The sequence below is a fragment of the Musca autumnalis genome, unplaced genomic scaffold (genome assembly GCF_047663935.1).
Source record: "Musca autumnalis isolate F117 unplaced genomic scaffold, ASM4766393v1 scaffold_4, whole genome shotgun sequence".
NCBI classification, from domain to species: Eukaryota; Metazoa; Arthropoda; class Insecta; order Diptera; family Muscidae; genus Musca; species Musca autumnalis.
The window spans coordinates 161352059-162505491 of NW_027411977.1; the positions used below are offsets into that span (position 1 = coordinate 161352059).

The 1153433-nt window shown below is 36.1% G+C and overlaps 6 protein-coding genes and 3 long non-coding RNA genes across 11 annotated transcripts; 6 read left to right on the forward strand and 3 right to left on the reverse strand.

The window, feature by feature from the left end:
* Positions 1–18919: 18919 nt before the first annotated feature.
* Nca (neurocalcin homolog) lies at positions 18920–801132 on the forward strand. The gene is made up of 5 exons (XM_073981628.1): positions 18920–19060; positions 431386–431480; positions 584868–584986; positions 713538–713726; positions 800823–801132. The coding sequence occupies exons 2-5, from the start codon at positions 431411–431413 to the stop codon at positions 801015–801017; spliced, it is 573 nt and encodes a 190-aa protein (XP_073837729.1). The 5' UTR covers positions 18920–19060; positions 431386–431410; the 3' UTR covers positions 801018–801132.
* Positions 18921–228250, forward strand: LOC141401396 (neuronal calcium sensor 2). 3 transcript variants are annotated; one of them, XM_073981630.1, is made up of 6 exons: positions 104605–104726; positions 111584–113788; positions 113887–114066; positions 114116–114259; positions 150163–150291; positions 227976–228250. In XM_073981630.1, exons 3-6 carry the CDS (start codon positions 113956–113958, stop codon positions 228150–228152), a joined length of 561 nt encoding a protein of 186 aa, XP_073837731.1. In that variant the 5' UTR covers positions 104605–104726; positions 111584–113788; positions 113887–113955; the 3' UTR covers positions 228153–228250. The 3 variants fall into 3 exon arrangements, with proteins under 3 accessions (XP_073837730.1, XP_073837732.1, XP_073837731.1); XM_073981629.1 differs by lacking the exons at positions 104605–104726; positions 111584–113788 and adding an exon at positions 18921–19060; XM_073981631.1 differs by lacking the exons at positions 104605–104726; positions 111584–113788; positions 113887–114066; positions 114116–114259 and adding an exon at positions 18922–19060.
* Positions 82307–83230, forward strand: LOC141403144 (uncharacterized). The gene has a single exon (XM_073985309.1). It carries the CDS (start codon positions 82307–82309, stop codon positions 83228–83230), a length of 924 nt encoding a protein of 307 aa, XP_073841410.1.
* On the forward strand, positions 85960–86934 carry LOC141403145 (uncharacterized). Its single transcript, XM_073985310.1, has one exon. The coding sequence runs from the start codon at positions 85960–85962 to the stop codon at positions 86932–86934; it is 975 nt and encodes a 324-aa protein (XP_073841411.1).
* LOC141401394 (uncharacterized) lies at positions 413582–422329 on the reverse strand. Its single transcript, XM_073981626.1, has 2 exons — positions 413989–422329; positions 413582–413929 (listed from the first exon to the last, which is right to left on the reverse strand). The coding sequence occupies exon 1, from the start codon at positions 415971–415973 to the stop codon at positions 414192–414194; it is 1782 nt and encodes a 593-aa protein (XP_073837727.1). The 5' UTR covers positions 415974–422329; the 3' UTR covers positions 413582–413929; positions 413989–414191.
* On the forward strand, positions 499205–519212 carry LOC141400821 (uncharacterized). The gene is made up of 2 exons (XR_012412201.1): positions 499205–503023; positions 510141–519212. It is a non-coding gene; the product is annotated as an uncharacterized lncRNA (long non-coding RNA).
* LOC141401398 (uncharacterized) lies at positions 719578–721534 on the forward strand. Its single transcript, XR_012412346.1, has 2 exons — positions 719578–719651; positions 719751–721534. It is a non-coding gene; the product is annotated as an uncharacterized lncRNA (long non-coding RNA).
* A 27071-nt stretch (positions 801133–828203) lies between the features above and the next one.
* On the reverse strand, positions 828204–832134 carry LOC141403148 (uncharacterized). Its single transcript, XM_073985311.1, has 3 exons — positions 831463–832134; positions 830344–831333; positions 828204–830174 (listed from the first exon to the last, which is right to left on the reverse strand). Exons 1-3 carry the CDS (start codon positions 832132–832134, stop codon positions 828204–828206), a joined length of 3633 nt encoding a protein of 1210 aa, XP_073841412.1.
* Positions 832135–863119: 30985 nt separating this feature from the next.
* Positions 863120–864710, reverse strand: LOC141401397 (uncharacterized). The gene is made up of 5 exons (XR_012412345.1): positions 864617–864710; positions 863926–864066; positions 863678–863861; positions 863449–863611; positions 863120–863390 (listed from the first exon to the last, which is right to left on the reverse strand). It is a non-coding gene; the product is annotated as an uncharacterized lncRNA (long non-coding RNA).
* Positions 864711–1153433: the final 288723 nt, after the last annotated feature.

Sequence of the window (1153433 nt, forward strand, 5' to 3'; positions counted from 1 at the left end):
ACTATTCACCTCCTATTGAATTGGGAGAGGGTAGTTATGAGTGTTGTTTAATAGATTTTCAATCATACAACTCAATACCAAATGCGGATAATGATAACAATCTCTTTCATATCGGAGACAAAATTATAAAGATACCCATAGGTTCATATGAACTACAAGACATTGCTCACTACTTGGAGACACAGTATAGAGCAATCCACATTAACAGATCTATTGAGATTAAAGCCAACAATAATACGCTACAGATAGAGATCTTATCCTCTCATGATCCCATATACTTTGGTAAAGAAAAATCCATTGCAAAACTCTTTGGTTTCACCGGAAAAGTTTTGGAACCTGGCAAAAAGCACATTTCAAACCTTCCAGTTAACATTTCAAAGGTTAATGCCATACAAATACATTGCAATATTGTTACGGGATCATTCATGAATGGGTCGCCTGCTCATATTCTGCACGAATTCACTCTTGACGTCCCTCCAGGCTATAAATTGGCAGAGAGACCGATGAATCTCATTTATTTGCCGGTGAACGTCAAAGAAATAAGTCATCTGGAGATACTCATATTAGATCAAGAAGGTCGCTTGATAAACTTTAGAGGAGAAGAAATTACGCTACGAATTCATATAAGACCCAGACAGCCATGATTATTTACAATAAATACACCCATAAACAAGCACCAAAACACATTCATCATCAAGGAGCCAAACCGTCAAGACCTCCTCTCAGCAAGGAAAATAAAGAATTTTTAAAGCTTATAAAATTAAAAGTCAAACCAAATGTCTGAAATACTCGATATTAATGAGCGCCCACTCTCTGACGAGAATATTGTGAAGAGAGATTACCATAGCTATGTTCCATATATTCAATCATTTAAAAATAACGATGAAATTCGTATAAGTATACAAAATCAAGATATTTACATACTACCATCGGAGAGCTATCTATACATTGAAGGAAATTTGAAAAACTCAAAGGGGGGTGTTTCGCAGAATGCTAAACTAAGGAATAACTATGTGGGTTACATGTTTGATGAAATTCGCTATGAACTAAATGGAATTGAAATTGATCGTACTCGTTATCTGGGTACCACAACAAAAGTTAAAAATTGGATTTCTCTAAGTGAATCCGAAAGCTAGGTTATGAGTAATGCAGGCTGGAATCCAGATGGTGACGTAAATACAAGCTCATTCAATTTTTGTGTTCCCTTGAATCGTCTATTGGGTTTTGCAGAGGACTTTAATAAAGTAATTTGCAATAGTAAACATGACTTGATTCTCTTGAGAAGCGCCAACGATAAAAATGTATGTTATTCAACTACTGAAAACGAAGAAATTCAACTCACCATTACAAACATTGTTTGGAAAGTACAACACATTCATTTGTCAGACTATAGAAAAATCGGTTTCTTGAAAACAATCAAGGATGGAAAAACTTTACCGATAGCTTTCCGCAGCTGGGATTGCTACTTTAATCCAACTTTTGCTGGTGGAAGACAACACAGCTGGAGTGTTAAATTGTCTGCCAATCATGAAAGACCTCGATACGTTGCTTTGATATTTGAAAGAGACAACAAGCTACAACACCGTGAACTTCAAAATATTCAAGTTCACTTGAACTCTGAAACTTATCCATATGATGATTTGAATCTAAAGTTTGGAGAAAATCGTTATGCAGTACTCTATGAAATGTACGCCAAGTTTCAACAATCGTATTATATGAGGGAACCACAACCACTTCTCACATATGCAAGTTTTAAGGACAACCCAATTGCTGTTATTGATATCAGTAATCAAAACGAAACTGTGAAGAATGGACCCATCGATTTAAAAATTCAATTTGAAACCAATACACCAATTCCTCAAAATACCTCAGCATATTGCTTAATTATCCATGATCGTCTGGTGGAGTATGTTCCATTGACTGGAATCGTTCGAAAAATAGTATAAGTTCTTTGCATACTTACCTTTATATCATGTAAACTCAATAATGAAATAAAACACATTGTTTTGTAATTTCAAATATAAAAAGTATTGTTTTATTTTTTTCAAAAAACGTTATAAATGTATGTAGTTTGTAATAGTACATAGATAATTAGTAAAAATAATGGTTTTTATGTGTAAAGTTAGTATTATTAATAATATATTGTTATTTAGTAAAACATTGTTAAAAAAGATTGATACAAATACCATGTGTAATTTCTAAAAAGTAACATGAAAATAATGCTGAAATTTTAATGATAATATGTTGAAATACTAGCAGTAAGGCAATTAATAACCAATATTTATACATTAGATTTTATTCCTTAATTTTTTTTATTCCTTAATTTAATATATTTACATTTTAATCAATGTCCATTGGGACAGGTGAATCTAAATTATCCGTGTTTAAATCTTCATTTATATTGTTTAGTTTATAGTGGCCCCAAGCATATGTACTTACACCATCTTCTCGAATAAATCTTTTATCGTCTTGATGACTTAGAGATATTTTTGTAATTTTGTCTGTTGTTATATTATGCTGTCTTGACCTAAATGAATACATGGTATCATACAAAACTTTTTTCTGATAAAGACATTCCCTATATGTATCTATTGTATATTTTTTTATTACAGATTTCTTTACACCCTTAGATTTTTTTACGTCTTCGCTATCAACTACTTTGATAGCATAGACTTTAGGACGAATTCCTACAAACTCAATCATGGTTTTGCCATTATTTTCATCCTTCATCATGTCCAACTTCTTTTTATTGATGAGAGGAATACCATACTTATTGTTGGGTGAGAAGTCTGATGTGTCAAACCTTTCCTCTATTTCTTTCAAAGTCAATACCCTATATAGATTCAGTCCTTTAAATGTTATGATGAAAGAGTCCATGTCCATATAATTTAAAATAAAGGCGTCGCCAAATTTTGCTTTCAGAAAGTCATAAAGGAAAGCATACATTAACAGCTTTGATATTTCTAGCACGCAAAAGCCTAAATATAATGGTTTATCATATTTTACTTTTACGTTTCGCATCTGGATAGCTACCATATTTTCAGAAAATATAGAAAGACTATGGAAATTTGGTTAAGCAATTAGCTTGCTAGCTACATTTCTTTTCTTCTTGTTATTCTTGTCCTCCCACTCTGTTACAATTTTAACAGTTTTCCTCTTGTCTATATTTTCCATAGTCTTACCGTATACCGAGTTATTCAGCAATTTGAAAAAATCTTTTTCAAATGCATTTTTAGCATTTTCTCGATGCATATTATTCTTTAATATATAGGGAGCTAACCAGGCACGTTGTGTAAATGACAAAAAAAAGCAGAATAGTGAATTGTGTACGATTTTTTGTCCGTCAAGTCCGCAATTAACTTTTTAGTTTTAGACCCCCCAACACATTTGTTTTCTGGACAAAAGGGTAAGTCATTATGTTTGTCATGAAGATGCTGAGGGTAACCGAGATCAACCTCTAATATGTAGCCAGTTATATTATCATCTGGAATTAATTGTATCACATTAGGATCATTAAATATTTCCAAGTCCTCTTCCCACTTGAAATTTTTTTCTGGGAGAGGTTTTGTCATTGCTGTTCCATATAAATTATTAACGTCCAAATAATATACACAGTCTTACATAAGTATACGTACGCCCCATAAATTTCGGGTTTTACAAAAAGTAATGATATTTATGAAATTCCAAGTACACAGGTTTATTTCGTCTCACTAATAAACAATATTTAATACAACAAAAGTATATTCCATAATATAAATAACGGTAAATTTTACAAAAACCAAAAAATGATACTTACAAAAGTATACATACGCCCCAAGGAAATATGAGTATTATCGTACAATTTATGGAATTAGCAGCAAAATTTATACATTTTATTGTTTTGGCGAATGTGTCTGGGTGTCCGAGATATATTTTAGAGAAAAAAAAATAATTTTTGGGTGTTAAATGCCGTTATTTAATGCCAAACTTTTTGTATAGCCCGTTAAAGCGGACCCTTGCCGATTTCTTTCCGTTTTAGGTATTTGAATATACAAAAGCCACAATATTAGTGTCAGATTATAGATTTTGATATCCTAGAAAGCTTTTTAGTTGACCTTGTGCATAACACACCTTCCTGGGTGTCGATAAATTCACATTTTTCCTGGGATATCTCAGGAAGTTAATAGATTCCTCGGAATTTTTGGCTCAAATTACATACAGAAGACCTTGAATTGTGTTTTAATATGGTGTTATATAATCCTTGGACACCAATTGAATCAGAAATGTACAATTATCCGATACTTTACGACCTTATATTGACGGTAATGGTCATAATACGAAAACTACGTTGTTCACAGTGTAAATTTCATGCTTTTTGGTAGTGATTATATTTTGATGCTCTGGGAGCAGGTTTTTAACAGAATATTTCACATTTCTGATTCATGAATTTCACAATATTGTGAAATTAATTGGGGATACATATGTTAAGTTATGAACATGATTGAACATGCTCACAGAGAGACTGGCGGACGGACGGAAATATCCACTTTGATTACGATCCTGATTCGGCATGCTTACAGACAGACATATATTGAAATGTATTTTGTTTACATTAACGATCAGATGTGGTTCTCTCTCAACTTCTCGGTCTGGCTACCTCCCACACATGTACAGGATAAATGTGGCTCTCTCCCGAAATCAAGGTCTGGCTCCCTCCCACACATATACAGGTTAAATGTGGTTCTCTAGATATACTCCACTCAATCATTTGTTTGACTCCAACTGACTCGCACAGTGGTTCAAATCGACAAAAATTGCATCTTTTGGCTGGTCTTTATCCTAACTATCTGGATATACATACATGTAAATGGGTAAATGTATAACCGTCTATTAGTTTACTCTCTCTCTCTTATTTTAGTTTTCTCATATGTTCTCTAATGCCATACATTTGTTTGAATAAAACACTATGATATTAATATCAATAAATAAATAAATAAAGTCCCAATTTACATTAGGCCATTTTACTTGCGGCAATTGCCAGTATGTGGGTGAGAGAGGGTGTTGAGAGGCATGGGGTTACCATATACCTCACCTCTCTCTCCATCAAACTGACAATTGCCGCAAGTAAACTCGCCTAATGTAAATTGGGACTAAATAAAACTCTCTCGCACAATAGGTCTGTTCGGGTAAGAATTGCTTCTTAGGGCTGGTCTTTATCCTAACTCTCACATTGGGGACCCCATATTTCATGATTCAACGTAATATTTTTTAATTTAAGCGGTAAATGTGGCAACCCTAATATTTTTGGAGGTAATATTTTTGAGACACCCTAATATTTTGTATATATTTAAGCTATGTTTACATTTAAGATCTGCTCTCCAAATACTCTCTCGATCTAGCGATCTCTCTCTCTCTTGTTCTCTCTCACACACACACACTCTCTCTCCCACACACACACACTCTCTCTCTCTCTCACACACACACACTCTCACACACACACTCACACACACACAGCCTGCACAGTGGGCCGAATAGGCAAAAAAGGTGCTTTTTAATTTAGAACCGCCATTACCCCTCTACTAATGTGTCAGCAAAGTTAGATATCATAATCAAAATAAACCGTAGAAAGATAAACTTTAGTACGATTGACAAACAAATTTTTGTTTGCGGTTGTGATTCCATTCAGAAAGTATTTTGCAGTGCCATAACCTTAACTGGGGAATAGATATATGTTGCACAGATTATGGTGTAACAATTGGAACATTTTAGTGATTTTACTATACAGATATGTAAATTGAAATAAAGTATGAATTGCTGTTCGTATATTACAGTATATAGCAAACTGATGACTTTTTGTGTTCTATTACCAGGAATTATACTGCAAAATGTTAAACCCCAGGAAGAAAGTTGACACGCATCGTATGCCATCTATACACTAATTATGTGCGGAATCATATTTCATCAATCCGACAAACAACTTATAGCCAATTTCGAGTGATGAAGAAGCTGAGAGACGTGAAACATTATAGACAATATGCAACAGAATGTAGGCTCTGGCTTTTGAACATAGTAATCAAGTGTCGTTATATGTGTGTATATTAGGGCGTGTCTTGAATAAAACCATTAAGAAATAAAATTTGTATAGTGGAGTATGCTTATTCAATTTATGTGATGGTTGTGTTGCAAACGTCCCCTACAAATACTGAACAACAATAATACGACATGACGTTTCATAACAAATTTTCAGAAATACCTATTCGTAGTCTTTTTCAAAGAAATAAGTCATCTGGAGATACTCATATTAGATCAAGAAGGTCGCTTGATAAACTTTAGAGGAGAAGAAATTACGCTACGAATTCATATAAGACCCAGACAGCCATGATTATTTACAATAAATACACCCATAAACAAGCACCAAAACACATTCATCATCAAGGAGCCAAACCGTCAAGACCTCCTCTCAGCAAGGAAAATAAAGAATTTTTAAAGCTTATAAAATTAAAAGTCAAACCAAATGTCTGAAATACTCGATATTAATGAGCGCCCACTCTCTGACGAGAATATTGTGAAGAGAGATTACCATAGCTATGTTCCATATATTCAATCATTTAAAAATAACGATGAAATTCGTATAAGTATACAAAATCAAGATATTTACATACTACCATCGGAGAGCTATCTATACATTGAAGGAAATTTGAAAAACTCAAAGGGGGGTGTTTCGCAGAATGCTAAACTAAGGAATAACTATGTGGGTTACATGTTTGATGAAATTCGCTATGAACTAAATGGAATTGAAATTGATCGTACTCGTTATCTGGGTACCACAACAAAAGTTAAAAATTGGATTTCTCTAAGTGAATCCGAAAGCTAGGTTATGAGTAATGCAGGCTGGAATCCAGATGGTGACGTAAATACAAGCTCATTCAATTTTTGTGTTCCCTTGAATCGTCTATTGGGTTTTGCAGAGGACTTTAATAAAGTAATTTGCAATAGTAAACATGACTTGATTCTCTTGAGAAGCGCCAACGATAAAAATGTATGTTATTCAACTACTGAAAACGAAGAAATTCAACTCACCATTACAAACATTGTTTGGAAAGTACAACACATTCATTTGTCAGACTATAGAAAAATCAGTTTCTTGAAAACAATCAAGGATGGAAAAACTTTACCGATAGCTTTCCGCAGCTGGGATTGCTACTTTAATCCAACTTTTGCTGGTGGAAGACAACACAGCCGGGGTGTTAAATTGTCTGCCAATCATGAAAGACCTCGATACGTTGCTTTGATATTTGAAAGAGACAACAAGCTACAACACTGTGAACTTCAAAATATTAAAGTTCACTTGAACTCTGAAACTTATCCATATGATGATTTGAATCTAAAGTTTGGAGAAAATCGTTATGCAGTACTCTATGAAATGTACGCCAAGTTTCAACAATCGTATTATATGAGGGAACCACAACCACTTCTCACATATGCAAGTTTTAAGGACAACCCAATTGCTGTTATTGATATCAGTAATCAAAACGAAACTGTGAAGAATGGACCCATCGATTTAAAAATTCAATTTGAAACCAATACACCAATTCCTCAAAATACCTCAGCATATTGCTTAATTATCCATGATCGTCTGGTGGAGTATGTTCCATTGACTGGAATCGTTCGAAAAATAGTATAAGTTCTTTGCATACTTACCTTTATATCATGTAAACTCAATAATGAAATAAAACACATTGTTTTGTAATTTCAAATATAAAAAGTATTGTTTTATTTTTTTCAAAAAACGTTATAAATGTATGTAGTTTGTAATAGTACATAGATAATTAGTAAAAATAATGGTTTTTATGTGTAAAGTTAGTATTATTAATAATATATTGTTATTTAGTAAAACATTGTTAAAAAAGATTGATACAAATACCATGTGTAATTTCTAAAAAGTAACATGAAAATAATGCTGAAATTTTAATGATAATATGTTGAAATACTAGCATTAAGGCAATTAATAACCAATATTTATACATTAGATTTTATTCCTTAATTTTTTTATTCCTTAATTTAATATATTTACATTTTAATCAATGTCCATTGGGACAGGTGAATCTAAATTATCCGTGTTTAAATCTTCATTTATATTGTTTAGTTTATAGTGGCCCCAAGCATATGTACTTACACCATCTTCTCGAATAAATCTTTTATCGTCTTGATGACTTAGAGATATTTTTGTAATTTTGTCTGTTGTTATATTATGCTGTCTTGACCTAAATGAATACATGGTATCATACAAAACTTTTTTCTGATAAAGACATTCCCTATATGTATCTATTGTATATTTTTTATTACAGATTTCTTTACACCCTTAGATTTTTTTACGTCTTCGCTATCAACTACTTTGATAGCATAGACTTTAGGACGAAGTCCTACAAAGTCAATCATGGTTTTGCCATTATTTTCATCCTTCATCATGTCCAACTTCTTTTTATTGATGAGAGGAATACCATACTTATTGTTGGGTGAGAAGTCTGATGTGTCAAACCTTTCCTCTATTTCTTTCAAAGTCAATACCCTATATAGATTCAGTCCTTTAAATGTTATGATGAAAGAGTCCGTGTCCATATAATTTAAAATAAAGGCGTCGCCAAATTTTGCTTTCAGAAAGTCATAAAGGAAAGCATACATTAACAGCTTTGATATTTCTAGCACGCAAAAGCCTAAATATAATGGTTTATCATATTTTACTTTTACGTTTCGCATCTGGATAGCTACCATATTTTCAGAAAATATAGAAAGACTATGGAAATTTGGTTAAGCAATTAGCTTGCTAGCTACATTTCTTTTCTTCTTGTTATTCTTGTCCTCCCACTCTGTTACAATTTTAACAGTTTTCCTCTTGTCTATATTTTCCATAGTCTTACCGTATACCGAGTTATTCAGCAATTTGAAAAAATCTTTTTCAAATGCATTTTTAGCATTTTCTCGATGCATATTATTCTTTAATATATAGGGAGCTAACCAGGCACGTTGTGTAAATGACAAAACTCTATGTACTTTCTTAAGAATCAGTCCATGTTGCAAACATTGTTTTAAAGCAGAATAGTGTACGATTTTTTGTCCGTCAAGTCCGCAATTAACTTTTTAGTTTTAGACCCCCCAACACATTTGTTTTCTGGACAAAAGGGTAAGTCATTATGTTTGTCATGAAGATGCTGAGGGTAATCGAGATCAACCTCTAATATGTAGCCAGTTATATTATCATCTGGAATTAATTGTATCACATTAGGATCATTAAATATTTCCAAGTCCTCTTCCCACTTGAAATTTTTTTCTGGGAGAGGTTTTGTCATTGCTGTTCCATATAAATTATTAACGTCCAAATAATATACACAGTCTTACATAAGTATACGTACGCCCCATAAATTTCGGGTTTTAGAAAAAGTAATGATATTTATGAAATTCCAAGTACACAGGTTTATTTCGTCTCACTAATAAACAATATTTAATACAACAAAAGTATATTCCATAATATAAATAACGGTAAATTTTACAAAAACCAAAAAATGATACTTACAAAAGTATACATACGCCCCAAGGAAATATGAGTATTATCGTACAATTTATGGAATTAGCAGCAAAATTTATACATTTTATTGTTTTGGCGAATGTGTCTGGGTGTCCGAGATATATTTTAGAGAAAAAAAAATAATTTGTGGGTGTTAAATGCCGTTATTTAATGCCAAACTTCTTGTATAGCTCGTTAAAGCGGACCCTTGTCGATTTCTTTCCGTTTTAGGTATTTGAGTATACAAAAGCCACAATATTAGTGTCAGATTATAGATTTTGATATCCTAGAAACTTTTTAGTTGACCTTGTGCATAACACACCTTCCTGGGTGTCGATAAATTCACATTTTTCCTGGGATATCTCAGGAAGTTAATAGATTCCTCGGAATTTTTGGCTCAAATTACATACAGAAGACCTTGAATTGTGTTTTAATATGGTGTTATATAATCCTTGGACACCAATTGAATCAGAAATTTACAATTATCCGATACTTTCCGACCTTATATTGACGGTAATGGTCATAATACGAAAACTACGTTGTTCACAGTGTAAATTTCATGCTTTTTGGTAGTGATTATATTTTGATGCTCTGGGAGCAGGTTTTTAACAGAATATTTCACATTTCTGATTCATGAATTTCACAATATTGTGAAATTAATTGGGGATACATATGTTAAGTTATGAACATGATTGAACATGCTCACAGAGAGACTGGCGGACGGACGGAAATATCCACTTTGATTACGATCCTGATTCGGCATCCTTACAGACAGACATATATTGAAATGTATTTTGTTTACATTAACGATCAGATGTGGTTCTCTCTCAACTTCTCGGTCTGGCTACCTCCCACACATGTACAGGATAAATGTGGCTCTCTCCCGAAATCAAGGTCTGGCTCCCTCCCACACATATACAGGTTAAATGTGGTTCTCTAGATATACTCCACTCAATCATTTGTTTGACTCCAACTGACTCGCACAGTGGTTCAAATCGACAAAAATTGCATCTTTTGGCTGGTCTTTATCCTAACTATCTGGATATACATACATGTAAATGGGTAAATGTATAACCGTCTATTAGTTTACTCTCTCTCTCTTATTTTAGTTTTCTCATATGTTCTCTAATGCCATACATTTGTTTGAATAAAACTCTCTCGCACAATAGGTCTGTTAGGATAAGAATTGCTTCTTAGGGCTGGTCTTTATCCTATCTCTCACATTGGGGACCCCATATTTCATGATTCAACGTAATATTTTTTAATTTAAGCGGTAAATGTATCAACCCTAATATTTTTGGAGGTAATATTTTTGAGACACCCTAATATTTTGTATATATTTAAGCTATGTTTACATTTAAGATCTGCTCTCCAAATACTCTCTCGATCTAGCGATCTCTCTCTCTCTCTTGTTCTCTCTCACACACACACACACACTCTCTCTCTCACACACACACACTCTCTCTCACACACACACACACACACTCTCACACACACACAGCCTGCACAGTGGGCCGAATAGGCAAAAAAGGCGCTTTTTAATTTAGAACCGCCATTACCCCTCTACTAATGTGTCAGCAAAGTTAGATATCATAATCAAAATAAACCGTAGAAAGATAAACTTTAGTACGATTGACAAACAAATTTTTGTTTGCGGTTGTGATTCCATTCAGAAAGTATTTTGCAGTGCCATAACCTTAACTGGGGAATAGATATATGTTGCACAGATTATGGTGTAACAATTGGAACATTTTAGTGATTTTACTATACAGATATGTAAATTGAAATAAAGTATGAATTGCTGTTCGTATATTACAGTATATAGCAAACTGATGACTTTTTGTGTTCTATTACCAGGAATTATACTGCAAAATGTTAAACCCCAGGAAGAAAGTTGACACGCATCGTATGCCATCTATACACTAATTATGTGCGGAATCATATTTCATCAATCCGACAAACAACTTATAGCCAATTTCGAGTGATGAAGAAGCTGAGAGACGTGAAACATTATAGACAATATGCAACAGAATGTAGGCTCTGGCTTTTGAACATAGTAATCAAGTGTCGTTATATGTGTGTATATTAGGGCGTGTCTTGAATAAAACCGTTAAGAAATAAAATTTGTATAGTGGAGTATGCTTATTCAATTTATGTGATGGTTGTGTTGCAAACTTCCCCTACAAATACTGAACAACAATAATACGACATGACGTTTCATAACAAATTTTCAGAAATACCTATTCGTAGTCTTTTTCTATGAAAACTAAAAGGAAACAATGAAAGAAAATCATTGAACGGTTAAAAAGATCAAGTGTCGTTATATGTGTGTATATTAGGGCGTGTCTTGAATAAAACCATTAAGAAATAAAATTTGTATAGTGGAGCATGGTAGAACAAATACAAGGTAAAGTTAATACTACAACAAATACAACTCGAACAACAACCACAAAGGAATTTGTTTTTGTTTGTAAACCTTAGTGTCAACGTAAATGTAAACAAAACAAGGAAATGTCTATAAATTATTGGAATTTAAAAAACTAATCATTTTTCACATTTGATTGAATATTTTGGAAAACATGAATGAAAACTCGTTAGATTTTCAATTTGAATGTTTCCATATCATTCCACTAAATGCATAATTTCTCGCAGAAAGTAGAATACTTGCAAAAATGTTTCGGGTCGCTGGTAATTCATTGAAAAAAGAGAAGATGTTTCAATCATTTGCTTTTGAAAACAAAAAAGCACATGTTTATTAGGGCTTTATTCTTTTCAAGTTTAAGAAAATACCACACATATTAACAAATATTGTACCGCCTCTATAAGCGGCGTTTTAGTGTGCGGCATGTCGTTCGGACCTGGAGGAGGTTACATGTCAATGATATGAAGCCGTCTTTATGGGAAATAGTTTTTTTTTCTGATGAATAAATTTGTTCTTCAAAAATATATATCCCTAATATACATCGAACATAGAAATAAATACATAAAATGTCGAATGGAATTTGACACTAACACTACAACCCAGTTCAGTCAGCTGGGTATTGCTGCTACCTTTTCTTGTTCTACCATGATAGTGGAGTATGCTTATTCAATTTATGTGATGGTTGTGTTGCAAACGTCCCCTACAAATACTGAACAACAATAATACGACATGACGTTTCATAACAAATTTTCAGAAATACCTATTCGTAGTCTTTTTCTATGAAAACTAAAAGGAAACAATGAAAGAAAATCATTGAACGGTTAAAAAGATATGTGTTAATCAAAGGAAATCGGATTATAAGTTTGCACATCAGGATACGTGCTTTAGTTATTTAAACATGGCAAATCTACGTCTCTTGCTGCAGAATTTCTTATTCAATTTTCAATTTCAAGAGGACGATTTTTTTTGTTGATTTTATCACATTCGGGATATTTTTTCTGTCAATTCAACTCTCGCGTGCAGCTTATTGCAATTGATTATGAAGTAGCAGCAACAACAAATGAAAAACCAAAATGAAAGCAACAACATTTTGCCCAAACATAGATGGGCCATTTAGGCCCACTTCGTCGGGAACCTACCCCTCAAATGTTAAAAAAATGTTCGCTAAAATGGTACGCAATAAAGGAGTGACTGATTTGGCAAACTTTGCACATCGTAAAATTTCTTCCAAATGTACGTCAACCTCCCAGAGGGTCTATCAAACAACCTCTTCAGATACCTCCCCCACAAAAGTTCAAAGTTTTGCGTATTTGCAGTTTAAGGTCTGACTGAAAATCGTTTGGAGTTTTTTTTTACCGAAGGTACTCCTTGTGATCCCTTTTTAAGCGATATTATGTTTTTCGCGGTTTTATAATTAAAAAGATTTTGATTTCTATAACTTTTTATTAATAAAAACTTCTCGAAACATAGCCAAATTTTGTTTTACATTTCTAATCTATTATGTATAAACTTTGGTCACTCTGCTGCTTCCCAACTGGCCGAAACATTCCGAGTCGATCTAAATAGAGCCCGCTGCCACGGGATGTTGTTGTAACAGTATATTTATATGTTTGTAAGTTCGTTTTTCTGCTTAATCTGGGTCTATATCTAGTTCTGCTGTTGGATGGCAGCTTCGATTGGTTGTAGCCAAAAGGCTACTGGGGTTAGTTGCAGGGTTTCGGAGTCGAGGTATTTTTGGCTCGACTCCAGACGAGTTTTTTTCACGACTCCGGCTCCGACTCCGGGTCGACTCCGAGATTGAATTCATATACCACTAAAAATTAATAAAATGTGCAAAAATTTTTAACTTTTTCCTATATTTTGGCGTATATAGGCTAATGTGTTAGTTTTTCCTTACATATTCATTAGAAAGGGCATTCGTTCAATACAAATCATAAGGACTACATGCAATAAAAATTATAAGCAATTCATGACCGAGTTTCAAACTGGATGTAAGCCAACATTTTAGTGTGCTTAGCCTTAAAACGATACCCCCAGTTGTAAAGCCCAATAAAAGCAATTTTTCATGATTTTTTCCGGGAAAACTACGTAATTTTTTGACAGTTTTTTCTTCATCTGAAAGAGAAAAATATTACGAAGTTTTGTGGCAGTCCACGAAACCCTGTTTTCATTAAAGCATTTTGTGGTGCCAACTCTAGCTCGAAAACTAATAAACCAATTGCCATATATTTTTTGGTCGATTTCGAGAAAAACACAGTTTATATGCTGCATACAAAATAAAATAAATTGTTCAGTTCTAAAAGTTATAAATAGGGATCACCCCTTAAACTAAAATTCTGCACTCACATTTTGAAATTTGCTGTGGAGTGGACAATTTTATTGAAATATTTGAGATATATTGGGTATACCACTCAGCACGTAGGCAGATGGATATTTTCTGGAACTGATAAATTAGCACACGATGAGATTTCGTGCATGAAAATATTCTACAAAAATGTTGCTAAGAAAATGTTATGTAGGTTCGGTCCACTAGGACAAGAAATCGATATTGTCATGTTTTCATTGTCCATTATCACTTTAACCGATACTTTCTCATGAAAACTCTATGATTATGTATTTCACTGAATTTCGTATATGAAATTAATTGTGTAGAAAACTCGGATACACTTGAACCATATCTATTCCTGGCAGACAGATCCGGTTATTTGAATGTCTACATCTAAAGCCCTCATTGAGTATATATTGAATCCTAGAAGAAAGATTCACCGTTTGTCAGACTTCTGAGTTATTGTGGGATGAATCTGTCGTTGACCAACAACGAATTTATGATGCACTAATTCAGAAGCGTAACCATCCGAATTTCATACATAGTTAATAGATTATGCGAAATGTACCGAAATACATAAACATACGTTTTGTTGAGAAAGTAAGGAGTAATACTGATAAAGGACAACTGATAAACGTGACAATATCGATTTCTTGGATATGGGTTTACATATAATTTTCGGTGGAACATTTTTGTAGAAAGTTTAATTTTGTTTTTGCTATTTGAGTTCAAGAACAAAAAGGACATGGAACGAACTGAGCTAGAAGGACAGCATATTGTACAGAAATGTTCCTCATTCTATTTAACTGAAAACATATCATCTAAAAATGATGAAACAATATCTCCAAACAGAGATATAAAGCTATTTTCTCAATGATTGATGGGGGTCAATCAAAAAATTCATTATGACATAACTCAGAAATTTCAGCTATGTGATCCCTTAGGGTTCTCAATTGGGGCTTTCATTCCGAAAAGGAATTTTTCCTACCCCTTATCTTAACTTCCATTTTGTGTCACAGAGTATTCAGTAAGATTTCCCATAGAGACCACAATGTCTTTAATAGAAGACAAGGATGACTTGTCATAAAAAAAACAAGATGAGAATACCAATACACCTTTTTGAGAAGACCAGTAAGACTTCTGACGAAAGAGGTTAAAGGTCCAATCTTAATTCGATTGTCATAGAACTTTACTTTTGTTTGCAAAATGTAAAGAATCAATTGGATCAACAAAATGGGGATGAATAGACTACACTTCAGAGGATAGTGAATTGTGTGTGAATTGTCCTTTAATTTAGTATAATATACCGTTTGCGTATATATTTTCTTATACCTTTCTTTTAAAATAAATAATGATTTTTTTAAACAAATGTTCTTGTTCGAAATTTAATGTTATATTTCTATAAAGTGGAAAAAAAATCGCCCGGAGTCGGAGTCGAGTTATTTTTTTCGACTCAGACTCCGACTCCAGCAAAATTGCTCGACTCCGTCCGTAGACTACGACTCCGAAACCCTGGTTAGTTGAGTACGTTTGGCACGGCAGTTGAAAATGTGCAGTGTGTCGTGCGGGCCTGTGCCGCATGCTGGGCAGATGTTTTGCACGGTGTCATTGATCCTTGTCCTATAGGAATTTAGACGGCTGCAGCTGACGATAGATGGGGATGTTCTCCGAGGACGGCATTCACACGATAGTTGTTATGGCATCTGCGACTGCATCTGTGTGAATGTTATTCAGACCTGACTGATAGGTTTGCCGATCTAGGGGTTCTCTCTTGTAACGTTGTATCCTCATGTAGATGGTCCACAGAAGAGATGAGGAGGCAACATGTTGCAGTTCTTAGGCCGGCGTTTGAATATTTTCCCATCGCGTTGCACTCCCCCGACAGCAGCTTCTTCGATAACAGATTGACCGCGTGTTCCGACTAGCGACTGTCACCTCAGTATACACATCCTTTGCTGGCACGGCAAATGACTCAGCCGGGATACACAAAACAGTTTCACCAATTTATTACAGGTTTGTAGATACCATCAGTAATTATAGGATTCTTGCAAAGCTTGATCAATGTCCAACACAGGGAGCAGCAGGAGGGTATGTACGTCTACAACAATACACCCATTTTTTATATTTTCATTATATAGTGACCGGAAAGAAAGCACATTTTTTGAACAATATTTTTTTTCAAATCCAATATTAATATTCATTGACATTTGTACGTTAGGGTTGTGACTTTTTGTCATTTTTTCTCAAAAAATGATTTCCTGTAGCAGGGATGAATGAACTTTTGCCTAATAATCAATACGCTATCGTTTATTCCATTGAAATATAAAAAAAAGTTCACGCACAATTCGATTTTAAAAATATAATTTTTTGAAAAAATGTATGAAATGAAAAAAAAAAAATTTTAAATTATTTTTTGTTGTACGAATGAATAAATATTGAAAAAGGTCATGCACAAACCACTTTGAAAAAATTTTAATTTTTTTATTTTTTGATAAAAAATTATATCTTTAAATAAAGCGTTTACGACATTTTTACAATTCTAAGAAATGAAGAAAATTAGTGAGAAATAAATGTTATGTCAGTTTAATTATCTCATGTGACTCTAAAGTTTATTTTCAATTGTATATCTGCTTACAGTGACTGCAAAAAAATGTCCATAATTTTGGTAAATTCAAATTTTAAAATCATTTTGTGCGTGAGGTCTTTTCACCGAATCACCTTATAATTACGATTTAATGTAATCTTACGGTAAAGCTCATCACGGTATGATACAGTGAAAAAGTCATAACCCTATTGTACATACACAGTACTTGAACATGCACACACATACATATGTAAGTGTTTTTGTCAAATTCTCTTTGACAATGATCGTAGTTCATATTCGAATTTTGAAAAAAAATTGTAATCAGCTGTTAGCATGAAATTACCTTTATTATTCTACCATGCTTTACGCGTCCATACCAGCAAAAATGCAGTAAAATTACGTCGCCACATTGCCTGCGTGGGTATATATCGAATGTTTTTATTTCGTGTCATATGACATTGACAGATAGTGTAAACTACCTCTTAGTCCCGTGCCACACTACAGTAATTTCACTGAAATTTTGACACGAAATTATGCGTCTCTAGATCGAGTTCCTTAGTAGAGTAAAATCATAAAAATGCTGTAGTGGGGAATTCGAGCTAAGAACGCCTAATTTCATGAAATTTTTTAATGAAGTTCATACTAGTTTGGACCGGGACTTATCTGGCATCACTGAGTTGATATAAAGGCTGAAACTCAATCAGTTCGTTGCTTGCTTTCTTCGCTTTGCTCCAGTAAAAGAATTAATGAAAAAGCAACCTAGTTCAAATTCGTCTTGGCCGTTCTCTATTCTTTTCCAGGAATTAAGCATAAAGGTGTGAACAGAATGAAATACGCCGCTGTTTTCACTCTCAGTTTCATGTAAAAGATTAAAGGCAAAGTACTACCTATTTCAAATGCTGCCTAATTCATGTGAATTAGGTAGTACTTGGCTTTTAGTCGTTACACGAAACTGAGCGTGAAAAAGCGGCGTACGTCTACGTCCCGGTCCATACTAGAGTGATTTTGTTGAAAAAATTGCACGAAATTATGTGTCTCTAGATCGACCTCCGTAGTAGAGTGAAATCATAAAATTGCTGTAGTGGGGAATTCTATTTAAGAACACCTAATTTCATGAAATTTTTTAATGAAATTCCCGCTAGTGTGGACCGGGACTACCTTAATGTTAGAAACACAATTGGCCTGTTCCCGTACTTTATAAAGTTGTAAAAGTCGTAAAAGTTGTAAAAGTCGTAAACGATTTTCATATAAATTTTGTGTACGGGAACGCAAAATGTGTAAAAGTGGTAAAAATTGTAAAAACTTTTTAGTTCTGGAACAGAGCTAATGACTTTTGTTGCTTGCTTCACTATCAATTTAAAGTAAATGAATAAAGACCAGGTACAACCTAAATCTAATTCGATTTTGCATTTCTTTATTCCTTTACACAACTTCAGGCATGGATAAGCATGAATTTCTCATTGTGTTCTCACCTTAAGGGTCTAGGTGCATGCTTGCCTCTGTTAAAAGAATAAAAAAGAAAGGGAAACCCAGTTCGAAATTTGTTCGACCTTCTTTATTCTTTTATTTTTATTATGTCAGAAATGAAGCAAGAAAGCAAGGCAATCAGGCGAGGCTGCTTATGTACCCAGGCCTGAAGAGCCCCTTCACCTCCCTCGCCAAAAAGCCCAAAAAACTGTGAAAGAATCATTTGAAAGCTTCAACGTGTGGCTTTAGAGTAAGTCCCGGTCCACACTAGCGTGAATTTCATGAAAAAATTTCATGAAATTAGGCGTTCTTAAATCGAATTCCCCACTACAGCAATTTTATGATTTTAATCTACTATGGAAGTCGATCTAGAGACGCATAATTTCATGCAATTTTTACAATGAAATCACTCTAGTGTGGACCGGGAGTAAACCCAGAGAAGAAGTTTTTTATGTTGTACAACAAATCGAATGTATATTATTTTATTAATGGCTTAATGGCAAAAAATAATATCTCGTAGTCACCCGCTGATATTACCCTATCCAGTCATAACTACTCCAAAGTGCTATTGTTTTGTTTTAGAAAGGGTCGGTCGGCAAGAATTCTAAAAAAAATAAAAATTATAAATTTTAATATTGGTACATGTGACGTAAAATGTTTAGGTACAGTAGAATATGTGTATGACACTATCATATCGTTAATAATTACACAAATTTGCTGGTAAGTTTTTTTATTTAAAACATTTCAGTAAATTTACTATTTACTATGCCAAACATACGTATTATGATTCTGTGTGAAGTGGCCAACCAACGCAAAATAATTGTCGTTGAATATCAAAGCAATATGTGCATATAATAATTTGCCAATGGCCACTAAAAATATTATTTAAAAATTCCACGACTTGAGGGCCATTGGCATTTTCCCCAAAAGCCTTTCCTTTTTGAAATAAGTACGCCTTCATCAACTAGTGCTTCGATAGATTTAGTTCATCTCTACTTCGGTTCGCATTATATTACCATGACCTGGAACCCAAATAGTTTAACGATGTTGTGTATGTCATGCAGAACTTTCCTGTAAAGGCTCGCTCGAGAGTTATGGTTTGTGACTTGGGGACCGCTTGACTATCGACTTATATAGTACCTTTAAGCCCCTTCACTAATTCTGCAGCTTTCCCTGAAAAGCGCTGAAGCTATCGTTAAACTTGTATGGGCGTTTAATTAGAGGGTTCTCGCAGAAGATACAATTGTGTTGCCGTCCTGGAAGAATCATCGATGCATATGGTCCACTGATGAAGAAGGATACACGTTATTGCTGTTCTTAGAGTGGCGTTCTGATAGATTTGAATACTGTTCCATCGCGTTCCACTTATGTTCGAGGGCCGACAAGGTTTTTTAGTTATTGTTTTGAGGAACTTCTTCCAATATCTCGCAGATAGCTGGCGTGCGCGTACGACGTTAATATACTGCCAAATGACCAGGGCATTAAAATTGTGCTCATCTCCGCAGTCCATGTGGTGAACAGAGTAGACGTGTGGAAAAAAGTGGTAATATCGGACAAATAAGATTTCAACCTTTACAAATAATATTAGGAATGGTATTTCCTTTTCATATTCATTGTAGCATTTTGTTGGGGTTGCTAAATATCATCTCTTTCAATTCGCCTGAAATCTTCAAAATTCTTTTGCAGCTTCCTAACTCTCATCTAAGCTAACAATTTCCACACCAAACCATCCACACTTACCAAACCAACAATTCGTAAAGTCAATAGACGTTCGAATGCAACAAAATGAAAATCCAAGTTTCTTGGATTTTTTTTTTATTTATTTATTTTCAATTTTCATATGCCCAGTCTTTCGACCTTAAGGCTGTATACTACAGTATAATGTTCAATTTAATATTATATAAAATAGCTTAAATATAACAAGGGAGGGATATTAGAACTACTCAAAAAAAAAAAAAAAAAAAAATAATAATAATAATAATAAAAGGGGGCTGTAATTAAAAATAAAAAATGTAAATAAAAACCATTTTGATTAATTGAATTTTGATACTCCAAGAATGGAAAGGATTTTAAACTACTCCAAAAGAAATTCAGAATTTATAATAAGAGCAATATAAATATGTATAAATAATATTACATTTTTTTTTTGATTAATGAGAATTTCAAAAACAAATATTTTATGAAAAGATCACTAAATACAAAGTAAGAATTTGAACTACTCCAATAAAAACTAAATTTACATCTGAATATGAAATGAACCACTCAGTGATGTGCCTAAATATTTCAAGCAAAATACGACACAGTGACTTCATTCAAATTCACATGTATGCAGCATAGGAAAAAAATAAATAAATTGCATTTGGCTTGTGGTTCAGCTGTGGCCAATTCGTGTACTCTATGCTGCTTCTTCGATTCGCTAGATGTGTTTCTTTGTTTTCAATTGGAGGAGATTTTATTTTTATTATGAGAGAAAAGTGCATGTGCAAATTATTGCCACCATAGGTTAGGTTAGGTTAAAGGACGCGCAGCTGTCGTGTTGGACAGCCACTCCACTCGGAGACCTTATGGTCCATTGTGTTCATCCTATAGTAAGGGTAGGAGAAAAGAAAAGAAATAATAGCATATCGAGTTTAGAAGTAGGAAAAAGGAATAGTTAAGTAAGTTAGAGGATAGTTGAGAATGATTAAGTAAGTGCTACGGATTGAGAGATTATTTGTAAGGAGAGAGAGAGCGAGTAAGGAGGTTAGCCGTATTAAGATGCTGTAGTTTGTTCGTGTTGAAGCCACTTCAGACCCTTGGCGAGAAGAAGCAGTGTTGTCGGCTCGGCTTGGCAGAATGTTGCCACCATAGAATGAAGCTACTTCATCTCCTTCGGCATTCTCATGATTTAATGGTGATTTGTGGTTTATTGTCTTAAATGTCTAAATTATTACTACATTCCGAGACTCTAATACTATCTTCGGCCTCTTCAACAATGACATCTTCAATGTCAGCAGCATCTAGTAATTGTAAGGAATTCATTCGCATAGTGTGGAATGCAGGAAATGTAGAGGCTAATCTGGCATAAAATGAGCTGGCCAACTATGCTCGGATCGAAATGAAATTTTTATCACAGATCTCGTCACCCTGATCAGAAATATATATAACATTTGTTGCGGAAGTCCATACTTCCCGAGATATGGGCCTTTGAAGTTCCAAAAATTGCTTTGTTAAAGGCCAGCTGATAAGAGAAAATTTTTAAATTTAAAAGAAAGTTTTTCCCCTGCCCTAGATTTGCACCTGTCCATAGGAGAAAGTCTTAAATCCCGTGCCGAAGGCGGGCTAATTAAAAAAAATACAATTAAAATTTTTTTTTTTGAGCATAGTGCGTCAACTCAACTTGTTCCGCTAATCTTCCTGTTTCACACTTCGGAGCTTGGATTTCTTCCTCCTTCCTCGATCGTCTCCATCTCCTCCTATCCTCACAGAGTCTGCAATAGTCAGTAACAATCTCATCCCATTTGATGGTAAAGGCCCTGATATAGCAGTGTCCAGTGATAACTTCCAAATGGGTGGTTTGATGGAGTCAGCGATTGCTAGATCAGTAGACTGCGTTCTTCGTCTAGCTAATTCATCTGCTCTTTCATTACCCATATAGTCGCGGTGTCCTGGTACCCAGCATAGCCGATAGCCGTTAATTCGCGTTTCCAGGGCCGTTCTACATTTAAGGACGACATCGGACTTGATGTTGCAGAATTTGATGGCTTTAAGAGCCGCTTGACTATCCACAAAGATAGTTCACCGGTTCAAAGATTTCTGCATCCAAACTTTTTATCAGTTCCGCTGCCTTCCAAATCGTGAAGATTTCAGCCAGGAAAACACTACAGTTGCTATCTAGCTTGTAAGCGTACTCAAAAGATAGCCTTTTATACCTTCCGTTCCTTCCTCCATCTTGGAACCGTCTGTACAAGAAGCCAGACCGTCCAGAGGGGGGTTACTGCGGTTCCCGTGGTCTCTACTAGGTATAACTACATCTATATCGTCAAATCTCAGGACTGGTGATATATAGTCGCTTAGTTTTCCAGGTTGGTTCACATTGATATCTGATTCATTCAAGATACATCCATGCCCATAGGCACAATCGCGCCAGAGATTCTGTCATGCAGCCTTAGGACACTACGAGTTGCCTGACACTTAATGCTGAGGCTCAGAGGCCTTAGGTTTAGCAGTGCGATCAGAGCAGTTATGAGAATAGCGGCAGCTCTTTGCACCTTGTCTATTTTGCTGGATGTCGATTTTTGGGGCAGTAAGTGCCACCAAACAAGAGAACCATAGGATAAGATGGGTAAATAAAAACCATTTTGATTAATTGAATTTTGATACTCCAAGAATGGAAAGGATTTTAAACTACTCCAAAAGAAATTCAGAATTTATAATAAGAGCAATATAAATATGTATAAATAATATTACATTTTTTATTATTTTTTTTTTTTTTTTTGATTAATGAGAAATTCAAAAACAAATATTTTATGAAAAGATCATTAAATGCAAAGTAAGAATTTGAACTACTCCAATAAAAACTAAATTTACATCTGAATATGAAATGAACCACTCAGTGATGTGCCTAAATATTTCAAGCAAAATACGACACAGTGACTACATTCAAATTCACATGTATGCAGCATAGGAAAAATAAATAAATTGCATTTGGCTTGTGGTTCAGCTGTGGCCAATTCGTGTACTCTATGCTGCTTCTTCGATTCGCTAGATGTGTTTCTTTGTTTTCAATTAGAGGAGATTTTATTTTTATTATGAGAGAAAAGTGCATGTGCAAATTATTGCCACCATAGAATGAAGCTACTTCATCTCCTTCGGCATTCTCATGATTTAATGGTGATTTGTGGTTTATTGTCTTAAATGTCTAAATTATTACTACATTCCGAGACTCTAATACTATCTTCGGCCTCTTCAACAATGACATCTTCAATGTCAGCAACATCTAGTAATTGTAAGGAATTCATTCGCATAGTGTGGAATGCAGGAAAGGTAGAGGCTAACCTGGCATAAAATGAGCTGGCCAACTATGCTCGGATCGAAATGAAATTTTTATCACAGATCTCGTCACCCTGATCAGAAATATATATAATATTTGTTGCGGAAGTCCATACTTCCCGAGATATGGGCCTTTGAAGTTCCAAAAATTGCTTTGTTAAAGGCCAGCTGATAAGAGAAAATTTTTAAATTTAAAAGAAAGTTTTTCCCCTGCCCTAGATTTGCACCTGTCCATAGGAGAAAGTCTTAAATCCCGTGCCGAAGGCGGGCTAATTAAAAAAAATACAATTAAAAATTTTTTTTTGAGCATAGTGCGTCAACTCAACTTGTTCCGCTAATCTTCCTGTTTCACACTTCGGAGCTTGGATTTCTTCCTCCTTCCTCGATCGTCTCCATCTCCTCCTATCCTCACAGAGTCTGCAATAGTCAGTAACAATCTCATCCCATTTGATGGTAAAGGCCCTGATATAGCAGTGTCCAGTGATAACATCCAAATGGGTGGTTTGATGGAGTCAGCGATTGCTAGATCAGTAGACTGCGTTACTCGTCTTGCTAATTCATCTGCTCTTTCATTACCCATATAGTCGCGGTCTCCTGGTACCCAGCATAGCCGATAGCCGTTAATTCGCGTTTCCAGGGCCGTTCTACATTTAAGGACGACATCGGACTTGATGTTGCAGAATTTGATGGCTTTAAGAGCCGCTTGACTATCCACAAAGATAGTTCACCGGTTCAAAGATTTCTGCATCCAAACTTTTTATCAGTTCCGCTGCCTTCCAAATCGTGAAGATTTCAGCCAGGAAAACACTACAGTTGCTATCTAGCTTGTAAGCGTACTCAAAAGATAGCCTTTTATACCTTCCGTTCCTTCCTCCATCTTGGAACCGTCTGTATAAGAAGCCAGACCGTCCAGAGGGGGGTTACTGCGGTTCCCGTGGTCTCTACTAGGTATAACTACATCTATATCGTCAAATCTCAGGACTGGTGATATATAGTCGCTTAGTTTTCCAGGTTGGTTCACATTGATACCTGATTCATTCAAGATACATCCATGCCCATAGCCACAATCGCGCCAGAGATTCTGACATGCAGCCTTAGGACACTACGAGTTGCCTGACACTTAATGCTGAGGCTCAGAGGCCTTAGGTTTAGCTGTGCGTTCAGAGCAGTTATGAGAATAGCGGCAGCTCTTTGCACCTTGCCTATTTTGCTGGATGTCGATTTTTGGGGCAGTAAGTGCCACCAAACAAGAGAACCATAGGATAAGATGGGTCTCACCACGGTGTTATACAACCAGTATAATCGATGGGTTTAGACCCCAACTTTTCCCAATAGAATTCTTGCATGAATAAAGTGCAATCAATCCTGTCTTCGCCCTCTCCTCAGCATTCCTATTCCATCGCAATTGACAGTCCAGGATTGTACCAAGGTACTTTGCCTCCGGCGAGAGCTAAAGCTGCACTCCATCCAGTGTGGTGGAACAAATACGCCGAGCTTACGCTTCCTCGTGAACATTACCAGTTCTGTCTTAGTTGGGTTTACTCCAAGGCCGTTAGCCTTGGCCCAGCGCGACAGCGTTGATAAGGCTCCTTGCGTAAGCACCGAAATGGTGGACGGAAACTTACCGGAATCAGTAGTACTACGTCGTCCGCATAATCAATAACTTTGATACCTTGATTATCCAGCTCCGTCAGAATATTGTTTATAACAAGTAGCCACAGTAACGGTGAGTGCCTCTAGTTACTGTTTTCCTAATTTTTGTCTCCCCAATATTGGAGTTTATAATTTATCCAACAAGTTAGGGTTTAAGGTGTGTTAACTTTTTTAAGCGAGAGGTTTATGGATTCAAGTTCGATATTGTTGAAAGCTCCTTCTATGTCTAGAAAGGCAGCCAAGGTAAGTTTGAGTTTTCCATGTTCCTCTCAATGAAACCTACCACCTCATGCAAAGCAGACTCCACAGATTTGCCTTTGATATAGGCGTGTTGCGAGTTGCTTATAGAGGCGGTGTCAATATGACTCCTTATCTCCAGATTTATCAGTCGTTCCACAGTCTTAAGGAGAAAGGATGATAAGCTAATGGGTCTGTAGTCCTTTGGTGCAGAGTGACTAGGTTTTTTCGCGCATCGTCGGCGTTATACCATCCGGTCCAGGTGACTTATATGGCTTGAAAGTGTTGACAGCGCATTTAATCTTATTTCGGTGTCCGCATCCTTACAGCCTGGGAAGTGGGTCCCTGCCAAGAGGTTAGTAGTCTCTATACCAGAGTCTGTCAACGCACCATCTTGTTTCTTGATACTTCCGATGGATTTAGGGTCCTTGGAAAGTAATCTTCGAAACCTAGCTGCGTCGTTGACTCCTATTGACTCACAGAAATTAGCCCAAGACTTTTTCTTTGCTCGCTTGATTTCACTCTTGTATTTATTGAAACTCACCTTGTAGGAGTCCCAATCAATGTCGAGTTTAGTCTCATGCGCCCTCTTATACAGTCGCCTAGTGGTTCAGACTTTTTCTTTGCTCGCTTGATTTCACTGTTCTATATTAATATTAAGAGTCAGTTGAGAACTCGTTAGTTCCGTGTATTTATCCCAGTTTGTTCTTCTCGGGTTCCTATAAGGAGTTTGGCAACCTCCGTCAAAAAAGACATCGAAGAATATCTTCATATGATCCGAGAAGGAACATTCTTTAGATACCCTCCAATTCCTTAGGACGGAGTTATCTAGATTCGAGAGGGTTAGGTCGATGACCTCCTGAAATTCACGTGGGTAAGTTCTCTCAAACTTCCTTATGAATTTCAGCTTACCCCTGCTGAGGTAGACCTCCCTCGCCGAATGCATGTTCGCATCTCGCCCTACGAACTTGCGAAGATACGGCACGTAAATAGTGCTTCGCATCAGATGCTTCTCTGGCAGATGCTAGTCTAGTAGACTGTCGGGGATAGTTCTGAGGGTCCCGTGCAGGACGTCCCCGCCCATAACTACGGAGAGACCCCCTTCCCATCCGCGCACACGTTTTACAAATTGGTTCGCCTTTGAATAATTCGTGCGGTGAAAATCTGTGTAAAGAATTTGATAGTATCTACTAGATCTAAAAGGAACATTAATTCTAATACACGAAATTAGGAAATTTGATGGCACAATATCATTCACAATTTTTAGCACCATCATAGTATTCAACATAATGTGTCTACTTTTTAATGTAGGCAATCGAATTAATTTTAACCTGCTAGTGTAGGAAGGCAACACAAAATCACTATTCCAATGAAGACCCCTTATTGCAAAAAGAAGAAATTGTTTTTGTACAGATTAAATTTTATCAGAGTATATTGCATAATGGGGATCCCATACCACGGAAGCATTTTCTAAAATAGGTCTAACAAGAGAAGTAAATAGTTGCTTTGTTATATACAGATCAGAGAATTCTTTGGCTCATCGTTTAATAAACCCTAAGACTCCATGGGCCTTATTTACCATAGATATTACATGGTCATTAAAATTTAATTTTGGTTCCATTAACACACCGAGATCAACAAATGATTCTAATGTAGATAAAGCATAACCATTAATATTGTATTGCCTTATCAATGAGGAAGATCTGGAGAAACACATATGTTTACATTAGTTTAAATTTTAATCCATGCCATTCAAGTTACACCATTGGAAAAGGCTATTTAAATAATTTTGGAGTAAGTCCGCTTGCTTTTCAGAATTATGAGTGATAAATAACTTGACATCGTCTGCATACATTAACACTTTGGAACCCAGCAAAATAAATTGGAAGTAGTGCAATGTGGACTAGTTCTGTCACGGCATGTTTTGATGCAGTTCAAACGGAGTCGTGAAAAATGCACTTCAGTCCTCACATTTTAACCGCATTTGGATGCAATCCAAAGAATCACATCCACTTGTCACATTTTAACAACATCCGGATGCAGTCCAAACGGAGTCGTGAAAAAGGCACTCCGTTCGCTACATATTAGCAGTTGTTAGAGATCCCTACATGTACCTTAATCAGTTTGTACATCTCTACAGGCAGCGGCATACATTTTCCAAAAAGAGATAAGCGTGTTAACATTTCCAAACATTTGTTAATACAAACTAAATAATATTTAATTTGTGAACATTTTTCCGGTAACTCACGAGAAGAAAATTTCCCAATGGAGTGCTGTTGGAGTACATGTCGAAATCTTAACTGGTGATGGGAAGACAACCCATTTAGGAGATGAACCAAAAACAGTTCAGCTTGGATTAAACGGAGAGCGGAGGAAACACGCATGTTTGCGATTGAATTCAATGGAGAATTTTCATAATTTGTATTAATGTAATAAAGTTCTTAATATTTTTGTTTTACACAAATAATAAATGCATTTTATTTGTTCTGGGATATTTTGTAATGGCTTGCACAATTTCAGCAGAATGCCTGTATCAAAACACGTGCTTTGGACTGCCTCCTATTCTACCTCAAAGGGTTAGTTAAAATGCAATACCAGTTAAAATGTAGTGCCAAAGGGCCAGTTAAAATGCAGTGCAATGGAGTGCCTCTTTCAGTAGTCACGCTCTTGTAAAAATCATGGGTGAAAATGCATAATTTGATGCACTTCCAGATCACTTGTACATATCATTTAACTTTTGAGGCAAACTTTTTGCTGGGAATGTTCAATTGAGTTTGGCAAATCATTTATGAACAATAGAAAGAGAACCGGTCCAAGGTGACTTCCTTGCGGAACACCCGACGGAACATTTATCGACCTTGATAGACATCCATCAAACAAAACTACTTGCGATCTGTTTTGTAAATAAGATGCTATCCACTTGACCAAATTTGCATTAACTCCAATATAATCTAGTTTATATAGCAAAAGCTTATGGTTGACACTATCAAAAGCTTTACTAAAATCTTTATAGATTGTGTCAGTCTGACTACGATTTCGGAATCCTTTTATTACAGTTGATGTAAATTGAACCAGATTAGTAACGTAAATTTTGATAGATAAAAGTTGTGTTCAGAACCTGTGCTGTGTTCACTACTTGCAGTAGTTTTCCCGTTTAGTGCTAAAAATGCGTTCCCGTACTCCGAAATCTAGCAAGACTTGCACTTCTCTTAAAAAAAAAAATAGCGCCGAATAACACCCTCTTCTCCTGTTTTCTGCCATACAATTTTGGCCTAAGTCCCGGTCCACACTAGAGTAATTTCACTGCAAAAATTTCATGAAATTAGGCGTTTCTAGATTGAGTTCCCCACTACAGCAATATCATGATTTTGCTCTACTATGGAACTCGAGCTAGAGACGCATAATTTCATGAAATTGTTGCAATGAAATCGCTCTAGTGTGGACCGGGACTAAATACGATAGCTAATATGTTGATTTTGACATTTCTGTCGGAGTTTTTACAATTTCCGTCATTTTTTCTGTTCCCGCATTTTTTAAGAAATTTGTATGGAGAAGCAATTTTCGGCAATTCGCTCTTTTTTAACATTACTATTAAAAAGGTACGGGAACACAATTAAAATAGCATTGTAGCAAAGTAATTTATTTTTTTTTTTCACATTGTTTACAAATTTTGATACTATTTTTTTTTGTTGCAGCAATTGACCATCTACCTTGTTTATTGTGAGACGTGAAAAGTGTTGCAACTTTTGGTACTTTTTTATGCAAAAACAGGGTTGTATATCATGTGTACTGTGATTTCGATGTTGATTTTGCTGAAATCACGAAATGAGATGATTTCATTTTTGTATGCGAAATCAAGATAAATTTTGCTTGATTCCGCGCGAAATCACGAAACGCCGTCGAAATCACGAAACGACGCCGAATGTAAACCAAGCATAACAAAATAATTTAATATTTTTCACATTGTTTACAAATGTTGATACTAAATTTTTTTGTTGCAGCAATTGATCATCTACCTTGTTTATTATGATACGTGAAAAGTGTTGCAACTTTTGGTACTTTTTTAGGCAAAAACAGGGTTGTATATCATGTGTACTGTGATTTCGATGTTGATTTCGCTGAAATCACGAAATGAGATAATTTCATTTTTGTATGCGAAATCATGATAAATTTTGCTTGATTCCGCGCGAAATCACGAAACGCCTTCGAAATCACGAAACGACGCCAAATGTAAACTAAGCATTAATGTCATAATGCTCCCATCATATGGTAAAACCTATAGAATACTAATCATTATTGTTTAAAAATAAAAAAAATGTATTTTGAACGGCTTCACCAAAAATTCACATGTCCTTTGAACGAAAAAGTGCAATTAATTATATCGTGATTTTGAATGCATTACACTGGTAGGTTAGGTTAGGTTTAGGATGCGTGACTGCCATGCCGGCAGCCACTCCACTCGGAGACCTTGAGGTCCGTTGTGATCATCCAGACTATTGTTGTTGTTGGTGATTGATGGTGCGGTTGTTGGTGATTGATGGTATGGTTGTTGTGATGTAGTTAAGTTTCTGTGTTGTGATGATTAGATGTATCCGGTTATTGTGTTTGAATATATGGTGATTGTGTGCATGATGATTATGATGTCTATTGATGATTGATGGTATGGTTGTTGTGATGTAGTTAAGTTTCTGTGTTGTGATGATTAGATGTATCCGGTTATTGTGTTTGAATATATGGTGATTGTGTGCATGATGATGATGATGTTTATTGATGGTAGGTAGATTAATTTGGTTTGCCAAGAGCAGTGTTGGTGATGTGGGGGTTCCAATGCTATGTGTTGGGAGATGGTTGGTTAGGTAGGAGGTTTGGATAGGAGGGAGGAAAGGAAATGTACAGAATAGATGAGAGGAGGAGGAAGAAAATAAAGTAATTAGTAATAGTCAAAAGGAGGGTGAAGAGTAAAGTAAAGGAAAATATAGATATAGATATATGTATATACATGTAAATATAGATATACTACATGCAGATGCAAATTAAGTCTGCACTGACCTGCCCCAGAGCCACTTGAGGCTCTTGCAGAAAGCTACCAGAATTTTTGGGTTGAAGGAAGAGAAGTAGGAAAGAGATTCAATCACATGTACACCAAAAAATAAATGCTTTTTGACAGTTAGTCTAGGACATTCACATAGAAGGTGCTCAATTGTCTCCGTTTCCTCCTCATTAGTCCGGTCAAAATAGACATTGAAATAGCAAAAATTCCCACAAAGCTGAATTTTGGTGGAGAGCTAGGGTTTGCCATTAGAAGCAACGTGTTAAAAGTCCCCATCGATCCCATGTGTGCAATAAAAATTATTCGGGGTCAAAGGTCAAAATTTAAGGGTTTTTAGGTTTTCGGACTTATTTTTTGAAAACGGTTGATCTAATCAAAAAGTGACTAAAGTAAATATTGTAGACAGAAAAATTATCTACAAGTTTGACCCTTACAATTTTTTTCTTAGAAGGAACCATTCTTGAGATATAGCTGTTCTAAAAAACACATGATTTTTATGCACTTATAAGGGAAATATGCACATATTCAGACGAACCGGCTAAAATAAGCGAAGTAATCGGGTCTGTCCCCCAAAAATATATATATTTTCTTGAAGAGCGAAATTATAGCTATCTTCTAAAAAAATTCGAACAAAATCGGAGTCTGTTTAGTAGAGCTATTCAATGTTAGAGTCATTTTATGCAAAAATAGCCCATTTAACCCACATGTATAATCGAAAGCCCAACGGGAACGACCCCAACGAAAACTCTCCGATTTTTTTCAAGTTTTGTCCCAAGGTAGAGTTTGTTGCGCTGATTACGGAAATGTATTATTTTCAACGGTTGCGGATCCGGTTCGCCGGTTATTAGACCCGAAAGGCCAAATTTAAAAACCGGGTTAGACCCGGTTCTACTGAACCGATTACTGCAAAGTGGATATCGTTTGAAAGCTTACGGAAATATCTAACACATAGTATCGTTACTTTAACCGGTTCGCCTCATAATGTACTTACGGGGCTAATTTTTTATTTGTCCTTTAGATCGAGATATCTCGAAAATGGTAAGTCTTTTTTAGGAATCATAAGGACCAATCTTATAGACAATTATTGAATCTACAACTTTTACTTTAGCCGGCTTTTGCTAAGTCTTTCCGTTTTTGAGAAAAATTAAAAAAACTGAATAATGCCTCCAAAAATGACCTTTGACCCCGAATAACTTGTTTTGCACACATGGGATCGATGGGGACTTTTAGGACGTTGCTTCTAATGACCAACCCTAGCTCTGCACCAAAATTCAGCTTTGTGGGAATTTTTGCTATTTCCCCCTTACACGCATGTCTATTTTGACCGGACTACATCCTCACATAGCCTACAGTACTCAATGCTGTTGTCATCCCACTTGCATGTCATAGATCTAATGCCACAGTGGCCAGTTATGACTCCTGTGGCGGTCCTGATCTCCGACTTGCAAAGTGAGAGAAGGGACGCAGTTCTACGCCTCGAGATTGCCGGCCAGATTGACTTTGATACCTTACAGCCAGGTACGTCCTGCCATATCCTTTCGGTTTTCTCTGCGTAGAACTGGCTAAGCTTGCCGAGGAAGTAACAAAGCGGTGGTTTAACGTAGTCCTCCACCACGAGGTTAGAGGACTGGGATCCACGTCTTGCTAGTTCGTCAACAATCTCGTTTCCCTCAACATTACAGTGCCCTGGTACCCAGCATAGCTTAACGCGTAAATTACATGTTTTTAATAAGGACCTACAGTTTTGAACAATCCTAGATTTAATAGTGTACGACCTTAGCGCCTTAAGGGCGGCCTGACTATCTACGTAGATCGTAACTGCCCTACCTGTTTCGTCCGTCAGTCCTACTATTAATTCTAAGGCCTTCAATACTGCAAAGACCTCCGCTTGAAAAACACTGCAATTCGTATTAAGCTTATAAGAGCGTGTAACGTTCAGCTCCTCGCAGTACACCCCCGCACCAGTACCTTCGACCATCTTAGAGCCATCAGTAAAGATGGAGAGGCTATCGGGTAGTGGCCTGCCATGCTCCCATTCACTTCTGTCAGGGATATAGACCTCCGCTGCGTCAAAGTCCAGCGAAGGCGAGATGTAGTCTGTTACAGACCCCCCGTCACGTAATTCGATCTGACTGCTAAGATGTAAAATGCTAGCATGTCCAGACCCTGAAGAACGCCATAGATTAAGCTCCTTGAGCCTCAAGGCACTACGGGATGCTAGATACTGAGCAGAAACATCCAGAGGCTGGATGTTCAGTATTGCACTCAGTGCTGCTTGAGGGGTGCTCTTCATTGCCCCCGTAATAAGTACTGAAGCAGATCTTTGCACACTAGCTAATCTAGATAGATTTGACTTACTATTCAGGGCCTGCCACCAAACAAGACACCCATAGGTCAAAATGGGGCATACCACTGTCGAGAACAACCAATGTACGACATTTGGTCTCAGACCCCAACTCTTACCTATCGAGTTCTTGCAAGAATAGAGTGCAATTAGACCCCTTTTAGCGCGCTCCTCTGTGTTCCTTTTCCATCTAAGCTGATGGTCAAGAATAACACCCAGGTATTTCGCCTCTGTAGAGAGAGTCGACTGCACTCCATCCAGTGTTGGTGGTACGAATTCGCTGATCTTCCTTTTCCTGGTAAAGAGCACCAGCTCTGTCTTAGCCGGATTCACACCCAGACCATTGTTGTGAGCCCAGCGTGAGAGTTTAGCAAGTGCCCTTTGCATTAAATCAGATAATGTGGTTAAGAATTTCCCGCTAATCAGGATTACCACATCATCCGCATAGGCAACTACCTTTGTTCCTAGATTTTCGAATTCCATGAGTATCCCATTTATCACCAGTAGCCAGAGCAAGGAGGATAAGACTCCCCCTTGAGGTGTGCCCCTGGTGACAGATCTCCTAATAGAGCTCTCCCCAATATTAGAATTGATAAGTCTGCTTCTAAGCATGCTATCAATCCATTCTATCAAGATAGAGGGGACACCCAGAGATTCTAGAGCGAGATGAATGGATTCGAGCTTCACGTTATTAAAAGCACCCTCTATGTCCAGAAGCACCCTCTATGTCCTCCCTTACCCTATTATGAAAGGTGGCAGTGTCACCCCTGTTGCATACTCTCAGATTATTAACTAAAATAAAATCGAATATGGACTCACCCCTCGTATTGGTATCTCTGCTTCCCCAGTGAAAGTGGTGAGCATTTGCATCACAGCCCATCACCAATCTGCAACTGCCCGCCGTCTCCTCCACAAGTTTGCGCACCAATTCGCTAGGTGGGTCGGGTGCCTCATACGGCATATAGACTGAGGCCAAGACTAAAGCCCTACCGGTAACCTCGTCCAGTCTCACCACAGTCGTATCACCATCACTGTAATTGTAGAGTTGAATAAGATTTAAACTTTTTCTAGCTACAATACAAGTTCTTACTTTATCTCCATTATTCGCGTGGAATAGTGAAAAGTGCTTATTGTTTAGCCCAGAAACCCTATTTTTATATAAATAGGGTTCCTGGACCAAAGCAATATCCACAGCAGAGTCTGTGAGGGAGAGAAGGAGTTCAGCAGCTGCGGCCTTACAGTGGTGCAGATTAATCTGCAACACCTTGAGACCATGTTGCTAAACAACCTTACTGTGACCCCGAGAACCGGAACCGAAGTCCACCGGAACCGAAGTACAGCACTCCCCCACAGTCTCTGATGTACTCAGCACTTTCACTGTCTATGGTGAAACGCATCACCATGCCGTCTCTCTCCCTGAAGCGCTTCAAAAGCCTCCAGCCGTCTACCGAAAGACCTCTGTTTTGCTTCCGCAACATCTTAACTACTCCCTCTGCTTCAGAGTCAGGAGGCGGCACCCACGTAGTGGCCACAATCCTCCTGGGAATCTCCTCAACAGGGACAGCAGCTAGCTTACAGCCTTCCCAGAGGTTACCAGAATCCCCTATTAGTTGGACGAGGAAGTCTCTTGACTCCTCATCCTGACAATAGAGAATTCTGATTCCCCTTTGGATGACTGCTCTGCCGAAGCCGGTTTTGCTGGCGTCAACCTCATCAGATGTGATAGCCTCTCTCAACAGGCAATCCAGTGCGAATCGCTGATCCTCCCATCCAGATCAGCCTTGTCAATTATCGCCACCCGGAGATTCTCCGGGGCGATCACGCCTTCCCGGTTTACTGACATCGGGGCCTTGTCCTTGGAAGACCGTGGGTATGACTTACCTGGGTCGGCTTTACTAGCCTTCCCAGGTTGAGCCCCCTCAGACCTCCCCTGACCGGTCGTCCCATGTGAGAGAGTTCCCATGTGGTTGCTCGGACGACGATCCACCACCCTCTTAGCAACAGGGTGCGGATCCTCAGAAGATCGGACCCTCTTGACGCATTCCTGCGCAGATGTCTTCGAGTATCCGCTCTGTTTTGAGGTCGATGGTCCGTCATCCGCTGCAACCCCATGGCCACTCCCACTGCCAGCACCCCTCTTTACATCAGAAGAATGAGCTCCAGTAGGTGTCGACGACCTTACAGTTGTCTGTTGTCCAGTCAACTGTAAGTTCGTCGCCCCTACTGGATCTACACCCTTCTTTACCCCGGCGGGTTCAGTGGCAGACACTGGCAAGACAGTCGGCATAGGCGGTACCTTTGACGGTTGTCTAACTGGTGGCTGCACTTTACCCTGCACCAACTTCGAAACGGAAGGGATCACACCAGTGTTTCCCTTACGCTCCGTAGTCTTCGGGGCCAGTGGAGTCGACCTGTCTAATCCTGCCGCGGTCGTCGCAGACGCTCGCAAGGGATTAGAGCAGATTGACAGCACTGGTTTTGTGGTTCTCCCCATAGAGGTTGCCTTTTTCTCAGCCGCTGAGCTGGAAACTGCAGCCTCCACAGGGGTCGGGATCTGGTCAATTGGCAGGGAGATCCTTTCAAAGTGAGGGTATTTCTTTTCAAAACGCCTCACAAATCTGATCTTCAGGCCAATTTCCCTAAATTCCGACGGGGTCACCTCGGATGGGTTCTTGCCAATAAATCTACGACAGTAGTAGATGGCTCTCCGGTAGTTATACCTGTCCTTCTTCTGCCGAGATTTATTGGCTTTGGTAAAGGGAGACATGGGGGAGGCCGTCGACGTATCCTCCTCCACAGCATCCTCAACCAAGGCGTCTTGCCTGTTCAGGGTTGGTTTGTCGGAACCGACCGACAGTTTAGCCCCTGAAGGAGAGGGAGCCTCGACCGTTAGGTTAGAGCTCTCCAAAGCACGAGAGAGTAGCGGTGTATGATTGAGATGGGATAATTGTAATATCCATCTCATCATCCTCCCAACTCTCCCAGTCCAATGGAGGGGGCTCTCCTGACTGAGTCGGAGACTCTCACTGTCCCCCAGGAGCTCGAGCAATTCCCTGCTCTGCTTATTGATGGCGTCGTTCACACTGTCCACTGTCGGTTTGTTGACGTCCCCGCCCAGGGGTTGGGTGTTCGCACGAGGTGCGGCATTGTCCGGGTAATGTTGATGGTTCGGGATTGTTGTTGTTTGGGGTTTTGTTAATAATTGAGTTTTCCATGAGATATTGACGGTAATGGGGGAGCTGAGTACAGCCATGGCATAGCCCTCCACTACCATGACTGGGGCACTAACTACTCGCTGAGGTGCCCAGGTATCAAGCGAGGCTCCGTTCGAATACAGTTGGTACCCTAACTGCAAACCTTTGGAACACCGATGAGCACGAGGTCGCATAACCTCCCAGTTCAACACTACAAGAAGTTAAATGAGAGTGTTGTGACGTCTAGCCCCCGCATCGCGCCAAGATTGTTATCCCCGGCGGGGGATTACACTGGTAACCCTGATCTCAAAAACAATTGTTTGCTGAAAACATGGCTAAGCCGTTGAAACTTTGTTGCTTATTCTCTTTTCTGATATGTGTTGATCATGTGTGCTGCAAAATATGAGTATGCGTCTCCGATGCTTTTTTATTACAGCAACAATATCGAATAGCATCAGCATCCCTAGCAATATTTTTGTGAAATTTGTTGCTACATGTTGCCGTTGTTCATTGTTGCTAAACATATTTCGAAGAAATTTTAGCAGGCAAAGCTGCAAATATTCGGTGCTTTTGCTAATATGGCGTTAGCATTTTAAACCCTGATGTATACCGAAAAGGAACAAACCACAGAAGAATATTTTAAAGAACCTAGCAACGAAAATAGGTTTGGTGTGATTAAACAGCAAATTTGGAATTTTTTAAACTTTAAATTTGTAATTATTTAAGTTTAGAAATAAATGAAAATATTAAAATTACAAAATACTATGAATAAAGTTATGCGTGCGTATCTGTGTAAAATTCAAAATGTAAACAAAAGTATTACCTTTACAAAGGCGACAGTTAACTCTGACGACAGCGTCACATTATGATACGTGAATGACGTGCTGAATCGTTCGTTCTTGAATCGAATCGTTTGGTTTGATTGTTCTTTTATCTTTCGGTCAGTGCTCAGTGAACAACTGAACTATAATGAACTATATCGACTGATCTAGTTCGTACGCTCTTTTCAATGAATCGTTCAAATGAACTAGTTCGTTCGTGAACTATACAACTCTATTTCAAAGTCCGAGGACCACATTAAAGAAATTAAGTAACCACTAACAATTAAAATATACAGTGAATCACAGTCAAAAGTATCCACTTCAGTTTCTTTCATTAAAACTGCGATTGCTAAGAATTGGTTAATGATAGCGATTTCATTCCTTTTTATATTTTTACATTAGTGTCTTAACTTAAATATAATAAAATAAAATTAACGGAATTCAGGTAAATTTTGATAAAAAATAAAAATGGTTAAACAACATCAATTTCTACCTCACAGTGAAAAGTATGCACTCTAAAAGTTTTATGAAACCAAAAGGATTTCTTAGGAGTTTAGCACTTGGTATGACATCCTTTGTTATCCTTTACAGCTTTTACCCTTTTGGCAAAGATTTAACTAAATTTTCCGGGCAAGATATCGGAATTTTTCCCCATTCATCTTGCAAGGCATATTTCAGGGTTCCTATACTTTAGATGTTACGATTTTTTATATTTGTCTCCAAAATACTTCATAAATTATCTATAGGATTCAAATCCGGGGATCGGGGAGGTGTTTGAATCACTTTTGGACAGTTACAGAGCATCCATTTTGGAAAAATATGTGATTTGTGCTCGGGCTCTCATATATTGATAAAATTGGAATGTTGTTTAAAATCCCATTTTTCAGCGCCTAAATTTCAAATTATCCTTTCAGAATGTTTAAGCAATACATCTTATCCTTAGTATCTTCGATAAAGACACAATATCCTACACCGGAACCACTCATACACAGTGTTCGGGAACAAACAGTACCTTATCATAAGGTACCGTACATGTACACAAACACTAACAAAAATTATAAAGTTTATGTACACGTACACAAACATTAACAATCCATTTTAGTGTTTATGTAAGTGTACCCAACGAGATTCGAAAAGTTCGTCAAACACACATGTTTGGTACGCAACCTCCATCGTAATGTAACAACCACGTACCCAACCGAAAAGGTTGCGTACATCAGCGCGTACATTAAAAAACCACGTAGAGTACATCATAATGTACCTTTAGAATGAAAGTGTTGCTAGGGTACACTTACATTTGTTTGTTTAATAAGGTATTAAAAATATTAAGTTTAATTTTTGTGGAATATATACAAATGAAATACACGTAAATATAAATGAATATGTATCTTCAATTAATTAGGACTACAAATATCATTATTTAAATGTCATAAATACATATGCAAGAAGTTAGTAATGCCTAAACAAAACGTTATCATCGAATATCTAAAATCTTGACAATTTACAAAAGGGTTGCTATAGGGCTGTAGGTTATGGAGGTGTTTTTTATTATTAAAAATCGTATCATTTGTATTGTGAAAACAGGTGGTTCATTTTCAATATTTTAGCAAAGTCAAGAAAGCATCGAAGAACAGTTTCAAGTAAGTTGTTTTCAGTATCAACATCATCTTGCAAAAAGAAATGCTACACCATCACAATAAGAATTACTTTTTGCTTTTTTGTGTTTTTCCAAATTATGAATTGCCGTTAAGGTACCCAAGGACTGGTACCTAGCTGTGAAGGCAACATCCGGTCTTTGGTTCTGCTATATTTTTATAGTTTGTTTACAGGTAGAATTATTGGAGTTTTTGGTTTTGATAAGTTAGAAAGTCAGAACTAGGTGGAAATATTATTCCTCGCACACCAAAACCATAAAGTACCTGTCCCTTTTTTTACATCATAAAAATTATGAGTTAAAAAATTGTAAACCACAATATTGGTTTTGAAATTTCTTGTGTATTGTAATAAATTATAACCATTCAGGTACCACATGAATGATCTAGTTTTTGAGTTTGTTACACTCGTAGTCTTATTGTACAATTTACGAAAAATTTCGCGAAAACCCTTTGGAATAGTTGCAGGTAGCGTAATCTTTTAACAAAATTCATTTTTTGCAAACTATATTAGCAAAAGAACTCCCGCAAATGCTATTTAGTTCATTTTTAAACGTTGAGTGAAAATAATTATAAAAATACCAAGACCAAAAAATATTGTTCTTCGTGATATGTTCAGTACAAACGAATCAAATCAAACAGTGTGTAATTTACAAAATTGTGTCAACAATGTTTTAAATTGGCATTCCGCAAATTTAGAGCGACATTTGAAAATTGTGCATCCCGATTTGTATGCGAACTATAGCTTTGTTCCCGTACTTTTTAATAGTAAAACTCGTAAAAGAGAAAACTGCAAAAAATTTGTTTTCACACACAAGTTTTATTAAATAGTTCGGGAACGGAACAATGGAAAATACGTTAAAAAAACTGGAACAAATGTCAAAGTCGGCGTATCAGCCAATCAGACGCCGGCAACCATGTTACTATTTTTTTACTCGCCCAAGCTCTGTTCCAGAACTAAAAAGTTTTTACAATTTTTACCACTTTTACACATTTTGCGTTCCCGTACACAAAATTTATATGAAAATCGTTTACGACTTTTACAACTTTTACGACTTTTACCACTTTATAAAGTACGGGAACAGGCCACCAAATTTGTCGTGTAAAAAGTTTTTAAAGAGAGCGTCATTCAACGCCATTTTTGTTTAAAGAGAAGTGAACATTTTACAACTTTTTTGTGTACGGGAACGCTTTTTCGAGTAAAATGTGTAAAAGTCGTAAAAATTGTAAAAACTTTTTAGTTCTGGAACACAGCTTATATTGATCAAAAACGGGAAAACGTAAAAGAAAAAAGAGTCATCAAAGTATTATTAAAAAAAGTGTGAATCCAAAAAAACATTGAAACAGCATTGGTGGAACTTTTTACAATAAATGGACGTCCTTTACATATGGCCGAAGATAAAGTCTTCAAAGTTCTTATAGAACCTGTTTGAGTAGTTTAAAATCGTTTTACACCAATATATTTTGTTCGTGGTGTTCTTGAACATTGACATTTTTGCTAATGTTTGGAGTTGCTGTGTAAATTTTTTGCTGTCAGTCAATATTAATTAATTTTTGGTGGAGCTGTGGATTGCTGCTTTGTATTACACACATTCGCTAATACACTCACATCTTGTTTGTTTACTTTTCTGCCGCCGTTATTGTTATGGCACCAAGCAAAGCTGTGTCATGTTACAAATGTCCATTGTGCGACAAAGCCACCACAAAAGGAACGTACAGAGTGGGGTGCATGAAATGTAATAGATATTTTCACCCGAAATGTATAAATATCTCCATACAGGATTTAAAGACAAAACCAACTTTGAAGTATACCTGTGCAGCCTGTAAACTACCGTCTAGGACATCTTTGGCTGTTCAAATGCCTTGTAGCAGTCGTGGTTCTAATGGGGAAGCTTCAAGAAGCTCCGTAAATTGTGATTCTAATGGCTCCGTAAATGCTGGTGATCGGGTCCATCGTAATGTACCTGTGCAGTCTTTGTTTGATGAGTTGGCTAAATCCTTAAAGCAAAACCTTGATGATCGTATGCAACAGTTTATGTCGGACTTTGAGGCATCTATGAAGAAACAGATAGATGATCACATACAACAGTGTATGACAAGTTTCGAAGCTATGGTGAATGATGTGGTGGGTAGTTTTCGATCGGAATTTATGGCGTCCTTACGCATAACTGATACCAATGTGGATGAGTGTCAGCGTAATTTAGCTAAGCTTAAGTCCGATTCCTTTGATAAATTTTCCCGATTTCAACGGGATAACTATGTCAACGAAAGGCGTATGAATCGTTCGAACATATTAATCAATGGCCTACCTAGAGGTATTGTCGACCTTCGTGATCCTATCATTAAGATAGTAAGTTTATGTGGGGTTGGAATCCAGGCAAGTGACATTAACCATTGTTGTTACGTGTATGGTGGAAAGTCTGTGCTGGTGAAATTCATTTCGGTTCACACTAGGGATACTATAATGGCTAAATTTCACCGTTGTAAATCGATTCTCCTAAAGGATGTGGTTGTTAGTGGTGGCATGTCACGGATTTATTTAAATGATCACCTAACTCCACCGGCTGCTCAGCTGGTTTATAAATGTCGGAGGTTGCGACGAGAGAACCGGATAGATAAATATGTTCTAATTAATGGCGACCTGCCTAAGGTTAAAGTCACAGCTAATTCTTCCTCTGAACCGCTAGTATTGGATGCTCTTGAATTAGAGCGCTATTTTGGCGCGTCTGGCGATAATGTTTCCACGCCTAGTGTGGGAGTAGTGGTGTAGTGTTTGATTGCAGTTTTCGAGAATAATTATTTTTATTGTCTTTATTTCCGCTTTTATATATTTCTTCAATTTCTCCATCATTGATATGAATTCTTGTAACCTTGGCAATGTTATTCATGATAATTCCTATTTGCGTTCATCATTTGGTGGTCTCAGCAATAGCCTTAATATCGGGCATTTCAATTGTCGTAGTTTTAACCTGTCTTGTAGGTCAGCTAAAATGTCTGAGGTGAGAAATGTGGTGGAAGATAGTTTGTTGAAAGTTGTTGGTGTTAGTGAGACGTGGCTTAAACCACACATTCCTTCGAGTAAAATTGGTTTGACGGGCTACTCTTGCGTCAGAAATGATCGTCTTGCGCAACGTGGGGGAGGCGTTGCTTTGTTTATTTTGGATACATTGAAATTTAATGTTGTGCATAAAAGTGATGTTAATAGCAATGTCGAATATCTGTTTGTTGAATTGTTGGATGGTGGTCGGAAGTTTCTAGTTGGAGTAGTATATTTACCTCACGGTAACTTTTCTGATTTCGAGCATAAGGTATCTGATTTTTTGGTGCGCTATCCTGAGTATGTTATAATGGGGGATTTCAATAGTAATCTTTTTGACATTGATACGTCTACAATTGTTCGGAATTCTTGTATAAGATTAAATGCTTCTATTATTCATAACTCTATCCCCACTCATTATAGCGCTGCACACAATTCTGAATCGCTTTTAGACTTCTTTCTTGTCAGTAATCCAGAGTCTGTTTTGGTGTCTGATCAATTTATATGTCCTGGTATATCTGATCACTCTTTTATATTTTTATCGGTTGATAGGTTAGTGAACTCCTTGCGGGAATATATTGAATATATCGATTATGGTGCTGTAAGCCAAGACACACTGCACGATCATATTTCTTCTGTCAATTTTTCTACACTGTATAATTTTTTTGATGTAGATACGCTTTGGAGTAGTTTTGAATCTTGCATTAGTGAAGTTCACAGTATTTTTCCCGTTAAAAGGATACCCAGCAAAATGTTCGATGCCAAAGATGACATTCAATCATGGGTGCAAGTGATCTAGCATGTCATCTTTTTAGCATCTTCATCGATGAATTTTATATGAGCGTGGACCCCAAAAGATGACGTTCTTTTCTGGATCCTAAGCATGTCATTTTAACCAATGCGTTGACATGTCATTTCCACCAATGCTTTGGCATGTCATTTCCACCAATGATTTGATATGTAATTTTCACCAATGCTTTGACACGTCATTTTCACCCATGCTTTGACATGTCATTTTAACCAACCCCTTGGCATGAAATTTTCATGTCTTGTTTGGAAAATGGAAATGCTGTATTGAAATATGGTTTTCATGAAAAACAAAACTCTTTATTAATTCAAACGAATTCATGAAATAGATACAATTAATTTATCAGTTTAGCTTTTCAAAAGTTTAAATCCAAAATTGCAATGTAATCACCACCGCTGCAACGCAAAAGATTACTTCCTCCGTTCTCCGCAACTGATATTCTTTCATCTTACAAAAGGTTTTTTCAATTATTTTCCCATCACCAGTTCAGATTCAAACATGGACTCCAAATGCACTCCTTTAAGTATTTTTATTTCGTAAATTACTTTTATTTTATAATTTTGTTATTTTATAACATTTTGGTAATTTATACTCTTTTGTTTAGTGACGGAAATATGTAGGGATCTACAACCCGGCTTGCTTTAGGGATCTCTAAGAACAAAATGTAACGAACGGGGAGGAGAGACTTTTTATGGAAAATACCATTTATGCTTAATTAATTTATTTTTAATTGTTTCTTTCCAAAAGTAGTTTCTTCTTTATTTTCAGATTCTTGTTCCTTTTCGTTTCGGACTTTTTTTCAAATTCCAAGAAGCGAGATTTGATTGATTTCATTCTATGTCAGATTTAGAACAGAGAAGGGAACTTTTAAAATAGCAATGTGTGCAGTCCGATTCTATTTTTAGATCGATGATTGGGACTTCATATAATACCAATTGTTTAGAAATTTTAGTTGTTTGATATGCAGGAAATGTAAGACAACATCACGACGACAGTTCTAACAACTTTGGTCTGTTCCAGAAACTGCAAGAATCTACTTATTTTTACTACGATAACAATTTTTCCTTTATGTTATCGGAAAAAATAGTAAAAATTAGTAGATTTTTGCAGTACTGGAACATACCAAAATGAAAATAAACAGGTGTGTAAATAAAAACACAATCATCATCTCTATTGGATCGATGGAATGGGTACAAATGCTGGTGAAAAGATCGGATCTTTCACGACTTCCTTGGCATTGGTTCAAATCCTAATGAAAAGATCGGATCTTTCACGACTTCCTTTGAACCAATGCAAAAGATGACATGAAATCACGTCATCGCAAAGGACCCCTTCCGTCAAATTTTGCTGGGTACCTAAATATCGACAGAATAATAATGAGTGGTATAAGTCTAGAGATATTGATTATTTTACGTCCTTGCGTGACATTGCGTTTCGTGAGTATACGAGAAACAAAAGTAGTGCAAATTGGAAAATTTTTTGCAAGGCCCGTAATAAAGCAAAGTCGATTGTCCGTAAGGCAAAGAGAACGGCCCACTCCACTCTATTTGATAGTGCGAGCAGTGGTAAAGATTTTTGGAGATTGCTGAGGTCTACTGGTGTAGCTGCTGATAAATGTTATGACTGCGATGTAAGCCCTGAAGAACTTAATAGTATCTTTGTAAATAACCAAATTAATATAAATTCGACTTTTCAATATAACCCTAATCCTGATTATGGCAACTTTTCATTTCGTTGCATTGACTCTTTAGAATTGGATAAAGCTTTTATGTCTATTAAATCTAATGCAGCTGGCCTTGATGGTTTATCATTGAAGTTTTGGAAACGTATTTATACAGCGATCTCTAGGCACTTGCTTTATTTTGTCAATATCATACTAATGACTTCAACTTTCCCCACAGCTTGGAAAGTATCTAAGATTGTTCCTGTTGTAAAGAAGGGAGCTATCCATGATATTAATAGTTTTCGGCCTATTTCCATACTGCCAGTTTGTTCTAAAATTGTGGAATACTGCCTCAAATTTCAGATATCTGCATTTTTAGATAGTAATTCTTCCCTTCATGATGCACAATGTGGCTTTCGTAGGAATAGAAGTTCGGCTTCTCTCCTACTTGGTTTAACTGACCGTGTAAGGTCTAATTTTGGTGGTTCTAAAATCTCTGTCCTAGTTGCTCTTGACCTAGAAAAAGCTTTTGATCGTGTCGATCATGCATTATTGCTAACCAAGCTGAGTGTTTTGTATGGATTTTCTAATAATGCTTGTAAGCTCCTTATGTCTTATCTAACGAACAGAAAGCAGGTTGTATGTGCTGGTGGGAGGTATAGTGGCATTCTTCCGGTTAAAAGTGGAGTACCCCAAGGATCGGTGTTGGGTCCACTTTTGTTTATACTGTTCATTAATGACCTATTTCCCAAGCTGCAGAGTTGGTGCATGCCGTTTGCATATGCGGACGATATTAACTTGCTTTTTGTTGGTGAGGTCAGATTTTTACCAGTTCTTCAATCAAAAATTGATCTGGTTATGTCAGTTTTGTACTCTTGGATGTCAGATAACAATTTGAACATCAATCCGTCAAAGACTAAAGCCCTGTGTTTCTCCACTGTTCCGGTTCATAATCTGACATTGAAATATAGCAACACAATTATTGAGTTTGTACATGAAGTGAGCATTCTAGGCATCTTGTTGGATGATAAACTTAGCTTTAACCGTCATGTTGATATGGTAGTCTCAAGAATAAATTTTTCTTTAAGATGTCTTTATGCCACAGATCTATATTTGCCCATGAGTGTTAGATATCGTCTGGCTCATAGTCTAGTTCTGCCTACTGTTTTGTACTGCTTGGAGGTTTACACTGGTGCAGGTCAGGGAATTATTGACTTGATTACGCTCGCAATTAATAGAGTAGTTCGCTATGTTTACGGCGTTAATAGGCGTGATCACATTACGCCATATACCATTAAATTACTAGGGACCTCTTTTCCAAATTTTATAAAACTTCGATTACTGGTGTTTTTCTATAAGTTGGTTCGTAACCAATGTCCTACTTTTTTAATGTCTTTGTTCAACTTCTCCACTTTTACAAGAAGGAGCCAATTGAATATTTCTAGTGCTATTTTTTTAATGGATAGTTCATTCGAAGTAAGAGTAGCGCGGCTATATAATATTTTGCCCAACAATTTAAAAGTATTTAATATATCACCAGCTTCTTTCTCAAGACATCTTCTGCAACACCTACTCTGACGCTCAGATACTTTCTCTTTCCATCGTTTGATGAACGCCAAATTGTTTTTTTTTTTTTATTATTTTAGTGATCTCACTTATTTTTAACTATCAGTTCAAATATGAAGGGTTATAACCTTATTATTATCTATAGTTTATTTTTTTTACATTTTTTTTAATCTTTTCTTACGTTTGAGTAGTGGGAATATAAATATTTGTATTTTTTTTAGCCTTATGGCTTGGAGTATTTGTAATTATAGGATTATATCATATACCTAGTTTTATATGCACTCTGAGTAGTGATAACATACACATATGTAATATAATGTAATTCATTTAAATTGGCCCGATGGCTTAGAATTATTGTAAAGTTGATAAATAAATAAATAAATAAAGTGTACTCGGGATAACTGTAAATGAACATAACGTAATGGAACGAATTATCGCTTTCTCAAAAAATATTAAAACGGAAATCTCAAACGATCTTAAAGGTATATTATTTTCCCTTAAGATGGATGTCGCAACAAGGCTGGACTTAAGTATGCTGGGTAATAATGTTCAGTACATTAAACATGGTAAAATCGTTGTTAAAACGTTGGCTATAAAGGAGCTTAGATCAAGTCACACTTCTGAATATTTAAAAACAGTTATACTGGATGTTCTAAAGGAATATGATGTTGATATACGTAATATTTTAACTATTACAACCGACAACGGCTCAAATATGCTCAAAACTGTACGAATCCTGAACTCTGAAATGCAATTGTCGATAAATAATGATGCCGTGGATTTCGAAGAAGATGAAGATGATATCGATTGCCGAATAGCTATTGACACAATTGAATCAATTGATTTTAACATCTCATCGAACACAATTACTAGCATTCGTTGGGGTGCTCACACTCTCCAACTGTGTGTAAACGATGTTCTGAAACAGTCGGCAATAAAAGACAATGTCGATAAGATACGATTCGTGGTAAAAAAAAACTTAGAAGTAAAACGATTTTAAATTTTCTAAGAAGTGAACTCTACAAAAAACATATCATTGATTGTGCAACACGTTAGAATTCAACATATAAAATTATTGAAAGATGCCTGGAAATGAAGGAAATTATAAATACACTAAGCAAGGATTATCCTGATTTATTTCTTGAATCTGAAGAATGGTCTTTCGCAACTGAATTCTTGGGACTATTTAAACCTATTTACAATGCTACCATTAAGTTACAAAGCGAACAGTTGTGCTATAGTGAACTATACATTACTGTTATGGATATAACATTTCAAATTGACGCTTTACCGGATAGCAACATGAAAACCCTTCTCAAGGAGTCCTTGAAGATAAGAAAGGATAAACTTTTAGAAAATGAACTGTTTAACGCAGCTGTGTTCTTGGATCCACGAATCAAAGTATGCTTAACCTGCGAACAAGAACTACATACTATCGTTATATAAACGCATGAACTCAACAGAAGGTAAGTTTGCTTAAGTAAACCAGAACAATGCCTATTTATTTATATCAATCATCTTTTATGTTTCAGAACACAGTACAAGTCACCCAATATTAGAGGAAACTCCATCACCGAGTAGACCAGATGCAGCCAAATCTTTTTCCGATTATCTGCAAATTATAGATCCTACCACAGAAATTCCTTGTTCATTTAATTTACACAAGTTAGAAGCTGATTTTGCCAATTATGAGCGGCAATCAAGATTGCCACTAAATGAAAATATAATAGCGTTTTGGAACTCTCAGAAAACTATCATCAGTGAGATTGCTAATATTGTACAGGCAATACCGTCAACCCAAGTAAGCGTGGAACGCATATTTTCTGCTATGAAGTACATATCGACGCCTCCAAACAATAGTATGCTAAGTCGACTTAGCATGTTTTCAAGTTCTTTACATTTTTATATTTAACGTCCTTTAACTTAAATTCTGTCAAATTTTGGTAATAATCGGACAATCCGAACAGAAGTTATAAACAAATATTTACTTAGCATAGTACTGAAGGTCAAAGAAATTTCCAAACTTTTAGAGCTTGCCCTGCAAAACTCACTGTTCAGAATTAGCAAACTATTATTTGGAGGTGACGAACGTCCTTTAACTTAAATTCTGTCAAATTTTGGTAATGATCGGTCAATCCGAACAGAAGTTATAAACAAATATTGACTTAGCATAGTACTGAAGTTCAAAAAAATGTCCACTCTTTGAGAGCTTCTCCTGCAAAACTCACTTTTTAGACTTAGCATACTATTATTTGGAGGTGTCGATATTATCTGATCAGCGCAACCGCATGTCAGCAACAAATCTTGAACATATATTAATGGTAAAAGTTAATGGGGATTTCAATTATGAAAGTTGAGCTTTCTCCTGTTAAATTCTATTTTCTTTAGTATGTTAATCTTTTTTATATTCGTTAATTTTTTATAAAATAAATAAATGTTTTCGTATTTACTGGTTAAATTTAAATATAGTTACTTTTGTATTTTATTTACACGATATTCACTCTTATTTTTATGGTTGCATTTTTCCTCATGCCATTCATATTTTATATTTCTTTATAAACATCACTCAGGTGTACGCAACCTCCATTTGTTTTTTAGGGTACATAACGGTGTACGCTACGTGGTTTTTAATGTGCACGCAACATTTATAACATTTATAACCGAATTGGTTGGGTACGTGGTTGTTACTTTACAATGGTGGTTGCGTACCAAACATGTACGCTACGATTATCGTTGGGTACATGTACACAAACGCTAAAATTTTTTTTAAAGTTTGTGTACATGTACGGTACTTTATCGTAGTGTAACTTTTCATGCTAGGTACGGTACAAAACGTTATTGTACGGTAACTTAATGTAAGTTTTCGAACGCTGCTCATACAACGCCATACCACAACATAGTCTACTCTGTGCTTTACTTTTGAGATTGTGTGTTTGGGGTCCAAGGCGGTATTTGCCCTATGACATACCTCAATTGGTCCATATGAAGTTGTCTTCATTGCTTTCATTGGCAGCCTGTTTTGGTCATATGGGCCAATTACGGTATGTCATAGGGCAAATACCGCCTTGGACCCCAAGCACACAATTTCAAAAGTAAAGCACAGAGGAGAGTCTGTTGTGGTATGGCGTTGTATGAGTGCTTCCGGTGTAGGAAATCGTGTGTCTTTATCGAAGGAATTAAGGATAAGATGTATTATTTAAACATTCTGAAAGGATAATTTGAAATTTAGGCGCTGAAAAAATGGGATTTGGGACAACATTCCAATTTTATCAATATATGAGCCCGAGCACAAATCACATATTTTTCCAAAATGGATGCTATGTAACTGTCCAAAAGTGATTCAAACACCTCCCCGATCCCCGGATTTGAATTCTATAGATAATTTTTGGAGTATTTTGGAGACAAATATAACAAATCGTAACATCTAAAGTATAGGAACCCTGAAATATGCCTTGCAAGAAGAATGGGGAAAAATTCCGATATCTTGCCCCGAAAATTTAGTAAAATCTTTGCCAAAAAGGCAAAAAAGCTGTAAAGGATAACAAAAGGATGTCATACCAAGTGCTTATTATATATATATATTATATTTAAGTTAAGACACTAATGTAAAATTGTAAAAAGGAATGAAATCGCTATCATTAACCAATTCTTAGCAATCGCAGTTTTAATGAAAGAAACTGAAGTGGATACTTTTGACTGTGATTCACTGTATGTACATAACAAAAAAATGAAAGTCGCAATAATCTAACAACAAAATGAATAGTACATGTAAAAAAACTTTGACGGCCAGGATAAGACATTTAAACAAATAGGCATTGGGACCCTGCCAGCAATTGGAAGTGAGTTTCGCACTCCTTCGCTTAAGAGGACACTCCGGAGACACGCCAAGAAAGATCGTTGGTGAATTACACAACCAATTTCTATAGCCTTATTGTGATTACGTTTTATCACATATGCCGACACTTCGGAGTGACTTCCAAGGCGATTGCTTACATTTATTAAATGATTCAACACATTTGAACAAATATAGAACATCCCAGCAAAATGTTCGATGACAGATCATGAGTTGAATCATAGGTGCAAGTGACTTGTCATAGGTGCAAATTTAGGTGAATCACCGATGGAATTTACAAGGGAGTGACACCTGATTTCACCTGTTCATTGTCATGGCATTTTGCACCAGTTCATTGTCATGACATTTTGCACCAGTTCATTGTCATGGCTTCTTGCACCAGTTCATCGTCACGGCATCTTGCACCAGTTCATTGTCATAGCATCTTGCACCGGTTCATTGTCATGGCTTCTTGCACCAGTTCATTGTCATGGCTTCTTGCACCAGTTCATCGTCATGGCTTCTTGCACCAATGCTTTGGATCCGAATTTTTGCCAATCAGAAATAAAATTCGCAATACAATTATGTAATTTGTTGAATTATTAAGAATACAATGCGCAGATGATTTGTATCGCCAGATGTTATTTTTCTTTATTTTGTATGTAATTTTCAAAATTATATATTATATTAATCTGCAATATCATATTTATCTCTTCCGATGGCTGCAAGATACTTCTTTCAACTTGGGGGTTCCGTTTTTCCAATATTCGATAAATTATGTGTCAATCTCTGAACCAAGATCATCGTTTGGGAAATCTAGTATAAATTTGAATTCTGTTATTTTATTTCAAAAGAAAAAGCTTATCCTGTAATAGTTACCACGTTATGGTCTCTTTTATACTTATTTTACAGATCTCCTACTTTGCTTCTCTCACTTTGCATGCCATGCTGGTGATATCGTGATCTTTCCATTGGAGTTTTGTTCCCTCGGGTCGCATAACGTCAAATGGCTCGTATTCATATGCCGGTGGCATCTTTATCCATCCTGTTAACATGGCCCAACCAACCCAATAATTGCAGCTCGATATGTTTTACTATATCGGTGTTGGTCGGCTGGGGAAGCTCGTGGTTTATAGACCGGTTCTTTTTCATACTTCTTTTTAATATCCACAAAACGAAACAGGTTTCCAAACACAAAATATATTTTTCTTTTGTTTTATATCAATTTACATTGTATTTTTAATTAAAATATATAAATTTTGCCACTATCGACCACTTTCATCTGACTTTTATTTTCATTTTAACAATTACTTTTGCAAGTACACAATTATTCGGGTATATGAGTATTTGATAATTTATTGTGCGGTTACTTATCAATTTATTTGAACTCATGATAATATTGTGACAAAGATCGGATCTTTCACGATTTCAATTGCACTCATGAAAATTCGATGAAAAAAATCGGATCTTTCATGACTTCGACTGCACTCATGAAAATTCGATGAAAAAGATCGGACCTTTCACGACTTCAATTGCACTCATGAAAATTCGATGAAAAAGATGGGATCTTTCACGACTCCTTTCGCACTCATGCAAAAGAACCAGTGAAATCATGATTTCACATGGAATCACTTCCATTTAATTTTGCTGGGATACTCTATCTGATGATTATATGAGGCGGTGGTGCAGTGGTTGTTGCTATTGTAACAGTGGTTGTTATTATGGTTGTATGTTCGTTCTTTTCTTTGTATGTTCGTTCACAGATCCACTGGAATTAGATGAGTATGGTTGGCCGGACCTACCCAGATGATGATTGGGATGGCTAATACGGAAACATCCAAACAGGTACTGCAACGAAAGCATCTCATTGTGTTGCTTTACTGGAAGAATCTTTGCCTCCTCATGTAGATGGTCCACTGAAGATTTGAGGAGGCACACTGTTGCTGTTCTCAGGGCGGCATTCTGGCAAGTTTAAATCTTTTTCCAATTCGTATCATATAATCTCGGGGACCCGACTGGCGCCGCATAGCTTACCACAGACCGACCTATCGCGTTATATGTGGTCAACAAGGATTCTTTATCTGCACCCCAAGTGCTGCCGGCTAGGGACTTGAGGATCTTGTTCCTACTCTTCAGTTTGTCACAGATAGCTGTGGCGTGCGCGCACGACGTGAAAGTAGTGTCGAATGTGACCCCTAAAATTTTGGGGCAGTTTGTGGTCGGAATTCTGCTACCGTCGACCACGACATTCAATTCTCTTCCAAACTGCGCTGTCCATGTGGTGAACAGAGTGGCTGTTGATTTTGTGGCGGATATCTGCATATTCCTCGAATGGAAAAAGGTGGTAAGATCGGTTAAATAGTTGTTCAGTCTCTCACAGATGTCATCAGGATAGGCACCCGCCGCCAGGATCGTGCAATCATCCGCATACGTTACGATCTCGATGCCGTCTGGAGGGGGCGGAATACAGGAGAGGTAGAGGTTAAACAGTTCCGGAGATATCACCCCACCTTGGGGAACTCCCTGTTTCACTCTACGGGGTTTGGACTTCTTGTTCCTGAAATGACGCACAGTGCAGGTATAGCAGCGACCATTTACGTGAACAGCCAAGCTGCCTTGAAGGCGCTTGGATCCTACACTATCAAATCTAGGATTGTTCAAAACTGTAGGCCTTTTCTTAAAACAAGCAATTTGGACGTCAATTTTTGTTGAGTACCAGGGCACTGTGATGTTGAGGGTATACGCAGAGAAAACCGTAAGAATTTGGCAAGACATACCTGGATGTAAGGTATCTAAGTCAATCTGGCCGGCAATCTCAGGGCGTAGAACTGCGTCCCTTCTCACACTTTGCAAGTCAGAAATCAGAATCGTTACAGGGGTCATAACTGGCCATTGCCGAATAAGATCTATGACATGTAAGTGGGATGATAACAACATTGAGTATTGTAGGTTATGCGAGGATGAGGTGGAGACAATCGAGCACCTTCTGTGTAGGTGTCCTAGACTGATGGTCAAAAGACATAGACTTTTTGGCGGTTGTGATTGAATCTCTCTCTTTCTTCTCCTCCATTGACCCTACAGTCCTGTTAGCTTACTGCAAGAGCCTAAATTGGCTCTGGGGCAGATCAACATAGGCTTTGAGGAGTCTTATATATACTTTTTTATAATCAATCCTCTTCTAAATCTGGTATTTTCTCCCACAATCACTCATTCTTCTTATTTCTCTCTCTCTCGTCTCATCACTCTCCACTTCCCTCCTTTCCCGTCTTTCCAACCTAATACACCATCTCCTCCCATACAGCACACTTCATCATCATCATCAACAGCCCTGCCATCTGCAGGCAAAAAGCACCACTCAGAACATACATCACAGCCATGTCTCTTGCACACCATCACCACCGTATGCACAAATCACCATATACCCAGAATATACATCACAGCTCATGTCTCTTGCACACTATCATCACCGTATGCACAAATCACCATATACCCATCATCCGTACATCATCATCATCATCTACAGACACGTAACATCATACAGCCTCATCCATAACAAACATCACATCGCACTTTTACTTCACATCATCACCATTTGCATGCACACATCACCATGTAGCCGGATTCACAATCACTTCATCCATAGCCGACTGTGGTAGTAAACTGTGGTGGTTCCTCCTCGGCAGGAAGAGATCTGATGCGACGTAATACTCTTCTCTTCGCCCTGTCACTCTCGGGGTGCTCGACAAACTGTCGATTGTCAGTCAACGTAACGTCGCCAAACGTGACTGAGGTCCTATCTTCCCTTCTTCCAGGGTTCGAGAGTGACTTAACCGTTGCCCACAATTCACCTATACCGGCTCCAATGTTGTAACTCTTCAGATGATGTAACCACTTGTTCCGCTTGTGCTCGGCGACCAGCCTGTTAACTTCCAGTGTCAGCTCCCTGACTCTGGGGTTATTGGGGTTGAGTTCGGCGAAGCTCATCACGCTCATTTGCTAATCCCGTCGCCTCTGCTGGGAAGTTTGGTCGCTACCCGAACAGCAGAAGGATTGGGCAGTTTTCTGAAGCGGTGATTGGTGAACTCTCTGAAACCCGGCCAATCAGCTTTCTTATGATTGACGAATGTGCGGCGTTCAGAGGTAATGAAATCGGGTGGTCTGCTAATGGAGACAATTATGGGGAGATGGTCTGATCCAAGGGAAATGACGGGTTGCCAGGTAACGTCATTTGTCAGACCAGGTGACACGATGGTTATGTCTGGCTAGCTGTGACACTCTCCTCTAATTCTGGTAGGGGCGTCCTCATTGACCGTGCAAAACGTAGAGCTGTCAATCTGCTCAGCCAGCGCTGTACCTCTCTGGACGTTTCCGAGGGCCGAATGCAACATCTCATGATGCGCATTAAAGTCCCCCAGGACCAGACGATTATGACTTTCCAAAAGCGGACTAATGTTAGGCACGTAATCTGAGATACAGCTATTTCTCGGCGGGATGTATACGTTCAGCAACTCTATCTCGGCAGTTCCACACCTGACTGCTACTCCCATACATTTCATGTACGGGTCATTAGAGACAGGCTCAAGCGAGATATGTCTGTATTGGACAGACTGGTGCAATAGGAAAGCTAATCCCCCACCTCCACTTCTGGTGCGATCTTTCCTGAGCACATTGTAACCATCACAATGTTGTAAGCTACAGTTGTTGTTGAGCTTGGTTTCTTGCACCGCAGCGACCTTGATGTTCTTCCGACTCATGAAATGTACTATTTCCTCGATCTTACCTCGGAGTCCATTGCAATTAAATTGCAAAAAGGATGCATGCGGTTGTTGTCGAGGGGACTGCGGGGGAGTTTCGTAGTCAGACGACGAGGGAGTTTCGTAATCCGACGACTCACTGGGGACTGTGTTCACGCAGCATGCAGCAACATAGTCCCTGTCGTAGTCCCTCACGTGGACAAGTCCAGAGCAACCCTTACATGCACCCACTCCTGACATCTATTGCATCTCACCGAAGGTTGGATGTGGGTGAAGATGCGGATGTGACAAACTGAGCACAGATATATTGGTCCTGGGTTTTCCTCCGTCCCGGCACGGACCAAAAGAATTCGGAGCAAGCATTCCGGGATATGCTGCTCCCAACACAAAAACGAAACAAATACAAACATATGTACACTGAGGTGGCAGCCGCTGGCCGGAACATGATTTTGTGTTGTTCCGGGTATATCCAGTACGAAAGAACCCGCTGCCGTGGGATTGTGGTGGTGCAGTGGTAAGCATTGGTGGTTTGGTTTTAGGACGCGCAGCTACCGTTGTTGGCAGCTACTTCACTCGGAGACCTTGAGGTCCATTGTGATCATCCTTAGAAAGGTTGTGTGTTGTGGTTGGTCTATTGTAGAGTTGTTGTGATGATGATAGCTGCCGGTTTATAATCAAATTGTTGTGTGTGGTGACTGGTCTATTTGAGGTGATATACGGTGGTTGGTATATTGCAGGTTTGTTGAAGTAAAGTGGTTTATTGTGGTTGATGTTATGCGTAATGTGTGTTTACTGGTTTGTTCTGAGGTGAAAATACGGTGGCTGGTCTATTGCTGGTTTGTTGATGTAGAGTGGTTTGGTGTGATGGATGTGATGAATACTGGATATGGGTGTGTGGCTGCTGAGGTTGTGGTGGAGGTGTTGATGTAGTGGAGTGATGTACTGTGGATGTGTTCCGACTGAAGGTGTAGTTCATAGTTGATTAGTTTTGTTTGCCAAGCCAAGTAAGATTTTTGGCAAATTGGTATATGTAGATGGGGTCTATGCCGGAGAAGAAAGTCAGAGTATTTATCTCACATCTACCGAAGAATCGATGTCTCCTCGTGAATAGCGAGGGGCACCTACATAGTAGATGTTCGACCGTCTCTGTTTCTTCTGGATCTTGGCATAGCCTACAGTAGACTACACTACTGTTGTCCCATCTAGAAGTTATGGACCTGATCATGTTATGACCGGTAATGAGTCTTACAGTGGTTTTTATCCCTAACTTGTTTAGTGAGAAGAGAGAGTTGGTTCTATGTTGGGAGTAGCTGGGCCAGATTGCCTTGGATACCTTACAACCAGGTTCCATTTGCCATCTTTGCCCTGCCTTCTCAAGAAAGAAACCGCGAAGTTTTCGGATGTAGTAGCACTTTGGTGGTCTGGTAGATGACCCAACTGGTAAGTCAATCGACTGAGAGCCTCCGCCTCTTCGTTTCCCTCTATATCACTGTGTCCTGGAACCCAGCAAAGTCCAACGATATCACTTACTTCAAGCAGAGCGTTTTTGCATTCGAGGATAGCTTTTGATTTATGGTCCACGACTTGAGGGCCTTAAGGGCCGCTTGACTATCGACAGCCGGTCCTTTGAGGCTGCTCCCAAGTTCTTTGACCAATTCCACTGCTTTCTTTATTGCAAAAATCTGTGCCTGAAAAACGCTGCAGTTATCGTTGAGTTTGAAGGATAGCTTAATTTGTGGGTTTTCGCAGAAGACCCGGGCACCTGTGCCATCCTCCATCTTGGAGCCGTGTGTATAGATGGCCAGACCGCCAAGAGGAAGGCTACCCTGCTTGGAAATGTTGCGTTAATTTGGTTGAAGTTGAGTACAGTGGGTATATAATCACTGACGCGATTGGATCCACTAAACTCAAGTAATTCGGTGAAAGGGGAGAGGACCTTTGCATGTCCAGATCGTGAACATTGCCACACACCTGACTCTCTAAGCCTGAAAGCCGTCCTCGCCGCCTGAAAGTGGATAGTGATGTCCAGAGGTTGGAGATCAAGTATAACATTCAGGGCGGCTTGAGGTGTGCTTCTGATGGCACCAGAGATTAGCAGAGATGCGGCTCTTTGAACACTAGATAGTTTGGTCAGAAGTGCACTGTTCCCGAGAGCATGCCACCAGACAAGCCCGCCATAGGTAAGAATGGGGAGAACCACCGTATCATACAACCAGTGTATGATCTTTGGTCTGAGACCCCAACTTTCCAGAGATGTCATCCGCCTCTTCGTTTCCCTCTATATCACTGTGTCCTGGAACCCAGCAAAGTCCAACGATATCACGTACTTCAAGCAGGGCATTTTTGCATTCGAGGATAGCTTTTGAATTTATGGTCCACGACTCGATCACAGATGCTGATTCACAACATCAGGCATCTCCTCTGCGCGTTCCCACTGCGGACACCGTAGAGCGCAGATGCCAACGAGCGGTGGTTGTTGAGTTTTCTCTCATTGGAAAATGTAAAAGAAGTAGTATAAATCGACTCAGATCCTCTGCGATCGCTGCAATCCTCTGCGATTGCAAGAACCTCTGCGTTCACTTGTCGATCAACCTTTGAATAGTTTACTTGTCGCGCTTTAACATAACGTCTACGCGTTATACTAACAGGCCTCTGCCGCCACCCCAGATTACAATTGGTAATCCTAGTTGATATTAACAGGCCTCTGTCGCCACCCCAGATTACAAGGTAATCTTTGTTGTTGTAGAGAAAAGAAATACCAACCAATAAACCAACATATTATTTAATATTTAAACTGATAATGCTTGTTGTTTTATTTTATTCTTTTCGCCACCCCACTGCTCAACATACATTTCTTTACTGAGTTATCGAAGCCTATGGATTTCCCCTCCCTCACCTAAACATTTGGTCGCATCGATCCAGATAGACGCCAGCATTGTTGTTGGTCCCTCTCTCTCGAACGAGAATTTAAGCTTTTGTTGTTGCTTTGCACGGACAAATCATTGGATCATCTCACGTCACATATAATTGATATTATTACATCTACAAATTACCATACTAACACCAGGTACGTAAACTCAGATTCCATAAAAAGTGAGCTACCCGCGAGTGTTAGTCTTTTTCGTTTTTCTTTATCGGTTATTAATTCAAGCAGTAAAAAACATAAATTGTCGAGTTTCAATCACCCTACGCGAGTGCATTAAATTCGTTGCTTTCATCCCCCATCATACAGTCCACATAAATACTGTTGAAATCGTTGTGTACTGATCATCCAACGTCGCGTTGATCATACACTGCACAATCCGTGTTGTTGTTATTCTTGTTAGATTTGCTACAAATCCTTTGGTCTCACCGTAACAACACACACATAAAATCAAATAAATTTTCTCGCATTACAAAACTTAAACTCATCTTGGTCAACTTCGTGTGTTAATTAGGTCGTTGCTCCATTTAAAACATCTAAGTTTGTTGCTAAAACTTGCTAGTTTAATTTAATTGTACTGATCACCCTACGTCGCGTTGATCATACATAGCATTCGGTGTTGTTATTTCGTAAAATTTCAATTGTGGCTATTCTCATTTTAACTGAGAACTTGCAAATATATTTTGTAATATTTGCAATAACAACATTGCTAACTTTCAATAACTCTTGCACTCGACACACACATATATCCTGTCTCTCATTACATCGATCTCCTATTTGTTGATTATTTGTTATTGTTGTTATTCCCCAAGGTATTTTCTAACGGAGCCCTTTTGTTGAGAATTTGCATTGGCAAATTTACAATAACAACACACAATACACATTGTTATACTCGCACATTGTCGTTTGATTTTAGTTAGTTGGTACTATCCTCTCCATCCAAAAAATATTTGGCGTTGTTATTCCCCCCTCGGTTTACATAAAACCCTTCGAAAATTTGCAAAGCCAAATTTACACTAACAACGCACCATCCAAATTCTCGCTGCATTTGATTTCGTTGTTGTTGAGATCGCCCATCACCAACCAAACACATTCGTTTTTCTATTCTTTTGTCGATCAGGTAATTATTCTAATTTGAGAAATTACATTGTACTTCTACCAACAATGTACATATCTCTTCCCGCCTTTTTGAAGAGTCTTTTTTAGTTACGTTGTAAAAATACAAACAAAATTCTGCTTATCAGCACCACTCACTGCTTGTTCGTTTGCAACGTCTGTTCTTCAGTGGGAGCTTCGCTGCTTACGAATGGTCATTTCTCTGCTTGTGTGTTCATTCTCTTTTGTGCTATATCCGTTGATGTCCCAGCACAGTGGGGTAAGATAGTTCAAATAGTACAGTGGGGTAAAATACTAAAAATTAATAATTGTTTGCAAAAATTATTTTTCGGTAATTTTTTGAAATATTGATTGGCAGTAGGGTTTTTGGAATTTTTGGACAAATTCACCCTACATTCGGCATTTATTGCACATATTTCTTGAAGAGAATATATGTGAAAAATACTTGTTTTTCGACATTTTAATATTGTTTTTGGCAATATTTGTTAAACATTTTGGAAAATTATTTGAGTTTCCGTAGGGGTTTCGGTATTTTTGGACAAATACACCCTACTTTTGGCATACCTTGTACCAACGTGTCAACTAAATAAGATATATTTCTGACAAATTATTTTATCTGTGTTGATTTTCTTGGGCAGACATTTCTTTTTCAGACAAATAGCTTATTTTTCTTTGGAATTTGGAGAAGTACACCCCAGCATTGGAAAATCTCATTTTTTTCATACACCCTACACTTGGTAGCACCATATACACTTTTGTATAATTGAGACTTTTTAGCATATTTTGGCAAAAGTTCTAGGGGATAATTGTAAAAATTTGGAGGTTTTTGTGGAAATTTTTTATTTCCATTTAATTTTCTGCCTTTCTTTTGTTATTTGTAGCAAATTCAATTGCAGTTTTTGCTCATCCCGATTGAAAAATTTCGGTCATCCCTCTCACACGCTTCATTAGAGCCACTGAGGCAGTGGTAAAATTCGATGCTTCGTTCGAATTGCGTAAAGACAATTGTCATAGCGTACATACGCTACAAACATATTCCTCTGAACTTCAGAATTTGTGGAACAAGGCAAAATTAGCCTATGAGGAGTGCTTAATCTATCTTGCAACAAACAGTGGTGCAGAAATTGGTAGTATAGATATTCCTGCGAAATACATTGTTTATCGTCCATTGATCAGAAATCAGGAACATTCCTTTCACCCGTTCATGGAAATCATTCTCCCCCATCAGCCCCTTCAGAGTGTCACTTTCTTCTACCACCTTTTCTACACCCAGTTCCATCCTCCAAAAATCAACTAGCTGTACTTCACAATTCTGTTCATCACCATTGAGTCAAGAATCACAATCGTCTGGTTCCCATTTGACCGAATCACTAGATTTGGCCTCTGAGCTCTCTTCCACCCACACTGTTGCAACTCAAATGTCACCAGTTTTCAAAAATTCGAGAACGTGTAGTACCCAGACTGACGACTTCGCCTTTTTTCTGAACAGGCTTCATCTGGTTTGCTATTAAGGGAGTCTGTCCCTTTGCAGATTGATACACCACATGTCTGTCCTTCACCTCCTCAAATCACCACCACAAATTGTTCTGCTGTCTCAATTGCTAATCACTCCAAGTCAACTGTCGATACCCATAGTCTGCCTTTGCCACCTATCGACATTGATATTTTTGCTGGTAACTTTATGTCTTGGCCAACATTTCGTGATATATTCACCACTCTTTTTGTTGAAAATTCGCGGCTTTCAGACGTTGAACGCTTCTGCTATTTGTTGCAGAAAATCACCGGTGAGGCTCGTGAAATCGTTTCGAGATTTCAAATCACCAATTCTAGTTTCCCCTTAGCGTGGAAAGCATTGTCGGATACGTATGACAATAAACGTATCGTGGTGAATAATCACATACAGCAATTGCTCAATCTCCCTTATTTGGATAAAGAAACTTGTTCTGGTTTGAAAACCATGTGGGATTAGTAGTTGTCTTGCTGCAATGACTGTCTTTGACGTCGTCACGGATCATTGGGATCCAATAATAGTTTGTATTTGTTTGCAGCGTTTACCAAAATTGACTTTGACTCTGTGGGAGCAAAGCATAAAAAATAAGTAAGTGGGACAAAAGCAAAATTAATCACCCGGTTCCTAACTCCTCCTTAGATAATAATGTGCTCCTTGGAACCGCGAGAGTGAACAAAGTCCATAATGGCAAATCGCATACTGTTCGTGCTATTATAGGCCCATCGTCGAATGTTTCAATTGTGTCAAAGAAACTTAAGAAAACTATTGGGTTTTCAACTTGCCCTGCTAGATCTTCTAGTAAATCAAAATCGGGTACCTCAAGAGAATAGTTCACTTGTCGCGCTTTAACATAACGTCTACGCGTTATACTAACAGGCCTCTGCCGCCACCCCAGATTACAAAAGGTAATCTTTGTTGTATACTAACCGGCCTCTGTCGCAACCCCAGATTACAAGGTAATCTTTTTGTAGTAAGAAAAGAAATATATTCACCAATAAACCAGCATATCTTTATTATAAACTGATACTGCTTGTGTTTTATTTTCTTGTTCTTTTCTCCCTCCATTGCTCATCAAACGGTATCCTGAGCTATCGTTCAATCGTTTCACCTCCCTCACCTAAACACCGATCATTAGGCATATTGAATGGTGTTTTTAGTGGGTGGACGAAGGTTAAGCTTGGAAACTAGCATTTATATCACAAATCATTCGAAATTTGTATATTCAAATTATTTATTTTATTTTTTGAAATGACTTTCGCGGTTATGGGCCCCAAAAGACTTGAGGCCTTGATGTCAAAAGGGTTCATTTGTCCAAACTGTTAAGAATTTTGATTTACTCTTGGAGGCAATGTTGTCTTTATCTTCAAGGCCAAAATCACCGAATTCAATTTCTTTTAAAACGATTTCTGGGGGTTTTCTCTGTAGAAATTGATCGTATAGGTCAAAATTGTTTTCACATGTTTTCTTTTTTGGTTTTCTATAACGTTGAGGTGTCAGAATATGGTTAATTTTTTCGTGTTGCACATTTGGTCGCATCGATCCAGATAGACGCCAGCATTGTTGTTGGTCCCTCTCTCTCGAACGAGAATTTAAGCTTTTGTTGTTGCTTTGCACGGACAAATCATTGGATCATCTCACGTCACATATAATTGATATTATTACATCTACAAATTACCATACTAACACCAGGTACGTAAACTCAGATTCCATAAAAAGTGAGCTACCCGCGAGTGTTAGTCTTTTTCGTTTTTCTTTATCGGTTATTAATTCAAGCAGTAAAAAACATAAATTGTCGAGTTTCAATCACCCTACGCGAGTGCATTAAATTCGTTGCTTTCATCCCCCATCATACAGTCCACATAAATACTGTTGAAATCGTTGTGTACTGATCATCCAACGTCGCGTTGATCATACACTGCACAATCCGTGTTGTTGTTATTCTTGTTAGATTTGCTACAAATCCTTTGGTCTCACCGTAACAACACACACATAAAATCAAATAAATTTTCTCGCATTACAAAACTTAAACTCATCTTGGTCAACTTCGTGTGTTAATTAGGTCGTTGCTCCATTTAAAACATCTAAGTTTGTTGCTAAAACTTGCTAGTTTAATTTAATTGTACTGATCACCCTACGTCGCGTTGATCATACATAGCATTCGGTGTTGTTATTTCGTAAAATTTCAATTGTGGCTATTCTCATTTTAACTGAGAACTTGCAAATATATTTTGTAATATTTGCAATAACAACATTGCTAACTTTCAATAACTCTTGCACTCGACACACACATATATCCTGTCTCTCATTACATCGATCTCCTATTTGTTGATTATTTGTTATTGTTGTTATTCCCCAAGGTATTTTCTAACGGAGCCCTTTTGTTGAGAATTTGCATTGGCAAATTTACAATAACAACACACAATACACATTGTTATACTCGCACATTGTCGTTTGATTTTAGTTAGTTGGTACTATCCTCTCCATCCAAAAAATATTTGGCGTTGTTATTCCCCCCTCGGTTTACATAAAACCCTTCGAAAATTTGCAAAGCCAAATTTACACTAACAACGCACCATCCAAATTCTCGCTGCATTTGATTTCGTTGTTGTTGAGATCGCCCATCACCAACCAAACACATTCGTTTTTCTATTCTTTTGTCGATCAGGTAATTATTCTAATTTGAGAAATTACATTGTACTTCTACCAACAATGTACATATCTCTTCCCGCCTTTTTGAAGAGTCTTTTTTAGTTACGTTGTAAAAATACAAACAAAATTCTGCTTATCAGCACCACTCACTGCTTGTTCGTTTGCAACGTCTGTTCTTCAGTGGGAGCTTTGCTGCTTACGAATGGTCATTTCTCTGCTTGTGTGTTCATTCTCTTTTGTGCTATATCCGTTGATGTCCCAGCACAGTGGGGTAAGATAGTTCAAATAGTACAGTGGGGTAAAATACTAAAAATTAATAATTGTTTGCAAAAATTATTTTTCGGTAATTTTTTGAAATATTGATTGGCAGTAGGGTTTTTGGAATTTTTGGACAAATTCACCCTACATTCGGCATTTATTGCACATATTTCTTGAAGAGAATATATGTGAAAAATACTTGTTTTTCGACATTTTAATATTGTTTTTGGCAATATTTGTTAAGCATTTTGGAAAATTATTTGAGTTTCCGTAGGGGTTTCGGTATTTTTGGACAAATACACCCTACTTTTGGCATACCTTGTACCAACGTGTCAACTAAATAAGATATATTTATGACAAATTATTTTATCTGTGTTGATTTTCTTGGGCAGACATTTCTTTTTCAGACAAATAGCTTATTTTTCTTTGGAATTTGGAGAAGTACACCCCAGCATTGGAAAATCTCATTTTTTTCATACACCCTACACTTGGTAGCACCATATACACTTTTGTATAATTGAGACTTTTTAGCATATTTTGGCAAAAGTTCTAGGGGATAATTGTAAAAATTTGGAGGTTTTTGTGGAAATTTTTTATTTCCATTTAATTTTCTGCCTTTCTTTTGTTATTTGTAGCAAATTCAATTGCAGTTTTTGCTCATCCCGATTGAAAAATTTCGGTCACCCCTCTCACACGCTTTATTAGAGCCACTGAGGCAGTGGTAAAATTCGATGCTTCGTTCGAATTGCGTAAAGACAATTGTCATAGCGTACATACGCTACAAACATATTCCTCTGAACTTCAGAATTTGTGGAACAAGGCAAAATTAGCCTATGAGGAGTGCTTAATCTATCTTGCAACAAACAGTGGTGCAGAAATTGGTAGTATAGATATTCCTGCGAAATACATTGTTTATCGTCCATTGATCAGAAATCAGGAACATTCCTTTCACCCGTTCATGGAAATCATTCTCCCCCATCAGCCCCTTCAGAGTGTCACTTTCTTCTACCACCTTTTCTACACCCAGTTCCATCCTCCAAAAATCAACTAGCTGTACTTCACAATTCTGTTCATCACCATTGAGTCAAGAATCACAATCGTCTGGTTCCCATTTGACCGAATCACTAGATTTGGCCTCTGAGCTCTCTTCCACCCACACTGTTGCAACTCAAATGTCACCAGTTTTCAAAAATTCGAGAACGTGTAGTACCCAGACTGACGACTTCGCCTTTTTTCTGAACAGGCTTCATCTGGTTTGCTATTAAGGGAGTCTGTCCCTTTGCAGATTGATACACCACATGTCTGTCCTTCACCTCCTCAAATCACCACCACAAATTGTTCTGCTGTCTCAATTGCTAATCACTCCAAGTCAACTGTCGATACCCATAGTCTGCCTTTGCCACCTATCGACATTGATATTTTTGCTGGTAACTTTATGTCTTGGCCAACATTTCGTGATATATTCACCACTCTTTTTGTTGAAAATTCGCGGCTTTCAGACGTTGAACGCTTCTGCTATTTGTTGCAGAAAATCACCGGTGAGGCTCGTGAAATCGTTTCGAGATTTCAAATCACCAATTCTAGTTTCCCCTTAGCGTGGAAAGCATTGTCGGATACGTATGACAATAAACGTATCGTGGTGAATAATCACATACAGCAATTGCTCAATCTCCCTTATTTGGATAAAGAAACTTGTTCTGGTTTGAAAACCATGTGGGATTAGTAGTTGTCTTGCTGCAATGACTGTCTTTGACGTCGTCACGGATCATTGGGATCCAATAATAGTTTGTATTTGTTTGCAGCGTTTACCAAAATTGACTTTGACTCTGTGGGAGCAAAGCATAAAAAATAAGTAAGTGGGACAAAAGCAAAATTAATCACCCGGTTCCTAACTCCTCCTTAGATAATAATGTGCTCCTTGGAACCGCGAGAGTGAACAAAGTCCATAATGGCAAATCGCATACTGTTCGTGCTATTATAGGCCCATCGTCGAATGTTTCAATTGTGTCAAAGAAACTTAAGAAAACTATTGGGTTTTCAACTTGCCCTGCTAGATCTTCTAGTAAATCAAAATCGGGTACCTCAAGAGAATAGTTCACTTGTCGCGCTTTAACATAACGTCTACGCGTTATACTAACAGGCCTCTGCCGCCACCTCAGATTACAAAAGGTAATCTTTGTTGTATACTAACCGGCCTCTGTCGCAACCCCAGATTACAAGGTAATCTTTTTGTAGTAAGAAAAGAAATATATTCACCAATAAACCAGCATATCTTTATTATAAACTGATACTGCTTGTGTTTTATTTTCTTGTTCTTTTCTCCCTCCATTGCTCATCAAACGGTATCCTGAGCTATCGTTCAATCGTTTCACCTCCCTCACCTAAACACCGATCATTAGGCATATTGAATGGTGTTTTTAGTGGGTGGACGAAGGTTAAGCTTGGAAACTAGCATTTATATCACAAATCATTCGAAATTTGTATATTCAAATTATTTATTTTATTTTTTGAAATGACTTTCGCGGTTATGGGCCCCAAAAGACTTGAGGCCTTGATGTCAAAAGGGTTCATTTGTCCAAACTGTTAAGAATTTTGATTTACTCTTGGAGGCAATGTTGTCTTTATCTTCAAGGCCAAAATCACCGAATTCAATTTCTTTTAAAACGATTTCTGGGGGTTTTCTCTGTAGAAATGGATCGTATAGGTCAAAATTGTTTTCACATGTTTTCTTTTTTGGTTTTCTATAACGTTGAGGTGTCAGAATATGGTTAATTTTTTCGTGTTGCACAGTGTAATGTGACAAGAGAAACCTTCGAAATACATGAAATCGGGCCGTACCGTTATACACTGCCGCTCACTTGCATATGTTAATTTACTCGACCTAAAACAAAAAACGCCAACCCTCCTAATTGTGAGACCGGGCACCGTCAAAATGTTATTTATTTCTGTAGTATGCAATACCAACAAATTAGTTATGTGCTTTTTCGTCGAGAATCGACGAACGCATAGCAGTGGGAAAAATTTGGTTTTGTTTGCAAGTGAAGTTGCTAGAGTTTAGGTAGTGCCAAAGAAATTCTCGATCAGAGTGTTTCTTTGCGCACGTATCTATTTGAGCTAGCAATTGACACTTGGGTATAAAAAGTTTCTTGTTGAAAAACAAGAAATAAGGGAACTGATGAAGACCTGTGGCGAGATCTGAAACTATAGTATTCCCTGCCTTACCCCTTGGTAAACATCGCCATTTTTTTCCCACTAATAAATTAAAGTTGTTTTAATAAAATATTAAAACAACGACTATGGGATTAAGCCTGACTATTTTGAAAAACAAAATAGAAGTCGTCATCCCAAACAAAAAACCCTCAACCAACCCTCCTAAATAAATAAATAAATAAATAAATAAATAAATAAATAAATAAATAAATAAATAAATAAATAAATAAATAAATAAATAAATAAATAAATAAATAAATAAATAAATAAATAAATAAATAAATAAATAAATAAATAAATAAATAAATAAATAAATAAATAAATAAATAAATAAATAAATAAATAAATAAATAAATAAATAAATAAATAAATAAATAAATAAATAAATAAATAAATAAATAAATAAATAAATAAATAAATAAATAAATAAATAAATAAATAAATAAATAAATAAATAAATAAATAAATAAATAAATAAATAAATAAATAAATAAATAAATAAATAAATAAATAAATAAATAAATAAATAAATAAATAAATAAATAAATAAATAAATAAATAAATAAATAAATAAATAAATAAAGAAATAAAAAAAGCACTCCGTCAACAGACGGAAAATTAATTACACCGTTTTTGAATTTCACAAGTTTATTTAAAATTACAAAAAGGATTTTTAATTTCACAATCAGTATATGAATCACAATTATTTCACAATCAGTATATTAAGTATAAAATTAGAACTAAACACGCACGACTCCCGAACAACACTGCCGTTTCCAAATTCTCCTTCTTAGCTTTAAGTCTCCATATCTTGGCAGCGACGCCGTTATTACTCTACCAAATATGTTTCCCACAGGTGAATTATGTTGACAATGCAACTCGTGTTAAAGTTGAGTGCCTGTGGGAACATATCATGTTGCATTTTCGCAATACTCCGTAATTGCTTACTCGGCAACACGTGTAGCAGAAAAGTATCGCAAGACAGTGGCTCGTGAAGACTGCAGTGTGTTAACTCCTCCCCCTTTAAAGATCTGCGTCCCGCAGATTCGGATTTGAGGACGAAGTTTGTTGTAGTATTCGCAGGTTGAGTTTAGGGAGGTCGGTCTTTGTTGTCAATTTCCTCCAGATTATGAAAATTAGGCCCATTAATAGGAACAGGGCCAATGATCCAGATGTCATAAACCATGAAGTTTTTTCCTTTAGGTACCCCAATAACTGTATATTTGTTGAAGCCATTTCATGGATGAGATTAAGGTTTACTGACAGGCTCTTCTTTGTGATGGTGTTAAGTACAGGTGGGAGAACTTGCACTCCTGAACTGGCTATACTCCAATATAATTTATTGTCGATCGTCAAGGATTCATTTTCCATTTGTAAAATGAAGGAGCCATCTAGGTGATGGGACGTTCCGTTAGACCAAATGCTACCATTAAAGTTGTCCAGGAATAATGTGTCTTCTTTGAGTAGTTCTATCCTTGATTCCCCACCAGTTACATAGCGGCAAGCTGTTTGACCACCCTTCAAAAGTCGTGGTAAGCAATCGTCCTCTGGCAACAGATCAAGCATTTCCTTGTTGCAAACCATGGCTGTGCTTAAACGTAGACAATTGCCCTTGATACCATAGGTTTCGTCCTTGTTCATCAGTATGGTTTTATAATTTAGATCCACTTTCTGACCCTTTTTTAAGACTGCTCGTACGATCAGGTGGTTGAATTTGGTTTCCTCTACTTTTGGCATCGACAGTATGTAGAGCAGGGTAGTACCATTGGTGTAAATAGAAGGTTCGCTATATTCAATGGCTTCAATAAAATTACTATAAGGAAGAACTTCTATTTCACCTATTAATTGATTTATCTCTTCTTTGTTCAATAGGTTGCTATTTACAACTTTAGCCTTGGCCATTTGGCAAGCTAAGACTAATTCGCCCACTTCATCCTTCAGAATCATAACCTTGTGTTGTAACTCTTGTGAAAACTTGGCCTGAATACTGTGTCCCAGAATATCATTTGTTGTAGTAACAGCTCCATTAAGGGTTCGCAAGATCTCTTGAGTTTTCATGGAAATTTCGGAGTTGATTTTGTATTGCTGGTTGTTATTAGAAATAATTGTGTCTTGACTTCGCAGAATCTCATCCCAATCTGATGCATCAGGCGAGCCAGCTATCCATTTCCACGCGGAACCGATCCAGTTAATTGAGCGTTTAAATCTCTCGACTTTAGGTCCCTTTAGTTCATCAAGTTGAATTTGAATTCTTTCCAGGTGAAAGTTGATAACATCCTTGATGCCGGTTGTCTCATTCATCTTATCGTTTTCGTCCTTTAATCGATTTAATATATTCTCATAACGTTTTAAGTCGATGTTATGAATTAATTTGAAGTGTCCATTGATCATCCAGCCATAGTCATCACGAATAGTTAGAAGAGGAGAGTCCAGATTAAATACGACATATGCTTGTGCGGTTGCACAGAGGCATAACCTAAGAAATAATTATAGTCTAATGGCTTAAGTCTATCGTATCAATTAAAACATAAAAGTGTTCAAAATAGGAAAATGTTACGTTACGTAAATAAATCTTATTTCATAGAAAAATTTAAACACATTAAAATATGAAAATTATAGCAAATTATTCGAATAATAATGTATTCTAATCCTTCTAATTCTAATCCTTCAATAACAATATTAAATTTTACTGTTGGAACTCCAATATATTCGTAAGGCTACAAAGTTAAGAATATAAATTGGTGTAAATTTTTGAAAATGAATCAGAAATTACATTTAGTAATTGTTTGGTATTTGATGTTTCAAATCTAATTATTCAATAGTGTATTTTAATATTGAAATGTAATAAAGAAAAAATTAGCCTTTCACAATTTATATTGTAAGAGAAATTATCAAATGTTTCTATTTTAATGTGTTAGTAGTTAGTTAATTGGAGTGAGAGGATTTCGGGAAGGCGGAAAAGTTTCTATTGAATGAAACTATGAGCGGGATATTTGTTAGTAAGGGTTAGTAGGCTTTTTCCTTTTTTTTTATTTTGACCCTTTGGGTTCCTTTTTGTTTTGTTTTTTTTATATTTTGTATTTGTGACCCGATGGGTTCCTTTTTTTGTTGTTTTTTTTTTATATTTTGTATTTGTGACCCAATGGGTTCCTTTTATTTGTAATAATGTATATTTGTGACCCGATGGGTTCCTTTTATTTATTTTTTTCTTTTTGAGGTATGTCACCGTACTTCCAACAAAGCATGACTAAATGTACAATGTCACTACCTATGCCTCTCAACCTTATGCCATTGCTGAGCTGCCAGGGCATTGACATTGTCATTACTTGCAGAGGCTTTTAGTTCACTTTCGGGTGCAGTTCCAATTGTTTGTATAAGAATTTCTTTATCTTTCGATTTTGTTCTTCATACATTTTTATGTAAATAATGTGAATTCATAAAATTTTAACATGGAAAGGATTCAAAGGATTTAACTTTCAAGAATTTGATATCGTTTGATATGAGCGTTGCTTAGCATGTTTCTCGAGCTTGCCATGGGGAGATCGTAGTATTCCGTTTTAGTCGAGGACAGGCATGCCTTCCCCAACCTACTAAGGTACGATTTATCTCGCTTACAGGCATGCTCTTGTTAAGCTAAGCAACCTCGATCGAAATTTCTGTTAGTTTTTTTTTTTTTTTTTTTTTTTAGCTAGAAGAGCTTGGCAGAATTTCGTTTCTAATGTGATTTTTATGAATTCTTCGACCACTTTCGGTTGACACAGTAACCTTATTATCTTTTAAAATCCTTTCTTTTACGTAAAGAGGTTTCTGTTTACCCTTCCTCTGTCTGTAAGCTACATAGACTGTTTGCCCTTTTTTGATTTTTTTTGGGCTTTTGCGGTTAGCATTATGCCGCTCTAGCTGAAGTTTTTGTACTCTTTTCAATTCCGTGGAGAGGTCGTTATTGATTTTTTGCTTGAAGTTTAAGAGCTTCTGAAAGTTGATCCTTTCGGATCTATTAAAAAATACGTCATTCGGTTTTCTCTTAGTGGTTGTATGTACTGTGTCATTGTATCGATCCACTGCAATATTTAACAGCTCTCTTAGCTTGAGGTCTTTATACTCAGCTTTTAGACAACGATAAATTTCCAAGACTGTTGAATGGAATCTTTCTACCTGACCGTTCACCTCACTGCGTTGCGTTGGTGTGCGGTACAGCTGGATTCCCAAAATTTTAATGAAATTTTGAATTATAGGACTCAGAAAAGCACTTTCATTATCTGTAACTAAAACTTTTGGAGCCGTGAAATAATGCAGTAGTTTTATAATTTTTTCACGCAAATGCAACGTCGATCGATTTTTAATATGGAAGAGATTGGCAAATTTGGAAAATTTGTCTAAACATGAAATGAATTTTTCGCCCTGAATTTCAAAAATGTCTATATGAAGGATTTCGCAGGGGTATGACGGTATCGGGGTGGCCTGTAACAAAGGCACGGATGGATGCCTGTCGTATTTATTTAGCTTGCAAATTTCACACGTTGCCACGAATTTCCGGATCAGGCTGCTCATTCTGGGGAAATAATATTTTTCCAAAATTTGCTGCCTGTTTTCAGCAATATTTCGGTGAGCTCTTTTATGTTCTTTGGCAATTATCTCAAGAATATTGTCAATGTTCCTTAGATCCTCAACAGTTCTCTGTGTAATTCTTACTTTGTATTTTGAAAAGTGATCACGAAACACTTCTTGAAGAATTGATAGTTTTTCCTCTGGCATTTTAATTCCATTAAGTATGTTTGGTCTGAGTTTTTCTTTCAGTATTTTTGTCAGCTCTTCCCTGCAAAGACTATTGACGGGGATATAGTGGCGTGTGTATCCAGGATGCGGTTCTTCATAGGCGTATGTACTTCCGCTAAAGATCAGTTGGTTTCGAAAGACGTTAATGGGGGCTTCCACGTGTGGTATAAATTCTGAACTATCTTCTTCTTCTGCATTGTTGCTACAGTATCACTGTCCCTTGGTTCGTTGTCAATTGCCTGATTCTCGTCGCGACCCTCGAATGCCGATTCTGCTGCTGAATCGCTCGGAACTCCTTCCGAAGCGGTTTCGGTTCTTGAGTCGGCACCCTCGCTAGCAGTATCTGTTCCTCAAGTTAGATGGTTGATTTGGGTTTTCAGACGCGATAATGCATCAGCCACGTAATTTGATTTACCTGGCTTATAAATCAATTCGTGGCTATATTCTTCAATGCGAGCCTTCCATCTTTTCAATTTTGCGTTGAAATTCCGATTACCCAAAGCGTAGGTAAGCGGTTGATAGTCTGTATAAATTTTAATCTTTCTTGCGCCGTAAAGATAGTTTCGGAGTCGAGTACCCAAACGATAGCAAAAATTTACCTTAAATTTGATATAGCTTGAGATTTCTTTTAACAAATTTGTATTAACAAATATTTCCTTAATGCGGATAAAAGAATAAAAAGTATTTCGAATACGAGATAAGCAAACAATCGGTAGCAAAAATAATATATTAAAAACCTTTTTTCTAAAAATTCATTACTTAAAACATTAGCGGTCTTGTAAGAATGACTCGCCTTACCTCCAACAACATATAGAGGTAGAATAGTAGTATGTTAAAACAGTCGGCAATAGTTATGAATATAACGTTTTTATTTATATTTCGTGGAAAAACTCAATTTGACTTATGTATCTTTAATTGGAGAACCAATTGGAGCTCGGGAGTGGATCGTGATAGTCTGAATCTTAATATAAACTCATTAAATAAGTGTCATTGGAATAGAAGTGTTAAATTAGTGTCATTGAAAAAATAATTCCTTTCCGTCTACTCTCTGAGACATGCCTGCGACCCCACTATTGAGCGTATTCAGGGCTTGAGTGTTTTGCCCATTCATTTGCTCAATACTGCCCAGGCGTACCTCTACGCTCCGGATATTACTTATTAGGGCGTTTACAGCACCCGACAATTCAGTAACTGACTTCTTTAAATCTTCCATTGTAATAGTACTTACGTGAAAATTAAGAGTTTCATATGCAGGATATTTTTATTTTTTTTCTTTTTTTTAAATATTTTTAATATTTTTTCGATATTTCTATTTTTAAAAATTTTCACCCTCTTTGAATATTTTCACCTTTTCAATATTTTATTTTTTAAATATATTTAATTTTTTCAATATTTTTTAAATATTTTCAATATTTTTATTTGATTATTTTCACTTTTTTATTTTTTAAATATTTTAAACTTTTCCAATATTTTTATATTTTAAATATTTAAAAAAAAAAAAAAAAAAAAATTATTTTAAGTATTCTCACTTTTTCAATATATTGTTTCTTCAATGTTTTTTTAATATTTTTAAGTTTTCTTCAATTTTTCTTTTTATTTTTTAAGGACCTTTTGCAGGGTCCCTGCTCGGGCGCCGGTTAAGAGTTTTTATTCGTAATATCGAAATAAAAAAAGCACTCCGTCAACAGACGGAAAATTAATTACACCGTTTTTGAATTTCACAAGTTTATTTAAAATTACAAAAAGGATTTTTAATTTCACAATCAGTATATGAATCACAATTATTTCACAATCAGTATAAAATTAGAACTAAACACGCACGACTCCCGAACAACACTGCCGTTTCCAAATTCTCCTTCTTAGCTTTAAGTCTCCATATCTTGGCAGCGACGCCGTTATTACTCTACCAAATATGTTTCCCACAGGTGAATTATGTTGACAATGCAACTCGTGTTAAAGTTGAGTGCCTGTGGGAACATATCATGTTGCATTTTCGCAATACTCCGTAATTGCTTACTCGGCAACACGTGTAGCAGAAAAGTATCGCAAGACAGTGGCTCGTGAAGACTGCAGTGTGTTAACTTAAATAAATAAATAAATAAATAAATAAATAAATAAATAAATAAATAAATAAATAAATAAATAAATAAATAAATAAATAAATAAATAAATAAATAAATAAATAAATAAATAAATAAATAAATAAATAAATAAATAAATAAATAAATAAATAAGTAAATAAATAAATAAATAAATAAATTATTATACGTTTTATATACGTCAACATTTTAACATTTCCCTAAAAGAATAAACAATTCTGATATAAATACAAGCATTTAATTGTGCTAACTAACACTATTCGTTTCCTTTGCGTTTGATATTTTTTTAACGCAAGATATTTGCGCTTATCGCACGGCTTTGACATACGCTTTCGTATTACAGAGTGCGGTGATACCAGATTTGCGAAAATTAGATGCGAAAGGAGAAGCGAAAACGCATTAGAGAGTACCAATTACTTGATTCGGTACAATCTTTCTTCCGCATCGGAATACAGAGTAACCCCCCCACCCCCTGATCTTATCGCAAATAGCTGTGGCATGCGCGTATGACTTAAACATGGTGAACAGTGTGGCAGTGCATTTAGCGGCGGATATTTTCATATTCCTCAGATGGAAGAAATGCGAAGACCGTCGCTCTGCTTATCGACTAACTTTAGTATTTTCCTTGGATGGAGGAGGAACCCATACCGAAGTGATCATGCCACATGCTAACTGCCGCCAGATTGCTCCCCTCCTAAAGGGGATCAAGGCCATCAATTGTGGGCTTAAGGAAATCAACAGTATCCTTATTTTCACAACTGATAACCTTGGAAATGGAAAGTGCTTACACCTTGGAAGTTTTTGCGGATTATGAAAATACAATGTTCATATATGAGAAAAATGAAAAAAATCGCCGGAGCCCTTTTTAAATAAATCGTGATTCAAATTGACATTTTTAAGCGTTTTTAGGTTTTCACGATTTTTCTTGGAAACCGCAAGTCCTGTCGAAATTAGACTAAAGAATGTTGTAGCTATGAAAATTCTCTACAAGATTGGCTTTTATGATATCTTCATAGTTTTTACCGTTATTGAGATATAGAAGTTCAAATTAGGACAATGGATTGACCGTATCGCCTCCTTATAAAACAATGTCATGACTGCAATTTCCCGACTTAAACTTATATATCTCAAAAAAGGTACAGCCTAGGGAAAAATTACGAAAGCCAGTCTTGTAGAGAATTTTCATTTAGTCCCATTTCGATAGGGCATGAAAATCTAAAAACCATTAAAAATTTCAATTTGAATTGCGATTTATTTAAAAAGCGCTCCTTCGATATTTTTGTTTTTTGATTTTTCGTATCTATGAACATTGTAGTGTCAGAATCCGCAAAAACTCCCCAGGTGTAGGCACCTTCCATTTAAATATGTGTTTCAAGAGTACCGTGTCCCTTTGCTGCGGTCCACCTCGCCTGAGATGAGGACGACCCTCGATTTGTTGCTAATGATGGCTACTCTCAGGTCATCCGGAACTGTCCGTCTCACAACATTGTCACTTTGCCTGGATGAACAGGGTTAGGCCACTAACATGTGACTGCGTCACTCGGAGACCTTCCAGTTCATTGTGATCATCCAGTAGAAAAAAGAGGAAAATGCTGTAAAGAAAAGAGGAGATGGAAAAGAGAGGATAGGGGGAAGAAATAAAAAGAGGAAGTTGTCAAAAAAGTAAAGAACGAATAAATTACAAGAAAGTTTAAGAGGGGAGGAATAGTTTTAGAGAAGGAAAAAAGTTTTATTTTGATGGTAGGCAGAATATTTGAAACATAATTTACGCGTTCAGGTTGCGCTGTCCCAGCCAGGGTTTAGACCCCAACTTTTCCCAATAGAATTCTTACATGAATAAAGTGCAATCAATCCTCTCTTCGCCCTTTCCTCAGCATTCCTGTTCCATCGCAATTGACAGTCCGGGAGTGTGCGAAGGTACTTTGTCTCGGGCGAGAGCTGAAGCTGCACTCCATCCAGTGTTGGTGGTACAAATACGCCGAGCTTACACTTTCTCGTGAACATTACCAGTTCTGTCTTGGTTGAGCTTACTCCAAGGCCATTGGCCTTAGCCTAGCGCGACAGCGTCGATAATGCTCCTTGCATAAGCTCCGAAATGATTGACGGAAACTTACCAGAAATCAGTAGTACAACGTCGTCTGCATAGCCAACAACTTTTATACCTTGATTTTCCACATCAGTCAAAATATTGTTTATAACAAGTAGCCACAGTAACAGGGGGTGCCTCTAGTTACTGTTTTCCTAATTTTTGTCTCCCCAATGCTGGAGTTTATAATTCTGCTTTCTAGCATATTATTTAGAGGTTAGAGGTTCAGGTGTGTTAACTTTCTTAAGTGAGAGTTTTATGGACTCAAGTTCTACGTTGTTAACAAGCTCCTTCTATGTCCAGAAAGGCAGCCAAGGTAAAGTTTGAGTTTTCCATATTCCTCTCAATGAAGCCAACCACCTCATGCAAGGCAGACTCCACAGATTTGCCTTTGATATAGGCGTGTTGTGAGTTGCTTATAGAGGCGGTGTCTCCATGGCTCCTTATCTCAAGATCGATCAGTCTTTCGAGGGTCTTAAGGAGAAAGGATGATAAACTGATGGGTCTGTAGTCCTTTGGTGCAGAGTGACTAGGTTTTCTCGCTTTGGGATTGTAAGTAACTTTTACCTCTTTCCACAGACCCGGTACATACGAGAGAGTCAAACACGCCCTATAGATCTCCTCCAGGATTTGATATAAACGTGGCGATGCAAATTGAAGCATCGCCGGCGTTATACCATCCGGTCGAGGTGACTTATATGGCTTGAAAGTTTTGACAGCCCATTTAATCTTATTTCTGTTAACCACCTTATCAATGAGATCCGAATCCATAGGCTCTTGAATTTGGAAGTCGTCACATTCATTATTGACGGTGTCCGCATCCTTACAGCCTGGGAAGTGGGTCTCTGCCAAGAGGTTAAGAGTCTCAGTAGCATAGTCTGTCCACGCACCATCTTGCTTCTTGATACTTCCGATGGATTTAGGGTCCTTGGAGAGTAATCTTCGAAACCTAGCTGCGTCGTTGACTCCTTCTACTGACTCACAGAAATTAACCCAAGATTTTTTCGTAGCTCGCTTGATCTCACTCTTGTATTTATTGAAACTCACCTTGAAGGAGTCCCAATCTATGTCGAGTTTATTCTCATGCGCCCTGTTATACAGTCGCCTGGTGGTTTTTCTAAGCTCGCCAAGTTCCTTGTTCCACCACACGGGCTGAGATTTCTTCCCAGGATAGGTTAGCGGACAGGATTCCTTATGGCAACGGAGAAGAACGTCTGTAAGATTTTTTACGGTTCCATTAATATCCTCAACTGTTTCTAAATTAATATTAAGAGTCGGTTGAGAACTCGTTAGTTCCGTGTACTTATCCCAGTTTGTTCTTCGCGGGTTCCTATAAGGAATTTGGCGACCTCCGCTAAAAAAGACATCAAAGAATATCTTCATATGATCCAAGAAGGAACATTCTTTAGATACCCTCCAATTCCTTAGGACAGAGTCATCTAGATTAGAGAGGGTTAGGTCGATGACCTCCTCCCTATCCCTAATTTTAAAGGTTGGATCATTACCCTGTTACATATTCGCAAATTTTATGATAAAATAAAATCGAATATAGACTCACCCCTTTTGTTGGTGTCCTTGCTGCCCCATTGGAAATGGTGAGCGTTTGCGTCGCATCCCAGGATCACGTTGCAGGTACCCATCATATCGTCGAGCAACCGTCGGACATCCTGGTTTGGTGGGTCTGGGTCCTCAAAAGGCATGTATACGGATGACAGTAGCGTGGCCATCCCCGTACCATGCTCCAGCCTGACCGTGCACATGTCCCCGTTGCTGTAACTAGATAGAAAGATTAGATTTAAGCTCTTTTTACCTACTATACAAGTCCTCACCTTGTCCCCATCGGACGCGGCGAAGATGTGGAAATTGGCATTGCTTAGTCCAGAAACCTTATTCTTATAGATATAAGGCTCCTGGACTAAGACAATGTCCACTTCAGAGGTCGTGAGGGACAAGAGTAGTTCAGCGGCGGCGGCTTTGCAATGATGCAGATTAATCTGCAAGATGCGCAGCCTTTGCCGCTTCCCTACCCTTACTGAGTTTGGTGGGGTGGACTCAGTCGAAACCAAACCCATCTTGAACCGAAATTCAGTTTTCCCTCACGTCCTCTATGATATAACTCCCCAGGGGGGTCAACCGCCACTCTTGCAACCAAACCATCATCCTCGTTACAGGGTGCTAGACTTATAACAGTCCAGCCCGATGTAGTGAGGTTGGGATTTTGCAATCTCAGCATTTTCAGCCGGAGGTCCTTGTCCACAGTAGGGAGGGGGGGGGGGGGGGGGGGGTGGAGGAAAGAATCTTCCTGGACGGAATATCGGATAGGAAGACCGACGCAAAATCAGCTCCTTCCCACAGAGCGCCAAAACCCTCAACTGTCCGAACAAGAAAATCTCGTGACTTCTTGTTCAGACAGTTAATAACCTTGACACCCTTTCTTAAGAAGGCGCTGCCAAACTGTCGGTCTTCCTGATCTTCCGGTCCAGAAACTATGACAGACCGAAGACCAGTTTCAAAAAGCAACCAGTGACTGTCGCTGATTCTACCATTTGGGTCAGCTCTGTCGATGATTGCCAAATGAGGTCTTTATCAGCTGCCACTGTGACCGGTCCACTGTATGGCTTTTTGCGTCCTTGACCGTGCGCCTTGGGGTTAACTTTTCCAGAGGAGGTGGATGCCTTCTCTGTACTCAGTTGCTTCCCCTTGGTTGTACGCTCAACAGCCGCCGCATACGAGGTTGATGGTTCAACCAACTGAGAAGTCATCGTCTTCTTAGGTTAAGGCTGTGGACCCTCGCAGGAACGAACGCGCTTCACAGATTTATGCTGCGGGGCATTGTTCGTTCCTCCAGAAGACAATGTTTTCTTAGCTGGCCTAACCATCTTCCTATTGAGACCAGCATTTCCAGCCGCTTCACCCTTGCCTTTCGGAGCAGAATCGAGCTTTGAGGCAGAGTTCTTTACCGCTCGGTCATCACTAGGGGTGCTCGTAGGTTTAGGGTGCACTCATTAGCCTTTTCCTTTACCTGTCGGTTCGGGTTAAGCTTCTGAACAGGTTTCGTTGCAGCACATTTGCCAGAGGCAGTAGGCTTAGCCGGCTCCACTACTTTATCCGGGAGGAAGATCCTTTCCACCTGGAGCTCGCGATGAAATTCACGCGGGTAAGTTCTCTCGAACTTCCTTACGAATTTCAGCTTACCCCTGATGAGGGGGACCTCAATCGCCGAATGCATGTTCTTGTTAGCCGTTAAAGCAGAGCTAGACGAGTTGATAGACTGTTACAACGTATTGAACACAAACACATAATTGTTGAGGTGACGGCCCCTGGTCGAAGATTCCTCCGAGTCAATCCGGTGCATAGAACCGGCCGTCGCGGGATTGACTGTTACAACGTTGATTTCTTCGCAGCTGGAGCTTAGTCCTCTGAAGACCTCATCCTCTTCACAATTGTGGTGCAGTCGATTTGGTCGCCGAGGGATCACCAGCCTTTGAAGATATCGACACTGCCACAGACCAACCATCTCGTTTGACGTTTGCCCACATTTCTGAGTTTGCTTCCCCCTGCTCATCAGCTGACCCACCTCCATCACCTTGTTTAGGGGTTTTGAAAGAAGGGCACCCATCTGTTGCCCTTCTTCCTTGGGGAGGCGTTTGTCCTCGGTTTTTTGGTCTGCTTTTTGGCCTTCTTGGCTTCCTCACAGTCTGTTCGGGCTGTGATTTAGCCTGGTCAACTGCGGAATTTTCTTTCGAACCTCCTAACAAACTTTAAGTTTTTCCGGATTAATTTACATTTACTATCGGTAATATTTTTGGGGTCCTAGATGACGAATAGTTTGTAATACGATATCGCAAAACGATAGCCTTTCTGTCCATCGCTTCGTTGGTCGCGGTTGCGTCACACTCTCCGACAATCTCATCCAGCACGGCCTGTCTGAGAAGCATTGGTTTGTCGGATTCGTTCGACATTGATAATTTTTCCTCTTCTGAGTAGTAGGTTGGAACTGCGACCTTTTCGGACAAATGTGGCGACTCAGCTCGACCGGGGGAGGGAACAATAGTAACGTCAATTATTCCATCCTCATTGGTCAGAGTTAAGTCGTTCACATTGTCGACCTGTTCGTGGAGAAAAAATTTCCTTAATTTTTGTGAGGAGCTCCCTACTATGTCTGCTCAGACTGTCCTCTATAATGTCCAATCCCGGGCGGGGACGACACGCCCATAGTTGGAGTACGTTGCGTGGTGGTAGGGGAAATTGAAAAATCGTTGCCCATGTTCCTGATTGTCAAAGAGAGGGAGGTAGTAGCACTTGTGGAGACGAAGACTGCGGGTGCCAAGGCATCCACACTAACATCAGTCGAAGTTTTTGGTATTTTGGTTCTTTTTTTTAAAGTTCTGATATCCATGCATTATTGTTTTACTGTAAGGACAAGTGGTCAACCGCGGCATTACCTCCTTACCACAGCAAGGACTTGACAACTCAGTTTATTACTCGTATTATGTTTAACTTTTTGCAAATAAAGTTCTTAAGGACACAAGAAACAATTTATTTTATGGTATTTTAATTACTCAGCAAAATGTTTGTATCCAAAAAGATAATCATAGGTGCAAGAAATGTCGGACTGCATATTTGTTTGTAGCCAAAAATGTAGTTGAATCATGAGTGCAACCAACCAACCAACAAGGGCATGGTGCAGCTAGGATGCAATCAATTTTAGATGTCTATTTCCTATTTTGCATGACTCTATGCAAGAAGCGTTTTAAGGTTTTTGGGTATTTTTGAGTAATAAAAGCTAGGTTAGGTTAGTGTTAAAACATACATACTTACATAGCATATACTTATTTACTATTCTTTATTTTTTGTTTTCACACTTTGTATTTTAATTGTCCAAGTTGCTAATACAGCATTATTATGTCAGTCATTAACTAAAGTAAGTCAATAGTTTTTATCGTTAACGTGACCTATATTTAAATTCACTTACTTTGTAATATTTATAATTTCATTTCTTTACTTTTTTGTATGCATAATATTTGGTTTAGTCATCATTTATGTTAAGAAAGTTTTGTTATAAAAGAATGAAATCAATAAAGATAAACAGTCGTCTTGTACTACTACAATCCACCGCTTCTTTAATTAATTATTAGCCGACGGTTTCCTTCAAGTTTATGTGCTTGAAAGGAACAATCCGAAAAGAATCCTAAGTGCCAATTCAAGTTTATGTGCTTGAATGGAGTTCGCTAGATTCTAGTTTAGGTTTAACGTTTTGGTGACCCCGGTTTAAGTGTAACGCGTCGCGTATTTTTAATTCGAATCATCGCGTCCCTGCATCCTGGCAGATTCTACAAGCAACCTCAGATACAACAGATCCTTGCAGATCCTACAAGCAACTTCGGACACAATACAGATCCTTGCAAAGCGACTTTGGATACAACAGATCCTTGCAGATCCTACAAGCAACTTCGGACACAATACAGATCCTTGCAAAGCGACTTTGGATACAACAGATCCTTGCAGTTCCTACAGGCAACTTTGGACACAACACAGATCCTTGCAGATTCTACAAGCGACTTTGGATACAACACAGATCCTTGCAGATTCTACTCGCAACCTCGGATACCACGCTTATCCACACGCATCCTGGGAATTTTGAAGCAAACAGAAGCGTACCTTATTTCAAGAAGGACGCAAACCGAATCATCGGTAAGATAACCAGACGTGACACAACACGTATCCTGGAATTTGTTTAAAAAAAGGCAGTTATTCACCGTTCAAGTGGTGAGGATCCAATAACCCCACAAGTGGTTTCGAAAAATTTTTACAAAATATAAATCCATTAAAACCCCACAAGTATTTTTGGAAAAAATTAACAATGTCGACAGTACAAGAACTCATAGCCCAGCAAAAAGTAAGGGGCAGTAATTTTGTCGTGGCGACAATTAAAAAGGCTCCGCTTGAAAGAAGAACGGAAGAGTTCTACATAGGAAAGCGTAATGAGCTAGTGGGGCTCTGGCAGACGTTTGAAAAGGCAGAGAACCAGATCCGCAATGATCCGTCTTTGCCAGAGGATGACCCATACGTAGCGCAGAATTTACACAAGAACATTGGAGAAAAGTTTAGTTCAACGATGGACTACATAGAGGCGGAATTAGACAAATTGAAGTCTGCAAAGAGCAAGCCAGGTCCAACGGCAAAAACCCAAAAAACTAGTTCAGAAGGTCAAACATCTGTCCAGGCAACTGTTCAAGAATCTGAATCTACCCAAGTAGAGGGACTGGCCCGAAGGATAAAAGCCAGTATGGCTGCACTTAGTCGCATTTTGCAGAGCTTGATCCATATCGATGCGGAACAATCAAACCAATTTTATGCAATAAAAGAAGAGACGATCAAAAAATTGTGGAGTCAAATCACAGATTTGTACGACGAAATTTGGACCCTTCCAGAATCGGGCTAGATCAAGATTGCTACGATAGCCTAGAAGATGCGGTTCAACATAACCTAATTCGGCTGGCGGTCCTGAAAGACAAATGCTCTGACAATGCGACAAACGCACCTCAAGTGGGAAGTAATTTGGCAACATACAGCGCACTTCCGCTACCAAAGATAACAATCCCTCAATTCAATGGGGATTGTTTGAAGTGGCGACAGTTCTATGAACTGTTTTTGGAGATGGTTGACAAACAGCCACTCCCAAACGTCTAAAAAATGTGGTATCTTAAAACGAATTTGTCGGGCGAGGCTGACAAACTCATAAGCCATTTAGCCTTGACAGAAGAGAACTACAAAACAGCCTGGATGTTGCTGCAAGATCGTTACAACAATAAAAGAATTCTGGTTGCAACATTGGTAGAAAGAATTATGAACCAACCAACAGGAATCTCATCTACCGCTTCTATAAAGGCTCTGCATGACACCACGAGGGAATGCATGCTAGCCCTGAACAATTTGAATATCGACACTTCGTCGTGGGACGAAAAAATTGGATCATACGCTGTACATACGATTCATGCAATCGTTAACAAAGCCGAAGGAGGTCCCTACCATGAATGAGCTATTTGCATTTTTGGAGCTACAATTTGAGTCGATGGAATCAATCGGAAAAGTGACGACTACTCAAGAAGGTTCTAATAAAACAGTTTCCTCCATAGCATCAGTGGAGGATAACAGCAAATGCAGCTTATGCAAAAATGGCCGCCATCCCATCTATCGTTGTAAACAATTTTTGGTAATGAGGGAATCTGAGAGGCTCAAATGGGTACAACAACATAAAATGTGTACGAACTGCTTTAAATACGATCATGTATCGAAGGCATGTACTTCTGGTAGCTGCAAAGTATGTAGTAATAAGCATAATACTTTACTACATTTGCCAAGCAAATCGAAGACATATTCAATAGCTTCGAAACAATCACCAACCACAAGTAATGATGCCACACCAGTCAACACAGCTGCAATCTCGTCAGCATCAGTTGAAGATCAGAAGAGCGTAATTCTAGCGACTGCTAAAGTTATCATCAAGGCTGCAAACGGTATGTCAGGCGAATTTAGAGCGGTACTCGACTCGGGCTCACAAGTGAACATTGTGACTGAAAGGCTGATAAAAAAGTTATCACTTAGAACCAGGGATGCCTCATTGACCATTGACGGAGTTGGAAAGATTCAAAGGAAGGCTTATCATCGGGTGAATGTACAGATGTTATCTAATAATGCTGAATTTTCAACCAGCGCAACCGAATCGCGATCTGGACATCTCTAAATGGCAGATTCCACAGAATATTAAATTAGCCGATCCCAACTTTAACACGCAAGGAAAGGTTGATATTCTACTTGGAGCAGAGTTCTACTTTAGCCTAATGCAGCCAGGTACAATAAAACTCAATGGCAATCAACCCATACTACAAAATACGGCACTCGGCTGGATTTTTGGCGGCTTAATAGAACAAACCTCAACGGATGTCACATCAGCAGCGTTGACATGTGCAATTTTCGATAGTGAAACATCACTAGAACAAGCAATCGAAAAACTATGGAAGCTCGAGGAAGTAGAAGCGAGTGAGAAAGTAATGTCTCCGTTAGAGAAGCTGTGTGAGTCCCACTACAATCAACATATTCAGACTGATGAATACGGTCGTTTCATTGTTAGGCTCCCTTTCCGAGAATCTCCAGCAGCATTGGGGAAATCACATTCAATGGCGTATAACCGATTTATGAGCCTGGAACGCCGGCTTCTACAGAAGGAAGACATCCGAAGTCAATACATTAAGTTTATGCAAGAATACGAGCAATTGGGACACATGCAAAAAATTGACGTGGGGACGATATCAAACCCAAAATATTTTATTCCCCATCATTGTGTTCTAAAACCCGATAGTACCACGACAAAACTAAGGGTCGTATTTGATGCATCCGCAAAAACCTCATCGGGCTATTCGTTAAATGATCTAATGTACACTGGGCCAACTGTCCAAAGTGAACTTTTTTCTATATTGCTGCGTTTTCGATTGCCAAAATTTGTCTTCACCACAGACATTGAAAAGATGTATAGGCAGATACTACTACATCCTGATGATCAAAAATATCAAGAGAAGATACGTCGCATCCTGTTAGTTATTACAAGCTCAATACCGTAACATATGGCACTCGTACAGCGCCGTATCTTGCTACAAAATGTTTGCAGAAAATTGCAGACGACAACATGGATCGTTATCCACTTGGATCAAAGATGCTCAAAGAAAACTTTTATATGGATGACGGGCTCAGTGGTGCCGACAGCTTAAGTACAGCCCTTGAAACACAAAGGGAATTGATAGCTATTTTGAAGCAACATGGTTTCAATTTAAGAAAATGGTCATCGAATTCTCCAAGATTGCTGAAAGATATACCGCATAGTGATCGAGAAATCAACTTAGATTTGGATGAAAATATAAAAAAAAACAATAAAAACGTTGGGGTTATATTGGATGCCTCAAGCCGATCAATTTTGCGTGAAGACAAACATCGACCATCGTCAAGTTATATCAAAGCGATCAGTTACGTCTGAACTCGCAAAACTGTTCGACCCTCTTGGTCTACTGGCTCCGGTTGTTGTGATAGCAAAGATATTTATTCAGCAACTGTGGCAGCTTACATTGGATTGGGATGAAGCATTACCCGAGAAACTTTGTGCTACTTGGAAAACATTTCGATGTGAGTTGGAAGGTCTCAACAATTTCAAAATACCTCGACATGTATTTTTTGGGGAAATTCCGACAAAAACACAATTGCATGTGTTTGCGGATGCATCTGAAAGAGCTTTTGGCGCAGCTGTATACATCCGATTTCTTACTAATGATGGGCGCATAACTGTGCGTCTGATCTGTGCTAAATCCAGAGTGGCTCCGTTGAAGCAACAAACATTGCCTCGACTGGAACTATGTGCGGCAGTAGTAGCAGCTCAGCTAGCTAACAGAGTGAAGATTGATTTAAGGCGTCAAGACCATCCTATGTTTCTATGGACCGATTCGGAAATTGTACTGGCTTGGATAAAATCACAGTCAACTTTATATAAGACTTTTGTTGCTAATAGGGTATCGATTATCCAAACATTAACATTACCAGACCAATGGAAACATGTTCCGTCGAAAGAGGATCCAGCTGACATTCTATCGCGTGGACTTCAAACATCAGATCTGGCTAAATGTCGATTATGGTTTCATGGGCCAGTTTTTCTTCATGGAAAAGAGGAGCTATGGCCGGCAAAACTCTGTTCTCAAAATGCTGTTGCTAATAACATGGAGTTAAAGGGGGCAGCTACTGCAGGAATAGTAACTGCTGACATCAATTTCGTTTATGGAATCGAGCACAAAAATTCCTTCAGGTGATTGAAAAGAATCGTGGCGTACGTTCTTAGGTTTACAAGAAACTGTCGAATACCAAGGACGGAACGGCCTGAAAGCAGTTCGCAGTCGAAATAAAAGAGTTGAAGGCTGAAAAGCAACCCAGCAAGCATAGTTCGTTATGCAGTCTATCACCGTTTTTGGATGAAGAAGGTATTATTCGCGTCGGAGGAAGATTGGAACATTCCATGCTACAACCAGATGCAAAACATCCGATAATATTACCATATAACGATCCTTTAGTGAAATTGCTCTTCAGAATGGTTCATGAAGAGAACAAGCACTGTGGGCCCCAAGCGCTCTTAAACACAATAAGGCAGCGATTTTGGCCAATCAAAGGCAAAATAACAGCAAGATCAACAGTTCAAAAATGCGTACGATGTACTAGAGCGCGACCGCAGCTTTATCAGCAAGTAATGGGTAATCTGCCAGCAACGAGGATAGTTCCTGCTCGACCGTTCATAAACTCTGGAGTAGACTATTGTGGACCATTTTGGGTTCATTACAAGGTGAGAGGCAAACGGCCAACCAAGGCGTATGTAGCAGTGTTCTGCTGCTTTGCAACAAAAGCGGTTCATCTAGAACTGGTATCCGATTTGTCCACTGAAGCATTCATTGGTGCTCTAAAGCAGTTTGTTGCACGACGTGGGCACTGCCAGAACATATATTGTGACAATGCTACAAACTTTGTCGGAGCCAAAAATAGTTTAGCGGAATTATCGGAAAGCATCTATGCTACCAAAGCGAAAGAGGAAATAATATCAGCTTCCAGTGCTAAGGGCATACAATTTCATTTTATTCCACCGAGAGCTCCACATTTCGGTGGTTTGTGGGAAGCGGCAGTGAAGTCTGCAAAACGTATCTTAGTACGCAGTGTTTCAACAGAAACCCTAACATTTGAAGAGCTATAAACAATTATCGTAGAAATCGAAGCTATTTTAAATTCCCGTCCACTCACGCCACTATCAAACGACCCTGATAGCCTTGAAGCATTGACACCAGGGCATTTTTTAATAGGAGAAGCTCTAACTTCGCAAGTAGACAGCAGAGCAGATACTGTGAAGACATCCAGTACGTCACATTGGAAATTAGTTTCTCATATCAAACAGCAGTTCTGGAAAAGGTGGTCAGAAGAATACCTACAGGAGCTTCAACAGCGAAATAAATGGAGGAAAAAGATGGACAATCTTAGGAAAGGAGATATGGTCATTGTCAAGGAAGACAATATACCCCCTATGAAGTGGCCATTAGGAAGAATTCTTAAGGTGTTTACCGGTGAGGACGGAGCTGTAAGAGTTGCGGAAGTAAAAACGCAGTCAGGAATATTCAAGCGGGCCATTCACAGGCTGGCTCCCTTATTTCCAGAAGGTCAAGATGAAGTGTCAAAAGGCAGCGAATCAGCGCAAGACGATTCAATTTCGGCAACGAGTCAACCCCGGGAAGACGAACATTAGAGGGATGTCATTCCGGCAAAAAGAGTGAAGATGGCGTATAGCCCGGCAATACTGCCAGTGTTGTTAGCACTGTTCCTGATGCCTATGGTCATTTGCAACCACATGCAGGTTACGCAATTTCAGAATGATCCGGAATTGTATTTTGAAGGATTGGGAACAGTGAAACAGAATACGGCGGAGTGGAAAATGTTGGTGTACTATGATTTAACGCCGTTTGTATCGGAAATAAAATCACTGTCATCCGGTTTACAGACGCTGCAGCAAATGTGCCCTGTACTTCATCAGGAAGAGATGTGCAACATATTTGTAAACAATCTTAAACAGATGAAGAATGAACTACTACAAGAGAAGGAGTTATTTGTCAACAGGCGCCTTAGAAGATCTCCGTTTAATATAGTTGGTAATATTGCCCGTTCTCTTTTTGGCGTTCTTGATGCAGATTACGCTGAAGAAATATCGAAAACTATAAACAGAGCAAAGAACGAGCACGATCACATGTCAATATTACTTAAAAATCAAACATCGATAATTGACTCAACCATTAATATCATCAAACAGGATGAGATCAGCAATCAGCGAAAAACACAAGAGATCTCAGAAATGATTGACAGGATCAAGAATGATGTCGCTAAGGAATCTTCCCAACTAAGCAACTCACAGCTTGTTGGACTCTTGTCAACGTACCTGGCATTATCGGCCATAAACCTTCAGCGTGTAGATTCCGAGATCATCAGTGTGCTTACCGATACACATAGTGGCAAAATAAGCCCACTCTTACTGTCTCCTCATCAATTGAAGGAAGAAATTAGCGTTATCAAAACTAATCTTCCAATTTCGCATGCTTTGCCAACTGCCGGTGATGACTTGATTGAACTGTATAAGCTTATGAGCGTCAAGGGAGCAGTTACAAAATATGAAGTCATCTTTGAAGTCAGGATACCTTTAGTCAATCAACAGTTTTTTGAACTATTCAAGGTAATACCCGTCCCAACCATAAAAAATTAAACTTTAATCGCCATTCAACCAGAAACATCGTATATGGCTACAGATGCCCACAGAGATGAATATATACTTTTTCAATCAGAGGACATATCAAGATGCCTCAAACCGAAGGATGGGGAATATATCTGCAAAAATCAGCAGTCCAAACTCCGGAGGAACGCTGCCGTCAACCCATGCGAGATCAATGTCTTCAACAATCATTCAACTACCAATTGCAAACTCAACAGAATTATTGGAACGGCAGCTTGGAGCCAATTGCATCGTCAAAATAGTTGGATTTTTGCTACTACCGCCGATATTGAATCTTCCATTGTATGTGGAACAGAAACTAGTCTTATCACCATTAAGAATACGGGTATAATGGAAATTGGTTCCAACTGTGTTATGAAGAACAATTTTGTTACCATACACGGACATTTTGAAGCCTCCAATAGCCTACGTGCTTCTTATATGAGATTGAGAGACATCCATTACATAAGTTCACCACAGGAGGTAGAAAGGGTTTTAACACGCACTAACACTACTGCTTACAAGGTCCGTCTAGAAGAATTGGAGAACATCCAAAGACAGCTGAATGAATCAACTCTAAAGCATTTGCCGCAACTAATTCACTCCACAAGTCTTCATCATCATGCAGTTAGCTACACGTCATTGTTGTGCTGTGTTATCATTCTGCTTGGTCTGCTGAGTTGGAGAATCCATTCAAGGTTAAACAAAACGACTCAATTTACACCTACTCCAGCTGTAAGAACTCACCCATCAACAATAAGTGTACCAGCTGATTCATCCACTCATACAAGCAATTCAGCTACACTTACTGCTTGACGCTGTCAGCGCGGCGGAGAATGTTAAAACATACATACTTACATAGCATATACTTATTTACTATTCTTTATTTTTTGTTTTCACACTTTGTATTTTAATTGTCCAAGTTGCTAATACAGCATTATTATGTCAGTCATTAACTAAAGTAAGTCAATAGTTTTTATCGTTAACGTGACCTATATTTAAATTCACTTACTTTGTAATATTTATAATTTCATTTCTTTACTTTTTTGTATGCATAATATTTGGTTTAGTCATCATTTATGTTAAGAAAGTTTTGTTATAAAAGAATGAAATCAATAAAGATAAACAGTCGTCTTGTACTACTACAATCCACCGCTTCTTTAATTAATTATTAGCCGACGGTTTCCTTCAAGTTTATGTGCTTGAAAGGAACAATCCGAAAAGAATCCTAAGTGCCAATTCAAGTTTATGTGCTTGAATGGAATTCGCTAGATTTTAGTTTAGGTTTAACAGTTAGGTTAGGGGATGTGCAGTCACTAATTGTGACTGCGTCACTCGGAGACCTTCCGGTCCATTGTGATCATCCAGTAGAAAAGAGCTGCAGGAAAAGAGGAGGTGGAAAAAGGGAGGATAGGGGAAAAATATAAAGATAAAGTTGTTAGCGCAGTGAAAGAACGAATAGATTACTAGAATGCTTAAGAGTGGAGTGATAGTTTTAGAGTAGGAGAAAATTTATTTTTAATGGTAGGCAGAATAGTTGGATTTATTTACGCGTTTTGATGATGTTGTAGATCACAGCAGGCTCCACAGTTGAGTAGAAAGTTAGACACGGTGGGAAGTGAGCACCTACTAACCTATGCCGTCTACCAGCCATTGCTGGACAACGACACAAGATGTGCTCGATCGTCTCTAACTCCTCCTCGTCCTCACAGAGTCTGCAGTAGTCAGTAACATCCTCATCCCATTTGTTGGTATGGGCCCTGATGTAGCAGTGTCCAGTAATGACTCCCGTCGTTACTCTAACTTCAGCTTTACTCAGGTTCAGCAGAGAGTTCGTTCTTTTGACTGACAGAGACGGCCATATGGATCTTGCCACAATGCACCTAGGTTCATTATGCCACAATTCACTGGCTCTTTCGTCAGAGAACGTTTTAATATTTTGAAAGAAATGACAAATGGGTGGTTTGATAGAGTCAGCGAATGCTAGGTCTGTGGACTGCGATCCTCGCCTAGCTAATTCGTCTGCTTTTTCATTACCCAGATAGTCGCGGTGTCCTGGTACCCAGCACCCTTTCGTAAGAAGGCGCTGCCAAATTGTCGGTCTTCCTGATCTTCCGGTCCAGAAACTATGGCAGAACGAAGACTAATTTCAAAAAGCAATCAGTGACTGTCGCTGATTCTACCGTTCGGGTCAGCTCTGTCGATGATTGCCAAATGAAGGTCTTTATCATCTGCCGCTGTAACTGGTCTACTGTATGGCTTCTTGCGTCCTTGACCGCACGCCTTGGGGTTAACTTTTCCGGAGGAGGTGGATGCCTTCTCTGTACTCGGTTGCTTCGCCTTGGTTGTACTCTCAACAGCCGCCGCATACGAGGTTAATGGTTCAATCAACTGAGAAGTCATCGTCTTCTTTGGTGAAGGCTGTGGACCCTAGGAGGAACGAACGCACTTCACAGATTTATTCTGCGGGGCATTGTTCGTTCCTCCAGAAGACGATGTTTCCTTAGCTGGTCTAACCATCTTCCTATTGAGACCAGCATTTCCAGCCGCTTCACCCTTGCCTTCCGGAGCAGAATCGGGCTTTGAGGCAGAGTCCTTCACCGGTCGGTCATCACTAGGGGTGCCTGTAGGTTTGGGGGTGCACTCAATAGCCTTTTCCTTTACCTGCCGGTTCGGGTTAAGCTTCTGAATAGGTTTCGGCGTAGCACATTTGCCAGAGGCAGTAGGCTTAGCCGGCTCCACTACTTTATCCGGGAGAAAGATCCGTTCCAACTGGAGCTCGCGATGAAATTCATGCGGGTAAGTTCTCTCGTACTTCCTTATGAATTTCAGCTTACCCCTGATGAGGTGGACCTCCCTCGCCGAATGCAAGTTCGCATCTCTCCCTACGAACTTGCGAAGATAGGATACAGCACGTTTGTAGTGCTTCACATCCGATGCTTCTCGTGTAGATGCAACTTTCGAGTCGCTGTCCGTTGTCGGGGTCTCGTTAAATTCCCCGTCGTCGGACATCATTTCTGTTGCAGTCTGCCTTTGAAGCCTATTGTCGGCAGGTGCCGACACAGGACCAGTCGGAATCGGACCTGCATCCGGTTGGGTATCAGGGTTCGCACTCCCTTTGTTAGAGTCACAACAACCTTCCTGTGTAGTCTTGGCCGTGATCACCGTGGTGTCCAGCTCATCATCAGTCAGGGTTCGATTGTGTAACAATTCCTCCGGGAGTGTGTCCTCACAATGCTCATCCGGTACAAGCCTATCCAGCTGGTCGAGGAGTTCCCTACTTTGCCTCTCTAAACTGTCATGAATAGTTCTGAGGGTCCCGTAAAGGTCGTCCCCGCCCACAACTGCGGTCCTGTCTGCCGTAGACTGGCTTTCACCAGCCCTGGCTAAATCATGTTTCTTTTGAATTGCCGTCAATTTTCATCTAATTTCGGGGTTGGAATTGATGCACTTGTAGCAGGTACAGCTGTAGGTGCCAAGGCATCCACACCTAGAACAGCCGGATCACAATCACTTGATCTCGACGGCACATGGCTTGTGGTCACACCAACGCTTGCCGCCGGTACTGGGTTATTAACTCCCTGCACCGTAACTTTATTTCTCCTATTCTTTCTACCCAGTTTAGTTAATTTATTTGAGGGAACTACCCCGATCCAATTTTTGGTCCACAGGGTCTCCACAATGTGCGGGGTCGGGTCCGGCTTTGGTTGCCCAAGGACGGCTCCGACTCTACACAATGCAGTGACCCCCTTCCCATCCGCCACCCGGGAAGAAGCGCTTGGTAGGAGAATGGCCAACTCCCCCAGGGTAATAAAAGCTAACTTTCTAGAATAAAAGTATTTGATTTTTATTTGCACTCAGTCGCTTTTTAAAATGATTTATTTGTGATATTCCATTGTTTTATATTCATTATATTTCAATTTCATTAAGACTATCGAAATATTATCAAACTACTGTTTTTTTCAAACAAAAATGTTCTACAAAAACATGAGTTTGGTAGTAATTTGAACGAAACTAGAGAAAGAGGCCATAAATATTAATTAGAAGTTACCACAACTCCTTTGAATACTTTTTCCAAATGGCCCTGAGGTCTCAAATCAGTGAAAATCCTCGCTTAATAGATGTTAATTTCTCCCATATCCTCAACTTGCGAATCAATTTTTAAATGAATCGAAAAATCAATTCAAAATACGTTCCATGGAATGTATATTTATTCACTACAAAGAACTAATGCAAAATGTGTGCTTAAGAAGCAAATTAGACAGTATCCTCACTGCACCATGCCCTTGTAAAAATCATGACTTCTTTCACGTAAAAATATGTAGTCCGAAATCACTTGCACTACTTCTTTGGCTACAAACATTTTGCTGGGAGGTGATCAACATAATTAATATCATATATAGAAAGGAACTCAGTACCTTCAATAAGATGTAAAAAGTTATCAATTCTAAATCGACTGTAGTCTTTAAACTCAATTAAATTTTATCCCGACTGCTATAGAAAATTCAACAGACAAGAAAATAAAGCTGTGGTAAGAGCAAACAAGTAAGAGCGGCGTTAAGTTCGGCCAGGCCAAACTTGTTGTACCCTCCACCACGAGTTGTAGTCAAGTAAAATGGAACAATTAGTTTCCTTTCGTTTATGAAGGAGACTAAATACCAACTTTCAGCAAGTTCGGTAAAACAATGTGGCTAACCTTCAAAATACCGAAATTCGGGACGCACCGTTCCATGTGGGGCTATATTAAAACGTGGAATTATATATACAAATTTCTGGCGGAAAGTTTTTAGACTTAAAGAAGGCTAAATACCAAATTTCCGATATTTCAGTAAAACCTTCAAAATACCGAAAATCAAGATGTACACTTCTATAGTTCCCATAGGCGTGGACCTATACCGTCAAATTTCATATGGAACGTATATACCCCAAAGAAGACTAAGTACCAAATTTATTCATTTTGGTGTGATAATGAGGCCAAAACCTTCAAAATACCGAAAATCGGGTGGTACCTTTCTATGGGGGCTATACTAAAACATGGACTATACCAACAAATTTCTGGGAAAAAGTTTTATAGCCCCAACGAAGACTAAGTACCAATTTTCAGCCATTTCGGCGTTAAAATGCGTCTAAAACCTTCAAAATACCGACAATTGGGTGGTACCATTCTATGGGGGCTATATGAAAACGTGGACCGATATATCCCATTTGCTATACCAAACACGCTAGGAGTAATAGAAACTTCTATACAAAATTACAAAGTTCTATCTTAAAAATTGCGAACTGTATCTTGATTTCAACTTGGAATTTAACCTGGAATTTAACCCTGATCAAGAATATATGGCAAAAACCAAAAATCCTTTGCAATTCCATTTGAAAAAAATTAAAAAAAAATTTGCGAGCACATCTACAATTTTTGGCATAGAGGTTAAGGAAAAAATTCCGGTTTCAAATCTGTTCGCGTTCACAAAATTGGACGATGCGCGCAAAAGTTATAGCGGTTTTTATTCTCATATAACGAAAAAATGTTTAAAAATATCTTATTTGTTGTTATGAGAAAATGTATGCATAAATCGTTAACAGCATTCCATATCTATTCGTTGATGTTTAAATAGTTATTAAATTCATTATTATTTTCGCGGAAAATCAACAAATAATAAAAAAATTTGAGCATTACTCGTAAATTGTTTTTTTTTTAATTCATATTGATCCTTGCAATATTTACTGATTGTAAATTTTGTATAAGACATTAATATGCTTATACGTTTTCCTTTCTTAACTTTTGGCTTATACTGATTTTAATTAATTGATAATAAGCTTCTTTTAGGAAAGGTCGTTTTTTTAGTAGTCTAAATCTGGTTACTTCTTGTTTTGTAATTGTTATTTTGTTGTTAATAACTAATTGGGATTTTATTATTTTATTTTTATTTTTTCATTGCTTGTAACCTGCAGATTGCTTGTAACCTAAATAAATGGGCACATAAGCCTGGTAACAAGTTTTGAAAATAATAAATAAATAAATAAATCCAAATTATCCTGTCCCAGAGACAGTACAATAAATAAATTAAAAAATATGTGCGGAATCTAGACAATGCGTAGAAAAATATACCAAATTTATAGAGATTGGGTACATAAATTACATATTATAGCAACAACAAAAGAAAAAAACTTATTGTTGGAAAATATTGTTGCAAATATATTTTTTGGTTTGATTCGAAAAATTAGAAAAAAATATTTGGGAGTTCTTCAACTATTTCGCTAAAATCTCATACAATAATTAATGTGTACTGCTAAAACTTTATCAAGAAATGTGGTTTACCATCGTGAAAGCTTAATTGCTTACTGTGATAACTTTTAGAGACAAGAAATTAAGAGTAATATTGAAATTTCAATCATTCAAAAAATGTGAAAATTAAAAAGCCTATTATTCGCGAATTAGTTAAAATCAGTTGATGTGCATCCGTTTTTGGATACATCGAATCAATCTCTTTCAATATTTATGGATATTTCGATGTTTCACTCAGCGGTCAAAGTGTGCCGCCAGTTGCATCACACAATGCAAGAAACCTTAAATTGGGTAAAAATCGCGCAATTTGCATACGATGCGCATCCGGTTTCAGTAGCACCCATCAAAAATACGTCTATATACACATATTTTAAATAGATTCTTCAAGAACCGCGGAGGTGCCTCCACATTCTATTTTTTGGTAAAAAACCCATATTACTCTCGAATCTCTGTAATTTATGACACGCGTTTTCGCACATATTATAATCGCGTATAAAGGATTCCATTTATGTAAAAAATGTTAAAGAAAATCGCGGATTAATACGCCGATTTGTCAAAATACATTTTTTCGTATTTCCAAGGTATCTATATCCGCGGTTTTAGTGGATGGATCCGATGGCGAAAGGTCTCTTTAGATCCGTCGCGTAAAAAAAAAAAAAACAAAATTCACGCGGGGTACAAAGGAAATTGAATTGCTCTTGTAAATTTTAAACGCAAAAATAAGGTTTTAAAAAAATTCACGCATCAACTATTGGCCTTTAGACTCCAATTACTAGGATGCTGTAAGGAGCACACTTATGAGATAGGCATTAAACGACGTAAAATCACGAGTTTTATAATCCTTTTATGAGTTTTGAATATTATCTTGTTGCGCGTCCGAATTATTAAAAAATTTCAAAAAACTCCGAAATTCCGGCTTCAATATGTCAGCATCAATTTTGGTGGATGCAGTGGATATATCGAAAAATGATACACTAGTGTCATATTGCCCATGAAGTATTCTTTGAGTCTTTCTTTGAGCATATGTCTATAAAGTGTAAGGTTACGCCAGAAATCGGAAGGGAGCATAAAAACCTTGTTGGCTTCAACCCATTTTTACCTATTTTTCTACATTGATGTCAACACAGCTTCCACGTAAATTAATTTATTGGATTCCTTCTAAAGCACTTAATTTGAAAGAATTATTGTCATACTATATAGAATATGGTAACAGTTCGCGAATTCTGAATGGGTGAAACTCGGATTCATCGATTGTAAAACATTTTTAGTTTTCGCCATATACGTTTTTATTTTTTTTTTCGAACGTTCACAACGCCACTCTTTCACACACCTTCCGAAGCGTGGGGGCGACCTCCCCATTACGTAGGGATTGCGTACACGTCATGATCAGGAGCATTGGAGCCGGTATAGGTGAATTGTGGGCAACGGTTAAGTCACTCTCGAACCCTGGAAGAAGGGAAGATAGGACCTCAGTCACGTTTGGCGACGTTACGTTGACTGACCCGAAGAGGCGCGCAAGTAATTTCAATCGACAGTTTGTCGAGCATCCCGAGAGTGACAGGGCGAAGAGAAGAGTATTACGTCGCATCAGATACCTTCCTGCCAAGGATGAACCACCAAAATTTACAATGGATGATGTTGCCAATGCCATCAGGAACAGACCGATTTCGTTTTGTCGCCCGTAGCAAAGACACTTGAGGCCTTGCTCCTCCCCAGTATCAGAAATAGCTATCAAGTTGCCGATCATCAGCATGGATTCCGTAAGCAGCACAGCACAACAACAGCGCTGCACGTCATTACCACATATATCTGTAAAGGACTCAACCAGAGACAGTGTGCGATAGAACAGTGATGGTGGCGCTTGACTTATCAAAAGCCTTTGATACAGTCAGGCACTCCACGCTGTTTGAGGACATTGAGCAGACAACCCTATATGTGTGGACGCCAGTTGTACGTGAAATTCAGGAATAAGGAATCCAAACCCCGTAGAGTGAAACAGGGAGTTCCCCAAGGTGGGGTGATATCTCCGGAACTGTTTAACCTCTACCTCTCCTGTATTCCATCCCTTCCAGACGGCATTGAGATCGTGACGTATGCGCATGATTGTACGATCCTGGCGTCGGGTACCTATCCTGATGACATCTGTGAGAGACTGAACAACTATTTAACCGATCTTACCACATTTTCCATTCGAGGAATATGCAGATTTCCGCCACAAAATCTACAGCCACTCTGTTCACCACATGGACAGCGCTGTTTGGACGTGAGTTGAATGTCGTGGTCGACGGTAGCAGAATTCCGACCGCAAGCTGCCCTAAAATTTTAGGGGTCACATTCGACACTACATTCACGTCGTGCGCACACGCCACAGCTATCTGCGACAAGTTGAAAAGTAGGAACAAGGTCCTCAAGTCCCTGGCCGGCAGCACTTGGGGTGCAGATAAAGAAACCTTGTTGGCCACGTATAACGCGATAGGTCGGTCTGTGGTAAGCTATGCGGCTCCAGTCTGGTCCCCGAGATTGTGTGATACGAACTGGAAAAAGATTCAAACCTGCCAGAATGCCGCCCTGAGAACAGCAACAGGGTGCCTCCGCAAGTCTTCAGTGGACCATCTACATGAGGAAGCAAAGACTGTTCCAGTAAAGCAACGCAATGAGATGCTTTCGTTGCAGTACTTGCTTGGATGTTATCGTGTGAGCCATCCCAATCTCCATCTTGTGGGTAGGTCCGGCCCATTCAGGGAGATCAGGAAGGATATCCATGCTCTAGAGGGAGAGGTCCAACGATACAGGAGAGAACCCCTAGATCAACAAGCATATCAAGCAGGATTGAATAGCATTCACACGGACGCAGTTGCCAAGGCCTTAAGCAATTATAGTGTGAATAAAGTACTCGGAGTACATCCTCCATCTATCGCAGCTGAGGAGCGTCAGCTGCCACGACAAACCAGAGTAGTTTTGGCTCAACTACGCTCGGGATATTGCAGTCGCCTAAATTCGTATTGGGCGGAAATCGATCGCGCCGTGCAAGACATATGCCCAGCATGCGGCATGGGCCCGCACGACACACAACACCTTTTTAACTGCCCCGCCAAACCTACCCATCTAACTCCAGTGGATCTGTGGCTACATCCCATCGAAGCAGCCATTTTTCTGGAACTGGAGATAGACCCAGAGCCAGATTGAACAGAGGAACGAACATATAAACACTGTTACAACAACAACTTTTTAATGTTGGTAATCTGATTAACTTAAGCCTGCTCCTATATATGATGGCAGGATAAAATCACTATTCCAATGAAAGCCTCTTAAACAAAAAGCAAGAATTGTTTTTGCACAGATTCAATTTTATCGGAATATATCGTATAATAGGGATCCCATACAACAGAACCATATTCAAGTATAGGTCTGACAAGTGAGACAAATAATTGCTTGGTGACATAGGGATTAGAAAATTCCTTGGCCCAACGTTTAATGACCATGTGCTTTATTAACCATTTAAAACACCATATGCTTTATTAACCATTGTTATAATGTGATTATTGAAATTTAGTTTGGAATCCAATTGGACACCTAGACCAGCAAAGGAATCCACAGATATTAGAGTAGATTCATTTATGCGGAAATCATATGTTAAAGGTGAGGAAACACATATCGAGCCCTTCCCGCGAAAAAGATGTAAGCGACATTTTTTCGATTTTCTTTTTTTACGGAAATCGATAAAGAATATTCCAACACACCATCTTCCAAATTGTTAGAACTTTGTCATGTGCTGTTACGAAAATAGAACAAAAACAATTTTGATGTAAGCGCCCGTTTTGTTTACATTTTTAGGTGACAGCGATTGTCGGTTACATCAAAATTGCACATTAACATACCATGTAGTTATTCGACTACATTAAAAGAAGTACGTTTTAATCTTACAATTTTTTGAATAAATGCTTTCTATAAATGTAAATTGCTTCGTTTTTAAATTGTAGATGTGAATTACACTACAAATGATTTGTTTCAAATCATTTTTTTAATGTAACCGCCACTTCTTAATGTAATAGTCTGATTGCGTGACAGCGAAAAAGATGTAAGCGACACAAATTACCGTTATATTGAAGATATTCCACAAATGATTTATTTTTTTCAGTAAATAGGATATAGTAACGGAACTATACCAAAATTGAATAAAAAGTTTTGGTTAGATCAAAAGTCTCCTGTAAAATTTGCCTTTTGTCGATTACACCTTTTTCGCGGGAAGGGCTCGATATGTTTACATGTCTTTAAATTTAAATCCATGTTATTAATGGCGCACCAGCGGGAGAATCTATTTAAATCCTCCTGAAGTAATTGTAAATATACTACAGATTTGTGTGTTATAAAAATTTTAACATCATCTGGATACATAAGTAATTCAGAATTTTTTATTGACATCGGTAAATCATTTACAAATAATAAAAACAAGACAGGACCCAGATGACTCCCTTGAGGAACACCTGATGGCACATTTATTGATTTGGAATGACAATCCTCAAATAAAACTACTTGTGACCTGCCTTGCAAGTAAGACGAGATCCAAGATAATAGGATTTTACTGAAACCGATTCGGTTTAATTTGTATATTAATAATTTATGATTGTCGAACGCTTTACTGAAATCAGTATAGATTGTGTAAGTTTGCTTCTGCTGAGTAAATCCTTTAATGACCTTAGAGGTATATTGAACTAGGTTCATAACGGTGGATAAGCCACTGGAAACCATGCTGATAAGGGCTTAAAATATGATGTACTTTGTGAGAGGTTACACCCGTGATGAGTTTTTCAAATAAATTCGGAATTGCACTCAATTTTGCAATTCCTCTATAATTGGATACGTCGGATAAACTGCCAGATTTATGAAGAGGTACTGTATAAGTTAGATACGTTGGCCTTCAACATCCCAAGCCCAGTCGATCACGGATGCTGATTGACAGCTCGTGTATCACCTCTACAAGTTCCCTCTGCGGAGACCGGAGAGTGTAGATACTAACGGGCGACGGTTGTTGTCGGTTTGCTCATTTTGATACATAGAGACTCTGTTCTCACTGAAATAAATGTAGTTGTAGTAGTAAAAACCCGAAGATCCTCTGCGATCATGACGATCCTCTGCGATCACTAAGATCCTCTGCGATCCAAATGAACCTCTGCGTTCACTTTACTTTTATCTTTAAAAGAGAAAGCACCTAGCAAAAGGTAATCTTGTTGTCATAAACAAAACAAACAATTCAATAAACCAGCAAACATTTATTATTATAAAGAACTGATACTTCTGTGTTTTTATTTATCTTTTCTTTTCCCCCCATTGCTCTACACAAACATTTGGTCGCATCGAGCCGGATTTGCGAAATTGAGAAGTTTGCCTGGTTATTAATTGTGCCTTTTTTTTCTCCCAAAGGAAAATCATCAACACAACATCCCCTCACATACCGCATCACCACATCATTCATTTGCATCAAAATCATCATCTCATCACATAAATTCATCAAAAAGCAAGGTACGTAAGTTCAGTGCATTTCTTTGTGTGAGATTTCGTTCTTTTTTTTGAAAAAAAAGTGAAAAAAGTGTTGTTAATTTTTGCTCGCGGTACTGGTCGCCTTTTTGTCACCCTTTTTTGCGGTATCGTTCAATATACAGTCCACTCTAAATTAATTTTAATATAAATCAATTAAAATTATCTTTAAATCGAGTTGTGTTTGCAGTATTTTCCATTTCGTCGCGAAATAATCGAACATTTCCATAAATTTGTGCTGATTTCTTAATATTCAACACCAAAAAAAATATCCTTTTCTAATTGAAATAATCTGCCGCTGTAGTGTGCATATTTTTCTCTGCCTATATTCCCCACACATTTTACATTGCCGAGTGATCGCTTTTTGCAGTCCGCAAATATTCGTATTGCTTTCGTTTGTTTCTCACCGAAAATAATATAATAATCCATGTGCCCTTTTTTCTAAATCGGCCACAAACATACCAACAATTTATTTAACTCTGCCACTCTCACTTGTTTTTCGGCTACTTGCAAAAACAATTATAATACGAGCCCTTTTTTATTTCTTATATTCTGTAAGAAATATACTAACAATTTATTTATCTCCCCCAGCTCTCAGTGTTGGGTAAGTGCTGTTGGTCTAGTTGCCGTGCAAATACAATAACAATAATACGCGCCTTTTTTATTTTTGATAGCGTCAGTAGTCTATTCCCTAATAAATATACCAACAATATTTTTGCCTATCCAGCTCTCACTGCTTGGTCGTTGTCGTTGGTCGGTTCGTAGCGAGGTAGTTACATACACACACACCCCCACTACTTGTGTGTTGCCTTCTCCCTTTTGTGCGGTATTCGTTATTCACCACGGTACAGTGGGCACAATAAAAATTGTGAATTTTTTAAATTAATTGGTTTAAAATATTTTTCAATTTTTTGTTTAAATTGGTGTTCATAATAAAATTGTTGTTGGACTTTTTAATTAAAGTCACACTACATTCGGCATATTTGCAATATTTACTGCTTTCTTTTGCTGAAAAATATCGATATTTTAGTCATTTTTCTTAAAGTTTTCTTAAAGATTTTTGAAGAAAACTAATAGTAAGCGTGTACATATAACTTATTGGCGTTAATAAATTTCATTTTCGGTTGAAAATTCGTGCACCCTACACCCGGTACGTAACGAAAATTTATTTTTGTTGTATTTATTTGATTTTTTTCGTAACTTTGAATATTTTTGATAAATAGCAACCATTTAATTTCTTTTTTTTTAATTATTATTTGACTATTTATTTAACATTTGTTCAATATTCACTCAATTAGAAAAAAAAGTCCACTAAATTAAAAATTTGTGATTTATTTTGCTAATTTTCGGAAAGTTTTTATTCTTCTTTCCACTGACTTAGTTTTGCTTTGCGATTTGAGAATTTTCTCTCTTTTCCTTTGCAACTTGATTCAGTTCTACATTTTGTTGTGGATTTTGTCTAATAGAACTTTGATTTCGCTTCATTCGGCTTCACATTAATTGAGTTTTCTCTTAGAATTTGTTGAAATTTAATTCCGAAAATGTCGATCACTCCCTTAACTCAATTTATTCGTGCTTCCGATAAGGTAATCAAGTTTACTACCGCCTTCAGTGCCATTAAAGCGGAAAATCATACGATTTTCAGTCTTGAAGTCCGAAAAACGGAACTCCAGAATTTGTGGAGTAAGGCTTCGGAGACTTACGATAAGTATATTGATCATTTGCTCACGGTAGCTAGTGCTTCCTCAGAAGAAATTGCGTCGGCTGATGGAAAATATGATAGTACCTGCGAAAAATATGTCATTTGTCTATCTGACATAAATGAAAAATTAGAAAACTTGAAGTCGTTGAAAGCTTCTCCTGCAACTCCAACTGTAATGCACAGTAGTACTCCTCACAATACCCCAGCACAAACCAGTCGTGATATGGAGACTAGGGTGTCCGATAGTTCAAATAGGCTGCCCGGTAATTCTAATTCGGGAAATATTTCTAACCATAGTTTGAATTTTCCTCCCCTATCTAATAATCAACAGCTTGATATTCAGAGTCCTGCAAATATTTCGATATCTAATTGGAGTTTGCCGCCATATGTTTCGAACACTATGCACAATCTCAAATTACCTCCGTGTGATATTGATGAGTTTCATGGTGATTTCTTGTCGTGGCCTACCTTCCGTGACCTTTTTTCAGCCATGGTTATAAATAACTCTGGGATAAGTGACATTGAGAGGCTGTGTCACTTAGTTCAAAAAACCAAAGGTGAGGCTAGGGAAATAGTTTCTAAGTTTCCGCTCACTCATAGAAGTTTTGCTCTTGCGTGGAAAGCCCTCAAGGATACTTATGACAATAAAAGAATCCTTGTAAACAGTCATTTAAGAATTTTATTCGATCTTCCATCTCTAACTAGTGAAACGAGTTCAGGTTTAAAAACTTTGCAAAGGGGCATAAACGGTTGTTTGTCTGCCATGTCAGTCTATGACATTGTTACGGATCATTGGGATCCTATTTTAGTTTTTATATGTATTCAGCGCCTGCCAAAGCTTACAGTGACTCTCTGGGAACAGAGTCTCACTGATAAGTCGTCCTTATCGTCATGGTCTCAGCTCGATTCTTTCCTCACGGATAGAATTCAGATGCTTGCCTGTTTGCGTGACATAAAAGGTATAGATTCTTCAAATTCTCCAAATAAACGCAACGTTAAGGCCCATTTGGCGAAATCTTCTCCTAATACTATAAAATCATATTCAAAACATCGTTGTGTTGTCTGCCCAAATGAAAATCATGCGCTCTACTCTTGTCACCGTTTTAAAAAGTTAAATTTCGAGCAAAAACTTACCATTGTGAAAAAACAGGGCTTGTGCTTTAATTGTTTGTCAAGAGGTCATTCGATTGGTAACTGTCCCAGTACACATCGCTGCTTTGTATGTCATGAAAAGCATCACACTCTCATGCATAAACCCACAAGATCGCCCTCTACTAGTAGTATAACGTCAAATGTGACGCCTCCATCTCCAGCCCCTAGAACTCCACCAAATTCCCTCTTAGATAATGTTGCGTCTACCTCCACTGGTGCTAATCCGACTGTAGTAACCCGTCAGGTTTATCACACATCTCAGAATTCTAACGTTCTGCTTGGTACTGCTATTGTTAATATCGTTCACAAAGGAAATTTTTACCCAGTTCGAGCCCTCATTGACCCTGCGTCTGAGGCTACCTTTATAACTGAGCACCTTCAAAATAGATTACAATTGTCAACTCGTTCCACCCTTGCGACCATTTCTGGTGTAAATGGTTCGTCCTCAGTTATCTCCAGAAAAAATTGTCGTATTTGTATAGGTTCTCCGTTGAGTTCCTCCGTTCTTTTGAAAACTGATGCTTTTGTTCTCCCCAAGATCTCTGGTAATCTTCCTTCCTTTGATGTTGATCCTGCTTTTTCTCGTACTTTGCCTAGTCTTCGTTTGGCTGATCCAAACGTTTTCGATTGCCGTCCTGTGGATATGTTGCTAGGAGCGGATTTATATCCTCAAATATTGTTGCCGGGGGTACAACAAAACGTCGTGGGTTCTCTTTTGGCGCAAAATACTGTCTTCGGCTGGATACTTTCTGGTCCCATCCCTTTGCGGGTATTCAACACAATTCTGCAGGTTACTAACGAAGACAGTCTTAATAAAACCCTGGGGCAGACTAGAAAGCGCAAAGTACTTTCGCCATTAGGCACGTTCAGCAAGAAGAACTATAGGTCCACAGGTACGAGAAAGTCAGAAGGTCGCTATGTTGGTACCCTACACACCTGTGCTGAACTTCCTCAAAATTTCCAATTTGCTAGAAATGGAAATAAGGTTTTAAGAAAACCCTACCTCATCTCGACTTAGCTCATACCCCATCACCCCGTTATCAATATTTTAAACCAGACCTCCGAAGAAATACATGTGTTTGGTCTTGTGTCCTCTAAGTTGTCGCTCTGATTCTTTCCTTTGTAAAGGCAAGTGGAAGGAAGCATCCCCAAAGAAATTTTCGAAGATTTAGTTGTAATTCGACTTATGTATATTTGAAACTCGTAACGTCGATGCCGGTAACGTTCGCGTTGTAGACGTTCCAACAGCTCAGGGTATTATTAGGCGACCAGTCGTGAAGTTAGTCGTGTTACAAAATAAGTCTATTATTTGCTCTCTCTTTCGTGTTGTCCTCTTTCGTTATATGTGTTAGTTATGGCATCTCATCCAGATATTCTCCGTGAGATGGCGTTCGCTGATTACGAAGAAGACATGATGTCCGACCAGGAAGTGGAAGCGGAAATTAGGGCCACCGATTTGGAAATGTCAGTCAGGGAAGTAGAAGCTGAACTGAGAGCCACAAAACTGAAAAGTCCGGGCCCAAGTGAGGACATCGCTCCCACAGTCTCCGTTCCTAAGCTCGACGAACCGTCTCAAGTAGCATCTACCTCAATTTCTACTCCTCCTAAAGTTCCCCAAACGACAAACGCTTTGGTCCCCGGGCCTCAAGTTACCAAAGCTACAATAGCCAAACCCCCAATCCCGTGTCGCCTTTGTTCCCATGCCCATCCGATTTATAAATGTCTCACTTTTAAGAAAATGTCGGTAGAGAAACGTTTGAAAGCGGTTGCGTACCACCATTATTGCTACAATTGTTTGCGTCCCGACCATGTTTCGCGAAATTGTCCAGTGCCATTTAGATGTAGTTTTTGTAAAAATAAGCACCATTCAATGCTACACCTGTCAAAGAAGGCGAAATCCCACTACCCCTCACGCGCGGAGCCGAAATCTTCGACATCGGTCGTACCTCGAGGTATCTTTCCGGTACCACAAGCTAATGTTTTGCCATCTTCGGTTTTACCTATAGGTCGAGTCATAATGTTAACCCCCACCGTGGTCGTACGTTTGTGTCTGCCGGAAAATACAATGCCGATAAGGGCTATTCTGGATCCGTGTTGTCAAGTTAGTCAGGTGTGTGCGTCTCTGACAGCAGAGTTGAATTGGCCATTAACGAAAATCGACAACATGGACCACGCAGATTTTTTGATTATGTCCCGATTTGATTCAACTCAAAGACAGTTTGTAACGGCTAGGGTCGCAAACATCACCCGCGGTGTAACACCTTCCATGTCCGCACCCCCGTCTATTCGCGAATCATTTATTGGCCTGGAACTAGCGGATCCTACCTTCGATCGGTCTGGACCAATAGCAATGGTTCTTGGTCCAGAAATTTATTCTAAAATAATCTCTCCCAGGATAATTACACAACCAGGTCTACCTACGGCCCAGTATACAACGTTTGGATGGGTAATATCGGGTCCAGCACACTTATAAATAATATTGTATATTTAGTTGAATTGAAATAAATTGATTGAATTCCAAATGAATTATAAACTCTCACATATGAACTGAACTTACGAACCTATATACATATATATTACCTAACTCGCTTGTAAATATTATATATATCTTGATATTAATTTAATTTTGTTGATCCATTTAAATGTATCAAGGTGGGCGGCAATGTATAAGTTAGATACGTTGGCCTTCAACATCCCAAGCCCAGTCGATCACGGATGCTGATTGACAGCTCGTGTATCACCTCTACAAGTTCCCTCTGCGGAGACCGGAGAGTGTAGATACTAACGGGCGACGGTTGTTGTCGGTTTGCTCATTTTGATACATAGAGACTCTGTTCTCACTGAAATAAATGTAGTTGTAGTAGTAAAAACCCGAAGATCCTCTGCGATCATGACGATCCTCTGCGATCACTAAGATCCTCTGCGATCCAATTGAACCTCTGCGTTCACTTTACTTTTATCTTTAAAAGAGAAAGCACCTAGCAAAAGGTAATCTTGTTGTCATAAACAAAACAAACAATTCAATAAACCAGCAAACATTTATTATTATAAAGAACTGATACTTCTGTGTTTTTATTTATCTTTTCTTTTCCCCCCATTGCTCTACACAAACAGGTACCAGGTTAGGTTAGGTTTAGGATGTGCAGCTGCCGTGCTGGCAGCCACTCCACTCGGAGACCTTGAGGTCCATTGTGATCATCCTGACTATTGAAGTATATATGTTGTATTTGATGAAGTGATTATAGATGCTGCTTTATGGTGAAGTGTACATAGTAGGTGATGGTGTGAAGTAGAAGTGTGATATGTTGTTTATTATTATGGATTTGTTATTTGATGTTACGTGTGGTGATGATGGTGTACAGGAGTCATGAGTTATGATGTATGTTTTGAATGGTGCATATGTTGATACAAGGCTGTTAATGATGATAAAGTGTGCGGTTGTGGATTTTATGGATGGATGATGGATAGTGTTGAAGGGAAGATTCAATGTGGACTATGGATGAGATGATATTAGATGCTGCTATGTGGTGATGTGTGAGTGCTGATGATGTTGATGTGTAGTGGGAAGTGTGATGTGATTCTTGTTATTGGCGAGGCTGCATAATGCTGCGTGACTACAGATTATGGTGTTGTGTGACTGATGGGTATATGGTGATTTGTGCATACGGTATACGGTGGTGCGTGAGTGCAGATGGTGTGATGTGTTCCTTGTTGTGAGCGATTCTGTATGATGTTGTGAGACTGCAGATTATATTCTGAATGGTGCTGTAGGCCTGCAGATGATGATGCAAGGCTGTTTATGATGATATGGTGAGCTATGTGGGAGGAGATTGTGGATTAGGTGGAAAGATGGGAAGGAGGGAAGGTGAAAATGATAAGACAAAAGAGAAAAGAATAAGAAGAGTGAGTAATTGTAAAGGAGAGCAACAGATTGTTTTAAGAAGAAGAAAAAGAGATTATTTTCCTAGACTGTGTTAAGCCTGTTCTGACCCGCCCCAGAGCCACTTTAGACTCTTACAGTAAACCACCAGGATAGTAGGGTCAATAGAGGAGAAGTAAGATAGAGAGTCAATCACATGTACACCAAATAGTCTATGCCTTTTGGCCATCAGTCTAGGACATCTACATAAAAGGTGTTCGATTGTCTCCGTTTCCTCCTCATCCTCGCATAACCTACAGTACTCAATGTTATTATCATCCCACTTACATGTCAAAGATCTTATTCTACAGTGGCCAGTAATGACCCCTGTAGCTATTCTGATTTCCGACTTGCATAGTGAGAGAAGGGACGCAGTTCTACGCCCTGAGATTGCCGGCCAGATTGACTTCGACACCTTGCAACCAGGTGCGTCTTGCCAAATTCTTACGGTTTTCTCTGCATAGAACTGACTGAGTTTGCCGAGGAAGTAGCAGAGCGGTGGCCTGACATATTCCTCTACCGTAAGGTCAGGGGACTGGGAACCACGCCTTGCTAATTCGTCAACAATCTCGTTTCCTTCAACATTGCAGTGTCCTGGCACCCAACAAAGGTTTACGCTTAAATTACATGTTTTTAAGGTGGACCTACAATTTTGAACGATCCTAGATTTGATAGTATATGACCCAAGCGCCTTAAGGGCAGCCTGACTATCTACGTAGACTGTGACTGTCCTACCTACTTGATCCGTCAGTCCTACTACCAATTCCAGGGCCTTCAATACTGCGAAGACTTCCGCTTGAAAAACACTGCAATTTGTATTGAGTTTATATGAACGCCTAATGTTCAACTCCTCACAGTACACCCCCGCTCCAGTACCTTCAGCCATCTTAGAACCATCAGTAAAGATGGAGAGGCTATCGGGTAGTGGCCTGCCATGCTCCCATTCACTTCTGTCAGGGATAGAGACCTTCGCTGCATCGAAATCCAGCGAAGGCGAAATGTAGTCAGTTACACTCCCTACGTCACTGAGTCCGATCAGACCGCTGAGCTGGTGTAAGATACTAGCATGTCCAGACCCAGAGGATCGCCAAAGATTAAGCTCCTTGAGCCTCAAGGCACTACGGGATGCTAGATACTGAACAGAAATGTCCAGTGGCTGGATATTCAGTATTGCACTCAGTGCCGCTTGAGGGGTGCTTCTCACTGCTCCTGTAATAAGAACTGAAGCAGATCTTTGCACAGTAGCTAACCTGGACAAATTGGACTTGCTATTCAGGGCCTGCCACCAAACAAGACACCCATAGGTCAAAATGGGGCATACCACTGTCAAGAACAACCAGTGTATGATATGTGGTCTCAGACCCCAGCTCCTACCTATTGAGTTCTTGCAAGAATAGAGTGCAATTAGACCCCTCTTAATGCGCTCCTCCGTGTTCCTTTTCCATCTAAGTTGATGGTCAAGAATCACTCCCAGGTACTTCGCCTCCGTAGAAAGATTTAGCTGCACTCCATCTAGTGTTGGTGGAACGAACTCGGCGGTCTTTCTTTTTCTAGTAAAGAGCACCAGCTCTGTCTTTGCCGGATTCACGCCAAGTCCATTGGTGTGAGCCCAGCGTGAGAGTTTGGCAAGTGCTCTTTGCATTAAATCAGACAATGTGGACAGAAATTTCCCGCTAATCAGGATGACCACATCATCCGCATAAGCAACTACCTTAGTTCCTAGATTGTCGAATTCCCTGAGTATCCCATTTATCACCAGTAGCCAGAGCAAGGGCGATAGGACTCCCCCCTGCGGTGTGCCTCTGGTGACAGATCTCCTAATGGAGCTCTCCCCAATATTTGAATTGATAAGCCTGCTTCTAAGCATGCTGTCAATCCAATCTATTAGGATAGGGGGGACACCCAGCGATTCAAGAGAGGAGTGGATCGATTCGAGTTTCACGTTGTTAAAGGCACCCTCTATATCCAGAAAGGCAGCCAGGGTGAAATTCGATTCAACCATATTCTTCTCTATATAACCCACGACACAATGTAGCGCTGTTTCTGTTGATTTCCCTTTAATATAAGCGTGTTGTGATTCGCTAATAAGGTCTCGTCTGAAGAAAGTTCTAATTTCTAAGTCTAACAACCTTTCCAAAGTCTTTAAGAGAAAGGAGGAAAGACTAATCGGCCTGTAGTCCTTCGGCAGTGAGTGACTTGGTTTCCCAGCTTTGGGAATATAGGTCACTGTTACCTCTTTCCACAGTGCCGGTATGTGCGATAGTAGTAAACAAGCCCTAAAAATCTTCTGAAGAATGGTTATCAAAACAGTCGGTGCGTTCTGAAGCATCGCTGGAATGATTCCATCAGGTCCAGGAGACTTATATGGCTGAAAAGTACTAATCGCCCATGAGATTTTGTGGTGGCTTATTAATCTATTGACAAGAGCCACTTCCCCCGGAGTGCGGGTCCTGCTTCTGTCCACACAAGGTGTACTCGAGCTGGCATCCTCACTTCCGGGGAAATGTGTTCCTGTCAACAGATCTAGAGTCTCTAGAGCGGAGTTAGTCCAGGTACCGTCATCCCGTTTGATGCTCCCAAAGGGTTTAGGGTCCTTCGAGATCACCTTACGAAATCTCGCTGCTGCATTAACCCCCTCTATGGATTCACTAAAGCTTTTCCACGAGTCTCTCTTAGCTTTCCTGATTTCACTTTTATACCGATTGAAACTCTCTCTGTAGAGGTTCCAATCGGTATCAGATTTGGTGCTGTTAGCTTTATTAAAAGCTTTCCTGCTATTTTTCCTAAGCTTTGCTAGCTCGTTGTTCCACCAGACTGGTTGAGTTCTCCTACCAGGATAAGATAATGGGCAAGACTTCTCATAACAACCCTGGAGGACACGCGTGAGATCTGCAACTTGGCCATCTATTTCCTCCGTTGTGCGTGGTTCAGGGAACTCACACAACCTCGAGGAAACGAGGGAGCTGTAGATTTCCCAGTTTGTCCTCCTTGGATTCCTATGAGGCGGTTGCCTTTTACTTCCATGGTGGACTTGAAAGTGTATCGCTCTGTGATCTGAAAAGGAGCACTCCTCCGATACCCTCCAGTCCACTATGGCTGTATCTTCCATATTTGTAAGGGTGAGATCAATAACCTCCTCCCTTACCCTATTATGGAAGGTGGCAGTGTTACCCCTATTACATACTCGTAGATTATTAGCTAAAATAAAATCGAATATGGACTCACCTCTCGCATTGGTGTCTCTACTTCCCCAGTGGAAGTGATGTGCATTTGCATCGCAGCCCATCACCAACCTGCATCTGCCCGTCGTCTCCTCCACTAGTTTGCGCACCAATCCGCTAGGTGGGTCGGGAGCCTCATACGGCATGTAGACCGAGGCCAGAACTAAAGCCCTACCGGTAACTTCGTCTAGCCTCACTACAGTCGTATCGCCATCACTGTAATTGTAGAGTTGAATAAGGTTTAGACTTTTCCTAGCTACAATACAGGTTCTTACCTTGTCTCCATTATTCGTATAGAATAATGAGAAGTGCTCATTGTTTAGTCCAGAAACCCTATTTTTATACAAATAGGGTTCCTGGACCAAAGCAATATCTACTGCAGAGTCTGTGAGGGAGAGAAGGAGTTCAGCAGCCGCAGCCTTACAGTGATGCAGATTGATCTGCAGCACCCGAAGGCCATGCTGCTGAACTACCTTACTGCGACTTCGAGAGCCGGAACCGAAGTCCTCCGGACCCGAAAAACAGCACTCCCCCACAGTCTCTGATGTAGTCCGCACTCTCATCATCTATGGTGAATCGCATCACCATGCCGTCTCTCTCCTTAAAGTGCTTGAGGAGCCTCCAGCCATCCACAGAAAGGCCCCGGTTCTGCTTCCTCAGCATCTTGACTACTTCCCCTGCATCAGAGTCAGGAGGAGGCACCCACGTTGTGGCTACACTCCTCCTGGGTATCTCGTCAACAGGGACAGCAGCCAGCATGCAGCCGTCCCAGAGGTCACCAGCACCCTCTATCAACTGGATGAGGAAGTCTCTCGACTCCTCATCCTGGCAATAGAGGATTCTGATTCCCCTTTGGATAACCGCCCTGCCAAAGCCGGTCTTGCCGGCGTCAACCTCATCGGAGGTGATGGCCTTCCGGAGAAGGCGTTCCACTGCGATCCAGTGCGTATCGCTGATCCTCCCATCCAGATCAGCCTTATTGATGATTGCCACACGGAGATTCTCCGGGGCGATCACCCCTTCTAGGCTCGCTGGCTTCGGTGTCCTGTCATTTGAAGACCGTGAGGGCATCGGACTTGGGTCAGCTTTACTGGCCCTCCCAGGTTGAGCCCCTACTGTCTTCATATGACCGGTCCCCTGTGAGCGCGGGCCCATTAGGTTGGTCGGTCGACGATCCACCACCCTCTTGGCAACAGGATGCGGATCCTCAGAGGACCTTACCCTCTTAACGCATTCCTGCGCAGATGTCCTTGAGTATCCGCTCTGCTTAGAGGTCGATGGTCCATCTCCCGCCACCACCCCATGGCCTTTCACAGTGCCAGCACCGCCCTTCACATCAGAAGGGTGAGGTCTAGCAGGTGACGATGGCTTAACAGTGGTCTGTTGCCCAGTCCTCTGCACAGTCGCCCCTACTAGATCCGCACCTTTCTTTACCCCGGCGGGTCCGATGGCAGCCACCGACGAGACAGTCGACATAGGCGGTACCTTTGGCGGCTGTCTAGCTTGTGGCTGCGATCTTCCCTGCGCCAACTTCGAAACGGAAGGGATCACACCAGTGTTTCCCTTGCGTTCCGTCGTTTTCGGGGCCGGTGGAGCCAACTTGCTCGATCCTACCGCGGTCGTCAAGGACGTCCGCAAAGGGCTCGAGCAGTTTGACAGCACCGGATTTGTATTTTTCCCTGTAGAGGTTGCCCTTGTCTCAGCCGCTGGGCTGGAGACTGCAGCCTCGACAGGGGTCGGAATTTGGTCGATTGGCAGGAAGATCTTTTCAATGTGAGGGTATTTCCGTTCGAAACGCCTCACAAATCGGATCTTCAGGCCAATTTCCCTAAATTCCGACTGGGTCACCTCGGAAGGGTCTTTGCCAATAAACCTCTGGCAGTAGAAGACAGCTCTACGATAGTTGTATCTATCTTTTTTCTGCCGAGATTTATTGGCTTTGGTTGAGGGAGACTTTGGAGAGGCCGTCGTCGTATCCTCCTCCAAAGCATCCTCCACCAAGGCATCTTGCCTGTTTAGGGGGGGTTTATCGGAATCGACCGACACTTCAGCCCCCGAGGGAGCCGGATCCCCGACCGTAAGGTTGGAGCTCTCCAGTGCACGAGAGAGAGTAGCGGTGGATGATTGAGATGGGATAATTGTAATATCCATCTCATCATCCTCCCAACTCTCCCAGTCCCATGGAGGGGGGCTCTCCTGACTTAGTCGGAGACTATCGCTGTCCCTCAGGAGCTCGAGCAATTCCCTGCTCTGCTTATTGATGGCGTCGTTCACACTGTCCACTGTCGTTCTGTCAACGTCCCCGCCCAGGGATTGATTATTCGCACGAGGTGCAACATTGTCCGGGTTCATAGCCATGGTCGATGATGAGGGTGTATCGGAATTGGGGTTGTTTGTTTTTATATTAAATTCTTTATCCATAAGTAGATGATTTTATGGGGGAACTGAGGACGGACATGGCATAGCCCTCCACTACCATGACTAGGGCACTGACTACTCGCTGAGGTACCCAGGTATCAGCGAGGCTCCGTTCGAATACAGTTGGTACCCTAACTGCAAACCTTGAGAACACCGATGAGCACGAGGTCGCATAACACCCCGGTGTTAGGGGATCTCACAATTACTTTGGTAGGAGATCGCTACCAAATATATGTCACTCAATCCAGAGATACACTTTGAATTCCAGTGCACTAAATTGGTGCGTGACAGAGAGTGGATAACCTTTGGTCGATCACAGCCTCCCAGTTCAACACTACAAGAAGTCAAATGAGAAGATGTGACGTCTAGCCCCCGCATCGCTTCAAGATTGTTATCCCCGGCGGGGGCAACAGGTACCAAGTAAGATTTTTTTCAAAAATGTTGGGAAATAACCAAATTTCAGGGAATAATTAAAAAAAGTTAATGGTGTAGACAAGGAATTAGGCAATTTTTAAGTATTGTACTAGGTTTGCCATCAGGACCGGGACTTTTTATAGGTTTAAGGCAGCATAGGGTCTCCGATGAATATTTCGATGTGTTACAAACGGAATGACAAATTTAATTATGCCCTCCGTATTATGGTGGAGAGTATAAAAAATGATATTGCATTTGACAATGGTGAGCACTATAAGAAGGCTTAAATGAGTTGGGAGAGAATTATGTAAACAGTGAAGACCACATCTATCCCACGGCAGCGGGTTCTAACGTGCCGGATTGACCCGAAACCATTGTTTCGGCCAGCGGCTGCCAACCCAGCATCAAACTTATGCTTCTACGTAGGTTTCATGCTGCTAAATTACTTAGCCAATTCAAATAGCAAAACAAAAAACTTTGGAAATGTATACTTACTCTTTTTTTGGGAAGAAATGATGCCACCAAAGACATATAGAACAAAGACAGGAACAAATGCAATTCCCAAAAACATGTGATAATATTGTGAAATTTTGGTTATATATGGTTTCGGGGTTTTTCTGTCAAATTTTGAGAAGCGGATTTGATTGATTTCCTTCTAAGTCAGATTTATAGTACGTTTTCTTCAAATTTTGCGGGGAGAAAAATGGATATCATTCTTTTCAAAATGTAGGGAATAGTAAATACCAGAGACGTCAAAAACTCTGGCAGAAATGTCAAAATCAACGCATCAGCCAATCAGAAGCCAGCAAACATTTTGTTCCAAGAAATTTACCTTGCAAATTTTTTTAAGGAGATAGTCATTAACCCATATAAAGCCACTGGTCGTTTAAACGCCACCAAAAATGGTTGCAAGCTTATTTTAGCAAATTTTTGTGGGGTTTTTTGCAATTTGTTATAGTATGGTCTGTTATCTGTCATACCATGCTTATAAAACTTCGTTTGGCCTATGCATTTCCACGCAATTAACCTAAAACGCAATCAATTAAAAAATCTACTTTTTTTTTGTAATTTTCGACTTTTGATGAAAAATTTAAATGTGCGATATAAATTTAATCATAAATGTTAGGTTTAGGTGCTGGCAGCCACTCCACTCGGAGACCTTGAGGTCCATTGTGATCATCCTGACTATTGAATTATGTGTATTGTAGAGATGGTGATCTTGTTGTCATGTGATGATGTGTACATCATTGAATAGGTGTACCGGTTATGTATTCGCCGGTGGTATGGAAGAGATGTAAGATGCGATGACGGTTATGGATGAGGTGGATATATGGTGATGTGTGCATGCAGATGGTGATGGTGTGTATTAGAAGTATGATGTGATGCTTGCTATGGATGAGATTATATGAACTATATGGTGCAGTGCGACTGCAGATGATGATGATGTGTGACTGGTGGCTATATGGTGATATGTGCATACAGGCGATGATGGTGTGGAAGAAACTTATGATGACTATGACTATATGATGCTATGTGCCCGCAGATGATGATGTATGGCTGTTGATGATGATGAAGCGTGCTATATGGGAGGAGATAGTGGATTAAGTTGGAAAGATGGGAAAGGAGGGAAGTGGAAAGTGATAAGACAAGAGAGAAGAATAAGAATAAATGTTACATTCATATAAAGTCAGAGATTTGTTAGGAATGTATTAAGGGATTGGCATGTAAGAATACACCCATATTACCCTTCAAAGTTTTCGGCACTTGTAAAAGTAGGACCGATTGCAGGAAAACTATACGTTTTAGAGAAAAAAGTTATTAAAAAAATACATAAAAAGTCTCAAAAATATAATTTCCATATAAATTTTTAAGTTTTCTCGCGAAAAAAAAAAAAATTCTCGGCGCTAAGTGGGTTAAGCACCGTTTTTGTTTAAAGATAAGTGTAAGTGTTTATAGTATTTTGAGTAAGATAACATTTTTCGGAAAAGCTTCAAAATTGCCAATAAAGGATGATTCTTGCATTTGTATTGATACATTTTGGAAGTTAGTCAACACTGTTAATTGGTAACGCGTTTCTGTAATCTATATTGATTGTGGGGTAACACAATATACAGGGATACTTACCCTTTATACACAGGATATGGTGTTATGCGCATGCTTTAAGAACGTACATATGTTAATTTACGATTAGAACGATAAAACTGGTGAATATACTATAACTTTTCCTTCCTTATTGCAATTTAATTAATTTTGTGAATGCATTTTTTTAAATAAAATCGATGTTTAAAAAACGGGTTTGAAGAAATTTCGACAAGGCCAGATTCAATACTTGTGGACGAATCATTTATTATACAAAAATATATTTGCTGCGATGGGTTGTTTGAGTAGCAAAGACCGCTTGACAAAAGAGGACATGGAATTTCTAAAATCTCACACTCGGTATGATGAATCTACAATAAAGGAGTGGTATAAAGGCTTCAAGGTAAATAATTGCGTACCCATTTTCTTGAAATAATGCATTTATTTTATAGCAAGATTGTCCTAATGGAAGATTGACTCCTGCAAAATTTGTTGATATGTATAAAATGTTTTTCCCATCCGGAAACGCCGAAGAGTTTTGCGATCACGTTTTCCGTACCTTTGATATGGATAAAAATGGATATATCGATTTCAAGGTAAATGTAGAATACACTCACACACACACACACACACACATATATATATATATATATATATATATATATATATATATATATATATATATATATATATATATATATATATATATATATTATTTTTTGTAAAATCTTAAATACGTTCAGATTAAATTCAAAAACTGAATACAAATAGTGTTAAATCTATATAACGTTTTATTTCATTTCCACAATGTTTTAAATTATGAAAAGGTATTTACTTACTAAAGCAAAGGGCGGGGCGACGGGTGTGGGGCCTTCAGCAAAAATTCCTATACGATAAAAAAATAGAAATGTGATTTTTGATTTATTAAAAAATTCTTAACTTCTTAGACGTCTTTGTATCTTACACAAATCTGTCCTTAGAAAAGTTTGTTTGTTTTAAAGGTTTGTTTTGCTGGAATAGTTTGTAAAACCTCGAAATATTTATATACCAGTATTCGTATCATATAGTCTCAAATATGGACCGAATGTCACAAACTTTACTATGGTTGAGGTTCGACACAAGAATGACCCTTCAAGTTACTGGTGATATAAAAATACAAAGCACAACAAAATAACTTTTTTTTTTCAGAAATTACAATAAAAAAGACCACTCCCCCTGTGCATAAGCTTTTTCCGCATCAATATTTATTTTACCGAGGTACAAAATTGTGGCGAATAATTTTGTACCTCCGTAAAGGACTTGTTTTTTAAGCAAATCTAGGTGTTTTCATAAATGAAAACTCGAAGAACTGAGGCAACAATATCCGACGTATTAGGAGAGGGCCATTGTGATACCCTACACCACTAACCCTTGGTACTAGTTGATTGCGACATATCTTATTCTTCTGGCCATACATAAGTTGACATACATACATGATAACTAGACATCGGATGTTTGCATGTTTTTAATTTCTTATCCGATTGGACTCAAATTTTGGATCTAGGCGTTTTAAGGGTCGATTTTTCGATATTTGGGGTCATATCAAAAACATGCAAAAAATATGCAAAATACTCGTATATGCAAAAATATGCCAAAAAATGGGCAAAAATATGCAAAAAATATGTAAAATATGCAAAGTATGCAAACTGTTTTGGCCGAAAGTTGACATAAAAGTCGTAAAATTGTTAATTAAAGTTGAAAAAAGAATTGCAGGGGGTTCTAAATTAAGATCGTTGGGCATTAGCGTCGACTTTTTAGCAGATTATTATGTTATTGAGACCTCTTACGACAGTGTGGTGTAGGGTATAAATGTATGGTATTGTAATACCATTTTTTATTATTAAACTAGTGGACCCGGCGAACTTCGTCTCGCAATTTCCTAAGCGTTGAAATTGATGACTTGATTGATATTTGGTTTAAAATAGTTAAAACGATCTAAAATATTTAAAGACGGTGCAAGAAACCAAGCTCAAGAACAGCTGTAGCTTACAACGTTGTGATGGTTACAACGTGTTAAGGAAGGATCACACCAGAAGAAGTGTCCAATACAGGCCTATCTCGCTTGAGCCTGTCTCTAATGACCCGTACATGGAATGTATGGGGGTAGCAGTCAGGTGTGGAACTGCCGAGATAGAGTTGCTGAACGTATACATCCCGCCGAGAAATAGCTGTATCTCAGATTACGGGCCTGACATTAGCCCACTTTTGGAAGGTCATAATCGTCTGGTCCTGGGGGACTTCAATGCGCATCATGAGATGTGACATTCGGCCCTCGGAAACGACCAGAGGGGTACAGCGCTGGCTGAGCAGATTGATAGCTCTACGTTTTTCACGGTCCTACCAGAATTAGAGGAGCATAAGCGGAACAAGTGGTTAAATCATCTGAAGAGTTGCAACTTTGGAGCCGGTATAGGTGAATTGTGTGCAACGGTTAAGTCACTTTCGAACCCACCCTGGAAGAAGGGAAGATAGGACCTCAGTCACGTTTGGCGACGTTACGTTGACTGACCCGAAGAGGTGCGCAAGTTATTCTAACCGACAGTTTGTCGAGCACCCCAAGAGTGACAGGGCGAAGAGAAGAGTATTACGTCGCATCAGATCTCTTCCTGCCGAGGAGGAACCACAACAGTTTACAATGGATGATGTTGCCAATGCCATCAGGAACGCTAAATCACCCAAAGCGTTGGGCCCTGATAGCATCTCCATGGTAATTCTGAAGCAGCTGGATGAGCCGGGATTGGAGTGTCTCACTAAAGTTCTCAACTTGTCGCTATCCACCCTCATTGTTCCCGAAGTCTGAAAAATGGGCAGGGTGGTCCCACTACGGAAGCCAGGCAAGGATGCCACAGCACTACAACTGCGTTGCACGCCATTACCACACATATTTGTCAAGGACTCAACCAGAGACGGCCGTGCGATAGAACAGTAATGGTGGCGATTGACTTATTAAAAGCCTTTATACAGTCAGGCACTCCACGCTGTTTGAGGACATTGAGCGGACAACCCTCCGGCCTTACCTCTCCTGTATTCCGCCCCTCCAGACGGCATCGAGATCGTAACGTATGTGGATGATTGCACGATTCTGGCGTCAGGTACCTTCCCTGATGACACCTGTGAGAGACTGAACATCTATTTAACCGATCTTACCACCATTTTCCACTCGAGGAATATGCAGATTTCCGCCACAAAATCTACAGACACTCTCTTCACCACAGGGACAGCGCAGTTTGGACGAGGGTTGAATGTCATGGTCGACGGTCGCAGAATTCCCACCACAAACTGCCCCAAAATTTTAGGGGTCACATTCGACACTACATTCAAGTTGTGCGCACACGCCACAGCTATCTGCGACAAACTGAAAAACAGGAACAAGGTCCTCAAGTCCCTAGCCGGCAACACTTGGAGTGCAGATAAAGAAACCTTGTTGACCACATATAATGCGATAGGTCGGTCTGTGGTAAGCTATGCGGCTCCAGTTTGGTCCCCGAGATTATGTGATATGAATTGGAAAAAGATTCAAATCTGCCAGAATGCCGCCCTGAGAACAGCAACAGGGTGCCTCCGCAAGTCTTCAGTGGACCATCTACATGAGGAGGCAAAGATTCTTCGAGTAAAGCAACGCAAGGAGGTGCTTTCGTTGCAATACTTGCTTGGGTGTTACCGTGAGAGCCATCCCAATGACAATCAGCTGGCTACGCCCGACACATTCAGGCATATCAGGAAGGATATTCATGCTCTAGAGACGGAGGTCCAACAATATAGGATAGAACTACTAGATCAACAGGCATATAAAGCAGGTTTAAATAGTATTCACACGGATGCAGTTGCTATGGCCATAAGCAAATATAGTGTGAATAAAGTCCTCGAAATACATCCAATATCTATTGCAGCTAAGGAGCGTCAGCTGCCACGACAAACTAGAGTAGTTTTGGCTCAACTACGCTTGGGATATTGCAGTCGCCTAAATTCTTTTTGGGCGGAAATCGACCGCGCCGTGCAAGACATCTGCCCAGTATGCGGCAAGGGCCCGCACGACGCAAAACACCTTTTCAACAGCCCCGCCAAACCTACTCATCTAACTCCAGTGGATCTGTGGTTACGTCCCATCGAAGCAGCCACTTTCCTGGAACTGGAGATAGACCCAGGACCAGATTGAACAGAAGAACGAACATACAAACATAATAATAAACACGGTTACAACAAGAACAACATGGTTTAATATGTGTATCAACATATTCGGTAAGCGAATTGAGTAATTCGGTAATGTTCAAAACAGGAGTTCGCTATTCCAGATAATACAACTACTATATTCATTTCTGATTTTGGATGAATGATATACGGATTGTGAAGCATATAAAAAATCAATTTCATTTTTTTTTTCAATTTTTGTTTATTCCTTGTATTATACAAAATTCATATCATTTAACATTATAATATACAAGAGTTTAGGAATATAATTCCTGCTCTACTATATAATTAATCTGTTTTCTTATAATATAAATTAAACAATTGTACAGAAATGATAGTTTGGGAAAATGCAATAATAAAAACCCAATGAATAATTACACTGTGATACAAAAGTGGACAAAATTTTTTTGCAGGATTTCTGTAGCACAAATTCGGTTTTGTGGGAGTCCATAGAAGACGAAAATACCTTTGGTTTCTTTGGGTCACTTCGGGTTTTGATTTTATAACGGTAAATGTAGTGAAAAATGGGCTTTCTTGGATTTTCAAATTTAAACGGACATTACTTCTTTTTTCCACAACCGATTACCACACACTGTTTTTCATTACAAAGGGGAGAGTAATACCCTTCGAACAAGCCATAGATTGTTAACATCGGTTAACAAATGGCTAAGTAATAGTGGTTTAAGTGTGACAAAAACGCATTAAAAAACAGTAAAATGTTTTTCCTTGTGCTCTAGGCTGCGTAAACGACACCTAACAGTACAATTATTTACTGTTAACAAGTAGGAAATTTAGTTGGCTTTCCAAAATGGGAAAAACCAACGAAATCGGTTGAAAAATGAATGCGTTATGGAATTTTTTGTGTTTCAACTTTTTGGTTTTTTTCATATTTTCCATTATAAAAGATGGGTATCTTAGCATGTATGATTCTAATTGTGAATATCCTGTTTAACAATTACGCACAAGGTATCAATGTTTTATAAAGGAAAATATGAAAAAAACCAAAAAGTTGAAACACAAAAAATTCCATAACGCATTCATTTTTCAACCGATTTCGTTGGTTTTTCCCATTTTGGAAAGCCAACTAAATTTCCTACTTGTTAACAGTAAATAATTGTACTGTTAGGTGTCGTTTACGCAGCGTAGAGCACAAGGAAAAACCTTTTACTGTTTTTTAATGCGTTTTTGTCACACTTAAGCCACTATTACTTAGCCATTTGTTAACCGATGTTAAAAATCTATGGCTTGTTCGAAAGGCATTACTCTCCCCTTTGTAATGAAAAACAGTGTGTGCAAATCGGTTGTGGAAAAAAGAAGTAATGTTCGTTTAAATTTGAAAATCCAAGAAAGCCCATTTTTCACTACATTTACCGTTATAAAATGAAAAACCGAAGTGACCCAAAGAAACCAAAGGTATTTTCGTCTTCTATGGACTCCCAAAAAACCGAATTTATGCATTAGAACCCCTGCAAATTTTCACTGTAGCACAGTGTTATTAAAGTTAGGAGGTAAAATGACTATGACACAATGTCATTGATGTGTGCATGTTGAGATGATTGACATCTTTCATTGAAGTAGTTTGTCAGGATGTTAAGTCTGTCCTGTACGAATTTGAACCCAGTGAGTGTAATCTTCTTGTAGAATATAGCCAGGGAAGGCTATAAATCATTTTGAGCAGTTTATTTTGCAAAACTTGAATTTTTCTAATATGACATCTGCTGATGAAGACCACACCATACTGGATCGCAGTAGTACATAACAGGTTGAAAAATTGATTGGATATGGTTATTTGTTGTTAAGGTTCAGTTCCGAATTCCTGTTTTTGTTTTTCCCGGATTTAACAAAATTCTCCATTTATGAAAGAATGCGTTCAGTTGGTGTAGCGCTGATTCTAATGTATTTAAAATATTGTTTGGACATACATCAGAACATAGAATAGATGTGTCATCAGCAAAAATGCATGTCGTACATTCAGAAAGAGAAGGTATATCAGATGTAAAAATATTGTATAAAATAGGCAATAAACATGATCCTTGTGGACAACCAGCTTTTATATTAATTTTTCGTATGAAGTCTCACCGATGAAAACTTTAAAGGACCTTTCCTTTAGAAAGCTTTGGATTATTTTTATATTTTCCAGAGGAAATTTTAGTTTGTTCAATTTGAAAATGAGTCCATCATGCCATACGGAATCGAAAGCAGCTTTAATGTCCAATAACACCATTCCTGTTGATTGTCCCGATCGGAATTTTTGGAAGACGATTTTTTTTAATTTTCGAAAGGGGATGAGCCGTATTGTCTTTCCTCCGAAAACCAAACTGTTGTGCAGGTAGAATATCCTACGTATTTATAAAATGCAGAATCTTTTAATTATTGTTTCCAATATTTTGCTTAATGATGAAAGTAAACTTATTGGTCTATAAGAGGCTGGACTGTCAGGAGGTTTATTTGGTTTGAGTAAGGGGATAGTTTTTGAACATTTCCAAGCAATGGGGAAGTACGAGCACTTCAGACAGGATTTAATAAAGTTTAATATAGTTTATAACCTTCATTTTTTTCAATAAGACTTCGATATGTGTCAATCATTGTATCAATAAGTTAGATGGCCGCCTTCTTGAATCCGCGGGTATATATGAATTATTTAAGGGGAAAACTATTTGCAAGTTATTGTACTGAAGCTTGTCAGACAGTATATTTCCCCATGAATTGTTTCTTGCACATCCCCAAAATGAGTGTCGGCAATTTAAGTCTCCACCTAAAATGAATTTATTATTAGTTTCTGTCAGCTTACGCAAATCTGATGAAAAACGTCTGCGCAATTCGTCATTTGAAGATCCTCCAGGAAAATAGCATGAGTAAATATTAATAGTGTCGTTTTTGGTGTATATTTTCATACCAATATTTTGTGGTGTATATTTTCATAACAATATTTTTTGTATAGTAGATGTATTTATTGCAGGAATTATCTGGTGTCGAATGTTTTTCTTAATAAGAACAGCAACACCTCCTCCTCTTCTACTTTCACGCTATTTTCTGTACACTCTATAGCTATAATTACACCCTCAGCATTTATGCTAACGAGGGTATGTACACTTTCATACGGGCAAAATGTGCCTCATCGAAATAATGGTTGTAGACCCCAAGTATGTTTGGACGAAATGTGTTTCAGACAATTTGGAGTCGATTGAGCAATGTCCGTCCGTCTGTCTGTCTGTCTGGCTGGAGCGCACGATAACTCTCGAACGGATGAACCGATTCAGTTCGAATTTTGGCTCTCGTAATATTTTGCCCAAACTTAGTTTAAACTCGAAGATAGGCTATATCGGTCCACTCCTTCCGGTACCTCGCCCACAAAAGTTCGAAAATGTTCGGAAAATTTGTGCGCACGGTAACTCTTGAAGAGAGTAACCGATTTGGTCCATACTTTGCCCATCGTGAAATGTGTACCAGACTTAAATAAGATTTCAATATGGACTCAATCAGTCCACCCCTTCGGGTACCTCCCACACAAAATTTCGGAAAAGTTCAGTTTAGGGCCATCTCTCGAATGGCTTCGATTTCTGTTTTAGCAACTTGTATTCACTGCCCCCCATACGACGGTACAAGTTTTATCAGGGGCAAGTCCATACTTCCTGAGAAAATAGCCTGAAAGTTGCAAGAAAACCCCTATGACACCGTGTGTGGTGGTTGGAGCGCAAGATAACTCTCGAACGGATCTGCTGATTCGATCCAAAATTTGGTCTTTGTAATATTTTGTCCAAACATAGTTTAAGTCCACAAAAGTTCAAAAATGTTCGGACAAATTGTTCGTATGGTAACTCTTGAAGGGAGTGTCCGAATTGGTCCATACTTTACACATCCTAATATATCTACCAGATATAGATCAGTTTCAAATATGGACTATATTTGTCCACTCCATCCGGTACCTCCCACACAAAATTTCGGTAAAGTTCACTTTAAGACCTGATATGGAATCACTTTGATTTTTGTTGAAGCAACTTGCATTCACTGCCTCAATTACGATGGTAAAGTTTTTTCGGAGGCAAGTCCATACTTCTGGAGCAAACAGCCCGAAGGGTGTAACCCCCCCCCCCCCCAATATACACAGGCTGAGGTTATATCTCTGTCGGCAAAGCCGACTGATACTTTTTTACTTGTTTTTAATGTGAAACTTTTATTGAGTCAGGGGGGTTACTCTGTATTGCGATGCGTAAGAAAATTTGTACCGAATCAAGTAATTGGTACTCTCTAATGCGTTTTCGCATCTCCTTTCGCATTTAATTTTCGCAAATCTTGTATCACCGCACTCTGTAATACGAAAGCGTATGTCAAACTCGTGCGATAAGCGCAAATATCTTGCGTTAACAAAACACCAAACGCAAAGGAAACGAATCGTGTAAGTTAGCACAATTAAATGCGTGCATTTACAACAGAATTGTTTATTCTTTTCGGGAAATGTTGTTAAAATGTTGACGTATAATAATTTAATAAATTATTATTAAAAAAATCAAATAACAATTATTAATTATTTGCGGCATTGGAAAGTACTCTTCGTCGAGTCTCATATTTCATAGGTTTTAGTAATAATGGTGATACATGTAAACAAGTTAAGACCCATATCTCGGGAAGTAGAGACTTAGCTCTGGAAAATTAAATATCGTTATAATCAGGGTACCAAGGGCTACCTATGGTAAAAATTTCAGACACATCCGAGAGGTGCTTCTAAACGACACTTGTTCCAAATTCTTTATTTGTCAACCAAAGTAGTAAGCAATGCTTATTTTTCACTGTATGTTAAATGGAATATTGTTTTGAGACCAATAGCAAGAGATTTGCACATGAAATCGTATATTTCTATAAGCGAACAATTAAAATGAAAATTTTTAAATTTTGGTTTTTGCAATAAATTAGTTGTCTAAATGTACATAACCGCATCTTTATTGAGACGAAAACATTTTTCTCCTTGTAATCCGTTCCGCCACCGAATCCATAATTATTATTTTTTTTTTGTTATAAACGATTAGCAAGTTTTAAAAACGCACGTACCGAACAAAAAAAATTTAAAATTTTTTTTAATGTTTTTATTTACAATTTTTTGACATTTCTTTTTCTCATTCTTCGTTATTGTTTATATTGTGCAGACAGCATTGCCATATTTTCGCTTTATTTTGCGAAAGCGGGCCATATTTTCAGTTTATTTTGCGGAAGCGTTTGCGTTTGTGATACAGAGTACCAAATTGTACTCTTCACGCATTTAACTTTCGCATCGCATTTGCTTTCGCATCGCAATACAGAGTAACCCCCCAGGTCTCGCTTAAAAGACTTATGTCAATATTATGTTTTTCATAAAAAAGTAGTAATTCTTCTGTTTTATTTCGGATGCCTCTGGCATTCCATCCCAGCAAAAATTTGGATCCGGTAGTCATTACGTAACCCATTACAATGTTATGTAAACAAGCTTCTTTTCGCATTACATGTAATCTGAAAAGTAATGGGTTACTTCTTAAAAAATTTACAAGGTAAACCTACTTACTTTACTCCTCACTAAGTAATGACGACGGTGGCACAGTGAGTGTGTGTCCGACTATAAATCCTACGGTTGTGTGTTCAACGCTCACCGTCGGCACGCGAGTTTTTTTTTTTTTTGATTAAAAATAACAGTTCGTGGTGCACATGTGTACTGCACATTTAAGTCCTTAAGCAACCCTTAATATTCGTGTGCGTGGCATAGTGTGTAGTGTCTTTGGCTAGAAATCAGAGGGTTCGTGGGTTCAATTCGGGCAGACAGCGAAATAAAATAAAGTAAAATAAAAGTAAGAAGTGTGATGAAATTAAAAACAAAATCTCTACATCAAATGTTCTAAAAATAGATTTTTTTCACCTTACTTTTTAACTTCTAGTGGCCACAGAATAACTAGTTATTCTAGTAGTCATAAAATAACTACAAACTGAGTGCGACATGCCCTTGTAAAAATAATGGGGAAGAAAGGGGGTTTGAGAGTAGTTACGGCTGCCAAAAATCCCTTACGAAACCCATGATTTTGGGAGGACTTTTTTTTGCTGGGATATCATTAATTTTAAATTTATATTACTCAATTTAAAAATTTGAAGGCCAAACTATCAATGACCTCAAACTGCTCTAATTTAGACTGGCATTTTCTTAAGTTAGATATTAGTTCCAACGTCAGATTTTTCATTTCTTCTAAAGAAAATAAATTTTTATTCGCGTTATTATAAGGTTGAGGAATCGACCAACAACTTGTCTGCTCTGGATGGATTGATCTACATCAATTAGGACTGCAAGTTTTGGTGGAAGAAAAGTCTAATAACGATTATCATTTGTCCATTCTGAATATTCCTATCCCCGAATGTCAATTGAAGCTAGAATTGCCTGGGGAAATTTGGTTGTGGACTTCTATTTGGTTTAGGGCCTACTTTTCCGCAGCTATGTCGTATATCCGGTGTGATATTTTTGTGGACACGTGTACCATGTTCGATATACCTACGGTATTTCCGTAATTTGTGCTTATATAGAAAAGGGATTGCATTTTTAACCCCCTTTCTTTAACAGTTGATATAGCCAAAATCCTTAAACAACCCATTGCGAATATGCCACCAAAATTTGTCCTTTATTTTTGTTGCTACATACCTACTTTTAAAAGAGCATTTGTTGTTGCCAAAAGCAGCATTTGTGACGAACCACGTTTGATGTCTGCCTTCCATTACAGTTGAAAATAGGTTTGCACTAACAATAATATTATTCAATATAGTATCATCTTTTCTTCGAATAAATGAAGAAATTACCTACATTTTGCTTTTTCTATAAGTTCCTTTAACAATTCAATGAACACCATTGTTTACTGCAGCGAAGCATTCGCACAACCAACGAGCCTTTTAGTATATCAATGGAACAATCTCATGAACGAAAAGATGTTAGGGATTTGTCTTCATTTCATCAATCATTGTATTTTTTAACAGTCTTTTTAAACGAAAAGAAAAGTAATTGCCACTATTTTGAATGGGAAACTGACTATCGACTACCCAAATAAATCATACGTTTTTGCAATTTCTCTCCTTTTGCCACGTCAGCAAAATACTTGAAAGGAAGTACCGTTATTCTCTAGACACTTCCAAATCAGCAGTTTTGATGAGACAGTTGTCAACGAAGAAAACGTCAAATAAGAGGACAGACAAGGATAGATAGCATATGTACAGTTCTAGCGCAAATTGATCATGAAGGAATGTTCTATGTAAGAAAACCACGAACATGTCAGTCGGTGTAATACCATAGAAGAATTCGGTAGCAGGTCTTCATAGCTATTTGTTAAAACCGCTTTCACACGTGCGGGATATTCCGTGTTACAATTTAGAATGTGCAAAAAACATAGAAGAAAATAGCTAAACTTGCAAAAGAAACTGTGTAACTTTGCTCCATTAATGAAAAACATAATGTGCTATACGTTAGAAAGCAAATGTGGGAAAATTCCTCTGGATCAATAACAGAAATATGTATTTTCTGAGCAGATCTTTTCGGTAATAAACCAGACTAACTAAACTGAAAGGAAGACAACATAATGTGTTTTTGAAGCATAAAATTATCAAACTAAGAAATACTAGGTCTGTTTGGTTACCCTAAAATTTGTAACAACTTGTACCAATTGTTGCTGGAAGCCGTCTGTTAACACAAAAAACCAGCAAAAGAGAGCGATTCGAGAGAGCCATTTTGACAGTTCTTTCACTGAGAGTCTGCAAATTCTTGCTGGACAAATTTCTTCTAGCAAGCACTAGCAATGCTTCTTCTTCCTGAAAAAGTCAATCATCTGTTTTTAGTTTTTTGCATGGTAGAATAAAGTAAAGGTAGGCCACAGCTAACAGCTGATTACAATTTTTTTCTTTTTATGGCCTAATCTGTCAAAAGCAGGGTTGACATTTTGTACTGTTTTTGACATTATGCAATCATAAAGGTAGATGTATCGCTGAATTGTTCCAACAAAAAACTTCTGTTGTAACACTATATCTTAAAATTGAAAACAAGGACAAAAAATATGTATTCGCGTGGCAAAATAAAATTGTTGATTTTTTTAGCAAAACTTACGAATGAACAATTTATGAAATATTGATATTAATTTAAATTTGTTCCAAAAGTATGGGAATGTAAAAATTACACTTTTTGTAAAAATTCTGCTGACATTTATCTGCAAATCGGATACCAGCAATCACGATGTCAGATTAGCCAAACTTGTCAAGTAGAAAATAAGTGAATGACATTTTTTCACTGTCATAAGTTTGGGAAGAACTTTTGCTATTTTTGGAACACTTTTCCAACAAGAATATTCTGGAGCCTAGCTAACGAAATGTTTTTACACTATATGGCACTTTTAACATATAAAAAGTGAAGCTTTAAGTTCCATATGTTTTTGTAATACGGGATAGCTATGCAGGTACATCTACCATTATTATTGTACCATGCCATTTGACGTTTTAAGCCATGGCTGCAGGGTGGCATTTCTCAGTGATTTTCATACCTGGCCTACCTCTACTTTATTGTACCATGGTTTTTTGTTTATTTATGTTTGTGAACATTAAAAACAATTTTATTGTGGAAATAACATAGTCTATTTGTATTGTTTTATGGAGAACAAATTTGTAAAGTGGAAAAATACTTTTATGTTTCATTTTCTTTTTTGTTTTCAATAAAATACAACGTGTTTGCTTCCTTTATTGGCGGACAAATTGTTCTGTTTTGGCAAGCCATTTGATTGCTTGCTAGTTTTTGCTGGGAAGGTATCTGTTTACTTTTTACAATTTTCTAGCAAAGGAGAATAAAAACCCCTTACACTCTGAGAAAGTTCTTGCTGGACAATTCTTGCTGGGAAAGTAACCAGACAGACTTACTATTGTTATAACCCAAAATGTGAGAAAAATTCGCAAAGAAAATTAACTTTGATTTTCTTTAAATTACCATTAAGTCGTTCTCTGATCACATTACATAAATCCATAGAAGGGCTTTCTTGCACGCTGTGGTTTGTTTCTCTTTTTCGTTGTTACAACATAAATAAACATTTACGGGTTGATTTGTTATTTTATTTTTAATAAAATCGTTTTTTGTAATTGTTTAGATGTCGCCTGTGTGTGAAAAATATTAAAAAAGTAAAACAATTCCAAAAAAACGCTGTTTTATTTTTCCCTTAAAAATATTTAAGGATAATTTTGACCATCTATGCTTAAATCATATGTTACAATAAACAAAGAGAATAACTAAACTCAACCAGAATAAAATAATGTGTTTGTTAAATATTTATTAAAAACGATATCTACAATTGGTTGTAGAATCAACGGAATCTCAAAGAAAAATGAAATAAAATATTAAATAAAACTGTCAATAAAATGAGAAAACTAATTAATGTTAACAACAAAACAAGAAACTATTGAAATCTGCTAGAGAAAGTGATGTCTAATGATGTTTGCTACATACATATGTTTTGGTCTCCAACGCTTCTGTTTAATTCATCATCAATCGCTGCTGCTGCTCCACCTCATAATCAAATTGTTACCGTTTCACCTCCCCCTTTTTTTGTAGGTAGATGTAAGTAGAATTAAGCCTCAGAGCCAGGGGTGAGCACGCCTGTGTGATAGCACACAGGCAAATTGTCAAAACGTCCTCTTAGTTTTTTGTGAACCATAAACAATTGAAAGTTTATGCAATTTTTATTTATATTTTTTAATAATTTTGTAAAGTAAAAGAGACCTTGAGGGTTTATTTTTACTTTGCTGATTGGAGCAAAGTGTCGACTCAGATCTAGTTCTAAAACAAGTCTTAAAACAAGTCTTTATTTTTTCCTCTGATATTTATACAAAATTCTTAAATCTAACATTGAGTTCTTAATTTCTAATATTCACAAAAATACTCGATATTGAACAACTCCCAACCAATAGGAAAAGAGTTCAATATCGTTACAATTACATATGTTTGTGTATATGTAATATTCCACATACAGTTAGTCAACTTAATTATTGCAAAACTAAAATTATTACAAAATTTTAAATAAAACATCATTTTATTGTTATAAATAAATATCATTATTAATATTTTTGTTAACAATGTAATTCTTACACATGTTTATTAATATAATAAAATAAAAAGTAGCTAAATTTCACTAAACATTTTCTTAAAATTAACAAAAATGAGTAAAACTCATTATTTGCACTGTCAACTAAAGAATTGCAAAATGCACAACTTTTCAGTCTTTCACGGTATTTTTCGAAAAGTTGGTTCTAATATTTCGTATTCCCAGATTTGGCATCAAAAACAGCTTGTAAACGTATCTGAATTTAATAAATAAGTTTCGGAATGTCATATTCCTTTGGTATTTTTTTAGCCATTCCTCTTTATTGCATTTTATTTAGTCCCCCAGGTAAGTGGGCGACCTATTCCCGACTTTTTCCTTTAGGTGTACCTATGAATTTTCGATAGGGTTAATATCTAGACACTGGAACGGGGTGTAAATGACTTTGGTACAGTTGTATAACAACCAGGTCCTACATAAATTAGATTTATGCTTAGGGTCGTTGTCTTGGTAGTACTCATATTGCAATTTGTTTGAATTTTCATGGTCAACAGGCCCAAATTTCTTGACGTTTTTGCTTAAATCTTTTCTTAAGACATCTAAATAAACCTCCTATGTCATTGTTTCATCCAAAATCAGGATTTTACCAACGTCACTGCTTGGTATACAACCCCATACCATGACTGACAGTTTTCAGAACTTTACGGTATGTATTACATTTTTGTTTTCCATGGCGTTCAATGGTTTCCCTATACTTTTTGAGGTCCATTGTGATAGTACAACATAATTTTAGTCTCATCAGAAAATATAACGCCATCCCAATACTAAAGATGGCGGGAAAAGTTGTCTATAACAAGTCTGAATAGTTTCTATATATTGTGATTTTTACCTAGTCACTCGTGATGAGTGCTTGTTATTATGTAGCATTTTTTGACTTTTCCATGTGACACACTTACTCCAAAATCATTTTTAATTAGAAAAAGCTACTTTCTGGTGCTGCTTTGGGATATTTCGTTAATTCCTTTAATCATTCTACAGTCAATTCGTGAGGTTACTATTTTGGGACTGCCATGTAAAGCCCTCAGTTCGAGCCTGGGTTCTTTCTCGGTGCGGTATATGATGTTCTATACACTTCTCAGCTTACGAGAGGTGATTTTAGGGATTTCTCTTTCGGATTTACCATTATAATTTTTGGAATAGACAAAATGTAGAATATTTTCCGAAACCGTTTACCTGACTTTCTCTTTTTCTGAATATACCGTCTATGTTACACACACAAAAATTAATTTATGATCAAAAATTATGGATCTACATGTCTACATACCATAAAAGTCTTAAAAATCCCTAAATGCAAAAAATCGCGGGGCAAACCCCCGAGTTTATTGCACATTAATTCATTTTGCAATTATTTAGTTGACACCAACCGATTTCTACATTTGTCGGCTTGATGTTGTCGTTAACAGGTAAATCAACAGATATTTACAAAAATCCCAACATTATTGAAAGAATTTCTTGCAGTAACTCCGAATTAAACATCAACATTTTTAAAAATTCATCGTTTGCAATAATATAGTTGACTAACTGTATGTTGTCATACATTTGAGTCTTTCACTCATATTCATATTTTAGAACTTTACTCAATGAATCTACTATTGGGATATTCTTCAATCCCATTGGCCAACTGACCATTACAACAGTCTTGAATTCCAATTGGAACTCTAAACCATTGCCCTACATATGAGTGAGTAATGAACTCGCTTTGGAGCTGCGAAACAAAAAGAAAAACAAAGCAATGAACTCGTTGTGGCGCTTGATCAGCATAACAAAACAAAATATCGAACATCTAAATGTATGGCAACATAATGTGTTGGTGACATACTACACCCTCACCCTTAAAAGAAATGTATACAATTTTTTTTGTGTGCATAAACAAATTGTATGCATTTTATGACAATTCTTTTCGGTGGTGTCAAGTTGTTTCTTTGTGAATGACTTAAAATTACAAAATTGTTCTTTTGACATATGATCTTAAGTGGGCTAAGTATATTATTATTTTTTTTTGTTTTCGGAAATAAAATAATTTTTTGTTTACATACATACTTAAAGTAAGAGTCTTAAAATAAAAATACAATTTTTTTTGGTTTAAGATTATTTGTAATATTTCTTTAACAAATTTTTATGAAATACTTTTTCTTTGTTATTAATTCTTATTGTAACATTTAAATTTTCAATATTGATTTTTTCATAAGGACCATGATAAGGTGATTCATTTTTTCTTCTATTCTCCTTTTTATCTAAAACTAAATCTCCTATTTTAATATCTATTCTATTCGTATTATTTAATGAATTTAAACTTCTCTTGATTTTAGTCTGTTCAATTATATTTCTAGCGTTTTCTAATGAAAGTTTTAACCTAATCTTTAATTCTTTAGCATAATTCTCTGTATCATATACCTTTTCACTATTCATTACTTTCTCGCCTGGCATTGTCGGTAATTTTCCAAAAATTAACTCGAATGGTGAATACCCTGTGTCAACATGTGGTGTTATGTTGTATGCAAAAGCATAATATGGTATCCATTCATTTCAATTATCATTATTCACAAAATAAAGAAAATATTCGTTTAGAACTCTATGATTTCTTTCAACTGAACCTACTGTCTCATGATGGTAAGGTGTAGAGAACTTCTGTTCTATATCTAAGAGTTTACACATCTCATCCATCAGTTTATTTACAAATTCAGTGCCTCTGTCAGACTTTAGAGTCTTGAATATTCCATACTTCAATATTAAATGTTCATTCAAATTTCTAGCTATTGATTTGGCTTCTTTTGTTTCCATTGGTACTTCTTCTTCTTTATTTGCCAACCCGTATTCGGGTGTTGGCGATCATGCAATTGTTTTACATTGTTAACAATTTAATTATATTTTTTATTCCATTATAGATAGGTTTCGATTCTTGGCAGCATTCAGGAGGTTTCTTTCGTCTTGCAGTCCCGTCCATTCTTGAATATTTCTTATCCATGATGTTTCTTTCCTGCCTCTTGGTCTTCTTCCATCTATTGTGGTTTGGATAATGGCTTGGAGGAGCTTATATTTTTCATTGCGCATTATATGGCCCAGATAAGATGTTTTTCGGCTTTTTACATCGCGTGTTATTTGTCGTTCCACATTCATCCGTCGTAGTACTTCTTCATTTGAAACGTGGTCAGTCCAGCGAATTTTTAGAATACGACGATAAATCCACATTTCAAAAGAATTTAGTCGTTTTTCGTCGGCTAATTTTATCGTCCAAGTTTCTGCAGAGTATAATAATACTGACCATATGTAGCATCTGACAAAACGTATTTTCGTTGAAAGGCTTATGTCTTGGCTGGTTAGCGTTTTCTTATATTTGGAAAATGAATTTCTTGCCATTTCGATTCGGCACTTAATTTCACTTGACATATCCCATCGGTCATTTATCTGGACTCCTAGATATTTATATGTTCTTACACGTTCTATTTCTATGTTATTAATTATCATAGGTACATTATTTTCCACCTGTTTTCTGCTGACAATCATATATTTAGTTTTTCTTATGTTTATTGATAATCCATATTTTTCACTGGTCTTCATGAGTGCATCTATTAGTCTTTGTAGCCCTGCTAAGCTGCTTGCCAGTAATTTGGTGTCGTCAGCGTAACGAATGTTATTGATGAGGATGTTATTTATGCTAATGCCAATGTTTTTGGAAGCTATTGATTCTTGAAAAATTTTTTCAGAATATATGTTAAAGAGAAGAGGTGACAAAATACATCCTTGCAGTACACCTTTCGAAATTGGGTACTGCCATTGGTACTGCAATTATGTATTTCCTCAATTCGCATTGCATAGCCAATATATATCTATAGTTATCCGAGAGTCTTAAGGGTCCTACAGTGTCAATTACTACTGTATCAAAGCTATTTACCAGTGTATCAGTTTTCATTAACGGTTCTTTGGTATGTTTTATTTGTTTATTTCTTTGGCACAAATCACATGTAGATACGTATTTCTTTACCATCTTGCACATATTCTTCCATATATATTTTTGTTTAAGTTTTAATAATGTTTTTCTTACTCCAAAATGACCTCCGCATGGTGTGTCGTGATATAATTTTATCAATTCATATTTTTCTTTTTCATTAAATATTTTTCGAGGATTTTCATATAAAAGAATTCTGACGTCACTATTTTTCAAATATTTATTCATTTTTTCTTTAAATTTCCCATGGGTTATTAGTTCAAATATATCGTCACTTTTACTAAGTGCGATATTCTTAATACTCAATCTGCTTAACTCAGATGATAGCTTCTCCAAAATATTATCTAGATAATAAGGATTATCACTACATCTTATGGCCAATTCGTTCACAGAATGATTATTAAGAAAAGTGAATTCTTTTGTCGACACATCAATTATAAATTTTAATTTTTTAGCTAGCTTTATATCTTTAATGGATGTACATTCCTCTACTTTGAGTTGATCAGGCTCATCGGGATATGTCATCTCATTATCTTTATCCATATTGCGCAATTTATTTTTCATTCCTCGTGTTATCACCAGCGATTTCTTAACTTTTTCGTCAATATTCTGAGGTATTATTGTTTTTAATATATTGGAGTCTATTTTTATACGTGAAAGTGCATCAGCATTAGTATTATTAATTCCTTTCTTATACACAATTTCGAAATCATAATCGGATAGTTCTAATTTAGTTCTTCTCAACTTGGAACTTGGATTCTTATGAGAAAACAATGAGACTAGTGGACGATGATCCGTAACCACAATAAATTTCCTACCATAAAGATAAGGATGGAAAAATTCAATTCCCCAATATATACATAATAATTCCTTTTCAATAACCGGCTTATTTTTCTCATGCCTGTTCAAAGAACGACTCGCATAAGATATCTGTCTATCATTTTCTATTTCTCCTTGCGACAGTATTGCACCTAGAGCAAAATCAGAAGCATCTGTAGTTAGTATAAAAGGTTTATCAAAATCTGGATACTGTAAAATTGGTGGTGTTATCAACTTACTTTTAAGTGTCTCAAATGACTTTTGGCATTGTTCCGTCCATTCAAATTTAGTGTTCTTCTTAGATAATGAGTTCAAACATGTAGTTATTTCGGCAAAATTTTTAATGAATCGTCTATAGTAATTACAAAATGCTACGAATCTTCTTACATCATCTGCGTTCTTTGGAACCGGATATCTTGTTATCGCATCGTATTTTGAAGGATCTGGTTTAATTCCATTAGGAGTTATCAAATGACCTAAATAAACTACCTCTGGTTTCAAGAAACAACATTTATTAGGGTTGAGTTTCAAATTGTACCTATTCAGTCTATCTAGTACCTTAATGAGATTCTCATTGTGGTGTTTGAAACTACATCCAAAAACTATTATGTCATCCACATAAAGAAATGCTTCAGACTCCAAACCAGATAAAGCTATTGTCAACATACGTTGAAAACTATTAGATTATATTTTAAGACCAAAAGGTAACCTTGTATACTGATAATGCCCATTAGATGTCGAAAATGCTGTCAGTGGTCTTGACTTAGGATCAAGTTCAATCTGATGAAAAGAACTAGTCATATCTAACGTTGAAAAATATTTCACTCTTCCCAATCTATCCAAAATATCGTCCAAGCGTGTTAATGGAAACTTGTCATTAACAATCTTATCATTAAGTTTCCTAAAATCAACAACTAATCTCCATTTCTTCAAATCCGTCTGCCCTTTCTTTGGAACTAAAAGCAATGGCGCATTATAAGGACTAAATGATGGCCCGATCACTTTACTTTTCAAAAGGTCTTGTATTTGAGCATTTATTTCTTCCTTATGCGCTTGTGGTAATCTATAATTTTTTATATAAACAGGATTTTTGTCTTCAAGGTAAATTTTCTGCTTATAAAAATTGTTTGTCGTTAAATCCTCATCTTCAAGATGGAATGTCGACTGATATTTCCTTAATATAGCTACAATCTCTTTCCTATGAACTTCACTTAAGTCATCTAAATTAATTTTGCTTATTAACCTCTCAAAACGTTCATCCGTATAACTACTGTGTGAGTAAGAATGGTTAACTGTAAGTATATCATAATTGCTTAAAGGAACTGTTTCTAATTTCATATGATCTATCGTCATGTCTTGGTCAGTAACGTTCAGTAATTTGATATGCTTATTTCCATTTTTCGGAATTATAGAATTAGCCAAAAACACACCTTTCGTAATTTTCCGATTTAATACTACTGCATCTTCTACTAAATTGATGGTAAAAGGTAGAATGATTTCACTCCTCTTCGGCACGACTACCTGATTAATTTTGAAAGAACTATCATGTATAGGACTTGTGATGCTTTCACCATTTAAATTAAATGTTAGGATATACCTGTCATAATCAACATTACATTTATATTTCGATAAAAAATCTCTGCCTAAAATTCCATCTGTACTAAGTGAAATATCATTTGATACTAGCTGAACACTATGTTCGATAACCATACCATTTACATCTATTCTAACATTAGTTGACACAAAAGATTTAATTATTTCCCTCGAAATGCCTGTTAAATTGCAATAATCATCTGGAATTTCCTCATAACGGTACAAAAATTTCTCCTTACACAAAGAAATATCGGCACCCGTATCAATTAAAAATGTAAGTGGATAGTCTACATCTACTATGTTCAATCTTACATAATTCTTGAGGTTAGATGATATACTATAAATGCATTTGTCTTTTATTGTGTGCTCTCCGAAGACGAAGGTCTTGGGGTCTCCGGAAACTGAAAGTTTCCCTGATCTTGTACCTGGTTAACATTATAATCCCTACTATTGTAGTTATTGTTGTTTCTGTTATTGCTACCATTATGGTTATTATTGTTCCAGTTGTTATTGTTTTTCCTATTTCCATTATTATTCCTATTATAATTATTGTTATTATTATTGCTGTTATTACGTCCATTCCTGTTATTATTTTTGTTGTTTTTATTACCTTTATTTCGGTTGTAGCCATTATTATTATTACTGTCATTATTACCGTTATTGTTGTTATATCGTTTGTTATTATTACCGTTATTGTAATATTTCTTTTTACCATGTTTATTATCCCTATAAGATTGTGCATTATGGTACATTACGTCTTTCTGTTTTGTACGAGATACGTATCTTTCCGCAATTCGTAACGCATCGGCAAATGTCGATACACGACTAGCCTCAATTGTTGAAACAATTTGCTGATCCTGAAGCCCATTCAAGAATGTATTGAATGCTGTCAGGTTGTTAGTAGCTATTATTGCATCCCTACATTGCTCACCCAAATCAGAAATCTGAATCTCGTTGAGCTCAGAAACAAGACTTTCTATTTTATTAGCGAAACCTTGCAAGTTGTTATTTCTTTGAGTTAAACCAGTCAACTCGTTCAAAACAGCATTGGATGATTTTACGGGCTTATAGGCCGTCTTCAAAGCAGATAATAATTCAGTGATATTCTTAGGTATTCCTTTCTGTTTAATCCTATTCTGGACCCGACTATCTAATCTTGAGCAAAAAACATACTTAAAAAAGAATTCCTTCTTTTCCTCAGGAATTGTTTCGTAAACTAACTCTAGATTAGCAGTGAAACTTTCCAAATCCTCTTTTTTACCTGTAAAAGCCGGTACTAAAGCAACAAAGTCTCCATCTTGTTTTCTCGTTTTACCGTATCTTTTTCTCTAACCTGCTGAGCTAACTCTGAGTGTTCCAACAACAAACTTAAAACTTCCGCTTTTAACTCACTAAATCTTGTCCTATATTTAACTGAATCTTCGTATTTTTCTTTTTCTACTAATTCATTAAAGTCAGTCTGTAGATTCGCTAACTCTGCTTTTTTCTTATCTATTGTTTCCTTCGTGTATGGTTTGCCTAACGACTTTTTCGCATTCGATACTAATATACCTAAAGACTGTAAAACCTTATCCATGGTACCAATTACAATTACAATTTCTCAAAAAGACATCATTATTTAAATTCTATTTTATTGCAACGCACTCATTCTTGCTTGTTGCTTCCTAATTTGTTTTTTCACGTATTTTTTTAGGTATCTAATTACATTGTGAACCGAAATTTTGGGGGGTGGAAAATTCCTATTGGAGATGAAAGCCCTTGTTGAGTATATACAGAACCCCGAAGGACAGATTCGCCGTGAGTCGAACTTTCGCGATATGGCGTGATGAATATTTTGCTGGAGACCCTAAAAGCCACCTGGAATCAGCATTATATCTTTGTTCGCTGTTGTTTAAGCTTATATTTAAGATGACATGTCTTCAGTCAAATCAAATGAGGATTTTTTTCGTAGAACATTTCGACCTTCTAACTCGCTTCCTTCAATGTCCTTTTCGTCCTTTATTTCAAGAACCGTAATGAAAGTGGTACAAGATGACATTTTTCCGCTTCGAAATATTCTACAAAAATGTGGCTCGAAAGATTTTAGGTACGGCTCCCAAAGACATAAAATCGATAAAATCTTGTTTAAGCGGTCGTTTTTCACTTTTACCCGAATCTTGCTCAGACAGCCCTATATCTATTTATTTCAATATATTATTGTTAACCTATTGATGACCGGGAATTCTCGGGCTCATTAAAACTGTTGCATCTCGTTTTGCTAAGCACGTTAATTTAATAATTTTTTGGAATAAAGATCCGGATATCCGAATTATGGAACCGGTTATTCTGATATTAAAACCGAATTTTTATCCGGTTTTTATGAACCGATTAACCGTATACGTATATCATTAGAAAGCTATTAAAATTGTCAATCAGATATGATTACTATGCAATAGACATTTTAAGCGGCATTGGTGCTAAAACAAAAGACCGTATTTTTGAACCGTTTCATAACGTTTGTGAGGATACATTTCTGTGCGTGAAAAAAAAAATGTGATCATGACCTGGGGGGTGGAAAATTCTTTTTGGAGGTGAAAGCTCTTGGTGAGGATATACAGAATCCTGAAGGGCAGATCCGCCGTGAGTCCAACCTTTGAGTTATGGCGGGTTGAATTCTGGGATGGTGACCCATTATTGCAAGTGTAAAAAGTTACGTAACTGAATTTCAAGTGGGTTAGGGTGCTATTGGGACAGTATGTGCTATGTCGGCGTAAGATTATTTTCGTGATATGCTTTGGCAATTCGGCTGAGGATTTTTTCTTTTAATATTTTAACCACGAAATTGTATCTTTCCTTTTCTTTAAATTATATTTTTATACCTTTTTCAACAACAAGGCAGGATAAGAGTAAGACACAAAATGTTCTACAGAAATCGTCTTAAATCGATTTGACTTAGCACATACTGTCCTACTGTCCTTGCAATTCAGTTACGTAACTTTTTACACTTGCAATAATGGGTCACCATCCCAGAATTCAACCCGCCATAACTCAAAGGTTGGACTCACGGCGGATCTGCCCTTCAGGATTCTGTATATCCTCACCAAGAGCTTTCACCTCCAAAAAGAATTTTCCACCCCCCAGGTCATGATCACATTTTTTTCACGCACAGAAATGTATCCTCACAAACGTTAAGAAACGGTTCAAAAATACGGTCTTTTGTTTTAGCACCAATGCCGCTTAAAATGTCTATTGCATAGTAATCATATCTGATTGACAATTTTAATAGCTTTCTAATGATATACGTATACGGTTAATCGGTTCATAAAAACCGGATAAAAATTCGGTTTTAATATCAGAATAACCGGTTCCATAATTCGGATATCCGGATCTTTATTCCAAAAAATTATTAAATTAACGTGCTTAGCAAAACGAGATGCAACAGTTTTAATGAGCCCGAGAATTCCCGGTCATCAATAGGTTAACAATAATATATTGAAATAAATAGATATAGGGCTGTCTGAGCAAAATTCGGGTAAAAGTGAAAAACGACCGCTTAAACAAGATTTTATCGATTTTATGTCTTTGGGAACCGTACCTAAAATCTTCCGAGCCACATTTTTGTAGAATATTTCGAAGCGGAAAAATGTCATCTTGTACCACTTTTATTACGGTTCTTGAAATAAAGGACGAAAAGGACCTTGAAGGAAGCGAGTTAGAAGGTCGAAATGTTCTACGAAAAAATCCTCATTTGATTTGAATGAAGACATGTCATCTTAAATATAAGCTTAAACAACAGCGAACAAAGATATAACGCTGATTCCAGATGGCTTTTAGGGTCTCCAGCAAAATATTCATCACGCCATATCGCGAAAGTTCGACTCACGGCGAATCTGTACTTCGGGGTTCTGTATATACTCAACAAGGGCTTTCATCTCCAATAGGAATTTTCCACCCCCCAGACTTTGAGCTCAATTTTGTTGCACAGTGTTATAACTACTAGTGTTATTATGATACAGACTAAGACTAACACCTCGACGCTCACGCTGACTGCTGTTGGAGCATTTGCGGTTGCCTGGATCACCTCGCTAATTTTTGTTTGGGTACTTCCCATAATTCCGGATCTTTTTCTTTATAGACAATATACCTTTCCTTTTAATATTTTAAATCTCAATATTTTTAGACAATTGTTTTTTTTTATAATTCTTAATAATATATTTCTCTTTTAATATTTAACATATCTCTCAAAAAAAATGTATCTTATGAAGAAACAAGAAATTTGTGACCACGAGCGGCAAGCGCTTACTGGTCCTAACGTCTGCAGATTGATGCAGCGTTTTATTTTATTTTTTTTACTCTATTGTCGCGATAATTCCTTATAAGGAATTCTATCTCGTCTATTCTCAACCATAATTTAGAGGCACGATCCCAAGGCGGTGGGGGATCCGAATTGATTTCTCGTAGAAGAAGGGCTTTCTCGTTCTTTAAGCGCCATGTATAGCCTCCTCTGTTGCGGGGCGGTCTCACTATAGGAATCCTCGTGTGTTGGTCCTCTTCTTGAGTCCTCCTTTGATTCTTTCTCCTATATTCTTCTATCGAGAGTGGTTGTGGGCCTGTCATCTGGTCAGTGCTTGTGGGCTTTTTCTTCCTTGATCAACGATCCCGGCTTGGATCGGACTGCCTGGACAGTATGGCAGTATCTTCTCAAAAAAAAAAAAAAAAAAAAAAAAAAATTCTTCAAGGACGTCTGCGGCTTGACGCAGATTGTCTTTCTTCTGCGGATTATACGCAGTAACTCTTGCCGATTACAGAGCAAGATTTGGCAGGATCGCCATGTAAATTAAAAGAGACCTTGAGGGTTTATTTTTACTTTGCTGATTGGAGCAAAGTGTCGGCTCAGATCTAGTTCTGAAACAAGTCTTAAAACAAGTCTGCCTTCTTTATTTTTCCCTCTGATATTTATACAAAATTCTTAAATCTAACATTGAGTTCTTAATTTGTAATATTCACAAAAATACTCGATATTGAACAACTCCCAACCAATAGGAAAAGAGTTCAATATCGTTACAATTACATATGTTTGTGTATATGTAATATTCCACATATGTTGTCACACATTTGAGTCTTTCTCTCATATTCATATTTTAGAACTTTACTCAATGAATCTACTATTGGGATATTCTTCAATCCCATTGGCCAACAGACCATTACAACAGTCTTGAATTCCAATAGGAACTCTAAACCATTGCCCTACATATGAGTGAGTAATGAACTCGCTGTGGCGCTGCGAAACAAAAAGAAAAACAAAGCAATGAACTCGTTGTGGCGCTTGATCAGCATAACAAAACAAAATATTGAACATCTAAATGTATGGCAACATAATGTGTTGGTGACATACTACAATTTGCATTGTGGACGATTTTAGACAATATTAGTGTTTAAAAAATATTGAAATAAGTAATGAAACATCAAGAAAAATGATGTTTAAATTTGCCTCTCTCTCGATTTTGCTCAGCTCTGATTTTAGACAACATTAATGTTTAAAAAATGTTGAAATAAGTGATGAAACACCAAGAACAATTAAATATCAATTCTTCCTTAAAGTTGCCTCTCTCTCTCGATTTTAATCAGCTCTGCTCAGAGCGGTTGACATTTAAGAGAGTCGGTCAATGAATTTATCTCGCTGAAGCATTACCTTCTCTTAAAGGACCTTTTAGATGTACAACCAATGTCAAGTATATTTTGTTATAAATATAGCATAAAAAACCCACTTTGAATTTGTAAATATAACCGATCATTTATTATTATATATTCTTATAATTCTTTTTATTTTTAATAAATGCGCACAGAAATGATAATGAATTTCTAATTATTCTTCCGGTTAATGAAGGTAACGTTGGAACTGATATGTAAGTGAGTAGGTGGTCTCTTTTTTGTTGGGGTTAACTTAGAGAAATAAGAGTGTCCAAATTACCATAGGAGAACAAAAGGGTGGGAAAAATGCACTCAAGTGCAGCCACCAGGAATTTAATGGTTTTGTTTTTATGATTTAGAAATATGTTTTTTTTTATTCTGGGTCATCGCGTCATAGTAACCTTACCACGGCGGAGCTAGCCGATGAAAACTATCATGCCCTTGACTTAGATTGTCGATAAAATTATTATTAAATCATTTCGTAGTTACCACGCTTGTAACAAAGACACAGCAAGCAATAGCATTAAGCAGGGATGTCATTAGCAAGCAACGAAATATGGATTAAAAGCGAGTGGCATTTTGTAGAACTCTGAACTCCACCCCAATTGCTGCCGGTTAAGGACTTGAGGACCTTGTTCCTACTTTTCAGTTTGTCGCAGATAGCTGCGGCATGCACCTGAACCTAGTTTCGAATGTAACCCCTAGAATTTTGGGCAGTTTGTGGTCGGATTTCTGATACCTTCGACCACGACATTCAATTCTCTTCTATACTGCGCCGTCCATGTGGTGAACAGAGTGGCCGTACATTTAGTGGCGAATATCTGCATATTCATCGCGTGGAAAAAGGTGGTAGGATCGGTTAAATAGGAGTTCAGTCTCTCACAGATGTCATCAGGGAAGGTACCTGACGCCAGGATCGTGCAATCATCCGCATATGTTACGATCTCGATGCCGTCAGGAGGGGCGGAATACAGGAGAGGTTAAACAATTCCGGAAATATCACCCCACCTTGGGAAACTCCCCGTTTCACTCTACGGGGTTTGGCGTCCACACATAAAATTCAAGCTTGGCCGGAGTATTGTCTGCTCAATATCCTCACACAGCGTGGAGTGTCTGACAGTATCAAAAGCTTTTGATAAGTCAAGTGCCACCATCACTGTTCTATCACACGGCGGTCTCTGGTTGAGTCCTCGACAAATACATGTGTGGGGATGGCGCGCAGCGCTCTTGTCGTGCTGTGCTGCTTACGGAATCCATGCTGATGATCGGCAACTCGATAGCCATTACTGACGCCTGGGAGGACTAGGACCTCAAGGGTCTTTGCTACGACAAGTTGAAAAATTTAGTGAGATACTCCACTCCCGGCTCATCCAGCTGTTTCAGCATTACCATGGAGATTCGATCAGGGCCCAACGCTTTGGATGAATTAGCGTTCCTGATGGCATTAGCAATAATATCCATTGTAAACTGTGGTGGTTCATCCTATCCTATTATGGTTCGAAAGTATCTTAACCGTTGCCCTTAATTCACTTATACCGGCTCCAATGTTGCAACTCTTCATATGATTTAACCACTTGTTCCGCTTATGAGCGCCGACCAGCCTGTTAACTTCCAGTGTCAACTCCCTGACTGTTTGTATTTAAGTCTCACTTGTAATGCCGCCTAGTAGACCTTTTTCTAGGAATTTCTGCGTTGTCCTTTCGATAGTTGGGGTTGAATATTTCTGGAGAAATTTCCATATTCTTCTTCTGCTTGCTTTAAGATTTTTGCCGCAATTTGGCTCTTTACGGTGTTTTGGACTGTCAGATCAAAAATGCCAAGCCAATAATATACCTTTTTCTGATATTTGTTTGTGAATGCTTTCGTATTTCAATAGATTTTTAGGTCTTGGTCTTGTTTTCGAGCAAAAAACGTTCTGGGGGAGTTAAACCAAGCTTTACAGTAGACTCGAACGATGAAAACACAAAGTGCTTCTACGGTCTCTTGTTCTTGGGAAGTCAGTTGGGAAGTAGTTTTAAAACATTCTCGCCTACATCGAACTTGGAGTTGTCAATCGCAGATTATTCTTATAGAAATCGCTTGAATATTTTTGGTTGATGTCCGGATGTGATTCCAAACTTGCATTAAAAAGTTTTTTTCTGATGGCGCGTGATGACTTTCAGTTTCTACCAATAATCTATAACTTTCAGAAGATGTTTTCTTCAAATGAAAGAAGGTTATCAGACATCCCCGCAAAACATAATTTTTCGGTTGAAAGTTCTATATATTCAAAGCGTTAAAAAATGTATGTGCTTGCAATTTGGCTCCAAAAGCATACTGATTTTAAATGATAGGTGTCTTCCCGCCTAAACGCCATACTTGTTACCATTGTCAGACACCATGTGTAATGGTATTGCCAGATAAAATTCACAGCATTAAGTTGTACTCTCAATATCATAAAGGAAATATTGTTATCGTAGTAAAAATGTGTAGATTTTTTACTAACAAAATGATAATTTGGCAAATCTTTGACTGTGAATCCTTAATTTCTATTTATTGTGAGAGAGAACAGTTGGGTCTTGCGCGGTGTTGGGCAGTGATACACCCAGTAAAATGTTCGATGACAAATCATGACTTGAATCATGGGTGGAAGTGACATGTCATCGATGAAAATTTAAGTGAATCACCGATGACATTTACATAGGAGTGAAACACGCTTTCACCAATTCATTGTCATTGCCTTTAGCACCAGTTCATTATCATGGCATTTTGAAACAGTTCATTGTCATGGTATCTTGCACCAGTTCATTGTCATGACATTTAGCACCAGTTCATTGCCATGATATCTTGCACCACTTCTTTGTCATGTCATTTTGCAACAATGCTTTCGATTTTCATTTATAGACCGTGTCTCTTTCATACTTCTCCTTAATATCCACGAAACGAAACAGGTTTCCAAACACAAAATATATGTTTTCTTTTGTTATATAACAATTTACATAGAATTTTTAATTAAAATATGTCAGTTTTGCCACAATCGATCACTTTCATCCGACTTTTATTTTCATTTTAGCAATCACTTTTGCAAGTAAACACTAATTCGGATACATGATTGTTTGATCATTTATTGACAGGTACTTCTGATTTTGTTTTAACTCATGACATTATTATGAAAATGATCGAATCTTTCACGACATTAATTGCACTCATGAAAATTCGATGAAACAGATCAGATCTTTCACGACTCCACTCGAACTTAAATATTTCGATGAAAAAGATCGTATCTTTCACGACTTCATTTGAACTCATGCAAAAGAACCAGTGAAATCATGATTTCACATAGAACCACTTCCTTTTAATTTTGCTGGTCCTTTTTCGGGGCAACTTTTAAAAAAATCGAGTGTGTGTGTTACCACCCAGCAAAATGTTCGATGACAAATCATAAGATGAATCATGGGTGCAAGTGACATGTCATCGATGAAAATGTAGGTGAATCACCGATGAAATTCACAAGGGAGTGACACACGCTTTCACGAATTCATTGTCATGGCATTTAGAGCATTAGCAGACCAATTATCTAATTTATTGAACAAATAAGAAAATGCATAGATGTTTTCTATGTTATTTTTCTTTATTTCCATGTAATATTCAAAATTATATATTAATCTGCCAAAATTATAGTTGTCTCTTCCGATGGCTGCTAGATGTTTCTTTTAACTTGGGTTTCCGTTTTTCCAATATTCGGTGAATTATGTGCCAATCTTTGCGCCAGATTCATAATTTGGGAATTCTGGTATAAATTTGAATTCTGTTATGTTATTTTTAAACAACCTATTCTGTAATAGTTACCATGTTTTGGTAGCCTCATTCATACTTACTTAGATGACTTTTATTTTAAACAGAACAAGCAGAACTAAAAATTATAGATTATTTGTATTTACGTTCCACCCTAATACATATTTTAGTACGACCCATCCTAATATACTTTATCTGATCTTCTTCTTACCATTACTGTATGCATTTACAAGTTACTCGTACCCTCATCTGTTTTCTATTATATTGAGTGAATTAGATACATGTTTACTTGTATATGCATACCTATGAATACATACATAAACACTTGTTAGTTTTAAGCTTGTTATGTTGTTAAACGCAAAATAAAATAACATTAGGCATTTGGATCTGAAACAAAGAAGTTTCTCTTGTGTAAATACACTACACATTGGCGACGGGGAGAAAATTTAAAACAACAACAACAACAACAACATATTTTGTGTGATTCAATAACCTAAAAAGAAAAAAGAACATTAATATATGTACATACATATTGTTACGAACGTAACTGATAGGTTTTATTTGCCGTTTCCACGGTACGTCGTTCGTTCTCTATTCGTTGTTCGACCCATAACTACGAATAAATTACTTATTTCCCCACACAAAATTCTATGAACGAACGACGATTTTTCTACGTTGTTTGAGTACAAATACTCTCTGAACGACGAATAAAAAAAGTCCCATCCCTAACAAATGAGAGAATTTATCGAAAAAATTAATTATGACATGTCTAAATTCAAAATTGAAAAATTTGTTGAAAACGCAAAAATTTTTAGAAAAAAGATAAAAGATGAATGAAAATTAAAGAACTAAACATTTTATATAGATGCAGAAGGAAGAAGGTTGTGATTTCTTCTTAGTTCCACATACATTTCTTGTCCATTAGTTCAAAATCGCGTAAAAAATCAGAAACAAATAACTGAAAATCTGTATACCCAAACATTGTTTTGACATGTCTCTCTCTCTCTTTAATTTTGAAAATAGAAACATATAAAAATTTACAAAATTATTCAGAATTTATGGAAAAATTGATGAAAAGTGTGTAGTTAAAAATAGAAGATACATTTAAAGGAAAGTCTATTGCTTTTCCTGTTCATTTAATGTACATTTTATGTGTTTTCGGTTGAAATTTACGTGAAAACAAGGAAACAAAAATGAAAAAAATTTTGTTTATGTTTCTGTTAATTACGAATGGTGTCGTGGAAACGGGTAATTCGTGTACGTCGTTCGACAGCCGAACAACGTAATTGAACGCTCGTGTGAACATGACATAAGTTAATTTAGTTTGATTTCCGTTAATCTAAAAATTCGCATTGTAACGTTATGTTTTTATTACGCAGTTACTTTATTTAAGCAACAACAACTACCATGTAGAATTCTCTTCATCATTCTAGTTCTTACTTTACCTTTCATTAAAGTGCCTTTGTTTGTTTTGCCATAACAATAATTATCGTTTAGTTTGCTACTTCTTTATTTCTTGCATTTGTTTGTTGTTGTAATTACGTCATTAGTGTGCTTGTCCACTAGTATTGATTTTCGCCCATGTATGTGAGTATGGTTGTTCGCTTAGTGCGAATGTGCGTCTGTGTGTTCGTTGCACAGACTCGAGGTGTTGTCAGACGTGTTCTAGAGGATTCTTGAACGAGGGGATTTTGAGGTAAATACAGGTGGAATTAGCAATAGCGAGTTAGTTGTGTTTTAAGCGTTGAACTGCACAGATCGGTTAAAGAATAGATGCGTGCTAACTAGAGACAAGATGTGTGCTTAATAACACTGTGCTACAGTGAACATTTGCAGGGGTTCTAATGCATAAATTCGGTTTTGTGGGAGTCCATAGAAGACGAAAGTACCTTTGGTTTCTTTGGGTCACTTCGGTTTTTGATTTTATAACGGTAAATGTAGTGAAAATGGGCTTTCTTGGATTTTCAACTTTAAACGGACATTACATCTTTTTTCCACAACCGATTTTCACACTGTATCCTTTATTGGAAAGGGGAGAATAATGTCTTTCGAAAAATAGGCATTCTTGGATTTTCAACTTTAAACGAACATTACTTCTATTCTCCACAACCGATTTGCACACCCTATTTTTCACTACAAAGGGGAGAATAATGACTTTCGAATAAGCCATAAAATCGGTTAACAAATGGCTGAGTAATAGTAGTTTATATGTGACAAAAACCCATTAAAAAACAATGACATGTTTTTCCTTGTGCTGTAGGCTGTGTAAATGATACCTAACAGTAAAATTATTTACTGATAGCAAGTAGGAAATTTAGTTGGCTTTCCAAAATAGGAAAAACCAACGAAATCGGTTGAAAAATGAATGCGCTATGGCATTTTTTGCGTTTCAACTTTTTGGCTTTTTTCATATTTTCCTTTATAAAAGACTGTTGCTAGTATTAGGTCTGTCTGGTTACCCTAAAATTTGTAACAACTTATACCTATTGTTGCTGGAAGTCGTCTGTTAACACAAAAAACCAGAAAAAGAGAGCGATTCGAGAGAGACATTTTGACAGTTCTTTCACTGAGAGTTTGCAAATTCTTGCTGGACAAATTTCTTCTAGCAAACACTAGCAATTCTTCTTTTTCCTGAAAACAGTCAATCATCTGTTTTTAGTTTTTTTTGTTGATTTATGTTTGTGAAAATTAAAAACAATTTTATTGTGGAAATAACATAGTCTAATTTTATTGTTTTAGTGTGCTGTGTTCCAGAACTAAAAAGTTTTTACAATTTTTACGACTTTTACACATTTTACTCGAAAAAGCGTTCCCGTACACAAAAAAGTTGTAAAATGTTCACTTCTCTTTAAACAAAAATGGCGCTGAATGACGCTCTCTTTAAAAACTTTTTACACGACAAATTTGGGCGAGTAAAAAAATAGTAACATGGTTGCCGGCGTCTGATTGGCTGATACGCCGACTTTGACATTTGTTCCAGTTTTTTTGACGTATTTTCCATTTTTCCGTTCCCGAACTATTTCAAAAAACTTTTGTGTGAGAACAAATTTTTTGCAGTTCTCTCTTTTACGAGTTTTACCATTAAAAAGTACAGGAACGAAGCTATACTTTTTTGTTTCATTTTCTTTTTTATTTTTAATAAAATACATCGTGTTTGCTTCCTTTATTGGCGGACAAGTTGCAAGCAGCTGATTGCTTGCTGGTTTTTGCTGGGAAGGTGTCTGTTTACTTTTTACAATTTTCTAGCAAAAGAGAACCAAAAACCCCTTACTCTCTGAGAAAGTTCTTGCTGGGAAAGTAACCAGACAGACTTATTAATGGCTCCCACTGTCTCTGCTAAGCACATAAATTGAACGGAATCTAACATCTATCCCTACAATCATAGCTTCAAAGGAAGGTTAGCGAATCATAGAACTCAACTAAAGCAAATTTTTAAATAACGGCCCTTTTGAACACTACGCACCTGTGTGGCTCAACAGTCACCACGTAAAACGAATTGACACCCAACTAAACTCCACTATGAGACTAATAACAGGGACACTTAAATCAACACCGATAGAATGACTAACAATGTTATCGAACAATCAACCTCCAAACTTAAGAAGAAAACATTCTCTTCTTCAGGAGTATAACAAAATCGCCGAAAGTATTAGTATCCCCCTTAATCTAGATTTATCAACAGCATATGAATCCAGGCTGAAATCCAGAAACCCGCCTTTGTTACTAGCTAAACAGATACACAGTGACAATTTCAATACACAGACTGCTTGGCTATTGCAGTGGAACTCGTCGTGTCGTAGCAGTTCTCTATTCAACCCACAGAACAGAACAACTGAATTCGATCTACCACGCAAACCTTGGTGTTATTTAAATCCGCTCCGCTCTTCCATTGGCCGAACAATCACGACAAAAGTTGTTAAAACTTTCGTCGTAATGCTGTCTTACATTTCCTGTATAACAGACAAGTACAACTTCTAAGCAATTGTTGTACCTAGCTCGAAAGTTCACTCAGACTCTGCAAAAAAGGATGTCCCAATCATTCAGCTAACAATAGAATCGGACTGCACTCTTCGGTATTATAAAAGTTCCCTTGTCTGTTCTAAATCTGACATAGAATGAAATCAATCAAATCTCGCTTCCCGAAATTTGAACAGAAAGTCCGAAACGAAAAGGAACAAGAATCTGAAAAGAAAGAAATAACGAGTTTTGAAAAGAAAATGTTATAAATTAAAAATAAATAAATAATATTTTCCTAAATGCAAGTCGACTTGTAGATTCCTAGGCAGCGGCAAAATTTCTGAAATTTTGTTATAAAATTAAAAGTAATTCACGAACAAGAAATTCTAAAAAAATACAATTGGAGTCTATGTCGAAATCTTAAGTGGTGTTAGGAAGATAATAGAAAAACATTTTTAAGATGACACAAAATCAGTTGCGGAGAGCTGAGGAAGTAAACTCTGTTGCGGTACAGCGAAGGTTAAACTGCAAATTTTGATATATTTTTTTGCTGATAAATTAATTGTACTTATTTTTAATGTATTCGTTTGAATAAATAAAGAATTTTTTTGTCATGAAAAGCATATTTCAATACAGCATTTTCCATTTTCCAAACAAGACATAAAATTTCAAGCCAAAGGGTTGGTGAAAATGACATGCCAAAGCATTGGTGAAAATTACATGTTAATGCATTGGTAAAAATGACATGTCAATGCATTGGTAAAATGACATGTCAAAGCATTGGTGAAAATGACATGCTTAGGATCCAAAAAAGAACGTCATCTTTTGGGGGTCACGCTCATACCCACCCAGCTAAATTTGAAGGAAGGGGTTCTATGCGATGACGTGATTTCATGGCATATTTTGCATTGGTTCAAAGCAAGTCGTGAAAGATCTGATCTTTTCATTAGCATTTAAACCCATGCAAAGGAAGTCGTGAAAGATCCAATCTTTTCTCAGCATTTGAATCATTTGTACAGATCACTACAAACAAATAAATCGATTTTGTACATCCCTACAAGTAGCGACATCAAAACAAATGAGTATACATTTCCAAAATTGTTAAAAAATTACAAAATTACAAATTAAATGTAGGTTCACGAATTAGAAATTCTTAAAGGAGTGCTGTTGGAGTCCATGTCGAAATCTGAACTGGTAATGAGAAGATAATAGAAAAGCTTTTGTAAGATGAAAAAAATCAGTGGCTGAGAGTGGACGAAGTAAACTCTGTTGCGGTGCAGCGGCGGTGATTAAATTGAAATCTTGGGTGTAAATTTTATGCTGATAAATTAGTTCTAGTTATTTCATGAATTAGTTTGAATCAATAAAGGGTTCGGTTTGTCATGAAAATCATATTTCAATAGAGAATTTTCCATTTTCCAAACAAGACATGAAAATGTCATGCCAAAGGGTTGGTGAAAATGACATGTCAAAGCATTGGTCAAAATGACATGCTTAGGATCCGACAATGAATGTCATCATAAGATCCGAAAATGAAAATGAAAATTCATGAGTGAAAATGCTAAAAAGATGACATGCCAGATCACTTGCACCCATGATTCAATAGCATCCTTGGCATCGAACATTTTGCTGGGTATAAAATTCATGAGTGAATATGACAAAAAGATGACATGCCAGATCACTTGCACCTATGATTCAACTCATGAGTTGTCATCGAAAATTCTGCTGGTATAATTTACAACTGTCCGATGCTATCCTTTCCAGCAAAAATTGAGGAGGTACAGTCCCTTTCAACAGACGTAATATCCTGTTTAGGTGACTTAACAGAATCGTCCTTGTTAGTAATTTATCTGCTAAAGGCGTTTTTATATTGTTTTCTCATCACCAGTTAGTATTTAGACAGGTACTCCAACAGCACATCATTACGAAAATTTTCTCATGAGTTAGCGCAAAAATATTAGCAAATTTTACATATATTTTTATTTTATAAGAAATTTTTAGAAATGTATACAAGTTTTTCTGTTTTTGGGAGAGTTGATGTCAGTGCTATTAGGGATGTACAAACTGACTTGTAGGGACCCCTAACAACTGCTAATAAAATGTAACGAACGGAGTGGCTCTGTTGAACTGCATCCGGATGTTGTTAAATTGTGAGAAATTAATGTCATTCGTCGGATCGCATCTGAATGCGTCAAGATGTAGGGAATGGACTGCCTTTTTCACGACTCCATTTGAACAGCTTCAAAACATGCACTACTTCCAATTTATTTTGCTGGGTATTTGGGAAAATTTAAACCACGATAAAGAATTCCTAGCATTTAATAAATAATAGGTTAATTTATAATGCGCTTTGTCATATACATTCTTTTATGTACTTTTATTCCAGGAATTTCTCCTTGCCATTGATGTAACGTCCAGTGGAACTCCAGAGGAAAAATTGAAGTGGGCATTTAGGATGTATGATGTCGACGGAAATGGTGTTATTGACATTCAAGAAATGACTAAAATAGTTCAGGTAATTACATCTTAATCATATATATATATATATATATATATATATATATATATATATATCAGGAAAAATGTATAAAATTGTCTTTTCCATTTCAAAAAAATCAAAAAAAAATGTTGATACTACATTAATGATTTTTGGTACACAGATTAAGAAAAAAACCTGCATTCCAAATCTGTTTTCGTTACTAACTTTGATCGTTGCGCGCAAAAGATATGACCGTTTTAATTATGATAATTAGAAAAAATTCTAAAAAAATCGCGGCTTAATATAGTAAGCGGTTATATCCTATTATCGTTAACTGAATTCGCACCCTTTGCGATGATGCAAAAAAAAAACGAAAAGCTTCAATGGATTCGCGTAAAATAAAATTTGTTAAATAATTTCACGTATTTACAAACATATTTTTGAAACAATAGCGCTCATACTTACGAAAAATATATAAAAAAAATTTTAACAGCATCCAGACATTTTGAGGAATAAAATGAAACCTAAGTTGTGAAGGTTGGAGCTGTAGTATTCATGTTATTTGCAAAAATACGAAGAAAATATTAGGAAAAAATTAAAATCATATTATTCTAATTTTATTTTTTTATGGTTTTGTAGGAAAAGTTGGAGAAAAAATGTTTGAGTTCTTCGGCATTTTCGTGAAAATTTCACGCAATAATGATGATATTCCGTTGTAACAAATGTTTCGCTTATAGTTTTCCTATTGGATAATATTATTAGAACCTTATATTAAATCACAAGGAATTCCAATTGTGGCATAACGTTAAAATAATGTTATATTGGATATTATAACATTTGAGACGCATATAAACCGCGTAATTATGAAAATGACATGATGCGCATCCGATTTTCCAACACAGCGAATCAATCCCTCAGTTTGTCAAATTCTATTTGGCGGCCACGATGTAGCATCTGCTGCATATTAAGGTGCAAAATACTGTAAAATGGTCATAATTTCCGCGAAGTTCATTTACATTTTATGCGCATCCGATTTCAATAATCACCATTAAAAAATACATCTTTCTATGCCGTTTCAATGCGATCCTTCAAGTACCGTGGATGTAGCATCGCACTCAATTTTTAGAAAAAATCTATTATATCTCTGGATTTACGAGAGTTTTTAAATATCTGTTTTCGCACAGTTTAAACACGCGTATCGATCTATTTATTTAAGTAGAACTGGCACATCCAAAACGCGTTTTAATATGCGATATTTTCAAAATAATTTTTTGCAAATTTTCAAAATTTGAGGGGTATCATATCCGCCGATCTAGTGGGTGGATTTTTACACGTCGTGGCTTGTTAGATTCAGAACGAAAAAAAACTAAATTTACGCGGGTTTCCACGGAAATCGAATGACGTTTGTAAATTTTAAACCAAAAAAAAAGTTTTTTGAGAAAAATTTACGCACAAAAATTTCGTGTTTGGGCGCAGATTACTGCGATCCTGTGAGGGCTACACCCTCATGTTATACATTAAAAAATGAGAATTCGCGAGTACTACAATCAAATAATAAGCTTTTAGTTAAATCCAGCTGCGCGTCCCGATTAGAGCAAAAATTCAAAAAACCCCATTTTTCAGGTTTCAAAATGTCAGCATCCGTTTGAGGTAGATACAGTGGATATATTAAAAAATCATACATTAGAAACTTCAACTCTGAAGTGTACTCTTTAACTTCTCCTTTGAGCATTAAGCTCTACATTGTGTTGTAAAACCACTAATTGGAAAATAACATAATGAAACTCGTTTAATTCAACGATTTTTTCCGATTTTTTTACATTAGTACGACCACAGCTTCCGCTCGGTGAATCGGGCTAAAACAGTTCATTTTACCGAAATGCGGTCAAACGTTATGGTATAGTAAAACTGATCGCGAGTTACAATACCCCATACCTCAGTTTCAACATAAGTTAATTTTCTACAAAAAGCTTTATATATATATATATATATATATATACTCGCTAAGTTTTAACCCAAAGTGTGGTTTTCGAAATCTTGGGCCGATCGAAAGGTGCCGGTAACATAGATGTGTATACATTTTGGTGTTGATTGAAAAAATTTTCAACCAAAAACAAAAATTTTAACCCATTGTGTACCATAGATTGACTACATAAAATATTTCCCACGAATTTCCTTACATGATAAGGACTTTTTTCGTTGAAAAGTTTTGGTATGCAATTTATAATTTTTTTGTTATAACGGTTTTACCTCTGCAGCAGACATTCAGCTGAAGTAATTTATTTTGGGAGAGAAGCTTTTGACCTTTCTGGACCGATACCGACAAAGTTCTGGGGGAAAGTTTTATACCACCAACGTAGACTAAGTACCAAATTTCAGCCATTTTGGTAGGATAATGAAGCTAAAACCTTCAAAATACCGAAAATCGGGAGGTACCGTTATATGGGGGCTATATGAAGGTGTGCACCGATACCGACAAAATTCTGGGGGAAATTTCTGTACCCCTAAAGAAGACTACGTACCAAATTTCAGCCATTTTGGTAGGATAATGAAGCTAAAACGTTAAAAATACCGAAAATCGGGAGGTACCGTTCTATGGGGGCTATATGAAGGTGTGGACCGATACCGACAAAATTCTGGGGGAAAGTTTTATACCGAAAATCGGGAGGTACCGTTCTATTGGGGATGGATGGACAGACGGACATGGTCAAATCGACATAGAATTTTATGCTGATCAATAATATATATGGTAATATTCAAAAATGTTTTACAATCGTTGAAGTTGAGGTTCACCATTTAATAAGTCGCGAACTGTCAATATATTTTATATAATATGAATATAGGAGGGTTGGCGTTTTTTGTTGGGATGACGACTTCTATTTTGTTTTTCAAAATAGTCAGGCTTAATCCCATAGTCGTTGTTTTAATATTTTATTAAAACAACTTTAATTTATTAGTGGGAAAAAATTGGCAATGTTTACCAAGGGGTAAGGCAGGGAATACTATAGTTTCAGATCTCGCCACAGATCTTCATCAGTTCCCTTATTTCTTGTTTTTCAACAAGAAACTTTTTATACCCAAGTGTCAATTGCTAGCTCAAATAGATACGTGCGCAAAGAAACACTCTGATCGAGAATTTATTTGGCACTACCTAAACTCTAGCAACTTCACTTGCAAACAAATCCAAATTTTATGAATATGAATATGTGAATATATGAATATGAATATATTTATATTAATCGAAGTGTTTTAGCCGGGGTCTCATAATATAGACCATAATAAATAAATTACGTGGAAGCTGTGTTGGTGGTAATATAAAAAAATGGGTAAAAATGTGTTGAAGTTAGCAAGTGTTTTTGTGTTTTGCCTTGATTTCTGGTCAAACCAGGGAAAATTCAGACCTAAGCTCAAAGAAAGAATTGAAGAATACCCCTTGGGCAACATGGTTCTAATGTATGACTTCTCGATATATACAGTGCATCCCCCTTAAATCGATACTGACATTTTGAAGTTTTGAAATCGGGGTTTTTTGAATTTTTCTTATAATTGGAGGGCGCAACCAGATAATGACCTAAACTATTTATTGGATTGTAGAACTCGTGATTCCACGTCGTCTGATGTATATCTCATAAGTGTGCTCCGTACAGCTCCCTAGTAATAGGAGTCCAAAGTCGAATTTTTGGTGCGTAAATTTTCTTTAAAAAGCTATTTTTTGGCTTCAAAATTTACAACTGTGACTCATGTACCCTTGAACCCCGCGTGATTTTAGTTTTTTCCGCGCCGGATTTAATGAGCCCTACCGCGATCAAATCCATCCACTAAAACCGCTGATATAGATACCCTGAAAATAGGGAAATAAGCAAAATTTTATTTTGACTAATCAGCATACTAAACCGCGATTTCCCTTAAAATTTTTTACATAAATGGAATCTTTTATACGCGATTATAATATCTGTCAAAAAGGTGTGTCATAAATTACAGAGATTCGGGAGTAGTATTCGTATTTAACCAAAAATAGAATCAGGTAGCACATCCGCGGTTCTTGACGAATCTGTATAAAATTTTTCTTATTGACGTATTTTTAACAGGGTGTCACTGAAATCGGATGCACCTTATAATCATATGAACATCGCGTTATTTTTATCCATATGAAGCATTTTGGTGTAGTAAGATGCAACTGATGGCACACTTTGGTCGCTGAATGAAACATGGAAAAATGCAAACATTTTGACAGAGATGCACTCGCTCTATCCGAAAAGCACATGCGCCTCAACTGATTTTAACTATTTCGCGCATTACACGGTTTTTAACTTTTATGTTTTTTCTTTGGTTGTAATATCAATATCACACTTTATTTCCTAATTCTATTGCTCATCACACTAAGCATATCGTCACCATAAATGCCGGAAGACGTAACCGACATGGAAATCGAAATTAGTTTTTTGATGGAATCTGATATATTAAGCTAAAATATATGCTCTGGCAAAATTTCAAGCTTCTACGTTTAAAAATAACGATCCTATTCAAGAAATGCCAATAGACGTAACAGCATACTGTAATTTCCATAAAACACAAAAGGCGTAACCCACATTATTTCAAAACTAAACAGCAGTACAAACAATGTATTCTTTGATTTTTGCAGCAATTATAATGCCAGAGGAAGGGATTATTGAGTTAATGTATAATTTTCACGGGGCGGATTCGGTTAATCGGTTATTTGACCCGAAAGTCCAGGTTCAATACCGGGTTAGACCCGGTTCTACTGATCCGAATGGGTAGCGTATGAAAGCTTATGGAAATACCTATCACATGGTGTAGTTACCTTAACAGTTTTGTCTCTTACTCGGCTTATTTCTCGATATGTGTAATTTGACTCTTAGGTGACGATATCTCAAGAATGGTAGCTTTTTACAAAAATCACAAAGACCATTATTTAAGTTAATTTTTAAAGCAATAACTTTGACTTTAGACGGTTTTTACTGGTCTTACAGAAAAAATCCATAATTGAAATAAATGAAGATGATGACAGAAGACATATGTCCTGATTTAAATAAACATCTAAAACGCACATATGGAAAACAATATGTTAACCGGACAAAAGGAAGTGGTTATTCGGAAGGCAGTGCTCGTCTCGATATTGTTCATTTTTCCAAAAGAAAGAACGAACGGAAATATTCAAAATTTGACGCGTTGATACGAAAACGTGTATATGCTAAAAATTCACGTCGTTCTAGTACAAAGATGTATTCTTTAAATACGGATACGATTAGGCTGTAAGTTTGCAAAAGATGGTCTTGTCAACCAACCCATGCTTTAATAGAGATCAACTGATTGTAGTAATCAATAGGTCCAGAGAAAATCGCAAATTTTCTGTATTTGTTTACTTATACAAAAAGACAGGAGATCCTACAGTCACTGCGAGCATTGGCTTTTGATCCTAGCAGTATAATCTTTTTTAAAACTGATATCAAAGACGACTACCAGATTCTACCATAGAGAAGTTCCGGAAATTTTGAGGCAGTGGATCCTCCTCAGATAAAAGATGAAAAAAGAAATTTCAACACCTGCAAGACTTAAAACGCTTAATTCCAAGTGATTGTCATTACTTTAATGACAACATTCCTTATGACAATTAAAAGTTACATTTAAACTGTAACAGATCATAAATTGACTTACATACAACAATGTAATATTCCAGATTTAATATCGTCTAATACAATTGAAATTATAAGTAATTATAGTGATGTTAGAACACACAGTTCACCTAATTGTGGTCCATTGAAATATCAACGTCAAGACTGGGAATTGAACCCAACACCGACAGATTGCTAGTTTAAAGTTCGCTTAACCACGTAGGCCAATAAACCAGTTCTAATTTGTTTATAATTTTTCATTTATACTAGTTTCATCAAATGTATACTCAATAAATTGTGGGTTACGTCTTTTAGCATTTCAGAAAAATACAATACCAAAAGACGTAACCCACGCAGCTTCTAACATTCTGGAAAAAATTTAATTTTTTTCCAAAAATATATTTCTTTTCTGTCTTAAAACACGATACTAAAAATTTTCGATATTTTATAACACCGATTTCATTTTTTGCTTCTCCTGTAAAGTTTTATTTTTGTGGGTTACGTCTTCCGGCATTTATGGTGACGATATATACTTTCACGATGATAAACTATTTTCCTTGAAGAGGTTTTAGCAAAATAATTCAGGTTTTGTTTGGAAATTTAGCGAAATAGTAGAATAACTCCCAAAAAATGTTCTCAAATTTTTCGTATTAAACCAAAAAATATATTCTTGAAATAATGTTCCAACAATAAACTTTTGTCTTTTGTTGTAGCTGCAATATGCAATTTAAAATCCTAATCTATAAAATTTTGATCTCAAATTTTTCTGGACATTGCACAGTTGTCGCAATCACAAAATTTTTGGCCAAAATTATTTTTTTGAAGTTTCATATTTTTATAATTTTTTTGCGCGGAATAATAAAAAACACTTCAAACCATCCGAAAATAATTGGTTTTTCTAAATACCATTAATAGCCGCTCGTTGGTGTAATGCTAAAGTTGAAAAATTTTTGTATAAAAAATAGAACAGACTGTGTGCTGTAAAATATATACTTTTTGGTGTGCTGTGTGGTCGAATGGGTATACGAAATTCAGACCAAAGTTATTATGAATCTGGAAGCTGATAATAAGTGCTTTCATAATATATAAAGAAAGAACGAAGAAAGTTGTAATATCTGGGTAGGGAGATAAAAGTTTGTGTGTATATTGAAAATTATTTTTTACAAATATTTTTGAAATCTTCTTAAACTTTAGAAAAAATGTAAAAATATCGTCTCCTCCAAAAAATTTTTGGAAGCTGGCAGGGGTATGTACTATCATATTCAGATGAAATATTTTGCCTTATTTTGCCTTTTTTAGAAAAAATGTATTTTTCTACTTTAAGTTGAGTGACATTTTTTATAAATTGATGTTTTTATTGTATATAGTATTGAACTGAAAATGTGGGATAAAGACAAAGTTTCATCCGATTTTTCTTAAAATTGATATTTAAGGTTTTAATAGTATAAAAAACATTTCTGCAACATTTTTTGAAAATTGGCCCACACTGTGACATAGCCGTACCGTCCGATTTAAGATATTTTAAAGATTTTAGCGATATTATTTAACCGATTCGGCTCTAACTTTGCATTTTGACTTCATGGAAAGTATAAACTGTTTGTACCAAATATTTTGGTTAAGACCTCCCACAACGGCGCCTCACTATTTAATTAATTTTCGCTGTTTTTGGCGAAAATACATTTCAATTGATATTTTGGGACATTTGATTAACCTAGTAATAATTATATATATATAATATATAATTCTTGTATGTTTAACATGTCAATTTCCCCTTGATTTGGAAAAATTTGAAAAATACTGTTTCGAAACAGCTAAATATATTCAGGGCCATTATCCTTGGGTAGCGATGACACCAACAGTGCACAAGGTCTTGATTCATTCTAAGCAAATAATGCAGAATGTTGTGTTGCCAGTTGGATGTTTTGGAGAGGATGCTGCTAAATGCAGAAACAAAATATATAAAAATGACAGATTATTACACGCTAGAAACAGTAGTCGTGTCAATAATCTCACAGACGTATTTAATAGAGCATTGGATACATCTGATCCACTTATATCATCTATACGCCTAAACGCCCGCTTACAAGAAAGAAAGCGGTTAAACCTGCCATCTGAAGTAATCGAATTGTTAGTTTGTGAACTAAACGATGAATTACGGCCCGCGAATGATGATACTGATTGTGATGAAACCACAGATGAAGAATTCGAAGAAGAATATGGCGATGAAAATATAGTTCTGGAAAACGAAATATCTACATATATTCAATAATTAATTAATTTAAAACTTAATAGAGTTCTTTTATTTTCTTTACTTAATAGTATAAAACAACCTTCTTAAGCCTGTTTTAAGTCATACTTTTATAAAAAGAGTAAATTTTGAATTATGTTTACCGCATTTTATTTTGTTTTACAACTCATGTTTGTACTAAAACATCACATTTTGTACCCTAACATTTTGTATGCCTTTGCATATCTAAAAACCTAATAAATAGTAATATATTGTACCTTATGATTGCAGAAACGCGTTTTAACGGATTTGCAATAAATATTAATATTATTATAATAAATATTAATCTATTTATAAACGAAAAGTATACATTATGTTGTATTAAATAATTTTGGCCAAAAAAATTTGAATTGGGACAACTGTGCATTGTCTAGATTCTGTACGTATTTTTAATTTATTTTTTTAGAGATTTTTATGGACTCTGAGTTAGAAGAAATTAAATTTACTCCAAGATTCCTTCATTATTTTTTGATTTTCCGCGAAAATGAAAATAAATTTAGCAAATATTTAGGCGTCTACGGATATATATTAAATGTTGTCACTGATTTATATATACATTTTGGTATTAAAGCACAAAGGGAATTTTTAAATATTTTTTCTTTATAAGGGAATAAAACCCCCCATAACTTTTGGGCGCAGCATCCAATTTTGTGAACGCGAACAGATTTGAAACCACAATTTTTTTTTTAACCCATGTACCAAAAATCGTGAATGTTCTTGTAAAAAAAAATTTTTAATTTTTTTTCGATGGAATTGTAAAGGAAATTTGGAATTTACCATATACTTTAAAGGGTCTCCGACGAATATTTCGATGTGTTACAAACGGAATGACAAATTTAATTATATCCTCCATATGGTGGAGGGTATAAAAAAGGGAGAAAAGAGAACGGAAGCAGAAAAAAGGAAATAAAGAAAATGTATATAAAATAATTAAAATTGAAAAACGTTAATAATGGAAAGAAATTAAGTTTGGGTGGCGATGGTTGGAAGAAAGTTGTATAAACGGTTTACGTGTTGCGCTGTTCCAGCCAGTTCAGATTTCTGATGATGTTGTTGGTTAAAACAGGTTCTATAGTTAAATAGAAGGCAGATATGGTGGAGAGTGAACACCCACAAATCTATGCCGTGTGCGGGCCAGAACTGGACAGCGACACAGGAGATGCTCGATCGTCTCCTCCTCATCCTCTCCGAGTCTGCAGTAGTCAGCAACGTCATCTTCCCATTTGATGGTAAAGGCCCTAATATAGCAGTACCCAGTTTGCAGTGTCCTGGTAACCAGCATAGTCGATATCTGTTAGTTAGTGTGTCTACACTCAAGGACGACCTCAGACTTGATGTTACGGGATTTGGTGGTTTTAAGAGCCGCTTGACTATTCACAAAGATCTTTGCATCCAGACTTTTTATCAATTCTGATGCCTTCCAGATCGCGAAGATTTCAGCCTGAAATACACTACAGTCTCAATATAATCTGTAAGTGCACTCAAGACCTAGCTTTGCACAGTAGACGCCAGACCCAGTACCTTCTTCCATCTTGGAACCGTCTGAGGAGGAGACCGTCCAGAGGAGGGTTACTACGCTTCGTCGTCTCTACTACGGATAACTATATCTACATCGTCAAATCTCTAGACTGGTGATATATAGTCGCTTAATTTTCCACGTTGGTTCACTTAGATGACTGACTCGTTCAGGATACATCCATGTCCATAGGCACAATTGCGCTATAGATTCTGTTCATGCAGCCCTAGGGCACTACGTTCTGCCTGACACCTAATGCTGAGACCCAAATGTCGTAAGTTCAGCATTGTGTTCAGATCAGCTTGGGGTGTGCAATTTTTTTTTTAACCCATGTACCAAAAATCGTGAATGTTCTTGTAAAAAAAAATTTTTAATTTTTTTTCGATGGAATTGTAAAGGAAATTTGGAATTTACCATATACTTTAAAGGGTCTCCGACGAATATTTCGATGTGTTACAAACGGAATGACAAATTTAATTATATCCTCCATATGGTGGAGGGTATAAAAAAGGGAGAAAAGAGAACGGAAGCAGAAAAAAGGAAATAAAGAAAATGTATATAAAATAATTAAAATTGAAAAACGTTAATAATGGAAAGAAATTAAGTTTGGGTGGCGATGGTTGGAAGAAAGTTGTATAAACGGTTTACGTGTTGCGCTGTTCCAGCCAGTTCAGATTTCTGATGATGTTGTTGGTTAAAACAGGTTCTATAGTTAAATAGAAGGCAGATATGGTGGAGAGTGAACACCCACAAATCTATGCCGTGTGCGGGCCAGAACTGGACAGCGACACAGGAGATGCTCGATCGTCTCCTCCTCATCCTCTCCGAGTCTGCAGTAGTCAGCAACGTCATCTTCCCATTTGATGGTAAAGGCCCTAATATAGCAGTACCCAGTTTGCAGTGTCCTGGTAACCAGCATAGTCGATATCTGTTAGTTAGTGTGTCTACACTCAAGGACGACCTCAGACTTGATGTTACGGGATTTGGTGGTTTTAAGAGCCGCTTGACTATTCACAAAGATCTTTGCATCCAGACTTTTTATCAATTCTGATGCCTTCCAGATCGCGAAGATTTCAGCCTGAAATACACTACAGTCTCAATATAATCTGTAAGTGCACTCAAGACCTAGCTTTGCACAGTAGACGCCAGACCCAGTACCTTCTTCCATCTTGGAACCGTCTGAGGAGGAGACCGTCCAGAGGAGGGTTACTACGCTTCGTCGTCTCTACTACGGATAACTATATCTACATCGTCAAATCTCTAGACTGGTGATATATAGTCGCTTAATTTTCCACGTTGGTTCACTTAGATGACTGACTCGTTCAGGATACATCCATGTCCATAGGCACAATTGCGCTATAGATTCTGTTCATGCAGCCCTAGGGCACTACGTTCTGCCTGACACCTAATGCTGAGACCCAAATGTCGTAAGTTCAGCATTGTGTTCAGATCAGCTTGGGGTGTGCTCCTCGCGGCTCCAATTATAAAAATCGAGGCAGCACCTTGTCTATTTTGCTGGATGTTGATTTTTGGCGCAGGGAGTGCCACCAGACAAGAGATCCATGGGATAGGATGGGCCTTACCCGGTGTTATAGAACCCCCAGTCCCCACCTTTTCTCAATAGAATTCTTGCATGAATAAAGTGCAATTTACCCTATCTTCCCCCTCTCCTAGGCATTCCTTTTCCTTCGTAATTGACAGTCCAGGATTGTACCAAGGTATTTTGCTTCGGGCGAGAGCTGAAGCTGCACTCCATCCAGTGTTGGTGGCTTACGCTTCCTAGTGAACATTACCAGCTCCTTACATAAGCTCCGAAATGGTGGACGTGAACTTACCGGAAATGAATATCATTACGTCGTCCGCATATGCAACAACTTTGATACCTTGATTACCCAGTTCCGTCAAAATATTTTTCATTACGAGTAGCCACAAAGGACTCCACTCAGAGGGGTGCCTCTAGTTACTGTTTTCCTAATTTTTGCCACCTCAATATTTGAATTTATAATTCTGCTTTTTAGCATTTTATTTATTCAGCATGTTAGGGTTTCAGATGTGTTAATTTTTTAAGTGAGAGGTTAATGGATTAAAGTTCTACATTGTTGAAAGCTCCTTCTATATGTAGGAAGGCAACCAACGTAAAGTTTGAATTTTCCATAATCCTCCCAATGAAACCTTCTACCTCATGCAGTGCAGATTCCACAGATTTGCCTATGTCGAAGGCATGCTGCGAATTAATTAGCGAGGCGGTGTCTACTTGTCGCCTAATCTCCAGATCGATCAACCTTTCCAGAGTCTTGAGGAGAAAGTATGATAGGCTAATGGGTCTGTAGTCTTTTGGTGCATAGTACACATGAGAGAGTCAGACAAATCTCCGCTAGGATCTGATATATACGTGGCGATGCAAATTGAAGCATCGCCGGTGTTATACCGTCCGATCCAGGTGATTCATATGGTTCGAATGTGTTGACTGCACACTTTATCTTAGATCTGCTAACCACCTTGTCAATGAGATCCAAATTCTCAACCGCTTGGATTTGGAAATCGTCACACTCACTGTTGACGGTATCCGCATCCTTGCAGCATGGGAAATGAGCGCTAAGGCCAGCTGCGAACCTAAAATTTCCACACACAGGAATACAAATTCTTCGCTTTTTTGGGGGAATTAACCATTACCTAACTCACCAAGTATGTCGGGATGTCGTCTTCGATGCCGAAGGCGATATATTATCTATGCCATGGTGGAAGAAAAAAGATGATAGAGTAATACCAACTGATGTCTTTATTTGCTGTCAAAATACATTTTTAATCAAAAATAAATACTTACTTAGCTCTCCCATTACAGAAAATTTGTTCCATAAGCCGAACTAAGAAAAGATCTCCATTTCTCTCTGTTTGTTGCTTCGCTTTTTGGAATACCGCGTCTTTCCATCTCTTTTCCACTTGTTTGCTTCATCGAAGGCCGTATTTATACGTCTTCTTAGTGGGTTCATCATCGCTCATTCTTATGATAGGGTCTAGCCAACGCAATCGTTGCATCTCGATACGTTTAACTATATTGATGTCGTTGTATAGCAGATACAGCTCGCGGTTCATACGACGTCGATATTCACCGTCAACGCTGATTGGCCCGTAGATCTTTCGAAGAATTTTTCTCTCAATTACGCCAAGCACTGCCTTATCTGCTTGCGCAAGTACCCAGGCATCGGAACCATATATTAGCACAGGTAGTGTCAGTGCGTTGTTTTTGTTTGACAAGATGTGGCTTTGTTTTTAAACTGCTTACTTAAGCCAAAGTAACATCTATTGGCCAACAAAATTCTTCTCTTTATTCACAACTGATGTTGTTTTTTGTGTTTATGGCGGTGCCGAGGTAGACGAAGTCTTTTACTACGAACCGCCAGACCCACTTATGCTGATTCTCCTTCGAAATTCTGAAAGGTATCAGTTACTTCCTTTACCATGATGTCAATGTCATCAGCAAAAGCAAAAAAGAGGTTTCAGACAAGGAGACAGCCTTTCGTGTGACTTATTCAACATCCTGCAGGAAACGGTTATACCAGATGCAAATGTCAAAAGAAATGACACAATATACAGCAACTGCCACATGCTCGTCAGAAAACAAATCACCTAAAATACTTAATTCTATGGAATCGAAATTTATAAAGCAAAACGAAATCATGATAGCCAACATTATAGCCAATGTCAAAGAGAGTGTTGATGAAGCCTTAACATGCATAGAGGCAAAAATAACATGATAGAATGTAAACAAATAGAAAAAGGAATATAAATGGAAAGAGTGAAAACCAGAGAATAATAAGGTCTCTGCAAATCTAAGAATTTGTTGGCTACCTTTCTGCCAAAATGAAAATTTAATCACAATATTTGAAACATTGTGCAACTCAATAAATATCATGCCGCCAGCAATCAAATCCATACAACGTCTATCACCCCGTCACAAAAGAAATTTGACAACGATAAATGATGGTGTTATTTTGGCAAAATTGTTTACGTCATTTAAACGTAACAACATTTTTAATGCTGCAAGTCGTTTCTAGAAGCAACATAAACAACAACTGCCTTTGCGACTATTAGTATTTGATTCAAATGTTTCTTTCTTCATCACCGAAGATCTCACTAGTGCAAACTATAAAATCCTCCAAACTGCAATTTCCATAAAAAAAGAAAAAAATGCTTACTACTACTTTCAAATTACGCGGGCTCGTATATGTGAAATGTTTTGATCAATGCATTGTTGCCACTGCAGCATCGCCAACCACAAAATTCTATGTCGATGTTGCCGTTCAATATGTATATCAACAATGCTACACTGAAAGAAATGTTTTAAATTCTTATTTTCTTCTTTATTTGCTAATTCGTTTTCCGAATGTTAGCGACCAATACAATACAAATATTTTTTTATAAATACATATGGATACAATATTTGTAATATTTTTGTTGATAGATTGCTTAGTATATCTGCAAACGCCTCTCTATCTCTAGCCTTAAACAATAGGGTTGTAATGTCTCGGATGCCAGTCCATTCTGTGTTGTTATCGATCCATGTTGTCTCCTTTCTACCTCTAGCAGGCCTTCCTTCTATCCTTGTGCGGATTACAATTTGCAGTAATTTATATTTTTGATTTCGCATTATATGTATGTCCCAAATACGCTGTCTTTCGTCTTTTTATAACTGAGATATAACTGAGATTCTTATAAAAAGTATTAAACAATTTTATTCTTTTTTTAACTTTTTAAATATTATGTTATTAATTTCAATTAATTATAATTGCATACTATGGTTAAACATTTCAAGTTAAATGTTTGTTCACTTAACTCTAATTTCGCTGTATCATTTATAATTACCGAATGGAATTACATGCAAGATAAAAATAAAGTCAGATTACGCCAGCCCATTTGAATTCATATTTCTGGAGCTAATATTAAAAAGATCACTGAAAATACTTGTTGGTTGCGTATAACGACCAAATAAAAAAAAACATTAAAAGTACTGATATTGACATCGATGATCTTAATAAAAAGTTTGTTGGTTACAACTCTGTAAACATCAATGAAAATGTCTACCTTAATATATAGCTAAAAATAAGAATGAATTCTCATTTAGATGCACGGATCGGGACACAATTTTGTGTATTTTCAGAGGGATTAAATCAAATGCTGAGGGAATCGATGGTATACATCCTAAACTTTTGAGAATAATGTCGCCAACGCTTTTGTCGTATTTTACATACATACACGTTCAACACAATTCTCTCTAAATCCGTTTTCCCCGATACTTGGTGTTTGCGGAGGCAATAAAAAAAAAAAACCAAAAAGAAAAAACAAAACAACAGCAGTATCAATTTCGTTATAATAAAAATGATTCATTCCTTTATTGAATAAATATTGTTTGGAAAACAATATCTGTACCTTTTGTTTACAGCGTTATGTGGACGAAAATCCAAGTTATTTCTTTAATCGACGAAAATCGAATGACAACTCTTTATTTAGCCGAAGAGAGAATAAAAACAGACGATGGACACTGCAAAGTGGCGCCAATTTTAGTACATTCTCATTGGAATCTTTCATCTTTCACTTTGTGCGAAAATACAAAGTTGCACTTCTGCTAAATGGTCAAGTTCTAACGGAAGAAATGAAACATCATAATTTGAAAAGAGAATGAAACTATTCGTAATTAAACATTGCCGGCCACCTTGAAATATCCAGCGGTGTTTCAACTTAATTTCTAGTTGTTTAGTTATGAGTACATATTTATGAATACATATTTCACATTAAACGGCGGAACCGTCAATAGAGAGCATTTTAGCAATTTCTTTCCTTTTTGTACATTTCTTATAATATAAATGGCTCGGAAAGCCCATGTGGTCCGAAGGACCCATGCCAATTTCCATTGGCGCTACATCCACTACTACTTAGTACCGAAGCGTTGTTCAACCTCCCGGATAGGAGCGATTCGATACAATAACATTTTTTTGTAACTGAAAGAAACGAAAAGTTGTTAAATCTCCCGGATAGGAGCCTCTTCGTTCTATTTCGCCAGAAGGGCGCTACCGACCAGCTAAATTAAAATCAAAAACGAAGAATTGTTAAATATCCCGGATAGGAAAGTCTTCGTTTTATTTCGCCTGAAGGGCGCTATCGACCAGCAAATTCTACTCTCCCGAATAGGAGCCACTACTAAGAATCTGCTTCCAACTACATGTGGTTTATAAATATTCGTACATTTTTACTCGTCAGACTAATAATAGCTGAGTGTTGGTTGTCTTATACAATTTTTCTACTATATGAAAAAAGAAAGAAACCAATTTATGTTCATCACGAACAATTCATTTTAATTAGAATGATTAACTAATTTCTTCGTCGTCCTACAACACCGTGTTACTTTTGCAAGAATTGAAGACCACGGTTAACGCCCGAAAAAACGTTTTATATTAAACGACTCATTTACACAAAGTGCGAGAATTGTCCGATCAGAAGAACCACGAAATCGTCCATTTGAATATCGTGTACCGATAACAACTGTATGTCCTTTTGAATATTTCATTCAAATACTATTCCACCTCTAGGAGATAGTACTGGTATAACAGCATGAATGTTTTCAGTTGTGAAATTGGTAAACGACAGACAAGGAGATTCAAGATTATGTTGAAGAAGATTTGTAGCAAAGTACTTTGACATAGTCAGTAACACTAAATTCAAAAAGGGCGAATGTTTCACATGAGCATGTGAAAAAATGAATTCAAATGTTTCTTTTCCTGTGAGAATTGCTTTTCGAAGTTTTATTTTCCTCATGATTTGCATATCTTACTACTGTAGAATATACTCTTATACTTGGAGAAAGTGGACCAGTAATGATCCAACCGAAAACTGTATTTTGAGCAACCAAAGAACCCAAAATATTAAACTTAATTCCTTGCAAAAGAATTTGCGGATATAGATCAGCACCTATCAAAATGTCTACTGGCCTACAGTCGAATAACTGAGAGTCAGCCAAACGAATATTTGGAAGACACGAATATAATCCCTTACCAATGGGAGTCGAAGGCAAATTTCCTGAAATGCTAGGAACTACCAATGCATTAAGCTTTATGCGAAACATTTCATCGCTTGTGGAACCAATATCGAATGAACAGCACTTGTTGGATCTAGCGGAAATAGTTTGGTCAACCCCTGAAATAGTAGCAGCTGTTGATGTGGTAAAAAATACCAATTTTTTGTTGTAACTCCTCAGTAATGAAGGAGGCTTCTGATGCAGGGTCAATAAGGGCACGAACTGGGTGTGAAACTCCCTGGTGAACAATATTTACCATAGCCGTTCCTAACACGACATTCCTATTTTCTGCAACATGAAACACTTGTCTATTTGTCGAAGACGTACCAGACGAAGAAGTGGAAGTATCTTGGTTCCGAACTGAAGAATACCGCGAGGATACATGTGTGCTTGAACTAGAATGTGACGAAGTCGTAGATTTTGAAGAACCTATTTGTGAAGACATTTCACGATGTAACAGCGTATGATGTCGCCTTTTACATTTGGAACAGTTATGTTTACTGTGGCATTTATATGCTTCATGACCTGTAGCTAGACAATTCATACAACAATGATGACGTCGAAGTGCCGAAAAGCGACTATCGATCGAGCATTTTAAGAATTTGGGACAGAATCTTAAGGGATGAACTAACTTAGGGCACATAATACAAAATCGACCTGAAGAGGTGGATGAGGAAATGGAAAGAATCCGTTTGGAAAACTGGCTTTCATGTTTATTATTGGATTCAATTCCCCTAATGTCGCGAATACTCGTAAGTGTCTGAATTCTTTCTGTAAGAAAGGAATTACCCACAAACACAATTGGACAGTGTTTGTGGGTAATCTTTGGATGCAACTGAAAACAAGAATTAGATCCCAACCGTTGGTCGAAACATCATAAATTTCCATAGCAGAAATGCAACTATTTATACCCCGCTGTAATTGTTTCAATCCTGAACATGATTCTATATCAATGACCGGAAGGTCGAACAATAACTTTAATTGGTTATTCACCAGAATTCGTACATTGTCGTACGTCTCCTTCAAAGCATTCCAAGCCAAATTAAAACTCCTATTCGTCAAAGGGAATTTTGAAACAATATCTTTCGCTTCGCCACTAGTTTTCTTCAATAAGTGACATAGCCTTTCTATGTCACTCAAGCGCTTGTTGTCAATAAACAATGCAGAAAAAAGATCCCTAAACTTAGGCCATGAAAGAAAATCGCCATTGAAAATGTCAATATCACATGGTGGAAGGTTTAAACTATGAAAAACATCATTGTATGAAGCGGATACTTCAGCTGATGATCTAGTTAAAATCAAACATTCAGGAACAGAAAATCCAGAAGTGGGAGAAGAATTCATCGACCTAGCTCTATGTTCATCAATTTTCCGATTGATTATTGCAATTGTATTTATATACGACTTGAAAGCTATCTGATATTTACACTCTGCTGATGTAATGCCGTTGGGATCGGGTTTATCAGCAGTTTTTAGGAAATTAAGACATTCATCAAACATCTCTTTTACTTTTTTCCACATTACATTAAATTCGGCTGCCTGAGCTTCAAGAATATAGATATCCAGATCTTCATCTCGGAGAGAAGTGAAGTTGGAATAAAACGTAATGAGAGCATCTGTAGCTCTGATGAAACAGTCTAGAGGAGTAACCGACATTACGATGAAAATGGAAATAAAATTTGAATGAAATCGAAAAATTTCCATTCCAAAATGTACCAAAACAACCTGACTTCAAGAAGTAGAATCACAATGCACGAAAATGCTATAATATATTAACTTGTGAACTAAAGTTTAGCAAGCCAACGTCGAAAATCTAGGTTGATTTCCCTTAAAATCAGCCAAATTCAAAGTGTTTGTAAAATTTGTATCGAAAAATACACTCTTTTTTATTTTAATGTACCGAAAAATACAATAAAACGTTCCAAATTACCAATGTAAAACGAAAAATAGTAGAAACGTCTCATAAATTCCAAAAAAATTTAAAATAAACCATCAATTGTGAAAATCGGTATCGAAAAATACCCAACTTTATTTTTAATGTATCGAAAAATACACCAAAATCCAAAAAAACTGCAAAATATTCTTTTCCAAGTGTATCGAAAAGTCACTAAATTTTGTTTAGTACACAAATGTATCGAAAATACACTATTATTAATTTATTGTACCGAAAAATACAATAAAAAGAACAAAATTGACAAGAAACGTAAAATTTTTATTTTTCGCTGTGTACTGAAAGCCTTCAAAATTTCTCTCAGTGCACTAAATTTTGGATATGTGTATCGAATAATACACAAAAAAATTATTTCTCAAGAGAAACACAAACGAATAATCAAAACTTTCCAAAAATTTAAATAAATGGATGAAAATCCACAAATTTTCAGTAATGTTTAACCTATTGTAGGGTGCACAGTAGGGTTATGACTTTTTGACATTTTTCCTCAAAAATGATTTCCTGTAGCAGGGATGAATGAACTTTTGCCTATTAATCACTATGCTATCGTTTATTCCATTGAAATATAAAAAAAGTTCACGCACAAATCGATTTTAAAAAAATAATTTTTTTAAAAAATATATGAAATGAAAAAATTTTTTTTTTCAAAAAATTATTTTTTGTTGCACGAATGAATAAATATAAGCCTACTAATAACTATAATAACGTTTATTTCATTCAAATATTAAAAAAGTCGCGAAAAAAGTCACTTTGAAAAAATTTAAAATTTTTTGTTTTTTGTTAAAAAATTATATTTTTGAATAAAAGCGTTTACGACATTTTTACGATTCTCAGAATTGAAGAAAAATAGTGAGAAATAAATTTTATGTCATTTTAATTATCTCATGTGGCTCTAAAGTTTATTTTCAATTATATATCTGTTTTCAGTGACTTCCAAAAATTGTCCATAATTTTGATAAATTCAAATTTTAAAATCATTTTGTGCGTGAGGTTTTTTCACGGAATGACCTTATAATTAAGATTTTATGTAATCTTATGGCAAAACTCGTCACGCTATGATACAGGGATATGAGGTTGTAAAAAAGTCATAACCCTAGTGCACAGACTGTAAGATGCACACTAATTACCAACAATAACAAGAAAAACAATAATTTTGTAAAAAATAATCAAAAAGCAATTTCATTAAAATATTCAGAATGAATAATACAACTTTTCACGCACCCCTCGTATATTTACCTTTTGGCGCGGACCTCGTATATTAATAACACGTGTATGTGTATATCGATCGAACGTGTTTTTTCTTCTGTCTTTATTTCTTTAAGTTGGGAATTTGAATATGCATTGAACAAACACTAACAACGATATGAATATTTTTTCTCGGATAGAAAAAATACCAACAAATACTGATCACTGCACTCTTTAACTGTGAAATCTTATTATTTTTGAGTACTTTTTGTGAAGTGAAACGTAGGGCTTGTACACACACTGCGACTTTTGATGCATGCATCACCATTTTTTTAGCGGTGTTGCAAAAAATAGTAGTGATGGAGGGAATGAAAATGTACGAAATGTGTGAAATGTAAAATTTCATGACTAATCATTTAATTTATTAATACCATATATAATGTTAAAATTATTTAATGTACATCATGGATTTAAAAGAATGTAGTAAAAATAAATGGACTAAACTTCCTCCTTTATTTGATAAGTATGTTGTAAGTTTTTTCATAGTTGAAACTGAATTTCTTGTTTTCCAAATGTGTTTTTAAAACATCAAAATACGAATTGCAGAAAAATAGAATTTAATTTTTTGAATCGATTGGATTAATATTGACGCCGTTCGTTGCTCAATTTGTTGCCCAACATTTCGTAAAAATATTTCAATAATTATAATTGTGTGAACACCCATATCAATACAAAGTAATTGTTGTAATTGAAAACAAATAAGCAATAACTGTAAAACACACATATTTTTAAAAAGTTAACAATGTGTGTATGCTTATGTTTATGAATAGAATAGACAACATAAGAAAATAAACTGATCATTTTCTTATGTTGTCTATTCTATTCATAAACGAAGTTTTAGTATTGAAGTCAAAATGTGGAACAGAAACTTAATTGAAATTTTAATAAATAAATACCAAGAGCATGAAAACTTGTATAACGTTCGTCATCAACATTATTCGAATCGATACAAAAGGTTCAACTCATTTGTATCAATTTGGAATGAAGTTAAAAATTATAACAATAATATAACCCTGGAAGAGGTGAAAAAGAAAATACACACCTTGCGAACACAATACCTTCGAGAACTGCGGGCAACAAATAACAGCAAAAAAAGTGGAATTGGCGCCGACGACGTTTTAGAACCCAAATTGTGGTGTTTTCACCAACTCGGATTTTTAAAAACATATTGTAATATGAGGAATTCATTTTCCAATGTCATCAATTTTAATGAGGTAACAAAAATGCAACATTAAAGTAATTTGATTGTGAAAAAAAATAATTTTGTAGGATAACAGCGAACTTAGCTCACCAGAGAAACCCCCGTCTGACCTAGAAGAGGACAAAATAACTAGTAAATCAGAGTTACGGCCCTGCTCAAATAAAAGAGTAAGTTTATATTTTTATAATTTATTTTCAATCCATGACAGTTTTCCTTCAACATTGAAGTATTCTTCAAATGCACTTCTAATTAATTGTGCACCTATATCTTGTGTATTTTCAATATCAGGATCCGAATTTTCAGTATGTGTTTGATAAATACGTGTATTCTGACTACACCTGCTACCCAGCATATTATGCAAAACACAGCATACTTTAGTTATGAGTTCCACTTTTTCAACTGACAAGTTTATGGTCGTTTGAAAGATTCTAAATCGATTGGCTAGTATTCCGAAAGCACGTTCAACCACTTGTCTTGCCCGAGAAAGCCGCAAATTGAAAATTTGTCTTTCCTTAATATTAGTGTTACTCGAGTACGGCTTCATTATGTGTTTCTGCAACGGAAATGCATGGTCGCCGACGATTACATAAGGCAATTTTCTTCCATTTCCAATGATTTTGTCCTTTGGCAAATATTTATCGGCTTCATCTAAAACGGCTTTCAAGTCACTTTGCAGAAGTACTCCAGCATCATGTGTTTTTCCATTACAGCCAACATCAATATAAATAAATTGATAATCTGCGTCTACTAGGGCCAACAGTACAATGCTATGGAAACCCTTGTAATTGTAGTAGAAAGATCCATCTTCACTCTTGGCTCTAAATGATATATGTTTTCCATCCAATGCTTCCAAGCAAAGAGGAAATTGCCACCGAGTCTCAAATTTTTCTGCAATTGTCTCCCATTCCTTCGTTGTTGATGGAAACTGAAAAAGGTATAAAATAATGTCATAGTTAATAAAAGAATGTGCTTATCATTTAAGAAAAGTGCCAAAGATGGAGGCGATTTATGCGATCTAAAAAAATTGTATCAATGCGCCTCTCAGAATTGTCCAAGGCCAACAAATACGGGTGGTTCATAAGCCAAGTTGAGTCGGAAATTAATGCCTTAAGAAATGAGCGAATTAAAAAAAGATGTAATTTGGAAAATCCAATGCATACTTCGGGAGGCTTCCCTTGAAGATCAGACTTGGCCGGAAACAGGTTCTTCAGAGAAAAGTACTAGCTGTGCTAATACTTCAACAACACGAGTTGTATCATAACGTATGTCTGGACTGGAGAATCAGGTTGAACCCAATTTATACACACCGTCGTACACTTCAACACCAGATATACTTCAACAATCGCTAGAAGGCATATTCGACGAAGATGATTATGAATACTAACCTTTAAAAAATCGTTTTTGAAATGTTTCCATATCGCTTCACAGACATCGGTAACTATTTTGCCAAGACTTTGTGGTGACAGGCGAGTTTGATAACTTATACTTCGCAGACTTTCTCCTGTAGCTAAAAATCGAAGTGTTGCGGCTAATTTTTCGCCTGGAGGTATCGCATTTCTCATCAACGTGTCCTTCTTTTTAATATCGTTTTGAATTTTTTCCAATATAAAACTAAATGTATCCATATCCATTCGTAAATAGTTAATAAATGATTCCGGGTCATCTGCGAGTTCCGTCATGATGAAGGAAAACGATCCTTTTTCTATTCTGCCCATCCTCCAAGGCTTCACCCATTCCTTTCGCCGTCTTTTATTTGTCGAATTGGATGCCTTTTCGCAGCATTGCAGCAAAAGCAACAAAGTAGCCATATCATCAAAATTGTTGTAATCGAATAACGCAGCGGCAATTTTGGTAATTTCCATTAATTCTTTTACAATTTGCGACATTTTAAACACTTTTCACTATATTTAACTTTCACGTTGGTTTCAATAAACCTTTCTGTATAAGATAACTTAACGTACTGATTACTCAATAGAAAATGTTAAATAACATATATTCCGTTAATTTAAAGAATGCTGTACCTGTATTTTACAAATAAACGTAAAAACCCAACAGGTATTATAATATGCGCTATTTTACTCTAAAGAAAAGTAATTGTCGGAGTTTTATTACCTGTATCTCGTAGAATGGAATAACCCGAATGTTGGAAAATACATTTTTACCTAACAATGTTTTTTCCAAAAATTTTGTTATTTATATTTGTCGAGAAATATTAACAAATATTTTTACCTGTTTCAATAATTTTGGTTTAACAATTTATACCTACATGCATTCAACAATCATAACATGTATGTAAAATCGTACATGTTTGTTACAAAAATTACACTTCTTACAATATTACGAAAAAATGCAACCCTACAAGTACGAAAATGGTGATGCATGCATCAAAAGTCGCAGTGTGTGTACAAGCCCGTAGTTATTCTTGAAGGAATAACAACAACTATAACAACGCGACGCGGTGTTGTAGGCCAGGGCTGCTCATTTCTTCACGGTAGCGTAAATTGAGAGTAAGCATCAGTCGTTGTTTGACCTGCAACGGAGAAACACATATTCAATGTGAGCACCTCAGTTGTAGGCGAATATTAACAAACGAATTTAATACTTTAATTATTTGTTGTAGAACAGAAATTATGCTCGCGAATGCTCACTTCTTTGACGGTACTCACCTTACTTAAAATAATGAAGATGTTGATTATAATTATTATAAGGAATGATAATGCTTCTTTATGAAATTGTTGGTAGCTGACGGAGTCAGAGCGCCTTTGCAAAAAAAAAAAAAAAAAACGAAACACCAAATTTTTTTAATTATTATGACCGTAGTGTTGTTATTATTGTTTTCTGTATATTTATACTGGGCTGAATCGGTCAGTGTTTCAATGAAAATAAAACTAATTTATTTCATTTTTTCTCAACGTTTCGTTGGTTGTATTCCAACTTCATCAGGAGATTTATTTATTGAAAATCCTATAACAAAAAACCATCATGTATATTCCATCAGATCACAGTGTGGGATATTCGCTTTAGTTTTCTTACTTACAATTAGTTATTTTCTCATATTCTTGTAGATTATTCTTATTATACTAAAAAAACGGGACATCACAACACGTATTTTTGTATAAATAAAAATATAATCAAAAAAATTTTTAAAAAATATTGCAGCAAAAAAACTTAATACTAAAATCACAGCACCGTACTTTTCAAAATATTGCAATCGAATATTGCAGTTTTGTGTTATCTTTATCTTCCTTCGTATTCATGGATGTGTGTATTCTCTCCTGTATTCTGAGGCTCTCCAGAGTGTATCTTTTATTTTCTTTTTTCTCTTTATCTAAAATTTTGACATTTTCAAAATCAGCATAGTGTCCACACTGTTTCATATGTTGGGACAAGGCTGTGTTCTCTTTTCCTTTTCTTATATCTGCTTCGTGCTCGTTTAGCCTCACACTCAACATTCTTTTTGTTGTCCCCACATAAACTCTATTACATGTCTCCCGTTCGTTCCCCTTGCACTTTACTTCATACACCACATCGTTTTGTCTTAGTTTGTCTGTTTTCTTTCTTCGCGAGAACATTTGTTGTAATGTGTAGTTAGACTTGTAGGCCAATGCTATGTTGTTGTTGTTTATTATTGATGATAAAGAGTTGTTGTCTGTCAATTTGGGTATGTAAGGAACACTGAGAAACTTTTTTGTGTCCAGTTCAGTCTTTTCTTTTGCTGTGTTTTCAAACTTTTTGGATTTCTTTTTTATTAGGTCTTTGATGATATTAAATTGTTGTTGCTTCACAAAACCAAATCTATCCGGCTCGACTAGGACCAATGTTTGCGGAGGCAATAAAAGAAAAAAACCAAAAAGAAAAAACAAAACAACAGCAGTATCAATTTCGTTATAATAAAAATGATTCAATCCTTTATTGAATAAATATTGTTTGGAAAACAATATCTGTACCTTTTGTTTACAGCGTTATGTGGACGAAAATCCAAGAGTGGACGAAAATCCAAGTTGTTTCTTTAATCGACGAAAATCGAATGACAACTTTTTATTTAGCCAAAGAGAGAATAAAAACAAACGATGGACACTGCAAAGTGGCGCCAATTTTTAGTACATTCTCATTGGAATTTGACATCTTTCACTTTGTGCGAAAACACAAAGTTGCATTCTGCTAAATGGTTAAGTTCTAACGGAAGAAATGAAACATCATAATTTGAAAAGAGAATGAAACTATTCGTGATTAAACACTTGGGAACAAGCGAAGATTTTACCGCTTCCTAAATCAAATAATGATTTTCGCCCGTTATCAATATTACCGCTGATATCTAAAGTTATGGAAACCCTTATGTATAAACAGATAAATCGATACCTTATAGCAACAAGTTACTGACTGAAGTGCAATCTGGTTTTAGGAGGAATAGAAGCTGTGTTACTGCCCTAATCGATGTCACCGAGAATCTCAGAAACAATATGGACAATATGAGAGACTCACTGTTAATATTGCTAGAACATAGTAAGGCATTTGATACTGTGAATCATTCAATTCTTTTGACAAATCTAAGTAACCGAACACAAACAGATTTCCACTGCAGTTTTGTATTTATATAAATGACTGGCAAAGTGCCCGCTACATCGTATGCGGAAAGGATATAAAAAACAAATAAACAATATATAATATGGAAATGGCGAACACTAAAAATTATATTGTTCTTATACCAATTTTAATAAATTTTTATTGTTATTTTAGTACTGTTCGTACCGTTTAAGTTCGATCTTCAAATAAATCAGCCGTATCTCACCCTTTCATGTTAGCAGCGAGACCAACATTACACACCAATACTCACAATAAATCCAAAAAATACAGATTCCAGCACTGTCCCCGCACCCAACAACAAATTGAGTGCCATTAAGTACTCTTCGTACACATAAGTACAATTTACCAAAACTACCACAATCCTTCACTTCACCAGTAACCTTAATTCCAAAAAAAACAGGATTCCAGCGCTATCGGTGCACTCAAATTCAAATTGTACCATTTGGTATATTTCGTGCCCATAAGTACGAATTTCAAAAACTACCTCCATGTCTCAATCCTACACTCCAAACGTAGTCTTACCAAATTCCAGGATTCCAGCTCTATCCGTTCCCCCAAATACCCACTGTACCAAATTTAGTACCATTTAGTACTATTCGTACCCATAAGTACGAATTTCCAAAACTACCTTAATCCTATACTCCAACAGTAATCTCAATTCCAAATTTAAGGATTCCAGGTCTATTCGTTCACCCAAATCCAAATTGTACCAAATTTAATACCATTTAGTACTTTTCGCTCCCATAAGTACGGATTTCCAAAACTACAACAATCTTACACTCCAACAGAAATCTCAATTCCACATTTCAGGATTCTAGGTCTGTCCGTTGATCCAAATCTAAATTATACTAAATGTAGTGCTTTTCGTATCCATAAGTACGAATTTCCAAAACTACCTCAATCCTACGAATTTAATCCTACTAAATTTAGTATTTTTCTTACCCGTAAGTAAGAATTTGCCAAACTAAATCCATCTTATACCCAACAGCAAGCTTAATTCTAAATTTCATTATTCCAGCTCCGTTCGTTCACCCAAATCCAATTTTGGTACTTTTTGTACCCATAAGTACGAGTTTTCAAAACTACTTCCATTTTACACTCCAAATGTAGCCTACGAAGTACGAATTTCCAAATTATCTTAATACCATACTCTAACATCAATGTTAATTCGAAATTTCAGGGCTACAGCTCTATCCGTCCACCCTAAATCTAAATTGTACCAAATTTAGTACAACTTAGTACTTTTCGTAACCATAAGTACGAATTTTCAAAACAACTTCCATTCTTCAATCCAACAGTAGCCAATCCTATACTCCAGAAGCAATTTTTATTCCAAATATCAGAAATTTAGCTCTATCCGATGACCCACATCTTAATTGTACCAAATGTATTACTTTTCGTAACCCAAATTTTGTACAAAATTTAATACCATATAGTACTTGTCATACCCATAACTACGAATTTTGAAAACTACTTCCATTCTACTCTCTAACAGTAGCCTTAATTCAAAATTTCAGGATTCCAGTTCTATCCGTTCGCATAAATCATAATTGTACAAAATTTAGTATCATTTAGTACATTTCGTACCCGTAAGTACGAATTTTCAAAACTACTTCCATTCTACTCTCCAACAGTAGCCTTAGTTCAAAATTTGAGGATTCCAGCTCTATCCGTTCGCCCAAATCGTAATTATACCAAATTTAGTACCATTTAGTACTTTTCGTACCCATAAGTACGAATTTTCAAAACTACTTCCATTGTACCTTCCAACCTCAGCCTTAATTCAAAAATTTCAGGATTCTAGCTCTATCCGCTCAACCTAAATACAAATTGTACAAAATTTACTTGTCGAATTTTCAAAATTGCTTCCATTCTACTTTCTAATTAAAATTTCAGGATTCCAGCACTATCCGTTCGCCCAAATCGTAAAGAGAATAAAAACAAACGATGGACACTGCAAAGTGGCGCCAATTTTTAGTACATTCTCATTGGAATTTGACATCTTTCACTTTGTGCGAAAACACAAAGTTGCACTTCTGCTAAATGGTTAAGTTCTAATGGAAGAAATGAAACATCATAATTTGAAAAGAGAATGAAACTATTCGTAATTAAACACTTGGGAACAAGCGAAGATTTTACCGCTTCCTAAATCAAATAATGATTTTCGCCCGTTATCAATATTACCGCTGATATCTAAAGTTATGGAAACCCTTATGTATAAACAGATAAATCGATACCTTATAGCAACAAGTTACTGACTGAAGTGCAATCTGGTTTTAGGAGGAATAGAAGCTGTGTTACTGCCCTAATCGATGTCACCGAGAATCTCAGAAACAATATGGACAATATGAGAGACTCACTGTTAATATTGCTAGAACATAGTAAGGCATTTGATACTGTGAATCATTCAATTCTTTTGACAAGTCTAAGTAACCGAACACAAACAGATTTCCACTGCAGTTTTGTATTTATATAAATGACTAGCAAAGTGCCCGCTACATCGTATGCGGAAAGGATATAAAAAACAAATAAACAATATATAATATGGAAATGGCGAACACTAAAAATTATATTGTTCTTATACCAATTTTAATAAATTTTTATTGTTATTTTAGTACTGTTCGTACCGCTTAAGTTCGATTTTCAAACAAATCAGCCGTATCTCACCCTTTCATGTTAGCAGCGAGACCAACATTGCACACCAATACTCACAATAAATCCAAAAAATACAGATTCGAGCACTGTCCCTGCACCCAACAACAAATTGAGTGCCATTAAGTACTCTTCGTACCCATAAGTACAATTTACCAAAACTACCACAATCCTTCACTTCACCAGTAACCTTAATTCCAAAAAAACAGGATTCCAGCGCTATCGGTGCACTCAAATTCAAATTGTACCATTTGGTATATTTCGTACCCATAAGTACGAATTTCAAAAACTACCTCTATGTCTCAATCCTACACTCCAAACGTAGTCTTACCAAATTCCAGGATTCCAGCTCTATCCGTTCCCACAAATACCCACTGTACCAAATTTAGTACCATTTAGTACTATTCGTACCCATAAGTACGAATTTCCATAACTACCTTAATCCTATACTCCAACAGTAATCTCAATTCCAAATTTAAGGATTCCAGGTCTATTCGTTCACCCAAATCCAAATTGTACCAAATTTAATACCATTTAGTACTTTTCGTTCCCATAAGTACGGATTTCCAAAACTACAACAATCTTACACTCCAACAGAAATCTCAATTCCACATTTCAGGATTCTAGGTCTGTCCGTTGATCCAAATCCAAATTATACTAAATGTAGTGCTTTTCGTATCCATAAGTACGAATTTCCAAAACTACCTCAATCCTACGAATTTAATCCTACAAAATTTAGTATTTTTCTTACCCGTAAGTAAGAATTTGCCAAACTAAATCCATCTTATACCCAACAGCAAGCCTAATTCTAAATTTCATTATTCCAGCTCCGTTCGTTCACCCAAATTCAATTTTGGTACTTTTTGTACCCATAAGTACGAGTTTTCAAAACTACTTCCATTTTACACTCCAAATGTAGCCTACGAAGTACGAATTTCCGAATTATCTTAATACCATACTCTAACATCAATGTTAATTCGAAATTTCAGGGCTACAGCTCTATCCGTCCACCCTAAATCTAAATTGTACCAAATTTAGTACAACTTAGTACTTTTCGTAACCATAAGTACGAATTTTCAAAACAACTTCCATTCTTCAATCCAACAGTAGCCAATCCTATACTCCAGCAGCAATTTTTATTCCAAATATCAGAAATTTAGCTCTATCCGATGACCCACATCTTAATTGTACCAAATGTATTACTTTTCGTAACCCAAATTTTGTACAAAATTTAATACCATATAGTACTTGTCATACCCATAACTACGAATTTTGAAAACTACTTCCATTCTACTCTCTAACAGTAGCCTTAATTCAAAATTTCAGGATTCCAGTTCTATCCGTTCGCCTAAATCATAATTGTACAAAATTTAGTATCATTGAGTACATTTCGTACCCATAAGTACGAATTTTCCAAACTACTTCCATTCTACTCTCCAACAGTAGCCTTAGTTCAAAATTTGAGGATTCCAGCTCTATCCGTTCGCCCAAATCGTAATTATACCAAATTTAGTACCATTTAGTACTTTTCGTACCCATAAGTACGAATTTTCAAAACTACTTCCATTGTACCCTCCAACCTCAGCCTTAATTCAAAAATTTCAGGATTCTAGCTCTATCCGCTCAACCTAAATACAAATTGTACAAAATTTACTTGTCGAATTTTCAAAATTGCTTCCATTCTACTCTCTAATTAAAATTTCAGGATTCCAGCACTATCCGTTCGCCCAAATCGTAATTGTACCAAATTTAGTACTTTTCGTACCCATAAGTACGAATTTACAAAACTACTTCCATTCTACTCTTTAACATCAGCCTTAATTCAAATTTCAGGATTCTTGCTCTATCCGTTCGCCTAAATCATAATTGTACCAGATTTAGTATCATTTAGTACTTTTCGTACCCATAAGTACGAATTTTCAAAACTGCTTCCATTCTACTCTCTAATTCAACTTTGATGATTCCAGCTCTATCCGTTCGCCCAAATCGTAATTGTACCAAATTTAGTACCATTTACGACTTTTCGTACCCATAAGTGCAAAGTTTCAAAACTACTTCCATTCTACCCTCCAACTTTAGCCTTAATTCAAAATTTCAGGTTTCCAGCTCTATCCGTTCAACCTAAATCCAAATTGTACCGAATTGAGTACCAGTTAGTACTTTTCGTACTCATAAGTACCAATTTTTAAAACTACATCCATTTTACTTTCCAACAGTAGCCTTAGTTCAAATTTCCGTTCGCCCAAATCATAATTGTACCAAATTTAGTACGATTTAGTACTTTTCGTACCCATTAGTACGAATTTTCAAAACTACGTCCATTCTACTCTCCAACAGTAGCCTTAATTCAAAATTTCAGGATTCCAGCTCTATCCGTTCGCCCAAATCATAATTGTACCAAATTTAGTACCATTTAGTACTTTTCGTACACATGTGTATACTTTTCCTAAACCACCTCCTTATGGCAACCGTACCTTTTCACCTTGATTCTCACACCAAATTTCAACCTTTATCCGTTCACAAAATACGAATTGGTACCAAATATAGTACACTTTAGTACTTTTCGTACACTTATAGTTCGAATTTCAAAAAACCTTTTCCAGTTCCAGCTCTACCGGTTCGCCAAATACAAACGGTACCATATTTAGTACCTTTTAGTACTTTTCGTACCCTTCCAGTTCGAATTTCCCAAAACCCAGCCTTATCTGTCCCCTTCGGACCAAGAGTGATCCACACCCAAAATTTCAGGATTCTAGCTTCAGCCGTTTCGTCTGGGCGTTGATGAATCAATCAGTCAGTCAGTCAATCACTTTACTCTTTTACTAGCAAATGCCCGCTACTTCGTATGCGGAAAGGGCATAAAATATATATGAACAATATTTAATGTGGAAGTGGTGAACACTGACGATTCTGTTGTATTAAAACCTATTTTTAATACCAACATTTAATTTAATTCCTTTAATTCTAAAAAAACATATCTGCCGTATCGTACCCCTACACAGCTACCATATTTTTTATTTCGGATTTCCAAAACTACGACCTCATATCACAGACATACACCAACAGCGACTCATATTGCAAATTTCAGACTTGGCTTATGGTTTTACTCCTTCACTTACACAGCATTCCCTCCCAATACGAATTTCCAAACACTAAAATTTATCTCACCCCTTCACAACAACAATAACGCACATTCACAATTCAAGGTTCTAGCTTCAGCGGTTTCGCCAAGAACCCGAATAGGTTCGTAAAATTTTTGGAATATATCCCCATACCGCACGACTTAGTGTTTTTTAAAAATAGAACAAATCTATACTGTCCAATTTTCTTTACATAGACCTTGAATTCTCAGAGGATATAAAATGTTAATTTAAAAAATGTCTACTTCAATCCACTTTTATTAGAAGAGGTATTTTGAAGACTTAGAGTATTTTGAAGATTTTATGCACATTTTCCAACCGAACTCCGAACTTTATCTCAAAGTTCAGAGTGATATTCATAACAAATATTTTTCCATTTCGTATTTTTTATCCAAATTATATAATCCAAGCTTTGTTCCTACACCCAACACCAAATTTAGTACCATTTAGTACTTTTCGTTCACCTATAGTAGGTATTTCTCACTTTAACCGTTTACACAATACTAAAATGGTTTTGGTACCAACATGTTACCAAAGTTTTCGTACACATAATTAAACGTTTCAAAGCTTACTTCCTTATACTCAACATATATCCCGACCGCAATTCACTTTTCCAGCTTTATATGTTCCTCTGAAGCAATTATATTACTATTTAGTACTTTTTGTATAAATAAGTGCGAATTTTCAAAACTTCATCCCTACCTCATTTCTAAACAACAATTGCTAATCTAATACCGAATTTCAAAGTTAAAAATTCCAGTTCTACCCTTTACAAAATTACAAATTGTACAAAATTCTGTACCATATAGCAAATACCAAAAGGTACCGAATTTTTTACCATTTACCACTTATCGTACACGACTTTCCAAAAACTACTTGCATAACTCAGTTCTTCCGTTCACCTAAATCCAAATTATAGCCAATGTACTTTCATTAAGCACTTTTTCATAGGTACGAATTTCCAAAGTAACCGCAATCCTACACTCCAACAGTAATCTGTTCACGCAAATACAAATTGTATCGAATTTAGTACCATTTAGTACTGCTTCGTGCACATTAGTATGATTTTCTAAAGTTACCTCCATATCTCAATTCTACATTCTAACAGTAATTCTTAATTCCAAGTTTCACGATTCCAGCTCTATCTTCACCCAAATCCAAATCATACTAAACTCACTACCATTTAGGACTTTTCGACCTTTGGTACACCTTTCTTACTCTTTATCAGTGACCCTTATTCCAAATTTCAGAACTATTCGTTAATTCAAATCCAAATTGTACTATATTTAGTACTTTTCGTACACTTTTAGTTCGAATTTCCAAAAACCTTTCTTTGTTACTCCCCATCAGTGACCCCTCATTCCAAATTTCAGGACTCCAGCTCTATCCGTTCACCCGAATCCAAATTGTGCTAAATTTAGTACCATTTAGTACTTTTGTTAATTTCCATCAGTGACCCCTCATTCCAAATTTCAGGATTCCAGCTCAATCCGTTCACCCAAATCCAAATTGTACTAAATTTAGTACTTTTCGGGCACTTACAGTTCGAATTTCCAAAAACTTTTCTTTGTTACTCTTCACCAGTGGCCCTCATTCCAAATTGTAGGATTCCAGCTCAATCCGTTCACCCAAATCGAAATTGTACTAAATTTAGTACCATTTAGTACTTTTCGTACCTTTATAGTTCGAATTCCCAAAAACCTTTCATCGTTATTCTTCATCAGCGACTCTCATTTCAAATTTCAGGATTCCATCTCTATCCGTTTACCGAAATCCAAATTGTACTAAATTTAGTACTTTTCGTACCCTTATAGTTCGAATTTCCAAAAACCTTTCATCGTTATTCTTCATCAGCGACTCTCATTCCAAATTTCAGGACTCCAGCTCTATCCGTTCACCCGAATCCAAATTGTACTAAATTTAGTACCATTTAGTACTTTTGTTAATTTCCACCAGTGACCCCTCATTCCAAATTTCAGGATTCAAGCTCAATCCGTTTACCCAAATTGTACTAAATTTAGTACTTTTCGGGCACTTACAGTTCGAATTTCCAAAAACTTTTCTTTGTTACTCTCCACCAGTGGCCCTCATTCCAAATTTTAGGATTCCAGCTCAATCCGTTCACCCAAATCGAAATTGTACTAAATTTCGTACCATTTAGTACTTTTCGTACACTAATAGGTAGATTTTCCTTCTCTTCATCAGTGACCCTCATTCCAAATTTCAAGATTCCAGCTCTATCCGTTCACCTAAATCCAAATAGTACTAAACTTTTTTTTGTGATGTGTATGTTTTTACATACAAAATTTTAAAACCTTTATTTAGGTACTTACCTAATGAAAAACAAGTTAAAAACGTCCACCATGAAGTATTCTGAACTAATATAGAGTAGATAGTTTTCTTTCCGTTTCGAAAGTACCATTGCCCCCAATTTTAGGCGAATTTGTTTAACCACTTCATAAACCAATTACCTACTAACTAACCTTATCTGGTCAGCTAAAATTTTTTACAATACTTGAAATTGGGCGGTATTGCTGTTTAGGGGCTATACAAAAACGTGACCTATGTCCACAACTATTGGCGGAGAAGTATTTTGATCACTATGAAACTTTAAATTGCACCAAATTTATAGAGAAAATGTATATAAAAACAAAAATTTTGAATCGAAGGTACCCGAAGAACGGGATTGATATGGACTATATCCGACTTGATACATGACTGGATGAAATAATACGATGTGCAAATTTTGGACCAAATCGATTGCTCCCATCGAGAGTTATCGTTCACACCATTTTACAGAATATATTCCGAAACAAGCGAAATATACACCTAATGACATTGGATGCACATTCTCTTGTGGTTCGAGCATAGTAATTTCTTAACAGATACATATAGCATACCTACAGTGAGTGTCAAAAATATTCGGTTTTCAATTTCACCAATAATAACACCTCAGTATTTTAGAAGCCCATGCCCAATATCCAAAAATCCAAATACTTAAAAATATGTTGGTCCTGTGGCAATTAAAAAGTGTATGTAACATGGATCCATGGCAACCCTATTAGCGAGAATAACAAAGAAAACGCTGTTAACCCTGTTTTCTATGCGTCAAAAATATTCGGTTTTTGTAACTTATGTTAAATATTTAGCCAAAAAACAGGTCATTATCGAACTTTTTCTGCAATATAAGTATACATTTTAATAATTGCGAACAGAATCTTTGTTCCGGTGTGCAAAAATATTATATTTTTTAGCAAATTATTAAAATTTAGCGCTAAGGAAAAACGCTATCCCAGAAAAGAGAAAACTGGTCATATTTCATTATAAAAACAGCAGAAATAAAAGGAAATTTTGCTTATTTTTGAATATTTAGTCGAATATAGTTGAAAAATGTGCAAAAGTCACGAAAATATAGAAATAATCGATTTCGTGAAACACATAAGCCAGCCAAAACCAAGAACTGGGAGGGAAAGTAGAGGAATCTCCTGAAAAAATACGGCTAATGCGCCCTTAATTTTCTTGAAATTGGTCACTGAGTCCTAAATGACTTTCAGAAGATAGAAAATATGCACTTACATTACAAAAAATCGTAAGGATAAAGCCTTTCATGGCCTTGTAACACATTATAAGTCATTGATAAATACATGTCTCCTAGAAGCTCCTTTGTACTTTTTGTGTTGGAGTACACAGAAAGGCCGGAAACTTGTTGGTATACTGATTTTCCTGCTTAGGTATTCAAAACTAACTCCTTTTTACCAAGTTTCTGATGTACATCACGTTTTGAAGGTACATCAAGGCGAAACTTGAACTAGATTTTTGGTTACGTAAATAATCTGATGGTGTGTGATGTGTTCCAAGGCCATGAATGGCTTTATCCCTACGATTTTTTTGTAATATACAGTGCTTCTCAAAACATTTGCAACTCAGATGCCTATATCACATTCAGTCTATTTCTAGGGACATTTTGAGTTTTGAAATATGTTTGTTTTTGTTATTTGATTTTTCATTGACCACATTTTCAAGATTTAAAAAGGTTAATTCAGTTATGAACACTTATGTTTAAAAAATGTGTGAAATATCGGATAACACATGTTTTAGCCTGCTCAAAACATTTGCAACTCCGTGGTACGAATATCTATTAGTTCATTTTTTACGAGTTTTTTGTATTGAATGGCATCAAATTGTTTTAATCAGAAGAAGGGGCAAAAAGCTTGCATGAGGAGTACATTTTATCGCACATATGTTTACTTTTGATAGACAAGTATGCCGAAAACAAGATATGTCTAGTTTTTTAAGAAAAACTTAAATTTCTTTCCGTTACGAAAGTACCATTGCCCCCAATTTTAGGCGAATTTGTTTAACCACTTCATAAACCAATTACCTACTAACTAACCTTATCTGGTCAGCTAAAATTTTTTACAATACTTGAAATTGGGCGGTATTGCTGTTTAGGGGCTATACAAAAACGTGACCTATGTCCACAACTATTGGCGGAGAAGTTTTTTGATCACTATGAAACCTTAAATTGCACCAAATTTATAGAGAAAATGTATATAAAAACAAAAATTTTTAATGGAAGGTACCCGAAGAACGGGATTGATATGGACTATATCCGACTTGATACATGACTGGATGAAATAATACGATGTGCAAATTTTGGACCAAATCGATTGCTCCCATCGAGAGTTATCGTTCACACCATTTTACAGAATATATTCCGAAACAAGCGAAATATACACCTAATGACATTGGATGCACATTCTCTTGTGGTTCGAGCATAGTAATTTCTTAACAGATACATATAGCATACCTACAGTGAGTGTCAAAAATATTCGGTTTTCAATTTCACCAATAATAACACCTCAGTATTTTAGAAGCCCATGCCCAATATCCAAAAATCCAAATACTTAAAAATATGTTGGTCCTGTGGCAATTAAAAAGTGTATGTAACATGGATCCATGGCAACCCTATTAGCGAGAATAACAAAGAAAACGCTGTTAACCCTGTTTTCTATGCGTCAAAAATATTCGGTTTTTGTAACTTATGTTAAATATTTAGCCAAAAAACAGGTCATTATCGAACTTTTTCTGCAATATAAGTATACATTTTAATAATTGCGAACAGAATCTTTGTTCCGGTGTGCAAAAATATTATATTTTTTTAGCAAATTATTAAAATTTAGCGCTAAGGAAAAACGCTATCCCAGAAAAGAGAAAACTGGTCATATTTCATTATAAAAACAGCAGAAATAAAAGGAAATTTTGCTTATTTTTGAATATTTAGTCGAATATAGTTGAAAAATGTGCAAAAGTCACGAAAATATAGAAATAATCGATTTCGTGAAACACATAAGCCAGCCAAAACCAAGAACTGGGAGGGAAAGTAGAGGAATCTCCTGAAAAAATACGGCTAATGCGCCCTTAATTTTCTTGAAATTGGTCACTGAGTCCTAAATGACTTTCAGAAGATAGAAAATATGCACTTACATTACAAAAAATCGTAAGGATAAAGCCTTTCATGGCCTTGTAACACATTATAAGTCATTGATAAATACATGTCTCCTAGAAGCTCCTTTGTACTTTTTGTGTTGGAGTACACAGAAAGGCCGGAAACTTGTTGGTATACTGATTTTCCTGCTTAGGCATTCAAAACTAACTCCTTTTTACCAAGTTTCTGATGTACATCACGTTTTGAAGGTACATCAAGGCGAAACTTGAACTAGATTTTTGGTTACGTAAATAATCTGATGGTGTGTGATGTGTTCCAAGGCCATGAATGGCTTTATCCCTACGATTTTTTTGTAATATACAGTGCTGCTCAAAACATTTGCAACTTAGATGCCTATATCACATTCAGTCTATTTCTAGGGACATTTTGAGTTTTGAAATATGTTTGTTTTTGTTATTTGATTTTTCATTGACCACATTTTCAAGATTTAAAAAGGTTAATTCAGTTATGAACACTTATGTTTAAAAAATGTGTGAAATATCGGATAACACATGTTTTAGCCTGCTCAAAACATTTGCAACTCCGTGGTACGAATATCTATTAGTTCATTTTTTACGAGTTTTTTGTATTGAATGGCATCAAATTGTTTTAATCAGAAGAAGGGACAAAAAGCTTGCATGAGGAGTACATTTTATCGCACATATGTTTACTTTTGATAGACAAGTATGCCGAAAACAAGATATGTCTAGTTTTTTAAGAAAAACTTAAATTATGACCAGAAATTTTTGTCAACGCTTTGCTAAAATGGTAATTTTTGAAATTTGGGGATCCAACGAGGTCCAAAAATAAACATAGGAACATCACAATATCTAAAACAGAGCTGGATACCGTGTAAAAAGAACTAAAATCCCCATAAGATGGGAAGGAGATGCAAGGACAACAACATCTACTGCGGGGGATGATCAAATAATTATACGAATTATTAAGTATATCTCTCAGAAGTCATCAACAGATGTTAAAAAAAATACTTGACACCGATAAATCTATACAAACACCTCCGATACATACCGAGGACACCGGAATACCAAAATAGGCAAATTTTGGGAAAACTGTAATTTCCAAGAAAAATTGAATTTTTCATAGAAATTGTGCAAAAAATGTGTGGTTATGTTTTTGGAGTGGTGATACCGAGTATTTCTCCTCAATATAAATCAATATTTAAGTTATATGACTTGAAAAAATGAATGATCACCTGAACGAAAGATAATAAAATTTGTCCCCTTATACGGAAAAGTTGACCCAAAATGTAGAAGGTGTTTTATATTGCACTAGAGGCATTTTTATGAACAGAAATGGTACAGGATACATGAGGTCGAGATATTTAAGAGATCCAAGAACTAACCGGACATGTAGCATGTCAAAATCTCACCATGTGCACTCCAGAATTGTCATATAACAGAATGTTTTGGCATAATACCGCTTCTAAACGTATATATAACCACGCAAAACTAGTAACTTTATGAAAATAAGCATACGTTTTTATCGGACTCAATCAGCTATAGTAATATAAATTCATATATGAGGTTCCAGGACTCTAATCCGGACTCTAGACTATTAAATATCGAATAAAACCTTGGTATTTAACAATTATCCTTAGAGCACAGGATTCCAAAGGATATATTAATTTATTTAGGTAACTGGTTTCCTCTACGATGTCTCCAGATAATAAATAAAATGTTTAATTCACAATATATTATAAAAACAAAAATAATTTCTTCAGACTTTATATCAAATTTTCTGAGTTGCAAATGTTTTGAGCAGAACCAAAAGTGAGGTCGAGCTTTGTTTTGTATATTTTTTGTAAAATAAGTGAAATGTTTGCAAATTAATTTTTAAAATTTTAAAAAGGATTCAATAAACAATCAATCTACAAAAATATTGATATTTCAAATCCACAAACCGCGTCAGAACTATATAAAATATGAACTAGTCATTCCAGTTGCAAATGTTTTGAGCAGCACTGTAAGTGCATATTTTCTATCTTCTGAACGTCATTTAGGACTCAGTGACCAATTTCAAGAAAATTAAGGGCGCTTTAGCCGTAATTTTTCTGGAGATTCTTCTACCTTCCCTCCCAGTTCTTGGTTTTGGCTGGCTTATGTGTTTCTCGAAATCGATTATTTCTATATTTTCGTCACTTTTGCACATTATTTCAACTATATTCGACTAAATATTCAGAAATAAGCAAAATTTCCTTTTATTTCTGCTGTTTTTATAATGAAATATGACCAGTTTTCTCTTTTCTTGGATAGCGTTTTTCCTTTGCGCTAAATTTTAATAATTTTGTATAAAATATAATATTTTTGCACATAGAAACAAAGATTCTGTTCGCAAATATTAAAATGTATACTAGTATTGCAGAAAAAGTCCGATAATGACCTGTTTTTTGGCAAAATATTTAACAAAAGTTATAAAATCCGAATATTTTTGAGCATAGAAAACAGGGTTAACAACGTTTTCTTTGTTATTCTCGCTTATAGGTTTGCCATGGATCCATGTTACATACACTTTTTAATTGCCAAGGACCAACATATTTTTAAGTATTTGGTTTTTTGAATATTGGGCATGGGCTTCTAAAATACTGAGTTGTTATTATTGGTGAAATTGAAAACCGAATATTTTTGACACTCACTGTAGATAATGTTAGTATATGTATGTCTCTGTTTACCTGTTTAACCCATTATGTACTTGGTGTTCGATTTTTTGAACAGTAAACAAATTTTAAACAAGTTTTAGTATGTATTCATCTATCATCAAGTAAAACAAGTCTTCCCTTGAAAACTCCTCCTTCTCATAGATGGTAGGGGTACATTTTTGAAACCTATAGTAGTAGTAGTAGTAGTAGTAGTAGTAGTAGTATATTTTTTATTTATATTTATGAACAGTTGTACATTTTCATTTAACATGTTAAGCAATATATGTAATAGTTAAAAAGGAAATAAAAAATATTAAGGTTTCATTTGAATAAAGATGGCACTGACTTACTGTCGTCTGCCTTATATACATACATATATTAAAGTACATTTTGAAGTTGTTGGAAAATTGTAGCTTGATTTAAAAGTTAAATTCAATTAATAATTGATTTCGGTATTGCATACAAATTTGTATATATTTTGCTAACTGACTCCAGTTTATGACATTTCCATTTAATATGTTTATCAAATCTTCTTCTCTAAGCATAGCCTTTTTGAAGAACATGATTCTAAACTCTTTCAGTGATGGGCAACGACCCAAAAAGTGTTGCAGATTTTCGTTTTCCATTGCGTTGCACAATGAGCATAAAGGATTTCGATTTGCTGCATATTTATTTAAATTAAGTTTAAGCATGTCGCTTCTTGCTTTAAATATCCACATTTGTTCGGATGGTGTTATTTTAGATGATATATACCTTTGGCCTATAGTCGGATCCAGTTTCGAGTAGAAACGGCTTGTTTGACTCGCTCTATTTATGTAGTTGTATTCATATTTTGTTTTCAACGTTTCCATAATACAATCTCTTTTTGCAATCATTTGGTTCTTTGTAGTATTTAGATCGAAGGGTTCAATGTTGTTCTCAGTCAGAAGGGAATTAACATCATTTGCCCAATATATCTGATTTTGTATCACTTTATTTGCCAGAATTTTAGGCAATCGATTGTCACCATACTCGTATAACACACGAATTATATAGTTAATATGAGTTTTAAAGGCAAAAATGTGGTTATGATCTGCTCCCGTTTCCAACCTTAGTATATAAGTTGGAGTAAAGTTAGGTAACTGTAAGATTTTTTTCCAAAAATAAGCCTCCAATTTATACACTTCATCAAACTGTTGGTACCCCCATATCTGTGGTCCGTATTGTTGTATGGACCTACTTACTGCCAAGAAGAGCTTCCACTTTGATGTGATAGTTATGTTGGGTTTATTCAGAAAACTATTCCACGTGGAATTTATACTGCATTTTGACAAATTGTTTCTTTGTTGAATATGCTTTTTGAACGTTAGTTGAGGAGTAAGAAGCATTCCTAGGTAGGTAAATTCGGATGTGATAGATATCAGTTGATTTTTATAATACCACTTTTCATGTTTTGAGATTCTCCCACCTTTTCGGAATACCATTATCTTCGACTTGTCTAAATTTACAGTCATATTCCACATATCACAATACTCTTCCAACTTGTTTATCATTCCCTGTAGTATATCTACTTCAGACGCCAAAACTACAATGTCATCGGCGTAGAGTAATATGCGTATATTAAGCTCGTCTACCTCAATACCTCCTCCAATGTATTCATGTAAATCATCCAGATATAGCGCGAAAAGCAATGGGGATAAGAGACATCCCTGTTTTACTCCAGCTGTCGTGGAAAACTGATCAGAGAGATATTTACCAGACCATACCATAAACTTTGTTTCTTTGTAAACATTTTCTATGAACTTGACCATCTTAGTAGACACTCCAATACTATTAAGCTTGTATATCATAGATTTTCTAGAGACAGTGTCGAAAGCTGCTTTAAAATCTGCAAAGAAAGCGTACGTTTTTTCCTTTTGAACCAATTTAGGTGGATTACAGATGTGAGGTTGAAGATATTGTCTGATGTCGAATAATTCTTTCTGAATCCAGATTGATATTCATTTAGTTTACAGTGTTTTTCGGCCCATGCAGACAATCTTTCCGTTAGTATACCCATCAATAATTTTGGTAAACAGTTCATAAATGATATACCTCGATAGTTACACGCCTGGGTTATGTCGCCTTTCTTGAATATTGGGTATATTATACTGTTATTAAACGCGGGGTCTATCTCCCCCATAGTATACAAGGCATTAAAAGATTTAGCTATTTCTTGAAGAAGTTGTTCTGGGGCGTTTTTATAGAATTCATATGGTATGCGATCTTCGCTAGGAGCCTTATTGATTTTCGCTTTTCTCAGACTGTCTATTACTTCGTTTAGGGTAATTGGCTGATCCAAATCTTCATCAATCAAATACTTTTGGGCGTATTGTATATCTGGGGAAATTTTAGGCTGGTTGAGAAGTTTTTCAAAGTGAGCTTTCAGGTCTTCAATTGCCACAGATATGCCTACCACATTGGAATCATTTCGGATTTCTTTGGCAATTTTCCACCAATCTTTACTATCTCGGACGCTCTCTAATTTTGCATCCAATAGTGCGTAATACTCCTGTTTGGCTTTCTGACATATTTCTTTATAACGTTGATTACTATCTACGTACTTTAACTTGTTCTCATTCGTGCTTTGTTTTCTGAAGATCTTGAGCCACTTGAAGCTTTTTTGTCTAGCGTTAAAGCACTTCAGATTGAACCATCTTTCCTTTTTCTCAAACAAGGGGGGTCTTCTAAAACATTGCTTTGATGCGTCTTTTATCATTTTATTTATATCAGAAAAACTTAAAACATTTTGGCTCCTGTTTGTTTCTAATAACTCCTCCACTTTATTATTGAATTCGTGTTTTCGGTTTACATTCCACTTTAATTTGGGCAGAAGAGACTATGTTTCAGCTGTGTTATTATTTAATTTGGTTATTAGGGAGAGAGTTATTGGCATATGATCAGACCATATTTTATTATCAATTTTAAATTCACGTAAATGTGAGAGAGAATTTTGTGAGACGGCACAAATATCATTCACAGAAGTTCCAACTGTACTTATAAATGTAAATTCACCTTCCTCGTCTCCTTTGGTCATTCCATTTGTTATAACTAACCCATGATCATGGCAAAAATCAACGAAACGTCTTCCCCTAGGATTAATTTCCACGTCTTTAGACATTCTCATCCAGTCCCGCAGAAAACATCGATCTATATACTTCATCAATTTCCGTTTGCAAACGTCCAAATCGAATATTTAGGTCACCAATTATTATCTGATTATCAAGATCGTTTTCCTTTAAAAATATATCTACTTTTTCGAAATCTTCATTCCATGTAGCATGTCTCATGTAAAGTGGTATAATGTTAAAAGTTCTGTTTCCAGCTTCCATATGAATGTAGTTTACATCAGAATTGATTTCGTATCTGTATTTCAAACCGATGTCTTGTAAAGATAATTTTACTCCAATGAGAATTCCACCGATTCCCCTTCCAAATCTGCTGTTTCTTGTTGCGAGTTGCCAGTATAGTTTATATCCATTAAAATATTTTTGAAACATTGTAGTTTTATCCGAACATACATGTGTTTCAAGCAACGCAAATATGTCGAATCCGCTTATATATTTCAAGAAATCTGGATATATAACTTTATTTTCGAGGCCATGTACATTATATGAAAGGATTTTTAAAATATGATCTTCTAAAGGTTTGCTTTTACATATATTGCTACAAATTAGTTTTTTTGACTGAACTTATTTAACAGATACATATAATCAATGTTTAAGTTATCTAGCTTACCGCCGTATAATTCTTTTAATTCTTGCTCTGCTCTATTTTTTCCCGCCATTAAATCTCTGGTCCTTGAGAAACGCATCCATTTTGTTCCGATTTTTATACTGTCGTTCTTCACGAAGATACGGTGTTTTTTGTCAATCTGCAGTATTTCCGATTTCAATTGCATTAAAACCTTGCGGTCCTGCTGTCTTTCCTCACTCAAATCTTGTTCGATTTTTATGGTAGTTCCAGCCAGATTCTTTGCATTTTTAAAAATTGTTGATACCATATCTTCAGACTGCATTTCGGCAATTGCACCCATCTTTCCATTATTTCTGTATATTATCCGAGCGGTTGAGACTTTGATATTGCTTAGCTTCAGTACACGTTTACAGATATCTTCTACTGCCTTTTTAGGAGAGTTTTGGTTGTCGATTCCTTTGAATACCACATTTTTACGTTTGTTCTGTTCGATTATATGCCTCAGCTTATCCTGATCTTTCAAACGTTCTGCTTTAAGACTGTCTATTTCAACACGTAATGCTTGATTTTCTGCCTTTAGATCTTCACATTTCTTGTCGATATCGGAAATGTGGGATTTTATATCCTCAATATCGCTTTTTGTTGAGATGTTTTTTAACTTGTCTTCTATTATTGATTCAAAAGAATTGTTCATCATCTTCATTAAATCTGATATTTCAAGATTGCCCACTAATTTCTTTGATGAACACGGCATTTCATCCGGTGATATTTCCGTCAGTATTCTCATGGCAGATTGAAACATTGGGTTTTGATTGGATGTAACTGGTGTATGTGACATCTCGAACAGTCCTTAAATGTATAATTGGCGATGGCAATACTTTTTAACAGATGTACACTAAAAGTGATATGGCACTGCTTATAGTAAAGGTGATGGTAACACCGTTTACGATATGCTTGATCAGCTGATAGGTGTTGTTGAAATTGTGAGCAACTCTGTAACTTGCAACCAGTTTTACGATATAAGAATATCAGCTGGTATTGTTTTTGTTCAAACACTTTTGAGTGCAATTTGTTTTTTTGTGACTTTCCAATAATTTAATAAAAAGTGCCAATAAATGTGTTAAATATTTACTTAAACATCACCATCCGGTGGTTAATTTGTTTGTAGCTGTGTTCCGCTGCTTTTGTTATGTATATAAACAACGAAATATCCGTGTTTCAACCTTTGTAAGTGTTGTTATTTTTGTTTATTCTGGAGCAGTATGAAAACGCGTGTGATTTTTTCAACTTTATAACAACTATCTATATTTTTGGAACTTTTTAAATTAATTTAAAAAATTAAAAGAAATTAAATTTAAAAAGTTATCATGTTGAATTATTGCCAATATATGGGATCGTTTCACAAATTATAAAGAAGATGATTTAGATGCTCAAGCACGACTTTACATATGTGCAAAGTTGACTGATCGAAATTTCGAACACTGGTACTTATCATAAATGTCAGTGGCTATATCACAACGTGGAAATGTACTGACAAATAAGGGGGAAAAGTTATTATAGCCCCATAAAAGACTAAATACTAAATATCAGCCATTTCTGTAGGAGAGTACGGCTAAAATCCTGAAAACTCCTAAAATTGCTATAGGCTATATAAAAAAAACATGGACCAGTGCTGACAAATTTCTGAAGGGAAGTTAAGTAGCCCCAAAGAAAACTAAATATGTATTAAATTACAGCCATTTCTATAGGATAATGCAGCTAAATCCCTGAAAACCCCCCGAAAATCGGGCCGTACGTTCTATGGTGGGTAATAAAAACGTGGACCAGTGCTGACACATTTCCGGGGAAAAGTTTTGTAGGCCCAAAGAAGACTCAATACCACTGTTTAATCATTTTTTTTTTTTTTGTTCAAAAATCACGGTGCTCTTGAATCAAATTTAAATGGAAGGTGCTTACACCTGGGAAGTTTTTGCGTATTCTGAAACTACAATGTTCATAGATGAGAAAAATCAAAAAAACTAAAAAAAATCGCTGGAGCGCTTTTTAAATTAATCGCGATTTAAGTTGACATGTTTAAGGGTTTTTTTAGGTTTTCACGACTTTGCTTGGAAACTGCAAGTCCAATCGAAATGGGACTAAAGAAAATGTTGTAGCAGTGAAAATTGTGTACAAGATTGGCTGATTGATATTTTCCTAGGTTTTACCATTTTTGGGGTATAAAGGTTCAGATCAAACGTTCAAATTTTTTTTCGTAGGTCTTCAGGATTTTGCTTGAAAACTGCAAATCACTTCGAAATGGGACTAAAGAATATGTTGTTGCTGTAGAAACTCCCTACAAGGTTGGCTTTAATTTTTCCTAGGTTGTACCTTTTTTGAGATATTATGACATTGTTTTATAAGGAGGCGATAAAGTCAATTCATTGACCTAATTTGAACTTCTATATCTCAATAACGGTAAAAACTACGAAGATATAAAAATTAATCTTGTAGAGAATTTTTATAGCTACAACATATTTTTTAGTCCCACTTCAATACGACTTGCGGTTTCGAAGCAAAATCGTAAAAAACTAAAAAACCCTTAAAAATGTCAACTTGAACCGCGATTTATTTAAAAAAGCACTCCGGCGATTTTTTTAGTTTTTTGATTTTTCTCATTTATGAACATTGTAGTTTCAGAATCCGCAAAAACTTCCCAGGTGTAAACGCCTTCCATTTAAATTTGAATTTCTACACATATACTCGTAGTGTTCGCGCCAATATCGAACACCATGGTAAAATTGATCATTCATAAAAATTGAGATAGGACACTGATGTTTTGGAAAGACGAAATTAGCTATTATTTGGCATTTAGGGTGATCAAATCTGCGCCAAAAAATGTGGACATAGGAATAGCCCCCCATATAACGGTACCGCCCGGTTTCAGTAATTTTCAAGATTTTATCTACAAATGTATTTGCCTTCGTAATATTTTATCCAAACTTTAAGTTCGAAGATGAGCCATATCGGTCCACTTCTTAGGTACCTCCCAAATACACATTCGAAACTTTTCGCTAAAATGGATCGTACCGCAACTCTGGTCCATACTTCGCACATCATAATATTTCTACGAGACATTGATCGTCCAAACACACTTTAAAGACATTCTTCTATGTTTTCTTAAATAAAACCGTTTTCAATGATTAAACAAAAATATCTATTTAACACATTTTGACATCACAAATAATTAAAAGGTGGACCGATATGGCCCTCTTCGAAGTTAAACTAAGTTTGGACCGATATAATAATTTGAACCGATTTTAATTTCTACAGACTGACTGACATGACTATATCGACTCAGAATTGTATTCTGATCAAAAATATGTATACCTTATAGGGTTGCAAATAAGTATTTCAATGCGTCACAAACGGAAAACCCAACTTTAAATACCCTCCATACTATGGTGGTGCTTATAAAAATTACATATCTCATCTATTTTTCAACCGAATTCATTGGTTTTTCCAATTTTCGAATGCTTACTTGCAAGTAATAAATAAAATATTATAAAGTAAGAAATAAATTATACTGTTTGGTATCTTCTAAGTAGCCTAGAGATCGAGGAAAAGCATTTTCCTGTTTTTATGCGTTTTTAGACTTCAATCACCATACTATATACATATATCATAAGCTATATTTTTTTAAAAGTGGCCTATTCGAAAGATATTAGTCACGCATTTGCCGTCATAAAAAATAGCACATCAAAAAATCTGCAATTCTTTCAACTTTTGTATAACAGTATAATTTTTCAAAACTTTTTTGAAGGATCTAGTGGGGGCAGCTGCTAAAGCTAGAATCTTGAAATTTTGGGTGAGGGTCACTCTTGGTCCGAAGGTGTCAGATAAGGCTGGATTTTTGGAAATTCGAACTAGAACTGTACTAAAAGTACTAGAAGGTACTAAATATGGTACCCTTTGTATTAGGCAAACGCGAAGAGCTAGAATTCTGAAATTTGGAATGAGGTTCACTGATGGAGAGTTAGAAAGGTGTACCAAATGAGTTTTGGAAATTCGAACTATAAGTGTACGAAAAGTACTGAAAGTTACTAAAGTTAGTACTATTTGGTATTACGTGAACGGATAGAGCTAAAATCTTGAAATTTGGAATGAAAATCAAGGTTTAGAAGATGAGTTGATATAAGGAGGTGGTTTTGAAAATGTGTACGAATAGTACTAAATCGTACTAAATTTAGTACAATTTGAATTTGGGCGAACCGATAAAGTTGGAATTCTGAAATTTGGAATTACTATTACTGTTGGAGCGTAGGTTTGAGATATGGAGGTAGTTTTCGAAATTCTTACATATGGGTACGAAAGGTACTAAATAGTACCAAATAAGGTACAATTTGGATTTGGGGAAACGGATGGAGCTGGAATCCTAAAATTTAGAATTAGGATTACAGTCGGGGTGTAGGATAGAGGTATTTTGGAAATTCGTACTTTTGGGTACGAAAAGTACTAAATGGTACCAAATTTGGTACAATATGAATTTAAGTGATCGGATAGAGCTGGAATAGTGAAATTTGGTATTAAGATTACTATTGGAGTGTGGGATTGGGATACTTTTGGAAATTCGTACTAATGGCAACGAAAAGTACTAAATGGTACCATACAAAATACTAAATGGTACAATTTGGAATTGGGTGATCAGATACATTTGGAATCCTGAAATTCGAAATTAAGATTACTTTTGCAGTGTTGGATAGAGGTTGGTTTGGAAATTCGGACCTACGGGAACAAAAAGTACTAAATGGTACTAAATTTGGTACAATTTGGATTACGGTGATCTGATGCAGCTGTAATTCTGAAATTTGGAATTAAGCTTATTGTTTGAACATAGCACTGAGGTAGTTTTGAAATTTTGTACTTATTTGTACGAAAAGTACTAAGTGGTACCAAATCTGGTACCATTTGGATTTGGGTGAACGGATATAGCTGGAATCCCGAGATTCAGAATAAGGATTACTGTTGGTAAGTAGGATTGATGAAGTTTTTGAAATTTTTAGTTATGGGTACGATAAGTACTAAATGGTACCAAATTTTAATTTATGTGATCGGATACATTTGGAATCCTGAAATTCGGAATTACGATTACTGTTGGAGTGTTGAAAGAGGAAGGTTTGGAAATTCGTACTTTGGATACGAAAAGTACTAAATGGTATCAAATTTGGTACAATTTGGATTACGGTGATCGGATGCAGCTTTAATCCTGAAATTTGGAATTAAGATTACTGTTGGCGTGTAGGATTGAGGTAGTTGTAGAAATCCGTACTCATGGGTACGAAACTATTAAATGGTACCAAATTTGGTACAGTTTGCATTTGGGTTTGGGATATAGCTGGAAACCCGAGATTTGGAATAAGGAGTACTGTTGGAGTGTAGGATTGATAAAGTTTTGGAAATTTGTAGTTATGGGTAGGAAAAGTATTAAATAATATTAAATTTGGTACAATTTGTATTTCAGTTATAGGATACATTTGGAATCGTGAAATTCGGAATTAAAATTGATGTTGGAGTGTTGATAGAGGTAGGTTTAGAAATTCGTACTATGGATACGAATACTCGTAGTACTAAATGGTACCAAATTTGGATTTGAGTTATCGGATATATCTGGAATCCTGAAATTCGGAATTAAGCTTATTGTTTGAACATAGCACTGAGGTAGTTTTGAAAATTTGTACTTATGGGTACGAAAAGTACTAAATGGTACTAAAATTGGTACAATTTGGATTTCGGTGATCTGATGTAGCTGCCATCCTCAAGTTTGGAATTAAAATACCTGTTGAATTGTATGATTGATAAAATTTTGGAAATTTTTTGTTATGGGTAGGAAAAGTACTAAATAGTACTAAACGGATAGAGTTGGAATCAAGAAATTTGGAATTAAGATTACTGTTGGAGTGTAGGATTGAGATATGGAAGTAGTTTTTGAAATTCGTACTTATGAGTACGAAAAGTACTAAATTTGGTACAATTTGGATTTGAGCGAACGGCTAGAGCTGGAATCTTAAATTTTGGAGTTAATATTACTGTTGGGATTAGTTTTGGAAATGGGTACTTAGTTTTGGAAATGCGTACTTATGCTTACAAAAAGTACCACATTTTGTACAATTAGGATTTGGGTGAAATTATAGCGCTCGAATCCTAAAATGTGGAATTAGGTACAATTTTGTATTGGATGAATGGATAGATCTGGATTCGTGAGATTTGGAATTAAGATTACTGTTATCATTTGCTCATAACGTCCGATTTAAGAAATATGTGCCATAAATATACGAAAGTTGTAAATGGCACAGGATTTGGTACAATTTGTTATTGTGTAAAGGGAATTTCGAAATAATAGGAGGATGTATGTATTTATGTATTTACATGTAAAGTACTAAATAGTTCTATAATTGGTTTTGGGGGAACAGATAGAGCTGGAAATGAGGATGGCAGTTGTTGGGTATTTGCGCTGAGAACCTCAATTAAAATATCTCAAAAAATGTGGATTGCTCTTGATGTGTAGGCGTGACGAAAATCGAACTAAAGTGGTACGTATTAGTACACAAAATGTTTGCACCATTCTGTATTATATATTGTTTATTTGTTTTGTATATTTAACGCATACGAAGTAGCGGGCACTTTGCTAGTATTTGTAATAAATAAATAAATAAATGATATTCCTGAAGTTCTAAAACACTGTCAACTACACATATATATGCTGACGTACAACTGTATATGGGATTCAACCCGCAAAACTACCAAATAGTATACGGAAAATTAACGATGATCTAGATAGTGTCAATACCTGGGCTTCAAACTACCAAATTAATGATAAATCCTACCAAATCAAAATGCATTTACATTTCAAAGAATGAGCAAATCAACAGTAAACGTGAAAATAAATGGAGTTGTCTTTAATGATAGGCTTTCATGGTCTAATCGCATTAATTCTGCAAATGGTAAAGTCCATAGAATGCTACATAATTTGTGGTCTGTTCAATCCTCAACACCAACATCATCTCTATTGGATGGATGGAATGGGTACAAATGCTGATGAAAAGATCGGATCTTTCACGACTTCCTTTGCATTGGCTCAAATCCTAATGAAAATATAGGATCTTTCACGACTTCCTTTAAACCAATGCAAAAGATGACATGAAATCGCAAAGAACCCCTTCCTTCAAATTTTGCTGGGTAGTTATCTCTTCCCATGGTTGCAAGATATTTCATTCGACTTGGGGTTCCGTTTTTTCAATATTCGATAAATTATGTACCAGCACCAGGCTCATCATTTGGGAAATCTAGTATAAACTTTGATTCTGTTATTTTTAAACAATTTATTCTGTAATAGTTCCAATTGTCCTTTTCCAGAACTGCAAGAATCTACTAATTTTTACTATTTTTTTCCGATAACATAAAGGAAAAAATGTTATCGTAGTAAAAATTAGTAGCTTCTTGCGGGTTCTGGAACAGAGCACATGTTTTGGTGGTCTCATTTATACTTATTTAGATGGAATTTATTCTAAGCAGAACATATTGTTACATAAGCCGAACTAAGAATATATTTCCAAACGCACCGATCTTCTACTATGCTTCTCCAATTTTGGATAACATGTTTTGTGACATCATATTCAACTTGGGCATTCCAATCGAGTTTTCTCGTCAAATGGCTCGTATTCATATTCGGGTTGCTTTATTCATGCTATTGACATGACGCAGTCAATGCAATAGTTGTTTTACCATATCGGTGTCGGTCGGCGGGTACAGCTCATGGTTTATAGACCGGGAAACAGGTTTCCAAACAAAAAATTTATTTTTTTTGTTTCATAACAATTTACATAGTATTTTTAATTAAAATATGTAAATTTTGCCACTATCAATCATTTTCTTATTACTTTTATTTTCAAAAATTTCTTTCGTAAGTAAACAAATATTCGTGCACATGATTATTTGATCATTTATTGTACCGGTACTTATCAATTTATTTAAACTCAAGACAATATGATGACAATGATCGGATCTTACCAATTCATTTGCACTCATGAAAATTCGATGAGAAAGATCGGATCATTCACGACTTCAATTGCATTCATGAAAATTCAATGAAAAGGATCGGATCTTACACGACTCCAGTCGAACTCATGATAAATCGATGAAAAAGGTCGGATCTTTCACGACTTCATTTAAAGTGGAAATACAAAAAACAGGTGAAGAAAACCACACCATTTGCTATGTAAATGATGAACGTGCAGTAACATAATAAACATATCTTGTGGTTGGCAAAGATGAAAGCCAAAGAATCTAATTGGAAGTATGTGTGGGTAAAAATGACAATGTTTACCCCTTTAAAAACATAACTTCATTCTTTATAATAATTTGAAACACATCAGATATAGAAAACGTAACTGCAACAAATAAAAATATATGAACACGTCATAAAAGAAGCAAAGAAAAACGCTACAAATTTAAGATAAATAAACTTTCAAAGTCTACCTACATAAATATCTAAAGATACAAATTTGCAAACCAATATACACAAATAAAAATATTTGAAATATAAATAAAGAAATTAATAATATATACATAATAAATAAATAATAATCATAATAATATATAATAATAAAATATATATGAATAATAATTAGTAAATAACTAATAACAAATAAATAAAAATTAAAAAATCAGTCATACTGAAAAAATATTAAATACTTTTAACGACATAAACTACCTGGATTACAGTATGTCGTTAATACATTTAAATTGTAGAACATTAAGGAAAAACATTCTGGCGTTCATAACTAATACATCGAAAATTATAAATAAAATTCAAATAATTGTATTTACCGAAACAAACATATCTGATGAGGAAACTCAATTATATTTAATTGATGGATACAATGCAATATTCCGAAATAGAGAGCGGAGAGGTGATGGAATAGCAGTGTACATCAGAAATCACATACAGTACGACGAAATACAAATCGAAACTGAATCGGAAGAATTATACCAATTAACATTTCAGCAACGAGGAATAAAAAAACTACACTCATACCAATATACCTTGCCGTGAGCCTCGAAAATATTTCAATAGTGAAAATATTTTCCTCAAGATTCATCCACCAAGGAATAATGAAATGAAAAAAGGAAAGAAAATGCAATGTTTTAGGATTTTGGATTTAAGAACAGTAATGGTTCTTTATTGAATTCTTTGAACAGGAACGACCGCTTACCAAGGACAACAGTACAGGTTAATGCTTAGTTAACAAGTGTTTATTGAAAGGAAATTACAATGTAAGTTTAGTAAGAAAGTTCAGAGAGATAGAGAGAGAGAGAGCAAATGAGAGCATACAGGTACAATTCTGAGCAGAAGTAGGGATACCGAATGCGAATATTTCGGAACCAAGAAAAATAGAAATAGGGTTGCCAATTGGGGAAATCCGGCCCCATTGCAGTACCACTGCAATAAAATATGCCGCAATTGTACCGTGTACTCACTCATTAATGAAAAGTATTATTAATTGAGCGACAAATTATGAATAGAATTAAAAATTTTAACTTAAAACTAATAAAATTATAGTAAAAATATTTTGCTACGGTGTTTCCAGGTTGGAAGGACCCATTGCGGAGTACAATGCAACTCTCGTTCGGAATATTGTATACGTTTGCAGCTGGAAAGGAAGCTTGTGCTTTGTATGAAGAGAAATACAATAGTGCTTACGACGAATTAGATGAAGTGATAGTATTTTGGAATAGAATTTCGAATTTGTACCCCGGAATGTGTACAAAAAACATGGAAAAAGGTTTTTGGAAACATATTTCTGGAATTGTACGATAAGGAAAACATTTCTTGGAAATAGCTTTTTAGTTGTATTTTGGAAGTAATACAACAAGATGGAATAATAAATCTTGCGTTCGGATGGAATTAACGCACGAATAATTTTTGGATTGGACAGTGTATCCACTGGAGCAACACTTACTTCGGAATGACCCAAGTGACTAGATACGGACGTACATTTGACTATTCGCAGATAGAACGTTAATGGAATGGAATGAGAATGGATGAGGTTCTCGGAACTTGGTAGGAGCCGAACTGCTGTACATCAGCGTATGGAGCACAACCGTAGCAGTGGTTATGAATCCTGATCCAATCTGGAGTCAGATGATGGACCCGTAAAGCTGATGGTAAAACAGGACTGGTAAATGATTCGAATTGAGTTGCGGCTTCATCCGAATATGTACTACAAAGTAATTTATGCAGAATCTTGCTTGCACCAGGATATAGGAGTAATAGGAGTTCGTCCACGGTACGAGTTACGAACGACAAGCAATGTGCCGGTTTGTAACTGGAATTCATGAATTTTGTCACCTAGGTGGTTGCTATAATGAATTATCTGGGATGGAATGTACTTGGAATGACGAATGTTGGATACATGGATGATGAAGTTGTTTTGTAGGAACCTCAATTTTGGAGGATGGTTTTGAAATCTTGAATCCCACAATAGACTCAAATTTGGAGTCTGCCGAAAATAAGCAAATTCAACTTTGGAATCAGTTGGAATGTAATGGATGACATGTTCACATTAGTGGCGATTGTTGGAAAGGAGTATTTTTTTTTGAACACAGAGGATTATTTGGAAATATCTCTGTCAATTGAATAAATTGTGAAATTAGGTTATCATATTCCGTATAGTGCGTAAAATAAATCTTGTCGTTGAAACAGGTGAGTATTAGATCGGATTTAATATAACCACGGGTTGAAAGTTCATTGTTTGGATCAATGTATTTGAAAATTGATTTATCACACTCCATCACACCGGAAAAATTCACGTTGAACGGAAAAAACCTTTCGGAAGTGGAGGACTTCTCTGAATCGGAAGCATGGAGTACAGGAACTAGATGAGTAGCACTGGAAGGAAACTCATCCTGGACTGAAAGAATTGATATACCAGGAGACCTCTCGAAAATGGAGGCCTGCTCTGGATTGGAATCATCAATCAGAATAACTGGATGAGTAACACTAGAATGAAACACATCATATAATGGACAAATGGATGTATCAGGAGGCCTCTCGGAAATGGAGGGCTCCTTTGGATAGGAAGAAATAGATGAAGGAACAGGAAAAGTAACACCACAAGGAAAATCTTTCACCAACTCAGAAACGAACAGACCACATTTGGAATTTGGAGAAGATGATTGCATGTCTTCAGCGTTGCAAGTGGACTGTATGGAAGAATCGGAACATTGGGTAGAGTCGACATTCAAACCAGATTTGGAAATTGTGGTAGGCGACTGAGTCGGGAAAACGGTGTTACCAGAATCATCGTGGAGCATAACATGATGTTTTTTTTTGGCAATGGACACATGTACTCTTGGAAGGGCAATTGCTCACACGATGCGTCTTGGAGAAACAGTTACAGCAAAGACGAAATTCTTTTATCTTTGCTAAACGTTGCCGTGGATCCAACGAAATAAATGTAAAACACTTTCGATTGTGTGGGAAGCTGAGGAACATAGCCGACATTTTGGAAGTGAACATTTGCTCTTTGTAGGAATCGGAAGATGTGTCGTACCATCAGAAAATGATCACAATTGGTATTCGCGTAGTTTTCAACACATCTATCGTGGGCAGATTTTACTTCAGTCCAGGTGGATTCTAGCTCGCTTACGTGGATTTGGACTAGCTGAACCGAAGTGAGTGGAATAATGCCACTGTTTATGCCAGAATTGAGCAACACAAGGCGAAAAAGCAATGTTCTTGTTTTCCAATGGAAACAGAAATTGAAAATAATAGTTGTCTCCTCAGAAATCAAAAACTTTCCCTTTGAATGGATAAATAAGCACTTCAGGAAGTCTGGGCAAATCTTTTCCGACTAACTTCCCCGAAAACTGGAGAAATTCCAGTATATGTCGGAAAATATGGAAACATTTACGACTTTAAAAGTACTTTCTTGTATGGAAAGCGCCCTCAGAGGTTTCGAACGACACTATAAGGCAGAATACGAGCAGGGAACCACAATTGTTGAAAGTAAATCTGATATAATATCGAAAAACCGAAAGCAATTTGTTCAATACTGGAACAGCTTACGCTGTTAACTATTTTCTTTATAAAGCGACCTCTAGCGGAATGCGGTTGGATGCAATATAAGTCTGCAGCAGTCGGAAGTAATTGGAAATATTTAATTGTTTCGACAAAAGCAGGAAACGATCACAAAACGGAAACGATCATGTAGCGCCACCTAACGGAAGAATGAAGCACTAAAGATCAGGAACAATGAGGATAAGTGGAAATGTTGAAAGTTGTTCCAATAGAATAGGGAAAATCCGCAATAGTTTGGAAAATTATTAAAAATAAAGATTTTTCGCTTATTTCAATAAAATTTAAGGCGACCTCTAGCGTCGGTATGCGACACTACGTATCCAGAAAAGCAAATCTAGTCTACAGTTAAGTAGAAGGAATGACGCGTTTCGACCTCTCACTTGTATATACACTTTAATATATAATCTTTATATATAAAACTCAATTGTCGTTTGTTGGTAATTGAATCAGTTGAAAACGGCTGGAGCGATTTGGATAATTTTTTGTGGAAATGTTAGTCATAGTCCAGTTTAGGTTTTTATGCAAAGAAAAATTGGCCACACCCCCCTTTTCCGCCCACTTTTATAAATATGTTATATCTACGAAACTACTCAACAGATTTTCCAGGGAACGTAGAGTGATGGCCCCCTGTTGAAATAGGCTACACATTTGGTTGAATTTCGGATCGAGCGGGGTACCTCCCCTATGCCCTATTTTTGTAAAAATGCAATATTTGCAACAATTACAAATGTATCGCTTTGAAAATTAATTTCCGAGTCAATGGCGATTGTGTCTCCGACCATACGTGCTTATTTATGGCATTAAGACTGGACAACGCCCACTTTTTTAAATATGTTATATCTACGAATCTACTGAAACGATTTTCCTGAAACTTTCAGCGTATGTACAGGGTTGGTCCCCGATAAAAATAGGCTAATAAAAATCAAATACTGTCATGACCCAACATAGGTTTTTTGGAAAGAAAAGTTTACCACGCCCCCCGAAAACAGGTTACATATTTTATTGAATTCCAGAGGGAGCGGGGTACCTCCCCTATGTGATATTTTTAAAAAACGTTATATTTGCAAAAATTATGCATGTATCGGATTAAAAATTTACCGATTAATCTACAATCTAGGTACTTCTTTAGGGCCTATAGGCCCGACCAAGCCTGTTTTTTTTTTAACATGTCATATCTCCAATACTACTGAAGGGATTTCCCTAAAATTTGCGACAAAAGCTCAATGTTTCCTATGTTTGTTATGTATATACTAGCAGACCCCGGTCCGCGTTGCTGGCCCGCCATAATGAGTTTTACTGACAACTTTTTATCGACTTTATGCTTGACAATTCAAAAATAGGTATTTTCTACCTAACTTCTTCGGTCCATTGTCAAACCGAGAAGGATTTTAAATTTATCAACAGATTTTGTCTTTTGATACTTTTATGTTTTAGCTTTTCATGGCTGATGGACCATTGAACCTCACCATTTAAGTACATATGTAAATATATTGTTTTTTCTTGATCGGGGGCGCAACCACCGTTGTCTCGAAAACTAATTTGCAACCTTATGCACTCATAAGTTTAGCAAATATAGCGATTATAAAATAATGAGCCCCGAAATTCGTTTACAAATATATAGCATTTTGGACCACGGGACATTCCTGAACATTGTCTGAAAATTAGGTTAAGTACACTGAAAGAAAAATGATTCATTGATTTTCAACCAACGTAGAGTTTCATTGAATTAAACAAAAAGTTTCCTTAAATAACAACAATGAGTTTCTTCATTATTCCAATGAAATTTCTTCAAATATGCAATGATACTTGGTTATTATATTCAATAAAGTAGTAAGAAGTTAAAATTCTTTTATTGCTATGAAACTTCCACATTAACGTTGTCATCAGTTTTCAAGATATAACATATTAAAAAAGTGGGCCTGGTCCGGTATTTTGGCTCCAAATATGTACCAAGGGTGCACACAACTTCATTGCCTACCAAAATGTATGCTGAAACCGATATAATCATGCTTATATATAGCGTTTAACAGAAAGGCATGGGGAAGGTACCCCACCTCTTGCGAAATTCATAAAATATACATAACAACAGCAAACATTGAGCTTTTGCTGCAAATTTTATGGAAATCCCTTCAGCAGTATTGAAGTTATGGCATATTAAAAAAACAGGCGTGGTCGGGCCTATAGACCCCAAAGAAGTACCTAGATGGTAGATTAATCCGTAAATTTTTAATCCGATACATACACACTTTTTGCAAATATAACGTTTTTTTTAAAAATATCGCATAGGGGAGGTACCCCGTCCCATCTGGAATTCAATAAAATATGTAACCTGTTTTCGGGGGCGTGGTAAACTTTTCTTTCCAAAAAACCTAAGTTGGGTTATGACAGCATTTGATTTTTATTGATAAAGGTAAGGCGTTTTTTTTAAATATGCCCCCTTAAAAATTCAAGAAGATATGCCCTTACATTCTCTGACATTTTCAGGAAAATCGGTTCAGTAGTTTTGTAGATGTAACATATTTTAAAAAGTGGGTGTGGTCAAGTCTTTGGTTCCTAAAAAGTAGGTAAGGTCGGTCACAACCACAATTGTCTCGCAAATTAACTTCGAAATAGATACATTAGTAATTATTGTAAATATAACATTTTTAAAAAAGTAGGGTATAGGGGAAGTTCCCCGCCCTTTCCAAAATTCAACTGAATTTGTAGCCTATTTTAAGCGGGGGCCATCTCTGTACATTCCCTGGCAATTTGAGGAAAATCGGTTCAGTAGTTTTTGTAGAAATGATAAAAATTGAAAAAAGTGGGCGTAAAAGTGGGCACGGTCAAATTTTCTTTGCATAAAAACCCAAGTCGGGTTATGGCGCACATTTTACAGAATTATCGAAATCGGTCCAGCCGTTCTCAACTGATGCCATTACCAACGAACGATATTTGATTTTTATTTGTAACAAGCAGACCCCGGTCCGCGTTGCTGGCCCGTCTTAATGAGTTTTAATGACAACTTTTTATCGACTTTTTGCTTGAAAATTCAAAAACAGGTATTTCTACCTCACTTCTTAGGTATATTGTCAAACCGAGAAGGATTTTTTGTCTGTAACCTTTCTTTTCTCTTACGGACTTTGTCGGATTTTTTCGCCAATTTATGCTTTTTAGGATTTATTATTGTCCATGTCCCTGTCTTTATCCTAAAGCGATCTAATTTTAAAGGTTAAAAAGTGGTTAAATCGAATGCTCCCGCTTATTTTCATGGCTGATGGACCGTTGAACCTCACCATTCAAGTAAATTTGTGAATATATAGTTTTTTTGATCGGGGGGCGCAACCACCGTTGTCTCGAAAACTAATTTGCAACCCGATGCACTCATAAGTTTAGCATATATAGCGATTATAAAATAATAGGCCCCGAAATTCGTCTACAAATATATAGCATTTTGGACCACGGGACATTCCTGAACATTTTCTGAATATTAGGTTCAGTAGTTTTGGAAAAATTATGTTTTGAAAAGAGTGGGCGTGGTCATCAGTTTTCAAGATATAACATATTAAAAAAAGTAGGCCTGGTCCGGTATTTTGGCTCCAAATATGTACCTAGGGTGCACACAACTTCATTGCCTACCAAAATGTATGCTGAAACCGATATAATCATACATTTGGCTTATATATAGCGTTTAACAGAAAGGCATGGGGAAGGTACCCCACCTCTTCCGAAATTGATAATATATACATAACAACGGCAAACATTGAGCTTTTGTCGCAAATTTTATGGAAATCCCTTCAGTAGTATTGGAGTTATGACATATTACAAAAAAAAAAAACAGGCGTGGTCGGGCCTATAGGCCCTAAAGAAGTACCTACAGTGTTGCGCATATCAAAAGCAACAAATCCAGGATTTTACATTAATTCAATTTTTGGATCCGTTACAATTTTTTAAAATGCTATATTTTGTGCATAGTTGTTCTTTATTATTTCCAGAGAGCTTTCAACAAGTTGTTTCTGTACTTTGTAGTTGGATGGGATAACAACAACAATATTGACTGATCCTCGAAAATGGGGAGTGCAAAACAAAAGCAACAATACAATATTATTAAAAATTGTAGTGTCATCTGTGTTAATTAACTGTACTTTTGAATTAAATTTGTCTTTTGGGGCGTGGTAGTGTCATTTTAAAAAACATTTGCATTCGTTATCCTAACAGGTTTGCCGCTATCTACCACTATTCCCATGGTCTGGGGAAAATATCATAATACCCTTATAATCAAAATTTTTTTCCTCGTTTAAAAATTTAAATTTTGAAATATTCATTCGGAAAGTGTATTAATATTAACCGTTCTTTTGTTTGCGTATAATAGGAAAGTTAAACAACCGAATATTGGTAAACACAATACATCCAGGTGTAGAACCCCTTGAGGTCAACGGCACATTTTGGCTAAAAACGTTGGGGAAAGTTTAAAAATAATGCGAATATGAGCTTCCAAGAATTAGTTGGGACTCTTATTTTTGATATATGGCCCAGAGTACTTCGCAGAAAAAGTTTTGAAATCAATTTGAAAAACTATACAGCTCCCAACTCAAACGACACAACTGTCAAGAACCCATTGTTTCAACCAACAGTGGGTAAAATATCGTCATATGGCTAAATAATTCAGGTTTTTTTTATATTTTTTGTTATTAAATCTTATTTTTAATATAATTTATTAAAAAAAATCATATTGGGTCGTTTAAACCATACAATACATTGAATTTTCTACCAGAGTTTCATAAATTATCTTTTTTTGGGGTATGACAGTGGTTTCTTGGCCAATGTATAACTTTTCAAATTGTTTTCAAAACTTCTTCTACGAAGTACTCTAGGCCATATATCGGAAAAACAGCCCCAACTAATTCTTGGAAGTTCATATTCGCATTTTTTTAAGTTTCTCCAACGTTTTTAGCAACAATGTGCGGATGGTCTCAAGGGGTTTACACCAGGATGTATTGTGTTTACCAATATTCGGTTGTTTAACTTTTCTATTATACTTCAAACAAAAGAATTGATATTAATACACTGTTGATATTAATACACTTTCCGAATGAATATTTGAAAATTTAAATTTTCAAATGAGGAAAAAAAATTTGATTTTGAGTCTATTATGATATTTTCCCCAGAACATGGGAAAAGTGGTAGAAAGTGGCAACCCTGTTAGGATAACGAATGCAAATGTTTTCTAAAATGACACTACCACGCCCCAAAAGACAAATTTAATTTAAAAGTACAGTTAATTAACACAGATGACACTACAATTTTTAATAATATTGTATTGTTGCTTTTGTTTTGCACTCCCCATTTTCGAGGATCAGTCAATATTATTGTTGTTGTTATCCCATCCAACTACAAAGTAGAGAAACAATTTGTTGAAAGCTCTCTGAACATAACAAAGAACAACTGGGCACAAAATATTGCATTTAAAACAAATTTAACGGATCCAAAAATTTAATTAAGGCAAAATCCCGGATTTGTTGCTTTTGATATGCGCAACACTGTAGATTGTAGATTAATCCGTAAATTTTTAATCCGATACATGCATAATTTTTGCAAATATAACGTTTTTTAAAAATATCGCATAGGGGAGGTACCCCGCTCCCTCTGGAATTCAATAAAATATGTAACCTGTTTTCGGGGGGCGTGGTAAACTTTTCTTTCCAAAAAACCTAAGTTGGGTTATGACAACATTTGATTTTTATTCATAAAGGTAAGGCGTTTTTTTCAAATATGCCCCCTTCAAAATTCAAGAAAATATGCCCCTACATTCCCTGACATTTTCAGGAAAATCGGTTCAGCAGTTTTGTAGATGTAACATATTTTAAAAAGTGGGTGTGGTCAAGTCATTGGATCCTAAAAAAGTGGGTAAGGTCTTCCGAAATAGATACATTCGTAATTATTGTAAATATAACATTTTTAAAAAAGTAGGGTATAGGGGAAGTACCCCGCCCCCTTTCGAAATTCAACTGAATTTGTAGCCTATTTTAAGCGGGGGCCATCCTTGTACATTCCCTGCAATTTCAGGAAAATCGGTTCAGTAGTTTTTGTAGAAATGATAAAAGTTGAAAATTGAAAAAAGTGGGCGTACATTTTCTTTGCATAAAAAAATATCGAAATCGGTCCAGCCGTTCTCAACTGATGCCATTACCAAAGAACGATATTTGGTTTTTATTTTTAAAGATTTAAAAGTTTAGACAAATCGCGATTTCCTTGAAAATCCCTTCAGTAGTTTTGTAGATATAACCTAATTAGAAAGTGAGCGTGGTCGGATCTTAAGTCCCAAAATAAGGACGTAAGGCTGGAGACACAATCGCCATTGACTCGCAAATAAATTCCGAAACCGATACATTCGTATTTGTTGCAAATATTGCATTTTTACAAAAATAGGGCATAGGGGAAGTACCCGCCCGATCCGAAAGTCAAAAAATATGTAGCCTATTTTTATCGGGGACCAACCCTGTACATCGTACGAATTTCGGGGCCTATTATTTTATAATCGCTATATTTGCTAAACTTATGAGTGCATCAGGTTGCAAATTAGTTTTCGAGACAACGGTGGTTGCGCCCCCGATCAAGAAAAACTATATATTTACAAATGTACTTAAATGGTCCATCAGCCATGAGAAGCTAAAACATATATGTCTTAATAAGCGGGAGAATTCGATTTAACCATTTTTTAACTTTTATAATTAGATCGCTTTAGGATAAAGACAGGGACATGGACGACAATAAATCCTAAAATTCACAAATTGGCGAAAAAATCCGTCAAAGTCCGCAAGAGAAAAGAAAGTTTACAGACAAAATCTGATGATAAATACAATGGACCGAAGAAGTGAGGTAGAAAATACCTATTTTTGAATTGCCAAGCATAAAGTCGATACAAAGCTGTCAGTAAAACTCATTACGACGGGCCAGCAACGCGGACCGGGGTCTGCTAGTTTTTAATAATATTGTATTGTTGCTTTTGTTTTGCACTCCCCATTTTCGAGGATCAGTCAATATTATTGTTGTTGTTATCCCATCCAACTACAAAGTAGAGAAACAATTTGTTGAAAGCTCTCTGAACATAACAAAGAACAAGTGGGCACAACATATTGCATTTAAAACAAATTTAACGGATCCAAAAATTTAATTAAGGCAAAATCCCGGATTTGTTGCTTTTGATATGCGCAACACTGTAGATTGTAGATTAATCCGTAAATTTTTAATCCGATACATGCATATTTTTTGCAAATATAACGTTTTTTAAAAATGTCGCATAGAGGAGGTACCCCGCTCCCTCTGGAATTCAATAAAATATGTAACCTGTTTTCGGGGGGCGTGGTAAACTTTTCTTTCCAAAAAACCTAAGTTGGGTTATGACAACATTTGATTTTTATTCATAAAGGTAAGGCGTTTTTTTTTTCAAATATGCCCCTTCAAAATTCAAGAAAATATGTCCCTACATTCCCTGAAATTTTCAGGAAAATCGGTTCAGTAGTTTTGTAGATGTAACATATTTTAAAAAGTGGGTGTGGTCAAGTCATTGGATCCTAAAAAAGTGGGTAAGGTCTTCCGAAATAGATACATTCGTAATTATTGTAAATATAACATTTTTAAAAAGTAGGGTATAGGAGAAGTACCCCGCCCCCTTTCGAAATTCAACTGAATTTGTAGCCTATTTTAAGCGGGGGCCATCCTTGTACATTCCCTGGCAATTTCAGGAAAATCGGTTCAGTAGTTTTTGTAGAAATGATAAAAGTTGAAAATTGAAAAAAGTGGGCGTACATTTTCTTTGCATAAAAAAATATCGAAATCGGTCCAGCCGTTCTCAACTGATGCCATTACCAAAGAACGATATTTGATTTTTATTTTTAAAGATTTAAAAGTTTAGACAAATCGCGATTTCCTTGAAAATCCCTTCAGTAGTTTTGTAGATATAACCTAATTAGAAAGCGTGGTCGGATCTTAAGTCCCAAAATAAGTACGTAAGGTTGGAGCCACAATCGCCATTGACTCTTAAATAAATTCCGAAACCGATACATTCGTATTTGTTGCAAATATTGCATTTTTACAAAAATAGGGCATAGGGGAAGTACCCGCCCGATCCGAAAGTCAAAAAATATGTAACCTATTTTTATCGGGGACTAACCCTGTACATACGCTGAAAGTTTCAGGAAAATCGATTCAGTAGTTTCGTAGATATAACATATTTAAAAAAGTGGGCGTTGTCCAGTCGTAATGCCCCAAGTAAGCACGTAAGGTCAGAGACACAATCGCCGTTGACTCGGAAATTAATTTTCAAAGCGATACATTTGTAATTAATGCAAATATTGCATTTTTACAAAAATAGGGCATAGGGAAGGTACCCCGCCCGATCCGAAATTCAATCAAATGTGTAGCCTATTTCAACAGGGGGCCACCACTCTACGTTCCCTGAAAATTTCAGGAAAATCTGTTGAGTAGTTTCGTAGATATAACATATTTATAAAAGTGGGCGGAAAAGTGGGCGTGGCCAATTTTTCTTTGCATAAAAACCTCAACTGGACTATGACTAACATTTCCACAAAAAATTATCCAAATCGCTCCAGCCGTTTTCAACTGATTCAATTACCAACAAACGACAATTGAGTTTTATATATAAAGATTGTTGCAAATATTGCATTTTTACAAAAATAAGGCATAGGGGAGGTACCCCACCCGATCCGAAATTCAACCAAATATGTAGCCTATTTCAACCGGAGGCCATCTCTCTACGTTCCCTGAAAATTTCAGGAAAATCTGTTGAGTAGTTTCGTAGATATAACATATTTATAAAAGTGGGCGGAATAGTGGGCGTGGCCAATTTTTCTTTGCATAAAAACCTAAACTGGACTATGACTAACATTTCCACAAAAAATTATCCAAATCGCTCCAGCCGTTTTCAACTGATTCAATTACCAACAAACGACAATTGAGTTTTATATATAAAGATTATGAATTTCGGAAGAGGTGGGGTACCTTCTTCATGCCTTTCTGTTAAACGCTATATATAAGCCAAATGTATGATTATATCGGTTTCAGCATACATTTTGGTAGGCAATGAAGTTGTGTGCACCCTAGGTACATATTTGGAGCCAAGGTACCGGACCAGGCCTACTTTTTTTAATATGTTATATCTTGAAAACTGATGACCACGCCCACTGTTTTCAAAACATCAAAAGCTAAAACATATGTCTCAATAAGCGGGAGAATTCGATTTAACCACTTTTTAACCTTTAATATTAGATCGCTTTAGGATAAAGACAGGGACATGGACGATAATAAATCCTAAAAAGCATAAATTGGCGAAAAATCCGACAAAGTCGGTAAGAGAAAAGAAAGGTTACAGACAAAAAATCCTTCTCGGTTTGACAATAGACCGAAGAAGTGAGGTAGAAAATACCTATTTTTGAATTTTCAAGCATAAAGTCGATAAAAAGTTGTCATTAAAACTCATTACGACGGGCCAGCAACGCGGACCGGGGTCTGCTAGTAATATATATATATGTCACACACGAGTTTTAGTCCGACCATATAAAAGGGCTTGTTGTAGGGTGCACGACGTGCACTGCACATATAACCTAAGAGAATAGCAGTGAGAATTTACTGATCACTGTTGAGTGAAAGCACAGAATCGATCACTGCTTGGTGGCTGAACGCGTAAACGACTCAACAGAAACCAACAAGACATAATGCAACGAATGTGTGGGTGTTTATATGAAAAAAAAAAACAGTGCTGCTGGTAAAGAGACTGCAATGCTGTTTGGGTCTCTAACAACAACAACTACTGCTGTAACTATTGAACGATTATGGATAGAAATAAACACACCAACAAATTAATAGAAAAGGAGTAAAAAAATGCAATATGCAAACGAAATATTCTCGCGACAAAGTGGACGGAAAAAATGCAATGCAGATAACACACTGTCGCGAGTCGAAAAAATAAATTGAATATTTGGATTGCACTCAAATAAAAGGAAAAATAGAAATGAAATATAAGAAAATTATTGCTTCAATAGAAAAGAATAATAATCTTCGAACCAATTAAAATAAAAATGTTAATTTTAAATAAATAGATGAGTATTTTTTGAGCTTGAGGTCATTATTCAGGGTTTTTTATTTATTTATTTGTACCAATATTTCGCAATAGTTTACATCGCATCTTCAGGGTATATATTATAAAAATGTTTCTAAATAACTAGTGTCAAATTCACTTAAAGCTACGATAGTCTATTCTATCATCGTCGAGTGTAAATATTGCAATATACCTGAAGATGCGATGTAAACTATTGCGAAATATTGGTACAAATAAATAAATAAAAAAACCCTGAATAATGACCTCAAGCTCAAAAAATACTCATCTATTTATTTAAAATCAATAAAAAGGTCGAATAAAATCCACCATAAAATTTAAAAATGTTAATTGGATATTGAATGAATAATTAAATTTTTAGAATTTAATTACACAGAACAGAATGAACTTTTTGGAGAAATTGGGAAATTGAAATCAGGACACTGTGAGCCAAATAAAATTAAAAAATCAAATTGCCGACGGCAAAACGCACTTGACCTTTGGACTTGAATATCACTTCTTGTATGCACTATTGTTTCACTTTAGGGAACTGAATATACAAAGCACAAACTTACCTTTTTATGGATGAAATTTGATGAAAATGAAAATACGGATGAATTTGATGAAATCTCGGCAACAAAAAACTCGCAATCCGGCTCGAATAGGACCAAAATGAAAACGCCAATTGTGGGGATTTTCACCGGAAAGAAGGGCGGTTGGTTTCTTGCCGTGAGCCTCGAAAATATTTCAATAGTGGAAATATTTTCCTCAAGATTCATCCACCAAGAAATAATGAAATGGAAAAAAGGAAAGAAAATGCAATGTTTTAGGATTTTGGATATAAGAACAGCAATGGTTCTTTATTGAATTCTTTGAACAGGAACGACCGCTTACCAAGGACGACAGTACTGATTGGTGCTTAGTTAACAAGTGTTTATTGAAAGGAAATTACAATGTAAGTTTAGTAAGAAAGTTCAGAGAGAGAGAGAGAGAGCAAATGAGAGCATACAGTTACAATTCTTAGCAGAAGTAGGGATGCCGAATGCGAATATTTCGTAACCAAGCAAAATAGAAATAGGGTTGCCAATTGGGGAAATCCGGCTTAAACAGATAGGAAGAACAATTTAAAAATTACTGGTGAAACAAACATTGATATATTAAAACAAAATAACACAACAACAAATTACCTAAACATAATATCGTCCTATGGTTTGCATAGTATGATAAATAGTGTGACCAGGTCACTAGGTTGGATAAAAAATTGGCACACGCGCACACAGCAGAAACAAAATCGGACCTCTCGGACCATTTTTCCATTTTTGTATACACTAATGAGACCAATACACCATTGAATCAAAAACATGGTATACAAAGCAGTGAAACTCCAGTATTAAACAACTTCAAAGTAAATCAACAAATAAAAAATAAATATTGGGTACAAATAATCAATGCATCAAGAAACACGAACGAACTGTTTAATAATATTTACAATACGCTCAATACTATATATAAAAACTCAGCAAACCAAAAAACAAAATTTAAAAAAAAAGAAATCCACTTATGCAAAAAATGGATACAAAACAAAAACAACAAAGTAAATGAAAAAAATATATAAAAAATTCAACAACAAATTAAACAAACAAATTATCAAAGCAAAAAACTATTATTATTATTATCTGCAATTTATACAAAACCGATCCAATATTCGAAATATGTGGCAAATCATTAATAAAATCATCGGGAAAAAATCGACAAACATAGATGAATCGATACAAAGACACATCAGAGATGAATCGTTAACCAACATAACAAAAAAACTTCGCTATCGATTTTAATGAAAACATCCTAAAATTATACACCCATGTTCAATTGTCTCACTAAAAACATACACAGAAAGAATAATCAAAGAAAAATCAATACATATATATTGAACAAGCGACCGAAGACGAAATTAACAGCATACTCCGAAAATTGGATACAAGGAAAAGCGCAGGAATAGATAATATAAGACCAATCGATTTGAAAAACCACGCTAACCTGTTAACACCAATAATCACAAAGTTAATCAATGGTAGTATATCGGAGGCAACGATTCCAAACATAATGAAACAATCCATGGTAAGGCCAATATATAAGAGCGGTGATAAAACAGATTGCAACAACTATCGACCAATAGCAATATTACCAGTCATGGAAAAAGTACTGGAAAATATCATAGTAAGGCGATTAACGAGGTTTCTTCAGAAATACAAAATTATAAACAATCAGCAGTTCGGGTTTCAAAAGGGCAAAATATAAATCAACTTTTGGGCTACTTCACCAACCACATTAACGAATCCTTGAGTCAAAACATCAACTGCTTAGCTCTATTCGTCGATTTCAGCAAAGCTTTCGACACGTTGCCCCATAAAGAATTGATAGAGACCCTTGCAAGAAGCGGAATCAGAGTACATATATTAAAATTGATCGAAGACTACCTCACAGTGAGATCATTTTGTGTCAAAGTAAGCGAAACAAATAGCACAATGATGAATGCGACGTACGGTGTCACACAAGGTTTCAAATTGGGCCCAATTCTCTTCATCATTTACGCAAACGAAATGATATATCAGCTAAAAAAACAGTACAGCATTTACATACGCCGACGACACAGCCATTATCGTTTGTATTAAGTCACTAAACAAGGCAATAGAAACTCTACAAAATGAATTCAAAATAATAACCAAATGGTGTCACGGCCTAATCTTAAACCCATCTAATACCAAAATTATGCACATCAGGACAAAAAATAATCCAAAATTAAACATTGATATTATTTATCACAGCACAGAATGTCTACACAACAATCAAATCCAATCTCACCAACAAAGTGGTGACACATGCAGTACAAAAATTGAGCTGGTGGAAACATATAAATACCTCGGAGTCCACATAGACGACAATTTTAAGTGGAAGGTGCACGTTGAACATCTGCAGAAGAAACTACGGCAAACAGCTTACGCATTATATCATCTCGGCAATGCGGCGCCACACTTTGTCCTAAAACAAGCTTATTTTTCATTAGTCGAATCGCATCTTAGGCATGGAATCACGTCGCGGGGAAATGCAAGATGTTGCAGACTGCTTCATATTGCCCAAAATTGAATTGTTAAGCTTGTTAACCAAAAAACCCAAACCCAACTATATGAACAACAAATCAATATAAAACAAATTTTCAGAAATCTGGAAATTTTGAACATAAAGGAACTTTACTCAATAACCATAGTAAAAGAATTCATGGATGACAGAAGCATAGCGAAGAAAATAGATCATAGCCGAAATACCAGAAGAAGAGCCGAAGGAAAATACGTTGTTCCGAAATTCAAAAATTACTAGGCAAAATACTCACTCTCTGTCACACTTCCCAATACATTAAATGAATTGCCAAAATACATAATCAATGAAAAGAATAAGCATGTTAGAAGCATATTAATGAAGAAGCACTATATAAAAAATTAAAAACGTTGAAGTCTACAGCCTGTTAGGCTAAATTTATACAAAGACATTATAATAGTTATTCCCACATACAAGCTAGCCAAGCTTCGTGGGATGTAGTTTGTAATGATCTGTAGAACTTCTATGAAAAAAAAAAAAAATAGAATAAAAAATATACCAAGAATTAGTCTTTAGAGCAGCCTCCCTTCAAAATTACAGATAATATGCAACAACCTGCGATTTAAATATGAGTTAAACAACATACTTCAATGCAAATGTTCCATAAATATTATTGTTCATTATTAAATTAATGTTTTCATTATATCTTTGAATTTAATTAATGTACTTAGTGAAACTTACTATAAACCACTAGCACTAATCTATAAGAATATAATCATTCTCATTGTGCCAGCCTTTATAAAAAATAAATAAATCTTTAAAATAAAAATCAAACGAAAATTTGACCACGCCAACTTTTTTTAATTTTTATCTTTTCTATAAAAACTACTGAATCGATTTTTCTGAAATTGTCGGGGAATGTACAGGGATGGGCTCCGGTTCAAATAGAATGCATATATAAATAGAAAAACAAAAGGTCCAAAATCTTTTTAAAACGTGAATTCACCACTTTAATATCCTCCAGCCTAGATATGTGGTTCCAAATTTTATTTGGTAAATATTTTAAGGGGTTTCCTAAAAGAATAACAGAAAATAAGAATTTTCAATAGCGCTTATTAACTTCTGGGTAACAAATTTTATCGTTTAAAGTAATTCGAAATTTTAGGTATGTTCCTAAAACATCCCCAAATGTACAAGGGATACTTCTCTTATATTATTGAGTGCATCCCGATTCATTTTAGTTCAAAGAGATGGGACCCTCTTTTTATAGAAGAATCCGAACAGCGAGTCTTGTCGATAAATTGCTAATTTACTCACAAAATTGCGCCAAAATCACATTGAGCGGTATTTTTGCCACCGTTGAAAATTTCATGTTTTCTCACCAGGAAGTCGAACCCAGGCATAAAGTCTTAACATACGGAATATTATTTCGAATTTTTAATTATATAGTTTTAGTTTTAAAGGTGCCGGATAACTAGATCATATGCACATGTTTGTTAGTATGATGTTTTTTAAATTTGTATTTTAAGTGGGTGAGTGTGTATACATTTGTATGAAAAATTTACAAAGCTTATATAAAGTATGAGGTATTATATTTTAAGGTCTTCATGTTTTGCAAGAGAAACATGTATTTTTGAAATCATGTCCTTTCGTGAACAGTCAAGAATTTTGTGGAGAGGACTATTAGTTTTAGAGGTACTGCATTCACATAAGATATGAACTACCGAAAGTGCACTGTTACAGAAATTACATAAAGCAGGAGCACAATGTTCATAATAGTGTTTGGTATTAAATATATTTTTATTTACTATGAACCGAGCTAATGTTATACAATTTGCTATGAAAAAGTGATTTTGGATAATCAGGTCTAGTGATGGAAGGGTTTATGGATCTACGGGAGCTTTCACTATGATTCCATTTTTCCATGTTAATACTTGTTCTTATTGAGTTGTATTGTGCTGTAATTGCAATTGGAAAACATGGTACCGTTCTCCCCGACAGATCTGAAGCGAATGTCATAGCTTTGATAACAGCTCCGCGGTGAAGATACCAACTCTGTCTGACAGTCTACGAGCACAAATCGTTTCATAGACCGAGGTGGATATTTGTTTTACAATAGCAAATGCCGAATTACACTGTGCAACATTTTTAAGGTAATCTTGTGCAAACAATTTGAACTTAAGGTTTTTGTGAAAGTACAGACCCAAGCGACAAAAACCCTAGTTGGGTTTTGTTGTGTCAGATCCAGCTTGGAATTTAAGGACCCATCTAAACATGGTTAAATATTGACGTTTTAAAACCAGTCTGGGCTATATCTCTGAAACCTGAAGCGAATTTGCAGATAAGGGCAAGAATAAAATATTTGAAGAACTAATGAACTCGCAAAACCACATTTATTGCCTCAAATTTTATAAAATATCAAACATTTGCATTATTTGTATACATTTCGCACCATAACTCCAAAACCGTTAACTTTTTCTTAATGTTTTTAGGGCAAATATTCGCAGGAATGTAATACACAACTCTTCGGAATATGTCATTGTTGTAAAATGTTTCTATCACGTTGTTTTCGGCATATTTTTCAACGACCATTTAAAAAAAAAAAAAACAATAATGTGGTGAAATCCGAAATGCGAAAATAAACTGTTGCACAGTGGTCAATATTACAAAAAACCTTACCAAAACTCTAAAAATTAATGGATTTAGACCTAACCTAGGGTTCTTATGTGTTTCAGGTTGCTGATTTTATTTTTCATAAATTTTAACCATCAGGCGGCCATTAAAGGGGAATTTTTGGCCCCCTCTCCTATAAAATTTGATCGTATCAGATCAAAATATTCTACAAATTTGTTCGCCATCAATTTTTACTATGGGTCCTAGAATACACCAAAACTCTATATCTTTCCTAAACTTCAGAAATATGCAAAATTATAAACACATTTTAGTGTTAAGGGCGTACTTCATGTGAGTTTTGGCAAATTTGTCATACAAAGCATCATTTTAGAAGAATGGCGTCAAAGACAAAAATGTTCTCCACTAAATTTCACTATAAGTTATCAAAGAAATAAAATCTCTATTTGCATCACATACGAAGGAAATATCGGTATCAATTTTGCCAAAAAAACCAAGAAATTAAAATGGAGTTGCAAACTTCTACCATTTCTACAGGTTTGAAAATATTTGTGATGAGATCACTTTGAATCCTTGCACTTTAGGTGTATAATGTATTTGGCAACTTTGCTGACAAGAATGTGAGGAATATTTTTCTTAAAAAAAATTAACCCTCGTGCGAGTCATAAAGCGGTCTTTTTGGTCCCTTTTTCCACAAATCTTTAAAATCTCCTATAAAATGTGATGGAATCAGATCAAAATATTCTAGAAATTCGCCATAAAATTTTACTATAGGTCCTAGAATACATCAAAACTATAAATTATACCCAAACGCCAGAAAGTGACACTATACTATATTCTGGCATTCTGTATCAAAGAAAATCTGTTCATATCTGCAAGACAAAAAAAAAACGAAAAGTGCAAATATGTGCAGGATGTTTCGATGGAAATTGGTAAAAAAAAACCTTCCCTTTTTATAGGTCACTTTGACCTGGTTTTATGTTCACTTACTAAACAAAAAACATGTATAAATAACATTTGACACTATTTAGTGTATTTTCCTGAAAATTGGTGAATTTAGTTTGAAATACGTGTTGTAAAAGATATGGTGCAAAATACCGCTGAAACGGCATGAAGTAAGCATTTTAGAGTTTCAGAATGTTGTGAAGAATTGCTGAGAACTTTATTTGGAATATTTTTGCAAAAGGTTACTTGGTTCAACTCTTAATAGTTTCGCTGATACAATTTCCAATATTTGATCGATTTTGATGCCCTAGATGGAGTTTTTCTTATGTGGTCTGTTGAAAAGATAAGTTCTACTACGTAGTAGTTGTTCAGGGCTACGATATTGCCGAAGATAATCGTTTCTGAGAAAAAGGTCCGATAAATGCAAAAAATTTTAGTTTTAGATGAGGCCATAAAATCCGAACTGGATCTGACGGGACAAAACCCTAGTACTTTCAAAACCTGAATACTAGAAGTTGTTTGCATTTTCAGTGTTGCATAGCGTTAATACCATTAAAGGAGCCATCGGTGTACAGAGTCGTCTGAGGACTGTAAGAGGAAATCCTATCAGCTAAGAGAGAGCCCTGAACACCGATGGGTTGGTTTTGTCCTTATTGTAAGCGCAAATGCTTAAATCTATGGAGTGGAGATTGAAATGAGAATTTTAAGATGGTTGCTCTATAATTGTTATATTATGGTTTGTTAAAATTTTTAAAATATTTTCAATCCCAGAGGAATGTCGATTTGGTAGAGAGATTAGGTTCCAGAAATTTTTGTGCAGATCATCGCATTTCAATGTTATTGCTTTGGATGCAAGACCAATGGAACGTTTTTCTAAGAGTTCGTGGAAGCTAGTAAAGCAGCCTTCAATTCTTAGATAGTCAATTGGGGTTGCTCTTAAAAGGCAAGTTGCTGTTCTGTAGCATTTATTAGTTGCTGTATCGATTTTTCACATTTGATTTGGACGGACATCCGTATATTGTAATGCCATGAGATAATGTTCCGATTACTAGAGACCTACATATGCTCAAGGCTGTCTTAATATGAGGACCTTTTTCTTGGAGCATATTAGTCTGAGTAAATTATTAATTTTGTTCAATTTCGAAACAATGTATGTGATATGTTCGCTCCACAGCATATTTTTTGATTCCAGGAATTTTCATACTGGAAGAGAGTGCTATTGTACAGTTTTGTAGAAGGATAGAGTCCTCCTGACAACGCCTTCGTCTACAAACATGTAACATTTCAGTTTTCTCATGAGGGATAACGGCTCCTACATTGTTGGTCCAATCTTGTAAATTGGTTTCGAAGCTCAGACAACTTTCATGTACTTCCGAGGGTGTATCAGAAGAAATTACAAAAATGTTGTCAGCACATATTCCTATGTTGTCCATATTGAGATTTTCTTGCAAAGTTCTACCCAGTGAGTTGACGTATATGTTAAATAGAATTACTGAGAGAGGGTACCTTGGGGAATCCCATTGTTGATGTTAAATCTACTTCTACTATAATTCGACGGTTGTTTAAAAACGATTTAATCAGACATAAGGTTTTATGGCTAATAGAATAGGGCCCGTTCTTACATCTTGTCTTTAAAGCCCATTTTAGTGATACCTACTTTAAGAAAATTAAAGAATAAAGTTCGCATTACCAGGGAGTTGTTCTTCCATTTAATATCAATGTTAAATTTTGTAAAAATATGGCAATATCAAGCAAAAAAGTCTGTATACATAAAATTTACTCAAATCTGATTGGTTCATTTGAAATTGCTGAATTTTTTTTTTTTGCTTTTGATGCAGCATACTCTCGGGCGAACACAAAGTTCCTTTTAATTAATCTGACACTTATTATTAAAGGGAACATGTAAGAACAAAAAACGGGTTATCTGTCCGATACCGGCAAAAATTTAACTACAGAAAGGATGTAATAATGGGCCTAGGAGTAAGTACGACTCGATCGAATGCCTTTTCAATGTCGGCTGAAATGACAACGGAATGTTTTCACATGGACAGGTTTCTTCGGAGTACTTCTTCGAGTTGATGCCCTATACTATGGACTCCATGTCCAAGTTGCAATTTAGAAAACTTATATTTTGTGTGTTTAAAGAAACGACGTGCAAGGATTTTCTCAAGAATTTTGGAGAGCATAGACAATAGCGATATTGGTCTATAACTCTCTATTTGAGACATATTTTTTCCGGGTTTTAGTATTGGAGATAGGATGGCTGTTTTCCATGCATGTGGAAAATTCCCTGAAGAAATGATAAGGTTGTAAAGATTACAAAGACGCTTTCTTATGACAAAAGGAAAGTTTATCCCATGATGGAGTGCTGCCTTTTAATGTTTTTAGTGTCTGATCGAGTTCTATGACATTTATTGTTTCCGTTATTTGAGGGAAAGTTTTGGTTTCTGAAAGAGTTGATATGTCAAAATTATACTTTGAGGTAATTGCATTTGGGCTAAATGCATCATCAGAGCACAAAGAACTCCAAAAGGAGCCGAACTCCGATGCTATTTCACGTGGGTTTGTTAAAACTCTTCCCGATGCTGTAATCGAAGGAAAATTTGATAATTTGGAAGTTCTCAAATTACCAATTCGATGCCAGAGGAACCTAGCATCTAAGAAGGGATTCAATGAGTTAAGGAAATTTGGCCATACTTCTCTCTTAGCTAATTTTCAAGCTCTTTTCACCATCGCACATTTTCTTCTATAAATACAACCATTTTTTGAATACGACGTCTTTTAAATTTTTTCCATACTTTGTTTCTTTCGTAAATTAATCTAGCAATGATCTTTTGAACCATATAGGAACATTATTCTTAGAAGGGTTTTTGCTTACTGGTATGGACTCGTTTGCTGCTTTACGGAAAAGTCGGAAAATTTGAGCGGCGTCTCTGTTAACTTCCTGGGATTCTGGAAAGGATGAGTTGAATGATGTTAGTTTGGATTGCAACAATTTCCAATCCGCCTTTTTTAGAATAAATTTAGGAATAAATTGTTTCTCCTGTGTATGGTTATTGCTAGAAATTAGGATAGGGTAGTGATCACCCACTTCAGGCATGTCCAGACGGGACCACGTCAAAGTGAGGGCAATGTCAGAACTGGCCATTGAAACGTCTATGGCTGTGAAGGTATTACGTGAACTAAAATCGTAGGACAGCCGTCATTAAGTGTGACGAGACCCCTGTCTTCTGCAAAATCAATCTTTATAAATGTTTGTGATTGTAAGAGTACAACCAGCATCTTTTTAATGGTATGGAAAAGAAGGTTTCCAGAGGATTTGATATGAAACAAAACATTAATATTATTTTTGACTAGCAGAGCAATGCCTGCCTTTGCATATGTGTAGTTCTTATTGTGATACAATACCTTGTAACCGGAAAGGTGAAAAAATTGGAAATTTTTTTCAACTACGTTGGTCTCTTTTAGGGCTATTACATCTGGTTTATGTTTTGGTACTAGAATTTCCAAGGCGTATTTATGGTTTAAATAATCTTGGATATTCCATTGTAATAATGTTAAGAGGGGGTTAGGCATACTATAAATATAAAAAAGATTAATTAAGAGTTTTTAAGATGTTGTGTTAGTAGAGTTTCTTGTTGTGCGTATGTATGTTTCTGGGGTAATTATGACGTTTAGAGATGGGAATTTTGTGAAGATTTGACTGCATGGTGATAGTTCAGTTGATTGATGAGTTGAGCGTGTTGGTGTTCCTTGAGGATATGAGAAATCAATTTGCATACTTGTTTCATCGGTGGTGTTTGATGTGATTTCGTTTGAGATTGAGTTCTGTGAATTGTTCTGAGTTTTGATGTTGTGGATTTTGTGTGGTTTGTTTTTGCAGTGTTGAGTGATTGTCTAGAGATGTTGAATCATTTTCCCATGTTTCTTTTGTTTGTGAAAGGTCGATGGAAGGTGTTGTATTTTGGGATGGCGTTGATGATGAGTTGGTTGTTGTTTGACTATTGGCAGCTGTTGGTACTGGGAGGGTGCTATTATTGTTGACAACTTGTGCAAAAGTTGATTTTTTGGTTTGTGGGGTGATTAGATGAGCATTTTGGTTGGATTTGATGAGCATTTTGGTTCCAGGCTTCCCGAACGGTACAGCGATTGTCAATTTTAATTACTGATTTGTGTTTTAAGAAACTAGGGCATTTAGGATCATTGGAAGTGTGTGTATCTATTTCACAATTAACACAGAACTTTCTGGTACTGGTGTCGTGTGGAGGTGGAAAAGCACATTCCGAACAGAGTGCGGTATGTTTGCAATAGTTCTTGGTATAACTAAGTTTTAGGCAGTTTCTGCTTTTTAGGGGGTTTGGAATATATTCATGAACAGTGCATTGAGTGTACCAATTCTAAGGCGTGAAGGACGGTGGATTTTGTTGAATGTTATGACAGCTGCTCCTGTGTCTACTTCTTTACCATTCTCAGTTTTCTTAATTTTCTTTAGGTTAGCAATGAGTCCTGGGTATTTGAAGTTTATCGCGTTAATTAACTATTCTTCGGTATAGTTTGTTATTTTTATTAAAACAGTTGTATTTGTTGTTGAGTTATATTTGTTATTTCGCAGTTGATTAAATTGCATCTTCATTGTTATTTTTATTATTTATTTTCCATATGAACAGTTAAGTGAGTTGTGTAGGGAGATTTTGACACTAACAACGTCAATGTAGTTGGCGGAGATGGCGGATTTTCTGGGGCCATTAAATTGTTTACCTTTACGAACAACTCACCACTTTTAATTTCCGTGACTTCGCTATAATCCTTGCAGATGTAATCCAAACCTCTACTAATTTGGAAGATGTTATAAGCTCCAAGCGCTTTATGTTCGGTAGATTTGTCATTGTGGAGTGCGGATGCTACAAGATATCTTGGTAGATGATCATGATTCGGTATATCAGATTGTGTGCGTTTGTTGGGTTTTTTCCTTTTCTTGTCGATGGGTGGTTCCAGTGATAGAACACTGAACTGGTAATGGTTGGGGGGATGAACCCCGTTCATCTTTTAATTATTTTCAAAAAATTCTTCAGTAGTGTATTAATTAAACACGTGTATCGAGAAAAAATTATAAACGGTATTTTTTGAACACATACAGACGAATGTGTTGTTGTAGTATAACTAGCCTTCGATAAGCGGTAAGGCAAACATAGTGAGAACGATGTTTACACGGCGATTGCCCAATCAAGACTGATTATATTTATTATATTTTGGATTATTTATAATTTAAGCACAATTCGATAATCCGGACAACGCCAAAACATGTGGTATCCAGATTATCGAGATTATACTGTATGTGTGAATTTTGTTTTTATTTCTCACATGGCTCTCTTTTATAGACCATAGTGTACAAATGTACATTCAAATTAGTAGTACTTCGGATAGGATAAGTAACGGCAGCCGCACAATATTTTGCGAAATACATGAACACTTTTTTAGAAGATAGGTGATTGCCTTTCTAGCGCATAGTTTTTCGTACGACATACATAAACAGGCTGTCAAATAAATGACACGAAGGGGCGACATTAAAGAACTAGATGCTTTTGACAAATGGACTGAAAAAATAATATTACCCCGCAATAAAATAAAATTTTTAGTATAATTTTAACCACAATGCTTGTTTTTCGTGTGCTGTGTTACTTTACAAACATATTGCTTTGTTTTTTTTTAGGCTATATACGACATGCTTGGTGCGTGTTCATCTAATAGACCAGCAGATTCGGCAGAGGAAAGAGCGAAAAACATATTTTCTAAAATGGACGAAAATAACGACGGTCAATTAACACAAGAAGAATTTCTAAAAGGTTGTCTTCAGGATGAGGAGCTGTCCAAAATGCTGGCACCATAAACATTTTTATATTTATATGTATAAAATCATATGACTTTTATCATTTTACTATATTTAAGATATGCACAATAAACACAAAACTTGAAACTAACACAAAACTATGTTATATAAATATTCTTATTGGGAAGAACAAAATACATTCTTTATCTTTGTTTTGTCACTGTAAGATGTTTTTAAGAGGTGGGAAACTAGCCCGACGCCCTACCATAGTTTTTGTCGTTCTAATGGGCGAACTCCTACTTACATGGCGGCCACGTAATTTACAACAAAATTTAATATTTTATATCAAATATTTGAATATTTGCGTGAAATATCGGTAAGTACCATCTACTAATGGCAAAACTTGATTATTTCTGTTCAATTACATGAAAAAACCACCATTTAAATAGGCCCTTACAAAACAAAATTTTTAAATTGAGCATGGAAAATTATACACCACAATAATCGATTAATAATTTCCAAATTTTTCCCATTCTATTTTATTTTAGTAATCAGTATGGTGAATAATTGGTTCCCAATCGTTTTCAGTAGTTTTGACATTGATTCCGATAGAAAAAATTATGTTCCTGACGTAATTTTGGCATGATTATAATTTATGTCCCTTTGTAGGCAATTTGGCTAGAAATTTCTAGTTATTGAAGTTATTTGACTAAAAATGGCTATGAAAAATCATTAAGGGTTACGTCCAGAGTACGTACAAATAATCTAGTGATATATGGAAAGTCCTGTATTAGCCAGGCTTGCCCTATATTATACTAGTCTTTAACGGCGTTGCCCTGATAGAGGTATAAATAAGGGCATAGAACAAAATTTTATGCACTTTTCTTTAAAAATAGTTTTTAGAAACATTGTTAACAATTTCGTGAACATGTTTGTTTTACAACAAAAATTTTAACATCCATTGTTACCGTTCAAGCTAAACAATACTACTGTCTTTGTGACTGCGTCACTCGGAGACCTTCTGGTCCATTATCATCCAGAGGGAAAACGAGGAATGTACTGTAAAAAAATGATAGAGAAAAGGTGCAAAAAATATAAAAGGAAGCTATGAAAGTGTAAATGAAGTAATTGAGTAGAAAATTTTAGAAAATCTATGGTAATGGTTGGTAGAATATTTGAAATATGGTTCACGTGTTCAGGTTGCGCTGTCCCAGCCACGTCAGATTTCTGATGATGTTGTAGATTACAGCAGGTTTCATTCTGGACCAATTTGATTAAGAAAATGAATTACCTTCTTACGCTTTATACTATTAAGAATTTCCTCTTTTTGAATTCCAATATAAACGTTAATTGCTTTGATATGCAGTCTTTCACCAAGAAGATACAAAGCTTTCACTCACTTGATAAAAGGCTGTCATTTGTTTGACTATTTCCATTTGCTTCATATACCTAACAAAATGTCTACGACACAAATAAAAAATTTATGCTTTCGCTTATATTTTGAAAATATACCATTGCCTTTTCTATTTTTAACAACTGAACATTAAAATTGTGAGAGTTGCCACCGCTACTTTTGCAAAACTATTTAAAGTCCACTCCTGGCCAGCATCCACATTTGTACATGGTCCTCACGAGCCTTTAGCGAATGGAATGACTGTTCGTTTCTTATCTGAAGGGAAATCTTTTATAAATGCATGGATAAAGGGTATGTAAATTGTTATTGATTTGTGACATAGGAGTTTTCTGTTACTTTCCTACGAACAACCATAAAAGTCCCAGTCGCTAAAGTCAACATTCTATTAAAAAAAAAAAAAACAAAATACAAGTTGACCCTCAACTTAACGCTAACTTAAAGAAGCATAAGTTCATCAATTTAGCTATTACTTTCAATGTGCTTTCCTTTTTTATTCTTCTGAGTTCAACCTACCGACACACAGTTAATATATATAAATATCTCAAACGGTGTGGGAAATACGCATACACAAACATGAGAAATTGCCCACAGGCAACGTCGGGCACAAAGGGTTAAATGCTCCAATAATCATTTCACGTAGTTCTCTATTGGATCTTCGGGTTTTTACATGGTTATCCCAAACAAAACAAAAAAACATTGTTCCACGACATCCCATACGGGACAAGGGAGACTTCTCTCATATCAATGAGTGCACCCCGATTCATATTTAGCTCAATGTTATGGGACCTACTGTTTATCGCCGAGTCCGAACGGCGTGTCTTAAGACACCACTTGTGAGAAGTTTTTCAAGGCTGAAATACTCAGGAAATGTCGCCAACATTACTGAGGGGTATTTTGCCACCGTTGAAAAATGTTTGATGTTGCCTGGCCGGGGAATCGAACCCATGACCTTCTGCGTGCAAGGCGGGCGTGCATACCATTGCACCACGGTGGCAAAAAACATGGTGCATGGAAATACATTGTTAGCAAATGTATTTTCAGTTTTTCATTAATTTTGCATCCGTAATAGACGCTATATTCAATTGTTATCATTTTAATGAAAAATCCTACTGCTTGCAAAAAGTTTGCAATTTAAAAACAAATTTGATTGATTTGGGTGAAACTTCTAAATTCTAGTTTACGATAGAATTAACATTCAGTGACAAAAGTGAACTTTCTATCTGGGTATGACAAAATTAAGTGCATTTTCTTCATGCTCATTCGCTTCCGCAGTTTTTTTTTTATTTACAAGTGAACTGTTTTGCATTTTTGTTACGGGTTCCCACTCCTCTCTATTGGATAATCGCTGAGCTTTCAATATAGAACACACTCTGTACTGATACTTGATTGATTATTGTTGATTATTGTTATTTTTGGAGTACCACAAACATTGTTTCATTTTCTCAACCTGCTACACCTTTGACAGATTTTCCCAGTATTTGTGTAGGACATTACCACGACAAAAATTGAAAAATGTTGTGAAGGGTTTTTCCTCCATACTGTCTTGTACAAATTTATCTACGTTCCAGATTTCTAATTCGAAATATTCTGAAAGGAATATTATCTGATCATTGCACTAAGGTTTCAAATGCGATTAACGTAAACACTCTAAAACAATGGTCATATTAATATTTGTTTACTCAGTTGATACCAATGTCACGTCCGCAGTATTTTTCACAGTTTCTGTTTCGCGAAAACAAAAATAAATTTTGTTCAAAGTAAAATATGGAAATAAAAGATGGTAGTAAGAGGTTTAAATTTTAAAAAATGTTGAATAAATGGGTGCCACCTGCCTTGCACGCTGAAGGTCGTGGGATCGATTCCCCGGCCAAGCAACATCAAATTTTCAACGGTAGCAAAATACCCCTCAGTAATGTTGGCGACACTTTCTGAGTATTTCAGCCATGTAAAACTTCTCTACAAGTGGTGTCTTAAGACACGCCGTTCGGAATCGGCGATAAACTGTAGGTCCCATATCATTGAGCTAATATGAATCGGGGTGCACTCATTGATATGAGAGAAGTCTCTCTTGTCCCATCTGTGATGTTTGTGGAACAATTATATTATTATATTGAATAAAAATTATTATTAACTAGTGACACCTCTATAAAAAAATCGAAATTACTTTGAAGTCTGTAGATAATAAATTTAAAAGGACAAGGTGCTCTTTTGTGCTCTTTACGAAATATACATTTTTATAGGTTACATTCGTTTACTAAATTCACAAATTTTTGACTGTTGGCTGGAACAATAGTTTATGCAAAGTTGTGTCGAAATTGGAAAAATATCACAGAAAGTTGACTATTTTCGAAGTAAATTGTCCTACTGGCTTAAATTAAATTTCCACATGAACGTAGAATCGACAGGACCCCAAATCTCTCAAGACAAGTAAATAAAATAAATAACAAGTAAATTAGTAAAAAAAGACTAACACAAATTTACGTATGTATGTCCCAACAAGATGACTCAAATTTATTATTTCGAGCGGTATCGACGTCAGCTAGATAAAAAGTTAATGTTGATTTGTCAACGTATATTATAGGACTCTCAAAAACAATAGGCCTGTTCGATAACTTCGCAAGTGAACAGTATCATTTCTTTATCATTTTTCTTTTACTGAACAAGTTTGTTATCGAACAGCATTTCGTTTGTAAAAATGTTTACAAACTTTTGGGTTGTCGAACAGGCGGGAGCGTTTATAATATAAAATAAAAATAATTTTACACTGCTACTCTGTGAAAAGAATTAATATATATATATATATATTTTTTTAATTCTCGAATGTATAAATTACACACAAAAACAAATACATTTCCATGCAAAAATATGTACTTTTTTCATAAGAAATACTTTTGGCCACGAAAAATCTATTTGAAACCATTGTGCATTAGTAAAAATATATCGAACGAAAAAGCAGCTTGGGAGTTTTAGTACTGACTGACAAATTTTCGGAAGTCATTATGGCCACTAACTACAATCCCGCTCATCAGAAATTTCTCTATTTTTTCGGACCAAGTTTACAAGTTGAATTTTATGATTTAGAGAGGAGTTGGCTTCAACTTGTTCATGTTTGTGAAGATGAAATGACGTCATCCGATTAAAATTTAACAAAAGATGCCAAAGGAGAAATACATGGGATGCAAGTCTTAAACTCTCGATCAAATTCAGATCGAACAACAAAACCTTCTGAACTCTGAATCTAAAGAAGAAAAAGTTTCCGATTCTGACATCAGAATAAATTTACCGCCTTGTGACACTGAATTATTCAATGGTGGATACGATAAGTGACCAAGTATCAGGTATACGTTTACCGCTATTTACATTAAACATAAAAAGTTGTCACCTGCGCAAAAACTGTTTCACTTACGAGCAAAAACTAGAAGCGAAGCCAATCAGATTGTAAAAAGGTTCCCTATGTTAGCAATTTCGATCTGCATGGGATGCGTTACGACAACGCTTTGAAAAGAAGAGAATTTTGATAAATCATCAGTTGAGAACGATAATGAAATTGATCACGTTTCTTAGGAGAAAAAAAAATTATTGAGGAATCTCCAATACACCATAAATAATTGTCTGTCGGTCCTTCGGTCTTATAATATTTCGGTGATATTTTGGAATCCAATTTTAGTTCATTGGGTCTCTTTCAAATTACCCGAAGATACATTGACTTCTTGGGAAAGTTCTCTTTCGAATAATAAAGAAATGCCCTCATGGAACCAATTAGATGATTGAACCTTTATCGGATATACGAAAATAAAATTCACACTCATCAAATTCTCAGAAAGTCTCCTCATACAATACTTCTCGTCCACTTAAGGTTTTCCGAAAGCATGTAAAGCATGCAAACAAAATCATCATTTAAGAAATTGTTCCAAATTCCGTTCCTGGTCATTATCAGACAAAAGAAAGTTTATGTAATAGAATAAAGGCTGCGAAAACTGCATTTCTTATGGCCACGTTGCCAAAAAACGCAAACGTGAACACCGTTGCCAAACATGTCATCAAGCAAATGATGACCGGAATAATAAGAATTATGTTTCAACTACCGCGGTTCCTCGACCTAATCCAAATTGTCCACCGACAAAATCCGCATCCGCTTATTACTACGTTGAAATCTACACGTCAGCTTCCGCTTATTCACATATCTCAAACACACAGTCCCTCTAGAGAGAGAAATGTATTGGGTTTTTGTTTACAATTCGTGCGTTCATTTATCAAATATCAGAAGAATCCTTCATAACAAGTCGCATAATAAATCGTTTCGACATTGCAACAAAAAATCATTTATGTTTTCTAGACTTGGTGGTTCTGTTATTGAAAATTCGTCCAAAGGTTGTCAAATCACTCTGAAATCTAGACAGTCTGATTTTAAGTTAACTACAACTGCCATCTGGCAAATATCTTGGTTCCTCTAGACATGCCCTATGGGTCAGTTCCTAAGAATGAAAAAAAGTCGTATTTAAAGCGTCAAAAAAACTGGTAGTGGATATTCATTGAATCCAAAATGAATTAATGAACGTTGTTTTACGCTGAAGATTTTGAATGGCGACATCCAAAAAATGTACCGCCAAACATTCGTTCTTAAAGGTATCAGAAATTTTAACGAATGCTGTTCCGATCTTTTCGTTTAGAAAAATTTGAAGATTTTTCTATGCAAACTGTTACTTTTGGGGTAAATTGTGCTCCATATCTGGCGATACGAACTTTTCTTCAATTAAGTGATGATAGGAAAGACTCGCATCTAACAGCGTCACAAATTCTTAACAGTCAAATTTTCGTGGATGACATCTTATCGGGTGCTCATTCACTAACCGAAGCAAAGTAATACTTGCATGAGATGATTGATTTGTTACACTCCGCTGGTTTCCCCTTGAAGAAAATAACAGCAAATCATCCGTAAATTCTGCCCCGGAGTATCTTCTTAACGAAGATTTTTTACGCCTAGAAGATGTAAGTGAAACTAAGACTGTGGACTGATGGGACCGATTGGGATGAAGAAGTAACACCATATGCCTTTGAAAAATAGAATGCTTTCATTTCGAGAAAATTAAAATTCCTCACTGGATCCATATTTCTACCACAACTAAAATTCAGGTACACGGAAAGTGAGTTTTTGCCATGCACGCCCAAGTTGTTGGGGACGCTATCGTAGAGGATTTTTCCTCATTAGTTGGTACAAATTGTAACACTCAACAAATCTTTTAATGTTTCAAAAGAAGGCTTAGGAAGAGCTTTGGACAAAATATCTGCGAATTGTTCCTCGGAAGTTAAATATTTAAGTTCGAATTCATTATTATTATTATCTTTTTCACGCATGAAATGGTATTTTACTTTTCTACGTTATTTGTCATCCAAGAAGGATTTTTCCAGACAAATTTTCGAGTATTTATGATACATGTGGTAAACTATGGTGGAGTTATGAAAACGATAACAACATACATTTTTTCAACTTTATTTGATTAAAACCTATTCTGATGACCCAAAAAATGAGCCCGTTTTTGTTGGTATATTATAGGACTCTCAAAAACAATAGGCCTGTTCGATAACTTTGCAAGTGAACAGTATCATTTCTTTATCATTTTTCTTTTACTGAACAAGTTTGTTATCGAACGGAATTTTGTTTGTAAAAATGTTTACAAACTTTTGGGTTGTCGAACAGGCCTAATATAGCATGGACCTGTAATACAAATACAACTGAAGAGACCTTAACATTTAAAATGAAAAAAGTTCCGTCCTATTCAGATGGGCGGGAGCGTTTATAATATAACATAAAAATAATTTTACATTGCTACTCTGTGAAAAGAATTAATATATATATTTTTTAATTCTCTAATGTATAAATTAAACACAAAAACAAACACATTTCCATGCAAAATATGTACTTTTTTCATAAGAAATACTTTTGGCCACTAAAAATCGATTTGAAACCATCGTGCATTAGTAAAAAAAATATATATTGAACGAAAAAACAGCTTAGGAGTTTTAGTACTGACAACTTTTCGGAAGTCATAATGGCCACTAACTATAATCCCGCTCATCAGAAATTTCTCTATTTTCGGACCAAGTTTACAAGTTGAACTTTATGATTTAGAGAGGAGTTGGTTCAACTTGTTCATGTTTGTGAAGATGAAATGACGTCATCCGATTCAAATTTAACAAAAGATGCCAAAGGGGAAATACATGGGATGCAAGTCTTCAACTCTCGATCTAATTCAGATCGAACAACAAAAACTTCTGAACTCTGAATCTAAAGAAGAAAAAGTTTCCGATTCTGACATCAGAATATATTTACCGCCTTGTGACACTGAATTATTCAATGGTGGATACGATAAGTGACCAAATATCAGGTATACGTTTACCGCTATTTACATTAAACATAAAAAGTTGTCACCTGCGCAAAAACTGTTTCACTTACGAGCAAAAACTAGAGGCGAAGCCAATCAGATTGTAAAAAGGTTCCCTATGTTAGCAATTTCGACCTGCATGGGATGCGTTACGCCAACGCTTTGAAAAGAAGAGAATTTTGATAAATCATCAGTTGAGAACGATATTTGAAATTGATCACGTTTCTTCGGAGAAAAAAAAATATTGAGGAATCTCCAATACACTATAAATAATTGTCTGTCGGTCCTTCGGTCTTATAACATTTTGGTGATATTTTGGAATCTTATTTTAGTTCATTGGGTTGTCAAATCACTCATTTTAAGTTAACTACAACTGTCATCGTGGTTTCTAGTCTTAACAACTTAATGCTATCTACGACTTTTCAAGTTTGCGGAAACCTGGTAACCTGTTGGCTCAAAGCTCTGAATTCGGATGGATAGTCAGTGGCCAGGACGGCCACAATTGATCCTCTGAGCGAAGAACTGAGAAAATTCTGGAAATTAGAAAATGTATCAAGTGAAAAACATTTGTCTGAATCCAATGTATTGTGCCAACAATTTTATTAAGACACTGTTACTCGAAGATCAGGTGGTGGATATATTTTGTAAGGCTACCTATAAGCAGAATTTACTATCTGGCAAATATCAACGAATGCTGTTCCGATCTTTTCGTTTAGAAAATTTTGAAGATTTTTCTATGCAAACTGTTACTTTTGGGGTAAATTGTGCTCCATATCTGGCGATACGAACTTTGCTTCAATTAAGTGATGATAGGAAAGACTCGCATCTAACAGCGTCGCAAATTCTTAACAGTCAAATTTTCGTGGATGACATCTTATCGTGTGCTCATTCACTAACGGAAGCAAAGTCATACTTGCATGAGATGATTGATTTGTTACACTCCGCTCATACTCAAATTCTGCCCCGGAGTATCTTCTTAACGAAATTTTTTTACGCCTAGAAGATGTAAGTGAAACTAAGACTGTGGACTGATGGGACCGATTGGGATGAAGAAGTAACACCATATGCCTTTGAAAAATGGAATGCTTTCATTTCGAGAAAATTAAAATTCCTCACTGAATCCATATTTCTACCACAACTAAAATTCAGGTACACGGAAAGAGAGTTTTTACCATGCACGCCCAAGTTGTTGGGGACGCTATCGTAGAGGATTTTTCCTCGTTAGTTGGTACAAATTTTAACACTCAACAAATCTCCTAATGTTTCAAAAGGAGGCTTAGGAAGACCTTTGGACAAAATATCTGCGAATTGTTCCTCGGAAGTTACATATTTAAGTTTGAATTCATTATTATTATATTTTTCACGCATGAAATGGTATTTTACATCCATGTGTTTAGTACGCTTATAGTACTCAGGATTCTTAATAATTTTAATTCCGCTCTGGTTGTCTAGCAATAAATTGTTTGCTTCTATTTTATTTGATACTTCTGCCATAAATCGCTTTGTCCATAATAAGTGGTTTACAGCCTCGGCTGCTGCTATGTACTCAGCTTCAGTTGTTGACAATGCGACGGTATGTTGTTGCTGCGATAACCGTGAAACCGTACAATTCCCCAATTGTGTTACCATACCTGATGTTGATTTGCGATTGCTGATATCACCTGCAAAATTAGAGTCGGAATATGCTATAAGATTCCAGTCATCGCTACCGGAATAAAGTAGTCCATAATGTAATGTTCCCTTAAGATGTCGTAATGTACTTTTGACAGCATTGATATGTATTTGAGAAGGATTTTGCATAAATCTACTCGTACTTAAGTATCCCATTGTATAAGCTATATCCGGGCGACTAATAACCGTTAGGTATAACAATGATCCAATCAAATTTTTATAAGAATAATTTTCATTCACATTATCTTTTGGGAAACTATTTGCCAAACCCGACTCCATGGGTGTTGACACACTATTGCAGTCCATCATTTCAAATCTAGTTAAAACCTTTTCAGTATATTGCCGTTGGTGCAGAAATGTTGATCCATTTTCTAATATTTTGATTTAAAAACCAAGAAATTTATCAATTTTGCATTCCTACATTTCAAATTTTTTCTTTAAATGTGTAATCAAATCATTGGCTGGTTTTTCATCATTGCATATCAACAAGGAACGCATATGGACAAGGAACGCCACAGGGAGGGATACTTTCACCTCTGTTGTGGGTTACCACCATAAACAGTCTCTTGAGGACCCTAACCGAAGAAGGATTTGACCCAGTCTGCTACGCAGACGACGTTATAATACTTCTGAGGGGAAAGAATCCGAATCAACTCTGTCGTAGAGCAGAAACGGCTCTAAAAATTGCTTTTAACTGGGCCAGGCCGAGAGGTCTGAACGTCAACCCAGAAAAAACAGAATTATGTCTATTCACTAGGAAAACGAAAATGGGGCACTACGAGGAACCAGTTTTTCTAGATAAGACAATAAATATCTCTTGTACAGTTAAATATCTAGGAGTAATTCTGGATAGGAAACTTAAATGGAAAGACCATATATAGCATTTCCAGATTAAATGAAACCTTTTCCAAATTAAATGAAACCTTTTCCAAATTAAATGAAACCTTTTCCAAATTAAACGAAACCTTTTCCAAATTAAATGAAACCTTTTCCAACGGAAATGAAACCCTTTCCAATTGAAATGAAACCTTTTCCAATTGAAATGAAACCTTTTCCATTTGAAATGAAACTTTTTCCAAATTAAATGAAACCTTTATTTTTTATTATAATGAACAATAAACTGATATTGATTTTTATTTTTTTTTTAAATAAAATAATAACATCAATTGATGTTATTATAACAAATATAGTTATATAGGAATGAATTTGTGAATAAGCGTTACAAGCATCATTGTTTTTTATTTTTATTTTTTGTTTTTTTAGTTATTATTTCATAGTTTTTACTTCAGTCTTAACAATAAAAAACTATGTTTTCCAAACCTTAAAAATGAAATACGGAAATTGAAAATTATTTTAAAAACAGCCTCAGTCCAAATATATAGAAAGAGCCTAAAACGTCAGAGTTAAAAAAAAACAGGCTCGGTATTTTCCAAAATGGATACTTCAACAAAGGGAACATTTAATATTTATAGAAGATAGTGGATTTAATCCTCAGATTGTGCTTCCTACTTTATAAGATCGATATGTAACTCTAATGGCAGTGAATAAAATCGGGGGTTTTGTGTACCGTAATATAATTTCAAGTTTAAGTGTGAATTTCAAACAATTCAAACAATTTAAAGAATGTATTTTGGGGAAGATTACAACAGACTTGGAATTAGAAAACTCGTTTCTGATAATTGACAATCAGTAAATTCGTAAGAGGAATAAGACAAGAACTTTATTAGAATTAAACAGATATCAACTTAAATTCCTGCAGCCATATTCCCAAAGTTCAACGGATTTAGAATGCATTTTCAAAAATAAAATGCTGCGCTACAACTGAACTTCGCGTCCTTCACTGAGACGATAGAGCGCAGCATTCAACAGAAAAATCAGGAAGATTGTTCGAACTGGCCATTGTATTGAAAGTTTCCCGAGCAGAAGACTGAAGGGACTGACTACGTAAGAAAATTATTATGTTAACATAGTCAATTGATATATTTCTCATTTCCAGATCGATTTTAACAAAACCATAAAGAATTTCAGTTTTTGTTTTTTGTTTATTGATAAAAATAAAGTTAAGATTATGAAATAAGAGCTCAAAAAGAGTCGAAAAAAAAACAATGATACCTGTAATGAGATTCTGTAACACATTGTTGTCCTTACCGACAAAAGTCGTTAAAATTAAAATGCCCACAATTTCGGCAATTAACGATTTTTTTCGGCAAGTTAACGATGAATAAAAAGTAGTCGCTAACCTTTACCGATAGCAACAGTGATGCCAACTTTTATTGAAAATTTTCTATAATAATTTTGCGATTTAATTTTACCGATTTTTGTCGGTAAAGGTAAAAATGAATTACAAAATCACACTACTGTAAGGTTTATTAACGAAAAACATACATATATAACTATATTTGTTTTAATTACATCAATTTATGTTAACATTTTAATTTAAAACAATAAAAATCAATATTAGTTTCAAGTTCTTATAATAAAAAATAAAGGTTTCATTTGATTTGGAAAAAGTTTCATTTCAAATGGAAAAGGTTTCATTTCAATTGGAAAAGGTTTGATTTCATCTGGAAAAGGTTTCATTTCATCTGGAAAAGGTTTCATTTCCGTTGGAAAAGGTTTCATTTAATTTGGAAAAGGTTTCGTTTAATTTGGAAAAGGTTTCATTTAATATGGAAAAGGTTTCATTTAATCTGGAAATGCTATACAAGAAAGGGCCAACAAGGCCCAAATATGTTGGTCAACCTGCAGAAGGGCGATAGGCTCAAAATGGGGGTTCAATCCTAGGATGATACACTGGCTATACAGAAGCGTAATTAGACCAATTCTAACCTACGCGTCTGTGGTATGGTGGACAGCCATGGACAAAAAAATGCAATGTGGAAATATTGCAAAAGGTCCAAAGAACATGCTGCCTAAGCATTAGCGGAGCAATGAGGACCACACCGACTAGGGCTCTAGAAACAATTTTGTTTGTACACCCAATAGAGATTCAGGTAAGGTATGAGGCAGCCATCGCAGCTGTAAGGCTAAAGTCGATGAGCGAGTGGATCGAAAAGAGCCACCAAACATACCACCAAAACATATTAAAGGTCACAACGGGTGAATCTATAAATCAGGTAGTATCGGACCGTATACCTGAAACTAGTGAAGTAGCCTTGTGTGAAGTGTCAATACCTGACAGAGACATGTGGATCGAGGGAGCTCTAGCACAGATTCCCGCTGGAAGCTGTGGGTTTACGGATGGGGCTGTGCTAGGGGGGAGAACCGGACTGGGTCTTTATATAATGGAACCGGAAATCTCCCTCCGTCTGCCGGATCATAACACGATCCTGCAGGCGGAACTCCGGGCGATAACAGAGTGTCTGCTTCTTTTTTGATACACACACAAGGCCTACCACTGTAAATATCCTTACGGATAGCAAAGCAGCCATTAGAGCTATATCAACCAAGACAGTGAAATCTAGAACTGTCTTGGAATGTATTAAATCTATAAATAATTACTCCCAACACGGTAAGGTTAACATTATATGGGTACCAGGGCATACCGGGATTAGGGGTAATGAAATAGCAAACTCCTTGGCAAAACAAGCCAAGGAGCAACCAACGGTAAGTCTAGAAAACGCTAAGCCGTTTAAAGCTACGCGACTAGAACTAAAGACATGGGCATAAAATGCACATGTATCCCTCTGGAGTAGTGGAGAGAAGGGAAAAAACACAAAAATCCTATGGGGAAACCCAGACGAGGACAAAACAAAAGAATTACTTTTACTAAGTAAAAAAGATATTAGTAGACTGACAGGAATCCTTACAGGTCACCTAGGTCTAAAAGCGCACCTGCACAAAATAGGTTGTGCAGAAAACAGTGAATGCAGAGCATGCGGAGAGGACGACGAAACGTTGGAACATTACCTCTGCCATTGTCAAGCCTTCACAAATCTGAGAACCCAGTTACTAGGGAATGACATTATACCAGGACTCGACCAAATTAGGACAATCGAGTTCAAAAAGATCAGAGACTATGTAAATAGGACAGAGATCCTAGACTAAGTCAAAAAAAAAGGATAATCCTTCCATAACCCAAAATTAGAGCGCACAACAGGCCTACTTATGGCTTAAGTGTATGTCCACATGGGCATGTGGTGATCTAGTATCACCCCTCTTATCAACCTAACCTAACCTAACCATATTAACAAACCATCATCAACATACATAGTTAGTTAGTACAATCCCACGGCAGCGGGTTCTTACGGATAATATTCATAAGTCGGAATAAGCGAAAAGCTTATGTGGAGAAAAGTCAACGTTTTTTTCTTATGCGAATATCTCCGCTTCTGGTTGGAGTATTCCAAAAGGAATACCCGTCAATGGAAGAAGAAAAGAACTCGTTTATATTGATGCAAAGTATGTTAGCGTAAGTGAGCAAACCGAGACATTGCAAAATTCAGTAATATACCCAATTTTTCCAAAGTTGGAATTTTGACCGGATAGTGACGAAATGTTGGGTGTGGATGGGGGCCCCACAGAGGAAGATGCCTATTGATTTTGGTGATAGTCGGATAATATTTAGGGGTCGGAATGGAAAAAACTCATTTGGAGACAAACTCAAAGTTTTATTTTTTGTGAGTATATCGGCATCTAGTAGGGGTATTCCAACGGCAAAGCCTGTCAATGAAAGAAGAAAATATTACCTTTACATTGGCGTAAATCAGGTTGGCGAATGTGGTCAAACAAGGGAGATACCACAATAGTCGGTAATACATCCAATTCTTCAATTTTTTGCAATCAAGCTACAGGTCGTAATTTTGATCGGATGGTGGCGAAATATTGGTTGCTTATGGGGGTCCCAGAGAGAAATATAATATGCCTCTTTCGGTGGTAGTCGGATTATATTCCCTAAAAGAAATGTTTACCAGTGAAAAGCTGCACAGGGGTAGTGGTGTAGGGTATCACATGGTCGGCCCCGTCCCGACTATAGCCTTTGCTTACTTGTTTTCCATTATGTTTGAAAACTTCTCATTGAAACAACTCGGAGCTTGTTTGAGTCCATATAAACTGCGCTTCAGCATACAAACTTTATTGTTGTCCTTTTCGTACCCAGGTGGCTGGCTCATAAAAATTTCTTCTTGGAGTTCATCGTACAAGAAAGATGTCTATGTCAAATTGTTTCACTGACAATCCTTCAGCAACTGCTGCAGATAATAGTATTGAGTCATACTTTGGGTAAATTCCCTTGTCACCAGTCGAGCTTTGTACCGGTAAATGGAACCATCTGAATTTGTCTTGATTGTGTGATGCCTTGTTCATACTAAGGCTACTTCGCTCTCTATTCGTTGTTCGAACCCAAATTACGATATAATTACTTAATTTTCCCATACAAAATTTTGAGAACGAACAACATTGTTCAATTTAAATTACTCTCAGAACGACGATAAAATGTGTCCATCTCTAACAAATGAGAGAATTTATCGAAATAAATTAATTATGACAGGAAAAATAAAAAATCAAAAATGTATTAAAAATCCAAACCTTTTTAGAAAAATATGAATGAAAACTAAACGGTGTAACGACTAGTATACATACAAATCATAGCAAATTTTGTCTTCTCTTTCATTGCAGTTACGTTTCTTGTCCATTGTTTCAAATTCGCGTACAATTTTAGAAACACAAATCAAATGCCTGCCGGAAAGTCTGCATACCAAAAAGTTATTTTGGCAGGTCTCTCTCTCTCTCTTTAATTTTTAAAATAGAAAAATTTTAAAATATACTGAAAACACAAAAATTTTGAGAAAAAATAGAAAACATGAATGAAAATAATATAATTTAATATTGAATAGATATGTGTAAGGAGAACAAATATTTTTTCAGTTCATATTAATTAATTTTACTCCTCTTTTGGCTGAAACTTTCTTTAAAATCAGTAAACAAACATTATGAAAATATGAATCATGTTGCTATGAATTGTGTACCATGTCGTATGAACGGGTTTAATTCGTGTACGTAATTATGAGAACAAACGACGTGATTCAAATGCTGGTATGAACATGACATAAACCCAACCACAATCTATTAATTTTCTATTGGGAGGTAAATCACAAAGAACCCTCTTTTTCCTCCATTACGGATAAGAATAGTTCATCAATATTTATTTTTTGCCTTGGCTTCTGTCGCAAATTATATCTTGTGCGCTCATCTCTGGAGACTGCATTACTATTCTCAACTATTTCCAAAGATGATAATTCTGAATTATTGGAAACCAATTCAGGCTCTGTTGATCTTCTCTCGCCAATATTATCTAAACATTCTGCCCCTTGAACAACATGCTTTGGAAACGATTTAATTTCATATTGATTAACTTCCCTTTCTCGAATATTATATTGTGGTGAAATATCATTTTGATTTGCTATTGCTGAGCTGCATTTATTTGAATTCTCAAATGTTATTTTGACAACATCTGAAATGTCGTTTTCTTCCTCCTTCTGTCCCAAGTTCAATTCATTACAAAAAATTACATCTCTATAAACTGCAACTTTCCTTTCATTTGCAAAATAAATACGTACACCTTTAACATTGTCATCGTAATCAACGAATATCCCTTTCTTGCTATTTGCATCCCATTTATTTCTTGATTTCAGTTCCAAATACCTTAAGATCTCGAATGGCTACATTTGGCTTACTTTTGTTCCACAATTCACATGGTGTTTATTCTTCACTGAGATTGGTCCAGTTCTGTTTAAGACAGAAACCACATGATGCACAGCTTCGGCCCAAAGGACTTAATTCATTTGTTTAGCTTGTAGTAAAGTTCTTGCCAACTCAACAACAGTTCGAATTTCCCTTTCCGCAGACCCATTTTGTTCAGGTGTATAAGGATTCTGTTCCATTGTCTGTTCTAAACTTCCTTATAGTAATTTTCTGATTTCCGACCATGTTGAGAAAATCCTTTATGCATTGCGAAACTTCAGATTTATTTTAAGGAAATATACCCAATTGTGACGAGAAAAGTCATCCTTCAAAAGCAAGAAATATTTGGATCCACCTACAGATACTTTTTCCATAGGGCCACAAACATCGGCATGAATAGTTTCTCCTAGGACGCTTGCTCTACTTTTGCTTGAATAAAATTGTAGTCGATGTTGTTTACCTAAGCAACATCCTTCACATAATTCATTTGGTACATCAGAATAATTAATATTGCTTGCCTTTAAAAATTCCTTAACGTGTGTATTGCTTTGATGAACTAGTCTTTGATGCCATAATTTTATTGGCTCCTTGACTTTAATTTGTTTTTCAGAATCAGCCACAAAATTATTACCCCTGTATTGTATTACCTTGACATTCAGCTTGAACAGGTTACCACTGCGATAAGCCAATGTCTCAATACGACCATCTCTAATAAATTTGCAAACTTCTTTATTTGACTCTATCTTGTATACTTTATCCATTGCTGTAGTCGCAGAAAATAAATTTACTTTCAGATTTGGAACGTACAAAACATTTTCAAGGAACTTTTGCTTGAAGCCATGTTCACCTTCTACCACAATGTCTATGTTCCCCTCACCTACAGCATTCAATGTTGATCCATCTCCAATTTTTATCTTTGAAGGCTCTGAAAATTTTCGGTAGCTTAAAAACCATTCCCGATTTGATGTCATATGCTCCGATTCCCCAGAATCGACAATCAATTTCACATCGGCGTTTACAACACATTTACCATCACCCATAAAGGCATTTGATTTAAAATTGCTATTTGGCTTCCTGTTTTCACATTTCTTCCAAAATGGTCAATCTTTTTTCCAATGTCCTTCTTGATGGCATTTAAAACATTAACCACACTGTTTGTTTTCCTTTTGCTTGCGTTGATTTTGCTTCCTTACTTGAAATGCATTCTATCTTGTCACGATTCAGACGAGCTTGTTCTAGCATAGGACGGCTCGTCAAATTTTCCAAATTCCTTTTGTCTTCAGCATATGATTCCCATGCAGTTACAAAATGATTATATGCGGGCGGTAACGTCATAAGCACCTTCGTCATTTTCATATTTTCAGATAATGTCTCACCCAAATTCTTCAATTGCTCAGCAATCTCTTCAATTCTTGCAATATGGGTTTCAATGTTGTCGTCTGAGCTTTTCTGTATTTCATAAAATTGTTGTTGCAATAAATGAACACTTACTTCTGACTGACTCTCGTGAATCGCCTTTAGCTTCTCCCACATTTCCTTAGATTCCTTACAGCACATTACATATTTCATCATGGAATTGTCAATTGTTGATATTATAATCCTTTGGGCCTTGATGTCAGTCCGTTCCCAGTTCTCCAAATTCTTATTGCCGTCTCCAGCCGCAGCTGTCCCAGCCAGTCTGCTGTATGAACCATCTACAACCTTGAAGAGATCCATTGACTTCAAAATTATACATATCTGGAACTTCCAAGAAGGCCAATACTCAGCTCCACGTAATTTTTCAATCTTGAAATCTTCCATTTCTGTTTCCAGCCAATATGAATTATTGCTTCTTTCAGCCGTCTCTCACAATTAATTCCTCTTAATATTTTATTTTCTACGGTGTTGCAATAAATGTTCTTTTTATTATTCACAGGACTTCACATAAATCCTTTAATTTTGTTCTCAAACTGGGCCCATAACCAATTAAAAAAAATTATTTTCTTTGGATTTATTTGAACGGACTAATGAAAAATACAAATTTTCTACTTATACAAAAACTATTAATTCATGGCATGCTATGACATAAAATTAATTCAAATAACAACGTATTTTGTTTACAGTAAAAAACATTTACAATAACAGAAACGATTAGGTATTTGGCCTTGCTGTCTTTGGCAATATTGTAGCCCTAAACTAGTAGAACTTATCTTTTGAACAGACCTCATAAGAAAAACTCAATCTAAGGCATCTTCTTCTTTATTTGCCGATCCGCATTCGGATTTTGGCGATCATACAATAGCAAATTAAGTATTTTTTAGCTGTATATATAGATACATGTTTATGAATATGTTGTGGTAAATTATTCAGCAATGGTGATCTCTCTATTCCTCGCAGCGTTGATAAGGCTTCTTTCATTTGGTTGATTTGTCCACTCCAAAATGTTTTTTATCCAGGATATTTCTCTTCTCCCTCTTGGCTTTTTTCCTTCAATTTGACATTTAATTATGCTCTGGATGACAGAATACTTTTCGTTTCTCATTATGTGTCCCATATAGGATATCTTCCTACTTTTTATGATATCAAGAAGTTGTCGTTTAGTGTTCATTCTTCTCAGGACTTCTTCATTTGGTACTCGGTCAGTCCAAGGAATTTTCAGTGTTCTGCGATAAATCCACATTTCAAATGCGTTCAATTTTTGTTCGTCTATTGACTTTATTGTCCATGTCTCGGCAGCATATAATAGAGTGGACCATACATAACATTTTATGAAGCGCATTTTTGTTGTGATGTTGACGTCATGACTTGTTAATATTTTGCGATGGTTAAAAAAGGATTGCCTAGCTACTTCTATTCGGCATTTTATTTCTCTCGAGGCATCCCATTGGTCATTTATAAGGACCCCAAGATATTTAAAACTCCTTACCCGTTCTATTTCGTCATTTTTTATTTTCAATGATGTGTTGTTTTGGTAAGTTTTTCTACTTATTACCATATATTTCGTTTTCTTAATGTTAATCTTAAGACCGTATAATTCGCTTTTTTGAGTAAGTGAGTTAACCAGTTTCTGTAGACTGTATAGGCTAGTGGCAATTAATGTTGTGTCGTCGGCGTATCGTATATTGTTTATTAATTCAGAGTAATTGACCCTTACGCCAATTTGCTCGTTTTCAACAGCTTCTTGAAATATTTTGTTGGAGTATAAATTAAATAATTGAGGTGATAGGATACATCCTTGTCTAACGCCTTTGGATATTGGGATATTGTCAGTGAGTTCTCCATCAACTTGAATGTTTGCAAGGCATAAACTATAGAAAAATGTACATAATAGCTGACAACTAAACTGTTGGGAGTTGAACCAAGTAACCTTTTGCAAAGTTCTTCCAAATAAAGTTCTCAGCAATTCTTCAGCGGTATTTTGCCTCATATCTTTTACACACGTATTTCAAACACAGTTCACACTAAGAGTTTATTCTCGCATTTCGGATTTCACCAAATTTCTGACATATTTATTAAATCGTCGTTGAAAAACATACTAAAAACAACGTGATAGATGAATTTTACAACAAGGACGTGTTCTGAAGAGTTGTGTATTACATTCCATCGTATATTTTTAAAAAAGAAAACATTAACGGTTCTGGGGACATGGGGCGAAATATATACAAATTACGGAAATTTTCATTACTATATTTGCTGACATGGAGAAAATTAAAATTCCTCACTGGATCCATTTTTATACCACAACTAAAATACACGGATTTTGTGATGCATCCGAAAGGGCGCACTACATCCTAAGCAAATATATATTACATACAAGACACGAACTATTCAGAGCAACAATATTACCCAAACTGTTTAAGTCTGTTTGCCAAAATTTGGATTTTCCTTCCCCCGACATAATCAAATGCGAACTGGGGACAGGTTATATCCGCTGATAATCCTTGGCATTCGAGATTGTACCTCAGATGAACTACGAACAAATAGTCTTTGAGGGCATGGACCGCACTGGTTAGCCAAGGAACCAAAACTGTGGCCAAAACACTTCATTATCAATGAACCAGAGCTCGAAAATAGAGTTTTTACCATGCACGCCCAAGTTGTTGGGGACGTTATCGTAGAGGATTTTTCCTCGTCAAATCGAGTTCCCTCCGAGTCTTCTCTTACGCATTTCGCTTTATGTACGTAATTATGAGAACAAACGACGTGATTCAAATGCTGGTATGAACATGACATAAACCCAACCACAATCTATTAATTTTCTATTGGGAGGTAAATCACAAAGAACCCTCTTTTTCCTCCATTACGGATAAGAATAGTTCATCAATATTTATTTTTTGCCTTGGGTTCTGTCGCAAATTATATCTTGTGCGCTCATCTCTGGAGACTGCATTACTATTCTCAACTATTTCCAAAGATGACAATTCTGAATTATTGGAAACCAATTCAGCCTCTGTTGATCTTCTCTCGCCAATATTATCTAAACATTCTGCCCCTTGAACAACATGCTTTGGAAACGATTTAATTTCATATTGATTAACTTCCCTTTCTCGAATATTATATTGTGGTGAAATATCATTTTTATTTGCTATTGCTGAGCTGCATTTATTTGAATTCTCAAATGTTATTTTGACAACATCTGAAATGTCGTTTTCTTCCTCCTTCTGTCCCAAGTTCAATTCATTACAAAAAATTACATCTCTATAAACTGCAACTTTCCTTTCATTTGCAAAATAAATACGTACACCTTTAACATTGTCATCGTAATCAACGAATATCCCTTTCTTGCTATTTGCATCCCATTTATTTCTTGATTTCAGTTCCAAATACCTTAAGATCTCGAATGGCTACATTTGGCTTACTTTTGTTCCACAATTCACATGGTGATTTATTCTTCACTGAGATTGGTCCAGTTCTGTTTAAGACAGAAACCACATGATGCACAGCTTCGGCCCAAAGGACTTAATTCATTTGTTTAGCTTGTAGTAAAGTTCTTGCCAACTCAACAACAGTTCGAATTTCCCTTTCCGCAGATCCATTTTGTTCAGGTGTATAAGGATTCTGTTCCATTGTCTGTTCTAAACTTCCTTATAGTAATTTTCTGATTTCCGACCATGTTGAGAAAATCCTTTATGCATTGCGAAACTTCAGATTTATTTTAAGGAAATATACCCAATTGTGACGAGAAAAGTCATCCTTCAAAAGCAAGAAATATTTGGATCCACCTACAGATACTTTTTCCATAGGGCCACAAACATCGGCATGAATAGTTTCTCCTAGGACGCTTGCTCTATTTTTGCTTGAATAAAATTGTAGTCGATGTTGTTTACCCAAGCAACATCCTTCACATAATTCATTTGGTACATCAGAATAATTAATATTGCTTGCCTTTAAAAATTCCTTAACGTGTGTATTGCTTTGATGAACTAGTCTTTGATGCCATAATTTTATTGGCTCCTTGACTTTAATTTGTTTTTCAGAAACAGCCACAAAATTATTACCCCTGTATTGTATTACCTTGACATTCAGCTTGAACAGGTTACCACTGCGATAAGCCAATGTCTCAATACGACCATCTCTAATATATTTGCAAACTTCTTTATTTGACTCTATCTTGTATACTTTATCCATTGCTGTAGTCGCAGAAGGCTCTGAAAATTTTCGGTAGCTTAAAAACCATTCCCGATTTGATGTCATATGCTCCGATTCCCCAGAATCGACAATCAATTTCACATCGGCGTTTACAACACATTTACCATCACCCATAAAGGCATTTGATTTAAAATTGCTATTTGGCTTCCTGTTTTCACATTTCTTCCAAAATGGTCAATCTTTTTTCCAATGTCCTTCTTGATGGCAATTAAAACATTAACCAGACTGTTTGTTTTCCTTTTGCTTGCGTTTATTTTGCTTCCTTACTTGAAATGCATTCGATCTTGTCACGATTCAGACGAGCTTGTTCTAACATAGGACGGCTCGTCAAATTTTCCAAATTCCTTTTGTCTTCAGCATATGATTCCCATGCAGTTACAAAATGATTATATGCAGGCGGTAACGTCATAAGCACCTTCGTCATTTTCATATTTTCAGATAAAGTTTCACCCAAATTCTTCAATTGCTCAGCAATCTCTTCAATTCTTGCAATATGGGTTTCAATGTTGTCGTCTGAGCTTTTCTGTATTTCATAAAATTGTTGTTGCAATAAATGAACACTTACTTCTGACTGACTCTCGTGAATCGCCTTTAGCTTCTCCCACATTTCCTTAGATTCCTTACAGCACATTACATATTTCATCATGGAATTGTCAATTGTTGATATTATAATCCTTTGGGCCTTGATGTCAGTCCGTTCCCAGTTCTCCAAATTCTTATTGCCGTCTCCAGCCGCAGCTGTCCCAGCCAGTCTGCTGTATGAACCATCTACAACCTTGAAGAGATCCATTGACTTCAAAATTATACATATCTGGAACTTCCAAGAAGGCCAATACTCAGCTCCACGTAATTTTTCAATCTTGAAATCTTCCATTTCTGTTTCCAGCCAATATGAATTATTGCTTCTTTCAGCCGTCTCTCACAATTAATTCCTCTTAATATTTTATTTTCTACGGCGTTGCAATAAATGTTCTTTTTATTATTCACAGGACTTCACATAAATCCTTTAATTTTGTTCTCAAACTGGGCCCATAACCAATTAAAAAAATTTATTTTCTTTGGATTTATTTGAACGGACTAATGAAAAATACAAATTTTCTACTTATACAAAAACTATTAATTCATGGCATGCTATGACATAAAATTAATTCAAATAACAACGTATTTTGTTTACAGTAAAAAACATTTACAATAACAGAAACGATTAGGTATTTGGCCTTGCTGTCTTTGGCAATATTGTAGCCCTAAACTAGTAGAACTTATCTTTTGAACAGACCTCATAAGAAAAACTCAATCTAAGGCATCTTCTTCTTTATTTGCCGATCCGCATTCGGATTTTGACGATCATACAATAGCAAATTAAGTATTTTTTAGCTGTATATATAGATACATGTTTATGAATATGTTGTGGTAAATTATTCAGCAATGGTGATCTCTCTATTCCTCGCAGCGTTGATAAGGCTTCTTTCATTTGGTTGATTTGTCCACTCCAAAATGTTTTTTATCCAGGATATTTCTCTTTTTCCTCTTGGCTTTTTTCCTTCAATTTGACATTTAATTATGCTCTGGATGACAGAATACTTTTCGTTTCTCATTATGTGTCCCATATAGGATATCTTCCTACTTTTTATGATATCAAGAAGTTGTCGTTTAGTGTTCATTCTTCTCAGGACTTCTTCATTTGGTACTCGGTCAGTCCAAGGAATTTTCAGTGTTCTGCGATAAATCCACATTTCAAATGCGTTCAATTTTTGTTCGTCTAATGACTTTATTGTCCATGTCTCGGCAGCATATAATAGAGTGGACCATACATAACATTTTATGAAGCGCATTTTTGTTGTGATGTTGACGTCATGACTTGTTAATATTTTGCGATGGTTAAAAAAGGATTGCCTAGCTACTTCTATTCGGCATTTTATTTCTCTCGAGGCATCCCATTGGTCATTTATAAGGACCCCAAGATATTTAAAACTCCTTACCCGTTCTATTTCGTCATTTTTTATTTTCAATGATGTGTTGTTTTGGTAAGTTTTTCTACTTATTACCATATATTTCGTTTTCTTAATGTTAATCTTAAGACCGTATAATTCGCTTTTTTTGAGTAAGTGAGTTAACCAGTTTCTGTAGACTGTATAGGCTAGTGGCAATTAATGTTGTGTCGTCGGCGTATCGTATATTGTTTATTAATTCAGAGTAATTGACCCTTACGCCAATTTGCTCGTTTTCAACAGCTTCTTGAAATATTTTGTTGGAGTATAAATTAAATAATAGAGGTGATAGGATACATCCTTGTCTAACGCCTTTGGATATTGGGATATTGTCAGTGAGTTCTCCATCAACTTGAATGTTTGCAAGGCATAAACTATAGAAAAATGTACATAATAGCTGACAACTAAACTGTTGGGAGTTGAACCAAGTAACCTTTTGCAAAGTTCTTCCAAATAAAGTTCTCAGCAATTCTTCAGTGGTATTTTGCCTCATATCTTTTACACACGTATTTCAAACACAGTTCACACTAAGAGTTTATTCTCGCATTTCGGATTTCACCAAATTTCTGACATATTTATTAAATCGTCGTTGAAAAACATACTAAAAACAACGTGATAGATGAATTTTACAACAAGGACGTGTTCTGAAGAGTTGTGTATTATATTCCATCGTATATTTTTAAAAAAGAAAACATTAACGGTTCTGGGGACATGGGGCGAAATATATACAAATTACGGAAATTTTCATTACTATATTTGCTGACATGGAGAAAATTAAAATTCCTCACTGGATCCATTTTTATACCACAACTAAAATATACGGATTTTGTGATGCATCCGAAAGGGCGCACTACATCCTAAGCAAATATATATTACATACAAGACACGAACTATTCAGAGCAACAATATTACCCAAACTGTTTAAGTCTGTTTGCCAAAATTTGGATTTTCCTTCCCCCGACATAATCAAATGCGAACTGGGGACAGGTTATATCCGCTGATAATCCTTGGCATTCGAGATTGTACCTCAGATGAACTACGAACAAATAGTCTTTGAGGGCATGGACCGCACTGGTTAGCCAAGGAACCAAAACTGTGGCCAAAACACCTCATTATCAATGAACCAGAGCTCGAAAATAGAGTTTTTACCATGCACGCCCAAGTTGTTGGGGACGTTATCGTAGAGGATTTTTCCTCGTCAAATCGAGTTCCCTCCGAGTCTTCTCTTACGCATTTCGCTTTATGTACGTAATTATGAGAACAAACGACGTGATTCAAATGCTGGTATGAACATGACATAAACCCAACCACAATCTATTGATTTTCTATTGGGAGGTAAATCACAAAGAACCCTCTTTTTCCTCCATTACGGATAAGAATAGTTCATCAATATTTATTTTTTGCCTTGGGTTCTGTCGCAAATTATATCTTGTGCGCTCATCTCTGGAGACTGCATTACTATTCTCAACTATTTCCAAAGATGACAATTCTGAATTATTGGAAACCAATTCAGCCTCTGTTGATCTTCTCTCGCCAATATTATCTAAACATTCTGCCCCTTGAACAACATGCTTTGGAAACGATTTAATTTCATATTGATTAACTTCCCTTTCTCGAATATTATATTGTGGTGAAATATCATTTTTATTTGCTATTGCTGAGCTGCATTTATTTGAATTCTCAAATGTTATTTTGACAACATCTGAAATGTCGTTTTCTTCCTCCTTCTGTCCCAAGTTCAATTCATTACAAAAAATTACATCTCTATAAACTGCAACTTTCCTTTCATTTGCAAAATAAATACGTACAACTTTAACATTGTCATCGTAATCAACGAATATCCCTTTCTTGCTATTTGCATCCCATTTATTTCTTGATTTCAGTTCCAAATACCTTAAGATCTCGAATGGCTACATTTGGCTTACTTTTGTTCCACAATTCACATGGTGATTTATTCTTCACTGAGATTGGTCCAGTTCTGTTTAAGACAGAAACCACATGATGCACAGCTTCGGCCCAAAGGACTTAATTCATTTGTTTAGCTTGTAGTAAAGTCCTTGCCAACTCAACAACAGTTCGAATTTCCCTTTCCGCAGATCCATTTTGTTCAGGTGTATAAGGATTCTGTTCCATTGTCTGTTCTAAACTTCCTTATAGTAATTTTCTGATTTCCGACCATGTTGAGAAAATCCTTTATGCATTGCGAAACTTCAGATTTATTTTAAGGAAATATACCCAATTGTGACGAGAAAAGTCATCCTTCAAAAGCAAGAAATATTTGGATCCACCTACAGATACTTTTTCCATAGGGCCACAAACATCGGCATGAATAGTTTCTCCTAGGACGCTTGCTCTATTTTTGCTTGAATAAAATTGTAGTCGATGTTGTTTACCCAAGCAACATCCTTCACATAATTCATTTGGTACATCAGAATAATTAATATTGCTTGCCTTTAAAAATTCCTTAACGTGTGTATTGCTTTGATGAACTAGTCTTTGATGCCATAATTTTATTGGCTCCTTGACTTTAATTTGTTTTTCAGAATCAGCCACAAAATTATTACCCCTGTATTGTATTACCTTGACATTCAGCTTGAACAGGTTACCACTGCGATAAGCCAATGTCTCAATACGACCATCTCTAATAAATTTGCAAACTTCTTTATTTGACTCTATCTTGTATACTTTATCCATTGCTGTAGTCGCAGAAAATAAATTTACTTTCAGATTTGGAACGTACAAAACATTTTCAAGGAACTTTTGCTTGAAGCCATGTTCACCTTCTACCACAATGTCTATGTTCCCCTCACCTACAGCATTCAATGTTGATCCATCTCCAATTTTTATCTTTGAAGGCTCTGAAAATTTTCGGTAGCTTAAAAACCATTCCCGATTTGATGTCATATGCTCCGATTCCCCAGAATCGACAATCAATTTCACATCGGCGTTTACAACACATTTACCATCACCCATAAAGGCATTTGATTTAAAATTGCTATTTGGCTTCCTGTTTTCACATTTCTTCCAAAATGGTCAATCTTTTTTCCAATGTCCTTCTTGATGGCATTTAAAACATTAACCAGACTGTTTGTTTTCCTTTTGCTTGCGTTGATTTTGCTTCCTTACTTGAAATGCATTCGATCTTGTCACGATTCAGACGAGCTTGTTCTAGCATAGGACGGCTCGTCAAATTTTCCAAATTCCTTTTGTCTTCAGCATATGATTCCCATGCAGTTACAAAATGATTATATGCAGGCGGTAACGTCATAAGCACCTTCGTCATTTTCATATTTTCAGATAAAGTTTCACCCAAATTCTTCAATTGCTCAGCAATCTCTTCAATTCTTGCAATATGGGTTTCAATGTTGTCGTCTGAGCTTTTCTGTATTTCATAAAATTGTTGTTGCAATAACAATCGTGAATCGCCTTTAGCTTCTCCCACATTTCCTTAGATTCCTTACAGCACATTACATATTTCATCATGGAATTGTCAATTGTTGATATTATAATCCTTTGGGCCTTGATGTCAGTCCGTTCCCAGTTCTCCAAATTCTTATTGCCGTCTCCAGCCGCAGCTGTCCCAGCCAGTCTGCTGTATGAACCATCTACAACCTTGAAGAGATCCATTGACTTCAAAATTATACATATCTGGAACTTCCAAGAAGGCCAATACTCAGCTCCACGTAATTTTTCAATCTTGAAATCTTCCATTTTTGTTTCCAGCCAATATGAATTATTGCTTCTTTCAGCCGTCTCTCACAATTAATTCCTCTTAATATTTTATTTTCTACGGCGTTGCAATAAATGTTCTTTTTATTATTCACAGGACTTCACATAAATCCTTTAATTTTGTTCTCAAACTGGGCCCATAACCAAATAAAAAAATTTATTTTCTTTGGATTTATTTGAACGGACTAATGAAAAATACAAATTTTCTACTTATACAAAAACTATTAATTCATGGCATGCTATGACATAAAATTAATTCAAATAACAACGTATTTTGTTTACAGTAAAAAACATTTACAATAACAGAAACGATTAGGTATTTGGCCTTGCTGTCTTTGGCAATATTGTAGCCCTAAACTAGTAGAACTTATCTTTTGAACAGACCTCATAAGAAAAACTCAATCTAAGGCATCTTCTTCTTCTTTATTTGCCGATCCGCATTCGGATTTTGGCGATCATACAATAGCAAATTAAGTATTTTTTAGCTGTATATATGGATACATGTTTATGAATATGTTGTGGTAAATTATTCAGCAATGGTGATCTCTCTATTCCTCGCAGCGTTGATAAGGCTTCTTTCATTTGGTTGATTTGTCCACTCCAAAATGTTTTTTATCCAGGATATTTCTCTTCTTCCTCTTGGCTTTTTTCCTTCAATTTGACATTTAATTATGCTCTGGATGACAGAATACTTTTCGTTTCTCATTATGTGTCCCATATAGGATATCTTCCTACTTTTTATGATATCAAGAAGTTGTCGTTTAGTGTTCATTCTTCTCAGGACTTCTTCATTTGGTACTCGGTCAGTCCAAGGAATTTTCAGTGTTCTGCGATAAATCCACATTTCAAATGCGTTCAATTTTTGTTCGTCTATTGACTTTATTGTCCATGTCTCGGCAGCATATAATAGAGTGGACCATATATAACATTTTATGAAGCGCATTTTTGTTGTGACTTGTTAATATTTTGCGATGGTTAAAAAAGGATTGCCTAGCTACTTCTATTCGGCATTTTATTTCTCTCGAGGCATCCCATTGGTCATTTATAAGGACCCCAAGATATTTAAAACTCCTTACCCGTTCTATTTCGTCATTTTTTATTTTCAATGATGTGTTGTTTTGGTAAGTTTTTCTACTTATTACCATATATTTCGTTTTCTTAATGTTAATCTTAAGACCGTATAATTCGCTTTTTTGAGTAAGTGAGTTAACCAGTTTCTGTAGACTGTATAGGCTAGTGGCAATTAATGTTGTGTCGTCGGCGTATCGTATATTGTTTATTAATTCAGAGTAATTGACCCTTACGCCAATTTGCTCGTTTTCAACAGCTTCTTGAAATATTTTGTTGGAGTATAAATTAAATAATAGAGGTGATAGGATACATTGTTGTCTAACGCCTTTGGATATTGGGATATTGTCAGTGAGTTCTCCATCAACTTGAATGTTTGCAAGGCATAAACTATAGAAAAATGTACATAATAGCTGACAACTAAACTGTTGGGAGTTGAACCAAGTAACCTTTTGCAAAGTTCTTCCAAATAAAGTTCTCAGCAATTCTTCAGCGGTATTTTGCCTCATATCTTTTACACACGTATTTCAAACACAGTTCACACTAAGAGTTTATTCTCGCATTTCGGATTTCACCAAATTTCTGACATATTTATTAAATCGTCGTTGAAAAACATACTAAAAACAACGTGATAGATGAATTTTACAACAAGGATGTGTTCTGAAGAGTTGTGTATTACATTCCATCGTATATTTTTAAAAAAGAAAACATTAACGGTTCTGGGGACATGGGGCGAAATATATACAAATTACGGAAATTTTCATTACTATATTTGCTGACATGGAGAAAATTAAAATTCCTCACTGGATCCATTTTTATACCACAACTAAAATACACGGATTTTGTGATGCATCCGAAAGGGCGCACTACATCCTAAGCAAATATATATTACATACAAGACACGAACTATTCAGAGCAACAATATTACCCAAACTGTTTAAGTCTGTTTGCCAAAATTTGGATTTTCCTTCCCCCGACATAATCAAATGCGAACTGGGGACAGGTTATATCCGCTGATAATCCTTGGCATTCGAGATTGTACCTCAGATGAACTACGAACAAATAGTCTTTGAGGGCATGGACCGCACTGGTTAGCCAAGGAACCAAAACTGTGGCCAAAACACTTCATTATCAATGAACCAGAGCTCGAAAATAGAGTTTTTACCATGCACGCCCAAGTTGTTGGGGACGTTATCGTAGAGGATTTTTCCTCGTCAAATCGAGTTCCCTCCGAGTCTTCTCTTACGCATTTCACTTTATAAATGGCTATCAGCGATATAACACTGAAAATGCAAACAACTTCTAGTATGCATTTCTTGAAAGTACATATTGATCTAGGACAACTTCCAAGAAACTTTAACTGTGGGTGATAATGTAGGGACAAAATACATTCTTTTGTACTTTCATAAAAGAGTATTTTGAAATTGCAAAATGTATTTTTATCAAGGTAGTTTTTAATAAACATTAATAATAATATTTGTTCATTCTGCCATCGTCTAGCTCTCGTTCTGAACTGTTTATTGGGCCGTATTATTTTTACAAAGTTCTATCATTTAGCGTTCTTGTTTTTCTTCGCTCAACCAGTGCACCCAAAATTGCAACTTATACCTTAATTTACAGTGTACCAAAGAGATTACATAAGTAAAGTTTGAAATATAAATAGTGCATTATGCCCTCTGGGCCTCAACGTTTAGGGGACAATAAATTTGCCGTTTTGGCAGAGAGTCCCCAAAGAAAAAGAAAAAACCTAAAAAGTGAAAAACTTATGAACTCCCCAGTCTGCCCGAATAAATCTACACCGAGCCCAGGGTACGTAGTTGTGTCATCTGTGGACCAACAATAACCGTTGTCACAGTACTCTTACTGTACATTACAAAAGCATTCGATTTCATTTCAAAAGAAATAATATCTATTCCACCCTTGAGAGATGGCAGTTTGTTGTTGTTATTCACAAAACTATTGCAAACAAAATTCTAAACACGAAAGAACTACCTGGTGTTTGTAAAATAACAGCAAAACTTCTTGTGCAACTCAATTTTACAAAAGGTACAATTTACGCTCCCTGTCTCAATAATTGCAGAGAAAGAGATAATAAGTGAACCCTCCGATAAGGGTGTTGTTGATGTATATAAATATGAAAAAAACAGAAGATGGCAAAAACTAAAAACAGGAGTAATTCTTATAACTTTCGATATGTATGATCTTCCAGAGAAGTTTCAAGTGTGCGATAAGCTATGTTATCGCACAACAATAGTTAGTTAACATTATCCAAACCCAATGAAATATAAACAATGTCAATTGTTGGGACAAGCAATGATAATTAGTTATTTTTTCTCTTTCTTTTTCTCACTTATGTATGTGGAGGGACATATCGTGGAGAGAGGCCATTATCAGATAAATAATCACCATCAATATACAAAACACACATTTTATAAAATCACTGTGCTCAAAAACTAAAAAAAAACAGGACCGAAAATGTTAAATGTTATCAAATCCTTTTTAACAAATAGAAAATTCTCTGTGTCTGTAAATAATGTACAATCTGAAACAGTTTCCCTATATAATGATATCCCTCAAGGATTTCCTTTATCAGTCACATAATTCCTTTGGACGATGTCAATAAAAGTTATAAGAATTACTCCTGTTTTTAGTTTTTGCCATCTTCTGTTTTTTCATATTTATATACATCAACAACACCCTTATCGGAGGGTTCACTCATTATCTCTTTCTCTGCAATATTATTGAGACAGGGAGCGTAAATTGTACCTTTTGTAAAATTGAGTTGCACAAGAAGTTTTGCTGTTATTTTACAAACACCAGGTAGTTCTTTCGTGTTTAGAATTTTGTTTGCAATAGTTTTGTGAATAACAACAACAAACTGCCATCTCTCAATGGCGGAATAGAAATTATTTCTTTTGAAATGAAATCGAATGCTTTTGTAATGTACAGTAAGAGTACTGTGACAACGGTTATTGTTGGTCCACAGATGACACAACTACGTACCCTGGGCTCGGTGTAGATTTATTTGGGCAGACTGTGGAGTTCATAAGTTTTTCACTTTTTACGTTTTTTCTTTTTCTTTGGGGACTCTCTGCCAAAACGGCAAATTGATTGTCCCCTAAACGTTGAGGCCCAGAGGGCATAATTCACTATTTATATTACAAACTTTACTTATGTAATCTCTTTGGTACACTGCAAATTAAGGTATAAGTTGCAATTTTGGGTGCACTGGTTGAGCGAAGAAAAACAAGAACGCTAAATGATAGAACTTTGTAAAAATAATACGGCCCAATAAACAGTTCAGAACGAGAGCTAGACGATGACAGAATGAACAAATATTATTATTAATGTTTATTAAAAACTACCTTGATAAAAATACATTTTGCAATTTCAAAATACTCTTTTATGAAAGTACAAAAGAATGTATTTTGTCCCTACATTATCACCCACAGTTAAAGTTTCTTGGAAGTTGTCCTAGATCAATATGTACTTTCAAGAAATGCATACTAGAAGTTGTTTGCATTTTCAGTGTTATATCGCTGATAGCCATTTATAAAGCGAAATGCGTAAGAGAAGACCCAGAGGGAACTCGATTTGACGAGGAAAAATCCTCTACGATAACGTCCCCAATAACTTGGGCGTGCATGGTAAAAACTCTATTTTCGAGCTCTGGTTCATTGATAATGAAGTGTTTTGGCCACAGTTTTTGTTCCTTGGCTAACCAGTGCGGTCCATGCCCTCAAAGACTATTTGTTCGTAGTTCATCTGAGGTACAATCTCGAATGCCAAGGATTATCAGCGGATATAACCTGTCCCCAGTTAGCATTTGATTATGTCGGGGGAAGGAAAATCCAAATTTTGGCAAACAGACTTTAACAGTTTGGGTAATATTGTTGCTCTGAATAGTTCGTGTCTTGTATGTAATATATATTTGCTTAGGATGTAGTGCGCCCTTTCGGATGCATCACAAAATCCGTGTATTTTAGTTGTGGTATAAAAATGGATCCAGTGAGGAATTTTAATTTTCTCCATGTCAGCAAATATAGTAATGAAAATTTCCGTAATTTGTATATATTTCGCCCCATGTCCCCAGAACCGTTAATGTTTTCTTTTTTAAAAATATACGATGGAATGTAATACACAACTCTTCAGAACACGTCCTTGTTGTAAAATTCATCTATCACGTTGTTTTTAGTATGTTTTTCAACGACGATTTAATAAATATGTCAGAAATTTGGTGAAATCCGAAATGCGAGAATAAACCCTTAGTGTGAACTGTGTTTGAAATACGTGTGTAAAAGATATGAGGCAAAATACCGCTGAAGAATTGCTGAGAACTTTATTTGGAAGAACTTTGCAAAAGGTTACTTGGTTCAACTCCCAACAGTTTAGTTGTCAACTATTATGTACATTTTTCTATAGTTTATGCCTTGCAAACATTCAAGTTGATGGAGAACTCACTGACAATATCCCAATATCCAAAGGCTTTAGACAAGGATGTATCCTATCTCCTCTATTATTTAATTTATACTCCAACAAAATATTTCAAGAAGCAGTTGAAAGCGAGCAAATTGGCGTAAGGGTCAATTACTCTGAATTAATAAACAATATACGATACGCCGACGACACAACATTAATTGCCACTAGCCTATACAGTCTACAGAAACTGGTTAACTCACTTACTCAAAAAGCGAATTATACGGTCTTAAGATTAACATTAAGAAAACGAAATATATGGTAATAAGTAGAAAAACTTACCAAAACAACACATCATTGAAAATAAAAAATGACGAAATAGAACGGGTAAGGAGTTTTAAATATCTTGGGGTCCTTATAAATGACCAATGGGATGCCTCGAGAGAAATAAAATGCCGAATAGAAGTAGCTAGGCAATCCTTTTTTAACCATCGCAAAATATTAACAAGTCATGACGTCAACATCACAACAAAAATGCGCTTCATAAAACGTTATGTATGGTCCACTCTATTATATGCTGCCGAGACATGGACAATAAAGTCAATAGACGAACAAAAATTGAACGCATTTGTATATCCTGTTATAAATCTAGTATATCCTGTTATAAAAGTGTTCATTTGCATATTTCCAGAAAAAGAAACTGTAACCCCGGTGATATATCTCATAACAGTCATTATCTTTAGGACACAAATGCCTGTAATATATTACGGTTATATAGATAATAAATATAAGCTCTGGTAAAACCGGTAAAGGTAGTAAAAGCTGCAAACTGCTCCCATATGAATTGTATGGTGTCTGAAGTAAAGGAACGCTTTTCGAGTAAAATGTGGTAAAACTAGAGGATTCTTGCACGTAAAGGAGGAAAAAAAAGCCATCCTGCGATTTTCTTGTTTTATTTTTTGATTTGATCTGCACTTCCTAGGTGTAAATTCCTTTCATTTAATGTTGGTTAAACGGATACGTATATACAAGACAGGTCGAATTAAAACACTAATTTGTACAGATAGCACGTCGATATTTTCTTGATGCAAAAGTGGCTGAAACAAAAACGAATTGTTACTTCAATTGTAAATAATGAGATATTGCAGAACCTGCCTATAATAGAAGCACTTAAGAGTGATTTCAGTAAAAGTGGTGGAGTTTTTACTAGAGCCAACAGGTCGGCTATCAAAATTTAATTGATTTTTATTTCAAAAAGTGATTTCAATGACACTTTTTGAAATGTGAATTGACTAAATATTTGGAAATGAAATTCGGGGATTTTTAGCCTATGAGGAATATATTAGGTCCTAGGCGAGGTTTCGGGACGAAATTTCCCTTTTTTTTAAGAAGATAATCCTACCCTTTTTTCTTCAATGTATGCCAAATCCATTGAAGACGGCTGGACGACAGCCCTTTGGGATCGTTGGCGACATTTTCATTCAAATGTCGCAAAACTCGTACACGACAAGTTGAGCGACAAGGCAAGCGAAGTTGTCTTCAACGACAATACAATGGACATTGGCTTGTTATTTTTCCTTGATGAATACATAGACAACTTTGTCATCAACTTAATCATTGATGACAGTATTATTCAAATTGTCGCCCACTTTGTATTCAGTGGCTTCTAAATGGATTCCAACATGAAAAGGAAGAACACGATCAGTAATGTTCCATAACATTTACTTACGCTTTTTACTCTGCACTTCTGCAGTATATTTCCTCTTCTCCGACTTTTAGGTTACCTTCAAAAAATCTATAAAAAATGGATAAATTATATTACATATTTACAATTTGGTAAAAAAAAATGTTTTTGAAACGAATGTTTCGTAAAAAAATGAATTTGTTTTAAATTTTGTTTTTATAAAAAATTGATAAGCATTCGTCTGGTTCCGAAAAGCTTTTCATATCAGTATTTCCCTTATGTCCACTTTGAATATTTTTGAATTGTTCTCATTGAAAATTGTGTTATTTGTGACAATCCCGAAAAATGTTCAATATACAGAAGAATTTTAAAAATAATTTTCAAAAAAGGTCAAAACCATTTTGGGAATATGCTGATATTTGTCCTTTACGACGCTATTTTGCAGGTACAGCTATCTATAAATGTCTGCAAAACATTTTCACATCATATGTATGCGTTTTCAGCGAAATTCTGTAACAATCAACAAATTTCGGTCTAAGACGATGGGCCTTTCTCGATTTTTTTCAGATGTTTTCGTTATTTTTTCAGACGTTTTCGTATTAAAACATAATGATTGTTTGTTACTAACACACTATTACTTAATTGTTTAACAACATTTTTAAAACACGTGACTGACTTTTCCAAATCTTTAACTTGTATCTTTAACTGTTTGCATGACGCATTGCAAGACATTGTCGTTCAGAACGTCACACAGTCGTCGTTATTTAGTCGTTATTTATTTGTGATTGATTTCGAAAGAGTGGATAATACATTTACACAAATTTCCCCACTTCAGCGGAAATTTTTCACTAACAATTAAAAAACCTGTCTCGAAACCACGCTTTTTTCTATGATCCCGGCTGTACAGTGGTGGTTCAACTCACTAGATTTGCTATAAGACTTAGGGGCCGTATATTTTCTATTCTGAAATGAACTATATTTTAATGGATCTCTGTGCTCACATATTTTACTTAATTATTATTTTTTGCATATAGGAAAGTATATTTTGTCTTTAAATTTATACTATTAAACATATTTCATATTTTAATTAATGTTATTTTTGGCTCTACCTTGAAACTGAAATATAATTTTCATAAAGAACGTATAGCTCAGCTTTAGAAAGAAACGCATTACTGCTTCAGCGATCAGGCAGATTGAATTCCCATTTCTGGAAAGCTTTTTGCTAGTGGCCATAACTCCTACACTATGTCCCGGTCCACACTAAGAGTAATTCCACTGAAATTTTGACAAGAAAATAAAAGAAAATGTAAGATAAGACGTTTTGTTTCATACGAATATTGCAACAAAGCAAAATTTACGAACACATGAAACAGTGTACACTAGTTACTTGAAATGGTGTATTTTCCCAAAAAACGCAAAATGTCATGTCGAAATTTCAGTGAAATTACCCTAGTGGGGACCGGGACTAACCGGTACATTTTAATAAAACGACTTGACGTTAGGGTTTTGGGTAGGGAAATCCCGCACCGGGAATTCCCGATAATTCTCAGTTTTTTGACTACGGGATATTCCCGGGAAACAAAATCATATTCCCCGGGAAATCCGGAAATATCTATCTACATCTATCACAACTGATATTGAATAAACTATGAAATAAGTTAAGAACCTATGATGAGGAATTATCTGTCCGTTTTGTTTTTTGAGGGCCGTACCAAAAACTTGGACTATAACGACGCATTTCTATCCTGCTTTATACAAGTGCGAAAGAATATTTTCTATTTTAAATTCTCATTTTTTAGAAGCAATCTTAAGCATAAGACCATATTTTTCAAAATATAAGGTTTTCGAGTTTCATAAAATAGAAGCCAAATCTCTATCCATCGAACAATTTTCTTAGCTTTGAATAATGGAAATGTTCAGTGTGGTCTAAATTCAGACAACATGGTGGCTGAAGCGCCAATTCGTAATCCAATCCAAATTTCCATTTTTTCCTCGATGGGGCTAAAACGTGTCATCCTTTTTTCGAAACGGAACTCTCTGAAAAATTTGCTCTGGGTCTCTAACCAATGGAACCGCTATTGTATTTCATATGTGTAACTATGGGACAATGGAAAAATCACTGAAACATTAATCCACCCTCGTATTTTAAAATTTTCCGGGAAATTCCGAATTCCCGGGAATGGCGAATTTGGGATTCCCGTTTCCCGGGAATGATAAAACACGGGAAACCCCAAAACCTTACTTGACATGCAATTGTTCACATTTTGTTGGAAAATTTCCACAAAAATTTTCAGAAAAAAAAATTATTTTCATATGCACAAATATATTTCAATAACAAGTCGGAACGGTGTTATGTTTAGTATCCTTTGGCAACACACAATATTAAATTACAGCAATCTCTGTTCGAAGATTTGACAAAATACCGTCAAAATACATAAAATTGGGCAATACTGGTTGGACCTAAACCAGGATATATATATGGATAGTTTTTTACTTGCGATTAAGTTTTCTATCTTCTGGGAACACAAAATTCCAGCTAAAAGCCAATTCTGTAGAAAATTGTGAATACGATCCTCAAAAAATCTTAAATGGGGCCTACATTATATGTGGACTATACCAAAAGGTGGACCTATACTGTCTGCCTCTTTTCAAGAGATGTTTTGTGTCTGTAAAAGTGGTTTGTAAATGCCAAATTTCAGCTATTCCGAATGAATAATGTGGCTAAAACTTTAAAACAATGAAAATCGGCGTAAAATTATATGGGGCTATATGAAGGCGTGAACCTTTACCGACAAATTTCAGGTGTAAAGTTTTATACCATCAAACGAAGGCTAATACCTAATATCAGCCATTTCGGTGGGATATTTTGGCAACAACCTTCAAAATGCCAAAAATCGGGAGGTAAATTTTTATGGGGGTTATATGAATGTGCGGACCGACAAGTTTTACACCCCCAACGAAGACTAAATACCAAATTTCAGTCATTTCGGTGTGGTATTGAGACCACAATCTTCAAAATACAGAAAAGACCTCCTGCTATTCGTTGTATGGGTTGTATGGGCCGATATAGCCCATTTTCTGTTGGGTAAAATTTGCGAGCTGTATATTGATTTCGACAGACGGACATGGTTATATCGACAAATACTTGGTCTCTGTCGAATATTCCATTGTGCTGCAAAGGGAATGACAAATATAATTATGTATACCCTACATATTATGGAGGAGGTTATAATAAGTGCAAAAATTTTTGTGTGTAAAATTTTTCTGTTTAAATTTATCTTTAGATAAATCAATAAAAAGAGAAATATGTAATTTATAAATGTAAACGCATTGCAAATGGTTAGTTTCTATTTCAAACAATATGGAAAATAACGTTAAATACTAATGATCCCAACTATTTTTGTTGTACTTGCAAAATTTTTAAAACCCAACTAGTTTTTTATTCATTAATTAACGAGTTGTGTTTGAAGTAATGGGGAAAAATTGGTTTCAACCTTTTCTGAAATTTCCAAGTTCTTTCTCCACTTCAAGGCTTATTCATTGGAGAAGTGGGATATGCTTTTAAACAAGGCTTAATACCGATGAGACATCGATGTTTTCTACCCATTGAGAGTCTGAAATCAAAATCCGTCAGAATTTGAATACTTAGCAGAATTCCAACATTGTGTTTTCGCACAAAGTTATAGATGTCAAATTCTACTGAGAATGTACTAAAAATTGGCGCCACTTTGCAGTGTCTATCATTTTGTTTACATTCTCTCTCTAGTTAAGCAAACGAGTTGTCTATGTCCCGGTCCACACTAGCGTGAATTTCATGAAAAAATTTCATGAATTTAGGCGTTCTTAAATCGAATTCCCCACTACAGCAATTTTATGATTTTAATCTACTATGGAAGTCGATCTAGGGACGCATAATTTCATGCAATTTTTACAATGATATCACTCTAGTGTGGATGGGGAGTATCGATTTTCGTCGACTAAAGTTGTAACTTGGATTTTCATCCACCGAATTTATCGCCAAGAGATATTATTGATTTTAGTTTAACGAAATTGATACTGATATTCTTGTGTTTTTCTTTTGATTGCATGAAAATAAAAACCAAATAAAACACGGACGTTTTAATGATTTAATTCAAAACAAAAGCAACTGCTTTATTGAGGAAAATAAATAGAAAACATATAAGGAGACATTTGTTATACAGATTACCTGGTTTGGTTGGTAGGTGGCGTAAGTGCCAATTCGATACTCGTTTGAATATGTATTTTGACAGTTCAATGCTGTAACAAAAAGGAGTATGTAGATTGTAAGGAGTATAGAATCCAATGAAAGTGGAAAGGACTTATATAAAATAAAGTTAATAAAAATTTTAAATTAAACATTGGCGGCCACCTTGCAACATTGTTTATGTTGTAACAATAAAAAATACTTAAGACTATATTATCAGATTGACATAGTAAATAAAGGTGGACAGTGCAGTTTATGTGAGCATTTCAAAAAACCATTCAATTCATTTCTTTTCTTCCAATAATTCTATGTAAAGTCATACAAACGCTTAATTGTAGCGATAGGACCCATCCGAATATAGTGTGTTGGGCAATAGGTAATCTAGGCGATACCCGATTTGTCACGACCTGTGCGTATAAATTAAACTTTTTTAAGTGTTTATTATTATATTTTATTTTATTAATTATTACAAGTTATTTACTTTTATTTAATTATCTTACATTTTCCACTACAACTAATTTATTCTTCTTTATTTGTTTTGTTTGTTGTTGTTGATTCTGTTGCTGTCTATCTCCGTTGTTGCGGTAGGTAAGGGTTTGTGTTTGTTTCTCGAGTTGCTCTGGCAGACTGACTTGAATGAGGAGTTTGTTTGCATAGGCATTTGCTGCTGTTGTCGTGGCAGCAGTGTAATCTTATCGGTGCGAATGACACTGACTGTGTCTGATATTGCTTTTTCCCATTGTCATATTTAATTCGGTAACTTATACATCGGACCAAGAACTAATGCTACCCTACTGGGCCTATAAAATTATGAATCTGCAAAGGCAATCCAAGAAACGCATCCTTTATTTTTTCAGAGACTGCTTCTTTTGGCGAGATCGCGTACTTAAGGTCTGTTACCTTGGCAGTGTTTGTGATCGATTATGTTGGATCACACATTGATGTGACAGCAAACCTACAACATGGTCTACCATTGAGGCAAATACTTGGCTTTGTAATGCACAAGGGTCCAGAACAGCACGGACTACGTTGACACCATATAGTCGTACTATCGGACTGGGGGATAGCGTCTATACCGATTGTAGGGACAGTAAGCTGATTGGACTAACTACTGTTTTTGATACACTAAGGTGATCAACAGACGAACGTGACTCAGACCTGTAATTCCGATGTACGCAACCGTCTTGACCTGAGCTTCCAAACACATTTCCCAAATTTGTGTGTAAACTCTTAATGAATGTCGACGATTACAAACACGGCAGCTGTATCGAGGATGTACCATACCGACTTTCGAAGATAGAGTGGGAGGTGTTAAACTCGCGGCTGAACCCACAGATATGGATTCAGGCCGCACCAGAGGTGAAACTGAGGTCGGCAATCGATGCAGAACAAGACGCTATTGAACCCGCAGTGACGGATTGAGCTATGGGCTGAACTAAGTCATAGGCGGATTTGGTAGTGGTCTCAGCTTGGGCAGTATTGCTATTTTCGTCCATTTTCCCAGAATATTATCAATTTCCATTACTAGGTCGATACCGATATTTGTGACATCCGTATTACTAAGAAAAAAACGTTTTAATCTTCCTCATTCGACGATTAGTCAGTCAGAATGACCAACTTTGTTACCGGTCGCTTTACAATGCCGTTTGCAGTACGCACGACTCTTCCACCCGACCCAACTTCCACGAAGTCGGAGGGAGATTTTCGTGACGAACGACGACCAAATCATCAATTGCTACTTCTCTTTCCAGAAATGCCATTATACTACCCCTGCATATGCCTTAATCGAGGCATCTAAAAACACGTGCAATTCCGCCGAACATTGCGGAGTATATCGAATCCAACGAGGAACCGATTATATTTAGCCAGACCTTTTGCATGATAATTTTTGCCGCAACAATAGTTGGCCCTAACCAACCAACAGGGTCAAACAACTTACCTATTGCAGACAGAACTTCCCGTTTAGTATAACTAGCCTTTCTTTCTATTGGTTTGAAATTGAAATAGAAAGTATCTAACCTAGCATACCATCTGATACCAAGAGGTTTAGAACTACTAGCTTTCACGAATGATAATAATTGCGCATCTACTAAATGTTCTGGAGGGAAGCAATTTAAAATAGTCTGTCCATTTCCTAAGCTCAAACTTTGCCGACGAAAGTGTGGAAATGAGTTGATCCCTAGCAGTCACCGCGGTCTCAAGGTCATGAGCTCCGGCCAATACATCATCAACATAAGTACATGGATTTTCGAAATATATGTGCTGGGTGTCACCGTGGTGCAATGGTATGCACACCAGCCTTGCACACAAAAGGTCGTGGGTTCGATTCCCCGGCCAGGCAACACCACAACACTTTCAACGGTGGCAAAATACCCCTCAGTAATGTTGGCGACATTTCCTGAGTATTTCAGCCATGTAAAACTTCTCTACAAAAGTGCTCTCTTAGACACGCCGTTCGGACTCGGCAATAAACAGTAGGTCCCATATCATTGAGCTAATATGAATCGGGGTGCACTCATTGATATGAGAGAAGTCTCTCTTGTCCCTTATGGGATGTTTGTGGAACAATTATTATTATGTGCTGCTATAGGATATTCACATTCTGTTTCGTCCGCCAGATGCAATAACGTCCTAATAGCTAGGAAAGGGGCGCAGTTCAAACTGAAGGTCACTGTTTCTAATTCGAAATCTTAAATTGGTTTTGTTGGCGAGTCCCAACAAATGATTCTTTGAAGAGAAGTGTGCTGAGGATTATATCTGAATTAAAAACGAATTTAGACACTCGCCAACGAAGTATCAAAAGTACATGGTCCACTTTTAAAGTGGACCCGACTTGTAGAATATCATTCCCGTTAGATGTTTTATTCGAAGCTTTAAATGCGACCTGCAACTTTGTTGTCTGCTTTTCAAGGTTGATGACCAGATGGTGAGGCAAATAACACGAAATATTCAGTCAGAAACATATCATGTGCAACTTTTACGTCCGGATTTCTCAATAACGACGTCTCATTCCGAAGGAATTGTTGGAGGACATTACTACGAAATTCGCCCAAGTACCCGTTTACACCTAAATCAGTTCAAAAGGGCAGGTTACAATAAATCTACCGTCTGAGGATCTACGAGTGGTCGGAACATAAATTTTCTAACAAAGGCGTTCAGATGGACACAACATCTTCCGTTTAGGAATCTCTTCCAATTCCCAGAACCGCAACAAAGTTTTAATAAGAGAGTTTTCTCCCTGAATATTAATTGTCGTAGAAAAGGTTCTAATTTCCGATGATAGAATTGGTTCAGTGACAAGCCACCCGAAAACGGTATTTTGTGCTAACAAAGTACCCGATATAATGGAACGACATCCCTCTAACAAGATCTTAGGATATAAATCTGCACCGAGCAGCAGATCTACTGGACGAGAATCAAATAAATTGACATCAACAAACCGAAATTAGTGACAATACTAATGTGTTCGTTGATTACAAAACCGGCGAATCGTATGGACTTCCAATTTGAATTGAACAAACTTTGTGAGACTTTGCCGAAATTGCACAATTAACGCTCTAAATACTTACAATCGTGGAAGAAACTGGAAGCTTTAAACGATTCTGGAGCCGCTCAGACAAAAACGAAGATTCCGATGCGGGGTCTATCAGAGGCCTAGCTAGGTACGAGATACCACAATGAATCAAATTTACCAAAGCTGTTCCTAAAAGCACAGGATTATTTTGTCCAGCGTGGAAGACACGTCGGGGGTTACCTTCGATTGGAGTCGACTCCTGCTACAAATGTCGTTAACAGAAATCCAAACAACGTCGAAAATAGGCCTTCGAATTCATCTGTCGACTCTTCCCTTCCTTCCACTTCAGCGGCAGGTAACCCCCGACGAGTCTTCCACGCTGGACAAAATAATTCTGTGCTATATATTTTCGTCGGCAAAGTTTGAGCTTAGGAAATGGACAGACTATTTTAATCGCGTTTTATATATATATTTATATATGAGGGACCACAAAATATGACCATAGATGGACCAAATTAAGTGTTTTTGATCGAAGCTCAAAAACAGTGTTCGGAAACAAACAGTACCTTATCATAAGGTACCGTACATGTACACAAACACTAAAAAAATTATAAAGTTTATGTACGCGTAAACAAACATTAAAAATCCATTTTAGTGTTTATGTAAGTGTACCCAACGAGATTCGAAAAGTTCGTCAAACACACATGTTTGCTACGCAACCTCCATCGTAATGTAACAACCACGTACCCAACCGAAAAGGTTGCGTACATCAGCGCGTACATTAAAAACCACGTAGAGTACATCATAATGTACCTTTAGAAAGAAAGTGTTGGTAGGGTACACTTACATTTGTTTGGTTAATAAGGTATTAAAAATATTAAGTTTAATTTTTGTGGAATATATACAAATGAAATACAAGTAAATATAAATGAATATGTATCTTCAACTAATTAGGACTATAAATATCATTATTTAAATGTCATAAATACATATGCAAGAAGTTAGTAATGCCTAAACAAAACGCTCTCATCGAATATCTAAACTCTTGACAATTTACAAAAGTGTTGCTATAGGGCTGTAGGTTATGGAGGCGTTTTTTATTATTAAAAATCGTATCATTTGTATTGTGAAAACAGGTGGTTCATTTTCAATATTCTAGCAAAGTCAAGAAAGCATCGAAGAACAGTTTCAAGTAAGTTGTTTTCAGTATCAACATCATCTTACAAAAAGAAATGCTACACCACCACAATAAGAATTACTTTTTTGCTTTTTTGTGTTTTTCCAAATTATGAATTGCCGTTAAGGTACCCAAGGACTGGTACCTAGCTGTGAAGCGACATCCGGTCTTTGGGTCTGCTATATTTTTATAGTTTGTTTACAGGTAGAATTATCGGAGTTTTTGGTTTTGATAAGTTAGAAAGTCAGAACTAGGTGGAAATATTATTCCTCGCACACCAAAACCATAAAGTACCTATCCTTTTTTTACATCATAAAAATTATGAGTTAAAAAATTGTAAACCACAATATTGGTTTTTATCTTTCTTGTGTATTGTAATAAATTATAACCATTCAGGTACCTCATGAATGATCTAGTTTTTGAGTTTGTTACACTCGTAGTCTTATTGTATAATTTACGGGAAATTTCGCGAAAACCCTTTGGAATAGTTGCAGATAGTGTAATTTTTTAACAAAATTCATTTTTTGCAAACTATATATGCAAAGAACCCCCGCAAATGCTATTTAGTTCATTTTTAAACGTTGAGTGAAAATAATAATATAAATGCCAAGACCAAAAAATATTGTTCTTCGTGATATGTTCAGTACAAACGAATCAAATCAAACAGTGTGTAATTTACAAAATTGTGTCAACAATGTTTTAAATTGGCATTCCGCAAATTTAGAGCGACATTTGAAAATTGTGCATCCCGATTTGTATGCGAACTATATTGATCAAAAAACGGGAAAACGTAGAAGAAAAAAGAGTCATCAAAGTATTATTAAAAAAAAAGTGTGAATCCAAAAAAAATTGAAACAGCATTGGTGGAACTTTTTACAAAAAATGGACGTCCTTTACATATGGCCGAAGATAAAGCCTTCAGAGTTCTTATAGAACCTGTTTTAAGTGTACTCGGGATAACTGTAAATGAACATAACGTAATGGAACGAATTATCGCTTTCTCAAAAAATATTAAAACGGAAATCTCAAACGATCTTAAGGGATATTATTTTCCCTTAAGATGGATGTCGCAACAAGGCTGGACTTAAGTATGCTGGGTATTAATGTTCAGTACATTAAACATGGTAAAATCGTTGTTAAAACGTTGGCTATAAAGGAGCTTAGATCAAGTCACACTTCTGAATATTTAAAAACAGTTATACTGAATGTTCTAAAGGAATATGATGTTGATATACGTAATATTTTAACTATTACAACCGACAACGGATCAAATATGTTCAAAACTGTACGAATCCTGAACTGTGAAATGCAATTGTCGATAAATAATGATGCCGTGGATTTCGAAGAAGATGAAGATGATATCGATTGCCGAATAGCTATTGACACAATTGAATCAATTGATTTTAACATCTCATCGAACACAATTACTAGCATTCGTTGTGGTGCTCACACTCTCCAACTGTGTGTAAACGATGTTCTGAAACAGTGGTAAAAAAACTTAGAAGTAAAACGATTTTAAATTTTCTAAGAAGTGAACTCTACAAAAAACCTATCATTGATTGTGCGACACGTTGGAATTCAACATATAAAATGATTGAAAGATGCCTGGAAATGAAGGAAATTATAAATACACTAAGCAAGGATTGTCCTGATTTATTTCTTGAATCTGAAGAATGGTCTTTCGCAACTGAATTCTTGGGACTATTTAAACCTATTTACAATGCTACCATTAAGTTACAAAGCGAACTATACATTATTGTTATGGATATAACATTTCAAATTGACGCTTTACCGGATAGCAACATGAAAACCCTTCTCAAGGAGTCCTTGAAGATAAGAAAGGACAAACTTTTAGAAAATGAACTGTTTAACGCAGCTGTGTTCTTGGATTTACGAATCAAAGTATGCATAACTTACGAACAAAAACAAAGGGCGAAGAGCTACATACTATCGTTATATAAACACATGAAGTCAACAGAAGCTAAGTTTGCTAAAGTATACCAAAACAATGCATATTTATTTATATCAATCATCGTTTATGTTTCAGAACACAATACAAGCCACCCAATATTAGAGGAAACTCCATCACCGAGCAGACCACATGCAGCCAAATCTTTTTCCGATTATCTGCAAATGATAGATCCTGCCACAGAAATTCCGAGTTCATCTAATTTACACAATTTAGAAGCTGATTTTGCCACTTATGTGCGGCAATCAAGATTGCCACTAAGTGAAAATATAATAGCATTTTGGTACTCTCAGAAAACCATCATAAGTGAGATTGATAATATTGTACCGTCAACCCAATTAAGTGTGGAACGCTTATTTTCTGCTATGAAATACATATTATCTAATCAGCAAAACCGCATGTCAGCAACAAATCTTGAACATATATTAATGGTAAAAGTCAATGGGGATTTCAATTATGAAAGTTGAGCTTTCTCCTGTTAAATTCTATTTTCTTTAGTATTTATGTTAATCTTTTATATATTCGTAAATTTTTTATAAAATAAATAAATGTTTTCATATTTACTGGTTAAATATAAATATAGATACTTTTGTATTTTATTTATACGATATTCACTCTTATTTTTATGGTTGTATTTTTCCTCATGCCATTCATATTTAATATTTCTTTATAAACATCACTCAGGTGTACGCAACCTCTTTATAAACATCACCCAGGTGTACGCAACCTCTATTTGTTTTTTAGGGTACATAATGATGTACGCTACGTGGTTTTTTAATGTACACGCAACATTTATAACGTACGTACCCAACCATTTCGGTTGGGTACGTGGTTGTTACTTTACAATGGTGGTTGCGTACCAAACATGTACGCTACGATTATCGTTGGGTCATGTACACAAACGCTAAAATTTTTTTTAAAGTTTGTGTACATGTACGGTACCTTATCGTAGTGTAACTTTTCATGCTAGGTACGCTACAAAACGTTATTGTACGGTACCTTAATGTAAGTTTTCGAACGCTGCTCAAAAATAAAAGTTAATTTGCGCGTAAATGAATAAAAATAGCTAAAAACACGTTGAAGCTATTGAGGTTTTTTACATTGCTATTCGATTGCGGACGGACATCTGTCCAAAGTAAAAGTAGAAGAATACAAAATGAAGATTACACTTCTAATGTATCACTTTTCAAAATTTCCAATGCATCCACCTTTTATGGATGCAGACATTTTGAAGCCAGATTTTAGGTGTTCTTCGTATTTTTTATTTAACAGGGACGCGCATTCGACTTTTTCTAAGAGACTTTTTTTAATAGGATTAAAGTACTCGCGATTACGCATATTTTGATATGCATATTAACTATGTAGCCCACACAGCATCGCAGTAATCCACTGTCAAAGGCCATAATTTAGTGCGATATTTTTTCGAATAACCCTATTTTTTGGGTACAGTATTTACAATATCCTTTTGATTGTTCTGGGACCCCAAGATATTTGAGTTTTTTGACGGTCCGGATCCAAATCATAGATCGTGAAAATACATCCACTAGAACGGCGAAAACAGCAACTGCAAGTACCGAAAAATGTGCGAAAAATTTTTTGAAAATATGGGGGATTTAATCGCGTTTTCTGTTAATCGTTTCCATGTCAATGAAGAAACTGACACATCACTCACAGCGGTTTAAAAAATTTAGTGGCATCGGAGCTGTATCCGATTTACCCCAAAAATAGTGTGTGATGCTACATCCACCATTCTTGATGGATTTTATCGAATTGAATGAATTTTTTCATGGATGATAGTGAAATCGGATGCGCATAAAAAGTGTATGCACTTTGTGCAAATTATAAGCATTATAGCGTTTTTTGCACACTACGCTGCAGGCGATGCTACATCTTAGCCGCCAAAATAAATCCTGGCAAATATGTACAAATTAAAAGAGAAGAATTCGCTGTATTGGTAAACCGCATGCGCATCAAGTGATATTGAGGATTTCGCGATTTACACGCATTTCAAAATGAACATTACCCGATACATTTGTATTTGAAGAGTATACCCCCATTCAAAGGAACCCACAATTTATTTGAACTTACCCATATCTTCCGCTAGATGTTAGCGTGTACTCGAAAAGTGATTAGAATAAAAAAGTGATTTTTTGCGTGAAATTTAACTGAAATAGAAGAATAACTCCGACCTAATTTTCCTAGATTTTCTTCAACTAACTCACAAAATAAATTTGAAGAAATATTTTCTCTTACAAAAATTTTATAAAATCCCTCAATATATTTTGTTGTTTTTGCTATAATATGCAAACCACTAAACAGATTTGTATATTTGTGGTTTCATTTGAATCTTCGCGATGTTTAGATTACGTAAAAATTTTTAAAATATTTTTCCGATTCATAAACAGCTTAAATTTTATTACAACAAGTTGCAAGCAAGCAAGCAGTTTTTTTTTTGAATTCTTTCTTAATTTCCGCGAAAATTTACAACTTTTCACTAAAGCTATGGGACTTCAGTAAACATATAATATGTAGGAAGCCATAAATTAACACTGTTTCCCAATATAATGAATAACGTTTTTCTACGATTTTTTCTTATAATCAGAATTGAAACCGCCATAACTTTTGCGCGCATTAACCAAAATTAGTATCTCGAACAGATTTGAGAATGGGTATTTTTTCTCAATCCATGTACCAAAAATCTTACATGTAGCTTCAAAAAAACTAAGTTTTTTTCAAATGAAATATTAAAAAAATGTGACTTTTCCTCATATATATTTATTTATGTGTACGACCTTTAGCGTGCAAGGCGGGTGTGCATACAATTGCACCACGGTGGCAACCATGTGCACCCTACAATAGGTCACAATTTTTAAAAATGAGGGGATTGTCATCCATTTTTAAAATTTTGGTATATATATATATATATATATATATGGGTATTTTTTCCCAATCCAGAAATTACACTCGCAAAAGCTCATATTTTTCACGTTACTCACCTTACATAAATTAGAAGAAGTTGTTGTCTATTACTATAGGGATGACGCTTTTGTATATATTGTAATAGACAACAACTTCTTCTAATTTATGTAAGGTGAGTAACGTGAAAAATATGAGCTTTTGCGAGTGTAATTTCTGTTCTAAAACAGATAATACTATGCCATCGCTTTTGTATAGTTGTTGTCCGTGCACCCTACAATATATATATATATATATATATATATATATACAGTAGAACTTCGATAATTCGTACCTCGATAATTCGTAATCTTCGATAATTCGTAACAAACTGCCGGTCCCTTGAAAAAATCTCGATATTTCGTAAAAATTACTCGCATTTTGGTCCCTTCGATAATTCGTAATTTTTTCACCTCAAAACATTTTCAAATTTCATACAAATTTTACAATTTTGTTGTTAACATCTTTTTATTAAAAATGTTTACGTACCAAATGCATAGCATCAATAATTCTTGCGAAATTGCACAATCACTAAGCGCTGTCAACGGCTTTTACCGTTAGTTTTTTATGATGTTGTATGTTTTCATTGTCAGTGTGTTCGCTATCTCAGTGGTGGTGTGACAAGAAGGAGAGCGAAGCATAGAATGACAAACAAACGTACGAACAAAACTTTGTCTTTGTCGCAAAAACGAAACATTATTGAAGCAGTTGATGTGGCTAAACAATTTGAAATCGCTCCATCAACGCTTACTTCAATATTAAAAAAGAGAGAATTCATTTTGCAATCTTCTCCTAGCAGTATTCAAAATTGCTTCGGAGCTCGCGGTTTTGTTAAGGATTTGATCCACAATTTATCCGATGAACCGATTGTAAATATCAATAACGAGTTTCAACGCATTCCTTTTAATTCCGAGAATGTCGTTACCTTTGAAGAATACGTAAATGTGGATAATGACGTTGGTGTTACTGGAAACTTGGGAGATGACGATATTTTGAAACAAGTTTCAGGGGAAAATGAAGATAGTGATGAATTTTTATATACGTTTTTCAATAAATGAAAAAACCTCGATAATTCGTATTTTTTTATTTTAACCTCGTTAATTCGTAATCTCGATAAATCGTAATCTCCGATAATTCGTAAAAATTGGCTGGTCCCTTGAATTACGAATTATCGAAGTTCTACTGTATATATATATATGGACAGATGTTTTTAGCTATTTTTATTCATTTACGCGGCCATAGTTTCCGCGCAAATTAACTTTTATTTTTGAGCTTCGATCAAAAACACTTAATTTGGTCCATCTATGGTCATCATCGCGTATTATTTCCCTCATATATATATATATATATATACCCAGCAAAATAAATTGGAAGTAGTGCAATGTAGACTAGTTCTTTCACGGCATGTTTTTATGCAGTTCAAACGGAGTCGTGAAAAAGGCACTCCATTCCTCACATTTTAACCGCATTTGGATACAATCCAAAGAATCACATTCATTTGTCACATTTTAACAACATCCGGAGGCAGTTCAACGGAGTCGTGAAAAAGGCACTCCAATTCCTCACAATTTAACAGCATCCGGATGCAGTGCAAGCGGAGTCGTGAAAAAGGCACTCCGTTCACTACATTTTATTATCAGTTTTTAGAGATCCCTAAATGTCCATAAATCAGTTTGTACATCTCTACAGGCAGCGGAATACATTTCCAAAAAGAGATAATCGTGTTAACATTTCCAAACATTTGTTAATACAAACTAAATAATATTTAATTTGTGAAAAATTTTCCGGTAACTCACGAGAAGAAAATATATATATATATATATATATATATATATATATATATATATATATATATATATATATATATGTATATATATATATATATATTTATAATAATAGCTTGGTTTGGAGGCATTTTGATTTACATCTGCAAATTTTGCTGACTGTTTCATAATATTAATTAACAATAATTGTAATTATTTTCGGCACTTTTTAAACAAATAAACCAAATTTAACAAAAGCTCCAAAAATTTGGTGAAAAAAATAATAGCACCACCACCAAATGTTTACACTTTATTGCTCAAAAATAGTAGTACATCAAGAGAAAGAAGTGCATACTGATTGATTGTTCAGTTGAATTCGATAGTAACGCCTTGGGATAGGCTTATCAAACAAGCGGATTCTGGTATTTTTCGCAGGATTATTCTTAAAGGATCTCTAAATAACTATCCAAAATGATTTTCTGGTCTTTGGTTTTGGTGCTGTAGTTGCTTTATTGGCCTTAGCTAACACTTTGCTGATTTGTCATAGTCTAGGGACAAAGCACAACCCTCGAGAAAGGCCACAGAACTACTAAAAGCCCATTTCTTTAATTTTCTTCCAGATTACAACCCAGTTTATTACAGTTCATATCCTTTTGGAAGGACCAAACAAGTGCCATCTTATTTTCTAAATGAAATAGAGTCATATTTTCTACTTCTTTACATAAAAACGACTTTCCGCAACCACCTCAATATTTCAATCCTACACGCTAACAGAAATCTTAATTTTAGGATTCCGTCTCTGTCCGTTCACTCAAATCCAAATTTTACCAAATTTAGTACAACTCACTACTTTTCGTACACATAAGTACGAATTTCCAAAACTACCTACATATCTCAATCCTTTACTCTAACATTAATCTCAACTCTAAATTTCAAGATTCCAACAATATCCGTTCAACCAAATCCAAATTTAGTACCACTTAGTGCTTTTCGCACACATAAGTACGTATTTCCAAAACTACCTCCACGTCTCATTTCTACACTCTTAAAGTAATCTTAATTCCAAATTTCAGGATTCCAGCTCTATCCGTTCACACAAATGCAAATTGTACCAAATTTTAGTACTACTTAGTACTTTTCGTACACATAATTACGAATTTCCAATACTACCTCCATATCTAAATCATACACTTCAACAGTAATCATAATTCCAAATGTCAGGTTTCCAGCTCTATCCGTTCACCCAAAGCCAAGTTGCACTAAATTTAGTACTTCATACACATAAGTATGCATTTCCAAAACCATTTCCTTATATCAACACCACTTCCCAACCTTGTCTCCCATACCAAATTTCAAGATTCTAGCTTTATCCATTAAAAATATGCAATTGATACCAAATGTAGTAACTTTTAGTACTTTTCGTGCAGTTATAGGTCGAATTTCTAAAAACGCTTTGGTACATCTTCCTAACTCTTCATCAGTGACCCTCATTCCAAATTTCAGAATTCTACCTCTACCGGTTCGCCAAATACAAATGGTACCATATTTAGTACCTTTTAGTACTCTTCGTACCGTTCTAGTTCGAATTTCCAGTCAGTGAGTCAGTCAGTCATCATTACTGAACTCTTTTATAATATACTAGCTGACCCGGTCCGCGTTGCTGGCCCGTTGTTTGGGTTCTCCGTGTAAACTTTAGTTATCTATCCAGTATTAATACACCCATAATTAGGCATCCCTCTTGAAACTTCATAATATAAATCAATGTTTTGACATAAATTCCATGTAATGGTATCCCCCAAATTTATGATATAAAATCTCTTTTATTATACCCTTCACCATAAATCGACAGTTTAAAGCACTTTGTGACCCACATATCGACGCCTCCAAACAATAGTATGCTAAGTCGACTTAGCATGTTTTCAAGTTCTTTACATTTTTATATTTATCGTCCTTTAACTTAAATTCTGTCAAATTTTGGTAATAATCGGACAATCCGAACAGAAGTTATAAACAATAAGAAATTTCCAAACTTTTAGAGCTTGCCCTGCAAAACTCACTGTTCAGAATTAGCAAACTATTATTTGGAGGTGACGAACGTCGTTTAACATAAATTCTGTCAAATTTTGGTAATGATCGGTCAATCCGAACAGAAGTTATAAACAAATATTGACTTAGCATAGTACTGAAGTTCAAAAAAATTTCCACTCTTTGAGAGCTTCTCCTGCAAAACTCACTTTTTAGACTTAGCATACTATTATTTGGGGGGGCCACCGTGGTGCAATGGTTAGCACGTCCGCCTTGCACTCAGAAGGTCTGCGGTTCGAATCCCAGGCCAAGCAACATCAAATTTTCAACGGTGGCAAAACTCCCCCTCAGTAATGCTGGCGACATTTCCTGAGTATTTAAGCCTTGAAAAACTTCTCTACAAGTGGTGTCGTAAGACACGCCGTTCGGACTCGGCAATAAAAAGTAGGTCCCATATCATTGAGCTAATATGAATCGGCGTGCACTCATTGATATGAGAGAAGTCTCCCTTGTCCCATCTGGGATGTTTGTGGAACAATTATTATATACTATTATTTGGAGGTGCCGATATAATGGTCGGTGCACGTCAATTAGCATTGCTATATATTGGATTGTTGGTCTCGGTTGGGGTCGTAATTATTACTGCAGAGAATTGTTAGTATAGGTCCACGTTTTGATATAGCTCCCATAGAACGGTACCGGCTGATTTTCGCTATTTTTGAGGATTTAACATCATTATCACACCGAAATGGCTGAAATCTGGTTTTAATATATTTTAAAGAGGAGAGCATAAATATTCGGATCGACCGAAAGACTCGCCTTTTTATTTGCGCTTGGTATGTAACAGTTATAGGTTCACGTTTTGATATAGCTCCCATAAAACAGTACCTCCCGGTTTTCGATAGTTCAGAGAGAATTTTCAGTATACGTCCTCGTTTTGATATAGCTCCCATAGAACGGTGGCGCCTAATTCATAAAAAAATTACTTCTATAAATTTTAGTTGTTATTATCGAGATTTTGCTGTATTTAAAAAATGTATCTTTGTCTAGCTATTCCAATGATTGAAATCAATGCTCATGAAGTTTATTTGTATTATATTGTATATAGTAGAATGTAATTAGTTTAACTATCAGGTGACCGGGTCGGTCAGTACCGTCAGGTTAGCCGAGTTGTAGTAGAATTTTATTGATTGGCATCACTGTTTTTGAATAACCATTTTAATGATTATTAATTACCGATTAGTTCTTAAGATGTATTTGTAATTGAAGTAAAGAAAAGATAAAAAGAGAAAATAAAAAGTCATTCTGTTGAGTGACGGCAAACTGACTACAATATATATTTATATATATATATATATATATATATATATATATATATATCAGGAATATTGTCAATTATTTCATATTCCATTTCAGAAAAAAAGGATAAATTTTTTTCGCGCTACATCAACGATTTTTGATATGTAGGTTAAGAAATCTGGTCGCGAGCCAATTTTTAGTTGTTGCGGACAAAAGTTATGGCGCTTTTATTTCGCTTTTTAAGAAAGAAAATATTATGAAAACGCTAATTATTTTAATGAGCACAATTGTTACAAATAAGTTCTCTCGAAGTGACTTCAGCGAGTAGATTTTATAATACCTGCAAAATGTTACGCAGAATTCGCGGAATGTATATAAAATTGCTAAATTATTGAATATAAGTCTACTTTTTTCAAAATTAAAGCCCATTTAGTGGTCACATAATTACATAAAAAATTGTTGTGGATCCAAGCTTCACGGCGTATCAAATGAGGCTGCTATCATACAGATTGGTGTTATAGTTTTGATGTTGCAGCCAAAATAAGCACATATTTTGGTCAAAAAATAATTTTTTGTTTGAAAAAATATTTTTTTCACATGCATTATGTAGTAGAAAATATTGTAAAAATTTATAGGAATACTTCCTTCATTTTGCTTAAATCTCCCAATAAAATAGACGGATTTTGCTTTATTGACATTCATATTAAAGCTTTCCCATTAGGGAAGCTAATTGGGTTAATGAGGATATATGTCAAAGCTTCTAAAATGGAAATAGAGGTCAAATAACCCATTTTTATTTATATGCATTTTAAAATACGTGTAAATCGCGTAATTATCAAAATCATTTTGTCCGCATGTGATTTTCATTGTATATATATTTTTTTGTATATATTTTTCGAAATTTAATTTGGAGGCTAAGATGTAGCATCAGCTGCATCTTAGCATTAAAATACCTATTAAATATCGCTAATTTGCGCAAAGTGCATACAATTTTTGTCCGCATCCGATTTCAATGTCCACCATGAAAATCGACATCGATATATATCTATTTCAAGGCGATAAATTAAGAACCGTGGATGTAGCATCACATACTATTTTTTGGGATAAAATGAATGTAGCTCCGTTATCACTGATGTTTTCAAAACTCTGTTTCCGCTAAAACGAAGATGCTGTATTAATTGTTTCATTGCAGTGGAAACGAACCGCAGAAAACGCGATAAAATACGCGTTATTTCCAAAAACAATTTTAGGTGATTTTTCTACTTTGGACTTTCTTGTAACTCGCGTTTTAGTGGATGGATTTGCACGGGGAATGATTTATTAGATCCGGAACGTAAAAAACTAAAATGTGCAATCAAGTACGAGGAAATCGAATGACAATTGTAAAAATTAGGCCCGAAAAATATGATTTTTAGAAAAATGTGCGCACAAAATTTCCGTATTTGGATGCAGATATCTATGAAGCTGTGTAGACTACATTCACGACACATACATCAAATAACTCAGAATCGCGAGTTCTACAATCCTATATACGATTTTTTGTATAAACCTGTTTGCGGAATAAAATTAGAAGAAAATGTCAAAAAACACTGTAAAACTGGCTTCAAAATGTCAGCATCATTTAATGGTAGAAGCAGTTCAAATTTTGAAAAGTAATACATTAGTGAGATGATCCTTATTTAGTTTGCTTCTACTTTTACTTTGACAGGAAAATCGAGAGAAGTGTGGTTTACTCACAAATCGAGAGAAAACAAAAAAAGACATGGTGGCTTCAACCCATTTTTTAACATAAATATAGCCACAGCTTCCACACAAATTATCTTTTAAGGCCAATATTTTTTGCCACGTCTAACAACATTTCATTGTATCCAAAAATATTTAATTTGTATAGTATAGAACCACAAGTCGCTTATTCTAAAAGGGTAAATCTTGGCTTCAGCTATGTTAAATTTTCAAAAATATTGGTGATATATATATATATATATATATATATATATATATATATATATATAATAGCACCACCTCCTAAAAAATGGTTTGGAGGCATTTTGATTTACATCTGCAAATTTTGCTGACTGTTTCATAATATTAATTAACAATAATTGTAATTATTTTCGGCACTTTTTAAACAAATAAACCAAATTTAACAAAAGCTCCAAAAATTTGGTGAAAAAATAATAGCACCACCAAATGTTTACACTTTATTGCTCAAAAATAGTAGTACATCAAGAGAAAGAAGTGCATACTGATTGATTGTTCAGTTGAATTCGATAGTAACGCCTTGGGATAGGCTTATCGAACAAGCGGATTCTGGTATTTTTCGCAGGATTATTCTTAAAGGATCTCTAAATAACTATCCAAAATGATTTTCTGGTCTTTGGTTTTGGTGCTGTAGTTGCTTTATTGGCCTTAGCTAACACTTTGCTGATTTGTCATAGTCTAGGGACAAAGCACAACCCTAGAGAAAGGCCACAGAACTACTATAAGCCCATTTCTTTAATTTTCTTCCAGATTACAACCCAGTTTATTACAGTTCATATCCTTTTGGAAGGACCAAACAAGTGCCATCTTATTTTCTAAATGAAATAGAGTCATATTTTCTACTTCTTTACATAAAAACGACTTTCCGCAACCACCTCAATATTTCAATCCTACACGCTAACAGAAATCTTAATTTCAGGATTCCGTCTCTGTCCGTTCACTCAAATCCAAATTTTACCAAATTTAGTACAACTCACTAGTTTTCGTACACATAAGTACGAATTTCCAAAACTACCTACATATCTCAATCCCTTTACTCTAACATTAATCTCAACTCTAAATTTCAAGATTCCAACAATATCCGTTCAACCAAATCCAAATTTAGTACCACTTAGTGCTTTTCGCACACATAAGTACGTATTTCCAAAACTACCTCCACATCTCATTCCTACACTCTTACAGTAATCTTAATTCCAAATTTCAGGATTCCAGCTCTATCCGTTCACACAAATGCAAATTGTACCAAATTTTAGTACTACTTAGTACTTTTCGTACACATAATTACGAATTTCCAATACTACCTCCATATCTAAATCATACACTTCAACAGTAATCATAATTCCAAATGTCAGGTTTCCAGCTCTATCCGTTCACCCAAAGACAAGTTGCACTAAATTTAGTACTTCATACACATAAGTATGCATTTCCAAAACCATTTCCTTATATCAACACCACTTCCCAACCTTGTCTCCTATACCAAATTTCAAGATTCTAGCTTTATCCATTAAAAATATGCAATTGATACCAAATGTAGTAACTTTTAGTACTTTTCGTACAGTTATAGGTCGAATTTCTAAAAACGCTTTGGTACATCTTCCTAACTCCTCATCAGTGACCCTCATTCCAAATTTCAGAATTCTACCTCTACCGGTTCGCCAAATACAAATGGTACCATATTTAGTACCTTTTAGTACTCTTCGTACCGTTCTAGTTCGAATTTCCAAAAAACCGAGCCTTATCAGACCTATTCGGACTAAGAGTTTAGCCTGGGTGTTTATTATCAGTCAGTCAGTGAGTCAGTCAGTCATCATTACTGAACTCTTTTATAATATACTAGCTGACCCGGTCCGCGTTGCTGGCCCGTTGTTTGGGTTCTCCGTGTAAACTTTAGTTATCTATTCGGTATTAATACACCCATAATTAGGCATCCCTCTTGAAACTTCATAATATAAATCAATGTTTTGACATAAATTCCATGTAATGGTATCCCCCAAATTTAAGATATAAAATCTCTTTTATTATACCCTTCACCATAAATCAACAGTTTAAAGCACTTTGTGACCCACATATCGACGCCTCCAAACAATAGTATGCTAAGTCGACTTAGCATGTTTTCAAGTTCTTTACATTTTTATATTTAACGTCCTTTAACTTAAATTCTGTCAAATTTTGGTAATAATCGGACAATCCGAACAGAAGTTATAAACAAATATTTACTTAGCATAGTACTGAAGGTCAAAGAAATTTCCAAACTTTTAGAGCTTGCCCTGCAAAACTCACTGTTCAGAATTAGCAAACTATTATTTGGAGGTGACGAACGTCCTTTAACTTAAATTCTGTCAAATTTTGGTAATGATCGGTCAATCCGAACAGAAGTTATAAACAAATATTGACTTAGCATAGTACTGAAGTTCAAAAAAATTTCCACTCTTTGAGAGCTTCTCCTGCAAAACTCAATTTTTAGACTTAGCATACTATTATTTGGAGGTGTCGATATAATGGTCGGTGCACGTCAATTAGCATTGCTATATATTGGATTGTTGGTCTCGGTTGGGGTCATAATTATTACTGCAGAGAATTGTTAGTATAGGTCCACGTTTTGATATAGCTCCCATAGAACGGTACCGGCTGATTTTCGCTATTTTTGAGGATTTAACATCATTATCACACCGAAATGGCTGAAATCTGGTTTTAATATATTTTAAAGAGGAGAGCATAAATATTCGGATCGACCGCAAGACTCGCCTTTTTATTTGCGCTTGGTATGTAACAGTTATAGGTTCACGTTTTGATATAGCTCCCATAAAACAGTACCTCCCGGTTTTCGATAGTTCAGAGAGAATTTTCAGTATACTTCCTCGTTTGAATATAGCTCCCATAGAACGGTGGCGCCTAATTCATAAAAAAATTACTTCTATAAATTTTAGTTGTTATTATCGAGATTTTGCTGTATTTAAAAATGTATCTTTGTCTAGCTATTCCAATGATTGAAATCAATGCTCATGAAGTTTCACTTCCCACATTTTGAGATTTTATCCGTAATTATAATATTTTCAAAAATCGAACACGATCGCGGTATTCTGATTCCAATGATGATATTGTATTGTATATCAATAACTTTGTCTGATTTCCAATCGATCTTTCTGGAATTTCGATCTTGTGACATCTCAAGTTATCGGGATTTTACTGTATTCCAAAATGTGGAGTTGATCGCGCTATCCCACTTATTGTTTAGTGTTCAGTGTTTATAGCGTTTTTAGGCACGCTTACAAAATTATGTATATTATCTGAAATAATAAATGTTTGCAAATTTTGTGATGACCGCGATATTTCACTTTTGGCGATATTTCACTTCCGCGAAGACCATTCAGTGTCAAGACAGTAATTACAGTAGTATTACAAACAATCTGTAAACAATACGTTCAAAACTATCATGGACTTCAGATTTAAAAAAAAAAATAATTTTGAAGGAGAACCTCCGGTCACTACACTTAGCCGTATTAAAATAGCTCCCGACCGCGCTATCCCACTTGTTCAAGCTAGTGTTTATATCATTTTTTGTGTCACGCTTACTAAAATTATGTATATTAATTGAAATAATACATTTTTGAAAACTTTGTGATGACCGCGATCATTCAGAGAAAACAATCTGTAAACAATACGTTCAAAAATATCTAAGATTTCAGATTTTCTTAAAAAAATTGTGGGGGAGGACCACCGGTCACTACTCTTAGCCGTATAAAAACAGCTTACGACAGTTCTAATTTATTGAAATAATACATTTTTGGAAATTTTAGGATGACCGCGATATTTCACTTCCGCGACGACCATTCAGGGTCAGGACTGTAATTACCCTAGCATTGCAAACAATTTGTAAACAATATATTAAAAAGTAACTTGAATTTCGCGGTTTTCTTAAAACAATTGTGGGGAGGACCACCGGTCACTACACTTAGCGGGATAAAAAAATAGATTACGACCTATTCTCAGACCTAAAAACTCCACATACAAAATTTCATAAGATTTCCCAATCGATTTTTCGGGATTTCTATATAGTGACATCTCAAGTTATCGGGATTTCACTGTATTCCAACATATGGCGTTGACCGCGTTATCCCACATATTGAAGCCAGTGTTATAGCGGTTTTGTAGTCACGCTTACTAAAATTAGGTATATTATCTGAAATAATACATTTTTGAATAATTTGGGATGACCGCGATATTTCACTTCCTCGACGACCATTCAAAAAAATATATAGCCTATTTTCACCACCGGTGTTCCCAGTACATTATCTGAAATTTTCAAGAAAATCTATTCAACCGTTTTTGAGTCTATTCTGAACATATTGAACATGACTATTGCGAGGCGAATTTGAAATGGAATTACTTAAATTCGAATGCATTTTATATTTGTTGTTATATATAAAGTTTTTTATACCTTCAACCATAATATGGAGGGTATAATTAAAGTTGTATTCCGTTTGTAATACATAGAAATATTCTTCGGAGACCGTACAAATATATATTATTGTTCAGCATAAAATTCTTAGTTGGTATGGCCTGTTGAAATCAAGATACAACTCGCAGAGCTTTATAATTTGATACAGAAGTTTATATTATTCCTAGGATGTTTGGTATTGAAAATTGGTCATATCGATCCATGTTTTGATATAGCCCTCATAGATCGGTACCTCCCGATTTTAGGTGTTTTAAGGGGATTTAGCTACATTTTCTTACCGAACTGGCTAAAATTTCGTATTAAATCTTCTTTGGAGCTACAAAATATTTTTTGTCAGTATAGATCCACGTTTTGATATAGCCCCCATATAAGGTACCTCCCGATTTTCAGTATTTTGAAGATTTTAGTCACATTATCCTACCGAAATGTCTGACGTTTGGTATTTAGTATTCGATATGGGTAATAATTCATACCGAGAATTGTAGGTATCCCCGATAGAAAAGTTACTTTCGATTTTGAAGCTTTTGGCAAACAATATTCATTTTAATACCCTCCACCATAAGATGTTTGCCATTCCGTTCATTCGGTCATTGCAACACTACTTTTTGTCTGAGAAGCCATAAAGTATATGGTAATATTCAAAAAAGTTTTACAATCGTTGAAGTTGAGGTTCACCATTTAATAAGTCGCGAACTGTTAATATATTTTATAAAATATGAATACATTTATATATATTGAAGTGTTTTAGCTACGATCTCATAATATGGACCATAACAAATAATTTTCGTGGAAGCTGCGCTGGTGGTAATATAAAAAAATGGGAAAAATGTGTTGAAGTTTACAAGTTTTTTTGTGTTCTTTCTTGATTTCTGGCCAAACCACGGAAAATTCAAACCTGTGCTCAAAGAAAGAACTAAAGAATACCCCTTAGGCAATATGGTTCTAGTGTATGACTTTTCGATATATACACTGCATCCCCCTAAAATCGATGCTGACATTTTGAAGTTTTGATTTCAGTGTTTTTCGAATTTTTCTTATAATTAGATGGTGCAACTAGATAATAATCGAAACTAGTTTATAGGATTGTAGAACTCGCGATTCCACGTCGTTCGATGTATATCTCATGAGTGTGCTCCATACAGCTTCCTAGTAATAGGAGTCCAAAGGCGAAAATTTGGTGCGTAAATTTTCTGAAAAAACCTATTTTTTGGCTTTAAAATTTACAACTGTCGTACAGGTACCCCTGAACCCCGCGTGATTTTAGTTTTTTTACGTGCCGGAACTAATAAGCCCTTCCGCGTTTGAATTTATCCATTATAACGCCGGATATAGATACCTTGAAAGTAGGAAAATCTGCAAAAATATATTTTGACGATTCCGCGAATTGAACCGCGATTTTCTTTGATTATTTTTGCATAAATGTAATCCTTTATATGCGATTATAATATTTGCCAAAAAGGTGTGTCACAAATTACAAAGATTCGGGAGTAATATCCCTATTTATCCCAAAATAGAATGCGGTGGCACAACCGCAGTTCTTGACGAATCTGTCTAAAATAATTTATACTGGCGTATTTTTAATAGGGGGCCATTGAAATCGGATGCACCTTATAATCATATGCACATCGCGTAATTTTTGCCCACTTGAAGGTTTTTTGAATAGTAAGATGCAACTGATGGCACACTTTGGCCGCTGAATGAAACATGGGAAAATCCATGCATATTGATAGACATGGACTCCCTGTAAGCGAAAAGCACATGCACCTCAACCGATTTAAACCAATTCGCGAATTATTCGGTTTTTAACTTCTATGTTTTTTCTTTGATTGTAATTTCAATATTAGTCTCTACTTCTTATTTCTATTGCTTATCACAGAAAGCAAATATTCTTTCACGACGACTAATTACTTTTCTCGTAGAAGTTTAAGCAAAATACTTCAGGATTTGGATCGAAATTTAGCGAAATAATAGAATAACTCCCAACATTTATTTTTCAAATTTTTCGTATTTAAACAAAAATATATTTTTGAAATAATTTCCAACAATAAGTTTCCGATCTTTGTTGTTGCTGTAATATGCAAGTTATAAACGCGATCTTTATAATTTTGGTCTCACAATTTTCTACGCGTTATCTAGATTCTGTAGGTATTTTTAAATTATTTTTTTTAGAGATTTTTTGGACTCTGCTTTAGAATAAATAAAATTTATTCCAAGATTTCTTCAATATTTTTTGATTTTCCGCGAAAATAAAAATAATTGTAGAAACTATTTTAGCATCTACGGATAGATATCAAATGCTGCTAACGATTCATATATACATGTTCTTATTACAACAAAATAGGAATTTTTAAATATTTTTTCTTTACAAGAGAGTAAAACCGCATATAACTTTTGAGTGCAGCATCCAATTTTGTGAACGCGAACAGATTTGAAACCACGATTTTTTTCGTAACCCATGTACCAAAAATGGCGGATGTGCTCGCCAAAAAAGTTTTTAATTTTTTTCTATGTAATTGTAAAGGAAATTTGAAACTTACCATATACATATGCCCTCCAAACATTTGGAATTTAATTATATTTTCTCTCAGTAAATGCGTCTCCGTAAAGTGCCTGCATTCAGTTAAAAATGCGAATGTTGTCTATTTACAAGAACAAATATATTGTTATCGCTTTTTTATTCGTATGTGGTCACAACTGCACGACTTACAGTATTATAAAAAGCGACACTTTATGTTGTACAAAAACAAATGCTTAAAGTCTGGAGTATTGATACTACTCTCTATTATAGAGAGTAATGGTTTTAAATAGTGGCAGCATTACAAAAACAATTTATCTTGTAAACAGTTAAGCGAATTGTAATGAAAGCAAATAAGTAGAATAAAACATGAGTTGATTGACATGATTTCTTCAGTTCTTGTGACGTTCTGTTAGCAATCGGTACAAACTTGATACAAAAATTTAAATGAAAATAAAGCTGTTTAGTTTCTTTATTGTATATTTACAACTTTTATAAAAAAGTAAATCAAACGTATTATTATTCATTTGAATTCAATGTTAATGCGGTTATAAAGGGCGCATTGTATTATAAAAATTATTTCTTTTTTGATCAATTTTATAATAAAATGCATCTTTTATAACCGCAGTAACATTAAATTCAAATGAATAATAAAATATGTTTGAATAAACAATAAACTATGTAAATAGCATTTTACAAATACTGTTGGTTCCGTCACTACTAAAAGTTTGAGCTTAGGAAATGGACAGACTATTTTAATCGCGTTTTATATATATATTTATATATGAGGGACCACAAAATATGACCATAGATGGACCAAATTAAGTGTTTTTGATCGAAGCTCAAAAATAAAAGTTAATTTGCGCGTAAATGAATAAAAATAGCTAAAAACACGTTGAAGCTATTGAGGTTTTTTACATTGCTATTCGATTGCGGACGGACATCTGTCCAAAGTAAAAGTAGAAGAATACAAAATGAAGATTACACTTCTAATGTATTACTTTTCAAAATTTCCAATGCATCCACCTTTTATGGATGCAGACATTTTGAAGCCAGATTTTAGGTGTTCTTCGTATTTTTTATTTAACAGGGACGCGCATTCGACTTTTTCTAAGAGACTTTTTTAGGATTAAAGTACTCGCGATTACGCATATTTTGATATGCATATTAACTATGTAGCCCACACAGCATCGCAGTAATCCACTGTCAAAGGCCATAATTTAGTGCGATATTTTTTCGAATAACCCTATTTTTTGGGTACAGTATTTACAATATCCTTTTGATTGTTCTGGGACCCCAAGATATTTGAGTTTTTTGACGGTCCGGATCCAAATCATAGATCGTGAAAATACATCCACTAGAACGGCGAAAACAGCAACTGCAAGTACCGAAAAATGTGCGAAAAATTTTTTGAAAATATGGGGGATTTAATCGCGTTTTCTGTTAATCGTTTCCATGTCAATGAAGAAACTGACACATCACTCACAGCGGTTTAAAAAATTTAGTGGCATCGGAGCTGTATCCGATTTACCCCAAAAATAGTGTGTGATGCTACATCCACCATTCTTGATGGATTTTATCGAATTGAATGAATTTTTTCATGGATGATAGTGAAATCGGATGCGCATAAAAAGTGTATGCACTTTGTGCAAATTATAAGCATTATAGCGTTTTTTGCACACTACGCTGCAGGCGATGCTACATCTTAGCCGCCAAAATAAATCCTGGCAAATATGTACAAATTAAAAGAGAAGAATTCGCTGTATTGGTAAACCGCATGCGCATCAAGTGATATTGAGGATTTCGCGATTTACACGCATTTCAAAATGAACATTACCCGATACATTTGTATTTGAAGAGTATACCCCCATTCAAAGGAACCCACAATTTATTTGAACTTACCCATATCTTCCGCTAGATGTTAGCGTTTACTCGAAAAGTGATTAGAATAAAAAAGTGATTTTTTGCGTGAAATTTAACTGAAATAGAAGAATAACTCCGACCTAATTTTCCTAGATTTTCTTCAACTAACTCACAAAATAAATTTGAAGAAATATTTTCTCTTACAAAAATTTTATAAAATCCCTCAATATATTTTGTTGTTTTTGCTATAATATGCAAACCACTAAACAGATTTGTATATTTGTGGTTTCATTTGAATCTTCGCGATGTTTAGATTACGTAAAAATTTTTAAAATATTTTTCCGATTCATAAACAGCTTAAATTTTATTACAACAAGTTGCAAGCAAGCAAGCAGTTTTTTTTTGAATTCTTTCTTAATTTCCGCGAAAATTTACAACTTTTCACTAAAGCTATGGGACTTCAGTAAACATATAATATGTAGGAAGCCATAAATTAACACTGTTTCCCAATATAATGAATAACGTTTTTCTTCGATTTTTTCTTATAATCAGAATTGAAACCGCCATAACTTTTGCGCGCATTAACCAAAATTAGTATCTCGAACAGATTTGAGAATGGGTATTTTTTCTCAATCCATGTACCAAAAATCTTACATGTAGCTTCAAAAAAACTAAGTTTTTTTCAAATGAAATATTAAAAAAATTTGACTTTTCCTCATATATATTTATTTATGTGTACGACCTTTAGCGTGCAAGGCGGGTGTGCATACAATTGCACCACGGTGGCAACCATGTGCACCCTACAATAGGTCACAATTTTTAAAAATGAGGGGATTGTCATCCATTTTTAAAATTTTGGTATATATATATATATATATATATATATATATATATATATATATATATATGGGTATTTTTTCTCAATCCAGAAATTACACTCGCAAAAGCTAATATTTTTCACGTTACTCACCTTACATAAATTAGAAGAAGTTGTTGTCTATTACTATAGGGATGACGCTTTTGTATATATTGTAATAGACAACAACTTCTTCTAATTTATGTAAGGTGAGTAACGTGAAAAATATGAGCTTTTGCGAGTGTAATTTCTGTTCTAAAACAGATAATACTATGCCATCGCTTTTGTATAGTTGTTGTCCGTGCACCCTACAATATATATATATATATATATATGTATATATATATGGACAGATGTTTTTAGCTATTTTTATTCATTTACGCGGCCATAGTTTCCGCGCAAATTAACTTTTATTTTTGAGCTTCGATCAAAAACACTTAATTTGGTCCATCTATGGTCATCATCGCGTATTATTTCCCTCATATATATATATATATATATATATATATATATATATATATATATACCCAGCAAAATAAATTGGAAGTAGTGCAATGTAGACTAGTTCTTTCACGGCATGTTTTTATGCAGTTCAAACGGAGTCGTGAAAAAGGCACTCCATTCCTCACATTTTAACCGCATTTGGATACAATCCAAAGAATCACATTCATTTGTCACATTTTAACAACATCCGGAGGCAGTTCAACGGATTCGTGAAAAAGGCACTCCAATTCCTCACAATTTAACAGCATCCGGATGCAGTGCAAGCGGAGTCGTGAAAAAGGCACTCCGTTCACTACATTTTATTAGCAGTTTTTAGAGATCCCTAAATGTCCATAAATCAGTTTGTACATCTCTACAGGCAGCGGAATACATTTCCAAAAAGAGATAATCGTGTTAACATTTCCAAACATTTGTTAATACAAACTAAATAATATTTAATTTGTGAAAAATTTTCCGGTAACTCACGAGAAGAAAATTTCCCAATGGAGTGCTGTTGGAGTACATGTCGAAATCTTAACTGGTGATGGGAAGACAATATCTATATATTTAGCAGATGAAGCAAAAGCACTTAAGCTTGGATTAAATGAAGAGCGGAGGAAACACACATGTTTGCGATTGAATTCAATAGAGAATATTCTTAATTTGTGTTAATTTAATAGAGGTATTAATATTTTTGTTTTACACAAATAATAAATGCATTTTATTTTGTTATTCAAAACACGTGCTCTGGACTGCCTCCTATTCTACCCCAAAGGGTCAGTTAAAATGCAATGCCAAAGGGTTAGTTAAAATGCAGTGCCAAAGGTTCAGTTAAAATGCAATGCCAAAGGTTCAGTTAAAATGCGGTGCAATGGAGTGCCTCTTTCCGGGGTCACTCCCTTGTAAAAATCATGAGTGAAAATGCATAATTTGATGCACTTCCAAATCACTTGTACATATCATTTAACTGCCTCTTTGGAGGCAAACTTTTCGCTGGGTATATATATATATATATATATATATATATATATATATATATATATATATATATATTATAATAATAGCTTGGTTTGGAGGCATTTTGATTTACATTTGCAAATTTTTTTAAACAAATAAACCAAATTTAACAAAAGCTCCAAAAATTTGGTGAAAAAAATAATAGCACCACCACTAAATGTTTACACTTTATTGCTCAAAAATAGTAGTACATCAAGAGAAAGAAGTGCATACTGATTGATTGTTCAGTTGAATTCGATAGTAACGCCTTGGGATAGGCTTATCGAACAAGCGGATTCTGGTACTTTTTCGCAGGATTATTCTTAAAGGATCTCTAAATAACTATCCAAAATGATTTTCTGGTCTTTGGTTTTGGTGCTGTAGTTGCTTTATTGGCCTTAGCTAACACTTTGCTGATTTGTCATAGTCTAGGGACAAAGCACAACCCTAGAGAAAGGCCACAGAACTACTAAAAGCCCATTTCTTTAATTTTCTTCCAGATTACAACCCAGTTTATTACAGTTCATATCCTTTTGGAAGGACCAAACAAGTGCCATCTTATTTTCTAAATGAAATAGAGTCTTATTTTCTACTTCTTTACATAAAAACGACTTTCCGCAACCACCTCAGTATTTCAATCCTACACGCTAACAGAAATCTTAATTTCAGGATTCCGTCTCTGTCCGTTCACTCAAATCCAAATTTTACCAAATTTAGTACAACTCACTACTTTTCGTACACATAAGTACGAATTTCCAAAACTACCTACATATCTCAATCCTTTACTCTAACATTAATCTCAACTCTAAATTTCAAGATTCCAACAATATCCGTTCAACCAAATCCAAATTTAGTACCACTTAGTGCTTTTCGCACACATAAGTACGTATTTCCAAAACTACCTCCACGTCTCATTCCTACACTCTTAAAGTAATCTTAATTCCAAATTTCAGGATTCCAGCTCTATCCGATCACACAAATGCAAATTGTACCAAATTTTAGTACTACTTAGTACTTTTCGTACACATAATTACGAATTTCCAATACTACCTCCATATCTAAATCATACACTTCAACAGTAATCATAATTCCAAATGTCAGGTTTCCAGCTCTATCCGTTCACCCAAAGCCAAGTTGCACTAAATTTAGTACTTCATACACATAAGTATGCATTTCCAAAACCATTTCCTTATATCAACACCACTTCCCAAACTTGTCTCCCATACCAAATTTCAAGATTCTAGCTTTATCCATTAAAAATATGCAATTGATACCAAATGTAGTAACTTTTAGTACTTTTCGTACAGTTATAGGTCGAATTTCTAAAAACGCTTTGGTACATCTTCCTAACTCTTCATCAGTGACCCTCATTCCAAATTTCAGAATTCTACCTCTACCGGTTCGCCAAATACAAATGGTACCATATTTAGTACCTTTTAGTACTCTTCGTACCGTTCTAGTTCAAATTTCCAGTCAGTGAGTCAGTCAGTCATCATTACTGAACTCTTTTATAATATACTAGCTGACCCGGTCCGCGTTGCTGGCCCGTTGTTTGGGTTCTCCGTGTAAACTTTAGTTATCTATCCAGTATTAATACACCCATAATTAGGCATCCCTCTTGAAACTTCATAATATAAATCAATGTTTTGACATAAATTCCATGTAATGGTATCCCCCAAATTTATGATATAAAATCTCTTTTATTATACCCTTCACCATAAATCGACAGTTTAAAGCACTTTGTGACCCACATATCGACGCCTCCAAACAATAGTATGCTAAGTCGACTTAGCATGTTTTCAAGTTCTTTACATTTTTATATTTAACGTCCTTTAACTTAAATTCTGTCAAATTTTGGTAATAATCGGACAATCCGAACAGAAGTTATAAACAAATATTTACTTAGCATAATACTGAAGGTCAAAGAAATTTCCAAACTTTTAGAGCTTGCCCTGCAAAACTCACTGTTCAGAATTAGCAAACTATTATTTGGAGGTGACGAACGTCGTTTAACTTAAATTCTGTCAAATTTTGGTAATGATCGGTCAATCCGAACAGAAGTTATAAACAAATATTGACTTAGCATAGTACTGAAGTTCAAAAAAATTTCCACTCTTTGAGAGCTTCTCCTGCAAAACTCACTTTTTAGACTTAGCATACTATTATTTGGAGGTGCCGATATAATGGTCGGTGCACGTCAATTAGCATTGCTATATATTGGATTGTTGGTCTCGGTTGGGGTCGTAATTATTACTGCAGAGAATTGTTAGTATAGGTCCACGTTTTGATATAGCTCCCATAGAACGGTACCGGCTGATTTTCGCTATTTTTGAGGATTTAACATCATTATCACACCGAAATGGCTGAAATCTGGTTTTAATATATTTTAAAGAGGAGAGCATAAATATTCGGATCGACCGAAAGACTCGCCTTTTTATTTGCGCTTGGTATGTAACAGTTATAGGTTCACGTTTTGATATAGCTCCCATAAAACAGTACCTCCCGGTTTTCGATAGTTCAGAGAGAATTTTCAGTATACGTCCTCGTTTTGATATAGCTCCCATAGAACGGTGGCGCCTAATTCATAAAAAAATTGCTTCTATAAATTTTAGTTGTTATTATCGAGATTTTGCTGTATTTAAAAAATGTATCTTTGTCTAGCTATTCCAATGATTGAAATCAATGCTCATGAAGTTTATTTGTATTATATTGTATATAGTAGAATGTAATTAGTTTAACTATCAGGTGACCGGGTCGGTCAGTACCGTCAGGTTAGCCGAGTTGTAGTAGAATTTTATTGATTGGCATCACTGTTTTTGAATAACCATTTTAATGATTATTAATTACCGATTAGTTCTTAAGATGTATTTGTAATTGAAGTAAAGAAAAGATAAAAAGAGAAAATAAAAAGTCATTCTGTTGAGTGACGGCAAACTGACTACAATATATATATATATATCAGGAATATTGTCAATTATTTCATATTCCATTTCAGAAAAAAAAGGATAAATTTTTTTCGCGCTACATCAACGATTTTTGATATGTAGGTTAAGAAAAAGATTTCCAGTACGAATCTGGTCGCGAGCCAATTTTTAGTTGTTGCGGACAAAAGTTATGGCGCTTTTATTTCGCTTTTTAAGAAAGAAAATATTATGAAAACGCTAATTATTTTAATGAGCACAATTGTTACAAATAAGTTCTCTCGAAGTGACTTCAGCGAGTAGATTTTATAATACCTGCAAAATGTTACGCAGAATTCGCGGAATGTATATAAAATTGCTAAATTATTGAATATAAGTCTACTTTTTTCAAAATTAAAGCCCATTTAGTGGTCACATAATTACATAAAAAATTGTTGTGGATCCAAACTTCACGGCGTATCATATGAGACTGCTATCATACAGATTGGTGTTATAGTTTTGATGTTGCAGCCAAAATAAGCACATATTTTGGTCAAAAAATAATTTTTTGTTTGAAAAAATATTTTTTTCACATGCATTATGTAGTAGAAAATATTGTAAAAATTTATAGGAATACTTCCTTCATTTTGCTTAAATCTCCCAATAAAATAGACGGATTTTGCTTTATTGACATTCATATTAAAGCTTTCCCATTAGGGAAGCTAATTGGGTTAATGAGGATATATGTCAAAGCTTCTAAAATGGAAATAGAGGTCAAATAACCCATTTTTATTTATATGCATTTTAAAATACGTGTAAATCGCGTAATTATCAAAATCATTTTGTCCGCATGTGATTTTCATTGTATATATATTTTTATGTATATATTTTTCGAAATTTAATTTGGAGGCTAAGATGTAGCATCAGCTGCATCTTAGCATTAAAATACCTATAAAATATCGCTAATTTGCGCAAAGTGCATACAATTTTTGTCCGCATCCGATTTCAATGTCCACCATGAAAATCGACATCGATATATATCTATTTCAAGGCGATAAATTAAGAACCGTGGATGTAGCATCACATACTATTTTTTGGGATAAAATGAATGTAGCTCCGTTATCACTGATGTTTTCAAAACTCTGTTTCCGCTAAAACGAAGATGCTGTATTAATTGTTTCATTGCAGTGGAAACGAACCGCAGAAAACGCGATAAAATACGCGTTATTTCCAAAAACAATTTTAGGTGATTTTTCTACTTTGGACTTTCTTGTAACTCGCGTTTTAGTAGATGGATTTGCACGGGGAATGATTTATTAGATCCGGAACGTAAAAAACTAAAATGTGCAATCAAGTACGAGGAAATCGAATGACAATTGTAAAAATTAGGCCCGAAAAATATGATTTTTAGAAAAATGTGCGCACAAAATTTCCGTATTTGGATGCAGATATCTATGAAGCTGTGTAGACTACATTCACGACACATACATCAAATAACTCAGAATCGCGAGTTCTACAATCCTATATACGATTTTGTATATACCTGTTTGCGGAATAAAATTAGAAGAAAATGTCAAAAAACACTGTAAAACTGGCTTCAAAATGTCAGCATCATTTAATGGTAGAAGCAGTTCAAATTTTGAAAAGTAATACATTAGTGAGATGATCCTTATTTAGTTTGCTTCTACTTTTACTTTGACAGGAAAATCGAGAGAAGTGTGGTTTACTCACAAATCGAGAGAAAACAAAAAAAGACATGGTGGCTTCAACCCATTTTTACCCATTTTTTAACATAAATATAGCCACAGCTTCCACACTAATTATCTTTTAAGGCCAATATTTTTTGCCACGTCCAACAACATTTCATTGTATCCAAAAATATTTAATTTGTATAGTATAGAACCACAAGTCGCTTATTCTAAAAGGGTAAATCTTGGCTTCAGCTATGTTAAATTTTCAAAAATATTGGTGATATATATATATATATATATATATATATATATATATATATATATATATATATAAAAATGGTTTGGAGGCATTTTGATTTACATCTGCAAATTTTGCTGACTGTTTCATAATATTAATTAACAATAATTGTAATTATTTTCGGCACTTTTTAAACAAATAAACCAAATTTAACAAAAGCTCCAAAAATTTGGTGAAAAAATAATAGCACCACCAAATGTTTACACTTTATTGCTCAAAAATAGTAGTACATCAAGAGAAAGAAGTGCATACTGATTGATTGTTCAGTTGAATTCGATAGTAACGCCTTGGGATAGGCTTATCGAACAAGCGGATTCTGGTATTTTTCGCAGGATTATTCTTAAAGGATCTCTAAATAACTATCCAAAATGATTTTCTGGTCTTTGGTTTTGGTGCTGTAGTTGCTTTATTGGCCTTAGCTAACACTTTGCTGATTTGTCATAGTCTAGGGACAAAGCACAACCCTAGAGAAAGGCCACAGAACTACTATAAGCCCATTTCTTTAATTTTCTTCCAGATTACAACCCAGTTTATTACAGTTCATATCCTTTTGGAAGGACCAAACAAGTGCCATCTTATTTTCTAAATGAAATAGAGTCATATTTTCTACTTCTTTACATAAAAACGACTTTCCGCAACCACCTCAATATTTCAATCCTACACGCTAACAGAAATCTTAATTTCAGGATTCCGTCTCTGTCCGTTCACTCAAATCCAAATTTTACCAAATTTAGTACAACTCACTACTTTTCGTACACATAAGTACGAATTTCCAAAACTACCTACATATCTCAATCCTTTACTCTAACATTAATCTCAACTCTAAATTTCAAGATTCCAACAATATCCGTTCAACCAAATCCAAATTTAGTACCACTTAGTGCTTTTCGCACACATAAGTACGTATTTCCAAAACTACCTCCACATCTCATTCCTACACTCTTACAGTAATCTTAATTCCAAATTTCAGGATTCCAGCTCTATCCGTTCACACAAATGCAAATTGTACCAAATTTTAGTACTACTTAGTACTTTTCGTACACATAATTACGAATTTCCAATACTACCTCCATATCTAAATCATACACTTCAACAGTAATCATAATTCCAAATGTCAGGTTTCCAGCTCTATCCGTTCACCCAAAGACAAGTTGCACTAAATTTAGTACTTCATACACAAAGGTATGCATTTCCAAAACCATTTCCTTATATCAACACCACTTCCCAACCTTGTCTCCCATACCAAATTTCAAGATTCTAGCTTTATCCATTAAAAATATGCAATTGATACCAAATGTAGTAACTTTTTGTACTTTTCGTACAGTTATAGGTCGAATTTCTAAAAACGCTTTGGTACATCTTCCTAACTCCTCATCAGTGACCCTCATTCCAAATTTCAGAATTCTACCTCTACCGGTTCGCCAAATACAAATGGTACCATATTTAGTACCTTTTAGTACTCTTCGTACCGTTCTAGTTCGAATTTCCAAAAAACCGAGCCTTATCAGACCTATTCGGACTAAGAGTTTAGCCTGGGTGTTTATTATCAGTCAGTCAGTGAGTCAGTCAGTCATCATTACTGAACTCTTTTATAATATACTAGCTGACCCGGTCCGCGTTGCTGGCCCGTTGTTTGGGTTCTCCGTGTAAACTTTAGTTATCTATCCGGTATTAATACACCCATAATTAGGCATCCCTCTTGAAACTTCATAATATAAATCAATGTTTTGACATAAATTCCATGTAATGGTATCCCCCAAATTTAAGATATAAAATCTCTTTTATTATACCCTTCACCATAAATCGACAGTTTAAAGCACTTTGTGACCCACATATCGACGCCTCCAAACAATAGTATGCTAAGTCGACTTAGCATGTTTTCAAGTTCTTTACATTTTTATATTTAACGTCCTTTAACTTAAATTCTGTCAAATTTTGGTAATGATCGGTCAATCCGAACAAATATTGACTTAGCATAGTACTGAAGTTCAAAAAAATTTCCACTCTTTGAGAGCTTCTCCTGCAAAACTCAATTTTTAGACTTAGCATACTATTATTTGGAGGTGTCGATATAATGGTCGGTGCACGTCAATTAGCATTGCTATATATTGGATTGTTGGTCTCGGTTGGGGTCATAATTATTACTGCAGAGAATTATTAGTATAGGTCCACGTTTTGATATAGCTCCCATAGAACGGTACCGGCTGATTTTCGCTATTTTTGAGGATTTAACATCATTATCACACCGAAATGGCTGAAATCTGGTTTTAATATATTTTAAAGAGGAGAGCATAAATATTCGGATCGACCGAAAGACTCGCCTTTTTATTTGCGCTTGGTATGTAACAGTTATAGGTTCACGTTTTGATATAGCTCCCATAAAACAGTACCTCCCGGTTTTCGATAGTTCAGAGAGAATTTTCAGTATACGTCCTCGTTTGGATATAGCTCCCATAGAACTTCTTCTTCTTCTTCTTTATTTGCATATCCGTTATCCGGATGTTAAGCGATCATACAATATTACATTTTATTACATTGTTCTTGCAAATATATAGTTTATGTGGAAAGCGATAAATGTCGGTTTTTAGCCGCTGTTAGAAGACTGAGTTCATCGCGGTATCCGGTCCAGTCTTGAATATTTTTTAGCCAGGACAATTCTCTTCGACCTCTACCACGTCTTCCTTCAACTTGGGATTTGAGAATGATCTGCAGGATCTTATATTTGTTGTTCCTCATCAAATGTCCCAAATAGGAAACTTTCCGGGTTTTGATGGTTTTAATTAGCTGCCGTTGTACATTCATTCTTCGCAGAACTTCGGCATTTGACACTCGATCGGTCCATGGAATTTTGAGCACACGTCGGTATGCCCACATTTCAAATGCTTCCAATTTCTTCTCGTCTGCTGATTTTACAGTCCATGTTTCAGCCCCGTACAATAGAACAGACCATACATAGCACTTGATAAAGCGGGTTTTAAGCTCAATGTTGATGTCGTGGCTGCTTAGTACTTTTTTGTATTTGAGAAACGCTTCTCTCGCCATTTCTATACGACATCGTATTTCATTAGAAGATTGCCACTGCTCATTTATTTGTGCTCCCAAGTATTTATATGATTTTACTCTCTCTATTTCTGATTCACGGATTTTTAGTGTGGAGTTGTAGAAATTGGTACTTTTACTAACGATCATATATTTTGTCTTATTAAGATTAATGTATAATCCGTATGAATTACTTATCTCGTTGAGGGAACTTAAGAGACTTTGGAGTCCAACTAAAGAACTCGCTATTATCATGGTGTCATCAGCGTATCGAATATTGTTAATGAACTGTCCATGTATTTGTATCCCAATCCTTTTTCCTTCTACGCATTCTCGAAATATTTGTTCAGCATATACATTAAACAATAATGGTGAAAGTATACACCCCTGTCGAACACCTTTTGATATTACTACTTCATCTGTAGTTTCACCGGATACTTCTACTGATGCTGTCTGGTTCCAGTATAGATTTTTTATGCATCTTATGTCATTGTTTTCAATGCCTATGGATGTCAGAATTTCCATTAGCTTGTCGTGTTTAACAGTGTCAAAAGCTTTTTCATAGTCTACAAAACACATAAATACGTCTTTTTGGACATCGCGACACTTTTGGATTAACACTTGAACACCAACTAGTGCTTCTCGAGTTCCCATTCCCTCTTTAAATCCAAATTGCGTTTCTCCCATTGCTGCCTCGCATCTGGGGTATATTCTTTTGTGAATTATACGTAGGAATACTTTTAAGGCGTGGCTCATTAGGCTAATTAATCTATAATCGTTGCAGTTTCTGGCGTTTGCTTTCTTTGGTATGGGGATAAATGTAGATTTCAACCAATCTCGCGGATATTGTCCTGTGTCGTATATATTATTGAACAGTTTCACAAACAATTGTATATTGTTTTCATCGATTAATTTGAGCATTTCGGCGGGAATTTCATCTGGACCAACGGCTTTTTTGTCCTTTAACGATTTTACTGCATATATGACTTCTTCTTTGGTAATAGGATTTACACTTACGAGAGAATTTTCGTTTATGTCAGAGTTTTCATTACGATCACAATCTGATCTTTCATGATCTGTAAATAGTTTTAATATGTATTCTTTCCATATTTGCTTTCTTTGCGAGATTTCAAAAACGACTTGGTTATTATCATCAAAGAGTATAGATGGAGGTTTCCGTTTGTATATTCCGGCTGTTTCTTTCAGCTTTTTGTGCATATTAAAGTCGTCGTGGAGTGTTTGTAGGGCTTCAATCTCTTCACATTTTCGTTTGAGTTGTTCATTTTTTGCGATACGCGTTGCGATTCTTATTTCTTTGTTGATTTCCCAATATCTTTCGAAGTTTATGTTTTTACATCTTTTTCTTTCTGATCGAAGTTCTCTTATCTCATCAGTCATCCATTCTGCGTATGTTGGTGTTGGATCTTTTTTTAGAGCACTTCTCATAGTAGTTTTAATACTATCCTTAACACCATAGAACGGTGGCGCCTAATTCATAAAAAAATTACTTCTATAAATTTTAGTTGTTATTATCGAGATTTTGCTGTATTTAAAAATGTATCTTTGTCTAGCTATTCCAATGATTGAAATCAATGCTCATGAAGTTTCACTTCCCACATTTTGAGATTTTATCCGTAATTATAATATTTTCAAAAATCGAACACGATCGCGGTATTCTGATTCCAATGATGATATTGTATTGTATATCAATAACTTTGTCTGATTTCCAATCGATCTTTCTGGAATTTCGATCTTGTGACATCTCAAGTTATCGGGATTTTACTGTATTCCAAAATGTGGAGTTGATCGCGCTATCCCACTTATTGTTTAGTGTTCAGTGTTTATAGCGTTTTTAGGCACGCTTACAAAATTATGTATATTATCTGAAATAATAAATGTTTGCAAATTTTGTGATGACCGCGATATTTCACTTTTGGCGATATTTCACTTCCGCGAAGACCATTCAGTGTCAAGACAGTAATTACAGTAGTATTACAAACAATCTGTAAACAATACGTTCAAAACTATCATGGACTTCAGATTTAAAAAAAAAAAATAATTTTGAAGGAGAACCTCCGGTCACTACACTTAGCCGTATTAAAATAGCTCCCGACCGCGCTATCCCACTTGTTCAAGCTAGTGTTTATATCATTTTTTGTGTCACGCTTACTAAAATTATGTATATTAATTGAAATAATACATTTTTGAAAACTTTGTGATGACCGCGATCATTCAGAGAAAACAATCTGTAAACAATACGTTCAAAAATATCTAAGATTTCAGATTTTCTTAAAAACATTGTGGGGGAGGACCACCGGTCACTACTCTTAGCCGTATAAAAACAGCTTACGACAGTTCTAATTTATTGAAATAATACATTTTTGGAAATTTTAGGATGACCGCGATATTTCACTTCCGCGACGACCATTCAGGGTCAGGACTGTAATTACCCTAGCATTGCAAACAATTTGTAAACAATATATTAAAAAGTAACTTGAATTTCGCGGTTTTCTTAAAGAAAATTGTGGGGAGGACCACCGGTCACTACACTTAGCGGGATAAAAAAATAGATTACGACCTATTCTCAGACCTAAAAACTCCACATACAAAATTTCATAAGATTTCCCAATCGATTTTTCGGGATTTCTATATAGTGACATCTCAAGTTATCGGGATTTCACTGTATTCCAACATATGGCGTTGACCGCGTTATCCCACATATTGAAGCCAGTGTTATAGCGGTTTTGTAGTCACGCTTACTAAAATTAGGTATATTATCTGAAATAATACATTTTTGAATAATTTGGGATGACCGCGATATTTCACTTCCTCGACGACCATTCAAAAAAATATATAGCCTATTTTCACCACCGGTGTTCCCAGTACATTATCTGAAATTTTCAAGAAAATCTATTCAACCGTTTTTGAGTCTATTCTGAACATATTGAACATGACTATTGCGAGGCGAATTTGAAATGGAATTACTTAAATTCGAATGCATTTTATATTTGTTGTTATATATAAAGTTTTTTATACCTTCAACCATAATATGGAGGGTATAATTAAAGTTGTATTCCGTTTGTAATACATAGAAATATTCTTCGGAGACCGTACAAATATATATTATTGTTCAGCATAAAATTCTTAGTTGGTATGGCCTGTTGAAATCAAGATACAACTCGCAGAGCTTTATAATATGATACAGAAGTTTATATTATTCCTAGGATGTCTGGTATTGAAAATTGGTCATATCGATCCATGTTTTGATATAGCCCTCATAGATCGGTACCTCCCGATTTTAGGTGTTTTAAGGGGATTTAGCTACATTTTCTTACCGAACTGGCTAAAATTTCGTATTAAATCTTCTTTGGAGCTACAAAATATTTTTTGTCAGTATAGATCCACGTTTTGATATAGCCCCCATATAAGGTACCTCCCGATTTTCAGTATTTTGAAGATTTTAGTCACATTATCCTACCGAAATGTCTGACGTTTGGTATTTAGTATTCGATATGGGTAATAATTCATACCGAGAATTGTAGGTATCCCCGATAGAAAAGTTACTTTCGATTTTGAAGCTTTTGGCAAACAATATTCATTTTAATACCCTCCACCATAAGATGTTTGCCATTCCGTTCATTCGGTCATTGCAACACTACTTTTTGTCTGAGAAGCCATAAAGTATATGGTAATATTCAAAAAAGTTTTACAATCGTTGAAGTTGAGGTTCACCATTTAATAAGTCGCGAACTGTTAATATATTTTATAAAATATGAATACATTTATATATATTGAAGTGTTTTAGCTACGATCTCATAATATGGACCATAACAAATAATTTTCGTGGAAGCTGCGCTGGTGGTAATATAAAAAAATGGGAAAAATGTGTTGAAGTTTACAAGTTTTTTTGTGTTCTTTCTTGATTTCTGGCCAAACCACGGAAAATTCAAACCTGTGCTCAAAGAAAGAACTAAAGAATACCCCTTAGGCAATATGGTTCTAGTGTATGACTTTTCGATATATACACTGCATCCCCCTAAAATCGATGCTGACATTTTGAAGTTTTGATTACAGTGTTTTTCGAATTTTTCTTATAATTAGATGGTGCAACTAGATAATAATCGAAACTAGTTTATAGGATTGTAGAACTCGCGATTCCACGTCGTTCGATGTATATCTCATGAGTGTGCTCCATACAGCTTCCTAGTAATAGGAGTCCAAAGGCGAAAATTTGGTGCGTAAATTTTCTGAAAAAACCTATTTTTTGGCTTTAAAATTTACAACTGTCGTACAGGTACCCCTGAACCCCGCGTGATTTTAGTTTTTTTTTACGTGCCGGAACTAATAAGCTCTTCCGCGTTTGAATTTATCCATTATAACGCCGGATATAGATACCTTGAAAGTAGGAAAATCTGCAAAAATATATTTTGACGATTCCGCGAATTGAACCGCGATTTTCTTTGATTATTTTTGCATAAATGTAATCCTTTATATGCGATTATAATATTTGCCAAAAAGGTGTGTCACAAATTACAAAGATTCGGGAGTAATATCCCTATTTATCCCAAAATAGAATGCGGTGGCACAACCGCAGTTCTTGACGAATCTGTCTAAAATAATTTATACTGGCGTATTTTTAATAGGGGGCCATTGAAATCGGATGCACCTTATAATCATATGCACATCGCGTAATTTTTGCCCACTTGAAGGTTTTTTGAATAGTAAGATGCAACTGATGGCACACTTTGGCCGCTGAATGAAACATGGGAAAATCCATGCATATTGATAGACATGGACTCCCTGTAAGCGAAAAGCACATGCACCTCAACCGATTTAAACCAATTCGCGAATTATTCGGTTTTTAACTTCTATGTTTTTTCTTTGATTGTAATTTCAATATTATTCTCTACTTCTTATTTCTATTGCTTATCACAGAAAGCAAATATACTTTCACGACGACTAATTACTTTTCTCGTAGAAGTTTAAGCAAAATACTTCAGGATTTGGATCGAAATTTAGCGAAATAATAGAATAACTCCCAACATTTATTTTTCAAATTTTTCGTATTTAACCAAAAATATATTTTTGAAATAATTTCCAACAATAAGTTTCCGATCTTTGTTGTTGCTCTAATATGCAAGTTATAAACGCGATCTTTATAATTTTGGTCTCACATTTTTCTACGCGTTATCTAGATTCTGTACGTATTTTTAAATTATTTTTTTAGAGATTTTTTGGACTCTGCTTTAGAATAAATAAAATTTATTTCAAGATTTCTTCAATATTTTTTGATTTTCCGCGAAAATAAAAATAATTGTAGAAACTATTTTAGCATCTACGGATAGATATCAAATGCTGCTAACGATTCATATATACATGTTCTTATTACAACACAATAGGAATTTTTAAATATTTTTTCTTTACAAGAGAGTAAAACCGCATATAACTTTTGAGTGCAGCATCCAATTTTGTGAACGCGAACCAAAAATGGCGGATGTGCTCGCCAAAAAAGTTTTTAATTTTTTTCTATGTAATTGTAAAGGAAATTTGAAATTTACCATATACATATGCCCTCCAAACATTTGGAATTTAATTATATTTTCTCTCAGTAAATGCGTCTCCGTAAAGTGCCTGCATTCAGTTAAAAATGCGAATGTTGTCTATTTACAAGAACAAATATATTGTTATCGCTTTTTTATTCGTATGTGGTCACAACTGCACGACTTACAGTATTATAAAAAGCGACACTTTATGTTGTACAAAAACAAATGCTTAAAGTCTGGAGTATTGATACTACTCTCTATTATAGAGAGTAATGGGTTTAAATAGTGGCAGCATTACAAAAACAATTTATCTTGCAAACAGTTAAGCGAATTGTAATGAAAGCAAATAAGTAGAATAAAACATGAGTTGATTGACATGATTTCTTCAGTTCTTGTGACGTTCTGTTAGCAATCGGTACAAACTTGATACAAAAATTTAAATGAAAATAAAGCTGTTTAGTTTCTTTATTGTATATTTACAACTTTTATAAAAAAGTAAATCAAACGTACTATTATTCATTTGAATTCAATGTTAATGCGGTTATAAAGGGCGCATTGTATTATAAAAATTATTTCTTTTTTGATCAATTTTATAATAAAATGCATCTTTTATAACCGCAGTAACATTAAATTCAAATGAATAATAAAATATGTTTGAATAAACAATAAACTATGTAAATAGCATTTTACAAATACTGTTGGTTCCGTCACTACTAAAAGTTTCGTAAACGGTTCCTGCATGAGTACCTAATGCACACTCAAAGTGCCCCGGTTCTGACACTCCAACTGAATCGCATAAGAAACATACAACAGTGACGGAAGCGAAAATAGAGTTTGGACCGCATAAGTGGGACAGTTTCTTTAGTCATTTTTGTCTTTTCGGAAACAAATGCGACTGTCGTAGTAGACACAACAATCCGTTTTCAGTTACTTTTGCGTCAAGCAAGCGATAGAAAATGTTTGGAGGGTGTATATTATTGATCGCATACAGGTCTAATTCGATTTAACTGCCTCTCTGTCTGCTGAAATCAACATTGAACTCACAACGAATTAAACTTCATGTAGTCATTTGTAGAAATCCTAAGATAATTGGTATTGAAAATGGGTCCCCATTTTTGTATAGTCCCCACATAACGGTATTTTAAGGTTTTAACCACATTTTATAACTGAATTAGCTTTAATCTCACATTTAAAGTTTCCAGTGGTCAGAAAACTCCACGAAAATTTTTTGACATACGTCCCTACTTCGGCATACCCCAAATATAACAGTACATTCTGATCTAATTTGTCATTTAAGGAGGCTATAGCCTAAAAAATTAACCGCAAAAATATTAGACATAGGTCCATATTTTTATCCCGACCGAAATTGCAGGGTCAACAAACCTTTTTATTACGCAGGTCATTCATGGCATGTTTATGCATTCATTATCTGTCTTCATAACAACCTCGGTTTCACATCTCCTTATTCATGTTAACTCTATGCAATAATGCAAATAATACATGTTGTTGAGTTATGAAAATAAGAATTGGGTGACAAAGATCCAATTCTATGGTGAAGTTGGCCGTAGGGTATGTGGGGCGATGACAACGAACACAAAAATCAATTTTGGTTTACGAAAATAATAATAATCACGTCAATAGAACGGCCAGTTAATGTCGGGTTCAATCCTCGTTCTTTAATAATATTAACTTCGAAGTCATTTAAAAACATCCGTTTTATGCTGCCAGCGAGAAGTCTCCCTTGTCCCGTCTGGGATGTTTGTGGAACAATTATATATATATGCTGCCAGCGCACATCCTATTATATTTTCAATTGTCGCCAAAAACTGTCAAAAAAGTGACACGATATACTCCGAACTCAAAAGCTCGAGAGAAATGTGTGGAAAAATTGTCTTTCTTCAAAATATTTTTTGCAAAATTTTCGCTGATTTTCGCGATTTTTTCGACCATTCCGAATTGGTGCGAATTGTCAAAATCAGCTCAGCGATTCTTGAGTTATAAGCGTAGTAACCAACATCATGTGATTTTAGAACAACACGACTCTAAAAAATATAAAATTAACAATAATTAATTTATTTTCGGCACTTTTTAAACAAATAAACCAAATTTAACAAAAACTCCAAAAATTGGGCGAAAAAAATAATAGCACCACCACCAAATGTTTACACTTTATTGCTCAAGAATAGTAGTACATCAAGAGAAACAAGTGCATACTGATTTATTGTTCAGTTGAATTCGATAGTAACGCCTTGGGATAGGCTTGGTATCGAACAAGCGGATTCTGGTATTTTTCGCAGGATTATTCTTAAAGGACCTCTAAATAACTATCCAAAATGATTTTCTGGTCTTTGTTTTTGATGCCGTAGTTGCTTTATTGACCTTAGCCAACACTTTGTTGATTTGTCATAGTCTAGGGACAACGCACAACCTTAGAGAATGGCCACAGAACTACTATAAGCCCATTTCTTTAATTTTCTTCCAGATTACAACCCAGTTTATTACAGTTCATATCCTTTTGAAAGGACCAAACAAGTGCCATCTTATTTTCTAAATGAAATAGAGTCATATTTTCTACTTCTCTACAGTTTTGTTGCCATGTATAGGGCTTAGTCTCTAACGACGAAATCAGCTCTATACTATTACGGTTAAACAATTCTTTCATAGTGGGTTTTGCTATATATTTGTTGGTTCTATTCAGAGTTTTTGAGAACATGTAACTGAGAAATGAAATTATTTTCCCACAAACATAAATATTTAGACCAACAACTACTGTAACGTGACCGTTACAAACGATCTATCTACCTATACGCCCGTTTTTACATTCCCACTAAAACCAACCCCTCATTATCAATAATAATTAATAAAATAAAACCAATACCGGTTTTATTTTATATTAGCTAAATTCTCCCATTAACACTACCCATCCTAATACACGTTTTACCCTCGGTACCTGGACAAAACTCACAAATCTACACACAAGACACCACACTGGTGCCAACCAACAACAAACATAAAGCAGTTGCCTATTCGCCAACACTACCCACCCCAACATACGTTTGGCACCAAAGGCAAACATACATACGCACACCACACATCACTCTTCTTGACAATGCATTTTAATTTCGCACCACCATTCATACTGCAGCCACCATGTTAACATTGATTCTGGTGCATGTTTTGACAACTCGCGCCACATGTGCTTCGCATTCACTTTGCAAACGCATATATAAGATGTTCAGAATTTCACCATTGAGTCGGTCGAGACTCTACCGTGAAACAAGCATAGTGATGTGTGGCTTGTCCGCAATCTCAGTTGCCTGTTAGTGATCTTAAGTCCTCAGACCCCGTGGCCAGCTATTCATAGCCAGCTACCGTGGCAAGCTAATTGTAGCCAGCTACCCGCTCGTTGCCAGCTCCCCTGCTCTTGCCGGCTCTATAATAACAGTGACCAGCTATTTACAGCCAGCTGCCTGCTCTTTGCCATCTCCCCTGCTCTTAGCCAGCTCCCCTGCTCTTTGCCAGCTCACCTGCTCTTGCCAGCTCTATAATAACCGTGGCCAGCTATTTATAGCCAGCTACCTGCTCTTCGCCAAAAGCAGAGGAACCGAGGGTCCGATCTTCCACCAGATTTGTCTAATTACGTATATATAATTATATATAGCTATCTGAATTACATCTATGTATCAAACCAAATCTGAAATTCCACTAACGTACTATTCATTGCATTAACACCCAAGAGTTAAATAAAGAATTGAATTTATAAAACTAGTGTTATCACTTAAGGTTTGTGGGTCCTTGAGTTGACCCTGGAGACGACTGAGCTTACCTCAGCCTTAGACAAAACCACTCGTTATACTACATAAAATATTACCCACAGTTGGTCTTGCATTACGCAGTTTCTTTACAGTTAATAACGTGATGTATAATTTTCTTAGATTTTTCAACAAATCTACCAACTTATCTGTAAAACTTTGCTATCAACAGAGGTGGTGTTCATTATTGTGGGCTTCTCTGCACTGTAGGCCCTTTTACGACCTATTGTTTTTTAAAACATCGTATTTTTTAAAGTGGAATGTCAAAAAATTTAAATAAATGTTCAATAAGTCAAACAAGTGTTTAAATGCAAGAAATTGTCCCAAAAGTAAAATATTTCCTATGGAAAATGTAAGTGGTGCTATAATTTTTTCGCCTCTTTTTGGATAGCTTTTGGTTAAAGCTGTCAAAATCAAATATTTATAATAATGTGAATTTAAATGATACTTTTTTATAAAAGGGGACACCTTAGGATATGCACCTAACAACAACATTAGTGGAAACAACAACAATCTTTATTGTTTTTGTAGTGGTAAACACATTGTTCACGGTTGTGCTATTATTATTCTTAAAGGACCTCTAAATAACTATCCAAAATGATTTTCTGGTCTTTGTTTTTGATGCCGTAGTTGCTTTATTGACCTTAGCCAACACTTTGTTGATTTGTCATAGTCTAGGGACAACGCACAACCTGCCTGCTCTTTGCCATCTCCCCTGCTCTTAGCCAGCTCCCCTGCTCTTTGCCAGCTCACCTGCTCTTGCCAGCTCTATAATAACCGTGGCCAGCTATTTATAGCCAGCTACCTGCTCTTCGCCAAAAGCAGAGGAACCGAGGGTCCGATCTTCCACCAGATTTGTCTAATTACGTATATATAATTATATATAGCTATCTGAATTACATCTATGTATCAAACCAAATCTGAAATTCCACTAACGTACTATTCATTGCATTAACACCCAAGAGTTAAATAAAGAATTGAATTTATAAAACTAGTGTTATCACTTAAGGTTTGTGGGTCCTTGAGTTGACCCTGGAGACGACTGAGCTTACCTCAGCCTTAGACAAAACCACTCGTTATACTACATAAAATATTACCCACAGTTGGTCTTGCATTACGCAGTTTCTTTACAGTTAATAACGTGATGTATAATTTTCTTAGATTTTTCAACAAATCTACCAACTTATCTGTAAAACTTTGCTATCAACAGAGGTGGTGTTCATTATTGTGGGCTTCTCTGCACTGTAGGCCCTTTTACGACCTATTGTTTTTTAAAACATCGTATTTTTTAAAGTGGAATGTCAAAAAATTTAAATAAATGTTCAATAAGTCAAACAAGTGTTTAAATGCAAGAAATTGTCCCAAAAGTAAAATATTTCCTATGGAAAATGTAAGTGGTGCTATAATTTTTTCGCCTCTTTTTGTATAGCTTTTGGTTAAAGCTGTCAAAATCAAATATTTATAATAATGTGAATTTAAATGATACTTTTTTATAAAAGGGGACACCTTAGGATATGCACCTAACAACAACTTTAGTGGAAACAACAACAATCTTTATTGTTTTTGTAGTGGTAAACACATTGTTCACGGTTGTGCTATTATATATATATATATATATATATATATATATTATAAAAGAGTTCAGTAATGATGACTGACTGATAATCGACACCCAGGTTAAACGGCTGGAGCTAGATAAGGCTCGGTTTTTGGAAATTCGAACTAGAGCGGTACGAATAGTACTAAAGGGTACTAAATATGGTACCATTTGTATTTGACGAACCGGTAGAGCTAGAATTCTGAAATTTGGAATGAAGATGCACCAAAGGGTTTTTAGAAATTCGATCTATAAGTGTACGAAAAGTACTAAAAGTTACTAAATTTGGTATCAATTGCATATTTTTAATGGATAAAGCTAGAATCTTGAAATTTGGTATGGGAGACAAGGTTGGGAAGTGGTGTTGATATAAGGAAATGGTTTTGGAAATGCGTACTTATGTGTTTGAAGTACTAAATGGTACTAAATTTAGTACAACTTGGCTTTGGGTGAACTGATAGAGCTAGAAACCTGAAATTTGGAATTATGATTACTGTTGGTGTATGATTTAGATATGGATGTAGTATTGGAAATTCGTAATTATGTGTACGAAAAGTACTAAGTGGTACTAAATTTGGTACAATTTGCATTTGGTTCAACGGATAGAGCTGGAATCCCGAAATTTGGAATTAAGATTACTGTAAGAGTGTAGGAATGAGACGTGGAGGTAGTTTTGGAAATACGTACTTATGTGTGCGAAAAGCACTAAGTGGTACTAAATTTGGATTTGGTTGAACGGATATTGTTGGAATCTTGAAATTTAGAGTTGAGATTACTGTTAGAGTGAAGGAATGAGATATGTAGGTAGTTTTGGAAATTCGTACTTATGTGTACGAAAAGTAGTGAGTTGTACTAAATTTGGTAAAATTTGGATTTGAGTGAACGGACAGAGACGGAATCCTGAAATTAAGATTTCTGTTAGCGTGTAGGATTGAAATATTTAGGTAGTTTCGGAAAGTCGTTTTTATGTGCACGAAAAGTACTAAGTTGTACTAAGTTTGGTACAATTTGCATTTGGGTGAACGGATAGAGCTGGAATACTTAAATTTGTAATTAAGATTATCGAACAGCATTGATATATGGAGATAGTATAGGAAATTCGTATATATTTGTACAGCGAGTACTAAATTGTAGTAAATTTAGTAAAATTTGGACTTGCGTGAACGAATAAAGCCGGAATTCCGAACATTTTTTGTTGTTTTTATTATAATTGCTGTTGATGTGTGGGGTTTAGATATTGAGTTGGTTGTGGAAATACGTACATAGGGGTACGAAAAGTACTACATTTCGTGTGTAGGGGTGTTGGAATAGAGCTGGAATTCAGAACATTGAAATTATTTAATACTATAGAAGAGTTCAGTAATGATGACTGACTGATAATCAACGCCCAGGATAAACGGCTAAAGCTAGAATCTTGAAATTTTTGGTGAGGGTCACTTTTGGTCCGAAGGTGTCGGATAAGGCTGGGGCTAAGGCGAATTGTAATGAAAGCAAATAAGTAGAATAAAACATGAGTTGATTGACATGATTTCTTCAGTTCTTGTGACGTTCTGTTAGCAATCGGTACAAACTTGATACAAAAATTTAAATGAAAATAAAGCTGTTTAGTTTCTTTATTGTATATTTACAACTTTTATAAAAAAGTAAATCAAACGTACTATTATTCATTTGAATTCAATGTTAATGCGGTTATAAAGGGCGCATTGTATTATAAAAATTATTTCTTTTTTGATCAATTTTATAATAAAATGCATCTTTTATAACCGCAGTAACATTAAATTCAAATGAATAATAAAATATGTTTGAATAAACAATAAACTATGTAAATAGCATTTTACAAATACTGTTGGTTCCGTCACTACTAAAAGTTTCGTAAACGGTTCCTGCATGAGTACCTAATGCACACTCAAAGTGCCCCGGTTCTGACACTCCAACTGAATCGCATAAGAAACATACAACAGTGACGGAAGCGAAAATAGAGTTTGGACCGCATAAGTGGGACAGTTTCTTTAGTCATTTTTGTCTTTTCGGAAACAAATGCGACTGTCGTAGTAGACACAACAATCCGTTTTCAGTTACTTTTGCGTCAAGCAAGCGATAGAAAATGTTTGGAGGGTGTATATTATTGATCGCATACAGGTCTAATTCGATTTAACTGCCTCTCTGTCTGCTGAAATCAACATTGAACTCACAACGAATTAAACTTCATGTAGTCATTTGTAGAAATCCTAAGATAATTGGTATTGAAAATGGGTCCCCATTTTTGTATAGTCCCCACATAACGGTATTTTAAGGTTTTAACCACATTTTATAACTGAATTAGCTTTAATCTCACATTTAAAGTTTCCAGTGGTCAGAAAACTCCACGAAAATTTTTTGACATACGTCCCTACTTCGGCATACCCCAAATATAACAGTACATTCTGATCTAATTTGTCATTTAAGGAGGCTATAGCCTAAAAAATTAACCGCAAAAATATTAGACATAGGTCCATATTTTTATCCCGACCGAAATTGCAGGGTCAACAAACCTTTTTATTACGCAGGTCATTCATGGCATGTTTATGCATTCATTATCTGTCTTCATAACAACCTCGGTTTCACATCTCCTTATTCATGTTAACTCTATGCAATAATGCAAATAATACATGTTGTTGAGTTATGAAAATAAGAATTGGGTGACAAAGATCCAATTCTATGGTGAAGTTGGCCGTAGGGTATGTGGGGCGATGACAACGAACACAAAAATCAATTTTGGTTTACGAAAATAATAATAATCACGTCAATAGAACGGCCAGTTAATGTCGGGTTCAATCCTCGTTCTTTAATAATATTAACTTCGAAGTCATTTAAAAACATCCGTTTTATGCTGCCAGCGAGAAGTCTCCCTTGTCCCGTCTGGGATGTTTGTGGAACAATTATATATATATGCTGCCAGCGCACATCCTATTATATTTTCAATTGTCGCCAAAAACTGTCAAAAAAGTGACACGATATACTCCGAACTCAAAAGCTCGAGAGAAATGTGTGGAAAAATTGTCTTTCTTCAAAATATTTTTTGCAAAATTTTCGCTGATTTTCGCGATTTTTTCGACCATTCCGAATTGGTGCGAATTGTCAAAATCAGCTCAGCGATTCTTGAGTTATAAGCGTAGTAACCAACATCATGTGATTTTAGAACAACACGACTCTAAAAAATATAAAATTAACAATAATTAATTTATTTTCGGCACTTTTTAAACAAATAAACCAAATTTAACAAAAACTCCAAAAATTGGGCGAAAAAAATAATAGCACCACCACCAAATGTTTACACTTTATTGCTCAAGAATAGTAGTACATCAAGAGAAACAAGTGCATACTGATTTATTGTTCAGTTGAATTCGATAGTAACGCCTTGGGATAGGCTTGGTATCGAACAAGCGGATTCTGGTATTTTTCGCAGGATTATTCTTAAAGGACCTCTAAATAACTATCCAAAATGATTTTCTGGTCTTTGTTTTTGATGCCGTAGTTGCTTTATTGACCTTAGCCAACACTTTGTTGATTTGTCATAGTCTAGGGACAACGCACAACCTTAGAGAATGGCCACAGAACTACTATAAGCCCATTTCTTTAATTTTCTTCCAGATTACAACCCAGTTTATTACAGTTCATATCCTTTTGAAAGGACCAAACAAGTGCCATCTTATTTTCTAAATGAAATAGAGTCATATTTTCTACTTCTCTACAGTTTTGTTGCCATGTATAGGGCTTAGTCTCTAACGACGAAATCAGCTCTATACTATTACGGTTAAACAATTCTTTCATAGTGGGTTTTGCTATATATTTGTTGGTTCTATTCAGAGTTTTTGAGAACATGTAACTGAGAAATGAAATTATTTTCCCACAAACATAAATATTTAGACCAACAACTACTGTAACGTGACCGTTACAAACGATCTATCTACCTATACGCCCGTTTTTACATTCCCACTAAAACCAACCCCTCATTATCAATAATAATTAATAAAATAAAACCAATACCGGTTTTATTTTATATTAGCTAAATTCTCCCATTAACACTACCCATCCTAATACACGTTTTACCCTCGGTACCTGGACAAAACTCACAAATCTACACACAAGACACCACACTGGTGCCAACCAACAACAAACATAAAGCAGTTGCCTATTCGCCAACACTACCCACCCCAACATACGTTTGGCACCAAAGGCAAACATACATACGCACACCACACATCACTCTTCTTGACAATGCATTTTAATTTCGCACCACCATTCATACTGCAGCCACCATGTTAACATTGATTCTGGTGCATGTTTTGACAACTCGCGCCACATGTGCTTCGCATTCACTTTGCAAACGCATATATAAGATGTTCAGAATTTCACCATTGAGTCGGTCGAGACTCTACCGTGAAACAAGCATAGTGATGTGTGGCTTGTCCGCAATCTCAGTTGCCTGTTAGTGATCTTAAGTCCTCAGACCCCGTGGCCAGCTATTCATAGCCAGCTACCGTGGCAAGCTAATTGTAGCCAGCTACCCGCTCGTTGCCAGCTCCCCTGCTCTTGCCGGCTCTATAATAACAGTGACCAGCTATTTACAGCCAGCTGCCTGCTCTTTGCCATCTCCCCTGCTCTTAGCCAGCTCCCCTGCTCTTTGCCAGCTCACCTGCTCTTGCCAGCTCTATAATAACCGTGGCCAGCTATTTATAGCCAGCTACCTGCTCTTCGCCAAAAGCAGAGGAACCGAGGGTCCGATCTTCCACCAGATTTGTCTAATTACGTATATATAATTATATATAGCTATCTGAATTACATCTATGTATCAAACCAAATCTGAAATTCCACTAACGTACTATTCATTGCATTAACACCCAAGAGTTAAATAAAGAATTGAATTTATAAAACTAGTGTTATCACTTAAGGTTTGTGGGTCCTTGAGTTGACCCTGGAGACGACTGAGCTTACCTCAGCCTTAGACAAAACCACTCGTTATACTACATAAAATATTACCCACAGTTGGTCTTGCATTACGCAGTTTCTTTACAGTTAATAACGTGATGTATAATTTTCTTAGATTTTTCAACAAATCTACCAACTTATCTGTAAAACTTTGCTATCAACAGAGGTGGTGTTCATTATTGTGGGCTTCTCTGCACTGTAGGCCCTTTTACGACCTATTGTTTTTTAAAACATCGTATTTTTTAAAGTGGAATGTCAAAAAATTTAAATAAATGTTCAATAAGTCAAACAAGTGTTTAAATGCAAGAAATTGTCCCAAAAGTAAAATATTTCCTATGGAAAATGTAAGTGGTGCTATAATTTTTTCGCCTCTTTTTGGATAGCTTTTGGTTAAAGCTGTCAAAATCAAATATTTATAATAATGTGAATTTAAATGACACTTTTTTATAAAAGGGGACACCTTAGGATATGCACCTAACAACAACATTAGTGGAAACAACAACAATCTTTATTGTTTTTGTAGTGGTAAACACATTGTTCACGGTTGTGCTATTATATATATATATATATATATATATATATATATATATATATATATATATATATATATATATATATATTATAAAAGAGTTCAGTAATGATGACTGACTGATAATCGACACCCAGGTTAAACGGCTGGAGCTAGATAAGGCTCGGTTTTTGGAAATTCGAACTAGAGCGGTACGAATAGTACTAAAGGGTACTAAATATGGTACCATTTGTATTTGACGAACCGGTAGAGCTAGAATTCTGAAATTTGGAATGAAGATGCACCAAAGGGTTTTTAGAAATTCGATCTATAAGTGTACGAAAAGTACTAAAAGTTACTAAATTTGGTATCAATTGCATATTTTTAATGGATAAAGCTAGAATCTTGAAATTTGGTATGGGAGACAAGGTTGGGAAGTGGTGTTGATATAAGGAAATGGTTTTGGAAATGCGTACTTATGTGTTTGAAGTACTAAATGGTACTAAATTTAGTACAACTTGGCTTTGGGTGAACTGATAGAGCTAGAAACCTGAAATTTGGAATTATGATTACTGTTGGTGTATGATTTAGATATGGATGTAGTATTGGAAATTCGTAATTATGTGTACGAAAAGTACTAAGTGGTACTAAATTTGGTACAATTTGCATTTGGTTCAACGGATAGAGCTGGAATCCCGAAATTTGGAATTAAGATTACTGTAAGAGTGTAGGAATGAGACGTGGAGGTAGTTTTGGAAATACGTACTTATGTGTGCGAAAAGCACTAAGTGGTACTAAATTTGGATTTGGTTGAACGGATATTGTTGGAATCTTGAAATTTAGAGTTGAGATTACTGTTAGAGTGAAGGAATGAGATATGTAGGTAGTTTTGGAAATTCGTACTTATGTGTACGAAAAGTAGTGAGTTGTACTAAATTTGGTAAAATTTGGATTTGAGTGAACGGACAGAGACGGAATCCTGAAATTAAGATTTCTGTTAGCGTGTAGGATTGAAATATTTAGGTAGTTTCGGAAAGTCGTTTTTATGTGCACGAAAAGTACTAAGTTGTACTAAGTTTGGTACAATTTGCATTTGGGTGAACGGATAGAGCTGGAATACTTAAATTTGTAATTAAGATTATCGAACAGCATTGATATATGGAGATAGTATAGGAAATTCGTATATATTTGTACAGCGAGTACTAAATTGTAGTAAATTTAGTAAAATTTGGACTTGCGTGAACGAATAAAGCCGGAATTCCGAACATTTTTTGTTGTTTTTATTATAATTGCTGTTGATGTGTGGGGTTTAGATATTGAGTTGGTTGTGGAAATACGTACATAGGGGTACGAAAAGTACTACATTTCGTGTGTAGGGGTGTTGGAATAGAGCTGGAATTCAGAACATTGAAATTATTTAATACTATAGAAGAGTTCAGTAATGATGACTGACTGATAATCAACGCCCAGGATAAACGGCTAAAGCTAGAATCTTGAAATTTTTGGTCCGAAGGTGTCGGATAAGGCTGGGGTTCTGGAAATTCGAACTAGAAGGGTACGTACAGTCCTAAAAGGTACTAAATATGGTACCATTTGTATTTGACGAACCGATAACGTTAGAATTCTGAAATTTGGAATGAGAGTCATTGATGGAATATAGGATAAACGTACCGAACGGTTTTCAAAAATTCGAACTACAAATGTACGAAAAGTACTAAAATGTACTAAATTTGGTACTACTTGGCATTATCTAAACGGATAGAGCTAAAAGCTTGAAATTTGGAATGAGAATCAAGGTTGAGAAGTTGGGTTAATACAAGGAAATGGTTTTGAAAATGTGTACTCATTTGTTCGAAAAGAAGTAATTGGTACTAAATTTGGTACAATTTGGAGCTGGAATCCTGAAATTGGGAATTAAAATTACTTTTTAACTGTAGAATTGAGGTAGTTTTGGAAATTCGTACTTATGGGTACGGAAAGCACTAAATGGTACTAAATTTGATACAACTTGGATTTCGGTGAACGAATAGAACTGGAATCCTGAAGTTTTGAACTAAGGTTACTGTTGAAGCGTGGGATTGCGAAAAATTCGGAAATTCGTATTTATGGGTACGAACAGTACTAAATTTGGTACAATTTAGATTTGAGTGACCAGATAGAGCTGGACTCCTGAAACTCGAAATTAAAATTACTGTTGAAGTGTATGACTGAGGGAGTTGTGGCAATTCATACTTATGGGTACGGAAAGTACTAAATTTGGTACAATTTGGACTTTAGTAAACGGTTTGATTTTGGAATTAAAATTACTGTTGGAGTGTAGGATTGAGGAAGTTTTGAAAGAGAAGTACTAAATATGGTACAATATGGATTTGGGTGAACGGATATAGCTGAAAACCTGAAATTTGGAATTATTAACACTAAAGAAGTGTAGGATTCAGTTAGTTTTGAAAAGTTTTACTTATGGGTAAGAAAAGTACTACATTTGGTACAATTTGGTTTTGGGTGAATTAATAGAGCTGGAATCCTAAAAATTTGGCATTACGATTACAGTCGAAGAGTAGGATTCAAGTAGTTTTAAAAATCGTACTTATGGGTACGAAAAGTACTAAATGATACTAAATTTGCTACAATTTGGATTTAGATGAACGGATGGCGGTAGAATCCTGAAATTGTAATCCTGTTGGATTGAGGAAGGAAAATTCGAACTTATGGGTACGCAAGTACTAAATTGTTCTAAATTTGGTACAATTGGGATTTGGTTTAACGGATAGAGCTGGAGTCCTGAAACTCGGAATTAAGATTACTGTTAATGTGAAGGATTGATGTAATTTTCGAAAATCTTACTTATGGGTACGAAGAGTACGAAATGGTATTAAGTTTGGTACAATTTGGAATTGGACGAACGGATACAACTGCAATCTTGAGGTTTGGAATTAAGATTACTGTTATTATTTTGTATTAACATCAGTGTAGGGTTGAGATGTGTCGTGTAGGGACAGTTCAGCAATCTTTACATAGCCCCACAGAAAGTAGTCTAGCGGTGTTAAATCACAAGATCTTGGAGGCCAATTCACAGGTCCAAAACGTGAAATTAGGAGGTCACAAGACGTGTCTTTCAATAAATCTATTGTGGCACAAGCAAGCGTTGTTCAGGCGTGAGTCTATTCATGATGAATTGGCAAACTGTGAGTGAATAAGTTGACAGCTGGTAAATCGGACGCCATATTGAAAAGCAATGACAACTTAAAATTCTATACCTCTATAAAAAAACACCCCTCATATAGTTTATTTGTTTGTTTTTATATCTTTTCCGCATACGAAGTAGCTGGCACTTTGCTAGTATACAGTAGCTAGTATATATATATCACCAATATTTTTGAAAATTTAACATAGCTGAAGCCAAGGTTTACCCTTTTAGAACACGCGACTCGTGATTGTATATTATACAAATTAAATACTTTTGGATAAAATAAAATGTTTTTGGACGGGGCAAAAAATATTGGCCTTAAAAGATAATTTGCGTGGAAGCTGTGGATATATTTATGTTAAAAAATGGGTAAAAATGGGTTGAAGCCAACATGTCCTTTTTTGTTTTCTCTCGATTTGTGAGAAAAGCACTCTTCCCTCGATTTTCCTGTCAAAGTAAAAGTAGAAGCAAACTAAATAGGGATCATCTCACTAATGTATTACTTTTCAAAATTCACTAATGTATTACTTTTCAAAATTTGAACTGTTTTTTGAAATTTTCTTCTAATTTCATTCCGCAAACAGGTTTTTCAAAAAACCATATATAGGATTGGAGTACTTGCGATTCTAAGTTATTAGATATAAATATTGTGAATGTAGTCTGTACAGATTCATAAAAATCTGCATCCAAATGCGTAAATTTTGTGCGAACTTTTTTCTAAAAATCGTATTTTTCGGGCCTAATTTTAACAATTGTCATTCGACTTCTTCGTACTTTATTGCACATTTTAGTTTTTAACGTTCCTGATTCAATAAATCATTCCCCGTGAAAATCCATCTACTAAAACGCGAGTTACAAGAAATTCCAAAGTAGAAAAATCATCTAAAATTGTTTTTGGAAATATCGCGTAGTTTATCACGTTTACTACGGTTCGTTTCCACTGCAATGAAAAAACTAGTACAGCATCTTCGTTTTAGCGGAAACAGAGATTTGAAAACTTCTCTGATAAGGAAGCTACATTCATTTTATCTCAAAAAATAGTGTGTGATGCTACATCCACGGTTCTTGATTGATCGCCTTGAAATAGATATTATCGATATAGATTTTCATGGTGAACACTGAAATCGGATGCGGACAAAAATTTTATGCACTTTGCGCAAATTAGCGACATTTTATAGGTTTTTTTAAGCTAGGATGCAGCCGATGCTACATCTTAGCCTCCAGTGTAAATTTCGAAAAATATATATAAATTAAAAGATATAGTCTTGCTATACATGAAAATCACATGCGGACAAAATGATTTTGATAATTACGCGATTTACACGTATTTTGAAATTCATATAAATTAAAATGGGTTATTTGACCTCTGTTTCCATTTCAGAAGCTTTGAGATATATCCTCATCAACCCAATTACCTTCCCTAATAGGAAAGCTTTAATATGAATGTCAATGAAGCAAAATCCGTCTATTTTATTGGGAGATTTAAGCAAAATGAAGGAAGTATTCCTATAGGTTTTTCCAATATTTTTTACTACATAATGCATGTGAAAAAATATTTTGTCAAATAAAAAATTATTTTTTGACCAAAATATGTGCTTATTTTGGCTGTAACATTAAAACTTTAACACCAATCTGTACGATTGTAGTCTCATTTGATTCGCCGTGAAGTTTGGATCAACAACAAATTTTTAGTTAATTTTATGACAACTAAATGGGCCTCAATTTTGAAAAAAGTTGACTTATATTCAATAATTTATCAATTTTATGTAGATTCCGCGAATTCTGTGTAATATTTTGCAGGTATTATGCAATCTACTCGCTGAAGTCGCTTCGAGAGAACTTTTTTGTAACAATGGTGCTCATTAAAAAGCGAAATAAAAGCGCAATAACTTTTGTCCGCAACAACCAAAAATTGGCTCGCGACCAGATTCGTACTGTGAATTTTTTTCTTAACCAACATATCGAAAATCGTTGATGTAGCGCGAAAATATATATATATATATATATATATATATATAAACGGCTGATGCTTTAATCTTGAAATTTTGGGTGAGGGTCACTCTTGGTGCGAAGGTGTCAGATAAGGCTGGGTTTTTTGAAATTCGTCCTAGAAGGGTACGAAAAGTACTAAATGCTACTAAATAGGGTAACTAACGAGGATTTAGAAAGATGCGCCAAAGGGTTTTTGGAAATTCGAACTAGAAGTGTACGAAAAGTACTAAAAGTTACTAAATTTAGTACCAATTGTATTTCTTGAATGCATATAGCTAGAATTTTGAAATTTGGTAAGGAAATCAAGGTTGGGAAGTGGTATTGATATGAGGAAATGGTTGTGCAAATTCGTACTAATGTGTACGAAAGATACTAAATGGTACTAAATTTAGTACAAGTTGGATTTGGGTGAACGGATATAGTTGAAATGCTGAAGTTTGGATTTAAGATTGCTGTTGGAGTATAAGACTGTAGACGTAGACGTCGAAGTGAACGCACGCATTTTTGTACTCGCGCTATAAATCTCCCCAAAAAAACAGTGTCTTACACAAGTAAAGTTTCGGTTATTTTCCTACAAATTAATTATACAACATAATCCACGAAAAAGTGTCATCATAATACGGTGAAAATGTCTGCTTCACAAGTGTCAATTAATATTATCTGTAGCCAATGTTCTACGAAAATTAAATCCACAAGTTTTGTGAGTTGTTTCAACTGCAATAGAAATTTCCATTTTAGTCCATGTTGTTCTCTGTCTGAGATTTTATACAAGAGCATGGGACTGCAAAAAAAACTGATTGGAGATGCCAAGTATGCGAATCGAAAGAGAGCGGATATTTCTTTGTAAATAATGAAAACGAAACAAACCAAACAGAAAAAAATAATTTGCAACAACAATCGCAATCAAAACAACTGAGAGAAACAGACCATTATGAGGAAACGGCAAGCAAACGATTCAAAAATAATACAACACCAACAACTACGTCACTAAACGATACAATGTCAACACAACAAAAAGACATATCTGACTTCAAGTCAGGCATGATCCAAATGCAGTACTGCATACAACAACTAACAACAAATATAACAACTGTGACAACAAATATAACAAGTATAACAATGTTTGGTGATGAAATAAAAGAGCACATCGCTCAGATTCACCGAAACGTAGAAACAATAACAACACAAATAAATGAGCTCCAAGTGAGAGACCAACAAAAGAGTAAACAGATAAAATAACTAACAGAAAGAATAGACAAGTTGGAACAAAAGGCAATAGAACAGAATATCGAAATTGGAAATGTAATAAATGAGAACATGAAAGTGATTGATGTGGTAAAAGAAATTTGTGAGAACATAGGTGTAACAATAAACAGTGTCGACATAAAAAGAGCATACAAAATTAAGAGAAAAAATAAAATTGTTGTAGAATTCACAACTCTTAATAAAAAAGAGAAATTATGGACAAAATTAAGAACCACAGAGTGGAAATAAAAACAACAGGTGAAGAAGACCACACCATTTACTATGTAAATGATGAACTTACTGCACATAATAAACACCTTTTGTGGTTGGCAAAGATGAAAGCCAAAGAATCTAATTGGAAGTATGTGTGGGTAAAAAATGCCAATATTTACGCCCATAAAAACGAAAATTCTCTCTATATAATAATTCGAAACACTTTAGATATAGAAAAAATAAATGCAACCAATTAAAAAATAAAAATTAAAATATATGAACACATCACAAAAGAAGCTAAGAAAAACTCTATAAATTTAAAATAAAGAAACTTTTAAAGTCTGCCTACATAATATCTAAAGATACTAATTTGCAATACAATACAAAATTCCGAAATAGAGAGCGTAGAGGTGGTGGAATAGCAATGTACATCAGAAATCACATACAGTACGACGAAATACAAATCGAAACCGAATCGGCAGAAATTATGCAAATTAACATTTCAACAACGAGAAATAAAAGAATTACTATCATACCAATATAGTGGCCGGTATAAACAAACAAAAATATAAGAACTTTTCTAAAAGATCTAGAATCGCTAATAAGTGGAATAGATAGGAAGAACAATTTAATAATTACTGGTGATACAAACATTGATATATTAAAACAAAATAACACAACAACAAATTACTTAAACATAATATCGTCCTATGGCTTGCATAGTATGATAAATAGTGTGACCAGGGAAGCAACCAATCGCAATCTTGTATTGACCACCTATTCACTAGGTGGGATAAAAAGTTGGCAAACGCGCACACAGCAGTAATAAAATCGGACCTATCAGACCATTTTGCCATTTTTGGATGCACTAATGATATTTATTCACCGTTGAATCAAGAACATGGTATACAAAACAGCGAAATTCCAGCATTACAAAACAGCGAAACTCCAGCATTAAACAACTTCAAAGTAAACCAACAAATAAAAAATATAGATTGGGTACAAATAATCAATGCATCAAGAAACACAAACGAACTGTTTAATAATATTTACAATACCTTTAATAATATATACAAAAACTGAACAACCCAAAAAATAAAATGTAAAAAAGAAATCCACATCCATGGCTCAACGAGCACATACTAAAATGTTGCAGCATAAAGGACAATTTATACAAAAAATGGATACAAAACAAAAACAACAAAGTAAATTAAAAAATATATAAACATTTCAACAGCAAACTAAACAAACAAATTATCAAAGCAAAAAACGATTATTATTACCCGCAAATTATACAAAACCGATCCAATATTCGAAATACGTGGCAGATCATTAATAAAATCACCGGGAAAAAATCGGCAAACCTAGATGAATCGACACAAAGACACTTCAAAGATGAACCGTTAACCAACATAACAAAGAACTTCGCCATCAAGTTTAATGAAAACGTCCAAAAAATTATACACTCATGTTCAATTGTCACACTAAACACAAAAGCAGAAAAAATAATCAGTAACTCAATATATATCGAACAAGCGACCGAAGACGAAATTAACAGCATACTCCGAACATTGAATACAAGGAAAAGCGCAGGAATAGATAATATAAGACCAATGGATTTGAAAAATCACGCTAACCTGTTAACACCAATAATCACCAAGTTAATCAATGGTAGTATATCAGAAGCAACGATTCCATACATAATGAAACAATCCATCGTAAGGCCAATATATAAGAGCGGTGATAAAACAGATTGCAACAACTATCGACCAATAGCAATATTACCAGTCTTGGGAAAAATAATGGAGGAAATCATAGTAAGGCGATTAACGAGGTTTCTACAGAAATACAACATTATAAACAAGCAGCAGTTCGGGTTTCAAAAGGGGAAAAAATAAATCAACTTCTGGGCTACTTCACCAACCACATCAACGAATCTTTGAGCCAAAACAGCAACTGCTTAGCTTTATTCGTCGACTTCAGCAAGGCTTTCGACACGTTGCCCCATAAAAATTGGTAGAGACCCTTGCAAGAGGCGGAATCAGAGGACATACATTACGATGGTTCGAAAACTACCTCACTGGGAGATCTTTTTGTGTCAAAGTAAGCAAAACAAATAGCACAATGATGAACGCTACGTACGGTGTCCCACAAGGTTCCAAATTGAGCCCAATTCTCTTCATCATTTACGCAAACGAAATGATATATCAACTAAAAAACAGTACAGCATTTACAGACGCCGACGACACTGCCATTATCGTTTGTAACAAGTCACTTAACACGGCAATAGAAACTTTACAAAATTAATTCATAGACGACAATTTTAAGTGGAAAGTGCATGTTGAACATCTGCAGAAGAAACTAAGGCAAACAGCTTACGCATTATATCATCTCAGCAACGCAGCGCCACACTATGTCCTGAAATAAGCCTACATTTCATTAGTTGAATCGCATCTTAGGCATGGAATCACAGCATGGGGAAATGCAAGATGTTGCAGACTGCTTCAAATTGCCCAAAATTGAATTGTTAAGCTTGTTAACCAAAAAACCCAAACCCAACTATATGAACAACAAATCAATATAAAACAAATTTTCAGAAATCTGGAAATTTTAAACATAAAGGAACTTTACTCAATAACCATAGTAAAAGAATTCATGGATGACAGAAGCGTGGCGAAGAAAATAGATCATAGCCGAAATACCAGAAGAAGAGCCGAAGGAAAATACGTTGTTCCGAAATTCAAAAATGACTACGCAAAAAACTCACTCTCTGTCGCACTTCCTATTACATTGAATGAATTGCCAAAATACATAATCAATGAAAAGAATAAGCATGTTAGAAGCAAATTAATGAAGAAACACTATATAAAACATTGAAGTCTACAGCCTGTTAGGCTAAATATATACATAAAACATTATAATAGTTATACCCACATACAAGCTAGCAAAGCTTCGTGGGATGTAGTTTGTAATGATATGTAGAACTTTTTGAAATAAAAAAAAAATAAAAAAACTTAAAAAAAATTTGTAGGTGGTTTTGGAAATTCGTACTTATGTGTACGAAAAATACTACATGGTACTAAATTTAGCACAACTTGGATTTGGGTGAACGGATAGAGTTTATATTCTGAAATTTGGAATTAGGATTACTTTCTGAATATAGGATTGACACATGGAGGTAGTTTTGGAAAATCGTACTTATGTGTGCGAAAAGTGATAACTGGTACTAAATTTAGTACAACTTGGAATTGTGTGAACAGATAGAGCAAGAAGCTTGAAAATGTTGGAGTTGTTGTTGTTGAAGCAACGCATATCTGTTCGTTCGTGTACTATTTCAGTTATCAAGTTCCTCTGTATCCAGACTCAAGAATTTTGCAACCTGGACTGGTTGCGTCCATAAAGAATTTCCCCTCATTGGGGTGAGTGGGGTTTGCTTGGCAGTTGAATATTTTGTTTTGTTTTTTTAATTTAATTTTATTAATGCCTTCTACCAAGTAATGATATTTACATTATTCTTAGCTTACTATGATTTATAAGTGATTCTTATAGGTTCGCCTATATAACATTCAGATGTTTATTACAGATTATTGTTTTTTTAATATATGTATTTGTATGTTTGATGTTTCACAAAAGTGGGGCTCTCCTTCTTAGTCTTGAAAATGTTTCTACATTAGTCATTAGACTTGTTGCTAGGGGATTTGGATGCATTTCTAATCTTTTTTTGTAATTTATCAACTGGTGTGTTATTTCATCTCTGACATTTCTTATATCCAGTTCTTCATGTAAACGTCTATTAGTAATGTAGTACGGAGCACCAGTAATTTTTCTTAATGTTTTTGCTTGAAATTGTTCTAATGTTTTGATTGATGTATTGGTTGGGGTTTCCCAAAGCTGAATACCGTAAGTCCAAATTTAAGTTTATTCGGATCCTACTCCCACGTTTGCTAACTCATTTCACTCACCTTTTCAATACCATTTTATGTACCAGCGCCTTTCCCACTATTTGGAAACATGCAAAGATCATTCCAGTACCAAAACTTAATTCAGAGTTTTGACCCATTGCAATTCTTCCCTACCTCTCTAAAGTCTTTGAAAAGATAATTCATCAACAGATGTCCGAATACCTTCAACGCGAATCTTTACTGACAAAAGTGCAATCAGGCTTTCGCTCCGGTCACAGCTGCGTAACAGCATTAATTGATGTATCCGAATAAATAAGGAGTGACATCGATGATAACAAGGCATGCTTTCTGGTTTTGCTAGAACACTCTAAAGCTTTCGACACTCTTGACCATCGAACCCTCTGTGTTAAACTGCGAAAATTTTTCAACTTCTCTAGATCCTCCATAAATGTTATTGACACCTTTTTATCTGATCGAACTCAATCTGTATACAACGGAAATACAAAATCAATGCCTCTGGCAGTAACCAAAGGAGTACCTCAAGGGTCGATTATCGGACCACTTTTATTTTCTAATGACCTACCACTACAACTTGTGCACAGTAGAATACATATGTACGCTGATGATGTTCAGATTTATCTGAGCAGTTCTGTCGATGATATCAGTCTGTGCATTGTCAATCTAAACGAGGACCTTAATAGAGTCGGCAAATGGGCCAATGCAAATGGTCTTGCATTAAATCCAAAGAAATCAATGTGCTTAGTGATTCACAAAAGGAAAAATTTGACTGTAGAAAACATTGAAATTTCACTAAATCTAGAAAATATCGCAATTGTTCAGAGTGCCAAAAATCTCGGCATTATTTTCAATTCTTCTCTAAGCTGGGTTAGCCATATTAATCAAGCTGTGGGCAAAACCTATGCTAAATTACGTGCTTTATGGCTTACTCAGTCTTTTACCCCAATTAATGTTAGATGTCTACTGGCCAAAACGTACTTAGTTCCAGGGTTAATTTACGGCTGCGAGCTCTTTGCGAACTGTGATTCTCTGAGTAGACGTAGACTAAATGTTGCAGTTAATAGTATCATTCGCTATGTTTATGGCTTGCGTAGAACTCAGCATATATCGCAATATAGCAACTCGCTTTATGGCACCAGTTTAAACTCTCTTCTCCATGTGAAAGCCTTAATATTTCTCCAGAAAGTTATATATAAAAAAACACCTAAATATATTTTTGAACGGCTTAATTTTTTTAGATCTGACAGAGGAAAAAATATTATAAACATGAGACGGCAGAGCCAGGTATCAAATTGGCATTTCTTTATAAGTACTATACGTCTCTGGAATTCTCTTCCTCACGAATTGCAAAGCATCAGTGACGAACATACGTTTAAATATAAAATTACTATTTTCAGAATTTGGAAGCAATTTCACAAGTGTAACCGTTAAATTTTTTATCTTCTTTATCATATATATATTCTTTTTCTTTTTTTAAACATTGTTTTCACAAACTTTTTATGTTGTATCAAAATCAATTACTGTCTAATATTTCATTTGTTTTATAATTGAATTGTTAAACACATACAAATGTAAACCCTTAATTTTAAGATGGATATGTTTTCTCACTATATAATCCTGCACTCTAACTTATAAGATTTAAATCTTGTTGTGTAGGAATCAAAATAAAAATAAATAAAATAAATAAATAAATTGGTTTGATATTTTTTGAATTTTGTCCAATAAGAAAATTCATTTTGTTGACTTGAATATCCAAAGCTTTTCTTTTTGTTTTGATATGAGTTTTCCAATTAAGTTTTTTTTATCTAGGTACATGCCCAAGTATTTGACCTCACTTTTCTTTGGAAGTTCAATTTGATTCATTTGGACTGGAGGACAGCATCCGTGTTTGAGTGTGAATGTAATATGTGTATATTTGGTTTCGTTGGCTTTTATACGCCACTTCTTTAGCCAGTTACTAAGTGTAACTAGGTAATTTTGAAGTAACGGCGAGAACAGCAGTGTCGTCGGCGAATGTACCGATAACTGTAGTATCAGATTGCGGAATGTCAGCAGTGAAAAGTAGGTACAATATTGGTCCCATAACGCTGCCTTGTGGAACACCGGCTCTGATGGTTTTTAATGAACTCATTTCATTTGTCTCGTGAACATAGAAGAATCTGTCCTGTATATATGATTTAAAAAATAAGAAATAGTTTATAGGAAGGAGACTTTTAATTTTATATAGTAATCCATCATGCCACACTTTGTCAAAGGCTTGTGCAATGTCCAAAAATGCAGAAGTACAATATTGCTTTGATTCAAACGCAGAATTAATTGTTTCTACCAGACGGTGAATTTGTTCTATGGTTCCGTGTTTTTTTCGGAAACAAAATTGATGATGTGGAATTATTTTTTTATCTTCAATTATTGGCATTAGTCTTTTGAGAAGCAATGATTCCAAAACTTTGGAGAGAATGGGAAGTAAACTAATTGGTCTATAAGAAGTCACTTGATCAACCAGGCTTTTGAATCATAGAAATTTGGGCCACTTTCCATTGCGGTGGAACAAAGTTACGGGTTAAACAAGCGTTAAAGACATAAGTAATTAGATTTATACCTTCTTGTGGGAGCTCTTTCAGAACTTTTGGTGTAATTAAATCATAGCCAGGAGCTTTGGCTGTTTTCAGATTCTTTATCGCACGTGAAACTTCAATTTTTGTAAACTTTTTTATAGGTAGATCAAGTTGGTATTTTTGATTTAGAAAAGTTTCAATATAAGGTGGAGTGTTTTCAGTACTATTGGGTGTAAAAACATCGTATAAGTAATTGGCAAATATGGCACCCTTTTCCGAGTTACTTTTCGTCCAGCTGTTGTCACTCTTCCGAACTGGGTAGTTCGTGTTTTGTTGATGTTTGGTCCTCTTCGATATTTTCCATAGAGAATAATCTGATGAACTAGTTGGCCCCAAGTTCCTAATCTCTTGCTCGATTTACTTGTCATTTAGAGTTTTTAATAGTTTTTTAAGTTCTGATGTAGCTTTGTTTAGAATATATTTATCTTCAGGTGACTTGGTTTGCTGCCACCGCTTTTTAGCCTTTCTTTTTTCAGATATTTTTTTTACGATCTGAGTTCGGAACTTTTGGTGTATTTTTGAAACTTTTTTCGGGGGTGGAGTTCCATGTCCTGTATAACATATACAAGATGTTCAATACTCTCCGTGATTTCTTCCTCTGTTTTTAGAGATAGCTTTGGGTTTAAATTTTTACTAACAAGATAACGAAAGTAATGCTAGTTTGTTCTCTTATTGTGTAGTTTGCATTTTTGGTACTGTTCAATCTGATGTGTATGAAATGACAGGAATACTGGAGAGGTATCAGACGATAACTCATAGCTAGATATACAGGATATGCACGCAATGAACTTGTTGCCAAGAGTATTGAAGTAACTAATATATTGTTCTTTCTTTATGTTATGCCTTGGTGGACTGTAAAGTGATGATACTGTTAATGGACCTTGCGCACTTTGTACAGTAATATTTGTAGCCTGTATTTCATTTGTACAATAGTGAGTACCTTGGTGGTGTTTTATGGTTTCACTTATTATAATACCTGATCCACCTCTTGCTTTCCCACTTGGGTGCATAACATGGTAGAAATTATATTTGGGAACGGAAAAATGGTGTTTTTGAGTAAAGTGTGTTTCTGATATAAGGAGTATATGAACTTTGTTTGACAAGAGAACGTTTTTATTTCCAAGGAATGCTGTGACAAACCATTTGCATTCCAAAAAACTATTTTTAGATAATCCATTTGTTTAATTATTTGGGAGTTTTTGTGCAATGTTTGTCATTTGTTGCATTAACATATTTAGACTACTTAGCATTTGATGAATATCGGCCAGATTATTAGAGGGCTGTGAATGGGCTTTTTTATCAGGAGTTGGTTGATTGTTCTGTTGTTGAGCCTCACTTCTGGTTACATTGGAGTATGGGATACCCTCTGTGCGTAGTCTTGGGTTGGCTGGAGGTTGAGTTTCTTTATTTTAGTCTTCTTTAAATTTTTTAACTGAAGGATAGTGAGGAGTGTATATTTGTTTGTATACCGAGCATCCTGTGTAATTTGCTGGATGATTGCCGTTGCAAAGAGCACACTTTACGTTATTTGCCCAATTTTTCCGGTGGCACATCTTAGTTTCATGGCTTCCTGCACATTTGACACAAACAGGGGTTTTCCGACAATACGATTTTGTGTGTCCGTATTTTTGGCAGTTAGAACATTGTGGAACTGTTTTCTTTGGACGTGGAGGTTCAAAGGAAACTATACTTGCCATTAACCTCGTTATGGAATATATTTCCTTGTTGTTAGGCTTACTAATAGGAGAAGTGGTTTTTTGGTGTAGCGACTTTTTATGTTAAATATATTAGTTACTTCATGGCCTTTTTGACAAAGTTCTTCTTTTAAAAGCTCTAGGTTTACTGTAGGATGCAAACTTCGCAGTATTACTTTAAATCATCTTTCGGTCTTGGGCTTGTAAGTATAGAATTCAGTTTTTTTGAGTTCCAGTTCCGAGATTACTTTTCTGTATGTTTCATGACATTTAGGTAGTATTTTCACTTGATCATTTCGTAAGGATTTAATTTCATACTGATTAGGGACATTTTCGGAAAGAAGCGTAATAAGAGGCTGAATATTGGATACCTTTTCTACAAAAATAGGTGGCGGTTTGACAGCCCTTTCAGTATGGCTTGAGACTGACTGAGCTTCTTCTTCATTGTCAAGCAAGGCATATTTATTTGAATTTTTGGGGTGAACTACTTAGCCTATATTTAGTGGACGTGGCTGGTTTTTTATTATTGTTGCAAGCTCTGGGCTTTGGTTTGGACGTTTTTTTTTTCTATTTACTTCTTGTCATTGGTTTTGCCAGTTGGGATCGATTTGCTTGGCTTGGGATAATTCCACTGGTTGACTGTGAAACGACCAACTTCTTCTTCAAGTTCGTCTTCATCGGTTTCAAAAGATTTGGATTGATTGTTTAGTTGTTGTTTAAGTTGCTCAAGGTCTTTTTGGAGTTGAAAGCAGAGTTTCTCATATTTCTCGCTTCTCTCGGTTAACTCAGCATTCGCCTTTTCTAGTGTTTGAAGTTTATTCAAACCGAAAGACCCAATGCTGGAACGTGGCGTGACTTCCCTTGATACAGGGTGACTCATACCGATATTGCTATATTAGTGTATATCGAAGACACACACCTTATAAGCAAGGCATTGCCAGCCACACAAAAATCTTGTATGGCACTATACGATGCAACACTGCAGTTTTAGTTGCTGTAATATGCAACTCTTTACCACTATTATTGCTAGAAACGACCAGCTGATATGCTTATTTGTAAACATAATATTCGGCTGGCGCAAGTGTCTATTTGTCTCTTTCAAGAGGAAAATGTGTGTGTTTTTTTTTTGCCTTTGATAACCAAAATTTGGCAAAATAAAAAGTAAAAAAATGAAATCACTCGCCGCCAGTCACGATACAATTCGATGAAATGGTGTTCCAAAGCGGTACGTGCTCCAAGAAAACAGCAAATCACCTATTTAGAGACGCTCCTAACAACCATTTTTGGAGAGTTTGGCGCAGCAACAGAGGACACGTCCGTCCGGTAAGTCACTACGAAAATAAATGCAGAGTATCGTGTGGTCCCAATCCACATGCCTGGCATATGTTGGGTATCGTGGCGTCAATTCTGGCCCAATACGAATTGAGGCGGCCGCATCGTCCGGATCTTAACTGAGCTAAAACCACTCGTGTTTGCCTTGGCAGCTGGCGTTCTTCTGCTGCGATGGATGGGGGATGGTTTCCAAGTACGGCATTCACACTGTATCTTCGTACTGCTTGCGCAACCATGTTGGTGTGAATGCGATTCAAGCCTGCCTGATCTAGCGGCTCTCTTTTATACCTTTGGACCTCTCTCTCTAAATCATGAAGGTCTCTCCTGACGTGCCTGGGTGGGGGGAGCCTTTCCATTAAATCGTGACAGGGATGCTCACTGCGGTAACATCCAAGCAGGTACTGCATCGACAACATCTTATTATGCTGACGCACCGGTAAAACCTTCGCCTCCTCATGAAGTTGGTCCACTGGTGTCATGAGGAGGCACCCTGTCACAGTCCTTAGGGCGGCATTCTGGCAGGTTTGAATCTTATTCCACTGCGATGCGCTAACCTTTGCGGACCACGCTGGCGCCGCATAGCTTACCACAGACCGGGCTATTGCATTGTAGGTGGTCAACAAGGTTTCTTTATCAGCACCCCAAGTGCTGCCGGCCAGCGACTTGAGAACCTTGTTCCTACTTCTGATCTTTTTGCAAATAGCTGATACAATTCGATGAAATGGTGTTCCAAAGCGGTACGTGCTCCAAGAAAACAGCAAATCACCTATTTAGAGACGCTCCTGACAGCCATTTTTTGAGAGTTTGGCGCAGCAACAGAGGACACGTCCGTCCGGTAAGTCACTACGAAAATAAATGCAGAGTATCGTGTGGTCCCAATCCACATGCCTGGCATATGTTGGGTATCGTGGCGTCAATTCTGGCCCAATACGAATTGAGGCGGCCGCATCGTCCGGATCTTAACTGAGCTAAAACCACTCGTGTTTGCCTTGGCAGCTGGCGTTCTTCTGCTGCGATGGATGGGGGATGGTTTCCAAGTACGGCATTCACACTGTATCTTCGTACTGCTTGCGCAACCATGTTGGTGTGAATGCGATTCAAGCCTGCCTGATAGGCTCGTTGATCTAGCGGCTCTCTTTTATACCTTTGGACCTCTCTCTCTAAATCATGAAGGTCTCTCCTGACGTGCCTGGGTGGGGGGAGCCTTTCCATTAAATCGTGACAGCGATGCTCACTGCGGTAACATCCAAGCAGGTATTGCATCGACAACATCTTATTATGCTGACGCACCGGTAAAACCTTCGCCTCCTCATGAAGTTGGTCCACTGGTGTCATGAGGAGGCACCCTGTCGCAGTCCTCAGGGCGGCATTCTGGCAGGTTTGAATCTTATTCCACTGCGATGCGCTAACCTTTGCGCACCACGCTGGCGCCGCATAGCTTACCACAGACCGGGCTATTGCATTGTAGGTGGTCAACAAGGTTTCTTTATCAGCACCCCAAGTGCTGCCGGCCAGCGACTTGAGAACCTTGTTCCTACTTCTGATCTTTTTGCAAATAGCTGTGGCATGCGCGGACGACTTGAACATGCTATCGAACGTTACACCCAGTATTTTAGGGTAGTTAGTGGTCGGAATCAGTGTACCATCGACCAATATGTTCAGTGGGAGCCTCATCTCAGCCGTCCATGTGGTGAACAGCGTGGCTGTGGATTTAGCGGCGGATATTTTCATATTCCTCAGATGGAAGAACTGCACTAGGTCAGCTATGTAGAAATTTGTCATCGACGATAGGACCCGACGCCAAGATCGTACAATCATCCGCATACATCACGATCTCTATGCCGTCTGAATGGTGTGGAATTTCAGAAAGGTAGAGGTTAAACAGTTCCGGAGACATCACCCCTCCGTGGGGAACTCCCTCTTTCACTCTACGGGTTTTGGATTTCTTGTTTCTGAATTCTACAAACGACTGGCGTCCACACATATAGTTGATTACCCAACGTTTCAAACATGTCTGGAGATTAGTTTTCTCTATATCCTCGAACAGCTTGGCATGGTTGACGGTATCGAAGGTCAAGAGCCACCATGACTGTCCGGTCGCACGGATAGAGATGCAATCTTGAAATTTGGAGTATAAATTATTGTTGGAGTGTAGTTAATTTTTGAAATTCGTACGAAGTTTGGTACAATTTGGATTTGTGTGAACGGATAGATCTGGAATCCTGACATTTTGAATTAGGATTATTGTTGGAATGCAGAATTGACATACTTTTGTAAGTTCATCTTTTATCTATATCTATATTCATAAAAGAGTAAAGTTATTCACTCACTGACTGATTGATTCATCAACGCCCAGACGAAACGGCTGAAACTAGAATCCTGAAATTTTGGGTGTGGATCACTCTTGGTCCGAAGGGGTCAGATAAGGCTGGGTTTTTGGAAATTCGAACTGGAAGGGTACGAAAAGTTACTAAATATGGTACCGTTTGTATTTGGAGAACCGGTAGAGCTAGAACTTTGGAATGATGGTCGCTGATGGAGTGTAGGAAAGATGTGCTAACGGGTTTTTAGGAATTCGAACTATAGTGTACGAAAAGTAATAAAGTGTACTAAATTTGGTACCTATTCGTATTTTGGGAACAGATAAAGGTTAAAATTTGGTGTGAGAATCAGGGTTAAAAGGTACGGTTGACATAAGGATGTAGTTTAGGAAAAGTGTACACATGTGTACGAAAAGTACTCAATGGAATAAATTTGGTACAATTATGATTTGGGCGAACGGATAGAGCTGGAATCCTGAAATTTTGAATAAAGGCTACTGTTAGAGAGTAGAATGGAAGTAGTTTTCAAAATTCGTAGTTATGGGTACGACAAGTACTATATGGTACTAAATTTTGTACAATTTGGATTTAGGTTGAACGGATAGAGCTGGAATCCTGAAATTTTGAATTAAGATTGATGTTGTAGTATGGGATGGAGATTATTTGGAAATTCGTACTTATGGGTTACGAAAAGTAATAAATTTGGTACAATTAAGATTTCCAATTGCTGCTGGAGTATAAGATTTAAGTTTGGCGCAGCAACAGAGGACACGTCCGTCCGGTAAGTCACTACGAAAATAAATGCAGAGTATCGTGTGGTCCCAATCCACATGCCGGGCATATGTTGGGTATCGTGGCGTCAATTCTGGCCCAATACGAATTGAGGCGGCCGCATCGTCCGGATCTTAACTGAGCTAAAACCACTCGTGTTTGCCTTGGCAGCTGGCGTTCTTCTGCTGCGATGGATGGGGGATGGTTTCCAAGTACGGCATTCACACTGTATCTTCGTACTGCTTGCGCAACCATGTTGGTGTGAATGCGATTCAAGCCTGCCTGTAGGCTCGTTGATCTAGCGGCTCTCTTTTATACCTTTGGAGCTCTCTCTCTAAATCATGAAGGTCTCTCCTGACGTGCCTGGGTGGGGGGAGCCTGTCCATTAAATCGTGACAGGGATGCTCACTGCGGTAACATCCAAGCAGGTACTGCATCGACAACATCTTATTATGCCGACGCACCGGTAAAACCTTCGCCTTCTCATGAAGTTGGTCCACTGGTGTCATGAGGAGGCACCCTTTCGCAGTCCTCAGGGCGGCATTCTGGCAGGTTTGAATCTTCTTCCACTGCGATGCGCTAACTTTTGCGGACTACGCTGGCGCCGCATAGCTTACCACAGACAGGCCTATTGCATTGTAGGTGGTCAACAAGGTTTCTTTATTAGCACCCCAAGTGCTGCCGGCCAGCGACTTGAGAACCTACTTCTGATCTTATTGCAAAGAGCTGTGGCATGCGCGGACGACTTGAAAATGCTATCGAACGTTACACCCAGTATTTTAGGGTAGTTAGTGGCCGGAATCAGTGCACCATCGACCAATATGTTCAGTGGGAGCCTCATCTCAGCCGTCCATGTGGTGAACAGCGTGGCTGTGGATTTAGCGGCGGATATTTTCATATTCCTCAGATGGAAGAACTGCACTAGGTCATCTATGTAGAAATTTAACCTATCACATATGTCATCGACGATAGGACCCGAAGCCAAGATCGTACAATCATCCGCATACATCACGATCTCTATGCCGTCTGGATGGTGTGGAATTTCAGAAAGGTAGAGGTTAAACAGTTCCGGAGATATCACCCCTCCGTGGGGAACCTTCTGTTTCACTCTACGGGTTTTGGACTTCTTGTTTCTGAATTCTACAAACGACTGGCGTCCACACATATAGTGGATTACCCAACGTTTCAAACATGCCTAGAGATTAGTTTTCTCTATATCCTCGAACAGCTTGGCATGGTTGACGGTATCGAAGGCCTTCGATAGGTCAAGAGCCACCATGACTGTTCGGTTGCACGGCCTTTTCTGGTTCAGTCCTCTACTGATATGTGTGGATATGGCGTCTAATGCTGTTGTAGTACTATGCATTTTCCGAAATCCATGTTGATGTTGGGCAACTGGAAGATACCTGAGGAGGAGTAGCGCCTCCAGGATCTTTGCTACTGGCGACAGGAATGAAATCGGCCTGTACGATTCACCTCTGCTGGCATCCTTGCCAGGCTTCAGTAGTTCTTTAGGAGTTTAGGAGTGAGATATTGTGGTAGCTTTGGAAATTCGTACTTATGTGTGCGAAAATTCTAAATGGTACTAAATTTAGTACAACTTGGATTTGGGTGAACGGATAGAGTTAAAATCTCGAAATTTGAAATTAAGATACTTTAAGAATATAGGAATTACATATGGAGGAAGTTTCGGAAATTAGTACTTATGTATCCGAAAAGTACAAAATGCTACAAAATTTTGTATAATTTGAATTTGGTTTAACCGTTAGAGACCGAATCCTTAAATTTGGAGTTAAAATTATTGTTGGTATATAGGATGTTAGTAGTTTTGAAAAGTACTAAATGGTACTACACTTTGTACAATTCGGATTTGGATGTACGGATAAGATGCAGTCTTGAAATTTGGAGTATAAATTATTGTTGGAGTGTAGTTAATTTTTGAAATTCGTACGAAGTTTGGTACAATTTGGATTTGTGTGAACGGATAGATCTGGAATCCTGACATTTTGAATAAGGATTATTGTTGGAATGCAGAATTGACATACTTTTGGAAGTTCATCTTTTATCTATATCTATATTAATAAAAGAGTAAAGTGATTGACTGACTGATTGATTCATCAACGCCCAGACGAAACGGCTGAAACAAGTATCCTGAAATTTTGGGTGTGGATCACTCTTGGTCCGAAGGGGTCATATAAGGCTGGGTGTTGGCGTGATACCACTGGCCGTCGATAGCTCAGGGATGAAAAGAAAAGAAATAAAAAGACAAACACGAGTGTATCAGTTCAAATATATTTTCGGTTTATTGTTGGTATAGGGTTTCTGCGAATGAGAAACATTACCTTTTGAATGTGAAGCTACGAACGAAAGCAATAGGAGTGTGACTCCTTCGAAAGTTAAATAGCAAGTGTGTTGCCAAGAGGGCGAAATAGCGATCAAAGGCAGTGACATCAACTACAACTGCAGCATTGGAAAGCGCCCCTCTGCATCCGAACTATGCGAACAAGGCTTCCAGGAGAGGTAGTAGAAAAGAGCGAACTCTCTCCTACAATCCGAACTAGGCGAATAAGGCTCCTGAAAGAAGTGCAGAGAAGATATCGGCCAATTAGCGTGGGTAATTGGAATACTGCAGAAGGGGAAACAAAGTATCGAACGTATACATTGGCGTAACCAATGTATCGAACTTATACATTAGCCGCCCACCTTGACGCGCTATCTGCAAGGCAACAGGGTTAGACTAAATTCTCGAGCAAACTTAAACTAGAGTTAGTAGGTTGTAAGGTGTGATTCGATTTAGAGGTACGTAAATACAGTTTCAATTGAGCATTTGAAATTTTACAAGTGAGTGCGAGTTTTAGATTTACAAAACAACGATTTTGTTAAAATGGTTCGCTTTAATCGTCTATGTAAGTCTAATATGAGGTATTGGGCCGGTAACGATATAACCGAATATAGTTTTCTGAGCCACCAGCGAATTCAAAACAATGTGAGGTGACTCAGCCGACAAAATTTTGGAATATAAATCTTCGCCCAATAGCAAATCTATCGGCTTATCATCGTATGTATCTGCAAGACCGAGGTGAGATAATTTTGAACGCAGATTCGAAATTGATGACAACGACGACAAGTTTTTCGAAATGTTAGGTAAGACTAACACACTAGCATTTAAGATACTTTCCGAATTTTTAGGTGATGACAGATTCAACGAACAAATTTCTTTCGATGTACTATTAGTGTTTACACCAGGCAGAGTGGTGTGAATTGGTCGAGAAGGCAATCCGATTGTTTTTTGTAGTCTCTTTGTGACAAAAGAGACTTCGGACAAGGGATCAATTATTGCTCGAACCGCATAATTTTTGTGATTGTGAACTATTTTGTGTTTTGTGCAGAACATGGCGGTTATACGAGTTAGAGACAGAACTACCATTGTTTAAAATCGAACTAGTTTTGGACGTAGTTGATGAGGAATTCGACAAAGGAGAAGACTTTTGCAACAAGCTTGAGGAAGTGTTACTATTTTTGACACGATGAAGTAGCGTGTGATGTCTGCCTTTACAAACAGAACAATGGTGGTTGCTATAGCATTTTTTAACTTGGTGCCCATTCGAGAGGCAGTTAATGCAAAGGCGATGTTTTTTAACAATAGAAAACTTGTCATCGAACGAAAGTTTTTTAAATCGGGAACAGTTTCGAAGTAGATGCCCGTAATTTGGGCACATCCCACATGTATGGTTCAACAACGATTTCAGTTTAGATGAGCTAGTTTTATAATTTGGACGACTAATTGGAGAAGATGATTTTAGCGGAGATCGACAATTTTGCGAATATGATGTTTTGGGATTTTCCATAGCAGTAAAGTTTTCTATGCACCACAAAGTTTATATTCTATCTGTTAGGAACGAATCTAATTGTTTCCATGTCGAAAGAAACGACATCTCTTCAACACTTTGTTCCCACAGAGCGATTGTATGTTGAGGAAGACGTTGCAAGCAAAGATGAACAAGAATTGGATCCCAATGATACGTTACAACGTCGGAAACAGACATAGCGGAAATACAACTATTTATTCCGCGCTGGAGAGCTTTTAGCCCAGAGATAGATTCTTTTTCTATTGTTGGAAGGCCGAAAAGAAGATTGAGGTGATTATGTACGAGGATACGTTTATTATCATACACATCCTCCAACGCCTTCCGAGCTAATTCAAAACTACGATGGGTGAGTGGAAATTTCGAAGCAATTTCTCGATCCTCACCGCTGGTTTTTTGAACTAAGTGACATAATTTCTCAATGTCACTCAAGCGAGAATTTTTGATAAAAATTGTACTAAAAAGATCTCGAAAGGTTGGCCATGATATAAAATCTCCATTAAAGACTTCGATGTCGATAGGAGGCAAGACTAAATTGTGAGAAGGTGGATCGACCGGAGTGAAACTACTAAGTGGATTTGGCTCGGCGGAAATAGATGTGAGTGATTCGCTTGTATTCAAAGGAGGCGCTTGACTTTGTTTACAAATATTAGAAACAGAAGGTATTGTGTTCGAACTAGTGGATGGTGGAGCAGACGTACTAGCTGGGAGTTCCTCCGAAGGTGATACAATTTGAGGAACCATTGGGGGATTGTTGGATGGGGTTGGTCCATTCAAAGATGGAGAAGACTTGGACGATTTTAGCTCGTCTAGCTTCTGGTTTATTGCCGAAACGCAATGTTGATAAGCCCGAAAGGAACTGTCGTATTTACCCTCGACGACATTTTTGTTAGAGGGTTGAGGACTCTGTGATGTCGCCAGATGGCCAAGACACAATCCGATGAGTGCTATTGAATGTTGTCCATAATTGACTAAGCTCGGAACCGTATATTTCGAGATTAAATACGGTGTGCTTATCAGGACTTAGTAGTTCGAAATACGCATCAAATTTAATAAGAGCGTCGGCAGCTCGAATGAAACGCACGAGGGGAGTAATGGAAATGACTACTAAAAATTTAGAGAATGGGGACGAAAGAGGGAAACGAATCAGTTCCAAAAAGGTATGTGGGCTCAGAAGTTTAGGACAAGACTAACGAGTCCAAGCGTCGCAAATTTAGAAAAGCGATAACAATGGAAATACTTGAAGCGAAATTCAAACTATAGTAAGCGCGAATCCTACTAATTGGGGAAAGAAAAAACCAAGGAAGTACAAATGAGTGTGAATACTCAACCAATGAAAGGGTCGAAAACTATTCTAATTTGCGACAAGGAAATATAAAATGCAAAATTCCACCAGTAGTGTACGTGAGTAGGCAGCAAAGTTGCAAGAACGATAAGAAATTGAAAACAAGTACAGAACTGGGACAATTTGCCGACTAGTGAATATAGAAATTTTTACTATTGTTTCTAAAAGAATTGAAAAATAACGACAGATATGTAATTCGAAATGAGAATGTAGAGCAACAAACAAACAAAAAGGAGAAGAAAATTTCCAAAAAAAATGACAAATTTTGCAGACACCTTCGTCGGAGTTGTATGAGGTTGCCAAGGAAAAACTTCTCATTGAACTTTTTTCTTTACTTACCTTTATACTTCGAGCTGACGATTGATGTTTGGGTATAAAAAGTTTCTTGTTGAAGAAGTTATTTAAAAATAACTTCGGTGGAGAATATCCACAAACAAGAAACAAGGGAACTGTTAATCTAAGTAGAATCTGCTGTTACTCCATTCAAGCACATAAACTTGAATTGGCACTTAAGATTCTCTTTCGGGTTGTTCCTTACAAGCACATGAACTTGAAGGAAACCGTCGAATAATAATTAAAAGAGGTGGCGGATTGTAGTACTAAAAGACGACTGTTTATCTTTATTGATTTCACTCTTTTATAACAATACTTTCTTAACATAAATGATGACATGCATAAATTATAACTAGCTCAAATATTATGCATACAAGACAGTAAAGAAATGAAATTTATAACTATTACAAAGTAAGTGAATTTAAATATAGGTCACATTAACGATAAAAACTTTTAACTTTTAATTAATGACTGAATAATGCTTTATTGGCAATTTGGACAATTCAACTAAAAAGTGTGAAAACAAAAATAAAAATAGTAAATTAATATAAGCTATGTAAGTATGTATGTTTTAACATTCTCCGCGCGTTGACAGTGTCAAGCAGTAAGTGTAGCTGAATTGGTTGTATGAGTGGATGAATCAGCTGGGACACTTATTGTTGATGAGTGAGTTCTTACAGCTGGAGTAGGTGTAAATTGAGCCGTTTTGTTTAACCTTGAATGGATTTTCCAACAGACCAAGCAGAATAACAACGCAGCAAAACAATGAAGTGTAGCTAACTGCATGATGATGAAGACTTCTGGAATGAATTAGTTGTGGCAAATGTCTTAGAGTTGATTCATTCAGCTGTCTTTGGATGTTCTCCAATACTTCTAGATGAACCTTGTAAGAAGTAGTGTTAGTACGTGTTAAAACCCTTTCTACCTCCTGTGGTGAACTTGTGGAATGGATGTCTTTCAATCTCACATAAGAAGCACGTAGGCTATTGGAGGCTTCAAAATGTCCGTGTATGGTAACAAAATTGTTCTTCATAACACAGTTGGGACCAATTTCCATTATACCGGCATTTTTAATGGTGATAAGACTAGTCTCCGTTCCGCATACAATGGAAGATTCAATATCGGCAGTAGTAGCAAAAATCCACATATTTTGATGGTGCAATTGGCTCCAAACCGCCGTTCCAATAATTCTGTTGATTTTGCAATTGGTAGTTGAATGATTGTTAAAGATATTGATCTCGCATGGGTTGGCGGCGGCGTTCCTCCGGAGTTTGGACTGCTGATTTTTGCAGATATATTCCCCATCCTTTGGTTTGAGGCATCTTGATATGTCCTCTGATTGGAAAAGTATATATTCATCTCTGTGGGCATCTGTAACCATGTACGATGTTTCTGGCTGAATAGCGATTAAAGTGTCATTTTTTATGGTTGGAACAGGTACTACCTTGAATAATTCAAACACTGTTGATTGACTAAGGGTACCTTGACTTCAAAGATGACTTCATATTTTGTTACTGCTCCCTTGACGCTCATAAGCTTATATAGTTCAATCAAGTTATCACCGGCAGTTGGTAAAGCATGCGAAATTGGAAGATTAGCTTTGATAACGCTAATTTCTTCCTTCAATTGATCAGGAGACAGTAACATTGGGCTTATTTTGCCATTATGTGTATCGGTAAGCACACTGATGATTTCGGACTCTACTTGCTGAAGGTTTATGGCGGATAATGTCAGGTACGTTGACAAGAGTCCAACAAGCTGTGAGTTGCTTAATTGGGAAGATTCCTTAGCGACATCATTCTTGATCCTGTCAACCATTTCTGAGATCTCTTGTATTTTTCGCTGATTGCTGATCTCATCCTGTTTGATGATATTAATGGTTGAGTCAATTATCGACGTTTGATTTTTAAGTAATATTGTCATGTGATCCTGCTCCTCGATGGATTGTCATCTCAAGCGCGATGGGGAGGTCTAGTAAGCGTGAAGATCCTAAGAGCGATACCGGCGGTAGCGTAGCTACTGGTAGGGCCACCCATGTCGGTAAGGTCGATGGTGAACGCTGAAGCTAAGAACAATCCACAACGTGGGAAGTCAACGGTGCGTGTTATCTACAACTGCGGCGAATGAACTGATCACATCAAAGCGGCGTCTGTCTCATATTGAGCGGCAACAAACAGCGTCTGAACTCCAAAAGGAAAATTCTAAACCCTTCTGAAGGCAACGGGAAACCACTGAAGTACTATCCCTAGAAAACCATACAATCATGAATACAAACAAAAACAAACGGTCCTTAGTCTCCGGCATCACAAGGGTGCTAAGAGTCCCCGGAGGTAAAACAAAATCAAAACTTAACATCGGTACATGGAATGTACGCAGTCTTTACGAAGCTGGAAAACTAGCTAATACTCTAAACGAAATGAATAGACTTCACATTGATATACTTGGTATAAGCGAAACGTGGTGGCCAGATTGCGGAGAATTTATATCGCAAAACTCGAAAATGTTTTACTCAGGCAATCTCAACAAAACGCATAGGAATGGGGTTGGAATAATTGTAACAGACCGCATAGCTAAAAATGTTTTAGGATTTGTACCAAAATCCGATAGAACAATGATGATAAAAATTGAAGCGAAACCTCTCAACATCAATGTTATTCAAGTTTATGCTCCAACGTCGGACAAAAGCAATGAAGAAATAGAGGCGTTCTACAGTGAAATCGAAGAATTGCTACACCTGACAAAACAACATGAAATAACCATCATCCAAGGCGACTTTAACGCTAAAGTAGGAAAAGAGGCAGTAACAGGAGTTACTGGACAATATGGATTGGGAGAAAGAAATGAGAAAGGTGACAGACTCATACAGTTCTGCCAAGAATACCAGATGAAGATAACAAACACGATGTTCTGTCTACCAGCTAGAAGACTCTACACCTGGAAATCCCCCCAGGATAGCATTGGAACCATAATAAGAAACCAAATCGATTTCATTCTGGTTAACTAACGTTACTCCACTTCAGTATCGAAAGTATCTACATATCCAGGAGCAGACGTACCATCTGACCACAATCTCCTTATGGCCAATATATACATCAAAATTAGGGCTCCGCTGAAGAAAAAACAACATCGAAAACTTGACCTTGGCAAACTTGATGATCCAGCCACTAAAGTAAATGTAAAAAGTCTTATTAATTCGGAACTAAGTGACATCCATAGGGAAAATGTGTGATTTGATTGGGTGTACTTATTAATGACCAATGGGATTGCTCGAAGGAAATACGATGTCGGATAGAGATGGCAAGAGATGCATTTTTTAAATATAAGAAAATCCTTGTCAATCATGATATAAACATCGAAACAAAAGCAAGGTTTATAAAATGCTACATCTGGTCAGTTCTACTGTATGCCGTGGAGACGTGGACTATTAAAGCTGCTGATATACGACGATTGGAAGCCTTCGAAATGTGGGTCTACCGCAGAGTTTTAAAAATACCATGGACTGCGCACGTGACAAATGCTGAAGTATTGACAAGAATGAATCAAAGAAGAGAACTCATAGCTACAATCAAAAAACCAAAAACCTCATATCTGGGACACATCATGAGAAATGTAAAATATAGATTATTACAAAAAATCCTGAAAGCAACAGTTGAAGGTCGGCGTACCAGAGGCCGAAAAGAGATGACCTGGCTAAAGAACATAGAAGAATGGACAAAATATAATAATTCGGCAAACCTTCTAAATGCGGCAAGAAATAGAAACACTTTTGAGATAAATGTTAATAATTTATAAATATATAGTACTAAATAATATCAAATTTAATATGTATATAAATAAGTAAATGAAATGTACCTCGATATGTATTGTATTGTATGGTCGCTTACATTCGAAAATCGAATTAGCAAATAAAGAAGAAGAAGATCCTGCTCGTTTCGTGCTCTGTTGATAGTTTCCGACATTTCTTCAGCGTAATCTGCATCAAGAACGCCAAAAAGAGAACGGGCAATATTGCCAACTATGTTAAATGGAGATCTTCTAAGGCGCCTATTGATAAATAACTCCTTCTCTTGCAGTAATTCATTCTTCATCTGTTTAAGGTTGTTTACAAATATGTTGCACATCTCTTCCTGATGAAGTACAGGGCACATTTGCTACAGCGTCTGTAAACCGGATGACAATGATTTTATTTCCGATATAAAAGGCGTCAAATCATAGTACACCAACATTTTCCATTCTGCCGTATTCTGTTTCACTGTTCCCAATCCTTCAAAATACAATCCCGGATCGTTCTAAAATTGCGTAACCTGCAGGTGGTTGCATAGGACCATAGGCATCAGGAGCAGTGCTAACAATACCGATAGTATTGCCGGGCTATACGCCATCTTCACTCTTTTTGCCGGAATGACATTTCTTTCATCCTCGTCTTCTAGGGATTGACCCGTTGCCGAAATTGAACCGTCTTGCGCTGAATGGCTGTCTTTAGACACTCCATCTTGATCTTCTGGAAATAAGGGAGCCAGTCTGTGAATGGCCCGCTTGAATATTCCCGACTGCGTTTTTACTTCTGCAACTCTTACAGCTCCGTCCTCACCGGTAAACACCTTAAGAATTCTTCCTAATGGCCACTTCATTGGGGGTATATTGTCTTCCTTGATAATGACCATATCTCCTTCTTTAAGATTGTCCATCTTTTTCCTCCATTTGTTTCGCTGTTGAAGTTCCTGTAGGTATTCTTCTGACCACCTTTTCCAGAACTGCTGCTTGATATGAGAAATCAATTTCCATTGTGACATACTGGATGTCTTCACTGTATCTGCTCTGCTGTCTACTTGTGAAGTTAGAGCTTCTCCTATTAGAAAATGTCCCGGTGTCAATGCTTCAAGGCTATCTGGGTCGTTTGATGGTGGCGTGAGAGGACGGGAATTTAAAATAGCTTCGATTTCTACTATAATTGTCTCTAGTTCTTCAAATGTTAGTGTTTCTGTTGAAACACTGCGTACTAAGAGACGTTTTGCAGACTTTACTGCAGCTTCCCACAAACCACCGAAATGAGGAGCTCTCGGTGGAATAAAATGAAATTGTATGCCCTTAGCACTGGAAGCTGATATTATTTCTTCTTTCGCTTTAGTAGCATATATGCTTTCAGATAATTCCGCTAAACTATTTTTGGCTCCGACAAAGTTTGTAGCATTGTCACAATATATGTTCTGGCAGTGCCCACGTCGTGCAATAAAGCACTTTAGGGCACCAATGAATGCTTCAGTGGACAAATCGGATACCAGTTCTAAATGAACCGCTTTTGTTGCAAAGCAGCAGAATACAGCTACGTAGGCCTTGGTTGGGCGTTTGCCCCTCACCTTGTAATGAACCCAAAATGGTCCACAATAGTCTACTCCAGTGTTTATGAACGGTCGAGCAGGAACTATCCTCGTTGCTGGCAGATTACCCATTACTTGTTGATAAAGCTGCGGTCGCGCTCTAGTACATCGTACGCATTTTTGAACAGTTGATCTTGCTGTTATTTTGCCTTTGATTGGCCAAAATCGCTGCCTTATTGTGTTTAACAGCGCTTGGGGCCCACAGTGCTTATTCTCTTCATGAGTCATCTTGAAGAGCAATTTCACCAAAGAATCGTTATATGGTAATATTATCGGATGTTTTGCATCTGGTTGTAGCATGGAATGTTCCAATCTTCCTCCGACGCGAATGATACCTTCATCATCCAAAAACGGTGATAGACTGCATAAAGAACTATGCTTGCTCGGTTGCTTTTCAGCCTTCAACTCTTTTATTTCGACTGCGAACTCGGTAGATTGTATAGCGTGAGTAATTAAGCGAAGGGATTGATCCAACTCTTTGGGATTAAGTGCTATATTTTCAGGCCGTTCCGTCCTTGGTATCCGAGAGTTTCTTGTAAATCTAAGCACGTACGCCACGATTCTTTGCAATTTCCTGAAGGAATTTTTGTGTTCGATTCCATAAATAAAATTGATGTCAGCAAGAGGGTCGAACAGTTTTGCAAGTTCAGACGTAACTGAGCGCTTTGATATTGCTTGATGGTCGATATTTGTCTTCACGCAAAATTGGTCTGCTTGAGGCGTCCAATATAACCCCAATGTTTTTATTGTTTTGTTTATATTTTCATCCAAATCTAAGTTGACTTCTCGGTCGCTATGTGGTATATCTTTCAGCAATCTAAGAGAATTCGAAGACCATTTTCTTAAATTGAAACCATGTTGCTTCAAAATACCTATCAATTCCTTTTGAGTTTCAAGGGCTGTACTTAAGCTGTCGGCACCACTGAGCCCATCATCCATATAAAAGTTTTCCTTGAGCATCTTTGATCCAAGTGGATAACGATCCATGTTGTCGTCTGCAATTTTGTGCAAACATTTTGTAGCAAGATAAGGCGCTGTACGAGTGCCATATGTGACAGTATTCAGCTTGTAATAACTAACAGGATGCGTCGTATCTTCTCTCCATATAATCAGTTGATATTTTTGATCATCAGGATGTAGTAGTATTTGCCTATACATATTTTCAATGTCTGTAGTGAAGACAAATTTTGGCAATCGAAAACGCAGCAATATAGAAAAAGTTCACTTTGGACAGTTGGCCCAGTGAACATCAAATCATTTAACGAACAACCTGATGTGGTTTTTGCGGATGCATCAAATACGACCCTTAGTTTTGTTGTGGTACTATCCGGTTTGAGAACACAATGATGCGGGATAAAATATTTTGGGTTTGATACCGTCCCCACGTCAATCTTTTGCATGTGTCCCAATTGTTCGTATTCTTGCATAAACTTAATGTATTGTCTTCCTTCTGTAGAAGCCGGCGTTCCAAGGCTCATAAATCGGTTATACGCCATTGCATGTGATTTCCCCAATGCAGTTGGAGATTCTCGGAAAGGGAACCTGACAATGAAACGACCGAATTCATCCGTCTGAACATGTTGATTGTAGTGAGATTCACACAGCTTCTCTAGCGGAGACATTACTTTCTCACTCGCTTCTACTTCCTCGAGCTTCCATAGTTTTTCGATTGCTTGTTCTAGTGACGTTTCACTATCGAAAATTGCACATGTCAACGCTGCTGGTGTGAAGTCCGTTGAGGTTTGTTCTATTAAGCCGCCAACAATCCAGCCGAGCGCAGTATTTTGTAGTATGGGTTGATTGCCACTGAGTTTTATTGTACCTGGCTGCATTAGGCTAAAGTAGAACTCTGCTCCAAGTAGAATATGAACCTTTCCTTGCGTGTTAAAGTTCGGATCCGCTAATTTAATATTCTGTGGGATCTGCCATTTAGAGATGTCCAGATCGTGATTCGGTTGCGCTGGTATAATTGCTGGCAAAACAAACGCCTCCAAATCAGTTGAAAATTCAGAATTATTAGATAACATCTGCACATTCACCCGATGATAAGCCTTCCTTTGAGTCTTTCCAACTCCCTCAATGGCCAATGAGGCATCCCTGGTTCTAAGTGATAACTTTTTGATCAGCCTTTCAGTCACAAGGTTCACTTGTGAGCCCGAGTCGAGTACCGCTCTAAATTCGCCTGACATACCGTTTGCAGCCTTGATGATAACCTTAGCAGTAGCTAGAATTACGTTCTTCCGATGCTGACGAGATTGCAGCTGTGTTGACTGGTGCGGCATCATTCCTTGTGGTTGGCGATTGATTCGAAGCTATTGAAGATGTCTTCGATTTGCTTGGCAAATGTAGTAAAGTATTGTGCTTATTACTACATATTTTGCAGTTACTAGAAGTACATGCTTTCGATACATGATCGTATTTAAAGCAGTTCGTACACATTTTATGTTGTTGTACCCATTTGAGCCTCTCAGATTCCCTCATTGCCAAAACTTGTTTACAACGATAGATGAGATGGTGGCCGTTTTTGCATAGCCTGCATTTGCTGTTATCCTCCACTGATGCTATGGACGAAACAGTTTTGCTTGAACCTCTTTGAGTAGTTGCCAATTTTCCAATTGATTCCATCGACTCAAATTGCAGCTCCAAAAATGCAAACAGCTCATTCATGGTAGGGACTTCCTTCGGCTTTGTTAACGATTGCAAGAATCGTATGTACAGCGTCTGATCCAATTTTTTCGTGATCAATTGGATCAGTAGAGCGTCCCACGACGAAGTGTCGATATCCAAATTTTTCAGGGCTAGCATGCATTCCCTCGTGGTGTCATGCAGAGCCTTTATTGAAGCGGTAGATGAGATTCCTGTTGGCTGGTTGATAATCCTTTCTACCAATGTTGAAACAAGAATTCGTTTATTGTTGTAACGATCTTGAAGCAACATCCATGCTGTTTTGTAATTTTCCTCTGTCAAGGCTAGATGGCTTATGAGTTTGTCAGCCTCTCCCGACAAATTCGTTTTGAGATACCACATTTTTTGGACGTTGGGGAGTGGCTGTTTGTCAACCATCTCCAAAAACAGTTCATAGAACTGTCGCCACTTCAAGCAATCCCCATTGAATTGAGGGATTGTTACCTTCGGTAGCGGAAGTGCGCTGTATGTTGCCAAGTTACTTCCCAGTAGAGGTGCGTTTGTTGCATTCTCAGAGCATTTGTCTTTCAGGACCGCCAGCCGAATTAGGTTATGTTGAACCGTATCTTCTAGGCTATCGTAGCTATCTTGATCTAGCCCGATTCTGGAAGGGTCCTCAATCTGCTGCCAAATTTCGTCGTACAAATCTGTGATTTGACTCCACAACTTTTTGATCGTCTCTTCTTTGATTCCATAACATTTATTTGATTGTCCGCTCTCGATATTGTGCAAGCTCTGCAGATGGCGCATAAGGGCAGCCATTCTAGTTTTTATCCTTCGGGCCATCCCTCAACTTGGGCAGATGCAGGTTCCTCTACCTGGACCGATGTTTGGACTTCTGAACTAGTTTTTTGGGTCTTTTCCGTTGGACCTGGCCTGCTCTTTGCAGACTTCAATTTGTCTAATTCCGCCTCGATATAGTCCATCATTGAACTAAACTTTTCTCCAATGTTCTTGTGTAAATTCTCCGCTATGTATGGGTCGTCCTCTGGCAAAGACGGATCATTGCGGATCTGGTTTTCTGCGTTTTCAAACGTCTGCCAGAGCCCCACTCATTACGCTTTCCTACGTAGAACTCTTCCGCTCTTCTTTCAAGCGGAGCCTTTTTAATTGTCGCCACGAATTTATCAAAATTACTGCCCCTTACTTCCTGCAGGGCTATGAGTACTTGTACTGTCGCCATTGATAATTAAATTTTTTTTCAAAACACTTGTGGGGTTTTAATGGATTTATATTTTGTAAAAGTTTCCGAAACCACTTGTGGGGTTATTGGATCCTCTCCACTTGAACGGTGAACAACTGCCCTTTTTAAATAAATTCCAGGATACGTGTTGTGTCACGTCTGGTTACCTTATCGATGATTCGGTTTGCGTCCTTTTTGAAATAAGGCACGCTTCTGTTTGCTTCAAAATGCGTGTGGCTAGCACGATGGATGCGATGTATCCAAAGTTGCGTGTAGAATCTGCCAGGATTTGTGTTGTATCCGAGGTTGAGTTTCAAGGGCTTTTGAGTTTCAAGGGCTGTACTTAAGCTGTCGGCACCACTGAGCCCATCATCCATATAAAAGTTTTCCTTGAGCATCTTTGATCCAAGTGGATAACGATCCATGTTGTCGTCTGCAATTTTCTGCAAACATTTTGTAGCAAGATAAGGCGCTGTACGAGTGCCATATGTGACAGTATTCAGTTTGTAATAACTAACAGGATGCGTCGTACCTTCTCTCCATATAATCAGTTGATATTTTTGATCATCAGGATGTAGTAGTATTTGCTTATACATCTTTTCAATGTCTGTGGTGAAGACAAATTTTGGCAATCGAAAACGCAGCAATATAGAAAAAAGTTCACTTTGGACAGTTGGCCCAGTTACATAAAATCATTTAACGAACGACCCTTAGTTTTGTTGTGGTACTATCCGGTTTGAGAACACAATGATGCGGGATAAAATATTTTGGGTTTGATACCGTCCCCACGTCAATCTTTTGCATGTGTCCCAATTGTTCGTATTCTTGCATAAACTTAATGTATTGACTTCGGATGTCTTCCTTCTGTAGAAGCCGGCGTTCCAGGCTCATAAATCGGTTATACGCCATTGCATGTGATTTCCCCAATGCAGTTGGAGATTCTCGGAAAGGGAGCCTGACAATGAAACGACCGTATTCATCGGTCTGAACACGTTGATTGTAGTGAGATTCACACAGCTTCTCTAGCGGAGACATTACTTTCTCACTCGCTTCTACTTCCTCGAGCTTCCATAGTTTTTCAATTGCTTGTTCTAGTGACGTTTCACTATCGAAAATTGTACATGTCAACGCTGCTGGTGGGACGTCCGTTGATGTTTGTTCTATTAAGCCGCCAACAATCCAGCCGAGCGCAGTATTTTGTAGTATGGGTTGATTGCCACTGAGTTTTATTGTACCTGGCTGCATTAGGCTAAAGTAGAACTCTGCTCCAAGTAGAATATCAACCTTTCCTTGCGTGTTAAAGTTCGGATCCGCTAATTTAATATTCTGTGGGATCTGCCATTTAGAGATGTCCAGATCGTGATTCGGTTGCGCTGGTATAATTGCTGGCAAAACAAACGCCTCCAAATCAGTTGAAAAATTCAGAATTATTAGATAACATCTGCACATTCACCCGATGATAAGCCTTCCTTTGAGTCTTTCCAACTGCCTCAATGGCCAATGAGGCATCCCTGGTTCTAAGTGATAACTTTTTTATCAGCCTTTAGTCACAAGGTTCACTTGTGAGCCCGAGTCGAGTACCGCTCTAAATTCGCCTGACATACCGTTTGCAGCCTTGATGATAACCTTAGCAGTAGCTAGAATTACGTTCTTCCGATCTTCGACTGATGCTGACGAGATTGCAGCTGTGTTGACTGGTGCGGCATCATTCCTTGTGGTTGGTGATAGATTCGAAGCTATTGAAGATGTCTTCGATTAGCTTGGCAAATGTAGTAAAGTATTGTGCTTATTACTACATATTTTGCAGTTACTAGAAGTACATGCTTTCGATACATGATCGTATTTAAAGCAGTTCGTACACATTTTATGTTGTTGTACCCATTTGAGCCTCTCAGATTCCCTCATTGCCAAAAATTGTTTACAACGATAGATGAGATGGTGGCCGTTTTCGCATAGAAGAATTCGGTTATTGTTGTAACGATCTTGAAGCAACATCCATGCTGTTTTGTAGTTTTCCTCTGTCAAGGCTAGATGGCTTATGAGTTTGTCAGCCTCGCCCGACAAATTCGTTTTGAGATACCACATTTTTTGGACGTTGGGGAGTGGCTGTTTGTCAACCATCTCCAAAAACAGTTCATAGAACTGTCGCCACTTCAAGCAATTCCCATTGAATTGAGGGATTGTTACCTTCGGTAGCGGAAGTGCGCTGTATGTTGCCAAGTTACTTCCCAGTAGAGGTGCGTTTGTTGCATTGTCAGAGCATTTGTCTTTCAGGACCGCCAGCCGAATTAGGTTATGTTGAACCGTATCTTCTAGGCTATCGTAGCTATCTTGATCTAGCCCGATTCTGGAAGGGTCCTCAATCTGCTGCCAAATTTCGTCGTACAAATCTGTGATTTGACTCTACAACTTTTTGATCGTCTCTTCTTTGATTCCATAAAATTGATTTGATTGTCCGCTTTCGATATTGTCCAAGCTCTGCAGATGGCGCATAAGGGCAGCCATTCTAGCTTTTATCCTTCGGGCCAGCCCCTCAACTTGGGCAGATGCAGGTTCCTCTACCTGGACCGATGTTTGGACTTCTGAACTAGTTTTTTGGGCCTTTTCCGTTGGACCTGGCCTGCTCTTTGCAGACTTCAATTTGTCTAATTCCGCCTCGATATAGTCCATCGTTGAACTAAACTTTTCTCCAATGTTCTTGTGTAAATTCTCCGCTATGTATGGGTCGTCCTCTGGCAAAGACGGGTCATTGCGGATCTGGTTTTCTGCCCTTTCAAACGTCTGCCAGAGCCCCACTAGCTCATTACGCTTTCCTACGTAGAACTCTTCCGCTCTTCTTTCAAGCGGAGCCTTTTTAATTGTCGCCACGAATTTATCAAAATTACTGCCCCTTACATCCTGCAGGGCTATGAGTTCTTGTACTGTCGCCATTGATAATTAATTTTTTTTTCAAAACACTTGTGGGGTTTTAATGGATTTATATTTTGTAAATGTTTCCGAAACCACTTGTGGGGTTATTGGATCCTCTCCACTTGAACGGTGAACAACTGCCATTTTTAAATAAATTCCAGGATACGTGTTGTGTCACGTCTGGTTACCTTACCGATGATTCGGTTTGCGTCCTTTTTGAAATAAGGTACGCTTCTGCTTGCTTCAAAATGCGTGTGGCTAGCACGAGGGATGCGATGTATCCAAAGTTGCGTGTAGAATCTGCAAGGATTTGTGTTGTATCCGAGGTTGAGCGTAGAATCTGCAAGGATCTGTTGTGTCTGAGGTGGCGTGCTGAATTTGCAAGGATCTGTTGTATCTGAGGTTGATTATAGAATCAGCAAAGATGTGCGGACACGAGGATTCGAATTTAATATACACGACGCGTTATACATAAACCGAAACAATTACGTCGGGGTCACCAAAAAATGTTAATCTAATTAGAATCTGGTGTTACTCCATTCAAGCACATAAACTTGAATTGGCACTTAAGATTTTCTTTCGGGTTGTTCCTTACAAGCACATGAACTTGAAGGAAACCGTCGACTAATAATAAAAAGAGGTTGCGGATTGTAGTACTAAAAGACGACTGTTTATCTTTATTGATTTCACTCTTTTATAACAATACTTTCTTAACATAAATGATGACATGCATAAATTATAACTAGCTCAAATATTATGCATACAAGAAAGTAAAGAAATGAAATTTATAACTATTACAAAGTAAGTGAATTTAAATATAGGTCACATTAACGATAAAAACTATTGACTTACTTTAATTAATGACTGAATAGTGCTTTATTGGCAATTTGGACAATTCAACTAAAAAGTGTGAAAACAAAAATAAAAATAGTAAATAAATATAAGCTATGTAAGTATGTATGTTTTAACAGGAACTGATGAGATCCAGTGGCGTGGATCGAAACTATAGTATTCCCTGCCTTACCCCTTGGCAAACAATGCCAAATCTTTTCCACTAATAAAATAGTTGTTTTAAAATATTAAAACAACAACAATGGGATTAAGCCAGACTATTTTGAAAAAACAAAATTGCAAACGCTATCCCAATAAAAAAAGGCCACAATGTTTCTGAAAAAATAAATATTTTGAGACGATATGCCCCACTGTGCGAGTGTCGACTACGAATACCACAAAGGGTAATAAAACAAAAGCAGAGAAATGGCTCTGTGTGGGCAGCGAAGCTCCCACTGAAGTACCGACGCTACAAACTAGAGTTGTATAGTTCATGAACGAACTAGTTCAATTGAACGATTCATTGAAAAGAGCGTAAGAACTAGATCAGCCGATATAGTTCATTATAGGTCAATAGTTCACTGAATTATAATCAGTCGGTGACCGTACGATCAACGAACGATTCACAATCTAGTTCAACATGTCGTTCACAAATGCATAAAGTGACGGCGTCGTCTATGTTAAGAGATGCCTTTGTAATGTGATCAGTTTGTTTATGTTTTGGATCAAGGTACATGGAATAGCTGTCCGAAAATGAAGATTTCTACAAAAACATACGAGACATAACATATTACAATATGTCGAATCCATTACCTATCTGCCTTTTTGGATAGAAAAAAGGGAAAAAATAAAAAGAAACAAACACACACAAAGCGTTTTTGCAATGACAATTTTACACACACACACAGCATACGATTTTTTGTCAGCCACCTAAATGAAGGATGTTTTTTTCAAAAATTAGTTAATCTTTCTTTAAGAATGCAATAAAACTATGCAAATGTAATATTTTTTATGGAGTAGTTAAATTATATTAGTCTTTTGTTTGTTTGTATTTGGTGTATGTATGCGTTTTCATCAAACGAGCCGGTGAACGATTTTGATCCGAATGATTGAACTGGACAGTGAACTATGAACTAGATTACTGACCTAGTTCAGTTTAAAGAGCTGAGCTATTGAACTAGATCTTTCAAATGAACTAGATTGTACAACTCTACTACAAACGACCAAGCAGTGATCGACAGAACTTTGTTGGTATGTCTACAATCTAACCGACGCTTTATAATTGTGCGTGGAAAGATGTACGTTGTTATTGCAATTAGAATGCAAATTCTCAAATAGGAATATTACTTCCAGGAGCATAAAAACGAATGCGTTTGGTTGGTGAAGAACGATCTATACAACAAATAAACCAAAGGTGCGAGAATGAGTGTTGTTATTGCAAATTGGGGAATGCAAATTTTCAAAGTGTTTTTAGTAAAACGAGGGGAATAACAACGTCAAATATTTTTTGGTTGGCGAGGATTGAAACAACAAAATAAACCAAACGACCGTATGACTGTAGCAATGTATGTTGCTATTGTAAATTTGCCAATGCAAATTCTCAACTAAAGGGCTTCGTTAGAAAAGACCTTGGGGAATATCAACAAGAATAACAACTAATAAAAGAGATCGATTGTTTAAATTGAGTTTGAAACGAGATTTCAAAAAGCAGCCGCAAAGTTATTGGAGGAAAGGGGTGTTGTTATTTCTCACGGCTGACTGTGGATATTAACGAGAAAGCGGGGTGTGTATGTAGCCTTTGAGTGAGAAATAAAACGAACGAAACGTATAGCGGATAATTGTAACGAAATTGTTGTAATTATTTCTCTAAAAGGGTTCTTAGAAAACAGAACCAAACGAGAAAAGTAGAAAACAACAAATCCGAAGGAACCGCACTGCTAGAACTGATCTTTGGAAAGATCAACGACGAAGGATGTTTGTTGTTGTGTTTATTATTAAAGTGTTTTATTTTCGAAAATAGAACCGAAATAATAAAGGGACAACAACAAATTGAAATAAGCAGTGTCCGGTCAAAATAGACATGCGTATAATGGGGAAATAGCAAAAATTCCCACAAAGCCTAATTTTGGTGAATAGCTAGGGTTAGCCATTAGAAGCAACGTCCTAAAAGTCTCCATCGATCCCATGTGTGCAAAACAAGTTATTTGGGGTAACGGTCATTTTTGGAGGCATTATTCAGTTTTTTTTTTAATTTTTTTTTCAAAAACGGTAAGACTTAGCAAAAGCCGGCTAAAGTAAAAGTTGTAGATTTAATAATTGTCTACAAGAGTGGTCTTTATGATTCTTAAAAAAGACTTACCATTTTCGAGATATCGCGATCTAAAGGTCAAATAAAAAATTAGCCGCGGAAGTACATTATGAGGCGAACCGGTTAAAGTAACGACACTATGTGTTAGATACTTCCGTACGCTTTCAAACGATATCCACTTTGCAGTAATCGGTTCAGTAGAACCGGGTCTAACCCGGTTTTTAAATTTGGCCTTTCGGGTCGAATAACCGGCGAACCGGATCCGCAACCGTTGAAAATTGTACATTTCCGTAATCAGCGCAACAAACCCTACCTTCGGACAAAACTTGAAAAAAAATCGGATAGTTTTCTTTGGGGTCGTTCCCGTTATTATACATGTGAGTTAAATGGGTTTTTTTTTTGCATAAAATGACTCTAACAATGAATAACTCTACTAAACACGCTCCGATTTTGTTGGAATTTTTTTTAGAAGATAGCTATAATTTCGCTCTTTAAGAAAATATATATTTTTTGGGGAGACAGACCCGATTACTTCGCCGGTTCGTCTGAATATGTGCATATTTCCCTTATAAGTGCATAAAAATCATGTGTTATTAAGAACAGCTATATCTCAAGAATGGTTCCTTCTAGGAAAAAAATTATAAAGGTCAAACTTGTAGATAATTTTTCTGCCTACAATATTTACTTTAGACAATTTTTGATTAGATCAACCGTTATCAAAACATAAATCCGAAAACCTAAAAACCCTTAAAATTTTACCTTTAACCCCGAATATTTTTTTTTTGCACACATGGGATCGATGGGGACTTTTAGGACGTTGCTTCTAATGGCAAACTCTAGCTCTCCACCAAAATTCAGCTCTGTGGGAATTTTTGCTATTTCAATGTCTATTTTGACCGGACTAAGCACTGTTGGCGAAAATCACTACAATTACTGCTACGACTAAGTGAGTGGACTGTATTTTATGCGTTGAAAGCAAAGGAATGACGATGTACAAACAAAAGGGCAATATTAAGGCGACCAATGCGCGATGTAGCGAACAATTTTTTAATAAAAAAGTAATATTCGAGAGATTTTTTTAACAACAAACACTCGCGTATGCTCAATTTTTGCACAGAAACTGATTTACGTACCTGTGTTTTATTGATGTAATGCAATTTATGATGGATGGATAATCATGTGAAATAATGAGTTATAGCAAATTGCTCTGATGGCAACAACAAAGAATCCAATGTCCGAGTTTCTTCTCTTCTTGAACAAATGTAATTTGTTTTGCGGGCAGCAACAAATGGCTTCGACTGGAACAGATCCGGCTCGATTGGATCAAAATGTTGGCGTGATACCACTGACCGTCGATAGCTCAGGGATGAAAAGAGAAGAAATAAAAAGACAAACACGAGTGTATCAGTTCAAATATATTTTCGGTTTATTGTTGGTATAGGGTTTCTGCGAATGAGAAACATTACCTTTTGTATGTGAAGCTACGAACGAAAGCAATAGGAGTGTGACTCCTTCGAAAGTTAAATAGCAAGTGTGTTGCCAAGAGGGCGAAATAGCGATCAAAGGCCGTGACATCAACTACGACTGCAGCATTGGCGCCCCTCTGCATCCGAACTATGCGAATAAGGCTTCCAGGAGAGGTAGTAGAAAAGAGCGAACTCTCTCCTACAATCCGAACTAGGCGAATAAGGCTCCTGGAAGAAGTGCAGAGAAGATATCCCCATAAGAGCGGCCAATTAGCGTGGGTAATTGGAATACTGCAGAAGGGGAAACAAAGCATCGAACGTATACATTGGCGTAACCAATGTATCGAACTTATACACTGGGTTTTTGGAAATTCGAACTGGAAGGGTACGAAAAGTTACTAAATATGGTACCGTTTGTATTTGGAGAACCGGTAGAGCCAGAACTTTGGAATGATGGTCGCTGATGGTCGCTATAAGTGTACGAAAATTACTAGAGTGTACTAAATTTGGTACCTATTCGTATTTTGGGAACGGATAAAGGCTGAAATTTGGTGTGAGAATCAAGGTTAAAAGGTACGGTTGACATAAGGAGGTGGTTTAGGAAAAGTGTACACATGTGTACGAAAAGTACTAAATGGAATAAATTTGGTACAATTATGATTTGGGCGAACGGATAGAGCTGGAATCCTGAAATTTTGAACTAAGGCTACTGTTGGAGAGTAGAATAGAAGTAGTTTTGAAAATTCGTACTTATGGGTACGAAATGATACTAAATTTGGTACAATTACGAATTAGGAGAACGGATAGAGCTGGAATCCTGAAATTTTGAATAAAGGCTACTGTTAGAGAGTAGAATGGAAGTAGTTTTCAAAATTCGTAGTTATGGGTACGACAAGTACGACAATTTTGTACAATTTGAACGGATAGAGCTGGAATCCTGAAATTTAGAATTAAGATTGATGTTGTAGCATGGGATGGAGATAATTTGGAAATTCGTACTTATGGGTTACGAAAAGTAATAAATTTGGCACAATTAAGATTTGGGTCATCGGATAGAGCTGAATTTCTGAAATTTGGAATAAAAATTGCTGCAGGAGTATAAGATTGGCTACTGTTGGATTGTAGAATGGAAGTTGTTTTGAAAATTCGTACTTATCGTTACGAAAAGTACTAGGTGGGACTAAATTTGGTACAATTTGGATTTAGGGTGAAATTTCGAATTACCATTGATGTTAGAATATGGTATTGAGATAATTTGGAAATTCGTACTTCGTAGGCTACATTTGGAGTGTAAAATGGAAGTAGTTTTGAACACTCGTACTTATGGGTACAAAAAGTTCCAAATTTGGATTTGGGTGAACGAACAGAGCTGGAATAATGAAATTTAGAATTAAGCTTGCTGGAGTTAGTTTTGCAAATTCTTACTTACGGGTAAGAAAAATACTAAATTTGGAACAGTTTGGATTTGGGTGAACGAATAGAGCTGGAAACCTTAAATTCGTAATTGAGATTAATGTTGAAGTGTAGGATTGAGGTAGTTTTGGAAATTCGTACTTATGGATACGAAAAGCACTACATTTGGTATAATTTGGATTTGCGTCAACGGATAGACATAGAATCCTGAAATGTGGAATTGAGATTTCAGTTGGAGTGTAGGATTGTGGTAGTTTTGGAAATTCGTACTTATGGGAACGAAAAGTACTAAATTTGGTACAATTGGGATCTGGAATCCTGAAATTTGGAATTAAGATTAATGTTGAAGTGTAGGAGTGAGGTAGTTTTGAAAATTCGTACTTTTGGGTACGAAAAGTACTAAATGACATTAAATTTGGTACAATTTGGATTTGGTTGAACGAATAGACCTGAAATCCTTAAATTTGGAATTGAGATTATTGTTGGAGTATTGGATTAAGGTAGTTTTGAAAATTCGTAGTTATGGATACGAAAAGTACTAAATGGTACTAAATTTGCTGCAGTGGGTATTTGGGGGAACGGATAGAGCTGGAATCCTGGAATTTGGTAAAACTACGGTTGGAGTGTAGGATTGAGACATGGAGGTAGTTTTTGAAATTCGTACTTATGGGCACGAAATATACCAAATGGTACAATTTGAATTTGAGTGCACCGATAGCGCTGGAATCCTGTTTTTTGGAGTTAAGGTTACTGGTGAAGTGAAGGATTGTGGTAGTTTTGGTAAATCGTACTTATGGGTACGAAGAGTACTTAATGGCACTCAATTTGTTTTTGGGTGTAGGGACAGTGCTGGAATCTGTATTTTGTGGATTTATTGTGAGTATTGGGTGTGCAATGTTGGTCTCTCTGTTAACATGTAAGGGTGATTTACGGCTGATTTTTTTGAAAATCGAACTAAAGCGGTGCGAACAACAACAAATATTGATTAAAATTGGTATAAGTACAATAAAATTTTCAGTGTTCGCCATTTCCATATTATATATAGTTTATTTGTTATACCCTATACCACAATGTGGAAAAGGGTATTATAAGTTTGTTTTGGTAAAAATTCATGTAACACCGCGAAATATTCGTCGGAGACCCCCAATGTGGTATACCAATCTTCATATCTCGACGAGATAAAGCGATTTTGATATGTGTGTCCGTCCGTCTGTCCATTATAAATTGTAAACACGCTCCAGGCCGCAATTATGAAGCGATCGTCGCGAAATTTTGTATGGAGGTCGGGTTCGGATCAGAATAGATCCCTATTCTTATTGGTGATAATCGTGAAATATTTAGCGGGTGAAATGGACCAAAAACATAATATTTATCCGATTTTCTAGCGGCTCTGTAGGTCTCAATAATAGTCCGATCAACGCGTAATTTTAAATAAGGTAAGAGTATATCACAAAGGAGAAGCTTGCAATTTGAGATGGCGATCGGATAATATATAGAGGGTTAAATGGACCAAAACTTTTATGTGAAAATTGTGAAAATATTTAATATACAGCTTATATCTTAATTCCTGGAAGTGACATTCCGGACAAGTGAGATATACTTGAAAGTGGAACGCTTAACCTTTCAATTGATGCCAATTATGTTGGAGTGCATGATCAGATAACAGAGTTACAGCCTAATATATTCCGTTATTTGTTTGTAGTGTAATAATAAACTCGCTAGAAGTCGCAATTATACATCAATAGTCACGAAATTTTGCACTGGGTAAGAGTATAGGTCGAAAAAGATGCCTAAAATTTTGAATGATGATCTGATATTCTTTAGCGGGTGAAATGGACCATTACTTTTGTATGAAAAATATAAAAATTTTATTTTTGGTCGATATTTTAATTCCTTGAGGACATATTACAAATATTGTCAATTATTTCATATTCCATTTCAGAAAAAAAGGATATTTTTTTCGCCCTACATCAACGATTTTTGATATGTAGGTTAAGAAAAAAATTCCCAGTACGAATCTGGTCGCGAGCCAATTTTTGGTTGTTGCGGACAAAAGTTATGGCGCTTTTATTTCGCTTTTTAAGAAAGAAAATATTATAAAAACGCTAATTATTGTAATGAGCACAATTGTCACAAAAAGTTCTCTCGAAGTGACTTCAGCGAGTAGATTGCATAATACCTGCAAAATGTTACACAGAATTCGCGGAATGTACATAAAATTGATAAATTATTGAATATAAGTCAACTTTTTCAAAAATTAAGGCCCATAAAATTACATAAAAAATGTTGTGGATCCAAACTTCAAGGCGAATCAAATGAGACTACAATCATACAGATTGGTGTTTTAGTTTGGACGTTACAGCCAAAATAAGCACATATTTTGGTCAAAAAAAATTATTTTTTGTTTGAAAAAATATTTTTTCACATGCAGTATGTAGTGGAAAATATTGTAAAAATTTATAGGAATACTTCCTTCATTTTGCTTAAATCTCCCAACAAAATAGACGGATGTTGCTTTATTGGCATTCATATTAAAGCTTTCCCATTAGGGAAGCTAATTGGGTTGATGAGGATATATCGAGCCCTTCCCGCGAAAATGATGTAAGCGACATTTTTTCGATTTTCGTTTTTTTACGGAAATCTATGAAGAATATTCCAACACACCATCTCCCAAATTTTTAGAACTCAGCCATGTACCGTTACGAAATTAGAGCAAAAACAATTTTGATGTAAGCGCCATTTTTGCGTTTTGTGTACATTTGTTTGTGACAGCGAATTGTCGCTTACATCAAATTGCACATTTACATACCATGTCGTTATTCAACTATATTACAAGAAATACGTTTTAATCTTATAATTCTTCGAATAAATACTTGCTATAAAATTAGTGTGCTTTGTTTTTAAATTGTAGATAAGAATTACTCTAAAAATGATTTGTTTCAAATAATTTTTTTTGATGTAACCGCCACTTCTCAAAGTAAAAGCCTGATTGCGTGACAGCGAAAAAGATGTAAGCGACACAAACTACCGTTATATTGAAGATATTCCACAATTTTTTTATTTTTTCAGTAAATAGGATTTAATAACAGAACTATACCAATTTTGAATAAACAATTTTGGTTATATCAAAAGTTATTCAATAAAAACCGTCTCCTGTAAAATTAGCTTTTTGTCGCTTACACCTTTTTCGCGGGAAGGGCTCGATATGTCAAAGCTTCGGAAATGGAAATAGAGGTCAAATACCCCATTTTTATTTGCATGCATTTTAAAATACGTGTAAATCGCGTAATTATCAAAATCATTTTGTCCGCATGTGATTTTCATGTACAGCAAGACCATATCTGTTAATTTGTACATATTTTTCGAAATTTAATTTGGAGGATAAGATGTAGCATCAGCTGCATCTTAGCATTAAAATACCTATAAAATATCGCTAATTTGCGCAAAGTGCATACAATTTTTGTCCGCATCCGATTTCAATGTCCACCATGAAAATCTACATCGATATATATCTATTTCTAGGCGATCAATTAAGAACCGTGGATGTAGCATCACATACTATTTTTGGGATAAAGTGAATGTAGCTCCCTTATCAGTAAAGTTTTCAAATTTCTGTTTCCGCTAAAACGAAGATGTTGTATTAGTTGTTTCATTGCAGTGGAAACGAAACGCAGAAAACGCGATAAAATACGCGATATTTCCAAAAACAATTTTAGGTGACTTTTCTACTTTGGACTTTCTTGTAACTCGCGTTTTAGTAGATGGATTTTCAAGGGGAATGATTTATTAGATCCGGAACGTAAAAAACTAAAATGTGCAATGGAGTACTAGGTATTCTAGAGACAATATTAGACCCGAAAAATATGATTTTTAGAAAAATGTTCGCACAAAATTTCAGCATTTGGATGCAGATTTCTATGAAGCTGTGCAGACTATATTCACAATATAAGTAACAAATAACTCAGAATCGCAAGTTATACAATCCTATATATTATTTTTTGAAAAACCTGTTTGCGGAATGAAATTAGAAGAAAATTTCAAAAAACACTGTAAATCTGGCTTCAAAATGTCAGCATCATTTAATGGTAGAAGCAGTTCAAATTTTGAAAAGTAATACATTAGTGAATTTTGAAAAGTAATACATTAGTGAGATGATCCCTATTTAGTTTGCTTCTACTTTTACTTTGACAGGAAAATCGAGGGAAGAGTGGTTTTCTCACAAATCGAGAGAAAACAAAAAAGGACATGTTGGCTTCAACCCATTTTTACCCATTTTTTAACATAAATATAGCCACAGCTTCCAAGCAAATTATCTTTTAAGGCCAATATTTTTTGCCACGTCCAAAAACATTTAATTTTATCGAAAAGTATTTTATTTGTATAATATAAAATCACAAGTCGCGTGTTCTAAAAGGGTAAACCTTGGCTTCAGCTATGTTAAATTTTCAAAAATATTGGTGATATATATTTCGCAAAGTAGCCTACCTATGGGAAAAAACGACTGATCTTTCCTCTGATGTAAATTGTAATAAAGTGTTTGCTAGATAACGGGCCTACTACCTAATAGATAATGGGTTCTGTGTAGAGACCCACATTTTTATCCCATGCTAAATATTGTCTCTCCAAAAGTTTATGTAACGACGAGATACAGCGATTTAGCGATGTGTGTCCGTCCATTAAAAATTGTAAACAAGCTTAAGGCCGCAATTATGGACCGATTGTAACGAATTTTTTAAGGAGGTTGGGTTCGGGCCACAATAGAAATTTGTAAACAAAGTTTAAGTTTATGATGAAGAAGAAGCGTACAAATCAACGTGAAGATCAGATAATACTTAGCGGGTTAAATGGACTGAAACTTTTGTGTGAAATTGGTAAAAATTTCAATAACGTAGCGGTTAAACAACGGAAGTAGTAGTACTACATAAGTGGGTTTCATTATATTTTAGTTTGTGTGAACTAAATTTTTCTTTCCTGCTGCAAAAATGTCTTTGTCATGCTAGATAACTTTTTGGTTTTGGTCATAAGTATTATACATTACATCTCTGATATTTGATAATTAAATTTTCACAATCATTGAAAAGAAGTTCCGTGGAGAGCGATTGTCCAGGGATAGTGGTATAGGGTATCCCATGGTCGGCTCCGTCTGACTATAGACTTTTCTTACTTGTTTTTTCATATCTTTTCCGCATACGATGTAGCGGGCACTTTGATAGTTAATTATAAAAGAGTTCAGTAATGATGACTCACTGATTCACTGACTGACTGACAATCAACGACCAGGACAAACGGTTAAATCTAGAATCTTGAAATTTTGGGTGAGGGTCACTCTTGGTCCGAAGGTGCCAGATAAGGATGGGTTTTTGGAAATTCGATCTAAAAGAGTACGAATAGTCCTAATAGGTACTAAATATAGTCCTAGAGTTCTGAAATTTGGAATGAGGGTCACTGGTGGAATATAGGATAAACGCACCGAACGGTTTTCAAAAATTCGAACTACAAGTGTGCGAAAAGTACTAAAATGTACTAAATTTGGTACCATTTGGTATTATCTCCACGGATAGAGCTAGAAGCTTGAAATTTGAAATGAGAATCAAGGTTGAGAAGTTGGGTTGATATAAGGAGATGGTTTTGGAAATGTGTGCTCATTTGTACGAAAAGTACTGAATGGTACTAAATTTGGTACAATTTGGATTTGGGCTAACGGATAGAGTTGGAATCCTGAGATGTGGAATTAGGATCATTGTAGGAACGTAGGATTGAGATAAGGAGGTAGTTTTGGAAATTCGTACCTATGTGTGCGAAAAGTGGGTGAACGGATAGAGCTGGAATACTGAAATTTGGAATTGAGATTACAGTTGGAGTGTAGGCTTGAGGTAGTTTTGGAAATTCGTACTTATGGGTACGAAAAGTACAAAATGGTACAAAATTTTGTACGATGGGGATTTGTGTGAACTGATAGAGCCGGGATCCTGAATTCGTAATTGCGATTACTGTTGAAGTGCAGGATTGAGGAAGTTTTGGAAATTCGTACAACAGAGGTCCGCAAAATGCCACTCGCTTTTAATGCATATTCGCGTTTTCGTGCCTTTTTCATTGCTTGCTATTGACATCACAATGTATTGCTATTGCTTGTTTTGTCTTTTCTTTCGTGAGAGTGTGCAATTGGCACATTCTCTCGAAATGATTGCAGTGACAGTCACCACACTAAAAGGGCTCATTGCCTTTTTGTTTTGATAATGCATTCGCACAAGCACGCAGCAGTAAAATAAACAGTAAATATTTACAGTAGGATTTAGATGTTAATATACAAATAAAAATGAATATTGAGATAATAAAAACAAATATTAACGATGGTGTTTATCGTATTGGTAAACAAACTAAAAAAAGAAGCAACATTTGGAAAATATATTCATTTATTCAAACAGAAAATGATACAATAATTGGAATGTTGTTATTTGTCTACACTGTAAACGCATTTTAAAATATAATGGGATGTAGGGAATCACAGTCAAAAGTATCCACTTCACTTTCTTTCATTAAAACTGCGATTTCTAAGAGTTAATTAATGATACCGATTTCATTCTTTTTTATATTGTTACATTAGTGTCTTAACTTAAATACTATAAAATAAAATTAACAAAATTCAGGTAAGTTTAGATAAAACAAGTAAAAAAGCGTTAAGTTCGGCCGGGCCGAACTTTTCATACCCTCCACCATAAAATATTTTGAACTAAAATGGAATAACTAGTTTTCATTCCTGTCCCCAACTTTAAGTGGGTACGTTAAAATGTCAGATAATGTACATAAAATGCTTCATTCGGGAGGCCCTTTTTTATGGTACCTATATCTAACTATGTATGTTGACAATTATTGGAGGGCTAGAAATTGGGAGGTACCGTTATATAGGGGTTATAATAAAACATGGACCAATGTTGACAGTTTTTGATGGGAGCCTTCAACGTCAAATAACTCCTAATTCGGTTAAAAATTGCAGCTAGAATTCTCAAAATACCGAAAATCGGTACATAACGTGGGAACTTCAAATGTCATTAACAGCTTGTTCGGAGGTATGTGGGCTATACGAAAATATGAACATAAATGAACAATTTTTGTTGCAGAATTTTTGTTGGCTTTTAAATTTCAAATTACAGAAAGTTCGTCCAAAAAATAAAGCTAAGGTACGGAAAATCGGGAGGTTTGTTTTGGGGCTATACCAAAACATGGACTTACGTTCGGTTAAACATTTTAAGTAAAATCCTCAAAGTACCGAAAATCGGGAAGTATCGTTATATTGGGGCTATGTTGAAAATTGTTGATGCAGATGTGTGGTGACCACTACAACATTCAAATGTCAAATTACAGTTAGTTCGGTTAAAAATTGTAGCTAAAATTGCAAAATTACTGAAAATTGGGAGGTACCGTTATATGGGACGAACATGGACCTATGTTGACAATTTTTGATGGAGAGGTGTTGTGACCACTAAAAACTTCAAATGTCAAATTGCTGCTAGTTCGGTTTAATATTGTAGCTAAAATCATCAAATTACTGAAAATCGGGAGGTACCGTTATATGGGAGCTTTATCAATACATCGACCTTTCTTGACAATTATTGATGGAGAGGTGTGGTGACCACTAGGAATTTCAAATGTCAAATGTTCAAATTACAGATAATTCGGTTAAAACTTGTAGGTAAAATTCTCAAAATACCGAAAATCGGGAGCCGTTATATGGGGCTATACCAAAACGTGGACCTATGTCCACAACTTTTGTTATAAAAGTTTATTTACACTTAAGAACCCTAAATGTCATTTTGTAGCTAAATCGGTCTGAAAATGTAGCTAAAAACGTCAAAATAACGTAAGTCGAGGGGCACCGTTATATGGGGGCTATACCAAAACGTGGACCTATGTACACAAGTTGTGTTATACAAGTTTATTGACATTTAAGAACCCTAAATGTCAAATTATAGCCACATCGGTCTAAAAATGTAGCTAAAAACATCAAAATACCGTAAATCGGGGGTACCGTTATATGGGGGCTATACCAAAAAGTGGATCAAATTATAGCTAAATCGGTCTGAAAATGTAGCTAAAAACGTCAAAATACCGTAAATCGGGGGGTACCGTTATATGGGGGCTATACCAAAACGTGGACCTATGTCCACAAGTTTTGTTGTATAAGTTTATTGACACTTAAGAACCCCAAATGTCAAATTATAGCTATATCGGCCTGAAAATGTAGCTAAAAACGTCAAAATACCGTAAATCGGGCGGTACCGTTATATGGGGGCTATACCAAAACGTGGACCGATATAGCCCATCATCGAACTTGACCTGCCTGCAAACAAAAGACTCATTTTCCCAAAATTTCAGCGTCCTATCTTCATTTTTGTGGATGCTAGAGTGATTACCACAGACGGACGGACGGACGGACGTGCACAGATCGACTCAGAATTTTACCCTGATCAAGAATATATATACTTTATAGGGTCGCAAATGAGTATTTCAATGCGTTACAAACGGAAAAACAAACTTAATATACCCTCCATACTATGGTGGAGGGTATAAAAATAAAAATTATTAAACAACATCGATTTCTACCTCACAGTGAAAAGTATGCACTCTAAAAGTTTTATGAAACCAAAAGGATTTTTTAGGAGTTTAGCGCTTGGTATGACATCCTTTGTTATCCTTTACAGCGTTCAGCCTTTTTGGCAAAGATTTAACTAAGTTTTCGGGGCAAGATATCGGAATTTTTCCCCATTCGTCTTGCAAGGCATACGAGGGCAGTTCGGAAACTTCTTAGCCTAGCACAAAAAGCGCGGTATAAACAGAAAAAAGTTAAGTGTTTTGGAAACTTCCATCTCTGCTATGAACATATGTTAAATTTTGTTTCGATCTGGCGACTCCTTCATATAGAAACAGGTGTTCAAAAAAGAAGCATTCGCAATTTTTTTACAATGGAAAAATTAGAAATGCTTGCTATCATTAAATATTTACATAAAAAAGGTTTATCGGGACAAGAAATTCATAATGATATGGTGAATGTATTAGGTGAAAGTGCTCCTTCATATGCAACAGTAAAAAATTGGGTTGCTGAATTTAAACGTGGTCGTACAAGCATTGAAGATGAACCACGTAGTGGACGTCCAAAAACAGCAACAACAACAGAAATTGTAGCCAAAGTGCATGATATGGTATTAAATGATGGACGAATAAAAGTGCTTGAAATTGCTAATATCATGGGCATCTCAAATGATCGAGTCCATTTAATTTTGCATGAAGAACTACAGATGAAAAAGCTTTCTGCAAGATGGGTGCCGCATTTGTTAACAGTCGATCAAAAACGCATAAGAATGAAAATTTGAATCACTTTTGGACAGTTACATAGCATCCATGTTGGAAACATATGTGATTTGTGATCGGGCTCATATATTGATAAAATTGGAATGTTGTCCCAAGTCTCATTTTTTTCAGCGACTAAATTTCAAATTATCCTTTCAGAATGTTTAAATAATACATCTTACCCTTAATTCCTTCGATAAAAAGATTTCCTACACCGGAAGCACTCATACAACGTCATACCACAAAAGAGCCGCCTCTGTGCTTTACTGTTGAAATTGTGTGTTTGGGGTCCAAGGCGGTATTTGCCCTATGAAATACCTTAATTGGTCCATATGACCAAAACAGGTTAAAGTTGTCTTCATTGCTTTCATCCTTTAAACGTCGCTAGCAACGAAGATAAAGAAAAATTCTTGGTGGCATGTTCGCAATGGGTTATTGAGGATTGCCGTCCGTTTTCAGTTGTTGTCTTATAAAATGTTTATATTTAAAATATTCAGTTTTCAATCATTTTGAAAAAAAAAAATAATTTTCCTTGGTACAATATATTTATATATTTGATTTGATGTATTAGCTAAATAATGTGACGAAAAATGAAACAAAAACATGTGCCAACGCATTTAATTTGTTTTATTTATCATTTTATGATGGCCAGCAGAGCGGCCAGCTATTTGTGCTGCTCGCGCTTATGTGGTGGTGGTTTTTTGGGTGACGATAATTTCAAAAGCACTGTGCATACTGCATACTGCATTTGGTACAATTTGGATTTGGGTGAACGGATAGAGCTGGAATCCGGAAATTTAGAATTGATACTACTGTTGGAGTGTAGGACTAAGGTAGTTTTGGAAATTCGTACATAGAGTGCAAAAAGTACTAAATGGTGCTAAATTTGATACAATGGGGATTTGGGTGAACAGATAGAGCTGGAATTCTGAAATATGGGATTAAGATTTCTGTTGGAGTGGGAACGATAAGTTCAAAATGGTACTAAATTTGGTACAATGGGGATTTGGGTGAACGAATAGAGCTGGAATCCTGAAATTTAAATTTGAGATTGCGGTTGGAGTGTAGGATTGAGGTAGTTTTGGAAATTCGTACTTATGGGTACGAAAAGTACTAAGTTTGGTAAGATGGGGATTTGGAATCTGAAATCCTTAAATTTGGAATTGGGATTATTGTTGAAGTGTAGGATTGAGGTAGTTTTGGAAATTCAAACTTATGGGTACGAAAAGTACTAAATGGTACTAAACATGGTGCAATTCGGTGTGAACAAACAAGAAAACAACTTTGAATTTTTATCCAGAGCCCGTTGTTTCTTTATTGTTGGTTGTTCAATAATTGATTAAATATTGGGAATTCCATCGACTTTATACACAATTTCTTCATAGTCAGCAAGATCGAGGAATTCCCGCTTAAACATATGGTTGACATTTACTCTTACTCTATTACTCTCTACTCTTACAAACTAAGAGAGAAACGAGAAGAGGGGAGAAATATGTGTCACAACAATCGAAAACCAAAACAGTGCAATAGCCCGAGAATAACAACAACAACAACCGCACGCTTACATTATGAATGGCTTGGCGTTCATATGGAATAAAGTGCGGTGTTAGCAAAACTCGTTGTTGGTGGTTTGTTATGAAAATATTCTTTCGTTTATTAAATATTCTTGTTGGCACTGTGTGACATTGTATTTACGCTACTTTGTTATACTACATTGGATTTGAGTGAACGGATAGAGCTGGAATCCTGGAATTTAGTAAGAGTAGGACTGAGACATAGAGGTAGTTTTTTAAATTCGTACTTATGGGCACGAAATGTACCAAATAGTACTAAATGGTACAATTTGAGTGCACGGATAGCTCTGGAATCCTGTTATTTGGAATTGAGGTTACTTTTAAAATGAATGATTGAGGTAGTTTAGGAAAATCGTACATATGGGTACGAAGAGTACTTAATGGTACTAAGTTTGGTACATTTTTGTTATTTGACGAACGGATAGAAGTGAAATCGTAAAAATTTAGAATTAATATTACTGTTATTATTTGGTACTAATGTCAGTCTAGGGTCTATATATGTGATTGTCGGAATACGAAAATTACGAAATTACACTCAATTTGTTATTGGCGTCAGGGCGAGGGTTGGTGTGTAGCGTTGATATATGGAGGTGGTTTAAGAAATACGTACATACCATAAATATACGAAAAGTTCTAAATCGTTCTAAATTTGGTATCGGGTATAGGAACCAATGAACGGAAACAAACAAAACGATTCCCGTACCAATCACACTAAGTCACACACTTTTTAGTTTCTCTGAATCGTTTCGCTCTCAAAACAAAGCCACAAACTTTTTAATGCAAAAATACAAAAACGGTACGATTACTGAAATGAACTTTGGCAATACTTTGCCGAGATGTTTCATTCACCACCGAAACAAGAAGAATTTTTGGCAAACATTTGCTGTGCGAAATGATCAATGCCACACTAAGACAGACATTTGATTAACAACCCTGTAAGCTTACATCAGCATTTGTGAGTGGAGAGAGATGCTCTCTTTGCTTGCTCGCGAGTAAAGGGTTGCGGAATGTTGTTTTTCTACCACCAAACGAATCATTCAAGTGTTTTGAACTTTTTCCATTTCTATCTGCTGTTGTGGAATTGAGAACTTTTCGCTAATCGTTTTGTTCGCACTCACGAATGTAAACAAAACAGAGAGTTCGGTCAGTCATCGTGGGTTATGTTTCGTTTTGTTCCTATGGAAAATACGAAACGAAACCATTGGAAATGTTTCATAAAGTATTTTCACGTACGCTGGTAGGAACAGAGCTGGAATTAAAAAATTTGTTCTAAGAGTCAATGTCTGTGTGTGGGGTAAGATATGCAGACAAATGACTTTGGAAATACATACTATGAAAAGTAATAAATGGTATAGAATTTGGTACAATTTGTTTTTGTGTAAAGGGGTTTTTGAAAAGCCGGTACGAAAAACACTATAGGCTACTAAATATGGTATCCATTGTATTAGGCAAACGCCAAGAGCTAGAATTCTCAAATGTTGAACGAGAGTCACTGATGGAGAGTTGTAGAGATGTACCAAAGAGTTTTTGGAAATTCGACCTGCAAGTGTTCGAAAAGTACTAAAAGTTACTAAATTTGGTACTAAATGTAGATTTCTAACGGATTTAGCTACAATCTTCAAATTTGGAATGGGAATCTAGGTTGGGAAGTGGCGTTCATATAAGGTAATGTTTTTAGAAGTTCGTACTTATGGGTAGGAAAATTACTACATGGTACTAAATTAGGAACAATTTGGATATTGGGGAATTTGAAGTTATGATTATTGTAGGGCTGTTGGATTGGAGTACTTATGGGTACGAAAGTTCTAAATTGTTCTAAATTGTAATGTTCAAATAGTTTCAAAATGAAAACTGTTGTTGTAAGGATGGACATACTCCGTGAGCATATATCATACCAAAATGAACGCAAAGGATATGTGGGTGGAATAATTAAATGGACTAAATTCGAGAGCCAACAGACGAGTGGGAGCCATTGGTTCTGCTAGCTAACAGCCGACTGGGGGGTTCGTGTCTGTTTTGGATCTCAAGGCATATCCTTCATACATAAACAAAAAAGATTATTGTAGACTCCCGACAATGATATACAAAGGAAACAGATTTGGATGGATGGATACATTTCTGGCCAACGACTGTACCCCAGTTGGTCCAGATAAAAAGAGAGGAGATCAGTATATCAATCCCAGATATCTATATAAGCGAATTCCTGATGTTGGTCGGAGTTCAGCCTCTTGACCCTTTCCCTTCCATGGTCTCAGTGGCAAGATATTGTTGAGACCCCTAACGCATTATTTTCCCTCTATCCTACCTCACCACAGTAAAGAAACGATTTTTACTTTAGAGTTTAATCTTGTTAATCCAAGATATATTTTAAAAGAAACTTCCTCAAACGGTATAAATAGACCAATTATTCAAGGAAACAGAATATACAGGGATACATGCAAATAAAATTTATAATTCATTTTTTTCCGATTTTTTTTTTTAAATGGAACACTAATAATATAACTTAGCAGGCTAAAGTGTTTTCTAAATAAGATTGTAAATATTTAACAAGGAGTATGATAAAATATCGAATTTTATTCAAAGAAATTATAGGGTATTAAACTATAACTCCTTTCCTGGAACAATTTTTTTGGAATGTTGAAACAAGGATATTGGAAAATTTATAGGAATTCGATTAAGCCAATAAAGTTAAAATTTTGCCATGTTTAATGGCACAAATGAAAAGGAATTAATATATTGTTCAAAGAAAAGAGCTATCAGGTTAAGCCGATAAAATCTCGAAAGTTAATTGGACCTTCTTTCTATATAAATTTAATTAACAATTTTAATTCTTTTTGTTTCTAAGAGCCAACTAACGATATCTGAACAATTAGGGGTTTGAAGGGGGTGATAATGCCATTTTCGAGTACAACTTTGTGGGTAATCAAAACAATCAATCTACTCTTAAAAAATTGGGATAGATTTAGAGGACAATAATAGTCCAAAACGATAATAATAAAAGTGGAAATTTTATAGAATAGATTGATCCTTTGATTACCTGGCTTTAAGGACACATATGCAAATAATTTTTTTTTGGTTTCTATATGCTTGCTTACGAACTCACTGTGTTTTTTACCAATTTGTTATGCTTTTTGGTATGCTGCTGCTTTCAATTCAGCATCCTTTGAACCACATTCAGGACAATCGTCGAGGCCTCGATGATGAACATGCATGTGTGTTGGTTGTTGTTAGTGATGGTGATATGTTTGTGTGTTTCTCTGTAGGACTTTAGAAATAAGCATTAATGTTATAAATTGTTTGCATATGTTAAGGGGGAAGGATTTTATAGATTGATACTTATTGATCGTTTTACTTAAAAACTTATCTTAATGCTTGCTTGGTTATTATTCTACATATAAAAATTGAATTCAGTTCGCTGGCGCTGAGATTCGAACCCAGGTCTCCGGACTGCGGAAGCCACTTCACGTTTTGGTAGCGCCCGCTAGCCCTCTAGGCTATTGGACGGTGTTGGTGGAAAAGTGTTAGAGCAGTGTTTTGCCGGGTTAAAGCACATCAAAGGGGCTTTGTTTTTACAAAATCTGTCGGCCGCAGGTTATTTGGATTGGACACATTACACGTTTAGCTATATTTGGAACAGTGTTGGTTGAAGATGCTGGTTGACAACAGATGGTGTTGTTGAAATTCGTGTAGTCTCCCACATGTGTCGACTTGCCACAAAAAACGTAGGCAATTCGAAACTCTACTTCAATATTCAAATTATAGTTGCAAAAAGGTTGGTAACAACGATAGCCGGAAATTGAACAACAGCTGCCGCCAATGAAGGAATTTGTGGGAAAATCTAAATGAAGGTGGAAACTATGCTAGAGTCAACCTTACAGAGTTATTAATGTCACTTCTTACCTTAATGTGATCTTATGGAAATGGTTTTAGTAAATCTGTTTGTTTTAGCGATAGTTTCGCTTTCGTCGGTATTAGCCAACAATGCCTTCGGTTAATGAGACGTTATCAAAAAAATCATAATAACCACAAAATCGCAAAAAAATCACCTGTATTTATTTAGCAGAACAATGTTTTCCGGACAATCTTATATTGAGATCAATGCAAAATTTCAGGATTGAAAATATTTTCACCGATTTATATTGGCACTAAGATGAAGGCAAGTGTAACACTTTATGGACTTCTTAAACTTTGCAAATATTACACACGAGGCTGGCGGTTGAATCGTGTTGACTTAGGCAGAACAAGAAAACGAAAGAACAATGAGTAGTAATTTAAGAATTGGGGGAGTAAAGATCTTGCATGCCATGGATTTTCACCACCCATAATAAATATATTGAGAAAACTTGACGATAATACTCACAAAATAGCGATCTCTAACATGTAAGACCGTTACATACTACTACATAAAATAGTAAACATGTTAGCTCCACCCACTTTAGTGAGAATAAAGGAGGGAATTAATAAAAAAAAAAGAAAAAAAATCGGCCCAGTCCCGGGATCGAACCGCGGTCCTTATGACTGGTAACTCAGGCATATATACTCTGAGCTATCTCAGGAGGTGTGGTCTGGTTGACTAACGACGTACTTTAATAGTTCTGATGCAACGCGTTAATTGTTTGTCGCATTCTAGTAGCTTTCCTATAGGACAAAAAAATAAATACCCAAAAAAAGAAGAAGCATTTCTAAAAATAGAAGTGTTATCCCAGCAAACAATTTTGACGACGCAAGGAGGTTCGGTTTATGGATAGATTCGGTGGATATAATTTCCCACAAAACCGAGTAATATCAATCCTTGTATTATGATATTAATCGGAATGAGAAGAAATTATGTCCTAATATCCTTGGCATGGAACGTTCCTACAAGTTTGCCATCTAGGTCTTCCAACTCATAATACACGTTCCCTACCTTTTTTCTTACTTTAGCTGGTAAGAAAACGGGGGCCAATTTCGCGTTGAACTTTTTTCCGCGTTGCTCTGGGCGAAATTACGCCGGAATACCGTTTGACCGACAGTATATGTTATGGGCCGAGTACGCAAATTGTATTGACCTCGGTTATTTTCATAGGCTTTGGCGATATTGTTTCTAATTTCCTTGCGAATTATTTGAAGGTTGTCCTCTCTTCTCATGACAAAGCTGGGTTCGTCAAGGGCTTGAATGTTTTTCAAAAGTGCATATGTCTCACCATGGGTAATCATGTTAAACCCGAATAGGGCAAAATAGGGTGAACATTTAATGGCTTGGTGAATGGAATTCCTTAGAGAACAGCTGATATGGGATAAGTATTCATCCCATAGTCGCTGATCACTTTTAAGATATGCTCGCATACTGGCTATAATAGATCGGTTCACGCGCTCAGACGCGTTGGCCTGTGGCGAGTATAGCGCAGTGTACACATGTCTAATTCCGAATTTAGTTAAAAAGGAGTTAAATGCATTGCATTTAAATTGGGTACCATTGTCACTGACAATTTCTTCTGGTACACCAAACGAGTGGAAAATATTTTTGAGCAAAAATTCTTGGATGGGTGTTGCGGTAAATTTCTTTAACGGACATAGCCAGTGGTACTTTGTTAAATGATCAAGGACGATAAAAAGTCCAATATATCCATTTTTGGACCGTGGATAGGGACCTAGCATGTCCACATACAATCTTTGGAATGGTCTTGTCGTTTCTGTTGGCTTTCCCATTTCGGGCTTGAGTATGTAATTAGGATGTTTGGAAGTCTTACAAGTCTCGCAAGATCGAATGTATTCCCGAACATCTGACACCATACCGGGCCAGAAAAAGTGCCGTCGAATAAGTTCCAAAGTTTTTCCCATACCACCATGCGAAGCTATAGGACTGTTATGGAACCTTACTATTAATGACTGTCTCATTTTTTCAGGAATCCACAACTTCCAGGCTGAAATTTCTTCAACAGGGTTACCACTATAATGGTCTGTCCTGATATATACAAAATTATCCACTATTTTAATGTCAGGATATTTAGAGGAATTATCCTGTATCTTAGCTCTTAATGCCTTGTAATCCTGTTCCTCAAAACAAGGGGAATTCAATTCAATTTCGGGGTCAATATGTTCTAGGGCAGATATCTCATCGGCAGGTATCCTGGACAGGGCATCGGGTACGACATGATCCTTGCCCTTTCTATGGCTAATCGTAAATTTATAGGGCTGCAGTTTGAAAACCCACCTAGCTAGTCGGCCGGTCAGGTCGGGTTGTTTCATTAGCCATAGAAGGGACGAGTGATCTGTTACGACCTCGAAATCCTGCATTTCCAGGTAGCACCGGAATTTTTTGATGGCCTCTATAGCAGCTAGACACTCCCGCTCCGTTACGCTATAGTTCCTTTGGGCGGTGTTCAACTTTTTGGACATAAATGCAATTGGGCGTTCATTTCCCTCTGTGTCTAGCTGTACTAAGACTGCCCCGATGCCATAATCCGAGGCGTCACAGTGTAGATAGAATTTTCTTGTGAAGTCGGGGTTTGACAAAACGGGTGCAGTAGTAAGTAAGGTTTTGATGGTCTCAAAGGACCTTTGGGCCTCAGGAGTCCATTTAAATTTCGTTTTAGTTGACAGGGTTTCGGAGATGGGGAAGGTTACCGAGGAAAAGTTCTCGATAAACCTCCTGTACCAACCCGCAAGGCCTAAAAAGCCCCTAACTTGACGAATATTTTTCGGTACAGGCCAGTTTACAATTGAATCTACTTTTTCTGGGTCGGTTTGAATACCCCCATTTCCTATCACATAGCCTAGATACTTGGTTCTAGTGACACAGAATTGACTCTTCTCTATATTTAATGTTAAATTGGCTTTGCGAAATTCGTCGGCAATGCGGACCAATATCGATAAATGCTGACTAAAGTCTTCGGACACCACGACGATGTCATCTAAATAACCGAATACACAATATCTAAGGTCGGGAGGTATGATCATGTCGACAAGTCGACACATGGTTTGTGGGGCTGTACAGAGCCCGAAAGGCATCACTACAAACTGGTACAGTGGCCTTCCGGGCACTGTAAAAGCTGTAAGAGGTTTTGACTCCTCTGACAGACCTACCTGCCAATAGGCGTCTTTCAAGTCCAGTTTGGTAATGATGTTTGCCTTCGGGAGCCTCGCAAATATACCTTCGATACTAGGTAAGGGATATGCATCCTTTTTTGTGACCAAATTTAGTTTTCTCGCATCCAAACAAAGGCGAACTTTGTTTGGCTTTACGACAAGGCGCATAGGAGACGACCACGCAGAGACAGAAGGCTCAATGACTCCAAGCAACAACATACGATCAATCTCCTTATACATTAAGTGCTCCACAGCGGGAGACACTGGGTAAAATCGTTGTTTTACTGGCTTGGCGTCACCTATGTCAATACTGTGTTTCAGATAGGAGGTTCTTCCTAGGCCTTGCTTAACAAAACTTGGGAAAAGTTCAATTATTGTTTTTAACTGTATCTGTTGGTTTGGGGTCAAAGGATATTTAAAATCGATCGGTTCTGGTGAAGGACTTGTCGAAGGTGGGTTAGGGTCAGGGAGAGAATCAGATGATTCTAAAGTGGAAACAGCAGGCTGGTGGCAAGGCCTAATAAAGGGATCCGTAGTAATGGAATTATCGAAAATATCCGGGGCCAAAGAAAAAAGTTTCCAAAAATCAAGACCAAGGATCAGACGCTGAGTTATGGAGGGTACTATTAACAATTTAATTTTTTGGTTTTCCCCACGGAAATTCATGTCCACAACTAAGGATCCTAATGTCCTTTGAAGAGATCCATCGGCAGTCCTGACGCCGGTTTTCCCTGGAGTATATTCAGTATAATTAGAAAAATTGTGGGTTGCTAAATCGGACCCTATGCACGAGATGTTAGCACCAGTATCTAATAGGGCATATTCCGTCAAATTAAGAAATGTTACTTTGGCATAAAATCTTTTGTCAGTCGGTGAACTGACTATTGTGGAAATGACATATTTGGAGGCCTGCTTCCTTTTCTTGAAGTAGAGTCGAAGTCGGCGAGTGGATCTTTTTGGGGTTTTTGGAAATGAAGCTGAAAGTGCAGAAACCGAAAATATTTCGTTTCGTTTCTTTATGTATTCTAGATACCTTTCATGATAAGGACGAATCGGATATAATAGTTTTTGGTCAGTTTTGACAGGATTTATTACGGATTTGAGAATAGTCATTCTAGTGGTATTAGCTGGGTTTTGAGATACTTTAAATTGGTTTGTACCTTCTAAGGAAGATTCCGGTTCTGTTGGGGTCGCATGGAGTTTTTTGGCTGCATAGAAATTGTTCTATTAGCACATTTAGCACACTGCGGTTTGTACGTATTCTTTGCACCACAACCGTAGCAGAATACCTTTCGATCCTTGAGACAGTCGTCCCAGAAATGACCGATATCGTCGCAGTTCCAACATTTCAGAAAGGAGGGGTCCTTATTGATGGCATCAACGCAAACATCACTAGTGGATTCCTCGGAAACTAAATCATCCGATTGAAGTTCGGCAACATTTCTTCGGGCATTCAAGGCATTCGAAGGTTGTTGTGACTTTTGGTTAGAAGTTTTTCTAAAGGAATCCTCATTCATTAAGTTCTCTCTCATTTGAACTAATTTGCGGAGATGAGGAATTGTTAAGATAGGAACATACAGTAATTCGTGACGGATATCTGGTCTCAGATTTCTCACGAGAATTTCTATGAATTCCTCTTCGGGAATTTGGTGTCGAAGCCTGTCCGCTATGGAACATATATCGTCATAAAAAGAATCAAAGGATTCACCTGTTCTCATCTTCCTTCCCCTAATAGTTTCCATTAGGTCGAAGTCAGATCTTAAGTCTTTAAACTGACACCGTAATGCGCCACAAAAATCCTGCCATTGAATAGAGTCCACACTCTTGTGGTACCTCCAGTACCATTCGCGGGCCTTCCCCGACAAAATGATGGGTAAATTTTTGCAGATGTACGAGAAATTGTCAGTTAAGTGTTCCTTTGTTAATGTCTTTATTCTATAGAGAAATTCATCGACTGACAATCCATTACTGGAACCATCAAATTTAAGATTCCAGTTCTGGATTATAAAGGTTACTTTATCAGGTCGCGAGAGTTGTGAACATTGTTCGGAATCCGAGGTTTTGGGTAACTGATTTTGATTGGCGTTTGTATAATTTGGTTGTAAGATATGGTTAGAAACAATGTGATCATTCCTCGTATTAACATAAGCAGGGAAACCAGAATTTTGGTTCGGTCCCGATGCTCCAAAATTAAGATTTTGTAAAATTCTGATTAAATTATCCTCAATCATTTGATTTATTCTGGAATAATCAACATCATTGGGTTTAGAAGTGGGAGGATTTCGTTTTTTGTTATTTTGAATGTTTGGGTTCTCTGTTGAAAAATTAATTAGATTAGGGTGGTTATTACTTAAAGTTTGGGATCCATGATCCTCTATTAATTCATTCATAGAATTCGTTGGAAACTCAAAGTCACTGCTTGCATTGAGATTGTCGGAATATAATGTTCGACTAAAATTCCGGGTTATTGGGCGGTTTATAGTTGTACCTCGTCCTTTTCCCCGGTAATAAGATGGAGGTTTCTTTTTTATCGCACCAGTCTGAGTGGACATTTCAGCCGATGTCGTAGAAATAATAGGATATTTTTTAAGATCGGATGGCTCAAAGGTCCCTTTACAGGAAGGGCATGTTGGCGAGCTTGCCATAGCTTGTTCGATACAGGACCGATGAAAAATGTGTTGACAAGTCTCAATAATATAGCATTCTTGAAGTGGAATCTGTATGGCTTCTTGACAAGAAGAACACGTCAACGTCCCCTCTATAGGGTTTCCAGAATCCACATTAGGATTCTCCAAAGGACTTCTAGGTATGGACATTTTGAGATAATAAAGACTAGATTGAATTGAAGGCAGTAAGTTTGGGGTAACAATATTGATTACAAGAAGGTGTTTTTTTTTCCTTTTTTGGATAACACCAAAATTGATTTCAAATTCAGAATTGAAATATAAAGAAAATTAAGTTTAATTAGATTATCAACAATAATTTTCTTACTTTTGTGGGTGAGGTAATTATGAGGGAAGCGTTTAAGATAACTATGGATTGATTAGAAAAAAAAACAAAACGGGGCTATGGAGTATATAGGTTGTGAATACACTAGCTTCCGTACAACAAACCATCATTCCTCTTGAACTCCGAACTAACCTTTTCGGACTTTGTTTCGCAGTAGCAACAACAAAGTACATCCGGAAAAAGTTAGGATGACGATAACTAAGTCTTACGGTAACTAATATAAAAACTCCCTAGATACTTATAATTTCAACAAAATACCTTGTCATCATTCTACCGGTACGGAAAATTTTGGGGAAGGACATCTCGGTCAGAATTTTCCGAAACCATCAGAAAACTGAAAATCCGGAGAGCCTTCACCAAGTATTCAGCACACGGAAAAAGGTGACCAAGCAGATCGAAGAAAATATATATATTTTTTTTGAAATTTACAAAAAGGATAAATGAAGCAAACGAACCCTTAAAGATAACGAACGTATATTCGTAAATTCAAACAGAATTCCCCTCTGTAAACGAAAATTCTAAGGGACTTTACAAATATAGGCTGCAGAAATTATTTTGAAATTAAATTCTGATAACAGAATACTAATTAATTGGCAAAAGGGATAATGACATGGTTAAAGGACTCGTAAATTTTGCCCCACGCTGGGCGCCATTTATTTATGTAATGTTCAAATAGTTTCAAAATGAAAACTGTTGTTGTAAGGATGGACATACTCCGTGAGCATATATCATACCAAAATGAACGCAAAGGATATGTGGGTGGAATAATTAAATGGACTAAATTCGAGAGCCAACAGACGAGTGGGAGCCATTGGTTCTGCTAGCTAACAGCCGACTGGGGGGTTCGTGTCTGTTTGGGATCTCAAGGCATATCCTTCATACATAAACAAAAAAGATTATTGTAGACTCCCGACAATGATATACAAAGGAAACAGATTTGGATGGATGGATACATTTCTGGCCAACGACTGTACCCCAGTTGGTCCAGATAAAAAGAGAGGAGATCAGTATATCAATCCCAGATATCTATATAAGCGAATTCCTGATGTTGGTCGGAGTTCAGCCTCTTGACCCTTTCCCTTCCATGGTCTCAGTGGCAAGATATTGTTGAGACCCCTAACGCATTATTTTCCCTCTATCCTACCTCACCACAGTAAAGAAACGATTTTTACTTTAGAGTTTCATCTTGTTAATCCAAGATATATTTTAAAAGAAACTTCCTCAAACGGTATAAATAGACCAATTATTCAAGGAAACAGAATATACAGGGATACATGCAAATAAAATTTATAATTCATTTTTTTCCGATTTTTTTTTTTAATGGAACACTAATAATATAACTTAGCAGGCTAAAGTGTTTTCTAAATAAGATTGTAAATATTTAACAAGGAGTATGATAAAATATCGAATTTTATTCAAAGAAATTATAGGGTATTAAACTATAACTCCTTTCCTGGAACAATTTTTTTTGGAATGTTGAAACAAGGATATTGGAAAATTTATAGGAATTCGATTAAGCCAATAAAGTTAAAATTTTGCCATGTTTAATGGCACAAATGAAAAGGAATTAATATATTGTTCAAAGAAAAGAGCTATCAGGTTAAGCCGATAAAATCTCGAAAGTTAATTGGACCTTCTTTCTATATAAATTTAATTAACAATTTTAATTCTTTTTGTTTCTAAGAGCCAACTAACGATATCTGAACAATTAGGGGTTTGAAGGGGGTGATAATGCCATTTTCGAGTACAACTTTGTGGGTAATCAAAACAATCAATCTACTCTTAAAAAATTGGGATAGATTTAGAGGACAATAATAGTCCAAAACGATAATAATAAAAGTGGAAATTTTATAGAATAGATTGATCCTTTGATTACCTGGCTTTAAGGACACATATGCAAATAATTTTTTTTGGTTTCTATATGCTTGCTTACGAACTCACTGTGTTTTTTACCAATTTGTTATGCTTTTTGGTATGCTGCTGCTTTCAATTCAGCATCCTTTGAACCACATTCAGGACAATCGTCGAGGCCTCGATGATGAACATGCATGTGTGTTGGTTGTTGTTAGTGATGGTGATATGTTTGTGTGTTTCTCTGTAGGACTTTAGAAATAAGCATTAATGTTATAAATTGTTTGCATATGTTAAGGGGGAAGGATTTTATAGATTGATACTTATTGATCGTTTTACTTAAAAACTCATCTTAATGCTTGCTTGGTTATTATTCTACATATAAAAATTGAATTCAGTTCGCTGGCGCTGAGATTCGAACCCAGGTCTCCGGACTGCGGAAGCCACTTCACGTTTTGGTAGCGCCCGCTAGCCCTCTAGGCTATTGGACGGTGTTGGTGGAAAAGTGTTAGAGCAGTGTTTTGCCGGGTTAAAGCACATCAAAGGGGCTTTGTTTTTACAAAATCTGTCGGCCGCAGGTTATTTGGATTGGACACATTACACGTTTAGCTATATTTGGAACAGTGTTGGTTGAAGATGCTGGTTGACAACAGATGGTGTTGTTGAAATTCGTGTAGTCTCCCACATGTGTCGACTTGCCACAAAAAACGTAGGCAATTCGAAACTCTACTTCAATATTCAAATTATAGTTGCAAAAAGGTTGGTAACAACGATAGCCGGAAATTGAACAACAGCTGCCGCCAATGAAGGAATTTGTGGGAAAATCTAAATGAAGGTGGAAACTATGCTAGAGTCAACCTTACAGAGTTATTAATGTCACTTCTTACCTTAATGTGATCTTATGGAAATGGTTTTAGTAAATCTGTTTGTTTTAGCGATAGTTTCGCTTTCGTCGGTATTAGCCAACAATGCCTTCGGTTAATGAGACGTTATCAAAAAAATCATAATAACCACAAAATCGCAAAAAAAATCACCTGTATTTATTTAGCAGAACAATGTTTTCCAGACAATCTTATATTGAGTTCAATGCAAAATTTCAGGATTGAAAATATTTTCACCGATTTATATTGGCACTAAGATGAAGGCAAGTGTAACACTTTATGGACTTCTTAAACTTTGCAAATATTACACACGAGGCTGGCGGTTGAATCGTGTTGACTTAGGCAGAACAAGAAAACGAAAGAACAATGAGTAGTAATTTAAGAATTGGGGGAGTAAAGATCTTGCATGCCATGGATTTTCACCACCCATAATAAATATATTGAGAAAACTTGACGATAATACTCACAAAATAGCGATCTCTAACATGTAAGACCGTTACATACTACTACATAAAATAGTAAACATGTTAGCTCCACCCACTTTAGTGAGAATAAAGGAGGGAATTAATAAAAAAAAGAAAAAAAAAATCGGCCCAGTCCCGGGATCGAACCGCGGTCCTTATGACTGGTAACTCAGGCATATATACTCTGAGCTATCTCAGGAGGTGTGGTCTGGTTGACTAACGACGTACTTTAATAGTTCTGATGCAACGCGTTAATTGTTTGTCGCATTCTAGTAGCTTTCCTATAGGACAAAAAAATAAATACCCAAAAAAAAAGAAGAAGCATTTCTAAAAATAGAAGTGTTATCCCAGCAAACAATTTTGACGACGCAAGGAGGTTCGGTTTATGGATAGATTCGGTGGATATAATTTCCCACAAAATTTGGTACAGTTTGGGTTTGGTTTAACAGATAGAGCTGGAGTCTTGAAATTCGGAATTAAGATTACTGTTAAAGTGAAGGATTGAGGTAGTTTTCGAAAATCTTTCTTATGGGTACGAGGAGTACGAAATGGTACTAAGTTTGGTACAATTTGGAATTGGACGAACGAATACGGGTGAATCTTGAGATTTGGAATTACAAATACTGTTATTATGTTGTATTAATGTCAGTGTAGGGTTGAGATATGTCGTCGAAATACGTACATACCATAAGTTTACGAAAAGTATTTAATGGTACTCCATTTGTTGTTGCGTGTAGGGACAGTGCTGGAATATATATTTATTGAAATTAGGGTGAGTATTGGTGTTCAACGGTGGACTCGCTGTTAATATGTGAGGGTGACACACGCCTGATCTTTTTGAAAATCGAACTAAAGGGGTACAAATAGTACTAAAATAAAAATAAATATTGATTAAAATTGCACCACGGTGGCAACCATGTGCACCCTACAATAGGTCAACATTTTTATCCATTTTAAAAAATTTTGGTAAATTTCTAAATCGATAAAAAATCGATTTTCACAGCTGTTGCATTATTGGAAATGTTTGAGAACTCTACTTTTCTTGTTAAATTGGTAATATGTATATTTACTGTATTTGCATAAATATTTATTTACAAATAATTAAGATTTGAAGATTTTAAGAAATCTGGACGTTGGTTTGAACTCACAAGTTAATTTATGTCATATAATTTTCATGCATTGTAATTGATCTTCTTGAAGTCAGATTGTTTGTTTCGATTTTCATCGAAATGTCGGTTACTCCTCTAGACTGTTTCATCTAATGAACGCAAACAAACGAAATCATTACCGTATCATTCACACAAAGTCACAAACTTTTAATTTTATCTGAATCGTTTCGTTCTCAATACAGAACAAAACCACAAACTTTTAAACTGAAGCGTACTTCGGCTATGCTGTTCCCAGTTGTTTCATTCATGAACGAACCAAAATGAATCGTTTTCAAACGTTTGCTATGCGAAATGATCAATGACACATTCTGACACACACACATTTGATTGCTTAACAACCCCACAAGCTAGTATCAACATACTTGGAACATTCAAAAATACTTTGTGCGAAATAATAAAAGCGACATTAAGACAAACACATATTTATTTGATTGCTTAACAGCCCAATAAGCTAACATCACATACTTGGAATATACCAAACGTTTGCAGTATGTATTGTACTGTTTCGTTTTCTATGATTTCTTGTGCAGTTGAGAAATTTTCGTTTTGTTCGCACTTACGATTGTAAGCAAAACGAAACTAAACAGCTAGTTTGATCAACCTTGAAGCGTTCGCGAACGTTTCATAAGGGTTTTCCGTACGCTGGTTTCATCAGATCTGCAGATGCTCCCATTTCGTTTCATTCCAACTTCACCTTTCTCCGAGAAGCAATATTCTTGAAGCTCTATATTCTTGAAGCTCAGGCTGCTGAAATTGGAGAAATGTAGAAGTAAAAGACATGTTTGACGAATGTCTTACTAAGGCATATATAAATACCGTCGCATTGATTAATAGGAAAATTTATGAACATCGAGCTTCCCATTGCATTTTATTTCACAAACGACGTTTTACTCTAAAGGCACAGGTTAAAACTTTCATACCAAACTTTCACAGCTTTTAGGAGAGAGTAGAGGTGAAGCAGCTACTTCACCTCCGCTCTTTCCCAAAAGCAGGGAAAATTTCGTTTGAAAGTTTCAACGTGTGGCTTTAGAGTAAAACGTCGTTTATGAAATAACATACAATGGGAAAGAAGGTGAGAAGTGTAATTAAGTGTATGTTGGGAAAACAAAAAGAATGTTTGGTACACGAATTAATGAACATCTAGCTGATGTAAAGAAAGCACAGCACTCATAAACGATATACTCTTGAGAGCTTACGTATCCAAGAGAGAATACACAAGTCTATAAACTCCAAATATAATATCAAACATCAACATTCAGTTACAATCATTTGAATTATTACGGTTCTCTGATACACATAGGTTGAAGTCTCTAGCTGCATTATTTATACATTATTATAAATTATTTTTAAATTATACAATTATCTGTGTTGTGAAGTCCATTTTTATATAATAATAAACATACTTAATGATCATATTATAATAAACTAAGTGTAAGTAAAGAAAAAACATACCAACATTGCACAACAAAATAATGTATTTTTGTCGTAGGATTTTCAAATAAAAACTCCTGATGAAGCTGGAAAAAAGCCGTTATTTATTCCATCGAACAATTGACCTAATCAGGGGCCTAATTATGTGATTCGATATCGAGTTGTTTCGAACCGACTACCCCAAGTTGGGATGACAACATTCGTTATCGAGTAAAATTATCGAGTTATTGAGCATAAATTTGCGAGAAATTACTCGTAGCTAAATTGCCTATCGTAAACCAACAAAATGAAAGACTTCTTAATGTCTTTTTGTATAAAATGTAAAAATTGATGTTTGTTGTCGGTTTGTAAAAGAAAAATAAAATTAGTAAAAAAAATCTCAGTATTTTTTAACACAAAATAACAAGAAAAATTGAGAAAAGTCCTTTGCACTCGTTTGAGAAATAGTAATAAAATTAGAATTACAAAAATTATACAAATTTATGCATTCATTATCCAAAATTTACTTTTTGCAGTCTTTAAAAAGAATTTAAAAAAGTAAACATTTCCGCAAAAAATATTTTAATATTAATAGCCGTTTTTTAGGTGAACAACAAAATATCGATAACATTGCTTGAACGTTTTCGATCGAGTTTTGTCATGCCGTTTTTTATCTGGACGAAAACTTATTCACGAGCAAATTCTCGATCGAATTGAATCACGTAATTAGGCCCCAGCCCAGTGGTAACCACTTTTAGTAAATAAATAAATGTCTGTTCATTACTAATTTTTATCATTATTAATAACCCAGCAAAACGTTCGATGCCAAGGATTCAAGAATGTGTGCCGTCCGTTTATTATTGGTTTTTAAATATTTTATTGCAATGTTTTTTAAAATTCAATTTTTTTAATATATAAATATCTTTATTTATTTATAAATACTGTAACTAGTTATAATCAACGAACAAGCAATTTACAACAAAACATATATACAAATGATATTCATTAATTCGTTTATTTATCTATCATACTTCTGGAGAATTTGAAGCTGCAACTAGGTCGCAATGCTTTCTTCTTTTAAGTCTGCGTTCTACATCAACAGGATCAGCAAGGTTCGATGCTTCAGTGTTGACGTGACTTCTCAATCGGCTGTTGTGGTTTGTGGCAATATTTTCGATTTCTTGGATGACAATTTTTATTTCAAGATCTCGATGTAAGTCTTCCATACGGATATACCAGGGTGCATTTGCTATGCATATGAGAGCATTGTTTTGAAAGCGTTGTATTATATTTATGCTATTTTTGCTTGTGCATCCCCATAATTGAGCACCAAACGGGTTTTAAAGTTTGATTGTATATCATTAGCTTGTTTTCTATACCCAGATACTTCTCATACCCAGATACATCGCTGTATTTGCATAGGGAACCTATATACCATCTATAAATATTGGGCTAAAACCATTGCTTGATTAGTGAAATCAATATGTGTAGATTTAGATATAGAACTATAAAATAAAGCTATTTTCCATTTCTTTGTCCATTCTACTACTGAGTTAAAGGACACTTGGAGTTTTTGTTTTGCTTCATATTCTGTTTTGGCAACTGCTAATATGGCTGTGTCATCTGCAAATGTCGCCATAGTTGTACCATCATGTTTTGGTACATCTCTTGTATATAATAAATACAGTAGTGGATCCAAAATTCTTCCTTGCAAGACTCCTGTCTGAAAATTTTTTAATTGAGAACATTCGTCTTCATATTTAACACGAAATTGACTGTTTTGTATGTACGAACTTAGCAAAGTGCAATACTTCATTGGTAGCTGTAGTCGAACTTTTTCAAGAAGACCTGTATGACAAACTTTATCAAACGCTTAGGAACATCCAAGAATACTGAAGAACACACGTTTTTTCCTCTGGAGACCTTTCAATAACATCAGTAATACGGTGAACTTGATCGATTGTAGAATGCACTTTTCTAAACCCAAATAGATGCATAGGGATAATACTTTTCTGTTCTATTATGCGTTTTATTCGATCATGTAAAAGTTTTTCAAATAATTTTGATAAAATGGGCAAAAGCGAAATGGGTCTAAATGACTTAACTTCAGTAGGAGGTTTTCCTGGTTTTGGTATCATTATAACTTCAGCAACTTTCCAAATAAGGGCATATACAGTTGCGTTCAACATAATAGGAGCTCCCATAAAAAAAAAGAAATATGTCAAAAAATATTGTTAAACTTACCCATTTTGGTTTATTTTAAATTTGTTTAACATTGTTGACATCCCAACAGTTAATTCATCAGCAGAAATGTGACAATCTGCTTATTATTATAAATCGTGTTTACAGTTTTTGTTCAAAAAAATAAGAGTGTGGAAGAAAAAGTACGATAACAATAGTTTTAGTTGAATTTAGAATCAAAATTGTAAATATTTTAGTTAAAAGTAGTAAATCCAATAGATTTTATGAGATTTGATTGTTGTTTGAAAACAAAAGCCCTTTAGAGGTAGCCAAAAAACAGGCGATTGTCCTTGCAGAAATTTTTTCCATAAATTGAGCACTTATTGGGCAACTCAATGGGTTTTGAAGACAAAAGCTTTAACGATTGGATTTGTTTGATGCTATGGATGTTATTTCTAACAATATATAATGATTGGTATCCCATAAATTTGTGTATTTTGGTACTTGATCCAAGTTTAAGACGGTTTACATTAGCCCTTAAGGTAGGGATCGGTCAAAAAAAGCGTATCTATAATGAATTTATTCCCCAACCAAATAATATTTTGAAGTCTTTAGGGTGCTTACCTTGTATATGCAATCAATTTCGCTTCTATTCAAAAAATGTTTAAAACGTGAACGGTTGAAATGTACTTTGAACCATTTAGTGATAGGCAGGCTGGGATTGCACTATGGTTGGTATACGCCGTAATATATTTTTTAATATAAACTTACGTTTTTCACTCAAAAATACTTCATTTAGGTTAGTTTCATTAGAAAACTGTTTATTTTACGATGCAAAACCTAATAAAAATAATCTTAGGCCAACTTCAAAAGTTTGTCTTTAAAGTTTCCTTCTCAACAAAGAGTTTTGAAAAATGTCTCATATGTGCCAATCATTCAATTATTAAAAAATGAACCATATAATCAATTCTGCGTGCAGTTAAGATGCCAAGGACTTCAAAACATCACTTGATCGAGAAATTAATGCCTTATAGATACGCTTTTTTATCCAATCCTTACGTAAAGAGTTAATGGAAACCAGATTTAACTTGGCTCAAGGATCAAAATACACGAATTTCCGGGATACCGATCATTCTATATTGTTCGACATTACAGCCAGAGCATCAAAAAACTCTAATCACTAAAGTTCTGTCTACAAAATCGATTGAGTTACGCAATAAGTGTTCAATTTATGGAAAAAATCGCTGCAAGGACAATCACCTGTTTTTAGGCTACCTCCAAAAGAACTATTGATTTTAAACAGCCATCAAATCTCATAAAATCTATTGGATTCACTACTGTCAACTAAAATATAGAATATTTTGATCTTGTACTCAACTAAAAATATTTTTATTGTCCTTTTTCTTCCGCATTTTTAGTTGAGTTTAAGGTCAAAATTGCCTATATTTTAGTTGACAGTAGTGAATCCAATAGATTTTATGAGATTTGATGGCTGTTTGAAAACAAAAGTTCTTTTGGAGGTAGCCTAAAAACAGGTGATTGTCCTTGCAGCGATTTTTCCCATAAATTGAACACTTATTGGGTAACTCAATGAATTTTTTGACAGAACTTTAGTGATTAGAGTTTTTTGATGCTCTGGCTGTTATCTCGAACAATATATAATGATCGTAATCGCGGAAATTCGTGTATTTTGATCCTTGAGCCAAGTTAAAGCCGGTTTCCATTAACTCTTTACGTAAGGCTCGGTTAAAAAAGCGTATCTATAAGGCATTAATTTCTCGATCAAGTGATGTTTTGAGGTCCTTAGCATCTTAACTGCACGCAGAATTCATTATATGTCTCATTTTTTAATAATTGGATGATTGACACATATGAGACATTTTTCAAAACGCTTTGTTGAGAAGGAAACTTTAAAGACAAACTTTTGAAGTTGGCCTAAGATTATTTTTATTAGGTTTTGCATCGTATAATAAACAGTTTTCTAATGAAACTAACCTAAATGAAGTATTTTTTGGGTGAAAAACGTAAGTTTATATTAAAAAATATATTACGGCGTATACAGACCATAGTGCAATCCCAGCCTGCCTATCACTAATGTTCAAAGTACATTTCAACCGTTCACGTTTTAAACATTTTTTGAATAGAAGCGAAATTGATTGCATACACAAGGTTAGCATCCTGAGGACTTCCAAATATTATTTGGTTGTGGAATAAATTCCTTATAGATACGCTTTTTTTGGCCGATCCTTACCATAAGGCTAATGTTAACTGTCTTAAACTTGGATCAAGGATCAAAATACACAAATTTATGGGATACCAATAATTATATATTGTTAGAGATAACATCCATAGCATCTAACAAATCTAATCGTTAAAGCGTTTGTCTACAAAATCCATTGAGTTGCCCCATAAGTGCTGATATATGGAAAAATTTTCTGCAAGGACAATCGCCTGTTGTTTGGCTACCTCCAAAGGACTTTTGTTTTCAAACAACAATCAAATCTCATAAAATCTATTGGATTTACTACTGTTAACTAAATTATTGACAATTTTGATCCTAAACTCAACTAAAACTATTTTTATCGTCCTTTTTCTTCCACACTCCTATTTTTTTGAACAAAAACTTTAAACACGATTAATAATGTTGGTGTTAACAGTAAATCATTTAAAGCAGATTGCCACATTTCTGCTGATGAATTAACTGTTGGGATGTCAAAAATGTTAAATAAATTTAAAATAAACCAAAATGGGTAAGTTTAACCATATTTTTGACAATTTTCTTTTTTTGTATGGGCGCTTCTATTATTTTGAACGCAACTGTAAGTTTAAATGTAGCATTATAAATTTGCGTTAGCTTGATTATTATTCTATTTTGAAAATGTCTAAGCACTTCGGTGGTTATTAGGTCGAAACCAGGTGATTTTTTCAATTTCAGTTCCCTATGAATTTGTTATAGAACTTTATTTGAAGTCACCTCTGGAATAACTACTCCATCGTCATCATCATCACTAATCGTATTGACATGGGATCGAAGATTTTGTTCACTTGGATCATGAGAGAATACATTAGCAAGATGCGTGGAGAAGAATTCAGTTTTTTGTGCATTAGTTTTAGCCCAATTACCGTCTACCATATATAGTGGAGTCACTGGTCTTTTTAGCTTCTTTGTTGCTTTCCATAGGGAGTAATCGGAAGTTTTATCACCACCCAAACCCTGTAAATATTTGCTGAAGCTCTATTTTTTATATTTTTGAATTTCTAAGCTTAATTCGTACGATATTCCATTAAGCCTTGTTTTGTCTGCCGGAAATCTTGATTGTTGCCATATCTTTCTCAATTTTCTTTTCTGGGATATCATTTCATTGATATATCCCGGGTATGAAATGAAAGTTTCTTTCCTACGAATGTTTGGAGTGCTCTGCTCCGCAGCTTTTTGTATTGGTTGGTATATTTTCAAACTTGGTTTAATTAATTTAAATGACTTTATATTCTATATGGGTATCTCGTACAGAAATACAGGGATAGTAACAAGATCTAACGAGTAACTTTTTTCTATGCGCCGCTTTGTTACATCCTAGTTTTTCTAAAATCACGCGCTCATTGGATCTCCTCCTATAAACACAATACCCTTAAGGCCTGCGTACATAAGTTGGTTGGTATATTTTCAAACTTGGTTTAATTAATTTAAATGACTTTATATTCTATATGGGTTTTCCACCACTGCGCTAGATTGTATACAACTTTGTGTATCTCGTACAGAAATACAGGGATAGTAACAAGATCTAACGAGTAACTTTTTTCTATGCGCCGCTTTGTTACATCCTAGTTTTTCTAAAATCACGCGCTCATTGGATCTCCTCCTATAAACACAATACCCCTAAGGCCTGCGTACATAAGCTTCCTTGCCTGATTGCCTTGCTTTCCTGCTTCATTTCTGACATAATAAAAATAAAAGAATAAAGAAGGCCGAGCAAATTTCGAACTGGGTTGCCTTTTCTTTTTTATTCTTTTATCAGAAGCAAGCAAGGTAAGCAGGCAAGGTAGCTTATGTACGCACCCCTTTACACTCCGTAAAAAGGTAAATAAGTGATTGTTACAAGAACAATCCACAATAAAACATAATCCCAATATCATTGGAGGTAAAAACTCTAATCTTTTGTGTTTTATTTATTTTCTTATAATTTCATTGGTACGCAAACATTGGTCCACTCGAGCCGGATTGTTTTGAACGAAAACTACTAACGCTCTCATTTTTCCCCTTTACAAGCATTTCGACTACGTCGAGAACAACAACAACCCCACAGATCCACGATCATCTCCACATCTCATTTTTATTTATTTCCCACAAATAATATTTCATCAACAACACAGGTATGTACACTGCCTAAAATAATTTTTAAAAATAAAAGTGTCGTACAGTGCATTCCGTATTGTTATAAATAATTAAAAAGCCGTCGTTCGTTGTACAAACGCGCATAAGTGTCCGTCCATTTGCTGTCGGTAAAATTCATTTAAAAATTCCCACAAATACAAGTGTCAAATCGTCCACGATTTTCTCACATAAAAAACAACAACAATCACAGTGATTTTTTAACTATTGCATTTGCATACATTAATTTTTATTTATGTTTGCGCGCATTTCTTTTATTTCTTCTTTTCTTTTATATTTACTTGTAAAGTAAAAGAGAGCGAATTTGGAGACAATAATGAGAGAATTTTGGAGAGCTTTGGAGAGCTTTTTTTACAAGTTTTTGCAAGGAAAATTCTTCTTGTAAGAACTTGAATGTTTGATCAGCTGATTTAAATTCGAATGTTTTGTGGCGGACTTCTTGGCAAAAACATAAACAAACGTTTGGTTATTAAAATAAAGAGAAATGAAAAAGGGAAAAATTATTAAGTAAATTATGGAAAACGATAATGTAAATAAAATAACTTATTTGGTAGTTTGTGGTGACTACTATTTTATTTTATTATTTATTTATTTAATCTTTTCCGCCAACTTCTTCTTCAAATCATCTGACTTCTTGCAAGGTTTTGCAAATTGCTGTTCGATAACAGTCTGCAAATTTTTAGCTTCTAGAGAGTAAAACTGGTGGAGAGACGTTACTGAGAACTTGCTGAGTACTTGCAAGTAATTTTTGGGGTATTTTTTGTGTTGAATCTTTCGGATATCAACTAAAAATTAATTTTGTTCGTGTTTTCGGTCATATTTATATAAATATATTTATATTTTATATATTATTTTACATATCGATTTTTTTTCACAATTTTTACATCTATATTTTGAATTTATTTGATTTTTTTATAATTTGTGGTTGTTCGCTAGCGATTACTAACGTGCATTTTAAAGTCCGTGCACCCTACAGTCGGTAAATGCGAATGCGGTAAATCGTATCCACGATACATTATTGAAATAGTCTAGGACTACTTATAATTCAGTGTATATACCAATAAAATTATTTCATTTTAAAGCATCACGTGTTTTAAAATTTACTTATGCTAATATTTTGGAGAAAATTTTCAATTTTTATTGGATTTTCGAATACAATTTTTGACATCACGTGTCAAGTTATTGTAGATTTCTAAAATACTTTGGTACATTATCGTGCAGTTTTACAGAGTCGTTCTTTTACAAAAATTGTTTCCTTTTTTAGTTTAGTTTGGCTCGAGGTCAGTAGAATAAAAAACAATTTTAATTTTGTTTTTTATCATTTTATTTTTCCAATATTTCGATCGGCATCGTCGATCATCATCAGGGATTATACTTTAAAAACAAATAACAATGATTTTATAACTATATTAACAATTGTTATTCTATGACAATAATTACTTTTATTGTTATTCACGAACAACAAACTCTGCTTCTACATCCATTTGCAAGTATTTTCGGACTAAACTTTTTGGTGTTTTTCAACGATGTTTCTATAAATTTGAGCACAATGCTCGGTGTCTGATTTGAAATTCATACGATTCTCGACGGGGGCATTAATAATATGAAGCATCTCTAACATATATCTTCGTTTATAATTATTCTTTTGAGTTAGAATGTCAACATTTTTAAAGTTGGGTGCATGCCCTGTTGTTGCACAGTGGGCGGCAAGTGCTGTTTTCTGTTCTAAAGGTTTACCTTTTGTTTTTTGGTCAGATTTGTGGGCACTAAACCTGGTTTTAAGTTTGAATTTTGTAGTCCCAACATATACTTTATTGCATATGTCGGGCCCGTCACCATTACATTTGATCTTGTAGACGACATTGGATTTGTCGTCTCGAGGTATTTTGGATTTCATCCGACTAAAAAAGTTGTTGTTTGTATTTGTGCTTCGCAATGCCAATTGATATCTTTCTTTATTATATAGATTAGAGTTAGATAATCGTTCAGAAAACCCAGGTATATAAGTCGAACGTTTGTAAATTGTATCCGGTTTTTGTTCAACATTGTCCCGTCTTTTGTATGCGACATGTCTGATGAGTTCATTAATAGCACTTGTTGGAAAATCGCTCATTTTCAAAATAGTTTTGATTTTGTTTATATTTTTGGTATGGAATTTCTCGTCACTGATGTTTAATACTCTTTGGATGAAATTAGTGGCTGTATTTATCTTTACACAATATATTTCAAACCAACAACACACTGTCAGTGAACACGAGAACTGCGATAGACAAACTTCTATATAATTTCCACATTAAAATACTCAAGCTTGCAATACAAGAAAAACACAAACAATCAAGCATTACAAGAAAAATAATAACTGACACTAAAGATTGTCTTTCAGTTCTCTTGGAAAGAGAAGAAAAAAGAAAATACTTTATATTTTGTAGACAAACAATATTATTCATTTATTTAGTCATCTCTAATATACATATCAAAAGCTTGAGTGTCGTCGGCTAAACTATAAACCATGGATCGTTTTCATCCAATGCCCATACGTTTTGTGCTTCTGGTATATACGGATAATCTTCTTCTGAATTCTCCAAAGATTGGATTGTTCGGGTTTCGTTCTTCTTTCCTTCAGCATCGGTTTCCACTAGCAGAGACTCATTATACTTTGCCTCGAATTCATTTACAGCTTTTACGCAAGCAGCCTCGAACTCATAGTTCATTTCAAATAATTCAATTTGTTGTGGTGTATTTTGTGTTGCCTCGTAATGGCCTAACATATTGCAACAAATCTTTTCGAACTCTGTTTCATTCTCGAACTCAACTCCTAGCTCTCCGTTGATATTACTGACCATTTTTAGGTTTCTTACTTTTCTTGATGAAATGTCTCACTCCTTTAAAGGAATTTTGAAAACTGAATATAGTTTCCGAGTCTAACCCAACTTTTATAGGGGTTTAATGTTTATATTAAATATAAAAGGAATACATCAAAAGAAATGACTGTCCAAGACGACAAAACTATATATACATACATATAGGGTTTTATATAATAAATGCAATCTATGGTCTTCTGAATATCATTGTTTTTTATTTCATTTTTTGTTTTAATGAGTAATATGGTACAGTTATGTACACAAGTCAGCATTTATAATATCTTCGTAATAATTTAGGTATCGATAGCTCAACCCCTAGATGGCTAAGTTTAATTTTCTATTCCTTCGAATTTTCAATTTGAGTGAGGTACACTAATATTTATTTGCTTGAAATAAATATTCTTGAAAATATGATATCTGTACGCTTTGTAATTTTTGTAACTTTCAAAAATTTGAACCAAATTTTATGTTTGAGAAATATCAAAATGTGTTCCTTGTATGAATAGGTTCGGTTTAAAGTGAAGACGGTTGAGGGATCTGTTGAGTAATATTAGGGAGTTGTTGCGTTATAATATGAAGTGGTTGAACACTAAGAGAGAGCTGTTGAACCAAATTAGGGATAGGGTGAGCTATAATAATAAGTTGTTGAAACGAAAATCGAGCTGTAGCACGAAATAGTGACTGTGTATAGTGTTGCCAAATTTTTGGTAAACACAGGGACAAAATTATAGATAAGAAGATGGAAATTAGACATAAACCATTGCATTCTCTTCCCCCAGAAATATGCAACAAAAATATTTGTTTATTTCTTATTTATTAATAATCATTTAAATTCAATTATTATTGACATTTGTGATTTTCTCCATCCTTTTTAAAAGCTTAAGGATTCTGTTTCTGTCCGTTTTCAAACCATGTGTTATATAGAATTCCGCCTGAATTTCATCCGTTATTCTTAACAAATATTTGTCTGCTTCGATATCCTTCGACTCCCTTAATGTGCTTTCCTCGAAGATTTCAGGAAGGATATATTGAGAATCCATATTGTAACAGTTTGAAAGTATGTTTCTGACTAAAAAAATTTTTACAATATATGTATGCATTTATAGATCTTAAATGTTAATGAAGAGTGAGATTTTTGTTTTCATAATTTGTGTATTAAATTGCGGAGAAATGGGGTGATATTTAGATGTTGTGATAAAAAAAGCAACATAAGCATATTTTCAAATTTTATTTCAAGGTCAAGTTGAAGCATACTTTTGCCTCTATTTGATGTTCCAGCCACATTTCTTATCTTTGAAAAAGGTCCAATAATCCATAATAATAACAAAATTGGATATTGAGTAATACTGAATGAAAAATCAATGATTCCTTCTTTTGTTTTAATGTAAACATGTAACAACATAAAGTTGATTGTCATACATAATAATGCCTCAACAATGATCATTGCTTCAATCGAATAGTCGCAGAACAATGCTTAAACAAAGCTTAAAGCAAAATCTATTCTTTCCCTGCATTCCCCCTTCAAATCCCTTAATCATAATGTAAACCAGTGTTGCAGCATAATTCCATACTTTCCTTATAACTGTAAAGAATAAAACATCTTAATTTGACTTCCAAAACAAACATATCTAAAAAATCTAACGAATTCATGTGGAGCATTAATGTCATACATTCTTCACAACTGCAAAGATCCACTTATATCCAAATCACGCCTACAATTCCATATTCAAGTCTTTGACGATTCCTAGTTTGACTTTTGAAATAAACAAATCGAAAAGAACATGAATTTCACAATATTGTGGAATTCATTAAGCATACATATATTAAGCAAACTAAAAGTTCTTGTCGATTTCTTATTTGTAAAGATTGATTTCTTTTTTTCGCTGTTCCCTTTTCCCCCTTCACTCTCCTAAAATAAACCTATCTTCACTTTTCCATACACAGAGGTAAGGAAATCAACGTCATAATCTAAACATATTCATTTTCAAGGTCAATATAACCACAAATATACATACATTTATACATACATACAGGGTTTAAAGAACCAGACGTGGTGTCGTCTTTAAAAAAGTCCAATAACCTAGTTTCATAACATTTAATCAAAACAAATCCGATATTGTGTAATACTGAATGAAAGTTCAATGATTCCTTCTTTTGGTTTAATGCAAACATACACAGCATAAATTTAAAGGAAGCTGGACTGACGTACATATAAACGCTATGCCTCAACAATGGTCATCGATTTCTTATTTGTACACATTGGTTCCCGCATCCCCCTTAACTTCCCTAATCAAAGGCACTTGTCGCATTTTGCTTTCGTTAAAGGCGACAATTACGCCTGCTGATATAAAGGAATGGAAAAAGAACCAAACGACATACACACAAACATAAAATAAAGCGATCGTGGCTGCTGATCCAACGCAAAGCAAAGGAATCATACGGCATACACACAAACATATGTACATATAAACTCATTGCTTCAACAATGGTCACTGCTTCAATCGAAGGGCAACATTCATACAAACATATGGTTAATGCTCTAGCTAATCTTAAAACATTCGATGCTTGCTTTCCCCTTTCAACCTCTTACTCATAAAAATTGCTACAACATAATGCCAATACATTCCTCATAACTGCAAAGAATCAAACATACACACGCACCCACATATACTTTAATATCCCAAACCATCCCTTCAATCCAATATTCAAGTCTTTGCCAATTCTTTGCTTAACTTCTGAAATAAAAAAATCGAAAAGATCCAAATGAATTAATTTGGATCGTTTCGATTTATGCGCTCAAAGAAATTCTTGTTGCGTACAGTTTCAATCATAATTATTTAAACCCAAATGATGACGTCATTTATTTCACAACATTAGGAACTTAGATCAATTAACTGGCAAACGGACGGAGAGACGGACGGACAAACAGGACCACCCACGTTGATCATGGACACGATTCAGCATGCTTACGGACAGACGGAATTCCAAAAAGTTCCCGCGGACGGATGGACGGACGGAATTCCAAGAATTGCCCCATGGTAACACGTGTTATTTGTTACATTACGGACAGACAGACTGAATTCCAAGAATTTCCCACGGTCACACATGCATACATATTTTTCCAGTGTACCACCACAAACGCTATGACTCAACAATGGTAATCGATTTCTCATTTGTACACATTCGTTCCCCTTTCCCCCTTAACTCCCCCAATCATATTTGCATTCATATCCAAATCCATTGACAAGCTCAATTTGAAGCAACCAAAAATTCAATCCACCCTTCAATTAAATATTAAAGACTTTGTCGCCTTCATCGAATAATAATAAACAAATCGAGAAGATCGATCGAATTCATATTCAAACACTCAGTAAATACTCAGTACACTTGTCCTCTGACTTAAAGTAAAGAAAAAGAACCAAACGACATACACACAAACATATAATGAAGCTATCGTGGCTGCTGATCCAATGCAAAGCAAAAGGAACCAGACGACATACATACAAACACACAGTAGCCACCCAGGCACTTTAGCTGTTGTGACTGCTGATCCATTTCAAAGCAAAAGAACCAAACGACATACACACAAACATACAATAAACACAATACCTCAACAATGGTCAATGCTTCATAATTAGATCAATCAACAGACAGACGGACAAACGAGACCACCCACATTGATCATGGACACGATCCAGCATGCTTACGGACAGACGGACGGACAAACAAAGCCACCCACGTTGATCATGGAACGATTCCCCCCCAGCATAAGGAATTTCAAGAATTTCCCACGGTCACCCCATTTGTTTACTTAAGATATGTAATATGATACTTTTAATTACTATATGACTTGTAATTTGAGTTTTTTAATTGGTTTTGAACTCTCCTCAATACTCTACTTATGTAGAAATTACATATATGATTTTTTGCGCAAATATCTTTCTATTGGTCCTCAAAACAATATTCCGTCATAATATACAAAGTTTATTTGCCATTTATAACAAATACAGACTAAAATAAAAATTACCTATTACTTTGAAATGTCAATAAAAGTATTGCAAGGGGAAAAGCAGTTCTATAAAACTAATCGTTTTTGCATAATTTTGTAGCCATTATGCATTTTTATGATTTTTGCGGCTAATAATGGTCTAACAGTATTGAATGTGATAAACAAACCGTATTCAGACAGATAAAAAACGCATAAGGTCAAGAATAAACAATGATGAATCGAACTCGAGTTAGCGGACATAAAAGTGATTGGGAAGACATTCCCACTGACATCATTAGGAAACATTTAATAATCATTATTCTGAAGGCCAGTAAAAGGGATCCACAAAGCTCAAACAAGTTCAACTACCATTATTCCAAAGGCCAGATTATGATATATTAATCTTATTTGTGTAAATTGCTGATGTAATATAACAACATTAAACTTATAAAAACCTCGGGCCAAAATCCTGAGGTCAACATGTTATCGTAGAAACAATTAGCAGATTCTTGCAGGTTCTGGAACAGAGAATATATATGTTAATATTTGTAAGAGTATATATAATGCATAAGCATTATATATACTCACAACAATTACTACTTTAGTTTTAAAATATTTAATGCAATTTTATAATCAAAGTTACCTTTGCCATTTTGTACTTAGCGTCAATTAATATTGAAAATAAAAGTATGCATTCTGTTGTACACACTTATTGGATATGGACGTTCTTATTTAACACTGTGTCAGGTGTGCCTGAATTCTGAAAAAAATATTTTTTTTAAAGAAACAGTATGGACGAAAGATTTCAAATCTTGCAAAGGAATTGCACACAAAATTCAAAATATTTCAAAGAGCATCAAATCTTGAATCAGGATTGACAAACGAAAGGTTGCGTTGCTGTTATATCATCTTGGAAGTCTTTAATCCCTTTGATGTGGATATTGACACAGTTAAGTATGAGGATCTAGTGCATATGTTGGGGTCACATTTTACACCAAAGGCAAATATTGTAATGGAAAGGCTCAGATTCTTCACAGCAAGATAGTCAAATAATTGATGAATACGCAACAATTCTGAAAAACTTGAGTTTGAACTGCGAATTTGGAAATTTTGAGAATGATTTGGTTCGCGACATCTTTATATGTGGATTATCACATAAGTACTATATCAAAGAACGGCTTCTGACAGAGGACAAAATTAGTCTAGAAAAATCGATTGAAATAGCGAACTATATGGTGTTGGCCAAAGCAAATGTGACGACACTGCAAGAAGATAGATTTATGGAAGGCGCTTTTAATGTTATGAGAAAAACAAATTCAGAAAGAATATGCAACTACAAACCGAACACTGTCAAAAGTGAAAACTTAAATTGTCAAAAATTCGGCCAGAATCACAAAAACAAGTGCTTAGCCGAAGGGACAAAATGTTACAAATGCAACAAATTAAATCATTTCGCTCGAATGTGTACGAACCAAAAGAAATTTGTCAAGCAGGTGCAGGCAACTGGCGGAGAAGCTGATGGAGGTGAAGATAATCAGCGAGATTTTGATTTACTTGTTCGAGTTTTAAACCAAAGGGGAAAACCATTGGCTGAATGGAACGTTGAGGTAATGGTGAAAAATAGATACAGTGCCAGGTAGATACAGGTGAACAAAGATAACCCGAAGAAAAGTGCTACGAGAATAATATCAATTCTGGGAGTAGTTGATGTAAAGTTTTATTGTAAAGAACAGGTATTTTATTCTAAATTCTATGGAGTAAATATATCCAGCAAGTGCATTATTGGCTTTGAGACCCCTGCAGTTATGGACTTGATTAGACAGGTAAATATGAAAAATTGTTCCGCCTAATCCTTTACTAGAGTACTTAAAATTAGTAATAAGTTTTATCAATGCGAATATACTTTTGTAAAGGAAATAAAATGTCAGTGCTTGGCATAAGTATTTTGACAAAATTGTTCTATTGGCTTTTAGACCTCAACAATTAAAAATGTCTTATTTATACTTTTGATTATTATCAGTTACGGTAGAAGTAATATATTTCACACACATCTGTACCATTATGGACCCATTTACGGATCGATATTTCAAGGATATAGGGATATTGAAGAGATTTATCATTAAAAACATTTTCAATGGTTTTCTCCCATTATTTCGGAATATTTTGTTGATTTCGACTTTTTTATGAGAGTAGGAAAATTTTTTCTGTTTAAAATGTGATATATGAAGGAAATAGCTTAAAGTTTGAACCCGAAATACGCTCAAAACGTGATATACAAAATTCAGCTTTATCATAGTAGCAGTTTTAGGCAAATGAATATATAACACTTAGATCAATTTACTACCATGTTGTTATGAAAGATCGTTGAAAGTGCTAAAATATTCATTATAGACCACAGCATTAACGATAAAAATTAAATATCGCAGTCGTTTAAATGGTGGATTAGACTATTCTTATGCCTGGGAGCATTTGGGCATGGAAATAGCTTCAGAAGGACATTTACTTCACAAAGATACCCAAATTTTTGTCGGTTTTTTGACTCAAGCTTACCGAAAAGTGTATTTTAAGATGAATTATGTTCAAATATATTTACATCAGTCCATAATATGCTCTGCCACAATGATTGTGCGGGGTAAACGCTTTTTATTAAAATCTAACTGACAATTGTAGCTATCAACCGAGTGGAATAGCAAAATATGACTTCAAATAAATTTTTCTCTAATGTCTAGAGGTTCTATTCTTAACAGAGAACTTGTTTTGACATCGAAATTGCTCAGAAGATGACCATTTGTGTGCATAATTAAGATTAGATTTGTAATTCTGTTCTATTTATCGGAGAACAATGTCAGTAATTTAAAATTTTTCTGCGTTTTCAGTATTTTTATTCATTACAAAATAAACACATAATTTCAGCAATATCTAATCATTACCTACATTTATCACCTAAACTGTAATTTTAAATTTCGTTACAACGTTTGACACCAACATTTCCTATTTTAATTCAAAATCTATGGCTGTGCATTTTTACTTAAATGTTAATAATTTAGCTAAAGCAATTAATTTTGGTACCAAAAGGTACGATTAAGTACCAAAAGTACCACAATTATGACGTGTCAAAATACTTAAGCCGTTTTGCTTTTGTTTCCTTATTTCAACATTCGCCTACATAATCAGAAATTAAGATGGAATTTCTTTGATCCATTAATTTTGGTTTAGCTGAGATGTCAAAAAAACCCTTAGCTGTTAATATCCCGTTTTATAAAACCTAACAATAATTATATGCCTTTTAAGACTTTGTCAAAATAATTATGCCAGGCCCTGTATTTCTACCAAAAATAAATTAGTTGAAAAATATTCAGATGTTTTTCAAGTCCTTGGTCTTTTGAAAAAGGACTGCACACTAAAACTTAGGGATGGTATTGAGTCGGTGGTTGAACCACCTCGTAGAATTCCATTCAGAATGTATAAAAGTTTAAAAGAAGAATTAGATCTTATGGTAATAGCTCCAATGAGTGAGTCAACGGAATGGGTGAGTTCAATAGTTCTTGTAAGTAAACCAAATGGCACTATAAGACTTTGTTTGGGCCTAAGACATAATAATAATGAGACCACAGCATCCATTTCCCAATATAGAGGAATGTAAAGCAAAACTTAGTGGGGCAAAAATTTTTACAGCACTAGATGCCAAAAGTGGTTTCTGGATGATGTCATTAGAAGACAAGTCTTCCAAGCCTTGTGAATTTAATACACCTTTTGGACGTTATTGTTTCCTAAGATTGCCTTTCGGCATTAATGCGACCCCCGAAATATTTCATGCCGAAATGGTAGGACTATTTGGTGACCTTCGCGGGTTGGTAATATACACTCTGTTTCATGTCAATAACATATTTATTTATTTATTTATTTTTATTGAGTGAAAGGCTACACAACAAGGTAAAAATCTTATAATTACAGTGCAGGTTTACAAAAGTTATGAAATATCCTTCTTAACAAATAATAAGAACAATAGTATGAAAGTAAAAAGCATAAAAATACAAATTAATTTTTATAAAACAATATTTTTAGGGAGGCACAGAATGAAAAAGTTTAATTTAATGGAGCAGTGTAATCTTTAACAAGTTTTTTCTTAAATGTGAACGCATTGCTGATTGTTTGTAGTTCATTTGGTAGAGCATTCCAAAGACGTATGGTATTAACGAAAAAGTGTTGCTCGGAAGCGTGTCTTTGCAGTCTGACTTTAACTAAACGTTTGCCTCTTTGAGATCTGTTAAATTTTAATTTATCGTACAGATATTTAGGTTTCTTTTTCACTATAATTTTTGGGAGAAAAATTAAGGATCTGATATTAAGAAGAGTGTCGAAATTATGGCCATAGAGGGATTTTGCATATTGAGACACATGATCAATTCTTTTTAGCCCATATACGTATCGAATTATATTATTGAATGTTTTATTTAATTTAAGTCGACAATATGAATCACAACCTGCAAAAAGTTCGCATCCGTAAATGAGACTTGGAACCAGGAAAGTTTTTGCAAGGAGAAATCGTATTTTAAATGGGATAAAAGAGTGTGTGACCCACAAGGAACGCAATTTAGCATTTTTTTGACCTGCAAGCATATTTGCGTGATTTGACCAAGTCAATGTATTGTTAAAAATAACACCAAGATTTTTTGCATTTGGGATAATGTTGATCTTTTCATTATTTATGAAAACATCAACATTTCTTACGCGAAAATTTTTGTTTTTATGGATAACTAAAAGTTTTGATTTTTGCGCATTCAACAACAATCCATTAGCCGTAGCCCACTTATAGACTCTTCGTTAAGTTTAGTAACACAATCACTGATATTATTAACTGGACAACTTATATAAAGTTGGATGTCATCAGCGTACATAATGGCTTTGGTATTGACTAATTGATTTGGAAGATCATTTGCGTACAGCGAAAACAGGAGGGGTCCTAATATTGAGCCATGAGGAACACCTTTGGGTGGCGGCGATTTATCATTACCACCGTATACAGATTGCACCCTATTACTCAGATATGACGTAAGTAATCTTAGAGGTGTTTGGTTGAAATTGAAGAAACGTTTGAGCTTCATACGCAAATTAAGATGATCAACCGAATCAAAGGCCTTGGAATGGTCTAAAAGTACAAGAAAACTGACCATATTATCATCTATCTCGCTTCTGATTGATTCTGTGATTTCGACCAATGCACTAACACAACTATTATCCGCACGAAAGCCCGTTTGTCTATCAGATGAGAGCAAGTTATTGTTGAGGTAATCAAACATTTGCTTGTGTACAATTTTTTCAAATACTTTTGACAGATAGCTAAGAATTGAGATGGGTCGAAATTCAGAATTTGATTTTGGGATGGGTTTTACTTTGCCATGTTTCCAAATTGTAGGGCAAATGCTACAACTCCGAATGGAGTTGAAGAGGTGTGTGATATATGGAAGGATGTAATGAAGAATAATCCGCATAAATTTTGGGTCGATGTCATCAATACCCACAGCATTGGATTTCACTAAAGTGAAACTATCAAAAACTTCTTGATTATTCACGCATCTAAATTCAAAACCGCTATCTGTTATAATGTTTGCTGTAGATCCGATACCATAAAAAGATGTGTCAATTCCTGAGGTAGGAATATTGACAAAGGCTTTATTTAGTTGATCAATATCCCCGTAGTAGCTCGAAGTGGGCTTAGATTTCCCCACACCAATGTCGTTAATGACTTGCCTCTCGAGTCTATGGCACCGTTAAATTTTAACGAATAATACTCCAGTTTTGCTGATTTTATAGCACTATTGACTCTTCTCCTTGCAGTACGAAACTCTTCCTGAAGTTCTGGAGTACGAAATCGCTTCCATCGAGAGTATGTAAAGTCTCTTTCTTTAATATATCTTTGATTGTGGGATTAAACCATGGTTTAGTATTGCCTTGCGTTATATATAAATGAAATATTGTCGTTGATGTTATTTTGTATATCAGTAAAGTTAAGATTTCTGAAATCACGATAAAAAATATGTTGCACTTCTTTGTGTATACTGAAGTCATACGCAAGAATAATGAGATCATGTTTAGAAAAACACGACGGGGAAATCTGGTCATTGAGTAAGATCTTGTTTTGATGGTTCACAAAGAATAGGTCTAATAGTGTGCTTGAGGTAGCTGAGAAATGAGTAGGGTTAGTACAGTTAGTTGCTGAAAGGCCTAAAGTAAACAATGTGTCCGTTAAAGAGGAGTCCACTAGGATGTTTGAATTAAAATCTCCTGTTACAATAACATCCTTATATCCCATAGTTATGCAATCAAGAACATTATAAACATTATCTACATGTATGGAATTATTAGGTCGGTAAATACAACCAATGAGTATTTTGTTAGTGTTAGAACAAATATCAACAAAGACATGTTCAATCTTATCTTCGGAATTAGATCTGCATTTAAACTTGGCTTTCAATTGCACTGAATATGGCAACTCCTTCCCCTCGACTCTCCCGGTCAGATCTAAACACTCTATATCCACTTATGTTAATGAGACTGTCAGGTATAGAAGAGTTTAGCCACGTTTCGGAAACACAAATTATATCAATATCAGATTTTTCGAATATGTATTTAAACTCATCAACTTTATTAACAAGACTTTGCGCGTTTATGTGACATACTTTCAGGCCATTTCTTTGTTTAGACATAATTTCTGGTCACATCTTTGGAATGTCTCTCTATGATACCCATATTCAACATTTAAGAACATTAATAAGGAAAGGAAAATAGTATCAGCAACACGCTCATTTAAAGAAGTTAGCAGATTTGTAGGCGCAAGTTAATGTTAAGCTTAATCGCTTACTGTTAATAATGATGTAAGTGATATTAGCAATGTTGACTGCAATTGCAAGGCGCGAAAATGGTGCTGTTATTAAAAGCTCTTTTGACAGTTTTGTGTGTTGGAATTTGTTTTGACACTCCTCGTTTTCTCTCTCTCTCACCCAAGTCACAAGATATTGAGTATTGTGTTTCTCACTAGTAGTTGTTGCTTTATTGCTCTTGTTTTGTTGATATGTTTTGTGAAGTTTTCGTTTGTTTATTATTTTGCAAATATATGAAAGCAAAACAATTACAACACTTGCACTCTTTAAAAGTTTAAATGATAACTTATTAATCACAGGGTGCCCTACTATATTTATTTATAGTCCATTTTCTGAAAGGACGTTATAATACCAAAGTTTAAAGCGATTAATCGAGAGCTCTTTTTAAACCCGTCTACTGCAACAGATTTCTTTGTTTTAGCACATATCAAATTGTTTTTGTCACTTCAGTTTAGGGAAGAACGAGGTCCTTCCTATACACAGAAATAAAAAATGTGCTATTCCGATGAAACAATTTAAACCGTACAACTTCTGGGATTTTTGAAAGAAAATTAAAAAAAAAGAAATTATAACGCTACGTTATCGAAGCCAAACTTTCTGTTGAAAGATACTTCATAAAATTACAAACCAAGATGTATAAACTTTCCCGAGGTTATTCCACGGGTATCGACTAAACTGAAGTAATAAAAACCAATTTGAAATGTGCTATTGACATGAAACAGATGGTCTGTTCCAGAACTGCAAGAATCTACTAATTTTTACTATTTTTTTCGATAACATAAAGAAAAAAATATTATCGTCGTAAAAATATTAGCTTCTTGCAGGTTCTGGAACAGAGCAAATGTGTATATAGTCGATTTTTTAATTTATTCATCAAATGTAGAAGAACATTTAAGAACTCTAGAGGTGGTGTTACAAAGAGCTAGGAAAGTGGGACTTAGATTTAATGAATTAAAAAGCAAGTTCTTACAACATAAAATACAGTTTTTGGGTAAGATTAAAGTAATAGTTAGTATGCCAAGGCCAGAAAATGTTAAAGATTTGCGGAGATTTTTGGGTATGAATTATTACTAAGGTTCCTTCATAGAAAATCTTTTGTTGAAGAACAAGCATCTTAGGGAGCATCGACGAAATGACGCCTTAAGGCATTGGTCAGCTCATCATGAAAAAGAGTTTAACGATTTAGGTTAGGTTAGGTTAGGATAGGTTAAAGGACGCGCAGCTGTCGTGTTGGACAGCCACTCCACTCGGAGACCTTATGGTCTATTGTGTTCATCCTATAGTAAGGGTAGGAGAAAAGAAAAGAAATAATAGCATATCGAGTTTAGAAGTAGGAAAAAGGAATAGTTAAGTAAGTTAGAGGATAGTTGAGAATGATTAAGTAAGTGCTACGGATTGAGAGATTATTTGTAAGGAGAGAGAGAGCGAGTAAGGAGGTTAGCCGTATTAAGATGCTGTAGTTTGTTCGTGTTGAAGCCACTTCAGACCCTTGGCGAGAAGAAGCAGTGTTGTCGGCTCGGCTTGGAGAATGTTGTCAGAGATGATAACGTATGTTCACCCATTGTTTGAACTCTCCTGGTCCTGAGCATTGGACAACGGCATAATAAGTGCTCAATCGTCTCTGTTTCTTCTTCGTCTTCGCATAATCTGCAGTAGTCCGTGGGGTCATCTCTATCCCATTTGCAGGTCATTGATCTTATCCTGCAGTGTCCCGTGATAACTCCAATCATTAGTTTTAGATCGGGTTTTCTCATAGAGAGTAGGGAAGTGGTCTTCCTTTTGGAGAGGTTGGGCCAGATTGCCTTTGATACCTTGCAGCCAGGTTCGTTATTCCAGATCTGACCAGCCTTCTCCCTGTATGTTTGTTCTAGGAGCCGCATGAAGTGACACAGGGGTGGCCTGATTGAGTTATCGATTTCGATGTCGTTTGACTCAGATCCGCGACGTGCCAGTTCATCATAAGTTGAGGGTATCGCTGTAGACGCCCGCTCCTGTTCCCTTTTCCATCTTGGATCCGTCGGTATAAATCTCTATACCGGGTAGAGGTAGGGAGTTGTGGGTCCAGGCTTCTCTGTCAGGTATCCGAACTTCAATGTCGTCGAAGTGTAATTGTGGTGATATATAGTCACTGATTACCTCCAAACCCACCGATAGTCCAGATTGTCGTAAGATAGCAGCATGGCCGTAGTCGAAGTTACGCCATGAATTTAACTCCTTGAGTCGGAGAGCACTCTTTGCTGCCAACTCCTGTACCACGAGATTCATCGGATGAAGATCCAGTAATACATTGAGAGCAGCCTGTGGAGTGCTTTTCATGGCACCGGTAATTAGGAGAGATGCCGCTCTTTGAACGACATTAATCTTACGGAGAAGGGATGTCTTACTCAAAGCATTCCACCATACCAATGAACCATAAGTCAGAATGGGGCGAACTATGGCCGTAAAAATCTAGTGTATGACCTGTGGTTTCAAACCCCAACTCTTACCAATAGAGTTCTTGCAAGAATAAAGGGCTATAAGTCCTCTCTTGGCACGTTCCTCGACATTCCTTTTCCACGTTAGTTGGTGGTCCAGGATAATGCCAAGGTACTTGGCCTCTAGGGAGAGCTTTAGGGCCACTCCATCCAGCGTTGGTAGGGTGAATGGTTTGACTTTTCTCTTGTTCGTAAATAGAACCAGCTCTGTCTTAGATGGGTTCACCCCAAGTCCATTGTTGTGTGCCCATCTTGATAATTTGTCCAGAGCTCCTTGCATGAGTTCCGATAGCGTTTGTGGGAACTTCCCGTTGATCATTATGACCACGTCATCAGCATAAGCTACAGTCTTTATACGTAGTTGGTCAAATTCCTTAAGTATTTCGTTAATCACCAGGAGCCACAGCAGTGGTGATAATACACCTCCTTGTGGTGTGCCCCTGGTGACAGACTTCCAGAGTCTTTCTAACGTTTTCAATAGAAAGGAAGATAGGCTGATTGGTCTGTAGTCTTTGGGAAGCGTGTGACTTGACTTCCCCGCTTTGGGGATGTATGTCACCGTGACCTCCCTCCACAGAACCGGTGTGAACGATAGACGTAGACAGGCCCTATAAATATGATCCAGGTGTGGTATCAACACCTCCAATGCATTTTGTAGCATAGCAGGGAAGATACTATCTGGACCAGGTGATTTAAAGGGCTTAAAAGTGTTTATCGCCCAAGCTATCTTTGTGTGACTTATGATCTCCTCGATGACACTCACTTCCCCTGTGGCTTGGTTACACATTGGTGGATCGGCTGAGCGATCTGGTGCATCCATGCAGTTGGGAAAGTGGGTTTTGGCCAGGAGATCCAGAGTTTCTAGACCGGAGTTAGTCCATGTGCCATCATCCCGCTTGATACTGCCGATGGATTTAGGGTCCTTCGACAGTACTCTACGAAACCTGGCTACATCCTTTACTCCCTCTATAGACTCGCTAAAGCAGACCCAAGATCTGCGTTTAGCCTTCTTTATTTCGCTGTTGTACTTATTGAAAGATACCTTGTAGTTCTCCCAATCTGTGGACAACTTCGTTTTGTTGGCTTTATTGTAGAGCCTTCTGCTAATCTTCCTGAGATTAGCCAGATCTTTCGACCACCAGACCGGTTGACATCTTCTGCCTGGGTAAGTGAGTGGGCAGGCGGTCTCATAGCTGTCCACCAAAACCTCTGTCACGTGATTCACTGCACTATTAACCTCTGTGGCCCTATAAATATGATCCAGGTGTGGTATCAACACCTCCAATGTATTTTGTAGCATAGCAGGGAAGATACTATCTGGACCAGGTGATTTAAAGGGCTTAAAAGTGTTTATCGCCCAAGCTATCTTTGTGTGACTTATGATCTCCTCGATGACACTCACTTCCCCTGTGGCTTGGTTACACATTGGTGGATCGGCTGAGCGATCTGGTGCATCCATGCAGTTGGGAAAGTGGGTTTTGGCCAGGAGATCCAGAGTTTCTAGACCGGAGTTAGTCCATGTGCCATCATCCCGCTTGATACTGCCGATGGATTTAGGGTCCTTCGACAGTACTCTACGAAACTTGGCTACATCCTTTACTCCCTCTATAGACTCGCTAAAGCAGACCCAAGATCTGCGTTTAGCCTTCTTTATTTCGCTGTTGTACTTATTGAAAGATACCTTGTAGTTCTCCCAATCTGTGGACAACTTCGTTTTGTTGGCTTTATTGTAGAGCCTTCTGCTAATCTTCCTGAGATTAGCCAGATCTTTCGACCACCAGACCGGTTGACATCTTCTGCCTGGGTAAGTGAGTGGGCAGGCGGTCTCATAGCTGTCCACCAAAACCTCTGTCACGTGATTCACTGCACTATTAACCTCTGTGGCTGTTTGGGGGTATCGTGATACTCCCAGCTTGGAGCTTACTAGTTCATTGAATTTGTTCCAGTCAGTTTTCCGTGGATTTCTAAATGGTGGCTGTCGAATGCCATTAACAGAGACTTGGAAGAATATCTTCCGATGATCCGAAAAGGAGCACTCTTCCGATACCCTCCAGTCACTGATAATAGATTCGTCTTTATTAGTGAGGGTTATGTCTATAACCTCCCCCCTGATTCTATTTTGAAAAGTGTATTCATTTCCCCTGTTGCATATTCTGAGATTATATTTTAAGATAAAATCGAATACGGACTCACCTCTGGCATTTGTGTCTCTGCTGCCCCAGTGGAAATGGTGAGCATTGGCATCACATCCTAGGATGATGAGGCAAGTGCTACCCATCTCTTTGACCAGCTTCTCCACGTCATTACCCGGTGGGTCAGGGCTCTCGAATGGCATGTAAATGGACGAGAATATGGTGGCTCCATGGGAGCTGCATTCCATCCTTACAGCCGTAATATCACCTCCGCTGAAATTAGAGAGGAATATTAGTTTAAGACTCTTCTTAGCAACTACACAGGTTCTTACCTTGTCCCCGTTGGATGTGGCGAAGGTGGTGTAGTTGCTATCGTTTAACCCAGCAACCTTATTCTTGTATAAATAAGGCTCCTGGATTAAGACGATGTCAACTTCGGACTTCTTGAGGGCTAGAAGAAGTTCAGCAGCAGCCGCTTTGCAGTGATGCAGATTAATCTGCATTATGCGAAGCGGCTGCTGCCTCCGTTCCTCCACTACTTTCGTCCTAGGCGGAATCTGATCCATCCTAGACCAAAGTGTAGTTTGCCCTCACGAGTCCTTAAGTACTCTTGCCCCTGAGTGTCTATTGACACCCTGATGGCAACACCTCCATTTTCCGGATTGTGGCTGACCAGATTCCATGTGCTGGTCCGGAGATTGGGGTTTTGTCTGCCGAGTATGGTCAGTATGCGCGCGGGATCCACAGGTGGAGGTGGCACCCAAGCTGACAACACTCTTCTGAAAGGGACCTCATTGACCCCAACGACTGCCAATTGACATCCCTCCCAGAGTTCGCCAAGACCCTCTATCGTGGAAGTGAGGAAATCCAGAGATTCCCTATTTTCACAACAGATGACCCTAACGCCTCTGTATGGAGCGGCACTGCCAAATTGGGTGTGTTTAGGAGGTTCCCCTTCTCCTGCGAACACGATGTCACGCAGACGAGTTTCGATAAGTAGCCATCGATCCTCTCTGATTATCCAATCAGGGTCAGATTTATCGATGACCGCTGCTCGCAACTCATCCGGTACCATCGGTCTGCTTGTTCTTTTTCCCCTGCTGTTGGTCTTGAGATGGGAACTGGAAGATTCCTTGTGGCCCAAGTTAGCTTGTGAGGCTGAACTGGCTGCGGCATCTTTCCTGTTCCCAGTCTTAGGGCAACCGGCTGGGGAGGTATGAATAATGGGTTGTTGACCTGAAGTGGGCCTCTTAGCACTGGGGAGTGGCTCCTCCATTGACCTGTCTCTCTTCACCGCGATTTTTGGTGGAGATGGATTGGGCTTGGTAGGTGCTCCCCCAGGTGCGGAGACCGGTGTTCGGTCGGACTTCCCAGATTTTGCACTCTTATGATGCGTCCCCTTCGGCTTGGCTGCCTTCTTCTTTGAGGTTTGCCCTGTCTGTGTGACGGGACATCCCTTTGAAGAGAGCTTTGAGGTCGAAGGAGGCGAATCATTTGATGGTTTACGGATCATGTCAACATCGCTCCCAGTTTGGCCCTTGGGGGCTGTGGGAGTCGATGTAGGCATTGACCTAACCTCTTCGTTTGCCGTAATAAGAGAAAGCTTGCTGATATCAGGTTTTCCCTTGGGTAAGTGAGGGTGAGATCTTTCGATCTTTTTCACTACCTTGAGATTAATCCTGATCAGCTTGCATTCTCTCAGCGTTATAGATGAGGGTTCCCTGTCAATGAACTTCCTGAGGAAGTGCATTGCTCTGTGGTACGCCTTCCTCTTTTTGGCCCATTTACTAGCAGAGCTATCCGAGGTGGTGGGAGCTTTTCCGGCCGGTATTTTGGTCGGAGCTCCTTCCTCAACAGCAGCCAGTCCTTTTGAGCCAGCAACATCGGCTGCGGCCGATGGTTGGGTAGCTGGTGCATCGGTTGGTCCAGAGTTCATACAGGTGGCTGCTTCCACTGAGGTCGAGGCCGACTCATCGTTGACTACAGTCGCTGGAATGACTGTGGTGTTCATTTCGTCATCCGATGAGCCGTCCTCGGCCCCAGTAGAATAGCCACCCTGACTGAGACGCAGGGCCAACGTCTGCTCCAGTATCTCCAGGAGTTTCCGGCTTTGTTCAGCCAAACTGTCAGTGACAGCTCCCAGAGTGGGTACCTTAGGTCCGTCCCCTCCCGACACTACCGTCCCGTCAACCGTTGGCTGGGTTGCCCAAGACTTGGTGTTAGATTTTAAATCTGAAGAATTGTCCTTAGGCATTGCATTGTTGTCATCAATCGGATTAGTTTTGGTTGTTTTTTTGTTTAAATTTTTGCTCTCCATACGTCATAGATTTAGTGGGGGAAGTGAGGTCCACCATGGCATAGCCCTCCTGTACCATGGCAAGGACATGACAACTAAGCCAATACTGCGTTGAGATGCCCAGGTATCAACGAGGCTCCGTTCTAATACAGTTGGTACCCTAACTGCAAACCTTAGAACACCGATGGGCACGGTTTCGCCTGACACCCCGGCGTTAGGGGGTCTCTAATAAGTAGGAGACCGCTACTTGGATAACCTTTGGTCGGTCACAGTTCCCCAACTAAACACTTCCAGGGTGTTGAGTGTGGAAACTCTGACCTTAAGCCCCCGCATCGCGTCAAGATTGTTATCCCTGGCGAGGAGATTATGAAAGCGCCAGTCCTTACATGAAATTATGAAAGCGCCAGTCCTTACATATTTTAAGCCCAATAAAGATTTGGTGTTATCGGTGGATGTTTCGAAATCTGCATTAGATGCTACAATTTTGCAAGAAAGAAGACCAATTGCATATGCATGAGCATCATTATCATAGTGCCAACAAAATTATGCACAAATTGAAAAAGAATTGTTCGTTATTCTATTTATTTTTTTGTACAAAGTTTCATCAATACATTTATGGGAATAAGGTAATAGTAGCAATTAGCGACATTATGTGATAAACCACTATTTAAAATTCCGGCAAGACTTCACCGTTTTATGCTGCGTTTACAGTGCTATAATCTCATAGTTACATATAAACCAGGAAGGGAATTGAAAATAGCGGATACACTATCAAGAGCTCCCCTAAGAGATGTGGCAATCGCAGAACTTGATAAGGAAACATCACTTCACTGCAATTTTATATATTCTTTTCTAGAGAGTTCATTCGCAGACATGGAAGTAGTGAAGAAAGAAAGTAAAAAGAACGAAACATTTGTAAAATTATTTGAATATGTTAAGGAAGGATAGCCTAATAGTAGAACAAATTTGGACCAAGATGTTATGCCTTATTTTAAGATAAGGGATGAGCTAACAATTCTGAACGACACTTTATTAAAAAACAATCAGGTTGTGATACCGAAGAATATGCGAAGAAAAGTATTGCAGGGGATATATGAAGGACATATGAGGGTATCAAGGTGTCAAAATCTAGTGCGTCAGACTGTATATTGGCCAAATATGAATGGTGAAATTGAAAATCTTGTATCAAATTGTGAGGTGTGTTTGAAATACAAACAAGTAAAAAAGTATCAGTCGGCTTTGCCGACAGAGATATACCCTCAGCCTGTGGATAGTGAAACAATTTTTTCACAAAAAAACGCACGTATTTAGGGAGTTTTAAAAATTTTGGGCATTTGAACTGACAAAAATGTTGATTAGGATTAAAGATCAAAAGTTTTGCGGAGGAGATACTAAAAAGAATGGATCTCCAGCCACTACATATGGAACCATAGGGGTTTTTTACAACTTCAGGGATGTTTGCTCAAGAAGTATGGACTTGCCCCTGAAACAACTTTTGTCATCGCAATTGAGGCAGCGAATGCAAGTTGCTTCAACAAAAATCAAAGTGATTCGAAAGCAGGTCTTAAAGTGAACATGTATCCGACATTTTGTGTGGGAGGTACCGGATGGAGTGGACAAATATAGTCCATATTTGAACCTGATCTATATCTGGTAGATATATTAGGATGTGTAAAGTATGGTCCAATTCGGCCACTCTATTCAAGAGTTATCGTACGCACAATTTTTCCGAACATTTTTGTACTATTGTGGGGGAGGTACCTGAAGGAGTGGACCGATATGGCTTATCTTTGAACTTAAACTATGTTTGGACAAAATATTACTAAGGCCAAACTTTAGACCGAATCGGCAGACCTGTTCGAGAGTTATTTTGCCCTCCAACCTCCTCACACGGTGTCATAGGGGTTTTTTGCAACTTTCAGGCTATTTTTTCAGGAAGTATGGACTTGCCCATGATGAAACTTATACCGTCGTATGGAGGGCAGTGAATACAAGTTACTAAAGCAAAAATCAAAGCGATTTGAGAGATGGTCCTAAACTGTACTTTTCCAAATTTTTGTGTGGGAGGTACCCGACGGAGTGGACGGATTGAGTCCATATTAAAACCTGATCTAAGTCTGGTACACGCTCCACGATGGGCAAAGTATGAACCAAATCCGTTACTCCCTTCAAGAGTTATCGTGCGCACAAATTTTTCGAACATTTTCGAACTTTTGTGGGGGAGGTACCGGAAAGAGTGGACCGATATAGCTCATCTTCGAACTTATACTAAGTTTGGGCAAAATATTACGAAAGCCAAAATTTGAACCGAATCGGTTCATCCGTTCGAGAGTTATCGTGCGCTCCAGCCAGACAGACAGACGGACGGACATTGCTCAATCGACTCCAAATTGTCTGAAACACATTTCGTCCAAACATACTTGGGGTCTAAAACCATTATTTCGATTAGGCACATTTTGCCCGTATGAAAGTGTATATACCCTCGGTAGCATAAATGCTGAGGGTATAAAAATCGAATACTAGACCAGAGATTTTGCCACACGAAATTGTTTATATCCCATGGTATAAAGTGTGATGTGATCTTTTTGAATACAAAAACAGAATGTATATACTTGTTGTCGATTCCCACCATACCATTGCTATCGAAAACTATATCGTTCTCGAATGTCCCTCTCGAACGACACACGATAATTAATCGAAAACGATTCATTCGTCGCTCAGTTTGTGACAGGAAAAACTTCGATTTGGAATATAGACAATAATATTATTAGCGACTGAATGAAGGTAGTTTCTACGATAGTGGCGAAAAACATTATTTTTGTGGAGTTTCTGTTATGTACCTTTTCCGTTTTTATTTCTTTGTTATGTTTGCGACTCGATATGTAACTGTTGATATACATTGTTGTCTTGTGTTTGGCAACCTACCCATATGTTGTCTTTATCAACACTTATTGCATTTATATTGAAAAAAGCAAATGGGAATTTTATACAAACAACTCAAAAACAAACAAAAACAACACAGAAACAAAAAAAATTCAAATTAAAAATGTTTTCGAACTTTTGACGAACAAAAGAACAACGTGCTTGGGTACACACGAAAAACATGTGCCAAACATTGGGGGTTATTATTCAAAGTATATAGAAGTCGAATATCTTATCTATCTATAATTGTAAGAGCGTGATTACTAAGTTATAATCCATATATGCACGACATGGAATACCTTATATCTTTATGCCTGCCATGGTCCACCTTTTAGTTCAAAGAAATTTAAAATTTTTTGTCGCGACTGGGAAATTGAACATATTTCATGAAGTCCAGTTTTACCAAGGACAAATGGCGTGGCAGAACGGTCTGTGCAGACAGTTCTTCTTATTCTTTATTTGCAAACCTGTTTTCGGATATTAGCGATCATACATTTTTTGTTTTTCATTAGAATATGTTATTATTATTTGGTGCATGTATTTTCATAATATTCATTTTGTAATGGTCAGTTGTCTACTTTTCTAATTTTCTTCTTCGGATAATCTTCAGAAGTTGTTTATCAGCATTCATTCTTCATAAAATATGTTGGTTTGCTGTATGAGCAGTCCATGGAATCTTAAGTGTTCTTCGATATAACCATATTTCAAAGGCCTCCAGTTTTTTTCATCCACAGATTTTATTGTTCATGTTTCAGCTGCGTACAACAACACGGACCAAACGTAGCATTTAATAAAGCGTACTTTTGTAGGAAGGCCTATATCATGGCTTATTAGGACTTTATTGTATTTGAAGAAAGCACTTCTGGCCTGTTCTATGCGGCATTTTATTTCGGTTGATGTACACCATTCTTCATTAAGCAATACTCCAAGGTATTTACATTTGCTTACGCGTTCAATTTCAGCGTTGTTTATAAACAATGATGTGTTGGTTAGGTGTGAGTTTTTTCTGCTGACAATCATGTATTTGGTCTTTTTCGTGTTTATTCTCAAACCATATGCTTCACTACATTGATTTAGCTTATCTATTAATTTTTGTAAGCTAGACATACTGTTTGAAAATAGTGTGGTATCGCCGGTATAGAGTATGTTGGTAATTAGTTCTCCGCTTATTCTGACACTAGTTTTTTCTTTATAGACCGACTCTTTGATAGATTGATCCTAGTAAAATTCGAAGGAAAATTTTAAGTACATGAGCCATTAGACTTATTGACCTGAAATCGTTACATCTTCGTGCATTATTTTTTTCGGTATGGCGATAAATGTTGACACCATAGCGCCATTGGGATATACGCCTGTATTATAGATATTGTTGAACAGAACGGATAAGATGCGGATATTGTTGTCATCTATTAGTTTTAATACTTCTGAAGGTATTTCGTCCGGTACCGTTGCCTTCTTATGTTTTAATGCCTTTATTGCAAATTTCAATTCCTCTACGCTAATTGGGCTTCCAGTTGGTTCAATTTGCATTGAGTGAATGCTGTATGTTGACCTTTCGTTATCTGTAAATAACTCCTTTCTATAATTTTTTCAGGTCTTCTTCCTTTCTAAGATGTCAAATACAGCTTTGTTGTTGTCGTCGGACAAAATTCCTGGCAATGCATAAGCATTGCATATACTCACAACAATTACTACTTTAGTCTTAAAACATTTAATGTAATTCTATAATCAAAGTAACCTTTGCCATTTTGTACTTAACGTCATTTAATATTGAAAATAAATGTATTCATTCTGTTGTAAACACTTATTGGAAGCAGACGTTCTTATTTAACAGGTAATTCTCCACGAAACAATAGACTTGGTAATTTTTGCAATTCTAATATTTACTAGAGTTGGGCAATCTAGTTCCCGGAGTAAATCGGTCTTTCTAGTTCCTTTTCCCAAAAGGAACTAGTTCCTTAAAGTAGTTCCATAGTTCCAAATAGTTCCGAGATCGATATAGTTCAACGAATCTTTCTCTTTCATCGTTCTTTTCGTTCCAAATAGTTCCGAGACCGAAATAGTTCAACGAATCTTTCACTTTCGTCGCTCTTTTTGTTTTTTTTTTCGTTCCAAATAGTTCCGAGACCGAAATGTTTTCATTGTTTGGTGGATGAATTGACATAAAAACAAATAAATTGCAGCGAACAAACAGCAACAAGGAAAAATCGACGTAGGTGTTAAATTGAAGGAACGAGAAAGACGAAAGGAACTAAAGGAACTATATACACGCAAGAGGTGGATATAGTTCCAATAGTTCCTTGACCGGAATAGTTCCTTGGAACTAGTTCGTTCCGGAACTACACAACTCTAATATGTACACCTCAAATGTGCTTTTTTACATTAGCACGAAAAACAGGTTTTAGGGCTCTTTCGTCATTTATTTGCTAAAACAGGCACCATTTTGCTTCATTTACCATACAAAAATAAATGACGATAGCTGCGTCTTGATAAGGAAACATCACTTCACTGAAATTTTATATATTCTTTTCTGGAGAGTTCATTCGCAGACATGGAAGTAGTGAAGAAAGAAAGTAAAAAGAACGAAACATTTGTAAAATTATTTGAATATGTTAAGGAAGGATAGCCTAATAGTAGAACAAATTTGGACCAAGATGTTATGCCTTATTTTAAGATAAGGGATGAGCTAGCAATTCTGAACGACACTTTATTAAAAAACAATCAGGTTGTGATACCGAAGAATATGCGAAGAAAAGTATTGCAGGGGATACATGAAGGACATATGAGGGTATCAAGGTGTCAAAATCTAGTGCGTCAGACTGTATATTGGCCAAATATGAATGGTGAAATTGTAAATCTTGTATCAAATTGTGAGGTGTGTTTGAAATACAAACAAGTAAAAAAGTATCAGTCGGCTTTGCCGACAGAGATGTACCTTCAGCCTGTGTATATCGAAACAATTTTTTCACAAAAAAACGCACGTATTTAGGGAGTTTTAAAAATTTTGGGCATTTGAACTGACAAAAATGTTGATTAGGATTAAAGATCAAAAGTTTTGCGGAGGAGATACTAAAAAGAATGGATCTCCAGCCACTACATATGGAACCATAGGGGTTTTTTACAACTTCAGGGATGTTTGCTCAAGAAGTATGGACTTGCCCCTGAAACAACTTTTGTCATCGCAATTGAGGCAGCGAATGCAAGTTGCTTCAACAAAAATCAAATTTCAACGGCCAAATATCCGTTAATGTATAAAAACACATTTGCATTTGAAAAACGATAAGTTCTAGGACAGAGAACCCATTACATAGTCGATACGTCCGAAGATTTGCTTTACCACCAATGAAACCAGGTAACGTAATTTGGTGACTATGTGGGTTCGAGTCCATGGCTTTCCTTTTTCACTTGCAAATAATTTCAGATCATTAAGCTTAACTCTAAACGAGAAAATTAATAAAAAATCAAAGTAATTCGAAAGCAGGTCTTAAAGTGAACATGTATCCGACAATTTGTGTGGGAGGTACCGGATGGAGTGGACAAATACAGTCCATATTTGAACCTGATCTATATCTGGTAGATATATTAGGATGTGTAAAGTATGGTCCAATTCGGCCACTCTATTCAAGAGTTATCGTACGCACAATTTTTCCGAACATTTTTGTACTATTGTGGGGGAGGTACCTGAAGGAGTGGACCGATATGGCTTATCTTTGAACTTAAACTATGTTTGGACAAAATATTACTAAGGCCAAACTTTGGACCGAATCGGCAGACCTGTTCGAGAGTTATTTTGCCCTCCAACCTCCTCACACGGTGTCATAGGGGTTTTTTGCAACTTTCAGGCTATTTTTTCAGGAAGTATGGACTTGCCCCTGATGAAACTTATACCGTCGTATGGAGGGCAGTGAATACAAGTTACTAAAGCAAAAATCAAAGCGATTTGAGAGATGGTCCTAAACTGAACTTTTCCAAATTTTTGTGTGGGAGGTACCCGACGGAGTGGACCGATTGAGTCCATATTAAAACCTGATCTAAGTCTGGTACACGCTCCACGATGGGCAAAGTATGAACCAAATCGGTTACTCCCTTCAAGAGTTATCGTGCGCACAAATTTTCCGAACATTTTCGAACTTTTGTGGGGGAGGTACCGGAAAGAGTGGACCGATATAGCTCATCTTCGAACTTAAACTAAGTTTGGGCAAAATATTACGAAAGCCAAAATTTGAACCGAATCGGTTCATCCGTTCGAGAGTTATCGTGCGCTCCAGCCAGACAGACAGACGGACGGATATTGCTCAATCGACTCCAAATTGTCTGAAACACATTTCGTCCAAACATACTTGGGGTCTAAAACCATTATTTCGATTAGGCACATTTTGCCCGTATGAAAGTGTATATACCCTCGTTAGCATAAATGCTGAGGGTATAAAAATCGAATACTAGACCAGAGATTTTTCCACACGAAATTGTATATATCCCATGGTATAAAGTGTGATGTGATCTTTTTGAATACAAAAACAGAATTTATATACTTGTTGTCGATTCCCACCATACCATTGCTATCGAAAAATATATCGTTCTCGAATGTCCCTCTCGAACGACACACGATAATTAATCGAAAACGATTCATTCGTCGCTCAGTTTGTGACAGGAAAAACTTCGATTTGGAATATAGACAATAATATTATTAGCGACTGAATGAAGGTAGTTTCAACGATAGTGGCGAAAAACATTATTTTTGTGGAGTTTCTGTTATGTACCTTTTCCGTTTTTATTTCTTTGTTATGTTTGCGACTCGATATGTAACTGTTGATATACATTGTTGTCTTGTGTTTGGCAACCTACCCATATGTTGTCTTTATCAACACTTATTGCATTTATATTGAAAAAAGCAAATGGGAATTTTATACAAACAACTCAAAAACAAACAAAAACAACACAGAAACAAAAAAAATTCAAATTAAAAATGTTTTCGAACTTTTGACGAACAAAAGAACAACGTGCTTGGGTACACACGAAAAACATGTGCCAAACATTGGGTGTTATTATTCAAAGTATATAGAAGTCGAATATCTTATCTATCTATAATTGTAAGAGCGTGATTACTAAGTTATAATCCATATATGCACGACATGGAATACCTTATATCTTTATGCCTGCCATGGTCCACCTTTTAGTTCAAAGAAATTTAAAATTTTTTGTCGCGACTGGGAAATTGAACATATTTCATGAAGTCCAGTTTTACCAAGGACAAATGGCGTGGCAGAACTGTCTGTGCAGACAGTTCTTCTTATTCTTTATTTGCAAACCTGTTTTCGGATATTAGCGATCATACATTTTTTGTTTTTCATTAGAATATGTTATTATTATTTGGTGCATGTATTTTCATAATATTCATTTTGTAATGGTCAGTTGTCTACTTTTCTAATTTTCTTCTTCGGATAATCTTCAGAAGTTGTTTATCAGCATTCATTCTTCATAAAATATGTTGGTTTGCTGTATGAGCAGTCCTTGGAATCTTAAGTGTTCTTCGATATAACCATATTTCAAAGGCCTCCAGTTTTTTTCATCCACAGATTTTATTGTTCATGTTTCAGCTGCGTACAACAACACGGACCAAACGTAGCATTTAATAAAGCGTACTTTTGTAGGAAGGCCTATATCATGGCTTATTAGGACTTTATTGTATTTGAAGAAAGCACTTCTGGCCTGTTCTATGCGGCATTTTATTTCGGTTGATGTACACCATTCTTCATTAAGCAATACTCCAAGGTATTTACATTTGCTTACGCGTTCAATTTCAGCGTTGTTTATAAACAATGATGTGTTGGTTAGGTGTGAGTTTTTTCTGCTGACAATCATGTATTTGGTCTTTTTCGTGTTTATTCTCAAACCATATGCTTCACTACATTGATTTAGCTTATCTATTAATTTTTGCAAGCTAGACATACTGTTTGAAAATAGTGTGGTATCGCCGGTATAGAGTATGTTGGTAATTAGTTCTCCGCTTATTCTGACACTAGTTTTTTCTTTATAGACCGACTCTTTGATAGATTGATCCTAGTATAATTCGAAGGAAAATTTTAAGTACATGAGCCATTAGGCTTATTGACCTGAAATCGTTACATCTTCGTGCATTATTTTTTTCGGTATGGCGATAAATGTTGACACCATAGCGCCATTGGGATATACGCCTGTATTATAGATATTGTTGAACAGAACGGATAAGATGCGGATATTGTTGTCATCTATTAGTTTTAATACTTCTGAAGGTATTTCGTCCGGTACCGTTGCCTTCTTATGTTTTAATGCCTTTATTGCAAATTTCAATTCCTCTACGCTAATTGGGCTTCCAGTTGGTTCAATTTGCATTGAGTGAATGCTGTATGTTGACCTTTCGTTATCTGTAAATAACTCCTTTCTATAATTTTTTCAGGTCTTCTTCCTTTCTAAGATGTCAAATACAGCTTTGTTGTTGTCGTCGGACAAAATTCCTGGCAATGCATAAGCATTGCATATACTCACAACAATTACTACTTTAGTCTTAAAACATTTAATGTAATTCTATAATCAAAGTAACCTTTGCCATTTTGTACTTAACGTCATTTAATATTGAAAATAAATGTATTCATTCTGTTGTAAACACTTATTGGAAGCAGACGTTCTTATTTAACAGGTAATTCTCCACGAAACAATAGACTTGGTAATTTTTGCAATTCTAATATTTACTAGAGTTGGGCAATCTAGTTCCCGGAGTGAATCGGTCTTTCTAGTTCCTTTTCCCAAAAGGAACTAGTTCCTTAAAGTAGTTCCATAGTTCCAAATAGTTCCGAGATCGATATAGTTCAACGAATCTTTCTCTTTCATCGTTCTTTTCGTTCCAAATAGTTCCGAGACCGAAATAGTTCAACGAATCTTTCACTTTCGTCGCTCTTTTTGTTTTTTTTTTTTTCGTTCCAAATAGTTCCGAGACCGAAATGTTTTCATTGTTTGGTGGATGAATTGACATAAAAACAAATAAATTGCAGCGAACAAACAGCAACAAGGAAAAATCGACGTAGGCGTTAAATTGAAGGAACGAGAAAGACGAAAGGAACTAAAGGAACTATATACACGCAAGAGGTGGATATAGTTCCAATAGTTCCTTGACCGGAATAGTTCCTTGGAACTAGTTCGTTCCGGAACTACACAACTCTAATATTTACACCTCAAATGTGCTTTTTACATTAGCACGAAAAACAGGTTTTAGGGCTTTTTCGTCATTTATTTGCTAAAACAGGCACCATTTTGCTTCATTTACCATACAAAAATAAATGACGATAGCTGCGTCATTTATTCTAAACAACGCACGTGTAAATGGGGATCTATACCGTGGAAAGAACAAGACGTCTTTTCCAGTTGAATGTTTAATATGCGCTATTTATTTAAAGTCAAATTATTTTTAAGAACTAAATACAAAAATATTACTTAACCTACTTAAACTAGTGTGTAGAAAAGAGAAAGTGAGAGTGCACATATGTGTACGAACGCATCTGCCATACAATCTTATGGAGAGGTCGTAAAATATTCTTATCTTACATGCGCATACATGTAGCAAGCAACCACATGGTTATTAGACTGCTCATAGATTGCCTGTACCAATCTATTTCAGACATACCACATGTGGCAATGGAAATTTTTATCTCCTTTCTTCTAACGACCTCCCACGATAAGGAGGTCTGCTTGCCACATGTTTACAAGTGGACTGTATTTAAACTAGACCCCTATTTAACAAAATGATATCTCTAATCTACACACGCAACCCTCACCAAGACATTCACTATTTTTATTACAAACAAATACATATGTTCACGTGAACAGCACGAAAACACCATACTATTATAGGCAACCCTTCTTTTTCGTCATAAAGTACCAAAAAATGCAACTGTTTTATGATGTCTTTGTCTGTTTGTGTGTGTTGTAGAAAAAAAATACTCAAACGATGACAAAAGTGTAAATAAATAGTTAAAAATCTTGCAAAAGTTATATTTTTTTAATTTTGAATTCAGCCAAGTTGGTTGGTAAACATTAGTATTGTGAAATTCTTATTTTCGGAATTAAAATTATTGTGTGCGTGTGTATGTGCTATTGTATCCGTATGTATGTTCGATTGTGTGCGCAAGCAAATGACGCAAAAAACAGATGTAAATACACTTCATTTGTTTCTAGGATTTCGTAAAACGAAATCATTTAATGTGCATATGTAAATTGGACTACAGTAACAGGTTATTCTTATTTTAGTGTAAATTTGTTTATAAATCGCAAGTAATCTTTGTATATTTTGACGGAATATTGTTTTGGCGACCAATAACAAGAGATTTGCACAAAAACCCGTATAATTTTTACATAATTTGTTGCCATAAACGAACAATATGAAATTTTTTACAATATTGGTATTTGCAACACATTTGTTGACCAACTATATTTGATTTACTTTGAATTTTAAGAGAAAGCACTTGCCGTTTATTCTCACTAAAATGACAGTACGTACCTTTTAGTGATGAATGGATTATTTTATGAAAATAAATTGATGAGGATAAAGCTAGAATGTGTGATGAGGATGTAAGTCTGCTTGTTGTTGTTGACGAAGTCGAACCTTTTGAAATAAACAAAAGAGCCAGGTTAGATTTATGTACCTTTCTTGTTGTATCTCGGCTCGAAAAGACCAATATATGACGGTTTTGTTGAAAATATTAGTGAAAGAACTAATATTACTTTACATTGATAACAATGGTGATGTAAATCGTTGTTGATGGATCTTTGCTCAGATTTGAAGCCCCCTCGCCTTTGTTGCTCGCCGTTACCACCATTTTCAATGCCGCAGTCTCCCTCTGACTCAGCACTCCAGAGATCTGCAATTGATTACCCTTTGTAATCGATGCTTCCATTTCTTTTATAGTTTGGAAAAGATTATCAGCCTCCTTAATATCTTCCACCACCAGTTGACAATCAGCTTTATCTTTAGCCAACAGTACTGCCGCCAACTCATCACGTTTGCATTCAGCTGCATGTCGCGCTAGCCAATTCTTTATTTAATTTTCTCACTTCTGCTCTCAAAGCCTTGACTTCGCGTTGTGCCTCTAGGTTAGCCGCTATTAATTCTTCCTTGGCTACCCTAGACTTCTCAGCCTCACACAAAACATTCCTGACTTGCTCCTGCAGAGTCTCGGCAAGCTTCACTGCATCTTCCTTCTCGTCTTTGGACATCATCATGGCTTCTTTCATTGCCTTGACCTCCACTTCCATCCCCTTAATGGCCGCCAAAGCGGCCTTGCGTTCCATTCGCTGCTTGTCCAATTCATTCCTAAGGGCACGGACTTCCATTTTGGCCTCTTCAGCTTCATTCTGAAGGATTCGCAGTTTCTCTGTGGCTTCTACATCTTTCTGTTGTAGGTCACGTTCGGCGACCTTCAAATTAACTTTGAGTTCACTATTCTGTGCATCCAATGTATCCACTATACTCTGCAATTTCGCTCTTACACATTCTGATCTTCTCCTTTTCGTTCGTATTAATGTCAAGAATTTGTCGCTCACTTCCTTATTTATGGCTGCACGTCGCGATGCGACATCTCGCTGACGTTTGACGTATTCATAAATATCATTATGGAACGGTTCGTACCACGTTTCCTCAATCTGTTGGATGCCCCAATCAATACAATTAAGAAGCTTCTTTACTTCTTCCTCGACTCCTGCCGCCGTCTCGTTTTGCTGCATCATGATGAATGTCCCTTCCCCCTACGGACAATATCCTCCCTTGGATATTAAGACTTCACCAGATTCCTCTTGTTGCTGACCCAATTTCCTCCCGTCGAGGCAAATTATCAGCTTTCCAGTTTTCTTGGCCGCCGATCCGGCTCGAAGGACCAATGTAAATGGGGATCTATACCGTGGAAAGAACAAGACGTCTTTTCCAGTTGAATGTTTAATATGCACTATTTATTTAAAGTCAAATTATTTTTAAGAACTAAATACAAAAATATTACTTAACCTACTTAAACTAGTGTGTAGAAAAGAGAAAGTGAGAGTGCACATATGTGTACGAACGCATCTGCCATACAATCTTATGGAGAGGTCGTAAAATATTCTTATCTTACATGCGCATACATGTAGCAAGCAACCACATGGTTATTAGACTGCTCATAGATTGCCTGTACCAATCTATTTCAGACATACCACATGTGGCAATGGAAATTCTTATCTCCTTTCTTCTAACGACCTCCCACGATAAGGAGGTCTGCTTGCCACATGTTTACAAGTGGACTGTATTTAAACTAGACCCCTATTTAACAAAATGATATCTCTAATCTACACACGCAACCCTCACCAAGACATTCACTATTTTTATTACAAACAAATACATATGTTCACGTGAACAGCACGAAAACACCATACTATTATAGGCTACCCTTCTTTTTCGTCATAAAGTACAAAAAATGCAACTGTTTTATGATGTCTTTGTCTGTTTGTGTGTGTTGTAGAAAAAAAATACTCAAACGATGACAAAAGTGTAAATAAATAGTTAAAAATCTTGCAAAAGTTATATTTTTTTTTTAATTTTGAATTTAGCCAAGTTGGTTGGTAAACATTAGTATTGTGAAATTCTTATTTTCGGAATTAAAATTATTGTGTGCGTGTGTATGTGCTATTGTATCCGTATGTATGTTCGATTGTGTGCGCAAGCAAATGACGCAAAAAACAGATGTAAATACACTTCATTTGTTTCTAGGATTTCGTAAAACGAAATCATTTAATGTGCATATGTAAATTGGACTACAGTAACAGGTTATTCTTATTTTAGTGTAAATTTGTTTATAAATCGCAAGTAATCTTTGTATATTTTGACGGAATATTGTTTTGGCGACCAATAACAAGAGATTTGCACAAAAACCCGTATAATTTTTACATAATTTGTTGCCATAAACGAACAATATGAAATTTTTTACAATATTGGTATTTGCAACACATTTGTTGACCAACTATATTTGATTTACTTTGAATTTTAAGAGAAAGCACTTGCCGTTTATTCTCACTAAAATGACAGTACGTACCTTTTAGTGATGAATGGATTATTTTATGAAAATAAATTGATGAGGATAAAGCTAGAATGTGTGATGAGGATGTAAGTCTGCATGTTGTTGTTGACGAAGTCGAACCTTTTGAAATAAACAAAAGAGCCAGGTTAGATTTATGTATCTTTCTTGTTGTATCTCGGCTCGAAAAGACCAATATATGACGGTTTTGTTGAAAATATTAGTGAAAGAACTAATATTACTTTACATTGATAACAATGGTGATGTAAATCGTTGTTGATGGACGAAAATCCGTAAAACAAGTGAAAAGCGCCGCGCAAATATACAGATTTTATTCGTTGTAATTTATTATCGCTAGGTTTGAACGAAAATTCAAAGTTTGATAAAAAAGGTACTTTGGCTGGAAACGCTTAAAGGATGCGTTTTCAACAGATTATTTAACTTGAACTTGAGCAACCATTAAGTGCCGTACACATTGTCAGTTTTGAATGGCGATTTTTCGTAACTATCGATAGATGTCCAACCGTCCAACAACCACAAAACATTTTGTGGTTGCATGATGAATGACAAAAATGAACGGCCACACCAGCAAGCAACCGATTATTTGAGCAAAGCTGTCATTCATAACTGACAATATATTGCCAGCTTTACTACGTATCAAAAATAAAACGAATCCACAATAAAATATTCACATAATGCATACCGTCCATCGCAATTTTACAACTAATATCAAATCTAATACAAAAAGGCATACAGTTTTGTGCCAGAGAGGAGCTTCGCTATCTAACAACTGATTTATGTTGGCATGCATAAGTGTAGTATCCAACAACTAAATCAATAGGACTGCTCTTATTATGTAATAGACAGGGCAGCAAATCATAAACCACTGTAGTTACTTAAAATTTAAATAAAACCCCGTTTAATACTAATATCTAATGTGTAAAATAATTGTTTCATTCAATTTGAAAAATTTTAATTTGAATTTGAAAAGTTTAATTGGAATTGGAAAGATTTCATAAAATGTGCAAATGTTATTAATTACGTAAAATCATAAACCACTTTCCTAGATAACATTTTGTCGTTATTAAACCTACATCCTCCTTATAAAGTTATTTCAGTCTAACTCCAATGATGGCCAAGAATTGTTATTTTTTAGTGGAGGATGGGTTACACTTTAATGCAACTACATAAAATTTAAATAAAACCCCGTTCAACACTCATATCAAATGTTTAAAATAATTGCTTCAGTCAATTTGAAAAATGTTAATTTCAATTGGAAAAGGTTAATTGGAATTGGGAAGATTTCATAAAATGTGCAAATGTTACAATTTTTGACGGACGAGGTCATTCGAATCATTAGCTATTTTATTTTTATTGACTAGTGTATAACATAATAGGACTAGAATTAAATATAAATATTACACACATGTCTTTTTTTGCAGATTCTGCTCGGTATGTGTGCAAAAAATGGGAAAACAAAACAGCAAATTAAAGCCTGAAGTATTGGAGGACTTAAAACAAAATACTGAATTTACAGGTAAATATATCGTTCTCTTTAATTTTAACAGCCCCGAACAACGCGATTTATCGTCATTTTGACGATTTTTTGGTCAAAAATTGATAAACGACAATTTGACGATTTTTATCCAAAATATGAAGATTTTTGGTTTTTTTCTTAATACAATCATAAGTAGTTTTGTAAAACGTGAATGATCAAATATTTGTAGTTGATTTTCCTCTTAAACGCCACAAAAATTGGTTACAAACATTTACGTTAAACTCGGGTATTTTCGCATTTTTGGTGGGGCTTTTTGCATTTTGTTATAGTATTATCCGTTATCTGTAATTCCTTACTTACTTACGTAGCTGGCCCATTACAGAACATTTGTTCCATAGGCCGAACTAAGACAAGATCTCCGTTCCTCCTTTATTTGTTGCTTCGCACTCTGGAATACCGCGCCTTTTCATCACATCATCCACCTGTTTGCGCCATCTATTCCTTGGCCTGCCAATTCTGCGTGCGCCGCAAAGCGGTCCGTATTTATACGCCTTTTTAGCGGGTTCATCATCGCTCATTCTTATGATATGGCCTAGCCAACGCAATCGCTGCATCTCGATACGTTTAGCAATATTGATGTCGCTGTATAGCAGATACAGTTCGTGATTCATGCGACGTCGATATTCACCGTCAACGCAAATTGGTCCGTAGATCTTTCGAAGAATTTTTCTCTCAAACACACCAAGCACTGCCATGTCTGCTTGCGCAAGTACCCAGGCTTCGGAGCCATACATCAGCACGGGTAGTATCAGTGTTTTGTAGAGCGTTATTTTTGTTTGACGAGATGTGGCTTTGTTTTTAAACTGCTTAGTTAAACCAAAGTAGCATCTGTTAGCCAATACAATTCTTCTTTTTATTTCACAACTGATGTCGTTTGTTGCGTTTACGGAGGTGCCGAGGTAGACAAAGTCTTTTACTACCTCAATATTGTAGGAACCAACTTCCACAGTCGGTCCGAGCTCAATGGACGCATTGCGCGTCGACACCATCAACTTGGTCTTCTCACCGTTTACCGCCAGACCCACTTTAGCAGATTCTCCTTCGACCTTTATAACGGTATCAGTTACTTCTTTTACTGATCGGCCCATGATGTCTATATCATCAGCATAAGCAAGTAACATGTGACTATTGGTGTAGATTGTGCCACTTCTTTTGACGTTTGCCTCTCGTATTACCTTTTCCAGCAGGATGTTGAAGATATCACACGAAAGGCTGTCTCCTTGGTACCAAACTCTTCGGAGAGGTTCTTTCCTATTTTAACTGAGGACCTCGTGTCAGTCAAAGTCATTTTACAAAGCCGGATGAGCTTTGCGGGGATACCAAATTCAGACGTGGCTTGGAATACCTTTGAACGCAGCGGGCTGTGGAAGGCTGCTTTATAATCGACAAAAAGGTGGTAGGTGTCGATCTGTAATTCCACGTTTATAAAATTTAATTTGGCCTATGCATTTCTACGCATTTGGCTTGATATGCAAGCAATTAAAAAAATCAAAATTTTTATAATTTTCGTTGTTTGATGAAAAATTTAAATATGCTAAATAAATTTAATCATACGTGTTATATTCATATAAATTCAGGGAGTTGTTAGGAATATAGTGAGATAATTTTCTCAATCAAAAACCAAGGGATTGTCATGTAAGAATACAATTATAATACCCCTCATAGTTTTCGGTATTTGTAAAAGAATGCCCGATTTCAGGAAAACTATACGTTGATGGGGAAAAAGTTATTTAATTTTAGGAAATGCTTAAAAAGTGTTTAAAATATCATTCGCTAAGTGGGTTAAATAATAATCAAATTTATTAAGTATTAATCAAATATATTTAGGTGTATATGCTAAGCCGATAGCTTCAGTTGCTAGTGCTTTTTTAAATATAATTTTATTGTAATTTTTTTGTATATGCAAAGGAATTTTCAATAAATTTGAAATTTGAATTGAATGGCAACGCCATATTTAGAATATATTGAGCCACAATTTTCTTTATTGGTGTGCTCAAAACTGCAAGAAATTCATGTTTACTATAAAGGAGAAATGTTATGGTGGTAAACATTTGTAGATTCTTGCAGGTTCTGGAACAGAAATTATGTTACAAAATTAATAATTTTACTACAACGGGTTTGACTCCTTATATTAGAACAGCTGGTGTGACCCACTACCTATTCAATATGCCTTGAGTGAAAAAGCAACATATATAATTACACTGCTGCAGAACCTGCAATAATCCAATCATTGTCAAAATTTCAAAAATATTAGACTTTTAATTTCTGTGTGAACTTTTATATTAAGCTCTGTGCCCAAATTTCAAAATTTAAATTCATTTGATTTTTAATGCAATTTTATACATTTTTCGACATCCTTAAATACTTCTCACATTTTGTAAAGAAGCAGCAAAAGCAACAATTGGATTCAGAATTTCGTGAACTAAGGTTTTTGGATTTTGAATATCCATTTTATGTGTCTTTCAATAAAAAGTATATCTAAATGTGTGTATTGTAATTGTTGACTATTTTTTGACGATTTTATAAAATAGATTTGACGATTTTTTTAAATCGTCATTTTGATGATTTTTTATAAAAATAATATGGCAGCCCTGGCCCCAAATTATAGCAGAGATGTTACTGTTAAAAACATTGGAGTTGGGCAAACTAGGTCCCGGAACATAAAAATAAGTAAATTGCGACTATGACGTGCATGTGATTTATTATTTAAGAATAATATCTTAATGATGGTCGAAACAAACGAGAATCATCGATTAAAATGAAGTAGTTAAATAAATGAAGGGAACTATATGAACTAAAAAAACTATATGAACGCAAGAGCTGGATATAGTTCTTTGTCTCATTTCATTGTCATTTATTTCGTTTATCGAGATAATTCTTACAGACTACTTACAAAAATTGTTAATATAAGTTTAAGTAAATTAAATGCGTTATATTAATATTTAAACATTATATATAATTTCAAGAACATTCTCTTATTTTGATCGACATCAACAAATTCGGCTAATTTGTTCTAAACATCGCGTTCAATGGTTTGTTCTATGGCATACCATACGGCATTCCATACGGTATGGCAAATTAGTGATTATTCCTTAGCCGACGAGAGACATATTCAATAATTCAAAAGAATCCATATTCGAATCCTATAAGTCTTTAACAAAAAGTATACTGCTGAGTATTTTTCCCCAATTTTAATAACGTAAAGTAAAAAAAGAAAAGTAGATCGCACAGAATTTATTTAGTTGAAAAGAATCGTTGTAAAGATTACAAACTTGTTAAGCTGCTTGTCGGATCGATTGTCCAAAAAGAATAGAGCGAGTCAACGTTAACCTCTTCTTAAAATGTATGGTGTCTGGAAAAATACCAACTGGCATTCAAAAGCAGCAACACAAATAACAATTTCTTCAGTCGAACCAAATCAAAAATACCCCACGAAGACAAATCAAATCTTGTCTATAAGATTAAATGCAATGGTGACGGGTCCAACGTATGTCAAAAGACATATGTTTGTACCACAAAATCTAAACTAAAATCACAAAAATTAGCTCACATAAATCAGACCAAAAAACCAAAAATAAGCCGTTAAAACAAAAAACAGCCCATTGCATACAGAAAGGACATACGCCTAACTTCAAAGATGTAGAGATCCTATCTCGAGAAAACAATAATAAACGTAAATATATGCTAGAAATGATACACATTGTAAACGTACCAATCAATCAACGGATGAATTATAAGACAGACGCCGAACACTGTGCCCAGATATACAGGAATGTCATTGAAAAGCACAAGAAAATTTAGTTGGAAAACTCTTGTCAATAAAAGAAGATGTGTTAAGTCCAGAGAATAACTAAAATATGTAATTATATTTTTGCAACAAATTTTTTTTATTTTTACAAAAATAGTTATTTGTTCTTTAAGCCAACAACTCCCTGATGATAGTCGAAATATCGGAAAAATAAATCAACATTAAAAAACAAACTTTATGTTTTTAAATGGTTTTATTTAGCTCACCCCGTTTGTTTTATTATTTATTCTTGGGTTAAATTTAGTAATTCAAATTTCACCCTCTTCCTGTCAACCGATTAATCTGAAATTTTGTATACACTTTGGATTTTGGTGACAATACAATTATGTTTATTCATTATCATTATAAATTCAAGATGGCCGCCGCTACAAAATGGCGGATAACGTAGGTTTTATCAATCCCATCAATATGGGTATCAAATGAAAGGGCTCAACAAGCAGAATACAATATACTATAAAAAATTGAAATCCAAGATGGCGGCCGCTACAAAATGGCGGATAACCTAGATTTTATCAATCCCATCAATATGGGTATCAAATGAAAGGGCTCAACAAGCAGAATACAATATACTATAAAAAATTTAAATCCAAGATGGCGGCCGCTACAAAATGGCGGATAACGTAGGTTTTATCAATCCCATCAATATGGGTATCAAATGAAAGGGCTCAACAAGCAGAATACAATATACTATAAAAAATTGAAATCCAAGATGGCGGCCGCTACAAAATGGCGGATAAAATTGACGTGCCCCACGGTTTTATTTTAGTCTAGTCTATGCATATGTTTATAATTCACATGACTGTATCTATTTTATTATTTTTTGGTTTTTAGTACATTTATCTTAAACATTGCAATGTATGTTTAACATAAAACCGTTTAACTTAAAAAGTTTTTTTTACCTATTCTTATTAAATGGTTTTATTTAGCTCACCCCGTTTGTTTTATTTATTCTTGGGTCAAATTTAGTAATTCAAATTTCACCCTCTTCCTGTCAACCGATTAATCTGAAATTTTGTATACACTTTGGATTTTGGTGACAATACAATTATGTTTATTAATTATCATTATAAATTCAAGATGGCCGCCGCTACAAAATGGCGGATAATTTATGTTTTATTAATCCCATAAATATGGGTATCAAATGAAAGGGCTCAACAAGCAGAATACAATATACCATAAAAAATTGAAATCAAAGATGGCGGCCGCTACAAAATGGCGGATAACTAGGTTTTATCAATCCCATCAATATGGGTATCAAATGAAAGGGCTCAACAAGCAGAATAAAAAATTGAAATCCAAGATGGCGGCCGCTACAAAATGGCGGATAACGTAGGTTTTATCAATCCCATCAATATGGGTATCAAATGAAAGTGCTCAACCAGTAGAATACAATGTACTATATAAAATTAAAATCCAAGATGGCGGCCTCTACAAAATGGCGGATAACTTAGGTTTTATCAATCCCATCAACATGGGTATCAAATGAAAGGTCTCAACAAGTAGAATACAATTTACCATGCAAAATTGAAATCTAAGATGGCCGCCGCTACCAAATGGCTGATAACATTTTTTTTATCAATCCCACCAATATGGGTATCAAATAAAAGGGCGTGACAAGAAGAATACAGTGCACTATACAGTACATCTTATACACCCGAAAGCCATACAGTTTCCAGCTAAGTACAATTACGGTACGGCTGAAAGGAGAATGTTGCCTTTAATACTATCATGGGCTTCTACAATACATAAAATGCAGGGCAGCACTGTGGATCACGCAGTCGTATACTTAGGTGCGAAACTGTTTGAAGAAGGTCAAGTCTACGTGGCTCTTAGTAGAGTAAGATCTTTGCAGGGACTATGTATAGAGGAGTTGGACTGCAATAAACTAACCGGCAAGAAACCTTGCAATAATGTAGCACTAAATGAATTAAACAGAATGCGAAATAAAAACTAGAAAATAAAAATAGGTAAAAAAACTTTTTAAGTTAAACGGTTTTATGTTAAACATACATTGCAATGTTTAAGATAAATGTACTAAAAACCAAAAAATAATAAAATAGATACAGTCGTGGGAATTATAAACATATGCATAGACTAGACTAAAATAAAACCGTGGGGAACGTCAATTGTCTACAATCGTTGATCAAAATGTTCGTTTTGTAATGTTACACTATAATAGGGCAGTTGTTCAACCGACAGCGATGGACGTGTGATAAGTAGGGATAGAATGTGCAAACAAGCTAGCAAGCTCGATTATAAGCGAGTTTTAGGTGTTTTTACCTATTTTTATTTATTTCTACTGACCTAAAGCCAAATGAACAGAAGAAGATAGTGATCAAAGGTCAACAATAATTAAACGAAAATCAAAACACGGAAGGTTCACCGGGATAAATCAACAAATCAACATGCATCTTTATAAGGATATAAAACAAAAATACGACGATGAAACAAATAGCATCATTAAACAATATTCCAAAAGTAACAGACAATCAGCACGCCTAAAATCAACAGCAACATTCCTCATCAAGTGCAGAGACACAAGTATTATTCCTAATTTTATTTCCAACACAACAAAGAATGTATTCAATATATTCAAAATTAACAAAACTATACCAACAAACACCAAGATATCGTTAGACAAACTCATTTACAATTTTCACATCAAAATACTCAAGCTGCTAATACAACAGAAGCACAAACAATCCAATCTCACAAGAGATATTCTAGCTAACACAAAATCAAAACTCACCGCCCAATTAGAAAACGAAGATTTTGAGATATTTATGGAAAGTGAGAATGCAATTTTGGACTCGAAGAGCCCAAAACAAAAAACCACTCACATCACCAAATTGAACGTATTAAAACAACAACAACACTGTCAACTAAACATACAACACAAGAAGGATGGTTTGACAATAAAACAGATATTGACATTCCCAATAACGTCGAATGGTTGCTTTCTCTTATGCCAAAGTTCCCTTCTTCTTCTTCTTTATTTGCCAATCCGTGTACGGATGTTAGCGATCATACAATTATAATTTAGTGTTACATAATTTAACTTAACTAATTGTTAATATTATAGTACAATTAAACGATATGTTCTATTCAATTATCGAAAGGCTTCGGTTTTTGGCGGCATTTAAAAGAATTCGTTCGTTTTGCACACCCGTCCATTCTTTAATGTTACTTATCCATGTTGTTTCTTTTCTTCCTCTGGGTCTTTTTCCTTCGATATTGGTCTGTATAATGGCTTGGAGCAGCTTATATTTTTCATTCCTCATTAAATGGCCCAAATAGGCAGTTTTTCTGGTTTTTATCATACGTGTGACTTGAAGTTCGGTATTCATGCGTCTAGGCACTTCTTCATTCGAGATACGTTCAGTCCGACGAATTTTTAAAATGCGGCGATATATCCACATTTCAAACGAATTTAATCTTTTCTGATCTGTTACTTTTACCGTCCAGGTTTCGGCTGAGTATAGTAGTACTGGCCATATGTAACATTTAACAAGGCGCATTTTTGTTGTTAGGCTTATATCGTGACTGGTTAGTGTTTTTTATACCCTCCATCATAGGATGGGGGTATATTAAGTTTGTCACTACGTTTGTAACTAATCGAAATAATCATGGTAGACCCCACAAAGTATATATATTCTTGATCAGCGTACAATTCTACATCGATATAGCCATGTCCGTCCGTCTGTCCGTCTGTGGAAATCACTCTAGCGTCCGAACGGATTGACGTAGGTTGATGAAATTTTGGGAAAATATGTTATATTTACGTAGGACTTTTGGTATTGAAAGCGGGCTATGTAGGTCCACGCTTTCGTATAGCCCCCATACAAAATGACGCGTCGTCGTTTTAAGGAATTTTTAAGATATTTGACCCATTTTACCACCGAATTGGTTGTAATTTGGTACTTTGTGTCTCCAGAGGCCAAAAAATATTCCTACCAAAGTTGGGTTATATAGGTCCACGTTTTGGTATAGCCCCCATATAAGGCCCCATATAAAGTACGCGTCATTTTAATATATTTTGAATGTATTATACCCATTTGACCACAGAATTGGTTGTAATTTGGTCTTTTGTGTCTTCAGAGGCCAGAAAACATTCCTACCTAAGTTGGGTTATATAGGGCCACGTTTTGGTATAGCCCCCACATAACGCCCCTTATAAAGTACGCGTCATTTTAATATATTTTAAATGTATTAGACCCATTTGACCAAAAAATCGGTTGTAACTTTGTATTTTGTGTTTCCAGAGGCTAAGAAACATTTCTACCATAAAATGTTTATATAGGTCCACGTGTTGATATAGCCCCCATAATACAATATATCCCGATTTTCGATATTTTGAACGTTTTAGCCTCATTATCACGCCGAGGTTGCTGAAATTTGGTATTTAGTCTTCTTTTTGCGTATAAAACTTTCCCCCAGAAATTTGTAGGTATAGGTCCACGCCATCATATTGCCCCCATAGAACGGTACCTTCCGAATTTCGGTATTTTGAAGGTTGTGGCCACATTAATCCACCAAAATGGCTGAAATTTGTGGTGGAGGGTATAAAAAGTTCGGCCCGACCGAACTTAACGCTTTTCTTACTTGTTTATATTTAAAAAATGAGTTTCGTGCCATTTCAATTCTGCACTTGATTTCTTTCGACATATCCCACTGATCGTTAATCTGGACTCCCAGGTATTTAAACGTTTTAACTCTTTCTATTTCGGTATTGCTTAAAGTTCTCTTTACCAACAACAAAAACAACGTTCCCCTTGTCCAATGTATTAGCAGAGGGAGAAGAGTGCATCCAAACTCTAGAAAACAGAGAACAACAAGAGAATGCAAGAATTAACTTCATAACTCTCATTAATGACCACAAAAGAAATTCAACATTGGGTAAAAGAGATCGCGTCGTACTGTACACAGTGGGTCAAACAGCAAAATTCTTAAAGTAGAATAGAGAAATTTTGATTCTTAATTCAGACAAGGCACAGTGCAAAATATGAACACTTTAGCGGAACTTTACTAATAACTTTTAAAGGAAAAGGTGTAGATTCCTAAAATTTTGCACAAATGTTTCTTATATTAGTAGACAGTGTGGGACTCAAATTAGGCCACATAGACCCGCGGTTTCCTGTAGCGGTCATGTAACGGTGGCTGCCGTTTTTACGTTTTACACTCATTTTTCAATTGATTTTGATGCAAATTGGTATATTGAGTTTTCAGGGGATAGAAAACTTATGTACAAAATATTTTCAATATACATAGGTTCGCGTTTTGGAATAGCCCCACATGCCGGGTTCCCTCATATTGGGTATTTTAAAGGTTAAAGACAAAAATTGCAGCCGATTTTGATGCAAATGTAAATTTTAAGATGTTAGCGAATAAAAAACCTCCTCACACAAAAGCTGTCAACATAGGTCCACTTCTGGGTGCAGCCCCACAACCGAACTCATCTATTAAGGAGTAAAATGTCAATATTTTTTGTTTTCATTTGTATCTATAATGTTTATTGGTCCATTCAGCAGGTCTGTACCATTAATTTTGTTAATAATGTCTTTCAGATCAAGTTCAGGTCTGCACTGCATTACAATTTTTGATGTATTTTGGTATTTGCACCGCAGCATCTAAAAATGTTGCGCTATATGTAAATCACCAACATTTAGAGGTCAAAACTATGAAAAATTGCGAGAGGTTTCTTAATTTTACAGAAATTATCATTGGTAGAATTAGTGAGTCCATTTCTTCAAAACACAGTCAACAATGGCGCTAATTATCGCGTTTACCTTCCACTTTTGGAAAATGCAACTGAATGAAATTCCCGAAGTCTTTTTAGAAAATCTTGAATATCTCCAAAGACCGCGCGATACCGCAGCAGTTTTATAGCTTTGCGAACAGAGGAGAATCCAATCTTTCAGATTATATATATCTTAACACGTGAATGTACGTAATTCAATTTTGAAATGACCACGGAAAATAAAAAATTAAAATTTTGAAAACTTAAAAAAATCACTTCTTTCCGACTAAAATTGCACGAAAACAATAAGGGTTTTTTGCATTTTTTTAAAGTGTAAAATATCATAATTATTTTGTAAAATATTAAGAAAAATAAATCATGGCATATTGACTTACCATTTGTCCACGCCACTCCATTTTTTTAATGAATCAAAAATACATTTCTTACAAAAAAAAAAATATTAAACAAAAGTACAACTTTAAGTGCATTTTTTAGTCGTTTCGTGAAGTAAATCGGCAAACTGAGTATAGACCATTTGCAGTGGAGTACTTAGCTAACGAATTCAATAAAAGTTTAATTAATTTAATTTCTTTGAAAATCCCTTAAAGTTCCACTAAACTTCCCAAATTTCGCACTGTGCAAGGGTGGGAAAACAGTAGCTATGTTGAAAACCGACTACGACCTGAAGATGAGTGAGATTCTAATGGACATATGCACGTACAAACGTTTAAGAAAGGACCCAACAACAAGTCTACAAGAAAAGTGCTATAAATACATCATGAAGTTATTTGATCTACATGTTCTTAACGACATGGAGAAAAACAATTTAATTAATAGAACTGCAGTGCCCCCAAAAATATATGGATTACCCAAAATCCATAAGGAGGGAACCCCTTTGCGTCCAATTTGCTCTTTCGCAAACTCTCCCACATACGAACTATCAAAATATATGGCGAATATCCTCAAAGTTTCAACAAGTGGTTCGAAATACAACGTAAAAGTTTCGATAGAATTCAAAACAAGGATTAACAAACAACAAATTAAAAATGACGAAATCCTGATATCCTTCGATGTTGTTTCCTTGTTTCCTAGCGTTCCTGTTAACTTAGCTATTAATACAATCAAAGATAAGTGGACAATCATTAAGGAACATACTAATATTTCAATGAATCTCTTCGAAATATCGGAAAAATAAATCAACATTAAAAAACAAACTTTATGTTTTTTATTTCTACTGACCTAAAGCCAAATGAACAGAAGAAGATAGTGATCAAAGGTCAACAATAATTATACGAAAATTTATAAATTAATCTAAAAAATTAAATTTAAAAAGTAATCATGGTGAATTATTGCCAATATATGGAACCGTTTCACAAAATATAAAGAAAATGATTTGGATGCTCAATCACGACTTTACATATCTGCAAACTTGACTGATCGAAATACGTCGTGGTGTTTTATGTGGGTACCTACCATACGGTCTACCCCACAGTGCTCTTAACACCGAGTGAATACAATGCGTCTACCAACGCCCCCGCACGAAAAGTACGAGTACCAATTCGCTCACACGTATTTGGACGTGATCGCCACCTTGGTTAGGAGCGGAGCCTATCTAAACTCCTGCCTTTCTATGGGTCAGGCACCCGGTTGATAATGCAACTCCACATTCGAGCCGAAACTCTCCCCGCGATTTGGGTCTAAACCACAGCCACCGCGATGCTCCCACAAGGGGGCCAACACCAACTGCCAGGCCAGATCCGAGGATCTGGGGGCACCTGGCACCCGCGGTACCAGAATATAGCCTCCGGTCGGGCTTCGTGGCCAGTGACCACTACCAGTTGGACTCCAAACAGCCCCGGACTGGTGACCTCCTCCAATTATGCCAGCAGAACAACAATCAACACAGGACCACAAACAATTAACTTGCTGCCCTCACGGACTGCACAATGGGCCCACAGGGACCGCGGCAACAGACAAACACAACACAAACACTGGACGAAGCCACCCTCACGGATGACCGGCACGACATCCACATCAGGAACCAACGCCGCACCACCAAACTTCTCCAAACCTCCTCCACCTCCAACACCAACACGCCCAACTGTAGAGATGACTATGTGGAGGAGTTACCTCCACTAAGTCTAGTCCTTCTCCTATCAAACACTTCACGTGCATACCTACTTAAACAACTAAAAGTCCGCCTGTCTTCAAGTGCCCTACTGAAATCCCACCCCGCCCCTCCATACGTTATACCCATATTGACTAAAACTCTAATGTCATCATAGTAAGGACATTCCGTCAGTATATGCCTCCAGTCCTCAGTCATCCCACACCCACATAAATCTGTCCTGGACAGGCCTCTTGCATATAAAAATGCATTTAGAGAGCCATGCCCCGTCAGTAAGAATCCCAGACTCATGCTAAAGCTGAAGTCTGGGCGGTCCAGTACGAACGTTGCGTCACGAATAAATTCGTACGTCACCCGCCCTTTGTCACTGTCCGTCCACCTAGTCCGCCACCTAACAGCAGCACGCTCCCGAAGGATTGCACTGCGCCGCCTAACATCCCCATCCACCAGATCAGAAGGCCCGAGCCAATCATCCTCAGACAGTTGCAAGCCACGCTTCAGCTTATACAGAACAGTCCTACATCTCGCTTCCAGATCAAAGGGCAGGGCGCCAAGTAGCACCTGCATTGCGTCCGTAGACACAGTGCGACACACTGGCAGGCATGCTAACATGACCACACGTTGACACGACAAGAGCTTCCTACGTCCAGCAACAGACTCTGCTGCAGCACACCATACAGGCGCCCCATATGTTGCACAGGCAACAAAGAGTCCACCATATATGGTGCGCACGGAACGTCTGCTCAAACCCCAGTCGGTCCGCAAGACCCTTCTGACCATTCCAGCTACAGCAGTCAACTTGTCCTTCAAACGATCGAAGTGCGGCAGGAAATTCATTCTCTCGGCCACAGTTATCCCAAGGTACTTGACCTGCTTGACATACCGTATGCCGTGGCCACCAAATCGAACGTGGGGAGGTCGACTGTGTGCTAATCTGCCTTTCAGCAGCATTAGTTCAGTCTTCTCCTTTGACACCTCAACACCCACTCGGTCACTCCAGACCCCCACGATACCCATGGCCTCCTCAGCACGACGTTCCAGTTCGGCACGAGCCTCACCTTCAATCATGATGAGGAGATCATCAGCATACGCACAGATCTTGAAAGTGGTCGCTAACTCCCGCAGCAGAGAATCCATCATGAGGTTCCAAATAAATGGACCACAGATAGACCCCTGAGGGCAGCCTCGCTCCACATCTGTCCAGACCGTCTCATTGGCTCCCACGACACAAGCCCTTCGCCCACTGAAATAACTGGACCAGAGAAGAAACTCCCGACACCCAATCTCAGACAGCTTTGCGAGCACGCTATCCCACGAAAGGAAGTCAAATGCGCCTTTAAAGTCGACAAATATGCCTAAGACATATCTGGCATTTGACCCGCTCAGACTGTTCTGCACATGCATCCACGCGTCCACAGTACCTCTACCCTCGACAAAGCCGAACTGATGCGGTGAAGGACTCACGCCGCGGCACTCCCCAAGCCTTGCCACCATAATCCTCTCCAGCACTTTTCCAAGCACTGGGAGAAGGCTTATGCCCCGATACGAGCGTGGATTACTCCTTACCCGATCAGGCGACTTGAGGAGCACCACGACGCGAGCTTCCTTCCACGCACGCGGGAAGTACCCCTGGTTAATGCAACCACCAAGAACGGACTCAATATACTCAGGCATGACTTTCCAGATGGCTTTATACATCCTTCCAGTCATGCCGTCGATACCTGGCGATTTTCTACTCCTAATCCGGCAGATACTGTCCGCAACTTCATTACGCTCCAAGTCCGGAGGCTCACCCAGCTCCCACACAAGCGGGGGAGGTGATTGAGTCTCCGACCTTGGGAAGAAAGACCCCAGCAAAATCCCTACGTTTCCCGCCCACCCCGAGGCCGTCGACGTGGAGCCAAGACGCAACGCCTGTAGGTCAACCTGACGCTTAGACCCACCGTGTCGGCACACACGGTATACCTTACCCCAGGGATCATCCCTGTTGTCCTGTATGAATCTCCTCCAATCGTCTTCTTTACTCCTAGATAGCTCGTCCTTGTACGTCCTAAGAGCAGCAAGGAACTCAGCTTTGCGCTGAGCCAGATCTTCCGCATTGGTTCGTCTTGCCCTTTGGAAACGCTTCCTCAGGCGCGCAACTCCCCTTCGCATCCGACCCAACTCACGGGTCCACCATTTGACCTTACTTGGCTTCACCTGACGGCGTCTGCCAAGGAGTACGTCATTGACGCTTCTCATCCACTCATTCAACTTGCTGACCTGGTCATCTAACGTCAGTGCCCTGAAGTCCGCTAATGGCATAGCTGCCTCCCTGACACAGTTCGCATAATGGTCCCAGTTCACGTCTCGTTCCATCCAACCCCGGAAACGCTCAGTCACCCGCGTCCGTCCCCAAGGTGTGACCATAATCCTTATAAGATTATGGTCACTAATGCCCCAGTCTTCACTAATCTGCCAACTAAACTGGTAAGCTGTCATTGCTGCCCCATTTGCAACCGTCACGTCAATGTCGCTTACACCAGAAGGCCCATCAAAGGTATACAGATCCGAGGGCTCATTTAAAACCACCAGGCCCCTCGCTAACACCCATTCGCTTAGCAACTCTCCTCTTTCACGGTTCCGATGCCCAGATGTGTGGCTGGTCATCTTAGAGAACCACAAAGAAGAGGTTGCATTTGCATCTAAACCTAGGATTAGCGGACAACTACCCGCAAGGAGTAGTACCGCATCCATATACCCAAGAAAAGGCTCCAGTGGTAAGCTAAATCTACAATAGATGCTAGCCAACAACACCTTTCCCCCCGCCCACTCAACGGACAGACAGACCCCCCATTGGCTACTTAAAAGAACAGTACAGTCAAAGTCACTGTCCCCCACAACTATTGCAGAGTCACAATACTGGTCCGTAAAGACCCGCATACCCCCCGGCAACCCCCTCACACAGCCATCTCTACAATAAGGCTCTTGCAAAAGAGCTACGGAAGCACCTAGGTTGCGGAAAGCTTGGCCAAACTCCTGCGTCACGCTCGCAGACCCCTGACAGTTATATTGAAGGACCTCCATCATTAATGTCTTGCGTTCGCCCTCGCGACCAAAGACGCAAGCACTGGGCACTCCATGGACATCATAAGATGTCCTGCAGGCAGACCTCTAAATGCACAGTTCCTGCAATTGATGGGATTCGGGCACATCGAAGCAAAATGGCCAGTACCACCACATCTACGGCACACATCCTCCTGCAACCGGCACTCCCGCACTCTGTGGTCAAAGGACAGACATCTGAAGCACGACGCCACTACATCCTGTCGACGAGCAATGAACCTATGCCATCTGATATACACTCCCTCCCCGCAAAGTTTCTCCGCAGCCCGCTCAGTGCATTCCAGCACGATATTGAACTTAGAGTTCACATCCGCAACAGTCGTCCACGGAGCAGATACCAGACGAACAGACTTCTGGTAAACAGCAGTTGACATCGTCGTCTTGAAATTCATGGCGTACAACTGCTCCATAAACTCGTCGACAGGTATGCATCCCAAGACACCCTGGACCACCACCTTAGGACCCAGTTTGTCATTGACAGTTACGTCAAGACCAACCTCCTCAAACTTCGTGTTATTCGCGATTCGCTCACGCTCGGCTACCGACGGAGTGCGAATTACGGCACCTCCGTCCTTGATTGGCTTGACGTCGTGGACGCGTACGCTCAGAGTCGGCCCTACCTCCTCCATAACCTTCTTGACCACTTCTTGGCCAGATGGCCCCTTCTTCTTTGGCCTAACCACAACGGACCATGTCTCAACCGGCTTGGGCAAAGGTGCAGCCGACGCAACCGAAGCAGCCGACACAGCCGACACACCAGCCACTGGCACAGCAGGGGGCGCCATTGGAGACGCTGCCACAGGCAAGGCCTGCTTAGACGGCCCCGCTGACACCATAACCGCACCTGTACTCGGCAACTTCTCGTAAACCTCCACCTTTGCTCTCAGCCTCTCATTCTCAACAATAGCCCGCATGAGGAGCTCCTCATATCTACCGGCCAACCTAATAATCTCCCTGGTTGTCTCAACATCGCATCTACTCTCGCACATCACATCCAAAAGAGAGTCAGTTACATTTTTAAGCTCTCCCACCGTAACCCCACCAACAGACTTGACAGTTGGCCTCTTAAAACGAGGCCGGCTCTCACGAGCACGGCTCTCACCAGTCACACCCACTGACGTAGCGCTCTCCCCACCAGCAATATGCTGCTCGTTCACCACTACCGGAGCACACTCACTCTCCTCATCAACATTCATCTCCGAACCAGTAGGCAACTCCACAGGAGACTTCTCAACAACAACAACAGGCAAACTCACACCACCAGCCTTCGTTGGCGACTTTTTGGTTGGCGTACCAACCTTCGCCCTCTTTCCCCCTTCTCCACCATCGCCTGAACTGTCTTCAGTTTCTGTGTGGCGCAACCTCCTGGTGGCAGGAGGAGGAGCCAGCAACTCCAATGTCTTGGCACTTGGACGCCTCACTGACCCACTGGCACTGCCACGTGCCTGCTCGACGTCTGACGTCTCCGTCAGATCGCCGGCATTTGGGTCACTGGACGCAACCTTCTTTGGCTTTGCCTTGGGAGGCATAACCACCACTCAACTAATCAAAAACAAAAAACGACTTACCAATATTCCAGGGACAATCCTCGTCAGCAACAAAGAGCAATTCCAGCAGTCAAAACCAAAAACCAATGAGGCACTCAAAAGCCAGAGTCCAATACCAATAGTCCAGGGACAATCCTCGTCAGCAACAATGGGCAATTCCAGCAGTCAAAACCAAAACAATGAGACACTCGAAAGCCAAAAACCACGCACTTGTCACAACGATTTCCCAATACCCAAAACTACACAGTTCACAAATATTCGTGTCTTTGGGATTCCCCAACAACACTTTCAATGCACCTGACAGAGTCAGAAAATTTAAAATTCTGCTAGAGCGAGACGGCAAAAATCGTATTTGTTGTAAAACCGAAATTTTTATTAAATTTTTCTCCGCTAATTTCACAACACGTCTGACTTCTTCGACCGCTCAATTTGAACTCGAAATTTCGAACTCTGGTACTTATCATAAATGACAGTGGCTATATCACAACGTGGAAATGTACTGACAAATCAGGGGAAAAGTTGTTATAGCCCCATAGAAGACTAAATACTAAATTTCAGCCATTTCTGTAGGAGAGTACGGCTAAAATCCTGAAGACTCCTAAAATCGCTATAGGCTATATAAAACATGGACCAGTGCTGACACATTTCCGGGGAAAAGTTTTGTAGGCCCATAGAACACTCAATAACACTCTTTAATCATTTTTCCATTCAAAAATGATAAAATAAATCAATAAAACAGCATATAAATAATTTTTTTTACTTCTACAAATATACTGTTCGCCCCAATTTCGAACACCAATTTCCATTTTATTTTGCTAAAATTGATCATCCGCAAACATTGAGATAGGACACTGAAGTTTTGGAAAGACGGAATTAGGTATTATTTGGCATTTAGGGTGATCAAATCTGCACCAAAAATTATGGGCATAGGTATAGCCCCCCATATAACGGTACTGCCCGATTTCAGTTATTTTCAAGTTTTTGCCTGCAAAAATATTTGCTTTATTTTTGAATTTAGGGTTAAGGTATTTGGAAGTTTTTGATTTGGCTTTTTGAGTTCAAGGTGGTCAAAATTATTTTAGACCCCAATTGAAGCGCTCAGCGCCAAAACAACATGCCCAAAAAAAAATCAAACAGAACGGATCAACCGATTCGATCCAAAATTTGGCCTTCGTAATATTTTATCCAAACTTAGTTGATGTTCGAAGATGAGCCATATCGGTCCACTTCTTCAGGTACCTCCCCCATAAACATTCGAAACTTTCGCTAGAAATTTTGAAAATCGGCTTTTAATATTAGCTATATAAAGGGCCCATGGAACTTTGAGGTCCCAGTGGCACGTGTTAACATATTCCGATTGAGCTCAAATTTTGGCAATCTTAATTTTTAACAAACTAAACATTTTAGGAGGGTACCGCATAAAAAATCCGACATCGATTTTTTCGCTTTTTCAACCGAATTCATTTGTTTTTCCAATTTTTGAAAGTTTACTTGCAAATAAAATAGATTAAATATTATAAAATAAGAAATAAATTATACTGTTTGGTATCTTCTAAAGCATTTTCCTGTTTTTATGCGTTTTTTACACTTCAATCACCATAACCATATAACCATAAGGTATATATTTTTTTAAAGTGGTTATGAAATGCTAGGTTAATAATAATTTTTCATAACTGTATAATTTTTCAAAACTTTTTTGAAGGATCTAGGCAAATGGATGTGTTTTCAGCTTAAGAAATTTATTCATCTGTGATCATAACACCATAACATAACACTGGACACGTTCAATACAATCCACGTCGTCATCGAAATCGATTGTCTCAGAAATATACAATTGCGGATAATAAACCGAGAAAGTATTAATAAATGTTCTTTTTGGAAAAATATTTGACAGGTAAATATCCGAATTGGGAGCCACCGTGGTGCAATGGTATGCACACCCGCCTTGCACACATAAGGTCGTGGGTTCGATTCCCCGGCCAGGCAACATCAAAACACTTTTCAACGGTGGCAAAATACCCCTCAGTAATGTTGGCGACATTTCCTGAGTATTTCAGCCATGTAAAACTTCTCTACAAAAGTGGTGTCTTTGACACGCCGTTCGGACTCGGCAATAAACTGTAGGTCCCATATCATTGAGCTAATATGAATTGGGGTGCACTCATTGATATGAGAGAAGTCTCCCTTGTCCCTATGGGATGTTGTGGAACAATTGAGGATTTCTGAGTGAAATCGGACACTTTTTCAAGATGAGGTTTTTGATTTCCTTTATTTTTCTCTGCGGTGATGCTGCTCATTAGCGAAACATTTTAGTATATTTTCAGATTTTTTTGGACTAACGGTTCCAGAGATACTGCGCCTTGAAAAAGTCAAATTCTGTAAAAACTACATGCAAAGAAATACTCATAACTTCTCTAATATTGGTCCAATTTGAAAAAAAAAAAATTTTTGTATGTTTTTGTTTTATCAGCTGTTAAATAAAAAATAGAAAAAAAATTTGCACAGTGGGCTTGGATGCTATTTTCGCGATTTAATATTTAAAATCAATTTTTAAAGATGTTCGACCCCTTCGATTTTCTTTAATTTTTTTTGTATTAAACTACGTGCAATTACAAGTCCTATGTGGTAATGGGATTCGGACGATTACTATTTTTTCTGAATTTTTTAAAATAAATATAAAATTTGTAGATACCTACAACTACAGAAATTTTTTAAAGATAGAAAAAGTTTCTAAAATTTTTATATAAAATAAAAATTACAACCAAAAGTTGGAAATGCTTTAACTGTAACTCACGAGAAGAAAATTTCCTAATGAAGTGCTGTTGACGCAAACACATAAAATATAACAAGATGGGACATTTACATTGCTACTATAAATCGCAGATGGTGCTGGAGGTCTAACATAATGTTATGTTCCAATATGGTGACATAAAATTATGTTATACTTGTTTTTGTTGCCGTCGTGTTCTGTTAGTCGTATGTTATACACAAACACCCTCTATGGTTAAATAGCATAATTGAACTGTATTGTGCACTATGTCCAATCTTTACAGTTCTATGTTTTTGGTGGGAGTGATGTCGAAATCTCAACTGGTGATGGGAAGACAATATAAGAACCCCTTTAGCAGATGATGCAAAAACATTTCAGCTTGGATTAAATGGAGAGCGGACGAAACAATCTCAGTTGCGATTGAATTTAATGAATAAATTTCATAACCTTTGTTAATGTAATAAAGTTCTTATTATTCTGTAAAACAAGAATAAGTTCTTTTTATTTGTTTTGGGATTGTTTGCAATGGCTAGTCTTTTTATTGCATCTTTGAACTGCATAAAAACACATTCCGAAGAGTGCCTTTTAATTCAATCCAAAGGACTGCATCAAAAAAACGTGCTTTGGATGGAAATTGGACTGCATCCTATTCTACCCTAAAGGGTTAGTTAGAATTCGATTCCAAAGGGTTAGTTAAAATGCAGTGCTAATGGAGTGCATCTTTCAGTAGTCACGCTCTAGTAAAAATCATGAGTGAAAATGCATAATTTGATGCACTTCCAGATCACTTGTACGTATGATTAAACTGCATCTTTGGAAGCAAACATTTTGCTGGGTTGTTTTTAAGGCACCGTTAGTTTTGTTATACATAGCTTTAAAGATCTTGTTTATTTTCTGTGATCCCAGCTAACATTTTTTTCCGAATTCGTTTCGAATTCGGACAGAATTTCTGAAAAACAAGTAAAAAAGTATCAGTCGGCTTTGCCGACAGAGATATACCCTCAGCCTGTGCAAATTGAAACACTTTTTTCACAAAAGACTTATGTATTTCGGGGGTTTCAAAATTTTGATCGTATGAACCGACAAAAATATAAATTAGGATTAAAGATCAAAATTTTTGCGGAAAAGGTACTTAAAGGAATGGACCGACATAGACTATGGGGGTGCCATAGGGGGTTTTTACACCCTTCGGGCTGTTTTCTCAAGAAGTATGGACTTGCCCCTGAAACAACTTTTACCATCGTAATTGAGGCAGCGAATGTAAGTTGCTTCAACAAAAATCAAAGTGATTTGAGAGCAGGTCTTAAAGTGAACTTATCCAAAATTGTGTGTGGGAGGTACGGGATGAAGTGGACAAATATAGTCCATATTCGAACCTGATCTATTTCTGGTAGATATTATGAGAATGTGTAAAGTATGGCCCAAATCGGTCACTCCCATCAAGAGTTATCGTGCGCACAATTTTTCCCAATATTTTTGAACTTTTGTGACTGATTTGTTTATCTACGAACTTAAACTACGTTTGGAAACAATATTACGAAGGCCAAATTTTGGCCGGAATCGGCATATCCGTTCGAGAATTATCTTGCGCTTCCACCCATAAACAAACCCTATGTTTTTCAACTTGTACCTTCGTATAGGGGACAGTGAATACAATATGTTACAGCAAAAACCAAGGCGATTCGAGAGCAGGTCCTAAACTGAACTTTTCCGAAATTTTGTGTGGGAGGTACTCGACGGAGTTTACCGATTGAGTCCATATTGGAACCTCATCTTAGTCTGGTAGAAATTTCATAATGTGCAAAGTATGGACCAAATCGGTTACTCCCTTCAAGAGTTATAGTGCGCAGAAATTTTCCGAACATTTTCGAACTTTTGTGGGGGAGGTACCGGAAGGAGTGGACCGAAATAATCCATCTTTGAACTTGAACTAAGGTTGGACAAAATATTATGAAAACCAAATTTTGGACCGAATCGGCAGATCCGTTCAAGAGTTATCTTGCGCTCTAAAACACTACGCACGGTGTCATAGGGTTTTTTGTAACTTTCAGGCTATTTTCTCAGGAAGTATGGACTTGCCCCTAATGAAACTTACAGTGTCGTATAGAGGACAACGAATACAACTTGCATAAACAAAAATCAAAGCGATTCGAGTACAGGCCCTAAACTGAACTTTTCCGAAATTTTGTGTGGGAGGTACCCGAAGGAGTGGACCGATTGAGTCCATATTGGAACCTCATCTAAGTTTGGTAGAAATTACACGATGTGCAAAGTATGGACCAAATCGGTTATTCCCTACAAGAGTTATCGTGCGCACAAGTTTTGCGACAATTTTTGAACATTTGTGGGGGAGGTACCTAAAGAAGTGGACCTATATGGCCCATCTTCGAACTTAAATCGAATCTGGACAAAATATTTCGATATCCAAAATTTGAACCGAATCGATTGATCCGTTCGAGAGTTATCGTGCGCACCAGCCAGCCAGACAGACAGACGGACAGACGGACAGACAGACAGACGGACGGACATTGCTAGATCTACTCAAAATTGTCTGAAACGGATATCGTACAAACATACTTGGGGTCTAAAACCATTATTTCGATGAGGCACATTTTTGGTCGTATCAAAGTGTAAATACCCTCTTTAGCCTAAAGGCTGAGGGTATAAATATCCGATTCTGATGCCGAATTCGTACCGAATTCGGTACGAAAATTGTATGGACGTGGTCACCGAATTCGGAAAGAATTTTCTAAGGAAATTCTTAAAAAATATTAGAGTTTCGCGACGAATTCGGTCCGTATTCGGAAGTAAATTCTTTGAAAATTCGGAGAAAAATTTAGATTTTCTGACAGAATTCGGAAGAAAATTCTGGAAAATTCGATGAAAAATTTAGATTTTCTTAGGAAAATCCGTCCGAATTCGGAAAGAAATTCTGGAAAAATTCGAAGAAAAGTTCAGATTTTCTAAAAAAATCGGAATCAATTCTGACGCTGATGCCTTTAATATTAACACAACACGTGTCGTACTGTACAGAACAAACCCCAATCTTTTAATGTGCTATTTATGGAAGATTCTAATTTCAAACATTCTAATCATTGTGCCTGTTGTTATCATTTTATGATTAACAGTAGAACAATGTGCAGAAGCATGTTGAAGCTATTAACACTAGCTTGAATTATTATGTGTTGCATTTATATTAAAATTTTTTTAAAATTGTATATGCGAATTTTGTGACCCGTCATTTTGTTCTTCGATATCAACCGAAAAAAAATTCCCTTAGAAAATCCATTAGAAATCGGAACGAATTCGGAATGACGATTCTTCAGATTCTTTAGAAAATGTACAGAGATTCTTAAAATAAACTTATAGAAAATCGGTCAAAATTCTAGGAAAATATAGAAATCGGCCACATTTCTAAAAAATATTCAGAAAATCTCAGAAAAAATCTGATATCAGAGCCCTCGGAAAAAATTGTTAGCTGGGATTCTTTATTAATAAAATGTGTGGACGCCAGTCGTTTGTAGAATTCAGAAACAAGAAGTCCATAACACGTAGAGTGAAACAGGGAGTTCCCCAAGGAGGAGTGATATCTCCGGAACTGTTTAACCTCTACCTTTCTGAAATTCCACACCCTCCAGACGGCATAGAGATCGTGATGTATGCGGATGATTGTACGATCTTGGCGTCGGGTCCTATCGTCGATGACATATGTGATAGGTTAAATGTCTACATAGCTGACCTAGTGCAGTTCTTCCATCTAAGGAATATGAAAACATCCGCCGCTAAATCCACAGCCACGCTGTTCACCACATGGACGGCTGAGATGAGGCTCCCACTGAACATATTGGTCGATGGTGCACTGATTCCGACCACTAACTACCCTAAAATACTGGGTGTAACGTTCGATAGCATGTTCAAGTCGTCCGCGCATGCCACAGCTATTTGCAATAAGATCAGAAGTTGGAACAAGGTTCTCAAGTCGCTGGCCGGCAGCACTTGGGGTACTGCTAAAGAAACCTTGTTGACCACCTACAATGCAATAGGCCGGTCTGTGGTAAGCTATGCGGCGCCAGCGTGGTCCGCAGAGGTTAGCGCATCGCAATTCAAACCTGCCAGAATGTCGCCCAGAGGACTGCAACAGGGTGCCTCCTCATGACACCAGTGGACCATCTTCATGAGGAGGCGAAGGTTTTACCGGTGCGTCAGCACAATAAGATGTTTTCGATGTAGTACCAGCTTGGGTGTTACCGCAGTGAGCATCCCTGTCACGATTTAATGGACAGGCTCTCCCACCCAGGCACGTCAGGAGAGACCTTCATGATCTACAAAGAAAGGTCCAAAGGTATAAAAGAGAACCGCTAGATCAACGAGCCTATCAGGCATGCTTGAATCGCATTCACACCAACATGGTTGCGCTAGCAGTACGAAGATACAGTGTGAATGCCTTGCAACACGATACTCTGCATTTATTCAACTGCCTAGCTAACCCCACTCACCTGTCTCGTCATTCTTTATGGACGCAACCAGTCCAGGTTGCAGAATTCTTGAGTCTGGATACAGAGGAACCTGATAACTGAAATAATACACGAACGAACATATATGCTTTGCTACAACAATAACAACATCAATATCAGTTAGTTTTGCTATGTGGGTTGTCGTTTAATATGCATGTGAGTGTGCATTTTTCAAACAATGTTTCGTTTCAATTAAAAAATAAATGGAAATTTAATTTTAGTTGTCTTTTGTATTCTTCTTTATTTGCCTATTCGTCATACGAATGTTGGCGACCATTACAATTACAGAGAAACAATGGATTTTAAATAAAAAAAATCAAATAAATTCATAGATTTTTTCACAATATCGGCAAATATGTCTCTGCTTCTGGCAGCACTAATTTTAGTCAGTCGTTTGCATGAAACAACCTTACTTCTTATACCATGCAAACAACCATACATACATCACAACATGCCGAAGGGAACAGGCAAATGAGTGTCCACCAAACAGAAGGTAATTTCGGTACACTCATGGAAAGGAAAAAAATTAATTTTATGAAAATAAATGATGAAAAATAATAAAAATGAACAATAATGATAATTAACTATAAAACAATAATGCGTTGTTGTTGTTGTTATATGAGACAAAAGGGAATAGGCAAATGAGTGTCCACCAAACAGAAGGTAATTTCGGTACACTCATGGAAAGGAAACAAATTAATTTTATGAAAATAAATAATGAAAAATAATAAAAATGAACAATAATGATAATTAACTATAAAATAATAACTAATGAAAACTTTTGTTTAATAACATAAATAATAACGATTGTTATAATTTAGCAGCTCGGTATTGATGTTTTAGTCGAAGTTGGTGATGATAAGGTTTTGGGAAATTTCCACTTCTGGGTCAGAATGTGGTGAGTTATCCGGAAGTAAACAGATTTTAGAAATTGGTCGTTTTATAGTTTTGTTTTCCTTAGAACAGATACCACCCTTGTATGACCATCAGATCCTTTGTTTGTTTGTTCAACTCGGCCAAGAATCCATTGTCCAAGACCACATATCTCGTCTGGGATAAAAGCCAGATATCCTTTTTGGGGTCAGATGCCGACTTAAGCCATTGTTTCCAAAAGTGTTGTTTAAGTTTTTCCACGACTTTCCATCGAGAGAGTAAATTGAAAGTGGTCGAGAATTGTGACAACTCTCAATCTGGCATAAAAGAGTAGTTAATTCCTCAAAGGTGAGGCTTCTGTCATTTGTAATTCTCTTTAAGGCCGTCATCAGACCATCTGCTTTTTCACATGTATGACATCAGCTGTTCTGTATATTAGTATACCCAATGTGACAACGTACATGTGAAAAAGCAGATGGTCTGATGGCCGCCTAAGAGATATTTGACGGATTTCACGCCTGCTTCCAAAGACCACCAAAATTGGGGAAGCAGGTGCAATAAAATGCCATGTGGTTGAACTTTAACTTAGAGATTGTATAAGATCTTCCGATATAGTATTTTGATTTATATTAAGAAGAAAGTTTTTTGCTTTTTTGACGCACCTACAAAATTTGTGCCACAATCAGAATTGAGATCAGTGCATATGCCTCTTCTAGAAGTGAAGCGTCTAAAGGCAGCAAGAAAAGCATTTAATGTGAGACTAGAAACTGCTGCAGGCGAATGGCTTTGGTAACCATGCATACAAAGACGCATATGTAGCCTTTATAGCTATATTACATTACGTGTATTTCATGTGTATGTTTTTAATTTTTTTGTCCTCGTGTAATTCTTTGTGTGTGCGGAAAATGACATTTTACATATGATTTATAATTTTTGCTATTACACCAGTATATGTTTTTTTGTGTGACATAACCTATAAATGTAAACAAATCCTTTATCAAATCGATTTATTTAAGTTTCTTTAGGAAATTATTTCTTTCAGCAAATTTCTGCTTTCATCAAAACAAACAAATCAGCTGTTTTCTATTTATTGTACATACAAAAATAGGAGGGGCTCTAAACGAAAAAGTTACACATGGGTTCACACATCATTTTGATAGATGAAATTTTTTATATGGATCACACTATGTGTACAACATGTAGATGTAAAAAATGCAAAACATACACATGAAATACACGTAATGTAATATAGCTATTAGTAGTAGAGGATGGTCTCAAGCTAGATTTTTTTATAGATATGGGTCCGGCATAGTCGACACTATGTTTAAAGAGTCTAGCTATAGATAAACATAATTTTGGAAAGTTTCCCATTATTTGCATGGCATTGCATAGGAAGCATTTTACGCAGATGATCCAAAATTTGCGCTTAACAAATGACATGGTTAATGTTAAGCCACAATGCAAAGTGTGCATCACAAACTATACGATAAGCAAGAGAATTGTGTTTACACAATATTATGGAATTTTTAACATCGTTTGAAAAGTTTGTATTTTGATGGCGTCCGCCTACACGTAATACTCCAGCTCGCACGTATCATATAGTCCCCATAGAACGGTATCTCCCGATTTTCGGTATTTTGACGGTTGCGCCCTCAATATTCCTTCGAAATGGCTGAAATTTGGCATTTAGTTATTGTTCGGGGTTCTCACCTTTCCCCTCTAAATTTGTCGGTATAAGTCTATGCCTTCATATAGCCCCCATAGAACTGTACCTCCCGATTTTCGGTATTTTGGAGGTTGTGGCCTCAATATTCATCCGAAGTGGATGAAATTTGGTATTTAGTCTTCGATGAAAGTATAAAAATGTCCCCCAGAAATTTGTTGGTACAGGTCCACACCTTAACACTGTGTGTAATTTTTTGTGTCATGGAAAATTAACCACATTCTGACACCGCAGCGTGATAGAAGACGAAAAATAAGAAGGCACGTGCCTCGGCGTTTTTCCCTGTTACTTCGAATTTCGCGGTTATGGGCCCCCAAAAACCTGAGGCCTTGATGTCAAAAAGGACCATTTTGTCAGGCTCATATCTTCTAAACCGCTAAGAATTTTCAGCCATTTCGGTGTGATAATGAAGCTAAAACCTTCAAATACCGAAAATCGGGTGGTACCGTTTTATGGGGGCTCTATTACACTGTGCGACACGAAAAAATTAACCACATTCTGACACCGCAGCGTGATAGAAGACGAAAAATAAGAAGACACGTGTCTCTGCGTTTTTCCCTGTTACTTCGAATTTCGCGGTTATGGGCCCCCAAAAACCTGAGGCCTTGATGTCAAAAAGGACCATTTTGTCAGGCTCATATCTTCTAAACCGCTAAGAATTTTGGTTTACTCATGGAGGAAAAGTTGTAGCTCTCATCTTAAAGAATAATAATTGTGAAGACATAAAATTCATTCAACCTTATCTTCAAGGTCAAAATCGTTAAGGTCAAGTTTCCGTTATAATTTTTTCTCAGATTTTGGTCTACAGATATCAAACCGATCAAAATTGAATCAAACAACCAACTACAAAAATGTGTCATAGATCTCAGTAAACAACTTTCTAGAACATACGAACCCTGTAGAAATGGTTCTTAAAGGTCAAAATAGCAAAAGAAATGCAATTTTTATTTTCTTTTTTCGGTTTCTGCTCCATAGAAATTAAACCATTCAAAATTCAAGAAAACATTCAACCACAATAATATAGCGAATATATCAGTATACAACTTTGTGGAACATCAGAGCTCTCTATGAATTGTACTTAAAGGTCAAAATAGCAAAAAACTTTAGAAAATATTCGATTTTTATACTTTTTTCTCCGATTCTGGTTCATAGATACCGCACCGTTCAAAATTCAAGAATAAAATGAACTACAAAAATTTACCTAAGATCTCAGTTAACAACTTTCTAGAACATATGAACATTCTAGGAACGGTCCTTCATGTTCAAAATTCACTAACAATTATATTATGGTTAATGCTCAGGTCTGAAAATAACAAACTGTTCAACACTCTAGAAAATTTGAAAGGTTTGTTATTTACGGACCTGACCAGGAAAGAATGGGTAAAACTAATGGAATTTTGAGCTTAAAGGGCCGCTCCTAGAGTGTTCATATGTTCTAGAAAGTTGTCTTAGGTAAATTTTTGTAGTTCATTTTATTCTTGAATTTTGAACGGTTCGGTATCTATGGACCAGAATCGGAGAAAAAAGTATAAAAATCGAATATTTTCTAAATTTTTTTGTTATTTTGACCTTTAAGGACAATTCATAGAGAGCTCTCATGTTCCACAAAGTTGTATACTGATATATTCGCTATTGGGTGCCACCGTGGTGCAATGGTATGCACACCCGCCTTGCCAGCTAAAGGTCGTGGGTTCGATTCCCCGGCCAGTCAACATCAAACACTTTTCAACGGTGGCAAAATACCCCTCAGTAATGTTGGCGACATTTTCTGAGTATTTCAGCCTTGTACAACTTCTCTACAAGTGGTGTCTTAGACACGCCGTTCGGACTCGGCGATAAACAGTAGGTCCCATATCATTGAGCTAATATGAATCGGGGTGCACTCATTGATATGAGAGAAGTCTCCCCTGTCCCGCCTGGGATGTTTGTGGAACAATTATTATTATATTCGCTACATTATTTTGGTTGAATGTTTTCTTGAATTTTGAATGGTTTAATTTCTATGGAGCAGAAACCGAAAAAAGAAAATAAAAATTGCATTTGTTTTGCTATTTTGACCTTTAAGAACCATTTCTACAGGGTTCGTATGTTCTAGAAAGTTGTTCATTGAGATCTATGGTACATTTTTGTAGTTTGTTGATTGATTCAATTTTGATCGGTGTGATATCTGTAGGCCAAAATCTGAGAAAAAATTATAACGGAAACTTGACCTTAACGATTTTGACCTTGAAGATAAGGTTGAATGGACTTTATGTCTTCACAATTATTATTCTCTAAGATGAGAGCTACAACTTGGTTCCACGAGTAAACCAAAATTCTTAGCGGTTTAGAAGATATGAGCCTGAAAAAATGGTGCTTTTTGACATCAAGGCCTCAGGTTTTTGGGGGCCCATAACCGCGAAATTCGAAGTAACAGGGAAAAACGCAGAGACACGTGTCTTCTTATTTTTCGTCTTCTATCACGCTGCGGTGTCAGAATGTGGTTAATTTTTTTCGTGTCGCACAGTGTAATAGAGCCCCCATAAAACGGTACCACCCGATTTTCGGTATTTGAAGGTTTTAGCTTCATTATCACACCGAAATGGCTGAAATTTGGTACTTTGCCTTCGTCGCCCAGTGGATCCACCCATTGGCCAAAAATAGAAAAACGAATGTCAAATTTTTGCCACAACACCTGGCAACTCACACAGATATGAAATGAAACTTTTTAAAAATATACTAGTTTTTGTTTCAATCGGTCGCGTTCTCTTAAGAATAGCTCCAAAAGTCGGAGCATTTGATTATTATTTTTTGTAGTGAGTACAACATACAATTTACGTCCAAGTAAATGTATATAAAATATCGCGAAACTAATACTTGTTGCAAAACATTATAATAGATTTTGAAGAAGGAGGTAATACCTTAATTTTTTTAACAGATAGTGTTTTAACGTGTTTTGGAATTCCAGTTAGCTGTATGTTTTCTTAGTGTATTTTGTAATGTCAATTCAATCATATACTTAAATTTGACCTAAGGTTTTAGTTATGATGCCCACCAGTGCACACCTCGGGAATAATATTCCAATGTAAGCCATGTGTTTAAGATTGTCCGGTATTATTATGAGCTGCCATCTAGTGCCAGACTTTAAATGGTGGACGGCATAATAAAGTTGCCACAGAATATGGTTTCTATGGGTATATTAGGATATAACTCTGTTATCTGACCACGTACATTAACATATTTTGAACCAATGGAAAGGTCAAGAATTCTACTTCCAAATATGACTTACGTGGGCGGTACGAGTCTTACGGAATGAACATGTAAGATCTTTATTAAACATTTTACCAATTTTCACACAAAAATGTTGGCCTATTCGACTTGCCAAATTGGTTGGTTTTTATGTTGTTTTGTAGATTGTTTTGTTTCCCCATGCGTATTTCTGCATAATAAGATAATCGGTACTTCTGTTCAAGACATATTGTATTAAGAGCATAAAACAATTTATACCATACACCCCCTCCAGAGGGGAAAAACGGGAGAATGCTACGCTCATGGTTTCCTATAACAATCTTAGCAGCAGAACAAAGCTGTACCCAGCGCATTATCTTGATATTTACACTTGAAATATTTTGGGGGTATAAAATTTCCCCCCAGAATTTTGTTGGTGTGGCTCCACGCCTTCATATAGAATACAAAGACCGGTACCTCCCGATTTCCGATATTTTAAAGGTTGTGGCCTCAATATTTCTCCGAAATGGCTGAAATTTGGTATTTGGTCTTTGTTGGGGGTACGAAACTTTCCACCAGAAATTTGTTGGTACAGGTCCACACCTTAATAGAGCCCCCACGCTTCAATATAGCCTCCGTAGAACGGTACCTCCCGATTTTCGTAATTGTAAAAGATGTGACGTCATAAATGTTATAAAATGTTCCAGAAAAGAATTATCAGTAGAGGTCAACGTCTTCCTAATTATTTCAATGACGCTTTTCTGGCAATGACAGAGGTAGTGTTCCAACGTTTCGTCATTCTCTCCGCATGCCCTGCATTCACTGCTTTCTGCACAACTTATTTTGTGCAGGTACGCTTGTAGCCCCATGTGTCCTGTAAGGATGCCCGTCAGTCTACTGATGTCTTCTTTACTTAGTAAAATAGTCCTTCTGTTTTGTCCTCGTCTGCGTTCCCCCAAAGGATTTTCGTGTGTTTTCCCTTGTCTTCTCTATTCCAGAGGGATATATGTGCATCTTTTGCCCATGTCTTTAACTCTATGCGCGTCGCCTTTAAGGGCTTTGTGTTATATAGGCTTACTGTAGCTTGCTCCCTGGACTGTTTTGCTAAGGGGTTTGCTATTCCATTACCCCTAATCCCAATATGCCCTGGTACCCATATAATGTTCATAGTGCCATGTTGGGAGTAGTTATTAATAGACTGTATGCATTCCAAGACAGTTCTAGATTTCACTGTCTTGGTTGTTATAACCGTGATGGCTGCTTTGCTGTCAAATCAGTTCAGACACTCTGTTATCGCTCGGACTTCCGCCTGAAGAATCGTATTATGATCCGGCAGTCGGAGGGAGATTTTCGTTTCCGGTTCCATTATATATAGACCCAGTCCGGCTCTCCACTCTAGAACAGCCCCATCCGTAAAAACGCAGCTTCCAGCGGGATTCTGTGCTTGAGTTCCATCCATTCCACATGTCTCTGTCTGGTATTAAAACTTCACACAAGGCCTCAGGTTTTTGGGGGCCCATAACCGCGAAATTCGAAGTAACAGGGAAAAACGCAGAGACACGTGTCTTCTTATTTTTCTCTTCTATCACGCTGCGGTGTCAGAATGTGGTTAATTTTTTTCGTGTCGCACAGTGTAATAGAGCCCCCATAAAACGGTACCACCCGATTTTCGGTATTTGAAGGTTTTAGCTTCATTATCACACCGAAATGGCTGAAATTTGGTACTTTGCCTTCGTCGCCCAGTGGATCCACCCGTTGGCCAAAAATAGAAAAACGAATGTCAAATTTTTGCCACAACACCTGGCAACTCACACAGATATAAAATGAAACTTTTTAAAAATATACTAGTTTTTGTTTCAATCGGTCGCGTTCTCTTAAGAATAGCTCCAAAAGTAGGAGCATTTGATTATTATTTTTTGTAGTGAGTACAACATACAATTTACGTCCAAGTAAATGTATATAAAATATCGCGAAACTAATACTTGTTGCAAAACATTATAATAGATTTTGAAGAAGGAGGTAATACCTTAATTTTTTTAACAGATAGTGTTTTAACGTGTTTTGGAATTCCAGTTAGCTGTATGTTTTCTTAGTGTATTTTGTAATGTCAATTCAATCATATACTTAAATTTGACCTAAGGTTTTAGTTATGATGCCCACCAGTGCACACCTCGGGAATAATATTCCAATGTAAGCCATGTGTTTAAGGTTGTCCGGTATTATTATGAGCTGCCATCTAGTGCCACACTTTAAATGGTGGACGGCATAATAAAGTTGCCACAGAATATGGTTTCTATGGGTATATTAGGATATAACTCTGTTATCTGACCACGTACATTAACATATTTTGAACCAATGGAAAGGTCAAGAATTCTACTTCCAAATATGACTTGCGTGGGCGGTACGAGTCTTACGGAATGAACATGTAAGATCTTTATTAAACATTTTACCAATTTTCACACAAAAATGTTGGCCTATTCGACTTGCCAAATTGGTTGGTTTTTATGTTGTTTTGTAGATTGTTTTGTTTCCCCATGCGTATTTTTGCATAATAAGATAATCGGTACTTCTGTTCAAGACATATTGTATTAAGAGCATAAAACAATTTATACCATACACCCCCTCCAGAGGGGAAAAACGGGAGAATGCTACGCTCATGGTTTCGTATAACAATCTTAGCAGCAGAACAAAGCTGTATCCAGCGCATTATCTTTATATTTACACTTGAAATATTTTGGGGGTATAAAATTTCCCCCCAGAATTTTGTTGGTGTGGCTCCACGCCTTCATATAGAATACAAAGACCGGTACCTCCCGATTTCCGATATTTTAAAGGTTGTGGCCTCAATAATTCTCCGAAATGGCTGAAATTTGGTATTTGGTCTTTGTTGGGGGTACGAAACTTTCCACCAGAAATTTGTTGGTACAGGTCCACACCTTAATAGAGCCCCCACGCTTCAATATAGCCTCCGTAGAACGGTACCTCCCGATTTTCGTAATTGTAAAAGATGTGACGTCATAAATGTTATAAAATGTTCCTGTTAAGGATTTTGCTCGAATTTTAGAAAAGTTAATTCGAGATTTTAAAAAGAAAAGCAGAGATTTCACTATATAAAATTCTTCACAAGATTTATTTTATTGAATGATGTGAATGCAAATGCATTTACATATGCTCAGAAATACACTTGCTGAAAGTAGAAGAAAAGAAATGATTAGTGGAATACTTGCTGCTGCTGTGATGTTGTTCGTTCTGAAGTCAAAGTAGGAGAGAGCGAATGTAAATTTTGGCACATGCATTGAACCCAAAATTCCTCACAAAATTTTGATGAGGTAAAAGTGGTGAACTTCTTCACCAGAAAACACCTGAGCCTCAAGTCACGCCATGATCGGTTTTAATACTTTAATAGTAGTTAAACTTTAAAGCAATCATAGCGTTAAGTGAGGCCAATGTGTTTACGAGGGATAAGCATAAAGCAAAGGCAAAAAATACCTCTCTTTGTGTCGAGGGACAGAGCAGGTAAAAAATAACAAAACATCCCATATAACAACAGTGGCAAAGCAGGTTGGACTGCCAAATATGATCCACATATCATTTCTTTGCTCTACCACCAGCATTTACACTGTTGGTAATTGCATTATGTACAATATGTTAATGAACAATAATAATTAATAATAATTCATCAAATAACATACAAAATAAATATAATTAAATTAATGAATATAAATTAATTTAAAGTTGTGACGATATAAAATAAGAAATATTATTAATATTATTGAAAATATTATCATGAGTTGTATTATATTATACAAATATAATGTATTATAAAATATTTCCACAACATACTCCCCCCTTATGAACGAATGTTCATAGATATATTTTTGATAAAGACGGCCAATTGTTGGGAGTGTTTTAGTCGAACTTCTGAGTTCAGCTGTGCTCCGACTCACAGCTAGATATACAGTGGCTCCATCTTTAGGAATTTCAGCGATTAATGATGTAAGGTAGGGTAGTATGGTTGTGTATATGAATTGTTCAGCGTATCAGATGTTGTCTTCAAATTGTGAAATTTTCCAGTAGATATTAATTTTCAGCTTTTTCAGTCTCTTTCTGGGAATCACATTCTGGAAGAAAACAAATTTTACTAATAGGTCTTTTCATAAGTTTATTTTTTGTTGAAACAGATACAACCCTTATTTTGCCATCACTTCCAGGATGGACATCGGTTATGCGACCAAGCAGCCATTGGCCGGGACCACATCGTTCATCTGCAATAAGCACCAGATCACCAATTTGAGCATTTCTTTTCTCTTGCAGCCATTTTGGACGGGACTGGAGACGATTTAGGTATTCGTTATACCAACGCTTCCAGAAATGTTGCTTCATGCGTTCCAATCGTTTCCATCTATCCAGTCGATTTTCATTTACGTCGAGTAAAGTTTCTTCTAGGACGCAATTTGTAGGTTCACCAATTAGAAAATGGGCTGGAGTGAGTGCATCATGATCCGTAGGATCGGATGACAGAGGGCATAAAGGTCGCGAGTTTAAGCAACTCTCAATTTCGCAAAGTAGTGTAGTGAGTTCTTCAAAACTGAGAAGTCTGTCACCAACAACACGTTTAAGGTGGTATTTGACCGATTTCACGCCTGCCTCCCATAAACCCCCAAAGTTTGGGGAGGCAGGTGGAATAAAATGCCATGTAGTACCGTTTTTGTTCAAAGCATGGTGCAGTTCTTCGGGCAAAGATTTATAGAACCGATTTTGTAAAACTTGGAGCTCTTTAGAAGCACCTACAAAATTGGTTCCACAGTCTGAATAAATATCGGTACACGCACCACGGCGGGAGACAAAACGCCTAAAAGCGGCTAGAAATGCTGTTGTTGTGAGGTCTGAAACAGCTTCTAAATGCAACGCTTTGGTTACCATGCACACGAATAGACAAATGTAACCTTTAGAGATTACGGTAGACCTAAGATTTGAATTTTTAATCATTATGGGACCAGCATAATCAATTCCGCTATTGGAGAATGGTCGGGTAGGACGTAGACGGACTGATGGAAGATTTCCCATAATTTGCTGAGAAGTTTTAGCAGAATATCTAAAGCAAGTCAAACATTTTGCAATTATTGTTTTTGCCAATTGAGTCCCTGATAATATCAAAAAAATACGATTAACGTACGACATTGTGAGAGTAATGCCCCCATGTAGAGTTCTTTCATGAGCATTAGTTTAGACAGAGGGTTGTTTTTTGATAAAACAATAGGATGAATTCTACTCGCCTCTAAATTAGAGCTTTGTAGACGACCGCCCACTCGAATTATACCCTCATCATCGAGAAAAGGCATAAGCTTTAATAAAGGGCTTTGCTTTAATGGACGATTTGTTGAAAGGAGTTTAATATCATTTGAAAAATCAACGGCTTGGACATCTTTTACAAAAAAATGGAGAGTATATATTTTTTCGGAAGCATTTAAGCCTCCTCCTAATCTCATTTTTGGATTTCGAAGGTTGTGCACATAACGAACACAGAAAGATATGACTCGTAACAATTTTTGGAGATCTGAATAGTCTGTAAGCCAGGTGTTGTATGCCTTTTTAACAAGATTATGGACTGTCGTTTTTACTTTCCTTTCTTCTTCATTTGTGCTGAGGTTTGAAAGAGGTTTAGGCCAAGAAGAGTGTGATTGATATAAAAAATCTGGTCCAGACCACCACATTTTATGATTTAATTAATCACGAGCTGACATACCCCTTGAGGCGCAGTCTGCAGGATTTAAGGCTGAAGGAACATAATTCCATTGAAGTGGACTACTTAGTCTTTGTATATCAGCAACTCTGTTAGCCACATACACTGTCCACTTTGAGGGAGGTTTTCTAAGCCAGCTTAAGACTGTTGAACTGTCGCTCCAATAATAAACTTTGCTGATGGAATAACCCGTTAATGACTTTTTAACATTATCTGTTAAAAGTACTAATAATTTTGCAGCGCAAAGCTCCAATCTGGGTATTGTCACGGTTTTAATGGGAGAAACCTTCGATTTGGCCTGTATGATTGATACAAAAATACCATTAGAGGATAACACTCGGGAGTATACAACAGCTGCGTAGGCTTCTGTAGAAGCATCACAAAAGCAGTGAAGTTCTATTTGCAAATTTGGAGACCATTTTATCCACCTTGGAATTTTTACGTTTATAAGCAACCTTAGCGAAGATCTATGTCTAATCCAAGCTTCTTCCAACTCCTTAGGCAATTTTTCATCCCAATCTATAACGTGTTCCCATAATTTTTTAAATAGAGACTTTGATATTAGAGTAGTGGGAGTCAACCATCCCAAAGGATCGTACAGCCGAGCAGACTCTGATAAAATGGATCTTTTTGAGACTGTAGGATTCTCATCCAGATTAACTTTAAAAGAAAATGAATCGCTATGCGTATTCCATTGAACACCGAGAGTTTTAACAACATTGTCTCTGTCGAATCCCATAGTCAAAGACGGATCACGGCAATCTTCGGGAATATCATTTAGAAGATCTTCAGAGTTTGAGTTCCATTTTCGAAGATTGCAACCACCTAACTTTAAAAGATCACATAAATCTTGATATAACAACTTGGCTTCTTTGACAGTGTCAGCCCCAGATATTATGTCATCGACATAAGAATCTGTTCTTAAAATGTTGGACGCTTTTGAATATTCATTTTTGAAATCTTCAGCTAGCTTTTGTAGGACCCGGATGGCTAAGTAAGGTGCACTTGTAGTGCCATACGTGACAGTATTAAGCTGATAAATAGATATTGGATCTGTCGATTTGTGCCTCCATAAGATTTGCTGGAATGGTCGATGTTCAGAGTTAACGTCAATTTGTCTGAACATCTTTTCAATGTCAGCACTAAATCCAATTTTGTGGGTTCGCCACTTGGTGATAATGGAAGGAAGGTCGTTTTGTAATGCAGGTCCTGGAGCTAATTCATCATTGAGAGGCTTAGATTCTGGGAGATGACTACTGCCATCAAAAACAACACGAAGTTTAGTTGTGCTACTATCCTCTTTAAAGACCCCGTGATGGGGAAGAAAGTAGCAATTTTGATTTACGTCTTCAGGATAGTTACCAATTCGGGTCATGTGACCTAACGTTTCATATTCATTCATGAAAGCTTTATACGAATTTGAAAATACAGGCCTTTTTGAAAAGGATATTTCCAGATGCCGAAATCTTTTGATGGCGTTAAATACATTGTTGTGAGGATGAGGTGGTTCATTAGAGGACAATATGGATTTGAAAGGTAAATTTACCAAATAACGTCCATTTTCTTGGCGTTTTGTTGTGCTCTGAAAATAACTCTCACATGCAATTTCCTCTTGAGTAAGAGTTCTTTTAGAAGACACTTCTTCTTGTTCCCAGAAAGAACGTAATATGACTTCCAAATTGGTGTTATGAATATGAATTTCTTGAGATGGCAAATTTTCACGTTTGCCAGAAAAAACCCAGCCAAAGTGAGTATTTTGGAAGAAGAGTCCATTGTGGACAAACGATTCAGATGGAATTTTTATTTTTGCACAAATGTCAGATCCTAGGATCAGGTCTATCCTATCTGCATTATAAAATTGGGGATCCGCTAAATTTTCATTTTTTATATCTGGCAAAGTCACATACTTCGCAGAAATGTCAGGAGTGTATGACGACAAGTTTGAAAGCACCAGTGCTGTACATGAAAGTACGGCCTGATTTTTGCGATTATACAAATCAATATTGACAGTATGTTTAGAAATATTTTCGTGGCCATTGCCTACGCCAACTACTTTACATTGATTTCTAATTCTTTTTAGACCTAATAATTGTACTGCAGACTCTGTAATAAGACTGCCTTGGGAACCAGGGTCCAGCAAGGCGCGTAAAGAAAATGTACCAGCATTACTGGAAACATTCAGACGAATAGTGTATAATAAAACTGATAGAAGTGTATTTGCACTATGAGATGCAACTTGGGATGTTGTTTTTAAATCAGAGGGTACCATAGTGTTTTCTGATGATTCACTAGAGTGCAAAACTGTGTGGTGCATTTGCCTGCAAATTACACAACGAAAAGGAGAGTCGCAGTTGTTGAGATTGTGTCCAGGAACGAGGCAATTGCGACAAATATTTTTCTTTGATAAAAACTCATTTTTGGAAACCAATGTTAAAGATAGAAACTTGTAACACTTTGGTAGAGTGCGATTAGTTTTCTCACAAAACAGACAAAATTTTTGGTTAATCTTTGAGATATTTCCAATGTGACAAGATGTTTTCTTCGAAAATTTATAATGTTTATTAAATTTTGGTTTGGAAGATGGAGTTACAGGGTCATTGTTTAATGACTCCAATGTACGGAAAGTTCTTTCGAGAAATGAAAAAAGCTCAGAACGAGACGGCAAATCGGTACTAGACTTGAGAGAATTCTCCCAATCTCTTCTAGTTTGCAAGTCAAGTTTTTGAAAAATTAAATGAATAATAATAGGATCTCAGCTGATTGTAATCAGTCCGAGATTACCTAGAGACGCGAGGCATTCTTGTGCAGAATCAAGAATAGTTTTAATAGACTGAAAGCCTCCGTCTGACTTCGGAATGTTAAAAAGTTTGGAGATTAGATTTCCAACCAGCATACGCTTGTTATGATATCTGGTTTCCAGAATTTTCCAAGCCGAATCGTAATTCGCTTCTGTGGCTGAAAATGTTTTTATTAAATTTGCAGCTTCTCCTGAAAGAGAGCCCTTCAAGTAGTAAAACTTTTGAACTTTGTTGAGTGAATCATTATTGTGCACTAAAGACGAATATATGTCTCGGAAAGGAACCCAATCGATATAATCTCCAGAAAATTTTGGTAAATTAATTTTTGGAAGACGACTTTCTGGAATTATTGATGAATCTGAACGATTATTAGAGGCAAGAAAAGTACTAGCCAATGGCGAATGTGCGGTGGATGTATCGGGAAGAGAATCAATTAAACGCCCTTTAAACATTAGGTACTTTTCAGAAAAATCGAAAAATACGTCTTCCTTTAAATAAGGGACATCTTTCGTTTCCACAGATGTTTCATGGGCTAGTCTCACAATTTGTCCATGCTGGGACTCAAACTTGGTGAATATATCATCTATTATTTGAGCAAGGGAGTTTAAATATCCATGGGTTTTATTTTCCTTGGATTTCTTGTTGAAGCCTTGTTCATGTTTAATAATTAAATCCAACAAACCACGTTGTTCTTTAATTAAAATGTCAAGCGAAGTCATGTTTCACTGAAACTCGTAATAAAAGTATATAAAATTTAAGAAAAAGTGGGACTAAATTCCCGGGTTTCGGCACCAAATTTATATGTTAAGGATTTTACTCGAATTTTAGAAAAGTTAATTCGAGATTTTAAAAAGAAAAGCAGAGATTTCACTATATAAAATTCTTCACAAGATTTATTTTATTGAATGATGTGAATGCAAATGCATTTACATATGCTCAGAAATACACTTGCTGAAAGTAGAAGAAAAGAAATGATTAGTGGAATACTTGCTGCTGCTGTGATGTTGTTCGTTCTGAAGTCAAAGTAGGAGAGAGCGAATGTAAATTTTGGCACATGCATTGAACCCAAAATTCCTCACAAAATTTTGATGAGGTAAAAGTGGTGAACTTCTTCACCAGAAAACACCTGAGCCTCAAGTCACGCCATGATCGGTTTTAATACTTTAATAGTAGTTAAACTTTAAAGCAATCATAGCGTTAAGTGAGGCCAATGTGTTTACGAGGGATAAGCATAAAGCAAAGGCAAAAAATACCTCTCTTTGTGTCGAGGGACAGAGCGGGTAAAAAATAACAAAACATCCCATATAACAACAGCGGCAAAGCAGGTTGGACTGCCAAATATGATCCACATATCATTTCTTTGCTCTACCACCAGCATTTACACTGTTGGTAATTGCATTATGTACAATATGTTAATGAACAATAATAATTAATAATAATTCATCAAATAACATACACAATAAATATAATTAAATTAATGAATATAAATTAATTTAAAGTTGTGACGATATAAAATAAGAAATATTATTAATATTATTGAAAATATTATCATGAGTTGTATTATATTATACAAATATAATGTATTATAAAATATTTCCACAACAGTTCCAGAAAAGAATTATCAGTACAGGTCAACGTCTTCCTAATTATTTTATTGACGCTTTTCTGGCAATGACAGAGGTAGTGTTCCAACGTTTCGTCATTCTCTCCGCATGCCCTGCATTCACTGCTTTCTGCACAACTTATTTTGTGCAGGTACGCTTGTAGCCCCATGTGTCCTGTAAGGATGCCCGTCAGTCTACTGATGTCTTCTTTACTTAGTAAAATAGTCCTTCTGTTTTGTCCTCGTCTGCGTTCCCCCAAAGGATTTTTGTGTGTTTTCCCTTGTCTTCTCTATTCCAGAGGGATATATGTGCATCTTTTGCCCATGTCTTTAACTCTATGCGCGTCGCCTTTAAGGGTTTTGTGTTATATAGGCTTACTGTAGCTTGCTCCCTGGCCTGTTTTGCTAAGGGGTTTGCTATTCCATTACCCCTAATCCCAATATGCCCTGGTACCCATATAATGTTCATAGTGCCATGTTGGGAGTAGTTATTAATAGACTGTATGCATTCCAAGACAGTTCTAGATTTCACTGTCTTGGTTGTTATAACCGTGATGGCTGCTTTGCTGTCAAATCAGTTCAGGCACTCTGTTATCGCTCGGACTTCCGCCTGAAGAATCGTATTATGATCCGGCAGTCGGAGGGAGATTTTCGTTTCCGGTTCCATTATATATAGACCCAGTCCGGCTCTCCACTCTAGAACAGCCCCATCCGTAAAAACGCAGCTTCCAGCGGGATTCTGTGCTTGAGTTCCATCCATTCCACATGTCTCTGTCTGGTATTAAAACTTCACACAATGCCTCAGGTTTTTGGGGGCCCATAACCGCGAAATTCGAAGTAACAGGGAAAAACGCAGAGACACGTGTCTTCTTATTTTTCGTCTTCTATCACGCTGCGGTGTCAGAATGTGGTTAATTTTTTTCGTGTCGCACAGTGTAATAGAGCCCCCATAAAACGGTACCACCGATTTTCGGTATTTGAAGGTTTTAGCTTCATTATCACACCGAAATGGCTGAAATTTGGTACTTTGCCTTCGTCGCCCAGTGGATCCACCCGTTGGCCAAAAATAGAAAAACGAATGTCAAATTTTTGCCACAACACCTGGCAACTCACACAGATATAAAATGAAACTTTTTAAAAATATACTAGTTTTTGTTTCAATCGGTCGCGTTCTCTTAAGAATAGCTCCAAAAGTCGGAGCATTTGATTATTATTTTTTGTAGTGAGTACAACATACAATTTACGTCCAAGTAAATGTATATAAAATATCGCGAAACTAATACTTGTTGCAAAACATTATAATAGATTTTGAAGAAGGAGGTAATACCTTAATTTTTTTAACAGATAGTGTTTTAACGTGTTTTGGAATTCCAGTTAGCTGTATGTTTTCTTAGTGTATTTTGTAATGTCAATTCAATCATATACTTAAATTTGACCTAAGGTTTTAGTTATGATGCCCACCAGTGCACACCTCGGGAATAATATTCCAATGTAAGCCATGTGTTTAAGGTTGTCCGGTATTATTATGAGCTACCATCTAGTGCCACACTTTAAATGGTGGACGGCATAATAAAGTTGCCACAGAATATGGTTTCTATGGGTATATTAGGATATAACTCTGTTATCTGACCACGTACATTAACATATTTTGAACCAATGGAAAGGTCAAGAATTCTACTTCCAAATATGACTTACGTGGGCGGTACGAGTCTTACGGAATGAACATGTAAGATCTTTATTAAACATTTTACCAATTTTCACACAAAAATGTTGGCCTATTCGACTTGCCAAATTGGTTGGTTTTTATGTTGTTTTGTAGATTGTTTTGTTTCCCCATGCGTATTTTTGCATAATAAGATAATCGGTACTTCTGTTCAAGACATATTGTATTTATTTTATTTATTTTTATTGAAATTGTATTCACATGCCACAAGATGTAATAATATTATATTAAGGCATGTGATAATATAATGGTAAATTTTACATATTTGGTGTTAGCAAAAGAAGGAACAAGTTAATTTGTAAAAATATTAAGTTATGTTACGTAGTAGCAATTATAGTAAAGTAATATTACATATTATTGAAATAATTTAAAAAGGTTGCGTTTGAATGATATTGCGTTGCCTGTGATTTGAATAGCGTTAGGTAACGAGTTCCAAAGTCGAATCGAGTTGATAAAAAAATGCCATTCTGAGGGTAAATATCTGAATCGGATAGGTGTGAGTAGAATACCTCGATCGGATCTTCCAAATTGAAGATTATCATACAGATAACCAGGCTCCTTTGTATAAATAATGCGGTGCAAGAAAATTAATACTTTTATTTTCAGCAAGTTTTGAAACGTAACTCCCTATAGTAGTTTTGAGTGTGTTGAACACCTTTGGTACCTTTTGATTCCATAGACGTATCTTATTATTGCATTATATGCTACTTGTAATCTTTTTTCACTTCTGCTATCACATCTTGCAAATAGTTCGCATCCATACAGTAAAGTAGGCATCAAATACGTTTTTGCGAGTAGTATTCTAATATGCACTGGTGTATAGAATTGGGATTGGTACAAAGTGCGTAGCATACCAAAAATTTTACCGGTTGTACTGTTAACATGATCACTCCAAGTAAGGCGACTGTTGAAAATGATGCCAAGATTTTTAGCTTTATCAACTATCTCTATGTGTTGATTGCCAATTAGAACATGATGATCGCTTGAGAGGTTTATGGATTTCCTGGTGATAATAATACACTTTGATTTGTTTGGGTTCAGGTGTAGTTTGTTAGCCGACGCCCATCTGTATATTCTCTCCAAGTCGTTATTCAGCATGCAAATACCATCGGACAATGATCGGATAGTACAATCGTGGTAAATCTGAACATCGTCAGCGTACATGTGGATGCGAGAATGTTGTAGTTGCAGTGGGAGGTCGTTTATGTACATAGAGATTATAAGAGGACCTAGGACGGAACCTTTAGGAACACCTCTGTGGACTGCTAGTGGCGATGAAATTACATTTTTTAGTACTACTGATTGTATTCGCTGGGTGAGATAAGTATAGAGCAATTTGACGGCTGTAGTGGAGAAATTGAATTGCTCACGAAGTTTAGCACTCAATATGTCGTGATCCACACAATCAAATGCCTTTGAATGGTCTAATAGAACCAGAAATGATATTTGATTACTGTCCATCTTGCTTCTTATGTTGTCTGTGACATCTAATAAAGCGGTTATGCAGCTATGTTTAGGCCGGAAACCTGACTGTTTTCCTGACAGGAGTTTGTTAAAGTTAAGGAATTCGCTGATTTGAATGTGCATAAGTTTTTCAAACACTTTCGAAAGATAAGGCAATATTGCAATTGGTCGATAACAATCCGTGGATTTTCCTTTCGATACGGGTATTATTTTGGCGTGTTTCCAGACACTTGGGTAATGGCTCGTGGTAAGTATGGTGTTGAAAATATGCGTGATTTGGTTGAGTATCTTCGGTAGTAGAATCTTTAAAAATTTCGGATGCACGTGATCTATACCAGCAGCGTTAGATCGGATTGCAAAACAAGCATGTGACACATCAGCCAATGAAACACATCTAAACTCAAATGCACTATCTGTTGGTAGCGTGGATGTTAAGCGATGTAGGGTTGGAGAAGTTGTACCAGAAGACAAATGCGAGTCAATTATTGGTAATTTCAGAAAGTTTTCATTAAGCTCATCCGGATTTCCAATAATTGGGGTATCAACCTTTTTACCAATGCCAATTTCTTTGATTGTATTCCACTTACTTTTTGAGCTGGCTGCAGAACCAATCTTATTCTCGTAATATTTGGCCTTGGCTATACGTATGGCTTTATTTGCATTTTTTCGATTCATGCGAAACTCTTCATGAAGTATATCTGTCTTGAATCTTTTCCATCGTTTATATGATAAATCTCTAATATCGATTAACCTACTCAGACTAGAGTTGAACCAAGCTTTTGTACCATGGGGCCTACGAGTTGTGCGTAGTGGAACTGATGAGTTAAATAGATTTGATACGTTTTCATTTAAAAATAGTAACTGGTCATTAGCGTCTGTTTTATAGTAAACAGCATTCCAGTTAATTCGATCACATTCTGATTCGAGGTAACTATAGTTGATTCTTCGAAAGTCGTAGAAAGTTTCAGGGGGGGGGCATTAGCATCATTTTTGGCATCGTATGATAAAAAAATCAAGTCGTGTTTAGAAAAACACGGTGCAGACAGTTGATCATATAGAAGGACTTTATTTATATTATCAACCAGAAAAAGATCCAAAAGTGTATTTGTAGATGATGAGTAATGCGTTGGTGTATCGGAATTGATATTAGATAGTCCAATTGATGAAAAGGCATCTAAAAGGTGACTCTCTTTCAGCACATTCGAGTTGAAATCCCCTGTTATTACTACGTCTTCATATTCAACTGCCAATGTTTCGACCAACTCTATGAACTTATCATAAGCTATATTTCTATTCGGTCTGTACACGCAACCAATAAGAATCTTATTCGAATTTATATAGGTCTCAATAAAAATATATTCAACGGAATCAGTGATAGTAGACGTTTTCACAATTTTGCAAGGTATATTCTTCCTTGTATATATAACAACACCACCACCACGGATTTGTCTATCATTTCGAAAAATATTGTATCCATTAACGCTTACTAAACTGTCCACATTACTATCGCTAAACCAGGTTTCAGATACACAAACAAAGTCAATATTAGAATCCTCAAATAGATATCGAAACTCATCGATCTTTCTTGCCAAACTTTGTGCGTTGATGTGACAGAAATTGAGACCATTACGCTGTTTTGGTTAAATTCTCAACATGTTTTTTATAGTGACAGTGGAACTCGAGTAAGTTAAATTATGTGATGTCATATATATGTGATAAAAACGAGGCAACGCAATATGTTATAAATGAAGTAAAAAGTTTTAGTTGAAATGATGAAAGGTAATAAAGTTTACAAATTAAAGATACATTATCACAAGTATAATAGATATAGAAGATATTATTAATATGCAAGTAGAATTTAAATATTTTCGGTTGACGATCCAGGAAAAAGTTTGTTCAGCTCGCTGATGTCATCAATTAAAGCAGGTTTATCATTAGTGCTAGCTTTTATGTAGACGAGACCTCGTGAGGAAAATGCAGAAGCAATAAGTTTTAGCCTTTTTAGTTTAAGGGCAGATTGCAGTATTTTGAAATTGGCTGACGTTAGATTTTCATTAATAGATATTTGTCCATTAGAATTGTCTCCGATGTGACGAAGGCCAAGTTGACATTTATTATTTTTTCTAAAATATGCTAGTGATTTTAGTATAAAGTTTTTATCATATGGAGTAAAAAGTTTAAGCATAATTGTGCCGTCAGGGTTATTAGCGTTTTTTACACGGTATACTGTTTTATATGATGGAGTTTCAATATCAATAACATTGCATATTCTGGTTAACACATCATGCAGATTTTCATCATCGTAGCGCGGAATACCATTTATCCTCAAATCACAAGAAACGGCTAAGTTTTCTTGCCTGTTTAATTGTGACTTAACAGCCTTTAGTTCATCTTTCACTGTGGTTGAATGTTTACACTCTGTTTCTACTTTTGTAATTCTTTCATTTATTGTGTTTATTTCGTTGTTTATTATTTGCATTCGTTCGTTTAGTTCATGCAATAGATTAGCCTCAATATTGTCTATTCTCTTATTTATCTCAGATACACTTTCTCTTATCATCTGTTTGAGTGATTCAGTCTGTTTTTCAAATCGTTTGTCCATTATTTGTATAAAACGAAAAGGAGAATCGGATTGTATTCGACGAGGAGTTTTTGTGATGTTCACTACCAGAGAGATTTGTGCAGCTTCTCTATCTCTTTTTGGCGCGAATGTCGAGCACTCTGACTGTGATTCGGCGGTATTAAGATTTGTTGTGTTTGTTGTTGCCATTATGCACAAAGTGAGGACGGGATTTTCTCTTGAGTATTAAGCAAGAATAGTTGTTGTTATGTTTATCTTTTATTTGTGTCTTTTAAATTTCTTTTGTTTCGCACTCTCGATTTATTGTTTTAGGTAGATCGGAATTTGTATTTTTTCTATTTTGGTGTTTGTTTTTATTGATGTTATCATATGCTAAACACACGGCGAACTTTTTAAGTTGTGTTTATAAAGAAATATTTTAGGTATGGACTGTTTTTAATGGTAAAAACTAATTAAAAAGGAGAGCTTTAAAAAACACGTCTACTCTCTACTAGAAAATTTGGATTTATTAAGAGCATAAAACAATTTATACCATACACCCCCTCCAGAGGGGAAAAACGGGAGAATGCTACGCTCATGGTTTCGTATAACAATCTTAGCAGCAGAACAAAGCTGTACCCAGCGCATTATCTTGATATTTACACTTGAAATATTTTGGGGGTATAAAATTTCCCCCCAGAATATTGTTGGTGTGGCTCCACGCCTTCATATAGAATACAAAGACCGGTACCTCCCGATTTCCGATATTTTAAAGGTTGTTGCCTCAATATTTCTCCGAAATGGCTGAAATTTGGTATTTGGTCTTTGTTGGGGGTACGAAACTTTCCACCAGAAATTTGTTGGTACAGGTCCACACCTTAATAGAGCCCCACGCTTCAATATAGCCTCCGTAGAACGGTACCTCCCGATTTTCGTAATTGTGAAAGATGTGACGTCATAAATGTTTTAAAATGTTCCAGAAAAGAATTATCAGTACAGGTCAACGTCTTCCTAATTATTTTATTGACGCTTTTCTGGCAATGACAGAGGTAGTGTTCCAACGTTTCGTCATTCTCTCCGCATGCCCTGCATTCACTGCTTTCTGCACAACTTATTTTGTGCAGGTACGCTTGTAGCCCCATGTGTCCTGTAAGGATGCCCGTCAGTCTACTGATGTCTTCTTTACTTAGTAAAATAGTCCTTCTGTTTTGTCCTCGTCTGCGTTCCCCCAAAGGATTTTCGTGTGTTTTCCCTTGTCTTCTCTATTCCAGAGGGATATATGTGCATCTTTTGCCCATGTCTTTAACTCTATGCGCGTCGCCTTTAAGGGCTTTGTGTTATATAGGCTTACTGTAGCTTGCTCCCTGGCCTGTTTTGCTAAGGGGTTTGCTATTCCATTACCCCTAATCCCAATATGCCCTGGTACCCATATAATGTTCATAGTGCCATGTTGGGAGTAGTTATTAATAGACTGTATGCATTCCAAGACAGTTCTAGATTTCACTGTCTTGGTTGTTATAACCGCGATGGCTGCTTTGCTGTCAAATCAGTTCAGACACTCTGTTATCGCTCGGACTTCCGCCTGAAGAATCGTATTATGATCCGGCAGTCGGAGGTAGATTTTCGTTTCCGGTTCCATTATATATAGACCCAGTCCGGCTCTCCACTCTAGAACAGCCCCATCCGTAAAAACGCAGCTTCCAGCGGGATTCTGTGCTTGAGTTCCATCCATTCCACATGTCTCTGTCTGGTATTAAAACTTCACACAAGGCCTCAGGTTTTTGGGGGCCCATAACCGCGAAATTCGAAGTAACAGGGAAAAATGCAGAGACACGTGTCTTCTTATTTTTCGTCTTCTATCACGCTGCGGTGTCAGAATGTGGTTAATTTTTTTCGTGTCGCACAGTGTAATAGAGCCCCCATAAAACGGTACCACCCGATTTTCGGTATTTGAAGGTTTTAGCTTCATTATCACACCGAAATGGCTGAAATTTGGTACTTTGCCTTCGTCGCCCAGTGGATCCACCCGTTGGCCAAAAATAGAAAAACGAATGTCAAATTTTTGCCACAACACCTGGCAACTCACACAGATATAAAATGAAACTTTTTAAAAATATACTAGTTTTTGTTTCAATCGGTCGCGTTCTCTTAAGAATAGCTCCAAAAGTCGGAGCATTTGATTATTATTTTTTGTAGTGAGTACAACATACAATTTACGTCCAAGTAAATGTATATAAAATATCGCGAAACTAATACTTGCTGCAAAACATTATAATAGATTTTGAAGAAGGAGGTAATACCTTAATTTTTTTAACAGATAGTGTTTTAACTTGTTTTGGAATTCCAGTTAGCTGTATGTTTTCTTAGTGTATTTTGTAATGTCAATTCAATCATATACTTAAATTTGACCTAAGGTTTTAGTTATGATGCCCACCAGTGCACACCTCGGGAATAATATTCCAATGTAAGCCATGTGTTTAAGGTTGTCCGGTATTATTATGAGCTGCCATCTAGTGCCACACTTTAAATGGTGGACGGCATAATAAAGTTGCCACAGAATATGGTTTCTATGGGTATATTAGGATATAACTCTGTTATCTGACCACGTACATTAACATATTTTGAACCAATGGAAAGGTCAAGAATTCTACTTCCAAATATGACTTACGTGGGCGGTACGAGTCTTACGGAATGAACATGTAAGATCTTTATTAAACATTTTACCAATTTTCACACAAAAATGTTGGCCTATTCGACATGCCAAATTGGTTGGTTTTTATGTTGTTTTGTAGATTGTTTTGTTTCCCCATGCGTATTTTTGCATAATAAGATAATCGGTACTTCTGTTCAAGACATATTGTATTTATTTTATTTATTTTTATTGAAATTGTATTCACATGCCACAAGATGTAATAATATTATATTAAGGCATGTGATAATATAATGGTAAATTTTACATATTTGGTGTTAGCAAAAGAAGGAACAAGTTAATTTGTAAAAATATTAAGTTATGTTACGTAGTAGCAATTATAGTAAAGTAATATTACATATTATTGAAATAATTTAAAAAGGTTGCGTTTGAATGATATTGCGTTGCCTGTGATTTGAATAGCGTTAGGTAACGAGTTCCAAAGTCGAATCGAGTTGATAAAAAAATGCCATTCTGAGGGTAAATATCTGAATCGGATAGGTGTGAGTAGAATACCTCGATCGGATCTTCCAAATTGAAGATTATCATACAGATAACCAGGCTCCTTTGTATAAATAATGCGGTGCAAGAAAATTAATACTTTTATTTTCAGCAAGTTTTGAAACGTAACTCCCTATAGTAGTTTTGAGTGTGTTGAACACCTTTGGTACCTTTTGATTCCATAGACGTATCTTATTATTGCATTATATGCTACTTGTAATCTTTTTTCACTTCTGCTATCACATCTTGCAAATAGTTCGCATCCATACAGTAAAGTAGGCATCAAATACGTTTTTGCGAGTAGTATTCTAATATGCACTGGTGTATAGAATTGGGATTGGTACAAAGTGCGTAGCATACCAAAAATTTTACCGGTTGTACTGTTAACATGATCACTCCAAGTAAGGCGACTGTTGAAAATGATGCCAAGATTTTTAGCTTTATCAACTATCCCTATGTGTTGATTGCCAATTAGAACATGATGATCGTTTGAGAGGTTTATGGATTTCCTGGTGATAATAATACACTTTGATTTGTTTGGGTTCAGGTGTAGTTTGTTAGCCGACGCCCATCTGTATATTCTCTCCAAGTCGTTATTCAGCATGCAAATACCATCGGACAATGATCGGATAGTACAATCGTGGTAAATCTGAACATCGTCAGCGTACATGTGGATGCGAGAATGTTGTAGTTGCAGTGGGAGGTCGTTTATGTACATAGAGATTATAAGAGGACCTAGGACGGAACCTTGAGGAACACCTCTGTGGACTGCTAGTGGCGATGAAATTACATTTTTTAGTACTACTGATTGTATTCGCTGGGTGAGATAAGTATAGAGCAATTTGACGGCTGTAGTGGAGAAATTGAATTGCTCACGAAGTTTAGCACTCAATATGTCGTGATCCACACAATCAAATGCCTTTGAATGGTCTAATAGAACCAGAAATGATATTTGATTACTGTCCATCTTGCTTCTTATGTTGTCTGTGACATCTAATAAAGCGGTTATGCAGCTATGCTTAGGCCGGAAACCTGACTGTTTTCCTGACAGGAGTTTGTTAAAGTTAAGGAATTCGCTGATTTGAATGTGCATAAGTTTTTCAAACACTTTCGAAAGATAAGGCAATATTGCAATTGGTCGATAACAATCCGTGGATTTTCCTTTCGATACGGGTATTATTTTGGCGTGTTTCCAGACACTTGGGTAATGGCTCGTGGTAAGTATGGTGTTGAAAATATGCGTGATTTGGTTGAGTATCTTCGGTAGTATAATCTTTAAAAATTTCGGATGCACGTGATCTATACCAGCAGCGTTAGATCGGATTCCAAAACAAGCATGTGACACATCAGCCAATGAAACACATCTAAACTCAAATGCACTATCTGTTGGTAGCGTGGATGTTAAGCGATGTAGGGTTGGAGAAGTTGTACCAGAAGACAAATGCGAGTCAATTATTGGTAATTTCAGAAAGTTTTCATTAAGCTCATCCGGATTTCCAGTAATTGGGGTATCAACTTTTTTACCAATGCCAATTTCTTTGATTGTATTCCACTTACTTTTTGAGCTGGCTGCAGAACCAAACTTATTCTCGTAATATTTGGCCTTGGCTATATGTATGGCTTTATTTGCATTTTTTCGATTCATGCGAAACTCTTCATGAAGTATATCTGTCTTGAATCTTTTCCATCGTTTATATGATAAATCTCTAATTTCGAATAACATACTCAGACTAGAGTTGAACCAAGCTTTTGTACCATGGGGCCTACGAGTTGTGCGTAGTGGAACTGATGAGTTAAATAGATTTGATACGTTTTCATTTAAAAATAGTAACTGGTCATTAACGTCTGTTTTATAGTAAACAGCATTCCAGTTAATTCGATCACATTCTGATTCGAGGTAACTATAGTTGATTCTTCGAAAGTCGTAGAAAGTTTCAGGGGGGGCATTAGCATCATTTTTGGCATCGTATGATAAAAAAATCAAGTCGTGTTTAGAAAAACACGGTGCAGACAGTTGATCATATAGAAGGACTTTATTTATATTATCAACCAGAAAAAGATCCAAAAGTGTATTTGTAGATGATGAGTAATGCGTTGGTGTATCGGAATTGATATTAGATAGTCCAATTGATGAAAAGGCATCTAAAAGGTGACTCTCTTTCAGCACATTCGAGTTGAAATCCCCTGTTATTACTACGTCTTCATATTCAACTGCCAATGTTTCGACCAACTCTATGAACTTATCATAAGCTATATTTCTATTCGGTCTGTACACGCAACCAATAAGAATCTTATTCGAATTTATATAGGTCTCAATAAAAATATATTCAACGGAATCAGTGATAGTAGACGTTTTCACAATTTTGCAAGGTATATTCTTCCTTGTATATATAACAACACCACCACCACGGATTTGTCTATCATTTCGAAAAATATTGTATCCATTAACGCTTACTAAACTGTCCACATTACTATCGCTAAACCAGGTTTCAGATACACAAACAAAGTCAATATTAGAATCCTCAAATAGATATCGAAACTCATCGATCTTTCTTGCCAAACTTTGTGCGTTGATGTGACAGAAATTGAGACCATTACGCTGTTTTGGTTAAATTCTCAACATGTTTTTTATAGTGACAGTGGAAAACGAGGCAACGCAATATGTTATAAATGAAGTAAAAAGTTTTAGTTGAAATGATGAAAGGTAATAAAGTTTACAAATTAAAGATACATTATCACAAGTATAATAGATATAGAAGATATTATTAATATGCAAGTAGAATTTAAATATTTTCGGTTGACGATCCAGGAAAAAGTTTGTTCAGCTCGCTGATGTCATCAATTAAAGCAGGTTTATCATTAGTGCTAGCTTTTATGTAGACGAGACCTCGTGAGGAAAATGCAGAAGCAATAAGTTTTAGCCTTTTTAGTTTAAGGGCAGATTGCAGTATTTTGAAATTGGCTGACGTTAGATTTTCATTAATAGATATTTGTCCATTAGAATTGTCTCCGATGTGACGAAGGCCAAGTTGACATTTATTATTTTTTCTAAAATATGCTAGTGATTTTAGTATAAAGTTTTTATCATATGGAGTAAAAAGTTTAAGCATAATTGTGCCGTCAGGGTTATTAGCGTTTTTTACACGGTATACTGTTTTATATGATGGAGTTTCAATATTAATAACATTGCATATTCTGGTTAACACATCATGCAGATTTTCATCATCGTAGCGCGGAATACCATTTATCCTCAAATCACAAGAAACGACTAAGTTTTCTTGCCTGTTTAATTGTGACTTAACAGTCTTTAGTTCATCTTTCACTGTGGTTGAATGTTTACACTCTGTTTCTACTTTTGTAATTCTTTCATTTATTGTGTTTATTTCGTTGTTTATTATTTGCATTCGTTCGTTTAGTTCATGCAATAGATTAGCCTCAATATTGTCTATTCTCTTATTTATCTCAGATACACTTTCTCTTATCATCTGTTTGAGTGATTCAGTCTGTTTTTCAAATCGTTTGTCCATTATTTGTATAAAACGAAAAGGAGAATCGGATTGTATTAGACGAGGAGTTTTTGTGATGTTCTCTACCAGAGAGATTTGTGCAGCTTCTCTATCTCTTTTTGGCGCGAATGTCGAGCACTCTGACTGTGATTCGGCGGTATTAAGATTTGTTGTGTTTGTTGTTGCCATTATGCACAAAGTGAGGACGGGATTTTCTCTTGAGTATTAAGCAAGAATAGTTGTTGTTATGTTTATCTTTTATTTGTGTCTTTTAAATTTCTTTTGTTTCGCACTCTCGATTTATTGTTTTAGGTAGATCGGAATTTGTATTTTTTCTATTTTGGTGTTTGTTTTTATTGATGTTATCATATGCTAAACACACGGCGAACTTTTTAAGTTGTGTTTATAAAGAAATATTTTAGGTATGGACTGTTTTTAATGGTAAAAACTAATTAAAAAGGAGAGCTTTAAAAAACACGTCTACTCTCTACTAGAAAATTTAGATTTATTAAGAGCATAAAACAATTTATACCATACACCCCCTCCAGAGGGGAAAAACGGGAGAATGCTACGCTCATGGTTTCGTATAACAATCTTAGCAGCAGAACAAAGCTGTACCCAGCGCATTATCTTGATATTTACACTTGAAATATTTTGGGGGTATAAAATTTCCCCCCAGAATATTGTTGGTGTGGCTCCACGCCTTCATATAGAATACAAAGACCGGTACCTCCCGATTTCCGATATTTTAAAGGTTGTTGCCTCAATATTTCTCCGAAATGGCTGAAATTTGGTATTTGGTCTTTGTTGGGGGTACGAAACTTTCCACCAGAAATTTGTTGGTACAGGTCCACACCTTAATAGAACCCCCACGCTACAATATAGCCTCCGTAGAACGGTACCTCCCGATTTTCGTAATTGTGAAAGATGTGACGTCATAAATGTTATAAAATGTTCCAGAAAAGAATTATCAGTACAGGTCAACATCTTCCTAATTATTTTATTGACGCTTTTCTGGCTATTACAGAGGTAGTGTTCCAACGTTTCGTCATTCTCTCCGCATGCCCTGCATTCACTGCTTTCTGCACAACTTATTTTGTGCAGGTACGCTTGTAGCCCCATGTGTCCTGTAAGGATGCCCGTCAGTCTACTGATGTCTTCTTTACTTAGTAAAATAGTCCTTCTGTTTTGTCCTCGTCTGCGTTCCCCCAAAGGATTTTCGTGTGTTTTCCCTTGTCTTCTCTATTCCAGAGGGATATATGTGCATCTTTTGCCCATGTCTTCAACTCTATGCGCGTCGCCTTTAAGGGCTTTGTGTTATATAGGCTTACGGTAGCTTGCTCCCTGGCCTGTTTTGCTAAGGGGTTTGCTATTCCATTACCCCTAATCCCAATATGCCCTGGTACCCATATAATGTTCATAGTGCCATGTTGGGAGTAGTTATTAATAGACTGTATGCATTCCAAGACAGTTCTAGATTTCACTGTCTTGGTTGTTATAACCGTGATGGCTGCTTTGCTGTCAAATCAGTTCAGACACTCTGTTATCGCTCGGACTTCCGCCTGAAGAATCGTATTATGATCCGGCAGTCGGAGGGAGATTTTCGTTTCCGGTTCCATTATATATAGACCCAGTCCGGCTCTCCACTCTAGCACAGCCCCATCCGTAAAAACGCAGCTTCCAGCGGGATTCTGTGCTTGAGTTCCATCCATTCCACATGTCTCTGTCTGGTATTAAAACTTCACACAAAGCCTCTTTACTATTTTCAGGTATGCGGTCTGAAACTATTTGGTCTATGGATTCACCCGTTGTGACCTTTAGTATGTTTTGGTGGTCTCTACTGATCCGCTCGCTCTTCGACTGTGCGGGAAATATTTATTGTCTTATTTAGGAAAATTGGGGTAAATAGACATATTTCCGTTTTTCCGTGTTAACGTTCAGACCACTCGGTCTGGTCCAGTTGTATGCAATTTTGAGAGCCGTTTCTGCTCTTATGCAAAGTATGTTCGGATTCTTTCCCTCATAAGTATTATAACGTCGTCTGCACAGCTGACTGGGTCAAATCCTTCTTCCGTAACCCACAAAAGAGGTGATAGTATCCCTCCCTGTGAAGTTCCTTTTCCGACTTTGTCTCTTATTTTGACGTCATATAGCCCGCAGCTTATCCAACTGTTCCTTAGCATATAGTTGATCCAGTTCCTTAAGACCCTGTCTACCTGAAACTCTAAAGAGTGGATCAGCGTTTCGGTTCTGACGTTGTTAAAAGCGCCTTCGATATCAATGCATACAGCAAGTGAATACATCTCAATTTCAAAGATTCTTTCTATATGGTGTACTACCTCGTGCAAAGCGGTTTCCACTGATCTGCCTTTAACGTATGCGTGTTGTTTGAGTTTAAGCATATCGTTAGGGATTCTACTCTTTATCATGGTGTCGACAGTCCGTTCAATTGTCTTGAGTAAGAACGAAGTTAAACTTATCGGGCGATAAGATTTTGGTATTGCGTAGCTTGCCTTGCCAGGTTTAGGGATAAAAACTACCCTTGTCTCTTGCCAGGCTAGCGGGGTGTAAGCAAATTTTAAGCAAGCGATAAAGATCCCAACCAGTTTGGACGCAATAAGGTCCACTTCTTGCTGTAATAGGGCCTGGAAGATCTGGTCTGGTCCAGCTGCTTTGTATGGTGAAAAGCTCGTGATGGCTTGTTTGACCATCAAGTTGTAAATTTTTGGTGCATCTCCTGATGAGTAACCCAACTCAGTCGATGCCTCGGTGCTAGCCGTGGTACTCGACGGAAACTGCGTTTTCATCAGAAGGCCTAGAGTTTCCTCTGTTGTTTCCGTCCTTTTCCTATTTTCATCGACTATTTGCTCGGTCTGTGTATGAATTTTGGACATAAACTTCCTAATTTTCGAAACGTCGTTAACACTATCCACCTGCTCCAGGAGTTACGTTTGGCGTTCCTTGTAATTTTGTTGTATTCCTTCAATTTTGTCTGGTAGTTGTCCCAGAAGACAGCTGCTTTTTTACGTTTTGCCCTATTATAAAATCTACGGACCTCCTTGCCTTTATTCCGAATTTCCCCTGTCATCCAGGGTTCTTCGTAGGCGGATTTCCTCTCTCGAAGGGGGCAACTTTCCTCGAATGACTTTACTAGTGCCTCGGTAAACTTAAGGACATTTCTATATATGTCCTCCATACTTAGGCATTCCTCATCTGCTTGCCCTAGTCTTTTTTTACTCGTTTTCCGAACTTAGTCCAATTTGTTTTGGATTTGTTTCAGATGGTTATCGGGTTTGGCGGTGCCCTCGCTATCTTAAATCTAATATGACTATGGTCTGAGAACGAGTATTCCTCCAAAAACCTCCACTCATGTACCTCGTTTATTAGATTTTCTGAACATATCGTTATATCTAGTACTTCCTCCCTAACTCTATTAACAAAGGTTGGTGTTTGGTTGGTGTATATAAGGGCTTGACCCCTGTTGTTAGTGTTAGTACTACCCCACGAGATGTGGTGAGAGTTAGCATCGCTACCTACTAGTACTTCGTTACCTGTTTGCTTCATCTTTCACACCAATTGCTGAAATTCCGACGAAGGTGTAATGTCGAGGAGTCGAACGGCAGGTGAAGTGATGCTAGGTATATATTTCCATTCCCCTGCTTTAATACTGTGAGGTCCGACGATGACAGCTCTGGAGAAAAAAGAAAGCATAAGTTTTTGTGGCATATAATGCACATCCTCGGGCGGGATACATGGTTCAGTCCAGAAACAACGTTTCTTATGGTCCAAGGTTCTTGCATTAAACCAATATGTATATTACCCTTAGTTTTTTTTACATCAGGGCTATAATGCACATCCTCGGGCGGGATACATGGTTCAGTCCAGAAACAACGTTTCTTATGGTCCAAGGTTCTTGCATTAAACCAATATGTATATTACCCTTAGTTTTTTTTACATCAGGGCTAGTGTTGCCGTCTCGCTCCTCACCAGCTTTAGTCTGGCACGTGAAGGATCTCCGACAAATGGTCTTTGTGTAGCCTTCCAGATCCTTTGCTGGTGTCGATTACTGCATAGCACAGATAGATCCTCTGGTACATCTTGGCTACCTTGGCGTAAGCCGGTGGCGGCTCCGTTCCTGTTTCCGCGTCCATCTTCCTCTTCTGGATGGTTTTATACTTCTTTTTTGAGTCTCCGGCCACTTCAGAAGATTCCGACGTCGCGTCGTGTCCGAAAACGCCTCAACAGTCTCCGTTGAAGGATACTTTTGGCAGTCTCCTCTGCTTGGGTCCTGACGGGGTTTGTCCTGGGCATTTGAAGGTGGGAAGCCCTTTCTCTTCTTGCTGGGTTTTGACGGTGTTCTGCTCCTCAGGAGACTTTATCATCTTCGCCGCTTCCGAAGAAGTGGAAAGAGTGTCTGTGGTACCCTTTTAAGCATCCTGCTGTTGCTCTCTTACGTCTTTGAGCCCCTGACCACTGTACTCGCTTCGTAGTTAGCTTCGCGATGCTCTCGCTCACTTCCTCCACTATCTTGTGTTCTTCCTCTTTTATGGGGTTTTCCACAACGGAGATGTTGGTTTTGCTGGGTTTTGACGGTGTTCTGCTCCTCAGGAGACCTTATCATATTCGCCGCTTCCGAAGAAGTGGAAAGAGTGTCTGTGGTACCTTTTTAAGCATCCTGCTGTTGCTCTCTTACGTCTTTGAGCCCCTGACCACTGTACTCGCTTCGTAGTTAGCTTCGCGATGCTCTCGCTCACTTCCTCCACCATCTTGTGTTCTTCCTCTTTTATGGGGTTTTCCACAACGGAGATGTTGGTTTTGCTGCAGCTGTATGATTCGGATTCAGGGTCGCTACCATCCTCAGAGGGTTGGGTCAAAGTTAAATCTCTCCCTGTGCATACTCTTTATCCTCCTCCGGTGTAACTCGAGATTGTGTGCTTGTAGTATTACCTTCGACCACAGATGCCAAGGCACCCACATCTGTGGGAGATATTTGCACACGATCGCATGATATCGATGAGGTGTGACTCGTAGGCAGATCACTAGTTCCCGCCAGTACTGGCTTTACTAGGCCCTGCACCGCAACTTTTTCATTCATTTTACCTCCTTCCATGTTTACTTTTTGTTTTAGGGGAACACCCCAGTAGTCAGTTTTTTGTCCGCGGGAAACTCGAGGTTTCCAGAGGTGGATTATCTCACCACTCTGCCCCAGACTCGCCATGCAACAAGTATTGAACAGAGTGGTACGACCATCCGCCTCCCCCATATCCGGCGGTGGGGACGCGCCCGGTAGGAGAACTGACAAACACCCTGGGGTTGGTATTAAGGGGTCGCTTATCGATACCGACTATCGTTCAGTGGAGTTGCCAGTTGTCAAAATTACTTTATGTATGGCAACCTTCAACTTAAGTTGCGAATCTCAGTTGACGAACCGGCTATTTTTCACCAACCAGTTATTTTCAGTTGCAGTGAATATTTTCGAAGAAACAAGAAGTAAAATTTAAAGGAAAAAAACATTTTCTTAACAATTGTTTATTAATTAATTTTGTGTATCAAAAATATGGTGAAAATAACAATAAAACAACAGTTTGAAATATTAATTGATAAATTGAGTGCAAATCCAATGTGGGTTCCATCTATATCGTTTTAGAATAAAAATTATTTTTGTTTTGTATTTGTTTAAGTTAGAAACTCTCTATTGGTATTTTCACTAACGTCGTTAACGCTATCCACCTGCTCCAGGAGTTACGTTTGGCGTTCCTTGTAATTTTGTTGTATTCCTTCAATTTTGTCTGGTAGTTGTCCCAGAAGACAGCTGTTTTTTTTACGTTTTGCCCTATTATAAAATCTACGGACCTCCTTGCCTTTATTCCGAATTTCCCCTGTCATCCAGGGTTCTTCGTAGGCGGATTTCCTCTCTCGAAAGGGACAACTTTCCTCGAATGACTTTACTAGTGCCTCGGTTAACTTAAGGACATTTCTATATATGTCCTCCATACTTAGGCATTCCTCATCTGCTTGCCCTAGTCTTTTTTTACTCGTTTTCCGAACTTAGTCCAATTTGTTTTGGATTTGTTTCAGATGTTTATCGGGTTTGGCGGTGCCCTCGCTATCTTAAATCTAATATGACTATGGTCTGAGAACGAGTATTCCTCCAAAAACCTCCACTCATGTACCTCGTTTATTAGATTTTCTGAACATATCGTTATATCTAGTACTTCCTCCCTAACTCTATTAACAAAGGTTGGTGTTTGGTTGGTGTATATAAGGGCTTGACCCCTGTTGTTAGTGTTAGTACTACCCCACGAGATGTGGTGAGAGTTAGCATCGCTACCTACTAGTACTTCGTTACCTGTTTGCTTCATCTTTCACACCAATTGCTGCAATTCCGACGAAGGTGTAATGTCGAGGAGTCGAACGGCAGGTGTAGTGATGCTAGGTATATATTTCCATTCCCCTGCTTTAATACTGTGAGGTCCGACGATGACAGCTCTGGAGAAAAAAGAAAGCATAAGTTTTTGTGGCATATAATGCACATCCTCGGGCGGGATACATGGTTCAGTCCAGAAACAACGTTTCTTATGGTCCAAGGTTCTTGCATTAAACCAATATGTATATTACCCTTAGTTTTTTTTACATCAGGGCTATAATGCACATCCTCGGGCGGGATACATGGTTCAGTCCAGAAACAACGTTTCTTATGGTCCAAGGTTCTTGCATTAAACCAATATGTATATTACCCTTAGTTTTTTTTTTACATCAGGGCTAGTGTTGCCGTCTCGCTCCTCACCAGCTTTAGTCTGGCACGTGAAGGATCTCCGACAAATGGTCTTTGTGTAGCCTTCCAGATCCTTTGCTGGTGTCGATTACTGCATAGCACAGATAGATCCTCTGGTACATCTTGGCTACCTTGGCGTAAGCCGGTGGCGGCTCCGTTCCTGTTTCCGCGTCCATCTTCCTCTTCTGGATGGTTTTATACTTCTTTTTTGAGTCTCCGGCCACTTCAGAAGATTCCGACGTCGCGTCGTGTCCGAAAACGCCTCAACAGTCTCCGTTGAAGGATACTTTTGGCAGTCTCCTCTGCTTGGGTCCTAACGGGGTTTGTCCTGGGCATTTGAAGGTGGGAAGCCCTTTCTCTTCTTGCTGGGTTTTGACGGTGTTCTGCTCCTCAGGAGACTTTATCATCTTCGCCGCTTCCGAAGAAGTGGAAAGAGTGTCTGTGGTACCCTTTTAAGCATCCTGCTGTTGCTCTCTTACGTCTTTGAGCCCCTGACCACTGTACTCGCTTCGTAGTTAGCTTCGCGATGCTCTCGCTCACTTCCTCCACTATCTTGTGTTCTTCCTCTTTTATGGGGTTTTCCACAACGGAGATGTTGGTTTTGCTGGGTTTTGACGGTGTTCTGCTCCTCAGGAGACCTTATCATATTCGCCGCTTCCGAAGAAGTGGAAAGAGTGTCTGTGGTACCCTTTTAAGCATCCTGCTGTTGCTCTCTTACGTCTTTGAGCCCCTGACCACTGTACTCGCTTCGTAGTTAGCTTCGCGATGCTCTCGCTCACTTCCTCCACCATCTTGTGTTCTTCCTCTTTTATGGGGTTTTCCACAACGGAGATGTTGGTTTTGCTGCAGCTGTATGATTCGGATTCAGGGTCGCCACCATCCTCAGAGGGTTGGGTCAAAGTTAAATCTCTCCCTGTGCATACTCTTTATCCTCCTCCGGTGTAACTCGAGATTGTGTGCTTGTAGTATTACCTTCGACCACAGATGCCAAGGCACCCACATCTGTGGGAGATATTTGCACACGATCGCATGATATCGATGAGGTGTGACTCGTAGGCAGATCACTAGTCCCCGCCAGTACTGGCTTTACTAGGCCCTGCACCGCAACTTTTTCATTCATTTTACCTCCTTCCATGTTTACTTTTTGTTTTAGGGGAACACCCCAGTAGTCAGTTTTTTGTCCGCGGGAAACTCGAGGTTTCCAGAGGTGGATTATCTCACCACTCTGCCCCAGACTCGCCATGCAACAAGTATTGAACAGAGTGGTACGACCATCCGCCTCCCCCATATCCGGCGGTGGGGACGCGCCCGGTAGGAGAACTGACAAACACCCTGGGGTTGGTATTAAGGGGTCGCTTATCGATACCAACTATCGTTCAGTGGAGTTGCCAGTTGTCAAAATTACTTTATGTATGGCAACCTTCAACTTAAGTTGCGAATCTCAGTTGACGAACCGGCTATTTTTCACCAACCAGTTATTTTCAGTTGCAGTGAATATTTTCGAAGAAACAAGAAGTAAAATTTAAAGGAAAAAAACATTTTCTTAACAATTGTTTATTAATTAATTTTGTGTATCAAAAATATGGTGAAAATAACAATAAAACAACAGTTTGAAATATTAATTGATAAATTGAGTGCAAATCCAATGTGCATGTGGGTTCCATCTATATCGTTTTAGAATAAAAATTATTTTTGTTTTGTATTTGTTTAAGTTAGAAACTCTCTATTGGTATTTTCACTAACGTCGTTAACGCTATCCACCTGCTCCAGGAGTTACGTTTGGCGTTCCTTGTAATTTTGTTGTATTCCTTCAATTTTGTCTGGTAGTTGTCCCAGAAGACAGCCTTTTTTTTACGTTTTGCCCTATTATAAAATCTACGGACCTCCTTGCCTTTATTCCGAATTTCCCCTGTCATCCAGGGTTCTTCGTAGGCGGATTTCCTCTCTCGAAAGGGACAACTTTCCTCGAATGACTTTACTAGTGCCTCGGTTAACTTAAGGACATTTCTATATATGTCCTCCATACTTAGGCATTCCTCATCTGCTTGCCCTAGTCTTTTTTTACTCGTTTTCCGAACTTAGTCCAATTTGTTTTGGATTTGTTTCAGATGGTTATCGGGTTTGGCGGTGCCCTCGCTATCTTAAATCTAATATGACTATGGTCTGAGAACGAGTATTCCTCCAAAAACCTCCACTCATGTACCTCGTTTATTAGATTTTCTGAACATATCGTTATATCTAGTACTTCCTCCCTAACTCTATTAACAAAGGTTGGTGTTTGGTTGGTGTATATAAGGGCTTGACCCCTGTTGTTAGTGTTAGTACTACCCCACGAGATGTGGTGAGAGTTAGCATCGCTACCTACTAGTACTTCGTTACCTGTTTGCTTCATCTTTCTCACCAATTGCTGCAATTCCGACGAAGGTGGTAATGTCGAGGAGTCGAACGGCAGGTGTAGTGATGCTAGGTATATATTTCCATTCCCCTGCTTTAATACTGTGACGTCCGACGATGACAGCTCTGGAGAAAAAAGAAAGCATAAGTTTTTGTGGCATATAATGCACATCCTCGGGCGGGATACATGGTTCAGTCCAGAAACAACGTTTCTTCTGGTCCAAGGTTCTTGCATTAAACCAATATGTATATTACCCTTAGTTTTTTTTACATCAGGGCTAGTGTTGCCGTCTCGCTCCTCACCAGCTTTAGTCTGGCACGTGAAGGATCTCCGACAAATGGTCTTTGTGTAGCCTTCCAGATCCTTTGCTGGTGTCGATTACTGCATAGCACATATAGATCCTCTGGTACATCTTGGCTACCTTGGCGTAAGCCGGTGGCGGCTCCGTTCCTGTTTCCGCGTCCATCTTCCTCTTCTGGATGGTTTTGTACTTCTTTTTTGAGTCTCCGGCCACTTCAGAAGATTCCGACGTCGCGTCGTGTCCGAAAACGCCTCAACAGTCTCCGTTGAAGGATACTTTTGGCAGTCTCCTCTGCTTGGGTCCTGACGGGGTTTGTCCTGGGCATTTGAAGGTGGGAAGCCCTTTCTCTTCTTGCTGGGTTTTGACGGTGTTCTGCTCCTCAGGAGACTTTATCATCTTCGCCGCTTCCGAAGAAGTGGAAAGAGTGTCTGTGGTACCCTTTTAAGCATCCTGCTGTTGCTCTATTACGTCTTTGAGCCCCTGACCACTGTACTCGCTTCGTAGTTAGCTTCGCGATGCTCTCGCTCACTTCCTCCACTATCTTGTGTTCTTCCTCTTTTATGGGGTTTTCCACAACGGAGATGTTGGTTTTGCTGGGTTTTGACGGTGTTCTGCTCCTCAGGAGACCTTATCATCTTCGCCGCTTCCGAAGAAGTGGAAAGAGTGTCTGTGGTACCCTTTTAAGCATCCTGCTGTTGCTCTCTTACGTCTTTGAGCCCCTGACCACTGTACTCGCTTCGTAGTTAGCTTCGCGATGCTCTCGCTCACTTCCTCCACCATCTTGTGTTCTTCCTCTTTTATGGGGTTTTCCACAACGGAGATGTTGGTTTTGCTGCAGCTGTATGATTCGGATTCAGGGTCGCTACCATCCTCAGAGGGTTGGGTCAAAGTTAAATCTCTCCCTGTGCATACTCTTTATCCTCCTCCGGTGTAACTCGAGATTGTGTGCTTGTAGTATTACCTTCGACCACAGATGCCAAGGCACCCACATCTGTGGGAGATATTTGCACACGATCGCATGATATCGATGAGGTGTGACTCGTAGGCAGATCACTAGTCCCCGCCGGTACTGGCTTTACTAGGCCCTGCACCGCAACTTTTTCATTCATTTTACCTCCTTCCATGTTTACTTTTTGTTTTAGGGGAACACCCCAGTAGTCAGTTTTTTGTCCGCGGGAAACTCGAGGTTTCCAGAGGTGGATTATCTCACCACTCTGCCCCAGACTCGCCATGCAACAAGTATTGAACAGAGTGGTACGACCATCCGCCTCCCCCATATCCGGCGGTGGGGACGCGCCCGGTAGGAGAACTGACAAACACCCTGGGGTTGGTATTAAGGGGTCGCTTATCGATACCAACTATCGTTCAGTGGAGTTGCCAGTTGTCAAAATTACTTTATGTATGGCAACCTTCAACTTAAGTTGCGAATCTCAGTTGACGAACCGGCTATTTTTCACCAACCAGTTATTTTCAGTTGCATTGAATATTTTCGAAGAAACAAGAAGTAAAATTTAAAGGAAAAAACATTTTCTTAACAATTGTTTATTAATTAATTTTGTGTATCAAAAATATGGTGAAAATAACAATAAAACAACAGTTTGAAATATTAATTGATAAATTGAGTGCAAATCCAATGTGCATGTGGGTTCCATCTATACCGCCGACAACACCAGGGAATTTCGTTTTAGAATAAAAATTATTTTTGTTTTGTATTTGTTTAAGTTAGAAACTCTCTATTGGTATTTTCACTACAAATCTCCAGGGAGCCTTTGTTCGACTTGTTCGGATCGCAGAGAGGCCTCCCTTACTTAAGTGTTCTCTACAAACCCTCTGAGAAACTATGTTCGCTTACGGCGGACCGTAGGGTGATATTTCCAATCATTGCCCTACAAATCTTCTCAGAGACTATGTTCGCTCAGCGCGAATCGTAGAGAGTACTCTCTTGTTAGTGGAATTTCTCTGCAATTTTTTTCGCCTTAATAAATCACCCACACCAATACATATTATTATTTATACCAACTAAAACCCTTTGTGTTTTATTTTCTCCTTTTTTACTTATCGGTTGTACTCGGTATCACTTGCTCATCTCCACAAACAAAAACTATTCTCTGCGGCCTTTCTGAGCTATCACCTAAACATTTGGTCCAGTCGAGCCGGATAAGTTCCTTTGGATTTAGTTGTTGTCCACCCACATTTCATCCAATCGAGACGGATCAGTGGATAATTTACACGGTGTTGTTTGTGCTAATCGCAGTTTTTTGTTATCTACTTCAGCGCACAAAAGTTTCCCCAATCACCCCTCACCATCATCCTCATCAACAAAACCATCCAATCGCATCACCAACAACAAATATTTCATCAAAAAACATACCAGGTATATAAATTCAGTGTTTTCCATAAGTGAGCAAATCGCGAGTGTTCAATTTTTTATCTCTATTTGCACAATAAAATATTTCGGTATACTGATCGCCTTTTATTCACCCTATCGGTCGGTAATTATCTTCATACAGTCCACACAATAAATCTTTTAATAGTTATTCTCACCAAAATACAGTTGTGTTCCCTTTAAAATACAAAAATGTCGTTTATTTTTTACATACAATAAATCTAATCTAATATACGGCATACTGTGTTTCTTTATTATTCACCAACCAGTGTAGTGATCGCCAATACGTGTTGTTGTTTTATGTATTTCGGTTTTTTCTCAATATCCCTACGTCAATAATTATTCCAAAGGGAGAGCCCTTTAGTGAGAATTGCAACAACAAACGTATTACTAATTACCCGCCTTTTTGCATTTCTTCTAGCGTCACTTATAAAACGAAAAAAAAAACCTACCAACAACAAGCCAATACGTTGTGGTCTCTCTACCTGCTTACCTACTAGTACATACCAACATACGTCTACTGCGGCATCGCCTACTTGTGTTTAATTTTGTTTTGTTATACCTTTTCGCTATAACTACGGTTGCAGTGGGTCGCAGGTGGAAAAATAATTTTTTATAAAAATTATTTTTTAATATTTTTTCGGAAAAATAAATATTTGCATATTTTTGAAAAATAATCGGTATTCGGTATAAACGGTTTTTTGGACATTGTACACCCTACAATCAGCATTATATATTTATATTTTTAGTAAATATAACATATATATTTATTCAAATATTCAATATAAATTTATATTTTTATACTAAAATCGTCTTTTTATGTTAATATTTGAATTTTCGGTTGCGGTTTTTTGCTTCTTTGATTGTTCTGAAGCAGTGCACCCTACATTCGGTACCTTTGGAATTTAAAATTTGCATTTTTCACAAGGAAAATTCTCAAATTATTCGGTTTTCGATATTTTGGCCATTTGTGTTTTCCGATTTCACATTGATTCACCCTACACCTCGCTGCTAAACCAATAAATTCATTTGATTTTTGCAGCTTTTTGGAAATTTGTTGTTTTTTTTGCAATTTTTGAACGGATTCTCGGGAATTTGTTAAAATTTTCGGAACCAAAAGGTTTTTTGTATTACCTTTTCCGCAAAATATATCAGTTTTGACATTATAGCTATTGGTTCACCATACACCTCGTGCAAAAATAATAAATTCTATTGAATTTTTACAACTCTTTGTTCATTTTTGCGAATTATTCCAACAAGTTCGGAGAAATTTGTCTAAGAAACAATGCCGGTCACACCTTTAGATCTCTTTATCAGAGCATCGGATGCTTTGATCAAACTCGATTCCCATTTCAGCCAAATGCGAGATGATCAGTTAGATCAGTACGACTTAGAGTTTCGTAGCACAGAATTGGACAAGCTTTGGTCAAAGGTCCAAATAACATTCGATCGTTGCCTCGATTATTTAATGTCGGCGGTAGATTCGAAAAAGGATGACATAGGTTCGTTAGATAGTAAATACGAAGTGTCTCATCAGACTTACATTACTTGTAGGTCAAATATGAATCGCAAATTGGGCAAAATTCTTCAATCCTCCAAATATTCACATCACACCTCAATAAATCGTTCGGACTTCTCGGCAGAAGAATTTCACGGTGACCAAGCAAATAATATGAGTACGTGGACACCAGCATCTCACGAAATCGGTACTCAGGTGAATCATCCACCCCTTCATTAGTTCAAAACAGTTTTCAAACTCGAGAATCCTTCTTTTCACCTTATCCGGACAGTGGACATAATCTTGTACTTCCTCCATGCGACATAGAAACCTTTCATGGTGATTTCTTGTCGTGGCCACCTTTCCGAGACCTTTTCACCGCGATTTATATAAATAATTCTGGCTTTAGTGATATTGATAGACTCTGTCAGTTAGTTCGAAAGACAGACGGCAAAGCTAAAGAAATTGTTTCCACTCACCGTAGCTTCGTCTTATCATGGGCAGCTCTCAAAAATCGGTATGACAATAAACGGGTTATTGTCAATCGTCACTTGAAGCTTCTTTTTGATCTTCCATATATCGATAGTGAAACTAGTTCGGGATTGAAAACCCTTCAGCGCGGAATAAATAGTTGTTTATCTGCTATGGCCGTATATTATATCACCACAGTACATTGGGATCCTATCATAGTCTTCATTTGTATTCAGCGTTTACCGCGAATAACTGTCACTCTATGGGAACAGAGTGTTAGAGACAAATCGGCTTTGTCTTCTTGGGAAGACTTGAATTCGTTTATTTCTGAAAGAATTCAGACACTTGACTGTTTGCGTGATATCAAAGGCCCTGAACCTAATAAAAAGTCTTCTTCGAAAGAATTTAAATCGCCAATCACCAACAATTCGGTTCATAAAAAATTCAAATCACCAGCCACGATAACATGTCTTCTATATCCTACGGAAATTCATTCTTTGCGATCTTGTCCAAAGTTTAAACAATTGCCTTTTGACCAAAAATCTTCAACGGTGAAGAAACAAGGCAGTTGTTGGAACTGTCTTTCACGGGGTCATACAATTAAAACTTGTACTAGCGTCCATAATTGCAATATATGTCGTGGAAGACATCACACCCTTCTCCACCGTTCTACTAATTCACCTCCCTCAACTCCTTCTTCATCAAATTCCACACCTTCTTCTTCTCGCCATTCTGTACTTCACAACAATGACAATGTAGCTTCCACCTCCACCGTTGCCAACCCATCTATAGTAAATCAAAAAGTTTTCCATACATTACAGAATCGTAATGTTCTTCTGGGAACTGCTATAGTGAATCTAATCCATAACGGTAAAGAGTATCCAGTTAGAGCTCTGATTGATCCAGCATCTGAGGGTTCTTTCATTTCAGAAACCATTAAAAATCGGTTACTTTTGCCCACTCGCTCTTCTCTAGCTCGCATTTCAGAAGTACCGGGAACGGTATGAGCTAATACTCAGAAGAGTTGTTCTCTGAAAATCGGTTCAAGAATCAATTCTTCGTTGGTACTTAAAACAGAAGCATTTATTCTCCCTCGGATATCGGATGATCTTCCATCTTTCTCAATAGATCCCGATATAACACATTGTTTGCCAAACATTCGGTTAGCTGATCCACACTTCTTTGATAGTGGACCTGTAGATCTATTGATCGTAGCTGACTTATATCCAAAAATATTAGAAGCCGGAACTCACCAAAATATACTCGGTTCTCTTCTTGCACAGAATACTGTATTTGGTTGGATCCTAACTGGTCCAATGTCCTCTTCTCCCCATCATTCGAATTAATTACGTTCAAAAGACTGCACCACCAGGCAACCAAACACTGTAAATACTTTATTATTCTCACCATGTATTTCCTATCGGTTTCACTCCGCCTTTCCTATCAGTTTCTCCTCGCTAACATAAGATTTATTTTCACCTTCGCCATTTTTATTAGCTACGTAACGGCTATCCCATTATTACAGACCAGAATTAAAAAAAAAAAAAAATGGAAAATTTGAAATCGGAAAAGCTCACCTAACTGAATTTACATACTTGGATTCCTAGTTGTAAGTTACTTTAAGTTCACCCATTTTATGTTGAAACACTCCTATGTGTTTCAAGGCTGGCGGCTAATGTTTAAGTTAGAAACTCTCTATTGGTATTTTCACTACAAATCTCCAGTGAGCCTTTGTTTGACTTGTTCGGATCGCAGAGAGGCCTCCCTTACTTAAGTGTTCTCTACAAACCATCTGAGAAACTATGTGCGCTTACAGCGGACCGTAGGGTGATATTTCCAATCATTACCCTACAAATCTTCTCAGAGACTATGTTCGCTCAGCGCGGATCGTAGAGAGTACTCTCTTGTTAATGGAATTTCTCTGCAATTTCTCCCTGGAACTGTATTCGCTCAGTTCGGATCGTAGTGAGAACTTTCCAATAAGCAGTGATTGTCTCAGCCTTGATTCACATTCAGTTTTTTATACACAAATCACTTTTAAGTCATCTCTTCACCAGTACGGAAGTACTTCTTGGTTTACTCGATAATTGTAACGCGTCTCACCCAATACAAGGTAAAGTCATCAGCACTTTTCGCCTTAATAAATCACCCACACCAACACATATTATTATTTATACCAACTAAAACCCTTTGTGTTTTATTTTCTCCTTTTTTACTTATCGGTTGCACTCGGGTTTGTATCACTTGCTCATCTCCACAAACAACAACAATTCTCTGCAGCCTTTCTGAGCTATCACCTAAACAATATTTTTTCCTCCTCCGTCAACTTCGAAGCGATCCAATTTGTCCCCTATCAAGTGGACAACTTCCTTCAATACGTTCGACAATATAGATTGAGCAATGCAATTGTTGTAATCATTGTCATGGGACTTTTGCAAACTTCCCGCCGCAAAAAATCTCAACGCAGCGCACACTTTTAAAAGTGGGGGTATTGCTGTTGATCTGTAACTTTGAAGTCATCCTTTAACGTTTCCACAATTCAAACTACGGCATCCTTTTTAATCGAAAATACGCCTTAAACCTATAATAATTTACTGACTATACAGATATTTCCAACATGAGCTTCAACTTACAATGCAGATGGCAATTCCAATGGATTCGACTTGTCCCTCAAATTTCTTCTAATAGATGTCATGTCCTGTGCATTTTCTTAATCATCAAAAAATAATTCCACTGAACTTATCATTTTAAAATAGTTTTTTGGCGAATTGTGCTTTTGGATTTAATAGAGTTCACAAGTTTGAAAAAACACTGATCGATAACACGTTTATCGACAACCCAGTTGGGTTGACACCAATAATACAACATTTCATCTCAGTTGTGCTGACAATTGGCAACGCAACTCAAGTTTAGTAGCAATGCATAATCGACCCCTAAGTCTTCTCGCATTTATTTTCTGGTTCAGTCCTCTACTGATATGTGTGGATATAGCGTCTAATGCTATTGTAGTACTATGCTTTTTCTGAAAGCCATGTTGATGTTGGGCGACTGAAAAACAACTTCTCATCCGGTGAGGAGTATTGACTTTAGGATTTTTGCTACAGGCGACAGCAGCGAAATCGGCCTATACGATTCACCAATATGGGTGGCTAACGATAGATTCAGGACACTTGTTAAATACTCAACTTCAGGTTCACAAGAGTTGGAGCATATTTCCATTGTTTAGGGTTACTAAGACGTTGAATCTCTGCGAATCTATTGTTAACATGCACCGCCCAGTTAGATGGTGATTTACGAATCCAGCTGAGAACTGTTGAGCTATCGCTCCAGAAATAAATATTCATCAGAAATGGATTCTTTGATAGGTTGGGGCAATTTAACGCCAAGTGTTGCAGCGCCAAGCTCAAGTCTTTTGGTACCACTTGTAGCATTTTACTCTTTAGAAGAAAAAATCTTCAAATTGAACATATTTAAAATAATATTAGTATTTTTCTAACAGCAAAGCTGTTTGTTTGCCTCTTATGTTTCGGTCAATCGAGTTCCACTTCTTATCCTAAAAGCACGATAAAGTGAAAAATATAATTTTTTTCAAAACCTTCGCAGTGAATGGGCTACTATAAGATTGTAAAATATTGACAAATATGTCGTTAGGGGTAGTTATACGTGCATAAACAACTGCAGCGTAGGCTATAGTTGAGGCGTCACCAAAACAATGAAGTTGCGCCTCACAATTTGATGACCAATTGGTATTCCACTGAATTCAAAGAGTTGTTACTGTGTTGTCATGATCAAAGTTTTGAGTGGCAGAAGTTTTTCTATAATCTGCTGGTGTTTGTGAAAGTAATCTTTTGAATTATCTCTCCATTTACGGAGATTACAACTAGCCTTTTATAAGAGAGCACATAGATTTTTGTATAGGGAAATTGCAGATTCTAAAGAGTCTGCACCTGAAATTATGTCGTCGACGTAAGAGTCTTGGACTAGAACATTGGCAGCTTGTGGGAAAGATTGTTTGTAGTCACTGAAAGCTATTTTGCCGAGTCTCCATTTGGTCATTATACCAGGTAGATAATTTTGAAGAGGAGGCCCAGGAGAGAGTTCTCCGCTAAGCGATTTGTAATTCAAAAGATCGCTACTACCATCGAAGACAACCCTTAATTTTGTAGTACAGCTACTTTTTTAGAACGCCATGATGTGGCGGAAAAAAAGAATTATGACAAATGTCTGTAAGATAAATTTGTATTTTTGACATGCGTCCGAGAGGTTCTTACTCTTGAATAATAGTTTTGTACAATTGACCAAATTCGGGCCTCTTAGTGAATGAAATTTCAATCTGTTTAAGAACCCAAAATACATTAGTAGCCTTATTTTGAAGTATAGGTTCACAATTGCATATTAGAATAGATTTGAATGGGAAATTAACCATGTATCGACCAGTTTCCGTTCCAGTTCTTCACTGGTTAATTTGCGTTTTGTAATATTTCCCTCTTGTTAACAAAAGGACATTATTATATTTGCCAAGCTCAACTGTGAATATGAATACTCATCCAAACGTTTTATATTGGAAGAAAAGGTCGGTATTTGTGAACGAATCTGTGGGAATTTGGATTTCTGAGCAGATATCTACTCATTATATTAAGTCAATTGGGCCAGATTTGTAGTAATAAGAATCTGCTAAGTTTTAGGTTCAATATTAGGCAATGGAATATGTTCAGACTAAGGATTTGGTGTGTAAGGGGAGAGAAAAGAATGATCAAGAGCTGTACATAAATGTACTAACTCTTCTTTTCAAAAAATTAGAAAAGTTTTCACCACCATTTCTTATGCCGAACAGTTAACGTTGATTCATGATCGAAGTTTTGAGTGACAGAAATTTCCCTATGATCTGCTGGTATTTGTGAAAGTAATTTTTTGAATTATCTCTCCATTTACGTAGTGTTCTCGTAAGCAGGGAACAGACAGATGAAACTAAATTATAGAGTAGATGATGTAAATGCAGTATTAGTTTACGAGATCATAGTTTTACATTATCTCCTCTCTGCTTACGAGAACCATCACTAACAAGTGTCAACTCTCTGTTTTGTTTACTTTTTTCTTTTTTTGTTTTCGCCGCATCTCCTTTTTTTCTATTTCAGTTAGTTTTTGTGAGCAATTGGCGCGAGCGGTTCAAGCAACCCCGAAATTCGTTTTTATAAATCAAACTAACTTTGTGTGAACTTGAAAACAAGAGATAATTTGTTACTCTATTATCATTAAATCATTAAACATTGTAAACAGTGAATTAAAATAAATTCGTTTATTAAATTGGAATTACCAGAAAGTCCAGTGCGTTTCATTTCTGCCAATTGAGCTCCCAACAAGAATCATAATAACACAGTGTGTTTCCATTTGCCAAAACGGAGAGCAGGTACAGTGATTCGCGTGTGTCCCAAGTGGTTTACGACAAATAAATCAGACAATCAATAAACAAACCCCTTTGTTGTCTATTTTAACTGACCCTGTTGCACGAACTTTTCTAACTCGTGTTTTCCCAATAAATTGATCGACAAACGTGGTAGTGCCTGAGCTCGGAGTCGGGTATTTGATAGGCTGTAGGAGGTTGCAAATTTAGTGCAAACATATGGTCCTTACGATCCCTGCAAGGAATCAACGACAAGCTACACATTAAACGTCAAGCCAGTACCAACCGAAGCAAAGGTACGTACATACAAACGTTCTTTATTTTGTGATACATTTGTGGAATTACTGTCCCTAAATCATTTCCAACCCACAAAATTCCTATCCCTTACCTATCCCCCGTTGCTATATGCGATGTTGCAAAATTTCAAATAAGAAACATTTGGAAAAAAAAAATAGCAAACCGCTATTCTTCATATAATTATTAAGGCAGGTCATTGTCATCTGCCTGCATTCCAAAATCACAACAAAAGAGGAATCGAATACATAAAGCACACATACTGAAGAGTGGCTGGTTTTAACTTTGATGGCAGCTCTCATTCTCATATTCTAACAACAAACCAAACTTGCTCACTCCATGCCTCGGTCAGCAGCTGTTTAGCAAGGGATATTATTCTCCCATCAGTTACCTCTCATTTTGGACAAAATTATTTAAATTGTTGTTGTGATCTACATGAACGACAAGCGCTGTCCCTTTGCCTTACCTACAAAATACATAAACGGCACACAGTGGTACGAAGGAAATTTTATAAAATTGCTTGGTGAACATAATTAATTGAACAAAAAATAAATAAATATAAATTATTTTGATCAATAGTAAAAAAAAACAATAAGTTACTGCTACGAGTTTTTATTTTCTATGGAATCTTATTTTTGGGAATTTTAAAGATTGTTAAAAGGAACACTGTAGTGGAAAAAGTTTAACCCTGTGGAAACAAAGGCACATTATTCGTTTGTTTTTGGCGGACAAACACACAACCAACCACATACATACATTATATTCGGTTTCGTCTGTCTGCACTCTGTCTCTGCCGTCGGTGTTTCACTCCCTGTCTCTCTGTTGTCGTTGTCGACCGCATAAAGAAGCGATGTTGGTTTCTATTACATTCCACTAGAACATCATTTCTTAACACAGTGGTTTGGAGGGCAATTTAAATGAAAATACAGAATAAAGTTGTTTACGCAATTACGCTCCCATCAAAGGCAAATCATATTATCAACCATTGTTTAAAAGTTTCGGACTGTTGTGGGAAACAAAACTGTGTTGTTTACCAAAATATATGATGAAATTTCTTCTTTGACTGTCCCGTACAGAATCACAATAAATTGGAAACAAAACTGTTATTGTCATACAAGAAGTTTTTTGGTTTCTGTCTCTCAATTGAGTGGTGATTGTCCCTTGGATATTTAGCGATTTGCTGGTGGTTGTCACGTACAAGAACATTTACATTAAACAATTGATATAAGTACTGTGGTACGAAAGGCAAAATATACAAATATTACAATTAATATTTGATTTTTTGAGGAAATACTGTCCCGCGACAAACATAAATTATTCCGCTCATAATACCATCCAATTAACAAATTTTGAAGATAAGTGGGAAGTACAAGAAAATATTCTTTTCTGCTGACTCTGAATGAGGGAATCTTTTCACGAATTTTGGCGTACAGATTCACAAGTTTTGCATAAAATTTGGGTCAATAAATTTTTATCGGCAATAGTTATAAATCATTTAAAAATCATCTCAAATATCATTTTTTCTGTCTCTGACGGGGAATTTTGTCACTGTCTCAAGGACAAATTATTCGCACATCGGCAAGAAATTTTTCTGCATCTTCGAAATATTTACAACGAATTTACATATTGAAAAAATCTTCTCCCAATTTAAAAACTAAACTGTGGATAAAGTTTATTTTCAATAAATTTAATATTTCCTAAAAATTCGTTCGAAAAACTGTCCCATTCGCCGGTACAGTAAATAAATACACATTTTTTAATCAAAAAATATTCTATTTGATTGTCTGAACCAAACGTAAATGGGAATAATGGAAGAATTTCTGATTCAGTGCGAAGAAATAACTTCATTTGAAACTCAGTTGAAAAATGCTGATTTCAAAGAATACAATGACATGTCCCTGGATGCAGAAAAACAAGAATTGGAAAGTTTGTGGGATGAATGGAAAACGTGCTATAAAAAGTGCATTTCTGACCCCGATTGTCAGAAAAAAGACAAGACCACAGTGAAAAACAAAAAGGCCGAAATTCATAAGAGTTACATGAAATGTTTAACTCTAATAGGAGATGCTAAGAATAGTATTAAAGCATCAGCTTCAAAATTAAAGGCGAAAACTAGTTCGTCAATTGCTGTCCCACCGTGTGACTCAGAGGTGTTCCACGGAGACTATTTAAATTGGCCCAGTTTTCGAGACTTATTCACAGCAATATACGTGACTAATGAGAAACTGAGGCCAGTGGAAAAATTGTATCACTTGTTCCAAAAAACTAGTGGAGAAGCGAGACAAATTATCCAGCATATCCCCCTGACTGATGAGGGTTTCGATATAGCGTGGGAAAATCTCAAATCTCAATATGAGAATAAGCGTATTTTAATAAACAACCAATTGCGAACTATCTTTAATCTGCCACAATGCCCTCAAGAATCAGCGAGCTCATTGAAAAAATTACAAAGGGATATAAATAATGCAATTTCAGTGCTAAAATTGTACAAAATAGACATAAGATCGTGGGATCCTATTTTTATCTTTCAATGTTCCTCAAAGCTCCCTAAACTAACACTGTCCCTATGGGAACAGTCGATTGCAAAGAAAACTGAAATGCCTTCGTGGGACGAATTAAATACGTTTTTAACCGAAAGATTTCAGGCACTAGAAAGTGTATCTGATATATATGGCCCACAAGGTTCCCGATCTTCTCTGCCCCAGCAGCAAAAGTTCCATAATTTTGACCGTTCGAAAAATTTCAAGGTTCACCACACTAAAGTAAGCAATCAGAAGTGCAATTTGTGCAAAGGAAACCATATTTTGCGTTCCTGCCCCAAATTCTTGAATATGGACTTTAAAAATAGAATATCGATTGCCAAACGTGACAAACACTGTCTCAACTGTCTAGCTCAAGGTCACATGGTGGCAAATTGTACTAGTCAGAAAAGTTGTTCTGTGTGTGATTCGAAACACCACACACTCTTGCACAAACCAAATATGTCCCAGCAGGGAGAAAACAAATCTAAAGAGAGGAGAGAAGTATCTCAATCATCTCAAACATCGAACTTACAGTCCACAGATCGGCCCCCTTCCTCTCAAAATATTAGCACATATCACACGTCAGTAGCGAGTAAAACCATGTTGGCCACAGCGTGGTTGACAATAACCAAGGATGGTATGTTCCACAAAATCAGAGCATTAATCGATCCCTGTTCGGACGATTCCTTCGTCTCAGAACGGATACAAAAATTGTTGAAGCTACCTACTGTCCCTATTTCGGCAGAAATTAGTGGCCTAGGCGGCGAATGCCTAGCGAGATGCTCCAGAGTAGCCATTTTCAAAATTTCGTCAATTGTTAATCCAAACTTTTCGTTGGATATCGATGCACTTGTTGTCCCGGACGTCACGGGAAATGTTCCAACACATTCCTTTAACTATATTAACAAGAATCAATTACCAAATTTGAATTTTGCGGACCCAGAGTTCTATAAAAGTGCCCCAATTGACATCCTCATAGGAGGAAATTTGTACCCATTGATCTTACTCGGAGGGGTAAAACATGGGATATTGGGGTCGTTGGTAGCCCAAGAAACGGTCTTTGGTTGGATCGTGACTGGACCAACACAGAATAAAGCCACAAGATACACTATAAGATCATCTCATTGTACGAGAGTGTGTATTAACAAACAATTGGCCCGATTTTGGGAAATTGAAGAGATCCCGATCAAACAGACTGTCTCAGAAGAAGACAGAATCTGTGAAAACATATATAAATCCACGGTGAAAAGAAACATCGATGGAAGATATATAGTTGATTTGCCCTTTAAGTCTGAACCGTCGAAATCGGTCCTCACTTCAAACAGATATGTGGCCCTTTCTCAGTTTCTACGAAACGAACAATCAATGTCTAAAAAGCAAGAATTGAAATCAATGTATGACGAGGTCATACGAGAATATTTGTCCCTGGGACATATGGAGTTAGTAGACTCTCGAACACAAAATTCTGCCCCCAGTTTTTATTTGCCCCATCACGGCGTATACAAACCTGAAAGTGCCACTACAAAGCTTAGAGTTGTTTTTAATGGATCATGCCCAACGGCTTCTGGTAAAAGTTTGAATGACTTTTTGTATGTGGGTCCTGTGTTACAAAAGGATATAATTTCCCTAATTTTGAGTTGGCGTTTGTACAAATATGTCTTTAACGCAGACATATCAAAGATGTACAGACAAATACAGGTCAATCCAAACCACGCTACGTTCCAGCGCATAGTCTATCGTTTTTCCCCTGACGAAGAAATCAAAGACTACCAGCTGAAAACCGTTACGTTCGGTCTCAATTGTGCCCCATATTTGGCACTACGCACTCTCTTGCAACTGGCCCAAGATGAGGAGCATAATTTCCCCATAGGAGCGAAAATCTTAAAAGAAAATATGTATGTCGATGATGCCCTGGTAGGCACACACTCAATTCCAGAAGCCATTGTGGCAAAACAGCAACTTACAGATATTTTGAAATCTGCGGGATTCCACTTAAGAAAGTGGACATCAAATTGTAAGGAGATTATCAAAGATCTGCCCCGTGACCATCTTCTCAATGGAGAGTTTTTGGATTTCGACGATAAAAGCATGGCAAAGACGCTAGGGATTAGGTGGAACGCTGCCACAGATACGTTTTACTTCGTTACAGAAAAAATAGGTAACAAAAATTCCTTTACGAAACGAGAAGTTTTGTCGATAATTGCAAGGCTCTTTGACCCATTGGGGTGGCTTGCGCCTGTTGTTATAACAGCAAAGGTATTTATGCAACAGCTATGGTTAGACGAGATACAGTGGGATGACCACTTAAAGCCACTATCCCTGATAAAATGGAAGTCGTTTTTAGAGAGTTATGTCAGCATTGACCAGATTAAAATACCCCGATGGGTGAAATACTCTCCAGAGTGCACTATAGGAATACATGGATTTTGCGATTCATCAGAATTAGCCTACGCCGCAGTTTTATATGCAAGAGTAAAAATAGGAAACATTTTTGCGTCCAATTTATTGGTTTCGAAAACTAAAGTGGCACCAATTAAGAAAGTTTCTCTGCCCCGTTTAGAGCTTTGCGGTGCGCATTTGCTATCTGATTTAGTCCATGTTATTCTGCCCCAGCTAGGTCTCAAAAATTATACATTGCATCTTTGGTCGGACTCGACAATAGTCCTAGCTTGGCTAAAAAAGCCATCTCACACCTGGACCACATATGTGGCAAACAGGGTTGCCAAAATCCAAGAGACAGTGGGAGATAACTGGAAACATGTGTCCACACATGACAACCCCGCAGATCTAGCAACCCGGGGGGTGACTCCTTTAGAGTTAAAGGAGAGAGATCTGTGGTGGTTCGGACCAAACTGGCTCCAAAAGGACGAACAATTCTGGCCCTCAACCGTTTGTATTCCTGAAGTACGACTAGAAATGAAATCTGCCCAAGAACCTGTCCCTATATCTATATCGTCTCAGGTACACGTAGCTAGATCTGCGGAGGCTGAAACCCAGAAAGAAGCTGACCCAGAAAACCATTTGCAGCACATTCATCGATTCACCGCAGCGGTACATGCATTTGGGTATATCGAACGATTTATCAGAGCTACTCATCCTGTCACAAAGAAGACCTATACATACCATGACAACAAATTGACGTGCAAAGAACTTTCTGCTGGTCGTAGACATCTCATCATGATGTCCCAAAAGACATATTTCCCAGAGGAATATGAAGCGCTGTCCCAAAAGAAGCCAATCGCGAGAAGCAGTCCTCTTCTAACGCTGACCCCATTTTTGGACCAACATGGCATTATTCGGGCTAACGGCAGACTTGGTGCAACTATGTCCCTGGCTTATAGTGAAAGGCATCCATACATTCTGTCCCCGAAGAGCAAATTCGCAAAACTTTATGTCTCATTTATCCATGACATGACAAAGCATGGTGGGCCGCAACTTATGATGGCTACTATTCGCTTGGAATGCTGGATTATTCGCGGCAAAAATCTAATAAAATCCCACATTAACCACTGCGTAAAGTGTGTTTTGGCCCGAAGAAAGTTACAGGGGCAAATAATGGCAGCTCTTCCCCCGGAAAGGTCAGAGTTGTCCGCCCCTTTGCGAACACCGGTGTCGACTATGCCGGTCCATTTGATTTGAAAACATTTACTGGTCGTGGGTGCCGAGTTATTAAAGGTTATATCTGTCTCTTCGTGTGCTTTGCTACCAAAGCTATTCATTTGGAAGCAGTAAGCGACCTTTCTACCCCTGCATTTATGGCCGCATTAACACGGTTTGTTGCGAGGCGCGGTTGTCCCAACAAAATATTTTCAGATAATGGTCGGAACTTCGTGGGGGCTGCTCGAGAGATTAGAGATAACTTTAAAAAGGTGGTTTCGGAAACTAAGGAAAAGGCCATAATACGCTACGAACATCACCAACTAGAATGGAACTTTATACCAGCTTCTGCTCCGCATATGGGGGGTTTATGGGAGGCGGGTGTAAAAAGTTGCAAGACGCACCTAAAAAAGATTGCTGGCCAAATCCGTTACACATATGAGGAATTCAGTACCATCTTAGCTGCAATAGAAGCCTGTCTGAACTCACGGCCCCTTACTCCACAATCGGAAAATATTGATGACCTAACAGCTCTGACGCCAGGTCATTTCTTAACTGGTTCATCGTTACTGTCCCCTGCTGAACCCGAGGAGATTCCCTCTAAAACAGCACTGCTAAATCGTTGGCGTAAACTGAAAGTTATACAACAAGAATTTTGCCGCCGATGGAAGTCGGATTACTTAAAGGAATTGCATAAAAGGAACAAGTGGAAACGTCCGTCTTTAAATCTTGATCTAAATGATTTAGTTGTTTTGTCCCAAGAAATGGGAAGTCCTCAAGAATGGCGTTTAGGACGAGTCGTCAAGTTATATCCTGGCCCAGATGGACATGTCAGAGTAGTTGACGTCAAAACGTCGTCAGGAATCTTAAAACGTCCAGTTCATAAACTAGTCTTGCTGCCCCAATCGCCATAACTAAAATCCCTTTTCTATCCCAATCCTCCATTCCTTTGCAACCTAAATGAATAAATTTCGACTAATAAAATATTCTGTTTTCCCAGGAACCATGTTTATGGAGGAATATCGCTGCCTCATATGCAAAACTCGCCACTCGCTCCGCCTATGTAGATGTTTCTTGGCAATGAACCCAAATGAGAGAGGAGCGTTTGTGAGGGAAAACAAAGTGTGTGTCAACTGCCTCGGGATATCACATACCATCGACGGTTGTCGATCCAGTTCGGTTTGTCGCGTCTGCTGGAAAAGACATCATACACTTCTCCATCCATTGGACGTCAAAAAATATCAGTGGCTGCGTATGACTGCGCAGGTTTTGGTACATGCCCCTGGGTTGCACGAAGAAAAACGTTTAGTCCGTGTTTTACTGGACCCCAGATACCCAAAGAGCTGCCACCCTACTCAAGACTTCCCTTTATGCAAGACTATGACGTCAAAGAATATAAAATCCAGTTTACCGACCGTCACAGTGAGGTCAGGACCCTCACAGCAACACTTTGCTTGGACCACCACCTGCGTACCGATACACCCTCAGCCCACGGTGTTCCTGAAGCGGTTTGGAAGCGGTACGATATTGAGGATGTGGCCGACACTTCCTTTTATTTACCATACGGCTGTTCGATGATACTTGGTAACGATGTGGCAAAACACATTTATCTTGGCCTGCCAAGGGAAGAACAGGGGCTGCCATTCATGCAAAATACCATTTTCGGGTATACCTTTTTTGGACCCCTGCTAATCGACCATGAGAGTGCTGACTTAAACGAAACATTTTTAGTTGAGAATCACAGACGTCCCGGTTAGATGTTCCAGGCCAGATCGAACTGCATCTCAATGTTTTATACTGTCCCGATGAAAAACAAAAAGTTAACACACTTTTATACCTCAATGAATTATTTGATGTTAAGTTTAAAATTTTATATTTACATATTCTGCCCCGAATGGGCGCGTAACTTGAAGAACTGAATTAGTTTATAATATATACATATATTACATTTTCATAATTATAAGATAGATGTAATTACTCTGTATCCCGAATGATACTTTAAAATTTGATTGGATTAATTAATTTTGTTGAAATAATATTTCAAGGGAGGCGGTATGTTCTCGTAAGCAGGGAACAGACAGATGAAACTAAATTATAGAGTAGATGATGTAAATGCAGTATTAGTTTACGAGATCATAGTTTTACATTATCTCCTCTCTGCTTACGAGAACCATCACTAACAAGTGTCAACTCTCTGTTTTGTTTACTTTTTTCTTTTTTTGTTTTCGCCGCATCTCCTTTTTTTCTATTTCAGTTAGTTTTTTTGAGCAATTGGCGCGAGCGGTTCAAGCAACCCCGAAATTCGTTTTTATAAATCAAACTAACTTTGTGTGAACTTGAAAACAAGAGATAATTTGTTACTCTATTATCATTAAATCATTAAACATTGTAAACAGTGAATTAAAATAAATTCGTTTATTAAATTGGAATTACCAGAAAGTCCAGTGCGTTTCATTTCTGCCAATTGAGCTCCCAATAAGAATCATAATAACACAGTGTGTTTCCATTTGCCAAAACGGAGAGCAGGTACAGTGATTCGCGTGTGTCCCAAGTGGTTTACGACAAATAAATCAGACAATCAATAAACAAACCCCTTTGTTGTCTATTTTAACTGACCCTGTTGCACGAACTTTTCTAACTCGTGTTTTCCCAATAAATTGATCGACAAACGTGGTAGTGCCTGAGCTCGGAGTCGGGTATTTGATAGGCTGTAGGAGGTTGCAAATTTAGTGCAAACACGTAGTTTGCAACTAGCCTTTTCAAAGAGAGCACATAGATTTTTGTATAGCGAAATTGCAGATTCTAAAAAGTCTGCACCAGAAATATATCGTCGACGTAAGAGGGCTGAAGTTGTATCATGAGGTACGGTATTTAGCTCGCAGATAAAAATATCTTCAAATGGGTTATTGCGCCAAAGAATATCTTTGCAATGTCGGCACTGAAAGCTATTTTGCGGAGTCTCCATTTGGTCATTATACCAGGGAGATAATTTTGAAGAGGAGGTCCAGGAGAGTTCTCCGCTAAGCGATTTGTAATTCGAAAGATGGCTACTACCGTCGAAGACAACCCTTAATTTTGTAGTACAGCTACTTTTTTAGAACGCCATGATGTGGCGGAAAAAAAGAATTATGACAAATGTCTGTAAGATAAATTTGTATTTTTGACATGCGTCCGAGAGGTTCTTACTCTTGAATAATAGTTTTGTACAAGTGACCAAATTCGGGTCTCTTAGTGAATGAAATTTCAATCTGTTTAAGAACCCAAAATACATTAGTAGCCTTATTTTGAAGTATAGGTTCACAATTGCATATTAGAATAGATTTGAATGGGAAATTAACCATGTATCGACCAGTTTCGGTTCCAGTTCTTCACTGGTTAATTTGCGTTTTGTAATATTTCCCTCTTGTTAACAAAAGGACATTATTATATTTGCCAAGCTCAACTGTGAATATGAATACTCATCCAAACGTTTTATATTGGAAGAAAAGGTCGGTATTTGTGAACGAATCTGTGGGAATTTGGATTTCTGAGCAGATATCTACTCATAATATTAAGTCAATTGGGCCAGATTTGTAGTAATAAGAATCTGCTAAGTTTTAGGTTCAATATTAGGCAATGGAATATGTTCAGATTAAGGATTTGGTGTGTAAGGGGAGAGAAAAGAATGATCAAGAGCTGTACATAAATGTACTAACTCTTCTTTTCAAAAATTTAGAAAAGTTTTCACCACCATTTCTTATGCCGAACAGTTAACGTTGATTCATGATCGAAGTTTTGAGTGACAGAAATTTCCCTATGATCTGCTGGTATTTGTGAAAGTAATTTTTTGAATTATCTCTCCATTTACGTAGTTTGCAACTAGCCTTTTCAAAGAGAGCACATAGATTTTTGTATAGCGAAATTGCAGATTCTAAAAAGTCTGCACCAGAAATATATCGTCGACGTAAGAGGGCTGAAGTTGTATCATGAGGTACGGTATTTAGCTCGCAGATAAAAATATCTTCAAATGGGTTATTGCGCCAAAGAATATCTTTGCAATGTCGGCACTGAAAGCTATTTTGCGGAGTCTCCATTTGGTCATTATACCAGGGAGATAATTTTGAAGAGGAGGTCCAGGAGAGTTCTCCGCTAAGCGATTTGTAATTCGAAAGATGGCTACTACCGTCGAAGACAACCCTTAATTTTGTAGTACAGCTACTTTTTTAGAACGCCATGATGTGGCGGAAAAAAATAATTATGACAAATGTCTGTAAGATAAATTTGTATTTTTGACATGCGTCCGAGAGGTTCTTACTCTTGAATAATAGTTTTGTACAATTGACCAAATTCGGGTCTCTTAGTGAATGAAATTTCAATCTGTTTAAGAACCCAAAATACATTAGTAGCCTTATTTTGAAGTATAGGTTCACAATTGCATATTAGAATAGATTTGAATGGGAAATTAACCATGTATCGACCAGTTTCGGTTCCAGTTCTTCACTGGTTAATTTGCGTTTTGTAATATTTCCCTCTTGTTAACAAAAGGACATTATTATATTTGCCAAGCTCAACTGTGAATATGAATACTCATCCAAACGTTTTATATTGGAAGAAAAGGTCGGTATTTGTGAACGAATCTGTGGGAATTTGGATTTCTGAGCAGATATCTACTCATAATATTAAGTCAATTGGGCCAGATTTGTAGTAATAAGAATCTGCTAAGTTTTAGGTTCAATATTAGGCAATGGAATATGTTCAGATTAAGGATTTGGTGTGTAAGGGGAGAGAAAAGAATGATCAAGAGCTGTACATAAATGTACTAACTCTTCTTTTCAAAAATTTAGAAAAGTTTTCACCACCATTTCTTATGCCGAACAGTTAACGTTGATTCATGATCGAAGTTTTGAGTGACAGAAATTTCCCTATGATCTGCTGGTATTTGTAAAAGTAATTTTTTGAATTATCTCTCCATTTACGTAGTTTGCAACTAGCCTTTTCAAAGAGAGCACATAGATTTTTGTATAGCGAAATTGCAGATTCTAAAAAGTCTGCACCAGAAATATATCGTCGACGTAAGAGTCTTGGACTAGAACATTGGCAGCTTGTGGGAAAGATTGTTTGTAGTCACTGAAAGCTATTTTGCCGAGTCTCCATTTGGTCATTATACCAGGTAGATAATTTTGAAGAGGAGGCCCAGGAGAGAGTTCTCCGCTAAGCGATTTGTAATTCAAAAGATCGCTACTACCATCGAAGACAACCCTTAATTTTGTAGTACAGCTACTTTTTTAGAACGCCATGATGTGGCGGAAAAAAAGAATTATGACAAATGTCTGTAAGATAAATTTGTATTTTTGACATGCGTCCGAGAGGTTCTTACTCTTGAATAATAGTTTTGTACAATTGACCAAATTCGGGTCTCTTAGTGAATGAAATTTCAATCTGTTTAAGAACCCAAAATACATTAGTAGCCTTATTTTGAAGTATAGGTTCACAATTGCATATTAGAATAGATTTGAATGGGAAATTAACCATGTATCGACCACTTTCGGTTCCAGTTCTTCACTGGTTAATTTGCGTTTTGTAATATATCCCTCTTGTTAACAAAAGGACATTATTATATTTGCCAAGCTCAACTGTGAATATGAATACTCATCCAAACGTTTTATATTGGAAGAAAAGGTCGGTATTTGTGAACGAATCTGTGGGAATTTGGATTTCTGAGCAGATATCTACTCATAATATTAAGTCAATTGGGCCAGATTTGTAGTAATAAGAATCTGCTAAGTTTTAGGTTCAATATTAGGCAATGGAATATGTTCAGATTAAGGATTTGGTGTGTAAGGGGAGGGAAAAGAATGTTCAAGAGCAGTACATCAATATACTAACTCTTCTTTTCGAAAATTTAGATAAGTTTTCACCACCATTTCTTATGCCGAAAAGTTTACGGTTGATTCTGAGCCAGTGTCAAGCATCGCACGTAAAGTAAATTTGCCACGACTTGTGATAACACAAAGTCTAAGTAGAGAGGAACAGAATGCACTGTGAGAGGTGACATTATTGGACTTTTCAAGATTGTAATTTTGAGCTTGATTCACAGGCTCATCTGAATGAAGCACTGAATGGTGACGTTTTTTGCAAGTCATGCATCGGAAATAAGATTTGCAATTGTTTGCATCAAGTCCGATCACAAAGCAATTGCTACAAATATTTGTATCTGTCAGAAATATGTTTTTGGCGATCAACGTGAGAGCAAGAAATTTGAAGCATTTTGAGAGGGATTGATTACTCTCACAAAATGAATAAATAGAAGAGTTCGGTTTCGAAAACTTTCCCGAATGGGTAAAAGTTTTCTTGGTTTTAGTCGAAGTTTGGTAAAATTCGCTGTTTGCAGAAAATGTATTTTAGAAGAAGAAGAAGATGGGAAATTGCCAGTTGAATATTCAAGGGTCCTAAAATTTTTTCTAGGAACTTAAAAAGTTCGGAAAATTTAAAGTCAGTCGAAGATTTAAGAGATATTTCCCAATCTCTACGAGATTGAAAATCTAATTTTTGCACAAGTAAATGTATCATCAGTGGGTCCCATGATTCGGTATTAACATCTAAATTATTTAAAAATGCAATACAGTTTTGAGAAAAATCTAGTAAAAGTTTAATTGATTGTTCAGATTCTCGAATATTGAAAAGTTTTGAAATCAGATTACCAACAATCATTCGCTTGTTATGGTATCTTGATTCCAAAATATTCCAAACAGAGTCGTAATCAGCCTCAGTGACAAATATATTTTTTATTAAATTGACGGCTTTGCCAACCAATACACTTCGAAGATAAAAGATTTTTTGGATTTTAGTTCAAGAATTATTTTCATGAACGGGTGTAATAGTCTGTTTATATAGTCCCTGGCATAATTATTTTGACAAAATCTACATTTGTCTTAAAAGGCATATAACTATTGTAAGCATTCATAAAACGGGGTATAAACAGCTTAGTGGTATTCTTTAAATAGAGACGTCGTAATTATGTTACTTTTAATACTTAGTCGTGCCTTTTGGTTCTAAAATTAATTGCTTCAGCTAAATTATTAACATTTAAGTAAAAATGTAAATTGCTGCAGTTATCTGTTTGTTTTGTAACAGATAAATATCAAAAGGCTGAAAACGTAGTAAGTATGCACGGTCTAGGCAGAAAATGTGAAATTACAGACGTTTCTCTCCGCTAAATAGAGCAGAATTACAAATCTAACCTTACTTATACAAACAAATCCTCATCTTCTGAACAATTTCGACATTTAGACATTAGAAAGTTGATAAGGCATAGCTACAAAAGTTTTCAATTGGATTTTCAAGAAAAAATCATTTACCCACATCTTTATGAAATAAATGTTCTCCTTATGCTATTTCCATGCCCAAATGCTCCCAGGCATCTGATCCACCATTTAAAATACTGCGATATTTAATTTTTATCGTTAATGTGTGGACTTTACTGAATGTTTTGGAACTTTGAACGATCTTTCAAAACCACATAGTAGTAAACTGATTGAAGTGTTATGTATTCAGTTGCAGAACACTGCTACTATGGTAAGACAGAATTTTGTGGAGCACGTTTGGAGCTAATTTCGGGTTCAAACTTAAAGTTATTTCCTTCAAATATCACACTTGTAGATGAAAAGATGTTCTTACTCTCATAAAAAGTCGAAATCCGTAACATATTCTGAGATAATGGGAGAAACCCATCGAAAATGTTGTTTAATGGTAAATCTCTTGAATATCCCTAGGGCCTTGAAATATCGATCCGTAAATGTGTCCAAAATGGTGCAGGTGTGCGTGAACAGATAATAAACAAAAATATAAATACGACTCTTTTAATCGTTGATGTCTAAAAATCAATAGAACATCTTTGTCAAAACGCTTATGCCACGCAGTGAAAATTGTATATACATAACAAAAGCGCCAGCGTAGATTTGAATTGATAAAATTTATTACTAATTTTAAGTACTCTAGTAAACGATTAGCCATAATATTTTTTCATATTTTTGCAGAAGTCTAATCCGGTAAAAAACCAAACACATAATTTTTTCATACATGTCAAAATAATTATGCCAGGCACTGCATTACAGCCTTTTGTGCTTCTCTTTATGAGAATTTGTTTGACGTATACACAATGGAATTGACATTTGAAACCCAGTGGGTTTGTTAAAGGTACTATAAGATAAATGTCTCCAAATTGAATCCATTCCATATAAAGAATAACCTCAATTAAGTAAAAAAGAATCCCAGAACCCAAAGATAACATAAACGTTATTCACAAATACATACCTATATAAGAATATTTGCTACAATTACGCTACAACCAAAAATCAATTTTATGTTTCTTTTAATAGAAATATAAAGATTTAATTTAATTTAAGTTGGAAAAGGCTTCAGTTTATTTGGAAAAAGTTTATTTTCAATTAGAAAGGGTTTAATTTCAATTGAAAAAGGTTTCATGTAAATTGGAAAAGGTTTCATTTAATCTGGAAATGCTATAATCGCCTGAGAAATATTAGGAAGTTTTGAAATAGAAGCTAAAGTGTGCAAGAACGCTTGTGATTTGCAACAAATGTACTAGCCAGGTGAATGTGAAATGTAGAAGTCAGCAAACGAGTCTAAGATTTTTCCCTTGAAAGTGAGAAATTTTTCGGAAAATTCAAAGTAGACATCATTACTTAAATATGGCACATCACTGGCATTAGTTGAAGAGTCAAGTCCAAGTTGCATAATTATGTCGTGTTGCGATTCGAAACGATTAAAAATGTCATCAACTCTTTGAGCTAATGCAGGTCCATAATATGAGTCTTTTCAGCAGGAGTTTTGTGCATCAAAGCGGCTTTGATATTTTGTTAGTAAATCTAATAAATCGTTTCATTCGATGATTAAATTGAAAAGGTCACTCATGGTTATGGTACTCGCACACACATTGACACAGAAGACATTTTTTGTTAAGGTTATGTCACTTTCACTGCACACATCGGTAGCACAAGATAATTTATAAAACCATAGCATTTGATTTAAATTAATTTAAAAATCGCAATAAATATTGAGATTCAGGAACAAATTAAATTGATTTTATAAGAAAGAACAAAATTAATTTGTAGAAACTATTCAAAGCAAACCTTAAGTTAGTTTGTTACTCAGTTGCAATCGACAATCAATGCGTTCGGATCGTTGATTCGATCGCAGTGTTCAGCCAACTTCCTAACGTTGTTTTTGACTCAAAGAGTTACGAAAAATTACTTAAACACAAAATGAAACAATCCAAAAATCACCGGTACACCGTTCATCATCTAAATAACAAATAAGTTATTTTAAACAAACTTATAATAGAAGCAAACTGTATTGCATACAGTTGTTAAAAGAACATTTTTAATAAAGGGAAGTGTCAGTGAAATCAATAAACAAGTAAAAATTACAACCAACAACAATGTGATTTTTCGCATGGACGACAGCAAGACATTAAAAAACAATACAATTGTTCCAAAATATCTTATAATAATACGCGTACACGAAAATGTGTCACCTTTTCTAATTAAGAAACTAAATTGCGTATGTGGAGAAGTTATGTCTTGCAAGAAATTCATGAAAGGCACTCTACTCTTGAAGACAAAAAATTACGCACAAGCAACGTAACAACATCTTTCACCCCTGAAATTAAAGGTGAAGTTAGCGAACATAACAATCTTAATACATCAAAAGGTATCGTGTATGGCAAATCCCTCCGTAGAATAAGTGAAGATACTATTCTTATGGCAATGAAATCACAAAACGGTTGTGAAGTTAAAAAAATATGAAAAAACAAGGAGAAAATTTAATCGAAACCTGCTTAATAATATTCACTTTCTCAACACTTGAACATCCCAATGACGTCCACATTAGATATGAAAATAAACAAGTTAGAGACTACATCCCCATACCCTTAAAGTGAAACAATTGTCAGCTCCAGTTGTCTGTGACCGAGAAACTTGAGCAAATTTTGCAATAACTGGAAAATTTGGTACAACTAGTGCAACGCTAGCTATACAGACATTACTCCATGCGAAAATACACCATGCTGCGTCAACTATAAAAGAGAAGAATAAATGACACTAATTACCCATCGACAGATAAAAAATGTTCGACATTCTTGAAACAAAAAGAAATCCAAACTGTAAAAGTTACCAAAGAAGTCGATTTCAAAACTGCCTACAAAATGTATAAAGAGAGAATTCAACTACATAACTCTTATGCTGCTACTGCAAGAAATACCGTTTCATAGAAGTCTCATAATAATACATCTCAATGTACAAAAACAAACAACGCACTAACTAATCCAGTCGGCGAATCGGATAGCTCTCCAAACAGACCAGCAAATAAAATTTCACCAAAAACACGAAATACTACAAACAAAAATCTCTCTGGAAAAGGCAATATTACTATTTTGCCGCGTAATGCAATGATAAGAGAATGAGAAGAACAATGAAAGCAATCAACGTATACAACAATGGACTACCCGAACCTATTCTATTCTTAAAAATTTGACAATTTGTCAAAAAACTCGGCAATGGTGCATTCTTGCAGGTTCTGCAACCGGGCATAGATCTATTCCTATATAGCATTTCCAAATTAAATGAAACCTTTTCCAAATTAAATGAAACCTTTTCCAAATTGAATGAAACCTTTTCCAAATTAAATGAAACCTTTTCCAAATTAAATGCAACCTTTTCCAAATTAAATGAAACCTTTTCCAAATCAAATGAAACCTTTTCCAAATCAAATGAAACCTTTTCCAAATTGAATGAAACCTTTATTTTTATTTAAAGGAAAAAGTCAGAATATTTTGAAAAGATAAAGAAATAAAAGATTATATAGGTTTTCAACAATTTTTTACTTAAATACTAATCTTAAGTAATGACATAAAAGTGTAACTCGCTGCATATTTTGCTTCCTTGAACTTAAACATTTTATAATTTTTGGGCATCAATTAAAGTTATAGCGAAATAATGCTAAAGACAGAATTAAGGGTTAAGTCCTGTTTATTGAGCTGTTGGTTACTATGCTCAATCACGTCGACGATATTACGATCTATTGTCTGACCACTCTGGTACACAATTCTATTTTTGAAAATACCTTTACTATTGTGCTCAACATGGCTGAAATTGGCATTCAAAATTTCAAATTACCACAATTAGCCTCTGTTATTACACTGTGAACCGAAATTTTGGGGTGGAGATAATTCCTTTTTGGGGATGAAAGCCCTTGGTGAGTATATTAAGAATCCCGAAGGACAGATCCGCCGTGAGTCGAACTTCCGAGTTATGGCCTGATTAAGTTTTTGGTGAAGACGCGACAAAATCGATTAGTTTTCAATGAGGGTCGTACCTAAAATGTTCTGAGCGACATTTTTGAAGAACTTTTCGAAGCTGAAAAACGTCATCATGTGGTACTTTTATAGCGGTTCTTAAAATAAGGCACGAAAAGGACATTGAAGGAATCGAGTTAGAATGTTGAAATGTTCTAAAAAATAATCCTCATTCGATTTGAGTGAAGACAAGTAATCTCATAAATAAGCTAAAACAACAGTTAACAAAGATATAACGTTAATTTCAGATGCCTTACATGGTCTTCAGCAGAAATTTAATCAGGCCATAACTCGGAACTTCGACTCACGGGGGATCTGTCCTTCGGGATTCTTAATATGTATATTCACCAATGGCTTTCATACCCAAAAGGAATTATCTCTGCCCCAGATTTTCACCTCCATTTTGTGTCACAGTGTTATTAGGAATTTTATAAACCTAAATTCTCTCTATAGGATTATTTCGCTATTACCTTAATTAATGCACAAAAATTATGAAATGTTTAAGTTCAAGGAAGCAAAACATGCAGGGAGTTACACTTTTATATCATTACTTAAGATTAGAATTTAAGTAAAAAATCGTTGAAAACCCATATAATTTTTTATTTCTTTCTCTTTTCAAAATATACTGACTTTGTTCTTTCAATAAAAAAAAGGTTTCATTCAATTTGGAAAAGGTTTCATTTGATTTGGAAAAGGTTTCATTTGATTTGGAAAAGGTTTCGTTTGATTTGGAAAAGGTTTCATTTAATTTGGAAAAGGTTTCATTCAATTTGGAAAAGGTTTCATTCAATTTGGAAAAAGTTTCATTCAATTTGGAAAAGGTTTCATTTAATTTGGAAATGCTATATATATTTTAAATTTATCTCTTTCATTTTTATGTGTTTATTTAATATAAACTTTATTATATTCTTTTTCAATTTTTTTAATGGTCCTTGTTACAATGGAACATAAAAGCTTATATAAATAATTACAATGAGTTACAAAGCCTTATTAAAATTCATAAGCCGCAAATAACTTTTCTTCAGGAAACACAGTTGGAAAACATTATAAATTTTCCAATACCTGTTAACTATAAATTTTATATATAGCATTTCCAAATTAAATGAAACCTTTTCCAAATTGAATGAAACTTTTTCCAAATTGAATGAAACCTTTTCCAAATTGAATGAAACCTTTTCCAAACTAAATGAAACCTTTTCCAAATGAAATGAAATCTTTTCCAAATCAAATGAAACCTTTTCCAAATCAAATGAAACCTTTTCCAAAACAAATGAAACCTTTTCCAAATTGAATGAAACCTTTATTTTTATTGAAAGAAAAAAACCAGAATATTTTGAAAAAAGAAAGAAATAAAAAATTGTATGGGGTATCAACAATTTTTTACTTAAATTCTAATCATATGTAATGACCTAAAAGTGCAACTCGCTGCATGTTTTGCTTCCTTGAACTTAAACTTTTTATAATTTTTGGGCATCAATTAAGGTTATAGCGTAATAATGCTAAAGAGAGAATTAAGGTTTAAAAAATTGCTAATATATATTAACAGGGACTAATTGTATTACCTAATGAAGTGGTTCACGATTTGCTGCTTGTGAAATTTTCAATGGACATTCTCATTACATAATTGGAGCAGTCCTGTTTATTGAGATGTTGGTTGCTATGCTCAATCACGTCAACGATATTACGATCTATTGTCTGATCGCTTAGTACCACTCTGGTACACAATTTTATTTTTGAAATTTGGGTTCAACATTGCTGAATATGGCATTAAAAAATTAAAATTGCACCGGTTTAATTCTATCGTTATGTGCATTCGTTTACTTATTAAGTTATTGCATAAAAATTATCCTAAAAAAACTTTCAAAAATAAAATTGTGTGCCAGAGTCGTACTACGCGATCGATCGGACAATAGATCGTGATACCGTTGACGTGATTGAGCATTGTATCGAACAGCTCAAGCAACAGACCATGATTACAAAATCGATTAGTTGTCAATCAGGGTCGTACCTAACATTTTCTGAGCGACATTTTTGAAGAACATTTCGAAGCTAAAAACGTCGTCATGTGGTACTTTTATAAAATATAGCATTTCCAAATTAAATGAAACCTTTTCCAAATTGAATGAAACCTTTTCCAAATTAAATGAAACCTTTTCCAAATTAAATGAAACCTTTTCCAAATCAAATGAAACCTTTTCCAAATCAAATGAAACCTTTTCCAAATCAAATGAAACCTTTTCCAAATCAAATGAAACCTTTTCCAAATTGAATGAAACCTTTATTTTTATTGAAAGAAAAAAGCCAGAATATTTTGAAAAAATTAAGAAATAAAAATTATATGGATGAATGGACCGTTTCATAGAAGTCTCATAATAATACATCTCAATGTACAAAAACAAACAACGCACTAACTAATCCAGTCGGCGAATCGGATAGCTCTCCAAACAGACCAGCAAATAAAATTTCACCAAAAACACGAAATACTACAAACAAAAATCTCTCTGGAAAAGGCAATATTACTATTTTGCCGCGTAATGCAATGATAAGAGAATGAGAAGAACAATGAAAGCAATCAACGTAAACAACAATGGACTACCCGAACCTAATCTATTCTTAAAAATTTGACAATTTGTCAAAAAACTCGGCAATGGTGCATTCTTGCAGGTTCTGCAACCGGGCATAGATCTATTCCTATATATATTTTAAATTTATCTCTTTCATTTTTATGTGTTTATTTAATATAAACTTTATTATATTCTTTTTCAATTTTTTTAATGGTCCTTGTTACAATGGAACATAAAAGCTTATATAAATAATTACAATGAGTTACAAAGCCTTATTAAAATTCATAAGCCGCAAATAACTTTTCTTCAGGAAACACAGTTGGAAAACATTATAAATTTTCCAATACCTGTTAACTATAAATTTTATATATAGCATTTCCAAATTAAATGAAACCTTTTCCAAATTGAATGAAACTTTTTCCAAATTGAATGAAACCTTTTCCAAATTGAATGAAACCTTTTCCAAATGAAATGAAATCTTTTCCAAATCAAATGAAACCTTTTCCAAATCAAATGAAACCTTTTCCAAAACAAATGAAACCTTTTCCAAATTGAATGAAACCTTTATTTTTATTGAAAGAAAAAAACCAGAATATTTTGAAAAAAGAAAGAAATAAAAAATTGTATGGGGTATCAACAATTTTTTACTTAAATTCTAATCATATGTAATGACCTAAAAGTGCAACTCGCTGCATGTTTTGCTTCCTTGAACTTAAACTTTTTATAATTTTTGGGAATCAATTAAGGTTATAGCGTAATAATGCTAAAGAGAGAATTAAGGTTTAAAAAATTGCTAATATATATTAACAGGGACTAATTGTATTACCTAATGAAGTGGTTCACGATTTGCTGCTTGTGAAATTTTCAATGGACATTCTCATTACATAATTGGAGCAGTCCTGTTTATTGAGATGTTGGTTGCTATGCTCAATCACGTCAACGATATTACGATCTATTGTCTGATCGCTTAGTACCACTCTGGTACACAATTTTATTTTTGAAATTTGGGTTCAACATTGCTGAATATGGCATTAAAAAATTAAAATTGCACCGGTTTAATTCTATCGTTATGTGCATTCGTTTACTTATTAAGTTAGTGCATAAAATTAATCCTAAAAAAACTTTCAAAAATAAAATTGTGTGCCAGAGTCGTACTACGCGATCGATCGGACAATAGATCGTGATACCGTTGACGTGATTGAGCATTGTATCGAACAGCTCAAGCAACAGACCATGATTACAAAATCGATTAGTTGTCAATCAGGGTCGTACCTAACATTTTCTGAGCGACATTTTTGAAGAACATTTCGAAGCTAAAAACGTCGTCATGTGGTACTTTTATAAAATATAGCATTTCCAAATTAAATGAAACCTTTTCCAAATTGAATGAAACCTTTTCCAAATTAAATGAAACCTTTTCCAAATTAAATGAAACCTTTTCCAAATCAAATGAAACCTTTTCCAAATCAAATGAAACCTTTTCCAAATCAAATGAAACCTTTTCCAAATCAAATGAAACCTTTTCCAAATTGAATGAAACCTTTATTTTTATTGAAAGAAAAAAGCCAGAATATTTTGAAAAAATTAAGAAATAAAAATTATATGGATTTTCAACGATTTTTTACTTAAATTCTAATCTTAAGTAATGACATAAAAATGTAACTCGCTGCATGTTCTGCTTCCTTGAACATAAACATTTCATAATTTTTGGGCATCAATTAAGGTTATAGCGAAATAATCCTAAAGAGAGAATTTAGGTTTAAAAAATTCTTAATAACACTGTGACACTAAATGGAGGTGAAAATCTGGGGCAGAGATAATTCCTTTGGGGATGAAAGCCCTAGGTGAGTATATTAAGAATCCTGAAGGATAGATCCGCCGTGAGTCGAAATTCCGAGTTATCGCGTGATTAAGTTTCTGCTGAAGCCCATATAAGGCATCTTAAATTAACGTTATATCTTTGTTAACAGTTGTTTTAGCTTATTTATGAAATGACTTGTCTTCAGTCAGATCGAATGAGGATTATTTTCGTAGAGCATTTCGACCTTCTAACTCGCTTCCTTCAATGTCCTTTTCGTCACTTATTTTATGAACCCCTATAAAAGTACCACATGATGACGTTATTAGCTTCGAAATGTTCTTCAAAAATTTTAGGTATAACCCTGATTGACAACTAATCGATTTTGTAATCATGGACTGTTGTTTGAGCTGTTCGATACAATGCTCAATCACGTCAACGGTATCACGATCTATTATCCGATCGCGTAGTACGACTCTGGCACACAATTTTATTTTTGAAAGTTTTTTTAGGATAATTTTTATGCAATAACTTAATAAGTAAACGAATACACATAACGATAGAATTAAACCGGTGTAATTTTAAATTTTTAATGCCATATTCAGCAATGTTGAACCCAATAGTAAAGGCATTTTCAAAAATAAAATTGTGTACCAGAGTGGTACTAAGCGATCAGACAATAGATCGTAATATCGTTGACGTGATTGAGCATAGCAACCAACATCTCAATAAACAGGACTGCTCGAATTATGTAATGAGAAAATTCCACAAGCAGCAAATCGTGAACCACTTCATTAGGTAATACAATTAGTCCCTGTTATTATATATTATCAATTTTTTAAACCTCAATTCTCTCTTTAGCATTATTACGCTATAACCTTAATTGATGCCCAAAAATTATAAAAAGTGTAAGTTCAAGGAAGCAAAACATGCAGCGAGTTGCACTTTTAGGTCATTACATATGATTAGAATTTAAGTAAAAAATTGTTGAAACCCCATATAATTTTTTATTTCTTTCTTTTTTCAAAATATTCTGGCTATTTTCTTTCAATAAAAATAAAGGTTTCATTCAATTTGGAAAAGGTTTCATTTGTTTTGGAAAAGGTTTCATTTGATTTGGAAAAGGTTTCATTTGATTTGGAAAAGGTTTCATTTAATTTGGAAAAGGTTTCATTTAATTTGGAAAAGGTTTAATTTAATTTGGAAAAGGTTTCATTCAATTTGGAAAAAGTTTCATTCAATTTGGAAAAGGTTTCATTTAATTTGGAAATGCTATAAGTGACGAAAAGGACATTGAAGGAAGCGAGTTAGAAGATCGAAATGCTCTACGAAAATAACCATCATTCGATCTGACTGAAGACAAGTCATTCCATAAATAAGCTAAAACAACTGTTAACAAAGATATAACGTTAATTTCAGATGCCTTATATGGGCTTCAGCAGAAACTTGATCAAGCGATAACTCGGAATTTCAGCTCACGGCGGATCTGTCCTTCAGGATTCTTAATATACTCACCAAGGGGTTTCATCCCCAAAGGGAATTATCTCTGCCCCAGATTTTCACCTCCATTTTGTGTCACAGTGTTATTAGGAATTTTTTAACCTTAATTGATGCCCAAAAATTATGATATGTTTATGTTCAAGGAAGCAAAACATGCAGCGAGTTACATTTTTATGTAATTACTTAAGATAAGAATTTAAGTAAAAAATCGTTGAAAATCCATATAATTTTTTTATTTCTTTCTCTTTTAAAATATTCTGGCTTTTTTCTTTCAATAAAAATAAAGGTTTCATTCAATTTGGAAAAGGTTTCATTTGATTTGGAAAAGGTTTCATTTGATTTGGAAAAGGTTTCATTTGATTTGGAAAAGGTTTCATTTGATTTGGAAAAGGTTTCATTTGATTTGGAAAAGGTTTCATTTAATTTGGAAAAGGTTTCATTTAATTTGGAAAAGGTTTCATTTAATTTGGAAATGCTATATCAAAAAATAATACAAACCCTCTTGGAGGGTCTGCCCTGATTATCCATGATTCAATTCACCATGATAATATCAATACAAATACCGTTTTCGATACTGTAGCCCTTCGTATACATTCAAAAATAAAATTTACTATATTCTCGAGTTATACATATATCACCAAATTGGTCATTTAACAAGAAAAAATTAGAAGACATATACAACTGTCTATCTGCTGCTTAGTTACAGGAGATTTTAGTGGTTGCAATCTTCATGGGGTTCAAATAAGAACAGAAAAAGAGGTAACATTAGCAAAAAATATGTTATCAATCCAATTTCATTTTGTTGAATGATAGGTCGCCTACCCACTATTCAACACACAACACCATGTCTACTATTGACTTATCCTTTGCATTGCATTGAAAATTACACGACGATCTCAGCGAAAGTGATCACTACCCAATACTTATGACACTTTTCTCCGATTCTGCTACAGAAACTGTCAGTAAACAGAGAAACAGCCAATATCCACTAATCTATATTAGAAAGCGCAAATGAATCTATTCCTCATCATCAGGGACGTAGCCAGGATTTCATTTCGGGGGGGGCCCACCTGACCAAAATTTTGAAAGCTCATGTTAGCGAAAATGTCATATTTAGCAAAGATGCAAACCTTATTTTAGACTTATTCTACTGATGAAATAATTTTCAATACTATTTTTAGTTCATATGGCGCAAGACTTCATGGTCAATTTTATCTTTTAGATTTTTTTTGACAATATGTCACAGTTAATATATATGGTCAAAACAATGAATATGGCATTATTACCATATATTTTTCGGTGGATCAATAATCAAATAATTCACAACTACAGTGAATGTTATGAAATTCAGTGAAATCACTTCGGTAAGGAAAAAAGAAAGCGAATACAATCGAAAACCTTAGAAATATCATTTAACATTTAATTTTCAAATATCTTAAAATTACAATTTTCAAAAATATGCAAAATTCCGATGTACATATCGCAAAGAATTTCTGAAGGCTGCGAACTAATGCTGATCAATAGTTAGTCTATCCATCAAGAAATTCTAGCACCTAATCGCGGTTATGTAAATGACAAATTCTGTCGCCAAATCGTGCATCTGTCAATACTAATGACTAATTATGGCGTCCAATCGTCGGACATCACTTATAGAAATTCTGGATTTTCTCATAAATTTATCAGGAACAAGGGAATCTCTGGAAACCAGTCTTAACTTCGTTTAAAATGAAACTATGTCGCCCAATCCAAGGTCTATACATGTATAGGTACATTCTTTTAGCAAAAATCCATAATCACAATTTTTCCCAATCTAAATTTTTATACTCTCAGTCTTTAGCCAAAATGTGCCTCATCGAAATAATGGCTTTAGGGCCAAAGTGTGTTTGGAAGAAATCTGTTTCAGAAAACTTGGAGTCGACTTAGCTATGTCCGTTCGTCTGGGTAGCCGCCTGGGGAGCACGATTATTTCTCAAACAGATCAACCGATTCGGTCCAAAATTTTGCCTTCGTGATATTTTGATCTATCTACTCTTTCGGCAAACTTCCGCAGAGTATTTCAAAAATTTTCAGCGAAGTGCAGTTTAAGACCTCTATGGATAAGCTGTGTAAGCTTAAGACCTCAATGGTCATGGCTTCACTACCCTTATGCTAATAATTAGTTATAAGTAAATATAAAATAAATTAATAAATAAAAAACTCTCTGGAAACGCTTTGATTTTTTTGCAACAAGTGTTCTCGGGGCTCATATTACTACCGTACAAGTTTTTCAGAGGCAAGTCTATACTTCCAGGGAAAATGGCCCGAAAGCTGTAAAGAACATCTAAGGCAATCATGTGTAGTGGCTAGTGTGCACTACAACTTTCGAACCGCTGCACGTTGGGGCAAGATTGAAAAAAACGGCGCTTAATTGAAAAATTGAAACACAAATTGTTGATAATCTGTCTTGACAGGGTTAACGAGTACAAAATTCTACCTCACTAGCCAAAATAGCAAAGTCGTATATTGTTTACTTTTCGTGTAGCACAGTGTTAAAGTTGAACATATTTTTAAAATTTAAGAAACAGGTGAAAAGTATTAAATTTTGCTGCTTTTAAATCGCCATATCGTAGTTTCTGCTACATAAATTTCGAATTTTCAAAATAGATATTAAATATAGAGGTAATTCTTAATATTTTAAGAAAAAATTGTTCTGAAAAATTCTTGTAGAAATGTGTTTAAAAAATTCGTCAAAATGTGTCCAGAATTTGCATAATTTTGAATTGTATTGGAGTATAACAAAAAAGAGTGTCGAGAAGGTCGTGAGAAATTTTTTTGTATTTTTCTTTTGATTGTTGTCTTTGATATTGCGCAAACAAAACTTGCTCCTTTCTTGCTCATTTTGAGTTATGTCAAAAATGGTGGAAATAGCTGTGGGTCAAATTTTAGAATTTTGTTGTTTTTGTCTTCATTTCCCCTGTTATTTTTGTACAGTATGTCGTGTTTTGGTTTAATGTCTGTGGTCACCCTACATAAGACATTGTGTGCAGGTCCACCATTATGTTATAGTTACTATATATAATGATTTATATGAAATGATGGCGATGCACAAGGGGTGAAATCGCAAAAAATGGAGATTAATTAAAAAAAAAATAAATTCGGTTTTTGGTATAACTGTCGTTACATGGTACTATGGTACAAAATTCTAAGTCTTTAACCAAAATGTCAAGATCATATATTGTTTACTTCTACAGTTACACTGTGATAAAGCTAATGAATTTTTAATAATTTAAAGAGCACCATAAAAAATTAAATTTTTTTGGTGTATAAAGAGTAATATTTTTTACGCATCAAAAGTGCCCTTTTTACAATGGAATCGTCAACTTCAGTTACAAATCTGAGTCTTAGAAAAATATATTTGTGGCAAACGAAGTTTAGAAGCACATTAAAAATTAATTTTTTCCTATTTTTGAAAAGCATTTAGAGTTAAAAATTTAGCGGAATATTTTATATGGAGGTTATTCCAAAACGAAAATATATAGAGATGATAGAAATATCTTCAAACCCTTCAAAATGCACAATTCACAATTTAAGCTAGTTTAGTTGCAATATATGCATATATGGGGCCTATACCAAAACATTGACCGATATTGAAAAATGTTCACACTATGAATTTTTAGGCATTCAGAACTATAAATCCTAATTCAAAGATAAATGTACTAAAAAATGTGGTCAAGGCCCTCGAAATACATAAAATCGGGAGATACCCTTGTATCGGAGCTACACTAATATATTGACCTAACTTAGTAATTATTTGCCAAATATTAGCTTAACCAATAATTTATCATATTAGAAGATTTTAGATTCATCAAATAAGAAATGTAGGCAAAACCGTAAAAACACTTCATAGTTTTTATGGTACCCATTTATGAGGGCTTCGAATATACCTCTCCAATCTCTCAATTTGCACCAAAACTGTGTTCCGTTATATTGATTGAAGTGTAAACATTCGAAAAATATTAACATTAGATCGCTCAAATGCTTGCCCGAATTAATCTCCGTTTTTTGGAATCTTGCCCCAATGTGCGCTGGTCCAAACTTTGTTTATCGCAAAATTTCATCGAGCCTTATATCAAGCTTTTTGTAGAAAATTAACTTATGTTGAAACTGAGGTATGGGGTATTGTAACTCGCGATCAGTTTTACTATACCATAACTTTTGACCGCATTTCGGTAAAATAAACTGTTTTAGCCCGATTCACCGAGGGGATTCTTAAAATAATAATTTGAGCGGAAGCTGTGGTCGTACTAATGTAAAAAAATCGGAAAAAATCGTTGAATTAAACGAGTTTCATTATGTTATTTTCCAATTAGTGGTTTTACAACACAATGTAGAGCTAAATGCTCAACGGAGAAGTTAAAGAGTACACTTCAGAGTTGAAGTTTCTAATGTATGATTTTTTAATATAACCACTGTATCTACCTCAAACGGATGCTGACATTTTGAAACCTGAAAAATGGGGTTTTTTGAATTTTTGCTCTAATCGGGACGCGCAGCTGGTTTTCCTTGAAAGCTTATTATTTGATTGTAGTACTCGCGATTTCGCATTTTTGAATGTATAACATGAGGGTGTAGCCCTCACAGGATTACAGTAATCTGCGCCCAAACACGAAATTTTTGTGCGTAAATTTTTTTCAAAAACCTATTTTTTTGGTTTAAAATTTACAAACGCCATTCGATTTCCGTGGAAACCCGCGTAAATTTAGTTTTTTTTACGTTCTGAATCTAACAAGCCACGACTCGTAAAACTCCACTCACTAGATCGGCGGATATGATACCCCTCAAATTTCGAAAATTTCCAAAACATTATTTTGAAAATATCGCATATTAAATTTCGAAAATTTCCAAAACATTATTTTGAAAATATCGCATATTAAAACGCTTTTTGGATGTGTCAGTTCTACTTAAATAAATAGACCGATACGCGTGTTTAAACTGTGCGAAAACAGATATTTAAAAACTCTCGTAAATCCAGAGATATAATAGATTTTTTCTAAAAATTGAGTGCGATACTACATCCACGGTTCTTGATGGATCGCATTGAAACGGCATAGAATGATGTATTTTTTAATGGTGATTATTGAAATCGGATGCGCATAAAATGTAAATGAACTTCGCGGATATTGTGACCATTTTACAGTATTTTGCACCCTAATATGCAGCAGATGCTACATCGTGGCCGCCAAATAGAATTTGACAAACTGTACGTCAAATAAGAGGGATTGATTCGCTGTGTTGGAAAATCGGATGCGCATCATGTCATTTTCATAATTACGCGGTTTATATGCGTCTCAAATGTTATAATATTCAATATAACATTATTTTAACTTTATGCCACAATTGGAATTCCTTGTGATTTAATATAAGGTTCTAATAATATTATCCAATAGGAAAACTATAAGCGAAAAATTTGTTACAACGGAATATCATCATTATTGCGTGAAATTTTCACGAAAATGCCGAAGAACTCAAACATTTTTTCTCCAACTCTTCCTATAAAACCATAAAAAAATAAAATTAGAATAATACGATTTTAATTTTTTCCTAATATTTTCTTCGTATTTTTGCAAATATCATGAATACTATAGCTCTAACTTTCACAACTTAGGTTTCATTTTATTCCTCAAAATGTCTGGATGCTGTTATAATTTTTTTATATCTTTTTCGTAAGTATGAGCGCTATTGTTTCAAAAATATGTTTGTAAATACGTGAAATTATTTAAAAAATTTGAATTTTCGCGAATCCATTGAGACTTTGCGATTATTTTTTGCATCATCGCAAAGGTTACGAATTCAGTTAACGATAAAAGGATATAACATCTAACTATATTAAGCCGCGATTTTTTTAGAATTTTTTCTAATTATCATAATTAAAACGGTTATATCTTTTGCGCGCAACGATCAGAGTTAGTAACGAAAACAGATTTGGAATGCAGATTTTTTCTTAATCTATGTACCAAAAATCATTGATGTAGTATCAAAAATTTTTTTTGATTTTTTTGAAATGGAAAAGACAATTTTAGACATTTTTCCTGATATATACAAAATTCGAAGATGGTGCTTTTCGGTCTACTTCTTCTGGTATTTTCCCCCCAAATTTCAAGAATTTTAGCTAAAGTGGTATGCGCGAGTTTTCTTGAACGGAGCAACAGATTTGGTCCAAACTTTGCATTTAGTAATATTTTTTCCAAACTTAGTTTTTGCTCGAAAATGGGCCATACTGGGGTACCTTCCTCACAAACCTTCAAAATAGTTGTTTAAGTGCAGTTAAGAGCGGTATTATATTTTTCGTGGGCAAGTCCATATTTCCTGACATAAGAGTCAAATGTTGAAAATTATACTGTGGCGAACTGCAATGACTGGTGGGTGCTATATCTTTTAAAAGGAATGACTCCCAAAATAAGATCTACTCCAAAAATGAACTATGTCGGTCCGGTCCATACCTCTTCCGCAACACTTGTGATCAATGATACAAATCCCTATTTTCTTTGAAAGTTAATACGTCCGAAATGGCTACAAATTTCTGAAAAGCTCCTAATGCATAGTTTTTTGGGTTAAAGGATTTTGGCTGTGTAGCGGCTATTCGATCTGTCTATAGATGAAAGTTTCAATTCACACAGGCTCAGGGTATATTCCTGTCAGCAAAGTCGAGTGGCACTTGTTGAGATTTTGACGAAGAAGAACCTGTTTCCGATCAGTTTTTAGATTTCGTTTGTCGTCACAAGGTCCTTTACCGAAGCAGGAAAAATTATCATTTCTAAAAATGTGCATCCATTGAAAGAACTTCTCAAAATACAATTGCTGTGGGGTTCTATGACGTTTTCTCCTGTTTTTATTTAAAGAGTAATCGACAGAAAAATCTCTGAAGATGAAATTCATTGTAATTTTGAAATATTGGAAATAATCTGTAATATATATAAAGTAGAAAAATGTTTGTACGTCTGTTTGGACTCAAAAACCGCTGAACTGATCTTCCTGAAATTTTCAGAGTATATCACTACATTGCCTGAAAGTAACATAGGCTATAAACATTTCTGAAATTCAGCGTTGATCCGGAGATATAGCATCAGAATCGGAGGTACCTCCAAAAAATTTAGATTTTTTTATGCAAATATCTATAGAACGGTAACAGATAATGTCTCCAAATATTGGATGTGTGCAGGAATTTGGTCTAGAAATAAATCGGTCTAAAATTGTCTAGAATTGAAATCGGTTCACATTCGGATATATTGCCTATATATATGTTTTCGGCCGATTTCATGTATTTTATGCATTAAACACCCTATATATATGTCCAATTTCAATGAAATTTGGAATGTGTGACGGAATTGGGTCTACAAATAAATTTTTCAAATTATATTGAAATCGGTTCATTTTTTTATTTATTTATTTAAATATTTATTACAATTAAAAATTATAATAAACTTATAGCTAGCGGCTACGGCTATCGGCTTAAAATCGGTTCAGAATTGGATATAGCTCCCATATATATTTTCCTCCGATTTCATGTATTTGTTGCACCAAACTCGCTTTATATACCCGATTTTAATGAATGTTGCAATGAGTGACGAAAATTGGCCTACAAATAAATTTGTCAAAATATATTTTAACTTATTCGGGGTAGCGAAGCGCACCAGGGTCAGCTAATAAAATATAAACATTCGAAAGGTCGCACAAAACATAAAAATTCGACAGAAAAATCCTTTTGTCTAATAGACATTTACGACACTGCGGTGGAAGAGTTGCAAATTTCAAACACAATAAAGAATTTGTAATTGTAATGAATTTCAAAATAGTTCATTATAAAAAAAATATACAAACAATTAAAACCACAAAGATTAAGCAACAGTTTTACATTTTACATTTACATTTTATTGTTGAATTGCTCTTATAAAAACTTCAAAAACAAAATGTCGCAAATTTTTTTTCTGGATGTTGCAAAGCCGAAATATTGAACTTACAAGCAAACGTTCAATAAATACAAATAAACGTATTGTTTGAACCCAGCAACACCGTCAGCCTAAAATTCCGAATAAACGCTTAAACAACACCTTAAAACTTAACAAGAACTATTCATAAAATTGCTCAAAAAGCCTAACTTGTTCATTATTTTTATATTTTCAAATATGCTGAACAATAAGTATACCAATGTAGTTAAATAATTCTATGTAATGCTTCCAACTACTTTACATATTTCTTGAACAATTTAAAACAGTTTAAAATTTTACTCAAAAATTAAAAAATGTGTAACATAAGCTAATATTCTATGGGAACTAAAATCATTTCGGGCCCCCCCCCCCCTGGCTACGTTGGTGCTCATCATATACCCAATAAAAAAATTAAATACCACTGCCCCATGGTGGAATGAGAACTTAGAAATTCTTAAAAAAAAGAGAAATCGGTTTTGGAATATTCTAATCACCGAAAATTTTAATTTTAAGAAAGCTAATACCAAGTAAAAAATTATGGAGCAATATTCAGAGATTTTGTGGCTTAAAAACTGAGTATCGAATACGTTGTATAATAATATCTGCATAATAATACAGATATCGCCATCTCTTTCGCTGAATTCTGGTCAAAAGAATCTGAAGATCTTAATTTCCCACTGAAATAGCAATGTAAGGAGTCAACATCGATCGAAACTCCTCTTTCCATTTTCGAATTTCTATCCTGCCTGTCAAAACTAAAAGGAAAAATGATGATCAAAAATGACAAGTTTTCAAAGAGAGTTTTGTGTCCTTATTCAATAACATTTTCCCAAACTATATACCACATATATATAAAATCAGTCTCGTCGTACCCATTATTAAACCAAGCTCTGAAAAACGGTTGCTACGTCATACAGACCAATTTCATTAAATTTTTTTTTATCAATGGTTGTAGATAAAATCATATCAAATCGCCTCTGGTTGTTCTTAAATAAGAACAAGCTTCACCACAATAAACAGATTGGTTTCAATAAAGGGAAATCGACTTATGATTCATTAATATATCTCGATCATGTCATAACACAAACAATTACTCAAAAAAACATCTATCACTTATATCATTAGACTTCGCCAAAGCCTAGGATAAAATCGGAATACACACTATACTGTACCAACTTGTGCAATGGAAAATCGGCCCTAAAATATTCAAATATATTTCCATTACTTAACAAACAGAAAAATTAGATTTCATACTAATTCCAGCTACTCCAATACATACACCCTGTACAACGGAATACCTCAGGGATCTCCGATTTCATTGGTTCTCTTTCTCATTGCATACAACAAATTATGTGGTTCAATATCTGTGCCGAAGTTTCATAGCACATCCTGTTGGCGTTGTTATTATTAAAATACAAAATACATTTTAGACGACGTTTTTTCTTGTTGTAAATACTCCGGTGATTCATACCAGGAATAAATAATCGACTAAATATAATAAAGAGTCTTTCATGTACCAAATTTAATTGCAATACGTTTAAATGTAATACGTTTAGTAAAATCCTAATTGTATATGGCTTCGTTATTTATGGAAAAGCTCCCAATTCGCTTTTGAGCAAAATAATTACTATACTTAATAGTGCTATAAGGATGGCACTAGGGCCCTACAGAACTACACCAAATAAAACCTTGTTATTTGAAAGTGAATCCATGTCTATAGAAACTAAAGACCTACTTACCTCTAAACGTTTCAAACATTTGTTCTTTAGGGATAAGTCGCCCGTCTCTAAAAAAACAACAATGATAATGACATCATCAAAACATAAATATATACTCTCTACTCTGAACAATATTATAGAAAATTGTCAGATTTACAATATTCTTATCAATAACAAAATGATGCATGTACACAATTCCCGCCTTTCAATACACTTTCTATAGATTCATGTTTTTTTTTTCTATTGAATTTATTTAGTTCAAACTAATTTTTGTAAGGGTTACAAACGTGTTTAGCTGCAAAAGTAACTTCTTCATAAGAGAACTAAAAACGTCATCAAAAAATTCATATAATATACAAAACAGCAGCTCTAACAACATAGGCTTTGGCAAGCATCGATCACACATAAATATGTTTGTGCGTTTGGATGTGTACCATCTCATTTGCCTACATGTCTTCTGCCCTACCAGCATTTGAAGTGAGTTTCTCACTCCCTCGCCTAAGACGTCACTCGGAAGACACGCCAAGGTAGATCGTAAGTGCATCGCACAAACAATTTCTATATCAATATTACGATTACCTTTTATCGCGTATGACGACATTTCGGAGTGTCCCCGAGTGACTTCCAAGGCGATTGTTTACATTTTTTTAATAATTCAGCACATTGAACAAATATGGGACATTTTGCTGTCTAACGATTATATGACACGGTGGTACAGTGGTAAGCATACTCGCTTTGCACTTTTAAGGTCCGGATTCGCTTCCTAGGTAAGGCAACAAAACATCATCCCATTTTTAAAATAAAACAAATTAATATGGGCGGATATTCTTAATTATAAGCTCTTTTTTTCGATCGTTCCCAACGCCACATTTTCCCGCCCTTTCGCCCGAGAGGTCCACCTCCCCTTAACGTAGGATCTGCTATCAAGACCCTTACTTCGTTTTCAAAGACGTAGGGTTCTTGGATGATGCCTATGTCTAGATCCTCCTCTGCCAGAAGGACCCGCAGGTTATCTGAAGCTACCCTAGAGTGCTTCAGATTGAGCTGCACAACATTAAGCATCATTTTATTGGGGAGATGATGTGGATGTCCCCTCTAGCAGCATATTATCAAGCAGCTTTTCGGTATTGTCGACGTCATTTATATCGTCTTCACCATTCGGGCCATGTGGACGTAGTATCTTTACTTTAGCTTCTCTTACGCCAAAGAATAGTTTGTTGACGAGTTTCTTCAGTGCCTCCACTCCGGCCTCTGTTATCGAGAGAACGAAGCTCATGCTATTATTGTTGGGGGTTCAATGGCGATACCGGACCAGTCGTAAATTGGAACATGGATGTATGCATTTTCCAAGACTCCTTTTGAGAATTCGTCCATACATTTGATTACCCTGCAACCACGATGTACCTCGCTAGAGTCAAAATGGAGCGTTTGTGAAAACAAGTTCCACAACTTGTTCAGACAATTTTTTTCTACCTCGCCCCATTCCGCTGTGGTGATAGGGGACAGTTTACCGTTCTTGTCGTTGGCCAGGGCAACCATCATGTTATCTTCATATAATCTTCTTACAGAGATGTAACGCGGATATTTATTTTTACAAAAGTTTATTAATGAGAGAAAATATTCAGAAAAAGGTATATACACGAAGGAGAAAACAATTTGAAGTGAAGTAAAAATATGATTACAGAATATATATATAAAACAAATAATTCAAACGTATGTGATTGAAAAAGATTTAAAAAATTACAAAGTTATTTAACAATGGAGTTAATTGGGATTCAATTGTAGTTCATCACGAAACTTTACGAATTTGCTAGTATTTAGCGCTTTTGTAAACATATCAGCAACTTGATACTCTGTTGATATATGTTGAATGTTTATTATTCCCTTGGAAATGTAATCTCGAATGAAGTGATACTTCACGTCAATATGTTTTGATCTTTTACTGTCGGAATTCTGCGCTATACAAATACATTGGTTATTAACTTCATATATTGTAATAGACGTATTTTCATTTACAACTTTTAAATCTATGAGGATACCCCTTATCCAAACGGCATTACTTAGGTTAGGTTAGGTTAAAGGACGGGTAACCGTCAACGTAATCGACGGTCACTCCACTCGGAGACCTTATGGTCCATTGTGTTCATCCTGGGGGGGGGTGTTGTTAGCTGAAGAGATTGCTGAAAGGAGAGAAATAGAATATGATGTTGTAGAAGAAAGGGAGATATTTAGGAGGATAGAATTGAGGCAGAAGTGGGAAGGAAAAGCTTAATTGTTCATCATGGTACTGCCATTTCTTTTTGCTGCAGCCATTTTAGGCTCTTGGCAAAAAGAAGAAGACTTTTTGGTTCGGTTTCACAGAAGGATGAGAGAGACTGGATCGTGTGTTCACCCGTTATCCGTAGTCTTTTGCTCGTGAGCATTGGACAGCGGCACAGTAAATGTTCGATTGTCTCTAATTCCTCCTCATCCTCACAAAGTCTGCAGTAGTCGGCGCCTTCGGTTCTACCCCATTTATAAGACATTGCTCTGATGTTGCAGTGGCCTGTGATTAGACCAACTGTTAGTCTGAGTTCGATCTTTTTCAATGAAAGTAGAGATGATGTTCTGCGTTTGGAAAGGAGTGGCCAGATTGCTTTGGAAACCCTACAACTAGGTTCGTTTTGCCAAATCTGACTAGCCTTATCCCGATAGCCCTGTTCTAACAGCCGCATGAAGTAGCACAAGGGTGGCTTGACTGAGTTTTCGATTATGATATCTTGTGACTCTGATCCGCGGCGTGCCAATTCATCCGCCATTTCATTTCCTACAATATTGCAGTGACCTGGGACCCAACACAGTGTTAATGCTGATTTTTGGTCACTTAATACTTTTATACAGTCCAAAACAACTGCAGACTTGATGGAATAGGACATTAGTGATTTGAGGGCCGCCTGACTATCGACGTATATAGTCACCGGTCCATCGATGTCCTCTTTAATGTTCTTAATTAGTTCTGCAGCTTTTTTGATTGCAAAAATCTCTGCTTGAAAAACGCTACACTCTTTATTCAACTTAAAAGAGAGTTGAAGGTTGAGAATGTCGCTGTATACACCTGCCCCTGTTCCATTTTCCATCTTAGATCCATCGGTATAGACTTCTATACCGTCTAGTGGTGGAGTGTTGTGGGTCCAGGCTTCTCTGCTGGGAATGTGCACAACTATTTGCTCGAAGTTCATTTGTGGTGATATGTAGTCACTTAAATGCTCCTTGCTTGTTGGCACATTCGTTCGGTTGAGAATCGCAGCGTGGCCCTGTTGGGAGCCGCACCACTGGTTGAGCTCCTTGAAACGTAAAGCGCTCTTAGATGCCTGCTCCTCTACAACGAGATCTAACGGAGTAAGATCCAACAGCACGTTAAGGGCTGTCTGTGGAGTGCTCCTAGCAGCACCAGTTATGAGCATTGATGCTGCTCTTTGGACTCTGTTTATTTCACGCAGATATGATGTCTTGCTAGGGCATTCCACCAAACTAGAGCTCCATAGGTGAGAATTGGGCGTACGACTGTCATAAAAACCCAGTGTATGACTTGTGGTCTCAGTCCCCAACTCTTACCAATGGAGTTCTTGCAAGTGTACAGTGCTATTAGTCCTCTCTTGGCGCGTTCTTCGACATTTCTTTTCCATGATAGCTGATGGTCCAGAATTATGCCGAGATATTTGGCTTCCAAAGAGAGCTCTAAAGTGACACCATTTATCGTTGGTAGAGTGAATGCATCAATTTTCCTCTTCCTTGTGAAAAGGACCAGCTCTGTTTTAGAGGGATTTACCCCTAGTCCGTTCCGATGGGCCCAACCCGCTAACTTGATAAGGGCTCCTTGCATGACATCCGATACAGTCTGATGCCAAGTTTACACTTGCGCTCCAAAATCCACTGGATTTTACAAAATCCTGAAATACACCCCGGTGTTTATACTTATTTTTTTGTTGATTTCAAACATATCACAATTATCAAGGTAGATGCATATGCGCAGCTGATCGAACATGAATTTTCAAAACAAGTTGTTGTATATTTAATTAGTCATCAAAAATATACGACAATATAGAACTTTACAACTTTATTTCGAAAATTACCGTAAAATTATCTATATATCGTATTAATTGTGTATAGTACTACCAAATAAAAAATTATTTTATCGTTGAGACCAAGATCTATTTAACAGGTCACGTAAGTAGCACAACAACAACTACTTTTTGGCTGAAAATTCTTCAATATGTCAAAATGTTTGTTTACGTTTTCATACAATTCATTCACAATAACAAAAAATTTGACAGATTGAAACCAATCAGCTGGTCGTTTTACGCCTCCTCTTATTTCATCATGGTTGAGACATCATAATAATAAATTTTGATAGATAAAATTTGTGCTCAGAACCTGCAAAATATTATTACTTGAAGTAGTTTGCCCGTTCAGTGCTAAAAATGATTTCCGTACTCCGAAATCTAACAAGACTTGCACTTCTCTTTAAACAATAACAGCACCGAATAACACTCTCTTCTCCTATTTTCTGCCATACAACTTTGGCCTATTAGAAACTAGCAGCATGTTCGTTGGCATCTAACTACGACAGCTGATACGTTGATTTTGACATTTCTGCTGGAGTTTTTGCAATTTCCGTCATTTTTCCGTTCCCGTCTTTTTTAAGAAATTTGTATGGGGAAGCAATTTATGAAAATTCGCTCTTTTTTCTAGCATAACCACTAAAAAGTACGGGAACACAATGAAAAACAGCATTTTAACAATGTAATTTCATATTTTTTCACATTGCTTACAAATTTTGATAATAAATTTTTTTGTTGCAGCAACTGACCATCTACCTTGTTTATTGTGATACGTGAAAAGTGTTGCAACTTTTGGTACTTTTTCAGGCAAAAGCAGGGTTGTATATCATGTGTACTGTGATTTCGATGTTGATTTCGCTGAAATCACGAAATAAGATGATTTCATTTTTGTATGCGAAATCATGATAATTTTTGCTTGATTCCGCGCGAAATCACGAAACGCCTTCGAAATCACGAAAAGACGCCGAATGTAAACCAAACATGAGGGAATTTCCCACTTATCATCAAGACAACGTCATCGGCGTAAGCGGTGGTTTCAATGCGAAGTCTGTCAAATTCTTGGAGCATTTCATTGATCACTAGGAGCCAAAGTAATGGAGAAAGTACTCCCCCTTGAGGTGTGCCTCTGGTGACAGACTTCCTAATGGAATTATAGCCGATGCGCGAATTTATTATCCTACTACTAAGCATGTTGTCAATCTAACTGATTAGGGTAGGGGAGCAGTCCAAGCCCACAAGTGAATTATGAATTGACTCCAAATTGACGTTATTAAAGGCTCCTTCTATGTCTAGAAAGGCTGCTAACGTAAAATTTGAGTTGTCCATATTCTTTTCGATAAACCCGACGAATAACCTGGCAACCCTGTTGTGATAGTCGACTTAATTTGTAGTGCTCCGTGTTTTTATTTAAAAAATAATAATTTTAATATTAAAATTGTGTTTTGTGTAATAAAATTGTTTCAAAACTATTTTAAATTGATTTATTCTAACTTGTGAAGTGAATTCAAGTGTGTTTTTACTCAAAAACATTTATATTTCGTTACATTACATTAATCTAATTGCTCGATCCCTTTTGTGTTATCATTCTTCTTCTAAATTTATTGGTTTGATTTGTTATTGTAACATTTCGTTGTGTGTTTTGTTTTGTCATCTCAAAATAGAGTTGCCAACGTTCATTTTTTTCTCTAATCTGAAGGAATTCGAATCCCAGAAATCATTTTTAATTATAATCTATAAATTGAAATTTTTAACATAAAAAATTAAAATATACAATGGCATGCCCTTATGAATTGTGTAATATCGTTGCTGATGATGCATTATGTGTTACGTGTTGGCTTTGCCTTAATCAATGGCATGTTAAATGTGCTCGCATTAATGCAAAAGTAGTTGACACTATTCGAGAAAATGTTGGTGTTCGTTGGTGCTGCCCTCAATGCAGGAAACTCTCTGCAGAGTTTTATAATTTTGTCAAAGATCTCCGGTCGGAGTTAAATTCAATTAAAAATGACTTCTCATCTTTGTCGTCTCGTTTTAAGAGTTTTTCGAATTTATTTGAAAAATATCAAGAATTGGACGAATTTGTATCATCACCTGCTAGTGCTGGCCAGAAACGAAAAAGGGCTGCGAAAAAGGTACCAACTAAAGTAGTGCCTAGTCGTAAGGCAAGTGTTTCTGAGGGGAGTGTTGCGGAAGACACGTCCTCGGTCAAACCCTCAGGTAAGACCGAGACTGTTAATGTGCACTCTTATGCTGGTGTTGCGTCACGGGTGGCCTCGGGGGTTAAAATGGGTTCAGAGAAGTTGACAACTAATCATGAACTGATGAGTATTGAAGGTGTTGGTCTCCAGAAGAATACACAATCTACTCAACAGATTCAGGAGATATCACTTCCTGGACCAGTTGTTCCTTCCGAGGTTGCTTCTGCCAAAACTGAGCAATCCCTACAAGCTGTCCAGGGACCGTTATCAAATGCTCCGGCCTTGAAAGCGGTCTTTGTAGCTAGGTTTTCCTCAAATACTACAGCTGATGATATAAATTATTTTATTAAATCTAAAATTGAGGGAAACTACTTTTTAAAGTGCTATAAGCTTAGATCAGCATTTTCAGGAAATAAATCCTCTTTTAAAGTTGTAGTGAATGAAAATATCTTTATGCAACTAATATCGAAGGAATTTTGGCCTGTTAAAGCATTTGTGAAAGAATTTGTGGAAAGAACAGATAATGTAGCTTATTTACCTCAAAGACAGTCTACATTATCAAAAAACTAATTAGTTCATTCTCTATTTGCTATCAGAATGTAAGAGGGTTAAATACAAAATTAACTCGCTTATTTACTGATAGTTTCGGATTTGATTATAATGTTATTGTATTTTCGGAAACGTGGTTAAAACCATCCGTGTTAAGTAGTGAGATTTTATGTTCTAACTATCAAGTGTTTAGAAAAGATCGTATTAATAAAAAAGGCGGAGGAGTCCTTATTGCAGTTGATTCCAAATATTCCGCTAACTTAATTGAACCTAACTTTTCTGATATTGAATTTATTGCCACATCTATTGAATTAGGTAATTATAAGTTATTTGTCACTTGTTCTTATATACCTCCGTCATCACAACTTGATATTTATAAGAAGCATATATTAGCAATAAACTCAGTAATTAAAAACATGAATGATTCTGATAGAATTTTGGTTCTTGGCGATTTTAATATGCCGTCTGTTAAGTGGCTTAAACTGCCTGATTCTGAAGCGTTAACTCCCTTAACATCCGACGCAAATACAAATCAAGATACATTTGAGATTGTTAATTGTTTTTGTGACCTCAATGTTCATCAAATAAATAATATAATTAATAGCTATGATAGAATTCTTGATTTAGCTTTTGTAAATGTTACACAATATTTCGAAATAACCCGAATTTTTCCAATTTCTTCACCTGAAGACAATCATCACCCTACATTATGTATATCTATGATAAATAATAACATAGTAGAAACTCATTCTAAATTAATGAAAACCGTTCCTGATTTTAAAAAAACAGATTTTAGAAAGCTGAACTCCCTTATTTCTTCTGTAGACTGGACATCAGTATGTCTATGTAAGAGTCACGAAGACCTTGAATTTGTAATAATTAAATTTTATGATATCCTTAATAAATTTGTCTCAGAGTGTGTCCCTAATGTCAGAATGAAAAACTCCGGTAAATATCCATGGATAACATCCGAACTTTCATCCATAAAAAATTCCAAGAATAAGCTTTTTCGGAAATATAAAAAAACTGGCTCTTCTATAGACTATGCCAATTATTCCCTTGCTCGATCCAAGTATACTTTAGAGTCCAGTAGATTGTATAATCTTTACCTCAACAAGACTAAGGATAATTTTAATTTTAAATCAAATCCAAAATCCTTTTATGAATTTGTTAACTTGAAAAGAAAAGTTTCCTCTAAACCAACTATTCTGAAATTCAATGACCAAGAATTTGTAAATAACTCTGATATAGCTGAAGGTTTTAAAAAATTCTTTACTACAACCTATTCAAGTGCAGTTTGTCAAATTAGAGACCCTTACCCTTATAAGTTATCCAAGATAGACCAAATAAGTATGCCTTATTTAAAAACTCAAGACGTTTCTAGAAGTTTACGAACTTTAAAGTCAATAAAAAGTCCAGGCCCTGACGGGATTCCCAGTATAATTCTCAAGTTTTGTTCCGCTACATTATCAACTCCTTTAACACAACTGTTTAATTATTCCCTTAAATTTGGTCATTTTCCAACTTTATGGAAAAAATCTTACATTATTCCTCTACATAAATCTGGCAGTCTATCAAATGTTTCGAATTATAGAGGAATTGCAAAATTAAGTGCAATTCCTAAACTATTTGAAAAACTAATCACGGATGTAATTTCCATCAAAATTCAACCCATGCTAAGTCCATATCAGCATGGTTTCCGCAGTGGTCTCTCAACAATAACAAATCTGATTGAATTTACATCGATTGTAATAAAAGGATTTGTTCAGCGTTATCAGACTGATACAATCTATACAGATTTTAGCAAAGCTCTTGACAGAGTCAATCATAAGCTTCTGCTACATAAATTAGATTATATAGGCTTCAATACAAATTTACTCAAGTGGATAGCATCCTATTTGCAAAATAGATCTCAAATTGTTCTGTTTGAGGGATGTTTATCAAAGTCGATTTTTGTTCCGTCGGGTGTTCCACAGGGAAGTCACCTTGGACCGGTTCTTTTTCTTTTATTTATTAACGATTTGCCAAGTTCAATAATGTACTCCAAATTGCTAATGTACGCTGATGATGTTAAGTTATTCATTTCTCATAATTCTCTGATGCAAGCTGATTTACTTCAAACTGATTTAAATAACCTTTTTCAATGGTGCAAAATAAATTGTATGGATTTAAATTTGAATAAATGTAAACATATGTGTTTTTCCAGATCATCTTCTTTGACAAGGCAATTCAATATTAATAATTTTGTTCTATCATCTGTAGAATCATTTGTTGATCTTGGTCTTTTGATGGATCCAAAATTAAATTTTAACAATCATGTAATTTCTATGTTAAATAAAGCCTATGGAGTCTTAGGATTTATAAAAAGATGGGCCAAGGAGTTTTCTGATCCATATATAACTAAGCAATTATTCACTTCCCTTGTAAGACCTATATTAGAATATGGATCTGTCGTATGGGATCCGATATATGGAATCTATTCCGATAAAATCGAATCAGTGCAAAAGCAATTTTTACTTTTTGCATTGAGAGGTTTACATTGGAATAGTAATTTTGAATTGCCTTCATACTCTAGCAGGCTAAAGTTAATTCGATTGCCTACATTAAAAAGTAGACGTATTATGTTGAATACTATGTTTGTTTTAAAAGTATTGAATGGTAGTGTGCCGTCTGATTTCTTAATATCGTCTATTAGAATAAATGTTCCTTTTAGACCTAGTAGATATTATCAATTCTTATATATAGATTTTCACCGAACCAATTATTCGATGGGTGAACCACTTAGCAAAATGTGTACTGATTTTAATTCCATGTACTATAATGTGGACTTTTGCATGAGTTTCGAAGTCATAAAATCTAATATAATTTTATCTTTAAATAACTAGTAGTTTGTATGGTTTAATATATAACTGGCTGATGAAGTAGATTCTGTAGCTGGTTTTCGAATTTCCTTCGTATACGCCACCATGATGCGGATCATGGTGTGTACGCGATCCCCACGAAAGGGGAGGACGCCCCCTCGGTCGGCAGGGGTGGGAAAGTGAGGCGTGGGAACGTTCGATAAAAAAAAAAAAAAAAAAAAAAAAAAAAAAAAAAAAAAAAAAAACATCATTTAGAGCAGTTTCTACCGATTTGCCCTTAGTGTAGGCATGCTGGGCAGAACTGATTGATGAAATTGGTAGTTTGCCTCTAATTTCAAGGTCCAATAGTCTTCCCAAAGTTTTTAGCAGAAAGGATGACAGACTGATCGGCCTATAGTCTTTTGGAAGTGTGTGACTAGGTTTTCCTGCTTTAGGAATGAATGTCACTGTGACTTCTCTCCATAGAACCGGAATGTATGACAAAATCAGACACGCCTTGAAAATACTCTCCAGAGAAGGGATAAGCAACTCAGATGCATTCTGCATCATCGCAGGTATAATGCCATCTGGTCCGGGAGATTTATAGGGTTTAAATGTGTTTAAAGCCCAAGCGATCTTTGGGCGGCTTATGATCTCCTCGATGTCACTCCTATCCATCATGGCAGCGTTACGTATTATTGGATCGCTCTGGGGATCGGATACGTCCGCGCAGTTTGGGAAGTGGGTGGTAGCTAGAAGATCGAGGGTCTCTAGATCAGAGTTTGTCCATGTACCGTCTTCACGTTTTATGCTTCCAATGGATTTTGGGTCCTTCGAAAGCATTCGGCGGAATCTGGTAATGTCCTTCTCTGTCTCTATTGCCTCACTAAAGCATACCCATGATTTTCGCTTGGCCTTTTTGATTTCGCTGTTATATTTGTTGAATGCTTCTTTATAAGCATCCCAGTCTGTGGAAAGTTTAGTCTTATTGGCCTTATTGTATAATTTTCTGCTAGTCTTCCTTAGTTTCGCTAGATTTTTATTCCACCAAACTGGTTGGCATCTCTTACCTGGATAAGTAAGTGGGCAAGAGGCCTCATAGCTGTCCACCAGAACACTTGTCACGTGATTTACTGCTTTTTCAACTTCATTGACTGAGGATAAAGTTTTCACTATGCCCAGTTTTGAAGAAGAAAGTTCAGTAAATTTGTGCCAGTTAGTTTTCCGGGGGTTCCTATGCGGATTTTGATGGATTCCGTCTAAAGCGACGTGGAATAGTATTTGCCGATGATCGGAGAAGGAACACTCGTTGGATACTCTCCAATCACAGACGATCGATTCGTCCTTGTTTATAAGGGTGAGGTCAATGACTTCCTCCCTGTTCCTGTTTTGAAAAGTAGCTTCGTTACCCCTATTACATATTCTGAGATTATATTGTAATATAAAGTCAAATAAGGACTCACCCCTTGCATTCGTGTCACTGCTACCCCAGTGGAAGTGGTGAGCATTGGCATCGCATCCCATAATGATGAGGCTTGTGCTCCCCATTTCTTTTAACAGCAGTTCAACATGCTGACCTGGTGGATCAGGGTGCTCATAGGGCATGTAGATAGATGTGAAGATAGTGACTCGTTTAGAGTGGTCTTCCATCCTAACAGCAGTTATGTCTCCTCCACTGAAATTAGAGAGGAGAAGTAAGTTAAGGTTCTTTTTGCCGACTATACATGTTCTTACCTTATCTCCATTGGAAGCGGCGAAAGTGGTATAGTTTTTGTCATTCAGTCCGGCAACCCTGTTCTTATAAAGATAGGGTTCCTGGATTAGGGCAATGTCAACTTGGTGTTTTTTGAGGGTTAGGAGGAGTTCGGCCGCAGCAGCTTTGCAGTGATGCAGGTTGATCTGCATGATGCAAAGCCGCTGCTGCTTGCGCCTACCTACTGCTTTGGAGCGGTGCGGAATCTGATCCATCCCGAACCAAAATGCAATTTTCCCTCACGTTGTCGTAGATAGCCCTGGCCATTGGCGTCGATTGATACCCTAATAGTCAGGCCCTCCTGGTCTGGGTTTGAACTAATGAGTCTCCAATTGTCGGTTTGGAGATTAGGGTTCTGTTTCTTGAGAATCGTCAGGATGCGTGCTAGGTCCACTAAGGGCGGTGGCACCCATGCTGACATGATTTTACCACAGGGGATCTCGTCCACTGACACTGCCGCGAGCTCGCAACCCTCCCAAAGACTGCCAAGGCCATTCACTGTGGAGACAAGAAAGTTTAACGGCATTACTTAGAGCAATGTATTCCGCTTCGCTGGAAGACGTTGCAACTATTGTCTGTTTCTTACTGCTCCATGATACGGTATAACCAAAAACTTTGAAAACAAATCCGCTTACAGATTTACGGTCTGTACTATCTGATGCCCAATCGGCATCTGTGAACCCAACAATTTCTTCATCACTTAAATTATCTTAATAAGCCAAGTGGAAGTCTTTAGTGCATTTAACTGTTTTGAAATCTACCCATACATGATATTTGATAACATATATCTGGTCGAAAGCTTAGCATTAAATACATTAAGCTTCCCAGCATTTCACGATATGGCTTTTTCGATTGGAGTTTTTGTACGATTGCATTCTGTCATCGAAAAATGTTCAAGGATCTTTTTAATGTGATTTCTCTGGTTCAGCTTCATTACACCCCGAGTGCTCTCATATTCAGTCTTCGTTCCCAAGTAATCTTGTAAGGGTCTACAATCGGGCATTTTGAATGATGCACGCAGATCAGATTTTACCTTCTCTATTGTTTGTATATGTATTCCTGCAATTAACACATCGTCCACATAGAGTAGCAAAAACAGAACAGAATTGCCTTGGAACATTGTGTAAAGGCACGAATCATGCAAAGACTTTTTGAAACCAAGTTGGAGCAAGAAGTCGTTAAATTTGTCGTTCCAGCATATTGGGCTCTGCTTTAGTCCTTAAAGCGATTTTCGTAATTTACCTACTTGATTTCGAGAGCATTTAACCCGTCAGGAACTTCCATGAAAATTTCTTTCTTTAAATCTCCGTAAAGAAATTCAGCTTTTACGTCCAGCTGGTGAATATGCAAATGTCTCTTAACACGTACCGCTAATATTATTCGAATTGTACTAAGTTTCGCTACCGGTGAATACGTTTCTTTATAAATAATCCCAGCTCTCTGAAGGAAGGATTACCATTTGCGTACTCTTTGATACGAAATACCCATTTAGAATTTAGTACTTTCTGGTTGTTTGGTCGTGGGACCAAATCCCAAACCCGATTATCTTCGATAGAATCAAGCTCATCCTTCACAGCCCTCATCCAATTGTCTTTATTGGAATCATTTATGATTTCTCCATATGGTTAAGTTCCAACATAAATACATTGAGAAATTGCGGAATTTGCATTACCTGTTATGTACCCCAACAATTTTGCTTTTAAGCTTTGACTTTTTCTCGGTTCAGGTTGGTTAGCCTTGCCTTCATTTTCGTTGATAGTATTATCTTCGTCGTTGGTAGCACTAATTTCATCGATATCGCTATCATTTTTAGCTGAAAGGAATTCATCATCCGAATTACTTTCATTATTATTGACATTTTCACAAGGAACGAAATTAATCACACCTTCCCCCTCCTGCTCGTTACTGTGTGATCTTATAAGTAATTCAGGAATTTCTACTTCCTGTGTCTGTTGCAAATAAGGAAAACAGTTTTCATCAGAACGAACATCTTTTGCAGAAATTATGTTTTGGTTCTCTTGCTTGCTATCGTATATTCTTACAGAGATTTAAAAAATTACAAAGTTATTTAACACTGGATTTTAGTAGTGGAATTCTGTAACTAATTTTTCGATTTACCGACAAATATCGGTAAAATTAAAATGCTTATAATTTCGGTAATTAACGAACATTTTCGGTAAGTTAACGATCAAAATAAAGATGTTGCTAAATCCTACCGATATCAGCAGTGCTGTCAACTTTTATTGATAATTTTCATTTATAATTTTGCGTTTAAATTTTAACGGTTTTTGTCGGTAACTCGAAAAATGAGTTACAGAATTCCACTACAGAGTGTCACAACACCCACCGCGACCAAAAATCATGAAATTTTAAAATGTTGGGTAATGTTCCGTAACGCTATTTTAAAGGTTGTCAGTTGAGTTTTTATTAATTATTGAGACAAATTATATAAAATCGATAGAGGAAGAGTTCACAATACTTTAGATACAATTTTGGAATTTGGTACAGAGTAATATATATTATATATTAATTCGTAGATATTTTGAATTGAAAACTAACTATGTTAATGACAAAAATTGGTAAAGTTAAAATGATTATAATTTCTAAAAATTGCGAAATTTTCGGTACAAAAGCAATCAAAAGTAGTCGTTAGCAGTCGTTATGTTCTACAGATATTGAGTGTGCTGCCAACTTTAAATACAACATTTCATTCTTATTTTTCCTATTTAATTTTACCGATTTTTGTCGTTAACTCGAAAAATTAGTTACAGAATTCTACCACAGACCACGTTTGGTATGGTTATCCATATTTTTAAGTTATTAGCCACATATGCTCACATTTTGGTACATCCAAAAATTTCCCAACCACATTCGCTCTTAATTGGCATTTTTTCGCTATCGCATGATTCTCAGTAACCGAAGTTCTTACCTAAAAGTCTAAGAATGTGGGATGTTATACGGGTTTTTAATTCCTTTTGGTTGGAGAAACCCCATGCTGAATGTGGTTAAAATAGATCAAAGTTTTAATGTTTATTGAGATATCGCCCCCTAATTACAGTCCCATGTTTGGATTTGGATAAATCTTTGACCCCCATAAATTACATCTTATAAACCTTTTAATTGAAATTTGGCATACTGTAATATGTCAAGGTATTTTATTATATCTTTAAAATTATTTATCTGAATAGACACCAAACGACTTCTATGAATAAAATATCTGCAAAAAGAAGAATAACTCGCATTGGCGATTGCATTGTAGTGAATAATTTCAATCGAATTCCAATCTACTGCTATTGTGTCGATAACCTAAGAAAATATTTTTATGTCAGAAAACGCAAAAACTTTACTTCTTTAATCGAAGTGATTAAGTCCGTGTCCAATAAAAAAAAACATCAAACAAGAAGGAATTTTTACCCGGAGTCGGGCAATACAGACTACGATTCATGAACTCCAAATCCTACTCGCAGTAGTCGTTTAGACTACGAAACACATGCTTGGGCTTTGCCAAAACATGGTCGAATAAATATTTCAGAAATTAATATAAGAAACCAGTTGTCAAACTTGTAACTAAGTCCTAGACAAAATACTATATGTCGAAAAAACTCCAAGAATCTTGCTCCGACTGTATTTATTACATGTACTCTCGAAGTTTTTGAACTCGGTGACATTAAAAACTTTTCTGGATGCCATTTTTGTTATTTATTGGAACTAAAATGGCCTTCACTATAAATGGCCTTCGCCTTAATAAGGCAAAAATAAAAAAATAATTTCAGCATGAGCCAGGCTGGGATTCGAACCTGGGTCTCCGACAACTGAGTGTCAAGGTTGCCGGCGTCTTAGCGTTCTAAGCCACCATCAACTTGTCAAAACTTTAGTAGACAATAATTGATGATCAAAAAATAAAATCTTCTGATATAGAAGAGCAATTACTAATGATGTAGGAATAAAACTTACCATAGTATTTGTGAACATTGAAAAATGGGATCACCAAAGCAGGACTATAGGAAAAGTTTGGAGTTTCAATTAACTGACATAATTTCGCATATACATTTATCTAATGAAGTTCGATATATATACCAGTTACCAAGCTTTGCCTTCGTCTGCCACAAAAACAACATCCTAATACACCTGAAGATCGGATTTACCACCCGTGAAACTTAGTGTAATGGTTGGATGTGTGGGACTTCGGTAGACTCCTAATTTTTCAATGTATCTCTAATGGTCTAACAGCTCAACTCGAAAGAGAATTAATTAAATATCACTATAAATGGCCTTCGCCTTAATAAGGCAAAAATAAAAAATAATTTCAGCATGAGTCAGGCTGGGATTCGAACCTGGGTCTCCGACAACTGAGTGTCAAGGTTGCCGGCGTCTTAGCGTTCTAAGCCACCATCAACTTGTCAAAACTTTAGTAGACAATAATTGATGATCAAAAAATAAAATCTTCTGATATAGAAGAGCAATTACTAATGATGTAGGAATAAAACTTACCATAGTATTTGTGAACATTGAAAAATGGGATCACCAAAGCAGGACTATAGGAAAAGTTTGGAGTTTCAATTAACTGACATAATTTCGCATATACATTTATCTAATGAAGTTCGATATATATACCAGTTACCAAGCTTTGCCTTCGTCTGCCACAAAAACAACATCCTAATACACCTGAAGATCGGATTTACCACCCGTGAAACGTAGTGTAATGGTTGGATGTGTGGGACTTCGGTAGACTCCTAATTTTTCAATGTATCTCTAAAGGCCTAACAGCTCAACTCGAAAGAGAATTAATTAAATATCACTATAAATGGCCTTCGCCTTAATAAGGCAAAAATAAAAAATAATTTCAGCATGAGCCAGGCTGGGATTCGAACCTGGGTCTCCGACAACTGAGTGTCAAGGTTGCCGGCGTCTTAGCGTTCTAAGCCACCATCAACTTGTCAAAACTTTAGTAGACAATAATTGATGATCAAAAAATAAAATCTTCTGATATAGAAGAGCAATTACTAATGATGTAGGAATAAAACTTACCATAGTATTTGTGAACATTGAAAAATGGGATCACCAAAGCAGGACTATAGGAAAAGTTTGGAGTTTCAATTAACTGACATAATTTCGCATATACATTTATCTAATGAAGTTCGATATATATACCAGTTACCAAGCTTTGCCTTCGTCTGCCACAAAAACAACATCCTAATACACCTGAAGATCGGATTTACCACCCGTGAAACGTAGTGTAATGGTTGGATGTGTGGGACTTCGGTAGACTCCTAATTTTTCAATGTATCTCTAAAGGCCTAACAGCTCAACTCGAAAGAGAATTAATTAAATATCACTATAAATGGCCTTCGCCTTAATAAGGCAAAAATAAAAAATAAAATTTAAATGCTTTGTACAAAATAGTCAGATATCTTTAATCAATACGTCTCTGCCCACACTGATAAGACGGGTGAAAGTAAACTCATGAAAACTCGTCACTTATATTTTGGAAAGTAAGTAAACCGTATCAGTCGGCTTTGCCGCCACTGTGGATTGAGACGTTTATCTATAGACAGATCGAAAATCGGCTTCACAGAAAATATATTTTTCCCCAAAATTTGTACTCTGGGAGTTTTCAGAACTTTGTGGTCTTTTTAACTATTGTGTTTGTGGTGGATGTACCAGAAGATGTGGACCAATATGACTTATACTAAGTTTGGAAAAATATTACGTCGACCAAAATTTTGACCAAATCGGTTAATCCGTTTGAGAGATGTCATGTGCTCCAGCTAGAGAGGCATATGTGAGTCTGAACACATTATTTAGATTAGGGACATTTGAGGGTAAAATTATACATATACAGTAGAAACAAAATCATGTGGGTATGCTACATATAGCAGATTTTAGAAGTTTTTTAAGCACAACAATTTATTTTTCTTCATTATTTTCAAACTGGGCCTGTGTAGGCTATGTGTTTTTAGATATACAATAAATAGTTATAAAAGGAGGTTATAATAACGCATAAAAATAAATAAATCCCTAACGAACCTCTTTTTACGAAATGCGAAAAATATGAAGCAATTAACAAATCAAATAGTGAAAATTTCCAATGTCGACAGAAATAGAAAAAATGTATATATTTTTACGGAAGTTCATTGAAATAATTCATTAATCTGTTTTTGGAAGTCTGCTGAGAGACTGAAAATGTTTTTACGCAATATTACCCGAACAAAAAATTTGTCGAAATAAATTTCCAATTGGTTTTCGAGTTTTAGTCTACGAAAACACCTTTATATATGGTACATTTTGATCAATAGATATCTATATATATAAAAGAGCTTAGTGATAAGTGAGTAGAGTTTGGGAATTCCCGACTTTTTTCATTCCCGGGAACCCGGGAATTCCCGGGACTATGGTAAATCGAATTCGTGGGACATAGGCGTGACAGAGAGTAGCATACATGAAATACCTACTCCCTTTATGTGTAGTTGTGTCATTAGTAATCTCTTTGGAACAATATTAAGGGTAAAATAGCAATAGGGTCAAAAAGCAATAGCAACCCAGCAAAATGTTTGATGCCACAGATGATATTCAATCATGGGTGCAAGTGATCTGGCATGTCATCTTTTTAGCATCTTCATCGGTGAATTTTATATGATCGTGGACCCCAAAAGATGCTATTCATGTCATTTACACCAATGCTTTGACATGTGATTTTCACCAAAGCTTTGGCATGTCATTTCCACATATGCTTTGGCATGTCATTTTCACCAACCCTCTGCAATGACATTCGGGCATGTTCTGGCATTCACCTCTGCACCTCAGGTGTATCGAATACACCTAACGCTGTTCTGCAACACACTTTACACCTAGTTGGGGTGTATTCCTCACACTGTAATTTTGATGGCGAGAGCTGAGTGTATCCCTATTTTTTTAAGAAACTAAAATTTAATGTGTTTTCTATGAGCATTTAGAAAATATATTTTATTTTCTTAACAAAATATGATTTAAAATGTATTTTTTCTTAAAGTACCAAATTCAACATGTAGAAGTTCGTTGCTTTGTTTACGACTGTTTCGTAAACAATTAAACGAACAAAGCGTACATACCCAGCAAACCAAATGTCGGATGTCCGACACGTCTGAACAATTTCGGAAGCAACGTCGTTCAGATTTCGTTCCGATTTCTAAACGATTTTTCGGAGCGGAAATAGTTCAGATTTGGTACCGACTTCGGAACGAATGTCGGAATGAAATTTCCTTTCCGAATTTCCCAAGGATTTTCTATTTGTGTCGGTTAACCGGTTTTAAAAAAGTAGTAATATTTTTAAAATTTCATTACAATTGTATTCTTGAAAGTAAACTAAACTTAACTAACAAAAGGTACGGCAAAATTATAAATGTCAGATACCTTTAAACTTGAAAATATTTAGTGTAAAATGGCACAACTACAATATAGTTCAATTGAACGATCTATGAAAAAACTGCGTATACGTAATATCACACGGTTGTTTGAATGACGTTATTCATACGTTTTTGAATTATTACAGTAAACTAAGAACTTGGCGAATTTAAGGTTGTAAAGGGTAACGATAACAAAGTACATTTTGATTCCGGCACGATGATTTGAGGTTCTCACTGCAAGAAGGAGAATCCAGACTTAATAAAATGTAAATTTAATTCCTTTCTTACACAATCGTATATTTGTAAGGGCGTTTACTATTCTTAGAGCACAATTTCTGACTTATGTTTGCTGTCTCCACTTTAAGGTTGAATGTTAAATAACAGGGATATTATCAGATAATTATATTATAAAGAATTAGTTATACTTAATTTACCCCTTGCCGCACATTTTTAATCAAATAGTTATCAATTATGAGCAATTTTGTACCTATTTTACAAAACCGGTTTTGAAAATTTTTGAAAACCGAAAACCGGTTTTTGAAAAAATTGAAAATTTCGGTTAACCGAAAACCGTTTTGTTTGGAAAAACCGGTTTTTTGGACACCCTATTTCCAATCGTAATATGCTCTATTTGCCACTTACACATTATACAGTGTTTTATATTGCAAACAATAATTTTGGAGAAAACAACAATTCGAATGAATCACAGCTTTTATATCTTAGCAAATTAATATTCTTCAAGAATGCCAATAAAAGTTTAGACTAGAACAACCGTGATAAACTAAAAATTAAGAATTATGTGAGGTTACACAGACTTCGAATTCCAGAAAAAAACACCAATTATCGAGAGGACCAATACATACATATTTTATACGAATTATGGCGATTTTTCCAATGGGCCCGCAATTACGAATAATCGGGGCACGAATTATCGCCATTCTACTATATTTCCAATACATATTAAATAACTATAAGGCAAATAATATATGACTTATACATGAAAATACAAATAGCCGTATTCCCGGGAATTTCAAAAAATGTTCCCGGGAAATCCCGTTCAAAAAATTTCGAGAATTCCCGACCAGAAACTCTATAAGTGAGTGAGTGAGTGACATGTATATCTTCGCCCAGACGAAACCGCTGAAGCTAGAAAGCTGAAATTTTGACTGTGGGTTGCTGTTAGTGTGTAGGGGTGAGATAAGGCTGGGTTTTTGGAAATTCGACCTAGAAGGGCACGAAAAGTACTAAAAGGTACAAAATATGGTACCCTTTGTATTAGGCAAACGGGAAGAGCTAGAATTCTGAAATTTGGAGTGAGGGTCACTAATAGAGAGTTAGAAAGATGTACCAAAGGGTCGACCTCTAAGTGTACGAATAGTACTAAATTTAGTACCAATTGCATATTTTGAACGGATTTAGATAGAAACTTGGAATTTGTTATGGAAATTAAGGTTAGGAAGTAGTATTGATAAAAGGAAATGGTTTGTGAAGTTTGTACTCATGTGTACGAAAAGTACTAAATGGTACTAAATTTAATACAATTTGGATTTGGGTGAAAGGATTTAGCTGGAAACCTGAAATTCGGAATTAAGATTACTGACGGAGTATAGGATTGATATATGGGGGGTAGTTTTCAAAATTCGTACTTATCTGTACGACAAGTTCTAAATGGTACTAAATTTTGTACAACTTGGATTTGGGTAAACGGATAGAACTGGAAACTTGAAATTTGGAATTAAGATAACCTTTGAAGTGTACGATTGATATATGGGGTAGTTTTAGTGCTTATGTTTACGAAAAGTACTAAATGGTACTACATTTAGTACAATTTGGATTTGGGTGAAAGGATAGAGCTGGAAATCTGAAATTTGGAATTAAGATTACTGACGGAGTATAGGATTGAGATATGGGTGTAGTTTCGAAAATTCGTACTTATGTGTACAAAAAATACTAAATGGTACTAAATTTAATACAACAGGGATTTGGGTGAACGGATAGAGCTATAAACCTGAAATTTGGAATCAAGATTTTCGAAATTCGTACTTATGTGTACGACAAGTTCTAAATGGTACTAAATGTTGTACCACTTGGATTTGGGTGAACGAATAGAGCTGGAAACTTGAAATATGGAATTAAGATAACTTTTGAAGTGTACGATTGATATATGGGGTAGTTTTAGAACTTATGTGTACGAAAAGTACTAAATGATACTAAATTTAATACAACTTGGATTTGGTTGAACGGATAAAGCTAGAAACCTGAAGTTTGGAATTAAGATTACTGACCGTGTATAGAATTGCGATATACCTCATATTGCGATATACCCCCATTTGGAAAATCGTAATAATGGGTACTGTTGGACTGTAGGATTGAGGAAGTTTTGGAAATTCATATTTATGGGTACGAAAAGTACTAAATGGTACTAAATTTGGTACAATTTGGATTTGGGTGAACGGACAGCGCTGGAGTCCTGAATTTTGGAATTAAGATTAAAGGTGGAGTGTAGGATTAAGGAAATTTTTGAAATTCGTACTAATGGGTACGAAAAGAATTAAATTTCGTACAATTTAGACTTGGTTGAACGGTTAGAGGTGGAATCCTGAAATTTGGAATTAAAATTACTGTTAAAGTGAAGAATTGAGGTAGTTTTGGAAAATCGTACTTATGGGTACGAAGAGTACTATATGGAACTAAGTTTGGTACAATTTGATATTGGACGAACATATACTGCTGGAATCCTGAGATTTGGAATTAAGATTACTGTTGTTATTTTGTATAATTGTCAGTGTAGGGTTGAGAGATGGTGTGTAACGTTGGTATATTTACGAAAAGTACTAAAGGAACGGGTGGAATTCTAAAATTTGTTCATAGAGTCACTGTAGGTGCTGAGATATTGAAATGCATACTATAAAAAGTACTAAATGGTACAGAATTTGGAACAATTTGTTATTGTATTAAGGGGTTAGCAGGATTTTTTGAAATTTTAGGAGGAGGTTTCGAAAATTCGTTGTTATGTATTTATATGTAAAGTACTATATTTATATGTAAAGTACTATATTTGGGGGCACTGATAGAGCTGGAAATGAGAATCGCGGTTGGTATAAATGGTTGATATAAGAAGGCAATTTTTTGAGGTTATTCTCAGGAAAAGTACAAGATTTGGTACGATTTTGTTATTGCATGAACGATAATATAAGGAGTTTTTTTAATGCGTACAAATTCTGAAATTTGGTACGAGGGTCGTTGATGATTGAATTGATATTTGAAATACCTACTATTAGGTAACGAAAATGTACTAAATGATACTGACATTTGGAATTAATATTACTGTTGGAGTGGGGGATTTAAGCAGCCTTTGAAATTCATTCTTATGTTTACCAAAAGTACTAAATTGTACTTAATGTGATAAATTTGGATTTGGTGAACGCACCGAGCTGAAATCCTGAAATTAAGAATTAAGATTACTGCCAGAGTGGAGGCTTGAGTTAGTCATTGAAATTCGTACTTTCGTACGAAAAGTTTAAATGGTACTAAATTCGGTATATGGAATTCGGAAATTTGGTATTATTGTCGCTGTTGGTGTGTAGGGTTGAGCTATGGATGTCATTGTGGATATACATACGTAACAAAAGAGGTAGAGCTGAAATTGTGAAATTAGGTATTAGGATAACAGTTGGGGTATATACTGGAGATATGTAGGATGTTTTGGAAATTCATACATATTTGGATGTAATTTTTGAAACTATTACCTATTTTAAGTACTAAATTTGGTACCGTTTTGGTGTTGCATAAAAGGATATAGCTGGAATTAAATTTTTTGTATTAGGTTCTGTGTTAGTGTTTAGATAAGGATTTTTTAATGCATACATATTTCGAAATTAGGTGTGTAGGTCGCTGAGGGCTCAGTAATTGAGCTGGTTTTGGAAATACGGAAATTCATTTTGATATCACAAAAATTTTTAAACTGCCCGTACCGTTGTAATGAAACGTGAACTGAAATTTAAAATGTTGACGTGTAGGATGCGATAAGGTTACTCGAGCTAAAGGGGTACGAACGGTATTTAAATGAAATTAAATATCAATTAAAATGGGTACTGGTACATAAACATTGTTAGTGTTCACCATTTTCATATTAGATATTGTTTATTTGTATATTATTCCCTTTCCGCATACGAAGTAGCGGGCATTTTGCTAGTTTCATTATATTTAATATTTTTTTTTGATACAGGTTCTATAAACCTCCAAAATGACCTAACATATATGGAACAATGTGGCATAAAGATGTAATTCGGAAAAATTTGAAATTTTCAAACAAAAAATTTTAAAACTTGAAGCCAAATAATTGAAAATATTTCTTACAAAAACTTGATGAAGTACGTTTTTAGTACTTCAGACCTACATTTCATTTAAAATCTCTTTTGTATGATTGAGGTTGAGTTTTTTGTTGATGAAGTGGGGTAGAACTGTTTGAAGTGCTGACTACACTTGGTTGGCTAGCTACCAGCTCCTGGATAGAGGCTAAGAGTTCATCGTCGGACGAGTTGTCACACTGCATCCGAGGAGTTGTTTTGTTTTGGGGTCTGTTTGTTTTTTCTGTATATTTTTTCCATAGATTGTTCCCACGAGTGTGCCGTAAGGGGATGGATCATCGTACGCCGTGACGGCTTGCGCAGACTAGGCAAATAATAAGTACCCCCGACCCGTGCCCTGGCGTCGAGGGGAGCTGCTAGTGACCAGATTTCTTTAGACACTCGTCGGTCATTCAGATCCTCGGCACAACTGCTTCACCTTGTTCTTAAAAGTGTATAAATTCAGTTCGCCTTCTTGGGTTGTGACAAAAAGGTGGATAAACTTTGGTCAGTCACACCTTTTTGCGTTCAAGATGTCATGTTGAATGAATATTAGGTCGAACGCAGAAAATTGTGACCGAACCCCTGGAATCGCGTCAAGATTGTTACCCCTGACTAGGGTTGTTATGAGTGGAGATTCTATAAAATATACAGCGTTCACTAGGACAATACGAATTTTTGCGTATGCCTTTTTTATTAAAAAATGTCCCGTCAGTTTTCCAAATATTCATAACCAGTGTATTCAAATATCCAATTAGAACTGGAAATATTGTAATATATAATGATGTTCAACCACTCAATGCTCATGAACCTGTTTTTGCTTCTCACACAACAACAAAACCCCAAATTGAGCCTGTGAGTCAAAACAAGAGAATGATTCTCCCTGCTTTATCTACGTCGTCTATTTCATATATGCAAACTGAAGCAAATTATACAACATTTGCTAGTGGGAACAGATGTGAAGTTGAACATGTATCTTATAATGTGTTTGATGGTACCTTACAACCTATGACAAACACGTCGGAAAGGGTTGATGTTCAAAGGCGTAGGAGGAGCAACGTTGACAATTTGGATTTGGATGAAAGGATTTAGCTGGAAACCTGAAATTCGGAATTAAGATTACTGACGGAGTATAGGATTGATATATGGGGGGTAGTTTTCGAAATTCGTACTTATCTGTACGACAAGTTCTAAATGATACTAAATTTTGTACAACTTGGATTTGGGTAAACGGATAGAACTGGAAACTTGAAATTTGGAATTAAGATAACCTTTGAAGTGTACGATTGATATATGGGGTAGTTTTAGTGCTTATGTTTACGAAAAGTACTAAATGGTACTACATTTAGTACAATTTGGATTTGGGTGAAAGGATAGAGCTGGAAACCTGAAATTTGGAATTAAGATTACTGACGGAGTATAGGATTGAGATATGGGTGTAGTTTCGAAAATTCGTACTTATGTGTACAAAAAATACTAAATGGTACTAAATTTAATACAACAGGGATTTGGGTGAACGGATAGAGCTATAAACCTGAAATTTGGAATCAAGATTTTCGAAATTCGTACTTATGTGTACGACAAGTTCTAAATGGTACTAAATGTTGTACCACTTGGATTTGGGTGAACGAATAGAGCTGGAAACTTGAAATTTGGAATTAAGATAACTTTTGAAGTGTACGATTGATATATGGGGTAGTTTTAGAACTTATGTGTACGAAAAGTACTAAATGGTACTAAATTTAATACAACTTGGATTTGGTTGAACGGATAAAGCTAGAAACCTGAAGTTTGGAATTAAGATTACTGACCGTGTATAGAATTGCGATATACCTCATATTGCGATATACCCCCATTTGGAAAATCGTAATAATGGGTACTGTTGGAATGTAGGATTGAGGAAGTTTTGGAAATTCATATTTATGGGTACGAAAAGTACTAAATGGTACTAAATTTGGTACAATTTGAATTTGGGTGAACGGATAGCGCTGGAGTCCTGAATTTTGGAATTAAGATTAAAGGTGGAGTGTAGGATTAAGGAAATTTTTGAAATTCGTACTAATGGGTACGAAAAGAATTAAATTTCGTACAATTTAGACTTGGTTGAACGGTTAGAGGTGGAATCCTGAAATTTGGAATTAAAATTACTGTTAAAGTGAAGAATTGAGGTAGTTTTGGAAAATCGTACTTATGGGTACGAAGAGTACTATATGGAACTAAGTTTGGTACAATTTGATATTGGACGAACATATACTGCTGGAATCCTGAGATTTGGAATTAAGATTACTGTTGTTATTTTGTATAATTGTCAGTGTAGGGTTGAGAGATGTGGTTCGCAAAATACGTACCATGGTACTCAATTTGTTGTGGGGTGTAGGGACAGAGCTGGAATCTGTATTTTTGGAGTTAGGGTGAGTATTGGTGTGTAACGTTGGTATATTTACGAAAAGTACTAAAGGAACGGGTGGAATTCTAAAATTTGTTCATAGAGTCACTGTAGGTGCTGAGATATTGAAATGCATACTATAAAAAGTACTAAATGGTACAGAATTTGGAACAATTTGTTATTGTATTAAGGGGTTAGCAGGATTTTTTGAAATTTTAGGAGGAGGTTTCGAAAATTCGTTGTTATGTATTTATATGTAAAGTACTATATTTATATGTAAAGTACTATATTTGGGGGCACTGATAGAGCTGGAAATGAGAATCGCGGTTGGTATAAATGGTTGATATAAGAAGGCAATTTTTTGAGGTTATTCTCAGGAAAAGTACAAGATTTGGTACGATTTTGTTATTGCATGAACGATAATATAAGGAGTTTTTTTAATGCGTACAAATTCTGAAATTTGGTACGAGGGTCGTTGATGATTGAATTGATATTTGAAATACCTACTATTAGGTAACGAAAATGTACTAAATGATACTGACATTTGGAATTAATATTACTGTTGGAGTGGGGGATTTAAGCAGCCTTTGAAATTCATTCTTATGTTTACCAAAAGTACTAAATTGTACTTAATGTGATAAATTTGGATTTGGTGAACGCACCGAGCTGAAATCCTGAAATTAAGAATTAAGATTACTGCCAGAGTGGAGGCTTGAGTTAGTCATTGAAATTCGTACTTTCGTACGAAAAGTTTAAATGGTACTAAATTCGGTATATGGAATTCGGAAATTTGGTATTATTGTCGCTGTTGGTGTGTAGGGTTGAGTTATGGATGTCATTGTGGATATACATACGTAACAAAAGAGGTACAGCTGAAATTGTGAAATTAGGTATTAGGATAACAGTTGGGGTATATACTGGAGATATGTAGGATGTTTTGGAAATTCATACATATTTGGATGTAATTTTTGAAACTATTACCTATTTTAAGTACTAAATTTGGTACCGTTTTGGTGTTGCATAAAAGGATATAGCTGGAATTAAATTTTTTGTATTAGGTTCTGTGTTAGTGTTTAGATAAGGATTTTTTAATGCATACATATTTCGAAATTAGGTGTGTAGGTCGCTGAGGGCTCAGTAATTGAGCTGGTTTTGGAAATACGGAAATTCATTTTGATATCACAAAAATTTTTAAACTGCCCGTACCGTTGTAATGAAACGTGAACTGAAATTTAAAATGTTGACGTGTAGGATGCGATAAGGTTACTCGAGCTAAAGGGGTACGAACGGTATTTAAATGAAATTAAATATCAATTAAAATGGGTACTGGTACATAAACATTGTTAGTGTTCACCATTTTCATATTAGATATTGTTTATTTGTATATTATTCCCTTTCCGCATACGAAGTAGCGGGCATTTTGCTAGTTTCATTATATTTAATATTTTTTTTTTTTGATACAGGTTCTATAAACCTCCAAAATGACCTAACATATATGGAACAATGTGGCATAAAGATGTAATTCGGAAAAATTTGAAATTTTCAAACAAAAAATTTTAAAACTTGAAGCCAAATAATTGAAAATATTTCTTACAAAAACTTGATGAAGTACGTTTTTAGTACTTCAGACCTACATTTCATTTAAAATCTCTTTTGTATGATTGAGGTTGAGTTTTTTGTTGATGAAGTGGGGTAGAACTGTTTGAAGTGCTGACTACACTTGGTTGGCTAGCTACCAGCTCCTGGATAGAGGCTAAGAGTTCATCGTCGGACGAGTTGTCACACTGCATCCGAGGAGTTGTTTTGTTTTGGGGTCTGTTTGTTTTGTCTGTATATTTTTTCCATAGATTGTTCCCACGAGTGTGCCGTAAGGGGATGGATCATCGTACGCCGTGACGGCTTGCGCAGACTAGGCAAATAATAAGTACCCCCGACCCGTGCCCTGGCGTCGAGGGGAGCTGCTAGTGACCAGATTTCTTTAGACACTCGTCGGTCATTCAGATCCTCGGCACAACTGCTTCACCTTGTTCTTAAAAGTGTATAAATTCAGTTCGCCTTCTTGGGTTGTGACAAAAAGGTGGATAAACTTTTGGTCAGTCGAACACAGAAAATTGTGACCGAACCCCTGGAATCGCGTCAAGATTGTTACCCCTGACTAGGGTTGTTATGAGTGGAGATTCTATAAAATATACAGCGTTCACTAGGACAATACGAATTTTTGCGTATGCCTTTTTTATTAAAAAATGTCCCGTCAGTTTTCCAAATATTCATAACCAGTGTATTCAAATATCCAATTAGAACTGGAAATATTGTAATATATAATGATGTTCAACCACTCAATGCTCATGAACCTGTTTTTGCTTCTCACACAACAACAAAACCCCAAATTGAGCCTGTGAGTCAAAACAAGAGAATGATTCTCCCTGCTTTATCTACGTCGTCTATTTCATATATGCAAACTGAAGCAAATTATACAACATTTGCTAGTGGGAACAGATGTGAAGTTGAACATGTATCTTATAATGTGTTTGATGGTACCTTACAACCTATGACAAACACGTCGGAAAGGGTTGATGTTCAAAGGCGTAGGAGGAGCAACGTTGTTTTTGGCTCTAATTCTGATCCAAATAAGTCATAAATAATAAAATCGAAAAAATGGATACACTTATCTTCTTTCAAGCCCAGCGTACAAAGACCACATGCAGTGCTAAAACTAGTTAAAGAAGATACAGATTTATCTAGTCTTAAAAAAGTTACTTTATGTTTGGCACAGCGGCTTGTTTTTATAAAAATATCATGGACTCAAATCTCTGGCCAATGGACATAAAAGCACGTCCTTTTGTAAATTTTAAGCAAATTAAGATTTATACATGGCTTATAAATTTATTACCACAATATTTCCGGAATGCGCAAGAAAGCGAAGAATGTCTATGATTTTTGTACTCAATTGGCTTATGGTGTGATTGTCTTGGTGGAAACATTTTAATCCCTGATTTCTTTATTTTGATTTTTTTGATGTCAATTTGTATAACGTGTACAGAAAAGATAGAAGTCAAGAAACTACAGGTTGTTCAAGAGGCGGGGGAGTTCTGGTTGCTGTAAAACATAATTACAAATGATTTTGTTTGAAGTTATTCGACCTTTATAACAAATTGATAAATGAAATTCTTCTTTGAGCTTGAGGTCATACGTTTTTTATTATTTTTATCTTTTCATAATTCCAATATTTCGCAATTTTTAAAATTGCATCTTCAGGGAAGATCTACAAAAAATAAAAACAATAACCATATTTGTTTCTTAGTGGCTAGTATCACATCAAATTGTAAAGATAAACACAAAGAACACACATTATGAGCTCGCTTACAATTTACGTAAAAATATTTAAGTCAAATTTTACTTAGAACTAATGTAGTTTCACTACCATTGTTGAATGTAAATATTGCACTAAATGTTTCTACGATTGCACGATCTCTTTTGTGTCAAATGGCGATAGCAATAGGCTGCATTGTCAGTATCACTTTTGTAGTTTATCTTCTTATTCGCTGGTAAGTCGTTGATATGTAACATTTCCAATGTTAATCTCCTGTTATAATTACTCTCTGTTTGAAGTATGCGGACGCTCTCAAAGTTTGGCAGGTGGTTATTAGACTTGCAGTGGTCCGCAAGTGCTGTTTTTTGGATTGAGTTCTGATGTCTATGTTTTATGTCAGATCTATGGGCAGATAATCTAGTTTTAAGTTTGTTTTTCGTGGTACCCACATACATTTTACCACATTTGTCATTTTCATTGCCTTCACATTCAATACGGTATATAATATTATGTTTATCGAGTTTGGCTACTTTATTCTTTGTTTGGCTAAAAAGACGTTTTAGAGTGTTGGTGGGCTTAGAAGCTACGTTGTATTTGTTCTTATCGAAAAAACCAGAGTGTTGGAATCTTTCGGATATACCTGGAATGTATATCATGCTTTTGTATGTCTTCTCAACCTTCTGTTCTGGTTTTTTAACTTTATAGTTTTTAATGAGGTCTTCAATTAAATTTTTGGGAAAACAGTTTTTGGCTAATATTTCCTTGATTTTTACGATGTTGTCGTTATGAAATTTTTTGTCACTAATACTCAAAACTCGATTAATGAGATTACGCCCAGTGTTAATGATCATCTGCTTCGGATGTTTTGAGTAGAAGTTGATGATGCGTCCCGAGGCCGTGGGTTTTTGGTACCAATTGATTTCTAATTTGTCATCAATTCTCGTTATAATAGTATCGAGATATGGAATAGATCCTTCTGTTTCCTTTTCCATTGTGAATTTTATATTAGCATTGAAATTGTTGAGTGTTTTTAATGTGTCATTAATTGCATCTTCATCCAGAATTAAAAATAAATCGTCTACATACTTCGTCAATATTATCGGCTTCGTCAAAAGTTTTTCCATACAGGTGTCAAGTAGTTTCTCCATAACTATATCAGCCACGATCGGAGAAGCTGGTCAACCCATTGGTAGTCCTTTTTTCTGTTTATATATTTTGTCCTCATATTGAAAATATCGATTGTCTTTTATACACAATTTTAGAATGTTAAAAAATATGTTCTTTGGCATATTTGTATATTCTTGTATATGTTCCCACTTTTCTTCTATGATTGATATTCCAAGGTCCACCGGTATGCTGGGAAATAAGGAAACAACATCAAATGATACCATCCTCTCATTTTTCTTAATTGTCAAGTTTTGGATCCTATCTCTAAATTGCACTGAGTCTATAACATTGTATTTCGAGTTCTTCGTCAAGTTTTTTAAAATATTCACAATGTATCTGCATAATTCTATAGATGGAGAGTTAATGGATGAACATATCGGTCTAAGTGGATAATTCTCTTTATGGATTTTTGGTAAACCATATAATCTCGGTGCTGTAGCCACGTCCGTTTTTAGTCTCTTTCTTTCCAATGACGAAATTATATTACTTTTGTACAACTCTTCCACGAGTTCATTATTCTTCCTACTTAAGGTAGTGGTAGGATCCTTATTTATTCTTTGGTACGTCATCATATCCGATAAGATGACCTTCATTCGTTGTTTGTATTCGTCTTTCTTCATTGCTACTGTCACGTTGCCTTTATCAGCGTTCAAAATCAATATATCTTTATTTTGTCTTAGGAATTTCTTAGTGTGTTCCACTGTTCTGTTAACGAACTTGTCTCTGTGACTCTCTCGCATTTTGTTAAGGTGTGTGTCTAGCATTGTTGTTAGCTTTGTTCTCATTAACTCCTGTTGTTCTTTGTCATTGTTCGTTTGGATAATGTCATCTCCATCTGCAATGAACTTGAAGAGAGGGAAATCAGATTTATTTGTAGGCAGTCCGAACTTCTCTCCAAGTGACAACAACCACTTAACGTCTTGTGGGAATTCTGTGTTGGTTTTGTTTATAAACCAATCGTAGATCTTCCCTGAAGATGCAATTTTAAAAATTGCGAAATATTGGAATTATGAAAAGATAAAAATAATAAAAAACGTATGACCTCAAGCTCAAAGAAGAATTTCATTTATCATAATTACAAATCATAATTTCAAGGCATAAATAATAATTGTTGCTTGACCAGCTAATTGTATGCATTTTTGGTTCAAATATAAAGCTGTTTATTTGTGTTTCTTATATTCCACCTGGAAGTTCTGTCAGTCTTTGTCTATTATTTTTTGAAAGGATAATTTTTTGCTTAATTTTGAATTGTTTAAAATTATTATTTTTATTTTGTTTTATTTTAAATTTTTATTAATGTAAAGCTTACATGAATTCCTTAGTTGTAAATTTTAGTATATGAATAGTATGAAATCCATTACTTCATAAGCTGTAAGAAAATATGAAAAGAAAATTAGAAAATGAATTAAAAAACACCTGTTGTTGAATACTTACTCGCTAACAACTAGCATTTTTTCTTCCTCTTCTCTCGCCGTTCCGAAAAATCCCTGAAAATAAATAAGTTATTAGTTACATGTTATAAAGAAATTGATTTTAAAGCTGCTGATGTGGCTTCATACGAAAGAACACCACAAGATTTGTTTTGAATGAATACTTTTACTCTTTGTTTAGTTTTATGGGAATTTAGTTTCACTTAGGTACTTAGGATGAGACGCGAATAGTATTAGTTGTATAAAAAGGTAGCATGATCAAATATGTATGTAAATTAGTAAATTAGTAGTACTGTTTACAAAATATTGACATAGTTGCATTTTAGCTGTTAAATTCAAATATTTAAATGTTGTTGCGTAATTATAGTATCGATTAGTGAAAACGTAAACGTAAGCTTAAACAAGATATGTACACATGTAAACAATATAGTAAAGTTACATAAAATAATTCATTGAATTAAAAGTTGATTCTCTTCAGTCACCCCCTTCTGTTGCACCAATCGTCCCGATTAAGCATCAGAACCTTTACTTTTTCGCCTTCCTCTGCGTCTTGGGGTTCTTCTCTGACAGAACCTTGTGAGCTTTTCTGTGGGTGTCTCCCCCTGGAGTAAAGCTGTACTACATGTTGGATCGGGAAAAAGTTTCGATACTCCATCATTTAGCATTCGTATTTCAACACTGTACAGCGGCAGTTATATGCTGTCTAGTTACTCGTCTTCTTCTTTTTGTCTTGCCTTAACCGGTGGTCTAAACAGCCTTGACGTATCTCCTGGAGTTGTTTGACTCGAATGAGGCGAGTATTCATTGTTTTTCTGCATACTAGACGTTGACGATACTGCAGCAGCATGTGCAATGCTTGCGATATGAGATGGATGCAGATTCTGAATTTCCCGCAATACTTTTGGAGTTGGTGGTATCTTATTCTGCCCTTCAACAAATTCAATAAATTTTGACATTCCAGCAACGGCTTTATTTGTAGGCGAGCCGTCATGGCCCTGGATATCTAGTGAATAGACTTGCATCTCCAATGGATTTGTTCTCGGCTAATCTTCGAAATACTAATATTGTTGCGCCATATTCAGTGTGATTCCGGATTGCTCCATAAAATCAGCACCAAGGAGTGTTCTTTTTTTTGTGCCATTGGGCAAACAAACAAATCTAATTCTTCGTGTCCTCTTTCCAATACGTATGTCGCATATTGTAGATTCAACGTTTGCAGTTGTTGATGAGCCTCTGCCAAACTGACATCTGCTCGTACCTTTTGGAAACTGCAACCCTTTTCTCTTAGTATGTTCTTCAAATTTAAGCTGGCAACACTAATATTCGCGCCGGTGTCGAAAACAGCTTCTCCCAATAAGCCAAACACCTCGACATGAGTTGTTGGAAGATCTCGACCCATAGTATCACCGGTAATGGTGTTGAATGAAAGTGGCTGAGGACTGTCCTTGTTGTTGTTGCTACATGTAGTGCAATTCTCTCTGTATACACCAGGCGCGCCACATCCATAACAAGCAACTGTTGGTTTTCTCTGCTGCACACTTTGAGCTGACGTCTGCGGACGTTGTTGTTGATCTTGCTGTGAAAACTGTTGTTGTTGTTTTTGCTCTTGTCGCTTCTTTAGTTTCACACACGCATTTACTTTATGACCTTTTTCTCGACAGAAATTACAACACACAGAATTTGCTTCGATTTTCTGCTTTTCTTCTTCGGTGTGTGCTTCCAACAACATTAACTCTGCTTCTATGCAGGCAGACAACAATTCTTCAAATGTTTTTACATTTTCTCGACGAACACGCTCTCGCATATTCGTCTTGAGCAAACCAAACACGATATTCAATTGCACCTCTTCGTCGACAGGCACTTTCGACAGCGAAAACACCAACCTTTTCTTGCAAATTAATGTATCTGTGTGCTCTTTTGTTTGTTGTCTGGTCTCATAAATCGACGAAAATATGCGCCAGACAGGTAGTGGCGGAGAAAAAAAAAGTTTTTTTTATTAGTTTTATTGCTTCGCTAAATGCGGTTACTGTGTTCTTCACCCCTATCCACCAGTTAGCAGCATAATCCTGAAAAATCAACTGTAACCCTTTTACTTTGTCGGCGTCAGAGATCGATTATATTTTTTTTGTAAACTGATATGGCGGTTACAAACTTCTCAACAATGGCGGCGTCTCTCTGCCCCGAAATCGCGAAGTACAATGCGAAAACGAACCCGTCCTGTTGTTGTCCTGCATTGCCTTGATAATATTTTTTAATTGGCTTTCCGTAAACTGCGCCATCTCTGCTTCTTCGCCTGGCACGTACTCGTCGCTATCTGCTTTTGTTATTTCCTTGTCTTCAATCTTGGTGTCACTGTTCGTGGCCACTTCGTTGGGCTTCAATAAAGCAGCGCAAATGGCGTATATGATATGGCTTTATCCGAAATAACAACACGATTGATATGAAATAAATAGTTTTGCTCTTTGTTTAGTGATTATTTCCAGCTTATGAACCTATATCCGTCAACTTGGCAAGCGTGGTCGATTACAAACTTTCAATGTTTGCTAAACGAATGAGAGTGACTTTATTGTAATTTGGTTTCGTTTAAGTACTCAACGTGAGAAGCGAGTAACTCAACTAGTATTAGTTGTATACAAAAGGTATTAAGATTAAATGTGTAATTTTATGGTACTATTTACGAAAGGCATTTTTAGCTGTTTAATTCAAATATTTAAATGTTGTCGCGTAATAAAGAAAAGATTAGTAAAATCGTAAACGTACGCTTAAACAAAACATGTACATAAGCATGGTATAAGTAAAGAGGTAGATTTAAATGAAAAAAATCTATAGAACCCTTGTTTTTCTTGAATTCCTAAAACTTCAAAATAAAAGCAACAAGTGGGTTTGTTTACAATACATTTTTTGAGCATTTTATAAAAAACGCGAAAAATGAATGAAGAGTTAAGTTTTCACGATTATGTGGAGTTGTGAATATGATAAACTGATTGTTTCAATGCAAATCTCACCAATTTCTTCCATACAAATGGTCTATAAACAATTTTAAAAATCATTGAATTCGATTGTTTTTAAAATTGTTTGGCATATTATTCAAACACCACAGACACATACACAGTTTGTTTATATTGTTCTGAAGTTTTAGGCATACTCGAATGAAAAAATTTAAATTGCCATAAAGCTTTGGCTAACCTTTCTTATTAAACCATGTACATAAGTAAAAAATTTAACAGATAAAATAAAGTAAAAGTAAAATAGTTCATTGAAATAAAAGTAAATCCGCTTCAATTTTATAATTGTTACTCACCGAAACCCGGGATTAAAAAGTTTCGGTCGGTTTGTTAAGTCTTTACAAAACAAAAATTTCAAAGTTTCTGAAAATAAAAGAGAAACAAGTAAGAACGGCTTTAAGTTCGGCCGGGCCGAACTTGTTATAACCTCTACCAAAAGTGGTATTTAAGTAAAGTGGAACAATTGTTTCCTTTCATTTGTGAAGAAGACTTAATTCCAACTTTCAGCAATTTCGGTAAAACAATATCGCTAACCTACAAAATACCGAAATTGGGGAGGGACCATTCTGATTAATGTCCATCGACATTAAACCGTTTTTGATAACGTAGTAAAATATATTTAATAACAATATTCATTTAATATTATTATAAACTAGCAGACCCCGGTCCGCGTTGCTGGCCCGTCGTAATGAGTTTTAATGACAACTTTTTATCGACTTTATGCTTGAAAATTCAAAAATAGGTATTTTCTACCTCACTTCTTCGGTCTATTGTCAAACCGAGAAGGATTTTTTGTCTGTAACCTTTCTTTTCTCTTTCGGACTTTGTCGGATTTTTCGCCAATTTATGCTTTTTAGGATTTATTATTGTCCATGTCCCTGTCTTTATCCTAAATCGATCTAATTTTAAAGGTTAAAAAGTGGTTAAATCGAATTCTCCCGCTTATTGAGACTTTTCATGGCTGATGGACCGTTGAACCTCACCATTCAAGTAAATTTGTAAATATATAGTTTTTCTTGATCGATCGTTGTCTCGAAAACTAATTTGCAACCCGATGCACTCATAAGTTTAGCAAATATAGCGATTATAAAATAATAGGCCCCGAAATTCGTCTACAAATATATAGCATTTTGGACCACGGGACATTCCTGAATATTTTCTTTATATTAGGTTCAGTAGTTTTGGAAAAATAATGTTTTGAAAAGAGTGGGCGTGGTCATCAGTTTTCAAGATATAACATATTAAAAAAAGTAGGCCTGGTCCGGTATTTTGGCTCCAAATATGTATCTAGGGTGCACACAACTTCATTGCCTACCAAAATGTATGCTGAAACCGATATAATCATACTTTTATTTGGCTTATAAATAGCGTTTAACAGAAATTTTTAATCCGATACATGCATAATTTTTGAAAATATAACGTTTTTTAAAAATATCGCATAGGGAGGTACCCCGCTCCCTCTGGAATTCAATAAAATATGTAACCTGTTTTCGGGGGGCGTGGTAAACTTTTTTTTCAAAAAACCGAAGTTGGGTTATGACAGCATTTGATTTTTATTCATAAAGGTAAGGCGTTTTTTTCAAATATGCCCCCTTCAAAATTCAAGAAAATATGCCCGTACATTCCCTGACATTTTCAGGAAAATCGGTTCAGTAGTTTTGTAGATGTAACATATTTTAAAAAGTCGGTGTGGTCAAGTCATTGGATCCTAAAAAAGTGGGTAAGGTCTTCCGAAATAAACACATTCGTAATTATTGTAAATATAACATTTTTAAAAAAGTTGGGTATAGGGGAAGTACCCCGCCCTTCCGAAATTCAACTGAATTTGTAGCCTATTTTAAGCAGGGGCCATCCTTGTACATTCCATGGCAATTTCAGGAAATTGGGTTCAGTAGTTTTTGTAGAAATGATAAAAATTTAAAATTGAAAAAAGTGGGCGTACATTTTCTTTGCATAAAAAAATATCGAAATCGGTCCAGCCGTTCTCAACTGATTTTTTAAAGAAAAGTTTAGACAAATCGCGATTTCCTTGAAAATCCCTTCAGTAGTTTTGTAGATATAACCTAATTAGAAAGTGAGCGTGGTCGAATCTTAAGTCCCAAAATAAGTACGTAAGGTTGGAGCCACAATCGCCATTGACTCTTAAATAAATTCCGAAACCGATACATTCGTATTTGTTGCAAATATTGCATTTTTACAAAAATAGGGCATAGGGGAAGTACCCGCCCGATCCGAAAGTCAAAAAATATGTAACCTATTTTTATCGGGGACTAACCCTGTACATACGCTGAAAGTTTCAGGAAAATCGATTCAGTAGTTTCGTAGATATAACATATTTAAAAAAGTGGGCGTTGTCCAGTCTTAATGCCCCAAATAAGTATGGTAGGAGACACAATCGCCATTGACTCGGAAATTAATTTTCAAAGCGATACATTTGTAATTGTTGCAAATATTGCATTTTTACAAAAATAGGGCATAGGGGAGGTACCCCGCTCGATCCGAAATTCAACCAAATGTGTAGCCTATTTCAACAGGGGGCCATCACTCTACGTTCCCTGAAAATTTCAGGAAAATCTGTTGAGTAGTTTCGTAGATATAACATATTTATAAAAGTGGGCGTGGCCAATTTTTCTTTGCAAAAAACCTAAACTGGACTATGACTAACATTTCCACAAAAAATTATCCAAATCGCTCCAGCCGTTTTCAACTGATTCAATTACCAACAAACGACAATTGAGTTTTATATATAAAGATTTAACCATATGCACTTATTGTTTTATATTCCAAAATTTATATTTTTTTCTCTCCTCCATTCCTTTTGAACAACAACAACATCATAAATATCTCTGCTGGTTATGATAAACATAACCATAGACTTACAATGTTGTTGTTGCTAATATCGATCTAGTGGTATTTAAATGAAACATTTCTTTCCTTTCGTTTATGAAGAAGACTTAATACCAACTTTCAGCCATTTCGGTAACACAATGTCGCTAACCTTCAAAATACCGGAATTGGGGAGGTACCGTTCTATGGGGCTATATCAAAACGTCCATCTATACCGACAAATGTCTGGCGTAAATGTTTAGACTCAAAGAGGACTAAATACCAAATTTCCGATATTTCTAATCAAGAAGTACGCTTCTATGCGGGATATAGGAAGACGTGTACTTTACTGATAATTCTTTTCTGGAACATTTTATATCCCCAATGAAAGACTAAAAAACCAATGTCTGTCATTTCGGTGGGATATTGACGTCACATCTTTCACAATAACGAAAATCGTGAGGTACCGTTCTATGGGGGCTATATCGTAGACTAAATACCAAATCTCAGCCATTTCGGTTTGTTGTTGTGGCCACAAACTGCAAAATGCCGAAAATCGGGAGGTACCGTTCTATGGGGGCTATGTATATGAAGGCGTGTATCGTTACAGACATATTTCATATGGAAAGTTTTATACCTCAAATAAGGACTGTATACCAAATTGCAGCAATTTCGGAGAAATATTAGGGCACAGCCTTCAAAATATCGGAAATCGGGAGGTACCGTTCTATGGGGGCTACATGAAGGCGTAAAGCCATGAATAGCAACAATGGGTGTTAAAATTTTTGTTTTTATAAAAGCTAACTTGATCAGGACATTGCTAAAAATGTTTCTAAAAACTATTTTCAAAGAAAAGTGCGAAAACTTTTGTTTTATGCCACGATTTTTCCTCTATCAGAGTAATGCCGTTAAAGACTAGTCTAATATGGGGCAAGCCTGCCTGATACAGGACTTTCCATAAATCATTAAATTGTTTGTACGTACTCTGTACATAACCTGTAATGAATTTGCATTGTCATTTGTTGGAAAATAATTTTAAAAACTAGAAATTTCTAGCCAAATTGCCTACAAAGAGACATTAATTACAATCATGCCAAAATTACGTCAGGAACATCATTAATTACAATCATGCCAAAATTACGTCAGGAACATCATTTTTTCTATCGGAATCAATCACAAAACTACTGAAGACGATAGAAAACGAATTATTCCACCATTCTGATCTCTAAAATTGCATAAAAAACCAAAAACTTAGTAATTATTAATCGATTATTGTGGTGCATAATTTTTAATGCTCACAATAAAAATTGACATTTTTTGTTTTCCCGTAAAATTTGAGTATAACGGTACTATAAAAGGTATATTTTTGTATGCCATCTTGAAGACAACTTTTCAGCCTACAAAACTTTTTTTTAAATTGTTAAAAAAACTTAACTCGTTTCAAAGTTATCAACGTTTACATTTTTTATTTCAGATTGCATCATTTTCAGTGGCAGTCACTGTACCTCTAATAAATATAAAAGTGTGTAGAGTTGATTTAAATCAAAACGGCTGGTGCTAAACACACCAAAATAATCCTGATACAAAAATGTTTTTAGAATTGTTAAAAAACCTAACTTGTTTCAAAGTTATCAAGGTTTGCATTTTTTATTTCAGTTTGCATCATTTTCAGTTACAGTCACTGTGCCTCTAATAAATATAAAAGTGTGTAGAGTTGATTTATATCAAAACGGCTGGTGCTAAACACACCAAAATAATCCTGATATGGGAATAGCAAATATAAAGCAACAGCAGGAAAAAATAATAAGAAATATTTCAAGAATTAACACTTCTTTCTGAGAAAATAAAATTTCTTTCAAGTCATTTGAATTAGAATGTCGATTAGACATTTTAAACAAATATATTGATAAGGCAATGCATTTACCATCCAAACTAGATATTCTAGATCCCGATAATGATAATAATGAAGATCGTGGTGAACTTGAGGACTTATGTATGACTGAGACTGTCTTTTTGTGCTCAATCGCATCCAACTAGATTGCCAAATATGAAACTTCCCAAATTCAGCGGAAAATATTCGGAATACAAAAAGTTTATAAGTCTGTTTAAAAACCTAGTTCACACTGATCCGACATTAGACATAGAAAAGTTTAACTATATACATAATATACGGAGATCACCAAACCTTCGGCTTCTGCTTTGAGAAGCATGATTGGCACTGTTTCTGCCATTTTTGAGTTTTTGTTGTCAATTGGTGATAACAAGAAGATTACAAACGCAATTTTAATCTACTTTGTTATGTCAAAGGTCGGTCCGATCACTAAATCCAGTGGGAAGAACAGCTTGACTTTAAAAAGCTCCCGATGTGGTTTGATTGCGAGGCTGCTTTAAATAAAAGATAACAACACATTCTGCTGAAGAATCTTCTGGTGCAATTTAATAAACCTAAAGTTGAAAACCAGCCTAAGAAGGCTGGTAGATCTTTGCATTAAATCATTAAATAATCATTAAATTGTTTGTACGTACTCTGTACATAACCTGTAATGAATTTGCATTGTCATTTGTTGGAAAATAATTTTAAAAACTAGAAATTTCTAGCCAAATTGCCTACAAAGAGACATTGATTACAATCATGCCAAAATTACGTCAGGAACATCATTAATTACAATCATGCCAAAATTACGTCAGGAACATCATTTTTTCTATCGGAATCAATCACAAAACTACTGAAGACGATAGAAAACGAATTATTCCACCATTCTGATCTCTAAAATTGCATAAAAAACCAAAAACTTAGTAATTATTAATCGATTATTGTGGTGCATAATTTTTAATGCTCACAATAAAAATTGACATTTTTTGTTTTCCCGTAAAATTTGAGTATAACGGTACTATAAAAGGTATATTTTTGTATGCCATCTTGAAGACAACTTTTCAGCCTACAAAACTTTTTTTTAAATTGTTAAAAAAACTTAACTCGTTTCAAAGTTATCAACGTTTACATTTTTTATTTCAGATTGCATCATTTTCAGTGGCAGTCACTGTACCTCTAATAAATATAAAAGTGTGTAGAGTTGATTTAAATCAAAACGGCTGGTGCTAAACACACCAAAATAATCCTGATACAAAAATGTTTTTAGAATTGTTAAAAAACCTAACTTGTTTCAAAGTTATCAAGGTTTGCATTTTTTATTTCAGTTTGCATCATTTTCAGTTACAGTCACTGTGCCTCTAATAAATATAAAAGTGTGTAGAGTTGATTTATATCAAAACGGCTGGTGCTAAACACACCAAAATAATCCTGATATGGGAATAGCAAATATAAAGCAACAGCAGGAAAAAATAATAAGAAATATTTCAAGAATTAACACTTCTTTCTGAGAAAATAAAATTTCTTTCAAGTCATTTGAATTAGAATGTCGATTAGACATTTTAAACAAATATATTGATAAGGCAATGCATTTACCATCCAAACTAGATATTCTAGATCCCGATAATGATAATAATGAAGATCGTGGTGAACTTGAGGACTTATGTATGACTGAGACTGTCTTTTTGTGCTCAATCGCATCCAACTAGATTGCCAAATATGAAACTTCCCAAATTCAGCGGAAAATATTCGGAATACAAAAAGTTTATAAGTCTGTTTAAAAACCTAGTTCACACTGATCCGACATTAGACATTGAAAAGTTTAACTATATACATAATATACGGAGATCACCAAACCTTCGGCTTCTGCTTTGAGAAGCATGATTGGCACTGTTTCTGCCATTTTTGAGTTTTTGTTGTCAATTGGTGATAACAAGAAGATTACAAACGCAATTTTAATCTACTTTGTTATGTCAAAGGTCGGTCCGATCACTAAATCCAGTGGGAAGAACAGCTTGACTTTGAAAAGCTCCCGATGTGGTTTGATTGCGAGGCTGCTTTAAATAAAAGATAACAACACATTCTGCTGAAGAATCTTCTGGTGCAATTTAATAAACCTAAAGTTGAAAACCAGCCTAAGAAGGCTGGTAGATCTTTGCAGCATGAAGAAACAAATTGAACGTATTTTACAACTGTACCGCTTCTCCAACGAAGAAAAATATTAAAGTCGTCCCTGCTTGTATTTATTGTTTGAAAAAAGATCACACTGTGACCATGCAAGTGAAGTGTAGAGTATGCAGTGATGCACACCATATCTTACTGCATCGGTATGCTTCAGATAACCCAAATTCAAATATGTATCAAGCGCAACCCTCTACTTCCAGTGTTACGGTCAACCATTTGGCATGGAGTGAAAGCGTAATTTTGTCCACAGCACTAGTTAAAGTGAGAAGATGTTCTGGGAAATACATTTTGGCTAGAGTTCTTATAGATTCCGGTTCTCAACATAATTTGATTACTGAGGACCTGGTACAGAGACTTAAGGTAAAACGTGAAGGTGCCAGATTAAATTTAACTGGCCATATCAAACCAAATTTTTGTTTTTATAAAAGCTAACATGATCAGGGGCTCAATTCTGTTTCTATGAAAATGTGAAATGAAAACTTTTTTAAAGGAGAAAACTGTCAAATGAAAAAAATTATAAAGGAAATATTTTTCATTTCAAATTTTCATAGAACAAGAATCCAGCCCCTGGACATTGCTAAAAATGTTTCTAAAAACTATTTTCAAAGAAAAGTGCGAAAACTTTTGTTTTATGCCCCGATTTTTTCCTCTATCAGAGTAATGCCGTTAAAGACTAGTCTAATATGGGGCAAGCCTGCCTGATACAGGACTTTCCATAAATCATTAAATTGATTGTACGTACTCTGTACATAACCTGTAATGAATTTGCATTGTCATTTGTTGGAAAATAATTTTAAAAACTAGAAATTTCTAGCCAAATTGCCTACAAAGGGACATTAATTACAATCATTCCAAAATTACGTCAGGAACATCAATTTTCTATCGGAATCAATCACAAAACTACTGAAGATGATAGGAAACGAATTATTCCACCATTCTGATCTATAAAATTGCATAAAAAGCCAAAAACTTAGTAATTATTAATCGATTATTGTTGTGCATAATTTTTAATGCTCACTATAAAAATTTACATTTTTTGTTTTCCCGTAAAATTTGAGTATAGAGGTAATGTAAACGGAATATTTTTGTATGCCATCTTGAAGACAACTTTTCATCCTACAAAATTTTTTTAGAATTGTTAAAAAAAACTTAACTCGTTTCAAAGTTATCAACGTTTAAATTTTTTATTTCAGATTGCATCATTTTCAGTGGCAGTCACTGTACGTCTAATAAATATAAAAGTGTGTAGAGTTGATTTATATCAAAACGGCTGAAGCTAAACACACCAAAATAATCCTGATATGGGAATAGCAAATATAAAGCAACAGCAGGAAAAAATAATAAGAAATATTTCATGAATTAACACTTCTTTCTGAGAAAATAAAATTTCTTTCAAGTCATTTGAATTAGAATGTCGATTAGACATTTTAAACAAATATATTGATAAGGCAATGCATTTACAATCCAAACTAGATATTCTAGATCCCGATAATGATAATAATGAAGGGCGTGGTGAACTTGAGGACTTATGTATGACTGAGACTATATTTTTCTGCTCAATCGCATCCACCTAGATTGCCAAATATGAAACTTCCCAAATTCAGCGGAAAATATTCGGAATACAAAAAGTTTATAAGTCTGTTTTAAAACCTAGTTCACACTGTTCCGACATTAACAGATATAGAAAAGTTTAACCATATACATAATTTCATGTTTGTCGGATGAAGCACTTGGCACTATCACAGCTTTCCAGATTTCGGAAGAAAATTCACCCAAAGCATTAGGCAGATTAATTAAGTTTATGACAATGATTCCTTTGATAATATTGCTAAGCTTTTTGATACGGAGATCACCAAACCTTTGGCTCTGCTTTGAGAAACACGATGTGCACTGTTTCTGCCATTTTTGATTTTTTGTTGTCAATTGGTGATAACAAGAAGATTACAAACGCGAGTGAAAGCGTAATTTTGTCCACAGCACTAGTTCAAGTGAGAAGTTGTTCTGGGAAATACATTTTGGCTAGAGTTCTTTTAGATTCCGGTTCTCAACATAATTTGATTACTGAGGACCTGGTACAGAGACTTAAGGTAAAACGTGAAGGTGCCAGATAAAATTTAACTGGCCTATATCAAACCACATCCGAGGCTTCCAGTCTTATGCCATATAAATAGCTCAATAGGGAATGAAGAAACGATTTATGCAATTGTTAGAAAATTCTGGGAGTTGAGGGAGATTCCATATAAATCGTTAAAGATTTGATCTGATGATCAAACTAAATGTGAGGAACATACTCCACATTATTTCATTCCCCATCAATGTGTTTTTGCGACCGCAAAGTACAACTACGAGACCTCGCGTGGTTTTGATTGATTCGACCAAAACATCATCACATGTTTCGCTCAACGATCTCCCGATGGTTGGTCCAACTATTCCGGATGAGTTGTACTCTACTCTACTTTTTTTCCGTCTACATAAATATGTAATTACTGCAGACATTGAGAAAATATACCGTCAAGTTTTACTTGACAGGAAAGTTAGAGATATTCATTTAATCCTTTGGAGAGCAAACTATAGTGATCCGTTACAAATTTTCATATTAAAAACGGTCACATATGGCACAAATTCTGCGCCATTTTGACAATACGTTGTCTTAGCCATTTAAGCGATTTATCCAAAGAGACTTTGCGAATTTGGGCTGAAATTATACACAACGATTTTTATGTTGATGATTTATTGACAGGTGCTGCTGATTTGAATAGTCCGATCACAATTCTTGACTAAGTGACTACCATTCTCAGTTCAGCAGGATTCAAATTGACCAAATGTTTCTCAAATCATCCTGACTTTAATGAATCGAGTTGCAGTGAAAAGTTATTACATTCTGATGCTGAAACTGCAAGGGTATTAGGCACTCATTGGGCTCTATAGAATGATGCATTTAATTTTTATATTGAGGGAGGCTTTCAAGATATGAAGACTACTGAAAGACCCGTTTTGTCGATATCATGACGATTGTTTGATCCCATCGGTCTTCTGTGCCCAATTATTACTTAAGCCAATATGCTCTTGCAAGAACTTTGGATTAATAAATTAGACTGGGATGAATAAATTCCTATGCCGTTGAATTGATCGTGGGAAAATTTCAAATTTAATCCTTCAAAGTTAGATACGATTCAAATCCCAAGATTCGTAAGCACGACCACTTCCTCCGGAATCCAAATTAATGAGACTATATTTTTCTGCTCAATCGCATCCACCTAGATTGCCAAATATGAAACTTCCCAAATTCAGCGGAAAATATTCGGAATACAAAAAGTTTATAAGTCTGTTTTAAAACCTAGTTCACACTGTTCCGACATTAACAGATATAGAAAAGTTTAACCATATACATAATTTCATGTTTGTCGGATGAAGCACTTGGCACTATCACAGCTTTCGGAAGAAAATTCACCCAAAGCATTAGGCAGATTAATTAAGTTTATGACAATGATTCCTTTGATAATATTGCTAAGCTTTTTGATACGGAGATCACCAAACCTTTGGCTCTGCTTTGAGAAACACGATGTGCACTGTTTCAGCCATTTTTGATTTTTTGTTGTCAATTGGTGATAACAAGAAGATTACAAACGCGAGTGAAAGCGTAATTTTGTCCACAGCACTAGTTCAAGTGAGAAGTTGTTCTGGGAAATACATTTTGGCTAGAGTTCTTTTAGATTCCGGTTCTCAACATAATTTGATTACTGAGGACCTGGTACAGAGACTTAAGGTAAAACGTGAAGGTGCCAGATAAAATTTAACTGGCCTATATCAAACCACATCCGAGGCTTCCAGTCTTATGCCATATAAATAGCTCAATAGGGAATGAAGAAACGATTTATGCAATTGTTAGAAAATTCTGGGAGTTGAGGGAGATTCCATATAAATCGTTAAAGATTTGATCTGATGATCAAACTAAATGTGAGGAACATACTCCACATTATTTCATTCCCCATCAATGTGTTTTTGCGACCGCAAAGTACAACTACGAGACCTCGCGTGGTTTTGATTGCTTCGACCAAAACATCATCACATGTTTCGCTCAACGATCTCCCGATGGTTGGTCCAACTATTCCGGATGAGTTGTACTCTACTCTACTTTTTTTCCGTCTACATAAATATGTAATTACTGCAGACATTGAGAAAATATACCGTCAAGTTTTACTTGACAGGAAAGTTAGAGATATTCATTTAATCCTTTGGAGAGCAAACTATAGTGATCCGTTACAAATTTTCATATTAAAAACGGTCACATATGGCACAAATTCTGCGCCATTTTGACAATACGTTGTCTTAGCCATTTAAGCGATTTATCCAAAGAGACTTTGCGAATTTGGGCTGAAATTATACACAACGATTTTTATGTTGATGATTTATTGACAGGTGCTGCTGATTTGAATAGTCCGATCACAATTCTTGACTAAGTGACTACCATTCTCAGTTCAGCAGGATTCAAATTGACCAAATGTTTCTCAAATCATCCTGACTTTAATGAATCGAGTTGCAGTGAAAAGTTATTACATTCTGATGCTGAAACTGCAAGAGTATTAGGCACTCATTGGGCTCTATAGAATGATGCATTTAATTTTTATATTGAGGGAGGCTTTCAAGATATGAAGACTACTGAAAGACCCGTTTTGTCGATATCATGACGATTGTTTGATCCCATCGGTCTTCTGTGCCCAATTATTACTTAAGCCAATATGCTCTTGCAAGAACTTTGGATTAATAAATTAGACTGGGATGAATAAATTCCTATGCCGTTGAATTGATCGTGGGAAAATTTCAAATTTAATCCTTCAAAGTTAGATACGATTCAAATCCCAAGATTCGTAAGCACGACCACTTCCTCTGGAATCCAAATTAATGGATACTCAGATGTCTCGATGCGAACCTATGGTTGCTGCTTTTACGTACGTGTTTGTGACTCCAACGGAGTATCTTGTCGGCTTTTAACAACCAACTCCAAAGTAGCACCACTCAATGTACGAGCCGTATTAGGTACTATTTTTGTCTACAATATACTCTACATGTCCACAAAAATATAATTTCCACTTCGTTAGACATAACGGTATTCATAGGCAATATTGGTTGGTTATATTCAGATGAACCGGACTGTATATACATATATCTTCGTAAATTCAAATCTATCATGAAATGCAAAAAATATAATGAAATACATAAAAAAATTAATAAAAATGTTTAATAAACCATCTCTTCATATACAAATTTATGTAACCCATATATTTAACTAGCCGACCCCGTCTGCTTCGCTAGACACCAAGTCTGAAACTTTATATCGGATAGGGGTATGAAAACCTACAAAAAACACCAAAGTGGTTTTTCTCTTAAATTAATTTATTGCAATGCTCTTTGGTAAACAACATTCTTGGTTTTTCCATTAGGTGCGTACACAAACAAATCGGAAGGTTTCCCAACACGTGAATAGGCTACATACAATTGTCCATGTGAAAAAAATCCTTGTGATTTGTTGATGGTCATAGCAAAGGCAAGTCGAATCGGGAACTGCAAACGTTTTAATTCAAAAAGCCATGTCTGTTGGTATTATTGGAATCCGTGGAATTAAGACGTCTTCACCTTTAAATTTTCCATTCAAAATAGTTGCTTCGATAACATTGGTCATTAATTTCTCTACTGCAAGTCTTGTACCATTACACAATTTTGGCTGATTGAGATTTCGTAACATAATAATAGGTGCTCCAACTTTCAATTGTAGATTGTGAGGTGGGAGTCCTGATAGATCTAGTGAATTTAAAAATTCTATGGGATAATTGACCACCTCATATTCATTCATAATGGTGTCCACTGATTTAAATGTGAATAATTGGCCTGGTATCTCCTTCAAAACCGCTTCATTAATTTCAATAACATCTTTATTTTTGCGGCTAATATGGCTCAATCGCTCAACCAACGATGATTTTTATATTGTTCTGTAATGCGTGGAAAAACCTTTTTAATCAGCTCTTGTTTTGATTGAGTGATTCGACAAAAATCAGTTGGTAGGGTAATTAGTCCACTTTCTTTATCTATCTGCATTTTTCCGTCTCCAATTTTTAGAAGTTGCTTAGAAAATTCATCAGCGGATAGATCGGTTTGCAATTGAACGCGCAAATTTGTAGTTAGTGTAAATTTTCTGACATATTTCCACAAAATTAAAGATTTTAAAGACGCATTCAACTCATCGGCAGCAGTGGATCGAGGAATAACAGGTAGAGTTTGTCTAAAATCCCCTGCTAGCAATACCAAGACACCACCGAATAATTGCTGATTTGTTTTCAAATCCTTCATGGTTCTGTCAAAAGCTTTCAATGATTTTTTGTGAGCCATTCATTCATTCATCCCATACGACAATTGCACATTCTTGCAAAACCTTTGCCATACTTGAAATCGACCGAAAATATATATGGGAGCTATAACCAAATCTGAACCGATTTCATTACAATTTGGCATACTTATTTCTACACCAAATTCTGTCACACATTCCAAGTCTCATTGAAATTGCAACATACATAGCGTGTTTGATGCATCAAATCGGCCGAAAATATATACGGGAGCTATCTCGAGATCTGAGCCGATTTTAATATAATTTGGCATTCTTATTCCTAAATTATTTTACGTCACACATCCAATTTTTGGAGACTAAATCTTTTACCGTTCGTGTTCGTAGATATCCGCATACAACTTTTAAATTTTTTGGAGATACCTCCGATCCCGACGATATATCTCCAGATCAATGTGAAATTTCAAAGATTTATGTAGGCAATGTTACGTTCAATTTTCTGAAAATCTTTCTTCAAAATATATTTTTGCAAATTTTCGCGGGTTTTTCGCGGTATCTTAAAAATAAAATATATCAGATCCTTCCTTGGATACGTACAAACATTTTGAGACAATATACTCTGACAATCTTTCTTCAAAATATATTTTTGCAGATTTTCGCGGATTTTTCGCGATCTCTCAAAAATAAAGTACGTCAGATCTTTCCTAGGATAAATACGAAAATTTTAAGACAATATTCACTGACAATCTTTCTTCAAAAAATATTTTTGCAAATATTCGCGTATTTTTCGCGATATCTCAAAAATAAAATACGTCAGATCCTTCCTTGGATAAATACGAACATTTTAAGACAAACGGGAAACAAATCGGTTGTAAATTGGTTGAGTTTTTGATTCACGTACGAACGTCATTTGAGTTTTATATAATAGATAAAACAATAAAAAAGTTCATTTACATCAATTTTGACAACGTTTAGAAGGCCTGATCTTTGCATACCTAATTTAAAGAAAATTAATACCGCGACACAAATGTTTATCATTTACTTGGTTTCTATAATAATTTAGAAAAATACGGTTACATAACATAGTATATATTTCCCGTGTGTTGTTTCAAATAAATTATGCAAGTTAATTATTTTTATATTGTAGATGCTGAAATACAAGAATGGTACAAAGGATTTTTAAAAGACTGTCCCAGCGGTCATTTATCTGTTGAGGAATTTAAGAAAATTTACGGAAATTTTTTTCCATATGGTGATGCGAGCAAGGTAAGAAAGTCAAAATGTTTTTGCATAGTTTGATTGCGGAGGAAATAAATAGAAAAAACCAGAAGGAACATACCAGTACGGGTGCTGCTTACGTGAACACGTTTATTTGTTCTTTTCTTTTAAAAAACATGTAAAGGCATACAAATTTGATATCGAAGTATAAACAAAACAAAATATAAAAAAATATTGGATGGAAGAGAGATGCAATAGAAATCCAAGCTATTCTTCTTCTTCTTTATTTGCCAACCCGTATTCGGGTGTTAGCGATCATACAATTATGTTTTACATTGTTAACAATTCAATATGCTTATATATATGATTTATTATATTATAGAGAGGTTTCTATTCTTTGCGGCATTTAGGAGACTTCTTTCGTCTTGTAGACCCGTCCATTCTTGGATGTTTCTTATCCACGATATTTCTTTTCTGCCTCTCGGTCTTCTTCATTTAAGCTTACATTTTTCATTACGCATTACATGTCCTTAGTAGGTTGTTTTTCGGCTTTTTATATTGCGTATAACTTCTCGTTCGACATTCATCCATCGTAGCACTTCTTCATTTGAAACGCGGTCTGTCCAGCGAATTTTTAGGATACGGCGATAAATCCACATTTCAAAACAATTAATTCGTTTTTCATTTGCTAGTTTTAGCGTCCAGGTTTCGGCAGAGTATAATAATACTGAAAATATGTAGCATCTGACAAAACGTATTTTTGTTGATAGACTTATATCGTGCCTAGTCAGCGTTCTCTTATATTTTGAAAATGCGTTTTTTCGCCGCTTCAGTTCTACATTTGATTTCGATTGGCATATCTAACTGTTCGTTTATCTGTACTCCTAGATATTTATATGGGCTTACTCTTTCTATTTGTGTGTTATTTATTATCATTGGTACATTACTGTCAATATCGGTTAAAATATCCGTCAACTTATCGTGTTTTACGGTATCAAACGCCTTCTTGTAGTCCACAAAGCAAAGAAACACGTCCTTTTGAACTTCGCGGCATTTTTGTATTAGAAAGTGAACTCCAAGCAATGATTCTCGGATACCCATGCCTTCTCTGAATCCAAATTGTGTGTTACCCATATGCATCTCGCATAATGGGTATATTCGTCTGTGTATTATTTTTAAAAAGATTTTTAGGGCGTGGCTCATTAGGCTGATTTGTCTAAAATCACCGCACAAATTCGCATTGTTTTTTTAGGTATGGTTACAAATGTCGATTCCAGCCAGTCTTGAGGGTTATTCTCAATATTAGTTGTATATTTCTTCATTCTATTAGTTTCAGTACTTCTGCGGTTGTTTCATCAGGGCCCGATACTTTTTTATCTTTCATGGTTTTTATTGTTGATTATAATTCTTCCTCTGTAATGGGTCTTATCGTTAAACCGCTTTGATTTTCTGTATTTTGTAATTGTGTTCGACTTTCGTCCGTAAATAGAGCTTTTGTATATTTTTCCCACAGTTTTTTCTTATCAGACTTCGTAATGGGCTATATTGTTTTCATCAAAGAGCAATGTGGAAGATCTTCTGGAATATATCCCGGATGCCTCTTTCAATTTTTTATGGAGATTGAAATCGTCGTGGAGAATTTGTAATCTTTCAATTTCCTGGCATTGTTTTCTTATTTGTGAATTTTTTGCAGCCCGAGTTGCGATTTTAATATCCTGATTGATTTCCCAGTATTTTTTGTAGTTTATGTTTTTGTATTTGCTTCTTTCTTTGCGTAGAGCTCGTACTTCGTCTGTCACCCACGATTTTTCTCTATTAGACGTTGTGGTGCCTAACATATTATTAGCTATGTTGTTGATGTATTCTTCAACATCATCCCATATATTTTCGCTATCTTCAGCGATGTTATTCAGTTCGGCGTTTAGTCGGGTTTTTACCGAGTGTCTCGTCAAGTCTATCAAAATTTAACTTCTTCTGCGTTTTTTTCTTGCGTGTTATTGACAGTTTTATGCGTATTTTGCAAACTAGTAGAATGTGATCCGAGGGAACGTCAGCGCCGGGATATGTGGAACATTTGTTCACACAGGAAGCATATCTTTTATTTATTAAGATGTAATCTATTTGGTTTCTGACAATATTCTCACTGTTATCTTGTGGCGACTTCCACGTATACAAACGCCTCGGATGGAGGCAAAACTACGTATTAGTAACTTTGTATTTATACTCTTGGCAGAATTGAATTAATCTCTCGCCGCTTTCATTTCGTTTACCTAAACCAAATTTTCCTGTTACATCAGCTGTTTCTTCCTTCCTAACTTTTGCGTTAAAATCTCCCTGGATTATTGTAATTTTGTGTTGTTTCGTCATTGTCAATAATTTTTCCACATCATTATAAAATTGCTCTATTTCCTCGTTGCTACCATCACATGTCGGTGCATAAACTTGTGTTACATTTATGTTAATCGGTTTTGTGGACAATTTAATCATCATTACTCTATCAGATACTGGGAAAATCCTGTGACGCTGGGTGCAATATTGTTTTTTACTAGTATATCAGCACCTTTTCTGTGGATTCCTTCAACGTTGCCTGAGTGATAAACCTTTGTGTTCTCCGAGAAGAACTCTGAGCTTTCGTCAACCATGTCTCACTTATACCTAATATATCTATTTGTAGCCGTTTCATCTCGCTTAAGGTATTATCAAGTTTTCCAAGCTCATAAAGACTTCGAACATTCCATGTTCCGATGTTAAGTTTTGTTTTGTCTCCGGGGATTCTTAGCACCCTCGTTTGGCCGGAGACTGAGGGCCGATTGTTATTTTGGGTTTCCATTTTCATTGTAGGATTTTCATGGGATATTACTTTAGTGGTTTCCCGTTGCCTTCTAAAGGGTTTAGAGTTTCCATCTCTGAATTCAGCCGCTCCTCCTGGAATTCAGACGCTGTTTGCTGCCGCCAATCCCTTGGTCAGACGCTGAAGTTTTCCATTTTTTTCTTTTGCTTCGCTCCGCATATTTTATTTCTGCGGTACCCGCCATATCTGATGAGCGTTCCCCTCTCCACCACCTGGGAAGGCGTCCGATGGGAGAGAAAATAAAAATATGGAAAAAATAACTCCGCACGGAAATCCAAGCTATTATAATAAACTAAATGAATGTTTTCACGACATCAGTAGTGCGATTGTCTAACTAATCTTTTAAATTATCGACAAAAATCTGTAAAATTAAGATGCTTATAAAATACAGAGAGCAAGAGTGGGGTCAACCTTTATTTGAATTTCTCATTGACAATTTTGCATTCTAACTCAAACAATGAGTTAGAATCGTAAATTGTTGAAAAATTGAAAATGGTTTAATCTCTCCTTTGGATGTGAAACTTCTTACAGTGGAAGATTAAGTGTTTCTTATACATAAATGGGTGTTGCCGACTTCAATTATGTGGGCGTATTTCTTAGTGCAGATATGCCCCATATATAGCCTGTTCCGAGAAAATGTGTAGAAATATGCTACCTTTGATACGGATAACTCCTTATAGGAAGCAGTAACTTCTAAGTGACGCAAGCAGATTCAACAGCATGTTTGGCAAAAAAATATCAGCATTTTCATTTGATGCAATTCCAATGTTAGACGCTGTCCAGATAAGAGCGAGTTTTGTATAACGGATGGAAGATTGTGTTTGGATTTACGCAAGAATTCAGCATAATTGCAATCTTGTTTCATTGATCTTCCATTTAGCATAATGTGTGGATTTTTCGACCTACTTTGTGTTTAAGTCCAGATTTAGTTTTCCAAGTTAAGTTTGAAAGCCAAAAGCATTAATTGGAGAATTGGGTTGGTATAAGCATAATTGAATGGATTTTTCGACCTACTTTGTGTTTAAGTCCAGATTTAGTTTTCCAAGTTAAGTTTGAAAGCCAAAAGCATTAATTGGAGAATTGGGTTGGTATAAGCATAATTGAATCGTCAGCATATTGAATTATCATCTGATGCTCCATGTAATACAATGGTGTAGAGGTTGAACAAAGTGGGGCATATACAGCTACCCTGGGGTATACCATTATAACAAGACGGGATATCCGCATAAATAGGATCCTTTTAGATAAAAAGTTGGAGATCCAAAAAGTTACCTGCAGATATTTAATATCTATACGTGGTATGCATTCTACTCTATTTTCATCGGGTATACTCTATGCCATTGAATTGTTTTACAAATACGTGTGTATGAGAATAGGCAGCTTAGCCTTAGCAATAAAAACACAAAAAAGTTTTTCGTTATTAAAATAATCAGAAGAGATTAGATTTAAGTTTGTTTTGTAGGCAGCGCGGTAGTAAAACAGAAACTTTAATGTTGACGATCGATCGGTATGATTTGCAGTAAAGCAGATATAATTCGTAACTAAAAACAAGTTAGCAAACATAATTATAACAAAACAGCATCTTCTTATTTACATATTTTCTCTGCTTGCGTCACTACCACTATGATGTATCGCTGATCCGTTACTTTATGTACATACAAGCATTAAAAATAAAATGCAAGCGACATCAACAACAACAAAAACGCAACGCAGCATTGACAGTAAGTAGTGAAAGAAGACCAAAGTACAATCATCCACTGTTGGTATGTACATTCGCACATATGATGGCCTTGAACTAGACAAAATCGATTTTTTTCATAATAATTGGATAACGAACTAAGTCGTGTTTTTTATAATAAATTAATTTTAATTTTTTTTAATAATTACCGAGTGCAAATTATTAATCAAATATATTGATTTATAATTTTAGAAATTATATATTTTTGTATGGCAAAAGTAAAAACAATTAAAAAACAATAATTATAAGTAAAAAATTTGTTATCCAACATTCCGCACTAAGAACGACATGTTGTAGTGTAGAGATGAAAATGTGATGATAATGAAATGATGACGATTATGTTGTACTGATGATATTGAGTAAAGATGCGTAATGATGATAATAGGCGCGGCCAGTGGTCATTGACCAGGAGGAAGACTTTCATCAAATACGATGACCAAATCACCATCTTCAACTTTCTTTTGAAGTTTCAACCATTTCGAACTAGATTGTAAACGGTTGACATATTCTGTAGAGCAGCGCACAGTGGACCCACTTGTATGGGAAGGTGCGACAAAAATATTTATAATCGTCGGATCAATCTGATTTTTTCAGTAAAAAGTACTTGAGCCAAAAAATCATCAATATGGGTCCAGTTTTTCCTATAGCCCTTATGTAGTGGTACCAACCGATTTCAGGTATTTTGAAGCTTTTATCTACATTTTCGGCCCTAATTGGCTGTACTTTGGCAATTGGGGTTCCCAATGGTCAGACACCTTCTGCGCCAAAAATTGTGGTCTTAGGTCCAGGCTTCGATATAGCTCTCATATTACGATACCTCCCAATTTCAGGTATTTAGAAGAGAGGTTAGAATATTTCATGGTAGGGGATATAATAAATTTCGGTGCGACCGAACTTTACATTTTTACTTGTTTTTGATATTATATGTAGCATCATACATATATCAAAAATATACAAATGTAAAAAAACACTCAAAGGTAGATCCCAAAACAAAAATGTCTAAATCTTTAAAGAAAAAAACCAAAACAAACAATTAAAACACTAAACAAAGAAGAAACTGAGAATACAGTAATACGGCATATTCACTGACGCGACCAGAGGCATCGTCAGTAGTTTTAGCTGGAACCAATTTTTTTGTAAACATGACACTATTTCGAACATTCTTCAAAAAATTTGGGGAGTGGCGAAGGATGGCGAAGTTAGTAAAACTCTACTTCAATTTTTAGGACTTGGAAAAAAATCCACAAGAAAGTATTATAAAAAAATGTGGTTTCCAGCACATTTTATGCGAATAATGTGTACACATTTTTATGTAAAAGTAATTAGAAAACCTTGTACTAAAACTTCCATTTCGAAAAAAATAATTTTATCCTTTCAATTTTGAGTTACTTGCCTTGTAAAAAGTCACAACCTTACTGATGTTTTTAAAGTTGTTAAGAGATCATACGTTAACGTCAACTTCTTCTGTTTTGTTTTGTTAAATACCGTTATAAATTACAAAAACAGTGCTGGAATATTAAAATATAATATGTTTAGAGAAAATTTGCTGAATTGTCGCAGAGATTTGCTGATATCGATTTTTCGATTTTTGTCGCAGGTTGGGACCAGTGTGCAGCGTTTCCAGAATTTTTGTTTCAGAAATTGAACTACTTTCCGCCGGGAAAGTCTGTCAATGGAACAATCGAGTAAGTCTTGATCTGGAACAGATAGTATTGACTCCCCAACAAGAAAATGTGACGGAGTTAAAGCTTCAAAGTCGGAAGGATCAGTCGAAATGCGACAAAGACGCCTTGAATTGAGACATCCTCCTACTTGAGAAAGCAAAGTAGACAATTCTTCATAGGTTAGAATTCGATGATCCATAATTCGCTTTAAGTGATGTTTGGTAGAGTTCACGCCTGCTTCCCATAGACCTCCAAAGTTTGGCGAAGCAGGTGGTATGAAATGCCTGTTTATACCATTGTTAGGAAGAAGGTTAACGAGATCTTCGTGCAAGGCTTTAACACTTCTTCGATCAAAATTTTCAATTCTTTTTTGGAGCCAATAAATGCTCTGTTCCCGAACCTGCAAGAAGCTACCATTTTTTACGAGAGATGAATCTTTTAAATGCCACAATGAAAGAATCAGTCGACAGAGATGCAATAGCTTCTAGATGAAGAGCCTTTGTGACCATGCATATATAGCCTTTGGTCGTAACGAAATTTGTGGCCGTTGATAGGTTGATTGTTATGGGGTCAGCGTTATCAAAACCACTGTGCTTAAATGGTCTAGTTGGTTGGAGTCGAACTGAAGGAAGGTTGCCAATGACTTGTTGAAGTGATTTGGCCTTGAACTTAAAACATGATGAATTGATGCTGCACTCGTTTTGCCAGGTTGCGGGAAGAAAGGATACAGAACATTCGAGATACACAAGCTTGCATTTGGATTAGGCCGCCATGAAGAGTTTTCTGATAAGCATATGAAAAGATCAAAAGAGACAAACTATTTTTATTACAAAAGTATAGGATGTTTGATGTCATATTGAAACTTAGCTTTTTGTAATCGTCCTCCAACATGTAGTAAGCCATTATCGTCTAGGAAAGGACATAACTGGGCAGTTCTGCCTACAGCTGTGAGTAAATTTACAAGTTCCTTTTGTAAGAAGATTACTTCAGACTCAGTCAGCTCCAGCAAAAATATCTAAACTCTAATAGAGAGATACGGAGCAGAAGAAATAACTTATGTAACAGTTTGCAGCTTGTATACAGAAATCAGAGAATCGGAACTTCGCCATAAAATTTTTTGATAATGTTGCTGATGATCAACTACTTTAATCGGTCGGAACATCTTTTCCAAATCTGATTGGAATCCAATTTTGAAACGACGCCATTTGTTGATGATTGCGGGCAAATCATTTTGAATTGCAGGACCAGGAAACATTTCATCATTCAATGATGTGTAAGAAGGTTGCTTGGTACTTCCATCAAAAACAACGCGCAATTTTGTAGTGGAACTGAATTCGCGTACAACGCCGTGATGAGGCAGAAATAATCATTAGGTTCAACAAAATGAATATTCGATATTCCGAGACATAGGTTGAATTGTTGACAAATTTTCTTTCAACTTGCTTTAATCTTTGCAAGGCGCAGAAGTCAGAATGAGAGAATTTCGGAAGAGAGTTGTCAAGAATTTGAGCTTTGAAAGGTAATGCTACCGAACTACGAGAACAATTTGCTTTAAAGAATGTTACACACGCATCTTCCTCAAGGTTAATCTTTCTGAATTCTTTGAGCTCTTCTTGTTCCCAGACGGCCTTAATTGATTATCCAGTGAACACATATTAACGTTAACATTGTGAGCCATCCGAAATGGGTCAATTGAAGGAAAATGCCTTTATTAAACTTCCTTTGTTGAGGAAGATATGGTGTGCAATTTCTGTCTGTCCACTAGACCAGCACAATAATTGTTTAATGATGGCATGGTATAGGCTTGAGTTCTCAAATCAAACCCAGTTTCATAATTAGAAGCAATATTAAACTATACGATTTTTTCACAGAAACAGTTTCTCCACCAACACCAGTAACTCAATCAAATAGTTGGGCAGCACTTTCAGTTATTAAAGTCGCTTTAGCTCCCTGATCTAGAATTGCTCTTAATTTGAAGTTACCAAATTAACACGAATTATCGCAAACCACACATGAGAGATGACAGTTGTATACAAAAGAGATAAATTGACAGAGGAATTCTCAAAGTTCCTATAAGATTAGTCAAAAACAGCAGAAGAAGCAGCAAGCCAGAATAACATGAGAAAGCTACACAGTCTCACAAATCGAAGATGTACCAGGTAGTAAAAGATCGCAATGGTAGACTACTTACGAACGATGGTGAACAAATTCAGAGACGGAGAAGACATTTCGAAGAAATTAGCAACGTTGGAAACACCATCGAAAACAACGAAGTATACAATAGCAGTCCTAGGGCAAATACGTTGAATATACACTGTAACCCTCCCAGCATGAATGAAATAAAAGAGGCAATAAAACAACTAAAAAGTAACAAATCAGCAGAAGATGATGGTTTACCGGCAGAAGTTTAACAGACAGACGCTAGAACCGCAGCTGAATTACTACGACCTCACATCATATCATCTTGGGAAAAAGAAAGACTACCTTCAACATGGAAGGAAGGTATTGTTGTAAAGTTGCCCAAAAAAGCGACTTGAAAGACTGCTACAACTGGAGAGGAATAACCCTGCTCAACACCATATACAAGATACTAGCAGTTATAATACAAGAAAGAATTCGAAGGCAAGTAGAAAACATTCCGAAAGCCAACACCCTACGAGTCATAATAGACACAGTCAATAGAATGGCGCAGCCCCTGTTTCTACTGTTCATCGATTTCAAGAAAGCTTTCGACACCATCAGACGATATGCCATATGGGAAGCATTGAGCAAAAAGGGAGTAGCCCAGAAAATAATCCGAGGTACGAGAATGCAGAAGCCTCAGTTCTTCACAACGGAAACATAAGCCACAGATTCCTCACAAACGCTGGAGTAAAGCAATGATACCCTCTATCACCCCTACTGTTCACAATTGTACTGGATGAAATAATGAATGAAGTCTGCTCTCAGAATTAGAAATATTTGAATTTCCCTTAAAATTACGATCCAAATCTCAACATTTCACTTATGAGTTAATACTTTCACTCATTCTTTAAATGCTATCATTTGTATCTAATTCCAATCGTTTCATGCATTACCATTTAAAAAAAATGTCTTCGACACCAAAACATAATAAATGATGTCTATTTCACTTGAATAAAAACAGTCTTTGCATTAAGACACAAAATAAATCATTTTTACATTTTTATATAATTTCAATTATAATTACATCCGTGGAAATTGCCACCGCCGTAGACGAAATTATACAGTCCATTCCACTTTTGACCAACGTCCACGAACATACGCTTGAAGAGCCTTTCAAATTAAAGGAATTGGTATAAAAAAGTAAAAAAGTATCAGTCGACTTCGCCGACAGAGATATACCCTCAGACTGTGTGGATTCGTCTATGAGATATATATAGATATTTTAGCGAATATTTTCGAACTTTTATGGGGGAGCTACCGGAAGGAGTGGACCTATAAGCACCACCTTTGAATTTCATCTAATATTCGAAGAAATATTACGATGTCCAAAGTGTGGACGAACGCAGTATTCGGTTCGAGCTCTCAAGCCGCTAAATGTAGTGCTATAGGGGTTTTTTTACAACTTTCGGACTGTTTTCTCAGAAATTATGGACTTGCCCCTGAAAAAACTTTTACTGTCGTAATTGAGGAAGCTAATGCAAATTGCATCAATAAAAATCAAAATGATTTGAGAGCAGGTCTTAAAGTGAATTTATACAAAATTTTGTGTGGGAGGTACCCGAAGGTATGGACAAATATAGTCCATATTCGAACCTGATCTGTATCTGGTAGATACATTAGGATGTGAAAAGTATGGACCAAATAGCTCACTCCCATGACGAGTTATGGTGCGCACAATCTTTCCGAACAAGTTTTCCTGAAGGAGTGGACTGGTATGGCTTATTTTCGAACTTAAACCAAGTTGGCACAAATCCGTTCGAGAGTTATCTTGCGCCCAAACAGTGTCATTGGCATTTTTTTACTTTCAGGGTATTTTCTCAAGAAGTATGGACTTGCCCCTGATGAAACTTGTACCTTCGTATGGGGGGCAGTGAATACAATTTGGCACAACAAAAACCAAAGCGATTCGAGAACAGTCCCTAAACTAAACTTTTCCGAAATTTTGTGTGGGAGGTACCCGAAGGAGTGGACCGATTGAGTCCCTATTGGAACCTCATCTAAGTGTCGTAGGTATTTCACGATGTGTAAAATCGGTTACTCCCTTCAAGAGTTATCGTGCACACAAATTTTTCGACCATTTTCGAACTTTTGTGGGGGAGGTACCGGAAGGAGTGGACCGATATAACCCATATTCGAACTTAAACTAAGTTTGGACAAAATATTACGAAAGCCAAATTTTTAACAGAATCGGTTGATCCGTTCGAGAGTTATCGTGCGCTCCAGACAGACGGACGGATATTGCTAAATCCACTCCAAATTGTCTGAAACACATTTCGTCCAAGCATACTTGGGGTCTAAAACCATTATTTCGATGAAGCACATTTTGCCCGTATGAAAGTGTATATACCCTCGTTAGCATAAATGCTGAGGGTATAAATAGAAAACGAAGTTTAGGAAGATTAATAAATCATTCAACTTAAGTTATGGCATGAAAAATAGTCCTTTGTTTCAGAAACTCGCTTACAATATATAACCTTTTTGTCTCATTTAAAAATATTTTTTCTCTCCAAAATTAGTCAACTTTGTAAGATTTTTTCTCCTTAAGAACCGAGAAAAATGGCAAACAATAAGTTGAGTTTCGAAAAAGCGGTTTGCATGTTTAAATTTTTTAAATGCTAACACGAATTTTTTTTGATTTTTGTCGTTGGGCGCATATGCTACAAAATTCCACTTTTTAGAAAAGTTTTAGCATTTTCTTTTTTTTTTAAATTATGTGGTTTTTTGCAATTATTTATACTTTTTTTGCTTCAAAAATAACAAAATGTATTAGGCATTCTCATGTTTTTTCATAATTATTGATAAAAATTCATTTTCTTATTTTTGAACCAATGAAGTATAATAAATAAAACAAAAAATCAACTAAATTTACAAATATAAAAAAATATAAAAAACAATATATATATATATATATATATATATATATATATATATATATATATATATATATATATATATATATGGGGGTTTCTGAGTGAAATCGAACACTTTTTCAAGATGAGGTTTTTGATTTCCTTTATTTTTTGCTGTAATGATGCTGCTCATTAGCAAAATATTTTAGTATAGTTTCAGATTTTTTTGACTAACGGTTCCAGAGATATCGCGCCCTGAAAAGGTTAAATTCTGTAAAGACTACATGCAAAGAAATACTCATAACTTCTTTAATATTGGCCCAATGTGAAAAAAAAAATTTTTTGTATGCATTGTTATTTTATCAGCTATTTAATAAAAAATAGCAAAAAAATTTGCACAGTGGGCTTGGATGCTATTTTCGCGATTTAATATTTAAAATCAATTTTTAAAGATGTTCGACCCCTTCGATTTTCTTTAATTTTTTTTGTATTAAACTGCGTTCAATTACAAAAATTTTAAGTCCTATGTGGTAATGGGATTCGGACGATTACTATTTTTTCTGAATTTTTTTAAATTTTTCAATACAATTTTTCCTTTATACCCGAGTGAAACATTTGTTATTTTACCAAAACAATACAAAATAAAATTTGTTTACGTTGATTTTGCTGTTTTATTTTAGAATTTATCTTAAACATTTTAAAAAGTGCGTAATTTTTCTATTTTGAAAATGTATTAGCAATAAGTGTACCAGCCGGACAATAAGCTAAATAAATTGATAATAAAATAACCACGGTTTGGGAATTACATGAATGGGCATCTGAGCCAAATAATCTACCAATTATTAAAGAGAGATTTTCTCAAGAAGATGATTATTTAAATTCGAAAGAGGAGTTGAATTTGAGATATGAAGTGGCTAAACTTATCGCGGGCACAAAAAACGCCATTCAGTCATACAATCATTGTTAAATACAATAATTGCTAAACCATCTTCAAAATCGAAAAATGTCGCGGTTTTTAAGACTTTTAAGATAAGTTCGTAATTAAAGCAATAAAACAAATGTTAAACTAATTTAATTTTGTATTTTTTGTGTAAAATAACAAATGTTATTCGAATTTAAATAATCATCTTCTTGAGAAAATCTCTCTTTAATAATTGTGTTAATCTAACTAGGATCTAGTGTTAGTCCATTCAAGCACATAAACTTGAATTGGCACTTAGGATCCACCTTTAAATTGTTCCTTACAAGCACATAAACTTAAAGGAAACCGTCGACTAATAATTAAGAACAAATGGTTGGTTGTAGTACTAAAAGACGACTGACTTTCTTTATTAATAGCCTTCTTTTATAAGCTTAATTTTCTCCTGACATACATAACTTATAACTAGGTGAAGTATTATGTTTGCAATAGAGGTAAATAAATGTGCATTAATGAAATTTAAAACATTGCAAAGGCTAACGAACGAATGACCGTGAAATTAAATTAATTAAATGTTGACACTAAAGTAAGCAAAATTAATAATTGTAACTACATATGTATGTATGTGCTGTTGTATGTATCTTCGTATGTTCTTAACATTCTCCGCCGCGTTGACAGTGTTCAAGAAGTAAGTGTTGTTGAAGCGGGTGTATGAGTGGATGATTCAGCTTCGACATGTATTGTTGATTGGTGGGTTCTTACAGCTGGAGTAAATAAGGGAGCCAGTCTGTGAATGGCCCGCTTGAATATTCCCGACTGCGTTTTTACTTCTGCAACTCTTACAGCTCCGTCCTCACCGGTAAACACCTTAAGAATTCTTCCTAATGGCCACTTCATTGGGGGTATATTGTCTTCCTTGATAATGACCATATCTCCTTCTTTAAGATTGTCCATCTTTTTCCTCCATTTGTTTCGCTGTTGAAGTTCCTGTAGGTATTCTTCTGACCACCTTTTCCAGAACTGCTGCTTGATATGAGAAATCAATTTCCAATGTGACGTACTGGATGTCTTCACAGTATCTGCTCTGCTGTCTACTTGTGAAGTTAGAGCTTCTCCTATTAGAAAATGTCCCGGTGTCAATGCTTCAAGGCTATCTGGGTCGTTTGATAGTGGCGTGAGAGGACGGGAATTTAAAATAGCTTCGATTTCTACGATAATTGTCTCTAGTTCTTCAAATGTTAGTATTTCTGTTGAAACACTGCGTACTAAGAGACGTTTTGCTGACTGTACTGCAGCTTCCCACAAACCACCGAAATGAGGAGCTCTCGGTGGAATAAAATGAAATTGTATGCCCTTAGTACTGGAAGCTGATATTATTTCTTCTTTCGCTTTAGTAGCATATATGCTTTCAGATAATTCCGCTAAACTACTTTTGGCTCCGACAAAGTTTGTAGCATTGTCAAAATATATGTTCTGGCAGTGCCCACGTCGTGCAATAAACCGCTATAGAGCACCAATGAATGCTTCAGTGGACAAATCGGATACCAGTTCTAAATGAACCGCTTTTGTTGCAAAGCAGCAGAATACAGCTACGTAGGCCTTGGTTGGCCGTTTGCCCCTCACCTTGTAATGAACCCAAAATGGTCCACAATAGTCTACTCCAGTGTTTATGAACGGTCGAGCAGGAACTATCCTCGCTGCTGGAAGATTACCCATTACTTGTTGATAAAGCTGAGGTCGCGCTCTAGTACATCGTACGCATTTTTGAACAGTTGATCTTGCTGTTATTTTGCCTTTGATTGGCCAAAATCGCTGCCTTATTGTGTTTAACAGCGCTTGGGGCCCACAGTGCTTATTCTCTTCATGAGTCATCTTGAAGAGCAATTTCACCAAAGAATCGTTATATGGTAATATTATCGGATCTTTTGCATCTGGTTGTAGCATGGAATGTTCCAATCTTCCTCCGACGCGAATGATACTTTCATCATCCAAAAACGGTGATAGACTGCATAAAGAACTATGCTTGCTCGGTTGCTTTTCAGCCTTCAAATCTTTTATTTCGACTGCGAACTCGGTAGATTGTATAGCGTGAGTAATTAAGCGAAGGGATTGATCCAACTCTTTGGGATTAAGTGCTATAATTTCAGGCCGTTCCGTCCTTGGTATCCGAGAGTTTCTTGTAAATATAAGCACGTACGCCACGATTCTTTGCAATTTCCTGAAGGAATTTTTGTGTTCGATTCCATAAATGAAATTGATGTCAGCAGTTACTATTCCTGCAATAGCTGCTCCCTTTAACTCCATGTTATTAGTAATAGCATTTTGAGAACAAAGTTTTGTCGGCCATAGCTCCTCTTTTCCATGAAGAAAAACTGGTCCATGGAACCATAATCGACATTTAGCCAGATCTGATGGTTGAATTCCACGCGATAGAATGTCGGCTGGATTTTCTTTCGATGGTACGTGTTTCCATTGTTCTGGTAAGGTTAATGTTTGGATAATCGATACCCTATTAGCAACAAAAGTCTTATACTATGACTATGATTTTATCCAGGCCAGTACAATTTCCGAATCGGTCCAAAGAAACATAGGATGGTCTTGAAGCCTTAAATCAACCTTTACTCTGTTAGCTAGCTGAGCTGCTACTACTGCGGCACATAGTTCCAGTCGAGGCAATGTTTGTTGCTTCAAAGGAGCCACCCTGGATTTAGCACAGATAAGACGCACCGTTACGCGCCCATCATTCGTAAGAAATCGGATGTATACAGCTGCGCCAAAAGCTCTTTCAGATGCATCGGCAAACACAGTTAATTGTGTTTTTGTCGGAATTTCCCCACAAAATACATGTCGAGGTATTTTGAAGTTGTTGAGACCTTCCAATTCACATCGAAATGTTTTCCAAGTAGCACAAAGTTTCTCTGGTAATGGTTCATCCCAATCTAATGTAAATTGCCACAGCTGTTGAATAAATATCTTTGCTTTCACAACAACCGGAGCCAGTAGACCAATAGGGTCGAACAGTTTTGCAAGTTCAGACGTAACTGAGCGCCTTGATATTGCTTGATGATGGTCGATATTTGTCTTCACGAAAAATTGGTCTGCTTGAGGCATCCAATATAACCCCAATGTTTTTATTGTTTTGTTTATATTTTCATCCAAATCTAAGTTGACTTCTCGGTCGCTATGTGGTATATCTTTCAGCAATCTAAGAGAATTCGAAGACTATTTTCTTAAATTGAAACCATGCTGCTTCAAAATAGCTATCAATTCCTTTTGAGTTTCAAGGGCTGTACTTAAGCTGTCGGCACCACTGGGCCCATCATCCATATAAAAGTTTTCCTTGAGCATCTTTGATCCAAATGGATAACGATCCATGTTGTCGTCTGCAATTTTCTGCAAACATTTTGTAGCAAGATAAGGCGCTGTACGAGTGCCATATGTGACAGTATTCAATTTGTAATAACTAACAGGACGCGTCGTATCTTCTCTCCATATAATCAGTTGATATTTTTGATCATCAGGATGTAGTAGTATTTGCCTATACATATTTTCAATGTCTGTAGTGAAGACAAATTTTGGCAATCGAAAACGCAGCAATATAGAAAAAGTTCACTTTGGACAGTTGGCCCAGTGAACATCAAATCATTTAACGAACAACCTGATGAGGTTTTTGCGGATGCATCAAATACGACCCTTAGTTTTGTTGTGGTACTATCCGGTTTGAGAACACAATGATGCGGGATAAAATATTTTGGGTTTGATACCGTCCCCACGTCAATCTTTTGCATGTGTCCCAATTTTTCGTATTCTTGCATAAACTTAATGTATTGACTTCGGATGTCTTCCTTCTGTAGAAGCCGGCGTTCCAGGCTCATAAATCGGTTATACGCCATTGCATGTGATTTCCCCAATGCAGTTGGAGATTCTCGGAAAGGGAGCCTGACAATGAAACGACCGTATTCATCCGTCTGAACATGTTGATTGTAGTGAGATTCACACAGCTTCTCTAGCGGAGACATTACTTTCTCACTCGCTTCTACTTCCTCGAGCTTCCATAGTTTTTCGATTGCTTGTTCTAGTGACGTTTCACTATCGAAAATTGCACATGTCAACGCTGCTGGTGTGACGTCCGTTGAGGTTTGTTCTATTATGCCGCCAACAATCCAGCCGAGCGCAGTATTTTGTAGTATGGGTTGATTGCCACTGAGTTTTATTGTACCTGGCTGCATTAGGCTAAAGTAGAACTCTGCTCCAAGTAGAATATCAACCTTTCCATACGTGTTAAAGTTGGGATCCGCTAATTTAATATTCTGTGGGATCTGCCATTTAGAGATGTCCAGATCGTGATTCGGTTGCGCTGGTATAATTGTTGGCAAAACAAACGCCTCCAAATCAGTTGAAAATTCAGAATTATTAGATAACATCTGCACAATCACCCGATGATAAGCCTTCCTTTGAGTCTTTCCAACTCCCTCAATGGCCAATGAGGCATCCCTGGTTCTAAGTGATAACTTTTTTATCAGCCTTTCAGTCACAAGGTTCACTTGTGAGCCCGAGTCGAGTACCGCTCTAAATTCGCCTGACATACCGTTTGCAGCCTTGATGATAACCTTAGCAGTAGCTAGAATTACGTTCTTCTGATCTTCGACTGATGCTGACGAGATTGCAGCTGTGTTGACTGGTGCGGCATCATTCCTTGTGGTTGGTGATTGATTCGAAGCTATTGAAGATGTCATCGATTTGCTTGGCAAATGTAGTAAAGTATTGTGCTTATTACTACATATTTGGCAGTTACTAGAAGTACATGCTTTCGATACATGATCGTATTTAAAGCAGTTCGTACACATTTTATGTTTTTGTACCCATTTGAGCCTCTCAGATTCCCTCATTTCCAAAAATTGTTTACAACGATAGATGGGATGGTGGCCGTTTTTGCATAGGCTGCAGTTGCTGTTATCCTCCACTGATGCTATGGACGAAACAGTTTTGCTTGAACCTTTTTGAGTAGTTGCCACTTTTCCAATTGATTCCATCGACTCAAATTGCAGCTCCAAAAATGCAAATAGCTCATTCATGGTAGGGACTTCCTTCGGCTTTGTTAACGATTGCATGAATCGTATGTACAGCGTCTGATCCAATTTTTTCGTGATCAATTGGATCAGTAGAGCGTCCCACGACGAAGTGTCGATATCCAAATTTTTCAGGGCTAGCATGCATTCCCTTGTGGTGTCATGCAGAGCCTTTATTGAAGCGGTAGATGAGATTCCTGTTGGCTGGTTGATAATCTTTTCTACCAATGTTGAAACAAGAATTCGTTTATTGTTGTAACGATCTTCAAGCAACATCCATGCTGTTTTGTAGTTTTCCTCTGTCAAGGCTAGATGGCTTATGAGTTTGTCAGCCTCGCCCGACAAATTCGTTTTGAGATACCACATTTTTTGGACGTTGGGGAGTGGCTGTTTGTCAACCATCTCCAAAAACAGTTCATAGAACTGTCGCCACTTCAAGCAATCCCCATTGAATTGAGGAATTGTTACCTTCGGTAGCGGAACTGCGCTGTTTGTTGCAAGTTACTTCCCAGTAGAGGTGCGTTTGTTGCATTGTCAGAGCATTTGTCTTTCAGGACCGCCAGCCGAATCAGGTTATGTTGAACCGTATCTTCTAGGCTATCGTAGCTATCTTGATCTAGCCCGATTCTGGAAGGGTCCTCAATCTGCTGCCAAACTTCGTCGTACAAATCTGTGATTTGACTCCACAACTTTCTGATCGTCTCTTCTTTGATTCCATAAAATTGATTTGATTGTCCGGTTTCGATATTGTCCAAGCTCTGCAGATGGCGCATAAGGGCAGCCATTATAGCTTTTATCCTTCGGGCCAGCCCCTCAACTTGGGCAGATGCAGGTTCCTCTACCTGGACCGATGTTTGGACTTCTGAACTAGTTTTTTGGGCCTTTTCCGTTGGACCTGGCCTGCTCTTTGCAGTGGAGGATTCCTTTGCAGACTTCAATTTGTCTAATTCCGCCTTGATATAGTCCATCGTTGAACTAAACCTTTCTCCAATGTTCTTGTGTAAATTCTCCGCTATGTATGGGTCGTCCTCTGGCAAAGACGGATCATTGCGGATCTGGTTTTCTGCCTTTTCAAACGTCTGCCAGAGCCCCACTAGCTCATTACGCTTTCCTACGTAGAACTCTGCCGTCCCTCTTTCAAGCGGAGCCTTTTTAATTGTCGCCACGAATTTATCAAAATTACTGCCCCTTACTTCCTGCAGGGCTATGAGTTCTTGTACTGTCGCCATTGATAATTAATTTTTTTTTTTTTTTCAAAAACACTTGTGGGGTTTTAATGGATTTATATTTTGTAAAAGTTTCCGAAACCACTTGTGGGGTTATTGGATCCTCTCCACTTGAACGGTGAGCAACTGCCCTTTTTAAATGAATTCCAGGATACGTGTAGTGTCACGTCTGGTTACCTTACCGATGATTCGGTTTGCGTCCTTTTTGAAATAAGGTACGCTTCTGCTTGCTTCAAAATGCGTGTGGCTAGCACGAGGGATGCGATGTATCCAAAGTTGCGTGTAGAATCTGCAAGGATCTGTTGTGTCTGAGGTGGCGTGCTGAATCTGCAACGATCTGTTGTGTCTGAGGTGGCGTGCTGAATCTGCAAGGATCTGTTGTATCTGAGGTTGATTATAGAACCAGCAAAGATGTGCGGACACTAGGATTCGAATTTAATATACACGACGCGTTATACATAAACCGAAACAATCACGTCGGGGTCACCAAAAAATGTTAATCTAACTAGGATCTAGTGTTAGTCCATTCAAGCACATAAACTTGAATTGGCACTTAGGATCCACCTTTTAATTGTTCCTTACAAGCACATAAACTTGAAGGAAACCGTCGACTAATAACACTGTGATACAAAAGTGGACAAAATTTTTTTGCAGGATTTCTGATGCACTAATTCGGTTTTGTGGGAGTCCATAGAAGACGAAAATACCTTTGGTTTCCTTGGGTCACTTCGGGTTTTGATTTTATAACGGTAAATGTAGTGAAAAATGGGCTTTCTTGAATTTTCAACTTTAAACGGACATTACTTCTTTTTTCCACAACCGATTTGCACACACTGTTTTTCGTTATAAAGGGGAGAGTAATGACTTTCGAACAAGCCATAGATTTTTAAAATCGGTTGACAAATGGCTTAGTAATAGTTGTTTAAGTGTGACAAAAACGCATTAAAAAACAATAAAATGTTTTCCTTGTGCTCTAGGCTGCGTAAACGACACCTAACAGTACAATTATTTACTGTTAACAAGTAGAAAATTTAGTTGTCTTTCCAAAATGGGAAAAACCAACGAAATCGGTTGAAAAATGAATGCGTTATGGCATTTTTTGTGTTTCAACTTTTTGGTTTTTTTTCATATTTTCCTTTATAAAAGATGGGTATCTTAGCATGTATGATTCTAATTGTGATTATCCTGCTTAACAATTACGCACAAGGTATCAATGTTTTATAAAGGAAAATATGAAAAAAAAACCAAAAAGTTGAAACACAAAAAATGCCATAACGCATTCATTTTTCAACGGATTTCGTTGGTTTTTCCCATTTTGGAAAGCCAACTAAATTTCCTACATGCTAACTGTAAATAATTGTACTGTTAGGTGTCATTTACGCAGCCTAGAGCACAATGAGAAACATTTTACTGTTTTTTAATGCGTTTTTGTCATAGTTAAACCACTATTAATTAGCCATTTGTTAACCAATTTTAAAAATCTATGGCTTGTTCGAAAGGCATTACTCTCCCCTTTATAATGAAAAACAGTGTGTGCAAATCGGTTGTGGAAAAAAGAAGTAATGTCCGTTTAAAGTTGAAAATTCAAGAAAGCCCATTTTTCATTACATTTACCGTTATAAAATGAAAAACCGAAGTGACCCAAAGAAACCAAAGGTATTTTCGTCTTCTGTGGACTCCCACAAAACCGAATTTATGCATTAGAACCCCTGCAAATTTTCACTGTAGCACAGTGTAATTAAGAACAAATGGTTGGTTGTAGTACTAAAAGATGACTGACTTTCTTTATTAATAGCCTTCTTTTATAAGCTTAATTTTCTGCTGACATACATAACTTATAACTAGGTGAAGTATTATGTTTGCAATAGAGGTAAATAAATGTGCATTAATGAAATTTAAAACATTGCAAAGGCTAACGAACGAATGACCGTGAAATTAAATTAACTAAATGTTGACACTAAAGTAAGCAATGGGCAGTGAACTTAAATGAAATAAGTTTTACGTTACCAATAAAATAAGAAATGCTATGTTAGCAAACTATGCAAATAAAATTAATAATTGTAACTACATATGTATGTATGTGCTGTTGTATGTATCTTCGTATGTTCTTAACAAATTGGTAGATTATTTGGCTCAGATGTCCATTCATGTAATTCCCAAACCGTGGTTATTTTATTATCAATTTATTAAGCTTATTGTCCGGCTGGTACACTTATTGCTAATACATTTTTAAAATAGAAAAACTACGCACTTTTTAAGATGTTTAAGATAAATTCCTAAATAAAACAACAAAGCCAATGTAAAAAAAATTTATTTTGTATTGTTTTGGTAAAATAACAAATGTTTCACTCGGGTATAAAGGAAAAATTGTATTGAAAAACTTAAAAAATTCAGAAAAAATAGTAATCGTCCGAATCCCATTACCACATAGGACTTAAAATTTTTGTAATTGAACGTTTATTAATACAAAAAAATTAAAGAATGTTGTAGGCACTTGTAAAACATTCACTGTAAACATAAATAATATTTCTAACTACATACCATTGAAATATGAGTTGTCAATATTATAACATATATACAGAAATTTATGAAAATTTTCTTCAGTCTGAGTCTTTACTTTCTTAAATAAACATTGTGTTCTTTTGTATAAAAATATAAATTGTGTGTTCCTCATTTTACCAACCAAGACCCCAACAAATTGGCGACGAGGATTATGGCAGATCAAAAAGTTTTGGAACTATTGGAATTACATAGCAAACTCCTAGCAAGTTTGACAAATCAATCTCCTCCCAATAATGAACAATTAATTGAAAAATTATCAAGCAGCATTTCGGAATTTTGCTACGATGAAACAGAAGGTTTAACATTCAATAATTGGTATTCCAGATATGAAGATATATTCTTGGTTGAAGGAAATTCGCTGGACGATGCTGCCAAAGTACGATTGTTAATACGGAAACTGAATTCTGTTGCATATAGCAAATACGCATCATTCATTTTACCTAAGAATCCAAGGGACAATTCGTTTGCAGATTCAGTCAAAATCTTGAAAGAAATTTTTGGATTACAAGAATCTTTGTTCAGCACAAGATACAAGTGTTTGCAAATAACTAAAAAACCTCAAGAAGATTTGGTTACGTACGCGGCAAGGGTAAGTGTAGCATGTGAAAATTTCAAGCTCTCGGAAATGACTCCAGATCAGTTTAAGTGTCTTGTTTTTGTTTGTGGCCTACAAGCGCACAATGATTCAGAAGTTCGAACGAGATGTTTGTCATCATTAGAGGATGATTCTAACAATACCCTAAATAAGCTAGTCACTCAAGCCCAAAGACTACTTAACTTGAAACATGATACCGCCATGGTACAAGACAATTCACAAACAAATGTACATATTGTCAAATCAAACCATAAACATTGGAAAAATACAGATAATCAAACCACAAAAGTTCCCAAAACACCATGTTGGAATTGTGGAGGAATGCACTATTCCAAATTCTGCAATTACGCAAAGCACACATGTACCCAATGCAAGGTCACAGGACATAAGGAAGGTTATTGTAGTTCTAAAAAACCGAACAAATCAATGCAAGGTCAGAAGAAATTCAATCATCACAAGAAATCAAATTCGCCTCAGACAAGTGTCGTTCAAGTCAATCGACTATCATCCGCTTCAAATCGGAAATTCGTCATGGCCACTATAAACCCATCATCATCAGGATGAATAGGTCATGATATCAAAATGCAAATCGACACCGCTTCAGACATTTCCATTATTGGTAAGAAACTCTGGATGAAAATGGGAAAGCCAGGAACGCAATGCGAGGACAAATTCGTAACAAGTGCTTCCAAAAACAAAATCAAAGTCATAGCCGAGTTTCCATGTCAAGTACGGCTATCAGGTGATGTACAACAATGTATTTTATCTGTAGTAGACATTGATACTCTTTGCATTTTTGGTGCAGATTGGTGTGAAATTCTTGGCTTGTGGGACAAACCACTTAACAGCATTTGTTGTCAATTACAAACAAAAGAATCTATCAATAATGAACTGTCGAAAATTAAATCAGAATACAGTGACGTATTTCAAAACACTCCATCCAAATGCTCAAAAACACAAGTAGAACTACATCTAAAACCCGGTGCTACACCAATTTTTAGAGCAAAAAGACCAGTCGCTTACGCAATGCTCCCATTAATTGAGAATGAGTTACAACGATTGCAATCATTGAACGTCATAACTCCAGTTGAATACTCTGATTGGGCAGCTCCAATTGTGGCAGTAAAGAAATCAAATGGCACGGTACGGATATGTGGAGACTACTCATCAGGACTAAATGATAGTTTGGAACCACACAAATATCCATTACACCGTCCGGAAGATTTGTATGCAAAGATCGGTAACAGCTGCATGTTCACCCACATTGATTTGTCGGATGCATATTTGCAGACGGAAGTTACACCGGATTCTGCAAAACTTCTCACAATAAATACCCATAAAGGGTTATTCAAATTCAATCGTCTAGCTCCAGGGGTTAAAAGTGCTCCAGGCGCTTTCCAACAGCTAATGGACACCATGCTAACAGGAATCGACGATACAGCAGCCTACATTGATGACATTATCATCGGAGGTAATACAGCGGAAAAGCATTTGGAAAACGTACACAATATTCTAAAGAAGCTCCGTGAGTACAATTTCCATATCAAGTTTGAGAAATGCACATTTTTCTCAAAACAAGTCACATATCTGGGAAACAACATTACACCATCAGGGCTAAAACCAGATGCAAACAAGATCAAAACAATCTTAGATCTACCACCGCCAACAAACAAATCTGAACTGAGATCTTTCCTCGGATCTATCAATTACTATGGCAAGTACATACCAAATATGACAAACTTAAGGGCACCTTTTAGATTACCTACTTCAAGACAGTGTAAAATTTGAGTGGAATCAGCAATGTCAACAAACTTTTCAAAAGTTCAAATCTATTCTTAACTCAGATCTAATGTTGACACATTATAATCCTTCACTACCAATCAAAGTTGCAGCTGATGCCTCAGAAAAAGGCACAGGAGCATTCATTTGCTGTTGTATGTATCTTCGTATGTTCTTAACAAATTGGTAGATTATTTGGCTCAGATGTCCATTCATGTAATTCCCAAACCGTGGTTATTTTATTATCAATTTATTAAGCTTATTGTCCGGCTGGTACACTTATTGCTAATACATTTTCAAAATAGAAAAACTACGCACTTTTTAAGATGTTTAAGATAAATTCCTAAATAAAACAACAAAGCCAATGTAAAAAAATTTATTTTGTATTGTTTTGGTAAAATAGCAAATGTTTCACTCGGGTATAAAGGAAAAATTGTATTGAAAAACTTAAAAAATTCAGAAAAAATAGTAATCGTCCGAATCCCATTACCACATAGGACTTAAAATTTTTGTAATTGAACGTTTATTAATACAAAAAAATTAAAGAATGTTGTAGGCACTTGTAAAACATTCACTGTAAACATAAATAATATTTCTAACTACATACCATTGAAATATGAGTTGTCAATATTATAACATATATACAGAAATTTATGAAAATTTTCTTCAGTCTGAGTCTTTACTTTCTTAAATAAACATTGTGTTCTTTTGTATAAAAATATAAATTGTGTGTTCCTCATTTTACCAACCAAGACCCCAACAAATTGGCGACGAGGATTATGGCAGATCAAAAAGTTTTGGAACTATTGGAATTACATAGCAAACTCCTAGCAAGTTTGACAAATCAATCTCCTCCCAATAATGAACAATTAATTGAAAAATTATCAAGCAGCATTTCGGAATTTTGCTACGATGAAACAGAAGGTTTAACATTCAATAATTGGTATTCCAGATATGAAGATATATTCTTGGTTGAAGGAAATTCGCTGGACGATACTGCCAAAGTACGATTGTTAATACGGAAACTGAATTCTGTTGCATATAGCAAATACGCATCATTCATTTTACCTAAGAATCCAAGGGACAATTCGTTTGCAGATTCAGTCAAAATCTTGAAAGAAATTTTTGGATTACAAGAATCTTTGTTCAGCACAAGATACAAGTGTTTGCAAATAACTAAAAAACCTCAAGAAGATTTGGTTACGTACGCGGCAAGGGTAAGTGTAGCATGTGAAAATTTCAAGCTCTCGGAAATGACTCCAGATCAGTTTAAGTGTCTTGTTTTTGTTTGTGGCCTACAAGCGCACAATGATTCAGAAGTTCGAACGAGATGTTTGTCATCATTAGAGGATGATTCTAACAATACCCTAAATAAGCTAGTCACTCAAGCCCAAAGACTACTTAACTTGAAACATGATACCGCCATGGTACAAGACAATTCACAAACAAATGTACATATTGTCAAATCAAACCATAAACATTGGAAAAATACAGATAATCAAACCACAAAAGTTCCCAAAACACCATGTTGGAATTGTGGAGGAATGCACTATTCCAAATTCTGCAATTACGCAAAGCACACATGTACCCAATGCAAGGTCACAGGACATAAGGAAGGTTATTGTAGTTCTAAAAAACCGAACAAATCAATGCAAGGTCAGAAGAAATTCCATCATCACAAGAAATCAAATTCGCCTCAGACAAGTGTCGTTCAAGTCAATCGACTATCATCCGCTTCAAATCGGAAATTCGTCATGGCCACTATAAACCCATCATCATCAGGATGAATAGGTCATGATATCAAAATGCAAATCGACACCGCTTCAGACATTTCCATTATTGGTAAGAAACTCTGGATGAAAATGGGAAAGCCAGGAACGCAATGCGAGGACAAGTTCGTAACAAGTGCTTCCAAAAACAAAATCAAAGTCATAGCCGAGTTTCCATGTCAAGTACGGCTATCAGGTGATGTACAACAATGTATTTTATCTGTAGTAGACATTGATACTCTTTGCATTTTTGGTGCAGATTGGTGTGAAATTTTTGGCTTGTGGGACAAACCACTTAACAGCATTTGTTGTCAATTACAAACAAAAGAATCTATCAATAATGAACTGTCGAAAATTAAATCAGAATACAGTGACGTATTTCAAAACACTCCATCCAAATGCTCAAAAACACAAGTAGAACTACATCTAAAACCCGGTGCTACACCAATTTTTAGAGCAAAAAGACCAGTCGCTTACGCAATGCTCCCATTAATTGAGAATGAGTTACAACGATTGCAATCATTGAACGTCATAACTCCAGTTGAATACTCTGATTGGGCAGCTCCAATTGTGGCAGTAAAGAAATCAAATGGCACGGTACGGATCTGTGGAGACTACTCATCAGGACTAAATGATAGTTTGGAACCACACAAATATCCATTACACCGTCCGGAAGATTTGTATGCAAAGATCGGTAACAGCTGCATGTTCACCCACATTGATTTGTCGGATGCATATTTGCAGACGGAAGTTACACCGGATTCTGCAAAACTTCTCACAATAAATACCCATAAAGGGTTATTCAAATTCAATCGTCTAGCTCCAGGGGTTAAAAGTGCTCCAGGCGCTTTCCAACAGCTAATGGACACCATACTAACAGGAATCGACGATACAGCAGCCTACATTGATGACATTATCATCGGAGGTAATACAGCGGAAAAGCATTTGGAAAACGTACACAAAGTTCTAAAGAAGCTCCGTGAGTACAATTTCCATATCAAGTTTGAGAAATGCACATTTTTCTCAAAACAAGTCACATATCTGGGAAACAACATTACACCATCAGGGCTAAAACCAGATGCAAACAAGATCAAAACAATCTTAGATCTACCACCGCCAACAAACAAATCTGAACTGAGATCTTTCCTCGGATCTATCAATTACTATGGCAAGTACATACCAAATATGACAAACTTAAGGGCACCTTTTAGATTACCTACTTCAAGACAGTGTAAAATTTGAGTGGAATCAGCAATGTCAACAAACTTTTCAAAAGTTCAAATCTATTCTTAACTCAGATCTAATGTTGACACATTATAATCCTTCACTACCAATCAAAGTTGCAGCTGATGCCTCAGAAAAAGGCATAGGAGCATTCATTTGCCACATTTTTCCTGACGGTTCGGAAAAGGTAATTGAACATGCTTCTCGTACATTGACACCGGCAGAGAAAAACTATTCCAAAATCGAAAAAGAAGCTTTAGGATTAGTTTATGCAGTGAAGAAATTCCACAAGTACATCTATGGAAGAGAATTTATTGTATGTACGGATCACAAACCCCTACTTTCAATTTTTGGCAGTAAAAAGGGAATTCCTGTATACGCAGCAAACAGACTACAAAGATGGGCACTGACACTCATGATGTACAATTTCAAGATACAATACGTAAGCACCAAGGATTTTGGATGCGTTGACATGTTATCAAGACTTATCAACAACACCACAAAACCAGATGAGGACATAGTCATAGCTTGTTTAACATTAGAAGCTGATTGCACAGCATCACTTCAAGGTCATTTCAACGAATTACCTATCACATTCAATATGGTAAAACAAGCCACACAACAAAATGCAACATTACAAACTGTAAAAAAATCACTACAGAAGGGTTGGGATTCAAAATTATCACCAGATTTAGTTCAATACCACTCTAGAAGAGATAGTTTGTGTGTCATTCAAGATTGCATCATGTTCAACGATAGAATCGTAATACCTGAGTGTCTTAGACCGCAAATACTAAAGCAACTACATCGTGGACACCCAGGTAAAGAGCGCATGAAGACACTCGCAAGAAGTCACGTTTACTGGCCATGGATAGATGAAGATATCGCTATCTTTGTAAGAAATTGTCAGAAATGTGCACTAGCATCTACCAAACCTGTCAAACACACTCTACAGTCATGGCCAGTGGCATCCAGACCAATGGAAAGAATTCACATCGATATAGCGGGACCATGCAATGGTCAATACTTTCTTGTAATTGTCGATGCTTACTCAAAATGGCCTGAGATTGTCAAAGTCGCAAACATTACAACTACAACAATGATTTCAAAATTAACGGAAATGTTTTCACGCTACGGAAACTGTGACACATTAGTGTCTGACAACGGCACACAATTTGTCAGCGATCAGTTCAAAGAATTCGTGAAATCAAGAGGTATCAATCATATAAGAACTGCTCCATATCACCCCCAATCAAATGGACAAGCAGAAAGATTCGTTGGAACTTTCAAACGAGCCATGAAAAAACTTAAGGGTGAGGGAAATAGTGATACAATACTGGAAACATTCCTTCAAACATATAGATCCACTCCAAAGGAAAATTCAAAATCCCCTGCGGAATTGTTTCTAAATCGTAAAATCAAAACAACACTCGATTTATTGAAGCCACAAAATGATACGAAGGACAAACAACGAAATGTCAAAATGGAACAACAGTTCAACAAAAAGCATGAGCAAAGCGGAGAAGCTTCAAAGCAAATGATCTCGTATATGCTCAAATTTATAGGAATGGGAAACAAATGTGGATACCCGGAACAATAGTGGAACGAGTGGGCGTAGTTAACTACAACGTCTACATTTATGAAGGTCAGAAAACAAAACTCATTAGATCTCATATTAATCAGCTGATCCAAAGAACAGACAAAGGTATTCCCGTTTCAACGGCAGGTTCTATTCAAATGATGATGGAGATTTTTGGTATAAAGCCCTGTACTCAAACTGAACAGCAATCACATCAAGAAATGGAACAAGTAATTCACGATGAACATTCACCAAATCGACAGCAAATTCAGAATCCCGAAAATATAGAACACCAACCAGATGCTGTTTCCATTACTGATTCTTCTAGCTCTCTTGAAGATGACCGGCGATCACCTGTAATGTTTAGCACACCTACAGCTCCATCACCTCGACCAGTTTCGAGACCAACTCGCAATCGTAGACCGCCAGCCAGATTTATCGATTAACTTAAAAAAGGGAGATGTTGTAGGCACTTGTAAAACATTCACTGTAAACATAAATAATATTTCTAACTACATACCATTGAAATATGAGTTGTCAATATTATAACATATATACAGAAATTTATGAAAATTTTCTTCAGTCTGAGTCTTTACTTTCTTAAATAAACATTGTGTTCTTTTGTATAAAAATATAAATTGTGTGTTCCTCATTTTACCAACCAAGACCCCAACAAAGAAAATCGAAGGGGTCGAACATCTTTAAAAATTGATTTTAAATATTTAATCGCGAAAATAGCATCCAAGCCCACTGTGCAAAATTTTTTGAGATTTTTAATTAAATAGCTAATAAAACGGCAAAACATACATTTTTTTCAAATTGGACCAATATTAAGGAAGTTATGAGTATTTCTTTGCATGTAGTTTTTACAGAATTTGACTTTTTCAAGGCGCGATATCTCTGGAACCGTTAGTCAAAAAAAATCTAAAAATATATATAAAATATTTTGCTAATGAACAGCATCACCATAGCAAAACATAAATGAAATCAAAAACCTCATCTTGAAAAAGTGTCCGATTTCACTCAGAAACCCCATATATATATATATATATATATATATATATATATATATATATTAGAAAACATTTTCTAAAAGGTGCAATTTTGTTCCATATGAATTGGCCACCACTGTGGATCCAAATCTGAACCGACTTTAGTATAATTTGGCGCTCATTCTTCCAGATCAAATTATGTCACATATTTCATTAAAAGTGGACAGTGTGTTTGGTACATCAATTACATGATTTTACATTTGTAAATTTAAAATTTGTGACACTTACAAAATTAGGTAGAATCGGATGGCTCATTACTTAGAACCGAAGGTAATTTGAAATCGGCGATAAGATAAACCAAAAAAAAAGTAAAGGTGACTTCTATAACTTCTAATTTTTTAAACAATAGGCGTCAGTAAACCATGCATCTCGAGCTGTTGAAAGAAAATTATTGCGTTTGAGAAATGCCTGCCTTGAAATTGGAATGCTAAAACGAGGCACAGTCGGAGACCAGACATAGCACATATAATATTATCCAAAAGAGCATTAATATTTTAACTGCAATTCTACGGTTATTCTATAGGTTTAAAAGAACATGCTGCCGCATAAAAGGAAATATCCATACATTTAAATTCAAAACATAAATTTAAATTCAAGATTTTTGTTTTATGGTGAATTGTGCACCATACCTGACAATTAGAACACTGCTTCAACTAAGTGACAATAGTAAGGATTCCCACCCAACTGCATTATCCATTCTGCAGAATCAAATATACGTTGACGATATTCTATCCGGTGCCCACTCCCTCACAGAGGCAAAGTCATACTTTCATGAGTCTGGCAACTCTGTTTGTTTAGTAGCGTTTTTATTTTGTGCTCTACAAGTATAACATTTATTTAAAATTTTCACGGTTTATAGTGGTTAAATTGGTTGTGTAAAATTGATCTAGTGAAAAATTTCGCATTTGAAGTGTATGAAAGTTTGTTGTATTTAACAATCTTTAAGTGATTTGTTTTTTGCTTTTGACGTTTTTGCTTTTTCTTTATTATCTCTATTTATATTAAAGTCTTGTTCTTTATAAAAATTAGAGCATACTTTTAGGCAGTAATTTTAAAGTTGCCACTTTCTTTATTTTAATATTATTTAAAATTTTGTAGTATTTAATCATTTGCATTGTCCGGATTGTAGAGATCTTGAAATAAATTTTCATCGTCTATTTAAAGAAACTAAAACTGAATTTTTAAGCCTAAAAAAAGATTTTAATGCTGTGCTTAAGAATCTTGATAAAATTGAAAAACTGGTAAATAAGTTTGAATTCTCTAATGATTCTCCAAAGAGGAAGAAGTTGTCGGCCATTGTTGTTGAAAATTCCGGCGTAAGTTCGGAAAATTTGATTAGTTTAAATTCTCCGTCTGCCTTATCTTCTCCAGCTATGGCCCATAAATCTACCGATCTGAACCATCATAAAACCGCATCTCCTGTTTTAAAAGTAAAGGAAAGGTCTGTTGCTGTAGATAACAATCCTATCACTTTTGTAAATAAACCTCCTCCTGCTATTAATAAATCTGTTACTGCAGATAATAAAAAAATTTCTAGCAATAAAGAATCTGTTCCTGCAGATACTATCATTCGTTCAAATTCCGGTAACCAAACTTCTCTTGTTGTTAATGAAATTTATGTTCCTGCAGAAAGTAATAACTTAACTGAATCTGCTATACCTTCGTTTAGCGATCAACTTATTGTTGTCGCGCCGCGTAAGACCATATTTATTTCCAGGTTACATGCAGCTACCACGACCGAAAACATTCGATCGTATTTAAAGTCAAAAATACCAAATCTTCCTGATAATGATATACAAATTTTTAAATTTAATCCCTCTCAACCTCGCGATATCTCCTCCTTTAGAATTGTTATTCCTGGTAAATGGTTCAGTACATTGATCGATAATACTTTTTGGCCTGATGATCTTGTAGTAAGAGAGTACGTATTTAGAGAAAGAGTGAATCGTCCAAATCCTATTACAATTTCATTGAGTTCAAAAAACTAGATGATAATATTAACCTGTCTTTTCTATATCAAAATGTTAGAGGCTTAAATACTAAACTTAGAAATTTATATATAAACAGTTTTCATTGCGATTTCAAAGTAATAGTTTTCACAGAAACTTGGCTAAAACCAGGTATTAATGATTCTGAAATCTTTTCCGATAACTATCAAGTTTATAGGAAAGACAGGTTAAATAAAACTGGTGGTGGCGTTTTGATTGCTATTCATAACTCTATCTCTTCTGAACTTGTTGATCCTCAAAGTAACTCAAACGATGAATTCATTTGCGTAAAAATAAAGCATCTCGGTAATTGTATTCTTATAACCTGCTCCTATATTGCTCCTAATTCGGATATTGAAATTTATACTAGGCACGCTGATCTGATAGATAACGTCTCGAAAACTCTCTCTGAATCTTGTACATTAATTTGCATGGGCGATTTTAATTTACCTAATGTTTCATGGGTAGCGGGTGATAATAAATTAGATTTCATACCTGCATTAAGTAATATCGGATTTGATATTTTTTGGGATAAGATTTATGATAAATGCTTATATCAAATTAATAATATTGTAAATGTCAAAGAACGGATTTTGGATTTAGTTTTTTCTACCACTTTAAACATTTCGTTAAAGAGATGTTCTCCACTTGTACTACCTGAGGACAAGTATCATTCTACACTTTCAATCGACCTTGAAGTAAAAAAAATTTCAAATGAACTAAAGCCTCCGATTAACTCGACATACAACTTCGCTAAAGTCAATCTTACTCAACTGAAACCCATGCTACGTAATACTGTATGGAATTTTAATGATAATTTAGACTTATGTGTGTCAAGATTCTATAGTCAACTTGACACTGCATTTTCCACAGCCGTTCCTTTAACAATGAAAAGATTTGACCGTGGTCCTGCTGGTTTACACCGAAGTTAAGACGTTTACGTAACATTAAGAACAGACTCTTCAAGAAGTTTAAGAAATGCAACAGCTCAATCAATTACTCAAAATACTTAATTGCTAGAAATGAATATCACCAAAATCAAATATGATTTAGAAAATAACCCTAAAAGTTCTTATAAATTTGTGAACTCTAAACGTAAAGTTCAAACGTTTCCCAGTTGCATGAGATATGGTTGTAGACAATTTTCTGATAGTGTAGGCATCTCAAATATGTTTGCTGATTTCTTTGAATTATCTTATTCCTCTATAGGATTTAATGGTCAATATAACTTTTCTATTGAAACATTTAATAATTTTCCCTGTATTACTTTAACTGAGATAGAGGTTTTAGCGGCTTTAAATACATTACTTACTTACTTACTTAGCTGGCCCATTACAGAACATTTGTTCTATAGGCCGAACTAAGAAGAGATCTCCATTCCTCTCTATTTGTTGCTTTGCACTCTGGAATACCGCGCCTTGTCATCTCATCATCCACTTGTTTGCGCCATCTATTCCTTGGCCTGCCAATTCTGCGTGCACCGCCATGTGGCATGTATTCATACGCCTTTTTAGCGGGTTCATCATCGCTCATTCTTATGATATGGCCTAGCCAACGCAATCGCTGCATCTCGATACGTTTAACAATATTCATGTCGTTGTATAGCAGATACAGCTCGTGGTTCATGCGACGTCGATATTCACCGTCAACGCAGATTGGTCCGTAGATCTTTCGAAGAATTTTTCTCTCAAACACACCAAGCACTGCCATGTCTGCTTGCGCAAGTACCCAGGCTTCGGAGCCATACATCAGCACGGGTAGTATCAGTGTTTTGTAGAGCGTTATTTTTTTTTTTTTTTTTCAAATAAACCTGGACCGGATGGGTTTCCCACATCCATTCTTAAATCTTGTGCGAATGAATTTTGCTTAACACTTACTAGGATTTTTAACGAATCTTTACGCCAAGGATATTTTCCGCTCCAGTGGCGGTCTAGCTATATTATTCCACTTCATAATTCTGGTAATAGATCTTTGGTTGATAATTATAGATGCATAGCAAAATTTAGCGCCATTCCTAAATTATCGGAACTATTAATACATATCTCGCAGATTAAAACATTTCATGAAATCAATAATTTCACCTCTTCAACACAGTTTTATTCAAGGAAGATCAACAACCACAAATCTCTTAGAATTGGTTACGCATGTGCATAAGGTATTTAGTAATAAGCATCAAATTGATGTTATTTATATTGACTTTAGTAAAGCCTTCGATACGGTTGTTCATAAACTGTTGCTTTACAAACTTAACGTAATGGGGTTTCCTTGCGTTTTCTTAAACTGGATATCCACCTACTTAGAAGGTCGTACACAGAATGTGTTATTTAATAGTTGTTTATCGAAAAATGTTACTGTCTCGTCTGGTTTATACAAGGTAGTCACTTAGGACCTCTTCTGCTTGTACTATACCTAAATGATCTCCCTTCTGTTATACGTTTCTCTAAAATGTTAATGTACGCTGACGACGTTAAATTGTTCCATCAAATAAAAACTTCAAGCCATTCACTTCAATTAAAATTTGATTTACATTCTTTAGATAACTGGTGTGGCGTCAATGGAATGTCCTTAAATCTTAAAAAATTTAAAAAGCTTTCACTATTTAGGAGTCAACATATATACACTGAATACCATGTTGGTTCATACAAATTAGAAAATGTTTTGTCTTTCGTTGATCTTGGTGTAATCTTGGATAATAAACTAAGATTTCATCTTCATATTGAATCCTGTGTTAATAAAGCCAAGTCATTAATGGGATTTATTAAGCGATGGTCCAAAGAATTTCAGGATCCTTACGTGACCAAACGTCTATTCGTTAGCTTGGTTCGTCCGGTCTTAGAATATGGCTGTATTATATGGAGTCCTTCTTATAAGTGTTATTCAGATAAAATTGAATATGTTCAAAGTCAATTCCTTTTGTTTGCTCTCCGCGGCTTAAATTGGAATACATCTGTACCGCTCCCCCCTTATGAAAGTCGTCTTATGTTAATTGACCTGCCTACACTCAAGAGAAGACGTTTCATGTTGAAATCAATGTTTATCATAAAATTGAGTCGTGGATTAATTGATTCTCCTTTTTTATTAGGCGAAATAAATTGTAATTTCCCGTCTCGTTTAACTCGTCATTTTATCCCAATAAATTAGCCACTCATTAGAACCAATTATGAAGCTAATAATCCCATGAGAGCTTTATGTGAATCCTTTAATAATATATATAATAGTGTATCGTTTACTGACCCTTTAAACATGATAAAAAATGCTATTATGCGTATGTAGTGAGTGCCAGACACGTATGCATAATTTGTGATTTAGTACTTCTTCATCTAACCTTATTCTAATTAGTTTTAGTGTATATATACTTGTTTACTATTACTGTATGCCGGCTTATTTAATATGTAGCCAGTCATACCATCATTCTCCTAACCCTCCATAGTCCGGTCTATGGGGTGGGGCGGGTATGAGTAGCGTGGGACCGAACGAAAAAAAAAATTGACTTATTGAGTTCCGCTGGTTTCTATTAAAGAAAATTACTGCAAATCATCCCCATATTCTGCAAAATCTTCCATCAGAAGACCTTCTTAGCGAAAAATTCTTAAAAATGGACGATATAAGCTAAACCAGAAGATACCACAATTACCCTTGCCTGGATCAGTAAACTACCTTAACATTGGAAAACTTTTGTGGCGAACAAAGTCTCCAAAATTCTTGACAATATTCGGAATGTAAACTGGAGACATGTTTCACCTATAGATAATCCAGCATATTTTGGAACTCGTAGATGCACTGCTGAGGAACTATAGTCAAATACGCTCTGGTGAAATGGACCGAAATTGTTAGTTAAAGAGCCAAGTGGCTAAATCAGGTCAACCCCAAAGAAACAACACTTGAAAGAAAAGTTATTGCCCACAAGACGCAAGTAGCTAGCGATGATAGTCTGGAGACCTCCGAGTTTATTCATATGTATTTAGATTTATTAATGGATACAGAAAAGTTTTGCATCCAGCAGTACAAAAGAATATAACACACCCACTTAAGAGATATCACATGTAAAATATTATTTAATCCGATTGGCGCAAATTATGCATTATGCGTGGGAATGCCAGGCTCTTGTGTCAAATCGCTCTATACCCAACAAAAGCAGACTGTTGACCTTAAATCCATATCTCGATAGGAATGCCGAAACAAGAAGAACGAAATCCAATAACTTTGCCAGAAAACTCCCGGTTTTGTAAACTATTCATTAAATACATGAACTTTTGTTGCATGCAGAACATCAACCAATATTACGAGCAATCCGCCAAGAGCTTTTTGTTATCCGATTAAAAAGCGCTGTATGTCCTTGCAAACGCAACTGCTTCAATACCAGATTATAGCCACCTAACCTCCAGAACGCTGTAAATTTTCACTACCGTTTACAAATACTGGACTTGACTTCGCAGATCCTTTTGAAATAAAAAGGTTTCGCCGCTTTTTTCGTACGCCACTCCACTAGTACTGTACACCTTGAGGTGTGCTCAAACTTGTCGTCAAAAGCTTTTCTAGCTACATTTACTGGACTTGACTTCGCAGATCCTTTTGAAATAAAAAGGTTTCGCCGCTTTTTTCGTACGCCACTCCACTAGTACTGTACACCTTGAGGTGTGCTCAAACTTGTCGTCAAAAGCTTTTCTAGCTACATTTAGCCGATTCGCAGGACGAAGAGGTCTTCCAAATCAATTGTATTCCGATAATGGAACCAAGAATTTTTACTTAATTGAGCTCCAACGTCCGTACAAATGGAAGAGAACTCAACGAGATTTGATTTTGTTGTCATCAAACTTTGTATTCTTCCCAATTGTTAGCTCACGTACATATTAATACCTTACCTTTCAGTAGTAATTCCAGCATGCCATGACATTCGTCTTATGAATGTGGGACAAGATTTGATGAAATGTCTATCTTGACAGATACGACATTTAGGCATGCTGGAATTACTACTGAAAGGTAAAGTATTAATATGTACGTGAGCTAACAATTGGGAAGAATACTAAGTTTAATAAGTGGACGCACAATTAGTTCATGTTGTGTGCGAATTAGCGCTACGCAAACATTATAATCCTAACCCGTAAACCCTTAAACCACACGTCCAAACCGGCATTCCGTTGGTGTAAGGTTGTCATCTTTGATGACAACAAAATCTAATCTCGTTGAGTTCTCTTCCATGTGTACGGACGTTGGAGCTCAATTATGTACTCACATTTCCAACGCCTGACAAAATGGAGTGTAAACGTTTTCAATCTTTGCCAGATGTTCATCAACGATAAGTTGTCGGACAATTGTTTTGGTATGGCAACAATTGTTTGCGGAATTAACTCAGTTGGGTCTTCGCTTATGCTAAGTTTACATTTACGAAATCCACTCGATTTGAACTGTCAAATCCATAGGTTAAACGTCAAATGAAATCCAATGGATTTCAGATGAGATTTCATTTGACGTTTGAGCTGTGGAATTGACAGCTGAAATCAAGTGGATATCGTAAATGTAAACTTAGCATTAGAGCAGATAATGGTCTGGAGTTTAAGATATTTTAAATTTGTATCACTAAGGTCGAAAATTATTCGTAAGTATACTTCAGATTTCCTGCAACTTTTTTAAGATGAGTTTTCATGGGCTTTACCGCAGCTTCCCACATGCCACCCATATGTGGTGCCTGGGGTGGAATAAAAATGGACGATATAAGCTAAACCAGAAGATACCACAATTACCCTTGCCTGGATCAGTAAACTACCTTAACATTGGAAAACTTTTGTGGCGAACAAAGTCTCCAAAATTCTTGACAATATTCGGAATGTAAACTGGAGACATGTTTCACCTATAGATAATCCAGCATATTTTGGAACTCGTAGATGCACTGCTGAGGAACTATAGTCAAATACGCTCTGGTGAAATGGACCGAAATTGTTAGTTAAAGAGCCAAGTGGCTAAATCAGGTCAACCCCAAAGAAACAACACTTGAAAGAAAAGTTATTGCCCACAAGACGCAAGTAGCTAGCGATGATAGTCTGGAGACCTCCGAGTTTATTCATATGTATTTAGATTTATTAATGGATACAGAAAAGTTTTGCATCCAGCAGTACAAAAGAATATAACACACCCACTTAAGAGATATCACATGTAAAATATTATTTAATCCGATTGGCGCAAATTATGCATTATGCGTGGGAATGCCAGGCTCTTGTGTCAAATCGCTCTATACCCAACAAAAGCAGACTGTTGACCTTAAATCCATATCTCGATAGGAATGCCGAAACAAGAAGAACGAAATCCAATAACTTTGCCAGAAAACTCCCGGTTTTGTAAACTATTCATTAAATACATGAACTTTTGTTGCATGCAGAACATCAACCAATATTACGAGCAATCCGCCAAGAGCTTTTTGTTATCCGATTAAAAAGCGCTGTATGTCCTTGAAAACGCAACTGCTTCAATACCAGATTATAGCCACCTAACCTCCAGAACGCTGTAAATTTTCACTACCGTTTACAAATACTGGACTTGACTTCGCAGATCCTTTTGAAATAAAAAGGTTTCGCCGCTTTTTTCGTACGCCACTCCACTAGTACTGTACACCTTGAGGTGTGCTCAAACTTGTCGTCAAAAGCTTTTCTAGCTACATTTACTGGACTTGACTTCGCAGATCCTTTTGAAATAAAAAGGTTTCGCCGCTTTTTTCGTACGCCACTCCACTAGTACTGTACACCTTGAGGTGTGCTCAAACTTGTCGTCAAAAGCTTTTCTAGCTACATTTAGCCGATTCGCAGGACGAAGAGGTCTTCCAAATCAATTGTATTCCGATAATGGAACCAAGAATTTTTACTTAATTGAGCTCCAACGTCCGTACAAATGGAAGAGAACTCAACGAGATTTGATTTTGTTGTCATCAAACTTTGTATTCTTCCCAATTGTTAGCTCACGTACATATTAATACCTTACCTTTCAGTAGTAATTCCAGCATGCCATGACATTCGTCTTATGAATGTGGGACAAGATTTGATGAAATGTCTATCTTGACAGATACGACATTTAGGCATGCTGGAATTACTACTGAAAGGTAAAGTATTAATATGTACGTGAGCTAACAATTGGGAAGAATACTAAGTTTAATAAGTGGACGCACAATTAGTTCATGTTGTGTGCGAATTACCGCTACGCAAACATTATAATCCTAACCCGTAAACACTTAAACCACACGTCCAAACCGGCATTCCGTTGGTGTAAGGTTGTCATCTTTGATGACAACAAAATCTAATCTCGTTGAGTTCTCTTCCATGTGTACGGACGTTGGAGCTCAATTATGTACTCACATTTCCAACGCCTGACAAAATGGAGTGTAAACGTTTTCAATCTTTGCCAGATGTTCATCAACGATAAGTTGTCGGACAATTGTTTTGGTATGGCAACAATTGTTTGCGGAATTAACTCAGTTGGGTCTTCGCTTATGCTAAGTTTACATTTACGAAATCCACTCGATTTGAACTGTCAAATCCATAGGTTAAACGTCAAATGAAATCCAATGGATTTCAGATGAGATTTCATTTGACGTTTGAGCTGTGGAATTGACAGCTGAAATCAAGTGGATATCGTAAATGTAAACTTAGCATTAGAGCAGATAATGGTCTGGAGTTTAAGATATTTTAAATTTGTATCACTAAGGTCGAAAATTATTCGTAAGTATACTTCAGATTTCCTGCAACTTTTTTAAGATGAGTTTTCATGGGCTTTACCGCAGCTTCCCACATGCCACCCATATGTGGTGCCTGGGGTGGAATAAAATGCCACGTGAATCATGTAAATTGTATTTTGAAGTGTTGTTCAGCGGACAGTAAAAATTCTTGGTTCCATTATCGGAATACAATTGATTTGGAAGTCCTCTTCGTCAAACGAATCGGCTAAATGTAGCTAGAAAAGCTTTTGACGACAAGTTTGAGCACACTTCAAGGTGTATAGTACTAGTGGAGTGGCATACGAAAAAAGCGGCGAAACCTTTTTATTTCAAAAGGATCTGCGAAGTCAAGTCCAGTACTTGTAAACGGAATCGAAAATGTACAGTGTTCTGGACGTTAGGTGCCGCTTTTTAATCGGATAACAAAAAGCTCTTGGCGGATTGCTCGTAATATTGGTTGATGTTCTGCATGCAACAAAAGTTCATGTATTTAATGAATAGTTTACAAAACCGGGAGTTTTCTGGCAAAGTTATTGGATTTCTTTCTTCTTGTTTCGGCATTCCCATCGAGATATGGATTTAAGGTCAACAGTCTGCTTTGTCGGGTATAGAGCGATTTGACACTAGAGCCTTGCATTCCCACGCATAATGCATAATTTGCGCCAATCGGATTAAATAATATTCTACATGTGATATCTCTTAAGTGGTTGTGTTATATTCTTTTGTACTGCTGGATGCAAAACTTCTCTATATCCATTAATAAATCGAAATACATATGAATAAACTCGGAGGGCTCGTTTTAAAGAAGAAAATGTCTCCAGAATATCATCGCTAGCTACTTGCGTCTTGTGGGCAATAACTTTTCTTTCAAGTGTTGTTTCTTTGGGGTTGATCTGATTTGGCCAATTGGCTTTTTAACTAACAATTTCGGTCCATTTCACCAGAGCGTATTTGACTACAGTTCCTCAGCAGTGATCTGCTGGAATCTGCAGGATTATCTGTAGATGAAACATGTCTCCAGTTTACATTCCGAATATTGTCAAGAATTTTGGAGACTTTGTTCGCCACAAAAGTTTTCCAATGTGATGGTGGTTTACTGATCCAGGCGAGGGTAATTGTGGTATCTTTTGGTTTAGCTTATATCGTCAATTTTTAAGAATTTTTCGCAAAGAAGGTCTTTTGATGGAAGATTTTGCAGAATATGGGGATGATTTGCAGTAATTTTCTTTAATAGAAACCCAGCGGAATCAATAAGTAAATTTTTTTTCGTTCGGTCCCACGCCACTCATACCCGCCCCACCCGACCGAGTGGGCCACCTACCTATATCGTAGGGAACGCGTACACCCCATAGATAGGGTTTCGTCTGGCAATTTTGTGGAAATGAGGTGTATTAATATGGGGTCCCAACATTCAACCTTAACATTGAGAGTTTTCAAAGTACTAAGGCAATCAGTAACAGTGGAATGTATTTGCTGAAACGAATCGCTATTTTTATTTGTGGCTGCTGGAATCTTAAAAAATATTCTAAGCTGATTGTCTACCAAAACACGCCTGTTTTCATATCTAGCCTTAAGTGCATTCCACGCCAACTGGAAATTATCATCATACAACGGATATCTTTTGACTATCGCACCTGCGGGACCTCTGGTTTTATTCCTAAGGTGACATAGTTTTTGAGCCTGAGACAATTCGGGATTGTCTACGTAGACCGCCGTGAACATATCACGGAAAGACGGCCATTCTTCGTAACCTCCTTTGAACACCTCGGTATAGCAAGGTGGCACTTTAATACAAACACTTGATTTGCTAACGGGGGCTTGATTTATAGCTTGCGGAATTTGAGAAGGAATAATAATCTGCCTTGATTTTACACTATTTCCGCCTGATATCCTAAGTATATCTAAAATCTGTGATCTAGCTGTATAGTAGGCCCCAGTGGTTGCATCTAAATTTACCATAGCATTCTCTTTGAAATCTTTGATACCAGCCGCTTTTGGGGAAAGTATTAAATTCTCATAAGCATTTTGAACACGTTGCCATCTTTTTTCTAAATCCTCAAGTTTAACCTCTAAAACGGTATCCGTTTGATCGATAATGTCACTAGCCTCGAATTGCGTACAAAAATTGAGTAAAAGGTCACATTCAAACAAAAATTTTACTTGCTCTGGACAAGTGTTTGCGGAATTAGTTGAAGAATGAGTAGTTAGGCTATTTGAGCCTTCGGAGGTAGAAGCGTTTAAGCTCATTTTAAGTAGAGTGCTAAAAACAACAAATTAGGCTTTTTCGAACAAAAGAAAGGGGAAGTTGCTAAAAGAAATAGAAATAGTAGTAGTTTTAAGGGGTGACTACGAAACCAAAGCTATAGTTTTAAAGGGTGACTATATAACCTTTAAAAATAAAAAGAGCGGGGACAATTCTTTAAAGCTACTTTGCTGAAATTAGCTAAACTTCTACTAAAACGACTTTAAATACTTTAAAAATGTTCTTCCAAATTAAATGATCCGAGCCATTTTGTATTCAATGGAAAAATAACAATATCCGACCAAATTGCTTCTTTTTCATAAATTCCAAGCGAAATTCACAACAAATCAATTCAGCGTTGCAGAAAATTCAATTTATTGACAAAATGCGATGAAAATTTGTTTCAAATATGTATATATTCGACCAAATTAAAAAAGCGTCCAGTGCGAAAAATACCCAATCCGACCAATTTTTTGGCAATGGGTTACTTGCTTCGTATATCTCAGCATAAAAACTTAGAAAAACAATGGCGATAGCTGTAGAAATTAGTGAATTAATCATTCCCAAAAATTCGACCAAAAAATAGCTAAAGGTACACTTTACAAAAATTGTTCAAATAACTTTTTACACTTGCACAATTCTGAACCACTTCAACACAAAGTTCACAAAAAATATCAGAATGTTGAAGGGAGCGAGCGTATCAATGGAATGATTATTAAAAAAAGAGACCAAATTCGAGAAAATAGTCAAACTTCCAAATTGACCCAATTCGACGTACTGGCAACTCTTTTTGGGTTAACACAATCAAGGTGTTATAAAAATATTCTACCGAATAGAGTATCATCAAAAAGTAATAAAGTTGTCTGCAGATTAGGGTATTATTTAAAAAATGGACCAAAATAAAAAAAGAAAAAATCGACCAATATCCGCAGTATAGATAAACTGGCAACTTTTCCTCAATATTACGAACGAGGGTTTCAATTATCCCAAAAAATCGTGAGTTTGGAAAAGTTCTGAACCAAAAAAATCAATAAAAATATGGACCTAAAAATTTTTTTAAATTAATTTTGTTAAATTGCAAAGACCAAAAGTAGTGGCAACTCTATCCCACGTAATGTGAATTGATGCTTTCCAATCGGAATAAATTTTTGATGTAAACTTGGAAAAAAGTCTATTAAAAACTTCGGCCAAAAAAAAATGTAAAAAAATCTACCAAAATGAGTAAAAGGAGAAACTGGCAACTCTAGTGTTATTAGTTATGGGTTAGAACTTGATAACTAATAGCTTGCTCACTTCGAGTAATCAGAATTGTAATAAAATTTTCGGATTAAATTCTCATAAAAAAGTTTGAATATTTGAATATTTTAAAATTCGACCAAAATGTCGTAATTTCCACAAGAATTTATCAAAAAAGGGCAGTAAATTCGCCAACGAATTTACTAACCACTTTTCACACAGACATAAAATGTAAATGTTTCAAAATATTTTTAAGTTTCACTTACCACAAAAAACTAAAAGTTTTTTGCATTTTGGCAACCCTTATAAAAATCGTAAATATGTATATAGAAACGTATATAATAAGCTACACATGCAGGTTAGTTAAATATTGTTAAGTAAAATTTGTGCGATGAAAATTCATAAATTTGTAAATTATAATTTTGGTTGTCTGGGTTACTTTCCCTTATTCAACGAAAAAAATGTTTTCTCTTATTTTTGTGTTTCTTTATTCTAACTACAGCGCTGCCTTGATTTTACACTATTTCCGCCTGATATCCTAAGTATATCTAAAATCTGTGATCTAGCTGTATAGTAGGCCCCAGTGGTTGCATCTAAATTTACCATAGCATTCTCTTTGAAATCTTTGATACCAGCCGCTTTTGGGGAAAGTATTAAATTCTCATAAGCATTTTGAACACGTTGCCATCTTTTTTCTAAATCCTCAAGTTTAACCTCTAAAACGGTATCCGTTTGATCGATAATGTCACTAGCCTCGAATTGCGTACAAAAATTGAGTAAAAGGTCACATTCAAACAAAAATTTTACTTGCTCTGGACAAGTGTTTGCGGAATTAGTTGAAGAATGAGTAGTTAGGCTATTTGAGCCTTCGGAGGTAGAAGCGTTTAAGCTCATTTTAAGTAGAGTGCTAAAAACAACAAATTAGGCTTTTTCGAACAAAAGAAAGGGGAAGTTGCTAAAAGAAATAGAAATAGTAGTAGTTTTAAGGGGTGACTACGAAACCAAAGCTATAGTTTTAAAGGGTGACTATATAACCTTTAAAAATAAAAAGAGCGGGGACAATTCTTTAAAGCTACTTTGCTGAAATTAGCTAAACTTCTACTAAAACGACTTTAAATACTTTAAAAATGTTCTTCCAAATTAAATGATTCGAGCCATTTTGTATTCAATGGAAAAATAACAATATCCGACCAAATTGCTTCTTTTTCATAAATTCCAAGCGAAATTCACAACAAATCAATTCAGCATTGCAGAAAATTCAATTTATTGACAAAATGCGATGAAAATTTGTTTCAAATATGTATATATTCGACCAAATTAAAAAAGCGTCCAGTGCGAAAAATACCCAATCCGACCAATTTTTTGGCAATGGGTTACTTGCTTCGTATATCTCAGCATAAAAACTTAGAAAAACAATGGCGATAGCTGTAGAAATTAGTGAATTAATCATTCCCAAAAATTCGACCAAAAAATAGCTAAAGGCACACTTTACAAAAATTGTTCAAATAACTTTTTACACTTGCACAATTCTGAACCACTTCAACACAAAGTTCACAAAAAATATCAGAATGTTGAAGGGAGCGAGCGTATCAATGGAAAATGATTATTAAAAAAAAAGAGACCAAATTCGAGAAAATAGTCAAACGTCCAAATTGACCCAATTCGACGTACTGGCAACTCTTTTTGGGTTAACACAATCAAGGTGTTATAAAAATATTCTACCGAATAGAGTATCATCAAAAAGTAATAAAGTTGTCTGCAGATTAGGGTATTATTTAAAAAATGGACCAAAATAAAAAAAGAAAAAATCGACCAATATCCGCAGTATAGATAAACTGGCAACTTTTCCTCAATATTACGAACGAGGGTTTCAATTATCCCAAAAAATCGTGAGTTTGGAAAAGTTCTGAACCAAAAAATCAATAAAAATGTGGACCTAAAAATTTTTTTAAATTAATTTGGTTAAATTGCAAAGACCAAAAGTAGTGGCAACTCTATCCCACGTAATGTGAATTGATGCTTTCCAATCGGAATAAATTTTTGATGTAAACTTGGAAAAAAGTCTATTAAAAACTTCGGCCAAAAAAAAATGTAAAAAAATCTACCAAAATGAGTAAAAGGAGAAACTGGCAACTCTAGTGTTATAAGTTATGGGTTAGAACTTGATAACTAATAGCTTGCTCACTTCGAGTAATCAGAATTGTAATAAAATTTTCGGATTAAATTCTCATAAAAAAGTTTGAATATTTGAATATTTTAAAATTCGACCAAAATGTCGTAATTTCCACAAGAATTTATCAAAAAGGGCAGTAAATTCGCCAACGACCACTTTTCACACAGACATAAAATGTAAATGTTTCAAAATATTTTTAAGTTTCACTTACCACAAAAAACTAAAAGTTTTTTGCATTTTGGCAACCCTTATAAAAATCGTAAATATGTATATAGAAACGTATATAATAAGCTACACATGCAGGTTAGTTAAATATTGTTAAGTAAAATTTGTGCGATGAAAATTCATAAATTTGTAAATTATAATTTTGGTTGTCTGGGTTACTTTCCCTTATTCAACGAAAAAAATGTTTTCTCTTATTTTTGTGTTTCTTTATTCTAACTACAGCGCTGGATTGGCGCCTCTCAAAGTAGTTAGAATATTCAGCTATTGCTTTAGCTTTTTCCCTCTATTATTGTAGATATGTATGCTTGTGTGTATATACGATGGGTATATGCTGTGCGCTTGATGGGTAATGATGCGTTTTGTTGTTGATATCTCTTGTTATCTTTCTTTCGTTTTATATGTTCTGTTTATTATGTTGTAAAGTGAGTGTCAAACGACCGTATATGCTGTGTTAGTACAGTGAGTTTGAAAAGAATGTATAAGGTGATTTAATTGTGAAATTAGTGTAATTATTGGGTGCCAATAACGTTTTATTTTTAAATGAAAAATGAAAATTGTTAAAAAATTTTAGAATTGTATGTGTGGACGTGTGTGTATGTGTGTGTTGTTTCGCATATATTGTGTAAAATATGTGTATTTATGTACATCTATGTATCGTGTAAATAAACGTAAATATATTTACTATTTATTGCAGTTTTCGATTGCCCACTTTCTTCTTTATGTACTTTTGGAACGCCGTTCTTCTTCTTTTGCACTTATTTGAAATTTCGGGTTCACTGTCCTCTTTTGTACATAGGCACCGCTACTTTGCGGACAGACAATAATGGCAAAAAAAATTTTACCGATATTATGTCACTTTTATATGGACGGACAGCTTTTTCACTACTCACACACAATTTTCACTAATTTTTAACCTTAACTTTCAAAGTTTAGCACCTTCTTTTTGCACACACTGTACTATTTCTTTGATATATGGTTTGTTGTTGTTAGTTTAATATGTTATTTTTTTATGCTTAGCCAAACACAAATCACTTGCATACGCCGGTATGTATGTGCATATATTTTTGTAAAATATTGCAATTCCTTTTGTTGCTTCTACATCAAATTTTATGAGTTGTTGCTTTTCGCTCTTTTTTGGACGTATGTACATATATATGTACATATTATTATTTTTTCACTTTTGCACGGATTTTTCTTATTTTGTTTTGTGTTTGGCTTTCACTTCACTTGTGGGGAGAATAATAAAAAAGTTGTATCACTTACCGAACCGCAGGTATAAATATATAAGCGAGAAGTATGATGAAGTTACCTCATTGTTGTTGCTGTTTATACGGAAATATCACTGCTTGTGACGGTTGCGGAGGACCATGAATAAAAATGAGTGGAGTAAATAAATTCCAATCAAGCTGGGCACCAATGAGACGAGTGGACTGTATGTTTATATGGATGAGATGTTTGTGACCTTTTGCAATATTATTTTCCTTTTGGTAAGGTCACAAACATCTCATCCATATAAACATACAGTCCACTCGTCTCATTGGTGCTCAGCTTGGTTGGAATTTATTTACTCCACTCATTTTTATTCAAACAGCCTTCCATAACAATTTCGTCAAGAAATTGCTCTTCACCAATTCTTGCATTTAAGTCACTCATAATGCAAACATTTTCTGGAGCAAAAGATGATAAAAAGTTTTCAAAACATTCCGACTCTGTTTTTCATTTGGTACAATTGAAATATGAAAAAATCATATAAGAAACACATCCATTTAATGTGAGAGACAAGACATTATGGTTAACAATATTAATGAATTCTAGTTTCAGATTATTTTTAATGCATTGTTTAAAACCATATAAGCAGCCGCCACTTGCTCGCCCTGCTCTTTGGAGTTTTGTTGTTTCTATCCAATGCAGACTGTAGTTTTTAAAAAGGAATGAGAAGAGAGAGGAATGAGAGTGCACCCCGATTCACATTAGCTGAATCATATGGGACCTACTGTTTATCGCAGAGTCCGAACGGCGTGTCTAGGACACCACTTGTAGAGAAGTTTTACAAGGCTGAAATACTCAGGAAATGTCACCAACATTACTGTGGGGTATTTTGCCACCGTTGAAAAGTGTTTGATGTTGACTGGCCGGGGAATCGAACCCACGACCTTTTGCGTGCAAGGCGGGTGTGCATACCATTGCACCACGGTGGCACCCATAGAAAGAATATATCGAATGTATTTATATAATTAAGAAAAGTACCAAAGTTGAGGCCTTTTTGCAAATTTCCGTGTAATCTCGCTGAACAAAAATTTCTTTTCCATTGAGACTCCTCTTAGCAAACAGTATTCTTTGAACTTGAGTGCACAATCCAAGACTAAAAATAAGTAGTCTCCCAGAGGCAACAATTCTTGTGCTGATAATATCAACAGTCGAAGAAGAGTTTAATCCGCCGACGACAACATTTGGCCTAAAAATTAAGGATACATTCAACTAAAACTGGATAATGTAGAATCGTTTGTTGATCTCGGGGTTATTCTGGACAGTAAACTGCGTTCTAACTTGTATTAATAAAGCCAAGGTTTTATAAACCACTGGTCTATGGAATTTGACAATCCATATGTGACTAAGCGCTTATTCATTAGGCTTGTTCGACCAACATTAGAATATGGTTGTGTACTTTTATAAATATTATTCTGATACGATATAAGCTCTACAAGTTCAATATCTTTTATTTGCTCTCAGAGGTTTAGGGTAGAACTCAAATAATTCTCTTCCATCATATGTAAACCGCCTAAAATTAATTGACCCTCCCACATTGGAGAAAAAACGTTTAGTGCTCAGATCTATTTTCATTATTAAACTGCTGCGTGGTTAAACTGAAGTCGAGTTTTTAATAGCCGAAATAAAGTTTAATGTACCTTCACGTAATACTCAAAACTACATACCACTTACATTAACGTTAGCGAAATCTAATTATGAAATAAGTAATCATCTCCGATCTTTACGCGATGAATATAGTAAATTATATAACAGAATGTCTTTATCCGAACCTCTACATATCACTCGTCTTACGTTCTTAGTATGTAGCAACAGTTGCAAGACGTAGCAACAGTTGCAAGAAACTCCATACCGCTGATAAACGCAAACGTGAAATTTCTATAATAAACACTTTTTTTCACAATACAAAAAATGTAAAATCAATTAACATCCATTGACATTTGCATTTAGCCATTTAATTAATAGTTAAGCAATGTTTTAATTAAGCGTTTTAAAATTTATGCATATTCGCTTAATATGAGATTTCTATACTTTGCACAAGATATAATATATTTAATATATATATATATATATATATAAATCGTACCATTTAAAGAATCAATTACTTCATTTTCTGAAAGTATGTTTTTTCCAAAGTATATACTTCAGAATTCACTATATATAGGACATGCGCCAATAAAATGGAGTGTGTTTTCATAATCATTCATATTACAAATTGTGCACAGGACATTATTTTCGTTGGTACTTGTAAAACTTCTGGAAATTAAATTAAGTAAGCCTCCTCTGGCCTGTATAATTATAGATGATATTCTACCCGGTATTTACCCAAAATTTGGGTAACTACCAGGTAAATACCAAATAAATATCATCTTTGGCTGTTTATTTGGGTAAATAAAAATTCCACCTGGTAGCTGATTAACATATAGCAAGAATAATGTAGGGCTTAATATACAACCTCGTTTCACGCCAGCTTTTACAAAGAACGACTTTGAAAAACAGTTGCCATCCCAAATCATAGTTGCTGTATTTTTATATATACCTTGCAACATCCTTATAATTTTTGTTGCCAGACCAATGGAAAATAATTTATAGAACAGACTTTTTCTGGGAATAAAGTCAAAAGCAGTGGAGAATTCTACAAAAAAGGCAAAAGTGTGTTTGGAGGGTGTATGGAGGGCAATTGCATTGGTAAGGTTAAAAATGTTGTCGACCGTGGAATAATCTTTCCTAAATCTAGATTGAAATTCATTTAAAACTTGTTTCCGTGCTAGCCAGTGATTAATGCGATTTAGTAAGATACTATTGAACATTTTTGATGCAGTATCCATAAGTGATAATCCTCTGTAGTTGCAGCATTGTTCGGTCACCCCTTTTTGAACAAAGGTATCAATATTGATTGCGTGAAACATAGTGGGATTTCTTCGCTTAGAAAAATCTTATAGAAAACCATAAGTATCTCATTTAAAAAGTTGCTTGGAGCATATTTATAAAATTCATACCGTATAAATTATAAATTCATACCGTCTTGACCTGGAGATTTTTCTAACTTTAGATTGTTAAGAACTTTATTTAACTCTAAGAATTCAAATGGTGAATCCAAAAAGTGTCGACGACGTAAGGTATGCACCAATTAACAGCAACTTCACTAACATTATTATGTATATCTTTAAAGTGAGTTCTGAACTCTTTATACCTAAAGTTTTGATCGAACTTGATTCCTGTAAGCGGAGAAAATCGCAATCATATAAATCTTCTGTTTCAATATTAGAGAGAATCTTTGGGTCATTAGCGGTGAGCTCTTCTAGAGAAAAAACAGCAGTTTTAAGAACATCAATCAAATCGTTTTGCTTTTGAATTGTTTCTTCTATGGAAAAACTGCCAGATAAAGTATCGTTTCTTGTCTTAAAATTTTTGCCACCTCAAGATATTGATCTTCCGAGTCTTTTGCCAATTGCAAAAGTGTGCGGATCGCCAAAAACGGCGCACAATTAACACCAAATGTTACAGTCTTAAGTTGGTAATCATTTATGTGGCCTTCGTCATCTTGACGGAATAGAATGCGCTGATAGGGTCTATCATGAGGATGTACGAGTATTTGTCTGTAAATTTTTTGGATGTCTCCACTAAAGACATAAGGATACTTTCTCCAATTTAAACTTACAGACGTTAAATCTGTTTGGAGAGTTGGGCCGGTATGGAGAACATCATTTAACGAATAACTGTACTTTGTTTTGCGAGATGCATTAAAAACAATTCGCACTTTTGTTGATTTGTGTTCGGGGCGAACAACAGCGTGTTGAGGAAGATAATAGGAGTTGTATTTGTTATCAATACAGACTTCTCGATATGAGTTTTCTTCTAAATGATCTAATGTGACATATTCGTTTATAACCGAGTTGTATTCGGTACGTAAGTCAAGATCATTAGAAAAAGTTTTTTCCATTCGAGTACATTGTGCCAATGCAATGAGACGAGCCGAGATCAATTGTGTCAGCAAATTCCTTCTTAAAAGGCAGCCGAACAATGTAACGTCCATCAGGTGAACGAGATGTGGTTTTATTATAAAAATTTTCCCAGAACTGGTCTGCTGTGGAGACTTTTGGCACATTTGGAACTTCCTCTAGTTCCCAAAACTTCCTTAACAATTCGCTTATTGGAGGTTCATTTTTTCAATTATTGTAGTGGAGAAGAGTTGAACACTTTCGGTTTTAATGGGTCCACTTAAAACCCAACCGAATATAGTTTTATAAGCGGATGTATTGCCAGAAATATTCTTTTTAATGCCTTCAAGATTTATAAATCTGTCGGCTTCATTACCAAGTATGAGGTCTATTTGTGAGGACTTATTAAAGTGTGGATCTGCCAAATCTAGATCTTTGAGATCAGATGGGTGCGCAATTTCAAAGGAAAGAGCCGGCACTGGCTTTGTTACCTTGGGAAGGACAATAGCAGATATAGAGAATCGAGCATCACACTTTTTAGAGACGATAGTCAACTCACACTCTTTATCAGAAACTTGTTGTTGACCTCCAACTCGAGAAATTTCAAAATGGCTTCGAATGGTGGGAATTTTGAGAAGATTTCTGATTTTTTCAGATAAAAATGTTCTTTGAGGCCCAGAGTCAATTAACGCTCGTACCGTGAACAATTCAAACGAACAAAATATGTTCAATTTACACTAGAGCCGTTCTTAGGAGAATCATGTCATTATTGGCAGAGAAATTGCTTGAACATTTGAGCTTTTTTTATTTGAAGTTTATGGCTTTTCATGAGGATACGAGTAATTTTGCTTCGGAGAGAATTTAGAATAGGCTTTATTGGAATTGTACTTGCTTTCAGTACCATCTTCTTCAGAGGAATTGTTGACGTGGAGAAGGCTGTGATGCGGTTTATGGCAAATAATGCAAGTATTGATACTTTTGCAGTTGCTTTTGATGTGAGACGGAGAAAGGCAATTCGTGCAAAGTTTATTTTTGAACACAAAACTTAAACGTTGATGAGAAGTAAGTTGCCGAAACTCTTGACATTCTCTTATTGCGTGATTCCCACTACAAAGTGGACATGACGTGCTTGATCTATTCTGAGACGGCTGATTTTGGAATCTATTAAAATTTTGAGAAGGGGCAGAATAATTTTGTTTGGTGGTACGAATGCTGGAAATTCTCTCAACTACTTCAAATCGATTTACAAGAAACTCATCTAATTGAGCCCAAGTTGTCAACTCTCTGTGGGACTTCAGAGATTGCTCCCAATGAGATAGGGTTTCGTCTGGCAATTTTGTGGAAATGAGGTGTATTAATATGGGGTCCCAACATTCAACCTTAACATTGAGAGTTTTCAAAGTACTAAGGCAATCAGTAACAGTGGAATGTATTTGCTGAAACGAATCGCTATTTTTATTTGTGGCTGCTGGAATGTTAAACAATATTCTAAGCTGATTGTCTACCAAAACACGCCTGTTTTCATATCTAGCCTTAAGTGCATTCCACGCCAACTGGAAATTATCATCATACAACGGATATCTTTTGACTATCGCACCTGCGGGACCTCTGGTTTTATTCCTAAGGTGACATAGTTTTTGAGCCTGAGACAATTCGGGATTGTCTACGTAGACCGCCGTGAACATATCACGGAAAGACGGCCATTCTTCGTAACCTCCTTTGAACACCTCGGTATAGCAAGGTGGCACTTTAATACAAACACTTGATTTGCTAACGGGGGCTTGATTTATAGCTTGCGGAATTTGAGAAGGAATAATAATCTGCCTTGATTTTACACTATTTCCGCCTGATATCCTAAGTATATCTAAAATCTGTGATCTAGCTGTATAGTAGGCCCCAGTGGTTGCATCTAAATTTACCATAGCATTCTCTTTGAAATCTTTGATACCAGCCGCTTTTGGGGAAAGTATTAAATTCTCATAAGCATTTTGAACACGTTGCCATCTTTTTTCTAAATCCTCAAGTTTAACCTCTTAAACGGTATCCGTTTGATCGATAATGTCACTAGCCTCGAATTGCGTACAAAAATTGAGTAAAAGGTCACATTCAAACAAAAATTTTACTTGCTCTGGACAAGTGTTTGCGGAATTAGTTGAAGAATGAGTAGTTAGGCTATTTGAGCCTTCGGAGGTAGAAGCGTTTAAGCTCATTTTAAGTATAGTGCTAAAAACAACAAATTAGGCTTTTTCGAACAAAAGAAAGGGGGAGTTGCTAAAAGAAATAGAAATAGTAGTAGTTTTAATGGGTGACTACGAAACCAAAGCTATAGTTTTAAAGGGTGACTATATAACCTTTAAAAATAAAAAGAGCGGGGACAATTCTTTAAAGCTACTTTGCTGAAATTAGCTAAACTTCTACTAAAACGACTTTAAATACTTTAAAAATGTTCTTCCAAATTAAATGATCCGAGCCATTTTGTATTCAATGGAAAAATAACAATATCCGACCAAATTGCTTCTTTTTCATAAATTCCAAGCGAAATTCACAACAAATCAATTCAGCGTTGCAGAAAATTCAATTTATTGAAAAAATGCGATGAAAACTTGTTTCAAATATGTATATATTCGACCAAATTAAAAAAGCGTCCAGTGCGAAAAATACCCAATCCGACCAATTTTTTGGCAATGGGTTACTTGCTTCGTATATCTCAGCATAAAAACTTAGAAAAACAATGGCGATAGCTGTAGAAATTAGTGAATTAATCATTCCCAAAAATTAGACCAAAAAATAGCTAAAGGCACACTTTACAAAAAATGTTCAAATAACTTTTTACACTTGCACAATTCTGAACCACTTCAACACAAAGTTCACAAAAAATATCAGAATGTTGAAGGGAGCGAGCGTATCAATGGAAAATGATTATTAAAAAAAAGAGACCAAATTCGAGAAAATAGTCAAACGTCCAAATTGACCCAATTCGACGTACTGGCAACTCTTTTTGGGTTAACACAATCAAGGTGTTATAAAAATATTCTACCGAATAGAGTATCATCAAAAAGTAATAAAGTTGTCTGCAGATTAGGGTATTATTTAAAAAATGGACCAAAATAAAAAAAAGAAAAAATCGACCAATATCCGCAGTATAGATAAACTGGCAACTTTTCCTCAATATTACGAACGAGGGTTTCAATTATCCCAAAAAATCGTGAGTTTGGAAAAGTTCTGAACCAAAAAATCAATAAAAATGTGGACCAAAAAATTTTTTTAAATTAATTTGGTTAAATTGCAAAGACCAAAAGTAGTGGCAACTCTATCCCACGTAATGTGAATTGATGCTTTCCAATAGGAATAAATTTTTGATGTAAACTTGGAAAAAAGTCTATTAAAAACTTCGGCCAAAAAAAAATGTAAAAAAATCTACCAAAATGAGTAAAAGGAGAAACTGGCAACTCTAGTGTTATAAGTTATGGGTTAGAACTTGATAACTAATAGCTTGCTTACTTCGAGTAATCAGAATTGTAATAAAATTTTCGGATTAAATTCTCATAAAAAAGTTTGAATATTTGAATATTTTAAAATTCGACCAAAATGTCGTAATTTCCACAAGAATTTATCAAAAAAGGGCAGTAAATTCGCCAACGAATTTACTAACCACTTTTCACACAGACATACAATGTAAATGTTTCAAAATATTTTTAAGTTTCACTTACCACAAAAAACTAAAAGTTTTTTGCATTTTGGCAACCCTTATAAAAATCGTAAATATGTATATAGAAACGTATATAATAAGCTACACATGCAGGTTAGTTAAATATTGTTAAGTAAAATTTGTGCGATGAAAATTCATAAATTTGTAAATTATAATTTTGGTTGTCTGGGTTACTTTCCCTTATTCAACGAAAAAAAATGTTTTCTCTTATTTTTGTGTTTCTTTATTCTAACTACAGCGCTGGATTGGCGCCTCTCAAAGTAGTTAGAATAATCAGCTATTGCTTTAGCTTTTTCCCTCTATTATTGTAGATATGTATGCTTGTGTGTATATACGATGGGTATATGCTGTGCGCTTGATGGGTAATGATGCGTTTTGTTGTTGATATCTCTTGTTATCTTTCTTTCGTTTTATATGTTCTGTTTATTATGTTGTAAAGTGAGTGTCAAACGACCGTATATGCTGTGTTAGTACAGTGAGTTTGAAAAGAATGTATAAGGTGATTTAATTGTGAAATTAGTGTAATTATTGGGTGCCATGGTAGAACAAATACAAGGTAAAGTTAATACTACAACAAATACAACTCGAACAACAACCACAAAGGAATTTGTTTTTCTTTGTAACGTTACTGCCAGTTGTATTTGTAAACAAAACAAGGAAATGTCTATAAATTATTGGAATTTAAAAAACTAATAATTTTTCACATTTGGTTGAATATTTTGGAAAACATGAATGAAAATTCGTTACATTTTCAATTTTTATGGTTCCACATCATTCTACTAAATGCAAAAATTCTCGCAGAAAGTAGAATTCTTGCAGAAAAGTTTGGGGTCGCTGGAAATTCATAGAAAAAGGAGAAGCTGTTTCAATGTTTTGTTTTAGAAATCAAAGAAGCACATGTTTATTAGGGCTTTATTTTTTTAAATTTTAACAAAATACCTCACATATTAACAAACGTTGTATCGCCTCTACAAGCGGTGATTTACTGCGCGGCTTATCGTTCGAACTTGGAGGAGGTTACATATCACTGATATGAAGAAGTCTTTCTGGGAAATGGTTTTTCCGAATGATATATTTTTTTTCTCAAAAAATATATGTCCCTAATGTACATCGAAATAGAAATGAATGTATAAAATGTCATATGAAATTTGACACTAACACTACAACCCAGTTCAGTCAGCTGGGTATTGCTGCTACCTTTTCTTGTTCTACCATGATTGGGTGCGAATAACGTTTTATTTTTAAATGAAAAATGAAAATTGTTAAAAAATTTTAGAATTGTATGTGTGGACGTGTGTGTATGTGTGTGTTGTTTCGCATATATTGTGTAAAATATGTGTATTTATGTACATCTATGTATCGTGTAAATAAACATAAATATATTTACTATTTATTGCAGTTTTCGATTGCCCACTTTCTTCTTTATGTACTTTTGGAACGCCGTTCTTCTTCTTTTGCACTTATTTAGAATTTCGGGTTCACTGTTCTCTTTTGTACATAGGCACCGCTACTTTGCGGACAGACAATAATGGCAAAAAAAATTTTACCGATATTATGTCACTTTTATATGGACGGACAGCTTTTTCACTACTCTCACACAATTTTCACTAATTTTTAACCTTAACTTTCAAAGTTTAGCACCTTCTTTTTGCACACACTGTACTATTTCTTTGATATATGGTTTGTTGTTGTTAGTTTAATATGTTATTTTTTATGCTTAGCCAAACACAAATCACTTGCATACGCCGGTATGTATGTACATATATTTTTGTAAAATATTGCAATTCCTTTTGTTGCTTCTACATCAAATTTTATGAGTTGTTGCTTTTCGCTCTTTTTTGGACGTATGTACATATATATGTACATATTATTATTTTTTCACTTTTGCACGGATTTTTCTTATTTTGTTTTGTGTTTGGCTTTCACTTCACTTGTGGGGAGAATAATAAAAAAGTTTTTAATAGGCGAAATAAAGTTTAATGTACCTTCACGTAATACTCAAAACTACATACCACTTACATTAACGTTAGCGAAATCTAATTATGAAATAAGTAATCATCTCCGATCTTTATGCGATGAATATAGTAAATTATATAACAGAATGTCTTTATCCGAACCTCTACATATCACTTGTGTTACGTTTTTAGTATGTAGCAACAGTTGCAAGAAACTCCATACCGCTGATAAACGCAAAAGTGAAATTTCCATAATAAACACTTTTTGTCACAATACAAAAAATACAATACAATACAAAAATCAATTAACATCCATTGACATTTGCATTTAGTCATTTGATTAATAGTTAAGCAATGTTTAAATAGAGTCTTTTAAAATTTATGCATATTCGCTTAATATGAGATTTCTATACTTTGCACAAGATATAATATATTTATAGAGTGAGAGATAACTCGTACCATTTAATGCATCAATTACTTCATTTTCTGAAAGTAGGTATTTTCCAAAGTATATACTTCTGAATTCACTATATATAGGACATGCGCAAATAAAATGGAGTTTGTTTTCATATTCATTCATATTACAAATTGTGCACAGGACACTATTGTAGTTGGTACTTGTTAAACTTCTGGAATTTAAATTAAGTAAGCCTCCGCTGGCCTGTATAATTATAGATGGAATTCTACAAGGTATTTACCCAAAACTTGGGTAAATACCAGGTAAATACCAAATAAATATCATTTTTGGGTGTTTATTTGGGTAAATAAAATTTTATTTTGAAATCAAAATTTTGTTTTTTCTGTCAGGCAGAAAATCAAAAAGAATACCCGAAAAGCGGTAAAACCACGCGGACTAAACTTTTATAAACAGTTAGCGAAGAATGCAAAAATTATAGCTTTTTCGAGGAGGAATCAAATCTCAAAATTATCCGCCGAAGTCGTGGGTTACTCCATCTGATATATCATCAAGTTTGGACTTCGATCCACCACCGTAGTACTATTTTAGATTCTCTGATAATCTACTACCTTTACGGAAAACCATTATCTTTGATTTCGACAAGTTAACTTTTAGATGTCATTTAAGACATACAATTGCAGTGAATTAATCATTTCTTGTAGACCAGAAGACGAGTCAGACAAAATGACAATGTCATCGGCGTAAAGGAGTACTAAAGTATTCGAGTCTGTTACACAAAATGCACCTGGTAGCTGATCTATTTGATCATTAACATATAGAGAATAATGTAGGACTTTATATACAACCTTGTTTCACGCCAGCTTTTACAGAGAACGACTTTGAAAAGCAGTTGCCATCCCAAATCTTAGTTGCTGTATTTTTATATATACCTTGCAACATCCTTATAATTTTTGTTGCCAGACCAATGGAAAATAATTTATAGAACAGACTTTTTCGGGGAATAAAGTCAAAAGCAGTGGAGAAATCTACTTTAGATTGTTAGGAACTTTATTTAACTCGAAGAATTCAAATGGTGAATCCAAAAAAGGGTCTACGACGTAAGGTATGCACCAATTAACAGCAACTTCACTAACATTATTATGCATATCTTTAAAGTGAGTGGTAAAGTGGCGGGTCGAACGCGATTTGTTAATGATTTTGATAATATCCACCTGTCCTCACTGCATTTTATAGTGTCAATTTTTTTAAGATTGCTATTGTATAAATCTTGTTTCTTCGCTGAGCATACCGATCTAAACTTTGATCCTGACAAAATGCAGCTATTTCTATTTGCTGAAGTATGAAATTTTCGGTACTTTTTTAAGTTTCTTATCATATTGGCTCTCAATCGAAAAAATTGCCAATCAAACCACTTCTGTTTATGCTCAAATATTGCTTTGTTATTTTTTACAACGATGAGTTTAACTTTGATTACTAGGTGAAGGGACATGTGGTCCGAAAAAGCTTTTGGATCCACACTTAGTTTGGTGACAAATTTTAAAAAGTTATATGAGCATATATGCTAATCTATTACCGAATTTCCCATTGCATCACAAAAAGTGAAATTTCCATCTGTGTCTCCCGTGGTTCTACCATTCAGCACAATACAACCGAAGATATTTTTAATAAGTTCGTATGGTTTGTATTTACACAGTTGTCTTTAGATTGGCGAATCGTGCTCGTCCTGCTCTATTTAGTTTTGTTGCATCTATCCAACGCAGACTGTAGTTTTTAAAAAGGAATGATAAGTTTGATATCTCAGAGAATTCAGCGTTTGTCTCAAATAGAAAGAATATACCAAATTTATTTTTATAGTTAAAAGAAGTACCAAACTTGAGGGCTTTTTGCAGATTTGAAACGTTATAAGCAATAAATGGTACGACTCAAATTGCTATTGGGGGATATAAGTACTGCTACGTTTCTTCTAGATATCATTTGTAACAATATCGAACAAGCTTTCACCAAGGATTTGGCTTAAAAACTTGGCATCTTTTTGCGTTGGGGCGATTATTTTGCTTTTCGACCAGTTAAAACGTATATCGCTAATAAAAATAGCAAATTCTCCCAAACGGACATTGACATCACATTTTTTCTTGAAAAGTTCTTTCTTGAGTCTTAAGCTGAAAACACATCCAACGTTTAAGTAAAGTTTAGTGTCATTTCTGGTAGATGAATAAAAGACATCTATGTCAAGTTTCAATTTTTCTTTATTCTTCTACCACAAATGACACAAAACTTTACTCAAACGTTGGATGTGTTTTAAGCTTTACACTTTGCTCACCTTCCGTGTAATCTCGATGAACAAAAATTCCTTTTCCATTGAGACTCCTCTTAGCAAACAGTATTCTTGGAACTTGAATGCACAATCCAAAACTAAAAATAAGTAGTCTCCCAGAGGCAACAATTCATGTGCTGATAATATCAACTTCCACTTTCATTATATCAGTACATAGTGTCAGAAACTATTTTTAGCTGCAACAGCCGAAGAAGAGTTTAATCCGCTGATTACAACATTTGGCCCAAAACTTAAGGATACATTCAACTAAAATTGGATTATTTGGGTAAATAAAATTTTATTTTGAAATCAAAATTTTGTTTTGTCTGTCAGGAAGAAAATCAAAAAGAATACCGGAAAAGCGATAAAACCACGCGGACTAAACTTTTATTTGTCAAATCGGGCGTTGGAGTTGCTTGTGCTAAACAGTTAGCGAAGAATGCAAAAATTATAGCTTTTTCGAGGAGGAATCAAATCTCAAGATTATCCGCTGAAGTCGTGGGTTAATCCATCTGATATATCATAAAGTTTGGATTTCGATCCACCACCGTAGTACTATTTTAGATTCTCTGATAATCTACTACCTTTACGGAAAACCATTATCTTTGATTTCGACAAGTTAACTTTTAGATGCCATTTAAGACAATACAATTGCAGTGAATTAATCATTTCTTGTAGGCCAGAAGACGAGTCAGACAAAATGACAATGTCATCGGCGTAAAGGAGTACTAAAGTATTCGTGTCTGCTACACAAATCGCACCTGCTAGCTGATCTGGTAGATCATTAACATATGCAAGAATAATGTAGGACTTAATATACAACCTTGTTTCGCGCCAGCTTTTGCAGAGAACGACTTTGAAAAACAGTTGCCATCCCAAATCTTAGTTGCTGTAGTTTTATATATACCTTGCAACATCCTTGTGTTTTTTTGCCAGACCAATGGAAAATAATTTATAGAACAGACTTTTTCTGGGAATAAAGCCAAAAGGAGTGGAGAAATAAAAAAAAAAGGCAAAAGTGTGTTTATTAGTTATTCTATGGAGGGCGATTGCATTGGTAAAGTTAAACATTTTGTCGACCGTGGAATAATCTTTCCTAAAACTAGATTGAAATTCATTTAAAACATGTTTCCGTGCTAGCCAGTGATTAATGCGGTTTAGTAAGATACTATTGAAAATTTTTGATGCAGTATCCATAAGTGATAATCCTCTGTAGTTTGCAGCATTGTTCGGTCACCCCTTTTTGAACAAAGGTATCGCTATTGATTGTGTGAAACATAATGGGATTTCTTCGCTTAGAAAAATCTTATTGAAAACCATAAGTATCTCATTTAAAAAGTTGCGAGGAGCATATTTATAAAATTCATACGGTATACCGTCTTGGCCTGGAGATTTTTCTAACTTTAGATTGTTAAGAACTTTATTTAACTCGAAGAATTCAAATGGTGAATCCAAAAAGTGTCTATGACGTAAGGTATGCACCAATTAACAACAATTTCACTAACATTATTATTTATATCTTTAAAGTGAGTTCTAAACTCTTCTGCAGTAAGGTTACCTCTGGCGGGTCGAACGCGATTTGTTAATGATTTTGATAATATCCACCAGTCCTTACTGCTTTTTATATTGTCAAGTTTTTTAAGATTGCTATTGTATAATTCTTGTTTCTTCGCTGAGCATACCGATCTAAACTTTGATCTTGACAAAATGCAGCTATTTCTATTTGCTAAAGTATGAAATTTTCGGTACTTTTTTAAGTTTCTTATCATATTGGCTCTCAATCGAAAAAATTGCCAATCAAACCACTTCTGTTTAGGCTCAAATATTGCATTGTTATTTTTTACAACGATGAGTTTATTTGTTGTTCCAGTGAAGCTTCTTAAACTCGGTAGGATCATTTTCGTCACTTTTCGGATTATTGTTTAGAACTATGATTTCTATGTGAAGGGGCATGTGGTCCGAAAAAGCTTTTGGATCCACACTAAGTTTGGTGACAAATTTTAAAAAGTTGTATAAGCAAATATAATAATCAGTTACCGAATTCCCCATTGCACCACAAAAAGTGAAATTTCCATCGGTGTCTCCCGTGGTTCTACCATTCACCACAATACAACCAATATCTTCCACAATTTTCAATAAGTTCCTACAGTTTGTATTTACACATTTGTCTTTAGATTGACGAATCTCATTTATCATTGAGCAGCCTTCTATTACAATTTCGTCAAGAAATTGCTCTGGAAGAAATTGCTTCTGGAGCAAAAGCAGATAAAAAGTTTTCAAAACATTCCGACTCCGAATGAATTCTAGTTTCAGATTATTTTTAATGCATTGTTTAAAACCATATAAGCAACCGCCACTTGCTCGTCCTGGTCTATTTAGTTTTGTTGCTTCTATCCAATGCAGACTGTAGTTTTAAAAAGGTATGAGAAGTTTGATATCTTAGAGAGTTCATCGTGTGTTTCAAATAGAAAGAATATATCGAATTTATTTATATAATTAAGAAAAGTACCAAAATTGAGGGATTTTTGCAAATTTGAAACGTTATATTTTGCCTTTCGACCAGTTCAAACGTATATCGTTAATAAAAATAGCAAATTCTCCCAAAAGGACATTGACATCACACTTTTTGTTCAAAATTTTTTTCTTGAGTCTTAAGCTGAAAACACATCCAACGTTTAAGCAAAGTTTTGTGTCATTTCTGGTAGATGAATTATTCTTCATTATTTTTCTACCACAAATAACACAAAACTTTACACAAACGTTGGACGTGTGTTAAGCTTTACACTTTGCTCACTTTCCGTGTAATCTCACTGAACAATCATTTCTTTTCCATTGAGACTCCTCTTAGCAAACAGTATTCTTTGAACTTGAGTGCACAATCCAAGACTAAAAATAAGAAGTCTCGCAGAGGCAACTTTCATTACATCAGTACATAGTGTCAGAAACTCTTTTTAGCTGCAACAGTCGAAGATGAGTTTCATCCGCTGACGACATTTGGCCCAAAAATTAAGGATACATTCAACTAAAAAATTACCTAAGATTTCAATAAACAACTTTCTGGAACATAAAAAGATTCTAGGAATGATTCTTTAAGCTCAACTTTGCAAACAATAAAATTTTTAACGTTTCCCCCTACTCAGGTTTGGAAATAACAAAATGTTCAAAACTCAAGAAAATTTGAAAGGTTTGTTACTTACGGACTTGAGAAGGAAAGAATAATTTAAAATAATCGAATTTTGAGCTTGATTAATCGTTCCTAGAAACTTTATATGTTCTAGAGAGTTATCTATTGACATCATAGGTACATTATTGTAGTTGACTCATTAAGTGAAAATAAGAGTAGATTTTCTCTCCAAATATGAAAGGGTCGGGAGAAAGCTCGAATTAAATTATTAAAATATGCCTAATTATAATTACTTACCAATTTATCATACAAGGTCGCTACTGAATATAACAAATAATGTAATTAAAACAATACAAAATAGTTTTAAGCTTACGTTTTATTATAATTCTATAATTTGTTACTTGTTAAAAAAAGACTCAATAAATATGAATTTGAATTTTGTAGTTGACTGTATCCTTAATTTTTTGGCGGTTCAGTATCTGTGAACCAGAATAGGAGAAAAAAAGTATAAAAATATAATGTTTCCGGAAGTTTTTGGCTATTTTCGCATTTAGGAACTGTTCATAGACATTTTGTATGTTTTTGCTACATTGTTGTGGTTGATTGCTTTCTTGAATTTTGAACGGTTTAATATCTATGGAGAGGAAACCAAGAAAAGAAGATAAAATTTCACACATTTGTCTTTAGGTGGTTCGTCAACCTATTATTTATCATTAAACAGTCTTCTATTGCAATTTCGTCAAGAAAATTGCTCTTCACCAATTCATGCATTTAAGTCATCCATAATGCAAAAATTTTCTGGAGCAAAATCTGATAAAAAGTTTTCAAAACATTCCGACTCTTTTTCCGTTTGGTACAATTTAAATATGAAAGAATCATATAAAAACACATTCATATAATGTGACAGACAAGACAGTATGGTTAACAATATTAATGAATTCTAGTTTCAGATTATTTTTAACGCATTGTTTAAAACCATATAAGCAACCGCCAATTGCTCGTCCTGCTATATTTAGCTTTGTTGCTTCTATCAACTGCAGACTGTAGTTTAAAAAAAAATAATGAGAAGTTTGAAATCTTAGAGAGTTCAACGTGTGTTTCAAATAGCAAAAATGTATCGAATTTATTTATATAATTAAGAAAAGTACCAAAATTGAGGGCATTTTGCAAATTTGAAACGTTAGAAGACAATAAATGGCACGACTCAAATTGCTATTGGGGATATAAGTACTGCTACGTAACAATATCGAACAAGGTTTCACCAAGGATTTGGCTTAAAAACTTTGCATCCTTTTGCGTTGGGACGATTTTTTTGCTTTGCTAGTTTAACGTGTGTTTAAAATAGGAAGTATATATCGAATTTATTTATATAATTAAGAAAGGTACCAAAATTGAGGGCTTTTTGCAAATTTCAAACGTTATAAGACAGTAAATGGTAAGACTCAAATTGCTACGTTTCTTATAGCTATCCTTTGTAACAATATCGAACAAGCTTTCACCAAGGATTTGGCTTAAAAACTTCGCATCCTTTTGCGTTGGGGCGATTATTTTGCCTTTCTACCAGTTGAAAGGTATATCGTTAATAAAAATAGCAAATTCTCCCAACCGGACATTGACATCACTTTTTTCTTCAAAATTTCTTTCTTGAGTCTTACAGCGTGTTTTTGTAAAAAGTTTTTGCCTATTCGTTAGTCGATTTCATGAACGAAGACACAATTTGGGTTTCATAGCGATTGCCATTTTTATTCATGTGAAAAACAAATCAAAGCTTTTTATTTTCGTATTTTTTTGTGGTTCTCGTAACAAAATCAGACGAACGAATACTTCAGAAACAAACGAATGGAAAAGACCCATCATTTTGAATGAAAATTAAATAATTTGAGTAATTAAAGGCATTTATTTATTTTCCTAGAAGCACACGCGTATATGTATGTACATCCGTTTCTTTATATTATCACAATTATTTTTGGGCAAATTTGTTTACATTTTTGTCTTCTGTTTTAGTTGTCATCTGTTTATCGGGGTTGCCATCAAGTAGCACATATTACGTACAGATGCAGATGCAAAATTCACAAAATAAGTATTATGGAGATAAAAACTAATGGTTTGTAAAATTTTACAACAACCAAACTTTGAACGTTGGATGTGTTTTCAGCTTTACACATTGCTCACTTTCCGTGTAATCTCGCTGAACAAAAATTTCTTTTCCATTGAGACTCCTCTTAGCAGACAGTATTCTTTGAGCTTGAGTGCACGATCCAAGACTAAAAATAAATAGTCTCCCAGAGGCAACAATTATTGTGCTGATAATATCAGATTCCACTTTCATTACATCAGTACATAGTATTAGAAATCCGCTGACGACAACATGTGGCCCAAAAATTAAGGATACATCCAACTAAAAAATGTAACTAAGATTTCAATAAACAACTTTCTAGAACATAAAAAGATTCTAGGAATGATGCTTTATAGTACGTTTATATATAACCGGATTTAACAAACCCACTAGGTTTCAAATGTCAATTACTTTGCGTATACGTCAAATAAATCCTCATTAAGAAGGGTAACCCTGAAAAAGGCTATAATATAAACATGGCCTTAGGCTGAAATTTGCAAACAATAACATCTTTAACGTTTCCCCCTACTCAGGTCTGGAAATAACAAAATGTTCAAAACTCAAGAAAATTTGAATAGTTTGTTATTTACGGGCCAGAACAGGAAAGAATGATTCAAAATAATCGAATTTTGAGCTTGATTAATCGTTCCTAGAAACTTTATATGTTCTAGAAAGTTATCTACTGAAATCATAGGTACATTTTTGTAGTTGTCTGTATACTTAATTTTTGGGCGGTTCAGTATCTGTGAACCAGAATAGGAGAAAAAAGTATAAAAATATAATATAAAAAAAGTTCTTGGCTATTTTCACATTTAAGAGCTGTTCATAGACATTTCTATGTTCCAGAAAGTTGTTTGCTGATATTTTTGCGACATTGTTGTGGTTGATTGCTTTCTTGAATTTTGAGCGGTTTTAGAAAAGAAGAATTTTGATCGGTTTGATATCTCCATACTAAAATCCGAGAAAAAAAAGCATTATGGAAACTGTACCTTGATGATTTTGAGCTGGAAGATGATATCGAATGGATGTTATGTGTTCACAGTTATTATTCTTTAGGACGAGAGCCGCAACTTTGCCTCCATGAGTAATCCCAAATTCCAAGCGGGTAAGAAAATATGTGCCTGAAAAAATTATCCCTTTTGACATCAATCATTTGAGAAGAGGCCATTTGTACACAGCAGCATTCACAATAGTTGCACTTAGCGGTTAATTAATGAATCTACAGTGGCTCATAGAAATTAATATAAAAGCAAGCAATAGGGGAATCAAAAAGCAATTTTAAATCTATAAAATGGATAATGATCAATGTGATGCTGAGCTAAGTGTTGCCAACCTTACGGCGATTATAAGGGAATGTAATGAGGAAGTACTTGGGCGCGTTATAACTCTAAGCGAAGAAGTAAATAATCTAAAGTAATGAACGATGGACTAGTGCACGAGATATAAAACGAATCGAAAACAACATGCTAAAAACACATTTGAATGACCTACAAAAAGTATAAAAGGATAAAACTTAATATTCAGGGGACATAGCGTACAACAAACCAACATATACGAAATCCGAAAGCAATGTATGCAAGATTTGAAAGTTAAAGTAGATAAATGTGCCAAATCGGTGGTAACTCTTTGTCAAAGAAATGGTTGAGCAGCAGTATTCGTTGAATCTGAAACGGAAAACGGTGCGGAACGGATACTTGGTAAAACCAGGTTTTTGAAAGGAAGTAAAATATATATTAAACGGGATCTGAATGCGGAACGGAGAATGATGGTTGTAATGATTAAAATGCGAAGGAAATTATTGGATTTCAGTAAGAAACACCAAATAAATGTACGAGATGATAGATTGAAAGTGAGAAATAAGTGGTTTAAATGGAATGCGGTCGTTGCTATGAAAGAGTTATATGGCGAAGACTTTAATCTTAATCTAAAATATAATATTGTAAAAACACTCACTAAATTAAATAAAAAAAAATCCACAATGAAATAGAATTAAGAAATAATACTTTTATTAAAAAACTTTGAAAATGTTGTCTTATAATGTACATAGTCTGAAGAGCAAATATCTATATCCGGCATTTTTTGAATATACTGGAGGCTTTGATGTGTTTGTATTGATTGACACCCACGTAGAAGAGCATGAAACAGAGGGATGGTCAAAATACTTCAGTGATTTTAATTTATACTGGCAGAACGCATAACGTAATCATATGTACCGTATCATATCTATCAAAGCCACCTTCTTTCAATAACACAGCAAATTGATTTTCTGATAATATAAACATTGATCCTCTTTTCAAAAAACCATTGATATCAGTTTGGGTCATAAAAAATTTTAGAAATTGTCTTGCCAAAACATGCCATATGTGTAACCAAACATTGTTTTTATTTTTGGCTTGTTCCAACCATTCCATAGTCACCGCATCCGGTTCTTCGAAGGGTACATATGAACTGCGATATGCAAATTGTTCATCTGCATTGACGGTATACCACAATTTGGTATCATATTTATCTAAATAATAATCATTATGAAATTTGGCATATATTGCCCTTGCAATATATGTTCGAGGATTATTCATATTGTTGCAATAGGTGCCCAGCGAGGAATATAAAAAGAACGCATAAATTTTATTTTATTAAGAAACTATGTCACACATTTTATTTAAATTGTTTATATGTTGTATGTATGGAAGAGCTTTTGGTGGAATGTTGTGTGGTGTGAAGAGAAGTCTTAAAGGTTGCGGAATTCAACACGAATTATATGAGGGACAATTACGTCAATATGGTACAAATTAATCCCAGGAAACAAACTTTGTGCTCGTACCTGTGTACTTGAGATGAGAAAATTGGTCGAATGAATTCAGTTCCGTACAAATACCTGTAAATCCATAGAAGAAAGTAATATAATTATGACCGGCGATATGAATATTCGAATTGGGACCCTTCAACAAAATGTAGAAAACTGTCTACATAAAGAATTTATGGCTGGTAAAGAAACCAGAGTATCGAAGAACCTAGTTGTTAACGGCAAAGGCAGACAATCTTTAGACTTCTGTGAAGATAACGGTCTACTGATTTTAAAATGCAGAAAAATTGGTGATGAGGAGGAAACTATACCTTTGTAAGCAACATAGGACAGTCTGTTAACGATATTGCGGCAGTCTCTTACGAAGGATTAAGAACTATAAAGCATTTCGAAGTAGACGCAAAGATATGGTCTGATTATTTGCCATTAAAAATCGAGACTGAGATCGGGCATATAGCGAATAATGCAAAACCCTTAAATCTGCTGCCAAAATTACATTGGAGACAACAGAATAATAGATATCAGGAAACTCTAAAAATGAACCTTCGTATAGCGAAGAATAATGGTGAAGTGAATAGCTGAAAGGATCTTAGTAGTATAATTCACAAATCAGCTGTAATAAACATAAAACATATAAATCAAATGGGTTTAACAATAAATGTGAAAAAGCCCGCAATAACTCTTTCAAACTTCTTTGGAAAACCAAACTTATCTAATGATAAAAGAAAATACTTAGAAGCTCTTATCATATATAGGAGGATGTGCAAGAACTGGAAGAAAGAATATATGAAGCAGTTAGAGTTACAACTCGCAAATACTGCCGATGCAAAATAATGGTGGAAAATCGCTACCGCAATAAGGGGTCAGAGTTTGAAAATAGGAGCAAACATGTCAGATAAAGATTTCAGACCCTATTATAACACACTCCTACAACAGGAGCAAATTGCGGATGATGTTCACTACGCATTTTCATACCAAACAGATGAAGAAATCGATATCACAGAAATACAAGGTATTTTACAAAACATTGAAGACAATAAAGCGCCGGGAACGGACAGAGTGCCATATGAATTTTATAGGAATGCTTTCCATGAATGTATAGAGGAATTGGCACATCTGTATAACAACATATTCAACCTGGGATGTCTAGACGCCACAATGGAAGAATCGGTGATATTCCCAAAAGGTGATTATAATATAACAAGTAACTATAGAGGAATATCATTTATGAATACATCTGCCAAAATTCTTAAAGATATCCTTAATATTCGAATAAAACAGTGGACCAAAAGAAATAACATTTTAAATGAGTTCCATCTGCATTTCGTGCAGGTTATTCGACCCATTTTTCACCCAAAATAGGGCTGTTCAAAGGGCGCCCTTCTGCTGACGGTGTGTGTCAATTTGCTCACTCACGCAATTAAAAAGAGAGCTTTTGTTTTTGAAATGACAATTTCAATATACATTTTTTTTCTATGGCAAAAGACAGTTCCTACGGTTTGTATTTACACATTTGTCTTTAGATTGACGAATCTCATTTATCATTGAACAGCCTTCTATAACAATCTCGTCAAGGAATTGCTCTTCACCAATTCTTGCCTTTAAGTCATCCATAATGCAAACATTTTCTGGAGCAAAAGCAGATAAAAAGTTTTCAAAACATTCCGACTCTGTTTTTCATTTGGTACAATTGAAATGTGAAGGAATCATATAAAAAATACATACATTTAATGTGACAGACAAGACAGTATGGTTAACAATATTAATGAATTCTAGTTTCAGATTATTTTTAATGCATTGTTTAAGACCATATAAGCAACCGCCACTTGCTCGTCCTGCTCTATTTAGTTTTGTTGCTTCTATCCAATGCAGACTGTAGTTTTAAAAAGGTATGAGAAGTTTGATATCTTAGAGAGTTCATCGTGTGTTTCAAATAGAAAGAATATATCGAATTTATTTATATAATTAAGAAAATACCCAAATTGAGGGATTTTTGCAAATTTGAAACGTTATATTTTGCCTTTCGACCAGTTCAAACGTATATCGTTAATAAAAATAGCAAATACTCCCAAAAAGACATTGACTTCACATTTTTTGTTCAAAATTTCTTTCTTGAGTCTTAAGCTGAAAACACATCCAACGTTTAAGCAAAGTTTTGTGTCATTTCTGGTAGATGAATAAAAGACATCTATATCAAGTTTCAATTTTTCATTATTCTTCTACCACAAATAACACAAAACTTTACTCAAACGTTGGATGTGTGTTAAGCTTTACACTTTGCTCACTTTCCGTATAATCTCACTGAACAATAATTTTATTTCCATTGAGACTCCTCTTAGCAAACAGTATTCTTTGCACTTGAGTGCACAATCCAAGACTAAAAATAAGAAGTCTCGCAGATTCAACTTTCATTACATCAGTACATAGTGTCAGAAACTCTTTTTAGCTGCAACAGTCGAAGAAGAGTTTAATCCGCTGACGACAACATTTGGCCCAAAAATTAAGGATACATTCAACTAAAAAATTACCTAAGATTTCAATAAACAACTTTCTGGAACAAAAAAGATTCTAGGAATGATTCTTTAAGCTCAACTTTGCAAACAATAAAATTTTTAACGTTTCCCCCTACTCAGGTTTAGAAATAACAAAATGTTCAAAACTCAAGAAAATTTGAAAGGTTTGTTACTTACGGACCTGAGAAGGAAAGAATGATTTAAAATAATCGAATTTTGAGTTTGATTAATCGTTCCTAGAAACTTTATATGTTGTAGAAAGTTATCTATTGACATCATAGGTACATTATTGTAGTTGACTCATTATGTGAAAATAAGAGTAGATTTTCTCTCCAAATATGAAAGGGTCGGGAGCAAGCTCGAATTAAATTATTAAAATATGCCTAATTATAATTACTTACCAACTTATCATACAAGGTCGCTACTGAATATAAAAAATAATGTAATTAAAACAATACAAAATAGTTTTAAGCTTACGTTTTATTATAATTCTATAATTTGTTACTTGTTAAAAAAAACTCAATAAATATGAATTTTAATTTTGTAGTTGACTGTATCCTTAATTTTTGGGCTGTTCAGTATCTGTGAACCAGAATAGGAGAAAAATGTATAAAAATATAATGTTTCCGAAAGTTTTTGGCTATTTTCGCATTTAGGAACTGTTCATAGACATTTCGTATGTTTCAGAAAGTTGTTTGCTGATATTTTTGCAACATTGTTGTGGTTGATTGCTTTCTTGAATTTTGAACGGTTTAATACACTGTGCCACATTTTTAAGTTGATCTTATGCAAACAATTCGAACTGAGGATTTTATGAAAGTACATACCCAAACGACAAGAAACCCTAGTTAGGTTTTGTTGTGTCAGATCCAGCTCGGATTTTATGGCCCCATCTAAACATGGTTAAATATTGAGTTTTTAAAGAAATTCGGGGCTATATCTCTGAAACCAATGCGAATCTTCTTTTGATCTCTGAATAAAATGTGTAGATAAGGACAAGAATAAAATATTTGGAGAAACAATGAACTCGAAAAGCTACATTTATTGCCTCAAATTTCAAAATATATGAAAAATTACACAATTTTTATACCTTTTGCACCGTATCTCCAAAACCGTTAAAAAATATTCCCTGGAGTGTAATACACAACTCTTCAGAACATGTCATTGTTGTAAAATGCCTCCATGCCGTTGTTTTCAGTACATATTTCAACGACGATTTAATACATTTGTCAATAATGTAGTGAAATCCGAAATGCGAGAATAAATTGTTGGTGTGAAATACGTGTTGTAAAAGATATGATGCATAATACCGCTGAAACAACATGAAGTAAACATTTTAGAGTTTCAGAATGTTCTAAAGAATTGTTGAGAACTTTATTTGGAAGATTTTTGCAAAAGTTTACTTGGTTCAACTCCCAATAGTTTAGCCGATGCTTTGTAAAATTTTCTATATTTTATAGATTTTGATGTCCTAGATGGAGTTTTTCTTATGTGGTTTTTTCAAAAGTTAAGTTCTACTAGTTTAGGGCTACAATATTGCAGAAGATAGCAAGGCCAAATTCCTATTCGTTTCTGAGATAAAGGTCTGATAATTGCAAAAAAGTGTAGAATTAGCCCGGTTTAGATGAGGCCATAAAATCCGAACTGGATCTGACAGGACAAAACCCTGCTAGGGTTTTTATAGTCTAAATATATCGAGCCTTTCCCGCGAAAAAGGTGTAAGCGACAAAAAGCTAATTTTACAGGAGACGGATTTTATTGAATAACTTTTGATATAACCAAAATTGTTTATTCAAATTTGGTATAGTTCTGTTATTAAATACTTTTTAATGAAAAAATAAAAAAATTGTGGAATATCTTCAATATAACGGTAGTTTGTGTCGCTTACATATTTTTCGCTTTCACGCAATCAGGCTTTTACTTTGAGAAGTGGCGGTTACATAAAAAAAAAATTATTTGAAACAAATCATTTTTAGAGTAATTCTTATCTACAATTTAAAAACAAAGCACACTAATTTTATAGCAAGTATTTATTCGAAGAGTTATAAGATTAAAACGTATTTCTTGTAATATAGTTGAATAACGACATGGTATGTAAATGTGCAATTTGATGTAAGCGACAATTCGCTGTGACAAACAAATGTACACAAAAATGGCGCTTACATCAAAATTGTTTTTGCTCTAATTTCGTAACGGTACATGGCTGAGTTCTAAAAATTTGGGAGATGGTGTGTTGGAATATTCTTCATAGATTTCCGTAAAAAACGAAAATCGAAAAATGAGGCTTACATCTTTTTCGCGGGAAGGGCTCGATATACTTTAGAAAAATGCATACTAGAAGTTGTTTGCATTTTCAGTGTTGCATAGTGATATCTATGAAGAGGAAACCAAGAAAAGAAGATAAAATTTCACACATTTGTCTTTAGATTGACGAACCTTATTTATCATTGAGCAGTCTTCTATAGCAATTTCGTCAAGAAAATTGCTCTTCACGAATTCATGAATTTAAGTCACCCATAATGCAAAAATTTTATGGAGCAAAATCTGATAAAAAGTTTTCAAAACATTCCGACTCTTTTTCCTTTTGGTCCAATTTAAATATGAAAGAATCATATAAAAACACATCCATATAATCTGACAGACAAGACAGTATGGTTAACAATATTAATGAATTCTAGTTTCAGATTATTTTTAACGCATTGTTTAAAACCATATAAGCAACCGCCACTTGCTCGTCCTGCTATATTTAGCTTTGTTGCTTCTATCCACTGCAGTCTGTAGTTTTTAAAAAAAGGAATAAGAAGTTTGATATCTTAGAGAGTTCAACGTGTGTTTCAAATAGCAAAATGTATCGAATTTATTTATATAATTACGAAAAGTACCAAAATTGAGGGCTGTTTGCAAATTTGAAACGTTAGAAGACAATAAATGGTACGACTCAAATTGCTATTGGGGGATATAAGTACTGCTACGTTTCTTCTAGCTATCCTTTGTAACAATATCGAACAAGCTTTCACCAAGGATTTGGCATAAAAACTTTGGCATCTTTTTGCGTTGAGGCGATAATTTTGCCTTTCGACCAGTTGAAACGTACATCGTTAATAAAAATAGCAAATTCTCCCAAATGGACATTGACATCACTTTTTTCAAAATTTCTTTCCTGAGTCTCCGCTCATTGTACCAAAATTGAGGGGTTTTTGCAAATTTGAAACGTTATAAGACAATAAATGGTACGACTCAAATTGCTATTGGGGATATAAGCACTGCTACGTTTCTTATAGCTATCCTTTGTAACAATATCGAACAAGCTTTCACCAAGGATTTGGCTTAAAAACTTCGCATCCTTTTGCGTTGGGGCGATTATTTTGCCATGCTACCAGTTGAAACGTATATCGTTAATAAAAATAGCAAATTCTCCCAAACGGACATTGACATCACTTTTTTCTTCAAAATTTCTTTCTTGAGTCTTACAGCGTGTTTTTGTAAAAAGTTTTTGCCCATTCGTTAGTCGATTTCATGAACGAAGACACAAATTGGTTTTCATAGCGATTGTCCTTTTTATTCATGTGAAAAACAAATCAAAGCTTTTTATTTTCGTATTTTTTTTGTGGTTCTCGTAACAAAATCAGACGAACGAATACGTCAGAAATAAACGAAAGGAAAAGACCCATCATTTTGAATTAAATTAAATAATTTGAGTAATTAAGGGCAAAAAACATTTAAAATGCAATTTTATTTATTTTCCTAGAAGCACACGCGTATATGTATGTACATCCGTTTCTTTATATTATCACAATTATTTTTGGGCAAATTTGTTTACATTGTTGTATTCTTTTTTTGTTGTCATCTGTTTATCGGGGTTGCCATCAAGTAGCACATATTACGTACAAATTCAGATGCAAAATTCACAAAATAAGTATTATGGAGATAAAAACTAATGGTTTGTAAAATTTTACAAGAACCAAATTTTGAACGTTGGATGTGTTTTCAGCTTTACACATTGCTCACTTTCCGTGTAATCTCGCTGAACAAAAATTTCTTTTCCATTGATACTCCTCTTAAACGACAGTATTCTTTGAGCTTGAGTGCACGATCCAAGACTAAAAATAAATAGTCTCCCAGAGGCAACAATTATTGTGCTGATAATATCAGATTCCACTTTCATTACATCAGTACATAGTATTAGAAATCCGCTGACGACAATATGTGGCCCAAAAATTAAGGATACATCCAACTAAAAAATGTAACTAAGATTTCAATAAACAACTTTCTAGAACATAAAAAGATTCTAGGAATGATGCTTTATAGTACGTTTATATATAATTTATTTAACAAACCCACTAGGTTTCAAATGTCAATTACTTTGCGTATACGTCAAATAAATACTCATTAAGAAGGGTAACCCTGAAAAAGGCTATAATATAAACATGGCCTTAGGCTGAAATTTGAAAAACAATAACATCTTTAACGTTTCCCCCTACTCAGGTCTGGAAATAACAAAATGTTCAAAACTCAAGAAAATGTGAATAGTTTGTTATTTACGGGCCAGAACAGGAAAGAATGATTTAAAATAATCGAATTTTGAGCTTGATTTTGGGCGGTTCAGTATCTGTGAACCAGAATAGGAGAAAAAAGTATAAAAATATTATATTTTCGAAAGTTCTTGGCTATTTTCACATTTAAGAGCTGTTCATAGACATTTCTATGTTCCAGAAAGTTGTTTGCTGATATTTTTGCGACGTTGTTGTGGTTGATTGCTTTCTAGAATTTTGAACGGTTTTAGAAAAGAAGAATTTTGATCGGTTTGATATCTCCATACTAAAATCCGAGAAAAAAAGCATAATGGAAATTGTACCTTGATGATTTTGAGCTGGAAGATGAGATCGAATGGATTTTATGTGTTCACAGTTATTATTCTTTAGGACGAGAGCTGCAACTTTGCCTCCATGAGTAATCCCAAATTCCAAGCGGGTAAGAAAATATGTGCCTGAAAAAATTATCCCTTTTGACATCAATCATTTGAGAAGAGGCCATTTGTACACAGCAGCATTCACAATAGTTGCACTTAGCGGTTAATTAATGAATCTACAGTTGCGCATAGAAATTAATATAAAAGCAAGCAATAGGGAAATCAAAAAGCAATTTTAAATCTATAAAATGGATAATAAACAATGTATTGCAGAGCTAAGTGTTGCCAACCTTACGGCGATTATAAGGGAATGTAATGAGGAAGTACTTGGGCGCGTTACAACTCTAAGCGAAGAAGTAAATAATCTAAAGTAATGAACGATGGACTAGTGCCCGAGATATAAAACGAATCGAAAACAACATGCTAAAAACACATTTGAATGGCCTAAAAAGAAGTATAAAAGGATAAAACTTAATATTCAGGGGACATAGCGTACAAAAAACCAACATATACGAAATCCGAAAGCAATGTATGCAAGATTTGAAAGTTAAAGTAGATAAATGTGCCAAATCAGTGGAAACTCTTTATCAACGAAATGGTTGAGCAGCAGTATTCGTTGAATCTGAAACGGAAAACGGTGCGGAAAGGATACTTGGTAAAACCAGCTTTTTGAAAGGAAGTAAAATATATATTAAACGGGATCTGAATGCGGAACGGAGAATGGACAAGGTTGTAATGATTAAAATGCGAAGGCAATTATTGGATTTCAGTAAGAAACACAAAATAAATGTACGAGATGACAGATTGAAATTGAGAAATAAGTGGTTTAAATGGAATCCGGAAAAACATTAGTATGTGGTAGAAGCGATGCGGTCGTTGCTATGTAAGAGTTATATGGGGAAGACTTTAATCTTAATCTAAAATATAATATTGTAAAAAAAACTCACTAAATTAAAAAAAAAACTAAAAGATATCCACAATGAAATAGAATTAAGAAGTAATAATTTTATTAAAAAACTTTGAAAATTTTGTCTTATAATGTACATAGTCTGAAGAGCAAATATCTATATCCGGCATTTTTTGAATATATTGGAGGCTTTGATGTGTTTGTATTGATTGAAACCTACGTAGAAGAGCATGAAACAGAGGGATGGTCAAAATACTTCAGTGATTTTAATTTATACTGGCAGAACGCATAACGAAATCATATGTATGGAAGAGCTTTTGGCGGAATGTTGTGTGGTGTGAAGGGAAGTCTTAAAGGTTAAATACGAATTATATGAGGGACAATTACGTTAATATGATACAAATTAAATCCCAGGAAACAAACTTTGTGCTCGTACCTGTGTACTTGAGATGTGAAAATTGGTCGAATGAATTCAGTTCCGTACAAATACCTATAAATCCATAGAAGAACCCAGCAAAATAAATTGGAAGTAGTGCAATGTGGACTAGTTCTGTCACGGCATGTTTTGATGCAGTTCAACCTGAGTCGTGAAAAAGGCACCCCAGTCCTCACATTTTAACCGCATTTGGATGCAATCCAAAGAATCACATCCACTTGTCACATTTTAACAACATCCGGATGCAGTTCAGCGGAGTCGTGAAAAAGGCACTCGAATTCCTCACAATTTAACAGCATCCGGATGCAGTCCAAACGGAGTCGTGAAAAAGGCACTACGTTCGCTACATTTTATTAGCAGTTGTTAGAGATCCTTATATGTACATTAATCAGTTTGTACTTCTCTACAGGCAGCGGCATACATTTTCCAAAAAGAGATAAGCGTGTTAACATTTCCAAACATTTGTTAATACAAACTAAATAATATTTATTTTGTGAACATTTTTCTGGTAACTCACGAGAAGAAAATTTCAGAATGGAGTGCTGTTGGAGTACATGTCGAAATCTTAACTGGTGATGGGAAACAACCCATTTAGCAAATGAAGCAAAAACAGTTCAGCTTGGATTAAATGGAGGGCGGAGGAAACACGCATGTTTGTGATTGAATTCAATGGAAAATTTTCATAATTTGTGTTAATGTAATAAAGTTCTTTGGACTGCCTCCTATTCTACCCCAAAGGGTCAGTTAAAATGCAGTGCCGGAGGGTCAGTTAAAATGCAGTACCAAAAGGTCAGTTAAAATGCAATGGAGTGCCTCTTTCAGTAGTCACACTCTTGTAAAAATCATGAGTGAAAATGCATAATTTGACGCACTTCCAGGTAACTTGCACATATCATTTAACTGCCTCTTTGAAGGCAAACTTTTTGCTGGGAAAGTAATATAATTATGACCGGCGATATGAATACTCGAATTGGGACCCTTCAACAAAATGTAGAAAACTGTCATAAAGAATTTATGGCTGGTAAAGAAACCAGAGTATCGAAGAACTTAGTTGTTAACGGTAAAAGCAGACAGTTTCTAGACTTCTGTGAAGAAAACGGTCTACTGATTTTAAAATGCAGAAAAATTGGTGATGAGGAGGGAAACTATACCTTTGTAAGCAACATAGGACAGTCTGTTAACGATATTGCGGCAGTCTCTTACGAAGGATTAAGAATGATAAAGCATTTCGAAGTAGACGCAAAGATATGGTCTGATCATTTGCCATTAAAAATCGAGACTGAGATCGGGCATATAGCGAATAATGCAAAACCCTTAAATCTGCTGCCAAAATTACATTGGAGACAACAGAATAATAGATATCAGGAAACTCTAAAAATTAACCTTCGTATAGCGAAGAATAATGGTGATAAGGGTCAGAGTTTGAAAATAGGAGCAAACATGTCAGATAAAGATTTCAGACCCTATTATAACACACTCCTACACCAGGAGCAATTTGCGGATGATGTTCACTACGCATTTCCATACCAAACAGATGAAATGCTAGATGAAGAATTCGATATCACTGAAATACAAGGTATTTTACAAAACATTGAAGACAATAAAGCGCCGGGAACGGACACATCTGTATAACAACATATTCAACCTGGGATGTTTAGACGCCACAATAGAAGAATCGGTGATATTCCCTATACACAAAAAAGGTGATTATAATATAACAAGTAACTATAGAGGAATATCATTTATGAATACATCTGCCAAAATTCTTAAAGATATCCTTAATATTCGAATAAAACAGTGGACCGAAAGAAATAACATTTTAAATGAGTTCCAAGCTGCAATTAAAAAAGAGAGCTTTTGTTATACGCTACACCACTATGTGGGAGGGTATTATAAGTTGGTTTTGGCCAAAAAGTTTGTAACGCATCGAAATAATGGTCGTAGACCCATACTTATATATACCAAAATGAATGTCTCGACGAGCTGAGTCGATCTGGCTATGTGTGTCCGTCTGTCAGTCCGTCCGTCTGTCCATCTAAACCTTGTAATCACGCTACAGGTCGCAATTTTGATCGGATCGTCACGAAATTTTGGATGTTGATGGGGGTCCCGGAGGGGAAGAAACTATATATTTTGGTGATGGTCGTGTAATATTTAGGGGTCGGAATGGGCAAAAAACTTATGTGGATAAAAAGACAACGTTTTTTTTTAAAGCGAATATCTCAGCTTCTATACAGGGTATACCAAAAGCAAAACCTGACAATAAAAGTAGAAAATATCACCTATTTAATGATGTAAAGGTTCTCGTAGGTGATCAAACAACGAAGATATCACAATAGTCGCAAATAAAACCCAAATTTTCATTTTTGCGATTTTAATTATAATGACGAATATCACAGCTTTGGTTGGGGACTTTCCAAAAGGAAAGCCTGCCTATGAAAGTAGAAGATCCCATCTTTGCAATGATGTAAACTAGGACGGCGTAGGTGACCAAATAACGGAGATATCGCAATAGTCGGTAATACATCCCATTTTTCCACTTTTTTGGAAATCACGCTACAACGTATATTTCGCAATAGCCGCTAATAGAACCCAACTTTTTATTTTTGCGATTTTATTAATAATGACGAATATCACAGCTTCGGTTGGGGATCTTCCAAAAACAAAGTCTGACTATGAAAGTAAAAAATCCCATCATTACAATGATGTAAAGCAGGTTGGCGTAGGTATCCAAATAACGGAGATATCGCAATAGTCGGTAATAAATCCCATTTTTCCACTTTTCTGGAAATCACGCAACAGGTCGCAATTTTAATTGGATCGTTACGAAATTTTGGGTGTTATTGGGAGTCCCACAGACGAAAAAACCTTTTGATTTTTGACAGTGGTCGGATATTATTCAGAGGTCGGCATGTGAGTAAATGGATTTGGAGAAAAAGTCAACATTTTATTTCAAAGCGAATATTTCAAAGCGAATAGAAAATATCACCTTTACAACGATGTGAAGTAGGTTTTCATAGGTGGTCAAACAACAGAGATATCGCAATAGTCGGTAATGCATCCCTTTTTCCATTTTTGTGCAATCACACTACGAAATTTTGATCGGATCCTCACGAAATTTTGGGGGTTGATGGGGGTCTAACAGAGAAAGAAGCCTATTGATGGTTGGTATACATCCCACTTTTCCATTTTTTATTTGGGTTTTACTGTCGATGCATCTAAATGCGTTTCAAAAAAATTGACCTGTGTTAATGAGGACATTCAGAGCAAAGGCGCTAAGCTATCCCAATTTTAATATTTTAATATTTTGAAATTTATTAGTCAAAAGCTTATGACTATATAAGCCGACTATAGCCTTGGCACACTTGTTTTTGAAATGAAAATTTCCATATACATTTTTTTCTATGGCAAAAGACAGTTCCTACGGTTTGTATTTACACATTTGTCTTTAGATTGACGAATCTCATTTATCATTGAACAGCCTTCTATAACAATTTCTTCAAGGAATTGCTCTTCACCAATTCTTGCCTTGAAGTCACCCATAATGCAAACATTTTCTGGATCAAAAAGCAGATAAAAAATTTTCAAAACATTCCGACTCTGCTTTCATTTGGTACAATTGAAATATGAAGGAATCATATAAAAAATACATACATTTAATGTGACAGACAAGACAGTATGGTTAAAAATATTAATGAATTCTAGTTTCAGATTATTTTTAATGCATTGTTTAAAACCATATAAGCAACCGCCACTTGCTCGTCCTGCTCTATTTAGTTTTGTTGTTTCTATCCAATGCAGACTGTAGTTTTAAAAAGGTATGAGAAGTTTGATATCTTAGAGAGTTCATCGTGTGTTTCAAATAGAAAGAATATATCGAATTTATTTATATAATTAAGAAAAGTACCAAAATTGAGGGATTTTTGCAATTTTGAAACGTTATATTTTGCCTTTCGACCAGTTCAAACGTATATCGTTAATAAAAATAGCAAATTCTCCCAAAAGGACATTGACTTCACATTTTTTGTTCAAAATTTCTTTCTTGAGTCTTAAGCTGAAAACACATCCAACGTTTAAGCAACGTTTTGTGTAATTTTTGGTAGATGAATAAAAGACATCTATATCAAGTTTCAATTTTTCATTATTCTTCTACCACAAATAACACAAAACTTTACTCAAACGTTGGATGTGTGTTAAGCTTTACACTTTGCTCACTTTCCGTGTAATCTCACTGAACAATAATTTCTTTTCCATTGAGACTCCTCTTAGCAAACAGTATTCTTTGAACTTGAGTGCACAATCCAAGACTAAAAATAAGAAGTCTCGCGGAGGCAACTTTCATTACATCAACACATAGTGTCAGAAACTATTTTTAGCTGCAACAGTCGAAGAAGAGTTTAATTCGCTGACGACATTTGGCCCAAAAATTAAGGATACATTCAACTAAAAAATTACCTAAGATTTCAATAAACAACTTTCTGGAACATAAAAAGATTCTAGGAATGATTCTCTAAGCTCAACTTTGCAAACAATAAAATTTTTAACGTTCCCCCTTACTCAGGTTTGGAAATAACAAAATGTTCAAAACTCAAGAAAATTTGAAAGGTTTGGAACATATGGACCTGAGAAGGAAAGAATGATTTAAAATAATCGAATTTTGAGCTTGATTAATCGTTCCTAGAAACTTTATATGTGCTAGAAAGTTATCTATTGACATCATAGGTACATTATTGTAGTTGACTCATTAAGTGAAAATAAGAGTAGATTTTCTCTCCAAATATGAAAGGGTCGGGAGCAAGCTCGAATTTAATTATTAAAATATGCCTTATTATAATTATATACCAATTTATCATACAAGGTCGCTACTGAATATAAAAAATAATGTAATTAAAACAATACAAAATAGTTTTAAGCTTACGAGTAGAGTAATGAGGAGGATTCAAAACCAATTAAAAAACTCAAATTACAAGTCATATAGTAATTAAAAGTATCATATTACATATCTTAAGTAAACAAATGGAGTGACCGTGGGAAATTCTTGGAATTCCTTATGCTAAGGGGAATCGTTCCATGATCAACGTGGGTGGCTTCGTTTGTCCGTCTGTCTGTTGATTGATCTAATTATGAAGCATTGACCATTGTTGAGGCATTGTGTTTATTGTATGTTTGTGTGTACGTCGTTTGGTTCCTTTTGCTTTGCATTGGATCAGCAGCAACGATAGCTTTATTATATGTTTGTGTGTATGTCGTTTGGTTCCTTTTGTTTAGCATTGGATCAGCAGCCACGATAGCTTCTTTATATGTTTGTGTGTATATCGTTTGGTTCTTTTGCTTTACTTTAAGTCAGAGGACAAGTATACTGAGTATTTGCTGTGTGTTTGAATATAAATTCGATCGATCTTTTCGATTTGTTTATTATTATTATTCGATGAAGGCGACAAAATCTTTAATATTGAATTGAAGGGTGGATTGAATTTTTGGTTGCTTCAAATTGATCTTTGCAATGGATTTGGATATGTATGCAAATATGATTGGGAGAGTTAAGGGGAAGGGGAACCAATGTGTACAAATGAGAAATCGATGACCATTGTTGAGGCATAGCCTTTAAATTTATGCTGTGTATGTTTGCATTAAACCTATATTCAATATTACTCAATATTCAATTTGTTTTGATTAAATGTTATGAATCTGGGTTATTGAGTTTTTCTTTTTTTTTAAATACGACACCACGTCTTGTTCTTTAAACCATATATGTATGTATAGATGTATGTATGTTTGTGGTGATATTGACCTTGAAAAGGAATATGTTTAGATTATGACTTTGATTTCTTTACGTCTGTGTATGGAAAGTGACGATAGACTTATTCTAGGTGAGTGAAGGGGGGAAAGGGGAATAGCAGCGCAAAAATCAATCTTTACAAATAAGAAATGGACAAGTACTTTCTGTTAGCTTAACATATGTATGCTTAATGAATTTCACAATATTGTGAAATTAATGTTAATAACACTACAATTTTAGTATAAAAAGGAAATAATTGTAAAAAATATGTTTTATTAAAACAAAAGGATGAATCATTGGACTTCACTATTACATAATATTCCATTTATTATGAATGTTAAAAATGGGTTATTTAGCTTTTTTTAAGATAAGAAAAAATATAGACAAAAGTATGCTTGAACATGAGCTTGAAATAATTATGAAAATATGGTTATGATATCCTGCTTTTGCTTTCTTTTTTTTTTTTGTCACAACGTTTCACACCCTTTTCCCTTGCTGATAAATATAAAAACACGAATATGAAGAAAAAAATCTTACTCTTCATTAACATTTAAGATCTATAAATGGGCATCTAGTTTAGAATAATTTTATTCAGTCTGAAACTTACTTTCAAGCTATTTCAATATGGACTCTGAAAATGTCATTCCTGTAAACATCAAGGACTCCAACCTCTTAATGTACATAAGAGAGTCGAAGGACATCGAAGCAGACAAATATTTGCTAAGAATAGCGGATGATATTCAGTCGGAATTCTATATTACAAATGGTTTGAAAACGGAAAGAAACAGGATACTTCAGAAAATTTCAAGTGCTACTAGTGATTTAATTTGAATGTTTATTAATAAATTATAATAAGAAACAAACGAATATTTGTGTGGCATATTTTTGGGTGGAAGAGATCAACTCTTCGTTTCAAGAGGCTCTGACTAATCAGTCTTCTTTACTTTAAATACGACTTCTTAGTAACAGGTGTTGAACTTATCTAACTTGTTTGAATAAACACTTTATAAAATAGTTACATAGTAGCATTTTGTTCTTTCTGTAATAATATATCTATACATGAACAAATATTTTTTCATTCCGAATTCTGTCTTTCAACATTAAATACATTTTAATATTTTTTCACAATCTATAATAAAAAATCACACCACTGTTTTATTCATTAACCCAAAAGGATAACGTTAGTTTCCAATAGGTTATGGGCCTTCGTCCGTTTGTGATTAAGAATTGATTTGTGAAAATTTGTGCTGTAAAACACTGCAAAATGGAAAACGTGAAATCGTGTGTCAAGAAATTAAATGGGGAAAATTACCAAATTTGGAAATACAAATTGGAACTCTTGCTTATAAAAGAGGATTTGTGGGATATAGTTTCCAAAGAAAATCCTGATCCCCCAACTACATCTTGGATAATGAAAGACGGAAAAGCTCGAGCTACCATAGGACTTTTGGTAGAAGACTCTCAGTTGGTACATCTTCGGAACTTAAAAACTGCTGGGGAGTACTGGCAAGCATTGTCAAAGGTGCATGAGAAAGCGACATTGTCAAACAAGGTCATGTTGTTAAAGAAATTGTGTCGTATGCAATTACGGAGTGGCCAGGATATGGAAAGACACATATCGGAGATGCTAGAAACGGTTGATAGATTAAATGGACTGGGTGAGAACTTGGCAAATCATCTTCAAGTGGCATTTTTATTGGGAAGCCTTCCGGATGAGTATAACTCTATAATTACTGCTTCAGAAGTTCGGGCGGATGCGGACTTGACTCTAGATCTTGTCAAAGAGAAGCTGATTCAGGAACATAAACGTAGGCAAGAAGGGGATCAAACAATAAGCTCGTCAAATCTTGCCTTGAAGTTGCAGACTAAAGCAAAGTTAAAATGTTTTAACTGTGGTAAATATGGACATATAAAACGAGAATGTCAATTTAACAAGAATGCTGGAAACAAAACTAATAAGTTCAAAGCCAAGAAAACATCTGAAAAATCTGATTCTGACGAAAATTTTGAATTTTGTTTGAACTCTGGTGAAAAATTATGTCAAGATGAATGGTACATCGATTCTGGTGCTAGTAGTCATATGAGTAGTAACAGAAATTTCTTTACATCATTAAATACGGAAATTGGTGGTAACATTTATTTGGCAAATGGTAAAAATATAAACGCTCAAGGTTGTGGAGAAGGAGTCATTTATAGTTGTGGCAGGAAATTGACTATTAAAAACGTCTTATTTGTGCCTGAACTCGAAGGAAATTTATTATCAGTGTCAAAAATGGTCAAAAATGGATTACAAGTCATTTTCAGAGAAAAGGTATGTGAAATCTTGAATGGCGAAAATGTGTTGGCAACGGCTAAACTGGCTAACAATCTGTACATTCTTCAACAAGAACATCGCGCAAATCTTGCAAAGGGAAGCGAAGTTGAATGCGTTCACACATTTCATCGAAGATTCGGTCATCATGAAATCAATACAATAAAATATGCCATTAATAATAATTTGATTTCAAATGTGAAATTGAAAAGTTGTAATTGTTCCAACAACTGTAGTGCATGTTCACAAGGCAAAATGACAAGGCAAGAATTTCCGAAAGCAACGCAAAATAGAACAGAAGGAATTTTGGATTTGGTACATGCTGACTTGTGCGGGCCCATGCAGGAAGTTACTCCAAGTGGAAATAAATATTTTCTAACGATGATTGATGACTATACCAGGTACTGTGTTATATATTTTTTGAAAAGTAAAAACGAAACATTTGAGAAGATAAAAGAATATCTTGAATATGTCGAAACTCTCTTTCAAAAACGAGTAAAAATATTAAGAACAGACAGGGGTAGTGAATTTATGAATAAGAATATGGACAATTATTTGAATAGTAAAGGGGTTCGTCAACAATTCACAGCGCCCTACACACCTGAACAAAATGGTGTGGCCGAACGGAAGAACAGAAGTTTAATCGAAATGACTCGCACCATGATTGTTCAATCCGGTATTAATTAAAAGTATTGGGCCGAAGCAGTAAATACAGCGAATTATTTGCAAAACAGGCTGCCATCAAAATCGGTTAAGAAGACTCAGTACGAATTGTGGTTCTCTAAACAACCTAGTATGAAACATATTAGGACATTTGGTTGCGATGCATATTACCATATTAATAAAAAGTTTCGCCAAAAGCTGGACAATGTTTCAAAGAAGGGGTTGTTAGTTGGATTTACATAAATTACATAAGTATATAGATATAATATTTTCAAGAATAAAACGCCAACCATCCTAAATTTTAAGCAAAGAAATGAAAGTATACTTTATTCAAATTGAAAAACTCGGAGGAAAGGAAACTTAAACAATGCAATCTAGGGGTTGTGCTATGGATATACAAAATTATGATATTATAAGATGACTGGTATAACTGTACCATATTACTCATTAAAACAAAAAAAAAGAAATAAAAACAATGATATTCATAAGACCATAAATTGCATTTATTTCGTAATCGCAATGTACACATTTGATATAATATATAATATGATTAGTATATAATATCTGCCTCTCGTAGTTCTTCAATTATAGAGACCATCTCATTTGTATGCTCATATTTTCCACTTTGATTTGATTCCACCAACCGCTTTAGTCGTTCAACAAGAACATTGGGATCGTACCAATATACATATTGAGGTTTTTCGGAATTTACTCTCATTAGGCCTTTACCAGTGTGAGTACCATCGATTATCTTCTTTATTATATTGGTGTATTTATATCCTTTGTTAGATTTCACTCGTTCATTATGGCTGTAGTTTACTTTATGTGCATTGGATCCCAGTAAAATTTTCTTATATATCTCCAACTCTGATTCATCGTAGTTTTTGGGTTTTTGATGAAATAGAAGTTCAAATAAGCCGGGTGTGAGTGCCCAATTCTGGTTTCCTATGACAATTTTTTCATTATTTATATGTAAAGGTTTATCTCCAAATTTTCATTCCCCATTATCGTCTTTATGTGGACCGTATACAGTATCAAGATTATTCACATTTTCCAATTGAGAAAGATTACTTTCAAAATCATAATCTTCATGATCAGAATAAAAAGATTCTTCTCCACCCTCGTCGTTGCTTGACTCATCTTGATTATTATCTTCTTCGTACTCTTCATCGTTTGCAGTGATTTCGTTTTTAATATCTTCCTTATGTTTCTTCATACTGGAAAACGGTGATTTATCATATTCATGCATATTTTTTGTATTGGGAATCATGTATTTGGACGTATTTTCACTTGTGGTTTTAACTAATTTGTTTAGTTCATCTGTTATTGGTTTGAAGGTATTTTCCAATTGGGTTGTTCTTGCTTGTTCTCCCTTTTTAATGTTTTGAAATTTTCTTTTCAAAACATTGCGGGATTGAACCAATCGTTTCAACATTTCTTCTTCCATAGTTAGAGTTCTACTGTTAAATGTGGGATATTGTCACAAAATAAATAGTGTATCCCTTGATCTTAACCCAACCTATCTTGAACCCAACCCAACCTGAATCCAACCTAACCCGAACCCAACCTAACCCGAACCCAACGTAACCTGAACCCAACCTAACGCGAACCCAACCTAACCCGAATCCAACCTAACCCGAACCCCACCTAACCCGAACCCCACCTAACCCGACCCAACCTAACGCGAACCCAACCTAACCCGAACCCAAGCCAAACTAACCTGAAACCAACCTCAACACCATATGCATCTTTAATATGCTTAAATGTTCATAATTACATGATTAACAGTAGTAGATTACTAAAACTTAGTCCCACAGATGTGTATTCACCTTTTCTATTGTTTATTATCCTACTGGGATTGCTACTTTAATCCAACTTTTGCTGGTGGAAGGCAACACAGCTGGAGTGTTAAATTGTCTGCCAATCACGAAAGACCTCGATACGTTGCTTTGATATTTGAAAGAGACAACAAGCTACAACACTGTGAACTTCAAAATATTAAAGTTCACTTGAACTCTGAAACTTATCCGTATGATGATTTGAATCTAAAGTTTGAAGAAAATCGTTATGCAGTACTCTATGACATGTATGCCAAGTTTCAACAATCTTATTATATGAGGGAACCAAAACCACTTCTCACATATGCAAGTTTATTGACATCAGCAATCAAAACGAAACTGTGAAGAATGGACCCATCGATTTAAAAATTCAATTTGAAACCAATACACCAATTCCTCAAAATACCTCAGCAAACTGCTTAATTATCCATGATCGTCTGGTAGAGTACGTTCCATTGACTGGAATTGTCAGAAAAATAGTATAAGTTTGTATGTATTTGTATACTTACCTTTGCATCATGTAAATTCAATAATGAAATAAAACACATGTTTATTATATAACAATATACAAGTTTTGTTTTATTTAGATGTTCTTTTTTCATAATGTATGTATTTTCTTAGGTATTACAATAACAATATATACCTTAAAATGGGGGTAAGTTATTAAAATCTTCGGTACTGAGTGATGTATCTAAATCTAAATCAATATCCATATCGGTTACAAATTCAGGTAAATTTATTAAATCATTCAATTCAGGCACGTTATTTAAATCATTTAATTCTATACTATAATGGTCCCAAGCTAAAGTATGTACTTTATCTGGCATAATCTTTCTCTTAGTATCTTTAGAACTTAAGACAACTTTATGCATTATATTTGTATATATTTGATGCATCTTAGATCTAAAATTAAGTGTTATGTCACTAGTAGTGCTTTCATTAAATAAACAATCTTTATAATCATATATGGAATATTTTGATATGACGCTCTTCTTTACACCTTTAGCCTTTTTTACCTCTTCATCCTCTTCAGTTCTAAAAGAATACATTTTTGCTCCTAAACCCACGAAAAGACTCATTATTTTGCCACAATTCTCGTCTTTCATCATTCCGATTACTTTTTTGTTTTTCCGTGGTATGTTGTATATATTATTTTCAGGATAATCGGAAGTGTCAAAGTATAAATCTATATCAGGTTTAATTTCTTCGTAAACATCTTCTGATAAAATATCATAAATGAAAGAATCTGTATCCATATAACATAAAGTGGCCCGATTTCCGAATTTTTTCTTAATATAACTATAGTGGAAATCGTACATTTTCCACTTTGCTAATTCTAAAATACAAAATCCTAGATAGATTGGTTTATCATATAATACATTTACTCTATTCATTTGTATTGCCCAAAGATCATTATCAAATTGCGACATACTATGAAAATTTGGCTTTGCAATTAATTTTCTGGCGTCTAATGTGCGTCGATTTTCACTTTCCCACTCAGTTACTAATTTCACAATTTTTCGTTTGTCAACATTTTCCATCGTTTTACCGAATACTGCATTATTATATAGTTTATATAAATCTTTAAGAAACGAATTGGTTGCTTCTTTTCTTTTAGCTGTGTTTTTATCTATATATGGCTCAAGCCATTGAGCTTGTTTGAAGGAAATAACGCTATGAACTTTTTTCAATTTAAGTCCATTTTCAAGACATTGCTTTAAAACCATATAATGAATTGGATACTCCCTCTTTGGAGCAAAATCAGCAATAAGCTTTTCATATTTAGAACCCCCTACCTTTTTATTTTGTGCACAAAAGGGCAAATCATTATGACTATCATGAAGTTCTTTTGGATAGTCCAAGTCAACTATATATATGTATCCAATGTCAGAATCTGGTTGAAGCTTCTTTATTTCTTCTTCATCTATAATCATTTCTTCTGGCTCGAGAAATTTAAAATTTGAAATTGGAAGAAATTGTTTCATTGCCCAACCGTATAAATTATTTGCATCTAGGTATAATAATAAGTTTGACGGTAAATCCTTATCGAAATTCTTCATGTATTTATTGTTAGCTTTGACATATCTTTTTGAGCATTGGGTTAGACCACCCCGTATACCCTTTTTAATTAAATTAAACATGTCTAAATCCCTAATCAGTTCAAGCGATACATTTGTATGTCTCAGCATCGCATCAAAAGCTAAATAACCCATTTTTAACATTCATAATAAATGGAATATTAAGTAATAGTGAAGTCCAATGATTCATCCTTTTGTTTTAATAAAACATATTTTTTACAATTATTTCATTTTTATAATAAAATTGTAGTGTGATTAACATTAATTTCACAATATTGTGAAATTCATTAAGCATACATATGTTAAGCTAACAGAAAGTACTTGTCCATTTCTTATTTGTAAAGATTGATTTTTGCGCTGCTATTCCCCTTTCCCCCCTTCACTCACCTAGAATAAGTCTATCGTCACTTTCCATACACAGACGTAAAGAAATCAAAGTCATAATCTAAACATATTCCTTTTCAAGGTCAATATCACCACAAACATACATACATCTATACATACATATATGGTTTAAAGAACCAGACGTGGTGTCGTATTTAAAAAAAAAAAAAAACTCAATAACCCAGATTCATAACATTTAATCAAAACAAATTGAATATTGAGTAATATTGAATATAGGTTTAATGCAAACATACACAGCATAAATTTAAAGGCTATGCCTCAACAATGGTCATCGATTTCTCATTTGTACACATTGGTTCCCTTTCCCCTTAACTCTCCCAATCATATTTGCATACATATCCAAATCCATTGCAAAGATCAATTTGAAGCAACCAAAAATTCAATCCACCCTTCAATTCAATATTAAAGATTTTGTCGCCTTCATCGAATAATAATAATAAACAAATCGAAAAGATCGATCGAATTTATATTCAAACACACAGCAAATACTCAGTATACTTGTCCTCTGACTTAAAGTAAAGCAAAAGAACCAAACGACATACACACAAACATATAAAGAAGCTATCGTGGCTGCTGATCCAATGCTAAACAAAAGGAACCAAACGACATACACACAAACATATAATAAAGCTATCGTGGCTGCTGATCCAATGCAAAGCAAAAGGAACCAAACGACATACACACAAACATACAATAAACACAATGCCTGAACAATGGTCAGTGCTTCATAATTAGATCAATCAACAGACAGACGGACAAACGAGACCACCCACATTGATCATGGACACGATTCAGCATGCTTACGGACAGACGGACGGACAAACGAAGCCACCCACGTTGATCATGGAACGATTCCCCTTAGCATAAGGAATTCCAAGAATTTCCCACGGTCACTCCATTTGTTTACTTAAGATATGTAATATGATACTTTTAATTACTATATGACTTGTAATTTGAGTTTTTTAATTGGTTTTGAATCCTCCTCATTACTCTACTCTTACGTTTTATTATAATTCTATAATTTGTTACTTGTTAAAAAAACTCAATAAATATGAATTTGAAATTTGAATTTTGTAGTTGACTGTATCCTTAATTTTTGGGCTCTTCAGTATCTGTGAACCAGAATAGGAGAAAAATGTATAAAAATATAATGTTTCCGAAAGTTTTTGGCTATTTTCGCATTTAGGAACTGTTCATAGACATTTCGTATGTTCCAGAAAGTTGTTTGCTGATATTTTTGCAACATTGTTGTGGTTGATTGATTTCTTGAATTTTGAACGGTTTAATACACTGTGCAACATTTTTAAGTTGATCTTGTGCAAACAATTCGAACTGAGGATTTTATGAAAGTACATACCCAAACGACAAGAAACCCTAGTTATGTTTTGTTGTGTCAGATCCAGCTCGGATTTTATGGCCCCATCTAAACATGGTTAAATATTGAGTTTTTAAAGAAATTCGGGGCTATATCTCTGAAACCAATGCGAATCTTCTTTTGATCTCTGAATCAAATTTGTAGATAAGGACAAGAAAAAAATATTTGGAGAAACAATGAACTCGAAAAGCCACATTTATTGCCTCAAATTTCAAAATATATGAAAAAATTACACAATTTTTATACCTTTCGCACCGTATCTCCAAAACCGTTAATTTTTTCTGCATATTTTCTTTTCTTTCTATTTCCCTGGAGTGTAATACACAACTCTTCAGAACATGTCATTGTTGTAAAATGCCTCCATGCCGTTGTTTTCAGTACATTTTTCAACGACGATTTACAGCGTGTTTTTGTAAAAAGTTTTTGCCCATTCGTTCGTCGATTTCATGAACGAAGACACAATTTGGTTTTCATAGCGGTTGACGTTTGTATTCGCGTGACAAACAAATGAAAGCTTTTTATTTTCGTAATTTTTTGGTTTTCGTAACAAAATCAAGATCAGAACGAATACGTCAAAAATAAACGAATGGAAAAGACCCATCGTTTTGAATGAAAATTAAATAATTTGAGTAATAAATTGCACAAAACACACGAAAACTGGAAGGGAATGCAATTTTATTTATTTCTATAGAAGCACACGCGTATATGCACATCCGTTTCTTCATATTATCACAATTATTTTTGCACAAATTTGATTACTTTTGTTTCTTATTTTTTATTTGTCATCTGTTTATCGGGGTTGCCATCAAGTAACACATTTTACGTTCAGATGCCTATGCAAAATTCACAAAATAAGTATCATTGAAACCCTGAAATATAAAAGCTTTTATGAAATAGACGAAAGCTTTTAGATAAAAACGAATGGTTCGTAAAATTTTACAAGAACCAAATTTTGAACGTATACGTTTTAGTACGAACGGTTCGTGTGACAGGCAAGCATTTTTACAAAAACACGCTATTAATACAAATGTCAATAATGTAGTGAAATCCGAAATGCGAGAATAAACTGTTGGTGTGAACTGTGTTTGAAATACGTGTTGTAAAAGATATGATGCAAAATACCGCTGAAACAACATGAAGTAAGCATTTTAGAGTTTCAGAATGTTCTAAATAATTGTTGAGAACTTTATTTGGAAGATTTTTGCAAAAAGTTACGTGGTTCAACTCCCAATAGTTTAGCCGATGCTGACCAGAATTTCAGCAATTCAGCAAAATATAAGCTCTACTAATTTAGGGCTACAATATTGCAAAAGATAGCAAGGCCAAATTCCTATTCGTTTCTGAAATAAAGGCCTGATAAATGCAAAAAAGTGTAGAATTAGCCCGGTTTACATGAGGCCATAAAATCCGAACTGGATCTGACAGGACAAAACCCTACTAGAGTTTTTATAGTCTAAATATATACTTTCGAAAAATGCATACGATTTTATTAATAATGACGAATATCACAGCTTCGGTTGGGGATCTTCCAAAAACAAAGTCTGACTATGAAAGTAGAAAATCCCATCTTTACAGTGATGCAAAGTAGGTTGGCGTAGGTGGCCACATAACAGAGATATCACAATAGTCTGCAATACATCCCAGTTTTTCATTTTTTTGTAATCACGCTACAAGTCGCAATTGTGATCGGATCGTCACGAAATTTTGGTGGCTAATGGGGATCCTACAGAGAAAGAAGCCTATTGATTTTGGTGATGGTCGGATAATATTCAGGGGTCGGAATGGGAAAAAACCTATTTGGAGAAAAAGTCAACGTTTTATTTCAAAGCGAATATCTCTGCTTTTAAGGGGGTATATCAAAAGCAAAACCTGCCAATGAAAGTAGAAAATATCACCTTTGCAACGATGTTACGTAGGTTGTCGTAGGTGGTCAAAGAACGAAGATATCGCAATAGCCGCTAATATAACACAACTTTTCATTTTTTCATTACAATGATGTAAAGCAGGTTGGCGTAGGTATCCAAATAACGGACATATCGCAATAGTCGGTAATACATCCCACTTTTCCACTTTTCTGGAAATCACGCAACAGGTCGCAATTTTAATTGGATCGTTATGAAATTTTGGGTGTTATTGGGGGTCCCACAGACGAAAAAACCTTTTGATTTTTGACAATGGTCGGATATTATTCAGAGGTCGGCATGTGAATAAATGGATTTGGAGAAAAAGTCAACATTTTATTTCAAAGCGAATAGAAAATATCACCTTTACAACGATGTGAAGTAGGTTGTCATAGGTGGTCAAACAACAGAGATATCGCAATAGTCGGTAATGCATCCCTTTTTCCATTTTTGTGCAATCACACTACGAAATTTTGATCGGATCCTCACGAAATTTTGGGTGTTGATGGGGGTATAACAGAGAAAGAAGCCTATTGATGGTTGGTATACATCCCACTTTTCCATTTTTTATTTGGGTTTTACTGTCGATGCACTTAAATGCGTTTCAAAAAAATTGACCTGTGTTAATGAGGACATTCAGAGCAAAGGCGCTAAGCTATCCCAATTTTAATATTTTAATATTTTGAAATTTATTAGTCAAAAGCTTATGACTATATAAGCCGACTATAGCCTTGGCACACTTGTTTTTGAAATGACAATTTCAATATACATTTTTTTCTATGGAAAAAGACAGTTCCTACGGTTTGTATTTACACATTTGTCTTTAGATTGACGAATCTCATTTATCATTGAACAGCCTTCTATAACAATTTCTTCAAGGAATTGCTCTTCACCAATTCTTGCCTTTAAGTCACCCATAATGCAAACATTTTCTAGAGCAAAAAGCAGATAAAAAGTTTTCAAAACATTCCGACTCTGTTTTTCATTTGGTACTATTGAAATATGAAGGAATCATATAAAAAATACATACATTTAATGTGACAGACAAGACAGTATGGTTAAAAATATTAATGAATTCTAGTTTCAGATTATTTTTAATGCATTGTTTAAAACCATATAAGCAACCGCCACTTGCTCGTCCTGCTCTATTTAGTTTTGTTGTTTCTATCCAATGCAGACTGTAGTTTTAAAAAGGTATGAGAAGTTTGATATCTTAGAGAGTTCATCGTGTGTTTCAAATAGAAAGAATATATCGAATTTATTTATATAATTAAGAAAAGTACCAAAATTTAGGGATTTTTGCAATTTTGAAACGTTATATTTTGCCTTTCGACCAGTTCAAACGTATATCGTTAAAAAAAATAGCAAATTCTCCCAAAAGGACATTGACTTCACATTTTTTGCTCAAACTGTCTTTCTTGAGTCTTAAGCTGAAAACACATCCAACGTTTAAGCAAAGTTTTGTGTCATTTCTGGTAGATGAATAAAAGACATCTATATCAAGTTTCAATTTTTCATTATTCTTCTACCACAAATAACACAAAACTTTACTCAAACGTTGGATGTGTGTTAAGCTTTACACTTTGCTCACTTTCTGGAACATAAAAAGATTCTAGGAATGATTCTCTAAGCTCAACTTTGCAAACAATAAAATTTTTAACGTTTCCCCTTACTCAGGTTTGGAAATAACAAAATGTTCAAAACTCAAGAAAATTGGAAAGTTTGGTAGTTACGGACCTGAGAAGGAAAGAATAATTTAAAATAATCGAATTTTGAGCTTGATTAATCGTTCCTAGAAACTTTATATGTTCTAGAAAGTTATCTATTGACATCATAGGTACATTATTGTAGTTGACTCATTAAGTGAAAATAAGAGTAGATTTTGTCTCCAAATATGAAAAGGTCGGGAGAAAGCTCGAATTTAATTATTAAAATATGCCTAATTATAATTACTTACCAATTTATCATACAAGGTCGCTACTGAATATAAAAAATAATGTAATTAAAACAATACAAAATAGTTTTAAGCTTACGTTTTATTATAATTCTATAATTTGTTACTTGTTAAAAAAACTCAATAAATATGAATTTGAAATTTGAATTTTGTAGTTGACTGTATCCTTAATTTTTGGGCTGTTCAGTATCTGTGAACCAGAATAGGAGAAAAAAGTATAAAAATATAATGTTTCCGAAAGTTTTTGGCTATTTTCGCATTTAGGAACTGTTCATAGACATTTCGTATGTTCCAGAAAGTTGTTTGCTGATATTTTTGCAATATAGTTGTGGTTGATTGCTTTTTTGAATTTTGAACGGTTTAATACACTGTGCAACATTTCTAAGTTGATCTTGTGCAAACAATTCGAACTGAGGATTTTATGAAAGTACATACCCAAACGACAAGAAACCCTAGTTAGGTTTTGTTGTGTCAAATCCAGCTCGGATTTTATGGCCCCATCTAAACATGGTTAAATATTGAGTTTTTAAAGAAATTCGGGGCTATATCTCTGAAACCAATGCGAATCTTCTTTTGATCTCTGAATCAAATTTGTAGATAAGGACAAGAAAAAAATATTTGGAGAAACAATGAACTCGAAAAGCCACATTTATTGCCTCAAATTTCAAAATATATGAAAAAATTACACAATTTTTATACCTTTCGCACCGTATCTCCAAAACCGTTAATTTCTTTTGGAAAAATATTCCCTGGAGTGTAATACACAACTCTTCAGAACATGTCATTGTTGTAAAATGCCTCCATGCCGTTGTTTTCAGTACATTTTTCAACGACGATTTAATACAAATGTCAATAATGTAGTGAAATCCGAAATGCGAGAATAAACTGTTGGTGTGAACTGTGTTTGAAATACGTGTTGTAAAAGATATGATGCAAAATACCGCTGAAACAACAAGAAGTAAGCATTTTAGAGTTTCAGAATGTTCTAAATAATTGTTGAGAACTTTATTTGAAAGATTTTTGCAAAAAGTTACTTGGTTCAACTCCCAATAGTTTAGCTGATGCTGACCAGAATTTCAGCAATTCAGCAAAAGATAAGTTCTACAAGTTTAGGGCTACAATATTGCAAAAGATAGTAAGGCCAAATTCCTATTCGTTTCTGAAATAGAGGCCTGATAAATGCAAAAAAGTGTAGAATTAGCCCGGTTTACATGAGGCCATAAAATCCGAACTGGATCTGACAGGACAAAACCCTACTAGGGTTTTTATAGTCTAAATATATACTTTCGAAAAATGCATACTAAAAGTTGTTTGCATTTTCAGTGTTGCATAGTGATATCTATGGAGAGGAAACCAAGAAAAGAAGATAAAATTTCACACATTTGTCTTTAGATTGACGAACCTTATTTATCATTGAACAGCCTTCTATAGCAATTTCGTCAAGAAAATTGCTCTTCACCAATTCATGCATTTAAGTCACCCATAATGCAAAAATTTTCTGGAGTTTTCAAAACATTCCGACTCTTTTTCCGTTTGGTACAATTTAAATATGAAAGAATCATATAAAAACACATCCATATAATGTGACAGACAAGACAGTATGGTTAACAATATTAATGAATTCTAGTTTCAGATAATTTTCAACGCATTGTTTAAAACCATATAAGCAACCGCCACTTGCTCGTCCTGCTCTATTTAGCTTTGTTGCTTCTATCCACTGCAGACTGTAGTTTTTAAAAAAAGGAATGAGAAGTTTGATATCATAGAGATTTCAACGTGTGTTTCAAATAGCAAAAATGTATCGAATTTATTTATATAATTAAATTGAGGGGTTTCTGCAAATTTGAAACGTTAGAAGACAATAAATGGTGCGACTCAAATTGCTATTGGGGGATATAAGTACTGCTACGTTTCTTCTAGCTATCCTTTGTAACAATATCGAACAAGCTTTCACCAAGGATTTGGCTTAAAAACTTTTGCATCTTTTTGCGTTGAGGCGATTATTTTGCCTTTCGACTAGTTGATGGACATTGACATCACTTTTTTCAAAATTTCTTTCTTGAGTCTCCGCTCATTGTACCAAAATTGAGAGCTTTTTGCAAATTTGAAACGTTATAAGACAATAAATGGTACGACTCAAATTGCTATTGGGGATATAAGTACTGCTACGTAACAATATCGAACAAGGTTTCACCAAGGATTTGGCTTAAAAACTTTGCATCCTTTTGCGTTGGGACGATTATTTTGCCTTGCTAGTTCAACGTGTGTTATAAATAGGAAGTATATATCGAATTTATTTATATAATTAAGAAAGGTACCAAAATTGACGGCTTTTTGCAAATTTCAAACGTTATAAGACAGTAAATGGTACGACTCAAATTGCTACGTTTCTTATAGCTATCCTTTGTAACAATATCGAACAAGTTTTCACCAAGGACTTGGCTTAAAAACTTCGCACCTTTTTGCGTTGGGGCGATTATTTTGCCTTACGACCAGTTGAAACATTTATCGTTAATAAAAATAGCAAATTCTCCCAAATGGACATTGACATCACTTTTTTTTCAAAATTTCTTTCTTGAGTCTCCGCAAATTTTACCAAAATTGAGGCTTTTTGCAAATTTGAAACGTTATAAGACAATAAAAGGTACGACTCAAATTGCTATTGGGGATATAACTACAGCTACGTTTCTTATAGCTATCCTTTGTAACAATATCGAACAAGCTTTCACCAAGGATTTGGCTTAAAAACTTCGCATCCTTTTGCGTTGGGGCGATTATTTTGCCTTGCTACCAGTTGAAAGGTATATCGTTAATAAAAATAGTAAATTCTCCCAAACGGACATTGACATCACTTTTTTCTTCAAAATTTCTTTCTTGAGTCTTACAGCGTGTTTTTGTAAAAAGTTTTTTCCCATTCGTTAGTCGATTTCATGAACGAAGACACAATTTGGTTTTCATAGCGATTGCCATTTTTATTCATGTGAAAAACAAATCAAAACTTTTTAATTAATTTCTCGTTAGAGACGAGCTTACTGAACATGATGCTTTTTTGAAAAAGGAAAGCCGACGATACGAACCCACACAATCACCAGTGTGTGACATGCATGTATCGCCTTTGGTTTAGGAAGGCTCCTCAGACACATCGACTGTGGGGCGGCTTCGCTATCCTCTAACTTATTTCCTCTTTCAAATGCAAGTTGTTTTTTTTTTTTTACAAAGTTGAATTTTTTGTTCAAATCTTTGTATGGCTTTCATGACAAACGCTTAGCGTAGCCTTTGAAAGTTATGAATTTGGTTCTGAACACTAACACGCCGTGACAACACTTTTTTCCTTGTGTTTTTCAAGGACGTGGGTTCGAACCCCAGCCTGGCTCAAGCTGATTTTTATTTTTATTTGAAAATTTTGCCTATTAGGCGAAGGTCATTTTTTTTTAACTAATTTTTTAATTAATTTCTCGTTAGAGACGAGCTTACTGACCAAGATGCTTTTTTGAAAAAGGAAAGCCGACGATACGAACCCACACAATCACCACTGTGTGACATGCATGTTTCGCCTTTGGTTTAGGAAGGCTCCTCAGACACATCGACTGTGGGGCGGCTTCGCTATCCTCTAACTTATTTCCTCTTTCAAATGCAGGTTTTTTTTTTTTTTTACATAGTTGTTCAAATCTTTGTATGGCTTTCATGACAAACGCTTAGCGTAGCCTTTGAAAGTTATGAGTTTGGTTCTGAACACTAGCACGCCGTGACAACACTTTTTTTCCTTGTGTTTTTTAAGGACGCGGGTTCGAACCCCAGCCTGGCTCAAGCTGATTTTTATTTTTATTTGAAAATTTTGCCTATTAGGCGAAGGTAATTTTTTTTTATTAATTGTTTAATTAATTTCTCGTTAGAGACGAGCTTACTGACCAAGATGCTTTTTTGAAAAAGGAAAGCCGACGATACGAACCCTCACAATCACCACTGTGTGACATGCATGTTTCGCCTTTGGTTTAGGAAGGCTCCTCAGACACATCAACTGTGGGGCGGCTTCGCTATCCTCTAACTTATTTCCTCTTTCAAATGCATGTTTTTTTTTTTTTTTTTTTTTTTTTACAATGTTGAATTTTTTGTTCAAATCTTTGTATGGCTGTCATGACAAACGCTTAGCGTAGCCTTTGAAAGTTATGAGTTTGGTTCTGAACACTAACACGCCGTGACAACACTTTTTTCCTTGTGTTTTTCAAGGACGTGGGTTCGAACCCCAGCCTGGCTCAAGCTGATTTTTATTTTTATTTAAAAATTTTGCCTATTAGGCGAAGGTCATTTTTTTTTTATTTTTTTTTTTATTTTTGTATTTTTTTTTGTGGTTGTCGTAAAAAAACCAGACGAACGAATACGTCAGAAATAAACTAATGGAAAAGACCCATCAACATATAATCAAGAATGCTATTATGACAATTCCGGATATTACAGTCTAATTTATGAACTGTTTTTCCATGTCGTCAACGTATTGCAGGTTCTGTTTATTTAACCTTTGCAAATATGGCAAACTCAAAATTTCTTCATGGCCTGTTATGTTAACGAGTGTTGACACGGCCGGTGCTGGAGATTTTCTAACATAACTTCTTAAGTTCCGGTATGTGAAGTTATTGATCATCACGTCCCGGTTACTAGCTGGCCATTGATGGTAACCGTTCTGTCGTTAATGCTGATGATGCTGTCATCAATAATTGATAACGATTCGAGATGGCTGGGACATGTGGTACAATGTGCGATACCCCCTGAGTGGAGTTGTTGAGCGCAAGTTGTCGTATTTTGTAGTTTTTTGCAAAATGTTGTTGTAAGTGTAGCTCTGCAGTTTATGATGGGTATAACCTGGTAGCCACATTCAGCTATGTGGTTATTATTGGCAAAATTAAGGATGGTATTGTTGTGCTGGACTGGATGTATGATAATCCTCTTACAAAATAACTTAACTTTAGGGTATTTAATTACGAAATATAAAAAATTATTATTTAATAGAACTTTAATTTGGGATACTTCCATAAGATCAGTAACCGTAATATTGGTAGAGTGTTCATTTACAATTTTCTCCAAATCTTTGGAGTCTAGGATTGCCGGATTAATTATTCCGATTTTTGTAAGTGTAACTGATAACATCAGGGTTTCAAGCTCGGCAATAATGATTCTATTTCGGGAAATCAAAGGTTCATATAAACTTTCTGTATTCATTTGTTCTGGTTTTGTGTTCTTTACTAAATTATTTACAGCGTCTGTTAGTTAATTTATTTTTTTCCTGCGTCTTTGTATTGATTGTTATTTGCCTACGCACTGACTCGATGAGCTCTTTTTGCGTAAATTTTATATTTTGAAAGTCGTCATAATCTGGAGTGCCGGCTACAACTTTTAACGCGGTTCCTAGAAAATTTAGGCTTCTAGCGTGCCTGTGATGAATGTTTACCGTTTCTAAGAGAGTCTTCATGTGTCGTATGTCTGAGTCCAATATCTGTTTCATGTGTGACCTGGGAAAATGAATTCTCATGTCTTCTGTTTCTTTCATAATCGCTGAGTACATAGATAAATTAGTTGAATGTTTTAGGTATTCAAAATCTTCCCAAATTAAGGCATCTCCATCTACTATTGGTATGTAGTTCGAATTAGTGTAGTCGGTAATTTTTGCAGATATCGATACGGCGAGAAGTAAACTTTATTTTAATTACCTTAAATTGTCTTTATGGACCACCCTCCCTTTTATTAAGACTGTGGTCCCCAAGTCAGCTTCGACAGTTTCCTCGGTGTACAAATTTGAAATTTTATTTCCTAATCATCGATTTGATTTAACAAGGACTTTTTCTCCTACTTCAAAAATTCTATTTTGCCTTGTCTTATTTAACCTTTCCAACTGAACGTTCTGAGGATTTTGGATTTTTGCGCAAATATCTGTGTTGTATTCTGACGTCAAAGGATGAATTACATCAATCGGTCGTTTGTTTGTAACGGAATGAATACTTCTGTTGTATTCTATGGCGGCAAGACATATTAATTCAACTGTGTCGTCAATATTTCAATCCATCTTTAAACACCGTGCTATTTCTACCAGGGTGCTATGAAACCTCTCTACCTGTCCATTTGAGTAACTATGAGGAGGTGGAGCGTTAATAATTTCTACACCAAATCGGTTTTTTAAAAGTGATTTTATAGTTGCCGAGTTAATAGAGGGCTCTTGTCACAATAGATTGTCTTTGTTTTCTTGAAAAAATTCATAAGCTGTAAAATTGCAATTTTTACATCTATTATTGTTCTGGAAGCAATTGTTTGAACGACAGAGAACACATGTGAGAAAATACTTTTTGTCCGTTGAAAAATATCGATATGCAACATTTCCCCTGTGTACGAAGGAATGGGTGTTTCCCCTAAAACTTGTTTTTGGGGGTGTCGGTCATATTTTGCTTTTTGACAGATTTTGCAATTCGAGACGACTTCGTTTGCTATACAAGTCATTTTGGGGGAAAAATAATCTTGCAAAATTTGTTTCACATTTTCTTGTACGACTCTATGAGCTCTATTGTGCTCCAAGACAGCAATTTCCTTTTGCTCATTTTTGTCGAAAATGTCAGTCACCATCCGGTCCGTGTAACGGAATGTAGTTGAGGGAAATGTCTCCACTAATTTGTGTTGAATGAATGCCAATATTGGCAACTCGCACAAAATTGCGTTGACTACATCGCGAAAAATACAAAAGATGTCGCGTTTTTTTACCGAACATAATGATCGTTCTAACCGAATCACTTCAACTTTCCTCTATTACTATTTGATTCCGAAAGCAGTTCACTGGATTGTCAGTTCTTTCTATAGTGTAGGTAAGTGATAACTCACTATGTACCGTGGCAATATCTGAATGTGTGTCGTCATCTAAAGCCTGAATGTGTTGTCGAGGCAAGGCATCAGCAACATAGTTCTCTTTTCCAGGCTTATAAAAAACTTTGGCATTATGTTCGTCAAGGAATACTTTCCAGCGTTTTATCTTGGCGTTCGGATTTCGATCCGAGACGGCAAAAGTCAAAGGTTGGTGGTCTGTGAAAATATTTAAATTTTTTACGCCATATAGATAGTTCCTGAGATTCTTCAAAGCCCGCACTATTGCCAGAAGTTCTCTTTCGTTTGTTGCAAAATTTTTTCCCTGTCTTTTAAAGTTCTTGAGATCATGGTTATTGGCTTCCCGTCTTGCGACAAGACGGCTCCCAAACCAGCAGACAAGGCGTCTGTTGTCAAATCAAAAGGTTTCTTGTAATCTGGGTACTGCAATAACACAGTATCTCCTTTAGCTTCTCAAAAGCTTGCCGCTGTTTTTCGTTAAATTCGATAGGTATTTTCTTTGAACGCCCATTGCCATTATCGCCATTTAAAATGCCACTCCAAGGAACGATCTGACAGTGAATAAGGTTGTCGGCATTTCGTATTTTCGAATTGCGTTTACCTTATCAGGGCATGTCTTAATGCCTCCTCGCGAGACTACGAAGCCTAAATACTCTATGCTTTCTTTAAAAAATTGTGATTTCTCATGCGAATCTCTCATATTGGCTTCATACAATTTATTCAAGACCCAAGCTACATGCTTTAAATGATCATGCATATTTTCGGAGAAAATAATTACGTCATTATAGGGCGACCGAGACGGTCGTATTATACCGTCTCTTAACAAAGCCTGTGTTTCAAAATTAACACAGTCTGATACTCCCATTGGGTAGAGATATAATTTTGAATAAATGGGTTCTTCGTTCACTGTACGAATAGTTGCAACGATGTTGGTGTTGTATGGCAGAGCTTCGTCCGGTTCTGCGAATACTCCCATTCGTTTTTCTAAAGTTTGTTGGAATTTTTCTTTTATATCCTGGGGTAGTACAGTGTCGCCGACGCATGTAAAATTAAAACATCCGGGCATTTAAAAAATTTGATAGTTTCGGAACCACTCACATTTACTAGTTTTTTTGTTTTTTAAGTCAAGTACAGTATCTGTCCGCTTAAGTAGACGTATTGACGGCAAACGCAGTGAATTTGTGAAAATACCTACGACAATTGGCTGTAAATTTGCATTATATTTGTTTTTGTGAGTAAACAAAGCAAACAAAACAAAGTAAGCAAAACTACTTCCATACACACACACGAATAAACGTCACTCTGTCATCTGTTGTTGCTGTGTTGTCATCACCGTCATTACTCGATCTGCTTCTTTCACCTGGTTGTTGAATTAGATAAACACTTCTCACCACAATAATTACCATCTATTTGTTCACCACAATTTACAGTGGTCAAAAAAAGAAACAAAACAAAAAATAAATAATATAATACATTTTCAACAATTCGAATAATTTTACCAAGACAAAAAATACGAATATGACTTGTTCAAAGCCTAACTGTAAAATTGATCCTGCCAATTTTAAAGAGCCGATGGTGACATGTTGGATCTGTTTTTCCTGCTATCATGCTAATTGTGTTGAACTTACTGCTCGAACAGTGGACAACCTAAGAGAAGATAAAGGCCTTCATTGTTGCTGTAGACAATGTAAAATTTATGATGTGGAATTTTATTCATTCTTTAGGAAAACACGTACTGAATTTAATGCATTACAAAATGATCTAATATCCATTACTGAAAAGTTTTCCAAGTATAAGGAGTTTTTTTTTATAAATCATCATGTTTAGAACAATTTCTTCAATCTCCTTCGGATACTCGTAAGAGAAAAAAACCATCTGATGTTTCTATGAGTGATCCTGTCTCAACCCCTCAAATTATTATTCAAACTCCTTAAAAACGCAATTATCAAATGGCACTGAAACCGCAATATCTCAGTCTACACAACTTGAAAATGTATCTCAAATTCCATCGAGACCAAGTGACGATATACCTCCTGGGTCAAATCAAATACCTGAACCAACTGCAACAAAAACGCAATTGAAACAAAAGCAACACCTCCAGCCATCAACTACTCCATATTTTACTCCCTCAAAATCGTTGAATAACACATTAAAAGTCGCACCTAATATGAAAACTATTTTTGCCGCCCGTTTTGCTTCTGAAACTACTCCTGAGCAAGTAACTGAATATGTTAAATCCAAATTAAGTCATGATATCGACATCCATGTTTTCAAATTCAATTATGCAACGAAGAGAAGAAAAGTATCATTTAGGGTAATTGTCCCTGAAGGAATATTTGAAACCGTTGTGAAGCCTGAATTCTGGCCATCGAAAGCAATAATTCTAGAGTATATCTACAAAGATCGCTCTACTACTAATGCCGCCGTTTTACCTCCGCTGTCAAATCCCTCAAAAAACTAATTAACTTTCAATCTTTGAAACACTTAAATGTAATCTATCAAAATGTAAGAGGATTGAATACTAAATTAACTTCATTATATATAGATAGTTTTGATTTCAATTATAATATTCTTGTATTCACCGAAACATGGCTTAAGAAAAACATCTTTAATTCCGAAATATTGTGTAAAAAGTATAATATTTTCAGACGCGATCGATCCGATACCTCAAAGAAAACTGGTGGTGGTGTACTTATTGCAGTTTCTTCCGATTTTGCTACAGAAGAAATAATTTTATCCTTAGTTTCTGACATAGAATTTGTTGCAGTAAAAATTCGAACTCTTCCATATTTCTAACATGTTAATACATCCCTCCCAATTCAAATATTGATGTTTATGTGAAACACGCAACTGCTATTAGATTAGCTTTTAACTCGTCGAAAGCATGTGATACTCCGATTGCCTTCTGTGATTTTAATAGCCCTACAATTCATTAGGACATTGTTGCTGATATGAATTGTTTAATTCCCCGTACATTAAATAGTTCTTCAAAAGATATCGTTGATTCTATGTATGATCTTGGATTGTCACAAGTAAATAACATTTTCAATTTTTCTGGTAAGCTTTTGGATTTAGTTTTTGTCAACAATCCCTTAGATGTGTCAATTAACTCATGCGACCCTCTAACGCAACCCGAAGACCGCTTTCATCCCACAATTGAATTGAGAATTATAAAGTCAATTATGTCGCGATTGTAATTTTATAAACTCTAAGCGACGATAGAGTTGGGCAAATTATTATTGTTGGGCAAATTTGTTTACATTGTTGTCTTCTTTTTTGGTTGTCATCTGTTTATCGGGGTTGCCATCAAATATGAAAGAATCATATAAAAACACATCCATATAATGTGACAGACAAGACAGTATGGTTAACAATATTAATGAATTCTAGTTTCAGATAATTTTCAACGCATTGTTTAAAACCATATAAGCAACCGCCATTTGCTCGTCCTGCTCTATTTAGCTTTGTTGCTTCTATCCACTGCAGACTGTAGTTTTTAAAAAAAGGAATGAGAAGTTTGATATCATAGAGATTTCAACGTGTGTTTCAAATAGCAAAAATGTATCGAATTTATTTATATAATTAAATTGAGGGGTTTCTGCAAATTTGAAACGTTAGAAGACAATAAATGGTGCGACTCAAATTGCTATTGGGGGATATAAGTACTGCTACGTTTCTTCTAGCTATCCTTTGTAACAATATCGAACAAGCTTTCACCAAGGATTTGGCTTAAAAACTTTTGCATCTTTTTGCGTTGAGGCGATTATTTTGCCTTTCGACTAGTTGATACGTATATCGTTAATAAAAATAGCAAATTCTCCCAAATGGACATTGACATCACTTTTTTCAAAATTTCTTTCTTGAGTCTCCGCTCATTGTACCAAAATTGAGAGCTTTTTGCAAATTTGAAACGTTATAAGACAATAAATGGTACGACTCAAATTGCTATTGGGGATATAAGTACTGCTACGTAACAATATCGAACAAGGTTTCACCAAGGATTTGGCTTAAAAACTTTGCATCCTTTTGCGTTGGGACGATTATTTTGCCTTGCTAGTTCAACGTGTGTTATAAATAGGAAGTATATATCGAATTTATTTATATAATTAAGAAAGGTACCAAAATTGACGGCTTTTTGCAAATTTCAAACGTTATAAGACAGTAAATGGTACGACTCAAATTGCTACGTTTCTTATAGCTATCCTTTGTAACAATATCGAACAAGTTTTCACCAAGGACTTGGCTTAAAAACTTCGCACCTTTTTGCGTTGGGGCGATTATTTTGCCTTACGACCAGTTGAAACATTTATCGTTAATAAAAATAGCAAATTCTCCCAAATGGACATTGACATCACTTTTTTTTTCAAAATTTCTTTCTTGAGTCTCCGCAAATTTTACCAAAATTGAGGCTTTTTGCAAATTTGAAACGTTATAAGACAATAAAAGGTACGACTCAAATTGCTATTGGGTATATAACTACAGCTACGTTTCTTATAGCTATCCTTTGTAACAATATCGAACAAGCTTTCACCAAGGATTTGGCTTAAAAACTTCGCATCCTTTTGCGTTGGGGCGATTATTTTGCCTTGCTACCAGTTGAAAGGTATATCGTTAATAAAAATAGTAAATTCTCCCAAACGGACATTGACATCACTTTTTTCTTCAAAATTTCTTTCTTGAGTCTTACAGCGTGTTTTTGTAAAAAGTTTTTTCCCATTCGTTAGTCGATTTCATGAACGAAGACACAATTTGGTTTTCATAGCGATTGCCATTTTTATTCATGTGAAAAACAAATCAAAACTTTTTAATTAATTTCTCGTTAGAGACGAGCTTACTGAACATGATGCTTTTTTGAAAAAGGAAAGCCGACGATACGAACCCACACAATCACCAGTGTGTGACATGCATGTTTCGCCTTTGGTTTAGGAAGGCTCCTCAGACACATCGACTGTGGGGCGGCTTCGCTATCCTCTAACTTATTTCCTCTTTCAAATGCAAGTTGTTTTTTTTTTACAAAGTTGAATTTTTTGTTCAAATCTTTGTATGGCTTTCATGACAAACGCTTAGCGTAGCCTTTGAAAGTTATGAATTTGGTTCTGAACACTAACACGCCGTGACAACACTTTTTTCCTTGTGTTTTTCAAGGACGTGGGTTCGAACCCCAGCCTGGCTCAAGCTGATTTTTATTTTTATTTGAAAATTTTGCCTATTAGGCGAAGGTCATTTTTTTTTAATTAATTTTTTAATTAATTTCTCGTTAGAGACGAGCTTACTGACCAAGATGCTTTTTTGAAAAAGGAAAGCCGACGATACGAACCCACACAATCACCACTGTGTGACATGCATGTTTCGCCTTTGGTTTAGGAAGGCTCCTCAGACACATCGACTGTGGGGCGGCTTCGCTATCCTCTAACTTATTTCCTCTTTCAAATGCAAGTTGTTTTTTTTTACAAAGTTGAATTTTTTGTTCAAATCTTTGTATGGCTTTCATGACAAACGCTTAGCGTAGCCTTTGAAAGTTATGAATTTGGTTCTGAACACTAACACGCCGTGACAACACTTTTTTCCTTGTGTTTTTCAAGGACGTGGGTTCGAACCCCAGCCTGGCTCAAGCTGATTTTTATTTTTATTTGAAAATTTTGCCTATTAGGCGAAGGTCATTTTTTTTAAATTAATTTATTAATTAATTTCTCGTTAGAGACGAGCTTACTGACCAAGATGCTTTTTTGAAAAAGGAAAGCCGACGATACGAACCCACACAATCACCACTGTGTGACATGCATGTTTCGCCTTTGGTTTAGGAAGGCTCCTCAGACACATCGACTGTGGGGCGGCTTCGCTATCCTCTAACTTATTTCCTCTTTCAAATGCGTTTTTTTTTTTTACAAAGTTGTTCAAATCTTTGTATGGCTTTCATGACAAACTCTTAGCGTAGCCTTTGAAAGTTATGAGTTTGGTTCTGAACACTAGCACGCCGTGACAACACTTTTTTCCTTGTGTTTTTCAAGGACGTGGGTTCGAACCCCAGCCTGGCTCAAGCTGATTTTTATTTTTATTTGAAAATTTTGCCTAATAGGCGAAGGTAATTTTTTTTTATTAATTGTTTTTTAGTTAATTTCTCGTTAGAGACGAGCTTACTGACCAAGATGCTTTTTTGAAAAAGGAAAGCCGACGATACGAACCCTCACAATCACCACTGTGTGACATGCATGTTTCGCCTTTGGTTTAGGAAGGCTCCTCAGATACATCAATGTTGAATTTTTTGTTCAAATCTTTGTATGGCTGTCATGACAAACGCTTAGCGTAGCCTTTGAAAGTTATGAGTTTGGTTCTGAACACTAACACGCCGTGACAACACTTTCTTCCTTGTGTTTTTCAAGGACGTGGGTTCGAACCCCAGCCTGGCTCAAGCTGATTTTTATTTTTATTTAAAAATTTTGCCTATTAGGCGAAGGTCATTTTTTTTATTTTTTTTTTTATTTTTGTATTTTTTTTGTGGTTCTCGTAAAAAAACCAGACGAACGAATACGTCAGAAATAAACTAATGGAAAAGACCCATCAACATATAATCAAGAATGCTATTATGACAATTCCGGATATTACAGTCTAATTTATGAACTGTTTTTCCATGTCGTCAACGTATTGCAGGTTCTGTTTATTTAACCTTTGCAAATATGGCAAACTCAAAATTTCTTCATGGCCTGTTATGTTAACGAGTGTTGACACGGCCGGTGCTGGAGATTTTCTAACATAACTTCTTAAGTTCCGGTATGTGAAGTTATTGATCATCACGTCCCGGTTACTAGCTGGCCATTGATGGTAACCGTTCTGTCGTTAATGCTGATGATGCTGTCATCAATAATTGATAACGATTCGAGATGGCTGGGACATGTGGTACAATGTGCGATACCCCTGAGTGGAGTTGTTGAGCGCAAGTTGTCGTATTTTGTAGTTTTTTGCAAAATGTTGTTGTAAGTGTAGCTCTGCAGTTTATGATGGGTATAACCTGGTAGCCACATTCAGCTATGTGGTTATTATTGGCAAAATTAAGGATGGTATTGTTGTGCTGGACTGGATGTATGATAATCCTCTTACAAAATAACTTAACTTTAGGGTATTTAATTACGAAATATAAAAAATTATTATTTATAAGAACTTTAATTTGGGATACTTCCATAAGATCAGTAACCGTAATATTGGTAGAGTGTTCATTTACAATTTTCTCCAAATCTTTGGAGTCTAGGATTGCCGGATTAATTATTCCGATTTTTGTAAGTGTAACTGATAACATCAGGGTTTCAAGCTCGGCAATAATGATTCTATTTCGGGAAATCAAAGGTTCATATAAACTTTCTGTATTCATTTGTTCTGGTTTTGTGTTCTTTACTAAATTATTTACAGCGTCTGTTAGTTAATTTTTTTTTTCCTGCGTCTTTGTATTGATTGTTATTTGCCTACGCACTGACTCGATGAGCTCTTTTTGCGTAAATTTTATATTTTGAAAGTCGTCATAATCTGGAGTGCCGGCTACAACTTTTAACGCGGTTCCTAGAAAATTTAGGCTTCTAGCGTGCCTATGATGAATGTTTACCGTTTCTAAGAGAGTCTTCATGTGTCGTATGTCTGAGTCCAATATCTGTTTCATGTGTGACCTGGGAATATGAATTCTCATGTCTTCTGTTTCTTTCATAATCGCTGAGTACATAGATAAATTAGTTGAATGTTTTAGGTATTCAAAATCTTCCCAAATTAAGGCATCTCCATCTACTATTGGTATGTAGTTCGAATTAGTGTAGTCGGTAATTTTTGCAGATATCGATACGGCGAGAAGTAGCGTTGTCCAAATCCTAATAATTAAAAAGACAAAATAAACTTTATTTTAATTACCTTAAATTGTCTTTATGGACCACCCTCCCTTTTATTAAGACTGTGGTCCCCAAGTCAGCTTCGACAGTTTCCTCGGTGTACAAATTTGAAATTTTATTTCCTAATCATCGATTTGATTTAACAAGGACTTTTTCTCCTACTTCAAAAATTCTATTTTGCCTTGTCTTATTTAACCTTTCCAACTGAACGTTCTGAGGATTTTGGATTTTTGCGCAAATATCTGTGTTGTATTCTGACGTCAAAGGATGAATTACATCAATCGGTCGTTTGTTTGTAACGGAATGAATACTTCTGTTGTATTCTATGGCGGCAAGACATATTAATTCAACTGTGTCGTCAATATTTCAATCCATCTTTAAACACCGTGCTATTTCTACCAGGGTGCTATGAAACCTCTCTACCTGTCCATTTGAGTAACTATGAAGAGGTGGAGCGTTAATAATTTCTACACCAAATCGGTTTTTTAAAAGTGATTTTATAGTTGCCGAGTTAATAGAGGGCTCTTGTCACAATAGATTGTCTTTGTTTTCTTGAAAAAATTCATAAGCTGTAAAATTGCAATTTTTACATCTATTATTGTTCTGGAAGCAATTGTTTGAACGACAGAGAACACATGTGAGAAAATACTTTTTGTCCGTTGAAAAATATCGACATGCAACATTTCCCCTGTGTACGAAGGAATGGGTGTTTCCCCTAAAACTTGTTTTTGGGGGTGTCGGTCATATTTTGCGTTTTGACAGATTTTGCAATTCGAGACGACTTCGTTTGCTATACAAGTCATTTTGGGGGAAAAATAATCTTGCAAAATTTGTTTCACATTTTCTTGTACGACTCTATGAGCTCTATTGTGCTCCAAGACAGCAATTTCCTTTTGCTCATTTTTGTCGAAAATGTCAGTCACCATCCGGTCCGTGTAACGGAATGTAGTTGAGGGAAATGTCTCCACTAATTTGTGTTGAATGAATGCCAATATTGGCAACTCGCACAAAATTGCGTTGACTACATCGCGAAAAATACAAAAGATGTCGCGTTTTTTTACCGAACATAATGATCGTTCTAACCGAATCACTTCAACTTTCCTCTATTACTATTTGATTCCGAAAGCAGTTCACTGGATTGTCAGTTCTTTCTATAGTGTAGGTAAGTGATAACTCACTATGTACCGTGGCAATATCTGAATGTGTGTCGTCATCTAAAGCCTGAATGTGTTGTCGAGGCAAGGCATCAGCAACATAGTTCTCTTTTCCAGGCTTATAAAAAACTTTGGCATTATGTTCGTCAAGGAATACTTTCCAGCGTTTTATCTTGGCGTTCGGATTTCGATCCGAGACGGCAAAAGTCAAAGGTTGGTGGTCTGTGAAAATATTTAAATTTTTTACGCCATATAGATAGTTCCTGAGATTCTTCAAAGCCCGCACTATTGCCAGAAGTTCTCTTTCGTTTGTTGCAAAATTTTTTCCCTGTCTTTTAAAGTTCTTGAGATCATGGTTATTGGCTTCCCGTCTTGCGACAAGACGGCTCCCAAACCAGCAGACAAGGCGTCTGTTGTCAAATCAAAAGGTTTCTTGTAATCTGGGTACTGCAATAACACAGTATCTCCTTTAGCTTCTCAAAAGCTTGCCGCTGTTTTTCGTTAAATTCGATAGGTATTTTCTTTGAACGCCCATTGCCATTATCGCCATTTAAAATGCCACTCCAAGGAACGATCTGACAGTGAATAAGGTTGTCGGCATTTCGTATTTTCGAATTGCGTTTACCTTATCAGGGCATGTCTTAATGCCTCCTCGCGAGACTACGAAGCCTAAATACTCTATGCTTTCTTTAAAAAATTGTGATTTCTCATGCGAATCTCTCATATTGGCTTCATACAATTTATTCAAGACCCAAGCTACATGCTTTAAATGATCATGCATATTTTCGGAGAAAATAATTACGTCATTATAGGGCGACCGAGACGGTCGTATTATACCGTCTCTTAACAAAGCCTGTGTTTCAAAATTAACACAGTCTGATACTCCCATTGGGTAGAGATATAATTTTGAATAAATGGGTTCTTCGTTCACTGTACGAATAGTTGCAACGATGTTGGTGTTGTATGGCAGAGCTTCGTCCGGTTCTGCGAATACTCCCATTCGTTTTTCTAAAGTTTGTTGGAATTTTTCTTTTATATCCTGGGGTAGTACAGTGTCGCCGACGCATGTAAAATTAAAACATCCGGGCATTTAAAAAATTTGATTGTTTCGGAACCACTCACATTTACTAGTTTTTTGTTTTTTAAGTCAAGTACAGTATCTGTCCGCTTAAGTAGACGTATTGACGGCAAACGCAGTGAATTTGTGAAAATACCTACGACAATTGGCTGTAAATTTGCATTATATTTGTTTTTGTGAGTAAACAAAGCAAACAAAACAAAGTAAGCAAAACTACTTCCATACACACACACGAATAAACGTCACTCTGTCATCTGTTGTTGCTGTGTTGTCATCACCGTCATTACTCGATCTGCTTCTTTCACCTGGTTGTTGAATTAGATAAACACTTCTCACCACAATAATTACCATCTATTTGTTCACCACAATTTACAGTGGTCAAAAAAAGAAATAAAACAAAAAATAAATAATATAATACATTTTCAACAATTCGAATAATTTTACCAAGACAAAAAATACGAATATGACTTGTTCAAAGCCTAACTGTAAAATTGATCCTGCCAATTTTAAAGAGCCGATGGTGACATGTTGGATCTGTTTTTCCTGCTATCATGCTAATTGTGTTGAACTTACTGCTCGAACAGTGGACAACCTAAGAGAAGATAAAGGCCTTCATTGTTGCTGTAGACAATGTAAAATTTATGATGTGGAATTTTATTCATTCTTTAGGAAAACACGTACTGAATTTAATGCATTACAAAATGATCTAATATCCATTACTGAAAAGTTTTCCAAGTATAAGGAGTTTTTTTTATAAATCATCATGTTTAGAACAATTTCTTCAATCTCCTTCGGATACTCGTAAGAGAAAAAAACCATCTGATGTTTCTATGAGTGATCCTGTCTCAACCCCTCAAATTATTATTCAAACTCCTTAAAAACGCAATTATCAAATGGCACTGAAACCGCAATATCTCAGTCTACACAACTTGAAAATGTATCTCAAATTCCATCGAGACCAAGTGACGATATACCTCCTGGGTCAAATCAAATACCTGAACCAACTGCAACAAAAACGCAATTGAAACAAAAGCAACACCTCCAGCCATCAACTACTCCATATTTTACTCCCTCAAAATCGTTGAATAACACATTAAAAGTCGCACCTAATATGAAAACTATTTTTGCCGCCCGTTTTGCTTCTGAAACTACTCCTGAGCAAGTAACTGAATATGTTAAATCCAAATTAAGTCATGATATCGACATCCATGTTTTCAAATTCAATTATGCAACGAAGAGAAGAAAAGTATCATTTAGGGTAATTGTCCCTGAAGGAATATTTGAAACCGTTGTGAAGCCTGAATTCTGGCCATCGAAAGCAATAATTCTAGAGTATATCTACAAAGATCGCTCTACTACTAATGCCGCCGTTTTACCTCCGCTGTCAAATCCCTCAAAAAACTAATTAACTTTCAATCTTTGAAACACTTAAATGTAATCTATCAAAATGTAAGAGGATTGAATACTAAATTAACTTCATTATATATAGATAGTTTTGATTTCAATTATAATATTCTTGTATTCACCGAAACATGGCTTAAGAAAAACATCTTTAATTCCGAAATATTGTGTAAAAAGTATAATATTTTCAGACGCGATCGATCCGATACCTCAAAGAAAACTGGTGGTGGTGTACTTATTGCAGTTTCTTCCGATTTTGCTACAGAAGAAATAATTTTATCCTTAGTTTCTGACATAGAATTTGTTGCAGTAAAAATTCGAACTCTTCCATATTTCTAACATGTTAATACATCCCTCCCAATTCAAATATTGATGTTTATGTGAAACACGCAACTGCTATTAGATTAGCTTTTAACTCGTCGAAAGCATGTGATACTCCGATTGCCTTCTGTGATTTTAATAGCCCTACAATTCATTAGGACATTGTTGCTGATATGAATTGTTTAATTCCCCGTACATTAAATAGTTCTTCAAAAGATATCGTTGATTCTATGTATGATCTTGGATTGTCACAAGTAAATAACATTTTCAATTTTTCTGGTAAGCTTTTGGATTTAGTTTTTGTCAACAATCCCTTAGATGTGTCAATTAACTCATGCGACCCTCTAACGCAACCCGTAGACCGCTTTCATCCCACAATTGAATTGAGAATTATAAAGTCAATTATGTCGCGTAGAATTATTTCAATGCCAAATCCTCAGTACTGCTTTGCGAAGACCGATAATTGCAAGTTGAATTCCTTACTCTCAACTGTTGACTGGTCTATTATTTTATCTAATCAAGATTTTGACATCCAAATAAATAAATTTTACACAATTCTTTACGATTGTATTGCAAATTACGATTGTAATTTTATAAACTCTAAGCGACGATAGAGTTGGGCAAATTATTATTGTTGGGCAAATTTGTTTACATTGTTGTCTTCTTTTTTGGTTGTCATCTGTTTATCGGGGTTGCCATCAAGTAGCACATATTACGTACAGATGTAGATGCAAAATTCACAAAATAAGTATTATGGAGATAAAAACTAATGGTTTGTAAAGAACCAAATTTAGAACGTTGGATGTGTTTTCAGCTTTACACTTTGCTCACTTTCCGTGTAATCTCGCTGAACAAAAATGTCTTTTCCATTGAGACTCCTCTTAGCAGACAGTATTCTTTGAGCTTGAGTGCACGATCCAAGACTAAAAATAAATAGTCTCCCAGAGGCAACAATTATTGTGCTGATAATATCAGCTTCCACTTTCATTACATCAGTACATAGTATTAGAAATCCGCTGACGACAACATGTGGCCCAAAAATTAAGGATACATCCGACTAAAAAATTTAACTAAGATTTCAATAAACAACTTTCTAGAACATAAAAAGATTCTCGGAATGATGCTTTATAGTACGTTTATATATAACCGGGTTTTACAAACCCACTAGGTTTAAAATGTTAATTACTTTGCGTATACGTCAAAGAAATCCTCATTAAGAAGAGTAACCCTGCAAAAGGCTATAATATAAACATGGCCTTATAGCCCGTTTAGACTATACCCTTATACGATGATTAAGGGCATTATCTCGATTTAAGTGCTTAATTCACCCAAATCCACCCTGATTTACCATACAAAATTAAATCAACTCAAAACTAGGATTTGTCTTAAATCAAATGTTAAATCGAAATATTTTGATATACAACACTGCTTTTTGCTCCTAAAAATGCAACTATGGCAGTCTGTACCAAAATTGGCAACTATGTTCATGTGTCGTTTATTTACTAGGGTTATGGCTTGTTGACCTTTTTTTCTCAAAAATGATTTCCTGTAGCGAGGGTGAATGAACTTTTGCCTATTAAAAATTTGCTCCAAAATTTTTTCCTGTTGCACGAATAAGTGACATTTTGCCTATTAATGACTAAAATAATTTTTATTAAATTTAAATATTGAAAAAGGTTCCGCACAAAGCACTTTCAATTTTTGTGATACATGGAATATATATTACATAAAATGATATATATCTAATAATATGACGATAAAATTGGTGAGAAACAAAAGCTGATGTCATTATGGATATGTCGTGTGGCTTTAGCGATTGTTTTGAGTTATTTATGTGCTTAAAGTGACTACAACATTTTTCCGAAAAGCTCATCTATTAAAACTTTAAAACCTTTTTGTGCGTGAGCTTTTTTCTATCGAAACAGAAGCGGAAAAATAGAAAAAATATTAAATAAAAAAATGGATGTAGCTTTAATTTAATATAAATTGTAAACAGCATATTTAATAGCAATTTGTCACATTATTTTTTGCAGTATTCCATTCAATTTTTTTTTGCAAATTCGCGTATGTATACGTAAACAAAGATCAGCTAACTGGCATCTTATATCATTTTAGACTAGTCTAAACAACTAGGATTTGAAAGTTGGATTTAGAAATCGATTTCAGCTATTAGGCTGAAATTTGCAAACAATAACATCTTTAACGTTTCCCCCTACTCAGGTCTGGAAATAACAAAATGTTCAAAACTCAAGAAAATTTGAATAGTTTGTTATTTACGGGCCAGAACAGGAAAGAATGATTTAAAATAATCGAATTTTGAGCTTGATTAATCTTTTCTAGAAACTTTATATATTCTAGAAAGTTATCTATTGAAATCATAGGTACATTTTTGTAGTTGTCTGTATCCTTAATTTTTGGGCGGTTCAGTATCTGTGAACCAGAATAGGAGAAAAAAGTATAAAAATATAATATTTGCGATAGTTCTTGGTTATTTTCACATTTAAGAACTGTTCATAGACATTTCTATGTTCCAGAAAGTTGTTTGCTGATATTTTTGCGACATTGTTGTGGTTGATTGCTTTCTTGAATTTTGAACGGTTTTAGAAAAGAAGCATTTTGATCAGTTTGATATCTCCATACTAAAATCCGAGAAGATGGATCGAATGGATTTTATGTGTTCACAGTTATTATTCTTTAGGACGAGAGCTGCAACTTTGCCTCCATGAGTAATCCCAAATTCCAAGCGGGTAAGAAAATATGTGCCTGAAAAAATTATCCCTTTTGACATCAATCATTTGAGAAGAGGCCATTTGTACACAGCAGTATTCACAATAGTTGCACTTAGCGGTTAATTAATGAATCTACAGTGGCTCATAGAAATTAATATAAAAGCAAGCAATAGGGGAATCAAAAAGCAATTTTAAATCTATAAAATGGATAATGATCAATGTGTTGCAGAGCTAAGTGTTGCCAACCTTACGGCGATTAAAAGGGAATGTAATGAGGAAGTACTTGGGCGCGTTACAACTCTAAGCGAAGAATTAAATAATCTAAAGTAATGAACGATGGACTTGTGCACGAGATATAAAACGAATCGAAAACAACATGCTAAAAACACATTTGAATGGCCTAAAAAGAAGTATAAAAGGATAAAACTTAATATTCAGGGGACATAGCGTACAACAAACGAACATATACGAAATCCGAAAGCAATGTATGCAAGATTTGAAGTTAAAGTAGATAAATGTGCCAAATCGGTGGAAACTCTTTATCAAAGAAATGGTTGAGCAGCAGTATTCGTTGAATATGAAACGGAAAACGGTGCGGAAAGGATACTTGGTAAAACCAGCTTTTTGAAAGGAAGTAAAATATATATTGAACGGGATCTGAATGCGGAACGGAGAATGGACAAGGTTGTAATGATTAAAATGCGAAGGCAATTATTGGATTTCAGTAAGAAACACCAAATAAATGTACGAGATGATAGATTGAAAGTGAGAAATAAGTGGTTTAAATAGAATCCGGAAGAATATTAGTATGTGGTAGAAGCGATGCGGTCGTTGCTATGAAAGAGTTATATGGGGAAGACTTTAATCTTAATCTAAAATATAATATGGTAAAAAACTCACTAAATTAAAAAAAAAAAAAAAACTAAAAGATATCCACAATGAAATAGAATTAAGAAGTAATACTTTTATTAAAAAACGTTGAAAATATTGTCTTATAATGTACATAGTCTGAAGAGCAAATATCTATATCCGGCATTTTTTGAATATATTGGAGGCTTTGATGTGTTTGTATTGATTGAAACCCACGTAGAAGAGCATGAAACAGAGGGATGGTCAAAATACTTCAGTGATTTTAATTTATACTGGCAGAACGCATAACGTAATCATATGTATGGAAGAGCTTTTGGCGGAATGTTGTGTGGCGTGAAGGGAAGTCTTAAAGGTTGCGGAATTCAACACGAATTATATGAGGGACAATTACGTAAATATGATACAAATTAAATCCCAGGAAACAAACTTTGTGCTCGTACCTGTGTACTTGAGATGTGAAAATTGGTCGAATGAATTCAGTTCCGTACAAATACCTATAAATCCATAAAAGAACCCAGCAAAATAAATTGGAAGTAGTGCAATGTGGACTAGTTCTGTCAGGCATGTTTTGATGCAGTTCAACCTGAGTCGTGAAAAAGGCACTCCAGTCCTCACATTTTAACCGCATTTGGATGCAATCCAAAGAATCACATCCACTTGTCACATTTTAACAACATCCGGATGCAGTTCAGCGGAGTCGTGAAAAAGGCACTCCAATTCCTCACAATTTAACAGCATCCGGATGCAGTCCAAACGGAGTCGTGAAAAAGGCACTCCGTTCGCTACATTTTATTAGCAGTTGTTAGAGATCGCTATATGTACATAAATCAGTTTGTACTTCTCTACAGGCAGCGTCATACATTTTCCAAAAAGAGACAAGCGTGTTAACATTTCCAAACATTTGTTAATACAAACTAAATAATATTTAATTTGTGAAGATTTTTCTGGTAACTCACGAGAAGAAAATTTCCGAATGGAGTGCTGTTGGAGTACATGTCGAAATCTTAACTGGTGATGGGAAACAACCCATTTAGCAAATGAAGAAAAAACAGTTCAGCTTGGATTAAATGGTGGGCGGAGGAAACACGCATGTTTTTGATTGAATTCCATGGAAAATTTTCATAATTTGTGTTAATGTAATAAAGTTCTTAATATTTTTGTTTTACATAAATAATAAATGCATTTTATTTGTTCTGGGATATTTTGTAATGGCTTGCACAATTTCCGCAGAACGCCTGTATAAAAACACGTGCTTTGGACTGCCTCCTATTCTACCCCAAAGGGTTAGTTAAAATGCAACGCCAAAGGGTCAGTTAAAATGCAGTGCCGGAGGGTCAGTTAAAATGCAGTGCAATGGAGTGCCTCATTCAGTAGTTACACTCTTGTAAAAATCATGAGTGAAAATGCATAATTTGATGCAATTCCAGGTAACTTGTACATATCATTTAACTGCCTCTTTGGAGGCAAACTTTTTGCTGGGAAAGTAATATAATTATGACCGGCGATATGAATATTCGAATTGGGACCCTTCAACAAAATGTAGAAAACTGTCTACATAAAGAATTTATGGCTGGTAAAGAAACCAGAGTATCGAAGAACTTAGTTGTTAACGGCAAAGGCAGACAATTTCTAGACTTCTGTGAAGAAAACGGTCTACTGATTTTAAAATGCAGAAAAATTGGTGATGAGGAGGGAAACTATACCTTTGTAAGCAACATAGGACAGTCTGTTAACGATATTGCGGCAGTCTCTTACGAACAGGGTTTCGGAGTCGGAGTCGGAGTCTACGAGTCGGAGTCGAGCAATTTTGCTGGAGTCGGAGTCGGAGTCTGAGTCGAAAAAAATAACTCGACTCCGACTCCGGGCAAAATGTTTTCCACGTTATGGAAATATAACATTAAATTCGGGACAACAAATTTTTTTAAATCATTAGGAATTTAGAAGAAAGCTATAAGAAAGCTTATGCAAACGGTATATTATAATAAGTTTAATGATAATCGAATTAAGATTAGACTTTTAATCTCTTTTGTCAGAAGTCTACTTTTATGAGAAGTCATCCTTGTCTTCTATTAAAGACATTGTTGTCTCTATGTGACATTTTACTGGGTAACTCAAAATGGAAGTCAAGATCTGGGGTTGTAAAATTCATTTTCGGAATGAAAGCCCCTATTGATTATGTTAAGAACTCCAAAGGATCCCATAGCTGAAATTTCTGAGTTATTACGTAATGAATTTTTTGATTGACCTCCAACAAACATTGAGAAAATAGCTTTATATCTCTGTTTGGAGATATTGTTTCATCATTTTGAGATAAAGGAAAAATTGTATTGACAAGTTTTAAACAAGTGAGAAAAAGCTATCGTCGGTACGGGGCCGACTATGTGATACCCTACACCACTACCTCTGTGCATTATCTTTTCACTCGAAAACATTTCTTTTAGAGAGATACGAAAGTTTTCACCTATCTGGCTTTTATACCAAACAAGCTGAGCAGAGAGCAGACTACCATAAAATATAATGGAATGCCATAAATTTATTAACGTTTTTAATATTTTAAAGAATAATATGAAGGCGTTATATATCTGTTCAGGGTCGTTATGGAGCAACTATGGTATTTTGGATGTTTCAGGAGGTAACACTCCTCCGAAAGCCTTTCCGCCTATAAGTATTCCTAATGATTTAGATATGTCATAATAAAACATAAATCTTCAGAAGTCTCTCAAAGATATGATACTTGATAGCTGTAGCCTTGGTCAATTCCTTCCCAAATATAAGTGCTTGTGTAAATAATGATGACTTCTACTGACTACCGAATCCCGTTATGCATTCCAAATATATAGCGAGTTTGGTGCATAAAATACAGGAAATCGGCCGAAAATATATATGGGAGCTACATCCAAATCTGAACCGATTTCGATATAATTTGACACATGTATTTCTAGACCAAGTTCAGTCACTCGATCCCAAATTTTATTGAAATTGGATATAAATACCGCGTTTGGTGCCTCAAATACATGAAATCGGCAGAAAATATATATAGGAGCTATATCCAAATCTGAACCGATTTGAATTTAATGTAATAAATTTATTTCTACATCAAATTCCGTTACACATACAAAATTTGGAGATTGTATCTGTAATAGTTCTAAAGATATTTGCACACAAAATCTAAATTTTTTGGAGGTACCTCCGGTTTTGATGCTATATCTCCAGATCAACGCGAAATTTCAAAAAATGATATAGCCTATTTTCATTCCAGGCCATGTAGCAATGTACCCTAAACATTTCAGTAAGATCTGTTCAGCGGTTTTCGAGTCTATAAGGCACAAACAAACAGACAAACAAATTTCAATTTTATATATAAGGCGAACTGAACCAAAATAATTAATATTTAATTTTATATTTGACTACTATAGACATCACCAACATCAATATGCTTCTATCTCTGTGAGAAAATTCGCGATGATCTGATCAAAATTCCGACCTTTAGTGTGATTGCAGAAAAAGTGGAAAAAGGGATGTATTACCGACTATTGCGATATCTCTATTATTTGACCACCTACGCCAACCTACTTTGCATAATTTTAAAGATGGGATTTTCTACTTTCTTAGTCAGGCTTTGCTTTCAGATGGTCCCCAACCAAAGGTGTGGTATTCCTCATTATTATTAAAATCCCAAAAATTAAAAGTTGGGTTCTATTAGCGACTATTGCGATATTTTCGACAACCTACGTTACATCGTTGTAAAGGTGATATTTTCTTTTTTCCTAGACAGGCCGACCATCACCAAAATTAATAGGCTTCATCCTCTGTGAGACCTCCATTAACCCTCGAAATTTCGTGACGATCTGACCCAAATTGCGACCTGTAGCGTGATTTCCAAAAAATGGAAAAATGGGATGTATTACCGACTATTGCGATATCTCCGTTAGTTGGTCACCTATGTCGACATAGTTTGCATCATTGTAAAGATGAGATCTTCTACTTTTATAGTCAGGCTTTGCTTTTGGAAAGTCTCCAAGAAAAGCTGTGATATTCGTCATTATAATTAAAATCGCAAAAATAAAAAGTTGGATTTTATTTGCGAATATTATGATATCTTCGTTGTTTGATCACCTACGAGAACCTACTTTACATCATTAGAAAGTTGATATTTTCTACTTTCATTGTCAGGTTTTACTTTTGGTATACCATATACAGAAGCTGAGATATTCGCTTTGGAAAAAACACATACGTTTTTTGCCCATTCCGACCCCTAAATATTATCCGACCATCACCAAAACCAATAGGCTTTTTACCCTCCGGGACCCCCATTAACACCCAAAATTTCGTGACGATCCGATCAAAATTGCAACCTGTAGCGTGATTACAAGATTTAGATGGACAGACGGACGGACGGACACACATAGCCAGCTCGACTCAGCTCGTCGAGACATTAATTTTGGTATATATATAAGTATGGGTCTACGACCATTATTTCGATGCGTTACAAACTTTTTGGCCAAAACCAACTTATAATACCCTCCCCACATAGTGGTGTAGGGTATAAAAAATAAGAAAAAATAGTATTCGTAATCATTCGAATCCCACTACCAAATTATTTTTTTAATTTGTGTAATTAATCGTAGTTTAATACAAAAAATTTCAAGAAAAACAAAGAGTACAATCATTGATAAAAATTGATTTTAAATTTTAAATAGCGAAAATTCCATCCAAACTCACTTTGCAAAATTTTTTTATATTTTTTATTAGATAGCTGATAAAACAGCAAAAAATACAAAAAAAAATGTTTTCTATTTGGACCATTTATGAGTATTTCTTGTTTTGCTGGTGAGCAGCATCACCACAGCAAAAAGTAAGGGAAATCAAAAACCTCATTTGAAAAATTGTCCCGTTTCACTCAGAAACCCCCATATAAAGAAAAATAAGAGATTAGCCTATATAGGCCAAAATTTAGGAAAAAATTAAAAATATTGTGCAAATTTTATTGATATTTAGTGGTATAGGAATTTACTCTCGGAGTCGACCCGGAGTCGGAGCCGGAGTCGTGAAAAAAACTGGCCTGGAGTCGGAGTCGGAGTCGAGCCGAAAATACCTCGACTCCGAAACCCTGCTTACGAAGGATTAAGAATGATAAAGCATTTCGAAGTAGACGCAAAGATATGGTCTGATCATTTGCCATTAAAAATCGAGACTGAGATCGGGCATATAGCGAATAATGCAAAACCCTTAAATCTGCTGCCAAAATTACATTGGAGACAACAGAATAATAGATATCAGGAAACTCTAAAAATTAACCTTCGTATAGCGAAGAATAATGGTGATAAGGGGTCAGAGTTTGAAAATAGGAGCAAACATGTCAGATAAAGATTTCAGACCCTATTATAACACACTCCTACACCAGGAGCAATTTGCGGATGATGTTCACTACGCATTTCCATACCAAACAGATGAAATGCTAGATGAAGAATTCGATATCACTGAAATACAAGGTATTTTACAAAACATTGAAGACAATAAAGCGCCGGGAACGGACAGAGTGCCATATGAATTTTATAGGAATGCTTTCCATGAATGTATAGAGGAATTGGCACATCTGTATAACAACATATTCAACCTGGGATGTCTAGACGCCACAATAGAAGAATCGGTGATATTCCCTATACACAAAAAAGGTGATTATAATATAACAAGTAACTATAGAGGAATATCATTTATGAATACATCTGCCAAAATTCTTAAAGATATCCTTAATATTCGAATAAAACAGTGGACCGAAAGAAATAACATTTTAAATGAGTTCCAAGCTGCATTTCGCGCAGGTTATTCGACCCATTTTTCACCTAAAATAGGGCTGTTCAAAGGGCGCCCTTCTGCTGACGGTGTGTCAATTTGCTCACTCATGCAATTAAAAACGAATGCTTTTGTTTTTGAAATGATAATTTCAATATACATTTTTTTTCTATGGCAAAAGACAACCCAGCATACTAAAATTACTTGAGATAGTATTACCAAAAAGTTTTAAACTGCATGTGTAATAACTAGAAAATGATCTAAACGGTATCCCATGGAAAATATTTAATATGTACGCTTATTGTAGGCTTCTCCTGTAGAAGCAGAGCATTTTTAAAAATATTTTGTTGTTTTGATATTTTATAAAATTACACAAAATGGTATGTTGGGATACTATGGGAAATATTTATATTTTCAAACATGGAAACTATTTAATATGTACGCTTAATGTAGGCTTCTCCTGTAGAAGCAGAGCATTTTTAAAAATATTTTTTGTTTTGTTTTGATGTTTTATAAAATGACACAAAATGGTATGTTGGGATACTATGGAAATTATTTGTATTTTCAAACAAACACAGTCTCAAAATATGTATGTAGTTGTGTGCACAGGCCTAACCTTAAACTGGTGGACAAGAAAAAAGTCTATCCATTCTTATGATTTACAAACTACAGAAATTGGGGATGTCAACTAAAGTCGTGAATCTGATCTAAAATATCTACAGAAATGCAACATTTGTAGTATGGGCAGGGAAGGAAGTGTCAGATAAATTGAACACTTACGCAGGTGTACGACAAGGATGTTTGTTATCGCCATTACTATTCACATTGTGTCTTAATGATTTATACGAATGGTTAGAAGAAGGTGCTATGATTGATGGTATAAATATACGTGTTCTTTTATACGCTGGTGATATAGGGATACTAGCAGAGGATAAATAGGCCTTACAAGGAATGATATCGAGATTAGACAGTTATTTTAAACAGATTTTACCACCCTCAATCTGGAAAAGTTAAATATTATGGTGTTTCGAAAAGGAGAGCGTTTGGCGGCCAATGAAAAATTGCGCTACCGTAACGAAGAAATAGAAATTGTTAATGAATACTGCCATTTATGGGTCATTCTAACCCCACAAATGACATTCGCAAAACATTCCGAAAGTAGAAACGTAAAATCTACAGATTTTAGAGCGCAACGCGGAGAGGATTAATAAATAAGCAATTAATAGCGTTAGTGGAGAAGTGGAAGATATTTTTAAGCGTGTATAGGACAACCCAGTCGTATGCAGCTCAAGTGTGTGGGATGGTTCGATGAAGTGGATAAATTACAAGGCTACTTCTTTTGATTCAACCGGATTTGTTACCAAACTACATTTTGGCTCTAGAAACGGATATACTGGATAACCATTTTTAAACGTTTAAACTGCATATGAGTTATGTCTATAAAACGGTATATAAATATGGAAATCACAGACTTCCACATAAACTCTAAACGCAGACAAAAAATATTTTTTTAAGTGGTGGTGGGCAAAATTTTATTTTGTCTGGCACCAAATAATTTTTGTGACGCACATATTATTTTAAAGAAGATAATATATTGCAAATTTTGATTCTGTTCACCACATAAAACAACAACAAATCACAAAATTTCGATATAAGGTAATATTTTCATAATTATCTGATGGTCAATCCAACCACAATCTGCTTAACTTGACATATGAAGTGTCAAAAACTAGGAAATTTGCCGATGCACCATAACAGCTGTTCACTGCCAAAAGCAAATGTTCTCTCATTAGTTGTTCTGCCGCTGAGCAAGAAAGTTGTAAATTGTGTTTATTTTCCATTTAAATTAATGGTATAAAATGGGTAAAAACGGCATTACAAACAAAGTGAAATAGTTCGAGTGTTTTTTGACGGTATTAATGACTACAATTTATTAGTAAATGAGATATGAAAATGTGTAGAAAGAAAAATCAAAAAGTGACGAAAAGGTATCAGTGCCTGAGTTGTGTTCCATTTTTAAGTAACAAACACTTCCTAAATAAAAAGAATCTCCGAATATTTCGTGCATTTTGCGCATAATTTCGTTTTGTCAATGACTCCACATTTAATAATTAGTAGTAATCGTTTGCAAGTTATCGAAATAACAAACAAAACAATGTATGTATATACATATAACCTAAACATCCGTTGTTGTTTTATAAGTATGGAACAAACGGAGAGACAACATAGAGAACTAACTGAATGGTCTTTTGTTGTTATAAAGAATTAGTGTATTCTATATTATACTTCTTTATTCTATTATATCCAAAATGCTCTTAAATAAATAAAACTTTTATTTACAATATATTGAAAAATCTTTTAATGGGCAATTAATCACAAAGGTACAGAATAATTCCAATAAAAATACTACTTATTAGAGGCAACCACAACATGTTTCTCCTGCTACCACAACATTTAAAAATATTTAAAAATTTTTGTTATTAGAATATGATAGAGGTGATCATTTATTTATAATATATATATATATATATATATATATATATATATATATATATATATATTTTTTTTTTTTTCTTTTTTTTCAAAATATGGTGGCATGAATCATATTTTTTCCCTGCGTGTACTTAAAAATATGAGAGAAGCGAATATTTTGGGCCAAATAAATTTAAATTTTGGCAGAGAGTGGAAATATTAGAATGGCAGACGTAAATATCAAATTATAGGAATGGGAAACAAAAACAAACTCAATGTATAATCTTCTTAAGACACATAGTTACCTTTAAAAGCGACAAAAGGCAAATGCTAGAGAAACTAGACAAAATATCGGTAATAATGAGAACGAGAGCCGATATAATTCCGTTGAATGGAAGCGAGAGTAGGCACTGTATACAAAGTAGGTAGAAAACTTGCAGCATTTCATAGCAAAGTGTCCAATGTTTCAACGTGTGGCATAAGACTTACGCGAATTATTGGAAATGAGTTGATGCGCATCCGAATCAATCTCTTGCAATATTTATTCATATTTAATGACATTTGTAAATTTTACACGCAAAAGTAGGATTTTTAAGAAAATTTACGTATCAAATTTTGGCCTTGAGACTCCAATTACTTGGACGCTGTACGACGTGAAATCACGAGTTCTATAATCCTTTAATGAGTTTTAAATATTATCTTGTTGCGCGTACGGATTAATAAAAAAAAAAATAAAAAAACCACGAAATTCCTGCTTCAAAATGTCAGCATCAATTTTAGGTGGATGTAGTGGATATATCAAAAACCCATACACTAGTATCATGTTACCCATGGAGTATTATATGTTTCTTTCTCTGAACATAGGTCCAAGAAAAGTAAGGTTAAGTCCGAAATCGGAAAGGAACTAACAAAAACTAGTTGGCTTCAACCCATTTTTGGCAAATTTTGTACATTGATGTAAACACAGCTTCTACGTAAATTAATTTTAAAGAATTTTAGTCATAATATATATTATAGGTTAACAATTCAAGTATTCTATTTGTTTTTAAATTTTACGTGCTTAACCGGCAAACTCCCAACTTCCGAAATATGAGGTGTACGCGCTCTCTACTTTTAGGGGAGGTAGCCCTCTCGGTCGGCAGGGGCGGTGAGGCGTTGTGAATAAACGAAAGGAATAAAAACATAACACTAACCAACCTTTATTCAAAATGTGAATTTTTTTATGATACTTTTTCCTCTACAGGTGTGGTCTTATAGGATATCAATATTTATAAAATGTTCAAATTTAATTTGCCTATTGAAATAAAAAAATACTTCAAATAAATAATTAAAAAAAAAAATACTTATCTGAAACAAATCATTGTCTGAATTGGCTCATCCTGTTAAGTGAGGGAAATTTTTGTTGCACGATGTCCTCAAGGTTGCCGCCTCTCTCCCTTACCGGGATGAAATCATGATATTCATAGCGACCAGCAAATTGCTACCACTAATTAAATGTTACAAAAATTCCAACAACTCACTCACAGGTAACTGTGTTAGATAATTTAGTAGTAGAAAGTGGTGCCAGCTTGCAATTATTTTGTGTTAATGTTTATACCCTATACCACAATGTGGAAAAGGGTATTATAAGTTTGTTTTGGTAAAAATTCATGTAACACCGCGAAATATTCGTCGGAGACCCCCCATGTGGTATACCAATCTTCATATCTCGACGAGATAAAGCGATTTTGAGATGTGTGTCTGTCCGTCCGTCCGTCTGTCCATTATAAATTGTAAACACGCTCCAGGCCGCAATTATGGACCGATCGTCACGAAATTTTGTATGGAGGTCGGGTTCAGATCAGAATAGATCCCTATTCTTATTGGTGATGATCGAGAAATATTAAGCGGGTGAAATGGACCAAAAACAAAATTTTTATCCGATTTTGTAGCGGCTCTGTATGTCGCAATTATAGTCCGATCGCCTCGAAATTTTAAATAATGTAAGATTATATGACAAAGAAGAAGCTTGCAATTTTAGATGGTGATCGGATTATGTTTAGAGGGTTAAATGGACCACAACTTTTGTGTGAAAATTGTGAAAATTTTTAATATACCGGTAATATCTTTATTGCTGGACCACACATTCCGCCCACATAAATAATATTTGGAAGGACAACACTTGCCCTTTCAATTAATGCCAATTATGTCGATTTATGTGGTCAGATAACAGAGTTACAGCCGAATATACCGAGTGTTTTGCTTGTAATGTAATCAAAAGCATACTAGAGGTCGCAATTACAGATCAATAGTCACGAAATTTTGCACGAGGTAGGGGTTTAGGTCGAAGAAGATGCCTACAATTTTTGATGATGATCTGATATTATTTAGCGGGTGCAATGGACCATTACTTTTGTATGCTAAATAAAAACATTTTATTTTTGGTCCATATTTGAATACCTGGAGGCCATATACCGGCAAAGTCGCCTATATATGAAAAATTAACTACCGATCTTTCCTCTGATGAAAATTGCAATAATATGTGTGCTTGGTAACGGACCTACTACCTAAATATAATGAGTTTTGTGAAGAGAACCACATCTTCCTCCCATGCTACAAATTTTCTCTATCATGACAGACAAATTCCCAGTTCTTAAAAATTGCGTGGCACCCTATCATATTACCTGTCCAATTGTCCAAAATTTAAAGATTTAGCAGAAATTGCTAAACAACGCCGATTTTCCAATTTAAGAATATTTCTTAAAATGTACTGTATATAATTGTTCCACAAACATCCCAGTAGGGACAAGGGCGCCTTCTCTCATATCAATGAGGGCACCCCGATTAATATCAGCTCAATAATATGTAGACAGCGGAATTTTATGCAACACCTATTTTTGTAAAATTTGCATATTTTTGGCTTCTAATTAAATTCCAATCGAAATATATCACATATGCAAAAATATGCGAAATGTATAAATTATGCATATGCAAATATTATTTTTGCATATGGAAAATTTCTGTATTTCATATATTTTCGTATGCTACATATATTTCAATGATATCTTCTAAAATGTTTATGTGTACATTTTTCTGTTTGAAATTCACTTCAGACAAGTCAATAAAATAGAGAAATCTGTAACCAGAGCCACGATCTTCAAAATGTCGAAAATGGGTAGCTTTCGTTGTATGGGAGCTATATGAACGCCTAGACCTATACCGACAAATTTCAGATGGAAAGTTTAATACCCCCAATGAAGACCTAGTACCAAATTTTAGCCAATTCAGATTGATATTGAGACCATAACCTTCAAAGTACAGAAAATCCGTAGGTTCTGGTTATGGGAGCTATGTATATGAAGACGTGGACATATAACGACAAATTTCAGGTGGAAAGTTTTTTTACCTCCAATGATGACTAAATACAAAATGTCAGCCACTTCAGTTTGATATTGAGGCCACAACCTTCAAAATACCGGATATCGGGAGGTACGGTTCTATGGGAGCTATATGAAGACCTGGACCTATAACGATAAATTTCAGGTCGAAAATTTTGATGAACGAATACTTAATACAAACTTTCAGCCAATTCGATGGGATATTTAGGGCACAAAGTCTTGCATATGGTTTAGAAAATATGTCAAAATATGCAAAAAATTAGGTCCAGACTAAATGTCCTTTCTAAAATTACTTATTGGTGCCACTATAGTACAATTGTTTGCACACCCGCCTTGCACGCTGAAGGTCGGGCGTTCGATTCCCGGCCAGCAAACATCAAATTTCCAACGATGGCAAAATACCCCTCAGTAAAGTTGGCGACATTTTCAGAGTATTTCAACCATGTACTCAACTACAGGTGGTGTTTTAAGACATGCCTTTCGGACTCGGTGATAAACAGTAGGCCCCATACTATTGCTGTAATATGAATCGTGGTACACGCCCTGTCCCTTCTGTGATGTTTGTGGAACAATTATTATATTGTTATTTAAACTTACCCCCATTATTATAAGTCTTCTTTTGTTATAGTTTGGATTTATTTTGCGTTTTCAAATCCATCAGATAGTAAAAGAACACATATAATAATGGCCCTTAAAGCTATAAGGTTGCAGACTTCAAAAATTTATTTCTTACAATGAGCTTATTTGTCCAAAAGAAACTTTGATTTGCTGAAAGCTAACTCGCAGGGTAGTGGTGTAGGGTATCGTATGGTCGGCCCTGTCCGACTATAGCCTTTGCGTACTTGTTTTTTTTTAATTTTTGGAAAGGAAAGAAGTAAGCGTATTATTCTTCACCGTTTTACCAAAAATATTATATAAAAAAGCTGAAAAACCCAGGTGATAATTCTCTTCTCCGGGTTGAAAATATGATATTGATAAAGACCAAAGTTAACTGTTTTCATGCTTTTTAACTAATATTGTGCAGTTGCAACGTGCTTGCAGCTTCCAATATTTTGTTCTGATGTTTTTATTGGAAAAATTAAAAGTAAGCATTATTCTCATCTAGATGAAAATACTCGTTATATCGAATATTATATAAAAAACATGATATTGGTAACGATCAGCAAATTTTGCAATGATAACATTTCGTTTTGCACACATTACTCTCTCTAGTGAGAGTGGGGAATAGTTTTCGACATTTGCATAGTTTGTACAGTGACTCCTTTCTGTATAAAACTGTAAAACATCTAGAAAAGACATAGACAAAACTGTTTTCGATTTATGTTTCTGTTCCTATATTTTAGTTTGCTGAGCACGTGTTTCGAACGTTTGACGCCAATGGCGATGGAACTATAGATTTCAGAGAATTTCTATGTGCACTGAGTGTAACGTCCAGAGGAAAGTTGGAACAAAAGCTGAAATGGGCATTTTCTATGTACGATTTGGACGGAAACGGCTATATATCTCGTCAGGAAATGCTGGAAATAGTTACGGTAAGATTTATTATCATAAGAGAGATTTTGTATTGTAAACATTTTTAAATTTGCAGCCAAGTATGTATACACAATGTTTCAAATGAATGTGAATTACACTGGGCAACACGAAAATTATTAACCATATTCTGACACCGCAGCGTGATAGAAGACCAAAAAGGAATGGCACGTGTCTCGCCGTTTTTTCGTATCACATCAACTTTCGCGGTTATAGGCCTCCAAAGGTTTGAGGCTTTGATGTAAAAAGGGCCATTTAGTCAGGACTATATCTTCCAAACTGTTAGGAAATTTGAATTTATCGCAGAGGCAAAGTTGTACGTCTTGTCGTAAAGAACAAAAATTGTGAACACATATAATCCATCAAAACTGTACCACAGATCTCAATAAACAATTTTCTAAAAAATAGACGATGCTTAAAGGTCAAAATAGCAAAGCAAATGTGATTTGTATCCTGTTTTCTCTGGTTCTGGTCCACAGGTACTATACCGTTCAATATTCAAGAAAACAATCAACTACAATAATGTAGCAAAGGCATCAGTAAACAACTTTCTGGCACATGTGAAATGTATATGAACAGTTCTTAATGGTAAAATAGCAAAAATCTTTTGAAAATATCCAATTTTTATATTTTTTTCTCCAGAGAAAACAGGATAAAAACCCCATTTGCTTTGCTATTTTGACCTTTAAGAATCGTCTATACATAGTTCATATGTTCTAGAAAGATGTTTATTGAGATCTGAGGTACATTTTTGTTGCTGCTTGTTTGCTTCAAATTTGATCGGTTTGATAGCTGTATAACAAAACTTGAGAAAAAAATTTTAAAAGAAATTTCACCATGGCGATTTTGACCTTGCAGATGAAGTTTGATGGATTATATGTGTTCACAAAATTTGTTCTTTAAGACAGGAGCTACAACTCTGCCTCTGAGATAAATTCAAATTGCCTAACGGTTTGGAAGATATAGTCCTGACTAAACTACCCTTTTTACATCAAAGCCTCAAAACTTGGAGGCCTATAACCTCGAAAGTTGATGAGATAGGAAAAAACGGCGAGACACCTGTCTTCTCTTTTTTGGGTTCTATCACACTGTGGAGTCAGAATATGGTTAATAAAACATGACTCAAAAATTACTCACAGTGTTATCAGTACTGTGGGGAAACTAAAGTTTATACTGGTAGTATATTTATGTCAACTCTTACGTACAAAAAACAGTAAGAACTTTCTTAAAGTGAGTAAAATATTTCGCTATATTTAAGTAATAATTGTACCAAATGCTTTCTGAATATAAACTAATAATACTGAATAATAACGTCAACGTGTCATACTTTGAAGACAACGCAAAGGCAACACCAGTGTGCGGTTTTATTAAAATAAAAATATATATATACACTAGCGGTCATCTGAATAGGTTTGATTTTTTTCTTTTTATATGTTAAGGTATCTTCTGATGTATTCGTATTGCAGATCCATACTCTTTACTTTTTGAGAGTCCTATACTATGCCAACATTCCCAAGATAAAACTTGACGGTGTTGCCATATTTTCGGAAAATATCCCAATTATAATAAAAAATGTACAAAAAAGTGTCCAATTTTTGCGATCATCAGAATAGGTTTGAATCAAATAAAATTGAAAAATTTTACTACCCATGCAAATATTGCCCAGTTTTTTGATTTAGTTTAGTAAAATGGAACATTCTGATAAATCTTACAACAAAGTTGACCCGCTTTATTAGGAACGTGGGTTCAATTCTCAACCTGGAAAAGTTACCAAGAACTATCAGATAAAATCAAGAAATATTCCAACAAAAACGTTTTATAACCCTGCTTTAAATGACTTTTTGATTTCGTTAGATCTCTTCTGTGCTCCGAAAATTGTCTGGAAGCAAATACGAAGTGTAGCCATATTATTATGATCACTAATTTGGAAAGGTCATTGAAAATAGTTGGTATTTTAGTTCAAGTTTAATTTTTTAACTATCCTTGCAGTACAAATTTAAGTATTATCATGCTCACAAACCCACCATAGTTGACCACATGTATCATAAATGTTCGAAAATTGGTCTGAAAGAATGTTTCTTCGACGACAATAAATTAGAAAATTGTAATTCAAATTTAAGTCAAAGGGGCATGATATCGCCGACTTTTATAGTGCTGTAATACCTATATAGTCAGGTCAAAAAGCTTTTTTCTGTTAACAAGTCATAAAACAAACACCAATAAGTACAAAAGAATGGACTACTGATATCATGCCCTTTGAGTTAAATTTGAATTACAATTTTCTACTATATTGTCGTCGATGAAACATTCTTCCAGACCAAGTTTCGAACATTTATGATACATGTGGTCAACTATGGTGGATTTGTGAGCATGATAATACTTAAATTTGTACTGCAAGGATAGTTAAAAAAAGAAACAGTTTTTTCATTTATTTCATAATGATTCCAATATTTCGAAATTCATTGAATTTCATCTTCAGGGAAGATCTACAACATAAAATAATACAACATAATTTATTAAGAAATATATCACAGTTTTTTCCTAACTACTAGGAGGACATAAAACACGAAAAAATGATCGCTTACTTGTAAATAATTATAATAATAAACTTAAAAACTAGCGTAGTGTGACTACCTCCGTCAAGTGTTATTATTGCACTGGTAATTATTTACTTATTGCACGATCTTCGTATTAGATGCCTGTAGCAGTAGGCTGTGTTGTCCGTGTCAGTTTTGCTGTTTATTCGTTTTGTTGTTGGCAGGTTATTAATGTGGAGCATCTCTATTGTCAATCTCTTGTTATAGTTATACTCCGTTTGTAACACTCTCACCTCGTCGATATTGGGTGTATGACTGTTGTGTTTACAGTGTTCGGCTAAAGCAGTTTTTTGTATTATGTTATTATTTCTTAATTTGATGTCCGATCTGTGTGCTGACATCCGTGTTTTTAATTTGTTTTTTGTTGTGCCAACGTATAATTTTCCGCAACTTTCTTCCTCGTTACCACCACATTCAATCTCGTAAATTACATTATGTTGGTCCATTTTTGGAATTTTGCATTTTACTTGGCTATATATAGATTTTGTTGTGTTGTAAGAGCTATGTGCAATTGTGTATTTTGTTTTGTCGTATATATCAGATTGTTCTAATCGTTCTGATATATCTGGTAGATATATCAGCGATTTGTATATCTTTTTTATTTCGGTTTTCGTCGATTCTGTATTTGTAGGTTTATATTCCTTTATTAGTGAGTTTGTTAGGTGTAATGGGAAATTGTTTTTTGTTAAAATGTCTTTGATTTTGAGTTTGTTTTCGACGTGAAATCGTTCATCGCTAATATTTAGTACTCTGTTTATTAAGTTTTTTGCTGTATTTATGATTATGCGTTTTTTGTGTTTTGAGAAATAATTTATTAATCTTCCTGAAGCAGTGGGCTTCTGATACCAGTTAATATATATCTTTTTATCCGGATTCCTTATAACTAAGGTGCCCAAATAAGAGATTTTTCCGTCTCTTTCTTCCTCCAAAGTAAATTTTATGCTTTTATTAAAACTATTCAATTTCGTCAGAGTTTCTTGTATAGCATCTTCCCTTATTATTAAAAACAAATCGTCAACGTATTTTGTCAATATTTTTGGTTTAGATTTTAAAGATTGTATACAGGTATTCAATAACGATTCCATAACTATATCCGCAATTATGGGAGATGCTGGAGATCCCATGGGTAATCCTACTTTTTGTTTGTAAAATTTGTCTTCATACTTGAAGTACCTGTTGTCCTTTATGCAAAATTTTACGATTTTCAGGAACATGTTCTTATCTATATTTGTGTGCTGTTTAATTTCTTCCCATTTATCTTCAATGATTTTAAGTCCCAATTCTACTGGAATACTTGGGAACAGCGAGACCACATCAAAGGAAATCATCTTTTCATCGTCATTAATCGTCAAGTTTTTTATCTTATCTCTAAATTGCACAGAATCTTTTACGTTATAAATTGAGTTTTTAGTCAAATTCTTCAATATGTCCACGATGTATTTGCACAATTTTATAGATGGGGAATTAATGGACGAGCAAATCGGTCTCAATGGGTATCCCTCTTTGTGGATCTTGGGTAGACCGTATATCCTAGGTGCTACAGCAACTTCCGTTTTTAGCCTTTTCTTTTCCAATATTGAAATAATATTATTCTTAAAAAGTTCTTCGACTATTTCATTATTTTTCTTTTGCAGATTTGACGTTGGGTCTTTGTTGATGCGTTGATACGTCATCATATCTGATAATATATTGGACATTCTTTCTTGATAGTCAGTTTTGTATAAAGCAACAGTCACGTTACCTTTGTCGGCATTTAGTATTAGTACGTCATTATTTTGTTTGAGGAATTTTCGCGTTCGTTCTACTGTGCCTATAATGTATTTGTCTCTATTGTTCTCTTTCATCCTGTTTGTATGTGTTTCTAGTATTGTTGTTAGTTTTGTTCTACCCATTTCTTGTTGTTCCTTGTCTTTATTAGTTTGTATTAGATCTTCGGCGTCAGCAATGTATTTAAATAATGGAAACTCTTTTCTCCTTACTGGTAGGCAATGTTTGTCTCCTAAGGAGAGTAACCATTTAATGTCGTCAGGGAAGTTTTTGTTGGTTTTATTCACAAACCAATTATCGTTGTGCTTGATGTTAAGTTCTTTGGTAAGTTTTTCTTGTAGCTTGTTGAATTTATTTTTATGTATTTCGTCTTGTTGCTTCTGCGTCCCTGTTACTATTAAATTTTCGTTCAACTGAATATGTTGTCTTTCTTCTTGAGAAAGATTTTCGTTTAACGAACTTTCTATGTCGTTTAATATATTTTTATTGAATTTCAATTCTTCATGTTTTTGTTTTATGATTAAGTTTAATATTTTACCTTCAAATGTTTCCATGTACGATTTTAATGTAGATTGAATGTGGTTGTTGTTGTAATTTGTGGTGAAAATTCTATGTACGTTCTTTATGGAGTTCTTGATAAAGTTGGGAATAATCCCTGTATTTCGGCAGCGAATAAGGAAAGTTATGGATGATTTGATTTTTGCTAGTTTTACTTTTATGTTCTTGTGCTTGTTTATGTTGTATCGGGTTTTGTTGTTCGTTTTTATCTTGTTGTAGACCATTTTGTGCTGTTTTTGATGTCGGCGTGCTCTCCGTTTTTATAAATATTCTTAGTTTTTGTTCGACCTTTTTGAATGTTAATAAAAACAATGTGTTCGAGCCATTACACCTAACAAACTCACTAATAAAGGAATATAAACCTACAAATACAGAATCGACGAAAACCGAAATAAAAAAGATATACAAATCGCTGATATATCTACCAGATATATCAGAACGATTAGAACAATCTGATATATACGACAAAACAAAATACACAATTGCACATAGCTCTTACAACACAACAAAATCTATATATAGCCAAGTAAAATGCAAAATTCCAAAAATGGACCAACATAATGTAATTTACGAGATTGAATGTGGTGGTAACGAGGAAGAAAGTTGCGGAAAATTATACGTTGGCACAACAAAAAACAAATTAAAAACACGGATGTCAGCACACAGATCGGACATCAAATTAAGAAATAATAACATAATACAAAAAACTGCTTTAGCCGAACACTGTAAACACAACAGTCATACACCCAATATCGACGAGGTGAGAGTGTTACAAACGGAGTATAACTATAACAAGAGATTGACAATAGAGATGCTCCACATTAATAACCTGCCAACAACAAAACGAATAAACAGCAAAACTGACACGGACAACACAGCCTACTGCTACAGGCATCTAATACGAAGATCGTGCAATAAGTAAATAATTACCAGTGCAATAATAACACTTGACGGAGGTAGTCACACTACGCTAGTTTTTAAGTTTATTATTATAATTATTTACAAGTAAGCGATCATTTTTTCGTGTTTTATGTCCTCCTAGTAGTTAGGAAAAAACTGTGATATATTTCTTAATAAATTATGTTGTATTATTTTATGTTGTAGATCTTCCCTGAAGATGAAATTCAATGAATTTCGAAATATTGGAATCATTATGAAATAAATGAAAAAACTTTGACCTCAAGCTCGAACACATTGTTTTTATTAACATTCAAAAAGGTCGAACAAAAACTAAGAATATTTATAAAAACGGAGAGCACGCCGACATCAAAAACAGCACAAAATGGTCTACAACAAGATAAAAACGAACAACAAAACCCGATACAACATAAACAAGCACAAGAACATAAAAGTAAAACTAGCAAAAATCAAATCATCCATAACTTTCCTTATTCGCTGCCGAAATACAGGGATTATTCCCAACTTTATCAAGAACTCCATAAAGAACGTACATAGAATTTTCACCACAAATTACAACAACAACCACATTCAATCTACATTAAAATCGTACATGGAAACATTTGAAGGTAAAATATTAAACTTAATCATAAAACAAAAACATGAAGAATTGAAATTCAATAAAAATATATTAAACGACATAGAAAGTTCGTTAAACGAAAATCTTTCTCAAGAAGAAAGACAACATATTCAGTTGAACGAAAATTTAATAGTAACAGGGACGCAGAAGCAACAAGACGAAATACATAAAAATAAATTCAACAAGCTACAAGAAAAACTTACCAAAGAACTTAACATCAAGCACAACGATAATTGGTTTGTGAATAAAACCAACAAAAACTTCCCTGACGACATTAAATGGTTACTCTCCTTAGGAGACAAACATTGCCTACCAGTAAGGAGAAAAGAGTTTCCATTATTTAAATACATTGCTGACGCCGAAGATCTAATACAAACTAATAAAGACAAGGAACAACAAGAAATGGGTAGAACAAAACTAACAACAATACTAGAAACACATACAAACAGGATGAAAGAGAACAATAGAGACAAATACATTATAGGCACAGTAGAACGAACGCGAAAATTCCTCAAACAAAATAATGACGTACTAATACTAAATGCCGACAAAGGTAACGTGACTGTTGCTTTATAAAAAACGGACTATCAAGAAAGAATGTCCAATATATTATCAGATATGATGACGTATCAACGCATCAACAAAGACCCAACGTCAAATCTGCAAAAGAAAAATAATGAAATAGTCGAAGAACTTTTTAAGAATAATATTATTTCAATATTGGAAAAGAAAAGGCTAAAAACGGAAGTTGCTGTAGCACCTAGGATATACGGTCTACCCAAGATCCACAAAGAGGGATACCCATTGAGACCGATTTGCTCGTCCATTAATTCCCCATCTATAAAATTGTGCAAATACATCGTGGACATATTGAAGAATTTGACTAAAAACTCAATTTATAACGTAAAAGATTCTGTGCAATTTAGAGATAAGATAAAAAACTTGACGATTAATGACGATGAAAAGATGATTTCCTTTGATGTGGTCTCGCTGTTCCCAAGTATTCCAGTAGAATTGGGACTTAAAATCATTGAAGATAAATGGGAAGAAATTAAACAGCACACAAATATAGATAAGAACATGTTCCTGAAAATCGTAAAATTTTGCATAAAGGACAACAGGTACTTCAAGTATGAAGACAAATTTTACAAACAAAAAGTAGGATTACCCATGGGATCTCCAGCATCTCCCATAATTGCGGATATAGTTATGGAATCGTTATTGAATACCTGTATACAATCTTTAAAATCTAAACCAAAAATATTGACAAAATACGTTGACGATTTGTTTTTAATAATAAGGGAAGATGCTATACAAGAAACTCTGACGAAATTGAATAGTTTTAATAAAAGCATAAAATTTACTTTGGAGGAAGAAAGAGACGGAAAAATCTCTTATTTGGACACCTTAGTTATAAGGAATCCGGATAAAAAGATATATATTAACTGGTATCAGAAGCCCACTGCTTCAGGAAGATTAATAATTTATTTCTCAAAACACAAAAAACGCATAATCATAAATACAGCAAAAAACTTAATAAACAGAGTACTAAATATTAGCGATGAACGATTTCACGTCGAAAACAAACTCAAAATCAAAGACATTTTAACAAAAAACAATTTCCCATTACACCTAACAAACTCACTAATAAAGGAATATAAACCTACAAATACAGAATCGACGAAAACCGAAATAAAAAAGATATACAAATCGCTGATATATCTACCAGATATATCAGAACGATTAGAACAATCTGATATATACGACAAAACAAAATACACAATTGCACATAGCTCTTACAACACAACAAAATCTATATATAGCCAAGTAAAATGCAAAATTCCAAAAATGGACCAACATAATGTAATTTACGAGATTGAATGTGGTGGTAACGAGGAAGAAAGTTGCGGAAAATTATACGTTGGCACAACAAAAAACAAATTAAAAACACGGATGTCAGCACACAGATCGGACATCAAATTAAGAAATAATAACATAATACAAAAAACTGCTTTAGCCGAACACTGTAAACACAACAGTCATACACCCAATATGGACGAGGTGAGAGTGTTACAAACGGAGTATAACTATAACAAGAGATTGACAATAGAGATGCTCCACATTAATAACCTGCCAACAACAAAACGAATAAACAGCAAAACTGACACGGACAACACAGCCTACTGCTACAGGCATCTAATACGAAGATCGTGCAATAAGTAAATAATTACCAGTGCAATAATAACACTTGACGGAGGTAGTCACACTACGCTAGTTTTTAATTTTATTATTATAATTATTTACAAGTAAGCGATCATTTTTTCGTGTTTTATGTCCTCCTAGTAGTTAGGAAAAAACTGTGATATATTTCTTAATAAATTATGTTGTATTATTTTATGTTGTAGATCTTCCCTGAAGATGAAATTCAATGAATTTCGAAATATTGGAATCATTATGAAATAAATGAAAAAACTTTGCAACAGAAGCAACAAGACGAAATACATAAAAATAAATTCAACAAGCTACAAGAAAAACTTACCAAAGAACTTAACATCAAGCACAACGATAATTGGTTTGTGAATAAAACCAACAAAAACTTCCCTGACGACATTAAATGGTTACTCTCCTTAGGAGACAAACATTGCCTACCAGTAAGGAGAAAAGAGTTTCCATTATTTAAATACATTGCTGACGCCGAAGATCTAATACAAACTAATAAAGACAAGGAACAACAAGAAATGGGTAGAACAAAACTAACAACAATACTAGAAACACATACAAACAGGATGAAAGAGAACAATAGAGACAAATACATTATAGGCACAGTAGAACGAACGCGAAAATTCCTCAAACAAAATAATGACGTACTAATACTAAATGCCGACAAAGGTAACGTGACTGTTGCTTTATAAAAAACGGACTATCAAGAAAGAATGTCCAATATATTATCAGATATGATGACGTATCAACGCATCAACAAAGACCCAACGTCAAATCTGCAAAAGAAAAATAATGAAATAGTCGAAGAACTTTTTAAGAATAATATTATTTCAATATTGGAAAAGAAAAGGCTAAAAACGGAAGTTGCTGTAGCACCTAGGATATACGGTCTACCCAAGATCCACAAAGAGGGATACCCATTGAGACCGATTTGCTCGTCCATTAATTCCCCATCTATAAAATTGTGCAAATACATCGTGGACATATTGAAGAATTTGACTAAAAACTCAATTTATAACGTAAAAGATTCTGTGCAATTTAGAGATAAGATAAAAAACTTGACGATTAATGACGATGAAAAGATGATTTCCTTTGATGTGGTCTCGCTGTTCCCAAGTATTCCAGTAGAATTGGGACTTAAAATCATTGAAGATAAATGGGAAGAAATTAAACAGCACACAAATATAGATAAGAACATGTTCCTGAAAATCGTAAAATTTTGCATAAAGGACAACAGGTACTTCAAGTATGAAGACAAATTTTACAAACAAAAAGTAGGATTACCCATGGGATCTCCAGCATCTCCCATAATTGCGGATATAGTTATGGAATCGTTATTGAATACCTGTATACAATCTTTAAAATCTAAACCAAAAATATTGACAAAATACGTTGACGATTTGTTTTTAATAATAAGGGAAGATGCTATACAAGAAACTCTGACGAAATTGAATAGTTTTAATAAAAGCATAAAATTTACTTTGGAGGAAGAAAGAGACGGAAAAATCTCTTATTTGGACACCTTAGTTATAAGGAATCCGGATAAAAAGATATATATTAACTGGTATCAGAAGCCCACTGCTTCAGGAAGATTAATAATTTATTTCTCAAAACACAAAAAACGCATAATCATAAATACAGCAAAAAACTTAATAAACAGAGTACTAAATATTAGCGATGAACGATTTCACGTCGAAAACAAACTCAAAATCAAAGACATTTTAACAAAAAACAATTTCCCATTACACCTAACAAACTCACTAATAAAGGAATATAAACCTACAAATACAGAATCGACGAAAACCGAAATAAAAAAGATATACAAATCGCTGATATATCTACCAGATATATCAGAACGATTAGAACAATCTGATATATACGACAAAACAAAATACACAATTGCACATAGCTCTTACAACACAACAAAATCTATATATAGCCAAGTAAAATGCAAAATTCCAAAAATGGACCAACATAATGTAATTTACGAGATTGAATGTGGTGGTAACGAGGAAGAAAGTTGCGGAAAATTATACGTTGGCACAACAAAAAACAAATTAAAAACACGGATGTCAGCACACAGATCGGACATCAAATTAAGAAATAATAACATAATACAAAAAACTGCTTTAGCCGAACACTGTAAACACAACAGTCATACACCCAATATGGACGAGGTGAGAGTGTTACAAACGGAGTATAACTATAACAAGAGATTGACAATAGAGATGCTCCACATTAATAACCTGCCAACAACAAAACGAATAAACAGCAAAACTGACACGGACAACACAGCCTACTGCTACAGGCATCTAATACGAAGATCGTGCAATAAGTAAATAATTACCAGTGCAATAATAACACTTGACGGAGGTAGTCACACTACGCTAGTTTTTAATTTTATTATTATAATTATTTACAAGTAAGCGATCATTTTTTCGTGTTTTATGTCCTCCTAGTAGTTAGGAAAAAACTGTGATATATTTCTTAATAAATTATGTTGTATTATTTTATGTTGTAGATCTTCCCTGAAGATGAAATTCAATGAATTTCGAAATATTGGAATCATTATGAAATAAATGAAAAAACTTTGACCTCAAGCTCGAACACATTGTTTTTATTAACATTCAAAAAGGTCGAACAAAAACTAAGAATATTTAAAAAAAGAAACTTGAACTAAAATACCAACTATTTTAAATGACCTTTCCAAATTAGTGATCATAATAATATGGCTACACTTCGTATTTGCTTCCAGACAATTTTCGGAGCACAGAAGAGATCTAACGAAATCAAAAAGTCATTTAAAGCAGGGTTATAAAACGTTTTTGTTGGAATATTTCTTGATTTTATCTGATAGTTCTTGGTAACTTTTCCAGGTTGAGAATTGAACCCACGTTCCTAATAAAGCGGGTCAACTTTGTTGTAAGATTTATCAGAATGTTCCATTTTACTAAACTAAATCAAAAAACTGCGCAATATTTGCATGGGTAGTACAATTTTTCAATTTTATTTGATTCAAACCTATTCTGATGATCGCAAAAATTGGACACTTTTTTGTACATTTTTTATTATAATTGGGATATTTTCCGAAAATATGGCAACACCGTCAAGTTTTATCTTGGGAATGTTGGCATAGTATAGGACTCTCAAAAAGTAAATAGTATGGATCTGCAATACGAATACATCAGAAGATACCTTAACATATAAAAAGAAAAAAATCAAACCTATTCAGATGACCGCTAGTGTATATATATATTTTTATTTTAATAAAACCGCACACTGGTGTTGCCTTTGCGTTGTCTTCAAAGTATGACACGTTGACGTTATTATTCAGTATTATTAGTTTATATTCAGAAAGCATTTGGTACAATTATTACTTAAATATAGCGAAATATTTTACTCACTTTAAGAAAGTTCTTAGTGTTTTTGTACGTAAGAGTTGACATAAATATACTACCAGTATAAACTTTAGTTTCCCCACAGTACTGATAACACTGTGAGTAATTTTTGAGTCATGTTTTATTAACCATATTCTGACTCCACAGTGTGATAGAACCCAAAAAAGAGAAGACAGGTGTCTCGCCGTTTTTTCCTATCTCATCAACTTTCGAGGTTATAGGCCTCCAAGTTTTGAGGCTTTGATGTAAAAAGGGTCGTTTAGTCAGGACTATATCTTCCAAACCGTTAGGCAATTTGAATTTATCTCAGAGGCAAAGTTGTAGCTCCTGTCTTAAAGAACAAATTTTGTGAACACATATAATCCATCAAACTTCATCTGCAAGGTCAAATTAGAAGAGATCTAACGAAATCAAAAAGTCATTTAAAGCAGGTTTATAAAACGTTTTTGTTGGAATATTTCTTGATTTTATCTGATAGTTCTTGGTAACTTTTCCAGGTTGAGAATTGAACCCACGTTCCTAATAAAGCGGGTCAACTTTGTTTTAAGATTTATCCGAATGTTCCATTTTACTAAACTATATCAAAAAACTGCGCAATATTTGCATGGGTAGTACCATTTTTCAATTTTATTTGATTCAAACCTATTCTGATGATCGCAAAAATTGGACACTTTTTTGTACATTTTTTATTATAATTGGGATATTTTCCGAAAATATGGCAACACCGTCAAGTTTTTTCTTGGGAATGTTGGCATAGTATAGGACTCTCAAAAAGTAAATAGTATGGGTCTGCAATACGAACACATCAGAAGATACCTTAACATATAAAAAGAAAAAAATTCAAACCTATTCAGATGACCGCTAGTGTATATTGTTACGAAATTAAGCATTTACCTTATTTCTCTCAGATTTATAAGACTTACTGTAAAGAATTTCACTTAATATTTCCCATGTGTATTTTGTTATTTTTTGGTTGTACTTTCCATCTTCCTTATTTATTTTGATCATCCCGTTTAGCTGCACATCATACATTATTACCCCCACAACTCTCTTGAATTTATTAGCTCTTTCTCATTTGTTGTCGTGCTTGCAAATCGACTTGATTGTCTCATAATTTTGTAAACAAATCATTAAATTTTACCATAGACAAAAGAATTTATAGATGACGGAATGATCTCACCGAGTATGTTCGAATTGAGTGTGGTGACTAAGAAACTCAATATAAAATGCCTAAAAAATACGTGTTAGTAAATATTTTGTTTTGGCAAAAGACTACAAGGGTTACTTTTTGATGAAAGCTATAAATATAAAATAAAATAAAAATATTCAAGAAAATATTATAATTTTCCCCAAAAATCTTCTTCGAACTTTTTTGAGTTTTCGGGTTTGAGTTACTTGACCGCGGAAAAATTGAGTAATCCGTCGTCTATAAATTCATTATTCTATGCTTTTGCCAGAGCTCCGATTTGCTCGTTTTTACTCGCGAGTGAAAAGTATCTGCGAGTACGAATTTTAAAAGAAGTTTATTCCCCACTCTCTTGTTTTATTTGAGAGCACTCGCGAGTACTCCTGGTTTAAAAATAAGAGTGGGAGTGAAAATGCTCGGAATATAGTAAGAGTTTACTCGAAGAGTAAAGTCGAGTAAAAAAGAATTCATATATTAAAAAAAAAAAACAAATTGTGTGTAATGTTGGAGCGAAGTTGATAGGGAAAAAGTTGAGGGGGGCAAAAAAAATTTTTTTCACAAGTATATCACTTCTTTTTACTCGATTTTACTCTTCGAGTAAACTCGTACTCTATTTCGAGCATTTCCACTCCCACTCGTTTTTTCTTCAAGTACTCGTACTCGCAAACCCTTTTCACTCGATTTATTTTTCGACTCGCGCGAGTACTCCCGCTCGAATTTCACTCGCGAGTAGAATTCGAGCGAGTATTTCGGAGCTCTGACTTTTACCAAAAGAATTTTCGTTAGCATACTTGAATCATCAATTACATTTTCTTATATAATCCAATCGGTTTGACTCATTCATAAATATGTATGATCAAAGAACTACTAATAAGTAGTCGATGAATGTAAACAACCACCGAATCAATAGAGTGTAGTAATCCTAGTGACATAGGGGATGGAAGATACAAGCTTTAACATGTCAAACACTGGTCCTTCTCTCATCTCGGTGGTGTCACCTGGGGATCTGCCTTTAACACCCGTTAAAGGTGGAGAATCTTCATCTGGAATGTTCACAGTCTTTATAGAGAAGGTGCAGTTTCTTGGATTTTTAAAGAATATTTTTAAGGAAATATTTGTGGATTTTTTTTAAGAATATTTTTAAAGAAATATTCTGGGATTTTTAATGAATGTTTTCTAGGAAATTGTTTTACAGCAACAACATCAAAAGCTATTGGCCCTGATGAAGTTGGTCCCAGGTTCCTAAGAATACTTCTCCCAAGCTTGTTGCCCTACATTACCTATATATTTAGTACCATCCTTACTTCCAGTACCTATCCTACACATTGGAAGCATGTTAAAAGTATTCCAGTACGTAAATCTCTCCAAGATCTTCGAAAAAATTCTACATAAACAAATGAGTGATTACCTTCAAAGAGAATCCTTACTCTATGACATGCAATCTAGTTTCCGCGCTGACCATAGTTGTACTACTGCTCTCATTGAAGTTTTTGAATCCAAGTGTGTTTCCTCGTTTTACTCGACCACTCTAAAGCTGTTGAAAATGTCGACCATCAAAACCTATGTTTCAAACTTCGCAGATTTTTCAACTTTTCAACAACCTCAACGAAACTATTATTTTCTTATCTCTCCAATAGAACTCAGCCCGTGTACTGTGGAAGTTCTACATCTATGCCTTTGGCGGTAAAAAGGGGTCCCACAAGGATCCATTACGGTCCACTTCTTTTTCCTCTATACACCAATGATCTTCCTTTTCAATTACACCACAGCCGAGTGCATATGTACGCAGATGACGTACAGGTATTTCTTAGTAGCCCTCTAAACGACATTAATCGTTGTGTTCAACAACTCAACAATGACCTCTCACGCGTATGCGAATAGACTGAGGCAAATGGCTTAATATTAAATCCTTTAAAATCAAAATGTCTTGTCATACACAAATATAAGAAAAAAAGTTGAGATTGTATCCAGTGTCAAAAATCTAGGTGTTACTTTTAATGATTCCCTTAGCTGGACAAACCACATTAACGTTGTTGTTGGGCAAACTTATTCCAAACTTCGTGCTTTATGGATTACGCACTTACATACCCCCTCTATATTCGCTGTCTGCTGGCAAAAACCTATCTGGTGCCCTGTTTATTGTATGGATATGAAGTTTTTGTTTACTGTGACTCGCTGAGCCGTCGCAATTTGAATGTGGCATTTAATGACATCACACGTTTATTTATGACTAAAATTCTTAAAAGAAAATTGTGTATAACAAGAGAAAAAAATATGAATGCTTTGTAAAATGACAATTAAAGAAAAGCTAACATTTGTCAAGGCTAACATGATTGAAAAACAAAAATATATTTATAAGACAAAGTACTTCGTATATTTCAACACCTCCCCTCGAAGTGCGCCGTCTTATAATCCTCCAGTTACTCCAAGTTCTTGAATACATTTTAGATGCTTTGCTGAAGTTAGCCCCTTTGTAAGTACATCAGCTGCCATATCTTCAGTCCTCTTGTATTCTAAGTTGATATATCCTTCGTTTTGTTTTTGATGAATAAATTGATATCGGACGTCAATGTGCTTTGTTCGCGAATGATATCCAATGCTTTGAATTAACTTCTGGGCACTCTGACTATCGTTGAAAATTTGTACAGGAGTTGCCGCTATGCCAATTTCTGCCAAAATACGTTGAAGATACATTGCGTCTTTTACAGCTTCTGTTATAGCTAGTAATTCAGCTTCTGTACTCGATTAAGCGACTGTTCTCTGCTTCCGAGCTTCCCAAGTAACTCCACCTTCAGACAAGATAAAAGCATATCCAGAATAAGAGCGTCTGTTTGATAAGTTCGATCCCCAATCTGCATCTACAACTCCATATAATGGTAAATTGCTTTTGGTGTATTTAAGTCCTTGATTGATCGTTCCTTTAAGATATCGCAATATTCGTTTTGCCGCTTGCCAATGTTCAGCACCATAATTTGAATTGAATTGACTTAAAAATGTACGGCATATGCTATATCCGGCCTTGTATTCACTGCTAAGTACATCAGTGCCCCAATTAAACTTTGGTATGGAAATTGTTTCATTGTTTCTAAGTCAGATTGTGAGGGTTTTTCCAATTTGCTTTGTATTTCCAAAGGTGTATTCACTGGTTTGCAATTCTCCATTCCAAAACGTTTCAGTATTGCTTTAATATATTCTTTTTGATTCATTGAAATCACGTTACCTTTCAAATCGTGACAAAATTCAATTCCGATGCATTTCTTCACTTTTCCGAAGTCTTTCATTTCAAATGATTCTGCTAAGGACTTCTTAATGTAATTTATCATCTTTCTGTTATTCGACGCAATCAGCAGGTCATCCACATAAATCGTAACCATTGTAAGTTCTTTCCCATTTCTTTTGATAAACAAACAAGGACCCACTTTTGATGCAACTAATCCTAGTTGTTCGAGTTTTGTACTCAGGTTTTGATACCATTTCAAACCAGATTGTCGCAGTCCATATATAGCCTTTACAAGTTTACATATTGGATCTTGACATGATTTCCATTTGCGCATCCACTTTTGTGCAATCTTCTCAACATTTGTTCCAAATATTCAGGAATTTCAATAAAAACGGTTTCGAGAAGATCTCCATTCAGGTAAGCTGTGACGAAGTCCATTTGATACATTTGAAGTTTCTTTTCTACTGCTACTGCTGATATAAGACGAACAGTTGATGCTCTAGCAACCGGTGAATAAGTGTATGTAAAGTCCTCCCCTGGACGTTGGGAGCATCCTTTCGCTACAAGTCGCGCCTTTCTTTTGTTGTCCGCTTTGGTTCGTAAAACAAATCTATTACCGATGATTTTTCTGTTGGTTGGCCTTTCAGTTATTTCCCAAGTTCCATTTAGTATTTGTGGTACAAAGTCATCCTCGATAGCTAACCTCCATTTTTCACCATCTGCAGAATTTAATGCTTCTTCGCAGGAAATTGGGTCCTCTGTAAAAACTGCATTTACGAATTCACAATCTTCATAAGACTCGTTGTCCACTTCGATATTTGCGTTGTCTTCAATTACATTCGTTTCAAAATTTTGCTTCGATTTTGCTGGCATTTTTCTCAGTCGACCACGCTTTCCAGTACGAACAATGCGTCTTCTACCTCTACTCGGATTTTCAGCTTGTTGTTGCACATTTTCTTCCTCAGTTGAATATTTCGAGTATTCATCTATTTCCTGGCTATCTTGAACCGTCAATTGACGAATTGAATCGTCCCGGTTCAAACTGATATCAACTATGTTCTCTGACTTCTCCCCATAGAAATCATCAATGAATCTGACGTCACGACTGACAAATACATGACGTTTACGTAGTGACCACAAACGATACGCCTTTGCTTCCTCTGAATAGACAACTAGTATGCAGCATACTTCCGAACGAGAATCAAATTTTCCAATGGACTTATCCTTAATCAAAGCATAAGCTCGAAGTCCAAAAGGTCTTAAGTGCTTGATCGATTGCGTCTTTCCTGTCCACAATTTTATAGGTAGCTCACCTTCAACGGCTCTAGTAGGGCATCGATTGCGTATGTAACAAGCTGTGTTAATTGCTTCTGCCCAAAATACAGTAGGAACACCTGCCTGCTTCATCATGCACCTGGCCATTTCTAAAAGTGTCCTATTCTTCCTCTCAGCAACGCCATTCTGTTACGGGGTGTGGGGTGCACTCAATCGTCTCTTGATACCCGTCTCTTCTAAATACTTGCTAAACTCTTTGTTGATAAATTCGGTTCCATTATCCGTTTTTAAAAATTTAATCTTCTTACCGGTGAAAAGTTCCGCTGAATTCTTAAACTTCTTGAACGCGTTGAACACATCTGATTTCTTTTGCAAAAAATGTACCTCGCAGTATATTGAATAGTCATCGATGAATGTGACGAAATATTTTGAATTTGCATGCGAATTCACTCGCTGTGAACCACCTCCAATAGTTCCGTTGTACGTTTCTCATTGCTACTTTCGAATCGTCCTCGTGTTTGCTTCTCACTCAAGCACACTTTGCAAGTTGACAACTGTTGTTGTATTTTTATTCAATGAGCCATTTTACCATTTGCCAGCGCTTTCAAATCACGCTATGTGGCCTAACCGTTGATGCCACATATCCATATCATTCAACTTAACCACTGCTTCGGTCTGCTTTGCACTGAACTACATTTCCTTCCATAATTATTGTTAATTTTTGTCAAAAATCACCTTGTATCCTTTATTCGTTAACTTCGATACCGAGAGCAAATTGGTTCTCAAATCTTCGACGTACATTACATCTCTCACCCTAAAGGTTTGCTCCATTTTACCCCCGGCAGCATTTATTCGTATATCGCCCACACCTGAAATATTGCTTAACTCACCATTTGCTAAACATAAGCTCTTATCAATCTTCTTCATTGTCTGAAAACTCTCTTTATTCGGCGACATGTGCGAGGAACACCCGCTGTCCAAACACCATTCATTTGACATATCCAGGCAATTGAAACCAGCCTGAATGCTGTTGAACATTGACCTTTCCTGCTTATCTCCTTTTGCTTCAACCAAATTTGCATTTTATTTAGACCGGCAATTTCTAGCGAAATGTCAAATTTTTCGCAATTGAAACATCCCTGCTTTTTCTTTGGATTCTTGATATTTTCTTTCGTTCTTCTCTCTGTTGGCATTTGGATATTTTCCGTTGTTTCCATATTTCTTCGGCTTGGCATATAAGGCATTTTGCTCATCCCTTTCGGTCTTTGATCTACGAGATTGGTCCTCTTCCAATATCTTCACTCTTAGAACTTCGGGCGTTGGTAACTCGTCTCTGGTTTCGAGAGCACAACGAAATGTCTCGAATGAATCAGGCAAACTATATAACAATAAAATTGCTAGGAGGTCGTCGCCGATGATTACTTTTATTTCTTTTAACTTGGTAACAGCATCAAATAAATCATTTACGTGGTCTCGGACACAATCACCATCCTTCATGCGCGCTAGAGCAACCAGTTTCAATAACGTTGCCTTCCTGGCAGGACCCTTTGATTGAAAAGTTGACTCCAATTTTAGCCACATTTCTCTTGTTGTGCTGCATTCGGAAATTAAACACAATTCTGAAGGCGTAATCGACAATAAGAAATCAGCACATGCCTTCTGGTCAGTTGCCTTCCATTTCGAACCAGCATCACCAACTGGACATGGTGTAGTACCATCCACATAAGACCAAAAATCTTGCTTTATCAATATTGCTCGCATCTGTAGCTTCCACGAGTCATAATTTGTGGCATTTAGTAGCTCAATTCTTATAACATTTCCCGACATGATGAGTTCTTTCCAATTTCACAATTTCCAAATTTTTTTCACACACACAATTGCACCAGATACACCGTCTGGGCCCATAACCTGTTGTTAATTCAGCAAACGTTTATTTATGAATAAAATTCTTACAAAGAAAATTGTGTATAACAAGAAGAAAAAAATATGTATGTTTGTAAAATGACAATTAAAGAAAAGTTAACATTTGTCAAGGCTAACATGATTGAAAAACAAAAAACAAAAAACTATAAGACAAAGTACTTCGAATATTTCAACAGAAACCGAAATATATTTTTGATAGAATTAAGTTCACAAGATCCAATAGAGGGAGAAGGATTATACCTTTTAGGAGGAGGAGCCTGGTGTCGGAAAGACAATTCTTTTAAGCACTATTAGTCATAGGAATGCTCTATCACCTGATTTGCAATGCAATAACAATGTACAAGTTAGCGAATTAAATTATGACAATGGGAAAATGCATCGTGAGCTTATTCCCACAGTCAATTGAGAGGTAACATGACACACCGACGTAGCCAGGGGGGGGGGGGGGGGGGCCCGGGCCCCCCCGAAATGATTTAATTTCCATAGGCTATTAGCTTATGTTGCACATTTTTTTTTTAATTTTTGAGTAAAATTTTTAAACTTTTAAATTTTTTAAGAAATATGTAAAATATTTACAAGAAGTATTACAGAGAAATATTTAACTTCAATGGTATTATTGCTCAACATATTTGAAACTATAACTATAATGAACTAGTTAGGTTTTTGAGCAATTTTCTGCATAGCTGTTGTTGAGTTTTAAGGTGTTGTTAAAGCATTTAATCGTAATTTTAGGCTGACTGTAAGTGCTACAGGGTAGCATATTACGTCCAATTCTTTGGCTTATAAACAAAAAACATTCTTGCTGGTTTTTGTTTTTTGAAATGTTTGACAAGAGCAATTCAACAATAAAAGATAATATCTCTTAATCTTTGTGGTTTTAAACTTTTGTATATAGTCTCTAACACGTTTTTATAATGAACTATTTTGAACATTATAACAATTACAAATTCTTTATTATGTTTGAAATTTGCAACAACAAAAAACTATATCAACCATTTGTTATGATATAACTAGCTGAACCTTGTGCGCTTCGCTACCCCGAATAAGGTAAAATATATTTTGACAAATTTATTTGTAGGCGAATTTTCCTCACACATTCCAACTTTCATTAAAATCGGGTATATATAGCTTGTTTGGTGCAGGGACGTACGCAGGATTTCATTTCGGGGGGGGGGCCAACTTGACCAAAAATCATGAAATTAAAAAATGTTGTGTAGCGTTACGTAATGGGTTATGACCACTTATAAGAATCCATTTTCATGCATTTGTTTAAGAAATCTATTAAAATTTGAGTTACTTTCTTTTTTTTTTTTTAAAAAAAATCTTTCTGACAAATGTCCGCCTATAAAGCACTGTTTTTACTAAAGCAGTTTACGGTACCCACTGTAGTTTGAAAAAGAATAAACCGATCAGCATATATTTTTGTGGGATCATTACGAACCTAATAATCTTGTCCATTATCGAAAGGGAATTAAAAAAAAAAAAACAATTTTTAAAAATTTTGAAAAGTTAAGATCGAAATTTCGATTTTAACAAAAATAAAAAAACTGTAAAAAATTGATATTTTTGTTGGACTCCGTCAGCAGTTTTGTAAAGACTTTCTCGGTTAATCACATCCTTTAGGTGTATAATAGTCCCACAAAAACATATAAAGACCGGAGCATCCGCTTTCGAGCTACAGTGGGCACCGCTTTCAAAAGTGCCTCTTCGAGGAAAAGACGTTTTTAGTTTCTATGCTACATACAAAACACAATAAATGTTTCCCTTCGAAAGCTCATATCTCGGTAAATTTTTATCCGATTGACTGGAGATTTTGAAACATATTCTATTCTACATGTACTTTAAAATGAGCCAAAAAAATTAGATTTTTCGAATTTTATATGAAATATTGATACATAGCATATAAATTCAATAGAAAGAATCATAATATTTAGGATACAATTTTAAATATTTACAGAGTAGGATATTTAGAATTGAAAGTATAATATAATTATGTTATGGTTTATCGCAGAATTTTACAAACACAAAGAATTGCCGTTATCTCTGCTATAGCAAGATTTTGACTATTTCGATGATCTTTGCTTAATTTTTCGTTGATATGTTTCCAAATGAAACCATTAAGAAAAATGTAACAGTTTTGGAGATATGGTGCGAAATGTATACAAATTATGGAATTTGTAGATATATTATAACATTTGAGGCAATTAATGTACTTTTTCAGTTCATTATTTCTCCAAATATTTTAGTCTGGCCCAAGGCATATTTATACAAGGTAGAAGTGACAACCTGCTGTATTCTTACTTTTTTTGTAAATTTAGTTTTCAAAATGTAATAGGGTCTACTCATGAAATTTGCAACTTCGAAATTTGCTACCATAAAATTATTCTTTTCACCGTAAACGTGTAATGACAATGAATTACGACAGTTCGGTATGCTTCATATTTACATTTTGATTCAAATTTGTTATATTTTAGATGATTTTCAAAATGTATCTATGTCTTTCCTGAAATAATTTTTGGAACGACCCTATTATTCAATGTTTATTTTTAACAATTAATTTTCAATAACAACAATGTTGTTTTTGTAAATTTGTTAGTTGTTGTAATTCGTGCATATACCTTATATAAATTTGCCTTGGTCTGGCCCTTACCTACAAATTTGCTTCAGAGGTCAGAAGAAGATTTTCATTGGTTTCAGAGATATAGCCCCGAGTTGCTTTAAAAAGTCAATATTTAACAATGTTTGGATAATCCGAGCTGGATCTGACTCAACAAAACGCAACTAGGGCTTTTGTATTTTGGGTCTGTACTTTCACAAAATCCTCACTTCAAATTGTTTGCACAAGATTACCTTAAAAATGTTGCACAATGTTATTTACCGGAGATAGAGTCTGATTCCAGAATTATTTTGACTTTTAATATAATGTTACAAAAGAAGCGTTATAATTTTTGTTCTTCTTAATTGTACGATTAGAAGTTTTTGGACTCGATGACAAATACTTTGATGGACTTAGTTCTATATAGTTTTGACAAATAACAATCGATTCTTATTGAACCCCACATAATTATTCGCTAATAATAAGATAATTAATTTTGGAAACGGATCTTATTTTGAGAGACACTCCTCTCGATAGTTACCGCGCCCATAAGCTATTTTAGTTGGTCACTGTAGTATTTACATTTTTGTCAGGAAGCATGAACTTGTCCACGAAAAATAGGATATCGCTGTAAACAAAACTACAAAATGTCCAAAGGATCCTCGAACAGTCTTTAAACTGCAGTTATGTTAGACTTATATGAGGGACCTGAAGATGTTGTCCAAAAAAATTCTCTTGGAACTTGATGTACTTTTGGAAGTAAATTTGCGAGGGGACCTAGGTAGTACATACTAGGTTCGATTTTAGACTGAATCGGTTAGTCCCTTCGACCATTTTAGTTAACATTTTTTAACTTTTATGGCAGAGGTACCGATATAACTTAAATTTAATTTGGACAAAACATTACGAGATCCATATCTTGGACCAAATCGGTTGATCCGTTCGAGAGTTATCATGAGTTCCAACCTGCCAGACAAACAGAGACACAGACGGACGACGGTGGTAAGTACTTCCATCTTGTCTGCAACGAATATCGTCCAAACATATGTGGAGTCTAAAATCATTATTTTGATGAGACCTATTTGTTTCGTATCCTAGTGTATATAATCTCGTAACCTTAAAGTCTGAGGCTACAATTATACTTCGGTGATGATAAGGGAAAAAGTAAAGTGAGGCACAAAACTTCATTTGTCTTCATTATTTTCTCATACCGTTTAGCAGCTAATTTGTCTAAAATAGGATAACAAAAACAAATTTCTAAATGGCTTTCATGATATAGTCCACGAAGGACCGACTCTTCATAAATTTTATCCAATAGACATCTTTTCATATACTTCCATTCCCACAATACTCAACTCGTTATTTTTGTTGTAACAGAATGAGTTTTAAGCTTCGAGAGCTATATATAGTATAGTGTAAAATTTATTGAAGTATATTGAAGTTTTTAATCATACAGGTCCACGTTATGGTTTATCGCAGAATTTTACAACCACAAAGAATTGCCGTTGTCTTTGCTATAGCAAGATTTTCACTATTTCGACGAACTTAGCCTAATTTTCAAGAATATCGGCTGTCGTTGTCGTTGATATGGTTCCAAATGAAAACATTAAGAAAAATTCAACAGTTTTTGAGATATGGTGCGAAATGTATACAAATTATGCAATTTTTAGATATATTATAAGTTTTTTTTTTTCATTTCTCCATATATTTTATTTTGGCCCTTATCTACAAATTTGCTGCAAAGGTCAGAAGAAGATTTGTATTGGTTTCAGAGATATAGCCCCAAATTATTTAAAAAGTCGATATTTAACAATGTTTAGATGGGGCCATAAAATCCAAGCTGTATCTGACTCAACAAAACGGAACTAGGGCTTTTGTACATTGTTTTTGGACTCGATGACAAACACTTTGATGGACCTAGTTCTATATAGTTTTGACAAATAAGAATCGATCCTTATTGAACCCCACATAAGTATTCACTAATAATTATTTGAGAGACACTCCTCTCGATAGTTACCGCGGCCATTGGCCACCGTAGTATTTAGAGCTTTGTCAGGAATCATAAACTTTTCCACGAAAAGTAGGATATCGCTGTAAACAAGACTACAAAATGTCCAAAAAATCATCGAACAGTCTTTAAACTGCAGTTATGTTAGACTTGTATAAGAGACCTGAAGATGTTGTCCAAACATATTCTCTTGGAAGTAATCTTGCGAACCATATTAGGTTCGATTTTAGACCGAATCGGTTAATCCATTCGACCATTTTAGTCAACATTTTTGAACTTTTATGGCGGAGGTACCGATATGACTTAAATTTAATTTGGACAAAACATTACGAGATCCATAACTTGGACCGAGAGTTATCATGAGTTCCAACCTGCCAGACGAACAGAGATACAGACGGGCGGACGGTGGTAAGTACTTCCATCTTGGCTGAAACGAATATCGTCCAAACATATGTGAAGTCTTAAATCATTATTTTGATGAAATCTATACGATACAATCCTAGTGTATATAATCTCGTAATCTAAAGTCTGAGGTTACAATTATACTTCGGTAATGATAAGTAAAAATCAAGTGAGGCACAAAAATTCATTTGTCTTCATTATTTTCTCATACTGTTTAGCAGCAAATTTGTCTAAAACAGAATAACAAAATTTTGGCGATGGCAGTAAAACAAATTTCTAATTGGCTTTCAAAATGTAGTCCACGAAGGACCGACCCTTTATACATTTTATTCAATAGACTTTTTTATATATTTCCATTCCCATAATACTGAACTCGTTATTCTTGTTATAACCGGATGAGTTTTAAGCCTCGAGAGCTCTATACAGTTCGAATAAATAATAGACATGGGGTATATTCATTAAGGAATTAGCATTTGATAGTGGTATGATATGACATGAAGAAGTAATTCAGATTTTATGGGAAGTTTCTCTCAAAAACAGCTTACAAACAACAATTTTTAAAATATATTCTTACAAAACTTGTTAATGATGTACATTTTCTGTTCAGAAACTTAAGAAAATATAAATTTTAATTTGAAATCTTCAAATATACAAACATTTTTATGAGAAAAAATATAATAACTAGTTACAGTAGCTTAACAAATTTTGTTCGACCAAACCATTTCGGGGGGGGCCCGGGCCCCCCGTGCCCCCCCCCCCCCCTGCGTACGTCCCTGGTTTGGTGCATCAAATACATTAAATCGGACTAAAATATATATGGGAGCTATATATATCTGAACCGATTTCAATATAATTTAAAAAATTTATTTCTAGACCCAATTCCGTCACACATTCTAAATTTCATTAAAATTGAACAATCATAGCGTGTTTAATAGGGTTATGACTTTTTGACCTTTTTTCTCAAAAATGATTTCCTGTAGCGAGAATGCATGAACTTTTGCCTATTAATGCCAAAAATAACATTAATTCCATTTAATTATTAAAAAAGGTCACGCACAAACCACTTTGAAAAAAATGTGTTTTTTTTTTGGAAAATCCTATGAAAAAAAAAGTTTTTCTCAAAAAAAAAAAAAAAAATTTCCTGTTGCATCAATGAATGACCTTTGACCTATTAATAACTAAAATAACTTTTAATCCATTTAAATATTAAAAAAGGTCACGCACAAACCACTTTCAATTTATATGATATATGGAATAAAGTTATGTATGATATAAAATGATATATATGTCATGATATGGCGATAAAATTGGTGAGAAACAGAAGCTTATGTAATTTTGGTTATGTCGTGTGATTTTAAAGCTTTTTTTGAACCATATATGTGCTTAAAGTGACTCCAAAATTTTTTTCAAAAAAGCTCATATATGAAAACTTTGAAAGCTTTTTGTGCGTGAGCTTTTTTTTGACGAATCAACTTTTAATTAAGATTTTATCTAATCTTAGGCAAAAGTTCATCAAAATATGATACAGGGATATGAGGTTGTAAAAAAGTCATAACCCTAGTGTTTAATGCATAAAATACATGTAATCGGCTGAAAATATTTATGGGAGCTATATCCAAATCTGAACCGTTTTTAATTTATTTTGGCAAATTTATTTGTAGACCAAATTCTTTCACACAGCCAAAATTTGGAGACATTATCTGTTACAATTCTGTAGATATTTGCATAAAAAATCTAAATTTTTTGGAAGTACCTCCGATTCTGATGCTATATCTCCAGACCAACGCGGAATTTCAGAAATTTTTGAAGCCTATATTACTTTCAGGCCATGTAGTGATAAACTCTGAGAATTTCAGGAAGATAGGCTCAGCGGTTTTTGAGTTCAGAAACTTCAAACAAACAAATGTATAAACATTTTTCTACTTTATAAATATAGATTTCTGTTCCACCGCAGTGTCGTTCGTTGAGATTATTTGAAACTGTACTCTTGCTACAAATTAGTTAATGCCTATTGTACAAAAAAAGGATTTTTCTGTCGATTACTCTTTGAATTGTATTTTGGGAAGTACTTTCACTGGATGCACGTTTCTAGAAATGTTCCTTTTTCCTTCTTCGGCAAAGGACTTTGTGACGACAAAGGAAATAAAAAACTGATGGGAAACAGATTCTTATTCGTCAAAATCTCAACAAGTATCAGTCGCCTTTGCGGACAGGAATATACCCGGAGCCTGTGTGAACTGAGACGTTCATCTATGGATAGAACGAATAGTGGCTACAGAACCAAAATCCTTTAATCCAAAGCTTTGCATCAGGCGATTTTCAGAATTGTGTAGCTATTTTCGGACGTATGAAATTGACAACAAAATAAGGATTTTATCATTGATCACATAAAGAATGTGAAGCCATGACTACTGAGATCTTAAGCTTACCCAGGTATATTTACTAATTATCCAGAGAGGTCTTAAACTGCACAGCTCTGAAAATTTTTGAAATACTCTGTGGAAGGTTGCCAAAAGAGTAGATCGATATGGTCCATCTCCGAAGTTGATCAAAATTTGGACAAAATATCACGAAGGCGAAATTTTAGACCGAATCGGTCGATCTGTTCGAATTATCGTGTTTTCCAGACAGCCACCCAGACGGACCAACATAGCTAAGTCGTCTCCAAGTTTTCTGAAACAGATTACTTCCAAACACATTATTTCGATGAGACACATTTTGACTAATGTTGAGAGTATAAAAGAATGTATACATGTATAGTAGGCCGGGGCGATTTGAAAATCTTAATGAGCCCTTCGCGTTTCTGATTCCTGGGGTTGAACTGAACAAAAAAGTCTACTGGACCATATGTCTACGATGCAAATCGAGCCTCCCGATATCGACTTTAAGTTTTTTATTGACGTTTTTTGGATATTTTGGCATATAACAGCCAAACCAACGGTAAAAGTAGTGAAAATCTGGGTTTCTTATATTTTCAAATTTAAACGGGCATATCTTATTTTTCCACAACGGATTTCTTTTGATCCTTCTTCCTGTTATAGGGGTGAATAATATCTTTTGAATAAGCTATTATTGTTTTAAATCGGTTAACAAATGGCTAAGTTATAGTGGTTTATGTCTGAAAAACCCCACAAAAAACCTATAAAGGAATTTCTCATAATTTTCAAAAAAATAATGTTTTTTTGTTTTGTTCTATATTTATTTTGAAAATTATGAGAAATTCCTTTATAGGTTTTTTGTGGGGTTTTTCAGATATAAACCACTATAACTTAGCCATTTGTTAACCGATTTAAATCAATAATAGCTTATTCAAAAGACATTATTCACCCCTTTAAAAGGAAGAAGGATAAAAAGAAATCCGTTGTGGAAAAATAAGATATGCCCGTTTAAATTTGAAAATGTAAGAAACCCAGATTTTCACTACTTTTACCGTTATAAAAAAATAAAACGAAGTGACCCAAACGAAATAAAGGCATTGTCGTTGTCCATGGATCCCAACACGATATAATTTTGCATCAGAACACTTGAATAATTTTCGGGTCAAATTTTGTAGCACAATGTCATTTATCGACATTTTCCGAAAAATTTGCACATTCTTAAGGCCAAAACTGCCTGAAGGAGCATTCCAATGCTTTTGTTATGTATTAGAGAGCTTTCAATTACTGTCTTGGCTACAATGTTTGTCTTTGTGTTGGATCGAAAATCCCAATGGGTTGGCTGTTATATGCCAAAATATCTAAAAAACTTCAATAAAAAACTTAAAGTCAAAATCGGGAGGCTCGATTTTCACGGTAGATATTTGGTCCAGTGGACTTTTTTGCTCAGTTCAATCCCAGAAATCAGAAACGCGAAGGGCTCATTAAGGTTTTTTTGCTTCCACACAAATCGCCCCACCCTAATGTATAGACCTTGGATTGAACGCCAGAAGTTCATTTTAAAAAAATCAAGACTGTTTGCCAGAGTTTTCCTTGTTCCTGATTCATTTATGATAAAAACCACGATAGGAAACCAGAATTTCTATAACAGAAGTCAAACGCTTGGACGCCAAAATTAGTGTATACCAAGATGCACGATAGGGCGACAGAATTTGTCATTTACATACCCGCGATTGGGTGCTAGAATTTCATGATGGACATCCTCACTACTGCTCAGTATTAGTTCTCTATCAAGGAAATCACTATCGGCCTTCAGAAATTCTTTGTGATAAGATCTACGATTGGACACCAAAATATCTTTACGGAAATAACTACAATTGGGTTCTTTATGACAATAACAACGATTGAACACCAGAATTTCCGAAATTGAAAAATTTCCCGTATTCTGACACCGCTGCGTGCTAAAAGACAAAAAAAGAAGACAAGCGTCTCGACGTTTTTTTCTTTATTTATATAAATCCAAAATTCTACCTGTAAATATAAAAATGCATAAATCAATTCTCTACTAATGTCATTTTCCTTCCAAAAATTACTCAATAAAATTTGAGTGGAAAATTTAAGCCGTGATTTTTAACAACATTCCATGTAAACAAAAAAATTAAATGTTAAGATATTTCTAAGGTTTTCCGATTGTATACTCTTTCTTTTGGTATTACCGAAGTGATATCACTGAATTACATAACATTCACTGTAGTTCTGAATTATTTGATAAATGATACACCTAAAAATATATGAGATTATTAATATATCCATTGTTTTGAACATATATTAACTCTGATATATTGTCAAAAAAGTTCTGAAAACGAGGGGAAATTGGCCAAGAAGTCTTACGTCATTTTAATTAAAAATGGTAATGAAAATTATTTCATCAGTAATATGTCTAAAATAAGGTTTACATCATTGCTAAATAAGAAATTTTCGCTAACATGAACTTTCAAAATTTTGGTTTGGTCAATTAAATAGTTTTTAGTGGAAAACATAACATATTATAAATTAAATAATTTGTAATAATTACATAAAATATTATAATCAATATAAAAAAGATTAATTGACGCCCAACGTCGAGTTATAGAATAATCATTCGAAAAATAAAATAAAAAATCAAAATTGAAAAGTGAAATGACAAAAAGGACGACCAAAGTAGACGAAGACGTAGTGACCGCGGCACTACAGCATGAGAGTGAAAGAATTAAATTACAAAATCAAAGCATATGGTGCGAGCTCTATGATCTTAAAAGACGTTTTCACGAAGTTAAAACTTTGTCTAATGTGGACACAAAGAAATCCCAAATAAACCTTTTACAGAATTCAATTTTAGATATTCGATATCATTCGAATATATCAGTTACTAGAGCTACAAATTTCACAGAAACTTCAAAGCTATTGTTAAACGCATTTTAAAATATTTATATTGTTATGAAAATTTTTAAAGATTCCATGAAATTTGTAAATAACTGCCGTGTTTCAACACAATTGGCACCTCCAAAATTCATATTGGTATTTTTTATCAAATCTAAACACCTATTTTATTTGAATAGAATTGATTTTTTAAGGAAGTAAATTTGTTTTACTTATTTTTATTACAATATCTAAACAAATATTTCTATAATTATATTAAAACAACTTTATTCGATTTGTCGCCCTAAGGCTACAACATTTTACTATTAGGTTAACATTATTTTACTTTACTGCAGGTGTCGATATATGTTTTAATTTGTAATAGTTTTTTCGTTTCTACGACCACACAGATATTTTATCAGTTTCGCAATACACTATCTATTTACTGTATTGGGACAAGACACTGTTACAAAATCAGGTGATTGGAATGTAATCATAAACTTACACCTTACCTTCAAATTATCAACTACCTTCCATATACAGAATATTTTTTCAATTTGTAAAACAACAGATAAAATACGAAATTGAAGTGCATTGACATAAAATGTAAATAAGAAACCACAGTTAACTAAAAACAGAGGAAACCCTAAGATGTTCATTCTCTTTCTTTTATATTACCCGAATGCCTACGACACACGGTGGTCGAAAGCACTGATCTAGCGGCGCGAAATTCATAAGTTGCAAACGAATTGAGATACGTCACTGAAATTTGGCACACACTCAGCATGTACATGTGGGTAATAATGGGCCAAACATGAACAATATCGGCTGATGTTTTGGTATAGCCCCATATAACGGTGCCTTAAGATTTTTGGTATTTTGAGAATTTAAGCCACAATTTCGTAGCAAATTAACTGTAATTTGGTACTTAGGGTTCCTAGTGGTCACAAAATATTTTCACCAAAAAATATGGACATAGGTGCACGTTTTGATATAGCCCCCATGTAACCGTACCTCCTAATATAAGGTATTTTGAATATCATGACCACATTTTTAATTCAACTTGGCTGTAATTTTGCATTCCGTGTTCTCACTGCGTATAAAATCTTCTTGCAAAACATTTTCAATACAGATTTATGTTTCGATGTAGCCCCTTTTATGGTACCCCCGATTCGTTGAATTTTTACTTGTTATCCCATATTTAATAACATATTTAGCTATAATATGGTATTATAGTGTCTCCGGGGGGTAGAACTACTTCTTGCAAACATTTCTCAAGATAGGTCCATATTTTGATTTAGCTCCCATACAACTGCACAGCTAAATTTGTATGAATTTCATGCAAAATCCTTTATTTTAAAGGTGCAGCAAGATTTGCAAATATTTGCAGCCCGAATGTGGTTATTCAGTATCTATAGACTCCAATTTCATTCCCCAAAAAATAATCGGACCTAAGTTCGGCCAAGTTTACAAGATGCACTCTATGGAACAAACGCGTGCAACCCATAAAAACACTAAAAAATTAATTTTTTTGAAAATTTATTGCTATATAACTAAGTACCTCCAGACCCCAAACTAATTTTTATAACTTAAATCACACCCTCTGCTATTAATTAAAAATATATCTATATATATTTATTTAACATTTAAACAAATATGAAGTTAATTTTTTTGCAACAATTTTTTAAAATCTTTTAAAACCAAAAACTCTTGTATTTGATAGTGAATAACTGAGTGAATATTTACAACAACACAAATGAAAATACAAAATCTTTGTCTGCAAAGTGTCTGTAATCGATACAATAGAAAATATTTCGCAATTTTATAGTTCGATTTTTTTACTTTCGCGCCGCTAGATCAGTGGTTTCGACCAGTGTGCGACACACAGAATAAATTTTGGATTTTTGACATAATTGTTTTTTGTTAAGCACAGTGAATCTTCGTTACCTTGGTCACAGGAGCACGAAAAACTTATACTCATGGATTACGAACGTCTTCAAAGTGCTCAGTGGACAAATCTGACACTATATATTAGCCCCTTTTATGGTACCCCCGATTCGTTGAATTTTTACTTGTTATCCCATATATAATAACATATTTAGCTATAGTATGGTATTATAGTGTCTCCGGGGGGTAGAACTACTCCTTGCAAACATTTCTCAAGATAGGTCCATATTTTGATTAAGCTCCCATACAAATGCACAGCTAAATTTGTATGAATTTCATGCAAAATCCTTTATTTTAAAAGTGCAGTCATCAAAAGATTTGCAAATATTTGCAGCCCGAATGTGGTTATTCAGTATCTATAGAGTCCAATTTCATTCCTCAAAAAATAATCGGACCTAAGTTCGGCCAAGTTTACAAGATGCACTCTATGGAACAAACGCGTGCAACCCATAAAAACACTAAAAAATTATTTTTTTTGAAAATTTATTGCTATATAACTAAGTACCTCCAGACCCCAAACTAATTTTTATAACTTAAATCACACCCTCTGCTATTAATTAAAAATATATCTTGTCCATTTTCATTACGAATTTATTTAACATTTAAACAAATATGAAGTTAATTTTTTTGCAACAATTTTTTAAAATCTTTTAAAACCAAAAACTCTTGTATTTGATAGTGAATAACTGAGTGAATATTTACAACAACAAAAATGAAAATACAAAATCTTTGTCTGCAAAGTGTCTGTAATCGATACAATAGAAAATATTTCGCAATTTTATAGTTCGATTTTTTGACTTTCGCGCCGCTAGATCAGTGGTTTCGACCAGTGTGCGACACACAGAATAAATTTTGGATTTTTGACATAATTGTTTTTTGTTAAGCACAGTGAATCTTCGTTATCTTGGTCACAGGAGCACGAAAAACGTATACTCATGGATTACGAACGTCTTCAAAGTGCTCAGTGGACAAATCTGACACTATATAATAAAAGTCGTAGAACTCAGATATTAAATCTTTGGGAAAAGATTTGGCTTACACTAACAACAGTTCATTCAATATAAGAGGGAGGAGAGTCCATCAGAACATTATTAGGACCTAAACTTATTTGAATATTTTATCTTGGATTGACCTGTAGACTATAAAAACAAATTAACATAATTACAGCCGTAAAATTATGGTATAAATCCAGCAATTGAAAAGAGCCAAAATTACTGATCTTGATGTCATTGACCTGCCACTTGCTATTTTTATATCATCTATAATCCAGTCGTTTTGGATGTCATCGTTCACCTTGAGGATTCAATTGTTGCCGTTTGCAGAAATATTACAATGGCCGTTAAAAAGTGTAACGTAACCACACCCATGTTCTGTCAACCATCAACATCCTCGTCTTGTGCTTTACAACTCGTTTCCGGTAACGCAGTAATGTGCCGCTCTACATTTAACAACGCAGCACCTATAGTCGAACTTGATGATGCTGTTGTTGTCGTCAATGACTAAACTGCTGTAATAGAAGAAAAAGGAGAAATGGCATTGATGGTGAGTGGGACATATCTAATACTGTTTGAGGATGAAGTTAATTAAAATCAACGGTACCATTTACAAAAACAGGAATGATTCGATATCGTTAATGCCGGGAATACCTCGTCAACCTGAATGGACATTTCGAAATTTTGAATTTGCCTCACCTCTGGATCCGTGGACGGCTCAAATTTAGGAGGAGAGGAGTTAGCGAATTAAATTATGACAATGGAAAATGGATCGTGAGCATATTCCCACAGTCAAGTCAAAGGTAACATGACACCCCAGTCACAACAGCAGCACCAAACAAAACGCCACTTTTAACTTCTGTCATGCCTTCGCAGCTCAAAGAGTATCAACGGAAAACCTAGCCTATCCCAACTATGTCAACAACATAAACAAAACAATATCAACATAACATAATAATAACAGCAGCATATTTAACAGCAACAATAATAAATAATTTAGTGTTTAAAATTAAATAGTTTGTAGTTGAAATCATAACATATTATAAATTAAATAATTTGTAATATTTAAATAAAATATTATAATCAATATAAAAAAGATTAATTTACACAAATGTAAGAAGGGGCTTTTCAACCATTTTTTACATAGTTAGCTATTTTACTCTTCAATGATCATAGTATTATTTTTCTTATTTTTTCTTCTCATTAATGATATGTATTTATTTAATTTTTTTCCCAATTGTTAATCCGTTTTTCCTAATATGATTTACAATTATTCAATATTTATAGTGTACTTTTATGTTAATCACACTTTTTTACAATATATAAAGAAGGATACGAGATACAAGACTCTTGTCTTGTTGTGCAGGAGAAACATAATAAATAAATAAAAAAAATATTCGTGGATTTTTTTAAATAATATTTTTAAAGAACAGACAAGTCAACAATCGTGGAATTTTGTAAAGAATTTTTTTGAAGCATAAGTGGATTTTCTAAAGAATATTTTCAAGGAAAGAATATTTTGAAAAATATATAAAGGAACAATCAAGTCAATATTCTTGGATTTTTTTAAACAACATTTTTAAAGGACTATCATATCAATATTCGTGGATTCTTTTAAATAGTATTGTTAAAGAGCAATCGGATCAATATTCGTGGATTTTTTAAGAATATTTTCAAAAAAATATTCGTGGATTTTTAAGAGAATAATTTCAACGAAATATTCGTGGATTTTTTAAAGAATAAATTCAACGAAATATTCGTGGATTTTTCAAAAAGCATTTTCAACGAAATATTCCTGGATTTTTTAAAGAATATTTTCAACGAAATATTCCTGGATTTTTTAAAGAATATTTTCAAGAAAATATTCGTGGATTTTTTGAAAAATATTTTAAGGAACAATCAAGTCAATATTCTTTAATTTTTTTAAACAAAATTTTTAAAGAACTATTAAATCAATATTCGTGGGTTCTTTTAAATAATATTGGTGAAGAACAATCAAATCAAAATACGTGGATTTTTTAAGAATATTTTCAAAAAATTTCGTGGATTTTTTAAAAAATAATTTCAACGAAATGTTCGTCGATTTTTTAAAAACCATTTTTAATGACATATTCTTGGATTTTTTAAAGAATATTTTCAACAAAATATTCTTGGATTTGTAAGTGTTGATTTTATTCGACCTTTTTCATTTATGTTAGAAATAAAACTTTTTGAGCTTTAGGTCAATGTGGATTTTTATTTATTTTATTTTTCCAATATTTCGCAATTGTATAAATTGCATCCTCAGGGAATCTACAAAATAATTAATATTCTTAATATTGGTATCACAGCTATCGACTTAATAATAAGAACAAACACAAATATACATTCTGACACTGAGATCGCTTACATGTAAAAATTCTAAAGTCAAGTAAACTTAAAAACTATGATAGGATTCACTATCATCGTCGCCGGTTAATATTGCACTGAGTTACTTTTGCATATTGCATGATCTCTTTTTGAGTGTCAAATGTCTGTAGCAGTAAGCAGCATTGTCGGTGTCGCTCTTGAAATTGATTGTCTCTGATGTTGATAAGTTATTGATGTGAAGCATTTCTAATGTAAGTCTTCGGCTGTAGTTGTTTTCGGTGCCTAGTATGCGTGTTTTCTCAAAGTTTGGGAGATGATTGCTCGACTTGCAATGTTCTGCTAGTACGGTTTTTTGTGTGAGGTTTTGGTTTCTTAATTTTATGTCGGACTTATGGGCGGATAATCTTGTTTTTAACTTGTTTTTGGTGGTGCCGACATAGAATTTTCCACATTTCTCATTTGAATTGCCATCGCATTCAATTTGATAAACAACGTTGTGTTTGTCACATTTTTGTATTTTATCCTTTGTGTTGCTAAATAATTTTCTTAGGGTGTTATTAGTTTTTGGGGCTATTATGTATTTGTTATTGTCATATAGGTTTGATTTTCGGAATCTTTTAGATAGTTTTGGCAAGTAGATCATTGACTTATATATTTTTTCCTCCTTCTCTGGCTCTCTTCGCGAGGTGTGTTGGTTTATTAATCTATTTATCATTCTTATTGGAAAGTTGTTTTTGGTTAGAATATCTCTGATTTTGTTTTTATTGTTGTTGTGAAACTTTTCGTCGCTTATATTAAGTATTCTGCGGACTAAATTCTTGGCTGTATTAACGATCATTTGTTTCGGGTGCTTTGAAAAGAAATTTATTATTCTCCCCGACGCCGTAGGCTTCTGATACCAATCCAATTCCAGTTTGTCATAATTTCTATAAATTAGAGTATCTAAATATGGTATGCATCCATTTATTTCCTCTTCCATGGTGAATTTTATGTTGCTACTAAAGCTGTTTAATGTAGTCAGTGTATCAATTATTGCATCTTGCTTAGTTATCACAAATAGATCGTCAACGTATTTGGTCAATAGGATAGGTTTCGTCGTAAGTTTTTCCATACTGGTGTCTAAGAGTTTCTCCATGACTATGTCAGCCACCACAGGAGAAGCTGGCGACCCCATCGGCAGTCCTTTCTTTTGTTTATATATCTTTTCGTCAAATTTAAAGTAGCGGTTGTCCTTTATACAAAATGTAAGAATACTGAAAAATAAGCCCTTTGTCATATTAGTGTATTCTTTGATTTCTCCCCATCTTTCCTCAATAATCCTGATACCTAGATCTACCGGTATACTCGGGAATAGGGATACTACGTCAAACGAAACCATCTAATTTATAGAAATAATGACAAACTGGAATTGGATTGGTATCAGAAGCCTACGGCGTCGGGGAGAATAATAAATTTCTTTTCAAAGCACCCGAAACAAATGATCGTTAATACTGCCAAGAATTTAGTCCGCAGAATACTTAATATAAGCGACAAAAAGTTTCACAACAACAATAAAAACAAAATCAGAGATATTCTAACCAAAAACAACTTTCCAATAAGAATGATAAATACATTAATAAACCAACACACCTCGCGAAGAGAGCCAGAGAAGGAGGAAAAAATATATAAGTCAACGATCTACTTGCCAAAACTATCTGAAAGATTTTGAAAATCAAACCTATATGACAATAACAAATACATAATAGCCCCAAAAACTAATAAAACCCTAAGAAAATTATTTAGCAACACAAAGGATAAAATACAAAAATGTGACAAACACAACGTTGTTTATCAAATTTAATGCGATGGCAATTCAAATGAGAAATGTGGAAAATTCTATGTCGGCACCACCAAAAACAAGTTAAAAACAAGATTATCCGCCCATAAGTCCGACATAAAATTAAGAAACCAAAACCTCACACAAAAAACCGCACTAGCAGAACATTGCAAGTCGAGCAATCATCTCCCAAACTTTGAGAAAACACGCATACTAGGCACCGAAAACAACTACAGCCGAAGACTTACATTAGAAATGCTTCACATCAATAACTTATCAACATCAGAGAGAATCAATTTCAAGAGCGACACCGACAATGCTGCTTACTGCTACAGACATTTGACACTCAAAAAGAGATCGTGCAATATGCAAAAGTAACTCAGTGCAATATTAACCGGCGACGATGATAGTGAATCCTATCATAGTTTTTAAGTTTACTTGACTTTAGAATTTTTACATGTAAGCGATCTCAGTGTCAGAATGTATCTTTTGTGTTTGTTCTTATTATTAAGTCGATAGCTGTGATACCAATATTAAGAATATTAATTATTTTGTAGATTCCTTGAGGATGCAATTTATACAGTTGCGAAATATTGGAAAAATATTCTTGGATTTTTTAAAGAATATTTTCAACAAAATATTCTGGATTTTTTAAAGAATATTTTCAACAAAATATTCTTGGATTTTTTTGAAGAATATTTTCAACAAAATATTCTTTAATTTTTTAATGAATATTTTTAAGGAAAGAATAGCTACAGAATTCCAATCCTTCTTGGTCCGGGGGTAGTATTGGACTAATCGTAATTCCGTAATTTCCAGATTACATCCTAATACAACTGTAGATAACATATATAATTACCTAAAATCTAGATTGAATAACTTACGTGACAATGACTGCAAAATTATGAAATATAATTCGTCAACGCCACGTGTCATATCATCTTTCAAATTAACTGTGCCTCGTGAGTTCTTTAATGTTATTTTAATTTTGGCCAGAATATACACTTGTTAAAGAATATACACTTGTTAAAGAAAACTAATTCTGAATTGTTATTGTTGTTTTCTTCGACCTTTTGATGTTTAATAAAAGAAAGAGTTTTTCGAGCTTGAGGTCTTTTTGTAATTTTTCTTTATTTTTCAATATTTCGGAATTCCTTGAATTCCATCTTCAGGGAGTTTTATTGCATCTACAAAAAATAATAAAGTACGACTTAATCTATATCACAGCATTTTGTTACAAACTAAATAAATTGTATAAATAAATAAAAATTGTATAGTCACAGGAAAATAATAAGATCGCTTACGTGTAAATAATATGAATAATAAAAACTTAAAAACTAGCGTAGCATGTCTACCGTCGTCAAGAGTTATTATTGCACTGCATATTATCGCGAAATTAGGCCTATGTTTCCCCTCTGTGCGACGACATAGTAGATTATGTACCTGTTTCATCAACAGAACTGTCTACAGACATGTTATCCTTCTGGGAAAATATTTTTGATCAATGTCTCTATCAAATAAATAACATCTATAATTCTAAAGGCAAAATTTTAGACTTAGTGTTTTCTTCAACCGTAAACTCTTCTGTATGTGCAAGTCCTCCATTCTCAGAACCTGAAGATATGTATCATCCTACCCTTATGGTATCTCTTAAACTCAATAATATTTCAACTACTAAAACTTTACCGCAAACTAAGTCAAGTAAACTAAATTTTGGTAAGACTAACGTGGTTCTACTGCGTTCTATCTTATCAAATAATAATTGGTTACCTCATGGAAACATTGATTCCCGTATTTCAAATGTTTATAAAGTACTTAATGATGCATTGACAGTGGGTCCTGCTTGGTTTACTTCACATCTCAGGAGTTTGCGTAATATGAAAAGTAGACTGTATAAAAAATTTAAAATATGTAATTCCACTTTAAATTTTTCCAATTATGCAAAAGCTAGAAATGCTTTCAAAAGAAATGATGCGAAATAATTTTCATGTAAATCCTAACAACTTTTATAAATTCGTAAACTCTAAAAGAAGAGTACATGAGTTTCCTAATAGCATGAGACTTGGTTGTGGAGAGTCATGTGACCCTAATGACACTCCAAATATATTTGCTGACTTTTTTCAAAATATCGACTCCAAATTTTCATCTAATTCCCTTAATTACAGTTTACTATATTAGAATACTCATAAACTTAACCAGTTTCCTCGCATTATTCTCACAGAGAATGAAGTATTAAAGGGTTTATTGTCATTGAAATATTCAAACTCACTAAAACCAGATGGTTTGCCGACTTCTATTCTATTTTAAAATCATGTGCATATGAACTTTATCGTCCCATAACAATTATTTTCAATGACTCTTTGACATTGGGATATTTGATTGTATGGGTTTCCCTTCAATACTCTTGTCATGGATACGTTCTTATTTACAGGACCGTACCCAAAGGGTTTTTTTTAATGATACTCTGTCAATATATATATATATATATATATATATATATATATAATATAACATGCAACCTGAACTAGCCTAAAAAAACATTGAGTCAATTTTCAAACAAATCGGTACAGATGTATATATAGTCCCATATACATATATTTTATTCCAAATTTTATTTTTTGAAACTTTCTTAAATTAAATTTTTCTCAATTTTGTGTTTTAGGTATTGTTCTGCTACAGGCTTTTTTTAATAAATAGAACTAGTTGTTTATTTTAATTTTGTTTTATTATCCAATATTTCGATTGAAATCTCCAATCATCCTCAGGGAATTGAAAGAGAGTTTGGTTTAATTGCTTCCAAGGGCTTTCTTCAACTCAATTCACATGAGAAAAGCCGTGAAAGTTTCTGAATAATGCAAACATACTTGATAGGTGTTGGTTTAGTCTGATAAATAAGAGCCCCGGTTATAAGGCGGAGCAAAATTTAGTGTGAATAAACCTTGCAATTCCATATAAAAATATTTCATATTTTAGTTGAGAAAAATTAGATTTTTTTCGGAATGGCGCAAATATGCGCAATTTTTTATGATTGAATCTGATATTTGAGACTCAAGCGCATAAAACATTAGAAGAAACTATGGTCGGGAAACGACGGGGAAATAGACTTTTTCACTATTGAAATTGTAGTAATCTTAAAAATTATCATAAAAAATTTTCATAAAGAGGATATGTATCACCATTATTAAAGAGCAAAGATGTAAAATCAATCTGAAATTTTTCAATGCTAATCTTGTTCGGAGACTGTACAAAAACAATAAATCTTTAAAAATATAAATTTTCGCGAAAATAATGTCATTTTAATGTTCCCCTAATTTGTTAGTTTTCGAAAATTTACTTTTTGTTTTCAGTATGGCTGAGTTCAATCGACTGCTGCATTGGATTGGTTAATCATACAAAGTCGAGGGTGGTTATAGCAAATGTAGAAAAGATCTGATTGCCGTTAATCAAATTTTTTTCCTTAAAAAACGATTTTATATTTTGAGTTTTGAGCAACTTTAGGCCTATGTTTCCCCTCTGTGCGACGACATAGTAGATTATGTACCTGTTTCATCAACAGAACTGTCTACAGACATGTTATCCTTCTGGGAAAATATTTTTGATCAATGTCTCTATCAAATAAATAACATCTATAATTCTAAAGGCAAAATTTTAGACTTAGTGTTTTCTTCAACCGTAAACTCTTCTGTATGTGCAAGTCCTCCATTCTCAGAACCTGAAGATATGTATCATCCTACCCTTATGGTATCTCTTAAACTCAATAATATTTCAACTACTAAAACTTTACCGCAAACTAAGCCAAGTAAACTAAATTTTGGTAAGACTAACGTGGTTCTACTGCGTTCTATCTTATCAAATAATAATTGGTTACCTCATGGAAACATTAATTCCCGTATTTCAAATGTTTATAAAGTACTTAATGATGCATTGACAGTGGGTCCTGCTTGGTTTACTTCACATCTCAGGAGTTTGCGTAATATGAAAAGTAGACTGTATAAAAGATTTAAAATATGTAATTCCACTTTAAATTTTTCCAATTATGCAAAAGCTAGAAATGCGTTCAAAAGAAATGATGCCAAATAATTTTCATGGAAATCCTAACAACTTTTATAAATTCGTAAACTCTAAAAGAAGAGTACATGAATTTCCTAATAGCGTGAGACTTAGTTGTGGAGAGTTATGTGACCCTAATGACACTCCAAATATATTTGCTGACTTTTTCCAAAATATCGACTCCAAATTTTCATCTAATTCCCTTAATTACAGTTTACTATATTAGAATACTCATAAACTTAACCAGTTTCCTCGCATTATTCTCACAGAGAATGAAGTATTAAAGGGTTTATTGTCATTGAAATATTCAAACTCACTAAAACCAGATGGTTTGCCGACTTCTATTTTAAAATCATGTGCATATGAACTTTATCGTCCCACAACAATTATTTTCAATGACTCTTTGACATTGGGATATTTGATTTTATGGGTTTCCCTTCAATACTCTTGTCATGGATACGTTCTTATTTACAGGACCGTACCCAAAGGGTTTCTTTTAATGATACTCTGTCAAAAAATATAACTGTGTATTCTTGTGTTCCTCAACGTAGCCATTTAGTTCCATTACATTTTGATACTCTACTTTATAAAACGACCCATACGTGACCAAACGCTTATTCATTGTCCGACCAACATTAGAATACGGTCGTGTACTTTGGAGTCCTTTCTACAAATGTTATTCTGATAAGATAGAATCAGTACAAGTTAAATTTCTTCTATTTGCTCTTAGAGGCTTAGGGTGGAGCTCAAATGAATCTCTTCCACCATATGAAAGCCGTCTAAAGTTAATTGACCTTCCAACATTGGAGAAAATACTTTAATGCTCAGATCTACATTCATTATTAAACACTTCGTGGACAAATTGAATCACAGTTTTTAATAGGCGAAATAAATTTTAATGTACCTTCACGCAGTACTCGAAACTACATACCACTTAAATTAACGTTAGCGAAATCTTATTATGAAATAAGTAATCCACTCCTATCTTTATGTGATGAATATAACAAGTTATATAATAGGATGTCTTTATCTGAACCTCTGCATGTCATAAAAACTTTATTTTACGTTCTTAGTATTGTTGCAACAGTTGCCAGGCAATATGTTAGAATAGGCCTATTTATTTCTTGATGTGTTTGTCTTTAAAATGTAACTTTGTAACCGGCTGATCTTCTACTGTAGCTGGTTTTCCCTACTCTACTAACCCCCATATTCCGTAATATGAGGTGTACGCGCTCCCTGTGTTAAGGGGAGGTGGCCCTCTAAGTCGGCAGGGGCGGGAAAATGTGGCGTTGGGAACGATCGAAAAAGAAAGAATTCTAATAAAGATACCTGCATAAAAGTTGCTTCTTCTTCGCAAAATGCGCGCTTTTTGCAAAATGGTGGAAATGCAAGCATGCATGTATAATTTGACCATGTGTAAATTGGCGCAGTTTCAGGTCGACGCAAATGTTTCCCTCTTTTTCAATGATTTTTTTCAAACCTTCAGCATAAATAATAATAGCCGATATCTGTAGTGGAATTCTGTAACTCATTTTTCGAGTTACCGACAAAAATCGGTCAACTTAAAATGCTTATACTTTCGGTAATTAACGATGTTTGTCGGTATGTTGGCGACGAATAAAAGTCGTTGTAAAGTTCTACCGATAGCAAGAGTGCTGTCAACTTTTATTTTCACTTTTCATTCATAATTTTGCGTTTTAATTTTACCGATTTTTGTCGGTAACCCAAAAAATGAGTTAGAGAATCCCACTACTGGACTTTTGACAACACAACACACGTTTTGATAACACAAACATATGTTGAAAAGGTCAATAAAGCGAACTAGGGGATTGTTCATCTTCTTCTTCTATGTCATTCACACATACATGATATTATTTCATACACTTATACCCCGTTTATATATAACCGGATTTAACAAACCGACTGGGTTTTAAATGTCAATTCCATTGCTTATATTTCAAACAAATCCTCATAAAGAAGGTTAACCCTGCAAAAAGCTCTAATATAAACAGCATATTGTATATGAAAAAATGCGCGGGACAAATACTATTGTTTATGGCAAGCAAGAGGAACAATTCCTTCGTTCGTTTTGTTTACATTTTATAAACGAACAAAACTCGATTTAGTTTAAAGTATGCAGCAGATACAAATAAATATCAGATGAGTCTGAAGATGTGCGTCCAGTGTCCACCGCACGTTAGATCGGATCGTCACGACTTTTCTGGAGCGGATGGATGTATCGACGAGCTAAGTATGGTGATGCGTGTACATTGTCTAACGTCCGTTTGATCGGATTGTCACGGAATTCTTGGAGAAGATGGGAGTCTCAGAGAGGAAGAAGCTTATTTATTTTGGTGATAGTTAGGTAACTCTGTTTGGTTCAAATAAAAAATATAACAAATAAAACAACGATGTAAAAGAGCAATCAGATCAATATTCGTGGATTTTTTAAGAATATTTTCAAAAAAATATTCGTGGCTTTTTTAGGGAATAATTTCAACGAAATATTCGTGGATTTTTTAAAGAATAAATTCAGCGAAATATTCGTGGATTTTTTAAAGAATAAATTCAACGAAATATTCGTGGATTTTTTAAAAAGCATTTTCAACGAAATATTCGTGTATTTTTTAAAAAGCATTTTCAACGAAATATTCGTGGATTTTTTAAAAAGCATTTTCAACGAAATATTCGTGGATTTTTTAAAAAGCATTTTCAACGAAATATTCCTGGATTGTTTAAAGAATATTTTCAAGAAAATATTCGTGGATTTTTTGAAAAATATTTTAAAGAACAATCAAGTCAATATTCTTGAATTTTTTTAAACAACATTTTTAAAGAACTGTCAAGTCAATATTTGTGGATTCTTTTAAATAATATTGGTAAAGAACAATCAAATCAATATTCGTGGATTCTTTAAGAATATTTTCAAAAAAATTTCGTGGATTTTTTAAAAAATAATTTCAACGAAATGTTCGTCGATTTTTTAATATTTTCAACAAAATATTCTTGGATTTTTTAATATTTTCAACAAAATATTCTTGGATTTTTTGAAGAATATTTTCAACAAAATATCCTTTAATTTTTTAATGAATATTTTTAAGGAAAGAATAGCTACAGAATTCCAATCCTTCTTGGTCCGGGGTTAGTATTGTAATAATCGTAATTCCGTAATTTCGGATTACATCCTAATACAACTGTAGATAACATATATAATTACCTAAAATCTAGATTGAATAACTTACGTGACAATGACTGCAAAATTATGAAATATAATTCGTCAACGCCACGTGTAAATCGGTAAATGTAGTGAAAAACTGGGTTTATTGGATTTTCAACTTTAAACGGACATAACTTCTTTTTTCCACAATGGAAATTTACAGCTTATTTTTTATTTAAAAGGTGAAAATTTACAGCTTATTTTTTATTTAAAAGGTGAAAATCATGGCTTTCGAAAAAGCCATAATTTTTAAAAATCGGGTAACAAATGGTTGAGTTATAGTGATTTAAGTGTGACAAACACGCATTAAAAAATTGGAAAATGTTTTTTCCTGGTGCCCTAGGCTTCGTAGAAGACACCAAACTGCGTAATTATCCACTATTATCAAGAAGTAAATTTAGTTAGCTTTACAAAATGGGGAAAACCCATAAAATCGGTTGAAAAATGCGTGAGTTATGGCATTTTTTGTGTTTAAACTTTTTGGGTTTTCCTTTATAAAAGTTAGTACGTATGATTGTAGTTTGAATTTGTCTAGTTAACAATTACGCACAAGGTACCAATCTTTTATAAAGGAAAAACCAAAAAGTTAACACACTAAAGATGGCATAACTCACGCATTTTTCAACCGATTTCATTGGTTATCCCCATATTGTAAAGCTAACTAAATTTCCTCCTTGATAAAATAAATAATTACGCCGTTTGGTCTTCTACGCAGCCTAGAGCACGAGGAAAAGCATTTTTCCTGTTTTTAATGCGTTTTTGTCACACTTAAATCACTATAACTTAACCATTTGTTACCCGATTTTTAAAAATTATGGCTTGTTTTAAAGACATGATTCTCACCTTTTATATAAAAAATAAGCTGTAAATTTCAATTGTGGAAAAAGAAGTTATGTCCGTTTAAAGTTGAAAATCCAATAAACCCCGTTTTTCACTATATTTACCAATATAAAATCAAAAACCGAAGTGACCCAAAGAAACCAAAGGTATTTTCGTCTTCCATGGACTCCCGCAATACCGAATTTATACATAAGGACCCCTGCAAAAAATTTGTGTCCACTTTTGTATCACAGTGTAAATGGTTACCTCATGGAAACATTGATTCCCGTATTTCAAATTTTTATAAAGTACTTAATGATGCATTGACAGTATCAGACCCTCTCTTAAAGTGGGTCCTGCTTGGTTTACTTCACATCTCAGGAGTTTGCGCAATATGAAAAGTAGACTGTATAAAAAATTTAAAAAATGTAATTCCACTTTAAATTTTTCCAATTATGCAAAAGCTAGAAATGCGTTCAAAAGAAAAGATGCGAAATAATTTTCATGGAAATCCTTAAAACTTTTATAAATTCGTAAACTCTAAAAGAAGAGTACATGAATTTCCTAATAGCATGAGACTTGGTTGTGGAGAGTCATGTGACCCTAATGACACTCCAAATATGTTTGCTGACTTTTTTCAAAATATCTACTCCAAATTTTCATCTAATTCCCTTAATTACAGTTTATTATATTAGAATACTCATAAACTTAACCAATTTCCTCGCATTATTCTCACAGAGAGTGAAGTATTAAAGGGTTTATTGTCATTAAAATATTCAAACTCACTAAAACCAGATGGTTTGCCGACTTCTATTTTAAAATCATGTGCATATGAACTTTATCGTCCCATAACAATTATTTTCAATGACTCTTTGACATTGGGATATTTCCCTTTTGTCTGGAGATCTAGCTTTATTATTCATTCCCAGCAAAATTTGAAGGAAGGGGTTCCATGCGATGACGTGATTTCATGACATCTTTTGCATTGGTTCAAACGAAGTCGTGAAAGAGCCCATCTTTTCATTAGCATTTAAACCTATGCAAAGGAAGTCGTGAAAGGTCCGATCTTTTCATCAGCATTTGAACCTATGCGAAAGAAGTGGTGAACGATCCGATCTTTTCATCAACACTTGAACCCATTCCATCGATCCAATAGAGATGAATTTTTTGTTTATATTTATAGAAATTTTTCTAAATATATAAGATTGCAATAGGCTTGATGTTGTCGGAGACTCGAAATCACAACCAACGTTGTTAAAACTCTCGTCGTAAAGATAATGTCATTGCAAAGGGTTGGTTAAAATGACATGCCAAGGCATTGGTGAAAATGACATGTCAAAGCATTGGTCTTAATGACATGCTTTGGATCCATAAATGAATAGAATCTTTTCGGGTCCACGCTCGTATAAAATTCATCGATGAATATGCTAAAAAGATGACATGCCAGATCACTTGCACCCATGATTGAATGGCACCTTTGGCATAGAACATTTTGCTGTGTTTGCATTAATCTGATAGTAGATGTGTGATTGAAAACTATAGAGGTATTGCAAAACCAAGTGCAACTCCTAAACTTTTTGAGCTTCTGGTCTCACGCCGAATAACTCATTTCGCTAGATCTATAATATCACCTTATCAACGTGGTTTCGTTAAGGGTAGGTCTACCTTGACAAATTTATTGGAGCTTACATGTCACGTTCACAATGGATTCGTAAATAAATATCAAACTGACGTTATATACACAGATTTCAGTAAGGCCTTTGACACCGTTGTACACGAATTGTTAATATATAAGCTTGATTGTATGGGTTTCCCTTCAATACTCTTGTCATGGATACGTTCTTATTTACCAAAGGGTTTCTTTTAATGATACTTTGTCAAAAAATATAACTGTGTATTCTGGTGTTCCTCAACGTAGCCATTTAGGTCCATTACATTTTGATACTCTACTTCAATGACCTTCCAACTGTTATTCGTTGCTCTAAAGTATTAATGTTTGCTGATGATGTTAAACTGTTTAGCAATCATGATTCTTATAATCAATCAATTAATCTGCAACATGATTTGTATTCTCTTTCCAATTGGTGTAGTATCAACGGTATGTCATTAAACTTAAAAAATGTAAAAATTGTCATTTTATAGTCTCATCCTGATTCTTGCGATTACATCATAAGTTCGCCCAAATTGGGTAATGTAGATTCGTTTATGCATCTTGGAGTTATTTTAGACAGTAAACTGCATTTCAACTTACATATAGAGTCTTGTGTTAATAAGGCCAAGCTATTACTAGGCTTTATAAAACGATCCATACGTGACCAAACGCTTATTCATTGTCCGACCAAGATTAGAATACAGTTGTGTACTTTGGAGTCCTTTCTACCAGGGCTGCGGAGTCGGAGTCGGAGTCTGGAGTCGGAGTCTAACAAATTTTGCTGGAGTCTGGAGTCGTGAAAAAAAGCTCGACTCCGACTCCGGGCAAAATGTTTTTTTCTACATATATCAAAAGAGTTTTTATTTTTTTATTAACATTTTGATAAATCGTTTATTCATTTTATAGGAAATCTATGAGTAAACTTGTAAGCAAAGGATTTATTATATTTAGTAATGTTCCATGACAATAGAATTATAATTGCATCTTTCAATATGAATCGATTTCTTAATATACCATCACATTTATGACAAAACTTATATACACTCTGGAATACTAGTTTTAGATCTCACATATTTATACTTCACAATATAATGTGGAAAAAGTATTATAAGTTGATTTTGTCCACAATTAAGGGGTTATGGTCACTTATTGTGCACGAAAAATGAAATTTTTCATGAATTTTTACAAGTAATCTACCAATTTTTTCCAAAAGATATTGTTTTCATCTGATTTATAATACCTTGACCTACTTTCAGATTTTTTTTTTTTTTTTGTTGAAAAATATTGCACAGTTTCCTGACAAATGGCCACCTACGAAACACTGTTTTTAGTAAAGCAGTTTGCGGTGACCACTGAAGCTCGAAAACGAATAAACCGATCAGCATATGTTTTTGTGGGATCATTAAGAACATAATAATCGTGTATTTAAGCGAAACGAGGGGAAATTTGTGTTAAAAGTTGATCAAAAGTCCTAGAAAGCTCATTTATACTTCGATTGATATAATATTTTGCACAAAGCCTATCTTCTGCATAAGGATTAATCCTATAGAAAATAATGAAAATCGGTCCAGATTTGGATGCAGCTTCCATATATATTCGCATCTGATATGAGATAAAAATGCACCAAAATCACTGAAATTTGACACATGCAACCTTAAAAAACATTGAGCCAATTTTCAAACAAATCAGTACAGATGTATATATAGTCCCATATACATAAATTTCATTACAAATTTTATTTTTTGAAATGTACTTAAATAAAATTTTTCTCAATTCACATGAGAAAAGCCGTGAATGTTTCTGAATAATGCAAACATATTTGATAGGTGTTGGTTTAGTTTGATAAATTAGAGCCCCGGTTATAACGCGGAGCAAAATTTAGTGTGAGTAAACCTTTCAATTCCATATAAAAATATTTCATATTTTAGTTGAGAAAAATTAGATTTTTTCGGAATGGCGCAAATAAGCGCAATTTTTTATGATTGAATCTGATATTTGAGGCTCAATCGCATAAAACATTAGAAGAAACTATGGTCGGAAAACGACGGGGAAATAGACTTTTTCACTATTGAAATTGTAGTAATCTTAAAAATGATCATAAACAATTTTCATAAAGAGGATATGTATTACCATTATTAAAGAGCAAAGATGTAAAATCAATCTCAAAATTTTAAATGCTAATCTTGTTCGGAGACTGTACAAAAACAATAAATCTTGAAAAATATTAGTTTTCGCGAAAATAATGTCATTTTAATGTTCACCTAATTTAGTTTGTTTTCGAAAATTTACTTTTTGTTTTCAGTAAGGCTGAGTTCAATCGACTGCTGCATTGGATTGGTTAATCTTACAAAGTCGAGGATGGTTATAGCAAATGTAGAAAAGAGTCTGGTTGCCGTTTATCAACATTTTTTCATAAAAAACGATTTTCATATTTTGAGTTTTGAGCAACTTTATGCCTATGTTTCCCCTCTGTGCGTCCGTACAAAAAAAATTTAATCAAACTCGTCAGTTCTACTTGTTTTTGTTTTAAATTAATAATCGGAGGGTATACTCGTACATATATTTCGGCAAAATCTACTGAAACTTTCTAAATTCTTTCTGTTGTTGTTGTTCTTTTTGATATAAGATACAGCAGATTCAATACGGAACATAAATTTTACATCGCATTGCATTACAAATTGTCTTAGAGAAAAGAACACATAAGCATATAGGGTCCTAGTATAGGAAAAGTTGAAAAATTTAGCAAATTTTATTAATTTTTAGTGGTATAGGAAATTAAAATCGGAGTCGACTCCGGAGTCGGAGTCGTGACAAAAAACTGGCCTGGAGTCGGAGTCGAGAGAAAAATGGCTCGACTCCGAAACCCTGCTTTCTACAAATGTTATTCTGATAAGATAGAATCAGTACAAGTTAAATTTCTTCTATTTGCTCTTAGAGGCTTAGGGTGGAGCTCAAATGAATCTCTTCCACCATATGAAAGCCGTCTTAAGTTAATGGACCTTTCAACATTGGAGAAAATACGTTTAATGCTCAGATCTACATTCATTATTAAACACTTCGTGGACAAATTGAATGAAAGAATAGCTACAGAATTCCAATCCTTCTTGGTCCGGGGTTAGTATTGTAATAATCGTAATTCCGTAATTTCCGGATTACATCCTAATACAACTGTAGATAACATATATAATTACCTAAAATCTAGATTGAATAACTTACGTGACAATGACTGCAAAATTATGAAATATAATTCGTCAACGCCACGTGTAAATCGGTAAATGTAGTGAAAAACTGGGTTTATTGGATTTTCAACTTTAAACGGACATAACTTCTTTTTTCCACAATGGAAATTTACAGCTTATTTTTTATTTAAAAGGTGAAAATCATGGCTTTCGAAAAAGCCATAATTTTTAAAAATCGGGTAACAAATGGTTGAGTTATAGTGATTTAAGTGTGACAAACACGCATTAAAAAATTGGAAAAGGTTTTTTCCTGGTGCCCTAGGCTTCGTAGAAGACACCAAACTGCGTAATTATCCACTATTATCAAGAAGTAAATTTAGTTAGCTTTACAAAATGGGGAAAACCAATAAAATCGGTTGAAAAATGCGTGAGTTATGGCATTTTTTGTGTTTAAACTTTTTGGGTTTTCCTTTATAAAAGTTAGTACGTATGATTGTAGTTTGAATTTGTCTAGTTAACAATTACGCACAAGGTACCAATCTTTTATAAAGGAAAAACCAAAAAGTTAACACACTAAAGATGGCATAACTCACGCATTTTTCAACCGATTTCATTGGTTATCCCCATATTGTAAAGCTAACTAAATTTCCTCCTTGATAAAATAAATAATTACGCCGTTTGGTGTCTTCTACGCAGCCTAGAGCACGACGAAAAGCATTTTCCTGTTTTTAATGCGTTTTTGTCACACTTAAATCACTATAACTTAACCATTTGTTACCCGATTTTTAAAAATTATGGCTTGTTTTAAAGACATGATTCTCACCTTTTATATAAAAAATAAGCTGTAAATTTCAATTGTGGAAAAAGAAGTTATGTCCGTTTAAAGTTGGAAATCCAATAAACCCCGTTTTTCACTATATTTACCGATATAAAATCAAAAACCGAAGTGACCCAAAGAAACCAAAGGTATTTTCGTCTTCCATGGACTCCCGCAATACCGAATTTATGCATCAGGACCCCTGCAAAAAATTTGTGTCCACTTTTGTATCACAGTGTAAATGGTTACCTCATGGAAACATTGATTCCCGTATTTCAAATTTTTATAAAGTACTTAATGATGCATTGACAGTATCAGACCCTCTCTTAAAGTGGGTCCTGCTTGGTTTACTTCACATCTCAGGAGTTTGCGCAATATGAAAAGTAGACTGTATAAAAAATTTAAAATATGTAATTCCACTTTAAATTTTTCCAATTATGCAAAAGCTAGAAATGCGTTCAAAAGAAAAGATGCGAAATAATTTTCATGGAAATCCTTAAAACTTTTATAAATTCGTAAACTCTAAAAGAAGAGTACATGGATTTCCTAATAGCATGAGACTTGGTTGTGGAGAGTCATGTGACCCTAATGACACTCCAAATATGTTTGCTGACTTTTTTCAAAATATCTACTCCAAATTTTCATCTAATTCCCTTAATTACAGTTTATTATATTAGAATACTCATAAACTTAACCAATTTCCTCGCATTATTCTCACAGAGAGTGAAGTATTAAAGGGTTTATTGTCATTAAAATATTCAAACTCACTAAAACCAGATGGTTTGCCGACTTCTATTTTAAAATCATGTGCATATGAACTTTATCGTCCCATAACAATTATTTTCAATGACTCTTTGACATTGGGATATTTCCCTTTTGTCTGGAGATCTAGCTTTATTATTCATTCCCAGCAAAATTTGAAGGAAGGGGTTCCATGCGATGACGTGATTTCATGACATCTTTTGCATTGGTTCAAACGAAGTCGTGAAAGAGCCCATCTTTTCATTAGCATTTAAACCTATGCAAAGGAAGTCGTGAAAGGTCCGATCTTTTCATCAGCATTTGAACCTATGCGAAAGAAGTGGTGAACGATCCGATCTTTTCATCAACACTTGAACCCATTCCATCGATCCAATAGAGATGAATTTTTTGTTTATATTTATAGCAATTTTTCTAAATATATAAGATTGCAATAGGCTTGATGTTGTCGGAGACTCGAAATCACAACCAACGTTGTTAAAACTCTCGTCGTAAAGATAATGTCATTGCAAAGGGTTGGTTAAAATGGCATGCCAAGGCATTGGTGAAAATGACATGTCAAAGCATTGGTGTTAATGACATGCTTTGGATCCATAAATGAATAGAATCTTTTCGGGTCCACGCTCGTATAAAATTCATCGATGAATATGCTAAAAAGATGACATGCCAGATCACTTGCACCCATGATTGAATGGCACCTTTGGCATAGAACATTTTGCTGTGTTTGCATTAATCTGATAGTAGATGTGTGATTGAAAACTATAGAGGTATTGCAAAACCAAGTGCAACTCCTAAACTTTTTGAGCTTCTGGTCTCACGCCGAATAACTCATTTCGCTAGATCTATAATATCACCTTATCAACGTGGTTTCGTTAAGGGTAGGTCTACCTTGACAAATTTATTGGAGCTTACATGTCACGTTCACAATGGATTCGTAAATAAATATCAAACTGACGTTATATACACAGATTTCAGTAAGGCCTTTGACACCGTTGTACACGAATTGTTAATATATAAGTTTGATTGTATGGGTTTCCCTTCAATACTCTTGTAATGGATACGTTCTTATTTACCAAAGGGTTTCTTTTAATGATACTTTGTCAAAAAATATAACTGTGTATTCTGGTGTTCCTCAACTACTTCAATGACCTTCCAACTGTTATTCGTTGCTCTAAAGTATTAATGTTTGCTGATGATGTTAAACTGTTTAGCAATCATGATTCTTATAATCAATCAATTAATCTGCAACATGATTTGTATTCTCTTTCCAATTGGTGTAGTATCAACGGTATGTCATTAAACTTAAAAAATGTAAAAATTGTCATTTTATAGTCTCATCCTGATTCTTGCGATTACATCATAAGTTCGCCCAAATTGGGTAATGTAGATTCGTTTATGCATCTTGGAGTTATTTTAGACAGTAAACTGCATTTCAACTTACATATAGAGTCTTGTGTTAATAAGGCCAAGCTATTACTAGGCTTTATAAAACGATCCATAAGTGACCAAACGCTTATTCATTGTCCGACCAACATTAGAATACAGTTGTGTACTTTGGAGTCCTTTCTACCAGGGCTGCGGAGTCGGAGTCGGAGTCTGGAGTCGGAGTCTAGCAAATTTTGCTGGAGTCGGAGTCTGGAGTCGTGAAAAAAAGCTCGACTCCGACTCCGGGCAAAATGTTTTTTTCTACATATATCAAAAGAGTTTTTATTTTTTTATGATAGAGAGATTAACTTTATTAACATTTTGATAAATCGTTTATTCATTTTATAGGAAGTCTATGAGTAAACTTGTAAGCAAAGGATTTATTATATTTAGTAATGTTCCATGACAATAGAATTATAATTGCATCTTTCAATATGAATCGATTTCTTAATATACCATCACATTTATGACAAAACTTATATACACTCTGGAATACTAGTTTTAGATCTCACATATTTATACTTCACAATATAATGTGGAAAAAGTATTATAAGTTGATTTTGTCCACAATTAAGGGGTTATGGTCACTTATTGTGCACGAAAAATTAAATTTTTCATGAATTTTTACAAGTAATCTACCAATTTTTTCCAAAAGATATTGTTTTCATCTGATTTATAATACCTTGACCTACTTTCAGATTTTTTTTTTTTGAAAAATATTGCACAGTTTCCTGACAAATGGCCACCTACGAAACACTGATTTTACTAAAGCAGTTTGCGGTGACCACTGAAGCTCGAAAACGAATAAACCGATCAGCATATGTTTGTGTGGGATCATTAAGAACATAATAATCGTGTATTTAAGCGAAACGAATTAAAAAATATGCATTTAAAAAAAGGGAACTGTAGAAGTCAAAATTTCGCCTTCGTAAAATCTGTAAAAAACAAATTACTGTTGGCATACTCATCTTCATATTTCGACAAAATAAAACGAAAAAGATATGTGACCCGTCCCACAGAGGGGAAATTTGTGTTAAAAGTTGATCAAAAGTCCTAGAAAGCTCATTTATACTTCGATTGATATAATATTTTGCACAAAGCCTATCTTCTGCACAAGGATTAATCCTATAGAAAATAATGAAAATCGGTCCAGATTTGGATGCAGCTTCCATATATATTCGCATCTGATATGAGATAAAAATGCACCAAAATCACTGAAATTTGAAATATGCACCCTTAAACAACATTGAGCCAATTTTCAAACAAATCAGTACAGATGTATATATAGTCCCATATACATAAATTTCATTACAAATTTTATTTTTTGAAATTTACTTAAATAAAATTTTTCTCAATTCACATGAGAAAAGCCGTGAATGTTTCTGAATAATGCAAACATATTTGATAGGTGTTGGTTTAGTTTGATAAATTAGAGCCCCGGTTATAACGCGGAGCAAAATTTAGTGTGAGTAAACCTTTCAATTCCATATAAAAACATTTCATATTTTAGTTGAGAAAAATTAGATTTTTTCGGAATGGCGCAAATATGCGCAATTTTTTACGATTGAATCTGATATTTGAGGCTCAATCGCATAAAACATTAGAAGAAACTATGGTCGGAAAACGACGGGGAAATAGACTTTTTCACTATTGAAATTGTAGTAATCTTAAAAATGATCATAAACAATTTTCATAAAGAGGATATGTATTACCATTATTAAAGAGCAAAGATGTAAAATCAATCTGAAAATTTTAAATGCTAATCTTGTTCGGAGACTGTACAAAAACAATAAATCTTGAAAAATATTAGTTTTCGCGAAAATAATGTCATTTTAATGTTCACCTAATTTAGTTTGTTTTCGAAAATTTACTTTTTGTTTTCAGTAAGGCTGAGTTCAATCGACTGCTGCATTGGATTGGTTAATCTTACAAAGTCGAGGATGGTTATAGCAAATGTAGAAAAGAGTCTGGTTGCCGTTTATCAACATTTTTTCATAAAAAACGATTTTCATATTTTGAGTTTTGAGCAACTTTATGCCTATGTTTCCCCTCTGTGCGTCCGTACAAAAAAAATTTAATCAAACTCGTCAGTTCTACTTGTTTTTGTTTTAAATTAATAATCGGAGGGTATACTCGTACATATATTTCGGCAAAATCTACTGAAACTTTCTAAATTCTTTCTGTTGTTGTTGTTCTTTTTGATATAAGATACAGCAGATTCAATACGGAACATAAATTTTACATCGCATTGCATTACAAATTGTCTTAGAGAAAAGAACACATAAGCATATAGGGTCCTAGTATAGGAAAAGTTGAAAAATTTAGCAAATTTTATTAATTTTTAGTGGTATAGGAAATTAAAATCGGAGTCGACTCCGGAGTCGGAGTCGTGACAAAAAACTGGCCTGGAGTCGGAGTCGAGGGAAAAATGGCTCGACTCCGAAACCCTGCTTTCTACAAATGTTATTCTGATAAGATAGAATCAGTACAAGTTAAATTTCTTCTATTTGCTCTTAGAGGCTTAGGGTGGAACTCAAATGAATCTCTTCCACCATATGAAAGCCGTCTCAAGTTAATGGACCTTTCAACATTGGAGAAAATACGTTTAATGCTCATTATTAAACACTTCGTGGACAAATTGAATCACAGTTTTTAATAGGCGAAATAAATTTTAATGTACCTTCACGCAGTACTCGAAACTACATACCACTTAAATTAACGTTAGCGAAATCTTATTATGAAATAAGTAATCCACTCCTATCTTTATGTGATGAATATAACAAGTTATATAATAGGATGTCTTTATCTGAACCTCTGCATGTCCTAAAAACTTTATTTTACGTTCTTAGTATTGTTGCAACAGTTGCCAGGCAATATGTTAGAATAGACCTATTTATTTCTTGATGTGTTTGTCTTTAAAATGTAACTTTGTAACCGGCTGATCTTCTACTGTAGCTGGTTTTCCCTAGTACGCGCTCCCTACGTTAAGGGGAGGTGGCCCTCTAAGTCGGCAGGGCGGGAAAATGTGGCGTTGGGAACGAGCGAAAAAGAAAGAATTCTAATAAAGATACCTGCATAAATGTTGCTTCTTCTTCGCAAAATGCGCGCTTTTTGCAAAATGTTGGAAATGCAAGCATGTATGTATAATTTGACCATGTGTAAATTGGCGCAGTTTCAGGTCGACACAAATGTTTCCCTCTTCTTCAATGATTTTTTTTTTTCAAACCTTCAGCATAAATAAAAATAGCCGATATCTGGACTTTTGACAACACAACACACGTTTTGATAACACAAACATATGTTGAAAAGGTCAATAAAGCGAACTAGGGGATTGTTCATCTTCTTCTATGTCATTCACACATACATGATATTATTTCATCACTTATATATGAAAAAATGCGCGTGAACAATACTATTGTTTATGGCAAGCAAGAGGAACAATTCCATCGTTCGTTTTGTTTACATTTTATAAACGAACAAAACTCGATTTAGTTTAAAGTATGCAGCAGATACAAATAAATATCAGATGAGTCTGAAGATGTGCGTCCAGTGTCCACCGCACGTTAGATCGGATCGTCACGACTTTTCTGGAGGGGATGGATGTATCGACGAGCTAAGTATGGTGATGCGTGTACAGTGTCTAACGTCCGTTTGATCGGATTGTCACGGAATTCTTGGAGAAGACGGGAGTCTCAGAGAGGAAGAAGCTTATTTATTTTGGTGATAGTTAGATAACTCTGTTTGGTTCAAATAAAAAATTTAACAAATAAAACAACGATATATTCTGAAATCGTGTCGTTGCAGAAGAACGACTTCTATAAAATTTTGCTGGATTAGGATGACATGCCAATAGGTTGGTTAAGGTGACATTGCAAAGGCTTAGTGGAAATACTATTTCTAGGGAATAATTTAAGTAACATGCCAAAGGATTGTCAAATATGCCATTCTACATGGTTTATTCATGTTAGGATCTAAACTTAATTTGGATCTTTTGGGAGTAAAAAAGATTGGGTGAAGATGATAAAAAGATGACCAGCTAAATCACTTGCACCATGTTGAGTAGAATTTGTTAGTTTTTGAATTGTTTGCCATTTTTTCTCATAATTCCGACCGACGTTGAAGGACAATGCATTCAAAGACATATCTAACGCCACCTTCCGTGTCTAGCTGTTCTTAATTCTCGAATTATTTTCCGTTTTCTAAAGTGGTAATTAAAAATAACATCTAAAGAAAAAAATTTCTAAAAATCTGTTATCGGTTTTTGAGGACAATGCCTATCCTGAAAGCCAACTCGGTGGCCTATCCAACGCCACATTCAATATCTTTTAACTAATTTTAGTTCTCGAATTATTTTGCCGATTAATCAAAAATTACCTCCGCAGAAAATAATTTTTTTTTTTAAATTCCTACAATAGATTTTAAATGACAATGCACATCCTGGAAGCCCTCTCGGAGATCTATCCAACGCCACATCTTGCACCCTCTAAATATTTTTAGTTCTCGTATTAGTTGCCATTTTCTTAAGTGATATTCAAAAATGGCTCCTGAAGAAAACAATTTTTTATCAAAATTCCTATTATAGATTTTTAAGTGCAGTGTATTTCCTGAAGCCCCCTCGGTGGCTTATCCAACGCCACCTTCCATATCCTCTAAGTATTTTTATTTCTCGAATTATTCGCCATTTATTTAAAAATTACCTCTGAAGAAAATATTTTTTTTAAATTCCTATTATAGATTTTTAAGGCCTACAAGTGTACTCGATGGCCTATCCAACGTCACATTCCATATCCTCTAACTATTGTTGGTTCCCGAATTATTTGCCGTTTTCTAAAGTATTCTGTATGTAACATTATTCTAACATTTTGTTGAGAATTGGGTGCTCTCGTCACCACACATTTTGTGCGGCACTATGTTGTCCATGTTTAGCACCAGTAATCACGCCACTTATTTAACTTGATACCCATACTTTGTTGGCAACCATTGTTCACACAGCACCAAGCTAGCTAGCATGTACTATTCTGGCTAAGCATATTCCCACCAATGAACTACAAACACTTATATAAACTACAAACACTTAGCATTAAGTTTTCGAATAAAGCAATGAGAAGTCGCACTCTGCGACTCCTCTCGGTTCTGCTAACAAAAGACCCACAAACATATCAGTGAATAAAAGAAAAATCACAGCCACCAACACTTACAAATGAGAAAAGTGTACACCAGAAAATTAGCCCAAGATACGCGAAACGCTTTTGAATGCACGATTTCTGGATGGCCCCAAAATTGTGGTTTAAGCATCAGCAGCAAAACACATTAAAAATAAAAACAAAATAATAGAATAGCAGCAAAGAAATGTCCAACCTAGCAAAGAAAAGTTCAACAACACACTATGACTTCTCTAACTATAAGAAAAAGCCGGACGGACTTTCAAAAAAAGTCGGACGCACCCTTCAGAAACAAACAACATAAGCAGCAGTAGTAATAACAACAAACAAGTCATTATTTAAAAATTAAAATGCTCTCTCTCAAAACCAACCACCAAGAACTCCAGCAGTGTAATTCATCTGTATTTAAACAATATTAAATGCAAAGTAAATATTTCAAAGTTTTGTTATTGTTAATTGTAAAAAAAAATAATGACAAATTTTCGTTCTTTTTTATTATCATAAATTTTTTGATTAAAGCCTACATTCTTCTTAACAACAATGTAGCAAAACTATAACAAAAACAAAATCTCTCCTTTTTATTATGATTAATTTAAAGGCAAGTATTCTTAGAAAACTGTCAATTAACAAGTAACCGCCAGCAACGGCAAAACTGAAATGAAAAAAATTTTTGAAATATTTTTAAATGTAAATTGTTTTATCATTGGCAAAACAAGCACATGCTAAAGTGCTTCTTAAAGAAACCAAAAGTTGGTGGATCCAAGAAATTATTTTTAATTTTAAAATGATAAGAAGAAGAAAAAATAAATACCCCAAAAAAAACAAAAAAAATAATTTATTATAATAAAATATCATAAAGAAAACACACATATGGTAATAAATTTTACTAACCTAGAATTAAGGGTTGCAAATTCAGTTATGCAACGGCAATTACCGGTTCATATCAGGATACCCGAGATCTGTCATTCAGAACAAAGACAGAATTGGACTGTCTTGGAATATCATTGGAATATCTTGAATATCATTTTCTTTTTTGGTGTGAATACCATTTTTCCTTCTGTTTTATTATAATATAATTTTTTTAGCCTACATTCTTCTTAACAACAATGTAGAAAAACCATAACAAAAACAAAATCTCTCCTTAATTGCCAATTAAATAACAAGTAACCGCCAGCTACAACAAAACTTAATCGAACAAAAAAAAAATAAAGTGTAAATTGTGTTTCTTAAGGAAACCAAAAGTTGGTCGATCTAAGAAAAAAAATTTTATTTTAATTTATGATAAGAAGAAGAAAATAAATACCCCAAAAAATCTAAACAAAATAATAAAATTTATTATAATAAAATATCATATAGAAAACACACATAAACTTTACTTAACTAGAATTAAGGGTTGCAAATTCAGCCATGGAACGGCAATGACCGGTTAATATCAGGATACCCGAGATCTGTCATTTAGAAGAACGACAGAATTGGACTATCTTGGAATGAATACAATTTTTTATGTGTTCTGAAACGACCTCAAAAATATAAACACACTAACTATCTGAACTTATTAAAGTGATCCTTTGCCTATAGATCATTTACACTTTGTCCTAACTATGTTAAAATCCAATAATCCACATGGATTGGATTGATATCATATGTAAGGCAAGATAATAAAAAATTAAATAAGTCGTATAAATGTTTAACGTTTGACAGATCGATAAAGGTCGAAACCGTACAAAAACATTTTAATATCTCATTCGAAAGTCTCAATGAGATACGAAAATTTCTAAACGAGTGGTACGAACAACTAACTCCTTCACATCAAAGCGCAGCCGAAGTATTTTATTTAGATGCGAGAAATAAATTGGTTACACTTTAAGAAAAGAAGGGATTTGGAAATAAATTTCCGACCTCACTTAAGGAAGAGGTAACTTATTGGGTTCGAAAGTACACCCGACGTAAAAGAAAAACTTGAAAACGACGATTGTGAAACACTAAACAAGCAGTTTGAAGAAAACGGGCAGGAAAATTCATCCGAAAGCTTTAATCAGGAACTGAATTTTTAGGTTTGCCCACTAAGACCATTCCTGATTTTGATGGCAAACCGAAAAAAAAACATTATGGTTAAACAAACTAAATTAAAAGGTACCTCAAGAAAATTTATAAGTTCGGAGGCAACCATAAATATATTATTTAACCTCTAAAGACTTCGGTAAAAGGTGATTCGGCCGAAGTCTTATCAGCAAAAATCATGAATACCATTCAGAAAAATAAGTCTGTCAATGCCTTTGTAGCCTATACTGCTTATGGACTCCCCATAACATAGCAGAAAATATGCAACCCAAATAGCTGTTAAGGCTATTACTAAAAATGTTTCCAATGACAGAGTTAAACTTGTCATGCAAGCGTGAATTTTTCAAATTTATATGAGGCAAAAAGTAAATTTGTAATTAGCTGCTTCAAACATAATGATATAGCTTCTTCAGTTCCAATTCCTTTGGGCAAAGACGCAACTACGGACGTGGTAATGAACGTAATACCAATAGAGATACTGGTCGAAACAACAACTATAATAGTAACAACAGTAATTACCGCGGAAACAATAAACATTACTTTCATTTAATAAAAAGTGTTTCAACCGGGCTGATTCGGTCGGTTGTTTTTATGGAATAAATAGAACTAATTTATTTCATATTTAACTCAACGTTTCGCTGGTCTTTTTCCAACTTCTTCAGGAGTTTATTATTAGAAAATCCTACGACAAACTTACATTGTTGTTCAAATACATTTTTCAGATTATCGTCTCTGTTTACTTGCAATTAGTTTACAATACCATTGTTATAATTATTTCTTAAATTATATAAAAAACTGGACATCACAACACAGAAATTTGTATAATTTTAAAAATAATTACTAAAAATATATAAAAAAATATTGCAGCAAAAAAATCCTTAATCTATATCACAGAGCCGTCGTTGTTTAAATAATCGCAACTGAATATTGAAGTTTGGTGTTGCCTTTATCTTCTTTAGTGTTTATTGATTTGTATAATCTCTCTTGGATCCTCAAACTCTTATAAGTATGTATCTTTTATTCTCGTTGTTTACCGTGTCTAGTATTTTTATATTAGTAAAATCTGCATTGTGTCCGAATTCTTTAATGTGTTGAGCTAGAGCTGTATGGAAAGCGTGGATATAATCACAATGTTAGGCGTACTAACACTCAGGGAAACGACCAAGTCCCCCGGGAGAACGAATAATATATTAGGTAATCCAGAATCTAGTCATTATATCTATAATATCAATCTCTAATTGAGGAGCTATATGATATTAAAAACAAATTATGCGACTCACTAGTCGCATTTCTTGTCGACACCGGAGGTGATATCTCAATAATAAAAACATCAAAAATACCCAAGAAGTCACTTTCAACTCCAAGAATTCTCCAATAACCAGTCTTCAATAATGCAAGCAAATACGCATGTGGTACCGTCCTAAGCCAAGAGCATAATTTTATACTCTTACCCGTGGCGTATGCATCAAGATCCTTCACCAAAGGTCTAAAATACTTCAGATCATACATATATGGTACTTTATTTTTGGTTAAAAGTGATCACCGCCCATTAACTTACTTGTTCTCTTTGAAGAATCCGTCTTCAAAATTAACCAGCATGAGGCTTGACCTCGAGGAATATGACTTTGATATAGACTATATAAAAGGAAGAGATAAATGTGGAGCCGATGACTTATCCAGACTTGATTTTGACAATATAAAGGATATAAAAAGAATATAAATGATTACAACTCGGTCAAAATCAAAGAACGATTAAACCAATATTGAACAAAAAGCAACGACTATGTCAGACATTCCTAGGATCTATGAACCATTCAATACAAATGAGGTAAGAAAATATGTTCGCCTAAAGTTTTGCCTCGATGGAAAGACCCCAAAATGTTATTTGAAACATGGGCGTAAATCTTTAGAAAATATAAAGATTGATGACTTTATTGTTAATGAAAATATTGATCTAGATTAATTTCTTCCTAGGTTGGAAACAATAACCGGCAATAAGGGAATCTTCAAGTTATAATTTTTACTAAATGAAGTCTTATTGAAAAGGAATCGAATTATTGATTTTTAAAACTGCGCGAACCAGTTACTAAGAAGGCTAACAATTGCGTTAGCGCCAAAATTTGAAGAAATGTCTGCTGACGAGCAGAAAAGATAACTCCTGCAAGTATACCATGACGACCCATTATACGTACGTCATCCTGGCATCAACAGAATGTCAGAAAAACTCCGTACAAAATATCGTTGGAAATGAACCTCTAAAGGCATCAAAACTTATGTTAAAAATTGTAGCAATTAAACAAGTCCTTAAAAAGGACGGAAACCCCTGCACGTGCCTTAAATATTATTTTAATTGACATCAAGTAATAATAAGTACGCAGTTACCATTACATGTGACCTTACAAAGTACTTGGTAACCATACCAATGTCTGATAAAACGGCCGAGACAGTAGCTACTGCTAGGAGGATATTCACCAGATTCAATCATGGCGAACGTATGGAAGTCTTGACGAAGATTATGTATACGGTGGCCATTGTTCTCCAGCCTTCACTGTATAGGGCTGGTAATTGGCTTATCAGTTTCTTAAAATGATACATGTATAAGTTAGATACTTTGTCCCTCAACTTCCCTAGCGCGATCAATCACGGATGCTGATTGGCGCACTGGCATCTTCTCTACAACTCCCTTGGCGGAGACAGTAGTATGCGGATTGCCGCTGGGCAGTGGTTGTTGTAGGTTTGCTCACCTTGTTACACTTGTACTTATAACTCTCACTTAAATTATTTGTAACTGTATTAGTAAAAGACATGGGATCCTCAGCGATCACTCAGAACCTCAGCGTTCACTTGTCTTTTGTCATTGCAACCATCAAGGCCTCTGACGCGACTAAGCATCATTGAAAAAAGGTATACTTATTGTGGAAAAGATATACAAAGAAACACAGAATTCAATAAACCAGCAAATTTGTTTATTATTAAAAGAACCGATACCGCTTGTTTTATTTTATCTTTCTTTCCCCCCATCGCTCTACACAAACATTTGGTCGCATCGAGCCGGATTTGCGATTCTAGTGAACTTTGCCTGGATATTAATTGCTGTTTTTTTTCTATTTTTTGCAAAAGGAACCATCATCCACAACACATCTCCTCTCATAAATTGCACCCCCGCTTCAACTCATCTTCTCATATCCATCAACATCAAGAAATAAGGTGGTGCATTTTGTTATTGTGAGCTTATAGTGCTAAAATTAAAAAAAAAAAAAAAAAAACAAATTGAAAAGTGTTGTGTTTTTACTTGCTCCGCGGTACTGGTCGCCCTTTTGTCACCCTATTACGCAGTATCATTGAATATACAGTCCACTATAATTTAATTTTGTCCATAAATCGATTAAAATTCTTTTAAAACCGAGCCGTGTTCGCATTATTTTTCATTACTTCGCGAAATAATCGATTTCCCCCATTAATTTATTAATATTTACCACAAAAAATATATTTTCTTCATTAAAATAATCTGCCGCTGTAGGGCGCATTTTTTTCTTTTGCTTATTGTAATATTCCCCACACATTTTGTACATTGTGATCGTGTTTGCAGTCAACAAATATTTGTATTATTTTCGTGTGTTTCTCACCGAAAATAATATAATAATCGATGTGCTCTTTTTTCTAAATAGGCCACAAACATACCAGCAATTTATTAACTCTGCCACTCTCACTTGTTTTTTTTTTGGCTACTTGCAAAAACAATTATAAATATTAAAACATAAGAACAATTTATTTATCTTCCCCAGTAGTGGGATTATGTAACTCATTTTTGCTGTTATCGATAATTGTCGGTAAAATTAAAATGCTTATAATTCCGATAACTAACTAAATTTTTCGGTAAGTTTACGATGAATAAAAAGTAGTCGCTAGCCTCTACCGACGCAAACAGTGATGCCAACTTTTCTTTATGTTTTTAGTCATAATTTTGCGATTTAATTTTACCGATTTTTGTCGGTAACAGCAAAAATGATTTACAGAATCCCACTACAGCTCTCATTGTTGAGTAAGTGCTGTTGGTCTAGGTGCCGTGTAAATACAACAACATGAATACGCGCCATTTTTATTTTTTTGATAGCGTCAGTCTATGCACTAATTAATATACCAACAATATTTGCCTCTCCAGCTCTCACTGCTTGCTTGATCGTTGTCGTTGGTCTGTTTGTAGCGAGGTCGTTACATACACACACCCCCACTGCTTGTGTGTTGGCTTTTCCCTTTTGTGTCGTATTCGTTATTTACCACAGCACAGTTGGTCGAATAAAAATTGTGTTTTTTTCAAATATTTTTTTTTGATTTTTTTTTTATAAATTTTATAAACTAAAGCATTTTTGCATTAAATTCGCCCTACAGTCGGCATATCATCTGCATTATTTATCGCGTTATTTTGTGAGAAAATATAGATATTTTAGTAATTTTTACTTAAAGTTGGCTATTTTTTTTTTTTTTTGAAGAAAATCTGCAGTACGCGCGTACATAAAACTTCTTTGCATTAATCAATATTATTGTCGGTGGAAAATTCGTGCACCCTACACCTGGTACCTACCGAAAAATTGATTTTTTTTGTATTTTTGATTATTTTGTACTTTTATTGGTTATTTTGGATAAATATCAGTTATTTGAATATTTTGTTCATATTTTTTGAAAATTTATCTAAACATTTTATTTAAAAAAAAAAAATATATATATATATATATATATATATATATATATATATATATATATAAAGAAAATATTCCGTGAAATCACAATTTTCTGATCTTTTTTTGATTTCTTTGCTAATTTTCGGGAAGTTTTTTATTCTTCTTTCCACCAAATTTGTTTGCTTTGCGATTTTTGATTGTATGTTTTTCTAGTAAAACCGTGATTTTCACGTCATTTGGTTCCACTTTAAATACTTATTTTCGCAGTTGTTTTTGAAATCTTACTTGGAAAATGGTGAACATCAATTTAATCCAATTTATCCGTGCTTCCTACAAGGAAGAGAAATTTACAACATCCTTCAGTGCTATTAAAGCGGAAAATCATACGATTTTCAATCTTGAAGTTCGAAAGACCGTACAATAGGCGTACAATAATTGATTTTCATATTTTTACATTCAACGTTTCCTAGCATTAAGAAAATGCATACTTACAAATAATCTCTCGTCAGTTTTACATCAAATTTAAATTAATTGTAGGTTATAAAAAACGACAACAAATAAAATAAATAAATGCAAAAATAATTAAAATATAGATAACAATTTATAGCAGGGTACTTCTACCGAAGATGATATGGGTCTGAGAGGCATGTTTTCTTTGTGTACTTTGGAAGGCCATAAAGTCTAGGTGCATTTGAGGCATGCGAAATGAGCTTGAATTTCTCTAGGCTTGTTATATAGTTAAGTTTGTGTAAGTCCATGATAATTTTGTTGTTTTTCCTCTGCAATTTTTGTGTTGGATCAGTGCGCATTTTATTGTATGTTATTTTATCGTCCAGGAGATCTTTCATTCCTTTTTTGTATGCTTCTTTGTACATCACTACAGTTTTGTTGCCCTTGTCAGCTTTTGTGATTACGATTTCACAGACTAAAATACAATTTCACAGACTAAAATTCCGTGTCTGTTATGGGTATTGCAAATTTTTCGCCTAGAGACAGCAGCCACATGCTTTCTTTTTCGAATTCAATATTAGTTTTATTTATAAACCACGATTCATTAAATTGTTTGCAGTGTGTTTTTCTGTCCTTTTTTGTAATATATATATACTCTACTAGAGTTGGGCAATCTAGTTCCCAGAGCGGATCGATCTTTCTAGTTCCTTTTACCAAAAGGAACTAGTTCCTTAATATAGTTCCAAATAGTTCCGAGAGCGATATAGTTCAATGCATCTTTCTCTTTCATCGATGTTTCTGTTTCCTTCCTTCCAAATAGTAGCAAGAGTGATATAGTTCCATGAATCTTTTTAAATATATAACAAAATTCCTTTACAATTCCATTTGAAAAAAATTAAAAATTTTTTTTACGAGCACATCTACGATTTTTGGTACATAGGTAAAGGAAAAAAATCCGGTTTCAAATCTGCTCGCGTTCACGAAATTGGCCAAAGCGCGTAAAAGTTATAGCGGTTTTTATTCTCATATAAAAAAAAATATTTAAAAATATATTTTTTGTTGTTATGAGAAAATGTATGCATAAATCGTTAACAGCAGTCCATATCTATTCGTAGATGTTTAAATAGTTATTAAATTTATTATTATTTTCTCGGAAAGTCAACAAATAATAAAAAAATTTTGAAGTAAATCCAAATTATCCTGTCCCAGAATCCGTACAAGCCCTCAAAAAATAAATTAAAGAATATATGCGGAATCTAGACAATGCGTAGAAAAATATGATACCACATTTATAGAGATTGGGTACATAAATTGCATATTATAGCAAAAACAAAAGAGAAAAACTTATTGTTGGAAAATATTGTTGCAAATATTTGTTTGGTTTGATTCTAAAAATTAGAAAAAAATATTTGGGAGTTCTCCAACTATTTTGCTAAAATCCCATAGAATAATGAATGTATACAGTTAAAACTTCATCAAAACATAAGGTTTAACATCGCTAGAGTTTAACTGATTACTGTGATAACTTATAAGGGTAGGAAATTAAGAGTAATATTGAAATTACAATCATTCAATTAATATTATAATTAAAAAGCCTGTAATTCGCGAATTAGTTAAAGTCGGTTGATGCGCATCCGTTTTTGGATACAGCGAATCAATCTCTGTCAAAATTTATGCATATTTCGATGTTTCACTCAGGGGCCATTGTGTGCCACCAGTTGCATCATACACTGCAAAAAACCTTAAAGTTGGTAAAAGTCGCGCAATGTGCATACGATTTTGATGCGCATCTTGTTTCGTCAGCGCCTATCAAAAATACGTCCAAATATACCAATTTTAATTAGATTCTTCAAGAACCGCGGATGTGCCTCCACATTCTATTTTTGGTGAAAAACCCATATTATACGCGAATCTCTGTAATTTATGACACGCGTTTTCGCATATATTATAATCGCGTATAAAGGATTCAATTTACGTAAAAAAATTTCAAGAAAATCGCGGTTAAGTACGCGGATTTGTCGAAATAATTTTTTGCTGCTTTTCCTATTTTCAGGGTATCTATATCCGCGGTTTTAGTGGATGGATTCGATCGCGGAAGGTCTCATTAGATCCGTCGCGTAAAAAAACTAAATTCACGCGGGGTACAAAGGAAATTGAATGGCACTTGTAAATTTTAAACGCAAAAAATAGGTTTTTTAAGAAACATCACGCATCAAATATTGGCCTTTAGACTCCAATCACTAGGATGCTGTAAGGAGCACACTCATGAGATATGCATTAAACGACGTAGAATCACGAGTTTTATAATCCTAATGTGAGTTTTGAATATTATCTTGTTGCGCGTCCGAATTATTAAAACAATTCATAAAACCCCGAAATTCCGGCTTCAAAATGTCAGCATCAATTTTAGGTGGATGCAGTGGATATATCGAAAAATGATACACTAGTATCATATTGCCCATAAATTATTCTTTGAGTCTTTCTTTGGGCATATGTCTATAAAATGTAAGGTTAAGCCTAAAATCGGAAGGGAGCATAAAAAAACTTGTTGGCTTCAACCCATTTTTACCTATTTTTCTACATTGATGCCAACACAGCTTCCACGTAAATTAATTTTAATGGTCGACCTTATGGGATTCCTCCTAAAACACTTCAGTTTAAAGAATGTATATCATACTATATAGAATATGTTAACAGTTCGCGAATTCTGAAAGGGTGAAACTCGGATTCATCGATTGTAAAAAATTTTTGTTTTTCGCCATATATATATATATATATATATATATACATATAATTTTAATTAAAACACCTACGCTTTTCGCTGTGTTTACATTTTAATTCGTTCTCGAATCTCTCTCAAGCAACAGCTTAACAAGGGTAAATATTATCTACGATAATATTACAAATCATTTTGCTCAATAAAAACCAAACATATGTTGAATTATTTACCGCCGAAAATTTTGTGTTTTATTTCTTTCTTTTTCCATTTTTATTTGCTACGCAAACAGTGATAGTTTTCACAAATGTGTGGCTTTGCACGTTTTGTGTATTTAATAGAAAAATACGATTGTTGTATTTAAGCGATCTCACTTGTTTGACTTCAAAATTCAACTGACTAATATTCTATTCCTTTCTTGACGACAAAGCATAAAATAAAATAAAAAATAACTTTCTTTATGTCTCATATGAAATCTAAAGTAGTTTGTTGTTTTATTGTTAAATATTTTTATAGTTTTTATAAGTGAGTTTAATGCGGTTGCATTAAACATACCGCGCCCTTGGTGATGTATTTACCACAGTCGTTTAGTAGGGCCAACAAATATATATCCAATAGCTGTCTGCTGGGCAATAACTCCATTGACATCCGTTGAAATTGAACCGTTTCTATAAAGGCGGTAAAATTCGTCGGCTCCTAGCTCAATTTCTAATAGCAAGTTGCTCTTGGGATCTGGATCGGCATGAAACCGGAGGTTGGATCCTCAGGAACTGCAGCACTGTATGGACGACGTGGAAGTCGTATTTCGCGACTCCATACAAATCTCGATGTACGACCTTTAGCGAGAAAAACAGATAAACGAGTGTCCATATGCATGATGGTCTTGAGACGAAGGCGATCTTGAAGGTCAGCTGATATTCTGGAAACCGGTGAAAAGGTATTAATGCCAATTCGACAAATGTGCCATATATAAACTTCGTTTGAAATGGCAATTCTGATATGTGCAGTTGGTATGAAAACGGTGTTCCAGTTGAAGGGACCGCTGGGCTTTGGTCTCATTCTAAACTCAGATGCACTTCGCACAATTCTTTTTTGTAAATCTGGATTTGGATCCAGCTGTCGGGGCACTCGTGGTTGTGGTCGCTTTGGATCGAGGTCTAAAAATCGTGAGCATGACTTGAGAGGGTGGTCTTCTCTGCACAGTCCACACAAGTATGTCCAGTGGCGAGGTCTTGAGGTCGACATGTCTGTAAGAAATAAAAAAGAGTGAGATTAAATATGACAGAATTGGTGACAAAATGAAGTGATTATAAGTCAATTGGAGAGCAGCGGGATAAATTTTGTGATTGGACTTTTGATAACACCAGTAGATGTCTGGAGATCTACGACTCTGATATTTTGATCTGGCCCTGGGTATAAATTAACAATATCATTTAATTGGACATTTCGTAGCTGGCTTTATTTAGTTATCCATCTGAGACATAAGGTTTGAGATAGGATTTTTAGACTTTTCCAGCGATTGCCTATTGAAATATTTTCTTCAGAAATGTCTGGTTCAGGTGGAGCCAACAATGGAGCACCAATTAGGAAATGTCCAGGAGTGAGTGGTGAAAGATCATTTGGATCATCACTTGCAGGGCAGAGAGGTCTAGAATTCAAACAAGATTCTATGCGAGCCAGAATAGCGCAGAATTCTTCAAAATTAAATGTCATGTTGGGGACTATCTTTTTTTGGTGCATTTTGAAGGATTTTACACCAGATTCCCACATTCCTCCCATATGTGGGGCGCCATGTGGTATGAACTCCCATTCCAAGTCCTGATGAACATATTTATTAGGTCATTTTTTATTTGTCTGAAAAAGTCTATCCTATATTTTTTAAGCATCTCTGCTCGAGAAGCATACAAGTATACATACGTAACCTTTTGTGACTAAAGATGCTCGTCCTGTGAAACTTCGAATGTGAAAAGGTCCTGCAAAGTCAACGCCGGTATTCAAGAAAGGTCTGGTAAATTGCGTGCATTCTGGAGGCAATGACGACATGATCTGAGTTTGCGTATGCTTTTTGTATAGGATGCAGGCGTTACAACGGTTTATGACCATTCTCGTAAGTGGTTTTAGTCTTAAGACCCAAAATTCTGACCGCAGGATGCGGACCATTACTTGGTTCCCTCCATGCAATGTGTATTTATGTGTATGTTTGACAAGTAGACGTAAAAGCTTTGCCTGATGTGGCAAAAATATTGGATGTCGTTCGTTGTATGTCATCATGGGGCAGTTTGTAAGCCGTCCGTTTGCCCGCATGATTCCTTTGTTGTCGATAAAGGGATTTAAAGTCAAAAGTGAACTACTACAATTTCTTCAGCTAGGAGGTTTTCGGATGAGGTGTGAGTTTCACGTCTAATATCTCGGCATCCTCGCAGAAATCGAGATAAGGTCGAAAACCGGTTTAAAGGATCAGTTTCTTGGAGATCGGAAATAGAAGGAGTTAAAAGGGTTTTAATAGATTTTTTTCGAGTAAAGTGTTTGCAATTTGTTGGAGTTGTGGCCAACATTTTTTTTGTTTTTGAAGCCATGGAGGTCCGTGCCACCATAAATCATAATTTTGAAGGTCGTTGGCTGAGCATCCCCTTGTTGCGATTGTCATGTGAATTAACATTCCAGTTTCTTGTTCCAACTTTATCCATGATGTCAGACACACGGTTTCCTACGAATGTGCTCCAGTTACATGGTAGTTTTCGAAGCTAAGCCAACACTATTGTTGAGTCTATCCAAAAGTAGATGTCATGTTGCCCTATATTCAGATTCGGTACAAGGAATGATGTCAATTTTGCTAGTAATACAGCCCCGCAAAGTTCCAATCTAGGTAAAGAGATTTTCTTAACAGGGGCAACACGAGTTTTGGCAGCCAGAAGATGTGTACGTATGTCGTTATTGTCCTCAAGACGAATGAATAAAGTCGCAGCATATCCCTTTTCAGAAGAATTACAGAATCCGTGAATATCGATCTTACATGTTAGTGTATATTGTATCCAACGTGGAATCTTTTAATGCTGGATGTCTGGGCAGCCTTTTATAAAGTTTTTCCAAGCGACTAATGTCAAAGGTTGAAGTCCATCATCCCATCCTACTTTGTCGAGCCAAATCTGCTGCGTGATGAGTTTGGCAACGATAATGATTGGCGCTAACCATCCGCAGGGATCAACAAAAAAACGTGCTATTATAGAGAGGACTTCTCTTTTTGTGTAGTTGGATTTAATAATGACGTCAGTTTGAGAAAATGTGAACGAGTCTCTGCTAACGTTCCACTTAATGCCCAAAGTCTTTGTAGACAAGTTTTCAGAAAGATGTAAACAATCATCTGACATAAGTTTTTCTGACGGAAGGTCTTTAATAATTCTTGGATTATTCGACGACCATTTTCTGAGGTCAAACCAGCAGAGGCTAATACAGTGTGAAGTTCATTTTTAGATGTCATGGCTACCTCAATTGTATGTCCCCCTTCCAGGACATAATCTACGTACATATTGTTACGTAGTATGTATGATGCTAAAGGATGTGATCCCTGTATGTCTTCGGCAAGCTGAAGCAATGTCCGCATTGCCAAGAATGGGGCACAATTGACTCCAAAAGTCACAGTAAGCAGCTCAAAGTCCTCAATTGGCCCTTCAGGTGATGGACGAAACAGAATTCTTTGGTATTTGGAGGTGGTCTAATGCCACCGCATTAAATAATGAAATGTTTCTAGGTGAGTGGGCCGTAGATTTGTGTAGTTCCGGAACGAACTAGTTCCAAGGATTTATTCCGGAAAAGGAACTATTGGAACTATATTCGGCCGTGCATTTATATAGTTCCTTTAGTTCATATAGTTTCAACCGTGCATATAATTCATTTCGTTTGTATAATTTATTTTCTTAATTTAATTCAACGCTTACTTCAATCTTTCACGTTCGGTTCCTTCATCATTCAGATGCGGCCACATTCTTAAATAAACGTAAATCACATCCACCAGAGATGAAAACAAAAATAATGAGAAAGATTCCTTCAACTATTTCACTTTCGGAACTATTTGGAACGAAAGAAATAAAAAGAACGACGAAAGAATTCAGTGAACTATATCGGTCTCGAAATTATTTGGAACGAAGAAAATAGAAAGAAAGATGAAAGATTCATTGAACTATATCGCTCTCGTAACTATTTGGAACTATATTAAGGAACTAGTTCCTTTTGGGAAAAGGAACTATAAAGACCGAGCCGCTCCAGGAACTAGATTGCCCAACTCTAGTGGGCCGATCGCTCTGCTGGTCCACCCACAATCCACCCAAAGACGGTTTTTTGTGTTAAAAGTGAACCATGTGAACGAATCGGAACCGCTAAATCAAAAAATGCTTGATCATATGTCTAAACCAATGAGGATGTCAATGGGTCTGCTTTTGTTAAAATGTGGATCCGCAAGTGGAAAGTCTAAGTGGTTGTAATTGCTTATGTCCATATACCTTGGTGGTAAACTGAAAGTCAAGGTTTTCAAAACAGGCGCCCATACATCAAGTTTAAAGTCAGAGTTTAACCGCGAGCGAAGTGTGAAAACACATCGATGATTGCTCGGGCTTCAAACCTGTGACAATTCGCTTAAACTTCCACTAAAGCTGTGAAGAGCAAGGTCTCTTCCGATTTTGAATGAAGTCTATTCTCATCAAGAAGAGCTAGCGATGTGAGATGGTTGGGTTCAGTACTAGGTGTGGACTGTATGGTTGTAGTAAGCGCTTGAGCACTTGTGCTGGGTACATCATGCTCTATGCAACAGCGTATGATGTCTAAGGTTGCAATGTCTGCAATTGTATTTACTCTTGCACTCGTTAACTGCATGTTCCGTTAAGAGGCAATTGTAACAAGTTTTTGTTTTCACAACGTGAATACAAACATTTATGTTTTTTGTCAAGAATTTAGGACAATTTTTCAGTATGTGAGATTCTGTGCAATATTGATATTTAAATGTATTAAGTCTCTTGTCTTTTTGAGGTCTTGAATTTTCTTTAGAGAATTGTGTTGCCTGTGATGTAGATGATTGTATATTTCCTACCGATTCTAAGGTTTTGAATCTTTGTGTTAGGAAGTTATTATAGTCGTTCCAGGTTGGTATGTCCGGGCTAGAGCTTAATGTGTTCTCAAGAGGGATGTCCGCAATAATGTTCCGAGCTTCTCCTCCAGTCTTTTGATTTAGGTGGTATAGTTTCTCAACCTTACTAATCCTGGTACCTTCGATGTAGATGGCGGAAAAAAGGTATGTAAATGTCGGCCAGATTTTATAGCTACCATAGAAGATGTCCGTGTCGCATGGAAAAAGCTTAATTGGACGATGTACCGGATTTTCTAAAACCGTTTTATCCTGCTGTTCCGGAGACTTGTGCGTAAGGACATCTATTTCGGCGTTTATTGATCCTAATGTATCTTTGTATACCGTGAGAGCCGTTCTGTAGGTGGATCGAATTGTTTTGAGGTCAATGGGAGCTTCTTCTTCCAGGGGTTCATCGTACGTGAGTCTAGATGTGGTCTAACTGTACACGAAGTGCTTCCAAGGCGTGTACATTGTCCTCCGAGGTACTTCCGACTTGTAACTCATTGAAGTCTATCAAGTCATTGTACACCTTTGTGAAATTTTTGGTTACTTCCATTGTTGAAAAAAAAAATCACCCAAAAACCAATGTTTCCAAAAATTAATAGGTTATTTAAGCGAATTAACAACCACGAACAGAAGATGTCCAAAATTTAAAGAATATTTAATCAAAGCAGCAAACACGACCAAAACGTCTAGAATATCTGATTAGAAACAGCAAACACATGCAACGAGTGCAATTTGACCACAGTCAACAAACGCGATCAGTTTCCAAAAAGTCAATAACATTTGTTTAAAACAGCAAATATGAGCAAAAATTTTGACCAAAATCCGAAGAAACGACCAAAAATATCCAAAATGTCAATTGTATTTGATTTATACAGCAAACACGGCAAAACGTTTACCAAAATTGGAAAACACTACCAAAAAAATTCCAAAATCACAGAATGTCAAAATCAGGAATGTGTAAAATCCCCAAAAAAAAAATTATCAATAATTCAAAGAATTCGGTTATCCCCTGGTCAGATAGAATACTTTAAACAGTAGTATTAAAATGTCCAAAAAAAGTCGTAACATTCCAGAAATTTGCAAGGATGGCAACTCTTAAATTGAAAGTCACAAAATCAAATTTAGGTCTATGTTGCTTAACTCTCTTTTAGGATATGATACGAGGTAAATGTATGTGTATACTTACTGCTTCTTTGAGTGTTTTCTTTTATTTATTTTTTTTGTTAATGTTGCGCCTGATGTCGACGAACTTTTCGCTTGAGGTCTAAAAGAAATAAAAATATCACAAAACGTTGAAAATGAAGTAGAATTTTCCGTTAAGTGTACGGTATTTTTGTTGTTTTTTTTTTTTTTTTTTTTTTTTGCAAAGAGATTAACAATTTCATAAATGAAATCACGTTAACACAGTTCACAATGTTTTATGTCTTGCCGTTTTTGCTTATTATGTCACTGCAACTTATTGACGTTTTTCCTCCACAATACTGGTTCTTTCATTTAGTTCGAATTGTTTCACTTATTTTTAAACATGATCCAGTTCGAAGGACCAAAATGTTTAGGGGTGGGGTGTGATTTTATATTAAGTTAGCAATTTATGTTTTTACCGCACTTTAGTTTTACCTTATATTGTTTTCCAAAATTCAAAAGATTTTTGTGTTTTTCTTTTTGTTTAGTTTTATTGTAATTTCAACTTCAGTTCAAATAAAATATGTATATTTACTATTTACATTTGATTACACACTAAATTTAGTTCACTTCAATTGTTGCGTTTATTTCAGTTTGAAAGGGGTAAAGTTATATTAATGGTTTTGACAAATTTCAGTTTATTTAATTTAATTTTATAATGATAATTTTCACAAATGTGTTGCTTTGCACGTTTTGTTGTATATAATAGAAAAATGCGACTGTTGTATTTAAGCGATCTCACTTGTCTGACTTCCAAATTCAACTGACTAATATTCTATTCCTTTGTTGAGGACAAAGCATAAAATAAAACAAAAAATAACTCTCTTTATGTCTCATATGAAATCTAATGTAGTTTGTTGTTTTTATTGTTCTTCACTCATTGCATTGCCTTGGCTTTGGTGATGCACAAGCATATAGGCGAGAGACAATAACAACAACTCCTATACATATGGATATTGTGGATTCTAAACGACAATATTTGTTGTTGTTTTGCTTATTTTTTGCAGATCAGAATATCAAAGAAAATAACGAAAAGAAATGTGAATTATTAATGGGACATAAAGGGTTATTTAATAGGTAATTTAATAAAATTTACTATGACTTCAATGTTAAATATTTTTATAGTTTTTATAAATGAGTTTAATGCGGTTGCACTAAACAATACGGATCATGGTGTGTACGCCGTCCCTACGTATGGGGACAGGGCGATCGTCCCCGGAAGGGGTGGTTGTGAGTGGCGTTGGATACGTTCGAAAAAGTGTAGATACGATGGAGAAACAACACGTGAGATAAAAAGAGAAGTCCACTGCGCCTTCGCTGCCACACATTACCATAAATCTCCATAAACACAGTGAAATTTCTGTGTGTGATGACGGCAGCTGTGTTCGCATGTTCGCATTTCACTGTGCCTGTCGTTGAGCTTAATTTTATACCGAAGCACGTCATAATCCATATAAAATGGCAGTCTGCAGTAGGGTGGTGCAGATTTCTTGATTTACGATTTTAAGCTTTCTCCATCGATTTAGAAATGCGGTAGGGGAATGAACTTCCTCAAGTTCGGCCGGGGACAGTAGCGATGATCCAATCAAAAAGTGACTAGGCGTAATAGCTTGAAGTTGGTGAAAAAAGGAGTATATGTTAATGAGCTGAAAAGTTTCAATTTTAAGTTAGCCGTAAATACGAGGGCTGAACGATAACTATCTGATAAATAATGAAATTGTGAATATTTACAATAAAAAATAGTTTTATTAATTAATCTCCACCATGATTTATACGCTTTTGTTGAATCCCTTTTTCCACTCCGATTTAGACACCTCAAAACCATGGGTTTTGAACGATTTTAAAGCATATTCTGGTTAAGAAAATCATTGACCACACTTTTTTCTTGATATGCAGAAATCAAATAAAGTCATTGGATCCCCAGTCAGGACTGTACGTCGGATGAACCATAAATTTCACGTTTTGTGCGATCAAATAGGCACTGGATTGAATCGATGTGTGAGAGCTCGAATTGTCATGATGAAGAATGATTCGTCTTCTCTTGTTCGGTTTTCGAATTTCTCAATATACTTCAGCAAACAGATTATAGTGTAACACTAAGAATTAACCATCCTACATTTCTGAAGCCGTATAATCGCCGCGCGGTCAGTTTTGCCGAAGAAACAGGCGACCATTTACTTCGAAGTGTTTCTTACACGAATAACTTTCGTTGGATTTGACTCGCTTTCGTAGACCTAAACAGTCGACTAATGTTTTGTGTGACGACCTTATAAAAGTCGTTTGAAAGAACAACGATCGATTTTATTCACAATTTCTTTGCACCAATCCCCAAGAGCATTTTTGAGCGATTGTCCAATTTTGGTGGATCTAACTAGAAAAATCCATTTTTGCGGCCAGGTGTTTATGCAATATCAAATGTTTTTGGCGGAAGAAATGCCCAATGACGCCTCTATCTCACGGTATATTACATGGCGATCGTGCATTATCCGTTCACGCACGGCTTAATTTTTTCTGGCACAACGGGCGATTTTGGGCTACCCTCACGACCTTCGTTTTTTGGCGAGTGTCGGCCACGACTGAAATCATTAAACCTGTTTTTCATAGTGCTATAGGATGCCCCATTATCAACATACCAAGATTTAATTTGATGCACTCTGGCCGTGATTATCCACGTCGAAAGTTGTGAAAAACGATCGGACAAAAATGTTTACACGTAAATTCAATTTTTTTTGCAAAGTGATTTTTTCAATGCACTGTAAACAATACAACACAAGTTCGTACGACAAACTGTCCTGAGTGCGTATAGGCTACAACAGCCAAACTGTCCAAAAAATGTTTCAAATGACGCCTGGCAACACGCGATGTTGCCTGGTCCAGATAGTTTTCGTGCAGCCCTCGTATAGAAAACTACGATGAGTTTTAAAGCCGACATTTCATAATGTGTCCAAGATGCAACTAAATCTGTCTATAGATTATTTTATCAGCATTTGAATAAATGCTAATTTTACATTTGTTGTATACATTCGAAATGTCCGAAGATGTACTGGAGGTGGTAGCCTCCAGAAATTTGACGATATAACTAGGTCCACACTTGGATAGAAAGGTACCCAAATTTTTTTTAATTATATAATCAAAATGAATGCATTTTTGAAATTATACATAGAGAACCACGTTTGGTCATAGCCACCATATAACTGTTTTCCACGATTTCTCTATTAATATATCGACACCTCCAAATAATAGTATGCTAAGTCTAAAAAGTGAGTTTTGCAGGAGAAGCTCTCAAAGTGTGGAAATTTTTTTGAACTTCAGTACTATGCTAAGTCAATATTTGTTTATAACTTCTGTTCGGATTGACCGATCATTGCCAAAATTTGACAGAATTTAAGTTAAAGGACGTTCGACACCTCCAAATAATAGTTTGCTAATTCTGAACAGTGAGTTTTGCAGGATAAGCTCTAAAAGTTTGGAAATTTCTTTGACCTTCAGTACTATGCTAAGTAAATATTTGTTTATAACTTCTGTTCGGATTGTCCGATTATTACTGTATAAGTTAGATACGTTGGCCTTCAACTTCTCGAGCCCAGTCGATCACGGATGCTGATTGACAGCTCGGGTATCACCTCTACAAGTTCCCTCTGCGGAGACCGGAGAGTGTAGATACCAACGGGCGACGGTTGTTGTTGGTTTGCTCATTTTGATACATAGGAGAGACTGTTCTCTCACTGGAATAATTGTAGTTGTGTTAGTAATAAACGAAGATCCTCTGCGATCAACACGTTCCTCTGTGATCACTAAGATCCTCTGCGATCCAATGAACCTCTGCGTTCACTTTTGTTTTATCTCTAGAAGCGAAAGCACCAAGGCCTCTGCGCCAACTCCACGATTACAAAAGGTAATCTCTTTGTTGTTAGAAAAGAATTGAATACGATCAATAAACAGCAATCATATTTATATTAAGAATTAATACTGGTTGTTTTTATTTCACTTGTTCTTTTCTCCCTCCACTGCTCATCATATACGGTAACTGAGAAACATACCTATGGATCACACCTCCCTCACCTCAACATTTTATCCTATCGAACTGGAGAATTTGTTGTTGCCCAATTATACATTTGGTCGCATCGAGCCGGATAGAAGCCAGCCTTTTTGTTGTCGCTGCTCCAGTTGCCTATTCTCCCTCTCTTCTATTGTGCTACAACGAGATTTGAAGCCTTTGTTGTTGTCTTAGGACGGACAAATATTGGATAAAATTGCATCATATCTAACAACAACAAATCACCATACTAACACCAGGTACGTAAACTCAGATTTCTATAAAAAGTGAGCTACCGCGAGTGTTAATATTTTTCGTTTGAGCAGTAAATAAATAAATCATTGGTCGAATTTCAATTGTCCTACGCGAGTGCATTTAATTCGTTGCTTTCCTTCCTCCATCATACAGTCCACACAAAACTTATTGAAATCGTTGTTGTACTGATTATCCAATGTCGCGGTGATCATACAAATCATTATCCGTGTTGTTGTTATTCTTGTTAGATTTGCTCCAAATCATTTGGTATCACCATAACAACACACATAAAGCCAATTGCCTTTTCTCATTACAATTCCTAATTGTAGCTAAAAATCACTCTGGTCGACTATTAACATCACTACGTGTGTTAATTATTTCGTTTCTCCTATTGAAACCCTAGTTGTTGCTAGTTTTATTTTGTTGTACTGATCACCCTACGTCGCGTTGATCGTACAAAACGTTGTCGTTTTTCTTCATAGTATCACACAACTCGTTTAGTTGTTGATTTCATTTGAAAGGCCGATACCTTTAGTGAGAATTCGATATTTACAAAAACAAAACCCATCAAATTTCCAATCGGATTTGCATCGGTTATTGCACTCTCCCTTTGGTAAATAATTACCCTCATTGCACCGATTGTTGTTGTTATTCCCCAGGGTTTTTTCTAACGAAGCCCTTCTGTTGAGAATTTGCATTGGCAAATTTAGACTAAAAACATAACATACATTGTTACACTTCATATACATATTGTCGTTTGGTTTATTTTATTGTTGCGATGCTCTCCAAGCAACAAATATTTGGCGTTGTTTTCCCCCTCGGTTTACTTAGAACCCTTTGAAATATTTGCACTGTCAAATTTACAATAACAACGCACCATCCAAAAACTCGCTGCATTTAATTTCGTTGTTGTTGAGATCGCCCATCACCAACCAAACACATTCATTTTTCTATTCTCCTACCTTTTGCCGATCAGGTAATTATTCTAATTTGAGAAATTACATTGTAATTCTACCAACAATGTACATATCTCTTCCCGCCTTTTTAAGCGTCCCTTAAAAAAATCTGCTGATCCTCTGCACTGACTTGCTTGGTCGTTTGCAACGTCTGTTGTTCAGTGGGAGTTTAGCTGTTCACACACAGCCTTTTCTCTGCTAGCGTCGCTTGTGTGGTCAGCACAGTGGGGCAAAAGCACAAAAAGTTTTTTTCTTAATAATTAATTTTGAAAATTATTTTTCGATAAATTTTGGAAATATAATTAATTGGCAGTAGGGTTTCTGGAATTTTTGGACGAATTCACCCTACATTCGGCATTTATTGCGCATATTTCTAGCAGAGAATATAAGTGAAAAATAGTTGTTTTTTGACACTTTTTATATTGTTTTTGGCAATATTTGTTAAACATTTTGGAATAATATTTGAGTCTCCGTAGGGGTTTAGGTATTTTTGGACAAATACACCCTACTTTTGGCATACATTGCACTAACTTATCAACCGAACAATATATATTTCAGACAAATTAATTGATTTGCGTTGATTTTCTGGTGCAAACATTAGTGTTTTCATATTAATAGCTTTTTTGTCACTGGATTTTTGAAACCTACACCCTACACTTGGCAACACCACATACATTTCGCATACTTTTTAGCATTCATTGGCCAAATTAAAGTAGTTTTGTTCGCTCTGAGGAAGTTTCTTTAAATTTACTCCTATTTCGCCTACTTTAATTTCAAATATCATCACCTCTTGCTATTATCCCTTTGTATTAGTAGAAATTTGGAGGTTTTTGTGGAATTTTCTTATTTCCTTTGAGCTATAGCAATTTGTGCTTCAACTGCAAATTCAATTGTAGAATTATAATTTAAAAATGTCAGTCACGCCACTCACTCGTTTTGTTAGAGCTTCTGACATCTTTTTGAGACGTGTGGCTTCATTTGAAAAGAAAAGTGAAACCAACTATAACGTACATTATCTCGAAATCCACAATTCAGAGCTTCGAAAATTGTGGAACAAAGTTCATTGCACTTACGAGGAGTGCAAAAACTGCCTCTCGACATCCGAGACTGCACAGACTGATGGTATTGATGTCGTTGAGGAAAAATATGGTACAACCTACATGACCTATATCCGGTGCTTGTCTACCATTGACAAACATCTTAAACGCCTTAAATCTTCAGGCACTGATACTCCTTCCCCTGCTATAGCTTCTCCCATCTCGCCACCTCCACCAACTGATTTGTTGAACTTTTCAAAAGAAACGCAATCTTCAGGTTTGCTTTCGTGTGAACCTTTATCTCCGGTTTCTGTGCAGTCTGCCCCTCCCACCGTTCTTGGTCAGCCAGAAACTTCCTCCTTCACAACTTGTCGTAGTGACTCTTTTGAAAATGATCGCCTCAAATCTCCACCTTGTATAGTTCCACCAATCTCAGCACCTCTAAATAATGAAATGTTGAACGTTTCTGAAGAAACGACCTCTTCAGGTTTGCTTCCCAGCGTTTTTGCTCCACCAGAAACTTTCCCAATCCCAACTAGCTCTGGTGACCCTGTTGCTAACTCTACATCACCTGTCGATACCAACAGCATACCATTGCCACCAATCGACATTGATGTTTTTGCTGGTGACTTTATATCTTGGCGCACGTTTAGGGATCTGTTCACCACTCTATATATTAAAAACTCATGACTTTCAGACATTGAGCGGTTCTGCTATTTGTTGCAGAAAACCACCGGTGAGGCTCGCGAAATCGTCTCGTCATTTCCACTCACCAATTCTAGTTTCCCCTTAGCGTGGAAATCATTGTCGGATACGTATGACAATAAACGTATCGTGGTGAATAGTCACATCCAACAATTGCTCAGTCTCCCTTCTTTGGATAAAGAAACTTGTTCTGGTCTAAAAACCATTCAGCGAGGGATTAATAGTTGTTTTGCTGCAATGACGGTCTATGAAGTCATCACGGATCATGCTTTCCTCACAGAGAGGATACAAACACTGATGTGTATCCAAAGCGTGTATGGAAATCAGGTCGCAAAATCGTCACCTAACAATATTACTAAATCTAGTCGCTCGACTAACTTGTTGTCGTTTAATGTTTCTTCTTCCAATAAAATTTTGTCCAAATCAAAACTTCCATCGAACCAGAAATATTGTTGCCCAATTTGTCCTAACCAGAGTCATGCGTCTCTGCCCCCGGTTCAAAGAACTTTCGTTTGAGGACAAATTCTCGATTGTTAAAAAGTATAAGTCATGCCTTAATTGCTTAACTCGTGGCCATGTAATTAAATCTTGCCAGAGCAAACATAGTTGCAACTTGTGCACACAACGGCATCATAGCCTTCTCCACTGGCCACAAGTTAGAAGAGTTATTGCTCCGACCACATCAAAACTGTCTCCGTCTCTTACTGAAGTCAAAAGTCGAGATCACAGTTGTGTTTTGTCGCAGCCCCGACACCCTCCAGGCATTTCTACATTGCCCTGCACTTCTCCGGCTTTTACAAATGTCAAAAGTCGAGAGTCTAAGTGTAATATGTCGACCCGCTCTTCTAATAAATGCCAAAGCAATCTTCAGGATACTCATACTTTGCAAATTAGAAAAGTTGTAGCTTCTTCAAAGAAGATAAGTCCGGCTTTTACTGATGTCAAAAGTCGAGAACATAATTCCACTTTTTCGCACCCAAACCACTCTCCGGCTTTTACAAAGGTCAAAAGTCGAGTATTTAGCCCTTCTTTGTCGCGCGCAAATACCTCTCCGGCTTTTACCAAGGTCAAAAGTCGAATATTTAGTCCTTCCTTGTCGCGTCCAACCTCCACTTCGGCTTTTACTGATGTCAAAAGTCGAGAACTTCGTTTGTTGGATCGGTCTTCGGACAACACCATAAGATAATAGTATGCTTTTGGGAACCGTCAAAGATAGTTTTGAATTCGTTGCTTGCCCAAAAATCTATTTTCGGGTACCTTCTTATCGGTCCGGTTCCTGCCACCTCTTGTTCCTAATCTCGTATTTTAAATTGAAATCGACTATTGAGTAATGCTAACAAATAATTAAACCAAATCGCTAGTACTGTTATATCTTGAAAACTTAAATTGAATTGTTCAGTGACTCGTCTCCATATTCTTGAATCGAGCGAATATCGGAGTCGATCATTTCTTAATTACTCGTTTATAGAAATCGCTAATTTGAATTATAGCTCACTTGAAATCTGAATTTACGTTCATTCTTTTTACAATTATTTCTAGCTTTAATTGTTGATACACGCTTACGTGTATCAAGGTGGGCGGCAATGTATAAGTTAGATACGTTGGCCTTCAACTTCTCGAGCCCAGTCGATCACGGATGCTGATTGACAGCTCAGGTATCACCTCTACAAGTTCCCTCTGCGGAGACCGGAGAGTGTAGATACCAACGGGCGACGGTTGTTGTTGGTTTGCTCATTTTGATACATAGGAGAGACTGTTCTCTCACTGGAATAATTGTAGTTGTATTAGTAATAAACGAAGATCCTCTGCGATCAACACGATCCTCTGTGATCACTAAGATCCTCTGCGATCCAATGAACCTCTGCGTTCACTTTTGTTTTATCTCTAGAAGCGAAAGCACCAAGGCCTCTGCGCCAACTCCACGATTACAAAAGGTAATCTCTTTGTTGTTAGAAAAGAATTGAATACGATCAATAAACAGCAATCATATTTATATTAAGAATTAATACTGGTTGTTTTTATTTCACTTGTTCTTTTCTCCCTCCACTGCTCATCATATACGGTAACTGAGAAACATACCTATGGATCACACCTCCCTCACCTCAACATTTTATCCTATCGAACTGGAGAATTTGTTGTTGCCCAATTAAACAATTACCAAAATTTTACAGAATTTAGGTTAAAGGACGTTAAATATAAAAATGTAAAGAACTTGAAAACATGCTAAGTGGACTTAGCATACTATTGTTTGGAGGCGTCGATATGCATGAAAAGCACAAACATGGCTCCTACCCATTCGAAAAAGTGTCAAAAGTACCCTTGGGGTTATCCTAAGTATTTATTTGGAACAATTAATACAAATATTTAAACACATAACTGCAAATAAAATATAAGATATAACACAATAATAATAAGACAATAGAAGAAATGTCTAATGTTGATAGAAACGATGCACTGTGGCGAAATTCAAATCTAGCGGAGCAAGAGTCCGAAAACTGACCTTATGTTATATGGAAATAATTAATGGCGTCCTGTTCTAAACATCTTGCGGCACCCGAAAACAATAAACAAATTTGTATTTTATTGTAGTTGGCTGTTATAGCGGTACATACATTGGGAGTTTTTATTCGTGATTGCTAAATCGACTTTTTTGGTATTTGTTTTGATCGTCAAAAATTGTGGGAAAAATTAAAGTTTGGATGTGCTGCTTTAAAAAGAAAGTGATTGCTTAATTATTTACTGTTGTAAATATGCAAAAAATAATCTTTAATTATTAAGACAAAACTTTTCGACTTTAAGCATCTTATATAAAGTACAACTAACCGGGGATAACCGGGGATCACTTCCGAATATTGTTTTTCTTAAAATACATACTCCGAGGTAATTACTCCGAAAATTCCGACTGCTACTATTTGCAACTCTTCATTTTACCGCCATTTTATTTTGAAGTAAAAAAGTCGTTTAGTTTGGATATCATTACATAGAACCTATACCAAAACGTGAAGCTATGCCTCCACTTTTTTTGGGAGAAGTTGTTTTGGCCACTGGTTGCCCTAAATGCCAAAATACAGCTATGTCGGTCAGAAAAATTTGTTAAAAACTTTAAAATAAGTAAAATCGGACAATACCTATATATGGAGGCTAAACCAAAACGTGGATCTATATCCCCAATTTTTGTGGAGAAGTTTTTTGACCTCAGGGAATCCGAAATGTCAAAATACATTTGATTCGGACAGAAAATTTAGCAAAGTTATTCAAAACGCCGAAAATCGGGCGGTACCGCTATATGGGATCTACACCAAAATGTGGGCCAATATAGACCATATTCCATAACATGGGGCCTACGGTCATAAAAAACATATGATCAAAATTTCAATAGTCTATCTTAACTAGTTTTAAAGTTATTAATTTTTCCCCGCTAGATTTGGATTTCACCCACAGTGCGATGTAGAAAACATATAGGAAAGAGTAAAATATACGATGAAATCAATCCTTGTAAAAATGTTGGTAAAATAAGAAGCCAAAAGAAAAAATTATTGCCTGACAAACGAAATACTACATTTAACGGATGAGCCATGCAAAAATAAAAATCGAAATTACGAATTTACGAATATTACAATATCTATAAGGAAATAAAAGCGGAAATCTAAATCTACGCAAAATCATATAATGATTACGTTTAATGAATCACACTCTAAACATATCGTCGGTGTCATACTTAAGTGTTCCATACGCCATTTGCCTGTTTCGAGAAAAACTCAAGTTAATGTTTTAGTCCATACAGGCTAGATGTGGTGCAAAAATCTAATACTTTAAGAGCTCAGTCTTACTTAACAAAACTCAAAGAATATATTAGGAGTTTATTTTAGTCAGATATCTGCTATAGTCTAGAAGTTATGGTCAATTTTTATAAATACAAAACGTTGTTGATTTGTTCCATAGTATCTTTTTTTCATGTTTTTAGCAATTTGTGTCACATGGAACACTTTGTCACATTTTAACAAACAAACTTTTGATCAATTGTGTTCCACCTCCAATATGTGAAGTGCTGCTGTAAAGCTGAAAATTCGGGGTCTTCAATAAAACAGTTGCAGTAGAAAATTAATGCTTTAGGGACCATTGCTATATGTTTCCTTTACATTTATTCAAGGAGTGGACTCTCTCACTTTCGAAAAATATAATTTTTATTACCTTATTTTTATTGTCTTATTCCATCGTTTAATTCATTCGAAAAATAATCGTTCTTTGAACTATTGGTAGTGGCAATAGAATTATATTTTAATTCATTTTCTGACATTTTAATTATCTTACATGTATTTTATTAAGCGGGAGGCGTTAAATGTAAGAAAAAATTAATTTTAGTTTCATATAACAATACAACATTTTAAAATATCTTGATTTAAACACTATTCTTCTTCAGTTTTTAAACCTAGTCCTTTAAAGCAATTTGTTCCATACGCCAAATTGTTCGTAACTTGACAAAATTGGGAAATTTTTTGTTCCAAACGCCATCATTTTTTGAGAGGAACAATTCGTTTTTTTCCTTTTTTGTTCCATACGCCAAACGGTATGGATATGGAACAAAAAGTTCAAAGTTATTTTTTCCATACACCAGGCTTTATGGATATGGAACAAAAAAGCAGATTTTTTTGCGTCCAAAGTGGATATGGAACATAAAGACATTTTTATATCTCGAAAAATATAAGAGATAGAGGAAATCCGACTAGAAATTCAAAAAGAGCAGGGTTGAAAACTTTGAAAGGTACCTGTAACTAAAAATGTCAAAAATTGCGTATGGAACACTTAAGCATGACACCGACGATATTTCTAAAGAAAATTTATTAAAAATGCGAAAAATATATGGGCATACCTCAACTTGGTTTTACATTATATTAAATTGTTATTCACAAATGCCGAGAAGTGCAGAAAGAAGTTTTTATGTTTTGTCGAGAAGCCTTCTCATAGGCTTTTGACACAGAACAACACGACAAACTAACTTATACTCTTATCTCAATTGGATTGACGTTAAAGAAATCAGATGCGCAAAAAAGTAACTTAGTATCAATCCGCATAAATTGAAATTGATGGAGATATAACAGAACCTATCATATTTTTTTGGTGGTAGATACAACAATAACATCAATAACATGCTGACGATACTACAGTATAAGTTGATAGTATCTCAATCCTGCAATAATTAATGGACAAATTGGTGACATGCAGTAACAAACATAGAGTTAATATAAAGAAGAAACTAAGTGTATGATTTTGAGCAGGTAGAAAAGCCATAGAAATATTTCAAAAAATCTTTGAGTAAATATAAATGGCGAATGGGATTGCTCCAATGACATAAAAAGGCGTATTAAAATTGCACGGGACTCCTTTCTGAAATTGCGAATATTTAAGAACGGTCTGGAATACAAAACGTAGGATATCTATTAGGTGTTGTCAGAAGTAGAGACATGGTTGCTGATATTGTGAAAATCGACTAACTTAAATAAAGAAGAAGAACCCCTCAGTAAAAAATTACACAATTGGTATCAAATGATTTTGGCTTTCATGTTTTGTTTTTATTTTGTAATGGTGTAGCGGTACCTAGCAACTTGCCATATTTTAGATGTTTTCACATGTTATTCTGGGCTTATTCATTAATAATTTTTAAGAAAAAAATTACAAATATATGAGTATAGCCCTACTTGTTAACGATAACAAATCCACATTACATCTTACACCTTACAATTATTTTTTTATTTCAGGCAATCTACAAAATGGTTGGATCAGTAATGAAAATGCCGGAGGACGAAAGCACTCCTGAAAAACGAACTGATAAAATATTTAGACAAATGGATCGAAATAAGGATGGAAAACTAAGCTTAGAGGAATTCATTGAAGGTGCAAAAAGTGATCCATCGATAGTACGTTTATTACAATGTGATCCCCAATCCCATTAACTCATATATATTTATAGTTTAAGTAAGCAATAGATGTTCGGATTATTATTGAAGCATTGACATTCTTTATTTTCTATATCGAAAAGCAAATAAATGGAAATTAATGAAAGAACAATTTTAATTATAACTAAAATAAAATGGTGCAATTTTTCAGGTAGGTTTAGCAAAATTTGAATATAAAAGTGAAATAGGAATATAAAAACCACAAATTATACACTATTGTTTTTATTCCAGTTTGTATGTGAGAAAAACAACAAATATTAATTCCCAGTATACTTAATTTGCCCCTGTCAAGGTAAGTGGGGCACAGTGGATCCACCAATTGGCCAAAAATAAAAAAATTAATGTCAAAATTTTGTTAAAACATCTGGCAACTCTGATAGCTATGACATGGAGCTTTTTAAAAATATATTAGTTTTTGTTTCATTCGAACGCGATCTTCTTAAGAATAGCTTCAAAAGTCGGAACAATTGACTAATATTTTTTGTTGTGAGTACAACCTATATTTTAAGTGCAAGTAAATATATTCAAAATATCGCGAAACAAATACGTATTGCAAAATATTATAATGGATTTTGAAGGAGGAGGTAATAGCTTAATTTTTTTTAAAAAATAGTGTTTTAACGTGTTGTGGAATTCCAGTTAGCTGTATGTTTTCTTAGTGTATTTTGTTAAGCCAATTCGATCATATACTTAAATTTGACCTAAGGTTTCAGTCATGATGCCCACCAGTGCCCACCTCGGGAATAATTTTCCAATGTAGGTCATAGGCTTAAGATTATATACTGTTAATATCAGCTGCCATCTAGTTGCGAATTGGGTCTTAGACTAACGCTGCCTCAGAATTTTATAAATAGTTTTGGTCTGAATCTTTGTTCAGAATTCCCTAACATACGTTTTGAGTGCATTTTTAGTATAAATGTGGTTAGTACCTGCAATTGCTAATTTCTGTTGTTTATTTATTTCTTTATTTTGGGATAGGAAGCTGTAAGAAATGCATAATTTCTCGGGTTTTTTTGTTAGACATTTGGTGTTCAAAGAGCGGAACAAGCTGTGATAAATCAAAAGGTGTGTTTGATACATTGATGAGCAATATTGAAAATGAGGGCTATGTAGTTGAGCCAACTGAATTACAAAGCTGCATTTCGTACAATTGCAAAAATTTTGCCAAATTTTGGAATAAATGTAAACGAACAAAAGGATTAGTATTGAAATACAATTCGAGTTGGTTTGCGGAAAAAGACTGTGTTTCTCTAGTTAAAAAAGCGACATCATTAAAACCTAAACCACACAGATTTCGTGGACGTGGTCGTCCCCGAGTTCGTTTCGGAGAGTCTTCTCGCAGAACAAAAAGACGAAGAATTGCTGATTTATCTGAAGACTTACGTGATACTGTATTGCAACATGATAAATTAATTTTGCCAGCTAATATTACTGACGTATTATCTCTAATTACCGAAGCCAATTTAACAAAGCACCAATATTTGCTAATAAGAAGCTTTGTAAGTAGCAAACTTGATGGAGATATTTTTCCAAGTTACCAAAAAGTTATACAAGAAAAAAAGAAAAGTTATCCAGATCTAATAAATGTAACTGAAGCATGCGCAGAAGTGGAACTGCAGAGCTTATTAGATCACACCGCGACACGTATTTCAGAATTACAAAGTGATGTAATTAATAAAGTCATAGACACAACAACAGACCGTTTTACTCTAATAGGTAAATGGGGATTTGACGGATCTTCGGGACAGAGCGAATATAAGCAAAAAGTTGAAGATGCTTACTTAGAAGAGAGCAACTTATTTGTCACCTCATATGTTCCAATCCTACTTATAGCAAGTTCCGATAAAACTGAAAAAACTAAAATAATTTGGAAGAACCCCCGTCCATCATCAACACGCTATTGTCGACCCATTCGCCTTCAATTTAAAAAAGAAACTAATAAATTGTCCCAGGATGAGCAGATTTACATCAAAAACAAAATCAACACGCTCACGCCAACAGAATTCAAAATAGGTCAGAAAACTATACATATTGAGCATAGCTTGCATCTTACAATGGTCGATGGAAAAGTCTGCAATGCTTTAACTCAGACATCATCTGCAACTTGCTATATATGTAAAACAAAGCCTACAGAGATGAACGATATAGAAAAGTGTTTAGAAAAAGAAGTTCAAACAAATTTCTACGAGTTTGGTTTGTCACCTCTACACGCTTATATTAGATTTTTTGAGTACTTCCTCCACTTATCATATCGCCTTGAATTAGAAATGTGGCAAATACGATCTCCCGAAGGAAAAACACAATTTCAACAAAGAAAAAAGGAAATTCAGCTAAAATTTCGTGTAAAAATGGGACTAATTGTTGACAAACCCAAAACTGGAGGAAGTGGAACTTCCAATGACGGTAACACGGCAAGACAATTTTTTAAACATGCAAGCCTGTCAGCCGAAATAACTGGCCTGGATGAAAACCTAATTGAAAGATGTGGAATATTATTGCAAGCCTTATCGTCTGGTTACAAAATTAATGTAAATAAATTCAGGGCGTATGCAATAGACACTGCAAGAGAGCTGACATTGAAATATGGATGGTATAAGGGACGTACGCAGGATTTCATTTCGGGGGGGGGGGGGGGGGGGGGGAGGGGGTCCAACTTGACCAAAAATCATGAAAATTAAAAATGTTGTGTATCGTTACGTAAAGCTATTTTAAAGGGTTTTTTGATGATTTTATGCACGAGGGGCACTAAAAACCTTCTGGTCTAGGCAACACGCAGTGTCGCCAAACGTCATTTGACATTTTTTTGGAAAGTTTGTCATTGTTTAGCATAAGCATACTCAGGTCAGTTTGACATACGACCATGTGTTGTGTTGTTGTGGCTATTAGCATAAGTTTTGAAAAATATCGTCACTAATATGGATTTTGGAAATCCTTTTGGTGAAAGAACTTCCATGCAAAAAGTGCGAATATGTCCAATAGATATATACTGTGTTTGGAGGATATAAACAGTTTGACCCGAACATAACGCCGTTTCTGCTCTAAAGTGCATATATTACACACTAATTTCCGTGCCATTAAAAAAGCTTTGTATTATTGTAAGAAAATAATATTCGTTACTTGCATAAAAATACCAAAGCTTTACTATTTTACCAGAAGTGATAGAGTCAATGAAAGCCAACTAAGCTATGTCCTGAAAAAATAGGTTGAGTCGAAAAACTCCGTCTGATACATCAATGGTTTCCAACAACCAATCACTTCTGTCGGCACAGTGGAGGCAAAGTTATGAAAATTCGTAATTTTTGATTTCTGGAAAACAAAAAAAAAGTAGCAGTCGAGTTTGCCTACATATATAGACATATAGAATACGGACTACATAGCCAATTTTTGTTCTGTAAATTGTAAAGCCAGGAAGTTTCCGAATTTTGTCTCCACTTTTGGACGTATACATTTTCCGACAATACTTCGAAATATTTGGGGTGTACAACTTCTCGATTATTGGCGTTACCCAGCAAAATTTATTTGAAGTTGTTCTATGTGAATAGCTTTTTTAGAAGCAGTCTACGCAGAGTCATGAAAAATGCATTCCGTTCTTCACATTTTGACAATGTCCGATTTGAATCCATTTCATAAAATTTTCACATTTTAGCAATGTTTAGATTTATAATAACTTTTTGCAAAGAAAATTCCCAAGAACACAAGAATCAATTTATTTCATGGTATTTTAATTATTCAGCAAAATGTTTGTATCCAAAAAGATAATCATAGGTGCAAGAAATATCAGACTGTATATTTGTTTGTAGCCAAAATTAGTTAAATCATGAGTGCAAGTAACTATGTCTTTTTGAGTGAAAGAAGTCATGATTTTTACAAGGGCATGGTGCAGCTAGGATGCAATCAATTTTAGATGTTTATCACCTATTTTGCATGACTCTATGCAAGAAGCATTTTAAGATGTTTTTGGGTATTTTTAAGTAATAAAAGCTAACTTTCTAGAATAAAATTATTTGATTTTTATTTGCACTCATTCGCTTTTTAAAATGATTTATTTGAGATATTCCATTGTTTTATATTCACTATATTTCAATTTCATTAAGACTATCGAACTATTATCAAACTACTGTTTTTTCATACAAAAACATGAGTTTGTTAGTAATTTGAAAGAAACTAGAGAAAGAGGCCATAAATATTAATTAGAAGTTACCACAACTCTTTTAAATACTCTTTTCCAAATGGCTCTGAGGTCTTAAATCAATGAAAAATCCTCGCTTAATAGCGAATCAATTTTTAAATAAATCGAAAAATCTATTCAAAATACATTCCATGAAATGTAAATTTATCCACTACAAAGAACTAATGCAAAATGTGTGCTTAAGAAGCAAATTAGACAGTATCCTCACTGCACCATGCCCTTGTAAAAATCAAGACTTCTTTCAAGTAAAAAGATGTAGTCGAAATCACTTGCACTCATGAATCAACTACTTTTTTGGCTACAAACATTTTGCTGGGTATGATCAAAAATGTGACTTCGATGAAAGCGCAAAAGTTTTGCACTTTTGTACAGACGATACCTGAAAGGATAGACTGATATAGTCCATTTTGGATGTGGATCTCATTTTGAAAGTCAAACTAGTTGGTCGGCGTAAGATTTAGAGCTTTTGGACCAATCCTGATATAACCATTGACTCACCCACGAAAAATACAACATCGTTATAAACAAGACCTCAAGTGAATCGATCTATATTCGAACCTACTGTAGGTCTCGAAAAAATCGAATTGGACTTTGCTCAAGATTTTAGAGAAATATTTTGAAGTCTGGCAAGGGAAGTGTCCAAAATATTGCGAGATCCAAATTTTGGACAAAATCTGTAGATCTGTTCGAGAGTTATAATGGTTTGGGAAATTGCAGTCATGACATTGTTTTATAAGGAGAAGATACAGTCAGTGAATTGCCCAATTTGAATTCCTATATCTCAAAAACAGTTTTCACTGCTACAAAATTTTTTTTAGTTCCATTTGGATAGGTCTTGTGGTTTTCCTGAAAAACGGTCAAAACCTGAAATACCCTAAAATAGGAATACAAAATATTGATTAAGGCAGTAAATCAATTTTCTAATTGGTTTTCGAGATATACTCCACATAAACCCTTGATATGTCGTACATATTGTCCAATAGACACTTCATTTTATGTACTTCTAATCCGCACGATAATGAATTTGTAATCCTTTTGAATACGAATTCCAAAACACAGGCATGGCATAAGGAAGGAATTCAGTTTTACTGGAAGTTTCTCTCAAAGAGCGTATTCAAACAAAAAATTTTAAATATTGCTTCAGACAGCTTGTTGATAAAGAACATTTTCAGTACAGAACCTTCAGAACAATATCAGTTTTCATTTGAAATTTCAAAAAAAAAAATGTCTAGAGAAAAAATCGTAATAATTTGTTAAAGTAGCTCAAAAAATTTTGTCGGACCAAACCATTTCGGGCCCCCCGTGCCCCCCCCCCCCCTGCGTACGTCCCTGGATGGTATTACCTTCCACCTACTGTACACAAAATTTTAATTCATGCTCCAGATATAATACAAAATGCGTTAGTATCAATTGGAGAGCTGTCAGGGAAGCTGCAGAGGCCAGAAACAAAGATATTAAGAGGTTTCGCCAATATCACACTCGAAAGAATTCGCGCATATTAAGAAATACTGATTTGGTTCATCGATTATTGTTAAGCTCGGATCCTTTTATCACCGGACAGCGACAATTACCCAGGAAATACAAATCGATCGTATCAAAACCTGTTTTTGATTTGCTAGAGTAGAATTCAAATTGGAAGCTATCAATTAATCAGAACTTTTTCTCACTATATGTTTGATACGAATATAATATTGAATTCTTGAATTAATACATTGCACTACAGTACCACAATAGTGGTACAATACAGAGTTAACTGTAAATACTACATTAATAAACAAAACTTTGTTTAAACTTAATATATTTGGCAATGTTATGCTTTTTTAGGCAGTGGAATTTTTTGATGATTTTATGCACGAGGGGCACTAAAAACCTTCTGGTCTAGGCAACACGCAGTGTCGCCAAACGTCATTTGACATTTTTTTGGAAAGTTTGTCATTGTTTAGCATAAGCATACTCAGGTCAGTTTGACATACGACCATGTGTTGTGTTGTTGTGGCTATTAGCATAAGTTTTGAAAAATATCGTCACTAATATGGATTTTGGAAATCCTTTTGGTGAAAGAACTTCCATGCAAAAAGTGCGAATATGTCCAATAGATATATACTGTGTTTGGAGGATATAAACAGTTTGACCCGAACATAACGCCGTTTCTGCTCTAAAGTGCATATATTACACACTAATTTCCGTGCCATTAAAAAAGCTTTGTATTATTGTAAGAAAATAATATTCGTTACTTGCATAAAAATACCAAAGCTTTACTATTTTACCAGAAGTGATAGAGTCAATGAAAGCCAACTAAGCTATGTCCTGAAAAAATAGGTTGAGTCGAAAAACTCCGTCTGATACATCAATGGTTTCCAACAACCAATCACTTCTGTCGGCACAGTGGAGGCAAAGTTATGAAAATTCGTAATTTTTGATTTCTGGAAAACAAAAAAAAAGTAGCAGTCGAGTTTGCCTACATATATAGACATATAGAATACGGACTACATAGCCAATTTTTGTTCTGTAAATTGTAAAGCCAGGAAGTTTCCGAATTTTGTCTCCACTTTTGGACGTATACATTTTCCGACAATACTTCGAAATATTTGGGGTGTACAACTTCTCGATTATTGGCGTTACCCAGCAAAATTTATTTGAAGTTGTTCTATGTGAATAGCTTTTTTAGAAGCAGTCTACGCAGAGTCATGAAAAATGCATTCCGTTCTTCACATTTTGACAATGTCCGATTTGAATCCATTTCATAAAATTTTCACATTTTAGCAATGTTTAGATTTATAATAACTTTTTGCAAAGAAAATTCCCAAGAACACAAGAATCAATTTATTTCATGGTATTTTAATTATTCAGCAAAATGTTTGTATCCAAAAAGATAATCATAGGTGCAAGAAATATCAGACTGTATATTTGTTTGTAGCCAAAATTAGTTAAATCATGAGTGCAAGTAACTATGTCTTTTTGAGTGAAAGAAGTCATGATTTTTACAAGGGCATGGTGCAGCTAGGATGCAATCAATTTTAGATGTTTATCACCTATTTTGCATGACTCTATGCAAGAAGCATTATAAGATGTTTTTGGGTATTTTTAAGTAATAAAAGCTAACTTTCTAGAATAAAATTATTTGATTTTTATTTGCACTCATTCGCTTTTTAAAATGATTTATTTGAGATATTCCATTGTTTTATATTCACTATATTTCAATTTCATTAAGACTATCGAACTATTATCAAACTACTGTTTTTTCATACAAAAACATGAGTTTGTTAGTAATTTGAAAGAAACTAGAGAAAGAGGCCATAAATATTAATTAGAAGTTACCACAACTCTTTTAAATACTCTTTTCCAAATGGCTCTGAGGTCTTAAATCAATGAAAAATCCTCGCTTAATAGCGAATCAATTTTTAAATAAATCGAAAAATCTATTCAAAATACATTCCATGAAATGTAAATTTATCCACTACAAAGAACTAATGCAAAATGTGTGCTTAAGAAGCAAATTAGACAGTATCCTCACTGCACCATGCCCTTGTAAAAATCAAGACTTCTTTCAAGTAAAAAGATGTAGTCGAAATCACTTGCACTCATGAATCAACTACTTTTTTGGCTACAAACATTTTGCTGGGTATGATCAAAAATGTGACTTCGATGAAAGCGCAAAAGTTTTGCACTTTTGTACAGACGATACCTGAAAGGATAGACTGATATAGTCCATTTTGGATGTGGATCTCATTTTGAAAGTCAAACTAGTTGGTCGGCGTAAGATTTAGAGCTTTTGGACCAATCCTGATATAACCATTGACTCACCCACGAAAAATACAACATCGTTATAAACAAGACCTCAAGTGAATCGATCTATATTCGAACCTACTGTAGGTCTCGAAAAAATCGAATTGGACTTTGCTCAAGATTTTAGAGAAATATTTTGAAGTCTGGCAAGGGAAGTGTCCAAAATATTGCGAGATCCAAATTTTGGACAAAATCTGTAGATCTGTTCGAGAGTTATAATGGTTTGGGAAATTGCAGTCATGACATTGTTTTATAAGGAGAAGATACAGTCAGTGAATTGCCCAATTTGAATTCCTATATCTCAAAAACAGTTTTCACTGCTACAAAATTTTTTTTAGTTCCATTTGGATAGGTCTTGTGGTTTTCCTGAAAAACGGTCAAAACCTGAAATACCCTAAAATAGGAATACAAAATATTGATTAAGGCAGTAAATCAATTTTCTAATTGGTTTTCGAGATATACTCCACATAAACCCTTGATATGTCGTACATATTGTCCAATAGACACTTCATTTTATGTACTTCTAATCCGCACGATAATGAATTTGTAATCCTTTTGAATACGAATTCCAAAACACAGGCATGGCATAAGGAAGGAATTCAGTTTTACTGGAAGTTTCTCTCAAAGAGCGTATTCAAACAAAAAATTTTAAATATTGCTTCAGACAGCTTGTTGATAAAGAACATTTTCAGTACAGAACCTTCAGAACAATATCAGTTTTCATTTGAAATTTCAAAAAAAAAAATGTCTAGAGAAAAAATCGTAATAATTTGTTAAAGTAGCTCAAAAAATTTTGTCGGACCAAACCATTTCGGGCCCCCCGTGCCCCCCCCCCCCTGCGTACGTCCCTGGATGGTATTACCTTCCACCTACTGTACACAAAATTTTAATTCATGCTCCAGATATAATACAAAATGCGTTAGTATCAATTGGAGAGCTGTCAGGGAAGCTGCAGAGGCCAGAAACAAAGATATTAAGAGGTTTCGCCAATATCACACTCGAAAGAATTCGCGCATATTAAGAAATACTGATTTGGTTCATCGATTATTGTTAAGCTCGGATCCTTTTATCACCGGACAGCGACAATTACCCAGGAAATACAAATCGATCGTATCAAAACCTGTTTTTGATTTGCTAGAGTAGAATTCAAATTGGAAGCTATCAATTAATCAGAACTTTTTCTCACTATATGTTTGATACGAATATAATATTGAATTCTTGAATTAATACATTGCACTACAGTACCACAATAGTGGTACAATACAGAGTTAACTGTAAATACTACATTAATAAACAAAACTTTGTTTAAACTTAATATATTTGGCAATGTTATGCTTTTTTAGGCAGTGGAATTTTTTGATGATTTTATGCACGAGGGGCACTAAAAACCTTCTGGTCTAGGCAACACGCAGTGTCGCCAAACGTCATTTGACATTTTTTTGGAAAGTTTGTCATTGTTTAGCATAAGCATACTCAGGTCAGTTTGACATACGACCATGTGTTGTGTTGTTGTGGCTATTAGCATAAGTTTTGAAAAATATCGTCACTAATATGGATTTTGGAAATCCTTTTGGTGAAAGAACTTCCATGCAAAAAGTGCGAATATGTCCAATAGATATATACTGTGTTTGGAGGATATAAACAGTTTGACCCGAACATAACGCCGTTTCTGCTCTAAAGTGCATATATTACACACTAATTTCCGTGCCATTAAAAAAGCTTTGTATTATTGTAAGAAAATAATATTCGTTACTTGCATAAAAATACCAAAGCTTTACTATTTTACCAGAAGTGATAGAGTCAATGAAAGCCAACTAAGCTATGTCCTGAAAAAATAGGTTGAGTCGAAAAACTCCGTCTGATACATCAATGGTTTCCAACAACCAATCACTTCTGTCGGCACAGTGGAGGCAAAGTTATGAAAATTCATAATTTTTGATTTCTGGAAAACAAAAAAAGTAGCAGTCGAGTTTGCCTACATATATAGACATATAGAATACGGACTACATAGCCAATTTTTGTTCTGTAAATTGTAAAGCCAGGAAGTTTCCGAATTTTGTCTCCACTTTTGGACGTATACATTTTCCGACAATACTTCGAAATATTTGGGGTGTACAACTTCTCGATTATTGGCGTTACCCAGCAAAATTTATTTGAAGTTGTTCTATGTGAATAGCTTTTTTAGAAGCAGTCTACGCAGAGTCATGAAAAATGCATTCCGTTCTTCACATTTTGACAATGTCCGATTTGAATCCATTTCATAAAATTTTCACATTTTAGCAATGTTTAGATTTATAATAACTTTTTGCAAAGAAAATTCCCAAGAACACAAGAATCAATTTATTTCATGGTATTTTAATTATTCAGCAAAATGTTTGTATCCAAAAAGATAATCATAGGTGCAAGAAATATCAGACTGTATATTTGTTTGTAGCCAAAATTAGTTAAATCATGAGTGCAAGTAACTATGTCTTTTTGAGTGAAAGAAGTCATGATTTTTACAAGGGCATGGTGCAGCTAGGATGCAATCAATTTTAGATGTTTATCACCTATTTTGCATGACTCTATGCAAGAAGCATTTTAAGATGTTTTTGGGTATTTTTAAGTAATAAAAGCTAACTTTCTAGAATAAAATTATTTGATTTTTATTTGCACTCATTCGCTATTTAAAATGATTTATTTGAGATATTCCATTGTTTTATATTCACTATATTTCAATTTCATTAAGACTATCGAACTATTATCAAACTACTGTTTTTTCATACAAAAACATGAGTTTGTTAGTAATTTGAAAGAAACTAGAGAAAGAGGCCATAAATATTAATTAGAAGTTACCACAACTCTTTTAAATACTCTTTTCCAAATGGCTCTGAGGTCTTAAATCAATGAAAAATCCTCGCTTAATAGCGAATCAATTTTTAAATAAATCGAAAAATCTATTCAAAATACATTCCATGAAATGTAAATTTATCCACTACAAAGAACTAATGCAAAATGTGTGCTTAAGAAGCAAATTAGACAGTATCCTCACTGCACCATGCCCTTGTAAAAATCAAGACTTCTTTCAAGTAAAAAGATGTAGTCCGAAATCACTTGCACTCATGAATCAACTACTTTTTTGGCTACAAACATTTTGCTGGGTATGATCAAAAATGTGACTTCGATGAAAGCGCAAAAGTTTTGCACTTTTGTACAGACGATACCTGAAAGGATAGACTGATATAGTCCATTTTGGATGTGGATCTCATTTTGAAAGTCAAACTAGTTGGTCGGCGTAAGATTTAGAGCTTTTGGACCAATCCTGATATAACCATTGACTCACCCACGAAAAATACAACATCGTTATAAACAAGACCTCAAGTGAATCGATCTATATTCGAACCTACTGTAGGTCTCGAAAAAATCGAATTGTAGATCTGTTTGAGAGTTATAATGGTTTGGGAAATTGCAGTCATGACATTGTTTTATAAGGAGAAGATACAGTCAGTGAATTGCCCAATTTGAATTCCTATATCTCAAAAACAGTTTTCACTGCTACAAAATTTTTTTTAGTTCCATTTGGATAGGTCTTGTGGTTTTCCTGAAAAACGGTCAAAACCTGAAATACCCTAAAATAGGAATACAAAATATTGATTAAGGCAGTAAATCAATTTTCTAATTGGTTTTCGAGATATACTCCACATAAAACCCTTGATATGTCGTACATATTGTCCAATAGACACTTCATTTTATGTACTTCTAATCCGCACGATAATGAATTTGTAATCCTTTTGAATACGAATTCCAAAACACAGGCATGGCATAAGGAAGGAATTCAGTTTTACTGGAAGTTTCTCTCAAAGATCGTATTCAAACAAAAAATTTTAAATATTGCTTCAGACAGCTTGTTGATAAAGAACATTTTCAGTACAGAACCTTCAGAACAATATCAGTTTTCATTTGAAATTTCAAAAAAAAAAAAATGTCTAGAGAAAAAATCGTAATAATTTGTTAAAGTAGCTCAAAAAATTTTGTCGGACCAAACCATTTCGGGCCCCCCGTGCCCCCCCCCCCCCCCCTGCGTACGTCCCTGGATGGTATTACCTTCCACCTACTGTACACAAAATTTTAATTCATGCTCCAGATATAATACAAAATGCGTTAGTATCAATTGGAGAGCTGTCAGGGAAGCTGCAGAGGCCAGAAACAAAGATATTAAGAGGTTTCGCCAATATCACACTCGAAAGAATTCGCGCATATTAAGAAATACTGATTTGGTTCATCGATTATTGTTAAGCTCGGATCCTTTTATCACCGGACAGCGACAATTACCCAGGAAATACAAATCGATCGTATCAAAACCTGTTTTTGATTTGCTAGAGTAGAATTCAAATTGGAAGCTATCAATTAATCAGAACTTTTTCTCACTATATGTTTGATACGAATATAATATTGAATTCTTGAATTAATACATTGCACTACAGTACCACAATAGTGGTACAATACAGAGTTAACTGTAAATACTACATTAATAAACAAAACTTTGTTTAAACTTAATATATTTGGCAATGTTATGCTTTTTTAGGCAGTGGAATCGGAAGTATTTTTGGCCACTTTCCCAGACAAGTGGATCCACTGTGTGGCGTTACGAGAGGGTCTATGGGTGAACACATCTTAAAGCTTCTCCAAAAAACCGGATTGCATTTATAACAATGTTATAGACTGTTTTCATTATAGGTGTTTGCCAGTTTAACCACCTTTAGAAGGATTTATTATGCAAAACCCAGTGGGTTTATCAAATCCGGTTATATGCTAATGTACTGTTACTTTTAGGAAGTACAAAAATATGTACTGTTCGTTACAGTAAAGTTAAAGTTTTACTTGCAGGTCATACTTATATTTTTATACCCTAAGCATTTATGCTAACGAGGGTATATACACTATCATATGGGCAAAATGTACCTCATCGAAATAATGGTTTTAGACCCCAAGTATGTTTGGACGAAATGTGTTTCAGACAATTTAGAGTTGATTTATCCATGTCCGTCCGTCTGGCTGGCGCGCACGATAACTCTCGAACGGATGAACCGATTTGGTCCACTCCTTCCGGTTCCCCCACAAAAGTTCGAAAATGTTGGGAAAATTTGTGCGCACGATAACTCTTGACGGGAGTGGCCAATTTGGTCCATGCTTTACACATCCTAATATATCTACCAGATATAGATCAGTTTCGAATATGGACCATATTTGTCCACTCCTTCGGTTACCTCACACACAAAATTTTGGATAAATTTAAAGTAAACCTGCTCTTGAATCACTTTGACTTTTGTTGAAGCAACTTGCATTCGCTTCCTCAATTACGACAGTAAAAGTTTTTTCTGGGGCAAGTTCATAATTCTTGAGAAAACAGTCCAAAAGGTGTAAAAACCCCTATGGCGAATACTGCGTTCGTCCATACTTTGGATATCGAAGGTGGTGCTTATAGGTTCGCTCCTTCCTGTATATCCCCCACAAAAGTTCGAAAATATTCGCTGTTTAAGTTAGAATTGATCATATTGTTTTAGTTGGCCCTATGAATCGCATGGGCATATTCGTTGAAATCTCCTCATTCTCAGTTATTACAACCCTGTAATAGTATGAGAGATATCAACGAATATTCACTTGACAGCCGCCCTCTTCAAGCATCGATGCAGATGTCAACATAAACAAAACACAACATAATAAAATAATAAACAAGAGATCGATCGACCGCTTGAATCGCAAGCAACTTTTACCCGCGCTTTATCGTAAGCCTTTGTGCATATCGTTGTACTTAGTTCTTAAAGGTAATATCGTTTACCATTAAATAAATACGGCAATTGAGCCAACCTTTTATAAAAACTATCGTGTTTTATTTTCTATTTCTTTACATTTATATTGACGGCCAAACGTACGCATTGGGCGTACTGGCTCCATTGGGGAGACTTTGATACACCTGTTCCTCCCAATTCCCTATAGTGCGGACTAAACATTTGGTCGCTTCGATCCGAATAAACATTTCATACAATCGAGCTGGATATTCCAGTTGGCATAATTTTGGAAAACACTATTATTGGTACGTATAGTGCATAGTGTGCATCAAAATCAATATAAAATACAAGAGTTCGTTTGTTTGGTCGTTTTACAACGTCATCGATTCCCTTTCTTGTCGGTCGGTCAAAGTCCAAATCGTGGACAGACGTACATACATACGGGAATAAGAAAGTCAAAACAAAAATAATAAATATTTTTGCTCCAAACATTTCGCTTATTTTTCGTTCTTTTTCTCCTAATTTGTCGTTGTAAATTTCTTTTACTTATTGCTTTGTTGTTGCAGAAAGTGTTAAAATATTCCTAATGTACATTGATTTCGTTTCGCTTTAGAAGTGTAAATATACAAACATATTTTCATAAATACATCGGTTACATACATATCGAGCCCTTCCCGCGAAAAAGATATAAGCGACATTTTTTCGATTTTACGTTTTTTTACGGAAATTGATAAAGAATATCCCAACACACCATCGCCCTTTTTGTTTTGTTTACATTTTTAGTTGACAGCGAATTGTCGCTTACATCAAAATTGCACATTAACATACCATGTAGTTATTCGACTATATTACAAGAAATACGCTTTAGTCTTATAATTTTTCGAATAGACACTTGCTATAAAAGAGAGTTACTTTGTTTTTGAATTGTAGATGTGAATTACTCTAAAAATTTCTTGTTTCAAATAATTTTTTTTTAATGTAACCGCCACTTCTTAACGTACTAGTCTGATTGCGTGACAGCGAAAAAGATGTAAGCGACACAAACTAACGTTATATTGAAGATATTCCACAAATTATTTATTTGTTTAGTAAATAGGGTTTAGTAACTATACCAAAATTTAATTCAATAAAAACCGTCTCCTGTAAAATTTGCTTTTTGTCGCTTACACCTTTTTCGCGGGAAGGGCTCGATATTTTCACTCCACGGACTATTCGTGGTCCCTTCTGCATTGATACACACACGCTAGTATAGCTACATACTCTAGCATCGTCGCTCTGTTGTTCCGCCCAGTCGGTCAGAAAGTCAGTTGTAGAGATAGGTAAGTCGACTTTCGATTAATCGACTTTTTGCAGTCAAAAAATTAAAAATCGTAGTCGACTTTTGTCGGGAGGGAAAATCGCATAATCGATTATCTTGTGATCGACTTCGAGTTTGGCGGTTTTACAGTTTCAAAAGAAAACTCGAAAATCTTGAAATTTAAATTTTTGTTGCATTATTGGACACAAATACGCTACATTCGGTAGTTATTTGTATGCCTTTGATATTGCACGCACCCTACAGTCGCTCAATTGGATTTGTAAAAAAAATTTACTCGAATTTCGTGTTTTTTTCGGAATTTTGATATTGTTCGAATTTCCTGTTGAATTTTTGAACACAAATACACTACCTTCGGTGGTTATTTTAATACATATGATATTGCATGTACCCTACAATAGGTCGATTGGACCTTTTCTTGTGTAAGGAGTTATTTAAACAGAATTTTGTAGATTTTATTGGAATTTCAATATAGTTTGAAACTTTCATTAAATTTTTGGACGCAAATACGCTACCTTCGGTGGTTATTTGTATTAATTTGATATTGCATGCACCTACAATCAGTCAATTGGACTTTTCTTGTGTAGGGCATTGTTTACGAATAATTTTTACGAATTTTATACTTTTTTGGAATTCTGAGGTTGTTCGAATTTCCAGTTATATCTTTTGGCACAAATACACTACAATCGATAGTTAGTTTGGTCATTTGGGTCGATAGCAGATATTTATTATTAGCTTTCACTGCAAGTTAACATCGCCTAATGCTGTTTTTGGTAATAATTTTGTAAATTATACGGTAGTTTAAAAATTTTACATAAATTTTGGAATTAAAATATTGGTACTAAACTCTAAGGCAATTTGGTTGCTCATAGACAATTGTCATTTGTAATTTGGTTGTTTTTATATAGTTTGAATCTTCAGGTTCATTTTTAGAAACAAATACGCTACCATCGGTAGTTATTTGTATAATTTTGGTGGATAAATAACTGTGCTAAAAAATTTTGGACAATCTATATATCATATCGTCTTTTTTGGTTTTTTTTGTAAATTTATTTTACAAATTTTGATATAAAAATCATAAAACTATTTGTTTAAAATTATTATTGTGAATAGGTTGTTTCTAGACCCTTAGAGTTGTCATTTGCATTTTTGGTTGATTTTCGTGACAATAATTTGGTTAATTTTTTGGTATTCTGAATATTGTTTAAAATTTAAGATTTCCGATTTTAAATCAGCACGCTACAATTGGTAGCTTTAAAATTTTCTCCTTTTGTGGAAAATAATATATATTTATTGCGCATTTTTGCGATTTAAATTCCGCTACAATTGGTAGCTTATTTGTTAGATGGAACTACATATCCGTCATTTCATTGACTATATTATTTATTGAACAGTTAAACTTTACGTTTACCATTTTGTTGGTTTGTTTTGTCCTAGATTTGACTAATATGGCTTTCACTCCTCCACATTTATTAATTCGTGCTTCCAAGTCTATCGTGTCATTCACTGAGAACTTAAAAAAAATGAAGGAAGACGAACTTGATTTATATAACCTCGAATTTAGGAGTGAGGAAATTGAAAAATTTTGGAAAACCTTTCAGGAAACTTTTCAAAAATGCCTCTCTCGTATAGAAAGTCCCGAGAAACTTCAGTCCATTTATGAGGAGTCGTATCAAACATATGTTAATTGTTCTTCAAAGATAAATAGTTTGCTGTCAAAATTTAGTAGTTCTTCTAAAATGTCCCCGAACGCATTGGATAGTTCGGAAGATTTTTTAACAAAATATCCAGGCGATATTTCTTTGGAAAAACAGTCCTGTGATGTGATTGTTAAAAACGTGAGTTTGTCGTCCCATCTCTCTCGTGATGTGGGAACACAGGCTTCTAGCTCTTCAATATTGAGTATTGGGAATCCTAGAATAGGCACAAACTTCGTTGATGATCTCACAAATTTTGATAACATACATAATCTTGCGTTACCTCCTTTGGATGTTGAGGTTTTCGATGGAAATATTCTAAATTGGCCCACTGTCAGAGATTTGTTCAGTGCGGTTTATATAAATAACTCCCAGTTGACATATATTGAAAGTTTGTGTCATCTGGTGAGTAAAACTAGTGGGGAGGCTCGAAAAATCGTCTCGAAGCTTCCATTGACTCATCGGAGTTTCGATTTGGCGTGGAATGCATTGAATTCCAAATACGATAATCCACGATTGCTTGTCCAAAGCCAATTAAATTGGTTGTTTTCGCTTCCTCTGTTGGATCAGGAAAATAGTTCGGGACTTAAGTCAATACAACGTGGGATCAATAGTTGTCTTTCTACAATGGCAATTTATGATGTACCAACGGATAATTGGGATCCGATCGTGGTCTTCAATTGCCTAAGATCACTCACGCTTTATGGGAGCAAAGTGTGAAAAATAAGTCTCGCCTTTCAACTTGGGAAGAATTAAATGCATTCTTGACAGAGAGAATTCGAACTCTTCTGTGTTTGCATGAAATGAGATATGTTGATCCTTTGTATAATTCTAATTGTGAAGTGTCTCCCAAATATTGTACTCCTTCTCCCAGTCCCAAACACTCTTCGACATCCCTTCGTTCATCCCCTACGTCGTTTTGCGTTCTTTGTGCAGAGCAACAACACAAATTAAATGTTTGCCAGCAGTTCGTAAATTGTACGCCGTTGGAAAGATATAAATTGGTCAAAAGGCATCGTTTGTGTGTGAATTGCCTTCAGAACGGACACGATGTCAAAAATTGTAATAGTCGTTCTTGTCGCAAGTGCAATCAGAGGCATAACACTCTATTGCACAGAGATCGCTCTATGGTGAGCAGTCCGAGTCAAATTGTGACTCCCAGAAGTTCGAAGTTGTCAGCTTCAGCTTCCACCTTTCGGCCTAGAACCTTAAATAGTAGCACAAGTTCGTCTACATCTAGCGCTCCGTCGACATCGGTCGATAATTTAGTCCGAAAATCCTTCCACGTCAGTCAGTCAGGAAAAGTTCTATTGGAAACAGCGCTGGTTCATCACGGTGCTTCTTTTCCTGCTAGGGCGTTGATCGCCTCCGCTTCTGAGTCGTCTCTCGTTTCGGAACGACTTCAGAAGGATCTGGGACTCCAGGTCCAATTTAATAAATCGTCAATATCTGGAGTTAACGATACTGTCACAGCTACATGTCATAAAAGTTGTTCGTTGAAACTTCGTAGTCGTGGTGACAGGTCGTCTATTTATGAAACTTCGGCGTTAGTTGTAGATTCGATATCGGGAAATCTTCCCACATTTTCGGTCACTTCGGACCTTAAGACGGATTTGTCTAATATTGTTTTGGCAGATCCTCAATTCGATAAATCTCGACCAGTAGATATTTTAATAGGAGCAGACTTGTACCCGAAAATAATTAAAAGTCATACCTTGCGACTTTCGGCGGGCTCGCTGCTTGCTCAAAATACATCATTTGGATGGATTGTTACGGTCCGGTCACATAAATTGCCGTTTTCGTAAATCGTACGGAAAAATAGTTGGAAAGCGGCCCCAACCAAACATAACGAACGTTAACTCACGTTGTACTATCGTTCGCGGGGTCCCTAATGGCCCAGCGTCTCCATGGTCCCTAATGACCATAATTACCCCGGATCCCTAATGGCCCCATCGTTTAGTTTGTAAGCATATCATATGGTCCCTAATGGCCCTGGATCGCGGGGTCCCTAATGGCCCGGGTCCCTAATGACCCATCGTTTAGCATGTAAGAATGTTTTTGAAAAAAAAATATATGCTAAGAACAAAAAAAAATTCAAAATTGTTTGAAAAAATGTAAAAGGTTATGCTCACGACTGCACTATACAAATTCTTAATGTAACTTTTAAATGTATCGAATCTGTTAAAACATATGGATGTTTCAAGGGAGGCGGCAAATGTTTAAGTTAGAATTGATCATATTGTTTTAGTTGGCCCTATGAATCGCATAGGCATATTCATTGAAATCTCCTCATTCTCATTTATTACAACCCTGTAATAGTATGAGAGATTTCAACGAATATTCACTTGACAACCGCCCTCTTCAAGCATCGATGCAGATGTCAACATAAACAAAACACAACATAATAAAATAAAAAACAAGAGATCTATAGACCGCTTGAATCGCAAGCAACTTTCACACTCGCTTTATGGTAAGCCTTTGTGCATATCGTTGTACTTAGTTCTTAAAGGTAATATCGTTTACCATTAAATAAATACGGCAATTGAGCTAACCTTTTATTAAAACCATCGTTTTTTATTTTCTATTTCTTTACATTTATATTGACGGCCAAACGTACGCATTGGGCGTACTGCTTCCATTGGGGAGTCTTTGATACACTTGTTCCTCCCAAGTCCCTTTAGTGCGGACTAAACATTTGGTCGCTTCGAGCCGAATAAACATTCGCAATAACATACAAACGGAGCAACCGATTTGGTCTAATCTTTGGATATTGAAATATTTTGTCCAAACTTCATTCATGTTAAAATTTGGGCCTTTTCGGTCCAATCCTTTGCGTGCCAACCACACACATGTTCAAAATTTTTGTTTGGTAAGGGTCCGGTAAGGGTGACGTAGGGGGTGGAAGATACCATAGAACGGTCCTGACCGGTTTTAACATTGCAAAGCCCAGGATTTATGTTGGTCCCTCTTTCATCTCAAGTAGACACTGACCTCCCCGTGGTGTCACCTGGGGAACTGCCTTAAACACCCGTTAAAGGTAGTGAGCTAACATGTGCCGCGCGTTCACCCATAAGAACGTTAAAAACTTGGGTTTGGGCGTCGGGCTAGTAACCCTCCCCTAAAAAAACAGCCTACTATGAAAAAACGAAAGAAAAGAAAAACAAACCTCTCTAAAGTTGACGAAACCCGCAAACGTTTTAAGGACCATGATCTGCGAATCTGCACCTGGAATGTTCGCACTCTTTATAGAGAAGGTGCAGTCTTCGCATTGGCAAACGTACTTGAAAAGTACAAGGCCGATATTACTGCCATACAGGAAATACGATGGATTGGGAAAGGCGTCACAACAACACCTAAAGGTGACGCACTGTATTATAGCTGTCATGACGTAAAGCATGAGTTTGGTTGCGGATTCGTAGTTAGTCGGAGACTAAAACATCTGGTATCCAGCTTCACCCCAGTGAATGAAAGATTTGCTGCAATTCGAATAAAAGCTGAATTCTTCAACATCAGCTTTATTTGCGCTCATGCTCCCACTGAAGAAAAGGACGAACAGACCAAAGATATATTTTACGAGCGCTTAGAAGAAACATATGACCGTTGCCCTGCCCATGACATTAAAATCATTTTAGGCGATTTTAATGCCAAAATTGGAAAGGAGAATATCTTTGGCCCAACAGTCGGGAAATTCAGTCTCCACAGTGAAACATCTGACAATGGTATGAGGCTGATAGACTTTGCAGCTGCAAAAAACATGGTAGTTAGCAGTACCAGATTTAATCATCTCGATATTCATAAGGGTACCTGGCTGTCTCCAGATCAAAGAAGAAGTAGTCAAGTTGATCATGTTGTAATAGATGGAAGACATTCATCCAGCGTGTTGGATGTACGATCGTTCCGAGGCGCAAACATTGATTCGGACCACTACCTTGTTGCAGCAAAGGTACGTACCCGTCTAAACGTTGTAAATAAAGCACGAACAGACACAACGCGGAAGTTGGACATCGATAGGCTGCAAACACAACAGATAGCCACAGCATATTCCACTCAACTAGCCCAATTGCTTAACGCGAGCACTCCTTGCCCCGATAACATAACAACACAATGGCAAAATATTGCCCACTCCATGCAAATAGCCGCAAAATCTATACTTGGATTCCAGAGACCTCCACAAAGGAATTCACGGTATGACCAGGAGTGTCGTACTGCTACCGAAGAGAAAAATGCGGCATATAGAGCTACTTTACAATCAGTAGCAACGCGTAGCGCACGAGAGAGATATCGGGAGAAAAGGAGAGAAACGTCTTTTCCGCAAGAAAAAGAGAGAAATGGAAAAGCGGGAGTGTGAAAAAACCGAGATGTACAGGAGCCAGAATGAAGTCCGAAAATTTTACCAAAGAGTGAAACATCAAACAGATGGCTTTGGTACAGGCACATCCTCCTGTAGAGACCAGCAAGGTAAACTGGTAACAGATACAGATTGCGTGCTCAGGATATGGAAGGAACATTTCTCCAATCTGCTGGTATCCAAAAGTGCGAAGACGATGATGCCACAGATCCAATCCCAGAAGATGGTATAGAATGTATACCGCCCGGCCAAGATGAGGTAAAAACAGTAATCAACCGGCTGAAGAATAATAAAGCAGCAGGAGCCAATGGCTTACCAGCCGAGCTGTTTAAAACCGGAGGCGATGCGCTGATAAGGTGTATGCATCAGCTAGTTAGCACCATCTGGCAGGAAGAACACGTACCCGACGATTGGAACCTGAGCATCCTATGTCCCGTCCACAAGAAAGGAGATAAGACTGTATGCTCCAACTATAGGGGCATAAGTCTTCTCCTTATTGCCTATAAGATAGTGTCAGGGATATTGTGCGAACGACTAAAGTCAATGGTCAACGAAATAATTGGACCATACCAATGTGGCTTTAGACCTGGCAAGTCCACCATTGACCAGATATTTACCCTGCGGCAAATCCTAGAGAAGACCCAAGAGATGCAGATCGACACATATCACCTTTTTGTCGATTATAAAGCAGCATTCGACAGTCCACTCCGATCAAAGGTATTCCATGCAATGTCTGAATTTGGTATCCCTTGAGCTTTGCGCATCCGGCTTTGTAAAATGACTTTGTCTGATACTAGGTCCTCAGTTAAAATTGGAAAGAACCTCGAAGAATTTTGTACCAAAAGAGGTTTCAGACAAGGAGACAGCCTTTCGTGTGACCTATTCAACATTTTGCTGGAAAAGGTAATACGAGATGCAAATTTCAAAAGAAATGGCACAATTTACACCAATAGCCACATGTTACTTGCTTATGCTGATGATATAGACATCAGTAAAGGAAGTAACTGATACCTTTAGGAAAGTCGAAGCAGAATCTGCGAAAGTGGGTCTGGCGGTAAACGGCGAAAAGACCAAATTGATGGTGTCGATGCGCAAAGCGTCCGCAGAGCTCGGACCAACTGTGGAAGTTGGTACCTACAATTTTGAGGTAGTTAAAGACTTCGTCTAACTCGGCACTGCCATAAACACAACAAACAACATCAGTTGTGAATTAAGAAGAAGAATTGTATTGGCCAACAGATGCTACTATGGTTTAAGTAAGCAATTTATAAACAAAGCCACATCTTGTCAAACAAAAATAACACTATACAAAACGCTGATACTACCCGTGCTAATGTATGGCTCCGAAGCATGGGTATTTGCGCAAGCAGATAAGGCAGTGCTTGGTGTGTTTGAGAGGAAAATTCTTCGAAAGATCTACCGGCCGACTTGCGTTGACGGTGAATATCGACGTCGTATGAACCACGAGCTATATAAGCTATACAAAGACATGAATATAGTTAAACGTATCGAGATGCAACGATTGCGTTGGCTAGGCCATATCATAAGAATGAGCGATGACGAACCCGCTAAAAAGGCGAATGAATACATGCCACATGGCGGTGCACGCAGAATCGGCAGGCCTAAGCTTCGATGGAACATACAAGTGGATGAAGAAATGAAAAGGCGCGTTATTCCAAAAAGTCAAGCGAAAAACAGAGAGGAATGGAGATCTTTTCTTAGTTCGGTCTATGGAACAAATGCTCTGTAATGGCCAACTAAGTAAGTAAATAAGGGTCCGTTCGAGAATCCTTTGGATATTTTTACCGAGGGTTTCCCAGTAACTCTGTTTACAGCGATAATATTTCGTATTCTAGTATGATACAAAAGCTCTATGTATTTTGAAGGGACTATTTTGTCCTTCAATGAGGTTTTAGATGTCTTTTATCAAGGCAGTGTCACCAAGATAAAATTATAGGTTTAACGCAAGCACATAAACTTGGTTAAGACGGAGAGGAAATGATTGTAACACGATAAGTAGTTTTCACTTTCTCCTTTCTTTATTGAAAAGTTTGTTCTTAAATACTAAATTATTGCTAACTTGCACATTTACATTGAATATCTTGACCTAGTAAAATGGTTTAATAATTATTACAAAAATAACTATTGTGGTTCATTAGCCTACAACCATTCTACGACATTGTTGTTGACTTTTTAGTTAATAACAATAAATCTGCGTTTGCAGTTTTTAACTAGAACGTTTCGTTTATCGCAATGACATAATGAATGAGTTATGACGATATGAACAAAAGCATGAACGCATACATTTATTATTTTGTTTATTTATTATTTAGACATAGCAATGCAAAAAGTCTTTAAGACCAACGTTTGTTTTTAAGCATAAATATATTTTCGATGATGTGAATGTCTGAACAGGCTCCCCGCCGTTGAGCCATGCTCAACTGAAATTTGATATGCTGGTACAACATATATTAGTTTACATTAAAAAGAGTGCAGTAGTATGATTGTTCTTGACCTAGACAACGAACAAAATGTATATATATATTTTTTTTAATTTCATTTTCTTATGAATATTATGATACGGAAACAACAAATTCTGATGACGCGACATTTTGACGGACTGCTGCTATGGGAGGTTGTTGACTTGGCTTCATTTTAATGGATTGTTTTCTCCTGTAGACTGCTGTGACAACGATTCCAATTGCAAGAATGAGGGCAGCGTAAGCTACTGTTGCATGATGTCTTTTGATGTTGTCAAGTTCCAGTGGCAGGTCATTTAGAACTTGTTGATGTAGTTGATTTTGAATTTCAGATATATTCTTGATGTGGTCAATGTAATTTTTGAAATGTATCTTACTATACTGCGGTTTGTCTGGATAACTGATTTCTGTAACGTTGGCGGTGGCTGTGTATGACGAGTGAAGGGATGATGAATATGTTGGATGTCCCTGAATGAACATTGACTTGTATTTTAGGGTACAGTCTGGACTTATTTTAAAGAGACCGGTGCCCTGCAATATTACTCGGGAGTGTTCCTGATTGCATACAGTGGTTACTTGAGTTTGATGTGACATTGTATACATCCACTGGTTGCTGTGTTTTAGTTGTGTCATCGACATGTCGTCTATAAATGGGTCCACGGTACAACTGGGACGAGTGGTATTATTAAGAAGTGAAATTTCGCATAGGCACTGGGCTGCGTCCGCATTGAATTTAGACTGCATATTTGGACATAAAGCTTCATCTTCTGTTAGTGGTGTGCATCGTGTCCATTCTTGTTCATTTAATGTATAATATTCATCTCTGTGGGGGGTTATAGCGATGAGGTCGCTACATGGCCTAATGATCATCATGGTGCTATTGACGAGTGCTGGAATTGGATGTAGCTTAAGCAGTTCCAAAGATTCTGGGTCACATAGAGGAATTGTTATATAGAAAATGATATGATTCTCTGTGATTCCTCCCTTTACATTCATAATTTTGTAGAGCTGCAGGAGATTATCTTGACGGACGGGTAGCTGCAATGCTGGTGGAAGATGATTTCTGACTTGTATAAGCTCTGATTGAAGTTGTAGTGGTGATAGTAACATTGGGCTGATTTCCCCATGATGCGAATCGGACAAAGTTGTTATTATTGCTGTTTGTATTCGGTGTAGCCTTACTAATATCAATGACAATTGAGAAGATAGTGACACCATATTTTGGAACAGGTTAAATTGGTGACTGTCTTGTTCGTTTTCGTGTAGCCGTTTTTCAATGTTGTTCAATTGACGATCAAGGCTGTCGAAGTCTTCTTTTAGTTGTAGTTCATCTTGTTTAAAAATGTTGAGGGTTGAGTTAATAACTGAGGTTTGGTTTCTTAAGAGCTGTTTCATGTGGGTTTCATCTTCTTTGATTAAGGTGATAGTGTCTGACATTTGTTCGGCGTAATTTGAGTCCAAAACTCCAAAAAGTGAGTTAGCAATGTTTCCAACAATATTTACAGCACCACGTTTGCTTCTTTTGTTTTTTAGCAAAAGGTTTCCGTCCTTGAGGTCAGAGAAACCGAGCTCAAGGGTATGTAGAATGTTCAGACACGGTGTCCTTTGGGATATGAGGGTACATAACTTCTGGAGTGCCGAAGTGCCATTTGTAAATGTGTCCATCTCTCGCCAGTATGGTTGTAGTTCATAGTACGTTATAAGTTTCCAGTCTGATCTTGAGATACGTGTGGTGCCAATTCCTTCAAAGTGTATTCCAATGTTGGGTTCAAACTTGGTTACCTCTATTTTGTTTGCACAAATTAAGGGAAGTGCACATAGAGCTACGATCATCGTTAGCATGATGCTAGAGCTTGAAGTTGTTCGTTTCCTTTTGCTTGGACGTTCGTCTGTTGATGTTGAGGATGATTGCGTCTCCAGCTCTTCCTCATTGGTCGGGTTTGGTGATAGTTGCACGGTCGGCAAGTCTTTGCAGGTATTGTCTTCTTCGAGTCGCGGAAGTGGTGCTAAATATTGGATAGCTCTTTTAAAAACTCCGGATGCGGTTTTTACGTCAGCAACTCTCACTAAATTGTCGTTTCCTTTGTATGTTTTGATAACACGACCTAAGGGCCACTTCATGACCGGAACATTGTCTTCTTTTATAATGACAATGGCTCCTGGTTGTAGATTCTTCGACTGCTCTTTCCACTTACTGCGATATTGCAGTTCGTTTAGATAGTCTCGTGACCACCTGCTCCAAAATTCGTGCTTAAGTCGAGAAACCAGATTCCACCTTGTCGCTAGGCTTAAGGTTGGTTGCTTTGCTTGCGAGTCCACTTGTGCAGTGAGTGGTTCTCCAATCAAAAAGTGTCCTGGAGTGAGTGCACCTATATCATTGGGATCATTTGACATCGGAGAAATAGGCCTCGAGTTTAATATGGCTTCAATTTCAATGACCAAAGTCTCGAGTTCTTCATAAGTCAAGGATGCATTCCCCATGCTTCTGATTAGAAGATGTTTTGCTGACTTGACAGCGGCTTCCCAGAGGCCACCGAAGTGTGGCGCTCTTGGCGGAATGAAATGAAACTGAATGCCCTTGTTGTTGCAAGTATTTGAAATGGCTTCTTAGGCATTTGTTGTATGTATGATGGTTGACAGTTCAGTTAGCTTGTTTTTTGCTCCTACGAAGTTCGTTGCGTTGTCGCAGTATAGGTTTTGGCAGTGCCCACGTCGTCCGATGAATCTTTTAAGAGCACCTATGAATGCCTCTGTTGTGAGATCACTCACTAGTTCCAAGTGTACTGCCTTCGTCGAGAAGCAACAAAATACTGCAATGTATGCCTTGTGTGGCCGTTTTCCGCGAAGTTTGTAATGTACTGTTATTGGGCCACAAAAATCTACCCCAGTATTAATGAAGGCTCTGGCTGGTGTGACACGCGTGGAAGGCAAGTTTCCCATAACTTGATTAAAAAATGCTGGTTTAGCTCTGCTACAAATTGTACAGCGATGAACCGTAGCTCGAGCCATAATCTTCCCTTTTAGTGGCCAAAACCGTTGTCGTACGATTCCCAGCAATGTTTGTGCGCCACAATGTTTATTTTCTTTGTGGACCATTTCAAATATTAATTTTGAAATTGGGTCATTGTAGGGAATAAGAAGTTGATGCTTGGAGTCGAATGACAAAGACGATGCTTCAAGACGACCCCCAACCCGAATTAGGCCGTCATTGTCCAAGAATGGTGACAGGTTACTCAGTTTACTTGTTCCCCGCACCTCTTGATACTTCTTCAGTTGTTGAATTTCTTCCTTAAAGTCCGACTCTTGTATGTGCCTGATGATATGCCTTAAAGCCGTGTCTAGCTCGACCGTTGTAAGTGATCCTTGGGCCTGTCGAAGGGTATTTTTGCATCTGCTCTGAGTAATGAAACGCAAAACGTATGCTATGATTCGTTGTAGACGGATGAACGAGTTGTTGTGATTTATGTTGTACATAAAGTTGGTTGGTGTCACTGAAGTGACGAGTGCCTCTGGTACCTTCCTCTTTCTCTCGAGATTGGTCGAAATTGCAAGATTTGAATTGAATTTTTCTGGCCATGTTGTATCCTTTCCGTGTAAAAACTAGGGACCACAGAACCAAAGAGTACAATCTTTAAGGGCTGTCGGCGATATGCCGCGAGATAGTACATCGGCTGGATTGCACTTTGAGCTGACATGACGCCACTGTTCTGCCTGAGTGATTTCTTGTATGATTGCAATTCTATTGGCCACAAATGTATTGAATGCTGCGGATGATGAGTTTATCCAGGCCAGCACGATTTCTGAGTCAGTCCAAAACCAGGTTGGACACGTCAATTGAAGATCGATTTTGATTTTTGAAGCTAGCTGGGCTCCAAGTACTGCTGCGCAAAGCTCCAACCGTGGTATGGTTTGCCTTTTGAGTGGGGCAACGCGAGACTTCGAACATAGGAGACGTGTCATGATTGTTCCATCTTTAAAGGTTGATCGCATATAAGCCGCTGCGCCGTACGCCTTTTCTGACGCGTCTGTGAAGATGTGTAGTTGCCTTGATTCTGGCACTCTCCCTTTAAAGATGTGTCTATATATCTGAAGATTTTTTAGAGCGTTTAAGTCCGATCGAAACGTGGTCCATTTAGAGTGTAAGGATTCTGGTAACGATTGGTCCCAGTCTAATTTTAACTCCCACAATTCTTGTATGAATATTTTGGCCGTAACTGTGACTGGAGACAGTACCCCTAATGGATCAAAAAGTCTGGCAAGATCTGAAGTCACTGTACGTTTAGTGACTCTCCTGACGGGATCAATATTGACTTTTACACAGAAGGTGTCATCTTTTGGAAGCCATGTTAACCCTAATGTTTTAACGGTGTCAGCCTTTGAGCTCTCGAAATCTAAATCTACTTCTTGATCTCCTTCTGAAATGTCTTTAAGCAATTGAGGGTTATTAGCACACCACTTGCGTAAGTTGAACCCGCTGTCTTTCATAACTTGAATGAGTTGCTGCTGCAAATTTACTGCGGTTATTAAACTGTCGGCTCCGCCCAGGCCATCGTCGACGTAAAAGTTCTCTTGCAGAAATTGCGAGGCGAGTGGGTAGCGGATTGCGTTCTCCTTGGCCATTCGTTGCAGGCATTTTGTTGCCAGATATGGGGCGGCTCTTGTGCCATATGTGACTGTGTTGAGTTGGTAGTAGGTTATAGGCTGAGTGACATCCTTTCTCCAAATTATTAGTTGAAACTGGCGGTCCTCAGGAGAGATTAGGACCTGCCTGTACATTTTCTCGACATCAGTTGTAAAAACGTACTTGGGTAGCCTAAATCTCAGTAGTATAGAGAACAGATCGCTCTGAACCGTAGGTCCTGCGTACATAAGATCATTTAGCGAATGCATTGACGAAGTTTTGGCCGAAGCGTCGAATACTACACGGAGCTTTGTTGTTGTGCTTTCAGGTCGTTGTACGCAATGATGTGGGATAAAGTAGTGTGGGGAGCGAATAGCATCTGTCGATATTTTTGTCATGTGTCCTAGGTTTTCATATTCTTCCATGAATTTGACATATTGTTGTTTCAACTCAGGATCCTTCTGCAACCGGCGTTCGAGGGAAAAGAATCGATTGATTGCGATCCCATGAGAATCTCCTAAGGCGTCGGGGTTTTGATGAAATGGTATTCGAACTACGAATCGATTTTTGTTGTCCTTGGTGGTGTGCTGCTCAAAGTGATTTTCGCATTGTCTTTCTTCGAGGGACATTGGTTTGCTGGTTGTCTTGATTTCTTCCAATTCCCATAGTCGGGCGATAGAGGCGTTAAGCGATTCATCCGTCGTACATATTCCGCATGTAAGGTTCCTGGGCTGTTCCTCTTGAATTTTTCCTGAGATTACCCATCCAAACACAGTGTTTTGCATTGTAGGGAGATTCTTGGCTAATTTTATTTGTCCAATCGACAATAGTTCGTGATAATATTCTGCACCTAGCAATATATCAATTTTATCAGGACGGTTGAAGGCTGGATCAGCTAGCGTCAGATTCTTTGGAATCGACCAATCTTCAATGTTAATGAATTGTGATGGCTGTGGTGATAGGATACGAGGCAAAACAAACGCTTCAAGTCGAGTCGAATAATTGTTGATTCGAGACTTTAGAGCTACATTTACTCGATGGTTTGTTCTAGTGTTGGTTGCACCGATTCCGTTGATATTGATTGTTGATTTTTGCATTTGAAATGCCAAGTCGCTTTACTAAACGTTCTGTGATGAAATTGACTTGGGAACCCGAATCGAGCAAAGCGCGACACTCCACTTCTGCTTCATCCACCTTTATTTTTACTACAGCAGTGCTGAGTACCACGTACGAGCTGATTTGTTCTTTATTAGCAGCAGCTAGCGCCGTGGCTTCCTGATTATTGCACGACTCAGTATTTACGGAGGCTACTCCACCGGCAGGCTTTGTACCAGTTCCAGCTGATAAAGTCGTACTACTATCTTGTTTGTTCGTAGACCCTTGCTTGCGTTCTAGATGCAACAATGTGTTGTGTTTCTTGTTGCATTTCGTGCAACATCGTGTTGTACATTGCTTCGATGAATGGCCCGCCTTTAAACAGTTCACACATCGTTTTTGCTTTTGAGTGAAGCTTAGTCGTTCTGGCGGTGTCATTTTGAGAAAGCTCTGGCAGTGATATAGCTTATGGGTGCCATTTTTACACAGAGTACACATGTTGTCTCCTTGGTTTGCCGATGCCACTGTAGCACACGATTTAGGTGACGTTTTTTCCTTTTGACCCATCGCCTCCATTGACTGGAATCGAGTCTCCAGAAATTCTAGGAATTGGCTAACTTGCTGCAACTCCCTTGGGTTGACAATAGACCTTTCATACTGGCTGTAAGTACTTCGGTCTAGTTTCCTCGACAGTAGATGAAGTAACATTGGACTCCAAGAGGACGTGTCGACTCCAACGTTCTTAAGCGCATGTAAGCACTCTTGAGTGACGTCATGTAGCTGCTTAATGGACGCGGCAGATGACCCGGTCGATGGTTGATCAACCAGTTGATGTATAAGCGATGCTACCAGCACTCGCTTATTGTTGTATCGATCTTGGAGCATTTTCCATGCCGCGTCATAATTTTCGGCAGTAGCTGATACATGACTAATCAGATTTTCGGCTTCACCCGTCAGATTTGCCTTCAGATACCACATCTTTTGTACTGTGGGTATGCGTTGGTTGTTTACCAACTGTGTAAAAAGATCACTGAATGCCGGCCATTTTAAATAATCCCCATTAAACTTTGGGATTGTTACCTTCGGTAGCGGAATTACACTGTGTGTTGACAAGTTACTCCCCAGTTGAGGTGCGTTTCTTACATTATCAGAGCATTTGTCCTTCAGGACCGCCAGCCGAATTAGGTTATGCTGCACCGAATCTTCTAGGCTATCGTAACTATCTTGATCTAGCCCGATTTTGGAAGGGTCCTTGATCTGCTGCCAAATTTCGTCGAATAAATCTGTGATTTGGCCCCACAGCTTTTTTATCGTATCTTCTTTGATTGTATAAAATGGAATTGATTGTCCGGCTTCGATACTGTCCAAGCTCTGCAAATGGCGCTTAAGAGCAGCCATTCTGGCTTTTATCCTTCGGGCCAGCCCCTCAACTTGGGTTGATGCATATACCTCTATCTGGCCCGAAGTTTGGCCTTCTGAACTAATTTCTTGGGCGTTTTTCGATGGACCTGGCTTGCTCTTCACTTTGTCTAATTCCGCCGCGATGTAGTCCATTGTTGAATTGAATTTTTCTCCAATGTTCTTATGTAAATTCTCCGCTATATATGGGTCATCCTCTGGCAAAGACGGATCATTGCGGATCTGGTTCTCCGCCTTCTCAAACGTCTGCCAGAGCGCCGTTAGCTCGTTACGCTTGCTTAAATAGAACTCCTCCGTCCTTCTGTCGTGCGGCGCCTTCTTAATTGTCGACACGAATTTGTCGAAATTGCTGGCCCTTACTCCCTGCAGAGCTATAAGGTCTTGTACCGTTGTCATTGCTATATCTCCAAACCACTTGTGAGGTTGTTGCTAGATATGTAGCTTTATGAGTTTTCGAACGTTGTAACCGAAGTTGAATCAGCAAGGATCTGGTTCGTATCTGAGGTTCTGTGTATACTCAGAAAGGATATGCGTTGTATGCGGGATCGTCTTTAGAATCAGGATATGTGGGATCGTATGTAGAATCAGGATATGCGCTGTCCGTATGTAGAATCAGGATATGCGCTGATCGTATGTAGAATCAGGATATGCGGGATCGATTGTAGAATCCGGATATGCGCTGACCGTATGTAGAATCAGGATATGCGCTGATCGTATGTAGAATCAGGATATGCGGGATCGATTGTAGAATCAGGATATGCGCTGTATCCGGGAACTCGAATTAAATAAACGCGACACATACACTTAAACCGGTACGATCACGTCGGGGTCACCATGTATTTTGAAGGGACTATTTTGTCCTTCAATGAGGTTTTAGATGTCTTTTATCAAGGCAGTGTCACCAAGATAAAATTATAGGTTTAACGCAAGCACATAAACTTGGTTAAGACGGAGAGGAAATGATTGTAACACGATAAGTAGTTTTCACTTTCTCCTTTCTTTATTGAAAAGTTTGTTCTTAAATACTAAATTATTGCTAACTTGCACATTTACATTGAATATCTTGACCTAGTAAAATGGTTTAATAATTATTACAAAAATAACTATTGTGGTTCATTAGCCTACAACCATTCTACGACATTGTTGTTGACTTTTTAGTTAATAACAATAAATCTGCGTTTGCAGTTTTTAACTAGAACGTTTCGTTTATCGCAATGACATAATGAATGAGTTATGACGATATGAACAAAAGCATGAACGCATACATTTATTATTTTGTTTATTTATTATTTAGACATAGCAATGCAAAAAGTCTTTAAGACCAACGTTTGTTTTTAAGCATAAATATATTTTCGATGACGTGAATGTCTGAACACTCTATCTACCGATATCCCCCCGCAAATTTTTGAGCTTTAATCCAATCCATATTTTTGTCGGTTCATACGCCCAAAATTTTGGAAACCCCCCAAAATACATATTTCAATCCACACAGGCTGAGGGTATATCTCTGAGATAAGACTGTATGCTCCAACTATAGGGTCATAAGTCTTCTCCCTATTGCCTATAAGATAGTGTCAGGGATATTGTGCGAACGACTAAAGCCAATGGTCAACGAAATAATTGGACCATACCAATGTGGCTTTAGAACTGGCAAGTCCACCATTGACCAGATATTTACCCTGCGGCAAATCCTAGAGAAGACCCAAGAGATGCAGATCGACACATATCACCTTTTTGTCGATTATAAAGCAGCATTCGACAGTCCACTCCGATGCAATGTCTTATTCCATGCAATGTCTTAATTTGGTATCCCCGCAAAGCTCATCCGGCTCTGTAAAATGACATTGACTGATACTAGGTCCTCAGTTAAAATTGGAAAGAACCTCTCCGAAGAATTTTGTACCAAAAGAGGTTTCAGACAAGGAGACAGCCTTTCGTGTGACCTATTCAACATTTTGCTGGAAAAGGTAATACGAGATGCAAATGTCAAAAGAAATGGCACAATTTACACCAATAGCCACATGTTACTTGCTTATGCTGATGATATAGACATCATGGGACGATCAGTAAAGGAAGTAACTGATACCTTTAGGAAAGTCGAAGCAGAATCTGCGAAAGTGGGTCTGGCGGTAAAGACCAAATTGATGGTGTCGACGCGCAAAGCGTCCGCAGAGCTCGGACCAACTGTGGAAGTTGGTGCCTCCAATTTTGAGGTAGTTAAAGACTTCGTCTACCTCGGCACTGCCATAAACACAACAAACAACATCAGTTGTGAATTAAGAAGAAGAATTGTATTGGCCAACAGATGCTACTATGGTTTAAGTAAGCAATTTATGAACAAAGCCACATCTCGTCAAACAAAAATAACACTATACAAAACGCTGATACTACCCGTGCTAATGTATGGCTCCGAAGCATGGGTACTTGCGCTAGCAGATAAGGCAGTGCTTGGTGTGTTTGAGAGGAAAATTCTTCGAAAGATCTACGGGCCGACTTGCGTTGACGGTGAATATCGACGTCGTATGAACCACGAGCTATATAAGCTATACAAAGACATGAATATAGTTAAACGTATCGAGATGCAACGATTGCGTTGGCTAGGCCATATCATAAGAATGAGCGATGATGAAGCCGCTAAAAAGGCGTATGAATACATGCCACATGGCGGTGCACGCAGAATCGGCAGGCCTAAGCTTCGATGGAGCATACAAGTGGATGAAGAAATGAAAAGGCGCGTTATTCCAAAAAGTCAAGCGAAAAACAGAGAGGAATGGAGATGTTTTCTTAGTTCGGTCTATGGAACAAATGCTCTGTAATGGCCAACTAAGTAAGTAAATAAGGGTCCGTTCGAGAATCCTTTGGATATTTTTACCGAGGGTTTCCTAGTAACTCTGTTTACAGCGATAATATTTCGTATTCTAATATGATACAAAAGCTCTATCTACCGATATGCCCCGCAAATTTTTGAGCTTTAATCCAATCCATATTTGTGTCGGTTCATACGCCCAAAATTTTAGAAACCCCCAAAATACATATTTCAATCCACACAGGCTGAGGGTATATCTCTGTCGGCAAAGCTGACTGATACTTTTTTTACTTGTTTTGTATAACCTATATTTTTTGTTATCTGTATGGATGTGTAAGAAGGCATGTTTTGATGCAGTTCTAACGGAGTCGTGAAAGAGGCACTCCGTTCGTTACATTTTATTAGTAGTTGTTAGAGGTCCCTACAATTACATAAGTCAGTTTGTACATCCTTACTATCCGTCCAAAAACAGAAAAAACGTTTCCAAAATTGTTTATAAAAGCTCTATATATTTACGTGCAATAATCTTCAAGTTTTACCACTTTTTGCTCAAAAAGTGTTCCTTTACTTGATTTAAGCATACAATTGTTATGAGAAGAGTTCACAACTTCTGCTAATTTTTACACTTTAACCATTTTTAATAGTTAAGGAACATACCAAAAATAATATAATTTTGAACTTTTGCGAGAGAAAGTGCTGCTGGAGTACATGCCGAAATCATAAATGGTGATGGGAAGACAATATAAAAACCCCTTTAGTAGATGGAGCAAGTACAGTTCAGCTTGGATTAAATGGAGGGAGGAGGAAACAAACCCAGTTGCGATTGAATTTAATGAAGCAATTTCATAATTTGTGATAATGTGATAAAATTCTTAATTCTTCTAATTCTTGTTTGACACAAACAATAAATTGCTATTACTTATTCTGGAATAAAGTAAAAAATATAACATATGTGCAATCCACACAGGATACGAAACACCCGAGTGGTAGTGCTTGTGGAGGCACTGCAGTAATAATTCGAAACTCTATAAAATACTATCCTTTACCCGAGTACAGCAAGGATCATATACAGGCGACGTCAATAGTTATTATGTGGCACTCTCAGCGGTATACTGCTCCCCGAGGTACAACATCAGCAGCAACCAATTCGTGGAATTTTTCTTTAGTCTTGGTAGCAAGTTTTTGGCCGTGGGCGACTACAATGCCAAACATACATATTGGTGTTCTAAGCTTATCACTCCCAAAGGAAGACAATTTTTAAATGCTATAACATCCGAAAAATTACATGTCGTTTCCAGTGGCCGTCCAAAATATTGGCCCTCTGATCTCAACAAAATTCCTGATTTAATAGATTTTGCAATAATAAAAAATTTACAGCGTGAAGGAATATCAACATTTCCATCACTCGACTTTTCTTCTGACCATTCTCTAACGATTTTACACTGTGCAACAAAATGGAACTCAAAGTCTGTTTTCGTAAAACATTTCGACCAGAATCAGATATGATTAATATGCAATAGTATTTTAAGCGTTTATGGTGCTGGAACAAAAAAACCGTATTTTTGAACCGTTTCTTAACGTTTGCGAGGATACATTTCTGTGCGTGAAAAAAATTATGATCATGACCTGGGGGGCTGGTTGAATTCTGGGATGGTGACCCATTATTGCAAGTGTAAAAAGTTACGTAACTGAATTTCAAGGGCATTCACGTCCAAGGGTTTTCACCTCCAAAAAGAATTTTCTACCCCCAGGTCATGATCATAATTTTTTCACGCACAGAAATATATCCTCACAAATGTTAAGAAACGGATTAAAAATATGGTTCCTCTGTTCCAGCACCAAAGCCGCTTAAAATGTCTATCTGATTGACAATTTTAATATCTTTCTAATGACATACATATGCGGTTAATCGGTTCATTAAAATTAGGTTTTAATATCAGAATAACCGGTTCCATAATTCGGATATCCGGATCTTTATTCCAAAAAAAAAGAATAAAATTAACTTTGCTCCGAGAATTCTAGGTCATCAATAGGTTAACAATAATATATTGAAACAAGTAAGCAAAGGTTATAGTCGGACGGTACCGACCATGTGATACCCTACACCATTGCACCTGGGAATTAGCTTTCAGCAAATAAAAATTCCTTTATGAAACGAATAAGCTTATTGTAAGAAATAACTTTGTCGATTCTGCCACCTTATCATATTAAGGTTGGGACCTATAGCTTATCGCCGATTCCGAACGGCATGTCATAAGACACCACTTTTAGAGAAGTTTTATATGGCTGAAATACTCAGAAAGTGTCACCAACATTACTGAGGTGTATTTTGCCACCGTTGAATGTTTGATGTTACCTCGCCGGGGAATCGAACCCATGACATTCGGAAATAAAACTCCACTCTATGGAATATTAGAATATTAGAAACTACATGTGGTGTCTTAGAACACGTCGTTAGGACTCGACTATAAACAGTAGGTCCCTTATCATTGAGCTAGTATGAATCGGGTGCACTCATTCATGTGAGAGAAGCCTCCCTTGTTTGTGGACCAATTATGTATATCATTATACATTTCTAATAAAAGTTCCATAATTGGTAACCCCTTATGATACATCTATAAATTCTTTGAATATCAGGTTCCTTTTTGAAATACACCTTATATATAAATATATAAGCCGCTGCAAATATACCCAATTACCATAAAATTTGCCATATCTAACCGTGAAATTTTCGACGGACTGACAATTATATTGTGAGTTCATTGAAGATCTATCGTCCAAAAAAAGTGCACTTGTACCATACATATTGAATCTTCAACAATAAACAAAACAAACAAAAAACAGGGAAGGCACGCGCAAATGGAAATTTGTTAAAAACAAAATTCCAAAAACAACCTCCCAGGCAACTGTGGTGTTGTTATTTTCAACTCACAGAATTCGACGAATTCTTAGTTGATACGTGCTGACATGTTGCAGAATATTTTGATTTTGGTGTTTCTTTGGAAAAGCCGAAAAGTGAGTGTGATTCTCATTCATATGGGAATACTAGACACTTAAAGAGTTCGGTTTTTCGCTAAAAAGGCATAATTTCAAAAATTGAGAAGCCAATTGATAATTCCCTTCGCCGGGATGAAATCATGATATTGGTAGCGATCAGTAAAATTTTGCAACACTGTCATTTCGTTTTGAAAAACATTACTCTATGTAATAGAGGGTAATAAATGAAGTTCAGCCAAAGGGGGAATACTCCACTCAAGCAATCAAAAAAAAAAAAAAAACTTTAACGGTAGTGTATAAGTTAGATACTTTGTCCCTCAACTTCCCCTGCTCGATCAATCACGGATGCTGATTGGCGCACTGGCATCTCCTCTACAACTCCCTCTGCGAAGACCGTAGTGTGCGGATCGCCACTGGGCATCGGTTGTTGTCAGTTTGCTCACTTTGTTACACTTTGCTCTCACTGGAATAACTTGTAATTGTATTAGTATATGACATGGGATCCTTTGACATGACATGGGATCCTCTGCGATCACTTAGAACCTCTGCGTTCACTTGTCATTAGTCATTTGTCGAAGAATAACGTCTACGCGTTATTACAAAAAAGGCCTCTGTCGCCACTACCACCGATTACAAAAGGTAATCTTTGTTGTAAGAAAAGCAATCATCTGCCAATAAACAGCAATCATATTTGTATTAAGAATTGATACTGGCTTCTCTCCGGCTCGAAGGACCAATGTTTAGGTGAGGGAGGGGAAATCCATAGGTTTCTTCAATAGTTCAACGATAGCTCAGGTTACCGAATGTTGAGCAGTGGAGGGAGAAAAGAATAGGAGAAATAAAAACTCCTATTCTTTTCTCCCTCCACTGCTCAACATTCGGTAACCTGAGCTATCGTTGAACTATTGAAGAAACCTATGGATTTCCCCTCCCTCACCTAAACATTGGTCCTTCGAGCCGGATAGAAGCCAGTCTTGTGGTTGTTCCCCCTATCTTGAACGAGTATTGAAGCTTTTGTTGTTGCTTTACACAGAGAAATCATTGGATCATCTCACGTCACATATCATTGCTATTATTCCATCAACAAATCACCATACTAACATCAGGTACGTAAACTCAGATTTCCAACAAGAAAGTGTGCTACCCGCGAATGTTAGTATTGTCCGTTTTTGTTTCGGTTACTAATTTGAGCATTATAAAAAATAATTGGTCGAATTTCAATCGCCCTACGCGAGTGTATTAAATTCGTTGCCTTCATTCCCGCATCCTACAGTCCACACAAATCTTGTCGAAATCGTTGTTGTACTGATCATCCGACGTCGCTTTGATCGTACAAATCATTTGGCGTTGTTGTTTCCAAAAAAAAAAAAAAAATGCACTTGTACCATACATATGCACGCGATTTTGTGCTTTTTAGGGTATTTCGAAAATATTTCATTGTGGATAGATATTGTGTCATCAAAAACATATTTTAACCGGTAAAAAACAACTAATAATGAGTAGAAATTCAAATAATTTGCATGCAAACAAATTTATGAATCCCAAAAGTTATACGCCAGGAGGGGGTGGGTGCCTTCACCAAAATTAATATTTAAAAAAAAAAACTTTAACGGTAGTGTATAAATTAGATACTTTGTCCCTCAACTACCCCTGCTCGATCAATCACGGATGCTGATTGGCGTACTGGTATCTCCTCTACAACTCCCTCTGCGGAGACCGTAGTGTGCGGATCCCCGCTGGGCATCGGTTGCTGTCGGTTTGCTCACTTTGTTACACTTTGCTCTCACTGGAATAACTTGTAATTGTATTGGTATATGACATGGGATCCTCTGCGAACACTTAGAACCTCTGCGTTCACTTGTCATTAGTCATTTGTCGAAGAATAACGTCTACGCGTTATTACCAAAAAGGCTTCTGTCGCCACTATTACCGATTACAAAAGGTAATCTTTGTTGTAAGAAAGAATTGATACTGGTTGTTTTTATTTCTCTTATTCTTTTCTCCCTCCACTGCTCAACATTCGGTAACCTAAGCTATCGTTGAACTATCGAAGAAACCTATGGATTTCCCCTCCCTCACCTAAACATTGGTCCTTCGAGCCGGATAGAAGCCAGTCTTGTGGTTGTTCCCCCTCTCTTAAACGAGAATTGAAGCTTTTGTTGTTGCTTTGCACGGAGAAATCATTTGATCATCTCACGTCACATATCATTGCTATTATTCCATCAACAAATCATCATACTAACATCAGGTACGTAAACACAGATTTCCAACAAAAAAGTGAGCTACCCGCGAATGTTAGTATTTTTCGTTTTTGTTTCGGTTACTAATTTGAGCATTATAAAAAATAATTGGTCGAATTTCAATCGCCCCACGCGAGTGCATTAAATTCGTTGCCTTCATTCCCCCATCATACAGTCCACACAAATCTTGTCGAAATCGTTGTTGTACTGATCATCCGACGTCGCTTTGATCGTACAAATCATTTGGCGTTGTTGTTATTTTTGTTTGTTAGTCCAGATCATTTGGTCTCGTCATAACAACGAACTCTCATTACTTCCAATCGCCTATTCTCATTGTAATCCCCAATTGTAGCTAAAAGTCTTGTGTTAATACTTGCTTTTCCCACTACACAACACCTTAGTTGTTACTAAACTTGCTATTTTCTTTTCTTTTTACTGACCACTCTACGACGCGTTGATCATACAAAGAAAGCATTCGGTGTTGTTACTTTGTAAAATTCGAATTGTGGCTCTTCTCATTCTAACTGAGAACTTGCAAATATATATTTTGTAATATTTGCAATAACAACATCGTCCACTTCCATTCGCTCTCGAATTCTTTGTTGTTAAATTTCTACACTAGGGGTGAGCATGCCTATGTGCTAGCACACAGGCAAATTGTGAGAACGTAGTCTTACTTTTTCGTGAACCATAAACAATTAAAAGTTTATGAAATTTTTTATTTATATTTTTTAATAATTTGCATTGTGGATGATTTTAGACAACATTAATATTTAAAAAATGTTGAAATAAGTAATGAAACGTCAAGAAAAATTAAATATTAATTCTCCCTTAAATTTGCCTCTCTCTCTCGATTTTGCTCAGCTCTGTTCTACACCAGCCAAGATCATCCATATACGTTAACGTGACTGCAACAAAAACATACTTTCTCTTTATTGTCATCTGTCGTGGTTTAGCAAAGGAAAGACTCGCCTAGAGAGACTAATGCACAAAATATTTTGAGCACCACCGTTCTACATGCACTGTCATAACTTTCATTTCACCAATCTGTCTGAGTGCTGATCATTCCAAGATCAGTTATAGTTGTTGTTATTCTTCAAGGTCTTTTCTAACGAAGCCTTTTTGTTGAGAATTTGCATTGTCAAATTTACAATAACAACATACATTCATTTACTCTCCACATATTGTCGTTTGGTTCATTTTGTTGTTACGATCCTCACCAACCACAAAATATTTGGCGTTGTTATTCCCTCGTTCACATAAAAACCCTTTGAAAATTTTCACAGCCAAATTTACAATAACAACGCACCATACAAATTCTCGCTGCATTTGAGTCCTTTGTTGTATAGGTCGTCCATCACCAACCAAACACATTCGTTTTTCTATTCTCCTACCTTTGTCTAATAGGTAATTTGTAATTTGAAAAATTACATTGTAATTCTACCAACAATGTACATACATCTCTCTTCCCGCCTTTTTGAAGCGGCTTTTTTAGTTACGTCGTAAAAATTCTGCTGATCCTCAGCACTCACTTGCTTGATCGCTTGCAACGTCTGTTCTTCAGTGTGTTCATTCTCTTTTGTGCTATATCCGTTGATGTCCCAGCACAGTGGGGTAATATAGTACAAATAGTACAGTGGGGTAAAAGCACAAAAAGTTTTTTTATTTTTAATAATTAATTTTGAAAATTATTTTTCTATAATTTTTGGAAATATAATTAATTGGCAGTAGGGTTTCTGGAATTTTTGGAAAAATTCACCCTACATTCGGCATTGATTGCACATATTCCTAGCAGAGAATATATGTGAAAATTACTCGTTTTTCGACATTTTAATATGGTTTTTGGCAATATTTATTATATATTTTGGAAAATTCGTTGAGTCTCCGTGGTGGTTTCGGTATTTTTGGACAAATACACCCTACTTGTGGCACTTTTTGCACCAACATGTCAACCAAATAAGATATATTTCAAATTATTTTATCTGCGCGGATTTCTTGGGCAAACATTACTTTTTCAGACAAATAGCTTATTTGTCGTTGGAATTTGGACAAATACACCCTACCAGTGGCATAACTCACCTCACCATACACCCTACACTCGGTACCGCAATGAACATTTTGGTATATCTGTGCATTTTTAGAATCTTTCGGCTCAATTAAAGTAGTTTTTGTTTGTTTTGAGGAAATTTCTTTTAATTTTCTCTTATTTTGGTCTACTTTCATTTCTGAAATACATCACACCTTGACAACTTTAGGATATTTTTTGTGGAGATTTCTTATTTCCTTTGAACTGTAGCAATTTGTGCTCCAATTAAATCTCTTTTCCCGCCTTTCTTTTGTTGTTTGTTGCAAATTAAATTGCAGTTATTGCTCTTTCTCATTGCAAAATGTCGGTCACACCTCTTACACGCTTCATCAGAGCTACCGAGGCAGTCGTACAATCAGAAATCTATAAACTTTCAATCACCCGTTCATGGAAATCATTCTCCCCAATCAGCCCCTTTAGAAATGTCACTTTCTTCTACCACCTCTTCTACATCCAGTTCCATCCTCCAGAAATCAACTCGCAGTACTTCACAACTCTGTTCATCACCATTGAATATTTGTCAAGAATCACAACCGTCTGGTTCCCATTTGACCGAATCACTAGCTTTGGCCTCTGAGCTCTCTTTCACCCACACTGTTGCAACCCAAATGTCACCAGTTTTCAAAAATTCGAGAACTTGTAGTACCCAGACTGTCGACTTCGTCTTTTATTCTGAGCAGGCTTCATCTGGTTTGCTATTAAGGGAGTCTGTCCCTTTGCAGATGGATATACCACATGTCTGTCCTTCACCTCCTCAAACCACCACCCCAAATTGTTTTGCTGCCTCTCACTCCAAGTCAACTGTCGATACCCATAGTCTGCCTTTGCCACCTATCGACATTGATATTTTTGCTGGTGACTTTATGTCTTGGCCCTCCTTTAGGGATCTATTCACCACCCTATTTGTTGAAAATTCCCGTCTGTCAGACATTGAAAGGGTGAGGCTAGGGAAATTGTTTCGAGATTTCCGCTCACTCAGTGTATTTTCCATTTAGCGTGGAAAGCTTTGTCGGATACCTTCTTTTAATAAAGAAACTAGTTCTGATTTGAAAATTCTTCAACGCGGCATTAACAGTTGTCTTGCTGTAATGGCCGTCTATGACGTCATCACGGATCATTGGGATCCAATAACACTGTGAGGCAGCATTTTTGGGGGGTGGAAAATTTCTTTTGGAGATGAAAGCCCTTGCTGAGTATACTAAGAACCCAACAGGAAATTTTCGCCATAGGTCAAGTTTCTGAGATATAATACTTGAGAAAATAGCTCCATATCTCTGTTTGGCGTTATTGTAGCTTCGTTCTGAGGTGACATGTCTTCAGTCAAATCGATTGGCGAATCTGAGTTATAGCGAAATGAATTCTTTCTTGACAAACTATACATACCTACACGACAAAAAACCTAACGAAATTTGATCACGCCATAACTCAGAAGTTTGACCTATGGCAAAACTGCCCTTCCGGGTTCCTCATATTATCTTCATCGACATTCATCACCAAAAAGAATTTTTCACCCCCCAGCCTTTGATCTCCATATTTGCGCGTACTGATATTTTTCCTTAAAACGGTTACCACAAATACGCGAATTAATTTAATTTGATTAATTCATTCGCGAATTAATTTAATTTGATTGACAACTATATAAGCTTTTTAATGGTATACATATAAGTTTAATCGGATACTTAAAACCGGTTTTAATGTCGGAATATCCGGTTCAAAAAGTGAGATAACCGGATCTATCCTCCAAGAAAATTTTTTATTAACGTGTTCATCATTACAAGAGCTATTTGTGGTAAATATAACCAATTGTTATGTCTACATACCTATACCTATACATAACCAATAACGAATATACAAAAAACAAAACATACTTTAATTCTGAACCTAGACCGAATAAATGCCAAAAATGGCAATGAAAACGGGACAAAATCGATTAGTTGTCAAAGAAAACCCTACCTAAAATCTTCTGAGCAACATTTTTGTAGAATACTTGGATGCTGAAAAATCTTATCTTGTGGTACTTTCACTACGGTTCAAGAAATAAAGGACGAAAAGGACATGAAAGGCATTGAGTTAGAAGAATGAAATGTTCTGCAAAAAGATTCGCCAATCGATTTGACTGAAGACATGTCATCTCAAAACGAAGCTACAATAACGCCAAACAGAGATATGGAGCTATTTTCCCAAGTATTATAGGGAAAAAATCAAAAACTTCATCGCGCGATATCTCAGAAACTTGACCTATGGCGAAAACTTCCTTTTGGTTTCTCAAGGGCTTTCATCTCCAAAAGAAATTTTCCACCCCCCAGACTTTGAGTTCCATTTGGTGTCACAGTGTAATATATACTTACTTAGCTGGCCCATTACAGAAAGTTTGTTTCATAAGCCGAACTAAGAAAAGATCTCCAACTCCCTCTGTTTACTACTTCGCTTTCTGGAATACCGCGCCTTTTCATCCCTTCATCCACTTGTTTGCTCCTTCTAAGCTTAGGCCTGCCAATTCTGCGTGCACCGCCATGTGGCACGTATTCTTATAATATGGCCTAGCCAACGCAATCGTTGCATCTTAAAAACAAAACAAGCATAAAATAAACTAAAAACCAACACAAAATAATTAACATTAATAATTAAATTGATATTAATAGTTAAATTTGCACTATTTCATTAATTGAATGTTTTCATTAAATCTTTTTATGCTTGTTTTGCTGTTAACGTTTGCTTAAGAAAATAAAAATGAAGGAAAAAACTTGCAACGAATAACAAGAAGAGGCAACACAACAAACACAGAAAACCATGTACATGGGTTTCACTCCTTCATACCCCTCGCCTATAAACTTGACTTCGCCATGTTGAAATCGTGCTAGTCTGACCATCGACATAGCAGGTACAGCTCGTGGTTCATACGACGTCGATATTCACCGGCAACGCAGATTGGGCCATAAATCTTTCGAAGAATTTTTCTCCCAAACACACCAAGCACTGCCTTGTCTGCTTGCGCATGTACCCAGGCTTCTGAACCATGCATCAGCAAAGGTAGTATCACTGTTTTGTAAAGCGTCGTTTTTGTTTGACGAGATGTGGCTTTATTCCTAAACTGCTTACTCAGCACGAAGTAGCATCTGTTGGCCAACACTATTCTTCTTCGTATTTCACAACTGATGTTGTTGGTTGTGCTTACGGCGGTGCCGAAGTAGACGAAGTCTCTTACTACCTCAAAATTATAGGAACCAACGTCAACGGTTGGCCCGATCTCTATGGTCGCATTGCGCGACGACACCATTAACTTTGTCTTCTCGCCGTTTACTAGAGTTGTGAAGTTCCGGAACAAACCAGTTCCAAGGAACTATTCCGGACAAGGAACTATTGGAACTATATCCGGCTCTTGCATTTATATAGTTCCTTTAGTTCATATAGTTCCAGTCTACCATATAATTATTTTCATTTGTATAGTTCATTTTCTTCCTTTCATTCCACACTCACTTCGATTTTTCTCGTTCGGTTTGTTCAACATTCGGATGCGGTCATATTGTAAAGTAACGTAAATAACATCTTCGTTACATCGCTGCAATATATTTATTTGTATGTCAATTCATCCACCATAAGATAAAAAGAAAGATAAAGTCTTATCTCCTTTCATGTGGACAGGGCACAGGATGCTCAGGTTCCAATCGTCTGGTACTCGTTCTTCCTGCCAGATGGTGCTAACTAGCTGATGAATACACCTTATGAGCGTGTCGCCTCCGGTTTTGAACAGCTCGGCTGGTAGGCCATCGGCTCCTGCTGCCTTATTATTCTTCAGCCGATTTATTGCTGTCTATACCTCATCTTGGCTTGGCGATATACATTCAATACCTTCTTCTGGGATTGGATCTGTGGTGTCTTCGCCGTATTCGTTACTATCGGATACCAACAGTGTGGAAAAATGTTTTTTCCATATCCTGAGCACACTATCTGAATCAGTTACCAAATTACCTTGCTGGTCTCTACAGGAGGATGTGCCTGTACCAAAGCCATCAGTTTGATGTTTCACTCTTTGGTAGAACTTTGGAACTTCATTCTGGCTCCTGTACGTCTCGAGTTTTTCCTGCGAAAAACACGTTTCTCCTCTCTCCTTTTCTCCCGATACCTCTTTCGCACTTTTCTCTTCGGAATCAGCACGACACTCCTGCTCATACCATGGCTTCCTTGGTGGAGGTCTCTGGTATCCAAGTATGGATTTTGCGGCTGTTTGCATAGAGTGGGCAAAATTTTGCCATTGTGCTGATATGTTATCGGGACGAGGAGTGCTTTCATTAAGCAATTGGGCTAATTGAGTATAATATGCTGTGGGTACCATGTTTTTTGCAACTGCAAATTCTATCAGCCATACCATTGTTAGATGTTTCACTGTGGAGACTGAATTTCCCGACTGTTGGGCCAAAGATATTCTCCTTTCCAATTTTGGCATTAAAATCGCCTAGAATTTTAATGTCATGGGCAGGGCAACGGTCAAAAGCTCAGTGGGAGCATGAGTGCATATAAAACTGATATTGAAGAATTTTGCTTTTAATGGAATTGCAGCGAGTCTTTCATTCACTGGGGTGAAACTGGAAATCAGATGTTTTAATCTCCGACCAACTACAAAATTCGCAACCAAACTCATGTTTTGTGTCATGGCAGCTAGAATACAGTGCGTCACCTTTAGGCGTTGTTGTGACGTCTTTCCCAATCCATTTTATTTCCTGTATGGCGGTAATGTCGGCCTTGTACTTTTCAAGTACTCTGCCAATGCGTAAACTGCACCTTCTCTATAAAGAGTGCGAACATTCCAGGTGTAGATTCGCAGATCATGGTCCTTAAAACGTTCGCAGGGTTCGTCATTTTTAGAGGGGTTTGTTTTTCTTTTCTTTCGTTTTTATACCCTACACCACAATGTGGAAAGGGTATTATAAGTTTGTTTTGGAAAAAATTTATGTAACACCGCGAAATATTCGTCGGACACCCCCAATGTGGTATACCAATCTTAATATCTCGACGAGGTAAAGCGATTTTGAAATGTGTGTCCATCCATCCGTCTGTCCATTATAAATTGTAATCAAACTCCAGTCCGCAATTATGGACCGATCGTCACGAAATTTATATCTTTATTCTGGAAGAGACATTCCGGGCTAGTAAGGTATACTTCGAAGACTATCTCTTGAGTTTTTCATTGATGTCAATTATGTTGATGTGCGTGATCAGATAATAGATTTACAGCCTAATATATCCAGTTTTTTGTTTGTAGTGTTATCATAAACACGCTAGAGGTCGCAATTATAGGTTAATAGTCACGAAATTTTGCACGATGTAAGAGTTTAGATCGAAGAATATGCCTACAATTTTGAATGATGCTCCATATTATCTTGCTTACTTACTTAGCTGGCCTTTTACAGAACATTTGTTCCATAAGCCGAACTAAGAAAAAATCTCCAATCCACTCTGATTGCTGCTGTATTTTCCCAATCTGGGATATGTAGCTTACTGATATCTCGTTTCACTTGTTCGCCCCAACGAAGCTTTGGCCTTCCAGATCTGCGAGAACCTCCATGCGGCCCGTATTTATACGCCTTTTTAGCGGGTTCATCATCACTCATTCTTATAACATGGCCTAGCCATCGCAATAGTTGTATCTCGATTTGTTCAACTACATTGATGTCATTGTATAGTTGGTACAGCTCGTTGTTCATACGACGCCGATATTCGCCGTCAACACAGATTGGCCCGTAGATCTTTCGAAGAATTTTCTCTCGAACACACCAAGCACTGCCTTATCTGCTTGAGCAAGTACCCATGCTTCGGAACCATACATTAGCACGAGTAGTATCAGTGTTTTGTAAAGTGTTACTTTTGTTTGACGAGAGGTGGCTTTATTCCTAAACTGCTTACTCAGCCCAAAGTAGCATCTGTTAGCCAACACTATTCTTCTTCGTATTTCACAACTGATGTTATTTGTTGTGTTTATGGTGGTGCCGAGGTAGACGAAGTCCTTTACTACCTCAAAATTGTAGGTACCAACATTCGCAAATGGTGCGGGGTTTGTGGTAATATTACGCGTCGATACCATCAACTTGGTTTTTTCGCCGTTTACTGCCAGACCAACTTAAGCAGATTCTCTTTCGACTTTTGTAAAGGTGTCAGTTACTTCCTTTACCGATCGACCCATGATGTCAATGTCGTCGGCATAAGCCAGTAACATATGGCTGTTCGTGTATATCGTTCCATTTCTTTTGACCTTCGCGTCTCGTATGACCTTTTCCAGCAGGATGTTGAATAGATCACACGACAGGCCGTCTCCTTGTCTGAAACCTCTTTTGGTAATAAACTCTTCGGAGAGGTTCTTTCCTATTTTAACTGAGGATCTCGTTTCAGTTAATGTCATTCTACAAAGCCGAATGAGCTTTGCAGGAATACCAAAATCAGACATGGCTTGGAACACCTTTGAACGTATAGGGCTGTCGAATGCTGCTTTATAATCGACGAAAAGATGGAAGGTGTCGATCTGCATTTGGTCTTTGGGTCTTTTCCAGGATTTGTCTCAAGTTAAATATCTGGTCAATGGTGGATTTGCCAGGTCTAAAGCCGCACTGATAGGGTCCAATAATTTCATTGACCATAGGCTTTAGTCTCTCACACAATATGCCAGATACTATCTTATATGCAATAGGGAGCAGACTTATGCCCCTGTAATTGGAGCACACAGTCTTATCACCCTTCTTGTGGACTGGACATAGGATGCTCACGTTCCAATCGTCGGGTACGCGTTCTTCCTGCCAGATGGTGCTAACTAGCTGATGCATACACCTTATCAGCGTGTCGCCTCCGGTTTTGAACAGCTCGGCTGGTAGGCCATCTGCTCCTGCCGCCTTATTATTCTTTAGCCGGTTTATTGCTGTCCTTACCTCATCTTGGCTGGGCGGTATACATACAATACCATCTTCTGTGATTGGATCTGTGGTATCTTCGCCGTCTTCACTGCTATCGGATACCAACAGTTTGGAAAAATGTTCTTTCCATATCCTGAGCACACTATCTGTATCAGTTACCAAATTACCTTGTTGGTCTCTACAGGAGGATATGCCTGTACCAAAGCCATCAGTTTGATGCTTCACTACTAGCCCGACGCCCAAACCCAAGTTTTTAACGTTCTTATGGGTGAACGCGCGGCACATGTTAGCTCACTACCTTTAACGGGTGTTAAAGGCAGTTCCCCAGGTGACACCACGGGGAGGTCAGTGTCCACTTGGGATGAAAGAGGGACCAAGATAAATCCTGGGCTTTGCCATGTTAAAACCGGTCAGGACCGTTGCTTGGTATCTTCCATCCCCTACGTCAACCAATATTATCTAGTGGGTTAAATGGACCATAACTTTTGTACGTAAAATATAAAAAAAATTTGTTGGTCCATATTTTAATTCCTGGATGGCATATATCGGCAAGGCAGCCTACATATGGAAGAATAACTACTGACATTTCCCCTGATGCAAATTGCAATAATGTGTCTGCTAGATAACGGGCCTACTGCCTAATATATAATGGGTTTTGTGTAGAGAACCACAATATCCTGCCATACTACAAATTATCTCCATCATGACAGAGAAATTTTCAGTTCAGTTGTCCGATTGGATTTTTATACAAATATTGCAACATGGGGTCGCTTCGCCACCTCTTTTATACCCTCAGCCTGTAGGATAAAGGGAATATATACAAAATACGACCAAATTGGTTTAATGGTTTTAGACCCCAAGTATGTTTGGACGAAATTCGTTTCAGACAATTTGGAGTCTATTTTTCCCTGTCCGTTCATCTGTCTCTCTTACTGACAAACATCAGAGATATGGCAAATTGCATTGTATATATGTATATTTATTTATATTAGGTGCATTTCAAAAAGGAACCTGTTATTTAAAGACAATTTAAAATGTAGCATGAGATGCTACTCAATGTGAAAATTCACAATTTTGGCATATTGTTTAGAAATGTATAATTTATATAATTGTTCCACAAACATCCCACTAAGGACAAGTGTGGCTTATCTTATATCAATTTGTGATATGCGTGTCCTAAGTTGCCACTTGTAGACAAGCTTTTCATGGCTGAAATACTCAGGAAATATCGCCAAAATTACTAAGGGGTATTATTCCACCGTTGAAAATTTGATGTGACCAGGCTTGAGAATCGGACCCGGACATTCAGCGTGCAAAATGGTTGCAAATAGCTAATTCTTTGAGGTTGTGGTGTAGGGTATCACATGGTCGTCCCCGTCCGACTATAGCCTTTAATTACTTGTTGCATAATAGGCTGCTTTTTCTAGGGGAGGGTTACTAACCCGACGCCCAAATCCAAGTTTTTAACGTTCTTATGGGAGAACGCGCGGCACATGTAACGGGCGTTATAGGCAGCTCCCCAATGAATAGGGAAGACAATTTAGAATTTAAGCCTCTTACTTACAATTAATAACAGAAGGTGGAGTATTCAGTTTTTTGATGGAACATTGGGTAAGTGTACTATATCAGTTTTCGAAACATCTCTATAAATATATTCACGTATAAAAGCTTTATCAGTAGTGGGATTCTGTAACTCTTTACCAATGGAATTAACGACAAATGTCGATAGTTAGCGATATTTGTCGGTAAGTGCTATTCTGTATACAAATTCTACCGATTTTTATGTCGGTAATTATCGAAAATCATCGGTCAGTTACCGACGAAAAAAAAGAAGTTGTTAAGTCTACCGAGATAAAAGAATTTGCATATTTTAAACAAAAAAATCAATAAAAATCAAAATTTTAAGATATGATTTTGGAATATATATTATGCCAAATAAAAAGGTAAGCTGAGATATATTTTTCTTTACGCATAAAAAAGAAAATCCTGCGACATATGGTGGATCCTTTCAGTCTAATTAATAGGAAGCTTATGACACTTTACGAATTGGAAATGGATACATTTTATAAAATAATGGATGAAATTGGGGGTCATTTGGTAACCTCCAGAATTGCGCGGAAAATTTCTGAGAAAATAATAACTATTTTCAGTACGAACAAAATATGTGTTTGCGTAGCAATATGGAAAGAAAATTAGAGAAAAATAAAACACGATGTGAAAGTATTTTTTCTAATCGCAGTGGACTGTATTTTTATTGATTTAACGTTCGTGGAACGGTATTACCTTTGTACAAAGGGTTTGACGAGTAGGACGTGATCCTATCGTTGGTGTTAGTTTTAATAACTCTAGCGTAGATACTGAGAGGCGGGCTTTTCTCAAACGTCACTCATTAGATTCTGTCATTACCTTTCATTTTATGTACGAAGTACATAGTCGTATTTTAAGGTAGTAGACAGACTCCAATGAGGAGAAAAAGCATCCTTGAAACAAATTTAAAAATTCAAATGGGTTTAATAAACCTCATAGCAAATTGTTCATTCCGCCGGCCTTGCAATATCCAGCTATGTTGCAAAATTAAATGTTAGTTATTTAAGTACTTTACATTCGTGTGCCCGTGGGGCACGATCGTGCAATGCCTCGTGGAGACCTTGATCATCATGTAAAGATTGTAAAAGGTGATTGAAGACCACCTCTTACAGATTTACGTGGCGAGACCACAAGTTTCTCCTGGAGGAACTCCGAGGAGTCGCCGAGGGCGAAATTAATTTGTATAAAAATAGGACTGTATTCTCCGAAGGAGGTACAGTACCAGCTGTCCTTTTTGCCGTAGGCTTCATGTGGAGTGGCTTTTTAATCAGCTTGTTGTTCCTTGTCGTGCATGGGGACGTCATCCTCACACCATCGTCGCAACCATCATTCGAAATTTTCCAAGTCATAAGAAAAATGGAGAGGAAGCGAGAATTAAACAATAAAACAAACTTTTAGGTCAGAAGGACCTCTTAACCGTTGGTCGTTTTACATATATATAGCCCGATGCTTCGCGGCTCTAACACGGTCATCAAAGCTATATTTTTTCAATAACACGAAAAAGTAGTGAGGTCGCGTAGACGCCTCGAAACATGGTCTATTATTAATTAACTCCGTGGGAGTGGGAATATGGATGTTTGAGTGCCGTCGGGATTAAATTTCGTTTTCAGTATCAGTATTGATACCCTCTTTCGAACATAGATAAATATTTTTGCCCCGGAGGAGCTTGAATGAAATATCCAGTGACGGAATATTTTAGGACTTTTTATTAATCAAAATTTCAATCAAATGCCTAATGAACATTTTGGGATGTGCCCATTAAAACCAATAAGATAGACAGCCGTAGGGCCAAAGTTTAAGTAGATGGTCGTAGAACCAATACTTGCGTAGCAAGTGGTGGAGAAGTGTAGGCGATGTAATCTCTGTTTTCCGTGGGAAAACTAACCTAGCATGGCTTACTAACCCGTCAACACATACACCACCGAAGGTTAAGTGCATGACTGTCAATAGCGTCCGTATGGATAAATTGGAGCCCAAAGACTCAATGTCCCCAGTCTTCTATCCTAACTATTTCAAGGAGAATCCCTAAATAGAAGGCCCAGTATGGGTGGATGGCATTGGACCTGTAAGGATCCAGCCGAAGACTGTACTTTGCGCTATCAACGAACCTAATATCTTAGTATGAGAGCCCTGTGCCAGAATCTTCGGATAAAGATCTGCACCAAGAAGAAGGTCAACAGAATGGGAAGAGAATGGATCGGTGTCCGCCAAACGTAGATTTGGCAATTGTGGTAGAGTGTCAGTTGGGATGGAACAGGAGGGCAGATTATCTGCAATGGTCGGGACGACAAGAGCAGTTGTGTCCATTGAATGCGTAGCGTCCAAAGGAGACACAATGTGAATGGAACATTCTTTGTCAGAAATGACAGAAACTGACCTACTCACACCCAAAATTGAGGCTCTAACTGCATTTGTGGCAATACCTATTCTACTCTGCATATTTTCAGAAATGAAAGATGATTCAGAAGCAGGATCAATTAAAGCTCTGGCTGGGTACGTAGTACCTTGGTGCACTATATGTACCATAGCCGTGCCTAACAATATTTCCCTATTCTGAGTGGTATGGAATACTTGTCTAGAATTAGACCCAGATGGATGACCTGTAGAGGTAGAAGGGGAATTTAAAGCAACTAAACTCCTGGAAACAGGTGACGTCGGAGACGCGTGAAGTGTTGAGACCTCCATATGTAACAGGGTGTGATGCCTTTTGTTGCATATAGCACAATTATGTACACTATTACAGTGTGAAGCCTTGTGTCCGTGAGACAAACAGTTAAGACAACAGTAATGTTTCTTAACTGCACTTATCCTTTCAGGAACTGAAAATCTAAGGAATTTTTGACAAACCCTAAGATGATGTCTTTGTCGTGAACAAAGAGCACATGATTTAGGCGAGGGTGCGCGAGAATACCGTGAAGAACGAGGTGTGCTTTGTGGCGTGGCCACAGATGTTTTAATGCTTCCACCATTCGTGGAATGGGAAAGTCTTTTATTGTGATTTAGAGGTTCGACGTAGTCTATGCCCCTAATATCACGTAAGCAGGTCAGAGTTTGGATTCTTTCCGTGAGAAATTGATCCAAATCTGCCCAAGAGGACAATGCGGATTTGGTTTTAATGCATTGTTCCCATAGCACAACGCAGTGTTTAGGTAATCTCTGAAGACAAAGGAAAACTAGAATTGGATCCCAGTCTTCTGTCGGCACGTCATAATTAGACATGGACGAAATACACCCGTTTATGCCTCTTTGCAAAGACTTCAACCCTAAACAAGTTTCCTCTTCTAAAACTGGTAGGTCAAAGAGGCGTTTTAGTTGGTGGTTCACCAAAATACGTGGATTGTCGTAAGTTTGTTGCAAAGCATTCCACGCCAGACTAAAATTTGTGTGGGTAAGCGAAAACTTAGCCACTATTTCATGGGCATCACCACTGGTCTTTTTCTTTAAATGACATAAGCGTTCTATATCACTTATGCCGCTGTTGTTTATATAGAGGGCAGAAAATAAATCCCTGAACGTAGGCCAGGAGAGAAAATCGCCATTAAACACTTCAATGTCACAGGGGGGTAAATTAAGTCTGTGACCAGCATTAACATCTCCACAGGATGTGAAGGATGAGTTATTGGAAGGTGTCAATCGATGTGAAACATCGGAAATGGTCGTTGTATCTTCAGGTGACTGAGACGAGGTCCGGAGTACACCTAACTTTCTATTAATGGACGATAAAACATTCATAAAACACTTGTATGCGACATCGAATTTGATGTCGGCAGCTACAAGGTTTTCCTTATTGGAATTTTTATCTTCATATAGATAATTGAGGCATATATCAGATTGTTGTTTAACTTTTTCCCATAATGTTCTCGCCTCAGCTCCTAGCAATTCTAAGATATAAACATCGAGCTCATCGTCCCGTTGGGAACTGAAGTATGCATCAAATTTGACTAAAGCATCAGCAGCTCTGTTGAATAAATCTAAAGGAGTGAGGGGCATTTTGAATAAAATTCAGGATTAAAGTCAAAAACAAAGACAATTTGTGACACGAAATGTCGTATTGAGAAATTAAATGTAGTCGAAGACTAAATAAATTTCCTAAATAATGCACGTAGTTGTACAAATTCAACAAAATTGCACAAAAATTATTTTATTACTTTGGAAATGACACGTGATGTCAAAAATTGTATGCGAAAATCCAATAAAGGTAAATTTTCACTAAAGTATTAGAAAAAATAATTTTAAAACACGTGATGCTTCAAAATAAAATTATTTTATTGGTAAAATACACTGAGTTTATTAATAGTCGTAGACTTTATCAATAATGTATCGTGGATACGGCAATATATTTGAGGTTTAACGTGATTAAACCACAAAAAATTCTTTAAATTTTAAGAAAAATGTAAAACTAAATCCAATTTTCTCTCAGTGTATTCCAAATTTTGCAAAATATTTAGAGTGTATCGTATAATACACGTAAACTATGACAACGTATCGAAGATAGCACTTGCCGAAAACAAATTTCCAAAAATATTAAAAAAAATTAAAATTCGCAAAACCACTTCACTAATACCGACGGTAGGGGGGCACGGTGTCAAAAACACGAATAAAATTTATTTTTAGTTAATATCCGAAGGATTCAACTCAAAAAATAAGAGAAAACTGCACTAAAATATCTTTACGAAAATAATTTTAATTTTTAGTACACGGGAATACCCCTAATACAATCGATCGTAGTGTAAATGGTATATGAGTGCCAAATCTGCCACCCGTATTAATTAAAGGTGGAAACAATCAGCAGTAATGACAAGTGAATGACATTTATTCTTTTATATTGGAATTGTTATTGTTGTGATGATTTTTGTGTTTTTGGGGAACATGAAGAAGAGAATAAAAGGAAAACACCACAATAACAATATGTATTTATATTAAATATAAAAGAAATGTGCGAAAACACCAATAAATGTAGAAATTAATAAACATAAAAAAATCACTGTGATTGTTGTTGCTATTATGTGAGAAAATAGTGGGTGATTTGACACTTAGTTTTGTTGGTATTTTTAAATGAATTTTACCGACGGCAATATCGTAGGTGACGGACGGACATTAAATATTTATTGTAAAACGACAAACGGTTTTGTTTTTTACTTTTAATTATGCACAACACTTGTAAATTTTGGTATGTCACTTTTTCAAGTAATGAAATGTGTACATACCTTTGTTGTGATGGTAAAAATCGCAATTTATTGGAAAATAAATTGATGTGGTTGATCGTAGATCCTTTGTTGTTGTTGCTGCGACGTAGTCGTTGCTTTTTGTTGGTTTTTTGGTTTTTCCTTGTAAAGGCAAAGAGACCGATCGTAAAATCCGGCTCGATTGGACCAATGTTTGCGTAGCAATATGGAAAGAAAATTAGAGAAAAATAAAACACGATGTGAAAGTATTTTTTCTAATCGCAGTGGACTGTATTTTTATTGATTTAACGTTCGTGGAACGGTATTACCTTTGTACAAAGGGTTTGACGAGTAGGACGTGATCCTATCGTTGGTGTTAGTTTTAATAACTCTAGCGTAGATACTGAGAGGCGGGCTTTTCTCAAACGTCACTCATTAGATTCTGTCATTACCTTTCATTTTATGTACGAAGTACATAGTCGTATTTTAAGGTAGTAGACAGACTCCAATGAGGAGAAAAAGCATCCTTGAAACAAATTTAAAAATTCAAATGGGTTTAATAAACCTCATAGCAAATTGTTCAATATGTTTAAGGATATATTCCGTAACAGTTTCTACCCATAAAAATTTATTGGTGGTTTCGATTAGCATCAACAATAAAAGAAAGAATACCACCATGGTCGTCATATTCCCTAATAATACGTAATTCTGAAATAACAGATCAATAAAAAAATTTAAAAAATCCTGTTCAAAATACACGTATTAAATGTTAGAATTATACATCTTCTTTTCCACTCTATATTCGATCTAATTAAAAATACCCCTCCACATCATAAAAATTCTGAAAACAGAAAACAATCAACCAATTTGTCGAACATTACACCACGTTTACATTAGAACTTGTCGGGTTATGAGAATTTATACGTATACCCAAGGGATTTGACAATAAAAATCCACTGGAATAAATAAAAAAATAAAATAAATATAGTTATATGTAAACGTACATTTATAGTTTTAACTACGATTTTTAATTTTTAGTTTGAATTTTTCTACATGTAATTTGAAACATAATCATTTTATATACAATTGTGATTTAAATAATTTCATCAGAAATTTGAATTATGTTAATTTTGAATAAGCATTATGTCTTTTAAAGTGTGATTTTTTTCATTCCATTTTGAAATGACCTGCATCTTCTTTAAAATTCCGTCATTCTACCGATATTCGTCGGTAAAATTTTTGTATCGATAACATTGAAATACAGAATAGCACTTTTGGTAATTCAACCGAAAATTTTCGTTAATTATCAATATCGGTTCGGTAGAAAAAAAAGTTACAGAATCCCACTACAGGCCAAAATGTTGGATTTACCACTCTTTCAAATATATTTTCAGGAACAATTATCAATATTAATTTGCGGAATATTTAAGGCGTTAGAATGATTTTGGGGGACATCAGCAGCATTATCATAGGGGTTTTTCCTTTTACGATCAGAATCAATGAATTAAGGTCGAGACTTATTTTATTGAACTCCTCCAGAGTTTTCTTGAAGATTGAAAAGAATTTAGTATCGTATACACGACATTTGCTGCAACATCACCGCAAGCGCTTATTCTCTCTTAGGTTGTCAGCAATTTTTGCAGCTAGTTCAGCTCATATAACTTGACCAACAAAATACCGTAGGATAATCAGCTGATGCGTACTGGCAGTTAATCTTTGAGCAGCTTGTTGTAGGTACTTATGTAAAAAAAGAAAAGCTTAGCGACTGTTTAGTAAATGCAACAACCAGGAAATGATATTGCAGTTTCAAGATTTATGATGTAAACTTGGCGCAAGCTCGATTTTCATAGCAGCATAAAACAAAAATGATGTGTTGACATACTGCACAGTATAAATATTTATAATCGTCGGATCAATTTCATTTTTTTCATAATATGCTAAAATAAGTAAAAACTACTTTAGTCAAAAAATCATCAGGATTTTTTTTTTCAGGTATTTTGAAGCTTTTATCTACATTTTCGGCTCGAATTAGTTGTGTTTTGCCATTTGGAGTTCTTAATGACCAAAAACCTTCTTCCGATATGCAATTTTAACATACCGCCAAAGAACTGATGACTTGAGGCATGCATTTATTTAATCTGCTGGAAGTGTTTGTCTGAAGCTGAACGAAAATTGCTTCTTAAATCCTTCAACATTCGAAATGATAACTTCTATTTAATATTGCATATGTACTAGGCCGGGGCGATTTGAAAACCTTAATGGGCCCTTCGCGTTTCTGATTCCTGGGATTGAACTGAGCAAAAAAGTCCACTAGACCATAGGTCTACGGTGAAGGTCCCTCGAAGTCAGCAATTATTTTAAGAGTTGTTCCTATCACATTAGTGCTCCTTGGATGTCTGTGGTGAACTTCTAAAGTTGTTAATAGGGCTCTTATCCCCATTGTATCGGATTTCAGTAGTTTAACCATGTGCGTGATCAGATAAAAACAAAAAATATTTTTGGTCCATATTTTAATTCCGGGATGGCATATATCGGCAAAGTAGCCTACATATGGAAGAATAACTACTGACATTTTCCCTGATGCAAATTGCAATAATGTGTCTGCTAGATAACGGGCCTACTACCTTATATATAATGGGTTTTGTGTAGAGAACCACAATTTCCTCCCATACTACAAATTGTCTCCATCATGACAGAGAAATTTTCAGTTCAGTTGTCCAATTGGATTTTTATACAAATAGTGCAGCTTCGCCACCTCTTTTATACCCTCAGCCTTTAGGATAAAGGGAATATATACAAAATACGACCAAAATGGTTTAATGGTTTTAGACCTCAAGTATGTTTGGGCGAAATTCGTTTTAGACAATTTGGAGTCGATTTAGCCCTGTCGGTTCATCTGTCTCTCTTACTGACAAATATCAAAGATATGGCAAATTGCATTGTTTTTGTCCATAAATATCAGGTTTCTTTTTGAAATGTACCTAATATAAGTGCATTTCAAAAAGAAACCTGATATTTAAAGATAATTTAAAGATGTAGCATGAGATGCTAATCAACGTGAAAATTCACAATTTTGGCAAATTGTTTAGAAATGTATAATTTATATAATTGTTCCACAAATATCACAGTAGGGACAAGTCAGGCTTATCTTATATCAATTTGTGATATGCGTGTCCTAAGTTGCCACTTGTAGACAAGCTTTTCATGGCTGAAATACTCAGGAAATATCGCCAAAATTACTAAGGGGTATTATTCCACCGTTGAAAATTTGATGTGACCAGGCTTGAGAATCGGACCCGGACATTCAGCGTGCAAAATGGTTACATATAGCTAATTCTTTGAGGTTGTGGTGTAGGGTATCACATGGTCGTCCCCGTCCGACTATAGCCTTTGATTACTTGTTGCATAATAGGCTGCTTCTTCTGGGGGAGGGTTACTAACCCGACGCCCAAATCCAAGTTTTTAACATTCTTATGGGTGAACGCGCGGCACATGTAACGGGTGTTATAGGCAGCTCCCCAGGTGACACTATCACTAGAAAAGGGGAATGAAATTTCTTCAGGGGCATATATTGAGGAGACAGCTAGTAGAACTGCGCCGCCTCTATTTTTATTAATTTCATCACGATCGCGTCAGAAAATCTGAAAATTCTGACATAAAATCTCAGTATCACAAATATTGTTCTTTAGCCATGTTTCTGTTAATGCTACCAAATTATGGTTAAAATCGAAACTATCAATGAATAGGGAAGACGATTTAGAATTTAAGCCTCTTGCTTACAATTAATAACAGAAGGTGGAGTATTCAGTTTTTTGATGGAACATTGGGTAAGTGTGCTATAACAGTTTTCGAAACATCTCTATAAATATATTCACGTATAAAAAAAAATCAGGCCAAAATGTTGGAGTTACCACTCTTTCAAATATATTTTCAAGAACAGTTATCAATATTAATTTGCGGAATATTTAAGGCGTTAGAATGATGTTGGGGGACATCAGCAGCATTATCATAGGGTTTTTTCCTTTTACGATCAGAATCATTTGGACACTGAAAGAAAAAGCTTCATAACATAAACGAAATCTTACGTTCCATCAATGAAATGTGTCATTGATTTTGAACCAACGTAGAGCTTCATTGAATAAATGAAAAAATTTCATTGAGTTTCATTAAAATAATATTAATGAAATTGTTCATTAATACAATGAAACTTCTTCATTAATGCAATGAAACTTCGTCATTAATACAGTGAAACTTTTTCGTTGATGTAATGAAACACTATCATTAATTCAATGAAACATCATCATTAATACAATGAAAATGTTTCTCTTGTTGTTTTTGATTATAGTTGACCTGTTGAATATTACTTTTGTTCGGCGATAGTTTGGCTGACGGTCATTAAAAAGATTGTTGTTTTATTTTGTTTGATTAAATTTTATTTCCAATATTTCAATTGTCTTCGACAATCATCCTCAGGGATCTATTATTAAAAACACAATTTTATTATTACAAATTATAAAATACAAATGTAACACAAAATATTTTATTTACATTTATTTATGGAAGAAGAGCGAATGTTGTCTTTCTACTGTCAACGTCAACTAAGCTTTCGTCGGTACTTATGAACTATGTTTCTATACAAATGTGCACAGTGGTCTGTGTCAGTTTTATAATTAATTCTTTTGTCAGTGGGAGTGTTAATAATATGAAGCATCTCTAGAGTATATAGTCTTTTTGCACATGAAAATAATTACAAAAGACGATATACTCTAGAGATGCTTCATATTATTAACACTCCCACTGACAAAAGAATTAATTATAAAACTGACACAGACCACTGTGCACATTTGTATAGAAACATAGTTCATAAGTACCGACGAAAGCTTAGTTGACGTTGACAGTAGAAAGACAACAGTCGCTCTTCTTCCATAAATAAATGTAAATAAAATATTTTGTGTTACATTTGTATTTTATAATTTGTAATAATAAAATTGTGTTTTTAATAATAGATCCCTGAGGATGATTGTCGAAGACAATTGAAATATTGGAAATAAAATTTAATCAAACAAAATAAAACAACAATCTTTTAAATGACCGTCAGCCAAACTATCGCCAAACAAAAGTAATTTTTCTTTTATGTAATGAAACACTATCATTAATGCAATGAAACTTCATCATTAATACAATGAAACTTCATCATTAATACAATGAAAGTTTTTCATTAATACAATGAAACGTCTTCATTAATGCAATGAAACACTTTCATTAATGCAATGAAACTTAATCATTAATATAATGAAACATTTTCATTAATGCAATGAATCTTCGTCATTAATACAATGAAACTCCTCCATTAATTCAATGACAGTTTTTCATTAATACAATGAAGCACTATCATTAATGCAATGAATCGTCATCATTAATATAATAAAACTTTGTCATTAGTACAATGAAACTTCTTCATTAATACAATGAAACACTATAATTAATGCAATGAAACGTCATCATTAATACAATGAATCTTGTTCATTAATACAATGAAACGTCTTCACAAGTGCAATGAAACACTATCATTAATGCAATGAAACTTCATCACAAATGAAATCATTTTATTCAAATAATGAAATAATTTTATTGATTCTGAAATATGTTCATTCAGCAACGGAAAAATGTGTCTTATGTTACGAAGTACATTCAGTACTGGAATGTGATTAAAAAGACATGATTACGTATTTATTTTTTTACAAATAGTTTATTTTATTTTGTAAAAATTAATACATGTATATAGCTTTTAGTCATATTAAATATGCGATTGAGATAACATACAGTTAGTAGTATTTTTATAAGAAAATGAATTCATTAACTTCAGTTCCGTTTTTCAAACAATTAACTGCATACAACACAAAATTAAATAAATAAACAAAATTGGATTCCATTTGGAATTCTTTACATACTAATTTTTTTCGTTTGCACTTCAAAAAATTTAATTTGCAATTCATATTATTTTTTTTGTAGTTTATTACATTTTAAATTAAAATTATTCAAATAATATTTTTTTTTTTTTAATTAATTTGAATTCTAAATTAGTATTTAAAACATCATATTTGAAATTGAAACTAATACTTAATACATTTCGAATTTAAATTAGAATTTAATTCTAATAATTAATTTTGTTTTTCAAAATAGTCTGGCTTAATCCCATTGTTGTTGTTTTTGACTATTTTGAAAAAACAAAATTGCAAACGCTATCCCAATAAAAAAACGCCACATTGTTTCTAATAATTAATTTGAAATTCTAACTAGTTCTTAAAACATTATATTTGAAATTCAAATTAGAATTTAATTTTAAAAATGAATGTGAAATTCAAACTAGTATTTAAAACATTATATTTGAAATTCAAATTAGTATTTAATTTAAAAAATTAATTTGAAATTCAAACTAGTATTTAAAACATTATATTTGAAATTCAAATTAGTATTTAATTTTAAAAATTAATTTGAAATCCAAACTAGTATTTAAAACATTATATTTGAAATTCAATTTTTTTTTAAAATTAAATACTAATTTGAATTTCAAATACAATGTTTTAAATACTAGATTGAATTTCAAATTAATTTTTAAAATTAAATAGTAATTTGAATTTCAAATATAATGTTTTAAATACTAGTTTCAATTTCACATTAATTTTTAAAATTAAATACTAGTTTGAATATCAAATATAATGTTTTAAATACTAGTTTGAATTTCACATTAATTTTTAAAATTAAATACTAATTTGAATTTCAAATAAAATGTTTTAAGTACTGGTTTGAATTTCAAATTAAATACTTAATTAAAAACTGATTTGAATTCGAAATATAATGCTTTAAATACTAGTTTGAATTTCAAATTAAATACTAAATTAAAAAATGATTTGAATTCGAAATATACCCCCATTATTATAAGTATTCTTTTGTTATAGTTTGGATTTACCGAACAGATTTATAGCGTTCCGGTTAACTTAAAGTTAAAAGTGATGATTGAATTTCAAGGAGGAGCTTCTTGAAAGTAACTTTCAATGTAAAAATTATATTTTTAATGCCTCCAAATTGGTTTATTTTGCGTTTTGAAACCCATCAGATAGTAAAAGAACACATGTAATAATGGCCCATAATGTTTTAAATACTAGTTTAAATTTCAAATTAATTTTTAAAATTAAATACTAATTTGAATTTCAAATAAAATGTTTTAAGTACTAGTTTGAATTTAAAATTAAATACTCAATTAAAAACTAATTTAAATTCGAAATACAATGTATTAAATGTTAGTTTGAATGTCAATATGAAGAATGTAATTTAACATTAAATTTAATGGATTACAAATGGAGTAATTTATGTTTGAAAAGTAATGAATTAAATATGGAATGTAATGAGATACAAATGAAAAGTTTAAAACAATGGATTACAAATGGAGTAATTTATGTTTGAAAAGTAATGAATTAAATATGGAATGTAATGAGATACAAATGAAAAGTTTAAAACAATTTTTAATTTTTCAATAGTTTATCTACTAAAACACAAATTTTAGAATTTGTTTTAGTTTTCTGCTTCTTTCATACATATATATTTCTATGAACTGCCAAAATAGAGATGAAGGCAATGGATATTCTACATTAAAAACATGGAATGATTTAAAACATACATACATCAAGTGCTCGTTTGATGTTGCTTATAGGCATTAAATGGCCATCTCATTGATGTATATAAATGCCTCCTATGAGTCTTTAATTGTAAAGCGACCAAACTCCTTTCTTCCTTCATTCTTTGTGCGCGTGAATTTTTTTGTGGGATATAAATAGCCATGGAGAAACTATAAAATCCTTAATATATTGTTATCTAGAAAATTAAAAATATTTACAACAATCTATTTAATGATTAGTTTTAAACATACTACCTTTTTCAAATCCATCATTTTCCACTGACCATAATACTTCCTTCATAAAAGGATCCCGAAATGTTATATTATTTCTTGTGTGTGTCAAAATGGTTTTTAATTTGTCATCCCAATCAATTAATGATGATCCGTGTTTGTCTAACACATTAAAATCAATGTCAATCTGAAGAAATATAAAAGAAAGTTAAGTCAGCACCATCTATATATACAAATTAAATGTCTATCTTACCAATTGACAGCCGTTTGGTCGTTTATATTGTGGCCACTTTTTAAAAATATCAGTTATGTTACTTGTTCCATCCATAAATTGTTTTACTCTATATTTTTAGATGAAGCCCTCCACGCATTCTTAAATTGCTCAGCTGTTAAATTGTCATATTTGATGCTAGTGATGTATGCCAGAATGGTTTCATCTGCAAATTAAAATGAGAATATGTTACAATTAAGACATAACTAGCTCTTTTTCTTCATACATACCATTATCTTTTGATATATTACTTCTGGTATTTGGGGGGATGGACATCTTTTATTTTTTCAACTTGTGTTCTGTTTTTAGATTATTAAATATAGTTTTGCACTTCTCCGAGAAATTATAAATTGTATGAGGTAGTTCCCGATCTGAATTATGGGAGAGAGAACAAAATGTATCAAGAATTGGATTAATAATGAAATTTATAATGTTTTCATTTATACATTCAACGTCTTTTCGGGTTAAGTTGAACTTTGCATGCATAGCAGTTTGAAATTCCATGGAATTGTTGAAGATTGTTTTTATTGAGTTTTCATGGTCCGTTTACCTGTCATTTTCAATGTCACAATGGAGTGGGACATCTACCGATTCTATTTGAAAATTGATTGGAATTTCCGCATTACATTCACCACGGTCTTGACTGTGTTTGTTGCAATTTTCAATATCACACTCCATTGGGACATATACCGACTCTAATTGACACTTGCTTGGAATTTCCGTATAACATTCACCAATTACAGATTGGGTGTTACCATGTTTTTTTTAACATGTCTTTTGTATGTCGATGAACTATTGTATACATTTTCACAGCACATATAGTTATCGTGTTTTTTAAGAAAATAATATTCTTTTAAATGTTTAAAAAGATATTAATTTTCAGTAAAACTTTTATCACAAAGAAAACACTTCATCACTTACAATTATTATTAAAAAATTGCACCAAACAGTATTTTTGCTTTTATTAACACCTTTTTAATACTTCTTGAAAGAACGCGTGTGATCACTTCGAAAGTTTAACAACAACTGAGTGGAAAGAAGAACATAATTTCTTGTTGGCACTTCATAAATCTTTCTGAGAGCAAATGAGAATAACGTCTATAAGTTATTCTCGCGTGCGCTCGCGTGTGGCTGTTGCAATTAATTTATTTTGTGGCTGTTGATATTCGTTTGGATATACATACGTGTGTATGTATAAATGAATGTTGTAGTTAAGAACGAAAAGTTTTGCACCAATGGATCAGTCAACGGTTAGATAATGTATGTACATAAATATGTATACTTTTTTTTGGTAAGGAATGAATGTGGTGTTGTTGTTTAGTTGTCGCGTAGGCCTTTTTTTCACGTAAAGAGTGAAGGGCAGAGTGGTAGCGGCTTGGTTGAACAACAATGAGTTGTACACATAGAAAAAGATCAATGGTTACAAACAAAATAGTCAGAATTTCAAAGCACAAGAAAATGTAGTTATAATAGTTAATTCAAGTAATATTTGAAACACGTTGTTTTAATAAAGAAGAGGCTTTGCTGTTTTGTTGTTTTTTTTTTGTGCCAACAATATAAGAAATTTCCATCGAATGTTCTCTTCTTGTTAATTGCTTAGTGGATGGGGGAGTGTTAGCGGTTAAGTTTTTTAAAGAAAATGTGTGTATTCTTCTAAAAAAGAAGATGCACTGTTGTTGTTTGGTTGTCACGTAGACATTTTCTGTGCGTAAAGAGTAAAGGGGAGAGTGGTAGCGGCTTGGTTGGACAACAATAAGTGTGTAAAGCTTTCACTGTAAACATAGAAGGAGATAAATGGTCAGAAAAAAAGTCTGAATTTCAAAGCACAAGAAAATGCAGTTTTAATCGTTAATTCAAGCAATATTTGAAACACGTTGTTTCAATAAAGAATAGGCTTTGCTGTTTTGTTGGTTTTTGCACAAACAGTACAAAAATTGTCATCAAATGTTTTCTTCTTGTTAATTGCTTAGTGGAGGGGGGAGAGTGTTAGTGGTTATGTGTTTGGACGACAATGCGCGTGTTCTTTTAAAAAAGAAGATGCGCTGTTGTCACGTAGACTTTTTCTGCACGTAAGGAGTGAAGGGAAGAGAGGTAGCGGTTTGGTTGGATAACTATGAGTGTGTAAACAAAGAGATCAATGGTTAGAAACAAAATATTGTCAGAAAGCATAATAAATTTTAGTTTTAATAGAATTAACTATTAACAAATATTACTATAATATTTGAATGCTTTGTTGTTTTTTTATTATTGTCAACTAAATAGAGGGATAGGGCGGTGGATAGAGTGGTAGCGAGCGGTTAGGTATTTGGACGACAATGGGTGTATGTATACATATGTATGTAAGTAAATCAAAACCGGTCTATGGACAGAAACAAGAGCTACAGTTTGTCAAGGTATTGTTTTCAAAACAAGAAAACTAATTTTTGTTTTATTAATTTATGAAAACTTACGAATAAGTATGTGAAAATGTTAGGTTTTTAGGTTTTTTGCACATGTAGAGAACACATTTTATTTTTTTTCTTGTCGTCAAATGCATTCTGTTTGTGATTAGGCATTGGACAATAAAAAGATCAATGGTTGAAACAAAATATGTATACAGCTTGAATTTCGAAGCATATGAACACGTTGTTTTAATAAAAAATATGATTTGCTGGATTTTGTGATAAAAATGTTTTTGAATGTTTTCTTCTTGTTAGTTGATTGGAGGGGGGGAGAGTGTTAATGGTTATGTGTTTGGGCGACAAAGCGTGTGTTCTTTTAAAAAAATAAGATGAGTTGTGGTTGCTTGGGTGTCACATCGTATTACTTGCGAGCAGAAGAGAGAAGAAATTGTAATATTATTTTGTAAAATTATTGTAATTTCTTTCGTCGACTGTATTTATTTTTGATGAATACAGGGTGGGTGGGGGTATGGTTGTGGCTAGGTGTTTTGGAGAACTACTGAGAATAGCGTGTGTATACAAAACAGATTTATGCCCAGAAACATAAGAAGAATTTCTCAGTGCATAGCAATTATTAATGCAAGTAATAGACATTTGAAACGCATTCATAAAAAAGAAGACTCGTTGTTGTTGTAATATTATTGCATATTGCAATTTCTGTGGGTGGGGCAGGATGATAGTGGCGATGCTTTGGTGAACAGCTGAGAATAGTGTGTACTTTAAAACTTGTCAATGTTGAGTTATTTTGTTAAATAATGTACCAATGTTTGAGAAATTCTTGTTCTTGTTCTTTGAACCAAATTGTCTGAAAATTAACATTTTGGGATATAAGTTACTAAGATCATCCCTGCAAAAAAGTTTGAATATCGCTTTGCTTTCAATTTATAAATGTATAAATATATATTTTTGTAGCTCTGTAAAATAAAAGATCTTCATTGGATAAATATATTCTCCAAATTTCACAGCGCTGTCTTCATCCAAATATATGACACAAAAACCCATTTTGGACACTCTACACAGCCTCAATCAATCAATGACTAGTCCGAGTCCCAGATTATGCACCATAAAATTTATCAACGGTGAGATAGCTAATTTTCCAACTATTTTACTGTTTTCACACTTTCATTTATTTCATGTAACTGTTTCATTAAATGTTAGCTCAAATTTTAATATAACAATTATCATTGTCTTTTCTCAAATATCCTTCAAATTTCGTATGCTTTGGTTGCGTTCTAGTTTGCATGAGACAATACCATTATGTATAATTTCAATATTCACATATTTTATGGAATTTTATACAGTGATGTAGTTTCGTAACATTAATGAAATCAGTTTCATTTATTCAATGAGACCAAATTTCATTGAACTTCCAAACAACGTAAGTTTTCATTGCATGAACGAAACGTTTCATGTTATTCATGTAGCTTTTCATTGCATCAATGAAAAAAAAAATCAATGAAACCCGTTCATTGATACAACGAAGCATTTTTCTTTCAGTGGAGAATCAATGAATTCTTCAAAGAAAACACTTCATCACTTACAATTATTATTAAAAAATTGCACCAAACAGTATTTTTGCTTTTATTAACACCTTTTTAATACTTCTTGAAAGAACGCGTGTGATCACTTCGAAAGTTTAACAACAACTGAGTGGAAAGAAGAACATAATTTCTTGTTGGCACTTCATAAATCTTTCTGAGAGCAAATGAGAATAACGTCTATAAGTTATTCTCGCGTGCGCTCGCGTGTGGCTGTTGCAATTAATTTATTTTGTGGCTGTTGATATTCGTTTGGATATACATACGTGTGTATGTATAAATGAATGTTGTAGTTAAGAACGAAAAGTTTTGCACCAATGGATCAGTCAACGGTTAGATAATGTATGTACATAAATATGTATACTTTTTTTTGGTAAGGAATGAATGTGGTGTTGTTGTTTAGTTGTCGCGTAGGCCTTTTTTTCACGTAAAGAGTGAAGGGCAGAGTGGTAGCGGCTTGGTTGAACAACAATGAGTTGTACACATAGAAAAAGATCAATGGTTACAAACAAAATAGTCAGAATTTCAAAGCACAAGAAAATGTAGTTATAATAGTTAATTCAAGTAATATTTGAAACACGTTGTTTTAATAAAGAAGAGGCTTTGCTGTTTTGTTGTTTTTTTTTTTGTGCCAACAATATAAGAAATTTCCATCGAATGTTCTCTTCTTGTTAATTGCTTAGTGGATGGGGGAGTGTTAGCGGTTAAGTTTTTTAAAGAAAATGTGTGTATTCTTCTAAAAAAGAAGATGCACTGTTGTTGTTTGGTTGTCACGTAGACATTTTCTGTGCGTAAAGAGTAAAGGGGAGAGTGGTAGCGGCTTGGTTGGACAACAATAAGTGTGTAAAGCTTTCACTGTAAACATAGAAGGAGATAAATGGTCAGAAAAAAAGTCTGAATTTCAAAGCACAAGAAAATGCAGTTTTAATCGTTAATTCAAGCAATATTTGAAACACGTTGTTTCAATAAAGAATAGGCTTTGCTGTTTTGTTGGTTTTTGCACAAACAGTACAAAAATTGTCATCAAATGTTTTCTTCTTGTTAATTGCTTAGTGGAGGGGGGAGAGTGTTAGTGGTTATGTGTTTGGACGACAATGCGCGTGTTCTTTTAAAAAAGAAGATGCGCTGTTGTCACGTAGACTTTTTCTGCACGTAAGGAGTGAAGGGAAGAGAGGTAGCGGTTTGGTTGGATAACTATGAGTGTGTAAACAAAGAGATCAATGGTTAGAAACAAAATATTGTCAGAAAGCATAATAAATTTTAGTTTTAATAGAATTAACTATTAACAAATATTACTATAATATTTGAATGCTTTGTTGTTTTTTTATTATTGTCAACTAAATAGAGGGATAGGGCGGTGGATAGAGTGGTAGCGAGCGGTTAGGTATTTGGACGACAATGGGTGTATGTATACATATGTATGTAAGTAAATCAAAACCGGTCTATGGACAGAAACAAGAGCTACAGTTTGTCAAGGTATTGTTTTCAAAACAAGAAAACTAATTTTTGTTTTATTAATTTATGAAAACTTACGAATAAGTATGTGAAAATGTTAGGTTTTTAGGTTTTTTGCACATGTAGAGAACACATTTTATTTTTTTTCTTGTCGTCAAATGCATTCTGTTTGTGATTAGGCATTGGACAATAAAAAGATCAATGGTTGAAACAAAATATGTATACAGCTTGAATTTCAAAGCATATGAACACGTTGTTTTAATAAAAAATATGATTTGCTGGATTTTGTGATAAAAATGTTTTTGAATGTTTTCTTCTTGTTAGTTGATTGGAGGGGGGAGAGTGTTAATGGTTATGTGTTTGGGCGACAAAGCGTGTGTTCTTTTAAAAAAATAAGATGAGTTGTGGTTGCTTGGGTGTCACATCGTATTACTTGCGAGCAGAAGAGAGAAGAAATTGTAATATTATTTTGTAAAATTATTGTAATTTCTTTCGTCGACTGTATTTATTTTTGATGAATACAGGGTGGGTGGGGGTATGGTTGTGGCTAGGTGTTTTGGAGAACTACTGAGAATAGCGTGTGTATACAAAACAGATTTATGCCCAGAAACATAAGAAGAATTTCTCAGTGCATAGCAATTATTAATGCAAGTAATAGACATTTGAAACGCATTCATAAAAAAGAAGACTCGTTGTTGTTGTAATATTATTGCATATTGCAATTTCTGTGGGTGGGGCAGGATGATAGTGGCGATGCTTTGGTGAACAGCTGAGAATAGTGTGTACTTTAAAACTTGTCAATGTTGAGTTATTTTGTTAAATAATGTACCAATGTTTGAGAAATTCTTGTTCTTGTTCTTTGAACCAAATTGTCTGAAAATTAACATTTTGGGATATAAGTTACTAAGATCATCCCTGCAAAAAAGTTTGAATATCGCTTTGCTTTCAATTTATAAATGTATAAATATATATTTTTGTAGCTCTGTAAAATAAAAGATCTTCATTGGATAAATATATTCTCCAAATTTCACAGCGCTGTCTTCATCCAAATATATGACACAAAAACCCATTTTGGACACTCTACACAGCCTCAATCAATCAATGACTAGTCCGAGTCCCAGATTATGCACCATAAAATTTATCAACGGTGAGATAGCTAATTTTCCAACTATTTTACTGTTTTCACACTTTCATTTATTTCATGTAACTGTTTCATTAAATGTTAGCTCAAATTTTAATATAACAATTATCATTGTCTTTTCTCAAATATCCTTCAAATTTCGTATGCTTTGGTTGCGTTCTAGTTTGCATGAGACAATACCATTATGTATAATTTCAATATTCACATATTTTATGGAATTTTATACAGTGATGTAGTTTCGTAACATTAATGAAATCAGTTTCATTTATTCAATGAGACCAAATTTCATTGAACTTCCAAACAACGTAAGTTTTCATTGCATGAACGAAACGTTTCATGTTATTCATGTAGCTTTTCATTGCATCAATGAAAAAAAAAATCAATGAAACCCGTTCATTGATACAACGAAGCATTTTTCTTTCAGTGGAGAATCAATGAATTCTTCAAGGCGCGATTTTTTTATCAAACATTTCTTTGTACTTTAGAAACCTATCCATCAATGAATTAAAGTCGAGACTTATTTTATTGAACTCCTCCAGAGTTTTCGTGAAGATTGAAAAGAATTCAGTACGTATACACGACATTTGCTGCAACATCACCGCAAGCGCTTATTCTCTCTTAGGTAGTCAGCAATTTTTGCAGCTAGTTCAGCTCATATAACACTGAAAGAAAAAGCTTTATAATATAAACGAAATCTTACGTTCCATCAATGAAATTTGTCATTGATTTTGAGCCAACGTAGAGCTTCATTGAATAAACGAAAAAAGTTTCATTGAGTTTCATTGAAGTAAAATGAACGAATTTGTCCATTAATGCAATGAAACTTCTTCATTGATGCAATGAAATCTCGTCATTAACGCAATGAAACTTCTTCATTGATACAATGAAACATCTTCATTAAAGCAATGAAACTTCTTCATTGATGCAATGAAACCTCTTCATTAATGCAATGAAACCTCTTCATTAATGCAATGAAACCTCTTCATTAATACAATGAAACCTCTTTATTAATACAATGAAACCTCTTCATTAATACAATGAACCTGTTTCATTAATGCAATGAAGTACTTTCATTAATATAATGAAATACTTTCATTAATACAATGAAATACTTTCATTAATGCAATGAAATATGGTCATTAGTGTAATGAAATACTTTCATTAATGCAATGAAGCCTTACGTTGGTTCAAAATCAATGATACATTTCATTGATGTAACGTAAGATTTCATTTATGTTATGAAGTGACTTCATACTCACGTAATACATAAAAATTAAGTCAACTTCAAGTATGTTTAATTCATTTTATTGCAATTAGTTTTGACCATGTATACAATACGTCATTTTTAATTCCTTAGGTATTAACTAAATACATTAATGATACCATTGGTCGTTGTCATCTGTAAGTAAAATTGAAAGAATAAACAATTTGTTACTAAATAACATGTTTTCTACACAATAACTTACCTTCATATTTTGCCGCTCAGTCATCCCCTGTGTAAGTCATGATGTTGGGATACAGCATACAAAATTCACATAAAAAACTGTACACATAAAAACTACATGCAAGAGTTTTAGTTTAATATTTCTATTTTCTGTTCGCATGAAAGACTTCATACCTACTTTCAGCGAAGTTTATGATCCAATTGGGCGTTGCCCCAGTAATTACAATTGAAAATTAAAAAATATTTGTCTTTTGTCGCTGGACACCAAACTTTTGGAATTTTCTCCGTCATTCCACTCTTTTTTAGATTTTCTATTGCTACATCTATTTCAAAGAAAAACCCAAATAAATGAAAATTCACTTAACTAAACAAATGAATACATAAAACTTAACAGAAATAGTTTGCCCAATATTTGCATACTTACTTTTCTTAGTTAAAAACACGAATCATAAAATGTTTATTCATTCGCACTTGGCGGCGTTATAAAGTCAACTAAAACAATGTTGTTGAAAATTTGCTGATCAACTTAAGCAATCGCTTATTGTTTTGACAGAGAGAAAGAAGGGTTGCTTTGTCTGATATTGTGTTCTGCTTTTAAAACGCACACACGCACATCCACACCACATAGCTGGATTTTTTTCCCATAACAACAAAGAAATAAATAAAAGCAAAACAACTGAGAATAACATGCAGAGAGAATAAGTCTTGACACAAGAGTAGAAAAATGTGACAAACCTGTTTTAATGAGCATGGATATGTATGTATATCAAAGCCAATCGCTGATAGTAAAGAATTCTTGAACAGTCACGCTCCTAGTGACGCTTCTGCAAATATTCATGCATAGATATGTATGTATGATGTATGTGATTCTATACACACATATGTATGTACGTGACAGATTTCAAAATGTGTTCTGTTGTTGATTATGGAAAATTTAAAACATTTGTTTAATAAAGAAAAAATAATTATAAGAATAATAGTATATGGGTGATAATATAGATAGATAAGATTTAATTATAACAGACCTTTTTTCATTCCGCAAAATAGTATTGGGGACTTCAGAAATGTTTCGTTTCTTTAATGAAACTGTTTCATTTAATTAATGAAACTGTTTCATTTATTCCATGAAGCTGTTTCATTTATTCAATGAAACTGTTTCGTTTATTTAATGAAACTATATCATTAATTTTTGGAGCCAACCAAAAACATCAAATATATCAAATTTTTGACCAATTTCTTAAAAGATGTTTGCGTACTAGTTTTTTAAAGCACGTACTATTTAGCTTAGTTTCAATACTCACATATTTTTCTAAATTTAAAGAAATAAAAAGTTTCATTACATCAATGAAATCCGTTTCATTTATTCAATGAAACCAAAAATCATTAAATTTTAGTTAACGTAAATTTTCATAGCATGAAAGAAACATTTCATTGTATTCATAGCATCAATGAAACCCGTTCATTGATGCAACGAACCATTTTTCTTTCAGCGAACTTGACCAACAAGATACCATAGAATAGTTGATGCGAACTGGCAATTAATCTTTGAGCAGCTTGTTGTAGGTACTTATGTAAATAAAGAAAAGCTTAGCGACTGTTTATTAAATGCAACAACCAGCAAATGATATTGCAGTTTCAAGATTTATGATGTAAACTTGGCGCAAGCTCGATTTTCATAGCAGCATAAAACAAAAATGATTTGTTGACACACTGCACAGTAGTCCCACTTGTGTGGGAAGGTGCGACAAAAATATTTATAATCGTCGGATCAATTTGATTTTTTTTCAGTATATGCTAAAATAAGTAAAAAATACTTTAGTCAAAAAATCAATGATACATTTCATTGATGTAACGTAAGATTTCATTTATGTTATGAAGTGATTTCATACTCACGTAATACATAAAAATTAAGTCAACTTCAAGTATGTTTAATTCATTTTATTGCAATTAGTTTTGACCATGTATACAATACGTCATTTTTAATTCCTTAGGTATTAACTAAATACATTAATGATACCATTGGTCGTTGTCATCTGTAAGTAAAATTGAAAGAATAAACAATTTGTTACTAAATAACATGTTTTCTACACAATAACTTACCTTCATATTTTGCCGCTCAGTCATCCCCTGTGTAAGTCATGATGTTGGGATACAGCATACAAAATTCACATAAAAAACTGTACACATAAAAACTACATGCAAGAGTTTTAGTTTAATATTTCTATTTTCTGTTCGCATGAAAGACTTCATACCTACTTTCAGCGAAGTTTATGATCCAATTGGGCGTTGCCCCAGTAATTACAATTGAAAATTAAAAAATATTTGTCTTTTGTCGCTGGACACCAAACTTTTGGAATTTTCTCCGTCATTCCACTCTTTTTTAGATTTTCTATTGCTACATCTATTTCAAAGAAAAACCCAAATAAATGAAAATTCACTTAACTAAACAAATGAATACATAAAACTTAACAGAAATAGTTTGCCCAATATTTGCATACTTACTTTTCTTAGTTAAAAACACGAATCATAAAATGTTTATTCATTCGCACTTGGCGGCGTTATAAAGTCAACTAAAACAATGTTGTTGAAAATTTGCTGATCAACTTAAGCAATCGCTTATTGTTTTGACAGAGAGAAAGAAGGGTTGCTTTGTCTGATATTGTGTTCTGCTTTTAAAACGCACACACGCACATCCACACCACATAGCTGGATTTTTTTCCCATAACAACAAAGAAATAAATAAAAGCAAAACAACTGAGAATAACATGCAGAGAGAATAAGTCTTGACACAAGAGTAGAAAAATGTGACAAACCTGTTTTAATGAGCATGGATATGTATGTATATCAAAGCCAATCGCTGATAGTAAAGAATTCTTGAACAGTCACGCTCCTAGTGACGCTTCTGCAAATATTCATGCATAGATATGTATGTATGATGTATGTGATTCTATACACACATATGTATGTACGTGACAGATTTCAAAATGTGTTCTGTTGTTGATTATGGAAAATTTAAAACATTTGTTTAATAAAGAAAAAATAATTATAAGAATAATAGTATATGGGTGATAATATAGATAGATAAGATTTAATTATAACAGACCTTTTTTCATTCCGCAAAATAGTATTGGGGACTTCAGAAATGTTTCGTTTCTTTAATGAAACTGTTTCATTTAATTAATGAAACTGTTTCATTTATTCCATGAAGCTGTTTCATTTATTCAATGAAACTGTTTCGTTTATTTAATGAAACTATATCATTAATTTTTGGAGCCAACCAAAAACATCAAATATATCAAATTTTTGACCAATTTCTTAAAAGATGTTTGCGTACTAGTTTTTAAAGCACGTACTATTTAGCTTAGTTTCAATACTCACATATTTTTCTAAATTTAAAGAAATAAAAAGTTTCATTACATCAATGAAATCCGTTTCATTTATTCAATGAAACCAAAAATCATTAAATTTTAGTTAACGTAAATTTTCATAGCATGAAAGAAACATTTCATTGTATTCATAGCATCAATGAAAAATAATCAATGAAACCCGTTCATTGATGCAACGAAGCATTTTTCTTTCAGCGAACTTGACCAACAAGATACCATAGAATAGTTGATGCGAACTGGCAATTAATCTTTGAGCAGCTTGTTGTAGGTACTTATGTAAATAAAGAAAAGCTTAGCGACTGTTTATTAAATGCAACAACCAGCAAATGATATTGCAGTTTCAAGATTTATGATGTAAACTTGGCGCAAGCTCGATTTTCATAGCAGCATAAAACAAAAATGATTTGTTGACACACTGCACAGTAGTCCCACTTGTGTGGGAAGGTGCGACAAAAATATTTATAATCGTCGGATCAATTTGATTTTTTTTCAGTATATGCTAAAATAAGTAAAAAATACTTTAGTCAAAAAATCATCAATATGGGTCCAGTTTTTCCTATAGCCCCCATGTAGCGGTACCACCCGATTTCAGGTATTTTGAAGCTTTTATCTACATTTTCGGCTCAAATTAGTTGTGTTTTGCCATTTGGAGTTCTTAATGACCAAAAACCTTCTTCCGATATGCAATTTTAACATACCGCCAAAGAACTGATGACTTGAGGCATGCATTTATTTAATCTGCTGGAAGTGTTTGTCTGAAGCTAAACGAAAATTGCTTCTTAAATCCTTCAACATTCGAAATGATAACTTCTATTTAATATTGCTAAGTTATAGTGGTTTAAATCTGAAAAACCACACAAAAAAACTATAAGTGGATTTCTCATAATTTTCAAAAATATAATGTTTTTTTGTTTTGTTCAATATTTATTTTGAAAATTGTAAGAAAATTCAGTTTGTTTTTTGTATCTAAATCCAGCGAGGTTAGTTCTAAAATATTGGTTACAGTAAATGGTTTTTACGGAATCCATGTTGGCATCTCGAAAGATTAGAAGATATTTGAAAGGATATCAGACCAGTCACCAGTTTTTCAAATAATTTCCGTATGGTATTAAGTTTAGCGATATCTCTGTAGTTGCACACATCTTCTCTACTACCAGATTTAAAAAGGGGAACAATGAAGGATTCTTTCCACATTGCGGGGGAAAAGCCAGTAATTAAAGACTTATTGAACATAATGCTTAAAGGGAGTACTAAATTATCTGCACAATATTTTAGTATACATGGTGGAATTCCATCTGGTCCAGGAGAAGTTTTACATTTAATATGTTTAAGGTCATTTAACACCATGGAAATATCAAAATGTTCTACTATTATATGGGTAGTTTCAGAAATAGAGTAGGGATAGTGTAAATTGTTAACGTGGGTTTTTGTGGAATAAGTAGTTTGAAAAGAAGAAGCAAATATGTTAGCATTACCAATGTCATCTTCACCTATAATACCATCAAAATTTAAGATATTGCGAAACACATTTGAACGTCGCTTAGTGTTAGTAAAATCATAAAAGGATTTAGGATTGGATAAAAGCTTGTTCTTGAGTTATAGTTTTTTTGTGGGGTTTTGCTGACTTAAACCACTATAACTTAGCCATTTGTTAACCGATTAAAAAATAATAACTTGTTCGAAAGATATAATTCATCCCTTTAAAGGGAAGAAGAATCAATATAAATCCGTTGTGAAAAAAAGAAGATAAGCCCGTTTAAATTTGAAAATGTAAAAACCCAGATTTTCACTGCTTTTATAAAAAAAATAAAACGAAGTGACCCAAACGAACTAAAGGCATTTTCCTTCTCCATGGATCCCAACAAGACAGAATTTTGCATGAGAACGCTTGAATTTTTTTCTGGTCAACTTTTGTAGCACAGTGCCATTTATCGACATTTTCCGAAAAGTTTGCACCTTCTCAAGGCCAAAAACGCCTGAAGGTGCATTCCAATGCTTTTGCGATGTATTCGGGAGTTCTTAATTATTGTCTTGGTTACAATTTTTGTGTTGGATCGAAAATCTCAATGGTTTGGCCGTTATATGCCAAAATGTCAAAACAACGTGGATGAAAAACTTAAAGTCAAAATCGGGAGGCTAGTGGACTTTTTGGCTCAGTTCAATCCCAGAACCAGGAACGCGAAGGGCCCATTAAGGTTCTTTCATTCCAAACAAATCGCCTCTGCCTAATATGTACCTTTCATTCACATGAATTTCCAGCGGCAACATAAAGACCGACTGTGTCGTCGTTCCCCTTGTTTATAATGTATATCTTATATAACTGATGAAGCTATAGCTATCGATATGTTGCCCTCTAATCCAAACGCTTGCTTTCCAATAAGACCAGAGCTTCATTATGTATAACATCTGTTATTTCCATGGATTTGTAACGTTCGTAAGTTTTACATATATAGCGCATTTAAAAAATAGGGCATAACCCTCTTCCCGAAATTCAACAAAATATATGGCCTATTTCCACCATTGGCCATCTCTGTACATCATCTGAAACTGATATGGAAATCGGTTCAGAAGTTTTGGAGATATAACATATTTAAAATAGGCATGGTCGGGCCTTTAGGTCCAAATATGTACCTAGGGTGGGGGACGCAACCACCATTGCAAATTCACTTTCAAACCGATACGTTCGTAAGATTTACAAAAATAGCGTTTTTAAAAAATAGGAGGTACCGCTCCGAAATTCAGCAAAATATTTTACCTATTTTCACCACTGGTAATCCCAATACATTCTCTAAAATTTTCAAGAAAAGTGGTTAAGCAGGTCATAGTGGTGGTACCCCACCCCCTCCAAAATTCAAAAAAATATATAACCTATTTTCACAACGGTTGTTAACTGCACATTCTCTGAAATTTTCAAGAAAATTGGTTCAGCCGTTTTTGAGTCTATCCAGAACATACAAACATACACACATTGTCTTTAATAATACAGACAGAATTGAAATATTATTGAGAGTGAGATGATAACACGTCAGCACAGTAACAAGCACTTTGTTTATAATACTTTTTGATTTCTGTATGTGGATCCATTAATAATAACTTGGTCCTCAAAGGTAATTAGGAATGTGCAGCAAACTGTGGTTGTAGAACCATGGATGTTATTGATTACCGCGGTGTTCTCGTTAAGAATCATGACACCGTCATCAATAATTACCAGAGGCTCAAGGTGACTAGGTCGTGTAATGCAATGAGCTAGAACGCCTGAATAAAGATGTTGGGCACATGTTGTTTCTGATAGTTCTTGACAAAATGATGAAGTTAGAGGTACTGTGTTGTTCCATTGTGTTGAACAGGAAAAATAATGATTTTATTACATTCTGAACTAGCCTTAGGGTATTTCATAATTTAATGTAATTGCTTATTGTCTAAAAGGACTTTAACTATGGACACCTCCAATACATCTGTAACAGTTGAGTTCATACTATCTATTTTCATTAAATTTTCCACATCTTCAGAGTCTAAAGGTATAGGGTTTATTACTCCTATTTTTGCTAAGGTGACTGACAATATTAAAACCGCGATTTCATTAATTATTATTCTATTTCTGGCAAGTAGGGTCTCATTGTTTGTTAGGATTTGTCATTGAAATAATTTTGCTGACTGTTTCTGTCAGTTTATTAATCTGTTCCTGAGTTTTTGTGTTTATTGATATGAAATTTTAGTCCCTCGAAGTCAGCAATTATTTTAAGAGTTGTTCCTATCACATTAGTGCTCCTTGGATGTCTGTGGTGAGCTTCTAAAGTTGTTAATAGGGCTCTTATCCCCATTGTATCGGATTTCAGTAGTTTAAACATGTGCGTGATCAGATAAAAACAAAAAATATTTTTGGTCCATATTTTAATTCCGGGATGGCATATATCGGCAAAGTAGCCTACATATGGAAGAATAACTACTGACATTTCCCCTGATGCAAATTGCAATAATGTGTCTGCTAGATAACGGGCCTACTACCTAATATATAATGGGTTTCGTGTAGAGAACCACAATTTCCTCCCATACTACAAATTGTCTCCATCATGACAGAGAAATTTTCAGTTCAGTTGTCCAATTGGATTTTTATACAAATAGTGCAGCATGGGATCGCTTCGCCACCTCTTTTATACCCTCAGCCTTTAGGATAAAGGGAATATATACAAAATACGACCAAAATGGTTTAATGGTTTTAGACCTCAAGTATGTTTGGGCGAAATTCGTTTTAGACAATTTGGAGTCGATTTAGCCCTGTCGGTTCATCTGTCTCTCTTACTGACAAGTATCAAAGATATGGCAAATTGCATTGTTTTTGTCCATAAATATCAGGTTTCTTTTTGAAATGTACCTAATATAAGTGCATTTCAAAAAGAAACCTGATATTTAAAGATAATTTAAAGATGTAGCATGAGATGCTAATCAACGTGAAAATTCACAATTTTGGCAAATTGTTTAGAAATGTATAATTTATATAATTGTTCCACAAATATCACAGTAGGGACAAGTCAGGCTTATCTTATATCAATTTGTGATATGCGTGTCCTAAGTTGCCACTTGTAGACAAGCTTTTCATGGCTGAAATACTCAGGAAATATCGCCAAAATTACTAAGGGGTATTATTCCACCGTTGAAAATTTGATGTGACCAGGCTTGAGAATCGGACCCGGACATTCAGCGTGCAAAATGGTTGCAAATAGGTAATTCTTTGAGGTTGTGGTGTAGGGTATCACATGGTCGTCCCCGTCCGACTATAGCCTTTAATTACTTGTTGCATAATAGGCTGCTTTTTCTAGGGGAGGGTTACTAACCCGACGCCCAAATCCAAGTTTTTAACGTTCTTATGGGAGAACGCGCGGCACATGTAACGGGCGTTATAGGCAGCTCCCCAATGAATAGGGAAGACAATTTAGAATTTAATTTTACTTACAATTAATAACAGAAGGTGGAGTATTCAGTTTTTTGATGGAACATTGGGTAAGTGTACTATATCAGTTTTCGAAACATCTCTATAAATATATTCACGTATAAAAGCTTTATCAGTAGTGGGATTCTGTAACTCTTTACCAATGGAATTAACGACAAATGTCGATAGTTAGCGATATTTGTCGGTAAGTGCTATTCTGTATACAAATTCTACCGATTTTTATGTCGGTAATTATCGAAAATCATCGGTCAGTTACCGACGAAAAAAAAGAAGTCGTTAAGTCTACCGACATAAATGAATTTGCATATTTTAAACAAAAAAATCAATAAAAATCAAAATTTTAAGATATGATTTTGGAATATATATTATGCCAAATAAAAAGGTAAGCTGAGATATATTTTTCTTTACGCATAAAAAAGAAAATCCTGCGACATATGGTGGATCCTTTCAGTCTAATTAATAGGAAGCTTATGACACTTTACGAATTGGAAATGGATACATTTTATAAAATAATGGATGAAATTGGGGGTCATTTGGTAACCTCAAGAATTGCGCGAAAAATTTCTGAGAAAATAATAACTATTTTCAGTACGAACAAAATATGTTTAAGGATATATTCCGTAACAGTTTCTACCCATAAAAATTTATTGGTGGTTTCGATTAGCATCAACAATAAAAGAAAGAATATCACCATGGTCGTCATATTCCCTGATAATACGTAATTCTGAAATAACAGATCAATAAAAAAATTTTAAAAATCCTGTTCAAAATACACGTATTAAATGTTAGAATTATACATCTTCTTTTTCACTCTATATTCGATCTAATTAAAAATACCCCTCCACATCATAAAAATTCTGAAAACAGAAAACAATCAACCAATTTGTCGAATATTACACCACGTTTACATTAGAACTTGTCGGGTTATGAGAATTTATACGTATACCCAATGGATTTGACAATAAAAATCCACTGGAATAAATAAAAAAAATAAAATAAATATAGTTATATGTAAACGTACATTTATAGTTTTAACTACGATTTTTAATTTTTAGTTTGAATTTTTCTACATGTAATTTGAAACATAATCATTTTATATACAACTAGCCGGCCAGGTCCGCCTTGCTGGCCCTTGAAACAGTTTTATGTTACATTTTTATACCCTATACCACAATGTGGAAAAGGGTATTATAAGTTTGTTTTGGTAAAAATTCATGTAACACCGCGAAATATTCGTCGGAGACCCCCCATGTGGTATACCAATCTTCATATCTCGACGAGATAAAGCGATTTTGAGATGTGTGTCTGTCCGTCCGTCCGTCTGTCCATTATAAATTGTAAACACGCTCCAGGCCGCAATTATGGACCGATCGTCACGAAATTTTGTATGGAGGTCGGGTTCAGATCAGAATAGATCCCTATTCTTATTGGTGATGATCGAGAAATATTAAGCGGGTGAAATGGACCAAAAACAAAATTTTTATCCGATTTTGTAGCGGCTCTGTATGTCGCAATTATAGTCCGATCGCCTCGAAATTTTAAATAATGTAAGATTATATGACAAAGAAGAAGCTTGCAATTTTAGATGGTGATCGGATGATGTTTAGAGGGTTAAATGGACCACAACTTTTGTGTGAAAATTGTGAAAATTTTTAATATACCGGTAATATCTTTATTGCTGGACCACACATTCCGCCCACATAAATAATATTTGGAAGGACAACACTTGCCCTTTCAATTAATGCCAATTATGTCGATTTATGTGGTCAGATAACAGAGTTACAGCCGAATATATCGAGTGTTTTGCTTGTAATGTAATCAAAAGCATACTAGAGGTCGCAATTACAGATCAATAGTCACGAAATTTTGCACGAGGTAGGGGTTTAGGTCGAAGAAGATGCCTACAATTTTTGATGATGATCTGATATTATTTAGCGGGTGCAATGGACCATTACTTTTGTATGCTAAATAAAAACATTTTATTTTTGGTCCATATTTGAATACCTGGAGGCCATATACCGCCAAAGTCGCCTATATATGAAAAATTAACTACCGATCTTTCCTCTGATGAAAATTGCAATAATATGTGTGCTTGGTAACGGACCTACTACCTAAGATATAATGAGTTTTGTGAAGAGAACCACATTTCCTCCCATGCTACAAATTTTCTCTATCATGACAGACAAATTCCCAGTTCTTAAAAATTGCGTGGCACCCTATCATATTACCTGTCCAATTGTCCAAAATTTAAAGATTTAGCAGAAATTGCTAAACAACGCCGATTTTCCAATTTAAGAATATTTCTTAAAATGTACTGTATATAATTGTTCCACAAACATCCCAGTAGGGACAAGGGCGCCTTCTCTCATATCAATGAGGGCACCCCGATTAATATCAGCTCAATAATATGTAGACAGCGGAATTTTATGCAACACCTATTTTTGTAAAATTTGCATATTTTTGGCTTCTAATTAAATTCCAATCGAAATATATCACATATGCAAAAATATGCGAAATGTATAAATTATGCATATGCAAATATTATTTTTGCATATGGAAAATTTCTGTATTTCATATATTTTCGTATGCTACATATATTTCAAAGATATCTTCTAAAATGTTTATGTGTACATTTTTCTGTTTGAAATTCACTTCAGACAAGTCAATAAAATAGAGAAATCTGTAACCAGAGCCACGATCTTCAAAATGTCGAAAATGGGTAGCTTTCGTTGTATGGGAGCTATATGAACGCCTAGACCTATACCGACAAATTTCAGATGGAAAGTTTAATACCCCCAATGAAGACTTAGTACCAAATTTTAGCCAATTCAGATTGATATTGAGACCATAACCTTCAAAGTACAGAAAATCCGTAGGTTCTGGTTATGGGAGCTATGTATATGAAGACGTGGACATATAACGACAAATTTCAGGTGGAAAGTTTTTTTACCTCCAATGATGACTAAATACAAAATGTCAGCCACTTCAGTTTGATATTGAGGCCACAACCTTCAAAATACCGGATATCGGGAGGTACGGTTCTATGGGAGCTATATGAAGACCTGGACCTATAACGATAAATTTCAGGTCGAAAATTTTGATGAACGAATACTTAATACAAACTTTCAGCCAATTCGATGGGATATTTAGGGCACAAAGTCTTGCATATGGTTTAGAAAATATGTCAAAATATGCAAAAAATTAGGTCCAGACTAAATGTCCTTTCTAAAATTACTTATTGGTGCCACTATAGTACAATTGTTTGCACACCCGCCTTGCACGCTGAAGGTCGGGCGTTCGATTCCCGGCCAGCAAACATCAAATTTCCAACGATGGCAAAATACCCCTCAGTAAAGTTGGCGACATTTTCAAAGTATTTCAACCATGTTATCAACTACAGGTGGTGTTTTAAGATATTCCTTTCGGACTCGGTGATAAACAGTAGGCCCCATACTATTGCTGTAATATGAATCGTGGTACACGCCCTGTCCCTTCTGTGATGTTTGTGGAACAATTATTATATTGTTATTTAAACTTACCCCCATTATTATAAGTCTTCTTTTGTTATAGTTTGGATTTATTTTGCGTTTTCAAATCCATCAGATAGTAAAAGAACACATATAATAATGGCCCTTAAAGCTATAAGGTTGCAGACTCCAAAAATTTATTTCTTACAATGAGCTTATTTGTCCAAAAGAAACTTTGATTTGCTGAAAGCTAACTCGCAGGGTAGTGATGTAGGGTATCGTATGGTCGGCCCTGTCCGACTATAGCCTTTGCTTACTTGTTTTCAATTTGGGGTGTTATTTCCTGGGGCCTTATTTCTGTACGCCAGATGACGATATCGAATTCCGTTTGAAAGATAGACGCAGAAGCATCAAAGTCTCAAGAAAAACAAGTAAGGAAAGTCTATAGTCGGACGGAGCCGACCATGGGATACCCTATACCACTATCCCTGGACAATCGCTCTCCACGGAACTTCTTTTCAATGATTGTGAAAATTTAATTATCAAATATCAGGGATGTAATGTATAATACTTATGACCAAAACCAAAAATTATCTAGCATGACAAAGACATTTTTGTAGCAGGAAAGGAAAATTTTGTTCACACAAACTAAAATGTAATGAAACCCACTTATGTAGTACTACTACACCTTTTTCAGATGTAATTCGAAACATTTTAGTTGTAATTCGTAACATTTCATTTGTAATTCGTAACATTTCATTTGTAATTCGAGAATTCTATTTGTAATTCGTAACATTCCATTTGTAATTCGAAATATTCCATTTGTAATTCGAATTATTCTACTTGTAATTCGAATTATTCTATTTGTAATTCGAATTATTATATTTGAAATTCGAATCATTCCATTTGTAATTCGAATTATTCCATTTGAAATTCGAATTATTCTATTTGTAATTCGAATTATTCCATTTGTAATTCGAATTATTTCATTTGTAATTCGAATTGTTCCATTTGTAATTCGAATTATTTTATTTGAAATTACAAAGGAAATCCTTCGAATTACAAATGGAATAATTCGAATTACAAATGGAATAATTCGAATTTCAAATGGAATAAATTGAATTACAAATGGAATAATTCGAATTGCAAATGGAATAATTCGAATTACAAATGGAATAATTCGAATTACAAAAGGAATTCTCGAATTACAAATGAAATGTTACGAATTACAAATAGAATTCTCGAATTACAATTAAAATAATTCGAATTACATCTGAAAAAGGTGTACTTCCGTTGTTTAACCGCTAAGTTATTGAAATTTTTACCAATTTCACACAAAAGTTTCAGTCCATTTAACCCGCTAAGTATTATCTGATCTTCACGTTAATTTGTACGCTTCTTCTTCATCATAAATTTAAACTTTGTTTAAAATTTTGCGGGTTATTATTTTTACCTACAGAGCCGCTACAAAATTGGTTAAAATTTAGTTTTTGGTCTATTTCATCCCCTGAACATTTCACGATCATTACCAAAAACTAATCATTTCTATTCTGGCCCGAATCCAACCTCCTTAAAAAAAATCGTTACAATCGGTCCATAATTGCGGCCTTAAGCTTGTTTACAATTTTTAATGGACGGACACACATCGCTAAATCGCTTTATCTCGTCGAGATATGAATTTTGGCATACCAAATAAGGGGTCTAGGACGTATATTTCGTGGTGTTACATAAACTTTTGGAGATACAATATGTAGCATGGGATAAAAATGTGGTTCTCTACACAGAACCCATTATATATTAGGCAGTAGGCCTGTAATCTAGCAAACACTTTATTGCAATTTACATCAGATGAAAGGTCAGTAGTTTTTTTCCATATGTAGGTTACTTTGCAAAAAATATACATATATGTCCTCAAGGAATTAAAATATCGACCAAAAATAAAATTTTTATATTTTTCATACATAATGGTCCATTTCACCCGCTAAAGAATGTCAGATCATCATTCAAAATTGTAGGCATCTTTTTCGACCTATACTCTTACCCGGTGCAAAATTTCGTGACTATTGATGTATAATTGCGACTTCTAGCGAGTTTATTATCACACTAAAAACAAATAACGGAATATATTAGGCTGTAACTCTGTTATCTGATCATGCACACCAACATAATGGGCATCAATTGAAAGATCAAGCGTTCCACTTTTAAGTATATCTCACTTGTCCGGAATGTCGCTTCTAGGAATTAAGATATAAGCTGTATATTAACAATTTTCAAAATTTTCACACAAAAGTTTTGGTCCATTTAACCCTCTAAATATTATCCGATCGCCATCTCAAATTGCAAGCTTCTCCTTTGTGATATACTCTCACATTATTTAAAATTACGCGTTTATCGGACTATTATTGAGACCTACAGAGCCGCTAGAAAATTGGATGAATATTATGTTTTTGGTCCATTTCACCCGCTAAATATTTCACGATCATCACCAATAAGAATAGGGATCTATTCTGATCTGAACTCGACCTCCATACAAAATTTCGTGACGATCGGTCCATAATTGCGGCCTGGAGCGTGTTTACAATTTATAATGGACAGACGGACGGACGGACAGACACACATCTCAAAATCGCTTTATCTCGTCGAGATATGAAGATTGGTATACCACATTGGGGGTCTCCGACGAATATTTCTCGGTGTTACATGAATTTTTACCAAAACAAACTTATAATACCCTTTTCCACATTGTGGTATAGGGTATAATAAAATTAAAGACGATTGCGTAGGAATCGCAAAATCTTTGGGAAGTGGATCGTCGGTATCAAGTACCGTTCGTAATGTTTTTCAGAAACATTGTGATAAGTGAGTATTTCTGTACCAATTTCTATATACGTATATGTATGTATATATTTTTATAGTATCAGCAAGAATCACAAAGTATATATTTTAACAAAATACAAAGAAGTTTGCATCACATCGTTAGCAAAAAATTTGTGCCGGCTCCAAAAACTCCCCATCAAATAGTTGAAGCATTCATGCTCGAAAAGGTGTGGACAAAATTCGGTCTGACCAAAAACCAAACAAACCCGAGACAGACTTTAACTATTCCATATCTCCAAATCAAGTCAAACAGAATTAGAAAGAAATGGAAAGTAGCTGAAGAAAAATATTTTAAAAAAATAATTTAAAAAATCAAACAGAATTAGAAAAAGTGGAGAGTAGCTGAAGAAAAATATATTTAAAAAAATTTTTAAATATATTTTTCTTCAGCTACTCTCCATTTTTTTTAAATTCTGTTTGAATTGATTTGGAGAGAAAAAATATATTTAAAAAATCGCGCGATTTTTCCATTTTTTTTTTAAATTCTGTTTGAATTGATTTGGAGAGAAAAAATATATTTAAAAAATCGCGCGATTTTTTAAATATATTTTTTCTCGTTGTGTATTTATTTCAGCTATAGTCCATATTTTGTTGCTTCAAAATTTGAAGAAACAAAATGTTTAACAGTGGATAATGAAATTGATTACTTCGAGCGGAGGCAGAGAATACTATAGTTTCGGAAGCAGCCAAACTTCCTCATCAGTTCTCTTAACCGCTGACTCGGTGTCGATAAACAGGTCAATAAGAGTGACCAGAAAATTAAACAGAACGAGAAATTTTCTGTATCCTCCTAAATCTGTTGACCGCACAATTGAGTCTGAATAATCAAAATCATATACCCACTACTGTTTTTTATGCTGTCTTTGCATCGCAAAGAAGACAAGCATAAGTAGTGTTGTTTGCAGTAAGCAGAGATCACAACAAAATGTTGTTTTTGCTTTATGCGTAGTCAACAAGTAAGGCCGTGCTGATTGCCTGTTATTGTTGTTGGCTTTGTATAGTTGGACTGCAAAATAATACTTGTTGTGTATTTATTTCAGCTATAGTCCATATTTTGTTGCTTCAAAATTTGAAGAAACAAAATGTTTAACAGTGGATAATGAAATTGATTACTACGAGCGGAGGCAGAGAATACTATAGTTTCGGAAGCAGCCAAACTTCCTCATCAGTTCTCTTAACCGCTGACTCGGTGTCGATAAACAGGTCAATAAGAGTGACCAGAAAATTAAACAGAACGAGAAATTTTCTGTATCCTCCTAAATCTGTTGACCGCACAATTGAGTCAGAATAATCAAAATCATATACCCACTACTGTTTTTTATGCTGTCTTTGCATCGCAAAGAAGACAAGCATAAGTAGTGTTGTTTGCAGTAAGCAGAGATCACAACAAAATGTTGTTTTTGCTTTATGCGTAGTCAACAAGTAAGGCCGTGCTGATTGCCTGTTATTGTTGTTGGCTTTGTATTGTTGGACTGCAAAATAATACTTGTTGTGTATTTATTTCAGCTATAGTCCATATTTTGTTGCTTCAAAATTTGAAGAAACAAAATGTTTAACAGTGGATAATGAAATTGATTACTACGAGCGGAGGCAGAGAATACTATAGTTTCGGAAGCAGCCAAACTTCCTCATCAGTTCTCTTAACCGCTGACTCGGTGTCGATAAACAGGTCAATAAGAGTGACCAGAAAATTAAACAGAACGAGAAATTTTCTGTATCCTCCTAAATCTGTTGACCGCACAATTGAGTCAGAATATTTTTTCTCTCCAAATCAATTCAAACAGAATTTAAAAAAAAAATGGAGAGTAGCTGAAGAAAAATATATTTAAAAAATAGCGCGATTTTTTTAAATATATTTTTCTTCAGCTACTCTCCACTTTTTCTAATTCTGTTTGATTTTTTAAATTATTTTTTTAAAATATTTTTCTTCAGCTACTTTCCATTTCTTTCTAATTCTGTTTGACTTGATTTGGAGATATGGAATAGTTAAAGTCTGTCTCGGGTTTGTTTGGTTTTTGGTCAGACCGAATTTTGTCCACACCTTTTCGAGCATGAATGCTTCAACTATTTGATGGGGAGTTTTTGGAGCCGGCACAAATTTTTTGCTAACGATGTGATGCAAACTTCTTTGTATTTTGTTAAAATATATACTTTGTGATTCTTGCTGATACTATAAAAATATATACATACATATATGTATATAGAAATTGGTACAGAAATACTCACTTATCACAATGTTTCTGAAAAACATTACGAACGGTACTTGATACCGACGATCCACTTCCCAAAGATTTTGCGATTCCTACGCAATCGTCTTTAATTTTATTATACCCTATACCACAATGTGGAAAAGGGTATTATAAGTTTGTTTTGGTAAAAATTCATGTAACACCGCGAAATATTCGTCGGAGACCCCCAATGTGGTATACCAATCTTCATATCTCGACGAGATAAAGCGATTTTGAGATGTGTGTCTGTCCGTCCGTCCGTCCGTCTGTCCATTATAAATTGTAAACACGCTCCAGGCCGCAATTATGGACCGATCGTCACGAAATTTTGTATGGAGGTCGAGTTCAGATCAGAATAGATCCCTATTCTTATTGGTGATGATCGTGAAATATTTAGCGGGTGAAATGGACCAAAAACATAATATTCATCCAATTTTCTAGCGGCTCTGTAGGTCTCAATAATAGTCCGATAAACGCGTAATTTTAAATAAGGTGAGAGTATATCACAAAGGAGAAGCTTGCAATTTGAGATGGCGATCGGATAATATTTAGAGGGTTAAATGGACCAAAACTTTTGTGTGAAAAATTTGAAAAATTGTTAATATACAGCTTATATCTTAATTCCTAGAAGCGACATTCCGGACAAGTGAGATATACTTAAAAGTGGAACGCTTGATCTTTCAATTGATGCCCATTATGTTGGTGTGCATGATCAGATAACAGAGTTACAGCCTAATATATTCCGTTATTTGTTTTTAGTGTGATAATAAACTCGCTAGAAGTCGCAATTATACATCAATAGTCACGAAATTTTGCACCGGGTAAGAGTATAGGTCGAAAAAGATGCCTACAATTTTGAATGATGATCTGACATTCTTTAGCGGGTGAAATGGACCATTATGTATGAAAAATATAAAAATTTTATTTTTGGTCGATATTTTAATTCCTTGAGGACATATATGGTAACATGGGGTGGCTTCGCCACTGGGGCGCCTTCGCCAGCACCGATTTTCTTGATAATTATAACTGCTACAGAAATGCCGTTAAAGGAAAAATTGTGAGTTTAACGAAGATCTTTCATCTCCCAAAAATTGGCATTTCTATCAAATATATGATTGCTGATGCACGCGGTTTCATGTTTCTGGGGTATTGCGAAAAATATTTATGGTAGGTATATTTTGTAATATCTTGTATACCTTTTGTGATATCAAAAAAAAAAAACGATTGCGTAGGAATCGCAAAATCTTTGGGAAGTGGATCGTCGGTATCAAGTACCGTTCGTAATGTTTTTCAGAAACATTGTGATAAGTGAGTATTTCTGTACCAATTTCTATATACATATATGTATGTATATATTTTTATAGTATCAGCAAGAATCACAAAGTATATATTTTAACAAAATACAAAGAAGTTTGCATCACATCGTTAGCAAAAAATTTTTGCCGGCTCCAAAAACTCCCCATCAAATAGTTGAAGCATTCATGCTCGAAAAGGTGTGGACAAAATTCGGTCTGACCAAAAACCAAACAAACCCGAGACAGACTTTAACTATTCCATATCTCCAAATCAAGTCAAACAGAATTAGAAAGAAATGGAAAGTAGCTGAAGAAAAATATTTTAAAAAAATAATTTAAAAAATCAAACAGAATTAGAAAAAGTGGAGAGTAGCTGAAGAAAAATATATTTAAAAAAATCGCGCGATTTTTTAAATATATTTTTCTTCAGCTGCTCTCCATTTTTTTTTTTAAATTCTGTTTGAATTGATTTGGAGAGAAAAAATATATTTAAAAAATCGCGCGATTTTTTAAATATATTTTTCTTCAGCTACTCTCCTAATTCTGTATACTAAAAAAAATCGCGCGATTTTTTTAATATATTTTTTCATTCCAAATCCATTCAAACAGATTTAGAAAAAAGGGAGAGTAGCTGAAGAAAAATATATTTAAAAAATCGCACGATTTTTTAAATATATTTTTCATAGCTACTCTCCATTTTTTCTAAATCTGTTTGATTTTTTAAATATATTTTTCTTCAGCTACTCTCCATTTCTTTCTAATTCTTTTTGACTTGATTTGGAGAGAAAAAATATATCTAAAAAATCGCGCGATTTTTTAAATATATTTTTTTCTCTCCAAGTCAAGTCAAACAGAAATAGGAGAGTAGCTGAAGAAAAAAGGAAAAATAAATGCCTTAGCATTTTTAAATAGGATGGTGTGTGAAGAAAACGCTATATGCACAAATATGATCGCAATGGAAGATGAGGTATATAAATTAAACATTGTTAATAGGTGTATCTTTTTACTTTCTTAATGTTGCTGAAACATTTTGTCGGCAGCTTTTCCTTTACACAACTGTCAAAATCTGCAATATTATTGCCAATTATTATTACTTATCATATAATTTTTTGAATTCTATGAAATAAGTGTTTACTTTTGCTTATTATTACTAAAAATTATTGTTATTTTGAGTCCTTTAATTTTTTCGCTTTTTTATTAATAAAGTTTACGAAATTGCACCCAATTTTTTGATCATATCTTAATAATAACTTTAGAAAATGCACCCCAATTTCTTGTTTTTGTTAAACACTAAAATATATTTAGGCCCCAAACATGTGCCAAAAGGCCCTAATGAAAAATTCAATTAGGCCCCAATATTATTTAGACCCCAATTTGATTCTCAAATTTTCGATTTACTTGTTGTGAAGACAATTTGGCCCCAACAGTTAAATGAAAAAAGGTCCCAAAAAGACGAAATTAGACCCCAAAAGTTTTGTTGTTGTTTTTCATATACCTGTTTGGGGCCTATTTTCATTTTCAATTTGGGGTGTTATTTCATGGGGCCTTATTTCTGTACGCCTGACGGGCGTACAGAAATAAGGCCCCAAGAAATAACGCCCCAAACGGGAATGAAAATGGACCCCAATTTTTGGGGTGTTTTTACAATTTGAAAAATTGCCCCAATACAAAAAGGCCCCAAACTAGGAAATTTGGCCCCAAAAAAATATTGCAACTATGCCCCAAAATTTCATTGGGGCCAAAATTCATTTTTGAAATTGGGGTGCATTTGCAAAATGCATTATCACCCCAAACAACGAAAATGCAATTAGGCCCCAAAGTATGCATTCACGCCCCAAAATATTTATTCACTTAAATTTGGGGTGTAAATGAAGCCCTAAATTTGGGGTGTAATTTCAAAAAATATTTTTAAAGATATTCATTCAATAGTTTGTAATATGTAACTAATTATGACTGTACTTTTTTATGCATGTTAAAGCATGTTAAAGCCACCTAGAAACAAGCTCTTATTTTCAAGTGTACTAGGAGGCGTCTATGAATGTGATAAAAATAAAAATTTTAAATAAAATTAAAGACGATTGCGTAGGAATCGCAAAATCTTTGGGAAGTGGATCGTCGGTATCAAGTACCGTTCGTAATGTTTTTCAGAAACATTGTGATAAGTGAGTATTTCTGTACCAATTTCTATATACATATATGTATGTATATATTTTTATAGTATCAGCAAGAATCACAAAGTATATATTTTAACAAAATACAAAGAAGTTTGCATCACATCGTTAGCAAAAAATTTACATTACATGTCCATATGAGAGCGTATATCTCATGACCCATAGCATCTACAGTCTTCCTTCTTACGTTGTTTGTTAAGCTATCCTTGACACACAATCCATGCAATTTAGATGACGATATCGAATTCCGTTTGAAAGATAGACGCAGAAGCATCAAAGTCTCAAGAAATACAAGGGTAAGCTTTGTCAAATCCATTACATGTCCATATGTGAGCAAATATCTCATGACCCATTACATCTACAGTCTTCCTTCTTACGTTGTTTGCTAAGCTATCCTTGACACACAATCCATGCAATTTAGATGACGATATCGAATTCCGTTTGAAAGATAGACGCAGAAGCATCAAAGTGTCGAGAAATACAAGGGTAAGGTTTGTCAAACCCATTACATGTCCATATGGGAGCAAATATCTCATGACCCATAGCATCTACAACCTTCTTTCTTACGCTGTTTGTTAAGCTATCCTTGACACACCATCCATGTAATTAAGATGACGGGCGTACAGAAATAAAGCCCCAAGAAATAACGCCCCAAACGGGAATGAAAATGGACCCCAATTTTTGGGGTGTTTTTACAATTTGAAAAATTGCCCCAATACAAAAAGGCCCCAAACTAGGAAATTTGGCCCCAAAAAAATATTGCAACTATGCCCCAAAATTTCATTGGGGCCAAAATTCATTTTTGAAATTGGGGTGCATTTGCAAAATGCATTATCACCCCAAACAACGAAAATGCAATTAGGCCCCAAAGTATGCATTCACGCCCCAAAATATTTATTCACTTAAATTTGGGGTGTAAATGAAGCCCTAAATTTGGGGTGTAATTTCAAAAAATATTTTTAAAGATATTCATTCAATAGTTTGTAATATGTAACTAATTATGACTGTACTTTTTTATGCATGTTAAAGCATGTTAAAGCCACCTAGAAACAAGCTCTTATTTTCAAGTGTACTAGGAGGCGTCTATGAATGTGATAAAAATAAAAATTTTAAATAAAATTAAAGACGATTGCGTAGGAATCGCAAAATCTTTGGGAAGTGGATCGCCGGTATCAAGTACCGTTCGTAATGTTTTTCAGAAACATTGTGATAAGTGAGTATTTCTGTACCAATTTCTATATACATATATGTATGTATATATTTTTATAGTATCAGCAAGAATCACAAAGTATATATTTTAACAAAATACAAAGAAGTTTGCATCACATCGTTAGCAAAAAATTTGTGCCGGCTCAAAAACTCCCCATCAAATAGTTGAAGCATTCATGCTCGAAAAGGTGTGGACAAATTTCGATCTGACCAAAAACCAAACAAACCCGAGACAGACTTTAACTACTCCATATCTCCAAATCAAGTCAAACAGAATTAGAAAGAAACGGAAAGTAGCTGAAGAAAAATATTTTAAAAAATCAAACAGAATTAGAAAAAGTGGAGAGTAGCTGAAGAAAAATATATTTAAAAAAATCGCGCAATTTTTTAAATATATTTTTCTTCAGCTACTCTCCATTTTTTTAAATTCTGTTTGAATTGATTTGGAGAGAAAAAATAAATTTAAAAATCGCGCGATTTTTTTAAATATATTTTTCTTCAGCTACTCTCCACTTTTTCTAATTCTGTTTGATTTTTTAAAATATTTTTCTTCAGCTACTTTCCATTTCTTTCTAATTCTGTTTGACTTGATTTGGAGATATGGAGTAGTTAAAGTCTGTCTCGGGTTTGTTTGGTTTTTGGTCAGACCGAAATTTGTCCACACCTTTTCGAGCATGAATGCTTCAACTATTTGATGGGGAGTTTTTGAGCCGGCACAAATTTTTTGCTAACGATGTGATGCAAACTTCTTTGTATTTTGTTAAAATATATACTTTGTGATTCTTGCTGATACTATAAAAATATATACATACATATATGTATATAGAAATTGGTACAGAAATACTCACTTATCACAATGTTTCTGAAAAACATTACGAACGGTACTTGATACCGACGATCCACTTCCCAAAGATTTCGTCATCTAAATTGCATGGATTGTGTGTCAAGGATAGCTTAACAAACAACGTAAGAAGGAAGACTGTAGATGCTATGGGTCATGAGATATACGCTCTCATATGGACATGTAATGGGTTTGACAAAGCTTACACTTGTGTTTCTTGAGACTTGGATGCTTCTGCGTCTATCTTTCAAACGAAATTCGATATCGTCATCTAAATTGCATGGATGGTGTGTCAAGGATAGCTTAACAAACAACGTGAGAAGAAAGACTGTAGATGTAATGGGTCATGAGATATTTGCTCCCATATGGACATATAATGGGTTTGACAAAGCTTACCCTTGTATTTCTTGAGACTTTGATGCTTCTGCGTCTTTCTTTCAAACGGAATTCGATATCGTCACCTAAATTGCATGGATGGTGTGTCAAGGATAGCTTAACAAACAGCGTAAGAAAGAAGGTTGTAGATGCTTTGGGTCATGAGATATTTGCTCCCATATGGACATGTAATGGGTTTGACAAACCTTACCCTTGTATTTCTTGACACTTTGATGCTTCTGCGTCTATCTTTCAAACGGAATTCGATATCGTCATCCAAATTGCATGGATGGTGTGTCAAGGATAGCTTAACAAACAACGTAAGAGGGAAGATTGTAGATGTAATGGGTCATGAGATATTTGCTCCCATATGGACATGTAATGGGTTTGACAAAGCTTACCCTTGTATTTCTTGAGACTTTGAAGCTTCTGTGTCTATCTTTCAAACGGAATTCGATATCGTCATCTAAATTGCATGGATTGTGTGTCAAGGACAGCTTAACAAACAACGTAAGAAGGAAGACTGTAGATGTAATGGGTCATGAGATATTTGCTCCCATATGGACATGTAATGGATTTGACAAAGCTTACACTTGTGTTTCTTGAGACTTGGATGCTTCTGCGTCTATCTTTCAAACGGAATTCGATATCATCATTTAAATTGCATGGATGGTGTGTCAAGGATAGCTTAACAAACAACGTAAGAGGGAAGATTGTAGATGCTATGGGTCATGAGATATTTGCTCCCATATGGACATGTAATGGGTTTGACAAAGCTTACCCTTGTATTTCTTGAGACTTTGATGCTTCTGCGTCTATCATTCAAACGGAATTCGATATCGTCATCTAAATTGCATGGATTGTGTGTCAAGGATAGCTTAACAAACAACGTAAGAAGGAAGACTGTAGATGTAATGGGTCATGAGATATTTGCTCCTATATGGACATGTAATGGGTTTGACAAAGCTTACCCTTGTATTTCTTGAGACTTTGATGCTTCTGCGTCTATCATTCAAACGGAATTCGATATCGTCATCTAAATTGCATGGATTGTGTGTCAAGGATAGCTTAACAAACAACGTAAGAAGGAAGACTGTAGATGTAATGGGTTATGAGATATTTGCTCCCATATGGACATGTAATGGATTTGACAAAGCTTACCCTTGTATTTCTTGAGACTTTGATGCTTCTGCGTCTATCTTTCAAACGGAATTCGATATCGTCATCTAAATTGCATAGATTGTGTGTCAAGAATAGCTTAACAAACAACGTAAGAAGGAAGACTGTAGATGTAATGGGTCATGAGATATTTGCTCCCATACGGACATGTAATGGGTTTGACAAAGCTTACCCTTGTATTTCTTGAGACTTTGATGCTTCTGCGTCTATCTTTCAAACGGAATTCGATATCGTCATCTAAATTGCATGAATTGTGTGTCAAGGATAGCTTAGCAAACAACGTAAGAAGGAAGACTGTAGATGTAATGGGTCATGAGATATTTGCTCCCATATGGACATGTAATGGGTTTGACAAAGCTTACCCTTGTATTTCTTGAGACTTTGATGCTTATGCGTCTACCTTTCAAACGGAATTCGATATCGTCATCTAAATTGCATGGATTGTGTGTCAAGGATAGCGTAGCAAACAACGTAAGAAGGAAGACTGTAGATGTAATGGGTCATGAGATATTTGCTCCCATATGGACATGTAATGGGTTTGACAAAGCTTACACTTGTGTTTCTTGAGACTTTGATGCTTCTTCGTCTATCTTTCAAACGGAATTCGATATCATCACCTAAATTGCATGGATGGTGTGTCAAGGATAGCTTAACAAACAACGTGAGAAGGAAGACTGTAGATGTAATGGGTCATGAGATATTTGCTCCCATATGGACATGTAATGGATTTGACAAAGGAAGGATAGCTTAACAAACAACGTAAGAAGGAAGACTCTAGATGCTATGGGTCATGAGATATACGCTCTCATATGGACATGTAATGGGTTTGACAAAGCTTACACTTGTGTTTCTTGAGACTTGGATGCTTCTGCGTCTATCTTTCAAACGGAATTCGATATCGTCATCTAAATTGCATGGATGGTGTGTCAAGGATAGCTTAACAAACAACGTGAGAAGAAAGACTGTAGATGTAATGGGTCATGAGATATTTGCTCCCATATGGACATGTAATGGGTTTGACAAAGCTTACCCTTGTATTTCTTGAGACTTTGATGCTTCTGCGTCTATCTTTCAAACGGAATTCGATATCGTCATCTAAATTGCATGGATGGTGTGTCAAGGATAGCTTAACAAACAGCGTAAGAAAGAAGGTTGTAGATGCTATGGGTCATGAGATATTTGCTACCATATGGACATGTAATGGGTTTGACAAACCTTACCCTTGTATTTCTTGACACTTTGATGCGTCTGCGTCTATCTTTCAAACGGAATTCGATATCGTCATCTAAATTGCATGGATGGTGTGTCAAGGATAGCTTAACAAACAACGTAAGAGGGAAGATTGTAGATGTAATGGGTCATGAGATATTTGCTCCCATATGGACATGTAATGGGTTTGACAAAGCTTACCCTTGTATTTCTTGAGACTTTGATGCTTCTGCGTCTATCTTTCAAACGGAATTCGATATCGTCATCTAAATTGCATGGATTGTGTGTCAAGGACAGCTTAACAAACAACGTAAGAAGGAAGACTGTAGATGTAATGGGTCATGAGATATTTGCTCCCATATGGACATGTAATGGGTTTGACAAAGCTTACCCTTGTATTTCTTGAGACTTTGATGCTTCTGCGTCTATCTTTCAAACGGAATTCGATATCATCATCTAAAATGCATGGATGGTGTGTCAAGGATAGCTTAACAAACAACGTAAGAAGGAAGACTGTAGATGTAATGGGTCATGAGATATTTGCTCCCATATGGACATGTAATGGGTTTGACAAAGCTTACCCTTGTATTTCTTGAGACTTTGATGCTTCTGCGTCTATCTTTCAAACGGAATTCGATATCGTCATCTAAATTACATGGATTGTGTGTCAAGGATAGCTTAGCAAACAACGTAAGAAGGAAGACTGTAGATGTAATGGGTCATGAGATATTTGCTCCCATATGGACATGTAATGGGTTTGACAAAGCTTACACTTGTGTTTCTTGAGACTTGGATGCTTCTGCGTCTATCTTTCAAACGGAATTCGATATCATCATCTAAATTGCATGGATGGTGTGTCAAGGATAGCTTAACAAACAACGTAAGAGGGTAGATTGTAGATGCTATGGGTCATGAGATATTTGCTCCCATATGGACATGTAATGGGTTTGACAAAGCTTACCCTTGTATTTCTTGAGACTTTGATGCTTCTGCGTCTATCTTTCAAACGGAATTCGATATCGTCATCTAAATTGCATGGATTGTGTGTCAAGGATAGCTTAACAAACAACGTAAGAAGGAAGACTGTAGATGTAATGGGTCATGAGATATTTGCTTCTATATGGACATGTAATGGGTTTGACAAAGCTTACCCTTGTATTTCTTGAGACTTTGATGCTTCTGCGTCTATCTTTCAAACGGAATTCGATATCGTCATCTAAATTGCACGGATTGTGTGTCAAGGATAGCTTAGCAAACAACGTAAGAAGGAAGACTGTAGATGTAATGGGTCATGAGATATTTGCTCCCATATGGACATGTAATGGATTTGACAAAGCTTACCCTTGTATTTCTTGAGACTTTGATGCTTCTGCGCCTATCTTTCAAACGGAATTCGATATCGTCATCTAAATTGCATGGATTGTGTGTCAAGGATAGTTTAGCAAACAACGTAAGAAGGAAGACTGTAGATGTAATGGGTCATTAGATATTTGCTCCCATATGGACATGTAATGGGTTTGACAAAGCTTACCCTTGTATTTCTTGAGACTTTGATGCTTATGCGTCTACCTTTCAAACGGAATTCGATATCGTCATCTAAATTGCATGGATTGTGTGTCAAGGATAGCGTAGCAAACAACGTAAGAAGGAAGACTGTAGATGTAATGGGTCATGAGATATTTGCTCCCATATGTACATGTAATGGGTTTGACAAAGCTTACCCTTGTATTTCTTGAGACTTTGAGGCTTCTGCGTCTATCTTTCAAACGGAATTCGATATCGTCATCTAAATTGCATGGATGGTGTGTCAAGGATAGCTTAACAAACAACGTGAGAAAGAAGGTTGTAGATGCTATGGGTCATGAGATATTTGCTCCCATATGGACATGTAATGGATTTGACAAAGCTTACCCTTGTATTTCTTGAGACTTTGATGCTTCTGCGTCTATCTTTCAAACGGAATTCGATATCGTCATCTAAATTGCATGGATGGTGTGTCAAGGATAGCTTAACAAACAACGTGAGAAAGAAGGTTGTAGATGCTATGGGTCATGAGATATTTGCTCCCATATGGACATGTAATGGATTTGACAAAGCTTACCCTTGTATTTCTTGACACTTTGATGCTTCTGCGTCTACCTTTCAAACGGAATTCGATATCGTCATCTAAATTGCATGGATTGTGTGTCAAGGATAGCTTAACAAACAACGTGAGAAAGAAGGTTGTAGATGCTATGGGTCATGAGATATATGCTCTCATATGGACATGTAATGGGTTTGACAAAGCTTACCCTTGTATTTCTTGAGACTTTGATGCTTCTGCGTCTATCTTTCAAACGGAATTCGATATCGTCATCTAAATTGCATGGATGGTGTGTCAAGGATAGCTTAACAAACAACGTAAGAGGGAAGATTGTAGATGCTATGGGTCATGAGATATTTGCTCCCATATGGACATGTAATGGATTTGACAAAGCTTACCCTTGTATTTCTTGAGACTTTGATGCTTCTGCGTCTATCTTTCAAACGGAATTCGATATCGTCATCTAAATTGCATGGATGGTGTGTCAAGGATAGCTTAACAAACAACGTTAGAAAGAAGGTTGTAGATGCTATGGGTCATGAGATATTTGCTCCCATATGGACATGTAATGGATTTGACAAAGCTTACCCTTGTATTTCTTGAGACTTTGATGCTTCTGCGTCTATCTTTCAAACGGAATTCGATATCGTCATCTAAATTGCATGGATTGTGTGTCAAGGATAGCTTAGCAAACAACGTAAGAAGGAAGACTGTAGATGTAATGGGTCATGAGATATTTGCTCCCATATGGACATGTAATGGGTTTGACAAAGCTTACCCTTGTATTTCTTGAGACTTTGATGCTTATGCGTCTACCTTTCAAACGGAATTCGATATCGTCATCTAAATTGCATGGATTGTGTGTCAAGGCTAGCGTAGCAAACAACGTAAGAAGGAAGACTGTAGATGTAATGGGTCATGAGATATTTGCTCCCATATGGACATGTAATGGGTTTGACAAAGCTTACCCTTGTATTTCTAGAGACTTTGATGCTTCTGCGTCTATCTTTCAAACGGAATTCGATATCATCATCTAAATTGCATGGATGGTGTGTCAAGGATAGCTTAACAAACAACGTAAGAGGGAAGATTGTAGATGCTATGGGTCATGAGATATATGCTCTCATATGGACATGTAATGGGTTGGACAGAGCTTACACTTGTGTTTCTTGAGTCAAGGATAGCGTAGCAAACAACGTAAGAAGGAAGACTGTAGATGTAATGGGTCATGAGATATTTGCTCCCATATGTACATGTAATGGGTTTGACAAAGCTTACCCTTGTATTTCTTGAGACTTTGAGGCTTCTGCGTCTATCTTTCAAACGGAATTCGATATCATCATCTAAATTGCATGGATGGTGTGTCAAGGATAGCTTAACAAACAACGTAAGAGGGAAGATTGTAGATGCTATGGGTCATGAGATATATGCTCTCATATGGACATGTAATGGGTTTGACAAAGCTTACCCTTGTATTTCTTGAGACTTTGATGCTTCTGCGTCTATCTTTCAAACGGAATTCGATATCGTCATCTAAATTGCATGGATGGTGTGTCAAGGATAGCTTAACAAACAACGTGAGAAAGAAGGTTGTAGATGCTATGGGTCATGAGATATTTGCTCCCATATGGACATGTAATGGATTTGACAAAGCTTACCCTTGTATTTCTTGACACTTTGATGCTTCTGCGTCTATCTTTCAAACGGAATTCGATATCGTCATCTAAATTGCATGGATGGTGTGTCAAGGATAGCTTAACAAACAACGTGAGAAAGAAGGTTGTAGATGCTATGGGTCATGAGATATTTGCTCCCATATGGACATGTAATGGATTTGACAAAGCTTACCCTTGTATTTCTTGAGACTTTGATGCTTCTGCGTCTATCTTTCAAACGGAATTCGATATCGTCATCTAAATTGCATGGATGGTGTGTCAAGGATAGCTTAACAAACAACGTGAGAAACAAGGTTGTAGATGCTATGGGTCATGAGATATTTGCTCCCATATGGACATGTAATGGATTTGACAAAGCTTACCCTTGTATTTCTTGACACTTTGATGCTTCTGCGTCTACCTTTCAAACGGAATTCGATATCGTCATCCAAATTGCATGGATTGTGTGTCAAGGATAGCTTAACAAACAACGTGAGAAAGAAGGTTGTAGATGCTATGGGTCATGAGATATATGCTCTCATATGGACATGTAATGGGTTTGACAAACTTACCCTTGTATTTCTTGAGACTTTGATGCTTCTGCGTCTATCTTTCAAACGGAATTCGATATCGTCATCTAAATTGCATGGATGGTGTGTCAAGAATAGCTTAACAAACAACGTAAGAGGGAAGATTGTAGATGCTATGGGTCATGAGATCTTTGCTCCCATATGGACATGTAATGGATTTGACAAAGCTTACCCTTGTATTTCTTGAGACTTTGATGCTTCTGCGTCTATCTTTCAAACGGAATTCGATATCGTCATCTAAATTGCATGGATGGTGTGTCAAGGATAGCTTAACAAACAACGTTAGAAAGAAGGTTGTAGATGCTATGGGTCATGAGATATTTGCTCCCATATGGACATGTAATGGATTTGACAAAGCTTACCCTTGTATTTCTTGAGACTTTGATGCTTCTGCGTCTGTGTGTCAAGGACAGCTTAACAAACAACGTAAGAAGGAAGACTGTAGATGTAATGGGTCATGAGATATTTGCTCCCATATGGACATGTAATGGGTTTGACAAAGCTTACCCTTGTATTTCTTGAGACTTTGATGCTTCTGCGTCTATCTTTCAAACGGAATTCGATATCATCATCTAAAATGCATGGATGGTGTGTCAAGGATAGCTTAACAAACAACGTAAGAAGGAAGACTGTAGATGTAATGGGTCATGAGATATTTGCTCCCATATGGACATGTAATGGGTTTGACAAAGCTTACCCTTGTATTTCTTGAGACTTTGATGCTTCTGCGTCTATCTTTCAAACGGAATTCGATATCGTCATCTAAATTACATGGATTGTGTGTCAAGGATAGCTTAGCAAACAACGTAAGAAGGAAGACTGTAGATGTAATGGGTCATGAGATATTTGCTCCCATATGGACATGTAATGGGTTTGACAAAGCTTACACTTGTGTTTCTTGAGACTTGGATGCTTCTGCGTCTATCTTTCAAACGGAATTCGATATCATCATCTAAATTGCATGGATGGTGTGTCAAGGATAGCTTAACAAACAACGTAAGAGGGAAGATTGTAGATGCTATGGGTCATGAGATATTTGCTCCCATATGGACATGTAATGGGTTTGACAAAGCTTACCCTTGTATTTCTTGAGACTTTGATGCTTCTGCGTCTATCTTTCAAACGGAATTCGATATCGTCATCTAAATTGCATGGATTGTGTGTCAAGGATAGCTTAACAAACAACGTAAGAAGGAAGACTGTAGATGTAATGGGTCATGAGATATTTGCTTCTATATGGACATGTAATGGGTTTGACAAAGCTTACCCTTGTATTTCTTGAGACTTTGATGCTTCTGCGTCTATCTTTCAAACGGAATTCGATATCGTCATCTAAATTGCACGGATTGTGTGTCAAGGATAGCTTAGCAAACAACGTAAGAAGGAAGACTGTAGATGTAATGGGTCATGAGATATTTGCTCCCATATGGACATGTAATGGATTTGACAAAGCTTACCCTTGTATTTCTTGAGACTTTGATGCTTCTGCGCCTATCTTTCAAACGGAATTCGATATCGTCATCTAATATGCATGGATTGTGTGTCAAGGATAGTTTAGCAAACAACGTAAGAAGGAAGACTGTAGATGTAATGGGTCATGAGATATTTGCTCCCATATGGACATGTAATGGGTTTGACAAAGCTTACCCTTGTATTTCTTGAGACTTTGATGCTTATGCGTCTACCTTTCAAACGGAATTCGATATCGTCATCTAAATTGCATGGATTGTGTGTCAAGGATAGCGTAGCAAACAACGTAAGAAGGAAGACTGTAGATGTAATGGGTCATGAGATATTTGCTCCCATATGTACATGTAATGGGTTTGACAAAGCTTACCCTTGTATTTCTTGAGACTTTGAGGCTTCTGCGTCTATCTTTCAAACGGAATTCGATATCGTCATCTAAATTGCATGGATGGTGTGTCAAGGATAGCTTAACAAACAACGTGAGAAAGAAGGTTGTAGATGCTATGGGTCATGAGATATTTGCTCCCATATGGACATGTAATGGATTTGACAAAGCTTACCCTTGTATTTCTTGAGACTTTGATGCTTCTGCGTCTATCTTTCAAACGGAATTCGATATCGTCATCTAAATTGCATGGATGGTGTGTCAAGGATAGCTTAACAAACAACGTGAGAAAGAAGGTTGTAGATGCTATGGGTCATGAGATATTTGCTCCCATATGGACATGTAATGGATTTGACAAAGCTTACCCTTGTATTTCTTGACACTTTGATGCTTCTGCGTCTACCTTTCAAACGGAATTCGATATCGTCATCTAAATTGCATGGATTGTGTGTCAAGGATAGCTTAACAAACAACGTGAGAAAGAAGGTTGTAGATGCTATGGGTCATGAGATATATGCTCTCATATGGACATGTAATGGGTTTGACAAAGCTTACCCTTGTATTTCTTGAGACTTTGATGCTTCTGCGTCTATCTTTCAAACGGAATTCGATATCGTCATCTAAATTGCATGGATGGTGTGTCAAGGATAGCTTAACAAACAACGTAAGAGGGAAGATTGTAGATGCTATGGGTCATGAGATATTTGCTCCCATATGGACATGTAATGGATTTGACAAAGCTTACCCTTGTATTTCTTGAGACTTTGATGCTTCTGCGTCTATCTTTCAAACGGAATTCGATATCGTCATCTAAATTGCATGGATGGTGTGTCAAGGATAGCTTAACAAACAACGTTAGAAAGAAGGTTGTAGATGCTATGGGTCATGAGATATTTGCTCCCATATGGACATGTAATGGATTTGACAAAGCTTACCCTTGTATTTCTTGAGACTTTGATGCTTCTGCGTCTATCTTTCAAACGGAATTCGATATCGTCATCTAAATTGCATGGATTGTGTGTCAAGGATAGCTTAGCAAACAACGTAAGAAGGAAGACTGTAGATGTAATGGGTCATGAGATATTTGCTCCCATATGGACATGTAATGGGTTTGACAAAGCTTACCCTTGTATTTCTTGAGACTTTGATGCTTATGCGTCTACCTTTCAAACGGAATTCGATATCGTCATCTAAATTGCATGGATTGTGTGTCAAGGCTAGCGTAGCAAACAACGTAAGAAGGAAGACTGTAGATGTAATGGGTCATGAGATATTTGCTCCCATATGGACATGTAATGGGTTTGACAAAGCTTACCCTTGTATTTCTAGAGACTTTGATGCTTCTGCGTCTATCTTTCAAACGGAATTCGATATCATCATCTAAATTGCATGGATGGTGTGTCAAGGATAGCTTAACAAACAACGTAAGAGGGAAGATTGTAGATGCTATGGGTCATGAGATATATGCTCTCATATGGACATGTAATGGGTTGGACAGAGCTTACACTTGTGTTTCTTGAGTCAAGGATAGCGTAGCAAACAACGTAAGAAGGAAGACTGTAGATGTAATGGGTCATGAGATATTTGCTCCCATATGTACATGTAATGGGTTTGACAAAGCTTACCCTTGTATTTCTTGAGACTTTGAGGCTTCTGCGTCTATCTTTCAAACGGAATTCGATATCATCATCTAAATTGCATGGATGGTGTGTCAAGGATAGCTTAACAAACAACGTAAGAGGGAAGATTGTAGATGCTATGGGTCATGAGATATATGCTCTCATATGGACATGTAATGGGTTTGACAAAGCTTACCCTTGTATTTCTTGAGACTTTGATGCTTCTGCGTCTATCTTTCAAACGGAATTCGATATCGTCATCTAAATTGCATGGATGGTGTGTCAAGGATAGCTTAACAAACAACGTGAGAAAGAAGGTTGTAGATGCTATGGGTCATGAGATATTTGCTCCCATATGGACATGTAATGGATTTGACAAAGCTTACCCTTGTATTTCTTGACACTTTGATGCTTCTGCGTCTATCTTTCAAACGGAATTCGATATCGTCATCTAAATTGCATGGATGGTGTGTCAAGGATAGCTTAACAAACAACGTGAGAAAGAAGGTTGTAGATGCTATGGGTCATGAGATATTTGCTCCCATATGGACATGTAATGGATTTGACAAAGCTTACCCTTGTATTTCTTGAGACTTTGATGCTTCTGCGTCTATCTTTCAAACGGAATTCGATATCGTCATCTAAATTGCATGGATGGTGTGTCAAGGATAGCTTAACAAACAACGTGAGAAAGAAGGTTGTAGATGCTATGGGTCATGAGATATTTGCTCCCATATGGACATGTAATGGATTTGACAAAGCTTACCCTTGTATTTCTTGACACTTTGATGCTTCTGCGTCTACCTTTCAAACGGAATTCGATATCGTCATCCAAATTGCATGGATTGTGTGTCAAGGATAGCTTAACAAACAACGTGAGAAAGAAGGTTGTAGATGCTATGGGTCATGAGATATATGCTCTCATATGGACATGTAATGGGTTTGACAAACTTACCCTTGTATTTCTTGAGACTTTGATGCTTCTGCGTCTATCTTTCAAACGGAATTCGATATCGTCATCTAAATTGCATGGATGGTGTGTCAAGAATAGCTTAACAAACAACGTAAGAGGGAAGATTGTAGATGCTATGGGTCATGAGATCTTTGCTCCCATATGGACATGTAATGGATTTGACAAAGCTTACCCTTGTATTTCTTGAGACTTTGATGCTTCTGCGTCTATCTTTCAAACGGAATTCGATATCGTCATCTAAATTGCATGGATGGTGTGTCAAGGATAGCTTAACAAACAACGTTAGAAAGAAGGTTGTAGATGCTATGGGTCATGAGATATTTGCTCCCATATGGACATGTAATGGATTTGACAAAGCTTACCCTTGTATTTCTTGAGACTTTGATGCTTCTGCGTCTATCTTTCAAACGGAATTCGATATCGTCATCTAAATTGCATGGATTGTGTGTCAAGGATAGCTTAGCAAACAACGTAAGAAGGAAGACTGTAGATGTAATGGGTCATGAGATATTTGCTCCCATATGGACATGTAATGGGTTTGACAAAGCTTACCCTTGTATTTCTTGAGACTTTGATGCTTATGCGTCTACCTTTCAAACGGAATTCGATATCGTCATCTAAATTGCATGGATTGTGTGTCAAGGCTAGCGTAGCAAACAACGTAAGAAGGAAGACTGTAGATGTAATGGGTCATGAGATATTTGCTCCCATATGGACATGTAATGGGTTTGACAAAGCTTACCCTTGTATTTCTAGAGACTTTGATGCTTCTGCGTCTATCTTTCAAACGGAATTCGATATCATCATCTAAATTGCATGGATGGTGTGTCAAGGATAGCTTAACAAACAACGTAAGAGGGAAGATTGTAGATGCTATGGGTCATGAGATATATGCTCTCATATGGACATGTAATGGGTTTGACAGAGCTTACACTTGTGTTTCTTGAGACTTTGATGCTTCTTCGTCTATCTTTCAAACGGAATTCGATATCATCACCTAAATTGCATGGATGGTGTGTCAAGGATAGCTTAACAAACAACGTGAGAAGGAAGACTGTAGATGTAATGGGTCATGAGATATTTGCTCCCATATGGACATGTAATGGATTTGACAAAGGAAGGATAGCTTAACAAACAACGTAAGAAGGAAGACTCTAGATGCTATGGGTCATGAGATATACGCTCTCATATGGACATGTAATGGGTTTGACAAAGCTTACACTTGTGTTTCTTGAGACTTGGATGCTTCTGCGTCTATCTTTCAAACGGAATTCGATATCGTCATCTAAATTGCATGGATGGTGTGTCAAGGATAGCTTAACAAACAACGTGAGAAGAAAGACTGTAGATGTAATGGGTCATGAGATATTTGCTCCCATATGGACATGTAATGGGTTTGACAAAGCTTACCCTTGTATTTCTTGAGACTTTGATGCTTCTGCGTCTATCTTTCAAACGGAATTCGATATCGTCATCTAAATTGCATGGATGGTGTGTCAAGGATAGCTTAACAAACAGCGTAAGAAAGAAGGTTGTAGATGCTATGGGTCATGAGATATTTGCTCCCATATGGACATGTAATGGGTTTGACAAACCTTACCCTTGTATTTCTTGACACTTTGATGCTTCTGCGTCTATCTTTCAAACGGAATTCGATATCGTCATCTAAATTGCATGGATGGTGTGTCAAGGATAGCTTAACAAACAACGTGAGAAAGAAGGTTGTAGATGCTATGGGTCATGAGATATTTGCTCCCATATGGACATGTAATGGATTTGACAAAGCTTACCCTTGTATTTCTTGAGACTTTGATGCTTCTGCGTCTATCTTTCAAACGGAATTTGATATCGTCATCTAAATTGCATGGATGGTGTGTCAAGGATAGCTTAACAAACAACGTGAGAAGAAAGACTGTAGATGTAATGGGTCATGAGATATTTGCTCCCATATGGACATGTAATGGGTTTGACAAAGCTTACCCTTGTATTTCTTGAGACTGCGTCTATCTTTCAAACGGAATTCGATATCGTCATCTAAATTGCATGGATGGTGTGTCAAGGATAGCTTAACAAACAACGTGAGAAGAAAGACTGTAGATGTAATGGGTCATGAGATATTTGCTCCCATATGGACATGTAATGGGTTTGACAAAGCTTACCCTTGTATTTCTTGAGACTTTGATGCTTCTGCGTCTATCTTTCAAACGGAATTCGATATCGTCATCTAAATTGCATGGATGGTGTGTCAAGGATAGCTTAACAAACAGCGTAAGAAAGAAGGCTGTAGATGTAATGGGTCATGAGATATTTGCTCCCATATGGACATGTAATGGGTTTGACAAAGCTTACCCTTGTATTTCTTGAGACTTTGATGCTTCTGCGTCTATCTTTCAAACGGAATTCGATATCGTCATCTAAATTACATGGATTGTGTGTCAAGGATAGCTTAGCAAACAACGTAAGAAGGAAGACTGTAGATGTAATGGGTCATGAGATATTTGCTCCCATATGGACATGTAATGGGTTTGACAAAGCTTACACTTGTGTTTCTTGAGACTTGGATGCTTCTGCGTCTATCTTTCAAACGGAATTCGATATCATCATCTCAATTGCATGGATGGTGTGTCGAGGATAGCTTAACAAACAACGTAAGAGGGAAGATTGTAGATGCTATGGGTCATGAGATATTTGCTCCCATATGGACATGTAATGGGTTTGACAAAGCTTACCCTTGTATTTCTTGAGACTTTGATGCTTCTGCGTCTATCTTTCAAACGGAATTCGATATCGTCATCTAAATTGCATGGATAGTGTGTCAAGGATAGCTTAACAAACAACGTAAGAAGGAAGACTGTAGATGTAATGGGTCATGAGATATTTGCTTCTATATGGACATGTAATGGGTTTGACAAAGCTTACCCTTGTATTTCTTGAGACTTTGATGCTTCTGCGTCTATCTTTCAAACAGAATTCGATATCGTCATCTAAATTGCATGGATTGTGTGTCAAGGATAGCTTAGCAAACAACGTAAGAAGGAAGACTGTAGATGTAATGGGTCATGAGATATTTGCTCCCATATGGACATGTAATGGATTTGACAAAGCTTACCCTTGTATTTCTTGAGACTTTGATGCTTCTGCGTCTATCTTTCAAACGGAATTCGATATCGTCATCTAAATTGCATGGATTGTGTGTCAAGGATAGCTTAACAAACAACGTAAGAAGAAAGGCTGTAGATGTAATGGGTCATGAGATATTTGCTCCCATATGGACATGTAATGGATTTGACAAAGCTTACCCTTGTATTTCTTGAGACTTTGATGCTTCTGCGTCTATCTTTCAAACGGAATTCGATATCGTCATCTAAATTGCATGGATTGTGTGTCAAGCATAGCTTAGCAAACAACGTAAGAAGGAAGACTGTAGATGTAATGGGTCATGAGATATTTGCTCCCATATGGACATGTAATTGGTTTGACAAAGCTTACCCTTGTATTTCTTGAGACTTTGATGCTTATGCGTCTACCTTTCAAACGGAATTCGATATCGTCATCTAAATTGCATGGATTGTGTGTCAAGGATAGCGTAGCAAACAACGTAAGAAGGAAGACTGTAGATGTAATGGGTCATGAGATATTTGCTCCCATATGTACATGTAATGGGTTTGACAAAGCTTACCCTTGTATTTCTTGAGACTTTGAGGCTTCTGCGTCTATCTTTCAAACGGAATTCGATATCATCATCTAAATTGCATGGATGGTGTGTCAAGGATAGCTTAACAAACAACGTAAGAGGGAAGATTGTAGATGCTATGGGTCATGAGATATATGCTCTCATATGGACATGTAATGGGTTTGACAAAGCTTACCCTTGTATTTCTTGAGACTTTGATGCTTCTGCGTCTATCTTTCAAACGGAATTCGATATCATCATCTAAATTGCATGGATGGTGTGTCAAGGATAGCTTAACAAACAACGTAAGAGGGAAGATTGTAGATGCTATGGGTCATGAGATATATGCTCTCATATGGACATGTAATGGGTTTGACAAAGCTTACACTTGTGTTTCTTGAGACTTTGATGCTTCTTCGTCTATCTTTCAATCGGAATTCGATATCATCACCTAAATTGCATGGATGGTGTGTCAAGGATAGCTTAACAAACAACGTGAGAAGGAAGACTGTAGATGTAATGGGTCATGAGATATTTGCTCCCATATGGACATGTAATGGATTTGACAAAGGAAGGATAGCTTAACAAACAACGTAAGAAGGAAGACTGTAGATGCTATGGGTCATGAGATATACGCTCTCATATGGACATGTAATGGGTTTGACAAAGCTTACACTTGTGTTTCTTGAGACTTGGATGCTTCTGCGTCTATCTTTCAAACGGAATTCGATATCGTCATCTAAATTGCATGGATGGTGTGTCAAGGATATCTTAACAAACAACGTGAGAAAGAAGGTTGTAGATGCTATGGGTCATGAGATATTTGCTCCCATATGGACATGTAATGGGTTTGACAAACCTTACCCTTGTATTTCTTGACACTTTGATGCTTCTGCGTCTATCTTTCAAACGGAATTCGATATCGTCATCTAAATTGCATGGATGGTGTGTCAAGGATAGCTTAACAAACAACGTAAGAGGGAAGATTGTAGATGTAATGGGTCATGAGATATTTGCTCCCATATGGACATGTAATGGGTTTGACAAAGCTTACCCTTGTATTTCTTGAGACTTTGATGCTTCTGCGTCTATCTTTCAAACGGAATTCGATATCGTCATCTAAATTGCATGGATTGTGTGTCAAGGACAGCTTAACGAACAACGTAAGAAGGAAGACTGTAGATGTAATGGGTCATGAGATATTTGCTCCCATATGGACATGTAATGGATTTGACAAAGCTTACCCTTGTATTTCTTGAGACTTTGATGCTTCTGCGTCTATCTTTCAAACGGAATTCGATATCATCATCTAAAATGCATGGATGGTGTGTCAAGGATAGCTTAACAAACAACGTAAGAAGGAAGACTGTAGATGTAATGGGTCATGAGATATTTGCTCCCATATGGACATGTAATGGGTTTGACAAAGCTTACCCTTGTATTTCTTGAGACTTTGATGCTTCTGCGTCTATCTTTCAAACGGAATTCGATATCGTCATCTAGATTGCATGGATTGTGTGTCAAGGATAGCTTAACAAACAACGTAAGAAGGAAGACTGTAGATGTAATGGGTCATGAGATATTTGCTTCTATATGGACATGTAATGGGTTTGACAAAGCTTACCCTTGTATTTCTTGAGACTTTGATGCTTCTGCGTCTATCTTTCAAACGGAATTCGATATCGTCATCTAAATTGCATGGATTGTGTGTCAAGGATAGCTTAGCAAACAACGTAAGAAGGAAGACTGTAGATGTAATGGGTCATGAGATATTTGCTCCCATATGGACATGTAATGGATTTGACAAAGCTTACCCTTGTATTTCTTGAGACTTTGATGCTTCTGCGTCTATCTTTCAAACGGAATTCGATATCGTCATCTAAATTGCATGGATTGTGTGTCAAGGATAGCTTAACAAACAACGTAAGAAGGAAGACTGTAGATGTAATGGGTCATGAGATATTTGCTCCCATATGGACATGTAATGGATTTGACAAAGCTTACCCTTGTATTTCTTGAGACTTTGATGCTTCTGCGTCTATCTTTCAAACGGAATTCGATATCGTCATCTAAATTGCATGGATTGTGTGTCAAGGATAGCTTAGCAAACAACGTAAGAAGGAAGACTGTAGATGTAATGGGTCATGAGATATTTGCTCCCATATGGACATGTAATGGGTTTGACAAAGCTTACCCTTGTATTTCTTGAGACTTTGATGCTTATGCGTCTACCTTTCAAACGGAATTCGATATCGTCATCTAAATTGCATGGATTGTGTGTCAAGGATAGCGTAGCAAACAACGTAAGAAGGAAGACTGTAGATGTAATGGGTCATGAGATATTTGCTCCCATATGTACATGTAATGGGTTTGACAAAGCTTACCCTTGTATTTCTTGAGACTTTGAGGCTTCTGCGTCTATCTTTCAAACGGAATTCGATATCATCATCTAAATTGCATGGATGGTGTGTCAAGGATAGCTTAACAAACAACGTAAGAGGGAAGATTGTAGATGCTATGGGTCATGAGATATATGCTCTCATATGGACATGTAATGGGTTTGACAAAGCTTACCCTTGTATTTCTTGAGACTTTGATGCTTCTGCGTCTATCTTTCAAACGGAATTCGATATCATCATCTAAATTGCATGGATGGTGTGTCAAGAATAGCTTAACAAACAACGTAAGAGGGAAGATTGTAGATGCTATGGGTCATGAGATATATGCTCTCATATGGACATGTAATGGGTTTGACAAAGCTTACCCTTGTATTTCTTGAGACTTTGATGCTTCTGCGTCTATCTTTCAAACGGAATTCGATATCGTCATCTAAATTGCATGGATGGTGTGTCAAGGATAGCTTAACAAACAGCGTAAGAAAGAAGGTTGTAGATGCTATGGGTCATGAGATATTTGCTCCCATATGGACATGTAATGGGTTTGACAAACCTTACCCTTGTATTTCTTGACACTTTGATGCTTCTGCGTCTATCTTTCAAACGGAATTCGATATCGTCATCTAAATTGCATGGATGGTGTGTCAAGGATAGCTTAACAAACAACGTAAGAGGGAAGATTGTAGATGTAATGGGTCATGAGATATTTGCTCCCATATGGACATGTAATGGGTTTGACAAATCTTACCCTTGTATTTCTTGAGACTTTGATGCTTCTGCGTCTATCTTTCAAACGGAATTCGATATCGTCAGCTAAATTGCATGGATTGTGTGTCAAGGACAGCTTAACAAACAATGTAAGAAGGAAGACTGTAGATGTAATGGGTCATGAGATATTTGCTCCCATATGGACATGTAATGGATTTGACAAAGCTTACCCTTGTATTTCTTGAGACTTTGATGCTTCTGCGTCTATCCTTCAAACGGAATTCGATATCATCATCTAAAATGCATGGATGGTGTGTCAAGGATAGCTTAACAAACAACGTAAGAAGGAAGGCTGTAGATGTAATGGGTCATGAGATATTTGCTCCCATATGGACATGTAATGGGTTTGACAAAGCTTACCCTTGTATTTCTTGAGACTTTGATGCTTCTGCGTCTATCTTTCAAACGGAATTCGATATCGTCATCTAAATTACATGGATTGTGTGTCAAGGATAGCTTAGCAAACAACGTAAGAAGGAAGACTGTAGATGTAATGGGTCATGAGATATTTGCTCCCATATGGACATGTAATGGGTTTGACAAAGCTTACACTTGTGTTTCTTGAGACTTGGATGCTTCTGCGTCTATCTTTCAAACGGAATTCGATATCATCATCTCAATTGCATGGATGGTGTGTCGAGGATAGCTTAACAAACAACGTAAGAGGGAAGATTGTAGATGCTATGGGTCATGAGATATTTGCTCCCATATGGACATGTAATGGGTTTGACAAAGCTTACCCTTGTATTTCTTGAGACTTTGATGCTTCTGCGTCTATCTTTCAAACGGAATTCGATATCGTCATCTAAATTGCATGGATAGTGTGTCAAGGATAGCTTAACAAACAACGTAAGAAGGAAGACTGTAGATGTAATGGGTCATGAGATATTTGCTTCTATATGGACATGTAATGGGTTTGACAAAGCTTACCCTTGTATTTCTTGAGACTTTGATGCTTCTGCGTCTATCTTTCAAACAGAATTCGATATCGTCATCTAAATTGCATGGATTGTGTGTCAAGGATAGCTTAGCAAACAACGTAAGAAGGAAGACTGTAGATGTAATGGGTCATGAGATATTTGCTCCCATATGGACATGTAATGGATTTGACAAAGCTTACCCTTGTATTTCTTGAGACTTTGATGCTTCTGCGTCTATCTTTCAAACGGAATTCGATATCGTCATCTAAATTGCATGGATTGTGTGTCAAGGATAGCTTAACAAACAACGTAAGAAGAAAGACTGTAGATGTAATGGGTCATGAGATATTTGCTCCCATATGGACATGTAATGGATTTGACAAAGCTTACCCTTGTATTTCTTGAGACTTTGATGCTTCTGCGTCTATCTTTCAAACGGAATTCGATATCGTCATCTAAATTGCATGGATTGTGTGTCAAGCATAGCTTAGCAAACAACGTAAGAAGGAAGACTGTAGATGTAATGGGTCATGAGATATTTGCTCCCATATGGACATGTAATTGGTTTGACAAAGCTTACCCTTGTATTTCTTGAGACTTTGATGCTTATGCGTCTACCTTTCAAACGGAATTCGATATCGTCATCTAAATTGCATGGATTGTGTGTCAAGGATAGCGTAGCAAACAACGTAAGAAGGAAGACTGTAGATGTAATGGGTCATGAGATATTTGCTCCCATATGTACATGTAATGGGTTTGACAAAGCTTACCCTTGTATTTCTTGAGACTTTGAGGCTTCTGCGTCTATCTTTCAAACGGAATTCGATATCATCATCTAAATTGCATGGATGGTGTGTCAAGGATAGCTTAACAAACAACGTAAGAGGGAAGATTGTAGATGCTATGGGTCATGAGATATATGCTCTCATATGGACATGTAATGGGTTTGACAAAGCTTACCCTTGTATTTCTTGAGACTTTGATGCTTATGCGTCTACCTTTCAAACGGAATTCGATATCGTCATCTAAATTGCATGGATTGTGTGTCAAGGATAGCTTAGCAAACAACGTAAGAAGGAAGACTGTAGATGTAATGGGTCATGAGATATTTGCTCCCATATGGACATGTAATGGGTTTGACAAAGCTTACCCTTGTATTTCTTGAGACTTTGATGCTTATGCGTCTACCTTTCAAACGGAATTCGATATCGTCATCTAAATTGCATGGATTGTGTGTCAAGGATAGCGTAGCAAACAACGTAAGAAGGAAGACTGTAGATGTAATGGGTCATGAGATATTTGCTCCCATATGTACATGTAATGGGTTTGACAAAGCTTACCCTTGTATTTCTTGAGACTTTGAGGCTTCTGCGTCTATCTTTCAAACGGAATTCGATATCATCATCTAAATTGCATGGATGGTGTGTCAAGGATAGCTTAACAAACAACGTAAGAGGGAAGATTGTAGATGCTATGGGTCATGAGATATATGCTCTCATATGGACATGTAATGGGTTTGACAAAGCTTACCCTTGTATTTCTTGAGACTTTGATGCTTCTGCGTCTATCTTTCAAACGGAATTCGATATCATCATCTAAATTGCATGGATGGTGTGTCAAGAATAGCTTAACAAACAACGTAAGAGGGAAGATTGTAGATGCTATGGGTCATGAGATATATGCTCTCATATGGACATGTAATGGGTTTGACAAAGCTTACCCTTGTATTTCTTGAGACTTTGATGCTTCTGCGTCTATCTTTCAAACGGAATTCGATATCGTCATCTAAATTGCATGGATGGTGTGTCAAGGATAGCTTAACAAACAGCGTAAGAAAGAAGGTTGTAGATGCTATGGGTCATGAGATATTTGCTCCCATATGGACATGTAATGGGTTTGACAAACCTTACCCTTGTATTTCTTGACACTTTGATGCTTCTGCGTCTATCTTTCAAACGGAATTCGATATCGTCATCTAAATTGCATGGATGGTGTGTCAAGGATAGCTTAACAAACAACGTAAGAGGGAAGATTGTAGATGTAATGGGTCATGAGATATTTGCTCCCATATGGACATGTAATGGGTTTGACAAATCTTACCCTTGTATTTCTTGAGACTTTGATGCTTCTGCGTCTATCTTTCAAACGGAATTCGATATCGTCAGCTAAATTGCATGGATTGTGTGTCAAGGACAGCTTAACAAACAATGTAAGAAGGAAGACTGTAGATGTAATGGGTCATGAGATATTTGCTCCCATATGGACATGTAATGGATTTGACAAAGCTTACCCTTGTATTTCTTGAGACTTTGATGCTTCTGCGTCTATCCTTCAAACGGAATTCGATATCATCATCTAAAATGCATGGATGGTGTGTCAAGGATAGCTTAACAAACAACGTAAGAAGGAAGGCTGTAGATGTAATGGGTCATGAGATATTTGCTCCCATATGGACATGTAATGGGTTTGACAAAGCTTACCCTTGTATTTCTTGAGACTTTGATGCTTCTGCGTCTATCTTTCAAACGGAATTCGATATCGTCATCTAAATTACATGGATTGTGTGTCAAGGATAGCTTAGCAAACAACGTAAGAAGGAAGACTGTAGATGTAATGGGTCATGAGATATTTGCTCCCATATGGACATGTAATGGGTTTGACAAAGCTTACACTTGTGTTTCTTGAGACTTGGATGCTTCTGCGTCTATCTTTCAAACGGAATTCGATATCATCATCTCAATTGCATGGATGGTGTGTCGAGGATAGCTTAACAAACAACGTAAGAGGGAAGATTGTAGATGCTATGGGTCATGAGATATTTGCTCCCATATGGACATGTAATGGGTTTGACAAAGCTTACCCTTGTATTTCTTGAGACTTTGATGCTTCTGCGTCTATCTTTCAAACGGAATTCGATATCGTCATCTAAATTGCATGGATAGTGTGTCAAGGATAGCTTAACAAACAACGTAAGAAGGAAGACTGTAGATGTAATGGGTCATGAGATATTTGCTTCTATATGGACATGTAATGGGTTTGACAAAGCTTACCCTTGTATTTCTTGAGACTTTGATGCTTCTGCGTCTATCTTTCAAACAGAATTCGATATCGTCATCTAAATTGCATGGATTGTGTGTCAAGGATAGCTTAGCAAACAACGTAAGAAGGAAGACTGTAGATGTAATGGGTCATGAGATATTTGCTCCCATATGGACATGTAATGGATTTGACAAAGCTTACCCTTGTATTTCTTGAGACTTTGATGCTTCTGCGTCTATCTTTCAAACGGAATTCGATATCGTCATCTAAATTGCATGGATTGTGTGTCAAGGATAGCTTAACAAACAACGTAAGAAGAAAGACTGTAGATGTAATGGGTCATGAGATATTTGCTCCCATATGGACATGTAATGGATTTGACAAAGCTTACCCTTGTATTTCTTGAGACTTTGATGCTTCTGCGTCTATCTTTCAAACGGAATTCGATATCGTCATCTAAATTGCATGGATTGTGTGTCAAGCATAGCTTAGCAAACAACGTAAGAAGGAAGACTGTAGATGTAATGGGTCATGAGATATTTGCTCCCATATGGACATGTAATTGGTTTGACAAAGCTTACCCTTGTATTTCTTGAGACTTTGATGCTTATGCGTCTACCTTTCAAACGGAATTCGATATCGTCATCTAAATTGCATGGATTGTGTGTCAAGGATAGCGTAGCAAACAACGTAAGAAGGAAGACTGTAGATGTAATGGGTCATGAGATATTTGCTCCCATATGTACATGTAATGGGTTTGACAAAGCTTACCCTTGTATTTCTTGAGACTTTGAGGCTTCTGCGTCTATCTTTCAAACGGAATTCGATATCATCATCTAAATTGCATGGATGGTGTGTCAAGGATAGCTTAACAAACAACGTAAGAGGGAAGATTGTAGATGCTATGGGTCATGAGATATATGCTCTCATATGGACATGTAATGGGTTTGACAAAGCTTACCCTTGTATTTCTTGAGACTTTGATGCTTCTGCGTCTATCTTTCAAACGGAATTCGATATCATCATCTAAATTGCATGGATGGTGTGTCAAGGATAGCTTAACAAACAACGTAAGAGGGAAGATTGTAGATGCTATGGGTCATGAGATATATGCTCTCATATGGACATGTAATGGGTTTGACAAAGCTTACACTTGTGTTTCTTGAGACTTTGATGCTTCTTCGTCTATCTTTCAATCGGAATTCGATATCATCACCTAAATTGCATGGATGGTGTGTCAAGGATAGCTTAACAAACAACGTGAGAAGGAAGACTGTAGATGTAATGGGTCATGAGATATTTGCTCCCATATGGACATGTAATGGATTTGACAAAGGAAGGATAGCTTAACAAACAACGTAAGAAGGAAGACTGTAGATGCTATGGGTCATGAGATATACGCTCTCATATGGACATGTAATGGGTTTGACAAAGCTTACACTTGTGTTTCTTGAGACTTGGATGCTTCTGCGTCTATCTTTCAAACGGAATTCGATATCGTCATCTAAATTGCATGGATGGTGTGTCAAGGATATCTTAACAAACAACGTGAAAAAGAAGGTTGTAGATGCTATGGGTCATGAGATATTTGCTCCCATATGGACATGTAATGGGTTTGACAAACCTTACCCTTGTATTTCTTGACACTTTGATGCTTCTGCGTCTATCTTTCAAACGGAATTCGATATCGTCATCTAAATTGCATGGATGGTGTGTCAAGGATAGCTTAACAAACAACGTAAGAGGGAAGATTGTAGATGTAATGGGTCATGAGATATTTGCTCCCATATGGACATGTAATGGGTTTGACAAAGCTTACCCTTGTATTTCTTGAGACTTTGATGCTTCTGCGTCTATCTTTCAAACGGAATTCGATATCGTCATCTAAATTGCATGGATTGTGTGTCAAGGACAGCTTAACAAACAACGTAAGAAGGAAGACTGTAGATGTAATGGGTCATGAGATATTTGCTCCCATATGGACATGTAATGGATTTGACAAAGCTTACCCTTGTATTTCTTGAGACTTTGATGCTTCTGCGTCTATCTTTCAAACGGAATTCGATATCATCATCTAAAATGCATGGATGGTGTGTCAAGGATAGCTTAACAAACAACGTAAGAAGGAAGGCTGTAGATGTAATGGGTCATGAGATATTTGCTCCCATATGGACATGTAATGGGTTTGACAAAGCTTACCCTTGTATTTCTTGAGACTTTGATGCTTCTGCGTCTATCTTTCAAACGGAATTCGATATCGTCATCTAGATTGCATGGATTGTGTGTCAAGGATAGCTTAACAAACAACGTAAGAAGGAAGACTGTAGATGTAATGGGTCATGAGATATTTGCTTCTATATGGACATGTAATGGGTTTGACAAAGCTTACCCTTGTATTTCTTGAGACTTTGATGCTTCTGCGTCTATCTTTCAAACGGAATTCGATATCGTCATCTAAATTGCATGGATTGTGTGTCAAGGATAGCTTAGCAAACAACGTAAGAAGGAAGACTGTAGATGTAATGGGTCATGAGATATTTGCTCCCATATGGACATGTAATGGATTTGACAAAGCTTACCCTTGTATTTCTTGAGACTTTGATGCTTCTGCGTCTATCTTTCAAATGGAATTCGATATCGTCATCTAAATTGCATGGATTGTGTGTCAAGGATAGCTTAACAAACAACGTAAGAAGGAAGACTGTAGATGTAATGGGTCATGAGATATTTGCTCCCATATGGACATGTAATGGATTTGACAAAGCTTACCCTTGTATTTCTTGAGACTTTGATGCTTCTGCGTCTATCTTTCAAACGGAATTCGATATCGTCATCTAAATTGCATGGATTGTGTGTCAAGGATAGCTTAGCAAACAACGTAAGAAGGAAGACTGTAGATGTAATGGGTCATGAGATATTTGCTCCCATATGGACATGTAATGGGTTTGACAAAGCTTACCCTTGTATTTCTTGAGACTTTGATGCTTATGCGTCTACCTTTCAAACGGAATTCGATATCGTCATCTAAATTGCATGGATTGTGTGTCAAGGATAGCGTAGCAAACAACGTAAGAAGGAAGACTGTAGATGTAATGGGTCATGAGATATTTGCTCCCATATGTACATGTAATGGGTTTGACAAAGCTTACCCTTGTATTTCTTGAGACTTTGAGGCTTCTGCGTCTATCTTTCAAACGGAATTCGATATCATCATCTAAATTGCATGGATGGTGTGTCAAGGATAGCTTAACAAACAACGTAAGAGGGAAGATTGTAGATGCTATGGGTCATGAGATATATGCTCTCATATGGACATGTAATGGGTTTGACAAAGCTTACCCTTGTATTTCTTGAGACTTTGATGCTTCTGCGTCTATCTTTCAAACGGAATTCGATATCATCATCTAAATTGCATGGATGGTGTGTCAAGAATAGCTTAACAAACAACGTAAGAGGGAAGATTGTAGATGCTATGGGTCATGAGATATATGCTCTCATATGGACATGTAATGGGTTTGACAAAGCTTACACTTGTGTTTCTTGAGACTTTGATGCTTCTTCGTCTATCTTTCAATCGGAATTCGATATCATCACCTAAATTGCATGGATGGTGTGTCAAGGATAGCTTAACAAACAACGTAAGAAGGAAGACTGTAGATGTAATGGGTCATGAGATATTTGCTCCCATATGGACATGTAATGGGTTTGACAAAGCTTATCCTTGTATTTCTTGAGACTTTGATGCTTCTGCGTCTATCTTTCAAACGGAATTCGATATCGTCATCTAAATTGCATGGATCGTGTGTCAAGGATAGCTTAACAAACAGCGTAAGAAAGAAGGTTGTAGATGCTATGGGTCATGAGATATATGCTCTCATATGGACATGTAATGGGTTTGACAAAGCTTACACTTGTGTTTCTTGAGACTTGGATGCTTCTGCGTCTATCTTTCAAACGGAATTCGATATCGTCATCTAAATTGCATGGATTGTGTGTCAAGGATAGCTTAGCAAACAACGTAAGAAGGAAGACTGTAGATGTAATGGGTCATGAGATATTTGCTCCCATATGGACATGTAATGGGTTTGACAAAGCTTACCCTTGTATTTCTTGAGACTTTGATGCTTCTGCGTCTATCTTTCAAACGGAATTCGATATCGTCATCTAAATTGCATGGATTGTGTGTCAAGGATAGCTTAGCAAACAACGTAAGAAGGAAGACTGTAGATGTAATGGGTCATGAGATATTTGCTCCCATATGGACATGTAATTGGTTTGACAAAGCTTACACTTGTGTTACTTGAGACTTGGATGCTTCTGCGTCTATCTTTCAAACGGAATTCGATATCATCATCTAAATTGCATGGATGGTGTGTCAAGGATAGCTTAACAAACAACGTAAGAGGGAAGATGGTAGATGCTATGGGTCATGAGATATTTGCTCCCATATGGACATGTAATGGGTTTGACAAAGCTTAACCTTGTATTTCTTGAGACTTTGATGCTTCTGCGTCTATCTTTCAAACGGAATTCGATATCGTCATCTAAATTGCATGGATTGTGTGTCAAGGATAGCTTAACAAACAACGTAAGAAGGAAGACTGTAGATGTAATGGGTCATGAGGTATTTGCTCCTATTTGGACATGTAATGGGTTTGACAAACCTTACCCTTGTATTTCTTGAGACTTTGATGCTTCTGCGTCTATCTATCAAACGGAATTCGATATCGTCATCTAAATTGCATGGATTGTGTGTCAAGGATAACTTAGCAAACAACGTGAGAAGGAAGACTGTAGATGTAATGGGTCATGAGATATTTGCTCCCATATGGACATGTAATGGATTTGACAAAGCTTACCCTTGTATTTCTTGAGACTTTGATGCTTCTGCGTCTATCTTTCAAACGGAATTCGATATCGTCATCTAAATTGCATGGATTGTGTGTCAAGGATAGCTTAACAAACAACGTTAGAAGGAAGACTGTAGATGTAATGGGTCATGAGATATTTGCTCCCATATGGACATGTAATGGATTTGACAAAGCTTACCCTTGTATTTCTTGAGACTTTGATGCTTCTGCGTCTATCTTTCAAACGGAATTCGATATCGTCATCTTAATTGCATGGATTGTGTGTCAAGGATAGCTTAGCAAACAACGTGAGAAGGAAGACTGTAGATGTAATGGGTCATGAGATATTTGCTCCCATATGGACATGTAATGGATTTGACAAAGCTTACCCTTGTATTTCTTGAGACTTTGATGCTTCTGCGTCTATCTTTCAAACGGAATTCGATATCGTCATCTAAATTGCATGGATTGTGTGTCAAGGATAGCTTAACAAACAACGTTAGAAGGAAGACTGTAGATGTAATGGGTCATGAGATATTTGCTCCCATATGGACATGTAATTGATTTGACAAAGCTTACCCTTGTATTTCTTGAGACTTTGATGCTTCTGCGTCTATCTTTCAAACGGAATTCGATATCGTCATCTTAATTGCATGGATTGTGTGTCAAGGATAGCTTAGCAAACAACGTAAGAAGGAAGACTGTAGATGTAATGGGTCATGAGATATTTGCTCCCATATGGACATGTAATGGGTTTGACAAAGCTTACCCTTGTATTTCTTGAGACTTTGATGCTTATGCGTCTACCTTTCAAACGGAATTCGATATCGTCATCTAAATTGCATGGATTGTGTGTCAAGGATAGCGTAACAAACAACGTAAGAAGGAAGACTGTAGATGTAATGGGTCATGAGATATTTGCTCCCATATGTACATGTAATGGGTTTGACAAAGCTTACCCTTGTATTTCTTGAGACTTTGAGGCTTCTGCGTCTATCTTTCAAACGGAATTCGATATCATCATCTAAATTGCATGGATGGTGTGTCAAGGATAGCTTAACAAACAACGTAAGAGGGAAGATTGTAGATGCTATGGGTCATGAGATATATGCTCTCATATGGACATGTAATGGGTTTGACAAAGCTTACACTTGTGTTTCCTGAGACTTTGATGCTTCTGCGCCTATCTTTCAAACGGAATTCGATATCATCACCTAAATTGCATGGATGGTGTGTCAAGGATAGCGTAACAAACAAGGTGAGAAGGAAGACTGTAGATGTAATGGGTCATGAGATATTTGCTCCCATATGGACATGTAATGGATTTGACAAAGCTTACCCTTGTATTTCTTGAGACTTTGATGCTTCTGCGTCTATCTTTCAAACGGAATTCGATATCGTCATCTAAATTGCATGGATTGTGTGTCAAGAACAGCTTAGCAAACAAGTAAGAAGGAAGACTGTAGATGTAATGGGTCATGAGATATTTGCTCCCATATGGACATGTAATGGGTTTGACAAAGCTTACCCTTGTATTTCTTGAGACTTTGATGCTTCTGCGTCTATCTTTCAAACGGAATTCGATATCGTCATCTAAATTGCATGGATGGTGTGTCAAGGATAGCTTAACAAACAGCGTAAGAAAGAAGGTTGTAGATGCTATGGGTCATGAGATATATGCTCTCATATGGACATGTAATGGGTTTGACAAAGCTTACACTTGTGTTTCTTGAGACTTGGATGCTTCTGCGTCTATCTTTCAAACGGAATTCGATATCATCATCTAAATAACATGGATGGTGTGCCAAGGATAGCTTAACAAACAACGTAAGAAGGAAGACTGTAGATGTAATGGGTCATGAGATATTTGCTCCCATATGGACCTGTAATGGGTTTGACAAAGCTTACCCTTGTATTTCTTGAGACTTTGATGCTTCTGCGTCTATCTTTCAAACGGAATTCGATATCGTCATCTAAATTGCATGGATGGTGTGTCAAGGATAGCTTAACAAACAACGTAAGAAGGAAGACTGTAGATGTAATGGGTCATGAGATATTTGCTCCCATATGGACATGTAATGGGTTTGACAAAGCTTACACTTGTTTTTCTTGAGACTTGGATGCTTCTGCGTCTATCTTTCAAACGGAATTCGATATCATCATCTAAATTGCATGGATTGTGTGTCAAGGATAGCTTAACAAACAACGTAAGAAGGAAGACTGTAGATGTAATGGGTCATGAGATATTTGCTCCCATATGGACATGTAATGGATTTGACAAAGCTTACCCTTGTATTTCTTGAGACTTTGATGCTTCTGCGCCTATCTTTCAAACGGAATTCGATATCGTCATCTAAATTGCATGGATTGTGTGTCAAGGATAGCTTAACAAACAACGTAAGAAAGAAGACTGTAGATGTAATGGGTCATGAGATTTTTGCTCCCATATGGACATGTAATGGGTTTGACAAAGCTTACCCTTGTATTTCTTGAGACTTTGATGCTTCTGCGTCTATCTTTCAAACGGAATTCGATATCGTCATCTAAATTGCATGGATTGTGTGTCAAGGATAGCTTAACAAACAACGTAAGAAAGAAGACTGTAGATGTAATGGGTCATGAGATATTTGCTCCCATATGGACATGTAATGGGTTTGACAAAGCTTACCCTTGTATTTCTTGAGACTTTGATGCTTCTGCGTCTATCTTTCAAACGGAATTCGATATCATCATCTAAATTGCATGGATGGTGTGTCAAGGATAGCTTAACAAACAACGTGAGAAGGAAGACTGTAGATGTAATGGGTCATGAGATATTTGCTCCCATATGGACATGTAATGGGTTTGTCATACCTTACCCTTGTATTTCTTGAGACTTGGGTGGTTCTGCGTCTATCTTTCAAACGGAATTCGATATCGTCATCTAAATTGCATAGATTGTGTGTCAAGGATAGCTTAACAAACAGCGTTAGAAAGAAGGTTGTAGATGTAATGGGTCATTAGATATTTGCTCTCATATGGACATTTAATGGGTTTGACAAAGCTTACACTTGTATTTCTTGAGACTTTGATGCTTCTGCGTCTATCTTTCAAACGGAATTCGATATCATCATCTAAATTGCATGGATGGTGTGTCAAGGATAGCCTAACAAACAACGTAAGAAGGAAGACTGTAGACGTAATGGGTCATGAGATATTTGCTCGCATATGGACATGTAATGGGTTTGACAAAGCTTACCCTTGTATTTCTTGAGACTTTGATGCTTCTGCGTCTATCTTTCAAACGGAATTCGATATCGTCATCTAAATTGCATGGATGGTTTGTCAAGGATAGCTTAACAAACAACGTAAGAGGGAAGATTGTAGATGTAATGGGTCATGAGATATTTGCTCCCATATGGACATGTAATGGGTTTGACAAAGCTTACACTTGTGTTTCTTGAGACTTGGATGCTTCTGCGTCTATCTTTCAAACGGAATTCGATATCATCATCTAAATTGCATGGATGGTGTATCAAGGATAGCTTAACAAACAACGTAAGAGGGAAGATTGTAGATGCTATCGGTCATGAGATATTTGCTCCCATATGGACATGTAATGGGTTTGACAAAGCTTCCCTTGTATTTCTTGAGACTTTTATGCTTCTGCGTCTATTTTTCAAACGGAATTCGATATCGTCATCTAAATTGCATGGATGGTGTGTCAAGGATAGCTTAACAAACAACGTAAGAAGGAAGACTGTAGATGTAATGGGTCATGAGATATATGCTCTCATATGGACATGTAATGGGTTTGACAAAGCTTACCCTTGTATTTCTTGAGACTTTGATGCTTCTGCGTCCATCTTTCAAACGGAATCCGATATCGTCATCTAAATTGCATGCATGGTGTGTCAAGGATAGCTTAACAAACAACGTGAGAACGAAGATTGTAGATGCTATGGGGTCATGAGATATTTGCTCCCATATGGACATGTAATGGATTTGACAAGCTTACCCTTGTATTTCTTGAGACTTTGATGCTTCTGCGTCTATCTTTCCAACGGAATTCGATATCATCATCTAAATTGCATGGATGGTGTGTCAAGGATAGCTTAACAAACAACGTGAGAAGGAAGACTGTAGATGTAATGGGTCATGAGATATTTGCTCCCATATGGACATGTGATGGATTTGACAAAGCTTAGCCTTGTATTTCTTGAGACTTTGATGCTTCTGCGTCTATCTTTCAAACGGAATTCGATATCGTCATCTAAATTGCATGGATTGTGTGTCAAGGGTAGCTTAACAAACAACGTAAGAAAGAAGACTGTAGATGTAATGGGTCATGAGATATTTGCTCCCATATGGACATGTAATGGGTTTGACAAAGCTTACCCTTGTATTTCTTGAGACTTTGATGCTTCTGCGTCTATCTTTCAAACGGAATTCGATATCATCATCTAAATTGCATGGATGGTGTGTCAAGGATAGCTTAACAAACAACGTGAGAAGGAAGACTGTAGATGTAATGGGTCATGAGATATTTGCTTCCATATGGACTTGTAATGGATTTGACAAAGCTTACCCTTGTATTTCTTGAGACTTTGATGCTTCTGCGTCTATCTTTCAAACGGAATTCGATATCGTCATCTAAATTGCATGGATGGTGTGTCAAGGATAGCTTAACAAACAGCGTAAGAAAGAAGGTTGTAGATGCTATGGGTCATGAGATATATGCTCTCATATGGACATGTAATGGGTTTGACAAAGCTTACACTTGTGTTTCTTGAGACTTGGATGCTTCTGCGTCTATCTTTCAAACGGAATTCGATATCATCATCTAAATAACATGGATGGTGTGTCAAGGATAGCTTAACAAACAACGTAAGAAGGAAGACTGTAGATGTAATGGGTCATGAGATATTTGCTCCCATATGGACATGTAATGGGTTTGACAAAGCTTACCCTTGTATTTCTTGAGACTTTGATGCTTCTGCGTCTATCTTTCAAACGGAATTCGATATCGTCATCTAAATTGCATGGATGGTGTGTCAAGGATAGCTTAACAAACAACGTAAGAAGGAAGACTGTAGATGTAATGGGTCATGAGATATTTGCTCCCATATGGACATGTAATGGGTTTGACAAAGCTTACACTTGTTTTTCTTGAGACTTGGATGCTTCTGCGTCTATCTTTCAAACGGAATTCGATATCATCATCTAAATTGCATGGATTGTGTGTCAAGGATAGCTTAACAAACAACGTAAGAAGGAAGACTGTAGATGTAATGGGTCATGAGATATTTGCTCCCATATGGACATGTAATGGATTTGACAAAGCTTACCCTTGTATTTCTTGAGACTTTGATGCTTCTGCGCCTATCTTTCAAACGGAATTCGATATCGTCATCTAAATTGCATGGATTGTGTGTCAAGGATAGCTTAACAAACAACGTAAGAAAGAAGACTGTAGATGTAATGGGTCATGAGATATTTGCTCCCATATGGACATGTAATGGGTTTGACAAAGCTTACCCTTGTATTTCTTGAGACTTTGATGCTTCTGCGTCTATCTTTCAAACGGAATTCGATATCGTCATCTAAATTGCATGGATTGTGTGTCAAGGATAGCTTAACAAACAACGTAAGAAAGAAGACTGTAGATGTAATGGGTCATGAGATATTTGCTCCCATATGGACATGTAATGGGTTTGACAAAGCTTACCCTTGTATTTCTTGAGACTTTGATGCTTCTGCGTCTATCTTTCAAACGGAATTCGATATCATCATCTAAATTGCATGGATGGTGTGTCAAGGATAGCTTAACAAACAACGTGAGAAGGAAGACTGTAGATGTAATGGGTCATGAGATATTTGCTCCCATATGGACATGTAATGGGTTTGTCATACCTTACCCTTGTATTTCTTGAGACTTGGGTGGTTCTGCGTCTATCTTTCAAACGGAATTCGATATCGTCATATAAATTGCATAGATTGTGTGTCAAGGATAGCTTAACAAACAGCGTTAGAAAGAAGGTTGTAGATGTAATGGGTCATTAGATATTTGCTCTCATATGGACATTTAATGGGTTTGACAAAGCTTACACTTGTATTTCTTGAGACTTTGATGCTTCTGCGTCTATCTTTCAAACGGAATTCGATATCATCATCTAAATTGCATGGATGGTGTGTCAAGGATAGCCTAACAAACAACGTAAGAAGGAAGACTGTAGACGTAATGGGTCATGAGATATTTGCTCGCATATGGACATGTAATGGGTTTGACAAAGCTTACCCTTGTTTTTCTTGAGACTTGGATGCTTCTGCGTCTATCTTTCAAACGGAATTCGATATCATCATCTAAATTGCATGGATTGTGTGTCAAGGATAGCTTAACAAACAGCGTTAGAAAGAAGGTTGTAGATGTAATGGGTCAATAGATATTTGCTCTCATATGGACATTTAATGGGTTTGACAAAGCTTACACTTGTATTTCTTGAGACTTTGATTCTTCTGCGCCTATCTTTCAAACGGAATTCGATATCGTCATCTAAATTGCATGGATTGTGTGTCAAGGATAGCTTAACAAACAACGTAAGAAAGAAGACTGTAGATGTAATGGGTCATGAGATATTTGCTCCCATATGGACATGTAATGGGTTTGACAAAGCTTACCCTTGTATTTCTTGAGACTTTGATGCTTCTGCGTCTATCTTTCAAACGGAATTCGATATCGTCATCTAAATTGCATGGATTGTGTGTCAAGGATAGCTTAACAAACAACGTAAGAAAGAAGACTGTAGATGTAATGGGTCATGAGATATTTGCTCCCATATGGACATGTAATGGGTTTGACAAAGCTTACCCTTGTATTTCTTGAGACTTTGATGCTTCTGCGTCTATCTTTCAAACGGAATTCGATATCATCATCTAAATTGCATGGATGGTGTGTCAAGGATAGCTTAACAAACAACGTGAGAAGGAAGACTGTAGATGTAATGGGTCATGAGATATTTGCTCCCATATGGACATGTAATGGGTTTGTCATACCTTACCCTTGTGTTTCTTGAGACTTGGGTGGTTCTGCGTCTATCTTTCAAACGGAATTCGATATCGTCATATAAATTGCATAGATTGTGTGTCAAGGATAGCTTAACAAACAGCGTTAGAAAGAAGGTTGTAGATGTAATGGGTCATTAGATATTTGCTCTCATATGGACATTTAATGGGTTTGACAAAGCTTACACTTGTATTTCTTGAGACTTTGATGCTTCTGCGTCTATCTTTCAAACGGAATTCGATATCATCATCTAAATTGCATGGATGGTGTGTCAAGGATAGCCTAACAAACAACGTAAGAAGGAAGACTGTAGACGTAATGGGTCATGAGATATTTGCTCGCATATGGACATGTAATGGGTTTGACAAAGCTTACCCTTGTATTTCTTGAGACTTTGATGCTTCTGCGTCTATCTTTCAAACGGAATTCGATATCGTCATCTAAATTGCATGGATGGTTTGTCAAGGATAGCTTAACAAACAACGTAAGAGGGAAGATTGTAGATGTAATGGGTCATGAGATATTTGCTCCCATATGGACATGTAATGGGTTTGACAAAGCTTACACTTGTGTTTCTTGAGACTTGGATGCTTCTGCGTCTATCTTTCAAACGGAATTCGATATCATCATCTAAATTGCATGGATGGTGTATCAAGGATAGCTTAACAAACAACGTAAGAGGGAAGATTGTAGATGCTATGGGTCATGAGATATTTGCTCCCATATGGACATGTAATGGGTTTGACAAAGCTTCCCTTGTATTTCTTGAGACTTTTATGCTTCTGCGTCTATTTTTCAAACGGAATTCGATATCGTCATCTAAATTGCATGGATGGTGTGTCAAGGATAGCTTAACAAACAACGTAAGAAGGAAGACTGTAGATGTAATGGGTCATGAGATATATGCTCTCATATGGACATGTAATGGGTTTGACAAAGCTTACCCTTGTATTTCTTGAGACTTTGATGCTTCTGCGTCCATCCTTCAAACGGAATCCGATATCGTCATCTAAATTGCATGCATGGTGTGTCAAGGATAGCTTAACAAACAACGTGAGAAGGAAGATTGTAGATGCTATGGGGTCATGAGATATTTGCTCCCATATGGACATGTAATGGATTTGACAAAGCTTACCCTTGTATTTCTTGAGACTTTGATGCTTCTGCGTCTATCTTTCCAACGGAATTCGATATCATCATCTAAATTGCATGGATGGTGTGTCAAGGATAGCTTAACAAGCAACGTGAGAAGGAAGACTGTAGATGTAATGGGTCATGAGATATTTGCTCCCATATGGACATGTGATGGATTTGACAAAGCTTAGCCTTGTATTTCTTGAGACTTTGATGCTTCTGCGTCTATCTTTCAAACGGAATTCGATATCGTCATCTAAATTGCATGGATTGTGTGTCAAGGGTAGCTTAACAAACAACGTAAGAAAGAAGACTGTAGATGTAATGGGTCATGAGATATTTGCTCCCATATGGACATGTAATGGGTTTGACAAAGCTTACCCTTGTATTTCTTGAGACTTTGATGCTTCTGCGTCTATCTTTCAAACGGAATTCGATATCATCATCTAAATTGCATGGATGGTGTGTCAAGGATAGCTTAACAAACAACGTGAGAAGGAAGACTGTAGATGTAATGGGTCATGAGATATTTGCTTCCATATGGACATGTAATGGATTTGACAAAGCTTACCCTTGTATTTCTTGAGACTTTGATGCTTCTGCGTCTATCTTTCAAACGGAATTCGATATCGTCATCTAAATTGCATGGATTGTGTGTCAAGGATAGCTTAACAAACAACGTAAGAAAGAAGACTGTAGATGTAATGGGTCATGAGATATTTGCTCCCATATGGACATGTAATGGGTTTGACAAAGCTTACCCTTGTATTTCTTGAGACTTTGATGCTTCTGCGTCTATCTTTGAAACGGAATTCGATATCGTCATCTTAATTGCATGGATTGTGTGTCAAGGATAGCTTAACAAACAACGTAAGAAAGAAGACTGTAGATGTAATGGGTCATGAGATATTTGCTCCCATATGGACATGTAATGGGTTTGACAAAGCTTACCCTTGTATTTCTTGAGACTTTGATGCTTCTGCGTCTATCTTTCAAACGGAATTCGATATCGTCATCTAAATTGCATGCATGGTGTGTCAAGGATAGCTTAACAAACAACGTGAGAAGGAAGATTGTAGATGTTATGGGTCATGAGATATTTGCTCCCATATGGACATGTAATGGATTTGACAAAGCTTACCCTTGTATTTCTTGAGACTTTGATGCTTCTGCGTCTATCTTTCCAACGGAATTCGATATCATCATCTAAATTGCATGGATGGTGTGTCAAGGATAGCTTAACAAACAACGTGAGAAGGAAGACTGTAGATGTAATGGGTCATGAGATATTTGCTCCCATATGGACATGTAATGGATTTGACAAAGCTTACCCTTGTATTTCTTGAGACTTTGATGCTTCTGCGTCTATCTTTCAAACGGCATTCGATATCGTCATCTAAATTGCATGGATTGTGTGTCAAGGATAGCTTAACAAACAGCGTAAGAAAGAAGACTGTAGATGTAATGGGTCATGAGATATTTGCTCCCATATGGACATGTAATGGGTTTGACAAAGCTTACCCTTGTATTTCTTGAGACTTTGATGCTTCTGCGTCTATCTTTCAAACGGAATTCGATATCGTCATCTAAATTGCATGGATTGTGTGTCAAGGATAGCTTAACAAACAACGTAAGAAAGAAGACTGTAGATGTAATGGGTCATGAGATATTTGCTCCCATATGGACATGTAATGGGTTTGACAAAGCTTACCCTTGTATTTCTTGAGACTTTGATGCTTCTGCGTCTATCTTTCAAACGGAATTCGATATCATCATCTAAATTGCATGGATGGTGTGTCAAGGATAGCTTAACAAACAGCGTAAGAAAGAAGACTGTAGATGTAATGGGTCATGAGATATTTGCTCCCATATGGACATGTAATGGATTTGACAAAGCTTACTCTTGTATTTCTTGAGACTTTGATGCTTCTGCGTCTATCTTTCAAACGGAATTCGATATCGTCATCTAAATTGCATGGATTGTGTGCCAAGGTTAGCTTAACAAACAACGTAAGAAAGAAGACTGTAGATGTAATGGGTCATGAGATATTTGCGCCCATATGGACATGTAATGGATTTGACAAAGCTTACCCTTGTATTTCTTGAGACTTTGATGCTTCTGCGTCTATCTTTCAAACGGAATCGATATCGTCATCTAAATTGCATGGATTGTGTGTCAAGGATAGCTTAACAAACAACGTAAGAAAGAAGACTGTAGATGTAATGGGTCATGAGATATTTGCTCCCATATGGACATGTAATGGGTTTGACAAAGCTTACCCTTGTATTTCTTGAGACTTTGATGCTTCTGCGTCTATCTTTCAAACGGAATTCGATATCATCATCTAAATTGCATGGATGGTGTGTCAAGGATAGCTTAACAAACAACGTGAGAAGGAAGACTGTAGATGTAATGGGTCATGAGATATTTGCTTCCATATGGACATGTAATGGATTTGACGAAGCTTACCCTTGTATTTCTTGAGACTTTGATGCTTCTGCGTCTATCTTTCAAACGGAATTCGATATCGTCATCTAAATTGCATGGATTGTGTGTCAAGGATAGCTTTACAAACAACGTAAGAAAGAAGACTGTAAATGTAATGGGTCATGAGATATTTGCTCCCATATGGACATGTAATGGGTTTGACAAAGCATACCCTTGTATTTCATGAGACTTTGATGCTTCTGCGTCTATCTTTCAAACGGAATTCGATATCGTCATCTTAATTGCATGGATTGTGTGTCAAGGATAGCTTAACAAACAACGTAAGAAAGAAGACTGTAGATGTAATGGGTCATGAGATATTTGCTCCCATATGGACATGTAATGGGTTTGACAAAGCTTACCCTTGTATTTCTTGAGACTTTGATGCTTCTGCGTCTATCTTTCAAACGGAATTCGATATCGTCATCTAAATTGCATGCATGGTGTGTCAAGGATAGCTTAACAAACAACGTGAGAAGGAAGATTGTAGATGTTATGGGTCATGAGATATTTGCTCCCATATGGACATGTAATGGATTTGACAAAGCTTACCCTTGTATTTCTTGAGACTTTGATGCTTCTGCGTCTATCTTTCCAACGGAATTCGATATCATCATCTAAATTGCATGGATGGTGTGTCAAGGATAGCTTAACAAACAACGTGAGAAGGAAGACTGTAGATGTAATGGGTCATGAGATATTTGCTCCCATATGGACATGTAATGGATTAGACAAAGCTTACCCTTGTATTTCTTGAGACTTTGATGCTTCTGCGTCTATCTTTCAAACGGCATTCGATATCGTCATCTAAATTGCATGGATTGTGTGTCTCATATGGACATGTAATGGATTTGACAAAGCTTACCCTTGTATTTCTTGAGACTTTGATGCTTCTTCGTCTATCTTTCAAACGGAATTCGATATCGTCATCTAAATTGCATGGATTGTGTGTCAAGGATAGCTTAACAAACAACGTAAGAAAGAAGACTGTAGATGTAATGGGTCATGAGATATTTGCTCCCATATGGACATGTAATGGGTTTGACAAAGCTTACCCTTGTATTTCTTGAGACTTTGATGCTTCTGCGTCTATCTTTCAAACGGAATTCGATATAATCATCTAAATTGCATGGATGGTGTGTCAAGGATAGCTTAACAAACAACGTGAGAAGGAAGACTGTAGATGTAATGGGTCATGAGATATTTGCTTCCATATGGACATGTAATGGATTTGACAAAGCTTACCCTTGTATGTCTTGAGACTTTGATGCTTCTGCGTCTATCTTTCAAACGGAATTCGATATCGTCATCTAAATTGCATGGATTGTGTGTCAAGGATAGCTTAACAAACAACGTAAGAAAGAAGACTGTAGATGTAATGGGTCATGAGATATTTGCTCCCATATGGACATGTAATGGGTTTGACAAAGCTTACCCTTGTATTTCTTGAGACTTTGATGCTTCTGCGTCTATCTTTCAAACGGAATTCGATATCTTCATCTAAATTGCATGGATGGTGTGTCAAGGATAGCTTAACAAACAACGTGAGAAGGAAGACTGTAGATGTAATGGGTCATGAGATATTTGCTTCCATATGGACATGTAATGGGTTTGACAAAGCTTACCCTTGTATTTCTTGAGACTTTGATGCTTCTGCGTCTATCTTTCAAACGGAATTCGATATCATCATCTAAATTGCATGGATGGTGTGTCAAGGATAGCTTAACAAACAACGTGAGAAGGAAGACTGTAGATGTAATGGGTCATGAGATATTTGCTTCTATATGGACATGTAATGGATTTGACAAAGCTTACCCTTGTATTTCTTGAGACTTTGATGCCTCTGCGTCTATCTTTCAAACGGAATTCGATATCGTCATCTAAATTGCATGGATTGTGTGTCAAGGATATCTTAACAAACAACGTAAAAAAGAAGACTGTAGATGTAATGGGTCATGAGATATTTGCTCCCATATGGACATGTAATGGGTTTGACAAAGCTTACCCTTGTATTTCTTGAGACTTTGATGCTTCGGCGTCTATCTTTCAAACGAAATTCGATATCATCATCTAAATTGCATGGGTGGTGTGTCAAGGATAGCTTAACAAACAACGTGAGAAGGAAGACTGTAGATGTAATGGGTCATGAGATATTTGCTTCCATATGGACATGTAATGGATTTGACAAAGCTTACCCTTGTATTTCTTGAGACTTTGATGCTTCTGCGTCTATCTTTCAAACGGAATTGGATATCGTCATCTAAATTGCATGGATTGTGTGTCAAGGATAGCTTAACAAACAACGTAAGAAAGAAGACTGTAGATGTAATGGGTCATGAGATATTTGCTCCCATATGGACATGTAATGGGTTTGACAAAGCTTACCCTTGTATTTCTTGAGACTTTGATGCTTCTGCGTCTATCTTTCAAACGGAATTCGATATCGTCATCTAAATTGCATGGATTGTGTGTCAAGGATAGCTTAACAAACAACGTAAGAAAGAAGACTGTAGATGTAATGGGTCATGAGATATTTGCTCCCATATGGACATGTAATGGGTTTGACAAAGCTTACCCTTGTATTTCTTGAGAGTTTGATGCTTCTGCGTCTATCTTTCAAACGGAATTCGATATCGTCATCTAAATTGCATGCATGGTGTGTCAAGGATAGCTTAACAAACAACGTGAGAAGGAAGATTGTAGATGCTATGGGTCATGAGATATTTGCTCCCATATGGACATGTAATGGATTTGACAAAGCTTACCCTTGTATTTCTTGAGACTTTGATGCTTCTGCGTCTATCTTTCCAACGGAATTCGATATCATCATCTAAATTGCATGGATGGTGTGTCAAGGATAGCTTAACAAACAACGTGAGAAGGAAGACTGTAGATGTAATGGGTCATGAGATATTTGCTCCCATATGGACATGTAATGGATTTGACAAAGCTTACTCTTGTATTTCTTAAGACTTTGATGCTTCTGCGTCTATCTTTCAAACGGAATTCGATATCGTCATCTAAATTGCATGGATTGTGTGCCAAGGATAGCTTAACAAACAACGTAAGAAAGAAGACTGTAGATGTAATGGGTCATGAGATATTTGCTCCCATATGGACATGTAATGGATTTGACAAAGCTTACCCTTGTATTTCTTGAGACTTTGATGCTTCTGCGTCTATCTTTCAAACGGAATTCGATATCGTCATCTAAATTGCATGGATTGTGTGTCAAGGATAGCTTAACAAACAACGTAAGAAAGAAGACTGTAGATGTAATGGGTCATGAGATATTTGCTCCCATATGGACATGTAATGGGTTTGACAAAGCTTACCCTTGTATTTCTTGAGACTTTGATGCTTCTGCGTCTATCTTTCAAACGGAATTCGATATCATCATCTAAATTGCATTTATGGTGTGTCAAGGATAGCTTAACAAACAACGTGAGAAGGAAGACTGTAGATGTAATGGGTCATGAGATATTTGCTTCCATATGGACATGTAATGGATTTGACAAAGCTTACCCTTGTATTTCTTGAGACTTTGATGCTTCTGCGTCTATCTTTCAAACGGAATTCGATATCGTCATCTAAATTGCATGGATTGTGTGTCAAGGATAGCTTAACAAACAACGTAAGAAAGAAGACTGTAAATGTAATGGGTCATGAGATATTTGCTCCCATATGGACATGTAATGGGTTTGACAAAGCTTACCCTTGTATTTCTTGAGACTTTGATGCTTCTGCGTCTATCTTTCAAACGGAATTCGATATCGTCATCTAAATTGCATGCATGGTGTGTCAAGGATAGCTTAACAAACAACGTGAGAAGGAAGATTGTAGATGCTATGGGTCATGAGATATTTGCTCCCATATGGACATGTAATGGATTTGACAAAGCTTACCCTTGTATTTCTTGAGACTTTGATGCTTCTGCGTCTATCTTTCCAACGGAATTCGATATCATCATCTAAATTGCATGGATGGTGTGTCAAGGATAGCTTAACAAACAACGTGAGAAGGAAGACTGTAGATGTAATGGGTCATGAGATATTTGCTCCCATATGGACATGTAATGGATTTGACAAAGCTTACTCTTGTATTTCTTAAGACTTTGATGCTTCTGCGTCTATCTTTCAAACGGAATTCGATATCGTCATCTAAATTGCATGGATTGTGTGCCAAGGATAGCTTAACAAACAACGTAAGAAAGAAGACTGTAGATGTAATGGGTCATGAGATATTTGCTCCCATATGGACATGTAATGGATTTGACAAAGCTTACCCTTGTATTTCTTGAGACTTTGATGCTTCTGCGTCTATCTTTCAAACGGAATTCGATATCGTCATCTAAATTGCATGGATTGTGTGTCAAGGATAGCTTAACAAACAACGTAAGAAAGAAGACTGTAGATGTAATGGGTCATGAGATATTTGCTCCCATATGGACATGTAATGGGTTTGACAAAGCTTACCCTTGTATTTCTTGAGACTTTGATGCTTCTGCGTCTATCTTTCAAACGGAATTCGATATCATCATCTAAATTGCATTTATGGTGTGTCAAGGATAGCTTAACAAACAACGTGAGAAGGAAGACTGTAGATGTAATGGGTCATGAGATATTTGCTTCCATATGGACATGTAATGGATTTGACAAAGCTTACCCTTGTATTTCTTGAGACTTTGATGCTTCTGCGTCTATCTTTCAAACGGAATTCGATATCGTCATCTAAATTGCATGGATTGTGTGTCAAGGATAGCTTAACAAACAACGTAAGAAAGAAGACTGTAAATGTAATGGGTCATGAGATATTTGCTCCCATATGGACATGTAATGGGTTTGACAAAGCTTACCCTTGTATTTCTTGAGACTTTGATGCTTCTGCGTCTATCTTTCAAACGGAATTCGATATCGTCATCTAAATTGCATGGATGGTGTGTCAAGGATAGCTTAACAAACAACGTGAGAAGGAAGACTGTAGATGTAATGGGTCATGAGATATTTGCTTCCATATGGACATGTAATGGGTTTGACAAAGCTTACCCTTGTATTTCTTGAGACTTTGATGCTTCTGCGTCTATCTTTCAAACGGAATTCGATATCATCATCTAAATTGCATGGATGGTGTGTCAAGGATAGCTTAACAAACAACGTGAGAAGGAAGACTGTAGATGTAATGGGTCATGAGATATTTGCTTCCATATGGACATGTAATGGATTTGACAAAGCTTACCCTTGTATTTCTTGAGACTTTGATGCTTCTGCGTCTATCTTTCAAACGGAATTCGATATCGTCATCTAAATTGCATGGATTGTGTGTCAAGGATATCTTAACAAACAACGTAAGAAAGAAGACTGTAGATGTAATGGGTCATGGGATATTTGCTCCCATATGGACGTGTAATGGGTTTGACAAAGCTTACCCTTGTATTTCTTGAGACTTTGATGCTTCTGCGTCTATCTTTCAAACGGAATTCGATATCATCATCTAAATTGCATTGATGGTGTGTCAAGGATAGCTTAACAAACAACGTGAGAAGGAAGACTGTAGATGTAATGGGTCATGAGATATTTGCTTCCATATGGACATGGAATGGATTTGACAAAGCTTACCCTTGTATTTCTTGAGACTTTGATGCTTCTGCGTCTATCTTTCAAACGGAATTCGATATCGTCATCTAAATTGCATGGATTGTGTGTCAAGGATAGCTTAACAAACAATGTAAGAAAGAAGACTGTAGATGTAATGGGTCATGAGATATTTGCTCCCATATGGACATGTAATGGGTTTGACAAAGCTTACCCTTGTATTTCTTGAGACTTTGATGCTTCTGCGTCTATCTTTCAAACGGAATTCGATATCGTCATCTAAATTGCATGGATTGTGTGTCAAGGATAACTTAACAAACAACGTAAGAAAGAAGACTGTAGATGTAATGGGTCATGAGATATTTGCTCCCATATGGACATGTAATGGGTTTGACAAAGCTTACCCTTGTATTTCTTGAGACTTTGATGCTTCTGCGTCTATCTTTCAAACGAAATTCGATATCATCATCTAAATTGCATGGATGGTGTGTCAAGGATAGCTTAACAAACAACGTGAGAAGGAAGACTGTAGATGTAATGGGTCATGAGATATTTGCTTCCATATGGACATGTAATGGATTTGACAAAGCTTACCCTTGTATTTCTTGAGACTTTGATGCTTCTGCGTCTATCTTTCAAACGGAATTGGATATCGTCATCTAAATTGCATGGATTGTGTGTCAAGGATAGCTTAACAAACAACGTAAGAAAGAAGACTGTAGATGTAATGGGTCATGAGATATTTGCTCCCATATGGACATGTAATGGGTTTGACAAAGCTTACCCTTGTATTTCTTGAGACTTTGATGCTTCTGCGTCTATCTTTCAAACGGAATTCGATATCGTCATCTAAATTGCATGGATTGTGTGTCAAGGATAGCTTAACAAACAACGTAAGAAAGAAGACTGTAGATGTAATGGGTCATGAGATATTTGCTCCCATATGGACATGTAATGGGTTTGACAAAGCTTACCCTTGTATTTCTTGAGACTTTGATGCTTCTGCGTCTATCTTTCAAACGGAATTCGATATCGTCATCTAAATTGCATGCTTGGTGTGTCAAGGATAGCTTAACAAACAACGTGAGAAGGAAGATTGTAGATGATATGGGTCATGAGATATTTGCTCCCATATGGACATGTAATGGATTTGACAAAGCTTACCCTTGTATTTCTTGAGACTTTGATGCTTCTGCGTCTATCTTTCCAACGGAATTCGATATCATCATCTAAATTGCATGGATGGTGTGTCAAGGATAGCTTAACAAACAACGTGAGAAGGAAGACTGTAGATGTAATGGGTCATGAGATATTTGCTCCCATATGGACATGTAATGGATTTGACAAAGCTTACTCTTGTATTTCTTGAGACTTTGATGCTTCTGCGTCTATCTTTCAAACGGAATTCGATATCGTCATCTAAATTGCATGGATTGTGTGCCAAGGATAGCTTAACAAACAACGTAAGAAAGAAGACTGTAGATGTAATGGGTCATGAGATATTTGCTCCCATATGGACATGTAATGGATTTGACAAAGCTTACCCTTGTATTTCTTGAGACTTTGATGCTTCTGCGTCTATCTTTCAAACGGAATTCGATATCGTCATCTAAATTGCATGGATTGTGTGTCAAGGATAGCTTAACAAACAACGTAAGAAAGAAGACTGTAGATGTAATGGGTCATGAGATATTTGCTCCCATATGGACATGTAATGGGTTTGACAAAGCTTACCCTTGTATTTCTTGAGACTTTGATGCTTCTGCGTCTATCTTTCAAACGGAATTCGATATCATCATCTAAATTGCATTTATGGTGTGTCAAGGATAGCTTAACAAACAACGTGAGAAGGAAGACTGTAGATGTAATGGGTCATGAGATATTTGCTTCCATATGGACATGTAATGGATTTGACAAAGCTTACCCTTGTATTTCTTGAGACTTTGATGCTTCTGCGTCTATCTTTCAAACGGAATTCGATATCGTCATCTAAATTGCATGGATTGTGTGTCAAGGATAGCTTAACAAACAACGTAAGAAAGAAGACTGTAAATGTAATGGGTCATGAGATATTTGCTCCCATATGGACATGTAATGGGTTTGACAAAGCTTACCCTTGTATTTCTTGAGACTTTGATGCTTCTGCCTCTATCTTTCAAACGGAATTCGATATCGTCATCTAAATTGCATGGATGGTGTGTCAAGGATAGCTTAACAAACAACGTGAGAAGGAAGACTGTAGATGTAATGGGTCATGAGATATTTGCTTCCATATGGACATGTAATGGGTTTGACAAAGCTTACCCTTGTATTTCTTGAGACTTTGATGCTTCTGCGTCTATCTTTCAAACGGAATTCGATATCATCATCTAAATTGCATGGATGGTGTGTCAAGGATAGCTTAACAAACAACGTGAGAAGGAAGACTGTAGATGTAATGGGTCATGAGATATTTGCTTCCATATGGACATGTAATGGATTTGACAAAGCTTACCCTTGTATTTCTTGAGACTTTGATGCTTCTGCGTCTATCTTTCAAACGGAATTCGATATCGTCATCTAAATTGCATGGATTGTGTGTCAAGGATATCTTAACAAACAACGTAAGAAAGAAGACTGTAGATGTAATGGGTCATGAGATATTTGCTCCCATATGGACGTGTAATGGGTTTGACAAAGCTTACCCTTGTATTTCTTGAGACTTTGATGCTTCTGCGTCTATCTTTCAAACGGAATTCGATATCATCATCTAAATTGCATTGATGGTGTGTCAAGGATAGCTTAACAAACAACGTGAGAAGGAAGACTGTAGATGTAATGGGTCATGAGATATTTGCTTCCATATGGACATGGAATGGATTTGACAAAGCTTACCCTTGTATTTCTTGAGACTTTGATGCTTCTGCGTCTATCTTTCAAACGGAATTCGATATCGTCATCTAAATTGCATGGATTGTGTGTCAAGGATAGCTTAACAAACAATGTAAGAAAGAAGACTGTAGATGTAATGGGTCATGAGATATTTGCTCCCATATGGACATGTAATGGGTTTGACAAAGCTTACCCTTGTATTTCTTGAGACTTTGATGCTTCTGCGTCTATCTTTCAAACGGAATTCGATATCGTCATCTAAATTGCATGGATTGTGTGTCAAGGATAACTTAACAAACAACGTAAGAAAGAAGACTGTAGATGTAATGGGTCATGAGATATTTGCTCCCATATGGACATGTAATGGGTTTGACAAAGCTTACCCTTGTATTTCTTGAGACTTTGATGCTTCTGCGTCTATCTTTCAAACGGAATTCGATATCGTCATCTAAATTCCATGCATGGTGTGTCAAGGATAGCTTAACAAACAACGTGAGAAGGAAGATTGTAGATGCTATGGGTCATGAGATATTTGCTCCCATATGGACATGTAATGGATTTGACAAAGCTTACCCTTGTATTTCTTGAGACTTTGATGCTTCTGCGTCTATCTTTCCAACGGAATTCGATATCATCATCTAAATTGCATGGATGGTGTGTCAAGGATAGCTTAACAAACAACGTGAGAAGGAAGACTGTAGATGTAATGGGTCATGAGATATTTGCTCCCATATGGACATGTAATGGATTTGACAAAGCTTACTCTTGTATTTCTTGAGACTTTGATGTTTCTGCGTCTATCTTTCAAACGGAATTCGATATCGTCATCTAAATTGCATGGATTGTGTGCCAAGGATAGCTTAACAAACAACGTAAGAAAGAAGACTGTAGATGTAATGGGTCATGAGATATTTGCTCCCATATGGACATGTAATGGATTTGACAAAGCTTACCCTTGTATTTCTTGAGACTTTGATGCTTCTGCGTCTATCTTTCAAACGGAATTCGATATCGTCATCTAAATTGCATGGATTGTGTGTCAAGGATAGCTTAACAAACAACGTAAGAAAGAAGACTGTAGATGTAATGGGTCATGAGATGTTTGCTCCCATATGGACATGCAATGGGTTTGACAAAGCTTACCCTTGTATTTCTTGAGACTTTGATGCTTCTGCGTCTATCTTTTAAACGGAATTCGATATCATCATCTAAATTGCATGGATGGTGTGTCAAGGATAGCTTAACAAACAACGTGAGAAGGAAGACTGTAGATGTAATGGGTCATGAGATATTTGCTTCCATATGGACATGTAATGGATTTGACAAAGCTTACCCTTGTATTTCTTGAGACTTTGATGCTTCTGCGTCTATCTTTCAAACGGAATTCGATATCGTCATCTAAATTGCATGGACTGTGTGTCAAGGATAGCTTAACAAACAACGTAAGAAAGAAGACTGTAAATGTAATGGGTCATGAAATATTTGCTCCCATATGGACATGTAATGGGTTTGACAAAGCTTACCCTTGTATTTCTTGAGACTTTGATGCTTCTGCGTCTATCTTTCAAACGGAATTCGATATCATCATCTAAATTGCATGGATGGTGTGTCAAGGATAGCTTAACAAACAACGTGACAAGGAAGACTGTAGATGTAATGGGTCATGAGATATTTGCTCCCATATGGACATGTAATGGATTTGACAAAGCTTACCCTTGTATTTCTTGAGACTTTGATGCTTCTGCGTCTATCTTTCAAACGGAATTCGATATCGTCATCTAAATTGCATGGATTGTGTGTCAAGGATAGCTTAACAAACAACGTAAGAAAGAAGACTGTAGATGTAATGGGTCATGAGATATTTGCTCCCATATGGACATGTAATGGGTTTGACAAAGCTTACCCTTGTATTTCTTGAGACTTTGATGCTTCTGCGTCTATCTTTCAAACGGAATTCGATATAATCATCTAAATTGCATGGATGGTGTTTCAAGGATAGCTTAACAAACAACGTGAGAAGGAAGACTGTAGATGTAATGGGTCATGAGATATTTGCTTCCATGTGGACATGTAATGGATTTGACAAAGCTTACCCTTGTATGTCTTGAGACTTTGATGCTTCTGCGTCTATCTTTCAAACGGAATTCGATATCGTCATCTAAATTGCATGGATTGTGTGTCAAGGATAGCTTAACAAACAACGTAAGAAAGAAGACTGTAGATGTAATGGGTCATGAGATATTTGCTCCCATATGGACATGTAATGGGTTTGACAAAGCTTACCCTTGTATTTCTTGAGACTTTGATGCTTCTGCGTCTATCTTTCAAACGGAATTCCATATCGTCATCTAAATTGCATGGATGGTGTGTCAAGGATAGCTTAACAAACAACGTGAGAAGGAAGACTGTAGATGTAATGGGTCATGAGATATTTGCTTCCATATGGACATGTAATGGGTTTGACAAAGCTTACCCTTGTATTTCTTGAGACTTTGATGCTTCTGCGTCTATCTTTCAAATGGAATTCGATATCATCATCTAAATTGCATGGATGGTGTGTCAAGGATAGCTTAACAAACAACGTGAGAAGGAGGACTGTAGATGTAATGGGTCATGAGATATTTGCTTCCATATGGACATGTAATGGATTTGACAAAGCTTACTCTTGTATTTCTTGAGACTTTGATGCTTCTGCGTCTATCTTTCAAACGGAATTCGATATCGTCATCTAAATTGCATGGATTGTGTGTCAAGGATATCTTAACAAACAACGTAAGAAAGAAGACTGTAGATGTAATGGGTCATGAGATATTTGCTCCCATATGGACATGTAATCGGTTTGACAAAGCTTACCCTTGTATTTCTTGAGACTTTGATGCTTCTGCGTCTATCTTTCAAACGGAATTCGATATCATCATCTAAATTGCATGGATGGTGTGTCAAGGATAGCTTAACAAACAACGTGAGAAGGAAGACTGTAGATGTAATGGGTCATGAGATATTTGCTCCCATATGGACATGTAATGGATTTGACAAAGCTTACCCTTGTATTTCTTGAGACTTTGATGCTTCTGCGTCTATCTTTCAAACGGAATTCGATATCGTCATCTAAATTGCATGGATTGTGTGTCAAGGATATCTTAACAAACAACGTAAGAAAGAAGACTGTAGATGTAATGGGTCATGAGATATTTGCTCCCATATGGACATGTAATGGGTTTGACAAAGCTTACCCTTGTATTTCTTGAGACTTTGATGCTTCTGCGTCTATCTTTCAAACGGAATTCGATATCATCATCTAAATTGCATGGATGGTGTGTCAAGGATAGCTTAACAAACAACGTGAGAAGGAAGACTGTAGATGTAATGGGTCATGAGATATTTGCTCCCATATGGACATGTAATGGATTTGACAAAGCTTACCCTTGTATTTCTTGAGACTTTGATGCTTCTGCGTCTATCTTTCAAACGGAATTCGATATCGTCATCTAAATTGCATGGATTGTGTGTCAAGGATAGCTTAACAAACAACGTAAGAAAGAAGACTGTAGATGTAATGGGTCATGAGATATTTGCTCCCATATGGACATGTAATGGGTTTGACAAAGCTTACCCTTGTATTTCTTGAGACTTTGATGCTTCTGCGTCTATCTTTCAAACGGAATTCGATATCATCATCTAAATTGCATGGATGGTGTGTCAAGGATAGCTTAACAAACAACGTGAGAAGGAAGACTGTAGATGTAATGGGTCATGAGATATTTGCTTCCATATGGACATGTAATGGATTTGACAAAGCTTACCCTTGTATTTCTTGAGACTTTGATGCTTCTGCGTCTATCTTTCAAACGGAATTCGATATCGTCATCTAAATTGCATGGATTGTGTGTCAAGGATAGCTTAACAAACAACGTAAGAGAGAAGACTGTAAATGTAATGGGTCATGAGATATTTGCTCCCATATGGACATGTAATGGGTTTGACAAAGCTTACCCTTGTATTTCTTGAGACTTTGATGCTTCTGCGTCTATCTTTCAAACGGAATTCGATATCATCATCTAAATTGCATGGATGGTGTGTCAAGGATAGCTTAACAAACAACGTGAGAAGGAAGACTGTAGATGTAATGGGTCATGAGATATTTGCTCCCATATGGACATGTAATGGATTTGACAAAGCTTACCCTTGTATTTCTTGAGACTTTGATGCTTCTGCGTCTATCTTTCAAACGGAATTCGATATCGTCATCTAAATTGCATGGATTGTGTGTCAAGGATAGCTTAACAAACAACGTAAGAAAGAAGACTGTAGATGTAATGGGTCATGAGATATTTGCTCCCATATGGACATGTAATGGGTTTGACAAAGCTTACCCTTGTATTTCTTGAGACTTTGATGCTTCTGCGTCTATCTTTCAAACGGAATTCGATATAATCATCTAAATTGCATGGATGGTGTGTCAAGGATAGCTTAACAAACAACGTGAGAAGGAAGACTGTAGATGTAATGGGTCATGAGATATTTGCTTCCATATGGACATGTAATGGATTTGACAAAGCTTACCCTTGTATGTCTTGAGACTTTGATGCTTCTGCGTCTATCTTTCAAACGGAATTCGATATCGTCATCTAAATTACATGGATTGTGTGTCAAGGATAGCTTAACAAACAACGTAAGAAAGAAGACTGTAGATGTAATGGGTCATGAGATATTTGCTCCCATATGGACATGTAATGGGTTTGACAAAGCTTACCCTTGTATTTCTTGAGACTTTGATGCTTCTGCGTCTATCTTTCAAACGGAATTCGATATCGTCATCTAAATTGCATGGATGGTGTGTCAAGGATAGCTTAACAAACAACGTGAGAAGGAAGACTGTAGATGTAATGGGCCATGAGATATTTGCTTCCATATGGACATGTAATGGGTTTGACAAAGCTTACCCTTGTATTTCTTGAGACTTTGATGCTTCTGCGTCTATCTTTCAAACGGAATTCGATATCATCATCTAAATTGCATGGATGGTGTGTCAAGGATAGCTTAACAAACAACGTGAGAAGGAAGACTGTAGATGTAATGGGTCATGAGATATTTGCTTCCATATGGACATGTAATGGATTTGACAAAGCTTACCCTTGTATTTCTTGAGACTTTGATGCTTCTGCGTCTATCTTTCAAACGGAATTCGATATCGTCATCTAAATTGCATGGATTGTGTGTCAAGGATATCTTAACAAACAACGTAAGAAAGAAGACTGTAGATGTAATGGGTCATGAGATATTTGCTCCCATATGGACATGTAATGGGTTTGACAAAGCTTACCCTTGTATTTCTTGAGACTTTGATGCTTCTGCGTCTATCTTTCAAACGGAATTCGATATCATCATCTAAATTGCATGGATGGTGTGTCAAGGATAGCTTAACAAACAACGTGAGAAGGAAGACTGTAGATGTAATGGGTCATGAGATATTTGCTTCCATATGGACATGTAATGGATTTGACAAAGCTTACCCTTGTATTTCTTGAGACTTTGATGCTTCTGCGTCTATCTTTCAAACGGAATTCGATATCGTCATCTAAATTGCATGGATTGTGTGTCAAGGATAGCTTAACAAACAACGTAAGAAAGAAGACTGTAGATGTAATGGGTCATGAGATATTTGCTCCCATATGGACATGTAATGGGTTTGACAAAGCTTACCCTTGTATTTCTTGAGACTTTGATGCTTCTGCGTCTATCTTTCAAACGGAATTCGATATCGTCATCTAAATTGCATGCATGGTGTGTCAAGGATAGCTTAACAAACAATGTGAGAAGGAAGATGGTAGATGATATGGGTCATGAGATATTTGCTCCCATATGGACATGTAATGGATTTGACAAAGCTTACCCTTGTATTTCTTGAGACTTTGATGCTTCTGCGTCTATCTTTCCAACGGAATTCGATATCATCATCTAAATTGCATGGATGGTGTGTCAAGGATAGCTTAACAAACAACGTGAGAAGGAAGACTGTAGATGTAATGGGTCATGAGATATTTGCTCCCATATGGACATGTAATGGATTTGACAAAGCTTACTCTTGTATTTCTTGAGACTTTGATGCTTCTGCGTCTATCTTTCAAACGGAATTCGATATCGTCATCTAAATTACATGGATTGTGTGCCAAGGATAGCTTAACAAACAACGTAAGAAAGAAGACTGTAGATGTAATGGGTCATGAGATATTTGCTCCCATATGGACATGTAATGGATTTGACAAAGCTTACCCTTGTATTTCTTGAGACTTTGATGCTTCTGCGTCTATCTTTCAAACGGAATTCGATATCGTCATCTAAATTGCATGGATTGTGTGTCAAGGATAGCTTAACAAACAACGTAAGAAAGAAGACGGTAGATGTAATGGGTCATGAGATATTTGCTCCCATATGGACATGTAATGGGTTTGACAAAGCTTACCCTTGTATTTCTTGAGACTTTGATGCTTCTGCGTCTATCTTTCAAACGGAATTCGATATCATCATCTAAATTGCATGGATGGTGTGTCAAGGATAGCTTAACAAACAACGTGAGAAGGAAGACTGTAGATGTAATGGGTCATGAGATATTTGCTTCCATATGGACATGTAATGGATTTGACAAAGCTTACCCTTGTATTTCTTGAGACTTTGATGCTTCTGCGTCTATCTTTCAAACGGAATTCGATATCGTCATCTAAATTGCATGGATTGTGTGTCAAGGATAGCTTAACAAACAACGTAAGAAAGAAGACTGTAAATGTAATGGGTCATGAGATATTTGCTCCCATATGGACATGTAATGGGTTTGACAAAGCTTACCCTTGAATTTCTTAAGACTTTGATGCTTCTGCGTCTATCTTTCAAACGGAATTCGATATCATCATCTAAATTGCATGGATGGTGTGTCAAGGATAGCTTAACAAACAACGTGAGAAGGAAGACTGTAGATGTAATGTGTCATGAGATATTTGCTCCCATATGGACATGTAATGGATTTGACAAAGCTTACCCTTGTATTTCTTGAGACTTTGATGCTTCTGCGTCTATCTTTCAAACGGAATTCGATATCGTCATCTAAATTGCATGGATTGTGTGTCAAGGATAGCTTAACAAACAACGTAAGAAAGAAGACTGTAGATGTAATGGGTCATGAGATATTTGCTCCTATATGGACATGTAATGGGTTTGACAAAGCTTACCCTTGTATTTCTTGAGACTTTGATGCTTCTGCGTCTATCTTTCAAACGGAATTCGATATAATCATCTAAATTGCATGGATGGTGTGTCAAGGATAGCTTAACAAACAACGTGAGAAGGAAGACTGTAGATGTAATGGGTCATGAGATATTTGCTTCCATATGGACATGTAATGGATTTGACAAAGCTTACCCTTGTATGTTTTGAGACTTTGATGCTTCTGCGTCTATCTTTCAAACGGAATTCGATATCGTCATCTAAATTGCATGGATTGTGTGTCAAGGATACCTTAACAAACAACGTAAGAAAGAAGACTGTAGATGTAATGGGTCATGAGATATTTGCTCCCATATGGACATGTAATGGGTTTGACAAAGCTTACCCTTGTATTTCTTGAGACTTTGATGCTTCTGCGTCTATCTTTCAAACGGAATTCGATATCATCATCTAAATTGCATGGATGGTGTATCAAGGATAGCTTAACAAACAACGTAAGAGGGAAGATTGTAGATGCTATGGGTCATGAGATATTTGCTCCCATATGGACATGTAATGGGTTTGACAAAGCTTACCCTTGTATTTCTTGAGACTTTTATGCTTCTGCGTCTATTTTTCAAACGGAATTCGATATCGTCATCTAAATTGCATGGATGGTGTGTCAAGGATAGCTTAACAAACAACGTAACAAGGAAGACTGTAGATGTAATGGGTCATGAGATATATGCTCTCATATGGACATGTAATGGGTTTGACTAAGCTTACCCTTGTATTTCTTAAGACTTTGATGCTTCTGCGTCTATCTTTCCAACGGAATTCGATATCATCATCTAAATTGCATGGATGGTGTGTCAAGGATAGCTTAACAAACAACGTGAGAAGGAAGACTGTAGATGTAATGGGTCATGAGATATTTGCTCCCATATGGACATGTGATGGATTTGACAAAGCGTAGCCTTGTATTTCTTGAGACTTTGATGCTTCTGCGTCTATCTTTCAAACGGAATTCGATATCGTCATCTAAATTGCATGGATTGTGTGTCAAGGATAGCTTAACAAACAACGTAAGAAAGAAGACTGTAGATGTAATGGGTCATGAGATATTTGCTCCGATATGGACATGTAATGGGTTTGACAAAGCTTACCCTTGTATTTCTTGAGACTTTGATGCTTCTGCGTCTATCTTTCAAACGGAATTCGATATCATCATCTAAATTGCATGGATGGTGTGTCAAGGATAGCTTAACAAACAACGTGAGAAGGAAGACTGTAGATGTAATGGGTCATGAGATATTTGCTTCCATATGGACATGTAATGGATTTGACAAAGCTTACCCTTGTATTTCTTGAGACTTTGATGCTTCTGCGTCTATCTTTCAAACGGAATTCGATATCGTCATCTAAATTGCATGGATTGTGTGTCAAGGATAGCTTAACAAGCAACGTAAGAAAGAAGACTGTAGATGTAATGGGTCATGAGATATTTGCTCCCATATGGACATGTAATGGGTTTGACAAAGCTTACCCTTGTATTTCTTGAGACTTTGATGCTTCTGCGTCTATCTTTCAAACGGAATTCGATATCGTCATCTTAATTGCATGGATTGTGTGTCAAGGATAGCTTAACAAACAACGTAAGAAAGAAGACTGTAGATGTAATGGGTCATGAGATATTTGCTCCCATATGGACATGTAATGGGTTTGACAAAGCTTACCCTTGTATTTCTTGAGACTTTGATGCTTCTGCGTCTATTTTTCAAACGGAATTCGATATCGTCATCTAAATTGCATGCATGGTGTGTCAAGGATAGCTTAACAAACAACGTGAGAAGGAAGATTGTAGATGTTATGGGTCATGAGATATTTGCTCCCATATGGACATGTAATGGATTTGACAAAGCTTACCCTTGTATTTCTTGAGACTTTGATGCTTCTGCGTCTATCTTTCCAACGGAATTCGATATCATCATCTAAATTGCATGGATGATGTGTCAAGGATAGCTTAACAAACAACGTGAGAAGGAAGACTGTAGATGTAATGGGTCATGAGATATTTGCTCCCATATGGACATGTAATGGATTTGACAAAGCTTACCCTTGTATTTCTTGAGACTTTGATGCTTCTGCGTCTATCTTTCAAACGGAATTCGATATCGTTATCTAAATTGCATGGATTGTGTGTCAAGGATAGCTTAACAAACAACGTAAGAAAGAAGACTGTAGATGTAATGGGTCATGAGATATTTGCTCCCATATGGACATGTAATGGATTTGACAAAGCTTACCCTTGTATTTCTTGAGACTTTGATGCTTCTGCGTCTATCTTTCAAACGGAATTCGATATCGTCATCTAAATTGCATGGATTGTGTGTCAAGGATAGCTTAACAAACAACGTGAGAAGGAAGACTGTAGATGTAATGGGTAATGAGATATTTGCTTCCATATTGACATGTAATGGATTTGACAAAGCTTACCCTTGTATTTCTTGAGACTTTGATGCTTCTGCGTCTATCTTTCAAACGGAATTCGATATCGTCATCTAAATTGCATGGATTGTGTGTCAAGGATAGCTTAACAAACAGCGTAAGAAAGAAGACTGTAGATGTAATGGGTCATGAGATATTTGCTCCCATATGGACGTGTAATGGGTTTGACAAAGCTTACCCTTGTATTTCTTGAGACTTTGTTGCTTCTGCGTCCATCTTTCAAACGGAATTCGATATCGTCATCTAAATTGCATGGATTGTGTGTCAAGGACAGCTTAACAAACAACGTAAGAAAGAAGACTGTAGATGTAATGGGTCATGAGATATTTGCTCCCATATGGACATGTAATGGGTTTGACAAAGCTTACCCTTGTATTTCTTGAGACTTTGATGCTTCTGCGTCTATCTTTCAAGCGGAATTCGATATCGTCATCTAAATTGCATGCATGGTGTGTCAAGGATAGCTTAACAAACAACGTGAGAAGGAAGATTGTAGATGCTATGGGTCATGAGATATTTGCTCCCATATGGACATGTAATGGATTTGACAAAGCTTACCCTTATATTTCTTGAGACTTTGATGCTTCTGCGTCTATCTTTCCAACGGAATTCGATATCATCATCTAAATTGCACGGATGGTGTGTCAAGGATAGCTTAACAAACAACGTGAGAAGGAAGACTGTAGATGTAATGGGTCATGAGATATTTGCTCCCATATGGACATGTAATGGATTTGACAAAGCTTACTCTTGTATTTCTTGAGACTTTGATGCTTCTGCGTCTATCTTTCAAACGGAATTCGATATCGTCATCTAAATTGCATGGATTGTGTGCCAAGGATAGCTTAACAAACAACGTAGGAAAGAAGACTGTAGATGTAATGGGTCATGAGATATTTGCTCCCATATGGACATGTAATGGATTTGACAAAGCTTACCCTTGTATTTCTTGAGACTTTGATGCTTCTGCGTCTATCTTGCAAACGGAATTCGATATCGTCATCTAAATTGCATGGATTGTGTGTCAAGGATAGCTTAACAAACAACGTAAGAAAGAAGACTGTAGATGTAATGGGTCATGAGATATTTGCTCCCATATGGACATGTAATGGGTTTGACAAAGCTTACCCTTGTATTTCTTGAGACTTTGATGCTTCTGCGTCTATCTTTCAAACGGAATTCGTTATCATCATCTAAAATGCATGGATGGTGTGTCAAGGATAGCTTAACAAACAACGTGAGAAGGAAGACTGTAGATGTAATGGGTCATGAGATATTTGCTTCCATATGGACATGTAATGGATTTGACAAAGCTTACCCTTGTATTTCTTGAGACTTTGATTCTTCTGCGTCTATCTTTCAAACGGAATTCGATATAATCATCAAAATTGCATGGATGGTGTGTCAAGGATAGCTTAACAAACAACGTGAGAAGGAAGACTGTAGATGTAATGGGTCATGAGATATTTGCTTCCATATGGACATGTAATGGATTTGACAAAGCTTACCCTTGTATGTCTTGAGACTTTGATGCTTCTGCGTCTATCTTTCAAACGGAATTCGATATCGTCATCTAAATTGCATGGATTGTGTGTCAAGGATAGCTTAACAAACAACGTAAGAAAGAAGACTGTAGATGTAATGGGTCATGAGATATTTGCTCCCATATGGACATGTAATGGGTTTGACAAAGCTTACCCTTGTATTTCTTGAGACTTTGATGCTTCTGCGTCTATCTTTCAAACGGAATTCGATATCGTCATCTAAATTGCATGGATTGTGTGTCAAGGATAGCTTAACAAACAACGTAAGGAAGAAGACTGTAGATGTAATGGGTCATGAGATATTTGCTCCCATATGGACATGTAATGGGTTTGACAAAGCTTACCCTTGTATTTCTTGAGACTTTGATGCTTCTGCGTCTATCTTTCAAACGGAATTCGATATCGTCATCTAAATTGCATGGATGGTGTGTCAAGGATAGCTTAACAAACAACGTGAGAAGGAAGACTGTAGATGTAATGGGTCATGAGATATTTGCTTCCATATGGACATGTAATGGGTTTGACAAAGCTTACCCTTGTATTTCTTGAGACTTTGATGCTTCTGCGTCTATCTTTCAAACGGAATTCGATATCATCATCTAAATTGCATGGATGGTGTGTCAAGGATAGCTTAACAAACAACGTGAGAAGGAAGACTGTAGATGTAATGGGTCATGAGATATTTGCTTCTATATGGACATGTAATGGATTTGACAAAGCTTACCCTTGTATTTCTTGAGACTTTGATGCTTCTGCGTCTATCTTTCAAACGGAATTCGATATCGTCATCTAAATTGCATGGATTGTATGTCAAGGATATCTTAACAAACAACGTAAGAAAGAAGACTGTAGATGTAATGGGTCATGAGATATTTGCTCCCATATGGACATGTAATGGGTTTGACAAAGCTTACCCTTGTATTTCTTGAGACTTTGATGCTTCTGAGTCTATCTTTCAAACGGAATTCGATATCATCATCTAAATTGCATGGATGGTGTGTCAAGGATAGCTTAACAAACAACGTGAGAAGGAAGACTGTAGATGTAATGGGTCATGAGATATTTGCTTCCATATGGACATGTAATGGATTTGACAAAGCTTACCCTTGTATTTCTTGAGACTTTGATGCTTCTGCGTCTATCTTTCAAACGGAATTCGATATCGTCATCTAAATTGCATGGATTGTGTGTCAAGGATAGCTTAACAAACAACGTAAGAAAGAAGACTGTAGATGTAATGGGTCATGAGATATTTGCTCCCATATGGACATGTAATGGGTTTGACAAAGCTTACCCTTGTATTTCTTGAGACTTTGATGCTTCTGCGTCTATCTTTCAAACGGAATTCGATATCGTCATCTAAATTGCATGCATGGTGTGTCAAGGATAGCTTAACAAACAACGTGAGAAGGAAGATTGTAGATGCTATGGGTCATGAGATATTTGCTCCCATATGGACATGTAATGGATTTGACAAAGCTTACCCTTGTATTTCTTGAGACTTTGATGCTTCTGCGTCTATCTTTCAAACGGAATTCGATATCGTCATCTAAATTGCATGGATTGTGTGTCAAGGATAGCTTAACAAACAACGTAAGAAAGAAGACTGTAGATGTAATGGGTCATGAGATATTTGCTCCCATATGGACATGTAATGGGTTTGACAAAGCTTACCCTTGTATTTCTTGAGACTTTGATGCTTCTGCGTCTATCTTTCAAACGGAATTCGATATCGTCATCTAAATTGCATGCATGGTGTGTCAAGGATAGCTTAACAAACAACGTGAGAAGGAAGATTGTAGATGCTATGGGTCATGAGATATTTGCTCCCATATGGACATGTAATGGATTTGACAAAGCTTACCCTTGTATTTCTTGAGACTTTGATGCTTCTGCGTCTATCTTTCCAACGGAATTCGATATCATCATCTAAATTGCATGGATGGTGTGTCAAGGATAGCTTAACAAACAACGTGAGAAGGAAGACTGTAGATGTAATGGGTCATGAGATATTTGCTCCCATATGGACATGTAATGGGTTTGACAAAGCTTACCCTTGTATTTCATGAGACTTTGATGCTTCTGCGTCTATCTTTCAAACGGAATTCGATATCATCATCTAAATTGCATGGATGGTGTGTCAAGGATAGCTTAACAAACAACGTGAGAAAGAAGACTGTAAATGTAATGGATCATGAGATATTTGCTCCCATATGGACATGTAATGGGTTTGACAAAGCTTACCCTTGTATTTCTTGAGACTTTGATGCTTCTGCGTCTATCTTTCAAACGGAATTCGATATCATCATCTAAAATGCATGGATGGTGTGTCAAGGATAGCTTAACAAACAACGTGAGAAGGAAGACTGTAGATGTAATGGGTCATGAGATATTTGCTTCCATATGGACATGTAATGGATTTGACAAAGCTTACCCTTGTATTTCTTGAGACTTTGATGCTTCTGCGTCTATCTTTCAAACGGAATTCGATATCGTCATCTAAATTGCATGGATTGTGTGTCAAGGATAGCTTAACAAACAACGTAAGAAAGAAGACTGTAGATGTAATGGGTCATGAGATATTTGCTCCCATATGGACATGTAATGGGTTTGACAAAGCTTACCCTTGTATTTCTTGAGACTTTGATGCTTCTGCGTCTATCTTTCAAACGGAATTCGATATCGTCATCTAAATTGCATGCATGGTGTGTCAAGGATAGCTTAACAAACAACGTGAGAAGGAAGATTGTAGATGCTATGGGTCATGAGATATTTGCTCCCATATGGACATGTAATGGATTTGACAAAGCTTACCCTTGTATTTCTTGAGACTTTGATGCTTCTGCGTCTATCTTTCCAACGGAATTCGATATCATCATCTAAATTGCATGGATGGTGTGTCAAGGATAGCTTAACAAACAACGTGAGAAGGAAGACTGTAGATGTAATGGGTCATGAGATATTTGCTCCCATATGGACATGTAATGGGTTTGACAAAGCTTACCCTTGTATTTCATGAGACTTTGATGCTTCTGCGTCTATCTTTCAAACGGAATTCGATATCATCATCTAAATTGCATGGATGGTGTGTCAAGGATAGCTTAACAAACAACGTGAGAAAGAAGACTGTAAATGTAATGGATCATGAGATATTTGCTCCCATATGGACATGTAATGGGTTTGACAAAGCTTACCCTTGTATTTCTTGAGACTTTGATGCTTCTGCGTCTATCTTTCAAACGGAATTCGATATCATCATCTAAATTGCATGGATGGTGTGTCAAGGATAGCTTAACAAACAACGTGAGAAGGAAGACTGTAGATGTAATGGGTCATGAGATATTTGCTCCCATATGGACATGTAATGGATTTGACAAAGCTTACCCTTGTATTTCTTGAGACTTTGATGCTTCTGCGTCTATCTTTCAAACGGAATTCGATATCGTCATCTAAATTGCATGGATTGTGTGCCAAGGATAGCTTAACAAACAACGTAAGAAAGAAGACTGTAGATGTAATGGGTCATGAGATATTTGCTCCCATATGGACATGTAATGGATTTGACAAAGCTTACCCTTGTATTTCTTGAGACTTTGATGCTTCTGCGTCTATCTTTCAAACGGAATTCGATATCATCATCTAAATTGCATGGATGGTGTGTCAAGGATAGCTTAACAAACAACGTGAGAAGGAAGACTGTAGATGTAATGGGTCATGAGATATTTGCTCCCATATGGACATGTAATGGATTTGACAAAGCTTACTCTTGTATTTCTTGAGACTTTGATGCTTCTGCGTCTATCTTTCAAACGGAATTCGATATCGTCATCTAAATTGCATGGATTGTGTGCCAAGGATAGCTTAACAAACAACGTAAGAAAGAAGACTGTAGATGTAATGGGTCATGAGATATTTGCTCCCATATGGACATGTAATGGATTTGACAAAGCTTACCCTTGTATTTCTTGAGACTTTGATGCTTCTGCGTCTATCTTTCAAACGGAATTCGATATCGTCATCTAAATTGCATGGATTGTGTGTCAAGGATAGCTTAACAAACAACGTAAGAAAGAAGACTGTAGATGTAATGGGTCATGAGATATTTGCTCCCATATGGACATGTAATGGGTTTGACAAAGCTTACCCTTGTATTTCTTGAGACTTTGATGCTTCTGCGTCTATCTTTCAAACGGAATTCGATATCATCATCTAAATTGCATGGATGGTGTGTCAAGGATAGCTTAACAAACAACGTGAGAAAGAAGACTGTAAATGTAATGGATCATGAGATATTTGCTCCCATATGGACATGTAATGGGTTTGACAAAGCTTACCCTTGTATTTCTTGAGACTTTGATGCTTCTGCGTCTATCTTTCAAACGGAATTCGATATCATCATCTAAATTGCATGGATGGTGTGTCAAGGATAGCTTAACAAACAACGTGAGAAGGAAGACTGTAGATGTAATGGGTCATGAGATATTTGCTCCCATATGGACATGTAATGGATTTGACAAAGCTTACCCTTGTATTTCTTGAGACTTTGATGCTTCTGCGTCTATCTTTCAAACGGAATTCGATATCGTCATCTAAATTGCATGGATTGTGTGTCAAGGATAGCTTAAGAAACAACGTAAGAAAGAAGACTGTAAATGTAATGGATCATGAGATATTTGCTCCCATATGGACATGTAATGGGTTTGGCAAAGCTTACCCTTGTATTTCTTGAGACTTTGATGCTTCTGCGTCTATCTTTCAAACGGAATTCGATATCGTCATCTAAATTGCATGGATTGTGTGTCAAGGACAGCTTAACAAACAACGTAAGAAAGAAGACTGTAGATGTAATGGGTCATGAGATATTTGCTCCCATATGGACATGTAATGGGTTTGACAAAGCTTACCCTTGTATTTCTTGAGACTTTGATGCTTCTGCGTCTATCTTTCAAACGGAATTCGATATAATCATCTAAATTGCATGGATGGTGTGTCAAGGATAGCTTAACAAACAACGTGAGAAGGAAGACTGTAGATGTAATGGGTCATGAGATATTTGCTTCCATATGGACATGTAATGGATTTGACAAAGCTTACCCTTGTATGTCTTGAGACTTTGATGCTTCTGCGTCTATCTTTCAAACGGAATTCGATATCGTCATCTAAATTGTATGGATTGTGTGTCAAGGATAGCTTAACAAACAACGTAAGAAAGAAGACTGTAGATGTAATGGGTCATGAGATATTTGCTCCCATATGGACATGTAATGGGTTTGACAAAGCTTACCCTTGTATTTCTTGAGACTTTGATGCTTCTGCGTCTATCTTTCAAACGGAATTCGATATCGTCATCTAAATTGCATGGATGGTGTGTCAAGGATAGCTTAACAAACAACGTCAGAAGGAAGACTGTAGATGTAATGGGTCATGAGATATTTGCTTCCATATGGACATGTAATGGGTTTGACAAAGCTTACCCTTGTATTTCTTGAGACTTTGATGCTTCTGCGTCTATCTTTCAAACGGAATTCGATATCATCATCTAAATTGCATGGATGGTGTGTCAAGGATAGCTTAACAAACAACGTGAGAAGGAAGACTGTAGATGTAATGGGTCATGAGATATTTGCTTCCATATGGACATGTAATGGATTTGACAAAGCTTACCCTTGTATTTCTTGAGACTTTGATGCTTCTGCGTCTATCTTTCAAACGGAATTCGATATCGTCATCTAAATTGCATGGATTGTGTGTCAAGGTTATCTTAACAAACAACGTAAGAAAGAAGACTGTAGATGTAATGGGTCATGAGATATTTGCTCCCATATGGACATGTAATGGGTTTGACAAAGCTTACCCTTGTATTTCTTGAGACTTTGATGCTTCTGCGTCTATCTTTCAAACGGAATTCGATATCATCATCTAAATTGCATGGATGGTGTGTCAAGGATAGCTTAACAAACAACGTGAGAAGGAAGACTGTAGATGTAATGGGTCATGAGATATTTGCTTCCATATGGACATGTAATGGATTTGACAAAGCTTACCCTTGTATTTCTTGAGACTTTGATGCTTCTGCGTCTATCTTTCAAACGGAATTCGATATCGTCATCTAAATTGCATGGATTGTGTGTCAAGGATAGCTTAACAAACAACGTAAGAAAGAAGACTGTAGATGTAATGGGTCATGAGATATTTGCTCCCATATGGACATGTAATGGGTTTGACAAAGCTTACCCTTGTATTTCTTGAGACTTTGATGCTTCTGCGTCTATCTTTCAAACGGAATTCGATATCGTCATCTAAATTGCATGGATTGTGTGTCAAGGATAGCTTAACAAACAACGTAAGAAAGAAGACTGTAGATGTAATGGGTCATGAGATATTTGCTCCCATATGGACATGTAATGGGTTTGACAAAGCTTACCCTTGTATTTCTTGAGACTTTGATGCTTCTGCGTCTATCTTTCAAACGGAATTCGATATCGTCATCTAAATTGCATGCATGGTGTGTCAAGGATAGCTTAACAAACAACGTGAGAAGGAAGATTGTAGATGCTATGGGTCATGAGATATTTGCTCCCATATGGACATGTAATGGATTTGACAAAGCTTACCCTTGTATTTCTTGAGACTTTGATGCTTCTGCGTCTATCTTTCCAACGGAATTCGATATCATCATCTAAATTGCATGGATGGTGTGTCAAGGATAGCTTAACAAACAACGTGAGAAGGAAGACTGTAGATGTAATGGGTCATGAGATATTTGCTCCCATATGGACATGTAATGGATTTGACAAAGCTTACTCTTGTATTTCTTGAGACTTTGATGTTTCTGCGTCTATCTTTCAAACGGAATTCGATATCGTCATCTAAATTGCATGGATTGTGTGCCAAGGATAGCTTAACAAACAACGTAAGAAAGAAGACTGTAGATGTAATGGGTCATGAGATATTTGCTCCCATATGGACATGTAATTGATTTGACAAACCTTACCCTTGTATTTCTTGAGACTTTGATGCTTCTGCATCTATCTTTCAAACGGAATTCGATATCGTCATCTAAATTGCATGGATTGTGTGTCAAGGATAGCTTAACAAACAACGTAAGAAAGAAGACTGTAGATGTAATGGGTCATGAGATATTTGCTCCCATATGGACATGTAATGGGTTTGACAAAGCTTACCCTTGTATTTCTTGAGACTTTGATGCTTCTGCGTCTATCTTTCAAACGGAATTCGATATCATCATCTAAATTGCATGGATGGTGTGTCAAGGATAGCTTAACAAACAACGTGAGAAGGAAGACTGTAGATGTAATGGGTCATGAGATATTTGCTTCCATATGGACATGTAATGGATTTGACAAAGCTTACCCTTGTATTTCTTGAGACTTTGATGCTTCTGCGTCTATCTTTCAAACGGAATTCGATATCGTCATCTAAATTGCATGGATTGTGTGTCAAGGATAGCTTAACAAACAACGTAAGAAAGAAGACTGTAAATGTAATGGGTCATGAGATATTTGCTCCCATATGGACATGTAATGGGTTTGACAAAGCTTACCCTTGTATTTTTTGAGACTTTGATGCTTCTGCGTCTATCTTTCAAACGGAATTCGATATCATCATCTAAATTGCATGGATGGTGTGTCAAGGATAGCTTAACAAACAACGTGAGAAGGAAGACTGTAGATGTAATGGGTCATGAGATATTTGCTCCCATATGGACATGTAATGGATTTGACAAAGCTTACCCTTGTATTTCTTGAGACTTTGATGCTTCTGCGTCTATCTTTCAAACGGAATTCGATATCGTCATCTAAATTGCATGGATTGTGTGTCAAGGATAGCTTAACAAACAACGTAAGAAAGAAGACTGTAGATGTAATGGGTCATGAGATATTTGCTCCCATATGGACATGTAATGGGTTTGACAAAGCTTACCCTTGTATTTCTTGAGACTTTGATGCTTCTGCGTCTATCTTTCAAACGGAATTCGATATAATCATCTAAATTGCATGGATGGTGTGTCAAGGATAGCTTAACAAACAACGTGAGAAGGAAGACTGTAGATGTAATGGGTCATGAGATATTTGCTTCCATATGGACATGTAATGGATTTGACAAATCTTACCCTTGTATGTCTTGAGACTTTGATGCTTCTGCGTCTATCTTTCAAACGGAATTCGATATCGTCATCTAAATTGCATGGATTGTGTGTCAAGGATATCTTAACAAACAACGCAAGAAAAAAGACTGTAGATGTAATGGGTCATGAGATATTTGCTCCCATATGGACATGTAATGGGGTTGACAAAGCTTACCCTTGTATTTCTTGAGACTTTGATGCTTCTGCGTCTATCTTTCAAACGGAATTCGATATCATCATCTAAATTGCATGGATGGTGTGTCAAGGATAGCTTAACAAACAACGTGAGAAGGAAGACTGTAGATGTAATGGGTCATGAGATATTTGCTCCCATATGGACATGTAATGGATTTGACAAAGCTTACCCTTGTATTTCTTGAGACTTTGATGCTTCTGCGTCTATCTTTCAAACGGAATTCGATATCGTCATCTAAATTGCATGGATTGTGTGTCAAGGATAGCTTAACAAACAACGTAAGAAAAAAGACTGTAGATGTAATGGGTCATGAGATATTTGCTCCCATATGGACATGTAATGGGGTTGACAAAGCTTACCCTTGTATTTCTTGAGACTTTGATGCTTCTGCGTCTATCTTTCAAACGGAATTCGATATCATCATCTAAATTGCATGGATGGTGTGTCAAGGATAGCTTAACAAACAGCGTGAGAAGGAAGACTGTAGATGTAATGGGTCATGAGATATTTGCTCCCATATGGACATGTAATGGATTTGACAAAGCTTACCCTTGTATTTCTTGAGACTTTGATGCTTCTGCGTCTATCTTTCAAACGGAATTCGATATCGTCATCTAAATTGCATGGATTGTGTGTCAAGGATAGCTTAACAAACAACGTAAGAAAAAAGACTGTAGATGTAATGGGTCATGAGATATTTGCTCCCATATGGACATGTAATGGGTTTGACAAAGCTTACCCTTGTATTTCTTGAGACTTTGATGCTTCTGCGTCTATCTTTCAAACGGAATTCGATATCATCATCTAAATTGCATGGATGGTGTATCAAGGATAGCTTAGCAAACAAGGTGAGAAGGAAGACTGTAGATGTAATGGGTCATGAGATATTTGCTTCCATATGGACATGTAATGGATTTGACAAAGCTTACCCTTGTATTTCTTGAGACTTTGATGCTTCTGCGTCTATCTTTCAAACGGAATTCGATATCGTCATCTAAATTGCATGGATTGTGTGTCAAGGATAGCTTAACAAACAACGTAAGAAAGAAGACTGTAAATGTAATGGGTCATGAGATATTTGCTCCCATATGGACATGTAATGGGTTTGACAAAGCTTACCCTTGTATTTCTTGAGACTTTGATGCTTCTGCGTCTATCTTTCAAACGGAATTCGATGTCATCATCTAAATTGCATGGATGGTGTGTCAAGGATAGCTTAACAAACAACGTGAGAAGGAAGACTGTAGATGTAATGGGTCATGAGATATTTGCTCCCATATGGACATGTAATGGATTTGACAAAGCTTACCCTTGTATTTCTTGAGACTTTGATGCTTCTGCGTCTATCTTTCAAACGGAATTCGATATCGTCATCTAAATTGCATGGATTGTGTGTCAAGGATAGCTTAACAAACAACGTAAGAAAGAAGACTGTAGATGTAATGGGTCATGAGATATTTGCTCCCATATGGACATGTAATGGGTTTGACAAAGCTTACCCTTGTATTTCTTGAGACTTTGATGCTTCTGCGTCTATCTTTCAAACGGAATTCGATATAATCATCTAAATTGCATGGATGGTGTGTCAAGGATAGCTTAACAAACAACGTGAGAAGGAAGACTGTAGATGTAATGGGTCATGAGATATTTGCTTCCATATGGACATGTAACGGATTTGACAAAGCTTACCCTTGTATGTCTTGAGACTTTGATGCTTCTGCGTCTATCTTTCAAACGGAATTCGATATCGTCATCTAAATTACATGGATTGTGTGTCAAGGATAGCTTAACAAACAACGTAAGAAAGAAGACTGTAGATGTAATGGGTCATGAGATATTTGCTCCCATATGGACATGTAATGGGTTTGACAAAGCTTACCCTTGTATTTCTTGAGACTTTGATGCTTCTGCGTCTATCTTTCAAACGGAATTCGATATCATCATCTAAATTGCATGGATGGTGTGTCAAGGATAGCTTAACAAACAACGTGAGAAGGAAGACTGTAGATGTAATGGGTCATGAGATATTTGCTTCCATATGGACATGTAATGGATTTGACAAAGCTTACCCTTGTATTTCTTGAGACTTTGATGCTTCTGCGTCTATCTTTCAAACGGAATTCGATATCGTCATCTAAATTGCATGGATTGTGTGTCAAGGATACCTTAACAAACAACGTAAGAAAGAAGACTGTAGATGTAATGGGTCATGAGATATTTGCTCCCATATGGACATGTAATGGGTTTGACAAAGCTTACCCTTGTATTTCTTGAGACTTTGATGCTTCTGCGTCTATCTTTCAAACGGAATTCGATATCATCATCTAAATTGCATGGATTGTGTGTCAAGGATAGCTTAACAAACAACGTAAGAAAGAAGACTGTAGATGTAATGGGTCATGAGATATTTGCTCCCATATGGACATGTAATGGGTTTGACAAAGCTTACCCTTGTATTTCATGAGACTTTGATGTTTCTGCGTCTATCTTTCAAACGGAATTCGATATCGTCATCTAAATTGCATGCATGGTGTGTCAAGGATAGCTTAACAAACAACGTGAGAAGGAAGATTGTATATGCTATGGGTCATGAGATATTTGCTCCCATATGGACATGTAATGGATTTGACAAAGCTTACCCTTGTATTTCTTGAGACTTTGATGCTTCTGTGTCTATCTTTCCAACGGAATTCGATATCATCATCTAAATTGCATGGATGGTGTGTCAAGGATAGCTTAACAAACAACGTGAGAAGGAAGACTGTAGATGTAATGGGTCATGAGATATTTGCTCCCATATGGACATGTAATGGATTTGACAAAGCTTACTCTTGTATTTCTTGAGACTTTGATGCTTCTGCGTCTATCTTTAAAACGGAATTCGATATCGTCATCTAAATTGCATGGATTGTGTGCCAAGGATAGCTTAACAAACAACGTAAGAAAGAAGACTGTAGATGTAATGGGTCATGAGATATTTGCTCCCATATGGACATGTAATGGATTTGACAAAGCTTACCCTTGTATTTCTTGAGACTTTGATGCTTCTGCGTCTATCTTTCAAACGGAATTCGATATCGTCATCTAAATTGCATGGATTGTGTGTCAAGGATAGCTTAACAAACAACGTAAGAAAGAAGACTGTAGATGTAATGGGTCATGAGATATTTGCTCCCATATGGACATGTAATGGGTTTGACAAAGCTTACCCTTGTATTTCTTGAGACTTTGATGCTTCTGCGTCTATCTTTCAAACGGAATTCGATATCATCATCTAAATTGCATGGATGGTGTGTCAAGGATAGCTTAACAAACAACGTGAGAAGGAAGACTGTAGATGTAATGGGTCATGAGATATTTGCTTCCATATGGACATGTAATGGATTTGACAAAGCTTACCCTTGTATTTCTTGAGACTTTGATGCTTCTGCGTCTATCTTTCAAACGGAATTCGATATCGTAATCTAAATTGCATGGATTGTGTGTCAAGGATAGCTTAACAAACAACGTAAGAAAAAAGACTGTAAATGTAATGGGTCATGAGATATTTGCTCCCATATGGACATGTAATGGGTTTGACAAAGCTTACCCTTGTATTTCTTGAGACTTTGATGCTTCTGCGTCTATCTTTCAAACGGAATTCGATATCATCATCTAAATTGCATGGATGGTGTGTCAAGGATAGCTTAACAAACAACGTAAGAAGGAAGACTGTAGATGTAATGGGTCATGAGATATTTGCTCCCATATGGACATGTAATGGATTTGACAAAGCTTACCCTTGTATTTCTTGAGACTTTGATGCTTCTGCGTCTATCTTTCAAACGGAATTCGATATCGTCATCTAAATTGCATGGATTGTGTGTCAAGGATAGCTTAACAAACAACGTATGAAAGAAGACTGTAGATGTAATGGATCATGATATATTTGCTCCCATATGGACATGTAATGGGTTTGACAAAGCTTACCCTTGTATTTCTTGAGACTTTGATGCTTCTGCGTCTATCTTTCAAACGGAATTCGATATAATCATCTAAATTGCATGGATGGTGTGTCAAGGATAGCTTAACAAACAACGTGAGAAGGAAGACTGTAGATGTAATGGGTCATGAGATATTTGCTTCCATATGGACATGTAATGGATTTGACAAAGCTTACCCTTGTATGTCTTGAGACTTTGATGCTTCTGCGTCTATCTTTCAAACGGAATTCGATATCGTCATCTAAATTGAATGGATTGTGTGTCAAGGATAGCTTAACAAACAACGTAAGAAAGAAGACTGTAGATGTAATGGGTCATGAGATATTTGCTCCCATATGGACATGTAATGGGTTTGACAAAGCTTACCCTTGTATTTCTTGAGACTTTGATGCTTCTGCGTCTATCTTTCAAACGGAATTCGATATCGTCATCTAAATTACATGGATGGTGTGTCAAGGATAGCTTAACAAACAACGTGAGAAGGAAGACTGTAGATGTAATGGGTCATGAGATATTTGCTTCCATATGGACATGTAATGGGTTTGACAAAGCTTACCCTTGTATTTCTTGAGACTTTGATGCTTCTGCGTCTATCTTTCAAACGGAATTCGATATCATCATCTAAATTGCATGGATGGTGTGTCAAGGATAGCTTAACAAACAGCGTGAGAAGGAAGACTGTAGATGTAATGGGTCATGAGATATTTGCTTCCATATGGACATGTAATGGATTTGACAAAGCTTACCCTTGTATTTCTTGAGACTTTGATGCTTCTGCGTCTATCTTTCCGACGGAATTCGATATCATCATCTAAATTGCATGGATGGTGTGTCAAGGATATCTTAACAAACAACGTAAGAAAGAAGACTGTAGATGTAATGGGTCATGAGATATTTGCTCCCATATGGACATGTAATGGGTTTGACAAAGCTTACCCTTGTATTTCTTGAGACTTTGATGCTTCTGCGTCTATCTTTCAAACGGAATTCGATATCATCATCTAAATTGCATGGATGGTGTGTCAAGGATAGCTTAACAAACAACGTGAGAAGGAAGACTGTAGATGTAATGGGTCATGAGATATTTGCTTCCATATGGACATGTAATGGATTTGACAAAGCTTACCCTTGTATTTCTTCAGACTTTGATGCTTCTGCGTCTATCTTTCAAACGGAATTCGATATCGTCATCTAAATTGCATGGATTGTGTGTCAAGGATAGCTTAACAAACAACGTAAGAAAGAAGACTGTAGATGTAATGGGTCATGAGATATTTGCTCCCATATGGACATGTAATGGGTTTGACAAAGCTTACCCTTGTATTTCTTGAGACTTTGATGCTTCTGCGTCTATCTTTCAAACGGAATTTGATATCGTCATCTAAATTGCATGGATTGTGTGTCAAGGATAGCTTAACAAACAACGTAAGAAAGAAGACTGTAGATGTAATGGGTCATGAGATATTTGCTCCCATATGGACATGTAATGGGTTTGACAAAGCTTACCCTTGTATTTCTTGAGACTTTGATGCTTCTGCGTCTATCTTTCAAACGGAATTCGATATCGTCATCTAAATTGCATGCATGGTGTGTCAAGGATAGCTTAACAAACAACGTGAGAAGGAAGATTGTAGATGCTATGGGTCATGAGATATTTGCTCCCATATGGACATGTAATGGATTTGACAAAGCTTACCCTTGTATTTCTTGAGACTTTGATGCTTCTGCGTCTATCTTTCCAACGAAATTCGATATCATCATCTAAATTGCATGGATGGTGTGTCAAGGATAGCTTAACAAACAACGTGAGAAGGAAGACTGTAGATGTAATGGGTCATGAGATATTTGCTCCCATATGGACATGTAATGGATTTGACAAAGCTTACTCTTGTATTTCTTGAGACTTTGATGCTTCTGCGTCTGTCTTTCAAACGGAATTCGATATCGTCATCTAAATTGCATGGATTGTGTGCCAAGGATAGCTTAACAAACAACGTAAGAAAGAAGACTGTAGATGTAATGGGTCATGAGATATATGCTCCCATATGGACATGTAATGGATTTGACAAAGCTTACCCTTGTATTTCTTGAGACTTTGATGCTTCTGCGTCTATCTTTCAAACGGAATTCGATATCGTCATCTAAATTGCATGGATTGTGTGTCAAGGATATCTTAACAAACAACGTAAGAAAGAAGACTGTAGATGTAATGGGTCATGAGATATTTTACTCCCATATGGACATGTAATGGGTTTGACAAAGCTTACCCTTGATTTCTTGAGACTTTGATGCTTCTGCGTCTATCTTTCAAACGGAATTCGATATCATCATCTAAATTGCATGGATGGTGTGTCAAGGATAGCTTAACAAACAACGTGAGAAGGAAGACTGTAGATGTAATGGGTCATGAGATATTTCCTTCCATATGGACATGTAATGGATTTGACAAAGCTTACCCTTGTATTTCTTGAGACTTTGATGCTTCTGCGTCTATCTTTCAAACGGAATTCGATATCGTCATCTAAATTGCATGGATTGTGTGTCAAGGATAGCTTAACAAACAACGTAAGAAAGAAGACTGTAAATGTAATGGGTCATGAGATATTTGCTCCCATATGGACATGTAATGGGTTTGACAAAGCTTACCCTTGTATTTCTTGAGACTTTGATGCTTCTGCGTCTATCTTTCAAACGGAATTCGATATCATCATCTAAATTGCATGGATGGTGTACCAAGGATAGCTTAACAAACAACGTGAGAAGGAAGACTGTAGATGTAATGGGTCATGAGATATTTGCTCCCATATGGACATGTAATGGATTTGACAAAGCTTACCCTTGTATTTCTTGAGACTTTGATGCTTCTGCGTCTATCTTTCAAACGGAATTCGATATCGTCATCTAAATTGCATGGATAGTGTGTCAAGGATAGCTTAACAAACAACGTAAGAAAGAAGACTGTAGATGTAATGGGTCATGAGATATTTGCTCCCATATGGACATGTAATGGGTTTGACAAAGCTTACCCTTGTATTTCTTGAGACTTTGATGCTTCTGCGTCTATATTTCAAACGGAATTCGATATAATCATCTAAATTGCATGGATGGTGTGTCAAGGATAGCTTAACAAACAACGTGAGAAGGAAGACTGTAGATGTAATGGGTCATGAGATATTTGCTTCCATATGGACATGCATGGATGGTGTGTCAAGGATAGCTTAACAAACAACGTGAGAAGGAAGACTGTAGATGTAATGGGTCATGAGATATTTCCTTCCATATGGACATGTAATGGATTTGACAAAGCTTACCCTTGTATTTCTTGAGACTTTGATGCTTCTGCGTCTATCTTTCAAACGGAATTCGATATCGTCATCTAAATTGCATGGATTGTGTGTCAAGGATAGCTTAACAAACAACGTAAGAAAGAAGACTGTAAATGTAATGGGTCATGAGATATTTGCTCCCATATGGACATGTAATGGGTTTGACAAAGCTTACCCTTGTATTTCTTGAGACTTTGATGCTTCTGCGTCTATCTTTCAAACGGAATTCGATATCATCATCTAAATTGCATGGATGGTGTACCAAGGATAGCTTAGCAAACAACGTGAGAAGGAAGACTGTAGATGTAATGGGTCATGAGATATTTGCTCCCATATGGACATGTAATGGATTTGACAAAGCTTACCCTTGTATTTCTTGAGACTTTGATGCTTCTGCGTCTATCTTTCAAACGGAATTCGATATCGTCATCTAAATTGCATGGATAGTGTGTCAAGGATAGCTTAACAAACAACGTAAGAAAGAAGACTGTAGATGTAATGGGTCATGAGATATTTGCTCCCATATGGACATGTAATGGGTTTGACAAAGCTTACCCTTGTATTTCTTGAGACTTTGATGCTTCTGCGTCTATATTTCAAACGGAATTCGATATAATCATCTAAATTGCATGGATGGTGTGTCAAGGATAGCTTAACAAACAACGTGAGAAGGAAGACTGTAGATGTAATGGGTCATGAGATATTTGCTTCCATATGGACATGTAATGGATTTGACAAAGCTTACCCTTGTATGTCGTGAGACTTTGATGCTTCTGCGTCTATCTTTCAAACGGAATTCGATATCGTCATCTAAATTGCATGGATTGTGTGTCAAGGATAGCTTAACAAACAACGTAAGAAAGAACACTGTAGATGTAATGGGTCATGAGATATTTGCTCCCATATGGACATGTAATGGGTTTGACAAAGCTTACCCTTGTATTTCTTGAGACTTTGATGCTTCTGCGTCTATCTTTCAAACGGAATTCGATATCGTCATCTAAATTGCATGGATTGTGTGTCAAGGATATCTTAACAAACAACGTAAGAAAGAAGACTGTAGATGTAATGGGTCATGAGATATTTGCTCCCATATGGACATGTAATGGGTTTGACAAAGCTTACCCTTGTATTTCTTGAGACTTTGATGCTTCTGCGTCTATCTTTCAAACGGAATTCGATATCATCATCTTAATTGCATGGATGGTGTGTCAAGGATAGCTTAACAAACAACGTGAGAAGGAAGACTGTAGATGTAATGGGTCATGAGATATTTGCTTCCATATGGACATGTAATGGATTTGACAAAGCTTACCCTTGTATTTCTTGAGACTTTGATGCTTCTGCGTCTATCTTTCAAACGGAATTCGATATCGTCATCTAAATTGCATGGATTGTGTGTCAAGGATAGCTTAACAAACAACGTAAGAAAGAAGACTGTAGATGTAATGGGTCATGAGATATTTGCTCCCATATGGACATGTAATGTGTTTGACAAAGCTTACCCTTGTATTTCTTGAGACTTTGATGCTTCTGCGTCTATCTTTCAAACGGAATTCGATATCGTCATCTAAATTGCATGGATTGTGTGTCAAGGATAGCTTAACAAACAACGTAAGAAAGAAGACTGTAGATGTAATGGGTCATGAGATATTTGCTCCCATATGGACATGTAATGGGTTTGACAAAGCTTACCCTTGTATTGCTTGAGACTTTGATGCTTCTGCGTCTATCTTTCAAACGGAATTCGATATCGTCATCTAAATTGCATGGATTGTGTGTCAAGGATATCTTAACAAACAACGTAAGAAAGAAGACTGTAGATGTAATGGGTCATGAGATATTTGCTCCCATATGGACATGTAATGGGTTTGACAAAGCTTACCCTTGTATTTCTTGAGACTTTGATGCTTCTGCGTCTATCTTTCAAACGGAATTCGATATCATCATCTAAATTGCATGGATGGTGTGTCAAGGATAGCTTAACAAACAACGTGAGAAGGAAGACTGTAGATGTAATGGATCATGAGATATTTGCTTCCATATGGACATGTAATGGATTTGACAAAGCTTACCCTTGTATTTCTTGAGACTTTGATGCTTCTGCGTCTATCTTTCAAACGGAATTCGATATCGTCATCTAAATTGCATGATTTGTGTGTCAAGGATAGCTTAACAAACAACGTAAGAAAGAAGACTGTAGATGTAATGGGTCATGAGATATTTGCTCCCATATGGACATGTAATGGGTTTGACAAAGCTTACCCTTGTATTTCTTGAGACTTTGATGCTTCTGCGTCTATCTTTCAAACGGAATTCGATATCGTCATCTAAATTGCATGGATTGTGTGTCAAGGATAGCTTAACAAACAACGTAAGAAAGAAGACTGTAGATGTAATGGGTCATGAGATATTTGCTCCCATATGGACATGTAATGTGTTTGACAAAGCTTACCCTTGTATTTCTTGAGACTTTGATGCTTCTGCGTCTATCTTTCAAACGGAATTCGATATCGTCATCTAAATTGCATGGATTGTGTGTCAAGGATAGCTTAACAAACAACGTAAGAAAGAAGACTGTAGATGTAATGGGTCATGAGATATTTGCTCCCATATGGACATGTAATGGGTTTGACAAAGCTTACCCTTGTATTGCTTGAGACTTTGATGCTTCTGCGTCTATCTTTCAAACGGAATTCGGTATCGTCATCTAAATTGCATGGATTGTGTGTCAAGGATATCTTAACAAACAACGTAAGAAAGAAGACTGTAGATGTAATGGGTCATGAGATATTTGCTCCCATATGGACATGTAATGGGTTTGACAAAGCTTACCCTTGTATTTCTTGAGACTTTGATGCTTCTGCGTCTATCTTTCAAACGGAATTCGATATCATCATCTTAATTGCATGGATGGTGTGTCAAGGATAGCTTAACAAACAACGTGAGAAGGAAGACTGTAGATGTAATGGGTCATGAGATATTTGCTTCCATATGGACATGTAATGGATTTGACAAAGCTTACCCTTGTATTTCTTGAGACTTTGATGCTTCTGCGTCTATCTTTCAAACGGAATTCGATATCGTCATCTAAATTGCATGGATTGTGTGTCAAGGATAGCTTAACAAACAACGTAAGAAAGAAGACTGTAGATGTAATGGGTCATGAGATATTTGCTCCCATATGGACATGTAATGTGTTTGACAAAGCTTACCCTTGTATTTCTTGAGACTTTGATGCTTCTGCGTCTATCTTTCAAACGGAATTCGATATCGTCATCTAAATTGCATGGATTGTGTGTCAAGGATAGCTTAACAAACAACGTAAGAAAGAAGACTGTAGATGTAATGGGTCATGAGATATTTGCTCCCATATGGACATGTAATGGATTTGACAAAGCTTACCCTTGTATTGCTTGAGACTTTGATGCTTCTGCGCCTATCTTTCAAACGGAATTCGATATCGTCATCTAAATTGCATGGATTGTGTGTCAAGGATATCTTAACAAACAACGTAAGAAAGAAGACTGTAGATGTAATGGGTCATGAGATATTTGCTCCCATATGGACATGTAATGGGTTTGACAAAGCTTACCCTTGTATTTCTTGAGACTTTGATGCTTCTGCGTCTATCTTTCAAACGGAATTCGATATCATCATCTAAATTGCATGGATGGTGTGTCAAGGATAGCTTAACAAACAACGTGAGAAGGAAGACTGTAGATGTAATGGATCATGAGATATTTGCTTCCATATGGACATGTAATGGATTTGACAAAGCTTACCCTTGTATTTCTTGAGACTTTGATGCTTCTGCGTCTATCTTTCAAACGGAATTCGATATCGTCATCTAAATTGCATGGATTGTGTGTCAAGGATAGCTTAACAAACAACGTAAGAAAGAAGACTGTAGATGTAATGGGTCATGAGATATTTGCTCCCATATGGACATGTAATGGGTTTGACAAAGCTTACCCTTGTATTTCTTGAGACTTTGATGCTTCTGCGTCTATCTTTCAAACGGAATTCGATATCGTCATCTAAATTGCATGCATGGTGTGTCAAGGATAGCTTAACAAACAACGTGAGAAGGAAGATTGTAGATGCTATGGGTCATGAGATATTTGCTCCCATATGGACATGTAATGGATTTGACAAAGCTTACCCTTGTATTTCTTGAGACTTTGATGCTTCTGCGTCTATCTTTCCAACGGAATTCGATATCATCATCTAAATTGCATGGATTGTGTGTCAAGGATAGCTTAACAAACAACGTGAGAAGGAAGACTGTAGATGTAATGGGTCATGAGATATTTGCTCCCATATGGACATGTAATGGATTTGACAAAGCTTACTCTTGTATTTCTTGAGACTTTGATGCTTCTGCGTCTATCTTTCAAACGGAATTCGATATCGTCATCTAAATTACATGGATTGTGTGTCAAGGATAGCTTAACAAACAACGTAAGAAAGAAGACTGTAGATGTAATGGGTCATGAGATATTTGCTCCCATATGGACATGTAATGGGTTTGACAAAGCTTACCCTTGTATTTCTTGAGACTTTGATGCTTCTGCGTCTATCTTTCAAACGGAATTCGATATAATCATCTAAATTGCATGGATGGTGTGTCAAGGATAGCTTAACAAACAACGTGAGAAGGAAGACTGTAGATGTAATGGGTCATGAGATATTTGCTTCCATATGGACATGTAATGGATTTGACAAAGCTTACCCTTGTATTTCTTGAGACTTTGATGCTTCTGCGTCTGTCTTTCAAACGGAATTCGATATCGTCATCTAAATTGCATGGATTGTGTGTCAAGGATAGCTTAACAAACAACGTAAGAAAGAAGACTGTAGATGTAATGGGTCATGAGATATTTGCTCCCATATGGACATGTAATGGGTTTGACAAAGCTTACCCTTGTATTTCTTGAGACTTTAATGCTTCTGCGTCTATCTTTCAAACGGAATTCGATATCGTCATCTAAATTGCATGGATTGTGTGTCAAGGATAGCTTAACAAACAACGTAAGAAAGAAGACTGTAGATGTAATGGGTCATGAGATATTTGCTCCCATATGGACATGTAATGGGTTTGACAAAGCTTACCCTTGTATTTCTTGAGACTTTGATAGAGTTGTGTCGTTCATGAACGAACCGGCTCAAAGGAACGATTCCGCCAAAAGAACGAACGGATTCGTATCCAGCTCATTCTTTTATATCGTTCATTTAGATCCCCGATGGACGAGTCATTGCTGCTTACAAAATTAACAGCATTGGTTTTGCAGTCAAACTCTAAACAAACGCTGCCTTAGCGCAAGCAGCACAAATTTCCACACAAAACAAACAATGATTCAGAGAGCTACTCTCGCTCAGTAACTTACCTCATTCAGTAGCACATATCGGTCATATCTTTCTTTTGCATCATTCGTTCATCTGGTTCTTTCATATCAAAACCACCACCACTACGTTCAGAAACAAAACCACCCCCATTAGCACACAAACAAGCAAGTAACACAACAGTTGTGTCATTCGTGAACGAACATTTTCATAAGAACGATTCGGTGAAAAGAACGACGGAGTCATTTGCAGCAGAGAACGAACGACTTCAAAAGAAAATAATACAGTCAAATGTATTGTTGAACGAAAAAGAGCCAACGAACGAAGTAAACGACCCGGATCTTTTTGGTGAACGGAATGAAAAAGATCGATCCGCTCAATGAACGAGATTGCCCAACACTAGACTTTGATGCTTCTGCGTCTATATTTCAAACGGAATTCGATATAATCATCTAAATTGCATGGATGGTGTGTCAAGGATAGCTTAACAAACAACGTGAGAAGGAGGACTGTAGATGTAATGGGTCATGAGATATTTGCTTCCATATGGACATGTAATGGATTTGACAAAGCTTACCCTTGTATGTCTTGAGACTTTGATGCTTCTGCGTCTATCTTTCAAACGGAATTCGATATCGTCATCTAAATTGCATGGATTGTGTGTCAAGGATAGCTTAACAAACAACGTAAGAAAGAACACTGTAGATGTAATGGGTCATGAGATATTTGCTCCCATATGGACATGTAATGGGTTTGACAAAGCTTACCCTTGTATTTCTTGAGACTTTGATGCTTCTGCGTCTATCTTTCAAACGGAATTCGATATCGTCATCTAAATTGCATGGATTGTGTGTCAAGGATAGCTTAACAAACAACGTAAGAAAGAAGACTGTAGATGTAATGGGTCATGAGATATTTGCTCCCATATGGACATGTAATGGGTTTGACAAAGCTTACCCTTGTATTTCTTGAGACTTTGATGCTTCTGCCTCTATCTTTCAAACGGAATTCGATATCGTCATCTAAATTGCATGCATGGTGTATCAAGGATAGCTTAACAAACAACGTGAGAAGGAAGACTGTAGATGTAATGGGTCATGAGATATTTGCTCCCATATGGACATGTAATGGGTTTGACAAAGCTTACCCTTGTATTTCTTGAGACTTTGATGCTTCTGCGTCTATCTTTCAAACGGAATTCGATATTGTCATCTAAATTGCATGGATTGTGTGTCAAGGATAGCTTAACAAACAACGTAAGAAAGAAGACTGTAGATGTAATGGGTCATGAGATATTTGCTCCCATATGGACATGTAATGTGTTTGACAAAGCTTACCCTTGTATTTCTTGAGACTTTGATGCTTCTGCGTCTATCTTTCAAACGGAATTCGATATCGTCATCTAAATTGCATGGATTGTGTGTCAAGGATAGCTTAACAAACAACGTAAGAAAGAAGACTGTAGATGTAATGGGTCATGAGATATTTGCTCCCATATGGACATGTAATGGGTTTGACAAAGCTTACCCTTGTATTGCTTGAGACTTTGATGCTTCTGCGTCTATCTTTCAAACGGAATTCGATATCGTCATCTAAATTGCATGGATTGTGTGTCAAGGATATCTTAACAAACAACGTAAGGAAGAAGACTGTAGATGTAATGGGTCATGAGATATTTGCTCCCATATGGACATGTAATGGGTTTGACAAAGCTTACCCTTGTATTTCTTGAGACTTTGATGCTTCTGCGTCTATCTTTCAAACGGAATTCGATATCATCATCTAAATTGCATGGATGGTGTGTCAAGGATAGCTTAACAAACAACGTGAGAAGGAAGACTGCAGATGTAATGGATCATGAGATATTTGCTTCCATATGGACATGTAATGGATTTGACAAAGCTTACCCTTGTATTTCTTGAGACTTTGATGCTTCTGCGTCTATCTTTCAAACGGAATTCGATATCGTCATCTAAATTGCATGGATTGTGTGTCAAGGATAGCTTAACAAACAACGTAAGAAAGAAGACTGTAGATGTAATGGGTCATGAGATATTTGCTCCCATATGGACATGTAATGGGTTTGACAAAGCTTACCCTTGTATTTCTTGAGACTTTGATGCTTCTGCGTCTATCTTTCAAACGGAATTCGATATCGTCATCTAAATTGCATGCATGGTGTGTCAAGGATAGCTTAACAAACAACGTGAGAAGGAAGATTGTAGATGCTATGGGTCATGAGATATTTGCTCCCATATGGACATGTAATGGATTTGACAAAGCTTACCCTTGTATTTCTTGAGACTTTGATGCTTCTGCGTCTATCTTTCCAACGGAATTCGATATCATCATCTAAATTGCATGGATGGTGTGTCAAGGATAGCTTAACAAACAACGTGAGAAGGAAGACTGTAGATGTAATGGGTCATGAGATATTTGCTCCCATATGGACATGTAATGGATTTGACAAAGCTTACTCTTGTATTTCTTGAGACTTTGATGCTTCTGCGTCTATCTTTCAAACGGAATTCGATATCGTCATCTAAATTACATGGATTGTGTGTCAAGGATAGCTTAACAAACAACGTAAGAAAGAAGACTGTAGATGTAATGGGTCATGAGATATTTGCTCCCATATGGACATGTAATGGGTTTGACAAAGCTTACCCTTGTATTTCTTGAGACTTTGATGCTTCTGCGTCTATCTTTCAAACGGAATTCGATATCATCATCTAAATTGCATGGTTGGTGTGTCAAGGATAGCTTAACAAACAACGTGAGAAGGAAGACTGTAGATGTAATGGGTCATGAGATATTTGCTTCCATATGGACATGTAATGGGTTTGACAAAGCTTACCCTTGTATTTCTTGAGACTTTGATGCTTCTGCGTCTATCTTTCAAACGGAATTCGATATAATCATCTAAATTGCATGGATGGTGTGTCAAGGATAGCTTAACAAACAACGTGAGAAGGAAGACTGTAGATGTAATGGGTCATGAGATATTTGCTCCCATATGGACATGTAATGGGTTTGACAAAGCTTACCCTTGTATTTCTTGAGACTTTGATGCTTCTGCGTCTATCTTTCAAACGGAATTCGATATCGTCATCTAAATTGCATGCATGGTGTGTCAAGGATAGCTTAACAAACAACGTGAGAAGGAAGATTGTAGATGCTATGGGTCATGAGATATTTGCTCCCATATGGACATGTAATGGATTTGACAAAGCTTACCCTTGTATTTCTTGAGACTTTGATGCTTCTGCGTCTATCTTTCCAACGGAATTCGATATCATCATCTAAATTGCATGGATGGTGTGTCAAGGATAGCTTAACAAACAACGTGAGAAGGAAGACTGTAGATGTAATGGGTCATGAGATATTTGCTCCCATATGGACATGTAATGGATTTGACAAAGCTTACTCTTGTATTTCTTGAGACTTTGATGCTTCTGCGTCTATCTTTCAAACGGAATTCGATATCGTCATCTAAATTACATGGATTGTGTGTCAAGGATAGCTTAACAAACAACGTAAGAAAGAAGACTGTAGATGTAATGGGTCATGAGATATTTGCTCCCATATGGACATGTAATGGGTTTGACAAAGCTTACCCTTGTATTTCTTGAGACTTTGATGCTTCTGCGTCTATCTTTCAAACGGAATTCGACATAATCATCTAAATTGCATGGATGGTGTGTCAAGGATAGCTTAACAAACAACGTGAGAAGGAAGACTGTAGATGTAATGGGTCATGAGATATTTGCTTCCATATGGACATGTAATGGATTTGACAAAGCTTACCCTTGTATTTCTTGAGACTTTGATGCTTCTGCGTCTATCTTTCAAACGGAATTCGATATCGTCATCTAAATTGCATGGATTGTGTGTCAAGGATAGCTTAACAAACAACGTAAGAAAGAAGACTGTAGATGTAATGGGTCATGAGATATTTGCTCCCATATGGACATGTAATGGGTTTGACAAAGCTTACCCTTGTATTTCTTGAGACTTTGATGCTTCTGCGTCTATCTTTCAAACGGAATTCGATATCGTCATCTAAATTGCATGGATTGTGTGTCAAGGATAGCTTAACAAACAACGTAAGAAAGAAGACTGTAGATGTAATGGGTCATGAGATATTTGCTCCCATATGGACATGTAATGGGTTTGACAAAGCTTACCCTTGTATTTCTTGAGACTTTGATGCTTCTGCGTCTATATTTCAAACGGAATTCGATATAATCATCTAAATTGCATGGATGGTGTGTCAAGGATAGCTTAACAAACAACGTGAGAAGGAAGACTGTAGATGCAATGGGTCATGAGATATTTGCTTCCATATGGACATGTAATGGATTTGACAAAGCTTACCCTTGTATGTCTTGAGACTTTGATGCTTCTGCGTCTATCTTTCAAACGGAATTCGATATCGTCATCTAAATTGCATGGATTGTGTGTCAAGGATAGCTTAACAAACAACGTAAGAAAGAACACTGTAGATGTAATGGGTCATGAGATATTTGCTCCCATATGGACATGTAATGGGTTTGACAAAGCTTACCCTTGTATTTCTTGAGACTTTGATGCTTCTGCGTCTATCTTTCAAACGGAATTCGATATCGTCATCTAAATTGCATGGATTGTGTGTCAAGGATATCTTAACAAACAACGTAAGAAAGAAGACTGTAGATGTAATGGGTCATGAGATATTTGCTCCCATATGGACATGTAATGGGTTTGACAAAGCTTACCCTTGTATTTCTTGATACTTTGATGCTTCTGCGTCTATCTTTCAAACGGAATTCGATATCATCATCTTAATTGCATGGATGGTGTGTCAAGGATAGCTTAACAAACAACGTGAGAAGGAAGACTGTAGATGTAATGGGTCATGAGATATTTGCTTCCATATGGACATGTAATGGATTTGACAAAGCTTACCCTTGTATTTCTTGAGACTTTGATGCTTCTGCGTCTATCTTTCAAACGGAATTCGATATCGTCATCTAAATTGCATGGATTGTGTGTCAAGGATAGCTTAACAAACAACGTAAGAAAGAAGACTGTAGATGTAATGGGTCATGAGATATTTGCTCCCATATGGACATGTAATGTGTTTGACAAAGCTTACCCTTGTATTTCTTGAGACTTTGATGCTTCTGCGTCTATCTTTCAAACGGAATTCGATATCGTCATCTAAATTGCATGGATTGTGTGTCAAGGATAGCTTAACAAACAACGTAAGAAAGAAGACTGTAGATGTAATGCGTCATGAGATATTTGCTCCCATATGGACATGTAATGGGTTTGACAAAGCTTACCCTTGTATTGCTTGAGACTTTGATGCTTCTGCGTCTATCTTTCAAACGGAATTCGATATCGTCATCTAAATTGCATGGATTGTGTGTCAAGGATATCTTAACAACAACGTAAGAAAGAAGACTGTAGATGTAATGGGTCATGAGATATTTGCTCCCATATGGACATGTAATGGGTTTGACAAAGCTTACCCTTGTATTTCTTGAGACTTTGATGCTTCTGCGTCTATCTTTCAAACGGAATTCGATATCATCATCTAAATTGCATGGATGGTGTGTCAAGGATAGCTTAACAAACAACGTGAGAAGGAAGACTGTAGATGTAATGGATCATGAGATATTTGCTTCCATATGGACATGTAATGGATTTGACAAAGCTTACCCTTGTATTTCTTGAGACTTTGATGCTTCTGCGTCTATCTTTCAAACGGAATTCGATATCGTCATCTAACTTGCATGGATTGTGTGTCAAGGATAGCTTAACAAACAACGTAAGAAAGAAGACTGTAGATGTAATGGGTCATGAGATATTTGCTCCCATATGGACATGTAATGGGTTTGGCAAAGCTTACCCTTGTATTTCTTGAGACTTTGATGCTTCTGCGTCTATCTTTCAAACGGAATTCGATATCGTCATCTAAATTGCATGCATGGTGTGTCAAGGATAGCTTAACAAACAACGTGAGAAGGAAGATTGTAGATGCTATGGGTCATGAGATATTTGCTCCCATATGGACATGTAATGGATTTGACAAAGCTTACCCTTGTATTTCTTGAGACTTTGATGCTTCTGCGTCTATCTTTCCAACGGAATTCGATATCATCATCTAAATTGCATGGATGGTGTGTCAAGGATAGCTTAACAAACAACGTGAGAAGGAAGACTGTAGATGTAATGGGTCATGAGATATTTGCTCCCATATGGACATGTAATGGATTTGACAAAGCTTACTCTTGTATTTCTTGAGACTTTGATGCTTCTGCGTCTATCTTTCAAACGGAATTCGATATCGTCATCTAAATTACATGGATTGTGTGTCAAGGATAGCTTAACAAACAACGTAAGAAAGAAGACTGTAGATGTAATGGGTCATGAGATTTTTGCTCCCATATGGACATGTAATGGGTTTGACAAAGCTTACCCTTGTATTTCTTGAGACTTTGATGCTTCTGCGTCTATCTTTCAAACGGAATTCGATATAATCATCTAAATTGCATGGATGGTGTGTCAAGGATAGCTTAACAAACAACGTGAGAAGGAAGACTGTAGATGTAATGGGTCATGAGATATTTGCTTCCATATGGACATGTAATGGATTTGACAAAGCTTACCCTTGTATTTCTTGAGACTTTGATGCTTCTGCGTCTATCTTTCAAACGGAATTCGATATCGTCATCTAAATTGCATGGATTGTGTGTCAAGGATAGCTTAACAAACAACGTAAGAAAGAAGACTGTAGATGTAATGGGTCATGAGATATTTGCTCCCATATGGATATGTAATGGGTTTGACAAAGCTTACCCTTGTATTTCTTGAGACTTTGATGCTTCTGCGTCTATCTTTCAAACGGAATTCGATATCGTCATCTAAATTGCATGGATTGTGTGTCAAGGATAGCTTAACAAACAACGTAAGAAAGAAGACTGTAGATGTAATGGGTCATGAGATATTTGCTCCCATATGGACATGTAATGGGTTTGACAAAGCTTACCCTTGTATTTCTTGAGACTTTGATGCTTCTGCGTCTATATTTCAAACGGAATTCGATATAATCATCTAAATTGCATGGATGGTGTGTCAAGGATAGCTTAACAAACAACGTGAGAAGGAAGACTGTAGATGTAATGGGTCATGAGATATTTGCTTCCATATGGACATGTAATGGATTTGACAAAGCTTACCCTTGTATGTCTTGAGACTTTGATGCTTCTGCGTCTATCTTTCAAACGGAATTCGATATCGTCATCTAAATTGCATGGATTGTGTGTCAAGGATAGCTTAACAAACAACGTAAGAAAGAACACTGTAGATGTAATGGGTCATGAGATATTTGCTCCCATATGGACATGTAATGGGTTTGACAAAGCTTACCCTTGTATTTCTTGAGACTTTGATGCTTCTGCGTCTTTCAATCGGAATTCGATATCGTCATCTAAATTGCATGGATTGTGTGTCAAGGATAGCTTAACAAACAACGTAAGAAAGAAGACTGTAGATGTAATGGGTCATGAGATATTTGCTCCCATATGGACATGTAATGGGTTTGACAAAGCTTACCCTTGTATTGCTTGAGACTTTGATGCTTCTGCGTCTATCTTTCAAACGGAATTCGATATCGTCATCTAAATTGCATGGATTGTGTGTCAAGGATATCTTAACAAACAACGTAAGAAAGAAGACTGTAGATGTAATGGGTCATGAGATATTTTACTCCCATATGGACATGTAATGGATTTGACAAAGCTTACCCTTGTATTTCTTGAGACTTTGATGCTTCTGCGTCTATCTTTCAAACGGAATTCGATATCATCATCTAAATTGCATGGATGGTGTGTCAAGGATAGCTTAACAAACAACGTGAGAAGGAAGACTGTAGATGTAATGGGTCATGAGATATTTCCTTCCATATGGAAATGTAATGGATTTGACAAAGCTTACCCTTGTATTTCTTGAGACTTTGATGCTTCTGCGTCTATCTTTCAAACGGAATTCGATATCGTCATCTAAATTGCATGGATTGTGTGTCAAGGATAGCTTAACAAACAACGTAAGAAAGAAGACTGTAAATGTAATGGGTCATGAGATATTTGCTCCCATATGGACATGTAATGGGTTTGACAAAGCTTACCCTTGTATTTCTTGAGACTTTGATGCTTCTGCGTCTATCTTTCAAACGGAATTCGATATCATCATCTAAATTGCATGGATGGTGTGCCAAGGATAGCTTAACAAACAACGTGAGAAGGAAGACTGTAGATGTAATGGGTCATGAGATATTTGCTCCCATATGGACATGTAATGGATTTGACAAAGCTTACCCTTGTATTTCTTGAGACTTTGATGCTTCTGCGTCTATCTTTCAAACGGAATTCGATATCGTCATCTAAATTGCATGGATTGTGTGTCAAGGATAGCTTAACAAACAACGTAAGAAAGAAGACTGTAGATGTAATGGGTCATGAGATATTTGCTCCCATATGGACATGTAATGGGTTTGACAAAGCTTACCCTTGTATTTCTTGAGACTTTGATGCTTCTGCGTCTATCTTTCAAACGGAATTCGATATCGTCATCTAAATTGCATGGATTGTGTGTCAAGGATAGCTTAACAAACAACGTAAGAAAGAACACTGTAGATGTAATGGGTCATGAGATATTTGCTCCCATATGGACATGTAATGGGTTTGACAAAGCTTACCCTTGTATTTCTTGAGACTTTGATGCTTCTGTGTCTATCTTTCAAACGGAATTCGATATCGTCATCTAAATTGCATGGATTGTGTGTCAAGGATATCTTAACAAACAACGTGAGAAGGAAGACTGTAGATGTAATGGGTCATGAGATATTTGCTCCCATATGGACATGTAATGGATTTGACAAAGCTTACCCTTGTATTTCTTGAGACTTTGATGCTACTGCGTCTATATTTCAAACGGAATTCGATATAATCATCTAAATTGCATGGATGGTGTGTCAAGGATAGCTTAACAAACAACGTGAGAAGGAAGACTGTAGATGTAATGGGTCATGAGATATTTGCTTCCATATGGACATGTAATGGATTTGACAAAGCTTACCCTTGTATGTCGTGAGACTTTGATGCTTCTGCGTCTATCTTTCAAACGGAATTCGATATCGTCATCTAAATTGCATGGATTGTGTGTCAAGGATAGCTTAACAAACAACGTAAGAAAGAACACTGTAGATGTAATGGGTCATGAGATATTTGCTCCCATATGGACATGTAATGGGTTTGACAAAGCTTACCCTTGTATTTCTTGAGACTTTGATGCTTCTGCGTCTATCTTTCAAACGGAATTCGATATCGTCATCTAAATTGCATGGATTGTGTGTCAAGGATATCTTAACAAACAACGGAAGAAAGAAGACTGTAGATGTAATGGGTCATGAGATATTTGCTCCCATATGGACATGTAATGGGTTTGACAAAGCTTACCCTTGTATTTCTTGAGACTTTGATGCTTCTGCGTCTATCTTTCAAACGGAATTCGATATCATCATCTTAATTGCATGGATGGTGTGTCAAGGATAGCTTAACAAACAACGTGAGAAGGAAGACTGTAGATGTAATGGGTCATGAGATATTTGCTTCCATATGGACATGTAATGGATTTGACAAAGCTTACCCTTGTATTTCTTGAGACTTTGATGCTTCTGCGTCTATCTTTCAAACGGAATTCGATATCGTCATCTAAATTGCATGGATTGTGTGTCAAGGATAGCTTAACAAACAACGTAAGAAAGAAGACTGTAGATGTAATGGGTCATGAGATATTTGCTCCCATATGGACATGTAATGTGTTTGACAAAGCTTACCCTTGTATTTCTTGAGACTTTGATGCTTCTGCGTCTATCTTTCAAACGGAATTCGATATCGTCATCTAAATTGCATGGATTGTGTGTCAAGGATAGCTTAACAAACAACGTAAGAAAGAAGACTGTAGATGTAATGGGTCATGAGATATTTGCTCCCATATGGACATGTAATGGGTTTGACAAAGCTTACCCTTGTATTGCTTGAGACTTTGATGCTTCTGCGTCTATCTTTCAAACGGAATTCGATATCGTCATCTAAATTGCATGGATTGTGTGTCAAGGATATCTTAACAAACAACGTAAGAAAGAAGACTGTAGATGTAATGGGTCATGAGATATTTGCTCCCATATGGACATGTAATGGGTTTGACAAAGCTTACCCTTGTATTTCTTGAGACTTTGATGCTTCTGCGTCTATCTTTCAAACGGAATTCGATATCATCATCTAAATTGCATGGATGGTGTGTCAAGGATAGCTTAACAAACAACGTGAGAAGGAAGACTGTAGATGTAATGGATCATGAGATATTTGCTTCCATATGGACATGTAATGGATTTGACAAAGCTTACCCTTGTATTTCTTGAGACTTTGATGCTTCTGCGTCTATCTTTCAAACGGAATTCGATATCGTCATCTAAATTGCATGGATTGTGTGTCAAGGATAGCTTAACAAACAACGTAAGAAAGAAGACTGTAGATGTAATGGGTCATGAGATATTTGCTCCCATATGGACATGTAATGGGTTTGACAAAGCTTACCCTTGTATTTCTTGAGACTTTGATGCTTCTGCGTCTATCTTTCAAACGGAATTCGATATCGTCATCTAAATTGCATGGATTGTGTGTCAAGGATAGCTTAACAAACAACGTAAGAAAGAAGACTGTAGATGTAATGGGTCATGAGATATTTGCTCCCATATGGACATGTAATGTGTTTGACAAAGCTTACCCTTGTATTTCTTGAGACTTTGATGCTTCTGCGTCTATCTTTCAAACGGAATTCGATATCGTCATCTAAATTGCATGGATTGTGTGTCAAGGATAGCTTAACAAACAACGTAAGAAAGAAGACTGTAGATGTAATGGGTCATGAGATATTTGCTCCCATATGGACATGTAATGGGTTTGACAAAGCTTACCCTTGTATTGCTTGAGACTTTGATGCTTCTGCGTCTATCTTTCAAACGGAATTCGATATCGTCATCTAAATTGCATGGATTGTGTGTCAAGGATATCTTAACAAACAACGTAAGAAAGAAGACTGTAGATGTAATGGGTCATGAGATATTTGCTCCCATATGGACATGTAATGGGTTTGACAAAGCTTACCCTTGTATTTCTTGAGACTTTGATGCTTCTGCGTCTATCTTTCAAACGGAATTCGATATCATCATCTTAATTGCATGGATGGTGTGTCAAGGACAGCTTAACAAACAACGTGAGCAGGAAGACTGTAGATGTAATGGGTCATGAGATATTTGCTTCCATATGGACATGTAATGGATTTGACAAAGCTTACCCTTGTATTTCTTGAGACTTTGATGCTTCTGCGTCTATCTTTCAAACGGAATTCGATATCGTCATCTAAATTGCATGGATTGTGTGTCAAGGATAGCTTAACAAACAACGTAAGAAAGAAGACTGTAGATGTAATGGGTCATGAGATATTTGCTCCCATATGGACATGTAATGTGTTTGACAAAGCTTACCCTTGTATTTCTTGAGACTTTGATGCCTCTGCGTCTATCTTTCAAACGGAATTCGATATCGTCATCTAAATTGCATGGATTGTGTGTCAAGGATAGCTTAACAAACAACGTAAGAAAGAAGACTGTAGATGTAATGGGTCATGAGATATTTGCTCCCATATGGACATGTAATGGGTTTGACAAAGCTTACCCTTGTATTGCTTGAGACTTTGATGCTTCTGCGTCTATCTTTCAAACGGAATTCGATATCGTCATCTAAATTGCATGGATTGTGTGTCAAGGATATCTTAACAAACAACGTAAGAAAGAAGACTGTAGATGTAATGGGTCATGAGATATTTGCTCCCATATGGACATGTAATGGGTTTGACAAAGCTTACCCTTGTATTTCTTGAGACTTTGATGCTTCTGCGTCTATCTTTCAAACGGAATTCGATATCATCATCTAAATTGCATGGATGGTGTGTCAAGGATAGCTTAACAAACAACGTGAGAAGGAAGACTGTAGATGTAATGGATCATGAGATATTTGCTTCCATATGGACATGTAATGGATTTGACAAAGCTTACCCTTGTATTTCTTGAGACTTTGATGCTTCTGCGTCTATCTTTCAAACGGAATTCGATATCGTCATCTAAATTGCATGGATTGTGTGTCAAGGATAGCTTAACAAACAACGTAAGAAAGAAGACTGTAGATGTAATGGGTCATGAGATATTTCCTCCCATATGGACATGTAATGGGTTTGACAAAGCTTACCCTTGTATTTCTTGAGACTTTGATGCTTCTGCGTCTATCTTTCAAACGGAATTCGATATCGTCATCTAAATTGCATGCATGGTGTGTCAAGGATAGCTTAACAAACAACGTGAGAAAGAAGATTGTAGATGCTATGGGTCATGAGATATTTGCTCCCATATGGACATGTAATGGATTTGACAAAGCTTACCCTTGTATTTCTTGAGACTTTGATGCTTCTGCGTCTATCTTTCCAACGGAATTCGATATCATCATCTAAATTGCATGGATGGTGTGTCAAGGATAGCTTAACAAACAACGTGAGAAGGAAGACTGTAGATGTAATGGGTCATGAGATATTTGCTCCCATATGGACATGTAATGGATTTGACAAAGCTTACTCTTGTATTTCTTGAGACTTTGATGCTTCTGCGTCTATCTTTCAAACGGAATTCGATATCGTCATCTAAATTACATGGATTGTGTGTCAAGGATAGCTTAACAAACAACGTAAGAAAGAAGACTGTAGATGTAATGGGTCATGAGATATTTGCTCCCATATGGACATGTAATGGGTTTGACAAAGCTTACCCTTGTATTTCTTGAGACTTTGATGCTTCTGCGTCTATCTTTCAAACGGAATTCGATATAATCATCTAAATTGCATGGATGGTGTGTCAAGGGTAGCTTAACAAACAACGTGAGAAGGAAGACTGTAGATGTAATGGGTCATGAGATATTTGCTTCCATATGGACATGTAATGGATTTGACAAAGCTTACCCTTGTATTTCTTGAGACTTTGATGCTTCTGCGTCTACCTTTCAAACGGAATTCGATATCGTCATCTAAATTGCATGGATTGTGTGTCAAGGATAGCTTAACAAACAACGTAAGAAAGAAGACTGTAGATGTAATGGGTCATGAGATATTTGCTCCCATATGGACATGTAATGGGTTTGACAAAGCTTACCCTTGTATTTCTTGAGACTTTGATGCTTCTGCGTCTATCTTTCAAACGGAATTCGATATCGTCATCTAAATTGCATGGATTGTGTGTCAAGGATAGCTTAACAAACAACGTAAGAAAGAAGACTGAAGATGTAATGGGTCATGAGATATTTGCTCCCATATGGACATGTAATGGGTTTGACAAAGCTTACCCTTGTATTTCTTGAGACTTTGATGCTTCTGCGTCTATATTTCAAACGGAATTCGATATAATCATCTAAATTGCATGGATGGTGTGTCAAGGATAGCTTAACAAACAACGTGAGAAGGAAGACTGTAGATGTAATGGGTCATGAGATATTTGCTTCCATATGGACATGTAATGGATTTGACAAAGCTTACCCTTGTATGTCTTGAGACTTTGATGCTTCTGCGTCTATCTTTCAAACGGAATTCGATATCGTCATCTAAATTGCATGGATTGTGTGTCAAGGATAGCTTAACAAACAACGTAAGAAAGAACACTGTAGATGTAATGGGTCATGAGATATTTGCTCCCATATGGACATGTAATGGGTTTGACAAAGCTTACCCTTGTATTTCTTGAGACTTTGATGCTTCTGCGTCTATCTTTCAAACGGAATTCGATATCGTCATCTAAATTGCATGGATTGTGTGTCAAGGATATCTTAACAAACAACGTAAGAAAGAAGACTGTAGATGTAATGGGTCATGAGATATTTGCTCCCATATGGACATGTAATGGGTTTGACAAAGCTTACCCTTGTATTTCTTGAGACTTTGATGCTTCTGCGTCTATCTTTCAAACGGAATTCGATATCATCATCTTAATTGCAGGGATGGTGTGTCAAGGATAGCTTAACAAACAACGTGAGAAGGAAGACTGTAGATGTAATGGGTCATGAGATATTTGCTCCCATATGGACATGTAATGGGTTTGACAAAGCTTACCCTTGTATTTCTTGAGACTTTGATGCTTCTGCGTCTATCTTTCAAACGGAATTCGATATCGTCATCTAAATTGCATGGATTGTGTGTCAAGGATAGCTTAACAAACAACGTAAGAAAGAAGACTGTAGATGTAATGGGTCATGAGATATTTGCTCCCATATGGACATGTAATGTGTTTGACAAAGCTTACCCTTGTATTTCTTGAGACTTTGATGCTTCTGCGTCTATCTTTCAAACGGAATTCGATATCGTCATCTAAATTGCATGGATTGTGTGTCAAGGATAGCTTAACAAACAACGTAAGAAAGAAGACTGTAGATGTAATGGGTCATGAGATATTTGCTCCCATATGGACATGTAATGGGTTTGACAAAGCTTACCCTTGTATTGCTTGAGACTTTGATGCTTCTGCGTCTATCTTTCAAACGGAATTCGATATCGTCATCTAAATTGCATGGATTGTGTGTCAAGGATATCTTAACAAACAACGTAAGAAAGAAGACTGTAGATGTAATGGGTCATGAGATATTTGCTCCCATATGGACATGTAATGGGTTTGACAAAGCTTACCCTTGTATTTCTTGAGACTTTGATGCTTCTGCGTCTATCTTTCAAACGGAATTCGATATCATCATCTAAATTGCATGGATGGTGTGTCAAGGATAGCTTAACAAACAACGTGAGAAGGAAGACTGTAGATGTAATGGATCATGAGACATTTGCTTCCATATGGACATGTAATGGATTTGACAAAGCTTACCCTTGTATTTCTTGAGACTTTGATGATTCTGCGTCTATCTTTCAAACGGAATTCGATATCGTCATCTAAATTGCATGGATTGTGTGTCAAGGATAGCTTAACAAACAACGTAAGAAAGAAGACTGTAGATGTAATGGGTCATGAGATATTTGCTCCCATATGGACATGTAATGGGTTTGACAAAGCTTACCCTTGTATTTCTTGAGACTTTGATGCTTCTGCGTCTATCTTTCAAACGGAATTCGATATCGTCATCTAAATTGCATGCATGGTGTGTCAAGGATAGCTTAACAAACAACGTGAGAAGGAAGATTGTAGATGCTATGGGTCATGAGATATTTGCTCCCATATGGACATGTAATGGATTTGACAAAGCTTACCCTTGTATTTCTTGAGACTTTGATGCTTCTGCGTCTATCTCTCCAACGGAATTCGATATCATCATCTAAATTGCATGGATGGTGTGTCAAGGATAGCTTAACAAACAACGTGAGAAGGAAGACTGTAGATGTAATGGGTCATGAGATATTTGCTCCCATATGGACATGTAATGGATTTGACAAAGCTTACTCTTGTATTTCTTGAGACTTTGATGCTTCTGCGTCTATCTTTCAAACGGAATTCGATATCGTCATCTAAATTGCATGGATTGTGTGTCAAGGATAGCTTAACAAACAACGTAAGAAAGAAGACTGTAGATGTAATGGGTCATGAGATATTTGCTCCCATATGGACATGTAATGGGTTTGACAAAGCTTACCCTTGTATTTCTTGAGACTTTGATGCTTCTGCGTCTATCTTTCAAACGGAATTCGATATAATCATCTAAATTGCATGGATGGTGTGTCAAGGATAGCTTAACAAACAACGTGAGAAGGAAGACTGTAGATGTAATGGGTCATGAGATATTTGCTTCCATATGGACATGTAATGGATTTGACAAAGCTTACCCTTGTATTTCTTGAGACTTTGATGCTTCTGCGTCTATCTTTCAAACGGAATTCGATATCGTCATCTAAATTGCATGGATTGTGTGTCAAGGATAGCTTAACAAACAACGTAAGAAAGAAGACTGTAGATGTAATGGGTCATGAGATATTTGCTCCCATATGGACATGTAATGGGTTTGACAAAGCTTACCCTTGTATTTCTTGAGACTTTGATGCTTCTGCGTCTATCTTTTAAACGGAATTCGATATCGTCATCTAAATTGCATGGATTGTGTGTCAAGGATAGCTTAACAAACAACGTAAGAAAGAAGACTGTAGATGTAATGGGTCATGAGATATTTGCTCCCATATGGACATGTAATGGGTTTGACAAAGCTTACCCTTGTATTTCTTGAGACTTTGATGCTTCTGCGTCTATCTTTCAAACGGAATTCGATATCATCATCTAAATTGCATGGATGGTGTGTCAAGGATAGCTTAACAAACAACGTGAGAAGGAAGACTGTAGATGTAATGGGTCATGAGATATTTGCTTCCATATGGACATGTAATGGATTTGACAAAGCTTACCCTTGTATTTCTTGAGACTTTGATGCTTCTGCGTCTATCTTTCCAACGGAATTCGATATCATCATCTAAATTGCATGGATGGTGTGTCAAGGATAGCTTAACAAACAACGTGAGAAGGAAGACTGTAGATGTAATGGGTCATGAGATATTTGCTCCCATATGGACATGTAATGGATTTGACAAAGCTTACTCTTGTATTTCTTGAGACTTTGATGCTTCTGCGTCTATCTTTCAAACGGAATTCGATATCGTCATCTAAATTACATGGATTGTGTGTCAAGGATAGCTTAACAAACAACGTAAGAAAGAAGACTGTAGATGTAATGGGTCATGAGATATTTGCTCCCATATGGACATGTAATGGGTTTGACAAAGCTTACCCTTGTATTTCTTGAGACTTTGATGCTTCTGCGTCTATCTTTCAAACGGAATTCGATATAATCATCTAAATTGCATGGATGGTGTGTCAAGGATAGCTTAACAAACAACGTGAGAAGGAAGACTGTAGATGTAATGGATCATGAGATATTTGCTTCCATATGGACATGTAATGGATTTGACAAAGCTTACCCTTGTATTTCTTGAGACTTTGATGCTTCTGCGTCTATCTTTCAAACGGAATTCGATATCGTCATCTAAATTGCATTGATTGTGTGTCAAGGATAGCTTAACAAACAACGTAAGAAAGAAGACTGTAGATGTAATGGGTCATGAGATATTTGCTCCCATATGGACATGTAATGGGTTTGACAAAGCTTACCCTTGTATTTCTTGAGACTTTGATGCTTCTGCGTCTATCTTTCAAACGGAATTCGATATCGTCATCTAAATTGCATGGATTGTGTGTCAAGGATAGCTTAACAAACAACGTAAGAAAGAAGACTGTAGATGTAATGGGTCATGAGATATTTGCTCCCATATGGACATGTAATGGGTTTGACAAAGCTTACCCTTGTATTTCTTGAGACTTTGATGCTTCTGCGTCTATCTTTCAAACGGAATTCGATATCGTCATCTAAATTGCATGGATTGTGTGTCAAGGATAGCTTAACAAACAACGTAAGAAAGAAGACTGTAGATGTAATGGGTCATGAGATATTTGCTCCCATATGGACATGTAATGAGTTTGACAAAGCTTACCCTTGTATTTCTTGAGACTTTGATGCTTCTGCGTCTATCTTTCAAACGGAATTCGATATCGTCATCTAAATTGCATGGATTGTGTGTCAAGGATAGCTTAACAAACAACGTAAGAAAGAAGACTGTAGATGTAATGGGTCATGAGATATTTGCTCCCATATGGACATGTAATGGGTTTGACAAAGCTTACCCTTGTATTTCTTGAGACTTTGATGCTTCTGCGTCTATCTTTCAAACGGAATTCGATATCGTCATCTAAATTGCATGCATGGTGTGTCAAGGATAGCTTAACAAACAACGTGAGAAGGAAGATTGTAGATGCTATGGGTCATGAGATATTTGCTCCCATATGGACATGTAATGGATTTGACAAAGCTTACCCTTGTATTTCTTGAGACTTTGATGCTTCTGCGTCTATCTTTCCAACGGAATTCGATATCATCATCTAAATTGCATGGATGGTGTGTCAAGGATAGCTTAACAAACAACGTGAGAAGGAAGACTGTAGATGTAATGGGTCATGAGATATTTGCTCCCATATGGACATGTAATGGATTTGACAAAGCTTACTCTTGTATTTCTTGAGACTTTGATGCTTCTGCGTCTATCTTTCAAACGGAATTCGATATCGTCATCTCAATTACATGGATTGTGTGTCAAGGATAGCTTAACAAACAACGTAAGAAAGAAGACTGTAGATGTAATGGGTCATGAGATATTTGCTCCCATATGGACATGTAATGGGTTTGAAAGCTTACCCTTGTATTTCTTGAGACTTTGATGCTTCTGCGTCTATCTTTCTAACGGAATTCGATATAATCATCTAAATTGCATGGATGGTGTGTCAAGGATAGCTTAACAAACAACGTGAGAAGGAAGACTGTAGATGTAATGGGTCATGAGATATTTGCTTCCATATGGACATGTAATGGATTTGACAAAGCTTACCCTTGTATTTCTTGAGACTTTGATGCTTCTGCGTCTATCTTTCAAACGGAATTCGATATCGTCATCTAAATTGCATGGATTGTGTGTCAAGGATAGCTTAACAAACAACGTAAGAAAGAAGACTGTAGATGTAATGGGTCATGAGATATTTGCTCCCATATGGACATGTAATGGATTTGACAAAGCTTACCCTTGTATTTCTTGAGACTTTGATGCTTCTGCGTCTATCTTTCAAACGGAATTCGATATCGTCATCTAAATTGCATGGATTGTGTGTCAAGGATAGCTTAACAAACAACGTAAGAAAGAAGACTGTAGATGTAATGGGTCATGAGATATTTGCTCCCATATGGACATGTAATGGGTTTGACAAAGCTTACCCTTGTATTTCTTGAGACTTTGATGCTTCTGCGTCTATCTTTCAAACGGAATTCGATATCATCATCTAAATTGCATGGATGGTGTGTCAAGGATAGCTTAACAAACAACGTGAGAAGGAAGACTGTAGATGTAATGGGTCATGAGATATTTGCTTCCATATGGACATGTAATGGATTTGACAAAGCTTACCCTTGTATTTCTTGAGACTTTGATGCTTCTGCGTCTATCTTTCAAACGGAATTCGATATCGTCATCTAAATTGCATGGATTGTGTGTCAAGGATAGCTTAACAAACAACGTAAGAAAGAAGACTGTAGATGTAATGGGTCATGAGATATTTGCTCCCATATGGACATGTAATGAGTTTGACAAAGCTTACCCTTGAATTTCTTGAGACTTTGATGCTTCTGCTTCTATCTTTCAAACGGAATTTGATATCGTCATCTAAATTGCATGGATTGTGTGTCAAGGATAGCTTAACAAACAACGTAAGAAAGAAGACTGTAGATGTAATGGGTCATGAGATATTTGCTCCCATATGGACATGTAATGGGTTTGACAAAGCTTACCCTTGTATTTCTTGAGACTTTGATGCTTCTGCGTCTATCTTTCAAACGGAATTCATCATCTAAATTGCATGGATGGTGTGTCAAGGATAGCTTAACAAACAACGTGAGAAGGAAGACTGTAGATGTAATGGGTCATGAGATATTTGCTCCCATATGGACATGTAATGGGTTTGTCATACCTTACCCTTGTATTTCTTGAGACTTGGGTGGTTCTGCGTCTATCTTTCAAACGGAATTCGATATCGACATCTAAATTGCATAGATTGTGTGTCAAGGATAGCTTAACAAACAGCGTTAGAAAGAAGGTTGTAGATGTAATGGGTCATTAGATATTTGCTCTCATATGGACATGTAATGGGTTTGACAAAGCTTACACTTGTATTTCTTGAGACTTTGATGCTTCTGCGTCTATCTTTCAAATGGAATTCGATATCATCATCTAAATTGCATGGATTGTGCGTCAAGGATAGCTTAACAAACAACGTAAGAAGGAAGACTGTAGACGTAATGGGTCATGAGATATATGCTCGCATATGGACATGTAATGGGTTTGACAAAGCTTACCCTTGTATTTCTTGAGACTTTGATGCTTCTGCGTCTATCTTTCAAACGGAATTCGATATCGTCATCTAAATTGCATGGATGGTGTGTCAAGGATAGCTTAACAAACAACGTAAGAGGGAAGATTGTAGATGTAATGGGTCATGAGATATTTGCTCCCATATGGACATGTAATGGGTTTGACAAAGCTTACACTTGTGTTTCTTGAGACTTGGATGCTTCTGCGTCTATCTTTCAAACGGAATTCGATATCATCATCTAAATTGCATGGATGGTGTGTCAAGGATAGCTTAACAAACAACGTAAGAGGGAAGATTGTAGATGCTATGGGTCATGAGATATATGCTCCCATATGGACATGTAATGGGTTTGACAAAGCTTACCCTTGTATTTCTTGAGACTTTTATGCTTCTGCGTCTATCTTTCAAACGGAATTCGATATCGTCATCTAAATTGCATGGATGGTGTGTCAAGGATAGCTTAACAAACAACGTAAGAAGGAAGACTGTAGATGTAATGGGTCATGAGATATATGCTCTCATATGGACATGTAATGGGTTTGACAAAGCTTACCCTTGTATTTCTTGAGACTTTGATGCTTCTGCGTCCATCTTTCAAACGGAATCCGATATCGTCATCTAAATTGCATGCATGGTGTGTCAAGGATAGCTTAACAAACAACGCGAGAAGGAAGATTGTAGATGCTATGGGGTCATGAGATATTTGCTCCCATATGGACATGTAATGGATTTGACAAAGCTTACCCTTGTATTTCTTGAGACTTTGATGCTTCTGCGTCTATCTTTCCAACGGAATTCGATATCATCATCTAAATTGCATGGATGGTGTGTCAAGGACCGCTTAACAAACAACGTGAGAAGGAAGACTGTAGATGTAATGGGTCATGAGATATTTGCTCCCATATGGACATGTGATGGATTGACAAAGCTTACCCTTGTATTTCTTGTGACTTTGATGCTTCTGCGTCTATCTTTCAAACGGAATTCGATATCGTCATCCAAATTGCATGGATTGTGTGTCAAGGATAGCTAAACAAACAACGTAAGAAAGAAGACTGTAGATGTAATGGGTCATGAGATATTTGCTCCCATATGGACATGTAATGGGTTTGACAAAGCTTACCCTTGTATTTCTTGAGACTTTGATGCTTCTGCGTCTATCTTTCAAACGGAATTCGATATCATCATCTAAATTGCATGGATGGTGTGTCAAGGATAGCTTAACAAACAACGTGAGAAGGAAGACTGTAGATGTAATGGGTCATGAGATATTTGCTTCCATATGGACATGTAATGGATTTGACAAAGCTTACCCTTGTATTTCTTGAGACTTTGATGCTTCTGCGTCTATCTTTCAAACGGAATTCGATATCGTCATCTAAATTGCATGGATTGTGTGTCAAGGATAGCTTAACAAACAACGTAAGAAAGAAGACTGTAGATGTAATGGGTCATGAGATATTTGCTCCCATATGGACATGTAATGGGTTTGACAAAGCTTACCCTTGTATTTCTTGAGACTTTGATGCTTCTGCGTCTATCTTTCAAACGGAATTCGATATCGTCATCTAAATTGCATGCATGGTGTGTCAAGGATAGCTTAACAAACAACGTGAGAAGGAAGATTGTAGATGCTATGGGTCATGAGATATTTGCTCCCATATGGACATGTAATGGATTTGACAAAGCTTACCCTTGTATTTCTTGAGACTTTGATGCTTCTGCGTCTATCTTTCCAACGGAATTCGATATCATCATCTAAATTGCATGGATGGTGTGTCAAGGATAGCTTAACAAACAACGTGAGAAGGAAGACTGTAGATGTAATGGGTCATGAGATATTTGCTCCCATATGGACATGTAATGGATTTGACAAAGCTTACCCTTGTATTTCTTGAGACTTTGATGCTTCTGCGTCTATCTTTCAAACGGAATTCGATATCGTCATCTAAATTGCATGGATTGTGTGTCAAGGATAGCTTAACAAACAACGTAAGAAAGAAGACTGTAGATGTAATGGGTCATGAGATATTTGCTCCCATATGGACATGTAATGGGTTTGACAAAGCTTACCCTTGTATTTCTTGAGACTTTGATGCTTCTGCGTCTATCTTTCAAACGGAATTCGATATAATCATCTAAATTGCATGGATAGTGTGTCAAGGATAGCTTAACAAACAACGTGAGAAGGAAGACTGTAGATGTAATGGGTCATGAGATATTTGCTTCCATATGGACATGTAATGGATTTGACAAAGCTTACCCTTGTATTTCTTGAGACTTTGATGCTTCTGCGTCTATCTTTCAAACGGAATTCGATATCTTCATCTAAATTGCATGGATTGTGTGTCAAGGATAGCTTAATAAACAACGTAAGAAAGAAGACTGTAGATGTAATGGGTCATGAGATATTTGCTCCCATATGGACATGTAATGGGATTGACAAAGCTTACCCTTGTATTTCTTGAGACTTTGATGCTTCTGCGTCTATCTTTCAAACGGAATTCGATATCATCATCTAAATTGCATGGATGGTGTGTCAAGGATAGCTTAACAAACGACGTGAGAAGGAAGACTGTAGATGTAATGGGTCATGAGATATTTGCTCCCATATGGACATGTAATGGGTTTGACAAAGCTTACACTTGTTTTTCTTGAGACTTGGATGCTTCTGCGTCTATCTTTCAAACGGAATTCGATATCATCATCTAAATTGCATGGATGGTGTGTCAAGGATAGCTTAACAAACAACGTAAGAAGGAAGACTGTAGATGTAATGGGTCATGAGATATTTGCACCCATATGGACATGTAATGGGTTTGACAAAGCTTACCCTTGTATTTCTTCAGACTTTGATGCTTCTGCGTCTATCTTTCAAACGAAATTCGATATCATCATCTAAATTGCATGGATTGTGTGTCAAGGATAGCTTAACAAACAACGTAAGAAGGAAGACTGTAGATGTAATGGGTCATGAGATATTTGCTCCCATATGGACATGTAATGGATTTGACAAAGCTTTCCCTTGTATTTCTTGAGACTTTGATGCTTCTGCGTCTATCTTTCAAACGGAATTCGATATCGTCATCTAAATTGCATGGATTGTGTGTCAAGGATAGCTTAACAAACAACGTAAGAAAGAAGACTGTAGATGTAATGGGTCATGAGATATTTGCTCCCATATGGACATGTAATGGGTTTGACAAAGCTTACCCTTGTATTTCTTGAGACTTTGATGCTTCTGCGTCTATCTTTCAAACGGAATTCGATATCGTCATCTAAATTGCATGGATTGTGTGTCAAGGATAGCTTAACAAACAACGTAAGAAAGAAGACTGTAGATGTAATGGGTCATGAGATATTTGCTCCCATATGGACATGTAATGGGTTTGACAAAGCTTACCCTTGTATTTCTTGAGACTTTGATGCTTCTGCGTCTATCTTTCAAACGGAATTCGATATAATCATCTAAATTGCATGGATGGTATGTCAAGGATAGCTTAACAAACAACGTGAGAAGGAAGACTGTAGATGTAATGGGTCATGAGATATTTGCTTCCATATGGACATGTAATGGATTTGACAAAGCTTACCCTTGTATTTCTTGAGACTTTGATGCTTCTGCGTCTATCTTTCAAACGGAATTCGATATCTTCATCTAAATTGCATGGATTGTGTGTCAAGGATAGCTTAACAAACAACGTAAGAAAGAAGACTGTAGATGTAATGGGTCATGAGATATTTGCTCCCATATGGACATGTAATGGGTTTGACAAAGCTTACCCTTGTATTTCTTGAGACTTTGATGCTTCTGCGTCTATCTTTCAAACGGAATTCGATATCATCATCTAAATTGCATGGATGGTGTGTCAAGGATAGCTTAACAAACGACGTGAGAAGGAAGACTGTAGATGTAATGGGTCATGAGATATTTGCTCCCATATGGACATGTAATGGGTTTGACAAAGCTTACACTTGTTTTTCTTGAGACTTGGATGCTTCTGCGTCTATCTTTCAAACGGAATTCGATATCATCATCTAAATTGCATGGATGGTGTGTCAAGGATAGCTTAACAAACAACGTAAGAAGGAAGACTGTAGATGTAATGGGTCATGAGATATTTGCACCCATATGGACATGTAATGGGTTTGACAAAGCTTACCCTTGTATTTCTTCAGACTTTGATGCTTCTGCGTCTATCTTTCAAACGAAATTCGATATCATCATCTAAATTGCATGGATTGTGTGTCAAGGATAGCTTAACAAACAACGTAAGAAGGAAGACTGTAGATGTAATGGGTCATGAGATATTTGCTCCCATATGGACATGTAATGGATTTGACAAAGCTTTCCCTTGTATTTCTTGAGACTTTGATGCTTCTGCGTCTATCTTTCAAACGGAATTCGATATCGTCATCTAAATTGCATGGATTGTGTGTCAAGGATAGCTTAACAAACAACGTAAGAAAGAAGACTGTAGATGTAATGGGTCATGAGATATTTGCTCCCATATGGACATGTAATGGGTTTGACAAAGCTTACCCTTGTATTTCTTGAGACTTTGATGCTTCTGCGTCTATCTTTCAAACGGAATTCGATATCGTCATCTAAATTGCATGGATTGTGTGTCAAGGATAGCTTAACAAACAACGTAAGAAAGAAGACTGTAGATGTAATGGGTCATGAGATATTTGCTCTCATATGGACATGTAATGGGTTTGACAAAGCTTACCCTTGTATTTCTTGAGACTTTGATGCTTCTGCGTCTATCTTTCAAACGGAATTCGATATAATCATCTAAATTGCATGGATGGTATGTCAAGGATAGCTTAACAAACAACGTGAGAAGGAAGACTGTAGATGTAATGGGTCATGAGATATTTGCTTCCATATGGACATGTAATGGATTTGACAAAGCTTACCCTTGTATTTCTTGAGACTTTGATGCTTCTGCGTCTATCTTTCAAACGGAATTCGATATCGTCATCTAAATTGCATGGATTGTGTGTTAAGGATAGCTTAACAGACAACGTAAGAAAGAAGACTGTAGATGTAATGGGTCATGAGATATTTGCTCCCATATGGACATGTAATGGGTTTGACAAAGCTTACCCTTGTATTTCTTGAGACTTTGATGCTTCTGCGTCTATCTTTCAAACGGAATTCGATATCATCATCTAAATTGCATGGATGGTGTGTCAAGGATAGCTTAACAAACAACGTGAGAAGGAAGACTGTAGATGTAATGGGTCATGAGATATTTGCTCCCATATGGACATGTAATGGGTTTGACAAAGCTTACACTTGTTTTTCTTGAGACTTGGATGCTTCTGCGTCTATCTTTCAAACGGAATTCGACATCATCATCTAAATTGCATGGATGGTGTGTCAAGGATAGCTTAACCAACAACGTAAGAAGGAAGACTGTAGATGTAATGGGTCATGAGATATTTGCACCCATATGGACATGTAATGGGTTTGACAAAGCTTACCCTTGTATTTCTTGAGACTTTGATGCTTCTACCTCTATCTTTCAAACGGAATTCGATATCGTCATCTAAATTGCATGGATTGTGTGTCAAGGATAGCTTAGCAAACAAAGTAAGAAGGAAGACTGTAGATGTAATGGGTCATGAGATATTTGCTCCCATATGGACATGTAATGGATTTGACAAAGCTTACCCTTGTATTTCTTGAGACTTTGATGCTTCTGCGTCTATCTTTCAAACGGAATTCGATATCGTCATCTAGATTGCATGGATTGTGTGACAAGGATAGCTTAACAAACAACGTAAGAAGGAAGACTGTAGATGCAATGGGTCATGAGATATTTGCTCCCATATGGACATGTAATGGATTTGACAAAGCTTACCCTTGTATTTCTTGAGACTTTGATGCTTCTGCGTCTATCTTTCAAACGGAATTCGATATCGTCATCTAAATTGCATGGATTGTGTGTCAAGGATAGCTTAACAAACAACGTAAGAAGTAAGACTGTAGATGTAATGGGTCATGAGATATTTGCTCCCATATGGACATGTAATGGGTTTGACAAAGCTTACCCTTGTATTTCTTGAGACTTTGATACTTCTGCGTCTATCTTTCAAACGGAATTCGATATCGTCATCTACGTTGCATGGATTGTGTGTCAAGGATAGCTTAGCAAACAACGTAAGAAGGAAGACTGTAGATGTAATGGGTCATGAGATATATGCTCCCATATGGACATGTAATGGGTTTGACAAAGCTTACCCTTGTATTTCTTGAGACTTTGATGCTTCTACCTCTATCTTTCAAACGGAAGTCGATATCGTCATCTAAATTGCATGGATGGTGTGTCAAGGATAGCTTAACAAACAACGTAAGAGGGAAGATTGTAGATGCTATGGGTCATGAGATATATGCTCTCATATGGACATGTAATGGGTTTGACAAAGCTTACACTTGTGTTTCTTGTGAATTCGATATCGTCATCTAAATTGCATGGATTGTGTGTTAAGGATAGCTTAACAAACAACGTAAGAAAGAAGACTATAGATGTAATGGGTCATGAGATATTTGCTCCCATATGGACATGTAATGGGTTTGACAAAGCTTACCCTTGTATTTCTTGAGACTTTGATGCTTCTGCGTCTATCTTTCAAACGGAATTCGATATCATCATCTAAATTGCATGGATGGTGTGTCAAGGATAGCTTAACAAACAACGTGAGAAGGAAGACTGTAGATGTAATGGGTCATGAGATATTTGCTCCCATATGGACATGTAATGGGTTTGACAAAGCTTACACTTGTTTTTCTTGAGACTTGGATGCTTCTGCGTCTATCTTTCAAACGGAATTTGACATCATCATCTAAATTGCATGGATGGTGTGTCAAGGATAGCTTAACAAACAACGTAAGAAGGAAGACTGTAGATGTAATGGGTCATGAGATATTTGCACCCATATGGACATGTAATGGGTTTGACAAAGCTTACCCTTGTATTTCTTGAGACTTTGATGCTTCTACCTCTATCTTTCAAACGGAATTCGATATCGTCATCTAAATTGCATGGATTGTGTGTCAAGGATAGCTTAGCAAACAAAGTAAGAAGGAAGACTGTAGATGTAATGGGTCATGAGATATTTGCTCCCATATGGACATGTAATGGATTTGACAAAGCTTACCCTTGTATTTCTTGAGACTTTGATGCTTCTGCGTCTATCTTTCAAACGGAATTCGATATCGTCATCTAAATTGCATGGATTGTGTGTCAAGGATAGCTTAACAAACAACGTTAGAAGGAAGACTGTAGATGCAATGGGTCATGAGATATTTGCTCCCATATGGACATGTAATGGATTTGACAAAGCTTACCCTTGTATTTCTTGAGACTTTGATGCTTCTGCGTCTATCTTTCAAACGGAATTCGATATCGTCATCTAAATTGCATGGATTGTGTGTCAAGGATAGCTTAACAAACAACGTAAGAAGTAAGACTGTAGATGTAATGGGTCATGAGATATTTGCTCCCATATGGACATGTAATGGGTTTGACAAAGCTTACCCTTGTATTTCTTGAGACTTTGATACTTCTGCGTCTATCTTTCAAACGGAATTCGATATCGTCATCTACATTGCATGGATTGTGTGTCAAGGATAGCTTAGCAAACAACGTAAGAAGGAAGACTGTAGATGTAATGGGTCATGAGATATATGCTCCCATATGGACATGTAATGGGTTTGACAAAGCTTACCCTTGTATTTCTTGAGACTTTGATCCTTCTACCTCTATCTTTCAAACGGAATTCGATATCGTCATCTAAATTGCATGGATGGTGTGTCAAGGATAGCTTAACAAACAACGTAAGAGGGAAGATTGTAGATGCTATGGGTCATGAGATATATGCTCTCATATGGACATGTAATGGGTTTGACAAAGCTTACACTTGTGTTTCTTGAGACTTTGATGCTTCTGCGTCTATCTTTCAAACGGCATTCGATATCATCATCTGAATTGCATGGATGGTGTGTCAAGGATAGCTTAACAAACAACGTGAGAAGGAAGACTGTAGATGTAAAGGGTCATGAGATATTTGCTCCCATATGGACATGTAATGGATTTGACAAAGCTTACCCTTGTATTTCTTGAGACTTTGATGCTTCTGCGTCTATGTTTCAAACGGAATTCGATATCGTCATCTAAATTGCATGGATTGTGTGTCAAGGATAGCTTAGCAAACAACGTAAGAAGGAAGACTGTAGATGTAATGGGTCATGAGATATTTGCTCCCATATGGACATGTAATGGATTTGACAAAGCTTACCCTTGTATTTCTTAAGACTTTGATGCTTCTGCGTCTATCTTTCAAACGGAATTCGATATCATCATCTAAATTGCATGGATTGTGTGTCAAGGATAGCTTAACAAACAACGTAAGAAGGAAGACTGTAGATGTAATGGGTCATGAGATATTTGCTCCCATATGGACATGTAATGGATTTGATAAAGCTTACCCTTGTATTTCTTGAGACTTTGATGCTTCTGCGTCTATCTTTCAAACGGAATTCGATATCATCATCTAAATTGCATGGATGGTGTGTCAAGGATAGCTTAACAAACAACGTAAGAAGGAAGACTGTAGATGTAATGGGTCATGAGATATTTGCTCCCATATGGACATGTAATGGATTTGATAAAGCTTACCCTTGTATTTCTTGAGACTTTGATGCTTCTGCGTCTATCTTTCAAACGGAATTCGATATCATCATCTAAATTGCATGGATGGTGTGTCAAGGATAGCTTAACAAACAACGTAAGAAGGAAGACTGTAGATGTAATGGGTCATGAGATATTTGCTCCCATATGGACATGTAATGGGTTTGACAAAGCTTACCCTTGTATTTCTTGAGACTTTGATGCTTCTGCGTCTATCTTTCAAACGGAATTCGATATCGTCATCTAACTTGCATGGATGGTGTGTCAAGGATAGCTTAACAAACAACGTGAGAAGGAAGACTGTAGATGTAATGGGTCATGAGATATTTGCTCCCATATGGACATGTAATGGATTTGACAAAGCTTACCCTTGTATTTCTTGAGATATTGATGCTTCTGCGTCTATCTTTCAAAAGGAATTCGATATCATCATCTAAATTGCATGGATTGTGTGTCAAGGATAGCTTAACAAACAACGTAAGAAGGAAGACTGTAGATGTAATGGGTCATGAGATATTTGCTCCCATATGGACATGTAATGGGTTTGACAAAGCTTACCCTTGTATTTCTTGAGACTTTGATGCTTCTGCGTCTATCTTTCAAACGGAATTCGATATCGTCATCTAAATTGCATGGATTATGTGTCAAGAATAGCTTAGCAAACAACGTAAGAAGGAAGACTGTAGATGTAATGGGTCATGAGATATTTGCTCCCATATGGACATGTAATGGGTTTGACAAAGCTTACCCTTGTATTTCTTGAGACTTGGATGCTCCTGCGTCTATCTTTCAAACGGAATTCGAAATCATCATCTAAATTGAATGGATGGTGTGTCAAGGATAGCTTAACAAACAACGTAAGAAGGAAGACTGTAGATGTAATGGGTCATGAGATATTTGCTCCCATATGGACATGTAATGGGTTTGACAAAGCTTACCCTTGTATTTCTTGAGACATTGATGCTTCTGCGACTATCTTTCAAACGGAATTCGATATCATCATCTAAATTGCATGGATGGTGTGTCAAGGATAGCTTAACAAACAACGTAAGAAGGAAGACTGTAGATGTAATGGGTCATGAGATATTTGCTCCCATATGGACATGTAATGGATTTGACAAAGCTTACCCTTGTATTTCTTGAGACTTTGATGCTTCTGCGTCTATCTTTCAAACGGAATTCGATATCATCATCTAAATTGCATGGATGGTGTGTCAAAAATAGCTTAACAAACAACCTAAGAAGGAAGACTGTAGATGTAATGGGTCATGAGATATTTGCTCCCATATGGACATGTAATGGGTTTGACCAAGCTTACCCTTGTATTTCTTGAGACTTTGATGTTTCTGCGTCTATCTTTCAAACGGAATTCGGTATCATCATCAAAATTGCATGGATGGTGTGTCAGAGATAGCTTAACAAACAACGTGAGAAGGAAGACTGTAGATGTAATGGGTCATGAGATATTTGCTCCCATATGGACATGTAATGGATTTGACAAAGCTTACCCTTGTATTTCTTGAGACTTTGATGCTTCTGCGTCTACCTTTCAAAAGGAATTCGATATCATCATCTAAATTGCATGGATTATGTGTCAAGGATAGCTTAACAAACAACGTAAGAAGGAAGACTGTAGATGTAATGGGTCATGAGATATTTGCTCCCATATGGACATGTAATGGGTTTGACAAAGCTTACCCTTGTATTTCTTGAGACTTTGATGCTTCTGCGTCTATCTTTCAAACGGAATTCGATATCGTCATCTAAATTGCATGGATTGTGTGTCAAGAATAGCTTAGCAAACAACGTAAGAAGGAAGACTGTAGATGTAATGGGTCATGAGATATTTGCTCCCATATGGACATGTAATGGGTTTGACAAAGCTTACCCTTGTATTTCTTGAGACTTTGATGCTTCTGCGTCTATCTTTCAAACGGAATTCGATATCGTCATCTAAATTGCATGGATGGTGTGTCAAGGATAGCTTAACAAACAGCGTGAGAAGGAAGACTGTAGATGTAATGGGTCATGAGATATTTGCTCCCATATGGACATGTAATGGGTTTGACAAAGCTTACCCTTGTATTTCTTGAGACTTTGATGCTTCTGCGTCTATCTTTCAAACGGAATTCGATATCGTCATCTAAATTGCATGGATGGTGTGTCAAGGATAGCTTAACAAACAGCGTCAGAAAGAAGGTTGTAGATGCTATTTGTCATGAGATATTTGCTCCCATATGGACATGTAATGGGTTTGTCATAGCTTACCCTTGTATTTCTTGAGACTTTGATGCTTCTGCGTCTATCTTTCAAACGGAATTCGAAATCATCATCTAAATTGCATGGATGGTGTGTCAAGGATAGCTTAACAAACAACGTGAGAAGGAAGATTGTAGATGCTATGCGTCATGAGATATTTGCTCCCATATGGACATGTAATGGATTTGACAAAGCTTACCCTTGTATTTCTTGAGACTTTGATGCTTCTGCGTCTATCTTTCAAACGGAATTCGATATCGTCATCTAAATTGCATGGATGGTGTGTCAAGGATAGCTTAACAAACAACGTGAGAAGGAAGATTGTAGATGCTATGCGTCATGAGATATTTGCTCCCATATGGACATGTAATGGATTTGACAAAGCTTACCCTTGTATTTCTTGAGACTTTGATGCTTCTGCGTCTATCTTTCAAACGGAATTCGAAATCATCATCTAAATTGCATGGATTATGTGTCAAGGATAGCTTAACAAACAACGTGAGAAGGAAGACTGTAGATGTAATGGGTCATGAGATATTTGCTCCCATATGGACATGTAATGGGTTTGACAAAGCTTACCCTTGTATTTCTTGAGACTTTGATGCTTCTGCGTCTATCTTTCAAACGGAATTCGATATCGTCATCTAAATTGCATGGATGGTGTGTCAAGGATAGCTTAACAAAAAACGTGAGAAGGAAGACTGTAGATGTAATGGGTCATGAGATATTTGCTCCCATATGGACATGTAATGGATTTGACAAAGCTTACCCTTGTATTTCTTGAGACTTTGATGCTTCTGCGTCTATCTTTCAAAAGGAATTCGATATCATCATCTAAATTGCATGGATTGTGTGTCAAGGATAGCTTAACAAACAACGTAAGAAGGAAGACTGTAGATGTAATGGGTCATGAGATATTTGCTCCCATATGGACATGTAATGGATTTGACAAAGCTTACCCTTGTATTTCTTGAGACTTTGATGCTTCTGCGTCTATCTTTCAAACGGAATTCGATATCATCATCTAAATTGCATGGATGGTGTGTCAAGAATAGCTTAACAAACAACGTAAGAAGGAAGACTGTAGATGTAATGGGTCATGAGATATTTGCTCCCATATGGACATGTAATGGGTTTGACAAAGCTTACCCTTGTATTTCTTGAGACTTTGATGCTTCTGCGTCTATCTTTCAAACGGAATTCGATATCGTCATCTAAATTGCATGGATGGTGTGTCAAGGATAGCTTAACAAACAACGTGAGAAGGAAGACTGTAGATGTAATGGGTCATGAGATATTTGCTCCCATATGGACATGTAATGGATTTGACAAAGCTTAACCTTGTATATCTTGAGACTTTGATGCTTCTGCGTCTATCTTTCAAAAGGAATTCGATATCATCATCTAAATTGCATGGATTGTGTGTCAAGGATAGCTTAACAAACAACGTAAGAAGGAAGACTGTAGATGTAATGGGTCATGAGATATTTGCTCCCATATGGACATGTAATGGGTTTGACAAAGCTTACCCTTGTATTTCTTGAGACTTTGATGCTTCTGCGTCTATCTTTCAAACGGAATTCGATATCGTCATCTAAATTGCATGGATTGTGTGTCAAGAATAGCTTAGCAAACAACGTAAGAAGGAAGACTGTAGATGTAATGGGTCATGAGATATTTGCTCCCATATTGACATGTAATGGGTTTGACAAAGCTTACCCTTGTATTTCTTGAGACTTTGATGCTTCTGCGTCTATCTTTCAAACGGAATTCGATATCGTCATCTAAATTGCATGGATGGTGTGTCAAGGATAGCTTAACAAACAGCGTGAGAAGGAAGACTGTAGATGTAATGGGTCATGAGATATTTGCTCCCATATGGACATGTAATGGGTTTGACAAAGCTTACCCTTGTATTTCTTGAGACTTTGATGCTTCTGCGTCTATCTTTCAAACGGAATTCGATATCGTCAAATAAATTGCATGGATGGTGTGTCAAGGATAGCTTCACAAACAACGTGAGAAGGAAGATTGTAGATGCTATGCGTCATGAGATATTTGCTCCCATATGGACATGTAATGGATTTGACAAAGCTTACCCTTGTATTTCTTGAGACTTTGATGCTTCTGCGTCTATCTTTCAAACGGAATTCGAAATCATCATCTAAATTGCATGGATGGTGTGTCAAGGATAGCTTAACAAACAACGTGAGAAGGAAGAATGTAGATGTAATGGGTCATGAGATATTTGCTCCCATATGGACATGTAATGGATTTGACAAAGCTTACCCTTGTATTTCTTGAGACTTTGATGCTTCTGCGTCTATCTTTCAAACGGAATTCGATATCATCATCTAAATTGCATGGATGGTGTGTCAAGAATAGCTTAACAAACAACGTAAGAAGGAAGACTGTAGATGTAATGGGTCATGAGATATTTGCTCCCATATGGACATGTAATGGGTTTGACAAAGCTTACCCTTGTATTTCTTGAGACTTTGATGCTTCTGCGTCTATCTTTCAAACGGAATTCGATATCGTCATCTAAATTGCATGGATGGTGTGTCAAGGATAGCTTAACAAACAACGTGAGAAGGAAGACTGTAGATGTAATGGGTCATGAGATATTTGCTCCCATATGGACATGTAATGGATTTGACAAAGCTTACCCTTGTATTTCTTGAGACTTTGATGCTTCTGCGTCTATCTTTCAAAAGGAATTCGATATCATCATCTAAATTGCATGGATTGTGTGTCAAGGATAGCTTAACAAACAACGTAAGAAGGAAGACTGTACATGTAATGGGTCATGAGATATTTGCTCCCATATGGACATGTAATGGGTTTGACAAAGCTTACCCTTGTATTTCTTGAGACTTTGATGCTTCTGCGTCTATCTTTCAAACGGAATTCGATATCGTCATCTAAATTGCATGGATTGTGTGTCAAGAATAGCTTAGCAAACAACGTAAGAAGGAAGACTGTAGATGTAATGGGTCATGAGATATTTGCTCCCATATTGACATGTAATGGGTTTGACAAAGCTTACCCTTGTATTTCTTGAGACTTTGATGCTTCTGCGTCTATCTTTCAAACGGAATTCGATATCGTCATCTAAATTGCATGGATGGTGTGTCAAGGATAGCTTAACAAACAGCGTGAGAAGGAAGACTGTAGATGTAATGGGTCATGAGATATTTGCTCCCATATGGACATGTAATGGGTTTGACAAAGCTTACCCTTGTATTTCTTGAGACTTTGATGCTTCTGCGTCTATCTTTCAAACGGAATTCGATATCGTCATCTAAATTGCATGGATGGTGTGTCAAGGATAGCTTCACAAACAACGTGAGAAGGAAGATTGTAGATGCTATGCGTCATGAGATATTTGCTCCCATATGGACATGTAATGGATTTGACAAAGCTTACCCTTGTATTTCTTGAGACTTTGATGCTTCTGCGTCTATCTTTCAAACGGAATTCGAAATCATCATCTAAATTGCATGGATGGTGTGTCAAGGATAGCTTAACAAACAACGTGAGAAGGAAGACTGTAGATGTAATGGGTCATGAGATATTTGCTCCCATATGGACATGTAATGGATTTGACAAAGCTTACCCTTGTATTTCTTGAGACTTTGATGCTTCTGCGTCTATCTTTCAAACGGAATTCGATATCATCATCTAAATTGCATGGATGGTGTGTCAAGAATAGCTTAACAAACAACGTAAGAAGGAAGACTGTAGATGTAATGGGTCATGAGATATTTGCTCCCATATGGACATGTAATGGGTTTGACAAAGCTTACCCTTGTATTTCTTGAGACTTTGATGCATCTGCGTCTATCTTTCAAACGGAATTCGATATCGTCATCTAAATTGCATGGATTGTGTGTCAAGGATAGCTTAACAAACAACGTAAGAAGGAAGACTGTAGATGTAATGGGTCATGAGATATTTGCTCCCATATGGACATGTAATGGGTTTGACAAAGCTTACCCTTGTATTTCTTGAGACTTTGATGCTTCTGCGTCTATCTTTCAAACGGAATTCGATATCGTCATCTAAATTGCATGGATTGTGTGTCAAGAATAGCTTAGCAAACAACGTAAGAAGGAAGACTGTAGATGTAATGGGTCATGAGATATTTGCTCCCATATGGACATGTAATGGGTTTGACAAAGCTTACCCTTGTATTTCTTGAGACTTTGATGCTTCTGCGTCTATCTTTCAAACGGAATTCGATATCGTCATCTAAATTGCATGGATGGTGTGTCAAGGATAGCTTAACAAACAGCGTGAGAAGGAAGACTGTAGATGTAATGGGTCATGAGATATTTGCTCCCATATGGACATGTAATGGGTTTGACAAAGCTTACCCTTGTATTTCTTGAGACTTTGATGCTTCTGCGTCTATCTTTCAAACGGAATTCGATATCGTCATCTAAATTGCATGGATGGCGTGTCAAGGATAGCTTAACAAACAGCCTCAGAAAGAAGGTTGTAGATGCTATTTGTCATGAGATATATGCTCTCATATGGACATGTAATGGATTTGACAAAGCTTACCCTTGTATTTCTTGAGACTTTGATGCTTCTGCGTCTATCTTTCAAACGGAATTCGATATCATCATCTAAATTGCATGGATGGCGTGTCAAGGATAGCTTAGCAAACAACGCGAGAAGGAAGACTGTAGATGTAATGGGTCATGAGATATTTGTCCTCATATGGACATGTAATGGATTTTACAAAGCTTACCCTTGTATTTCTTGAGACTTTGATGCTTCTGCGTCTATCTTTCAAACGGAATTCGATATCATCATCTAAATTGCATGGATGGTGTGTCAAGGATAGCTTAACAAACAACGTAAGAAGGAAGACTGTAGATGTAATGGGTCATGAGATATTTGCTCCCATATGGACATGTAATGGGTTTGTCATAGCTTACCCTTGTATTTCTTGAGACTTTGATGCTTCTGCGTCTATCTTTCAAACGGAATTCGATATCGTCATCTAAATTGCATGGATGGTGTGTCAAGGATAGCTTAACAAACAACGTGAGAAGGAAGATTGTAGATGCTATGGGTCATGAGATATTTGCTCCCATATGGACATGTAATGGATTTGACAAAGCTTACCCTTGTATTTCTTGAGACTTTGATGCTTCTGCGTCTATCTTTCAAACGGAATTCGATATCATCATCTAAATTGCATGGATGGTGTGTCAAGGATAGCTTAACAAACAACGTGAGAAGGAAGACTGTAGATGTAATTGGTCATGAGATATATGCTCTCATATGGACATGTAATGGGTTTGACAAAGCTTACCCTTGTATTTCTTGAGACTTTGATGCTTCTGCGTCTATCTTTCAAACGGAATTCGATATCGTCATATAAATTGCATGGATGGTGTGTCAAGGATAGCTTAACAAACAACGTAAGAAGGAAGATTGTAGATGCTATGGGTCACGAGATATTTGCTCCCATATGGACATGTAATGGATTTGACCAAGCTTACCCTTGTATTTCTTGAGACTTTGATGCTTCTGCGTCTATCTTTCAAACGGAATTCGATATCATCATCTAAATTGCATGGATGGTGTGTCAAGGATAGCTTAACAAACAACGTAAGAGGGAAGATTGTAGATGCTATGGGTCATGAGATATATGCTCTCATATGGACATGTAATGGGTTTGACAAAGCTTACACTTGTGTTTCTTGAGTCTTTGATGCTTCTGCGTCTATCATTCAAACGGAATTCGATATCGTCATCTAAATTGCATGGATGGTGTGTCAAGGATAACTTAACAAACGGCGTAAGAAGGAAGACTGTAGATGTAATGGGTCATGAGATATTTGCTCCCATATGGATATGTAATGGGTTTGACAAAGCTTGCCCTTGTATTTCTTGAGACGTTGATGCTTCTGCGTCTATCTTTCAAACGGAATTCGATATCATCATCTAAATTGCATGGGTTTTGTGTCAAGGATAACTTAACAAACGCCGTAAGAAGGAAGACTGTAGATCAAACCCGTTCGTGGGAATTGATTTGGTTACGAAGTTTTTCGGCAAATCACACACACGCGACCCGAACGCAAAGTAAGAGAGCAAATGTTTTGATTTTTTTACTTCAGTCTTGTACTGAATTTCATGCAAGCAGGTTGATGCCGCTTTATTTGTTTATTTTTGGGTACACAGAAAAGATTTTGCAGTTGTACAGCAAATATGTGGAGGGAAGAATTTGAAAATGATTTTTGTTTTGTATTAATATTTTTAATGACGCAGAATGCCTCGTCTGCAATGCAACAATAAAAAATGTATGTATGCTTAGAAAGTCTTAAAAAATCATTTTTATATACAATTTGTTTTTTCTCTCAAAAAAATTAACATATGAAGAAAAATACTTTTCAAATTATGAAGTTATTTATATTATTTTTAATTTAAGTCATACAAAGCGAACGCGCCAACAATATATTTTTCATTTCACACTCAATATGAAAATCATCACCCTGTTCTGTCAGTGTAATTTTACCCACACATAAACAATTTAAGCGCTCGCTCTTCTTGGTCGGCTATGCTGTAGATGTAATGGGTCATGAGATATTTGCTATCATATGGACATGTAATGGATTTGACAAAGCTTACCCTTGTATTTCTTGAGACTTTGATGCTTCTGCGTCTATCTTTCAAACGGAATTCGATATCGTCATCTAAATGGCATGGATTGTGTGTCAAGGATAGCTTAACAAACAACGTGAGAAGGAAGACTGTAGATGTAATGGGTCATGAGATATTTGCTCCCATATGGACATGTAATGGGTTTGACAAAGCTTACACTTGTGTTTCTTGAGTCTTTGATGCTTCTGCGTCTATCATTCAAACGGAATTCGATATCGTCATCTAAATTGCATGGATGGTGTGTCAAGGATAACTTAACAAACGGCGTAAGAAGGAAGACTGTAGATGGTTTTGGTTCTTGAGATATATGCTCTCATATGGACATGTAATGGGTTTGACAAAGCTTACACTTGTGTTTCTTGAGTCTTTGATGCTTCTGCGTCTATCATTCAAACGGAATTCGATATCGTCATCTAAATTGCATGGATGGTGTGTCAAGGATAACTTAACAAACGGCGTAAGAAGGAAGACTGTAGATGTAATGGGTCATGAGATATTTGCTCCCATATGGATATGTAATGGGTTTGACAAAGCTTGCCCTTGTATTTCTTGAGACTTTGACGCTTCTGCGTCTATCTATCAAACGGAATTCGATATCATCATCTAAATTGCATGGATTGTGTGTCAAGGATAGCTTAACAAACAACGTGAGAAGGAAGACTGTAGATGTAATGGGTCTTGAGATATTTGCTCTCATATGGACATGTAATGGATTTGACAAAGCTTACCCTTGTATTTCTTGAGACTTTGATGCTTCTGCGTCTATCTTTCAAACGGAATTCGATATCGTCATCTAAATGGCATGGATTGTGTGTCAAGGATAGCTTAACAAACAACGTGAGAAGGAAGACTGTAGATGTAATGGGTCATGAGATATTTGCTCCCATATGGACATGTAATGGGTTTGTCATAGCTTACCCTTGTATTTCTTGAGACTTTGATGCTTCTGCGTCTATCTTTCAAAAGGAATTCGATATCGTCATCTAAATTGCATGGATTGTGTGTCAAGGATAGCTTAACAAACTACGTAAGAAGGAAGACTGTAGATGTAATGGGTCATGAGATATTTGCTCCCATATGGACATGTAATGGGTTTGACAAAGCTTACCCTTGTATTTCTTGAGACTTTGATACTTCTGCGTCTATCTTTCAAACGGAATTCGATATCATCATCTAAATTGCATGGATTGTGTGTCAAGTATAGCTTAACAAACAACGTAACAAGGAAGACTGTAGATGTAATGGGTCATGAGATATTTGCTCCCATATGGACATGTAATGGGTTTGACAAAGCTTACCCTTGTATTTCTTGAGACTTTGATGCTTCTGCGTCTATCTTTCAAACGGAATTCGATATCATCATCTAAATTGCATGGATGGTGTGTCAAGGATAGCTTAACAAACGACGTGAGAAGGAAGACTGTATATGTAATGGGTCATGAGATATTTGCTCCCATATGGACATGTAATGGATTTGACAAAGCTTACACATGTGTTTCTTGAGACTTTGATGCTTCTGCGTCTATCTTTCAAACGGAATTCGATATCATCATCTAAATTGCATGGATTGTGTGTCAAGTATAGCTTTACAAACAACGTAAGAAGGAAGACTGTAGATGTAATGGGTCATGAGATATTTGCTCCCATATGGACATGTAATGGGTTTGACAAAGCTTACCCTTGTATTTCTTGAGACTTGGGTGGTTCTGCGTCTATCTTTCAAACGGAATTCGATATCATGATCTAAATTGCATGGATGGTGTGTCAAGGATAGCTTAACAAACAACGTAAGAGGGAAGATTGTAGATGCTATGGGTCATGAGATATATGCTCTCATATGGACATGTAATGGGTTTGACAAAGCTTACACTTGTTTTTCTTGAGAGTTGGATGCTTCTGCGTCTATCTTTCAAACGGAATTCGTATCGTCATCTAAATTGCATGGATGGTGTGTCAAGGATAGCTTAACAAACAACGTAAGAAAGAAGACTGTAGATGTAATGGGTCGTGAGATATTTGCTCCCATATGGACATGTAATGTGTTTGACAAAGCTTACACTTGTGTTTCTTGAGACTTTGATGCTTCTGCGTCTATCTTTCAAACGGAATTCGATATCATCATCTAAATTGCATGGATGGTGTGTCAAGGATAGCTTAACAAACAGCGTAAGAAAGAAGGTTGTAGATGCTATGGGTCATGAGATATATGTGTCATGAGATATGTGTTTGACAAAGCTTAACCTTGTATTTCTTGAGATTTTGATGCTTCTGCGTCTATCTTTCAAACGGAATTCGATATCATCATCTAAATTGCATGGATGGTGTGTCAAGGATAGCTTAACAAACAGCGTAAGAAAGAAGGTTGTAGATGCTATGGGTCATGAGATATATGCTCTCATATGGACATGTAATGTGTTTGACAAAGCTTAACCTTGTATTTCTTGAGACTTTGATGCTCTGCGTCTATCTTTCAAACGGAATTCGTATCGTCATCTAAATTGCATGGATGGTGTGTCAAGGATAGCTTAACAAACAACGTAAGAAAGAAGACTGTAGATGTAATGGGTCATGAGATATTTGCTCCCATATGGACATGTAATGGGTTTGACAAAACTTACACTTGTGTTTCTTGAGACTTTGATGCTTCTGCGTCTATCTTTCAAACGGAATTCGATATCATCATCTAAATTGCATGGATGGTGTGTCAAGGATAGCTTAACAAACAACGTAAGAAAGAAGACTGTAGATGTAATGGGTCATGAGATATTTGCTCCCATATGGACATGTAATGGGTTTGACCAAACTTACCCTTGTATTTCTTGAGACTTTGATGCTTCTGCGTCTATCTTTCAAACGGAATTCGATATCGTCATCTAAATTGCATGGATGGTGTCCAGGATAGCTTAACAAAAAACGTGAGAAGGAAGACTGTAGATGTAATGGGTCATGAGATATTTGCCCCCATATGGACATGTAATGGGTTTGTCATAGCTTACCCTTGTATTTCTTGAGACTTTGATGCTTCTGCATCTATCTTTCAAACGGAATTCGATATCGTCATCTAAATTGCATGGATTGTGTGTCAAGGATAGCTTAACAAACAACGTGAGAAGGAAGACTGTAGATGTAATGGGTCATGAAATATTTGCTCCCATATGGACAAGTAATGGGTTTGACAAAGCTTACCCTTGTATTTCTTGAGACTTGGGTGGTTCTGCGTATATCTTTCAAACGGAATTCGATATCATCATCTAAATTGCATGGATGGTGTGTCAAGGATAGCTTAACAAACAACGTAAGAGGGAAGATTTTAGATGCTATGGGTCATGAGATATATGCTCTCATATGGACATGTAATGGGTTTGACAAAGCTTACACTTGTTTTTCTTGAGACTTGGATGCTTCTGCGTCTATCTTTCAAACGGAATTCGATATCATCATCTAAATTGCATGGATTGTGTGTCAAGGATAGCTTAACAAACAACGTAAGAAGGAAGACTGTAGATGTAATGGGTCATGAGATATTTGCTCCCATATGGACATGTAATGGATTTGACAAAGCTTACCCTTGTATTTCTTGAGACTTTGATGCTTCTGCGTCTATCTTTCAAACGGAATTCGATATAGTCATCTAAATTGCATGGATTGTGTGTCAAGGATAGCTTAACAAACAACGTAAGAAAGAAGACTGTAGATGTAATGGGTCATGAGATATTTGCTCCCATATGGACATGTAATGGGTTTGACAAAGCTTACACTTGTGTTTCTTGAGACTTGGATCCTTCTGCGTCTATCTTTCAAACGGAATTCGATATCATCATCTAAATTGCATGGATGGTGTGTCAAGGATAGCTTAACAAACAACGTGAGAAGGAAGACTGTAGATGTAATGGGTCATGAGATATTTGCTCACATATGGACATGTAATGGGTTTGTCATAGCTTACCCTTGTATTTCTTGAGACTTGGGTGGTTCTGCGTCTATCTTTCAAACGGAATTCGATATCATCATCTAAATTGCATGGATGGTGTGTCAAGGATAGCTTAACAAACATGGTAAGAAAGAAGACTGTAGATGTAATGGGTCATGAGATATTTGCTCCCATATGGACATGTAATGGCTTTGACAAAGCTTACCCTTGTATTTCTTGAGACTTTGATGCTTCTGCGTCTATCTTTCAAACGGAATTCGATATCGTCATCTAAATTGCATGGATGGTGTGTCAAGGATAGCTTAACAAACAACGTAAGAAGGAAGATTGTAGATGTTATGGGTCACGAGATATTTGCTCCCATATGGACATGTAATGGATTTGACCAAGCTTACCCTTGTATTTCTTGAGACTTTGATGCTTCTGCGTCTATCTTTCAAACGGAATTCGATATCATCATCTAAATTGCATGGATGTGTGTCAAGGATAGCTTAACAAACAACGTAAGAGGGAAGATTGTAGATGCTATGGGTCATGAGATATATGCTCTCATATGGACATGTAATGGGTTTGACAAAGCTTACACTTGTGTTTCTTGAGTCTTTGATGCTTCTGCGTCTATCATTCAAACGGAATTCGATATCATCATCTAAATTGCATGGATTGTGTGTCAAGGATAGCTTAACAAACAACGTAAGAAGGAAGACTGTAGATGTAATGGGTCATGAGATATTTGCTCCCATATGGACATGTAATGGATTTGACAAAGCTTACCCTTGTATTTCTTGAGACTTTGATGCTTCTGCGTCTATCTTTCAAACGGAATTCGATATCGTCATCTAAATTGCATGGATGGTGTGTCGAGGATAGCTTAACAAACAGCGAAAGAAAGAAGGTTGTAGATGCTATGGGTCATGAGATATATGCTCTCATATGGACATGTAATGGGTTTGACAAAGCTTACACTTGTGTTTCTTGAGACTTGGATGCTTCTGCGTCTATCTTTCAAACGGAATTCGATATCATCATCTAAATTGCATGGATGGTGTGTCAAGGATAGCTTAACAAACAACGTAAGAGGGAAGATTGTAGATGTAATGGGTCATGAGATATTTGCTCATATGAACATGTAATGGGTTTGACAAAGCTTACCCTTGTATTTCTTGAGACTTTGATGCTTCTGCGTCTATTTTTCAAACGGAATTCGATATCGTCATCTAAATTGCATGGATGTTGTGTCAAGGATAGCTTAACAAACAGCGTAAGAAAGAAGGTTGTAGATGCTATGGGTCATGAGATATATGCTCTCATATGGACATGTAATGGGTTTGAGAAAGCTTACACTTGTGTTTCTTGAGACTTGGATGCTTCTGCGTCTATCTTTCAAACGGAATTCGATATCATCATCTAAATTGCATGGATGGTGTGTCAAGGATAGCTTAACAAACAACGTAAGAGGGAAGATTGTAGATGCTATGGGTCATGAGATATATGCTCTCATATGGACATGTAATGTGTTTGACAAAGCTTACACTTGTTTTTCTTGAGACTTGGATGGTTCTGCGTCTATCTTTCAAACGGAATTCGATATCATTATCTAAATTGCATGGATTGTGTGTCAAGGATAGCTTAACAAACAACGTAAGAAGGAAGACTGTAGATGTAATGGGTCATGAGATATTTGTACCCATATGGACATGTAATGGATTTGTCATAGCTTACCCTTGTATTTCATGAGACTTTGATGCTTCTGCGTCTATCTTTCAAACGAAATTCGATATCGTCATCTAAATTGCATGGATTGTGTGTCAAGGATAGCTTAACAAACAACGTAAGAAAGAAGACTGTAGATGTAATGGGTCATGAGATATTTGCTCCCATATGGACATGTAATGGGTTTGACAAAACTTACCCTTGTATTTCTTGAGACTTTGATGCTTCTGCGTCTATCTTTCAAACGGAATTCGATATCGTCATCTAAATTGCATGGATGGTGTGTCAAGGATAGCTTAACAAACAACGTGAGAAGGAAGACTGTAGATGTAATGGGTCATGAGATATTTGCTCCCATATGGACATCTAATGGGTTTGTCATAGCTTACCCTTGTATTTCTTGAGACTTTGATGCTTCTGCGTCTATCTTTCAAACGGAATTCGATATCGTCATCTAAGTTGCATGGATTGTGTGTCAAGGATAGCTTAGCAAACAACGTAAGAAGGAAGACTGTAGATGTAATGGGTCATGAGATATTTGCTCCCATATGGACATGTAATGGGTTTGACAAAGCTTACCCTTGTATTTCTTGAGACTTTGATGCTTCTGCGTCTATCTTTCAATCGAAATTCGATATCGTCATCTAAATTGCATGGATGGTGTGTCAAGGATAGCTTAACAAACAACGTGAGAAGGAAGACTGTAGATGTAATGGGTCATGAGATATTTGCTCCCATATGGACATGTAATGGATTTGACAAAGCTTACCTTTGTATTTCTTGAGACTTGGGTGGTTCTGCGTCTATCTTCGTCTATATGCTCTCATATGGACATGTAATGGGTTTGACAAAGCTTACACTTGTTTTTCTTGAGACTTGGATGCTTCTGCGTCTATCTTTCAAACGGAATTCGATATCATCATCTAAATTGCATGGATTGTGTGTCAAGGATAGCTTAACAAACAACGTCATGAGATATTTGCTCACATATGGACATGTAATGGGTTTGACAAAGCTTACACTTGTGTTTCTTGAGACTTTGATGCTTCTGCGTCTATCTTTCAAACGGAATTCGATATCATCATCTAAATTGCATGGATGGTGTGTCAAGGATAGCTTAACAAACAGCGTAAGAAAGAAGGTTGTAGATGCTATGGGTCATGAGATATATGCTCTCATATGGACATGTAATGTGTTTGACAAAGCTTAACCTTGTATTTCTTGAGACTTTGATGCTTCTGCGTCTATCTTTCAAACGGAATTCGTATCGTCATCTAAATTGCATGGATGGTGTGTCAAGGATAGCTTAACAAACAACGTAAGAAAGAAGACTGTAGATGTAATGGTGTATCGTCATCTAAATTGCATGGATGGTGTGTCAAGGATAGCTTAACAAACAACGTAAGAAAGAAGACTGTAGATGTAATGGGTCATGAGATATTTGCTCCCATATGGACATGTAATGGGTTTGACAAAGCTTACCCTTGTATTTCTTGAGACTTGGGTGGTTCTGCGTCTATCTTTCAAACGGAATTCGATATCATCATCTAAATTGCATGGATGGTGTGTCAAGGATAGCTTAACAAACAACGTAAGAGGGAAGATTGTAGATGCTATGGGTCATGAGATATATGCTCTCATATGGACATGTAATGGGTTTGACAAAGCTTACACTTGTTTTTCTTGAGACTTGGATGCTTCTGCGTCTATCTTTCAAACGGAATTCGATATCATCATCTAAATTGCATGGATGGTGTGTCAAGGATAGCTTAACAAACAACGTGAGAAGGAAGACTGTAGATGTAATGGGTCATGAGATATTTGCTCCCATATGGACATGTAATGGGTTTGACAAAACTTACACTTGTGTTTCTTGAGACTTTGATGCTTCTGCGTCTATCTTTCAAACGGAATTCGATATCATCATCTAAATTGCATGGATGGTGTGTCAAGGATAGCTTAACAAACAACGTAAGAAAGAAGACTGTAGATGTAATGGGTCATGAGATATTTGCTCCCATATGGACATGTAATGGGTTTGACCAAACTTACCCTTGTATTTCTTGAGACTTTGATGCTTCTGCGTCTATCTTTCAAACGGAATTCGATATCGTCATCTAAATTGCATGGATGGTGTGTCAAGGATAAATTGCATGGATGGTGTGTCAAGGATAGCTTAACAAACAGCGTAAGAAAGAAGGTTGTAGATGCTATGGGTCATGAGATATATGCTCTCATATGGACATGTAATGTGTTTGACAAAGCTTAACCTTGTATTTCTTGAGACTTTGATGCTTCTGCGTCTATCTTTCAAACGGAATTCGTATCGTCATCTAAATTGCATGGATGGTGTGTCAAGGATAGCTTAACAAACAACGTGAGAAGGAAGACTGTAGATGTAATGGGTCATGAGATATTTGCCCCCATATGGACATGTAATGGGTTTGTCATAGCTTACCCTTGTATTTCTTGAGACTTTGATGCTTCTGCGTCTATCTTTCAAACGGAATTCGATATCATCATCTAAATTGCATGGATGGTGTGTCAAGGATAGCTTAACAAACGACGTGAGAAGGAAGACTGTAAATGTAATGGGTCATGAGATATTTGCTCGCATATGGACATGTAATGGGTTTGTCATAGCTTACCCTTGTATTTCTTGAGACTTGGGTGGTTCTGCGTCTATCTTTCAAACGGAATTCGATATCATCATCTAAATTGCATGGATGGTGTGTCAAGGATAGCTTAACAAACAAGGTAAGAAAGAAGACTGTAGATGTAATGGGTCATGAGATATTTGCTCCCATATGGACATGTAATGGCTTTGACAAAGCTTACCCTTGTATTTCTTGAGACTTTGATGCTTCTGCGTCTATCTTTCAAACGGAATTCGATATCGTCATCTAGATTGCATGGATGGTGTGTCAAGGATAGCTTAACAAACAACGTAAGAAGGAAGATTGTAGATGTTATGGGTCAAGAGATATTTGCTCCCATATGGACATGTAATGGATTTGACCAAGCTTACCCTTGTATTTCTTGAGACTTTGATGCTTCTGCGTCTATCTTTCAAACGGAATTCGATATCATCATCTAAATTGCATGGATGGTGTGTCAAGGATATCATCAACGTAAAGGGAAGATTGTAGATGCTATGGGTCATGAGATATATGCTCTCATATGGACATGTAATGGGTTTGACAAAGCTTACACTTGTGTTTCTTGAGTCTTAGATGCTTCTGCGTCTATCATTCAAACGGAATTCGATATCATCATCTAAATTGCATGGATTGTGTGTCAAGGATAGCTTAACAAACAACGTAAGAAGGAAGACTGTAGATGGAATGGGTCATGAGATATTTGCTCCCATATGGACATGTAATGGATTTGACAAAGCTTACCCTTGTATTTCTTGAGACTTTGATGCTTCTGCGTCTATCTTTCAAACGGAATTCGATATCGTCATCTAAATTGCATGGATGGTGTGTCGAGGATAGCTTAACAAACAGCGAAAGAAAGAAGGTTGTAGATGCTATGGGTCATGAGATATATGCTCTCATATGGACATGTAATGGGTTTGACAAAGCTTACACTTGTGTTTCTTGAGACTTGGATGCTTCTGCGTCTATCTTTCAAACGGAATTCGATATCATCATCTAAATTGCATGGATGGTGTGTCAAGGATAGCTTAACAAACAACGTAAGAGGGAAGATTGTAGATGTAATGGGTCATGAGATATTTGCTCATATGAACATGTAATGGGTTTGACAAAGCTTACCCTTGTATTTCTTGAGACTTTGATGCTTCTGCGTCTATTTTTCAAACGGAATTCGATATCGTCATCTAAATTGCATGGATGTTGTGTCAAGGATAGCTTAACAAACAGCGTAAGAAAGAAGGTTGTAGATGCTATGGGTCATGAGATATATGCTCTCATATGGACATGTAATGGGTTTGAGAAAGCTTACACTTGTGTTTCTTGAGACTTGGATGCTTCTGCGTCTATCTTTCAAACGGAATTCGATATCATCATCTAAATTGCATGGATGGTGTGTCAAGGATAGCTTAACAAACAACGTAAGAGGGAAGATTGTAGATGCTATGGGTCATGAGATATATGCTCTCATATGGACATGTAATGTGTTTGACAAAGCTTACACTTGTTTTTCTTGAGACTTGGATGCTTCTGCGTCTATCTTTCAAACGGAATTCGATATCATCATCTAAATTGCATGGATTGTGTGTCAAGGATAGCTTAACAAACAACGTAAGAAGGAAGACTGTAGATGTAATGGGTCATGAGATATTTGCACCCATATGGACATGTAATGGATTTGTCATAGCTTACCCTTGTATTTCATGAGACTTTGATGCTTCTGCGTCTATCTTTCAAACGAAATTCGATATCGTCATCTAAATTGCATGGATTGTGTGTCAAGGATAGCTTAACAAACAACGTAAGAAAGAAGACTGTAGATGTAATGGGTCATGAGATATTTGCTCCCATATGGACATGTAATGGGTTTGACAAAACTTACCCTTGTATTTCTTGAGACTTTGATGCTTCTGCGTCTATCTTTCAAACGGAATTCGATATCGTCATCTAAATTGCATGGATGGTGTGTCAAGGATAGCTTAACAAACAACGTGAGAAGGAAGACTGTAGATGTAATGGGTCATGAGATATTTGCTCCCATATGGACATGTAATGGGTTTGTCATAGCTTACCCTTGTATTTCTTGAGACTTTGATGCTTCTGCGTCTATCTTTCAAACGGAATTCGATATCGTCATCTAAATTGCATGGATTGTGTGTCAAGGATAGCTTAGCAAACAACGTAAGAAGGAAGACTGTAGATGTAATGGGTCATGAGATATTTGCTCCCATATGGACATGTAATGTGTTTGACAAAGCTTAACCTTGTATTCTTGAGACTTTGATGCTTCTGCGTCTATCTTTCAAACGGAATTCGTATCGTCATCTAAATTGCATGGATGGTGTGTCAAGGATAGCTTAACAAACAACGTAAGAAAGAAGACTGTAGATGTAATGGGTCATGAGATATTTGCTCCCATATGGACATGTAATGGGTTTGACAAAGCTTACCCTTGTATTTCTTGAGACTTGGGTGGTTCTGCGTCTATCTTTCAAACGGAATTCGATATCATCATCTAAATTGCATGGATGGTGTGTCAAGGATAGCTTAACAAACAACGTAAGAGGAAAGATTGTAGATGCTATGGGTCATGAGATATATGCTCTCATATGGACATGTAATGGGTTTGACAAAGCTTACACTTGTTTTTCTTGAGACTTGGATGCTTCTGCGTCTATCTTTCAAACGGAATTCGATAGCATCATCTAAATTGCATGGATTGTGTGTCAAGGATAGCTTAACAAACAACGTAAGAAGGAAGACTGTAGATGTAATGGGTCATGAGATATTTGCTCCCATATGGACATGTAATGGGTTTGACAAAACTTACACTTGTGTTTCTTGAGACTTTGATGCTTCTGCGTCTATCTTTCAAACGGAATTCGATATCATCATCTAAATTGCATGGATTGTGTGTCAAGGATAGCTTAACAAACAACGTAAGAAAGAAGACTGTAGATGTAATGGGTCATGAGATATTTGCTCCCATATGGACATGTAATGGGTTTGACCAAACTTACCCTTGTATTTCTTGAGACTTTGATGCTTCTGCGTCTATCTTTCAAACGGAATTCGATATCGTCATCTAAATTGCATGGATGGTGTGTCAAGGATAGCTTAACAAAAAACGTGAGAAGGAAGACTGTAGATGTAATGGGTCATGAGATATTTGCCCCCATATGGACATGTAATGGGTTTGTCATAGCTTACCCTTGTATTTCTTGAGACTTTGATGCTTCTGCGTCTATCTTTCAAACGGAATTCGATATCATCATCTAAATTGCATGGATGGTGTGTCAAGGATAGCTTAACAAACGACGTGAGAAGGAAGACTGTAGATGTAATGGGTCATGAGATATTTGCTCCCATATGGACATGTAATGGATTTGACAAAGCTTACCCTTGTATTTCATGAGACTTGGGTGGTTCTGCGTCTATCTTTCAAACGGAATTCGATATCATCATCTAAATTGCATGGATGGTGTGTCAAGGATAGCTTAACAAACAACGTAAGAGGGAAGATTGTAGATGCTATGGGTCATGAGATATATGCTCTCATATGGACATGTAATGGGTTTGACAAAGCTTACACTTGTTTTTCTTGAGACTTGGATGCTTCTGCGTCTATCTTTCAAACGGAATTCGATATCATCATCTAAATTGCATGGATTGTGTGTCAAGGATAGCTTAACAAACAACGTCATGAGATATTTGCTCACATATGGACATGTAATGGGTTTGACAAAGCTTACACTTGTGTTTCTTGAGACTTTGATGCTTCTGCGTCTATCTTTCAAACGGAATTCGATATCATCATCTAAATTGCATGGATGGTGTGTCAAGGATAGCTTAACAAACAGCGTAAGAAAGAAGGTTGTAGATGCTATGGGTCATGAGATATATGCTCTCATATGGACATGTAATGTGTTTGACAAAGCTTAACCTTGTATTTCTTGAGACTTTGATGCTTCTGCGTCTATCTTTCAAACGGAATTCGTATCGTCATCTAAATTGCATGGATGGTGTGTCAAGGATAGCTTAACAAACAACGTAAGAAAGAAGACTGTAGATGTAATGGGTCATGAGATATTTGCTCCCATATGGACATGTAATGGGTTTGACAAAACTTACACTTGTGTTTCTTGAGATTTTGATGCTTCTGCGTCTATCTTTCAAACGGAATTCGATATCATCATCTAAATTGCATGGATGGTGTGTCAAGGATAGCTTAACAAACAACGTGAGAAGGAAGACTGTAGATGTAATGGGTCATGAAATATTTGCTCCCATATGGACAAGTAATGGGTTTGACAAAGCTTACCCTTGTATTTCTTCAGACTTGGGTGGTTCTGCGTCTATCTTTCAAACGGAATTCGATATCATCATCTAAATTGCATGGATGGTGTGCCAAGGATAGCTTAACAAACAACGTAAGAGGGAAGATTTTAGATGCTATGGGTCATGCTCTCATATGGACATGTAATGGGTTTGACAAAGCTTACACTTGTTTTTCTTGAGACTTGGATGCTTCTGCGTCTATCTTTCAAACGGAATTCGATATCATCATCTAAATTGCATGGATTGTGTGTCAAGGATAGCTTAACAAACAACGTAAGAAATAAGACTGTAGATGTAATGGGTCATGAGATATTTGCTCCCATATGGACATGTAATGGATTTGACAAAGCTTACCCTTGTATTTCTTGAGACTTTGATGCTTCTGCGTCTATCTTTCAAACGGAATTCGATATAGTCATCTAAATTGCATGGATTGTGTGTCAAGGATAGCTTAACAAACAACGTAAGAAAGAAGACTGTAGATGTAATGGGTCATGAGATATTTGCTCCCATATGGACATGTAATGGGTTTGACAAAGCTTACACTTGTGTTTCTTGAGACTTGGATCCTTCTGCGTCTATCTTTCAAACGGAATTCGATATCATCATCTAAATTGCATGGATGGTGTGTCAAGGATAGCTTAACAAGCAACGAGAGAAGGAAGACTGTAGATGTAATGGGTCATGAGATATTTGCTCGCATATGGACATGTAATGGGTTTGTCATAGCTTACCCTTGTATTTCTTGAGACTTGGGTGGTTCTGCGTCTATCTTTCAAACGGAATTCGATATCATCATCTAAATTGCATGGATGGTGTGTCAAGGATAGCTTAACAAACAACGTAAGAAAGAAGACAGTAGATGTAATGGGTCATGAGATATTTGCTCCCATATGAACATGTAATGGATTTGACAAAACTTACCCTTGTATTTCTTGAGACTTTGATGCTTCTGCGTCTATCTTTCAAACGAAATTCGATATCGTCATCTAAATTGCACGGATTGTGTGTCAAGGATAGCTTAACAAACAAGGTAAGAAAGAAGACTGTAGATGTAATGGGTCATGAGATATTTGCCCCCATATGGACATGTAATGGGTTTGTCATAGCTTACCCTTGTATTTCTTGAGACTTTGATGCTTCTGCATCTATCTTTCAAACGGAATTCGATATCGTCATCTAAATTGCATGGATTGAGTGTCAAGGATAGCTTAACAAACAACGTGAGAAGGAAGACTGTAGATGTAATGGGTCATGAAATATTTGCTCCCATATGGACAAGTAATGGGTTTGACAAAGCTTACCCTTGTATTTCTTGAGACTTGGGTGGTTCTGCGTCTATCTTTCAAACGGAATTCGATATCATCATCTAAATTGCATGGATGGTGTGCCAAGGATAGCTTAACAAACAACGTAAGAGGGAAGATTTTAGATGCTATGGGTCATGAGATATATGCTCTCATATGGACATGTAATGGGTTTGACAAAGCTTACACTTGTTTTTCTTGAGACTTGGATGCTTCTGCGTCTATCTTTCAAACGGAATTCGATATCATCATCTAAATTGCATGGATTGTGTGTCAAGGATAGCTTAACAAACAACGTAAGAAGGAAGACTGTAGATGTAATGGGTCATGAGATATTTGCTCCCATATGGACATGTAATGGATTTGACAAAGCTTACCCTTGTATTTCTTGAGACTTTGATGCTTCTGCGTCTATCTTTCAAACGGAATTCGATATAGTCATCTAAATTGCATGGATTGTGTGTCAAGGATAGCTTAACAAACAACGTAAGAAAGAAGACTGTAGATGTAATGGGTCATGAGATATTTGCTCCCATATGGACATGTAATGGGTTTGACAAAGCTTACACTTGTGTTTCTTGAGACTTGGATCCTTCTGCGTCTATCTTTCAAACGGAATTCGATATCATCATCTAAATTGCATGGATGGTGTGTCAAGGATAGCTTAACAAACAACGTGAGAAGGAAGACTGTAGATGTAATGGGTCATGAGATATTTGCTCGCATATGGACATGTAATGGGTTTGTCATAGCTTACCCTTGTATTTCTTGAGACTTGGGTGGTTCTGCGTCTATCTTTCAAACGGAATTCGATATCATCATCTAAATTGCATGGATGGTGTGTCAAGGATAGCTTAACAAACAACGTAAGAAAGAAGACAGTAGATGTAATGGGTCATGAGATATTTGCTCGCATATGGACATGTAATGGGTTTGTCATAGCTTACCCTTGTATTTCTTGAGACTTGGGTGGTTCTGCGTCTATCTTTCAAACGGAATTCGATATCATCATCTAAATTGCATGGATGGTGTGTCAAGGATAGCTTAACAAACAACGTAAGAAAGAAGACAGTAGATGTAATGGGTCATGAGATATTTGCTCCCATATGGACATGTAATGGATTTGACAAAACTTACCCTTGTATTTCTTGAGACTTTGATGCTTCTGCGTCTATCTTTCAAACGGAATTCGATATCGTCATCTAAATTGCATGGATGGTGTGTCAAGGATAGCTTAACAAACAACGTAAGAAGGAAGATTGTAGATGCTATGGGTCACGAGATATTTGCTCCCATATGGACATGTAATGGATTTGACCAAGCTTACCCTTGTATTTCTTGAGACTTTGATGCTTCTGCGTCTATCTTTCAAACGGAATTCGATATCATCATCTAAATTGCATGGATGGTGTGTCAAGGATAGCTTAACAAACACCGTAAGAGGGAAGATTGTAGATGCTATGGGTCATGAGATATATGCTCTCATATGGACATGTAATGGGTTTGACAAAGCTTACACTTGTGTTTCTTGAGTCTTTGATGCTTCTGCGTCTATCATTCAAACCGAATTCGATATCATCATCTAAATTGCATGGATTGTGTGTCAAGGATAGCTTAACAAACAACGTAAGAAGGAAGACTGTAGATGTAATGGGTCATGAGATATTTGCGCCTATATGGACATGTAATGAATTTGTCATAGCTTACCCTTGTATTTCTTGAGACTTTGATGTTTCTGCGTCTATCTTTCAAACGGAATTCGATATCGTCATCTAAATTGCATGGATGTTGTGTCAAGGATAGCTTAACAAACAGCGTAAGAAAGAAGGTTGTAGATGCTATGGGTCATGAGATATATGCTCTCATATGGACATGTTATGGGTTTGACAAAGCTTACACTTGTGTTTCTTGAGACTTCGATGCTTCTGCGTCTATCATTCAAACGGAATTCGATATCATCATCTAAATTGCATGGATTGTGTGTCAAGGATAGCTTAACAAACAACGTAAGAAAGAAGACAGTAGATGTAATGGGTCATGAGATATTTGCTCCCATATGGACATGTAATGGATTTGACAAAGCTTACCCTTGTATTTCTTGAGACTTTGATGCTTCTGCGTCTATCTTTCAAACGGAATTCGATATCGTCATCTAAATTGCATGGATGTTGTGTCAAGGATAGCTTAACAAACAGCGTAAGAAAGAAGGTTGTAGATGCTATGGGTCATGAGATATATGCTCTCATATGGACATGTAATGGGTTTGACAAAGCTTACACTTGTGTTTCTTGAGACTTCGATGCTTCTGCGTCTATCTTTCAAACGGAGTTCGATATCATCATCTAAATTGCATGGATGGTGTGTCAAGGATAGCTTAACAAACAACGTAAGAGGGAAGATTGTAGATGCTATGGGTCATGAGATATATGCTCTCATATGGACATGTAATGTGTTTGACAAAGCTTACACTTGTTTTTCTTGAGACTTGGATGCTTCTGCGTCTATCTTTCAAACGGAATTCGATATCATCATCTAAATTGCATGGATTATGTGTCAAGGATAGCTTAACAAACAACGTAAGAAGGAAGACTGTAGATGTAATGGGTCATGAGATATTTGCACCCATAGGGACATGTAATGGATTTGTCATAGCTTACCCTTGTATTTCTTGAGACCTTGATGCTTCTGCGTCTATCTTTCAAACGAAATTCGATATCGTCATCTAAATTGCATGGATTGTGTGTCAAGGATAGCTTAACAAACAACGTAAGAAAGAAGACTGTAGATGTAATGGGTCATGAGATATTTGCTAACATATGGACATGTAATGGGTTTGACAAAGCTTACACTTGTTTTTCTTGAGACTTGGATGCTTCTGCGTCTATCTTTCAAACGGAATTCGATATCATCATCTAAATTGCATGGATTGTGTGTCAAGGATAGCTTAACAAACAACGTAAGAAGGAAGACTGTAGATGTAATGGGTCATGAGATATTTGCTCCCATATGGACATGTAATGGATTTGACAAAGCTTACCCTTGTATTTCTTGAGACTTTGATGCTTCTGCGTCTATCTTTCAAACGGAATTCGATATAGTCATCTAAATTGCATGGATTGTGTGTCAAGGATAGCTTAACAAACAACGTAAGAAAGAAGACTGTAGATGTAATGGGTCATGAGATATTTGCTCCCATATGGACATGTAATGGGTTTGACAAAGCTTACACTTGTGTTTCTTGAGACTTGGATCCTTCTGCGTCTATCTTTCAAACGGAATTCGATATCATCATCTAAATTGCATGGATGGTGTGTCAAGGATAGCTTAACAAACAACGAGAGAAGGAAGACTGTAGATGTAATGGGTCATGAGATATTTGCTCGCATATGGACATGTAATGGGTTTGTCATAGCTTACCCTTGTATTTCTTGAGACTTGGGTGGTTCTGCGTCTATCTTTCAAACGGAATTCGATATCATCATCTAAATTGCATGGATGGTGTGTCAAGGATAGCTTAACAAACAACGTAAGAAAGAAGACAGTAGATGTAATGGGTCATGAGATATTTGCTCCCATATGGACATGTAATGGATTTGACAAAACTTACCCTTGTATTTCTTGAGACTTTGATGCTTCTGCGTCTATCTTTCAAACGAAATTCGATATCGTCATCTAAATTGCACGGATTGTGTGTCAAGGATAGCTTAACAAACAAGGTAAGAAAGAGGACTGTAGATGTAATGGGTCATGAGATATTTGCCCCCATATGGACATGTAATGGGTTTGTCATAGCTTACCCTTGTATTTCTTGAGACTTTGATGCTTCTGCATCTATCTTTCAAACGGAATTCGATATCGTCATCTAAATTGCATGGATTGTGTGTCAAGGATAGCTTAACAAACAACGTGAGAAGGAAGACTGTAGATGTAATGGGTCATGAAATATTTGCTCCCATATGGACAAGTAATGGGTTTGACAAAGCTTACCCTTGTATTTCTTGAGACTTGGGTGGTTCTGCGTCTATCTTTCAAACGGAATTCGATATCATCATCTAAATTGCATGGATGGTGTGCCAAGGATAGCTTAACAAACAACGTAAGAGGGAAGATTTTAGATGCTATGGGTCATGAGATATATGCTCTCATATGGACATGTAATGGGTTTGACAAAGCTTACACTTTTTTTCTTGAGACTTGGATGCTTCTGCGTCTATCTTTCAAACGGAATTCGATATCATCATCTAAATTGCATGGATTGTGTGTCAAGGATAGCTTAACAAACAACGTAAGAAGGAAGACTGTAGATGTAATGGGTCATGAGATATTTGCTCCCATATGGACATTTAATGGATTTGACAAAGCTTACCCTTGTATTTCTTGAGACTTTGATGCTTCTGCGTCTATCTTTCAAACGGAATTCGATATAGTCATCTAAATTGCATGGATTGTGTGTCAAGGATAGCTTAACAAACAACGTAAGAAAGAAGACTGTAGATGTAATGGGTCATGAGATATTTGCTCCCATATGGACATGTAATGGGTTTGACAAAGCTTACACTTGTGTTTCTTGAGACTTGGATCCTTCTGCGTCTATCTTTCAAACGGAATTCGATATCATCATCTAAATTGCATGGATGGTGTGTCAAGGATAGCTTAACAAACAACGTGAGAAGGAAGACTGTAGATGTAATGGGTCATGAGATATTTGCTCGCATATGGACATGTAATGGGTTTGTCATAGCTTACCCTTGTATTTCTTGAGACTTGGGTGGTTCTGCGTCTATCTTTCAAACGGAATTCGATATCATCATCTAAATTGCATGGATGGTGTGTCAAGGATAGCTTAACAAACAACGTAAGAAAGAAGACAGTAGATGTAATGGGTCATGAGATATTTGCTCCCATATGGACATGTAATGGATTTGACAAAACTTACCCTTGTATTTCTTGAGACTTTGATGCTTCTGCGTCTATCTTTCAAACGAAATTCGATATCGTCATCTAAATTGCACGGATTGTGTGTCAAGGATAGCTTAACAAACAAGGTAAGAAAGAAGACTGTAGATGTAATGGGTCATGAGATATTTGCTCCCATATGGACATGTAATGGCTTTGACAAAGCTTACCCTTGTATTTCTTGAGACTTTGATGCTTCTGCGTCTATCTTTCAAACGGAATTCGATATCGTCATCTAAATTGCATGGATGGTGTGTCAAGGATAGCTTAACAAACAACGTAAGAAGGAAGATTGTAGATGCTATGGGTCACGAGATATTTGCTCCCATATGGACATGTAATGGATTTGACCAAGCTTACCCTTGTATTTCTTGAGACTTTGATGCTTCTGCGTCTATCTTTCAAACGGAATTCGATATCATCATCTAAATTGCATGGATGGTGTGTCAAGGATAGCTTAACAAACACCGTAAGAGGGAAGATTGTAGATGCTATGGGTCATGAGATATATGCTCTCATATGGACATGTAATGGGTTTGACAAAGCTTACACTTGTGTTTCTTGAGTCTTTGATGCTTCTGCGTCTATCATTCAAACGGAATTCGATATCATCATCTAAATTGCATGGATTGTGTGTCAAGGATAGCTTAACAAACAACGTAAGAAGGAAGACTGTAGATGTAATGGGTCATGAGATATTTGCACCTATATGGACATGTAATGAATTTGTCATAGCTTACCCTTGTATTTCTTGAGACTTTGATGCTTCTGCGTCTATCTTTCAAACGGAATTCGATATCGTCATCTAAATTGCATGGATGTTGTGTCAAGGATAGCTTAACAAACAGCGTAAGAAAGAAGGTTGTAGATGCTATGGGTCATGAGATATATGCTCTCATATGGACATGTAATGGGTTTGACAAAGCTTACACTTGTGTTTCTTGAGACTTCGATGCTTCTGCGTCTATCATTCAAACGGAATTCGATATCATCATCTAAATTGCATGGATTGTGTGTCAAGGATAGCTTAACAAACAACGTAAGAAAGAAGACAGTAGATGTAATGGGTCATGAGATATTTGCTCCCATATGGACATGTAATGGATTTGACAAAGCTTACCCTTGTATTTCTTGAGACTTTGATGCTTCTGCGTCTATCTTTCAAACGGAATTCGATATCGTCATCTAAATTGCATGGATGTTGTGTCAAGGATAGCTTAACAAACAGCGTAAGAAAGAAGGTTGTAGATGCTATGGGTCATGAGATATATGCTCTCATATGGACATGTAATGGGTTTGACAAAGCTTACACTTGTGTTTCTTGAGACTTCGATGCTTCTGCGTCTATCTTTCAAACGGAATTCGATATCATCATCTAAATTGCATGGATGGTGTGTCAAGGATAGCTTAACAAACAACGTAAGAAGGAAGATTGTAGATGCTATGGGTCACGAGATATTTGCTCCCATATGGACATGTAATGGATTTGACCAAGCTTACCCTTGTATTTCTTGAGACTTGGATCCTTCTGCGTCTATCTTTCAAACGGAATTCGATATCATCATCTAAATTGCATGGATGGTGTGTCAAGGATAGCTTAACAAACAACGTGAGAAGGAAGACTGTAGATGTAATGGGTCATGAGATATTTGCTCGCATATGGACATGTAATGGGTTTGTCATAGCTTACCCTTGTATTTCTTGAGACTTGGGTGGTTCTGCGTCTATCTTTCAAACGGAATTCGATATCATCATCTAAATTGCATGGATGGTGTGTCAAGGATAGCTTAACAAACAACGTAAGAAAGAAGACAGTAGATGTAATGGGTCATGAGATATTTGCTCCCATATGGACATGTAATGGATTTGACAAAACTTACCCTTGTATTTCTTGAGACTTTGATGCTTCTGCGTCTATCTTTCAAACGAAATTCGATATCGTCATCTAAATTGCACGGATTATGTGTCAAGGATAGCTTAACAAACAAGGTAAGAAAGAAGACTGTAGATGTAATGGGTCATGAGATATTTGCTCCCATATGGACATGTAATGGCTTTGACAAAGCTTACCCTTGTATTTCTTGAGACTTTGATGCTTCCGCGTCTATCTTTCAAACGGAATTCGATATCGTCATCTAAATTGCATGGATGGTGTGTCAAGGATAGCTTAACAAACAACGTAAGAAGGAAGATTGTAGATGCTATGGGTCACGAGATATTTGCTCCCATATGGACATGTAATGGATTTGACCAAGCTTACCCTTGTATTTCTTGAGACTTTGATGCTTCTGCGTCTATCTTTCAAACGGAATTCGATATCATCATCTAAATTGCATGGATGGTGTGTCAAGGATAGCTTAACAAACACCGTAAGAGGGAAGATTGTAGATGCTATGGGTCATGAGATATATGCTCTCATATGGACATGTAATGGGTTTGACAAAGCTTACACTTGTGTTTCTTGAGTCTTTGATGCTTCTGCGTCTATCATTCAAACGGAATTCGATATCATCATCTAAATTGCATGGATTGTGTGTCAAGGATAGCTTAACAAACAACGTAAGAAGGAAGACTGTAGATGTAATGGGTCATGAGATATTTGCACCTATATGGACATGTAATGAATTTGTCATAGCTTACCCTTGTATTTCTTGAGACTTTGATGCTTCTGCGTCTATCTTTCAAACGGAATTCGATATCGTCATCTAAATTGCATGGATGTTGTGTCAAGGATAGCTTAACAAACAGCGTAAGAAAGAAGGTTGTAGATGCTATGGGTCATGAGATATATGCTCTCATATGGACATGTAATGGGTTTGACAAAGCTTACACTTGTGTTTCTTGAGACTTCGATGCTTCTGCGTCTATCATTCAAACGGAATTCGATATCATCATCTAAATTGCATGGATTGTGTGTCAAGGATAGCTTAACAAACAACGTAAGAAAGAAGACAGTAGATGTAATGGGTCATGAGATATTTGCTCCCATATGGACATGTAATGGATTTGACAAAGCTTACCCTTGTATTTCTTGAGACTTTGATGCTTCTGCGTCTATCTTTCAAACGGAATTCGATATCGTCATCTAAATTGCATGGATGTTGTGTCAAGGATAGCTTAACAAACAGCGTAAGAAAGAAGGTTGTAGATGCTATGGGTCATGAGATATATGCTCTCATATGGACATGTAATGGGTTTGACAAAGCTTACACTTGTGTTTCTTGAGACTTCGATGCTTCTGCGTCTATCTTTCAAACGGAATTCGATATCATCATCTAAATTGCATGGATGGTGTGTCAAGGATAGCTTAACAAACAACGTAAGAGGGAAGATTGTAGATGCTATGGGTCATGAGATATATGCTCTCATATGGACATGTAATGTGTTTGACAAAGCTTACACTTGTTTTTCTTGAGACTTGGATGCTTCTGCGTCTATCTTTCAAACGGAATTCGATATCATCATCTAAATTGCATGGATTGTGTGTCAAGGATAGCTTAACAAACAACGTAAGAAGGAAGACTGTAGATGTAATGGGTCATGAGATATTTGCACCCATAGGGACATGTAATGGATTTGTCATAGCTTACCCTTGTATTTCTTGAGACCTTGATGCTTCTGCGTCTATCTTTCAAACGAAATTCGATATCGTCATCTAAATTGCATGGATTGTGTGTCAAGGATAGCTTAACAAACAACGTAAGAAAGAAGACTGTAGATGTAATGGGTCATGAGATATTTGCTCCCATATGGACATGTAATGGGTTTGACAAAACTTACCCTTGTATTTCTTGAGACTTTGATGCTTCTGCGTCTATCTTTCAAACGGAATTCGATATCGTCATCTAAATTGCATGGATGGTTTGTCAAGGATAGCTTTACAAACAACGTGAGAAGGAAGACTGTAGATGTAATGGGTCATGAGATATTTGCTCCCATATGGACATGTAATGGGTTTGTCATAGCTTACCCTTGTATTTCTTGAGACTTTGATGCTTCTGCGTCTATCTTTCAAACGGAATTCGATATCGTCATCTAAATTGCATGGATTGTGTGTCAAGGATAGCTTAGCAAACAACGTAAGAAGGAAGACTGTAGATGTAATGGGTCATGAGATATTTGCTCCCATATGGACATGTAATGGGTTTGACAAAGCTTACCCTTGTATTTCTTGAGACTTTGATGCTTCTGCGTCTATCTTTCAAACGAAATTCGATATCGTCATCTAAATAGCATGGATGGTGTGTCAAGGATAGCTTAACAAACAACGTGAGAAGGAAGACTGTAGATGTAATGGGTCATGAGATATTTGCTCCCATATGGACATGTAATGGATTTGACAAAGCTTACCCTTGTATTTCTTGAGACTTGGGTGGTTCTGCGTCTATCTTCGTCTATATGCTCTCATATGGACATGTAATGGGTTTGACAAAGCTTACACTTGTTTTTCTTGAGACTTGGATGCTTCTGCGTCTATCTTTCAAACGGAATTCGATATCATCATCTAAATTGCATGGATGGTGTGTCAAGGATAGCTTAACAAACAGCGTAAGAAAGAAGGTTGTAGATGCTATGGGTCATGAGATATTTGCTCCCATATGGACATGTAATGGCTTTGACAAAGCTTACCCTTGTATTTCTTGAGACTTTGATGCTTCTGCGTCTATCTTTCAAACGGAATTCGATATCGTCATCTAAATTGCATGGATGGTGTGTCAAGGATAGCTTAACAAACAACGTAAGAAGGAAGATTGTAGATGCTATGGGTCACGAGATATTTGCTCCCATATGGACATGTAATGGATTTGACCAAGCTTACCCTTGTATTTCTTGAGACTTTGATGCTTCTGCGTCTATCTTTCAAACGGAATTCGATATCATCATCTAAATTGCATGGATGGTGTGTCAAGGATAGCTTAACAAACACCGTAAGAGGGAAGATTGTAGATGCTATGGGTCATGAGATATATGCTCTCATATGGACATGTAATGGGTTTGACAAAGCTTACACTTGTGTTTCTTGAGTCTTTGATGCTTCTATCATTCAAACGGAATTCGATATCATCATCTAAATTGCATGGATTGTGTGTCAAGGATAGCTTAACAAACAACGTAAGAAGGAAGACTGTAGATGTAATGGGTCATGAGATATTTGCACCTATATGGACATGTAATGAATTTGTCATAGCTTACCCTTGTATTTCTTGAGACTTTGATGCTTCTGCGTCTATCTTTCAAACGGAATTCGATATCGTCATCTAAATTGCATGGATGTTGTGTCAAGGATAGCTTAACAAACAGCGTAAGAAAGAAGGTTGTAGATGCTATGGGTCATGAGATATATGCTCTCATATGGACATGTAATGGGTTTGACAAAGCTTACACTTGTGTTTCTTGAGACTTCGATGCTTCTGCGTCTATCATTCAAACGGAATTCGATATCATCATCTAAATTGCATGGATTGTGTGTCAAGGATAGCTTAACAAACAACGTAAGAAAGAAGACAGTAGATGTAATGGGTCATGAGATATTTGCTCCCATATGGACATGTAATGGATTTGACAAAGCTTACCCTTGTATTTCTTGAGACTTTGATGCTTCTGCGTCTATCTTTCAAACGGAATTCGATATCGTCATCTAAATTGCATGGATGTTGTGTCAAGGATAGCTTAACAAACAGCGTAAGAAAGAAGGTTGTAGATGCTATGGGTCATGAGATATATGCTCTCATATGGACATGTAATGGGTTTGACAAAGCTTACACTTGTGTTTCTTGAGACTTCGATGCTTCTGCGTCTATCTTTCAAACGGAATTCGATATCATTATCTAAATTGCATGGATGGTGTGTCAAGGATAGCTTAACAAACAACGTAAGAGGGAAGATTGTAGATGCTATGGGTCATGAGATATATGCTCTCATATGGACATGTAATGTGTTTGACAAAGCTTACACTTGTTTTTCTTGAGACTTGGATGCTTCTGCGTCTATCTTTCAAACGGAATTCGATATCATCATCTAAATTGCATGGATTGTGTGTCAAGGATAGCTTAACAAACAACGTAAGAAGGAAGACTGTAGATGTAATGGGTCATGAGATATTTGCACCCATAGGGACATGTAATGGATTTGTCATAGCTTACCCTTGTATTTCTTGAGACCTTGATGCTTCTGCGTCTATCTTTCAAACGAAATTCGATATCGTCATCTAAATTGCATGGATTGTGTGTCAAGGATAGCTTAACAAACAACGTAAGAAAGAAGACTGTAGATGTAATGGGTCATGAGATATTTGCTCCCATATGGACATGTAATGGGTTTGACAAAACTTACCCTTGTATTTCTTGAGACTTTGATGCTTCTGCGTCTATCTTTCAAACGGAATTCGATATCGTCATCTAAATTGCATGGATGGTTTGTCAAGGATAGCTTTACAAACAACGTGAGAAGGAAGACTGTAGATGTAATGGGTCATGAGATATTTGCTCCCATATGGACATGTAATGGGTTTGTCATAGCTTACCCTTGTATTTCTTGAGACTTTGATGCTTCTGCGTCTATCTTTCAAACGGAATTCGATATCGTCATCTAAATTGCATGGATTGTGTGTCAAGGATAGCTTAGCAAACAACGTAAGAAGGAAGACTGTAGATGTAATGGGTCATGAGATATTTGCTCCCATATGGACATGTAATGGGTTTGACAAAGCTTACCCTTGTATTTCTTGAGACTTTGATGCTTCTGCGTCTATCTTTCAAACGAAATTCGATATCGTCATCTAAATAGCATGGATGGTGTGTCAAGGATAGCTTAACAAACAACGTGAGAAGGAAGACTGTAGATGTAATGGGTCATGAGATATTTGCTCCCATATGGACATGTAATGGATTTGACAAAGCTTACCCTTGTATTTCTTGAGACTTGGGTGGTTCTGCGTCTATCTTCGTCTATATGCTCTCATATGGACATGTAATGGGTTTGACAAAGCTTACACTTGTTTTTCTTGAGACTTGGATGCTTCTGCGTCTATCTTTCAAACGGAATTCGATATCATCATCTAAATTGCATGGATGGTGTGTCAAGGATAGCTTAACAAACAGCGTAAGAAAGAAGGTTGTAGATGCTATGGGTCATGAGATATATGCTCTCATATGGACATGTAATGGGTTTGACAAAGCTTACACTTGTGTTTCTTGAGACTTCGATGCTTCTGCGTCTATCATTCAAACGGAATTCGATATCATCATCTAAATTGCATGGATTGTGTGTCAAGGATAGCTTAACAAACAACGTAAGAAAGAAGACAGTAGATGTAATGGGTCATGAGATATTTGCTCCCATATGGACATGTAATGGATTTGACAAAGCTTACCCTTGTATTTCTTGAGACTTTGATGCTTCTGCGTCTATCTTTCAAACGGAATTCGATATCGTCATCTAAATTGCATGGATTGTGTGTCAAGGATAGCTTAGCAAACAACGTAAGAAGGAAGACTGTAGATGTAATGGGTCATGAGATATTTGCTCCCATATGGACATGTAATGGGTTTGACAAAGCTTACCCTTGTATTTCTTGAGACTTTGATGCTTCTGCGTCTATCTTTCAAACGAAATTCGATATCGTCATCTAAATAGCATGGATGGTGTGTCAAGGATAGCTTAACAAACAACGTGAGAAGGAAGACTGTAGATGTAATGGGTCATGAGATATTTGCTCCCATATGGACATGTAATGGATTTGACAAAGCTTACCCTTGTATTTCTTGAGACTTGGGTGGTTCTGCGTCTATCTTCGTCTATATGCTCTCATATGGACATGTAATGGGTTTGACAAAGCTTACACTTGTTTTTCTTGAGACTTGGATGCTTCTGCGTCTATCTTTCAAACGGAATTCGATATCATCATCTAAATTGCATGGATGGTGTGTCAAGGATAGCTTAACAAACAGCGTAAGAAAGAAGGTTGTAGATGCTATGGGTCATGAGATATTTGCTCCCATATGGACATGTAATGGCTTTGACAAAGCTTACCCTTGTATTTCTTGAGACTTTGATGCTTCTGCGTCTATCTTTCAAACGGAATTCGATATCGTCATCTAAATTGCATGGATGGTGTGTCAAGGATAGCTTAACAAACAACGTAAGAAGGAAGATTGTAGATGCTATGGGTCACGAGATATTTGCTCCCATATGGACATGTAATGGATTTGACCAAGCTTACCCTTGTATTTCTTGAGACTTTGATGCTTCTGCGTCTATCTTTCAAACGGAATTCGATATCATCATCTAAATTGCATGGATGGTGTGTCAAGGATAGCTTAACAAACACCGTAAGAGGGAAGATTGTAGATGCTATGGGTCATGAGATATATGCTCTCATATGGACATGTAATGGGTTTGACAAAGCTTACACTTGTGTTTCTTGAGTCTTTGATGCTTCTGCGTCTATCATTCAAACGGAATTCGATATCATCATCTAAATTGCATGGATTGTGTGTCAAGGATAGCTTAACAAACAACGTAAGAAGGAAGACTGTAGATGTAATGGGTCATGAGATATTTGCACCTATATGGACATGTAATGAATTTGTCATAGCTTACCCTTGTATTTCTTGAGACTTTGATGCTTCTGCGTCTATCTTTCAAACGGAATTCGATATCGTCATCTAAATTGCATGGATGTTGTGTCAAGGATAGCTTAACAAACAGCGTAAGAAAGAAGGTTGTAGATGCTATGGGTCATGAGATATATGCTCTCATATGGACATGTAATGGGTTTGACAAAGCTTACACTTGTGTTTCTTGAGACTTCGATGCTTCTGCGTCTATCATTCAAACGGAATTCGATATCATCATCTAAATTGCATGGATTGTGTGTCAAGGATAGCTTAACAAACAACGTAAGAAAGAAGACAGTAGATGTAATGGGTCATGAGATATTTGCTCCCATATGGACATGTAATGGATTTGACAAAGCTTACCCTTGTATTTCTTGAGACTTTGATGCTTCTGCGTCTATCTTTCAAACGGAATTCGATATCGTCATCTAAATTGCATGGATGTTGTGTCAAGGATAGCTTAACAAACAGCGTAAGAAAGAAGGTTGTAGATGCTATGGGTCATGAGATATATGCTCTCATATGGACATGTAATGGGTTTGACAAAGCTTACACTTGTGTTTCTTGAGACTTCGATGCTTCTGCGTCTATCTTTCAAACGGAATTCGATATCATTATCTAAATTGCATGGATGGTGTGTCAAGGATAGCTTAACAAACAACGTAAGAGGGAAGATTGTAGATGCTATGGGTCATGAGATATATGCTCTCATATGGACATGTAATGTGTTTGACAAAGCTTACACTTGTTTTTCTTGAGACTTGGATGCTTCTGCGTCTATCTTTCAAACGGAATTCGATATCATCATCTAAATTGCATGGATTGTGTGTCAAGGATAGCTTAACAAACAACGTAAGAAGGAAGACTGTAGATGTAATGGGTCATGAGATATTTGCACCCATAGGGACATGTAATGGATTTGTCATAGCTTACCCTTGTATTTCTTGAGACCTTGATGCTTCTGCGTCTATCTTTCAAACGAAATTCGATATCGTCATCTAAATTGCATGGATTGTGTGTCAAGGATAGCTTAACAAACAACGTAAGAAAGAAGACTGTAGATGTAATGGGTCATGAGATATTTGCTCCCATATGGACATGTAATGGGTTTGACAAAACTTACCCTTGTATTTCTTGAGACTTTGATGCTTCTGCGTCTATCTTTCAAACGGAATTCGATATCGTCATCTAAATTGCATGGATGGTTTGTCAAGGATAGCTTTACAAACAACGTGAGAAGGAAGACTGTAGATGTAATTTGTCATGAGATATTTGCTCCCATATGGACATGTAATGGGTTTGTCATAGCTTACCCTTGTATTTCTTGAGACTTTGATGCTTCTGCGTCTATCTTTCAAACGGAATTCGATATCGTCATCTAAATTGCATGGATTGTGTGTCAAGGATAGCTTAGCAAACAACGTAAGAAGGAAGACTGTAGATGTAATGGGTCATGAGATATTTGCTCCCATATGGACATGTAATGGGTTTGACAAAGCTTACCCTTGTATTTCTTGAGACTTTGATGCTTCTGCGTCTATCTTTCAAACGAAATTCGATATCGTCATCTAAATAGCATGGATGGTGTGTCAAGGATAGCTTAACAAACAACGTGAGAAGGAAGACTGTAGATGTAATGGGTCATGAGATATTTGCTCCCATATGGACATGTAATGGATTTGACAAAGCTTACCCTTGTATTTCTTGAGACTTGGGTGGTTCTGCGTCTATCTTCGTCTATATGCTCTCATATGGACATGTAATGGGTTTGACAAAGCTTACACTTGTTTTTCTTGAGACTTGGATGCTTCTGCGTCTATCTTTCAAACGGAATTCGATATCATCATCTAAATTGCATGGATGGTGTGTCAAGGATAGCTTAACAAACAGCGTAAGAAAGAAGGTTGTAGATGCTATGGGTCATGAGATATATGCTCTCATATGGACATGTAATGGGTTTGACAAAGCTTACACTTGTGTTTCTTGAGACTTCGATGCTTCTGCGTCTATCATTCAAACGGAATTCGATATCATCATCTAAATTGCATGGATTGTGTGTCAAGGATAGCTTAACAAACAACGTAAGAAAGAAGACAGTAGATGTAATGGGTCATGAGATATTTGCTCCCATATGGACATGTAATGGATTTGACAAAGCTTACCCTTGTATTTCTTGAGACTTTGATGCTTCTGCGTCTATCTTTCAAACGGAATTCGATATCGTCATCTAAATTGCATGGATGTTGTGTCAAGGATAGCTTAACAAACAGCGTAAGAAAGAAGGTTGTAGATGCTATGGGTCATGAGATATATGCTCCCATATGGACATGTAATGAGTTTGACAAAGCTTACCCTTGTATTTCTTGAGACTTTGATGCTTCTGCGTCTATCTTTCAAACGAAATTCGATATCGTCATCTAAATAGCATGGATGGTGTGTCAAGGATAGCTTAACAAACAACGTGAGAAGGAAGACTGTAGATGTAATGGGTCATGAGATATTTGCTCCCATATGGACATGTAATGGATTTGACAAAGCTTACCCTTGTATTTCTTGAGACTTGGGTGGTTCTGCGTCTATCTTCGTCTATATGCTCTCATATGGACATGTAATGGGTTTGACAAAGCTTACACTTGTTTTTCTTGAGACTTGGATGCTTCTGCGTCTATCTTTCAAACGGAATTCGATATCATCATCTAAATTGCATGGATTGTGTGTCAAGGATAGCTTAACAAACAACGTCATGAGATATTTGCTCACATATGGACATGTAATGGGTTTGACAAAGCTTACACTTGTGGTTCTTGAGACTTTGATGCTTCTGCGTCTATCTTTCAAACGGAATTCGATATCATCATCTAAATTGCATGGATGGTGTGTCAAGGATAGCTTAACAAACAGCGTAAGAAAGAAGGTTGTAGATGCTATGAGTCATGAGATATATGCTCTCATATGGACATGTAATGGGTTTGACAAAGCTTACACTTGTGTTTCTTGAGACTTCGATGCTTCTGCGTCTATCATTCAAACGGAATTCGATATCATCATCTAAATTGCATGGATTGTGTGTCAAGGATAGCTTAACAAACAACGTAAGAAAGAAGACAGTAGATGTAATGGGTCATGAGATATTTGCTCCCATATGGACATGTAATGGATTTGACAAAGCTTACCCTTGTATTTCTTGAGACTTTGATGCTTCTGCGTCTATCTTTCAAACGGAATTCGATATCGTCATCTAAATTGCATGGATGTTGTGTCAAGGATAGCTTAACAAACAGCGTAAGAAAGAAGGTTGTAGATGCTATGGGTCATGAGATATATGCTCTCATATGGACATGTAATGGGTTTGACAAAGCTTACACTTGTGTTTCTTGAGACTTCGATGCTTCTGCGTCTATCTTTCAAACGGAATTCGATATCATCATCTAAATTGCATGGATGGTGTGTCAAGGATAGCTTAACAAACAACGTAAGAGGGAAGATTGTAGATGCTATGGGTCATGAGATATATGCTCTCATATGGACATGTAATGTGTTTGACAAAGCTTACACTTGTTTTTCTTGAGACTTGGATGCTTCTGCGTCTATCTTTCAAACGGAATTCGATATCATCATCTAAATTGCATGGATTGCGTGTCAAGGATAGCTTAACAAACAACGTAAGAAGGAAGACTGTAGATGTAATGGGTCATGAGATATTTGCACCCATAGGGACATGTAATGGATTTGTCATAGCTTACCCTTGTATTTCTTGAGACCTTGATGCTTCTGCGTCTATCTTTCAAACGAAATTCGATATCGTCATCTAAATTGCATGGATTGTGTGTCAAGGATAGCTTAACAAACAACGTAAGAAAGAAGACTGTAGATGTAATGGGTCATGAGATATTTGCTCCCATATGGACATGTAATGGGTTTGACAAAACTTACCCTTGTATTTCTTGAGACTTTGATGCTTCTGCGTCTATCTTTTAAACGGAATTCGATATCGTCATCTAAATTGCATGGATGGTGTGTCAAGGATAGCTTAACAAACAACGTGAGAAGGAAGACAGTAGATGTAATGGGTCATGAGATATTTGCTCCCATATGGACATGTAATGGGTTTGTCATAGCTTACCCTTGTGTTTCTTGAGACTTTGATGCTTCTGCGTCTATCTTTCAAACGGAATTCGATATCGTCATCCAAATTGCATGGATTGTGTGTCAAGGATAGCTTAGCAAACAACGTAAGAAGGAAGACTGTAGATGTAATGGGTCATGAGATATTTGCTCCCATATGGACATGTAATGGGTTTGACAAAGCTTACCCTTGTATTTCTTGAGACTTTGATGCTTCTGCGTCTATCTTTCAAACGGAATTCGATATCGTCATCTAAATTGCATGGATGGTTTGTCAAGGATAGCTTTACAAACAACGTGAGAAGGAAGACTGTAGATGTAATGGGTCATGAGATATTTGCTCCCATATGGACATGTAATGGGTTTGTCATAGCTTACCCTTGTATTTCTTGAGACTTTGATGCTTCTGCGTCTATCTTTCAAACGGAATTCGATATCGTCATCTAAATTGCATGGATTGTGTGTCAAGGATAGCTTAGCAAACAACGTAAGAAGGAAGACTGTAGATGTAATGGGTCATGAGATATTTGCTCCCATATGGACATGTAATGGGTTTGACAAAGCTTACCCTTGTATTTCTTGAGACTTTGATGCTTCTGCGTCTATCTTTCAAACGAAATTCGATATCGTCATCTAAATAGCATGGATGGTGTGTCAAGGATAGCTTAACAAACAACGTGAGAAGGAAGACTGTAGATGTAATGGGTCATGAGATATTTGCTCCCATATGGACATGTAATGGATTTGACAAAGCTTACCCTTGTATTTCTTGAGACTTGGGTGGTTCTGCGTCTATCTTCGTCTATATGCTCTCATATGGACATGTAATGGGTTTGACAAAGCTTACACTTGTTTTTCTTGAGACTTGGATGCTTCTGCGTCTATCTTTCAAACGGAATTCGATATCATCATCTAAATTGCATCGATGGTGTGTCAAGGATAGCTTAACAAACAGCGTAAGAAAGAAGGTTGTAGATGCTATGGGTCATGAGATATATGCTCTCATATGGACATGTAATGGGTTTGACAAAGCTTACACTTGTGTTTCTTGAGACTTCGATGCTTCTGCGTCTATCATTCAAACGGAATTCGATATCATCATCTAAATTGCATGGATTGTGTGTCAAGGATAGCTTAACAAACAACGTAAGAAAGAAGACAGTAGATGTAATGGGTCATGAGATATTTGCTCCCATATGGACATGTAATGGATTTGACAAAGCTTACCCTTGTATTTCTTGAGACTTTGATGCTTCTGCGTCTATCTTTCAAACGGAATTCGATATCGTCATCTAAATTGCATGGATGTTGTGTCAAGGATAGCTTAACAAACAGCGTAAGAAAGAAGGTTGTAGATGCTATGGGTCATGAGATATATGCTCCCATATGGACATGTAATGGGTTTGACAAAGCTTACCCTTGTATTTCTTGAGACTTTGATGCTTCTGCGTCTATCTTTCAAACGAAATTCGATATCGTCATCTAAATAGCATGGATGGTGTGTCAAGGATAGCTTAACAAACAACGTGAGAAGGAAGACTGTAGATGTAATGGGTCATGAGATATTTGCTCCCATATGGACATGTAATGGATTTGACAAAGCTTACCCTTGTATTTCTTGAGACTTGGGTGGTTCTGCGTCTATCTTCGTCTATATGCTCTCATATGGACATGTAATGGGTTTGACAAAGCTTACACTTGTTTTTCTTGAGACTTGGATGCTTCTGCGTCTATCTTTCAAACGGAATTCGATATCATCATCTAAATTGCATGGATTGTGTGTCAAGGATAGCTTAACAAACAACGTCATGAGATATTTGCTCACATATGGACATGTAATGGGTTTGACAAAGCTTACACTTGTGTTTCTTGAGACTTTGATGCTTCTGCGTCTATCTTTCAAACGGAATTCGATATCATCATCTAAATTGCATGGATGGTGTGTCAAGGATAGCTTAACAAACAGCGTAAGAAAGAAGGTTGTAGATGCTATGGGTCATGAGATATATGCTCTCATATGGACATGTAATGGGTTTGACAAAGCTTACACTTGTGTTTCTTGAGACTTCGATGCTTCTGCGTCTATCATTCAAACGGAATTCGATATCATCATCTAAATTGCATGGATTGTGTGTCAAGGATAGCTTAACAAACAACGTAAGAAAGAAGACAGTAGATGTAATGGGTCATGAGATATTTGCTCCCATACGGACATGTAATGGATTTGACAAAGCTTACCCTTGTATTTCTTGAGACTTTGATGCTTCTGCGTCTATCTTTCAAACGGAATTCGATATCGTCATCTAAATTGCATGGATGTTGTGTCAAGGATAGCTTAACAAACAGCGTAAGAAAGAAGGTTGTAGATGCTATGGGTCATGAGATATATGCTCTCATATGGACATGTAATGGGTTTGACAAAGCTTACACTTGTGTTTCTTGAGACTTCGATGCTTCTGCGTCTATCTTTCAAACGGAATTCGATATCATCATCTAAATTGCATGGATGGTGTGTCAAGGATAGCTTAACAAACAACGTAAGAGGGAAGATTGTAGATGCTATGGGTCATGAGATATATGCTCTCATATGTACATGTAATGTGTTTGACAAAGCTTACACTTATTTTTCTTGAGACTTGGATGCTTCTGCGTCTATCTTTCAAACGGAATTCGATATCATCATCTAAATTGCATGGATTGTGTGTCAAGGATAGCTTAACAAACAACGTAAGAAGGAAGACTGTAGATGTAATGGGTCATGAGATATTTGCACCCATAGGGACATGTAATGGATTTGTCATAGCTTACCCTTGTATTTCTTGAGACCTTGATGCTTCTGCGTCTATCTTTCAAACGAAATTCGATATCGTCATCTAAATTGCATGGATTGTGTGTCAAGGATAGCTTAACAAACAACGTAAGAAAGAAGACTGTAGATGTAATGGGTCATGAGATATTTGCTCCCATATGGACATGTAATGGGTTTGACAAAACTTACCCTTGTATTTCTTGAGACTTTGATGCTTCTGCGTCTATCTTTCAAACGGAATTCGATATCGTCATCTAAATTGCATGGATGGTGTGTCAAGGATAGCTTAACAAACAACGTGAGAAGGAAGACAGTAGATGTAATGGGTCATGAGATATTTGCTCCCATATGGACATGTAATGGGTTTGTCATAGCTTACCCTTGTGTTTCTTGAGACTTTGATGCTTCTGCGTCTATCTTTCAAACGGAATTCGATATCGTCATCTAAATTGCATGGATTGTGTGTCAAGGATAGCTTAGCAAACAACGTAAGAAGGAAGACTGTAGATGTAATGGGTCATGAGATATTTGCTCCCATATGGACATGTAATGGGTTTGACAAAGCTTACCCTTGTATTTCTTGAGACTTTGATGCTTCTGCGTCTATCTTTCAAACGGAATTCGATATCGTCATGTAAATTGCATGGATGTTGTGTCAAGGATAGCTTAACAAACAGCGTAAGAAAGAAGGTTGTAGATGCTATGGGTCATGAGATATATGCTCTCATATGGACATGTAATGGGTTTGACAAAGCTTACACTTGTGTTTCTTGAGACTTCGATGCTTCTGCGTCTATCTTTCAAACGGAATTCGATATCATCATCTAAATTGCATGGATGGTGTGTCAAGGATAGCTTAACAAACAACGTAAGAGGGAAGATTGTAGATGCTATGGGTCATGAGATATATGCTCTCATATGGACATGTAATGTGTTTGACAAAGCTTACACTTGTTTTTCTTGAGACTTGGATGCTTCTGCGTCTATCTTTCAAACGGAATTCGATATCATCATCTAAATTGCATGGATTGTGTGTCAAGGATAGCTTAACAAACAACGTAAGAAGGAAGACTGTAGATGTAATGGGTCATGAGATATTTGCACCCATAGGGACATGTAATGGATTTGTCATAGCTTACCCTTGTATGTCTTGAGACCTTGATGCTTCTGCGTCTATCTTTCAAACGAAATTCGATATCGTCATCTAAATTGCATGGATTGTGTGTCAAGGATAGCTTAACAAACAACGTAAGAAAGAAGACTGTAGATGTAATGGGTCATGAGATATTTGCTCCCATATGGACATGTAATGGGTTTGACAGAACTTACCCTTGTATTTCTTGAGACTTTGATGCTTCTGCGTCTATCTTTCAAACGGAATTCGATATCGTCATCTAAATTGCATGGATGGTGTGTCAAGGATAGCTTAACAAACAACGTGAGAAGGAAGACAGTAGATGTAATGGGTCATGAGATATTTGCTCCCATATGGACATGTAATGGGTTTGTCATAGCTTACCCTTGTATTTCTTGAGACTTTGATGCTTCTGCGTCTATCTTTCAAACGGAATTCGATATCGTCATCTAAATTGCATGGATTGTGTGTCAAGGATAGCTTAGCAAACAACGTAAGAAGGAAGACTGTAGATGTAATGGGTCATGAGATATTTGCTCCCATATGGACATGTAATGGGTTTGACAAAGCTTACCCTTGTATTTCTTGAGACTTTGATGCTTCTGCGTCTATCTTTCAAACGAAATTCGATATCGTCATCTAAATAGCATGGATGGTGTGTCAAGGATAGCTTAACAAACAACGTGAGAAGGAAGACTGTAGATGTAATGGGTCATGAGATATTTGCTCCCATATGGACATGTAATGGATTTGACAAAGCTTACCCTTGTATTTCTTGAGACTTGGGTGGTTCTGCGTCTATCTTCGTCTATATGCTCTCATATGGACATGTAATGGGTTTGACAAAGCTTACACTTGTTTTTCTTGAGACTTGGATGCTTCTGCGTCTATCTTTCAAACGGAATTCGATATCATCATCTAAATTGCATGGATTGTGTGTCAAGGATAGCTTAACAAACAACGTCATGAGATATTTGCTCACATATGGACATGTAATGGGTTTGACAAAGCTTACACTTGTGTTTCTTGAGACTTTGATGCTTCTGCGTCTATCTTTCAAACGGAATTCGATATCATCATCTAAATTGCATGGATGGTGTGTCAAGGATAGCTTAACAAACAGCGTAAGAAAGAAGGTTGTAGATGCTATGGGTCATGAGATATATGCTCTCATATGGACATGTAATGTGTTTGACAAAGCTTAACCTTGTATTTCTTGAGACTTTGATGCTTCTGCGTCTATCTTTCAAACGGAATTCGTATCGTCATCTAAATTGCATGGATGGTGTGTCAAGGATAGCTTAACAAACAACGTAAGAAAGAAGACTGTAGATGTAATGGGTCATGAGATATTTGCTCCCATATGGACATGTAATGGGTTTGACAAAGCTTACCCTTGTATTTCTTGAGACTTGGGTGGTTCTGCGTCTATCTTTCAAACGGAATTCGATATCATCATCTAAATTGCATGGATGGTGTGTCAAGGATAGCTTAACAAACAACGTAAGAGGGAAGATTGTAGATGCTATGGGTCATGAGATATATGCTCTCATATGGACATGTAATGGGTTTGACCAAACTTACCCTTGTATTTCTTGAGACTTTGATGCTTCTGCGTCTATCTTTCAAACGGAATTCGATATCGTCATCTAAATTGCATGGATGGTGTGTCAAGGATAGCTTAACAAACAACGTAAGAAAGAAAACTGTAGATGTAATGGGTCATGAGATATTTGCTCCCATATGGACATGTAATGGGTTTGACCAAACTTACCCTTGTATTTCTTGAGACTTTGAAGCTTCTGCGTCTATCTTTCAAACGGAATTCGATATCGTCATCTAAATTGCATGGATGGTGTGTCAAGGATAGCTTAACAAAAAACGTGAGAAGGAAGACTGTAGATGTAATGGGTCATGAGATATTTGCCCCCATATGGACATGTAATGGGTTTGTCATAGCTTACCCTTGTATTTCTTGAGACTTTGATGCTTCTGCGTCTATCTTTCAAACGGAATTCGATATCGTCATCTAAATTGCATGGATTGTGTGTCAAGGATAGCTTAACAAACAACGTGAGAAGGAAGACTGTAGATGTAATGGGTCATGAGATATTTGCTCCTATATGGACATGTAATGGATTTGACAAAGCTTACCCTTGTATTTCTTGAGACTTGGGTGGTTCTGCGTCTATCTTTCAAACGGAATTCGATATCATCATCTAATGTGCATGGATGGTGTGTCAAGGATAGCTTAACAAACAACGTAAGAAGGAAGACTGTAGATGTAATGGGTCATGAGATATTTGCTCCCATATGGACATGTAATGGGTTTGACAAAGCTTACCCTTGTATTTCTTGAGACTTTGATGCTTCTTCGTCTATCTTTCAAACGGAATTCGATATCGTCATCTAAATTGCATGGATGGTGTGTCAAGGATAGCTTAACAAACAACGTGAGAAGGAAGACTGTAGATGTAATGGGTCATGAGATATTTGCTCCCATATGGACATGTAATGGATTTGACAAAGCTTACCCTTGTATTTCTTGAGACTTGGATGCTTCTGCGTCTATCTTTCAAACGGAATTCGATATCATCATCTAAATTGCATGGATGGTGTGTCAAGGATAGCTTAACAAACAACGTAAGAGGGAAGATTGTAGATGCTATGGGTCATGAGATATATGCTCTCATATGGACATGTAATGGGTTTGACAAAGCTTACACTTGTGTTTCTTGAGACTTTGATGCTTCTGCGTCTATCTTTCAAACGGAATTCGATATCATCATCTAAATTGCATGGATGGTGTGTCAAGGATAGCTTAACAAACAACGTAAGAAGGAAGACAGTAGATGTAATGGGTCATGAGATGTTTGCTCCCATATGGACATGTAATGGGTTTGACAAAGCTTACCCTTGTATTTCTTGAGACTTTGATGCTTCTGCGTCTATCTTTGTCAAGGATAGCTTAACAAACAGCGTAAGAAAGAAGGTTGTAGATGCTATGGGTCATGAGATATATGCTCTCATATGGACATGTAATGTGTTTGACAAAGCTTAACCTTGTATTTCTTGAGACTTTGATGCTTCTGCGTCTATCTTTCAAACGGAATTCGTATCGTCATCTAAATTGCATGGATGGTGTGTCAAGGATAGCTTAACAAACAACGTAAGAAAGAAGACTGTAGATGTAATGGGTCATGAGATATTTGCTCCCATATGGACATGTAATGGGTTTGACAAAGCTTACCCTTGTATTTCTTGAGACTTGGGTGGTTCTGCGTCTATCTTTCAAACGGAATTCGATATCATCATCTAAATTGCATGGATGGTGTGTCAAGGATAGCTTAACAAACAACGTAAGAGGGAAGATTGTAGATGCTATGGGTCATGAGATATATGCTCTCATATGGACATGTAATGGGTTTGACCAAACTTACCCTTGTATTTCTTGAGACTTTGATGCTTCTGCGTCTATCTTTCAAACGGAATTCGATATCGTCATCTAAATTGCATGGATGGTGTGTCAAGGATAGCTTAACAAACAACGTAAGAAAGAAAACTGTAGATGTAATGGGTCATGAGATATTTGCTCCCATATGGACATGTAATGGGTTTGACCAAACTTACCCTTGTATTTCTTGAGACTTTGAAGCTTCTGCGTCTATCTTTCAAACGGAATTCGATATCGTCATCTAAATTGCATGGATGGTGTGTCAAGGATAGCTTAACAAAAAACGTGAGAAGGAAGACTGTAGATGTAATGGGTCATGAGATATTTGCCCCCATATGGACATGTAATGGGTTTGTCATAGCTTACCCTTGTATTTCTTGAGACTTTGATGCTTCTGCGTCTATCTTTCAAACGGAATTCGATATCGTCATCTAAATTGCATGGATTGTGTGTCAAGGATAGCTTAACAAACAACGTGAGAAGGTAGACTGTAGATGTAATGGGTCATGAGATATTTGCTCCTATATGGACATGTAATGGATTTGACAAAGCTTACCCTTGTATTTCTTGAGACTTGGGTGGTTCTGCGTCTATCTTTCAAACGAAATTCGATATCGTCATCTAAATAGCATGGATGGTGTGTCAAGGATAGCTTAACAAACAACGTGAGAAGGAAGACTGTAGATGTAATGGGTCATGAGATATTTGCTCCCATATGGACATGTAATGGATTTGACAAAGCTTACCCTTGTATTTCTTGAGACTTGGGTGGTTCTGCGTCTATCTTCGTCTATATGCTCTCATATGGACATGTAATGGGTTTGACAAAGCTTACACTTGTTTTTCTTGAGACTTGGATGCTTCTGCGTCTATCTTTCAAACGGAATTCGATATCATCATCTAAATTGCATGGATTGTGTGTCAAGGATAGCTTAACAAACAACGTCATGAGATATTTGCTCACATATGGACATGTAATGGGTTTGACAAAGCTTACACTTGTGGTTCTTGAGACTTTGATGCTTCTGCGTCTATCTTTCAAACGGAATTCGATATCATCATCTAAATTGCATGGATGGTGTGTCAAGGATAGCTTAACAAACAGCGTAAGAAAGAAGGTTGTAGATGCTATGAGTCATGAGATATATGCTCTCATATGGACATGTAATGGGTTTGACAAAGCTTACACTTGTGTTTCTTGAGACTTCGATGCTTCTGCGTCTATCATTCAAACGGAATTCGATATCATCATCTAAATTGCATGGATTGTGTGTCAAGGATAGCTTAACAAACAACGTAAGAAAGAAGACAGTAGATGTAATGGGTCATGAGATATTTGCTCCCATATGGACATGTAATGGATTTGACAAAGCTTACCCTTGTATTTCTTGAGACTTTGATGCTTCTGCGTCTATCTTTCAAACGGAATTCGATATCGTCATCTAAATTGCATGGATGTTGTGTCAAGGATAGCTTAACAAACAGCGTAAGAAAGAAGGTTGTAGATGCTATGGGTCATGAGATATATGCTCTCATATGGACATGTAATGGGTTTGACAAAGCTTACACTTGTGTTTCTTGAGACTTCGATGCTTCTGCGTCTATCTTTCAAACGGAATTCGATATCATCATCTAAATTGCATGGATGGTGTGTCAAGGATAGCTTAACAAACAACGTAAGAGGGAAGATTGTAGATGCTATGGGTCATGAGATATATGCTCTCATATGGACATGTAATGTGTTTGACAAAGCTTACACTTGTTTTTCTTGAGACTTGGATGCTTCTGCGTCTATCTTTCAAACGGAATTCGATATCATCATCTAAATTGCATGGATTGCGTGTCAAGGATAGCTTAACAAACAACGTAAGAAGGAAGACTGTAGATGTAATGGGTCATGAGATATTTGCACCCATAGGGACATGTAATGGATTTGTCATAGCTTACCCTTGTATTTCTTGAGACCTTGATGCTTCTGCGTCTATCTTTCAAACGAAATTCGATATCGTCATCTAAATTGCATGGATTGTGTGTCAAGGATAGCTTAACAAACAACGTAAGAAAGAAGACTGTAGATGTAATGGGTCATGAGATATTTGCTCCCATATGGACATGTAATGGGTTTGACAAAACTTACCCTTGTATTTCTTGAGACTTTGATGCTTCTGCGTCTATCTTTTAAACGGAATTCGATATCGTCATCTAAATTGCATGGATGGTGTGTCAAGGATAGCTTAACAAACAACGTGAGAAGGAAGACAGTAGATGTAATGGGTCATGAGATATTTGCTCCCATATGGACATGTAATGGGTTTGTCATAGCTTACCCTTGTGTTTCTTGAGACTTTGATGCTTCTGCGTCTATCTTTCAAACGGAATTCGATATCGTCATCCAAATTGCATGGATTGTGTGTCAAGGATAGCTTAGCAAACAACGTAAGAAGGAAGACTGTAGATGTAATGGGTCATGAGATATTTGCTCCCATATGGACATGTAATGGGTTTGACAAAGCTTACCCTTGTATTTCTTGAGACTTTGATGCTTCTGCGTCTATCTTTCAAACGGAATTCGATATCGTCATCTAAATTGCATGGATGGTTTGTCAAGGATAGCTTTACAAACAACGTGAGAAGGAAGACTGTAGATGTAATGGGTCATGAGATATTTGCTCCCATATGGACATGTAATGGGTTTGTCATAGCTTACCCTTGTATTTCTTGAGACTTTGATGCTTCTGCGTCTATCTTTCAAACGGAATTCGATATCGTCATCTAAATTGCATGGATTGTGTGTCAAGGATAGCTTAGCAAACAACGTAAGAAGGAAGACTGTAGATGTAATGGGTCATGAGATATTTGCTCCCATATGGACATGTAATGGGTTTGACAAAGCTTACCCTTGTATTTCTTGAGACTTTGATGCTTCTGCGTCTATCTTTCAAACGAAATTCGATATCGTCATCTAAATAGCATGGATGGTGTGTCAAGGATAGCTTAACAAACAACGTGAGAAGGAAGACTGTAGATGTAATGGGTCATGAGATATTTGCTCCCATATGGACATGTAATGGATTTGACAAAGCTTACCCTTGTATTTCTTGAGACTTGGGTGGTTCTGCGTCTATCTTCGTCTATATGCTCTCATATGGACATGTAATGGGTTTGACAAAGCTTACACTTGTTTTTCTTGAGACTTGGATGCTTCTGCGTCTATCTTTCAAACGGAATTCGATATCATCATCTAAATTGCATCGATGGTGTGTCAAGGATAGCTTAACAAACAGCGTAAGAAAGAAGGTTGTAGATGCTATGGGTCATGAGATATATGCTCTCATATGGACATGTAATGGGTTTGACAAAGCTTACACTTGTGTTTCTTGAGACTTCGATGCTTCTGCGTCTATCATTCAAACGGAATTCGATATCATCATCTAAATTGCATGGATTGTGTGTCAAGGATAGCTTAACAAACAACGTAAGAAAGAAGACAGTAGATGTAATGGGTCATGAGATATTTGCTCCCATATGGACATGTAATGGATTTGACAAAGCTTACCCTTGTATTTCTTGAGACTTTGATGCTTCTGCGTCTATCTTTCAAACGGAATTCGATATCGTCATCTAAATTGCATGGATGTTGTGTCAAGGATAGCTTAACAAACAGCGTAAGAAAGAAGGTTGTAGATGCTATGGGTCATGAGATATATGCTCCCATATGGACATGTAATGGGTTTGACAAAGCTTACCCTTGTATTTCTTGAGACTTTGATGCTTCTGCGTCTATCTTTCAAACGAAATTCGATATCGTCATCTAAATAGCATGGATGGTGTGTCAAGGATAGCTTAACAAACAACGTGAGAAGGAAGACTGTAGATGTAATGGGTCATGAGATATTTGCTCCCATATGGACATGTAATGGATTTGACAAAGCTTACCCTTGTATTTCTTGAGACTTGGGTGGTTCTGCGTCTATCTTCGTCTATATGCTCTCATATGGACATGTAATGGGTTTGACAAAGCTTACACTTGTTTTTCTTGAGACTTGGATGCTTCTGCGTCTATCTTTCAAACGGAATTCGATATCATCATCTAAATTGCATGGATTGTGTGTCAAGGATAGCTTAACAAACAACGTCATGAGATATTTGCTCACATATGGACATGTAATGGGTTTGACAAAGCTTACACTTGTGTTTCTTGAGACTTTGATGCTTCTGCGTCTATCTTTCAAACGGAATTCGATATCATCATCTAAATTGCATGGATGGTGTGTCAAGGATAGCTTAACAAACAGCGTAAGAAAGAAGGTTGTAGATGCTATGGGTCATGAGATATATGCTCTCATATGGACATGTAATGGGTTTGACAAAGCTTACACTTGTGTTTCTTGAGACTTCGATGCTTCTGCGTCTATCATTCAAACGGAATTCGATATCATCATCTAAATTGCATGGATTGTGTGTCAAGGATAGCTTAACAAACAACGTAAGAAAGAAGACAGTAGATGTAATGGGTCATGAGATATTTGCTCCCATACGGACATGTAATGGATTTGACAAAGCTTACCCTTGTATTTCTTGAGACTTTGATGCTTCTGCGTCTATCTTTCAAACGGAATTCGATATCGTCATCTAAATTGCATGGATGTTGTGTCAAGGATAGCTTAACAAACAGCGTAAGAAAGAAGGTTGTAGATGCTATGGGTCATGAGATATATGCTCTCATATGGACATGTAATGGGTTTGACAAAGCTTACACTTGTGTTTCTTGAGACTTCGATGCTTCTGCGTCTATCTTTCAAACGGAATTCGATATCATCATCTAAATTGCATGGATGGTGTGTCAAGGATAGCTTAACAAACAACGTAAGAGGGAAGATTGTAGATGCTATGGGTCATGAGATATATGCTCTCATATGTACATGTAATGTGTTTGACAAAGCTTACACTTATTTTTCTTGAGACTTGGATGCTTCTGCGTCTATCTTTCAAACGGAATTCGATATCATCATCTAAATTGCATGGATTGTGTGTCAAGGATAGCTTAACAAACAACGTAAGAAGGAAGACTGTAGATGTAATGGGTCATGAGATATTTGCACCCATAGGGACATGTAATGGATTTGTCATAGCTTACCCTTGTATTTCTTGAGACCTTGATGCTTCTGCGTCTATCTTTCAAACGAAATTCGATATCGTCATCTAAATTGCATGGATTGTGTGTCAAGGATAGCTTAACAAACAACGTAAGAAAGAAGACTGTAGATGTAATGGGTCATGAGATATTTGCTCCCATATGGACATGTAATGGGTTTGACAAAACTTACCCTTGTATTTCTTGAGACTTTGATGCTTCTGCGTCTATCTTTCAAACGGAATTCGATATCGTCATCTAAATTGCATGGATGGTGTGTCAAGGATAGCTTAACAAACAACGTGAGAAGGAAGACAGTAGATGTAATGGGTCATGAGATATTTGCTCCCATATGGACATGTAATGGGTTTGTCATAGCTTACCCTTGTGTTTCTTGAGACTTTGATGCTTCTGCGTCTATCTTTCAAACGGAATTCGATATCGTCATCTAAATTGCATGGATTGTGTGTCAAGGATAGCTTAGCAAACAACGTAAGAAGGAAGACTGTAGATGTAATGGGTCATGAGATATTTGCTCCCATATGGACATGTAATGGGTTTGACAAAGCTTACCCTTGTATTTCTTGAGACTTTGATGCTTCTGCGTCTATCTTTCAAACGGAATTCGATATCGTCATGTAAATTGCATGGATGTTGTGTCAAGGATAGCTTAACAAACAGCGTAAGAAAGAAGGTTGTAGATGCTATGGGTCATGAGATATATGCTCTCATATGGACATGTAATGGGTTTGACAAAGCTTACACTTGTGTTTCTTGAGACTTCGATGCTTCTGCGTCTATCTTTCAAACGGAATTCGATATCATCATCTAAATTGCATGGATGGTGTGTCAAGGATAGCTTAACAAACAACGTAAGAGGGAAGATTGTAGATGCTATGGGTCATGAGATATATGCTCTCATATGGACATGTAATGTGTTTGACAAAGCTTACACTTGTTTTTCTTGAGACTTGGATGCTTCTGCGTCTATCTTTCAAACGGAATTCGATATCATCATCTAAATTGCATGGATTGTGTGTCAAGGATAGCTTAACAAACAACGTAAGAAGGAAGACTGTAGATGTAATGGGTCATGAGATATTTGCACCCATAGGGACATGTAATGGATTTGTCATAGCTTACCCTTGTATGTCTTGAGACCTTGATGCTTCTGCGTCTATCTTTCAAACGAAATTCGATATCGTCATCTAAATTGCATGGATTGTGTGTCAAGGATAGCTTAACAAACAACGTAAGAAAGAAGACTGTAGATGTAATGGGTCATGAGATATTTGCTCCCATATGGACATGTAATGGGTTTGACAGAACTTACCCTTGTATTTCTTGAGACTTTGATGCTTCTGCGTCTATCTTTCAAACGGAATTCGATATCGTCATCTAAATTGCATGGATGGTGTGTCAAGGATAGCTTAACAAACAACGTGAGAAGGAAGACAGTAGATGTAATGGGTCATGAGATATTTGCTCCCATATGGACATGTAATGGGTTTGTCATAGCTTACCCTTGTATTTCTTGAGACTTTGATGCTTCTGCGTCTATCTTTCAAACGGAATTCGATATCGTCATCTAAATTGCATGGATTGTGTGTCAAGGATAGCTTAGCAAACAACGTAAGAAGGAAGACTGTAGATGTAATGGGTCATGAGATATTTGCTCCCATATGGACATGTAATGGGTTTGACAAAGCTTACCCTTGTATTTCTTGAGACTTTGATGCTTCTGCGTCTATCTTTCAAACGAAATTCGATATCGTCATCTAAATAGCATGGATGGTGTGTCAAGGATAGCTTAACAAACAACGTGAGAAGGAAGACTGTAGATGTAATGGGTCATGAGATATTTGCTCCCATATGGACATGTAATGGATTTGACAAAGCTTACCCTTGTATTTCTTGAGACTTGGGTGGTTCTGCGTCTATCTTCGTCTATATGCTCTCATATGGACATGTAATGGGTTTGACAAAGCTTACACTTGTTTTTCTTGAGACTTGGATGCTTCTGCGTCTATCTTTCAAACGGAATTCGATATCATCATCTAAATTGCATGGATTGTGTGTCAAGGATAGCTTAACAAACAACGTCATGAGATATTTGCTCACATATGGACATGTAATGGGTTTGACAAAGCTTACACTTGTGTTTCTTGAGACTTTGATGCTTCTGCGTCTATCTTTCAAACGGAATTCGATATCATCATCTAAATTGCATGGATGGTGTGTCAAGGATAGCTTAACAAACAGCGTAAGAAAGAAGGTTGTAGATGCTATGGGTCATGAGATATATGCTCTCATATGGACATGTAATGTGTTTGACAAAGCTTAACCTTGTATTTCTTGAGACTTTGATGCTTCTGCGTCTATCTTTCAAACGGAATTCGTATCGTCATCTAAATTGCATGGATGGTGTGTCAAGGATAGCTTAACAAACAACGTAAGAAAGAAGACTGTAGATGTAATGGGTCATGAGATATTTGCTCCCATATGGACATGTAATGGGTTTGACAAAGCTTACCCTTGTATTTCTTGAGACTTGGGTGGTTCTGCGTCTATCTTTCAAACGGAATTCGATATCATCATCTAAATTGCATGGATGGTGTGTCAAGGATAGCTTAACAAACAACGTAAGAGGGAAGATTGTAGATGCTATGGGTCATGAGATATATGCTCTCATATGGACATGTAATGGGTTTGACCAAACTTACCCTTGTATTTCTTGAGACTTTGATGCTTCTGCGTCTATCTTTCAAACGGAATTCGATATCGTCATCTAAATTGCATGGATGGTGTGTCAAGGATAGCTTAACAAACAACGTAAGAAAGAAAACTGTAGATGTAATGGGTCATGAGATATTTGCTCCCATATGGACATGTAATGGGTTTGACCAAACTTACCCTTGTATTTCTTGAGACTTTGAAGCTTCTGCGTCTATCTTTCAAACGGAATTCGATATCGTCATCTAAATTGCATGGATGGTGTGTCAAGGATAGCTTAACAAAAAACGTGAGAAGGAAGACTGTAGATGTAATGGGTCATGAGATATTTGCCCCCATATGGACATGTAATGGGTTTGTCATAGCTTACCCTTGTATTTCTTGAGACTTTGATGCTTCTGCGTCTATCTTTCAAACGGAATTCGATATCGTCATCTAAATTGCATGGATTGTGTGTCAAGGATAGCTTAACAAACAACGTGAGAAGGAAGACTGTAGATGTAATGGGTCATGAGATATTTGCTCCTATATGGACATGTAATGGATTTGACAAAGCTTACCCTTGTATTTCTTGAGACTTGGGTGGTTCTGCGTCTATCTTTCAAACGGAATTCGATATCATCATCTAATGTGCATGGATGGTGTGTCAAGGATAGCTTAACAAACAACGTAAGAAGGAAGACTGTAGATGTAATGGGTCATGAGATATTTGCTCCCATATGGACATGTAATGGGTTTGACAAAGCTTACCCTTGTATTTCTTGAGACTTTGATGCTTCTTCGTCTATCTTTCAAACGGAATTCGATATCGTCATCTAAATTGCATGGATGGTGTGTCAAGGATAGCTTAACAAACAACGTGAGAAGGAAGACTGTAGATGTAATGGGTCATGAGATATTTGCTCCCATATGGACATGTAATGGATTTGACAAAGCTTACCCTTGTATTTCTTGAGACTTGGATGCTTCTGCGTCTATCTTTCAAACGGAATTCGATATCATCATCTAAATTGCATGGATGGTGTGTCAAGGATAGCTTAACAAACAACGTAAGAGGGAAGATTGTAGATGCTATGGGTCATGAGATATATGCTCTCATATGGACATGTAATGGGTTTGACAAAGCTTACACTTGTGTTTCTTGAGACTTTGATGCTTCTGCGTCTATCTTTCAAACGGAATTCGATATCATCATCTAAATTGCATGGATGGTGTGTCAAGGATAGCTTAACAAACAACGTAAGAAGGAAGACAGTAGATGTAATGGGTCATGAGATGTTTGCTCCCATATGGACATGTAATGGGTTTGACAAAGCTTACCCTTGTATTTCTTGAGACTTTGATGCTTCTGCGTCTATCTTTGTCAAGGATAGCTTAACAAACAGCGTAAGAAAGAAGGTTGTAGATGCTATGGGTCATGAGATATATGCTCTCATATGGACATGTAATGTGTTTGACAAAGCTTAACCTTGTATTTCTTGAGACTTTGATGCTTCTGCGTCTATCTTTCAAACGGAATTCGTATCGTCATCTAAATTGCATGGATGGTGTGTCAAGGATAGCTTAACAAACAACGTAAGAAAGAAGACTGTAGATGTAATGGGTCATGAGATATTTGCTCCCATATGGACATGTAATGGGTTTGACAAAGCTTACCCTTGTATTTCTTGAGACTTGGGTGGTTCTGCGTCTATCTTTCAAACGGAATTCGATATCATCATCTAAATTGCATGGATGGTGTGTCAAGGATAGCTTAACAAACAACGTAAGAGGGAAGATTGTAGATGCTATGGGTCATGAGATATATGCTCTCATATGGACATGTAATGGGTTTGACCAAACTTACCCTTGTATTTCTTGAGACTTTGATGCTTCTGCGTCTATCTTTCAAACGGAATTCGATATCGTCATCTAAATTGCATGGATGGTGTGTCAAGGATAGCTTAACAAACAACGTAAGAAAGAAAACTGTAGATGTAATGGGTCATGAGATATTTGCTCCCATATGGACATGTAATGGGTTTGACCAAACTTACCCTTGTATTTCTTGAGACTTTGAAGCTTCTGCGTCTATCTTTCAAACGGAATTCGATATCGTCATCTAAATTGCATGGATGGTGTGTCAAGGATAGCTTAACAAAAAACGTGAGAAGGAAGACTGTAGATGTAATGGGTCATGAGATATTTGCCCCCATATGGACATGTAATGGGTTTGTCATAGCTTACCCTTGTATTTCTTGAGACTTTGATGCTTCTGCGTCTATCTTTCAAACGGAATTCGATATCGTCATCTAAATTGCATGGATTGTGTGTCAAGGATAGCTTAACAAACAACGTGAGAAGGTAGACTGTAGATGTAATGGGTCATGAGATATTTGCTCCTATATGGACATGTAATGGATTTGACAAAGCTTACCCTTGTATTTCTTGAGACTTGGGTGGTTCTGCGTCTATCTTTCAAACGGAATTCGATATCATCATCTAATGTGCATGGATGGTGTGTCAAGGATAGCTTAACAAACAACGTAAGAAGGAAGACTGTAGATGTAATGGGTCATGAAATATTTGCTCCCATATGGACATGTAATGGGTTTGACAAAGCTTACCCTTGTATTTCTTGAGACTTTGATGCTTCTTCGTCTATCTTTCAAACGGAATTCGATATCGTCATATAAATTGCATGGATGGTGTGTCAAGGATAGCTTAACAAACAACGTGAGAAGGAAGACTGTAGATGTAATGGGTCATGAGATATTTGCTCCCATATGGACATGTAATGGATTTGACAAAGCTTACCCTTGTATTTCTTGAGACTTGGATGCTTCTGCGTCTATCTTTCAAACGGAATTCGATATCATCATCTAAATTGCATGGATGGTGTGTCAAGGATAGCTTAACAAACAACGTAAGAGGGAAGATTGTAGATGCTATGGGTCATGAGATATATGCTCTCATATGGACATGTAATGGGTTTGACAAAGCTTACACTTGTGTTTCTTGAGACTTTGATGCTTCTGCGTCTATCTTTCAAACGGAATTCGATATCATCATCTAAATTGCATGGATGGTGTGTCAAGGATAGCTTAACAAACAACGTAAGAAGGAAGACTGTAGATGTAATGGGTCATGAGATATTTGTTCCCATATGGACATGTAATGGGTTTGACAAAGCTTACCCTTGTATTTCTTGAGACTTTGATGCTTCTGTGTCTATCTTTCAAACGGAATTCGATATCGTCATGTAAATTGCATAGATGGTGTGTCAAGGATAGCTTAACAAACAACGTGAGAAGGAAGACTGTAGATGTAATGGGTCATGAGATATTTGCTCCCATATGGACATGTAATGGGTTTGACAAAGCTTACCCTTGTATTTCTTGAGACTTTGATGCTTCTGCGTCTATCTTTCGAACGGAATTCGATATCGTCATCTAAATTGCATGGGTGGTGTGTCAAAGGATAGCTTAACAAACAACGTAAGAAAGAAGATTGTAGATGTTATGGGTCATGAAATATTTGCTCCCATATGGACATGTAATGGGTTTGACAAAGCTTACCCTTGTATTTCTTGAGACTTGGGTGGTTCTGCGTCTATCTTTCAAACGGAATTCGATATCATCATCTAAATTGCATGGATGGTGTGTCAAGGATAGCTTAACAAACAACGTAAGAAAGAACACAGTACATGTAATGGGTCATGAGATATTTGCTCCCATATGGACATGTAATGGATTTGACAAAACTTACCCTTGTATTTCTTGAGACTTTAATGCTTCTGCGTCTATCTTTCAAACGGAATTCGATGTCGTCATCTAAATTGCACGGATTGTGTGTCAAGGATAGCTTAACAAACAACGTAAGAAAGAAGACTGTAGATGTAATGGGTCATGAGATATTTGCTCCCATATGGACATGTAATGGCATTGACAAAGCTTACCCTTGTATTTCTTGAGACTTTGATGCTTCTACGTCTATCTTTCAAACGGAATTCGATATCGTCATATAAATTGCATGGATGGTGTGTCAAGGATAGCTTAACAAACAGCGTAAGAAAGAAGGTTGTAGATGCTATGGGTCATGAGATATATGCTCTCATATGGACATGTAATGGGTTTGACAAAGCTTACACTTGTGTTTCTTGAGACTTGGATGCTTCTGCGTCTATCTTTCAAACGGAATTCGATATCATCATCTAATTTGCATGGATGGTGTGTCAAGGATAGCTTAACAAACAACGTAAGAGGGAAGATTGTAGATGCTATGGGTCATGAGATATATGCTCTCATATGGACATGTAATGGGTTTGACAAAGCTTATACTTGTTTTTCTTGAGACTTGGATGCTTCTGTGTCTATCTTTCAAACGGAATTCGATATCATCATCTAAATTGCATGGATTGTGTGTCAAGGATAGCTTAACAAACAAGGTAAGAAGGAAGACTGTAGATGTAATGGGTCATGAGATATTTGCTCCCATATGGACATGTAATGGATTTGACAAAGCTTACCCTTGTATTTCTTGAGACTTTGATGCTTCTGTGTCTATCTTTCAAACGGAATTCGATATCGTTATCTAAATTGCATGGATGGTGTGTCGAGGATAGCTTAACAAACAGCGAAAGAAAGAAGGTTGTAGATGCTATGGGTCATGAGATATATGCTCGCATATGGACATGTAATGGGTTTGACAAAGCTTACACTTGTGTTTCTTGAGACTTGGATGCTTCTGCGTCTATCTTTCAAACGGAATTCGATATCATCATCTAAATTGCATGGATGGTAGTAGAATGTAGAGGTATTTTCTGGCCCAAAGGGATGCCGCGTTCAAAATCGATTTAACATTCTAAATCGATTTAACATTCAAACCGATTTAATCCGTTCAAAACAATAAAAAATGTCAATTGGTGTCAAATAAATAACAATGTGTGTGTGTGTCCGTCCGTCTGTCCGTCCGTTGATATGGATATTATCACACGTGTTTTTCCCCCATCCACCTGTTACATTGTATGATAATATTGTCATAGGCTCATGATCATGAGCCTTTGCTTATCCCTTTACCGTTGCCAATGATGCACGTGTTTAACCCATGTCATTGACACTTGTGTGTATTTTTCCATGGGAATGTGGTTTTCATAGGAATGTTCGTGGGCATTTTTTTGTTTAACTTGTGTGATAATATTGCACATAAATGATCGCGAGCCTAGTTTTGTCAGACATGAATGATGCATGTGTTTAACCTATATCATTGACACCTGTGCGCATTTTTATAAAGGAATGGGGTTGAAGATCAAAAATCGGTTTTCGTGGGCATTTTTGTTTGTCAGTCCTTTGGTTTTTTTATGCTAGTTGGGTGGTGAATGTGGCATTTTGCTATTATTTCTAATACGAACAAGAATGTCCCTAGCATATTGTTGTTGTTTGTGTTTATCCACACGATCGCATTGTACGCTTTGTTGTTGTTGTTGTTGTTCTTTTGCTACATACAGAGGATACCCTAGCATATTGTAGCATTGTTGTTGTTGTTCTTTTGCTTCTTACAAGGGATGTCCCTAGCATTTTGTACGCGTTGTTGTTGTTGTTCATATGCTTCCTATAGTCGGGTTATATGTTTCTATGATCAATATGAATGCATCTATCCTTTCTTGTGTTGCTTTATTGCATGCATTAGGTTATGTTTGAGCATATTTTCAGGCACTCCTTTACCCTGGACACATTATTTCACAAGTTTGTGAAATACATGTAGCTAATTGATCATAACGTGTGTATTTTTAAAGCAACTAGACATCACAAATAATCGCCTGGGTCAAATAAATGAGGTTTTGGCACTTTCCCAGCAAACAAATATGTTAATGATATGCAGGTGTGAATTTGTACACCTTTTTGTTGTGTTCACCCTTTCATCGGTACATTGTTTAATAATATTGTAAACGATATTGGGTCTTGATTTTCCCCCATCCACCTGTTTACATTGTATTTGATTTTTGTACACATCTTGGATTGTCTGCTGGGTGGTGTATGTGGTATATTGTTGTTGTTTCTAATATGAACAAAAATTTCCATAGCATATTGTTGTTATTGTTTTGTGTTCATTCATACGATCGCATTGTACGCATTTTTGTTGTTGTTCTTATGCTTCATAAAGTCAGGCTGCATGTTTCTGTGCTCAAGATGAATACATCTATCCTTACAGTGGATGTTCTTAGCATATTGTATGCATTGCTGTTGTTTTTGTTCTTATGTTTCCTAAAGTCAGGCTATATGTTTCTATGATCAGTATAAATGCATCTACCCTTCCTTGTGTGTTGTTTTGTTGCATACATTAAGTTATGTTGTCGCATATTTTCACCCATTTCTTTGCCCTTGGCGCTATATTTCGCAGTTATTTTCACCCTTCCCTACACACCTGCGAACCATAATATTTCATAAGATTGTGAAATACATGTACTTGATCCTCAGATATGTGGTTGCCCAAAAATATACTTGTGCCTTTTACCCTTCGCCCTCCATGTGATCATATTAGATTTGTTTATTTTTTGAAGTCGCCTTGTTATCAGAGTTTCGAACCCACACTATTCTTTGTATGTTTACATCAAAAATAAATATAAAAAGTCATTATGGTCAAAACAATATTGGTTGGTGGGTTAGATAAAAAAAACACAATTATTATAAAAAATCATATGTATAAAAGTGCATTTGGATAGTGACAAAATATTCAGTAGCAAACATACTGTCAATCGATTCGAGTATGGATTCCTAAAACTTCATCGTCAAATGCATCGGAGAAGAGGCATCTTTGGAATGGAATGATCGTGAAACAGACAACTATCTCGCAACAATAGCTGATCAAATTGACGCAGAAGAAATTGTGACAGAATTCAATACAAGACTTGGTTTCAAATTGGATAGAAACAGGATCCTAAAACTTTTGAAACGGATGAATCAGAGAACAAATACCAACACTTTTTGAACGATTATTTTTAATAAATATGAAAAGATAATTTTCAGAGTCTTTTTGTGGGTGTATTTAATGGGGTTTTATAGAAATATACAAGACCTATAGAAGGTCGGCCATACAGAGTTCAGTTAATAACTTTTGACAACAAACATTATAAATTTTATATTAATGTGATTTTAGTTTCTTTGTATTTTAAATCACAATAATGTTTTTGACAACAAATATAACAATCAGTGGGCTTAGTGTCCAACTGTATAAACTGTGGAAATATATGTAAATATAAGAATTATATATATTTTCTACTAAATTTTCCTATTTTCATGTCAAATGGTGTGAAAATATGGCAACATTAAAGTTTTTTCGTATTAAATCATAATGTCAAAATTGTGTAAAATATTTATATGGTATATAATATTCCCAATTAATTAGTATGACATAAACCATGGATCAATTAAAAGTACTAGAAGAACTAGTTAACACCCGAAATGAATTGAAGAGAAAATTCCAAAGCATTAAAAGAGGTGAACAGGAAAGAGTTTCTGAACTACAAAACACTTTTAAACCTATAACGGAAGAACTAAACAAATTAGTCAAACTAAAAAGTGAAAATGTATCTAAATACGCTGCTAATCCCAGCAAAAAATATAAGAAAGAGATTAAAGAGGAGGGAGTCAACACAGCTAATCCATATGATGACGATTACAACCTAGATTACATCCAAAATAATCCTAGTAAAACTGATGACGCAGAGGATGAAACATTTTATTCTGAAAATGAAGATGATGATGATGAGAATGATGTAACACTCTCACAACTACAGAAAAATGATAAACTGGATACTGTACATGGACCACATAAAGATATTAATGGGGAATGGAAATTTGGAGATAAACCATTACAAATTAACGATGAAAAAATTATCATAGGAAATCAGACTTGGGCGCATACACCAGGCTTGTTTCAACTTTTATTTTATCAAAAGCCTACAAACTACGATTCATCCGAATTGGAAATATATAAGAAAATTGTATTGGACTCAAACGCACATAAAGTGGGATACAAACCTAATGAGAGGATAAAATCTAACAAAGGTTATAAATACAAAAATATAATAAAACAGTTAATTGACAGTACTCATACCGGTAAAGGCCTAATGAAGGTAAATCTTGGTAAACCGAAATACGTTTACTGGGATGACCCCAACGTGTTGGTCGATCGCTTAAAGTTATTGCTAAAATCTCGCCAACGTGGAAACTATAATAATGATAATGAAATTGTTTCTATTATTGATGAATTGAGAGAAGCAGGGATAATTGAATAAAAATAGACATTCTATATAATTATCTATAATATATCTATACAAGAACTTATTGTAATATTTAAGTAAAATTTCCTTATCCATTTATTGCTATAGTATAAACTAAGAACATACATATGTGTTGCATTAAATGTTTAATTATAGATGTAAGGTTGTTAAACCATCTCTTTATGTACAAATTTTATGTAAAGCAGATATGAATTTAATAAAATTAAAAAATAAAGTAAAATGTATATTTGAAAACAAAAAATAAATAATGGAAGATGATTTGAAATAAAGGCACAATAATCATTTCAATTCAAGTTGTTAATATTACTATATAATGTAAGTATGACAATGACCAGAGTTTAAGTGCAAAATATTGCCAAAGTCTAAATAAACTCAGTCAATGCTCTACCTATAGCATGTTTAATTTTCTATGTACTGAAAAATAACATAGATTTGATGTATCAAACAATTCAAATTCTTTTACAATTCTGATGTTTGATCAATATAAATACACTGCTAAGATATCTTGTATGATTAGTTCAACATAACACGTCTCAATTTAATCCGCTTTTATCAGATACTAATAAAACCAAAAATGGATACCAAGGTCCTGAATAAACTGACTAAAATTTTTATTGCAATAAAGAAGTTATATAAGAAAATAAGATTAATGGAATGTTTTAAACCAAACAAATATGACAATATATCTCATACCAGTATAAATGAAGCTTCATGTCAAAAGAATGTTATGAAAAATGTTCATACTGATAACGATACCACGAATCGTGATGTGTTGTATTCACAGTTCCAAAGAGAAGAAAATAAAAGAGGTCGTACGATGAAACTTGATCTTAATTTAATTGTGAATATTAATGATGATCAAATTACAATTAAAAAGGAAACGTGGGTTTAACCATAATTTTGATAATATGACCCTACCATATTTCTATATAAAATGTATAATATGATAATTTTAACATTCTGGGAAGACTTTTGTCATTAGGTAATAATTGACCATATCAAAACAAAATTCAATAATACCTAATTGAACCTGATTACGCTACAGCACCTGCATTTGGTTCCTAATAAGGTTCAACAGCTCCTGTTTTTGATTCAACATCTCCTTCATTTGATTCCACAGTCAGGTCTAACAGCTCTCGAATTTGGTTCAACAGCTCCATAATAAGGTTCAACAGCTCCCAAATAAGGTTCAACAGCTCTTGAAATTGGTTCAACAGCTCCCTAATCTAGCTCAACGGCTTTTGAATCTGGCTGAACAGCTATCTAATGTGACTCGATGGATCATATTTTGTACCATGACATGATTCAATAGCTTTCTGTTCTCTTTAAATAGTAAATGTTCGGATGAAACGCCTTATAAAAGTAAAAGGTTTCTGCTTCAGTTCATACCAGACAGCATAAAAGTTGAATAGTCATAACAGAAAACAATGGATGAAAACATTCTCAAAGAAATTACAAGATCTAGAATTATTTTAAAAAAGATATTAAAATCCTTTAACAAAGCAGAAAACGATGCGAAACCTAACATAGAAGCACCCTACAGTCACAATGCCCAAAATGATGAAAGAAGTACCGCTACCTCTGGAGATGATATATCCCAATCACACTTCCAAGAAAAAGTAAATAAAACAAATACTGTAGATGTTGGTGATCTTTCCTTGCTGCATAAAACTAAGAAAATTGATAGAAAATATGGACCACAAATGGATATGAAGGGGTCTTGGAAACTAGGCAATACAAAGTTATACTTTGATCATGCTAACATAAAAATTGGAAATCAAACATGGCCGCTAACAACAGGTTTACGCAATCTTCTGTTTCTCAAAGATCCATGCGTCTACAATGTAAATGATCTAGACATTTATAAAAAGATATTAGAAACTACATGTGCCCATCGAAGAAATTTTAAATTTAACGGCCAAATAAGGGGAAACCGTGGACCAAAATATACGAAAATTATAAAAGAACTTTTTAATACTGCACATAACGGATCTGGCTTAGTTCAAAATGCAAATGCCAAACACAATAAAGAGCAGAAAATAGTTTGGAATGATCCTAATGAGTTAGTTAACCGCTTGAAAATTTTAATGGCTCGAAAGGAGGCTGGTAATACAGAACAAGACAACGAAATTGAACTCATAATCAGAGAATTGAGACGTGCAGATTATATATATTGAATATATTGATGATGATTTTAAGCTAAATATAATTGTAAATTAATAAAATTTTATAATGATTTCTAATACAACATGTTTATTTTAATGAAAAGATGATGTCATTGTTTATATTATTGCATTATCCATCCAATTTAAATAGAAAATTCTGCATTATTCTCATTACCACAAATTTATTTAATAAAAAGCCTAGAAATTTAGTTTTAAGATTTGAAATAATAAAATATAACATTTTATTTTGGGATGCACCGATAGTATGTAGTCCATTAGGTTGTAAGGATCCCTTATAGGAAACTCTTCCTTGAAGGTTTGTTCATATCGGTCTGAAAATATACTTATTATCAATTGCATATAAATTTCTCCCATGCTTATTGCATCGTCTTCATCTGTAACTTGTTCCATTATTTTCAATATTTTGAGGGGAAGTAAATATAAGATAACAGCTTCCCTGACTGCATTTTGTAACTTTTTAGTTGCACAAATAACTCAATAATGTTTTCATTCCTCTTTAAAAGTTCATAAAGTTTGACTTAAGTAGAAGCTTGGTATGGATGCTTTTGTATATTAAAATAGTCTTTTATGCCCGTATCAATGAAGAAAAAAAAACCCCATATTTTTGGTTGTTTAAACGTGAATAATTTCGTGAGCAAGTATATTACTATCAAAAAAACATAAAACACAAAACTAACTTGTTTATCAAGATACATTATCGCAGAATAAAAGTACATTATTATCATTATTATTTTATTAAATTCATATCTGGTTTACATTAAAATTTTTACATAAAGAGGTGGTTTAAAACTAACATCTATAAAAAATAATAATATAAAATAATTCATTCAATTAATACTAAGGTAATAAATGAAAAAGGAAAAATTACATTATATTTTTTGTAATCGAACAATATTAGTATATTTATTTACATGCCAATGCAAAATAACAGTTTCAAAAAAAGAAAAATACAGTAGCAATCTTATATAAACGACTATTGCAATCTCTGCTGCACATATCAGGAGCTTCAAAGTCATCTTCCAGCTAATCTAAAAACCATGGATCGTTTTCATCCAATTCCCATACGTTTTGTGCTTCCGGTATATATGGATAATCTTCTTCATCATCTATGAGTCTCATTAACGTATCATTATTTTCTGGAAAGTACACTCCAACAAGATTAGCGTACACTTCCTTGAAAAGTTGTGGCATCCTTTTCGAGTCATTGTCCATCATTTTATTCGCATTGTAATTTCTTTCAATTTGATCAGCTATTGTTGCGAGATAGTTGTCTGTTTCACGATCATTCCATTCCAAAGATGCCTCTTCTCCGATGCATTTGACGATGAAGTTTTGGGAATCCATATTCGAATCGATTGACAGTATGTTTGCTACTGAATATTTTGTCACTATCCAAATGCACTTTTATACATATGATTTTTTATAATAATTGTGTTTTTTATCTAACCCACCAACCAATATTGTTTTGACCATAATGACTTTTTATATTTATTTTTGATGTAAACATACAAAGAATAGTGTGGGTTCGAAACTCTGATAACAAGGCGACTTCAAAAAATAAACAAATCTAATATGATCACATGGAGGGCGAAGGGAAAAAGGCACAAGTATATTTTTGGGCAACCACATATCTGAGGATCAAGTACATGTATTTCACAATCTTATGAAATATTATGGTTCGCAGGTGTTTAGGGAAGGGTGAAAATAACTGCGAAATATAGCGCCAAGGGCAAAGGAATGGGTGAAAATATGCGACAACATAACTTAATGTATGCAACAAAACAACACACAAGGAAGGGTAGATGCATTTATACTGATCATAGAAACATATAGCCTGACTTGAGGAAACATAAGAACAAAAACAACAGCAATGCATACAATATGCTAAGAACATCCACTGTAAGGATAGATGTATTCATCTTGAGCACAGAAACATGCAGCCTGACTTTATGAAGCATAAGAACAACAACAAAAATGCGTACAATGCGATCGTATGAATGAACACAAAACAATAACAACAATATGCTATGAAAATTTTTGTTCATATTAGAAACAACAACAATATACCACATACACCACCCAGCAGACAATCCAAGATGTGTACAAAAATCAAATACAATGTAAACAGGTGGATGGGGGAAAATCAAGACCCAATATCGTTTACAATATTATTAAACAATGTACCGATGGAAGGGTGAACACAACAAAAAGGTAAATGCCACATTCACCACCCAGCTAGCATAAAAAACCAAAGGACTGACAAACAAAAATGCCCACGAAAACTGATTTTTGATCTTCAACCCCATTCCTTTATAAAAATGCGCACAGGTGTCAATGATATAGGTTAAACACATGCATCATTCATGTCTGACAAAACTAGGCTCACGATCATTTATGTGCAATATTATCACACAAGTTAAACAAAAAAATGCCCACGAACATTCCTATGAAAACCACATTCCCATGGAAAAATACACACAAGTGTCAATGACATGGGTTAAACACGTGCATCATTGGCAACGGTAAAGGGATAAGCAAAGGCTCATGATCATGAGCCTATGACAATATTATCATACAATGTAACAGGTGGATGGGGGAAAAACACGTGTGATAATATCCATATCAACGGACGGACAGACGGACGGACACACACACACATTGTTATTTATTTGACACCAATTGACATTTTTTATTGTTTTGAACGGATTAAATCGGTTTGAATGGATTTTAATTGTTTTCGAATGGATTTTAATTGTTTTCGAATGGATTTTTAATTGTTTTCGAATGTTAAATCGATTTTGAACGCGGCATCCCTTTGGGCCAGAAAATACCTCTACATTCTACTGATGGTGTGTCAAGGATCGCTTAACAAACAACGTAAGAGGGAAGATTGTAGATGTAATGGGTCATGAGATATTTGCTCCCATATGGACATGTAATGGGTTTGACAAAGCTTACCCTTGTATTTCTTGAGACTTTGATGCTTCTGCGTCTATCTTTTAAACGGAATTCGATATCGTCATCTAAATTGCATGGATGTTGTGTCAAGGATAGCTTAACAAACAGCGTAAGAAAGAAGGTTGTAGATGCTATGGGTCATGAGATATATGCTCTCATATGGACATGTAATGGGTTTGACAAAGCTTACACTTGTGTTTCTTGAGACTTGGATGCTTCTGCGTCTATCTTTCAAACGGAATTCGATATCATCATCTAAATTGCATGGATGGTGTGTCAAGGATAGCTTAACAAACAGCGTAAGAAAGAAGGTTGTAGATGCTATGGGTCATGAGATATATGCTCTCATATGGACATGTAATGGGTTTGACAAAGCTTACACTTGTGTTTCTTGAGACTTTGATGCTTCTGCGTCTATCTTTCAAACGGAATTCGATATCGTCATCTAAATTGCATGGATGTTGTGTCAAGGATAGCTTAACAAACAGCGTAAGAAAGAAGGTTGTAGATGCTATGGGTCATGAGATATATGCTCTCATATGGACATGTAATGGGTTTGACAAAGCTTACACTTGTATTTCTTGAGACTTTGATGCTTCTGCGTCTATCTTTCAAACGAAAATCGATATCGTCATCTAAATTGCATGGATTGTGTGCCAAGGATAGCTTAACAAACAACGTAAGAAAGAAGACTGTAGATGTAATGGGTCATGAGATATTTGCTCCCATATGGACATGTAATGGGTTTGACAAAACTTACCCTTGTATTTCTTGAGACTTTGATGCTTCTGCGTCTATCTTTCAAACGGAATTCGATATCGTCATCTAAATTGCATGGATGGTGTGTCAAGGATAGCTTAACAAACAACGTAAGAAGGAAGACTGTAGATGTAATGGGTCATGAGATATTTGCTCCCATATGGACATGTAATGGGTTTGTCATAGCTTACCCTTGTATTTCTTGAGACTTTGATGCTTCTGCGTCTATCTTTCAAACGGAATTCGATATCGTCATCTAAATTGCATGGATTGTGTGTCAAGGATAGCTTAGCAAACAACGTAAGAAGGAAGACTGTAGATGTAATGGGTCATGAGATATTTGCTCCCATATGGACATTTAATGGGTTTGACAAAGCTTACCCTTGTATTTCTTGAGACTTTGATGCTTCTGCGTCTATCTTTCAAACGAAATTCGATATCGTCATCTAAATTGCATGGATGGTGTGTCAAGGATAGCTTAACAAACAGCGTAAGAAAGAAGGTTGCAGATGCTATGGGTCATGAGATATATGCTCTCATATGGACATGTAATGGGTTTGACAAAGCTTACACTTGTGTTTCTTGAGAATTGGATGCTTCTGCGTCTATCTTTCAAACGAAATTCGATATCATCATCTAAATTGCATGGATGGTGTGTCAAGGATAGCTTAACAAACAACGTAAGAGGGAAGATTGTAGATGCTATGGGTCATGAGATATATGCTCTCATATGGACATGTAATGGGTTTGACAAAGCTTACACTTGTTTTTCTTGAGACTTGGATGCTTCTGCGTCTATCTTTCAAACGGAATTCGATATCATCATCTAAATTGCATGGATGGTGTGTCAAGGATAGCTTAACAAACAACGTAAGAGGGAAGATTGTAGATGTAATGGGTCATGAGATATTTGCTCCCATATGGACATGTAATGGGTTTGACCAAGCTTACCCTTGTATTTCTTGAGACTTTGATGCTTCTGCGTCTATCTTTCAAACGGAATTCGATATCGTCATCTAAATTGCATGGATGGTGTGTCAAGGATAGCTTAACAAACAGCGTAAGAAAGAAGACTGTAGATGTAATGGGTCATGAGATATATGCTCTCATATGGACATGTAATGGGTTTGACAAAGCTTACACTTGTGTTTCTTGAGACTTGGATGCTTCTGCGTCTATCTTTCAAACGGAATTCGATATCGTCATCTAAATTGCATGGATGGTGCGTCAAGGATAGCTTAAGAAACAACGTGAGAAGGAAGACTGTATATGTAATGGGTCATGAGATATTTGCTCCCATATGGACATGTAATGGGTTTGTCATAGCTTACCCTTGTATTTCTTGAGACTTTGATGTTTCTGCGTCTATCTTTCAAACGGAATTCGATATAGTCACCTAAATTGCATGGATTGTGTGTCAAGGATAGCTTAGCAAACAACGTAAGAAGGAAGACTGTAGATGTAATGGGTCATGAGATATTTGCTCCCATATGGACATGTAATGGATTTGACAAAGCTTACCCTTGTATTTCTTGAGACTTTGATGCTTCTGCGTCTATCTATCAAACGGAATTCGATATCGTCATCTAAATTGCATGGATTGTGTGTCAAGGATAGCTTAACAAACAGCGTAAGAAAGAAGACGGTAGATGTAATGGGTCATGAGATATTTGCTCCCATATGGACATGTAATGGGTTTGACAAAACTTACCCTTGTATTTCTTGAGATTTTGATGCTTCTGCGTCTATCTTTCAAACGGAATTCGATATCGTCATCTAAATTGCATGGATGGAAGGATAGCTTAAGAAACAACGTGAGAAGGAAGACTGTATATGTAATGGGTCATGAGATATTTGCTCCCATATGGACATGTAATGGGTTTGTCATAGCTTACCCTTGTATTTCTTGAGACTTTGATGTTTCTGCGTCTATCTTTCAAACGGAATTCGATATCGTCATCTAAATTGCATGGATTGTGTGTCAAGGATAGCTTAGCAAACAACGTAAGAAGGAAGACTGTAGATGTAATGGGTCATGAGATATTTGCTCCCATATGGACATGTAATGGGTTTGACAAAGCTTACCCTTGTATTTTTTGAGACTTTGATGCTTCTGCGTCTATCTTTCAAACGGAATTCGATATCGTCATCTAAATTGCATGGATGGTGTGTCAAGGATAGCTTAACAAACAGCGTAAGAAACATGGTTGTAGATGCTATGGGTCATGAGATATATGCTCTCATATGGACATGTAATGGGTTTGACAAAGCTTACTCTTGTGTTTCTTGAGACTTGGATGCTTCTGCGTCTATCTTTCAAACGGAATTCGATATCATCATCTAAATTGCATGGATGGTGTGTCAAGGATAGCTTAACAAACAACGTAAGATGGAAGATTGTAGATGCTATGGGTCATGAGATATATGCTCTCATATGGACATGTAATGGGTTTGACAAAGCTTACACTTGTTTTTCTTGAGACTTGGATGCTTCTGCGTCTATCTTTCAAACGGAATTCGATATCATCATCTAAATTGCATGAATTGTGTGTCAAGGATAGCTTAACAAACAACGTAAGAAGGAAGACTGTAGATGTAATGGGTCATGAGATATTTGCTCCCATATGGACATGTAATGGATTTGACAAAGCTTACCCTTGTATTTCTTGAGACTTTGATGCTTCTGCGTCTATCTTTCAAACGGAATTCGATATCGTCATCTAAATTGCATGGATGGTGTGTCAAGGATAGCTTAACAAACAACGTGAGAAGGAAGACTGTAGATGTAATGGGTCATGAGATATTTGCTCCCATATGGACATGTAATGGGTTTGTCATAGCTTACCCTTGTATTTCTTGAGACTTTGATGCTTCTGCGTCTATCTTTCAAACGGAATTCGATATCGTCATCTAAATTGCATGGATTGTTTGTCAAGGATAGCTTAGCAAACAACGTAAGAAGGAAGACTGTATATGTAATGGGTCATCAGATATTTGCTCCCATATGGACACGTAATGGGTTTGACAAAGCTTACCCTTGTATTTCTTGAGACTTTGATGCTTCTGTGTGTATCTTTCAAACGAAATTCGATATCGTCATCTTAATTGCATGGATGGTGTGTCAAGGATAGCTTAACAAACAGCGTAAGAAAGAAGGTTGTAGATGTTATGGGTCATGAGATATATGCTCTCATATGGACATGTAATGGGTTTGACAAAGCTTACACTTGTGTTTCTTGAGACTGGGATGCTTCTGCGTCTATCTTTCAAACGGAATCCGATATCATCATCTAAATTGCATGGATGGTGTGTCAAGGATAGCTTAACAAACAACGTAAGAGGGAAGATTGTAGATGCTATGTGTTTAAGTTAGAATTGATTCTACCACTTTTAATTGGCCCTATGAATTGCATAGGTATATTCGTTGAAATCTCCTAATTCCTATTTATTACACCCCTGTAATAGTATGAGAGATTTCAACGAATATTCACTTGACAACCGCCCTTTTGAAGCATCTATGCAGATGTCAACACACAACATAATAAAAACACATAAACAAGATCGATCGACAGCTTGACTTGCAAGCAACAACTCCCGCGCTTTATCGTAAGCCTTTGTACATATCGTTGTACTTAATTCTTAAAGGTAATATTGTTTACCATCAATAAACACACGGCAATCGAGCCAAACTTTTTACTAATAAAACTATTGTGTTTTATTTTATTTTCTTATTCTCTTTTTATATTGACGGCCAAACGTACGCATTGGGCGTACTGGCTCCATTGGGGAGCCTCGATACACTTGTTCCCCCCAAGTCCCTATAGTGCGGACTAAACATTCGGTCGCTTCAGGCCGAATAAACATTTGGTCCTTCGAGCCGGATAAACATTTGATCCAATCGAGCCGGATATTCCAGTTGGCATAATTTTGGAATTAAAATACAGTCCACAACATAATTGCAGCTTTCAACTACCATCGGTACGTATAGTGCAAAGTGAGCAATAAATAAAAAGAAAAACAAGTGTTCGTTTGTTTGTGCGGTCGTTTTACATCGCCATAGATTCCCTTTTTTTTGTTAATCGATCAAAGTCCAAATCGTGGACAGACGTGCATACATACGGGAATAGAAAAATCAAAACAAAAATAATAAATACTTTCTTCTAAATATTTCGTATTATTTTTCGTTCAATTTCTTCTAAATTGTCCTTTACCTACTTTATATTGTTGTTGCAAAAAGTGTTGAAAATATTCCCAAAAATATTTCTATTTTGCATTGATTTGTTTTCGCTAGCATTAGCAGTGTAAATATACAAACGTATATTCATCAATACATCGATTACATATTTACACTGCACGGCCTATTCGTGGTCCCTTCTGTTTGATACACACACGCTTGTATAGCTACATACTCCAGCATCGTCGCTCTGTCGTACCGTCTAGTCGGTCAGTAAGTGGCTTGCACGCAAATATATACACACACGCATGTACTCATAAATATTGCATTTTTGGACATTCCTCTTTCTGTCGTGTCCGTTTTTATTGCACAGTCTCCCGCCGGTGTATTATTACACAGTACCCAGTCAGTAAATTAGTACTGTGACACATATTATTATATTTTATAGTAAATATAATAAATCGGTGTCAGGGAACTTTTTAATAATATTTTTGGACATTTTGGAATTGCGTGCACCCTACAATCGGTCAATTGGACCTTTTCTTGTGTAGGGAGTTATTTAAACAGAATTTTGTAGATTTTATATTCTATTGGAATTTCAATATAGTTTGAAACTTTCATTGAATTTTGGACACAAATAAACTACATTCGGTGGCTATTTGTATAAATTTGATATTGCATGCACCCTACTATTGGTCTTTTTCTTGTGTAGGGCATTTTGTACACATATATTTGCGAATTTTATAATTTTTTGGAATTCTGATATTGTTCGAATTTCCAGTTATATTTTTTGACACAAATACACTACAATCGGTAGTTAGTTCGTGTCATTTTGGTCGAAAGCAGATATTTATTATTGGCTTTTAATGCAAATTAATATCGCCTCGTATCGTTTTTGGTAATAATCTTGTAAATTAAATGGTAATTTACAAATTATACATAATTTTTGGATCTTAAATTTCCTATTGTTATTCTTAGACAAATTTGTTGTTCTTAGACCCTTAGAGTTGTCAATTCTATTTTTAGTTGCTTTGCAAAATTTAGAGATTTTTTGGAATTTTGAATTTTGTTTAAAAATTTCCCATTGCAATTTTTGCTAGACGCTACAATTGGTAATTTGAGAATTTATCCTTTGTTGAAAATAATATATTTTAGTGTACATTTTACCGAATTGAAAGTTTCGCTACAATAGGTAGCTTGAACATTTCTGGTTTTGTGAAAAATAATATATTTTATTTTTATTCTTCTTTGCGGCTTTATATTTTTTTGTACTTTGTGTCATTCGCCATTTTGTTGGTTTGTTTTTCCTAGTTTTCACTAATATGGCTTTCACTCATCCACATTTATTAATTCGTGCTTCCAAGTCTATCGTGACATTCGCTGAACACTTCAGTACATTAAAGGAAGACGAACTTGACTTTTATGGCCTAGAAGTTTATTGTGAGGAAATTGAGAAATTGTGGAAAAACTTTCAGGAAACTTTTAGTAAATGCCTCTCGTCTGTAGAAAATCCTGAAAATCTTAACTCCATATATGAGGAGTCGTATAATAAATATATAAGTTGTTCTTCAATGATAAATAGTTTGTTGTCAAAGTTTAATATTTCTTTTAAATTGTCCCTGAACTCATTGAAAAATAGTTCGGTAGATTCCTTAACGGAACATCCAGGCGATATTTCTTCTGAAAAACAGTCTTGTGATATACATGTTAAAAACAAGAGTTCGCCGCATCACACCTCTCAAGATGTGGGCACCCAAGCAACTAGTTCCACAATATTTGGTATTGGGAATCCTAGATTAGGCTCGAGCTTTTTTGTTGACTCTTCAAATTTTGATAGCATTCATAATCTTGCGTTACCTCCTTTGGATGTTGAGGTTTTCGATGGAAATATTCTAAATTGGCCCACTTTCAGAGATTTGTTCAGTGCGGTTTATATAAATAACTCCCAGTTGACAGATATTGAACGCTTGTGTCATCTGGTGAGTAAAACTAGTGGTGAGGCTCGAGAAATTGTCTCGAAGTTTCCGTTGACTCATCGGAGTTTCAACCTTGCGTGGAATGAATTGAACTCCACATACGATAATCCACGTTTGCTTGTCCACAGCCAATTGAAATCGCTCTTTTCGCTTCCTGTGTTGGATCAGGAGAATAGTTCGGGACTTAAGTCAATACAACGTGGGATCAATAGTTGCCTTTCGGCAATGGCAATTTATGATGTACCAACGGATAATTGGGATCCGATCGTGGTCTTCATTTGTTTACAAAAATTGCCTAAGATCACACACGCTTTATGGGAGCAAAGTGTGACAAATAAATCTCGTCTTTCAACTTGGAAAGAATTAGATGCATTCTTGACAGAGAGAATTCGAACTCTTCTGTGTTTGCATGAGATGAGAAGTGTTGGCACTTGTTATAAATCGAACAGTGAAGCGTCTCCTAAATATTGTACTTCCTCTCCTCACACTTCTCCCAGTCCCAAACTCTTTTCGACACCTCTTCGTTCGTCTCCTAATACTTGTTGCGTTCTTTGTACAGAGCAACAACACAAATTAAATGTTTGCCAGCGGTTCGTAAATTGTACGCCGTTGGAAAGATTTAAATTAGTCAAAAAGCATCGTTTGTGTGTGAATTGCCTTCAGAAGGGACACGAAGTCAAAAATTGTGCTAGTCGTTGTTGTCGAAAGTGCAACCAGAGACATAACACTCTGTTGCACAGAGATCGCTCTATGTTGAGCAATCCGAGTCAAACTGTGACTCCCAGAAGTTCGAAGTTGTCTGCTTCAGCTTCCACTTTTCGGCCTAGAACTCTAAATGGTAGTTGTACTTCTTCCTCAGCTTCTAGCATTCCTTCGACATCGGTAGATAATGTAGTTCGACAATCCTTCCACGTCAGGCAGAAAAGAAAAGTTCTATTGGGAACAGCACTGGTGAATATCGTTCACCAAGGTGTTTCTTTTCCTGCTAGGGCGTTGATCGACCCCGCTTCTGAGTCGTCCCTCGTTTCGGAACGACTTCAGAAGGATCTGGGACTCCAGGTCCAATCCAATAAATCGTCAATATCTGGAGCTAATGATACTTTCACAGCTACATGTCATAAAATTTGTTCGTTGAAACTTCGTAGTCGTGGTGACAGGTCGTCTACTTTTGAGACTTCGGCGTTGGTAGTAGGTTCCATATCGAGAAATCTTCCAACCTTTTCAGTCACTTCGGACCTTAAGTCGGATTTGTCGAATATAGTCTTGGCAGATCCTCAGTTCGGCGAATCGCGCCCCGTAGATATTTTGATAGGAGCAGACTTGTACCCGAAAATAATTAAAAATCATTCTCTTCGACTTTCGTCTGGTTCGCTGCTCGCTCAAAATACATCGTTTGGGTGGATCATTACTGGCCCTGTCACATAAATTGTCGTTTTCGTAAATGGTACGGAAAATCGTTGTAAAGCGGCCCAACCAAACAAGGCGAACGTTAGCTCACGTTGCACTATCGTTCGCAGGGTCCCTAATGGCCCTTTCGTTAGCCAGATCTATAGTGATCTGCACAACAGCTGGGTCCCTAATGGCCCAGTCGCTTGAATGGTCCCTTATGACCATATTTACCGCGGGGTCCCTAATGGCCCGGGATCCCTAATGGCCCATCGTTTAGTTTGTAAGCTTATCGCATGGTCCCTCATGACCATATTTACCGCGGGGTCCCTAATGGCCCGGGGTCCCTAATGGCCCATCGTTTAGCATGTAAGAATGTTTTTGAAAAAAATGATATGCTAAAAAGGAAAAAAAAATCAAAAATTGAAAGAAAAAATGTAAAAGGTACTGCTCACGCCTGCACTATGCCATTGCTTTATTTCGTATATTTATAATTAATAATTACATTGATTCTTCATAGATTAACATTGTATTTGTTAAAACATCTGGATGTTTCAAGGGAGGCGGCAAATGTTTAAGTTAGAATTGATTCTACCACTTTTAATTGGCCCTATGAATTGCATAGGTATATTCGTTGAAATCTCCTAATTCCTATTTATTACACCCCTGTAATAGTATGAGAGATTTCAACGAATATTCACTTGACAACCGCCCTTTTGAAGCATCTATGCAGATGTCAACACACAACATAATAAAAACACATAAACAAGATCGATCGACAGCTTGACTTGCAAGCAACAACTCCCGCGCTTTATCGTAAGCCTTTGTACATATCGTTGTACTTAATTCTTAAAGGTAATATTGTTTACCATCAATAAACACACGGCAATCGAGCCAAACTTTTTACTAATAAAACTATTGTGTTTTATTTTATTTTCTTATTCTCTTTTTATATTGACGGCCAAACGTACGCATTGGGCGTACTGGCTCCATTGGGGAGCCTCGATACACTTGTTCCCCCCAAGTCCCTATAGTGCGGACTAAATATTTGGTCGCTTCGGGCCGAATAAACACTATGGGTCATGAGATATATGCTCTCATATGGACATGTAATGGGTTTGACAAAGCTTACACTTGTTTTTCTTGAGACTTGGATGCTTCTGCCTCTATCTTTCAAACGGAATTCGATATCATCTAAATTGCATGGATTGTGTGTCAAGGACAGCTTAGCAAACAACGTAAGAAGGAAGACTGTAGATATAATGGGTAATGAGATATTTGCTCCCATATAGACATGTAATGGATTTGACAAAACTTACCCTTGTATTTCTTGAGACTTTGATGCTTCTGCGTCCATCTTTCAAACGGAATTCGATATCGTCATCTAAATTGCATGGATTGTGTGTCAAGGATAGCTTAACACACAACGTAAGAAAGAAGACTGTAGATGTAATGGGTCATGAGATATTTGGTCCCATATGGACATGTAATGGGTTTGACAAAGCTTACCCTTGTATTTCTTGAGACTTTGATGCTTCTGCGTCTATCTTTCAAACCGAATTCGATATCGTCATCTAAATTGCATGGATGGTGTGTCAAGGATAGCTTAACAAACAGCGTAAGAAAGAAGGTTGAAGATGCCATGGGTCATGAGATATATGCTCTCATATGGACATGTAATGGGTTTGACAAAGCTTACACTTGTGTTTCTTGAGACTTGGATGCTTCTGCGTCTATCTTTCAAACGGAATTCGATATCATCATCTAAATTGCATGGATGGTGTGTCAAGGATAGCTTAACAAACAACGTAAGAAGGAAGACTATAGATGTAATGGGTCAAGAGATATTTGCTCCCATATGGACTTGTAATGGGTTTGACAAAGCTTACCCTTGTATTTCTTGAGACTTTGATGCTTCTGCGTCTATCTTTCAAACGGAATTCGATATCGTCATCTAAATTGCATGGATGGTGTGTCAAGGTTAGCTTAACAAACAACGTGAGAAGGAAGACTGTAGATGTAATGGGTCATGAGATATTTGCTCCCATTTGGACATGTAATGGATTTGACAAAGCTTACCCTTGTATTTCTTGAGACTTTGATGCTTCTGCGTCTATCTTTCAAACGGAATTCGATATCGTCATCTAAATTGCATGGATGGTGTGTCAAGGACAGCTTACCAAACAACGTGAGAAGGAAGACTGTAGATGTAATGGGTCATGAGATATTTGCTCCCATATGGACATGTAATGGGTTTGACATAGCTCACCCTTGTATTTCTTGAGACTTTGATGCTTCTGCGTCTATCTTTCAAACGGAATTCGATATCGTCATCTAAATGGCATGGATGGTGTGTCAAGGATAGCTTAACAAACAGCGTAAGAAAGAAGGTTGTAGATGCTATGGGTCATGAGATATATGCTCTCATATGGACATGTAATGGGTTTGACAAAACTTACCCTTGTATTTCTTGAGACTTTGATGCTTCTGCGTCTATCTTTCAAACGGAATTCGATATCGTCATCTAAATTGCATGGATGGTGTGTCAAGGATAGCTTAACAAACAACGTGAGAAGGAAGACTGTAGATGTAATGGGTCATGAGATATTTGCTCCCATATGGACATGTAATGGGTTTGACAAAGCTTACCCTTGTATTTCTTGAGACTTTGATGCTTCTGCGTCTATCTTTCAAACGGAATTCGATATCGTCATCTAAATTGCATGGATGGTGTGTCAAGGATAGCTTAACAAAAAGCGTAAGAAAGAAGGTTGTAGATGCTATGGGTCATGAGATATATGCTCTCATATGGACATGTAATGGGTTTGACAAAGCTTACCCTTGTATTCTTGAGACTTTGATGCTTCTGCGTCTATCTTTCAAACGGAATTCGATATCGTCATCTAAATTGCATGGATGGTGTGTCAAGGATAGCTTAACAAACAACGTAAGAAAGAAGAAGACTGTAGTTGTAATGGGTCATGAGATATTTGCTCCCATATGGACATGTAATGGGTTTGACAAAGCTTACACTTGTGTTTCTTGAGACTTGGATGCTTCTGCGTCTATCTTTCAAACGGAATTCGATATCATCGTCTAAATTGCATGGATGGTGTGTCAAGGATAGCTTAACAAGCAACGTAAGAGGGAAGATTGTAGATGTTATGGGTCATGAGATATATGCTCTCATATGGATATGTAATGGGTTTGACAAAGCTTACACTTGTGTTTCTTGAGACTTGGATGCTTCTGCGTCTATCTTTCAAACGGAATTCGGTATCATCATCTAAATTGCATGGCTGGTGTGTCAAGGATAGCTTAACAAACAACGTAAGAAGGACGACTGTAGATGTAATGGGTCATGAGATATTTGCTCCCATATGGACATGTAATGGGTTTGACAAAGCTTACCCTTGTATTTTTTGAGACTTTTATGCTTCTGCGTCTATCTTTCAAACGGAATTCGATATCATCATCTAAATTGCATGGATGGTGTGTCAAGGATAGCTTAACAAACAACGTAAGAAAGAAGGTTGTAGATGCTATGGGTCATGAGATATATGCTCTCATATGGACATGTAATGGGTTTGACAAAGCTTACACTTGTGTTTCTTGAGACTTGGATGCTTCTGCGTCTATCTTTCAAACGGAATTCGATATCGTCATCTAAATTGCATGGATGGTGTGTCAAGGATAGCTTAACAAGCAACGTGAGAAGGAAGACTCTAGATGTAATGGGTCATGAGATATTTGCTCCCATATGGACATGTAATGGGTTTGACAAAGCTTACCCTTGTATTTTTGAGACTTTGATGCTTCTGCGTCTATCTTTCAAACGGAATTCGATATCATCATCTAAATTGCATGGATGGTGTGTCAAGGATAGCTTAACAAACAGCGTAAGAAAGAAGGTTGTAGATGCTATGGGTCATGAGATATATGCTCTCATATGGACATGTAATGGGTTTGACAAAGCTTACACTTGTGTTTCTTGAGACTTGGATGCTTCTGCATCTATCTTTCAAACGGAATTCGATATCATCATCTAAATTGCATGGATGGTGTGTCAAGGATAGCTTAACAAACAACGTAAGAGGGAAGATTGTAGATGCTATGGGTCATGAGATATATGCTCTCATATGGACATGTAATGGGTTTGACAAAGCTTACACTTGTTTTTCTTGAGACTTGGATGCTTCTGCGACTATCTTTCAAACGGAATTCGATATCATCATCTAAATTGCATGGATTGTGTGTCAAGGATAGCTTAACAAACAACGTAAGAAGGAAAACTGTAGATGTAATGGGTAATGAGATATTTGCTCCCATATGGACATGTAATGGATTTGACAAAGCTTACCCTTGTATTTCTTGAGACTTTGATGCTTCTGCGTCTATCTTTTAAACGGAATTCGATATCGTCATCTAAATTGCATGGATTGTGTGTCAAGGATAGCTTAACACACAACGTAAGAAAGAAGACTGTAGATGTAATGGGTCATGAGATATTTGCTCCCATATGGACATGTAATGGGTTTGACAAAGCTTACCCTTGTATTTCTTGAGACTTTGATGCTTTTGCGTCTATCTTTCAAACGGAATTCGATATCGTCATCTAAATTGCATGGATGGTGTGTCAAGGATAGCTTAACAAACAACGTGAGAAGGAAGACTCTAGATGTAATGGGTCATGAGATATTTTCTCCCATATGGACATGTAATGGATTTGACAAAGCTTACCCTTGTTTTTCTTGAGACTTTGATGCTTCTGCGTCTATCTTTCAAACGGAATTCGATATCGTCATCTAAATTGCATGAATGGTGTGTCAAGGATAGCTTAACAAACAACGTGAGAAGGAAGACTGTAGATGTAATGGGTCATGAGATATTTGATCCCATATGGACATGTAATGGGTTTGACATAGCTCACCCTTGTATTTCTTGAGACTTTGATGCTTCTGCGTCTATCTTTCAAACGGAATTCGATATCGTCATCTAAATTGCATGGATGGTGTGTCAAGGATAGCTTAACAAACAGCGTAAGAAAGAAGGTTGTAGATGCTATGGGTCATGAGATATATGCTCTCATATGGACATGTATTGGGTTTGACAAAACTTACCCTTGTATTTCTTGAGACTTTGATGCTTCTGCGTCTATCTTTCAAACGGAATTCGATATCGTCATCTAAATTGCATGGATGGTGTGTCAAGGATAGCTTAACAAACAACGTGAGCAGGAAGACTGTAGATGTAATGGGTCATGAGATATTTGCTCCCATATGGACATGTAATGGGTTTGACAAAGCTTCCCTTGTATTTCTTGAGACTTTGATGCTTCGATATCGTCATCTAAATTGCATGGATGGTGTGTAAAGGATAGCTTAACAAAAAGCGTAAGAAAGAAGGTTGTAGATGCTATGGGTCATGAGATATATGCTCTCATATTGACATGTAATGGGTTTGACAAAGCTTACACTTGGGTTTCTTGAGACTTGGATGCTTCTGCGTCTATCTTTCAAACGGAATTCGATATCATCATCTAAATTGCATGGATGGTGTGTCAAGGATAGCTTAACAAACAACGTAAGAGGGAAGATTGTAGATGTAATGGGTCATGAGGTATTTGCTCCCATATGGACATGTAATGGGTTTGACATGAGGTATTTGCTCCCATATGGACATGTAATGGGTTTGACAAAGCTTACCCTTGTATTTCTTGAGACTTTGATGCTTCTGCGTCTATCTTTCAAACGGAATTCGATATCGTCATCTAAATTGCATGGATTGTGTGTCAAGGATAGCTTAGCAAACAAAGTAAGAAGGAAGACTGTAGATGTAATGGGTCATGAAATATTTGCTCCCATATGGACATGTAATGGGTTTGACAAAGCTTTCCCTTGTATTTCTTGAGACTTTGATGCTTCTGCGTGTATCTTTCAAACGAAATTCGATATCGTCATCTGAATTGCATGGATGGTGTGTCAAGGATAGCTTAACAAACAGCGTAAGAAAGAAGGTTGTAGATGCTATGGGTCATGAGATATATGCTCTCATATGGACATGTAATGGGTTTGACAAAGCTTACACTTGTGTTTCTTGAGACTTGGATGCTTCTGCGTCTATCTTTCAAACGGAGTTCGATATCATCATCTAAATTGCATGGATGGTGTGTCAAGGATAGCTTAACAAACAACGTAAGAAGGAAGACTGTAGATGTAATGGGTAATGAGATATTTGCTCCCATATGGACATGTAATGGATTTGACAAAGCTTACCCTTGTATTTCTTGAGACTTTGATGCTTCAGCGTTTATCTTTCAAACGGAATTCGATATCGTCATCTAAATTGCATGGATTGTGTGTCAAGGATAGCTTAACACACAACGTAAGAAAGAAGACTGTAGATGTAATGGGTCATGAGATATTTGCTCCCATATGGACATGTAATGGGTTTCACAAAGCTTACCCTTGTATTTCTTGAGACTTTGATGCTTCTGCGTCTATCTTTCAACCGGAACTCGATATCGTCATCTAAATTGCATGGATGGTGTGTCAAGGATAGCTTAACAAACAGCGTAAGAAAGAAGGTTGTAGATGCTATGGGTCATGAGATATATGCTCTCATATGGACATGTAATGGGTTTGACAAAGCTTACACTTGTGTTTCTTGAGACTTGGATGCTTCTGCGTCTATCTTTCAAACGGAATTCGATATCGTCATCTAAATTGCATGGATGGTGTGTCAAGGATAGCTTAACAAACAACGTGAGAAGGAAGACTCTAGATGTAATGGGTCATGAGATATTTGCTCCCATATGGACATGTAATGGATTTGACAAAGCTTTCCCTTGTATTTCTTGAGACTTTGATGCTTCTGCGTGTATCTTTCAAACGAAATTCGATATCGTCATCTAAATTGCATGGATGGTGTGTCAAGGATAGCTTAACAAACAGCGTAAGAAAGAAGGTTGTAGATGCTATGGGTCATGAGATATATGCTCTCATATGGACATGTAATGGGTTTGACAAAGCTTACACTTGTTTTTCTTGAGACTTGGATGTTTCTGCGTCTATCTTTCAAACGGAATTCGATATCATCATCTAAATTGCATGGATTGTGTGTCAAGGATAGCTTAACAAACAACGTAAGAAGGAAGACTGTAGATGTAATGGGTAATGAGATATTTGCTCCCATATGGACATGTAATGGATTTGACAAAGCTTACCCTTGTATTTCTTGAGACTTTGATGCTTCAGCGTCTATCTTTCAAACGGAATTCGATATCGTCATCTAAATTGCATGGATTGTGTGTCAAGGATAGCTTAACACACAACGTAAGAAAGAAGACTGTAGATGTAATGGGTCATGAGATATTTGCTCCCATATGGACATGTAATGGGTTTGACAAAACTTACCCTTGTATTTCTTGAGACTTTGATGCTTCTGCGTCTATCTTTCAAACGGAATTCGATATCGTCATCTAAATTGCATGGATGGTGTGTCAAGGATAGCTTAACAAAAAGCGTAAGAAAGAAGTTGTAGATGCTATGGGTCATGAGATATATGCTCTCATATTGACATGTAATGGGTTTGACAAAGCTTACACTTGGGTTTCTTGAGACTTGGATGCTTCTGCGTCTATCTTTCAAACGGAATTCGATATCATCATCTAAATTGCATGGATGGTGTGTCAAGGATAGCTTAACAAACAGCGTAAGAAAGAAGACTGTAGATGCTATGGGTCATGAGATATATGCTCTCATATGGACATGTAATGGGTTTGACAAAACTTACCCTTGTATTTCTTGAGACTTTGATGCTTCTGCGTCTATCTTTCAAACGGAATTCGATATCGTCATCTAAATTGCATGGATGGTGTGTCAAGGATAGCTTAACTAACAACGTGAGAAGGAAGACTGTAGATGTAATGGGTCATGAGATAATTGCTCCCATATGGACATGTAATGGGTTTGACAAAGCTTACACTTGTGTTTCTTGAGACTTGGATGCTTCTGCGTCTATCTTTCAAACGGAATTCGATATCGTCATCTAAATTGCATGGATGGTGTGTCTAGGTTAGCTTAACAAACAACGTGAGAAGGAAGACTGTAGATGTAATGGGTCATGAGATATTTGCTCCCATAGGACATGTAATGGGTTTGACAAAGCTTACCCTTGTATTTCTTGAGACTTTGATGCTTCTGCGTCTATCTTTCAAACGGAATTCGATATCGTCATCTAAATTGCATGGATGGTGTGTCAAGGATAGCTTAACAAACAACGTAAGAAAGAAGACTGTAGATGAATGGGTCATGAGATATTTGCTCCCATATGGACATGTAATGGGTTTGACAAAACTTACCCTTGTTTTTCTTGAGACTTGGATGCTTCTGCGTCTATCTTTCAAAAGGAATTCGATATCATAATCTGAATTGCATGGATAGTGTGTCAAGGATAGCTTAACAAACAGCGTAAGAAAGAAGGTTGTAGATGCTATGGGTCATGAGATATATGCTCTCATATGGACATGTAATGGGTTTGACAAAGCTTACACTTGTGTTTCTTGAGACTTGGATGCTTCTGCGTCTATCTTTCAAACGGAATTCGATATCGTCATCTAAATTGCATGGATGGTGTATCAAGGATAGCTTAACAAACAGCGTAAGAAAGAAGGTTGTAGATGTAATGGGTCATGAGATATTTGCTCCCATATGGAAATGTAATGGGTTTGACAAAACTTACCCTTGTATTTCTTGAGACTTTGATGCTTCTGCGTCTATCTTTCAAACGGAATTCGATATCGTGATCTAAATTGCATGGATGGTGTGTCAAGGATAGCTTAACAAACAACGTAAGAGGGAAGATTGTAGATGCTATGGGTCATGAGATATATGCTCTCATATGGACATGTAATGGGTTTGACAAAGCTTACACTTGTTTTTCTTGCGACTTGGATGCTTCTGCGTCTATCTTTCAAACGGAATTCGATATCGTCATCTAAATTGCATGGATGGCGTGTCAAGGATTGCTTAACAAACAACGTAAGAAGGAAGGCTGTAGATGTAATGTGTCATGAGATATTTGCTCCCATATGGACATGTAATGGATTTGACAAAGCTTACCCTTGTATTTCTTGAGACTTTGATGCTTCTGCGTCTATCTTTCAAACGGAATTCGATATCATCATCTAAATTGCATGGATGGTGTGTCAAGGATAGCTTAACAAACAAGGTAAGAGGGAAGATTGTAGATGCTATGGGTCATGAGATATATGCTCTCATATGGACATGTAATGGGTTTGACAAAGCTTACACTTGTTTTTCTTGAGACTTGGATGCTTCTGCGTCTATCTTTCAAACGGACTTCGATATCATCTAAATTGCATGGATTGTGTGTCAAGGATAGCTTAACAAACAACGTAAGAAGGAAGACTGTAGCTGTAATGGGTCATGAGATATTTGCTCCCATATGGACATGTAATGGGTTTGACAAAACTTACCCTTGTTTTTCTTGAGACTTGGATGCTTCTGCGTCTATCTTTCAAAAGGAATTCGATATCATAATCTGAATTGCATGGATAGTGTGTCAAGGATAGCTTAACAAACAGCGTAAGAAAGAAGGTTGTAGATGCCATGGGTCATGAGATATATGCTCTCATATGGACATGTAATGGGTTTGACAAAGCTTACACTTGTGTTTCTTGAGACTTGGATGCTTCTGCGTCTATCTTTCAAACGGAATTCGATATCGTCATCTAAATTCCATGGATGGTGTATCAAGGATAGCTTAACAAACAGCGTAAGAAAGAAGGTTGTAGATGTAATGGGTCATGAGATATTTGCTCCCATATGGAAATGTAATGGGTTTGACAAAACTTACCCTTGTATTTCTTGAGACTTTGATGCTTCTGCGTCTATCTTTCAAACGGAATTCGATATCGTGATCTAAATTGCATGGATGGTGTGTCAAGGATAGCTTAACAAACAACGTAAGAGGGAACTTTGTAGATGCTATGGGTCATGAGATATATGCTCTCATATGGACATGTAATGGGTTTGACAAAGCTTACACTTGTTTTTCTTGCGACTTGGATGCTTCTGCGTCTATCTTTCAAACGGAATTCGATATCGTCATCTAAATTGCATGGATGGCGTGTCAAGGATTGCTTAACAAACAACGTAAGAAGGAAGGCTGTAGATGTAATGGGTCATGAGATATTTGCTCCCATATGGACATGTAATGGATTTGACAAAGCTTACCCTTGTATTTCTTGAGACTTTGATGCTTCTGCGTCTATCTTTCAAACGGAATTCGATATCATCATCTAAATTGCATGGATGGTGTGTCAAGGAAAGCTTAACAAACAAGGTAAGAGGGAAGATTGTAGATGCTATGGGTCATGAGATATATGCTCTCATATGGACATGTAATGGGTTTGACAAAGCTTACACTTGTTTTTCTTGAGACTTGGATGCTTCTGCGTCTATCTTTCAAACGGAATTCGATATCATCTAAATTGCATGGATTGTGTGTCAAGGATAGCTTAACAAACAACGTAAGAAGGAAGACTGTAGCTGTAATGGGTCATGAGATATTTGCTCCCACATGGACATGTAATGGATATGACAAAGCTTACCCTTGTATTTCTTGAGACTTTAATGCTTCTGCGTTTATCTTTCAAACGGAATTCGATATAGTCATCTATATTGCATGGATTGTGTGTCAAGGATAGCTTAACAAACAACGTAAGAAAGAAGACTGTAGATGTAATGGGTCATGAGATATTTGCTCCCATATGGACATGTAATGGGTTTGACAAAGCTTACCCTTGTATTTCTTGAGACTTTGATGCTTCTGCGTCTATCTTTCAAACGGAATTCGATATCGTCATCTAAATTGCATGAATGGTGTGTCAAGGATAGCTTAACAAACAGCGTAAGAAAGAAGGTTGTAGATGCTATGGGTCATGAGATATATGCTCTCATATGGACATGTAATGGGTTTGACAAAGCTTACACTTGTGTTTCTTGAGACTTGGATGCTTCTGCGTCTATCTTTCAAACGGAATTCGATATCATCATCTAAATTGCACGGATGGTGTGTCAAGGATAGCTTAACAAACAACGTAAGAAGGAAGACTGTAGATGTAATGGGTCATGAGATATTTGCTCCCATATGGACATGTAATGGGTTTGACAAAGCTTACCCTTGTATTTCTTGAGACTTTGATGCTTCTGCGTCTATCTTTCAAACGGAATTCGATATCGTCATCTAAATTGCATGGATGGTGTGTCAAGGATATCTTAACAAACAACGTGAGAAGGAAGACTGTAGATGTAATGGGTCATGAGATATTTGCTCCCATATGGACATGTAATGGATTTGACAAAGCTTACCCTTGTATTTCTTGAGACTTTGATGCTTCTGCGTCTATCTTTCAAACGGAATTCGATATCGTCATCTAAATTGCATGGATGGTGTGTCAAGGATAGCTTAACAAACAACGTGAGAAGGAAGACTGTAGATGTAATGGGTCATGAGATATTTGCTCCCATATGGACATGTAATGGGTTTGACATAGCTCACCCTTGTATTTCTTGAGACTTTGATGCTTCTGCGTCTATCTTTCAAACGGAATTCGATATCGTCATCTAAATTGCATGAATGGTGTGTCAAGGAAAGCTTAACAAACAGCGTAAGAAAGAAGGTTGTAGATGCTATGGGTCATGAGATATATGCTCTCATATGGACATGTAATGGGTTTGACAAAACTTACCCTTGTATTTCTTCAGGCTTTGATGCTTCTGCGTCTATCTTTCAAACGGAATTCGATATCGTCATCTAAATTGCATGGATGGTGTGTCAAGGATAGCTTAACAAACAACGTGAGAAGGAAGACTGTAGATGTAATGGGTCATGAGATATTTGCTCCCATATGGACATGTAATGGGTTTGACATAGCTCACCCTTGTATTTCTTGAGACTTTGATGCTTCTGCGTCTATCTTTCAAACGGAATTCGATATCGTCATCTAAATTGCATGGATGGTGTGTCAAGGATAGCTTAACAAACAACGTGAGAAGGAAGACTGTAGATGTAATGGGTCATGAGATATTTGCTCCCATATGGACATGTAATGGGTTTGACATAGCTCACCCTTGTATTTCTTGAGACTTTGATGCTTCTGCGTCTATCTTTCAAACGGAATTCGATATCGTCATCTAAATTGCATGGATGGTGTGTCAAGGAAAGCTTAACAAACAGCGTAAGAAAGAAGGTTGTAGATGCTATGGGTCATGAGATATATGCTCTCATATGGACATGTAATGGGTTTGACAAAACTTACCCTTGTATTTCTTCAGACTTTGATGCTTCTGCGTCTATCTTTCAAACGGAATTCGATATCGTCATCTAAATTGCATGGATGGTGTGTCAAGGATAGCTTAACAAACAACGTGAGAAGGAAGACTGTAGATGTAATGGGTCATGAGATATTTGCTCCCATATGGACATGTAATGGATTTGACAAAGCTTACCCTTGTATTTCTTGAGACTTTGATGCTTCTGCGTCTATCTTTCAAACGGAATTCGATATCATCATCTAAATTGCATGGATTGTGTGTCAAGGATAGCTTAACAAACAACGTAAGAAGGAAGACTGTAGATGTAATGGGTCATGAGATATTTGCTCCCATATGGACATGTAATGGGTTTGACAAAGCTTACCCTTGTATTTCTTGAGACTTTGATGCTTCTGCGTCTATCTTTCAAACGGAATTCGATATCGTCATCTAAATTGCATGGATTGTGTGCCAAGGATAGCTTAGCAAACAACGTAAGAAGGAAGACTGTAGATGTAATGGGTCATGAGATATTTGCTCCCATATGGACATGTAATGTGTTTGACAAAGCTTACCCTTGTATTTCTTGAGACTTTGATGCTTCTGCGTCTATCTTTCAAACGGAATTCGATATCGTCATCTAAATTGCATGGATTGTGTGTCAAGGATAGCTTAACAAACAACGTAAGAAGGAAGACTGTAGATGTAATGGGTCATGAGATATTTGCTCCCATATGGACATGTAATGGATTTGACAAAGCTTACCTTGTATTTCTTGAGACTTTGATGCTTCTGCCTCTATCTTTCAAACGGAATTCGATATCGTCATCTAAATTGCATGGATTGTGTGTCAAGGATAGCTTAACAAACAACGTAAGAAAGAAGACTGTAGATGTAATGGGTCATGAGATATTTGCTCCCATATGGACATGTAATGGGTTTGACAAAGCTTACACTTGTGTTTCTTGAGACTTGGATGCTTCTGCGTCTATCTTTCAAACGGAATTCGATATCGTCATCTAAATTGCATGGATGGTGTGTCAAGGATAGCTTAACAAACAACGTAAGAGGGAAGATTGTAGATGCTATGGGTCATGAGATATATGCTCTCATATGGACATGTAATGGGTTTGACAAAGCTTACACTTGTGTTTCTTGAGACTTGGATGCTTCTGCGTCTATCTTTCAAACGGAATTCGACATCATCATCTAAATTGCATTTATGGTGTGTCAAGGATAGCTTAACAAACAACGTAAGAAGGAATACTGTAGATGTAATGGGTCATGAAATATTTGCTCCCATATGGACATGTAATGGGTTTGACAAAGCTTACCCTTGTATTTCTTGAGACTTTGATGCTTCTGCGTCTATCTTTCAAACGGAATTCGATATCGTCATCTAAATTGCATAGATTGTGTGTCAAGGATAGCTTAGCAAACAACGTAAGAAGGAAGACTGTAGATGTGATGGGTCATGAGATATTTGCTCCCATATGGACATGTAATGGGTTTGACAAAGCTTACCCTTGTATTTCTTGAGACTTTGATGCTTCTGCGTCTATCTTTCAAACGGAATTCGATATCGTCATCTAAATTGCATGGATTGTGTGTCAAGGACAGCTTAACAAACAACGTAAGAAGGAAGACTGTAGATGTAATGGGTCATGAGGTATTTGCTCCCATATGGACATGTAATGGGTTTGACAAAGCTTACCCTTGTATTTCTTGAGACTTTGATGCTTCTGCGTCTATCTTTCAAACGGAATTCGATATCGTCATCTAAATTGCATGGATTGTGTGTCAAGGACAGCTTAACAAACAACGTAAGAAGGAAGACTGTAGATGTAATGGGTCATGAGGTATTTGCTCCCATATGGACATGTAATGGGTTTGACAAAGCTTACCCTTGTATTTCTTGAGACTTTGATGCTTCTGCGTCTATCTTTCAAACGGAATTCGATATCGTCATCTAAATTGCATGGATGGTGTGTCGAGGATAGCTTAACAAACAGCGTAAGAAAGAAGGTTGTAGATGCTATGGGTCATGAGATATATGCTCTCATATGGACATGTAATGGGTTTGACAAAGCTTACACTTGTGTTTCTTGAGACTTGGATGCTTCTGCGTCTATCTTTCAAACGGAATTCGATATCGTCATCTAAATTGCATGGGTTGTGTGTCAAGGATAGCTTAACAAACAACGTAAGAAAGAAGACTGTAGATGTAATGGGTCATGAGATATTTGCTCCCATATGGACATGTAATGGGTTTGACAAAGCTTTCACTTGTGTTTCTTGACACTTGGATGCTTCTGCGTCTATCTTTCAAACGGAATTCGATATCATCTAAATTGCATGGATGGTGTGTCAAGGATAGCTTAACAAACAACGTAAGAAGGAAGACTGTAGATGTAATGGGTCATGAGATATTTTCTCCCATATGGACATGTAATGGGTTTGACAAAGCTTACCCTTGTATTTCTTGAGACGTTGATGCTTCTGCGTCTATCTTTCAAACGGAATTCGATATCGTCATCTAAATTGCATGGATGGTGTGTCAAGGATTGCTTAACAAACAACGTGAGAAGGAAGACTGTAGATGTAATGGGTCATGAGATATTTGCTCCCATATGGACATGTAATGGGTTTGACAAAGCTTACCCTTTTATTTCTTGAGACTTTGATGCTTCTGCGTCTATCTTTCAAACGGAATTCGATATCGTCATCTAAATTGCATGGATTGTATGTCAAGGATAGCTTAACAAACAGCGTAAGAAAGAAGGTTGTAGATGCTATGGGTCATGAGATATATGCTCTCATATGAACATGTAATGGGTTTGACAAAGCTTACACTTGTGTTTCTTGAGACTTGGATGCTTCTGCGTCTATCTTTCAAACGGAATTCGATATCATCATCTAAATTGCATGGATTGTGTGTCAAGGATAGCTTAACAAACAACGTAAGAAAGAAGACTGTATATGTAATGGGTCATGAGATATTTGCTCCCATATGGACATGTAATGGGTTTGACAAAGCTTACACTTGTGTTTCTTGAGACTTGGATGCTTCTGCATCTATCTTTCAAACGGAATTCGATATCATCATCTCAATTGCATGGATGGTGTGTCAAGGATAGCTTAACAAACAACGTAAGAAGGAAGACTGTAGATGTAATGGGTCATGAGATATTTGCTCCCATATGGACATGTTATGGGTTTGACAAAGCTTACCCTTGTATTTCTTGAGACTTTGATGCTTCTGCGTCTATATCAAGGATAGCTTAACAAACAGCGTAAGAAAGAAGGTTGTAGATGCTATGGGTCATGAGATATATGCTCTCATATGAACATGTAATGGGTTTGACAAAGCTTACACTTGTGTTTCTTGAGACTTGGATGCTTCTGCGTCTATCTTTCAAACGGAATTCGATATCATCATCTAAATTGCATGGATTGTGTGTCAAGGATAGCTTAACAAACAACGTAAGAAAGAAGACTGTATATGTAATGGGTCATGAGATATTTGCTCCCATATGGACATGTAATGGGTTTGACAAAGCTTACACTTGTGTTTCTTGAGACTTGGATGCTTCTGCATCTATCTTTCAAACGGAATTCGATATCATCATCTCAATTGCATGGATGGTGTGTCAAGGATAGCTTAACAAACAACGTAAGAAGGAAGACTGTAGATGTAATGGGTCATGAGATATTTGCTCCCATATGGACATGTTATGGGTTTGACAAAGCTTACCCTTGTATTTCTTGAGACTTTGATGCTTCTGCGTCTATCTTTCAAACGGAATTCGATATCGTCATCTAAATTGCATGGATGGTGTGTCAAGGATAGCTTAACAAACAACGTGAGAAGGAAGACTGTAGATGTAATGGGTCATGAGATATATGCTCCCATATGGACATGTAATGGATTTGACAAAGCTTACCCTTGTATTTCTTGAGACTTTGATGCTTCTGCGTCTATCTTTCAAACGGAATTCGATATCATCATCTAAATTGCATGGATGGTGTGTCAAGGATAGCTTAACCAACAACGTGAGAAGGAAGACTGTAGATGTAATGGGTCATGAGATATTTGCTCCCATATGGACATGTAATGGGTTTGTCATAGCTTACCCTTGTATTTCTAGAGACTTGGGTGGTTCTGCGTCTATCTTTCAAACGGAATTCGATATCATCATCTAAATTGCATGGATGGTGTGTCAAGGATAGCTTAACAAACAACGTAAGAAAGAAGACTGTAGATGTAATGGGTCATGAGATATTTGCTCTCATATGGACATGTAATGGGTTTGACAAAGCTTACACTTGTGTTTCTTGAGACTTGGATGCTTCTGCGTCTATCTTTCAAACGGAATTCGATATCGTCATCTAAATTGCATGGGTTGTGTGTCAAGGATAGCTTAACAAACAACGTAAGAAAGAAGACTGTAGATGTAATGGGTCATGAGATATTTGCTCCCATATGGACATGTAATGGGTTTGACAAAGCTTACACTTGTGTTTCTTGACACTTGGATGCTTCTGCGTCTATCTTTCAAACGGAATTCGATATCATCTAAATTGCATGGATGGTGTGTCAAGGATAGCTTAACAAACAACGTAAGAAGGAAGACTGTAGATGTAATGGGTCATGAGATATTTTCTCCCATATGGACATGTAATGGGTTTGACAAAGCTTACCCTTGTATTTCTTGAGACGTTGATGCTTCTGCGTCTATCTTTCAAACGGAATTCGATATCGTCATCTAAATTGCATGGATGGTGTGTCAAGGATTGCTTAACAAACAACGTGAGAAGGAAGACTGTAGATGTAATGGGTCATGAGATATTTGCTCCCATATGGACATGTAATGGGTTTGACAAAGCTTACCCTTTTATTTCTTGAGACTTTGATGCTTCTGCGTCTATCTTTCAAACGGAATTCGATATCGTCATCTAAATTGCATGGATTGTATGTCAAGGATAGCTTAACAAACAGCGTAAGAAAGAAGGTTGTAGATGCTATGGGTCATGAGATATATGCTCTCATATGAACATGTAATGGGTTTGACAAAGCTTACACTTGTGTTTCTTGAGACTTGGATGCTTCTGCGTCTATCTTTCAAACGGAATTCGATATCATCATCTAAATTGCATGGATTGTGTGTCAAGGATAGCTTAACAAACAACGTAAGAAAGAAGACTGTATATGTAATGGGTCATGAGATATTTGCTCCCATATGGACATGTAATGGGTTTGACAAAGCTTACACTTGTGTTTCTTGAGACTTGGATGCTTCTGCATCTATCTTTCAAACGGAATTCGATATCATCATCTCAATTGCATGGATGGTGTGTCAAGGATAGCTTAACAAACAACGTAAGAAGGAAGACTGTAGATGTAATGGGTCATGAGATATTTGCTCCCATATGGACATGTTATGGGTTTGACAAAGCTTACCCTTGTATTTCTTGAGACTTTGATGCTTCTGCGTCTATCTTTCAAACGGAATTCGATATCGTCATCTAAATTGCATGGATGGTGTGTCAAGGATAGCTTAACAAACAACGTGAGAAGGAAGACTGTAGATGTAATGGGTCATGAGATATATGCTCCCATATGGACATGTAATGGATTTGACAAAGCTTACCCTTGTATTTCTTGAGACTTTGATGCTTCTGCGTCTATCTTTCAAACGGAATTCGATATCATCATCTAAATTGCATGGATGGTGTGTCAAGGATAGCTTAACCAACAACGTGAGAAGGAAGACTGTAGATGTAATGGGTCATGAGATATTTGCTCCCATATGGACATGTAATGGGTTTGTCATAGCTTACCCTTGTATTTCTAGAGACTTGGGTGGTTCTGCGTCTATCTTTCAAACGGAATTCGATATCATCATCTAAATTGCATGGATGGTGTGTCAAGGATAGCTTAACAAACAACGTAAGAAAGAAGACTGTAGATGTAATGGGTCATGAGATATTTGCTCTCATATGGACATGTAATGGGTTTGACAAAGCTTACCCTTGTATTTCTTGAGACTTGGATGCTTCTGCGTCTATCTTGCAAACGGAATTCGATATCATCATCTAAATTGCATAGATTGTGTGTCAAATATAGCTTAACAAACAACGTAATAAACAAGACTGTACATGTTATGGGTCATGAGATATTTGCTCTCAGATGGATATATGATTGATTTGACAAGGTTACCATTGTATTTTTTGGCACTTGTATGCTTCTGTATCTATCTTCGAAAAGGAAATCTATATCATCATATAAATTGCATGGATTGTGTGTCAAAGGTTGCTTAACAACCGACGTAAGAAACGAGACTGTAGATATTATGGGTCATGAGATATTTGCTCTCATATGGACATGTAATGGGTTTGACAAAGCTTACCCTTGTATTTCTTGAGACTTGGATGCTTCTGCGTCTATCTTGCAAACGGAATTCGATATCATCATCTAAATTGCATAAATTGTGTGTCAAATATAGCTTAACAAATAACGTAAGAAACAAAACTGTAGATGTTATGGGTCATGAGATATTTGCTCTCATATTGACATGTAATGGATTTGAGAAAGATTACGCTTGTATTTCTAGGCACTTGTATGCTTCTGTATTTATTTTCGAAACGGAAAGTTTGATTAACAAAAGACGTAAGAAACGAGACTGTAGATATTATGTGTCATGAGATATTTGCTCTCATATGGACATGTAATGGATTTGACAAAGCTTACCCTTGTATTTCTTGAGACTTTGATGGTTCTGCGTCTATCTTTCAAACGGAATTCGATATCATCGTCTAAATTGCGTGGATTGTGTTTCAAGGATAGCTTAACAATCAACGTAAGAAACAAGACTGTAGATGTAATGGGTCATGAGATATTTGCTCCCATATGGACATGTAATGGGTTTGACAAAGCTTACCCTTGTATTTCTTGAGACTTTGTTGCTTCTGCGTCTATCTTTCAAACGGAATTCGATATCGTCATCTAAATTGCATGGATGGTGTGTGAAAGGATAGCTTAACAAACAACGTAAGAAAGAAGATTGTAGATGTTATGGGTCATGAAAAATTTGCTCCCATATGGACATGTAATGGGTTTGACATGGCTTACCCTTGTATTTCTTGAGACTTGGATGGTTCTGCGTCTATCTTTCAAACGGAATTCGATATCATCATCTAAATTGCATGGATTGTGTTTCAAGTATAGCTTAACAATCAACGTAAGAAACAAGACTGTAGATGTAATGGGTCATGAAATATTTGCTCCCATATGGGCATGTAATGGGTTTGTCATAGCTTACCCTTGTATTTCTTGGGACTTGGGTGGTTCTGCGTCTATCTTTCAAACGGAATTCGATATCATCATCTAAATTGCATGGATTGTGTGTCAAGGATAGCTTAACAAACAACGTAAGAAGGAAGACTGTAGATGTAATGGGTCATGAGATATTTGCTCCCATATGGACATGTAATGGGTTTGACAAAGCTTACCCTTGTATTTCTTGAGACTTTGATGCTTCTGCGTCTATCTTTCAAACGGAATTCGATATCGTCATCTAAATTGCATGGAGGGTGTGTCAAGGATAGCTTAACAAACAACGTAAGAAGGAAGACTGTAGATGTAATGGGTCATGAGATATTTGCTCCCATATGGACATGTAATGGATTTGACAAAGCTTACCCTTGTATTTCTTGAGACTTTGATGCTTCTGCGTCTATCTTTCAAACGGAATTCGATATCGTCATCTAAATTGCATGGATGGTGTGTCAAGGATAGCTTAACAAACAACGTAAGAAGGAAGACTGTAGTTGTAATGGGTCATGGGATATTTGCTCCTATATGGACATGTAATGGGTTTGACAAAGCTTACCCTTGTATTTCTTGAGACTTTAATGCTGCTGCGCCTATCTTTCAAACGGAATTCGATATCATCATCTAAATTGCATGGATTGTGTGTCAAGGATAGCTTAACAAACAACGTAAGAAGGAAGACTGTAGATGTAATGGGTCGTGAGATATTTGCTCCCATATTGACATGTAATGGGTTTGTCATAGCTTACCCTTGTATTTCTTGAGACTTGGGTGGTTCTGCGTCTATCTTTCAAACGGAGTTCGATATCGTCATCTAAATTGCATAGATGGTGTGTCAAGGATAGCTTAACAAAGAACGTAAGAAGGAAGACTGTAGATGTAATGGGTCATGAGATATTTGCTCCCATATGGACATGTAATGGGTTTGACAAAGATTACCCTTGTATTTCTTGAGACTTTGATGCTGCTGCGTCTATCTTTCAAACGGAATTCGATATCATCATCTAAATTGCATGGATTGTGTGTCGAGGATAGCTTAACAAACAACGTAAGAAGGAAGACTGTAGATGTAATGGGTCATGAGATATTTGCTCCCATATTGACATGTAATGGGTTTGTCATAGCTTACCCTTGTATTTCTTGAGACTTGGGTGGTTCTGCGTCTATCTTTCAAACGGAATTCGATATCATCATCTAACTTGCATGGATTGTGTGTTAAGGTTAGCTTAACAAACAACGTAAGAATGAAGATTGTAGATGCTATGGGTCATGAGATATATGCTCTCATATGGACATGTAATGGGTTTGACAAGCATCTTTAGACTTGGATGCTTGTGCGTCTACTTTTCAAACGGAATTCGATATCATCATCTAAATTGCATAGATTGTGTGTCAAGGATAGCTTAACAAACAACGTAAGAAGGTAGACTGTAGATGTAATGGGTCATGAGATATGTGCTCCCATATGGACATGTAATGGGTTTGTCATAGCTTACCCTTATATTTCTTGAGACTTGGGTGGTTCGGCGTCTATCTTTCAAACGGATTTCGATATCATCATCTAAATTGCATGGATGGTGTGTCAAGGATAGCTTAACAAACAACGTAAGAAGGAAGACTGTAGATGTAATTTGTCATGAGATATTTGCTCGCATATGGACATGTAGTGGGTTTGACAAAGCTTACCCTTGTATTTCTTGAGACTTGGGTGGTTCTGCGTCTATCTTTCAAACGGAATTCGATATCATCATCTAAATTGCATGGATGGTGTGTCAAGGATAGCTTAACAAAGAACGTAAGAAGGAAGACTGTAGATGTAATGGGTCATGAGATATTTGCTCCCATATGGACATGTAATGGGTTTGTCATAGCTTACCCTTGTATTTCTTGAGACCTTGATGCTTCTGCGTCTATCTTTCAAACGGAATTCGATATCGTCATCTAAATTGCATGGATGGTGTGTCAAGGATAGCTTAACAAACAACGTAAGAAGGAAGACTGTAGATGTAATGGGTCATGAGATATTTGCTCCCATATGGACATGTAATGGGTTTGACAAAGCTTACCCTTGTATTTCTTGAGACTTTGATGCTTCTGCGTCTATTTTTCAAACGGAATTCGATATCGTCATCTAAATTGCATGGATGGTGTGCCAAGGATAGCTTAACAAACAACGTAAGAAAGAAGGTTGTAGAAGCTATGGGTCATAAAATATTTGCTCCCATATGGACATGTAATGAGATTGACAAAGCTTACCCTTGTATTTCTTGAGACTTTGATGCTTCTGCGTCTATCTTTCAAACGGAATTCGATATCATCATCTAAATTGCATGGATGGTGTGTCAAGGATAGTTTAACAAACAACGTAAGAAGGAAGACTGTAGATGTAATGGGTCATGAGATATTTGCTCCCATATGGACATGTAATGGGTTTGACAAAGCTTACCCTTGTATTTCTTGAGACTTTGATGCTTCTGCGTCTATCTTTCAAACGGAATTCGATATCATCATCTAAATTGCATGGATTGTGTGTCAGGGATACCTTAACAAACAACGTAAGAAGGAAGACTGTAGATGTAATGGGTCATGAAATATTTGCTCCCATATTGACATGTAATGGGTTTGACAAAGCTTACCCTTGTATTTCTTGAGACTTGGATGCTTCTGCGTCTATCTTTCAAACGGAATTCGATATCATCATCTAAATTGCATGGATTGTGTTTTACGGATAACTTAACAATCAGCGTAAGAAACAAGACTGTAGATGTAATGGGTCATGAAATATTTGCACCTATATGGGCATGTAATGGGTTTGTCATAGCTTACCCTTGCATTTCTTGAGACTTGGGTGGTTCTGCGTCTATCTTTCAAACGGAATTCGATATCATCATCTAAATTGCATGGATGGTGTGTCAAGGATAGCTTAACAAACAACGTAAGAAGGAAGATTGTAGATGCTATGGGTCAAGAGATATATGCTCTCATATGGACATGTAATGGGTTTAACAAAGCTTACACTTCTTTTTCTTGAGACTTGGATGCTTCTGCGTCTATCTTTCAAACGGAATTCGATATCATCGTCTAAATTGCATGGATTGTGTTTCAAGGATAGCTTAAAAATCAACGTAAAAAACAAGACTGCAGATGTAATGGATCACGAAATATTTGCTCCCATGTGGGCATGTAATGGGTTTGTCATAGTTTACATTTGCATTTCTTGAGACTTGGGTGGTTCTGCGTCTATCTTACAAACGGAATTCGATATCATCATCTAAATTGCATGGATTGTGTGTCAAGGATAGCCAAACAAACAACGTAAGAAGGAAGACTGTAGATGTAATGGGTCATGAGATATGTGCTCCCATATGGACATGTAATGGGTTTGTCATAGCTTACCCTTGTATTTCTTCAGACTTGGGTGGTTCTGCGTCTATCTTTCAAACGGAATTCAATATCATCATCTAAATTGTGTGTCAAGGATAGCATAACAACCAACGTAATACGGAAGACTGTAAAGGTAATGGGTCATGATATATGTGCTCCCATATGGACATGTAATGGGCTTGTCATAGCTTACCCTTGTATTTCTTGAGACTTGGGTGGTTCTGCGTCTATCTTTCAAACGGATTTCGATATCATCATCTAAATTGCATGGATGGTGTGTCAAGGATAGCTTAACAAACAACGTAAGAAGGAAGACTGTAGATGTAATTTGTCATGAGATATTTGCTCCCATATGGACATGTAATGGGTTTGACAAAGCTTACCCTTGTATTTCTTGAGACTTGGGTGGTTCTGCGTCTATCTTTCAAACGGAATTCGATATCATCATCTAAATTGCATGGATGGTGTGTCAAGGATAGCTTAACAAAGAACGTAAGAAGGAAGACTGTAGATGTAATGGGTCATGAGATATTTGCTCCCATATGGACATGTAATGGGTTTGTCATAGCTTACCCTTGTATTTCTTGAGACCTTGATGCTTCTGCGTCTATCTTTCAAACGGAATTCGATATCGTCATCTAAATTGCATGGATGGTGTGTCAAGGATAGCTTAACAAACAACGTAAGAAAGAAGGTTGTAGATGCTATGGGTCATAAAATATTTGCTCCCATATGGACATGTAATGAATTTGACAAAGCTTACCCTTGTATTTCTTGAGACTTTGATGCTTCTGCGTCTATCTTTCAAACGGAATTCGATATCATCATCTAAATTGCATGGATGGTGTGTCAAGGATAGTTTAACAAACAACGTAAGAAGGAAGACTGTAGATGTAATGGGTCATGAGATATTTGCTCCCATATGGACATGTAATGGGTTTGTCATAGCTTACCCTTGTATTTCTTGAGACCTTGATGCTTCTGCGTCTATCTTTCAAACGGAATTCGATATCGTCATCTAAATTACATGGATGGTGTGTCAAGGATAGCTTAACAAACAACGTAAGAAGGAAGACTGTAGATGTAATGGGTCATGAGATATTTGCTCCCATATGGACATGTAATGGGTTTGACAAAGCTTACCCTTGTATTTCTTGAGACTTTGATGCTTCTGCGTCTATCTTTTAAACGGAATTCGATATCGTCATCTAAATTGCATGGATGGTGTGCCAAGGATAGCTTAACAAACAACGTAAGAAAGAAGGTTGTAGATGCTATGGGTCATAAAATATTTGCTCCCATATGGACATGTAATGAATTTGACAAAGCTTACCCTTGTATTTCTTGAGACTTTGATGCTTCTGCGTCTATCTTTCAAACGGAATTCGATATCGTCATCTAAATTGCATGGATGGTGTGTCAAGGATAGCTTAACAAACAACGTAAGAAAGAAGGTTGTAGATGCTATGGGTCATAAAATATTTGCTCCCATATGGACATGTAATGAATTTGACAAAGCTTACCCTTGTATTTCTTGAGACTTTGATGCTTCTGCGTCTATCTTTCAAACGGAATTCGATATCATCATCTAAATTGCATGGATGGTGTGTCAAGGATAGTTTAACAAACAACGTAAGAAGGAAGACTGTAGATGTAATGGGTCATGAGATATTTGCTCCCATATGGACATGTAATGGGTTTGTCATAGCTTACCCTTGTATTTCTTGAGACCTTGATGCTTCTGCGTCTATCTTTCAAACGGAATTCGATATCGTCATCTAAATTACATGGATGGTGTGTCAAGGATAGCTTAACAAACAACGTAAGAAGGAAGACTGTAGATGTAATGGGTCATGAGATATTTGCTCCCATATGGACATGTAATGGGTTTGACAAAGCTTACCCTTGTATTTCTTGAGACTTTGATGCTTCTGCGTCTATCTTTTAAACGGAATTCGATATCGTCATCTAAATTGCATGGATGGTGTGCCAAGGATAGCTTAACAAACAACGTAAGAAAGAAGGTTGTAGATGCTATGGGTCATAAAATATTTGCTCCCATATGGACATGTAATGAGTTTGACAAAGCTTACCCTTGTATTTCTTGAGACTTTGATGCTTCTGCGTCTATCTTTCAAACGGAATTCGATATCATCATCTAAATTGCATGGATGGTGTGTCAAGGATAGTTTAACAAAAAACGTAAGAAGGAAGACTGTAGATGTAATGGGTCATGAGATATTTGCTCCCATATGGACATGTAATGGGTTTGACAAAGCTTACCCTTGTATTTCTTGAGACTTTGATGCTTCTGCGTCTATCTTTTAAACGGAATTCGATATCGTCATCTAAATTGCATGGATGGTGTGCCAAGGATAGCTTAACAAACAACGTAAGAAAGAAGGTTGTAGATGCTATGGGTCATAAAATATTTGCTCCCATATGGACATGTAATGGGTTTGACAAACCTTACCCTTGTATTTCTTGAGACTTTGATGCTTCTGCGTCTATCTTTCAAACGGAATTCGATATCATCATCTAAATTGCATGGATTGTGTTTCACGGATAACATAACAATCAGCGTAAGAAACAAGACTGTAGATGTAATGGGTCATGAAATATTTGCACCTATATGGGCATGTAATGGGTTTGTCATAGCTTACCCTTGCATTTCTTGACACTTGGGTGGTTCTGCGTCTATCTTTCAAACGGAATTCGATATCATCATCTAAACTGCATGGATGGTGTGTCAAGGATAGCTTAACAAACAACGTAAGAAGGAAGATTGTAGATGCTATGGGTCAAGAGATATATGCTCTCATATGGACATGTAATGGGTTTAACAAAGCTTACACTTCTTTTTCTTGAGACTTGGGTGGTTCTGCGTCTATCTTACAAACGGAATTCGATATCATCATCTAAATTGCATGGATTGTGTGTCAAGGATAGCTTAACAAACAACGTAAGAAGGAAGACTGTAGATGTAATGGGTCATGAGATATTTGCTCCCATATGGACATGTAATGGGTTTGTCATAGCTTACCCTTGTATTTCTTCAGACTTGGGTGGTTCTGCGTCTATCTTTCAAACGGAATTCAATATCATCATCTAAATTGTGTGTCAAGGATAGCATAACAACCAACGTAATAAGGAAGACTGTAAAGGTAATGGGTCATGATATATGTGCTCCCATATGGACATGTAATGGGTTTGTCATAGCTTACCCTTGTATTTCTTGAGACTTGGGTGGTTCTGCGTCTATCTTTCAAACGGATTTCGATATCATCATATAAATTGCATGGATGGTGTGTCAAGGATAGCTTAACAAACAACGTAAGAAGGAAGACTGTAGATGTAATTTGTCATGAGATATTTGCTCCCATATGGACATGTAATGGGTTTGACAAAGCTTACCCTTGTATTTCTTGAGACTTGGGTGGTTCTGCGTCTATCTTTCAAACGGAATTCGATATCATCATCTAAATTGCATGGATGGTGTGTCAAGGATAGCTTAACAAAGAACGTAAGAAGGAAGACTGTAGATGTAATGGGTCATGAGATATTTGCTCCCATATGGACATGTAATGGGTTTGTCATAGCTTACCCTTGTATTTCTTGAGACCTTGATGCTTCTGCGTCTATCTTTCAAACGGAATTCGATATCGTCATCTAAATTGCATGGATGGCGTGTCAAGGATAGCTTAACAAACAACGTAAGAAAGAAGGTTGTAGATGCTATGGGTCATAAAATATTTGCTCCCATATGGACATGTAATGAGTTTGACAAAGCTTACCCTTGTATTTCTTGAGACTTTGATGCTTCTGCGTCTATCTTTCAAACGGAATTCGATATCATCATCTAAATTGCATGGATGGTGTGTCAAGGATAGTTTAACAAACAACGTAAGAAGGAAGACTGTAGATGTAATGGGTCATGAGATATTTGCTCCCATATGGACATGTAATGGGTTTGACAAAGCTTACCCTTGTATTTCTTGAGACTTTGATGCTTCTGCGTCTATCTATCAAACGGAATTCGATATCATCATCTAAATTGCATGGATTGTGTGTCGGGGATACCTTAACAAACAACGTAAGAAGGAAGACTGTAGATGTAATGGGTCATGAAATATTTGCTCCCATATTGACATGTAATGGGTTTGACAAAGCTTACCCTTGTATTTCTTGAGACTTGGATGCTTCTGCGTCTATCTTTCAAACGGAATTCGATATCATCATCTAAATTGCATGGATGGTGTGTCAAGGATAGCTTAACAAACAACGTAAGAAGGAAGACTGTAGATGTAATGGGTCATGAGATATTTGCTCCCATATGGACATGTAATGGGTTTGTCATAGCTTACCCTTGTATTTCTTGAGACCTTGATGCTTCTGCGTCTATCTTTCAAACGGAATTCGATATCGTCATCTAAATTACATGGATGGTGTGTCAAGGATAGCTTAACAAACAACGTAAGCAGGAAGACTGTAGATGTAATGGGTCATGAGATATTTGCTCCCATATGGACATGTAATGGGTTTGACAAAGCTTACCCTTGTATTTCTTGAGACTTTGATGCTTCTGCGTCTATCTTTCAAACGGAGTTCGATATCGTCATCTAAATTGCATAGATGGTGTGTCAAGGATAGCTTAACAAAGAACGTAAGAAGGAAGACTGTAGATGTAATGGGTCATGAGATATTTGCTCCCATATGGACATGTAATGGGTTTGACAAAGCTTACCCTTGTATTTCTTGAGACTTTGATGCTGCTGCGTCTATCTTTCAAACGGAATTCGATATCATCATCTAAATTGCATGGATTGTGTGTCAAGGATAGCTTAACAAACAACGTAAGAAGGAAGACTGTAGATGTAATGGGTCGTGAGATATTTGCTCCCATATGGACATGTAATGGGTTTGTCATAGCTTACCCTTGTATTTCTTGAGACTTTAATGCTGCTGCGTCTATCTTTCAAACGGAATTCGATATCATCATCTAAATTGCATGGATTGTGTGTCAAGGATAGCTTAACAAACAACGTAAGAAGGAAGACTGTAGATGTAATGGGTCGTGAGATATTTGCTCCCATATTGACATGTAATGGGTTTGTCATAGCTTACCCTTGTATTTCTTGAGACTTTGATGCTTCTGCGTCTATCTTTCAAACGGAATTCGATATCATCATCTAAATTGCATGGATGGTGTGTCAAGGATAGCTTAACAAAGAACGTAAGAAGGAAGACTGTAGATGTAATGGGTCATGAGATATTTGCTCCCATATGGACATGTAATGGGTTTGACAAAGCTTACCCTTGTATTTCTTGAGACTTTGATGCTTCTGCGTCTATCTTTCAAACGGAATTCGATATCATCATCTAAATTGCATGGATTGTGTGTCAGGGATACCTTAACAAACAACGTAAGAAGGAAGACTGTAGATGTAATGGGTCATGAAATATTTGCTCCCATATTGACATGTAATGGGTTTGACAAAGCTTACCCTTGTATTTCTTGAGACTTGGATGCTTCTGCGTCTATCTTTCAAACGGAATTCGATATCATCATCTAAATTGCATGGATGGTGTGTCAAGGATAGTTTAACAAACAACGTAAGAAGGAAGACTGTAGATGTAATGGGTCATGAGATATTTGCTCCCATATGGACATGTAATGGGTTTGTCATAGCTTACCCTTGTATTTCTTGAGACCTTGATGCTTCTGCGTCTATCTTTCAAACGGAATTCGATATCGTCATCTAAATTACATGGATGGTGTGTCAAGGATAGCTTAACAAACAACGTAAGCAGGAAGACTGTAGATGTAATGGGTCATGAGATATTTGCTCCCATATGGACATGTAATGGGTTTGACAAAGCTTACCCTTGTATTTCTTGAGACTTTGATGCTTCTGCGTCTATCTTTCAAACGGAGTTCGATATCGTCATCTAAATTGCATAGATGGTGTGTCAAGGATAGCTTAACAAAGAACGTAAGAAGGAAGACTGTAGATGTAATGGGTCATGAGATATTTGCTCCCATATGGACATGTAATGGGTTTGACAAAGCTTACCCTTGTATTTCTTGAGACTTTGATGCTGCTGCGTCTATCTTTCAAACGGAATTCGATATCATCATCTAAATTGCATGGATTGTGTGTCAAGGATAGCTTAACAAACAACGTAAGAAGGAAGACTGTAGATGTAATGGGTCGTGAGATATTTGCTCCCATATGGACATGTAATGGGTTTGTCATAGCTTACCCTTGTATTTCTTGAGACTTTAATGCTGCTGCGTCTATCTTTCAAACGGAATTCGATATCATCATCTAAATTGCATGGATTGTGTGTCAAGGATAGCTTAACAAACAAAGTAAGAAGGAAGACTGTAGATGTAATGGGTCGTGAGATATTTGCTCCCATATTGACATGTAATGGGTTTGTCATAGCTTACCCTTGTATTTCTTGAGACTTGGGTGGTTCTGCGTCTATCTTTCAAACGGAGTTCGATATCGTCATCTAAATTGCATAGATGGTGTGTCAAGGATAGCTTAACAAAGAACGTAAGAAGGAAGACTGTAGATGTAATGGGTCATGAGATATTTGCTCCCATATGGACATGTAATGGGTTTGACAAAGCTTACCCTTGTATTTCTTGAGACTTTGATGCTGCTGCGTCTATCTTTCAAACGGAATTCGATATCATCATCTAAATTGCATGGATTGTGTGTCAAGGATAGCTTAACAAACAACGTAAGAAGGAAGACTGTAGATGTAATGGGTCGTGAGATATTTGCTCCCATATTGACATGTAATGGGTTTGTCATAGCTTACCCTTGTATTTCTTGAGACTTGGGTGGTTCTGCGTCTATCTTTCAAACGGAATTCGATATCATCATCTAACTTGCATGGATTGTGTGTTAAGGTTAGCTTAACAAACAACGTAAGAATGAAGATTGTAGATGCTATGGGTCATGAGATATATGCTCTCATATGGACATGTAATGGGTTTGACAAGCATCTTTAGACTTGGATGCTTGTGCGTCTATTTTTCAAACGGAGTTCGATATCATCATCTAAATTGCATGGATTGTGTGTCAAGGATAGCTTAACAAACAACGTAAGAAGGAAGACTGTAGATGTAATGGGTCGTGAGATATTTGCTCCCATATTGACATGTAATGGGTTTGTCATAGCTTACCCTTGTATTTCTTGAGACTTGGGTGGTTCTGCGTCTATCTTTCAAACGGAGTTCGATATCGTCATCTAAATTGCATAGATGGTGTGTCAAGGATAGCTTAACAAAGAACGTAAGAAGGAAGACTGTAGATGTAATGGGTCATGAGATATTTGCTCCCATATGGACATGTAATGGGTTTGACAAAGCTTACCCTTGTATTTCTTGAGACTTTGATGCTGCTGCGTCTATCTTTCAAACGGAATTCGATATCATCATCTAAATTGCATGGATTGTGTGTCAAGGATAGCTTAACAAACAACGTAAGAAGGAAGACTGTAGATGTAATGGGTCGTGAGATATTTGCTCCCATATTGACATGTAATGGGTTTGTCATAGCTTACCCTTGTATTTCTTGAGACTTTGATGCTGCTGCGTCTATCTTTCAAACGGAATTCGATATCATCATCTAAATTGCATGGATTGTGTGTCAAGGATAGCTTAACAAACAACGTAAGAAGGAAGACTGTAGATGTAATGGGTCGTGAGATATTTGCTCCCATATTGACATGTAATGGGTTTGTCATAGCTTACCCTTGTATTTCTTGAGACTTGGGTGGTTCTGCGTCTATCTTTCAAACGGAATTCGATATCATCATCTAACTTGCATGGATTGTGTGTCAAGGATAGCTTAACAAACAACGTAAGAAGGAAGACTGTAGATGTAATGGGTCGTGAGATATTTGCTCCCATATTGACATGTAATGGGTTTGTCATAGCTTACCCTTGTATTTCTTGAGACTTGGGTGGTTCGGCGTCTATCTTTCAAACGGATTTCGATATCATCATCTAAATTGCATGGATGGTGTGTCAAGGATAGCTTAACAAACAACGTAAGAAGGAAGACTGTAGATGTAATTTGTCATGAGATATTTGCTCGCATATGGACATGTAATGGGTTTGACAAAGCTTACCCTTGTATTTCTTGAGACTTGGGTGGTTCTGCGTCTATCTTTCAAACGGAATTCGATATCATCATCTAAATTGCATGGATGGTGTGTCAAGGATAGCTTAACAAAGAACGTAAGAAGGAAGACTGTAGATGTAATGGGTCATGAGATATTTGCTCCCATATGGACATGTAATGGGTTTGTCATAGCTTACCCTTGTATTTCTTGAGACCTTGATGCTTCTGCGTCTATCTTTCAAACGGAATTCGATATCGTCATCTAAATTGCATGGATGGTGTGTCAAGGATAGCTTAACAAACAACGTAAGAAGGAAGACTGTAGATGTAATGGGTCATGAGATATTTGCTCCCATATGGACATGTAATGGGTTTGACAAAGCTTACCCTTGTATTTCTTGAGACTTTGATGCTTCTGCGTCTATCTTTCAAACGGAATTCGATATCGTCATCTAAATTGCATGGATGGTGTGTCAAGGATAGTTTAACAAACAACGTAAGAAGGAAGACTGTAGATGTAATGGGTCATGAGATATTTGCTCCCATATGGACATGTAATGGGTTTGTCATAGCTTACCCTTGTATTTCTTGAGACCTTGATGCTTCTGCGTCTATCTTTCAAACGGAATTCGATATCGTCATCTAAATTACATGGATGGTGTGTCAAGGATAGCTTAACAAACAACGTAAGCAGGAAGACTGTAGATGTAATGGGTCATGAGATATTTGCTCCCATATGGACATGTAATGGGTTTGACAAAGCTAACCTTTGTATTTCTTGAGACTTTGATGCTGCTGCGTCTATCTTTCAAACGGAATTCGATATCATCATCTAAATTGCATGGATTGTGTGTCAAGGATAGCATAACAACCAACGTAATAAGGAAGACTGTAAAGGTAATGGGTCATGATATATGTGCTCCCATATGGACATGTAATGGGTTTGTCGTAGCTTACCCTTGTATTTCTTGAGACTTGGGTGGTTCTGCGTCTATCTTTCAAACGGATTTCGATATCATCATATAAATTGCATGGATGGTGTGTCAAGGATAGCTTAACAAACAACGTAAGAAGGAAGACTGTAGATGTAATTTGTCATGAGATATTTGCTCCCATATGGACATGTAATGGGTTTGACAAAGCTTACCCTTGTATTTCTTGAGACTTGGGTGGTTCTGCGTCTATCTTTCAAACGGAATTCGATATCATCATCTAAATTGCATGGATGGTGTGTCAAGGATAGCTTAACAAAGAACGTAAGAAGGAAGACTGTAGATGTAATGGGTCATGAGATATTTGCTCCCATATGGACATGCAATGGGTTTGTCATAGCTTACCCTTGTATTTCTTGAGACCTTGATGCTTCTGCGTCTATCTTTCAAACGGAATTCGATATCGTCATCTAAATTGCATGGATGGTGTGTCAAGGATAGCTTAACAAACAACGTAAGAAAGAAGGTTGTAGATGCTATGGGTCATAAAATATTTGCTCCCATATGGACATGTAATGAGTTTGACAAAGCTTACCCTTGTATTTCTTGAGACTTTGATGCTTCTGCGTCTATCTTTCAAACGGAATTCGATATCATCATCTAAATTGCATGGATGGTGTGTCAAGGATAGTTTAACAAACAACGTAAGAAGGAAGACTGTAGATGTAATGGGTCATGAGATATTTGCTCCCATATGGACATGTAATGGGTTTGACAAAGCTTACCCTTGTATTTCTTGAGACTTTGATGCTTCTGCGTCTATCTTTCAAACGGAATTCGATATCATCATCTAAATTGCATGGATTGTGTGTCAGGGATACCTTAACAAACAACGTAAGAAGGAAGACTGTAGATGTAATGGGTCATGAAATATTTGCTCCCATATTGACATATAATGGGTTTGACAAAGCTTACCCTTGTATTTCTTGAGACTTGGATGCTTCTGCGTCTATCTTTCAAACGGAATTCGATATCATCATCTAAATTGCATGGATGGTGTGTCAAGGATAGTTTAACAAACAACGTAAGAAGGAAGACTGTAGATGTAATGGGTCATGAGATATTTGCTCCCATATGGACATGTAATGGGTTTGACAAAGCTTACCCTTGTATTTCTTGAGACTTTGATGCTTCTGCGTCTATCTTTCAAACGGAATTCGATATCATCATCTAAATTGCATGGATTGTGTGTCAGGGATACCTTAACAAACAACGTAAGAAGGAAGACTGTAGATGTAATGGGTCATGAAATATTTGCTCCCATATTGACATGTAATGGGTTTGACAAAGCTTACCCTTGTATTTCTTGAGACTTGGATGCTTCTGCGTCTATCTTTCAAACGGAATTCGATATCATCATCTAAATTGCATGGATGGTGTGTCAAGGATAGTTTAACAAACAACGTAAGAAGGAAGACTGTAGATGTAATGGGTCATGAGATATTTGCTCCCATATGGACATGTAATGGGTTTGACAAAGCTTACCCTTGTATTTCTTGAGACTTTGATGCTTCTGCGTCTATCTTTCAAACGGAATTCGATATCGTCATCTAAATTGCATGGATGGTGTGCCAAGGATAGCTTAACAAACAACGTAAGAAAGAAGGTTGTAGATGCTATGGGTCATAAAATATTTGCTCCCATATGGACATGTAATGAGTTTGACAAAGCTTACCCTTGTATTTCTTGAGACTTTGATGCTTCTGCGTCTATCTTTCAAACGGAATTCGATATCATCATCTAAATTGCATGGATGGTGTGTCAAGGATAGTTTAACAAACAACGTAAGAAGGAAGACTGTAGATGTAATGGGTCATGAGATATTTGCTCCCATATGGACATGTAATGGGTTTGACAAAGCTTACCCTTGTATTTCTTGAGACTTTGATGCTTCTGCGTCTATCTTTCAAACGGAATTCGATATCATCATCTAAATTGCATGGATTGTGTGTCAGGGATACCTTAACAAACAACGTAAGAAGGAAGACTGTAGATGTAATGGGTCATGAAATATTTGCTCCCATATTGACATGTAATGGGTTTGACAAAGCTTACCCTTGTATTTCTTGAGACTTGGATGCTTCTGCGTCTATCTTTCAAACGGAATTCGATATCATCATCTAAATTGCATGGATGGTGTGTCAAGGATAGTTTAACAAACAACGTAAGAAGGAAGACTGTAGATGTAATGGGTCATGAGATATTTGCTCCCATATGGACATGTAATGGGTTTGTCATAGCTTACCCTTGTATTTCTTGAGACCTTGATGCTTCTGCGTCTATCTTTCAAACGGAATTCGATATCGTCATCTAAATTACATGGATGGTGTGTCAAGGATAGCTTAACAAACAACGTAAGCAGGAAGACTGTAGATGTAATGGGTCATGAGATATTTGCTCCCATATGGACATGTAATGGGTTTGACAAAGCTTACCCTTGTATTTCTTGAGACTTTGATGCTGCTGCGTCTATCTTTCAAACGGAATTCGATATCATCATCTAAATTGCATGGATTGTGTGTCAAGGATAGCATAACAACCAACGTAATAAGGAAGACTGTAAAGGTAATGGGTCATGATATATGTGCTCCCATATGGACATGTAATGGGTTTGTCGTAGCTTACCCTTGTATTTCTTGAGACTTGGGTGGTTCTGCGTCTATCTTTCAAACGGATTTCGATATCATCATATAAATTGCATGGATGGTGTGTCAAGGATAGCTTAACAAACAACGTAAGAAGGAAGACTGTAGATGTAATTTGTCATGAGATATTTGCTCCCATATGGACATGTAATGGGTTTGACAAAGCTTACCCTTGTATTTCTTGAGACTTGGGTGGTTCTGCGTCTATCTTTCAAACGGAATTCGATATCATCATCTAAATTGCATGGATGGTGTGTCAAGGATAGCTTAACAAAGAACGTAAGAAGGAAGACTGTAGATGTAATGGGTCATGAGATATTTGCTCCCATATGGACATGTAATGGGTTTGTCATAGCTTACCCTTGTATTTCTTGAGACCTTGATGCTTCTGCGTCTATCTTTCAAACGGAATTCGATATCGTCATCTAAATTGCATGGATGGTGTGTCAAGGATAGCTTAACAAACAACGTAAGAAAGAAGGTTGTAGATGCTATGGGTCATAAAATATTTGCTCCCATATGGACATGTAATGAGTTTGACAAAGCTTACCCTTGTATTTCTTGAGACTTTGATGCTTCTGCGTCTATCTTTCAAACGGAATTCGATATCATCATCTAAATTGCATGGATGGTGTGTCAAGGATAGTTTAACAAACAACGTAAGAAGGAAGACTGTAGATGTAATGGGTCATGAGATATTTGCTCCCATATGGACATGTAATGGGTTTGACAAAGCTTACCCTTGTATTTCTTGAGACTTTGATGCTTCTGCGTCTATCTTTCAAACGGAATTCGATATCATCATCTAAATTGCATGGATTGTGTGTCAGGGATACCTTAACAAACAACGTAAGAAGGAAGACTGTAGATGTAATGGGTCATGAAATATTTGCTCCCATATTGACATGTAATGGGTTTGACAAAGCTTACCCTTGTATTTCTTGAGACTTGGATGCTTCTGCGTCTATCTTTCAAACGGAATTCGATATCATCATCTAAATTGCATGGATGGTGTGTCAAGGATAGTTTAACAAACAACGTAAGAAGGAAGACTGTAGATGTAATGGGTCATGAGATATTTGCTCCCATATGGACATGTAATGGGTTTGTCATAGCTTACCCTTGTATTTCTTGAGACCTTGATGCTTCTGCGTCTATCTTTCAAACGGAATTCGATATCGTCATCTAAATTACATGGATGGTGTGTCAAGGATAGCTTAACAAACAACGTAAGCAGGAAGACTGTAGATGTAATGGGTCATGAGATATTTGCTCCCATATGGACATGTAATGGGTTTGACAAAGCTTACCCTTGTATTTCTTGAGACTTTGATGCTTCTGCGTCTATCTTTCAAACGGAGTTCGATATCGTCATCTAAATTGCATAGATGGTGTGTCAAGGATAGCTTAACAAAGAACGTAAGAAGGAAGACTGTAGATGTAATGGGTCATGAGATATTTGCTCCCATATGGACATGTAATGGGTTTGACAAAGCTTACCCTTGTATTTCTTGAGACTTTGATGCTGCTGCGTCTATCTTTCAAACGGAATTCGATATCATCATCTAAATTGCATGGATTGTGTGTCAAGGATAGCTTAACAAACAACGTAAGAAGGAAGACTGTAGATGTAATGGGTCGTGAGATATTTGCTCCCATATGGACATGTAATGGGTTTGTCATAACTTACCCTTGTATTTCTTGAGACTTTAATGCTGCTGCGTCTATCTTTCAAACGGAATTCGATATCATCATCTAAATTGCATGGATTGTGTGTCAAGGATAGCTTAACAAAAAACGTAAGAAGGAAGACTGTAGATGTAATGGGTCGTGAGATATTTGCTCCCATATTGACATGTAATGGGTTTGTCATAGCTTACCCTTGTATTTCTTGAGACTTGGGTGGTTCTGCGTCTATCTTTCAAACGGAGTTCGATATCGTCATCTAAATTGCATAGATGGTGTGTCAAGGATAGCTTAACAAAGAACGTAAGAAGGAAGACTGTAGATGTAATGGGTCATGAGATATTTGCTCCCATATGGACATGTAATGGGTTTGACAAAGCTTACCCTTGTATTTCTTGAGACTTTGATGCTGCTGCGTCTATCTTTCAAACGGAATTCGATATCATCATCTAAATTGCATGGATTGTGTGTCAAGGATAGCTTAACAAACAACGTAAGAAGGAAGACTGTAGATGTAATGGGTCGTGAGATATTTGCTCCCATATTGACATGTAATGGGTTTGTCATAGCTTACCCTTGTATTTCTTGAGACTTGGGTGGTTCTGCGTCTATCTTTCAAACGGAATTCGATATCATCATCTAACTTGCATGGATTGTGTGTTAAGGTTAGCTTAACAAACAACGTAAGAATGAAGATTGTAGATGCTATGGGTCATGAGATATATGCTCTCATATGGACATGTAATGGGTTTGACAAGCATCTTTAGACTTGGATGCTTGTGCGTCTATTTTTCAAACGGAATTCGATATCATCATCTAAATTGCATAGATTGTGTGTCAAGGATAGTTTAACAAACAACGTAAGAAGGAAGACTGTAGATGTAATGGGTCATGAGATATGTGCTCCCATATGGACATGTAATGGGTTTGTCATAGCTTACCCTTATATTTCTTGAGACTTGGGTGGTTCGGCGTCTATCTTTCAAACGGATTTCGATATCATCATCTAAATTGCATGGATGGTGTGTCAAGGATAGCTTAACAAACAACGTAAGAAGGAAGACTGTAGATGTAATTTGTCATGAGATATTTGCTCGCATATGGACATGTAATGGGTTTGACAAAGCTTACCCTTGTATTTCTTGAGACTTGGGTGGTTCTGCGTCTATCTTTCAAACGGAATTCGATATCATCATCTAAATTGCATGGATGGTGTGTCAAGGATAGCTTAACAAAGAACGTAAGAAGGAAGACTGTAGATGTAATGGGTCATGAGATATTTGCTCCCATATGGACATGTAATGGGTTTGTCATAGCTTACCCTTGTATTTCTTGAGACCTTGATGCTTCTGCGTCTATCTTTCAAACGGAATTCGATATCGTCATCTAAATTGCATGGATGGTGTGTCAAGGATAGCTTAACAAACAACGTAAGAAGGAAGACTGTAGATGTAATGGGTCATGAGATATTTGCTCCCATATGGACATGTAATGGGTTTGACAAAGCTTACCCTTGTATTTCTTGAGACTTTGATGCTTCTGCGTCTATCTTTCAAACGGAATTCGATATCGTCATCTAAATTGCATGGATGGTGTGCCAAGGATAGCTTAACAAACAACGTAAGAAAGAAGGTTGTAGATGCTATGGGTCATAAAATATTTGCTCCCATATGGACATGTAATGAGTTTGACAAAGCTTACCCTTGTATTTCTTGAGACTTTGATGCTTCTGCGTCTATCTTTCAAACGGAATTCGATATCATCATCTAAATTGCATGGATGGTGTGTCAAGGATAGTTTAACAAACAACGTAAGAAGGAAGACTGTAGATGTAATGGGTCATGAGATATTTGCTCCCATATGGACATGTAATGGGTTTGACAAAGCTTACCCTTGTATTTCTTGAGACTTTGATGCTTCTGCGTCTATCTTTCAAACGGAATTCGATATCATCATCTAAATTGCATGGATTGTGTGTCAGGGATACCTTAACAAACAACGTAAGAAGGAAGACTGTAGATGTAATGGGTCATGAAATATTTGCTCCCATATTGACATGTAATGGGTTTGACAAAGCTTACCCTTGTATTTCTTGAGACTTGGATGCTTCTGCGTCTATCTTTCAAACGGAATTCGATATCATCATCTAAATTGCATGGATGGTGTGTCAAGGATAGCTTAACAAACAACGTAAGAAAGAAGATTGTAGATGCTATGGGTCAAGAGATATATGCTCTCATATGGACATGTAATGGGTTTAACAAAGCTTACACTTCTTTTTCTTGAGACTTGGATGCTTCTGCGTCTATCTTTCAAACGGAATTCGATATCATCGTCTAAATTGCGTGGATTGTGTTTCAAGGATAGCTTAAAAATCAACGTAAAAAACAAGACTGCAGATGTAATGGATCACGAAATATTTGCTCCCATGTGGGCATGTAATGGGTTTGTCATAGCTTACATTTGCATTTCTTGAGACTTGGGTGGTTCTGCGTCTATCTTACAAACGGAATTCGATATCATCATCTAAATTGCATGGATTGTGTGTCAAGGATAGCTAAACAAACAACGTAAGAAGGAAGACTGTAGATGTAATGGGTCATGAGATATGTGCTCCCATGTGCTCACATGTAATGGGTTTGTCATAGCTTACCCTTGTATTTCTTCAGACTTGGGTGGTTCTGCGTCTATCTTTCAAACGGAATTCAATATCATCATCTAAATTGTGTGTCAAGGATAGCATAACAACCAACGTAATAAGGAAGACTGTAAAGGTAATGGGTCATGATATATGTGCTCCCATATGGACATGTAATGGGTTTGTCATAGCTTACCCTTGTATTTCTTGAGACTTGGGTGGTTCTGCGTCTATCTTTCAAACGGATTTCGATATCATCATCTAAATTGCATGGATGGTGTGTCAAGGATAGCTTAACAAACAACGTAAGAAGGAAGACTGTAGATGTAATTTGTCATGAGATATTTGCTCCCATATGGACATGTAATGGGTTTGACAAAGCTTACCCTTGTATTTCTTGAGACTTGGGTGGTTCTGCGTCTATCTTTCAAACGGAATTCGATATCATCATCTAAATTGCATGGATGGTGTGTCAAGGATAGCTTAACAAAGAACGTAAGAAGGAAGACTGTAGATGTAATGGGTCATGAGATATTTGCTCCCATATGGACATGTAATGGGTTTGTCATAGCTTACCCTTGTATTTCTTGAGACCTTGATGCTTCTGCGTCTATCTTTCAAACGGAATTCGATATCGTCATCTAAATTGCATGGATGGTGTGTCAAGGATAGCTTAACAAACAACGTAAGAAGGAAGACTGTAGATGTAATGGGTCATGAGATATTTGCTCCCATATGGACATGTAATGGGTTTGACAAAGCTTACCCTTGTATTTCTTGAGACTTTGATGCTTCTGCGTTTATCTTTTAAACGGAATTCGATATCGTCATCTAAATTGCATGGATGGTGTGCCAAGGATAGCTTAACAAACAACGTAAGAAAGAAGGTTGTAGATGCTATGGGTCATAAAATATTTGCTCCCATATGGACATGTAATGAATTTGACAAAGCTTACCCTTGTATTTCTTGAGACTTTGATGCTTCTGCGTCTATCTTTCAAACGGAATTCGATATCATCATCTAAATTGCATGGATGGTGTGTCAAGGATAGTTTAACAAACAACGTAAGAAGGAAGACTGTAGATGTAATGGGTCATGAGATATTTGCTCCCATATGGACATGTAATGGGTTTGTCATAGCTTACCCTTGTATTTCTTGAGACCTTGATGCTTCTGCGTCTATCTTTCAAACGGAATTCGATATCGTCATCTAAATTACATGGATGGTGTGTCAAGGATAGCTTAACAAACAACGTAAGAAGGAAGACTGTAGATGTAATGGGTCATGAGATATTTGCTCCCATATGGACATGTAATGGGTTTGACAAAGCTTACCCTTGTATTTCTTGAGACTTTGATGCTTCTGCGTTTATCTTTTAAACGGAATTCGATATCGTCATCTAAATTGCATGGATGGTGTGCCAAGGATAGCTTAACAAACAACGTAAGAAAGAAGGTTGTAGATGCTATGGGTCATAAAATATTTGCTCCCATATGGACATGTAATGAGTTTGACAAAGCTTACCCTTGTATTTCTTGAGACTTTGATGCTTCTGCGTCTATCTTTCAAACGGAATTCGATATCATCATCTAAATTGCATGGATGGTGTGTCAAGGATAGTTTAACAAACAACGTAAGAAGGAAGACTGTAGATGTAATGGGTCATGAGATATTTGCTCCCATATGGACATGTAATGGGTTTGACAAAGCTTACCCTTGTATTTCTTGAGACTTTGATGCTTCTGCGTCTATCTTTCAAACGGAATTCCATATCATCATCTAAATTGCATGGATTGTGTTTCACGGATAACTTAACAATCAACGTAAAAAACAAGACTGCAGATGTAATGGATCACGAAATATTTGGATAGCTAAACAAACAACGTAAGAAACAAGACTGTAGATGTAATGGGTCATGAAATATTTGCACCTATATGGGCATGTAATGGGTTTGTCATAGCTTACCCTTGCATTTCTTGACACTTGGGTGGTTCTGCGTCTATCTTTCAAACGGAATTCGATATCATCATCTAAACTGCATGGATGGTGTGTCAAGGATAGCTTAACAAACAACGTAAGAAGGAAGATTGTAGATGCTATGGGTCAAGAGATATATGCTCTCATATGGACATGTAATGGGTTTAACAAAGCTTACACTTCTTTTTCTTGAGACTTGGATGCTTCTGCGTCTATCTTTCAAACGGAATTCGATATCATCATCTAAATTGCATGGATTGTGTTTCAAGGATAGCTTAACAATCAACGTAAAAAACAAGACTGCAGATGTAATGGATCACGAAATATTTGCTCCCATGTGGGCATGTAATGGGTTTGTCATAGCTTACATTTGCATTTCTTGAGACTTGGGTGGTTCTGCGTCTATCTTACAAACGGAATTCGATATCATCATCTAAATTGCATGGATTGTGTGTCAAGGATAGCTTAACAAACAACGTAAGAAGGAAGACTGTAGATGTAATGGGTCATGATATATGTGCTCCCATATGGACATGTAATGGGTTTGTCATAGCTTACCCTTGTATTTCTTCAGACTTGGGTGGTTCTGCGTCTATCTTTCAAACGGAATTCAATATCATCATCTAAATTGTGTGTCAAGGATAGCATAACAACCAACGTAATAAGGAAGACTGTAAAGGTAATGGGTCATGATATATGTGCTCCCATATGGACATGTAATGGGTTTGTCATAGCTTACCCTTGTATTTCTTGAGACTTGGGTGGTTCTGCGTCTATCTTTCAAACGGATTTCGATATCATCATATAAATTGCATGGATGGTGTGTCAAGGATAGCTTAACAAACAACGTAAGAAGGAAGACTGTAGATGTAATTTGTCATGAGATATTAGCTCCCATATGGACATGTAATGGGTTTGACAAAGCTTACCCTTGTATTTCTTGAGACTTGGGTGGTTCTGCGTCTATCTTTCAAACAGAATTCGATATCATCATCTAAATTGCATGGATGGTGTGTCAAGGATAGCTTAACAAAGAACGTAAGAAGGAAGACTGTAGATGTAATGGGTCATGAGATATTTGCTCCCATATGGACATGTAATGGGTTTGTCATAGCTTACCCTTGTATTTCTTGAGACCTTGATGCTTCTGCGTCTATCTTTCAAACGGAATTCGATATCGTCATCTAAATTGCATGGATGGTGTGTCAAGGATAGCTTAACAAACAACGTAAGAAAGAAGGTTGTAGATGCTATGGGTCATAAAATATTTGCTCCCATATGGACATGTAATGAATTTGACAAAGCTTACCCTTGTATTTCTTGAGACTTTGATGCTTCTGCGTCTATCTTTCAAACGGAATTCGATATCATCATCTAAATTGCATGGATGGTGTGTCAAGGATAGTTTAACAAACAACGTAAGAAGGAAGACTGTAGATGTAATGGGTCATGAGATATTTGCTCCCATATGGACATGTAATGGGTTTGTCATAGCTTACCCTTGTATCTCTTGAGACCTTGATGCTTCTGCGTCTATCTTTCAAACGGAATTCGATATCGTCATCTAAATTGCATGGATGGTGTGTCAAGGATAGCTTAACAAACAACGTAAGAAGGAAGACTGTAGATGTAATGGGTCATGAGATATTTGCTCCCATATGGACATGTAATGGGTTTGACAAAGCTTACCCTTGTATTTCTTGAGACTTTGATGCTTCTGCGTCTATCTTTTAAACGGAATTCGATATCGTCATCTAAATTGCATGGATGGTGTGCCAAGGATAGCTTAACAAACAACGTAAGAAAGAAGGTTGTAGATGCTATGGGTCATAAAATATTTGCTCCCATATGGACATGTAATGAGTTTGACAAAGCTTACCCTTGTATTTCTTGAGACTTTGATGCTTCTGCGTCTATCTTTCAAACGGAATTCGATATCATCATCTAAATTGCATGGATGGTGTGTCAAGGATAGTTTAACAAACAACGTAAGAAGGAAGACTGTAGATGTAATGGGTCATGAGATATTTGCTCCCATATGGACATGTAATGGGTTTGACAAAGCTTACCCTTGTATTTCTTGAGACTTTGATGCTTCTGCGTCTATCTTTCAAACGGAATTCGATATCATCATCTAAATTGCATGGATTGTGTTTCACGGATAACTTAACAATCAGCGTAAGAAACAAGACTGTAGATGTAATGGGTCATGAAATATTTGCACCTATATGGGCATGTAATGGGTTTGTCATAGCTTACCCTTGCATTTCTTGACACTGGGGTGGTTCTGCGTCTATCTTTCAAACGGAATTCGATATCATCATCTAAACTGCATGGATGGTGTGTCAAGGATAGCTTAACAAACAACGTATGAAGGAAGATTGTAGATGCTATGGGTCAAGAGATATATGCTCTCATATGGACATGTAATGGGTTTAACAAAGCTTACACTTCTTTTTCTTGAGACTTGGATGCTTCTGCGTCTATCTTTCAAACGGAATTCGATATCATCATCTAAATTGCATGGATTGTGTTTCAAGGATAGCTTAACAATCAACGTAAAAAAACAAGACTGCAGATGTAATGGATCACGAAATATTTGCTCCCATGTGGGCATGTAATGGGTTTGTCATAGCTTACATTTGCATTTCTTGAGACTTGGGTGGTTCTGCGTCTATCTTACAAACGGAATTCGATATCATCATCTAAATTGCATGGATTGTGTGTCAAGGATAGCTTAACAAACAACGTATGAAGGAAGACTGTAGATGTAATGGGTCATGAGATATTTGCTCCCATATGGACATGTAATGGGTTTGTCATAGCTTACCCTTGTATTTCTTCAGACTTGGGTGGTTCTGCGTCTATCTTTCAAACGGAATTCAATACCATCATCTAAATTGTGTGTCAAGGATAGCATAACAACCAACGTAATAAGGAAGACTGTAAAGGTAATGGGTCATGATATATGTGCTCTCATATGGACATGTAATGGGTTTGTCATAGCTTACCCTTGTATTTCTTGAGACTTGGGTGGTTCTGCGTCTATCTTTCCAACGGATTTCGATATCATCATATAAATTGCATGGATGGTGTGTCAAGGATAGCTTAACAAACAGCGTAAGAAGGAAGACTGTAGATGTAATTTGTCATGAGATATTTGCTCCCATATGGACATGTAATGGGTTTGACAAAGCTTACCCTTGTATTTCTTGAGACTTGGGTGGTTCTGCGTCTATCTTTCAAACGGAATTCGATATCATCATCTAAATTGCATGGATGGTGTGTCAAGGATAGCTTAACAAAGAACGTAAGAAGGAAGACTGTAGATGTAATGGGTCATGAGATATTTGCTCCCATATGGACATGTAATGGGTTTGTCATAGCTTACCCTTGTATTTCTTGAGACCTTGATGCTTCTGCGTCTATCTTTCAAACGGAATTCGATATCGTCATCTAAATTGCATGGATGGTGTGTCAAGGATAGCTTAACAAACAACGTAAGAAAGAAGGTTGTAGATGCTATGGGTCATAAAATATTTGCTCCCATATGGACATGTAATGAATTTGACAAAGCTTACCCTTGTATTTCTTGAGACTTTGATGCTTCTGCGTCTATCTTTCAAACGGAATTCGATATCATCATCTAAATTGCATGGATGGTGTGTCAAGGATAGTTTAACAAACAACGTAAGAAGGAAGACTGTAGATTTAATGGGTCATGAGATATTTGCTCCCATATGGACATGTAATGGGTTTGACAAAGCTTACCCTTGTATTTCTTGAGACTTTGATGCTGCTGCGTCTATCTTTCAAACGGAGTTCGATATCGTCATCTAAATTGCATAGATGGTGTGTCAAGGATAGCTTAGCAAAGAACGTAAGAAGGAAGACTGTAGATGTAATGGGTCATGAGATATTTGCTCCCATATGGACATGTAATGGGTTTGACAAAGCTTACCCTTGTATTTCTTGAGACTTTGATGCTTCTGCGTCTATATTTCAAACGGAATTCGATATCACCATCTAAATTGCATGGATGGTGTGTCAAGGATAGTTTAACAAACAACGTAAGAAGGAAGACTGTAGATGTAATGGGTCATGAGATATTTGCTCCCATATGGACATGTAATGGGTTTGTCATAGCTTACCCTTGTAGTTCTTGAGACTTGGGTGGTTCTGCGTCTATCTTTCAAACGGAGTTCGATATCGTCATCTAAATTGCATGGATGGTGTGTCAAGGATAGCTTAACAACGAACGTAAGAAAGAAGGTTGTAGATGCTATGGGTCATAAAATATTTGCTCCCATATGGACATGTAATGAGTTTGACAAAGCTTACCCTTGTATTTCTTGAGACTTTGATGCTTCTGCGTCTATCTTTCAAACGGAATTCGATATCACCATCTAAATTGCATGGATGGTGTGTCAAGGATAGTTTAACAAACAACGTAAGAAGGAAGACTGTAGATGTAATGGGTCATGAGATATTTGCTCCCATATGGACATGTAATGGGTTTGACAAAGCTTACCCTTGTATTTCTTGAGACTTGGATGCTTCTGCGTCTATCTTTCAACCGGAATTCGATATCATCATCTAAATTGCATGGATTGTGTTTCACGGATAACTTAACAATCAGCGTAGGAAACAAGACTGTAGATGTAATGGGTCATGAAATATTTGCACCTATATGGGCATGTAATGGGTTTGTCATAGCTTACCCTTGCATTTCTTGAGACTTGGGTGGTTCTGCGTCTATCTTTCAAACGGAATTCGATATCATCATCTAAATTGCATGGATGGTGTGTCAAGGATAGCTTAACAAACAACGTAAGAAGGAAGATTGTAGATGCTATGGGTCAAGAGATATATGCTCTCATATGGACATGTAATGGGTTTAACAAAGCTTACACTTCTTTTTCTTGAGACTTGGATGCTTCTGCGTCTATCTTTCAAACGGAATTCGATATCGTCATCTAAATTGCATGGATTGTGTTTCAAGGATAGCTTAACAATTAACGTAAAAAACAATACTGCAGATGTAATGGATCACGAAATATTTGCTCCCATGTGGGCATGTAATGGATTTGTCATAGCTTACATTTGCATTTCTTGAGACTTGGGTGGTTCTGCGTCTATCTTACAAACGGAATTCGATATCATCATCTAAATTGCATGGATTGTGTGTCAAGGATAGCTAAACAAACAACGTAAGAAGGAAGACTGTAGATGTAATGGGTCATGAGATATTTGCTCCCATATGGACATGTAATGGGTTTGTCATAGCTTACCCTTGTATTTCTTCAGACTTGGGTGGTTCTGCGTCTATCTTTCAAACGGAGTTCGATATCGTCATCTAAATTGCATGGATGGTGTGTCAAGGATAGCTTAACAAAGAACGTAAGAAAGAAGGTTGTAGATGCTATGGGTCATAAAATATTTGCTCCCATATGGACATGTAATGAGTTTGACAAAGCTTACCCTTGTATTTCTTGAGACTTTGATGCTTCTGCGTCTATCTTTCAAACCGAATTCGATATCATCATCTAAATTGCATGGATGGTGTGTCAAGGATAGCTTAACTAACAACGTAAGAAGGAAGACTGTAGATGTAATGGGTCATGAGATATTTGCTCCCATATGGACATGTAATGGGTTTGACAAAGCTTACCCTTGTATTTCTTGAGACTTTGATGCTTCTGCGTCTATCTTTCAAACGGAATTCGCTATCATCATCTAAATTGCATGGATTGTGTGTCAGGGATAGCTTAACAAACAACGTAAGAAGGAAGACTGTAGATGTAATGGGTCATGAAATATTTGCTCCCATATTGACATGTAATGGGTTTGACAAAGCTTACCCTTGTATTTCTTGAGACTTGGATGCTTCTGCGTCTATCTTTCAAACGGAATTCGATATCATCATCTAAATTGCATGGATTGTGTTTCACGGATAACTTAACAATCAGCGTAAGAAACAAGACTGTAGATGTAATGGGTCATGAAATATTTGCACCTATATGTAATGGGTTTGTCATAGCTTACCCTTGCATTTCTTGAGATTTGGGTGGTTCTGCGTCTATCTTTCAAACGGAATTCGATATCATCATCTAAATTGCATGGATGGTGTGTCAAGGATAGCTTAACAAACAACGTAAGAAGGAAGATTGTAGATGCTATGGGTCAAGAGATATATGCTCTCATATGGACATGTAATGGGTTTAACAAAGCTTACACTTCTTTTTCTTGAGACTTGGATGCTTCTGCGTCTATCTTTCAAACGGAATTCGATATCATCATCTAAATTGCATGGATTGTGTTTCAAGGATAGCTTAACAATCAACGTAAAAAACAATACTGCAGATGTAATGGATCACGAAATATTTGCTCCCATGTGGGCATGTAATGGGTTTGTCATAGCTTACCCTTGTATTTCTTGAGACCTTGATGCTTCTGCGTCTATCTTTCAAACGGAATTCGATATCGTCATCTAAATTGCATGGATGGTGTGTCAAGGATAGCTTAACAAACAACGTAAGAAAGAAGGTTGTAGATGCTATGGGTCATAAAATATTTGCTCCCATATGGACATGTAATGAATTTGACAAAGCTTACCCTTGTATTTCTTGAGACTTTGATGCTTCTGCGTCTATCTTTCAAACGGAATTCGATATCATCATCTAAATTGCATGGATGGTGTGTCAAGGATAGTTTAACAAACAACGTAAGAAGGAAGACTGTAGATGTAATGGGTCATGAGATATTTGCTCCCATATGGACATGTAATGGGTTTGTCATAGCTTACCCTTGTATTTCTTGAGACCTTGATGCTTCTGCGTCTATCTTTCAAACGGAATTCGATATCGTCATCTAAATTGCATGGATGGTGTGTCAAGGATAGCTTAACAAACAACGTAAGAAGGAAGACTGTAGATGTAATGGGTCATGAGATATTTGCTCCCATATGGACATGTAATGGGTTTGACAAAGCTTACCCTTGTATTTCTTGAGACTTTGATGCTTCTGCGTCTATCTTTTAAACGGAATTCGATATCGTCATCTAAATTGCATGGATGGTGTGCCAAGGATAGCTTAACAAACAACGTAAGAAAGAAGGTTGTAGATGCTATGGGTCATAAAATATTTGCTCCCATATGGACATGTAATGAGTTTGACAAAGCTTACCCTTGTATTTCTTGAGACTTTGATGCTTCTGCGTCTATCTTTCAAACGGAATTCGATATCATCATCTAAATTGCATGGATGGTGTGTCAAGGATAGTTTAACAAACAACGTAAGAAGGAAGACTGTAGATGTAATGGGTCATGAGATATTTGCTCCCATATGGACATGTAATGGGTTTGACAAAGCTTACCCTTGTATTTCTTGAGACTTTGATGCTTCTGCGTCTATCTTTCAAACGGAATTCGATATCATCATCTAAATTGCATGGATTGTGTTTCACGGATAACTTAACAATCAGCGTAAGAAACAAGACTGTAGATGTAATGGGTCATGAAATATTTGCACCTATATGGGCATGTAATGGGTTTGTCATAGCTTACCCTTGCATTTCTTGACACTGGGGTGGTTCTGCGTCTATCTTTCAAACGGAATTCGATATCATCATCTAAACTGCATGGATGGTGTGTCAAGGATAGCTTAACAAACAACGTATGAAGGAAGATTGTAGATGCTATGGGTCAAGAGATATATGCTCTCATATGGACATGTAATGGGTTTAACAAAGCTTACACTTCTTTTTCTTGAGACTTGGATGCTTCTGCGTCTATCTTTCAAACGGAATTCGATATCATCATCTAAATTGCATGGATTGTGTTTCAAGGATAGCTTAACAATCAACGTAAAAAACAGGACTGCAGATGTAATGGATCACGAAATATTTGCTCCCATGTGGGCATGTAATGGGTTTGTCATAGCTTACATTTGCATTTCTTGAGACTTGGGTGGTTCTGCGTCTATCTTACAAACGGAATTCGATATCATCATCTAAATTGCATGGATTGTGTGTCAAGGATAGCTTAACAAACAACGTATGAAGGAAGACTGTAGATGTAATGGGTCATGAGATATTTGCTCCCATATGGACATGTAATGGGTTTGTCATAGCTTACCCTTGTATTTCTTCAGACTTGGGTGGTTCTGCGTCTATCTTTCAAACGGAATTCAATATCATCATCTAAATTGTGTGTCAAGGATAGCATAACAACCAACGTAATAAGGAAGACTGTAAAGGTAATGGGTCATGATATATGTGCTCCCATATGGACATGTAATGGGTTTGTCATAGCTTACCCTTGTATTTCTTGAGACTTGGGTGGTTCTGCGTCTATCTTTCCAACGGATTTCGATATCATCATATAAATTGCATGGATGGTGTGTCAAGGATAGCTTAACAAACAGCGTAAGAAGGAAGACTGTAGATGTAATTTGTCATGAGATATTTGCTCCCATATGGACATGTAATGGGTTTGACAAAGCTTACCCTTGTATTTCTTGAGACTTGGGTGGTTCTGCGTCTATCTTTCAAACGGAATTCGATATCATCATCTAAATTGCATGGATGGTGTGTCAAGGATAGCTTAACAAAGAACGTAAGAAGGAAGACTGTAGATGTAATGGGTCATGAGATATTTGCTCCCATATGGACATGTAATGGGTTTGTCATAGCTTACCCTTGTATTTCTTGAGACCTTGATGCTTCTGCGTCTATCTTTCAAACGGAATTCGATATCGTCATCTAAATTGCATGGATGGTGTGTCAAGGATAGCTTAACAAACAACGTAAGAAAGAAGGTTGTTGATGCTATGGGTCATAAAATATTTGCTCCCATATGGACATGTAATGAATTTGACAAAGCTTACCCTTGTATTTCTTGAGACTTTGATGCTTCTGCGTCTATCTTTCAAACGGAATTCGATATCATCATCTAAATTGCATGGATGGTGTGTCAAGGATAGTTTAAAAAACAACGTAAGAAGGAAGACTGTAGATTTAATGGGTCATGAGATATTTGCTCCCATATGGACATGTAATGGGTTTGACAAAGCTTACCCTTGTATTTCTTGAGACTTTGATGCTGCTGCGTCTATCTTTCAAACGGAATTCGATATCATCATCTAAATTGCATGGATTGTGTGTCAAGAATAGCTTAACAAACAACGTAAGAAGGAAGACTGTAGATGTAATGGGTCGTGAGATATTTGCTCCCATATTGACATGTAATGGGTTTGTCATAGCTTACCCTTGTATTTCTTGAGACTTGGGTGGTTCTGCGTCTATCTTTCAAAAGGAGTTCGATATCGTCATCTAAATTGCATAGATGGTGTGTCAAGGATAGCTTAGCAAAGAACGTAAGAAGGAAGACTGTAGATGTAATGGGTCATGAGATATTTGCTCCCATATGGACATGTAATGGGTTTGACAAAGCTTACCCTTGTATTTCTTGAGACTTTGATGCTTCTGCGTCTATATTTCAAACGGAATTCGATATCACCATCTAAATTGCATGGATGGTGTGTCAAGGATAGTTTAACAAACAACGTAAGAAGGAAGACTGTAGATGTAATGGGTCATGAGATATTTGCTCCCATATGGACATGTAATGGGTTTGTCATAGCTTACCCTTGTATTTCTTGAGACTTGGGTGGTTCTGCGTCTATCTTTCAAACGGAGTTCGATATCGTCATCTAAATTGCATGGATGGTGTGTCAAGGATAGCTTAACAACGAACGTAAGAAAGAAGGTTGTAGATGCTATGGGTCATAAAATATTTGCTCCCATATGGACATGTAATGAGTTTGACAAAGCTTACCCTTGTATTTCTTGAGACTTTGATGCTTCTGCGTCTATCTTTCAAACGGAATTCGATATCACCATCTAAATTGCATGGATGGTGTGTCAAGGATAGTTTAACAAACAACGTAAGAAGGAAGACTGTAGATGTAATGGGTCATGAGATATTTGCTCCCATATGGACATGTAATGGGTTTGACAAAGCTTACCCTTGTATTTCTTGAGACTTGGATGCTTCTGCGTCTATCTTTCAACCGGAATTCGATATCATCATCTAAATTGCATGGATTGTGTTTCACGGATAACTTAACAATCAGCGTAAGAAACAAGACTGTAGATGTAATGGGTCATGAAATATTTGCACCTATATGGGCATGTAATGGGTTTGTCATAGCTTACCCTTGCATTTCTTGAGACTTGGGTGGTTCTGCGTCTATCTTTCAAACGGAATTCGATATCATCATCTAAATTGCATGGATGGTGTGTCAAGGATAGCTTAACAAACAACGTAAGAAGGAAGATTGTAGATGCTATGGGTCAAGAGATATATGCTCTCATATGGACATGTAATGGGTTTAACAAAGCTTACACTTCTTTTTCTTGAGACTTGGATGCTTCTGCGTCTATCTTTCAAACGGAATTGGATATCGTCATCTAAATTGCATGGATTGTGTTTCAAGGATAGCTTAACAATTAACGTAAAAAACAATACTGCAGATGTAATGGATCACGAAATATTTGCTCCCATGTGGGCATGTAATGGATTTGTCATAGCTTACATTTGCATTTCTTGAGACTTGGGTGGTTCTGCGTCTATCTTACAAACGGAATTCGATATCATCATCTAAATTGCATGGATTGTGTGTCAAGGATAGCTAAACAAACAACGTAAGAAGGAAGACTGTAGATGTAATGGGTCATGAGATATTTGCTCCCATATGGACATGTAATGGGTTTGTCATAGCTTACCCTTGTATTTCTTCAGACTTGGGTGGTTCTGCGTCTATCTTTCAAACGGAGTTCGATATCGTCATCTAAATTGCATGGATGGTGTGTCAAGGATAGCTTAACAAAGAACGTAAGAAAGAAGGTTGTAGATGCTATGGGTCATAAAATATTTGCTCCCATATGGACATGTAATGAGTTTGACAAAGCTTACCCTTGTATTTCTTGAGACTTTGATGCTTCTGCGTCTATCTTTCAAACCGAATTCGATATCATCATCTAAATTGCATGGATGGTGTGTCAAGGATAGCTTAACTAACAACGTAAGAAGGAAGACTGTAGATGTAATGGGTCATGAGATATTTGCTCCCATATGGACATGTAATGGGTTTGACAAAGCTTACCCTTGTATTTCTTGAGACTTTGATGCTTCTGCGTCTATCTTTCAAACGGAATTCGCTATCATCATCTAAATTGCATGGATTGTGTGTCAGGGATAGCTTAACAAACAACGTAAGAAGGAAGACTGTAGATGTAATGGGTCATGAAATATTTGCTCCCATATTGACATGTAATGGGTTTGACAAAGCTTACCCTTGTATTTCTTGAGACTTGGATGCTTCTGCGTCTATCTTTCAAACGGAATTCGATATCATCATCTAAATTGCATGGATTGTGTTTCACGGATAACTTAACAATCAGCGTAAGAAACAAGACTGTAGATGTAATGGGTCATGAAATATTTGCACCTATATGGGCATGTAATGGGTTTGTCATAGCTTACCCTTGCATTTCTTGAGATTTGGGTGGTTCTGCGTCTATCTTTCAAACGGAATTCGATATCATCATCTAAATTGCATGGATGGTGTGTCAAGGATAGCTTAACAAACAACGTAAGAAGGAAGATTGTAGATTGTAGATGCTATGGGTCAAGAGATATATGCTCTCATATGGACATGTAATGGGTTTAACAAAGCTTACACTTCTTTTTCTTGAGACTTTGATGCTTCTGCGTCTATCTTTCAAACGGAATTCGATATCATCATCTAAATTGCATGGATTGTGTTTCAAGGATAGCTTAACAATCAACGTAAAAAACAATACTGCAGATGTAATGGATCACGAAATATTTGCTCCCATGTGGGCATGTAATGGGTTTGTCATAGCTTACATTTGCATTTCTTGAGACTTGGGTGGTTCTGCGTCTATCTTACAAACGGAATTCGATATCATCATCTAAATTGCATGGATTGTGTGTCAAGGATAGCTAAACAAACAACGTAAGAAGGAAGACTGTAGATGTAATGGGTCATGAGATATTTGCTCCCATATGGACATGTAATGGGTTTGTCATAGCTTACCCTTGTATTTCTTCAGACTTGGGTGGTTCTGCGTCTATCTTTCAAACGGAATTCAATATCATCATCTAAATTGTGTGTCAAGGATAGCATAACAACCAACGTAATAAGGAAGACTGTAAAGGTAATGGGTCATGATATATGTGCTCCCATATGGACATGTAATGGGTTTGTCATAGCTTACCCTTGTATTTCTTGAGACTTGGGTGGTTCTGCGTCTATCTTTCAAACGGATTTCGATATCATCATCTAAATTGCATGGATGGTGTGTCAAGGATAGCTTAACAAACAACGTAAGAAGGAAGACTGTAGATGTAATTTGTCATGAGATATTTGCTCCCATATGGACATGTAATGGGTTTGACAAAGCTTACCCTTGTATTTCTTGAGACTTGGGTGGTTCTGCGTGTATCTTTCAAACGGAATTCGATATCATCATCTAAATTGCATGGATGGTGTGTCAAGGATAGCTTAACAAAGAACGTAAGAAGGAAGACTGTAGATGTAATGGGTCATGAGATATTTGCTCCCATATGGACATGTAATGGGTTTGCCATAGCTTACCCTTGTATTTCTTGAGACCTTGATGCTTCTGCGTCTATCTTTCAAACGGAATTCGATATCGTCATCTAAATTGCATGGATGGTGTGTCAAGGATAGCTTAACAAACAACGTAAGAAAGAAGGTTGTAGATGCTATGGGTCATAAAATATTTGCTCCCATATGGACATGTAATGAGTTTGACAAAGCTTACCCTTGTATTTCTTGAGACTTTGATGCTTCTGCGTCTATATTTCAAACGGAATTCGATATCATCATCTAAATTGCATGGATGGTGTGTCAAGGATAGTTTAACAAACAACGTAAGAAGGAAGACTGTAGATGTAATGGGTCATGAGATATTTGCTCCCATATGGACATGTAATGGGTTTGACAAAGCTTACCCTTGTATTTCTTGAGATTTTGATGCTGCTGCGTCTATCTTTCAAACGGAATTCGATATCATCATCTAAATTGCATGGATTGTGTGTCAAGGATAGCTTAACAAACAACGTAAGAAGGAAGACTGTAGATGTAATGGGTCGTGAGATATTTGCTCCCATATTGACATGTAATGGGTTTGTCATAGCTTACCCTTGTATTTCTTGAGACTTGGGTGGTTCTGCGTCTATCTTTCAAACGGAGTTCGATATCGTCATCTATTTTGCATGGATGGTGTGTCAAGGATAGCTTAACAAAGAACGTAAGAAAGAAGGTTGTAGATGCTATGGGTCATAAAATATTTGCTCCCATATGGACATGTAATGGGTTTGACATAGCTTACCCTTGTATTTCTTGAGACTTTGATGCTTCTGCGTCTATCTTTCAAACCGAATTCGATATCATCATCTAAATTGCATGGATGGTGTGTCAAGGATAGCGTAACAAACAACGTAAGAAGGAAGACTGTAGATGTAATGGGTCGTGAGATATATGCTCTCATATGGACATGTAATGGGTTTAACAAAGCTTACACTTCTTTTTCTTGAGACTTGGATGCTTCTGCGTCTATCTTTCAAACGGAATTCGATATCATCATCTAAATTGCATGGATTGTGTTCCAAGGATAGCTTAACAATCAACGTAAAAAACAAGACTGCAGATGTAATGGATCACCAAATATTTGCTCCCATATGGGCATGTAATGGGTTTGTCATAGCTTACCCTTGTATTTCTTCAGACTTGGGTGGTTCTTTGTCTATCTTTCAAACGGAATTCGATATCATCATCTAAATTGTGTGTCAAGGATAGCTTAACAAACAACGTAATAAGGAAGACTGTAGATGTAATGGGTCATGAGATATGTGCTCCCATATGGACATGTAATGGGTTTGTCATAGCTTACCCTTGTATTTCTTGAGACTTGGGTGGTTCTGCGTCTATCTTTCAAACGGAATTCGATATCATCATCTAAATTGCATAGATGGTGTGTCAAGGATAGCTTAACAATCAACGTAAGAAGAAGACTGTAGATGTAATGGGTCATGAGATATTTGCTCCCATATGGACATGTAATGGGTTTGTCATAGCTTACCCTTGTATTTCTTCAGACTTGGGTGGTTCTGCGTCTATCTTTCAAACGGAATTCGATATCATCATCTAAATTGCATGGATGGTGTGTCAAGGATAGCTTAACAATCAACGTAAGAAGGAAGACTGTAGATGTAATGGGTCATGAGATATGTGCTCCCATATGGACATGTAATGGGTTTGTCATTGCTTACCCTTGCATTTCTTGAGACTTGTTGGGTGGTTCTGCGTCTATCTTACAAACGGAATTCGATATCATCATCTAAATTGCATGGATTGTGTGTCAAGGATAGCTTAACAAACAACGTAAGAAGGAAGACTGTAGATGTAATGGGTCATGAGATATTTGCTCCCATATGGACATGTAATGGGTTTGTCATAGCTTACCCTTGTATTTCTTCAGACTTGGGTCGTTCTGCGTCTATCTTTCAAACGGAATTCGATATCATCATCTAAATTGTGTTTCAAGGATAGCTTAACAAACAACGTAATAAGGAAGACTGTAGATGTAATGGGTCATGAGATATGTGCTCCCATATGGACATGTAATGGGTTTGTCATAGCTTACCCTTGTATTTCTTGAGACTTGGGTGGTTCTGCGTCTATCTTTCAAACGGAATTCGATATCATCATCTAAATTGCATGGATTGTGTCAAGGATAGCTTAACAATCAACGTAAGAAGGAAGACTGTAGATGTAATGGGTCATGAGATATTTGCTCCCATATGGACATGTAATGGGTTTGACAAAGCCTACCCTTGTATTTCTTGAGACTTTGATGCTTCTGCGTCTATCTTTCAAACGGAATTCGATATCATCATCTAAATTGCATGGATGGTGTGTCAAGGATAGTTTAACAAACAACGTAAGAAGGAAGACTGTAGATGTAATGGGTCATGAGATATTTGCTCCCATATGGACATGTAATGGGTTTGACAAAGCTTACCCTTGTGTTTCTTGAGACTTTGATGCTTCTGCGTCTATCTTTCAAACGGAATTCGATATCGTCATCTAAATTGCATGGATGGTGGTCACGGATAGCTTAACAGACAACGTAAGAAGGAAGACTGTAGATGTAATGGGTCGTGAGATATATGCTCTCATATGGACATGTAATGGGTTTAACAAAGCTTACACTTCTTTTTCTTGAGACTTGGATGCTTCTGCGTCTATCTTTCAAACGGAATTCGATATCATCATCTAAATTGCATGGATTGTGTTCCAAGGATAGCTTAACAATCAACGTAAAAAACAAGACTGCAGATGTAATGGATCACCAAATATTTGCTCCCATGTGGGCATGTAATGGGTTTGTCATAGCTTACCCTTGCATTTCTTGACACTGGGGTGGTTCTGCGTCTATCTTACAAACGGAATTCGATATCATCATCTAAATTGCATGGATTGTGTGTCAAGGATAGCTAAACAAACAACGTAAGAAGGAAGACTGTAGATGTAATGGGTCATGAGATATTTGCTCCCATATGGACATGTAATGGGTTTGTCATAGCTTACCCTTGTATTTCTTCAGACTTGGGTGGTTCTGCGTCTATCTTTCAAACGGAATTCGATATCATCATCTAAATTGTGTGTCAAGGATAGCTTAACAAACAACGTAATAAGGAAGACTGTAGATGTAATGGGTCATGAGATATGTGCTCCCATATGGACATGTAATGGGTTTGTCATAGCTTACCCTTGTATTTCTTGAGACTTGGGTGGTTCTGCGTCTATCTTTCAAACGGAATTCGATATCATCATCTAAATTGCATGGATGGTGTGTCAAGGATAGCTTAACAATCAACGTAAGAAGGAAGACTGTAGATGTAATGGGTCATGAGATATTTGCTCCCATATGGACATGTAATGGGTTTGACAAAGCTTACCCTTGTATTTCTTGAGACTTTGATGCTTCTGCGTCTATCTTTCAAACGGAATTCGATATCATCATCTAAATTGCATGGATGGTGTGTCAAGGATAGTTTAACAAACAACGTAAGAAGGAAGACTGTAGATGTAATGGGTCATGAGATATTTGCTCCCATATGGACATGTAATGGGTTTGACAAAGCTTACCCTTGTGTTTCATGAGACTTTGATGCTTCTGCGTCTATCTTTCAAACGGAATTCGATATCGTCATCTAAATTGCATGGATGGTGTGTCAAGGATAGCTTAACAGACAACGTAAGAAAGAAGGTTGTAGATGCTATGGGTCATAAATTATTTGCTCCCATATGGACATGTAATGGGTTTGACAAAGCTTACCCTTGTATTTCTTGAGACTTTGATGCTTCTGCGTCTATCTTTTAAACGGAATTCGATGTCATCATCTAAATTGCATGGATTGTGTGTCAAGGATAGCTTAACAAACAACGTAAGAAGGAAGACTGTAGATGTAATGGGTCGTGAGATATTTGCTCCCATATTGACATGTAATGGGTTTGTCATAGCTTACCCTTGTATTTCTTGAGACTTGGGTGGTTCTGCGCCTATCTTTCAAACGGAATTCGATATCGTCATCTAAATTGCATGGATGGTGTGTCAAGGATAGCTTAACAAACAACGTAAGAAAGAAGGTTGTAGATGCTATGGGTCATAAAATATTTGCTCCCATATGGACATGTAATGGGTTTGACATAGCTTACCCTTGTATTTCTTGAGACTTTGATGCTTCTGCGTCTATCTTTCAAACCGAATTCGATGTCATCATCTAAATTGCATGGATGGTGTGTCAAGGATAGCTTAACTAACAACGTAAGAAGGAAGACTGTAGATGTAATGGGTCGTGAGATATTTGCGTCTATCTTTCAAACGGAATTCGATATCATCATCTAAATTGCATGGATGGTGTGTCAAGGATAGCTTAACAAACAACGAAAGAATGAAGACTGTAGATGTAATGGGTCATGAGATATTTGCTCCCATATGGACATGTAATGGGTTTGACAAAGCTTACCCTTGTATTTCTTGAGACTTTGATGCTTCTGCGTCTATCCTTCAAACGGAATTCGATATCGTCATCTAATTTGCATGGATGGTGTGTCAAGAATAGCTTAACAAACAACGTAAGAAAGAAGGTTGTAGATGCTATGGGTCATAAAATATTTGCTCCCATATGGACATGTAATGGGTTTGACATTGCTTACCCTTGTATTACTTGAGACTTGGATTCTTCTGCGTCTACCTTTCAAACGAAATTCGATATCGTCATCTAAATTGCATGGACGGTGTGTCAAGGATAGCTTAACAAACAACGAAAGAAAGAAGACTGTAGATGTAATGGGTCATGAGATATTTGCTCCCATATGGACATGTAATGGGTTTGACAAAGCTTACCCTTGTATTTCTTGAGACTTTGATGCTTCTGCGTCTATCTTTCAAACGGAATTCGATATCGTCATCTAAACTGCATGGATGGTGTGTCAAGGATAGCTTAACAAACAACGTAAGAAGCAAGACTGTAGATGTAATGGGTCATGAGATATTTGCTCCCATATGGACATGTAATGGGTTTGACAAAGCTTACCCTTGTATTTCTTGAGACTTTGATGCTTCTGCGTCTATCTTTCAAACGGAATTCGATATCGTCATCTAAATTGCATGGACGGTGTGTCGAGAATAGCTTAACAAACAACGTAAGAAACAAGACTGTAGATGTTATGGGTCGTGAGATATTTGCTCTCATATGGACATGTAATGGGTTTGACAAAGCTTACACTTGTTTTTCTTAAGACTTGGATGTTTCTGCGTCTATCTTTCAAACGGAATTCGATATGATCATCTAAATTGCATGGGTGGTGTGTCAAGTATAGCTTAACAAACAACGTAAGAAGGAAGACTGTAGATGTAATGGGTCATGAGATATTTGCTCCCATATGCACATGTAATGGGTTTGACAAAGCTTACCCTTGTATTTCTTGAGACTTTGATGCTTCTGCGTCTATCTTTCAAACGGAATTCGATATCGTCATCTAAATTGCATGGATGATGTGTCAAGGATAGTTTAACAAACAACGTAAGAAAGAAGGTTGTAAATGCTATGGGTCATAAAATATTTGCTCCCATATAAACATGTAATGGGTTTGACATAGCTTACCCTTGTATTTCTTGAGACTTGGATTCTTCTGCGTCTATCTTTCAAACAGAATTCGATATCATCATCTAAATTGCATGGATTGTGTTTCAAGGATAGCTTAACAATCAACGTAAAAAACAAGACTGCAGATGAAATGGATCATGAAATATTTGCTCCCATGTGGGCATGTAATGGGTTTGTCATAGCTTACCCTTGTATTTCTTCAGACTTGGGTGGTTCTGCGTCTATCTTTCTAACGCAATTCGATATCATCATCTAAATTGTGTGTCAAGGATAGCTTAACAAACAACGTAATAAGGAAGACTGTAGATGTAATGGGTCATGAGATATGTGCTCCCATATGGACATGTAATGGGTTTGTCATAGCTTACCCTTGTATTTCTTGAGACTTGGGTGGTTCTTTCAAACGGATTTCGATATCATCATCTAAATTGCATGGCTGGTGTGTCAAGGATAGCTTAACAAACAACGTAATAAGGAAGACTGTAGATGTAATGGGTCATGAGATATTTGCTCCCATATCGACATGTAATGGGTTTGACAAAGCTTACCCTTGTATTTCTTGAGACTTGGGTGGTTCTGTGTCTATCTTTCAAACGGAATTCGATATCATCATCTAAATTGCATGGATGGTGTGTCAAGGATAACTTAACAAACAACGTAAGAAGGAAGACTGTAGATGTAATGGGTCATGAGATATTTGCTCCCATATGGACATGTAATGAGTTTGTCATAGCTTACCCTTGTATTTCTTCGGACTTGGGTGGTTCTGCGTCTATCTTTCAAACGGAATTCGATATCATCATCTAAATTGTGTGTCAATGACAGCTTAACAAACAACGTAATAAGGAAGACTGTAGATGTAATGGGTCATGAGATACGTGCTCCCATATGGACATGTAATGGGTTTGTCATAGCTTACCCTTGTATTTCTTGAGACTTGGGTGGTTCTGCGTCTATCTTTTAAACGGAATTCGATATCATCATCTGAATTGCATGGATGGTGTGTCAAGGATAGCTTAACAAACAACGTAAGAAGGAAGACTGTAGATGTAATGGGTCATGAGATATTTGCTCCCATATTGACATGTAATGGGTTTGTCATAGCTTACCCTTGTATTTCTTGAGACTTTGATGCTTCTGCGTCTATCTTTCAAACGGAATTCGATATCATCATCTAAATTGCATGGATGGTGTGTCAAGGATAGTTTAACAAACAACGTAAGAAGGAAGACTGTAGATGTAATGGGTCATGAGATATTTGCTCCCATATGGACATGTAATGGGTTTGACAAAGCTTACCCTTGTATTTCTTGAGACTTTGATGCTTCTGCGTCTATCTTTCAAACGGAATTCGATATCGTCATCTAAACTGCATGGATGGTGTGTCAAGGATAGCTTAACAAACAACGTAAGAAGCAAGACTGTAGATGTAATGGGTCATGGACATGTAATGGGTTTGACAAAGCTTACCCTTGTATTTCTTGAGACTTTGATGCTTCTGCGTCTATTTTTCAAACGGAATTCGATATCGTCATCTAAATTGCATGGACGGTGTGTCGAGAATAGCTTAACAAACAACGTAAGAAACAAGACTGTAGATGTTATGGGTCGTGAGATATTTGCTCTCATATGGATATGTAATGGGTTTGGCAAAGCTTACACTTGTTTTTCTTGAGACTTGGATGCTTCTGCGTCTTTCTTTCAAACGGAATTCGATATGATCATCTAAATTGCAAGGGTGGTGTGTCAAGGATAGCTTAACAAACAACGTAAGAAGGAAGACTGTAGATGTAATGGGTCATGAGATATTTGCTCCCATATGGACATGTAATGGGTTTGACAAAGCTTACCCTTGTATTTCTTGAGACTTTGATGCTTCTGCGTCTATCTTTCAAACGGAATTCGATATCGTCGTCTAAATTGCATGGATGGTGTGTCAAGGATAGTTTAACAAACAACGTAAGAAAGAAGGTTGTAAATGCTACGGGTCATAAAATATTTGCTCCCATATGAACATGTAATGGGTTTGACATAGGTTACCCTTGTATTTCTTGAGACTTGGATTCTTCTGCGTCTATCTTTCAAACAGAATTCGATATCATCATCTAAATTGCATGGATTGTGTTTCAAGGATAGCTTAACAATAAAGGTAAAAAACAAGACTGCAGATGAAATGGATCATGAAATATTTGCTCCCATGTGGGCATGTAATGGGTTTGTCATAGCTTACCCTTGTATTTCTTCAGACTTGGGTGGCTCTGCGTCTATCTTTCTAACGCAATTCGATATCATCATCTAAATTGTGTGTCAAGGATAGCTTAACAAACAACGTAATAAGGAAGACTGTAGATGTAATAAGTCATGAGATATGTGCTCCCATATGGACATGTAATGGGTTGGTCATAGCTTACCCTTGTATTTCTTGAGACTTGGGTGGTTCTTTCAAACGGATTTCGATATCATCATCTAAATTGCATGGCTGGTGTGTCAAGGATAGCTTAACAAACAACATAAGAAGGAAGACTGTAGATGTAATAGGTCATGAGATATTTGCTCCCATATCGACATGTAATGGGTTTGACAAAGCTTACCCTTGTATTTCTTGAGACTTGGGTGGTTCTTTCAAACGGAATTCGATATCATCATCTAAATTGCATGGATGGTGTGTCAAGGATAACTTAACAAACAACGTAAGAAGGAAGACTGTAGATGTAATGGGTCATGAGATATTTGCTCCCATATGGACATGTAATGAGTTTGTCATAGCTTACCCTTGTATTTCTTCGGACTTGGGTGGTTCTGCGTCTATCTTTCAAACGGAATTCGATATCATCATCTAAATTGTGTGTCAATGACAGCTTAACAAACAACGTAATAAGGAAGACTGTAGATGTAATGGGTCATGAGATACGTGCTCCCATATGGACATGTAATGGGTTTGTCATAGCTTACCCTTGTATTTCTTGAGACTTGGGTGGTTCTGCGTCTATCTTTCAAACGGATTTCGATATCATCATCTACATTGCATGGATGGTGTGTCAAGGATAGTTTAACAAACAACGTAAGAAGGAAGACTGTAGATGTTATGGGTCATGAGATATTTGCTCCCATATGGACATGTAATGGGTTTGACAAAGCTTACCCTTGTATTTCTTGAGACTTTGATGCTTCTGCGTCTATCTTTCAAACGGAATTCGATATCGTCATCTAAATTGCATGGATGGTGTGTCAAGGATAGCTTAACAAACAACGTAAGAAAGAAGGTTGTAGATGCTATGGGTCATAAAATATTTGCTCCCATATGGACATGTAATGAGTTTGACAAAGCTTACCCTTGTATTTCTTGAGACTTTGATGCTTCTGCGTCTATCTTTCAAACGGAATTCGATATCATCATCTAAATTGCATGGATGGTGTGTCAAGGAGAGTTTAACAAACAACGTAAGAAAGAAAGACTGTAGATGTAATGGGTCATGAGATATTTGCTCCCATATGGACATGTAATGGGTTTGACAAAGCTTACCCTTGTATTTCTTGAGACTTTGATGCTGCTGCGTCTATCTTTCAAACGGAATTCGATATCATCATCTAAATTGCATGGATTGTGTGTCAAGGATAGCTTAACAAACAACGTAAGAAGGAAGACTGTAGATGTAATGGGTCGTGAGATATTTGCTCCCATATTGACATGTAATGGGTTTGTCATAGCTTACCCTTGTATTTCTTGAGACTTGGGTGGTTCTGCGTCTATCTTTCGAACGGAATTCGATTTCGTCATCTAAATTGCATGGATGGTGTGTCAAGGATAGCTTAACAAACAACGTAAGAAAGAAGGTTGTAGATGCTATGGGTCATAAAATATTTGCTCCCATATGGACATGTAATGGGTTTGACATAACTTACCCTTGTATTTCTTGAGACTTTGATGCTTCTGCGTCTATCTTTCAAACCGAATTCGATATCATCATCTAAATTGCATGGATGGTGTGTCAAGGATAGCTTAACAAACAACGTAAGAAGGAAGACTGTAAATGTAATGGGTCGTGAGATATTTGCGTCTATCTTTCAAACGGAATTCGATATCATCATCTAAATTGCATGGATGGTGTGTCAAGGATAGCTTAACAAACAACGAAAGAAGGAAGACTGTAGATGTAAAGGGTCATGAGATATTTGCTCCCATATGGACATGTAATGGGTTTGACAAAGCTTACCCTTGTATTTCTTGAGACTTGGATGCTTCTGCGTCTATCTTTCAAACGGAATTCGATATCATCATCTAACTTGCATGGACGGTGTGTCAAGGATAGCTTAACAAACAACGTAAGAATGAAGATTGTAGATGCTATGGGTCATATTTGCTCCCATATGGACATGCAATGGGTTTGACAAAGCTTACACTTGTTTTTCTTGAGACTTGGATGCTTGTGCGTCTATTTTTCAAACGGAATTCGATATCATCATCTAAATTGCATAGATTGTGTGTCAAGGATAGCTTAACAAACAACGTAAGAAGGAAGACTGTAGATGTAATGGGTCATGAGATATTTGCTCCCATATGGACATGTAATGGGTTTGACAAAGCTTACCCTTGTATTTCTTGAGACTTTGATGCTTCTGTGTCTATCTTTCAAACGGAATTCGATATCATCATCTAAATTGCATAGATTGTGTGTCAAGGATAGCTTAACAAACAACGTAAGAAGGAAGACTGTAGATGTAATGGGCATGAGATACTTGCTCCCATATGGACATGTAATAGGTTTGACAAAGCTTACCCTTGTATTTCTTGAGACTTTGATGCTTCTGCGTCTATCTTTCAAACGGAATTCGATATCGTCATCTAAATTGCATGGAGGGTGTGTCAAGGATGTCTTAACAAACAAAGTAAGAAGGAAGACTGTAGATGTAATGGGTCATGAGATATTGTGTGTCAAGGATAGCTTAGCAAGCAACGTAAGAAACCAGACTGTAGATGTAATGGGTCATGAAATATTTGCTCCCATATAGACATGTAATGGGTTTGACAAAGCTTACCCTTGTATTTCTTGAGACTTGGATGCTTCTGCGTCTATCTTTCAAACGGAATTCGATATCATCATCTAAATTGCATGGATTGTGTTTCACGGATAACTTAATAATCGGCGTAAGAAACAAGACTGTAGATGTAATGGGTCATGAAATATTTGCACCCATATGGGCATGTAATGGTTTGTCATAGCTTACCCTTGTATTTCTTGAGACTTGGGTGGTTCTGCGTCTATCTTTCAAACGGAATTCGATATCATCATCTAAATTGCATGGATGGTGTGTCAAGGATAGCTTAACAAACAACGTAAGAAGGAAGATTGTAGATGCTATGGGTCAAAAGATATATGCTCTCATATGGACATGTAATGGGTTTAACAAAGCTTACACTTCTTTTTCTTGAGACTTGGATGCTTCTGCGTCTATCTTTCAAACGGAATTCGATATCATCATCTAAATTGCATGGATTGTGTTTCAAGGATAGCTTAACAATCAACGTAAAATACAAGACTGCAGATGTAATGGATCACGAAATATTTGCTCCCATGTGGGCATGTAATGGGTTTGTCATAGCTTACCCTTGCATTTCTTGAGACTTGGGTGGTTCTGCGTCTATCTTACAAACGGAATTCGATATCATCATCTAAATTGCATGGATTGTGTGTCAAGGATAGCTAAACAAACAACGTAAGAAGGAAGACTGTAGATGTAATGGGTCATGATATATTTGCTCCCATATGGACATGTAATGGGTTTGTCATAGCTTACCCTTGTATTTCTTCAGACTTGGGTGGTTCTGCGTCTATCTTTCAAACGGAATTTGATATCATCATCTAAATTGTGTGTCAAGGATAGCTTAACAAACAACGTAATAAGGAAGACTGTAGATGTAATGGGTCATGAGATATTTGATCCCATATAGACATGTAATGGGTTTAACAAAGCTTACACTTCTTTTTCTTGAGACTTGGATGCTTCTGCGTCTATCTTTCAAACGGAATTCGATATCATCATCTAAATTGCATGGATTGTGTGTCAAGGATAGCTAAACAAACAACGTAAGAAGGAAGACTGTAGATGTAATGGGTCATGATATATTTGCTCCCATATGGACATGTAATGGGTTTGTCATAGCTTACCCTTGTATTTCTTCAGACTTGGGTGGTTCTGCGTCTATCTTTCAAACGGAATTCGATATCATCATCTAAATTGCATGGATTGTGTGTCAAGGATAGCTAAACAAACAACGTAAGAAGGAAGACTGTAGATGTAATGGGTCATGATATATTTGCTCCCATATGGACATGTAATGGGTTTGTCATAGCTTACCCTTGTATTTCTTCAGACTTGGGTGGTTCTGCGTCTATCTTTCAAACGGAATTCGATATCATCATCTAAATTGTGTGTCAAGGATAGCTTAACAAACAACGTAATAAGGAAGACTGTAGATGTAATGGGTCATGAGATATTTGATCCCATATGGACATGTAATGGGTTTGTCATAGCTTACCCTTGTATTTCTTGAGACTTGGGTGGTTCTGCGTCTATCTTTCAAACGGAATTCGATATCATCATCTAAATTGCATGGATTGTGTGTCAAGGATAGCTTAACAAACAACGTAAGAAGGAAGACTGTAGATGTAATGGGTCGTGAGATATTTGCTCCCATATTGACATGTAATGGGTTTGTCATAGCTTACCCTTGTATTTCTTGAGACTTGGATGGTTCTGCGTCTATCTTTCAAACGGAATTCGATATCATCATCTAAATTGCATGGATGGTGTGTCAAGGATAGCTTAACAAACAACGTAAGAAGGAAGACTGTAGATGTAATGGGTCGTGAGATATTTGCTCCCATATGGACATGTAATGGGTTTGACAAAGCTTACCCTTGTATTTCTTGAGACTTTGATGCTTCTGCGTCTATCTTTCAAACGGAATTCGATATCGTCATCTAAATTGCGTGGATGATGTGTCAAGAATAGCTTAAAAAACAACGTAAGAAAGAAGGTTGTAAATGCTATGGGTCATAAAATATTTGCTCCCATATGAACATGTAATGGGTTTGACATAGCTTACCCTTGTATTTCTTGAGACTTGGATTCTTCTGCGTCTATCTTTCAAACAGAATTCGATATCATCATCTAAATTGCATGGATTGTGTTTCAAGGATAGCTTAACAATCAACGTAAAAAACAAGACTGCAGATGAAATGGATCATGAAATATTTGCTCCCATGTGGGCATGTAATGGGTTTGTCATAGCTTACCCTTGTATTTCTTCAGACTTGGGTGGTTCTGCGTCTATCTTTCTAACGCAATTCGATATCATCATCTAAATTGTGTTTCAAGGATAGCTTAACAAACAACGTAATAAGGAAGACTGTAGATGTAATGGGTCATGAGATATGTGCTCCCATATGGACATGTAATGGGTTTGTCATAGCTTACCCTTGTATTTCTTGAGACTTGGGTGGTTCTGCGTCTATCTTTCAAACGGATTTCGATATCATCATCTAAATTGCATGGATGGTGTGTCAAGGATAGCTTACCAAACAAGATAAGAAGGAAGACTGTAGATGTAATGGGTCATGAGATATTTGCTCCCATATCGACATGTAATGGGTTTAACAAAGCTTACACTTCTTTTTCTTGAGACTTGGATGCTTCTGCGTCTATCTTTCAAACGGAATTCGATATCATCATCTAAATTGCATGGATTGTGTTTCAAGGATAGCTTAACAATCAACGTAAAAAACAAGACTGCAGATGTAATGGATCACGAAATATTTGCTCCCATGTGGGCATGTAATGGGTTTGTCATAGCTTACCCTTGCATTTCTTGAGACTTGGGTGGTTCTGCGTCTATCTTACAAACGGAATTCGATATCATCATCTAAATTGCATGGATTGTGTGTCAAGGATAGCTAAACAAACAACGTAAGAAGGAAGACTGTAGATGTAATGGGTCATGAGATATTTGCTCCCATATGGACATGTAATGGGTTTGTCATAGCTTACCCTTGTATTTCTTCAGACTTGGGTGGTTCTGCGTCTATCTTTCAAACGGAATTCGATATCATCATCTAAATTGTGTGTCAAGGATAGCTTAACAAACAACGTAATAAGGAAGACTGTAGATGTAATGGGTCATGAGATATTTGATCCCATATGGACATGTAATGGGTTTGACAAAGCTTACCCTTGTATTTCTTGAGACTTTGATGCTTCTGCGTCTATTTTTCAAACGGAATTCGATATCATCATCTAAATTACATGGATGGTGTGTCAAGGATAGTTTAACAAACAACGTAAGAAGGAAGGCTGTAGATGTAATGGGTCATGAGATATTTGCTCCCATATGGACATGTAATGGGTTTGACAAAGCTTACCCTTGTGTTTCTTGAGACTTTGATGCTTCTGCGTCTATCTTTCAAACGGAATTCGATATCGTCATCTAAATTGCATGGATGGTGTGTCAAGGATAGCTTAACAGACAACGTAAGAAAGAAGGTTGTAGATGCTATGGGTCATAAAATATTTGCTCCCATATGGACATGTAATGGGTTTGACAAAGCTTACCCTTGTATTTCTTGAGACTTTGATGCTTCTGCGTCTATCTTTCAAACGGAATTCGATATCGTCATCTAAATTGCATGGATGGTGTGCCAAGGATAGCTTAACAAACAACGTAAGAAAGAAGGTTGTAGATGCTATGGGTCATAAAATATTTGCTCCCATATGGACATGTAATGGGTTTGACATAGCTTACCCTTGTATTTCTTGAGACTTGGGTGGTTCTGCGTCTATCTTTCAAACGGAATTCGATATCGTCATCTAAATTGCATGGATGGTGTGTCAAGGATAGCTTAACAAACAACGTAAGAAAGAAGGTTGTAGAAGCTATGGGTCATAAAATATTTGCTCCCATATGGACATGTAATGGGTTTGACATTGCTTACCCTTGTATTTCTTGAGACTTTGATGCTTCCGCGTCTATCTTTCAAACCGAATTCGATATCGTCATCTAAATTGCATGGATGGTGTGTCAAGGATAGCTTAACAAACAACGTAAGAAGGAAGACTGTAGATGTAATGGGTCATGAGATATTTGCTCCCATATGGACATGTAATGGGTTTGACAAAGCTTACCCTTGTATTTCTTGAGACTTTGATGCTTCTGCGTCTATCTTTCAAACGGAATTCTATATCGTCATCTAAATTGCATGGACGGTGTGTCGAGGATAGCTTAACAAACAACGTAAGAAACAAGACTGTAGATGTTATGGGTCGTGAGATATTTGCTCTCATATGGACATGTAATGGGTTTGACAAAGCTTACACTTGTTTTTCTTGAGACTTGGATGCTTCTGCGTCTATCTTTCAAACGGAATTCGATATGATCATCTAAATTGCATGGGTGGTGTGTCAAGGATAGCTTAACAAACAACGTAAGAAGGAAGACTGTAGATGTAATGGGTCATGAGATATTTGCTCCCATATGGACATGTAATGGGTTTGACAAAGCTTACCCTTGTATTTCTTGAGACTTTGATGCTTCTGCGTCTATCTTTCAAACGGAATTCGATATCGTCATCTAAATTGCGTGGATGATGTGTCAAGGATAGTTTAACAAACAACGTAAGAAAGAAGGTTGTAACTGCTATGGGTCATAAAATATTTGCTCCCATATGAACATGTAATGGGTTTGACATAGCTTACCCTTGTATTTCTTGAGACTTGGATTCTTCTGCGTCTATCTTTCAAACAGAATTCGATATCATCATATAAATTGCATGGATTGTGTTTCAAGGATAGCTTAACAATCAACGTAAAAAACAAGACTGCAGATGAAATGGATCATGAAATATTTGCTCCCATGTGGGCACGTAATGGGTTTGTCATAGCTTACCCTTGTATTTCTTCAGACTTGGGTGGTTCTGCGTCTATCTTTCTAACGCAATTCTATATCATCATCTAAATTGTGTGTCAAGGATAGCTTAACAAACAACGTAATAAGGAAGACTGTAGATGTAATGGGTCATGAGATATGTGCTCCCATATGGACATGTAATGGCTTTGTCATAGCTTACCCTTGTATTTCTTGAGACTTGGGTGGTTCTGCGTCTATCTTTCAAACGGATTTCGATATCATCATCTAAATTGCATGGATGGTGTGTCAAGGATAGCTTAACAAACAACGTAAGAAGGAAGACTGTAGATGTAATGGGTCATGAGATATTTGCTCCCATATGGACATGTAATGGGTTTGACAAAGCTTACCCTTGTATTTCTTGAGACTTGGGTGGTTCTGCGTCTATCTTTCAAACGGAATTCGATATCATCATCTAAATTGCATGGTTGGTGTGTCAAGGATAACTTAACAAACAACGTAATAAGGAAGACTGTAGATGTAATGGGTCATGAGATATTTGATCCCATATGGACATGTAATGGGTTTGTCATAGCTTACCCTTGTATTTCTTGAGACTTGGGTGGTTCTGCGTCTATCTTTCAAACGGAATTCGATATCATCATCTAAATTGCATGGATGGTGTGTCAAGGATAGCTTAACAAAGAACGTAAGAAGGAAGACTGTAGATGTTATGGGTCATGAGATATTTGCTCCCATATGGACATGTAATGGGTTTGTCATAGCTTACCCTTGTATTTCTTGAGACTTTGATGCTTCTGCGTCTATCTTTCAAACGGAATTCGATATCGTCATCTAAATTGCATGGATGGTGTGTCAAGGATAGCTTAACAATCAACGTAAGAAGGAAGACTGTAGATGTAATGGGTCATGAGATATTTGCTCCCATATGGACATGTAATGGGTTTGACAAAGCTTACCTTGTATTTCTTGAGACTTTGATGCGTCTGCGTCTATCTTTCAAACGGAATTCGATATCATCATCTAAATTTCATGGATGGTGTGTCAAGGATAGCTTAACAAACAATGTAAGAAGGAAGACTGTAAATGTAATGGGTCGTGAGATATTTGCTCCCATATTGACATGTAATGGGTTTGACAAAGCTTACCCTTGTGTTTCTTGAGACTTTGATGCTTCTGCGTCTATCTTTCAAACGGAATTCGATATCGTCATCTAAATTGCATGGATGGTGTGTCAAGGATATCTTAACAGACAACGTAAGAAAGAAGGTTGTAGATGCTATGGGTCATAAAATATTTGCTCCCATATGGACATGTAATGGGTTTGACAAAACTTACCCTTGTATTTCTTGAGACTTTGATGCTTCTGCGTCTATCTTTCAAACGGAATTCGATGTCATCATCTAAATTGCATGGATTGTGTGTCAAGGATAGCTTAACAAACAATGTAAGAAGGAAGACTGTAAATGTAATGGGTCGTGAGATATTTGCTCCCATATTGACATGTAATGGGTTTGTCATAGCTTACCCTTGTATTTCTTGACACTTGGGTGGTTCTGCGTCTATCTTTCAAACGGAATGCGATATCGTCATCTAAATTGCATGGATGGTGTGTCAAGGATAGCTTAACAAACAACGTAAGAAAGAAGGTTGTAGATGCTATGGGTCATAAAATATTTGCTCCCATATGGACATGTAATGGGTTTGACATAGCTTACCCTTGTATTTCTTGAGACTTTGATGCTTCTGCGTCTATCTTTCAAACCGAATTCGATATCATCATCTAAATTGCATGGACGGTGTGTCAAGGATACCTTAACAAACAACGTAAGAAGGAAGACTGTAGATGTAATGGTTCGTGAGATATTTGCGTCTATTTTTCAAACGGAATTCGATATCATCATCTAAACTGCATGGATGGTGTGTCAAGGATAGCTTAACAAACAACGAAAGAAGGAAGACTGTAGATGTAATGGGTCATGAGATATTTGCTCCCATATGGACATGTAATGGGTTTGACAAAGCTTACCCTTGTATTTCTTGAGACTTTGATGCTTCTGCGTCTATCTTTCAAACGGAATTCGATATCGTCATCTAAATTGCATGGATGGTGTGTCAAGGATAGCTTAACAGACAACGTAAGAAAGAAGGTTGTAGATGCTATGGGTCATAAAATATTTGCTCCCATATGGACATGTAATGGGTTTGACAAAACTTACCCTTGTATTTCTTGAGACTTTGATGCTTCTGCGTCTATCTTTCAAACGGAATTCGATGTCATCATCTAAATTGCATGGATTGTGTGTCAAGGATAGCTTAACAAACAATGTAAGAAGGAAGACTGTAAATGTAATGGGTCGTGAGATATTTGCTCCCATATTGACATGTAATGGGTTTGTCATAGCTTACCCTTGTATTTCTTGACACTTGGGTGGTTCTGCGTCTATCTTTCAAACGGAATTCGATATCGTCATCTAAATTGCATGGATGGTGTGTCAAGGATAGCTTAACAAACAACGTAAGAAAGAAGGTTGTAGATGCTATGGGTCATAAAATATTTGCTCCCATATGGACATGTAATGGGTTTGACATAGCTTACCCTTGTATTTCTTGAGACTTTGATGCTTCTGCGTCTATCTTTCAAACCGAATTCGATATCATCATCTAAATTGCATGGATGGTGTGTCAAGGATACCTTAACAAAAAACGTAAGAAGGAAGACTGTAGATGTAATGGGTCGTGAGATATTTGCGTCTATCTTTCAAACGGAATTCGATATCATCATCTAAACTGCATGGATGGTGTGTCAAGGATAGCTTAACAAACAACGAAAGAAGGAAGACTGTATATGTAATGGGTCATGAGATATTTGCTCCCATATGGACATGTAATGGGTTTGACAAAGCTTGCCCTTGTATTTCTTGAGACTTTGATGCTTCTGCGTCTATCTTTCAAACGGAATTCGATATCGTCATCTAATTTGCATGGATGGTGTGTCAAGGATAGCTTAACAAACAACGTAAGAAAGAAGGTTGTAGATGCTATGGGTCATAAAATATTTGCTCCCATATGGACATGTAATGGGTTTGACATTGCTTACCTTTGTATTACTTGAGACTTGGTTTCTTCTGCGTCTACCTTTCAAACGGAATTCGATATCGTCATCTAAATTGCATGGACGGTGTGTCAAGGATAGCTTAACAAACAACGAAAGAAGGAAGACTGTAGATGTAATGGGTCATGAGATATTTGCTCCCATATGGACATGTAATGGGTTTGACAAAGCTTGCCCTTGTATTTCTTGAGACTTTGATGCTTCTGCGTCTATCTTTCAAACGGAATTCGATATCGTCATCTAAACTGCATGGATGGTGTGTCAAGGATAGCTTAACAAACAACGTAAGAAGCAAGACTGTAGATGTGAAGGGTCATGAGATATTTGCTCCCATATGCACATGTAATGGGTTTGACAAAGCTTACCCTTGTATTTCTTGAGACTTTGATGCTTCTGCGTCTATCTTTCAAACGGAATTCGATATCGTCATCTAAATTGCATGGACGGTGTGTCGAGGATAGCTTAACAAACAACGTAAGAAACAAGACTGTAGATGTTATGGGTCGTGAGATATTTGCTCTCCTATGGACATGTAATGGGTTTGACAAAGCTTACACTTGTTTTTCTTGAGACTTGGATGCTTCTGCGTCTATCTTTCAAACGGAATTCGATATGATCATCTAAATTGCATGGGTGGTGTGTCAAGGATAGCTTAACAAACAACGTAAGAAGGAAGACTGTAGATGTAATGGGTCATGAGATATTTGCTCCCATATGGACATGTAATGGGTTTGACAAAGCTTACCCTTGTATTTCTTGAGACTTTGATGCTTCTGCGTCTATCTTTCAAACGGAATTCGATATCGTCATCTAAATTGCGTGGATGATGTGTCAAGGATAGCTTAACAAACAACGTAAGAAAGAAGGTTGTAAATGCTATGGGTCATAAAATATTTGCTCCCATATGAACATGTAATGGGTTTGACATAGCTTACCCTTGTATTTCTTGAAACTTGGATTCTTCTGCGTCTATCTTTCAAACAGAAATCGATATCATCATCTAAATTGCATGGATTGTGTTTCAAGGATAGCTTAACAATCAACGTAAAAAACAAGACTGCAGATTAAATGGATCATGAAATATTTGGTCCCATGTGGGCATGTAATGGCTTTGTCATAGCTTACCCTTGTATTTCTTCAGACTTGGGTGGTTCTGCGTCTATCTTTCTAACGCAATTCGATATCATCATCTAAATTGTGTGTCAAGTGTTGTAGAATTTATACTTTTCAATTCAAATACTTTGTTAAAACTTTTTATTTTTTTAATATTTTATTGCACTTTGTCGTTTTTAAACTCTTTGAAATACAGTTGAACCTCCGTGAATCGATTATCCGAGAACCTCCATTATCCGGGATAGAAAAGAAATGTTGGCCTTTTTTCCATTTCCTATATTTTTCGTTATAAACTTTATTATCCGGGAGTAAAAGCACACTTTTCAATAAATTTGATTAAGCAAACAAAAGGTAAACAAAATAAAACTGGAAATTCTCCCATATTACACAATTTGTATATTAATGGTATCACAAAAACCATAGGACAAAGTCAATTCAGATGAATCTGATGATGGTATTATGTATTCTTCTAAAATTTTATAGATTACCATTAGAAATATAACAAAAATTACTGACTCTGTTATTATTGTACTATACTATGCCATTTTTACTTAAAAATATGTTCAAAAACTGCATAAAAACATTGCCTCCATTATCCGTGAAAATCGATTATCCGTAATGCCTCCGGTCCCGACCATCACGGATAATGGAGGTCCGACTGTATTATTCTTGTTATTCTTGTTTGAAAAGCCTTCGTGTATTGTTGTTTTTTAATTTACAATAAACGTTTTTGTA

Bases quoted from the DNA above. Each gene is read 5' to 3' on its own strand.
- LOC141403144 (XM_073985309.1), top strand. From the start codon at position 82,307: ATGCTGAATTTTCAACCAGCGCAACCGAATCGCGATCTGGACATCTCT.
- LOC141403145 (XM_073985310.1), top strand. From the start codon at position 85,960: ATGGCGTATAGCCCGGCAATACTGCCAGTGTTGTTAGCACTGTTCCTG.
- LOC141401396 (XM_073981629.1), top strand. From the start codon at position 113,956: ATGGGTTGTTTGAGTAGCAAAGACCGCTTGACAAAAGAGGACATGGAA. The intron at 114,260-150,162 runs GTAAATGTAGAA...CTTTTATTCCAG, and splicing joins ATGGATATATCGATTTCAAG to GAATTTCTCCTTGCCATTGA. The intron at 150,292-227,975 runs GTAATTACATCT...GTTTTTTTTTAG, and splicing joins AAATGACTAAAATAGTTCAG to GCTATATACGACATGCTTGG.
- LOC141401394 (XM_073981626.1), bottom strand. From the start codon at position 415,973: ATGGAGAGCAAAAATTTAAACAAAAAAACAACCAAAACTAATCCGATT.
- Nca (XM_073981628.1), top strand. From the start codon at position 431,411: ATGGGAAAACAAAACAGCAAATTAAAGCCTGAAGTATTGGAGGACTTA. The intron at 584,987-713,537 runs GTAAGAAAGTCA...CCTATATTTTAG, and splicing joins CATATGGTGATGCGAGCAAG to TTTGCTGAGCACGTGTTTCG. The intron at 713,727-800,822 runs GTAAGATTTATT...TTTTTATTTCAG, and splicing joins AAATGCTGGAAATAGTTACG to GCAATCTACAAAATGGTTGG.
- LOC141403148 (XM_073985311.1), bottom strand. From the start codon at position 832,134: ATGACAACGGTACAAGACCTTATAGCTCTGCAGGGAGTAAGGGCCAGC. The intron at 831,334-831,462 runs GTAAGAAACGCA...CTTTTTACACAG, and splicing joins AGGACAAATGCTCTGATAAT to TTGGTAAACAACCAACGCAT. The intron at 830,175-830,343 runs GTAAAGCGACTT...CTATCACCACAG, and splicing joins ATTTCATCACAGAACGTTTA to CCATCACAATTCATTAACAT.